This window comes from Thalassophryne amazonica, chromosome 5 (genome assembly GCF_902500255.1).
Source record: "Thalassophryne amazonica chromosome 5, fThaAma1.1, whole genome shotgun sequence".
NCBI lineage: Eukaryota > Metazoa > Chordata > Actinopteri > Batrachoidiformes > Batrachoididae > Thalassophryne > Thalassophryne amazonica.
In genome coordinates, this window is record NC_047107.1 from 70,167,844 (window position 1) to 71,321,276 (window position 1,153,433).

Consider the following 1,153,433-nt stretch of genomic DNA (forward strand, 5'->3'; position numbering starts at 1 on the left):
CTGCAGGGATGTGGAACTTTATACCTTTGACTGTTCGAGAGTTTAAATTTTACACAAAGAAATGGTGGAAAGATGGTCAGATTTGTGAACATTAATCAAATGTGTCTTGGAAAACTATATATTAATTGTGAGTAATCGGCTGCTGGTGTTTTTTTTTTTTTGTTGGTTCTTCTGGGGGTTGTATCTATCTTTTTTTTTTTAATTTTGTAGTATTTTGTACATTGTGACCTGCTGTTTCTTTCTTCTGCCTAGGGACAACAGATGAAAATTCGCTTGTAGCTAAATCTGGTCTGTGCAACACATTTGTTGTGCAATGTCCCTGTCAAATAAATAAATCTGATCACAGAGTGACATCTTGGTTTGTGCACTGTCAGGACAGGGGGCATGGCTGGCTGCCCACAGCTGTTGAGACACCTCCGCTTCTGGTCATCACAGCTGCAGCACACGTCCTGTGTTTTGACGGACATGCGTATATGTGTGCTTATGTGGAAATACATAAAAACATATATCGATTTTGTGATGGGAGGAGAAACGGACCCTCAGTCCATTTGGACACGCAGCAGGCAATCTGAATGTCACGTCTGACAGGACACGTGTTGGGGCATTAGTGCTGTGAGCGGCGCGCTGCACAACCAGGACAAGCCAACAGTATGACAAATACGCCACTTTCAGTCACGTATCAGCAGAAATACACCATACCAAACGCCGTTTGATCAGTTATCACAGCACTTTTTTTTTCTTTTTTAGAAAATATGTTTATCTGTTTGTTGATTTTAGACATTTCACAATCCTGTTGCAAGACAGTGATTGTAACGCAGTGGTAAAGTTTCCATCTGGTAATCAGAGCGTGCGGGTTCAAATCCCGTGGAAAAAAACAAAGGTGATTTAGGTGAGTTCAAAAGAGTTCCACAGGAATCAAAGCAAAACACAACGCAGATAGAAGGAGGAAACAAACAACTGGGTTAAACAAAGGGCAAATAGTCAGAAAATCAATCAATCAACTTTTTTCTTATATAGCGCCAAATCACAACAAAACATTTTCACAGACAACCAAATACACACGACTTTGCAAACAGCTACTAACAGGAGGTGACAATATCTGCCTTTCAAAATTAAAAACCAACTATCGGTTTAACAAATGTATATTGGAGCAGTTGAATATTTGGGTCCAGCCCTACAAATTACGAGCAAATTAACATGCAAAAATAAAACAGTCATGGTGATTGTTTTCAACTGTATGCCTGTCCACGTTACAGTCAGGTTGAATGCATGACTCGCAACAAGCTGTTTTACACGTGTCATCACTGACATGAATCATGGCAACTGTTAAAAAAGAAAAGTAGATGCGACATGCAATGTTGCAACCCTAAATGGTACAACTCCTCTAAATGTTACAACTTTTTTCTATGTAAGACCAGAAAATTAGGCATTTCATGTAGTTTTGAGATGTCCTAAATCCATTCCAACAATTATAGTTGTACTTCTAGCAAATTTTGAAATCCCAAAAGTTATCACATTTAATGCTGACTTGAGAAAGTTGTCTCAAAATTTCACCAGAGAGACTGTCTGAGGTATACATCTTTGGTTGGGACAACTTTCTGTTGTATGTCATTCTTTTCAAAACTGACAAAACTTGGTTCCGCTCTAGACTGAATCACCAAAACCTAAAAACCCACCTGCAAGGAATGTCATTTGAGAGATCAGTGTAGTATGGCCCTTGAATTTATGTATTTATTTTATTTAGTTAATATAGCGCCAAATCACAACAAAGCTGCCTCAAAGCACTTCACACAAGTAAGGTCTAACATTACCAACCCCTTGAGGAAGCACACAAGCAACGGCGGTAAGGAAAAACTCTGGTGATAATGAGGAAGAAACTTCAAGCAGACCAGACTCAGAGGGTTGACCCACTGCTTAGGCCATTCTAACAGTTACAAGATTTTGCAAAGTTTTACAAACCAGAACATAACAAAAGATGAATTTCAATCAATCAATCAATTTTATTTATATAGCGCCAAATCACAACAAACAGTTGCCCCAAGGCGCTTTATATTGTAAGGCAAGGCCATACAATAATTACGTAAAAACCCCAACGGTCAAAACGACCCCCTGTGAGCAAGCACTTGGCAACAGTGGGAAGGAAAAACTCCCTTTTAACAGGAAGAAACCTCCAGCAGAACCAGGCTCAGGGAGGGGCAGTCTTCTGCTGGGACTGGTTGGGGCTGAGGGAGAGAACCAGGAAAAAGACATGCTGTGGAGGGGAGCAGAGATCAATCACTAATGTTTAAATGCAGAGTGGTGCATACAGAGCAAAAAGAGAAAGAAACACTCAGTGCATCATGGGAACCCCCCAGCAGTCTAAGTCTATAGCAGCATAACTAAGGGATGGCTCAGGGTCACCTGATCCAGCCCTAACTATAAGCTTTAGCAAAAAGGAAAGTTTTAAGCCTAATCTTAAAAGTAGAGAGGGTGTCTGTCTCCCTGATCTGAATTGGGAGCTGGTTCCAGAGGAGAGGAGCCTGAAAGCTGAAGGCTCTGCCTCCCATTCTACTCTTAAAAACCCTAGGAACTACAAGTAAGCCTGCAGTCTGAGAGCGAAGCGCTCTATTGGGGTGATATGGTACTATGAGGTCCCTAAGATAAGATGGGACCTGATTATTCAAATCCTTATAAGTAAGAAGAAGAATTTTAAATTCTATTCTAGAATTAACAGGAAGCCAATGAAGAGAGGCCAATATGGGTGAGATATGCTCTCTCCTTCTAGTCCCCGTTAGTACTCTAGCTGCAGCATTTTGAATTAACTGAAGGCTTTTCAGGGAACTTTTAGGACAACCTGATAATAATGAATTACAATAGTCCAGCCTAGAGGAAATAAATGCATGAATTAGTTTTTCAGCGTCACTCTGAGACAAGACCTTTCTAATTTTAGAGATATTGCGTAAATGCAAAAAAGCAGTCCTACATATTTGTTTAATATGCGCATTGAATGACATATCCTGATCAAAAATGACTCCAAGATTTCTCACAGTATTACTAGAGGTCAGGGTAATGCCATCCAGAGTAAGGATCTGGTTAGACACCATGTTTCTAAGATTTGTGGGGCCAAGTACAATAACTTCAGCTTTATCTGAGTTTAAAAGCAGGAAATTAGACGTCATCCATGTCTTTATGTCTGTAAGACAACCCTGCAGTTTAGCTAATTGGTGTGTGTCCTCTGGCTTCATGGATAGATAAAGCTGGGTATCATCTGCGTAACAATGAAAATTTAAGCAATGCCGTCTAATAATACTGCCTAAGGGAAGCATGTATAAAGTGAATAAAATTGGTCCTAGCACAGAACCTTGTGGAACTCCAGAATTAACCTTAGTCTGTGAGGAAGATTCCCCATTTACATGAACAAATTGTAATCTATTAGATAAATATGATTCAAACCACTGCAGCGCAGTGCCTTTAATACCTATGGCATGCTCTAATCTCTGTAATACAATTTTATGGTCAACAGTATCAAAAGCAGCACTGAGGTCTAACAGAACAAGCACAGAGATGAGTCCACTGTCTGAGGCCATAAGAAGATCATTTGTAACCTTCACTAATGCTGTTTCTGTACTATGATGAATTCTAAAACCTGATTGAAACTCTTCAAATAGACCATTCCTCTGCAGATGATCAGTTAGCTGTTTTACAACTACCCTTTCAAGAATTTTTGAGAAAAAAGGAAGGTTGGAGATTGGCCTATAATTAGCTAAGATAGCTGGGTCAAGTGATGGCTTTTTAAGTAATGGTTTAATTACTGCCACCTTAAAAGCCTGTGGTACATAGCCAACTAATAAAGATAGATTGATCATATTTAAGATCGAAGCATTAAATAATGGTAGGGCTTCCTTGAGCAGCCTGGTAGGAATGGGGTCTAATAGACATGTTGATGGTTTGGAGGAAGTAACTAATGAAAATAACTCAGACAGAACAATCGGAGAGAAAGAGTCTAACCAAATAAAAGCAGCCAAAGATAACGATACGTCTTTGGGATGGTTATGAGTAATTTTTTCTCTAATAGTTAAAATTTTATTAGCAAAGAAAGTCATGAAGTCATTACTAGTTAAAGTTAAAGGAATACTCGGCTCAATAGAGCTCTGACTCTTTGTCAGCCTGGCTACAGTGCTGAAAAGAAACCTGGGGTTGTTCTTATTTTCTTCAATTAGTGATGAGTAGTAAGATGTCCTAGCTTTACGGAGGGCTTTTTTATAGAGCAACAGACTCTTTTTCCAGGCTAAGTGAAGATCTTCTAAATTAGTGAGACACCATTTCCTCTCCAACTTACGGGTTATCTGCTTTAAGCTGCGAGTTTGTGAGTTATACCACGGAGTCAGGCACTTCTGATTTAAAGCTCTCTTTTTCAGAGGAGCTACAACATCCAAAGTTGTCTTCAATGAGGATGTAAAACTATTGACGAGATACTCTATCTCACTTACAGAGTTTAGGTAGCTACTCTGCACTGTGTTGGTATATCGCATTAGAGAACATAAAGAAGGAATCATATCCTTAAACCTAGTTACAGCGCTTTCTGAAAGACTTCTAGTGTAATGAAACTTATTCCCCACTGCTGGGTAGTCCATCAGAGTAAATGTAAATGTTATTAAGAAATGATCAGACAGAAGGGAGTTTTCAGGGAATACTGTTAAGTCTTCAATTTCCAAACCATAAGTCTGAACAAGATCTAAGATATGATTAAAGTGGTGGGTGGACTCATTTACATTTTGAGCAAAGCCAATTGAGTCTAATAATAGATTAAATGCAGTGTTGAGGCTGTCATTCTCAGCATCTGTGTGGATGTTAAAATCGACCACTATAACTATCTTATCTGAGCTAAGCACTAAGTCAGACAAAAGGTCTGAAAATTCACAGAGAAACTCACAGTAACGACCAGGTGAACGATAGATAATAACAAATAAAACTGTTTTTTGGGACTTCCAATTTGGATGGACAAGACTAAGAGTCGAGCTTTCAAATGAATTAAAGCTCTGTCTGGGTTTTTGATTAATTAATAAGCTGGAATGGAAGATTGCTGCTAATCCTCCGCCTCGGCCCATGCTACGAGCATTCTGGCAGTTAGTGTGACTCGGGGGGTGTTGACTCATTTAAACTAACATATTCATCCTGCTGTAACCAGGTTTCTGTAAGGCAGAATAAATCAATATGTTGATCAATTATTATATCATTTACTAACAGGGACTTAGAAGAGAGAGACCTAATGTTTAATAGACCACATTTAACTGTTTTAGTCTGTGGTGCCGTTGAAGGTGCTATATTATTTTTTCTTTTTGAATTTTTATGCTTAAATAGATTTTTGCTGGTTATTGGTGGTCTGGGAGCAGGCACCGTCTCTACGGGGATGGGGTAATGAGGGGATGGCAGGGGGAGAGAAGCTGCAGAGAGGTGTGTAAGACTACAACTCTGCTTCCTGGTCCCAACCCTGGATAGTCACGGTTTGGAGGATTTAAGAAAATTGGTCAGATTTCTAGAAATGAGAGCTGCTCCATCCAAAGTGGGATGGATGCCGTCTCTCCTAACAAGACCAGGTTTTCCCCAGAAGCTTTGCCAATTATCTTTGAAGCCCACCTCATTTTTTGGACACCACTCAGACAGCCAGCAATTCAGGGAGAACATGCGGCTAAACATGTCACTCCCGGTCCGATTAGGGAGGGGCCCAGAGAAAACTACAGAGTCCGACATTGTTTTTGCAAAGTTACACACCGATTCAATGTTAATTTTAGTGAGCTCCGATTGGCGTAACCGGGTGTGAATTTGATGAGAAGTCCATGCAGCCGTCCAATCACAGGCAGGGGTCATCCATTATGCCATTCTGGCATGTTCCCACGGCAGAGTCCGTTCCACATTCCACATCCGTTTCAGAAATTATGCAGTAATCAAATCCAGCACATGACGTCATAACGTCATCAGCACCTCAGACAGAGAGAAAAAAAAGCAGAATCAGTCGGCCAGAAAAACTACACCTAAGGTAAAATTCATCAGCATTAAGCAACAGGAAAGCAGAGAAAATACTAAAGTGATCGCCAGCCGCTAGCCCTAAGCTTCACGAACAGACTCAGAATTTAGATAAAGTTGAGGCAGAGACCCACTCAGTTTACTAATAAAATGAATTTAAAAGGATAGGAGGCATAGTACCATACTATTTATTGCCGTAGGGAAATCATTCCACAAAATAGGTGCATGATAAGAGAAAGCTCTGTGGCCCACAGACTTTTTAGTCACCCTCGGGACACAAAGTAGTTCTGCACCCTGAGAACACTGAGCCCGGGCTGGTATAGAGTTTAATTAGGTCAGCTGAGTAGGGAGGCACTAGTCCATGAATAATTTTATTGAACCTTAAAATCCAACCTCACAGAGACACGAAGTCAGTGAAGAGACAACAAAATGAGTGTAATGTGGTTAAGCGTTCTGCTTCCTGTCAAAAGTCTGGCAGCAACATTTTGAACCATTTGGAGACCCCTATTGCTGGACTGCGGTAAACCAGAAAATAGAACATTGCAGTAGTCCAGTCTAGAAGAGACAAATGCATGTATCAAGGTCTCAGCATCAGCCATAGACAGGATGGGACAAATCTTCACGATGTTTCACAGGTGGAAAGAAACAGTCATAATATTTCTAATGTGCAGGTCAAAAGACAATGTAGGATCAAAACTCACCCCAAGGTTCCTCACTTTGTCAGTGTGATGTATGACACACGACTTGCAGAGCGGGTCATAAGGTGTATTTATATGAATCCTCAATTTTAACCAGTAGATTCAGTAGATTCTCACAAATCCAACAAGACCAAGCATTCATGATATGCACAGTCTTAAGGCTATGAAACTGGGCTATTAGTAAAAAAAAGTAGAAAAGGGGGTATTCACAATAATAGTAGCATCTGCTGTTGACACTACAAACTCAAAACTGTTATGTTCAAACTGCTTTTTTAGCAATCCTGTGAATTACTAAACTAGTATTTAGTTGTATAACCACAGTTTTTCATGATTTCTTCACATCTGCGAGGTATTAATTTTGTTGGTTTGGAACCAAGATTTTGCTCGTTTACTAGTGTGCTTGGGGTCATTGTCTTGTTGAAACACCCATTTCAAAGGCATGTCCTCTTCAGCATAAGGCAACATGACCTCTTCAAGTATTTTGACATATCCAAACTGATCCTTGATACCTGGTATGCAATATATAGGCCCAACACCATAGTAGGAGAAACATGCCCATATCATGATGCTTGCACCACCATGCTTCACTGTCTTCACTGTGAACTGGGGCTTGAATTCAGAGTTTGGGGGTCATCTCACAAACTGTCTGTGGCCCTTGGACCCAAAAAGAACAATTTTACTCTCATCAGTCCACAAAATATTCCTCCATTTCTCTTTAGGCCAGTTGATGTGTTCTTTGGCAAATTGTAACCTCTTCTGCACATGTGTTTTATTTATTGGAGGGACTTTGCGGGGGATTCTTGCAAATAAATTAGCTTCACATAGGCGTCTTCTAACTGTCACAGCACTTACAGGTAACTCCAGACTGTCTTTGATCATCCTGGAGCTGATCAGTGGGTGAGCCTTTGCCATTCTGGTCATTCTTCTATCCATTTTGATGGTTGTTTTCTGTTTTCTTCCACGCGTCTGTTTTTTTTTTTTTCCATTTTAAAGCATTGGAGATCATTGTAGATGAACAGCCTATAATTTTTTGCACCTGCGTATAACGTTTCCCCTCTCCAATCAACTTTTTAATCAAACTACGCTGTTCTTCTGAACAATGTCTTGAACATGCCATTTTCCTCAGGCTTTCAAAGAGAAAAGCATGTTCAACAGGTGCTAGCTTCATCCTTAAATAGGGGACACCTGATTCACACCTGTTTGTTCCACAAAATTGACAAACTCACTGACTGAATGCCATACTACTATTATTGTGAACACCCCCTTTTCTACTTTTTTTTTTTTACTAATAGCCCAATTTCATAGCCTTAAGAGTGTGCATGTCATGAATGCTTGGTCTTGTTGGATTTGTGAGAATCTACTGAATCTACTGGTACCTTGTTTCCCATGTAACAATAAGAAATATACTCAAAACCTGGATTAATCTTTTTAGTCACATAGCACTACTATTATTCTGAACACTACTGTATGTCCATTTTTGTGACCTCCAAGTGCTTCATCCGAATATAATTGGTGCAGACGTGAATAACAATGTGGCTATATCCTGTGTCATGTTTCTTTGTCTGTCTGCCCTTTTGCAACATCAGCACCATAAGGTGAGAGGCAGTGTTGGGTGCTCTGGCCCCAGGAAAACATTTAACGTCAGTGGGTGTTTGTAACCTGACTATGCGAGTGATAGAATCCCCTATCAATAACGCCCGGTGTTTCGGTCTTGAAGTAGGGGTAGAAGTCACCCATGGGCTTCAGGGGCCAACAACAGTCATATCCAAGTCAGAAAATGGTTCACAGTTCACAGTGGTGAATGTGATCTGGGTACCGCAACCTGAAACCAAGCCCTACGTGACTTCCTCTGCCTAACAATGGTCTGAAAGCCATCATCTTTAGCCAGTATTGCTAAGCTAATACTAATGTACATGCTAGCTCGTCTGGACTGCCCATAATATCTAACTCCACTAAACCAAGAAGCTGCTCTAGCTTATGGACACGGCTCTCTGACAGAGCCACGCTATCTGCCAGCATTGTGCAAGGTTTATGTCAAGTGTAAAGTAAATGCACTTTGTGCACCAGAAAACCCAAGCATGTAGCCAAGCTAGCGCAAGCTAACCACTCATGAAAATGCTAACAACTCCTAAGATTCACACAGGAATAAAATAATGAGCTTAAAATTCACAGCCGTTACACTGAAAAATTAACAGAAGTATCAGACTGGTAACAGGAATAAAAGAAACTATTACAACCTTGTACTGATTAGAAGAGTGTCGTTCAAGCCAGCAGTCCATCCAGGAGAAGTTGCCAGATCTCCCGGATGGACTGAATGATGTTCTAAAAATTGAAATAGTCCTTGAAAGGAAAAATGTTTCCCTCAGTATATTAGTGAGGCATGATTACATAGAATTTATACAGAAAACTGTATTTCCATGAAGCAGTTTGGTCTACATTTTAAAGAAGTCCCTGCTTTAGACTTTTATTACTCACACCTCTGCTGAAAAACAAGTTTGAGATTCATGCCGAGACCATCAAAGTTACAAGTCAAAAACTGCAGCTAAAGGGTATTAAAAACAAACCTCTTTAGAATGTTGAAAAATTATGACAATCTTCAGCATGAATGTCACACAACTGATCATAAGGACTGAGTCATTTCAGTTTTTGACATTTTTAACATGAAAGCAAAGCAAACCTGCAGACACGCAAATGCACATGTGGGATTTTTTGGGGTTTTAGTGCTAAAACTACACTTTCACCAAGCTAAACATTGATACTTTGACTTCTGTGCATTGTTCATCTTTAAGGCACTCAACCATCGTGCTGCAGGCAGCAGCAGAGAATGGACACAGCTAAAGCCAACTAATTCTACGGTACACGTAGTAGTGGGAGGAGTGCTGACATTTGGTATGCAAAGGCCCTCAAATCCTCCGAGTGCACATATCAAAGCACTTTTTTCTGGCTCACTGGGCTGACAATCACTTTTTAATGCCAGACTGACTCATTCTTCTGCCTGCAGAAACTTTATGATAGATGTTTAGGTATGAAGATCCCCTTTGTCACTCAAGCTTAAAGTTGTTTCAGAACTGTGGACCTGCCAGCACACACACTGTCAGCGTGACATAACAGAGGAGCAGCTTTGTGTGGGTGATTCTGAAGACTGGCAGTTTTAAAACATGCGCATGACACTAAGAACTTCAAGGAACTTGGAGTCACAGTTCTGTCAATTGTGTGGGGCTTTTTAATTAGTTTCTGTGGCCTGCTTTCTGTGTAGCAGAGCATCCCCATGAGCCAAACATCCTGACTCAGACGACCTGAGTCTGACCTTACCTGAGTTTTCACTGACGACAATAAGCACTGGTCTTTTTCGTTTATATGTGCAAAGGAATTCTACTAAAGGTGTCTGTCTGTTTGTCTACTCCAGATTGATTGATCTCGATGGGTACGTGGTTAGATCAATCAGTCGGTATGCTCTGGATGGGACGAATAAAGCCTGAACAGGTCCACCAATATCAAACTTACCAAAGGCTAACAAGATACAGTAGTGTTCAGAATAATAGTAGTGCTATGTGACTAAAAAGATTAATCCAGGTTTTGAGTATATTTCTTATTGTTACATGAGAAACAAGGTACCAGTAGATTCTCACAAATCCAACAAGACCAAGCATTCATGATATGCACACTCTTAAGGCTATGAAATTGGGCTATTAGTAAAAAAAAAAAAAAGTAGAAAAGGGGGTGTTCACAATAATAGTAGCATCTGTGTTTGATGCTACAAACTCAAAACTATTATGTTCAAACTGCTTTTTTAGCAATCCTGTGAATCACTAAACTAGTATTTAGTTGTATAACCACAGTTTTTCATGATTTCTTCACATCTGCGAGGCATTAATTTTGTTGGTTTGGAACCAAGATTTTGCTCGTTTACTAGTGTGCTTGGGGTCATTGTCTTGTTGAAACACCCATTTCAAGGGCATGTCTTCTTCAGCATAAGGCAACATGACCTCTTCAAGTATTTTGACATATCCAAACTGATCCATGATACCTGGTATGCGATATATAGGCCCAACACCATAGTAGGAGAAACATGCCCATATCATGATGCTTGCACCACCATGCTTCACTGTCTTCACTGTGAACTGTGGCTTGAATTCAGAGTTTGGGGGTCGTCTCACAAACTGTCTGCAGCCCTTGGACCCAAAAAGAACAATTTTACTCTCATCAGTCCACAAAATATTCCTCCATTTCTCTTTAGGCCAGTTGATGTGTTCTTTGGCAAATTGTAACCTCTTCTGCACATGTCTTTTATTTAACAGAGGGACTTTGCGGGGGATTCTTGCAAATAATTTAGCTTCACACAGGTGTCTTCTAACTGTCACAGCACTTACAGGTAACTCCAGACTGTCTTTGATTGTTTTCCATTTTCTTCCATGTGTCTCTGTTTTGTTTTTTTTTGTTGTCCATTTTAAAGCATTGGAGATCATTGTAGATGAACAGCCTAGAATTTTTTGCACCTGCGTATAATTTTTCCCCTCTCCAATCAACTTTTTAATCAAACTACGCTGTTCTTCTGAACAATGTCTTGAACGTCCCATTTTCCTCAGGCTTTCAAAGAGAAAAGCATGCTCAACAGGTGCTGGCTTCATCCTTAAATAGGGGACACCTGATTCACACCTGTTCGTTCCACAAAATTGACAAACTCACTGACTGAATGCCACACTACTATTATTGTGAACACCCCCTTTTCTACTTTTTTTGCTAATAGCCCAATTTCATAGCCTTAAGAGTGTGCATATCATGAATGCTTGGTCTTTGTTGGATTTGTGAGAATCTACTGAATCTACTGGTACCTTGTTTCCCATGTAACAATGAGAAATACGAGGTCTGTTAGAAAACTATCCAACCTTTTTATTTTTTTTTAAAAACTATATTGATTTGAATCATGTGCGCTTGCATCAGCCAAGCTTGAACCTTCGTGTGCATGCGTGAGTTTTTTCACGCCTGTTGTGTTGATCTGGGATGTCGTCTGACTACTACAGAAATGGCAGAAGAGGTGGACATACCACTTTTTAGGCACATTCCACTGTTACAGGAGTTTTTCTCATGAAAAGACATGCGGAGGAATTCGCACGTCAGGACGGAGCCGCTCATGGCGCGGGACAAAAAGCAACGCCGTGATGAAGCCTCACAGGACATGTTGTGGCATGTCCAGCTCGTCCACAATTTCTCAGATAGTCACACGACTGAAAAGCCACTGAAAGCCGTCTGAATCTTCCGAATGGTGCAAGAGCTGGGCATGTTACAACATGTACTGTGAAACCAACACGGAGGTCCTTTTGTCCCGCGCCATCAGCAGCTCCGTGGCGAATTCCTCCACTCCTCTTTCCATGACAAAAACTCCTGTAACAGTGGAATGTGCCGAAAAAGTGGTATGTCCACCTCTTCTGCCATTTCTGTAGTAGTCAGACGACGTCCCGGATCAACACAGCGTTCAGTTTGGAAATGATGTGGTCGTTTCAGCCTGTCGATCACCACAAGGAGCGCGGTGCGCCCTCCGCCATTGTGCGCTGTCTTTAAACCGGCTGTAACACTCCTTAATCTGTGTGATCCCCATAGAATCGTCCCTGAAAGCCGTCTGAATCTTCCGAATGGTTTCCACCTGGCTGTCTCTCACAGCTCCAAAGCTCCAAATCGTTCAGACATTTTCCTCACAATAAAAATCCGACGAGGGGGGTGGACCACTGCTCACTCAAAGCGTGCTCGCAGGTGAATGACGCAACCGACAGGCGTGAAAAAACTCACGCATGCGCACGAAGGTTCAAGCTTGGCTGATGCAAGCACACATGATTCAAATCCATATAGTTTTTGCAAAAAATAAAAAGGTCAGATAGTTTTCTAACAGACCTCATATACTCAAAACCTGGATTAATCTTTTTAGTCACATAGCACTACTATTATTCTGAACACTACTGTAAATAAACTTGGTTTGAGTGTTTGAGTTATGCATATTTTTGCACACTGGGTGGTGGTTCTTGGCACAGGTGGCTTGAGTGTGGGTATGATAAACTATAACCAGTATATTGTCAAGGTCACCAACCTACAGATACTAGCCTTGCAAGGCATTATCAAAGTCACTCCCACTTTCCTCTAACAGCACCATGCTTTAATTTATAGTGTTTCATCTATAGACTTATCCTCTGTGTATATGTGGCCTGAACTTCAATATATATTCACAGAAACTTCCATCTACCTTGTGGGTGCTTTGCATTAGTGTATTTCTGTTTAGTTTAGACACCACCATCACCAATTTTATGTATTACACAATTGGACTACAAAATAAGTGGCCACCTTCTATTGATCTGGGCATGCATGCCAGAAAGTACAGTGCATCCGAAAAGTATTTACTTCATGTGCTTAGGGTCATTGTCCTGCTGAAAGATGAACCGTCGCCCCAGTCTGAGGTCAAGAGCACTCTCGAGTAGGTTTTCATCCAGGATGTCTCTGTACATTACTGCTTTCATCTTTCCCTCAATCCTGAGTAGTCTCCCAGTTCCTGCCGCTGAAAAACATACCCACAGCATGATGCTGCCTCAGTTGCCTTCTGACAAACTCCAGTCAGGCTCCCATGTGCCTTTTACTAAGAAGTGGCTCCCGTCTGGTCACTCTACCATACAGGCCTGATTGGTGGATTGCTGCAGAGATGGTTGTCCTTCTGGAAGGTTTTCCTCTCTCCAAAGAGGTGTAAAACTCCAGCTTCAGAAAGTAAAAGTCCAACTACATATTTGTTCCATCTTCTTAATAAACCAACTGATTGTAATTAGTTCAACTCTTCAGGCAGGTGGATGAACTAATTATTGAGATCACCTGTTTCAGGTGCACAGGTAGAAGCAATACATGGTAGGGCTTTTACTTTCTGAAGCCGGAGTTTTACACCTCTGCTCTCTCCACAGAGGAATGCTGGAGCTCTGACAGAGTGACCATCATGTTCTTGGTCACCTCCCTGACCAAGGTCCTTTTCCCCTGATTGCTCAGCTTAGATGAGCAGCCATCTCTAGGAAGAGTGCTGGTGGATCCTAATGTCTCCATTTTCAGATGATGGAGGCCACTGTGCTCATTGGGACCTTCAAAGCAGCAGAAATGTTTCTGCACCCTTCGCCAGAATTGTGGCTCGAGACAATCCTGTTTTGGAGGTCTACAGATCCTTTGACTTCATGTTTTGTTTGTGCTCTGACATGCACTGCCAACTGTGGGACCTTAAATGTAGTGAGATGTGTGCCTTTCCAAATCATGTCCAATCAACTGAATTTACCCCAAGTGGACTCCAATTAAGCTGCAGAAACACCTCAAGGATGGTCAGTGAAAACAGGTTGTGAATGCTTATGTACATATATATATATTTGCAAAAATCTCAACTTTTTAATGTTATCATGGGGTATTGTGTGTAGAATTTTGAGGAAAAAATTAATTTAATCCATTTTGAAATAAGGCTTAATGTGGAAAAAGTGAAGCGCTGTGAATACCTTCTGGGTGCACTGTAAATCAAATCAAATCAAATCAATTTTATTTATATAGCGCCAAATCACAACAAACAGTTGTCCCAAAGCGCTTTATATTGTAAGGCAAAAGCCATACAATAATTACAGAAAAACCCCAACGGTCAAAACGACCCCCTGTGAGCAACCACTTGGCGACAGTGGGAAGGAAAAACTCCCTTTTAACAGGAAGAAACCTTCAGCAGAACCAGGCTCAGGGAGGGGCAGTCTTCTGCTGGGACTGGTTGGGGCTGAGGGGAGAGAATCAGGAAAAACACATGCTGTGGAAGAGAGCAGAGATCAATCATTAATGATTAAATGCAGAGTGGTGCATACAGAGCAAAAAGAGAAAGAAACAGTGCATCATGGGAACCCCCCAGCAGTCTAAGTCTATAGCTGCATAACTAAGGGATGGTTCAGGATCACCTGATCCAGCCCTAACTATAAGCTTTAGCAAAAAGGAAAATTTTAAGCCTAATCTTAAAAGTAGAGAGGGTGTCTGTCTCCCTGATCCGAATTGGGAGCTGGTTCCACAGGAGAGGAGCCTGAAAGCTGAAGGCTCTGCCTCCCATTCTACTCTTACAAACCCTAGGAACTACAAGTAAGCCTGCAGTCTGAGAGCGAAGCGCTCTATTGGGGTGATATGGTACTATGAGGTCCCTAAGATAAGATGGGACCTGATTATTCAAAACCTTATAAGTAAGAAGAAGAATTTTAAATTCTATTCTAGAATTAACAGGAAGCCAATGAAGAGAGGCCAATATGGGTGAGATATGCTCTCTCCTTCTAGTCCCCGTTAGTACTCTAGCTGCAGCATTTTGAATTAACTGAAGGCTTTTCAGGGAACTTTTAGGACAACCTGATAATAATGAATTACAATAGTCCAGCCTAGAGGAAATAAATGCATGAATTAGTTTTTCAGCATCACTCTGAGACAAGACCTTTCTAATTTTAGAGAGATTGCGCAAATGCAAAAAAGCAGTCCTACATATTTGCTTAATATGCGCATTGAAGGACATATCCTGATCAAAAATGACTCCAAGATTTCTCACAGTATTACTGGAGGTCAGGGTAATGCCATCCAGAGTAAGGATCTGGTTAGACACCATGTTTCTAAGATTTGTGGGGCCGAGTACAATAACTTCAGTTTTATCTGAATTTAAAAGCAGGAAATTAGAGGTCATCCATGTCTTTATGTCTGTAAGACATTCGTGCAGTTTAAGTAATTGGTGTGTGTTCTCTGGCTTCATGGATAGATAAAGCTGGGTATCATCTGCGTAACAATGAAAATTTAAGCAATGCTTTCTAATAATACTGCCTAAGGGAAGCATGTATAAAGTGAATAAAATTGGTCCTAGCACAGAACCTTGTGGAACTCCATAATTAACCTTAGTCTGTGAAGAAGACTCCCCATTTACATGAACAAATTGTAATCTATTAGATAAATACGATTCAAATCGACGCAGCGCAGTGCCTTTAATACCTATGGCATGCTGTAATCTCTGTAATAAAATTTTATGGTCAACAGTATCAAAAGCAGCACTGAGGTCTAACAGGACAAGCACAGAGATGAGTCCATTGTCTGAGGCCATAAGAAGATAATTTGTAACCTTCACTAATGCTGTTTCTGTACTATGATGAATTCTAAAACCTGACTGAAACTCTTCAAATAGACCATTCCTCTGCAGATGATCAGTTAGCTGTTTTACAACTACCCTTTCAAGAATTTTTGAGAGAAAAGGAAGGTTGGAGATTGGCCTATAATTAGCTAAGATAGCTGGGCCAAGTGATGGCTTTTTAAGTAATGGTTTAATTACTGCCACCTTAAAAGCCTGTGGTACATAGCCAACTAATAAAGATAGATTGATCATATTTAAGATCGAAGCATTAATTAATGGTACGGCTTCCTTGAGCAGCCTGGTAGGAATGGGGTCTAATAGACATGTTGATGGTTTGGAGGAAGTAACTAATGAAAATAACTCAGACAGAACAATCAGAGAGAAAGAGTCTAACCAAATACCAACTTATGGGTTATCTGCTTTAAGCTGCAAGTTTGTGAGTTATACCACGGAGTCAGGCACTTCTGATTTAAGGCTCTCTTTTTCAGAGGAGCTACAGCATCCAAAGTTGTGCTCAATGAGGATGTAAAACTATTGATGAGATAATCTATCTCACTCACAGAGTTTAGGTAGCTACTCTGCACTGTGTTGGTATATGGCATTGGAGAACATAACAAAGAAGGAATCATATTCTTAAACCTAGTTACAGCACTTTCAAAAGGCTTCTACTGTAATGAAACTTATTCCCCACTGCTGGGTAGTCCATCAGAGTAAATGTAAATGTTATTAAGAAATGATCAGACAGAAGGGGGTTTTCAGGGAATACTGTTAAGTCTTCAATTTCCATACCATAATTCAGAACAAGATCTAAAGTATGGTTAAAGTGGTGGGTGGACTCATTTACATTTTGAGCGAAGCCAATAGAGTCTAATAATAGATTAAATGCAGTGTTGAGGCTGTCATTCTCAGCATCTGTGTGGATGTTAAAATCGCCCACTATAATTATCTTATCTGAGCTAAGCACTAAGTCAGACAAAAGGTCTGAAAATTCACAGAGAAACTCACAGTAATGACCAGGTGGGCGATAGATAATAACAAATAAAACTGGTTTTTGGGACTTCCAATTTGGATGGACAAGACTAAGAGACAAGCTTTCAAATGAATTAAAGCTCTGTCTGGGTTTTTGATTAATTAATAAGCTGGAATGGAAGATTGCTGCTACTCCTCCCCCTCGGCCCGTGCTACGAGCATTCTGACAGTTAGTGTGACTCGGGGGTGTTGACTCATTTAAACTAACATATTCATCCTGCTGTAACCAGGTTTCTGTTAGGCAGAATAAATCAATATGATGATCAATTATTATATCATTTACTAACAGGGACTTAGAAGAGATAAATGTGCAACATCTGGTGCAGATGTGCAGTACAAGATGGGCGTATTTTAATATGGGGTCAATGATTGTGTCTCAGTAATCAGTAAGCCAACATAAGAAATTCTGGGAGGAAATTACTAAAAGAAAAAAACTTGTTTTTTTCTAAAATGATCTTACACATCTGTTTCAGATTGAAGGATTTAAAAGTGCATGAAGAACAGAAAGTTTCACTAACAGTGGAATCTATTTGTGTCCAACAGAAACATCCATTCCAGGGGTCATTAGTGCCAAAACACACACACAGTCAGACCTGGAGGTATCGTCATGAATAATTTCTGCTCCTTCTTGTTCTTTTTCTGCTTCCGTTTGTGTGGGAATGTTTATGCATGGCCCATTCATTATTGAACGCTGAAGAGCACAGATATTTTGAGTTAACATCCAAAGGGATGACTGTATCATCCATGCTCAATTTCCACCATTACATAAGCTCTGTAGGTGTAGAGGTGTTCCACAGACTGCCACATCAAACACTCATATGAAGTACAAAGTGTAACGGAAAAAGCAATTATGTGTAGAGCAACAGACAAGGCCGACTTGACAGTGAGAAGTGGTGAGAAATTCTGCCAGATGTCTTTTATGCAGCCTTCACCGTTTCCTCCTTGAATTGGTCACTGGTTGCTTGTTTCCATGGTTACAGTGAACATGAAAGGATGCCCAAAAATGACTCTAGTCAGCCTGCTTCAAAACGACTGATGCAATAGCTGATTTAGTATGACAAACTCTCACGTTTCATGCTTTTGTCATTTAATAGCATTATGTTTCTTGGTGACTGCTACGTTTAATAACCCAGGTCAGGCCCAGGAGATCGTTTTACCCCCCGCAGCTCAACTGGTGTTCATTTCCAACTTAGTCATTATTTTTATTTAATTTTTTGTGCATTTTCAATTTGTCAGTCTTTTCATTTGTAGCAGTCATATGACTATTAAATCAAATGTATTCATCATTAACTTTATTTTACATTTAAAACTGAGCAGTCAGTATGTGACTGTGCAACTGATCAAGCAAATGCTGGTGCCAGTTTGCCTCTATCTGAACCTATGAAAAGAAGAAGGGCCTTTATTGTCATTGTACATAGATGAATACATACAACAAAATTTCTTCTCTGCATTTAACCTATCCTAATTAGAGTTAGATACAGTACAACCAGTAGGAGCAGTTGGCACCCACAGTCCAGAGCCCAGATCTACATGTAGAGATGCTGCCTTGCTCAGGGGCAGACAGAATATGTTTTTGATAGTGAGAGGGAACTCATGCAGACAACATTCAAACTCCACACAGAAAGGACCTGGGAGAAAGCAATCCCAGGACATTCTTGCTGTTGTGTCGGTGTCGAACGGTCCGCCCCTAAAAATTGGTCCGCCTTTTGCATCTGCGCATGCGTCATTTCGGACCACAGCAGCACGTCTGGGTAGAGTCTCTTCACCCAAAGCAATCAAATGGATTAATGGGATTATTAACCATCAGATCATTCTAAAGTCAGTTTTAAGCAGAAACGAGGCAAAATTCTGTGACGCTTTGAAATGTCCAACACTCAGTGAACGTATCAGCTAGCAGCTCATTTAGCCGCAGTGCTCTGATCCCTTCCGTCGCCTTTTATGATGAAATAATGCTGAATTTATGTGGAAATGATTGTTGTACAAAAGCGTCAGATATCTGTCACTGAGATAGATGATGACTGGAGTCCAGCTTGAAGCAAAAACGTGATAATCCGTGAACATCAGGGGGGACCGATTTTTAGGGGGACCGTTCACTTGGTGACACCGGCACTGAAAGGCAAGTTCTGCTCAGTTGCATACATTTTTGTTTTCAATGTCTCATCTGCAGGGAGAAAGGCGTCTGCCTTAAATAAATTTTGAAAAACACAGCATTGAGCATTGAAGTGACCCCTAAGGTGAGTATAAGACTCCTGATTGATCTGCATGTCAGTGCTCTTGTCTCTGTGTGACATAATGTGTGTTTGAGTGAGTTTGGGCACATTTCACTGTGAAACACAACAAAGGAGTTGCCTTAAAAATGATTTCAAACATGCTCATCTATCATGTACTGTATTTGTCTCTCTTTGTGCACATTTCCTCTGGGGGAAAAATGGCCTTTCCCCTCAGCGATAGACTAAAAATGACACTTCCTGGACACCATTGTAAATATGTATTGGACCAGCTGTGTGGAAAACATCAGTATCAGGCATCTGATACTGATGTTTTCTGAAATCTGAAATCTGAAATGAGAACAAATGAGAAAAAATACTAGAGCACCAAAGATGCTGTCAATCAAAAATGGCACAACTTGAGCATTGTTAGTTGCACACAAGGACAACAAAATCAAAAAAAGTTAAACCTGAGTGAGAACTTAAACACCCTTCTTACGTTGACTGATATGCAGCCTGGAAGATCAGAGTCTATAACTGTGACAAACCTGAGTGTGAAGATCACAGGTGTTCATAGTGTGTGCTTTTATGATGTAACACATGCTGAACTTGTACCAAGTGCAAAAACAGCTATAGTATAACATTAGCATGGTCTTGGTGCTATGTTTTTTGTTTTTTTTGGTATTCATTAAGTAATACTTAATGAATACCAAATACTTAAGAAGGGTACTTGGAGAGACCACATCTTTGCAGAGGGGTAAAAGGCCAACCATGAATTCCCTTTTCCCCATTTGATCTTTGTGATGCCACAAGATAAGAATATCTGGACAATGGGCTACATCAAACTGCAATTTGTGTACTATATACAGTAGCAGGCACAAAGCAGTACTTCAAAATCTGTAGGATTTCCATATACTGAGTAGCAGTGTTAGAGGTCTCTGGGCTGATTTTTAAATGCCTTGGCCTGGACCTCACTATGTAATGACTCTGTCTTGGCATTGTCCAGCCTCTTTTGAGGCTGCTTGTTTTTACATTTTAAATTCATTTCATTTATATAGTGCCAAATCACAACAAAGCTGCCTCAAGGCGCTTCACACAAGTAAAGTCTAACCTTACCAACGCCTAGAGCAAACGCACAGGCAACAGTGGTAAGGAAAAACTCCCTCTTATGATTTGAGGAAGAAACCTCAAGCAGACCAGATTCAAAGGGGTGACCCTCTGTTTGGGCCATGATACAGACACAACTGCCAATACAAATATACAGGAAATTTTGGGAGTCCATGTTGGTTTACCTATTTTTTGCAGTGTTTACTTCCCACCAAATAAAAAGTGCCCATTATGGTAACTTTACGCATATGATGGTCTATGCACGCAGTGCTTGAATGCATTGTTTTCTATTCACAATACTACATGCACAGAAAGACACATGCTACGCTACACTACGTCTACAAGTACTAATGTGCAAAAATCTTCAGAAACAGCCTTGGAACTACCCAAACATTATTATATTCCTTCACCTGGGTAATGTATTAATGTCTGTCATCCCAACACATTGCATCACAAAAGTACGCTTAAGATTATATAAGACCGCATCTGACTTGTTTGGCTGTGTCTTGAAATTATGCACGAGTCTATGAGAATTGGCCACGACAACTACAATAGACATTATATAATACTCGACCTTGTATGATGTGGCCTCAGCCTTGGCCTTGAGTTGTTGTGACTCAGTCTTTGCCTCGGCCTGGAAGACCCAGAACTTGGCCTTGGGCAAGGTGGACCCAACTACAGTACTCCTCATTAGGCCTTTAATAGTCTTCAAACAGTATCTGCTACCTCCACAGTGTGCAAACTAACAACAATATGCTCTCCCACAAGGCAGTTGGAGCCTGGTAACTTGAGACAAAGAATTTCCCAGCCCAGAAAAATTAAAAGAAGATAGCAGACATAGATGAAAGCAGTAGCAGCATCCAAGAGCCCATGGCATTGTACAAATATCCATTCATTAAGAATCAAAAGATGTTTAAAAATAGGTCTGTCATTGCAAAATAGAATCTTTCATGGCATACGTGGGTACAGTATGTGCCTTCTGTTAACATCATGCTGAAAGGACATGTAAGGTGGCAGGAGTGTAGTTCATGAAAATTGTGTCCCTAAAATTTAAAATTCTTCTATACATACTATAGTTAACAGCTAAGTAGTAGATTCCTAATCAGTGTTAGTACATAATGAGTATTTGGATGCAGGATTAACTCCAACGTAAGTGAACTTCTTTGGTTCAAGATGTTTCACCACTCCTCCAAGTGACGAGTTGAGCATCTAGCCCACTTCTTACCCCCCGCCAAAAAAAAAAGGCAATCTGTATCCAAGCACATTTATTGACCTCCATACACAAAGGTGTATTTCAGCTACTAGGAGATGATGGTCTAGTGGTTAAGCACTGGACTTCAGACCAGACCATCCTTGGTTCAAACCCTTGTCTGGATGGAAAATCACTAAGGGCCATTGGGCAAGGTCCTTAATCCCCAAGTTGCTCCTGGTGTGTAGTGAGCACCTTGCATGGCAGCACCCTGACATGGGTGAATGTGAGATGTGAGCACCAGCTAAATGATGATTGGTTGTTCATGCCCTGAAGAACATTAGTTTGGCTGTAGAAAATGCAAAATTCAGTCACTAAGTACCATACTATACAATTTTTTAAAAACTTTTCTCAACAACTTTGTCATCATTTTTGGTAAACTGCATCATTTTCTGATGGTCACAACTGAAAGACATGTATTTCCAGTCTACTGGATGAAGAACTTTTTTACAAAAAAAAAAAAACGTATGTGCCAGGAATCTCCAAAACACTTTAATCTGTAATATAACAATGATGCCCCCCACCCTGTATCCATCCCTTGTCAGATGAAATAAGGACACTACAAATGGAATTTATATATAAAAAAAAAATGTCTTTATTATTAAATAAATAAATACTGCACTGTTTTTTTTTTTTTGTTGTTTGTTTGTTTTTTTACACAATAAATTATTTGAGACATTTGTTTCCCAAAGTGATGATGGCTCTTTAGGGATCCTCAGAGAAGCTCCTACAATGGATTAATGTCATGCTTTCCTCCTATACCTACTTTGATCCCCTCAATCAGTGAACTGATTCCCAGCTTTCTGGTGAGTCCATCTGTCAACAAGGAGAATAACTCACAGTTTTAAATCTTATTATGCCACTACACCTGCTCACGTACTGCATCCCGTTCTATCCACACAGTAGAAAGGTGCATTTCTGCACCAGAGACATCAGTGACATAAACTGTACATCATTTACAATATCATACAGGTCTTGAGCAAATCACAGGTTCATGGAGTCCCTTGTAAACCAATGTCAATATTATCGACAAATTTGCCGGTTCCAGCCCAGCAATCATCCATCTCTCTGTCCCTAACATCTGGAGTCCACACGCGTACCAACATCCTCAGTCCAACATTGCTGCTCTGTCCTCTATATCCCACAACCAACATACAATTCAGCCCTTTTCTGTCATTGTGCTACATTTCATTACCTCCGTCCACAGTCTGTTATTTCTCCAATGGCACCACTGCCAAGTCCTTAAGGCGCAATGGCAGAGGAATTAATTAATTCAGTTTGCACAGGTTCGCCCTCAGCACGGCCCTTGTGCCAATTCCTGGTTCTGCTGCAGATCTGCACAGACAGGTCTGAACACTGCCCTTGACATGTCACCGCCAGATTAGCTGCATCTCTGCAGCAGCATGTTGAGGGAGTACACCAGGCGTTCTCGCAGGTCACTGGGGCAGCCGCACGCCAGCAGGGAGCTGAGCTTGAAGGTTTTGGAAACACGGTCCTCGTTGATGTACGTCAGCATGTACTCATCCTTTTGGCAACACAGAATGATCTTTGTATGGTCGTGGTAAAAGTTGACCTAAAGAGGTGAAAATACATTATTAGTTCATTATTCTGGACACTAATGCTTTGCTGCAAGACTTTTCTTCTGACTGTTTTGTTTTTCATGACAAACTGTTGCGTCTACCTGGAATGTGCCATCATTAAAAAGCATCATGAGGGCGCGGTCAGACTTAAGCCACTGCAGCAGGTACAGTCTGGGCATGTGAGCGTCCGTCATACTACCAATATCCCCACCCTGAGAAAGAAAAAGAACATCCACATCAGGATTAGAGTGAGGCATGCTGGGACATGTAAGGCGTCATTTTTAATGCTGCTGGGGACGGGCAGAAAAAAAAAGAGAAAGGTATCGTAAAAAGAGACAGCATTACAGGAGTGAACAGAGAAGAAAGAGCCAGTGGGGTAGGTGAGACATTTACTTACATCCATGAGATTCTCTTCCATGTAGTGGGAGAAGTACTTGAGGACAGTCACCTGACCCACAAAGTGTTCTGGAACCTCACAAGTGGGGAAAACAGAACACTGTCCGAGCTCTGCGTAGTACTGAATGGTCCTAAAAATATATATATGAATATACATATATAAGTAAGACCCTTCGGCTACACACAAACACACAGAAACTCAAAGCAGAAAACAGCATCTAAAATGATTAATTGACATTTTTCTTCCTTCTGAATGAACTTTGAATGATGTATGTGACTGGTCAGATTGAAAAATTTTCATGGTAACATAATTAGTGCTTTTGGAACAAAATTTTGGCCAAATTTAAAATGTGGATTAACAATCCGCTTAGAGGTTCTGAGCATGCTTAAACAAGCTATCATTCATAATATGGGGTGAGTAATATGTCTGCTGAGGGTGGAGAAAGTACACAGTGGTTCGTACTTTCTGTCTGGCAGGAGGCTCATGTGAGTGCCATTGTTGAAGAGAACTCCCACAGTGTGATCAGACAGCTGGTAGCCAAAGCCGTACTTGTTGGAGTAGTCCACCCATTTAGTCACCCACTGGAAGCTACAGCTGTTGGAACTCTGAGGAACGTGGTCCACTTCAGGGGGAAGAACACAGAACAGGAGGGTTAGAGGATGATGACAAAGGTTTTAGGAGCAAACAACTTTATCTGTTACTCGCATCTCTTTTGAACTGTCTAAGAACAGCTGCTCCATGAGATTATTATTAAAATAGAAAAAAAGGGTTTTAATCCAGTAAATCTCCAAATATCACCTCAAGTCACTGTTTATAGTGTAGCTATACAGTGATGTGCAACGTTTTCAGGCACCCTAGACTTTGGCCAGAATATTAGGGCTTTATTATGTTAACCCCTCAATTAATGAGTCAAAAAAATCTCATTTGAAATGCCAAACATCCCTATTCCAGTAAAAATCAAGTGATTTTTTTTTTTTTTTTTTTAAAGGTAATTAAATGGACTGCATTTATACAGCACTTTTCCATCTGCATCAGATGCTCAAAGCGCTTTACAATAATGCCTCACATTCACCCCAATGTCAGGGTGCTGCCATACAAGACGTTCACTACACACCGGGAGAAATTAGGGGATTAAAGACCTTGCCCAAGGACCCTTAGTGATTTTCCAGTCAGGCTGGGATTTGAACCAAGGATCTTCTGGTCTCAAGCCCAACGCCAACCACTAGACCATCACCTCCCCAAAAGACAATATGAATTAAATATGAAAGAATCTAATCAATTACCATGTCACAAAGATTGTTTTTAAATTACATTTTAAGAAGATGAAATTTGTTAGTGTACTACCTGGTACATAATGATACAAAGACAGTTGCCGGTACTCAATAATAAAATGATTACAGAAAGTTTTCTTACTAATTCTAGTGGACCACCTATGAGATATTATGTATTTTTACATGTGACAGGTGTTGACATTTTATTGCATTGTGAATGTGGGTGTGACTTTTAGTGTCTGTGTAGACGAGCAAAGGAATTCTGTGAATAATCCAGTGTATTTATTTAATCTTTCTCTGTTTGTGACCCTTTCACATGCATTTTTGTCAAAGCATAAAGCACATTACTTCATGTACATCTACAGATGCTGAAGGGTACCATGTAGACACCAACGCAACTGACATCTCATTGCTATTTATGGATGTCGTGACGAAAGCAGGCTGGACATGAGAAGGTCAGTGACGCGGCTAAAACACTCACCTATAGGCATATTTTCCAGACATCCTCTCAAGACACTGGCGAGTGTCTCTGCCACGCTTCCCGTTGTGTTATCTTCAAGGCCTGTGAGAACAACAGCAAAGCATGAAATCAGTAAGAGACATAACTGGGTACTTCTCATAGAAGGCCGTGTCTAACAGATGTCCACTGTGTAACATCTGTGCTTTAAACACAATATTTACTGCAAAGGTCACTATTATGGTTTCTGTGGAAGCCAGATGGCGCACTCACATTCGCTGCTGCTGCTGCAGCTTCCCAGACTCCCTCTGACAATCAGACGGATGGTGTCTTGTGTCGTCGGGGACTGGCTCTCTGTTGCCGGGGCAACCGGGCTTTCAGCAGATGGCGGAAGTCGACTACCATTCTGAGATGGGGAAACAGTGATGACAGCATTTACACTATGCTAATTTGGATCTTCCCTTCCTACTATATGACTCATTGTTCACCCACATAAGCTCAGCAGTCGGCTTATAAAGGGTTGAAAATAAGCGTTTTCTTTTTTGCTCTGAAGCTGCGCACGCTAGAAAGTTTAGTGTCGCATTAGAATGACTCACTGGATTCTCCTCAGCGTGATACATCCTGAATAAAGCCTCACTTATCACACTGGCTGTATAAACAACACATCTCCAGAAACCGCCTCAAATTTATTATTTTTTTTTTGTTGCCGCCCTGTTGTGTTCTTACCTCATCATTGTGTTTGCTCTGCTGTTGACTGATAACCGTTCGCTCAAGGTCGTGCTGCAGTTTGTAGATCTCCTCCTCATTCGTCAACTTATCTGTCAAAGGCAATGACAGAGTGTGACATCTTTATCCTGCAGGAACGTGGTGCTCGATTGCCACCATTTTTAAAAAACTGCTATTGGTGGCCTTCATTTTAGATTTATTGGGTGCATTAGCTGTGGTATATATATATATATATATATATATATATATATATATATACACACAGTATATATAGTTGCTACTCACTTAGTGTCTCATAGTATTTGACCTTTTCTTTCTTCCCACCAAAGAGTGCAGCTGCAGCCTTCCTGAAGAAGCTCTTAGTTGGACTCGAGATGTGGAAATCTGGTGCTGAATGGCAACAGCTAATTGGCAGCCGTTCGGGACTGAAGCCCTGTGGAGAAATAAGTGGGTCAGTGTGATGGTTAGTGGGAAGGCGGTCAGTGCTGGATGCCTACATGTGAGGGTTTAGAGCAGGCTTTCTGTGCAGCCACTGACTTCAGCAGGTGATTCACTGATTAACATCACTTTGAGCAGATGGGATGAGTTCATCAGTGGAATCACCTGCTGGAGTCAATGGCTGCAAAGAAAAGCTTCACCCTCTTGGACCTTTCCGGAATAGTTTGGACACCACTGGTTTAGGGGGACAATTGGAAACAGAGACAAAAAGCAGTCTGACCTGTGTGAAGAATTCGTGCCTCAGAATGTGGTCCAGGTTGGGTCTGTCCTCTGGAGTCTTGGCCAGTAGACTGGCGATCAGCTGCTTGGCCTGCGGGGACAGTGAGGAGGGCAAAGAGTATTGTGCCTCCCTAATACACCTGTATGTCTCCTTCAGGTTGGTGGTTTCAAACGGTGGTCTGCCCAGCAGCATTGTGTACCTGACAGAGGACAAGAAGGCAAATGTGAGCTGCAAATACGTGCCAGAACATTAAACTGAATACCAGTAATAACTCTAGGTCTGTGATCAAGTTCCCCACATTATAGCACTTCCATTTGGCTTATGATGTCAATATCACATAATGCACCAAATAAACACCAAAATCCAATGATCACTCCTTGAAGACATTGGACAGGAATTATTTTCCCACATACACATATTCCTAGGGTGTGCAACCACTGTGTGAACTTTCATTGAAATCCAACCATGTTAGTAGGCGTTATACTTGAAAAAACTCTTAGAAAAATGTTCAAACAGTTTGAGGTCTTGAAATGCATTTTACAGTACTAACATCTCCCTCATCATGGACTGACAGACAAGGTGCTTAAATATCCCCCCCCCCCCCCCCCGGTTTTCTTTGTGGTCTTAAGAGTACCACATAACAACTATTATATAATGATTATTAGATTAATTACAGTAAACCAACTCACATTACACAGCCAAGGGCCCAGATATCTGATTCACAGCCATGGCCCTGCTTGTTGAGCACCTCTGGGGACAGGTAGTTAGGAGTGCCGCAAATTGTCTTCCGCCTGTTTCCTGCTGGCTCCAACTTGGCAGCCAAACCGAAGTCTCCGACCTTCAGCTCCATCGAATCGCTCACAAAGAAGTTACCTGCAGGCAAGAAAAGCCAATGACGCAGTTAACCCCTGACATTCAACCAAAGATCAAAGGCAGCTATTATTGTGTGCACCCTGTGATGAATTCCAAAAATATTTTAACACTGGGGAACACACCCTGGGTCAGTGAGGACCCAGGGTGTGGTGTGGCTGAAGAGGCGGCACCAGCACATTCTCCCTAACCTGATCTAACCTGGGAACACATGTGGCTATATCCAACAATAATATGCCCGTCTAGTTCAGAAAAATAAGCCACTCTGGAAAAAAACACACACACACGCTGCTTCTCTTTGGTAGGAAGATTCCTTACCCAGTTTCAAGTCTCTGTGGAGGATCTCTTGTTGATGCAGATACTTCAGCCCAGCAACTATCTGCCTGAGGTAGTATCGCACCTCTGGTTCAGTCAGAACCTTGCGAGCCTTCAAAATATGGGCTAAGGACTGCAAAAGAAACAAAATATGATATGAGCAGAGCTGCTAAGTTGAATGAGTCCCTCTGGCCAGTGTTAGCTATTCTCAAGAAAAATGAGCAGACTGGAAAACCCTGTTATTTCAACTCCTACACTTTGAGGAAACAAATTCCATTCAATGCCTGTGCACTTGAATATTTTGAATGCTTAAAATGATTGCATTATTAGATCATTTGAGTTACTGTAATGCAAATCAAGTTAATGATGCATAATTTTAATGCTTTAAATATGTTAAAAGAATCGGTTTCTGCAGACGCACAAGAATAAGAAATACAGCGCTGCTGCAGCTATTACATTATACTTTTAGTGATTAAATCCCTTCTTCAAACTCGGTAGTTTTGGGTGCAATTTAGGTGGTTCCCAACTTACTTTTCTGCTGCAGTATTCCAACAGAATGTAGATGTTCTCCTTGTCGTCGAAATGGTGATAAAAGTGCACGATGTGTTTGTGATGCAGCGCTCTGTGCAGCTCGATTTCTCGGTCAATCTAACAGGAGGGAAAACAGAAATCGAATAAGATCATAATCGCGCAAACTGGTGGAAAAATCGGTTGTCCAGTTTCGGCGGCGCGCACAGGCTGCGCGCGCGGTTACCTTTTCCCTTTGGTGCGGTTTGGAGACGCGCGCGTGCGGGATGATTTTAGCTGCATAAACTTTGCCAGTGGAGAGGTCGGTCATCTCGTAACATTTGGCAAAACCTCCCTGGAAAGACGGGACAAGAAAGGGGGGGAAAGTGTTAAAGTGTTGCGTGGTAAATCCAAAAAGTTGATGCGTTAAATGGATGCGCGCGCAGGCGCTACCTTTCCAAGAACTTTTCCGCGGCAGTAGCATTTCCCAGTGGTCGGATCGGTGATGATCCGGGCCATCTCTGAGGGTGCACCCCACTCTTCCATCCTTTTCCGACGGAGTTCCAGCGACCTGTGCGTCGGATCGCACACGCCGCTGCCGTGCGTCTGCGGGGATCCCGCGCTTCTCTGCAGTTCCAGAGACATGGTTCTGTGCCGCGCTCACACTGTAGACCGGGGTGGCTCGCTCTCTGATTTTATACCGTGATAGCACCCACCCCTTTCGCTACTGATGACGTCACGGCGTAGTGACGAGGGTCAGACTGACAGGACTGCTGCTGTGTGATCATCAGGGTGCATTAAACGGAGCCAAGCCGGTTCTGCGTGCTGTCATTTTCGTCAGACGTCACAATAACCAACCTGTGAACCTGAATGAATGGGTGAATGAATATGAATTGACCTTTATTTATATATTTTCAATGCACAATATTGCTGACGACAGAGAGCACCGTGAGCACAATGTGTTCCTCTCAAGTTCACGCCTGTGCAGACGTATCGGTTTGGAACAGTTGCGCCCTCATGTGGTCATTTTGGATTTTCTTTTCTGCAAGGCAGGATACAGTATTCTAACTTTGAATGTACTCGTATCAATGAATCTTAGTCTTTTCCTGTCAGAGGTGTCTGATAGTCTTTGTCCACACACAGCCCGGTCCTCCACATCCTCCCCAAACAGAATCTTCATAGTTCTCTTCTGTACCCATCCACCTCTCCTCCAAACTTCTCTTCCCCTTCCAATTAGTCCCTTGAGATCCATCCAGAAGGTTTTAACTGAAAGGAAAATTCAACCCACAACTCTCAAGGAGTTAAACAACATAAAGCGAATGCCTTTATGTAGCACTTTTCAATCTGAATCAGAAGCTCAAAGTTCTTTACAATGATGTATAACATTCACCTACACACCAATGACTGGTGGTGCCATGCAAGGTGCTCAACTACACACCAGGAGCAACTGGCAGATTAAGGACCTTGCCCAAGTAGAGATTTTCTAGGCTGGCAAGGATTAAAACTGAGAGTCCTCTGGTTTCAAGCCCAACACTTAACCGATAGACCATCAACTCCAAACTAGCGGTCATAATCCTCTGTGGCTGTGACTGGAGAAACTGTGCATGAATAGGTTCATGGTCAAGTAGAGCTGAGAAAAGACTTTAAATTTAAGATAGCTTTCCAGAAGGCACATGGGACATTTGAGTCTGGACATAACCTCTGTTCTGTTCCGGGGGGGGGATATTTAAGCACCTTGTCTGTAATGAAACACCTCTATAATCCACTCCACCATGAAGCTGTGGGTAATGATGCAACATGCTCCCATTTCTTTAATCGCAGCCACATAAACCTATCAGTGCCTCAGTGTTGTTTTGGTGTCGCGGTTGCTTCCCTCACTTCTCTTCTTGTAAGGTTGCTCACTTTTTGAGAACCTCCTCTAAACAGATTCACCACACAGTAACATACTGTTGTATTTCTTAATGACTGATATAAATGAAGTCCAAGATGCATCCAGTGATTCCAAAATGTTCATCATATCACCTGACTAGTCTAATGAAAACTGGACGCAAAAGTGATTAGTATTCCTTATGTAAAATATTCCTTATAATTAGTTTAAGGTCTAATTGGTCTGGAGAGATTGTGTATTTAAAAATGGCTGTAATCCCTAAATGGTTAATTTGTTATTTTTGTTTAACCCATTTAATGAAATCTTAGTTTGAACCAGAAGCACGTTTCTTTAATTTCAACTCCATTGTGGTTGTGTAGAGGCAAAAATTACAAAAATTGCATAACTGGCCAAATACCTATGGACCCAACTGTATAACCTTCAAACTGTCCAGTTTCTTTCACATGTTGGACTTGCTATTCTGGTTGCTGAAACGTGCAAAGTCAGCATAACACTTAAATCTTCACACTGCTGGCGACTGCATAAACATTTTATTACAGAATAAATGTCAACTGTTTTGGAAGTCTTTATTCACACTCTCCAAGAACACCCTGTTCATTTTCACACACATTCCCAACAACTGTGCAACGTGTTTGGACTGATTTTGCTCAAAGGCATGTCTGTGACTTTACTGAAGGTGGCGGACAACCAAACCCTTGATGCTCTTGTCACACACCACGCAGTGCATTAATTTTTTTTTTTCTGTTGACTTTCTTCAGTGAAACAATCTGAAAAAATGTCACATTTAATTTTTATTTTAACTAACAAAGGTTGTAAATTTCAATGCACTGTATGTTTTGTTGATCCACAGATGAAGGGAAAAATTATCCCACTATATTATCTAAACTGTACTGCTTCAAACTTTTGCACAGCACTATACAGGAGGCTAAAATTGAGCTTTGACTATACATGTGTTTTGCTGATTTGAAAATTTAACATTTTGTCAAATCACAAAGACCAAAAAGCCTCAGTATCCCAATATGTCACACATATATATTTATTTGAAAGATATGTAGTATGCAGGATTTAGGGGTGTTTACCAGTAGATATTGAATACAGCATTCATAACAACGTCTTTATTGGTGTATTTATTACCTGCAACAATGGATCTGTGTGTTTTCTGGAGCTTAGAATGAGCTCTTCATATCTTGGAACATGGCAGGAGCCCACCTCATGGAGGCTGCTATCTTGTACCGCCATGTTGATACAGAAGCCCAAAAGGGACATACTTAGTCCATCTTTTGCAGCACAGCTGGAAGACTTAAGAATAAAAAAATAAAAAACCAAAGAGAAATCACTGGTTGCTCCACTGTACCCTGTCTACTGGGTGCTGGTTCAGGCAGTTCCTCAACCCAACCCTCATTTTCATGAAGCGCACAGTGCTGATGTCATAAGCCCAGGTCTGATTGAGACCGGAGCCTACAGATGATTGGTGTGGCCAATCTGGGAAAGGAAACCGACAAGCAATAACTCGTGCATCCTCAGGAAGCTCTTTGAACAACTTGTTTGCCAGCACCTCCATCTGTTGATTCATCAGGAAAAAAAAAAACCAACAGCAATCACCAGTCAATCTAATACTCTGTAATCAAACTTTTCCTGTAGGTAGAATGCAGGCTTTACTTCCAGCTTTCACAAAATTAAATATTCGTTCCACTGAAAGAATGGAAAAACATTAATTACTGGTTTTATATAACCGTGAAAATAGATCCTTGTCATTTGATATTTTACTAATTTATAAACAACAGAAAAGAGACTTAAAGTTTGGTGTTCCACACTGGTGCTTAACAGTCCAACACGAACTTTAAATAGGGGTCCAAAATTATTCTCAGTACTCCCTGATGCTGTCCACTGACTTTGTGTACAGACTGCCGTCTGCTTTCCTCACTCCAGCAAAAAACAAACAAACAAAAAAAAAAAAACAAACAAACAAAAATCGTATCAGAAATTTGTCCAGCTTTTCATCCTAACATCTCTTCATGCCTCCAGATGGCTTACAGCGTGGTGGATTTGTCTTTTTGTGTTAGAAGAATTAGCAGTATCAATTAGCTCCTTCAAATCATCATCCTCCAGCAAAACAAACTGCTATGTTTAGCTAAACACCGCCCCGGTAGTGTGGGCATGCACAGTGGTCAGGGCGTGCAACAGGACATTTCATATAGCACCAAAATTGCACACTGAAAAAAACTATTGCACGGTCAATGAAACACAACGGCAAATGGTATGAATAATCCATGCCACGTGACATACAAGCCACCAATCAAATGACAAGGATCCACTCAGCCGTCGTATTATAAAAAATAGTTGACTAGTCGGATGTTAGCTAGTTGTAGTCGACTATTACAACTAGTCATCCCATCCCTAGTGGAAACAAACATTTGCTTCCTTAAATTCAGTGAAAAATCACAACAAGAACTTGTCCAATTCTTTATCTGACAGGGCTTCAACAGGCGCTGAAGACATCCCCACTAAGAGTGGATTCAGTGCTGGATTTACTTTCCTAGTATTGTAGAAGCATTTTTACTCAAAGCTAATGGAGCTGTGCAACAGAGCAAACAGATGGGACAAAAATGCACAGTACTGATGTCACCCATACAAAGGGACAAATAATGAATGTCAAATGACATACAAGTCAACTGACAAGGCTCTATTTAGGTGTCATATAAACCCCTTAACTGCATCCATGTATCTATTCATTCACTACATTTTAGACAGTACATATCTAGGCTTTTCCAAAGCCTTGGAGAATACAAAAGGCTCTGCAGAATACGAAAGAAATGAGCGGACTCACCACTCCTGGAGCAAGGAAAGCTGTCACATTGTTGTATATCGATAAGTCAGTCTGTAAGACACAGAAAACCCAAACAGTGTAAAACAATAAAACATTATTCATTGTGAAGGAAAGGCACCATTTCTGGTGAGGACACACCTTCCAGAAGTCTTTGTTCACAAATGTTGCCTGGCTAGAGGGCACTCCTGTCCACCAGGCCTTGCTCCTAGAATATGCGAGCAAAATGGAGTTGATCTCAAAGCCGGTGCACTGAAAACCAGCAGACGAGGCAGCAAACACCTGGAACAGCAAATGATATTATGGAAATTTGAATTATTCAAGATGTCTAACGTGCAGCTGCAATTTAAGTATTTGTAGAAAGTACAAATACTTAAATTACTTAAATTACAATCAATAAAATCTGAAGAGTTTGGAAATACTGTATTTTCTGAAGCAAAAGTCGCATATGTCAAAAATAAATGCAATGTAAACAGGAAAAAATAAAAGTGGTATAAGTTGAACCTTTTATCTGTATGTGGACCTCACTCTGTAGCACAATGTTTCCCTGGGGTGAGTTTAACAACGGACAGGAACTCAGTGGGGCACATGTGCACGCCACAGCCTGTGCCATCACTTAATATAAGGATTTTTAAATTCCCAAAATAAGCAAGCCAGACAAACATGTATTGAACAACATTGTGGCTGTTATTTGATGCAGTTCAGATAAAATAGACTGTGTCGATATGGCAGTGCAACATGGCGGTCTCCATGTGAGGGCCTGCTCCTGTATAAATATGAAAGGCTCATTCTAAGCTCATGAAAACACACTGATTTGTTTCAGGTAATTATGTACTAATGACAATGTCCACATTACATTCTTGCCTCCGTGTCACTTTTTTCAAAAACGGGATCACTTTATTCCAAAAATCCCATTTATAAAATCCACGTGTTACTAATTTTCTGTCATAAGTTTATATTCAGATAGAGATATGTCTTTTCTGTGAGGACTACTAACCAGCCTTCCATCTCCTGATCCCAGATCTGCTAAGCATCCTCTTCGTCCCTCAAGGAGCTTCATAACGTTGAGTGTCTGATCTTTACTGGAGGGCAAATAAGGAACCTAGAAAGGCCACAGTGCAAACGCAAGTCAGCCAACATTTTTTAATACACTGTAATTATTAGAATTGTTTTATTAAAGCAATGATTGCAATTATCTTGTAGTAGTGGAATTTGATTGCATGAGATATATGCTTCTTTGGACCACATTTTGGAGTGTCCCTTTGTCACAGAAGGAAAAGTTAACATAATTTATGACTGGGTTGGTAGAATTTGATATTGAGAGCCTATATGAAAAATTGTAGGCATGTGAGATCATTTATGTTAAAGTCAGGAGCGTTTTTGCATGGCTGGTCTAAAGCCACCAGCAGGCTGCCATTCCGTCTGCTATAACAGCGATGTATGACATCACATGGGCACAGAGGTTCAACACTCTGCCAGTGTCGCTCTTCAGTATAGAAGGGGCAAAGCACGTACAGTGAGGAAAATAAGTATTTGAACACCATGCGATTCTGCAAGTTCTCCCTCTTAAGAAATCATGGAGGGGTCTGAAATTTTCATCTTAGGTGCATGTCCACTGTGAGAGACATAATCTAAAAAAATAAAAAAATCTGGAAATCACAATGTATGATTTTTTTTAATAATTTATTTGTATGTTACTGCTGCAAATAAGTATTTGAACACCTACCAACCAGCAAGAATTCTGGCTCACACAGACCTGTTAATTTTTCTTTAAGAAGCCCTCTTATTCTGCACTCTTTACCTGGATTAATTGCACCTGTTTGAACTTGTTACCTGCATAAAAGACACCTGTTCACACACTCAATCAATCACACTCCAACCTGTCCACCATAGCCAAGACCAAAGAGCTGTCTAAGGACACCAGGGACAAAACTGTAGACCTGCACAAGGCTGGGATGGACTACAGGACAACAGGCAAGCAGCTTGGTAGAAGACAACTGTTATGATTATTTATTAGAAAGTGTAAGAAACAAGATAACTGTCAATCTCCCTCGGTTTGGGATTCCATGCAAGTTCTCACTTTGTGGGGTAAGGATGATTCTGAGAAAGCTCAGAACTACACAGGAGGACCTGCTCAATGACCTGAAGAGAGCTGGGACCACAGTCACAAAGATTACATTAGTAACACATGATGCTGTCATGGTTTAAAATCCTGCAGGGCAGCAAGGTCCCCCTGCTCAAGCCAGCACATGTCCAGGCCCGTTTGACGTGCACCAGTGACCATCTGGATGATCCAGAGGAGGCATGGGAGAAGGTCATGTGGTCAGATGAGACCAGAATAGAGCTTTTTGGAATCAACTCCACTTACCATGTTTAGAGGATGAGAACAACCCCAAGAAAACCATCCCAACCGTGAAGCATGGGGGTGGAAACATCATACTCTGGGGGTGTTCTTCTGCAAAGGGGACAGGACGACTGCACCGTATTGAAGGGAGGATGGATGGGGTCATATATTGCGAGATTTTGGCAAACAACCTCCTTCCCTCAGTAAGAGCATTGAAGATGGGTCATGGCTGGGTCTTCCAGCATGACAATGACCCCAAACACACAGCCAGGGCAACTAAGGAGGGGCTCCGTAAGAAGCATTTCAAGGTCCTGGAGTGGTCTGGCCAGTCTCCAGACCTGAACTCAATGGAAAATCTTTGGAGGGAGCTGAAACTCCAAACCTGAAAGATCTAGAGCAGAGCTGTATGAAGGAGTGGACCAAAATCCCTGCTGCAGTGTGTGAAAACCTGGTGAAAAACTACAGGAAACGTTTGACCTCTGTAACTGCAAACAAAGGCTACTGTACCAAATATTAACATTGACTTTCACAGGTGTTCAAATACTTATTTGCAGCAGTAACATACAAATAATTTATTTAAAAAAAATCATATATTGTGATTTCCGATTTTTTTTTTTTTTAGATTATGTCTCTCACAGTGGACATGCACCTAAGATGAAAATTTCAGACCCCTCCATGATTTCTAAGTGGAGAACTTGCAAAATCGCAGGGTGTTCAAATACTTATTTTGCTCACTGTAAGCGGCAATCAACATCCACAAACTTCATGGCGTCAGATAGTGAATTGGAAGGCAGTGAGTACGAATTCTTCGCAGATTCTGGTGGCTTACAGCCATATCAGTTTAAACCAAGGCCAGAGGAAGATGACTGTCATGATGAATCAGAAGAAGTGAGCTCATCAGATCCTGAAGATGAGGAGGAACAACGGATGGGCAACACACACTGGTGTCAATGCAAACGCTGTGATCATACATGGCTGAAGCAATCAATCAATCAATTCAATCAATCAATTTTTTTATATAGCGCCAAATCACAACAAACAGTTGCCCCAAGGCGCTTTATATTGTAAGGCAAGGCCATACAATAATTATGTAAAACCCCAACGGTCAAAACGACCCCCTGTGAGCAAGCACTTGGCTTGCTCACAGGGGGTGCTCACAGCAAAAGAGTGTTTATGCTGCCACAAACGTGAAAACTTGTGCACTTGCCACTCTGATAGAATTAGGTAAGTCTGGGATCGCAGATCTGTTTGTAGGTAGTGTAGTGTGACGTGTAGCTTTCTGTGCCCATGCTACGTCACAGCAGTTCTGCAAACGATCCGGGGAATTTTTTCTGATTGGTTACTATTGTGTCAATGGTGGCATTTATGAAATCGTTGATGATGGACGAATTCTGTTTAAATGCCGACTTTCGGAGGCGATATTTCAGTTGCAAGAGCTCCATATTTTTACTGATACGCATCAATCGTTAATTTATACCACAGTCTATCTTCCCAGCAGTATTTTATCAGTGAATTTTCTCTGCCTTTAAATTCTGCTGTGAAATCCAGGCAAAAAGAAATTACAAAGTTATCTCACATGACCTACAATTTATAAAATCAAAAAACCCATCTACATCTTTGTCACATGACAAAACAAGCAAACAAACAATCAATCTTGATATGCTTCATATTAAATTCACATCAGTCACGTCCTGCAATCTCATGTCACATGACACGACCATCATGGGCCTCTGTGGGCATAGATGAGATGACACTAACCAGCTGGTGCCAAGCCAACAATTCCATTCAGCCCCAGTAAAAGTAGATATGATTGGGGAAAACCGAAGATAGCCGGGGGCAGGGGGAGGGGGCGACACCTCCTTATCCACTTGGTGAACCTGACGTTGACCTCCATGTTCTTCAGGGTCACTGCACACAGGTACTGTGGTAAACTGAACTCGGCAGCAGCTCTATTTCAATTCAATTTATTTCATTTATATTTTATATAGTGCCAAATCAAAACAGGCGACAGTGGTAAGCAATAACTCTGATGATGTTGAGGAAGAAACCTCAAGCAGACCAGACTCAGAGGGGTGACCCACTGCTTAGGCCATTCTAACAGTTACAACATTTTTACAAAATTGAAGAAACAGAAAAACAGAATAACATCAAGTCCATTATTGAGATGACCCCACGTGCAATTGTGCTGCAGGCAGGGGGTCATCCAGCACCTTGGGGTGAAGGGCCAGCATCCATCCCTCACACCATCAGTGGGTATTTCCTGAGAAAGTTTGGCATGAATACCAGCATCCTCATGACTTTCTACACGTGCACCATTACGAGCTTGCTGATGGGCTGTATTGTGTTCCAGTCTGGGAACTGTTCTGCTCAAATCATTACAGAGAGCACTGGAAGCAGCTTGGCACATCACTGAAAACAGACTGTCATACAGGATGTCTTTCATAAGCTGTGTCTAAGGAACACACGTGGCTTTATTAAGGCACACAGCCACCCAGCACGTACATGGTTCTCCTCGCTACCTTCTGGTAGATGATACAGGACCATGACTGCAGCTACCACCAAACTTAAAGGCAGGGGTTTTGTTTATGTTTTGAACCACAAGACCATCAGACTTCCCAGCTCTTTCTTCTGAATATGCCACAGTGTATATTCCTACTACATTACTGACTACATGCAGCTGTTTGTCAAGGCTCTAACTTTTGAACTGACCTCTGACCTTGATTTTCAGCATGCACTCAGGTAATGAACAGACCCTATCTGGGACTGAAGGTCAAGTTAAGGTTTTTTATGTTTTGTATATCTGGATAATATGATGGGTCATTGAGGTCAAGATCACTGTCAAACAATGACCTCGAAGGCCACATATCAAGGCCAAGGTCAAATGTGAAGGTGAAGGGTTATAAAAAAAATAGGCTTCCTTGAACACTGTATCACTCAAGGAATACCCTATATCTTTCAAGGTATTTTTAGTCTGCTAATACAGAATGTCTAACCGAGGGATGGGCAATCATGTGCCATGAAAGGTCACTGCAGGTTTCCCTTTCTACCAATCACCCCAGCAGGTGATCTCATTAACGTTCAGGTGTTTATGTTCAGGGGACAAGCTCATCAGCAAATCCACCCGCTGAAGTGATTGCTTGCAAGGAATACCTGCAGTCTTGGCCATCATTGCCCACCCCTGGTCTAACCTGAAATGAGGTCTAACATGTTCAAATGGTATCCCAGTGAATGCTGACCTGGAAATTCCCCTTAAATAAATCATCATGGCAAAGGCCAAGGTCAAGAAATTAGACTTTCAATCCAATTTGGACCAAATGTGGTACAGAACTGCCCTAGTAAGGTCAGCCAGAGGTCAATCATTTGGGTGAAGGCCAACATGATCTGGGGTCAAATATCATATTCTTCATGCACATGGTAGTACTACCTCATTCTTAAAATGTGCTTATTTTTAAGTCCTGACACATACTGTTTCTCTATGCAACAACAAAGGCTTCACTACCTAACTGCTGATCATCTGCATCTGATTATGACATTTTCTTGTCCATCTAGTACTGACAATGAAGAAAAATAGTGCGGGATCCATTTAATTATTACAATGGATCGCTGCACTACATCTCAGCTTAACACAGTATTTTTGAGAGTTTCATAAAATGGTGTTGTACACTTACCACTTTGTTCTTTTCCCACATTTGTTGCTAACACAGAGCCCCATGCTCCAAAACAAGCAAAATATCATTAATGTGCGAGCAATGCTCATCTCACCTTATGTTATTTGACACAAACATGCAGCCATCGATATTCAGAAGAAACAACATTAACAGGAAAAAGTGATTTTTTTTTTAACCATGGAAAATATGAGGCACCTTGAGGCTGCATGGGACTTTGCGAAAGCCCGGCGTGACAAAGAGGCTCCAAAGTCCGTAGAGGCCAGTGAGTAGAGCACCTGTGCAGGCTGTTACCACGGGATGGTCTTTCCTGGGAGGAAGAACCCAGGCATGGTCTTGAAGAATCATCTCAATAGAGTCCTCCATTACAAAATGTCTCATATGGGAAAGAAAATGCAGCAAGTTAGAGCAGAAAGTATGACCGCATGTAAAATGTTGTCATTCCTACTGTAATAACAACTCATTTAACTGGTTAGCCCATTACCAGATAATTGTGGTGAAGACATTTAACAAGAAAATATGTCATGTGAAGATTTTCTACCTTTCTAATACTGTTAATTCAATTAATCATTATTGTAAATTACTGGTTGGATAAAACAAATAATTTAAAGACAACTGCTTGTGAACCCACAGTAGGTACTTCTTTTTTTTTAATAATTTCTAATGTCGATCCTTAACAGTGCTGCAGTATAGATGGGGGACTGTTTGGTCAAAGTACAAATAACATGGAACACTGTTAAACTAACATGAACCACAATAACATTTTAATCCCCCAAAAAACCTAAGCTCCCATGGTGCATTGGAGCACAACATCAATTGTTTATTGCTAATTTCTGCTAAAATATTTGTCCTATCAACTTCCAATTTTTGCAGCGTTTATCCTTGACAAAGACATCTGCAACTCCAGACAATCCACCCAGACATCTTTCAACCTCATTGACTGAGATTCCAGACACATGAATATCTATATATTAAAAGCATGGAGTGCGCAATTTTATTTAGCAAAAGAAAAAGAATCCAGGCTTCTTTAAAATAAAATTTCTAAAATTATGCCCTTTAAACTTGCAGTGAAAACAAATCTCTATCAGATGACATATATGAAATAAAACTGTAAAAGTCAAAAGGAATGGTGTGCATATGTATTATATGGATGCCTTAAATATATCATGAGTAAATAGTCATTTTTAACCAGTTTTCTTTAGACAGGTCAGGGGATTAATCATGAAAATCACTGATGTCTTGGACTTTATTTACCTTAATCCTTAAGAAATACAAACAGCTAGGGGTATAACATATCACAGATTTTAGTCACAGATCAGATCATTTTTAAAATCACCAAAAGAAAAACCACAAACACTGGAATGACATGTTGCTCCAATATCTTTGGGTTTCTCCACATCATCCTCAGGTCACTGAGCTGAGTGTGCATGGCACTCTGAAAAAAGAAGACTTTTGCCAAAGGTGAACCTGTTCCACAGGACTTGAAAATAATATAATAAAATAATATAACAATGATAATAATAATCATAACATTATTATCATTAACCTTTTAACAGGTGATGTAGACATCCACAGCTTTATGAAACAGAATTTAATGTTATATGTTAAGGTCTGTTTTGTTGTATTTCCTCTTTGGAGAAAATGGGGAAATGCTGTGTATACACTCATTCTTCAGTTCCTGATATTTTGGACTGATTCTTTCCATGCTTGGACACAGATGTGCATAATATATGCATACACACACACACGCACGCGCGCGCGCACACACACACACACACACACACGAACACACACACTGTATACACTGTCTATAGGCAGCAGAGACTGTCTGAAGCTTCATTCATGTGAACACAAAGTTGCTTTTCCCCACTCACACTTTAAGCTCACTGTAACTCTGCATCAAAGATTTATGGTTATTACATTAAAAATAATTCAGTGACAATAATGTAAACTCTACAAATACCCCGCAATTCACATGTATACTGAAGCATGTGTGTGTGTGTATGGGGGGGGGGGGGGAATCCGGATCACCTATCAACTATTCCTTTACTAGAAGACTAGGAAGCGACATAGACATCCAGACAACTCTGAGGTAGTTACGGGCTGATGTGGCCGTGACTGGAGAAATTGTGCAGCTTTTGTCTGAGCCACCAACAGTTACATGGCTTCATGGAGGAGTGGAACAAAGAAGGATAAAACAAGATCTGCAATTTCTGCTACAGACACTAAGAGAGACCCAGTTCTCTAATAGAAATGGTATGCTGCTGCTTCGATATTACAGAGGAAAAACAAAGTTTGGTCACTTCAGAGTTAATCACCATCTAATGAGATCATCTTTACCTGCTCTTTTAATTTGATGAGTTATACGATGATAGCATTGATTTTTTTTTTTAACTTATTGTTAAGACTAAGCTGACTTCGACAGAATAATGCACTAATTTCTGCTGTCCAAAAGTAAAACGAAGCTCTGGCAGTTTTTCCACCAACAGATGGCGCCATTGTGACCTTTGCTTATCCAAAGACCTTCTCGAAAAGTTTTGTTTACCACAATTGAGTCACATAAAACCGACAAACTATTACTCAGAAACACCTGTTTATGAAATAACGTAGCAGTGACGATCTAATTACTAAAAATGACGACGTTGGAATCACAGCTGCATTCAAACCCCGCTGATAGGTTCGAATATAAACAGTTGCCACGGGAAGGAAGAAGTCCGTGTGACGTTACCCGACATTATTATAAACTACACATAGAACAACTGCACATGTTTACTGGTGCGGGTGATAATCAGACATAAAACGTGCAGAAACAAGCGTGTGCACAGCTTACCTGCCCCGCCTCTTTGTCTGCTGCGCACGACGATCCTCCAGTCAAAGGGCACCGACTTAAAGCCTGTTGTTGCCAGATTAGAGTGGCGGTTTTCCGTTCAAACAGGCCTTAAAACGCACCCAAAATAAATAAATTAATGAATTAAAAAAAAAAAAAATCCAGAACCTCCTAGACATGGGCTCTAAATCACAAATATACAGTACATTATATGCACAATTGACAACATGCAATGAGAATATATTGTAGCCCATTTGAGCAGCCTGTGATCAGCACAGTGCAAGTGTTACAAATTCTGTGACCACTGACCATCACATTATGTGATGATAACAATAGGCTCATTGTCAGTTGCTTTTTTTTCTCTCTGCATATGTTTGGAAGTTCACATAAAAAAGTGTGTCAATTACATAATTCTAGGTGGCACGGTGGAGGAATGGTTAGCTCTGTTGGCTCACAGCAAAAACGTCCTGGGTTCGTTTCCTGCCTGTGTGGAGTTTGCATGTTTTCCATAGTAGAGAAGCTTGAATCTTCGACTGGACTGGGTTGCTTGACGTGAGGACGTTTCGCTTCAAACTGCAGAAGCTTCCTCAGCTAAAATTCTTGCTCTGGAAGTCTGACTTCTGTCTGACTCTCGTAGAGAAGAATAAAACAGAAGCCAACAAAAGCTGGAGTTTTAAACCTAACCAGACCCCTCCTACTGAGAGGCAGACTGCTATAGGCTAGTGACTAAACAACAGCTCTAATTAGCAACTATTGTGCTGTAGTTAGCACACCTAATGACAGGACAGCTGTCCCTCTAATGATGGGATGGACGCCTTTCTGATGGCTCCCTTGATAACGTGAATGACTCATTACCATGAACAAAAGACTGAAACTCCTTTGACCTGAGGCAGTCTGCACACAAAAAAGTCAATGCACGGCATCAGATACGGACTACGTCGTCAGGATTGTTTTTGAACTATCTGTTTTTGCAAGATGACTGAGAACAATTTTGGATTGGACTGCTATTTAAAGTTCATGTTGGACTGTTTGGAACCTCTTGACCTCAAAGGACCAGTGACCTGTTAACCACCAGGAGCACCAAAATGTAAATGCCTTTTCTCTGGCTTATAAAGTAATAAAATATCAAATGACAAGTATCTATTTTAGGCATTATATAAAACAAATAATGAATGTTTTTTTCATTTGTGCAATGGAAAGAATATTTCATTCGGTGAAAGATGAACATTCATTATACTATTATGAATGCATAATGTATATACATCATTATACAGTATACTATTTCACAATGACTCCTGCTGGCCTCCGTCACACTGAGATAGGTTTGTGCTTTGTCTCAGTCTACCCAGCTGTAAAAATAGGTATCGACCTTGGCGCGGGAAGTAAATGTGGGTTACCACTGTAAAGCACTTTGAGCATCTGCTAGATGGAAAGCCACTATAGAAATTCAGACCTTCTTCTTCTTCTTCAGAAAATCCACCAAAACTGCAAATAAATAAAAACAAAACAAGTTTTAAAAAAGAATCTCCCCACCTAAGTAAAACCATAAGTAAAACCATTTTAGCTTTTCTTGCTAAAATGCATCAACAATGTATTACAGAAGCATTCCAACAGAAATGCAAAGAGATATAACTCTCTAATGCTGCTGCATGGAGTTGAGGTTGCTGCTTCATGTAAAAAAAAAAAAAAAAAATCCGCTATCACTGCCCAATCTGGCAACACAGCACAGGCACCATCACATGCGCCTTTAGTATAACATGTTGTGACTGGTTCAATCATTTCTACTATGACAATAACTCTGTTTTTCAGGTGTGATATGAGTAATACTTCTCATCCACATTGGAAAAAGCACAGAAGGATCAACCTTCATATGTGTATGTATCCTATTTTCTCCGCTCCACTCCCAGGATAATTACGTGTCCTTGTGCTTCCTCCTCCTCTCGCTCGCATTGAAAGGCCCGTAATAAAAATATTCATCACCTCTTATTTGCACAGCTGCTTGATGTCTGAAGAAGAGCTGCAGCAGGGGGCTGGGGCACCGTGACGGAAAACCACCACAGGCTGCTTCCTCATAGAAGATCATTGTTTTTGCTGTCCATGCTGGAAGTTTCACATCTTCCGGGTTGAATGCAATTTGTAGTAGCTGAAATATCCCCTTGGCCAAAATGGATTTGTATGGAAAGGTAAGACGAGAGAGAGAGAGAGCATGAAAATATAGCATGAAAAGGACACTGGCAGAGTGAAGGATTAGCCTTATTCTTTTGCCACATTCTTCTAAATGAACACCAAATTATATTAAAACGGACAACGGTTTTCTTTTTTATTTAATTCGTTTTTTTTATATATATAGCTGCTACAGCTGTTGACGTTTGGTTGTGCTGTATGCTGGGTAATGAAGTTCATATTTTATTTTCTCCGTCGCCTTTTGCACCCACCCTGACGTGACGGAAAAACTACAAAACCCATCGTCTTGAACCAGGTGACGTCAGAGACACGCAGGAAAATCGAGGGCGCGTGCCAGAGCCGAGGCGGAGGGCAGGACAGCTCCCAGGTGCTGAAAGAGAGAGAGAGAGAGAGAGAGAGAGAACGCCGGCGTTAGACAACATTAATATTCTGCAAAAACAGATAAATAGAGCCGAGGCCTTCAGATCAGGTTTGTTCTCACAATAAGCTCATTTATTTTTAGTTACGTGCAAGAATTTCGCGATTAGAACAAATGACCTCATGGATCGCTCGTCAAAACAGCTGCATGGCTTTCAGTTCATTGCTCAGTTACAATGTGGCATTAGCAGGTCGACTGTATTTATTTGTTTATTTATCTTGCTGCGTGTTAATGCCAACCTTGCACAAATATTGTGTGTGTGTGTTTCAGTAATTATTATTTTTAATTCCGTAAGTGAGCACAAAGCCGGTGTAGGGTTTGCAGGCTGGAGGTTCGGTGTGATTTCTAAGTGGACACATTACATTCAGAGCTTTGGTGCACAGACTTTATGTGGCACTGAAGCGCTGTGGTTTTGTTAAATCGTCCACATTGGAGCAAAGATGACTGTACACTTGTCCTCTGAGATGATGCTTTGACAGAAATGCTCAGTGCGAGACAGACGAAGTTAAAATCTGCAGCCTGCAATAATGTCTAAAACAAGCCATGGAACATGGATCTGAAGAATATATGAACACACAGACAAGAAAATCACGTGTTATGGTCATTTTTACACACACACACACACACACACACACACACACACACACACACACACACACACACACACACACACACACACACACACACACACACACACACACGTCCAAAATGGTATTCATTCACTGTAAAAATGATCAGGATGATTCAACTTGAAAATTTAAGTTCAGTTGCTGCCTTAAAAACATAAGTTAACCCAACTGAAAGTAAAGCTTTTATTCAACTCAGAAACTTACCTTCCTGAGTGTTTTCAGTATTGCATTTTCAAACTATATCCATTCTGTAAACTCATGAATATTCAATAACAGTTTGTTTTTCTTTTTTTTTTTAGTTTTATTATATTTCAACTGGTCAGTAATTTATGTATTGCGCATTGTATTATCAATTTCAATATGTTTTGTATTATAAATTTCGATACAGCTTGTTTATATTCGTTCATACCCACTTCAGTCAAGGCTCACAGGGAGCTGGAGCCTATAACAGCAGGTGTAGGGCATAAGGTGTTATACAACCTGGGCAGGATACCAGCCTACCCCACTGTATATTACAGTGGCGTAATATGTATTAGCTGTTACATATTACCTGTTCACCTTCTAACTCTGCAGGAGGTATGACGTGCCAGGCCATGACCACATTAATAAACATGAATCTCACCTCCAGCAACAGCCTAGGAGTGTTTCACAGCGCAGGGCAGATGTGGAGCCAGACTACAGCCTGTGGTTAAAATCCTCTCACCTGGCTGCTGTGTGCTGGAATTAACCACAGCAAAAATGTGATAATCCAATCATCGTGGTGCTCAGAGTTGCATTGTGCTGCTGAAGTGAGGCAAAACCCAAAAAAGAAATGAAAGCTCACTGGAAAGGCTGTGCCTGACAGATCCTGTGTGCATGGGAAAATTTGGCCCACTGCCGGCAGCGTCCAGTAGGTAACAACGGCACATATGTGCATGCTGCGTGCACAGGTGCCACGCCCTGCGCACACGCGCATGCATAGCTACTCATTTAACTATTATGAACACACATACACACACAGCCATCATGTCATCCATCAGTCCAGCACAGTACGCACACACGCACGTGAGGTCAATAGCGCTGTGAAGGAGAGGACGAGCGCAGATGTGATTGCATGACTGAGTGAGTGACCGCACCTTGCCAGCTTGGACACATATGGCATGAGTCCGGTCCATACTTTGATTGTACTCCGGTGTCCAGTACATTATTGCATGAACACTGCGCTCCCTCCCACTCCAGTCCCATGTTTGCCATCCAGATGTTTGGACATTGGGCAGTCTTCAGCATCGTTTATGGCCGTCTATGTCATCTAACTGCTGTCTACATGCGCTTTGGATGCCAACATTAAAAAGCAGTATTTTTCATCTATTGCCATTATTTTGATTATTAGTTCTAGTCAAAAGAGGAGGAAGAAAAGGTAATATGTTTGGTGGTTTTAACAGCAACTTTTGTTGATGTACAGACAAAAGCATCTCACCTATGCAACTCATGAGCAGCAGTGTTTTCCATTTAACTTGTTCAAAGTATCCAGTTTGATCCTTAGGTATTCCTGTGATGTGATGAAGTTTCTTGAGCTGAAAATCACTCTAGGTACTTCTGGCTTGTATTGTGTTACTTCTAAATTGCTTTGGATAAACGCATCAAGTACATAGTTTTAAATGTGCAGTTTTGAAGTCTTTCCATGATCAACTAATATTTTGACAAATCCAAGACTGGAGGAGATCTCATCCAAATAACTCAAGAAGGACTGATGTCTTCATCAGGGTGGGATCAGAAGCTGAAACATTTGTCCCACATGAATATATGTTTGGCATTATTTTATAAGCATAAAATATTTATTTTAAATGCACTATTTCAAAGTCTTTCCATGATTAACTTACATTTTCAACTAATGCGGGACTGCTGCACAGCTCACCCAGATAGTTAAAGAAGCTGGTATCTTTGTCTCATCCTGGAACTTATAGAGAGATAACAAGTGCAAGAAGTAACATGTGAACTATAGTAAGCAAGAGAGCAGAAAACAAACAGCAGAGAACTGGCAAAGGTTCAAATGCCAGCAATCAGAATCAGTGACCAGTGATTGGCATGAAAGATTTTCTGGTTGACTGAATTGTCAGCCATGAACTGAACAAACTAGGACTTTGCTCAGGCAGTTACTGTGTGGATAGTTTAATTAATTAATTAATTAATGCTTCAATCTTAAATATGATCAATCTATCTTTATTAGTTGGCTATGTACCACAGGCTTTTAAGGTGGCAGTAATTAAACCATTACTTAAAAAGCCATCACTTGACCCAGCTATCTTAGCTAATTATAGGCCAATCTCCAAGCTTCCTTTTCTCTCAAAAATTCTTGAAAGGGTAGTTGTAAAACAGCTAACTGATCATCTGCAGAGGAATGGTCTATTTGAAGAGTTTCAGTCAGGTTTCAGAATTCATCATAGTACAGAAACAGCATTAGTGAAGGTTACAAATGATCTTCTTATGGCCTCAGACAGTGGACTCATCTCTGTGCTTGTTCTGTTAGACCTCAGTGCTGCTTTTGATACTGTTGACCATAAAATTTTATTACTGAGATTAGAGCATGCCATAGGTATTAAACGCACTGCGCTGCGGTGGTTTGAATCATATTTATCTAATAGATTACAATTTGTTCATGTAAATGGGGAGTCTTCTTCACAGACTAAAGCTAAAGCTTTAAAAAAAGCTTACTTATAAGGTTTTGAATAATCAGGTCCCATCTTATCTTAGGGACCTCATAGTACCATATCACCCCAATAGAGCGCTTCGCTCTCAGACTGCAGGCTTACTTGTAGTTCCTAGGGTTTTTAAGAGTAGAATGGGAGGCAGAGCCTTCAGCTTTCAGGCTCCTTTCCTGTGGAACCAGCTCCCAATTCTCTACTTTTAAGATTAGGCTTAAAACTTTCCTTTTTGCTAAAGCTTATAGTTAGGGCTGGATCAGGTGACCCTGAACCATCCCTTAGTTATGCTGCTATAGACGTAGACTGCTGGGGGGTTCCCATGATGCACTGAGTGTTTCTTTCTCTTTTTGCTCTGTATGCACCACTCTGCATTTAATCATTAGTGATTGATCTCTGCTCCCCTCCACAGCATGTCTTTTTTCTGGTTCTCTCCCTCAGCCCCAACCAGTCCCAGCAGAAGACTGCCCCTCCGTGAGCCTGGTTCTGCTGGAGGTTTCTTCCTGTTAAAAGGGAGTTTTTCCTTCCCACTGTCGCCAAGTGCTTGCTCACAGGGGGTTGTTTTGACCGTTGGGGTTTTTCTGTAATTATTGTATGGCTTTTGCCTTACAATATAAAGCGTCTTGGGGCAACTGTTGTTGTGATTTGGCGCTATATAAATAAAATTGATTTGATTTGATTTGATAGTGTAGATAGTTTAATAGAGCACACCAATGACTCAAATAAGGTCTGAGGCTTAAATGAAAGGGGACTGTGAGGTATTGGTGGAGGCATGCATTTGACCAAGTGCTCTTCTAGTTGAAAACAGTTTTGAACATTTGATAGTTATTGACAAGTGGATAGTACATGAAAATTCAGTAAGATATGTCTTCTAGAATATATTCCATTTCTAAGGTAGAACTCCACTAGTGTATACTAAGGTATATCTAAATATCTAAAAAAGGAAGAGTAGAATAAAGTAGAGCCACTTAGGTGCCTGGTCTTGAGAACCAGGGATGGTAGGTTTATATGACAATTGTATCATTTGAACATGTTAGTTTGTTTGTCAGTAATGTTTGTAAACAGAACTATAATAAAGGCCTGCAACTTTAGTTATGAACAGTAATCAAACAGACAAAATGCAGATATGTAATTCTATAAAAACTCATAAAGCTAATATTTGGCAAACAACTTCAATCACAAGAATATTCTTTGTTTTGTTTTGTTTTTTGTATGTTATGTTTTCAGTCATTTTGATATCAATGCTGTGTGTGAAGTGTGGTGAGTTAATGCTGACTGGTTTCTTGTGCTGGTTCTGATGGTCATGCTGGTTTGGCTGATGCAGCTCTCTGTCACTTCATGACCGTGCGTGTTTGATGAAAGTGTGTAGCTTTTGTTTCTTCTTGTAGGCACTTATGCTGGCATGTGCAGAATAAGTAGAAGTTGCTTTTTAAAATAATAAAAGGACAGCTGAGAAACACTTTGCATGTATTAAAAGGAGTTCTCTTTGTCAGCGTGTCTCTATGTAAACCCTCACATCCCTGTCCATTAAAAAGCTTCGTATTTATGCAATGCATTCTTTACACTGCTTGTGTATGTCTTTGTTTTTGCAGATGGCTGCCACTCAGGATGTGAAAGGGAAGGGAGAAGGAGGAGACCAAAACTTTGACTACATGTTCAAGCTGCTGATCATTGGCAACAGCAGCGTTGGCAAAACATCTTTCCTTTTTCGCTACGCAGATGATGCCTTCACGTCGGCCTTTGTCAGCACAGTCGGCATCGACTTCAAAGTCAAAACAGTCTACAAGAACGACAAGAGGATCAAACTGCAGATATGGGTACAAAGTATTCTGTTTTTGCCATGACACGTTGAAGAGAAAGTTTTCGTTATTATACCTCCCCCCCGACCCCGCAAACAATAGGAGTGTGTGTGTGTGTGTGTTGGGGGGAGGTCTTATGTATATAAATCTCCTGGCCATCTGCCCTGGAGTCTTTTAAAGGTATACGGCCACTGAGCTTTTTAAGATTTAAGCCATGAAAACGAATTTTCTTTGGCACCACTATAATTTTATTTATTAGCCTTCAAATAGGGGATTCATAATACGACATTGCCAATATGATCAAAATTCATGTGATTGAGGAAAAATTTATAAAAACTTCCCCAGAAGGGGAAAATTTCAAACTAGTTGTGGTAGCGTCCCATTCAGGCTACCATAGCGACATCATAGATCACCTGGGGGCTTTCTCCGACTTGCGCGAGGGATGCTGGGATGCACATAGCGAGAGCCAATCAGTGTAAAGAATGGCCGGTGACATCACTGGCTGCTCTCACAAACAAAATTATTCAAAAGGGTGGAAGACACTATAAAATTGCTCATTTCTCTATCAATTAATATGTTTCTTATATATTTTGTAACACATTAGTGACAAATAAACACTTCTAAATATAAAAACACTGTTTTTGAGGCCAGATAACACCTCTGAAGTGATTTATAAGGCTTGTTACAGACTCTAGCGTGCACAGGGTGTACTCGCACCTCCCGTGAGCTCACAGGTAACTTCTGATCATTTCAAAACCTCATGCATGTGCACAAGCATATCCTCCTGCAGACAGTGTTAAAAATAAAATAAAATATGTATTAAGGAATTCCCCCCAGATAATAATGTTCTCTTCATTAAAAAGAGCTGTAATTTTGCAACACGTTTCAAAAATAAGCCGACATTATAATGCTTGGATTTCAATAGAAACAAAAATTTGACAGTTTTCTGAAATTTGAAAGGTCATACAATAACTCCTGAATTATTTGGTCAAGTTAGTGAAACTTCTCACAGTCGTAGCACATGATATGAAGGAATATATGAATGAAAATAATTTTGATCCAACATTCTCAAGAGGAGATAACTGGAATCTATATATTAAAAGCCAAATGGCCTCTGTGTACATCTGTGTGTGTGTGTGGAACTTCCATCATGGAAAAACTGGGGAGAACTGACGTTTGCTGTTTAGTACGCTTTTGTATTCTGGGGCAAGGATGAACGTTACGAAAACAAAAAGTTAATAGGACTAATATTTTTTGAGAAATTAGAGATATTACTTAACAACAGGGAGCAATGGACACTGATATAATCATTAATCAGTCCATGGTAACCAGACAAGCTCTGAACAAAGGAAACATCTCAACCTTACCAGTTGTAAAACATGACATCAACTAAATGTGCCAAATTGTAAGCACAGTTATTCTCCAAACTTTCTCATTTTGATTTCCTGCACTTTCAGGTAAAATCATTATGGAAACTTAGCATAATTTAATACCACCCTTGAAAAATGTCAGCTACCTATTTTATAAACACAACCCAACATGACAGTTTTGTTTAATTGATACAACACTTGATGTTGACTTCATAAGTGCAACTCGTCCTACACCGTTTTGTAGATATCACTGAATTTTCACACAGTGGTACTACACCATGTGAAGATGTGCCTGAAGGAAAATAATCCAGGTCTGTGGAGAAAATTGGAATTTGGTATTTAATTAAAGCATCATACTCTATAATATTGATTTTGGTAGCACAACTTTTCTTAAGCTGCATTAGAGATTTCAGTGAAACTTCACATAATTGTAGCCCATCATGTGAAGATGTATATGAAGGAAAATAAGTACAGTCTAAGATCTTTAATAGGAGAAAATTGGAATTTTGTCTTTAATTAATGCATCATACTGTATGATTTTTTACCTTGAGAGCACAACTCCTGCTAATCCACTGTATGGATTTCAGTCAAACTTTACACAGTGGGAGCACACCTTGTGAAAATGTGCTTGAAAGAAATTAATTCTCTGTCTCATGTCTTCATAGGGAGATAATTAAACCTTTGTGCATGTGTGGGCGTGTGGGGTGGGGATGGTGGCACAGTAATACTTGTCAGTTCCATGTGCAAAAGTTTTTGAGTTTGTTGCAAGTATACTGGATTTAAGCAGGGGGTCATTTTGTAAACTTAAACACAGATTACGAGCTTCTGCTGTAATTAAAAGACACAGAGGAAACAAATTTCCTATGTGCATCTACTAAATATTTACTTTGATGTGTTGGTGGTCATAAACCGATAAGTGACTGTGCATGTCTATCTCAAATGTGTGCTCTAAGCAAACAAGTCACTAACTCATTTTGATCTATTTTTAACAAACCTGTGCTGCTCTTCAGTTCTAATCTGTGAAAATAAATTTGGCTTTTATGTAAAAAGTGCAGATATGCTTTTAATCTAATGAATGAAAACAGAAATCTTTGTTTCTTCTTGTCATCATGATCTCCATACTTTTCCATGTTTTGTGGTACATGCATGGAACAAAGTTTAATAGGCTATGGTTTGATACAGTATCATTGGTTTGTGGGTATATAGAGGAGTAAGTAACTGTAACCTTGGTGGCCACCAGGCCAAGGCTGTGGAGATAAAACAAACTGACAAGTTCATTTCACTTCAGTCCATTCCTGCATTCAAGGCCAGCAACACATTCCACAAAAATAGTTGGGTTGCCATTGAGGATACCAAGTCATGAAGTGCCTCAGGTATTATTTTGTCTCGTTCTTTCTGCAAACACGTTTTAAAATGTGCAGCAGTATGTGGTCATTGTTGTTGCATTTTTCATTTCAAAATTCTTCACATGTTCTTTATTGGGGACAGGGCAGGACTGCAGGCAGGCCAGTCCAGGACCTGCACTCACCTTCATTATGTGTGAAGAAAGAAGTTTAGCATTGTCTTATTATTGAAAAATGTATGAAAATCCCTGGAAAAGATGTGCTCTTGAAGCTAGCATACCGTGCATCCAGAAAGTATTCACAGCACTTCACTTTTTTTTTACATTTTGTTATGTTACAGCCTTATTCCAAAATGGAGTAAATACATTTTTCCCCTCAAAATTCTACTCACAACACCCCATAATGACAACATGAAAAAGCATTTTATTAAATTTTTGCAAATTTATAAAAAAAAAAAAACTAAGAAATCACATGTATGTAAGTATTCACAGCCTTTGCTCAATACTTTGTTGATGCACTTTGGCAGCAATTACAGCCTCAAGTCTTCTTGAATATGGTGCCACAAACTTGGTGCACCTATCTTTGGGCAGTTTTGCCCATTCCTCTTTGCAGCACCTCTCAAGCTCCATTGGGTTGGATGGTAGCGTCGGTGCACAGCTATTTTCAGATCTCTCCAGAGATGTTCAATCAGATTCAGGTCTGGGCTCTGGCTGGGCCACTCAAGGACATTCACAGAGTTGCCCTGAAGCCACTCCTTTGATATCTTGGTTGTGTGTTTAGGGTCAGTGTCACACTGAAAGATGAACTGTCACCCCAGTCTGAGGTCAAGAGCACTCTGGAGCAGGTTTTCATCCAGGATGTCTCTGTACATTGCTGCATTCATCGTTCCTTCAATCCTGACTAGTCTCCCAGTTGCTGCCGCTGAAAAACATCCCCACAGCATGATGCTGCCACCACCATGCTTCACTGTAGGGATGGTGCCTGATTTCCTCCAAAAATGGTGCCTGGTATTCATGGCAAAGAGTTTAATCATTGTCTCATTAAACCAAAGAATTTTGTTTCTCTCATGGTCTGAGAGTCCTTCAGGTGCCTTTTGGCAAACTCCAGGCAGGCTGCCATGTGCCTTTTACTAAGGAGTGGCTTCCATCTGGCCACGCGACCATACAGGCCTGATTGGTGGATTACTGCAGAGATTGTTCTTCTGAAAGGTTCTCCTCTCTATAGAGGAATTCTGAAGCTCTGACAGAGTGACCACCGGGTTCTTGGTCCAGATCAGTTTATTGTCATTGTGCATACCCACAGTGATTTTTTTTCCTCTGCATTTAACCCATCCTAATTACAGTTAGACGCAGTCCAGGTTGAGATGAAGGAGAAAGAAGATTTCTGGAGTGTGTTAGATGAGGTGGTGGAGAGTGTGCCCAAGCATGAAAGAGTGGTGATAGGAGCAGACTTCAATGGGCATGTTGGTGAAGGGAACAGAGGTGATGAGGAAGTAATGGGTAGATATGGAATCAAGGACAGGAATGGGGAAGGACAGATGGTAGTTGATTTTGCATAAAGGATGGAAATGGCTGTGGTGAATACCTACTTTAAGAAAAGGGAGGAGCACAGGGTAACATATAAGAGTGGGGGAAGGTGCACACAGGTGGACTACATTCTTTATAGGAGATGCAAGCTAAAAGAAATCAGAGACTGTAAGGTGGTGGCAGGAGAGAGTGTCGCTAGACAGCATAGGATGGTTGATTGTAGGATGACTTTAGAGGTAAAGAAGAAGAAGAAGAGAGTGAAAGCTCAACAAAGGATCAGATGGTGGAAGCTGAAGGAGGAAGACTGTTGTGTGAAATTTAGCAAGCAGGTGAGAGAAGCACTGGTTGGAAGGGAAGCAATTTTGGACAACTGGAAAAGTACTGCAGATGTGGTGAGGGACACAGCTAGGACAGTACTGGGTATGACATCTGGACAGTGGAAGGAAGACAAGGAGACTTGGTGGTGGAACGAAGAGGTCCAGGAAAGCAAAAGGAGAAAGAGCAAGTTGGCAAAAAAGTTTTGGGATAGTCTGAGAGATGAAGAAAGTAGACAGGAGTACAAGGAGTTGCGGCGTAAGGCGAAAACAGGAGTGGCAAAAGCGAAGGAAAAGACATATTGCGAGCTCTACAAGAAGTTGAATAGTAAGGAAGGAGAAAAGGACTTGTACCAGTTGGCCAGACAAAGGGACAGAGCTGGAAAGGATGTGCAGCAGGTTAGAGTGGTAAAAGATGCACATTGTAATGTGCTGACAAGTGAGGAGTGTGTGCTGAGAAGGTGGAGGGAATATTTTGAAGAGCTGATGAATAAAGAAAATGAGCGAGAGAAAAGGCTGGATGATGTGGCAAGAGTACATCAGGAAGTACAAGAGATTAGTAAGGAAGAAGTGAGGGCTGCTATGAAGAGGATGAAGAGTGGAAAGGCAGTTGGTCCAGATGACATTCCAGTGGAGGCATGGAAATGTCTAGGAGAGATGGCAGTAGAGTTTCTAACCAGATTGTTTAATAAAACAACAGTAGTGAGACCAGCTATGTTGTACGGCTTAGAGACGGTGGCATTAACAAAAAGACAGGAGGCAGAGCTGGAGGTGGCAGAGCTGAAGATGTTGAGATTCTCTTTGGGAGTGACAAGAATGGACAAGATTGGGAATCAACATATCAGAGGGACAGCTCAGGTGGGACGGTTTGGAGACAAAGTCAGAGAGGCGAGATTGAGATGGTTTGGACATGTGCAGAGGAGGGACCCAGGGTATATAGGGAGAAGGATGCTGAGGATGGAGCCACCAGGCAGGAGGAGAAGAGGGAGGCCAAATTGGAGGTTTATGGATGTGCCGAGGGAGGACATGCAGGGGTTGGTGTGACAGAGGAAGACACAGAGGACAGGGTGAGATGGAAACGATTGATCTGCTGTGGTGACCCCTAATGGGAACAGAGAAGACAAAGAAGAAGAAGCAGCAATCCAACCACTAGCATTGTGTCTACCATTGGGCAGCCACAGTCCGGTGCCCGGGGACCAACTCCAAATGTTGAGATGATGCCTTGGTCAGGGGCAGACAAAGGAGCAGACCCTAAATAAGCATGTTTTTGATTGTGGGAGGAAACCGGAGTGCCCACAGGAAACCCACGCAGACACGAGGGAGAACATGCAAACTCCATACAGAAAGGGCAGGAAGCAGTCCCACGACCTTCTTGCTGTGAGGCACCAGTGCTAACCACCATGCCGTAGAAACTATAGAAACATCTCAAGGATGATTAGTGGAAACAGGATGCACCTGAGCTCACTTTTGTGCTTTATGGCAAAGGCTGTGAATACGTATGTACATGTGATTTCTTAGCTTTTAAACTTTTTAATAATATCTAAAAACAAACAAAAAAAATTCACATTGTCATTATGGGTTATTGTGTGTAGAGTGTTGAGGGGGAAAATGAATTTAATCCATTTTGGAATAAGGCTGTAACATATGGAAAAAGTGATGTGAATACTTTCCGGATGCACTGTATGTTCTTAAAAAAATCTCAGTGTACTTTACTACTTCTGCTAAGGGTGCTGATACAACCCCATACCATGACAGGCTTTTGGATTTCAAAACTGATAGCAATGTGGATTGTCCTTTTTGTCTTTGGTCTGGAGCACACAGTGTACATTTCTTTTCAAAGACAGATGTGGAATATTCATTCCCCTGACCACAATACACATACTGTGTAATGGTCCAACCTAGATACCTCTGATCCCAGAGCTGTATGCTTGTCAAAGGTTTCCCAAAGTAATCCCTTGCCTACATGGTTATATCAGCTATTGATGAATTACTATTCTTGAGGCAGTGCCATAATTTTCTCACACTTTTTTAGCAAATAGGAGTTTCTCTGCACATATAGGCTCCTCAAACAGTCAGCTTTTCATGGATGATGCTTTTGTACCAAAATATGATTACAATCACCTGTTGATATCACCTATTTGAAATAGCATCATTTAATTTTTTTTAACTTCATTACATTCCTTAAATTGCCACCATCTCAACCTTTTTTTGGAAAGGGTTGCAGGCCGAAATGTAGAAATAGATGTATATCAATAAATGATCTCACATTGACCACACAAAACAAGAAATGCCTTGGGTTCACACTGTCTGCAATAAAGCAGAAATCAAACTGATGTAGAGAATACTGCAGGATATGTTTTTAATTGCATTTTCCATATCATCCCCACAGTTGCAGATCTACATTGAATTACTCACTGGGCGAGACCCCTTCCAAGCACCCCACTCCCACCCCATTTTTTTTTTTTTTTTTTTTTTTGCAGAAACTTCCAGATTTTTATTATAACAATAAGGTGCACAATACCAGGGCGGCACGGTGGTTTAGTGTTTAGCACTCTTGCCTCACAGCGAGAAGGTCATGGGTTCGATTCCCACCTGTGGCTTTTCTGTGTGGAGTTTGCGTGTGCTCCCCATGTTTGTGTGGGTTCTCTCCGGGTGCTCTGGCTTCTTCCCACATCCAAAGACACGCAGGTTAGGTGGATTGGAAACTTTAAATTATCTTAAATTGTGCGGATGTGAATGCGTTTGTTTGTCTATATGTGGCCCTGCGACAGACTGGCATCCTGTCCAGTATGTACCCTGCCTTATGCTCTGTGACTGCTGGGATAGGGTCCAACTCCCCGCGACCCTTAATTGGACTAATTGGTTGAAGATGAGTGACTGAGTGAGGTGCACAAACCCCTCCCACCTCCGACATTGCCAAAAGACAGTGAGGGAATTCTGCACAAAACAGTATGAGATATCAGAGTTTAAATAAATATACATTATGTACATAAAAGTGGCAAATATATAATCTGAGTCATCACTGAGATGGAAAAAAAGATATGTATTTTCGGTAAAAATTATGTTGAGGCAGGTTTAACACAGAGAGGGGGGTGATAGTTAAAAAAAGAAAACATCACATCACACAGATGTGATCACATTTGGGCATTTCACGTCTGCAGCGGCAATGAACAGCTGATATTTGCGGGTTAAAACAGCGTGCTGTGCTCACATGAATGTTCAAATTCCTACAGACTCTCAAAATAATAAAAAAAACTGCCACCTCCACTGAAGAGAACACAAAGCAAAGAGGAAAGAAATGAACATGCCACTCATCCAGTTGTAAAGATTTCTAAATGTAAAGGTCCACACCATCAAAGAAGCACCCACACACACGTCGCGCGTGCGATTACCAGTTGGAGAACATGTCCATGTCCAAAATAAGTCCTCAAACACGCTTCGCACGACAGATCGCAGCCAGAGAAAAATGTCTGACAGCAGCACTGCCTTCAGCTCAAGTTCTGTCACGATTGTGGCATGTTATCTCCTGAAAATAATGTATTCTGACTTTTTCCAATGTTACAAATACATCCGTGTGTCCAGGCAGGCTGTAAAAACAGCGTGGCAGAAACAGTCCATGTTCGCAGCAGCAGTAAACCAGCATCCTGTGACACAAACAGCAGCATCACCACACTTTAGGTTCCAAAATCTGACAGGGTGAAGTGTGCCATCTCCTCTTTAAATCTGAGCCATCACTTTCAAATAAAAGCTCAGAAGCTTCCTCATCGGACATAACCGCATTTATTTTGCTCTGTCTGTTGGCCATGTACGTCACACACAGAGAAATGCAGAGAATTGCAGAGTGAAACGTTTTCCAGAAATGCACCTGTTAACTTGCTCAGGGAGAGCAATAAAAACATCAGAGGCCACTAATTATTAGCGCATGTGCACAGAGAGACTTACAATCATGAATACTTTGATGTTGGTAACTGGGATGTTAAAAAACATGCAACATGTCCTTTGAAAGCATGTAGAAGCAGGAGAATACTAAGTGTCAGTTTGTCACACAGCAGGGAGGAAAGCAGAAACAACACCTCTGTCAGAATGTGTGGGAAGATGGAGAACTTCTAAGGCTGTTTAATTAAGAGTTGTTGCAGCAGACTGATAGTGCAGGGAGAGAAATGGGAAATGTTCACTTTTTTCTATTCCGCTACCTTTGTCATATCTTTCTTTTGCAGCAGTTTTCTTTGTGCATTTGCTGTCCGCTAATCTGAAAGAGGCAAAGAAGAGTCGCTTCCACATGATGGATAAAGTGGGTTTGAACAGTCAAGTGGTGAATCAGGGTAATGTGTTTTTGTCATTAGCAAAGAGAAGCATCTTCAAAGAGGAAAAATACTGAGTTTTCATCCAGCTGACTTGCCTGACTTTAATTGGGCACAGACAGAGCTGAAACTTGGCATAAGAGGACAATTACAGGTGATTGGCTGTTGGCTCTTGTTAACTACTGTCCTGTTCAACATTTCTGAACTCATAGCCCATCAGTTTTTAGATTGGATAGAACTTTATTGATCCCTTGTGAAGACTCCTTCAGGGAAATTGAGGTTCCAGCAGCATTGTATAGCAGCACACAGGGTAAGAAGCACACAGAGTATCAAAAGTGAAAAAAAGAAAAACAGTTTGCAAATCTAAATACAAATACACAATATAAATACCAGGCATACTGATCAATATACTGGTTTACTGGCTACTACTGTTCCTCTCATTCCCGACATCTGTCTTCCTGTTACTCCTTTAGGGTGTCAGGCTTACCGAGATGGCGTGGCTGGACACAAATGCAGGATTCAGATGTCAGTAAAACAGAGTTTAATGAAAATTCAGGCCGGGTTCAGTACACAGGTAGGCAGACCAAGATAAGCAGCAGGATCCGAAGCATTAGGCAGAGACAATGTCAAAAACAGGCAGGCAGGTCAAAAACACGGGTAGACATAAACAGGACAGAAATGTTGAGAAGAATAATTGCTCAAAAGTGGCTCAAGGTTCAACAATCTCGCAACCAGACAGGGTGACGGGTGTGACTAAAATAGAGGGAGTGATTAGCAGGAAATGTAGAACATGTGTGTGTGTGGAGGGATCTGGAAGGGGTATGGCAAGCTGGAGAGAGGATCACAGGGAAACGCCCACCACCAAGCAGAGGACAGAGCAGAAAGATCCCACCACCAAACATGACAGTGACAAACAATGGTAGCTACTGAGCTCATCCTGCTACACGTCAGGATGTAATTCATTCAAAATGCAGGATGTCTCATTTTGGGGAAAAAAACAGATTTTGGTTGGTTGTAGTTCTACTGGTTGTAAGATGAGGACGCATTGTCAGCTGATCATGTTCGCAGTATTTGCACAGCATGTCATACACAGCGGCACGATATGCTGCACGAAATCATCGCCCATGCCGCACCGTAGCCGAGTGACGCAATCGAGGCAGCCTTCACACCAGCGGCCGAAAGACAGCGAGTGTCCATTCAACCCCTGGGAGTCCAGGTGCCACCTATGAACATCCAACACCACTCGCGGGGCACTTAGAAAAGGCGGGGCTATTCGCGCAGCCGGCACAAGAGTAGAGGGCAGGCGACCATATTCGACCTGCGCTGTGCAAAATGGTGCCACAATGTCTACATGCCCATGACTGTGCTGTTACCAAGCAACATATGTCATGCAAGTGTGCTCCCCCCCCCCAACCATGAACCAGCATTGTCAGGTGCTGCTTAGTTGGCTGGAGTGTGATCACTGTCCAGCGCAGCGTGCATCTGGACAGTTGTAATGTGCAGCTGGGACAGCTGACCACTGTGTACTCGCAACTCAGCTGGAGGACATATGTCGTGCCTTCAACAACATGAACCACGCTCCATGCATGTACGTATGGACGGCCTCTCATGCTGTTATGCTCTCATGACATGCTGATAATTATGTACAGACAAGATCACACGGGGTCCGGCCAGCCATATCTGAGAATGCACGGCACGGCAAGGTGAATCAACTGATCGCTGGCCAGCGACTCACTGTCAGCTGTAAATGCACAGCCTTTTCAGTGCACATGACGTGTTAAATTAAAAACACAGAACAAGTATATAAGTACAATAACTACATACATAATTACATAACAAATACATAAATAATTACAGTACAAAGGAACAGGGAGTGACACTTTGTTCTGTGTGCTGAACGCAAAGGCGGGCGTGTCCACAACAGCAGCAGCTGTTGGGATCTGTGACCCGCAAGTCACAGCTGGAGAACACATACCCTGTTATGACGGACATGACCTTACAACACTTCACCGTGAGGCGTGTGCATGTGTATGCTGTCTTAACGTGGAAGTACATAAAAACACACCAGCGCACACATCAGGCGGCTGCCCCATGTGACAGGCTCCATGTGATCATGTGACCACTCAGCTGGCAATTGGACTGTCACATCCACCACGTGGAATTATGGGCCAGTGTCCTTCAGCGTGCAGCTCGCTTGACACGCGGCACCGGCTGATACATTATCAGTGCATGGCTTCATTCATGTTACTCCATCTGCCTGTTTACGTGCATGACCATGGGTCATGTGGAACAGGAGGATGACCTGTATTGTCCGCTCTTCATAACAGGAATTAATCAGAGACTGCAGTTTTCTTTTTTCTTTATTTTTTTATACAGTGACAACAGATTCATGACCAGTAACATGACTGTGTTACATTTAAACAGTGCTTCATATTTTTGTGGGCTTCCATATATTTGTTGATTTATGTCCAGCATCTAATTGCTCTGCCGCTGTGGGAGTGCAATGTGGCGCAGCACGTTTCAGGTGCTCGGACTGTGTTTGTGCACGCGCACGAGCGTGCACAAAACCATCACTGCGGTATTGGGCACACCTGTCTGACCATGTGTCCCTCCTGACAGCAGGTGGAATGTTTCACTGCTATCCATTTCATTTTCTATTTGCAGATTTTTGGCCAGTTTTTGCTTCCTTTGCCCAACTTTGTGTTATGTGTGAAGGGGCCCTTATGAATGCACTTTAACAGAAAGATGTCGGCCTGCAGTTAATAGTGGCACACAATTTAAACTTGAAAATACCCATTCCAGAATACTATGATAATAATTCCTTGGCAGAGTTTGGTAGTGATCAGACCTGTTTCAGGGGAGCGGGTGGCGGAATAATGCCGGGCAGCAACAAATATCCAAACACAAATTATAGATAGGAAGAATATGTCCATAAGTGATTTTGATGTCTAAATTAAGAAACAACATGTGGCTGAATCTCAGTTCCACCCCTTACCCCTTCCCGTCCGTTTTGCGTGGGCACAAGAGACAGAGGGGTATCTCAATTCTCTTTTCGGAGCGAGGTGGAGGGGAAGGCGGAGGGCTACAAACCCCTCCGTTTGGAGTGAATCTGGATGCACACTCCGTTTGGAGGGGTAGGAGGAGCTTACTGCTGTCTCTGAAAAAAAAAAAACATGGCGCAGAAAGAACCGCACAAATGAAGCGACTTTCATTACAAATTAATAATATATAATATCAATCTCTGCTGTTGGATTTCAAGGTCTGTAACGTGTGTATTTTGTAAACAAACAGGGAGCCCTGAGCACACTCGTCTCCTAATAAGATTTCAGGCTGAAAAAGGGGAGAAGTTTCATCAATGGGAATAAGTTGGAAAATATGAGGTCTGTCAATAAAGTATAGGTCCTTTTTATTTTTTTCAAAAACTATATGGAATTCATTCATATGTTTTTACGTCAGACATGCTTGAACCCTCGTGCGCATGCGTGAGTTTTTCCACGCCTGTCGGTGACGTCATTCGCCTGTGAGCACTCCTTGTGGGAGGAGTCGTCCAGCCCCTCGTCGGAATTCCTTTGTCTGAGACTGAGAGACTGGCGCTTTGTTTGATCAAAATTTTTTCTAAACCTGTGAGACACATCGAAGTGGACACGGTTCGAAAAATTAAGATGGTTTTCGGTGAAATTTTTTTTTTTCTCCTAAGGCGGAGGGGTGTCTCAATTCATAGGGCTAGAGGCATACCCCTTCACCTTACCCCTTGTTTTAAAGGGGTAGGGCCAAGGGGAAGGGGAACAAAAGAGAATTGAGATTGGGGGTAAGAGTCATTCTGAATGTTTCGGTTCAGATTTGTCTCCTCTTATTGTTTTCATTTGCAGCATTTATTTTGTCACTTCACTGCTGTGACCACACACAAGCACCTTGATTTCTGTTTCAGAAAAGTTTTTTTTTTCCCCTCAAATGTTCTCTTTGGCCGTTATTCTTTTGAGAAACACAGGGAAGGTGTGTTTTTTTAAACAGATGTTTTATTACCACATATGGTTATGGGAATTTCTGAATACATGAACAGGCACAAGCATGGTTGAATTTATTGAATTTATTTCAGCACACATGGATCTAAGCAATTAACAAAACATACAAGAAAGAAAAAGAGAAAATAGTCCAACAGCACACCCATATGGTCGAAAGGGGTTAGGCAGAAGCAAAGCTTGTAGATGCCTACCCCATTAACCAAAGAAATAAAAATTGTACATATGTATATAAAAACTTATACATCCATCCAGTTAAATCCAGTCCAAAAGAATTGGGGGGAAGCAAAAAACCCATTTATTGGTTTCATTCATTGGTTGTGTAGAATGTGTAAGATTCATCAACAGCTGATACTTATTGATGAGCGTATGACTGTTTGATAAATATGGATTTTTGGGGTACTTACACACATAGTAAAATTTATTTGTGCAACAGAATTTAGTACCTTTTTATACGACTTGATAAATAAGGGCGCAGCTCCCTACTATCACTACAGATCACAGTGTCATCTGCAAATGTTGTGATTGTGGTCACCTTTACTTTTGTGTTTGCTGTTTCTATTGCCATCCTTGAATCTGTGGTGTCCAACACTGTAACACGGGGCAGTAATGGTTAGCTCGGGACAATATGCTGCATGAAGGAGCTCACCAGGAATTTCTTCTGAACCTGCTGCTTTTCTTCCAGTTAAATCCCCTGACAAAGAGAAGCATTTTTCAAAGACAGACAAAGTGAGTTTGAACAGTCAAGTGGCTAATCGGGGTAATATAATTTTGTCATTAGCAAAGAGAAGCATATTAAAAGAAGAAAAGGATTAACTTTTAATCCAGCTGGTTGGCCTGTCTTTTTTTCTTTCTTTTTTTTTTTTAAATGGGCCCTGAGAGTTGCCATGTGAGGTCAAATACAGGTGATGGCTGTTGGCTCATGTCATCGTGGTAGCAGCATCATTAATCTAAAGCGATAAAAGTGTCTTAATACATCGTTGAGATGCCATTCTTGTATTTGGCTGAGGTGAATGAAACATAACACACATAGTTGCCAAGATGAAGCTTGTTAGCAACCAAAACTCACTTTACTGAATGAAGTTCAGATGAGCATCAGCCTTCAGTCTCTTGCTCTCCTTTTTGAGGCGCCTCAGATTTCTGTTCAGCTGCAGACCACAAGGATTTTTAAGGAGCTCCAGTTCACAAGACTCAGCAGTTTTCATACTGTCGAGCTTCATATTTTTCCTTCAATTGAGAGCACACAAACACACACAGAAATAGCCCAGAAATGCAATGGTCATTGTTCAAAATCAATAAGGCTGCAGAAATGTGTTTCCAGTGGTTACTGTTTGATGTGCATCACACACACACACACGTACACACACGTACACACATATGTGGTATGCAACATGCACAATTTTGCCATTCACAATGTGATCATTTAAATGCATATTTCCTGTGCAACTGTACAGTGACTAAAGGTCGCAGCTGTGGTTTTGTGGGCAGGCTGTACAGTGAAGGTCAGAACTGTCCTCCAGTTACAGCACTGCTACTGACACACTGCAAAATGCTGCCTATGGTGTAGCACAGAAAACGCAAGTCCTCCATCACATTACACCAGACAAGCACACATCTCTGGAATTTTAGATCATTTAACATTGAGTTAAACAATATAGAAATAAAATTAAAAATAACCATTGTTCTGTTAGTGTTATCAACATACGGGAGATTTTTGTAACTCCAGGTGTGGATCCTGGTTCACTGTCATTCCGTGGTACCTAAACACATTGTCCTAAAACAAGTTTCTCACATACAGTCCTGCTCAAAATATATGAAGCAGTTTTAAATAATCAAAATATTTCCTGTGATCAGCATGGCAAGTGTAGGGTTATTAGAATCAGTCAGGCAGTCAGAGGGCCTGAAACATTTCTGGTAGTTACTCCATAAACTACTGTATATTTAGATCAAACATTTTGGTTTCTGATAGATCTAGGTGAGGGGCAGTGAACCTCTTATTTTGGGCCATGTTAGAGTCTGTGAACATGTACAATGACCTTGACATAAGTAAAATCAGAAAGCCCTATCATTTAGCTTGGGCAGCCTTGTTGTCAGTCACAGCTTCATAGTGGAGCAGAGCAGATAAGGATTTGATTCAAGAAAACAGGTTGTATCGAGGCTTGAACCTCATGTGCTTTCTGGCAAACTGTGGCTGAAATTTTGCATGTTGTTTTTATGAAAATCCTCCTCTATACCACTGCATCATAAAGGGCCCATTCACACATAACACGAAAGACCCACAAACTGAAAGAAAATTTGTGAACCAAACATGAAATGGGGAACCATGAAACATTCCACCTGCTGTCATGAGGAATGCACGGACAGACAGGCGTGAACAATACACTGGTGATGATTTTGTGCATGCTTGTGCGCATGCACAAACACAGTGCGAGCAGCTGGAACATGTTGCACCACATCGCACCCGTGCTGTGGAGAAAAAAAAACACACACACACCATAAAAAACACCACAATTTATTGAATCCCTCTTATCGAGTGGACAATACAAGTATGAACTGTCTGTTCCTCTGTATATGACCCATGTCACAGACGTACAGTCATATTATGACATGAATGAAGCAGTGCTCTCTTATATTCACATCTGCTGGACCGGCGTGTCCAGCCCGACACGTATGTCCTGTGGGCGACGTGACATTCAGATCTCCCGCTGGGTATTCGCATGAACTGATGGTCCGTTTGACCTGAGACAGCCTGTCAGTGTGCGTGCCGTGTGCTTGCTGGCTGCAGCCCCTCGCAAAAGTGATATATGTTTTTATGTATTTCCACATAAGGACAGCAAGCAGACATGCGCGTCAAAGTGGACAGTTGTAAGGACATGTCCTTCAAAACAGCCGTGACGTCCAGAACCAGAGATCTCAACAGCTTGCTGCTGTCGGTGGCCACGTCCCCTGTCCGTTCAGCACACAGACCGATGTGTCACTCTCTGTTTCTGTGTTATGTGATCTTTTTTTTTTAGTTATTTTTTATGTAATTGTGTATGTAGTTATTGCAGTACTTATTAATATACTTGTCCTGGCTGTAGTCTATATGTTTTTAATGTGACACGTCGTGTGCACTGAGCCGTGATTTGCAGCTGTCAGTGAGTCTCTGGCTGGTGATCAGCTGAGAGGTGCCTCACTGTGCTGTGTGCACTCAGACATGGTTGGCCACTCCCCATCTGTACATACATGTCAGCATTTCATGCAAGTGTGCTCCCCCCGCACACCACATGTGTTGTGGAAGGGGGGGGTGCCCGAAACACATGCATGCCACGTGTTAGGGGGGCCCACGATACACATGCATGCCACGTGTGTTGGGGGAAACAACACACTGGGACGCCATGTGTGTTGCTTTGCAACACCTCACTCGTGGGTGCGCTTAGACAAATTTCACATCCAGCTCGAAAGTGGTTGTCTGCTCACTATTTTGTGCTAACAGTGCAAATGGCACCACATTTCTAAGTGTCCAGCGAGTGGTGTTGGATGTTCATGTGTGTCACCTGGAATTTGGCTGACAACCTGCCACCAGAGGGATTGAATGGGCTCTCACAGGGTACTCTGTGTCTTTCGTCGCTGGTGTGTGCGAATAGTTTGGCGTCAGATGTATGAGGCGTAGAGGCAAATCTGATTTTTCACGAATGGCATGCAATTCCTCCTTCGTGGTGCTAGTCGGCTTCAATCGTGTCATGCGTGAAGGGGACCGAAGCTGCTGAATTGCAAATAGACAAAAGTTGCACAATCCACAATTTCTCCAACCACGGAAGCCTACAACCTCTTTCACAGGTGTCATGGGTGCCTTGCAGGCTTCCTTGCTTGTCTCCTTTCAACTGTCACAATTTTTGGAGAACTGCGTACTTGACACAGTACCATACTGTTTACTTTTCTTAGAGATGGATGTAAATGACATTGAAGACATATTCAGTGACTTGGAAATGTTCATATATCCATCCCCTGACTTGGTACAAGAAAGTTGGTTGTAAAAGTGATTGATTATTTAATTATCATATTTTGCTCCTATCCCAACTTTTATTATTCAGTTTGTTGCAGTCCTTAAATGCAAGAATGGATGTACAGTACCAGTCAAACATTTAGACATTTTCCCATTTAACTCAGTGGGAAAATGTGTCCAGAGTTTTGACTGGTAGTGTAAATTAATAAATGAACTTAAGTTGACCACCGATAACATAAATATGTTATCGGTGGTCAGAGTCAAAGTTAATGTCTGATAGTTTGGTTTATATATTGGTTTTCACATCCTCTCATCTTTTTCTGATTTGGAGTTGTACATCTTAAATGTAGCCATAGTTAGTCCCTTTGGCTGTCCCCTTGTTGATCTGGCACAGGTTTTTAAATTACAGGCTTTTTTTTGATGCAACTCCATATTACAGTACATGGAGAGTGGGCAGGGGTGTATTTGAACCATGAACCTTTTGCACTGTAGATACGCTCACTTAACCTCTTGACCACCACTTATAAGTAAATGCAGATGTATAGAGAAATGAATTAAGAGTTCAGATGGAAAACTCAAGACTGAAGCTCAAATACCACAAACTTTTAGGTGAGGCCAACATGCACTTGACTGTTTAGGTAACTATCAATGTGCTGTATGTTAAAAAAATGACCAGACCATTTTCATTTTATTTATTGAAATCTGGGCATTTTCAAATGTGTTTTTCCTCTAAATTCCCATTTTAAATGGCATTTTTCTCTATTTCAAAGGGTTTGGCTTCTGAGCTCTTCGTGCATTGTCATGAAAAGTGTTGTTGTTTAAAGAATTTGCCTTGTATTATTGCAGATGAATAATGTCCATTTGGTCAGTTAGTTGTACATTTAGACATATGTGAGTCAGCTGTATAGCAGTAATGCTGAGTTGTGTTTTCTTTGTGCAGGACACAGCTGGCCAGGAGCGCTACAGGACCATAACCACAGCTTATTACAGAGGGGCCATGGGCTTCATTCTCATGTATGATATCACCAACGAGGAGTCCTTCAGCGCTGTGCAAGACTGGTGAGTCTTTATGTTCCAAGTAGTCCTGAGTCCAGTCATAAACAGATTTTGACAGTTTGTGGACTGAATATAGGACAAACCGTTTTGTTTTTCAATGACGTTCAGGAGGCGTGACATCCATACGCTCATTCTTGTCCGACTTGGAATCATATTGCGGACATCATTCCGTCCCATTTATGAGTCACACTAACGTCTGCAGGCTGATTGGAGCCCAAATGCTGTTGTTGAGGATGTGTTCTTGTCTAAAAGGGGACTTGGAACTAAGCATTCAGTCTGTTACAGAAACCGGGTTTCTAGGTTAGAATTCTTCCTCCTAAAGCAACACATTTTAATACCACGGCGAGGCAGCATTCTGTGAAATGTGGGACTTCAGTGCTACAAAAACAAAATCAATCAGTTCAGTGTTATCTTTTGTTGACTTTTCCCTCTGTTCAAAACTCTTCTCTTCTGAGGTGTTGTGATGAAAAACCACCATTTTCCATTTTTTTTTACAACCTGCTGTCCAACCTTTATTCTGTCTACAAGTACTTGTAAAAGAACTGCATTTATATAACACTTTTTCCATCTGCATCAGACGCTCAAAGCGCTTTACAATAATGCCTCATTATTCACCCCGATATCAGGGTGCTGCCATACAAGGTGCTCACACACACCAAGAGCAACTAGGGGATAAAGGACCTTGCCCTTAGTGATTTTCCGGTCAGGCTGGGATTTGAACCAAGAATCCTCTAGTCTCAAGCCCAACACTTAACCACTAGACCATCACCACTCAGGTTACTAAACTATAGGTAAACTGACTCAGCTGATTGACGAACTTTGATCCTAATGCTGACTTTTGATTGTGTATATTGACCTTTGATCCTCATAACTCAACTTTCATGCTAATTGCTGAATTTTGAACCTGGCAAACAATCTTTGGTCCAGATGGCTGAACTTTGACCGCAATTGCTAATGTGTTCTGGGCTTTTGTTATTTCACTCTGTTTGATACAGGTCCATACCTTTGATCATATTCACTGACTTTTGATCCTAATCATTTTTTTTTCTTGATCACTGAACATTGATTCTTAATAATGCTGATCTTTGATTCTAATTGCCGCAGCCTGACTTTGATGCTGACTTTGTCATACCGATGATCTTTCTTCCTGATCACAGGACCAAAGCAGTCAGTCCAACATTGGGGATGATGATGGTCTAGTGGTTAAGGTGTTGGGCTTGAGACCTCAAGTTAAGGTGTTGGGCTTGGGATCCTCAGTTCAAATCCCCGTCTGACTGGAAAATCACTAAGGGACCTTGGGCAAGGTCTTTAATCCCCTATTACTCCCAGTGTGTAGTGAACGCTTTGTATGGCAGCACCCTGACATCGGGGTGAACTGATGCAGATGGAAAAGCGCTATATAAATGCAGGCCATTTACCATTTACCATTATGGATGAAAGTCAGTGTATGCCCCTTGACCTGGATCCTTGACCTAGAACCTCAAACTTGATGACAGATGAGAATATTTACATGTGAAAACAGTTACATGGAATCTGAGCTGTGTTTGATATCAAAGTCCAGTCACATGCATGAGGTGAGGAGGAAACATGGTGTCTAACCAGATCGTTACTCTGGATGGCATTACCCTGACCTCTAGTAATACTGTGAGAAATCTTGGAGTCATTTTTGATCAGGATATGTCATTCAAAGCGCATATTAAACAAATATGTAGGACTGCTTTTTTGCATTTACGCAATATCTCTAAAATTAGAAAGGTCTTGTCTCAGAGTGATGCTGAAAAACTAATTCATGCATTTATTTCCTCTAGGCTGGACTATTGTAATTCATTATTATCAGGTTGTCCTAAAAGTTCCCTGAAAAGCCTTCAGTTAATTCAAAATGCTGCAGCTAGAGTACTAACGGGGACTAGAAGGAGAGAGCATATCTCACCCATATTGGCCTCTCTTCATTGGCTTCCTGTTAATTCTAGAATAGAATTTAAAATTCTTCTTCTTACTTATAAGGTTTTGAATAATCAGGTCCCATCTTATCTTAGGGACCTCATAGTACCATATCACCCCAATAGAGCGCTTCGCTCTCAGACTGCAGGCTTACTTGTAGTTCCTAGGGTTTGTAAGAGTAGAATGGGAGGCAGAGCCTTCAGCTTTCAGGCTCCTCTCCTGTGGAACCAGCTCCCAATTCGGATCAGAGAGACAGACACCCTCTCTACTTTTAAGATTAGGCTTAAAACTTTCCTTTTTGCTAAAGCTTATAGCTAGGGATCAGGTGACCCTGAACCATCCCTTAGTTATGCTGCTATAGACTTAGACTGCTGGGGGGTTCCCATGATGCACTGAGTGTTTCTTTCTCTTTTTGCTCTGTATGCACCACTCTGCATTTAATCATTAGTGATTGATCTCTGCTCCCCTCCACAGCATGTCTTTTTCCTGGTTCTCTCCCTCAGCCCCAACCTGCCCCTCCCTGAGCCTGGTTCTGCTGGAGGTTTCTTCCTGTTAAAAGGGAGTTTTTCCTTCCCACTGTCGCCAAGTGCTTGCTCACAGGGGGTCGTTTTGACCGTTGGCGTTTTTACGTAATTATTGTATGGCCTTGCCTTACAATATAAAGCGCCTTGGGGCAACTGTTTGTTGTGATTTGGCGCTATATAAATAAAATTGATTGATTGATTGAGGTGGGGTACACCATATACAGGATGTCCGTCTGTCACACGGCCACATAGAGACAAACACATTCACACATGCATGCACACCTACAGACAATGTAAAGTTTATAATCCACCTAACCTGCATGTCTTTGGATGTGGGAGGAAGCTGGAGCACCCGGAGAGAACCCACACAAACACGGTGAGAACTCCACACAGAAAGGCTACAGGTGGGAATCGAACACATGACCATCTTGCTGTGAAGCAACAGTGCTAACCACTTATCCACCGTGCTGCCTCTTTATGTAACTGTAAAAGATAAAATAAAGATTTTTAACAGTATGGCCTTAATAAGCAGCATTTGATAGTTGTATGGGGAAGAACCTGAATTGACCAAATCAAAAGTACTTTATTAAACACCCATTTCAAACTTAATATTCTTCAGCTGGCACAAAAAAATATTTGAAACCAGCTATATTTAGAATGCTGCACTTTTAAAATGTCTTTTCTGTTCATGAATTCGAATGTAAAAGTCCACTCGTAGCAACATTTTGGAGAACAGCTCCTATTGTTCCTTTCTATAAAACTTTGATGAAAGTGCAGTCTGAGACATCTGCTGAAGATGGTATCTTTATCACTGGAGCCAGTAAGTAAGCGTGTTCTTTAAAGCCGCATTGTAGTGCAGTGCACAAATCTGCTCTTCCATCATTTAGAGCATTTCTTTTGTCTTTGCCACAGGCTTTGCTTCCACTGTTCACTTTCCATCATTTTCTTGTGACAAGGTTGTTGGGAAAAAAGGGGTTTCCATGGCAACAGTTCCTTTCCTGACTGCGCCTTAAGCTTGTGACGTACTTAATTCCTGTCTGTGATGAAGACAGCACAGAAAATGTTATAATAATGCTGTGAAATAGATGTTTATACATACAGTAAAAAGACAAAATTAAAAAAAAAATTATTAAAGTATTTGTTTTTCTTCTCCAAAAGTCCTGCAGTACTATACTACCAGTAATGACACATTCATAACCTGCTTATACAACTCTACGGGTACAAACACAAGCAGTCTTCTGTCAGTGGACATTATCAGCAGTTGGATTCACAATGACCCACATATAAGTCCAGATAAGAAGTCAGAACGGTTCACAGAGGCTGAGTGCCAGCAGCATGTTGTTTCTCCTCTCCTCTCTCTGCTTCATCCTTTCCTAATGGCTCATTCCCTGGTTTCAGCTGGTGGTGTGTTTGGTGTCCTAGTTTCTGTTGTTCCTTAAATCTGTTCCCAAGTTGCGACTGCAGCACAAGAATCTCTATGATTTTATTCCCTATAAATGTCAAAAGTTGAATTGCACTAGTTGTCTGACGTGAATGCAATGCGCTTCCGTAACTACTGGACCCAGCTGTGAAAGAGAGTGAGAAGTGAAAGAAAAAAAACTTTGTTGAACAAAAAGATGGGTCATCTCATCTCATCTTCAACCACTTTTCCGGGTTTGGGTCGCGGGGGCAACAGCTCCAGCAGGGGACCCCAGACTTCCCTTTCTCTTGCCACATTGACCACCTCTGACTGGGGGATCCCGAGGCATTCCCAGGCCAGTGTGGAGATATAATCTCTCCACCTAGTCCTGGGTCTTCCCAGATGGACGTGCCTGGAACACCTCCCTTGGGAGGCACCCAGGGGGCATCCTTACCAGAAGCCCGAACCACCTTAGCTGGCTCCTTTCAACGCGAAGGAGCAGCGACTCTACTCCGAGCTCCCCATGGATGACCGAACTTCTCACCCTATCTCTAAGGAAGACACCAGTCACCCTCCTGAGGAAGCTCATTTCGGCCACTTGTACCCACAATCTAGTTCTTTCAGTCATGACCCAACACTCATGACCATAGGTGAGAGTAGGAACGAAGATTGACTAGTTGATCGAGAGCTTCGCCTTTTGGGTCAGCTCCCTTTTCCTCACAACAGTATGGCAGAGCGAATGCAATACCGCCCCTGCTGTGCCGATTCTCCGGCCAATCTCATGCTCCATCGGCCCCTCACTCGTGAGCAAGACCCCGAGGTACTTGAACTCCTTCACTTGGGGCAAGGCCGTATTCCCTACATAGAGTAGGCAATCCATCGGTTTCCTGCTGAGAACCATGGCCTCAGATTTTGAGGTGCTGATCCTCATCCCAGCCGCTTCACACTCGGCTGTGAACCGATCCAGTGAGTGTTGGAGGTTCTTTATTAAAGAAACACTGGCTATACGGTGTTTCTTTAATTAAGGACCACAAATGGTCCTAGAAGAGAGTGAAAGTGAAAGTGATGTTGAACTCAACTTCACAACTCAACTCAACTTGTAAAGTTGGGTTCAACATCCAAAACTTGTAAGAGCTCTTTATGTTAAATAGAGGTAGCAAGTGGACATAATTAAACGCAGCTGCAATGTGTTAGAGTGTACAGGACTCTGGACTGACCACAAGATGCCCTGGCTGAAGCTGACGCAGTACACTGCAGTTTGCATTTGGAATATACTCCTCCATGAGGACAGCTTGTGCTGGGGCCTACTGATGACATGATGGCTGGACACTGGCCCTGCACTCCAGGGCGCAAGTCATGTACGTGCTCCTCTCAGTAGTGCACTTTTTTATGCCATTTTGGTTTTTCTGTTTCCTGTTTCTTCAGCTTGGTAAAAACCTTGTAACTGTTAGAATGACCTAAGCAGTGGGTCACCCCTCTGAGTCAGTATCATCAGAGGGAGTTTTTCCTTACCACTGTTGCCAGTGTGCTTGCTCTAGGGGTTGGTAAGGTTAGACCTTACTTGTGTGAAGTGCCTTGAGGCAGCTTTGTTGTGATTTGGTGCTATATAATGAAAAAAAATAAATTGTATATAGCTCTTGTCCCCCTAGATTTTTCAGATTTTTTTTTTCTTAAGTACTGTGTACTTTCTTTTCTTTTTATTATTTAACTTTTTGCACAGTCTTCATTTTTGCTCAATTTTGTCAAGTTTCACCGTCATTTCACTGCGTTTGCATTGTACAATTACATGTAACAAATCTAAATAAGTTGTATGAGTGAGACAAATGCCATATAATTGAAAAATAACAGAAGATGTACCAGAATTATACTTATTTCTGCACATTTTCAGCTCATGGTGATTTTTGACCCACTTTTCTGTTGCTATCAGCAATGACTCAAATTTACATAAACACCAAATGACAGATGATTCACGTTCCGAGTCCACATGTTGAGGCATCTTTGAATCACCTCCACCTTTGACATCAGTTTGTCACCGATTATCTAATACAAAGTACAAAGAATAGTATTGCTGTGCCTTGAGCAAATCTGGCAACATTCATTTGACTGTGATGCATGTTTTTTATTTATTGCATGCAGGTCGACCCAGATAAAAACCTACTCGTGGGACAATGCTCAGGTAGTGCTGGCTGGAAATAAGTGTGATATGGAGGAGGAGAGAGTGGTCTCAGTGGATAGTGGCAGACTGCTGGCAGAACAGCTGGGTAAGCGTTGGAGCACGTTTCACCTCTTTCTGAATCTTTGATTGACTTTAATGATGACGTCACTGTCATCACATGAAGGTATGACATGCACAGCCTTGTCTTTTTTCACCTACCCACACTTCTGTAAATTTATGTGGTTCTTAACGTGATTTGTACCCAAAGGTTTTGAGTTTTTTGAGACAAGCGCCAAGGACAACATCAACGTGAAGCAGACCTTTGAACGTCTCGTCGACCTCATATGTGACAGAATGTCCGAAGGTTTGGACAGTGATCTGGCCGTCACGACTGGAGCCCCAACAGCCAAACTCACAGACAGTGCTCCCCCCCTCCAGCAGCCGGGGTGCAACTGTTAGTGGGCGACATCCCTCACCAAATGAGAGCAGTGGAGATCCTGTAAGATTGTAGAGCGTACAGTTTTGCTGTCACTTCTGCTAGTGCAACTTTTTCTGGACCACAGTTCAAGCCTTCATTAGACGTAGACTGATAAAATACTGTACTGTCATTTCATAACTATAACAGCTTATATCAGCAGTAAATAACCAGATAGATATACAAAGGTTTAGCTAGGTGGGTGGATTTCAGATTTAAACTCCTAAAAAAAGTGCACATAGCAGAAACAAGGAATTTTTAAATATTCCACAAAATCCTTCAAATAATTCATTATTTTAGAAAACTTCTACTCAAAAGCAATTCAGTGGGAATATACATACACACACACACACACACACACACTCATCTATCCATTTTCTATACCCACTTATTCCCATGAAGGGTCACAGTGGGGCTGGAGCCTATCCCAGCAGTCATAGGACGTGAAGCATTGTACATCCTGGACAGTACGCCAGTCTGTTGCAGTGCCACCTATAGACAGACAAATACATTCACACCCGCACACACACCTACGGTCAATTTAAAGTTTCCAACATGTCTTTGGATGTGGGAGGAAGCCGGACCACCTGGTTGGAACCCATGCAAACACGGGGAGAACATGCAAACTCCACACAGAAAGACCACAGGTGGACCTGGTCTTTTCTGTGTGGAGTTTGCATGTTCTCCGCGTGTATGTGTGGGTTCCTGCTGACTTCCTTCCACTTCCAAAGAGATTCAGATTGGGTGTACAAATATATATATATATATATATATATATATATATATATATATATATATATATATATATATATATATATATATATATATATATATATATACACACACACACACAAGGATACTAGAAAAGTATCGGACCTTATTTTTTTTCAAAAACCTTATGTATTTGAATCAAGCCTGCTTGCATGAGCCAACCTTGAACCTTCGTGCGCATGTGTGAATTTTTTCACGCCTGTCGATCACATCATTTGCTGGCAAGCAGCCTTTGTGTGAGGACGTGTGTAGTGCTCACTGCGAATTTTCATTGCAAGTAAAATGGTGGAACGACTGGAGCAGGGCTGTATCAAATTTTGCCAGAAACTGAGCGACAGCCAGGTGGAAACCATTCGGAAGATTCAGACAGCTTTTGGTGATGATCCTCTGGGCATCACATAGATTAAGGAGCGGTACAACCGGTTTAAAGACGGCCGCACAACGGTGGAGAGCGAGCCACGCTCCAGTCGGCCATCAACATGCTGAAACAACCAGGTCATTCCAAAGTGAACGCTGTGGTGATGCGGGACCGTTGTGTGACTATCCGAAAAATTGTAGAAGAGGTGGACATCAGCACTTTTTCAGCACATTCCATTGTGATGTTTTGGCCATGAAAAGAGTTTCAGCGAAATTCGTGCCGCTGCTGACGGAGCAAAAGCACCTTCGTGTTGAAGCCTCACAGGACATGCTGGACTCCAAAAAATGATGCCCACCTCTTCCGCAATTTCTCAGATAGTCACACAGCTGAAAAGCCACTGAAAGCCGTCTGAATCTTCCGAATGGTTTCCACCTGGGTGTCGCTCAGTTTCTGGCTAAATTTGATGCGACGCTGCTCCAGTTGTTCCGTCATTTTCCTTGCAATGAAAATCCGACGAGTACACTACACACGACCTCACACAAAAGCTGCTTGCCAGCAAATGACGCAATCAACAGGCGTGAAAAAATTCACGCATGCGCACGAAGGTTCAAGGTTGGCTCATACAAGCAGGCTTTTTTCAAAACCATCAGGTTTTTGGGAAAAAAAAAATGGTCTGATACTTTTCTAACAGACCTCATAATATATATATATATATATATATATATATATATATATATATATATATATATATATATATATATTATTGCTTGGAGGCCCTTGAAAGCTTTCATCATGCTTGAAACTAAAGTGAGCAATTGTTTTATAAAGATCATGAAGACTTCAAAAGACTTGAAACACTAAAGGAAACATTTACTGCAGGGAATAATTCATGTCAAAGCACGTGAATCAATAACTGACAACTGCACAAAAAAAAAGATTCAACAAAAGAACACGCTAAACAAAATAACTTTTTTTGCTTCCTAAAATTATTTGCTGTTTTATACGTAATGTTTGAAACACTACATTGAAAGTAAAGCTGTAAAAAGGTTTATTGTGGTGTGTAGTGGTCTCAGTGACCTCTTGTGTAACTCCCTTCCTCCACCTGCTCACCTAAATGAATTCTTGGCTACACCTTTGCAAACACTGCAGAATATATTCTTAAACACATAATATTCTCAATATTTGGCTAATTAGTAAAATTGCAAGTGTACTTTGTAATGCTGTAGTTTAAAGACATTTATGTCCAGAAGAAATTATAAAAGAGAGAGAATCAGTCAGTGCTGTAACAATAAGTTTTTCCCTGTTATAAATTTATTTAACTTTCCAAAGCTGCCAAATCCGAGTTAGTGCTCTACAGCCATGGTTCCCAACCTCGGGTTCGAGTCCCCCCTGGGGGTCACCAAAGATCACAGGTGGGTTGAAGTCTACTCTAAGGTTGTCAAAATTAGAAATGCAGATGTTACTTGAAGTCATAATAACTCACTGAATAATCAGTAGTTATTAAAAGATCATTGTTTTACTTTGGATGAAGCAAAGAGAAGGGTGGGGACTATAATTAAAGTTATCTGTGCTTGTTTTGTCTTTTTTTGTGCCAAAAACAGAAAAACAAAAAAATCAGAAGGAATTACCTTATCCTAATGCTGTGTGTGTGTGTTTGTGGGGGGGGGGATGATTGAATGAGGTGGGGCTGGGGGCACCTGTCACACCTCGACAATTTAGCCTGCGTATGCCAACCATATTAAAAATGCTACCATATGCAGGTGTACGTCCAATAAATATGGAGCAATCTTCTAGGAAGAGAGATTGGGAACCACCGCTCTATAGACTGTAGCGACTTTGTTTTATGCATAAAGTGTGTGGCCAGTATGCGTTTGCATCAGGGATGTGTGAAAAAAATTAACAAAAAAGGTGGCCTTTTACCATTTCCAACACAGCCTGTGCAAGTTCCTTTGCCATCCTTCTTTGAGAATGAATCGAGTGTATAATGTAAATGTCCATATTTTTCTGTGTAGCTGTTACGATTCTTCTGATAAGTATAGATGTAAATCTTACCAGTGACAGTTTGTATGTGCTTACAGGTTCTAAAATAATCTTGACAGTTTGGTGTGATGAGCATGCTGCCAAAAAATTTAAAATAAATAAATAATTAATTAGTTTTAAAAAAAAAAGTCAGATGTGCTGTTTTATATCACATTACACTTTAGCCAAACCACCTGCACAAATCCAGCATTTGCATTCAGTCAGACATCTGTGCTGATGATGAGGCACAGCATCAAAGACTGCAGGTGATTTACTCTGGCATGGAATAAACAGCCATATATTTTAAAGTTAAATTTTTAAGTCAGCATGCAAATATCTTCAAAGTCTGTGATCAGTCCATAAAAAATGTAACATTCAGAAAACCTTTGTAAAGCATCTGCAGCCCATACTAAAAAAATATAATGTGCCAAAAACATAATTATTTTTCATTGTCAGTCATTTGTCGCATAGTTTAAAAAAATCTCCTTAAACCTGCATGAAGTCAGTATTGATGATCTCTGTACAGTTATAGTCTAAGAAAATGTACATGTCACTGTATGTTACAGAATTAGGAGCATTATCACAGCGTTCGCTGTGAGATGCATTGGGCCAATAAGTGCAATATTTTCTGAATTAAACCCTGTACAGTTTCTCCCGTCCCCGAGTACAATGAACCTCTGCAGTGTGTGAGTGACAGTTTGCTGATGTCTCTGAAGCTTAAGAATAAAACAAAAAAACAACAAACAAATCATTGAGCAGCTTCAGCCTGAATGTGTGTACGTGAGTGAGACCTGACTTCCATAATATAGTGTGTGGTTTGTGTAGACCTTTTGTACCAATGCATTGGTGTGCTGTAGTGTTCCTGCTAAGTGTTGGTTGAACTCATACTCTCATGTCAAACTGCAGTGCAATAGTCAGGGAAATAACTTAGTCCAAGCCATTAGCCATACTGATGTACTTCAGAGTAAAGGCGTACACTACTTCAAAGCCCTATAAGTATACGTGTGCACATACGCTCTCTGCTCGTGCACCTGTAGTTGTGTGTAATTTGAAGCTAATAGCCATGAAATCAATTATTGTATTGAGCTCATGTGACTGAGAGCTGCAGCTGGTAGAAGGAAGAATGTCTGTTAACTTGGCACCTGTGGCAAAAAAAAAAAAAAACCTTTATATGGGACTGAAAATATTTGTTTATTGGATTGTGAGCAATGTAGAAAAGAAATGTTTTTGAGATTATAGGAAATAAAACTAATTCAATCAGTTTGTTTTGCCTCTTGCTTGATTGAGTGGTTCGTCATGAAGCAGCACTTTATTCCCAGATAAAGCGCACCACCTAGTGTTACAGCTCTATAACTGCAACAAGATCAAAGCAAAAACGTGTCACATTTTGATCACTTGCATTTTGGAAAGGAAAAATGACCCAGACTGAAAAAAGAAAGAATGCAACATAATATGTCTTTATTGTCTATTTGGTACTCACTGAGTAATGTTACCATAATATTTGGTGCTGTGTGGTCTTCTGCCTAAAACTGAATCACTTAATCTTGACTAAAACACACCCTTTCCTCATCTTTCATACCTATGGCTTCAGATTGTTTGTTATGACCTTGTGCACCTCTCATGGTGTCTAATCAGCATCTTGATATGGCACACCTGTGAGGTGGGATGGATTATCTCAGCAAAGGAGAAGTGCTCACTATTACAGATTTAGACTGGTTTGTGAACAATATTTGAGGGAAATGGTGATATTGTGTATGTGGAAAAAGTTTTAGATCTTTGAGTTCATCTCATACAAAATGGGAGCAAAACCAAAAGTGTTGCGTTTATATTTTTGTTGAGTGTATTTATGGGCCTCTTGCATTTTGCTCAGTGTCACCACAGAAAATTTGAGATCCACATATCGATTTGGATATTTGAATGTAACTCCATACGGTGCATCTGGAAAATATTCACAGCGCATCACCTTTTCTACATTTTGTTATTCCAAAATGGAGTAAATTAATTTTTTCCTCTCAAACTTCCCCCGGAGTAGCTGGGGGAGGTATGTGTGGATCGGGAGGTTTGGGCGGCTTTGCTTGAGCTGCTGCCCCCGCGACCCGACTCCGGATAAAGCAGAAGAAAATGGATGGATGGACTTCTAGTCACAACACCCCATAATGGCAACATGAAAAAAAGTTTTGTTTTTTTTGTTGTTTTTTTTGTTGCCATTTTTGCAAATTTAATAAAAATTAAAAAACGAAGAAATCACGTGTACATAAGTATTCACCCCCTTTGCGCAAAATTTTGTTGATGCACCTTTGGCAGCAATTACAGCCTCAAGTCTTCTTGAATATGATGCCACAAGCTTGGTGCACCTATCTTTGGGCAGTTTTGTCCATTCCCCTTTGCAGAACCTCTCAAGCTCCAATCAGGTTGGATGGGGAGCGTAAGTCCACACCTGTTTTCAGATCTTTCCAGAGATGGTCAATCACATTCAGATCTGGGCTCTGGCTGGACCACTCAAGGACATTCAGTTGTCCTGAAGCCACTCCTTCAATATCTTGGCTGTGTGCTTAGGGTCATTGTCCTGCTGAAAGATGAAAGGACACTCCAGTCTGAGGTCAAGAGGGCTCTGGAGCAGGTTTTCATCCAGGAATCTCTGTACTTTGCTGCATTCATCTTTCTCTCAATCCTTACTAGTCTCCAAATTCCTGCCACTGAAAACATCCCCACAGGCATGATTCTGGCCACCACCCATGCTTCACTGTAGGGATGGTGCCTGGTTTCTTCCAAACATGACGCCTGGCATTCGCACAAAAAAGTTCAATCTTTGTCCCATCAGACCAGAGAAATTTGTTTCTCATACAACCCCAATTCCAATAAAGTTGGGACATTGTGTGAAATGTAAATAAAAACAAAATACAATGATTTGCAAATCCTCTTCAACCTATATTCAGTTGAATACACCACAAAGACAAGATATTTAATGTTCAAACTGATAAACTTTATTGTTTTTGTGCAAATACTTGCTCATTTTGAAATGGACACCTGCAACATGTTTCAAAAAAGCTGGGGACAGTGGTATGTTTACATGAAAACTTTGTGAACAACTGCATGAAAAAAAAGTCCAACAGTTTAAGAACGTTTCTCAACATTCAATTGCAAGGAATTTAAGGATTCCATCATCTACAGTCCATAATATAATCAGAAGATTCAGAGAATCTGGACAGCTCTTCATGCATCCAGATGACTTACAGTGGAGTGGATTTTGTGTGTGTTACAAGAATTAGCAGCGTCATTTAGCTTGTTGTCCCCCGCGCACACACGCAACTGGGTTGCAGCACAGCACAGTGGATTTGTTTTGTGTGTATTACAAGAATTAGCAGCGTCATTTAGCTCGTTGTCCCCCCGCGCGCACACGTTGCAGCACAGCACAGTGGATTTGTTTTGTGTGTATTACAAGAATTAGCAGCGTCATTTAACTCAATAAATCATGTCTCAGTCGAGTCATTGCCCCCCATGGCCGCGCGCACACACCCACGCAACTGGGTCGGCGCTTGTACTACCAGAAAGGCTTGTGTACATCCTCAGTGCAGCAAAAAAATAATAATAATAATAATAATTACATCAGAAATTAGTCCACCTTTTCATTCCAACTTCCTGACAACAGCCTCCAGACAGTGGAGTGGATGCACACACACACACACACACACTGCACGTTGTGCGCATGCACATAGCATGGGGGTGGAGGATGCTGTCCTCTACCTTCTCCATCGCACCCTCTCACACCTGGATGAAGGAGGCTGCGCTGTGAGGGTGCTATTTTTTGATTTCCCCTGCGCTTTTAATACCATTCAGCCTCACCTGCTGCAGGAGAAGCTCATTGGAATGGCTGTGGAGCCACTTTTTGTGTCCTGGATTATGGACTATTTAAACAACAGGCCGCAGTATGTCTGCATGGGACAAAACATTTCCAGCACCATGAGCTGCAGTGTAGGAGCTCCCCAGGGGACTGTACCGTCTCCTGCTCTATTCAGTGTATACATCTTGACTTCCACCATAACACCTCAACCTGCCATACGCAGAGGTTTTCAGATGATCAGCTATTGTGGCCTGCATCAGAGAGGGAGAGGAGAGAGTACAGGCAGTTTGTGGAGGATTTTGTGGCTTGGTGCAAAAGAACCAGCTCCAGCTAAATGTCCAGACAACTCAGGAAATGGTTCTGGACTTCAAAAGAAGTCTCCAATGCCTCAGCCGGTAATCAGAGAGGGAAGTGATGTGGAGATGGTACCATCTTATAAATACCTGGGAGTGGTGTTGGACAATAAGCTGGACTGGACAGCCAACACAGACCTTCTTTACAAGAAGAGTCAGTCTAGGCTGTACTTTCTCCGAAAGCATGGGCTCATTTAACATCTGCTCTAAACTGCTGCACATGTTTTATCAGTCAGTGGTGCGAAGTGCTCTCCTACTATGCTGTGGTCTGTTGGTGCAGCCACAGTAAGAAGAACCATCTCCCACCGAATACCTCGGCCAGGTAGTGTTCAGAATTATAGTAGTGCTATGTGACTAAAAGAATTAATCCAGGTTTTGAGTATATTCTTATTGTTACATGGGAAAAAGGTACCAGTAGATTCAGTAGATTCTCACAAATCCAACAAGACCAAGCATGATATGCACACTCTTAAGCTATGAAATTGGGCTATTAGTAAAAAAAAATGGAGAAAAGGGGGTGGTCACAATAATAGTAGCATCTGCCTTTGATGCTACAAACTCAAAACTATTATGTTCAAACTGCTTTTTTTAGCAATCCTGTGCACACTAAACTAGTATTTAGTTGTATAACCACAGTTTTTCATGATTTCTTCACATCTGCGAGGCATTAATTTTGTTGGTTTAGAACCAAGATTTGCTCATTTACTAGTGTGCTTTGGGGTCATTGTCTTGTTGAAACACCCATTTCAAAGGCATGTCCTCTTCAGCATAAGGCAAGCATGACCTCTTAAGTATTTTGACATAATCCAAACTGATCCATGATACCTGGTATGCAATATATAGGCCCAACACCATAGTAGGACAAACATGCTCATCATCACTGTCTTCACCGTGAACTGTGGTTTGAATTCGGAGTTTGGGGGTCGTCTCACAAACTGTCTGCAGCCCTTGGACCCAAGAAGAACAATTTTACTCTCATCAGTCCACAAAATATTCCTCCATTTCTCTTTAGGCCAGTTGATGTGTTCTTTGGCAAATTGTAACCTCTTCTGCACGTCTTTTATTTAACAGAGGGACTTTGCAGGGGATTCTTGCAAATAAATTAGCTTCACACAGGCATCTTCTAACTGTCACAGCACTTACAGGTAACTCCAGACTGTCTTTGATCATCCTGGAGCTGATCAATGGGTGAGCCTTTGCCATTCTGGTTATTCTATCCATTTTGATTGTTGTTTTCCGTTTTCTTCCACGTGTCTCTGGGTTTTTTTTTTGTCCATTTTAAAGCATTGGAGATCATTGTAGATGAACAGCCTATAATTTTTTTTGCACCTGCATATACGTTTTCCCCTCTCCAATCAACTTTTTAAATCAAACTACGCTGTTCTTCTGAACAATGTCTTGAACGTCCCATTTTCCTCAGGCTTTCAAAGAGAAAAGCATTTTCAACAGGTGCTGGCTTCATCCTTAAATAGGGGACACCTGATTCACACCTGTTTGTTCCACAAAATTGACAAACTCACTGACTGAATGCCACACTAGTGTTATTGTGAACACCCCCTTTTCTACTTTTTTTTTTTTTTACTAATAGCCCAATTTCATAGCCTTAAGAGTGTGCACATCATGAATGCTTGGTCTTGTTGGATTTGTGAGAATCTACTGAGTCTACTGGTACCTTGTTTCCCATGTAACAATAAGAAATATACTCAAAACCTGGATTAATCTTTTTAGTCACATAGCACTACTATTATTCTGAACACTACTGTACAAAGCACCAATCAAATGACAAGGATCCACTCAGTCATTTTATATATATATATATATATATATATATATATATATATATATATATATATATATATATATATGTTATGGATAAGACGCGGATTGAGGAGCGGTCCAGTATCTGACTGAACCCAGCATGAAATAATCAGAAGCAGTTCCAAAAAGAAAACACATTTATTTTTCTCCCTTTGTGCTATACATAAAATACTAATTAATTAAAGTTCTGGTGAGGTGAAAAGGCGGCGCGCTCTCTCAGCGTCTCAACAGTCGGAGTCCAAACGTTCAGGACTCAGGAGTTCCGCCGACACCCCCCCCAGGTGACCTCTTCCAGAACTGCACTCTGCGAAGGAGGAACAGAGATTTTGAGATCACTCACCCTATTATTACGAAATATTGTTTAGAGGCAAACTTATCACACTACACGTTTATGGTCTGAATTCCAACTTAATTCAAGGAGACTGCTCTCACAGCTAGTGGAGGATCATAATCCGCACGCCACTGCCGTGAGGAGCACGCCAAACAATTTCCACCAATAATTACTTATAGCTGGTATATAAGATGCCCAATTTACATTCACGGATAAACTTTTCAGAATATTCACCTCTGCCGTGTGATGACAACGTTTGCCTCTCACCCTCGTCCTCCTCACAGGCGCGATGTCAGACTCTGAAACGGCCCTCAGCGTCCCCACATGGTCGTCACAAGGTCGTATTCTCCGGCAATCTTATCCAACTCACTGCTGGTTTAAATGTAGTTCTTCATCACTACATTGGTACCAGATGGAAGCCCTCAGATCTGCACGGTGCACATCACAGGTGTCGTGGGATTGTCCTGATAGAGAGCCGCACGAGAATGCAACAGGTGCAGCCAATCATCGTAACAGAGGAGAGAGACTCTTCTGCAGCACATTTTGCGTCAGAGCACAGCAGACCCCAAATCACCTGGGAAGGAAAATAAACACAAAACAACCCAACCTTGTCCAGCCGAACCCCCCACCACACAATATATACATATATAATCTTTTTCACATTGTCATTATGGGGTATTCTGTGTAGAATTTTGAGGGGAAAAAAATGTAATCAATTTTGGAATAAGGCTGTAACATAAAATGTGGAAAAAGTGAAGCGCTGTGAATACTTTTTGGATGCACTGTACGTACAACAACAGTTTAGTTTGAACCATCTCTTTTCTGTTTAGAAGGTAAGACCATTCACTGCACCACCATGCTGCTGCAGGGTGTGATGAGTTCATTCTCAGCAGGTACATGATATTTTTCTGTATAAAAATCAAAATCACCCTGCATTTTGAAAACCATATTATTTTTAACTGTACCATATTGCCTTTCACATTTAAGCTACCATAATTTCTACAATTAAATATTTTAGTTAATTTAACAGGCGGCAACATTTTACTGCTCTTAAAAAAAAGAGTGTTGTGGTAAGAACGAACAAGTTAGGACCCAGTTGCAATAAGCTGGCCAGAATAAAAGTAGTAAGTTTATTTTTGAACAATTGAAATGACTGAATGTGCAATCTGTGGAAGCAGACACTGGAGGAGGGGAACATCTGTTGGAACTGGAGGTGAAAGTAACTGTTCCTGAACCAGATGGTGGATGTAGGCAGTTCCAAAACCAGAGACAGGACCACAGCTGACATAACTCAGGAGACTAAGTACAAGGAATAAATAAATAAATAAAAAAAAAACCCCACCAAGCATGATGAACAACAGCCAGCTACCCCACAAGCTAAACTGAATTTCTGAAGTCTGTGGAATGGATTAACTGGGGTATATATATATATATGCAGGTGTCGGTGATTGCAAACAGGTGAGAAGAATCAGCTCCATGACACAGCACCTGGAGGAAACATGAATGAATGAATGAATGAAAACTGTTTATTTCGAACATTTGATACAACAACAATTACAAGATAGATCAGTAAAGACAACAACAAAAAAGTTCCTACTGTGTACCCAACATGTCCAAAAAGGGGTAGGGTGAAGCATCAGCTTATTTATCCCTACCCCTTCTTCCCCACAACCAGTAATACCCTTTGCCACATATACACATAGATTCCTACACATCTAAATCGATATCAATATATATATATATATATACATATACATACACATATATATATACATACACACATCAACATACATACACATATACATATATACACATATATATACACAAACATAAATATACACCTTCACATACCTACTTACATACAAAATACTATATATTTACAAGCCGAAGGAAAAAACAAAAACACCCTAACCCTCATTACCCTTCCTCCTCCCTATACCCAGAAAAAAACATATTTTTGTACCGCTGTTTGAACTGGTTCATGCTTGGACATTGCTTGAGCCCCACTCCCAATCTGTTCCACATCCTCACCCCACAGACAGAAATACAGAAACCTTTTAATGTTGTTCGTGCCCACTGATGCTTTAAATTAAATTTCCCCCTCAGACTGTAATCCCCTGATCTGTTAAAAAACATATTTTTAATATTTGCTGGAAGTAAATTGTTTATTGCTTTATACACAATTTGTACTGTTTGAAAATGAACCAAGTCTGTGAATTTTAAGAATTTGGATTGTAAAAATAGTGGATTTGTATGATCTCTATAGCCAGTATTATGAATAATTCTTATAGCTCTTTTCTGCATTACTGATAGTGATTGTGTTGTACCTTTATAAGTATTACCCCATACCTCTGCACAGTACTGTAAATATGGTAAAACCAGTGAGCAGTAAAGAATGCGGAGTGAGTTGTGGTCCAGAATATGTTTCGCTTTGTTTAGAACTGAAATGCTTCTTGACAGTTTACTTTGTATATGTTTTATACGGGGCTGTCAATAAGTAAGGGTCCTTTTATTTTTTCAAAATCTATATGGATTTCATTCATATGTTTTTACGTCAGATATGCCTTGAACCCTCGGCGCATGCGTGAGTTTTTCACGCCTGTCGGTGACGTCATTCGCCTGTGAGCACTCCTTGTGGGAGGAAGGTCGTCCAGCCCCTCATCGGCATTCCTTTGTCTGAGAAGTTGCTGAGAGACTGGCGCTTTGTTGATCAAACTTTTTTTCTAAACCTGTGAGACACATCGAAGTGGACACGGTTCGAAAAAATTAAGCTGGTTTTCAGTGAAAATTTTTAACGGCTGATGGAGAGTTTGAGGTGATTCTGTCGCTTTAAGGGCTTCCCACGGTGCGAGACGTCGCTCAGCGCTCTCAGCCGCCGTCGTCAGCCTGTTCAAGCTGAAAACCTCCACATTTCAGGCTCTACTGATCCAGGACGTCGTGAGAGAACAGAGAAGTTTCAGAAGAAGTCGGTTTCAGCATTTTATCCGGATATTCCACTGTTAAAGGAGATTTTTTTAATGAAAGACGTGCGGACGGATCCGCGCGTCGGGACGCAGCCGACGCGCTGCGGCGGCACAGGAAGAACACCTCGGTGTTGATAACCATTTGTAAAATCCAGGCGGCTTTTGATGGCTTTCAGTGGAGTGAGTATATGAGAAATTGTTTAACAGGCAGGACATGTTCCAACTTGTCCTTAAGGCTTTCAACAGAGGTGTTTTTCCTGTGGCGGAGCATCGCGGCGGCTGTGTCCCGACGCGCGGACCCGTCCGCACGTCTTTCATTAAAAAAATCTCCTTTAACAGTGGAATATCCGGATAAAATGCTGAAACCGACTTCTTCTGAAACTTCTCTGTTCTCTCACGACGTCCTGGATCAATAGAACCTGAAATGTGGAGGTTTTCAGCTTGAACAGGCTGACGACGGCGGCTGAGAGCGCTGAGCGACGTCTCGCACCGTGGGAAGTCCTTAAAGCGACAGAATCACCTCAAAATCTCTCATCAGCCGTTAAAATTTTCACTGAAAACCAGCTTAATTTTTCGAACCGTGTCCACTTCGATGTGTCTCGCAGGTTTAGAAAAAATTTTGATCAAACAACGCGCCAGTCTCTCAGCAACTTCTCAGACAAAGGAATTCCGACGAGGGGCTGGACGACTCCTCCCACAAGGAGTGCTCACAGGTGAATGACGTCACCGACAGGCGTGGAAAAACTCACGCATGCGCACGAGGGTTCAAGCATGTCTGACGTAAAAACATATGAATGAAATCCATATAGTTTTTGAAAAAAATAAAAAGGACCGTTACTTTATTGACAGCCCTCGTATGAGTCTTCCAGTTTATCTTATCATCTATTATCACCCCCAGAAACTTATTTTCATGTACCCTTTCAATATCTACCCCCTCGACTTGTAACTGAACCTGTATGTCTGTATTACAATAGCCAAATAACATGTATTTTGTTTTACTTAAGTTTAATGATAATTTGTTTCTGTCAAACCATATTTTCAATTCCCATTTCTATACTGATCCTCCTCAGTAACTCCTGCAAATCCCCCCCTGAACAAAAAATGCTTGTGTCATCTGCAAATAATACTAATTTTAATATTTTGGAAACATTGACAATATCATTTATATAAATTAGAAACAGTTTTGGACCCAATACTGACCCCTGTGGGACGCCACAAGCATTGTCCAAGCATGATGATGTATATTCCCCAACTTCACAACTGTTTTCTGTTACTTAAGTAGCTTCTCACCCAGTGCAACACCAACCCCCTAATCCCATACTGTTCAAGTTTATTGATTAATATGTCATGATTAATTGTATCAAAAGCCTTTTTAAGGTCTATAAATATTCCAACTGAATGTAATTTGTGGTCTATGGCGTTTGTAATCTCCTCAACTGATTCTATTATGCAAGTGATGTTGAACTATGTGCTCTGAATCCATATTGACTATCAGTAAGTAATTATGTTTATTTAAGAATTTGTCTAATCTATTATTGAATAACTTTCTAATAATTTGGAAAATTGTGGAAGCAAAGAAACAGGTCTATAATTTGTGAAGTGGTGTCTATCCCCAGTCTTATACAGCGGCACAACCTTAGCTATTTTCATTTGATTGGGAAATTTACCGGTTTGAAATGATAAGTTACAGATGTATGTTAATGGTTCTACAATCCATTCAATGACCTGTTTTACCACCACCATATCAATTTCATTTAAATCGTAGATGTTTTATATTTACAATTATTCACAATGTCTATAATTTCATTTCCATCCACTGCTGTGAGGAACATGAACAGGGATTTCTTTCTATAAGATTATTATCCCAATCCTCAGATTGGGAATCGGGAATTTTTTCTGCCAAGCTTGGTCCAATATTACAAAAAAATTATTAAAACCGTTGACTACCTCATCCTTATTTCCTTCTTGACATTATTATCAATGAAATACTGAGGGTAACTCTGTTTTTTATTACCATTTTTGATAATGCTATTTAATATATCCCATATTCCTTTAATATTGTTTTTGTTATTATATGATATGTTACTATAATATTCCTTCCTACATACCCGTATAATATTAGTTAATCTATTTTTGTATTTCTTATATCTATTTCTGCCTCTTAGTCTTTAGTTTTATGAATTCTCTATACAGTGTATTTTTCTTATTACATGCATTTCGTAACCCTTTCGTCATCCATGGTCGAGCTTGGATTTTTTGTTTTCTGTAGTCTTGTTTAATTGGACAATTTTTATCATATAATGATGTAAAATTTGTAAAAAAGTTTCATATGCACTATCAACATCACTTTCACTGTATACCTTTTCCCAGTTTTGCTCCTGTAAATCCTTCTTTAGTGTGTTCATGTTTTCCTCTGTCCGCACTCGCCTGTATTTTATTTCTCCTCTGGCTGATTCCGCCAATGGTTTCTATTATAAACGATGAAAACTGGTAGATGATCACTAATGTCATTGATTAATAATCCACTCACAGTGTTATTCTCAATATCATTGCTGAATATATTATCAATTAAGGTGGCACTATGGGATGTAATTCTGCTTGGCCTGGTGATTTTTGGATATAAACTTCATACTGTACATTATACTGATAATTCATCTGTTATTTTATGCTTATTTGGATTGAGCAGATCAATATTTAAGTCACCACAAATGAACACAGTTTTTTGATTAGTTTTTGAGAACATTTTTCCCATACAGTCAGTGAATGTTTCAATACTAGATCCTGGTGCTCTATATATACAGCTGACTATACATTTTTGCTTTTTTCTTCACATATTTCAATAGTTATACATTCTAATAAGTTATCAATCACAGTTGTCATATTGTCTACTATTTTATAATCCATGTTCTTATCCACATACACAGCCACTCTCCTCCACTCTTATTTTTTCTGTTACACAATTAAATTCATATCCATCCAGTTCAAAATCCATTCCTTTATCTTCATTGATCCATGTTTCTGATATAGCAATTATGTTAAATATTTTTTTAAAGTGACTTAAATATTCTTTAATGTTGTTAAAGTTTGCATATAGACTTCTGCTGTTGAAATGGATTATTGATAATTTGTTATCCGTTCTAATGATCCGATTAAACTGTTCATCTGTATAATAGCAACAACTGTCATTGATATTTGAGAAGAAATTATTGTCCGGGTCTATATCGTGCTCCAAGTCCAGTACATTGTGGTCTGTGTATTTAAATGTTCTCAGTTCTACTTTTCCATGATCAGCAATCCTTTGAGTTATATCCTTCTTGTCTCCAGATGTAGATGAATAGGTAGTAGATGAATAGGTTCCTCTGGTCTGTGTCATGGTGTTGTGATGTGTTTGTGTCCTCATACCTTATTGGTCATATTTGTCCAGATCCTCGCTTTAAGAAACACTATTGTTCATATTTGTCCAGCTCCTCGATGTTCCTTATTGCCATGACTTTTGCTTGTTCTGGTGATCCGTTCAGTTTGATGAATATTTTACAGTTTGAAGTCCATGTGTGCTGGATTTTTCCCTGTTTCTTCAAGAAGCGTGCTTTCCTGGCGATGTCGGCATTCCGTTTGGTGAGATGTTCATTGATGAATACGTTTGTCCCTTTCAGTTTCTTCCTTGTTTTAACAGTGCTGTTTTGTGTTTTCTGTTGATGAATCTCATGATGACGGTTCGTTTATCACCGTCATTTCTCCGGGGCAGAGGGTGGCACGCTTCAATGTTATTTAAATCCATTTCTATACCTTTAGATAGGAGGAAATCAGCAACCTGTTTTTCCACAGAGCTGACCTCCTGTTCACTGGGCTCCCCTCCGCTCTCATCTGTTACCGCCCGTGCGTAGGACCGTGGTTTGATGTGAAGACCTGTGATGATGACGTCGTTAATTCTGGTGTACTGCTCCAATTCAGCCACTCTATTTTCCAGCTGCACCAGATGCCGGTCTTTCTCGGCATTTCTGGAGCCGTAATGCCTTCACCTCCTCCACCAGATCCATGATTGATTTCTGTTGCTGCTTCACAACAGAAATCTCCTTGATAGAAAGTCCAGAGATTTTTTAATATCGTCAACTTCCTCCGCTGTCAGAACCTTCTTAGGCCCCATGGTCGGCTTATGAGCAGCTTGTCGATCACCGATGTTAACAGCCTGCATTGTTTGTCACCGGGATGGATCTGCACTGCGCTGGTGCCAGCGCGGCCTCGGTGTTTCTCCGCGCTGATGGATCCACGGTGGCTGCTGGTCAAAGCAGTTTTGGTCTTTTGTTCATGGTAATGAGTCATTCACGTCATAAGGAGAGCCGTTAGGAGAGGCGTCAGTCCCATCGTTAGGAGGGACAGCTACCCTGTCATTAGGAGGGTGCTAACTAGAGCACAATAGGTGCTAATTAAAGCAATTATTTAGTCACTAGCCAATAGCAGTCTCCCTCTCGGTAGGAGGGGTCTGGTTAGGTTTAAAACTCCAGCTTTTGTGGCTTCTGTTTGTTCTTCTCTACAAGAGTCAAACAGAAGTCAGACTACCAGAGCAAGAATTTTAGCTGAGGAAGCTTCTGCGATTTGAAGCAAAACGTCCTCGCGTCAAGCAACCAAGTCCAGTCGAAGATTCAAGCTTCTCTACTTCCCAAAGTAATCCCATGCCCATGTAGTTATATCAGCTATTGATGCTGGTTCTGGATGCAGTGCTGTCTGAGGTATCAGAGATAACAGGTGTTCTGCTTAGGCTTGTGCCCTTGCCCTTTACGCAGTGAAATACCTTGAGATTCCTTGAATTGTTATGTATGCCAAGGATGTAATAAAATCATTTATCAATTGTTTTTTAATTTATTTGTCTGTCTGTCTGTTAGCAAGATTACATCAAAACTACTGCACGTATATTGGCAAAATTTTCACCACAGATAGATATTAGGCCATGGAAGTCTCCATTAAATTTTGGAGGTGATCCCATCTGGATCCAGATTCTGGATCATGTTTCACTTAGGCCATGCAAGACTCCATAAAATTTTGGAGATGATCTGGATCTGGATTCTGGATCAAGTTTCACATTATATAGCCATTGAAGGATTACGGCAAAACTACTTCACAGATTCTCACCAAATTTGCACCACAGATACATATTAGCCCATGGAAGTCTCCATTAAGTTTAGGAGGTGATCCAGATCCAGATTCTGGATAAAGTTTCACTTTATATAGGCTTCGCAGGATTACGTCAAAACTACTTCACAGATTCTCACCAAATTTGCACCACAGATTAGAACATGGAAGACTCCACTGAATTTGGGAGGAGATCCGGATCTGGATTCGGATTCTTGCTCAAGTTTCACTTTATATAGAGTTTGAAGGATTATGTCAAAACTACTTCATGGATTCTCACCAAATTTGCACCACAGATTAGGGCATGGAAGCCTCCTTTGAATTTTGGAGGTGATCTGGATCAGGATTTCCCTTCATATAAAATTTGAAGGATTACATCAAAACTACTTTACAGATTCTCACCAAATTTGCACCAGATAGATATTCGGTCATGGATGCCTCCACTGAATTTTGAAGGTGATCTGGATCCGAATTGGCAGATGTCAAAAATCTCTGATTGCTCTTGCTTAATAATATTATGCAATTTGAAATATGCAAATCTCTTCCAATCTTTCTTTGAGGAACATTGTTTTTTAATATTTCAGTAATTTTCTCACAGTTCTCACACCCCCATGTTTGCTCCTCAAACACTCTGCCTTTAATGAACACTGCTTTTGTAACAAATTATTAAAATCACCTGAAGGAAATAACATAATTTATTTATTTATTTTACCTTATTCATTCATTTTCTACAGCTGGTCTGCTCTATGTCAGCCTGATCCCGCAGACCTCAGAAGCTAACCAGTGCAATATCTGGTTAGTACTTGGATGGGAGACCTCTTTGGAACACCAGCGTTTGTGTGTGTTTCTCCAGGTAAAACTGGAGTTGCGCCAGGAAGGGCATCCGGTGTAAAACATGTTCCAAATATCAATGCAGATCTGCCTGCATCCGCTGTGGTGACCCTGAACAAAACGGGAGCAGCCGAATGGACAACAGCAATCATTCATTTTCTATACCCGCTTATTCTAATTTGGGGGGGGGGGGGGGGGGGGGGTGGAGGGTGGGGTGGTGTTGAGTGTATACAAACAATCACTGGGTGAGAGGCAGAGCACACCCTTTAACAGGCTGCCAGTCTGTCTCAGGTCCGACACCTATAGACAGACAAACTCATTCACACTCACACCTACGGCCAATTTTGAGCCAACAGTTAACCTAACCTGCATGTCTTTGGAAGCTGGACGAAGCTGCGGCACCTGAAGGGGACCTACGCAATAATGAGAACGTGCAAGCTCCACACAGAAAGAATCAGCTCGAAAGCACACTGACCTTTTAAAACATGAGCAATTGTGTTGATTCTGTCTGCAATGAAATAGTGGTCAGAGAAATGTGAGAATCAGTGCAGGTTTTTATTTGCATTATCCCCACTGTCCTAGCTTTTACTGATTTGGGTTCAAAAACAACAGTAATTTCATAATAATCTCTGAACAATACACACAACTTTGCCAAAATGAACTAAAGTGGAGGGGGAGGAGGCTCTGACTTTATCTCTCTTTTTTTCTTCAGGGATGTGTCCCCACGCTCTTCAGTCCTTGCATGGATTGGTGATAAGACTGTCGAATCTGTTGACCTGGGTGCCTTTGTCATTGAGGAAAGGTTTACCAACATTTACTCTGAGTGGAATCAATGATTCCACTCAGATCAATGATACAATGGACATTTGGTGGTATGATCACATGGTATCACACATTTTGTGATGGTATCATGAAATGCGTCACATATTCGTGACATGGTCAAGGTTAGGTCACTACTTTTAACCATAACCCCAATGCCCCCACCCATGTCACCCCAAATTTTGTCTTAACATCAAGAAATAATATCTTAATACATCACAAAAATAACAATAAATTACATTGGAAGTAACATGCCCAACACTGGTTGCTACAGTAGATCCAGTGCAGATCCACATTGGGATTTGGCACAAGTTTTACACTGGATGCTCTTCCTGAGCTAACTCCAGTTCTATATGGAGAAACACACACAGCCCCATGTCAGTCTTTCAGCCAAGTACCAATTAGAACCTAATGTACTTCACTGAGAGCTGATGGAATAAAAACAAAACAATAAAACCAAGAAACGTGTGAGTAGGCAGAATCAACTCATGCTTTTATTTAATCCATTGCATATAAAACTTTTTTTGAATCCATTTTTGTTTTTGTTTTTTTTTACATAAAGTTGTATGATCTACAGTGCTATCCAATAGACTGCAATTAACAAGGATCCATTAAAATAACATTTTAGTTTTCCTGTGAAACCTCCTGACAGGTTGGCATTCTAAAGACATAACCCAAAAAATAATTGTCCTGAAGACCTTTTCTTAAATTTACAGTTTGTGTATTTCTTTCATACCATAAAAAATAGAACACATGATGAGAAAAGAATGCACTGTTTCCATTGGTCCAGGGCTGTTAGAATCTACAGTATGTGTGTCAACATAAGAGACCCTGCCGTGGGACAGTGATAATACTCCCCCACCCCCCAGTCCCTGCTTTCTACAGACTGTCCAGGCAGAAAGATGTTAGTGGTTTGGGATATTGCAAGTAATGTGAGTAGACGTGTGGGCCAAGCCAGATAATACAACACACTGTCAGTGTTACAGCCAGAATTAATGCAGCAGTGGCTGAACATCCAGGTGCGTCTTGGTGCTTTGCAGACCTCTGTCGAGAATCAATTTCACACTCCTGCTGTGGCCTTTTCAGTTATGCCCACATTGGTTCAATCTGATATACTGTCTCACATCTTTTAGGGGCCAGAGACAGAGTGATTAGTTCATGACAGGTCTACAAATAAAATACGATTCTTGGGTATCTGGCTGCTGTCCACACAACACTCAAGTAACAAATCTTTGACTTGTAGTTGACCTGAATCTCTGCAATCATCTACACTGACAAACACGTTCTACCCAGTGCCTCGTTTTTGGAGAAAATGGATTGTGTTTGACTGTGATATACTAAAAAGGCAACATTTGTAAAATTCCTAACAAAATTGCAAGAGAAGATCCAGACAACCTAAGCCAAGAGATCTGCTAATGCAGCAAAAACTGTATAATAAAGGAGAAAAAGGCTAAAGTAAATAACATGCGCTGAATTTAAGGCACAGCCCATGGGCCAAGGAACAGTTAAAAAAAACAAAAAACAATTTGGCTTTCCCCTCTCTCCTTCGCTTTACTCAGCGAGCTCTCAGGATCGTTTTACGCTGTCTTGTGTGTGATAAACATTCTCTCAACAAGAGGTACGCAGTACAGCCACACCATCACCAAAAGGGATGATACGAATCAACCATTTACAACAAACGGCATTATGATAGTAATAACATTAACAATTATATATTATATACAGCACAATAAATATGTTTGTAAACAGCAATAAAACCAGAAAATTGTTTTACAGGTAAGGGCATTGGGTGAGGATGGAAAAAAAAGAGAAAAATCTTGGCACAAAATCAAAAGGTTTTGAAATGACACATAATTAAAATAAGCTCTTCTAGAAAAGCAGTGTGCATTATTTCAAGTGTATTTTTCCTCTTTTTCTCTTTACATTTGTTGAGAGTCTACAGTTTATGTACACAGACAAAAACGCATATCTGGGTATTGTAACTGGCAAGCCTGTAATGTGGTTTATGCTACAGTGAATATTTACTGTACCACCTTTATATTGCAAAAGTGACTCAATAAAATTCCAAAATAATCTAATAAATAATATATGTGAAGTGGGAAAATGAGTTTTGTGAGACAGCGTTGTTGAAAGCCTTGGTATTTTGCAAGTTAAAAGTGGTTACGCATGAACATATCAGTGCATTAAAGTATCTACGTTAATGATTATTCCTTTGACGACCGCACGATGGAGCTGATTGTCTTGTCAAAAAAACAAACAAACAAACAAAAAAACCTAGGTTCAGTGTTGGGATGGCAAAAATATATTCAAAAATAAATTAATATAGCACAGCAAAGACCTGGCTTGAGTGTATGACAAGTAGCTTATAAAAACGTTTGCAAGCTCATCAAGCAAAAGTACATGGTTGTTGTTGTTGGTGTTTATGAAACACAACAATAAAAAATAAAAGCTTTTTGTAACATTGGTATAAAATCTACCAAATAATTTTAAACATCATTTCTATACCTGTACACAGAGAGCACTAATCAAGCTTCTAAAAAAGGTGCTTTTTTGTTTTAAAATTGACTACAAAGCATTGCATTGTCTCAGGGTGTGTTCAAAAGAACTGCAGGCAACAATAATAATAAATTTAAAGGCTTCATTCACATCTGTTCAAAATAATTTCAATGAGTCAAGCGCAAGATAACAGGATTCTTAAAAAAAGGGAAAGTTTTCATCAAATGAATTAATTCCAGACAAAGAAGATTAAATAAATATGGGAACAGACACATGAGAATAGTTGTATAAATGCTATTGGAGCAAGTGCAAACAGCTCAAAACACCCAAAAGCATCGCAGCTGTATAGATCCCCTCCAAGCATGCCCATACATTTTCCCCCAGTCTCACTTTCCGGTTTCTAAAGGACATTTCTTCCATCTTTTTTTCCTTTTCTTTTTTCTTTTGCTAAAAAATTAAAATAAGCCTAAGATTTAAAAATTCTACAAAATATATGAATCATACATACATTACAATACAAAAATTAAAGAGGTCTACGACAGCATCATGGCTGTTTATTAGATTTGGGCTTTGTGTCTGTCAGGTTTTTAAGGAAGACTTCCAAAGGTGTCTCAAAAAATAAATAAATAAAAAAAAGCTCCCCAGTGAGCTGCAGCTTTTTATCACTTTTCATCACAACACGTCTCTCAATTGGCAGAGGGGAGGAAAGGCGTAAACCATGAGGGAGGTTGTCCTCGGTCCCATGGATTACCTTCTCTGGAGATCATGGGCACTTTAATACAACACAGAAAGCAGACTTCAGGCAAGGCTGAGACAAAGCGGAGGGGGAGGAAAATGAGACTTAAGGTGGAAAAAGACACACCACTTCAGTACTAAAGGGAATAGAGAGGAGGTTTCCTGAGTGCAAAAAAACTTCACCAAGTACTGATGGGCGTGTCTGACTGAAGCTGACGAGAGGAGTGGCCATGGTGGAAAGCAGCACACTTTGGAAACATAAATGTGGAAGATTTAAAACAAATGAACAAACAAAACAAAACATACACACAAAAACTAAAAAAAAAAAAAAAACATTCTACAAAACATCATCTGTGATTACTAAGAAGAACAGTTCATCAGGTGCTGTCATACACTGCTATGTGTCAGGAGACTCCTCTTTCTCCTTTTCCTCCTCCTCTACCACCTCCTCTTTCACAACACATGGTTGCGAGCAGGAGGTCTCCCCTTCTTCTTCTTCTTCTTCTACTACCTCCTCTTCCTCCTCCTCCTCCTCCCCGACCTGCTCGTCCAATGGAATTTCTGTTGATTCAGAGTCCTGCGTGCAGAGTGTTTTAGTGTCAGTACAGCTGTTCTCCTCCTCTTCATCTTCCTCTGGTTGGCTCCCGCTGTCCTTCTCCGTGTCTGACTCACCGTCCTCCTCCAGGGTGAGCTCAAACTGGAATTTGTCCCCTCCTGGAGGTCGACTGCCGTCCTCGGGCTCGTCCAGAGCGGGAGAAGGACTTTGGGGGATAGTGCTTTGGTACCATTCCCTGTTGTCTTCTAACATGTCAAGGATGTCCTGGGCATCAGGGTGGACCAGGTCAGCCCATGTCTCCCACAGTGGATGAACAATGTAGTCGATGAAGCCCACCTACAGGGTTCAACAAACAGAGAAAATTCTGTCAAAATGATTTGACTCATGACCCGTGAAGTTTTAGGCACTTCACAATTATGAGAAACATGCAGTGTTGGCAAATTGGTAAATAAATACAACAAATACAACTCCAATTCCAATGAAGTTGGGACATTGTGTAAAATGTAAATAAATACAGAATACAATGATTTGCAAATCCTCTTCAACCAATAATCAATTGAATACACCACAAAGACAAGATATTTAATGTTCAAACTGATAAACTTTATTGTTTTTGTGCAAATATTTGCTCATTTTGAAATGGATGCCTGCAACACATTTAAAAAAAGCTGGGACAGTGGTATGTTTACCACTGTGTTATATCACCTTTCCTTCTAACAACACTCAATAAGTATTTGGAAACTGAGGACACTAATTGTTGAAGCTTTGTAGTTGGAATTCTTTCCCATTCTTGCTTGATGTTTGACTCAGTTGTTCAATAGTCCAGGGTCTCTGATGTCATAATTTGCACTTCATAATGAGCCACACAATTTCAATGGGCGACAGGTCTGGACTGCAGGCAGGCCAGTCTAGTACCCGCACTCTTTTACTACGAAGCCACGCTGTTGTAACGTGCAGAATGTGCCTTGGCATTGTCTTGCTGGAATAAGCAGGAACGTCCCTGAAAAAGACGTTGCTTGGATGGCAGCATGTGTTGCTCCAAAAACCTGGATGTACCTTTCAGCATTGATGGTGCCATCACAGATGTGTAAGTTGCCCATGCCATGGGCACTAACACACCACCATACTATCACAGATGCTGGCTTTTGAACTTTGCACTGGTAACAATCTGGATGGTCTTTTTCCTCTTTTGTCCGGAGGACACGACATACATGATTTCCAAAAATTATTTGAAATGTGGACTCATCAGATCATAGCACACTTTTCCACATTGTGTCTGTCCATTTCAAATGAGCTCGGGCCCAGAGAAGGCGGCAGCATTTATGGATGTTGTTGATGTCGTTGTCCTTTGGCCACCACATTAGAAATATTACTAGGAATGCTTTCTTCCACTTGTGAAATATAGCGAAGATTCGTCGCATCCTGTCTATGGCTGATGCTGAGACCCTGATCCATGCATTTATCTCTTCTAGATTGGACAACTGCAATGTTCTATTTTCTGGTTTACTGCAGTCCAGCATTATGGCTCTCCAATTGTTTAAAAATGCTGCAGCCAGACTTTTGACACGAAGCAGAAAGTACAACCACATTACACCCATTTTGGCATCCCTTCACTGGCTTCCTGTCCCAGTGAGATCAGATTTTAAGGTTCTGCTACTAACCTATAAAATTATTCATGGACTGGCACCTCTCTACCTAGCTGACCTAATTAAACCTTACGTACCGGCCCGGGCTTTACGTTCTCAGGGTGCAGGACTACTTTGTGTCCCTAAGGTGAATAAGAAGTCTGCAGGTCACAGAGCTTTCTCTTATCGTGCCCCTTTCCTGTGGAATGGTCTCCCATCAATAAAACAGTCAGATTCTGTGGAGATTTTGAAGTCCAGACTTAAGACGCACTTATTTTCCCTTTCATATGGCTAGCATACTGGTACAGTTTTGTTTTACGCTTTTTACTCTTTTAATTCATTTATTAGTAATTGGAGCGGGCTGCGGCCTCAACTTTACCTAAATTCTGGATCTTTTAGTGAAGCTTAATTTTTTTTTATTTTTTCACGCCTGTCGATTGTGTCATTTTCTGGTAAGCAGCCTTTGTGTGAGGACATGTGTAGTGCGCTTGGCGGATTTTCATTGCAAGGAAAAAGACGGAACGACTGGAGCAGCGCCGCATCAAATTTTGCCAGAAACTGGGCGACAGCCAGGTGGAAACCATTCGGATGATTCAGACGGCTTCTGCTGTGCACAATTTGTCATTGCTTTTTGGCACTTGGTTTCCATCTGATAAATGGAAGATAGACAAACAGGCATAAAATTGGAACCTCCGTGCATTTTTGATGGTGTGAGTAAATCCATATTAGAAAAATGAGAGTGACTGAGGCATTTTTGATTGAGATATAATGCAAAGTGTACACCAAATGGGCTTTTCAATATTAAATTCAAATGTCTACAATATCCACATTCTGGATCAGATCCAAATCAAACTTTGTCAGGCAATAGTGAGTGCCAGTCTGCACCTCAATTTCAAATTTGAGAGTGATTGGGGCATGTTTGATTAAGATATAATGTAATATATATATTAAATGGGGTTTTCAATGTTAAATTCAAAAGTCCACAAAATCTGTAATCTGGATCAGATCCAGATCAAACTTTGTCAGCCGATAAAGGATACCATACTACATAATGCCTTGCCAATCAGGATATGAATCTTCAGTAAAAACATTTCTTACTGATATATGAAAAATTGTGGGTTACAGGTTGTTCACAAACAAACAAACAAACAAACAGGGGTGAAAACATAACCTCCTCCCAACTTCGTTGCCAGAGGTAAAAAAAAAAAAAAAAAAAAAATCTCAGGGGTGCCAAAGGGGCCTGATGGAGAAAGCTGGAATGAGCTGAAGGGCCATGATTGCCACCAATGTGGGGAAGCTGCGGAAGGTGCCTCCCCAAGAAACTTTTATAAAATAGGAGGTTGGAGGAGCAAATCTGAGCATATAGTATTTGACGCCATATACCAAGGTAAGAATTAAATTTTTGGACATTTTTTTGGCGATTTATTTATATATATATATATATACGAGTTCTGTTAGAAAAGTATCCGACCTTTTTATTTTTTTCAAAAACCTGATGGATTTGACTCACGTGTGCTTGCATGAGCCAACCGTGAACCTTCGTGCGCATGCGTGATTTTTTTCACGCCTGTCGGTTGCGTCATTTGCTTGTAAGCAGCCTTTGTGTGAGGATGGGTGGAGTCTCTTGTCGTTTTTTCTTTGCAAGGAAATGGCGGAATGACTGGAGCAGCGCGACTGCATCAAATTTTGCCAGAAACTGGGCGACAGCCAGGTGGAAACCATTCGGATTATTCAGACGGCTTTCGGTAACGATGCTATGGGCATCACACAGATTAAGGAGCGGTACAACCGGTTTAAAGACGGCCGCACAACGGTGGATAGCGCCGCGCTCCGGGTGGCCATCAACACGCTGAAATGACCGAATCATTTCCAAAGTGAACGCTGTGGTGATGTGGGACCGTAGTGTGACTATCCGAGAAATTGCGGAAGAGGTGGACATCAGCAATTTTTCGGCACATTCCACTGTGACAGAAGATTCTGCCATGAAAAGAGTTGCAGCGAAATTCATCGGCACGAAGGTGATGGTGGAACAAAAGTGCCACCATGTTGAAGTCTCACATGTTGTGACATGCCCAGCTCGTCCACCATTTCTCGTATATATGACTTCTATGACCTTCTATGACTCTGTGGTGGCTTCAGCCATCCTGTACGGTGTGGTCTGCTGGAGCAGCAGCATCACAGAGCGGGACAGGAAAAGACTGGATAAGATCATCAGGAAATCCTGCTCTGTCCTGGGCTGTCCTCTGGACTCTGTGCAGGAGGTGGGGGACAGGAGGGTTCTGGCTAAACTTAAATCTATGCTGGACCAGGAGTGTCACCCCCTGCAGGACGTTCTGTCTGCTCTGGAGAGCAGTTTCAGTGACAGATTCATCCACCCTCGCTGTGTGAGGGAGAGATTCCACAGATCGTTTCTCCTGGCTGCTGTCAGACTGTACAATGAACAATGCTAGCACTGTGGTAACCATAGCAACCAGGACAATAATCATGTTATTACCTGCTGTATTTATTAGGTGCAATAATTTAACTTATGGTGCAAACTCAAGTCACTTTACCTACTATATTTTAACCTGACCATATTGTAAATATCAGAGTAACTTATCATACATTTCATGCTAAAATTTTACACTTTTACATCCCAACAGTGTATAACATCCCGGCAGTGCAGCATTGAACTGAACAATGGTAGCCTTGGCTTTACACGGCACTCAGTGCTTTTTTAGTTCTTGTTTTTTAAGAGATACTTGTTTGTTTTATTGCATGCCATTCTGTCTATTCCTACTGTTCTATGCTGCGATGTGACACTGAAATTCCCCCCATTGGGGGATGAATAAAGGCTTTTCTTATCTTATCTTATATATATACAGTGAGGAAAATAAGTATTTGAACACCCTGCGATTTTGCAAGTTCTCCCACTTAGAAATCAGGGAGGGGTCTGAAATTTTCATCTTAAGTGCACGTCCACTGTGAGAGACATAATTAAAAAAAAAAAAAGAAAAATCCGGAGATTACACTGTATGATTTTTTACTAATTTATTTGTATGTTACTGCTACAAATAAGAACACTCAACAAAAATATAAATGCAACACTTTTGGTTTTGCTCCCATTTTGTATGAGATGAACTCAAAGATCTAAAACTTTTTCCATATACACAATTATCACCATTTCCCTCAAATATTGTTAACAAACCAGTCTAAATCTGTGATATTGAGCACTTCTCCTTTGCTGAGATAATCCATCTCACCTCACAGGTGTGCCATATCAAGATGCTGATTAGACACCATGATTAGTGCACAGGTGTGCCTTAGACTGCCCACAATAAAAGGCCACTCTGAAAGATGCAGTTTTATCACACAGCACAATGCCACAGATGTCGCAAGATTTGAGGGAGCGTGCAATTGGCATGCTGACAGCAGGAATGTCAACCAGAGCTGTTGCTCGTATATTGAATGTTCATTTCTCTACCATAAGCCGTCTCCAAAGGCGTTTCAGAGAATTTGGCAGTACATCCAACCAGCCTCACAACTGCAGACCACGTGTAACCACACCAGCCCAGGACCTCCACATCCAGCATGTTCACCTCCAAGATCGTCTGAGACCAGCCACTCGGACAGCTGCTGAAACAATCGGTTTGCATAACCAAAGAACTTCTGCACAAACTGTCAGAAACCGTCTTAGGGAAGCTCATCTGCATGCTCGTCGTCCTCATCGGGGTCTCGACCTGACTCCAGTTCGTCGTCCTAACCGACTTTAGTGGACAAATGCTCACATTCGCTGGCGTTTGGCACGTTGGAGAGGTGTTCTCTTCATGGATGAATCCCGGTTCACAGTGTTCAGGGCAGATGGCAGACAGCGTGTGTGGCGTCGTGTGGGTGAGCAGTATTCTGATGTCAATGTTGTGGATCGAGTGGCCCACGGTGGCGGTGGGGTTATGGTATGGGCAGGCGTCTGTTATGGACAAAGAACACAGGTGCATTTTATTGATGGCATTTTGAATGCACAGAGATACCGTGACGAGATCCTGAGGCCCATTGTTGTGCCACATCCAAGAACATCACCTCATGATGCAGCAGGATAACGCACGGCCCCATGTTGCAAGGATCTGTACACAATTCTTGGAAGCTGAAAATGTCCCAGTTCTTGCATGGCCGGCATACTCACCGGACATGTCACCCATTGAGCATGTTTGGGATGCTCTGGACCGGCATATATGACAGCATGTACCAGTTCCTGCCAATATCCAGCAACTTCGCACAGCCATTGAAGAGGAGTGGACCAACATTCCACAGGCCACAATTGACAACCTGATCAACTCTATGCGAAGGAGATGTGTTGCACTGCATGAGGCAAATGGTGGTCACACCAGATACTGACTGATATCCCCCCCAATAAAACAAAACTGCACCTTTCAGAGTGGCCTTTTATTGTGGACAGTCTAAGGCACACCTGTGCACTAATCATGGTGTCTAATCAGCATCTTGATATGGCACACCTGTGAGGTGGGATGGATTATCTCAGCAAAGGAGAAGTGCTCACTATCACAGATTTAGACTGGTTTGTGAACAATATTTGAGGGAAATGGTGATATTGTGTATGTGGAAAAAGTTTTAGATCTTTGAGTTCATCTCATACAAAATGGGAGCAAAACCAAAAGTGTTGCGTTTATATTTTTGTTGAGTGTATTTGAACACCTGTGAAAATCAATGTTAATATTTGGTACAGTAGCCTTTGTTTGCAATTACAGAGGTCAAACGTTTCCTGTAATTTTTCACCAGGTTTGCACACTGCAGCAGGGATTTTTGTCCACTCCTCCATACAGATCTTCTCCAAATCTTTCAGGTTTGGAGTTTCAGCTCCCTCCAAAGATTTTCTATTGAGTTCAGGTCTGGAGACTGGCCAGGCCACTCCAGGACCTTGAAATGCTTCTTATGGAGCCCCTCCTTAGTTGCCCTGGCTGTGTGTTTGGGGTCATTATCATGCTGGAAAACCCAGCCATGACCCATCTTCAATGCTCTTACTGAGGGAAGGAGGTTGTTTGCCAAAATCTCGCAATACATGACCCCATCCATCCTCCCTTCAATACGGTGCAGTCGTCCTGTCCCCTTTGCAGAAGAGCACCCCCGAGTATGATTTTCCACCCCCATGCTTCACGGTTGGGATGGTTTTCTTGGGGTTGTTCTCATCCTCTAAACATGGTAAGTGGAGCTGATTCCAAAAGGCTCTGTTCTGGTTTCATCTGACCACATGACCTTTTCCCATGCCTCCTCTGGATCATCCAGATGGTCACTGGTGAACTTCAAACGGGCCTGGACATGTGCTGGCTTGAGCAGGGGGACCTTGCTGCCCTGCAGGATTTTAATCCATGACAGCATCATGTGTTACTAATGTAATCTTTGTGACTGTGGTCCCAGCTCTCTTCAGGTCATTGACCAGGTCCTCCTGTGTAGTTCTGAGCTTTCTCAGAATCATCCTTACCCCACAAAGTGAGATCTTGCATGGAATCCCAGACCGAGGGAGATTGACAGTCATCTTGTGTTTCTTCCACTTTCTAATAAATAATCATAACAGTTGTTGTCTTCTACCAAGCTGCTTGCCTGTTGTCCTGTAGTCCATCCCAGCCTTGTGCAGGTCGACAGTTTTGTCTCTGGTGTCCTTAGACAGCTCTTTGGTCTTGGCTATGGTGGACAGGTTGGAGCGTGATTGATTGAGTGTGTGAACAGGTGTCTTTTATACAGGTAACAAGTTCAAACAGGTGCAATTAATACAGGTAAAGAGTGCAGAATAAGAGGGTTTCTTAAAGAAAAATTAACAGGTCTGTGAGAGCCAGAATTCTTGCTGGTTGGTAGGTGTTCAAATACCTATTTGCAGCAGTAACATACAAATAAATTATTAAAAAATCATACATTGTGATTTCCGGATTTTTTTTTGGATTATGTCTCTCACAGTGGACATGCACCTAAGATGAAAATTTTAGACCCCTCCATGATTTCTAAGTGGGAGAACTTGCAAAACCTCAGGGTGTTCAAATACTTATTTTCCTCACTGTATATATATATATATATATATATATATATATATATATATATATATATATATATATATATATATATATATATATATATACACAGTGGCTTGCAAAAGTATTCAGCCCCTTGGTATTTCACACATTTTAATTTGTTTATAACATTTCAAATACAAAAAGTAAACAAGGCTTCTCAATATAAAAATTTCTAAAATTATCTTCCTTAAACTGAAACTGAAAGTAAATCTCCTCAACCTGACATAAATTAATTAAAAATATAAAAGCCAAGATGATGGGTTGCATAAGTAACGGGCCCCTTTGGTATAATACTGTAAATCATCAGTTTTATTGCCAGTTTTCTTCAGACAAGTCAGGGGACGGATACATGAACATTTCCAAGTCACTGAATATGTCTTGAACTTTATTTACATCAGTTATAAAGAAATACAAACAGTATGGCATTCTATGGTAAATCTGTGTGGACTAGACAGTTCTCAAAAACTGAGTGACTGTCCAAAAAGGACAAGAGTGAGGAAAGCCACCAAGACACCTAGACAACCCAGAAGAAGTTATAGGCTTCTGTGTCTGTGATTGGAGAAATTGTGCACAGTGCAGGTTTTGGATTTTATATCCCCAGTTATACAGCTTCATGATGAAGTGGAGCAGAGGAGGATTTTATTAAAAAGACCTGAAAGTTCACCTACAATTTGGCAGAAGGTACATCTGAGATGCAAGCCCAGATCTGATGTTTTAGTGAAAGAAGGCCCTCCTCCATACAGGATTTAGAGGGATGAAAAATAAATTTGGAGAATCCCTCTTGAGATGTGTGGCAATGTCATCACAAACTTCCAAAGAAGAGAAGCGTGGATTGAACATGTCATCAATTATTGAACTGTGCGGAAAACAAGAGACAAAGTGGGAAACCTTTGGTATCAAATGTTAATTTGATGCTTTTGTTACAAGTCTGTAAATAAATTTTTTGAATAAGTTCTCATTTCAAAAACTTGTGTACGATCAAAAAGTGGTAACATTTTATTGGCCCACCCTGTATATGCACAAACGTGTGTTACCTGGTTCTTTTCTACTGATGCGTTGTGTTTGTCACACATCGGGCTGATCTCCATGCCCCGCTCCCTCTCACGGTCACCCTGGCTAAAGAACTCCTCCATGATCCGGTCGGTCCACTGCCGGTACAGCTGGAGAGGCTTCGTTGGGTTGCTCAAGTCTGCACAATGCACCATATTCTGAAGAACCTGAGCCAAACGAAATACAAGGTTTAAAATGTGACACCTATCATAATTGTAGCACCACTTTATAAGATTTTTTTTTGTGTTGAACCAACATATGTGCAAAGCTCTAATGCACAAAAATTCCAACCTTGTGAGTTAGTTTTCTTGTAACGTGTGGTGTTGGGCTGACCTGTATCCTGTCAGAGTAGTTGTCCAGCAGCAGAACACCAGAGCTGGTCACCTTCTTGGTTTCCACCATGGTTTTCAGATCAGCCAGTAGATTCATGTGCTTTGACATATCGGTCGCTAAAACCTTTTGTGTTGTGACACCCCAAAAAGAAAATGTCAATATTCTGTTTCTCAACATGTACAAAGCATCCACAAGACAGTAACATATGACACTGATTTTTGCTTCTTCACTTCAGGCTTGATTTTAAAATTTTGTTATGTTCTTTTAAGACTTTTCAATGCGTAGCTCCATGTACTCTCTGTGATCCTCACGTAGGAAATTACTTATTGCTCAAGCAGCAAATTTGCAAACAACAGGTGCGGAAGATTAGTGGTTAGCACTGATGCCTCACAGCAAGAAGGTTGTGGGATTGCTTCCCGCCCTTTCTGTGTGGCGTTTGTATGTTCTGTGTGTCTGTGTGGCTTTCTTTCGGGCACTCCAGTTTCCTCCCATAGTGAACATGTTTATTTAGGGTCTGCTGCTTTCTCTGTCCCTGACCAAGGCAGCATCTCTACATCTGGAGTTGGTCCCCGGGCGCCGGACTGTGGCTGCCCACTGCTCCTAGTGGTGAAAAGAGCTGCTTGATGATCTTTGGTTGGATAAATCAGTAATAGCTCTTAAATAACACCTTAACTCAGACTAACTGGACTTTGGACTAATTTAGTAAGTGTTTTGGGTCTTGAGTGTGTCACTGTCATTATACCTCAGTGACATTGTTGTTTGTATTATGTCATTCTTAACTTCTTTCAGTACTGTACAGCTTTAATTTCTTATGTTAACCAGCACTTTAGAACATTTGCTTAAATATATAACATACAAATTATTATTATTATTATTATTATTATTATTATTATTATTATTATTATTATTATTATTATTATTTATGGGTTAAGGGCTGAGAGACAATATATCAACTTATAGCTGTGTTACTTGCCCTTAGGGGCAACTTACTTGTTATTATTGTTATTGTAAAAATGTCTGTGGTGATTTTTTTAATGCAATAATATTGGTAATTGTATGCACTTACAATGTCAATGACCATCTTTCGCAGTGATTGTCGCTGTTTTTTGGTCAGGTTTTGGAAGATGTCACAGTTCTCCTCTTGTAGGAGCTTGAAACCGACAGCCAGATGGTGGTTCTCCAGCACAGACGAGTCATTGTACATCAGCGCGAGCTCAGAATCTGCAAAGAAGACAAACTTTTTCATGGGTGGATCTGTGTGAAGAACTTTCCATTAGTCATTCACTTTATGAACCTGATTAATCCTGTTAAAAGTCTGGGGGGGCTGGATGCTATCCCAGCAGCCTCTAGGCGAGAGAGGCAGGGTGCATTCTAGACAGACTACCCATCTATTTCAGGGCCAATACATAGAGATAGATAAACTCATTCACACTTTCCAATTTCCAAGGACAATGGGGAAGTGGGAGGAAGCCACAGCACCAGGAGGGAACCCACACAAACACAGTGAGAACACGTAAACTCCACACAGAAAGGACCATGTCGGATTTGAACCCGGGAGCTTCTCACACTGAGGCAACAGTACTAACCACTAAGCCACCGCGCTGCCCCTGAAACAGATGAGGCCCATTGTGCCGGTGCTTATTCCTGAGTACCATAGCGTGACATGTACTCCCCTGAACAGGATGCCAGTCCATCATCTGTAAAGTACTGAATTGCATTCCTGTGGTCAAACCATTTGTAGCCCTTACGGTCCGACCTACTCCTGCCATTGTGGTCCTGTAATCACTTTTAGGGGATGGTTCAAATCCCAGCCTGACCAGAAAATCACTAAGGGCCCTTGGGCAAGGTCTTTTATCCCCTAGTTGCTCTCAGTGTGTAGTGAGCACCTTGTAAGGCAGCACCCTGACACTGGGGTGAATGTGAGGCATTATTGTAAAGCGCTTTGAGTGTCTGATCAATCAATCAATCAATCAATTTTTTTATATAGCGCCAAATCACAACAAACAGTTGCCCCAAGGCACTTTATATTGTAAGGCAGGCCATACAATAATTATGTAAAACCCCAACGGTCAAAACGACCCCCTGTGAGCAAGCACTTGGCTACAGTGGGAAGGAAAAACTCCCTTTTAACAGGAAGAAACCTCCAGCAGAACCAGGCTCAGGGAGGGGCAGTCTTCTGCTGGGACTGGTTGGGGCTGAGGGAGAGAACCAGGAAAAAGACATGCTGTGGAGGGGAGCAGAGATCGATCACTAATGATTAAATGCAGAGTGGTGCATACAGAGCAAAAAGAGAAAGAAACAATGCATCATGGGAACCCCCCAGCAGTCTACGTCTATAGCAGCATAACTAAGGGATGGTTCAGGGTCACCTGATCCAGCCCTAACTATAAGCTTTAGCAAAAAGGAAAGTTTTAAGCCTAATCTTAAAAGTAGAGAGGGTGTCTGTCTCCCTGATCTGAATTGGGAGCTGGTTCCAGAGGAGAGGAGCCTGAAAGCTGAAGGCTCTGCCTCCCATTCTACTCTTCCAAACCCTAGGAACTACAAGTAAGCCTGCAGTCTGAGAGCGAAGCGCTCTATTGGGGTGATATGGTACTACGAGGTCCCTAAGATAAGATGGGACCTGATTATTCAAAACCTTATAAGTAAGAAGAAGAATTTTAAATTCTATTCTAGAATTAACAGGAAGCCAATGAAGAGAGGCCAATATGGGTGAGATATGCTCTCTCCTTCTAGTCCCCGTCAGTACTCTAGCTGCAGCATTTTGAATTAACTGAAGACTTTTTAGGGAACTTTTAGGACAACCTGATAATAATGAATTACAATAGTCCAGCCTAGAGGAAATAAATGCATGAATTAGTTTTTCAGCATCACTCTGAGACAAGACCTTTCTGATTTTAGAGATATTGCGTAAATGCAAAAAAGCAGTCCTACATATTTGTTTAATATGCGCTTTGAATGACATATCCTGATCAAAAATGACTCCAAGATTTCTCACAGTATTACTAGAGCTCAGGGTAATGCCATCCAGAGTAAGGATCTGGTTAGACACCATGTTTCTAAGATTTGTGGGGCCAAGTACAATAACTTCAGTTTTATCTGAGTTTAAAAGCAGGAAATTAGAGGTCATCCATGTCTTTATGTCTGTAAGACAATCCTGCAGTTTAGCTAATTGGTGTGTGTCCTCTGGCTTCATGGATAGATAAAGCTGGGTATCATCTGCGTAACAATGAAAATTTAAGCAATACCGTCTAATAATACTGCCTAAGGGAAGCATGTATAAAGTGAATAAAATTGGTCCTAGCACAGAACCTTGTGGAACTCCATAATTAACTTTAGTCTGTGAAGAAGATTCCCCATTTACATGAACAAATTGTAATCTATTAGACAAATATGATTCAAACCACCGCAGCGCAGTGCCTTTAATACCTATGGCATGCTCTAATCTCTGTAATAAAATTTTATGGTCAACAGTATCAAAAGCAGCACTGAGGTCTAACAGAACAAGCACAGAGATGAGTCCACTGTCCGAGGCCATAAGAAGATCATTTGTAACCTTCACTAATGCTGTTTCTGTACTATGATGAATTCTAAAACCTGACTGAAACTCTTCAAATAGACCATTCCTCTGCAGATGATCAGTTAGCTGTTTTACAACTACCCTTTCAAGAATTTTTGAGAGAAAAGGAAGGTTGGAGATTGGCCTATAATTAGCTAAGATAGCTGGGTCAAGTGATGGCTTTTTAAGTAATGGTTTAATTACTGCCACCTTAAAAGCCTGTGGTACATAGCCAACTAACAAAGATAGATTGATCATATTTAAGATCGAAGCATTAAATAATGGTAGGGCTTCCTTGAGCAGCCTGGTAGGAATGGGGTCTAATAAACATGTTGATGGTTTGGATGAAGTAACTAATGAAAATAACTCAGACAGAACAATCGGAGAGAAAGAGTCTAACCAAATACAGGCATCACTGAAAGCAGCCAAAGATAACGATACGTCTTTGGGATGGTTATGAGTAATTTTTTCTCTAATAGTTAAAATTTTGTTAGCAAAGAAAGTCATGAAGTCATTACTAGTTAAAGTTAATGGAATACTCAGCTCAATAGAGCTCTGACTCTTTGTCAGCCTGGCTACAGTGCTGAAAAGAAACCTGGGGTTGTTCTTATTTTCTTCAATTAGTGATGAGTAGAAAGATGTCCTAGCTTTACGGAGGGCTTTTTTATAGAGCAACAGATTCTTTTTCCAGGCTAAGTGAAGATCTTCTAAATTAGTGAGACGCCATTTCCTCTCCAACTTACGGGTTATCTGCTTTAAGCTACGAGTTTGTGAGTTATACCACGGAGTCAGGCACTTCTGATTTAAAGCTCTCTTTTTCAGAGGAGCTACAGCATCCAAAGTTGTCTTCAATGAGGATGTAAAACTATTGCCGAGATACTCTAGTCTGATGCAGATGGGAAAGCGCTATATAAAGTGGGAGCGTTCAGTGCTGGCAGGTACTCAGCTCATTGAATAGGCTCATTTATATAACAAAGGGAGGAGGTTTGTGGCATGCTAAACTTTGGGGGGATTTTCACTGCAGAGTAAAGTCTGCTCTCTGGGCCTATGAGTGTTAAATGATCTTGGATCCATCATCTAATGTATTTCTGAGTCTCCTGCTGATGGCCCCTTCATGCATAGTGCGAAGTTTGGACGACATTTGGATGAAAACGGCGAAACAGCGCGAAACAGTTCAAACTTAGCGCACGAAACATTGCACTGACGAGCAGGCGTGCACAAATCCAGTGTGAGAGTTTGTGCACGTGCAGGTGTTCATCGAGCAGGAACAGTGCCAGGTGCACCACATGGTGCCGCCTATGTGGAAGAAGTAAAAACCAGCTGGTATGTTTGGAACCACATCACGCCGCTTATGTGGAATAAAAAAAAATAAAAACCAGCCGCTACCTGTGGGCCCACATCATGCTGGGATGCACCTTTCAAATCCTCTGATTCCCAGTCAGAGACTTTACCACTGAGCTACAGAGCTGTTCTTTGAAAGGTGTGGGATGCTGCCTCATATCAGGAAGGACATGGAAGTATTACAAAAAAAATTTTAAATCCCACACCATATAAAAACACCGCATTTATCAAGCAGGCAATACAAATATGATCCATCTTTTCCTCTGGTGATGACCCATGGTCATAGACATACAGTCATGAAATGACATGAATGAGAAGCAGTGTACTCTGATGTCCACATCTACTGGTCAGGTGCGGCCACTCAGCCACGTGCATGTTCTGCCCGACATGCGTGTCTTGTGGACGGCGCACCACAGCACATACACCGCATCATGTGGAACAGAGCTCACGTGGGTGACGTGACGGTCAGATCGCCTGCTATGTGTTCTGATCTGACGGTCCGTTTCAACCTGGGGGGCTGTCAGTGTCCGCTCCATGCACGCGTTCGCTTGCTGCAGCTTGTTGAAACTACGGCGATATAAGTTTTTATTTATGTCCACGTAAATACAGCAATCAGACATATGCGCCTCACAGTGGACACTTGTTGGTCCATGACTGTCCAAACACAGCAGGTGTTGTGTAGCTGGAATGTCCAGAATGACAGATCACCACAGCTGCTTCTGTTGGATGCCACACCTCCCGTAAGTGGAGCGCACACACCCATGTGTCAGTGTGTGTGTTTGCAAAGGCAGACTCGTGGGGAACTTAGGGCCCTGTCCCACTGGGGAGAGGATTAATTGCGCATGAATTGAATACACAAATTACAGGCATTCGTTGTCGTCCGCAACATAAAAATGGACAAAAATGACAAATGCCCCAGTATGAATTACGGATACATTAATAATATATAGCAAATATATGATGGAGCAATAGCTGGACTTGGACAAATTGATTGGAGTAAAGAAGCAGTGAACAGGGCAAGTGGTGACGTCAGCGGATCGCACCAGAGCGCAGCTCGTCTCAACGATTATAACAAGAAGTTAAATCTGTTATAAACATAGGAATAAATACTGTAACAGCTGCAGACAAGAAGGAAAAAACATGCCACTGTTTTATCAAGCCTTGACAATGTAAACAAGTCAAATAATTACCTTTTGAGACAATTCAAAATGCTTTCTGCAGCTGGAGCCATGCACGCGCGCACGAATGGCTCTAGCTGCAGCTTCCTCTGTGATTCAGGAGGTGATTAGATCTGTTTTCAACAGGCAATATACAGAATAAAATGATTAATCCGCCACAAAATAATTATTTTATATAGGCAGCGTCCAGCACAGAGCACGTGGCAGCCGGTAGAACAAAGAACGGCGTCCAGCTGTGAACACAGCGCATCTGATTTGCATCCTCCGCAAATCAGATGCAAAGCAGACGTAATAAAAATGCTTTATTCGTGGCCAATCTGTATGCAGTCGCTACAACTTATGTTAGTTCGTGATGTGGACATGATGGGCAGGCAAAATATCCTGTTTACACACTGTCCCAGTCCACTGCCAAGCCGCAAATCCCCGTCAGTTGCGGATATCAGCAGATGACGGCGAATATACAGCGCATAGATTGAGTATGTATTGTGTATGTATTGAGTATGTATGAAGTATGTAAGGCGGATGTCATCCACAGCCAAAATTTTGTGCAGCTCAAAAATCCTGGAAACGGAAAAACGTGCCTCTGCAGATAATTGTGGACGTGTGCGGGTGTCGGACGACTCATACAAGCATGTTTCACGCATATTGTGGATGTTAAGCGAATATGAGCCAATTTTGTGCGCAATCCATACGCAAATCCTCCTAAACGCCAGTGGGACAGGGCCCTTACGCAAATTTCACAGCAGTACGAAAGTGATTGTCTGCAGTCAGTTACTGTGCCAAGAGTGCGACTGGCACACATTTTCTAAGTGCCATGCAAGCGGTGTTAGATGTTCGTGTGCGTCACCTGGAATTTGGCTGGCACTTGCCGCGAGAGGGTGCGATGGGTTCGCACAGCACACACTTTGTCTTTCAGGCGCTTCTGTGCGCAAATAGTTGTAGCAACAGGTGTACGAGGCGTTGGCGGCAGGGACAACATTACACGGTTTGCACATGATTCCTGCATCATGCGCACTAACTGTGCACTTTGTCCGAACTTCGCACTATGTGTGAAGGGGCCCTGAAAAATAAACATTCGTGATGATATAACCTCTTTGGTTTCATTTTTACAGCTAAATGGTGATTACAGGCACTTGTCCAAATGTAATAAGTGCTGTGGTTACACATGTGCTTTCTTAGAAAAGAAATCGCCTGCATGTTTTTTCCACTGAAAGGTTTCCCCACTGTGGGTCATCTGAAGGTCCTCCCTCTGTATTTAGATTTTCCATTAAGATGCATTAGTCTTGCCCACAGTGGAGCAAAACAGCAGAGAGCAGGAAAGGGATCCTGCTCTGTTACTGACAGAGGATCAGTGAGGTGGCTCCTAACTAGGATGACTCATAGTGGCTTTACTGCAGGGATTCCCCATCTGGGCCTTTGAAATGCACAATGCATTTTGTGTGTGAGGCTGTGTGATGCTGCATAGCATCGTTGCTATTATTATAAGGTAACAGCTTTTTTTCTAATGGCTGTTTAAGGCAGGATATGAGCTATATTTTCTGTGTTTTTCTCAAAATTACAAAAATGAAAGAACAGTTGTGCCAAACACAGCGATCACTGCTCTGAACAAAAATAAATCACTCTAATCCGTACCTTCAAGTTTCTTGTCCAATATCTGTAAACTATGTGCAATATTCCCGTGCAATATGATTCCACAGTTGTATATAATTCTCATTTTACATTACTTAGTCCACATTTCATTTTATTTTATTTTATTTTACCTTATGTTTACATTAGTTGTACATATACTCTGAATAATTTACTGTTAAATTTCAAGATCTTTTATTTGGCTAAAAATTACTCGCACCACGGAAAGCACCTTTTTGGAGTTGCACTCAAATCTTGTAATGCAAATTACAATGACAATAAAGGCAATACTGATTCTGATTCTGATGAGTAAGACAGGTCAAATACATAGCAAGGAATCACTGTTGCCAACGTCTGCAGCTGTGCAAGAATCTTTGTTGTCTTTGTAAAAATGAGCACTGGACCGTTTTTCTTATTCTGAACAGCTCTCATTGTACACTACTTTCTTTAATATAAAGCAGTACAATCTATATAATTTGCTTTTTGATTTTTAAAAATTCCTTTAGCATTACTGAATTACTAAAAAACAAACAAACAAAAAAAATTACCACGGTATATAAAGGGGTCATATTTCTGACCTTTTCATTTAGCTAATATACAACCCCAATTCCGATGAAGTTGGGACATTGTGTGAGATGTAAATAAAAACAGAACACAATGATTTGCAAATCCTCTTCAACCGATATTCAATTGAATACACCACAAAGACAAGATATTAAATGTTCAAACTGATAAACTTTATTGATTTTGTGCAAATATTTGCTCATTTCGAAATGGATGCCTGCAACACGTTTTAAAAAAGCTGGGACAGTGGTATGTTAACCACTGTGTTACATCACTTTTCCTTATAACAACACTCAGTAAGCGTTTGGGAACTGAGGACATGAATTGTAAATGCCATGATTGGGTATAAAAGGAACATCCCCAAAAGGCTCAGCCGTTCACAAGCAAAGATGGGGTGAGGATCACCACTTTCTGAACAATTGCGTGAAAAAATATTCCAACAGTTTAAGAACAATGTTTCACAACATTCAATAGCAAGGAATTTAGGGATTCCATCATCTACAGTCCATAATATAATCAGAAGATTCAAAGAATCTGGAGAACTTTCTACATGTAAGCGGCAAGGCCGAAAACCAACATTGAATGCCCGTGACCTTTGATCCCTCAGACGGCACTGCATTAAAAACCAACATCATTGTGTAAAGGATCTTACCGTGTGGGCTCAGGAACACTTCAGGAAACCATTGTCAATTAACACAGTTCGTCACTACATCTACAAGTGCAAGTTAAAACTCTACTATGCAAAGCGAAAGCCATACATCAATAACATCCAGAAATGCCGCTGCCTTCTCTGGGCCCGAGCTCATGTGAAAAACTGATATAAACTTTAAAAGAGATAAGTCAGTAAAAGCCTTAGAGGCATTAAAATATGACCTTAAAAATCAAAACTGGGAAGAAGTTTATGTCAGTGATGTTAATGTGGCATACAACTCATTTATGAAAATATTGATGAAATCATACAATAAAAATTGTAAATTAATTGAAATTAGTAAGAAAAGAGTAAATAAACCATGGCTGACAAAGGGAATAAAAAATGTTTGTGCAAAGAAAAACTATTTATACAGGTGCTTTTTAAAATTGCAAACAAAGGAATCAGAACATAAATACAAAAAATATAAAAATAAACTATTAACAATAATTAGGAAACAAAAAAAAGATTATTACAGTGAAAAACTAAATAAGAGTAAAGATAATATGAGGGTAACATGGGGAATTGTAAAAAGTGTGATTGATAGTGATGGAATGAAAGAAACTATTCCAAATTACTTTGTTAAGGAAAATAAAGAGATACATGATATAAAAGAAGTTGCAAATGGGTTTAATGATTATTTTTCAAATGTAGGGTCAAGTCTGGTGGGAAATAAACCAATAATAGAAGATAAATTATGTACATTGGTAAATACGGTCAATAGTATTTTCCTGGACAATGTGGAAAAAGATGAAATAAGAAATATTGTAAAAAACTGTGTAAGCAAAAGATCAACTGACCATGAAGATTTAGACATGATGACTGTAAAAAGTATAATAGAAATTGTTATTGAACCATTTACTTATATTTGTAATCTGTCTCTGTCAACTGGGGTTTTTCCAGATGAAATGAAAATTGCTAAGGTAGTCCCATTATATAAAAATGGAGACAAACATAATTTTTCTAATTACAGGCCAGTATCATTGCTTCCACAGTTTTCTAAAATTATGGAAAAAGTTTTTGTAACAAGATTGGATAAATTTATTGAGAAACATCATATTTTAAATAATGCTCAGTATGGATTCAGAACAAAACATTCAACAGCTATGGCAATTATGGAACTAATAGAGAAAATATCAACAACAATAGATAATAAGGATTATTTTGTAAGTATTTTTATTGACCTGAAAAAGGCTTTTGATGTTATAGACCACTCAAGATTGCTCCACAAGTTACAACAATATGGAATAAGAGGTGTTGCATATCAGTGGGTAAAAAGCTACTTAGAAAATAGAAAACAGTTTGTTCAGATAAATAATACCAAATCAGAATTGTGTAACATTATTTATGGAGTACCACAAGGATCGGTACTTGGACCCAAACTGTTTATTTTGTATATCAATGATTTTGTGAATGTATCCAATGTGCTTAGCAGCATTTTATTTGCTGATGATACAACGCTGTTTTACTCTGGATCAGATATACAGGAAGTAGCACAAGTGATAAATACAGAGTTGGAAAAAGTTAAACATTGGTTTGATATAAACAGATTGTCACTAAATATTAATAAGACAAATTTCATATTGTTTAATGATAGAGCGAAAAAGAATAATGTGTCATTACAAATAGATGGAATGGATATACAAAGGGTAAAAGAAATGAAATTTTTAGGAGTCATGATTGATGAAGATCTTACATGGAAGTCACACATAAATTACATAAAAGGAAAAATAGCGAAAGCCATTGCTGTTTTGCATAAAGTAAAATATTCATTAAATAGTTATGGTTTATTAACACTGTACAATTCATTGATTGTCCCATATTTAACTTACTGTGTAGAAATCTGGGGATCAACATATACAACCTATATACAACCTTTATTTATTTTGCAGAAAAGAGCTTTAAAAGTGATTAGTAACAGTGGTTTTAGAGATCCATCTAATCCATTGTTTATTAAGTATAGGGTACTTAAATTTCATGATTTAGTCGATTTGAAAATATTACAAACGATGTACCAAGTTAATAAAAATATTTTACCAACAAACATTCAAAATATGTTTGAAAAAAGAGTAAGTAGTTATAAATTGAAAGGAATAGAAGTCTTTAAAAAACCAAGATTTAGAACCAAAGTAAAGGAAAGGAGTATTGCAGTAAATGGTGTCAAATTATGGAACAATCTTAATAAAGAAATTAAAGAATTAAGGTTGCTTAAATTATTTAAAAAACATATTAAATTAGATGTATTAAGTAAGTATGAAACTATGAAGTAAGTCAGTGGGCTGCAAGAAAGTCAAAAAAAAAAAAGTAAACTGTTAATAATGTTTGGAGTGTCTTAAGTTTAAATGTAACCTGTCAGTGATGTAATCTATTAATTAATGGTCATAATTATGAAATGGGTCAGTGGTATGTGACAAGTTAAAGAAATACAATCTTTCAATATATTGACTATGATGCTGTATATTGAAAGACTGTATTGTTAAAAGGGCAGAAATCATAAGACTTGTTCTTCTTTCTGCTCCTTTTCATTCTGGTATTGTGGTGCTTTTGTTTTTTGCTTTTCTGTTTTTCTTTTAAATGAATGAAATAAATATTTAAAAAAAAAAAAAAAAAAAAAGGACAGACGCAAGTGGAAAAGTGTGCTGTGGTCTGATGAGTCAACATTTCAAATTGTTTTTTGGAAATCATGGATGTCGTGTCCTCTGGATAAGAGGAAAAACACCATCCAGATTGTTACCAGTGCAAAGTTCAAAAGCCAGCATCTGTGATGGTATGGGGGTCTGTTAGTGCCCATGGCATGGGCAACTTACACATCTGTGATGGCACCATCAATGCTGAAAGGTACATCCCGGTTTTGGAGCAACACATGCTGCCATCCAAGCGTCTTTTTCAGGGATGTCACAGCTTATTTCAGCAAGACAATGCCAAGCCACATTCTGCGCGTGTTATAACAGCGTGGCTTTGTAGTAAAAGAGTGCGGGTACTAGACTGGCATGCCTGCAGTCCAGACCTGTCGCCCATTGAAAATGTGTGGCACATTATGAAGCGCAAAATACGACAACGGAGACCCCGGACTATTGAACAACTGAAGTCATACATCAAGCAAGAGTGGGAAAGAATTCCACCTACAAAGCTTCAACAATTAGTGTCTTCAGTTCCCAAACGCTTATTGAGTGTTGTTAGAAGGAAAGGTGATGTAACACAGTGGTAACCATACCACTGTCCCAGCTTTTTTGGAACATGTTGCAGGCATCCATTTCAAAATGAGCAAATATTTACACAAAAACAATAAAGTTTATCAGTTTGAACATTAAATATCTTGTCTTTGTGGTGTATCCAACTGAATATAGGTTAAAGAGGATTTGCAAATTATTGTATTCTGTTTTTATTTACATTTTACACAGCATCCCAACTTCAATGGAATTGGGGTTATAGGTTACCAGGTGTCTTAAAGATAAATATTCAAGAATGCAGAAATTGCAGATACTAATGAATCTGTTTTTGATGCTCTAAGAGCCTGTGGTCTGTGGCCCCCTCAGGGGGGTGCCAAAGATCACAGGGTGGGATGGTCCTGTTCTGAAGTTGTCAAAATTACAAGTGCATGTTAGTTAAAGACACAATACCTCACTTGCTGGACAATGAAAAACAATTAAAAGATCACAGATTTTCTTTGGATGAAGCAAAGAGAAGGGTGGGGGAGGGGGGGGAATATAAATTACTGTAAAGCAACAACAACAAAAAAAAAAACAATGAATTCCTTTATGATATGCTCCTGCCCCCCACCCCATGTCAACCTCGAATGGAGTAAGCGGGTATATAAAGTGAATGAATTTCTTAATTATTTCGTGCTCTGTGTGTGTGTGTGTGTGTGTGTGTGTAGTCAAAAGAGAGTGGTGACTTGACAGGCTGGAGAATCATTTTGGGATTACTGGGAGTGCCCTTGCATGGTTGATGTCATATCTGATCAGTCGTTCTCACTGTGTTTTGTACAATAACACTACCTCTAACCTTAGTGACATGAAATTTGGGGTTCCACAGGGGCCAGTCTTAGGCCCCCTGTTTTTCTCCCTTTATATAAGCACCCCTTGGGCACATATTGCGGTGTTTTGGGATTACCTTTCACTGCTATGTTGATGATACTCAGTTATACATGCTGATAACTGCTGGTAATCTCACCCACATAAAATCCTTAGAAGATTGCCTTGCATCAGTGAGAAGCTGGATGCCAAGCAACTTCCAACTTTTAAACTCTGATAAGACTGAAATGATGGTTCTTGGTCTAGTGAGACATCGGCATCAATTTGACCAGTTTACGCTTAGCCTAGGCTCGCGTATCATACATCACACTGACAAAGTGAGGAACCTTGGGGTAAATTTTGATCTTACATTGTCCTTTAACCTCCATATTAAAAATATTACAAGGACTGCTTTCTTCCACCTGCAAAATATAGCGAAGATTTGTCCCATCCTGTCTGTGGCTGATGCTAAGACCCCGTTTCATGCATTTATCTCTTCTAGATTGGACTACTGCAATGTTCCATTTTCTGGTTTACTGCAGTCCAGCATTAGGGGTCTCCAACTGGTTCACAATGCTGCTGCCAGACTTTTGACACAAAGCAGAAAGTTCGACCACACCCATTTTGGCATCCCTTCACTGGGTTCTTGTCCCAGTGAGATCTGATTTTAAGATTCTGCTACTAGCCTATAAAAATTGTTCACGGACTGGGACCTCCCAACCTAGCTGACCTAATTAAACCCTACATACTGGCCCGGACTTTGTGTTATCAGGGTGCAGGACTACTTTGTGTCCCTAGGGTGAATAAAACATCTGCGCGTCACAGAGCTTCTCTTATCATGCCTCTGTTCTGTGGAATGATCTCCCTGCATCAATAAAACAGTCAGATTCTGTACAGACTTTCAAGTCCAGACTTAAGACACTTATTTTCCTTTTTGTATGGATAGCATACTGGCATAGTATGTTACAATGCTTTTTACTCTTTTAATTCATTTTATTAGGAAACGGAGCGTGCTACGGCCTCAACTTTACATTCTGGTTCTTTTAGTAAAGCTTAGGGCTAGCGGCCGGCGATCACCTTAGTATTTCTTTTGTTTCTCTTGTTGCTTAATGCTGACAAATTATACTGTATTTGTTGCCTTTCTGATACCTGATTCTTATTTTTTCTTTTCTCTCTGTCTGAGGTGCGGCTCCATCCAGAGATGGGTGTGTTATCTGTTCCGGAAACCCTCCTGTCCTGGGCACAGGCAACATTTCCTGTGTATTCATTTTAGCTCCTGTCACAGTGGCGTATTCGTAGAGCTGCTCATTACAGCATATTGTCTACGCTGTAATGAGCAGCTCTCCGCCCACTTCACGTGGAGTTTTTTCTCAATACACAGCAGTATGTTGAGGGCTACGCGCGTAGGACGGAAGCACAGCATGGAGCCTTCACGCGAGTACACGCAGCGCAGTGCTACTGTCCACTATTGTGAGCCCGTCCACGCTTCAACACGGTACTGTACGCCATTTCACATCTCCCTGTTGTTCTTCTGGAGCTATAAATACTACAGATCATTGCTTCACTTTATCATACTGGACTCATTATATGAGACTGTTCACTGTGTCGTATCGTTTCATAAAAGCTCGTGCGCGCTCTCTCTCTAGAGAGAGAGCGCACGTGCTATCAGACTCCTTAAAATAAGGAGAGGGAGACCGCACGCACTATCAATAAAAACGCTCTCTCCCAGTTTAACGAGTCACAGCATTTCGTTCAGGGCAGCCACCACAGCCAGACTCAGCAGCATCTGGACACAAAGAAAGTGATCCACCAAGACAAATAATAATAATAATAATAATAATGTTAAATGACTGTTTTTGAGCCGCACCACACCATGCAGTAGAAGCAGAGTACACTTCCACAGAGGCAGAAAATAGCACTGAACTGGTGTGGCATGGCACATGCAACTGTGTGCACACATTAAAATGCGAACACAAGTATGAACGAACACTGAAAAAGGCTGAGTACATGTGTATTTCGGGAGTATTTAAATGAAAACACAAATGCCGCAATGAGCAGCTCTACGAATACGCTAATGTGACAGGGGCTTTTGTGAATTGTTTGTAATTGTGTCTGTAGCATGGCCCAAGCAGAGGGTCACCCCTTTGAGTCTGGTCTGCTTGAGGTTTCTTCCTCAGAGGGAGTTTTTCCTTCCACTGTCGCCTGTGTGCTTGCTCTGGGGGTCGGTAAGGTTAGACCTTACTTGTGTGAAGCGCCTTGGGGCAACTTTGTTGTGATTTGCCACTATATAAATGAAAATAAATTGAAATTTAAAAGGCTGAGGCCTTTGTTCAATACCAACATGGGGTCTCCAAGGAAAAAAGGTTTGGAACCAGTGAACTAAGAAATGCGTTTCTGGGCCTGTTGCTTCAAATGGAAAGGAGGTGTTGGCTGTCATACGAGAAGTGACTTCTCTCGCTTACTCTCCCACATACTGCACTGGAAAAGAAAAGGTTCTGTGTATTAATTCGTTTTAAATGTGCACATCAATGTAATGTAATTATTGTATGGCTTTTGCCTTGCAATATAGAGCGCCTTGGGGCAACTGTTGTTGTGATTTGGTGCTATATAAATAAAATTGATTTGATTTGATTTGAAGTCTCTTTGAATATGATGCCACAAGCTTGGTGCACCTATCTCTGGGCAGTTTTTCCCGTTCCGCTTTGCATAACCTCTCAAGCTCGATCAGGTCAGCCATTTTCAGATCTCTCCAGAGATGTTCAATCGGAACATTCAAGGACATTCACGGAGTTGTCCTGAAGCCACTCCTTTCATATCTTGGCTGCGTTTTTAGGGTTATTGCCCTGCTGAAACTGCTGCCCCAGTCTGAGGTCAAGAGCGCTCTGGAGCAGGTTTTCATCCAGGATGTCTCTGTACATTTCTGCTTTCATCTTTCCCTCAATCCTGACTCGGCTCCCAGTTCCTGCCACTGAAAAACATCCCCACAGCATGATGCTGCCACCACCATACGTCACTGTAGGGATGGTGCCTAGTTTCCTCCAAACATGATGCCTGGCATTCACACCAAAGAGTTCAATTTTGTGTCTCAAGGTCAGAGTCCTTCAGGTGCCTTTTGGCAAACTCCAGGTGGCCTGCCATGTGCCTTTTACTAAGGAGTGGCTTCCATCTGGCCACTCTACCATAGAGACCTGAATGGTGGATTGCGGCAAAGAGGGTTGTCCTTCTGGAAGGTTCTCCTCTCTTCACAGAGGAATGCTGGAGCTCTGATAGAGTGACCATCGGTGTCTTGGTCACCTCCCTGACTAAGGCCATTCTCCCCCCTATTGCTCAGTTTAGATGGGCATCCAGCTCTAGGAAGAGTCCTGGCGGATCCTGACTTCTTCCATTTACAGATGATGGAGGCCAGTGTGCTCATTGGGACCTTCAAAGCAGCAGAAATATTTCTGTACCCTTCCCAAGATTTGTGCCTCGAGACAATCCTGTTTCGGAGGTCTACAGACAATTCGTTTGACTTTATGCTTGGTTTGTACTCTGATGTGCACTGACAACTGTGGGAATTTGCCCCAGGTGGACTTCAGTTAAGCTGTTGAAACATCTCAAGGATGATCACTGGAAACAGGATACACCTGACCTTAATTTTGAGCTTCACGGCAAAGGCTGTGAATACTTATGTACGGTGTGATTCTTTGTTTGTTTTTTTCCTATTTTAATACATTTGCAATATATTACACGAGGTCTGTTAGAAAGTATTGGACCTTTTTTATTTTTTTCAAAAACCTGATGGATTTGAATCACGTGTGCTTGCATGAGCCAACCTTGAACCTTCGTGCGCATGCGTGAACTTATTCACGCCTGTCGACTGCATCATTTTCTGGTAAGCAGCCTTTGTGTGGGACGTGTGCAGTGTGCTCGGCGGATTTTCATTTCAAGGAAAAAGACGGAACGACTGGAGCAGTGCCGCGTCAAGTTTTGCCAGAAACTGGGCGACAGCCAGGTGGAAACCATTCGGATGATTCAGACAGCTTTCAGTGACTTTTCAGTCGTGTGACTATCCGAGAAATTGTGGAAGAGTTGGGCATGTCACAGCATGTCCTGTGAGACTTCCAACACGGAGGTGCTTTTGCTCTGCCGTCAGCAGCTTCGGCATGAATTTCGCCGCCACTCTTTTCGTGGCCAAATGTTCTGTCACAATGGAATGTGCCGAAAAAGTGCTGATGTCCACCTCTTCCGCAATTTCTCTGATAGTCACACAACAGATCGTCACCGAAAGCCGTCTGAATCTTCTGAATGGTTTCCACCTGGCTGTCGCCCAGTTTCTGGCAAAATTTGATGCGTCGCACTGCACACGTCCCACTCAAAGGCTGCTTACCAGGAAATGACGCAATCGACAGGCGTGAAAAAGTTCACGCATGCGCACGAAGGTTCAAGGTTTGCTCATGTAAGCACACGTGATTCAAATCCATCAGGTTTTTGAAAAAAAAAAAAGGTCCGATACTTTTCTAACAGACTCGTATTATATATATATATATATATATATATATATATATATATATATATATATATATATATATAATCTTTTTTTTGAGGGGAAAAAAGAAGAATGTAATACAATTTGGAATAAGGCTGTAACATAACAAAATGTGGAAAAAAGTGAAGTGCTGTGAATACTTTCTGGATGCACTGTATTTTCTTTCTTTGTTCTGGCTCTACATAATGTAAGCACAATGTAAAAATATTAAATGTTGATGCAGTCAAATGGTGATATTGAGCGCTGTATTAATTTCCTCTGTGAACTGTTGTGCTTTGCAATCACTACACGTGACTAAAAATACGGTTGCAAAGAGATGAACAGATGTGCACGAACTGGCTCTGCTTGTGTGCATCCTCCGTATCTTTATTACAGAAACAGTAATCCATGTTTTTTATGTGCAGCTTTATTTTGTGAGCAATATGTCTGCAAACTGTTACTGTGTGTGCGTGCAAAGCAGACGTTACACATTCCCAGAGTGTCAGTGCATGCTAACGAGCCGCTGACGTAGCTGTTGAGACAGAGCTGTATTTAGACTCACTGGTGTTGATGAGAAACTGGTTGGAGACTCCAGGATGGTCTACGTCGTGAATTGCACTGGCAAAGATGGCAGCAAGGATCTCGAGGTCTGTGAACACCGCCTGAAGAAACGGAAGAAGGAAAAGTGCTGATTAGAGAGCCAAACAGGAGTGGGGGAAAAAAAATTCTCGCAAGTAACGCCCATTGATTGGACTTGGACTCAGAGTATGATTGAAGCTGATTGTAGAAGCCTGTTTGTGTATCTGTTTATGCGGAGTGCATGTGCGCGTGTGTATGTGTGTGCGTCTCACCTCTAGGGCGGGGGAGGATAGCAGCACGTGAGTCGACTGGGTGACGTCAGCAGCATGGATGTTATTATGATAGGCCACGTCACCATGGTAATGGTCTTCTAAGGTCATCAGGTACGTTATAAAGGTGTCAAGTGGAATTTTAAATGTTTTTAACAAATCTCGCTCCTATTGAGAAAAAGAGAAGACGGTCAGACTGATTTTCAACAGTCAACAAGCATCATTTTATGTTGTGAAAAGTCAGAAAGGAAAGACCCAAACGATAGAGTGTTACCTGGAATATTGTGTACATCATGACTGTGAGTGGCCGGTTCCCAGAAAACTCTGAGATTTTGAAAATGTTAAGGCCCCATTTATTCACATGCTCCAGCTCCTGATCAAAGAATTAGAAAGAAATTAATAAAACGGTCTTTTCTGTTTCACATACCATCACTGCTGAACCCATTTCCTTGTCCACCCTTCCTAAGTCCAACGTCCCACAGACCAGGACCCACCTTAGCAAGTTCATCCTCCGTCTCTGTCTTGACGCCGAAGCGAGGGATATTGGAGTTGGTGAGGCTAGAGGAGTGTTGCAGCTTTTTCACGCCACTGATCTGAGACATGGGCTTGTTCTTCTTTTCCTTGTCCTTCTGCATGTGAGGGGACGGCATCTCTACTTCATGTTGCTTATCTGGAGAAGAGGCATGAAATACATTTTGTAAAAAGATGATGAGGCTGTGGAAGACTTTTGTTGCTACAACTGTACAAACTGGCAAAATATAATAAAAATACTGCCAATACAAAAATAATGTGAAATAGGAAATAGGGTCACATAATTTGCTGTTACATTTCTTTCCTGCAGGTTGCAAAGACATGCATTGTTCATACATTTAAATCAAAATTTATATTACTGGCTGTGGCCATGCTAGGTGCTAGCCAAATAGCCACTGTGGCTTACTCCAATGAAATGTCCATGAGAGAGAGAGAGAGAGAGAGAGAGAGAGAGAGAGAGAGAGAGAGAGAGAGAGAGAGAGAGAGAAAACAAATCAGTATGATTTGAAGTTAGGTGTAAGCCAGACTTGCGGCCATGATGGCTCAGCAAGCTAGCCACGTGCTACAATCCGGTTAAGTGTGACGTAACGCATCATGTGATTTTCAACTTCTGGCTCCAAACAAAAAAGGCGCGCTGTCATTAACATTGACAACTGTACTGAGACGATCTGATCAGGCTGCACTTACACCGTTGCACACGGACAACAGCATTAACATTGCAACATAAAACTCTTTGTATATTGTGCCTAAAACTCTCCTGGATATATTAACTGGGTTTTTGACATTGTTACTGCGTTTGTTTTATGTAAAAATGTCAGACGCTCAGGTTGTTTCTCCGTTATTTTCAATGGGAATTGCTGCAAGCTGCGATCGCTTCCTGTTCATGTTGTTCGGGGAGAAAGTGAAGTTTGCACTTTAACGCCCTGTTTATTGTAATAAATCATTTTTTATTAACAGTCATGTATATTTTACCTGTGCATAATAAAATGTAAAGTAAAAGAAAAAAAAAGTTTTATTAAGTTTTCTAATCATAGAACCAGACGAATGCGGTTAACGGAGGTGGAGGCGGAGAAGGGAGGGACGGAGGTTTGGGCACAATATAAACACAAACTAAACTTAAACTGTAAATCCTTAAAAGGATCATACAGACGTAACTTTAATTGTAAACGTGGAGGTCTTTGGACCAGGAAACAGATTTATCACGTGATGCGTTACGTCAGTGCTTAACAACCGGATATCATTCCATAGTAGTTTAGCTAGTTAGCATCTCTTTGGCTCAACATAACTCTGCTAATATGTATCTGTTCAATTTGCTGTATGATGAGCTATGAGTTTTAACAACACAATAGTTGCAACAATGATTCGAGTCCCTCTCATCTCAACACAGTGCAAATAATATAATGTATAATATACACTGAAGAAATGTTAAAAAAATGACAAGAAAATAGAAGACATGCAATGTTTCTTGAGTGTGTTCTTACAAATGCTAATGTGTTACACATTCATATAAAAACATTACAACAATGTGCCTCCATGAGACTCTTTCTAATACAAAAATGAGCAAGTGTTCATGAAATGATCTTCAATATTTCACCATTAACAAAAATAACAGTGTGGATTAGTGGTTGGCACTGATGCCTCATATAGCAAGAAGGAGCCGTGATCACTTCCTGCTTGGTCAGTTGTGTCTGTGTGTGTTCCCTCCCACAATAAAAAAACAAACAAACAAAAAAATGCTTATTTAGGGTCTGAACCTTGCTGCGTATGACCAAGGCAGTGTCAGTTGATGGCTGTGTATTGTACTCTGGCTACCCATTGCTTCAACTGGTTGGACTGTGTCTAACTGTAATTTGGATTACACAGAGGAAAACGCAGAGGAGAAATTTCATTGTATGAGGGTACAATGGCAATTAAGACCCTTATTATTATTATAAAAAATCTTCATTAATAAGCTCAATTAGAAAACACTTCACAGTCACTGCTTATGTCTTCTTTTATTTTATATCTCATTAGGCCTGTGAAGGTCATCAGTTTGAAGAGGTATACATAGTGTATGTGAGTTTTGACAGAACAAGGACAGTGGAGATGCATTTTTAAAAGTCTGACTTATGATCAATCTTACGATTCAAAGATTGAAGGTTTTTTCCCTTTTTTCTATTTCAAAACAGTGAACAAATGTTTTGTTACTACTCACCAAGGAAAGTGCTGGAGATGAACTCGGACACCTGGTTCCCAGAGCGGCTCATCTCCGATAGGTGAGTCAGCTCCCTGTTCAACATTCTCTTGAACTGAAACACACATATAGACACAGGTGATTTCAACAATGCAGCAAAATTTTATTGTTTCTTATTTGATATAAAAGCAAAGCAAACACACCCATAAGGGCCCCTTCACACATAGTGCGAAGTTTGGACGAAGTGCACACTTAGTGTGCATGATGCAGGAATTGTGTGCAAACCGTGTGAAATCGTCCCTGCTTCCAACACCTTGTACACCTGTTGCTACAACTATTTGCACACACAAGTGCCTGAAAGACAAAGTGTGCGCTATGCGAACCCATCGCATCCTCTCGCAGCAGGTGCCGGCCAAATTCCAGGTGACACATACGAACATCTAACACCGCTTGCATGGCACTTAGAAAATGTGAGTCAGTCGCACTCTTGGCATGACAGCAGACTGCAGACAATCACTTTCGTACTCACAGAGAAATTTGTCTAAGTCCCGCACGAGTGTGGCTTTGGTGTGCACGCTGAGATGACAGGAGGTGTGTCCTCCCACTGAAGTGGCTGTGGAAATCTGTGGATGTGGACATTCCAGCTGGACACCACGTACTGTTTGGACAGACATGGACAAACAACTGCCCACTGTGACGCACGTATGTCTGTTTGCTGTTATCAAGTGGACATAAATAAAAACATATATCATATAAAAAAACATATATATAAGCGAGCTCGCACATGGCGCACACATGGACAGGCTGCTCCCAGGTTGAAACGGACCGTCAGATCAGAACATGCAGCAGGTGATCTCACTGTCACGTCACCCACATGAGCTCTGTTCCACATGACGCTGTGTCCTGCGGCGTGTTGTCCACAAGATGCGTGTGTGGCTGGTTGGAGACACACCAGCAGATGTGGACATGAATGAGACAAGCGAACTGCTTCTCATTCATGTCATTTCATGCCTGTATGTCTGTGACCATGAGTCATTTTCAGAGGAACAGAACGGATCAAATTTGTATTACTCACTTGATAAATGCGGTGTTTTATATAGTGTGTGATTTTAATTTTTTTGTAATACTTCCATGTCCTTCCTGATATGAGGCAGATTCCCGCAGCTTTCAAAGAACAGCTCCATAGCTCAGTGGTAAAGTCTCTGACTGGCAATCAGAGCTATTGGATGGAGCGAGTTAGCATCCAGTGGGTCGTATGTTTTTTTTTTCACATAAGTGGTGCGATGTGGTCCCACAGGTACCAGCAGGTTTTATTTATTTATTTATTTAATATTCCACATAAGTGGCGTGATGTGGTCCCACAGGTACAGGTGGCAGGTTTTTTATATTTCCTCCACATAAGCGGCATGATGAAGCGGCATAAGCGGGTTCGTGCATGCCTGTCTGTCGGTGCGATGTTTCGTGGTGCACTAATTTCGAACTGTTTTGCGGTGTTTCGCCATTTTCGTCCAAATGCCATCCAAACTTCACACTATGTGTGAAGGGCCATGAACCATGCACACAAAACTGATCTGACTGTAGTTGAGCCACAAATATTACTCAAGTTAAAACACACACAAACAGCATTTAATGGACCAACTACAATTAAGATGTATTTTATTTAAAAAAAATAATGTTTGTAAAAAGACAGAAAAGTACTACAAACTATTGTAACCCCCCCCCCCCCGCCCCCCCCAAAAAAGAACCATTAAATAAAAAAAAACAAAACAAATGCAAAATATTACCTTACCAAAATATACCTTCTGGATATCATATTTTAAGTGTTTATTTTGTTTGTGGGGCAATCATATATTTGTCAGCCGACTTTCTTCAGATGCTGGAGCCTTTAAATAGCAGATTATCCAACACTGAATCACGTCAGAGAAGCTATAACCATGAATGTCACCGCTATCATTGCAGGTTAGTACGCAGGGTAGTATGATTTAAATGTATTCATTAATAACCCATTTAATACACTGGCTTTCTTATTTTTTTCCATTTACATCGAATGATACTCCCTCTTTGTTATCTGTCAGTGGATCTTTCTATCCATGCCCTCTGCTGTGGTTAATTGAAATGGCAGGCCCTAATTTGCCTCTTTAATTTGAAGAGTAAAGTGACTGATGTGGAGGGGAAAGCTTGAAATCAAATTTGATCAAAGTGGTTATAGAACTGATTGCAAAACAGATGCTGCCAAATAAAGCCCCTGCATTGTTGTAATCAATCTGGCCTTGGTCCAAACATACAGTGCATCTGGAAAGTATTCACAGTGCTTCATTTTTTTTTCCACATTTTGCTGTTACAGCCTTATTCCAAAATGGAGTAAATTAAATTTTCCCTGAAAATTGTACTCACAACACCCCATAATGACAACATGAAAAAAGCTTTTTTTTTATTTTGAAAATTTATTAAAAATAAAATCACTAAAAAAAACATGTACATAAGTATTCACACCCTTTGCTCAATACTTTGTTGATACACTTTTGGCAGCAATTACAGCCTCAAGTCTTCTTGAATATGTTGCCACAAGCTTGGTGCACCTATCTTTGGGCAGTTTTGCCCATTCCTCTTTGCAGCACCTCTCAAGCTCCATCAGGTTGGATGAGGAGCGTTGGTGCACAGCCATTTTCAGATCTCTTCAGAGATGTTCAATCAGATTCAGGACTGAGCTCTTGCTGGGCCACTCAAGGACATTCACAGAGTTGTCCTGAAGCCACTCCTTTGATATCTTGGTTGTGTGTTTAGTTTCACTGTCTTGCTGAAAGATGAACCGTCGCCCAGTCTGAGGTCAAGAGCGCTCTGGAGCAGGTTTTCATCTAGGATGTCTCTGTACATTGTTGATCTTTCCCTCAATCCTGACTAGTCTCTCAGTTCCTGCCACTGAAAAACATCCACACAGCATGATGCTGCCACCACCATGCTTCACTGTAGGATGGGGCCTGGTTTCCTCCAAACATAACGCTTGGCATTCACACGAAAGAGTTCAATCTTTGTCTTATCAGACCAGAGAAGTTTGTTTCTCATGGTCTGAGAGTCCTTCGGGTGCCTTTGGGGAAACTCCAGGTGGGCTACCATGTGCTTTTTACTCAGGAATGGCCATGTTTTTGGATGTTTTTGGTGCAATCACATTCTGCTTGCTCACAATAGTGACGCACCAGCATCGCTCTCGTCCACACCTTATTTTAAGACCAACACGCCCATGTACACACAAATGAGCGCAAGTGGACTTGCTATTTAAAGGACAAGGGTGCTGGGTGTGAAAATGACAACTACATCCAGCAGGAAATAGCATGTAAAAGGTCATGATTTTAACAGCATCAATTAAATACTTGATGCCTAAAACATTCTGCACAGCACAGAGGACTGTATTGTAAAAATCAAAATGGACTGTTGAAAATAACAACTCTGCAGAGTGTTTTGCACAAATCTGCACTGATGTCCAGGCATTCATCTAAAGCTTTTTACTAGTCAGGAAAATTAAAACAAGATTTACATCATATACGAGGTCTGTCCGTAAAGTATCGTACCTTTTTATTTTTTTCAAAAACTATATGGATTTCATTCATATGTTTTTACGTCAGACATGCTTGAACCCTTGTGCGCATGCGTGAGTTTTTCCACGCCTGTCAGTGACGTCATTCGCCTGTGAGCACGCCTTGTGGAAGGAGTGGTCCCGCCTCCTCGTCGGATTTTCATTGTCTGGAAATGGCGGAATGAAAAGGACTTTTTTTCCATCAGAATTTTTTCAGAAGCTGTTAGAGACTGGCACCTGAAAACCATTCGAAAAATGTATCTGGCTTTCAGTGAAAATTTTATGGGCTTCACAGAGAATAAGGACTTTAACTACAGGTATAAGGACCCCTTTAAGGACGGTCGGTGCGCCGCGCTGCGAGCTGCGACGATGCGGCACAAACCACTGGATCATTTCTAAGCTGATGGCTCTGTGGATACGAGACTGTCGTGTGCTCTTTCTCTGGTTATCACAAGACCTGGACATCAGCCATTTTCCGGCAGATTTCACTTTTAACAAGAGATTTTGTCATGGAAAGCCGCGCGGAGGCTTCGTGTATCACGACCGATTCGCTGATGAAGCGAGACAAAGGAACACCTCCGTTCTGAGTGTTAGAGGACAAGTTGGGACATGCCTATCTCGGCTTTCAGTGCTTACCAGTCGAGTGAGTATAAAAGAACTTGTGGAGAGCTGGACATGTCCCAACTTGTCCTCTAACACTCAGAAACGGAGGTGTTCCTTTGTCTCGCTTCATCAGCGAATCGGTCGTGACGCGCGAAGCCTCCGCGCGGCTTTCCATGACAAAATCTCTTGTTAAAAGTGAAATCTGCCGGAAAATGGCTGATGTCCAGGTCTTGTGATAACCAGAGAAAGAGCACACGATAATAAAAAGGTACGATATTTTACGGACAGACCTCGTATATTATTATTTCTGATTTGAAGTTCATCTAAATAATAATACTAAAAATAATAAAAGAAAACTTTCATCACATCAAACAGTATGGATAAACCTCACAACCGGGAGAACTGCTGACCTAAAATAGTCTTCAATTAGAGCTATTTCATCCTGCAAAGCATCTGTGGATAAAAATAGAAGTGATTTAAATAATATAACATGCAAAATGATTTGTGACCTGAAAATAAACTCCCTGTAAAAAAAAATATGTGACAGAATGTTTTTTTGCCTGGCTGTTCAACAGTGTGTATGAAGGATCACGTCACCCATGCAGATGCAGAAATGTCACACCTCAAATTCACTGTTCCATCAGCAACATGATGCAGTGTATATTTACAGCTGCACCCCTATCCACCCAAAACCGTGTCAAGGACAAATCCCAATCAATATGTTACAGAAAAGCAAATGTAGAAACCATGTGAATGGTTAATAACAGTAAAAACACAGTCATAAAAGGCTGCATCTTACCTTTATATATCCCCATGAGACAGACAGCAGATAATTAGCTTCAGGCATTTTGGGAATTCAAGAACTAAAACAAAAATGTCCACAAGCAAAAAGGTAAAAGGTATATAACCCCAAAAAACAGGTTAAATGAAAGCTGAAGAAAAGAGTCTGCAGCAAACAAACAAAATCTCAACCTGAAGAGCCCAGAGAGCTGGGCTTACTGTAAATTATCAGGACAGAGACCACGAAGAAAGAATCATATTCCTGTGCAGAGAAAATCAACAGGAACGAGCCCATGATCCAGCAGGCAGAGAGGAGGAGCAGAGGAAAGAATGTGGCTCTTCGATGAGAGGATATCGTAATCACACCCTGACATAAGTGCGCGCAGACACTCACACACACACACACACACACACACACCCACACACACACGCACACACACACACACAAAAAAAAAAACACTGCTGAGGTTGTAAATAATTAATGATGGAGCAGATGCTTGAGGTTGATGCCAAAGCAGCGCGACAGCAAAATGTTTCTGTCAAGAGCTTCCAAACGGGGCTGAATGTACAACACAGCCTCCCATATGAAGAGATGTCACAGAGCAGCAGCAAATCAGGGCCCAGATAGGAAAGACGCATGAGCTAATCATCACCTCTGATTGGCCTTGGGTGGAACAGACTTGAAGTCATCTGCTATGTGATTGGCTGGAACTAAACTCAGTCAAAACAGACTTTTTCTGTCCATTCCTGCAGTGCAGGAGGAAAAAATCTAGATTTTCTCAACTCTGCCAAGGAGGTAATGCTTAGACGTGCATTTGTTTGATTAATTTATGGGTTGGATCAACTTGTGTGATGCTGCATCCCACCCCCCCTAATCAAAATATTAAATATCACTGTTGTTTGTTTGTGCTGGTTTTGTGCTCAGGTGCTTGGGTCAGACTAAGGGCAGTTCAGAAGCTCCCATGACCAGTAAAAAATCAAGGGGCCGAGACGTCGCCCGGTATGGCGGAGCCGGGGCCCACACCCTGGAGTCAGGCCTGGGGATGGGCTCGCGCGCGAGTGCCCGTGGTCGGAGCCTTAGCCCATGGGGCCTGCCCGGGCTCAGGCCGAAAGAGCGACATGGGCCCGCCCTCCTGTGGGTTCACCCACCTGCGAGGGGGCCATGGGGTTCGGGCGCAGAGAGGATTGTGTGGCGGTCGAGGGCGGGTGGCCCGGCGGCCGGTCCGCACTCGCAGCCCCTGGCTGGTTGGACGTGGAATGTCACCTCGCTGGGGGGGAAGGAGCCTGAGCTTGTGCAGGGGGTTGAGAGATACCGACTAGAGATAGTCGGGCTCACCTCATGCAGCAGCTTGGGCTCTGGTACCCCAAGGCTCCTGGAGGGAGGGGCTGTAGTGGTTCCACGTTTTCATGGCATTGCCCACAGGGAGAGGTGGAGTAGCTGGGGTCACATTGCTTATTGGTCTCCCAGTCTCAGTCGCCATGTTGTTGGGAGTTCACTCACCTCCTGAACACAGAGGGGTCGCGGAAATATCCCTACAACCTTCGGGTCAGGGACAGGTTCTCTCACTGTTGTCTGCGCCTATGGGCAAGAGTGGCAGCGCAGAGTACCTGACCATTCTTGGAGTCCCTGGGAGGGTACTAAGAGGAGCGCTCTGACTGGGGACTCCATTGTTCTCCGCTGGATCCGCTGGGAGGGGAGGAAGCCTGGTCAGACCTGTCAGGTCCCAAACTTATTGTGTAGGATCTGCAGTGGAATGACTGGCGGAACCCTTTTGTCAAGCGAGGCCTTCAACTCCTACCGCCGGGAGAGCTTTCCCCAGATCCAGGGGAGGTTGGAGACATGGAGTCCAAGTGGAGACCATTGTCTCACACCTCATTGTCGATGCAGCCGCTTGTAGCTGTGGTCACAAGGTCTCTGGTGCCTGTCATGGCGGCAATCCCCGAACCCGGTGGTGGACACCGGACGTAAGGGATGCCGTCAAGCTGAAGAAGGAGTCCTACTTGTCTTTGTTGGTAGGTGGGACCCAGGAGACAGCTGACAGGTACTGGCAGGCCAAGCGTGCCCGCAGCCTGTGCGGTCGCAGAGGCAAAAACTCGGGTCTGGAGGAGTTCGGGGAGGACATGAAGGAGGAATATCGGTCGGCCTCGAAGAAATTCTGGCAAACCGTCCAATGCCTCAGGAGGCAGAAGCAGCTCTCCACCAGCACTGTCTACGGTGCGGGTGGGGAGCTGTTGACCCTGACTGGGGATGTTGTCGGGCGGTGGAAGGAATACTTCGAGGATCTCCTCAATTCCATCGTCACGTCTTCTGAAGAGGAAGCAGAGACTGGGGACTTAGAGGCAGACTCATCCATTACCCAGGCCGAAGTCACCGAGGTGGTTAGAAAGCTCCTCGGTGGCAATGGCTCCTGGGGTGGATGAAATCCGTCCTGAGTACCTTAAGTATCTGGATTGTTGTGGGACTGTCTTGGCTGACAACGCCTCTGCAGCATCGCGTGGCAGTCAGGGACAGTGCCTCTTGGATTGGCAGACCAGGGTGGTGGTCCCTCTGTTTAAGAAGGGGGACCGGAGGGTGTGTTACAACTACAGGGGGATCACACTCCTCAGCCCCCCCGGTAAGGTCTATTCCAGAGTACTGGAGAGGAGAATTCGACTGATAGTCGAACCTTGGATTCAGGAGGAGCAGTGTGGTTTTCGTCCTGGTCGCGGCACACTGGACCAGCTCTACACACTCCATTGGGTGCTCGAGGGTTCATGGGAGTTCGCCCAACCAGTCCACATGTGCTTTGTGAATCTGGAGAAGGCGTTTGACCGTGTCCCTTGGGGCACCCTGTGGGGGGTGCTCCAGGAGTACGGGGGTCCGGGGTCCTTTGCTAAGGGCTATCTGGTCCCTGTACGACTGCAGCAGGAGCTTGGTTCGCATTGCCGGTAGTAAGTCAAACCTGTTTCCAGTGCACACTGGCCTCCGCCAGGGCTGCCCTTTGTCACCGGTTCTGTTCATTATCTTTATGGACAGAATTTCTAGGTGCAGCCAGGGTGTAGAGGGGTTCTGGTTTGGGAACCACATAATCTCGTCTCTGCTGTTTGAGGACGATGTGGTTCTGTTGGCTTCATCAAATCAGGACCTTCAGCATGTACCGGGGTGGTTTGCAGCCAAGTGTGAAGCGTCCGGGATGAGAATCAGCACCTCCAAATCCGAGGCCATTGTTCTCGACCGGAAAAAGGTGCTTTGCCCTCTTCAGGTCGGTGGAGTGTCCTTGCCTCAGGTGGAGGAGTTTAAGTATCTCGGGGTCTTGTTCACGAGTGAGGGACGGATGGAGAGTGAGATCGACAGATGGATCGGTGCAGCATCTGCAGTGATGCGGTCGCTGTATCGGACCGTCGTGGTGAAGAGAGAGGTGAGTAGGGGGGCAAAGCTCTCAATTTACTGATCGATCTATGTTCCGATCCTCACCTATGGTGATGAGATTTTGCTCATGCCCGAAATAACGAGATCGCGAGTACAAGCGGCTGAGATGACTCTTCTCCGCAGGGTGGCTGGGCGCTCCCTTAGAGATAGGGTGAGGATCTCGGAGTCAAGCCGCTGCTCCTCCACGTTGAAAGGAGACAGTTGAGGTGGCTCGGGCATCTTTTCCGGATGCCCCCTGGACGCCTCGCTGGAGAGTGTTCCGGGCATGTCCACTGGGAGGAGGCCCCGGGGAAGACCCAGGACACGCTGGAGGGACTACGTCTCTCGTCTGGCTTGGGAACGTCTTGGGATTCCCCTGGAGGAGCTGGGAGAGGTTGTGTGTGGATCGGGAGGTCTGGGCGGCTTGCTTGAGCTGCTGCCCCCGTGACCCGACTCCGGATAAAGCGGAAGAAAATGGATGGATGGATGGGTTTGTGCTGTAAAAATTGCATTTGTGCTGTTAAAGCTTTTGAGTAATTCAAAATACATTTTCTGACACATGATGTCACGCAGCGCCCCTTCCACGTCCAAATCGCTCCAAATTGGTCTCTATCGTTTGTGCTAGTTTGGGCTGTTACAATAAAAATTTGTACTTTTACAGTTTCATCTGTTCAAAGCTTAGGGCTATTTTTTTTTTTTTTTTTTTTTACATGCGTGGTGTCAACCTGCATGAAAGTGGCTTCTTCTGTCATTCAAAATATTAAAATTGCACTGTTGTTCGTTTGTGCTGGTTTGTGCCGTAAAAATTTTCATTTGTGTCGGATGGGAATTCGGTGCTGGGCTCTTCCCTCAAGTCCCTCCTGGGGTTCCCACAGGAGTGTGGGAGAAAGGTGCACCGGAAATATGGCATACAGAAGACCGCCGCAGCCCGGGGGCCGAGTCCTTCTGATAGAAGCTCATCCTGTGGATGATGCAAGGCCAGCTGACAGTCTGTCTTCCTGGAGGTCGGGTTGTTTGGATATGCAGCCCAAGCGGTGGTAAACTGCACCTAATTAGTAATATGCTTAAATTCAACGGGTCGTCTCGTCTGACCTGAGGTCATAGCGGAAAGTGTTGGTTTTTTTGCACATGGAGCCTGAGGGGTCCTTGCAGTGCTCTCAGGAGGGGCAGTGTAGGGGGGGGGGGGGGGGATTTGCAGGCAACCCCACCGCGGAGACCATCGCAATGTTTACCCACGATGCGGGCAGGCAGCACACGGAGTCTAAAAAGTAGCTTAGGCTAACAGTTGGGCAAATTATTTAACAGCACAAGCACAGCACAAACAAGCGATTTGGACGAGGGGGGGGCTGCATGACATTACTAAGTACAAAATGTATTTTTGAATTAACGAAAAGATTTAATAGCACAAATGAAAATTTTTTACAGCACAAACCAGCACAACAGTAGCACAAACAACACAGGCTATTTTCAATATTTTGAATGCGGGGTTGGGGGGTGGCGGCTTCACATAGGTGTTGGATCAGGGACAGTATTACTCCAAAACCAACCAACCAAAAAAAAAAAAAAAAAAAAAAACCCAACAACAAAAAAAAAAAACAATGAACCAATTCTCACAATCTTTCTGAGAGGGTTGGATCAAGGTAGTAATATAAAACTGTTCTTTTTTTTCTTGGCCATACTTCATTTGGTTGTTTTGGCAGTAGTGTATGAACATGTTTCACAAAAATGCATTTCATGATGGCAGCGCTGGTCAGACTTTATTCTGAAACTCTTTAAATTTAGCTAAAAATTTAAACTGACAAACTACCAAACTGGCCTAATTACAAATCAGGCTAAATATTAAATAAACTAACCAGAACACTCACAAAATACAAAACAGTTTAACAAACAAATGGAAGAGGATGATCCTTGTTGAGTGAAAGGATGTTACAGGTGCCCACCTGCATGAGCTGCCTCAGGTTCAGACCTATGAGCTGCCATGCAGTGGACAACCCCTCGGCTCTATACCAGCTGCCATCCTCCAAAGACAAGACCCTTGGTGCTCTTGTATGGTTTCCTCCTATTGGGAGATGGTGCTCAAAATGGCTTTCCACCATTCCATTCATAATGCGTGCTACCTTCTGATGGAAGGCAGTGTTAGAGTTACTCCTGTGGAGAGGAAAGATTTCCTGACTTTTTCTTCATGGATGATGTGATCTTTGTGGAACCAATGGATACTCTTGATTCCGCAACACTTGAAAGATGAGTGATGAATGGGAGTGTCAAAACCAGCCAATCTTGGTTTCAAAGTCAACCTTATTCTTAAATGTTACAAATAGTAAGTCCATAACACAACAACAACAATAATAATAAAAAATTACATAATTAAAATATTTTTTCAAAGTGGTAAAATCTGGTTAATATTATGGGCAAAAATGCCTTTAAAATGTTAAAATGTCTTTCAAAACCTTTAAGATGTTGGGGAGCAGATGGGGACCTAAGGAGTTGCTCTGTAAAAAGCATTTCATGGTCCTGCAGTGACCTAGCCAGTCTCCAGACCTGAACTCAACAGATAATACTGATACTGAGCTGATACTCAAACCTGTAAGATCTGTATGGAGGAGTGGGCCAAAATTTCTGCTGCAGTGTGCAAACATGGTCAAGAACTACAGGAAACATCTGACAGCAAATAAAGGTTTCTGTACCAAATATTAAGGTCTGTATTTCTATTGTATCAAATACGTATTTCATGCAATAAAATGCAAATTAATTACGTAAAAATCATGCAATGTGATTTTCTGATTTTTTTTTTTTTTTAAGATTCTGTCTCTCACAGTTGAGGTGTATCTATGATAAAAATTACAGACCTCTCCATTCTTTGTAGGCGTACTAATTCTTGCTTGTTCCCAGCTTCCAGCTGGATGGACAAAGCAGGCAACCTGTCTTGTCCAAGGACATAGACAGGTAGGAGTCGAACCCATGTCTACATATTGGTATCCCAGCTGACATTTGCACTACTTTGTGCTGGGTGTATGATGGTGCCCTTGGATCTTAATTTCTTAAGCTCACAAGAAAATTATTCCATTATCTTGGGTAAACAATGTGGACAAAATATATATGTCTACTTTCAGTTTTTGTCTTATGTTTTTTCCTTTGTGTAGTTTTGAAGGTACTGTTATCACACAAAATCCCGAGGTGCGTGACTGCTACATCAAGTTGTTTCATCACTCAGATTTTTGAACTTGTTGTATACTTCTAAAGTTGGTGTAAAATTATTCTTAACATTATAAAAACATTTCCCTTCTGCATGACCACTAAAATCTAAAAAGATAGATATTAAACTGTAATTCTTTACATTCCATTAAGTTTCTTATACATGTGAGAAAAAAAAAAAAAATGAATTACTGACCTGTGCAAAGTGTCACCTCATTGAGGTCAAAGGCCATGTCAAGGAAAAATGCTGAACTGGAGCAAATAGAAACTTTGGGTCTCTTGAGTATTTATTGCAGACAGTACTATTCATTCATTTATTTTCTATGCCCACTTACTTCAATCAAGGGTCAAGGGGGGCTGAAGACTAACCCTGTGGTCACTGGGCGAGAGGCAAACCACCAGTTTACCTCAGGGTGGCAGACATTATGAGCCCAAGATATTTCATGTTTTGTGTGATCAATGTAATTTTATATGTTAATATACACTCATTCCTGCATTTCAGGCCTGTAATACATTCTGCAGTCATGCCTTCGTAATGTGTGTCAAATGGTTATGCACAGTCTGCACTGTTGAAAAATACATGGACGTCCTTGGAAAATATATCATCTTGAAGGCAGCAGATGTTGCTCTAAAATCTCTTTTCTGCATTAACATCACAGAAATGCAAATTAACTTTGCCAAGGTCACTGACACACTCCACACCAGGACAGGCCCTGGGTTTTGAACTTGTTGCTGTTAACACTATGGATGTTCCTTTTTGTCTTTGGTTTGCAGCAGGCGGTGACCATTTCATCCCAAAAGAGATCTCATATACTGATTCTTCTAGTCCAACCCAGATGCCTCTGAGTTCAGAGAAGTGGACGCTGATTCTGAAGAAGTTTAAGGGCCCCTTCACACATACTGCAAATTTGGTGAAATTACAGTGAAACTGTTCGAACTAGCGAAACATGAAAACACTGCCCTGACAGGCAGGTGTGTATGATCCTGCTGCAAAGGTTTCATGCACGATCACAGTAACTGGAGCATGTGTAACCACATCGCGCCACTGCTGTGGAATAAATAAATAATAAAAACCAGCTGAGACCTGTGGAAAACAAACAAACAAAAAACCATCAACAAAAAAAAATACATGCCACCCATGGGATGCGAACCTGCACTTTACTGATTGCCAGCCCAAAATCTTACCACTGCGCTACCGTTGCTGGCCTGTAAATGGTGCGGGAAAATGCCTGAAATCAATAAAGAGATGGAGGTATTTAAAAAAGTAAAACCACACATCATAAAAAAACCCTCTTATCAAGTATGAACCCTCTGTTCCTCTGCAGATGACCCATGGTCACAGACGTACAGTCATGAAATGACATTAATGAAGCGGTGTGCTGCTATCATGTCCACATCTACTGGTCCGGTGTGTCCAGCCGGCCCCACGCATTTCCATGTGGAACAGAGCTCACGTGGGTGACGTGACAGTCAGATCGCCCACTGCGTGTTATGATCTGACGGTCCATTGTCACCTGGGGCAGTCTGTCAATGTGCGCGCCGTGTGGGTGCTCACTGCTGCCCGTTGCAACAGTGATATATGTTTTTATGTATGTCCACGTGAAGACAGCAAGCAGACACACACGCGTCACAGTGGACAGTTGAAAGTTCATGTCCATCCAAACACGTTACGTGTTTCCCAGTCGTGACATCCAGAACCAGAAATCCAACAACAGCTGCTGTGGGTGGACACAGCCCTGTCAGTTCAGTGCACACAACATACCATCTGGACAGCAAGTGTGCACCACATGTTTACGGATGAGGGAAGTGCAACACACGCGTGATTCACACTCACGCTACATGTGTGTGCAGGGGGAGCCGACACTCTGACACCTGACATGTGTGTTGCTGTTTTGCAAAGCCACACTCATGGGGCACTTAGACAGTTTCACATCCAGCTCAACAGTGATTGTCTGCCAACTGTTGTCGTGTTAACAGTGTGAATGGCCACACATTTTCTAAGTGCCACACGAGTGGTATTAGATGTTCTTGCGTGTCAGCTGGAATTTGACCGACACCTGCTGCGAGAGGGTTTGATGGGTTCGCACAGCGCACACTCTGTCTTTCAGCCACTGGTGTGCACAAACAGTTGTAGCAACAGGTGCTCGAGGTGTTCGAGTCAGCTACGAATTTACATGTTTTACATACGATTCCTGCTTCATGCGCACTTCGACCAAATTCGCACTATGTGTGAAGGGGCCCTAACATAGGCTTCTCTTTTCCACAGCAAAATTTTAAGTGACTGTTGTTGATACAGTGCCAACTGAGGGATCAAAGGTCACAAGTGTTCAGGTGAGGCTTGCAACGCTTGCCCTTTACAGACTCAAATTTCTCCAGATTCTTTGAATCCTTTAATGATATTATGCACAGTAGAGGGTGAAATATGCAAATCCCTTCCAATCTTTCTTTGAGGAACATTGTTTTTTATCTTTCAATAATTTTATCAAGCATTTGTTGTCTGCACATATTTACACCTCAAAGTCTCATCCTTTCATGAACAATGTTGTTATACCAAATCATGATAATAATCACCTGTCGACATCACCTGTTTGAAATAACATCATTTTTTATTTTTACCTCATTACTAATCCTAAATTGCCTCCATCACAACTTTTTTTGGAATGTGTTGCTATCGTGAAATGCAGGAAAAGATGTATAGTATATTAACAAACTAGCGTGTTGCTCGTGGGGATCCACAGCCTCTAGATAGGGTAGTGTTTATAAAATAGGTAACTGACATTTTCAAGGGTGGTAATAATTTATGCAACATTTCTGTAATGAGTTGGAATGGCATGTGATTCCAGAAAGTTTTAGACCTTAGACCCCATCAGTTTTTAGGAGCAGAAATCAACCCATTTATTTCCTGTTAATTCTATATTTTTTTTAATGTTAATTTACTGTCTCAGTGTATTTAGAAATTGTTTATGTTCTTGTTATCACATACACACAATTATTATAATTAACAGTATTGTTATTATTATCTTATTTTATTATTATTTCTAGTTTGTCATTTGATTTTTAAATGGATCACAATGGAAATAAGTGTTTTCACTTTCTTGTGTCATCAATGTATTTTTCACATATTTACAATTATATTATGTACTTATATTGAATCAAAATCAAAATCAAATCAAATCCTGTAGATACTCATGCTTTTAATATATAGATGATTTACCCCCTCCCCCCTTGCTGCAATGGCATATGAGTCCAGAATGTAATTATCAACGCCCATTGTTCAATTTGTTAGCTAATACCTAATTTCTCAAAAATTATTAGTCTTATCAACATTCTGATTGGTGGTGTTCATCCTTGACCCAAAATACATAAGAATAGCAAATGGCCAATGCCAGGTCTCCCCAGTTTGTCCATGATCAAAGTTATACGCACGCACGCATGCACTCACGAAAGCACACACGCACAGCTTTTTGTTTTTTCTGTATTCTGCCACAAGCAGATGCTTTTATTTTTACACATCTGCAAACAGCGACGGTGGCAGAAGACATCAAATGCACTACATTTCTCACTCATGATAAAGGCCATGACACTTAACTAAACTGACTAAACCAATTGACCTACAAAAACACAACAAATCAATAACACTAACAACACAGTTAAACTAACGTGAACCACAATAACAACATTTAAAACCCCAAAACCCCAAACTGCCATGGTGCATTTCAGCACAACGTCCAGTGTTCACTGTTGTTAGCTAACATCGCTAATTTCTCCAAAAAATATTAGTCCTATCAACTTTCTATTTCTGCAGCGTTCATCCTTGACCCCAAATTCATAAGCACACCAAACAGCAAATGTCAGCTCTCTCCAGTTTCTCTGTGATCGAAGCCATACACACACATGCACACAGAGGCCACTTGGTTATTATATTATAGATTAAGTGAAGCTGACCACAGAAAGCATAAAATATCCAGTATTTCAGGGTTGTCTGCAATGAGACAGAAGTCAGAGTAAAGAATCACTGTTGGAATTTTTTTAAACTTGCATTTTCCACACCATCCCAACTTTTCCTGATATGGGGTTGCAATTTTTTTCAATCTTACAACTGAAAACAAAGCAATGAGTGCTAATATGAGTGTTCTCTATCTGGCAGTTATTTCTACTTCTTTGTTTACAACATATGAGCCAGGGATTCTGATGAGAGAATGACTGTAGTTCTGTCCATCTCTTGCAGAGTGTGCATGATGTACATACTGTATGTGCGCTTCCATGTGATGGTCTCATGGCTACTAGGACTGAAAAGGCACCAGACCTGTCTCCACTTACTTTACACCCCACCTCTGCTGTCAACCTGGCACTGTAATTTATGCTGGCTAGCCGACATCCAGTGGGCTCAGATTGCCTCTGAGCCAAGCCGACTTATCCACAAAAACACACCGGACACACAAACACATATTAATAGCTGAGCCAGGAGGTGTGATCACACTGCTGGGCAAAAACTGGAAAGGGTTACACCAACCTTGGCTGTGAGTTGTGTGTAATTTATTTTTTGGTGTTATGACCAAAATATCTACTCCCTGCTGTATATAGTCCATACCACCTCCAGATCTCGGTGCACTAGTTTCTTTTCTCATATTGCACATTTGTTGCAGCAGCACACACCCACTCTCTCTAGAACACAGAGAGAGGGCACGACGTAGTTACAGCGACTGATTTCTATGAATATACCACTATTGGTGAAAGCTAAATTTGCTGTCCATTCACTACTAGCAAAATATAGAGATGGAACAAGTAACAGACACAGAGACAACCGCACAGGCAGATGGAGTCTATTGCCTTGAATCTCGTGACCATTTTTTGAGGGTCCAACAGCGGCTTAGTGGTTAGCACAGGTGCCTCACAGCAAGATGTTGTGGGATCTCTTCCCACCCCTTTTTGTGTACATCTTTGAAGTAGGTCAAGTTCCAGTAGTACAAATGGTGCTTATAGGCCATTTTAAACAGTCTACAGCAGTAAGGCCAAATGATGTCCTACACCCATTAAAAACCTACATATAAAACCTGCCAGGTATCCCAATAACCGCCCGCTGTGCATAAACTGATGGCGTCATAGCGTGCAGCCCAGAATTGTCCGCAGAGGAAAAGGCGAGAAGTGTGTGTTGGTCCCAATATGGATATTCCAGATGATTTTCTCATGGATAGTACGACAATGAACAGCAGCCAAAACAGCCAGCTTGATGAGGACGCACTGGCGAATTTGGAGAGCAGTGCGGTACGAGCAAACACGACAAAAGTTAAAGTGAGCCAACTTTTTATGTACACGTTTGCTGGGTGTCGTGCGTTTTGAAATGACATTAAATATTGTTAATGTGATTCCACGTGTTGTTTATTTCAGTAAGTGATAATAATGCAAATAACATGTAGTTGTCGTGCGGTATACATTTTCAGAGGTCCGACGTCCATGCTCCCAAAATGACTGATATTGGAATATCAGTCATTTTGGGAGACTTCTGAAAATACAGACACAATGTTCTAAGCTACAGGACACTGGTTTCTGTGGTAATCACACTACAGGATACAACTTTTGTCACATTATGTAATGGAAACACTAGTTACAGATAATGCTGTCCCAACAGGCATTAATTAATTCATTAATTAATTTTTTAAATACGAGGTCTATTAGATAATAAACCGACCCTTTTTTTTTTTTAACTATATGGATTTGAATGACGTGCGATTACACCAATCATGCTTGAACCCTCGTGCGCATGCATGAGTTTTTTCACGCGTCGGTGACGTCATTTCCCTGTGGGCAGGCCTTGAGTGAGATGTGGTCCCGCCCTCTCGGCTGAATTCCTTTGTTTCACACGCTGCTCGAGACGGCGTGCGTTGCTTTATCAAAATTTTTTCTGGATCTGTGAGGAATATCTGAGTGGACGCTATTCGAGAAATTAAGCTGGTTTTCGGTGAAAAGTTTAACGGCTGATGAGAGATTATGGGGTGTTTCTGTCGGTGTAAGATCTTCCCGCGGAGCGGGACGTCGTGCAGCGCTTCCAGGCGACGTCGTCGGCCTGTTTCGACCTGAAAACATCCTAATTTAAGGCTTAATTCACCCAGGACGTCGCGAGAGAACAGAGAAGATTCAGAAGAGGCCGGCATGAGGACTTTATGCGGACATTCCACTGTTTAAGGACATTTTTAATGAAAGACGTGCGCGCAAATTCGCCGAGTCGTTTCCGTGACGACTCGGCAAATCTGTGTGCGCCACGACATGAAAAACACTTCCGTGTTGAAAACCATTTGTAAAATTCAGGCAGCTTTTGATGGCTTTCAACAAGTGAGTAACTAAGAAATTGTTTAACAGCTTGGGCATGTTCCAACTTGCCCGTTAAGGTTTCCAACGGAGGTGTTTTTCCTGTCGCGACCCCCCGCGGTCGGGTCCAGCCCGACATGCGACTCTGCCCGCACGTTCTTTCATTACAAAATGTCCGTTAACAATGGAATGTCCGAATAAATTCCTCATGCCAACTTCTTCTGAAAGTTCTCTGTTCTCTGACGACTTACTGGGTCAACAGAGCCTGAAATGTGGAAGTTTTCAACTTGAAACGGCGAGACGCTGCCGCCTCGAAGCGCAGATCGCCATCAGGCACCGTGGGCCGTCCTTACGGCGACACTACCAGACCAAAATCTCTCATCAGCCGTTAAAATTTTTACCGAAAACCAGCTGAATTTATCGAATGGTGTCCACTCAGTTGTGCTTTACAGTTTTGAAAAAATTTTGATCAAACAAAGCAGCAGCCATTCCTAAACAATGAAAAAAATCGACGAGAGGGTGGGCGACTCCTCACTCAAAGACTGCCCACAGGTGAATGACGTAACCGACAGGCGTGAAAAAACTCTTGCATGCCCACGAGGGTTCAAGTATGTCTGATGTAATCACATGTGATTCAAATCCATATGGTTTTTGAAAAAAATAATAAGGTCGGATACTTTTCTAATAGACCTTGTATGCTTTTTAATTGTAATTAATTTTTTGTTATGATTTATGCCATCTGTTGCTTTTATTTTCCAAACATACTCTCAGCAGTTTGATATTGTTGTGTTTGTTAGTTAAATTCAAATCTATGAAATATTAATTAAAAAAATGATTAGCCATATTTTTGGAGTGTGCATGGTTTGTGCCCAGAACACTGCTGGTGCCAGTGCTTACACTCAAATTCTGTAGCGTGAAGTGGATGAAAGTCTACGACTATCTTTGGATGGGGTAGTCGTCAGTCCGATTCAGGTTAGTGCATATATATATATATATATATATATATATATATATATATATATATATATATATATATATATATATATATATATATAATGTGGATTTTCATTATGGATTTGCATAAAGTGATATTTTTAGAATGTCAAAAATAAAGAAATAATATTGTGGAATGACAGTGTTTCCACTGAGTGATTGAATGCCACTGCTGGGTTTTGTTATCTCGCAATGACTGTCATTCTAGCAAGTAACTCATGAGACTGTAATTCCAAAAATCATGGCAATGGATTGGTAAATTTTGGCATTTTTGGCGGTATTTTTAATCCTATAGTGCCGTAACATCATCCCTTATAATATTTAACAGCCTCTCTGTGGTAGTGTGTCATGTATTGCACAAAGTCATGTGACTCTTCCTGTACCTGAAGTGACCTATAACAGCAGAAAAAAGTTTCCTTTGCAGTTTAGCAAAACAAGGCTTTTTCAAATTAACTGAAAAATCACCTCATGGAAGTCTAAATACTTTTTTGTTTGCAATATTTGAGTTTTCTGAATACACATTTTGTCCTCTAAGTGTATTTTCAATTCATTACTTCAAATTGTGCAATTTGAAGGATAATGGAAATCTGCCAAATGACTTCATGCATATAATACATGTGTGCAGAAAAAGTAAAGCTGCGTTATCCTTCACATTTTACAGGAATCACCCCGCCCATCCAGGGCTCGACATAGCCATTTGCCCGCTGGCCCAGCGCTGATTTGGGCCACTATAGGCCAGTACAATTTATCAAATGATGGCCCTCTTGAGCCACTACAAAAATGCGCAAAATTCTATTTATTTTATCATATTTTGCGGCGGCAAAGTCGAATTTCTTCACATCTCTGTGTCATCAAACTTCACCGAGTCCGCCATGTTTGTTTTGGTCTTGCACCATGCTCCATGCTCCTGTAGAATCTTGCGCACATTGGAATGTATGTTGTTGATGCGTGGAGTGTGCATTTGGCCGTTTACGTCACCGATCTTTGGGAATGTTCGTCAGCATCTTTAAATGCGCGGGAAGCTGCAGGAAACAAAGACGAACAAGACGCAAATCTAACAGAATGCTTTGCAAATTGAAATTGAAATATGTTTAAACTACAACCACCCAAACCCGGACAACAACCAGGAAAGAGTTTTGCTAAAGGAATTGGCCAGAAGAGAAAGCTTAGTGATGATGAGTTAAGGGAGAGAGACAGGCTATATGAAAGAAACAAGAGGAAGAGAGGTTTTGTCCCGACCAGGCCACAGAAATGGCCGTGGCTTGGTCATGACCAAGAGAAGAATGAGGTTTTCTGCCAAATCTGCAGGGCCTATCCATCGTATTCTGACAAGTAAGTAAAGTATATGCTTGGTCCTGGTAGACCCTGGCTGTTTTGAAGCTAGTTTAAAAGTATAACCAGTTTGCCTTTGTGACAGTGACAACATTAGCAAAGGAGCCAAGCATAATTTTTTTTTTTTTTTTTAATTTTTAGATCTATAACTCCAATCCAGACAGGGCAGACTTTTTAGTTTTGATATGGACCTACATCTGTATTTTACATTTCTGACTGTGAGTCAGCCAACTCTGAGGGTTGCTTAATTTTATTTTTTTATACTTGAGAATGCCCTCTAATAAATTCTATTCTTTTTAACTTAATGGTCCATAGATTATTTTATGTTTTTTTTCTGGATTGGTTTATATTATATAGGCAGTTTTATTTGCAGGATTTCAGGGTGGAATATCATGAACTCTCGGGCGCAGAACCATGGGCCAGTGCTCCTACACTGTGGGCCACTAACTTCTAAATTCTACTGGCCCTGTGGGCCAGTGGGGCAAATTGGTTTATGTCAAGCCCTGCCATCCACACTTGATCTTTTTCATGAAAATTGCAAAAAGTGAAGAATCTGATGGGAGAATATTGCATTTTAGTGGTGGGGTACACACAGACAACACAGTGGTGTGTGAAGATTAATTATTTCTTGAAATAGCATCCTTAGTAAGAGTATGTAATCACACACACTCATCTGATGTGACTAATCACGCATCCCTAATAATTATGAATATGATGATCATTCTTAGCCTATTTTGGTGCTCTATCCACAGCATGCGATACGCGGAACTGGAAGTGTCAGCTCTGAGTAAGAATATCTTCATCAATCCCTTGTGCTCCCAAGGCTGGGGGCCCCTACACAAGTACTGATTGGACCAGCTATAAGCATGGACCATGAGATCACAAACAGTGAACCAGAGTTGTGGATGGAAATCAATTATTTGTGATGTATGTACACCTTTTGACCCTTCTGCAAATGCACTCACTGCAAGTGTGCAGAAATTAATTTCAATGCATTTCAATTTATTTATACAGTGCCAAATCACAACAAAGTCATCCCGAGGTACTTCACATGGGTAAGGTCTAACCTTACTAATCCCCCTGAGTAAGCACAAAGGCAACAGTGGTAAAGAAAAACTCCCTCTGGCATTTTTTTTGATCAGGAAACCTCAAGCAGACCAGACGTATAGGGTGCTTAGGGAGCAACATTTTAAGTTAAGGTTGAGGAAAAATAGACAGCCCTGAAACATACATCACACATTCTGAGAATACCAATATTCAGTGCTCACTTGCATTACATCCCATGTATTTTACCTCCGCCAACAAAGTTGGAGGAGGTTATGTTTTTGCCCCAGTTTGTATGTTTGTACGTGAACAGCCTGGAGCCCACAAGTTTTTATATATCATTAAGAAACTTTTGCTGAAGATTCATATCCTGATAGGCAAGAACTGATTCAATTTTGAAAGTCACAGGTCAAAGGTCAAAGTCAGGAAAAATCTTGGAAAATTGGAAAAATCCCTATCTTTAAAATTCCTTAGGGCCCCTTCACACATAACACGAAAGATACAGAAACCATAAAAAAATTTGTGAACCAAACATGAAATGGGAAACTATGAACTATCCACCTGCTGTCGTGAGGGACGCATGGTCGCACAGGTGTGCGCGACACATCAGCAATGGTTTTATGAATGCTCATGCGCACGCATGAACACAATACGAGCAGCTGGAACTTGTTACACCACATTGCGCCACTGATGTGGAGAAAAATAAAATACAAACCAGCTGTATAATTAGTGAAAATCACTGGGCTGATATCAATAATAAATAAAAGGGGAAGCAATACCGTTCTGTTAAATAACCCTGGTTAAATAAAAAAGAAATGCTACCTGCAGTTTACAAAAGCTCAGATTACCAGAGGGAAACTTCACCACTGCGCTACAATCACTGTCTTATAACAGGAGCATAAAATGCGTAAAATCAACAAGAAGATAAAGGTATTTTTTTAAAAAAGAAAAAACTGCCATAATAACTGACAAAATGGCATTTGTTACGGTGTGTTTTTAGTGATACATGACTGAAAGTGCCATATTTGTGGCACCATTGGCTTGTCATATTGTCATAGTCCTGCGGTGCACGTGTGCTCAGACGTGGCTGTCCGGGCCCCATGTGATCATGTCTGTAAATACATAGCAGCATGTCATGCAAGTTTGCTCTCCCCCCGCATGCCACATGTGTCGGTGGGGAGCGGGGGACGCAAAACACACACACACCACGTGGGGGGGCACAACACACGCGCACACGTGCGATACACACACATGCCACATGTGTGTTGCTTTGCATCACCACACTCGTGGGTGCACTTGCACAAATTTCACATCCAGCTCGAAAGTGGTCATCTGCTCACTATTTTCGTGCTGACAGTGCGAACGGCACCACATTTTCTAAGTGTCCAGTAAGCGGTGTTGGATGTTCATGTGTTTCACCTGGAATTTGGTTGACACCTGCCGCGAGAGGGATCGAATGGGCTCTCACAGGGTACTCTCTCAGGGCAATGGGCTCTCAAAGGGGAGGTGACGGTCTAGTGGTTAAGGCGTTGGGCTTGAGACCAGAAGATCTTCAGTTAAAATCCCAGCCTGACTGGAAAATCACTAAGGGCCTTGGGCAAGTTCTTTAATCCCCTAGTTGCTCTCAGTGTGTAGTGAGCGCCTTGTAAGGCAGCACCCTCACATCGAGGTGAATGTGACGCATTATTTGTAAAGTGCTTTGAGCGTCTAATGATGGAAAAGCGTAATATAAATGCATTTACACTCTGTCTTTTGGCTGCTGGTGTGCGCGAATACTTGTAGCAACAGGTGTATGAGGCATTGGAAGCGGCTCCGATTTTTCACAAATGGCATGCAATTCCTCCTTTGTGCGCTAGTCGGCTTCAATCGTGTTATGTGTGAAGGGGCCCTTAATGAATGTTCAAACATTCATACCTCTGTCAAAAAAGATCAAATTTCATTTATATTTGAGAGTGTTATGTAGGATGGTATTTTTTATCAACTGACGTTGATTTGGATCTGATCCAGATTACAGATTTTGTGGCCATTTGAATTTAACATTGAAAACCCCATTTAATGTATATTTTACATTAGATCTTAATCAAACATGCCCCAATCACTCTCATTTGCCAGTGCTAGTGCCAGTCTATACCTCATTTGAAAATGAGGTGTAGACTGGCACTCACTATTGCCTGATAAAGTTTGATCCAGATCTGATCCGGATTGTGGATTTTTGAACATTTGAATTTAATATTGAAAAGCCCTTTGGTGTACATTTTACATTATATCTTAATCAAAAGTGCCTCAGTCACTCTAATTTTTCTGTTGTGGATTTACCTACACCACAAAAATTGGATGGCGGTTCCAATTTTATGCCTGCTTATCTTCCAAGTGCCACAAAGCAAAGACAAACTGTGCATAGCAGAGATAACCAATGTTCTGTGAAAATTATCTGAAAAAGAATTCAAAAACCGAAAAAGTTGAAAAAAAAAAAAAAACCCTGACAACATCACAAAAATCTTTGATTCAAGTGCATGAACTGCTCCTGACATTTGATCACATCTACTTTATCTTATGAAAGCCACTTCTAACAGGACTTTGACCTTGGAAATCTTTTCCAAGGTAAAATTTTATGGAATTGTAAACTAGTGTTGGCGGCAGTTTGCGCTCTATGGGTGTGGTGCTCTAGTTTTAAATGTCATTTTCTTTTCATTTATATTGAGCAAATCAAATTTTATTGATTACAGAAGGTCTTTACCAATTTTATGAAATAGGTTTCAAGTTGATTGGTGATAAATGAACATTTGCAGGATACAGACACAAAGTAATGACAGTGTGAGTGAGAGAGATGCTCTGACTGTATTAGCTATGATACATGCATGTGTGCAGGGGAAGTCAGATAACAGCCTAGTTGGGCCTGTGACTGTTGCTATGACAACCACAGGAGCTGTACGCGTGAGAAAAGGTGGTGCATGTTGTACTTTTTCTTTTTGCTTTTAAATGATGTCCCAGTCTGGCATTGGATTTGTGAGCGTGTGCGTTGGTGCACTGATTTGTTGGTTTGTTTTCCCTGTCTATGCTCTTGGTCCATCCCCTCTCATGTGACATGAAAGTGTGTGACATCATCAGAGCAAAGGACTGCAGGCAGCGGAGGACACTGAGCATGTTCACAGCACAGCTCCCCGCATGCATGACGATGCTGTCACTACACGGTCGGCTCTAATTAACCACTCTGTAAATCTAATGGAAACCGATGACGTTCCAACACATCCCCATTATATATTAAGAGTATTTTCATTAGGGGCCGACCAGAAGATTTGCAGACGGGGGGCAGTAAATATTTGAAAAAAAAATCAGTCTCTGATATTTGAGGGGAAAAAAGGCCCATTAAACTTTGCAGAATTTCCGCATCTGACTTACAGAGTGGTTAATTAGGGCCGACCTCACTACACACATCAAAACATGACTTCTGTGTGCCTCAGTTTAAATCATGAGTAGCTGAAGTTGTACTTCACAATATCCTAACTGCAGTTCTGAGTCACAATTCAAATGAAAGATATCTTTAATTCCTTACTATATATTTGCTCTCAAGAGCCATTTTAACCTATATAGAATAATCAAAAAATATTTTTCTTTTTCACAAAAATTGTTGACAGATGTGCTTAAGAATGCACAGTGAATGAACCACATCTTCAGTCCCATACATCACCTTGACTGTCTACAACACTATCTACTACAACTATTGAGTTGCATACCAGTCAATGATTGGGCTGTTTGCAAATTTAGCTCACTTGTTCTTTTGAGAATTTCAGATATGAGGAAAAGGAGAAGATTCCTGAGGATTGTGGAAACATGCTACAGTGCCACACTTAGGAAATCATTCGTAGTATATAATTAAAACAGAAAAGAAAGAAAATAAAAGAAACACGCTAGGAGATACACACACACACACACACACACTCATCTTCAACCACTTAGTCCAAGTAAGGGTCACGGGGGGCTGGAGCCTATCCCAGCAGTCATACAGCGCGAGGCGGGGTACACCCAGGACAGGACGCCAGTCTGTCACAGGGCCACAAGCAAACAAACACAGTCACACCCACTCGCACACCTATGGACAATTTTTAAAGATTCCAATCCATCTAACCTGTATGTCTTTGGATGTGGGAGGAAACCAGAGCACCCGGAGGAAACCCACGCAAACACGGGGAGAACATGCAAACTCCCTAGAAGATACAACCTTAAGAAAATGTATTTTTTAGTGTAGTGAATCTCTAAGATATTTCAAATGTAATTTTTAATATTTAAAGCAATATCACTCACCAAAATGCAACTATATGAAATTGGACTGGTAAAAAAATAAATTTCAGATATCTTGAATAATTTTTTATTTATTTTTTAAAAATTTGCTTACTTAATTTAGTTCTTCCAAGATACTATTTCTTTAAAGAGATATCAGCAAATATGTTTCAAATACATGGAGATAATTAATTTTGAGGGGCCTCACTTGTCATTCTGTTAAGGTAGAATGTGAAATTGCTGATATCTTCAATTATCATTCTAACGAGACATTATTCAGTTGAAGATATTGAACAATGCACGTAGAGTCATGTCACACAGTTGTAATTAGCTGGTTATAACTTTGCCATGTGGATTTCTTCATCAGTTTCCTGTGGTACAAAACTTACTTTCACAACTCATTCAGTGATTGCAGCACTTACAAATTCATAATGATGTTTTGATGTTTATATCACGATGACTAATCAAAACAATTTGTATGACCGTGGACTGAATATTTTACGGAACCCTGGAGAGGTCAGTCAAAGTGATATTTTTTTCTGGCCATGATAATTTGTGCGCACGTTCTCCTTTAATTGAGCCCACAAATTAATAAAATGTGCTCTCAAATGAATAAAACGTGTGCACGTTTTCCTTTAATTGAGCCCTCAAATTAATAAAAAGTGTGCAAGTTTTCCTTTAATTGGGCACTCGAATTAATAAAACAAGCGCACATTTTCCTTTAATTGAACCCTCAAATTAATAAAACGTGCGCACGTTTTCCTTTAATTGAGCCCTCGAATTAATAAAAAGTGCGCATGTTTTCCTTTAATTGAGCCCTCAAATTAATAAAACGAGCGCACATTTTCCTTTAATTGAGCCCTCAAATTAATAAAACGAGCGCACGTTTTCCTTTAATTGAGGCCTCGAATTAATCAAAAGTGCGCAGGTTTTCCTTTCGTTCAAAATGAACTCCATAATATGACCTAAACTGTCATACTCACAGCGTGGAGACACTTCGCCCTCAGCATTCTTTTTAATGTGCTTAAACTCCAGATGATGCCATGCTGGATAGCTGGAGTTCTCTACATGTCCTTGTGCACCCAAACCATGATGATACACCCTGACCAGATCCATTTCTAATGGGGAAATGTATTACACTGTCTCCTGGTTTGTTGGCTAATAGCTAACATTTATGTGTCAAGACAATATTGAATGCATGTTTTACAAATTGTGGCCATGTTTAAGTAGATTGTGCCGTTCTTTTATTCAAATGATGCTTAAAACGTGCGCACAATATAATAAAACGTGCGCACAATGTAATAAAACGAGGTGCTGAAGCTTCCACCCACATCCAAAGACATGCAGGTTAGGGGAATTGGAAACTTTATACTTGTCCCCAGATCTCCCTTGTAAATGAGATCTCAATCTCAATGGGACTAACCTGGTTAAATAAAGATTAAATAATTACACAGCATGTTCACGTGCTTTTAATACAACAATAAAAAATTAATTAATTAAAAACTGCAATTTCAGACAGTTATTGTTCTGATGATACTTGAAGCAAATTGGTGAGAAATTATGCTGCACTCTGCCAATGAAGGCACACAGCGCTTTATGCACAGAAAACAGAAAAGGGATTATTACACGAAGATGTGCATGTTTTTTTTTAAGTGTCCATGTGTGTTTGTTCAGTGTGTGCATGTGTTTCCATGCAGCCCACCCACACACACATACAACAAAAAAAAAACAAAAACTGTGATGCAGTTCAAAATAAAGACATACAAAGTTCAACTGCATTTTTCAAGAAACTTATTTCTGCCTAGATGTGAAAATGGCGTCATCATAAACTAGAGCACAGGACTTGTAGAGGGCAAACCTCCGCCAACACTAGTTTCCAATTCCACAACTTTTTACCTTGGAAAAAATTTTTACCTTGGAAAAAATTTGTGGGCAAAGTCCTGTTAGAAGTGGCTTTTCATAAGCTAAAATGGGCTTTTCAGTGTTAAAAAAATCAAATATCTGCTAAATCTGCAATACGGATCAGATGCGGATCAAACTTAGTTTGTTCATTGATAGTGAGTTTGCACTTCATTGTCACAAACGAGAGTGATTGAGATATGATGCAAAATGTACACCAAATGGGCTTTTCAATATTAAATTCAAATGTCTGTTGTGAAAGTGTAGTGACACGGACCCACAACAGGGGGCGCAAATGAACGGTCAATAGATGAGCCAAAAAGTAACAATTTAATGTTGTGAAATGTGCACAACGAATATACAGACAATCTCAGAATATGATTACAGTCAAATTACAAAGGTGACGTGTGGGCAGGCTCAAGGATAGAAGACATCTGTCCTGAGAAGGGCTGGAACCACACGATTTCTGCCACCACCGAACCTGGTGAATACTGGAGCCGCCAAGTCCCGAATTCCCAGGTGATCACCGTCTCCGACTGTCGGATCTGGTACTGCTGGCGAGAACAAAGACAGTCAAGTGTGGGTGTGTGTACACCCAGTAACAACAACGGTGGGAATGCCACCTCCACCTCTCACTCAATATGTGATGAGTACCGCAGTGATTCCTCAGGGGAAAAGAGTGCCATCCTGCACTCACTCAGCTTCCACAGATAGAGGAACCGGTACTCCTGCAAACACTCACAATATACAGATATATTGTAACACAAAACGGCTGAGGATATTACCTTCAATGAAGTACGATATCTCGGCGATGAGGTGGAGATGACGTCTGGGTTTTATGGAGTGAGGTGATGAAGAATGAGTAACAGCTGTCACTCCCGGCTGCGTCCGTGGCGGCAGCGCCCTCTCGTGCCTGAAGCCCTCACTTCAGGCAGGGCGCCCTCTGGTGGTGGGCCAGCAGTACCTCCTCTTCTGGCGGCCCACACAACAATGTCCACAAAATCCACAATCCAGATCAAACTTTGTCAGGTGATAGTGAGTGCCAGTCTGCACTTCACTTTCAAATATGAGTGTGATTGGGGAATGTTTGATTAAGATATAATTCAAAATATATATTAAATGGGTTTTTCAATAATAAATTTAAATGGCCACAAAATCTGGATCAGATCAAACTTTGTCAGTCCATAAAGGATACCATCCCACATAACGCTTTCAAATATGAAAGAAATTTGATCGTTTTTGACAGTTATGAATTTTTGAAAATTCATTCAATGTTAAAGATGTGGATTTTTCCTGACTTTGACCTATGACCTTCAAAATCGAATCCTTTCCTGCCTATGAAGATATGAATCTTAAGTAAAAATTTCACAATGATATATGAAAAATTGTGGGCTCAAGGCTGTTCACAAACAAACAAACAGGGGCGATAACAAACCTCCTCCAACTTTGTTAGCGGAGGTAATAACAGTAATGCTGAGCAATTGCACAAAACATACTTTCTCAAACCATTTCTTCTCTCTGGCTAATATTTTAACTTCCTTGTCCTCAAATGTGTGGTTAGTGTCTTTAAGGTGGAGATGAACTGCAGACTGAGGTCCACTGGTGCCCTCTCTGCGGTGCTGGTATAGCCTTTTGTGTAAAGGTTGCTTAGTCTCACCTATGTAGTGTTCGTTACAGTTTTCCTGACATCTGATAGAATACACTACATTGCTCTGTTTGTAACTAGGGATCCTGTCCTTAGGGTGAACTAATTTCTGTCTCAAGGGGTTAACCGGTTTAAAGTAAACTGGGATTTTGTGCTGTCTGAAGATCCTCTGTAGTTTTTCCCCTACTCCTCATACTGTGAGGGCTTTCCGGACAAGTTGTTGTTCTTTAGGCCTTCCCTCTGCAGTTGTGGGCACCTGTAGGGCTCTGTGTTGAAGCGTCCTGATCACCCAGAGCTTGTGTTCAAGGGGGTGGTTTGAGCCAAAGAGCAGATATTGGTCAGTGTGAGTTGGTTTTCTGTAAACCCCTGTCTGGAGCTGTATGTTCTCTCCAATCGTAACATCACAGTCCAAGAAGGCTAAATGGTTGTTTCTGGCATCCTCACGTGTGAACTTGATATTGGCGTCCACCGAGTTGATGTGTTCTGTAAAGTCCTCAACTTCCTGTTGCTTGATTTTAACCCATGTGTCATCAACATATCTGAACCAGTGACTGGGAGAGATGCCCGTGAAAGACGTCAAGGCTGTCTTCTCCACTCGCTCCATGTACAGATTGGCCACAATGGGGGATACCGGAGACCCCATTGCACAGCCATGAATCTGCCTGTAGTAATTACCCCTAAACAGGAAATACGTGGTGTTAAGACAGATCTCCAACAGCTGGCAGATGTGGTCTGGTGTGAGTTTGGTCCTTTCAAGTAGAGACACATCCTCCAGCAGTCTCTGCCTCACAGCTGAGACAGCCTCAGCGGTGGGGATGCAGGTGAACAACGATGTCACATCAAAAGACACAATTGTTTCATCTGCCTCCAGCTGCAGGTCCTTGATCTTGTTCACAAAATCTTGTGTGTTCTCCACATGGTGTTCTGAGTTACCCACTAGAGGAGCCAAAATCCACTTGAGGTGCTTGGCCACATTGTACGTGATGGAATCTGTGCTACATACAATAGGCCTGAGTGGCATGTCCTGTTTGTGGATTTTGGGCAGTCCATAGATGCACGGAGTGGCGTCGTCAGGGTACAGTCTGTAGTATGTCTGCCTGTCGATGAGTCCCTCTTTCTCCAGGTTTTGGAGGTAGCTAATGATTTTCTTCTTATAGCCGCTCGTGGGGTCTCTCTTCAGATGTTTGTATGTATTGGAGTCACTGAGCAAGCTGTTGATCTTGGCCTTGTAGTCAGATGTGTTCAGGACCACCGTGCATCTGCCTTTATCCGCTGGCAGGATAAGGATGCTTTGGTCCTTTTGCAGTGCTGACAAAGCTTTCTGTTCTTCTCCTGTGATGTTGGACGGAGGAGGCTTAGCACTGTTCAGCACTGCTGTGACTCTTAGCCGGAGGTCCCCAGCTTCTACTGTCGGTTGGAAACCATTTGTAAGATTCAGACGGCTTTCGGTGGCTTTTCAGTCGAGTGAGTATGCATGAAATTGTTTAACAGCTGGGCATGTTCCAACTTGTCCTGTGAGACTTCCAACATGGAGGTGTTGTTTGTCCCGTGCCATGAGCGGCTGCGTTGCGATGCGCAAATCCGTCCGCACGTCTTTCATTACAAAATCTCCTTTAACAGTGGAATGTGCCGATAAAGTGTTGATCCCGACCTCTTCTGAAACTTCTCTGCTAGTCACACGACGTCCTGCATCAACAGAGCCTTAAATTTGGAAGTGATCTGCTCGTTCCAGCCTGTCAATGGCCGCTCGGGGCGCGATGCGCCTTCCGCCGCCGTGGGCCGTTTTTAATCCAGTTTTAATGGTCCTTAATCCATGTCATACTGATAGAATCTTCACCGAAATCCATCTGAATCTTTCGAATGGTTTCCAACTGGCTGTCTCTAACAGTTTCTGAAAAAAATTTCATGGAGCAAAGCAGCAGCCACTCAGCCATTTCCCTGACAACAAAAATCCGACGAGGGGGGTGGACCAGTGCTCACTCAAAGCCTGCCCACAGGCGAATGACGCAACCGACAGGCGTGAAAAAACTCACGCATGCGCACGAAGGTTCAAGCTTGTCTGATGCAAGCGCACATGATTCAAATCCATATAGTTTTTGAAAAAAATTAAAAGGTCGGATACTTTTCTCATAGACCTCGTATAAAGTCAAATATAAACTTTTGCCTCAACATGTCCAGAATCTGTTCAAAATGAGGGACTCCAGTTATAATTTGAGAGGAACATTATTTGAGAAACTAAAGATCCGAACTACTGTAAAAAAGTACGGCATATGAAGTACAGTCATATTTGGAATAATTGTCCTGATAATATTAAATTGCTTGGCACCTTAGTTGGCTTTAAAAAGCTTTACAAAATATATAATTACCCGTTATAGTTTGAAGAACTAGGTTGACCATTCTTCTTGTTGTGCTTGGGTTTGTGCACTGTTGCTTGTTTGGTTGTGTTGTGAAATTCTGGTGCATTGACTGAGCTGTATTGTTTGTGCACATTTCTTTTGTATTGTTGTTATGAGTATATATATTTATATATGTATACATTCTTTATTTTTATGGTATAAGGGGAAGGTATTTACAAGCTTTGCTTCTGCCTGCACCCTTTCAGCCACATGGGTTCATTGTACATTGTTCTTTTTATGAGTTTTGTTTTTGTCAGTGTTGTTATTCTGTGTGCTGAATAAACAAATTTATTCATTCATTCAACTAATTCTTATGTATTTGTGTGCACATCTAATTATGGTGGAGCTGGAGGACAGAAGCTGAGCTACCAACAGGTAGATCTGGGTTTGATACCCCAGTCATGCTACCCGCCTGTCTCCTTGGACAAGATATTTCATCTAGCTTGTCCCAATCAAGTCAGTTATAAATGGATACCAGCCGTGGTGCATGAAGTACCCTGCAATGGACTATCGTCCCACTCAGAAGAAGTGCATATAGTTTTATCTGCTTCATGTTACTTTATCTGGGGATAAACAAGGCCACTAATTGGCCCCAGGAGCTGCATCTACCAGACTTACATACTAATTAGACCCCCCAAAAATACTTCTTTGCATTGTGTATGAAAAGCAAAATCCTTTGTCACATTTTGGACAATGACCTACAATCTTGGAGAAGGCATTTTATATATTATACGCAGACTTGGATAAATGAATATGAGTGGCGATACCTTCACACAGGTCTGACTAGATGCCTGTAATTCAATACACAGGCAAAATATTATCATCTTTATCCTATAATGATGCATGTGTATTATGATAGCTGTGATGTCTTCCAGAATGACAGCAACCCCCCTTCCACAGGTTATAAGTAGGCACTGAGTAGTTGAGTATACATTCCCAGTTATCAGATCTTAACCCAGCTCAACATCTACTGCTGTGTTTGACAACACTTTCCACCAAAAAACACTAAACATCTTTTGATTGGATAAGAGTTATTACTCCAGGACATTCCCTGACCAACCAGTGAGCGGCACAATATGTTCTTGTGTATTGTGATGCTCAAACACACCACTTTCACTTGAAGCATCAGGAAATTCCACACTATATGCTCCCAAAGCATGGACTCAGCAGCAGGTATGTCACACTGAAATCACAATTTAGAAGCAGATACTCAGCAGCTTTTCTACACCATGCTTGGTTAGCAGCATCTGAATGGGTCTGAAAAAAATGAACATTCGGTGCAGGAAAAACCCCCCACAAAACTTCAACAGCACTTTTTCAGATGTTACCATCCTGGATTTAAGCAGACATTCTTACCTTGTTGGAGGCCATCTCGCTGACTGAGTGTCTCGTCTGCAGTGTCTCAAGCTGGTCCAGGCACCAGTCCAGCTCCTCTAGGGTCTCTGTAGCCAGCTTCTGGTAGGCCTCCTCTGCAGGAGCAAGACAGGAAGGCAAGGGGTCAGTAAGTGCCCGCTTCAGAGGGCTAGAGGATGGTCCGGGCCCGGGGTCTCCCATCCCACACACAGCTAAACTGGGATACCCCAAGTAGACACATGGGCGACTCTTCATGCTGGACCAGTAAGCCAGCTGTGTAAGCCTGGGAGTAGGGACTCGTCCTGTACCCTAACCCACAGATGAGTAGTCACAGGTGTACTGAGCCTCAATGACTGCTTGAAGAAGAGAAAACTCCAGTAGTCCTGTGGTTAAAATCCCAGATGTAAGATCCAGTAGTACGGCATATGGAGTACAGTCAGAATCCAATCTGGTGGTCCATAATAGAAACAGTCGATTAAAAACTAAAAGAAACACCCCACAGCATACACTACAGAGGAAACCCACCTGCTTCAAGAAAGCAAATAAGAAATGTGAAAAATAGTTTGACTGACGGGGATCACACTCAGTGCTTTACACGTATAAGCCTCACTCTGCCATTCATTAGAGAAGTGTAATTCCAGTCATGTAGCAGGATGAACAGCAGTCTGCTTAGCAGGCCCATGTCTGCCACAGGAGGGATGGAGGGAAGACGAGGATGGAGGCAGAGAGGATCCAGAGTGATGCTCACTACAAGTCAAGTTCCATGTTAATGCCGTCCAACTCGGAACAAGCAGAAAATCTGCCGGAGCATACTGACATGGTCACAACATACAAAGACATCTCCCAGATGCGCACAGATACAGATGAACAAGCGCGCACACTCACACCAGACGAAATGCTAACCATAACACATCATGATTTTGTCTCCTTAGCTTCTACTGCCAATAAACAAAAACAGCCATGCTGACCAAAAAAGAAAAATAAAAAAAATTAAAAGGCACAATCCGCTGCTGTGTGTGTGTGTGTGTGTGTGTGTGTGTGTGTGTGTGTGTGTGTGTGTGTGTGTGTGTGTGTGTGTGTGTGTGTGTGTGTGTGTGTGTGCGTGTGTGTGTGTGTGTGTGTGTGCGCGCGCTGGAGTGTTTCCTATAGATGCTGTGTGTGTGTATAGGGGGTGGGCTGCTGTTGCTTCGGCTTCCCTGGTAGCCAAACGTGCTGCTCTCCTCAAGCTGTAGCTAAGCCTGAGAGGACTGCACTGTGGATGGGAAAGGGAGAGTGACGAAACATGGGCTGGAGTCATGGAGTAGCAGAACGAGAGATAGGAGCTCCCTGTATCCAGTGGGGGTACGTGCATACACATAAAAACACAGATTAACAAATGCAGTCATATTACAACACGAAGATGGAAGCACTACAAGCTCAGCATCAGAGAATCCCTCATTTCTGCCTCCACCAACAATCTTATGTTTTCATTACCGCTTGTTGCTCTGTAAGTTTGTCAGCAGCATTACGGAAAAACTAAGTCTGATTTTCATGATGCTTGAAGGAAGGCTGGCCAAACAAAAACCCATTCAAAGTGGAGTGGATCAGGATCAATGGGCAGATGCAGGACTTTTTCCCCCTTTCTTAAACATTGTGATATTTGTTTTAAAAAAGATATTTCCATTCATTCTGAAGGAAATATATAAATCTTTATGAAAACATTTAGGCACATAATACTTTTGAAGGGGTAGGATTTGAAGCTCATCCACTGGAATCAAATACATTCTTTACCCAATCTTAATTCAATCAGTGTGGGAACAAACAGGACTAGAAGTGCGTACGATAGAAGACTGGACGACTACTATTGGCTTTGGCAAGGCCCCTTCTTTCCAAATGTCCATTTAGTTGTTTATTGTAACTTAAGACTACTCTTTGAAAATCAATTTATGTTTCTGCTAAATGTCACATTGTCAGAAACTAATGTTGATGTTTTGACCAGTGTTGGCGTGCAAAGCTGTAAATCAACCATACATGGTAATAAATTAGACCTAAAGTACAATTTGCACCTTTTTTCTGTATTTTTAGCTTTTTAATTTGGGATATTTTTGTGCCTTTTTTAGCCCATTTTTTGTTTCTTATTGACCTTGTGCTTTGATTCCACAGAAAGCCCTATAGAAATGGCTATTATAATATAGATAATTTTAATAACTAAGTGGCCTGAATATTTTGTGGGAAATTAGTGATATTAGCTCACAACAGTGAACAATGGACATTGATAATTACATTCTGGATTCACACACCATTTCAGCAGGGGGCGGGAAATCATCTACATATTAAAAGTGTCGTGTGTAATTTACTTTAGTAAATACATAATATAATTGTAAATGCGTTAATACATGGATAACACAAGAAAATGGAAACACTTATTTCCATTGTGGTCCATTTAAAAATCAAATGACAAAACTGAAGTAATAATAATGATAATAGTGTGTGTATATGAAAAAAACAACCTAAACAATTTGTAAACTTATTAAGACAGTAAATTAACATTACAAAAACAAAACAAAACGTAATTAATAGGAAATAAAAGGGTTGAGGTCTAAGGTTCTAAAAACATTCTGGACTCACATGCCATTCCAACTTATTATCCAAACTTTGCATAATTTATTACCATGCTTGAAAAATGTTGGCTACCTATTTTATAAACATTACCCAATCTGGAGACCGTGGATTCCCATGGGCAACACGCTAGTTTTTTATTAATAAGAAACATGTGATTTTGTTTTTTATATATATAAGTCACACTGGAGACTAATACTCTGGAAAATAATCATGTGATACTACAGAGGATTTGCAGAGAAATTACTCCCTGTGTTTTTGTAAGGTGCTATTATGATGATCACCTTTCTTTGCAGAGCTTGCTGTTGTATGAATTTCAGTCAAATGTATAATTTTGAGTTGTTTTCAGGCACACAGCATGCTATGAAAGCTTAAACATAGAGCAGAGAGATCACTGTGATAAGGGGATTGACTATTAACATATAGAGCTGAGTTTCATTGCTGGTCGTGATATTTGTCTGTGGACAAGACACTCCATCTACATCGTCCCAGTCCAAGAAAAAAAAAAAAAAAAGTGTTTTTTTGGGGGGGGGAAGCGGTGGTATTATTCACCTCAGCACTTACTATGCCGGGAAAATCACCACTGTCATGCGAATGTGCATTTGAAGATCATCAGTACACACAGTACACAGAGACAAGGAATGGCCAATTTATTTATTAAGAGCAGGGTAACTTGCACAACTTACAAAATTTAGTTTATACTGAAATCCAAGCATTATAATGTTGGTTTATTTTTGTAACGTAATGCAAAATGACAGCTCATTTTAATGACAACATATTTACCTGGGGTGAATTCTATAACAAATGATTATAATTTTTTTAAAACTGTGTGCATGAGGTTATGAAATTACTGGAAGTTTCCTTTGACCTCACGTCATGCGCGGTCCTGGGGGATGCATGCTAACATCAGTAAGATGTCATGTAAATCACTTCAGAGGTGTTATCTGGTTTCAAAAACAGCACTTTTAGATTTAATAATATTAATTTCTTGTTAGCCTTCACAAAATAAGAGAAACAGTATTTTCTGCCATCTTGGATTATTTTGTTCCAGCAACAACCAAACTGATGTCACTGTGCACCTGATTGACTGTCGGCGTGTGCTTCCCACCATCCCTCACGTAAGCTGAGGCATGTCCCCTCATGATCTATAACATAGATATGGTCACAATAACAGACTGTACCCTAAGTAGGTCTCTACCATAACCAAGTTCAAGCCTTAAATTTGTCCCTTTCAAGGGAACTATTTCATTTTTTTTCCCAGACAACACAAATTAAATTCATATCGGCAATTTCAATTCAATTTATTTAATTTATATAGTGCCAAATTACAACAAAGTTGCAATGTCATATTATGAATCCTCTATTTAAAGGCTAATGAATAAAATTACAGTGGTGCCAAACTTTTTTTTATGATTGATTTTAAATCCTAAAAAATCCAAAAGGCTGTACACCTCTTAAATGAATAAAATCAAAATCATCTTCATCTGGGGAGATTCCACTGCAGTGCTGCAAACACACCATTTTCAAGGCACATTCATTTTTCATTTGGTAAATGTTCAGTCAATCACATTTTCAGTTAAAATATGTATGATTATCTTATTTTCTGTATACCTGCAAGTGGCTGTTTGGACATCATTTTGCGCTTACAGTCATTAACATACTGCCGTCTATGTCATGTTACCACCCGCTGTCATTTACATAATAATCTGAGCAGATACCTGCAAAATCTTCACCAACCCAGTGTACAAAATATTGGAATGGCCATGCAATTAGTATTCGCTATATGGAAACTTAGTACAGTGCATCAATACCCCATAATGACAAAGTGAAAAGTTGGGTTTTTTTTTTTTAGATTTTGCAAATTTATTAAAAAATAAACAAATAAATCACATGTACATAAATATTTACAGCATTTGCCATGAAGCTCAAAATTGAGCTCACGTGCCTCCTGTTTCCATTTATCACCCTTGAGATGTTTCTACAGCCTAACTGGAGTCCACCTGGGGTAAATTCAGTTGATTGAACATGATTTAGAAAGGCACACACCTGTCTACATATAAGGTCCTACAGTTGATGGTGCATGTCAGAACACATTCCAAGCATGAAGTCAAAGAAATTGTCTGTCGATCTCCCAGACAAGATTGTCTCGAGGCACAAATCTGGGGAAGGGTACAGAAACACGTCTGCTGCTTTGAAGTTTCCCAATGAGCACAGTGGCCTCAATTATCTGTAAACGGAAGAGGTTCGGATCCACCAGGACTCTTCCTAGACTTGGCAGCCTGTCTAAGCTTAGTCAGGGAGGTGACCAAGACCCCAATGGCCACTCTGTAAGAGCTCCAGCATTTCTCTGTGGAGAGAACCTTCTAGAGGGGCAACCATCTCTGCAGCAAACCACCAATCAGGCCTGTATGGTAGACTGACCAGACGGAAGCCACTCTTTAGTAAAAGGCACATAGCAGCCCACCTGGAGTTTGCCAAAGGCACCTGAAGGACTCTCAAGCCAGGAGAAACAACGTCTGTTGAGACAAAGATCTCTTTGGCATGAGTATCAGGCATCATGCTTGGAAGCAATGCTCATCACCTAGCCAATACCATCCCTACAGTGAAGCATGGTGGTGGCAACATCATGCAGTGGGGATGTTTTTCAGCAGAAGGAAGTGGAAGACTATTTAGGCTTGAGGGAAAGATGAATGCAGGAATGTACAGAGACATCCTGGATGAAAACCTGCTCCAGAGCACTCTTGACCTCAGACTGGGGTGATGGTTCATCTTACAACAGGACAATGCCTGAAGCACACAGCCAAGATATCAAAGGCGTGGCTTCAGGACAACTCTGTGGATGTCCTTGAGTGGCCCAGCCAGAGCTCAAACCTGAATCCGATTGATTATCTCTGGGGAGAGCTGAAAATGGCTGTGCACCAACACTCCCCATCCAACCTGATGGAGCTTAAGAGGTGCTGTAAAGATGAATGAGCAAAAATGCCCAATGATAGGTGCACCAAGCTTGTGGCATCATATTCAAGAAGACTTAAGGCTGTAATTGCTGCCAAAAGTGCATCAAAAAACTATTGATCAAAGGGTGTGAATACTTATGGACATGTGATTTCTTAGTTTTTTAAATTTTAATAAATTTGCAACAATTTCAAAAATATTTTTTCATGTTGTCATTATGGGGTATTGTGAGTGGAATTTTGAGGGAAAAAGGAATTTACTCCATTTTGAAATAATGCTGTAACACAAGATGTGGAAAAAGTGAAGCGTTGTGAATACTTTCTGGATGCACCGTATAAGACCCCTTTCTTTCCCACACTTTTCCTCCACTGATCTCTGAACATCCTTCCTCCTCCTCCTTCCTCTTTTGTCTCCTTTCCGTCTCGCTCCTTTTTCATTGGCTGAGTCTTCTTTTCATTTTCTCTCTCTCTCTCTCTCTCTCTCTCTCTCTCTCTCTTTCTCTCTCTCTCTCTCTCTCCTTGGTGTGGTGTCAGTGGCTGGGGTGCTAGTCTTTCTGACAGCAACTGCACTGACGTCAATGACATTCTTCTCGTGCTTAGTGCGACATCAGACACCGGTGCTGGAGAGGCCACTCTGCTGCACAGATGCAAGGCAGCAGCCAAATTACGGACTGGAACACTCAGCGCTGAAACTGAACTGCCACAGGGAGACACCAGGACAGGAGGAGAAAAATGCAAGAGCACCAAAAAACAAAAAAAAAAACAAAAAACAAAACAACAAACAACAAAAACAAAAAAATGAAAACAAAAACAAACAAACAAAAAAAAAACAGCCAAAACAATGATACATCAGCAATGTATGTTGTGATTATTCAATTTTCACAATTGTCCAAAAATTGTGATTGGGACATCCCAATCAAGTGTTTTTTATTTATTTATTTTTTTGCCCACAATCCTGAGCCGAGTCTTTTATTATGGAGTATGTGCCAATACACAGTTAAAGGATTCATATTGTGGAAAACCAGTTTTTATCAATGGTTTCATTCAATTTGATTGGGGATTCATATTAAACATCAGACGGCAAATGGAAACGCCTGTGCTAGCAACAAAATACAGAAACTATTGCTTCCCTTGGACCTGCCCACATAGCATGTGCATGAAAGATTTGGCAAAATCTGGGTTTACATACAGCTGCAAAAAGCAGTGCACACAATCTGATATTTGTATTTTCTAATGTAATGTGCTTTGCACGGGACACAAAAACTGTAAGTACATTAAAGTCAATTCAATGGATAGGCTTGATAATCTAACAGTTCTGCAATCCATTGAGGAAAAAAACGGCCTGCACTTCAAGCTGCTTGCTAATGTTTTTTAAAATATAGTTCATTTATTTTATTTAGAAAATACTGTATTCACAATACAGATGCACCGCTGTCCGTAACTAGAGAGAAGGATTTCCATTGTCTACATTGACAGATTGTCCTCTGACTGACCAATGTGTTGCAAAGACTCTGGACATAGTAGATGTGTGACATATTTCAATAACATTGAGCCAAGTCCCAAATCATCTTGGAATTTATTGTAAATATATGAAAATAGTACAAATAATCTGTTGGAATCACAACTGTGAGTTGTTTCTTTGGTGTACACAATAAATACATAATAATGTGGGGGATTATTCACTTATCGAATATTTCCCATGATGCTTTTACATTTTGGCTTATCTCTACCAACTGCTAGGTGGCACACCATATTATGAAACCAATCATTTGATTTAGTGCAGTGTTGTAGTAACATTCCCTTCAAAGAAAGGGGTATGTTATGAATACGAGGGCGTCAATAAAGTAACGGTCCTTTTTATTTTTTTCAAAAACTATATGGATTTCTTCATATGTTTTTACGTCAGACATGCTTGAACCCTCGTGCGCATGCGTGAGTTTTTCCACGCCTGTCGGTGACGTCATTCGCCTGTGAGCACTCCTTGTGGGAGGAGTCGTCCAGCCCCTCGTCGAATTCCTTTGTCTGAGAAGTTGCTGAGAGACTGGCGCGTTGTTTGATCAAATTTTTTCTAAACCTGTGAGACACATCGAAGTGGACACGGTTCGAAAAATTAAGCTGGTTTTCAGTGAAAATTTTAACGGCTGATGAGAGATTTTGAGGTGATTCTGTCGCTTAAGGACTTCCCACAGTGCGAGACATCGCTCAGCGCTCTCAGCCACCGTCGTCAGCCTGTTCAAGCTGAAAACCTCCACATTTCAGGCTCTATTGATCCAGGACGTCGTGAGAGAACAGAGACGTTACAGAAGAAGTCGGTTTCAGCATTTTATCCGGATATTCCACTGTTAAAGGAGATTTTTTTAATGAAAGACGTGCGGACGGGTCCGCGCGTCGGGACGCAGCCGACGCGGCGCGGCGGCACAGGAAAAACATCTCCAGCTGATAAACAATTTCTCATATACTCACTCCACTGAAGCCATCAAAAGCCGCCTGGATTTTACAAATGGTTATCACACGGAGGTGTTTTTCCTGTCCGCCGCACCGCGTCGGCTGCGTCCCACGCGCGGACCCGTCCGCACGTCTTTCATTAAAAAAAATCTCCTTTAACAGGGAATATCCGGATAAAATGCTGAAACCGACTTCTTCTGAAACTTCTCTGTTCTCTCACGACGTCCTGGTCAATAGAGCCTGAATGTGGAGGTTTTCAGACGGCGGCTGAGAGCGGCTTGAGCGACGTCTCGCACCGTGGGAAGTCCTTAAAGCGACAGAATCACCTCAAAATCTCTCATCAGCCGTTAAATTTTCACTGAAAACCAGCTTAATTTTTCAAACCGTGTCCACTTCGATGTGTCTCACAGGTTTAGAAAAAATTTTGATCAAACACGCACCAAGTCTCTCAGCAACTTCTCAGACAAAGGAATTCCGACAAGGGGCTGGACGACTCCTCCCACAAGGAGTGCTCACAGGCGAATGACGTCACCGACAGGCGTGGAAAAACTCACGCATGCGCACGAGGGTTCAAGCATGTCTGACGTAAAAACATATGAATGAAATCCATATAGTTTTTGAAAAAAAAAAAAGGACCGTTGCTTTATTGACAGACCTCGTATAGTATTTTATTTCTGGGTGGCTTGGTATCAGTAGTTAGTTAAATGTATGGTAAGACAGAGGAGAGTGCAGAAGTACTACTGGTGTCCAAATCGTGGTAGTAATGTGCCAACAGATTGCCAAGTACCAATAAATGCTACAAAAAAAGGGAGAAAAAGAGAAGACCAGATAAGCCAAAGTATACTGTGAGTTGGAACTCAAATGGAATGAACTGAAATGTGAAAAGGGACAAAATAAATGGAGGGTTTGAGGCCACAGGAGAAGCTGAAGCTAACAGAAAGTGTTTATGGTAACTGGCGTGCTGTCAAGCAGCCATGGGATTGGACTTGAAGGTAGATGTGTCTGTTATTATGTCGCTTATGAAATAGGCCGCAGATGGACTACATTAATACCTATGTTAAAAAAGGCCTTGAACTAATCCAAAACCAATATTTGAGTTTGGATAGTGACACCTTTAGTATGTAAAAAAATAAGCACACACACACACACACACACCAACACCACACACACACACACACACCACACACACACCACCACCACACACACACCACACACACACACACACACACACACCACACACACCAAGGAGAGAAGTGAGGGGGTCCCTTCTCGGGGCCATCCAATCTCTGTACCTGCAAAGCGAGAGCTGTGTTCAGGTGCTCAGCAGTAAGTCAGACTTGTTTCTGGTGGGGGTTGGCCTCTGCCAGGGCTGCGCCTTGTCATTAATCCTGTTTGTGCTATTCATGGACAGGATATCGAGGCTTAGTCGGGGGCAGGAGGATTTCCAGTTTGGTGGATTCAGGGTTTCATCACTGCTTTTTGCAGATGATGTGGTCCTGTTGGCTTCATTGGCCTGTGACCTCCAACACTCACTGGATCGGTTCACAGCCGAATGTGAAGTGGCTGGGATGAGGATCAGCAACTCTAAATCTGAGGCCATGGTTCTCAGCAGGAAACTGATGGATTGCCTACTCCAGGTAGGGAGTACGGTCTTGCCCTAGGTGAAGGAGTTCAAGTACATCGGGGTCTTGTTTACGAGTGAGGGGACAATGGAGCATAAGATTAGCTGGAGAATCGGTGCAGCAGGGGTGGTGTTGCATTTACTCTGCCGTACTGTTGTGATAAAAAGGGAGCTGAGCCAAAAGGCGAAGCACTTGACCTACTGGTCAATCTTTGTTCCTACTCTCACCTATGGTCATGAGGGTTGGTCATGACTGAAAGGACTAGACTGTGGGTACAAGTGGCTGAAATGGGTTTCCTTAGGGGGTGGCTGGTGTCTCCCTTAGAGACAGGGTGAGGAGCACGGAGAAGAGCTGTTTCTCCTTGGCGTTGAAAGGAGCCAGCTGAGGTGGTTCAGGCATCTGGTAAGGATGCCCCCTGGGCGCCTACCTAGGGAGGTGTTCCAAGCACGTCCATCTGGGAGGAGACCCTGGGGAAGACCCAGGAGTAGGTGGAGAGATTATATCTCCACACTGCCCTGGAAACACCTCAGGATCCTCCAGTCGGAGGTGGTCAATGTGGCCTGGGAAAGGGAAATCTGGGGTCCCCTGCTGGAGCTGTTGCCCCACGATCTGATCCCGGATAAGCAAGTGAAGATGAGTGATGAGTGACACCCACAACAGCAACAAAAACAACTCCTTTTTATATCAAGAAAGGAATCCTTCCAGTGGACTATGCCACATGAACATTTTTTTTGGTTTGATCACATTTTTGTATTGCTCATTGGTCAGTCATTTTGAAATCTGATGGATAAATATTCGCGGCAACTTCCACATTAAATACTAGTTTGCATAATCTTGCCAGAGGCTTTTGTGATAGTAAGGTTACATCTAAATTGGAAAAAAGACAATTGCCATGTTTGTTATTGAAATGCTGTAACAGCAGGTTGTGCAAGCACTCCAAGTCAATGTGTTATGTACATTGCATCCGGAAAGTATTCACAGGGCTTCATTTTTTCCACATTTTGTCATGTTACAGCCTTATTCCAAATATTAGAAATAAAAAAGTTAGGAATCACATGTACATAAGAATTCACACCCTTTGCTCAATGCTTTGTTGATGCATCTTTGGCAGCAATTACAGCCTCAAGTCTTCTTAAACATGATGCCACAAGCTTGATGCACCTATCTTTGGGTAGTTTTGTCCATTCCTCTTTGCAGCACCTCTCAAGCTCCATCAGGATGGATGGGGAGCGTCGGTGCACAGCCATTTTCAGATCTCTCCAGAGATGTACAATCAGATTCAGGTCTGGGCTCTAGCTGGGCCACTCAAGGACATTCACAGAGTTGTACTGAAGCCACTTGATATCTTGATACAGCCTTTGATATTTTGGCTGTGTGGTTAGGGTCACTGCCCTGCTGAAAGATGATCCATCACCCCAGTCTGAGGTCAAAAGTGCTCTGAAACAGGTTTTCATCCAGGATGTCTCTCAGTTCCTGCCTCAGAAAAACACTCCACAGCATGATGCTGCCACCACGCTTCACTGTAGGGATGGTGCCTGTTTTCCTCCAAACATGACACCTGGCATTCACACCAAAGAGTTCAATATTTGTCTCATCAGACCAGAGAGTTCATGGTCTGAGAGTCCTTCAGGTGCCTTTTGACAAACTCCAGGTGGGCTACCACATTCTTTTTACTAAGGAGTGGCTTCCATCTGGCCACTCCACCATACAGGCTTGACTGTAGAAAGGAGAACCTTCCAGAAGGAAAACCATCTTCTTGGTCACCTCCCTGACTAAGGCCCTTCTCTCCCAATCACTCAGTTTAGATGGGCGGCCAGATCTAGGAAGAGTGCTGGTGGATCCAACCATCTTCCATTTACAGATGATGGAGGCCACTGTGCTCACAGAAATGTTTCTGTACCCTTCCCCAAATTTGTGCCTTGACACAATCCTGTCTCTTGAGGTCGACAGACAATTCCTTTGACTTCATGCTTGGTTTGTGCTCTGACATGCACTGTTAACTGTCGGACCTTATATGTAGACAGGTGTGCATCTTTCCAAATAATGTCCAATCAACTGAATTTACCACAAGCTGTTGAAACATCTCAAGGACGATCAGTGGAAATAGGATGCACCTCAGCTCAATTTTGAGCTTCATGGCAAAGGTTGTGAACATGTATGAACATGTGATTTCTTAGTTTTTTATTTTTAATAAATTTGAAAGTTTTCAAAAAACTTTTTTCACGTTGTCATTATAGGGTGTAGTGAGTAGAATTTTCAAGGAAAAAAAGAATTTGCCCCATTTTGCAATCAGGCTGTAACATAAACTGTGGAAAACGCTGTGAATACTTTCCAGATGCACTGTATTTCAAAGTTGTGGAGTTGAGAGAGGAAGGAAGGAAGGCTGCAGGAAGCATTTGCAAAACAAACTATTTTGTTGATCAAAGATTTGTAAATTTTGTGAATATACCAATGACTGTGTGTGCATACCAATAGCATTTCTTTTTACACGAGTTGGATATAAGCAATTGCACCGAAAGAGGTAAGTCTGGTCCTGAAGGTCAAACACTGCCTTTATTTTTTCTTTTACCTGTACTCTGATTCTGTAGCGTGAAGCTGATGAGAGTCAAGAACTCCACCTGGATGGGACACCAGTACAATGCAAGTTACTTCCCCAAACAACCCGTTTACAGTTGTGTGGATTGTGAAAATGCAAATGAAATGTCTTGTCCAAGGACACAGACAGGTAGCATGATCAGGACTCAAACCCAGATCTATATTTGTGTAGTCTAATTACCTATCCCATGGAGCTACCTACAGGTAACTCCGTTACAATAAGAATATATATTTGTAAAGATCACATTAGAATGTCGCCTCAGTAGTTCTACTCAATATGTGGAGGTGACATGGTTCCGTGCAGTGTGTGCATAGATGGCAGGTGGTGTACCGCTGTAGCATGGTGCCAGCCACAGTTGCACACACAGTTATCTATTTAGACTCGTGCATGGGAGGTTAAGACAGGTCTGGACCACAGAGCTGACTGCAGCCAAACCACCAGCCTGCTATGATGAAGACTACCTGCCTGATAAAGCTAACTGACATGATACTCAATGCCAAGCAAGGGCAGACCTGAAAAAGCTGCCATTGCAGAGCCTGAGAGAGCCAGCAAGAGTTGTTTGAGTGCACCACCTGCTCTGATGGCATCTATATTCTGCTGGCAAAACTGTTCACAATAACTTATTTTATGGTGTATCATTCCAAACGCTTTGATGGCTATCATCTTCAATTTGGTCACATTTTAAGGTCGTATCATCAACCAGTTATTCAGACTTGTTCAAAATAAATCCTGAAGTAACTATACATTCCAGTGGAAAATAATTTGAATTTGCAAATTATTTTTAAGTGCCCAATTATAAATGTTAACAGTTGCCTGGGTGGCTGCCATCTAAAACCCAGGGCAATTCTATGATATTGTGGATGTGGCGAAGCACAGCACCAGTGCATGTGCCCAGACTTGACTTGTGACCTCCATCTTTATTCACATCACCATTTATATAACGGCTGAGTGGATCCTTGTCATTTGATTGGTGCTTTGTATGTCACATGACATGGATTAATTCATCCCATTTGTGTTGCATTGCATTTAGAGTGTGGCTTGGCTCCATTTAGAGTGCATATTTGTATGTGCAAATGATATGTTTCGTATCATTGCACTCTGCTCACACATGTACACGCGCACGTCCTCATGCACGCACACACACGATTGCACATGCACAAGTGTGCACGCGTGTGATCACGCACGCATGTGTGCACCCACACGTTTGTGCATGAGCACGCACAACACGCATGCGCTCGCACAACACGCACGCACATACAAATAATCCAAAAAAAAAAAATCACTGTGCTGTCTGGAGGCTGCTAGCAGGAAGAAAAGAAAAGCTGGACTCATTTCTGCCGTGATTTTTCGCTGCACTGAGGACATACACAATCGACCAAGCCAGTTGCGTGTGCGCACGCGTGCACGCGGGGGACAACGACATGATGATTTGATTGAGCTAGCTGATGCTGCTACACACATACACATACACACAAAACGTCAAACTCCATTGTAAGCCGTCTGGATGCATGAAGACCTGAAACGCTGATGAGGAACTACACAAAGTCTTTTTTATGGAAGTCTGAAGTCACTGCACAGCATCACTGGACTACATGTTACAGTGGAACACCAAAATGTAAGCCCCTTTTCTGTTGTGTATAAATTAATAAAGTCTCAAATGACAAGGATCTATTTTAGCCGTTATATAAAACAAATAATGAATGTTTGTACATTATTTCAATGAAACAAATATTTGCCGAGTTGAATGGTATGTTCCAGCTTTCACCTCATGAAATATTCATACCATTGAACTCATAAACATTCATTATTTGTATGCTATGCACTTGTAGATAGTAATGAAAATATAGTGGAAAGCATCTATTGTTGTTGTTCATATGTGTTATTGGAGGGCTTCATAGGCATGTCCTACAAACAGCAGGTAGGTTACAATCATGTGATACTGCTACAAAGGAAAATGACCATCAAGGACAAGTCTATTTTCAACATCTATGGCTCCAGTTTCACAACAAACACTTTCAAAGTAGGCCAGCTGAGCTGTGCAGTAGATTGTGCATCAGACTTTCTCAGTCAGACAGGGCTAATAGTAATAGAACAAAGTGACTGTTGTCTCTTCCCTGTGCATTCATAAGCCTTCTGAACTGAGCACCGTGCTCAAAGCACATGCACAGCCAAGGTGGCTGAAAGTTCACAACTTCGGAAAAATGATGATTATTCCCAACTGCAGTGGTGGGCACAGCTAACTGAAAAGTTACCTTTGATAACCATTAAACCACTAAATGAAAAGATAACTTTTATAACACTAAACCGATAAACCGCTAAAAAATTTAGCGGAACTTACTGATAATTTTTAGTATTGACTTGCTACACTGTAGGCTACTGATAAGCCAGTTTTGAGTTTAAGCACCGCAGGGGCTGCTGGGTAAATTCAAAGGCGATCACAAACACAAACAAACACACAATCAATCAATCAATCATCAATCAATCAATCAATAAATAAAATAAAACCCCAAACACTGTCATCACCTATATCAAAAGCCGTAAATCACAGTATTAGAAGCCACAGTTTATCTGTATATTATATATTTATAAACTGTCAACAGAGCTACATTCACAAACACAAATGCATGAAAAATAAATAAATAAAATAAAATCCCAAACACAGGCTGAGCTCCTCACAGCGGCCTGACTTGCAGGTACGCAACAGTCAGGAACTAACATTTCTGCCAACTTTTTTATGCTGGTAAACTGAGTAAAGTTTAACGGTCAAAAACATTTGTAAACCCGAAAATCATACATTAATTTAGCAGAAGCTAACTGGTTAACTGAAAAGCTAATCTGCTAATGAAAAAGTTAGCTTTGCTGATTAGTGGTTAGTGGATAAGTGGAACTGTGCCCACCACTGCCCAACTGTTTCTGAGTGTCTGCTTGCCAGGATCAGTGGGTAAGATTAATGTACTTCAGAAAGAATTATAAATAAAATGATTGTTACCTTCTAGTCAGACAATATCCTCATCTCTTGTGGGGAAAAAGAAGTAACAAACAGATCAGTTTGGGTTTTTTTTTTTTGGTACTTTTTCATGATTTTGACAAAGGCTAATTTATATTCACTGATACTGTTCATATTGTAATTTAATACAACAATTAAGCGTTTACTTTAAAATATTCTGTAAAACACTGGACACATTGTTTTCATTCAGGACCACAGACAAAAGACCTTTATTTTCATTACTCAAGTTATTTTAAAAGTAAAATATGCAAAGTACCATACCTTTTTATTTATTCATTTATTTTTGCTGATCTGAAAAATGATCTGATCTGAATTGTGGCTTTTGTGATCTGTGACACCCTAAAAGAGAAGCATATAAATTATTGAATAGTGGCCAGCTCGTCTTAATGGACCAATTGCTGATACATGGCATCCTGAAAAAAGGAGTATGACTAATGCACACATGGTTCACAAATGCTTACATAATTTACATTCAATACAGAAGACAGATGTGTCAATTTGTCTGGGAGGCTTCAACACAAAGGATTGCAAAAATCCATTTCAGATTTAGATTTGCTTGCGCACACACACACACACACACACACACACACACACACACACACACACACACACACACACACACACACCAATGTCAGAAGCTGAAGTGCAAGGTCTTGAACTTGAGAATAACATGGGGTTGAACGTCTTGCTCAGAGATAGCAGTAGCTGGGAACTAAACTAAACACCCTTCAGTCAATTCTCCCTATTGCATATAGTAAATCATCCCAGGATGCATTGTGTTGTCAACATCAGTTGTTTTGTTTTCCTTTAATTGAGCCCACAAATTTATAAAGGCGTACATTTCCTTTAATTGAACCCTCAAATTAATAAAACGTGCGCACGTTTCCTTTAATTGAGCCCTCGAATTAATAAAAAGTGCGCATGTTTTCCTTTAATTGAGCCCTCAAATTAATAAAACGCGCACATTTTCCTTTAATTGAGCCCTCAAATTAATAAAACGAGCACACGTTTTCCTTAATGAGGCCTCGAATTAATCAAAAGTGCGCTGGTTTTCCTTTCGTTCAAAATGAACTCCATAATATGACCTAAACTGTCATACTCACAGCGTGGAGACACTTCGCCCTCAGCATTCTTTTTAATGTGCTTAAACTCCAGATGATGCCATGCTGGATAGCTGGAGTTCTCTACATGTCCTTGTGCACCCAAACCATGATGATACACCCTGACCAGATCCTTTCTAATGGGGAAATGTATTACACTGTCTCCTGGTTTGTTGGCTAATAGCTAACATTTATGTGTCAAGACAATATTGAATGCATGTTTTACAAATTGTGGCCATGTTTAAGTAGATTGTGCCGTTCTTTTATTCAAATGATGCTTAAAACGTGCGCACAATATAATAAAACGTGCGCACAATGTAATAAACGAGGTGCTGAAGCTTCCACCCACATCCAAAGACATGCAGGTTAGGGGAATTGAAACTTTATACTTGTCCCCAGATCTCCCTTGTAAATGAGATCTCAATCTCAATGGGACTAACCTGGTTAAATAAGATTATAATTACACCATGTTCACGTGCTTTTAATACAACAATAAAAATTAATTAATTAAAAACTGCAATTAGACAGTTATTGTCTGTGATACTTGAAGCAAATTGGTGAGAAATTATGCTGCACTCTGCCAATGAAGGCACACAGCGCTTTATGCCAGAAAACAGAAAAGGGATTATTACACGAAGATTGTGCATGTTTTTTTTTAAGTGTCCATGTGTGTTTGTTCATGTGTGCATGTGTTTCCATGCAGCCCACCCACACACATACAACAAAAAAAAAACAAACTGTGATGCAGTTCAAAATAAAGACATACAAGTTCAACTGCATTTTCAAGAAACTTATTTCTGCCTAGATGTGAAAATGGCGTCATCATAAACTAGAGCACAGGACTTGTAGAGGGCAAACCTCCGCCAACACTAGTTTCCAATTCCACAACTTTTTACCTTGGAAAAAATTTTTACCTTGGAAAAAATTTGTGGGCAAAGTCCTGTTAGAGTGGCTTTTCATAAGCTAAAATGGGCTTTTCAGTGTTAAAAAAATCAAATATCTGCTAAATCTGCAATACGGATCAGATGCGGATCAAACTTAGTTTGTTCATTGATAGTGAGTTTGCACTTCATTGTCACAAACGAGAGTGATTGAGATATGATGCAAAATGTACACCAAATGGGCTTTTCAATATTAAATTCAAATGTCTGTTGTGAAAGTGTAGTGACACGGACCCACAACAGGGGGCGCAAATGAACGGTCAATAGATGAGCCAAAAAGTAACAATTTAATGTTGTGAAATGTGCACAACGAATATACAGACAATCTCAGAATATGATTACAGTCAAATTACAAAGGTGACGTGTGGGCAGGCTCAAGGATAGAAGACATCTGTCCTGAGAAGGGCTGGAACCACACGATTTCTGCCACCACCGAACCTGGTGAATACTGGAGCCGCCAAGTCCCGAATTCCCAGGTGATCACCGTCTCCGACTGTCGGATCTGGTACTGCTGGCGAGAACAAAGACAGTCAAGTGTGGGTGTGTGTACACCCAGTAACAACAACGGTGGGAATGCCACCTCCACCTCTCACTCAATATGTGATGAGTACCGCAGTGATTCCTCAGGGGAAAAGAGTGCCGTCCTGCACTCACTCAGCTTCCACAGATAGAGGAACCGGTACTCCTGCAAACACTCACAATATACAGATATATTGTAACACAAAACGGCTGAGGATATTACCTTCAATGAAGTACGATATCTCGGCGATGAGGTGGAGATGACGTCTGGGTTTTATGGAGTGAGGTGATGAAGAATGAGTAACAGCTGTCACTCCCGGCTGCGTCCGTGGCGGCAGCGCCCTCTCGTGCCTGAAGCCCTCACTTCAGGCAGGGCGCCCTCTGGTGGTGGGCCAGCAGTACCTCCTCTTCTGGCGGCCCACACAACAATGTCCACAAAATCCACAATCCAGATCAAACTTTGTCAGGTGATAGTGAGTGCCAGTCTGCACTTCACTTTCAAATATGAGTGTGATTGGGGAATGTTTGATTAAGATATAATTCAAAATATATATTAAATGGGTTTTTCAATAATAAATTTAAATGGCCACAAAATCTGGATCAGATCAAACTTTGTCAGTCCATAAAGGATACCATCCCACATAACGCTTTCAAATATGAAAGAAATTTGATCGTTTTGACAGTTATGAATTTTTGAAAATTCATTCAATGTTAAAGATGTGGATTTTTCCTGACTTTGACCTATGACCTTCAAAATCGAATCCTTTCCTGCCTATGAAGATATGAATCTTAAGTAAAAATTTCACAATGATATATGAAAAATTGTGGGCTCAAGGCTGTTCACAAACAAACAAACAGGGGCGATAACAAACCTCCTCCAACTTTGTTAGCGGAGGTAATAACAGTAATGCTGAGCAATTGCACAAAACATACTTTCTCAAACCATTTCTTCTCTCTGGCTAATATTTTAACTTCCTTGTCCTCAAATGTGTGGTTAGTGTCTTTAAGGTGGAGATGAACTGCAGACTGAGGTCCACTGGTGCCCTCTCTGCGGTGCTGGTATAGCCTTTTGTGTAAAGGTTGCTTAGTCTCACCTATGTAGTGTTCGTTACAGTTTTCCTGACATCTGATAGAATACACTACATTGCTCTGTTTGTAACTAGGGATCCTGTCCTTAGGGTGAACTAATTTCTGTCTCAAGGGTTAACCGGTTTAAAGTAAACTGGGATTTTGTGCTGTCTGAAGATCCTCTGTAGTTTTTCCCCTACTCCTCCTACTGTGAGGGCTTTCCGGACAAGTTGTTGTTCTTTAGGCCTTCCCTCTGCAGTTGTGGGCACCTGTAGGGCTCTGTGTTGAAGCGTCCTGATCACCCAGAGCTTGTGTTCAAGGGGTGGTTTGAGCCAAAGAGCAGATATTGGTCAGTGTGAGTTGGTTTTCTGTAAACCCCTGTCTGGAGCTGTATGTTCTCTCCAATCGTAACATCACAGTCCAAGAAGGCTAAATGGTTGTTTCTGGCATCCTCACGTGTGAACTTGATATTGGCGTCCACCGAGTTGATGTGTTCTGTAAAGTCCTCAACTTCCTGTTGCTTGATTTTAACCCATGTGTCATCAACATATCTGAACCAGTGACTGGGAGAGATGCCCGTGAAAGACGTCAAGGCTGTCTTCTCCACTCGCTCCATGTACAGATTGGCCACAATGGGGGATACCGGAGACCCCATTGCACAGCCATGAATCTGCCTGTAGTAATTACCCCTAAACAGGAAATACGTGGTGTTAAGACAGATCTCCAACAGCTGGCAGATGTGGTCTGGTGTGAGTTTGGTCCTTTCAAGTAGAGACACATCCTCCAGCAGTCTCTGCCTCACAGCTGAGACAGCCTCAGCGGTGGGGATGCAGGTGAACAACGATGTCACATCAAAAGACACAATTGTTTCATCTGCCTCCAGCTGCAGGTCCTTGATCTTGTTCACAAAATCTTGTGTGTTCTCCACATGGTGTTCTGAGTTACCCACTAGAGGAGCCAAAATCCACTTGAGGTGCTTGGCCACATTGTACGTGATGGAATCTGTGCTACATACAATAGGCCTGAGTGGCATGTCCTGTTTGTGGATTTTGGGCAGTCCATAGATGCACGGAGTGGCGTCGTCAGGGTACAGTCTGTAGTATGTCTGCCTGTCGATGAGTCCCTCTTTCTCCAGGTTTTGGAGGTAGCTAATGATTTTCTTCTTATAGCCGCTCGTGGGGTCTCTCTTCAGATGTTTGTATGTATTGGAGTCACTGAGCAAGCTGTTGATCTTGGCCTTGTAGTCAGATGTGTTCAGGACCACCGTGCATCTGCCTTTATCCGCTGGCAGGATAAGGATGCTTTGGTCCTTTTGCAGTGCTGACAAAGCTTTCTGTTCTTCTCCTGTGATGTTGGACGGAGGAGGCTTAGCACTGTTCAGCACTGCTGTGACTCTTAGCCGGAGGTCCCCAGCTTCTACTGTCGGTTGGAAACCATTTGTAAGATTCAGACGGCTTTCGGTGGCTTTTCAGTCGAGTGAGTATGCATGAAATTGTTTAACAGCTGGGCATGTTCCAACTTGTCCTGTGAGACTTCCAACATGGAGGTGTTGTTTGTCCCGTGCCATGAGCGGCTGCGTTGCGATGCGCAAATCCGTCCGCACGTCTTTCATTACAAAATCTCCTTTAACAGTGGAATGTGCCGATAAAGTGTTGATCCCGACCTCTTCTGAAACTTCTCTGCTAGTCACACGACGTCCTGCATCAACAGAGCCTTAAATTTGGAAGTGATCTGCTCGTTCCAGCCTGTCAATGGCCGCTCGGGGCGCGATGCGCCTTCCGCCGCCGTGGGCCGTTTTTAATCCAGTTTTAATGGTCCTTAATCCATGTCATACTGATAGAATCTTCACCGAAATCCATCTGAATCTTTCGAATGGTTTCCAACTGGCTGTCTCTAACAGTTTCTGAAAAAATTTCATGGAGCAAAGCAGCAGCCACTCAGCCATTTCCCTGACAACAAAAATCCGACGAGGGGGGTGGACCAGTGCTCACTCAAAGCCTGCCCACAGGCGAATGACGCAACCGACAGGCGTGAAAAACTCACGCATGCGCACGAAGGTTCAAGCTTGTCTGATGCAAGCGCACATGATTCAAATCCATATAGTTTTTGAAAAAAATTAAAAGGTCGGATACTTTTCTCATAGACCTCGTATAAAGTCAAATATAAACTTTTGCCTCAACATGTCCAGAATCTGTTCAAAATGAGGGACTCCAGTTATAATTTGAGAGGAACATTATTTGAGAAACTAAAGATCCGAACTACTGTAAAAAAGTACGGCATATGAAGTACAGTCATATTTGGAATAATTGTCCTGATAATATTAAATTGCTTGGCACCTTAGTTGGCTTTAAAAGCTTTACAAAAATATAATTACCGTTATAGTTTGAAGAACTAGGTTGACCATTTTCTTGTTGTGCTTGGGTTTGTGCACTGTTGCTTGTTTGGTTGTGTTGTGAAATTCTGGTGCATTGACTGAGCTGTATTGTTTGTGCACATTTCTTTTGTATTGTTGTTATGAGTATATATATTTATATATGTATACATTCTTTATTTTTATGGTATAAGGGGCAGGTATTTACAAGCTTTGCTTCTGCCTGCACCCTTTCAGCCACATGGGTTCATTGTACATTGTTCTTTTTATGAGTTTTGTTTTTGTCAGTGTTGTTATTCTGTGTGCTGAATAAACAAATTTATTCATTCATTCAACTAATTCTTATGTATTTGTGTGCACATCTAATTATGGTGGAGCTGGAGGACAGAAGCTGAGCTACCAACAGGTAGATCTGGGTTTGATACCCCAGTCATGCTACCCGCCTGTCTCCTTGGACAAGATATTTCATCTAGCTTGTCCCAATCAAGTCAGTTATAAATGGATACCAGCCGTGGTGCATGAAGTACCCTGCAATGGACTATCGTCCCACTCAGAAGAAGTGCATATAGTTTTATCTGCTTCATGTTACTTTATCTGGGGATAAACAAGGCCACTAATTGGCCCCAGGAGCTGCATCTACCAGACTTACATACTAATTAGACCCCCCAAAAATACTTCTTTGCATTGTGTATGAAAAGCAAAATCCTTTGTCACATTTTGGACAATGACCTACAATCTTGGAGAAGGCATTTTATATATTATACGCAGACTTGGATAAATGAATATGAGTGGCGATACCTTCACACAGGTCTGACTAGATGCCTGTAATTCAATACACAGGCAAAATATTATCATCTTTATCCTATAATGATGCATGTGTATTATGATAGCTGTGATGTCTTCCAGAATGACAGCAACCCCCCTTCCACAGGTTATAAGTAGGCACTGAGTAGTTGAGTATACATTCCCAGTTATCAGATCTTAACCCAGCTCAACATCTACTGCTGTGTTTGACAACACTTTCCACCAAAAAACACTAAACATCTTTTGATTGGATAAGAGTTATTACTCCAGGACATTCCCTGACCAACCAGTGAGCGGCACAATATGTTCTTGTGTATTGTGATGCTCAAACACACCACTTTCACTTGAAGCATCAAGGAAATTCCACACTATATGCTCCCAAAGCATGGACTCAGCAGCAGGTATGTCACACTGAAATCACAATTTAGAAGCAGATACTCAGCAGCTTTTCTACACCATGCTTGGTTAGCAGCATCTGAATGGGTCTGAAAAAAATGAAACATTCGGTGCAGGAAAAACCCCCCACAAAACTTCAACAGCACTTTTTTCAGATGTTACCATCCTGGATTTAAGCAGACATTCTTACCTTGTTGGAGGCCATCTCGCTGACTGAGTGTCTCGTCTGCAGTGTCTCAAGCTGGTCCAGGCACCAGTCCAGCTCCTCTAGGGTCTCTGTAGCCAGCTTCTGGTAGGCCTCCTCTGCAGGAGCAAGACAGGAAGGCAAGGGGTCAGTAAGTGCCCGCTTCAGAGGGCTAGAGGATGGTCCGGGCCCGGGGTCTCCCATCCCACACACAGCTAAACTGGGATACCCCAAGTAGACACATGGGCGACTCTTCATGCTGGACCAGTAAGCCAGCTGTGTAAGCCTGGGAGTAGGGACTCGTCCTGTACCCTAACCCACAGATGAGTAGTCACAGGTGTACTGAGCCTCAATGACTGCTTGAAGAAGAGAAAACTCCAGTAGTCCTGTGGTTAAAATCCCAGATGTAAGATCCAGTAGTACGGCATATGGAGTACAGTCAGAATCCAATCTGGTGGTCCATAATAGAAACAGTCGATTAAAAACTAAAAGAAACACCCCACAGCATACACTACAGAGGAAACCCACCTGCTTCAAGAAAGCAAATAAGAAATGTGAAAAATAGTTTGACTGACGGGGATCACACTCAGTGCTTTACACGTATAAGCCTCACTCTGCCATTCATTAGAGAAGTGTAATTCCAGTCATGTAGCAGGATGAACAGCAGTCTGCTTAGCAGGCCCATGTCTGCCACAGGAGGGATGGAGGGAAGACGAGGATGGAGGCAGAGAGGATCCAGAGTGATGCTCACTACAAGTCAAGTTCCATGTTAATGCCGTCCAACTCGGAACAAGCAGAAAATCTGCCGGAGCATACTGACATGGTCACAACATACAAAGACATCTCCCAGATGCGCACAGATACAGATGAACAAGCGCGCACACTCACACCAGACGAAATGCTAACCATAACACATCATGATTTTGTCTCCTTAGCTTCTACTGCCAATAAACAAAAACAGCCATGCTGACCAAAAAAGAAAAATAAAAAAAATTAAAAGGCACAATCCGCTGCTGTGTGTGTGTGTGTGTGTGTGTGTGTGTGTGTGTGTGTGTGTGTGTGTGTGTGCGTGTGTGTGTGTGTGTGTGTTGCGCGCGCTGGAGTGTTTCCTATAGATGCTGTGTGTGTGTATAGGGGGTGGGCTGCTGTTGCTTCGGCTTCCCTGGTAGCCAAACGTGCTGCTCTCCTCAAGCTGTAGCTAAAGCCTGAGAGGACTGCACTGTGGATGGGAAAGGGAGAGTGACGAAACATGGGCTGGAGTCATGGAGTAGCAGAACGAGAGATAGGAGCTCCCTGTATCCAGTGGGGGTACGTGCATACACATAAAAACACAGATTAACAAATGCAGTCATATTACAACACGAAGATGGAAGCACTACAAGCTCAGCATCAGAGAATCCCTCATTTCTGCCTCCACCAACAATCTTATGTTTTCATTACCGCTTGTTGCTCTGTAAGTTTGTCAGCAGCATTACGGAAAAACTAAGTCTGATTTTCATGATGCTTGAAGGAAGGCTGGCCAAACAAAAACCCATTCAAAGTGGAGTGGATCAGGATCAATGGGCAGATGCAGGACTTTTTCCCCCTTTCTTAAACATTGTGATATTTGTTTTAAAAAAGATATTTCCATTCATTCTGAAGGAAATATATAAATCTTTATGAAAACATTTAGGCACATAATACTTTTGAAGGGGTAGGATTTGAAGCTCATCCACTGGAATCAAATACATTCTTTACCCAATCTTAATTCAATCAGTGTGGGAACAAACAGGACTAGAAGTGCGTACGATAGAAGACTGGACGACTACTATTGGCTTTGGCAAGGCCCCTTCTTTCCAAATGTCCATTTAGTTGTTTTATTGTAACTTAAGACTACTCTTTGAAAATCAATTTATGTTTCTGCTAAATGTCACATTGTCAGAAACTAATGTTGATGTTTTGACCAGTGTTGGCGTGCAAAGCTGTAAATCAACCATACATGGTAATAAATTAGACCTAAAGTACAATTTGCACCTTTTTTCTGTATTTTTAGCTTTTTAATTTGGGATATTTTTGTGCCTTTTTTAGCCCATTTTTTGTTTCTTATTGACCTTGTGCTTTGATTCCACAGAAAGCCCTATAGAAATGGCTATTATAATAGATAATTTTAATAACTAAGTGGCCTGAATATTTTGTGGGAAATTAGTGATATTAGCTCACAACAGTGAACAATGGACATTGATAATTACATTCTGGATTCACACACCATTTCAGCAGGGGGCGGGAAATCATCTACATATTAAAAGTGTCGTGTGTAATTTACTTTAGTAAATACATAATATAATTGTAAATGCGTTAATACATGGATAACACAAGAAAATGGAAACACTTATTTCCATTGTGGTCCATTTAAAAATCAAATGACAAAACTGAAGTAATAATAATGATAATAGTGTGTGTATATGAAAAAAACACACCTAATTTGTAAACTTATTAAGACAGTAAATTAACATTACAAAAACAAAACAAAACGTAATTAATAGGAAATAAAAGGGTTGAGGTCTAAGGTTCTAAAAACATTCTGGACTCACATGCCATTCCAACTTATTATCCAAACTTTGCATAATTTATTACCATGCTTGAAAAATGTTGGCTACCTATTTTATAAACATTACCCAATCTGGAGACCGTGGATTCCCATGGGCAACACTAGTTTTTATTAATAAGAACATGTGATTTTGTTTTTTATATATAAGTCACACTGGAGACTAATACTCTGGAAAATAATCATGTGATACTACAGAGGATTTGCAGAGAAATTACTCCCTGTGTTTTTGTAAGGTGCTATTATGATGATCACCTTTCTTTGCAGAGCTTGCTGTTGTATGAATTTCAGTCAAATGTATAATTTTGAGTTGTTTTCAGGCACACAGCATGCTATGAAAGCTTAAACATAGAGCAGAGAGATCACTGTGATAAGGGGATTGACTATAACATATAGAGCTGAGTTTCATTGCTGGTCGTGATATTTGTCTGTGGACAAGACACTCCATCTACATCGTCCCAGTCCAAGAAAAAAAAAAAAAAAGTGTTTTTTTGGGGGGGGGGAAGCGGTGGTATTATTCACCTCAGCACTTACTATGCCGGGAAAATCACCACTGTCATGCGAATGTGCATTTGAAGATCATCAGTACACACAGTACACAGAGACAAGGAATGGCCAATTTATTTATTAAGAGCAGGGTAACTTGCACAACTTACAAAATTTAGTTTATACTGAAATCCAAGCATTATAATGTTGGTTTATTTTTGTAACGTAATGCAAATGACAGCTCATTTTAATGACAACATATTTACCTGGGGTGAATTCTATAACAAATGATTATAATTTTTTTAAAACTGTGTGCATGAGGTTATGAAATTACTGGAAGTTTCCTTTGACCTCACGTCATGCGCGGTCCTGGGGGATGCATGCTAACATCAGTAAGATGTCATGTAAATCACTTCAGAGGTGTTATCTGGTTTCAAAAACAGCACTTTTAGATTTAATAATATTAATTTCTTGTTAGCCTTCACAAAATAAGAGAAACAGTATTTTCTGCCATCTTGGATTATTTTGTTCCAGCAACAACCAAACTGATGTCACTGTGCACCTGATTGACTGTCGGCGTGTGCTTCCCACCATCCCTCACGTAAGCTGAGGCATGTCCCCTCATGATCTATAACATAGATATGGTCACAATAACAGACTGTACCCTAAGTAGGTCTCTACCATAACCAAGTTCAAGCCTTAAATTTGTCCCTTTCAAGGGAACTATTTCATTTTTTTCCCAGACAACACAAATTAAATTCATATCGGCAATTTCAATTCAATTTATTTAATTTATATAGTGCCAAATTACAACAAAGTTGCAATGTCATATTATGAATCCTCTATTTAAAGGCTAATGAATAAAATTACAGTGGTGCCAAACTTTTTTTTTATGATTGATTTTAAATCCTAAAAAATCCAAAAGGCTGTACACCTCTTAAATGAATAAAATCAAAATCATCTTCATCTGGGGAGATTCCACTGCAGTGCTGCAAACACACCATTTTCAAGGCACATTCATTTTTCATTTGGTAAATGTTCAGTCAATCACATTTTCAGTTAAAATATGTATGATTATCTTATTTTCTGTATACCTGCAAGTGGCTGTTTGGACATCATTTTGCGCTTACAGTCATTAACATACTGCCGTCTATGTCATGTTACCACCCGCTGTCATTTACATAATAATCTGAGCAGATACCTGCAAAATCTTCACCAACCCAGTGTACAAAATATTGGAATGGCCATGCAATTAGTATTCGCTATATGGAAACTTAGTACAGTGCATCAATACCCATAATGACAAAGTGAAAAGTTGGGTTTTTTTTTTTAGATTTTGCAAATTTATTAAAAAATAAACAAATAAATCACATGTACATAAATTTACAGCATTTGCCATGAAGCTCAAAATTGAGCTCACGTGCCTCCTGTTTCCATTTATCACCCTTGAGATGTTTCTACAGCCTAACTGGAGTCCACCTGGGGTAAATTCAGTTGATTGAACATGATTTAGAAAGGCACACACCTGTCTACATATAAGGTCCTACAGTTGATGGTGCATGTCAGAACACATTCCAAGCATGAAGTCAAAGAAATTGTCTGTCGATCTCCCAGACAAGATTGTCTCGAGGCACAAATCTGGGGAAGGGTACAGAAACACGTCTGCTGCTTTGAAGTTTCCCAATGAGCACAGTGGCCTCAATTATCTGTAAACGGAAGAGGTTCGGATCCACCAGGACTCTTCCTAGACTTGGCAGCCTGTCTAAGCTTAGTCAGGGAGGTGACCAAGACCCCAATGGCCACTCTGTAAGAGCTCCAGCATTTCTCTGTGGAGAGAACCTTCTAGAGGGGCAACCATCTCTGCAGCAAACCACCAATCAGGCCTGTATGGTAGACTGACCAGACGGAAGCCACTCTTTAGTAAAAGGCACATAGCAGCCCACCTGGAGTTTGCCAAAAGGCACCTGAAGGACTCTCAAGCCAGGAGAAACAAACGTCTGTTGAGACAAAGATCTCTTTGGCATGAGTATCAGGCATCATGCTTGGAAGCAATGCTCATCACCTAGCCAATACCATCCCTACAGTGAAGCATGGTGGTGGCAACATCATGCAGTGGGGATGTTTTTCAGCAGAAGGAAGTGGAAGACTATTTAGGCTTGAGGGAAAGATGAATGCAGGAATGTACAGAGACATCCTGGATGAAAACCTGCTCCAGAGCACTCTTGACCTCAGACTGGGGTGATGGTTCATCTTACAACAGGACAATGGCCTGAAGCACACAGCCAAGATATCAAAGGCGTGGCTTCAGGACAACTCTGTGGATGTCCTTGAGTGGCCCAGCCAGAGCTCAAACCTGAATCCGATTGATTATCTCTGGGGAGAGCTGAAAATGGCTGTGCACCAACACTCCCCATCCAACCTGATGGAGCTTAAGAGGTGCTGTAAAGATGAGAGCAAAATGCCCAATGATAGGTGCACCAAGCTTGTGGCATCATATTCAAGAAGACTTAAGGCTGTAATTGCTGCCAAAAGTGCATCAAAAAACTATTGATCAAAGGGTGTGAATACTTATGGACATGTGATTTCTTAGTTTTTTAAATTTTAATAAATTTGCAACAATTTCAAAAATATTTTTTCATGTTGTCATTATGGGGTATTGTGAGTGGAATTTTGAGGGAAAAAGGAATTTACTCCATTTTGAAATAATGCTGTAACACAAGATGTGGAAAAAGTGAAGCGTTGTGAATACTTTCTGGATGCACCGTATAAGACCCCTTTCTTTCCCACACTTTTCCTCCACTGATCTCTGAACATCCTTCCTCCTCCTCCTTCCTCTTTTGTCTCCTTTCCGTCTCGCTCCTTTTTCATTGGCTGAGTCTTCTTTTCATTTTCTCTCTCTCTCTCTCTCTCTCTCTCTCTCTCTCTCTCTCTCTCTCTCTCTCTCTCTCTCTTGTGGTGTCAGTGGCTGGGGTGCTAGTCTTTCTGACAGCAACTGCACTGACGTCAATGACATTCTTCTCGTGCTTAGTGCGACATCAGACACCGGTGCTGGAGAGGCCACTCTGCTGCACAGATGCAAGGCAGCAGCCAAATTACGGACTGGAACACTCAGCGCTGAAACTGAACTGCCACAGGGAGACACCAGGACAGGAGGAGAAAAATGCAAGAGCACCAAAAAACAAAAAAAAAAAACAAAAAACAAAACAACAAACAACAAAAACAAAAAAATGAAAACAAAAACAAACAAACAAAAAAAAAACAGCCAAAACAATGATACATCAGCAATGTATGTTGTGATTATTCAATTTTCACAATTGTCCAAAAATTGTGATTGGGACATCCCAATCAAGTGTTTTTTTATTTATTTATTTTTTTGCCCACAATCCTGAGCCGAGTCTTTTATTATGGAGTATGTGCCAATACACAGTTAAAGGATTCATATTGTGGAAAACCAGTTTTTATCAATGGTTTCATTCAATTTGATTGGGGATTCATATTAAACATCAGACGGCAAATGGAAACGCCTGTGCTAGCAACAAAATACAGAAACTATTGCTTCCCTTGAGACATGCCCACATAGCATGTGCATGAAAGATTTGGCAAAATCTGGGTTTACATACAGCTGCAAAAAGCAGTGCACACAATCTGATATTTGTATTTTCTAATGTAATGTGCTTGCACGGGACACAAAAACTGTAAGTACATTAAAGTCAATTCAATGGATAGGCTTGATAATCTAACAGTTCTGCAATCCATTGAGGAAAAAAACGGCCTGCACTTCAAGCTGCTTGCTAATGTTTTTTAAAATATAGTTCATTTATTTTATTTAGAAAATACTGTATTCACAATACAGATGCACCGCTGTCCGTAACTAGAGAGAAGGATTTCCATTGTCTACATTGACAGATTGTCCTCTGACTGACCAATGTGTTGCAAAGACTCTGGACATAGTAGATGTGTGACATATTTCAATAACATTGAGCCAAGTCCCAAATCATCTTGGAATTTATTGTAAATATATGAAAATAGTACAAATAATCTGTTGGAATCACAACTGTGAGTTGTTTCTTTGGTGTACACAATAAATACATAATAATGTGGGGGATTATTCACTTATCGAATATTTCCCATGATGCTTTTACATTTTGGCTTATCTCTACCAACTGCTAGGTGGCACACCATATTATGAAACCAATCAATTTGATTTAGTGCAGTGTTGTAGTAACATTCCCTTCAAAGAAAGGGGTATGTTATGAATACGAGGGCTGTCAATAAAGTAACGGTCCTTTTTATTTTTTTCAAAAACTATATGGATTTCATTCATATGTTTTTACGTCAGACATGCTTGAACCCTCGTGCGCATGCGTGAGTTTTTCCACGCCTGTCGGTGACGTCATTCGCCTGTGAGCACTCCTTGTGGGAGGAGTCGTCCAGCCCCTCGTCGGAATTCCTTTGTCTGAGAAGTTGCTGAGAGACTGGCGCGTTGTTTGATCAAAATTTTTTCTAAACCTGTGAGACACATCGAAGTGGACACGGTTCGAAAAATTAAGCTGGTTTTCAGTGAAAATTTTAACGGCTGATGAGAGATTTTGAGGTGATTCTGTCGCTTTAAGGACTTCCCACAGTGCGAGACATCGCTCAGCGCTCTCAGCCACCGTCGTCAGCCTGTTCAAGCTGAAAACCTCCACATTTCAGGCTCTATTGATCCAGGACGTCGTGAGAGAACAGAGAAGTTACAGAAGAAGTCGGTTTCAGCATTTTATCCGGATATTCCACTGTTAAAGGAGATTTTTTTAATGAAAGACGTGCGGACGGGTCCGCGCGTCGGGACGCAGCCGGCGCGGAGCGGCGGCACAGGAAAAACACCTCTGTTGAAAGCCTTAAGGACAAGTTGGAACATGTCCTGCTGTTAAACAATTTCTCATATACTCACTCCACTGAAAGCCATCAAAAGCCGCCTGGATTTTACAAATGGTTATCAACACGGAGGTGTTTTTCCTGTGCCGCCGCACCGCGTCGGCTGCGTCCCGACGCGCGGACCCGTCCGCACGTCTTTCATTAAAAAAATCTCCTTTAACAGTGGAATATCCGGATAAAATGCTGAAACCGACTTCTTCTGAAACTTCTCTGTTCTCTCACGACGTCCTGGATCAATAGAGCCTGAAATGTGGAGGTTTTCAGACGGCGGCTGAGAGCGCTGAGCGACGTCTCGCACCGTGGGAAGTCCTTAAAGCGACAGAATCACCTCAAAATCTCTCATCAGCCGTTAAAATTTTCACTGAAAACCAGCTTAATTTTTCAAACCGTGTCCACTTCGATGTGTCTCACAGGTTTAGAAAAAATTTTGATCAAACAACGCACCAGTCTCTCAGCAACTTCTCAGACAAAGGAATTCCGACAAGGGGCTGGACGACTCCTCCCACAAGGAGTGCTCACAGGCGAATGACGTCACCGACAGGCGTGGAAAAACTCACGCATGCGCACGAGGGTTCAAGCATGTCTGACGTAAAAACATATGAATGAAATCCATATAGTTTTTGAAAAAAATAAAAAGGACCGTTGCTTTATTGACAGACCTCGTATAGTATTTTATTTCTGGGTGGCTTGGTATCAGTAGTTAGTTAAATGTATGGTAAGACAGAGGAGAGTGCAGAAGTACATACTGGTGTCCAAATCGTGGTAGTAATGTGCCAACAGATTGCCAAGTACCAATAAATGCTACAAAAAAAGGTAGAAAAAGAGAAGACCAGATAAGCCAAAGTATACTGTGAGTTGGAACTCAAATGGAATGAACTGAAATGTGAAAAGGGACAAAATAATGGAGGGTTTGAGGCCACAGGAGAAGCTGAAGCTAACAGAAAGTGTTTATGGTAACTGGCGTGCTGTCAAGCAGCCATGGGATTGGACTTGAAGGTAGATGTGTCTGTTATTATGTCGCTTATGAAATAGGCCGCAGATGGACTACATTAATACCTATGTTAAAAAAGGCCTTGAACTAATCCAAAACCAATATTTGAGTTTGGATAGTGACACCTTTAGTATGTAAAAAAATAAGCACACACACACACACACACACACACACACACACACACACACACACACACACACACACACACACACACACACACACACACACACACACACACACACACACACACACACACACACCAAGGAGAGAAGAGTGAGGGGGTCCCTTCTCGGGGCCATCCAATCTCTGTACCTGCAAAGCGAGAGCTGTGTTCAGGTGCTCAGCAGTAAGTCAGACTTGTTTCTGGTGGGGGTTGGCCTCTGCCAGGGCTGCGCCTTGTCATTAATCCTGTTTGTGCTATTCATGGACAGGATATCGAGGCTTAGTCGGGGGCAGGAGGATTTCCAGTTTGGTGGATTCAGGGTTTCATCACTGCTTTTTGCAGATGATGTGGTCCTGTTGGCTTCATTGGCCTGTGACCTCCAACACTCACTGGATCGGTTCACAGCCGAATGTGAAGTGGCTGGGATGAGGATCAGCAACTCTAAATCTGAGGCCATGGTTCTCAGCAGGAAACTGATGGATTGCCTACTCCAGGTAGGGAGTACGGTCTTGCCCTAGGTGAAGGAGTTCAAGTACATCGGGGTCTTGTTTACGAGTGAGGGGACAATGGAGCATAAGATTAGCTGGAGAATCGGTGCAGCAGGGGTGGTGTTGCATTTACTCTGCCGTACTGTTGTGATAAAAAGGGAGCTGAGCCAAAAGGCGAAGCACTTGACCTACTGGTCAATCTTTGTTCCTACTCTCACCTATGGTCATGAGGGTTGGTCATGACTGAAAGGACTAGACTGTGGGTACAAGTGGCTGAAATGGGTTTCCTTAGGAGGGTGGCTGGTGTCTCCCTTAGAGACAGGGTGAGGAGCACGGAGAAGAGCTGTTTCTCCTTGGCGTTGAAAGGAGCCAGCTGAGGTGGTTCAGGCATCTGGTAAGGATGCCCCCTGGGCGCCTACCTAGGGAGGTGTTCCAAGCACGTCCATCTGGGAGGAGACCCTGGGGAAGACCCAGGAGTAGGTGGAGAGATTATATCTCCACACTGCCCTGGAAACACCTCAGGATCCTCCAGTCGGAGGTGGTCAATGTGGCCTGGGAAAGGGAAATCTGGGGTCCCCTGCTGGAGCTGTTGCCCCACGATCTGATCCCGGATAAGCAAGTGAAGATGAGTGATGAGTGACACCCACAACAGCAACAAAAACAACTCCATTTTTATATCAAGAAAGGAATCCTTCCAGTGGACTATGCCACATGAACATTTTTTTTGGTTTGATCACATTTTTGTATTGCTCATTGGTCAGTCATTTTGAAATCTGATGGATAAATATTCGCGGCAACTTCCACATTAAATACTAGTTTGCATAATCTTGCCAGAGGCTTTTGTGATAGTAAGGTTACATCTAAATTGGAAAAAAGACAATTGCCATGTTTGTTATTGAAATGCTGTAACAGCAGGTTGTGCAAGCACTCCAAGTCAATGTGTTATGTACATTGCATCCGGAAAGTATTCACAGGGCTTCATTTTTTCCACATTTTGTCATGTTACAGCCTTATTCCAAATATTAGAAATAAAAAAGTTAGGAATCACATGTACATAAGAATTCACACCCTTTGCTCAATGCTTTGTTGATGCATCTTTGGCAGCAATTACAGCCTCAAGTCTTCTTAAACATGATGCCACAAGCTTGATGCACCTATCTTTGGGTAGTTTTGTCCATTCCTCTTTGCAGCACCTCTCAAGCTCCATCAGGATGGATGGGGAGCGTCGGTGCACAGCCATTTTCAGATCTCTCCAGAGATGTACAATCAGATTCAGGTCTGGGCTCTAGCTGGGCCACTCAAGGACATTCACAGAGTTGTACTGAAGCCACTTGATATCTTGATACAGCCTTTGATATTTTGGCTGTGTGGTTAGGGTCACTGCCCTGCTGAAAGATGATCCATCACCCCAGTCTGAGGTCAAAAGTGCTCTGAAACAGGTTTTCATCCAGGATGTCTCTCAGTTCCTGCCTCAGAAAAACATCTCCACAGCATGATGCTGCCACCACGCTTCACTGTAGGGATGGTGCCTGTTTTCCTCCAAACATGACACCTGGCATTCACACCAAAGAGTTCAATATTTGTCTCATCAGACCAGAGAGTTCATGGTCTGAGAGTCCTTCAGGTGCCTTTTGACAAACTCCAGGTGGGCTACCACATTCTTTTTACTAAGGAGTGGCTTCCATCTGGCCACTCCACCATACAGGCTTGACTGTAGAAAGGAGAACCTTCCAGAAGGAAAACCATCTTCTTGGTCACCTCCCTGACTAAGGCCCTTCTCTCCCAATCACTCAGTTTAGATGGGCGGCCAGATCTAGGAAGAGTGCTGGTGGATCCAACCATCTTCCATTTACAGATGATGGAGGCCACTGTGCTCACAGAAATGTTTCTGTACCCTTCCCCAAATTTGTGCCTTGACACAATCCTGTCTCTTGAGGTCGACAGACAATTCCTTTGACTTCATGCTTGGTTTGTGCTCTGACATGCACTGTTAACTGTCGGACCTTATATGTAGACAGGTGTGCATCTTTCCAAATAATGTCCAATCAACTGAATTTACCACAAGCTGTTGAAACATCTCAAGGACGATCAGTGGAAATAGGATGCCCCTCAGCTCAATTTTGAGCTTCATGGCAAAGGTTGTGAACATGTATGAACATGTGATTTCTTAGTTTTTTATTTTTAATAAATTTGAAAGTTTTCAAAAAACTTTTTTCACGTTGTCATTATAGGGTGTAGTGAGTAGAATTTTCAAGGAAAAAAAGAATTTGCCCCATTTTGCAATCAGGCTGTAACATAAACTGTGGAAAACGCTGTGAATACTTTCCAGATGCACTGTATTTCAAAGTTGTGGAGTTGAGAGAGGAAGGAAGGAAGGCTGCAGGAAGCATTTGCAAAACAAACTATTTTGTTGATCAAAGATTTGTAAATTTTGTGAATATACCAATGACTGTGTGTGCATACCAATAGCATTTCTTTTTACACGAGTTGGATATATAAGCAATTGCACCGAAAGAGGTAAGTCTGGTCCTGAAGGTCAAACACTGCCTTTATTTTTTCTTTTACCTGTACTCTGATTCTGTAGCGTGAAGCTGATGAGAGTCAAGAACTCCACCTGGATGGGACACCAGTACAATGCAAGTTACTTCCCCAAACAACCCGTTTACAGTTGTGTGGATTGTGAAAATGCAAATGAAATGTCTTGTCCAAGGACACAGACAGGTAGCATGATCAGGACTCAAACCCAGATCTATATTTGTGTAGTCTAATTACCTATCCCATGGAGCTACCTACAGGTAACTCCGTTACAATAAGAATATTATATTTGTAAAGATCACATTAGAATGTCGCCTCAGTAGTTCTACTCAATATGTGTGGAGGTGACATGGTTCCGTGCAGTGTGTGCATAGATGGCAGGTGGTGTACCGCTGTAGCATGGTGCCAGCCACAGTTGCACACACAATTAAGTTATCTATTTAGACTCGTGCATGGGAGGTTAAGACAGGTCTGGACCACAGAGCTGACTGCAGCCAAACCACCAGCCTGCTATGATGAAGACTACCTGCCTGATAAAGCTAACTGACATGATACTCAATGCCAAGCAAGGGCAGACCTGAAAAAGCTGCCATTGCAGAGCCTGAGAGAGCCAGCAAGAGTTGTTTGAGTGCACCACCTGCTCTGATGGCATCTATATTCTGCTGGCAAAACTGTTCACAATAACTTATTTTATGGTGTATCATTCCAAACGCTTTGATGGCTATCATCTTCAATTTGGTCACATTTTAAGGTCGTATCATCAACCAGTTATTCAGACTTGTTCAAAATAAATCCTGAAGTAACTATACATTCCAGTGGAAAATAATTTGAATTTGCAAATTATTTTTAAGTGCCCAATTATAAATGTTAACAGTTGCCTGGGTGGCTGCCATCTAAAACCCAGGGCAATTCTATGATATTGTGGATGTGGCGAAGCACAGCACCAGTGCATGTGCCCAGACTTGACTTGTGACCTCCATCTTTATTCACATCACCATTTATATAACGGCTGAGTGGATCCTTGTCATTTGATTGGTGCTTTGTATGTCACATGACATGGATTAATTCATCCCATTTGTGTTGCATTGCATTTAGAGTGTGGCTTGGCTCCATTTAGAGTGCATATTTGTATGTGCAAATGATATGTTTCGTATCATTGCACTCTGCTCACACATGTACACGCGCACGTCCTCATGCATGCACACACACACGATTGCACATGCACAAGTGTGCACGCGTGTGATCACGCACGCATGTGTGCACCCACACGTTTGTGCATGAGCACGCACAACACGCATGCGCTCGCACAACACGCACGCACATACAAAAATAATCCAAAAAAAAAAAATCACTGTGCTGTCTGGAGGCTGCTAGCAGGAAGAGAAAAGAAAAGCTGGACTCATTTCTGCCGTGATTTTTCGCTGCACTGAGGACATACACAATCGACCAAGCCAGTTGCGTGTGCGCACGCGTGCACGCGGGGGACAACGACATGATGATTTGATTGAGCTAGCTGATGCTGCTACACACATACACATACACACAAAACGTCAAACTCCATTGTAAGCCGTCTGGATGCATGAAGACCTGAAACGCTGATGAGGAACTACACAAAGTCTTTTTTTATGGAAGTCTGAAGTCACTGCACAGCATCACTGGACTACATGTTACAGTGGAACACCAAAATGTAAGCCCCTTTTCTGTTGTGTATAAATTAATAAAGTCTCAAATGACAAGGATCTATTTTAGCCGTTATATAAAACAAATAATGAATGTTTGTACATTATTTCAATGAAACAAATATTTGCCGAGTTGAATGGTATGTTCCAGCTTTCACCTCATGAAATATTCATACCATTGAACTCATAAACATTCATTATTTGTATGCTATGCACTTGTAGATAGTAATGAAAATATAGTGGAAAGCATCTATTGTTGTTGTTCATATGTGTTATTGGAGGGCTTCATAGGCATGTCCTACAAACAGCAGGTAGGTTACAATCATGTGATACTGCTACAAAGGAAAATGACCATCAAGGACAAGTCTATTTTCAACATCTATGGCTCCAGTTTCACAACAAACACTTTCAAAGTAGGCCAGCTGAGCTGTGCAGTAGATTGTGCATCAGACTTTCTCAGTCAGACAGGGCTAATAGTAATAGAACAAAGTGACTGTTGTCTCTTCCCTGTGCATTCATAAGCCTTCTGAACTGAGCACCGTGCTCAAAGCACATGCACAGCCAAGGTGGCTGAAAGTTCACAACTTCGGAAAAATAATGATTATTCCCAACTGCAGTGGTGGGCACAGCTAACTGAAAAGTTACCTTTGATAACCATTAAACCACTAAATGAAAAGATAACTTTTATAACACTAAACCGATAAACCGCTAAAAAATTTAGCGGAACTTACTGATAATTTTTAGTATTGACTTGCTACACTGTAGGCTACTGATAAGCCAGTTTTGAGTTTAAGCACCGCAGGGGCTGCTGGGTAAATTCAAAGGCGATCACAAACACAAAACAAACACACAATCAATCAATCAATCAATCAATCAATCAATAAATAAATAATAAAACCCCAAACACTGTCATCACCTATATCAAAAGCCGTAAATCACAGTATTAGAAGCCACAGTTTATCTGTATATTATATATTTATAAACTGTCAACAGAGCTACATTCACAAACACAAAATGCATGAAAAATAAATAAATAAAAATAAAATCCCAAACACAGGCTGAGCTCCTCACAGCGGCCTGACTTGCAGGTACGCAACAGTCAGGAACTAACATTTCTGCCAACTTTTTTATGCTGGTAAACTGAGTAAAGTTTAACGGTCAAAAACATTTGTAAACCCGAAAATCATACATTAATTTAGCAGAAGCTAACTGGTTAACTGAAAAGCTAATCTGCTAATGAAAAAGTTAGCTTTGCTGATTAGTGGTTAGTGGATAAGTGGAACTGTGCCCACCACTGCCCAACTGTTTCTGAGTGTCTGCTTGCCAGGATCAGTGGGTAAGATTAATGTACTTCAGAAAGAATTATAAATAAAATGATTGTTACCTTCTAGTCAGACAATATCCTCATCTCTTGTGGGGAAAAAGAAGTAACAAACAGATCAGTTTTGGGTTTTTTTTTTTTTGGTACTTTTTCATGATTTTGACAAAGGCTAATTTATATTCACTGATACTGTTCATATTGTAATTTAATACAACAATTAAGCGTTTACTTTAAAATATTCTGTAAAACACTGGACACATTGTTTTCATTCAGGACCACAGACAAAAGACCTTTATTTTCATTACTCAAGTTATTTTAAAAGTAAAATATGCAAAGTACCATACCTTTTTATTTATTCATTTATTTTTGCTGATCTGAAAAATGATCTGATCTGAATTGTGGCTTTTGTGATCTGTGACACCCCTAAAAGAGAAGCATATAAATTATTGAATAGTGGCCAGCTCGTCTTAATGGACCAATTGCTGATACATGGCATCCTGAAAAAAGGAGTATGACTAATGCACACATGGTTCACAAATGCTTACATAATTTACATTCAATACAGAAGACAGATGTGTCAATTTGTCTGGGAGGCTTCAACACAAAGGATTGCAAAAATCCATTTCAGATTTAGATTTGCTTGCGCACACACACACACACACACACACACACACACACACACACACACACACACACACACACACACACACACACACACACACACACACACACACACCAATGTCAGAAGCTGAAGTGCAAGGTCTTGAACTTGAGAATAACATGGGGTTGAACGTCTTGCTCAGAGATAGCAGTAGCTGGGAACTAAACTAAACACCCTTCAGTCAATTCTCCCTATTGCATATAGGTAAAATCATCCCAGGATGCATTGTGTTGTCAACATCAGTTGTTTTGTTGCCTGTCAGCCGAACATCAGATCCCACTCACACAACACCTCGCTATAAGAAACTCATGCCAGTTTATCCAATTTTGTCAGAGTATCACCATGAAGCACTGGAGAGAAAGTGCCCGTGGGTTAGCAATCTCAACGGGACCACTGCGCCACGGACACAGGACTTTGAAACACATAGCACTGCAGATAGCATTAAGTGTTAGCAATACATATGTTTACCTGCTTATGGACGGTGCTTAGACAAATTGAAGAATCAGGGAACACTAATGACAATGGATGTTTGCTAAGTGTCATGTCAAACTAATGGAACTTGGAAATATCGAAGCTTACGAAGCTGCGTGAAACATGAAGCAGCATAGGTCAGCAGCTCTGTTTTCTATGTGGCTGCAGTGTGCCACCTGACAAGTAAACTCAACAAGATGCAGTTGTGTTGCAAGGTAAGAGTCCCTTTGGCTTTTCCTTTGTTTCACAAGGCAGTAACCACAGCAGACCTGAGGTGGATCTGCATGGTTTTACACCGGATGCCATTCCTGACGCAACTCCACATTACAAGGAGAATGGGTACCGACCACCTGGATAGCATGCTGTGACCGTATAATGCAGGAAAACTCAATACTTTGTGGCAGCAAAGACTCTGGGTTCGAATCCAGGTCATAGCATAAATAATATAGATGACTGAATGGTTGTTTAAAAAAAACAAGAATGGGCACTAGAAACAAGTGCACTAACCCTCCTGTGCTGCAAGGTATGCATTTATTATTTAGTTTGTCCATTCTGGTTTACACTTATTGGATGTATTTTTAAAGCCTACTTCATGACAATGGAACTGGAAGTATGACTGAGTGTAAATCTCAGCAAAATGAGGTAATAACAATAAGGAAGTGGCTAAGGTGGCTTGGAGGTGATTATATGTGATAGACAGAATTGACAAGTCGTCTCAATGATGGCAACAAAATGTACTCATAACTAAAATTACATGTCTTACATTCATTTATTTTCTACACTCACTCATTTCAATTATTACCACAGGGGACCTCATGCACGTCCCAGTCTTGCTATAGCTAATTATTCAGATAATGAGTGGAAAAAATTATGTTTTTTTTAATTACCATTCCAAACTAGTAGCAAGTTGGAAAACTAATTTTACTGAAGCCTGAGAAGATTTGACAGTTATTTATTCCTCTATTTACATGATGTTGTGCTTCTGTCAACCAGTTCTCTGTCAGCTGTGGTTGTATTCTGGTTGTTGCATATTGTGCATTTTCTTTGAAACTCAATGATTGTTTGTCCCTCATCAGCATTATGGTCACATGCTCGTTTGTGACATACTAGTCAGCCTATGCATGCAAAAACCTATGCATTAAGTTGAATGTAAAAACATTTGGAGTGGCTCTTGTCTTCCTCAGGCTGCTGTCACATTGCGTGATAGATGCTTGTGACAATAGCTGGCACATTGCAAAGCGAACAACTGGCGCTATTGCTTTGTGTCATTGTTGTGTGAATGGCTGGCTTTTGTTAATAAGCAGTGGGTGAAGGAGGGAGAACTGGAAAGTATGCATGGCAGGTGATCACCAGGAGCAGGGTTGATGACTCTTGCTGTACAAGTCAAGGTCTGGGAGCATGAGCTGATGCCGTGCATTGCTGCATCTGCCACATTATGGATCTGCCTTGTGCCTTGGATGGCAACCATCCAGGTAGACAACCAGTCCAACCTAACCTCCTGAAACCTCTCAAAAGTAACCATCTATCTGTTGCAGATAGGTGAAACATGCAAATTGCCTTAGTCCAAAGTGGTGCAACTAGGCTGCCCCATTTTTAGTTTTCGAGCCAGTGTGTGCAGCCTTCTTACCCCAAAAACAAAGGATACCTGAAGTGTATCCTTTGCGGCCCAAACAATCCCATAAGTCATTGCACTTTTGTTCACAAAAAAAGGATGCTAAATTAAAAACAACAAAAAAGACAAGAGGACACTTTTTGACTCCATGTGTACAATTCTAAATAAATAATAATGATTACAAGTAAAGTATAAATAAACACTAAAAAACAATTACTAAACTACAGGTTATGCCTACTATGCCAGATTGTCACTTGTAGCTGTCAAGGTTGCCAGGCGACAGGGGGTAGATGTGGCAAAAATCTAATGACGCAATAGCTAAACTCTCCATGTTCTTCTAGACCAGGGGTGGCCAAGTTGAAAGACTTTCCAATGAAAGACTTGAGTCTTTCATTGGATTCAGGTGTGTTGGAGCAGGGAGACAACTAAGAGTGTCAGGAAGGTGGCTCTCGAGGACCGAACTTGGCCACCCCTGTTCTAGACCATCTCATTTCAGAAGTTTGTTCTGCCTTCCTCTGTGTCTGGCAGCCTGAAGCCTTGAGAGTTTCATGGGACACAGCTCTTAGAAAAGTTCAGACCCTGAAGTGGGATGCAGCCTAAGATTCAGGCTTTCAGTGACTTCTAGGACTCAACTACCAAAAGTGTATCTGTATGCAGTTAAAGTGTTGAACTTGTAGAGACGATGACTTGTCTCAGTATTAACATTCATGTCTCTGGGTCCTCCGCCGGTGAAACCCAGATTCACCTGGGTCGATCTGCTGGAGTAATAAGGTTGTTGGACAGTTGTGTTTGGCAATGTTGATACCTTTCCAGAAGATTGACTTTTTCAGTCCTCTTGTTTGACTATAAGGTTGCACTATTTGGATGTTTACCAGTGACCTAATGTGTAAGCAGCTGATGGTTACAGCCTGAAGGGGCTTTCACAGTGGCGTATTCGTAGAGCTGCTCATTGCAGTGTTGTGTTTCGTTTAAATATGCCGGAAATACACGCGTACTCAGCCTTTAACAGTGTTTGTTCATACTTGCAGCTGCGTGTGTTCACGTTTTAATATGTGCACACAGTCGCGTGTGCCATGCCGCACCAGTTTCAGTGCTATTTTCTGCCTCTGTGGAAGTGTGCTCTGTTCTCTACTGCATGGTGTGATGCGGTCAGTCATTTAACATTATTATTATTATTATTACTTTTTTTTTATGCAGCGAGTGCGAGTTTATTTTAGAGTCACAGCTCTTTTCAGCTTTGATCAGACTGATCGATCAGGGCGTTTGATGAGCGTACCGACATGCAGCAAGTGCGCGTTTATTTTAGAGTCACAGCTCTTTTCAGCTTTGATCAGACTGATCGATCAGGGCGTTTGATGAGCGTACCGACATGCAGCAAGTGCGCATTTATTTTAGAGTCACAGCTCTTTTCAGCTTTGATCAGACTGATCGATCAGGGCGTTTGATGAGCGTACCGACATGCAGTGAGTGCGCGTGTATTTTAAAGAGTCACAGCACTTTTCAGCTTTGATCAGAGTGATCGATCAAGGCGTTTGATGAGTGCACCGACATGCAGCAAGTGCGCGTTTATTTTAAAGAGTCACAGCTCCGATTAGACACAGAAAGAGAGAGAGAGAGAAAGAGGGAGGGAGAGCGTGCGTGTACGAGAGAGCGGTTTTATTTTAGTTTATTATACGGAGTCTGATAGAGGAGAGAGAGCGGTTTTATTTTATTTTATTATAAGGAGTCTGATAGAGGAGAGAGAGCGGTTTTACACTCTCTCTCTCTCTCTCTCTCTCTCTCTCATTACAGCGTAGATGATACGCTGTAATGAGCAGCTCTACGAATACGCCACTGTGAAAGCCCCTTTAGCAGCGTGCCACCGCTGAATTGGGACACAGCCTCAGTCTTCATCCAGGACAATCGCAAAACCCAAAAACTCTGATTCCTTGATCAACTCCTCATGTGCAACAATCAAGTATAGAACCTCATTTAAAAATGCAAACAAATACACAATGATTTACACAAAAGAGAAAAATACCAATGGCAGCCTGAACAGTGGAAATATTTAGAGTAAGAATCACACAACCTGCTTTCAGTGAAGGTGAGAACACACTTGTCATGGCTTTTAGTCATCACTTCAGCAAAAGTGAGAAAGAATCAACCTGGGAATATTCCCACACTAATTAGTCTTGCCTTATTTAGGTACACTACATATGTGATTAGTGTTGTAGTAATTCCTGACGCCTAGTCAGCACTTTTGATGTTCTGTGTAACTAAAACACAAAAGAGCATGCACACATCAAGAAACAATTCTCATCATACCTGTGAAGGTGGTCTTGGTGATGGGAGGTGGGTTGCACATGGGTGATCTCCTGTCGAAGGGGGGAAGACACAGAAATGACATCATCTGCATTGTGTGCCTTCCATTTCACAACACACGTTAATTATCAAAGTATTGAACAGTAAGTTAGCAGCACATGGGGCTTTAAACTTCCAACTCACTGCTGCTATTGTAGTACCCACTGTGTGCAGCAGAGGGCGAACAAAGTCAGACAGTAAATTAGCACTGGACAAAACAGTATACAATCTTTAAACCTGTAATCTGTTGTCATAGATGGTGATTTAAAATATTGTGAGGCACTGCATCACAACTGCAACAACATTTTTGCATGAAAAATAGAAGTAAATGGAACAGCTCACCACATTTGAGGACTTACTTATTGGATGCTCTGTCTTGCTGCAAATTAGTTAATGCACCAAAGTTATTCCGTACAGTCCGCAAACTGGCGAGAACCTGAGGGAAGCAGCGGGTCAGGACTGAAGTATTTGTGTGCAAAAAACTGACATAAAGTCAACTGGCATAAAGACAATACAGCAAGAAAAGAGCAAAATCTCACCTGTGCAAATGGTGTTACAATCATATCGTCACCGTGACTGTAAGACACAAACACAGAGAGTTTAATGCTGAATGCAGGCCTGCAGTAAGTGGATATTTTGTGCAGAACAGTAGGATGAATATGCTGTGATATGTTTATGGTCACCACAGCAAATTAATTCCTGCATAACATACGCACGATCAGAGTGACGTGTTTATTTTATATATAAGCAACCGGCTGAATCCAGACTGCATAAATCTGAATAGTTGCTGCATCATGTCAGCTTTCAGTAACAGACATAAAAGGGGTTATCGATAAATATGTCTGTGTACATACAGGATAAACTTAAAATACTTTTCCAGCATCACAATTAGTACAAAGAAAAACCTGCTTGTTGTTCTTGTTGCTGTGCAGTGTGCACAGTCACATCGGTCATTATGTGTATCTTATGTTTGAGTTGTTTGATTTTCATTTAATAAATCTTTCTTTAAAAAAAAATACTGTTTTAACCATCATTTAAAAAAAGAAAAAAGAAGGAAAAAAGGAAAAACAAGGAAAAAAGAAACATACATATGAATCTGAAAACGGACGACATGCTTAGTTATTATTAAATAATTACACTTCAATAAGCAAAGTATTTTATTTTTGAAGCCAGAAAATATTATTATGTAGTCAAAATTATCTTGTATTTAAATGTAAGTAACTTAGCGTAGGTGACACAGCTGCTGACAAAGTTCCAGTTTAGTTACTATACCTTAAAAAGCTACAGTGTGCAGGACTTGGTGTCATCTAGTGGTGAGGCTGCAGACTGTATTATGTTGTCACTGGTCATGATTATGTTTCCCGTCAAATTTTCTCTTCTTTGATGCTGGGATTCTTGCTCCCTTGCTTTCTTTTGTGATAAGCAACATGTGCACTCTTCCAGCTCACAAAAATGAGTGTTTTCAAACTTGATGGGCCGCCCTAGCAACCACTAGACGGTATATACAAAGGATCAACCACTGATTCCTCTTTTTTCTTTTTAAACTACATAGAGTTGTTGTGTGGGCCGCCGAAGAGGAGGTACTGCTGGCCCACCACCACCAGAGGGCGCCCTGTCTGGAGTGCGGGCTCCAGGCACCAGAGGGCGCTGTCGCCTCACAGGAGCAGCCAGGGTGACAGCTGTCACCCATCACCTGAGACGAGACAGCTGATATCAATCAACAGGGAGGTATATCAGCAGGACGGCATCTCCACCTCATTGCCGAGATATCGTTTTACCAAGGAGGTAACGTATCCAGCCAATTATATCAACCTTAATTACCTTTTGCATTTATACAGAGAGAGAGAAGAGCAGCAGGAAACAGTATTTGGATAAGTACTCACACTCCTGCACTTTAGTGTTTTCCTGACAAGAGGTGGAGGTGGTGTTCCACCCTGTGTGTTGCTGGGTGCAGCCGCACCCACACCTGATTGTTTCTGTTCCTTGCCAGCAGTACCGGATCCGACGAGCGGAGGCAGTGGCCACCTGGGGTTCGGGACTTGGCGGCTCCAGTATCCCCGGGGTTCGGTGGCAGAGGAAATCGGGTGGTTCCGGTTCGACTCGGACAGACGTCTTCTATCGTCGAGCCTGCCCACACGACACCTTTGGAATTCGGTTACTGCTGTATTTGTAATCTGTTGTGTTTGTTGTGTGAATTCACAACAGTAAAACTTTGTGATTTGACTTTCTCCATTGTCCGTTCATTTGCGCCCCCTGTTGTGGGTCCGTGTTCCTACACTTTCCCAACAGGATATCTCGGCCAACGTCATGGATCCCGAGGGGCGTCAACCGGCTGTTGAACGGCCAATGGAAGAACAGGACGCGCAGGCGTCCGCAGGAGGGGTAATCGGTGAGTTGCAGCGGATCCTCTCCGCTTTCACGACTCGGTTAGATTTGATGACCGAGCAGAACGTCCTCCTGAACCGCAGGGTGGAGGCTCTCGCCGCGCAGGTGGAAGCGCGCCCCCCGGGCGCCGCTGCGGCTCTCCCTCCCGTAGACCCTGTGCGTAACATTGACGTTCCACTGGTCGTTCAACGACCCCTCCCACCTTCCCCTGAAGCATACATAAGCCCCCCAGAGCCGTACGGAGGCTGTGTGGAGACGTGCGCGGATTTCCTTATGCAGTGTTCGCTCGTCTTCGCACAGCGTCCAGTCATGTACGCGACCGATGCTAGCAAGGTAGCTTATGTAATAAACCTGCTTCGCGGCGAGGCACGCGCTTGGGCTACAGCGCTCTGGGAGCAAAAGTCACGGCTCCTTCAGACATATGATGGGTTTGTGAGGGAGCTCAGAACCGTGTTCGATCACCCCAATAGAGGAGAAACCGCTTCAACTGTGCTACTGTCGATGAGACAGGGGCGTCGGCGCGCAGCTGCCTATGCAGTCGACTTCCGCATCACGGCTGCGAGGTCCGGCTGGAATAGCACTGCCCTCCGCGCCGCCTTTGTAAACGGACTGTCATTGGTTCTTAAGGAGCACCTGGTGGCTAAGGACGAACCGCGGGATTTAGACGGGCTCATCGATCTTGTCATACGATTAGACAACCGGTTAGAAGAACGTCGGCGGGAACGAGACGAAGGGCGTGGCCGGGCACGCGCCGTCCCTCTCCCTTCCGGATCCGACCGCGCTCCGCCTTCCCCACGCTCCACGGCCCCTGCGCTCCGTGGGGCCACAGCTCCCCCTGCTGACGAAGCTAAAGACACGAGTAGGGCAACATTTAGGGCACCAGATGCACAGAGGAGGCAGGCCCACGGAGCTTGTTTTGTTTGTGGCTCGACAGAGCACCACGTAAGAGACTGCCCCGAGCGGTCAAACTCCAAACGCCCGCCCCTAGAGACAGGGCTAGGGGTGGGGCGAGACATTCACGTGGGACACACCCACATTGCCACACGACTCCCAGTCACGATCCTTTATGAGGACTCAACTCTGAAGGCCCCAGCACTGGTGGACACGGGCTCTGAGGGGAATCTGTTGGATAGCAGATGGGCTAGGGAGATAGGGCTCCCTCTGGTGGCGCTTACCTCACCTGTACAGGTTCGGGCACTAGATGGCTCCCTACTCCCTCCGATCACGCATAAGACACCACCTGTAACTCTGGTGGTGTCAGGGAATCACCGGGAGGTGATCGAGTTTTTTGTGACTCAGGCCACCTCCCGTGTGGTTTTAGGATTTCCCTGGATGTTGAAGCACAATCCCCGGATTGATTGGCCGTCCGGGGTAGTGGTTCAGTGGAGCGAGACCTGCCATCGGGTGTGTCTAGGTTCCTCGGTTCCTCCCGGCTCACGAGCTAAGGAGGAGGTCAAAGTCCCGCCAAATCTGGGGGCGGAGCAGGTGGAGTACCATGACCTTGTCGACGTGTTCAGCAAGGATCTGGCGCTCACCCTTCCCCCCCACCGTCCTTATGATTGTGCCACTGATTTGGTTCCGGGCAGTGAGTTCCCATCCAGCAGGCTGTACAACCTCTCACGGCCTGAGCGCGAATCAATGGAGACCTACATCCGGGACTCGTTAGCCACCGGGTTGATCCGGAATTCCACCTCCCCGATGGGTGCAGGTTTCTTTTTTGTGGGTAAAAAAGACGGCGGTCTTCGTCCATGCATTGATTATAGGGGGCTGAACGAGATCACGGTTCGCAATCGATACCCGTTGCCCCTGTTGGATTCAGTGTTCACGCCCCTGCATGGAGCCCAAATATTCACTAAGCTCGATCTTAGAAATGCGTACCACCTGGTTCGGATCCGGAAGGGAGACGAGTGGAAGACGGCATTTAACACCCCCTTAGGGCACTTTGAGTACCTGGTCATGCCGTTCGGTCTCACAAACGCTCCCGCGACTTTCCAAGCGTTGGTTAACGATGTCTTGCGGGATTTCCTGCACCGGTTCGTCTTCGTATATCTAGACGATATACTCATCTTTTCTCCGGATCCTGAGACCCATGTCCAGCATGTACGTCAGGTCCTGCAGCGGTTGTTGGAGAACCGGCTGTTTGTGAAGGGCGAGAAGTGTGAGTTCCACCGCACATCTTTGTCCTTCTTGGGGTTCATTATCTCCTCCAACTCCGTCGCTCCTGATCCGGCCAAGGTTGCGGCGGTGAGAGACTGGCCCCAACCCACAAGCCGTAGGAAGTTGCAACAGTTCCTAGGCTTTGCTAATTTCTACAGGAGGTTCATTAAGGGCTACAGTCAGGTAGTTAGCCCCCTGACAGCCCTGACCTCACCAAAAGTCCCCTTCACCTGGTCGGATCGTTGCGATCCCGCGTTCAAGGAGTTGAAACGGCGCTTCTCGTCTGCACCTGTTCTGGTGCAGCCCGATCCTAGTCGCCAGTTAGTGGTTAAAGTGGACGCCTCGGACTCAGGGATAGGAGCCGTGCTGTCCCAGAGCGGGAAGACCGATAAGGTCCTTCACCCGTGTGCCTATTTTTCCCGCAGGTTGACCCCAGCCGAACGGAACTATGACGTCGGCAATCAAGAGCTCCTTGCGGTGAAAGAGGCTCTTGAGGAGTGGAGACATCTGTTGGAGGGAACGTCCGTGCCGTTCACGGTTTTCACTGACCACCGGAACCTGGAGTATATCAGGACCGCCAAGCGGCTGAATCCCAGGCAAGCCCGCTGGTCACTGTTCTTCGGCCGTTTTGACTTCCGGATCACCTACCGTCCCGGGACCAAAAATCAAAGATCGGATGCCTTGTCCCAGGTACATGAAGATGAGGTCAAAACGGAGTCGTCGGATCCCCCGGATCCCATCATCCCGGAGTCCGCTATCGTGGCCGCCCTCACCTGGGACGTGGAGAAGACCGTCCGGGAGGCCCTGACACGAGACCCGGACCCCGGAACCGGACCGAAGAACAAACTCTACGTCCCACCAGAAGCTAGGGCTGCAGTCCTGGACTTCTGTCACGGTTCTAAGCTCTCCTGTCATCCTGGGGTGCGAAGAACCGTGGCAAGGCCGACCACCGCAAGACATCGGGATTGCTACAGCCGCTGCCCATGCCTCATCGCCCCTGGTCTCACATCGGCCTGGATTTTGTCACGGGCCTCCCGCCGTCCCAGGGAAACACCGTCATCCTCACGATAGTGGACCGATTCTCCAAGGCGGCCCACTTCGTGGCCCTCCCGAAGCTACCAACGGCCCAGGAGACAGCGGACCTCCTGGTCCACCACGTCGTCCGTCTGCATGGGATACCATCAGACATCGTCTCCGATCGCGGTCCCCAGTTCTCCTCGCACGTCTGGAGGAGCTTCTGCCGGGAACTGGGGGCCACGGTCAGTCTCTCGTCCGGGTATCACCCCCAGACCAACGGGCAAGCAGAACGGGCCAACCAAGAGATGGAGCAGACCCTACGTTGTGTGACAGCCGCGCACCCGACGGCCTGGAGTACCCACCTGGCCTGGATCGAGTACGCCCACAACAGTCAGGTATCATCAGCCACCGGCCTCTCCACTTTTGAGGTGTGTTTGGGGTATCAGCCCCCGTTGTTTCCGGTGGTTGAGGGAGAGGTCAGTGTGCCCTCGGTCCAGGCCCACCTACGGAAGTGCCGTCGGGTGTGGCGTGCCGCCCGTTCTGCTTTGTTGAAGGCCCGGACGAGGGCGAAGAACCATGCAGACCGGCGGCGGACCCCGGCTCCTACGTATCGTCCTGGGCAGGAAGTGTGGTTGTCCACCAAGGACATTCCCCTACAAGTGGACTCCCCAAAACTGCAGGAACGATACGTTGGTCCGTTTAAAATCCTCAAGGTCATCAATCCCGCCGCAGTGAGGCTTCAGCTCCCGGCCTCACTGCGGATTCATCCAGTGTTCCATGTTTCCAGGATAAAACCCCATCACACCTCACCCCTCTGCACTCCGGGTCCGGCACCACCTCCTGCCCGGATCATCGACGGCGAGCCGGCTTAGACTGTACGCCGGCTCCTGGACGTCCGACGGATGGGCCGGGGTTTGCAGTATCTGGTGGACTGGGAAGGGTACGGCCCCGAAGAGCGCTCCTGGGTGAAGAGGAGCTTCATCCTGGATCCGGCCCTCCTGGCCGACTTCTACCGTCGCCACCCGGACAAGCCTGGTCGTGCGCCAGGAGGCGCCCGTTGAGGGGGGGGTCCTGTTGTGTGGGCCGCCGAAGAGGAGGTACTGCTGGCCCACCACCACCAGAGGGCGCCCTGTCTGGAGTGCGGGCTCCAGGCACCAGAGGGTGCTGTCGCCTCACAGGAGCAGCCAGGGTGACAGCTGTCACCCATCACCTGAGACGAGACAGCTGATATCAATCAACAGGGAGGTATATCAGCAGGACGGCATCTCCACCTCATTGCCGAGATATCGTTTTACCAAGGAGGTAACGTATCCAGCCGATTATATCAACCTTAATTACCTTTTGCCTTTATACAGAGAGAGAGAAGAGCAGCAGGAAACAGTATTTGGATAAGTACTCACACTCCTGCACTTTAGTGTTTTCCTGACAAGAGGTGGAGGTGGTGTTCCACCCTGTGTGTTGCTGGGTGCAGCCGCACCCACACCTGACTGTTTCTGTTCCTTGCCAGCAGTACCGGATCCGACGAGCGGAGGCAGTGGCCACCTGGGGTTCGGGACTTGGCGGCTCCAGTATCCCCGGGGTTCGGTGGCAGAGGAAATCGGGTGGTTCCGGTTCGACTCGGACAGACGTCTCCTATCGTCGAGCCTGCCCACACGACACCTTTGGAATTCGGTTACTGCTGTATTTGTAATCTGTTGTGTTTGTTGTGTGAATTCACAACAGTAAAACTTTGTGATTTGACTTTCTCCATTGTCCGTTCATTTGCGCCCCCTGTTGTGGGTCCGTGTTCCTACACTTTCCCAACAAGAGTAGCATGTGGACTGGAATATGAACCTTGGTAGGCACCGAAGATATAGGTGAAGCTTTGTAAGCATTTGGATTCTGCCACCAAGCTAATAGAAGTGTGACTACACAATCAAATCTGGGCATTTATTTGATATATGTATTTGGTGTGGTTTTTGACAAGCTCAAAAATGACTATGTTGTGCTTTTACTATTTATAGCATTTTTGCAGTCTTAGCTAAGCAAGAAAATGGCACTGCTACGAATGATCAAGCTACAGAGGGTTAACATACATATATATATATATATATATATATATATATATATATATATATATATATATATATATATATATATATATATATGTATATATATATATATATATACACGAGGTCTGTCAATAAAGTATAGGTCCTTTTTATTTTTTTCAAAAACTATATGGATTTCATTCATATGTTTTTACGTCAGACATGCTTGAACCCTCGTGCGCATGCGTGAGTTTTTCCACGCCTGTCGGTGACGTCATTCGCCTGTGAGCACTCCTTGTGGGAGGAGTCGTCCAGCCCCTCGTCGGAATTCCTTTGTCTGAGAAGTTGCTGAGAGACTGGCGCGTTGTTTGATCAAAATTTTTTCTAAACCTGTGAGACACATCGAAGTGGACACGGTTCGAAAAATTAAGCTGGTTTTCAGTGAAAATTTTAACGGCTGATGAGAGATTTTGAGGTGATACTGTCGCTTTAAGGACTTCCCACGGTGCGAGACGTCGCGCAGCGCTCTCAGCCGCCGTCGTCAGCCTGTTCAAGCTGAAAACCTCCACATTTCAGGCTCTATTGATCCAGGACGTCATGAGAGAACAGAGAAGTTTCAGAAGAAGTCGGTTTCAGCATTTTATCCGGATATTCCACTGTTAAAGGAGATTTTTTTAATGAAAGACGTGCGGACGGGTCCGCACGTCGGCTCGCAGCCGCCGCGACGCTCCGCCACAGGAAAAACACCTCTGTTGGAAGCCTTAAGGACAAGTTGGAACATGTCCTGCTGTTAAACAATTTCTCATATACTCACTCCACTGAAAGCCATCAAAAGCCACCTGGATTTTACAAATGGTTATCAACACGGAGGTGTTTTTCCTGTGCCGCCGCACATATATATATATATATGTGTGTGTGTGTGTGTGTGTGTGTGTGTGTGTGTGTGTGTGTGTGTGTCTTCTCCACTCAGATTGCAATAGCCAATCACAGATTAGCCTTTCTGTCCATCATTTACCTGTATTTTGGCATGCTTGGCACCAGAAAGTTATGTTGGATCCAAAGGGATCCAAAAAGGCTAGGACCAAAAGTTATATTGGATCGGTTCCCACTGACCAATAGCGTTAGAGCTTACTGGCAACAGCTAGCCAATCAGAGCGTGGCATACAATTATTCATGAGATGACATCACTAATGACGTAGCGGAGGTCAGGAACTTGCTGACAGACGCTGGTTGAAAAAATGGCAACAAACATATCAACAACAGCAGAAAATCGTCTGCCAGCGAGGTTTGCTGAGTTCACAGAGGAGGAACTGGTGGAAATATTGAACTCCAAGGATGCCAAAAACACTAAGAAGGTAGACAAGCACACTACTGACGTTTTAGAAGCATCCATATGCTGTTCACAACAAAATATATCTGATTTACTTGACTCTTTGTTGTTTGCTTAATTTGGGAGGGGGGGTGGAGAACATAACAATTGATGGTTGGTAAGGAGTCCAACATAGAGAAATATTGGATTCATCGCTACGCTACACCTCGTCCAATATAACTTTTTTTCATCTAATATTTCTCTATGTTGGTCTCCTTACCATCCATGATTTGTATTATATATATATATATATATATATATATATATATATATATATATATATATATATATATATATTATGGTATTGAATGCACAATGAATTAATTTAACCATCCAAAAAAGACACTGGCTCTAAAACAGCTCTTCCACTGTAACCTACCATGTTATATTGAAATTATGAATAATCGAGCAACACAAAATAACACATCTTCAGTTGAGATTGACTTTTTATTGCTTATCAAATCAAATGAAATCACATTAATAATTAATAAACATTTAAAAGAAACAGTTTCCATATTCATCTCATCCGCGTATATGCATTACTGCAGTTATATTAAACATATAACAAATATACATAGAACAGTTTGACCAGCTTGAAACATATCACAAGGTGCAATGAAAACTGTGCCCTGAACAAGCCAATCAGAGTCCTCAACAATAAACTCATAAATGATTCACACCGAATTGAAAGTTAGGAATTTAGAAATTTTACATCTTTGGGCTAAGTGAAGTATAAAGTTGAAATTTTAAATGTTTGAAGTCTTGTATTTTCCTGAAGCTTTCTACCCTTTTAAATTCATTTTATTTTATTAGGAAATGGAGTGGGCCGCGGCCTCAGCTTTATTTAAATTCTGGGTCTTTTAGTGAAGCTTAGGGCAAGTGGCCGGTGATCATCTTAGTATTTCTTCTGTTTTTCTTGTTGTTTAATACTGACAAATTATACTTTATTTGCCTGATTATGTGTTTTCTGTCTGTTTGAGATGCGGCTCCATCGAGAGATGGGTGTGGTGTTTGCTTCTGCTACACTACTGTCCTGTGCACAGGCAAAATTTCCTGTATATTTGTTTTGTAAATTGTTTTGTCAATTGTGTCAGTAGCATGGCCCAAGCAGAGGGTCACCCCTTTGAGCCTGGTCTGCTTGAGGTTTCTTCTGAAATCATCAGAGGGAGTTTTTACTTACCACTGTTGCCTGTGTGCTTGGCTTGGTAAGGTTAGACCTTACATGTGTGAAGCGCCTTGAGGCAACTTTGTTGTGATTTGGCGCTATATAAATGAAAATAATTTTTTTTTTAATCATTACCAAAGTCACTTCAACTTCTCCTCTTTATTCAGTCATGGTCGCCAGAGCAGATCTGAGGTGGATCTGCATAATAATTTGGCACAGGTTTTACACCAGATATCCTTTCTGACACAACTCCATATTATATGGAGAATTGGCAGGGATGGCCTTAAAACCGGGAACCTTCCACACTGGAAGCAAGCACACTTAACCGCTTGGCCACATCTGCACGCCTTTGTTTAATGGATTGATTGTGTTCAATTCAGTTTCCAATGTATGTGCATCATGCCTTCGCCTACATAAGGCCCATCTGAATAGTGTACCGTTTACCAGAACAATACTACTTTCTATTCTGTATAATGAAGTGGATGAGAGTCTAAAACTCACTCTGGATGGCACACCAGTCTGTCACAGTTTACTTCTCTAGCCAACGCCCATTTACAGCTGGCTGGATTGGGACGATGCAGATGAAGTGTCTTTCTCCACACGTTGCATGACTGGGATTAAAACGCAGGTTCAAGCTAAAGGAGCCCAACTCCTTTAGCTTACTCTCAAGCCAATGAGAGGAAGCGTGCCAAGTACCAGGAGCTGGTGGGCGAAAGCAAGAGGCAAGGTTGGAAGACGTGCTGCGAACCTTAGGAGGTGGGTTGTCAAGGATTTGCAGGGCGGTCTCTCTGCAAAGTTCTCACATTGTTGGGCCTTGAGGCAAAGAGGAAGGCCATTAGGTCTGCTACTGATGCTGCAGAGAAAGCCACAAGGTGAGGCAGATCAAGAGGGCAGATCCATGGGCAAATGCTGCTGGGACAGAGGACGTAGTCTGATAAACCCCGGTTGGGTCGCCTGGGCGAGGGTGTCTGATGTTGTAAGACCCGAAACACCCAGTGACCCCAGATGATGTGTCCTAGTGCATCTGCAAGATGTATCCTCGACCAGGTACGTGCTCAAAAAGGTGGGAAACATTATCCACTGCTATACTACAAGTGCTGTTTGTGCATTATTTTTTACGCTTGTTATGTTATATCTCAAGAACCTTTGGTCATATAGTCTTATTTATGGTGTCAAATTACTTGCAAGTTTCTCCAGGTTCTAATGGAACACTTTGTCGCAAATGATGCATTACCACAGCCAGACACAACAACTCGTAATCCCTGAGCAACACTCACAGAACACATTTTAATGCCTTAAGTTTCTATGTATTACTTACATTTTTTTTTTTTTCTGAAAAACAACAAATGCATGTTCTGACATTTGACCAAAATGAAAGTCTTGCTCGCTGTATCTCAGTAATGGATCGGGAATTATGGTAATAAATTTTCATTCACATGTATCCATCCATCCATTTTCTTCCACTTTATCCGGAGTCGGGTCGCGGGGGCAGCAGCTCTAGCAAAGCCGCCCAGACCTCCCGATCCACACACACCTCCCCCAGCTACTCCAGGGGAACCCCATTTTACATGTAAAAAAAAAAAAAAGGATAAACTCAACAGAATTAGTTAATAAAACAAAAGTCTGTTTAGTTGAATCCCTGCCTTTCAATTTATGGTTAGATAATGCCAATGAAAAATGGTTTTGTACAGTGTATTGCGAATAAATCAAGACTATAGAAGACTTCTCTAACTGTAATTAGGATTGGTTAAATGCAGAGGACAAGTTTTGTTGTATGTTTGTATATATGTGCAATGACAATAAAGTTTCTATTGTTCTATTTTCCACACGTTACTGTAACTCGTATGTCTTTATTTTTAAATGTGAGGTTGTACAGATTCAAACTGTTGGGATGACTTCAATCAACTCAATCAATCAACTTTTTTCTTATATAGCGCCAAATCACAACAAACAGTTGCCCCAAGGCGCTCCATATTGTAAGGCAAGGCCATACAATAATTATGAAAAACCCCAACGGTCAAAACGACCCCCTATGAGCAAGCACTTGGCAACAGTGGGAAGGAAAAACTCCCTTTTAACAGGAAGAAACCTCCAGCAGAACCAGGCTCAGGGAGGGGCAGTCTTCTGCTGAGACTGGTTGGGGCTGAGGGAAAGAACCAGGAAAAAGACATGCCGAGAAGGGGGGCAGAGATCGATCACTAATGATTAAATGCAGAGTGATGCATACGGAGCAAAAAGAGAAAGAAACAGTGCATCATGGGAACCCCCCCACAGTCTACGTCTAAAGCAACATAACCAAGGGATGGTCCAGGGTCACCCGATCCAGCCCTAACTATAAGCCTTAGCGAAAAGGAAAGTTTTAAGCCTAATCTTAAAAGTAGAGAGGGTATCTGTCTCCCTAATCTGAATTGGGAGCTGGTTCCACAGGAGAGGAGCCTGAAAGCTGAAGGCTCTGCCTCCCATTCTACTCTTACAAACCCTAGGAACTACAAGTAAGCCCGCAGTCTGAGAGCGAAGCGCTCTAATGGGGTAATATGGTACTACGAGGTCCCTAAGATAAGATGGGACCTGATTATTCAAAACCTTATAAGTAAGAAGAAGAATTTTAAATTCTATTCTAGAATTAACAGGAAGCCAATGAAGAGAGGCCAACACAGGTGAGATATGCTCTCTCCTGCTAGTCCCCGTCAGTACTCTAGCTGCAGCATTCTGAACCAACTGAAGGCTTTTTAGGGAACTTTTAGGACAACCTGATAATAATGAATTACAATAGTCCAGCCTAGAGGAAATAAATGCATGAATTAGTTTTTCAGCATCACTCTGAGACAAGACCTTTCTGATTTTAGAGATATTGCGTAAATGCAAAAAGGCAGTCCTACATATTTGTTTAATATGCGCTTTGAATGACATATCCTGATCAAAAATGACTCCAAGATTTCTCACAGTATTACTAGAGATCAGGGAAATGCCATCCAGAGTAACGATCTGGTTAGACACCATGCTTCTAAGATTTGTGGGGCCAAGTACAATAACTTCAGTTTTATCTGAGTTTAAAAGCAGGAAATTAGAGGTCATCCATGTCTTTATGTCTGTAAGACAATCCTGCAGTTTAGCTAATTGGTGTGTATCCTCTGGCTTCATGGATAGATAAAGCTGGGTATCATCTGCGTAACAATGAAAATTTAAGCAATACCGTCTAATAATACTGCCTAAGGGAAGCATGTATAAAGTAAATAAAATTGGTCCTAGCACAGAACCTTGTGGAACTCCATAATTAACTTTAGTCTGTGAAGAAGAACTTGACTTGGTCAGTCAAGTTCAGATCAATACAACAGGGATTATGAGGGGGATTATTGATAACTTGCCATGATGGTTGTTTTAATGTGGTGTTGCACTGTATGTGGAGGAAGGGTCACTGGTTCAAAATTAGAGAGCATAAATTGGCAGTAAGAACAAAACACAAGATGTCCACAGGAATGTATTTGTTATCCTTCTTTCTATTCTGTCTCTCTCTCTCTCCCTGTGTTTTCAGTCAATATCTTCAGTTCCTGTAGCACAGAGAGGTCAAGTAACTGGATCATGTGGGAAATGAGGGCTGTGCACACACTGTGCCTGTACTGTTGTAGGTCTTTTTTGGGGTGTACTGTTACAGGAGTTAACATTGTTAAAAACTAAGAAACTCCAAAAGGAAAGTGGTTGAGTTTAGGAATGGCCCATAGCGTATCATTATCGATGTAGTGGTAGAAATTCTCCCCATGATAAGAATTTGTCATTCTAAGGCATTAAGATTCGTATACTTGATGGCGTTTTTAAATACATACGCACTGCATGTGGGCAAGTCACGCAGTATGAAATCAAGCATGGCCGTGCTTGGTTTTGACCAGTCAGACAATAAACTTCATGATGATACAATGTGACAGTGACATATCAAAAATGCATCAAGGTGATGAAGGAACATATTGCAAAACTATCGAATAAAAGCGTTAGGACGTGCACCTCTATCTGCTCTGTGCAGCAGAGGAAGAGGATGGCAGGGAGTGTGTAGCAGGTTGGCTCTGTCTGTGCAGAGTTCAGCCTGCACACTGAGCTCTAAATAGAGAATGACACGGCGTGTTTACATGAAACACCAAAATACATTTACTGAGTACAGAATACATTTTTTCATGCTCAGAGAGATACCTGCATGCAGACAGAGGAATGAATGTGTTGGCTGAATGTGCTGGCAAAACGTTTTTATAATTAATAATTACTTGCGATGTAACTCGAATTGTTCAAACCACGGGCGAAGATTATATGTTGTGCGCACCTCACCGTCTAGCGCTTCCATTTCCCTCCCCCTATATTTCCATCTCCATGGACCTCCCAGTGCTCCATGATTGCACTGTGGACACCTTCATGGAAGTCTGGTCCTTTTTAAAAGGTGAACAGATTTTTCTTCCTTCTTTCTTTTGGCAGGTTCCCTTTGGGACTTTTTAGCAACAGAAGCAGCCATTTCTGCCTCACATAAATTCTTTACGGCAGACCATAGGTAAATGATGAATGATACAGTTTCATTCACTCATTTTTTAGGCAGCACAATGGATTAGTGGTTAGCACTGTTACCTCATAGAAGAAGGTCATGGGTTTGATTCCCACCTGTGGCTTTTCTGTGTTGCATTTGCATGTTCTCCCCATGTTTGCGTGGGTGCTCCGGTTTCCTCTCACATTTAAAAAGACATGCAGGGTAGGTGAACTGGAAACTTCATAAGTGTCCAGATTTCCCTTGCAAAAGAGGTCTCGAGCTCAGTGGGACTCATCTGGTTAAATAAAGGTTAACTAAACTAAACTAAACTTGTACCGGTTATCTGGGCCTGGGTCGTGGTGGCAGCAGACCAAGTAACTGTTCCCACACTTCCCTGTCCTTGGATCTCAAGACATTCTCAAACCAGCTGGGAAATATAATACTTCTAGTGTCCTCCTCTCAACTGGATGCGTCTAGTAGACCTCTCTAGGGGGGTGACCAGGGAGCATCCTGGCACCTTCTAATGCAAAGAAGCAGTGGTTCTACTTTGAGTCCCTCCCAGATATTCGCGCTTATCACCCTTTTCTTGAGTGTAAGACCAGATATTCGACCAGAGAAACCTCATTTCCACCACTTGTGTATGCGACCTTGTTCTTTCCATCATCTCAAAGCTCATGACCATAGGTGCTGACAGGAGCATAAATCAACTGGTAAATCGAGTGATAACTGGTAAATCACCACAATGGTCCAGTACAGCATCTGCAGGACATCAGGTGAAGCCTCAGTTACTCTCTTGATCTCAGGCGCCATTTTAACCCTATTTGTGAAAGAGACGCCAAGATAACTGGACTCCTTCACCTGGGTTAGTAACTCTCCCCCCGATCCAAAGGGGTCAATACAATCTTTTCCAGCAGAGGGCCGTGGTCTCAGATTTGGGTGTACTGATCCTCATCCCAGTCACTTCACATATGGTTTCTAACTGGGCCAGTGCATATCAGAGGTCACATTCTGATGAAGCCAACAGAACGGCATCATCCACAAAAAGCAGTAATTCTGAGGTCACCAAACTGGACACCTCCAATCCCTGAGTGCACCTTGAAATGCTATCCATGAAGACCACAGACAGGATTGGTGACAAAGAACAGTCCTGGCAGAATCTAGTGGACACATAGAGACCCGAATAATAATAAAAATAATACAGCCTTTTATTGTCATTGTACATATACATACATACAATGAAATTTGCCCTCTGCATTTAACCCATCCTAATTACAGTTAGACACAATCCAACCACTAGGAGCAGTAGGCAGCTACAGTCTGGCACCTGGTGACCAACTCCAGGTGTAGAGACTCTGCCTTGGTCAGGCGCAGAGAAAGGAGCAGATAAGCAAATAAGCATGTTTTTGGCTGTGGAAGAAAACTGGAGTGCCCAGAGAAAACCCACGCAGACACGGGAAGAACATGCAAACTCCACACAGAAAGGGCGGGAAGCGATCCCACAACCTTCTTGCTGTGAGGCACCAGTGCTAACCACTAATCCACTGTACTGTCATACAACCATAGTCATTTATATTGCTATTGCCAAAAATACCACGAAATAGCATGATATTATTTTAACTCTATAGCACCTATTCATAGTAGCGTTACAAAGCAAATGCACTAAACACTTTGGCAGTTATCAGGGTCCTTGTTGAGTCTTTGTCATGGATAGGGATGAGCGAGTACACCACTATCTGTATCTGTTCAACCATCTACGAGGTCTGTTAGAAAAGTAATGGACCTTTTTATTTTTTGCAAAAACTATATGGATTTGAATCATGTGTGATTGCATCAGCCAAGCTTGAACCTTCGTGCGCATGCGCGAGTTTTTTCACGCCTGTCGGTTGTGACATTCGCCTGTGAGCACGCCTTGTAGGAGGAGTGGTCCAGCCCCCTCGTCAGATTTTCATTGTCAGGAAATTGGCTGATCGACTGCCACTTTGCTTCATCTAAATTTTTTCAGAAAGTGTGAGAGACAGCCAAGTGGAAACCATTTGGAAAATTCAGATGGCTTTCGGGAAGATCTTATGGGGATCACACAGATTAAGGACAATTACAACTGGATTAAAGACGGCCCACAGCGGCAGATGGTCCGCCGCACACCGAGCAGCGATCGACAGGCTCAAACGACCAGATCATTTCCAAAGTGAACACTTTGTTGATTCGGGACGTCATCTGAGTACCAGAGAAACGGCAAGACAGCTGGACATAGCACGTTTTCGGCACATTCCACTGTTACAGGAGTTTTTGTAATGGAAAGAGGAGCAGAGAAATTCGCCACGGAGCCGCTCATGGCGCGGGACGAAAGCACCTCCGTGTTGGTCTCACAGGACAAGCCCTAACATGCCCAGCTCTTGCACCATTCGGACGATTCAGACGGCTTTCGTGGCTTTTCAGTCGTGTGACTATCTGAGAAATTGTGGACGAGCTGGACATGCCACAACATGTCCTGTGAGGTTTCATCGCGGCGTTGCTTTTTGTTCTGTGCCCTGCGCCTCCGTCCTGATGCGCGAATTTCTCCGCTCCTCTTTCCATTACAAAAACTCCTGTAACAGTGGAATGTGCCGAAAAAGTGCTATGTCCAGCTGTCTTGCCATTTCTCTGGTAGTCACACGACATCCCGGATCAACAAAGCGTTCACTTTGGAAATGATCTGGTCGTTTGAGCCTGTCAATCACCGCTCGGTGTGCGGCGCACCATCCGTCGCTGTGGGCCATCTTTAATCCAGTTGTAATTGTCCTTAATCTGTGTGATCCCCATAAGATCTTCACCGAAAGCCATCTAAATTTTCCAAATGGTTTCCACCTGGCTGTCTCTCACACTTTCTGAAAAAATTTTGATGAAGCAAAGCGGCAGTCGATCAGCCAATTTCCTGACAATGAAAATCTGACGAGGGGGCTGGACCACTCCTCCCACAAGGCGTGCTCACAGGCGAATGACGCAACCGACAGGCGTGAAAAAACTCACGCATGCGCACGAAGGTTCAAGCTTGGCTGATGCAATCACACGATTCAAATCCATATAGTTTGTGCAAAAAATAAAAAGGTCCGTTACTTTTCTAACAGACCTCATAAATTATCTGTATCCATATCTGTACTTGTAGTGGGTGTGGCCTAAACTGAAAGTGGGCGTGGTTTAACCCAAAATGGCTCAGGCTTAATCTGTACATTATTTTAAGTCTGAAATTGATATGGATTGATCAGAAGTTGCTATATTTATTGTTTATTTGAAAACTATTTACAGAACAGCCTCAAAAATTAAGATTCAAATCAATGTTTTTGATCACAAAAGTAAAAGATCTATTTGCAGAACAAGTTTTTATGTACTCAGAACATGAATATTTTTAAGTCTATGAATGAATATTTACAGAAAAGCCTCAGAATTGAGATTCAATGGTTTTGATCACAATAGTAAAGGAACTATTTTACAGAACAAGTTTTTTTTATAAAATCAGAATATGTATATGTTTTTGATCACAACAGTAAAGGAACTATTTTACAGAACAAGTTTTTTTTATAAACTCAGAATATGTATATGTTTTTGATCACAACAGTAAAGGAACTATTTTACAGAACAAGTTTTTTATAAACTCAGAACATGAATATTCTTAAGTGTATGAATGAATAACATAACAGCCTCAGATTTGACAATCAATGTAGTAGGAAATTATGAACTACTAAGTATGCATGAACAAGAGTTGTCATATTCAACACAACTCCCTTTTTTAATTTTATGATCAAACTGTGATTTTTTTTTCCCCCAATTATTTATTTATTTTTACTACCTAACGTTCTTGGCATTTTTTTCCACACAAAGTTAAACAATATTGATTAAGGTGTGTCTGTGTGTGCATGTGACTGAGTGACTGTGTGAGAGGGAGAGAGAGAGGTTGTTCGACTGACCAATTTTTACGAACTGCAGTGAGAAAGTGTCAGATACTGCATGCAGCCATATTCAATAAAATATCAATACAGGCTACTTTGTGTGTTCAGGTATATGTGTGTAAGTGGTCTCTAAGACTGTTTATTTTTTAATGATCTGTGTGAACTTGGTGATTCATGCAAACATCCACTGATGGCAAGCAGGGAAATAATGTCAGCCTTGTTCACGGTATTCTTCTCAAAAGCACCACGTTCAGTAGCAGCAAAATTTTCCAACTGACTTTATATCACCAACAAAATGAAGAGCAAACAAACGGTTAAATAAATAAATAAATAAACAACTGGAGTGGAGGCAGTGACCGACATGACACGAGCCATTTTCAGCTTGGTCTTGTCAAAGGTACCGCATACGATACGAAACAAGTTCACTAAGTAACTTTACAAACCAAAAAAGAGGCGAGTTGAAGAGAGCACAGCACGGAAGCCAAGCACAGAGAGCGATCCTGTGTGTGTGTGTGTGTGTGTGTGTGTGTGTGTGTGTGTGTGTGTGTGTGTGTGTGTGTGTGTGTGTGTGTGTGTGTGTGTGTGTGTGTGTGTGAAGCTGCAGACAGATGTGTCGGTGTAGGGAGGGGCGGGTGCTTTGTGTGACTGGCCAATCACAGCGTGTGAAGACAGTCAGTTAGCCAATGAGAATTTTCCTTCAGCACGAGCACAGATATTGATGAGTTTTATTCGGATCATGCTCGTACTCGTCAAAAATGCTTTATCCATACCGTGTGAAATGAGTATCCGGCTCAACCCTAGTCACGGAGCACCTTGTTTATGCAGATGGATAAGGCTAAAAATATAAACGAGCCCACATGATCAGCCTTTGGTCATGAAAATTCAGTAAGGTATGTCATGCACACTTCCCATCAATGTCACAGCTGCCTGTGTGGCATAACAATCATGGAGACAGCGTTCAACTGGGAAATAAAAAATGAGGAGAAAGAGGAAAAAGGAACTAAAATTACACACATCTATACAGAATAACATTGATTAAAAATGAGTATGAACAATAAACAGCTGAAAAGCACAAACGGAAGCAGTTGTCTTTGGAAGATTTGCTCAGACATTTGCTGCAAACAAAAAACCTGTTAACTCACATGTCACTTGCAATGGAGGAGTTTCGGGACATAGACTTGGGCGAGAGGTCGTAGTCGCTGTCCGAGCGGTAGAGGAACGACTCTCTCCGTTGGCTGTGGACAAAATTGGCCTGCAGGATGAGTCCTGAGCCTGGGCTGGCCATCGGGTCCAGGGGGCTCCGACCTGATGATGTGCCATTGTCCACATCAAAACTGCGCATAGACAGAAAAAAAGAGAGAAAAAAGATCAGGACTTGAAAAATGTACATTTTATACCAACTTGAACTGAAGAAATTGTATTTGAGCATTTTTGCTGATAATGAATTCACCATTGACACAAAGGAGGAAACGCTTCACAGCCTGTAATCTCCTCCTTGTGTGTGACACGTCTGGAGTAGCTGACGTTACTAAAATTAGTGCTCCTGTATGTCATGAAGGGAATTTGTTCTCCCTGAATCTTCACTGCTGCTCAGAGTCTTTGAATGCTCACTGAGCAGAGCTATTTTCCTCAAATTCAACTTCCATATCAAGTTGACCAAAGTGTCAACATGCCCAGAGCGCAGGTTTGTGTCATGCATCTGTCATAAGCGGTGGAGGTAATTCAAATGTTCTGCTGGTTGGGGTAAATTTGCTGTTATGTTCCACAAATTTAATCAAGAATGAACCCCGATTCAGATCATCTACGATTTTTATTCCGAGTGTCGGTAAAGATTCTGGCCCCGGTTAGCTTCTGAAAAACGACCCGTAGAAATGACCCTATGTCATATTAATCTTGTACCAATGCAGACATCAGTAATATTCTCTGGAAAAGTACTTTTGCATCATTCTTTTTAAGTATGGAGGTGTTTACAGAGCTTTCTTATCCCATGGCAATCAGCTATAATAATTACATATGTCCACTGGTAAAATTACTTTACTCCACTTCCCTATATAAAATGTAGCCTATCTGAATAGGACATTCTTGATTACATAGTCATGACTGACAAGTTGCTGCTCTAGTAACTGCTGCAACAACATCCATAACAATGAGTAGTACTGTGCAAACATTTTAGTCACCATAGATTTTTAAAGAAGTAGCGTTTCAGGATTTTTCTGTGTCAAAACAAAATCTAATTTGAGATGTCCAAGAATTCCTGTTCCAACAAAAATGAAGCTGATTGTCAACAAAGCAGATTTCTTTCATCTCTCTTGGTCTGTACTCCCGTTTTGTTTTGGCTAAATTCTCAGCAAATTAAAAAATGCATTCATTATTTTAAAATTTTGTTTTAGATTTAGAATGCTAATTTAATAAAAGATATATTACATTTCATTGTAATGCAATTGTATGTATGTAATTCATTTAATTCACTAATTGATTAATTAATGGCCCTTCAAAAGGAAAGAATTTGTGGACTTCTACGTATGTGTGGTTTTAAACTTCTAAGCAGCTTTTTTTTTTTTTTTTTTGTCAATTGCATTTCCAAAGCCTAGGTTTGGTGACCTCCAAGGCCGCTGCTGCTTGTGTCAGAAAATTTGTAGGTTCCACTCTGATATCTGCGTATTTTGTCTGACCAACAATAGGTGACAAACACATTTAATTTATAAATATAAAAACATAAAACAACACAAGAATTTGAAGGCAGAAAAAATGATGACTAGATTAGATTAAAATGGATGTTTTTTTCCATCATCATATGGGGAATCCCTCTGCTGTCAGACTTTCACTGACTCACAGGCAGAAGCTCTTTCTGCATCACTGACACCATTCCCCACTGTAATATAATGATGTGCTTCCTGTCTCCTATGGGACTGGTCACCTAGGCGATGACTAACTCCTGCCACAAAGGATGTCTGTTTCAGTGTCAGGGTTACCAAGCAATTCCATAATTCCATCTGGTTTACACAATGAGGTCAGGGGTGTTTTCCTGCAGGAACGGGTAGTACTGAATTTCAAATAAATGTCTTCAAAAATATTGAACTTTTTAATTCACTTATCCTATTCTCTTACCCTATCTCTAAAAATGTATTATTTACTTGCAAAACAACAATCACTGATCCCAGAAGTTTTCAAATGATTTTAATCTCAGAAAAATTGTCTGTTATTTCAGTCCAAAATATCAGTCCTTTGAATATTTATTTATGACTATATTCCTATTATTGGCTTTGAAACAGGCAATTACCCTCTAAAATGCAATTGGAGAATGAGCAGACAGACAGATACATAGATAAAATCCAACTCCTTACATTTGTTTATCTAAAACAATAAATGATGTCATCTTGTAACTCACCAAGTTAAAACAACAAATAATGAGGGCAAACCTTTCATATATGATGAACTTTAATGCACCGCAACAGTCAAAACAGCAACAGTCTTTCCTATATAATATCCCATAAATGTGTCTGCCACCTACTGGATGGTTAGTGAATGCTAGATAAATTATCAAAAATTACAAACAGCTATGGCTGAACTCGCATGTACTTTGACTGCCTCCTGAACACGTCTTGTGCTCATTGCTGCCCTCTGCTCAGCAAATACGCCAGCAACCGCGGGGTTAAAGAAAGATGTCCACAACATGAGCAAATATATATACAAAAGAGTGGGAATGTAAAACTGGATTCAAACAACAAAACGAATGTGGCAGATAAAGCTGCAAAAACGTTTGTGGGTACTACCACTTAGTGATGGCTAACTTTAAACACTGCTCCAGAATATCTGGAAACCTGCTTCTAATACTGTTCCGGAGCCCATACCAAATGGAAAACATCATGAGCTGAGATAGAGCTTAAACATGTCATCAACTGATCCGAAACAAATGTTTCTAAACGTTCCAGTTGATCTGGTGTTGTAACATAATGAAACTTTCTTTGACAATCCTCTGAAATATGTTTTACCTTAATTTTCTTGTTTTTTTAATCTCTCATTTGAACAATCATATTTATGATCACATTTTAAATACTTGATCCTTTACATTATTTACAGAATTCTATTATTAATGTTACACTGCTGCATTTTTCTTCATTGTTTCTTGTTCAATAAAGAAACAAATCCAATGGCACGTGGCACAAACCGTTGCTGAAGTGTGACGTGAAAGACATTTGCAGGTGACGTCCTGTTCTCATCATTATCCTCCTCACTATGGAAACAGCCAAGGCAGTAATCCAGTATGATCTTGGCTTTAACTGTGACTGGACATCATGCTCATGCTAGTATTAGATGTGCACACTAATATGCATATGTCTGTGTGCGAGCAGAAACAGAAAAAGAACACAAGGAACAGTGTGAGCTGAATACTAAGTGCAAGTAAATTAGTGCTTGCCTGCATACGTGAAGGTTTGCTTATTTGTACATGGAGTCGGGGGGGTGTTATGTCAGAACATATCCTCCCATACTGAGCTAAAACGTAGTTGCTTCGTCATTCTGGTTTTGAGTTTGTGTACTTAACATCAAAGTTATATTGACCCAACAAGTTATGCAATAATTATTTCAATTCTGTCCAGCAGATTTGGCCCGTGCATTTCAAAAACAGGGCCACTGTGGATTTTGAATGTTGAATGGCACAGATTTTAGGGGTAAGAAGTAATTACCATGACATTTCCTTCCTCGGGGACTGACAAACTAGGCTCAGCATTACACATCCACAACCACACACATGCACGTACAATACATGGGTTCTACCCCCCCCCCCCACATGTTTTTTTAAATATAATATTTCACATGTTGAACATGACTATTCAAAGCAGTGTTTATGGCCTACCTGCATTCTGCATAAGTCAAATGAAAACCAAAGTGTTGCATTTTAGTCATGTTAGTTTGTGATAAGCTACAAGATAAACAAACCAAAAATAATAATAAACAACAATGGCTGAGAGTGCAACACTCATGACTTTAAATGTTTGACCCAAAGTCATGCAAATTGTTTCTCTGTGATTCAGTGACTCTCTATGGCCTTGACATCTGTGCAAATTTGTCCAAAAGTGAACCACTTTATCCTTGACGAACACACAACCCTTCAAGTCAGTACCATGCACTGGTGTCACACATTTCAGCATCCACTACACTATAGAACCACCTTTGGTCCTGGATGGCAACCATCAAAGCAGACAACTGGTCCATCCCCACTTCTCAAAATAGCCATCTACCTACCACAACCAGGTGAAATGTGGGCATCCTCTTGGCCTTCTCCAACCGCTGGTATCCTCAACACTAAGACACTTATGTGTTGGATGAAACTCAGAGGAACATCTCACTTGGCCGAAACGTTATACATATCACAGTACTTCACAATACAAGTGATACTACTCATCTGAGTTCCCTTAAGTAACTGTTTACTTAACACAAAGTCAGTTGAGTAGTACCCAAGGTTTCTCCAAAGGGACCTAGTACCAAAGACATTCAGTTATCACCTCAAGTCACTGGTTACCATCCAAGTCTCACTGTTCAACGGCCACATGACTTCATAAGGTCTTCCCATCGTCTCAAAGGCTGAACACCTAGAGCTGAGGTGGGCAACAAGGGTCAAGACACTGCAGGTTTTCCTTGCAACCAATCACCTCAGCAAGTGGGCTGCTGAGGAGCTCCTCCCCTGAACATAAACACCTGATCATTAATGAAATCATATGCTGAGGTGACTGACTGGTAGCAAGGAAAACCTGCAGTGTCACTTCATGGCACATGATTGCCCATCCCTAACCTAGAGGCATGACTGTCACTGCCAACAAATGAATGCATCTACAAATTCAACACTGCATACAGATACACCTCTGATGGGTGAGTCCAGGAAGTCACAGAAAACCTGTATCACAGTCTTGATCCAGCAAACCCAGACACTCTTAATTCCTTACTTAGCTTCTCAATTGTTTCAATGAGGGTATCCATGACCAGTGGTTGTCAGAGTTCAGCTAATCTGATAGCAGAAGCTAATGTTTTGCTATCGGATTAGATTTTCAGATAAGTTTTAATACCATCATCGGACCAATTATCTGCCGATAAATTTAGTTCTGATAACGTTCAGTGCGATAACATTTTTTTTTGCTGGTAAAGTGAGCAAAGTTTAACAGTCAAAAACGTTTGTAAACCCTAAAATCAAACATTTTAGTCTGTCTGTTGTGTGTTTATTTATGGCAGACTGGCTGTTGCTTGCTGCTGATGTCATCATTAAGCGCAAAACATGATTGATTGGCTGGTTGACACAGGGAGCATTGTGGGTAGTGTAGTTCAGGTTCACTTTGGACATTACAGTGTTTCTGTCCCTTGTCCCTTGGAAATCTGCTGCAAAACCCATCACACATCGTGCAAAAAGAATTATTTAAATGTCTAAGGGACACTGGATGACTTCATCGCATCTAAACAAATGACTATCTCAGCGATCACTCACCAGCCCGGTAGGTGACGGTAAATGCACCTTAAGCTGGTGCGGTCTGCCACTGGATCATTTTGGATCATCTCAGGATGATTAATTTTTCAGATGAATCCCACTGAAACTAACAGGTAAGAAATTATATTTACTATGTGTATTTTACTCTCCCAGTCAATGTATTAATGGATGTATTTTGGTTGTTTAAGATGCATTCATTTTTCGTGCGTTCTTGTGTGTTTGTGATCCTTGAATTTACCCAGCAGCTCCTGCGGCGCTTAAAGTGAAACTGGTTTATCAGAAGCCGACAGTGTAATGTGATGTAGCCGCGACACTAAAAGTTATCGGTTATCTGTAATAAAGATAATTTTTTTTAGCAGTTTATCGGTTTATCGTCATAAAAGATAACTTTTCAGTTATCTGATTAATAGTTATCAAAGCTAACGTTTTGGTTAGCTGTGCCCACCGGTGTCCATTACCCAAAGATCACAGGATCATCTGTGAATTCAAGGTTAGTAAACCTTTCCACACCAACAAAGACACTTTACCTGCTGCTTTCCACAACCCTACACAACACCCAGTCCATGCCGGTGTCGCAGACTAAACAGTCCCCCCTAAAAAGTGGTCCACCCTGCCTCCACTGCGCATACGTCATTTCAGGCCACAGCAACTCTTCTGAGATGCACTGTCTTTACCCAAAGCAATCAAATGGATTAATGTGATTATTAACCATCAGATGACAAGGTAAAACCTCTTAAATCATTCTAAAGTCAGTGTGAAGCAGAAATGAGGTCTTTTAAAGCAGAAACGAGGCGATAATTGGTGACGCTTTGAAATGATGGAGATGTAGTGAACGCAACAGCTAGCAGCTTGTGTAGCTGATCACTCCCCGTCTTTTATTATGAAATAATGCTGAATTTATGCGGAAATTATTGTTGTACAAAGGCTTCAGATATCTGTCACTGAGACAGATGATGACTAGAGTGCAGTTTGAGCAGAAATGAGGTGATAATCAGTGACCCGCGGCTGATGACACATGCACAGTGAAGGCAGGGCGGACCGATTTTTAGGGGGGACCATTCGGTCGGTGACACCGGCATTGAACAATGTAGGAGCCAGAACATATCAATGATGAATGTCAGAATTTCCGTCGAAGAAATCAAAGATTCTACCTGTTCTGTACACAGCAATCAAGGTAAATTTGTACAGGCCAGCTTCAACATCCAGCAACATATTGGGGACCTTGTGTTTTCCCAGAAGGTGACCTTTTCAACCAAATCAAAAACTTTGCAAAATCAACATATGCTACAAAGAAGGACTGCTGACAATTGCATGTCCATATGATGAATATCTTAACCATTTTACAGTGAACAGGAGTGTACAGTCTTTGCCTGGTCAGACAGCTGTTGTTTCCGGATCAGCAAGAGCCTGCAAGAGTTTCCAAAATTTAACATCAGTGTTCATTAGATCTGCAGGAAAACGAAAGCCCCAGCCAGCAAATTAAATCAAGGATTTAAGTTATATGTATGTTTCGCCAAATATACACAACAAATTTATGAAAACAACAATTAACTGATTAACCAATGTCAAATGCTAGCTTTTAGTCATCATAATTCTGGTTAAATATAAAGTATGATGTGTAATGTATGCTGTTAAAAAGCAGCACTGCTGCTTAAGGAGGCTGTCTGACCAGGCAAAGACTACACGTTACCACTAACATGCTGTGTAACAGGGGATAAAGACTACCACTAACACTGACCAGGGAGAGATGATACATGCTACCACCTATAGGCTTTGTTTTATTTTTTTATGCAGGGACAGAAGCTTTGCACTACTGCTAGCATGCTGTTTGACAGGCCATAAAAACATTACACTGTTAAATTTGGATGAAGCCAAACAGAGTGTGACACAGCAACCTGGTCTCACGGCAAGTCGTGATTCAGCAGCACAAAATATGCATTAATCTATTGGTTTGTGATATTGCAACAAAAAGCACCTAATTTTCATCACGGCCGCACAAATTCATTTTAATATATTTCGTGATGGCTGCATGAAATTAAAACTGAAGCGGGGGGTTGGAGTGGTTATGGTTAGGGTGAGGGGACGGAGTAAGATTAGGTTATAGTTAAGGTTAGGGTTGGGGGTAGGAGTAGGGTTAGGAATAGTGAGTTAAAAAAAACCCTGTCACAAACATTTTACTCATTTCGTAATGGGAACATGAAAAAAACAAAACAAAAAAAAACCATGAGACTGGGCTGGACACAGAGTATTTCTTCTCCCATGCTTAAATAGCACAAACACTGTTAACAAGAGCTATACCGGAAACAACCAATTTGAAATGGGAAGTACATCACAAACTTCAGTGCATGTAGTCCACAGTTATGTCAGAGACAGGATGACATGAATTGCTTAAGCAGTTTGTTACAACTGAAACTAAGTTATCTTGACATTTTTTAATGGCCACACCACCACAGGACATGCCATGAATATTTTCCATGACTATTAAAAAGATAAAAGCTGAGCTGCCGCGCTGCAATCTCTGAGTGCCAGGAATAAGTGAGGGCGGAGTTTGGTGGTGGAATGGGATAGTTTGGCTGTCTGCCTGATGACTGAGAAAAGAGCAGTCGTGTTGTCCTCTGTCTTTCTCAAACAAAGCTCTCACACACACATACACACAAGTGGCTTTAGGGTGGGGTTTGATGCAACCCACCACCAAGAATTTCGGCAGCTCCCTGTAAATGAATGAACATTTGACCTTCAAGATCCTGTTTTCACCCTCTGTTTCTTACATTTTCTAAGTGATCTATAGTGCCTTCAGTTTCCATTGCACCAAATCAATAGTGTCTGTGCACTGCCGTTTGTTATGTTTGTCATTCAGCTTGCCTTGGTATGCTGGCGTCATTAAAAATGGACTGTTTTCTTATCAAGTTACCACAACTACGGATCAGAAGGGATCAGAAGCTGGTGAAAATGAAAAAGGGATGGATGACAGTCACAACATCAATGGAGAACTCTAGTGCTGCCGAAAGAAGAAAAATATCTGTCCTGGTTGTCATTTGTTAGCCGAGTAAATTTTTAACATCTATGACACCACAGAACAGTCTTGGATCTTGGATGGCAACCACCCAAAAAGACAACCGATCCATCCTCACCTCTAAAGCAACCATCTATCTGTGATAATCAGGCAAAAATTGGGAAACCCCTTGGTCTTCTCCAGCCGCATGGGTCCTCAATACTGAGACACCTGCATGATGGATCAGGCCACAAGAAGCAGGCCACATAGACACAATGTCATGACTAATGCTCATCATAATGCAAATGATAATGAATCCATAAGCTCTTCCTAGGTCTCTCAGTCTCAAAGGCCAAGGATCAAGATACATGAATGTCACAGCTAAGATAAATGTTTTAAATGCGATTTCTATTCCTGTTTATTGTTATATGTGACAATAACCAGACATGTATGTACTAGTCACGTAACATTTTAAAATACATATTTGCAATACCTTACTTACTTATTTACTAAATTCTGTCACCGTATCACATGCCTCACAAATATATGACTAAAAACAATAAGTTAAATCCTCTGCTGATGCCGCTGCACACCATATTTACTGTAGCTCCCTCTGGAGTTGCAATAATTGATTGATCAATTTGTTGACTATGATAACAGCCATTCAGTCGTTAAAATAAGATAATGGCGTAGCAGTGGCAATTAATGTATCACTTTAATGCCCATAATGTGAGGATTTTCTGTGTTTTCAGTTTTATTATTGGCTACAGTAAATCTTTTTTGGACAGCTGATTGGACAAAACGACTTCCGAAGCCATAATAGTGATGGGTATTTGTGGAATTTTACAGGGTAAGAGCAGAGGTGTCCAAATCCTTTCCTTTGAAGGATCATAAATGTATCAGGCGAGAGAGAGAGAGAGCGAGAGAGAGAGAGAGAGAGAATCTCTGAATACTCACTATGCCTTCAGTAGAAGTTGAACAATACCAAGATGATCTATTATTGCAGTTCAAAATGTTCTCAGTCTCACCCACACTAAAAAAACTGACTCATTAAATTGGATTTCCATCTAATAAATATATGTAGTCACAACTAAATTAAATTTAATTATCTTGCATAGATGTGCTCTATTTGAATTGGGACAACTAAATTAAATTTAATTATCTTGCATAGATGTGCTCTATTTGAATTGGGACTACACTGTTATGTGTCGGACGCAGCCCGGAGAACCGACCAGCGTTTGAAGGACCCAGTATGAAATAAGCAGAGCACGGTACAAAGGATAACTAAATTTAATTACATAACAGTGATGTGGAAAATATAACAAAAGAGTGCGCGGTCTGGCGTGGTGGTGAAACGGTGTGCTCCCAGCAGCACTAACGGTCCGGAGCCAGAAACTGTTCGGACCCAAGGACTCCGCCGACACCCCCCAGGTGGCCGCGACAAACCGAGTCTGTGAAAGAAGAAATCATCATGTGAGTCCACACTCCACACACAGAGAGACCGCTCAAAGGTGTTCACAAACAGCAAACACTTACTGGCTTAATTACTAATCAGCTTCCCCCCCTGCAGGCATGGAACACCCTGTTCACAAACTCAACTGCAGTGGAAGCTGATTAAACGACTAACATAACAGCTCAATACAATAAGGTGTGAGGGACACCACATTTACTGACTGTATAAATGTTAGTCACAAAACCTAACGTACCTCAGGAAGTGTGCTGACGAGCGTGAGACCTCACCCCCTCCTCTTTCACAGACCATGCATCAAACCTGGATGTTCTCTGCATCCACTGATGATGAGATGGCTCTCGAGATGACGATCTCACCCTTCTGGTCACAAGGTCGAGTCTCTGGCAAATACACACTGTGTACTCCAGACTTAAATGCCACCATGTTCCAATCCGTGTAGATGCACCACAGCTGTGAGTCCTGAATGAGCTGCACTTGATCAGCCTCAGGTGATCAGGGTGAGGTCCTGGTAACTCAGCCACACAGCCACTCAGTCCCAAATGCGCACCACCTGGAAGGAAAACCAAAAGACAGAAACAGAAGACAAACAAAAGCCAGCCAGGCACGCCAGCCACAACATACACATATTTATTAGATGGAAATCTTGCATCTTAAATTGAATTCATCCAATGAGTCCTTTTTAGAGTGCAGAAAACTTCAGAGGAGAAATGTTTTTCAACGTAGCTTTTTTAACAACAATGCACAAGGTCCACCAAAGCACCTTTGCTATCCCTTTGTGGAAGAAGGTCACATCTTGAGGCTCCAGATATTTTGTTTCCAGGTAAGGTTGAGAACCTGTTGAAGTACCCTTGTATTACCTCCACAAATCTACAGTACACTATCCCATGATATAGCAGCTGGAGCCTGGTAACTGAAGAAGAACTTCCCAGGCAATTTCAAAGAAGATAGTTGGCATACATGACAATGGTAACGGCGCCCCTGGTAGCATTCTACAAATATGCATTTATTAAGTATCAGGAGTAATTTATAAAAGTATGAAGTAGCAAAGCAGGAATTTTCTCAGCATATGAGCATGTTGACATTTAGGTCAAAGGACAGATAAGATGATGGCATAGTCCATCCAAATTGTGTCCGGACTATTCACTAGGGATGGGTAGTGATAAGATTTTATCTATCAATGGCATTATCGATTCTGCTTATTGATCTGATTCTTTATCGATTCCCTGATCAATACCTCTTGCAAATTTTCCGTGTACTAAAAGTAGGCTTTACAGGCTTTCTATATCAGCAACATTTTATTGAGTAAACGGTAAATGGACTGCGTTTATATAGCACTTTTCCATCTGCATCAGACACTCAAAGTGCTTTACAATGATGTCTCACATTCACCCATTCACAGACACACTCACACACCAGTGTCAGGGTGATGCCATGCAAGGCACTCACTACACACCAAGAGCAACTTGGGGATTAAGGACCTTGCCCAACAACGCTTAGTGATTTTCCAGTCAGGCTGGGGTTTGAACTGAGGATCCTCTGGTCTAAAGCCCAATGCTGAACCACTAGACCATCACCTCCCCCAAAACATCTCTGGACATAAATAAAATCTGTACATGATGGATCCCAGATCTATGGACAAAAATACAAATAAACAAAATCTGTAGTTTTTGTCAAAAGCATTTCAGATATTAATGACACAAATGTAACTCCATAGCCTGAGCTCTTGCAGCCGACTGCACTGCACGCCAGGATGTAATTCATAAAAAAACGGAGGACGTCTCTTTTTTTGTGGGGGGGGGGGGGGGGGGGGGGGTTGGTCAGTTGTAGTTTATTGTTTGTATTTTAACATTTAGGAAGAGGTGTCATTTGATTTAAAACAGCGATTTGCTCTGAAGTTACTAATTCTGACCAAAATCTGCGCAGCTCTTTGGAGCTGGTTTACTAGATGTCAGTGCAGAAAAGACCTGTTTCTACCAGATACCTCATGCAGCCATTTGCTATTAAATAGTCAAAAAGTCAAAGTTTCAGTCTCTGGTTTATTACATTTCTGTGTGGAAAATTTTCACTCTCTCACTGACAACCACACCAAATTGTAATCCACCATCAATCCAACATCCACTAACCATTCAGCATGTGGCAGACTCATCTATGGGACATTTCAAAGGAAAAACAAAGTTGCTTTTTTGATTGATCTAGTCTAGTGCATTAAAGTTCGACAAATCTGAACGTTTTGCCCTCATTGTATATTCTTTTAATTTGGTGAGTTAAAAAGTGACAGCATTTACTATTTTTGAGGTCTCATGTTCAATCATTCATCCATTTACTGATTCAATTACTATATTTTAGAATGTTCATGCCTACATTTTATCAAAGCCCAGGAATTCCGATGTATTAGATATAACACGCATCTGCTGCATCCTTGCATTTGACGTTCTATTTTACACTATTTTATCTATCTGTACTATCATTAAATGAAGCGAGTCATCTGTTCTGTTTTTTTTTTTTCTTTAATACTGTAGGTGTGCAAATAGAGTCCAGGTGTCTTCTGTGATCACTGTAATAAGACATTTACAAAAGAAAGAGACAAAGAGGGAGATAACAAGAGTGCCCACCCATTTTTCACACCCTGTATAAGCACATGTTTGTTAACCGATTCATCATCACACTCTGTCATGACCCATTTTTCACCAAACCTCTGACACTGTGTAGAGTGTGAAACCACAGACACACCCTCTTTTAGAATGTGCACAATGATAATCACAGCCAGTTTGCCACGGCATCACCATTTACAACACAGTGGGAATGTCTGGCTTTTTTCTTATTGTTGTAGTTTTTATGTTAGGACACAAAGCAGAGGCTACAGGGGAACACCTGCAAGTCTAAAAAAGGAAAAAAAAAGTATACAAGAAAAGGAGACAGATCCAGAGTCACAATCTGGTGGTGGTGGTGGTGGTGGTGATGGGGGGTAAATTTGTGCTGCAAACATTGAACAGAGAATGGCATGGTGTTTGAAGCTTGTGCACATATTCCACCTGCAAAAGATCACTGTGAACATTTGTTCTGATCTTCTTGTCAGTCATCCAAAAGTTCAAACTTACACTATCTATCCTTTATAGCTTTAGATGGTGAATAACAATAAAGTGTACAACAACAAAAGTGCCCTGCCCTTCCACATAAGCCAGTTTCGAGTTTTCAGCGACGCAGTGGCTGCTGGGTAAGTTCAAAGGTCAATGCATATAAACATTGCACATTCGCAGGATTATGGCGGCGAAGTACAATTAAGTCTGTCTGTCAAAATGGGAACAATTACAGCAGTTTCTTCGTGCAAAGGGCAAAGGGTTTATCAGCGACAGGGAGAGTGGAGGAGCTTCGAGCTTCAGTGTGCGGTGCTTAGTTCTTCAGTGTGCCGGTAAAACACACGGAAAAAGAGAAGAACCGACTCCGAGCAGATCAGTTTACTGACAGTCGACAGCGTCGTCTTACTCGGTCCACTCGCCGACCTCCCGAACAGTTCGCTCGGTAAGTTAGTGCATTTATAAGAGAGCTATAGATGAATCTTATCACAGGCTGGCACTTCTAATATTTTTTAAATGTTCTTTCCGCACGTGTGTGTCGTGGCTGACATCACACAGAAAAGTACACACCGGTAGGAAGCTCGTCAACTTGCAAACAAAAATCAAAATATTATCATAAATAAAGTTCATGACACAGTTAGAACAGTCGTCACTCCAGTTGAAGTTAATTCAAAGTGATTAAGAGAAGCTTAACTCTAAACAGACAGCACTGTTAAACCAGTTCAAGTCAAGTTTAAGTTAAAGTTTCCTGGCTGGTGCAAAACTGATGACTGCTTAAAAAAATGGAGTGATGACTTTTCACAGCAGTGCATAAACTTTATGTTCATCTGTCTTAATATTTTAATTTTGATTATAAATTATATTTTTATTCATTATTCCTATTTCCATTTTTATTTACACATTGTGTACATTTGGCCACAGTTTCTGTCTGACATGCAATGAATGACAGAATGAAGTCAAATAATGTCTTTATTATAGTATATACTTTTATTTTATTCAGAAGAGCAGAAAGGAATCCATCACTGGCCACCGTGTATGTCCTGCGACATATCATCTCATCAGTGGAGAGGAGAGGGACCTGCAGACAGCCTCCTTACAGACTACAGAGAATGAAAAGCTACTCATACTTCAATTCACAGTGGTTGAAGGAACTGTAGTACCATGCATCTCCATTCTTTTTACTGCTTTTTAAAAGCAGACTGCACCCCTTCTATGAACATACACAAGCTTATACACAGTGTTTGGGTGTGTCTCATAAAGAAGACGGTGAAGGTTGTCAGTGGCTGCTGCACTTGCTTTGCTTGGACTGCCAGACAGATGATTAAGAACTGTATTATAGATGCTCATATACAACTATAATACTGAATTCCAATAATATGAACATTACACATTACAATGACGATGTTCGGATGACCAAGGTCTGATCTGCTAAATCTTCATGCAGATCCCCCCCCCCCCATATAAATAATAATAAAAAAAATCTGAAATTAAATGTTTTCTGACTTTGTGTATGGTGCTAATAAGAAAGCATTAACTCAAGAGTTGCTTTGAAAAGGAGCCCCAAAATATCTCTTGGACTGGGAACCACTACCTGTCACATTCAGTATGCCAGGTATGTATGAAATATATCAAAAAGACAAAACTTTGTGGGATAAGAGCATTTTGTAGTCACATTTAGTCACCAATAAATTTTCTGTTCCATTACTGTAAACTGGCCAATGCCTGTGTCGTAAAACCTGGCCATTTCAAAATTGCAAGGCTGAATGTCTTAACACTGCTCATCCTATACTATTCTTATGATTAATATGTCTATATTTTTTGGTTAAATATGTTGTCATTTGTTAATTAGTATAGTGTGTAAACTCTCAGACAAGTGGGGGCAGCAAATTGCAAAGTGCTGCACAAACTAACACTGTCATCCAGGACTGGAACAAGAGGAACTGGCCCATTTCATCCTCCCAATAGCCCGTTCAACGTGAATCCTAGCATTTGCAATTTTTCTTGTCTTTGCAACATCAGCAGCAGTTTGTTGATCAATGCCTAAGCTGGGAGGAGGGATGTGCAGTTTGGTGCAGGCTGTAACATCAATCTACATTTGTGGTCAACCCCCCCCCCAAAAAAATCCACCTTTTTGCAATGTAACTACCGTAAACACCAGGATTGTAAAAATATTTGACCTCTAGTCTGATGAAGCTTCTTATTTCAATGACATAATGTTACAAATGTGACTCTCAATGCATTGACAATAAAACATTTTAATTTCTCTTGTCTGTTTTTTTTATTGATATATTAAAATAAGAAAAAAGCTACCTTTATGATAACCTAGTATGGTGTTCGCATAAGTGAAAAGCTGATACATACAAAGACAAAAATAACCATGACATTATTAACAACGGTAAACATAAATATATGAAACAGTTTAAACACTTTAGTTGTTCTAAGGAGAGTGTGAGAACTACAGACTTTCACAACAAAAAAAACAGGTCTTGCATGGTAAAGTGTTCATAGCCTGATCCTTTTGCTGCTTTGTTTCCAAACCCTGGAAGTGGCTCGTCATAGAACGGAGCCGACGTGGTCCAACTACTGACTTTAGAAATGTTTACATACTGTTTTCTGTCCACACCGTGACTTCTTTCGGCTCTTTAAGCAGTTATGTTGCTTCAAAAACACTGTCTTCTTATGAGCTTGAACAGCGTCGACAGTCTGTTTATATGCATTGACCTGTGAACCGGAAGTGTTAGGAGCTCTGCGCACATGCGCACTGAGAAACTCGAAAATGGCTTATTTGTGGCTTTCACACCCAACGCCCATGTTATTTAAATGGAAAGTACAAATCATCTGTGTCCCGTAATGGTGCATTTGCATCCCGTGAAAGTCATTGTGTTAAAGATGAGCAAAAATTAGATTAAAAAAAAAAATCAAATTTTTGTGGTATTTACAGGGTGCATGCTTTCACACACACACACACATGGTCCTTCACTAATCAGGTTCATGATGCATGCACACCTTGCTTCGATGCAAAACTGACTTGAAAACTGACTTGAAAACATTTATGAAAGAAAGCAAAACATTCACAGAAAAATGCAAAACTTCATCTTACTGCTTCACCGTTTCACTTCATTGGTGGCTGATTGCTGGCATGCTCTGACACGTTGGTGTGGATCTGTTACATGCCAAAAAACACTCTGAATTGAGGAGGGGGAGGTGAAGATGACAAGGGAAGTTAGAGAGGTGGACTCGTGAACAGAGGATCACCAGATCCCCTGAACAAGTTGCTACTGATGTGCAGCTGAGAGCCTTGCATGGCAGCACAATGACTCAGTGTGTGTGTGTGTGTGTGTGTGTGTGTGTGTGTGTGTGTGTGTGTGTGTGTGTGTGAGTGAGGCCCCACTGTAAAGTGATTTGGGTATCTGCATCAGTTGAAAATAAGGCACTGTAGAAATGCAGATGACACTCTAATTGGTTTATTTCATGTTGTACCCAAAACATAAACTTGTCTAATTTAGATGTTAAATCCAACCTCTTTGCACACCGCACCTTAATTTGTGCTCAGATTACATGCCTTCTAAATGATGAAAAGATACTGTAACACACCACAAATTCCCCTGCTGTGCTTTGTGTTTTAAGCCCCTTTCACATTGGTGCATTCATAGAGCTGCGTATTGCAGCGTTGTGTTTCACTGAAATATTCCCGAAATACGTGCGTACCTAGCCTTTTTCCGTGTTCGTTTCATACTTGCAGCTGCGTGTGTTCGCTTTTTAATGTGTGCACACAGTCGGGTGTACCATGCCGCTATTAAACCAGTTCAGTGCTATTTTCTGCCTCTGTGGAAGTGCGCTGTGTTCTCTACTGCAGGTGTGGTGTGGCTCAAAAACAGAGTCATTTAACATTATACATTATTATTTTTTTGTCTTGGTGGATCACTTTCATTGTGTACAGATGCTGCTGAGTCTGGTTGTGGTAAATGCTACCGTGAATGAAACGCTGTGACTCATTAAACTTTTAAACCTCCTGTTGCTCCGATCAGGTCCACTGATTTGATCAGACCTGATCAGTCAGGGTGTTTGATGGGCGCACCGACATGCAGCGAGTGTGCTTTTATTTTAAAGTCACAGGTTTGATCAGACGCAAAGAGAGAGAGAGAGCGCGAGAGTGAGCGACCGACCTACTGTTTCTGTTGTGTTTCTGGATTTCTCAGTTGAGGTTCGATTCCCTGTTCTGAACACACAGGTGCTGTGGGCTGTGTGATGTTCTCATGTTCTACAGCTGATTCCTCTGGATTCATGCACTCAGTTTTTGGTTGCGTACAGGAGCACAGTGTTGCACAGACTTGCATGCAGTAATGCTGTGCTGCGCAGACCTGCTTAAAACTGTGTCCAGCACTCCACGCCGAAGAAAATTAAACATGTTAATTTCTTCCGTCCTACGCGCGTAGCCCTCAACATACTGCTGCACAGGGAGAAAAAAACTCGACGTAGAGCTGTTACAAGTGGGCGTAGAGCTGCTAAACTCAGCATAGACGATACGCTGCAATGAGCAGCTCTACGAATATGCCAATGTGAAAAGGGCTTTAGACTATGTGCATGACAGATTGCCCCAAATGAGCCAAAGAGGTCAGACTGGGGTAACTACTTCAGGCTGCCCATCAGACAGGCATCATTTCAGTGCATCCAGCTGTTAATGGTCACCAGCCTTGCTTGGTGAGTAACATGGACTCTCCTTCGCCTCAGGGGATAAACACTGACCCAGTGGGCTGGTCTGTGTCCTATACTATCAGGACTGCTAAATGCAAGAAGGCATTGGTTCTACAGGTAGGCCCTTAAATACAGCAACAGACTCATCTGTAATCCTAAAGTATGCCAATTAATCATTCAAAACATTTACAATTAATTAAATCAATTTCTGGAATCTTGGGGTATATTTACTGCTATTTAAAGATAACTTGGTAAGCAGTTGACTTGGTAAGCTTGTGACCCAATGAAAGTCTAATGTACTGAAAAAGAAATTCAACAAGCCTATCTTGTAACTGTTGTTGTCGCTTGCTTTAAAAAAATAATAAAATTAAGTAGTCATACTAACTCACTTGATACATGTATTGTTTTGTAGCACAATGTGTGTCAAGGTGTATGTAAACATATGACCTCAAATGCAGGTGTATTACAGCTACAACATTTAATCCAATATAATCTATTATTAATTAACAACTATTTTGGGAATTGATCAATTGTTTTGAACCTTCTATTATTACTGTCCAAATTCTCTGATTTGAGTTTCTTAAATGTGAATATTTTTGGATTTCTCGACTCCTTTCTGGAAGTAAACTGTACAAGGTCTGTTAGAAAAGTATCCGACCTTTTTATTTCTTTCAAAAACCATATGGATTTGAATCACGTGTGATTGCATCAGCCAAGCTTGAACCTTCGTGCGCATGCGTGAGTTTTTTCACACCTGTCGGTTGCGTCATTCGCCTGTGAGCAGGCTTTGGGTGAGCAGTGGTCCACCCCTCTCGTCGGATTTTTATTGCGAATAAATGTCTGAACGATTTGGAGCTTTGCTGCATCAATTTTTTCCAGAAACTGTGAGAGACCTCCAGGTGGTAACCATTCGGAAAATTCAAATGGCTTTGAGGGATGATTTTATGGGGATTACACAGATTAAGGAGTGCTCCAGCCGGTTTAAAGACCGCCCACAGCTGCTGAGAGCGCGGCGCGCTCTGAGCGCCGATCGACAGGCTGAAACAACCAGATCATTTCCAATGTGAAGGCTTTGTTGATCCGGGACGTCGTCTGACTTCCACAAAAATGGCAGGAGACGTGGACATCAGTACTTTTTCGCACATTCCACTGTTACAGGAGCTTTTTTCATGGAAAGAAAAGCGGACGGATGTGCCACCGTGCCGTTCATGGCGCGGCACAAAACCACTTCCGTGTTGGTCTCACAGGACGGCTTTGAGATGGCTTTCAGACGGCTGTCGGTGGCTTTTCAGTCGTGTGACTAACCAAGAAATTGTGGATGAGCTGGACATGCCAGAACATGTCCTGTGAGGCTTCATCACGGCGTTGCTTTGCGCCATGTGGCACCGCCACGACGCGCAGAATTCCTCCGCTCATCTTTCCATGACAAAAACTCCTGTAACAGTGGAATGTGCCGTTCATTTCCAACCTGGACGCTGTGTTGATCCGGGACATCGTCTGACTAGCACAGGAATTGCAGAAGACGTGGATATCAGCACTTTTTCGGCACATTGAGACAGACATGCGGAGGAATTCCGCGTGTCGTGGTGGAGCCGCATGGCGCAAAGCAACGCCGTGATGAAGCCTCACAGGACATGTTCTGGCATGTCCAGGCTCAGTACTGATGTACTGAGCCTGGGTACATCACTGAGCCTGAGTCAAGTACTGATGTCCATGTCTCCTGCCATTTTTGTGGAAGTCAGACGACGTCCCGGATCAACAAAGCCTTCACGTTGGAAATGATCTGGTTGTTTCAGCCTGTCGATCGGCGCTCAGAGCGCGGTGCGCTCTCAGACGCTGTGGGCGGTCTTTAAACCAGCTGGAGCACTCCTTAATCTGTGTAATCCCCATAAAATCGTCCCTCAAAGCCATCTGAATTTTCCAAATGGTCACCACCTGGAGGTCTCTCACAGTTTCTGGAAAAAATTGATGCAGCAAAGCTCCAAATCCGAAGAGAGGGGTGGACCACTGCTCACACAAAGCCTGCTCACAGGCGAATGACGCAACCGACAGGCGTGAAAAAACTCACGCATGCGCATGAAGGTTCAAGCTTGGCTGATGCAATCACACGTGATTCAAATCCATATGGTTTTTGTAAAAAATAAAAAGGTCGGATACTTTTCTAACAGACCTCGTATATTTGGGTTGTGGACAAAAAAAACAAAAAAACATTTGAGGACATTATCTTGGCTCTGAGACACACTTATCAATATTTTACACATTTATTTTTGACATTTTAACTGATGGATGAATCCAGAAAACAAACAGATTAACTGATCATGACAATAACTGTTAGTTGCACCTCTATTAAATAATGCCAGGATTTTATTTTCTGTCTTTTTGTTTTCTTCCATAGTTTTTGTGACCTGCTATTTAATTTTTAGTACTTCATGTTGTTTCACTTCATGGGTCCATGATCTTTGATGCTTGATTGTTTGGACAACAGGTTAATACAACCGCTGGACTACACTTAATATTAATTATTTATGTTACCTTTAAAATTTTTTATATATTTTTTTCCCTGTGCCTGTGACATTGTTGCTGCTAAAAGAGATGCTGTCAAACAGAATTTCGCTGGATTTTTGTACAGTGAAAAAAAATCTGGTGCTTCTTCTTCTTCTTCTTATGAGTAGTTGGATGCTTAGCTACATCTTCTCTGTCATGCAAATTTGAAAAATCTTTCTTTTGCTTTGTTTCATTTGCTACATTGTTTTTGGTATTTTGGTCAGAACAGATAGTCACCCCTCACAGTTGGGTCTTGAGGTTTCTTCCTATAATCAAAAACACTTGACAGAATTTTTCTTGGCCATTGTTGCTAATGTACTTGCTCAGGAGTGGGTAAGGTTAGACATAACCCTTATGAAGTGCCTTGGAGTGACTTATGGTGTGAGTTGGCATGACATAAATAGACTGAACTGAATTGGGTGGCACAATGGATTAGTAGTTAGCACTGTTGCCTCACATCAAGAAGGTTGTGGGATCGCTTCCCACCTGAGCCTTTCTGTGTGGTGCTCACATGTGTGTTCCTCCCACTTGCAACTGCATGCAGGTGAGGTGAATTGATGATGACTGTAATTTACCGTAGGTGTGTGAATGTATTTGTCTGTCCACATGTGGCTATGCAGTAGATCTATCCTGAGTGTATCCCTCCTCATGCCTTGTAACTGCTGAGATAGGATATTGCCCCTCTGTGATTAGTGGGTACAGAAAATTAATATATTGATTAATATCCTTTCCACATTGGGATTCCCTCATTTCTTATAAACATAACCTGCATGTCTTTGGAGGTGGGAAGCCACACAAACATGGGGAAAACATGCAAAGTCCACACCAGAAGGACCAGGTGGGAAGCGAACACATGACCTTCTTGCTGTGAGGGAACAGTGCTAACCACTAAACCACTGTGCTGCCTTACGAGTTGGGATGTTTGTTTGTTTTTTGTTGCAAAATAAATACTTTTTAATGACAAAATATTTGAATGCAAGATTGAAAGTTATTGGTAGAAATTATGCCTATGATTTACCATTACATTAGCAAAGGGATAATTAAATAATCAGAAAATAATCAGTAGATCATTACTTACAGCCCTCATGTGTTCACATAAAACATCTGAAAAACAGGTAACACACACACACACACACACACACTCCACTTGAGGACTTATAAGGCACACAGGAGATGGGGTGGAAAAGGATGTCAGGACACGTGTCTGTTCTGGAGGACAGTGAAGCACTGTTTTTTAAAAATCATTCAGCACTGCTGGAATGGAAAATATGTACCTCCCTGCCAGAAATGAAGCCTAATAAGGCTTGTTTTTGTCTCTTCACATAGTTAATGTAAACCTTCATGGACAAAAAACAAACAACAAAAACAAACACACAAAAACAAAACAAGAAAAAAAAAAAACCCTAAGATTGCAGCCAAAAATATGGGGGGAACAAAACATCAGTGGCACATGTGTAGTAAAAGTGCAGTAGAGTGTTCAGCAGGCACTCAGAGGATGACAACAGATTTATTTTAGAGAGCTGAGAGGAGATAGGAGGGAGCAGGTAGATTAGAGCCCAGTGCACAAAAACATGGTGCGCGTTGTTGACTGCACGCATGTCAGCACATTGAGCCTGTGTGAGTAGGAACCTTGACCGTGTTCTAGTACTGCAGAATGAAAGAAGACAAGAATAAAACTTTGATCCGCGTAATGGAAACACTCCATGTTGCAGAGCCAGTGCCCTGTTATACATTATTATGTGACTGCACCTCAATCATGTTACATAGAAACTGGGAAAAGCCCCAAAATGTGCTACAACATCATCAACAACAACAACAACACTATTCTGGTATTGTGACTTGGAATAAGAAGGTGTTGGCTTTCCTAATGTTTGAATGCAACACAATAGAAATACTGACTGCAAACTATCACAGTATTTTAAAAGTATTACTATGTGACAACAACTGGGGGAAGACTGTCAGTGTATATATAATTTAGTTTAAACAATACACAATAATTAAGACAATTACATGGTATGAATATGAGGGTCAAGCATGTGAAATTGCTCATAAAATGTGGATTTTACTGAACTTAATGGGCTTTTAAAAAGAGCAGCCATGCTGCTCTGTGCACACCTGATCTCACCACATCTCAGAAGTTAAGCAGATAAAGTCCTGATTACCTAGCTGGGATGTTGAGATATACTTTATTGATCTCACAGTGGAGAAATTATGTTTACACTCCAGTTACCTCAGACAGCAATTAATCCACAATTATTACTTGTTTACCGTAATAATGGCACACATCAGAATTAAAGACAGCACATACACATTTGACGTTGTCGGTATGATGTTAAAATTACTGACTATGGATCATTTCTCTGTTGATTTGGCTGCATGCTGCTTGTAAATGAATCCAGAACCATGCAAATATTTGGGGGCTCAGACATTTTTTAAGCAGTTTAAGCGACAATTGAAATACAGCGCAGATTCTTTCTTTCTTCTTTCTTTCAGATTCTTTATTTATTTATTGAAAACTGACCAGAATAGTGCAGAAAATTAGCAGAGCTGTCTGCAGTGAATGTGAGTGGGAATTCTGTTCTCAATTAATGACTGCTGCACTCCAGTCTATTCAAACATGCCTGAGACTGATAACTTGGTTGAGTCTTGGCTCGATCGTCCCACCTCTAATATGCACGTTTCTGCCTTTACGCATCCACAGAGCTTTAGTTGGGATTCCACACAGAATTTTACTTATGAGGCCTGCGGTGACCAATAGTAAATTGCTGAAAATGTGTTATTCCAGTTCACACAATGAAGCAGTGACAAATGCCTTCATGGTATTAGACAAAGTTTTTTAAGTCTGAATTCAGACAGTTGTGTACCGGCTTGTATGGAAATTTGCCCCCACATCATACATCTGCATACTGTAACGTGAAATTGCATGATGAATAAATCAGGAAACAAAAATCCTGAAAAATACTAGCACTTATTTGAATGCATACAAGTCATTCAAAAAGTGGACTGACTACTTAAAAACAAGCAACATAGACTTCTTTTGGAATATCTGGTCATTAGTGGAACACATGATTGAACAGACAGCAATTTGAAGAAATACCGGGATCAGATCTGAACACATGACTGTAACAGCATACATTTTTTTCTCTATCTAATCCATACAAAAACCAACAACAAAAAAGTGCATCTTAGTAACATCAACAGTTCAGTCAACACACGTGAAGTCCACCATGGACCTACACAAATAAACACCCACCAACTGCAAATGCTGGTGAAACTGGCAGATAAATCATTACAGCTTTTATGCCACATTGGCAATAATCTGCAGACTGCAATCTTCCACACTTATATACACAAATTTTTACATTTATTTTTCTTCTTTTCACTATTAGTTATATTGTTTTGTTAGTTGAACTATATTTGCTGTTTTTGTGTTTATTTGCATTTGACATTTAATATAAATTGTGTGATAACATATGGGAAATGTCTTGCGTAAACAAAGGCTGATTGAAAGCTGCTGCATGCAGAACTGTTTCAAGCAGTGCACAGCTCAGCTCATTTGACTGAAATCAAACTCACAAATCTGCTCATTTAAGTATAAATCTGGGATTCATCCCTAAATTTATTCTTACTGTACAAACAAATTTAGAACTTCCTCAGACCATGCATATACACAAATGATGTAGGCCCAGTTGCCTGAGAAAATATAAGCATATAACAAATATAATAACACCCTTTGAACTAAATACATAGTATAGTAACACGTTATTCATGATTTATAATAGGTTTATTATTAAATAATTTAATTTCATATTTTAACAATAACTTCTATAAATGCATTACATAAGTATGAAATTGATGCCCTTTCATTTTCAACATTTGTTATCATCAAAATACATCAGTTAAGCTAGTTTACCTAGTTTACAATGGAGTATATGAGAATCCTCATACAGTAATACATTTTTGGCTTTCATTAAATTGTTTATTGGCCTATGATCACTCAACATTTTCCACTGCTATTAAATTGAGCATCTGTAGTTTATTTGATTAATTGCAGCATATTAAAGGACATTTAAAATATATCAAAATATACTGTTTGGCCTCATTAATTTACTTTTGCAAGCAGCAATGTTATTTTCATTCATAATATTATGCTCTAGCTGAATTACACACAAGACATTGCAAATACCATCTTAAGGGCCCCTTCACACATAGCATGAATGTGGCTAAATTACGGCAAAACAGCCCGATTGAGCAAACCACAAAAACATCGAGCCGACGTCGGGAGGGACACACGGTTGGACAGGCGTACATGATACAGCGGCGATGGTTTCGTGCAAGCTCGTACACATGCACGAACACAGTACAAGCAGCTGGAGTGAGTGGTACCACACTCAGATGTGGCTGGCCACCCCCCATGTGATCTGTCTGTACATAGATATATCAGTATGTCATGCAAGTGTGCAGGGGGTGGTGGGGGCGCAACAGAAATACAAGCCACATGTGCTACAAGGGGCCAGACACACGCGCTAATGTGTGATACACACGCACACACATGTGTTGAGGGGGTAGTCGACACTCTGCCACGCCACATGTGTGTTGCTTGGCAACACCACAGTCGTGGGGACACTTAGATAAATTTCAAAGCCCGCTCGCAAGTGGTCGCCTGCTCACTATTTTTGTGCTGAATCTGCGAATGGCCTCACATTTCCTAAGTGCTCCGCGAGTGGCATTGGATGATGATGATGAATGAAAACTTTTTATTTGATTAGCATTCAACCCCCCCAAATGAAATACAATTACATATATACATACACACACATATTCAACAAAAAACATTTCAAAAAGGGATGACGCTAATCAAAAAGGTATAGGCTGAAACTCAAGCTTATTATGCCTAACCTTTTTATTAAAACAAATTCAACAATATGAAATATAAGAGCAAAAAAGAAAAAAACCTGAAGCACTTTAGAAAAAATAATATATAAATAAATACAAGTTAATAATAATAATAATACAACCAAAAATTACATTAATTACTTTATCATTCTTAATACTTGATTTATATAGTTCTGTAATATTTTAGTTTTAAACATGTTTTTAAATAATGAAAATGAAGTACACCTTTTTAATTCATTGTCACAGCTATTCCACAAAATTAACATTATGATCAATAGTATCAAATGCCTTTTTTAAATCTAAAAAATACCAGCAGTATATTCCTTATTATCCATTGCAGTAGAAATGCCTTCCACAAATTCCATCACTGCCATTGAAGTGGACCTTTTTGCTCTAAAGCCATACTGGTTATCACTTAAAAAATTATGTTCATCAATATATTTATCAAGTCTATGAACAAATAATTTTTCTAAAATTTTTGAGAATTGTGGAAGTAATGATACAGGTCTATAATTGGTCAATTTGTATATTTCCCCATTTTTATAAATAGGGATAACTTTTGCTATTTTCATTTTTGAAGGGAAAATACCACTTCGAAAAGACAAATTGTAAATGTATGTGAATGGTTGCACTATATACTCTATAATACTTTTAACTAATAACATGTCAAAATCAAAACAATCTGTAGACTTTTTATTCTTAAATGTTTTCACAATGTCAAGTATTTCTCTATCATTTACAGCATTAATAAACATGGAGGAAGAGTTTTTGATAATATATTTATCTCTTTCATAATTAATTTCTTAATTAATTTTGCAAGGTTATAACTAACGTACAAAAAACTCATTTAATTCATTTACTATTTCTTTAATATTATCAATCTTAATATCTTTATCTGCTATAAAATACTCTGGATACTCTTTCCTTTTGGACCTTTTTATTTTTTCAAAAACCTGATGGATTTGAATCACGTGTGCTTGCATGAGCCAACCTTGAACCTTCATGCGCATGCGTGAATTTTTTCACGCCTGTCGATTGCGTCATTTGCTTGTAAGCAGCCTTTGTGTGAGTATGGGTGGAGTCTCTCGTCGTTTTTTCTTTGCAAGGAAATGGTGGAACGACTGGAGCAGCGCGACTGCATCAAATTTTGCCAGAAACTGGGCGACAGCCAGGTGGAAACCATTCGGATTATTCAGACGGCTTTCGGTGACGATCCTATGGGCATCACACAGATTAAGGAGTGGTACAACCGGTTTAAAGACAGCCACACAACGGTGGAGAGCGCGCCGCGCTCCGGGCGGCCATCAACATGCTGAAATGACCAGATCATTTCCAAAGTGAACGCTGTGGTGATGTGGGACCGTTGTGTGACTATCCGAGAAATTGCGGAAGAGATGGACATCAGCACTTTTTCGGCACATTCCATTGTGGCAGAAGATTTGGCCATGAAAAGAGTTGCAGCAAAATTCATGCCGATGGCTTGGGCACAAAGCTGATGGCGGAACAAAAGCGCCACCATGTTGAAGTCTCACAGGACATGTTGTGACATGCCAACCTCTTCCACAATTTCTCAGATAGTCACACGAATGAAAAGCCACCGAAAGCCATCTGATTCTTCTGAATGGTGGAATTCATTCAAACGGATCATTACTTTGCAATTTCTCGTCCATGTTGCTTGTATCTTTTGTTTTCTCATAATGCGTGCCTGTATGGCAATTTCAGCATTCTTTTTTGTCAAGTGCTCATTTAAATACACACCTGTCCCCTTTAACTTCTTTGCCTGTTTCAGTACATCAACCTTGGTCCTTCTGCTCACAAACCGAACAATAATTGCCGGCTTTGTTTTATCGTCTCTTCTGGGGAAGGTATAACAGGTTGCGATATGATAGCTTTGAATACTCACATTCTTAGTTTGGAGGAATTTTAAAACTTGCTGTTCCAGAGTTTGTAACTCCTCTGCTGGGGCATCCTCACCTTCTCCACCTCCACCTGCTTTAACTCTGGCATAGGTCCGATGTTGCGTCTCCAACCCGTGTATGATTATCTCATCCATTTTAATATATTGTTCAAGATCCTCAATTCGACTTTCCAAGCTGTCTATTTTCTTATCTTTCTCCTTTATCAGGTTCTTCAGTTGTTTTATTTCACCCATCAAATCATGTAGCTGACATGAAGTTAAGAGATTTCCTGATCTCCTCCAACTCCTCCTCAACACCAGAGTTTACTTTCTTTGGTGGCATTATGAGATCAGTTCCCTTAACTCCGTTAGCTGCATTAGCATTGTTAGCTCCGTTAGCAGCGTCAGCGTCGGCGTCGCTAGCTCCGTTAGCAGTGTGTTAGGAGCGTCAGCGTTGGCGTAGTCAGCTCCGTTAGCAGCGTGTTAGCAGCGTCAGTGTTGGCGTTGTTAGCTCCGTTAGCAGCATCAGCATTGGCGTAGTCAGCTCCGTTAGCAGTGTGTTAGCAGTGTGTTAGCAGCGTGTTAGCAGCATCAGCATTGGTGTCGCTAGCTCCGTTAGTAGCGTGTTAGCAGCGTCAGCGTTGGCGTAGTCAGCTTCGTTAGCAGCATGTTAGCAGCGTCAGTGTTGGCGTTGTTAGCTCTGTTAGCAGCGTGTTAGCAGCATCAGCGTTGGTGTAGTCAGCTCTGTTAGCAGTCTGTTAGCAGCGTCAGCGTCGCTAGCTCCGTTAGCAGCGTGTTAGCAGCATCAGCATTGGCGTAGTCAGCTCTGTTAGCAGCGTGTTAGCAGAGTCTTCTTGAACTTCAACATACTTTACTGTTCATGTGTGTCACCTGGAATTTGGCCGACACCTGCCGCGAGAGGGATCAAATGGGCTCTCACAGGGCACACTGTCTTTCGGCTGCTGGTGTGCCCGAATAGTTGTAGCGACAGGTGTACAAGGCGTTAGAGGCAGCTACGATTTTTCATGATTGGCATGCAGTTCCTCCTTCGTGCGCATGTCGGCTTCAATCGTATTATGTGTGAAGAGGCCCTAAGATTTATAAACAAATTATCTCTGGCTGTCAGTTCTTGGTAGATCATCATTTTCACACTCACTCCTCCAACAAATTCCACTTATGACGTGAGCTTTTCCTCCTCCTGTTTATAGTTATTCTGGTCTGTGATTCCTTTAATAATTTCTTATTTTTGGTCAAAACCATCTAAACCTCAGGGGACACAGCATTCAGCATTCACTGGGTCAGTTCTTTTAACATGTCATTGAAGAGTGCAGACAACAAGCCATGGAAAATTTATTTGTCTCCACATCTCTCAGCTGTTATGAAATTCTTCGATTTTTATTTGCTTTTGGGGGTCATCACTTATCATAACCGATGTCTATAACCTTTCTACTGTACTGCGCCCTTGTCATGAAACCCTAAATGGATGATCTGGTATGGACAAATGGAGGCGTGGCAATTTATAGACTGCAGCTCACAGACATGTACCTGTCTGTTCAGAATTATTCTGATTCACAAACTTACACACAGTGGTGAAAACAAAACTGGCCTTTACACGTTTCATGAATCTGGCGATGATTTTGCACGCATATTTACATATTAGTAAATGAGGCCCACTGTCCTCAGAACATTTCCAGTCTTTAAAATAAAAATTCTGTATTAAAAACTATGAAAAGAGAGTCTATATTTAGCTTCCCAGATTCAATAACAATGCTCCCAGGGGGAGCCAAGTCACAACCTCCATCTTCCCTCCACTAATTCACCAGTAGTTAGAGCCTCACCTGAGGCCTCATGTACACTTATAAACTTTCCAGTTCACCTAACCTGCATGTCTTTAAATGTGGGAGGAAACCAGAGCACCCACAGGAAATCCACAAAAACATGGGAAAAACATGCAAACTCCACACAGGAAGGCCACAGGTGGGAACTGAACCCACGACCTTCTTGCTGTGAGGCAACAGTGCTAACCACTAAGTCACAGTGCTGCCTGCGCTTATGTCAGTTTGTGGTTTTGGTGTATGTCATGTTTCAGTAGGAAATCCACACGTCTTTGTATGTGAGGCCCCTGGAGTTTCATGAACTGAAAGCGCTGCATGTCCATCCACAGCCCCGTGTGCTGTGTTACACACAAACAATCATACGCTTGAAAATAAAAAAAACATATCTGTTATTTCAGACAGTTAAGCCCCCGTCACAAATAGCAAGAATGTGTAGGAACCAGGCCGACACGGCAAATATGGTCATAATCCGTACGCAGTCAGGAGGAAAGGAGGCGTGTCATCTGACTGTTGTCAGATGACACAGACTGCTGTCAGACGCCACCGACATTGGAGCTGTCACTCACCCACTCACTCACCCACGCAATCAAATCTCCGCTCGTCGTCACATTCTCAGCGCTAAACTCACCTCTCGTCAGGAGGAGGGTGTCTCACATGACGGAGTGCGCGCATGTACGTGCGTAGAAGAAGTGATCCAAACAGCATGCAAGTGTGTGGCCAGATGTAATGTCCACTCAGCTGCGCGCGTGTGTTCATAATGGCTGAACGAGCCTGTACGCGCATGTGCCTGCATGCGTAGAACAGGCGATCAAAGCAGCGTGCGAGTGTGTGGCCAAAATGTTTGCTCAGCTGTGTGTATGTGTGTTCATAATGGCTGTGCCAGCCACTCCACATGCACACGTGGGGCGCATGTGCGTATGCATGCACGCGTGAGCACAGTTGCTGTCCATCCAGAGAGTGCACAAAAAGGATGACAACTGTCAGTGATCAGTGATGCTGCTGAACTGTGCTGGCAGTGCACCAACTTCCCACATGTGCGCAATATTCTTCAGACACAGCCAGAGAACTTTTTCTTCTCTCTTTTTTAAACTCTTTCTTTTTGTGGCCATTTTACTTGATACACATCTTAACACAACTGTAGTTGGATTATTGGTGCAGGACGGTGCTTCACATGGGATTTATTTATGCCAGAGGTGGATTATGCATTTGTCAGATGATCAATGTTGCCAGCACACAGCGTCTGCGCTGTTATGGATTGGGGGGTGTTTGGCTGGGCCTGCTTTCTCTGTGTCTCCCCAGGTGGTTTGCATTTGGTCCTGAGTTGAGAAGAGGTGAAGTGTGCAGAGGGTCAGAGAACCTTACTCATTGCCTGCACCTGCTGCCTGTCTACACGTGCAGATCAACAGGAGAACAGCTGGAGTGCATTCCCTGATGAGGCCTGCTGGATTTAAGCCCTGAAGATACAGGGCTTCTTTGCCAGAGGATTACCTTTGTGCCATCCGTGTGAGGCTGACTTGGAGAGATCAGCGTCGTTACAATAGACGCTGAGGACCGCTCCAGGTTTGACGCATGTGTCTGTGAGAGAGGAGAAGTGAGGTTCTCAAGCTGTACTGCGCACTTCCTGAGGTACCTTAATGTTTATGCTTTCTAATAATTAACAGTTGTAATTGAGTGTGTTACGTTAATTGTTTGGTTCGCTCCTCACCGCCGTTCATGGAAATTGTTGGTTGGCACTTGCGGTGAGGAGCTACCTTTAACGTAAGCCTGGAAGTGTTTGCTGAGTATATGCTTGTGTGAACTTCCCTCTGAGTTGAAGGTTTGGGCTGACTAACCTCGTTCTCCTCTTCACAGACTCGGTGGTCCGTGCAGCCGCCTGGGGGGATGTCAGCAGGGTTCCTGAGTCCAGAACATTTGTGGCTCCGGTCCATTTGCGCGCGCTGTCCTCCCACGCTAGACCGCTGCTCCCTTTTGCACATTATTACACAGTTGGTTAATAAATCTGTTTTCTTTGAACCGCTCTCTGTTCTTTTAACGCTGGGTCCGGTCAGACGCTGGTTCGGGTCCTCCGGGCCGCGCCGGCACACATAATATGCGCTGCACTATTGAATGCAGGGTACCGGAGGTGAGTTGCATGTTTATTTATGTTGTGATGGGCTGAGGAAACATTTCCACATCATACCTGTTAGACTTATGAGGTGAACATGTAATAATACGTGTATTAGAGCAGCGACATCCCATTCAGCTGTGTTGAGGAGCGCTGCACCGAGCCTCTGACGTGCGCAGAGTGCCACATACATGTTATTACAGATCAATATTTCCTTTGCTGTCCCTGGCTGGGGTCCAGTGGAGGTGGATATCTGTGGCACAACATGTCGGCAGGCTTTGCTGTAACCGATCGAGCTCAGTCAACTGCGATCAGATCATTTCAGATGCTGTTTTGATGCCGTCAGAATATGTAGACTGCGATCAGATGATGCAAAAACTGCATATAGACAGATGTCAGATGTACGTCCCATGTCAATGGTGCCAAGAGTGTTTTGAATATGTGCAACACACTCAAGACAGCTGAGCGAATGGGACCAAATATGCAGATGCTCACAGACTTCCGTCCACTGGTCTTCAGACACAATAGTGCACAATGGATCCCATCCTCAGGGATCTGCATGTGTGTTTTTTCTGTTTGTGCATGTGTGTATTTGTCCTGTGTACGCATTTTTGTTGAGGACGACGTGGTGTTGGTGTTGAGTTTCAACCCTCTGACCTGTGGTGCAATTCAAAACAAAGAAATGCAATGTTTTTCTGCATTTTTCATGAAACTTATTTCTGTCTTAACATGAAGTTGCTGTTGCTATAAATGACAAACAGGAATGATCAATAAAAAGTCCTTTGCGCTCAGCGCTAAAAAGGAAAGTATTGCAGTTCTCTTTTTACGCACTGAGAGATTTTGTCTTTCATCAAATGTTAACTCATTAAATACACCCAGTGTTTACAATGATTGATTTTTCTTTTTCATCATGCAGTGGCATCTGAATTAAACCTCTTGTTATATAGAAGGCTACAGCGAGCTGTGCATAACACCTTTGAAAATGGAACTTGGTGTGTAACAAAAACACGCCTCTCCACTTTTCCAAAAAGGACAGAAATCATCGCTTTTGGCAGTAGTAATTCTAGATTTTTAAAGGTTATTCTTATAGGGCTCACTCTGGCAATTCAGAAGCAAAGTAGACTTGCCACATCATGCATTCATTTGACAATGTGGTGAGGGCTTGGATCCGCAAGTGGATTGGCTTTCACCTGGTGTTGGCTCAAATCAGGCCCATCCCCAATTTGAGTTCTGATGATCCACTCCAAAATTATGTGAAAAAGATCACTGCAAAAATGTCATACACATTGTATGACAAAGTTCCACACACTGTCTATCTTTCTAGTTTGTACAACCTTGATAGTCTTGATAGGAAAGATAATCACTGACTTGCTCCTGGCGCTCACATTCAGAAAACTTAGTCAATCACGAGAAACGTACAAAGGCAATGCATCATCTCAGTTCACAAGGTTGAGAGTGAGTCACTTGTTCCCTGATTTACACATGCTCACTTGCAACCCTGTCAGACCTTGACTATTTAGCCAGCGTATGCAGAGTGTATTAAAAATGCTGGCATACGATGGCGTACGTCTAATAAGTTATGGGTAAGTGCTGTATAAGTTAAGAGCACACTGATATAGGTTGTAACACGACAAGTACATCAACAATTTTGGGCATGCACAATATATTCGACATATGCCAGCATATGACTGATACATCCCACATACGCGGGTCATAAGTTGTTGGTAAGTTATACGATTATTGATAAACATTTCTTGTAACTTACCCATAAGTCAAAATACGTTCATTGAAGCTGTGCAGTGACTGGCTCAACAACTGAAAGCTGCAGTCCTCATGTGAACGGTTCAGACTGTTTCAACTATTAAAACCATTCACAAATGGAGTAAATATAAAGTCTTAATCTTGCCTGGTTGTTTTAGTCAGATTCATCATCACAGCCTGGCAAAAACAAATTGACAAAGCATCCTGATTTTGGAAAATGACATCTGAAAATACTTTAGTTCCTTGTCGTGGCTGAAGAAACGTAGTGCTTTAAAAGCAGTCCCTCGGTGGTTTGTCTGCTCCCGGTGCATTTCTCAGCATGAACCCAAATATACTTATTTTAAAAGCTGAAAGAGTCACAGCCCCTCATTCATTCAAGTCAGCGTTTACCACAGGCATCAGTCAATTCTTCAGCATTCTGCATGTGATGAAAATAAATCCCATGATGCACCAGACAAAAATAAAATAAAATAAAAAAAAAGTTAAATTACTCCCTTTGGCCTCCGTGTGGAGGAGAGAGGCCGTGCGACAGCATATGCATGCTCGATGACATGTTTGTCAATATTTACGTATTCCGCCTACCAAAAAAGGCTTCTGCCGGCTGTGGAAATGCAAACCAAGCCAGACTTAACTGTTCCGACCCGCACCATACCGTGCAGTACCAATCCAAACCGCTTGGTGGAAATGGGGCTGTCAACGTACACTGGCTAAATCATCAAGATGCGACAGTGGGTTTTGTTCATCGTCAGGTTAGGATTACTGGAGGTGAAATCTAGAGGATGTGTGAGATCATTTGTCAGTTGAAGAGTTCTAATAGATAACCTTCAACATGGCAAGTGGAGACTGACAAACTCCAGAAACCAACAACTCCTCCATGCTTTATAAGGATCGCATTTTCCATCTTACACAGACGCTCCAAGTACATTACAGTGATGCCTCACGCTCACACATTCACACACACCGATATCAAGGTGCTGCCATGCAAGGCACGCAAGTGGTTTAGGGGTCTGGTTGGAGACGTGACACTACGTATGACCTTTTGGTCACAAGCCCAGCTTTAGAGGTCACCACTTCCTGCAAACACAAATCACTATGGGTTTTTAACAGATGCTCCTTAATCTGTGTACCATTCATTAATTTGATTTTTTTCCAAGAAGAAACCAATAATTTAAAAAATACACCAAAAAACCCCACTGTTTTTAAAATATTTGTTTCCAAAACAATAAATAAATAAATAAAGATAATGACCTGTTTTCTGAAATCAGATTTTTTTTTTTTTTTGCTCAAATCAAAAATTTATGCAGGTGGGGGATATATAAGAAGGACTTATATCCCATTTACTATTTCCATTTGACACAAGTGACGTGAACCGGAAGTAACAATACTGGCAGAAGACATAAAAAAAATATTAGCGAGTTTGACATCACATAAGGCAACTTTACAACATTAACAAACATCACTTTCATATAAATGGCTTAATGGAGTCTTCATTTTGTCACTTTTAAAGTGTTCTTTAGCATTTTACGACTTTGTGAAAGGTGTCTGGACATGTGATATAATGGATTATTTTTTGTTATTCCCTAATGTGCAGAAATACATGTTAAAAGATGGTCGTCACCAACATTGATCATACAGTCTGAAGAAAACTGATACAGACATCTATACAGGTAACTATGACACAAATGTAAACAAAAGAAGTAAATAAAAGGTAGAGCTATAGGTAGCTCATCTTAGTGCCTTAACAGAATATAATATGCAAATATTTGTGTATAGACATGTATTTTTCATTGTGCAAAAATGCAGTTTGTCTAAAATATAATGCCCAATGTAATTAAACATTAAATGCTGTTATCCTAGTGCATTAAAAATGACCAGTACTGTAATTTAAAAAAAAAAATTCTGTACTGTCATTTTACTGCATTTAAAATTACAAAAATCCTGCATATACAAAGGAAACAATTCAGCTATTGTATCTGAGGAGGACAAGCAGTTTTAATATGATTTAATCTCACAGTTTAATAGTCATTTCATGTTTTTACTAATATATCCTAAACACAAATACTAAAGAGACAAAAATTAAATACACAAACAAAAAAGGTGATCAAAGAAAAGATTGAAAGTCACCATAAATATAAATACATTTAAATATGCCTGGCAGCATGGTGGATTAGTGGTTAGCACTGTTGCCTCACAGCAAGAAGCTCATGGGATCGATTCGCACCTGCGGCCTTTCTGTGTGGAGTTTGCATGTTCTCCCTGTATTTGCGTGGGTTCCCTCCAGGTGCTCTGGCTTCCTCCCACATCCAAAGACATGCAGATTAGGTGGACTGGAAATTTTAAATTGTCCGTAGGTGTGTGTGCGGGTGTGAATGTGTTTGTTTGTCTATATGTAGCCCTGTGACAGACTGGTGTCCTGTCCAGGGTGTACCCTGCCTCATGTTCTATGACTGCTGGGATAGGCTCCAGCCCCACGCAACCCTTAATTGGAGTAAGTGGTTGAAGATGAGTGAGTGAGTGAGTGAGTGAGTGAGTGAGTTTAAAGTAGACGGCCGTACCGTTGTACAACTCATTAAAGTCCGCGGACCGCCGAAGGCCCCAGCCAGGACCAGGCGCGTTGGTGGACGCCATCAGCACGCAGTTTGCCGGAGGCCCAGCTCGGCTGCGGCTCGAGGGAGGCCGCCATCAGCCCCGCAGCACACCGGAGACCCAGCCGAGACCATGGCTAGAGGGAGGCCGCCATCTGCCCGCAACTCGACGGAGGCCCAGCCAGTACCGCAGCTCATCAGAGATCGTCACCAGCCCTCCACCGCGGCTGCAATTACCATCAGCAGTCAGCCTGTCGGCCCCGCAGAGAAGCCGGGACGTCGCAGGCTAGGCTAAGCCAGCCTGGTTTCGGCTAACAGCTAAAAGCTAACAGCTGTTGCACAACAACCAGCTGTTAAATAAGACGGTGAGAATGGGGCCAAAGAAAACACCCGTGATGGAGGATCTGGACGATATTAAGAAGGTTCTGGATACTCTCACGGAGGAGGTTTGTGCCGTAAAAACTCAGCAGAAGGAGATACTGGCACTAGTGAAGGAAGTTAAGGACCTGCGAGGCCTTATTGAGCAGAAGGACAAACGTATCGCGTTGTTGAAAAGAAGGGTAACTGAGATGGAGCAGTACACGCGAATGAACGAAGTTGTTGTATCTGGGCTTTGCATCAGACCCAGATCGTATGCTCGGGCAGCAGCCTCTGGTAACGGGGGGAGCCCGATGAACAAGACCAACGCTCCACAGAGCACAAGTTGCTGCTTTTCTGCAAACTAAGGGGATTGATTTGGATATAAACACTATTGAAGCATGTCATCCGTTACCCAGGAAGAATACATCCGAAAAACCTACAGTCATCATGAGGTTTGTTAACAACTCTGCTCAAACAAGGATATAAACTTAAAGGATCCAATGTTTACATAAATGAACATCTCACTAAACACAATGCAGACAAAAAATTCAAAACACATGGACATCAAACTGTAAAGTATTCATCAAACTGAACGGGTCCCCAGAAGAAGCTAAAGTGTTGCTGATCAGAAGCATGGAGGAATTGGAAAAATATGAATAAACATGGTAAGTGAACGCAACCAACTTTCATAATGACTGACAAACATACAGACCATTCATCAGTGCTTCTGAACAGTAATAGTATAACTGAGATCATACATGGTTATGAGAATGTGGAATTACAACCTTTTAAGTATACTGAGCATCATATACAGGATCTGGAATATGAGATAGATCTGGACAATCATTTCTATTCCTTCATAGATAGTAACTCTCAGTATCACACAGAAGAACAATACAATAACTGCATTTCAAGTGATGGGAAATTGTCAATAATCCACTTTAATAGCAGGAGTCTGTACAAAAATTTTCGGAGTATCAAAGACTATTTATATATATAGTGTTGGAACCAGCCTTGGACTGGTTCCATTCTTACCTTACAGGCCGTTCATTTACTCTCAGGCTGGGGGAGTCCACCTCGTCTTCTGTTCCTCTGAACTGTGGAGTCCCCCAGGGTTCTATTCTTGGGCCTATTCTCTTCACCCTATACCTTCTCCCGTTAGGTCAGGTGTTTAGAAAACATGGCATATCTTATCATCTTTATGCAGATGATACTCAAATTTATTTGCCTATTAAGAAGAACTCTAGCAGTCCCCTGACACCCTTGCTTGTGTGCCTGGAAGATGTCAGGGCTTGGTTGGCTCAAAATTTTCTTAGCTTAAATGAGAACAAAACCGAGGTGATGGTGTTTGGGCCCAGTGTTGGTTCCACAGTTCGATTAGACCTGGGCCCTCTCAGTCAACACATGAAGCCCACAGCCACCAACCTTGGCATCATTATGGACTCTGATCTTAAACTGGACAGGCAGGTCAAGGCGGTTGTTAAATCCAGCTTTTATCAGCTTCGTCTTTTAACCAAAATTAAATCAATTTATCCTTTTCTGACTTTGAGCGCATCATGCATGCTTTTATTTCTTCACGCCTGGACTACTGCAATTCACTTTTTTATGGAATTAATCAAAATACACTTCACAGATTGCAGTTAGTCCAGAACGCTGCTGCACGCCTCTTAACTGGGAGCAAAAAACATGAACATATTACACCTATTCTTGCGTCTTTGCACTGGCTCCCTGTTAATTTTAGAATTGATTTTAAAATTTTATTATTTGTTTTTAAAGTTCTAAATGGACTGGCCCTACAATATATTGTAGACCTCCTCCAAATTTACTCCCCAGCGTGTGCTCTGAGGTCTGAGGGCCAGCTCCAGCTTGTGGTGCCTAGGATGAGACTTAAGACCAGGGGGGACAGGGCCTTCTCTGTGGCTGGGCCCAGACTCTGCAACGCTCTGCCTCTCCACATTCGAACAGCCCCCACAATGGAGTGTTTTAAGTCTCGTCTGAAGACCCCACTTTTATTCTCTGGCTTTTAGCTCTGCATGAGTTGTATGGTCCTCTGTTGTCTTTGGCCTAGTGTTTATTTATTTATGTTTATTGTTTTTATGTTTATTTATTTATTAGTATCTGAGTGGGTTTATTGTTTTGTATAGTTGTATAATCATTTTTATGTGCAGCACTTTGGAAACTGTTCTGTTGTTTAAATGTGCTATATAAATAAAGTGGATTGGATTGGATTGGATATTTAAAACAATTTTGTCGACCATTCAGTATAATTGCCATAATGGAAACATGGCTTACAGAGGGTGATGACACAAATTATGAGCTGGAGGGTTATGAATTTAATCATTTGAATAGACGAAATAGAGGGGGAGGAGTGGCTTGTATGTTGACAAAAGGATTAACTACAAAATTAAAGATCAAATGACTGTGGCTGTGGAAAATCTTCTGGAATCCATCACAATTGAAATAGATATGGAAAAAGGGAAAAATATAATTATTAGCTGCATATATAGAGCTCCTGGCTCTAAAATTGAAGAATTTCAAAACTGGACAGAGAAAGTGTTTTCACAGATGGGTAATAAGCGAGTATTTGTTTGTGGAGATATAAACATTGATTTCTTAAACCCACATCAGCATAAAGTAACTGAGGATTTCATTAACACTATGTACAGTCTAAATCTATATCCAAAAATTACTAGGCCTTCAAGAATCACCTCACATTCAGCTACTCTCATTGATAATATATTTGCTAATGATATCGATACCAAAACACTAAGTAGCTTATTAATTAATGATATTAGTGACCATCTACCAATTTTTATAGTAACTGATTTGAAGTTTAATAAAAAACGTTCTGAGAAAAACCAATATTGCAAGCGCTTGCAATCTGAAGAAGCTATCACTGCCTTAAAGAATGATTTACTTTTACAGGATTGGAATTCCATTTACAATCAGCAAGACGCAAATTTAGCATATTCCGAATCTGAAAACATATTTCTCTATATATATATAACAAAAATTGTCCAATTATACAGTTTAATAAAAAGTATAACTATAAAGCTAACCCATGGATAACAAAAGGCCTTCAAAAGGCGTGTATAAAGAAAAATAGGCTATACAGAGGATTCATTAAAAGTAAATCAAGAGAGGCAGAGGTTAAATATAAGGACTATAAAAATTAACAACTATTATGCGGAACTGTAAAAAATCATACTTTGGAAAAATACTAAACGATAATAAAAACAATATAAAGGAAACATGGAAAATATTGAATAGTATTATAGCAAATAAACCCAAATCAAATAACTATCCAACATACTTTACTTATGACAACAAAGATGAATATAACATGAGCCAAGTAGTGAATAGTTTCAATAAATTTTTTGCTAATGTTGGGCCAGATCTGGCAGCTGAAATCCCACACAGTACATGGGAAAATCAGCAGTTAATTGCTAGAAATCCACACACAATGTTTCTCAGCCCAGTAGATGAAAGGGAAATTATTAACAGAGTACATGTAAAAGTAAAAAGTCAACGGATCATAATGAGGTACATATGTTCTTAGTAAAGCGAATAATTACTGAAATTGCAAAACCATTATCATATATTTTTAAAATTCATTTCAAACTGGGATTGTTCCTAACAGTATGAAAGTGGCAAAAGTGATACCTTTATTCAAATCTGGCAGCAAGCATCTTTTTACTAACTACAGGCCTGTGTCTCTACTGTCACAATTTTCAAAGATACTGGAAAAACTTTATAACAGCAGACTGGATAAATTTATAGATCGACACAACTTGCTTGATGAAAGTCAATATGGTTTCAGAGCAAAAAGGTCCACGACACTGGCATTGCTAGATTCCATAGAAGAGATCAATAAACATGTGGACCAAAGGGTAATAGTTGCAGGTTTATTTATTGACTTAAGAAAGGCTTTTGATACAATTGATCACAATATACTATTTCAAAAGTTGGAACTGTATGGGATCAGAGGAGTTGCTCTGAGTTGGATTAAAAGCTATTTACAAAACCGAAAGCAGTTTGTTAAGCTCGGGGAATACTGTTCTTCATATCTGGACATCGTTTGTGGGCTACCACAAGGTTCTGTGTTGGGCCCAAAATTATTTATTTTATACATTAATGATTTATGCAAAGTCTCAGATATGATTAAAACTGTGCCCTTTGCAGATGACACAAACCTGTTTTGCTCAGGGGAAAATCTGCAACAACTATTATCTGATTTAGGAACAGAAATGATAAAGTTAAAGAGATGGTTTGATATTAACAAATTATCATTAAATTTGTCTAAAACTAAATTGATGTTATTTGGAAATTATAAAAAAAACATACAAATTCAGTTAAATATACATGGGGTAAACATAGAACGTGTCAAAGAGAATAAGTTTTTAGGTGTCATTATTGATGAAAAATTAAGTGGAAAGCTCATATTCAGCATATTCAAACGAAGGTATCAAAAAGTATTGCAGTATTAAATAAAGTAAAGCATGTTCTTGATTGCAGAGCACTACATACTCTCTATTGTTCTTTGGTTGCACCCTACTTGACTTATTGCGCTGACGTTTGGGGCAACAATTACAAAACTACATTGCAACCATTATTCATTCTTCAAAAAAGAGCATTAAGGACAATTCATAATGCATGTTATCGAGACCACAGCAACCCACTGTTCATTAAATCTCAAATACTAAAACTTAATGATATGATTTCATTCAAGACTGTTCAATTAATGCACAAAGTGAAAAATAAACAAGTGCCATTTAGAATTCAAGAATATTTTACTGAGAGAGAAGGAAAATATATTTTACGGGGCTTGTATCATTTTAAAATTGCTGGAGCTCGGACGACCAGGAAAGGTTTCTGTGGCTCCATGTGTGGCCCTAGATTATGGAATAACCTGACGGATGACCTCAAACGATGTCCAAATATCAATCAGTTTAAAAATCAATATAAAAAAATGATGTTTTCAAGATATGAATCTAATGAAGTACGGTGAGTTTTGTGTTGTCAGTTGTAATTGTGAAATCAGTAACATTCATTTGTGTATGTATATGTGTATATATACACTCAACAAAAATATAAACGCAACACTTTTGGTCTTGCTCCCATTTTGTATGAGATGAACTCAAAGATCTAAAACTTTTTCCACATACACAATATCACCATTTCCCTCAAATATTGTTCACAAACCAGTCGAAATCTGTGATAGTGAGCACTTCTCCTTTGCTGAGATAATCCATCCCACCTCACAGGTGTGCCATACCAAGATGCTGATTAGACACCATTATTAGTGCACATGTGTGCCTTAGACTGCCCACAATAAAAGGCCACTCTGAAAGGTGCAGTTTTATCACACAGCACAATGCCACAGATGTCGCAAGATTTGAGGGAGCGTGCAATTGGCATGCTGACAGCAGGAATGTCAACCAGAGCTGTTGCTCGTGTATTGAATGTTCATGTCTCTACCATAAGCCGTCTCCAAAGGCATTTCAGAGAATTTGGCAGTACATCCAACCAGCCTCACAACCGCAGACCACGTGTAACCACACCAGCCCAGGACCTCCACATCCAGCATGTTCACCTCCAAGATCGTCTGAGACCAGCCACTCGGACAGCTGCTGGAACAATTGGTTTGCATAACCAAAGAATTTCTGCACAAACTGTCAGAAACCGTCTCAGGGAAGCTCATCTGCATGCTCGTCGTCCTCATCAGGGTCTCGACCTGACTCCAGTTCATCGTCGTAACCGACTTGAGTGGGCAAATGCTCACATTCGCTGGCGTTTGGCACGTTGGAGAGGTGTTCTCTTCACGGATGATGCGAAGGAGATGTGTTGCACTGCATGAGGCAAATGGTGGTCACACCAGATACTGACTGGTATCCCCCCCCCCAATAAAACAAAACTGCACCTTTCAGAGTGGCCTTTTATTGTGGACAGTCTAAGGCACACCTGTGTACTAATCATGGTGTCTAATCAGCATCTTGATATGGCACACCTGTGAGGTGGGATGGATTATCTCAGCAAAGGAGAAGTGCTCACTATCACAGATTTCGACTGGTTTGTGAACAATATTTGAGGGAAATGGTGATATTGTGTATGTGGAAAAAGTTTTAGATCTTTGAGTTCATCTCATACAAAATGGGAGCAAAACCAAAAGTGTTGCGTTTATATTTTTGTTGAGTATATGTATGTGTGTGTGTGTAATTATGTATGTATGTGAAGGTGTATGTTGGTGTGTGTATACTGTATATGTATGTAAATATGTATGTAGACAAAGACACGGTGTTCACTTGATATGTTTATGATAATGGGATTTGAGTTTGTGTTGTTAAATGTATTTGTAGCATGGCCTAAGCAGAGGGTCACCCCTTAGAGTCTGGTCTGCTTGAGGTTTCTTCCTCAATACATCAGAGGGAGTTTTTCCTTACCACTGTCGCCTGTGTGCTTGCTCTGGGGGTAGGTAATGTGTATGTATGTATGTATGTATGTATGTATGTATATAGGGGGTGGGCATTTATAAGCCTTGCTTCTGCTCACCCCTTTTGGTCACACATGTCACTGTGGAATTGTCGTGTATATCAGTCTTTGTTATTGACGAATTGTGTGCCAAATAAATAAGTTCAAATATACCTGTTATTTGACACATAAGGTAAGCTGATTTGTTTTGATGAGATCAGTTGAATTTTGGCTTTTGTGATACTGCCTAAAATGAATTGTCTTCCTAGAAGTGGAACATTATGTGATATTTTTGGATTCCTGCTTGAATTCAATTTTTTTTTTGTAACCATCAATTTCCAAAAGTAGCCTTTATCTCAGAAACATAACTGATCATATCATTATTATTCCATTTCCTCTGAATGTCCAGATATATTGCAGCCTTCATTGATCTGGGATCCTGGACTGAGAAAACAAGAAGAGACCTTCAAGTATGTTTTAACTTATTTAACTGTACAAAGCAACACAAGTAAATATAGAACCATACTTAAGTAAGATAGGGATTGTATTTGCCCTGCGCCAGACTGGCATCCTGTCCAGGGTGTATCCCGCGTCAAGCCCTATGACTGCTAGGATAGGCTCCAGCCCCCAAGTGACCCTTAATCAGAGTAAGCAGTTAAAGGTGAGTGAGTGAGTAAGTGAGATATTGCATTTCAAACTCATTTAATTTAGGATGCACTTTTTCTTTTCCAGCTGATGGCAAGCGTGCCTGATTTATTACAGCTGTTGTATTTAAAAGTCACATTGCATTACAGTTTTCTTTGCATTTCTCAGCATCTGCACCTGCTCAGCATCAGTATTCCCCGATGAGTACACCATCAAATTTACTCGTGGTTTACATGTGTAAAAATGTGCGCAAACACCACAGATTTCTCAAAAAACGTTACTCATGGTGAACACTGAGAATAGCATCTTTCCAATGCACAAAGTAGTAGTACTGCCCACTTAGCATGTTTACCTTCATGCATATGCAGCTTGGAGTGTGTCTACCCAAGTGTACAATGTACACTATTGTGTAAGTTTAAACATGCAAATCAATCAGGTTTGCACATGCCCAAGATTTATTAATGCTAAATTTATTAATGCTAAATTTTCAGCCTACTTAAAGTTACACTCTGCTGACAAGGTGTCTCTATGGAGTAGCGGTGATTGGTCTGGATGATTGATGAGCATGATCCACCGCCCAGGTGACTCAGTGTTGAGGACCAATCTCCACTTTTTCAATTCCCTGCTGAACCAATTTGTAAGACTGCGGACTGTTGAATCTTTCTTGTTAATGAACACTTTTCTGTTGCGGGGATGGGGCGCTTGCGTTATCACATGGTTAGGTAATATGATCCATTTTATTTAACCTTTCATTTTATTTAACTAGGCTAGTTCCATTGAGTTTGAGATCTCTTTTGCAAGAGAGATCTGGGCAATTATAAAGTTTTCAATTCACCTAACCTCCATGTCTTTAAATGTAGGAGGAAACCGGAGCACCTGGGGGAAACCCACGCAAACATGGGGAAACATGTAAACTTCACACAGAAAGGCCACAGGTGGGAATCGAACCCATGACTAACAGTGCTAATCACTAAGCCACCGTGCTGCCCAATATACGAGGTCTGTTAGAAAAGTATCCAACCTTTTTATTTTTTTCAAAAACCTGATGGATTTGAATCACGTGTGCTTGCATGAGCCAACCTTGAACCTTCGTGCGCATGCGTGATTTTTTTCACGCCTGTCGGTTGCGTCATTTGCTTATAAGCAGTCTTGTGTGAGGATGCGTGTAGTCTCTCGGCGTTTTTTCTTTGCAAGGAAATGGCAGAACGACTGGAGCAGCGCGACTGCATCAAATTTTGCTAGAAACTGGGCGACAGCCAGGTGGAAACCATTCGGATTATTCAGACGGCTTTCGGTGACGATCCTCTGGGCATCACACAGATTAAGGAGCGGTACAACCGGTTTGAAGACTTCCACACAACGGTGGAGAGTGCGCCACATTGTGCTCATCCAGTTTCTCGGATAGTCACACGACTGAAAAGCCATCAAAAGCCGTCTGAATCTTCCTAATGGTGGAAGAGCTGGGCATGTCAGGGCATGTCCTGTGAGGCTTCATCACGGAGGCACTTTTGCTGCGCCATCAGCGTCGTGCCGATGAATTTCGCTGCAACTCTTTTCATGGTAAAATCTTCTTTCACAGTGGAATGTTCCGAAAAAGTGCTGATGTCTACATCTTCCACAATTTCTCGGATAATCACACGACGGTCCCACATCACCACAGCGTTCACTTTGGAAACGATCCGGTCATTTCAGCATGTTGATGCCGACCGGAGCGCGGCGCGCTCTCCACCGTTGTGCGGATGTCTTTAAACTGGTTGTACCACTCCTTAATCTGTGTGATGCCCAAAGGATCGTCACCGAAAGCCGTCTGAATAATCCGAATGGTTTTCACCTGGCTGTCGCCCAGTTTCTAGCAAAATTTGATGCAGTCACGCTGCTCCAGTCGTTCCGCCATTTCCTTGCAAAGAAAAAACGCCGAGAGACTCCACCCATCCTCAAAGGCTGCTTACAAGCAAAAGACACAAACGACAGGCATGAAAAAAATCACGCATGCGCACGAAGGTTCAAGGTTTGCTCATGCAAGCACACGTGATTCAAATCCATCAGGTTTTTGAAAAAAATAAAAAGGTTGGATACTTTTCTAACAGACCTCGTATTTGGCAAATGTTGGCAGTCATACTGTATGAATTCCTCTGGAAATGATGCAGTGTTCCGGCAATATGTCCTTCATGAGCCCCTCGGACCACCTGAATGGACTGCAGGTCTACTTGGCGGTAGTCCTTCACAATTAATCACATTTTTATTGTCCTTGCGATATGAGCATGCGCAATAAACACACTGCAAAAGACTGTATAAGGCACAATACATGGTATGTTTACAAACGCCATGACGTGAGGTAAGATTTGACCCTGAAGTGCTGGTGCGCAATGTTTTTACAGTGAGTAGATTGGGAAGCCAGCAGGAGTCCAACATTTGTGTTTTTTAGTCACACTGTAGTATGTCAGGGGAAGTGGAAGAACCAGAAAATATTTTGAGATGTCAATGTCTGTTTATTGCAAGTCATATCTTCATTGCAATATTCAACAGTGATTTCGGACATTGCAGGTTTTCGTCATATTTTGCAGGCCTACTTGGTGGTCACCAGGGCCAAAAGCAGTTCTGGAAGTTGGTGGATGCGTCTAAGTGCAAAATTCTCCCTGAACTTACCCAATAGGATCATTGGGCCATTCTGCATGACTTGACATTTTTACATAAAACTGGGTGGTACCACAACTCTTAGGTCAACCAATCCAGGTACAGAACCAAGAATCATGGCTCTCTACCACATAGTGATTGGGCCATTATTAATGCAGTGGTCTTCTGTGCCATGTCTAATGCTGAATTGAAAAAAAAAGAAAAACATTTTGTATTATCCTCTCTCTTATGATTAGCAGAATGCACAAATTGATCTAAAACAATATATTCAGATCTGGTTGATCAGGCCATGAGGCATATCACATGTTCAACCCCCTCAAACTCAAAGACACATCTAAGGACGCCTGCAATCAATCATATGCACAGGTAAACACAGTAAAGTGTCACAAATGTCACAACTAAAGTGCTGCTTTTCTAGCTTGGTGACTGCACTGATGGTGATAAGCAGACTTGGACAGAGCACAGTTTATCTGCTTATGTCATGCATACTTTGCAGGTGACATAAACAGAAATACCAGAATTTACGATGTCCTGTTACTACACTCAATAATTGTGAAAAAAGACAAAGGGAAATAATTTCTGTAACCAAAATAAAAATGTAAGTAGCAAAAGAGAGGAGGGCAGGACAGATGGAGGAGGCGGTGCGCTTTGTCCAGCTGAATACTGTTTTTGGTAGCTGTTCAAAAAGATGGCTCATACAACCGTTGCACTGCCAACTCCTCAGCTTTTAACACAAGAAAAGGACACATTCGACAGCTTGCTCTTCAAGCTGAAATCAGGTTTCTGTGCCGCTACCATTCAGAAGAACACCACCCTCACAGACCTGATTAATGTGTCTGATGCAGATGTTAGAGGGCAGAAGGAGCCTGCAGTGAGGTCCTGCAGGATTTAAAGCTACAGTATGTATAACTTGGGAGAGTTTATTAGCAGAGGTGGAATAGGGCACTCGTAACCATCTGTTTATTACCTGCAACAATGATTTGATGTGTTTTCATAAGCTTAGAAGGAGCCTTTTATATTTATCATCTTCATATATTAAGTCTTCCTGATCAAACTTCCAAGGGAATAATTCAGCAGCGACATGAATTATGGACCTAACAAACTGGCCAAGTTTGGAATTCGGACACATTTGATCTTGAGTCCAACTTTGTTCAGCCTAACAGCAATGAGAAACTATAAAAGCCTGGAGACCCAAAAGGATGTATTGATTTTTTTTTTTTTTTAATTTACTAGCGCATACATTTGGCTAAAAACGCCCATGCTAACAAACAGTGTGTGTATTTTATTAATCAGCGACATATGCAGACATTTTTTGAATATCCCAGGCTTCTAGCATCCATGATTCTCTTGATCAGTTGTTAAAATGTCAGTTTTTTAAACAGAAATGTATTTAAGATTTGTTGCTTATGTGTGAAGGAAATAGAGAATTAGGGCCCTGTCCCACTGGCGTTTAGGAGGATTTGCGTATGGATTGCGCACAAAATTGGCCCATATTCGCCAAACATCCACAATATCCGTGTAACATGCCTGTATGAGTTGGCTGTCATCCGAAAATGCCAGTGATCATCCGCAGAGGCACGCATGTCCACAGCCAGGATTTTTGAGCTGTTCAAAAATCTGAATGCGGATGACATCCGCCTTACATACTCCATATATACTCAATTCATACACAATACATACTCACTCTATGCGCTGTATATCTGCCGTTAACCGCTGATATCCGCAACTGACGGGGATTTGTGGCTTGGCAGCGGACCGGGACAGTGTGTAAAACAGATATATCGCATGCCTATCATGTCCACATCACAAACTAAAATATGTTGTAGCGAATGCATACAAATTGGCCACGAATAAAGCGTTTTTATTACATCTGCTTTGCAGCTGATTTGCGGACAATCTGTGAATGCATAACAAACACGTCATGTAAACCCAAAATGTGGCAGAAAGCGACATACCTGCCAGTCAGTGCCGGTCTGGCTGTGTAAATCCACAAAGATGTAGCTGCTGCAATCCAGGACTTTTATTTAACGCCAACAAAAGGAAGAGTTGCTGTTTAACCACAACTCACTCAAAAAAAAAAAAAAAAAGAAAAACACCTTTTCACACCCCTAGCAGCTTACCCCCTCCCGCTCCCCAAACTCATGAACAGTTAACCCTCGCATGACAACACTCTGTGATCAACTTGTCCAAATCCAGCAAATGCTCCAGAGCCTGTATTGTTGGTGTGAATAGTGATGCCGACGGTCCGAGTGACCTTATTTTATGACCGCAATGCAGATGCCGTGCACACGCAACACGTGCGCTATGCATTCATAATACATTTGTAATACTGCCGTGATAATCCAATGTGTCGGATCAGTTTCCTCAATACATGCATTGTTCATCATATATTCGCTATATATTATTAATATACCCGTAATTCATACTGGGACATTTGTCATTTTGTTGCAGATGACAACGAACGCCCGCAATTTGTCCAGTCCATTTGTTTGTGTCCTAGTTCGTACATCTGCAAAAGATGCATTCCAGACCCTTTGTCCCTTTTCGATGTCTGATTGCTCAAATGTTGTGTAAACAATATGGTATATGGCGGTTGCTGACGCTGCACTAAATTCCCCTGCACACTATCTAGTGACTGCAAGCGGAAGCTAACAAGTTTGAGAACCCTCAAACTTAAATTAATTTTGGTAAGATTGTAATTCACGTCGGCAGTAATGACACCCGGTTACGCCAATCGGAGGTCACTAAAATTAACATTAAATCGGTGTGTAACTTTGCAAAAACAATGTCGGACTCTGTAGTTTTCTCTGGGCCCCTCCCCAATCGGACCGGGAGTGACATGTTTAGCCGCATGTTCTCCTTGAATTGCTGGCTGTCTGAGTGGTGTCCAAAAAATGAGGTGGGCTTCATAGATAATAGGCAAAGCTTCTGGGGAAAACCTGGTCTTGTTAGGAGAGACGGCATCCATCCCACTTTGGATGGAGCAGCTCTCATTTCTAGAAATCTGGCCAATTTTCTTAAATCCTCCAAACCGTGACTATCCAGGGTTGGGACCAGGAAGCAGAGTTGTAGTCTTACACACCTCTCTGCAGCTTCTCTCCCCCTGCCATCCCCTCATTACCCCATCCCCGTAGAGACGGTGTCTGCTCCCAGACCACCAATAACCAGCAAAAATCTATTTAAGCATAAAATTCAAAAGAAAAATAATATAGCACCTTCAACTGCACCACAGACTAAAACAGTTAAATGTGGTCTATTAAACATTAGGTCTCTCTTCTAAGTCCCTGTTGGTAAATGATATAATAATTGATCAACATATTGATTTATTCTGCCTTACAGAAACCTGGTTACAGCAGGATGAATATGTTAGTTTAAATGAGTCAACACCCCCGAGTCACACTAACTGTCAGAATGCTCGTAGCACGGGCCGGGGCGGAGGATTAGCAGCAATCTTCCATTCCAGCTTATTAATTAATCAAAAACCCAGACAGAGCTTTAATTCATTTGAAAGCTTGACTCTTAGTCTTGTCCATCCAAATTGGAAGTCCCAAAAACCAGTTTTATTTGTTATTATCTATCGTCCACCTGGTCGTTACTGTGAGTTTCTCTGTGAATTTTCAGACCTTTTGTCTGACTTAGTGCTTAGCTCAGATAAGATAATTATAGTGGGTGATTTTAACATCCACACAGATGCTGAGAATGACAGCCTCAACACTGCATTTAATCTATTATTAGACTCTATTGGCTTTGCTCAAATGTAAATGAGTCCACCCACCACTTTAATCATATCTTAGATCTTGTTCTGACTTATGGTATGGAAATAGAAGACTTAACAGTATTCCCTGAAAACTCCCTTCTGTCTGATCATTTCTTAATAACATTTACATTTACTCTGATGGACTACCCAGCAGTGGGGAATAAGTTTCATTACACTAGAAGTCTTTCAGAAAGCGCTGTAACTAGGTTTAAGGATATGATTCCTTCTTTATGTTCTCTAATGCCATATACCAACACAGTGCAGAGTAGCTACCTAAACTCTGTAAGTGAGATAGAGTATCTCGTCAATAGTTTTACATCCTCATTGAAGACAACTTTGGATGCTGTAGCTCCTCTGAAAAAGAGAGCTTTAAATCAGAAGTGCCTGACTCCGTGGTATAACTCACAAACTCGTAGCTTAAAGCAGATAACCCGTAAGTTGGAGAGGAAATGGCGTCTCACTAATTTAGAAGATCTTCACTTAGCCTGGAAAAAGAGTCTGTTGCTCTATAAAAAAAAGCCCTCCGTAAAGCTAGGACATCTTTCTACTCATCACTAATTGAAGAAAATAAGAACAACCCCAGGTTTCTTTTCAGCACTGTAGCCAGGCTGACAAAGAGTCAGAGCTCTATTGAGCTGAGTATTCCATTAACTTTAACTAGTAATGATTTCATGACTTTCTTTGCTAACAAAATTTTAACTATTAGAGAAAAAATTACTCATAACCATCCCAAAGACGTATCGTTATCTTTGGCTGCTTTCAGTGATGCCGGTATTTGGTTAGACTCTTTCTCTCCGATTGTTCTGTCTGAGTTATTTTCATTAGTTACTTCATCCAAACCATCAACATGTTTATTAGACCCCATTCCTACCAGGCTGCTCAAGGAAGCCCTACCATTATTTAATGCTTCGATCTTAAATATGATCAATCTATCTTTGTTAGTTGGCTATGTACCACGGGCTTTTAAGGTGGCAATAATTAAACCATTACTTAAAAAGCCATCACTTGACCCAGCTATCTTAGCTAATTATAGGCCAATCTCCAACCTTCCTTTTCTCTCAAAAATTCTTGAAAGGGTAGTTGTAAAACAGCTAACTGATCATCTGCAGAGGAATGGTCTATTTGAAGAGTTTCAGTCAGGTTTTAGAAACAGAAACAGCATTAGTGAAGGTTACAAATGATCTTCTTATGGCCTCGGACAGTGGACTCATCTCTGTGCTTGTTCTGTTAGACCTCAGTGCTGCTTTTGATACTGTTGACCATAAAATTTTATTACAGAGATTAGAGCATGCCATAGGTATTAAAGGCACTGCGCTGCGGTGGTTTGAATCATATTTGTCTAATAGATTCTAATTTGTTCATGTAAATGGGGAATCTTCTTCACAGACTAAAGTTAATTATGGAGTTCCACAAGGTTCTGTGCTAGGACCAATTTTATTCACTTTATACATGCTTCCCTTAGGCAGTATTATTAGATGGCATTGCTTAAATTTTCATTGTTACGCAGATGATACCCAGCTTTATCTATCCATGAAGCCAGAGGACACACACCAATTAGCTAAACTGCAGGATTGTCTTACAGACATAAAGACATGGATGACCTCTAATTTCCTGCTTTTAAACTCAGATAAAACTGAAGTTATTGTACTTGGCCCCACAAATCTTAGAAACATGGTGTCTAACCAGATCCTTACTCTGGATGGCATTACCTGACCTCTAGTAACACTGTGAGAAATCTTGGAGTCATTTTTGATCAGGATATGTCATTCAAAGCGCATATTAAACAAATATGTAGGACTGCTTTTTTGCATTTACGCAATATCTCTAAAATTAGAAAGGTCTTGTCTCAGAGTGATGCTGAAAAACTAATTCATGCATTTATTTCCTCTAGGCTGGACTATTGTAATTCATTATTATCAGGTTGTCCTAAAAGTTCCCTAAAAAGCCTTCAGTTAATTCAAAATGCTGCAGCTAGAGTACTAACGGGGACTAGAAGGAGAGAGCATATCTCACCCATATTGGCCTCTCTTCATTGGCTTCCTGTTAATTCTAGAATAGAATTTAAAATTCTTATTCTTACTTATAAGGTTTTGAATAATCAGGTCCCATCTTATCTTAGGGACCTCGTAGTACATATCACCCCAATAGAGCGCTTCGCTCTCAGACTGCAGGCTTACTTGTAGTTCCTAGGGTTTGTAAGAGTAGAATGGGAGGCAGAGCCTTCAGCTTTCAGGCTCCTCTCCTGTGGAACCAGCTCCCAATTCAGATCAGGGAGACAGACACCCTCTCTACTTTTAAGATTAGGCTTAAAACTTTCCTTTTTGCTAAAGCTTATAGTTAGGGCTGGATCAGGTGACCCTGAACCATCCCTTAGTTATGCTGCTATAGACGTAGACTGCTGGGGGGTTCCCATGATGCACTGTTTCTTTCTCTTTTTGCTCTGTATGCACCACTCTGCATTTAATCATTAGTGATTGATCTCTGCTCCCCTCCACAGCAATATCTTTTTCCTGGTTCTCTCCCTCAGCCCCAACCAGTCCCAGCAGAAGACTGCCCCTCCCTGAGCCTGGTTCTGCTGGAGGTTTCTTCCTGTTAAAAGGGAGTTTTTCCTTCCCACTGTAGCCAAGTGCTTGCTCACAGGGGGTCGTTTTGACCGTTGGGGTTTTACATAATTATTGTATGGCCTTGCCTTACAATATAAAGCGCCTTGGGGCAACTGTTTGTTGTGATTTGGCGCTATATAAATAAAAATTGATTGATTGATTGATTGATGCTGTGAACTGGGAAAATCACATATGTTGGTTATCACGAGAGAAAGCAAGGGAGTACGAACCCCTATCACTAAAAAAGTGACGACGTGTAGTGAAAAAAATCATGACTGGTGAGGGCATAATACAAGCTGCAATCTAACCACTAGATGTCACTAAATCCTGCACGCTGTAGCTTTAAAAACACACACTGTTGAGCAGGTAGCACCAGAAAGTAAGTGCTTAAGTACTGTAAAAAGGCTGTGGTGACGGCTTTACACTGCTGCCTGTGAATGAAAGCAAAGGAAAACGTTGAAAGTAAAGCTTGAATGTTCGTCCAAAAGGACTTAATGCTGATCGGAAGTGAGAACTAGGGGCTAAGGATGAGTTTAGACATGATGCAGAGTACTTTGTACTGCTGGCACTGCATTCTGCACCCTGCATTTATCCATAGCCATGCGCAGACAGGAGAAAAGACAATTGCTGATGCATTTGCTTTATGCATCTTGGAGAGTTTTGTTTTATATTTGAAAGGCTGAATAAAAGCACAGTAGAAGGTGACGTACACACAGTCACAGCTGTCATCATGCTGTTATTCCACTGGAACTAAGGACAGAGGTTTTATGCAACAAATGAACAAAGCAACAGAGTTTTCACATGCACACTGAATGAGAACTGAACTGCATCTCACACACCGAGGCAGCGTACAATATTTAAGACAAGCACGCAGGTAGTGGATAACGCCGCAAAAATAAAGTTGTGCAATTACCAAATCCCCTCTGTGTTCTTCAAGGAGCTAGTGGAGCGAGATCGCGGCTTCAGAATGATACTCATCTTCTGGCTTTTCTTTCCACATCTGCACACGACCGTTTGGGCTACCTGGAGCTCTGTGACCCCCGTGGTCTGACCACAGTAATTCGGCTGCAGCTCGGTGGAGTGCTCAGGTCTGCTGAGCTGTTCTGCCAGCTCAAGCCCTCCCGTCTAAAAGTGTTCTTCTGCTCTGCTGCTCCTCTGTGAGCTCGGATGGTTTGACAGGAGGTGGTTCTTCACCAACTCGTTCTCTCACTTATCTTTCCTGCCACATCAGCAGGAGCGTTGTCTTTTTCCGACTACAGCCACACATGCGTTCTGTTACACTTTCTCACTCGACTCTTTCTTCCAAGTCACTCCGGTTTTCCTGACGTGAGGATATTAGATCTCCTCTTCTTTCCATCATTTTACCTCCTCCTTCCTTACCCCTGCCTTTCCTGTTTTGAGTTACATGATTTTCCTGTTCTCTCTCTCTCTGTCTCTCTCTCTCTCTCTGTTTATCTCTCACTAATCTGCAGTTTGGGCATGTCTAGAGTAGGTGGGGCTGTTTCGCTCGTAATAATTCCTTGAAGGGCAGGACTTGAAACCCCCAGCAATCCTAACAATTGTCTCAAGTGTCAATCACTTGTTTGCCATGGTAATTTGAGACCAAATACAAAGCATGGCAATGACCTGGACATGGTGAATAAAGATAATGTAGGTCAAGTAACATCATGTGACTCCACTAAACAACAAGTAATTAAGAAAATAGACAATGCATTGTTTATTTGGTTTATAGTGTACTGGCACATGATGAAATGAAGCCATAAGTAAGAATGCAAAAGGGCAGATAAATAAATATATTCAGGTTTAAGGTAATATCACATGCAACAGTGCCCTTCAGTGGCCAACAGGGCACTGCAATTTGCAACAAGGCTTCACATGCAACTTGACTGACCTGTCTTTATTTTATTTTACACATTAAAATAGACCAACATGGTGCAAAATAGGAGCTTCACTGGTCCTCACCAGTATTTATCAGAATTAACAATTTCAGAATTGAATATGCAGCAGGTTTTAAGTGGGTTGCTTATGGAAATTTTGATTCCAATAATTCTTTGCCTGTCCTGCTAAGGGCCCGATCTCACTGGGCTGCAGCAACTTGCGAATGGAAATTGCGAGGGAAATCACTGGATTTCACACAACGTTTGCTGGGTGGCGCTCCTCCCTTGCTTCACTCGAAGGGCGTCGCCAGCATCACTCCTGGATTTTGAATTTTTCAAAGTTGACGAGGCAACAAGGCTCCTCTCAGTTTGCTTCCGGAGCCATTGCTGCTGTCCTGAGACTCTCTGAATGTACTCGCTGCGACTTCTAACATGAGACATTCATGAGGGAACTGTAGGTGGTGGGTACACACATAACTGGCCTACTCGTGTGCTACAAGGGAGCATACCACAATAGTGGAGATGATCAGAGAGGAACAGCCACCTCCAGAAATGGCCAATCTGCTGCCAGACTGGCCACAGTTGCAGGAAATCTTTTTTCATCTGGAGCGCGCTCTCTGTCTCCCCCCATTTCTCTCTCTCTCTCTCTCTCTCTCTCCCCCTCATCTCTGAAGACGTGCTTTAATGTGCCCATTGTGAGGGATGCACGATCAATGAGGAAATATGATGTCATGCTTTCATTTCCAGCTCTAACAGCACACATATGTCTCTTTAAACCGGGAAAAACTTTCTGCTAAATGTGCCATGGAAATGTGACATCATATCTGAGCCATAATGCAGGAGAATGGAGAAGGGCATACCTGCACCAAATCAACGTGCAGATCCACTTCGGCTCTGCTGTGGACACCCCAAGTAAAAATTGATGTGCGCGTATCTCGGAGCCAGCGTGACCCTTAATTGGAGTAAGCAGGTATAGAAAATAGATTAATTGTATACTGGACATGGAAGATAGTACAGCAGATCCAGCAGGGACATCATTTTGCAAATTGGTGAGTGCACTATAGGCTTTATTATTATTTTTGATGTTTTTATTATTTATTTTATATTGCCATTATTGGCAACAGTAGGGGAATTTCCACAGTCTATTCACATGGATAATAGCAGTATAATAAAAGCTGAACACTTTGTGTGCAAACATGTGATTTGTCTACAGCTGCAAGTGGCCACTCTAGTAAGATGTCGTTTGTTCATGTGTGCTAATTCTTGTCTCAAATTACTCTCAAACAGTCGAGCGCAGTGAGATAGGACCCTAATCATCCACACACTCACACAAACACATATGCGGAAATACATACAAAACGCAATATTTTTGTTGCAAAAGAAAGCTATAACAATTACCTGTAAGAAATCATATTGTGAGCAAACAAATCCATTATTTGCCTGCTTACCCTGCTTACATATTCTAAAATTCTGGGACTTGATTGATTACATTACAATAAAAATTATGTATAAAGCTAAAAATAAACTGTTGCCACAACATGTCCAGGATCTGTTTAAACTGAGAGACTCCAGTTATAATTTGAGAGGAATATTATTTTTCGCAAAATTAAGGCTCCAAACTACCTCAAACAGTCATTGTGTTTGGAATAACTGTCCTAACAATATTAAAGTCCTTGGTACTTTAGTAGACTTTAATAGGCATTACAAGAGTAATAAAATTGCTTGTTATAGTTTAAAGACTAAGGTCTGTTGATTTTTGATATTGCTTTCGGGCTTGTGTGTGTATACCATTGTTTGTCTAGTTGTTTTTTGTAAATTTGATTTCACTGACTAATTTTGCAAGCTTTTTTGGTATTCATCATCATGGGTGTGTATCTTTATGTATCTATGTATGTGTACAGTTGTATGCAAAAGTTTGGGCACCCCTGATGAGTTCAATGATTTTCCTTTATAAATCATTGGTTGTTTGGATCAGCAATTTCAGTGAAATATATCATATACCAGACAAACACAGTGATATTTGAAAAGTGAAATGAAGTTTATAGGATTTACAGAAAGTGTGCAATAATTCTTTAACCTCTTAAACCCTAGAGTCCCCAAATTTGGGGACGTGCCCCGTTTTGGAACATTTGAACACTCATAACTAACCAATGCTGACACCAACATACACTTATTATACATCAAAATGTCAAGCAAAGTCTCCTCTACAAAGGTATCCACTTCAATCACATATCAACTAACCACAGCTGAAACGCCAAGCAAATAAAGACATAAATCGGAATTCATTTTTTGGGAAAACAAAAAACCTCATTTACTCCTACCAAGTATTATTTACTTTCAATTTTTTTGCATCCACAATATTTTTTAGGACCTGTCTTATAGCTGATCCACACTTTTGCATTTTTGACCTTGTACAAGCTGAGAAATAAATCATAATGTATGGGTATGTGATTTTGGTGAAATAGACTCTAGGGGTTAAGGGGTTAAACAAAGTTAGGCAGGTGCATAAATTTGGGCACCCTGACAGAAAAAAATATATCAATATTTAGTAGAGCCTCCTTTTGCAGAAATAATGGCCTCTAAATACTTCCTATAGCTTCCAATGAGAGTCTGGATTCTGGTTCAAGGTATTTTGGATCATTCTTCTTTACAAAACACCTCCAGTTCAGTCAGGTTTGTTGGTTTTTGAGCATGGACAGCCCACTTAAAATTACACCACAGTTCTTCAATAATATTCAGGTCTGGGGACTGAGATGGCCATTCCAGAATGTTGTACTTTTTCCTCTGTATGAATGCTGAGCACTGTTTAGGGTCATTGTCATGTTGCAAGATCCAGCCCGGCACAACTTCAGCTTTGTCACTGATTCATGAACATTGTTCTCAAGAATCTGCTGATATTGACTGGAATCCATGTGACACTCAACCTTAACAAGATTCCCAGTACCTGCAGTCGCCACACAGCCCCACAGCATGATGGAACCACCTCCAAATTTTACTGTAGGTAGGAAGTATTTTTCTTGGAATGTGGTGTTCTTTTTCAGCCATGCATGCCACCCCTTGTTATGTCCAAATAACTCAATTGTAGTTTCATCAGTCCACAGCACCTTATTCCAAAATGAAGCTGGCTTGTCAAAATGTGCTTTAGCATACCTCAAGCAACTCTGTTTGTGGCGCAGAAAAGGCTTCTTCTGCATTACAGCATCATACAGCATCTCCTTTCGCTTCAGCTTATCTGAGATTTTTCTTGGCCTGCTACTTCAGACCCTAACTAGTACTGTGCCTTCCCCTAAACCATGATGTTGAACAGTCTTTGTATTCAGGTCATTTGAGAGTTGTTTAGAGGCTCCCATGTTGCCACTCACTAGAAGAGATGCAAAGTGGGGAAACATTTGCAAATGGCACCTTAAATACCCTATGTCATGATTGGATTCACCTGTGTAAGGAGGTCAAGGGTCAATGAGCTTACTAAACCAATTATCTGTTCCAATAATTAGTGCTATATGTATTCAAATCAATAAAATGACAAGGGTGCCCAAATTTATGCACCTGTCCAATTTTGTTTAATTATTGCACACTTTATGTAAATACTAGAAACTTCATTTCACTTCTCAAATATCAGTGTGTTCATCTGTTATACAACCCCTGGCAAAAATTATGGAATCGCTGGCCTCAGAGGATGTTCATTCAGTTGTTTAATTTTGTAGAAAAAAAGCAGATCACAGACATGACACAAAACTAAAGTCATTTCAAATGGCAACTTTCTGGCTTTAAGAAACACTATAAGAAATCAGGAAAAAAAATTGTGGCAGTCAGTAACGGTTACTTTTTTAGACCAAGCAGAGGGAAAAAAATATGGAATCACTCAATTCTGAGGAAAAAATTATGGAATCATGAAAAACAAAAGAACGCTCCAACACATCACTAGTATTTTGTTGCACCACCTCTGGCATTTATAACAGCTTGCAGTCTCTGAGGCATGGACTTAATGAGTGACAAACAGTACTCTTCATCAATCTGGCTCCAACTTTGTCTGATTGTTGTTGCCAGATCAGCTTTGCAGGTTGGAGCCTTGTCATGGACCATTTTCTTCAACTTCCACCAAAGATTTTCAATTGGATTAAGATCCGAACTATTTGCAGGCCATGACATTGACCCTATGTGTCTTTTTGCAAGCAATGTTTTCACAGTTTTTGCTCTATGGCAAGATGCATTATCATCTTGAAAAATGATTTCATCATCCCCAAACATCCTTTCAATTGATGGGATAAGAAAAGTGTCCAAAATATCAACGTAAACTTGTGCATTTATTGATGATGTAATGACAGCCATCTCCCCAGTGCCTTTACCTGACATGCAGCCCCATATCATCAATGACTGTGGAAATTTACATGTTTTCTTCAGGCAGTCATCTTTAATGATGGCTTTCGTTTAGCTTTTCTGTATGTAAATCCCATTTTCTTTAGGCGGTTTCTTACAGTTTGGTCACAGACGTTGACTCCAGTTTCCTCCCATTCGTTCATCATTTGTTTTGTTGTGCATTTTCGATTTTTGAGACATATTGCTTTAAGTTTTCTGTCTTGACGCTTTGATGTCTTCCTTGGTCTACCAGTATGTTTGCCTTTAACAACCTTCCCATGTTGTTTGTATTTGGTCCAGAGTTTAGACACAGCTGACTGTGAACAACCAACATCTTTTGCAACATTGCGTGATGATTTACCCTCTTTTAAGAGTTTGATAATCCTCTCCTTTGTTTCAGTTGACATCTCTCGTGTTGGAGCCATGATTCATGTCAGTCCACTTGGTGCAACAGCTCTCCAAGGATGAATCACTCCTTTTTAGATGCAGACTAACGAGCAGATCTGATTTGATGCAGGTGTTAGTTTTGGGGATGAAAATTTACAGGGTGATTCCATAATTTATTTCTCAGAATTGAGTGAGTCCATATTTTTTTCCCTCTGCTTGGTCTAAAAAAGTAACCGTTACTGACTGCCACAATTTTTTTTTTCCTGATTTCTTATCGTGTTTCTTAAAGCCAGAAAGTTGCCATTTGAAATGACTTTAGTTTTGAGTCATGTCTGTGATCTGCTTTTTTTTCTACAAAATTAAACAACTGAATGAACATCCTCCGAGGCTGGTGATTCCATAACTATTGCCAGGGGTTGTATGATATATTTAACTGAAATTTATGATCCAGAAAAACAATGATTTATAAAGGATTATTATGAAAATTATCAGGAGTGCCCAAACTATTGCATACAACTATATATATATATATATATATACACACGAGGTCTGTTAGAAAAGTATCCGACCTTTTTATTTTTTGCAAAAACCTGATGGATTTGAATCACGTGTGCTTGCATGAGCCAACCTTGAACCTTTGTGCGCATGCGTGAATTTTTCACGCCTGTCGATTGCGTCATTTGCTTGCAAGCAGCCTTTGTGTGAGGACGTGTAGTGCTCTCGGCGGATTTTCATTGCAAGGAAAATGGCGGAACAACTGGAGCAGTGCTACTGCATCAAATTTTGCCAGAAACTGGGCGACAGCCAGGTGGAAACCATTAGGAAGATTCAGACGGCTTTCGGTGACGATGCTATGGGCATCACACAGATTAAGGAGCGGTACAACCGGTTTAAAGACGTCCGCACAACAGTGGAGAGCGAGCCACGCTCCGGTCGGCCATCAACATGCTGAAATGACCAGATCATTTCCAAAGTGAATGCAGTGGTGATGCGGGACCGTCGTGTGACTATCCGAGAAACTGCGGAAGAGGTGGACATCAGCACTTTTTCGGCACATTCCACTGTGACAGAAGATTTGGCCATGAAAAAAGTGGCTGTGAAATTCGTGCCGAAGCTGACGGCGGAGCAAATGCACCTTCGTGTTGAAGTCTCACAGGACATGCTGTGACATGCCCACCTATTCCACCATTCGGAAGATTCAGGCGGCTTTCGGTGGCTTTTCAGTCATGTGACTATCCGAGAAATTGTGGAAGAGGTGGGCATCATTTTTCGGAGTCCAGCATGTCCTGTGAGACTTCAACACAGAGGTGCTTTTGCTCTGCCCTCAGCAGCTTTGTGCCGAAGCCTTAGTATAGTCACACGATAGTCCCGCATCACCACAGCATTTACTTTGGAAATGATCTGGTCATTTCGGCATGTTGATGGCCGACCGGAGCGTGGCTCGCTCTCCACTGTTGTGCGGACGTCTTTAAACCGGTTGTACCGCTCTTTAATCTGTGTGATCCCCATAGGATCATCACCGAAAGCCGTCTGAATCTTCAGACTGGTTTTCACCTGGCTGTCGCCCAGTTTCTGGCAAAATTTGATGCAGTAGCGCTGCTCCAGTCATTCTGCCATTTTCCTTGCAATGTAAATCCGCCGAGAGCACAACACATGTCCTCATACAAAGACTGCTTGCAAGCAAATGACGCAATCAACAGGCGTGAAAAAAATTCATGCATGCGCACAAAGGTTCAAGGTTGGCTCATGCAAGCACACGTGATTCAAATCCATCAGGTTTTTACAATAAATAAAAAGGTCGTATACTTTTCTAACAGACCTCGTATATGAAATTGTTTATTTGCATGTACGTATATATGTGTTCACATGGGTTCGTTGTAGAGTTGTTTTGTTTTGTTATGAGTTTTTTGTTATTGTTGATTTGTGTCATATAAATTCATTCACTCATTCATTCAACACACTCACACACACACACACACATATGAGATGCATTACAAAGTATCAAACCTTATTTTATTCAACCTCTACTGGTGGTTGGCTCTCACTGCAGTATTGTATCACTTCCTGTTCTGGAGCACAGCGGTGTTTTTCTGTATCTGTTAGCTGTTTAATCTGCGCAGTTAGATTGATCTAGTTATCTAGATTACGATTTGTTTCCCAGTGTAATCTTTACGTGCCTTAACTAAAGCACTCCTTCTGCTGAATCACCTCTAAATTATTTACACATTATTCACTTTGCGTGTTTTTAGGAATCCGCTAGGTTAGCGTAGCTACTAGCTCTTAGCCGATTTAGCATGGCGGCTTCTCCTGTCTCTCCCGCACTTTTCTGCTCTGGGTGTGAAATGTTTAGTTATTCCTCGGCCTCCTTTAGCAGTAACGGTACTTGTAATAAGTGTAGCTTATTCGTAGCTTTGGAGGCCAGGCTGGGCGAATTGGAGACTCGGCTCCGCACCGTGGAAAATTCTACAGCTAGCCAGGCCCCTGTAGTCGGTGCGGACCAAGGTAGCTTAGCCGCCGTTAGTTCCCCCCTGGCAGATCCCGAGCAGCCGGGAAAGCAGGCTGACTGGGTGACTGTGAGGAGGAAGCGTAGCCCTAAACAGAAGCCCTGTGTACACCGCCAACCCGTTCACATCTCTAACCGTTTTTCCCCACTCGACGACACACCCGCCGAGGATCAAACTCTGGTTATTGGCGACTCTGTTTTGAGAAATGTGAAGTTAGCGACACCAGCAACCATAGTCAATTGTCTTCCGGGGGCCAGAGCAGGCGACATTGAAGGAAATTTGAAACTGCTGGCTAAGGCTAAGCGTAAATTTGGTAAGATTGTAATTCACTTCGGCATTAATGACACCCGGTTACGCCAATCGGAGGTCACTAAAATTAACATTAAATCGGTGTGTAACTTTGCAAAAACAATGTCGGACTCTGTAGTTTTCTCTGGGCCCCTCCCCAATCGGACCGGGAGTGACATGTTTAGCCGCATGTTCTCCTTGAATTGCTGGCTGTCTGAGTGGTGTCCAAAAAATGAGGTGGGCTTCATAGATAATTGGCAAAGCTTCTGGGGAAAACATGGTCTTGTTAGGAGAGACGACATCCATCCCACTTTGGATGGAGCAGCTCTCATTTCTAGAAATCTGGCCAATTTTCTTAAATCTTCCAAACCGTGACTATCCAGGGTTGGGACCAGGAAGCAGAGTTGTAGTCTTACACACCTCTCTGCAGCTTCTCTCCCCCTGCCATCCCCTCATTACCCCATCCCCGTAGAGACGGTGCCTGCTCCCAGACCACCAATAACCTGCAAAAATCTGTTTAAGCATAAAAATTCAAAAAGAAAAAATAATATAGCACCTTCAACTGCACCACAGACTAAAACAGTTAAATGTGGTCTATTAAACATTAGGTCTCTCTCTTCTAAGTCCCTGTTAGTAAATGATATAATAATTGATCAACATATTGATTTATTCTGCCTAACAGAAACCTGGTTACAGCAGGATGAATATGTTAGTTTAAATGAGTCAACACCCCCGAGTCACACTAACTGTCAGAATGCTCGTAGCACGGGCCGGGGCGGAGGATTAGCAGCAATCTTCCATTCCAGCTTATTAATTAATCAAAAACCCAGACAGAGCTTTAATTCATTTGAAAGCTTGACTCTTAGTCTTGTCCATCCAAATTGGAAGTCCCAAAAAACAGTTTTATTTGTTATTATCTATCGTCCACCTGGTCGTTACTGTGAGTTTCTCTGTGAATTTTCAGACCTTTTGTCTGACTTAGTGCTTAGCTCAGATAAGATAATTATAGTGGGTGATTTTAACATCCACACAGATGCTGAGAATGACAGCCTCAACACTGCATTTAATCTATTATTAGACTCTATTGGCTTTGCTCAAAAAGTAAATGAGTCCACCCACCACTTTAATCATATCTTAGATCTTGTTCTGACTTATGGTATGGAAATAGAAGACTTAACAGTATTCCCTGAAAACTCCCTTCTGTCTGATCATTTCTTAATAACATTTACATTTACTCTGATGGACTACCCAGCAGTGGGGAATAAGTTTCATTACACTAGAAGTCTTTCAGAAAGCGCTGTAACTAGGTTTAAGGATATGATTCCTTCTTTATGTTCTCTAATGCCATATACCAACACAGTGCAGAGTAGCTACCTAAACTCTGTAAGGGAGATAGAGTATCTCGTCAATAGTTTTACATCCTCATTGAAGACAACTTTGGATGCTGTAGCTCCTCTGAAAAAGAGAGCTTTAAATCAAAAGTGTCTGACTCCGTGGTATAACTCACAAACTCGTAGCTTAAAGCAGATAACCCGTAAATTGGAGAGGAAATGGCGTCTCACTAATTTAGAAGATCTTCACTTAGCCTGGAAAAAGAGTCTGTTGCTCTATAAAAAAGCCCTCCGTAAAGCTAGGACATCTTTCTACTCATCACTAATTGAAGAAAATAAGAACAACCCCAGGTTTCTTTTCAGCACTGTAGCCAGGCTGACAAAGAGTCAGAGCTCTATTGAGCTGAGTATTCCATTAACTTTAACTAGTAATGACTTCATGACTTTCTTTGCTAACAAAATTTTAACTATTAGAGAAAAAATTACTCATAACCATCCCAAAGACGTATCGTTATCTTTGGCTGCTTTCAGTGATGCCGGTATTTGGTTAGACTCTTTCTCTCCGATTGTTCTGTCTGAGTTATTTTCATTAGTTACTTCATCCAAACCATCAACATGTTTATTAGACCCCATTCCTACCAGGCTGCTCAAGGAAGCCCTACCATTATTTAATGCTTCGATCTTAAATATGATCAATCTATCTTTGTTAGTTGGCTATGTACCACAGGCTTTTAAGGTGGCAGTAATTAAACCATTACTTAAAAAGCCATCACTTGACCCAGCTATCTTAGCTAATTATAGGCCAATCTCCAACCTTCCTTTTCTCTCAAAAATTCTTGAAAGGGTAGTTGTAAAACAGCTAACTGATCATCTGCAGAGGAATGGTCTATTTGAAGAGTTTCAGTCAGGTTTTAGAATTCATCATAGTACAGAAACAGCATTAGTGAAGGTTACAAATGATCTTCTTATGGCCTCGGACAGTGGACTCATCTCTGTGCTTGTTCTGTTAGACCTCAGTGCTGCTTTTGATACTGTTGACCATAAAATTTTATTACAGAGATTAGAGCATGCCATAGGTATTAAAGGCACTGCGCTGCGGTGGTTTGAATCATATTTGTCTAATAGATTACAGTTTGTTCATGTAAATGGGGAATCTTCTTCACAGACTAAAGTTAATTATGGAGTTCCACAAGGTTCTGTGCTAGGACCAATTTTATTCACTTTATACATGCTTCCCTTAGGCAGTATTATTAGACGGTATTGCTTAAATTTTCATTGTTACGCAGATGATACCCAGCTTTATCTATCCATGAACACACCAATTAGCTAAACTGCAGGATTTTCTTACAGACATAAAGACATGGATGACCTCTAATTTCCTGCTTTTAAACTCAGATAAAACTGAAGTTATTGTACTTGGCCCCACAAATCTTAGAAACATGGTGTCTAACCAGATCCTTACTCTGGATGGCATTACCCTGACCTCTAGTAATACTGTGAGAAATCTTGGAGTCATTTTTGATCAGGATATGTCATTCAAAGCGCATATTAAACAAATATGTAGGACTGCTTTTTTGCATTTACGCAATATCTCTAAAATCAGAAAGGTCTTGTCTCAGAGTGATGCTGAAAAACTAATTCATGCATTTATTTCCTCTAGGCTGGACTATTGTAATTCATTATTATCAGGTTGTCCTAAAAGTTCCCTAAAAAGCCTTCAGTTAATTCAAAATGCTGCAGCTAGAGTACTGACGGGGACTAGAAGGAGAGAGCATATCTCACCCATATTGGCCTCTCTTCATTGGCTTCCTGTTAATTCTAGAATAGAATTTAAAATTCTTCTTCTTACTTATAAGGTTTTGAATAATCAGGTCCCATCTTATCTTAGGGACCTCGTAGTACCATATCACCCCAATAGAGCGCTTCGCTCTCAGACTGCAGGCTTACTTGTAGTTCCTAGGGTTTGTAAGAGTAGAATGGGAGGCAGAGCCTTCAGCTTTCAGGCTCCTCTCCTGTGGAACCAGCTCCCAATTCAGATCAGGGAGACAGACACCCTCTCTACTTTTAAGATTAGGCTTAAAACTTTCCTTTTTGCTAAAGCTTATAGTTAGGGCTGGATCAGGTGACCCTGAACCATCCCTTAGTTATGCTGCTATAGACGTAGACTGCTGGGGGGTTCCCATGATGCACTGTTTCTTTCTCTTTTTGCTCTGTATGCACCACTCTGCATTTAATCATTAGTGATCGATCTCTGCTCCCCTCCACAGCATGTCTTTTTCCTGGTTCTCTCCCTCAGCCCCAACCAGTCCCAGCAGAAGACTGCCCCTCCCTGAGCCTGGTTCTGCTGGAGGTTTCTTCCTGTTAAAAGGGAGTTTTTCCTTCCCACTGTAGCCAAGTGCTTGCTCACAGGGGGTCGTTTTGACCGTTGGGGTTTTACATAATTATTGTATGGCCTTGCCTTACAATATAAAGCGCCTTGGGGCAACTGTTTGTTGTGATTTGGCGCTATATAAAAAAAAATTGATTGATTGATTGAACGAAAACATTTTTTCCCGCCCACCGAGCACACACTGTAAATTGTGATTTTGTCTGTTATCTTAACATATTATTCTATGTCATTAAGACACATGATTACTGAGGTTGTTATAATAACATGAAATCATTAGTTAAAAATGTCTCAACTACAAAATAAATGCTAATTTGAAAATCCAGGCCCAACTGAATTAGAAATGTAAGTCACCTTGGCTTTGGGGATAAAAACGCCTGCGTCATCATACTTTTCTTGAAATGCATTGTGGGAATGCAGCTGCGGGTGGGTGAACATGTGCTCCTTTCCTCCCTTCCTCCATTTTGGACGCAAGTTGGAGGGCATCGTCGACCGCATGTTTCTTCGGAGGTAAAACTTTCACTCGGTGAAATGAATCGATTTAATTTAAGTGTGTGTGTGTGTGTGTGTGTGTGTGTGTGTGTGTGTGTGTGTGTGTGTGTGTGTGTGTGTGTGTGTGTGTGTGTGTGTGTGTGTGTGTGTGTGTGTGTGTGCGCGCGCAAATTCAAATCACAACCAAGCAGGTCAATCAATTAATAAATCCAAGTCAAGTTAACTGACACAAAAGGTTTACACAACTTACAGTTTTAATTAAAATGAAACAGATTTGCTAGTTCAGACAACTACCCTAAATAGTTAAATCAACTGACAAATCCAAGTCAACTTAACTGAAACAAAAGGTTTATAAAACTGACCATTTCAGATTCAAACAACTACCTGAATGAGTTAAATCAATTATGAAAGATAAATCAACCCAAACTAACGCAGGTGTTTACCCAACAAGGAATATCTATCCTAGATAACTTATTTTCTTTCACTTAACTTGAAATTTTAAGGCAGCCCTTTCACTTGTATTTTTAAGTTGAAACGACATGTTAGATTTTACAGTGCATCAGTTGCTGGCAGTCAGACTCAGAGTGAACATGTGTACTGAGCACCCATCTGATTCTCATTTGCTGTAACATGACAGAATGGTGCACAAATGTATTGGCTCAAATTTTGTCAAAAGCTTGGTGATACCCAAGAGGAAACCATTCACATAATTTAACAGGATTTTGGCACTTACGCCATGAGCACAGTGCAAATGAAAGAGTGGTATAACCGCTTAAAAATGGATGCAAATCAGTGGAGATCGAAGCACATTCTGGTAGGCAATTCACAGGCCAAAATGACCAAGTGATTGACAGAATATGCACTTTGGTCATGGATGACCATTGTGTTATTGGGATATGTCAGGATGTTCTGATGTCAACTGTGTTTCTCAACCAGGACAGCATAACATGATAACAGAGCAAATGACGCTAGTTAGTGGCATTCAGCAATGCTCCTTGAGGGTATCCGCAGTTTGGTGTAGCCGTGTGTTGCTAACCACATAAAAGCAAAGCCCCATTTTTCTATAAACTTTTATCCAAGAATGTACAGTTAACAGTTTGACAGAGGATTTGGGCATGCGGAGAGCATCAGCAAAAATCGTGCTGAAGCTGCTAACGGCGGAGCAGAAACAACTACATCTGGAAGGTTTGAAGGGCAAGCTGGAATGTGCAAACAGCGAAACCGACTCCCTGAACACCATCATCACTGGTGATGAGCTGCAGACATAGACATATGACCCACAAACCAAATTTCATTAATTGCATTGGAAACATCCAATATCACCAAGCTCAAAGAAAGCAAGAGAGGTGCACAGCAGTGTCAGTCATTCTTTGACTCTTATGGGATAGTGCATCAGTAGGTCAAAATATTAGTAAAGGGTATTATCAGGAGGTGCTATGTGACCTTTGTGATGCTGTGTGCTGCAAATGACTGATCTGTGGGTGGTGAACAGTTAGCAATTCCATCATGACAATACACTGACATGGCTCCCTTTGATTTTGGGCTGTTTCCCAAAATCAAAATGACACTAAAAGGGTCTTGATTTAAGTCACGAGAAGACATCATGCAGAATGCCAAAGCTTAGCTGGACACCATTCCAAAAGAGGCCTTTAAGAAATGCTTCCAATAATGGCAGAACCACTGGGAGAAGTGAGTGCAGTCTGAAAGAGATTACTTTGAAAGAGACTAGGATTTCAGACCCCCAGGTGAATAACTGTAGTTGATGCAGCAAAAGGTTAGATAATTTTTGAATGCATCTGCTTTTTAAACAGGGCAAGGAACTTTCAACACAGCATTTGTAAACATCCTAGTTTTATTTTGGATGCTTACATTATTTTACTTTTTTGAAGAAATTGTAAAATTTCATAGAGGGGGCTAATAATTTTGTTCTTATCTTCTCACCTGTGTGTGTGAGCATGTATTTTATATATATATAAAATTCATTAACAGCATATTTAATAGTAAAGAAAAACATGTCCCTATTTTTGTACTTTATTAATCATAATCACTTTTAAAAGATGACATTATTTCTAAAGAGTTCAATCAGACTAGAGAGAGTCCTTCAAGTGTCTTTTGCAAACTCCATGCAGGCTGCCATGTGCCTTTTAGGAGTAGCTTCCGTCTGGCCACTCTACCATACAGGCCTGATTGGTGGATTGTTGCAGAGATGGTTGTCCTTCTGGATGGTTCTGCTCTTTCGACAGAGAAATGCTGGAGCTCTCACAGAGTGACCATTGGGTTCTTTGCCACCTCCTTGACTAAGGCCCTTCTCCCCGATCACTCAGTGTAGGTGGGCGACCAGCTCTAGGAAGAGTCCCAGTGTATCCGAACCTCTTCCATTTAGTGATGATAGAGGCCACTGTACTCATTGGGACCATCAAAGCAGCAGAAATGTTGCTGCACCCATCTCCAAATTTGTGCCTCACGATAATCCTGTCTCAGAGGTCTACAGACAATTCCATTGACTTCATGCTTGGTTTGTGCTCTCACATGCACTGTCAACTGTGGGACTTTATATGTAGACAGGTGTGTGTCTTGCCAAATCATGTCCAATCAACTGAATTTAACCAAGTTGGACTTCAATTAAGCTGTAGAATACGAGTGCCCAAGTTCGGTCCTCGAGATCTACCTTCCTGACACTCTTAGTTGTCTCCCTGTTCCAACACACCTGAATCCAATGAAAGGTTGGATTCAGACTTATGTACATGTTTTTTATTTTTAATAAATTTGGAAAAATCTTTAAAAAAAAAAGTTTCTTCACATTGTCATTATGGAGTATTGTGTGTACAATTTTGGGGGGGAAAGGAATTTCATCCATTTTGGAATAAGGCTGTAGTATAACAAAATGTGGATAAAGCGCTGTGAATACTTTCCGGATGCACAGTACATCCTCATTGCATGCCCTTTTAATTAGAGTCTGCTCCTTTCTCTGCTCCTGAGCAAGGCAGTGTCTACATCTGGAGTTGGTCCCCGAGCGCCGGACTGTGGCTGCCCACTGCTCCTAGAGGTTGGATTGTGTCTAACTGTAATAAGGATGCAAATTTTGTTGTATGTATGTACAATGACAATAAAGGCTCTATTCTATTCTATTAATTTGGTGAGTTATACAATGATAACTTTCTTTTGTTGGGGGGATTACTGTTTTAACAACATTCAGATGATAGACTCTTCTGTCCAGCAATCTCTGTACGATAATGCCGCATCTAGGTATGTACATATTTATTCACTGTATTTTCCAAGTTTCATGCATAGGCTTTACTAAAGCCAGCAATAAAAGAGATTATCTAGTGATAACATATTAACTAGCGATACATACACAACCTGGATTGACATATTCTTGATAAGGTGATGAGAAAACCTAAGCAAAAGCATTACTGCAGAAACTCATATTCAAGTTTCACTATGTAGCTGTCTTGCACTGGAAGTCTTCCTGAGTGTTTCTGAGTTTTCATTGCTGAAACTCTATATTTGGACTGACATGAAAGCAGGGCATAATGTCAGCGAGTACAGTAAAAAAGAAAAAGAAAGTAGGACACCAGCATTGCTGGACGTCTATTTGCAGAAAGCATGAAACACCAACAAACAAACAAAAAAAATTCAATACATTTGGAAGTACAGAACAAAGCATCCACACAGTATCATCTGTATACAAAAGATTTAACCCACTCAGGCTGAAAATTAGATTTTTTTTTGTTTGTTTTCTTTTTGGGTCACATTAACACAGAAACTAGCCAGTGATGAAGACAAGAGATGTTTAGTTCAAACCAAGCACCGAATCACCGGCCGAGACTGAAACTGGAAAACAGATCTTTCTCCACCTGTCCTTGAAGAACAGTAAAATATTAATGTATGTAACCTTTTATGCTGTGAAACAAAGAAGACAGACCTGGCGACAGATGTTACATGCTAATGTCTTGCATGCGCACATGCAGATTTCAAACGTACACAAGGATACATGACAACTGTGAACCTTGTATTGTCCATCCACTTCAAACTGCATAACCACCTAAGAATGAAATCAAACAGTAAAACTTATTTCATGCTGCCTGGATGGATGGATGGTCCGAGTCATGTGTTTACACATGTACAAGCATGAGTGTGTGTGTGTGTGTGTTTAATATGCTTTCAGCTGTGACAGGCTGAATGATGTAGCTCCCAGCTTGGCCGTGCTGATAAAGCTACTCCTATCAGTCCACACAGTGCATGCGGGCCAAGCTAAAACTGTGGACTTGTAATGGGATATTCAGACTGAATGCTTTGGACGCGGCAGACAACATCCCCCAACACGTCGGTTATGTCACGTCGGATGCGGCAAGGACGGCAGAGATTTCTACGTCACACTCTGACTTTTTCCAAAGCCCGAAAAGCTGAGCAATCAGCATCTTGAATTTCTGTTTGTAGAACCATAAAAAAGCTTAAAAACAGCAGCAGCTACTTTTCGGAGTGATGCCATGCCGAGGGAGGACTGATGGCTTGGTGATATCAATTGAACCATGATAGCGTGCAGAGCTGCATGGAGGAGCCAGAGTTCAGGCCTCATTTCAGGGTAGAGTGAGACACGCAGCTGGGGTGATGGAGAAGACCCATTCAATCTGAAATTCCTCACTTCTGGATATATACAAACACCCAGTTTGACCAACGGAGCTTAGTTCTGCAGAGTAGTCTGAGGTCAGAATAATTTAAAAATAAAACATGACATTACTGCACTGCTGAAGGTTTAACATTAGCCTAGCCTTTTAGCACAGCTGAGCTGAGTGAACACTTTAATTTGTAAATGGTTCAGTCTTTTTTATTTTTATAAAATAAAGCTGCAGCTTTTTTTTTTTTGTTACTTCTAAGACCACAAAAAGCTCAACTTTAAATAACCTTTTGGGTGTTTTTTCCAGGGTGTCTTTTCTTTTCTTTTTTTTTTTTTTATACCGTTTAGTGTTTCCTTATATTTTAAGAATTTTTTTTTATTTTCATTTGTCCCACAATCAGGAATATTTGCTGTGCAGGCAACCTAAATACAGACGCACTTCAAAAACTTCCAGTGATGAGCTGAACACCATGAAGTCCAGCCAGAAGAAAACATCTCTGCTCTTCAAAATGGGACAAAAGTGTCAAAAACTTCATCAGAGGCCAAAGCTGCAGAAAAGACCTTCATCTGGTTAAATGTTCCGAGAGTCCAGCAAACCAACACCTGCTTCTATGCTTCTAAATAAAACAAAGGCTCTTTAAACAGCAACTATTTTATTATTTTTTAAAAAGCTGTTTCATTTTATATTTTAACATTAAATGAATGGATCAATAAACATGTCCATGAAGTCAAAGTTCAGTCAAAAGACATTTGCACAGGTAGAAGCCCCACTCCTATTGTGCACAATTTTAAAACATTCACAATCACTACTCAAATTCAGATTTTAGAAATTACTTTGTGATCACAACATTAAAGGCAATCACATATTCTGATGTTGATGATGACAAGTTGAAATGACTCAAATAAAAAAATGATTTTATCATGAGGTTTATGTCATATTAATAAATCCTACTTTACAATTACTGCAGTCATTGTTAAATTATCTCCTGTTGCATTTATAAGAAACATTTATATTTATTTACAGTGTCTCTTTTCTGGTGGAAATGCAGATATGAATGAATCTACCAGACTTAAAAATGTACACTTTAATTCTCATTCATTTCGTGATGGCTGCACAAAATTAAAAGTGAAGCGGGGAGCGGGGTTATGGAGTAGGGAGGAGTAGGGTTAGGTTATGGTTAAGGTTAGGGTTGGGGTAGGAGTAGGTTTAGTAATAGTGAGTTAGAAATAAACCCCGTCACAAAAATATGAATAATTTCGTGACAGGAGGACGAAAAAAAAACCAACAACAAAAAAAACCCCCATGAGACTGGGCTGAAGTTCTGTGACATGTTTCTGCGCTGTAGTCTTCCATGTTTTGGCCTGATGCCTCATTTCTATTGGACAGCGCAAAGCTACGTCACAGCGCACAGCGGCAACAGATGGATTGGATTTTGACCACAGCAGCCTGACAACAAGCGGCAACACATGCTCCTAGCAAAGCGTTGTTTCAAATCGTGTCATTGAAAATAATGCTTTTCAGAGTGATCCGCAAAGCGTCTAATGCCGTCAACGCTTGCACTGTGAAAGGCGCATAAGAAAGGTGGGAAATACAGCATCCAGGTATGTACTAAATCAAGCTCAAGTTAAAACTTGAAAGAAGTGTTCAAGTGTCCAGTGTTATGTCAATATCAAAACAGCTGGACTATGATTATTTCACTTCAGACTTAGTCATATACAAAGACAATCTGTACCACACAGGTTCATAGGTTAATTTAACAAACCTAGTGCTGCTCAGGGGGGTTAATTTGCACAAAGCAGCTATGCTCTAATGACCCTGACACCTAATCACAAGTCAGAAAGTATTTTTCTAAACATGCAACCATCACTTCAACCCAGATACTGAGATTACATGTTGTGGAAGATGTAGCGTATATCTGTATTTTTGGTGAACAGCAACAACAACAACAACAATAATAATAATAATAATAATAATAATTGTTCTCAAGACTTTTTTTGCAATGCTTCTGTACAACAGCGCCCTCTGGTGACTGATTATTCAAAGGCATTTCAGAATGGTCATATGGAATTGTTAAAAAGCACCATTTATCACACCATCAAAGAGATAAAAAATGAGAGTGAGTCTGGCTCACTCAAAGAGTCAGCACCTGAAAAGTATTCACAGCACTTCACATTTTACACATTTTGTTATGTTACAGTCTTATTCCAAAACAGATAAATAGACTGCATTTATGTTGCGCTTTTCCAATTATGCTTCACATTCACCCATTCACACAAACACATTCACACACCGATGTCAAGGTGCTGCCATGCAAAGCTCTCACTACACACCGGGATTACTTGGGGATTAAGGACCTTGCCCAAGGGCCCTTAGGTAAGGTCAGGCTGTGGGTTTGAACCTAGGATCCTCTGGTCTCAAGCCCAAAGCTTAACCACTACACCAGTGGCGTCCAAAGAATTCCAGAAAGGGCCGAGAGGGTGCAGCCACTGACCCCACTAGGTGATTTCACTGATGAACTCATCCCACCTGCTCAAAGGGATGTTAATCAGTGAAATCACCCGCTGAAGTCAGTGGCTGCAAGGAAAACCTGCACCCTCTCGGCTCTTTCTGGAATACTTAGGACACCACTGCATTACACCATCGCCTTCCAAATTCATTTTTCCCCCTCAAACTTCTACTCACAACAGCCCATAATGTCAACATGAAAAAGGTTTTTTTTTTTTTTTTTTTGCAAATTTGTTAAAAATTTACAAAACTAAGAAATCACATGTACATGTGTTCACAGCCTTTGCCATGAAGAGTAGGTGCATCCTGTTTCCACTGATCATCCTTGAGATGTTTCTACAGCTTAGTTGGAGTCCACCTGGGGTAAATGCAGTTGATTGGACATGATTTGGAAAGACAGACACCTGTTTACATATAAGGTCCCACAGTTGACAGTCAATGTCAGAGCACAAACCAAGCATGAAGTCAAAGGAATTGTCTGTAGACCTCCGAGACTGTCCAGGAGATTGTCTCGAGGCACAAATCTGGAGAAGGGTACAGAAACATTTCTGCTTCTGTTGCTTTCACTTTTTATTTAAAATAAAATGTGACATTTTTTTAAACCCACTTGTCTTTATATATGTGGCTCTGTGATCAAGAGTTGGGAAACAGTCTTTTTACCAATCAGTTCATTATGGAACGCATGCAGAACAGGTGATCTCTCCAGGAGCACAGCTGGTGTCACACACAATAAAACTGGATATTTAAGGCCTGCATTTTTTGTGCAATAATCACAACTCAACACAAACCTTTCACAGTAAAGAAAATCACTAATCCGTGCATGAGGTGAACTATGTTAGAGAAACGTTGACATCTAGTGGTGATATTATAACATGTCTTGCCATACAAACCAGCAGCATTAAGCGATGGCAGTAAATCATAAGGAATTGACAGAATTATTGATTTTGTGTCAAACTGTGGACTGTTTCTATGAAACCAGTGCAGTATACAGTGCAGATAAAGTAAACTTAGATATAAGCAAGTTTGGAGCCAAGCAGATGACAGGCCTACAGTATTGATGGGGACAACGCACAAACAAAGGAAACAAATACATCAGTTTCAAGTGGGATAAAACTACACATATACATGCATAACAGATCCATAAAACAGATAACAGACACAAAAAAACAGAACAAACAAGTGCAGGCATAAGAGCATCAACAGGCTACTCCCTGTTACTTTTGTGTACAGCCACAGAGTGTATTTTATATGGAGATATTAGGAAAATGCAGCATGAAAAGTGGCTGTTAAAATGACCAGACAGACAGCAGTCTTATTATTAAATTAAACGCTGCTTTCATGAGTGAACCTGAGCGCCCTGATGCTTTGGAGGACTGCACGGAAACCTTTCATCGGTCATTTACTTTATATCACTTTTCAAAATCAGAACAATCTGCACAGGCATACACACGTAATTGTGCACACTTTATCCACATGATGTCAGTTCACCAAAGCAAACAGGGCAAAGATTTCAACAAAGCGTGGACACCGAGCAATGAGCATTTGCACAGCAACTGAATGTGAACCTGTAGTTCACTGTGTTATTAGCTATTCATCAGCAAAACCTGTGATAAGAGAGAACATGTGTGCTCCGTGCATGTACGTGCACACGCACACTACCCAGATAAGAAAGCTCCATGGTCCTCCCCATTCAAAGAACTCTCCCTTTTTTACTCCAGCACAATTTTTCACCGACATGCTTAGGAAGACAGCGGACACTATATTTAAGAAAGGCAGCACAAAACAAAAAGAGGAAGCAGCTGATCCTCATTCCTCACGAGATACGAGTCATAAGGTAACACTTCCAGAGAGCATACCATCTCCTGCAGCGAGGTTTGATGTCGATGGGCTTGTTGGTGGCATAGGGTGAGCCGCCGAAGTAGGCGTGGTGATAGCGGGCTGTCCTCTCCAGAGACAGATAATCAGAATTGACAGGTAAACTCATCACTTCTTCACTTCTTCACCTTCACAGACACACCAGAGACAAGTGAGGCGGAGACCAGAACACGGACAGCGCGACAACACTGATAAAGGCATCAGAGCATATAGGAAAGGAAGCAAGGGCGTGAGAAGAGAGCAGAATGACAGAAAGAGAGTAAGTAATAGAGGAGAGGGAGGAGCAAAGTGCAGACGCAGAGAACGCTAATTTATCTTCTCATTCTGAGACAAATATCCTGAATCAGTGTGGAAAAACACAATGCTCGATTGTTTGGATTCAAAGCTGTGTAGATTTACTGTGCAGCTACCGTTACAAAATGATATACTACATATGCAGCCAGGCCCATAAGTATTTAGACATTGATCAAGGTTTGCTTGTAGTGTTGATTGCCATCTTTAATTTACAGGTTTACCACCTTTCAAATTTCACAAAACTGACAAATTGTACTTTCTACCAAAATCCAAGCATTATAATGTCGGTATATTTTTGAAACGTGTTGCAAAATTACACATCATTTTAATGAAGAGCACATATTTATCTGGAGGGAATTCCATAGTGACTACTTTTATCCTCTTATGATGCTTACAGAATGAAGTGCATGTGTACATGCATGAGGTTTTGAGATTACTTGTGACCTGACCCACTTGCATCATGTGCATTCCTAGGGCGTGCACGTTAACATCCGTAAAATATCTTATAAATCACTTCAGATGTGTTATCTGATTTCAAAAACAGCATTTTTTTAGATTTAGAAGTTTATTTCTGTTTAACTTTTAAACAATACAGTATATGAGAAATATATTGCATGTACTGTATACAGAAATAAGCTGTTTCGAAGTGATTTTCTGCCACCTTGGCTTATTTTTTCTTTGGTTAAGCGGGCAGCTGGCATCACACTGCTTCTAAATTGTTTCCAGACAGTGAAAATTTTGATCATATGGGCAATATCATAATACAAATCCCTTATTTATATGCTAGGGAATAAAATTAAAGTGGTGCCAAAGAAAATACTTTGTATGACTTAAATCTTAAAACACACAGAGGCCGTACAGCTTTTAACAGCTTTAACATAACTATTACATGAACCATTTAGGTATTACAGCTATTTTTATTCACAGTGCCTTTGTTTTGGAAGGCAAAAATTGGATAAGTTAAATTATTGCTAAAACAAAATCATTTTAACAGTGTTTTCCTCAGGGATGGATACCATGAAACTTTTTTAGTCACTGAATGTCATTTGTACCAAATGTAAGAAATACAAACAGAACACTACTGTATATGACTGTGCAAGAATGAGATGAGTGAGGGAAGCCACCAAGATGACAAGACTGAAAGATCAATAAATCCATCCCCTGACTTGTCTGAAGTAAACCAACTGTAAAAGTGATCATCTATATTCACAATAATTCTAATACATACTTCATCCAAATACTTACAAACAGCCCTAATTTGTAAATGGTTAATACTTTATTTTTGTTGCACCCCTTGAACTGAAATCAAAACTCTACACCAAAAGCACATTTCGAGGGCTTCATTGGTGGAGTTAACTCCACTGTGCTGGTGTAAAGAGATATTACAAAAAATGCATCCCTGTCCAAATACTAATGGACAGAACAACCTGGACCTGAGTAGTTGTGCCCTTGGTAATAACGTAGTTTCACCACAAGGTGGAAGAAGAGGCACAGGGCACTACAGAAAAACTGATACTAACAAACAGCAACAAAACACGAACTGTGAGCCTTTGATTTAGTGGATGCATCCACCACTTCTTACAACAATAATAAAAATTACTTTGTTCCAGACACAAGAGTACACAGATAAGGATAAGTACATAGGTCTGCATCTGGGCAGTTACAAACAGTTCAAGACATTATTATTATTATTATTATTATTAGTAGTAGTAGTAGTAGTATTAGTATTATTATTATTATTGTTATTAAAGTGCATATGAGCAATGTTTGACCATTTTCATACACAATCAAGCTAAATGTTGCACATCTGCTATTTGCAGACAGCTGCCAGCAGGGGGCAGCCTTCTTTAAGGGAACATCACACACACACACACACACACACACACACACACACACACACACACACACACACACACACACACACACACACACACACACACACACCATAGATCTGTGAATCTCTACAGAGTTACGGTTTCTGCTCAGCACTGACAGAAGCAGCCAATGTGAGATTTGACAGATTCCCGGCTGTCAAAGTCACAGACATCAAGGACAGACACAACAGGCCTCAAGACCCTGCACGTAATGAACATCACCACCTCTGCCACACAAAACACTGTACGTGTGCAAGCATGCGGCAAGCAGGGTCTCACACACACAAAAGAAAAACACATCCGAAGAAGGCAAGGGCGTAGTTTTGGTCTCAGCTTTGGTAGGGACAATACCACCCCCACCCCCCCCCCGGCCCCCCTGCCCACCACCACCCCCTAACCCACTCATACCATTAGACGCACAAGTACAGCATAATACATAACATATGACGACATAATGCTGAATAATTTAACACTTTATTTACAATATTAAGTGTGTAGGCAAACAAACAAATAGCTTAAATAACAAAATTGCACCCAAAATCATGAATCTATTCTATAGGCCTACACCTGAGAGAACAAGACAACAACAAAAAATATACTTGTGGAGCTAAAAAAAAAAAAAAAAAAAAGTTTTTGCAACCAAGATGTATAATCTATTCTCTTCATCAATAATGCAGTTGTAGGTATCTGGCAACCTAATTTGCCAAAAAAAAAAAAAAAAAAAAAAAAAAAAAAGGGATTTCCAATAACATATATGGTGTATTACGGTAAACGTAAGCCTGTGATGTCATAACGCAGAGGAAAAACACGGAAGTTTCACACTAGTGCGCCGCTGATTCTCATTACCGTAAGTTCTCATGTAAGCCCTCACTCTGAAAAATTTCAACACTGACAGCAAGCCAAGAACCCGTGCTTTCCAACAGTGTGCTATATGTTGCCTATGTTATGGTAAAGTGCGTTCGGTGACTTTTGAAACGAGGGAAAAGTATGAAAAAGAGCGCAAAACTGACAGAAAAGTACAGAGACAGACAGCAAACATAAATGTAGTAATTTTTGAGGAAAAGGCAGGGTGTTAGTGTCATTTGTGAAGATGTGTTTGTGTGGGTGTGCAGTTTATTTTAAGTGTGGCGCACAGCATTGTTCGCAAGCCCCGCCCTTCTTGTTTTTCTGCACCGGAGCAGTGTTGCCAGATATGAAATATGAAACTATCGTACCAAAACCTCAAAATTATCGTATTTTGGGAGAAATTATCGTACACAAACAAAACGCATACAACGATAAATTTACAAAGAATTTTGTCACATTTTTAAACAGTAATTATAGTAATGGGGAAACTATGGCACAGAAAGAACACAAATGCACAAGCAAATGCACTACCAGACTAGAAAGATTTTTTTTTTTCTGTGAAGGGACACAAACGTGTCAATTACCAGACTAGAAAGAGTCGAATTCAACCTCGAGGTCGCTGTCGTCATCCGATGCCATGGCCACTTGTGCAGATTTTGTTGAACACAGAAAAAATGTTGACACCTCCATAAGGAACTTGAACCTTTTTTTTTTTATTTTTCTTGTATATCTCTTTGCTCTTGTGTTTTGTTCGTTTGTTATTGCATTTGTTGAAATAAAGTTTCGAAAAAAAAAAAAAAGATGTTGGCTGGGGAATCTTCCTGTCACGGCAGAGATTGGATGGGAACTTGTATGGAGAGGGGGCGGGCTTTCAAATGACTTTGTCCCGGTCGCCCAAAGCCAGCAGCAGCCCTGTGTGTGTTGTGTCTTTGATGCCGCCTGAGTGCAACGCCTGCAAAATGATTCTTGGGTGTCAGAGAGAGATGCGTGTTTGGGCAACCAACTGAAATTATCGTACATATTGGATTTTTTCCCATTATTGATCGTACAGAGGGCAAAACTATCGTACAAATACGATAATTATTGTACATCTGGCAACACTGCACCGGAGCCACCCGTCCTCTGTGCTCCGGGACCTCCCACTTTACAAATGAAGCACTGCCTGCCACGAGATGCGCTTTGTTTACGTCCATGTGAGAAGAATGTGAGCCAATGAAATTGCAACATGGTAACCCTGTCACTCTGGCACGTCGAAAACACAAAACGTGACGACTAAAATTATAGTATCGAGTTCGCAAAAAAATAGTGAATGATTTTGATATATAAAAAAAATGCTAAATATTGGTAGGGACTATTTTGCCATCCCAAAATATTGGTTGTGACTTGTCCTTATGGTCCATATGCAAACCTACGCCCCTGGAAGAAGGCCTCCCTCACACAAACACACTCAACTTGTCACACAAATGTACGCGTGCTGAGCGAGTCAGCCACATGCTGTCAGTGGCAGCAATGAGCTCTGACAGAACACCAGGCGAAGGCAAAGCTGTCGTCGCTCAGTGTGCCTGAAGCTCACAGCCAACAAAACAATAAATCTTTCTTATGTTCACATTATTCTTCCAAGTAAAATTCTATATTAGATTTTTTGTGTAAAAAATATATTACACAAAATATTCTGAAGATTTTCCTTGCACTAGTAACAGGACAGGACTTGTACGGCAAAAAGTGTAGATGAGTGGGTGATTGAGTGAGTCTATTCCAACCAGCTTTTGTGTAAGCAATATCTCAAAAACAATAACATCTTGTTAGGCGACAGTTAAATTTGGAAAAGCAGCTTTGTTTGTCCTGTGCATGTAAAAGAGTCTTGGCCACCTGCTGGTGCCCGCTTTCAAGTGAGTGTCAGACAACAGGTTAAGCTAGCAATATAAGGGAGAAAAACGATGCCCACTATACAGTGGGGTAAAAAAGTATTTAGTCAGTCCCTGATTGTGCAAGTTCTCCTACATAGAAAGATGAGAGAGGTCTGTAATTTTTATCATAGGTACACTTCAACTATGAGAGACAAAATGAGAAAAAAAAAATCCAGGAAATCACATTGTAGGATTTTTAAAGAATTTATTTGTAAATTATGGTGGAAAATAAGTATTTGGTCAAGAATAAAAGTTCAACTCAATACTTTGTAACATAATCTTTCTTGGCAATGACAGAGGTTTCCTGTAAGTCTTCACCAGGTTTGCACACAGTGTAGCTGATATTTTGGCCCATTCCTCCATGCAGAGCTCCTCTAGAGCAGTGATGTTTTGGGGCTGTCACTGGGCAACATGGACTTTCAACTCCCTCAACACATTTTCTAAGGGGTTGACGTCTGGAGACTGGCTTGGCCACTCCAGGACCTTGAAATGCTTTTTTACGGAGCCACTCCTTCGTTGCCTGAGCGGTGTGTTTGGAATCATTGTCAAGCTGGAAGACCCAGCCACGTTGCATCTTCAATGCTGTCACTGATGGAAGGAGGTTTTGGCTTAAAATCTCATGATACGTGACCCCATTCATTCTTCCCTTAACACGGATCAGTCGTCCTGTCCCCTTTGAAGAAAAAACACCCCCAAAGCATGATGTTTCCACCCCCATGCTTCACAGTAGGTATGGTGTTCTTGGAATGCAACTCAGTATTCTCCTTCCTCCAAACACGACGAGTTGAGTTTTTACCAAAAAGTTCTATTTTGGTTTCATCTGACCACATGATATTCTCCTAATCCTCTTCTGGATCATCCATATGCTCTCTGGCAAACTTCAGACGGGCCTGGACATGTACTGGCTTAAGCAGGGGGACACGCCTGACACTGCAGGATTTGAGTCCCTCTCTGCGTAGTGTGTAGCCTTTGTTACTTTGGTCCCAGCTCTCTGCAGGTCATTCATCAGGTCCCTCCGTGTAGTTCTTGGATTTTTGTTCACTGTTCTCATGATCATTTTGACCCCACGGGATGAGATCTTGAGTGGAGCCTCAGATCAAGGGAGATTATCAATGGTCTTGTATGTCTTCCATTTTCTTACAATTGCTCCCACAGTTGATTTATTCACACCAACCTGCTTGACTATTGTGGACTCACTCTTCCCAGTCTGGTGCATATCTACAATTTTCTTCCTGGTGTCCTTCGACAGCTCTTTGGTCTTGGCCATGGTTGAGTTTGAGTCTGACTGTTTGAGGCTGTGGATAGGTGTCTTTTATATAACGAGTTCCAACAGATGCCATTAATACAGGTAACAGGTGGAGGACAGAAGAGCTTCTTAAAGAAGAGGTCACAGGTCTGTGAGAGCCAGAAATCTTGCTTGTTTGTGGGTGACCAAATACTTATTTTCCACCATAATTTAGAAATAAATTCTTTAAAAATCCTACAGTGTGATTTCCTGGATTTTTTTTTTCTTCTCATTTTTGTCTCTCACAGTTGTAGGAGTAGGAGTAGGAGAACTTGCACAATCAGGGTCTGACTAAACACTTTTTTGCCCCACTGTATATCCAAATATGGGATGAAATATATAACAGAACGAGAACGTAAAACTGTAGTTAAGTATGGTGCATCCAGAAAGTATTCACAGTGCTTCAGTTTTTCCACATTTTATAATTTTGTAATATAACAGCCTTATTCCAAAATGGAGTAAATTAATTTTTCCATCAAAATTCTACTCACAACACCCCATAATGACAACATGAAAAAAGTTTTTGGCAGCAATTAGAGCCTCAGGTCTTCTTGAATGTGATGTCACAAACTTGGTTCACCTATCTTTGGGCAGGTTTGCCCACTCCTTTTTGCAGCACCTCTCAAGCTCCATCATGTTGGATGGGGAGCGTCAGTGCACAGCCATTTTCAGATCTCTGCAGAGATGTTCAATGTTCAGTGATCACCACACCGACAGATCAAGCAGGTCATTTGATTCAGGTCTGATCACACCTGATCACAGTCAAAAGTTTAAATCATCACAGCATCTCATTGTTCACAGACATCACAGACCTGATCAATGGATCCTTCAGAAAGCAACCGCTTGCCGTTTTAAAATTTTAGAGTCACAGCACTTCATTCATTCATGGCAGAGTTTACCACAGGCAGTCAACTCATCAGCATTCTGTACACAATGAAAATAGTCCGCCAAGATAAAAAATAAAAATAATAAAATAAAATAATGTTAAATTACTCTGTTTCTGACCCGCACCACACCGTGCAGTACCGAGTCATACGCTGGCTAATCGTCAAGGTGTGACAGCTGTATTAATTTATTGGACGTATGCCCGTGTATGCCGGCATTTTTAATACGGTCAGCATACATAGGCTAAATCATCAAAGTGTGACAGGGCCTTAAACAATCCTGCCAAACACCCAGTCCATGCCCAGCCCCAAGGACCTCCATCAATTAAAAAAAATCATGTTATTATTATTAGTAGTAGTAGTAGTTTTGAGTCTAAAAACAGATAAATACATACTACACCTCAGCCATGGTACAATAAGGATTTGTTGAAAAAAGTATGTATAAAGTCTGTGCATGCTAGGGGTCAAGGGTACGCTCTGTGATCCTCCAGCTCATTGGAGCTGTAGAGGTCAAAGAGCATGTATTTATGCGACACTAACCAGCTCATGGTAGGTGTTTTTCTTCATAATATTTATACTCCCACCTACAACCAATCGTCACCTCTCATTTCTTAAAGGTGCCAGCTGAGAGGAGCTTGCTACAAACTACACTCTGTGGAAATAAACCTGACAAACAGAATGAGAGATGCACATTGCAACAGTGTGATTCAGTATGCTAAAGGCCCCCTGACACTTGCACGACTTTGATGCATGCACTTGCATGCATGTCGTCGTGACGATCCCACCCGCTGTGTTCCAAGGCGGACACCCTGCTTTGTTACACTGGCTGCCACGCGCTGTGCGCTGGACGCTGCTTATATAAAATAATTATTTTGGAGCGGATTAATCATCTTCTTTGTGAGTTGTCTGTTGAAAACAGCTGTAATTGTTTCCTGAATCACAGAGGATCGCTCCAGCCGGAGCTGTTCTTGCATGCTGAACGAGCTGGAGAACGCATTTGGAGCCGTCTAAAAAGATAATTATTTGTCATGTTTACATTGCAATGGCTTGTAAAAACAGTTGCATGTTGTTTCCTTCTTGTGAGCAGCTGTAAAAGTATGTTTATGTTAGATTTAACATCTCGTTATAATCGTTCAAACGAGCTGCGCTCTGATGCGGTGCGCTGATGAAATCACTCACACTGTTCACTTCTTCTTTACTTGACTTGATGAGCTGCATGTAGTGTGGGCAAGTAGATCGCGCAACATTGCACGACATTTATGCGTGAAAGATTTTTTTGAACATTTCAAAATTCTCTTTTCACAATTGCACACTCTGACACCCCTCTCGCATTCAGTCTACACCCGTTAAAGACGAGTTTACTCTCCTGCACGACACGGGGCGTGCAAGTGCATGCATCAACGTCATGCAAGTGTCAAGAGGCCTTAAGTAATGATCTATGAAATTCTCTGTCTTGTAAAGCTGCTGTGGCAGCTTTGCACCATAGCAACTGCACATTGACTGCTATTGTAAGAATCATGAATGTGATTACAATGACTGGATGTTTTAGCTGTGGAAATGTAATCTCATTGTGAAACAACAACAGAGAAGTAATTAAGACTCACACTGCATTGCTTTTGTGTGATTGGAACACCTGTCAGCCAGCCATGCAGCTTCAAAGACAGCTGTTGTGTTTGTGAAGGAGTGACTTCTTTCCCTCAGCCACATTCACACGCTGCCTGCCTTCACAGCCCTCAGATGGAATCATGTTTATAATGGAGTTTCCATGGTGACATGGATAAATTCAGAAGAGACAGGTACACCCTGACAGCCAATCAGCCTTCAGTTGCTGGGAACCCGGTGGAAGATCGAGTAACGACAAAATGAGAATGACCACGGCATTCAGTAAGGGTCAAGGAGGGAGAAATAATGTCATCACCAATGGTTGCGGAGAAAAGATTTAAACTGGCTGAACTGTGACAATCCCTAAAGCACATAGGAGAATTTGAAGCAACATAAAACCCTTATCTTCAGCATGACCACAGAAGATAAGACTAAAAAAAGCTCCTGTTTGCACTTGTGTCTACTGTAACTGTACGTGAGCACACGTGGACTGTTTTTCTGTTTCTGCTCAACCTGGTCTCACGGCAAGTCGTGATTCAGCAGCATGAAATATACATTAATCTATTGGTTCGTGATATTGTGACGAAAAGCGCCTCATTTTTGTCACAGGAGCACGAATTCATTCTAATTCATTCCGTGATGGCTGCACGAAATTAAAAGTGAAGTGTGTGGGGGGGGGGGGGGGGTGTATGGTTAGGGTGGGGGGAAAGAGTAAGATTAGGTTATGGTTAAGGTTAGGGTCGGGGGTAGGAGTAGAGATAGTAATAGTGAGTTTTAAAAAACCCAGTCACGGAAATTTGATGCATTTCGTCACGGGAGCACGAAAAAAAAACAAAAAACAAAAAACGTGAGACTGGGCTGTTCTGCTATAAGTGCTTTAGAGCTGCATATTGCTGCTGATCTCTCCACTTGATTTAAAAAAATTCTGAATCAATTCTTAAAGTTTCAGTTAAAATTTGACACCAATACAGCATGAAAATGAAAGGTCTTTAAAATGTTTATGTTTGGAACTTTTTTAAATCCACAAGCAAGTATTTTGTTATGGACAGACGTCAGTAAAATTCAAATTAGACTAGGGTACCTTCAAAAGGTTCTCTGTCTCACCTGGAAAAAATGGACGTAACTATCAAAATTTTAAAGTAGGTTATGTCAGGTCAACTAGGCTTGTTTAGTTATGTGAAGACGTTTCACTCTTCATCCATAAACGCTTTGTAATTTCCACATTACAGTAGTGAGGCATTCACATTGATCCTCTGTGGGGTCACTTATGTCATAGCGATGCAAAGAAAAGCATTAAGAGTTGTTGGTCACCAGAGGTCACTTACATTCAGGTATGAGTTGCCATTGCTCTCGGTTTCACGAGTGGAGAGCTGAGACTGATCTTTTAGTCTCTGTGGTATAGATGAATGGACAGAATTATAGATGCCCCCCCCCACCCCACCCCACCCCTGTTTACCCATTTTGCCCCACTGGCAACAATTGTTTCTGAAGTGTATCACTGTAATTTTCTACTCACAACAAAAAAATCTCAAAGGTATTAATGCAACTTTTTCCACTTCTAAAAAAAATCTGGGCGTAAACCGGTTAAGAGAAGGTTTCATCACGTAAATGGACTGCATTTATATCGCGCATTTCCATCTGCATCAGAAACTCAAAGCACTTTACAACAATGCCTCACATTCACCCAGACACACTCACACACCGAAGTCAGGGTGCTGCCATGCAAAGCTCTCACTACACACTGGGAGCAACTAGGGGATTAAGGACCTTGCCCAAGGGCCCTTAGTGATTTTTTGTTCTGGCTGGGTTTTGAACCAAGTATTCTCTGGTCTGAAGCCCGACACTTAACCACAAGACCACCACCTCCCCTAATAGATGGCTTCCTTGACACTGTCTAAAATATGAGTGTCATTATCTTCAAATGTATAATGGTTCACTGCAGCAAGCAATGCAATGGGCTCTCCATCAGAGAAACTGTGACATCAGTGACCCTGCAGAGGATGAATATTTGAGTCTGTCACTACTGTAATTTAAACTGATAAAGTATTTCTGGATAAAGAGCAAATTGTCTCAAAAGAACTAAATAAGACCAGTTGACCTGACTCAACCGACTTGAATGCCATGGCCGAGATGACCCCCCTCAAGATGTTACCTTACATGAAGGGATAGTGAAACTTGAATACTGGTGGACCAAGTGCACTGGCATTGAGGGAGACAATGTTTAAAAATAATGCAAGAACAATCTTTCTGGAATTTTCTGTGTGAGGAAGAGAATTTTTAACTACCCTCATTAACACATTTAGCTGCTGTAAAACTATGACTAAAATAATGGATAAAATAAGAAATATTAAGTACCAAATGATCAATGATTCAGTGGTTTCTGCATGTTTAACCCTCTGGGGTCTGAGGGCATTTTTCGGACAGTTCACTCACCTGGCATAAATGTTTTATTATTGCTGTTAACAGCTCTCCCTGCATCCCACAATCAAGTTTGATGTCTCATTTTTTTCAGGACAACCTGTGCTTTCAGAATATATATGTTTTTGTTGTGTTTTATAAGTGTAATAAAGGTTTACAATCAAAAATAGGCAAGGAAAAAATAAAGCGAAAAATAATTTTCCACACACATTTATTCAAAACACACAGCAAACTATAATAAACAACTGTTTTGACACTTTATAAAGATAATTTGAGGTCTTTTGTGAAAGACTGAACAACAAAAAGGTTCAAACAATAAACAAAAATGCACATTTTGAACAATAGATACAAAATGGTCTACGCCAAGAAAGCAACAAGAGTTATCCATTAACATTCACATGCAAACTAGTGGAGCAATCCTGATAGTTACACACTCTTTGTTTGAGCACGTGAGATTGTCATCAGAGGCTCTCTGTCTGCTCCTGCTTTCACTGATCGCTGTGCGTAATGGTGCATGGCGCACTGAGTATGTACTAATACTATATACTCATTGCAGCACCCAGGGGGCTATTCAAACGGGCCAACTAGTAACATATCACTCCTGAAAACGATCTTTGGCTTTTCACATGAGGCAAATCTGCCCTACGATTGGATTTTGGAAAAACCATGTGACGGTGAACCAATTGCACGTCATCACACAGCTTCTATGAGGAGTACAAAGATAGCTGATGGCCTTTTCAGCAAAAAAAAAGTAAGTTTCTATCTCATATCATTAAAAAGTTATTTATAATTTTGTAAAGCTTGGTCTTAGCTGTCATATACGACGGCGTCGAGGGTTAAGTAATAGGGCTCTTTTTTGACTGCGCAAGTCCATTTGTCTGAACACTTTACTCATGGAATGGCAAAAAATACTGGTGCAAAGTCAGGTAGTGGGTGCACATGGGTTTGTGTTATTGTGGCCATTATTCCTGGGCACTTTGTAGTCTCAGCATGATGTCAGCCAGTCAGAATGACACTTGTCTTTCTCTTTAAACTGGATTGCACACAGCAATGTGGTATCAATGAAGCAGATACAAATGATAGGATTTCTGGCATGTTCATGAAACAATGCCAATCTGTCAGAGTGCACAGTGGAGATCAGCTCCAAAGGTTCCTGAGGTGAAGCACTGCAGCAGTAAGGTGAGATTTATTTTATTAAATGCCATAAGTGTGTATATATTAAAAGCCAAGTGGCCTCTGTGTACGCGTGTGCGTGCATGAAACATTGATCACGGAGAAATTGGGGATAGTTGACATTTGCCGTTTGATACGCTTATGTATTTTTGGTCAAGGATGAATGCAGCAAAAAAGGAAAGTTGATAGGAGAAAGTTGATTTTTGGAGAAATTAGGGATATTGGGCAACAACAGTGAACAGTGGATGTTGATATCACCATCAGTCAGGTCCTAGTAACCAGAAAAGCTCTGAACAAAGGAAATATCTCAACCTTGTCAGTTGCAAAACATGACATCAACTAAATGTGCCAAACAATAAATACAATTATTCACATTTTCTCTTTTTAATTTCCAACAGTTTCAGTTAAAATCATTATAGAAACTTTGCAGAATTTATTACCACCCTTGACAAAACACTACCCAATCGAGAATCCGTGGTTCTCCACAGGCAACACACTAGTTTATGCTTATTTCATTTACTGTTTGTTTTGGGCAGTCAGCTCTCATAAAATGTTTTTTGTTTTTCTACGTCCTTGCCGGTCTAATAATACAAGATAGATCCATTCTGTCACAGAGAATAGGGATGGGTATCGATAAGATTTTATCGATATCATTATCAATTCCGCTTATCGATCCGATTCCTTATCGATTCCTTTATCGAAACCTCTTGTGAATTTTTTTGTGTACTAAAAGCAGGCTTTACAGGTTTTCTATGTCAGCAGGTCAAAGAGCTTTTTATTATCGTACACCCAGTCTGTGGAATGGTCTTCCTGCCACCGTGAGGCAGTCGGAGTCCATGGATATTTTTAAGTCAAGACTTAAAACCTATTTTTATTCTCTTTCTTATGAACAGTTTTTATTTTTTATCTGTTTTATTCTTTTACTTCTGTTTTTAATTATGTATTACAATTTTTAAAATTTTATTTATTTATTTTAATTTTTTATGTTGAACTGTTCTATGTGAGGCACCTTGAGATGACTTTTGTTGTAATTTGGCCCTTTATAAGCCGATTAATTTGAAATTGAACTGAAATTCAACAACATTTTATTGAGTCTTAAAGTAAATAAATATGAAATTGGTCACTAGATCCTTAAACTTTGGACATAATAAACTCTACATGGTGAATCCTTGATCTCTGGACATAAATAGAAATAAACAAAATCTGTAGTTATTTTCAAAAGCATTTCCTTTCAGACATTATTGGCATGAATGTCTTTCCATACATTTGAGCTGAGCTCTTACAGCACGTTAAGATATAATTCAAAATTGGAATTATGCAATATTTATGGTGTTTCCCCTGACTCCTGTCATGTTAATTTGTTATGGATGTGGTTGTGTTTTTATCTGTATTGTTTGTTTTCTCTTTTCTTGTAAGGCACCTAGCATGAGTCCAAGACAAATTTCCCTGAGGGGACAATAAAGTGTATCGTATCGTATCGTATAAAGAATACAGCACGTTTTAGTCGATTGTAGTTTCTTGTCTGTCTTACAACATTTGTAAGAGGTGTCATTTTATTTAAAGCGGCAATTCTTTTTTAAGTTATTAATTCTGACCAGACTCTGTCTCAGCAGAGAGCGGCGCAGCGTTTGGAGCTGTGCCAACGGAATGGAGGACGATTCTCGTTTCTTGACTGCAACAAGACAAAAGTCCCAGTTAGTGACTTTAATCCACACAAAACTGACTCACAATATTTTAATGGCTTTGAGAGGGATTAAGAAGCGGACTTGTCGTTTCTGAAGAGATGCGGTTGCTCTTAACTACAACAATTGGTGCATTGTGCTGTTATGAAGACATCAATAGCAAGTGAAATATTTTCTCCTCCTCCTGCCATTGGCATTTTTTCTCCTTAGGCTATAGGCTACATGTGTAAGTCTGTGGAATTTGCATTTTATTTATTTACTTATTTTCCCCTGTCTGTATATATAGTGATGGTAAATGCCAAACTGGCATTTACCAGCATTTACTGGCATTTATATCCATATATACACATATCTGCAATTTGTTATTGCTAGACAGATAGCCTGTAGTGCGTGAGTGAATGTGGTGTGCGTGTGTGACCTTCACCTGCCCGTCCTGATCACACTATAACATTTATATTCTATTTCTATTTCTATCAGGAAGGGCTGACCACCAAAACAACATGAAGACAGACAAGAACGAAAGACAAGTGGTGACAGTAATAACTGTGAAGTGATGAAAAATGTGAGACACCAAAGAGGCGGGACCCCAACAACACAAAATACCAATGACAAACAACTACACATGAACAAGCAGTGACAGCAACAGTCTGTTGTCTAGCTAGTGACCATCCATACCCTATTCTAGGACACCAGAGTCTTGATCCCCTTGAGAACACCCAAAACCGAATTGTGGTGACGGCCACAAACAGCTAACCATACACACACAGAGACCCAGATCACAACTAAATATCCGATCACTACTGTGGATGGTGTGTTGCAACAAGACAAAAGTACAGAACCTTACCATATGACGTGAACCACTCCGGCATGCCAGGAGCCACACGGCTGATTGCATGCAACTTGACGGAAAGGGACCCAGGATGCAGGGCCCCAGGAGAAACAAGGAGAAAAAGGACAGTAGAAGGGCCCAGGGGCCAGGAAGGGCACCCACCAGGACCACCGGGGCACCCTGATGAACTGCCATGCGGAGCCAGAAAGCACACCGCACCCCCCCTCGCACCACGGAGGCAAGGGAAACAACTCCACACACAAGGGGAAGCACACAGAGTGCCAGCATAGGCCCACAAAATGGGGTGCCCCAGAATCACACCACATGGGCCACAACCACCTCTCCCAAGGGAGGAGTGAGCAGTGGCGGGGATGTGGCAGCAAGTTTGAACCACAAACCCGGGTAGGGACCACTGAGCCAATGAGGGCGTGATCCGGCCCCCAGACAAGAGACGGGCCCAAAACCCCCAAGCCGGTAAACACGCAAGACTCCCTCAACACAGCCAGTGACCCCGTGACCTTGAAATGAAATAAGCTGGTACAGAAAATGAATGTTGTTCTCAACACTGTCTTGTATAGTCTGTTTGCTTGCAAAATACCTGGCAAAATAAAATTTGCTTACTTTATCTAAATCTGCTCCAATATTTTTTTGGAATCCACACCAAGAAAAGCCCAAACTTCAGCATACAGTGTGGCAAAAAAGTATTTAGTCAGCCCCTGATTGTGCAGGTTCTCCGACTTAGAAAGATGAGAGAGGTCTGTAATTTTAAACATAGGTACACTTCAACTATGAGAGACAAAATGAGAAAAAAAAAATCCAGGAAATCAAATTGTATGATTTTTAAACTATTTATTTGTAAATTATGGTGGAAATTAAGTATTTGGTTACCCACAAACAATCAAGATTTCTGGCTCTCACAGACCTGTAACTTTTTCTTTAAGAAGCTCTTTTCTCCTCCACTTGTTACCTGTATTAATGGCACCTGGTTGAACTTGTTATCTGTATAAAAGACACCTGTCCACAGCCTCAACCAGTCAGACTCCAATCTCAACCATGGCCAAGACCAAAGAGCCCTTGAAGGACACCAGGAAGAACATTGTAGACCTGCACTGGGCTTAGAAGAGTGAATCTTCAATAGTCAAGCAGGTTGGTGTGAATAAATCAACCGTGGGAGCAATTGTAAGAAAATGGAAGACATACAAGACCATTGATAATCTCCCTCGATCTGGGGTTCCATGCAAGATCTCATCCCGTGGGGTCAAAATGATGATGAGAATGGTGAACAAAAATCCCAGAACTACACGGAGGGACTTGATGAATGACCTGCAGAGAGCTGGGATCAAAGTAACAAAGGCTACACACTACGCAGAGAGGGACTCAAATTCTGCAGTGCCAGGTGTGTCCCCCTGCTTAAGCCAGTACGTGTCCAGGCCCATCTGAAGTTTGCCAGAGAGCATATGGATGATCCAGAAGAAGATTGGGAGAATATCATGTGGTCAGATGAAACTAAAATAGACGTTTTTGGTAAAAACTCAACTCATTGTGTTTGGAGGAAGGAGAATGCTGAGTTGCATCCCAAGAACACCATACCTACTGTGGAGCATGGGGGTGGAAACATCATACTTTGGGGCTGTTTTTCTGCAAAGGGGACAGGACAACTGATCCGTGTTAAGGGAAGAATGAACGTGGCCATGTATCGTGAGATTTTAAGCCAAAACCTCCTTCCATCAGTGACAGCATTGAAGATGCAATGTGGCTGGGTCTTCCAGCATGACAATGATCCCAAACACACTGCTCAGGCAATGAAGGAGTGGCTCCATAAAAAGCATTTCAAGGTCCTGGAGTGGCCAAGCCAGTTTCCAGACCTCAACACCACCTTATTTTGTCTCTCATAGTTGAAGTGTACCTATGATGAAAATTACAGACCGCTCTCATCTTTCTAAGTAGGGGAACATGCACAATCAGGGACTGACTTTTTTAACCCACGGTTACTAGGCTTATATCCACCTGCATGATGAGCAATGCAGTGAATGGGGTACTGCATGTCTGGACATGTTCGAAGCTGCTGCTGTCAATCTGGTTGGAGTAAGAATGGCTGCCATTTTCCTTCCTGTTCTTTTGGGTCTGATGAAAGTGAATGTCATCACACTTCTTTCTGCAGGTGAATATTTTGATGATCTACATGTCAAATTTCTTTAAACAGACCAATAAACACTGAATGCAGTTTTTCTATTGGTACTGATCAGTCTTGTCAGAGAACTTCTGCTTTGCAGAACAGGCACATCACACAACAACATGCTCATCATGCAGGTGGATATAAGCCTAGTAACTGTGGAAACCTTGGGGAATCCCCCTGGCAGATCTATGTGCAAGCATTCTGGGGTGTGCCATGAATTATATGAATGCAGTGTGTGCACACACAATTAAAATTAAAATGAAATTGTCATTTCAGCATAGTCAATAGTCAATGTAATATTCTCCATAGTTTGAGCATACATAAACTTCACAGTTTAGTAGTGTCAATGTCTGTTGTTTTGACTATAGTCCAAGTCTGGGTGTCCATGACAACGGCCACAGAAAATTTCAGTCCTCTACGTCCATTATTTGCTGAGATATTCTACCTTGAACATGGCTCCAGAAATGACGGCCATAATTTTTGCCTAAAAATGGCAGACCCCATACACACTAAATTGGCCATATCTCAGAAACTGGCCTACAGGCCTCAAACTTCAGATTTGTTGTTCTGAATAGTCTGGGAATATTTGATTAAAATTTGAAGAAAATCTGAGACAAAGTGTGTGAGGCCCTCGTTGAATTGACATGGAATGACCCACAGGTGAAATTAAAACTTATTTTGCAGCAGACAAACCAGGATTAGGACACCACTGGGGGAAAAGAACTGCACAATTTTTCTTGGATGTCACTTACGGACCCGTACTGTTGGTTTCACACAACAGAACTAATAGGTTTAACTTGGTACCAGTCCCAGTGATGTCAGAGTAATCCTTCATTAAAACCCCGATGACATCACTACACTGCTGAGTAGAGTGACTGGATGTGTGTACATGTGAATGAGGAATACCCTGCTTGAGTGCTACAAGGATCCCCTCAGTGCAGTCCAGGTAATCCAAGTTAAGATGTTAAGCACACACGCACAGAAAGAACACAAGTGTCACCGTGTTTGCATTAATCTCATCCAGTTCATCTGCAGGATGCAGGAAAGCACACTATTAATTATACAGTAAATTATAGTTTAAAACGTCATTGGCTTTTGTTTGAAATTCAAAACAACATATCTGGTACGCAGCTTTGGCTTGTGAAACCTTAGTGCCATGTGATATGATGCTGTCTGTACGTGAGAATAAGAACTTCCTGGTTTTTGTTTTTTTTTGCATGTTCTCCCCTGTTCACATGGGTTCCCTCTCGGCAGTCCAGCTTCCACCCACATCCAAAGACATGCAAGTTGGGTGAAGTGGAATCTTAAACATTTGCCATGGGCGTGGTTGCGTTTGTCTGTATGTGGTGTCCTGTCCAGGGTGTACCCTGCCTCTCACCCTATGACTGCTGCTGTGACACTTAATTGGAGTAAACAGGGATTGAAAATGAATGAACAGCTGTAATCCTGATGAACTGTCACACTTTGGTGGGCTACCAGATGTGTTGCTTCCATGATCCCAGATCCCTGCATTAAAAAAGAGATAAGATATTGGGGGAAACACAAGTATTCACAGGTAGTTTCTCCATGAGTACTGATTAAACGCTTCTTTGTAGCTGATGTTGATTTTCACAAAGTGATTAATTCGGTTGAACTGGCTGCTCTCTGGAACATTCTGAAAAACACTGCAAATTCCCCAGCAAGTTGCTGGACATAAAGTGCTGTACAGAGCAGGAGCAAAGTCTGTGACTTCTTTCCTGTGAAATCAGATCTTCGTGAGAAATGTTTTCTGGATTGTAGTCTGTTAAAGGCTTGCATAGATTGGCTGTTGCGGAGGGTTGTGGAGAACAGCAACTTAGCAGTTGGCAAGGAAAGGTTTACTGACCTTGACCTTGCACACGATGTTGGGATCTTTGTGGAATGAGTGGATACCCTGAGAGAAACTGAGAGAAGAGTCAGAGTGTTTGTGGGTTTGTGATGGCCCTGGATCAAGATTAAGATCCAGCATTTTAGTGACTTCCTGGATTCTGCTATGCAGAAGAGTATCTGTATGCATTGTAAGTATTAAAAGCAGTTAAAGACTTTTCTTTTTAAACAGGCATTTAAACAAGGGTTTTTATTGTTGTATTCTTTTTATTGTGTTTTCCTGTTTTTTAAACCAATGTTTTAAATGTACCCTGTCTGCATTTTACACATTTGCTATGTGAAGCACTTTGTGCTGTCATATCTGTGAAAGGTACTATATAAATAAAAATTACTAACTTACTTGCTTAAGTGCCAATTATAGAGACATTCGCTTGCCTCTGCAGTGACATACATGTTTCTGTTTTCCTCAAACTTAGAAGTCAAGAAAGCCCAGGGTAGAGCTTATGGAGTCATGACATCATTGGACAAAAGTGCTTGGCAGTACTGATAGCTATGCAGGATAATGAAGATCCAAGTCTTTTGGGTCCTGGTACTAACTGTCTTATTACATGGTTGTAAGACTTGGATGCTGACTAGTGATCTAAGGTGATGACTGGATGTCTTTGGTATAGGTCTCTTTGGAAGTTCCTCGAGTACTCCTGGAATGACTGTGTCAAATGAGCGGTAACGTAGGGGAACTTAGAAGAGAAGCTTCACTTGCATTGTGAGGAAATATGACATTGTGGCAGTGTGGCACATTTCTCTCAGTGTTGAGGACCCGAGCAACCGGAGAAGGCCAAGGAGATGCCCATGTTTCACCTGGTTGCAACAGATGGATGGTTACTTTCTAGAGGTGTGGATAGACTGGTTATAGGTCTAGGAGGTTACTATCCAGAACCCAAGGCACTTCAGTGCACCTGTGCCTGCCTCCAAATTTAACTTGGCAAGAAGGTTCCTTGGGTGAAGGATGAGTTGAAAAATGTGGTAATAATCTGAATCTGACTCAAAATTGTTTCTTTTAGTTAATTTGTTAGCATTCTCAAATTATGATGTCACAGGTATCTTATAAGGATAGTCAGTTCTGTCATGTGGTGGATCCTACAAGGTGGAGCACTGGCACATGCTCCAAGACTTAACCCAAGAAACAAAAGGCTCATTCACCCTCACAGCGAGCACAGCTGCTAGATTATCCTTGACAAACAAGCAACCATGCTTGTGAAAACAAGCTTAAAATAAGCAACATGACTCTTTAACAATAAGAACAGTATCAAAAGATCAAAGTGAGTGACCTCCTAAAATAGTTCACCTTAATTAAATTCAATTAAATGTTTAGGTGACCTTTTTTCCCCAAAGAGGAAAACTTCACCACCACAAATCAAGTCAGGTCAAGTCTGGGAGCATGTGCTACCCAGGAAGACAACCGGTCCAACAACACATTTCCAAACACAACCAAGTGAAACAGGTGTCTCACTGGCTCAACCCAGTCTCACACCAAAGTTTAAACGTTTTGGTGCAAATGGCTCATTTTGACTGAACATCAACAGGTAACGATTTTATATAACATGTAACATGTAAATGTGTGATGTCCAGGAAAATGATAACCCTAAACAACACTTTTACCATAACTGCAACCATAACCAAAACAAAGATGAATGTTTCTTGATGATGTGGAAGTGAAGAAGATATTTCTGTGCACTGTGAATTTTTTTTTGAATATGCAGGTATAGAAAATGACTCAGTGAAGTGATAAATACCATCTTTAGGAATTACTAATTGCAAATCAATATTCTTGTTTAGATTACACATTTCACTTTCTAAGCCAAGAACACAGTAATAAAAATATACCTCATTCAACAAATCAACTTTTGTGCAAACATGATATTTTTATGTATTTATTTCTCTATTTTATTTATTCACTTTGCAAACACTGCAGTGATAATCACATAATCTTTTGATCCAGAGAAGAATGAATGTGCCACCTTTTTTAAAGATCCATTTCTGCCAGTGCTTCTTGTACATTTTGTTCTATTTGGCTGAATGTAATCTGTGGTCAATTAAAAAAATGCTCAGTGGTCATTACACTGTTTACAATGAAGGGTGTCAAACACCACAGTGGACAGATGGACTTTGGACGGATTGTAATAGTGAAATAATGAAGACTGTCTTCACTAATAATGGTGTTTAGGCAGTGAGAGAGTGACAGCAGGTGGAGATATTTGACAACTGAGATGGAGATTGGTCATCACTGTGAGGATTTTTGCTTGGAAACAAGCCTAAAATAAGTAACAACATTTTAGAAACAAGCATCAAAAAACTCAAAAAAAAAAAAAAAAAAAAAAAAAAATGCAAGCAACAAGCCCAGAGTCACTTATAATAATAAGACCTGGTACCACTGTAAGTGAGTCACACATCTAACAAGCACATACAGTACATACCAAATCATTACAATGCTGATTTGCAGAAAAGCTTTTTAAAACAATGTTTTCCAGTTCTGCAAAGAGTAAAGTGATTAATATGGAACCAAAGAGAAAATTACCTCATCCTACAGCTCAAATCCATACTAATGAGAGACAAATGGCAGTTTGATGACTTCCTCTGAGGTGACACACCTCTGGTCGTGGGTGAATTTAATATGACCGGAGGCACTAACAGGGCTGGTTATGAGGACTGCAACTGATGGACTAACATATGAGACATATGAGTTGCTTTGTTTTGATTCCAGTGTCCAAAGTGGCATCACTTGAGCTGTGATTGCACTGATGGTAGACAAAGAGACATTTGTTGAAGGAAAATATGAGCAGGTGACACACCCTCTGTGGTCTAGTGACACTCGTGTTTGCAGAGGAGTCAAAGCAGTGTATTCCTACAAATATTCACCTCATCATACTGCAGTCATAAGAAGTGACTGCAGTATGATGAAGTACACTGACACTGCTGTAATGTCTATTTGGGCCATCTACTTTGAGCAGGTTTATAAAGCTGATCCTCCTGCCACAATGCTGGACATCTAAAGGCTATGGTGGCTGATATGTCCGTCAGCTGCAGATGACAGAATCATAGAAAGATTACAAAGGTGTTGAAACTGGTGAGGTGGGTTCAGCAGCACGAGTGGTAAGTTGGACATGTTCTCCTGGTGTTGCAAGTAATGTTTGCTTCCATTTGGGATAATCCCTATGGAATTGAGGAAAGGAAAGGGAAATTGGACTGCAGCAACCACAACCAACATCCCTTTTTTAATTAACTACAGTGTACACACATTTGTTAAACAATTGTAAGCTAATAAAGCATTTTCACTTGTATGTGGTGAAGTTGATCAGGCTGCTTCTTGGGTCATTATGAGAAGATGCATGATTATCATTAAGTTGCTGAACACATTATGTAGATATTGCACAGACAAACTTCACAGACAAGATTTATATATATTGTTCTCCTACAAAAGATATAAGTCCCAAGTGTTCAGGCTCCTAGTGCTTCCAGTGTTTTATGTACGTAGCTATGACCAAAGGTGATGACTTGAATGTCTTTGGTACCATGTCTTGTCAGACTATCCTTGAGTCCCACGAATAACTGCGTCAAAGGAACTGTTTCTGTTACATAGGGAGACTCAGATGTGAGGTACTACCTGTATTGTGAGGGAATAGCAGCTACAACACTACAGAAGCAAGCCTGCCTGAGCATGCTCCACCATGCAGGTGGTGGATCATGTGCTGAACATCTCAGCAATTGCAAAAATGTCAAGTGGACGTCACGTATTGCCTGACTGCAACAGACAGATGGTTATTTTGAGACTGGGGATGGATCAGTGGTCTACCTTGCTGGTTGTAAATTTAGGAGCCAGGGCAGGCCCCTAGCATGATAGATGTGGCAATATGTAGTAGCAGCCTGACCTGATAACTTGTTAACATCAAGATTATCTCATGTCATTGACTTGAGGAATAAGTCCCCTGTTTTCAAAGTACTAAAAGCACAGATGAGAAAACATGATATCCATAGACACACAAGGGGACTGTGAGGCAGCAAAACTGAGAGGAAAAAAGCAGAAGAAACAAGCAGAGAAAACTGAAAGTGTTCACCTTTAGTCCTGCCCAGATTTGCACTTTATGGTGCCAATTTGCTTTCATGGTTATGCCTTTCAAAACACTACTTTTTCATAAAACCACACTTTTACTAGGTACACCGATTCCTAGTAAAGTTTTCATGATACACCCTTCACAACTCACGTTTCCATAAATACAACTATAATTATGGTAAAAACACTTAAATGATTTATTACGTCAGCGTCTTGATCACAGAGATCCATTTAGAAGCAGCAGACGGAAATCTGCAGAGTTCTGACAGAATCTACACATTCTAACGGCATGAAATGTCTTCATATGGTCCCATTCAAATGAATGGGAAAGTGTGTCCAAACGTTTGTACTGTATATGCAGCTTTGATGGTGGTGACTAACTTGTTTCAATGGAAGTATTTACCTCCATCAACGAAGATGAAGGTGGTTATGTTTTGCTCCTGTTTGTCTGTTTGCTTGTGAATGGCCTGGAGCCCACAATTTTTCAAATATCGTTAATAGGCAAGAACTGATTAAATTTTCAAGGTCACTGGTCAAAGGACAAAGTCAGGAAAAATCTTGGAAAATTGGAAAAATTCCTATCTTTAACTTTGAATGAATTTTCAAAAAAATCATAACTGTCAAAAAATTAAAATTTCTTTCATATTTGACAGCATTATGTAGGATGGTATCCTTATCAACTGACAAAGTTTGATCTGGATCTGATCAGCGATTGTGAGGTGCAGACTGGCACTCATTATCGCTTGACAAAGTTTGATCTGGATCTGATCTGGATTGTGGCTTTTGTGGACATTTGAATTTAATATTGAAAAGCCCATTTGGTGTACATTTTGCATTATATCTCAATCAAAAGTGTCTCAATCACTCTCATTTTTTGCTGTTATTGATTTACCTACACCACCAAAATTGGATGGAGGTTCCAATTTTAAGCCTGTTTTTCTATCTTCCAGTTATCAGTCAAAAACACAGTGCCAAAAAGCAATGACAAATTGTGCATAGCAGAGATAACTAATGTTTTGTGAAATTTATCTGAAAAAGTATTCAGAAACAGAAAAAGTAAAAAAACACATAAACCTGACAACACCATAAAAAGCGTGTCATTTAAGTGCATGAACTAAGTATATACTCCTGACTAGGGATGGGTATCGAGAACTGGTTCCTTTCAGGTATCGTTAAGAAATGATTCGATCCACCGACATCAATAAGCTTTTTGCTTAACGATTCCGTTATCGGTCCTTCAGAGTGGCCGTTGTTTTTGGGGGTGTTTGTCAGGAAAATGATAATTTCTCTACATTGATTACAGACCCTGCAGCGGGTCCGTAATCAACTTTTCTGCAGCGCGGCTTTGCTTTGAACCTTGAACCAATCGAAGTAGTGGTTCGCAGACTGAAACAGTGCTTTGATCTATTGCTTCGTTTATTCATTTTTTTCTGTCGCTTAATTTTCCCCGGCTAAAACCCTAAAGAGCAAACGTCTGTGAGTATTATTTACCTTTTTTATGTTAAACCGACCTGTTATGGTCTTCTGAAACAGTTGATAGATGTATTTTATAACTTAAAAACGAGAGCGATGCTAATGCGTTAGCATGTCGATGGCATTTTCAATGTTAAAGTTAGCATTAAGCAGTTGCAGCTGTCATCACGTTCGGGTCCATTTGTTTTAAATTGTAATATTTTTTAAATTTATTTTTGTTTATATATTAATAATCTGATTAGTTATTATATACAATTTTAGAGAAAGAGACAAAAGAACCTGAATAGAATCACAACAGAAAAATTCACAATAGGTATCGATAAGGGAATCGATAAGGAATCGGATCGATAAGCAGAATCGATAATGGCATCGATATCGATAAAATCTTATCAATACCCACTCCTATTCCTGACATTTGATCACATCTAATTTATCTCATGAAAAGTCACTTCTAACAGGACTTTAACCTTGACAATTTTTAATTTTTGTGGCAGAGATTTGCGCACTAGTATGCTTTGAGATAATGTAAAAATAAAATAAAATAAAATAAAATAAAAAACAATTAACAAAATACTACTGTGTTCATGGATCCTGTGACTCAGTCAGAACTCATTCAAGCTGAAATAAACTGAAATGAAAATGGACACTCATGAACTGCCCAGGGGAGGTAATGGTCTAGTGGTTAAAGCGTTGGGCTTGAAACCAGAGGATCCTCGGTTCAAATCCCAGCCTGACTGGAAAATCACTAAGGGCCCTTGGGTAAGGTCCTTAATCCTCTCGTTGCTCCCGATGTGTAGTGTACTTGCGCACACCCTGACGTCGGGGTGAATGTGAGGCATTGATGTGTAAAACGCTCTGAGTGTCTGATGCAGATGGAAAAGCGCTATATAAATGCAGTCTATTTACCATTTGCCCAGCCTACAGGGAACATCCAACAACTAAGGTATGGGTGATCTTTAATGATTATTTTTGAAGAATTGTCCTCATAAGTAATTCCTGAATATCATGAAATACCTGTACTTATCCATTACTTCATGTCATTGATTGAAGAATTTTTGCCTATGTACTGTAGCAGTGATTGTTAAAGAATTAATTTTGGTTGACTGTTTAATTCATCCACTATATATGCATTTGTATGATACCCATGTATTTTTGGCTTTGTTTAGATTACTTTTTGTCAACGTGAATGCAGCGTATTTATTGGCTTTAGATGCAGGTCAATAGTTCATTTTAAATTATCTTTTAGGTACAAAATAGTTAAATAGTTAAATAGTAAACCCACCACAATTTCAGATGTCACATAGGAAATACTTAAAGCTATTTTTCATGAAGCATCTTTCCTGTAAATGAGATTTGTGTTGGAGCAACAACAGGCAATGACCTGCAATGTCACAACTTGAATGTTGATTGTCTTTCCAGGTGAAGATAAAGGCAGCCGCACGTCTTTTTCATCTTACCCCGGTACAAGCAGCACATTTGATATCTGTGCTACTTGTAATGTGCATCACACCAGCCTTACATGTCTGTCTGTAATCTATTGTAAATTGTAAGGTAGATTACATTTGTGTGTAATATCTGTGTACCGTATTGGTCAGAATATAAGACTGCAATATAAGACTTTTTCCTGGAAATACATCTGATAAAAATGTGATTGTCTTACATTAAGGATCTAGACATTTACAAGACAGTAGATTCGCAATGATAGGAGGCACAAAATACCAAGTGCGTCCCCCAAGACACATATCAGGTAAGTTAGCCAACAATGGAGGAAAAGTTATGATGCAAACGTTAAGCTTGGGGTGATATGTAAATGTAGGAGTCATCAATCAACTATCAAGCAGTCAAGAAATCCGGTGCGATAGAGTGCAATATTAGAAGATGGCAAACCCAAAAGGCCATCATACAAATGCAAACCTTCAGAGAAAAGCTTGCTGTGGTCTGAACATCAGCCACTTCCAAGAGATTGACAGGAGAGCATGTACCCATAAACTGTTATCCAACTAAAATGTGAACATTCAATCAGACACAATTTTTTTTAATTTAAAATAAAAATAACAGCTTGCTGTGTTATATTCAATGTGCTCTTATGAGCATTGTTTTAAATATCAGTATTTTCTTTATAAGAAGATTTGTTTATCAGAAAGTCTTTTTATGAAACATGTCTTTGAAAAATAATCATGGTTGTCTTATATTCAGAACAATAGAGTATCTCCACAATAACACAACAATGTGGCAGGCCAAACAGGTGAGCTGGTGTCTTCTTGAGACCACTGTATGCTTTTTTTTCCTACAGCTGAAACAACTCTTTGATCAATTGATTAACTGATGGATGGCAAATCAATAGCATCTATAAAACATATTAACCTTTCTTGTAACAGACATCCATTCTATGATTCCAGCTTTTCAATTGTAGAAGCGCATGATAATTTTCTGAGTTAAAATTACATTGACTATTTGTGTGTACATTTTTGAGCTGGATGGTCACAAAAATTTCACACATTTAGAGGAAAAACATGATTTCTACTCTGAGGTTTAAGTCTTAAAATTAGTAATTGAGGTGCATGTTGTTGATGTAATTCTGGATGTAGCAAAAGTGTGTGTTTTACTGAGTGCTCTCCGAGCTGTAAAGTAAGCATTTCAGAGTTTGAAATGGGTGGATGATGTGGGTTTGGAGGTGTAAAGTGTAAGTCTGTAATATCTGTAAATCTGTTGAGGAATGTATGTGGCGATGTGAGGGGACTCCCAGCCTAATCTCTACTAATCTGTTACTGTGGCTCTTCGTAAAAACTGTCGTCATCATAGCAATCCTAATCCCAATCATTGTCAGAAAAGTTCCCTTCTGATCGTCATTCTCATTACCAATGTAATGCTCATGACATTTGTGATATTAAATGGCTCATGGCTGTAATGCACAGTAATAGGGATGATTGAGTTTAGGATTAAAAATATACAAAGCCTAACAGGCAGCAGTCAGGCCTCCACGGCGTTTTCCTTGAAACTTAATCTTTTTGTTGCACTGCAGCTGTTTATTTTTTGTTATCTCTGCTGGGACCATATAACAACGCTCTCTCAGAGGACACCTTTGTTCTAGCAGGAAGGACCTCAGCGTGATAACATCTGTTGGCAAAGCACAGGTTTTGTTTAGGTCAAACAGTGACGTACGTGGCTGCATAGCAGACCACCAACTCCCAGCAGACTCAGGAGCAATAATTTCTTCTTTTTTTTTTTTTTTTTTTTGGCCACCAAATCATCAGTGACAATTGAATATCAGCAACAACACAAAAGAATACTACTTGAAGAATGGATCATTTTGCCTCCAATTAGATGAAACAACCGTGATCACTAGGGACAGGAAGTCACAAAACAGACATGACCTGCTGCCCCGCCATTATTCACAACAAGCAGGCAGAAAGATAACACTGATATTATATGCAGTACGTCACAGCAAAACCTAAGTTCAGTCAGGAGGGATATTTGAAGTTATTGGCTGAATCTTTACATAAGTTATATGTGGGGGACAGTGATGCCGGTAACGCGTTACTTACTAACGCGTTACTCTAATCTGACCACTTTTTTTAGTAACGAGTAATCTAACGCGTTAATCTTTCCAAATCAGTAATCAGATTAAAGTTACTTCTCCATGTCACTGTGCATTACTATTATTTTTCATTGTGGGTCAACAGCAGCATTTAAACTTGGTCTGTGGGCAGGAGGCGGGGTTCGACTGAACTGCCCACTTTAAGCGAGCTGTGAGCTTTCATCCACGGTTTTTTTGCAGCTGCTCGACTCGTCCTCACCTCTTAAAGCGCGGTGATCAGCACACCTGCACTGAGCTTTACAAAGACATTTTTATACTTTTTCCCCTCCTTTATTTAGAATTCTGAGCTGAGCCGCTCTGTATCGTCTCGTTAAAAACAGCTGATCCTCCGCGACGCGTCAACAACTAACACTATTTTCCACTCAAAGCACCCTAAACTCTCTTTCTGAGGACCACATGATGTGAAACGCAAATAAAACTTTCTTACCTGTAAATCTGGTCCTGTTTTCTGCATAAATAAATGTTATCCATTCTTTGTGCTCAAACGCCAAAGCAGGGGCGAATCCAGAGGGAATGGGGGCGTGGGGCAGGGATGTGCCCCCCCCACAACACCCCCTAGATTAAAGGTCCAGTTTTTGAAGCCGTTTTTACTACAACTACTATTATTGCTTAAAATAATAATAATTGCGAAGAAGTACAAATGTTTAGGGAGGTAGAATTAATAGTTACATTTCTAAACAATGTAGGTTTGAAATTGCAAGTTTTACTGTTACAGTGCTGTCAACAGTTAAATATGAGGTCAAGAAAGAGGTCTTTATTTTACTTTTTATAAAACAAGTATTTATTTTCATTGAAGTCAAGAAAGGGTGACTATAAAGTGAGTTGTTGTCGGCAGCTGGGGAAAGTAACTAAAAAAGTAACTAGTAATCTAACTTAGTTACTTTTACAATTGAGTAATCAGTAAAGTAACTAAGTTACTTTTTCAAGGAGTAATCAGTAATCAGTAATTGGATTACTTTTTCAAAGCAACTGTGGCAACACTGGTGGGGGAGTCGGGATACTATTGACATTTGTGATGACGTAACAGAGAGACTCATGAGGTTAAGATGGCATGCAGCTGTAGTTTAATGTAACTGGTAAAAGTTTCTCACTTCCAGTTTATAGTAAGACCCTTCGGCTGCTCCCTTGTTTGCACTCAGGGTCGCCTCAGCAAATCCAAGGTGGATCTGCATATTGAACTGGCACAAGGTTTGCTCTGGATGCTCTCCACATTACATGAATAAATGTGGCCAGGGTGGGGTTTGAACCAAAACCAACTGCACTAACCACTTGGCCATGAGGTACATAATAATCTATAAAGTTCTCTGTGTTGTAAGGGTTACGGTTGCGCCAAAGCAACTGCAACTGCTATTGTAAGAGTCATGAATGGGATTACAATGACTGCTTGTTTTTAAGTGTGTAAATGTAATTTCATTATGAAACAACAACAAATAAGTAATTAAGACTCACACTGCTTCTCACCACCAACTGATGTGATGGTGAAAACACCATGCTGCACAATTCCCTTCAGCAAACACATCTTACACCGCATTCTGCATTTCACTCTGTTTCTAAATGTCTGTACCCCCTCCCCCCTCCCCTACTCTAGAAAAATCACAATAATAATGAGGACAGTAACAACAACAACAAAAAATCCAGCTTCCATTTCATTTAGTGTCACAAAGCTACAAGCACAGAAAACTGGCTGCTTAAACCAGTCAATCAATCAATTTCAATCAATCAATTTTTTTATATAGCGCCAAATCACAACAAACAGTTGCCCCAAGGCGCTTTATATTGTAAGGCAAGGCCATACAATAATTATGTAAAACCCCAACGGTCAAAACGACCCCCTGTGAGCAAGCACTTGGCTACAGTGGGAAGGAAAAACTCCCTTTTAACAGGAAGAAACCTCCAGCAGAACCAGGCTCAGGGAGGGGCAGTCTTCTGCTGGGACTGGTTGGGGCTGAGGGAGAGAACCAGGAAAAAGACATGCTGTGGAGGGGAGCAGAGATCGATCACTAATGATTAAATGCAGAGTGGTGCATACAGAGCAAAAAGAGAAAGAAACAGTGCATCATGGGAACCCCCAGCAGTCTACATCTATAGCAGCATAACTAAGGGATGGTTCAGGGTCACCTGATCCAGCCCTAACTATAAGCTTTAGCAAAAAGGAAAGTTTTAAGCCTAATCTTAAAAGTAGAGAGGGTGTCTGTCTCCCTGATCTGAATTGGGAGCTGGTTCCACAGGAGAGGAGCCTGAAAGCTGAAGGCTCTGCCTCCCATTCTACTCTTACAAACCCTAGGAACTACAAGTAAGCCTGCAGTCTGAGAGCGAAGCGCTCTATTGGGGTGATATGGTACTACGAGGTCCCTAAGATAAGATGGGACCTGATTATTCAAAACCTTATAAGTAAGAAGAAGAATTTTAAATTCTATTCTAGAATTAACAGGAAGCCAATGAAGAGAGGCCAATATGGGTGAGATATGCTCTCTCCTTCTAGTCCCCGTCAGTACTGTAGCTGCAGCATTTTGAATTAACTGAAGGCTTTTTAGGGAACTTTTAGGACAACCTGATAATAATGAATTACAATAGTCCAGCCTAGAGGAAATAAATGCATGAATTAGTTTTTCAGCATCACTCTGAGACAAGACCTTTCTGATTTTAGAGATATTGCGTAAATGCAAAAAAGCAGTCCTACATATTTGTTTAATATGCGCTTTGAATGACATATCCTGATCAAAAATGACTCCAGGATTTCTCACAGTATTACTAGAGGTCAGGGTAATGCCATCCAGAGTAAGGATCTGGTTAGACACCATGTTTCTAAGATTTGTGGGGCCAAGTACAATAACTTCAGTTTTATCTGAGTTTAAAAGCAGGAAATTAGAGGTCATCCATGTCTTTATGTCTGTAAGACAATCCTGCAGTTTAGCTAATTGGTGTGTGTCCTCTGGCTTCATGGATAGATAAAGCTGGGTATCATCTGCGTAACAATGAAAATTTAAGCAATACCGTCTAATAATACTGCCTAAGGGAAGCATGTATAAAGTGAATAAAATTGGTCCTAGCACAGAACCTTGTGGAACTCCATAATTAACTTTAGTCTGTGAAGAAGATTCCCCATTTACATGAACAAATTGTAATCTATTAGACAAATATGATTCAAACCACCGCAGCGCAGTGCCTTTAATACCTATGGCATGCTCTAATCTCTGTAATAAAATTTTATGGTCAACAGTATCAAAAGCAGCACTGAGGGCTAACAGAACAAGCACAGAGATGAGTCCACTGTCCGAGGCCATAAGAAGATCATTTGTAACCTTCACTAATGCTGTTTCTGTACTATGATGAATTCTAAAACCTGACTGAAACTCTTCAAATAGACCATTCCTCTGCAGATGATCAGTTAGCTGTTTTACAACTACCCTTTCAAGAATTTTTGAGAGAAAAGGAAGGTTGGAGATTGGCCTATAATTAGCTAAGATAGCTGGGTCAAGTGATGGCTTTTTAAGTAATGGTTTAATTACTGCCACCTTAAAAGCCTGTGGTACATAGCCAACTAACAAAGATAGATTGATCATATTTAAGATCGAAGCATTAAATAATGGTAGGGCTTCCTTGCGCAGCCTGGTAGGAATGGGGTCTAATAAACATGTTGATGGTTTGGATGAAGTAACTAATGAAAATAACTCAGACAGAACAATCGGATAGAAAGAGTCTAACCAAATACCGGCATCACTGAAAGCAGCCAAGATAACGATACGTCTTTGGGATGGTTATGAGTAATTTTTTCTCTAATAGTTAAAATTTTGTTAGCAAAGAAAGTCATGAAGTCATTACTAGTTAAAGTTAATGGAATACTCAGCTCAATAGAGCTCTGATTCTTTGTCAGCCTGGCTACAGTGCTGAAAAGAAACCTGGGGTTGTTCTTATTTTCTTCAATTAGTGATGAGTAGAAAGATGTCCTAGCTTTACGGAGGGCTTTTTTTTATAGAGCAACAGACTCTTTTTCCAGGCTAAGTGAAGATCTTCTAAATTAGTGAGACGCCATTTCCTCTCCAACTTACGGGTTATCTGCTTTAAGCTACGAGTTTGTGAGTTATACCACGGAGTCAGAACACTTCTGATTTAAAGCTCTCTTTTTCAGAGGAGCTACAGCATCCAAAGTTGTCTTCAATGAGGATGTAAAACTATTGACGAGATACTCTATCTCCCTTACAGAGTTTAGGTAGCTACTCTGCACTGTGTTGGTATATGGCATTAGAGAACATAAAGTGAGTTGTTTGCGGAATTCCTCTGCACATCTGTCTCAATGTGCCAAAAAAGTGCTGATGTCCACGTCTTCCGCAATTCCTGTGCTAGTCAGACGACATACCGGATCAAGACAGCGTCCAGTTTAGAAATGAAACGGCACATTCCACTGTTACAGGAGTTTTTGTCATGGAAAGAGGAGAAGAGGAATCTGCGCGTCGCGGCAGAGCCGCATGGAGCAAGGCAACGCCGTGATGAAGCCTCACAGGACATGTTGGGGCATGTCCAGCTCATGCACAATTTCTCGGATACTCACAAGACTGAAAAGCAACCGGAAGCCGTCTGAAAGCCACCTGAAAGCCGTCCTGTGAGTCCAACATGGAGGTGGTTTTGTCCCGCGCCATGAGTGGCACGGGTGGCGCAATCCTCCGCTTCTCTTCCATGAAAAAACTCCTGTAACAGTAGAATGTGCTGATGTCCACGCCTTTGCCTTTTTTGTGAAAGTCAGACGACGTCCCGGATCAACAAAGCCTTCACGTTGGAACTGATCTGGTTGTTTCAGCGGGGTTTGAGCCTGTCGATCAGCGCTCGGAGCGCTCTCAGCAGCTGTGGGCGGTCTTTAAACCGGCTGGAGCACTCCTTAATCTGTGTAATCCCCATAAAATCATCGCTGAAAGCCATCTAAATTTTCCAAATGGTGTCCAGCTGGAGGTCTCTAACAGTTTCTGGAAAAATTTGATGCAGCAAAGCTCCAAATCGTTCAGACATTTATTTGCAATAAAAATCCGATGAGAGGGGTGGACCACTGCTCACACAAAGCCTGCTCACAGGCGAATGACGCAAACGACAAGTGTGAAAAACTCATGCATGCGCACAAAGGTTCAAGCTTGGTTGATGCAATCACACGTGATTCAAATCCATATGGTTTTTGCAAAAAATAAAAAGGTCCGATACTTTTTGGACAGACCTTATATATCACTGTCAGATCTCTTCCTGACAAAAGCCACAAACTCATTGTGTCTACACAATTGTGCGTTTTCCTCAGGGAGTGAAGTGGTGTGGTGCAGCACTAATGTTCTCTCTCACAGACATGATTGCCATAAATCAAATGGATGAATAATGGCTATTAATGTGTATGACATTAATCATGATCGAGCTCTTTCATTCCGCAGCAGTGGAATCCCGCTGTTGGGAAACTGACTGGCATTAACTCCCGGAGTGCAATGATGTGGTGTGTTAGCTGTGATTGTTTCATTTTACAGTAAAGTAACAAAAACATGGATGCATTACTGTGTAGTGTTGGCCCCAGCCTCACACACTCCCTAAGCAACTCCCTAAGCTCCAGTCACATCTTGTAGTGTTTGAGTTTTGGGCTGATGGTGAACTGGGTCACAGAATGACCTGCAGCTCTCCTCAGCAGTCATTACACCAGTTTGTAGAGATGCATTGTCCCTTATGTCTGCACCGTCTTGCTTCTGAGATCAACAAAAGACTGACAGAGGAATCTATCACCAGCTGTGTGCACAGGCCGAGACAGGCAGTGAACTGAAATTATAGTTTAAATGAAGACCCTGCAGGCTTTTCAGCACTGAGGTGCTTGAACGTATTTCATGTACACTCTGCTGAGAAAGTTATAACCACACCTGTTGCAGGCTGTTAAAAAAACTGCATTGTTCCTCTCTGTGTCCTGCGTGTGTGACCTTCACCTGCCCGTCCTGATCACACTATAACATTTATATTCTATTTCTATTTCTATCAGGAAGGGCTGACCACCAAAACAACATGAAGACAGACAAGAACGAAAGACAAGTGGTGACAGTAATAACTGTGAAGTGATGAAAAATGTGAGACACCAAAGAGGCGGGACCCCAACAACACAAAATACCAATGACAAACAACTACACATGAACAAGCAGTGACAGCAACAGTCTGTTGTCTAGCTAGTGACCATCCATACCCTATTCTAGGACACCAGAGTCTTGATCCCCTTGAGAACACCCAAAACCGAATTGTGGTGACGGCCACAAACAGCTAACCATACACACACAGAGACCCAGATCACAACTAAATATCCGATCACTACTGTGGATGGTGTGTTGCAACAAGACAAAAGTACAGAACCTTACCATATGACGTGAACCACTCCGGCATGCCAGGAGCCACACGGCTGATTGCATGCAACTTGACGGAAAGGGACCCAGGATGCAGGGCCCCAGGAGAAACAAGGAAAAAAGGACAGTAGAAGGGCCCAGGGGCCAGGAAGGGCACCCACCAGGACCACCGGGGCACCCTGATGAACTGCCATGCGGAGCCAGAAAGCACACCGCACCCCCCCTCGCACCACGGAGGCAAGGGAAACAACTCCACACACAAGGGGAAGCACACAGAGTGCCAGCATAGGCCCACAAAATGGGGTGCCCCAGAATCACACCACATGGGCCACAACCACCTCTCCCAAGGGAGGAGTGAGCAGTGGCGGGGATGTGGCAGCAAGTTTGAACCACAAACCCGGGTAGGGACCACTGAGCCAATGAGGGCGTGATCCGGCCCCCAGACAAGAGACGGGCCCAAAACCCCCAAGCCGGTAAACACGCAAGACTCCCTCAACACAGCCAGTGACCCCGTGACCTTGAAATGAAATAAGCTGGTACAGAAAATGAATGTTGTTCTCAACACTGTCTTGTATAGTCTGTTTGCTTGCAAAATACCTGGCAAAATAAAATTTGCTTACTTTATCTAAATCTGCTCCAATATTTTTTTGGAATCCACACCAAGAAAAGCCCAAACTTCAGCATACAGTGTGGCAAAAAAGTATTTAGTCAGCCCCTGATTGTGCAGGTTCTCCGACTTAGAAAGATGAGAGAGGTCTGTAATTTTAACATAGGTACACTTCAACTATGAGAGACAAAATGAGAAAAAAAAAATCCAGGAAATCAAATTGTATGATTTTTAAACTATTTATTTGTAAATTATGGTGGAAATTAAGTATTTGGTTACCCACAAACAATCAAGATTTCTGGCTCTCACAGACCTGTAACTTTTTCTTTAAGAAGCTCTTTTCTCCTCCACTTGTTACCTGTATTAATGGCACCTGGTTGAACTTGTTATCTGTATAAAAGACACCTGTCCACAGCCTCAACCAGTCAGACTCCAATCTCAACCATGGCCAAGACCAAAGAGCCCTGAAGGACACCAGGAAGAACATTGTAGACCTGCACTGGGCTTAGAAGAGTGAATCTTCAATAGTCAAGCAGGTTGGTGTGAATAAATCAACCGGGGAGCAATTGTAAGAAAATGGAAGACATACAAGACCATTGATAATCTCCCTCGATCTGGGGTTCCATGCAAGATCTCATCCCGTGGGGTCAAAATGATGATGAGAATGGTGAACAAAAATCCCAGAACTACACGGAGGGACTTGATGAATGACCTGCAGAGAGCTGGGATCAAAGTAACAAAGGCTACACACTACGCAGAGAGGGACTCAAATTCTGCAGTGCCAGGTGTGTCCCCCTGCTTAAGCCAGTACGTGTCCAGGCCCATCTGAAGTTTGCCAGAGAGCATATGGATGATCCAAGAAGAAGATTGGGGAGAATATCATGTGGTCAGATGAAACTAAATAGACGTTTTTGGTAAAAACTCAACTCATTGTGTTTGGAGGAAGGAGAATGCTGAGTTGCATCCCAAGAACACCATACCTACTGTGGAGCATGGGGGTGGAAACATCATACTTTGGGGCTGTTTTTTCTGCAAAGGGGACAGGACAACTGATCCGTGTTAAGGGAAGAATGAACGTGGCCATGTATCGTGAGATTTAAGCCAAAACCTCCTTCCATCAGTGACAGCATTGAAGATGCAATTGGCTGGGTCTTCCAGCATGACAATGATCCCAAACACACTGCTCAGGGCAATGAAGGAGTGGCTCCATAAAAAGCATTTCAAGGTCCTGGAGTGGCCAGCCAGTTTCCAGACCTCAACACCACCTTATTTTGTCTCTCATAGTTGAAGTGTACCTATGATGAAAATTACAGACCGCTCTCATCTTTCTAAGTAGGGGAACATGCACAATCAGGGACTGACTTTTTTAACCCACGGTTACTAGGCTTATATCCACCTGCATGATGAGCAATGCAGTGAATGGGGTACTGCATGTCTGGACATGTTCGAAGCTGCTGCTGTCAATCTGGTTGGAGTAAGAATGGCTGCCATTTTCCTTCCTGTTCTTTGGGTCTGATGAAAGTGAATGTCAATCACACTTCTTTCTGCAGGTGAATATTTTGATGATCTACATGTCAAATTTCTTTAAAACAGACCAATAAACACTGAATGCAGTTTTTCTATTGGTACTGATCAGTCCTTGTCAGAGAACTTCTGCTTTGCAGAACAGGCACATCACACAACAACATGCTCATCATGCAGGTGGATATAAGCCTAGTAACTGTGGAAACCTTGGGGAATCCCCCTGGCAGATCTATGTGCAAGCATTCTGGGGTGTGCCATGAATTATATGAATGCAGTGTGTGCACACACAATTAAAATTAAAATGAAATTGTCATTTCAGCATAGTCAATAGTCAATGTAATATTCTCCATAGTTTGAGCATACATAAACTTCACAGTTTAGTAGTGTCAATGTCTGTTGTTTTGACTATAGTCCAAGTCTGGGTGTCCAGACAACGGCCACAGAAAATTTCAGTCCTCTACGTCCATTATTTGCTGAGATATTCTACCTGAACATGGCTCCAGAAATGACGGCCATAATTTTTGCCTAAAAATGGCAGACCCCATACACACTAAATTGGCCATATCTCAGAAACTGGCCTACAGGCCTCAAACTTCAGATTTGTTGTTCTGAATAGTCTGGGAATATTTGATTAAAATTTGAAGAAAATCTGAGACAAAGTGTGTGAGGCCCTCGTTGAATTGACATGGAATGACCCACAGGTGAAATTAAAACTTATTTTGCAGCAGACAAACCAGGATTAGGACACCACTGGGGGAAAAGAACTGCACAATTTTTCTTGGATGTCACTTACGGACCCGTACTGTTGGTTTCACACAACAGAACTAATAGGTTTAACTTGGTACCAGTCCCAGTGATGTCAGAGTAATCCTTCATTAAAACCCCGATGACATCACTACACTGCTGAGTAGAGTGACTGGATGTGTGTACATGTGAATGAGGAATACCCTGCTTGAGTGCTACAAGGATCCCCTCAGTGCAGTCCAGGTAATCCAAGTTAAGATGTTAAGCACACACGCACAGAAAGAACACAAGTGTCACCGTGTTTGCATTAATCTCATCCAGTTCATCTGCAGGATGCAGGAAAGCACACTATTAATTATACAGTAAATTATAGTTTAAAACGTCATTGGCTTTTGTTTGAAATTCAAAACAACATATCTGGTACGCAGCTTTGGCTTGTGAAACCTTAGTGCCGTGTGATATGATGCTGTCTGTACGTGAGAATAAGAACTTCCTGGTTTTTGTTTTTTTTTGCATGTTCTCCCCTGTTCACATGGGTTCCCTCTCAGCAGTCCAGCTTCCACCCACATCCAAAGACATGCAAGTTGGGTGAAGTGGAATCTTAAACATTTGCCATGGGCGTGGTTGCGTTTGTCTGTATGTGGTGTCCTGTCCAGGGTGTACCCTGCCTCTCACCCTATGACTGCTGCTGTGACACTTAATTGGAGTAAACAGGGATTGAAAATGAATGAACAGCTGTAATCCTGATGAACTGTCACACTTTGGTGGGCTACCAGATGTGTTGCTTCCATGATCCCAGATCCCTGCATTAAAAAAGAGATAAGATATTGGGGGGAAACACAAGTATTCACAGGTAGTTTCTCCATGAGTACTGATTAAACGCTTCTTTGTAGCTGATGTTGATTTTCACAAAGTGATTAATTCGGTTGAACTGGCTGCTCTCTGGAACATTCTGAAAAACACTGCAAATTCCCCAGCAAGTTGCTGGACATAAAGTGCTGTACAGAGCAGGAGCAAAGTCCTGTGACTTCTTTCCTGTGAAATCAGATCTTCGTGAGAAATGTTTTCTGGATTGTAGTCTGTTAAAGGCTTGCATAGATTGGCTGTTGCGGAGGGTTGTGGAGAACAGCAACTTAGCAGTTGGCAAGGAAAGGTTTACTGACCTTGACCTTGCACACGATGTTGGGATCTTTGTGGAATGAGTGGATACCCTGAGAGAAACTGAGAGAAGAGTCAGAGTGTTTGTGGGTTTGTGATGGCCCTGGATCAAGATTAAGATCCAGCATTTTAGTGACTTCCTGGATTCTGCTATGCAGAAAGAGTATCTGTATGCATTGTAAGTATTAAAAGCAGTTAAAGACTTTTCTTTTAAACAGGCATTTAAACAAGGGTTTTTATTGTTGTATTCTTTTTATTGTGTTTTCCTGTTTTTTAAACCAATGTTTTAAATGTACCCTGTCTGCATTTTACACATTTGCTATGTGAAGCACTTTGTGCTGTCATATCTGTGAAAGGTACTATATAAATAAAAATTACTAACTTACTTGCTTAAGTGCCAATTATAGAGACATTCGCTTGCCTCTGCAGTGACATACATGTTTCTGTTTTCCTCAAACTTAGAAGTCAAGAAAGCCCAGGGTAGAGCTTATGGAGTCATGACATCATTGGACAAAAGTGCTTGGCAGTACTGATAGCTATGCAGGATAATGAAGATCCAAGTCTTTTGGGTCCTGGTACTAACTGTCTTATTACATGGTTGTAAGACTGGATGCTGACTAGTGATCTAAGGTGATGACTGGATGTCTTTGGTATAGGTCTCTTTGGAAGTTCCTCGAGTACTCCTGGAATGACTGTGTCAAATGAGCGGTAACGTAGGGGAACTTAGAAGAGAAGCTTCACTTGCATTGTGAGGAAATATGACATTGTGGCAGGTGTGGCACATTTCTCTCAGTGTTGAGGACCCGAGCAACCGGAGAAGGCCAAGGAGATGCCCATGTTTCACCTGGTTGCAACAGATGGATGGTTACTTTCTAGAGGTGTGGATAGACTGGTTATAGGTCCTAGGAGGTTACTATCCAGAACCCAAGGCACTTCAGTGCACCTGTGCCTGCCTCCAAATTTAACTTGGCAAGAAGGTTCCTTGGGTGAAGGATGAGTTGAAAAATGTGGTAATAATCTGAATCTGACTCAAAATTGTTTCTTTTAGTTAATTTGTTAGCATTCTCAATTATGATGTCACAGGTATCTTATAAGGATAGTCCAGTTCTGTCATGTGGTGGATCCTACAAGGTGGAGCACTGGCACATGCTCCAAGACTTAACCCAAGAAACAAAAGGCTCATTCACCCTCACAGCGAGCACAGCTGCTAGATTATCCTTGACAAACAAGCAACCATGCTTGTGAAAACAAGCTTAAAATAAGCAACATGACTCTTTAACAATAAGAACAGTATCAAAAGATCAAAGTGAGTGACCTCCTAAAATAGTTCACCTTAATTAAATTCAATTAATGTTTAGGTGACCTTTTTTCCCCAAAGAGGAAAACTTCACCACCACAAATCAAGTCAGGTCAAGTCTGGGAGCATGTGCTACCCAGGAAGACAACCGGTCCAACAACACAATTTCCAAACACAACCAAGTGAAACAGGTGTCTCACTGGCTCAACCCAGTCTCACACCAAAGTTTAAACGTTTTGGTGCAAATGGCTCATTTTGACTGAACATCAACAGGGTAACGATTTTATATAACATGTAACATGTAAATGTGTGATGTCCCAGGAAAATGATAACCCTAAACAACCCTTTTACCATAACTGCAACCATAACCAAAACAAAGATGAATGTTTCTGATGATGTGGAAGTGAAGAAGATATTTCTGTGCACTGTGAATTTTTTTTTGAATATGCAGGTATAGAAAATGACTCAGTGAAGTGATAAATACCATCTTTAGGAATTACTTAATTGCAAATCAATATTCTTGTTTAGATTACACATTTCACTTTCTAAGCCAAGAACACAGTAATAAAAATATACCTCATTCAACAAATCAACTTTTGTGCAAACATGATATTTTTATGTATTTATTTCTCTATTTTATTTATTCACTTTGCAAACACTGCAGTGATAATCACATAATCTTTTGATCCAGAGAAGAATGAATGTGCCACCTTTTTTAAAGATCCATTTCTGCCAGTGCTTCTTGTACATTTTGTTCTATTTGGCTGAATGTAATCTGTGGTCAATTAAAAAAATGCTCAGTGGTCATTACACTGTTTACAATGAAGGGTGTCAAACACCACAGTGGACAGATGGACTTTGGACGGATTGTAATAGTGAAATAATGAAGACTGTCTTCACTAATAATGGTGTTTAGGCAGTGAGAGAGTGAGAGCAGGTGGAGATATTTGACAACTGAGATGGAGATTGGTCATCACTGTGAGGATTTTGCTTGGAAACAAGCCTAAAATAAGTAACAACATTTTAGAAACAAGCATCAAAAAACTCCAAAAAAAAAAAAAAAAAAAAAAAAATGCAAGCAACAAGCCCAGAGTCACTTATAATAATAAGACCTGGTACCACTGTAAGTGAGTCACACATCTAACAAGCACATACAGTACATACCAAATCATTACAATGCTGATTTGCAGAAAAGCTTTTTAAAACAATGTTTTCCAGTTCTGCAAAGAGTAAAGTGATTAATATGGAACCAAAGAGAAAATTACCATCATCCTACAGCTCAAATCCATACTAATGAGAGACAAATGGCAGTTTGATGACTTCCTCTGAGGTGACACACCTCTGGTCGTGGGTGAATTTAATATGACCGGAGGCACTAACAGGGCTGGTTATGAGGACTTGCAACTGATGGACTAACATATGAGACATATGAGTTGCTTTGTTTTGATTCCAGTGTCCAAAGTGGCATCACTTGAGCTGTGATTGCACTGATGGTAGACAAAGAGACATTTGTTGAAGGAAAATATGAGCAGGTGACACACCCTCTGTGGTCTAGTGACACTCGTGTTTGCAGAGGAGTCAAAGCAGTGTATTCCTACAAATATTCACCTCATCATACTGCAGTCATAAGAAGTGACTGCAGTATGATGAAGTACACTGACACTGCTGTAATGTCTATTTGGGCCATCTACTTTGAGCAGGTTTATAAAGCTGATCCTCCTGCCACAATGCTGGACATCTAAAGGCTATGGTGGCTGATATGTCCGTCAGCTGCAGATGACAGAATCATAGAAAGATTACAAAGGTGTTGAAACTGGTGAGGTGGGTTCAGCAGCACGAGTGGTAAGTTGGACATGTTCTCCTGGTGTTGCAAGTAATGTTTGCTTCCATTTGGGGATAATCCCTATGGAATTGAGGAAAGGAAAGGGAAATTGGACTGCAGCAACCACAACCAACATCCCTTTTTTAATTAACTACAGTGTACACACATTTGTTAACAATTGTAAGCTAATAAAGCATTTTCACTTGTATGTGGTGAAGTTGATCAGGCTGCTTCTTGGGGTCATTATGAGAAGATGCATGATTATCATTAAGTTGCTGAACACATTATGTAGATATTGCACAGACAAACTTCACAGACAAGATTTATATATATTGTTCTCCTACAAAAGATATAAGTCCCAAGTGTTCAGGCTCCTAGTGCTTCCAGTGTTTTATGTACGTAGCTATGACCAAAGGTGATGACTTGAATGTCTTTGGTACCATGTCTTGTCAGACTATCCTTGAGTCCCACGAATAACTGCGTCAAAGGAACTGTTTCTGTTACATAGGGAGACTCAGATGTGAGGTACTACCTGTATTGTGAGGGAATAGCAGCTACAACACTACAGAAGCAAGCCTGCCTGAGCATGCTCCACCATGCAGGTGGTGGATCATGTGCTGAACATCTCAGCAATTGCAAAAATGTCAAGTGGACGTCACGTATTGCCTGACTGCAACAGACAGATGGTTATTTTGAGACTGGGGATGGATCAGTGGTCTACCTTGCTGGTTGTAAATTTAGGAGCCAGGGCAGGCCCCTAGCATGATAGATGTGGCAATATGTAGTAGCAGCCTGACCTGATAACTTGTTAACATCAAGATTATCTCATGTCATTGACTTGAGGAATAAGTCCCCTGTTTTCAAAGTACTAAAAGCACAGATGAGAAAACATGATATCCATAGACACACAAGGGGACTGTGAGGCAGCAAAACTGAGAGGAAAAAAGCAGAAGAAACAAGCAGAGAAAACTGAAAGTGTTCACCTTTAGTCCTGCCCAGATTTGCACTTTATGGTGCCAATTTGCTTTCATGGTTATGCCTTTCAAAACACTACTTTTTCATAAAACCACACTTTTACTAGGTACACCGATTCCTAGTAAAGTTTTCATGATACACCCTTCACAACTCACGTTTCCATAAATACAACTATAATTATGGTAAAAACACTTAAATGATTTATTTACGTCAGCGTCTTGATCACAGAGATCCATTTAGAAGCAGCAGACGGAAATCTGCAGAGTTCTGACAGAATCTACACATTCTAACGGCATGAAATGTCTTCATATGGTCCCATTCAAATGAATGGGAAAGTGTGTCCAAACGTTTGTACTGTATATGCAGCTTTGATGGTGGTGACTAACTTGTTTCAATGGAAGTATTTACCTCCATCAACGAAGATGAAGGTGGTTATGTTTTTGCTCCTGTTTGTCTGTTTGCTTGTGAATGGCCTGGAGCCCACAATTTTTCAAATATCGTTAATAGGCAAGAACTGATTAAATTTTCAAGGTCACTGGTCAAAGGACAAAGTCAGGAAAAATCTTGGAAAATTGGAAAAATTCCTATCTTTAACTTTGAATGAATTTTCAAAAAAATCATAACTGTCAAAAAATTAAAATTTCTTTCATATTTGACAGCATTATGTAGGATGGTATCCTTTATCAACTGACAAAGTTTGATCTGGATCTGATCAGCGATTGTGAGGTGCAGACTGGCACTCATTATCGCTTGACAAAGTTTGATCTGGATCTGATCTGGATTGTGGCTTTTGTGGACATTTGAATTTAATATTGAAAAGCCCATTTGGTGTACATTTTGCATTATATCTCAATCAAAAGTGTCTCAATCACTCTCATTTTTTGCTGTTATTGATTTACCTACACCACCAAAATTGGATGGAGGTTCCAATTTTAAGCCTGTTTTTCTATCTTCCAGTTATCAGTCAAAAACACAGTGCCAAAAAGCAATGACAAATTGTGCATAGCAGAGATAACTAATGTTTTGTGAAATTTATCTGAAAAAGTATTCAGAAACAGAAAAAGTAAAAAAACACATAAACCTGACAACACCATAAAAAGCGTGTCATTTAAGTGCATGAACTAAGTATATACTCCTGACTAGGGATGGGTATCGAGAACTGGTTCCTTTCAGGTATCGTTAAGAAATGATTCGATCCACCGACATCAATAAGCTTTTGCTTAACGATTCCGTTATCGGTCCTTCAGAGTGGCCGTTGTTTTTGGGGGTGTTTGTCAGGAAAATGATAATTTCTCTACATTGATTACAGACCCTGCAGCGGGTCCGTAATCAACTTTTCTGCAGCGCGGCTTTGCTTTGAACCTTGAACCAATCGAAGTAGTGGTTCGCAGACTGAAACAGTGCTTTGATCTATTGCTTCGTTTATTCATTTTTTTCTGTCGCTTAATTTTCCCCGGCTAAAACCCTAAAGAGCAAACGTCTGTGAGTATTATTTACCTTTTTTATGTTAAACCGACCTGTTATGGTCTTCTGAAACAGTTGATAGATGTATTTTATAACTTAAAAACGAGAGCGATGCTAATGCGTTAGCATGTCGATGGCATTTTCAATGTTAAAGTTAGCATTAAGCAGTTGCAGCTGTCATCACGTTCGGGTCCATTTGTTTTAAAATTGTAATATTTTTTAAATTTATTTTTGTTTATATATTAATAATCTGATTAGTTATTATATACAATTTTAGAGAAAGAGACAAAAAGAACCTGAATAGAATCACAACAGAAAAATTCACAATAGGTATCGATAAGGGAATCGATAAGGAATCGGATCGATAAGCAGAATCGATAATGGCATCGATATCGATAAAATCTTATCAATACCCACTCCTATTCCTGACATTTGATCACATCTAATTTATCTCATGAAAAGTCACTTCTAACAGGACTTTAACCTTGACAATTTTTAATTTTTGTGGCAGAGATTTGCGCACTAGTATGCTTTGAGATAATGTAAAAATAAAATAAAATAAAATAAAATAAAAAACAATTAACAAAATACTACTGTGTTCATGGATCCTGTGACTCAGTCAGAACTCATTCAAGCTGAAATAAACTGAAATGAAAATGGACACTCATGAACTGCCCAGGGGAGGTAATGGTCTAGTGGTTAAAGCGTTGGGCTTGAAACCAGAGGATCCTCGGTTCAAATCCCAGCCTGACTGGAAAATCACTAAGGGCCCTTGGGTAAGGTCCTTAATCCTCTCGTGCTCCCGATGTGTAGTGTACTTGCGCACACCCTGACGTCGGGGTGAATGTGAGGCATTGATGTGTAAAACGCTCTGAGTGTCTGATGCAGATGGAAAAGCGCTATATAAATGCAGTCTATTTACCATTTGCCCAGCCTACAGGGAACATCCAACAACTAAGGTATGGGTGATCTTTAATGATTATTTTTGAAGAATTGTCCTCATAAGTAATTCCTGAATATCATGAAATACCTGTACTTATCCATTACTTCATGTCATTGATTGAAGAATTTTTGCCTATGTACTGTAGCAGTGATTGTTAAAGAATTAATTTTGGTTGACTGTTTAATTCATCCACTATATATGCATTTGTATGATACCCATGTATTTTTGGCTTTGTTTAGATTACTTTTGTCAACGTGAATGCAGCGTATTTATTGGCTTTAGATGCAGGTCAATAGTTCATTTTAAATTATCTTTTAGGTACAAAATAGTTAAATAGTTAAATAGTAAACCCACCACAATTTCAGATGTCACATAGGAAATACTTAAAGCTATTTTTCATGAAGCATCTTTCCTGTAAATGAGATTTGTGTTGGAGCAACAACAGGCAATGACCTGCAATGTCACAACTTGAATGTTGATTGTCTTTCCAGGTGAAGATAAAGGCAGCCGCACGTCTTTTCATCTTACCCCCGGTACAAGCAGCACATTTGATATCTGTGCTACTTGTAATGTGCATCACACCAGCCTTACATGTCTGTCTGTAATCTATTGTAAATTGTAAGGTAGATTACATTTGTGTGTAATATCTGTGTACCGTATTGGTCAGAATATAAGACTGCAATATAAGACTTTTTCCTGGAAATACATCTGATAAAAATGTGATTGTCTTACATTAAGGATCTAGACATTTACAAGACAGTAGATTCGCAATGATAGGAGGCACAAAATACCAAGTGCGTCCCCCAAGACACATATCAGGTAAGTTAGCCAACAATGGAGGAAAAGTTATGATGCAAACGTTAAGCTTGGGGTGATATGTAAATGTAGGAGTCATCAATCAACTATCAAGCAGTCAAGAAATCCGGTGCGATAGAGTGCAATATTAGAAGATGGCAAACCCAAAAGGCCATCATACAAATGCAAACCTTCAGAGAAAAGCTTGCTGTGGTCTGAACATCAGCCACTTCCAAGAGATTGACAGGAGAGCATGTACCCATAAACTGTTATCCAACTAAAATGTGAACATTCAATCAGACACAATTTTTTTTAATTTAAAATAAAAATAACAGCTTGCTGTGTTATATTCAATGTGCTCTTATGAGCATTGTTTTAAATATCAGTATTTTCTTTATAAGAAGATTTGTTTATCAGAAAGTCTTTTTATGAAAACATGTCTTTGAAAAATAATCATGGTTGTCTTATATTCAGAACAATAGAGTATCTCCACAATAACACAACAATGTGGCAGGCCAAACAGGTGAGCTGGTGTCTTCTTGAGACCACTGTATGCTTTTTTTTCCTACAGCTGAAACAACTCTTTGATCAATTGATTTAACTGATGGATGGCAAATCAATAGCATCTATAAAAACATATTAACCTTTCTTGTAACAGACATCCATTCTATGATTCCAGCTTTTCAATTGTAGAAGCGCATGATAATTTTCTGAGTTAAAATTACATTGACTATTTGTGTGTACATTTTTGAGCTGGATGGTCACAAAAATTTCACACATTTTAGAGGAAAAACATGATTTCTACTCTGAGGTTTAAGTCTTAAAATTAGTAATTGAGGTGCATGTTGTTGATGTAATTCTGGATGTAGCAAAAGTGTGTGTTTTACTGAGTGCTCTCCGAGCTGTAAAGTAAGCATTTCAGAGTTTGAAATGGGTGGATGATGTGGGTTTGGAGGTGTAAAGTGTAAGTCTGTAATATCTGTAAATCTGTTGAGGAATGTATGTGGCGATGTGAGGGGACTCCCAGCCTAATCTCTACTAATCTGTTACTGTGGCTCTTCGTAAAAACTGTCGTCATCATAGCAATCCTAATCCCAATCATTGTCAGAAAAGTTCCCTTCTGATCGTCATTCTCATTACCAATGTAATGCTCATGACATTTGTGATATTAAATGGCTCATGGCTGTAATGCACAGTAATAGGGATGATTGAGTTTAGGATTAAAAATATACAAAGCCTAACAGGCAGCAGTCAGGCCTCCACGGCGTTTTCCTTGAAACTTAATCTTTTTGTTGCACTGCAGCTGTTTATTTTTTGTTATCTCTGCTGGGACCATATAACAACGCTCTCTCAGAGGACACCTTTGTTCTAGCAGGAAAGGACCTCAGCGTGATAACATCTGTTGGCTAAGCACAGGTTTTGTTTAGGTCAAACAGTGACGTACGTGGCTGCATAGCAGACCACCAACTCCCAGCAGACTCAGGAGCAATAATTTCTTCTTTTTTTTTTTTTTTTTTGGCCACCAAATCATCAGTGACAATTGAATATCAGCAACAACACAAAAGAATACTACTTGAAGAATGGATCATTTTGCCTCCAATTTAGATGAAACAACCGTGATCACTAGGGACAGGAAGTCACAAAACAGACATGACCTGCTGCCCCGCCATTATTCACAACAAGCAGGCAGAAAGATAACACTGATATTATATGCAGTACGTCACAGCAAAACCTAAGTTCAGTCAGGAGGGATATTTGAAGTTATTGGCTGAATCTTTACATAAGTTATATGTGGGGGACAGTGATGCCGGTAACGCGTTACTTACTAACGCGTTACTCTAATCTGACCACTTTTTTTAGTAACGAGTAATCTAACGCGTTAATCTTTCCAAATCAGTAATCAGATTAAAGTTACTTCTCCATGTCACTGTGCATTACTATTATTTTTCATTGTGGGTCAACAGCAGCATTAAACTTGGTCTGTGGGCAGGAGGTCGGGGTTCGACTGAACTGCCCACTTTAAGCGAGCTGTGAGCTTTTCATCCACGGTTTTTTGCAGCTGCTCGACTCGTCCTCACCTCTTAAAGCGCGGTGATCAGCACACCTGCACTGAGCTTTACAAAGACATTTTTATACTTTTTCCCCTCCTTTATTTAGAATTCTGAGCTGAGCCGCTCTGTATCGTCTCGTTAAAAACAGCTGATCCTCCGCGACGCGTCAACAACTAACACTATTTTCCACTCAAATGCACCTAAACTCTCTTTCTGAGGACCACATGATGTGAAAACGCAATAAAACTTTCTTACCTGTAAATCTGGTCCTGTTTTCTGCATAAATAAATGTTATCCATTCTTTGTGCTCAAACGCCAAAGCAGGGGCGAATCCAGATGGAATGGGGGCGTGGGGCAGGGATGTGCCCCCCCCACAACACCCCTAGATTAAAGGTCCAGTTTTGAAGCCGTTTTTTACTACAACTACTATTATTGCTTAAAATAATAATAATTTCGACAAGTAAAATGTTTAGGGAGTTAGAATTTAATAGTTACATTTCTAAACAATGTAGGTTTGAAATTGCAAGTTTTACTGTTACAGTGCTGTCAACAGTTAAATATGAGGTCAAGAAAGAGGTCTTTATTTTACTTTTTATAAAACAAGTATTTATTTTCATTGAAGTCAAGAAAGGGTGACTATAAAGTGAGTTGTTGTCGGCAGCTGGGGAAAGTAACTAAAAAAGTAACTAGTAATCTAACTTAGTTACTTTTACAATTGAGTAATCAGTAAAGTAACTAAGTTACTTTTTCAAGGAGTAATCAGTAATCAGTAATTGGATTACTTTTTCAAAGCAACTGTGGCAACACTGGTGGGGGAGTCGGGATACTATTGACATTTGTGATGACGTAACAGAGAGACTCATGAGGTTAAGATGGCATGCAGCTGTAGTTTAATGTAACTGGTAAAAGTTTCTCACTTCCAGTTTATAGTAAGACCCTTCGGCTGCTCCCTTGTTTGCACTCAGGGTCGCCTCAGCAAATCCAAGGTGGATCTGCATATTGAACTGGCACAAGGTTTGCTCTGGATGCTCTCCACATTACATGAATAAATGTGGCCAGGGTGGGGTTTGAACCAAAACCAACTGCACTAACCACTTGGCCATGAGGTACATAATAATCTATAAAGTTCTCTGTGTTGTAAGGGTTACGGTTGCGCCAAAGCAACTGCAACTGCTATTGTAAGAGTCATGAATGGGATTACAATGACTGCTTGTTTTTAAGTGTGTAAATGTAATTTCATTATGAAACAACAACAAATAAGTAATTAAGACTCACACTGCTTCTCACCACCAACTGATGTGATGGTGAAAACACCATGCTGCACAATTCCCTTCAGCAAACACATCTTACACCGCATTCTGCATTTCACTCTGTTTCTAAATGTCTGTACCCCCTCCCCCCTCCCCTACTCTAGAAAAATCACAATAATAATGAGGACAGTAACAACAACAACAAAAAATCCAGCTTCCATTTCATTTAGTGTCACAAAGCTACAAGCACAGAAAACTGGCTGCTTAAACCAGTCAATCAATCAATTTCAATCAATCAATTTTTTTATATAGCGCCAAATCACAACAAACAGTTGCCCCAAGGCGCTTTATATTGTAAGGCAAGGCCATACAATAATTATGTAAAACCCCAACGGTCAAAACGACCCCCTGTGAGCAAGCACTTGGCTACAGTGGGAAGGAAAAACTCCCTTTTAACAGGAAGAAACCTCCAGCAGAACCAGGCTCAGGGAGGGGCAGTCTTCTGCTGGGACTGGTTGGGGCTGAGGGAGAGAACCAGGAAAAAGACATGCTGTGGAGGGGAGCAGAGATCGATCACTAATGATTAAATGCAGAGTGGTGCATACAGAGCAAAAAGAGAAAGAAACAGTGCATCATGGGAACCCCCCAGCAGTCTACATCTATAGCAGCATAACTAAGGGATGGTTCAGGGTCACCTGATCCAGCCCTAACTATAAGCTTTAGCAAAAAGGAAAGTTTTAAGCCTAATCTTAAAAGTAGAGAGGGTGTCTGTCTCCCTGATCTGAATTGGGAGCTGGTTCCACAGGAGAGGAGCCTGAAAGCTGAAGGCTCTGCCTCCCATTCTACTCTTACAAACCCTAGGAACTACAAGTAAGCCTGCAGTCTGAGAGCGAAGCGCTCTATTGGGGTGATATGGTACTACGAGGTCCCTAAGATAAGATGGGACCTGATTATTCAAAACCTTATAAGTAAGAAGAAGAATTTTAAATTCTATTCTAGAATTAACAGGAAGCCAATGAAGAGAGGCCAATATGGGTGAGATATGCTCTCTCCTTCTAGTCCCCGTCAGTACTGTAGCTGCAGCATTTTGAATTAACTGAAGGCTTTTTAGGGAACTTTTAGGACAACCTGATAATAATGAATTACAATAGTCCAGCCTAGAGGAAATAAATGCATGAATTAGTTTTTCAGCATCACTCTGAGACAAGACCTTTCTGATTTTAGAGATATTGCGTAAATGCAAAAAAGCAGTCCTACATATTTGTTTAATATGCGCTTTGAATGACATATCCTGATCAAAAATGACTCCAGGATTTCTCACAGTATTACTAGAGGTCAGGGTAATGCCATCCAGAGTAAGGATCTGGTTAGACACCATGTTTCTAAGATTTGTGGGGCCAAGTACAATAACTTCAGTTTTATCTGAGTTTAAAAGCAGGAAATTAGAGGTCATCCATGTCTTTATGTCTGTAAGACAATCCTGCAGTTTAGCTAATTGGTGTGTGTCCTCTGGCTTCATGGATAGATAAAGCTGGGTATCATCTGCGTAACAATGAAAATTTAAGCAATACCGTCTAATAATACTGCCTAAGGGAAGCATGTATAAAGTGAATAAAATTGGTCCTAGCACAGAACCTTGTGGAACTCCATAATTAACTTTAGTCTGTGAAGAAGATTCCCCATTTACATGAACAAATTGTAATCTATTAGACAAATATGATTCAAACCACCGCAGCGCAGTGCCTTTAATACCTATGGCATGCTCTAATCTCTGTAATAAAATTTTATGGTCAACAGTATCAAAAGCAGCACTGAGGGCTAACAGAACAAGCACAGAGATGAGTCCACTGTCCGAGGCCATAAGAAGATCATTTGTAACCTTCACTAATGCTGTTTCTGTACTATGATGAATTCTAAAACCTGACTGAAACTCTTCAAATAGACCATTCCTCTGCAGATGATCAGTTAGCTGTTTTACAACTACCCTTTCAAGAATTTTTGAGAGAAAAGGAAGGTTGGAGATTGGCCTATAATTAGCTAAGATAGCTGGGTCAAGTGATGGCTTTTTAAGTAATGGTTTAATTACTGCCACCTTAAAAGCCTGTGGTACATAGCCAACTAACAAAGATAGATTGATCATATTTAAGATCGAAGCATTAAATAATGGTAGGGCTTCCTTGCGCAGCCTGGTAGGAATGGGGTCTAATAAACATGTTGATGGTTTGGATGAAGTAACTAATGAAAATAACTCAGACAGAACAATCGGATAGAAAGAGTCTAACCAAATACCGGCATCACTGAAAGCAGCCAAAGATAACGATACGTCTTTGGGATGGTTATGAGTAATTTTTTCTCTAATAGTTAAAATTTTGTTAGCAAAGAAAGTCATGAAGTCATTACTAGTTAAAGTTAATGGAATACTCAGCTCAATAGAGCTCTGATTCTTTGTCAGCCTGGCTACAGTGCTGAAAAGAAACCTGGGGTTGTTCTTATTTTCTTCAATTAGTGATGAGTAGAAAGATGTCCTAGCTTTACGGAGGGCTTTTTTTTATAGAGCAACAGACTCTTTTTCCAGGCTAAGTGAAGATCTTCTAAATTAGTGAGACGCCATTTCCTCTCCAACTTACGGGTTATCTGCTTTAAGCTACGAGTTTGTGAGTTATACCACGGAGTCAGACACTTCTGATTTAAAGCTCTCTTTTTCAGAGGAGCTACAGCATCCAAAGTTGTCTTCAATGAGGATGTAAAACTATTGACGAGATACTCTATCTCCCTTACAGAGTTTAGGTAGCTACTCTGCACTGTGTTGGTATATGGCATTAGAGAACATAAAGTGAGTTGTTTGCGGAATTCCTCTGCACATCTGTCTCAATGTGCCAAAAAAGTGCTGATGTCCACGTCTTCCGCAATTCCTGTGCTAGTCAGACGACATACCGGATCAAGACAGCGTCCAGTTTAGAAATGAACGGCACATTCCACTGTTACAGGAGTTTTTGTCATGGAAAGAGGAGAAGAGGAATTCTGCGCGTCGCGGCAGAGCCGCATGGAGCAAGGCAACGCCGTGATGAAGCCTCACAGGACATGTTGGGGCATGTCCAGCTCATGCACAATTTCTCGGATACTCACAAGACTGAAAAGCAACCGGAAGCCGTCTGAAAGCCACCTGAAAGCCGTCCTGTGAGACCAACATGGAGGTGGTTTTGTCCCGCGCCATGAGTGGCACGGTGGCGCAATCCTCCGCTTCTCTTTCCATGAAAAAACTCCTGTAACAGTAGAATGTGCTGATGTCCACGCCTTCTGCCTTTTTTGTGAAAGTCAGACGACGTCCCGGATCAACAAAGCCTTCACGTTGGAAATGATCTGGTTGTTTCAGCGGGGTTTGAGCCTGTCGATCAGCGCTCGGAGCGCTCTCAGCAGCTGTGGGCGGTCTTTAAACCGGCTGGAGCACTCCTTAATCTGTGTAATCCCCATAAAATCATCGCTGAAAGCCATCTAAATTTTCCAAATGGTGTCCAGCTGGAGGTCTCTAACAGTTTCTGGAAAAATTTGATGCAGCAAAGCTCCAAATCGTTCAGACATTTATTTGCAATAAAAATCCGATGAGAGGGGTGGACCACTGCTCACACAAAGCCTGCTCACAGGCGAATGACGCAAACGACAAGTGTGAAAAAACTCATGCATGCGCACAAAGGTTCAAGCTTGGTTGATGCAATCACACGTGATTCAAATCCATATGGTTTTTGCAAAAAATAAAAAGGTCCGATACTTTTTGGACAGACCTTATATATCACTGTCAGATCTCTTCCTGACAAAAGCCACAAATCTCATTGTGTCTACACAATTGTGCGTTTTCCTCAGGGAGTGAAGTGGTGTGGTGCAGCACTAATGTTCTCTCTCACAGACATGATTGCCATAAATCAAATGGATGAATAATGGCTATTAATGTGTATGACATTAATCATGATCGAGCTCTTTCATTCCGCAGCAGTGGAATCCCGCTGTTGGGAAACTGACTGGCATTAACTCCCGGAGTGCAATGATGTGGTGTGTTAGCTGTGATTGTTTCATTTTACAGTAAAGTAACAAAAACATGGATGCATTACTGTGTAGTGTTGGCCCCAGCCTCACACACTCCCTAAGCAACTCCCTAAGCTCCAGTCACATCTTGTAGTGTTTGAGTTTTGGGCTGATGGTGAACTGGGTCACAGAATGACCTGCAGCTCTCCTCAGCAGTCATTACACCAGTTTGTAGAGATGCATTGTCCCTTATGTCTGCACCGTCTTGCTTCTGAGATCAACAAAAGACTGACAGAGGAATCTATCACCAGCTGTGTGCACAGGCCGAGACAGGCAGTGAACTGAAATTATAGTTTAAATGAAGACCCTGCAGGCTTTTCAGCACTGAGGTGCTTGAACGTATTTCATGTACACTCTGCTGAGAAAGTTATAACCACACCTGTTGCAGGCTGTTAAAAAAAACTGCATTGTTCCTCTCTGTCCATCTGTGCTGCATTTAACATTTATTAAATTACGAGAGAAACAAGCTCAGTAGGACTGTATTCATTGCGGAGTTAGCATACTTGTCATGAAACTTGCTGGGCCACCTCCCGTATTATTTTGTCAGTATTATAATTGTATTAGGAGCCTCTCTGGATCCCTGTCAATCATGGGTCCCTAGAATCCTTCTCCTTATTCTCCCCTTTTCAGCACCCCTGATGCTTGTTTTCCAAACGGAAATTCCCCAATTCAAGGCCACCCACTTGCAATTTCACATGTATATCTGGAGTTGCTTGAAGAAGGGCATCCAGTATAAAACCTGTCAAATCATCATGTGGATCAAACAGCCTCAGTGAAACTGGAGAAACCAAGAGAAATTGCACACCTTAACAGAAAGCTTAACGCACCATAAAAACAATTCCAGGACATACATACCTCATGTTATCACTACAGACTGTATATATACTCAACAAGCCCTCTATGACATCACCCTTGTGTTTTCCGAACAGCGGGTTTGAAGCTTAAAGGAGGCGGTTCCAAATGCTGCCATCTTGACAGTGCCTGGCTCCAGCTGTGCTAATCTCCCCAGCTCCCTCGTGCACAGCTACTGCACACCATTGCAAACAGTCGCTCACGACTCACTAGAATTTGGATTGTATTTAAATTTTAGCCTTTGTAACCTGTCATCAAAATGAATTAGCAGCCAAATCCACATTCACACAGAAAGGATTTATTTGATGCACTTACTAAATAAAATCCAAAGCAGTCTGTAAAACTAAGGGTCGTGCAAGCATATATCAAAGAAAATACAAGTGTTGGATTTAACTGGGACTACATATTAGAACATAAATATTAAATGATGCGGATGAGAAATGCGGGTAACAAAAAATCTTGATTGGGGCATCTCCAGAAATAGTTCCAGCTTTGTAATAGTTAGTATGGTTGTGGTATCTGACGAAATATGAACAGCTAGGTGCATTTTTTCCTCATACACCGGTATACCATATATCAACGCTGCCTCAGACAGTATCTCCCAGGCAGTTTGTTCACCATGGATTTGGTACACAGTTAATAGTCCCACACAGCACAATCACCAGTGTTAAATTAACACCGACAGTGTCTATATGAGTCCACACTGGGTCAGTTAGGAATATATAGACATGGGCAGTGTTAATTTTACACTGTCAGTGTTAATTTTACACTGGTGATTTTGCTGTGAATATTCATTTGATAATGTTGTCAGAAACATATTTTGTAGGTATTTAAAAACAACAACAACAAAAATTCCTTAATAACTACTCTATGCAATATTAAGGTTTGGAGAAACAAGGTTTATGTACATGCTAAGCTTTACAGCAGGTGCCCTATTAATAACCATGTATTTCCTTTATAGCAATTTATGGAAAACAGATTTAACCAGCTCCTACAACACAATTTTCTAAGTTTAATACAGCCCTCAAAGTGACTGGAGATGTAAAAAAGTGCATTGCTCTTTAATCAAAATCCAATACAGCAATCAAAATAATCCTCACCTTGGTCATAACATAATCAGATCAAGAAAAAGTTGATGTGCAATATGGATGCAAAAGTACAAATCATTAATCACTTAAATGCAGTTATTTTAATGTACCCTGCCCCTGACTTTGTATGTATGTGGCATTTGCACAAATTAGCAGTAAATACATGGTCAAATGGTCTGGGATTTTAAATGCATCATGATGTCTCTCTCTCTCTCTCTCTCTCTCTCTCTCTCTCTCTCTCTCTCCTCTCTCTCTCTCTCTCTCTCTCTCTCCTCTCGCTCTCTCTCTCTCTCTCTCTCTCTCTCTCTCTCTCCTACTGCAGCAACAAGAGACAAGACAACAAGTGCAAACAAGGGAACAGCCAAAGGGATTTACTTATTATCAGTAAAGACAATGGTAGAATAACACAATAAAATTGACTACACGAACAAAATGTGAAAGAAAATGAAAGACTGAAGCAAGTGGAAAGCTGTGACACACAGACAAGCCCATCTTGGAACCTAAAAGCCTCACGGCTGCCAGTACGGTCTGACTCAGTATGTGCAGTCAGACAAACACCAAGATGGCCTGGAAAATAATGAAAAGATCATTTTGCACTTGTAAAGATCAGCTAATTAAAATTCTAAAGAGGTGAAATAATGGGCTGTCTGCAACCAGCGATAAACACTGAAATATCCTGAGTTAAACTTCCAATTAATCAATAAAAATTGAATGTGGAATATTCCTTAAATATGGTGAGAGAACTGTTAAGAGCTTTTCTTTTTTGTGCTAAGGAAGTACTTCTTAGGCTGTATCTTCCAGCCAGTGCAAAGCTTGTGTCATTGCACAGAACTCAGTTGTCATTTTCACACACAGTACCGACATGCGCATGTTGATATGAAAAGGCATTAAGTGATTGTACTACAGGCCACAAAAATGTAGCGTAAAGTGTATTGGTGGCATCTGCTGGTCTTCCTAAGAGGGAAAGCTCATTGTTGGCTTACATCATAAAATTTGTAAATTTATTTATACGTAAATTCTGCCCTCCGATCCTTTTCAAGAAAATGGTCTGTGACCCTGTCGTACCAAGCAGGCGTCTTTTCCAGGGACTTGACCAGTGTCCTCTCAGTGGCACAGGGACTCACATGTTCATTGCTCTCTTCATGCCTTTTATATACCTGGTCAAAGTTAGACAGATCCCCAAAACCCAACAGTGACCAGACAAGACATCCTTGAGATGGTTTCTTCAGTCCAATTGTTTTTTGTTTTTGTCACAACACTTTTAGTCAGCCAGCTAACTCTGTCAAACCAGAAGAACTGAAAATACCCTACTTAAATCTTAGGTGTTGATCTGCCCTGCTGTTTAATTATAAGTGTCTCCTCGTAAGGAAAACTATCAAATGGCTTTGACAAAAAGAGATAAACAATATTAGCATTGTCTGCCATCGTGTGTGCACCTTGTTAGCTGCCTAGTTTACTCCGACCTAATCTACATCATGAATGATTGAAGGGTTGAACAAACTCATGAAACAATATTGAACTTGAAAAATGTTGAAATTATTGAATCAGATGAGTGGGTTGCTATAACAATAACTCAAACTGAGAGACAAACCATACGTACCGGCCCGGGCTTTACATTCTCAGGGTGCAGGACTACTTTGTGTCCCTAAGGTGAATAAGAAGTCTGCGGGTCACAGAGCTTTCTCTTATCATGCCCCTGTTCTGTGGAATGATCTCCCTGCATCAATAAAACAGTCAGATTCTGTGGAGATTTTCAAGTCCAGACTTAAGACACACTTATTTTCCCTTTCATATGGCTAGCATACTGGTACAGTTTTGTTTTACGCTTTTCACTCTTAATTCATTTATTAGTAATTGGAGCGGGCCGCGGCCTCAACTTTACCTAAATTCTGGGTCTTTTAGTGAAGTTTAGGGCTAGTGGCCGGCGATCACCTTAGTATTTCTCTGTTTTCTTGTTGTTTAATGCTGGCAAATGATACAGTATTTTTTTTGTCTTTCTGATGCCTGATTCTATTTTTTTTTCTCTCTGTTTAAGGTGCAGCTCCATCCAGAGATGGGAGTTGTATTCGTGTTGGCGACCCTCCTGTCCTGTGCACCAATAGTATTTCTTGTATATTCGTTTTGTGAATTGTTCTGTAATTTATGTTTGTAGCATGGCCCAAGCAGAGGGTCACCCCTTTGAGTCTGGTCTGCTTGAGGTTTCTTCCTCAGCGGGAGTTTTTCCTTACCACTGCTGCTCTGGGGGTTGGTAAGGTTAGACCTTACCTGTGTGAAGCATTTTGAGGCAACTCTCTTGTGATTTGGCGCTATATAAATGAAAATAAATTGAAATTAAAATTGAAGACAACCTCAATTTAATGGCTGCTCCCGTGTCCCCAAACACCGTACAACACAGAGACCACACCCTTTAGCTGTGCTAACATTCACTCCCATGATGTGGCAAAACAAATACTTCAGGTTACAACAGTAACTCAGAAGATTGCATAAAAGACATGAAGAGCAGTAACATCAATGAATGTAAACCATATAACACGCCAGAAACGGCATTAACTGATAGTTTTATCAACAAACATGATAACCAGTACATGCTGGAAAACTCACAACTCCCGCTCTCGCAACACACTACATTATGTTAAACTGAAACAAGGAAATACTATGAGTGTGTTTTATCTACAGTATATGAAATGAACAAAAGAAATGGTAAAAGTAATTTCATCAAGCAAATACCAACAAATGGGCTGCAGTTCGTCTTTCAATTTCATTTTCAAAATCCGCGATGGGACTGAGCTCTCGATGATTAACTGACGATGTATATCTCAAAATAGCTATCAATCAAAACGGGACTCAGCCTTTCGACTGATCCTCCAATCACCATGTGGAAGCTCATCATCCAGGCCCACCCCCAGCTCCATTCACTCCCAGAGACGCTTAGTGTCCTGGGGCAGGACAAAATCGTGGCATTGATCCAATGACTGTTGAGTTTCAAGGCAATGAAAAACTGTTCCATGCAGTCCAATTGAAGTGAACGGACGCTCTGCTTCTACAGGCAAATGTGTTGACCACAGACTTATAAGAAAATGATTTCTTTAACTCTATGACACTTGACACTACGGGAATATATGAGAAATTAGCAAAATTGAGTCAGTCGATTTGTGATAAGTAGCTGATTCTGCACAAATCTGTGTTTGAGAAGAATGTGTTCTAACACATTTGTAGTCAGTGAAATGTTACACAACTGTACATATTTGACCATTTAGATTTTTGAGATTTTAGGCAAAGATGAGATTCCCATGCAGTCTGAGAGAAATCTCATCTGCAGTGTATGTAAGTGGGTTCATGATGCAGAGCATACATCATCACCTGCAGTGGTGTATATTGGTATGACAGCATGACACACACAAAGGAGTTGGAGGAGAGAGGAATGCAATTCACAAAGGTCAGTTTGCATGAAGAAAAAAAATAAACTCAGATTTTCAGAGATTAAAGTCACACACATTTATGAGAAATAATCATGGAAAATAGTTCTGATTTGATTTTTGTCAGAATAACATAAATTCACTTTGGATGACATAAAATATGCTGTATGCCAAATGCACTCATTGGTATGAGAGAAAGACCTCTCTCTCTCTTTCTCTCACACACTCGCTCTCTCTCTTCCTCGCTCCGTCATTCACTCACTCACTCACTCACTCACTCACTCACTCACTCACTCACTCACTCACTCACTCACTCACTCACTCACTCACTCACTCACTCACTCACTCACTCACTCACTCACTCACTCACTCGGCTGTTGTGGCATATGCTGTCAATTGCATGTAGTGACACTCATGGCATACATTACCACAGGTAACAACACAGTATGCAGACAACAATATGTGCCATAACATACACAATGAAAATAAACTGAAACAATTGTTCAATTAAATAAAAGCAAACGAGCATGTAAAAATACAAAAACCTCACCTTGTTGCTTCACCTCAGGGAGCTTTGGTGGCCACTGTCTGCTGGTGCACTCTGACTGATTGGAGTTTATCTGTTAACTCACCAGAAAACCCCTCACTTGTATTTGCTTTCTCAAAACCACAGAGGTGACTGGTTGAATTTATGTTATGCCTAGAACATGCCAAATGACTAATGAAGAGGATAAATGTAATCACCTTTGGACCAGTGCTCAGCTTCACACTCACCTTGTGTGTTCTCTATACAGCAAAAAATGACATACAGTCATGACTATACATCAAAAAATGACTTGGACACACCCCAAATCCGACTGTGGTACACATTACATGCCATGCACTTTAAGCCATCAAGACCCCTTTAAGTTTGTGAATATGTAAACTGACTGTGCAACAACAATATTTCTTGTCGGAAGATTTACACTTCTAATAAACTGAACCAGGTGGTACAAGTAAAAAATATTAAGATCACATCAAAGTGCTGCATTGGACATTTTGCTCATTATAAAAATCAGCGATCTCTATCAGATCTGAATTAACTTTGCAATCAATTTTATTGCTGCATTGCCTTGTGGAAAAAAATTGATTAAAAACAGTTAAATCCCACCAGGCTAATTCTAAAAACACAGATTTGAATTTAATATAGGCTGGAACAAAGTGATACAAAGTGTACAAAGTTTGAAAGCCCTGAAACCATCAAGCGATACTCTTTCATCACTTATCAATCAGGGATGAAACATAAATTGATCCCTGTTGTTAATAAAGGAAGGGAAAAGAAAGTGTATTCAAGGTCATCTCTTTCCATGTGTCTCCTTGGAAAGCAGACAGGTTTGTAAGCAAGGATACAGTTGAAGGGAAATTGTAAGATGTGTCAGACAGTCCTCTCAGGGAGAGTGAGCAGAAAGCAGCTTTAATAAGACTGAGGAGCTCACTGCCTCCCTGCACGTCCAGCTGGCAGAGATTGATGCTGTAGGTGAGGAGCGGCTCAGTATTCCACACATACACACTCCTATTTGGCACCGGTGGTCCTCTGGGACATCAATGAGTGATGACTTTGTCTCCTCAAAACGGACAGCGGGTCTCTGCTGTCTTCAAAATGCCCATTTGAAAAGCCCTGCCTCATTCCCAATGAAATAAATCAGAGTGATGGAAAGTAATTTCAAGTGTGGCTGAGACTGACCCAGCAGTGCTAGAATCAATGTCAAATGTGCAGCCAGAGAAAGCCTCAGAGAAACAAGAGATAACAAAACCTTGTGCCTCGATATCTTCCCCACACAATGTATTAGGTGTGCGCAAAACCACCTGTAGGGGGCCATAGGGAACAACCGCAAAGGATGAGGTGGAGATTTAAGACTATCTTAAAAATGCAAAACCACATTAAAAAAATCATTTTAAACCATGTAATTCTCCCCACCAACTCCCCACATTTACATTGTTTCCTCGCAGAGGGAGAGACAGGGAAGGAGGGAGGGAAGGAGAGAGATAGAGAGAGAGAGAGAGAGAGAAGCCATCGCAATGCATTTCAAATCCCAGATTTCTAAAAATAGTCTTGTCTATCCTCTCCGCCTGCTCTCAGAGGCACCAGATTCACTTAATAAGATTATGACATGCACTTTTCACTTCTTTTCTGGCTCGCATTTAATCGAGTCATCACAATCAAACTGTACATCTTGGTTCAATCACTGTTTGACTGAAGGCAAACCGCAGGCATAACGTGTCAGTTATTACAATGTCTGCAGCACAAGGATTGTGAACGGATATTTTCAAGTCCAAGTGTCCAAGTGATTTTCAGATCCAGTGGTTAAAACAGTATTTGTAAAGAAAAAAAGGGAGATTGGGAAAAAAAAATCTAAGAATTTCTATATTAAAAGCCAAGTGGCCTCTGTGTATGTGTATGTGTGCGTGCATGTGTGTGTGTGTGTGTGTGTGTGTGTGTGTGTGTGTGTGTGTGTGTGTGTGTGTGTGTGTGTGTGTGTGTGTGTGTGTGGCTTCAATCACAGAGAAATGGGAGAACTGACATTTGCTGTTTGGTATGTTTATGTATTTTGGGTCGAGGATGAATGCCGTGAAAATGTAAAGTTGATAGGACTAATATTTTTGGAGAAATTATGGATATTAGCTAACAACAGCGAACAATGGATGTTGATACATTCTGGCCTCACATGCCATTCCAGCAGGGGGCGGTAAATCATCTATATGTTAAAAGCCAAGTGGCCTTTGTGTACGTTTATGCGTGCGTGCGTGCATGTGTGTATGTACCTTAGAACATGGACAAACTGGGGAGAGTTGGCGTTTGAAATTTGGAATGTTTATATATTTTAGGTCAAGGATTTTATGATGATTATGGATATTACAATATTTAGGTCAACCAACAAACCAAAGTTTCCAACAAAACATTTAAAAAAATGAGAAGAAGAAAGAGGAGCCACCAAGGGTCCTGAGGGAAACTCAGCTACTAGATGGTTTGATTAGGCTTTCCACACTATATGCAGGTCAGAAGACCCATTTCCACATCAGGGTCGCAGTGGGCCTCCACCAGAACATTGCTTTACTTTTTGAACAGCCCATCTTTTAGGACCAACTGACCCATGTTCATCTGCAGTGCACATGGAACTCTTCACTTTTGCCCTCAGACTTTTCATTTGAATATTTGTTACTTCCACCAAGAACAGTTTCACTTAAAAACAACATCTACAAGGCTTAATAGCAGACAAAAACAATTTGAAGAAATGGAGGCTTTGCAGCGTAATCTCTAAAAAAATTATTCAGTGACATGGATTTCATTAGAGACTTGACAAAGACAGGAAGGGGAAGGCACAATGAATACTGCTAATACAGACTGTCGGAAAAGCATGTCTGGATTCACACACACACACACACACACACACACACACACACACACACACACACACACACACACACACACACACACACACACACACACACGCATATCTGAGTGGTGCATCCCTGTGCTGTGGAGAGAAAATAAGAAGGAAGTCCCTGTATGACCTTTACATTGAGTCTGACGTAGGGTTGCCAACCGTCCCTTGAAAAACGGAATCGTCCCTTATTTGGAAATAAAAGTGTGCGTTCCGTATTGACCTGAAACGGGACGCAGTTTGTCCCGTATTTCTGTGAGAATCAAAAAGTCTGGTGCTTTATATGGAAACTTACGGTAAATTTGATCCCAGCCTCTCTCCTGTTCTTCACCAATGAGCTGACAGACACGAGTTGACGATACAGAATCACTCTTATCTCATTGGTCGAGGGACATCTGCTCGCAAGAAGATCCCGGACGAGAATCATGAGCCGACGACGGTCGTCGGACGACCATAGCAGCATGGCTGATACCGACACAGACACCGACACTGGTACTGCAGATACGCCTATGAACAGCGATGTCTGTAACGTCGTTACTCCTCCTCGAAAAAAAAAACAAAACAAAAAAGAAAGCAAAAATACATGGGCAAATGGGAAAAGGTGCGCGACAACAGCTATAAGTATTGTAAGTATTGTTTACTTTTTCAGACTTTCACTGTTACATTGTTTTGGATGTTTTGGGTTTTTTTTTTTGTTAATTTATACACTTTTATAACAATAACACGACAGAGAGATTTATTTTTAAAGACATTTTTTATACTTTGAAACAGGACAGGATGCTCATTGAAATTGTGAGTGAAAATTTATTTTGCACTAAAAATAAATTGCTAAATAATAATTTGTTTTCCGCATGTTCATATCATAACAAATGTATGTGTGCATCTACTTAAATTCAGGGTCAAGTCAATAGTCAAATGGTTAAAAATCGTTTCACACACGCGCTGGGAAGGGTGAAGGCAATGGTCAGTTGGCCGGTCCATGGAAATAGAGACTGGAAATGGATGTCACGTGACTAGCGGCGTGCCCCACGGTGGCCATTACTGAGGGTGGAGAGAGACCTTGATCCTGTTAAACAGAAGTGATATGAGGAGAAAAAAGGCAGCCAGTGCTTCACCAACTGCACGAACCACAAAAACAAATTCTCCAATACTAAAATGAACTGTACAAGAGCCTTAATGTAATTATGTAAAACAAATGTCTATTTTAAAGTCGTTATGCCGCAATTTAATGTCAATATACTGAGACTATAACTCAATGCCATAAGTTCTTTTCATTAAGCTGCGTTCACATGCGGAAACAAAAATGTTTAAATATATTTATGTCTATATATATATATATATATATATATATATACTTGCAGCTGTTGTTTAATATGATATGTACATGGTGGTCACAGGAGGCATTTAAATTTTAACAGTGTGGTTGGAGGGGATGGAGGAGGTACTTTTTATCCTGACTGAGGGTCAGAAGTCATAAATTCTGAATGGCTTTATATCTACTTCTAATAAAATGTTAGTAAAAATCATATATATGTTGTTGTCATTAAAAGACTAGCAGTAATATTACAGTGGAAAAAGCAGCAAGGTAAATGAGCACAATGGCAAGGCATACTTCAGATTTATATTTTAATACATAAGGATTTTTTTTATCCAGGCATGTATGGGTTCGATAGACCTTTTAATTAGCATGAATACAACTTACAAGGCTTCATTTATAAAAATCCATCGAGAATTATGACAGGAAAAAAAATCACAGTAAATGAACAGAATGGAATATTTTCCACAAATTTCCACACTTTACATAAAACTTTTTTCTACCTAGACATGTATGGGTTCATTAGAAAGAGCACTGAAAGGGCTTTAAAACAAGCCTACTTTTATTAAAATCTGTTAATAGCGACAATAGAGCGAGAAAAGCAGCACAGTTTGTCCTAATTTCCCCAAATTTCTGCATTTTACATAAGTTTTTTTTTTTTTTTCTTCACCCACACATGCATAGGTGCATTGGAAAGAGCTTTCAAAGGGCTTTGAAACAAGCCTACATTTATTAAAATCCATTAAGAAATAGTGACGCTAGTGCAAAAAAAAGCGGTCAGTTTATTATTGATGAGCTGCACATTTCCACCCTTAGTAATAGCGCCTTCCTGTCCTGAGCGCACATGTCCATTCCAGTCTATATTTCCATTTGCCGGTCAGCCCTGCCAGTGAGGTGTCCCTTATTTATTTTTCAGAGAGTTGGCAACCCTAGTCTGACGTAGGGTTGGGTATCGACAACCGGTTCTTTTCGGGTATCATTAAGAAATGATTCAATCCACCAATATCAATAGCCTTTTTGCTTAATTATTCCCTTATCAGCCCTTCAGAGTGGCCGTTGTTTTTGGGGGTGTTTGTCAGAAAATGATCATGTCTCTAGGTCGATTACAGAACCCCTGCAGGGTCTGTAATCAACCATTTCTGCAGCGCAGCTCTTCTTTGAAGCTTTAAGTAATGAAGCATTGTTCTGACCTGCTGCTTCATGGTTCTTTGTTTTATTTTGCTTTATCTTAATTTTTCCCCGTTAAAACTCCAAAGAGCATATGTCTGTGAGTAATATTTACCTTTTTTATGTTAAACTGACCTGTTATGGTCTTCTGAAACAGTTGATTGATGTATTTTCTAACTTAAAAATGGGACAGATGCTAACGTGTTAGCAGTGTTAAAGTTAGTAGTAAGCTGTTCGCATCGCAGCACGTTTGTGTGCATTTGTTTTCTGTATAATAATTAATGGCTCAGCATTTGCTGTCGTAAAAGAGTCAAATGTATTACAAACTGTAATTTTTTTTAATTAATTTTTGTTTATATATTAATAATAATGGCAACAACAATAATAGTAATAATAGCTAATAAAGCTACAATACAATTTTAGAGAAAGAGACAAAACAAACCTGATTAAAAACACAACAGAAAATATAAAACCAACTAACAATGAACATAAATAAGTGTTTCCTGTGAACACCTATTGACTCTTACACCTCCACTTCATCCCTGTTTTATTTAAGTTTAATGACAGTTTGTTTCGGTCAAACCATATTTTCAATTTGTTAATTTCTTCAGTGATTTCCTGCAGAACTATCTGCCAAGCTAGAAAACTGCTGCATCCTAGTAAGAGCAGAATACTACTGGAATGAATTTGAATAACGAAAGATGGGTTTTTCCTCACCAAAATGGATGCTGCACTCACTGTAGTTTATTGTCTGGTAATTTTGGGTTACAGCTTTTTTTGTTTTTCACCACTTTCATCCCAGAATATGTCAATCGTGAGTCACTTTTGTGAGGATTAAAGTCACTAACTGGGGCTCCTGTCTCGTTGCAAGAAGGAAACAAGAATCGTCCACCGTTCTGTTCACACAGCTCCAAACGCTGCGCGGCTCTCTGCCGAGTCAAGTTAGAAAGACAGAGTCCAGTCGGAATTAATAAATTCAAAGCGAAATGCAGTTTAAATCCACTGGCACCTCTTTCCAAATGTTGTAATACAAACAAACTGCCATCGATCAAAGCGTTTTTTTCCTCCCAAAATGAGAAGTCCAGCACTGACGTGCAACAGCCGGCTGAGCTCAGCTCAGAAGTATGGAGAGACATTCATTCCATAATGTCTGAAAGGAAATGCTTTTGACAAAAACTACAGATTTTGTTCATTTTTATTTATGTCCAGAGATCAAGTATACAGTGAAAAATTTCATATTTATTTACTTTAAGACTCAATAAAATGTTGTTGACGTAGAAAAGCTGTAAAGCCTACTTTTAGTACACAGAAAATTCACAAGAGGTATCGATAAGGGAATCGATAAGGAATCGGACCGACAAGCAGAATCAATAATGGCATCGATATTTGATAAAATCTTACCAATACCCATCCTTAGTCTGACGGGGTCTTCTCCCATTTCCAGAGAACAATGCTCACATCTGACAAGCATGACAGTTAGGAAATGTGACCACATTGTCACCATGTTTTTCTATATCTCTCCAATTCACTAAAGTGATAGATTTCAGCAGCCTGTAAATAACATCTTAATGAGTTTGATGTTGGAGTGATAAAGAAATGCCTCCCACAGGACTTGGCTGTGTTCAGGTATTCAGGAATGATGGGTGACAAAGTAACGTCCTTTCTAATATTATGTTTGCTGTAACAGCTATATTTGCAAGCAGTCACAAAATTAAGTTCAGTTATCGCAATCATTTTGGAGGATGTTTTAAGTGAAAGATTTGTCAGCAGTGGCAGAAATGCACTTCTGTAAACTTTAACAATAACCACCTGGACATGAATGTGAATTTATGATTACAGTATGCAGATACTGTCTGTGCATGCGTGTGTGATAAAAATCTGTCACCGCGAGTTAAAGGGACTGACAGGAACAGGGAGTTTTGCCCTGTTTGGTTTAACATTTTTAATTTACATATGCAGCAGCACTTTCTCATTCATGGATTAATGAAGAACATTGGCTTCTCTCTTCAAAGGTGAACTCTCTTATGCAGGCAAGAGCAAGAAGGCTGTGCTACTAGTCACTTTCACACTTGCATGAATTTGATCCTCACACTGCTGCACAATTCGTCGTGTTCATGCGTCCTGCTTTGTCCCGCTGGACATTGCGCATTGTCCAATTTGATGCCACGTTATAGAAAATCATTTCGTAGCCAATGACGCGTTTGCTCTCAGAACTTTGCTGATGAAACCATCTCTCATCGCTGCCAGAATCAGAGAGAAATTATCTGCAGCTGCCGCTTCTCTTGTGCGCGTCGTGTGATGGACAACGCATTTGGAATCGTCGCAAAGGTTATCATTTAAAAAATATATTGTAATGGATTGGTAAAACAGTTGCATTTTCATTCCTTTTTATGAGTTTGATAATGTATCTGTAGAATTATGTTTATTATAGATGTAACATCTCGTCATAATTGTTCAGGTGCGCTGCGGCAATGAGCCGCATTGACACGCAGTGACACACACTGGTTTCCAATAGGTTGGGCAATGTTCACGACTAGTTCACAAAACTAATGCGTGCCAGAAGTTTTGAACATTTTGAAATTGTCTTTGCGCACTTGCTCACAGCCATGTGCAGTTCACGCACAGTTTACACTGACTTTACTCACTGGCACGCCACACTGTGTGCCAGAGCAGGAATCCAATTCGTGCAAGTGTCAAGGCGCCATTACTTTTGTAAAACAGCAAAAGTTTGGCCTGTTCTGTCCACAGCTGATGCAGAGACATTGGTTTATCATTGTAATGCATCAGTGTCTGGTTTCTCCCAAAGAAAATTGCAGCGTCTTCAGCTCTGTCACCTGCAGCTCTGCCCCCTGTCTTTTTGTTGGCACCACCACCTCTAAGCTATAATATAGCTGATTTCACTACCATCTTGTAAACTTTTCCCTTCACTCCAGAAGACATCCCTCTGTCACAAATCACTGTGACCTTCCTCCACCCCGCCTGCACTCTCTTCTTCACCTTGCAACCACACTCTCATTACTTTGAACAGTTGACACCTAGTATTTAACTGGTATACCTGGACCTCCTCTACTCCTTGCAACCTCCTTAATCCACCATGATCCCCTGATTCATACACAGTAAAATCACCAGGGTTAAATAAACACTGACAGTGAACATATGGTCCCACTCTGGCCAGAGTAGGACCATATGTACACTGGTAGTGTTAATTTAACACTGTCAGTGTTAGTTTTACACTGGTGATTTTACTGTGTACACATGTGCTCTGTCTTGCTCCCACTGACTTTCATTCACCCTTTCTCCAGAGCATATCTCCACCTCTCCAGGATAGTCTCAACCTGCTCTCTACTGTCATTACAGATCACAATTCATTTATTCATTTTCTATATCCACTCATTCCTTTTAAGAGTCATGGGGAGCCTATGCTAGTGGTCACAGAACAAGAAGTGGAGTACACCCTGGACAGCATGCCAGTCTATCCCAGGGCCACACACACACAAAAACACATTCACACTCTCATTCACACCTATGGACAATTTAAAGTTTCCAGTTCACCTAACCTGCATGTCTTTAGAAGTGGGAGGAAGCCAGGGCACCCAGATGGAACCCACGCAAACAAGGCAAGAATATGCTAACTCCACACAGAAAGTAATATGCAGATAACAATCTCAAGATGTTCTTACTGTGAGGGAACAGTGCTAACCACTAAGCCACTGCCAAACAGATCTGACGTCTGTCAGATCTCATATGTCAACCTGTCCATCAACATTACAAACAAACGAGAAAGGGCTCAGAGCCAATCCTTGATGTAATTCCATCTCCACCTTGAATGCATCTGTCATTCATTCTGTGCATCTAACCACTGTCACACTACCTTTGCATACTTCTCTACAACTGCAGACTTCCTCATACAAGACTACAACTCTTCAATTGGCACCCTGTCGCAGGCTTTCTTGAAATCCACAAACAAGCAATGCTGGTCTTTGTGGACTTCTCTATATTTCCCCATCAGCACGCTCAGCATAAAGTTTACATGTTTACATGTAGTAGGGTTGGGTATTGATAAGATTTTATCGATATCGATGCCATTATCGATTTTGCTTACCGATCCAGTTAGTAACTTTAATCTGCACAAAAGTGACTCACGACTGACATATTCAGGGATGAAAGTGGTGAAAAACAAAAAAAGCTGAAACCCAAAATTACCCCCAACACCACCTGCACGAAAATGTTTGAATTCTAGAAGCTCTGAAATGCAATCTGGGACTATTCCAGACAATAAACTGCAGTGAGTGCAGCATCCATTTAGGTGAGAAAAAAAAAACAACTTTCCTTATTCAAATTCATTCCAGTAGTATTCTGCTCTTACTAGGATGCAGCAGTTTTGTAGCTTGGCAGATAGTTCTGGAGGAAATCACTGAAGAAATTAACACATTGAAAATATGGCCGAAACAAACTGTCATTAAACTTAAATAAGACAGGGATGAAATGGAGGTGTAAGAGTCATTAGGTGTTCACAGGAAACAGTTATTTCTGTATGTATGTATGTATTTATTTATTTATTTATGTATGTTCATTGTTAGTTGGTTTTATATTTTCTGTTGCATTTTTATTCAGGTTCTTTTTGTCTCTTTCTCTAAAATTGTATACCACTAGTGTAATTGTATACCATTAGTGGTTATTACTATTATTGTTGTGGTTGCTATTATTATTAATATATAAACAAAAATAAATTTAAAACATATTACAATTTGTAATACATTTGACTCTTTTACGACAACAAACGCGTATTACACAGAAAACAAATACACCCGAACATGCTGACAGCTGCAACTGCTTAATGCTAACTTTAACATTGAAAATGCCCTAGACATGCTAACGCGTTAGCATCGGTCCCGTTTTTAAGTTATAAAATACATCTATCAACTGTTTCAGAAGACCATACCAGGTTGGTTTAACATAAAAAAGGTGAATAATACTCACAGACATATACTCTTTAGGGTTTTAGTGGGGGAAAATTAAGATAAAGCGAAAGAAAAAATGAACCAACGAAGCAATAGATCAAAGCACTGCTTCAATCTGCGAGTCACTGCTTCGACTGGTTCAAGGTTCAAAGCAAAGCCGCGCTGCAGAAAAGTTGATTACAGACCCGCTGCAGGGTCTGTAATCAATGTAGAGAAATGATCATTTTCCTGAACAACACCCCCCAAAACAACGGCCACTCTGAAGGACCGATAAGGGAATCGTTAAGCAAAAAGCTTATTGATGTCGGTGGATTGAATCATTTCTTAACGATACCCGAAAGGAACCGGTTCTCGATACCCATCCCTAACCTGTAGTGCTCTTTTTTGGCATGAAACCACATTGCTACTTGCAGATCTTCATCTGCTTTCAAAGCATAACTTCCACTAGTCTTTTCCATAACTTTATATTTTGCCAGATCAACTTTATGTCTATATATGTTACTGCAGCTCTACACACCAACCTTATTCTTAAAAACTGGAACCAGTACACTTCTTTTCTACTCCTCAGTAATTCTCTCACTTTGCAAGGTTTTATTTAACAATCTGATTTAAAACTCCACTGTAATATCTCTAAATCAATTTCATGCCTCTTCTGGTATGCCATCTGCACCAGTTGCCTTTCCAAACTTCATCCTCAGTAATCTGTTCCATTTCCTGATTTACGCTCTACACATCACCAAGACTTCTCTCCTTCTCTCATTTTCTTCATTCATCAGCTCCTCAAAATACTCACTCCACCACACATCACACATTTTCATATGCATCCTTTATTACCCACACCTGCTGCACATCATTTTCATCTGTAAAGTTCCCTGCTCCTGGATGCCCCAGCTTGACAACATGTTCCGTGTTTGGAACACTGACAACATTCCTCTGTGAGGCACATGTCTCTGCCTGCTGTCCTCACGTGGAAATATATAAAACATCTTTTGCTTTTGCGCCCGGCTGCAGTGGCTGGACACAGTGCACCTCCTCCATGTCTTTATTGATTTCAGGCATTTTTCCGCACTGGCCAGCAATGGTAGCGCAGTGGTAACGTTTCCATCTGGTAATCAGAGCTTATGGGTTCGAATCCTGTGAGTGACTTTTTTTTTTAACCAGGGTTATTTAACCGCAGGGTCCTGTATTGTGTTCCCTTTTATGTATTATATCAGGGGTGGGCAAGTTGTTCCAGAAAGGGCCAAGCAAGTGCAGGTTTTCTTTGCAGCCACTGACTCCATCAGGTGATTTCACTGATTAACTGATTCCATCTGCTCAAAGTGATATTAATCAGTGAAATCACCTGGGGGAGTCAGTGGCTGCAAAGAAAACCTGCACCCTCCTGGCCCTTTCTGGAACAAGTTGCCCACCCCTAATTTATATCAACCCAGTGATATTCACTATACAGCTGGTTTTTATTTTATTGTTCTCCACATCAGTGGCGTGATGTGGTGTAGCTGCTCGCACTTCGGTGTGTAACTTTGCAAAAACAATGTCGGACTCTGTTGTTTTCTCTGGGCCCCTCCCCAATCAGACCGGGAGTGACATGTTTAGCCGCATGTTCTCCTTGAATTGCTGGCTGTCTGAGTGGTGTCCAAAAAATGAGGTGGGCTTCATTGATAATTGGCAAAGCTTCTGGGGAAAACCTGGTCTTGTTAGGAGAGACGGCATCCATCCCACTTTAGAGGGAGCAGCTCTCATTTCTAGAAATCTGGCCAATTTTTTGGGATCCTCCAAACTGTGACTGTCTAGCGTTGGGACCAGGAGGCAGAGCTGTGGTCTTATACACCTCTCTGCAGCTTCTCTCCCCCTGCCATCCTCTTATTACCCCATCCCCGTAGAGACGGTGCCTGCTCCCAGACCACCAATAACTAGCAAAAATCTATTTAAGCATAAAAATTCAAAAAGAAAAAATAATATAGCACCTTCAATTGCACCACAGACTAAAACAGTTAAATGTGGTCTATTAAACATTAGGTCTCTTTCTTCTAAGTCCCTGTTGGTAAATGATATAATAATTGATCAACGTATTGATTTATTCTGCCTAACAGAAACTTGGTTACAGCAGGATGAATATGTTAGTTTAAATGAGTCAACACCCCCGAGTCACACTAACTGTCAGAATGCTCGTAGCACGGGCCGGGGCGGAGGATTAGCAGCAATCTTCCATTCCAGCTTATTAATTAATCAAAAACCTAGACAGAGCTTTAATTCATTTGAAAGCTTGTCTCTTAGTCTTGTCCATCCAAATTGGAAGTCCCAAAAACCAGTTTTATTTGTTATTATCTATCGTCCACCTGGTCGTTACTGTGAGTTTCTCTGTGAATTTTCAGACCTTTTGTCTGACTTAGTGCTTAGCTCAGATAAGATAATTATAGTGGGCGATTTTAACATCCACACAGATGCTGAGAATGACAGCCTCAACACTGCATTTAATCTATTATTAGACTCTATCGGCTTTGCTCAAAAAGTAAATGAGTCCACCCACCACTTTAATCATATTTTAGATCTTGTTCTGACTTATGGTATGGAAATAGAAGACTTAACAGTATTCCCTGAAAACTCCCTTTTGTCTGATCATTTTTTAATAACATTTACATTTACCCTGATGGACTACCCTGCAGTGGGGAATAAGTTTCATTACACTAGAAGTCTTTCAGAAAGCGCTGTAACTAGGTTTAAGGATATGATTCCTTCTTTATGTTCTCTAATGTCATATACCAACACAGAGCAGAGTAGCTACCTAAACTCTGTAAGGGAGTTAGAGTATCTTGTCAATAGTTTTACATCCTCATTGAAGACAACTTTGGATGCTGTAGCTCCTCTGAAAAAGAGAGCTTTAAATCAGAAGTGTCTGACTCCGTGGTATAACTCACAAACTCGTAGCTTAAAGCAGATAACCCGTAAGTTGGAGAGGAAATGGCGTCTCACTAATTTAGAAGATCTTCACTTAGCCTGGAAAAAGAGTTTGTTGCTCTATAAGAAAGCCCTTCGTGAAGCTAGGACATCTTTCTACTCATCACTAATTGAAGAAAATAAGAACAACCCCAGGTTTCTTTTCAGCACTGTAGCCAGGCTGACAAAGAATCAGAGCTCTATTGAGCTGAGTATTCCATTAACTTTAACTAGTAATGACTTCATGACTTTCTTTGCTAACAAAATTTTAACTATTAGAGAAAAAATTACTCATAACCATCCCAAAGATGTATCGTTATCTTTGGCTGCTTTCAGTGATGCCGGTATTTGGTTAGACTCTTTCTCTCCGATTGTTCTGTCTGAGTTATTTTCATTAGTTACTTCATCCAAACCATCAACATGCTTATTAGACCCCATTCCTGCCAGGCTGCTCAAGGAAGTCCTACCATTATTTAATGCTTCAATCTTAAATATGATCAATCTATCTTTGTTAGTTGGTTATGTACCACAGGCCTTTAAGGTGGCAGTAATTAAACCATTACTTAAAAAGCCATCACTTGACCCAGCTATCTTAGCTAATTATAGGCCAATCTCCAACCTTCCTTTTCTCTCAAAGATTCTTGAGAGGGTAGTTGTAAAACAGCTAACTGATCACCTGCAGAGGAATGGTCTATTTGAAGAGTTTCAGTCAGGTTTTAGAATTCATCATAGTACAGAAACAGCATTAGTGAAGGTTACAAATGATCTTCTTATGGCTTCGGACAGTGGACTTATCTCTGTGCTTGTTCTGTTGGACCTCAGTGCTGCTTTTGATACTGTTGACCATAAAATTTTATTACAGAGATTAGAGCATGTCATAGGTATTAAAGGCATTGCGCTGCGGTGGTTTGAATCATATTTGTCTAATAGATTACAGTTTGTTAATGTAAATGGGGAATCTTCTTCACAGACTAAAGTTAATTATGGAGTTCCACAAGGTTCTGTGCTAGGACCAATTTTATTCACTTTATACATGCTTCCCTTGGGCAGTATTATTAGACGGTATTGCTTAAATTTTCATTGTTACGCAGATGATACCCAGCTTTATCTATCCATGAAGCCAGAGGATACACACCAATTAGCTAAACTGCAGGATTGTCTTACAGACATAAAGACATGGATGACCTCTAATTTCCTGCTTTTAAACTCAGATAAAACTGAAGTTATTGTACTTGGCCCCACAAATCTTAGAAGCATGGTGTCTAACCAGATCGTTACTCTGGATGGCATTTCCCTGATCTCTAGTAATACTGTGAGAAATCTTGGAGTTATTTTTGATCAGGATATGTCATTCAAAGCGCATATTAAACAAATATGTAGGACTGCCTTTTTGCATTTACGCAATATCTCTAAAATCAGAAAGGTCTTGTCTCAGAGTGATGCTGAAAAACTAATTCATGCATTTATTTCCTCTAGGCTGGACTATTGTAATTCATTATTATCAGGTTGTCCTAAAAGTTCCCTAAAAAGCCTTCAGTTGGTTCAGAATGCTGCAGCTAGAGTACTGACGGGGACTAGCAGGAGAGAGTATATCTCACCCGTGTTGGCCTCCCTTCATTGGCTTCCTGTTAATGCTAGAATAGAATTTAAAATTCTTCTTCTTACTTATAAGGTTTTGAATAATCAGGTCCCATCTTATCTTAGGGACCTCGTAGTACCATATTACCCCATTAGAGCACTTCGCTCTCAGACTGCGGGCTTACTTGTAGTTCCTAGGGTTTGTAAGAGTAGAATGGGAGGCAGAGCCTTCAGCTTTCAGGCTCCTCTCCTGTGGAACCAGCTCCCAATTCAGATCAGGGAGACAGATACCCTCTCTACTTTTAAGATTAGGCTTAAAACTTTCCTTTTCGCTAAGGCTTATAGTTAGGGCTGGATCGGGTGACCCTGGACCATCCCTTGGTTATGTTGCTTTAGACGTAGACTGTGGGGGGGTTCCCATGATGCACTGTTTCTTTCTCTTTTTGCTCCGTATGCATCACTCTGCATTTAATCATTAGTGATCGATCTCTTTTTCCTGGTTCTTTCCCTCAGCCCCAACCAGTCTCAGCAGAAGACTGCCCCTCCCTGAGCCTGGTTCTGCTGGAGGTTTCTTCCTGTTAAAAGGGAGTTTTTCCTTCCCACTGTGGCCAAGTGCTTGCTCATAGGGGGTCGTTTTGACCGTTGGGGTTTTTCATAATTATTGTATGGCCTTGCCTTGCAATGTGGAGCGCCTTGGGGCAACTGTTTGTTGTGATTTGGCGCTATATAAGAAAAAAGTTGATTGATTGATTGATTGACTGCCTTCCTGCTCGAAAGACACCATCTCGTGTACAAACCGTCGCACCGGGATTGTGCACGTCTGCCCGTCAGTGCGATGTTTTCGTGGTTCACTGATACGAGCCATTTCACCGTGAGTCGCCCTGAGCTGGACTTATTCATACTATGTGTGAAGGGGTCCTAAGTAAAATTGGAAAGATATTCAAAGATTCCACCTTCCGGAATCAATAACTTCAAAGCAACCCTAATCCTAACCTCTTTCCAAACACTGCAATACAGACAACAAACTACATCTGACCAAAACCATTTTCCCCCCAAATAAGGCATCCTCTATTCTTTGTGAATTACATCAATCTTGACATGCAGTCGGTGCGAAACTGAAGTTCAGGGCCATCAAAAAATGCTTTGATAAAATAACGTCAATAATGTCACATTTATAGTTTGTAGTGCCACCAAATGCACATCACACATCAATGAGCTCCCTCTGGTTACAGCACTTAGATTGGAAAAAAAAGTACTATTACATAATTTCAAGGATGTTTTATTCCAATAAATCTGAATAAAAACTCAATAATTTTTTATTTATAATATGTAGTGCAACCAAACTCACATCACACATCAATGCGCTCCCTCTGGTTGTATTACAGCAATTAGATTGGAAAAAAAGTACTATTACATAATTTCAAGGATGTTTTATTCCAATAAATTTGAATAAAAACTCAATAACTTTTTATTTATAACGTGACATGCAACCAAACTCACATCACACATCAATGAACTCCCTCTGGTTGTACGACAGCACTAAATGCTGAGATGCATGAGGTGGATTACATTCCCAATGAACCCCCTTGTTGACTCAAGAACTTCTGCACTAAGATGTTTGGCTGTTTTTGATTCAGGCCCAGGTCCTTTGATGCTGCTATTAAGTTTGTTGCACAGTCTGACCCTAACTGCTTTCCAGGTATGTTGGACAGTATGTCCCATGATCCTGGACCTTGCTTATCACACCACACAGACAGAGCACAGGTTTCAGGTAAACAATGCGAGCAGGTCACCTGCATATAAATGTCAAATGCAACACTTTCCAACAAATCACGTAGTTCTACTGATCCACACACAGGGCAAGGGCCTGCCCATCTGGCTGCGGGCCGAGAACAAGCTTAAAATATAGGCGGGGCACTAGGTCGGGACTCTTGTATGCAGCTATGGTGGGGAACGTTTGCTACAAGAGTCCAGTGGTGTCGTAATGACTCTGTTCATTCCGTGAAGGTATGTTTTTAATACAAATCTGATTTTGAAGTCTGTTTCCTGTCACTCTCTGAGTCTTCAAGTTTTTTCACCACATTAAATTGCCAGGAGGGAATCTGAAGGCAGAAAATCCCCCACAGGTCCATGGATTGCAACGAAACACCTTAGTGCATTAATGCAGCTAGAAGTATCCAATGAGTCAGTTATCTCAATGTGAACGGCTCTTGAACTCATGCAGCTAAAGAGCACTGCACATCTATTAGTTTGGTCCTGCCCACCTCTGGTATGTCTGGAGATGACTGACCAGGGTTTGAATATATCCATCCCTACATATGAGAAAGGGGAGTTGGTGATGTAATTGTTGGTATACTACACATCTGTGCAAGACTGAGGCAATAAGCCACTTTCCTCCTATGATCCAGAAGCCTGCTGCTCTGTGAGCCCCTTCTGTGAAGTGACAGCCTTGATGTTTTACTTGCTCATGATATTCTCATACTAGCAGCAGGGAAACATGACTATTCTTGGGCAAGATGAGGGGGTTCTTTTCTGTCATGCTTACGTTTGCATAATGTAATCTGTCACCAACACAAATCAGTTCATTTTCAAGAATAGGACTGAGCTTCTGAAGGGGACTGGCTTTGGTGACAGTCTGTATGAGTGCAAGGGCTGTAAACTCTTTTGAGAAGACTTCTTCCTGGGTAGCTCTTATGATGACATGTCTGGCCTGAGACAGCTCGTCTGGTGTACGTGGGAGGTGACAGAGATGCCACCCTTTATGTTTTCTGAACTTGTTGTTCAGTTTTTTTCTGGCAAGAGGTGAAGCGAGTAGACACTTGTTCACACTTGTTAGGCAAGCGATGTCGAGGAACTCTAAAAGGAAGAGGGGCAACCCAGCCATTGATTCATCCCTGTAAACTCTGTCCATGGTTTCCAAAAAGATTGTCTGAGTCTGTCTCATTGAAGACATTTTGTCCAAGCGTCTCCAATGATGGTTCGCAGGATTTATCCTTCTGCTTCCTGACCTGGCATACATTCTCAGTCAGCTTCATGAAGCTTATGCAGGGTGTGAAAATAGTGGCACGGCCATTTTGCAACACATTTGTCTTGAATGTGCTCATTACTGGTTTATGTACGTTCCCCAGACAACCATTACTAACCTATACTTGGTTCACATGACAAGACAATTATGCCGATTTATGACTTGATCTTCACCTTCTGACAATCTTAAAGAAGCCCCGACGATCATGATGGCTCTAAAGATAATATTAACTGATATTCCTGCTGTGTATGCTGTGTTAAGAGTGCTCTAGTCTGCTTGGAAGGATGTTGGGACCGCTCAGATGTCAAATCGTGAATATACAATATGTTGGATTGTCTTGGCCCAATATCCCAGCATGTGGGGTGTCACCCTACGTGTGCCCTGAGCACAAATGAGCATGCAGCCCGTTGAATGTGGCATGTAGCCAATCAGAAAGTGAGGTGACAGAAGCACGGAGGAGAATCCAAAATTGTTTACTCCAAAGTCACGTTTGAAGCCGCCGTTAGTTCCCCTCCGGCAGATCCCGAGCAGCCGGGAAAGCAGGCTGACTGGGTAACTGTGAGGAGGAAGCGTAGCCCTAAACAGAAACCCTTGTACACCACCAACCCGTTCACATTTCTAACCGTTTTTCCCCACTCGGCGACACACCCACCGAGGATCAAACTCTGGTTATTGGCGACTCTGTTTTGAGAAATGTGAAGTTAGCGACACCAGCAACCATAGTCAATTGTCTTGCCAGAGCAGGCGACATTGAAGGAAATTTGAAACTGCTGGCTAAAGCTAAGCGTAAATTTGGTAAGATTGTAATTCATGTCGGCAGTAATGACACCCGGTTATGCCAATTGGAGGTCACTAAAATTAACATTGAATCAGTGTGTAACTTTGCAAAAACAATGTCGGACTCTGTAGTTTTCTCTGGGCCCCTCCCCAATCGGACCGGGAGTGACATGTTTAGCCGCATGTTCTCCCTGAATTGCTGGCTGTCTGAGTGGTGTCCAAAAAATGAGGTGGGCTTCAGAGATAATTGGGAAAGCTTCTGGGGAAAACCTGGTCTTGTTAGGAGAGACGGCATCCATCCCACTTTGGATGGAGCAGCTCTCATTTCTAGAAATCTGGCCAATTTTCTTAAATCCTCCAAACCGTGACTATCCAGGGTTGGGACCAGGAAGCAGAGTTGTAGTCTTACACACCTCTCTGCAGCTTCTCTCCCCCTGCCATCCCCTCATTACCCCCATCCCCGTAGAGACGGTGCCTGCTCCCAGACCACCAATAACCAGTGACAGCCTCAACACTGCATTTAATCTATTATTAGACTCAATTGGCTTTGCTCAAAATGTAAATGAGTCCACCCACCACTTTAATCATATCTTAGCTCTTGTTCTGACTTATGGTATGGAAATTGAAGACTTAACAGTATTCCCTGAAAACTCCCTTCTGTCTGATCATTTCTTAATAACATTTACATTTACTCTGATGGACTACCCAGCAGTGGGGAATAAGTTTCATTACACTAGAAGTCTTTCAGAAAGCGCTGTAACTAGGTTTAAGGATATGATTCCTTCTTTATGTTCTCTAATGCCATATACCAACACAGGGCAGAGTGGCTACCTAAACTCTGTAAGTGAGATAGAGTATCTCATCAATAGTTTTACATCCTCATTGAAGACAACTTTGGATGCTGTAGCTCCTCTGAAAAAGAGAGCCTTAAATCAGAAGTGCCTGACTCCGTGGTATAACTCACAAACTCGCAGCTTAAAGCAGATAACCCGTAAGTTGGAGAGGAAATGGCGTCTCACTAATTTAGAAGATCTTCACTTAGCCTGGAAAAAGAGTCTGTTGCTCTATAAAAAAGCCCTCCGTAAAGCTAGGACATCTTACTACTCATCACTAATTGAAGAAAATAAGAACAACCCCAGGTTTCTTTTCAGCACTGGAGCCAGGCTGACAAAGAGTCAGAGCTCTATTGAGCCGAGTATTCCTTTAACTTTAACTAGTAATGACTTCATGACTTTCTTTGCTAATAAAATTTTAACTATTAGAGAAAAAAATTACTCATAACCATCCCAAAGACATATCATTATCTTTGGCTGCTTTCAGTGATGCCGGTATTTGGTTAGACTCTTTCTCTCCGATTGGTCTGTCTGAGTTATTTTCATTAGTTACTTCCTCCAAACCATCAACATGTCTATTAGACCCCATTCCTACCAGGCTGCTCAAGGAAGCCCTACCATTAATTAATGCTTCGATCTTAAATATGATCAATCTATCTTTATTAGTTGGCTATGTACCACAGGCTTTTAAGGTGGCAGTAATTAAACCATTACTTAAAAAGCCATCACTTGACCCAGCTATCTTAGCGAATTATAGGCCAATCTCCAACCTTCCTTTTCTCTCAAAAATTCTTGAAAGGGTAGTTGTAAAACAGCTAACTGATCATCTGCAGAGGAATGGTCTATTTGAAGAGTTTCAGTCAGGTTTTAGAATTCATCATAGTACAGAAACAGCATTAGTGAAGGTTACAAATGATCTTCTTATGGCCTCAGACAGTGGACTCATCTCTGTGCTTGTTCTGTTAGACCTCAGTGCTGCTTTTGATACTGTTGACCATAAAATTTTATTACAGAGATTAGAGCATGCCATAGGTATTAAAGGCACTGCGCTGCGGTGGTTTGAATCATATTTATCTAATAGATTACAATTTGTTCATGTAAATGGGGAATCTTCTTCACAGACTAAGGTTAATTATGGAGTTCCACAAGGTTCTTTGCTAGGACCAATTTTATTCTCTTTATACATGTTTCCCTTAGGCAGTATTAGACGGCATTGCTTAAATTTTCATTGTTACGCAGATGATACCCAGCTTTATCTATCCATGAAGCCAGAGGACACACACCAATTAGCTAAACTGCAGGATTGTCTTACAGACATAAAGACATGGATGACCTCTAATTTCCTGCTTTTAAACTCAGATAAAACTGAAGTTATTGTACTTGGCCCCACAAATCTTAGAAACATGGTGTCTAACCAGATCCTTACTCTGGATGGCATTACCCTGACCTCTAGTAATACTGTGAGAAATTGTGGAGTCATTTTTGATCAGGATATGTCATTCAATGCGCATATTAAGCAAATATGTACGACTGCTTTTTTTGCATTTGCGCAATATCTCTAAAATTAGAAAGGTCTTGTCTCAGAGTGATGCTGAAAAACTAATTCATGCATTTATTTCCTCTAGGCTGGACTATTGTAATTCATTATTATCAGGTTGTCCTAAAAGTTCCCTGAAAAGCCTTCAGTTAATTCAAAATGCTGCAGCTAGAGTACTGACAGGGACTAGAAGGAGAGAGCATATCTCACCCATATTGGCCTCTCTTCATTGGCTTCCTGTTAATTCTAGAATAGAATTTAAAATTCTTCTTCTTACTTATAAGGTTTTGAATAATCAGGTCCCATCTTATCTTAGGGACCTCATAGTACCATATCACCCCAATAGAGTGCTTCGCTCTCAGACTGCAGGCTTACTTGTAGTTCCTAGGGTTTGTAAGAGTAGAATGGGAAGCAGAGCCTTCAGCTTTCAGGCTCCTCTTCTGTGGAACCAGCTTCCAATTCAGATCAGGGAGACAGACACCCTCTCTACTTTTAAGATTAGGCTTAAAACTTTCCTTTTTGCTAAAGCTTATAGTTAGGGCTGGATCAGGTGACCCTGAACCATCCCTTAGTTATGCTGCTATAGACTTAGACTGCTGGGGGGTTCCCATGATGCACTGAGTGTTTCTTTCTCTTTTTGCTCTGTATGCACCACTCTGCATTTAATCATTAGTGATTGATCTGTTGGGAAGGTGTCGTAACACGGACCCACAACAGGGGGCGCAAATGAACGGACAATGGATAAGAAAAGGAGTAACAATTTAATGTTGTGAAAAAACACAACGGAATACAAACAAGAATAATGATGCCAATTGTACACAGGAGGACTGTGGGCAGGCTCGAAGATAGGAGACCTCGGATGAACGAAGAGCCGGGGCCCACACCGCTTCCACCACCAACGGCCTGAAGAACACCGAAGCCGCCAAGCCCTGAGTCCCCAGGTGGTCTCTGTCCTCCGTTGTCGGCCCTGGTACTGCTGGCAGACAAGAAACAGAAGGCGGTGAGTGTGAGTCCTCACACCCAGCAACCTTTACACTCAATTCCTCCGGGAGGGATAACCTCCACCTCCAGGTACGTCTTTACTCGTGCAGCTCCCGTTTGTCCCTCTTCTGGGTCTTCACGGGAATGCGACTGCACACAGAACAATGTTAGACAATCAGTAATTCAGCAGAGAACGTTACCTCTAGTAGTAGAAGATTTCTCGGCGAGGAGGTGGAGTTGCAGTCCGGCCTTTATGGTGATGGTGATGAGATGAATGAGTGACAGCTGGTGCTGAGGATGAGTGACAGCTGTCACTCCCAGTGGCTCTGGCGCCCTCTTGTGCTTGAAGCCCGCACTCCAAGCAGGGCGCCATCTGGTGGTGGTGGGCCAGCAGTACCTCCTCTTCAGCGGCCCACACATGATCTCTGCTCCCCTCCACAGCATGTCTTTTTCCTGGTTCTCTCCCTCAGCCCCAACCAGTCCCAGCAGAAGACTGCCCCTCCCTGAGCCTGGTTCTGCTGGAGGTTTCTTCCTGTTAAAAGGGAGTTTTTCCTTCCCACTGTGGCTATGGGCAAGATGGCACCATTGTATGTGGCCTGCCGTCGGCACTCGCTTCGTTTAGTGTCGTTTTTATTGTTTTTACACTTTGTTGCATGGAATGTGTCACCGCTCCTGGTGTATGATCGCCAGACTCTTATCAGCGTTCGGGCTTCGCTGGAGAATTTCGCTGTTCCTGGCTCGGGCGGACGGCCAGGGACGCGGCTGCCCCCGCCGCCTGTTTTAGCGTCCGTGCCAGACTTTCTACGCCGGCCGCTTGCCGTGTTGCCTCGGCGTCTGCGTCGCAGAGGACGTGGGAAGAGAGGAGGAGTCCGTGTTCGGCTCAGAGTGTGCCTGGCTGTTTCCTGCAAACATGCTCCACGACAATTCATAGCCGGATTCTTCATACCATATGACGGCTACGACATGCGGCGTTCCCTGACGTTTCGCTATCAGTGGCTCCGGCCGGTTGTCCGGGGTGCCGGGTCTCCACTTCCGCGTCGCCGTCCTGTGAGGAGCTGCAGTCGTGGCTGCGTGCAGGAGAACCTGCGCCCGCTCAGTCGTGTCTCCCAGCAGACTGACGTGCGCTCAGTCCGTGTGGCGCTCATCAACACAAGGTCACTCACAAGTAAGACTTTCATTTTGAATGACTTTTTCTCCAGTCGTGATCTGGACTTTCTCCTGTTAACGGAGACCTGGTTGAAACCAGGTGAAAATAGCGCCTTTTCTGAGCTCCCCCCCCCCCCCCCGGCTGCTTGTTTTTCAGCTCCCCGCGAGCATCAGGTCAAGGCGGGGGTGTGGCCACGGTTTTTAAAGACAGTTTTAAATGCCGATTTTTATCTTCTAATGCCTACTCCACTTTTGAACTTCAGTTGTTTGTGATGGAGTTTGACTGTCCTGTGCTCTGTGCTGTTGTTTACCGTACACCAAAATTTAATAAGGATTTTATTCAGGAGTTTTCTGAGTTTCTGGCAGATTTTATCCCAAAATATGACAAATTTTTGGTCTGTGGTGATTTTAATATTCATATCTGTTGTCCTTCTAATCAGCTGGCTGATGATTTTAAAAGCCTCCTGAACTTTTTTGGTCTAACACAAGTTGTGGATGGACCAACACATAATCTTGGACACACCTTGGACCTGGTTATTTCTTTTGGGCTCTCAGTTTCACTTAAGGACATATCAGACATTGCTATTTCAGATCACTTTCCTGTTATTTTTGAATTTATTGCTCCTCCATCTGCTAGTAAGCCACTTGTTCCTGTCTCTCGCCGCTGTTTGGTCACCTCCTCGACAGTGGGGGACTTTGCTGCTGCCTTCATGGACTCTCAGTTTTATGCCATGAATGGACTGGTTTCTCCATTACTCCCAGATAACATCCTCTCTTCTTTCCACTCTACATGCACAGTAATTTTGGACTCTGTTGCACCGATGCGCTGCAAATCCAGGAAATCAAAATCCGACCCCTGGTTAAATGCCACGACCCGTGCCCTCAGGCAACGCTGCAGACGGGCGGAGAGAAAATGGAAAAAGGACAAACTACAGGTGTCTCTGGGTTTTCTGAGGGACAGTCTAACTGACTATCAGAAGGCTGTGAAGGAGGCAAAAGCACAATATCTGTCTCATATTATTTCGAGCAGTTGTCATCGTCCCAGTGTGTTATTTCAGACTATAAACTCAGTTGTAAATCCACACACCTCTGTTTTGATGGACGCTACAACCACAACCTGTGAGGAGTTTCTTCAGTTTTTTATTGATAAGGTTTCATCAGTCAGACAGAACGCTGATCAGAGCTGTAATGTTGAGTTGTCTGCTCCTCGTGCACATTCTGCTGTGCTCGAACAGTTTGAGTCCATTTCTTCTGCATCTCTCGCTGATGTTGTAAAACACATAAAATCTACAAGTTGTCCTTTTGATGTTCCAGCTAAGGTGCTGAAGGAGGTTTTTAATACTGTTGGGGCGGGTCTCCTAACTTTTATCAATGCTTGTCTTAGATCAGGGTCTGTTCCAGCTGCTTTTAAACATGCTGTGGTTCGACCTCTTCTTAAAAAACCTCACCTGGACTCATCAGTTTTATCCAATTTTAGACCTGTGTCTCATCTGCCATTTCTATCTAAGGTTTTAGAAAAGGTTGTCTTTTTACAGTTACAATCATTTTTAGAAGACAATCTCATCCTTGAAAAATTCCAGTCTGGGTTTAGATTGCGACACAGCACTGAGTCAGCACTTTTAAAAGTTCATAATGATATTACTCTGTCGGTGGATGCAGGGAATCCTGCTGTGCTGGTTCTGTTGGACCTCACAGCAGCCTTTGATACTGTGGATCACACAGTACTTGTTTCCCGGTTGGAACATTTTATTGGCATTCATGGTACTGCACTTAAGTGGTTTAGATCATATTTGGCTGAAAGGAGCTTTTCTGTCATGATTGGGGACCTTTCCTCATCAACTGCTCCTCTGTGCTGTGGAGTGCCGCAGGGATCTGTCCTTGGGCCGATTCTATTTTCTTTGTACATTCTGCCATTGGGGTCAATTATAACCCAGCACAACCTGTCCTTTCATTGTTATGCAGATGATCTGCAAATCTATCTGCCTGTGAGGACTAATGGGAGTGATGCTTTGTCATCATTATTTAATTGTATTCGTGATGTAAAGCAGTGGCTGTCCCAAAACTTCCTTTACCTGAATGATGGTAAAACTGAGATCATGGTGTTTGAGTGCTCTGGCATACCAAATGTGGTAAGACCAAATTTTGGTGCTTTGGCTAACCATGTAAAACCAGCTGTCAAGAATTTGGGAGTGATATTTGACAGCTGTTTGAGGTTTGATCAACAGATAAATTCTGTTGTCAAAGCTAGTTTTTTCCAACTTCACCTTTTGGCTAAAATTCTCAGTAGACATGATCTTGAGACGGCCATTCATGCTTTCATCAGCTCCAGACTTGATTATTGTAATGCACTTTATTCGGGCATTAATCAGTCGTCTCTTGCACGTCTCCAGTTGGTGCAGAATGCTGCTGCTCGTCTTTTGACAAACACTTTTAGACGTGAGCATATTACACCTGTCCTGTACTCACTCCACTGGCTTCCAGTTCGTTTTAGAATTGATTTTAAAATTTTAATGTTTGTTTTTAAAGCTATTTATGGCCTTGCACCTCCCTACTTGTCTGACATTTTAACTTTGCGCAGCTACAGTAGGACATTAAGGGCATCTGGCCAGCTTTACTTAGATGTTCCAAGGTCAAGATATAAAAGCTGGGGTGATCATGCTTTCGCGGTAGCTGGCCCGAGACTGTGGAATGAGCTACCTCTTGAGTTACGTACTATTCCTGACCTAGCACTTTTTAAATCTAAGTTAAAGACTTATTTATTTAAACTGGCTTTTAACACTTAGTGGGGAGGTGACATGTTCTGTTATTTTTATGTTCTTTTTTATGTGTTGTTTTAAAATTTTATTTTATATGTGTTTTATTTTTGTAAATTTGTGTTTTTAATGTTAAGCACTTTGGACACCAGTCGGTGCTGTAAAGCGCTTTATAAATAAATGTTAACTGATTAACTGATTGACTGTTGCCAAGTGCTTGCTCACAGGGGGTCATTTTGACCGTTGGGGTTTTTCCTTAATTATTGTATGGCCTTGCCTTACAATATAAAGCGCCTTGGGGCAACTGTTTGTTGTGATTTGGCGCTATATAAATAAAATTGATTTGATTTGATTTCGAGAGGTTTTTGCGAGATTTCCCATCTGACCTGGGAATATTCATTGGTGAAATCTGTTCATGTGTGGCGTGTTGTCTTTATCGTGGCTGCACACCACACACTGTACGACCAAAACTGTAATACCTATGATTTTTTATTGCCATGTGTGGGGTCTCTCGAGTATTGAAAACTGACTGAGTTTTAAAACATTGCCTTGTGAACCAGGCATAAGACCCATCCCAAATCCAGTTTCTGTGCAATGGGGGCACTGTGTGGTCCATTCACCTGCTGCCGGAATTTATGGACCCTCACAATATCTCTTCCAAGCACGATGAGTATTTCTGCCTTGTGGCCTCTCTGTGGGATGTGTGGTGCAAAATTTCTCAGGTGGGGATGATTATTAGCTGCGTCAGCCATCGGCATCAGAGTGGTCACTGAGTATGCCATTACACTCGATTAGCGGTGTGACAGGAACTGTGAGGACTTGGCACGACAGGCAGGTGGACACAAATGCAGACTCATGGCTCAGAGGATGGATTTAGAAAAAGGTTTAATTAAAAAAACAGGCTCTGGTCCATACACAGGGTCACAAGCAGGCAGGCGGAGGTACAGACAGTCGTGAGGCGGCGGCATGGTCAGTAAGGAGCAGAGTTCCAGCACGGGCAAACAGGTGTATCAGAGGAGGCAAAAAAAACGGAGTAAAAAAGCAAGCAGGGTTCAGGCACAGAGAAGCAGGTTAACTGCCTCAGGCAAAAGGCAAGGTCAAAACAGGTGAAGGTCATACACGGCAAGAAAAACAGGCTATGGCAGAAAACCCAAGAGGCTTGGAACGAGGCAATATACACAACGAACTAGCAGTGAGTAGTGGAAGACAAGGGGTTTAAAAGCAGAGGATAATCAGGGAGTGATGAGAAGCAGGTGCAGGAAAGAAGGCGTGGCTGAGTGAGACAAGAGTGGAGTGACAGGTGGGCGTGTCAGACAAAAGCAGCAAGGAGAGGAATGTGACAGAACAAATGTTAAACAATTCCTAAAACCCAAAAGTGAGAAACAGAATCAACAAATGAAAAGGCAGAAACAGAACAGAAAATTAAAGGCTGGATCAAAACTAGAGAAGAACTCAACATGTGGCAGGCGTGTACAGAAACACCTGAGGGACTAATGTGCTGAAAACAGAGTGACTGAATAACCAGAAAATAAGACAAAGACTAAACTAGAACAGAACTCAATAGGTGGCTGATGTGTGACATAATCCTCAAAACCTAATGTGATAACAGAATGACTAAATAAAAAGCTGAGACTAAAGTAGGACAGAACATAACATGGCTTAAGTGTAACAGATCATAAAACCAAGACCAAAGTGGAAGAAACAGAAAATAAACATTCAGGGTCAGCCAGAAGGACAAAGAGAGGGAAACAGACAGAGACTGGGGGACAAAACCAGATTCGGGGCAGGTCCAGGGCTAAAGCATGACACGGTGGGAGTGAGAGGCTGATTTGACAATCCAGAGATTCGACCTGGAATCCCTCTACTTTTCCACCTGATGTTTCAATTAAACCTGCATGTCTTGAGTAAGTACGGGAATGGTTGGCCTTTGATATTGAACAGTTCAAAAAAATCGGACCTAACAAGTAATTGGTTGCTTTGTATGTATGTATGGCATACATGATAGCTGATCTCTCACACTGACCTTGTAGATACACCTAAACCAGACAGATCTTTGAACAAGACCTTGCTGTTTGCCCTGGGCCACAAACCTGGGTGCATTGTGAGCTAACGACTGGATTGATGGTGATGTGTTCCTCTTCCTCCCCGTCGTTGTCTGACAGGGGTGTAGGGTTGAAGCAGTGGACCTGAATGCATAGTGGTGATATGTCAACTGCTGTTACATTGTAAAAATAAAAGTCTGCATACAAACACACACACATACTGGTTTCCATGATTGAGGGGGATGCGTGTTCTGATCATCCTTTGCGGGGACCACCCTTTCTAAAGGCTCTAGAGGAGTGAAAAATATCAGGTGGACTAGCCAAAGCCTTGTTAACTTATACATGACTTCAAATACCTGAATTGATGAAGTGATGTTGTCCACATCCTTAGTGGGTTTATGGTTTATGGGCATGGATCTATCTATATGTAGCAAATCATCAGATTACTCCATTTATTTAAAAGGTTTAATCTTCATGATTAAGTAAAATTAAAGCATACGCTTGTAGCACGTCAACAACAGTCCAAATTTTAAAATTCAGATTAATTTAACACACACACACACACACACACACACACACACACACACACACATATATATATATATATATATATATATATATATATATATATATATATATATATATATATATATATACAGTAAATACAAGGATAAAAGAAACTTAACTGCCTGAAGGACTGAATAAATGTAGTCCACCTGTGTGCATCTTCTCTTACGCTTATATTAAATATGGGTCATTCCATGCCAATTCAACAAGGGCCTCACGCACTTTGCCTCAGATTTTCTTCAAATTGTAGTCAAGTATTCCCAGACTATACGGAACAACAAATCTGAAGTTTGAGGCCTGTAGGCCAAGTAGTTTCTGAGATATGGCCATTTTAATGTACATGGGGTCGGCGAAAATTATGGCCGTCATTTCTGGAGCCAACCTTGGGGAATCCCCCTGGCAGATCTATGTGCAAGCATTCTGGGCTGTGCCATGAATCATATGAATGCAGTGTGTACACACAATTAAAATGAAATTGTCATTTCAGCACTAGAAATACATTCACGAGTGCACAAATTAGCCATAATTGGATGCTTAAATTAACCAGGAAGGAGTTTCATAAAGAAGGCCATATTTATAGCATTTAAAGTAGATATCAATACCTTCAAAAGGGAATCAGTTTGAAGAGTTTTATTTACTGCCCACATGAGCTTTTCTTCTAATAAAATTCAACCACAAAATGCTTTTTTCAGATTTCAGAGGTTTCTCCCACAATAACTGTTTTCCATAGATATGCCAAATTTCCATATTTCATAGCCAGTATAGCTGGCATTAAGGAGCCAAGAAATGGAAAGGCTTCTCTGAGTGTAATGGTATGCTTCAGTGTCTCAAGCATGGATACTCGCAATAGTCAATGTATACTCAACAAAAATATAAACGCAACACTTTTGGTTTTGCTCCCATTTTGTATGAGATGAACTCAAAGATTTAAAACTTTTTCCACATATACAATATTACCATTTCTCTCAAATATTGTTCACAAACCAGTCTGAATCTGTGATAGTGAGCACTTCTCCTTTGTTGAGATAATCCATCCCACCTCACAGGTGTGCCATATCAAGATGCTGATTAGACACCATGATTAGTGCACAGGTGTGCCTTAGACTGCCCACAATAAAAGGCCACTCTGAAAGGTGCAGTTTTATCACACAGCACAATGCCACAGATGTCGCAAGATTTGAGGGAGCGTGCAATTGGCATGCTGACAGCAGGAATGTCAACCAGAACTGTTGCTCGTGTATTGAATGTTCATTTCTCTACCATAAGCCGTCTCCAAAGGCGTTTCAGAGAATTTGGCAGTACATCCAACCAGCCTCACAACCGCAGACCACGTGTAACTACACCAGCCCAGGACCTCCACATCCAGCATGTTCACCTCCAAGATCATCTGAGACCATCCACTCGGACAGCTACTGGAACAATCGGTTTGCATAACCAAAGAATTTCTGCACAAACTGTCAGAAACTGTCTCAGGGAAGCTCATCTGCATGCTCGTCGTCCTCATCGGGGTCTCGACCTGACTCCAGTTCGTTGTTGTAACCGATTTGAGTTGGCAAATGCTCACATTTGCTGCCGTTTGGCACGTTGGAGAGGTGTTCTCTTCACGGATGATGCGAAGGAGATGTGTTGCACTGCATGAGGCAAATGGTGGTCACACCAGATACTGACTGGTATCCTCCCCCAATAAAACAAAACTGCACCTTTCAGAGTGGCCTTTTATTGTGGGCAGTCTAAGGCACACCTGTGCACTAATCATGGTGTCTAATCAGCATCTTGATATGGCACACCTGTGAGGTGGGATGGATTATCTCAGCAAAGGAGAAGTGCTCAATATCACAGATTTAGACTGGTTTGTGCACAGTATTTGAGGGAAATGGTGATATTGTGTATGTGGAAAAAGTTTTAGATCGTTGAGTTAATCTCATACAAAATGGGAGCAAAACCAAAAGTGTTGCGTTTATATTTTTGTTGAGTATAATATTTTCCATAGTTTGAGCATACATAAACTTAACAATTTAGTGTCAATGTCTGTTGTTTGACTATAGTCCATGTCTGGGTGTCCATGACAACTGCCACAGAAAATTTCAGGCCTCTAAGTCCATTATTTGCTGAGATATTCTACCTTGAACATGGCTCCAGACATGACGGCCATAATTTTTGCCTAAAAAAACGGCAGACCCCATGCACACTAAATTGGCCATATCTCAGAAACTACTTGGCCTACAGGCCTCAAACTTCAGATTTGTTGTTCTGAACAATCTGGGAATACTTGTTTAAAAATAAAGAAAATCTGATACAAAGTGCATAAGGCCCCTCAAATATTCGTTGAATTGACATGGAATGACCCATATCACCCTGTGCTCTTCCTTCTTCTTAAAATACATATTCATGACAGCCATTTCCATCCTTTTTACTAAATCTATAACCATTTGCCCTTCCACATTCCTGTCCTCGATACCATATCTATTACTGACATGCCCACTGAAGTCTGCTCCAATTACCACTCTTTCATGTTTGGTTACACTCTGCACCACCTTGTATAACTCACTTCAGAACTCTTCTTTCTCCATCTCACAACCTACCTCAACTTCACAATCACAACCTTGTCAAACTCTCTCTTGCCTTCCAACACACTCTTTATATACTCTCCCTTTGACATCTACATGTTTGATTTGGCTAAATGTGCACCGGATACTCTTCCTGTCACAATCCTACTCATTTATCCGGGCTTAGGACCAGCACTTAGAATGCCCTAGCTGTACACCTCATACTGTTAATTCTGACCAGTGAAACCTCCCTCTCTTGTCTGTTACATCTTACAAAGCCTTGTGTACCTTTAATAACCTTGCATTGTCAGAATGTAAGATGAGTTTGTTGCTCCAAAGTGAAAAAGCTTTCTCTGTTTGCTCTCGTTTCCCGTGGAAGAGCCTGCCAGCTGAGATAAGGCAGTCAGAAACAGAATCAACACATTTGTTCTCTCTAAATTATCACTAGTTGTAGTGTAGGATTGCCTTTTCTTTCACTTTAACTCACCATAACCCCATTGTTTCAATCTCAATTTGCTGTAATGTTAGGCTGTGCTAACAGAGCATAGGGGCAAGGATGTTCATTTGATATAAACCTTATATAATGCATTCACATTGATAATTCTGTTGTTTCTTTCTTATCTACTTGCTTTTCTGGGGGGGGGGGGGGGGGGGGTACCTCTGTACTTTTTTAGGGGAGGTGATGGTCTAGTGCTTAAGGTGTTGGGCTTGAGTCCAGAAGATCATGGGTTCAAATCCCCACTTGACTGGAAAATCACTAAGGGCCCTTGGGCATGGCCTTTAATCCCCAATTGCTCCCGGTGTGTAGTGAGCACCTTGTATGGCAGCACCCTGACATCGGGGTGAATGTGAGGCATAATTGTAAAGCACTTTGAGCATCTGATGCAGATGGAAAAGCGCTATATATTGTAAATGCAGTCCATTTACTAGTGTGCCTAAATTGAGAGAGTGGCAACATGACTCATGGTGCCATCTTGAGTTCAAAAAAGCATTTGCTGTTAATGTGTCTGCATGTAAATCCAGCTATTTTATGTATTTATTTGCTGAAAATGCCAGGTTGCTGTGCATTTGAGGCACAAATAGACACAGCAAGGGCTTCAAAATGTATAGATTCCCTTCAGACCCAAACAGAAGAAAAATTTGGGAAAATAAAGTCAGCTGTGTGGGATGAAAGCTGACTTCATCTTCAAAGTTTTGAGAGGTAAATTTAAATGTACAGTAAAACTCACCTAAAACGTCATTGTTTTTTTGTCACTGGACAACAACGTCCCAAAGTTTTTGCATTGTTTTCCATGTAATAAACACTGTATATAATGGATTTTGTACAACTGATTTTCGTCACATCGGATAAAATGTCCCATCTGATTGCAATGTATTTCCATTAAACCCCTCGCATGTGGGACCAAAGTCATTTCCATGATTAAAAGCCTGACCGTTTATTTTTTTCACGCCGTGCTCAGACTCGGAGCCGCAGCCTGGACGTGCACCTGTTAAATCAGGCACAAAAGGCTGTGATTTGACACTTGACTGCTTTCACTGCTTCATCTGCCATCATATTATAATAGTTTTTTGCAGTGTGCACACTGATTACATTTTGATAATGGATCAAATACATTTGGCAGAAAAAAATTTTCAGAGGAAATTTTGACGCAGTCATTAAATGAGGTGCAGGTCCCAATTCAAATGACCGGAGTAATTTCCCTGATTAAAAGACCGACCGTTTATTTTTTTCAAACCATGTTCAGCAAGGGACCTAAAGCCTGACATGCACCTGTTAAATCAGACACAAATGGCTGTGATTTGACACTTTTCTGCTTTCAATCCTTCGTCTGCCATCATATTATAATAGTTTTTACAGTGCGCATGCTGATAAATGGATCAGAAAAGTCTGCAACTTTAAAGCACTAAGTCATAAAAGAGGAAAATGTACAGCTTACCTTTGATTTGGAGGTGATGATTGCAGAAGGAAAAGCTTGTTGGGGTTCAAATTAGTCCATAATAAAGTATAATCCAGAGACGGAGATCTTTAAAACTGTCGCACACGTCATTGCATGACACGGAGTTACAGAGCAGCAGAAGCATAAATCAGGCTTTAAATTAATTAAATAAATCATCATGAATTGTAAATTTATGTAAATTTGATAGCTTAACTATTTTTATATCTATTTTGATAGCACCTCTACTGGATGTGTTGCTGTATGTGGTTAAATGATTTTTTTAAAAATGTTGAAAACATTAAAGATTCATTCACTAGTTCAGCGCAGTTGGAACCAAAATGGTGCCATGTTCTGAGTTGACGCCACTTTCTCAATTTAGGCACACTACTCTGTACCTCATCAGCCATCTGTTACAGAATAATCAGGCTGCCCCACTGCTTGAGACTGTGATTCACATCACTGCTTTTCCAAATATGTCACTAATTATTATTAAGACAGTATTGTCTTGCCTGCTTGCATAGATATTATATTGGGTTGTATCTAAAAACTGGTATCTAAAATCATTTGACTTGATAAGGTTGAGTGATTTTGAAGATATGTTTGTGTGTTTGTACTGTGTGCGTGACTGTCTTAAAATTTCCACACAGTGTCTGGAAAGTATTCACAGCACTTCACTTTTTACACAATTTGTTGTTACAGACTTATTCCAAAATGGAGTAAATTCATTTTTTCCTCTCACAAATTGTACTCAGACCACTCCATAATGACAGCATAAAAAGTTTTTTTTTTTTTTTAATTTTTGCAAATTTCTTAAAAAAAAAAAAATCACATTTACTTAAGTATTCACACCCTTTGCTTGATACTTTGTTCATGCACCTTTGGCAGCAATTACAGCCCCAAGACTTCTTGAATATGGTGTCACAAGCCTGACGAACCTGTCTTTGGGCAGTTTTGCCCATTCCTCTTTGCCGCACCTCTCAAACTTCATTAGGTTGGATGGGGAACGCCAGTGCACAGCATTTTCACATCTCTCCAGAGATGTTCAATGGAATTCAGGTCTGGGCTCTTGCAGGGCCACTCAAGGACATTCACAGAGTTGTCCTGAAACCACTCCTTTGACATCTTGGCTGTGTGCTTAGGGTCATTGTCCTGCTGAAAGATGAACCTCGGCCCCAGTCTGAGGTCAAGAGCGCTCTGGAGCAGGTTTTCATCCAGGTTGTCTCTGTACATTGCTGCATTAATCTTTCCCTCAATCCTGACTAGTCTCCCAGTTCCTGCCTCTGAAAAACATCCCCACAACATGATGCTGCCACCAGAATGATTCACTGTAGGGATGGTGCCTTGTTTCCTCCAAATATGATGCCTGGCATTCACTCCAAAGAGTTCAATCTTTGTCTCATCAGACCAGAGAATTTAGTTTTTCATGGTCTGAGTCCTTCAGGTGCCTTTTGGCAAACTCCAGCTGGGCTGCTATGTGTCTTGTGTCTGCCATGTGGCCACTCTACCATACAGGCCTGATTGTTGGATTGCTACAGAGCTAGTTGCCCTCCTGGAAGGTTCTCCTCTCTCCACAGAGGAATATTGGTGCTCTAACAGAGTGACCATAGGGTTGTTGGTCACCTCCCTGACTAAGGCCCTTTTCCCCCCGATTGCTCAGTTTTGACGGGCAGCTGCAGCTCTAGGAAGAGTCCTGGTGGATCCCAACTTCTTTCATTTACTGATGACAGAGGCCACTGTGCTTATTGGGACCTTCAAAACAGCAGAAATGTTTCTGTACACTTCCCCACATTTGTTCCTTGAGACAATCCTGTCTCGGAGGTCTTCAGAAAATTCCTTTGACTTCATGCTTGATTTGTGCTCTGACATGCACTGTCAACTGTGGGACCTTAAATGTACACAGGTGTGTGCCTTGCTAAAGCATGTGCAATCAACTGAATTTACCCCAGGTGGACTCCAGTTAAGCTGTAGAAACACCTCAAGATGATCAGTGCAATCAGGATGCACCTGAGCTCAATTTTGAGCTTCATGACAAAGGCTGTAAATGCTTATGTACATGTGATTTCTTAGTTTTATATTTTTAACAAATTTGCAAAAATTTCAAAAAAATGTTTTCATGTTGCTTTGTTGAATAGAATTTTTGAGGGGAGAAATGAATTTGCTCCATTTTGGAATAAGGCTGTAACATAACAAAATGTGGAAAAAAGTGAAGCACTGTGAATACTTTCTGGATGCACTTTAGTTACTCAACACTAACTAAATTCCCTGGACAATTTGTTGTTTGCACTCATTTATGTGGATGAGCCATTATCTTTTTCTTGCACACAGCACAGAGCATCCACACTTCGAGAAACAGGGAAATATCGTGACAGTCATTTTTTTTTCAGTTTCTCTAGTGATTTGTAAAGTGCTTTTCACACCATCCAACTTCACCTGCCAGATGAAAAGCTGAGTGGAATGCAACTAGTCCAGGTACATCAATCAATCAATCAACTTTTTTCTTGTATAGCGCCAAATCACAACAAACAGTTGCCCCAAGGCGCTCCACATTGCAAGGCAAGGCCATACAATAATTATGAAACACAGTCTACGTCTAAAGCAACATAACCAAGGGATGGTCCAGGGTCACCCGATCCAGCCCTAACTATAAGCCTTAGCGAAAAGGAAAGTTTTAAGCCTAATCTTAAAAGTAGAGAGGGTATCTGTCTCCCTGATCTGAATTGGGAGCTGGTTCCACAGGAGAGGAGCCTGAAAGCTGAAGGCTCTGCCTCCCATTCTACTCTTACAAACCCTAGGAACTACAAGTAGCCCGCAGTCTGAGAGCGAAGCGCTCTAATGGGGTAATATGGTACTACGAGGTCCCTAAGATAAGATGGGACCTGATTATTCAAAACCTTATAAGTAAGAAGAAGAATTTTAAATTCTATTCTAGCATTAACAGGAAGCCAATGAAGGGAGGCCAACACGGGTGAGATATGCTCTCTCCTGCTAGTCCCCGTCAGTACTCTAGCTGCAGCATTCTGAACCAACTGAAGGCTTTTTAGGGAACTTTTAGGACAACCTGATAATAATGAATTACAATAGTCCAGCCTAGAGGAAATAAATGCATGAATTAGTTTTCAGCATCACTCTGAGACAAGACCTTTCTGATTTTAGAGATATTGCGTAAATGCAAAAAGGCAGTCCTACATATTTGTTTAATATGCGCTTTGAATGACATATCCTGATCAAAAATAACTCCAAGATTTCTCACAGTATTACTAGAGATCAGGGAAATGCCATCCAGAGTAACGATCTGGTTAGACACCATGCTTCTAAGATTTGTGGGGCCAAGTACAATAACTTCAGTTTTATCTGAGTTTAAAAGCAGGAAATTAGAGGTCATCCATGTCTTTATGTCTGTAAGACAATCCTGCAGTTTAGCTAATTGGTGCGTATCCTCTGGCTTCATGGATAGATAAAGCTGGGTATCATCTGCGTAACAATGAAAATTTAAGCAATACCGTCTAATAATACTGCCCAAGGGAAGCATGTATAAAGTGAATAAAATTGGTCCTAGCACAGAACCTTGTGGAACTCCATAATTAACTTTAGTCTGTGAAGAAGATTCCCCATTTACATGAACAAACTGTAATCTATTAGACAAATATGATTCAAACCACCGCAGCGCAATGCCTTTAATACCTATGACATGCTCTAATCTCTGTAATAAAATTTTATGGTCAACAGTATCAAAAGCAGCACTGAGGTCCAACAGAACAAGCACAGAGATAAGTCCACTGTCCGAAGCCATAAGAAGATCATTTGTAACCTTCACTAATGCTGTTTCTGTACTATGATGAATTCTAAAACCTGACTGAAACTCTTCAATAGACCATTCCTCTGCAGGTGATCAGTTAGCTGTTTTACAACTACCCTCTCAAGAATCTTTGAGAGAAAAGGAAGGTTGGAGATTGGCCTATAATTAGCTAAGATAGCTGGGTCAAGTGATGGCTTTTTAAGTAATGGTTTAATTACTGCCACCTTAAAGGCCTGTGGTACATAACCAACTAACAAGATAGATTGATCATATTTAAGATTGAAGCATTAAATAATGGTAGGACTTCCTTGAGCAGCCTGGCAGGAATGGGGTCTAATAAGCATGTTGATGGTTTGGATGAAGTAACTAATGAAAATAACTCAGACAGAACAATCGGAGAGAAAGAGTCTAACCAAATACCGGCATCACTGAAAGCAGCCAAAGATAACGATACATCTTTGGGATGGTTATGAGTAATTTTTTCTCTAATAGTCAAAATTTTGTTAGCAAAGAAAGTCATGAAGTCATTACTAGTTAAAGTTAATGGAATACTCAGCTCAATAGAGCTCTGACTCTTTGTCAGCCTGGCTACAGTGCTGAAAAGAAACCTGGGGTTGTTCTTATTTTCTTCAATTAGTGATGAGTAGAAAGATGTCCTAGCTTCACGAAGGGCTTTCTTATAGAGCAACAAACTCTTTTTCCAGGCTAAGTGAAGATCTTCTAAATTAGTGAGACGCCATTTCCTCTCCAACTTACGGGTTATCTGCTTTAAGATACGAGTTTGTGAGTTATACCACGGAGTCAGACACTTCTGATTTAAAGCTCTCTTTTTCAGAGGAGCTACAGCATCCAAAGTTGTCTTCAATGAGGATGTAAAACTATTGACAAGATACTCTAACTCCCTTACAGAGTTTAGGTAGCTACTCTGCTCTGTGTTGGTATATGACATTAGAGAACATAAAGAAGGAATCATATCCTTAAACCTAGTTACAGCGCTTTCTGAAAGACTTCTAGTGTAATGAAACTTATTCCCCCTGCAGGGTAGTCCATCAGGGTAAATGTAAATGTTATTAAAAATGATCAGACAAAAGGGAGTTTTCAGGGAATACTGTTAAGTCTTCTATTTCCATACCATAAGTCAGAACAAGATCTAAAATATGATTAAAGTGGTGGGTGGACTCATTTACTTTTTGAGCAAAGCCGATAGAGTCTAATAATAGATTAAATGCAGTGTTGAGGCTGTCATTCTCAGCATCTGTGTGGATGTTAAAATCGCCCACTATAATTATCTTATCTGAGCTAAGCACTAAGTCAGACAAAAGGTCTGAAAATTCACAGAGAAACTCACAGTAACGACCAGGTGGACGATAGATAATAACAAATAAAACTGGTTTTTGGGACTTCCAATTTGGATGGACAAGACTAAGAGACAAGCTTTCAAATGAATTAAAGCTCCGTCTAGGTTTTTGATTAATTAATAAGCTGGAATGGAAGATTGCTGCTAATCCTCCGCCCCGGCCCGTGCTACGAGCATTCTGACAGTTAGTGTGACTCGGGGGTGTTGACTCATTTAAACTAACATATTCATCCTGCTGTAACCAAGTTTCTGTTAGGCAGAATAAATCAATACGTTGATCAATTATTATATCATTTACCAACAGGGACTTAGAAGAAAGAGACCTAATGTTTAATAGACCACATTTAACTGTTTTAGTCTGTGGTGCAATTGAAGGTGCTATATTATTTTTTCTTTTGAATTTTTATGCTTAAATAGATTTTTGCTAGTTATTGGTGGTCTGGGAGCAGGCACCGTCTCTACGGGGATGGGGTAATAGGGGGATGGCAGGGGGAGAGAAGCTGCAGAGAGGTGTATAAGACCACAGCTCTGCCTCCTGGTCCCAACGCTAGACAGTCACAGTTTGGAGGATCCCAAAAAATTGGCCAGATTTCTAGAAATGAGAGCTGCTCCCTCTAAAGTGGGATGGATGCCGTCTCTCCTAACAAGACCAGGTTTTCCCCAGAAGCTTTGCCAATTATCAATGAAGCCCACCTCATTTTTTGGACACCACTCAGACAGCCAGCAATTCAAGGAGAACATGCGGCTAAACATGTCACTCCCGGTCTGATTGGGGAGGGGCCCAGAGAAAACAACAGAGTCCGACATTGTTTTTGCAAAGTTACACACCGATTCAATGTTAATTTTAGTGACCTCCGATTGACGTAACCGAGTGTCATTACTGCCGACGTGATTACAATCTTACCAAATTTACGCTTAGCCTTAGCCAGCAATTTCAAATGTCCTTCGATGTCGCCTGCTCTGGCCCCCGGAAGACAATTGACAATGGTTGCTGGTGTCGCTAACTTCACATTTCTCAAAACAGAGTCGCCAATAACCAGAGTTTGATCCTCTGCGAGTGTATCGTCGAGTGGGGAAAAACGGTTAGAGATGTGAACGGGTTGACGGTGTACACGGGGCTTCTGTTTAGGGCTACGCTTCCTCCTCACAGTCACCCAGTCAGCCTGCCTTCCCGACTGCACGGGGTCTGCCAGGGGGGAACTAACGGCGGCTAAGCTACCTTGGTCCGCACCGACTACAGGGGCCTGGCTAGCTGTAGAATTTTCCACGGTGCGGAGCCGAGCCTCCAATTCGCCCAGCCTGGCCTCCAAAGTTACGAATAAGCTGCACCTATTACAAGTACCGTTACTGCTAAAAGAGGCCGAGGAATAACTAAACATTTCACACCCAGAGCAGAAAAGTACGGGAGAGACAGGAGAAGCCGCCATGCTAAAACGGCTAAGAGCTAGTAGCTACGCTAAGCTAGCGGATTCCCAAACAGGGAATCCGACACTAGACAGGCTGTGGAGCAGCACAGGTAACGCACGACAACAGTGCCAAAACAAAATAAAAATCCACTAGACAGGCTGTGGAGCAGCACAGGTAACGCACAACAACAGTGCTAAAAAATAAAATAAAATAAAAATAAAAATCCACTGGACAGGCTGTGGAGCAGCACAGGCAACGCACGACAACAGTGCTAAAACAAAATAAAATCCACTAGACAGGCTGTGGAGCAGCACAGGTAACGCACGACAACAGTGCTAAAAAATAAATAAAAATAAAAATCCACTGGACAGGCTGTGGAGCAGCACAGGCAACGCACGACAACAGTGCTAAAACAAAATAAAAATCCACTGGACAGGCTGTGGAGCACAGCAGCATAAAAGACAACCCTACAGTGTCTGTGTTATATGGCAGAGCCTCAGAGATAGTGAGGCACACCATCAGTGCACTCCAAGGAACTGTACTGCCAACATTCCTCTTCAAACGTTGCACCTGTGGCTTCCAACTCAACGTGAGATCCTGTCAAGTCGAAAAGTTGATTGATTATTCCTGACTCATTGGATGCTGCAGGCAGGAGAAGGATGTCTGATAAATATGATAATTTACAGGAGTCTGGTAAAGCGCTTTGTCAGACTTAACATCTGTGACAGTAATTTGAGGCACACACTGCTGTCGGACATCGATAAACAGTTCCTTTTTCCACATTCCCCTACTATGGATTGTACCATTTTCATCAGACGAAACAAGCATTCCCACCAGTCTGTAGAGGAATACAAACAACAAAAGAATGAACATTTTGATGAAGGTGTGCATGTCAGATCAGGTCATCTTTGGAAGCACCCACTGGTGCTATACGCTGCTGTATTCACTACCTCAAGGAACTGCTACGGGCCCCACCCAGCCAGGCCTGCAGGACCTTACTATCTCAGGGCGTAACAATCTATCACTCATATGCTACATGGGTATCCATTTGGAACCTTGCTGTGGTCCTTAGTAATATACTGATTCATGCTCATGTAAATACACCATATTACTATTATTACTATCGACAGCTCACGATCTCTTACAATCCATATAATAAACCAGATCTCCATAAGGGTACAATCATTTGGCACAATATCATTCCAGTGGTATCCAAAGACATTCAGATATCATTTCAGGTTACTCATTAGTATCTCAGGCGCATAGCTGAAGTATAAGAATGGAAGCACCAGGGGCCTCGTTAATAGCCAGATTTTATGCACCCGCGTGGGAGTCCACTGGTTCTGTTTCTTTCTTATCACGAGCAGCATGCAGAGCTTTTAACTCCATCACGCTGCCTGCTGCTCTGTGTCTGGCATCGGTCAGAATTTTTACACAAAATTATGACAGTGTTTACCCAGGGTGAAGAATGCACATTGAGTGACCCTTAAGTGTGCCCTGTGTGAGCTAGCCCCATGAGCACCTCTGCCAGCAACTTGGGGACACCGGGCATGATTGTCACTTTTTTTTGTTTGTCAAACTTTTTTCCTCTTGTAGTTATCAATAAGGTTTCAGTAAAAAAAAGCAAAGAAAGTAATTTAAAAATGTGTAACTTGTTAGATTTTTTTTAAAGATAGAAACACCAAATGAGTTTTAAAATGAACAGAATTTGAAGCAGATGATTTCTGTTTGAATTATCCTCTGTAATGAGAAGTAATATGAAGGAATTTACAGTTCTGAAAAAGTTGTTGCCTTTTTAAAGTCATTGTTTCATAACAACTCATTAAAGATGAATCTCCATTAAAATATGACCAGAACTTTGTTAAAAAGTAAAAAGTCTAGGTTGAAACATATAATTGTTTCGAGATAATAATGTTAAAAAAGTCCCTTGTTTTCACTCGGGTCGCTACAGAAGATCCAAGGTGGAACAACAACAATAATAAATGTTTTCTATCTTTGGTGGTTCAGTTAAAGTCTTACTTTAATAATAGCTGCAATTAAGGATCAAATATACAAGGTGAATGCTCACTGCCTCAAAACTAGTATCTTATGATCCAAATTATTGTTTTTTCACATGTAAGTGTAATATTTGAATAAATTAATCACGATCAGAAGAAAGCAATGTTTCCAATGGAAATGGCTGAGGGAGTTGATTTGTTACCATAACTTAATACCAAAGAATTTATCAGTGGGGAGGAAAATGTCAACAGTTAAGTTACTGGATTATTTTATTCTGCGTTTACACATAGACAGGATGAGTTACGAATGTCATTTTTCTGTCATTCATGGCATATTCCTGACATTCGTAATGTGACTTAATGCATCTGAATAGGTTTCTTAAACAGTGCGTGTAGGTGCATGATATTCGTGATATTTGTGGAACATGTTTTTGGCTGTCAAAAAAATCTTCCACTAATGTCACACACCACCCTCATTTCACCTTATGTCATGGAGTCTGCAACTGAGCGTGTCGATGCGCCTTATTAGTGATGATCCTTAACAGAGTGTGCTTTTCGTAGTGCTTCCTGTGATGGTTCTTGGAGCCCAAACTGTCACGCGTTGTTATGAATTAACACGGAAGCTGTCAAGTTTTGACACAAATTGTAACAAGGCGTCACATTTCACTGCACGCCACTACGAATCACTTCTCTCACATGTGCATAATTAAACCCTGCTGCACCGCATTCAGTGTCACTGCTGCAATTTACCAAAGAAGGACAGTGACACCAAGTCGGCTAAGCCTCGTTCCAGTGCTCCTCAGTGCTCTCCTGCAGGTGTTCCACCTGCTGTTGTGCTTGATGTTCCAGAGGAGCCAGAGGAGAGCCACGTGCAGCCAGACATCTGGCTCTCTCCTTCTCCTCCTCCTCCTTTCTGCGCAACTCCATGGCATAGAGCCCAACTAAGCATGCAATCACAAAGTTCTTCTTCTTCTTTGAGAAGCAATCTGGAGCGATGTGAACTGTTCAGCAGCTGACGGTAGGATGAATATGGGGGGGTGGGGGTGGAGACAATTCGCTTGATTCACAACGTGACAGATGTGGTGTTACTTGCAATAGTGCACAACAGCGCGGAACATTATTATTGACCATGTGCAATGGTTTGTAATAATTCGCCAGCGATACGTGCCATTATTCGTAATGTGTGGTAACAGGTTACAACAGTTCCTGAGGACGTCTGATGCCTCTGCCCCAAATCATCACATTCGTGATCAGCGACCCAGAATGTATACTTTGTGGCATTCGTGACTTGTCTTCGTTGTGTGTAAATGCACTGTAAGGTGTGCACCCCCCAAAATTTCTACTTGTGCTCCTAAATTTTTCAGTGAGGCCTACTTTTCTCCTATTGGAAAAAATTTAGTCTGGAGCCCGGATATCAGCATCACCATACACTGAAATGGAATGTTTAATGGACTGCATTGCTACACCACAACAATGATGTAAGGCACTCAACTGCAAACTAAGATCAATTTGAAATAGAAGGACTGCTCAAGGTAAACTTAGAGGTCATAATGTTTGAAGATAAACAAGGATCCACCCTACAACACACCAATCACAAAACTGCTTTAATGTTTCAGGCCGCCACTTCCCGCAATAGCTTTCTGTTCAGTGATTTCATAACTCCATAGAGTCTTACCAAGCAGCCTCATGGACTGTGCTCAAAGGCAAATGAATATCACTAGCCAGGAAAGTGAAGCTCTCAATGATTTTGACTCCAAGTGATTTTAGCAGAGTGAAGAGCCAAAACACACATAGGCCTAGAGACTCTAACTCATCACTGAGCTTCTCAAGACCTCCACAAAGATCACATCATCATCTCCATCGTAAAAATGAGTGAGCATCTCTTCTGAAGATGTATCAAAGTCACTGGACCGTCAGTTTTTAGTATACAAACAATGAATGTTTATGAGTGCAATGGTGAAAATATTTGCATGAGTTGAAAAACTGAACATACCATTCACCTTGGCACAGCTGTGTTGAATGGAATGTTCCATCTTTCAATGGAATGTCCAATTAGTCATCTGACAGCGCTTCTATAACTGCTAATTACTGTATTTCAGTGATGTTCTGGGGCTGCAGAAGTATATTTCTGATGGACGATTTAAGATCAGGAAAATGAAATTTCCGCTGAAACACGACTTTCTGCAGTTTATCGTTGTAACGGATCACAGCTAATCTGTGATCTCTACGGAACCCTGTCCCCCCACTCCCCCAAGGGTTTGGCATGCATGTGAACTGCGGATCGTGTCACGTGACTTCATTTTAAAGTGATGACTGAGTTAATTTTGATGTAGTTGCAGTAAAAATCATCATCTGAGTGGAAGAAATACCACAGCTCCGCACTCACACAGGCTGGGAAAAAAACAAAAGTGAGCCTCGCGAAGAGACAAAGTTCTATTATCGCATGCTGATGCAGCATGTGCTGCCTCATCCTCTACACAGACAAACAGGCTCAAGCACTTCTGAATCCAATCACAAAAAACCCAACAACAAAACTGTTCACATCCAGGACAAAGTGTCCCTCGTCTCTTCGCTGTACAGCTGTGAGTCCAGTGAACCAACCGTCATGCTCAAATTGCAGTCAACCTGGTCCACAGCAGCAGCATCCAACCCATGAACTGCAGTCCACAGCTCTGAAAAATGACGAGTTAAACGTGCGATTTTATTTAAGACTTTCACCTTAATGCATGGCAGAGCTGTTAACTTGTCAAGCATGCACAATTGATTGGTTATGAATGTACTTACAATATGTTTCTGTGCAAGAGCATTATCTCGGAAAATACAAGTATCTGACTGGGACTCTGTGTCGGGAGATATCCAGTATGGTGTGTGTGTGTATATATATATATATATATATATAGAGAGAGAGAGAGAGAGAGAGAGAGAGAGAGAGAGAGAGAGAGAGAGAGAGATTTTGATTATTTGGATAAATTGGTTTACTTGCCATGCAGCAAGTAGATCTGACCCCACAACTTGCCCAACATAGCAAGTGACCTCTAGGGTTAAGTGTAGAATCCTCATGTATGGGACAAAAATGAGCAGTAAAAGATGTCAGTCATACACTGGACTGTTTCCGTATACAGTGGGACAAATAATAAATGCCACATTTCATACAATCCACCAATCAAAGGAAAAGGATCTATCCAGGTATCATAGTATAATAACAAATACAGAGGCATGCATAATATTTGGAGGTTATGGCTTCAAACAGTTCTTTGGAAGTGAAGCACATATTGCATGTATACACCATAGAGGGGAATAGAAAACATTAAGCAAACAGGTGTAATACATGTCACTGTCAGCTATAAGTAAAGTCAATTTTCTTTTAAGATTGCTTTAATGCTTTTTTCTATAATTCGAATGTTGAAAAAGTGTATACTGTTTCAGTCCCACAGCACACTACAGTGACTGAGTGCATTGGGTTCCTCCCAGTTTACACTGTAGCTGTGACACAACTATTCCCATAGATACGCAGCCTGAGTCATCAAAACAAGCACAACACCTTTCAACTTAGTGTTTCCAACCAGTTATAATTCCTGTCCTCCTGTGGCTAACTCTCTCGATTATAGATCAACTTGAGACTTTGTTGATTGTGGAAGAAAATGACAGGAAATGTCTGTTTCATGTCAGAATATGTTTTCATGAACACATCTGAGTTGAGGAAAAGAAAACTCCACCAGCTAGCCTTAAAGAGGAACTCACACTTTTCATCCTGAGCACTACATTGTTTTAGACATTATTAGGTTCAACAAACTGCCTTTTGTCACCACTGAATAGATGAAAATGTTATTTGAAGTGTCTGTTAGCATGGACAGGATCCCTAAGGAGGTAAAAGTGTGCATGTTTACCTCAGTAAAAGTAGCGAAATCTTTTAAAATGCTTGATTATGCAGAACATGACATACCTTAGCTTTCTTCCGATTTGGCAATGGGATTCTCCACTAAGTCCATACAGTTTGATTGTCAGTGAGGGTCTTTATCCTGTTGTCAAGAGAAGACTGAGACCCTGATTGACTATTGATGTGTATGGCCTGAGCGGAGAGCACCAGCATCAAATGGGAAGAAGGCTAAGGTAAGTTGCAGCCTCTAGAATCTGTCATTTTAAAAACTTTCTTTACAGTTACTGAGAAAAACATGCACAATTTTACCTTTGTTGGCCATGCTATCAGATACTTGTAGTTGTATTTTCACCTATTCAATGTTATCAACAAACAGTTTGGTGAAGTTTTTAGCAGTTTATATTCTATAGGTGTTTAGCCTTTGACAGATGTTACCGTTGTTGCTCAATACTCGACCGATTATCTTTTTTTTTGTCTAGTGTGAAAAGTTGAAGACAAAACTATTTAAAAACAAGGCTAAATTTGAAAAATTCCAGAGTTCCCTTTTAATGGAGCTGCAATGTACAAATAACACACACACAAACACACACACACACACACACACACACAAAACTCCATGTGATTTTTACACTAAAATATGAAAATGAATGAATGAAAACTGTTTATTTCGAACATTTGATACAACAACAATTACAAGATAGATCAGTAAAGACAACAACAAAAAAGTTCCTACTGTGTACCCAACATGTCCGAAAAGGGGTAGGGTGAAGCATCAGCTTATTTATCCCCTACCCCTTCTTCCCCACAACCAGTAATACCCTTTGCCACATATACACATAGATTCCTACACACCTAAACCGATATCAATATATATATATATATATATATATATATATATATATATCAACATACATACACACATATATACATACATACACACATATACACACATATATACATACATACACACATATACACAAACATAAATATACACCTACACATACCTACTTACATACAAAATACTATATATTTACAAGCCGAAGCAAAATACAAAAACACCCTAACCCTCATTACCCTTCCTCCTCCCTATACCTAGAAAAAAAACATATTTTTGTACTGCTGTTTGAACTGGTTCATGCTTGGACATTGCTTGAGCCCCACTCCCAATCTGTTCCACATCCTCACCCCACAGACAGAAATACAGAAACCTTTTAATGTTGTTCGTGCCCACTGATGCTTTAAATTAAATTTCCCCCTCAGATTGCAATCTCTTGATCTGTTAAAAAACATATTTTTAATATTTGCTGGAAGTAAATTGTTTATTGATTTATACACGATTTGTACTGTTTGAAAATGAACCAAGTCTGTGAATTTTAAGATTTTGGATTGTAAAAATAGTGGATTTGTATGATCTCTATAGCAAGTATTATGAATAATTCTTATAGCTCTTTTCTGCATTACTGATAGTGATTGTGTTGTACCTTTATAAGTATTACCCCATACCTCTGCACAGTACTGTAAATATGTAAACCATGTGAGCAGTAAAGAATGCGGAGTGAGTTGTGGTCCAGAATGTTTCGCTTTGTTTAGAACTGAAATGCTTCTTGACAGTTTACTTTGTATATGTTTTATATGAGTCTTCCCAGTTTATCTTATCATCTATTATCACCCCCAGAAACTATTTTCATGTACCCTTTCAATATCTACCCCCTCGACTTGTAACTGAACCTGTATGTCTGTATTACAATAGCCAAATAACATGTATTTTGTTTTACTTAAGTTTAATGATAATTTGTTTCTGTCAAACCATATTTTCAATTTTCCCATTTCTATATTGATCCTCCTCAGTAACTCCTGCAAATCCCCCCCTGAACAAAAAATGCTTGTGTCATCTGCAAATAATACTAATTTTAATATTTTTGGAAACATTGATATTGATACATTGACAATATAAATTCATGTAAAGTGTTTCCTGGCAGACAATGCAGATACTCACCATATCCAGGAGTGTCTCCGAAAAGGAAACTGTGTGACGTGCATCATGGGCCTCTCAAAGGGCACACCTAGACATTGTCCAGGTTTCATTGCGAGGCTGTGTCAGTAACAATCCCCCCACCTGTTAACGTTTTATCCTTTGAGCTCCTCTGTCTGTCTAAAGTATCCACATGCACGGACCCATCCTGCATGTCCTCCAGTAAATTATTAGCCCCTTCTGAATGTCCACCCCTGCTGGATTGTTGTCAGGGCATCACCTCCACCAAAACAAAAAACTCCCACATACTTATTTACATACTACAAGGCAAGTTTCAAAATTAAACAGCACAGCACCATAAAATCCATTTTGCTGTCAAAAGAAAGAAAAATGATTCAAAAGAAAAACTGCAAGCAGATTTGAGTCCAGTGTGCAGACTGTTTTTCAGTGACAGAGTTTCAGCAGTCTGAGTGCACAAGCAGCCACGCAGCAGAACCAGCCGAGCTTGTCGGCCGCCGCGCTTTTTTTCCGTGGGATTCTTCCGGCAAAGATTTGGAAATTACTGTCCCACATCCACATGGCGAACCGGATCAGGAGCTCACTCCTGCGGAAAACATTCCTTCTTCCTGACAGCCAAAGACACCAGCTGGAGAAGCTGTGCCCGTCACAGCAGCATGACAGAGCATGTCATACACACACACACATGCACACACCACACACGCGTGCGCATACACACTCTGGCTTCCACCCTCTCAGGTTTGTCCCTTCTGTCTCCTTTCGTTTGCATCTCCCTGTCTGTTTTGCCTTCTCACAGGTCTGCAGGGAGGGAAGGGCACCTCTTCGGTGTCTCCCCCTCTGTCTGTCTTCCTCCCTCCTACTCTCGTCAGTGGGATGTCCTGATCCTGTGGGAGAGGTGTGCCTGCTCCGTCACTATCCACTCAGCTAAACCTACTTATCCTCTTGCATGCTGCAGCTACACTCCATTCAGAAAGGAACATGTTAGCACATGAACAATGCACACATACAAATACAGAAAACAAAAAAAACCCTATCATCATTCATATGTTGAGAGGCTCAACTTTCAAACAGTTTTGGTCGAGCTAGTTTAGCTAGTTTTCCAATTCCTGACAATGGGATTTTTTTAAAATAAATGTCAGCTCTCCACAGTTTCTCATCAGCATAAGTGATTTGAAGCCAAAAAGTTATGAATACTATGGAGTGCATGGGCGCAATTTGGTGAGGGATAGGGGGGGACATGTCCCCCCCACCTTTTCAACCAGGGGGGACAGAATATGGTATGCCCCCCCCACCTTCTGACATATATGTGTGTACTTGAAACATGCTATGCCAGTCTTATGTGCACACCATGTCAGTCTTATGTGCAAAACCATGTCAGAATAGTATCTTTGTTTCTGCAAGTTTGTATTTTTAGCAGCATTGACTTGTTTACAACACCTGCTTCTTGTTTGTCACATTCAGAATTTTCTGGGACTGCATTTGCCCAGATTTGAAACCAAAAATAGTTGCCTCTAGGGACTAGTGTCTACACATAAGTATCAATGGACCATATGCTAATTTACTAAATTCTGAAAGTTAGAAAGGGAAATCAGAAAAGCTATCTGGGACCTCAGAGAGCCCATGTGCAATTATTGCTTGATCTCCAAAATCAGTCTATGCAAGCAAAATTATGTTCAGTATGAGTGTTGTCATTAGTGCGGGCCTCATTTTCTCAGAATTTGGCTGTTGAAAACGTATCTAATTGTTTCCGGAATCACAGAGGACTGCTCCAGCAGCAACTTCTTTTTTCTCCCTCTCGCGCACACTGCTTATCGCAAAGCAGTTTTTTTCTTTATGACAAGCAAGTATTACGGGGGTAAGTTCTGCGGATCCGTGGAAACTGATCTGTATCTGTAACACACAGATCAGTGTCCGCTGACTTATAAAACTTGATCCCATGATGAAATCCACGCATCCCGCAGATTCGCAGACTATTCACAGCCCTGTGTTTATAACCGCTAAAGCATAGTTTCTATTCAAGTGCAGATAAAATTGCTTATCGTTATGCTAACCCAGTGTTCCTGCCATGGTGCCGTGATGCGGACCACATCTGTCCCAGATCTGTGCCAGATATGGGCTGTAAACGGCTGGTCTTTTGCAGATCTGGTCCAGATCTGTTCCAGAACTGAAAGTGGAGCCGTGCCGGATCTGGGCCAGGGTGCAAAAATTGTCTGGACCGGATCTGTTTTCAGGATTGGTACCGGATGTTAGACTACATCCGGCCCGGATCCATTTGCTCTCTGGGATGTTTCTGATATATTTAACATCTCATTATAATCATTCAGATAAGCTGCGCTCTGATGCGGTGCACTGTCGCAATCACTCGCACTCACATGCAGTGTTTTTGAATTGTTTGCGTAATGTTCACATGAAGTTCACGTAATTAATGCATGATGGAGATTTTGAACATTTCAAACTTTTCTTTGCGCACTTGCACAATGCCGCGCACAGGTTGCAATGGTTTACAATATGTCTGAGACGAGTTTACTCTCGTGCACGGCAGAGTGCGTGCAAGTGCATGGATCAAAGTCGTGCAAGTGTCAGGACACCTTTAGACTGTTAACCTTAGCTTGTTTGATAAGTATAAAAAGGGGAAGTGTTCAAGCATTATTCATCATGCTGGTCATGCCCACACTCCATGTCTTTTCCCCATAAAAGCCCCTGTCATAGTGGCGTATTCGTAGAGCTGCTCATTACAGCGTATCATCTACGCTGTAATGAGCAGCTCTCTGCCCACTTCACGAGGAGTTTTTTTCTCAATACGCAGCAGTATGTTGAGGGCTACGCGCGTAGGACGGAAGAAATTAAACCTGTTTAATTTTCTTCGGCGTACAGCACAGCATGGAGCCTTCACACGAGTACATGCAGCGCCATGCTACTGTCTGCTATTGTCAGCCCGCCCACGCTGCAACACGGTACTGTACACCACTTCACATCTCCCTGTTGTTCTTCTGGAGCTATAAATAATACAAGATCGTTGCTTCACTTTATCATGCTGGACTAATTATATGAGGGACTGTTCACTGGTTGCATCGTTTCATAAAAGCTCTCTCTCTCTCTCTCTCTCTCTCTCTCTCTCTGTCACAAAATAACACAAAATAAACCTCTCTCCTCTGTCACAGAGAGAGAGAGAGGTTTAATTTTGAGGAGTCTGAAGTCTCCTTAAAATAAAGCGCTCTCTCGCGCGTGCACGCTCTCCCTCCCTCACTCTCTCTCTCTCTCTCTCTCTCTCTGTGTGTGTCTAATCAGAGTTGTGATTCTTTAAAATAAACGCCTGCATGTCGGTGCGCTCATCAAACGCCCTGATCGATCAGTTTGATCAAAGCTGAAAAGAGCTGTGACTCTAAAATAAATGCGCACTCGCTGCATAAAAAATAAATAAATAACGTTAAATGACTGTTTTTGAGCCGCACCACACCATGCAGTAGAAAACAGAGCGCACTTCCACAGAGGCAGACATAGCACTGAAACTGGTGCAGCATGGCACACGCGACTGTGTGCACACATTAAAACGTGAACACACGCAGCTGCAAGTATGAACAAACACTGTTAAAGGCTGAGTATGCGCGTATTTCGGGAGTATTTAAATGAAACACAACACTGCAATGAGCAGCTCCATGAATACGCCACTGTGACAGGCCCTTATGAGTTGGCTGGGATGTAGGCAGAGTCAGGCACTGCCAAAATGGCAACATCAAGAGCAGCGCCATTTCAGCTTCAAACACACTCTTCAAAAAACTTGTAGATGATGTCCCAGTGGGTTTGTATAGTATATATCCAGCATGTGGTTGACAAAAGTAATTCCTCTCATTCCCTCTTAAGTTCACCTCTCTTCATTAAGCAACATGCATTTGCATCTATTACATTCTCCCGCCTAACAATGCAACCCCTCCTGTCCCTATGTATTGTTTTTTGCTCCTCTAAGCACACCATCCTGCCTGGGTGCCACTGCACCATGAAATGTTAAACTGTGGAACAAATGGCAGTTTTTTTTTTCCTTCCACGACTGTATCACTTTGTGCAAATGTGCTGGGGGCCTCTCAATGCACGTTTGTTTAAAAAAAAAAAAAAAAAAAAAACTTGTTACACAGGATGTTGTTGGCCTTACTGCAGTATAATGCATTCTTCTACCCTTACACACATGCTGCTTCAGACTCCAGCTGTAGTCTGGATTCTTGTAAGACTTATAAAACAAACAGTGATCAAAAAGAATTAATGTCAAGCTGGCTTTTATATACGTACAAGGCAAAACTGCCAGGATTAAATTAACAGAGCTCACAGAGAAGTGTCTATATGTGTCCACTCTTTTCAGTGTCAAATTAACACTTTTGAAAGTGTTAATATGATTGCTTAAAAAATACCTAGAATTATTTCAATATTGTCACTGTTGAAAAATTACCACTGGACAACACACAAACTACGGCTGTCAATGGATTAAAATATGCAATCGCAATTAACTGCATGATTTTCCATAGTTAACTTGTGATGCACTCGGCCAACCTTCAAGTGGGTGGGCCTTCCCTGCTGAGTGGATCAGTGGAGCTATGTGATTGGGTGAAAAAGTGTTTGCGTTTGACATTGATATGCAGTGACTGCTCGCGTTGTTATCTGAAAGGTATGTCTAAAAGTAAAACTGTGTTTTGTCTGTGTAGCGTGTTAAGCAAAGAACAGTATGCATCATGGCCTTCCAGATGCATGCATTATGGCCTTCCATAGGAGATATAAAGTTAGACCAAGGACATGGCCGTGAGGCATACTGCCGGCGTTAGTTTAACAACACTGTTAAACTAACATGAACCACAACAACAACATTTAAAACCTCAAAGCCCTGAACTCCCATGGTGCATTGTAGCACAATGTCCATTGTTTACTGATTAGCTAAAATGACTAATTTCACCAAAAATATTTGACGTTTTAGCATCATTCAACCTTAACGCAAAATACATAAGCATACCAAACAGTAAATGTCAGCTCTCCCCAATTTTGCGTGATCGAAGCCATATTATACACACCACACACACACACACACACACACACACACACACACACACACACACACACACACACACCACACACACACACACACACACACACACACACACACAGACCACTTGGCTATTATAATACAGATAATAATAATAATAATAATAATAATACGTGTGTATATGAAAACAAGAACCTAAATCATTTATAATATATTGAGACAGTAAATTAACATAAAATAATATGTAATTAAGAGGAAATGAAAGGGGGTGAGTTCTTCCTCTAAAACTGTTAAGGTCAAAGTTCTAAGATTCAAAAAGCATTCTGGACTCACACTCATTATAGAAACTTGAAAAATGTCAGCTACCTATTTTATAAGGACTACCCAATCTAAAGCCTATGGATCTCCACGAGCAATGCGCTAGTAATTATTATCATTGTTGCATGTACAAAATATCTTTAAAATGCCTTCAAAAGTGGATCTTTACTCAAACAAGAGGGCAAAATAAATGAATGAAGGAACAGTGGCAGCATAGAGTGCTTATGAAACAGAGCAAGACTGGCATGTATTGTTTATCTGTGTGAATAAAATAGGCTTATTGCATATTTAAAGTTTTTAAAACATGCAATGTAGCTCTGCAGTGAAGTAGTAGATCCTGCTGCTGGATGATGAGTAGTGGAATTTGTCAGTGCAGCACAAAAAGTCACAACACCTGGCTCATAGCACAGCAGAGACAACATGTGAGAATTTACTTGGTGACTTGGGTTTAATACAGATTAAAAAAACAAAAAAACAAAAAACAAAAACAAACAAACAAAAAAAAAACAATATGCCTCGATCGGACGTTTCTGATCAAGGAGGTTTGTTACTAGATTTGATAGAGAGCCCTAATTTTTGTGAAATGGAAGATCATTGTGAAAAAGTTGTTCATCACAAAAGAAGGCAAAGCAGCATGAATCCTAGCTATCAAACATGAAGCAAATCAAAATCATGATTGGCGATAGCATAATGCAATCTGCTACCTTACCATTAGATGGCACTAATTCCTACGCACTGGAACTTTAAGACACACATTATTATTATTATTATATATATTGGTCTGCTGAAAAAGGTGAAGTATATGACCCCTTTAAGTCACTCTATCCATATTATAGATTGCACATGATTTTGTGTGCGGTTGCACTTTTCCATGCACGTGACATGTGCACATCTATTTGCAGATTTGTTTACAGTTGCTGATAGTGATGGAGACATGAGTTGGGATTTGCACACGATGTTTTGTCTGCCTGTGTGTTTTGCATTAAAAGCAATAGCTGCGGCTAAGCGCCAGTTGCTGTGGTCTGAAAAACAGGATCCAGCAGTGCGTCGTACACACATCCTGCCCAACACACACGTCAGCAGCCTCTCAACTGCTGCCAAAAGTCAAACCACCTCACAGCCACTGTAGGCCTGAACCTTCAGCCACAAAGGGTGTCATAAACAGGGTGGAGGAGCATAGAATAGTGAGGAATATGTTTGGAAAATGAGGACAGAAACACAGTTCTCTATAAGGATGTAGATAATGTGTGTGTACGTGTGTGTGCGCGTGTGTGTTTAGGGGGGCAGGGCAGCAGGGATAAGATTCCAATTTAAAGTGCTTTAACGATTAAACAAGACAGCCGCTGTAAAGTACTTAAGCACTAAATGTCATTACGCACACATGGAGAGGAAAACTGTTTCTCAAATTGCTTTTTAAAATGAACATATCATTTTAAACATCCCTTAAACAAATCAAAACAGCAGCCAGAATTTGAGTAGCAGAACGTACAAAGTATTTCTGTGTGTGTATGCATACATGTGTGTTACTGCATAATCGGCACTTTGGGGGGCTGCTGGCCCCTGCTCTACTCAACAGCGGTGAGCTGTCACGACTCATTCCTTTAGTCGACGAAAAGGTAAGCCCTGCAAGAGAGATGAAAACCAGAGGGAAAGCAAGAGCAAACGCAATAAAAAATATAGAAGCAGTACAGAATGACAGAGAGATAAACAGAAAGAACATGGAACACAACAGACTAAATAAATAAATACATAAGAGCTGCAAATAGATGCATGTATGCAGAAAAAAGAGATACATTTTAAATGGGTAAAAATATTCAGCTAAAATGGATGTAATGAGCGCAATTCCCATGGATAAAGCCATGGGAATTGCACTGGTTACAGACAACACACACACACACACACACACACACACACACACACACACACACACACACACACACACAATATATATATATATATCTATATATATATATATATATATATATATATATATAATATATATATATATATATATAGACATAAATGGCTACTTTTGTCTTTCTGTGTGTCCGGAATAGGCTCTAAAACTACAAAGGTGAACTCCCCAAAGTTACATATTCTGAACCACCATGACATGGGCTACACCTGGTACTATTTCAAACAAAAAAATGAATATTAAGACAACAATATTAACAATAATCTGATACATACAGTTGAACCCCAAAGTTACATATTCTGAACCACCATGACATGGGCTACAACCTGGTACTATTTTCAAACAAAAAAATTAATATTAAGACAACAATATTAACAATAATCTGATACATGCAGTTGAACCATATGTACCTCAGTGGCAGTTGTACTCCAGCACAAATCTCTCAGCTTTAATAGCTGGCCGCTGGCCCTATGCATATATGCAGCTGCTCAGTAGCCTGCCTACTGCTATAAACAGAGCCCAGACTCCTGGGCTATCTGCTGCTGGCTGCTGGCTAGCACACATAGCGTGGGTGTGCATGCCAGCTTGGTTGTATAACTAAGCAGATTCAAATATCCCCCTTGATATGAATGCATCCTTTCTCTGCACATGTTGCACGTGGGTGCTACAAACCTGTTTGACTCTCCTTGAAAAGATTTGAACAACTCTACAAACTTTAGTGTTTTCAGACCTGTTTATAGCAAAAACAAATGTGAGTATTCTGTCATTTACTGACTAATCATATACTGAACATTTTGATTGTAAGAATATAAATACACAATTCAATACAAAGTAACTTTCTTCCATGTGCTTTGTTATCCCCATACTCCCCTCTACCAATATTACAGCCATGATATTGACACCATGTGTGAATGAGTAGATATGCCATCCTACTTAAAAAATAGTCCTTAAATCTGGTTTGATCATTATGGCAATATACACCCTCAAATTGAGATTTTTCTGTACCTAATGGCCAATACTGCGTTATGTTTATCAACTTCAAAATAAATACAGGGTAAACTCTTCATAATGCTGTCCCCAGGAACAAGGATTTAGACATACAGATAAGGTGCCAGCTCAGAGATGTAGATGGGTTCTCCCCATGCCAGGCATTGGTGGCTGAGAGGGGGGTGGCTGGGGGGGTCAATCCACATGAATTTTGATAGTTCTCCCCATGCCAGGCATTGGTGGCTGAGAGGGGGGTGGCTGGGGGGGTCAATCCACATGAATTTTGATAGTTCTCCCCATGCCAGGCATTGGTGGCTGAGAAGGGGGGGCAATCCACATGAATTTTGATAAAAATAATACACAATCACTATGATATAATACTTATCAGAATACAGCCTATTCCTTCTTGGAATGAAGGTTTTCACTCTTAGCAGAGAGCTTTCGCCCACAGGCTGTAAATTAAACTTTAAAAGTTTACTGGATAAAATATCAAGCTTCGTCTTTTCTTGCAATTTGTACATGTATTTCTAAACATTTGCACATTTTCTAAAAATACATGATGTGTACATGATGTGTATCACTTGCCTAGCGTTGATCATAATGTATCAGGAAAACGCATGTTTTCTGTATCACAATGGCACTCTGTAGATCATTTGAAAAAGTGATGTAGTTCTAACTGCTGATGGGGCAGCACCCTTTCAATCAGCCAGTAAGCGGGCATAGAGCCTGTGTTCTCCAATGGCGCGTTGTATATAGGCTGCTCATTATGATGTAAATATCATAAATTAAATTTTGTTATTATCAACTCTTCACAACCTGCTGTCCTATTATAATAGTGCACTAGCTTGGGGTTGATCTAATAGTTTTGGTATGTTGATGTTTCATGGCTCAAACTGTTTTTAGTGGTCAAACCTCTTTTTTTTACAATTGAAAAGACTGTTTGTTCTCTAAATATACCAATGAATGCATAACTTTAAGAAATATGCAAGGCAACATTTGCACCATTTAAAGATAGAATGCCTCAAAGTGTGCAAAAAGAAACCACTACTTTTGCTGATAATGTGGCTGGCCTGAATATGGCAGAACCTGCGATCTTCCACAGTTACTTAGTCAGATGCTCCAGAGTTGGTAACCCCAATCAGCTGTATATCCACTTTCCTGACAGAAGGACAAGGAACATTTCCTACCAAGAGGCTCTTCAGAACTACTGGTCAGTAAAAGCTACATTTAAATATATATTCAACATCTCAAATCCAAAATTAACATTTGCTTGAAAGCCATTTTATTTTTGTAGCATTCTTATAAACTAGATTTGCAATGTATCAACAATTATAAAGGTCATAACATCAATTCTGATTAATGATTATGAGCATACTTGATCTGCAATATAAAGTCTGAAGAACTTCATTGTTGTTTCTTGCACGCAGCAAAATTCAGTTTTCTCTCTTGGTTTGGGGATTCCACCTATTTTGGGTTTTTAGTTCAAACCTTTGCCTATTCGGACTACATATATACTTATAAGATATCTACAATTATGACAAAATATAAACTTTGGAATATTTTGTAGATTATATCTTAAACAGGTTAACCTGGGCAACGCCGGGTACCCCAGCTACTATATATATATATATATATATATATATATATATATATATACAGTGAGGAAAATAAGTATTTGAACACCCTGCGGTTTTGCAAGTTCTCCCACTTAGAAATCATGGAGGGGTCTGAAATTTTCATCTTAGGTGCATGTCCACTGTGAGAGACATAATCTAAAAAATAAAAAATAAAAAATCAGAAAATCACAATGTATGATTTTTTAATAATTTATTTGTATGTTATTGCTGCAAATAAGTATTTGAACACCTACCAACCACCAAGAATTCTGGCTCACACAGACCTGTTCATTTTTCTTTAAGAAGCCCTCTTATTCTTTACTATTTACCTGTATTAATTGCACCTGTTTGAACTTGTTACCTGTATAAAAGACACCTGTTCACACATTCAATCAATCACACTCCATCATGTGCACCATAGCCAAGACCAAAGAGCTGTCTAAGTACACCAGGGACAAAACTGTAGACCTGCACAAGGCTGGGATGGACTACAGGACAACAGGCAAGCAGCTTGGTAAAAGACAACAACTGTTATGATTATTTATTAGAAAGTGGAAGAAACACAAGATAACTGTCAATCTCCCTCAGTCTGGGATTCCATGCAAGATCTCACTTTGTGGGGTAAGGATGATTCTGAGAAAGCTCAGAACTACACAGGAGGACCTGGTCAATGACCTGAAGAGAGCTGGGACCACAGTCACAAAGATTACATTAGTAACACATGATGCTGTCATGGTTTAAAATCCTGCAGGGCAGCAAGGTCCCCCTGCTCAAGCCAGCACATGTCCAGGCCCGTTTGAAGTTCACCAGTGACCATCTGGATGATCCAGAGGAGGCATGGGAGAAGGTCATGTGGTCAGATGAGACCAGAATAGAGCTTTTTGGAATCAACTCCACTTACCATGTTTGAGAACAACAATGATGAGAACAACCCCAAGGAAACCATCCCAACCGTGAAGCATGGGGGTGGAAACATCATACTCTGGGGGTGCTCTTCTGCAAAGGGGACAGGACGACTGCACCGTATTGAAGGGAGGATGGATAGGATCATATATTGCAAGATTTTGGCAAACAACCTCCTTCCCTCAGTAAGAGCATTGAAGATGGGTCATGGCTGGGTCTTCCAGCATGACAATGACCCCAAACACACAGCCAGGGCAACTAAGGAGGGGCTCCGTAAGAAGCATTTCAAGGTCCTGGAGTGGCCTGGCCAGTCTCAAGACCTGAACTCAATAGAAAATCTTTGGAGGGAACTGAAACTCCAAACCTGAAAGATCTAGAGAAGATCTGTATGGAGGAGTGGACCAAAATCTCTGCTGCAGTGTGTGAAAACCTGGTGAAAAACTACAGGAAATGTTTGACCTCTGTAATTGCAAACAAAGGCTACTGTACCAAATATTAACATTGATTTTCACAGGTGTTCAAATACTGATTTGCAGCAGTAACATACAAATAAATTATTAAAAAATCATACATTGTGATTTCTGGATTTTTTTTTATTTTTTTTTAGATTATGTCTCTCACATGCACCTAAGATGAAAATTTCAGACCCCTCCATGATTTCTAAGTGGGAGAACTTGCAAAATCGCAGGGTGTTCAAATACTTATTTTCCTCACTGTGAGGAAAATAAGTATTTGAACACCCTGCTATTTTGCAAGTTCTCCCAATGGCAACATTATAGTGGCAACTTCATTGTTCTTGTCCTGCTCAACTTGACCGCTGCCTTTGATAATGCAGACCACAGTATCTTGTTACTTCGTCTGCAGCAGCTAGTGGTTATTGGTGGTAGCACCCTGGACTGGTTTAGGTCCTACAGTGAGGAAAATAAGTATTTGAACACCCTGTGATTTTGCAAGTTCTCCCACTTAGAAATCATGGAGGGGTCTGAAATTTTCATCTTAGGTGCATGTCCACTGTGAGAGACATAATCTAAAAAAAATAAAATAAAATAAAAATCCGGAAATCACAAAGTATGATTTTTTAAATAATTTATTTGCAGGCTTGGGGAGTAACGGAATACATGTACCGGCGTTACGTAATTAGGATACAAAAAAAGGTAACTGTATTCTGCTACAATTACAGAAAAAAAGACGTATTCAGATTACAGGTATATTTAGTAAAGATTGGGATTACTTCGCAGGATTACAATTTTAATGTATTTTATGATATTATCCAGGGTTGTAGCTAGCGCATACTTGCATTACGGCCCGTTACGCTATCATTTTGGACCATTACGCTTATTTTGGACCGTTACGATTTTCAATACAGCGTCTGTAATCAACCGTTTCTGCAGCGCGACTCCAGTTTGAAGCGTGGCTCGTGGCTCTTTGATTCGCTGCTCTTCAGAAGCGGTAAGACCACTTCTTAACACCTCTGAAAGCCATTAAAATATCACGAGTCACTTTTGTGTGGATTAAAGTCACTAACTAGGACTCTGGTCTTGTTGCAGTCAAGAAACGAGAATCGGCCTCCGTTTTGTCACAGCTTTAAACGCTGCGCGGCTCTCTGACTCCGCTCGGAATTAATAACTTCAAAACGAATCGCCGCTTTAAATAAAATGACACCTCTTACAAACGTTGCAATACAGACAATAAACTACAATCAACTAAAACGATTTTTCCTCCCAAAATGAGACGTCTTGCATTCTTTATAAACCTGACCAGCTCAGCTCATATGTATGAAAATACATTCATGCCAATAATAACGTCTGAAAGAAATGCTTTTGAGAAAAACTAACAGATTTTATTTCTGTTTATGTCCAGAGATCAAGGATCCACCATGTAGAGTTTAATATGGCCAGAGTTTAAGGATCCAGTAACCAATTTCATATTTATTTATTTTAAGACTCAATAAAATGTTGTTCAATTTCAATTTAATCAGCTTATAAAGCGCCAAATTACAACAAAAGCCGTCTCAAGGTGCCTCACACAGAACAGTTCAACATAAAAAAATAAAATAAATAAATAAAAATAAAAAAATTCAAATACCTAATTAAAAACAGAAGTAAAAGAATAAAACATAACAAAATAAAAACTACTCATAAGAAAGAGAATAAAATATGTTTTAAGTCTTGACTTAAAATGTCCACGGACTCTAACTGCCTCACTGAGGGCCATGTACTGGCTAACCCAGAATGAGATTGCCCACTCAACAAACTTCCCCAGCCTTCTGGACATGATGAAGGGACTTGGGCTGTTGTACCGTCCCTTCATGGACAGCGACACCGGGCAAAATATTGATCAAGTTCCCGGATGTTAATGCATTTTCAGTGGCGATCCGCGACTGGACACACTCAGAAAAATGCTCGCAAAATACGTGTTAAAAAATGCCATTTTGACCTGGATATTGAGCCAGTAAAATTAAATTACATTAAATTATGTCAGGAAAGTATTAAACTTACTCTGACACACACATTCCCAAATATTAGCGTTGAAAGTTACACGGATCTGCGCTGTTCAAGCTGCTGAGCTGAGGCGTCCTGCTGCAGCTGCTGTTCAGCGCAGCTCCTAAAACCATTACAATACATTTATATACATATTATATTTTTACACAATTATCCTTTATTGACCGAGTTTCATTCATGAAGTCAGTGGTGTGGGTACACATCTCTATGTGTGGGTGTGACTGAGTGGCACAGCGCAGCTCATTATAATTTCATTATTTTAAGGTGCAAATGAAAAAAATCCCCAGTCTTATCGAACAATTTTAATCACTAATGACAAGTATTTTAACTAGACATTGGTCTAGCAGTGGAAAATATCAACTAGACATAAGTGAAGAGTTAATGGTCCATATCATCGGGCGACACAGGTACAGCAGGAGACAGCTGTTGTCATCCAAATATCACGGACAAAGTGACAAGAAGAACCAAAACCACTTACTTATGGAAGGAAATATTGTCTCCCTTGTTCCTCCGTTTGTGGCTTTGCCAACATGCGCAGCTTTCCGGCATATTCCACCTGTTTGTTGAACTTCTAAGCACGCAAATCACCAACTTGCCCGGAATTAAAATGGCGATCACGCCTCCTTACTGACAGTATTAATGGTTTTCATTATGCTGCTGTTCTTATTTTGAAAGTTCAATAAGTGGACTGATATGTTAAACATGGTGCGAATTTACTGAACAAGTAGCAGACTTTTTTTTTTTGCTTTGTATATTGTTCTGCAAGCCACTTTTAATTACAAATTCATCCGCACGCCTGAGTTTTCATTATCCTTCATTTGTTTGGCATTTTTTCTTGAAAATTTAGCAGGTGAACACTACGTGTGTTTAAAACAATATTGTGGGTGCTCTTAATTCATAATGTGAAGTAAAACAGAGCATACCATGTAAAAGAAACAGCTTTATTTTTGCTTAATAAACTGTACTATGTAGTCAAGACTATTTCTATTTAGTTTCTTTTGTCTGTATTAGCATATTTGATATTGGAGTAATCCAGAAGTATTTGAAAGTAATCAAATTACATTACTTTAATATTATGGTACTTGGATTACGTTACTGATTACATTTTCAACAGGTAACTAGTAACTGTATCGGAATACATTTTTAAAGTAACCCTCCCAACCCTGTTTATTTGTATGTTACTGCTGCAAATAAGTATTTCAACACCTGTGAAAATCAATGTCAATATTTGGTACAGTAGCCTTTGTTTGCAATTACAGAGGTCAAACGTTTCTTTCACCAGGTTTGCAGACACTGCAGCAGGGATTTTGGCCCATTCCCCCACACAGATCTTTTCTAGATCAGCCAGGTTACTGGGCTGTCGCTGAGAAACACGGAGTTTGAGCTCCCTCCAAAGATTTTCTATTGGGTTTAGGTCTGGAGACTGGCTAGGCCACTCCAGAACCTTGATATGCTTCTTACGGAGCCACTCCTTGGTTATCCTGGCTGTGTGCTTCGGGTCATTGTCATGTTGGAAGACCCATCCATGACCCATCTTCAATGCTCTAACTGAGGGAAGGAGGTTGTTCCCCAAAATCTGGCAATACATGGCCCCGGTCATCTTCTCCTTAATACAGTGCAGTCGTCCTGTCCCATGTGCAGAAAAACACCCCCAAAGCATGATGCTTCCACCCCCATGCTTTACAGTAGGGACGGTGTTTTTGGGATGGTACTCAGCATTCTTCTTCCTCCAAACACGGCGAGTGGAATTAAGACCAAAAAGTTCTATTTTGGTCTCATCTGACCACATAACTTTCTCCCATGACTCCTCTGGATCATCCAAATGGTCATGGGCAAACTTAAGACAGGCCTGGACGTGTGCTGATTTAAGCAGGGGAACCTTCCGTGCCATGCATGATTTTAACCCATGACGTCTTAGTGTATTACCCACAGTAACCTTGGAAACAGTGGTGCCAGCTCTCTTCAGGTCATTGACCAGCTCCTCCTGTGCAGTTCTGGGCTGATTCCTCACCTCTCTTAGGATCATTGATATGCCACAAGGTGGGATCTTGCATGGAGCCCCAGTCCAAGGGAGATTGACAGTCATGTTTAGCTTCTTCCATTTTCTAATAATTGCTCCAACAGTTGATCTTTTTTCACCAAGCTGCTTGGCAATTGCCCCGTAGCCCTTTCCAGCTTTGTGGAGGTCTACAATTTTGTCTCTGGTGTCTTTGGACAGCTCTTTGGTCTTAGCCATGTTAGTAGTTGGAGTCTTAATGATTGTGTGGAGTGGACAGGTGTCTTTATGCAGCTAACGACCTCAAATAGGTGCTTCTAATTTGGAATAATAAGTGGAGTGGAGGTGGACTTTTTAGAGGTGGACTAACATGTCTTTGAGGGCCAGAATTTCTGCTGATTGGCAGGTGTTGAAATACTTATTTGCAGTAGTAACATGCAAATAACTTATTTAAAAAATCATACATTGTGATTTCCGGATTTTTTTTTTTTTTTTGTATTATGTCTCTCACAGTGGACATGCACCTAAGATGAAAATTTCAGACCCCTCAATGATTTCTAAGTGTGAGAACTTGCAAAATCGCAGGGTGTTCAAATACTTATTTTCCTCACTGTAGATACCAGACAGGACTACACAATAAAATCACCATTGTAAAACTAACACTGACAGTGTTAAATTAACAGTGTCAGTGAACATATGGTCCCACTCTGACCAGAGTAGGCCCATATGTACACTGGTAGTGTTAATTTAACACTGGTGATTTTACTGTGTATGAACATTGGTCTTGGGGTTTGTGAATCCTCCTCCACTTTGCTTTTATATGGGGTCCCACAGGGTTCAATTTTAGGACCCCTGCTTTTCTCCCTGTACATGCTTCCTCTAGGGTCTATCCTCAGAAAACAAGGTATTGCTTTTCATTGCTGTGCTGATGACAGTCAGATATATGCCCCCTGAGGAAAAGTGATGCCTTTTCTCTCAAACCCCTGCTATCAAGTCTTGAAGATATTAAAGTCTGGATGGCTCGTAAACGTCCTAAATTTCAATGATAAGCGGCTCCTGTGTACCCTCCTCTGTTGAATGGGTCCTATGGCAGTTTATGCAAAGTCTACTGTTACTAATTTGGGTTTTAAGATGGACAGCGATTTTAAATTGGACTGCCAATTTAGTACAGTAATTAAATCAAGTTTCTTTCACCTCAGGCAGCTTGCTAAGGTGAAGCCTTTCCTTGCACATCAGCATTTTGAAACAGCAATCCATGCCTGTATTACCTCTCAGCTGGATTAATGCAATGCACTTTATTTTGGAATTAGCCAGTCCTGCCTTGCATGTCTCCAGTTAGTGCAGTCTGCTGCCACTCGTCTATTAACTGGAGTACGAAAGAGGGAGCACATTACACCTATCCTGGCCTCCCTCCACTGGCTGCCTGTGCACTTTAGGGTTCATTTTAAGATTCTTTTATTTGTTTTTAATCTTTAAATGGCCTCACCCGCCCTACCTATCTGCGCTTCTTCACCCCTATACCCCTGCACAGTGCCGGTCAGCTGAATGGCTGCTCCTTGAGGTACCCAGGTCCAAGCGAACGCTCAGGGGAACAAGCATTCTCTGTTGCTGCTCCTAAATGATTTCCCTGTGTACATTAGACAGGCCTCCTCATTGTCTGTTTTTAAAACTAACCTTAAAACTTACGTTTAGTCACTGGCTTTTAACCTAACATGAGATTTCACTCTGTTTTAGTTGTTTTTATTTGTTCTCTGCTGTTTTTATTGTTGTTGGGTTGTTTTGTTATTTTTTATGACCCTCATGTACAGCACTTTGTTTCAGTTGTGGCTGTTCTAAAGTGCTATATAAATAAAGTTGAGTTGAATTATAATAAAAGTAGCGTTTATGCCACCCACCACCTTTTATTGGCCTGTCAACACAAAATCAGTTCCAGCAAAAGTGAATATGTACTTGTGTATATATATATATATATATGTGTGTGTGTGAGAATAAATGCTAACATAAATACATAAACATGCTAACGTTAGTCTGAAATTAGCATGAAAACTCACTAGCATCACATAACACAATGCTAATGGGCTAACAGCATGAGGTGAGACCCAGTGTAAGCAATGGGATGCATCATGTGCTTTGTTTAGAAATATCTTACTGCACATCTTAAAGTTATTTTATATGTTGCCTGAATAGTGAAGCAGATAACATAATATTTACAGAGGAATCTTTCAAATTATTGGTTGTGCTAGTAGGATTAATGAATGGAATAGTTTTGACTATGTTGAATGCTTGGTCTCCACAGTAAAGGTCAAATAAGGTCAACATCCATTGGATTCTATGACATATGACATATGTTACCCTATAACCAGTGTTGCCACAGTTACTTTGAAAAAGTAATCCAATTACTGATTACTGATTACTCCTTGAAAAAGTAACTTAGTTACTTTACTGATTACTCAATTGTAAAAGTAACTAAGTTAGATTACTAGTTACTTTTTTAGTTACTTTTCCCAGCTGCCGACAACAACCCTCTGCCACCTCAACATGACAATGATACCTGTTTTGCCAAAACTTACTTTATAGTCACCCTTTCTTGACTTCAATGAAAATAAATACTTGTTTTATAAAAAGTAAAATAAAGACCTCTTTCTTGAAGAGGCCATGAAGCCAGAGGACACACACCAATTAGCTAAACTGCAGGATTGTCTTACAGACATAAAGACATGGATGACCTCTAATTTCCTGCTTTTAAACTCAGATAAAACTGAAGTTATTGTACTTGGCCCCACAAATCTTAGAAACATGGTGTCTAACCAGATCCTTACTCTGGATGGCATTACCCTGACCTCTAGTAATACTGTGAGAAATCTTGGAGTCATTTTTGATCAGGATATGTCATTCAAAGCGCATATTAAACAAATATGTAGGACTGCTTTTTTGCATTTACGCAATATCTCTAAAATCAGAAAGGTCTTGTCTCAGAGTGATGCTGAAAAACTAATTCATGCATTTATTTCCTCTAGGCTGGACTATTGTAATTCATTATTATCAGGTTGTCCTAAAAGTTCCCTAAAAAGCCTTCAGTTAATTCAAAAAGCTCCCAATTCAGATCAGGGAGACAGACACCCTCTCTACTTTTAAGATTAGGCTTAAAACTTTCCTTTTTGCTAAAGCTTATAGTTAGGGCTGGATCAGATGACCCTGAACCATCCCTTAGTTATGCTGCTATAGACGTAGACTGCTGGGGGGTTCCCATGATGCACTGTTTCTTTCTCTTTTTGCTCTGTATGCACCACTCTGCATTTAATCATTAGTGATCGATCTCTGCTCCCCTCCACAGCATGTCTTTTTCCTGGTTCTCTCCCTCAGCCCCAACCAGTCCCAGCAGAAGACTGCCCCTCCCTGAGCCTGGTTCTGCTGGAGGTTTCTTCCTGTTAAAAGGGAGTTTTTCCTTCCCACTGTAGCCAAGTGCTTGCTCACAGGGGGTCGTTTTGACCGTTGGGGTTTTACATAATTATTGTATGGCCTTGCCTTACAATATAAAGCGCCTTGGGGCAACTGTTTGTTGTGATTTGGCGCTATATAAAAAAATTGATTGATTGATTGACCTCATATTTAACTGTTGACAGCACTGTAACAGTAAAACTTGCAATTTCGAACCTACATTGTTTATAAATGTAACTATTAAATTCATTCTAGCATTTTTCTAACATTTAAATTCTCTCTAAATATTTTACTTGTCGAAATTAATATTATTTTAAGTAGTATTAGTAGTTGTAGTAAAAAAAGGCTTCAAAACTGGACCTTTAATCTAGGGGTGTTGTGAGAGGGGCACATCCCTCCCCCACGCCCCCATTCCATCTGGATTCGCCCCTACTTTGGTGTTTGAGCACAAAGAATGGATAACATTTATTTATGCAGAAAACGTGACCAGATTTACAGGTAAGAAAGTTTTATTGTGTTTTCACATCATGTGGTCCTCAGAAAGAGAGTTTAGGTGCATTTGAGTGGAAAATAGTGTTAGTTGTTGACGCGTCGCGGAGGATCTGTTATGTGTCGACGCGGGTTGAGGAGCGGACCTGCGTCAGACGGAACCCAGCGCTAAAAATAACCAGAAAGCGGTTCCAATAACAAAAACAATTTATTCATTCACCCTCTGGTGCATAATAAAGTGTAAAAACTAAATTAGCGTCATTATGGTGGAGTGAAGGCTGGCACGCTCTCCAGCGCCCAAAAGGATCGAAGCCCGGCGCTTCTGGACTCACAATTACCGCCAAACACCCCCCAGGTGGACACGACAAACCGACTCTCTGCGAAGGATAGAAGAGGTGAGGTAAGTCAGCAGTTACAACTAATATCCTTCAAAAGACACACACTATCAGCAACACATTCAGGTCTGTATTTTAAGCTTTATGCAAATGAGCAGCTTCTCACAACAGGTGGAGGATCACTTGTCCGCACGCCACAGCAGTGAGAAGCAAGCTGCACAATTCTCATCACAATTCAAATATACTGCGTAACAAAATACCAAGTTACTATCAACAATTAGTCAAACAATTAATCACCTCTGATGTGTGCTGACCGCATGTGTCCCTCACCCTTCTTCCTTCAGAGGCACGATGTGTCAAACCCAGGCGCGGTCCTCAGCGTCTCACAAACGAACATCACAAGGTCGAGTTCCCGGCAATTCTGCTTGAATCACACATGACTTAAATGCAGAACGCCATCCAATTATCTGCTTCACCTGAAAGTCCTTAAGGCTGCACATGAGCACCATTCACAGGTGCTGCACATGATGTTGATGAGGGTGAAGGACTCTTCAGCCAGCACCTTCTCCACAGACAAATCAGCTTTCATGCCACCTGGAGAGCAAAGAAAAGAAAAGAACACCAAAATGTCCAGCCACACCCCCCAACACACAACAGGATCAGCTGTTTTAACGTGCAGATACGGAGCGGCTCAGCTCAGCTCTAAATAAAGGAGGAAAAAAGTATAAAAATGTCTTTGTAAAGCTCAGTGCAGGTGTGCTGATCACCGTGCTTTAAGAGGTGACGACGAGTAGAGCAGCTGCAAAAAACCGTGGATGAAAAGCTCACAGGTCACTGAAAGTGGGCAGTTCAGTCGAACCCCGACCCCCTGCCCACGGACCAAGTTTAATGCTGCTATCGACCCACAATGAAAAATAATAGTAACGCACAGTGACATGAAGAAGTAACTTTAATCTGATTACTGATTTGGAAAGATTAACGCGTTAGATTACTCGTTACTAAAAAAAGTGGTCAGATTAGAGTAACGCGTTACCGGCATCACTGCCTATAACATGATAACTCAGCATGACACATGGTGCAAAGTATTCCATTTATTAATTCTACTAGCACAACCAATAACATGCAACACTTTTTACCAAAATTGGAGGAACTTTAACTTTTGATCTCTGTACAAACTGAAATTGACCTTTGTCACCATTCTTGCTGTTTTTACCCCATAACTCCATAACAATCAGTCACAGATAGTCCAAACTATACCTTTTTAGAATCTTTGTGATCAGACAAATAATGTGGTATAGTTTTCAATGCCATTGGAGCATTTGTCAATTTTGACCCCTGTGTAATTCTTCAAATGACCCCTACCTGGCTGCCTATTGAAAATTTAGGTGTCCAACATGCTTTTACAAAAGAGTAATGTCTAAGGAGTATGTGTGCTAATTTTGGTGCTTGTTTCCAGAAATGAACGATTGTTACAGTTATCTGTTCCACTAGAAAAAAGAGAATCAACTATGTGTGTTTTTTTTTTTTTTTTTTTAGTTTTTTGGCAGACAGACTGACTAACACATAACAGACACAGAGATTTGGGCCTTAGAGAATTATGGTATAAATATCAAACAAAGGCAATACTTACCCTAACCTGCAGATCCGTTTGAACTTTGCCACGATGTTGGAGTGTACCACGTTTCACCTTGATATACAAAGTCTTTATCAAGCAGTCGCACATGAAATGTTTCAGATACTCTGCCCCCTGGTGGTCACAATTAGAATCAGTCATACCTAATGTTGAATTTGTCTGAGGGCTCAGTAAGGTAACCTCATGTACCAGGCTTTACCTTGATACATTATGTCTTTGTCAAGGTATTTCATACACATGGACTACACAGACATGTGCACGCATAGACAGCCACACATATGGAGTCAAGCAGTTCCCAGACCTGTTCTGCCTTTGGATACACAGGCAAAACCATTAATATGCACCATTTATCAAGAATAAGCTAGTTTTTGTGGCAAAGGTGCCATTTGAATATGCAACAAGGTAAGACTAATGAATCCTGACCTAAAGATAAAAGGGTGTCATGCTGCATGGACATTTAAATGATATTGGAACAACAATGTACCACAGATAACACTAATGCAAAAACAAACTGCAGCACACGCTCGGTTCAGTGTTAGCCAGTCATCGACATCAGAAACCATTTTTCAGTCTACACAATATCATATCCCATTTAAATCAATGGGAATTTATCATTATATTAGTGGTGCACTGTGGCTTTCTGTGACAAAGCACTGAAGGCTAAAGGCCATATTACACAGTGGAACAAGTCGGTATTGATTTCACATGTGCTGCTATTTTGCAAAGTACTTTTCTTCATTCATGTGCAGATCAATAGCCCTGAAAGCAACGATTGTAAAACCTGTGCTGCCAAGGTCCAACAGCATTACTTGTCCCTGCCATAACCATTTAAGTTCTTCTGCTAGACAAAACAGCCAAAGACACAACTCTTCGGGAAGGTGGGGAAACTGTTGTCCCAACAGAACAGTTTATGTGTACTACATTGTTAAGTCACAACATGACATTCTCATGACAGTAAAAAAAATTTTTTTCCAGACCACAGATAATGCTTTGGGTGTTTAATTACAAGGGAATTTTCATACCTACAAAAACCATTTAATGGTGCAGAAATTTCATTAATCACATTATTAAAAGAAGGAGAAGAAAGAAAAAACCCTACACACGCTAACCATTCGCTGGCCAGAAACAGCAGCAAAAAAGGAAGCTGATAAGAGATAAGATGCACATCAGCCTGATTTAGTTAAACGATTACTTCAGAGACTCCAAGTTCAGACTTTAAAGATCAACAAATTAATATTTAATGCACTGTTGAACTACTGTAAATTATGACATTATAATTGCTAACTGCTACTGTACTTGACAGTGAAGAAAGTTTTCCACAATTTATCCAGCAGTGTGGTGGCCAAGTGATAAGTGCACTTGAGTTCAAAACAGAAGATTCTTGTTCCGGACCACCTGTGCCCATTCTCCATGTCATGGAGTTGTGTCAGGAAGGGCATGTTAACTCTTCACAGCCATCGATAACATGTATGGTCATGTTAACTGTTAGCAGTCATCTATAACATATGTGGTCATGTTAACTGTTAGCAGTCATCAATAACATGTATGGTCATGTTAACTGTTAGCAGTCATCGATAACATATGTGGTCATGTTAACTGTTAGCAGCCATCAATAACATGTATGGTCATGTTAATTGTGAGCAGCCATTGATAACATGTATGGTCATGTTGACTGTTAGCAGTCATCGATAACATATCATGTTAACTGTTAGCAGCCATCGATAACATGTATGGTCATGTTAACTGTTAGCAGCCATCGATATCATATGTGGTCAAATTAACTGTTAGCAGTCATCGATAACATGTATGGTCATGTTGACTATTAGCAGTCATCGATAACATATCATGTTAACTGTTAGCAGCCATCGATAACATGTATGGTCATGTTAACTGTTAGCAGCCATCGATATCATATGTGGTCAAGTTAACTGTTAGCAGTCATCGATAACATGTATGGTCATGTTAATTGTGAGCAGCCATCGATAACATGTATGGTCATGTTAACTGTTAGCAGCTGTTGATAAATGTATGGTCATGTTAACTGTTAGCAGCCATCAATATCATATGTGGTCAAATTAACTGTTAGCAGTCATCGATAACATGTATGGTCATGTTGACTATTAGCAGTCATCGATAACATATCATGTTAACTGTTAGCAGCCATCGATAACATGTATGGTCATGTTAACTGTTAGCAGCCATCGATATCATATGTGGTCAAGTTAACTGTTAGCAGTCATCGATAACATGTATGGTCATGTTGACTATTAGCAGTCATCGATAACATATCATGTTAACTGTTAGCAGTCATCGATAACATGTATGGTCATGTTAATTGTGAGCAGCCATCGATAACATGTATGGTCATGTTAACTGTTAGCAGCTGTTGATAAATGTATGGTCATGTTAACTGTTAGCAGCCATCGATATCATATGTGGTCAAATTAACTGTTAGCAGTCATCGATAACATGTATGGTCATGTTGACTATTAGCAGTCATCGATAACATATCATGTTAACTGTTAGCAGCCATCGATAACATGTATGGTCATGTTAACTGTTAGCAGCCATCGATATCATATGTGGTCAAGTTAACTGTTAGCAGTCATCGATAACATGTATGGTCATGTTGACTATTAGCAGTCATCGATAACATATCATGTTAACTGTTAGCAGTCATCGATAACATGTATGGTCATGTTAATTGTGAGCAGCCATCGATAACATGTATGGTCATGTTAACTGTTAGCAGCTGTTGATAAATGTATGGTCATGTTAACTGTTAGCAGCCATCGATATCATATGTGGTCAAATTAACTGTTAGCAGTCATCGATAACATGTATGGTCATGTTGACTATTAGCAGTCATCGATAACATATCATGTTAACTGTTAGCAGCCATCGATAACATGTATGGTCATGTTAACTGTTAGCAGCCATCGATATCATATGTGGTCAAGTTAACTGTTAGCAGTCATCGATAACATGTATGGTCATGTTGACTATTAGCAGTCATCGATAACATATCATGTTAACTGTTAGCAGTCATCGATAACATGTATGGTCATGTTAATTGTGAGCAGCCATCGATAACATGTATGGTCATGTTGACTATTAGCAGTCATCGATAACATATCATGTTAACTGTTAGCAGCCATCGATAACATGTATGGTCATGTTATCTGTTAGCAGCCATCGATAACATGTATGGTCATGTTAACTGTTAGCAGCCATCAATAACATATGTGGTCATGTTAATAGCAGTCATTGATAACATATCAAGTTAACTGTTAGCAGCCATTGATAACATGTATGGTCATGTTAACTGTTAGCAGCCATCAATAACACATGTGGTCATGTTAATAGCAGTCATTGATAACATATCATGTTAACTGTTAGCAGCCATCGATAACATGTATGGTCATGTTAACTGTTAGCAGTCATTGATAACATGTATGGTCATGTTAACTGTTAGCATTCATTGATAACATATGTGGTCATGTTAACTGTTAGCAGTCATCGATAACATATGTGTTCATGTTAACTGTTAGCAGTCATCGATAACATATGTGGTCATTTTAACTCTGAGCTTCCTAGTGGAGTAGAGCGGAGAAGGATATTCTTTCACCAAAACAGATCAAATCTGTCTTTCATCTAAGATGTACCTTCTGGCAATTTGTAGCTAAACTTTCAGGTTTTCTTTTTAATAAATTCCTCCTCTATACCACTTCATCATGAAGCTGTGTAACTGGTGATACAAAATACAAAACTTGCACTCTGCATAATTTCTCCAATCACACCCACATAAGCCTATAAGTTCTTCTGGGTTGTCTGGGTGTCTTTCCTCACTCTTCTCCTTCTTGCACAGTCACTCAGTTTTTGAGAACTGTTTAATCCATGTAGATTTACCATAGAGTGTTTCTATTTCTTCATAATTGATGTAAATAAACTCCAAGACATATTCAGTGGCAGTTTTACCATCAGAGAGTCTCGTCCACATCTAACCACAAAAGACTCCAAGATGTCATTGATGTTAAAGGGGGCAATACACGGTATAAGAACAGGAGTATGTAGTATGTAAATCAGGGTCATTTGGGTAGTTTCTGTTGTCCTTATGATTTAAAAGGAGTAAACACAGTTGTATGACAATAAATGGCTTCACCCAACCATTAACCATGAGTAAAAAAAAAGTTTTTTTTTGTGTTATTCATATTCTCTGAAAAATTGTCAAAAATAATTCTGACAGGGTATGTAAAATTTTGAGCACAACTACGTATATGTGGTTCAACACTCAAATACACCTTACACAGATGAGTTCACAGCTTGCATCTACTCTGCATGTACTCATAACACAACTGAATCAATAACAATAATGAAATAAAAGTAAACAATAATAGAAAAATAGAAAAACATAACCTTACTGCTTCATTGTTTCACCTCAGGGTGCCGTGGTGGCAGGACTCTGCTCATGTGCTTTGACAAATATGCACAAATCTATTAACTTGCTGGAAAGCCTCTCACTTGAGTCTACTGATAAAGCAGGAGGCCAGATTCCAGCACACTCAAAAGGGATGACAGATGAAAATCCCACACTAGACTAATTAAATGACTAAATACAGCCCCTTTGCACCCTGTGGTTTACTTTGCACTCAGATTACATGCATTGCAAAAAAAACAAACAAAAAAAAACCCCAAATAAAACAAAGATGGACACACATCAAATTTGCTTAATACCATGTGCCACAGAGTGTCAAGACAGGGCCCTTAGCATTTTTTCCATATGTCCAAACCTGTTTGCCATACTTGCAAACCAACACTAAAGTACACTTATTCAGCTGTCAAACATATACATAAGAACAGACTTTGAGTGTGATTGGAGCAAAATGATATGAACGGGACAGCCTTAGTATATAATTTAGATGCAAATATAGACAGACTGTGAAGGTAAAGTGGACTGTTGGGCATATTTTGTTCCTTTTAGAGAGATCACAGCAAGCTGTCCATCACTGTGTGTCTCTGCGAAAATGTTTTATGCCCAATCCTCCTTGCCATTCACAGATGGTTATACAGTGGCATTTCAGCAAAGGTTAACTAATTCTCCCTTCAAATCAGATATTTGTAATTAGATTCCCAGGTCTAATGGGGGACAGGAAAGCTTCAAGAGTGATTTGCAGAATGTGGAGGATGTTTAAGTGCTTCATATACTGCACACTTAGCAGTGAGGTGTATTTTTTGGTTGGCCCAAAACTGACCGCTTCCCCCACCAAAAAAGAGTATCATTAAAAGGGTATGCATGGTTATGAAAATTCAGTAAGGTATATCTTATATATTATATTCCAATTCTAAGGTGGAACTATGCCAGTATACAAAAATATCTAAAAAGGAAGAGTAAAATAGGAGAGTAGAAAAGAGTAGAGCCACTTAAGTGCCTGGTCTTGAGAACCAGGGATGGTAGGTTATGATTAAGCACTGGCTAACGTGAAAGATAAATTAACCATTTTAATCAGATGAATACTGAACGTGTTTCACGCTTGAAAGCATAATGACTATCTGCTTAAACCACTGTTATAAATGGCAATAATGTGAGAGCTTCAAAAACATTTTTTTTTTTTATGAGAGCAGGAACAGATGGGACTGTGATGGTTGTATGAATGGCCCGTAACATCAGGCAGTCTCTGCTACAAAACCATCTGCTAAGAACAGCTTTCATGAGCAGGTGAACAAATTAAGTTTGCCATCATTATCTCATAAAAACCATCAGTTCCGATTTTGAAGTACCAAAATATACAGCACCAGCAACACTTGCTCAGGATGGCATCATATCACTTCTTCATCTCTGATATGATACTGACACTGGGACCTTCAGTATCTGCCGATACCAATACCAATCCAATACAGTTTCTCCTCTCTTAAAACAACTAATCTGTTAATAAATACATTTGTCAGATGTACTTTGCTAATCTAGCTATAAAACAAAACCTCAACTCAAACTGCAAAACAAGTATTGCACCGCCAAAGATAAACATGCTTACAACAATATGGCTTTGGGCCCCTTCACACATACCATGATTTAAACTGACAAGTGCACAAAGGAGGAATTGCATGCCATTTGTGAAAAATCGGAGCTGCCTCCAATGCCTCGTACACCTGTAGCTACAATTATTCGCGCACACCAGCAGGTGAAAGACAGAGAGAGCCCTGTGAGAGCCCATTCGATCCCTCTCACGGCAGGTGTCGGCCAAATTCCAGGTGACACAAACAAACATCCAACACTGCTCGCTGGACACATAAAATAACAGAGATCAAGTAATCTGAATTTGGCGCACAGACATATGTGTTGATAAACTGATATTACACTAATCAAGCCATGTGATACACAAAATCAGACAGGAGACAAGCATAACTTTAAAGAAATGGCAGAACTGATCAGCAGGGGTGAGGTTCAGTACTCTCTGATTGCTCCTTTTCAATCAAATGTAGAATTTAAAGTTTTTTTTTAAAATAACACAGTATACGTATTTACTAGTTTGCTGTGCTAATGTGCTGATTTTATGCTGAAGAAAAATGATGCCCATTACAGTGCATCCGGAAAGTATTCACAGTGATGCACTTTTTCCACATTTTGTTAGGTTACAGCCTTATTCAAAAATGGATGAAATTATTTTTTTCCTCATAATTCTACACACAACACCCCAGAATGCCAACATAAAAATTGAGCTGCATCCTGTTTCCACTGATCATCCTTAAGATGTTTCTACAGCTTAACTGTAGTCCACCTGGGGTACATTCAGTTGACTGGATATGATTTGGGAAGACACACACCTGTCTACATATAAGGTCTCACAGTTGACAGTGCATGTCAGAGCATAAACCAAGCATGACGTTAAATGAATTGTCTGTAGACCTCCAAGACAGGATTGTCTCAAGGCACAAATCTGAAGAAGGGTACAGAAACATTTCTGCTGCTTTGAAGGTCCCAATGAGCACAGTGGCCTCCATCATCTGGAAACAAAGAAGTTCTGATCCACCAGGAGTCTTCCTACAGCTGGCTGCCTGTGTAAACTGAGCAAACAGGGAAATGGGCCTTAGTCAGGGAGGTGACCAAGAACCCAATGGTCACTCTGTCAGAGTTCCAGTATTCCTCTGTGGAGAGAGGAGAACCTTCCAGAAGGACAACCATTTCTGCAGCAATTCACCAATCAGGCCTATATGGTAGAGTGGACAGATGGAAGCCACTCCTACGTAAAAGGCACATGGCAGCCCGCCTGGAGTTTGCCAAAAGGCACCTGAAGGACTCTCAGACCCTCTCTCAGACTCTCAGAATCTTTGTCTGATCGGATCAGACAAAGATTGAACTTTTTGGTGTGAATGCCAGGCATCTTGTTTGGAGGAAACCAGGCACCATCCCTTCAGTAAAACATGGTGGTGGCAGCATCATGTTGGGGGGATGTTTTTCAGCAGCAGGAACTAAGAGACTAGTCAGGATTGAGGGAAAGCTGAATGCAGCAATGTACAGAGACGTCCTGGATGAAAACCTGCTCCAGAGCACTCTTGACCTCAGACTGGGGCAACGGTTCATTTTTCAGCAGGACAATGACCTTAAGAACACAGCCAAGATATCAAAGGAGTGGCTTCAGGACAACTCTGTGAATGTCCTTGAGTGGGCCACCTACAGCCCAGACCTGAATCCGACAGAAAATCTCTGGAGAGATCTGAAAATGGCTGTGCACCGACACTCCCCATCCACCCTGATGGATCTTGAGAGGTGCTGCAAATAGAAATGGGCAAAACTGCCCAAAAATTGGTGTGCCAAGCTTGTGGCATCATATTCAAGGAAACTTGAGGTTGTAATTGCTGTCAAAGGTGCATCAACAAAGTACTGAGTAAAGGCTGTGAATTCTTATGTACACATGATTCCTTAGTTTTTTATTTTTAATAAATTTGAAAAAAAAAAGACTTTTTCAATGTCGTCATTATGGGGTGTTATGAGCAGAAGTTTCAGGGGGAAAATGAATTTACTTCATTTTGGAATAAGGCTGTAACATAACAAAATGTGGAAAAAGTGTAGCTCTGTGAATACTTTATGGATGCACTGGACAGTTCAGCTTTGTTCTCATTTGTTTCTCTTCCTTCTTTTTAGTCTTGTACAATGCCTTTTAAATGGTAAAACTTTGATTCTTTCTTCAAGTAACACTATGAGTTTCAGAAGCTCTGTTATTTCATTTCAGCAATTCATTAGAGAAATCTGTGGAAGTTTGACAAAGCAAATGTCATCGAGGTGAAATTCTTCACCATTCATTTTGTAGAAAAGTCTGTATGAGCTCCTCAAGCTTACGATAATTATCGTGTCAGCACAGGTCATCAGTGAGTTGTATCGCCACTCTGAGGAAATAGTAATCACACTTTCACAGACACTCACTTCATTTGGTGCTGTGATTAAGGCTCAGACTCATCAGACAGTGCAGCGGGAGCCAATGGAGCACCTTGGCTTCAACAGTCACACAATGTTGGTGCAATGCAGAAAAAGTCTATTTTTGGAGGGGTTGAGCAACAGAGACGACGCCATGGCTAGAAGCAGAGGAGCCGAGAGTATTTAGGTGGGCTCAGTGGATATTTAGGGAGTATAATGGGATGCAAATTGTTGATCTGGGACTGAGATTGAGGAATGGGAAGCTACACTGACTGAGCATGGGTATCAAAGACGTAGCAGCAGGTGTTTAAACCCAGAACAGTTATCACTCAGTGTGCTGTTGTCTGACATTTTGCATACATATTTGTTCAGATTTTTACAGGGCATAAATTGCAGTAAAACTGTTTTATGTAGAAAACAATCAGAAACAAATAAACCAATAAAAAAATACCAAATGCTCGTCTTTAAGTTAAGCTGAAAATGTTCTCATGAGATAATGGACTTCGTGCAGATGTGGAAAAATCAGAGGAAAAGAATGCAGCATTTGCACAACATCTGCAAGAAACAGATAGGTTTGGCAGGTGTTTGGAGACAGACAAATAAAAAATAAACACGTGGTCTCTACATATTCAGTCAGGAATGCACTTTTTTCAGAAATTTGAGAAAGATACAGTTAGGTCCATAAATATATAATTATTTTAATTTTGCAACAAACGAGATGTGTCTGCAGTGTAGGCCAAAAGTAATTGGACAAAATAATTATTAGCATTATAGTCAATGCAAATCATTTTGACAGGCAGACATATGAACAGTTCAAAGTCACTGAATATGGATTGGACCTAATTTACATCAATTATAGGAACAGTATGGTAGTGTATGGTAAATCTGTCTGGAGTAGGTAGTCCTCAAAAACTGAGTGCTCATGCAAGAAGGACACTAAGGGCCCTGTCCCACTGGGGAGAGGATTAATTGCGCATGAATTGAGTACACAAATTGCGGGCATTCGTTGTCGTACGCAACAAAAATGGCCAAAAATGACAAATGTCCCAGTATGAATTACGGATATATTAATAATACACAGCGCATATATGATGAACAATCACGGTTATATAACGCATGTGGTGAGGAAACTGATCCGACACATTGAGATTATCATGGCAGTATTACGGGTGTATTATGAATGCATCGCACAAGTGTTGCGCGTGCACGGCATCTGCATTGTGGTCATAAAAGAAGCGCACTCGGGCTGTCAGCATCACTATTCACAGCAACAATACAGCCTCTGGAGCATTTGCTGGACTTGGACAAGTTGATCACAGAGTGTTGTCATGCGAGGGTTAACTGTTCATGAGTTTGGGGATCGGGAGGGGGGAAGTCGCTCCCCAAATCCTCACTCCCCAAATCCTGGCTGCGGACATGCGTGCCTCTGCGGATGATCACGGGTGTGTTCGGATGACGGCTGACTCATACAGGCATGTTACACGGATATTGCAGATGTTTGGCGAATATGGGCCAATTTTGTGCGCAATCCATACGCAAATCCTCCTAAACACCAGTGGGACAGGGCCCTAATAAAGGAAGCCAACAATACATCCAGAGGAGGAAAATGGCATTATTGGCTTTTGTGGCTGTGACTGGAAATTATCACATATTTATGGTAGCGTGGCACAGATAAACTTTCTGGGAAAAAAAACAACAAATAAATACAATTTTATCTACATTTTGACAGAAGGTACATGGAACCCAAAGATTAAATCCCTTTTTTTCTATGAAAGTTCTTTTCTCTTCCACTCCACCATAAAGCTGTGACTGGTAATGCAGCTGGCCAAAGTTGCTCAGTCACTGCCAGAGAAGCCTATAACTTCTTCAGGGTTGTCATGGTGCCTTGGTGTCTTCCCTCACTAGTCTGTTTGTACTCACTTTAGAGAATTGCTTAAGCCAGAAAGATTTATCATACAGCACCATACTGTTTGCTTTTCTTTAAAAAAAATTATGTAAATGATATCCGAGACATATTTACAGACTTGGACATGTTCATGTATCATTGCCTGAAACGTGTAAAGAACACTGGCTGTAAAAGTGATGACTTGTTTTAAAAATAGTATCCAGCCACTTATGAGCTCTAAAAATGGAGGGAGTTTGTGTACAAATGGTTGCAACTCCTAAATGGTTATCACAATATTTTTGTTAAACTCTTTCAATTAAAACTGAAAGTCAACATTACAAGAACATTATAATTGTTTTAACTCCATTATGGTGTTATGTGGGCTGCTGAAGAGGAGGTACTGCTGGCCCACCACCAGATGGCACCCTGCCATATTGGCATCTTTTGGGCTCTGGAGGGCGCACTGGGCTTTTTTTGGTTCTACCAGGTGCACCGTTAGGCTGGCAGCTGTTTCCCATCATCATCATCTTCTCCATAAAAGCCTGGGAAGGACACCATAACTCTGCCGAGTTATCAGCTTACCTTACAGGTAAACTATCTCAGCCGTTTTGTGCCGTTCGCACATTCATTGTAACTGAAGTCTTTGCAGTTGTGACTTATACTTGCAGCTTGTAGCCGAGTTTGTGGAAGTTGGAGGAGTTGGCGTCTCCACTCCTCACTTCTGACTTACTGAGTATAACCTTTGACACTGCACATCCTCCAGTTTTTCCTCTGCACTCTGGGAGTATCTGGATTTATTCCTCCAAGAAGATAAATGTGAGTTCCTGACTGTTTACTGGGTGAACACTCACCCACCCTAACCTGTTTTTTGTTCCTGCCAGCAGTACCGGTCCAGCAGCCTCGGACGGTGGCCACCTGGGGGAGTCAGGTCTTGGCGGCTCTGGTGTATTGCAGGCCTCCGGTTGGCGGTGGGGCTTCGTGGGTTCCGGCTCTTCTCTGGATAGGCGTCTCCTACCCTCGGGCCTGCCCATGTGTCACCATTTTGTTGTGAATTGGACTAAGCATATTTTGACCTTTGTTTGCACTTTGCATAATAAATTATTTGTTCGTACTCCTATTGACCGTTCATTTACGCCCCCTAACGTGGGTCCGTGCATTCACTTTCTCAACATGTGGTGCAATATGGAGGCAAAATTACAAAACATTATGCCACTGCCCAACTACTTTTCGACCTGACTCTGCCTCTGACCTGAATTCCATCGAAGAGCATAAATTATGAAAAGGAGTGGCGTGCAGGATAAAGTGCTGTGGAGAACTTGTGTGACATTAAACTGTTAAAGTAATTACAGGTTGGGAGGAGGGATGCAGGCTGTAAAATGATCTTATTCTGAAAATGGCTTGTTGTGTGACATTATGTCTGCAAACTGTGCAGGAAACCACCACACGGCCACACAGGGCAGCACACGCCCTGTGAAAAATGTTCATAATGGGCTCATATTTTAGTATGCGGTGATAAGCAAGAAAAAGCATTCAGTGAAGACAACAGCAACAAAACTGATGAAAGAAAAAATAGTTCATTATAAAAGGTAAAAGGTCTCAGAATAGTGAAGCAGAGCAGCAACTGTTAAAAAATATGTCATTCAGAAGGATACTGTGTACAGCATATCAATCAATCAATCAATTTTTTTATATAGCGCCAAATCACAACAAACAGTTGCCCCAAGGTGCTTTATATTGTAAGGCAAGGCCATACAATAATTATGTAAAACCCCAACGGTCAAAACGACCCCCTGTGAGCAAGCACTTGGCTACAGTGGGAAGGAAAAACTCCCTTTTAACAGGAAGAAACCTCCAGCAGAACCAGCCTCAGGGAGGGGCAGTCTTCTGCTGGGACTGGTTGGGGCTGAGGGAGAGAACCAGGAAAAAGACATGCTGTGGAGGGGAGCAGAGATCGATCACTAATGATTAAATGCAGAGTGGTGCATACAGAGCAAAAAGAGAAAGAAACAGTGCATCATGGGAACCCCCCAGCAGTCTACGTCTATAGCAGCATAACTAAGGGATGGTTCAGGGTCACCTGATCCAGCCCTAACTATAAGCTTTAGCAAAAAGGAAAGTTTTAAGCCTAATCTTAAAAGTAGAGAGGGTGTCTGTCTCCCTGATCTGAATTGGGAGCTGGTTCCACAGGAGAGGAGCCTGAAAGCTGAAGGCTCTGCCTCCCATTCTACTCTTACAAACCCTAGGAACTACAAGTAAGCCTGCAGTCTGAGAGCGAAGCGCTCTATTGGGGTGATATGGTACTACGAGGTCCCTAAGATAAGATGGGACCTGATTATTCAAAACCTTATAAGTAAGAAGAAGAATTTTAAATTCTATTCTAGAATTAACAGGAAGCCAATGAAGAGAGGCCAATATGGGTGAGATATGCTCTCTCCTTCTAGTCCCCGTCAGTACTCTAGCTGCAGCATTTTGAATTAACTGAAGGCTTTGATAATAATGAATTACAATAGTCCAGCCTAGAGGAAGTAAATGCATGAATTAGTTTTTCAGCATCACTCTGAGACAAGACCTTTCTGATTTTAGAGATATTGCGTAAATGCAAAAAAGCAGTCCTACATATTTGTTTAATATGCGCTTTGAATGACATATCCTGATCAAAAATGACTCCAAGATTTCTCACAGTATTACTAGAGGTCAGGGTAATGCCATCCAGAGTAAGGATCTGGTTAGACACCATGTTTCTAAGATTTGTGGGGCCAAGTACAATAACTTCAGTTTTATCTGAGTTTAAAAGCAGGAAATTAGAGGTCATCCATGTCTTTATGTCTGTAAGACAATCCTGCAGTTTAGCTAATTGGTGTGTGTCCTCTGGCTTCATGGATAGATAAAGCTGGGTATCATCTGCGTAACAATGAAAATTTAAGCAATACCGTCTAATAATACTGCCTAAGGGAAGCATGTATAAAGTGAATAAAATTGGTCCTAGCACAGAACCTTGTGGAACTCCATAATTAACTTTAGTCTGTGAAGAAGATTCCCCATTTACATGAACAAATTGTAATCTATTAGACAAATATGATTCAAACCACAGCAGCGCAGTGCCTTTAATACCTATGGCATGCATATCAAATTAGAAAGCAGAAACTGTACATTTATACACTTGGATGAATTAAAAAGTAATTACAAAGTACAAGTGCAAGCGCAGACAAAAGCCTATGGTATGTACTCAGTGAAATGTTGTGAGTGAATGAATCAGTAGATGGATAATGAATCAATCCCCTACAGTTTGTTAAAATTTGTTCTCAAAAACAATAAATGTCTTGTAACTTATGAAATAAAAAGAGCATATAATTAGGATCAAATAATTAAAATTAGCTGAATTTTGCACCAGATCAATAGGAAAAGCAAGTTTGTTTTGCTCATTTAATACAGAGTGGCGGATGTCTTGCTCATAAAATTAATTGATACATATCTAGATACATGGGTTATGGTATGATTCAGGTGCAATACTTGTTATTGTGGAATGATTCCACTCAGTGCAACAAAATGCAAGCAGACACAACTGTTTGTTTAAAGTGGTCATTCTTTTTCCAATATAAATTCATTCATTCATTCATCTTCTACCGCTTAGTCCAATTAAGGGTCGCAAGGGGCTGGAGCCAATCCCAGCAGTCATAGAGTGCGAGGCAGGGTACACCCAGGACAGGACGCCAGTCTGTCGCAGGGCCACAAATAGACAAACAAACACAGACACACCCACACACACACACCTATGGCCAATTTTAAAGATTCCAATCCACCTAACCCGCATGTCTTTGGATGTGAGAGGAAACCGGAGCACCCGGAGAAAACCCACGGAAACACGGGGAGAACATGCAAACTCCACACAGAAAGGCCATGGGAACTGAACCCATGACCTTCTCGCTGTGAGGCAACAGTGCTAACCACTAAGCCACCGTGCTGCCCCCAATATAAATGAAAATAAGTCAAAAGTGACATTGCATGACCTTCAAATGCAGTCATTCATTTCCTATACCCAATCAAGGGTCACGAGAAGGGGGGTAACCTATCCCAGGAGCCATAGGGCGAGAGGCAGGGCACACCCTGGATGAGACGCCAGTCTATCATAGCGCCACATATAGACAGACAAACTCATTCATATGCACACTTATGGCCAGTTCACCTAACCTGCTTATCTTAAACTAGATAATAAGCTAGCGTGCTACCCATTTCAAATACATATTTCATGAAAAACCAGGGACCTTCTTCAGGTTTGTCTGTTGCACTGCACAATGGTACTGTCTCTGTTCGCATTCTGTTCACCACTGGGAGCAGCACCACATACAGTAACAGAAAGAGCAGCTTAGATAAAAAGTAAGTCCCTTCGGCTGCTCCCTTGTTTGCACTCGGGGTCTCCACAGAAAATCCAAGATGGATCTGCATGTTGAATTGGCACAAGTTTTACACCAGATGCCCTTCCTGATGCATTTTTTAGTATGCGGCAAGGGTGGGATTTGAACCAGGAACCTTCCACAGTGAAACCAAGTGCTTTAGCCACTGGGCCCCCCCAAGAAAGATGCTGGCTATTGTTAGCATAGCTTAAACAGCATAGCATAGCATTGTTTTTACCTTGCAGTTCAACATTGCTATGAATAGTCTTGTGAGAGCCCTGCAGTGACCTTTGAACTTTTACAAGAGTTTGAAAATACAGAATTAGCAGCATTCAACCAATTATATTGTTAAAATCACGTTCCTGTTTCATAGTACATTTATTCCAGTTCATTTATCTTGATGTAGTTATATCTTCCACACTGAATTCAATTCATGGTTCATAACAGTTAAACAGTCTCCAGTACATAATCCCATGATGTGGCTGCAGCCTAGTAACTGAAGAAGACATAGGACATACATAACAATTGTTGTGTGATCCGAGGAGCTGTGGCATTATAAAAATATACATCCAGAGCTGTTGAAAATAATATAATATAAATATAAATCTTCTTGCCATATGTGGGTATGCAAAAATGCATAATCTGTTGTAAAGAAATGGCATTGGACATTTCTTTACAACTCACTGCTTACTTATAGTCCTTACTAACAGCAACATTTGACTCATATGTACTTACCGATGTTACGTTATCCCCAGAATGTTTATCATAAAATGAGTGAGAGTCTATGACTCCCCTGGACGAGACATCATTCTAGGGCAGGTTACTGCATCAGCCAAGGCTGGTACCCAATTCCAGTTGGGTAGACTGGGACAGTGGAAATGAAGTGTCATTACAAACTATTGATGGTCCCTCAGAGTTCAATGAAATAAACAGCAAAGAAACAGAAAGCGTGGTTCGGCACTTTTTCTGTTCATGATCATGTTGTTGTAGTCACTGTAAGTTTGAGATTAAATAGCAAGTCTAAATAAATAAGATGAGGAGTATCACTTGCATTGTGAGGGAGCATCAGCTTTGACATTTTCGCCACGTGGCATGTTTCTCTGGATGATCCAGCGCCCAGGTGCGCCTGTATTTTGACGACCCCAGTGGCTGCAGGCCAAGGGGACACCCATGTTTCGCCTGTTTGTGGCAGATAGATGGGTATTTTACAGGTGTGGAAATGGACTGCTTGTCTGCCTGGGTGGTTGCCATCCAGGATCCAAGGCAATTCCGCAGTGTTGTGGATTGGACCTCAGACTTAAATAGATATATAAATAAAGTCTGCATTTTTCATTTCTGATATGATGTAATCATCATCAATCTTTATTCCAGACACAAAAGGTCCATAAAAACATATACAATCATACAGAAAAAGTATAAATAAAATAAATAAGTTAAGATCTAAAAAAAAAAGAACTACAGTACATGACATTATTCAAAAGGTCACATATAAACTGTGACACCAATGATTCCATAATCTTGAAGTGAATCTGACTGTACTCACTGCAGGATTCACTAGCATTACAATTATGCTGTTGCATGACACTGTAAGTCTACACATACATCTATACATAAAATTCCTGAGCACAGCAGGACATGTAGGTACATCAGCATTTACAAACAAATGGCTAGCACTACTCCATCTAGGCACTTTGAGCAGTAACCTCATACCATCATTGTATGCCACATAAAGTTTCTGTAAACTGCTTTTTTTATATCGCCGCCACAAATGGGCAGTGTACATTGGGATACAGAAGGCTCTAAAAAGTGCTATTTTTACAGAAAATGAACACATACCAAATTTTTTGATGAGCATATTTGCTTGTGCATACATCATACAATACTGTCTATAAATGTCACGGTCATCAGACAGGTCATCTTGTATGAAATGCCCCAAGTATTTAACCTCATTACTTATGTTAAGAGCTGTGCCAGACAGGAAGAAGTCAGGAGTCATCAACTTCTTATCTGCCTTACTTCTAACAATCATGATATTACACGATTACACGATATTACACGATTTGATATTTTTCTGGCATTATATTTAATGTCTAAGTCATACCCATACTGGGAACATATCCTTAATAACTGCTGAAGACCAGCACTGTATGGACAGAAGACCACCAAATCATCTGCATACATCAGGTGATTAATTATGTGGTCAGTTTGACAGTTCATCCATATAGATGTTAAAGAGGTAAGGGGACAATACACTTCCCTGCCTGACTCCATTACCAACATTAAATGCATCAGACTGTTGTGTGGGCCGCCAGAAGGGGAGGTACTGCTGGCCTACCACCAGAGGGCGCCCTGCCTGAAGTGCGGGCTTCAGGCATGAGAGGGCGCTGCCGCCACGGACACACCGGGGATGACAGCTGTCACTCATTATCTCCTGACAGCTGTCACCCATCTACTCTACATCATCTCACTCCATAAGACCAGACATCATCTCCACCTCGTTGCCGAGATATCGTACTTCTATGGAGGTAACATTCTCTGCCAGCATTAAGTGATTCCAAGTGCTATTGTATTGCAGCTGTCAACCAGAGGACCGGCGTGGGTCGCGACTGTTTCGTCCTACGTCAGATAAGTGGTTACACAGACGCTGCACGAGTGTGTGTTAGAGGTGGAGGTGGCATTCCCACCGTTGTTGTTACGGGGTGTACACACACCCACACTTGACTGTCTTTGCTCTTTGCCAGCAGTACCAGATCCGACAGTCGGGGACGGTGATCACCTGGGAATTCGGGACTTGGCGGCTCCAGTATTCACCAGGTTTGGTGGCGGCGGAAATCGTGTGGTTCCGGCTCTTCTCAGGACAGACGTCTTCTATCCTCGAGCCTGCCCACACGTCACCTTTGTGGATTGACTGTTATCAGATTCTGAGATTGTCTGTGTATTCGTTGTGCACCTTCACAACATTAAATTGTTACTTTTTGGCTCATCTATTGACCGTTCATTTGCGCCACCTGTTGTGGGTCCGTGTCACTACACTTTCACAACACAGACATAGTGTTACCCCATTTCACATACACTGACTGATGCTCATACCAATAGACAAGTATTCTAATTAGGTATTTTGGTACTCCTCTGTTGTGTAACTTATGAAACAACTTCTCATGATTAACACGATCAAATGCCTTTGAGGCATCAATAAAACACATAAATAATGTGGTATTGTGTCTGTTATACAAATCTAAAATCTCCTTTAGTGCAAAAATGCACATATCAGTGCCATGTTTAGATTTAAAACCAAATTGGTTGTCAGATGTCAAAGCAAACTCCTCCAACCTATTCAATAATATCCTTTCTAAGACCTTTGACAAAATACTAGCTAAAGCTATAGGTCGATAGTTCTCCATAGAATTGATCTTACCAAGTCAACTGCGTCGACTGCAGTTGGTACAGAACTCTGCAGCAAGAATTCTGACACAAGCTAACAGAAGGACTCATATTTCCCCAATTTTAAAGGAGCTTCATTGGCTGCCAGTGTCCTTCAGGATCAATTTTAAAATTTTGGTTTTAACTTTTAGAGCTCTACATGGCCAGGCGCCTCCCTATATCTGTGACCTTATCCAGCCTTATGCCCCTGCCAGGGCTTTGAGGTCTGTGGACCAAAATCTGTTGATGGTTCCTCACACCCATTTTGCAACCAGAGGAGAGCTATCCTTCCAGGCTGTTGCTCCCAGGCTTTGGTATGGTCTCCCGCTCTCTCTGCGCTCACTGGACAACTTAAGACTTTCTTTTTTACTCAAGCGTTTGCTTAGCTTTTAGGCTGCTCTGTGATCCTATGTTATGTTTTATGTTTTTATGTCTCGGCCATTGTCTGATGTTTTGTGTGGTGTACTCTGCTTTTATGTTGTGAAGCACCTTGTGCTCTTGTCTGTGAAAGGTGCTATATAAATAAAATTTACTTACTTAATTACTTACTTACCAGCTTTATCTTTAATGATGGGTACTAGTATGATAGATAACATTGAATTAGGTAAAAGACCATGAATTAAAAAACCAGTAAAACACATAGAAAGTAATGGACAGAGTTTCCCACTGGCATATTTCAAATGCTCAGTAGATATCTTATCCATACCACATGCCCTGTTGTCCTTTAGTGTCATAATTGCATTATATATTTCTTGTGGAAAGACAATCCTGAAAGACAATCTTGTGGAAAGACAATACAAAACAATTCTGAGAAAAGTCACTGAAATGTAAATTGTGGATGTGTTTATCTCATGTTTGCATGTTAACCAGTTGTTGCTATTCTTTTGCATAGAAAAAAAATGAAAATGATTTCCCAATGAGAATTGAGCAGGTGAACACAATGGTGTTTATAATTTTCAAAGTGTTGATAAAAAAGAGGATAAACATCTCCAGTATGAAACTAAATCTCTCCATGTGTTCATTGCTCCTTTTAAAATACTGAATATTTTGTTTCTGTTATTATTGGAAACTATGTATATTTTTGAGTAAAAAACACAGGACAGTGCTTTTTTTTTAATTACCTCCGCCAAGGAGGTTATGTTTTCGGTCGCGTTTGTTTGTTTGTTTGTTTGTTTGTCAGCAGGATAACTCAAAAAGTTTTGAACGGATTTTGATGAAATTTTGTGGAGTGGTTGGAAATGATAAGAGGAACAAGTGATTAAATTTTAGTGGTGATCCAGATCACGATCCGGATCCCGATGCTAACGCATTAGCATGTCTATGGCATTTTCAATGTTAAAAGTTAGCATTAAGCAGTTGCAGCTGTCATCACATTTGGGTGCATTTGTTTTCAAATTGTAAATTTCTTAAATTTATTTTTGTTTATAGAAATTTTGTGGAGTGGTTGGAAATGACAAGAGGAACAAGTGATTACATTTTAGTGGTGATCCGGATCACGATGCATTTGTTTTCAAATTGTAATATTTCTTAAATTTATTTTGTTTATATATTAATAATCTAATGATTATTATATACAATTTTAGAGAAAGAGACAAAAAGAAATAGATAACTGTGCCAAGGAGGGAATCTCTTTAGGGGTCAGTGACCCTATTGCCTTGTTTAGAGAAGTGTTTCATAAATGTTAAAAAAATTCATATATTTGCAGTTTAGTTGAATAATAAACTGAATTTTGTCTCTTATTTGTTTTGTCTATAAGCACATGCAATATCAATATCAGTGCCCAGATGACAGTAGCTTTTGGGAAAGGTGCAAGTTGCAATAAACTGTGATGCCAAGTGCTAAGGATATATGCTATCCAGTCACAGCAGATGAAACTTTTTTTTACTACTGAGCAAACATCATTGTTAGACTTTTTTAGGTTCAATGATTCCACGGCGTGTAGATGTTATGGCGTCAGTGACCCCATGGTCTTGGCAGAGGTTTGCACTCTCTGAGTGCTTCTAGTTATTACTATTTTTTTTTTTTTTAGTTTTTTGACAATAGAAACAGAACAGTAAACAAGATACACAAATTCCTCAGTACAAATAAGTACATATGTTTCATAGAGGGACAATGTGCAAAGTTGATTATTTCTTGACATCATGGGAAAGCGGAGTTTCCCCAATGAAATCTCTAAAAGAAAGAAAGAAAAAGAAATCTCTGTAAAATATTGGGTATAGGTCAAACAAATGAACAGAAGAACATACACCTATACCTGTATACACACATATGCAAAAAAAAAAAAAGGTGGGTCGAAATCTGTTAAACTTGTGAGTTACACAGGTTAGAGCTTGCCTGTAATAAAAGTGAGACGTACTCCAGCAGCAAAGACAAGCTACGAAAAGATAGCTTTTGTCTAGGAATGAAATGAAGGGCTTCCACACTTTGAGAAAGTGACTATGAGTTTGATTGCTGAAACGAATCTGCTCCAGCTTGGCAACGAGAAGCATTTCATCAAGCCACCGCTTTTTTAAAATAAAGATTTGAAATATATCCAGACAGGACAGTAAACAATTGTCATTATTTGCTATGTTATAATAGCCAAGTGGCCTCTGGGTGTGTGTGTGTGTGTGTGTGTGTATGCCTGAGTATGGCTTCGATTACGCAGAAACCGGGGAGAGCTGACTTTTTCCATTTGGTATGCTTATGTATTTTGGGTCAAGGAAGAATGCTGCAAAAACAGAAAGTTGGTAGGACAAATATTTTTGGAGAAATTAGCAATTTTAGCTAACCAGTAAACAATGGATGTTGTGCTACAGTGCACCATGGGAGTTTGTGGTTTGGGGCTTTTAAATGTTGTTATTGTGGTTCATGTTAGTTTAACAGTGTTCTTCGTGTTATTGATTTATTGTGTTTTTGTAACTCAATTGGTTTAGTCAGTTTAGTTAAGTCTCATGTTGCTGTTACCATAAGTGATAAGTGGACTGCGTTTGATGTATTCCACCAACATCTCTGTTTCTGCATGTCTAAAATAAGAACCACCTGCTTGCGACAGAATGCATAAAAGACAAAAACCTGCATGCGTATAACTTCGATCACAGAGAAACTGGGATAGCTGACATTTGTCATTTGGTATGCTTATGTCTTTTGGGTCAAGGATGAACGCTGACAAAATGGAACACTGATAGGACTAATATTTTTGGAGAAGCTACAGTTGTTAGTTAATGCTGCTAACTACACTCTGGACTCACACACCATTCCAGCAGGGGGAGGTAAATCATCTTTATATTAAAAGTGTGAGTACGTGTGTGTGTGATTTTATTTAATAAGTTCAAAGCGAGTACATAACATAATTGTAAATACGTTAAAAAACATGGATGACACAAGAAAGTGAAAAAAATTTCCATTGTGGTCCATTCAAAAATTAAATGACAAAACAAAACAAAATAATAATAATAATAATAGCATGGATATGATAACAACAACCTAAACAATTTATAAATGCATTAAGACAGTAAATTAACATTAAAAATTACGTAATTAACAGGAAATAAAAGGGTTGAGTTTCATCTTCTAAAAATGGTTGAGGTCTAAGGTTTTAAAAAGCATTCTTGACACACATGCCACTCCAAACCATTACAGAAACTTTGCTTAATTTATTAACACCCTTGAAAAATGTCAGCTACCTATTTTATAAACACTACCCAATCTAGGGGCCATGGATCCCCACGGGCAACATGCTAGTTTATACATTAACCTCCCCAAAAACAAATGTCAGTTTGGTCCTATTTAGACAGTGGCACATTTTGTTTTTCTTGTTGAAATTGTCCTTGTAACCATCACAGAGATGTTGACATGAAAATAAGATGTGCATGTATTGGAGACTTAACTTTAGAAAAGGAGTTTAATCAAAAACAATAAATAAATAAATAAATAAATAAAAGCATCAACCACTTAGAAATCCATCCAGTTTTATACATAATCCCTCCATTCACTGACATTGAAGCCTTTGTTTTTCTTTTATTTGTTTCCTGTCTTTCCGGTTTTAATTGAAACCATCTGCTTTCTGCGCTGCCACTACACAGCCGTCTTCCAAGCTTTCTTCCTGCATGGTGACATAACAGGTCACGCATGTCCACTTGCTGATGTGGTTTTTTTTTTTTAACGAGTGCATTTTTCACATAGCGTTCAAGAAACAAGGCAGCTCAGAATGACACAGTCACATGGTCATCAGATGACGAATGTAACTTAAGTTTCAGAAGTGACAGAACGAGCTGAGGCAAATGGCCTGCAGATGTCATGATGTCTTCAGTCCGACTGCAAAGCGATCCTGTTAAAAATTAACGTGCACCAGCCTCACACTGAATTCACACCAAAGTAAGCACCACACTGGGGGGGGAAAAGTTCTCAATCTCTGCACACATTAATATTCCATTTCCTTGTCATCCCATCTGGAGTTGTACAAGACATCTTTAAACGCGTTCTTCTGTCCGCAGGCTTTCACCATACTGGATTCATCAGACCCACTGGTTACACATCACTCACTGCTCTCCAACACAGCCCAGATCTTCTCTTTTGCTTTGGTCCTTTTACATACAACACGTGAATAATCTCTGGATTCAAAAAAACGTTTTTGAGTTTAGAAGATTTGGATTGCTCCTACTTGAGTGAAGATTGTTTTTGATATTGGTAAGCAGTAATTTCATTCCTGTTGACTTGAACACTAATTTTGTATTTGAATACTAATTGTCAGTATCTTCTTTGTGTCAGTTATGATTAGATCTTATTTATGTTATTCATTTATTTCCTCTAGATAGGACTACGGCAATGTTCTATTTTCTGGGTTACCACAGTCCAGCATGAGGGGTTTCCAAATGGTTCAAAATGCTGCTGCTAGACTCTTGACATGAAGTAGAAAGTTCAAGCACCTTACACCCATTTTAGTGTCTCTTCACTGGCTTCCTGTCTGTGTGAGGTTGGATTTTAAGGTTCTACTAATGACCTACGAGTGACCTTGTATAAAATTATTCACGGACTAGCACCTCCCTACCTAGCTGACCTAATCAAATCCTATGTACTGGCTCAGGCTCTGTGTTCTCAGGGCGCAGGACTACTTTGCATCCATAGGGTGAATAAAAAGTCTGCGGGTCACAGAGCTTTCTCTTATCGTGCCTTTTTTTTGTGGAATGATGTTCCTGTGTCAATAAAACAGTCAGATTCTGTGGAGACTTTCAAGTCCAGACTTAAGGCGCAATCTATTCTCGTATGGCTCGCATACTGGCATAGTACGGTACTATGCTTCCTGTCCATTTAAAGTCATTTTATTAGCAATGGAACAGGTCTCGGCCTCAACTTTATCTAAATTTTGGGTCTGTGAGTGAAGCTTCGGGATAGCGGCCGGCAATCACCTTAGTAATTTCTGTTTTCCTGTTGATTTAGTGCTGATGAATTAAACCCATAGGTGTAGATTTTCCGGCTGACTGATTCCGCTCTTTTTCTCTCTGTCTGAGGTACGAACGACAGGACATATCCAACTGAAGGCTCCGGATGGACTGTAAGGTTGAAGCCCTGAGGCAGGTGCTGCATGCTGCAGTGTTCATGTGAAAGTGACCCTGTCGTGAGGACAGGCCCACTAACGCCATGGACAACCCCTGCCTCAGGTGCTGATGCCTGTGTGGACTTCTCATCTTCTTTATATTATTATGTTGTTTGATTATCTATTTTCTGTTTCTTCAGCTTTGTAAAACTTTGCAAAACCTTGTAATTGATAGAAGGGCCTAAGCAGTGGGTCTGCTTGAGGTTTCTTCGTCAAATTATCAGAGGGAGTTTTCCTTACCACTGTCGCCTGTGTGCTTGTTCTAGGGGTTGGTAAGGTTAGACCTTAGTTGTGTGAAGTGCCTTGAGGCAGCTTTGTTGGGATTTGGCACTGTATAAATGAAATAAATTGAAATTGAATTGAAAATATGTTAATGACTCTGCAAAAGTGTTAAGCACAGTAATTGTGCCTGCAGAGCACATCATTATTTTAGCTATTGAGATTCTGCTTTCACTCTGCTGCTCTGGTTCCCCTTGTCTTTCTCCTCCTCAGCTATCTTTCACAGGAGGTCACTTTCCTCCTACCTGGGCTTCCACTGAGCTGACAAGTTTGATTTTTTGTGATGGTGAGGTATGGATGAAAGAGGAGTGGAAATTTAACTTTTAAATGTCATGGTACTCATGACAGTAGACATGTGTGGCCAGGCCATCTCAGCCAGTTCCTCAGCTATTTATGCCACATCAAATCGAGACACAACACTGAGACCTCTAAAGCTGATCATCATTACAGTGAGGTAAATGATTTCTTTTCAGATTATGTGAACCTGTATGCCAGTTAAAGAGTAACTGAGGCATACTACCACCCTGAGCTGTCCATATGTCAATACTTTTTCTTATTTGTTGTTATGTAATATAGATGTGGAACCACGCTTTGTGTGGCATAAGAATTTGTTTATTTGGAACATAATCACTCACTCATCTTCAACCGCTTACTCCAATTAAGGATCATGGGGGGCTGGAGCGTATCCCAGCAGTCATAGAGCATGAGGCGGGGTACACCCAGGACAGGATGCCAGTCTGTCACAGGGCCACATACAGACAAACAACACATTCCACACCTGCACACACACCCATGGACAATTTAAAGTATCAAATCCACCTAACCGCATGTCTTTGGATGGGGAAGAACACGCAAACCTCCACACAGAAAGGCCACAGGAGCTGAATCGAACCCATGACCTTCTTGCTGTGAGGTAACAGTGATTTGGGGCATAATGATTTATTTATTTTTTGACACTACAACATGTTTCGTCTAGTGTATGTGTGCCTCTGTGTGTCTGCATGGTCAGTATGTACTTGTGCATCAAGGTGATACCAGCAGTGTTGGGAACAATTCAGAAAATCAACTTACAGCTAATGAGCAAAGCTCACGTCTGTGTTGGTGGTTTAAGTTTTCAGCTAACTTTGAAAACAATTAGCAGACCACTTAGCTTCCACAACCAATCAAATTTAAGTCAGTTAAAAAAAAAGTTTTTAATAAAGTTTAAACAGTCAAAAACATACTAAACCTTAAAGTCAATACTTTTGTTGCTGTTGCACTTACACACTAATCCAGTGATATTTGTACGTTGTGCAAATGCAACAACCAACACTTCAAGGAGTGGAGGAGCAGGAGGTCCTTACCATTTGCACAGTGTTGCCAGATAGGAAAATATGCAACTATCATACCAAAACCTCAAAATTATTGTATTTTTGAGAAATTATCATACACAAACAAAACGCATACAACGTAGCTATTTTAGAGCGTTTTTTTTTTTAATTTCCAAGAATTTATGTCACATTTTTAAACAGTAATTCACAATATCCCTATATATATATATATATATATATATATATATATATATATATATGGGGAAACTATGGCACAAAAAGAACGCAAATGCACAAACAATGCAACTACCAGACTAGAAAGATTTTTTTTTTCTGTGAAGGGACACAAACGTGTTAATTACCAGACGGCTAAGCTACATATGGCGCATGTGCAGCCAAAACAGTCTACATTACAGGTCAGTTGTCTTGGGCCCAGGCAGGGAGGGGCAGAGCCGAGAATTGGGAACTCATTACTTTGTATGGAGAGGGGGTGGGCTTTCAAATGACTTTGTCCCGGGCCGGCCAAAGCTAGAAGCAGCCCTGTGTGTGGTATGTCTTTGATGCCGCCTGAGTGCAACGCCTGCGAAATGATTCTTGAGTGTCAGAGAGAGGTGCGTGTTTGGGCAACCAACTGAAATTATAGTACATTTTGGATTTTTTTCCCATTATTGATCGTACAAATACGATAATTATCATACATCTGGCAACACTGCATTTGCAGAATAACTGCAAATATAAATAGATAATTAAAACTATTTTTCATGTGTATTTTATTTCTTAATACGAGGGTTGAATGAAAAGTAATGCCTCTATTTCTTTTATTCATCAACAGCTGGCAGCACTGGAGCAAAGCAGCTTTAAATATGTCCTGTAACTTCCCCTCAGTTAGTGGCAAGTTATCACAGTGAAAGGTTGCTTTGTTAATGCGGCAAGAATGGAACCCGGAGAAGGAAGCGTGTCACGTTTTAAGCAGTGAGCTGGCATTGAATTCTTGACAGTAGAAGGTCAAGTGGAAAGTCAACAAAGAATGCAAATTGTTTATAGTAATGGTAATATGTTAATGTTAGCACTGTGCGGCTCTGGGTCAACAGACGCAATGATAGCCGAAGCTGGAACAATGGATTTGTGTGACAAAGAGTTGGATGACCTCTGTCAGCAACTGATGAGTTCACAAGAAATGAGTTGACGAACAGGGCAACACAGTCTTGTTTGACCGTGCATGATATCGCGGGATTGACTACTTATGGGGACAGCCGGGTCCCGTTACGCAATATATACACAGCATAACCTCACATGGAAAAAATGGTGTACTGTGTTGTTTCGGCTGCAATCACCGAAGCATACGTGAGCAGCTGCAGTTCACGGATTATCACCTCGTTTCTGCTTCAAACTGCACTCCAGTCATCATCTATCTCAGCGACAGATATCTGAAGCTTTTGTACACCAATCATTTCCGACATAATTCAGCATTATTAATCATAAAGATGGAGGAAGTGATCAGAGCGCTGTGGCTACATGAGCTGCTAGCTGTTGTGTTCACTGTGCATCGGTCCATTTCAAAGCGCTACCGATTATCACCTCGTTTCTGCTTAAAACTGACTTTAGAATAATTAAGAGGTTTTATCTTGTCATCTGATGGTTAATGATCACATTAATCCATTTGATCACTTTTGGTGTCTCAGAAGAGCTGCTGAGCTCCGAAATGACGCATGCGCAGTGGAGGCATTTTTAAGGGAGGACCGTTCGGTCTGCGACACTGGGTCATAAACAAACCGCAACACATGTCCTCGTCCCACCACATCACCACTTTTTCTTTGCATTTTCACTTTATTTGCGTGTAATTTGCACACAAACTCAGAGAAAGTGCCGTGTTTCTGTCCCAGAAAGTAGCAAAAGTATGTCATATGCGTCATATTTACCCCTTAAGCGCCGGCCCTCAAACAAGATTGTGCCGCCTAATTGATTGGGTGAAGGGATGCCTGATTCAAGAGAGACTGCCTACACAGTCAGAATTTCACAAGAGCATGATCACATTATTGCTTTGTTTGATTATCAGAAGATTTGTCCTCAGTGAGTTCCCAGGATGTTCATGCCTGACAGCTCACAGATTTGAAATTTGCTAGCAACTTCTGTTGCTTTATGAAACTGAACGTGAAGCTTTTCTCCACAATATGTTACTGCAGATGGAACTTGGGTGCACCATATGACTCGGCATAGACAGACGGAAAAATAATAAATAAAATTGCAACCTTCAGCTGGAAAAGTCATGTCAGCAGTTTTTTTGGGGCTGTAGATAGCCTTGTCCATTTTGAATTCCTGGAACATTGGACAACAATTAACTCAATCGCTCACACAGAGAGTCTCCAAGCTTTAAAAAAAAGCACTTACCGGAGAATTTGAAGTTAGAAAGCAAATCTTTTGCTGCAACATGACAATGACAGGCCACACACTTCTCATGCCACCATGGAAGAAGTGAGGAAGCTGAAACTCAAGACATTAACCGTACCACCATACAGTCCAGATGTGGCAGTGTGTATTTCCATCTTTTCCTTAACATGAAGGAAAACCTTTGTGGAAATACCTAGGGCGAATGAAATTCAGATAGCAGTCAGGAGCTGGTTGCGGATAAAGAAGGTGGAGTTCTTTCAGGACAGCTTCACTAAACTTGTTCTTCATTCCCGGAACTGTATTCAGTTACCTGAAAAATGAAGGTATGTAATGAAAGCGCAAATTCTAAGGAACACTTTTTTGTTTCATGCCTTAAAATATTCCCATCCCATCAAGTAATTTTCTTGGAGCCATTACTTTTCATTCAACCATAGTACTTTTAATTTGTTAATACTTTCTCTGCTGTGAATAAAACTGTATGTTGAATGAAAACTACTGTTAAACTTCATTTTTTCATTTATTATTTATGTATATCTTGATCATTTTCTGATCTTGGCAGGCCAAACCTTTTATGGAACCTCCACGTTTACGCTTCAACATATTAAAATTTACTGGTTTAGCATTATCACAGTTAACGTTAAGACACAATCTATTAATAAAACCCCCATTGTACTGTCATTAATGTACACAGATCAGATCTGACTTAGGCTAATTAATGATTTCTGACAAATATGCACCTGCAACCTACGGCCTCTAAGCTTTGTCTTACTGTCACATGTATTTCTGTTGTCTATTCATCATTCTGCACATGCAAATGTGCAATGCCTTTATGTGCACGCATGACCTGTGTGTGTGTGTTTGTGTGCTTGCACTGCATGCTTGCTTTGCACATGGGCTTGACTTTCTCAACATCTGCGTATGCGTGACGTATTTGCAAGCACTGACAGGCAGGAGGGATAGGAAGCATTAACCGCAAATATTGTAACGTGACAACAAATGAATAACCAACGCTTTACTGGAAAGTACAAATCTCTGCGTAATTTTATTTATTGAAGCCAACCAAGGAAATGTTTTGCAGAAAAATGGCAAAGGAAGCAGGTAGCACCTGCATATCAACCTTAAGAATAAATAACCAATAAGCGTAACACACTGGTTGTGTTTTGCTGCTTCATGGTGTTAATGTTATTTTTGCATGGAACATTAACACAAAATGGAGAAGAAAGTTGTGCTTACTTACAATCTGCAAATTTAACAGTGTGCAGAATATACTGTATATCATATATAATGTGATATACATATCAAATAACAACCATAAATCCAGAATTTAAGCTACATCTCCAACAACCATTTTAAGTGATTTTGGAAAAAAATTCAAAATTTACGAGAACACGCTGCTGGACTACAGATGTGCTGCTGCGTTTAGAGAACTCACACCACAATGTCTACTGTGAGCAGTGCAAATATTAGCAACCTTCCCGATCGGTATCAATGAAGAACAAACATACTGCCAATTTTAAAATGGTCCACAAGGACCAGGGTATGACTTGATACATGGTAAAAGGTAAATGGACTGCATTTATATCATGCTTTTCCATCGGCATCAGACACTCGAAGCGCTTTACACACTAATGCCTCACATGCACCCCGATGTGAGGGTGCTGCCATATAAAGTACTCACTACACAATGGGAGCAACTAGGGAATTAAGGACCTTGCCCAAGGGTCCTTGATTTTCCAGTCAGGCTGGGATTTGAACCAAGGATCCTCTGGTCTCAACCCCAATGCTTAACCACTAGACCATCACCTCCCCTAATTGTAAAACAGCTGCTATTCATAAGTTCCACATTAACGGTATTCACCAGGTCTTTCTCTGGAGTGACCAGGCAAACAGAACAACAAGACTGTGTTTTTCTTACATAGACAAAATATAGTGTATCCTGTCTATATACTGAATATACTCGACATCACTCGTAGCTTTTCTGAAGAGCAGTTTAAGCAAATTATTTGACAATTATTTGACAGTGGCTAATCGGCATAACCTGAGTGGGATGAATGAAGCCCAAACACACCCTCATCTCCAGTTACAAAACAAGCGAAGTGAAGCTAAAACTACAAGGATAACCTTGCTTCAGGTGCTTGATGAAGCACATTTTTTATGGACTGGGCCGTGGTTGTGCGTGGGGATCAAAAAGGTATGATCGGCATAGGTGCCTTCAGCACTGCACCATCAATAGACCTAATGTCACCAGGCTACCTACTAATTAGTGTTAACTTGGTGTTAAAGGTGATAACTTATAAAATAATGCTAATCGTGTTTAGCAGAAATAGTGGAGCAAAGACATCTTCGATAGTCCATTAGACCACACAGCAAGTCATATTATCTCAGGGATTTGCAATAAAATACTCAGAAAGGACAAACAGTCCACTTGACCACGTCAAGTCTACAGCAGCTAGGAGCTACTGCTAGCGAGGCTGTGACTGGGCTACAGCGATGACGTTCCAAATTAGTCAAAATTAACTTAAAATATCTTAAAATATTTATTTTTGAAAATGTACCGCTGTCCTGTTCTCATGTCATCCAAAGTTGAAGACAACTTTGGATGAAGACAACTTTGGATGCTGTAGCTCCTCTGAAAAAGAGAGCTTTAAATCAGAAGTGTCTGACTCCGTGGTATAACTCACAAACTCGTAGCTTAAAGCAGATACCCGTAAGTTGGAGAGGAAATGGCGTCTCACTAATTTAGAAGATCTTCACTTAGCCTGGAAAAAGAGTTTGTTTCTCTATAAGAAAGCCCTTCGTGAAGCTAGGACATCTTTCTACTCATCACTAATTGAAGAAAATAAGAACAACCCCAGGTTTCTTTTCAGCACTGTAGCCAGGCTGACAAAGAGTCAGAGCTCTATTGAGCTGAGTATTCCATTAACTTTAACTAGTAATGACTTCATGACTTTCTTTGCTAACAAAATTTTGACTATTAGAGAAAAATTACTCATAACCATCCCAAAGATGTATCGTATCTTTGGCTGCTTTCAGTGATGCCGGTATTTGGTTAGACTCTTTCTCTCCGATTGTTCTGTCTGAGTTATTTTCATTAGTTACTTCATCCAAACCATCAACATGCTTATTGACCCCATTCCTGCCAGGCTGCTCAAGGAAGTCCTACCATTATTTAATGCTTCAATCTTAAATATGATCAATCTATCTTTGTTAGTTGGTTATGTACCACAGGCCTTTAAGGTGGCAGTAATTAAACCATTACTTAAAAAGCCATCACTTGACCCAGCTATCTTAGCTAATTATAGGCCAATCTCCAACCTTCCTTTTCTCTCAAAGATTCTTGAGAGGGTCGTTGTAAAACAGCTAACTGATCACCTGCAGAGGAATGGTCTATTTGAAGAGTTTCAGTCAGGTTTTAGAATTCATCATAGTACAGAAACAGCATTAGTGAAGGTTACAAATGATCTTCTTATGGCTTCGGACAGTGGACTTATCTCTGTGCTTGTTCTGTTGGACCTCAGTGCTGCTTTTGATACTGTTGACCATAAAATTTTATTACAGAGATTAGAGCATGTCATAGGTATTAAAGGCATTGCGCTGCGGTGGTTTGAATCATATTTGTCTAATAGATTACAGTTTGTTCATGTAAATGGGGAATCTTCTTCACAGACTAAAGTTAATTATGGAGTTCCACAAGGTTCTGTGCTAGGACCAATTTTATTCACTTTATACATGCTTCCCTTGGGCAGTATTATTAGACGGTATTGCTTAAATTTTCATTGTTACGCAGATGATACCCAGCTTTATCTATCCATGAAGCCAGAGGATACGCACCAATTAGCTAAACTGCAGGATTGTCTTACAGACATAAAGACAGGATGACCTCTAATTTCCTGCTTTTAAACTCAGATAAAACTGAAGTTATTGTACTTGGCCCCACAAATCTTAGAAGCATGGTGTCTAACCAGATCGTTACTCTGGATGGCATTTCCCTGATCTCTAGTAATACTGTGAGAAATCTTGGAGTTGTTTTTGATCAGGATATGTCATTCAAAGCGCATATTAAACAAATGTAGGACTGCCTTTTTGCATTTACGCAATATCTCTAAAATCAGAAAGGTCTTGTCTCAGAGTGATGCTGAAAAACTAATTCATGCATTTGTTTCCTCTAGGCTGGACTATTGTAATTCATTATTATCAGGTTGTCCTAAAAGTTCCCTAAAAAGCCTTCAGTTGGTTCAGAATGCTGCAGCTAGAGTACTGACGGGGACTAGCAGGAGAGAGCATATCTCACCCGTGTTGGCCTCCCTTCATTGGCTTCCTGTTAATGCTAGAATAGAATTTAAAATTCTTCTTCTTACTTATAAGGTTTTGAATAATCAGGTCCCATCTTATCTTAGGGACCTCGTAGTACCATATTACCCCATTAGAGCGCTTCGCTCTCAGACTGCGGGCTTACTTGTAGTTCCTAGGGTTTGTAAGAGTAGGGGAGGCAGAGCCTTCAGCTTTCAGGCTCCTCTCCTGTGGAACCAGCTCCCAATTCAGATCAGGGAGACAGATACCCTCTCTACTTTTAAGATTAGGCTTAAAACTTTCCTTTTCGCTAAGGCTTATAGTTAGGGCTGGATCGGGTGACCCTGGACCATCCCTTGGTTATGTTGCTTTAGACGTAGACTGTGTTTCATAATTATTGTATGGCCTTGCCTTGCAATGTGGAGCGCCTTGGGGCAACTGTTTGTTGTGATTTGGCGCTATACAAGAAAAAGTTGATTGATTGATTGATGAACAAAACTAGTTAGAGACCAAAAATTTTTTTTATGGAGGACTGACTCACTTTTGGAGCCAGCCTCTAATAACCATTCAAGTAACTGCAAGATTTGCCACTTCTGCGTAGGTTTCTTTTTTCAGTACAGGAGGTTGGGGATTGTTGACCTGCACTCAGGAGCAGACCCAGCAGGAAGGGTGGGGAGTGCTACCCCCCCCCCCCCCCCCATTTTTTCAGGGCCCAAAAAACAAAAAAACCAAAACACATGCTGTTTCTGAACCCTGTATTCAGCAACAAGTGCTGCAGCTAGACCACGATTCAGCAAGGTGCAGCAAGGGTGTTCACCTTTTTAGCCACAGACATTTCAAATGTTCTGTTACTTGTCATCATAACATTACAGCATTACATTCAAGATTGTATGATTGAAGTTCAAATAAACAAAAAACAACAACACAACAACAAAAACAGGTTATAAAGTATCTTTTCTGTGACTGCATTTTGTGGTGAAATATGCACCAAAATGTAGGAAATGGCACCTAAAAATTCAAAATTTCCTGTGGAGGCATACCCCCAGAACACCCTAGGAGAATACAACTGAGAGGTCATACCAGACATATTCACAAATTCACCCCCTCCACAAAAATCCTGAATCTGCCCCTGCAACCACCAACTAGACAGGCTGGTGGACCACACATTTAATGACCGTTACTGACACCTAGTGGTCAGAAGTAAAACTCCATAGGCACCACACTATAAACTGAAAGCTACTACAATAGTACGAATTAAAATGTTGGAATTGATAAGAGCAACATGAAAAAAGGCAGGTTGTTTACTTCATTATTTTGTTAAAAAAAAGAATAAGAAGCAGCTTTGACTGTGCAACGCTCTTCTTCTTAATGCTGTTAAATTCTCAAACATGTGCACTGGATTGACTTGTGCTTGCAGTGTGCCCCATCCAAATGTATTACAGGAAAATAGAGTCTCGGATTAGAATTTAGTATCGGCAGACATTCAGTGTTTTTTATTTTAGGTTTTTTCTTCTTTTCATTTTTAAGCCCCTTGCCTCCGTATGAGATTTGAATACGATCACAGTCAACTCATACTGTTACCAGTATGTACAATTTTTAATATTGCAGCAGCAATTTGCCTCACATATATTTTTTTTCCCATAATGGGATGACACTCAAAACCACTATTAAAGAAATTGTGAATTTTTTGGTTGGCCCAAACTGACCGCTTCCCCCACCAAAAAGAGTATCATTAAAAGGGTATGCATGGTTATGAAAATTCAGTAAGGTATATCTTATATATTATATTCCAATTCTAAGGTGGAACTATGCCAGTATACAAAAATATCTAAAAGGAAGAGTAAAAGGAGAGTAGAAAAGAGTAGAGCCACTTAAGTGCCTGGTCTTGAGAACCAGGGATGGTAGGTTATGATTAAGCACTGGCTAACGTGAAAGATAAATTAACCATTTAATCAGATGAATACTGAACGTGTTTCACGCTTGAAAGCATAATGACTATCTGCTTAAACCACTGTTATAAATGGCAATAATGTGAGAGCTTCAAAACTTTTTTTTTTTTTGAGAGCAGGAACAGATGGGACTGTGATGGTTGTATGAATGGCCCGTAACATCAGGCAGTCTCTGCTACAAAACCATCTGCTAAGAACAGCTTTCATGAGCAGGTGAACAAATTAAGTTTGCCATCATTATCTCATAAAACCATCAGTTCCGATTTTGAAGTACCAAAATACAGCACCAGCAACACTTGCTCAGGATGGCATCATATCACTTCTTCATCTCTGATATGATACTGACACTGGGACCTTCAGTATCTGCCGATACCAATACCAATCCAATACAGTTTCTCCTCTCTTAAAACAACTAATCTGTTAATAAATACATTTGTCAGATGTACTTTGCTAATCTAGCTATAAAACAAACCTCAACTCAAACTGCAAAACAAGTATTGCACCGCCAAAGATAAACATGCTTACAACAATATGGCTTTGGGCCCCTTCACACATACCATGATTTAAACTGACAAGTGCACAAAGGAGGAATTGCATGCCATTTGTGAAAAATCGGAGCTGCCTCCAATGCCTCGTACACCTGTAGCTACAATTATTCGCGCACACCAGCAGGTGAAAGACAGAGAGAGCCCTGTGAGAGCCCATTCGATCCCTCTCACGGCAGGTGTCGGCCAAATTCCAGGTGACACAAACAAACATCCAACACTGCTCGCTGGACACATAAAATACAGAGATCAAGTAATCTGAATTTGGCGCACAGACATATGTGTTGATAAACTGATATTACACTAATCAAGCCATGTGATACACAAAATCAGACAGGAGACAAGCATAACTTTAAAGAAATGGCAGAACTGATCAGCAGGGGTGAGGTTCAGTACTCTCTGATTGCTCCTTTTCAATCAAATGTAGAATTTAAAGTTTTTTTTTTAAATAACACAGTATACGTATTTACTAGTTTGCTGTGCTAATGTGCTGATTTTATGCTGAAGAAAAATGATGCCCATTACAGTGCATCCGGAAAGTATTCACAGTGATGCACTTTTTCCACATTTTGTTAGGTTACAGCCTTATTCAAAATGGATGAAATTATTTTTTCCTCATAATTCTACACACAACACCCCAGAATGCCAACATAAAAATTGAGCTGCATCCTGTTTCCACTGATCATCCTTAAGATGTTTCTACAGCTTAACTGTAGTCCACCTGGGGTACATTCAGTTGATTGGATATGATTTGGGAAGACACACACCTGTCTACATATAAGGTCTCACAGTTGACAGTGCATGTCAGAGCATAAACCAAGCATGACGTTAAATGAATTGTCTGTAGACCTCCAAGACAGGATTGTCTCAAGGCACAAATCTGAAGAAGGGTACAGAAACATTTCTGCTGCTTTGAAGGTCCCAATGAGCACAGTGGCCTCCATCATCTGGAAACAAAGAAGTTCTGATCCACCAGGAGTCTTCCTACAGCTGGCTGCCTGTGTAAACTGAGCAAACAGGGAAATGGGCCTTAGTCAGGGAGGTGACCAAGAACCCAATGGTCACTCTGTCAGAGTTCCAGTATTCCTCTGTGGAGAGAGGAGAACCTTCCAGAAGGACAACCATTTCTGCAGCAATTCACCAATCAGGCCTATATGGTAGAGTGGACAGATGGAAGCCACTCCTACGTAAAAGGCACATGGCAGCCCGCCTGGAGTTTGCCAAAAGGCACCTGAAGGACTCTCAGACCACGAGAACAAATTCTCTGATCGATCAGACAAAGATTGAACTTTTTGGTGTGAATGCCAGGCATCTTGTTTGGAGGAAACCAGGCACCATCCCTTCAGTAAAACATGGTGGTGGCAGCATCATGTTGGGGGGATGTTTTTCAGCAGCAGGAACTAAGAGACTAGTCAGGATTGAGGGAAAGCTGAATGCAGCAATGTACAGAGACGTCCTGGATGAAAACCTGCTCCAGAGCACTCTTGACCTCAGACTGGGGCAACGGTTCATTTTTCAGCAGGACAATGACCTTAAGAACACACCAAGATATCAAAGGAGTGGCTTCAGGACAACTCTGTGAATGTCCTTGAGTGGGCCACCTACAGCCCAGACCTGAATCCGACAGAAAATCTCTGGAGAGATCTGAAAATGGCTGTGCACCGACACTCCCCATCCACCCTGATGGATCTTGAGAGGTGCTGCAAATAGAAATGGGCAAAACTGCCCAAAAATTGGTGTGCCAAGCTTGTGGCATCATATTCAAGGAAACTTGAGGTTGTAATTGCTGTCAAAGGTGCATCAACAAAGTACTGAGTAAAGGCTGTGAATTCTTATGTACACATGATTCCTTAGTTTTTTATTTTTAATAAATTTGAAAAAAAAAGACTTTTTCAATGTCGTCATTATGGGGTGTTATGAGCAGAAGTTTCAGGGGGAAAATGAATTTACTTCATTTTGGAATAAGGCTGTAACATAACAAAATGTGGAAAAAGTGTAGCTCTGTGAATACTTTATGGATGCACTGGACAGTTCAGCTTTGTTCTCATTTGTTTCTCTTCCTTCTTTTTAGTCTTGTACAATGCCTTTTAAATGGTAAAACTTTGATTCTTTCTTCAAGTAACACTATGAGTTTCAGAAGCTCTGTTATTTCATTTCAGCAATTCATTAGAGAAATCTGTGGAAGTTTGACAAAGCAAATGTCATCGAGGTGAAATTCTTCACCATTCATTTTGTAGAAAAGTCTGTATGAGCTCCTCAAGCTTACGATAATTATCGTGTCAGCACAGGTCATCAGTGAGTTGTATCGCCACTCTGAGGAAATAGTAATCACACTTTCACAGACACTCACTTCATTTGGTGCTGTGATTAAGGCTCAGACTCATCAGACAGTGCAGCGGGAGCCAATGGAGCACCTTGGCTTCAACAGTCACACAATGTTGGTGCAATGCAGAAAAAGTCTATTTTTGGAGGGGTTGAGCAACAGAGACGACGCCCATGGCTAGAAGCAGAGGAGCCGAGAGTATTTAGGTGGGCTCAGTGGATATTTAGGGAGTATAATGGGATGCAAATTGTTGATCTGGGACTGAGATTGAGGAATGGAAGCTACACTGACTGAGCATGGGTATCAAAGACGTAGCAGCAGGTGTTTAAACCCAGAACAGTTATCACTCAGTGTGCTGTTGTCTGACATTTTGCATACATATTTGTTCAGATTTTTACAGGGCATAAATTGCAGTAAACTGTTTTATGTAGAAAACAATCAGAAACAAATAAACCAATAAAAAAATACCAAATGCTCGTCTTTAAGTAAGCTGAAAATGTTCTCATGAGATAATGGACTTCGTGCAGATGTGGAAAAATCAGAGGAAAAGAATGCAGCATTTGCACAACATCTGCAAGAAACAGATAGGTTTGGCAGGTGTTTGGAGACAGACAAATAAAAAAATAAACACGTGGTCTCTACATATTCAGTCAGGAATGCACTTTTTTCAGAAATTTGAGAAAGATACAGTTAGGTCCATAAATATATAATTATTTTAATTTTGCAACAAACGAGATGTGTCTGCAGTGTAGGCCAAAAGTAATTGGACAAAATAATTATTAGCATTATAGTCAATGCAAATCATTTTGACAGGCAGACATATGAACAGTTCAAAGTCACTGAATATGGATTGGACCTAATTTACATCAATTATAGGAACAGTATGGTAGTGTATGGTAAATCTGTCTGGAGTAGGTAGTCCTCAAAAACTGAGTGCTCATGCAAGAAGGACACTAAGGGCCCTGTCCCACTGGGGAGAGGATTAATTGCGCATGAATTGAGTACACAAATTGCGGGCATTCGTTGTCGTACGCAACAAAAATGGCCAAAAATGACAAATGTCCCAGTATGAATTACGATATATTAATAATACACAGCGCATATATGATGAACAATCACGGTTATATACGCATGTGGTGAGGAAACTGATCCGACACATTGAGATTACATGGCAGTATTACGGGTGTATTATGAATGCATCGCACAAGTGTTGCGCGTGCACGGCATCTGCATTGTGGTCATAAAAGAAGCGCACTCGGGCTGTCAGCATCACTATTCACAGCAACAATACAGCCTCTGGAGCATTTGCGGACTTGACAAGTTGATCACAGATGTTGTCATGCGAGGGTTAACTGTTCATGAGTTTGGGGATCGGGAGGGGGGAAGTCGCTCCCAATCCTCACTCCCCAAATCCTGGATGCGCGACATGCGTGCCTCTGCGGATGATCACGGGTGGTTCGGATGATGGCTGACTCATACAGGCATGTTACACGGATATGCAGATGTTTGGCGAATATGGGCCAATTTGTGCGCAATCCATACGCAAATCCTCCTAAACACCAGTGGGACAGGGCCCTAATAAAGGAAGCCAACAATACATCCAGAGGAGGAAATGGCATTATTGGCTTTTGTGGCTGTGACTGGAAAATATCACATATTTATGGTAGCGTGGCACAGATAAACTTTCTGGGAAAAAAAACAACAAATAAATACAATTTTATCTACATTTTGACAGAAGGTACATGGAACCCAAAGATTAAATCCCTTTTTTTCTATGAAAGTTCTTTTCTCCTTCCACTCCACCATAAAGCTGTGACTGGTAATGCAGCTGGCCAAAGTTGCTCAGTCACTGCCAGAGAAGCCTATAACTTCTTCAGGGTTGTCATGGTGCCTTGGTGTCTTCCCTCACTAGTCTGTTTGTACTCACTTTAGAGAATTGCTTAAGCCAGAAAGATTTATCATACAGCACCATACTGTTTGCTTTTCTTTAAAAAAAATTATGTAATGATATCCGAGACATATTTACAGACTTGGACATGTTCATGTATCATTGCCTGAAACGTGTAAAGAACACTGGCTGTAAAAGTGATGACTTGTTTTAAAAATAGTATCCAGCCACTTATGAGCTCTAAAAATGGAGGGAGTTTGTGTACAAATGGTGCAACTCCTAAATGGTTATCACAATATTTTTGTTAACTCTTTCAATTAAAACTGAAAGTCAACATTACAAGAACATTATAATTGTTTTAACTCCATTATGGTGTTATGTGGGCTGCTGAAGAGGAGGTACTGCTGGCCCACCACCAGATGGCACCCTGCCATATTGGCATCTTTTGGGCTCTGGAGGGCGCACTGGGCTTTTTTTGGTTCTACCAGGTGCACCGTTAGGCTGGCAGCTGTTTCCCATCATCATCATCTTCTCCATAAAAGCCTGGGAAGGGACACCATAACTCTGCCGAGTTATCAGCTTACCTTACAGGTAACTATCTCAGCCGTTTTGTGCCGTTCGCACATTCATTGTAACTGAAGTCTTGCAGTTGTGCTTATACTTGCAGCTTGTAGCCGAGTTTGTGAAGTTGGAGGAGTTGGCGTCTCTCACTCCTCACTTCTGACTTACTGAGTATAACCTTTGACACTGCACATCCTCCAGTTTTTCCTCTGCACTCTGGGAGTATCTGGATGTTATTCCTCCAAGAAGATAAATGTGAGTTCCTGACTGTTTACTGGGTGAACACTCACCCACCCTAACCTGTTTTTTGTTCATGCCAGCAGTACCGGTCCAGCAGCCTCGACGGTGGCCACCTGGGGGGAGTCAGGCTTGGCGGCTCTGGTGTATTGCAGGCCTCCGGTTGGCGGTGGGGCTTCGTGGGTCCGGCTCTTCTCTGGATAGGCGTCTCCTACCCTCGGGCTGCCCATGTGTCACCATTTTGTTGTGAATTGGACTAAGCATATTTGACCTTTGTTTGCACTTGCATAATAAATTATTTGTTCGTACTCCTATTGACCGTTCATTTACGCCCCCTAACGTGGGTCCGTGCATCACTTTCTCAAATGTGGTGCAATATGGAGGCAAAATTACAAACATTATGCCACTGCCCAATACTTTTCGACCTGACTCTGCCTCTGACCTGAATTCCATCGAAGAGCATAAATATGAAAAGGAGTGGCGTGCAGGATAAAGTGCTGTGGAGAACTTGTGTGACATTAAACTGTTAAAGTAATTACAGGTTGGGAGGAGGGATGCAGGCTGTAAAATTGATCTTATTCTGAATAATGGCTTGTTGTGTGACATTATGTCTGCAACTGTGCAGGAAACCACCACACGGCCCACACGAGGGCAGCACACGCCCTGTGAAAACTGTTCATAATGGGCTCATATTTTTAGTATGCGGTGATAAGCAAGAAAAAGCATTCAGTGAAGACACAGCACAAACTGATGAAAGAAAAAATAGTTCATTATAAAAGGTAAAGGTCTCAGAATACGTGAAGCAGAGCAGCAACTGTTAAAAAATATGTCATCAGAAGGATACTGTGTACAGCATATCAATCAATCAATCAATTTTTTTATATAGCGCCAAATCACAACAAACAGTTGCCCCAAGGTGCTTATATTGTAAGGCAAGGCCATACAATAATTATGTAAACCCCAACGGTCAACAACGACCCCCTGTGAGCAAGCACTTGGCTACAGTGGGAAGGAAAACTCCCTTTTAACAGGAAGAAACCTCCAGCAGAACCAGCCTCAGGGAGGGGCAGTCTCCTGCTGGGCCTGGTGGGGGCTGAGGGAGGAACCAGGAAAAAAGACATGCTGTGGAGGGGAGCAGAGATCGATCCTAATGATTAAATGCAGAGTGGTGCATACAGAGCAAAAAGAGACAGAAACAGTGCATCATGGGAACCCCCCAGCAGTCTACGTCTATAGCAGCATAACTAAGGGATGGTTCAGGGTCACCTGATCCAGCCCTAACTATAAGCTTTAGCAAAAAGGAAAGTTTAAGCCTAATCTTAAAAGTAGAGAGGGTGTCTGTCTCCCTGATCTGAATTGGGAGCTGGTTCCACAGGAGAGGAGCCTGAAAGCTGAAGGCTCTGCCTCCCATTCTACTCTTACAAACCCTAGGAACTACAAGTAAGCCTGCAGTCTGAGAGCGAAGCGCTCTATTGGGGTGATATGGTACTACGAGGTCCCTAAGATAAGATGGGACCTGATTATTCAAAACCTTATAAGTAAGAAGAAGAATTTTAAATTCTATTCTAGAATTAACAGGAAAGCCAATGAAGAGAGGCCATATGGGTGAGATATGCTCTCTCCTTCTAGTCCCCGTCAGTACTCTAGCTGCAGCATTTTGAATTAACTGAAGGCTTTGATAAATGAATTACAATAGTCCAGCCTAGAGGAAGTAAATGCCATGAATTAGTTTTTCAGCATCACTCTGAGACAAGACCTTTCTGATTTTAGAGATATTGCGTAAATGCAAAAAGCAGTCCTACATATTTGTTTAATATGCGCTTTGAATGACATATCCTGATCAAAATGACTCCAAGATTCTCACAGTATTACTAGAGGTCAGGGTAATGCCATCCAGAGTAAGGATCTGGTTAGACACCATGTTTCTAAGATTTGTGGGGCCAAGTACAATAACTTCAGTTTTATCTGAGTTTAAAAGCAGGAAATTAGAGGTCATCCATGTCTTTATGTCTGTAAGACAATCCTGCAGTTTAGCTAATTGGTGTGTGTCCTCTGGCTTCTGGATAGATAAAGCTGGGTATCACTCTGCGTAACAATGAAATTTAAGCAATACCGTCTAATAATACTGCCTAAGGGAAGCATGTATAAAGTGAATAAAATTGGTCCTAGCACAGAACCTTGTGGAACTCCATAATTAACTTAGTCTGTGAAGAAGATTCCCCATTTACATGAACAAATTGTAATCTATTAGACAAATATGATTCAAACCACAGCAGCGCAGTGCCTTTAATACCTATGGCATGCATATCAAATTAGAAAGCAGAAACTGTACATTATACACTTGGATGAATTAAAAAGTAATTACAAAGTACAAGTGCAAGCGCAGACAAAAGCCTATGGTATGTACTCAGTGAAATGTTGTGAGTGAATGAATCAGTAGATGGATAATGAATCAATCCCCTACAGTTTGTTAAAATTTGTTCTCAAAAACAATAAATGTCTTGTAACTTATGAAATAAAAAGAGCATATAATTAGGATCAAATAATTAAAATTAGCTGAATTTTGCACCAGATCAATAGGAAAAGCAAGTTTGTTTTGCTCATTTAATACAGAGTGGCGGATGTCTTGCTCATAAAATTAATTGATACATATCTAGATACATGGGTTATGGTATGATTCAGGTGCAATACTTGTTATTGTGGAATGATTCCACTCAGTGCAACAAAATGCAAGCAGACACAACTGTTTGTTTAAAGTGGTCATTCTTTTTCCAATATAAATTCATTCATTCATTCATCTTCTACCGCTTAGTCCAATTAAGGGTCGCAAGGGGCTGGAGCCAATCCCAGCAGTCATAGAGTGCGAGGCAGGGTACACCCAGGACAGGACGCCAGTCTGTCGCAGGGCCACAAATAGACAAACAAACACAGACACACCCCACACCACACACCTATGGCCAATTTAAAGATTCCAATCCACCTAACCCGCATGTCTTTGGATGTGAGAGGAAACCGGAGCACCCGGAGAAACCCACGGAAACACGGGGAGAACATGCAAACTCCACACAGAAAGGCCATGGGAACTGAACCCATGACCTTCTCGCTGTGAGGGCAACAGTGCTAACCACTAAGCCACCGTGCTGCCCCCAATATAATGAAATAAGTCAAAAGTGACATTGCATGACCTTCAAATGCAGTCATTCATTTCCTATACCCAATCAAGGGTCACGAGAAGGGGGGTAACCTATCCCAGGAGCCATAGGGCGAGAGGCAGGGCACACCCTGGATGAGACACCAGTCTATCATAGCGCCACATATAGACAGACAAACTCATTCATATGCACACTTATGGCAGTTCACCTAACCTGCTTATCTTAAACTAGATAATAGCTAGCGTGCTACCCATTTCAAATAACTATTTCATGAAAAACCAGGGACCTTCTTCAGGTTTGTCTGTTGCACTGCACAATGGTACTGTCTCTGTTCGCATTCTGTTCACCACTGGGAGCAGCACCACATACAGTAACAGAAAGAGCAGCTTAGATAAAAAGTAAGTCCCTTCGGCTGCTCCCTTGTTTGCACTCGGGGTCTCCACAGAAAATCCAAGATGGATCTGCATGTTGAATTGGCACAAGTTTTACACCAGATGCCCTTCCTGATGCATTTTTTAGTATGCGGCAAGGGTGGGATTTGAACCAGGAACCTTCCACAGTGAAACCAAGTGCTTTAGCCACTGGGCCCCCCCAAGAAAGATGCTGGCTATTGTTAGCATAGCTTAAACAGCATAGCATAGCATTGTTTTTACCTTGCAGTTCAACATTGCTATGAATAGTCTTGTGAGAGCCCTGCAGTGACCTTTGAACTTTTACAAGAGTTTGAAAATACAGAATTAGCAGCATTCAACCAATTATATTGTTAAAATCACGTTCCTGTTTCATAGTACATTTATTCCAGTTCATTTATCTTGATGTAGTTATATCTTCCACACTGAATTCAATTCATGGTTCATAACAGTTAAACAGTCTCCAGTACATAATCCCATGATGTGGCTGCAGCCTAGTAACTGAAGAAGACATAGGACATACATAACAATTGTTGTGTGATCCGAGGAGCTGTGGCATTATAAAAATATACATCCAGAGCTGTTGAAAATAATATAATATAAATATAAATCTTCTTGCCATATGTGGGTATGCAAAAATGCATAATCTGTTGTAAAGAAATGGCATTGGACATTTCTTTACAACTCACTGCTTACTTATAGTCCTTACTAACAGCAACATTTGACTCATATGTACTTACCGATGTTACGTTATCCCCAGAATGTTTATCATAAAATGAGTGAGAGTCTATGACTCCCCTGGACGAGACATCATTCTAGGGCAGGTTACTGCATCAGCCAAGGCTGGTACCCAATTCCAGTTGGGTAGACTGGGACAGTGGAAATGAAGTGTCATTACAAACTATTGATGGTCCCTCAGAGTTCAATGAAATAAACAGCAAAGAAACAGAAAGCGTGGTTCGGCACTTTTTCTGTTCATGATCATGTTGTTGTAGTCACTGTAAGTTTGAGATTAAATAGCAAGTCTAAATAAATAAGATGAGGAGTATCACTTGCATTGTGAGGGAGCATCAGCTTTGACATTTTCGCCACGTGGCATGTTTCTCTGGATGATCCAGCGCCCAGGTGCGCCTGTATTTTGACGACCCCAGTGGCTGCAGGCCAAGGGGACACCCATGTTTCGCCTGTTTGTGGCAGATAGATGGGTATTTACAGGTGTGGAAATGGACTGCTTGTCTGCCTGGGTGGTTGCCATCCAGATCCAAGGCAATTCCGCAGTGTTGTGGATTGGACCTCAGACTTAAATAGATATATAAATAAAGTCTGCATTTTCATTTCTGATATGATGTAATCATCATCAATCTTTATTCCAGACACAAAAGGTCCATAAAAACATATACAATCATACAGAAAAAGTATAAATAAAATAAATAAGTTAAGATCTAAAAAAAAAGAACTACAGTACATGACATTATTCAAAAGGTCACATATAAACTGTGACACCAATGATTCCATAATCTTGAAGTGAATCTGACTGTACTCACTGCAGGATTCACTAGCATTACAATTATGCTGTTGCATGACACTGTAAGTCTACACATACATCTATACATAAAATTCCTGAGCACAGCAGGACATGTAGGTACATCAGCATTTACAAACAAATGGCTAGCACTACTCCATCTAGGCACTTTGAGCAGTAACCTCATACCATCATTGTATGCCACATAAAGTTTCTGTAAACTGCTTTTTTTATATCGCCGCCACAAATGGGCAGTGTACATTGGGATACAGAAGGCTCTAAAAAGTGCTATTTTTACAGAAAATGAACACATACCAAATTTTTTGATGAGCATATTTGCTTGTGCATACATCATACAATACTGTCTATAAATGTCACGGTCATCAGACAGGTCATCTTGTATGAAATGCCCCAAGTATTTAACCTCATTACTTATGTTAAGAGCTGTGCCAGACAGGAAGAAGTCAGGAGTCATCAACTTCTTATCTGCCTTACTTCTAACAATCATGATATTACACGATTACACGATATTACACGATTTGATATTTTTCTGGCATTATATTTAATGTCTAAGTCATACCCATACTGGGAACATATCCTTAATAACTGCTGAAGACCAGCACTGTATGGACAGAAGACCACCAAATCATCTGCATACATCAGGTGATTAATTATGTGGTCAGTTTGACAGTTCATCCATATAGATGTTAAAGAGGTAAGGGGACAATACACTTCCCTGCCTGACTCCATTACCAACATTAAATGCATCAGACTGTTGTGTGGGCCGCCAGAAGGGGAGGTACTGCTGGCCTACCACCAGAGGGCGCCCTGCCTGAAGTGCGGGCTTCAGGCATGAGAGGGCGCTGCCGCCACGGACACACCGGGGATGACAGCTGTCACTCATTATCTCCTGACAGCTGTCACCCATCTACTCTACATCATCTCACTCCATAAAGACCAGACATCATCTCCACCTCGTTGCCGAGATATCGTACTTCTATGGAGGTAACATTCTCTGCCAGCATTAAGTGATTCCAAGTGCTATTGTATTGCAGCTGTCAACCAGAGGACCGGCGTGGGTCGCGACTGTTTCGTCCTACGTCAGATAAGTGGTTACACAGACGCTGCACGAGTGTGTGTTAGAGGTGGAGGTGGCATTCCCACCGTTGTTGTTACGGGGTGTACACACACCCACACTTGACTGTCTTTGCTCTTTGCCAGCAGTACCAGATCCGACAGTCGGGGACGGTGATCACCTGGGAATTCGGGACTTGGCGGCTCCAGTATTCACCAGGTTTGGTGGCGGCGGAAATCGTGTGGTTCCGGCTCTTCTCAGGACAGACGTCTTCTATCCTCGAGCCTGCCCACACGTCACCTTTGTGGATTGACTGTTATCAGATTCTGAGATTGTCTGTGTATTCGTTGTGCACCTTCACAACATTAAATTGTTACTTTTTGGCTCATCTATTGACCGTTCATTTGCGCCACCTGTTGTGGGTCCGTGTCACTACACTTTCACAACACAGACATAGTGTTACCCCCATTTCACATACACTGACTGATGCTCATACCAATAGACAAGTATTCTAATTAGGTATTTTGGTACTCCTCTGTTGTGTAACTTATGAAACAACTTCTCATGATTAACACGATCAAATGCCTTTGAGGCATCAATAAAACACATAAATAATGTGGTATTGTGTCTGTTATACAAATCTAAAATCTCCTTTAGTGCAAAAATGCACATATCAGTGCCATGTTTAGATTTAAAACCAAATTGGTTGTCAGATGTCAAAGCAAACTCCTCCAACCTATTCAATAATATCCTTTCTAAGACCTTTGACAAAATACTAGCTAAAGCTATAGGTCGATAGTTCTCCATAGAATTGATCTTACCAAGTCAACTGCGTCGACTGCAGTTGGTACAGAACTCTGCAGCAAGAATTCTGACACAAGCTAACAGAAGGACTCATATTTCCCCAATTTTAAAGGAGCTTCATTGGCTGCCAGTGTCCTTCAGGATCAATTTTAAAATTTTGGTTTTAACTTTTAGAGCTCTACATGGCCAGGCGCCTCCCTATATCTGTGACCTTATCCAGCCTTATGCCCCTGCCAGGGCTTTGAGGTCTGTGGACCAAAATCTGTTGATGGTTCCTCACACCCATTTTGCAACCAGAGGAGAGCTATCCTTCCAGGCTGTTGCTCCCAGGCTTTGGTATGGTCTCCCGCTCTCTCTGCGCTCACTGGACAACTTAAGACTTTCTTTTTTACTCAAGCGTTTGCTTAGCTTTTAGGCTGCTCTGTGATCCTATGTTATGTTTTATGTTTTTATGTCTCGGCCATTGTCTGATGTTTTGTGTGGTGTACTCTGCTTTTATGTTGTGAAGCACCTTGTGGCTCTTGTCTGTGAAAGGTGCTATATAAATAAAATTTACTTACTTAATTACTTACTTACCAGCTTTATCTTTAATGATGGGTACTAGTATGATAGATAACATTGAATTAGGTAAAAGACCATGAATTAAAAAACCAGTAAAACACATAGAAAGTAATGGACAGAGTTTCCCACTGGCATATTTCAAATGCTCAGTAGATATCTTATCCATACCACATGCCCTGTTGTCCTTTAGTGTCATAATTGCATTATATATTTCTTGTGGAAAGACAATCCTGAAAGACAATCTTGTGGAAAGACAATACAAAACAATTCTGAGAAAAGTCACTGAAATGTAAATTGTGGATGTGTTTATCTCATGTTTGCATGTTAACCAGTTGTTGCTATTCTTTTGCATAGAAAAAAAAATGAAAATGATTTCCCAATGAGAATTGAGCAGGTGAACACAATGGTGTTTATAATTTTCAAAGTGTTGATAAAAAAGAGGATAAACATCTCCAGTATGAAACTAAATCTCTCCATGTGTTCATTGCTCCTTTTAAAAATACTGAATATTTTGTTTCTGTTATTATTGGAAACTATGTATATTTTTGAGTAAAAAACACAGGACAGTGCTTTTTTTTTTAATTACCTCCGCCAAGGAGGTTATGTTTTCGGTCGCGTTTGTTTGTTTGTTTGTCAGCAGGATAACTCAAAAAGTTTTGAACGGATTTTGATGAAATTTTGTGGAGTGGTTGGAAATGATAAGAGGAACAAGTGATTAAATTTTAGTGGTGATCCAGATCACGATCCGGATCCCGATGCTAACGCATTAGCATGTCTATGGCATTTTCAATGTTAAAAGTTAGCATTAAGCAGTTGCAGCTGTCATCACATTTGGGTGCATTTGTTTTCAAATTGTAAATTTCTTAAATTTATTTTTGTTTATAGAAATTTTGTGGAGTGGTTGGAAATGACAAGAGGAACAAGTGATTACATTTTAGTGGTGATCCGGATCACGATGCATTTGTTTTCAAATTGTAATATTTCTTAAATTTATTTTTGTTTATATATTAATAATCTAATGATTATTATATACAATTTTAGAGAAAGAGACAAAAAGAAATAGATAACTGTGCCAAGGAGGGAATCTCTTTAGGGTCAGTGACCCTATTGCCTTGTTTAGAGAAGTGTTTCATAAATGTTAAAAAAATTCATATATTTGCAGTTTAGTTGAATAATAAACTGAATTTTGTCTCTTATTTGTTTTGTCTATAAGCACATGCAATATCAATATCAGTGCCCAGATGACAGTAGCTTTTGGGAAAGGTGCAAGTTGCAATAAACTGTGATGCCAAGTGCTAAGGATATATGCTATCCAGTCACAGCAGATGAAACTTTTTTTTACTACTGAGCAAACATCATTGTTAGACTTTTTTAGGTTCAATGATTCCACGGCGTGTAGATGTTATGGCGTCAGTGACCCCATGGTCTTGGCAGAGGTTTGCACTCTCTGAGTGCTTCTAGTTATTATTATTTATTTTTTTTTTAGTTTTTTGACAATAGAAACAGAACAGTAAACAAGATACACAAATTCCTCAGTACAAATAAGTACATATGTTTCATAGAGGGACAATGTGCAAAGTTGATTATTTCTTGACATCATGGGAAAGCGGAGTTTCCCCAATGAAATCTCTAAAAGAAAGAAAGAAAAAGAAATCTCTGTAAAATATTGGGTATAGGTCAAACAAATGAACAGAAGAACATACACCTATACCTGTATACACACATATGCAAAAAAAAAAAAAAGGTGGGTCGAAATCTGTTAAACTTGTGAGTTACACAGGTTAGAGCTTGCCTGTAATAAAAGTGAGACGTACTCCAGCAGCAAAGACAAGCTACGAAAAGATAGCTTTTGTCTAGGAATGAAATGAAGGGCTTCCACACTTTGAGAAAGTGACTATGAGTTTGATTTGCTGAAACGAATCTGCTCCAGCTTGGCAACGAGAAGCATTTCATCAAGCCACCGCTTTTTTAAAATAAAGATTTGAAATATATCCAGACAGGACAGTAAACAATTGTCATTATTTGCTATGTTATAATAGCCAAGTGGCCTCTGGGTGTGTGTGTGTGTGTGTGTGTATGCCTGAGTATGGCTTCGATTACGCAGAAACCGGGGAGAGCTGACTTTTTCCATTTGGTATGCTTATGTATTTTGGGTCAAGGAAGAATGCTGCAAAAACAGAAAGTTGGTAGGACAAATATTTTTGGAGAAATTAGCAATTTTAGCTAACCAGTAAACAATGGATGTTGTGCTACAGTGCACCATGGGAGTTTGTGGTTTGGGGCTTTTAAATGTTGTTATTGTGGTTCATGTTAGTTTAACAGTGTTCTTCGTGTTATTGATTTATTGTGTTTTTGTAACTCAATTGGTTTAGTCAGTTTAGTTAAGTCTCATGTTGCTGTTACCATAAGTGATAAGTGGACTGCGTTTGATGTATTCCACCAACATCTCTGTTTCTGCATGTCTAAAATAAGAACCACCTGCTTGCGACAGAATGCATAAAAGACAAAAACCTGCATGCGTATAACTTCGATCACAGAGAAACTGGGGATAGCTGACATTTGTCATTTGGTATGCTTATGTCTTTTGGGTCAAGGATGAACGCTGACAAAATGGAACACTGATAGGACTAATATTTTTGGAGAAGCTACAGTTGTTAGTTAATGCTGCTAACTACACTCTGGACTCACACACCATTCCAGCAGGGGGAGGTAAATCATCTTTATATTAAAAGTGTGAGTACGTGTGTGTGTGATTTTATTTAATAAGTTCAAAGCGAGTACATAACATAATTGTAAATACGTTAAAAAAACATGGATGACACAAGAAAGTGAAAAAAATTTCCATTGTGGTCCATTCAAAAATTAAATGACAAAACAAAACAAAATAATAATAATAATAATAGCATGGATATGATAACAACAACCTAAACAATTTATAAATGCATTAAGACAGTAAATTAACATTAAAAATTACGTAATTAACAGGAAATAAAAGGGTTGAGTTCATCTTCTAAAAATGGTTGAGGTCTAAGGTTTTAAAAAGCATTCTTGACACACATGCCACTCCAAACCATTACAGAAACTTTGCTTAATTTATTAACACCCTTGAAAAATGTCAGCTACCTATTTTATAAACACTACCCAATCTAGGGGCCATGGATCCCCACGGGCAACATGCTAGTTTATACATTAACCTCCCCAAAAACAAATGTCAGTTTGGTCCTATTTAGACAGTGGCACATTTTGTTTTCTTGTTTGAAATTTGTCCTTGTAAACCATCACAGAGATGTTGACATGAAATAAGATGTGCATGTATTGGAGACTTAACTTTAAGAAAAGGAGTTTAATCAAAAACAATAAATAAATAAATAAATAAATAAATAAAAGCATCAACCACTTAGAAATCCATCCAGTTTTATACATAATCCCTCCATTCACTGACATTGAAGCCTTTGTTTTTCTTTTATTTGTTTCCTGTCTTTCCGGTTTTAATTGAAACCATCTGCTTTCTGCGCTGCCACTACACAGCCGTCTTCCAAGCTTTCTTCCTGCATGGTGACATAACAGGTCACGCATGTCACTTGCTGATGTGTTTTTTTTTTTTAACGAGTGCATTTTTCACATAGCGTTCAAGAAACAAGGCAGCTCAGAATGACACAGTCCATGGTCATCAGATGACAGAAATGTAACTTAAGTTTCAGAAGTGACAGAACGAGCTGAGCAAATGGCCTGCAGATGTCATGATGTCTTCAGTCCGACTGCAAAGCGATCCTGTTAAAATTAACGTGCACCAGCCTCACACTGAATTCACACCAAAGTAAGAACCACACTGGGGGGGGAAAAGTTCTCAATCTCTGCACACATTAATATTCCATTTCCTTTGTCATCCCATCTGGAGTTGTACAAGACATCTTTAAACGCGTTCTTCTGTCCGCAGGCTTTCACCATACTGGATTCATCAGACCACTGGTTACACATCACTCACTGCTCTCCAACACAGCCCAGATCTTCTCTTTTGCTTTGGTCCTTTTACATACAACACGTGAATAATCTCTGGATTCAAAAAACGTTTTGAGTTTAGAAGATTTTGGATTGCTCTACTTGAGTGAAGATTGTTTTTGATATTGGTAAGCAGTAATTTCATTCCTGTTGACTGAACACTAATTTTGTATTTGAATACTAATTGTCAGTATCTTCTTTGTGTCAGTTATGATTAGATCTTATTTATGTTATTCATTTATTTCCTCTAGATAGGACTACGGCAATGTTCTATTTTCTGGGTTACCACAGTCCAGCATGAGGGGTCTCCAAATGGTTCAAAATGCTGCTGCTAGACTCTTGACATGAAGTAGAAAGTTCAAGCACATTACACCCATTTTAGTGTCTCTTCACTGGCTTCCTGTCTGTGTGAGGTTGGATTTTAAGGTTCTACTAATGACCTACGAGTGACCTTGTATAAAATTATTCACGGACTAGCACCTCCCTACCTAGCTGACCTAATCAAATCCTATGTACTGGCTCAGGCTCTGTGTTCTCAGGGCGCAGGACTACTTTGCATCCATAGGGTGAATAAAAAGTCTGCGGGTCACAGAGCTTTCTCTTATCGTGCCTTTTTTTTGTGGAATGATGTTCCTGTGTCAATAAAACAGTCAGATTCTGTGGAGACTTTCAAGTCCAGACTTAAGGCGCATCTATTCTCGTATGGCTCGCATACTGGCATAGTACGGTACTATGCTTCCTGTCCATTTAAAGTCATTTTATTAGCAATGGAACAGGTCTCGGCCTCAACTTTATCTAAATTTTGGGTCTGTGAGTGAAGCTTCGGGATAGCGGCCGGCAATCACCTTAGTAATTTCTGTTTTCCTGTTGATTTAGTGCTGATGAATTAAACCCATAGGTGTAGATTTTCCGGCTGACTGATTCCGCTCTTTTTCTCTCTGTCTGAGGTACGAACGACAGACATATCCAAACTGAAGGCTCCGGATGGACTGTAAGGTTGAAGCCCTGAGGCAGGTGCTGCATGCTGCAGTGTTCATGTGAAAGTGACCCTGTCGTGAGGACAGGCCCACTAACGCCATGGACAACCCCTGCCTCAGGTGCTGATGCCTGTGTGGACTTCTCATCTTCTTTATATTATTATGTTGTTTGATTATCTATTTTCTGTTTCTTCAGCTTTGTAAAACTTTGCAAAACCTTGTAATTGATAGAATGGCCTAAGCAGTGGGTCTGCTTGAGGTTTCTTCGTCAAATTATCAGAGGGAGTTTTTCCTTACCACTGTCGCCTGTGTGCTTGTTCTAGGGGTTGGTAAGGTTAGACCTTAGTTGTGTGAAGTGCCTTGAGGCAGCTTTGTTGGGATTTGGCACTGTATAAATGAAATAAATTGAAATTGAATTGAAAATATGTTAATGACTCTGCAAAAGTGTTAAGCACAGTAATTGTGCCTGCAGAGCACATCATTATTTTAGCTATTGAGATTCTGCTTTCACTCTGCTGCTCTGGTTCCCCTTGTCTTTCTCCTCCTCAGCTATCTTTCACAGGAGGTCACTTTCCTCCTACCTGGGCTTCCACTGAGCTGACAAGTTTGATTTTTTGTGATGGTGAGGTATGGATGAAAGAGGAGTGGAAATTTAACTTTTAAATGTCATGGTACTCATGACAGTAGACATGTGTGGCCAGGCCATCTCAGCCAGTTCCTCAGCTATTTATGCCACATCAAATCGAGACACAAACACTGAGACCTCTAAAGCTGATCATCATTACAGTGAGGTAAATGATTTCTTTTCAGATTATGTGAACCTGTATGCCAGTTAAAGAGTAACTGAGCATACTACCACCCTGAGCTGTCCATATGTCAATACTTTTTCTTATTTTGTTGTTATGTAATATAGATGTGGAACACACGCTTTTGTGTGGCATAAGAATTTGTTTATTTGGAACATAATCACTCACTCATCTTCAACCGCTTACTCCAATTAAGGATCATGGGGGGCTGGAGCGTATCCCAGCAGTCATAGAGCATGAGGCGGGGTACACCCAGGACAGGATGCCAGTCTGTCACAGGGCCACATACAGACAAACAAACACATTCACACCTGCACACACACCCATGGACAATTTAAAGTATCAAATCCACCTAACCGCATGTCTTTGGATGGGGAAGAACACGCAAACTCCACACAGAAAGGCCACAGGCGGAAATCGAACCCATGACCTTCTTGCTGTGAGGTAACAGTGATTTGGGGCATAATGATTTATTTATTTTTTGACACTACAACATGTTTCGTCTAGTGTATGTGTGCCTCTGTGTGTCTGCATGGTCAGTATGTACTTTGTGCATCAAGGTGATACCAGCAGTGTTGGGAACAATTCAGAAAATCAACTTACAGCTAATGAGCAAAGCTCACGTCTTTGTTGGTGGTTTAAGTTTTCAGCTAACTTTGAAAACAATTAGCAGACCACTTAGCTTCCACAACCAATCAAATTTAAGTCAGTTAAAAAAAAAGTTTTTAATAAAGTTTAAACAGTCAAAAACATACTAAACCTTAAAGTCATACTTTTGTTGCTGTTGGCACTTACACACTAATCCAGTGATATTTGTACGTTGTGCAAATGCAACAACCAACACTTCAAGGAGTTGGAGGAGCAGGAGGTCCTTACATTTGCACAGTGTTGCCAGATAGGAAATATGCAACTATCATACCAAAACCTCAAAATTATTGTATTTTTTGAGAAATTATCATACACAAACAAAACGCATACAACGTAGCTATTTTAGCGTTTTTTTTTTTAATTTCCAAAGAATTTTATGTCACATTTTTAAACAGTAATTCACAATATCCCTATATATATATATATATATATATATATATATATATATATATATATGGGGAAACTATGGCACAAAAAGAACGCAAATGCACAAACAAATGCACTACCAGACTAGAAAGATTTTTTTTTTCTGTGAAGGGACACAAACGTGTTAATTACCAGACGGCTAAGCTACATATGTGCGCATGTGCAGCCAAAACAGTCTACATTACAGGTCAGTTGTCTTGGGCCCAGGCAGGGAGGGGCAGAGCCGAGAATTGGGAACTCATTACTTTGTATGGAGAGGGGGTGGGCTTTCAAATGACTTTGTCCCGGGCCGGCCAAAGCTAGAAGCAGCCCTGTGTGTGGTATGTCTTTGATGCCGCCTGAGTGCAACGCCTGCGAAATGATTCTTGAGTGTCAGAGAGAGGTGCGTGTTTGGGCAACCAACTGAAATTATAGTACATTTTGGATTTTTTTCCCATTATTGATCGTACAAATACGATAATTATCATACATCTGGCAACACTGCATTTGCAGAATAACTGCAAATATAAATAGATAATTAAAACTATTTTTCATGTGTATTTTTATTTCTTAATACGAGGGTTGAATGAAAAGTAATGCCTCTATTTCTTTTATTCATCAACAGCTGGCAGCACTGGAGCAAAGCAGCTTTAAATATGTCCTGTAACTTCCCCTCAGTTAGTGGCAAGTTATCACAGTGAAAGGTTGCTTTGTTAATGCGGCAAGAATGGAACCCGGAGAAGGAAGCGTGTCACGTTTTAAGCAGTGAGCTGGCATTGAATTCTTGACAGTAGAAGGTCAAGTGGAAAGTCAACAAAGAATGCAAATTGTTTATAGTAATGGTAATATGTTAATGTTAGCACTGTGCGGCTCTGGGTCAACAGACGCAATGATAGCCGAAGCTGGAACAATGGATTTGTGTGACAAAGAGTTGGATGACCTCTGTCAGCAACTGATGAGTTTCACAAGAAATGAGTTGACGAACAGGGCAACACAGTCTTGTTTGAACCGTGCATGATATCGCGGGATTGACTACTTATGGGGACAGCCGGTCCCGTTACGCAATATATACACAGCATAACCTCACATGGAAAAAATGGTGTACTGTGTTGTTTTCGGCTGCAATCACCGAAGCATACGTGATCAGCTGCAGTTCACGGATTATCACCTCGTTTCTGCTTCAAACTGCACTCCAGTCATCATCTATCTCAGCGACAGATATCTGAAGCTTTTGTACAACAATCATTTCCACATAAATTCAGCATTATTTAATCATAAAAGATGGAGGAAGTGATCAGAGCGCTGTGGCTACATGAGCTGCTAGCTGTTGTGTTCACTGTGCATCGGTCATTTCAAAGCGCTACCGATTATCACCTCGTTTCTGCTTAAAACTGACTTTAGAATAATTTAAGAGGTTTTATCTTGTCATCTGATGGTTAATGATCACATTAATCCATTTGATCACTTTTGGTGTCTCAGAAGAGCTGCTGAGCTCCGAAATGACGCATGCGCAGTGGAGGCATTTTTAAGGGAGGACCGTTCGGTCTGCGACACTGGGTCATAAACAAACCGCAACACATGTCCACGTCCCACCACATCACCACTTTTTCTTTGCATTTTCACTTTATTTGCGTGTAATTTGCACACAAACTCAGAGAAAGTGCCGTGTTTCTGTCCCAGAAAGTAGCAAAATTATGTCATATGCGTCATATTTTACCCCTTAAGCGCCGGCCCTCAAACAAGATTGTGCCGCCTAATTGATTTGGGTGAAGGGATGCCTGATTCAGAGAGAGACTGCCTACACAGTCAGAATTTCACAAGAGCATGGATCACATTATTGCTTTGTTTGATTATCAGAAGATTTGTCCTCAGTGAGTTCCCAGGATGTTCATGCCTGACAGCTCACAGATTTGAAATTTGCTAGCAACTTCTGTTGCTTTATGAAACTGAACGTGAAGCTTTTCTCCACAATATTGTTACTGCAGATGGAACTTGGGTGCACCATTATGACTCGGCATAGACAGACGGAAAAATAAATAAATAAAATTGCAACCTTCAGCTGGAAAAGTCATGTCAGCAGTTTTTTGGGGCTGTAGATAGCCTTGTCCATTTTGAATTCCTGGAACATTGGACAACAATTAACTCAACTCCTCACACAGAGAGTCTCCAAGCTTTAAAAAAAGCACTTACCGGAGAATTTGAAGTTAGAAAGCAAATCTTTTGCTGCAACATGACAATGACAGGCCACACACTTCTCATGCCACCATGGAAGAAGTGAGGAAGCTGAAACTCAATACATTACCGTAACCACCATACAGTCCAGATGTGGCAGTGTGTTATTTCCATCTTTTCCTTAACATGAAGGAAAACCTTTGTGGAAATACCTAGGGCGAATGAAATTCAGATAGCAGTCAGGAGCTGGTTGCGGATAAAGAAGGTGGAGTTCTTTCAGGACAGCTTCACTAAACTTGTTCTTCATTCCCGGAACTGTATTCAGTTACCTGAAAAATGAAGGTATGTAATGAAAGCGCAAATTCTAAGGAACACTTTTTTGTTTCATGCCTTAAAATATTCCCATCCCATCAAGTAATTTTCTTGGAGCCATTACTTTTCATTCAACCATAGTACTTTTAATTTGTTTAATACTTTCTCTGCTGTGAATAAACTGTATGTTGAATGAAAACTACTGTTAAACTTCATTTTTTCATTTTATTATTTATGTATATCTTGATCATTTTCTGATCTTGGCAGGCCAAACCTTTTATGGAACCTCCACGTTTACGCTTCAACATATTAAAATTTACTGGTTTAGCATTATCACAGTTAACGTTAAGACACAATCTATTAATAAAACCCCCATTGTACTGTCATTAATGTACACAGATCAGATCTGACTTAGGCTAATTAATGATTTCTGACAAATATGCACCTGCAACCTACGGCCTCTAAGCTTTGTCTTACTGTCAACATGTATTTCTGTTGTCTATTCATCATTCTGCACATGCAAATGTGCAATGCCTTTATGTGCACGCATGACCTGTGTGTGTGTGTTTGTGTGCTTGCACTGCATGCTTGCTTTGCACATGGGCTTGACTTTCTCAACATCTGCGTATGCGTGACGTATTTGCAAGCACTGACAGGCAGGAGGGATAGGAAGCATTAACCGCAAATATTTGTAACGTGACAACAAATGAATAACCAACTGCTTTACTGGAAAGTACAAAATCTCTGCGTAATTTTATTTATTGAAGCCAACCAAGGAAATGTTTTGCAGAAAAATGGCAAAGGAAGCAGGTAGCACCTGCATAGTCAACCTTAAAGAATAAATAACCAATAAGCTTAACACACTGGTTGTGTTTTGCTGCTTCATGGTGTTAATGTTATTTTTGCATGGAACATTAACACAAAATGGAGAAGAAAAGTTGTGCTTACTTACAATCTGCAAATTTACAGTGTGCAGAATATACTGTATATCATATATAATGTGATATAATATCAAATAACAACCATAAATCCAGAATTTAAGCTACATCTCCAACAACCATTTTAAGTGATTTTGGAAAAAAATTCAAAATTTACAGAACACGCTGCTGGACTACAGATGTGCTGCTGCGTTTAGAGAACTCACACCACAATGTCTACTGTGAGCAGTGCAAATATTAGCAACCTTCCCGATCGGTATCAATGAAGAACAACATACTGCCAATTTTAAAATGGTCCACAAGGACAGGGTATGACTTGATACATGGTAAAAGGTAAATGGACTGCATTTATATCATGCTTTTCCATCGGCATCAGACACTCGAAGCGCTTTACACACTAATGCCTCACATGCACCCCGATGTGAGGGTGCTGCCATATAAAGTACTCACTACACAATGGGAGCAACTAGGGAATTAAGGACCTTGCCCAAGGGTCCTTGATTTTCCAGTCAGGCTGGGATTTGAACCAAGGATCCTCTGGTCTCAACCCCAATGCTTAACCACTAGACCATCACCTCCCCTAATTGTAAAACAGCTGCTATTCATAAGTTCCACATTAACGGTATTCACCAGGTCTTTCTCTGGAGTGACCAGGCAAACAGAAACAACAAGACTGTGTTTTTCTTACATAGACAAAATATAGTGTATCCTGTCTATATACTGAATATACTCGGACATCACTCGTAGCTTTTCTGAAGAGCAGTTTAAGCAAATTATTTGACAATTATTTGACAGTGGCTAATCGGCATAACCTGAGTGGGATGAATGAAGCCCAAACACACCCTCATCTCACAGTTACAAAACAAGCGAAGTGAAGCTAAAACTACAAGGATAACCTTGCTTCAGGTGCTTGATGAAAGCACATTTTTTATGGACTGGGCCGTGGTTGTGCGTGGGGATCAAAAAGGTATGATCGGCATAGGTGCCTTCAGCACTGCACCATCAATAGACCTAATGTCACCAGGCTACCTACTAATTAGTGTTAACTTGGTGTTAAAGGTGATAACTTATAAAATAATGCTAATCGTGTTTAGCAGAAATAGTGGAGCAAAGACATCTTCGATAGTCCATTAGACCACACAGCAAGTCATATTATCTCAGGGATTTGCAATAAAATACTCAGAAAGGACAAACAGTCCACTTGACCACGTCAAGTCTACAGCAGCTAGGAGCTACTGCTAGCGAGGCTGTGACTGGGCTACAGCGATGACGTTCCAAATTAGTCAAAATTAACTTAAAATATCTTAAAATATTTATTTTTGAAAATGTACCGCTGTCCTGTTCTCATGTCATCCAAAGTTGAAGACAACTTTGGATGAAGACAACTTTGGATGCTGTAGCTCCTCTGAAAAAGAGAGCTTTAAATCAGAAGTGTCTGACTCCGTGGTATAACTCACAAACTCGTAGCTTAAAGCAGATAACCCGTAAGTTGGAGAGGAAATGGCGTCTCACTAATTTAGAAGATCTTCACTTAGCCTGGAAAAAGAGTTTGTTGCTCTATAAGAAAGCCCTTCGTGAAGCTAGGACATCTTTCTACTCATCACTAATTGAAGAAAATAAGAACAACCCCAGGTTTCTTTTCAGCACTGTAGCCAGGCTGACAAAGAGTCAGAGCTCTATTGAGCTGAGTATTCCATTAACTTTAACTAGTAATGACTTCATGACTTTCTTTGCTAACAAAATTTTGACTATTAGAGAAAAAATTACTCATAACCATCCCAAAGATGTATCGTTATCTTTGGCTGCTTTCAGTGATGCCGGTATTTGGTTAGACTCTTTCTCTCCGATTGTTCTGTCTGAGTTATTTTCATTAGTTACTTCATCCAAACCATCAACATGCTTATTAGACCCCATTCCTGCCAGGCTGCTCAAGGAAGTCCTACCATTATTTAATGCTTCAATCTTAAATATGATCAATCTATCTTTGTTAGTTGGTTATGTACCACAGGCCTTTAAGGTGGCAGTAATTAAACCATTACTTAAAAAGCCATCACTTGACCCAGCTATCTTAGCTAATTATAGGCCAATCTCCAACCTTCCTTTTCTCTCAAAGATTCTTGAGAGGGTCGTTGTAAAACAGCTAACTGATCACCTGCAGAGGAATGGTCTATTTGAAGAGTTTCAGTCAGGTTTTAGAATTCATCATAGTACAGAAACAGCATTAGTGAAGGTTACAAATGATCTTCTTATGGCTTCGGACAGTGGACTTATCTCTGTGCTTGTTCTGTTGGACCTCAGTGCTGCTTTTGATACTGTTGACCATAAAATTTTATTACAGAGATTAGAGCATGTCATAGGTATTAAAGGCATTGCGCTGCGGTGGTTTGAATCATATTTGTCTAATAGATTACAGTTTGTTCATGTAAATGGGGAATCTTCTTCACAGACTAAAGTTAATTATGGAGTTCCACAAGGTTCTGTGCTAGGACCAATTTTATTCACTTTATACATGCTTCCCTTGGGCAGTATTATTAGACGGTATTGCTTAAATTTTCATTGTTACGCAGATGATACCCAGCTTTATCTATCCATGAAGCCAGAGGATACGCACCAATTAGCTAAACTGCAGGATTGTCTTACAGACATAAAGACATGGATGACCTCTAATTTCCTGCTTTTAAACTCAGATAAAACTGAAGTTATTGTACTTGGCCCCACAAATCTTAGAAGCATGGTGTCTAACCAGATCGTTACTCTGGATGGCATTTCCCTGATCTCTAGTAATACTGTGAGAAATCTTGGAGTTGTTTTTGATCAGGATATGTCATTCAAAGCGCATATTAAACAAATATGTAGGACTGCCTTTTTGCATTTACGCAATATCTCTAAAATCAGAAAGGTCTTGTCTCAGAGTGATGCTGAAAAACTAATTCATGCATTTGTTTCCTCTAGGCTGGACTATTGTAATTCATTATTATCAGGTTGTCCTAAAAGTTCCCTAAAAAGCCTTCAGTTGGTTCAGAATGCTGCAGCTAGAGTACTGACGGGGACTAGCAGGAGAGAGCATATCTCACCCGTGTTGGCCTCCCTTCATTGGCTTCCTGTTAATGCTAGAATAGAATTTAAAATTCTTCTTCTTACTTATAAGGTTTTGAATAATCAGGTCCCATCTTATCTTAGGGACCTCGTAGTACCATATTACCCCATTAGAGCGCTTCGCTCTCAGACTGCGGGCTTACTTGTAGTTCCTAGGGTTTGTAAGAGTAGAATGGGAGGCAGAGCCTTCAGCTTTCAGGCTCCTCTCCTGTGGAACCAGCTCCCAATTCAGATCAGGGAGACAGATACCCTCTCTACTTTTAAGATTAGGCTTAAAACTTTCCTTTTCGCTAAGGCTTATAGTTAGGGCTGGATCGGGTGACCCTGGACCATCCCTTGGTTATGTTGCTTTAGACGTAGACTGTGTTTCATAATTATTGTATGGCCTTGCCTTGCAATGTGGAGCGCCTTGGGGCAACTGTTTGTTGTGATTTGGCGCTATACAAGAAAAAAGTTGATTGATTGATTGATGAACAAAACTAGTTATAGAGACCAAAACATTTTTTTTATGGAGGACTGACTCACTTTTGGAGCCAGCCTCTAATAACCATTCAAGTAACTGCAAGATTTGCCACTTCTGCGTAGGTTTCTTTTTTCAGTACAGGAGGTTGGGGATTGTTGACCTGCACTCAGGAGCAGACCCAGCAGGAAGGGTGGGGAGTGCTACCCCCCCCCCTCCCCCCATTTTTTCAGGGCCCAAAAAACAAAAGAAAACCAAAACACATGCTGTTTCTGAACCCTGTATTCAGCAACAAGTGCTGCAGCTAGACCACGATTCAGCAAGGTGCAGCAAGGGTGTTCACCTTTTTAGCCACAGACATTTCAAATGTTCTGTTACTTGTCATCATAACATTACAGCATTACATTCAAGATTGTATGATTGAAGTTCAAATAAACAAAAAACAAAACAACAACAACAACAACAAAAACAGGTTATAAAGTATCTTTTCTCTGTGACTGCATTTTGTGGTGAAATATGCACCAAAATGTAGGAAATGGCACCTAAAAATTCAAAATTTCCTGTGGAGGCATACCCCCAGAACACCCTAGGAGAATACAACTGAGAGGTCATACCAGACATATTCACAAATTCACCCCCTCCACAAAAAATCCTGAATCTGCCCCTGCAACCACCAACTAGACAGGCTGGTGGACCACACATTTAATGACCGTTACTGACACCTAGTGGTCAGAAGTAAAACTCCATAGGCACCACACTATAAACTGAAAGCTACTACAATAGTACGAATTAAAATGTTGGAATTGATAAGAGCAACATGAAAAAAGGCAGGTTGTTTACTTCATTATTTTGTTAAAAAAAAAGAAATAAGAAGCAGCTTTGACTGTGCAACGCTCTTCTTCTTAATGCTGTTAAATTCTCAAACATGTGCACTGGATTGACTTGTGCTTGCAGTGTGCCCCATCCAAATGTATTACAGGAAAATAGAAGTCTCGGATTAGAATTTAGTATCGGCAGACATTCAGTGTTTTTTATTTTAGGTTTTTTCTTCTTTTCATTTTTAAGCCCCTTGCCTCCGTATGAGAGATTTGAATACGAGTCACAGTCAACTCATACTGTTACCAGTATGTACAATTTTTAATATTGCAGCAGCAATTTGCCTCACATATATTTTTTTCCCATAATGGGATGACACTCAAAACCACTATTAAAGAAATTGTGACAATGACAGTGATAGAGAATAGTGCTGAGGAAGGCAATGTCTGTAACAAGAGAGAGAGAGCAATGACAGGCCCTAGAACAAAAATGACAACAGAAAACAAAACAAGGGGCGCAACAGACTTGAGACCAATCGCCAGTGATGGGAAGCATCGAGAAGATGATACATCGTGTGTTGTTCCACAATTTGAACCCTTGCCTCACCAAAACATATAAAGAAAATTGTTCAAATCTGCCCAAATATGACATAAATTAAAAGCAGAGAGAAAGAGAAAAGGGGATATTGTGTGAGAACAAAACTCTTACATAACGGTTAGAAGCAGCATGGGATCTTCCAAAGAGGAGCTGCGGGGCTGCTACCATCCACTGAATGACGCACTGCTTTAGAACTGCACATGCGCATGTACACACACACACACACACACACACACACACACACACACACACACACACACACACACACACACACACACACACACACAACTTACAGTTACACACTTTCATGTGTTCCCTGAGAGAGAGGCCACTGCAACACATTTATCATAATCTGGCTGGTTGTACCACAAGAGATGATGCACTGATCAGGGCACTGCCCACCAACAGAATGGCACAAATGTGAGATAAAAACACAATCTGTTCAAACTGCAGAGCCTGAGTTATCAAGTCAACTCATGCTTAAAGAAGATAATCTTACAAGTGTATCAGGAAGTGTTTTGGTTGAAGTGAGTTTTCATTGGTCTGTCATCCTCTCTTGCTATCTTGAAACATAAAAAAACCTCTCTTTAGGATTCCGCTTTGGTAGCTATTTTTATACAGATGCATGACTGCAGGCGCACAAACTCACACGGAGTAGAAAACAACACTGCGCTGAAGGCCACATCGACTGATGAGCTACAAGGAAAACAAACTGCATTTTTCACCATCTGGGAGTGCAGATGCAAACTGCTGGTGAGCATTTTGCTCTCAACACAGGAAATCAATATCCTGTAGGTTAATGAGACAGACCCCTGGACCTTGAGATGTGATTAGACAAACAGATTAGCAGCAGAACACAACACCACCATCAGCGCTGAAAGTGAAGCAGATACTGATACTGCTCATTTTTATCAAACATGTTCGATCCAGAGCAGCGCAGTGGATTAGTGGTTAGCACTGTTGCCTCACAGCAAGAAGGTCGATTCCCATCTGTGGCCTTTCTGTGTGGAGTTTGCAAGTTCTCCCTGTGTTTGCGTGTGTTCTCTCCAGGTGCTCCGGTGTCCTCCCACATTCAAAGACATGCAGGTTAGGTGGATTGGAAACGTTAAATTGTCTGGAGGTGTGTGTGCGGATGTGAATGTGTTTGTCTGTCTATATGTGGCCCTGTGACAGACTGGGTGTCCTGTCCACACCTCACGCCCTATGACTGCTGGGATAGGCTCCAGCCTCCCCATGACCCTTAACTGGAGTAAACGGTTGAAGATGAATGAGTGAGTGAGTGTTCGATGCAGGTGGTTGGTGCAACAGAGGAAAAACACAGGAGATAAGCCCTGGTCAGGCCAAATGATAAAGCCATGAATAATGAGCCACGTATGGATTTGTCAGAAATTTCAGTGATCATTTGAATAATGAGCCACGTATATGACGTTCTTCTGAAGGAATTGCAGGAAACAGATGTTAAAAAAGGCTACAAGGAAGTGGAACCTGCTCTGTTGCAGGTAACCCGTCCTGTCCTCATAGCCACCAGGTACTTGGATAATGGGTCTCAAACAGCCTCATACGCACCACTAACATGCCTCTAACATCCTTGTTTGTTCCCGTAGTACTTCGTACACAAATTGCCCCATGCTATTTTTGCTAAATTTTGAACTTCACGAAATTAGTGCCACACTCAGAGATGAGCCTCGTTAGCCAAATAATCTGCTTCTAAGAGCTTCTAAGAGCCACTATCCTCCCCCACGTTTCTTGAATATCGACTTGCACAAAAAAGTTTATGCTACTTGGCTCAATATTCATCGTTCGTTATTCGGTCTGACCAGGGCTAAAGGGTTATCTGCTGTGGTGAGCCCTAACGGAAGCTGTCAAGAAGAAAAAGCAAAGAAAGAGGTTTTCTATAATGGGCAAATTCACATTGACTGAGAAACAGATTTTATTGATGGTACTTTCAGTTAATAATTCACAATACATTTTTTTTAATTATCAAAGGCATCTATACAGAGCAGGTTGAGGCGATATCAGGCAAGGGTTCAAACGAGACTGTGATGCCCTATTATTATTATTATTATTGACTGACACTGTTTATGGCCCTATCTTCCACACAGTGCACAGTACAGGGTGTAGTACAGCACAGGTCATTGTTAGTTTCCAGCAGAACTCATAAAAGCCCAATGGACACACAAAAGCAGTTTTAGACTTAACATACTCCTCCATTTCAATTTGATAATAGCCTGATTTGAATTTCACTACTGTAAACAATATGGATCCAGCAAGGGTTGAGCATGCCTCTTCAAGGTTTGGGAGTTGGTATGCATCATGTCTTGTCAAAGCATTGAGCCTGCAATAGTCAATGCAAAAAAGGGACTTCTCCATTTTTCTTTTGTAACCATAAGATAAGGAGCGTTTGCAGGTGTCTCTTCACCGCTTCATAATCATTTGGATGAATTTGTCTGGATCTTTGTTTCAAAGGATTCAAGGATTCAAAGAAATTTTATTGTCATATGCACAGAAGAACATGTTCCCTGCACAATGAAATGTGTCTACTGCATTTAAGCCATCCTAATTGCCAGTAGGAGCAGAAGTCGCCATTAGGTGCCCGGGGACCAGCTCCAGATGTACATCCCTGCCTTGGTCAACAGCAGGGCTGAGCAAACCAACATCGACCCATAACAAACAACACACACACAACACATAGGCCGGCCCGGTACATAAAACATATATATGAAAGCAAAACACGAGGGAAAAGGAGAAAAAAAAACCCCTCATAGCCGCTGCATTGCACAGCGGCAATGAGGAAAAAAATCCCCATCAGCACAGAAAAACAATAATCACACAGACAAAAAACAAGGACACAGGACGACAACCGAGATTTGAAAAGGTCCAGTTTATCAGAACACTCCGGAGGCAACCTGTTTGGCGCCGTCAACGGCCTTGTCCGACAATCCTGGAGGGGGAGGGGGCAGTCCTAAGCAGTCCTCACAGTCAACGTCAGAGCTGGAGAAGCTGAGGGGAGGGGGAAAGACCAGGGAGCGAGGCTTAAGTGTTGATCTTCTGAGGAGGTTTTATCACAGTGACCTTGAAGTGCAGCTGTATTTGAGGAAGCCAAATGAATAGCCAGATTAGCAGACGCCTGAAAGATTCCACAGTTCTGAGAACAGAGTGGCTCTCAATGCATCTGAATGTAGAATGTGGTCTTCACAGACGGTCAGAGCGGGTTTCCAGGGCTGCAATTCTATTCGAGATGATTTCCAATGCTGCGCAGCCACTGCCTTCCCACACATCAGAAAGCCGGTCACCACCAAGCCGAATATGTACACATCTTTGACGTCCTCCACAGAAAGCATGTAAAGGCACATGACCTGCCATCTCCTCCACGAGTCCATCACGTAACCCATCACATGTGTCCCGGCAGGACAGGTCGGGTCCTCTGCCCCCGAATGTCTTGTAGAAAAAATAGTGTCAATTGCGTTCAGAGACCACTTTAACGGATCAATTTTTGTCGTTTTCCAGAAGAGCAAAGCTGCAGCCTCACAGACAACACGCCACAGAAGCAGGAAAGATAAGGAGGGAGGGAGAAGAGAAAAATGCGTCCATCTCGGCCGAGTGCAAGCTGGCCTGGCTTGCACTTGTACCACAAGAGATGATGCACTGATCAGGGCACTGCCCACCAACAGAATGGCACAAATGTGAGATAAAAACACAATCTGTTCAAACTGCAGAGCCTGAGTTATCAAGTCAACTCATGCTTAAAGAAGATAATCTTACAAGTGTATCAGGAAGTGTTTTGGTTGAAGTGAGTTTTCATTGGTCTGTCATCCTCTCTTGCTATCTTGAAACATAAAAAAAACCTCTCTTTAGGATTCCGCTTTGGTAGCTATTTTTATACAGATGCATGACTGCAGGCGCACAAACTCACACGGAGTAGAAAACAACACTGCGCTGAAGGCCACATCGACTGATGAGCTACAAGGATAACAAACTGCATTTTTCACCATCTGGGAGTGCAGATGCAAACTGCTGGTGAGCATTTTGCTCTCAACACAGGAAATCAATATCCTGTAGGTTAATGAGACAGACCCCTGGACCTTGAGATGTGATTAGACAAACAGATTAGCAGCAGAACACAACACCACCATCAGCGCTGAAAGTGAAGCAGATACTGATACTGCTCATTTTTATCAAACATGTTCGATCCAGAGCAGCGCAGTGGATTAGTGGTTAGCACTGTTGCCTCACAGCAAGAAGGTCGATTCCCATCTGTGGCCTTTCTGTGTGGAGTTTGCAAGTTCTCCCTGTGTTTGCGTGTGTTCTCTCCAGGTGCTCCGGTGTCCTCCCACATTCAAAGACATGCAGGTTAGGTGGATTGGAAACGTTAAATTGTCTGGAGGTGTGTGTGCGGATGTGAATGTGTTTGTCTGTCTATATGTGGCCCTGTGACAGACTGGGTGTCCTGTCCACACCTCACGCCCTATGACTGCTGGGATAGGCTCCAGCCTCCCCATGACCCTTAACTGGAGTAAACGGTTGAAGATGAATGAGTGAGTGAGTGTTCGATGCAGGTGGTTGGTGCAACAGAGGAAAAACACAGGAGATAAGCCCTGGTCAGACCAAATGATAAAGCCATGAATAATGAGCCACGTATGGATTTGTCAGAAATTTCAGTGATCATTTGAATAATGAGCCACGTATATGACGTTCTTCTGAAGGAATTGCAGGAAACAGATGTTAAAAAAGGCTACAAGGAAGTGGAACCTGCTCTGTTGCAGGTAACCCGTCCTGTCCTCATAGCCACCAGGTACTTGGATAATGGGTCTCAAACAGCCTCATACGCACCACTAACATGCCTCTAACATCCTTGTTTGTTCCCGTAGTACTTCGTACACAAATTGCCCCATGCTATTTTCAAAGACAAAAGTTGTTAAAGCATCAGTGTGTTCAACTTCCAAGAGAAGATGGGAGGGTTAAAACCTCCTGTCTGGGCTCGCCAAAAAAAGTTTAGTAGCCCTGTGGTTCACATGGATTATGCAGACTTTCAAAAAATTCATAAAAAATGGCCTGATATTAGCCAAGACACTTCATCTGCATTGTCTCAGTCCACCTCTCTGTAGATGGGTACCGGGTGGGGGAGTAAACTACTGTCGTTATACTCAGGGGGAGTCGTAAACCCTCATCTGCTTTATATTATGTACCAGGGATAATCACTGGCACCAACGTGCCTCAGGGTGTGTGCAGGACATACTTCAAGAGCTATTATCAGCAAAGTACAATTTCATTTCAAACCATGCCCCTCTGTGAAAACTGAATTCCCTATTTTTTCCATGAGTTATTGCTTTTATTTTGTTGCTAATTTTTGTGTTTTGTTGCAAAGTGCATGTATGTTGTGTGCCCACCGCATGACACTTTTTGATTATTGCGCCATTTAAACAACAGAAATTGAGCATGCTGGACTCGGGATGTGGGTTTTCCTGGTGTATGGCACAAAAGCTTTCTAGTGGCAAGAAATATGAATTTAAAAATATAGCCAGCAACACTCAAGTGTCCTTCTTAATAAACATTTTAATGACTCACGGCAAGGCGACCGGATCAGGAGCACAGACGCGTTTCGACTAGGTCTTCATCAGTGTATCAACTGTGTGTGTGAACTGTTCAAAAAAATTTTCTCTGCTTTAAGAAATATGAATGTACCAGCTCTATGTCTAATCACAACTTAACATTTACACTAACACGCCCACATGAGCACAAACAGACTTATGATTGGAAGGACATGGGTATTCGGCATACTAAAACCCTTAGGGTAGTATCTCATTGGGCTGTGACAGAGTGTGAACAGTATTTTTAAGGGAATTCACAAATTTTCGTGAAACAGTGGTGGGGTTTCGCTGTCCCTTCAAGTTGCAAGACATTGCTCTCACATCATTTGAATTTTGAACTGTTCAAAAAAATTAGTGTGATAAATTTAATAAAGTGAGTCCACCAGCCAGACAAAGGCGGGACCTGTGGTCCTGCCTGCAGTCCAGACCTGCAGTCCAGACCTGTCGCCCAATGAAAATGTATGGCACATAACGACAAAATACGACAACGGAGACCCCGGACTGTTGAACAACTGAAGTCGTACATCAAGCAAAAATGGGAAAGAATTCCACCTACAAAGCTTCAACAATTAGTGTCCTCAGTTCCCAAACGCTTATTCAGTGTTGTTAGAAGGAAAGGTGATGTAACACATTGGTAAACATACCACTGTCCCAGCTTTTTTGAAATGTGTTGGAGGCATCTATTTCAAAATGAGAAAATATTTGCACAAAAACAATAAATTTTATCAGTCTGAACATTAAATATCTTGTCATTGTGGTGTATTCAATTGAATATAGGCTGAAGAGGATTTGCAAATCATTGTATTCTGTTTTTATTTACATTTTACACAACGTCCCAACTTCATTGGAATTGGGGTTGTATTCATTTTTGAGGACCACAATAGATATAGATAAGTTTAATGTTGCTGCCTGGCTACGTCCCACCATGCAGGCAGGGACAGCGGGTTGGACGACTCCTGTCCGGTGTTGGAGGAGGTGTGTGATACGTTTAAGGGCATCAAGGAGTGCTTTGAGCAAATCACGGAGCCTGAGGAGAGGAGAGTGGATCTAGCGGGGCTGATAATGACAGCACACAGCTGCCTTTCCTGTGGGGTCACTCTGCTGGACATCTCCGTGTCATGGAGACGTGGCCATTCCAGTGTGTGGAGGAGCGCTTTGAGCGGATTTTGGAGCCCAAGGAGAGGAGTATTGTATAAGTGGAGGACGACATACTGCTCATTCCCAGGAGGAGAGGACAGTGGATCCAGCAGGGCCAATAATATTGATTAGACGCAGAGGGCTGTCACTCTCCTGGACTTCAGACTGCAAGTCAGTGAGTGCGCTGTTCACACTTTTCTTCCTTTTTCCTCTTCAGAGGAGCCACGCTAGGCAATTTTTTAATTATTATTTATTACTTATTATTAATTTCTTATTATTTTATTTGAGTATTTTTTACAGGGCTTTGCCTTGTGTGACTACAGTCTGGGGTATTTCCACAGCTTCTTTTCACATAATAGCAGCATAATAGCAGCTAACAGCAATCCTGAGGCCTTTGTTCATAAATGTTTCACCGTTTCAGCTGTACAAGTAGCACTCAGCATCTATGGGAGTGACGTGCGGCATTCCGTATGCAAATCCTTGCACCTGCAAATGCAGCACAAGTGGCATGTGAGAGTGCCGCATGGCATTTGAATGCCACTTGTGCTTCTCATGTTTTTTGACTTATTTTCTCCTCCAGTCCGTATGGCATTATGCTAGGGCTGGGTATCAATCAAGAATTTTCGATACCGGTACCAATTTCGATACATTCACTTCAATACAGGTTCCTGAACGATACTTTTTTCGATACCAATTTTATAAGATCAATTCTAACAAAAAGAAAATTACATTACACATATTATAAATCTTGAGTTTTATTTTTCAGCTTTGGAAATTTTCCACTCTAAACAGTTTTCTTACAGAAAAAATAAGCCACAAATAATTTCCAGTGCAAAAGAACACTTGAAAACTCTAGTTTTTGTCAAAAGCATTTCCCTTCAGAAATTTTGGTAAGAATGTCTCTCCATATAATCTGAGCTGAGCTCAGCTGGCTGCTGCACGTCAGTGCAGAACATCTCATTTTGATTTCATTTGATTTAAACGCGATTCGGTTTGAAGTTATTAATTCTGACCGGACTCTATCTTTCTAACATGACTCGCTTAGCAGAGAGCCGTGCAGCGTTTGGAGCTCTTTCAACAGAACGTTTCTTTCTCGCAACAAGACAGGAGTCCCAGTTAGTGACTTTAATCCACACAAAAGTAACTCACGACTGACATATTTTAATGGCTCTGAGAGGGGTTAAGAAGTGGATTTTCTACTTCTGAAAGGCAGCGAAGCAAAGGACCGAAGCAGCTAGTTGGAACAGTGCTTCATTGCTTCAAGCTTCAAAATGATGCACGTATTCAGTTGCAGTTGAAGCGAAGTCCGGTGGTGGAGATTTTGAATCAGGCTGCTCGTGCTCTATAACATCCACAGGTGGACTTGAATGCTGAGAGGAGGATGGCTGTGGACCGCTCTTCTTGCTGTGATTAACCTCTGAGTACCGAAACTTGGCACCGAAAGACGAGGCATGTTTCGATGCTCAGTATTACCGAAGCATTTGGGTCGGTACCACAAAAGAACCGTAGTGCGGTACCCAGCCCTACATTCTGCCCACATTTGGGTGACATGCGCTAACATGTTGTAAGTACCAAGTCTAGATAGAGCTCTGTACACTGTGTAGTTATGCTTAATGTACTTCTGTTACATCAACTGTTGCAGAGGAATGGATTGTTTGGATGGTGGGCTCACAGTGTGTACAACGTCTCCAGTCCCACATCATGTCATCATTTCATTGTACAGAAGCACAGTTTCTACTCCATTTGACAGCAGACTCACCTCCTTGCTTCATGTAAAAGTGTGTGTTACACTCTTGTGCATATTATTTTACAAAAATACAAAATATTGTATTCTGTGAACGTTTAATGAAAATAGACATATTTTCAGACATATGATCACACTTGTGTCCAACATCTAACCAATGCAGGTTCAACCAGCATCCAACAGTCTGGTCTGAATGGGTCCAACCATGTTCACAAGAAGTGTTAAATCGTCATGTCATGTATGTGTCGTGTATGTGTCGTGTATGTGTCATGTAGGGCTGCACCTATCGATTATTTTATTAATTGAGTATTCTATCGATTATTCTGGCAATTAATCAAGTAATTGGATACAAAGTACTTATGCGTTTTTAAACAACATCTACAGTCCAGGGCTCTCCCTAAGTAATGGCACAATGTTGCTGTGTCACCATGCAGATTGTCAAATTTAGTGTATCCCTTTCTGTTTTCCTGGGTAATTATTTATATATATTAATTATTATTTTACTTTGTGTCCCTAGGATGAATAAGAAGTCTGCAGGTCATAGAGCTTTCTCTTATTGTGTCCCTGCTCTGTGGAATGATCTCCCTGTGTCAATAAAACAGTCAGATTTTGTAGAGACTTTCAAGTCCAGACTTAATACTCACTTATTTTCCCTTTCGTATGGCTAGCATAATGGTATAGTTTTGTTTTACGCTTTTTACTCTTTCAAGTCATTTTATTAGGAAATGGAGCATGCCGCGGCCTCAACTTTACCTAAATTCTGGGTCTTTTAGTGAAGTTTAGGGCTAGTGGCCAGCGATCACCTTTGTATTTCTTCTGTTTTCTTGTTTAATGCTGGCAAATTATACAGTATTTATTGTCTTTCTGATGTTTTTTTTTTTAATGATTTTTATTTTTATTTTTTTTCTCTCTGTTTAAGGTGCAGCTCCATCCAGAGATGGGAGCTGTATTTGTGCTGGCGACCCTCCTGTCCTGTGCACCAACAGCATTTCCTGTATATTTGTTTTGTGAATTGTTCTGTAATTTATGTCTGTAGTATGGCCCAAGTAGAGGGTCACCCCTTTGAGTCTGGTCTGCTTGAGGTTTCTTCCTCAGAGGGAGTTTTTCCTTACCACTGTTGCTCTGGGGGTTAGTAAGGTTAGACCTTACTTGTGTGAAGCACCTTGAGACAACTCTGTTGTGATATAGCGCTATATAAATGAAAAAAAAAAAAAAAATTTGTGTCTTTACAAGTTTTGGCTCTTTCCCGGTGTCAGGAGCTCAGCCCTCCCCTGACACCGGACCTTAAGCGCAGACAGTCGGTGTAATACTCAGTCAGTCAGGCTGCATGTGAGCGTGAGCACAGCCTGTGAAAAACTGCGCCATGGGAGGGGTGCGACGATTTACCCAAACTGACTCCAAATGACTAAATGAAGTACTTTTACTTATTTTCGGAAATGCGCTCCATTCTCAAAACAGTACATGAGGCACTTGCTCTCCCTCCCTCTCTGTCTCGCTGTCTTTTTAGAATGCTGAAACAATAAACAAGGGATGTTTACGTACATTTGTGAGTAACGGCAATTTTTTGGAGGGGACACATATAACGGACTCTGAACTTTAAGGTTTGATGTTACGATTCCTGATGAGGCAGCAGTGTGTTCTGCTGTACGTCTGTACAGGCGAGCACCGTTTGCTTTTCATGTACTATGAATGGAGCGCATTTCCCAAAACAAATAAAAGTACTTCATTTAGTCATATTTTGAGTCAGTTACGCATTAAATGCGCAGTAAGTCTATTTCAGATGACAAGCGTGAACCCTCTTTCTCTTCTTCTTCTTCTTTGTCTTTCGGCTGTTCCCGTTAGGGGTCGCCACAGCAGATCAATCGTTTCCATCTCACCCTGTCCTCTGTATCTTCCTCTGTCACACCAACCACCTGCATGTCCTCTCTCAGCACATCCATGAACCTCCTCTTTGGCCTCCCTCTTCTCCTCCTGCCTGGTGGCTCCATCCTCAGCATCCTTCTCCCTATATACCCTGGGTCCCTCCTCTGCACATGTCCAAACCATCTCAATCTCACTTCTCTGACTTTGTCTCAAAACCGTCCCACCTGAGCTGTCCCTCTGATATGTTCATTCCTAATCTTGTCCATTCTTGTCACTCCCAAAGAGAATCTCAACATCTTCAGCTCTGCCACCTCCAGCTCCGCCTCCTGCCTTTTTGTTAGTGCCACCGTCTCTAAACCATACAACATAGCTGGTCTCACTACTGTTTTGTAAATTTTCCCCTTCACTCTTGCTGATATTCTTCGGTCACAAATCACTCCTGCCACCTTTCTCCACCCACTCCACCCTGCCTGCACTCTCTTCTTCACCTCTTTACTACACTCTCCATTACTTTGAATAGTTGACCCCAAATATTTAAACTCATCTACTTTCACCACTTCTACTCCTTGTAACTGCACGATTCCACTGGGCTCCCTCCCATTCACACACATGTACTCAGTCTTGTTTCTACTGACTTTCATTCCCCTTCTCTCCAAAGCATATCTCCACTTCTCCAGACTAGACTCAACTTGCTCTCTACTCTCACTACAGATCACAATGTCATCTGCAAACATCATAGTCCATGGGGACTCCTGTCTGATCTCATCCGTCAACCTGTCCATCACCACTCCAAACAAGAAAGGGCTCAGAGCTGATCCTTGGTGTAATCCCACCTCCACCTTGAATGAGTCTGTCATTCCGACTGCGCATCTCACCGCTGTCACACTATTCTTGTACATGTCCTGCACTACCCTAACATACTTCTCTGCCACTCCAGACTTCCTCATACAATACCACAACTCTTCTCTTGGCACCCTATCATAAGCTTTTTCTAAGTCCACAAACACACAGTGTAACTCTTTCTGGCCTTCTCTGTACTTCTCCAACAGTATTCTCAGAGCAAACACTGCATCTGTAGTGCTCTTTCTCGGCATGAAACCATATTGCTGCTCACAGATCTTCACCTGTTTTCTAAGGCTAGCTTCTACTATGTCTTTCCCATAACTTCATGCTGTGGCTGATCAGCTTTATGCCTCTGTAGTTACTGCAGCTCTGCACATCACCCTTGTTCTTGAAAATAGGAACCAGCACACTTCGTCTCCACTCCTCAGGCATCCTCTCACTTTCCAAGATTTTATTAAACAATCTGGTTAGAAACTCTATTGCCATCTCTCCTAGACATTTCCATGCCTCCACTGGAATGTCATCTGGACCAACTGCCTTTCCACTCTTCATCCTCTTCATAGCAGCCCTCACTTCTTCCTTGCTAATCTCTTGTACTTCCTGATTTATTCTTACCACATCATCCAGCCTTTTCTCTCGCTCATTTTCTTTATTCATCAGCTCTTCAAAATATTCCCTCCACCTTCTCAGCACACACTCCTCACTTGTCAGCACATTACCATGTGCATCTTTTACCACCCTAACCTGCTGCACATCCTTTACAGCTCTGTCCCTTTGTCTGGCCAATCGGTACAAGTCCTTTTCTCCTTCCTTACTATTCGACTTCTTGTACAGCTCGCAATATGCCTTTTCCTTTGCTTTTACCACTTCTCTTTTAGCCTTACGCTGCATCTCCTTGTACTCCTGTCTACTTTCTTCATCTCTCCGACTATCCCAAAACCTTTTTGCCAACCTCTTTCTCCTTATGCTTTCCTGGACCTCTTCATTCCACCACTAAGTCTCCTTGTCTTCCTTCCACTGTCCAGATGTCATACCCAGTACTGTCCTAGCTGTCTCCCTCACCACATCTGCAGTACTTTTCCAGTTGTCCAAAATTGCTTCCCCTTCAACCAATGCTTCTCTCACCCGCTCGCTAAATTTCACACAACAGTCTTCCTCCTTCAGCTTCCACCATCTGATCCTTTGTTGAGCTCTCACTCTCTTCTTCTTCTTTACCTCTAAAGTCATCCTACAAACAACCATCCTATGCTGTCTAACGACACACTCTCCTGCTACCACCTTACAGTCTGTGATTTCTTTTAGCTTGCATCTCCTATAAAGAATGTAGTCCACCTGTGTGCACCTTCCTCCACTCTTATATGTTACCCTGTGCTCCTCCCTTTTCTTAAAGTAGGTATTCACCACAGCCATTTCCATCCTTTTTGCAAAATCAGCTACCATCTGTCCTTCTCCATTCCTATCCTTGATACCATATCTACCCATTACTTCCTCATCACCTCTGTTCCCTTCACCAACATGTCCATTGAAGTCTGCTCCTATCACCACTCTTTCGTCCTTGGGCACACTCTCCACCACCTCATCTAACACACTCCAGAAATCTTCTTTCTCCTTCATCTCACAACCTACCTGTGGGGCATATGCACTGATGATATTCATCATCACCCCTTCAAGTTCCAACTTCACACTCATCACCCTGTCAGACACTCGCTTAACCTCAAACACACTTTTAACATACTCTTCCTTTAAAATGACCCCAACACCATTTCTCTTCCTGTCCTCACCATGGTACAACAACTTGTACCCACCGCGGATGCTCCTGCTTTTACTTCCCTTCCACTTGGTCTCTTGCACACACAATATGTCTACCTTTCTCCTCTCCATCATATCGGCCAGCTCTCTCCCTTTACCAGTCATACTACCAACATTCAAAGTCCCCACTTTCATTTCCACCCTTCTAGTTTTCTTCTTCTCCCGCTGTTTGTGGCCTCTTCTTCGTCGTCTTCGCCCAGCAGTAGCCCAATTTCCACCAGCACCCTGTTGGACAATAGCACCGGTGACGGACGTTGTTAACCCGGGCCGCGACCGATCCGGTATGGGAATTCGATTCTTAGTCTGCATAGTTGGTTTGGCTTGTTTTACGCTGGATGCCCTTCCTGACGCAACCCTCCTCATTTATCCGGGCTTGGGACCGGCACTCAGAATGTACTGGCTACACACCCCATGTGGCTGAGTGAACCCTCTTTCTCTTAAAAGGCTTTATTTTTCTCTTTTGTGTCACGTTGGAAAGTGGTAGCATACATGGCTTGTGCGCATGGCTTGTGCGCATGCTCCAGTCTTCTTCAGTTTTTTTTTTTTTTCTGGGAACACTACAGTGTCACACTCTGGCCTGGCATATGTACGTCAACGTTAAATGGAGCTTCGAGGCACAGAATTTGCCTCGAATATTTTTTTGCAATCGAATTATTCGAGTTACTTGACTAATTCAGCCCTAGTGTCGTGTATGTGACTGTAAACACGGTGATGATTTTGTGGTGACATTTGAGTGCAGAGGTTTTAGATGGTGCACATGTCAAGATTTTCCACATTCCACACCAAAAACGTCTTGTGTCCTTATTGTTGTGTTTGTGAGGGTTTAAGAGTGAGTTTTGTCCACAAGCGGGCTCTTCTTATATTTATAAATGAGCTTCAGATCGGCTTAGCACCACAGCATCACCATAAGTCCTGGCATTGAGGTGCAACCATATTGAAAGGAGTGCTGCTGTGTAATGTCTGGTACAACTGCAATACTATATATCAGGAGAAGAAAATAAATTCTGTCATTCCACATCAAGGAGAAAAGCTGCTATAATTGCATTACCTTTTGAAGCATCTTGTGGCCTGATAAAATTTCAGCTGTCGTTTTACTTACCTACAAAGACAAAGGACGTTGGGGGTGGGGTAGGGAAGAAGGAAGACAGATACAAGTTATCAGGACAATTTATTGACTGCACTGAGATGTAATTTGCACTTTAACAAGCACTGAGGCACACTGTATCTGAGTTCACAGTGCTCTCCTTTCTGCACACACATACAAATGTGCGGACAAACACTCATGCACGCACACGCACACACACACACTCAGAGCAAAGAGAAAGGGCTAAATCAATGTACTGCACTGGTGAGAAAACCACTCTATCTCCTCTTCTCCATATCCTGACATAGCCCTGTACGGCATTGCTGAAGTTACTACCACTTTCTTCTAATGATGCCATGCTGTGAAACATAGCGTCAGTTCTACCAGAAGACTCACTATCCAGTGTGTCTTACAATCAGCTAATTGTCTCCAGCCACAGATAAAATCCTAAACAGATGTTACCATTAATTATCATTACAAATCAATACAAACCAGGCACATCCTTTAAAAGCTTCAATGTCACACTCACCTCTCGCTGTTTTTTCAGTTATATGCTCAATGCTCCCTGCACTGTCCAATCGTCACCAGCTGATCCCTGTCTGACGCTGGGGATGGGCTCCGCCCCCTGCCTCCTCTATTGGCAGGATTCCTCTCTGCTTATCCCGCAGCCGTGACGTGGACTGTAAATTTGCAACTTTGTATTCATTTCTTTTATGAAGTATTTTCTTTAACTTGTTTAGTCTTCGGTTAGAATTAACCTATCGTATTTCCGATAGTTATATTTTTTAATTCAGTAGGCTCAGTCTTCTGTGTGTGCATGTCCAGAACTTCAATAAATATTCCCAGAAAACTTCCATTTGTGTTGCCAATGCTTTGTGTTGTGTTGTGTCTGTTGCATTTAGGCAATAAATAAATAAAAAACTTTAGGTCTGAATGTATCTGAAGCAATTAGACTACAAACTAGGCAGCCATCTTGTACTTGTACATTTTGTACCAAGATGTTAGCACTCTTACATGTGCATGATAACTTCCTTTCTCATAACATAAAGTTATCTTTTTTTTTGTCTAAACACAACAAAAAACACAGTGACACAATGCAACATTAAAGTAAATGGAAGTTTTATTTGAATATTTATTGAAGGACCAGGTACAAACACACAGAGGACTGAGGATGCTGAATTAAAATTAAAAGTCTATACACAGTAAATTTTGCTGAGTAAATTTACTCTGCCAGGATAACATTTGGTCCCAGTCTAAATAGAGTTAAATACACTCCATTATAGAAATCAGCTTAACCGTTTTGTCAAATCAAGTGTTTCTACTCCAATGAAAGCTGATTTAGCACTGTGATTGAGTACAACCCCTGGCAATAATTATGGAATCACCGGACTCAGTCATTTCAAATGGCAACTTTCTGGCTTTAAGAAACACTATAAGAAATCAAGAAAAAAAAAATTGTGGCAGTCAGTAATGGTTACTTTTTTAGACCAAGCAGAGGGGAAAAAATATGGACTCACTCAATTCTGAGGAATAAATTATGGAATCACCCTGTAAATTTTCATCCCCAAACTAATGAATGAATGAATGAATGAATGAATGAAAACTGTTTATTTCGAACATTTGATACAACAACAATTACAAGATAGATCAGTAAAGACAACAACAAAAAAGTTCCTACTGTGTACCCAACATGTCCGAAAAGGGGTAGGGTGAAGCATCAGCTTATTTATCCCTACCCCTTCTTCCCCACAACCAGTAATACCCTTTGCCACATATACACATAGATTCCTGCACACCTAAACCGATATCAATATATATATATATACATATATATACACATACACATATACATACACACATCAACATACATACACATATACATACACATATATACACATATACATATATACACATATATATACACAAACATAAATATACACCTACACATACCTACTTACATACAAAATACTATATATTTACAAGCCGAAGCAAAAAACAAAAACACCCTAACCCTCATTACCCTTCCTCCTCCCTATACCCAGAAAAAAACATATTTTTGTACCGCTGTTTGAACTGGTTCATGCTTGGACATTGCTTGAGCCCCACTCCCAATCTGTTCCACATCCTCACCCCACAGACAGAAATACAGAAACCTTTTAATGTTGTTCGTGCCCACTGATGCTTTAAATTAAATTTCCCCCTCAGACTGTAATCCCCTGATCTGTTAAAAAACATATGTTTAATATTTGCTGGAAGTAAATTGTTTATTGCTTTATACACAATTTGTACTGTTTGAAAATGAACCAAGTCTGTGAATTTTAAGAATTTGGATTGTAAAAATAGTGGATTTGTATGATCTCTATAGCCAGTATTATGAATAATTCTTATAGCTCTTTTCTGCATTACTGATAGTGATTGTGTTGTACCTTTATAAGTATTACCCCATACCTCTGCACAGTACTGTAAATATGGTAAAACCAGTGAGCAGTAAAGAATGCGGAGTGAGTTGTGGTCCAGAATATGTTTCGCTTTGTTTAGAACTGAAATGCTTCTTGACAGTTTACTTTGTATATGTTTTATATGAGTCTTCCAGTTTATCTTATCATCTATTATCACCCCCCAGAAACTTATTTTCATGTACCCTTTCAATATCTACCCCCTCGACTTGTAACTGAACCTGTATGTCTGTATTACAATAGCCAAATAACATGTATTTGTTTTACTTAAGTTTAATGATAATTTGTTTCTGTCAAACCATATTTTCAATTTTCCCATTTCTATACTGATCCTCCTCAGTAACTCCTGCAAATCCCCCCTGAACAAAAAATGCTTGTGTCATCTGCAAATAATACTAATTTTAATATTTTGGAAACATTGACAATATCATTTATATAAATTAGAAACAGTTTTGGACCCAATACTGACCCCTGTGGGACGCCACAAGCATTGTCCAAGCATGATGATGTATATTCCCCCAACTTCACAAACTGTTTCTGTTACTTAAGTAGCTTCTCACCCAGTGCAACACCAACCCCCTAATCCCATACTGTTCAAGTTTATTGATTAATATGTCATGATTAATTGTATCAAAAGCCTTTTTAAGGTCTATAAATATTCCAACTGAATGTAATTTGTGGTCTATGGCGTTTGTAATCTCCTCAACTGATTCTATTAATGCAAGTGATGTTGAACTATGTGCTCTGAATCCATATTGACTATCAGTAAGTAATTTATGTTTATTTATGAATTTGTCTAATCTATTATTGAATAACTTTTCTAATAATTTGGAAAATTGTGGAAGCAAAGAACAGGTCTATAATTTGTGAAGTGGTGTCTATCCCCAGTCTTATACAGCAGCACAACCTTAGCTATTTTCATTTGATTGGGAAATTTACCGGTTTGAAATGATAAGTTACAGGTGTATGTTAATGGTTCTACAATCCATTCAATGACCTGTTTTACCACCACCATATCAATTTCATTTAAATCGGTAGATGTTTTATATTTACAATTATTCACAATGTCTATAATTTCATTTCCATCCACTGCTGTGAGGAACATTGAACAGGGATTTCTTTCTATGAGATTATTATCCCAATCCTCAGGTTGGGAATCGGGAATTTTTTCTGCCAAGCTTGGTCCAATATTTACAAAAAAATTATTAAAACCGTTGACTACCTCATCCTTATTTTCCTTCTTGACATTATTATCAATGAAATACTGAGGGTAACTCTGTTTTTTATTACCATTTTTGATAATGCTATTTAATATATCCCATATTCCTTTAATATTGTTTTTGTTTTTATATAATATGTTACTATAATATTCCTTCCTACATACCCGTATAATATTAGTTAATCTATTTTTGTATTTCTTATATCTATTTTCTGCCTCTTTAGTCTTTAGTTTTATGAATTCTCTATACAGTGTATTTTTCTTATTACATGCATTTCGTAACCCTTTCGTCATCCATGGTCGAGCTTGGATTTTTTGTTTTCTGTAGTCTTGTTTAATTGGACAACTTTTATCATATAATGATGTAAATATTTGTAAAAAAGTTTCATATGCACTATCAACATCACTTTCACTGTATACCTTTTCCCAGTTTTGCTCCTGTAAAGCCTTCTTTAGTGTGTTCATGTTTTCCTCTGTCCGCACTCGCCTGTATTTATTTTCTCCTCTCGCTGATTACGCCGATGGTTTCTATTATAAACGATGAAAACTGGTAGATGATCACTAATGTCATTGATTAATAATCCACTCACAGTGTTATTCTCAATATCATTGCTGAATATATTATCAATTAAGGTAGCACTATGGATGTAATTCTGCTTGGCCTGGTGATTTTTGGATATAAACTCATACTGTACATTATACTGATAATTCATCTGTTATTTTATGCTTATTTGGATTGAGCAGATCAATATTTAAGTCACCACAAATGAACACAGTTTTTTGATTAGTTTTTGAGAACATTTTTCCCATACAGTCAGTGAATGTTTCAATACTAGATCCTGGTGCTCTATATATACAGCTGACTAATACATTTTTGCTTTTTTCTTCACATATTTCAATAGTTATACATTCTAATAAGTTATCAATCACAGTTGTCATATTGTCTACTATTTTATAATCCATGTTCTTATCCACATACACAGCCACTCCTCCTCCACTCTTATTTTTCTGTTTACACAATTAAATTCATATCCATCCAGTTCAAATCCATTCCTTTATCTTCATTGATCCATGTTTCTGATATAGCAATTATGTTAAATATTTTTTTAAGTGACTTAAATATTCTTTAATGTTGTTAAAGTTTGCATATAGACTTCTGCTGTTGAAATGGATTAGTGATAATTTGTTATCCGTTCTAATGATCCGATTAAACTGTTCATCTGTATAATAGCAACAACTGTCATTGATATTTGAGAAGAAATTATTGTCCGGGTCTATATCGTGCTCCAAGTCCAGTACATTGTGGTCTGTGTATTTAAATGTTCTCAGTTCTACTTTTCCATGATCAGCAATCCTTTGAGTTATATCCTTCTTGTCTCCAGATGTAGATGAATAGGTAGTAGATGAATAGGTTCCTCTGGTCTGTGTCATGGTGTTGTGATGTGTTTGTGTCCTCATACCTTATTGGTCATATTTGTCCAGATCCTTGCTTTAAGCAACACTATTGTTCATATTTGTCCAGCTCCTCGATGTTCCTTATTGCCATGACTTTTGCTTGTTCTGGTGATCCGTTCAGTTGATGAATATTTTACAGTTTGAAGTCCATGTGTGCTGGATTTTTCCCTGTTTCTTCAAGAAGCGTGCTTTCCTGGCGATGTCGGCATTCCGTTTGGTGAGATGTTCATTGATGAATACGTTTGTCCCTTTCAGTTTCTTCCTTGTTTTAACAGTGCTGTTTTGTGTTTTCTGTTGATGAATCTCATGATGACGGTTCGTTTATCACCGTCATTTCTCCGGGGCAGAGGGTGGCACGCTTCAATGTTATTTAAATCCATTTCTATACCTTTAGATAGGAGGAAATCAGCAACCTGTTTTTCCACAGAGCTGACCTCCTGTTCACTGGGCTCCCCTCCGCTCTCATCTGTTACCGCCCGTGCGTAGGACCGTGGTTTGATATGAAGACCTGTGATGATGACGTCATTAATTCTGGTGTACTGCTCCAATTCAGCCACTCTATTTTCAGCTGCACCAGATGCCAGTCTTTCTCGGCATTCTGGAGCCGTAATGCCTTCACCTCCTCCACCAGATCCATAATTGATTTCTGTTGCTTGCTTCACAACAGAAATCTCCTCTGATAGAAAGTCCAGAGATTTTTTAATATCGTCACCTTCCTCCGCTGTCAGAACCTTCTTAGGCCCCATGGTCGGCTTATGAGCAGCTTGTCGATCGCCGATGTTAACAGCCTGCGTTGTTGTCACCGGGATGGATCTGCACTGCGCTGGTGCCGCGCGGCCTCGGTGTTTCCGCGCTGATGGATCCGCGGTGGATGCACGAGGCCTCGGGGAAGCGGGCACTCATGACGCGCGGCTCTAATGACGCAGCGCGCGGCCTCAGTGAATTCACCACGTTGGGCCTCGGCGTTGTTGCTGTCCGTCGCGGGTGTTGTGAAAGTGTAGGAACACGGACCCACAACAGGGGGCGCAAATGAACGGACAATGGAGGAATCAAATAACACTGTTTACTGTTGTGAAAAAGGCACAACGAATACAATCGATTACAATATGGAGATTGAGTCTAATTACAACGGTGTCGTGTGGGCAGGCCGACGATAGGAGACGTCTGTTCAAGTCGAACCGGAAACCGACCCAATTTCCTCTGCCACCGAACCCCGGGAATACTGGAGCCGCCAAGTCCCGAATTCCCAGGTGGCCACTGCCTCCGCTCGTCGGATCCGGTACTGCTGGCAGGAAACAGGTTGTGGATGCGGCTGCACCCAGCAACACGGAGGGTGGAGAGTCCACCTCCACCTCTCGTCAACAACAATCAAGAAATGTAGGAAGGTGAGTACTTATCGAAACGCTGTCTGGTAGTCAGCTGTCCTACAGATAATCACAAGAACACAATAAAGTCACACGTATGTGTAGGCTGAGTTTGTTACCTCTTTGGTAAGGCGATATCTCGGCAACTGAGGTGGAGATGCCGTCCTGCTGATATACCTCCTTATTGATGGGGATCAGCTGTCTCCAGTGATGGGTGACAGCTGTCATCCTGGCTGCTCCTGTAAGGCGGCAGCGCCCTCCGGTGCCTGGAGCCCGCACTCCAGGCAGGGCGCCCTCTAGTGGTGGTGGGCCAGCAGTACCTCCTCTTCAGCGGCCCACACAACAGCAGGGCTAAGTTGCCGGTTGAGGTGGTATTCCCACTGTCCGGGTGGCAAACACCGGCGTGGCAGATGGCAACTACAAACACCACCTCTGAAAACTCAGGTACAAACTTTTTGCAGCTCGCTCTGACGACACGCAGCTCTGACTGACTGTGCTCTCCCTATCCTCTCCTTGAATCCACTGTGGCACTAACACCTGCATCCAATCAGATCTGCTTGTTAGTCTCCATCTAAAAAGGAGTGATCACACCTTGGAGAGCTGTTGCACCAAGTGGACTGACATGAATCATGGCTCCAACACGAGAGATGTCAATTGAAAACAAAGGAGAGGATTATCAAACTCTTAAAAGAGGGTAAATCATCACAACATGTTGCAAAAGATGTTGGTTGTTCACAGTCAGCTGTGTCTAAACTCTGGACCAAATACAAACAACATGGGAAGGTTGTTAAGGCAACATACTGGTAGACCAAGGAAGACTTCAAAGCGTCAAGACAGAAAACTTAAAGCAATATGTCTCAAAATCGAAAATGCCACAACAAAACAAATGAGGAACAATGGGAGGAAACTGGAGTCAACGTCTGTGACCGAACTGTAAGAAACCGCCTAAAGGAAATGGGAATTTACATACAGAAAACCTAACGAAAGCCATCATTAACACCTAAACAGAAAAAACAGGTTACAATGGGCTAAGGAAAAGCAATCGTGGACTGTGGATGACTGGATGAAAGTCATATTCAGTGATGAATCTCAGATCTTCATTGGGCAAGGTGATGATGCTGGAACTTTTGTTTGGTGCCGTTCCAATGAGATTTATAAAGATGACTGCCATGAACATGTAAATTTCCACAGTCTTGATGATATGGTGGCTGCATGGCTGTCATTACATCATCAATAAATGCACAAGTTTACGTTGATATTTTGGACACTTTTCTATCCCATCAATTGAAAGGATGTTGGGGATGATGAAATCAATTTTTCAAGATGCTAATGCATCTTGCCATAGAGCAAAAACTGTGAAAACATTCCTTGCAAAAAGAAATATAGGGTCAATGTCATGGCCTGCAAATAGTCCAGATCTTAATCCAATTGAAAATCTTTGGTGGAAGTTGAAGGAAATGGTCCATGACAAGGCTCCAACCTGCAAAGCTGATCTGGCAACAGCAATCAGAGAAAGTTGGAGCCAGATTGATGAAGAGTACTGTTGTCACTCATAAGTCCATGCCTCAGAGACTGCAAAGCTGTATAAAAGCCAAGAGGTGGTGCAACAAATACTAGTGATGTGTTGGCGCATTCTTTTGTTTTTTCATGATTCCATAATTTTTTCCTCAGAATTGAGTGATTCCATATTTTTTCCCTCTGCTTGGTCTAAAAAGTAACGTTACTGACTGCCACAATTTTTTTTTTCCTGATTTCTTATAGTGTTTCTTAAAGCCAGAAAGTTGCCATTTGAAATGACTTTAGTTTTGTGTCATGTCTGTGATCTGCTTTTTTTTTCTACAAAATTAAACACTGAATGAACATCCTCCGAGGCCGGTGATTCCATAATTTTTGCCAGGGGTTGTATATGTAACTCTATTTGGACTGGGACCAAATGTTATCCCAGCAGCGTAAACTTTACTCAGCAAATTTTACTGTGTATATACAGGTTATATATAGGTTAAAACATGATGGTGTTAGAAGAAAGCAGTAGGGACTTCAACAATGCAAAGCAGAGCTATCCTGACCAAGACTGTTGATCTCAGTCAAACATTGCCTGTGAAATAGCCCTCACCCCCATAACATAATATACAATAAGAATGTTTATGAGTTCAATGGTATGAATATTTCATTGCAGTGAAAGAGGAATGTACCATTCAACAAGGTGAAGCCAAGTTGTCGTTACTAAGACATATTGTGCCATTAAAAGAATAAAAACATCATTATTTGTTTTTATAATGGCAAAAATAGATCCTTGTCCATTTGATATTTTATTAATTATAAAACAGCAGAAAAGGGACTAAAACGTCAGAAAATTGTCCAGCTTTTCATCGTAAATACATCCTCTTCATCCTAACAGCTTTTCATGCCTCCAGACGGCTTACGGCATGGTGGATTTGTTTTTTTTTTGTTACAAGAATTAACACCGTCAATTAGCTCCTTCAAATCATCATCCGCCAGCAAAACAAACTCCGCCATATTTAGCTAAACGCCGCCCCCGGTAATGTGAGCATGCGCGGTGGTTGGGGTATGCAATAGCACATTTCATATCGCAACAAAATTGCACGCTAAAAAGAACTGTTGCACAGTAAATGAAACGCAATGGCAAATGGTATGAATAATCCATGTCATGTGACATACAAGCCACCAATCAAATGGCGAAGATCCACTCGGCCGTTATATACAAACATACAGTATAATGTGCACAACAGCTACTACATCCCAACAAGTTTTAAGATGCTCATTGCAATAAACGTGCAAAAGTGTAATCATAGATAATAGCAGGTTAGTTAACTAGGAATACATTAACATTTATCTTGGTAATAGGGGAGGATGCATCTGTGGCATATAAGGAACATAAAGTCACAGAATCCAGTTCGTGTTGGGGCTCTCACCATTGTAGAGCTCTATGCACATCATCAGGCTAGCCCCAGAACCTGATAATGAACCAGTTATCCCAGCTGTTTGCATGAGCAAGTTGCTCAGAGCAACATCCTCTTTGGGATGCTCAGGAACGCCTAACTATGCTACTACCTTTTTGTCCAGATATAACCCAGGTTTTGAATGTATGGATCATTGGAAAGATGGATGGACCAATGGAACATCGCTGTAGAACTACCACAAAACAAAAAAATATTGTAGTCAATGTTAAATTTTAGAAAATGATTGATAAACATGAAGCTTTATTTATTAGAACTATTAATTAAAATGTGTTAAACTATCACATTAAACTGCAAAATTTTAAAAGTTGCAAAAGTGCTTCTTTTAAAAGAAAACGCTTCTCTGTTTCACTTCACCAAACAGATGGGTCACTCTACGGAAACAAAATTACAGTGACAGTAAAATTTGTCCATGCTGTAGCTTTCCATTGAAAAACAACTCTGATCGTAATTATGTTACCGTACAAATAACTAAATGCAAAAGGCCAAGCCTGCCGGACAGCTCCCTCATCAGCCACCAACCACGAATGCGTGCAAAACTTTGGTGATTACTGGGGTACCGCCATTTCTGAGTCATGCAGCATAATGTCACTGGGAAGAGAGGGCCTCAAAGTAGAGGCAACTACAAGATCAGGTCCAAGGCTTCTTCTGATACTTAAACAAAATCCACTTCAGTGCTCTCTCAGCAGCAGACTGCAGATGTTTGGAAGTAGTGCTCAAGGGGCACCCACTGAGATCTTGTAAAAGGAAGGCAGTCATGCAACAGCAAGAAAGCCACGGCGGCCAACTACATTTGGCAACACACAAGCCCATTCAGACATCACACAAAGTTCATCTTTTTATGTTCAAATGCCACCTCCATATGGTCTTCCCATGGTTATAAGTCAGCTACTAGGTGCCAGAAGAGCTAGAAACAACAGGAAACTGTGTACAATGCAGTCCAACAAATTTCTGATCTAGTAAGTCTGTTTAGCTTCTCCCTTTCTCCTCGGGGTCACCACAGCAGATTTGATATGGATCCACATGTTCATTTGGCACATATTTTACACAGGATGCTCTTCCCGATGCCACACCACATTACATGGAGAATGTGTAGATAAAATATCAGGATTGCTGTAATGCAATTGTCAGTATTTTATGAATGCATATGAGACAGTCAAATCCCACTGATGTAATCTGATCCTTTGCATATTATCCAGGTGGAAAATCTCTTGAGGCTTAAATTGTTCATTAAATTATTAATAACAAAAAGACAGTTTGTCAGAAGGCACATAAGAGACTTGTGCCTTGATCTTCAGGCTCCTCTCCTGTGGAACCAGCTCCCAATTCAGATCAGGGAGACAGACACCCTCTCTACTTTTAAGGATTAGGCTTAAAACTTTCCTTTTTGCTAAAGCTTATAGTTAGGGCTGGATCAGGTGACCCTGAACCATCCCTTAGTTATGCTGCTATAGACGTAGACTGCTGGGGGGTTCCCATGATGCACTGTTTCTTCTCTTTTTGCTCTGTATGCACCACTCTGCATTTAATCATTAGTGATTGATCTCTGCTCCCCTCCACAGCATGTCTTTTTCCTGGTTCTCTCCCTCAGACCCAACCAGTCCAGCAGAAGACTGCCCCTCCATGAGCCTGGTTCTGCTGGAGGTTTTCTTCCTGTTAAAAGGGAGTTTTCCTTCCACTGTAGCCAAGTGCTTGCTCACAGGGGGTCGTTTGACCGTTGGGGTTTTACATAATTATTGTATGGCCTTGCCTTACAAATAATATAAAGCGCCTTGGGGCAACTGTTTGTTGTGATTTGGCGCTATATAAAAAAAAAAATTGATTGATTGAATTGATCTGATTCGTTTCCTTTATTCATGAAGTTGTGTAACTGATGATGCAACTGACAAAATTTGCGCTATGCACAGTCTCTCTAATCACAGCCACAGAAGTCTGTACCTCATTCACAGGTATCATGGGTGTCCTGGTGTCACTCACTAATTCACATCCTTCTTGCATGGTCACTTAGTTTTTGAGAACTAAGTGGTACATGAAAAACTGTCTAAAAATGATGATTTGTATGAACAATCCATATATCAATCAATCAATCAATCAACTTTTTTCTTATATAGCGCCAAATCACAACAAACAGTTGCCACAAGGCGCTCCATATTGTAAGGCAAGGCCATACAATAATATGAAAAACCCCACGGTCAAAACGACCCCCTATGAGCAAGCACTTGGCCACAGTGGGAAGGAAAAACTCCCTTTTAACAGGAAGAAACCTCCAGCAGAACCAGGCTCAGGGAGGGGCAGTCTTCTGCTGAGACTGGTTGGGCTGAGGGAAAAAAACAGGAAAAGACATGCCGTGAAGGGGGGCAGAGATCGATCACTAATGATTAAATGCAGAGTGATGCATACGGAGCAAAAAAGAGAAAGAAACAGTGCATCATGGGAACCCCCCCACAATCTACGTCTAAAGCAGCATAACCAGGGATGGTCCAGGGTCACCCGATCCAGTCCTAACTATAAGCCTTAGCGAAAAGGAAAGTTTTAAGCCTAATCTTAAAAGTAGAGAGGGTATCTGTCTCCCTGATCTGAATTGGGAGCTGGTTCCACAGGAGAGGAGCCTGAAAGCTGAAGGCTCTGCCTCCATTCTACTCTTACAAACCCTAGGAACTACAAGTAAGCCCGCAGTCTGAGAGCGAAGCGCTCTAATGGGTAATATGGTACTACGAGGTCCCTAAGATAAGATGGGACCTGATTATTCAAAACCTTATAAGTAAGAAGAAGAATTTTAATTCTATTCTAGAATTAACAGGAAGCCAATGAAGAGAGGCCAACACGGGTGAGATATGCTCTCTCCTGCTAGTCCCCGTCAGTACTCTAGCTGCAGCATTCTGAACCAACTGAAGGCTTTTTAGGGAACTTTTAGGACAACCTGATAATAATGAATTACAATAGTCAGCCTAGAGGAAATAAATGCATGAATTAGTTTTTCAGCATCACTCTGAGACAAGACCTTTCTGATTTTAGAGATATTGCGTAAATGCAAAAAGGCAGTCCTACATATTTGTTTAATATGCGCTTTGAATGACATATCCTGATCAAAAATGACTCCAAGATTTCTCACAGTATTACTAGAGATCAGGGGAAATGCCATCCAGAGTAACGATCTGGTTAGACACCATGCTTCTAAGATTTGTGGGGCCAAGTACAATAACTTCAGTTTTATCTGAGTTTAAAAGCAGGAAATTAGAGGTCATCCATGTCTTTATGTCTGTAAGACAATCCTGCAGTTTAGCTAATTGGTGTGTGTCCTCTGGCTTCATGGATAGATTAAGCTGGGTATCATCTGCGTAACAATGAAAATTTAAGCAATACCGTCTAATAATACTGCCTAAGGGAAGCATGTATAAAGTGAATAAAATTGGTCCTAGCACAGAACCTTGTGGAACTCCATAATTAACTTTAGTCTGTGAAGAAGATTCCCCATTTACATGAACAAACTGTAATCTATTAGACAATATGATTCAAACCACCGCAGCGCAGTGCCTTTAATACCTATGACATGCTCTAATCTCTGTAATAAAATTTTATGGTCAACAGTATCAAAAGCAGCACTGAGGTCCAACAGAACAAGCACAGAGATAAGTCCACTGTCCGAAGCCATAAGAAGATCATTTGTAACCTTCACTAATGCTGTTTCTGTACTATGATGAATTCTAGAACCTGACTGAAACTCTTCAAATAGACCATTCCTCTGCAGGTGATCAGTTAGCTGTTTTACAACTACCCTCTCAAGAATCTTTGAGAGAAAAGGAAGGTTGGAGATTGGCCTATAATTAGCTAAGATAGCTGGGTCAAGTGATGGCTTTTTAAGCAATGGTTAATTACTGCCACCTTAAAGGCCTGTGGTACATAACCAACTAACAAAGATAGATTGATCATATTTAAGATTGAAGCATTAAATAATGGTAGGACTTCCTTGAGCAGCCTGGCAGGAATGGGGTCTAATAAACATGTTGATGGTTTGGATGAAGTAACTAATGAAAATAACTCAGACAGAACAATCGGAGAGAAAGAGTCTAACCAAATACCGGCATCACTGAAAGCAGCCAAAGATAACGATACATCTTTGGGATGGTTATGAGTAATTTTTTCTCTAATAGTCAAAATTTTGTTAGCAAAGAAAGTCATGAAGTCATTACTAGTTAAAGTTAATGGAATACTCAGCTCAATAGAGCTCTGACTCTTTGTCAGCCTGGCTACAGTGCTGAAAAAGAAACCTGGGGTTATTCTTATTTTCTTCAATTAGTGATGAGTAGAAGATGTCCTAGCTTTACGGAGGGCTTTTTTATAGAGCAACAAACTCTTTTTCCAGGCTAAGTGAAGATCTTCTAATTAGTGAGACGCCATTTCCTCTCCAACTTACGGGTTATCTGCTTTAAGCTACGGAGTTTGTGAGTTATACCACGGAGTCAGGCACTTCTGATTTAAAGCTCTCTTTTTTAGAGGAGCTACAGCATCCAAAGGTGTTCTTCAAAGAGGATGTTAAAACTATTGACGAGATACTCTAACTCCTTACAGAGTTTAGGTAGCTACTCTGCTCTGTGTTGGTATATGACATTAGAGAACATAAAGAAGGAATCATATCCTTAAACCTAGTTACAGCGCTTTCTGAAAGACTTCTAGTGTAATGAAACTTATTCCCCACTGCAGGGTAGTCCATCAGGGTAAATGTAAATGTTATTAAAAAATGATCAGACAGAAGGGAGTTTTCAGGGAATACTGTTAAGTCTTCTATTTCCATACCATAAGTCAGAACAAGATCTAAGATATGATTAAAGTGGTGGGTGGACTCATTTACTTTTTGAGCAAAGCCGATAGAGTCTAATAATAGATTAAATGCAGTGTTGAGGCTGTCATTCTCAGCATCTGTGTGGATGTTAAAATCGGCCACTATAATTATCTTATCTGAGCTAAGCACTAAGTCAGACAAAAGGTCTGAAAATTCACAGAGAAACTCACAGTAACGACCAGGTGGACGATAGATAATAACAAATAAAACTGGTTTTTGGGACTTCCAATTTGGATGGACAAGACTAAGAGACAAGCTTTCAAATGAATTAAAGCTCTGTCTAGGTTTTTGATTAATTAATAAGCTGGAATGGAAGATTGCTGCTAATCCTCCGCCACGGCCCGTGCTACGAGCATTCTGACAGTTAGTGTGACTGGGGGTGTTGACTCATTTAAACTAACATATTCATCCTGCTGTAACCAGGTTTCTGTTAGGCAGAATAAATCAATACGTTGATCAATTATTATATCATTTACCAACAGGGACTTAGAAGAGAGAGACCTAATGTTTAATAGACCACATTTAACTGTTTTAGTCTGTGGTGCAATTGAAGGTGCTATATTATTTTTTCTTTTTGAATTTTTATGCTTAAATAGATTTTTGCTGGTTATTGGTGGTCTGGGAGCAGGCACCGTCTCTACAGGGATGGGGTAATGAGGGGATGGCAGGGGGAGAGAAGCTGCAGAGAGGTGTATAAGACCACAGCTCTGCCTCCTGGTCCCAACGCTGGACAGTCACAGTTTGGAGGATCCAAGAAAATTGGCCAGATTTCTAGAAATGAGAGCTGCTCCATCTAAAGTGGGATGGATGCCGTCTCTCCTAACAAGACCAGGTTTTCCCCAGAAGCTTTGCCAATTATCAATGAAGCCCACCTCATTTTTTGGACACCACTCAGACAGCCAGCAATTCAAGGACAACATGCGGCTAAACATGTTACTCCCGGTCTGATTGGGGAGGGGCCCAGAGAAAACAACAGAGTCCGACATTGTTTTTGCAAAGTTACACACCGATTTAATGTTAATTTTAGTGACCTCCGATTGGCGTAACCGAGTGTCATTACTGCCGACGTGAATTACAATCTTACCAAATTTCCGCTTAGCCTTAGCCAGCAATTTCAAATGTCCTTCGATGTCGCCTGCTCTGGCCCCCGGAAGACAATTGACTATGGTTGCTGGTGTCGCTAACTTCACATTTCTCAAAACAGAGTCGCCAATAACCAGAGTTTGATCCTCGGCGAGTGTATCGTCGAGTGGGGAAAAACGGTTAGAGATGTGAACGGGTTGACGGTGTACACGGGGCTTCTGTTTAGGGCTACGCTTCCTCCTCACAGTCACCCAGTCAGCCTGCTTTCCCGACTGCCCGGGATCTGCCAGGGGGGAACTAACGGCGGCTAAGCTACCTTGGTCCGCACCGACTACAGGGGCCTGGCTAGCTGTAGAATTTTCCACGGTGCGGAGCCGAGTCTCCAATTCGCCCAGCCTGGCCTCCAAAGCTAATAAGCTGCACTTATTACAAGTACCGTTACTGCTAAAGGAGGCCGAGGAATAACTAAACATTTCACACCCAGAGCAGAAAAGTACGGGAGAGACAGGAGAAGCCGCCATGCTAAATCGGCTAAGAGCTAGTAGCTACGCAACCTAGCGGATTCCTAAAAACACACAAAGTGAATAATGTGTAAATAATTTAGAGGTGATTCAGCAGAAGGAGTGCCCCAATCAAGGCACCAAACAGGCCATGAAGCAGCACAGGCAACGCACGACAACAGCGAACGCACGACAACGGTGCTAAAATAAAATAAAAATCGACTAACACGCTGTGGAGCAGCACAGATAACGCACGACAACAGTGCTAAAAAAAAAAAATAAATAAATAAATAAATAAAAACGAAAGCGTTAGCAAGCTAGTTAGCTTGCCAACGCTGATAAAAGTTAGCTGATAAAAGTGCTCCGTCGCGATGTTTCGACCGTTAGAGGTCTTCCTTAGGCGTTGGAGCACAGTAAAAAAGAAAAAAAAAGTAAAAAGGTAAAAAGTCTTGAAAAAGACTGTTAGTTCAAGTCCAAAGCAGCAGGTAGCAGTCTCTGTGTAAACAGTCCCAACAGAGAGCCAAAATTCTGATGCAATCTCACTCCATATATTCATTCTGTGCAATTATTTATAGTCTCTGAACGTAGATGAACATGTATAGAAATGTCTAATTTAGACATGATAATGACATGCAAACTCCACACAGAAAGGAACTGGAAACTGGTGGATTTGAAGCCAGGAGTAGGAGTGCTAACCGCCGCACTACCACAGGACAGTGTCATAGTGGTTAGTACAGTGACTTCACAGCAAGAAGATCTAGGGTTGGATTACACTAATGTCCACTTCCTTTCTGTGTAGTGTTTCCTTGTTCTCCTCCATGTTTGTGAGGGTTTCCTTTGGGCATGTGAGGTTCTTCCTACCGTTAACATCTACTCATTAGTTTTGTGCTCCTTGCACAGCCTGTAATCCAGGCATTGTGTGAAGATCTGGAGTTGGTCTCTGGGTCCTGCTCAGTGGCTGTCCACTGGTCCTAATGAATTAAAAGTGAAGTTTTTGAGCATGTGCTGGTGTCGTGCGTCAGTGCATTGTGGAACTACCCAGAGTCCTGAACTGCAAATACCCATGCAGACAACCTTCCCCCCCCCACACACACACTCAAAAGTACCCATCTACTTGCTCCAGCCAGATAAAACATGGGCATGACACTTAGCCTTCTCCAGCTGCTAGGATCCTCAACAATGAGGCACCTGCATGCTGAATCAAGAAACATGCCACATGGCCAAAAAGTCATACCTGATGTTCCCTCATTCAGTACTTTAACGTTTCCCATAATCCTCTGGCGGCCCCCTGAGCTTCCCAGAATGCCCCGCAGCACCAGCAGAGTTCCGGTGTTTCAAAGCCATGTAAACAATGGCAAGTGAGGATGTGGATGGCGTTGATTCAGCAAGTTCATGAGCGATTATGATGATGATGACACGTTCTATCTAGAAGATGTGTAGCACCTGTGATGAACTTCTGTGCCCTTATGTTGTTTTGTTGTCCATACTTCACGAGGTGTGTTTACATTATGCCCTAAACCGTGAGAATTGCACAAGATTCACAGCTGCAAAACAGCAAATAGTGCAAGTGATACTGCTCACCTGTGTACCTGTCCTTTGACATAAAGTCATCCCACCGGTAACCAATGGGTAGAGGTGGGCGATACCGGGAATTTTGGTTTTGATCCAATACCAAGTAAATACAGGCCCAGTATTGCTGATATCGATACCGATACCAATACTTTTTCATTTAAGTTTCATAGATCCAAAAGACCTAGGATAGAATTTTGCCAAACATTGTACATGACAACAAAATACTTATTATCACAATCAACATTTTTGTTTAAAAAAAAAATCACTCAACATAACTTAAAACAAAATCTCCTGAGGTGGAGGGCTGACAAACCACAATACAAGGGTGCGCTGCTCCGTGTTGTGTGACACAGCGCAGCACTGCTCTTACAGACAGAGAGCAGACTTTGATGAATCTGCATGCGCAGCAGTCAGTGCATGGGGAGAGAAAAAAAGCTTGAGTATTGTTCTTTTTACACGAGGATTGTTCAATATCAATACCAGCGTTGGTATCGATATTATCAATATTAGGATCGATCCGCCCACCTCTACCAATGGGAACTGAGTGATCTGTCGTTAGGATGGGTTCTTATGGGTTCAAGGCTGAGACAAATTTCCCAAAAGGGATGAATAAAATATCAGTTGTTGTTGTTATCATTAACAAACACTAATCCTGCATTTTTTTTATTTTTTGCAAAAAAATGCAGAAAAGTGAGAACAGTAAGAAAAAGACAAATGCTGTATTTCCTTGATTAAACACCTGACCTTAAATAGGGGCCTGCCTCATTTAGTTGCGTCTGAAAACAAGAAATGCCTGCCTTAAATACGCCTGGCTGATTGTCCATGTGCACAGTCATGGGTCAAAATGTGGGTACATGACGAGTGTCCAAATGGCAGTCTCCTTATGAAATATACCAGTAATTTGGCCCTTGAGGGAGTGACTCCTTCTCCTAGTCATGTTAGGAAAAGGAAATACACTTCCTACACTGCTGAGACAAAGCTGCAAGCTATTGCGTTTGGCAAAAAAAACAACAACAACAACAACAAAACAGCAAGGTACAGCTTTACAATAAGTTGGGTTTTTTTTTTTCTGGTACCTGAAAATCCTAAGATGAAATGGCACGCCAGAGTTTAGGCACCGGGTCTGTGCATGGTTTGAAAAAAAAAAAACACCCAGGCTTTTAATCAAGGGAATACAGTACAAGATCTCTACCATCGTGATTTTTCATCCAAACTTTGTTAAGCATATTGGGCCTCATGTATCAACGTGTGTACGGCGATATTTGAGCGTATATGGGGTGTACGCCAAAACGGCTGCGCTACTTGGCATTTATCAATGTGGTCGTTGGCGTATGCTGCGCTGAAAATATACACCAGGTCGAGAGGTGGCGTAAACTATACACCAAGATGAACCAGCGCTGGAATCCACATAAAAATGTAAATGATCAACATGATAAACAGTGCCATTATACAAATCAATGCATATGTTACATAAATAACACTTTCCTGATTATACTACATAATAATCAATACAAATCCCACGTTTGTTGGTCTCGAGCATGATCCGTGGCCACAGCGCTGACTGCAAAGAAAGCGCTGCTCGCCTTTTTCTCCAGAGCCTGGAGCCAGAGCAGCGCTGAGCTTAACTTTATGTGGTGTGATCGTTTTAGACAATGAAATTGATAATTACAACTGTAGTGTTGTCATTCCCTTCGTCCGTGCTGTAATCAGGTTTTGTCCTCTCCATTCGTTTGTCACAATAAAATAAATAAAGAAATACATCTTAAGAATAAAGAAATCTGAAAAATTAGGCATGTCTTATTAACTGAGCGAGCAAATATCCACATGTCAAGAATTATTGACATGTGAAAAGAGAATACGTACAGTGGTCCCTCGCTATAACGCGGTTCACCTTTTGCGCCGCCTCGTCGTTTTGCGGATTTCTTTAGTCTTTTGCATGCTTTTTTTACAGTGCATTGTGGTCTGCGTGTCTGTTTATAAGAATCTTCTCGCCCAGAAGAAAAAAGAGCGCCAACAACTACTCATAACTGTGTTTGTCACTCGGAAACAGACACCTGCAGCCAGGTGTGAGTGGAAAAAGGCGCGGCTTCAGGACGCAGAGGCGCGATCTGTGAAATACTGGTCAGTCACTATTAATAATTCTTATGTGTCCAACCTCGTAGGTTGATCGTTAAAATTAAATTTGTGAGTTCTAAAAGCCATCATAATTATTTATAGGAAACTTTCTATTTTATTTCTCAAACAAATGTTTGGGCCTGAAAACAGGTTGGTCTTATTTTTCTACTAAGGTTTGAACTTGAGTGTTTACACACGAGAGAAAAGTGAGAAAATGTTCATGCCTGACTGAGAAAGTGTATAAAGTGGTTTTACAGCCTTAAAACGTCTATAATAATTGTAAAAAATAACACTGACTACGTCACAGTTTTGCGTATTACGGGCTATTTTTTAGAACGTAACTCCCACGATAAACGAGGGACCACTGTAACACTTTTTTGATTATACTACAAACAATTGATGCGACGGCCGCTTTTGACGCTCTAGTGGCACGCGTCATGATTGGTGGAGTTCTTTTTCTTTGCCGTCTTTCTGGCTTCCATGTCGTAAATGAGGGTGTGTCTGAAGCAGAGTCTGAATATTATTTATGGGCGTGTTTTATAATTACGATTGTTTTCACCCACCACATTTATCAAGGTCACGTCAGGCGTACGCTGGAAATGGGCAGGTGCGCACTGCTTGATACATCTCACGGCAACTTTGGTGTACTTCAAATTTACACCGTAAATTTACGCCACAAGTGCACAACTTTGATACATGAGGCCCATTGTGAGTGAAACAAACTGAGCAATGAATCATGTATCAAACACAGTGCTGAGTAACTTAGCAGATGCAACTTTGCATTGTGTCTTGTTGATGACAGCTTGGTGACATTTTCTGAATTTTTTTCAGTTTTGATGCCTGATCAAAACCCAGTACAAATATCATGCTCAAACGTTTGATGATACTCTGTATTTTTCATCACCATCCATCACTTTCAAATGCATACTCATCTGACACCTGTTTGAATTTCCACCATTTACTGTATTTTTATTCCACCTACATGGACTCAGTCAGGTCGACAAAACCTGCAGGACACAAGCCAAACAGGCAGACCGGCCACGGCCAAAGGATGCTGTGACTCAGAGAGAGAAAAGGTTTACATATTAAAACTACACACATCACATTAAAACCTGCACGAAGATTCAGATATAAAGATAAACGCGTCTTGGCAAATATGCAGAAGATAATACAAATGTTCAGTTAGAATCGGACAAATGCATGCTGTTATTAAATTTATATTCCCATGTTACGAAATATCCCTGATTCATATCACAGTATCGCCTCATGTTTTGAAAATTGCAAGGAAGTAAATTGTTACAGGTAGCACGGTGGCTTAGTGGTTAGTACTGTTGCCTCAGCAAGAAGGTCATGGGATTGATTCCCACCTGTGGCCTTTCTGTGTGGAGTTTGCATGTTCTCCCCGTGTTTGTGTGGGTTCCCTCGGGTGCGCCGTCTTCTTCCCACATCCAAAGACATGCAGGTTAGGGGAATTGGGAACTTTAAATTGTCCGTAGGTGTGTGAATGTGTTTGTCTGTCTATATGTGGCCTGTGACAGACTGCTGTCCTGTCCAGGGTGTGCCCTGCCTCACACCCTGTGACTGCTGGGATAGGCTTCAGGCCCCCGCAACCCGATCTTGGATAAGCAGTTGAAGATGAGTGAGTAAGTGAGTGAGTGAGTGTGAGTGGTGTGTGTGGTGTGTGTGTGTGGTGTGTGTGGTGTGTGTGTGTGTGTGTGTGTGGTGTGTGAGTAAATTGTTAAAACAAAAAAAAAGAAAAAAAAATGTCCTGGACCATAAGAAATATGTCCTGGTGGGAGAGCCTACAACACCCTTGGACAGGATGCCAATCTGATGCAGGTTATCTTTACACCTTGGACTGGTATAACCATCCTGTTTATGGCTGATGCTGAGACTCTGACACATGTATTTATCTCTTCTAGATTGGATTATTGCAATGCTTTATTTTCTGGTCTGCCGCGGTCCAGCATTAGGGGTCTTCAATTAGTGCAGAATGCTGCTGTCAGACTCTTGACACAAAGTAGGACGTTTGACCACATTACACCCATTCTGGCATCCCTTCATTGGCTTCCGGTTTCTGCCAGTTCAGATTTTGAAGTCCTGTTGCTGGTCTATAAAATTGTCCATGAACTGGCTCCTTTCTACCTGGCGGACTTGGTCAAGCCCTATGTACCGGCGCGGCCCTTGCATTCGCAAGGCGCAGGACTTCTGTGTTCCAAGTTTGAATAAAAGTTTGTGGGGTATAGAGCCTTCTCTTATCATGGCCCTGCTCTCTGGAACGATCTACCTGCATCTATAAGGCAGGATGCAGGAGGCATCCGACACGATGGAGACTTTTAAATCAAGACTGAAGACCCAGTTAGACTTGTCTTATTGTTAATTTATTATGTTTTTATGTTTGCTTTGTAATTTCTTTTTATTCTGCTATGTTTTTACCTTTTTACTTTGCCCTTTTCAATTTTAATTCACTTTGTGCTGCTATGTATTATGTGTTGTCTGAAGCGCCTTGAGGCGACTCTGTTGTGAGATGGCGGTATATAAATGAATGAAATTGAATTGAAATTGAATTGAAAATTCTGTGCGTTATTCAGTGTTTTTATCTGTTCGAGCAATGCATCAATACTTCATTGTGTGACAGAATCTGTGATGCTTTTTACTGAATGACAATAAAACGACTAAGTCTAATCTTCCCAGGCAAGGCCGGTGCCCATTTACAGCTTGGAAGACTGAGACAATGCAGATAAAGTGTCTTATCGTAGGACACAGACAGGTATTCATTCATTCATTCATTCATCTTCTACTGTGTCCAATTAAGGGTCGTGGGGGCCTGTCATACAGCGCGAGGCGGCGTACACCCAGGACAGGACGCCAGTCTGTCGCAGGGCCACAAACAGACAAACAAACACAGACACACCCACACACACACCTACGGACAATTAAAAGATCCCAATCCACCTAACCCACATGTTTTTGGATGTGGGAGAAAACCGGAGCACCTGGAGGAAACCCACGCAAACATGGGGAGAACATGCAAACTCCACACAGAAAGGCCACGGAATCGAACCCACGACCTTCTCGCTGTGAGGCAACAGTGCTAACCACTAAGCCACCGTGCTGCCCCAGAGGTATAATGAATAGTAATTACACATTATTTCAGCATTCTTCAATTTAACTAAATAAAAAAAAATCTTCAAAGTATTTGTCTCAATAAACTTGACACTGAGCTGTAGTAACCATGTGGGCCCTACTGTGTTAAAAGTTGTTGAAACTGATTCTGGTGACAGATGATCTGAAGGACAATCGCAATGAAATGTCACTGACGTTTTCGTAGCCATCTCAGGCCCTGCTGTCATTCATTATTCAGGGCAAGAAAGACAGTTTAAGTTGAAGTGTCCGCAAGTTGTCAGTGGTGACATTAAAAGAGAGATTTATGAAGCGTATATGTTCACAAGCGGAAGGACAGCAGATCTAAATTGATTATAGAACACAGGCCCCCTGCAAAAAGAGGAAGCAGCACCAACAACAGTTGGGATTTTTATTACAACTATTACATTATGTGTGGGTGTGTGGGTGTGGTGAGAGTGATGTGAATCCATGTGCGTGCTTAATTTAAAAATATAGCCAGCAACACTCAAGTGTCCTTCTTAATAAACATTTTAATGACTCACGGCAAGGCGACCGGATCAGGAGCACAGACGCGTTTCGACTAGGTCTTCATCAGTGTATCAACTGTGTGTGTGAACTGTTCAAAAAAATTTTCTCTGCTTTAAGAAATATGAATGTACCAGCTCTATGTCTAATCACAACTTACACACTAACACGCCCACATGAGCACAAACAGACTTATGATTGGAAGGACATGGGTATTCGGCATACTAAAACCCTTAGGGTAGTATCTCATTGGGCTGTGACAGAGTGTGAACAGTATTTTTAAGGGAATTCACAAATTTTCGTGAAACAGTGGTGGGGTTTCGCTGTCCCTTCAAGTTGCAAGACATTGCTCTCACATCATTTGAATTTTGAACTGTTCAAAAAAATTAGTGTGATAAATTTAATAAAGTGAGTCCACCAGCCAGACAAAGGCGGGACCTGTGGTCCTGCCTGCAGTCCAGACCTGTCGCCCAATGAAAATGTATGGCACATAACGACAAAATACGACAACGGAGACCCCGGACTGTTGAACAACTGAAGTCGTACATCAAGCAAAAATGGGAAAGAATTCCACCTACAAAGCTTCAACAATTAGTGTCCTCAGTTCCCAAACGCTTATTCAGTGTTGTTAGAAGGAAAGGTGATGTAACACATTGGTAAACATACCACTGTCCCAGCTTTTTTGAAATGTGTTGGAGGCATCTATTTCAAATGAGAAAATATTTGCACAAAAACATAAATTTTATCAGTCTGAACATTAAATATCTTGTCATTGTGGTGTATTCAATTGAATATAGGCTGAAGAGGATTTGCAAATCATTGTATTCTGTTTTTATTTACATTTTACACAACGTCCCAACTTCATTGGAATTGGGGTTGTATTCATTTTTGAGGACCACAATAGATATAGATAAGTTTAATGTTGCTGCCTGGCTACGTCCCACCATGCAGGCAGGGACAGCGGGTTGGACGACTCCTGTCCGGTGTTGGAGGAGGTGTGTGATACGTTTAAGGGCATCAAGGAGTGCTTTGAGCAAATCACGGAGCCTGAGGAGAGGAGAGTGGATCTAGCGGGGCTGATAATGACAGCACACAGCTGCCTTTCCTGTGGGGTCACTCTGCTGGACATCTCCGTGTCATGGAGACGTGGCCATTCCAGTGTGTGGAGGAGCGCTTTGAGCGGATTTTGGAGCCCAAGGAGAGGAGTATTGTATAAGTGGAGGACGACATACTGCTCATTCCCAGGAGGAGAGGACAGTGGATCCAGCAGGGCCAATAATATGATTAGACGCAGAGGGCTGTCACTCTCCTGGACTTCAGACTGCAAGTCAGTGAGTGCGCTGTTCACACTTTTCTTCCTTTTTCCTCTTCAGAGGAGCCACGCTAGGCAATTTTTTAATTATTATTATTACTTAATTATTTCTTATTTTATTTGAGTATTTTTTACAGGGCTTTGCCTTGTGTGACTACAGTCTGGGGTATTTCCACAGCTTCTTTTCACATAATAGCAGCATAATAGCAGCTAACAGCAATCCTGAGGCCTTTGTTCATAAATGTTTCACCGTTTCAGCTGTACAAGTAGCACTCAGCATCTATGGGAGTGACGTGCGGCATTCCGTATGCAAATCCTTGCACCTGCAAATGCAGCACAAGTGGCATGTGAGAGTGCCGCATGGCATTTGAATGCCACTTGTGCTTCTCATGTTTTTGACTTATTTTCTCCTCCAGTCCGTATGGCATTATGCTAGGGCTGGGTATCAATCAAAATTTTCGATACCGGTACCAATTTCGATACATTCACTTCAATACAGGTTCCTGAACGATACTTTTTTCGATACCAATTTTATAAGATCAATTCTAACAAAAAGAAAATTACATTACACATATTATAAATCTTGAGTTTTATTTTTCAGCTTTGGAAATTTTCCACTCTAAACAGTTTTCTTACAGAAAAAATAAGCCACAAATAATTTCCAGTGCAAAAGAACACTTGAAAACTCTAGTTTTTGTCAAAAGCATTTCCCTTCAGAAATTTTGGTAAGAATGTCTTCCATATAATCTGAGCTGAGCTCAGCTGGCTGCTGCACGTCAGTGCAGAACATCTCATTTTGATTTCATTTGATTTAAACGCGATTCGGTTTGAAGTTATTAATTCTGACCGGACTCTATCTTTCTAACATGACTCGCTTAGCAGAGAGCCGTGCAGCGTTTGGAGCTCTTTAACAGAACGTTTCTTCTTCGCAAACAAGAAGGCGTCCAGTATTGTGACTTTAAATCCACACAAAGTAACTCACGACTGACATATTTTAATGGCTTGAGAGGGGTTAAGAAGTGGATTTCTCTACTTCTGAAAGGCAGCGAAGCAAAGGACCGAAGCAGCTAGTTGGAACAGGCTTCTTGCTTCAAGCTTCAAAATGATGCACGTATTCAGTGCAGTTGAAGCGAAGTCCGGTGGTGGAGATTTGAATCAGGCTGCTCGTGCTCTATAACATCCACAGGTGGACTTGAATGCTGAGAGGAGGATGGCTGTGACCGCTCTTCTTGCTGTGATTAACCTCTGAGTACCGAAACTTGGCACGAAAGACGAGGCATGTTTCGATGCTCAGTATTACCGAAGCATTTGGGTCGGTACCACAAAAGAACCGTAGTGCGGTACCCAGCCCTACATTCTGCCCACATTTGGGTGACATGCGCTAACATGTTGTAAGTACCAATCTAGATAGAGCTCTGTACACTGTGTAGTTCTGCTTAATGTACTTCTGTTACATCAAACTGGTGCAGAGGATGGATTGTTTGGAGGGTGGGCTCACAGTGTGTACAACGTCTCCAGTCCCACATATGTCATCATTTCATTGTACAGAAGCCACAGTTTCTACTCCATTTGACAGCAGATCTCACTCCTTGCTTCATGTAAAAGTGTGTGTTACACTCTTGTGCATATTATTTTACAAAATACAAAATATTGTATTCTGTGAACGTTTAATGAAAATAGACATATTTTCAGACATATGATCACACTTGTGTCCACATCTAACCAATGCAGGTTCAACCAGCATCCAACAGTCTGGTCTGAATGGGTCCACCATGTTCACAAGAAGTGTTAAATCGTCATGTCATGTATGTGTCGTGTATGTGTCGTGTATGTGTCATGTAGGGCTGCACCTATCGATTATTTTATTAATTGAGTATTCTATCGATTATTCTGGCAATTAATCAAGTAATTGGATACAAAGTACTTATGCGTTTTTAAACAACATCTACAGTCCAGGGCTCTCCCTAAGTAATGGCACAATGTTGCTGTGTCACCATGCAGATTGTCAAATTTAGTGGTATCCCCTTTCTGTTTTCCTGGGTAATTATTATAATATTAATTATTATTTTACTTTGTGTCCCTAGGATGAATAAGAAGTCTGCAGGTCATAGAGCTTTCTCTTATTGTGTCCCTGCTCTGTGGAATGATCTCCCTGTGTCAATAAAACAGTCAGATTTTGTAGAGACTTTCAAGTCCAGACTTAATACTCACTATTTTCCCTTTCGTATGGCTAGCATAATGGTATAGTTTTGTTTACGCTTTTTTACTCTTTCAAGTCATTTATTAGGAAATGGAGCATGCCGCGGCCTCAACTTTACCTAAATTCTGGGTCTTTAGTGAAGTTTAGGGCTAGTGGCCAGCGATCACCTTTGTATTTCTTCTGTTTTCTTGTTTAATGCTGGCAAATTATACAGTATTATTGTCTTTCTGATGGTTTTTTTTTTAATGATTTTATTTTTATTTTTTTTCTCTCTTGTTAAGGTGCAGCTCATCCAGAGATGGGAGCTGTATTTGTGCTGGCGACCCTCCTGTCCTGTGCCACCAACAGCATTTCCTGTATATTTGTTTTGTGAATTGTTCTGTAATTTATGTCTGTAGTATGGCCCAAGTAGAGGGTCACCCCTTTGAGTCTGGTCTGCTTGAGGTTTCTTCCTCAGAGGGAGTTTTTCCCTTACCACTGTTGCTCTGGGGGTTAGTAAGGTTAGACCTTACTTGTGTGAAGCCCTTGAGACAACTCTGTTGTGATATAGCGCTATATAAATGAAAAAAAAAAATAAATTTGTGTCTTTACAAGTTTTTGGCTCTTTCCCGGTGTCAGGAGCTCAGCCCTCCCCTGACACCGGACCTTAAGCGCAGACAGTCGTGGTAATACTCAGTCAGTCAGGCTGCATGTGAGCGTGAGCACAGCCTGTGAAAAACTGCGCCATGGGAGGGGTGCGACGATTTACCCAACTGACTCCAAATGACTAAATGAAGTACTTTTACTTATTTCGGAAATGCGCTCCATTCTCAAAACAGTACAGGAGGCACTGCTCTCCCTCCCTCTCTGTCTCGCTGTCTTTTTAGAATGCTGAAACAATAAACAAGGGATGTTTACGTACATTTGTGAGTAACCGGCAATTTTTTGGAGGTGACACATATAACGGACTCTGAACTTTAAGGTTTGATGTTACGATTCCTGATGAGGCAGCAGTGTGTTCTGCTGTACGTCTGTACAGGCGAGCACCGTTTGCTTTTCATGTACTATGAATGGAGCGCATTTCCCAAAACAAATAAAAGTACTTCATTTAGTCATATTTTGAGTCAGTTACGCATTAAATGCGCAGTAAGTCTATTTCAGATGACAGCGTGAACCCTCTTTCTCTTCTTCTTCTTCTTTGTCCTTTCGGCTGTTACCCGTTAGGGGGTCGCCACAGGCAGATCAATCGTTTCCATCTCACCCTGTCCTCTGTATCTTCCTCTGTCACACCAACCACCTGCATGTCCTCTCTCAGCACATCCATGAACCTCCTCTTTGGCCTCCCTCTTCTCCCTCCTGCCTGGTGGCTCCATCCTCAGCATCCTTCTCCCTATATACCCTGGGTCCCTCCTCTGCACATGTCCAAACCATCTCAATCTCACTTCTCTGACTTTGTCTCAAAACCGTCCCACCTGAGCTGTCCCTCTGATATGTTCATTCCTAATCTTGTCCATTCTTGTCACTCCCAAAGAGAATCTCAACATCTTCGCTCTGCCACCTCCAGCTCCGCTCCTGCCTTTTTTAGTGCCACCGGCTCTAAACCATACAACATAGCTGGTCTCACTACTTGTTTTGTAAATTTTCCCCCTTCACTCTGCTGATATTCTTCGGTCACAATCACTCCTGCCACCTTTCTCCACCCACCACTCCACCCTGCCTGCACTCTCTTCTTCACCTCTTTACTACACTCTCCATTTACTGTTGAATAGTTGACCCCAAATATTAAACTCATCTACTTTCACCACTTCTACTCCTTGTAACTGCACGATTCCACTGGGCTCCCTCCCATTCACACACATGTACTCAGTCTTGTTTGCTACTGACTTTCATTCCCCTTCTCTCCAAAGCATATCTCCACTTCTCCAGACTAGACTCAACTTGCTCTCTACTCTCACTACAGATCACAATGGTCATCTGCAACATCATAGTCCATGGGGACTCCTGTCTGATCTCATCCGTCAACCTGTCCATCACCCACTCCAAACAAGAAAGGGCTCAGAGCTGATCCTTGGTGTAATCCCACCTCACACTTGAATGAGTCTGTCATTCCGACTGCGCATCTCACCGCTGTCACACTATTCTTGTACATGTCCTGCACTACCCTAACATACTTCTCTGCCACTCCAGACTTCCTCATACAATACCACAACTCTTCTCTTGGCACCCTATCATAAGCTTTTTCTAAGTCCACAAACACACAGTGTAACTCTTTCTGGCCTTCTCTGTACTTCTCCAACAGTATTCTCAGAGCAAACACTGCATCTGTAGTGCTCTTTCTCGGCATGAAACCATATTGCTGCTCACAGATCTTCACCTGTTTTCTAAGGCTAGCTTCTACTATGTCTTTCCCATAACTTCATGCTGTGGCTGATCAGCTTTATGCCTCTGTAGTTACTGCAGCTCTGCACATCACCCCTTGTTCTTGAAAATAGAACCAGCACACTTCGTCTCCACTCCTCAGGCATCCTCTCACTTTCCAAGATTTTATTAAACAATCTGGTTAGAAACTCTATTGCCATCTCTCCTAGACATTTCCATGCCTCCACTGGAATGTCATCTGGACCAACTGCCTTTCCACTCTTCATCCTCTTCATAGCAGCCCTCACTTCTTCCTTGCTAATCTCTTGTACTTCCTGATTTATTCTTACCACATCATCCAGCCTTTTCTCTCGCTCATTTTCTTTATTCATCAGCTCTTCAAAATATTCCCTCCACCTTCTCAGCACACACTCCTCACTTGTCAGCACATTACCATGTGCATCTTTTACCACCCTAACCTGCTGCCATCCTTTACAGCTCTGTCCCTTTGTCTGGCCAATCGGTACAAGTCCTTTTCTCCTTCCTTACTAGTCGACTTCTTGTACAGCTCGCAATATGCCTTTTCCTTTGCTTTTTACCACTTCTCTTTTAGCCTTACGCTGCATCTCCTTGTACTCCTGTCTACTTTCTTCATCTCTCCGACTATCCCAAAACCTTTTGCCAACCTCTTTCTCCTTATGCTTTCCTGGACCTCTTCATTCCACCACTAGTCTCCTTGTCTTCCTTCCACTGTCCAGATGTCATACCCAGTACTGTCCTAGCTGTCTCCCTCACCACATCTGCAGTAACTTTTCCAGTTGTCCAAAATTGCTTCCCCTTCAACCATGCTTCTCTCACCGCGCTCCTAAATTTCACACAACAGTCTTCCTCCTTCAGCTTCCACCATCTGATCCTTTGTTGAGCTCTCACTCTCTTCTTCTTCTTTACCTCTAAAGTCATCCTACAAACAACCATCCTATGCTGTCTAACGACACCTCTCCTGCTACCACCCTTACAGTCTGTGATTCCTTTTAGCTTGCATCTCCTATAAAGATGTAGTCCACCTGTGTGCACCTTCCTCCACTCTTATAGTTAACCCTGTGCTCCTCCCTTTTCTTAAAGTAGGTATATCACCACAGCCATTTCCATCCTTTTTGCAAAATCAGCTACCATCTGTCCTCTTCTCCATTCCTATCCTTGATACCATATCTACCCATTACTTCCTCATCACCTCTGTTCCCTTCACCAACATGTCCATTGAAGTCTGCTCCTATCACCACTCTTTCGTCCTTGGGCACACTCTCCACCACCATCATCTAAACACACTCCAGAAATCTTCTTTCTCCTTCATCTCACAACCTACCTGTGGGGCATATGCACTGATGATATTCCATCATCACCCCTTCAAGTTCCAACTTCACCTCATCACCCTGTCAGACACTCGCTTAACCTCAAACACACTTTTAACATACTCTTCCTTTAAAATGACCCCACACCATTTCCTTCCTGTCCCTCACCATGGTACAACAACTTGTACCCACCGCGGATGCTCCTGCTTTTACTTCCCTTCCACTTGGTCTCTTGCACACACAATATGTCTAACCTTTCTCCTCTCCATCATATCGGCCAGCTCTCTCCCTTTACCAGTCATACTACCAACATTCAAAGTCCCCACTTTCATTTCCACCCTTCTAGTTTTCTTCTTCTCCCCGCTGTTTGTGGCCTCTTCTTCGTCGTCTTCGCCCAGCAGTAGCCCAATTTCCACCAGCACCCTGTTGGACAATAGCACCGGTGACGGACGTTGTTAACCCGGGCCGCGACCGATCCGGTATGGGAATTCGATTCTTAGTCTGCATAGTTGGGTTGGCTTGTTTTACGCTGGATGCCCTTCCTGACGCAACCCTCCTCATTTATCCGGGCTTGGGACCGGCACTCAGAATGTACTGGCTACACACCCCATGTGGCTGAGTGAACCCTCTTTCTCTTAAAAGGCTTTATTTTTCTCTTTTGTGTCACGTTGGAAAGTGGTAGCATACATGGCTTGTGCGCATGGCTTGTGCGCATGCTCCAGTCTTCTTCAGTTTTTTTTTTTTTTCTGGGAACACTACAGTGTCACACTCTGGCCTGGCATATGTACGTCAACGTTAAATGGAGCTTCGAGGCACAGAATTTGCCTCGAATATTTTTTTGCAATCGAATTATTCGAGTTACTTGACTAATTCAGCCCTAGTGTCGTGTATGTGACTGTAAACACGGTGATGATTTTGTGGTGACATTTGAGTGCAGAGGTTTTAGATGGTGCACATGTCAAGATTTTCCACATTCCACACCAAAAACGTCTTGTGTCCTTATTGTTGTGTTTGTGAGGGTTTAAGAGTGAGTTTTGTCCACAAGCGGGCTCTTCTTATATTTATAAATGAGCTTCAGATCGGCTTAGCACCACAGCATCACCATAAGTCCTGGCATTGAGGTGCAACCATATTGAAAGGAGTGCTGCTGTGTAATGTCTGGTACAACTGCAATACTATATATCAGGAGAAGAAAATAAATTCTGTCATTCCACATCAAGGAGAAAAGCTGCTATAATTGCATTACCTTTTGAAGCATCTTGTGGCCTGATAAAATTTCAGCTGTCGTTTTACTTACCTACAAAGACAAAGGACGTTGGGGGTGGGGTAGGGAAGAAGGAAGACAGATACAAGTTATCAGGACAATTTATTGACTGCACTGAGATGTAATTTGCACTTTAACAAGCACTGAGGCACACTGTATCTGAGTTCACAGTGCTCTCCTTTCTGCACACACATACAAATGTGCGGACAAACACTCATGCACGCACACGCACACACACACACTCAGAGCAAAGAGAAAGGGCTAAATCAATGTACTGCACTGGTGAGAAAACCACTCTATCTCCTCTTCTCCATATCCTGACATAGCCCTGTACGGCATTGCTGAAGTTACTACCACTTTCTTCTAATGATGCCATGCTGTGAAACATAGCGTCAGTTCTACCAGAAGACTCACTATCCAGTGTGTCTTACAATCAGCTAATTGTCTCCAGCCACAGATAAAATCCTAAACAGATGTTACCATTAATTATCATTACAAATCAATACAAACCAGGCACATCCTTTAAAAGCTTCAATGTCACACTCACCTCTCGCTGTTTTTTCAGTTATATGCTCAATGCTCCCTGCACTGTCCAATCGTCACCAGCTGATCCCTGTCTGACGCTGGGGATGGGCTCCGCCCCCTGCCTCCTCTATTGGCAGGATTCCTCTCTGCTTATCCCGCAGCCGTGACGTGGACTGTAAATTTGCAACTTTGTATTCATTTCTTTTATGAAGTATTTTCTTTAACTTGTTTAGTCTTCGGTTAGAATTAACCTATCGTATTTCCGATAGTTATATTTTTTAATTCAGTAGGCTCAGTCTTCTGTGTGTGCATGTCCAGAACTTCAATAAATATTCCCAGAAAACTTCCATTTGTGTTGCCAATGCTTTGTGTTGTGTTGTGTCTGTTGCATTTAGGCAATAAATAAATAAAAACTTTAGGTCTGAATGTATCTGAAGCAATTAGACTACAAACTAGGCAGCCATCTTGTACTTGTACATTTTGTACCAAGATGTTAGCACTCTTACATGTGCATGATAACTTCCTTTCTCATAACATAAAGTTATCTTTTTTTTTGTCTAAACACAACAAAAAACACAGTGACACAATGCAACATTAAAGTAAATGGAAGTTTTATTTGAATATTTATTGAAGGACCAGGTACAAACACACAGAGGACTGAGGATGCTGAATTAAAATTAAAAGTCTATACACAGTAAATTTTGCTGAGTAAAATTTACTCTGCCAGGATAACATTTGGTCCCAGTCTAAATAGAGTTAAATACACTCCATTATAGAAATCAGCTTAACCGTTTTGTCAAATCAAGTGTTTCTACTCCAATGAAAGCTGATTTAGCACTGTGATTGAGTACAACCCCTGGCAATAATTATGGAATCACCGGACTCAGTCATTTCAAATGGCAACTTTCTGGCTTTAAGAAACACTATAAGAAATCAAGAAAAAAAAAATTGTGGCAGTCAGTAATGGTTACTTTTTTAGACCAAGCAGAGGGGAAAAAATATGGACTCACTCAATTCTGAGGAATAAATTATGGAATCACCCTGTAAATTTTCATCCCCAAAACTAATGAATGAATGAATGAATGAATGAATGAAAACTGTTTATTTCGAACATTTGATACAACAACAATTACAAGATAGATCAGTAAAGACAACAACAAAAAAGTTCCTACTGTGTACCCAACATGTCCGAAAAGGGGTAGGGTGAAGCATCAGCTTATTTATCCCTACCCCTTCTTCCCCACAACCAGTAATACCCTTTGCCACATATACACATAGATTCCTGCACACCTAAACCGATATCAATATATATATATATACATATATATACACATACACATACATATATACATACACACATCAACATACATACACATATACATACACATATATACACATATACATATATACACATATATATACACAAACATAAATATACACCTACACATACCTACTTACATACAAAATACTATATATTTACAAGCCGAAGCAAAAAACAAAAACACCCTAACCCTCATTACCCTTCCTCCTCCCTATACCCAGAAAAAAACATATTTTGTACCGCTGTTTGAACTGGTTCATGCTTGGACATTGCTTGAGCCCCACTCCCAATCTGTTCCACATCCTCACCCCACAGACAGAAATACAGAAACCTTTTAATGTTGTTCGTGCCCACTGATGCTTTAAATTAAATTTCCCCCTCAGACTGTAATCCCCTGATCTGTTAAAAAACATATGTTTAATATTTGCTGGAAGTAAATTGTTTATTGCTTTATACACAATTTGTACTGTTTGAAAATGAACCAAGTCTGTGAATTTTAAGAATTTGGATTGTAAAAATAGTGGATTTGTATGATCTCTATAGCCAGTATTATGAATAATTCTTATAGCTCTTTTCTGCATTACTGATAGTGATTGTGTTGTACCTTTATAAGTATTACCCCATACCTCTGCACAGTACTGTAAATATGGTAAAACCAGTGAGCAGTAAAGAATGCGGAGTGAGTTGTGGTCCAGAATATGTTTCGCTTTGTTTAGAACTGAAATGCTTCTTGACAGTTTACTTTGTATATGTTTTATATGAGTCTTCCAGTTTATCTTATCATCTATTATCACCCCCAGAAACTTATTTTCATGTACCCTTTCAATATCTACCCCCTCGACTTGTAACTGAACCTGTATGTCTGTATTACAATAGCCAAATAACATGTATTTTGTTTTACTTAAGTTTAATGATAATTTGTTTCTGTCAAACCATATTTTCAATTTTCCCATTTCTATACTGATCCTCCTCAGTAACTCCTGCAAATCCCCCCTGAACAAAAAATGCTTGTGTCATCTGCAAATAATACTAATTTTAATATTTTGGAAACATTGACAATATCATTTATATAAATTAGAAACAGTTTTGGACCCAATACTGACCCCTGTGGGACGCCACAAGCATTGTCCAAGCATGATGATGTATATTCCCCCAACTTCACAAACTGTTTTCTGTTACTTAAGTAGCTTCTCACCCAGTGCAACACCAACCCCCTAATCCCATACTGTTCAAGTTTATTGATTAATATGTCATGATTAATTGTATCAAAAGCCTTTTTAAGGTCTATAAATATTCCAACTGAATGTAATTTGTGGTCTATGGCGTTTGTAATCTCCTCAACTGATTCTATTAATGCAAGTGATGTTGAACTATGTGCTCTGAATCCATATTGACTATCAGTAAGTATTTTATGTTTATTTATGAATTTGTCTAATCTATTATTGAATAACTTTTCTAATAATTTGGAAAATTGTGGAAGCAAAGAAACAGGTCTATAATTTGTGAAGTGGTGTCTATCCCCAGTCTTATACAGCAGCACAACCTTAGCTATTTTCATTTGATTGGGAAATTTACCGGTTTGAAATGATAAGTTACAGGTGTATGTTAATGGTTCTACAATCCATTCAATGACCTGTTTTACCACCACCATATCAATTTCATTTAAATCGGTAGATGTTTTATATTTACAATTATTCACAATGTCTATAATTTCATTTCCATCCACTGCTGTGAGGAACATTGAACAGGGATTTCTTTCTATGAGATTATTATCCCAATCCTCAGGTTGGGAATCGGGAATTTTTTCTGCCAAGCTTGGTCCAATATTTACAAAAAAATTATTAAAACCGTTGACTACCTCATCCTTATTTTCCTTCTTGACATTATTATCAATGAAATACTGAGGGTAACTCTGTTTTTTATTACCATTTTGATAATGCTATTTAATATATCCCATATTCCTTTAATATTGTTTTTGTTTTTATATAATATGTTACTATAATATTCCTTCCTACATACCCGTATAATATTAGTTAATCTATTTTGTATTTCTTATATCTATTTTCTGCCTCTTTAGTCTTTAGTTTTATGAATTCTCTATACAGTGTATTTTTCTTATTACATGCATTTCGTAACCCTTTCGTCATCCATGGTCGAGCTTGGATTTTTTGTTTTCTGTAGTCTTGTTTAATTGGACAACTTTTATCATATAATGATGTAAATATTTGTAAAAAAGTTTCATATGCACTATCAACATCACTTTCACTGTATACCTTTTCCCAGTTTTGCTCCTGTAAAGCCTTCTTTAGTGTGTTCATGTTTTCCTCTGTCCGCACTCGCCTGTATTTTATTTTCTCCTCTCGCTGATTACGCCGATGGTTTCTATTATAAACGATGAAAACTGGTAGATGATCACTAATGTCATTGATTAATAATCCACTCACAGTGTTATTCTCAATATCATTGCTGAATATATTATCAATTAAGGTAGCACTATGGGATGTAATTCTGCTTGGCCTGGTGATTTTTGGATATAAACTCATACTGTACATTATACTGATAAATTCATCTGTTATTTTATGCTTATTTGGATTGAGCAGATCAATATTTAAGTCACCACAAATGAACACAGTTTTTTGATTAGTTTTTGAGAACATTTTTCCCATACAGTCAGTGAATGTTTCAATACTAGATCCTGGTGCTCTATATATACAGCTGACTAATACATTTTTGCTTTTTTCTTCACATATTTCAATAGTTATACATTCTAATAAGTTATCAATCACAGTTGTCATATTGTCTACTATTTTATAATCCATGTTCTTATCCACATACACAGCCACTCCTCCTCCACTCTTATTTTTTCTGTTTACACAATTAAATTCATATCCATCCAGTTCAAAATCCATTCCTTTATCTTCATTGATCCATGTTTCTGATATAGCAATTATGTTAAATATTTTTTTAAAGTGACTTAAATATTCTTTAATGTTGTTAAAGTTTGCATATAGACTTCTGCTGTTGAAATGGATTATTGATAATTTGTTATCCGTTCTAATGATCCGATTAAACTGTTCATCTGTATAATAGCAACAACTGTCATTGATATTTGAGAAGAAATTATTGTCCGGGTCTATATCGTGCTCCAAGTCCAGTACATTGTGGTCTGTGTATTTAAATGTTCTCAGTTCTACTTTTCCATGATCAGCAATCCTTTGAGTTATATCCTTCTTGTCTCCAGATGTAGATGAATAGGTAGTAGATGAATAGGTTCCTCTGGTCTGTGTCATGGTGTTGTGATGTGTTTGTGTCCTCATACCTTATTGGTCATATTTGTCCAGATCCTTGCTTTAAGAAACACTATTGTTCATATTTGTCCAGCTCCTCGATGTTCCTTATTGCCATGACTTTGCTTGTTCTGGTGATCCGTTCAGTTTGATGAATATTTTACAGTTGAAGTCCATGTGTGCTGGATTTTTCCCTGTTTCTTCAAGAAGCGTGCTTTCCTGGCGATGTCGGCATTCCGTTTGGTGAGATGTTCATTGATGAATACGTTTGTCCCTTTCAGTTTTCTTCCTTGTTTTAACAGTGCTGTTTTGTGTTTTCTGTTGATGAATCTCATGATGACGGTTCGTTTATCACCGTCATTTCTCCGGGGCAGAGGGTGGCACGCTTCAATGTTATTTAAATCCATTTCTATACCTTTAGATAGGAGGAAATCAGCAACCTGTTTTTCCACAGAGCTGACCTCCTGTTCACTGGGCTCCCCTCCGCTCTCATCTGTTACCGCCCGTGCGTAGGACCGTGGTTTGATATGAAGACCTGTGATGATGACGTCATTAATTCTGGTGTACTGCTCCAATTCAGCCACTCTATTTTCCAGCTGCACCAGATGCCAGTCTTTCTCGGCATTCTGGAGCCGTAATGCCTTCACCTCCTCCACCAGATCCATAATTGATTTCTGTTGCTGCTTCACAACAGAAATCTCCTCTGATAGAAAGTCCAGAGATTTTTTAATATCGTCACCTTCCTCCGCTGTCAGAACCTTCTTAGGCCCCATGGTCGGCTTATGAGCAGCTTGTCGATCGCCGATGTTAACAGCCTGCGTTGTTTGTCACCGGGATGGATCTGCACTGCGCTGGTGCCGCGCGGCCTCGGTGTTTCCGCGCTGATGGATCCGCGGTGGATGCACGAGGCCTCGGGGAAGCGGCACTCATGACGCGCGGCTCTAATGACGCAGCGCGCGGCCTCAGTGAATTCACCACGTTGGGCCTCGGACGTTGTTGCTGTCCAGTCGCGGGTGTTGTGAAAGTGTAGGAACACGGACCCACAACAGGGGGCGCAAATGAACGGACAATGGAGGAATCAAATAACACTGTTTTACTGTTGTGAAAAAGGCACAACGAATACAATCGATTACAATATGGAGATTGAGTCTAATTACAACGGTGTCGTGTGGGCAGGCTCGACGATAGGAGACGTCTGTTCAAGTCGAACCGGAACCGACCCAATTTCCTCTGCCACCGAACCCCGGGAATACTGGAGCCGCCAAGTCCCGAATTCCCAGGTGGCCACTGCCTCCGCTCGTCGGATCCGGTACTGCTGGCAGGAAACAGGTGTGGATGCGGCTGCACCCAGCAACACGGAGGGTGGAGAGTCCACCTCCACCTCTCGTCAACAACAATCAAGAAATGTAGGAAGGTGAGTACTTATCGAAACGCTGTCTGGTAGTCAGCTGTCCTACAGATAATCACAAGAACACAATTAAAGTCACACGTATGTGTAGGCTGAGTTTGTTACCTCTTTGGTAAGGCGATATCTCGGCAACTGAGGTGGAGATGCCGTCCTGCTGATATACCTCCTTATTGATGGGGATCAGCTGTCTCCAGTGATGGGTGACAGCTGTCATCCTGGCTGCTCCTGTAAGGCGGCAGCGCCCTCCGGTGCCTGGAGCCCGCACTCCAGGCAGGGCGCCCTCTAGTGGTGGTGGGCCAGCAGTACCTCCTCTTCAGCGGCCCACACAACAGCAGGGCTAAGTTGCCGGTTGAGGTGGTATTCCCACTGTCCGGGTTGGCAAACACCGGCGTGGCAGATGGCAACTACAAACACCACCTCTGAAAACTCAGGTACAAACTTTTTGCAGCTCGCTCTGACGACACGCAGCTCTGACTGACTGTGCTCTCCCTATCCTCTCCTTGAATCCACTGTGGCACTAACACCTGCATCAAATCAGATCTGCTTGTTAGTCTCCATCTAAAAAGGAGTGATCACACCTTGGAGAGCTGTTGCACCAAGTGGACTGACATGAATCATGGCTCCAACACGAGAGATGTCAATTGAAACAAAGGAGAGGATTATCAAACTCTTAAAAGAGGGTAAATCATCACACAATGTTGCAAAAGATGTTGGTTGTTCACAGTCAGCTGTGTCTAAACTCTGGACCAAATACAAACAACATGGGAAGGTTGTTAAAGGCAAACATACTGGTAGACCAAGGAAGACTTCAAAGCGTCAAGACAGAAAACTTAAAGCAATATGTCTCAAAAATCGAAAATGCACAACAAAACAAATGAGGAACAAATGGGAGGAAACTGGAGTCAACGTCTGTGACCGAACTGTAAGAAACCGCCTAAAGGAAATGGGATTTACATACAGAAAACCTAAACGAAAGCCATCATTAACACCTAAACAGAAAAAAACAAGGTTACAATGGGCTAAGGAAAAGCAATCGTGGACTGTGGATGACTGGATGAAAGTCATATTCAGTGATGAATCTCAGATCTTCATTGGGCAAGGTGATGATGCTGGAACTTTTGTTTGGTGCCGTTCCAATGAGATTTATAAAGATGACTGCCTGAACATGTAAATTTCCACAGTCATTGATGATATGGGGCTGCATGGCTGTCATTACATCATCAATAAATGCACAAGTTTACGTTGATATTTTGGACACTTTTCTTATCCCATCAATTGAAAGGATGTTGGGGATGATGAAATCATTTTTCAAGATGATAATGCATCTTGCCATAGAGCAAAAACTGTGAAAACATTCCTTGCAAAAAGAAATATAGGGTCAATGTCATGGCCTGCAAATAGTCCAGATCTTAATCCAATTGAAAATCTTTGGTGGAAGTTGAAGGAAATGGTCCATGACAAGGCTCCAACCTGCAAAGCTGATCTGGCAACAGCAATCAGAGAAAGTTGGAGCCAGATTGATGAAGAGTACTGTTTGTCACTCATTAAGTCCATGCCTCAGAGACTGCAAGCTGTTATAAAAGCCAGAGGTGGTGCAACAAAATACTAGTGATGTGTTGGCGCATTCTTTTGTTTTTCATGATTCCATAATTTTTTTCCTCAGAATTGAGTGATTCCATATTTTTTTCCCTCTGCTTGGTCTAAAAAAGTAACCGTTACTGACTGCCACAATTTTTTTTTTCCTGATTTCTTATAGTGTTTCTTAAAGCCAGAAAGTTGCCATTTGAAATGACTTTAGTTTTGTGTCATGTCTGTGATCTGCTTTTTTTCTACAAAATTAAACAACTGAATGAACATCCTCCGAGGCCGGTGATTCCATAATTTTTGCCAGGGGTTGTATATGTAACTCTATTTGGACTGGGACCAAATGTTATCCCAGCAGCGTAAACTTTACTCAGCAAATTTTACTGTGTATATACAGGTTATATATAGGTTAAAACATGATGGTGTTAGAAGAAAGCAGTAGGGACTTCAACAATGCAAAGCAGAGCTATCCTGATCCAAGACTGTTGATCTCAGTCAAACATTGCCTGTGAAATAGCCCTCACCCCCATAACATAATATACAAATAAGAATGTTTATGAGTTCAATGGTATGAATATTTCATGCAGTGAAAGATGGAATGTACCATTCAACAAGGTGAAGCCAAGTTGTCGTACTAAGACATATTTGTGCCATTAAAAGAATAAAAAACATTCATTATTTGTTTTTTATAATGGCAAAAATAGATCCTTGTCCATTTGATATTTTATTAATTTATAAACAGCAGAAAAGGGACTAAAACGTCAGAAAATTGTCCAGCTTTTCATCGTAAATACATCCTCTTCATCCTAACAGCTTTTCATGCCTCCAGACGGCTTACGGCATGGTGGATTTGTTTTTTTTTTGTTACAAGAATTAACACCGTCAATTAGCTCCTTCAAATCATCATCCGCCAGCAAAACAAACTCCGCCATATTTAGCTAAACGCCGCCCCCGGTAATGTGAGCATGCGCGGTGGTTGGGGTATGCAATAGCACATTTCATATCGCAACAAAATTGCACGCTAAAAAGAACTGTTGCACAGTAAATGAAACGCAATGGCAAATGGTATGAATAATCCATGTCATGTGACATACAAGCCACCAATCAAATGGCGAAGATCCACTCGGCCGTTATATACAAACATACAGTATAATGTGCACAACAGCTACTACATCCCAACAAGTTTTAAGATGCTCATTGCAATAAACGTGCAAAAGTGTAATCATAGATAATAGCAGGTTAGTTAACTAGGAATACATTAACATTTATCTTGGTAATAGGGATGAGGATGCATCTGTGGCATATAAGGAACATAAAGTCACAGAATCCAGTTCGTGTTGGGGCTCTCACCATTGTAGAGCTCTATGCACATCATCAGGCTAGCCCCAGAACCTGATAATGAACCAGTTATCCCAGCTGTTTGCATGAGCAAGTTGCTCAGAGCAACATCCTCTTTGGGATGCTCAGGAACGCCTAACTATGCTACTACCTTTTTGTCCAGATATAACCCAGGTTTTGAATGTATGGATCATTGGAAAGATGGATGGACCAATGGAACATCGCTGTAGAACTACCACAAAACAAAAAAATATTGTAGTCAATGTTAAATTTTAGAAAATGATTGATAAACATGAAGCTTTATTTATTAGAACTATTAATTAAAATGTGTTAAACTATCACATTAAACTGCAAAATTTTAAAAGTTGCAAAAGTGCTTCTTTTAAAGAAAACGCTTCTCTGTTTCACTTCACCAAACAGATGGGTCACTCTACGGAAACAAAATTACAGTGACAGTAAAATTTGTCCATGCTGTAGCTTTCCATTGAAAAACAACTCTGATCGTAATTATGTTACCGTACAAATAACTAAATGCAAAAGGCCAAGCCTGCCGGACAGCTCCCTCATCAGCCACCAACCACGAATGCGTGCAAAACTTTGGTGATTACTGGGGTACCGCCATTTCTGAGTCATGCAGCATAATGTCACTGGGAAGAGAGGGCCTCAAAGTAGAGGCAACTACAAGATCAGGTCCAAGGCTTCTTCTGATACTTAAACAAAATCCACTTCAGTGCTCTCTCAGCAGCAGACTGCAGATGTTTGGAAGTAGTGCTCAAGGGGCACCCACTGAGATCTAATTGTAAAAGGAAGGCAGTCATGCAACAGCAAGAAAGCCACGGCGGCCAACTACATTTGGCAACACAACACAAGCCCATTCAGACATCACACAAAGTTCATCTTTTTATGTTCAAATGCCACCTCCATATGGTCTTCCCATGGTTATAAGTCAGCTACTAGGTGCCAGAAGAGCTAGAAACAACAGGAAACTGTGTACAATGCAGTCCAACAAATTTCTGATCTAGTAAGTCTGTTTAGCTTCTCCCTTTCTCCTCGGGGTCACCACAGCAGATTTGATATGGATCCACATGTTCATTTGGCACATATTTTACACAGGATGCTCTTCCCGATGCCACACCACATTACATGGAGAATGTGTAGATAAAATATCAGGATTGCTGTAATGCAATTGTCAGTATTTTATGAATGCATATGAGACAGTCAAATCCCACTGATGTAATCTGATCCTTTGCATATTATCCAGGTGGAAAATCTCTTGAGGCTTAAATTGTTCATTAAATTATTAATAACAAAAAGACAGTTTGTCAGAAGGCACATAAGAGACTTGTGCCTTGATCTTCAGGCTCCTCTCCTGTGGAACCAGCTCCCAATTCAGATCAGGGAGACAGACACCCTCTCTACTTTTAAGATTAGGCTTAAAACTTTCCTTTTTGCTAAAGCTTATAGTTAGGGCTGGATCAGGTGACCCTGAACCATCCCTTAGTTATGCTGCTATAGACGTAGACTGCTGGGGGGTTCCCATGATGCACTGTTTCTTTCTCTTTTTGCTCTGTATGCACCACTCTGCATTTAATCATTAGTGATTGATCTCTGCTCCCCTCCACAGCATGTCTTTTTCCTGGTTCTCTCCCTCAGCCCCAACCAGTCCCAGCAGAAGACTGCCCCTCCCTGAGCCTGGTTCTGCTGGAGGTTTCTTCCTGTTAAAAGGGAGTTTTTCCTTCCCACTGTAGCCAAGTGCTTGCTCACAGGGGGTCGTTTTGACCGTTGGGGTTTTACATAATTATTGTATGGCCTTGCCTTACAAATAATATAAAGCGCCTTGGGGCAACTGTTTGTTGTGATTTGGCGCTATATAAAAAAAAAAATTGATTGATTGAATTGATCTGATTCGTTTCCTTTATTCATGAAGTTGTGTAACTGATGATGCAACTGACAAAATTTGCGCTATGCACAGTCTCTCTAATCACAGCCACAGAAGTCTGTACCTCATTCACAGGTATCATGGGTGTCCTGGTGTCATCACTAATTCACATCCTTCTTGCATGGTCACTTAGTTTTTGAGAACTAAGTGGTACATGAAAACTGTCTAAAAATGATGATTTGTATGAACAATCCATATATCAATCAATCAATCAATCAACTTTTTTCTTATATAGCGCCAAATCACAACAAACAGTTGCCCCAAGGCGCTCCATATTGTAAGGCAAGGCCATACAATAATTATGAAAAACCCCAACGGTCAAAACGACCCCCTATGAGCAAGCACTTGGCCACAGTGGGAAGGAAAAACTCCCTTTTAACAGGAAGAAACCTCCAGCAGAACCAGGCTCAGGGAGGGGCAGTCTTCTGCTGAGACTGGTTGGGGCTGAGGGAAAAAAACAGGAAAAAGACATGCCGTGAAGGGGGGCAGAGATCGATCACTAATGATTAAATGCAGAGTGATGCATACGGAGCAAAAAAGAGAAAGAAACAGTGCATCATGGGAACCCCCCCACAATCTACGTCTAAAGCAGCATAACCAAGGGATGGTCCAGGGTCACCCGATCCAGTCCTAACTATAAGCCTTAGCGAAAAGGAAAGTTTTAAGCCTAATCTTAAAAGTAGAGAGGGTATCTGTCTCCCTGATCTGAATTGGGAGCTGGTTCCACAGGAGAGGAGCCTGAAAGCTGAAGGCTCTGCCTCCCATTCTACTCTTACAAACCCTAGGAACTACAAGTAAGCCCGCAGTCTGAGAGCGAAGCGCTCTAATGGGGTAATATGGTACTACGAGGTCCCTAAGATAAGATGGGACCTGATTATTCAAAACCTTATAAGTAAGAAGAAGAATTTTAAATTCTATTCTAGAATTAACAGGAAGCCAATGAAGAGAGGCCAACACGGGTGAGATATGCTCTCTCCTGCTAGTCCCCGTCAGTACTCTAGCTGCAGCATTCTGAACCAACTGAAGGCTTTTTAGGGAACTTTTAGGACAACCTGATAATAATGAATTACAATAGTCCAGCCTAGAGGAAATAAATGCATGAATTAGTTTTTCAGCATCACTCTGAGACAAGACCTTTCTGATTTTAGAGATATTGCGTAAATGCAAAAGGCAGTCCTACATATTTGTTTAATATGCGCTTTGAATGACATATCCTGATCAAAAATGACTCCAAGATTTCTCACAGTATTACTAGAGATCAGGGAAATGCCATCCAGAGTAACGATCTGGTTAGACACCATGCTTCTAAGATTTGTGGGGCCAAGTACAATAACTTCAGTTTTATCTGAGTTTAAAAGCAGGAAATTAGAGGTCATCCATGTCTTTATGTCTGTAAGACAATCCTGCAGTTTAGCTAATTGGTGTGTATCCTCTGGCTTCATGGATAGATAAAGCTGGGTATCATCTGCGTAACAATGAAAATTTAAGCAATACCGTCTAATAATACTGCCTAAGGGAAGCATGTATAAAGTGAATAAAATTGGTCCTAGCACAGAACCTTGTGGAACTCCATAATTAACTTTAGTCTGTGAAGAAGATTCCCCATTTACATGAACAAACTGTAATCTATTAGACAAATATGATTCAAACCACCGCAGCGCAGTGCCTTTAATACCTATGACATGCTCTAATCTCTGTAATAAAATTTTATGGTCAACAGTATCAAAAGCAGCACTGAGGTCCAACAGAACAAGCACAGAGATAAGTCCACTGTCCGAAGCCATAAGAAGATCATTTGTAACCTTCACTAATGCTGTTTCTGTACTATGATGAATTCTAAAACCTGACTGAAACTCTTCAAATAGACCATTCCTCTGCAGGTGATCAGTTAGCTGTTTTACAACTACCCTCTCAAGAATCTTTGAGAGAAAAGGAAGGTTGGAGATTGGCCTATATTAGCTAAGATAGCTGGGTCAAGTGATGGCTTTTTAAGCAATGGTTTAATTACTGCCACCTTAAAGGCCTGTGGTACATAACCAACTAACAAAGATAGATTGATCATATTTAAGATTGAAGCATTAAATAATGGTAGGACTTCCTTGAGCAGCCTGGCAGGAATGGGGTCTAATAAACATGTTGATGGTTTGGATGAAGTAACTAATGAAAATAACTCAGACAGAACAATCGGAGAGAAAGAGTCTAACCAAATACCGGCATCACTGAAAGCAGCCAAAGATAACGATACATCTTTGGGATGGTTATGAGTAATTTTTTCTCTAATAGTCAAAATTTTGTTAGCAAAGAAAGTCATGAAGTCATTACTAGTTAAAGTTAATGGAATACTCAGCTCAATAGAGCTCTGACTCTTTGTCAGCCTGGCTACAGTGCTGAAAAGAAACCTGGGGTTATTCTTATTTCTTCAATTAGTGATGAGTAGAAAGATGTCCTAGCTTTACGGAGGGCTTTTTTATAGAGCAACAAACTCTTTTTCCAGGCTAAGTGAAGATCTTCTAAATTAGTGAGACGCCATTTCCTCTCCAACTTACGGGTTATCTGCTTTAAGCTACGAGTTTGTGAGTTATACCACGGAGTCAGGCACTTCTGATTTAAAGCTCTCTTTTTTAGAGGAGCTACAGCATCCAAAGTTGTCTTCAAAGAGGATGTAAAACTATTGACGAGATACTCTAACTCCCTTACAGAGTTTAGGTAGCTACTCTGCTCTGTGTTGGTATATGACATTAGAGAACATAAAGAAGGAATCATATCCTTAAACCTAGTTACAGCGCTTTCTGAAAGACTTCTAGTGTAATGAAACTTATTCCCCACTGCAGGGTAGTCCATCAGGGTAAATGTAAATGTTATTAAAAAATGATCAGACAGAAGGGAGTTTTCAGGGAATACTGTTAAGTCTTCTATTTCCATACCATAAGTCAGAACAAGATCTAAGATATGATTAAAGTGGTGGGTGGACTCATTTACTTTTTGAGCAAAGCCGATAGAGTCTAATAATAGATTAAATGCAGTGTTGAGGCTGTCATTCTCAGCATCTGTGTGGATGTTAAAATCGGCCACTATAATTATCTTATCTGAGCTAAGCACTAAGTCAGACAAAAGGTCTGAAAATTCACAGAGAAACTCACAGTAACGACCAGGTGGACGATAGATAATAACAAATAAACTGGTTTTTGGGACTTCCAATTTGGATGGACAAGACTAAGAGACAAGCTTTCAATGAATTAAAGCTCTGTCTAGGTTTTTGATTAATTAATAAGCTGGAATGGAAGATTGCTGCTAATCCTCCGCCACGGCCCGTGCTACGAGCATTCTGACAGTTAGTGTGACTCGGGGGTGTTGACTCATTTAAACTAACATATTCATCCTGCTGTAACCAGGTTTCTGTTAGGCAGAATAAATCAATACGTTGATCAATTATTATATCATTTACCAACAGGGACTTAGAAGAGAGAGACCTAATGTTTTAATAGACCACATTTAACTGTTTTAGTCTGTGGTGCAATTGAAGGTGCTATATTATTTTTTCTTTTTGAATTTTTATGCTTAAATAGATTTTTGCTGGTTATTGGTGGTCTGGGAGCAGGCACCGTCTCTACAGGGATGGGGTAATGAGGGGATGGCAGGGGGAGAGAAGCTGCAGAGAGGTGTATAAGACCACAGCTCTGCCTCCTGGTCCCAACGCTGGACAGTCACAGTTTGGAGGATCCAAGAAAATTGGCCAGATTTCTAGAAATGAGAGCTGCTCCATCTAAAGTGGGATGGATGCCGTCTCTCCTAACAAGACCAGGTTTTCCCCAGAAGCTTTGCCAATTATCAATGAAGCCCACCTCATTTTTGGACACCACTCAGACAGCCAGCAATTCAAGGACAACATGCGGCTAAACATGTTACTCCCGGTCTGATTGGGGAGGGGCCCAGAGAAAACAACAGAGTCCGACATTGTTTTTGCAAAGTTACACACCGATTTAATGTTAATTTTAGTGACCTCCGATTGGCGTAAACCGAGTGTCATTACTGCCGACGTGAATTACAATCTTACCAAATTTCCGCTTAGCCTTAGCCAGCAATTTCAAATGTCCTTCGATGTCGCCTGCTCTGGCCCCCGGAAGACAATTGACTATGGTTGCTGGTGTCGCTAACTTCACATTTCTCAAAACAGAGTCGCCAATAACCAGAGTTTGATCCTCGGCGAGTGTATCGTCGAGTGGGGAAAAACGGTTAGAGATGTGACGGGTTGACGGTGTACACGGGGCTTCTGTTTAGGGCTACGCTTCCTCCTCACAGTCACCCAGTCAGCCTGCTTTCCCGACTGCCCGGGATCTGCCAGGGGGGAACTAACGGCGGCTAAGCTACCTTGGTCCGCACCGACTACAGGGGCCTGGCTAGCTGTAGATTTTCCACGGTGCGGAGGCCGAGTCTCCAATTCGCCCAGCCTGGCCTCCAAAGCTACGAATAAGCTGCACTTATTACAAGTACCGGTACTGCTAAAGGAGGCCGAGGAATAACTAAACATTTCACACCCAGAGCAGAAAAGTACGGGAGAGACAGGAGAAGCCGCCATGCTAAATCGGCTAAGAGCTAGTAGCTACGCAACCTAGCGGATTCCTAAAAACACACAAAGTGAATAATGTGTAAATAATTTAGAGGTGATTCAGCAGAAGGAGTGCCCCAATCAAGGCACCAAACAGGCCATGAAGCAGCACAGGCAACGCACGACAACAGCGAACGCACGACAACGGTGCTAAAATAAAATAAAAATCGACTAAACACGCTGTGGAGCAGCACAGATAACGCACGACAACAGTGCTAAAAAAAAAAAATAAATAAATAAATAAATAAAAACGAAAGCGTTAGCAAGCTAGTTAGCTTGCCAACGCTGATAAAAGTTAGCTGATAAAAGTGCTCCGTCGCGATGTTTCGACCGTTAGAGGTCTTCCTTAGGCGTTGGAGCACAGTAAAAAAGTAAAAAAAAAAGTAAAAAGGTAAAAAAGTCTTGAAAAAGACTGTTAGTTCAAGTCCAAAGCAGCAGGTAGCAGTCTCTGTGTAAACAGTCCCAACAGAGAGCCAAAATTCTGATGCAATCTCACTCCATATATTCATTCTGTGCAATTATTTATAGTCTCTGAACGTAGATGAACATGTATAGAAATGTCTAATTTAGACATGATAATGACATGCAAACTCCACACAGAAAGGAACTGGAAACTGGTGGATTTGAAGCCAGGAGTAGGAGTGCTAACCGCCGCACTACCACAGGACAGTGTCATAGTGGTTAGTACAGTGACTTCACAGCAAGAAGATCTAGGGTTGGATTACACTAATGTCCACTTCCTTTCTGTGTAGTGTTTCCTTGTTCTCCTCCATGTTTGTGAGGGTTTCCTTTGGGCATGTGAGGTTCTTCCTACCGTTAACATCTACTCATTAGTTTTGTGCTCCTTGCACAGCCTGTAATCCAGGCATTGTGTGAAGATCTGGAGTTGGTCTCTGGGTCCTGCTCAGTGGCTGTCCACTGGTCCTAATGAATTAAAAGTGAAGTTTTTGAGCATGTGCTGGTGTCGTGCGTCAGTGCATTGTGGAACTACCCAGAGTCCTGAACTGCAAATACCCATGCAGACAACCTTCCCCCCCCCCACACACACACACTCAAAAGTACCCATCTACTTGCTCCAGCCAGATAAAACATGGGCATGACACTTAGCCTTCTCCAGCTGCTAGGATCCTCAACAATGAGGCACCTGCATGCTGAATCAAGAAACATGCCACATGGCCAAAAAGTCATACCTGATGTTCCCTCATTCAGTACTTTAACGTTTCCCATAATCCCTCTGGCGGCCCCCTGAGCTTCCCAGAATGCCCCGCAGCACCAGCAGAGTTCCGGTGTTTCAAAGCCATGTAAACAATGGCAAGTGAGGATGTGGATGGCGTTGATTCAGCAAGTTCATGAGCGATTATGATGATGATGACACGTTCTATCTAGAAGATGTGTAGCACCTGTGATGAACTTCTGTGCCCTTATGTTGTTTTGTTGTCCATACTTCACGAGGTGTGTTTACATTATGCCCTAAACCGTGAGAATTGCACAAGATTCACAGCTGCAAAACAGCAAATAGTGCAAGTGATACTGCTCACCTGTGTACCTGTCCTTTGACATAAAGTCATCCCACCGGTAACCAATGGGTAGAGGTGGGCGATACCGGGAATTTTGGTTTTGATCCAATACCAAGTAAATACAGGCCCAGTATTGCTGATATCGATACCGATACCAATACTTTTTCATATTTAAGTTTCATAGATCCAAAAGACCTAGGATAGAATTTTGCCAAACATTGTACATGACAACAAAATACTTATTATCACAATCAACATTTTTGTTTTAAAAAAAAAATCACTCAACATAACTTAAAACAAAATCTCCTGAGGTGGAGGGCTGACAAACCACAATACAAGGGTGCGCTGCTCCGTGTTGTGTGACACAGCGCAGCACTGCTCTTACAGACAGAGAGCAGACTTTGATGAATCTGCATGCGCAGCAGTCAGTGCATGCGGGAGAGAAAAAAAGCTTGAGTATTGTTCTTTTTACACGAGGATTGTTCAATATCAATACCAGCGTTGGTATCGATATTATCAATATTAGGATCGATCCGCCCACCTCTACCAATGGGAACTGAGTGATCTGTCGTTAGGATGGGTTCTTATGGGTTCAAGGCTGAGACAAATTTCCCAAAGGGATGAATAAAATATCAGTTGTTGTTGTTATCATTAACAAACACTAATCCTGCATTTTTTTTATTTTTTGCAAAAAAAATGCAGAAAAGTGAGAACAGTAAGAAAAAGACAAATGCTGTATTTCCTTGATTAAACACCTGACCTTAAATAGGGGCCTGCCTCATTTAGTTGCGTCTGAAAACAAGAAATGCCTGCCTTAAATACGCCTGGCTGATTGTCCATGTGCACAGTCATGGGTCAAAATGTGGGTACATGACGAGTGTCCAAATGGCAGTCTCCTTATGAAATATACCAGTAATTTGGCCCTTGAGGGAGTGACTCCTTCTCCTAGTCATGTTAGGAAAAGGAAATACACTTCCTACACTGCTGAGACAAAGCTGCAAGCTATTGCGTTTGGCAAAAAAAACAACAACAACAACAACAAAACAGCAAGGTACAGCTTTACAATAAGTTGGGTTTTTTTTTTTCTGGTACCTGAAAATCCTAAGATGAAATGGCACGCCAGAGTTTAGGCACCGGGTCTGTGCATGGTTTGAAAAAAAAAAAAACACCCAGGCTTTTAATCAAGGGAATACAGTACAAGATCTCTACCATCGTGATTTTTCATCCAAACTTTGTTAAGCATATTGGGCCTCATGTATCAACGTGTGTACGGCGATATTTGAGCGTATATGGGGTGTACGCCAAAACGGCTGCGCTACTTGGCATTTATCAATGTGGTCGTTGGCGTATGCTGCGCTGAAAATATACACCAGGTCGAGAGGTGGCGTAAACTATACACCAAGATGAACCAGCGCTGGAATCCACATAAAAATGTAAATGATCAACATGATAAACAGTGCCATTATACAAATCAATGCATATGTTACATAAATAACACTTTCCTGATTATACTACATAATAATCAATACAAATCCCACGTTTGTTGGTCTCGAGCATGATCCGTGGCCACAGCGCTGACTGCAAAGAAAGCGCTGCTCGCCTTTTTCTCCAGAGCCTGGAGCCAGAGCAGCGCTGAGCTTAACTTTATGTGGTGTGATCGTTTTAGACAATGAAATTGATAATTACAACTGTAGTGTTGTCATTCCCTTCGTCCGTGCTGTAATCAGGTTTTGTCCTCTCCATTCGTTTGTCACAATAAAATAAATAAAGAAATACATCTTAAGAATAAAGAAATCTGAAAAATTAGGCATGTCTTATTAACTGAGCGAGCAAATATCCACATGTCAAGAATTATTGACATGTGAAAAGAGAATACGTACAGTGGTCCCTCGCTATAACGCGGTTCACCTTTTGCGGCCTCGTCGTTTTGCGGATTTCTTTAGTCTTTTGCATGCTTTTTTTACAGTGCATTGTGGTCTGCGTGTCTGTTTATAAGAATCTTCTCGCCCAGAAGAAAAAAGAGCGCCAACAACTACTCATAACTGTGTTTGTCACTCGGAAACAGACACCTGCAGCCAGGTGTGAGTGGAAAAAGGCGCGGCTTCAGGACGCAGAGGCGCGATCTGTGAAATACTGGTCAGTCACTATTAATAATTTCTTATGTGTCCAACCTCGTAGGTTGATCGTTAAAATTAAATTTGTGAGTTCTAAAAGCCATCATAATTATTTATAGGAAAACTTTCTATTTTTATTTCTCAAACAAATGTTTGGGCCTGAAAACAGGTTGGTCTTATTTTTCTACTAAGGTTTGAACTTGAGTGTTTACACACGAGAGAAAAGTGAGAAAATGTTCATGCCTGACTGAGAAAGTGTATAAAGTGGTTTTACAGCCTTAAAACGTCTATAATAATTGTAAAAAATAACACTGACTACGTCACAGTTTTGCGTATTACGGGCTATTTTTTAGAACGTAACTCCCACGATAAACGAGGGACCACTGTAACACTTTTTTGATTATACTACAAAACAATTGATGCGACGGCCGCTTTTGACGCTCTAGTGGCACGCGTCATGATTGGTGGAGTTCTTTTTCTTTGCCGTCTTTCTGGCTTCCATGTCGTAAAATGAGGGTGTGTCTGAAGCAGAGTCTGAATATTATTTATGGGCGTGTTTATTATAATTACGATTGTTTTCACCCACCACATTTATCAAGGTCACGTCAGGCGTACGCTGGAAATGGGCAGGTGCGCACTGCTTGATACATCTCACGGCAACTTTGGTGTACTTCAAATTTACACCGTAAATTTACGCCACAAGTGCACAACTTTGATACATGAGGCCCATTGTGAGTGAAACAAACTGAGCAATGAATCATGTATCAAACACAGTGCTGAGTAACTTAGCAGATGCAACTTTGCATTGTGTCTTGTTGATGACAGCTTGGTGACATTTTCTGAATTTTTTTCAGTTTTGATGCCTGATCAAAACCCAGTACAAATATCATGCTCAAACGTTTGATGATACTCTGTATTTTTCATCACCATCCATCACTTTCAAATGCATACTCATCTGACACCTGTTTGAATTTCCACCATTTACTGTATTTTTATTCCACCTACATGGACTCAGTCAGGTCGACAAAACCTGCAGGACACAAGCCAAACAGGCAGACCGGCCACGGCCAAAGGATGCTGTGACTCAGAGAGAGAAAAGGTTTACATATTAAAACTACACACCATCACATTAAAACCTGCACGAAGATTCAGATATAAAGATAAACGCGTCTTGGCAAATATGCAGAAGATAATACAAATGTTCAGTTAGAATCGGACAAATGCATGCTGTTATTAAATTTATATTCCCATGTTACGAAATATCCCTGATTCATATCACAGTATCGCCTCATGATTTTTGAAAATTGCAAGGAAGTAAATTGTTACAGGTAGCACGGTGGCTTAGTGGTTAGTACTGTTGCCTCACAGCAAGAAGGTCATGGGATTGATTCCCACCTGTGGCCTTTCTGTGTGGAGTTTGCATGTTCTCCCCGTGTTTGTGTGGGTTCCCTCGGGTGCGCCGTCTTCTTCCCACATCCAAAGACATGCAGGTTAGGGGAATTGGGAACTTTAAATTGTCCGTAGGTGTGTGAATGTGTTTGTCTGTCTATATGTGGCCTGTGACAGACTGCTGTCCTGTCCAGGGTGTGCCCTGCCTCACACCCTGTGACTGCTGGGATAGGCTTCAGGCCCCCGCAACCCGATCTTGGATAAGCAGTTGAAGATGAGTGAGTAAGTGAGTGAGTGAGTGAGTGAGTGTGTGTGTGTGTGTGTGTGTGTGTGTGTGTGTGTGTGTGTGTGTGTGTGTGTGTGTGTGTGTGTGTGAGTAAATTGTTAAAACAAAAAAAAAGAAAAAAAAATGTCCTGGACCATAAGAAATATGTCCTGATGTGGATGAGAGCCTACAACACCCTTGGACAGGATGCCAATCTGATGCAGGTTATCTTTACACCTTGGACTGGTATAACCATCCTGTTTATGGCTGATGCTGAGACTCTGACACATGTATTTATCTCTTCTAGATTGGATTATTGCAATGCTTTATTTTCTGGTCTGCCGCGGTCCAGCATTAGGGGTCTTCAATTAGTGCAGAATGCTGCTGTCAGACTCTTGACACAAAGTAGGACGTTTGACCACATTACACCCATTCTGGCATCCCTTCATTGGCTTCCGGTTTCTGCCAGTTCAGATTTTGAAGTCCTGTTGCTGGTCTATAAAATTGTCCATGAACTGGCTCCTTTCTACCTGGCGGACTTGGTCAAGCCCTATGTACCGGCGCGGCCCTTGCATTCGCAAGGCGCAGGACTTCTGTGTGTTCCAAGTTTGAATAAAAAGTTTGTGGGGTATAGAGCCTTCTCTTATCATGGCCCTGCTCTCTGGAACGATCTACCTGCATCTATAAGGCAGGATGCAGGAGGCATCCGACACGATGGAGACTTTTAAATCAAGACTGAAGACCCAGTTAGACTTGTCTTATTGTTAATTTATTATGTTTTTATGTTTGCTTTGTAATTTCTTTTTATTCTGCTATGTTTTTACCTTTTTACTTTGCCCTTTTCAATTTTAATTCACTTTGTGCTGCTATGTATTATGTGTTGTCTGAAGCGCCTTGAGGCGACTCTGTTGTGAGATGGCGGTATATAAATGAATGAAATTGAATTGAAATTGAATTGAAAATTCTGTGCGTTATTCAGTGTTTTTATCTGTTCGAGCAATGCATCAATACTTCATTGTGTGACAGAATCTGTGATGCTTTTTACTGAATGACAATAAAAACGACTAAGTCTAATCTTCCCAGGCAAGGCCGGTGCCCATTTACAGCTTGGAAGACTGAGACAATGCAGATAAAGTGTCTTATCGTAGGACACAGACAGGTATTCATTCATTCATTCATTCATCTTCTACTGTGTGTCCAATTAAGGGTCGTGGGGGCCTGTCATACAGCGCGAGGCGGCGTACACCCAGGACAGGACGCCAGTCTGTCGCAGGGCCACAAACAGACAAACAAACACAGACACACCCACACACACACCTACGGACAATTAAAAGATCCCAATCCACCTAACCCACATGTTTTTGGATGTGGGAGAAAACCGGAGCACCTGGAGGAAACCCACGCAAACATGGGGAGAACATGCAAACTCCACACAGAAAGGCCACGGGAATCGAACCCACGACCTTCTCGCTGTGAGGCAACAGTGCTAACCACTAAGCCACCGTGCTGCCCCAGACAGGTATAATGAATAGTAATTACACATTATTTCAGCATTCTTCAATTTAACTAAATAAAAAAAAAATCTTCAAAGTATTTGTCTCAATAAACTTGACACTGAGCTGTAGTTAACCACATGTGGGCCCTACTGTGTTAAAAGTTGTTGAAACTGATTCTGGTGACAGATGATCTGAAGGACAATCGCAAATGAAATGTCACTGACGTTTTAGTAGCCATCTCAGGCCCTGCTGTCATTCATTATTCAGGGCAAGAAAGACAGTTTAAGTTGAAGTGTCCGCAAGTTGTCAGTGGTGACATTAAAAGAGAGATTTATGAAGCGTATATGTTCACAAGCGGAAGGACAGCAGATCTAAATTGATTATAGAAACACAGGCCCCCTGCAAAACAGAGGAAGCAGCACCAACACACAGTTGGGACCTTTTTATTACAAACTATTACATTATCTGTGTGTGTGTGTGTGTGTGTGTGTGAGAGAGAGTGATGTGAATCCATGTGCGTGCTTGAATGCATTGAAACAATAGGGAAAATATTTTCATATTACCATGTTCTCTCCTGTCATAACCCATATGTGACCCTTGCAAAAGCTCAAAAGCTCAGTGACTCATGAGGCCAGGCATCATTGAGGCTTATGGCAGCAAATGTGATGAGCTCACGCTACATTACTCTTGGTGGCGCTTATGCTAAAGGTTACTCTGGAATCTGCAGTCACTGGAGCCCATTCTGCTCTAGCACTCTGACCGCACGTGTAGCGGTCTGTTCACTCAGTTGAATCTAAAGAGCCCTGTTTCCATGGGGGTTAGATTTTCTGCTGGTGATTAATGACATCACCTGCGAAGTGTCTGGTTAGAGAGACTGCAGGACAACAGCTGGCATTCAGGAACATCTGTGGAAAACAGGTGTATGCTTCTCATTCAAGCCAGGTATACTAATGATGGCTCTTAATCACAATCCAGTGTGTGCACGAGGGCATAAACTGTGTGCACAGCTGCTTTGTGTTTGTGCATTCATTATTAATTTCAGCGCAGGGAGCTGAAGTCTTTTGCTTTATTTTTATACTCTTCGTAGTTTAAGTTTCTCTTACCATACTTGCAATTATGCATCAGTAATGGAACAAAATAGAAGACAGAGAAGAAAGGATGAAAGACAGCTGAAGGACAAATGCAAGCCTGAGGCCTCACCTCTCTGCAGTCCGTTCTTAAGACAAACAACAAACAAAGATACTACGCACAGACAGGTTATTCTCCATGACTCTATCTAGAATTGAGAATCCACCAAAAGCTTGTTTCCCACCATTGTCAAAAGTTGCATCCAGCCTTTTCTAACATAATTTAACCCTGCACGTGTACAAGTAAATGCATGCTCATACAGTATGTATGTGCGCAGTCACACAAAGAGATAGACAATATGTTTAAAGAAAAATGCAGATACGTGTGCAACCATACAAACACACTCCAAGAAACACTGGTGCACGAGCTGATAGTTGCTTACTAGCATCAAACAATCTGTAAGATCATCATACTACACAGAAAAATCTGGCATTCTGCCACAAGAAATGCAATAACCTTGTGACTTATCAAATTCCACATTAGATTACTCAAAAGACAAACTTTGTTTTGCCTATGTAATATCTCGTAGATATGCTATCACCTGCTCGATGGTTAGTAGATGCTGGAAAACTATCAGAAATTATAAACAGCCATGGTTGAACTGACATGTTGTTTTCTACCTCCTTAACACTGGATAGTCCATGTGCTGATCGCTTCTCTCTCCAGGAAGATAATTTTCAAAATTTTTATTCTTTATTTTTTTGTATTTCTTGTATTTAAAATGGCATAAACAAATTAAAATAAATATTAAAAATTAAATTCCAAGTGTTCCAATACTTTTGGAGGGCACAGTATCCTAACCTTATGATGAGTGCAAAATGAGTGTGGTATTATTACTGTTTTGTTTAAGAATGTTTAATTTTCACTGTTGCTGCACTTTGTGTCAAATCATAGTCACATCATATATCATACTGATATGAAAATTCAGTAAGGTATATCTTCTATTATACATTCCAAGTGTTTACTAAGGTACACCTAAATATCTAAAAAAAAAAAAAAAAGAGAGTCGAGCCACTTAGGTGCCTGGTCTTGAGAACCAGGGATGGTAGGTTGAAAAGCTTTTTTTTTATCCCATGGGAACTCTCCCTACCCACCTAAGTGACTCAAGAATATGGACAGCATGTATATAAGTGACATTTACATGACAATTCATATACCAATATTGAGTACTGAGATATGATAATTTGGCCATATTGTACAGCCCTACTGTCAACTAGCTGAAAACTGAATATTAATTTACATCTCTATTAAAAAATGCTTAAAGTGGCAGGGGGTTAAGAGGGCTGTAATTGGGGAGGGGGGGAGGGGGGGTCAGCTGAAAAGCAAAAAAGAAAAATGCTTAAAAAGGTGGGGGGTATATGACGTAAGTTACCAGGAGGCATGAAAAGCTGTGAGGATGAAGAGGATGAAGTTAGGATGAAAAGCTGGAAAGCTGGACAAATTTCTGATGTGTTTTTTTGTTTTGTTTTGTTTTTTTGTTTGTTTTTTTCTGGAGTGAGGAAAGCAGACGGCAGTCTGTACACGAAGTCAGGGCATGGCATCACGGACTACATCATCAAAATTGTTTTTTCTAAGTTGACCGAGAACAATTTTGGACTCCTATTTAAAGCTTGTGTTGGACTGTTGACGTCAAAGCACCACACACCAAAATGTAAGTCCCTTTTCTGTTGTTTGTAAATGAATATAAATATAAAAATATAATAATAATATAAATATCACATGACAATGATCTACTTTTGCTGTTGTATAAAATAAATTAATAATAATAATAATAAATTTTCTTTCAATGGGATGAATATTCATGAGATGAAAGATTCGTCACATGGTCAAGTGGAAGGTGGTGGTCTAGTGGTTAAGGCTTGAGATCAGAAGATCCTCGGTTCAAATCCCAGCCTCACCAGAAAATTACTAAGGGTCCTTGGGCAAGGTCCTTAATCCCCTAGTTGCTCCCGGTGTGTAGTGAGTACCTTGCATGGCAGCAGCCTGACATCGGGGTGAATGTGAGACATTTGATGTATAAAGTGTTTTGAGTGCCTGATGCAGATGGTATAGCACTATATAAATGTAGTCCATTTACCATTTACTCATTGAATGGTACAATATGTACCACATATTCATACCACTGAACTCATAAACATTCATTATTTTTATACCATCCTTAGTGAGAATTCCATGTCTAACTGGCGTGCATGATTTTCGTGTATACACACACGTAGTTCAAGGAGTTAAGTCACTTGTTATAATCACTCCGCTCTGGTCGTCACCATAGCAACACGCAAATCAGTTGCCGCAGATCAGTTGTGTTTTGACAGATGAATGACAGAAACGCGATAAAACATGGATTTCCAAGTGAATTTTAATATTTTTGACCAAAACAAAACATTTGAGGAATGGAAACAGCAAAATCAACGGCATAAAGATTTAACATCGGACAAACTGGACAAGATTGAAGACAGGAAAGAAGAAGAGAACGGTTCTATCCTTGCGGGCTGCCAGAGCGCTCTGCATCAAAACAGTGAACGTAGGTTCTGGACCTGTTGCCAGTTGGCTGCAGCTCCACACAGCAGAGAGGGGGGCGGTGTGAGTAGCTCGCTGCGGCGCGAGTCCGCAGATACGGTAAGCACATCAGAGGCAAAATATCTTGAGACTGGCATAAAATAGTCCCAAATACTTACACATTTTTATCAAGTTCTGTTAAGTTAAATAAATATTTGTGTGTTAGCTCACTGTGTGGGACCATGGTATAAGCGGATTAAACAACGAGAAGCCGTGCATTATACAGTTTGAATGCACTTCGCAGAGTAACACCACTCCGCTTCGCGTCGTGGTGTTTTAGACTCCGCATCGTGCATTCAAACCGTATAATGCACAGCTTCTCGTTGTTTACCTTACATATACCAGTTGAATAAGAACCCCCCCCCAAACCAGCATTGAAACATTAAAACACAAGAGAATGAACTAGGTTTGCAACAATTTTGAAGTTCATATTTAAAGGCTACAGTCAGCGCAGGCCTGGATGTTACTTGTAGATGGGGCAAGCATTTAAAATGAAACAAAACTCATCCATGTATTACTCAGTTAATGCACCATCCATGCATTAGTCATTTAATAATCAATCATCATCATACAGAAAAAATGTATTTTAAATTTTTCAGCAAACTCCACTTGACCCTGACCAAACATCACCCCAGAATGTTGATCTCTGCAAGTTACTCAACAAAGTATTTGGTCTTTTTTTCATGAAACTCTTGAAATGATGTGCAATTATGCTGTAGCTCATACAGAAGTGTCTGAGGGCACTGTATAAATGGTATGCATTAATGTCCCCTTTTCACAGTAACATCAACTCAGTGCTACTGAGAAAGAGTATAGAATGATATTCAAAGAAGCGTGGGTGTTTCAGTACCTTTTTTCCCCACAAAAACACTTTTAAAACCAGGCATCAAGTTGCTTATGACAGTGTAATTTGCTTTAATAAGACAAGCATTTTACTTTATAACACATAAAATTAATTAATCATCAAGTGTGTTTATCAGCTCCAATATCCACACTGCAAATAACCAGAAAGTCAGCAGGATTTGAAATCCATCAATATAATAGCGGCCAATTCTGATGGTATTAAAGGCTGTGTTTTGTCATGATAAAGTCATCTGTTTAAACAGAAGTCTGAGTCATCTGTTTCAAATGTTAAATGTCACAACATACAAATTATTACTCACATATCAAGAGTCATGCTACTGCATGTATAGACTGTACGCTGACTGTCACCTCTCAATCTGAAATTCAGAATTTGTTGTGGATGCAAATTTGTGAACTGTCCAACAGGTGTCAGTGTTCAGCACATCTTGCTTTTGATACAGATAACACAGGTGTCGCAAATCGGGTTGTCCAGATCAAGTTTTATTTTAATCTATCTGAGTCATGGCAGACCAGTGGATGTGTTTCCATTGTTAAAAATATATTCAACCTCTTAATATCATTATTACCTGAGGACATCAAAATATGGCCATTGGGTATTGTGAATGCTTTGAATCTGTCCGCCCATCTGTCTGTCTGTGCTCAGCATAAGTGCAGTCCTATTACTGTCAGAGTCCTCAAATTCACAGGGAACATTCTTGGGACACAGACCTTGGACAAGTTCAAAGATGACTAACCTTCACCTATTTTAACAGGTATTTTAAGAGGTTAAAAAGTCATACTATTTTTTCCTCTTTTTATGCCATGAATCATGCAGTTTTTTCTTGACATCACTGGCTGGTCTCTCTGGTGCTCCAAAACCAATTTGTTTCTACGTAAATATAACGTTTCTCAAATGGTATGTAAAAGCTAGCAAGAAATAAACACTTCTCAGCATGCAAGCACATGGTCAAAGCTACTGTAACTTCTGTTATTTTCAAAAGATCATGTATACTGACAGGGTTTTCTATATATCAGCAATATGATTATCAAATATTAATGTCTTTACTTTGATTTGCTGTCTTTGATTTTGTCTTTGATCTCATTCTCCATATACACATTTATACACATGTTTCAATGTGTTTCATTAATATTGCTTTCTTTGTTAATCACTGAATTGCTAAAGCAGTTATATTCACTACACTGATTGATTGATACATATATATTCACTATATTCACTGAACTGTTTAAGTAATCATTAAAACTGCTCACACGATAAGTGAACAGATGATCTTTGGCTTAGTGAATGTGCAGACTGTTTTGCTAGAGCGATGTTTTTGCTAAGCGCAGATGTGCGTCTTTAATTAACGGGTCAGCCTTGAGGTAAGAGCGGTGTGACCAGCACAGTGGTTCAGGGTTGAACGTTGTTATCAGAGGACTAGAAGACTAAAGCCATAACAGTTTTCATATCAATGTGAGACCAGACTCTGTGTCTTTTCCTTGTTTTGTGATGTTGTTGCTCCTATATGCTTGTATATAACTTTATTTCAATAAATAGGAGGAGCAAATGGGCGGGGCCCTTCAGAGCGGACGAGGACGGTTCTTGGCGGAGGTTGATGCTCGTTTGCTCTCTCCTGATCACGAAAAGAAATTCATTGTCTCCTGCGTGATTATTTTCTGTGTTAACTGAGTTGTTCTTTTCAGGTCCAACTCTGAACAGCTCTGACATACACACACACACACACACACACACACACACACACACACACACACACACACACACACACACACACACACACACACATATAAATATACAGTACAGGCCAAAAGTTTGGACACACCTTCTCATTCAATGCGTTTTCTTTATTTTCATGACTAGTACATTGTAGATTCTCACTGAAGGCATCAAAACTGAATGAACACGTGGAGTTATGCACTTAACAAAAAAAGGTGAAATAACTGAAAACATGTTTTATATTCTATTTTTATATTATATTTCTCTCCGATTGTTCTGTCTGAGTTATTTTCATTAGTTACTTCCTCCAAACCATCAACATGTCTATTAGACCCCATTCCTACCAGGCTGCTCAAGGAAGCCCTACCATTAATTAATGCTTCGATCTTAAATATGATCAATCTATCTTTATTAGTTGGCTATGTACCACAGGTTTTTAAGGTGGCAGTAATTAAACCATTACTTAAAAAGCCATCACTTGACCCAGCTATCTTAGCTAATTATAGGCCAATCTCCAACCTTCCTTTTCCTTCAAAAATTCTTGAAAGGGTAGTTGTAAAACAGTTAACTGATCATCTGCAGAGGAATGGTCTATTTGAAGAGTTTCAGTCAGGTTTTAGAATTCATCATAGTACAGAAACAGCATTAGTGAAGGTTACAAATGATCTTCTTATGGCCTCAGACAGTTAGACCTCAGTGCTGCTTTTGATACTGTTGACCATAAAACTTTATTACAGAGATTAGAGCATGCCATAGGTATTAAAGGCACTGCGTTGCGGTGGTTTGAATCATATTTATCTAATAGATTACAATTTGTTCATGTAAATGGGGAATCTTCTTCACAGACTAAGGTTAATTATGGAGTTCCACAAAGTTCTGTGCTAGGACCAATTTTATTCACTTTATACATGTTTCCCTTAGGCAGTATTATTAGACGGCATTGCTTAAATTTTCATTGTTACGCAGATGATACCCAGCTTTATCTATCCATGAAGCCAGAGGACACACACCAATTAGCTAAACTGCAGGATTGTCTTACAGACATAAAGACATGGATGACCTCTAAGTTCCTGCTTTTAAACTCAGATAAAACTGAAGTTATTGTACTTGGCCCCACAAATCTTAGAAACATGGTGTCTAACCAGATCCTTACTCTGGATGGCATTACCCTGACCTCTAGTAATACTGTGAGAAATCTTGGAGTCATTTTTGATCAGGATATGTCATTCAATGCGCATATTAAACAAATATGTAGGACTGCTTTTTTGCATTTGCGCAATATCTCTAAAATTAGAAAGGTCTTGTCTCAGAGTGATGCTGAAAAACTAATTCATGCATTTATTTCCTCTAGGCTGGACTATTGTAATTCATTATTATCAGGTTGTCCTAAAAGTTCCCTGAAAAGCCTTCAGTTAATTCAAAATGCTGCAGCTAGAGTCCTGACAGGGACTGGAAGGAGAGAGCATATCTCACCCATATTGGCCTCTCTTCATTGGCTTCCTGTTAATTCTAGAATAGAATTTAAAATTCTTCTTCTTACTTATAAGGTTTTGAATAATCAGGTCCCATCTTATCTTAGGGACCTCATAGTACCATATCACCCCAATAGAGCGCTTCACTCTCAGACTGCAGGCTTACTTGTAGTTCCTAGGGTTTGTAAGAGTAGAATGGGAGGCAGACCCTTCAGCTTTCAGGCTCCTCTCCTGTGGAACCAGCTCCCAATTCAGATCAGGGAGACAGACACCCTCTCTACTTTTAAGATTAGACTTAAAACTTTCCTTTTTGCTAAAGCTTATAGTTAGGGCTTTTTCCTGGTTCTCTCCCTCAGCCCCAATCAGTCCCAGCAGAAGACTGCCCCTCCCTGAGCCTGGTTCTGCTGGAGGTTTCTTCCTGTTAAAAGGGCTCACAGGGGGTCGTTTTGACCGTTGGGGTTTTTCTGTAATTATTGTATGGCCTTGCCTTACAATATAAAGCGCCTTGGGGCAACTGTTTGTTGTGATTTGGCGCTATATAAATAAAAATGATTTGATTTGATTTGATTCTAGTTTCTTCAAAATAGCCACCCTTTGCTCTGATTACTGCTTTGCACACTCTTGGCATTCTCTCGATGAGCTTCAAGAGGTAGTCACCTGAAATGGTTTTCCAACAGTCTTGAAGGAGTTCCCAGAGGTGTTTAGCACTTGTTGGCCCCTTTGCCTTCACTCTGCGGTCCAGCTCACCCTAAACCATCTCAATTGGGTTCAGGTCTGGTGACTGTGGAGGCCAGGTCATCTGTCGCAGCACTCCATCACTATCCTTTCATTCATAGTTTTGATGATGGGACAGTCGTCCTGTCCCATGTGCAGAAAAACACCCCCAAAGCATGATGCTTCCACCTCCATGCTTTACAGTAGGGACAGTGTTATGGGGATGGTACTCAGCATTCTTCTTCCTCCAAACACGGCGAGTGGAATTAAGACCAAAAAGTTCTATTTTGGTCTCATCTGACCACATAACTTTCTCCCATGACTCCTCTGGATCATCCAAATGGTCATGGGCAAACTTAAGACAGGCCTGGACGTGTGCTGATTTAAGCAGGGGAACCTTCCGTGCCATGCATGATTTTAACCCATGACGTCTTAGTGTATTACCCACAGTAACCTTGGAAACAGTGGTGCCAGCTCTCTTCAGGTCATTGACCAGCTCCTCCCGTGCAGTTCTGGGCTGATTCCTCACCTTTCTTAGGATCATTGATACGCCATGAGGTGGGATCTTGCATGGAGCCCCAGTTCGAGGGAGACTGACAGTCATGTTTAGCTTCTTCCATTTTCTAATAATTGCTCCAACAGTTGATCTTTTTTCACCAAGCTGCATGGCAATTGCCCCGTAGCCCTTTCCAGCCTTGTGGAGGTCTACAATTTTGTCTCTGGTGTCTTTGGACAGCTCTTTGGTCTTAGCCATCTTACTAGTTGGAGTCTTACTGATTGTGTGGGGTGGACAGGTGTCTTTATGCAGCTAACAACCTCAAATAGGTGCTTCTAATTTGGAATAATAAATGGAGTGGAGGTGGACTTTTTACAGGTGGACTAACAGGTCTGTGAGGGCCAGAATTTTTGATGATTGGCAGGTGTTGAAATACTTATTTGCAGCAGTAACATACAAATAAATTATTAAAAAAATCATACATTGTGATTTCCGGATTTGTTTTTTAGATTATGTCTCTCACAGTGGACATGCACCTAAGATGAAAATTTCAGACCCCTCCATGATTTCTAAGTGGGAGAACTTGCAAAATCACAGGGTGTTCAAATACTTATTTTCTTCACTGTACACACACACACACACACACACACACACACACACACACACACACACACACACACACGCACATATATATATATATATATATAATCGGCCTCCAATCATTATTGGTCGATTTCTGTGAAAAAGCATGTAATCAGTGTTTGCTGATCAATGCGTTTCATTGCCGATCACAAAAACCGATCGCCTGTAACTCATACTTTTCAATCAATCAATCAACTTTTTTCTTATATAGCGCCAAATCACAACAAACAGTTGCCCCAAGGCGCTCCACATTGCAAGGCAAGGCCATACAATAATTATGAAAAACCCCAACGGTCAAAACGACCCCCTATGAGCAAGCACTTGGCCACAGTGGGAAGGAAAAACTCCCTTTTAACAGGAAGAAACCTCCAGCAGAACCAGGCTCAGGGAGGGGCAGTCTTCTGCTGAGACTGGTTGGGGCTGAGGGAAAGAACCAGGAAAAAGAGATCGATCACTAATGATTAAATGCAGAGTGATGCATACGGAGCAAAAAGAGAAAGAAACAGTGCATCATGGGAACCCCCCCACAGTCTACGTCTAAAGCAACATAACCAAGGGATGGTCCAGGGTCACCCGATCCAGCCCTAACTATAAGCCTTAGCGAAAAGGAAAGTTTTAAGCCTAATCTTAAAAGTAGAGAGGGTATCTGTCTCCCTGATCTGAATTGGGAGCTGGTTCCACAGGAGAGGAGCCTGAAAGCTGAAGGCTCTGCCTCCCATTCTACTCTTACAAACCCTAGGAACTACAAGTAAGCCCGCAGTCTGAGAGCGAAGCGCTCTAATGGGGTAATATGGTACTACGAGGTCCCTAAGATAAGATGGGACCTGATTATTCAAAACCTTATAAGTAAGAAGAAGAATTTTAAATTCTATTCTAGCATTAACAGGAAGCCAATGAAGGGAGGCCAACACGGGTGAGATATACTCTCTCCTGCTAGTCCCCGTCAGTACTCTAGCTGCAGCATTCTGAACCAACTGAAGGCTTTTTAGGGAACTTTTAGGACAACCTGATAATAATGAATTACAATAGTCCAGCCTAGAGGAAATAAATGCATGAATTAGTTTTTCAGCATCACTCTGAGACAAGACCTTTCTGATTTTAGAGATATTGCGTAAATGCAAAAAGGCAGTCCTACATATTTGTTTAATATGCGCTTTGAATGACATATCCTGATCAAAAATAACTCCAAGATTTCTCACAGTATTACTAGAGATCAGGGAAATGCCATCCAGAGTAACGATCTGGTTAGACACCATGCTTCTAAGATTTGTGGGGCCAAGTACAATAACTTCAGTTTTATCTGAGTTTAAAAGCAGGAAATTAGAGGTCATCCATGTCTTTATGTCTGTAAGACAATTCTGCAGTTTAGCTAATTGGTGTGTATCCTCTGGCTTCATGGATAGATAAAGCTGGGTATCATCTGCGTAACAATGAAAGTTTAAGCAATACCGTCTAATAATACTGCCCAAGGGAAGCATGTATAAAGTGAATAAAATTGGTCCTAGCACAGAACCTTGTGGAACTCCATAATTAACTTTAGTCTGTGAAGAAGATTCCCCATTTACATGAACAAACTGTAATCTATTAGACAAATATGATTCAAACCACCGCAGCGCAATGCCTTTAATACCTATGACATGCTCTAATCTCTGTAATAAAATTTTATGGTCAACAGTATCAAAAGCAGCACTGAGGTCCAACAGAACAAGCACAGAGATAAGTCCACTGTCCGAAGCCATAAGAAGATCATTTGTAACCTTCACTAATGCTGTTTCTGTACTATGATGAATTCTAAAACCTGACTGAAACTCTTCAAATAGACCATTCCTCTGCAGGTGATCAGTTAGCTGTTTTACAACTACCCTCTCAAGAATCTTTGAGAGAAAAGGAAGGTTGGAGATTGGCCTATAATTAGCTAAGATAGCTGGGTCAAGTGATGGCTTTTTAAGTAATGGTTTAATTACTGCCACCTTAAAGGCCTGTGGTACATAACCAACTAACAAAGATAGATTGATCATATTTAAGATTGAAGCATTAAATAATGGTAGGACTTCCTTGAGCAGCCTGGCAGGAATGGGGTCTAATAAGCATGTTGATGGTTTGGATGAAGTAACTAATGAAAATAACTCAGACAGAACAATCGGAGAGAAAGAGTCTAACCAAATACCGGCATCACTGAAAGCAGCCAAAGATAACGATACATCTTTGGGATGGTTATGAGTAATTTTTTCTCTAATAGTCAAAATTTTGTTAGCAAAGAAAGTCATGAAGTCATTACTAGTTAAAGTTAATGGAATACTCAGCTCAATAGAGCTCTGACTCTTTGTCAGCCTGGCTACAGTGCTGAAAAGAAACCTGGGGTTGTTCTTATTTTCTTCAATTAGTGATGAGTAGAAAGATGTCCTAGCTTCACGAAGGGCTTTCTTATAGAGCAACAAACTCTTTTTCCAGGCTAAGTGAAGATCTTCTAAATTAGTGAGACGCCATTTCCTCTCCAACTTACGGGTTATCTGCTTTAAGCTACGAGTTTGTGAGTTATACCACGGAGTCAGACACTTCTGATTTAAAGCTCTCTTTTTCAGAGGAGCTACAGCATCCAAAGTTGTCTTCAATGAGGATGTAAAACTATTGACAAGATACTCTAACTCCCTTACAGAGTTTAGGTAGCTACTCTGCTCTGTGTTGGTATATGACATTAGAGAACATAAAGAAGGAATCATATCCTTAAACCTAGTTACAGCGCTTTCTGAAAGACTTCTAGTGTAATGAAACTTATTCCCCACTGCAGGGTAGTCCATCAGGGTAAATGTAAATGTTATTAAAAAATGATCAGACAAAAGGGAGTTTTCAGGGAATACTGTTAAGTCTTCTATTTCCATACCATAAGTCAGAACAAGATCTAAAATATGATTAAAGTGGTGGGTGGACTCATTTACTTTTTGAGCAAAGCCGATAGAGTCTAATAATAGATTAAATGCAGTGTTGAGGCTGTCATTCTCAGCATCTGTGTGGATGTTAAAATCGCCCACTATAATTATCTTATCTGAGCTAAGCACTAAGTCAGACAAAAGGTCTGAAAATTCACAGAGAAACTCACAGTAACGACCAGGTGGACGATAGATAATAACAAATAAAACTGGTTTTTGGGACTTCCAATTTGGATGGACAAGACTAAGAGACAAGCTTTCAAATGAATTAAAGCTCTGTCTAGGTTTTTGATTAATTAATAAGCTGGAATGGAAGATTGCTGCTAATCCTCCGCCCCGGCCCGTGCTACGAGCATTCTGACAGTTAGTGTGACTCGGGGGTGTTGACTCATTTAAACTAACATATTCATCCTGCTGTAACCAAGTTTCTGTTAGGCAGAATAAATCAATACGTTGATCAATTATTATATCATTTACCAACAGGGACTTAGAAGAAAGAGACCTAATGTTTAATAGACCACATTTAACTGTTTTAGTCTGTGGTGCAATTGAAGGTGCTATATTATTTTTTCTTTTTGAATTTTTATGCTTAAATAGATTTTTGCTAGCTATTGGTGGTCTGGGAGCAGGCACCGTCTCTATGGGGATGGGGTAATAAGGGGATGGCAGGGGGAGAGAAGCTGCAGAGAGGTGTATAAGACCACAGCTCTGCCTCCTGGTCCCAACGCTAGACAGTCACAGTTTGGAGGATCCCAAAAAATTGGCCAGATTTCTAGAAATGAGAGCTGCTCCCTCTAAAGTGGGATGGATGCCGTCTCTCCTAACAAGACCAGGTTTTCCCCAGAAGCTTTGCCAATTATCAATGAAGCCCACCTCATTTTTTGGACACCACTCAGACAGCCAGCAATTCAAGGAGAACATGCGGCTAAACATGTCACTCCCGGTCTGATTGGGGAGGGGCCCAGAGAAAACAACAGAGTCCGACATTGTTTTTGCAAAGTTACACACCGATTCAATGTTAATTTTAGTGACCTCCGATTGGCGTAACCGAGTGTCATTACTGCCGACGTGAATTACAATCTTACCAAATTTACGCTTAGCCTTAGCCAGCAATTTCAAATGTCCTTCGATGTCGCCTGCTCTGGCCCCCGGAAGACAATTGACAATGGTTGCTGGTGTCGCTAACTTCACATTTCTCAAAACAGAGTCGCCAATAACCAGAGTTTGATCCTCGGCGAGTGTATCGTCGAGTGGGGAAAAACGGTTAGAGATGTGAACGGGTTGACGGTGTACACGGGGCTTCTGTTTAGGGCTACGCTTCCTCCTCACAGTCACCCAGTCAGCCTGCCTTCCCGACTGCACGGGGTCTGCCAGGGGGGAACTAACGGCGGCTAAGCTACCTTGGTCCGCACCGACTACAGGGGCCTGGCTAGCTGTAGAATTTTCCACGGTGCGGAGCCGAGCCTCCAATTCGCCCAGCCTGGCCTCCAAAGCTACGAATAAGCTGCACTTATTACAAGTACCATTACTGCTAAAAGAGGCAGAGGAATAACTAAACATTTCACACCCAGAGCAGAAAAGTACGGGAGAGACAGGAGAAGCCGCCATGCTAAAACGGCTAAGAGCTAGTAGCTACGCTAAGCTAGCGGATTCCCAAACAGGGAATCCGACACTAGACAGGCTGTGGAGCAGCACAGGTAACGCACGACAACAGTGCTAAAATAAAATAAAAATCCACTAGACAGGCTGTGGAGCAGCACAGGTAACGCACAACAACAGTGCTAAAAAATAAAATAAAATAAAAATAAAAATCCACTGGACAGGCTGTGGAGCAGCACAGGCAACGCACGACAACAGTGCTAAATAAAAATCCACTGGACAGGTTGTGGAGCAGCACAGGTAACGCACGACAACAGTGCTAAAAAAAATAAAATCAAAATCAAAATCCACTGGACAGGCTGTGGAGCAGCACAGGTAACGCACGACAACGGTGCCAAAACAAAACAAAAAACCACTAGACAGGCTGTGGAGCAGCACAGGTAACGCACGACAACAGTGGTAAAAAATAAAATAAAAATCCACTGGACAGGCTGTGGAGCAGCACAGGTAACGCACGACAACAGTGCTAAAAAAAATAAAATAAAAATCCACTGGACAGGCTGTGGAGCAGCACAGGTAACACACGACAACAGTGGTAAAAAATAAAATAGAAATCCACTGGACAGGCTGTGGAGCAGCACAGATGACACACGACAACAGTGCTAAAAAATAAAATAAAAATCCACTGGACAGGCTGTGGAGCAGCACAGGTAACACACAACAACAGTGGTAAAAAATAAAATAAAAATCCACTGGACAGGCTGTGGAACAGCACAGGTAACACACGACAACAGTGGTAAAAAATAAAATAAAAATCCACTAGACAGGCTGTGGAGCAGCACAGGTAACACACGACAACAGTGCTAAAAAAAAAAATCAAAATCAAAATCCACTGGACAGGCTGTGGAGCAGCACAGGTAAAAATCCACTGAACAGGCTGTGGAGCAGCACAGGTAACACACGACAACAGTGCTAAAAAATAAAATAAAAATCCACTGAACAGGCTGTGGAGCAGCACAGGTAACACACGACAACAGTGCCAAAAAACAAAACAAAAATCCACTGAACAGGCTGTGGAGCAGCACAGGTAACGCACGACAACAGTGCTAAAAAATAAAATAAAAATCCACTGGACAGGCTGTGGAGCAGCACAGGTAACACACGACAACAGTGCTAAAATAAAATAAAAATCCACTAGGCAGGCTGTGGAGCAGCACAGGTAACGCACGACAACAGCGCTAAAATAAAATAAAAATCCACTAGGCAGGCTGTGGAGCAGCACGACAACAGTGCTAAAAAATAAAATAAAAATAAAAACGAAAGCGTTAGCAAGCTAGTTAGCTTGCCAACGCTGATGAAGGTTAGCTGATAAAAGTGCTCCGTCGCGATGCTTCGACCGTTAGAGGTCTTCTTTAGGCGTTGGAGCACGGTGAAAAAGTAAAAAAAAGTAAAAAAGTCTTGAAAAAGACTGTTAATTCAAAGAACTCAAACAGCTCAGTTCAAACAGCTAACAGATACAGCAGAACACCGCAGCAGATCAAATTGGAAGAGCAATACTTTTGAAACAGTTGGTGGCGGTAATGCACCATGTTGGTTTGCAAAGTGCCAATAAACTCGAAAGAAGAAGAAGAAGGCCCTGCATCCAGTGTTGCACAGGCGCGTGTTAGCAAACCCCAACAAACATGTCTGCTGAGTAGGAGTTTTATACAGTCTGTGAGAGGGATGGAATGTTTCCAGCTTCGAAGGGGAAGTACGGTAAAATGCTTCAATACAACTAATTTAATCAAACACTTAAAGAACAAACGCTTGTTTGAGTATGGTGCGTTGAGAATGAAAATAAGACAGCCAGAGCAGCTACAGTCAGATGGCAGCTAAAAGCCCAAGTGAAGCAACACTCATCATATGAGCGTAACAGTCAGAAGGTGAAACAATAACTTGAAAAATAATTGAATTCATCGGGTTTGATGACCAGCATTTCTTCGGGGTGGATGACACTGGGTTCTGCTGCCTGCTCTCTCACTTCTGCTCTCTCACTTGCAGCTCCACTACGTGCTACTGGGACCGTAAATAAAGAAAGGTATAAACACTTGTTTTTTTCTTTGACAATGCTCATGCACAAAACAGAAGTTTTTTGATTTAGTAACATGATAGTTTATTTGAATGCAATCTGTATTTGACTTTGAATATATCCATTTTTTCTTTACATTATTTGATTTATGTGATGTTGTGAGATATATTGCTTTTTATTTTACTTTCTCCACTTTTTGAGAGCCTTAATGTTTTTGTAAATGTAGATGTTTTTCAGTTATTCTTTTGACACAAAAATGACAATGAGTAAGCCAAAAAGTAACAATTTAATGTTGTGATAATACACAACTAAATTCACAGAATTTGCACAGTCAATTAACGTGGGCAGGCTCGAAGATAGAAGACCCCCGACGAGAGAGAAGCCGCGTCCCACACGGCTTCCACCACCAACGGCCTGAAGAACACCGGAGCCGCCAAGTCCCGAGTCCCCAGGTGGCCTCTGTCTTCGGCTGTCGACCCTGGTACTGCTGGCAGAAAGCAGAGATAAGATGTATGAGTGTGAGTCCGCACACTCAGTAATCCACAGTCCAAACACAGTTAGGAGGGAGCACCTCCACCTCCAATCACACACACTCGTGCAGCTCCTGGTCAACCACTTATCTGGGTTGGGGTGTGAGGCGAAGCCGTCGCTGTCACACCAAACGCCAATCCTCCAGATAAGGCAACACTCCAGGACCCCCCCCCTCAACGGGCGCCTCCTGGCGCCCGACCTGGCTTGTCCGGGTGTCTTTTGTAGAAATCGGCCAGGAGGGCCGGGTCCAGGATGAAGCTCCTCTTCACCCAGGAGCGTTCTTCAGGTCCATACCCCTCCCAGTCCACCAGATATTGGAACCCCCGGCCCTTACGACGGACGTCCAGGAGCCTGCGGACTGTCCAAGCAGGCTCCCCATCGATGAGCCGGGCAGGAGGCGGCGTAGGTCCCGGAGCACAGAGGGGTGAGGTGTGGTGTGGCTTCAGACGGGAAACATGAAAAACAGGGTGAATCCGCAGTGAGGCTCCAACTCCCGGCTTCACTGCGGATTCCGGGTTGATGATCTTGAGGATACGGAAGGGACCAATGAACCTGTCTTTCAGTTTTGGGGAGTCAACACAAAGAGGGATGTCCTTGGTCGAGAGCCACACCTCCTGCCCGGGCTGGTATGTGGGGGCCGGGGAACGCCGGCGGTCCGCATGGGTCTTGGCCCTCGTCCGGGCCTTTAACAGGGCAGAGCGGGCGGTCCGCCACACCCGGCGGCACCTCCTGAGGTGGGCCTGGACCGAGGGCACACCGACCTCTCCCTCCACCAGCAGGAACAACGGGGGCTGGTACCCCAAACATGCCTCAAAAGGGGAGAGGCCGGTAGCAGACGACACTTGGCTGTTATGGGCATACTCGATCCCAGCCAGATGGTGACTCCAGGCCGCCGGGTGCGCGGAGGTGACGCAGCGAAGGGCCTGTTCCAACTCCTGGTTAGCCCGCTCTGCCTGGCCGTTTGTCTGGGGGTGGTACCCGGACGAGACTCACGGTGGCCCCCAGCTCCTTACAGAAACTCTTCCACACCTGCGAAGAGAACTGGGGACCTCGATCTGATACAATGTCCGATGGTATCCCATGCAGCCGCATGACGTGTTGGACCAGGAGGTCTGCCTGGGCTGTCGGGAGCTTCGGGAGGGCCACGAAGTGGGCCGCCTTGGAGAACCGGTCCACTATCATGAGAATAACGGTGTTGCCCTGGGACGGCGGGAGGCCCGTGATGAAGTCCAGGCCGATGTGAGACCAGGGGCGATGAGGTACCGGCAGGGGTTGGAGGAGTCCCGAGGTCCTCCGATGGTCTGCCTTGCCCCTGGCGCAGATGGTACAGGCCTGGACGTAGTCCCAGACGTCGGTTTCCAGGGACGCCCACCAGAAGCGCTGCTGGACTACTGCCACGGTCCTACGCACTCCGGGATGACAGGACAGCTTGGACCCGTGACAGAAGTCCAATACGGCAGCTCTTGCTTCTGGTGGGACGTACAGTCTGTTCTTGGGGCCGGTCCCTGGGTCCGGGCTCCTTGCCAGGGCCTCCCGGACGGTCTTCTCCACGTCCCAGGTGAGGGAGGCCACGACAGTGGACTCGGGGATGATGGTCTCGGTGGGGTTTGACAGCCCCGCTTTGGCTTCTTCTACGTGCACCCGGGACAATGCATCTGGTTCTCACCGCCGCAACCTTGGCCGGATCAGGGCGACGGAGTTGGAGGAGATGATGAACCCCAGGAAGGACAAAGAAGTGCAGTGGAACTCACACTTCTTGCCCTTCACAAACAGCCGGTTCTCCAACAACCGCTGTAGGACCTGACGTACATGCTGGACATGGGTCTCAGGGTCCGGGGAAAAGATGAGTATATCGTCCAGATATACGAAGACGAACCGATGCAGGAAGTCCCGCAAGACGTCATTTACCAAAGCTTGGAACATCACGGGGGCGTTAGTGAGGCCGAACGGCATGACCAGGTACTCAAAGTGACCTAATGGGGTGTTAAATGCCGTCTTCCATTCGTCTCCCTTCCGGATCCGAACCAGGTGGTATGCGTTTCTAAGATCCAATTTAGTGAAAATTTGGGCTCCATGCAGGGGCGTAAACACTGAATCCAACAGAGGTAACGGGTATCGGTTGCGAACCGTGATCTCGTTCAGCCCTCTGTAATCAATGCATGGACGGAGTCCGCCGTCCTTTTTGCCCACAAAAAAGAAACCAGCACCCATCGGGGAGGTGGAGTTCCGGATCAGCCCGGCAGCTAAAGAGTCCCGGATGTAGGTCTCCATTGATTCGCATTCTGGACGTGAGAGGTTGTACAACCTACTGGACGGGTACTCAGCGCCCGGGACCAAATCGATGGCACAATCGTACGGTCAGTGCGGGGGAAGAGTGAGCGCCAGATCTTTGCTGAAAATGTCAGCAAGATCGTGGTACTCCTTTGGCACCGCCGATAGATTGGGGGGGACTTTAACCTCCTCATTAGCCGTCGTGCCGGGAGGAACCGAGGATCCTAAACACTCCCGGTGGCAGGTTTCACTCCACTGCGTCACAACCCCAGACGGCCAATATATCCGGGGATTGTGCTTCACCATCCATGGAAATCCCAAAATCACTCGGGAGGTAGAAGGTGTTACATGGAGCACGATCTCCTCCCTGTGATTTCCAGACACAACCAAGGTCACTGGCTGTGTCTGATGTGTAATTAATGGAAGCAGGGTGCCATCTAGTGCTCACACCTGCAATGGTGCCGGCAGAGCCACCAGGGGGAGCCCTACTTCCTTTGCCCATCCGCTATCCAGCAGATTCCCTTCCGACCCCGTGTCTACCAGTGCTGGGGCGTGAAGGGTTAAATCCCCACAAAGGATCGTTACTGGGATTCGTGCAGATTTGCGGGGTTTCCCCGCGTGCGTGTTATGACCCACCCTTAGCCCAGTTTCTAAGGACGGGCGTTGTAGTTTGACCGTTTTGGGGCAGTCCTTCTGCATATGCTCACAAGAGCCGCAGACAAAACATTCCCCGCGGGCCACCCTCCTTTGTCTGACATTTGTTTTTATTTTGGCCCTGCTCGTGTCCATAGCCTCCTCAGCAGGGGGAGCTGTAGCCACACGGAGCTCTCTGGCAGTGAAGCGTGGGGACGACGTCACCCTTTCGGAACCGGAAGGGGGAGGGACGGCTCGTGCCCGGTCACGCCCCCCGGCCTGCTCCCGACGATGCTCATTCAAACGGTTGTCTAAGCGTATAACCTAATCGACAAGCCCGTCAAAATCCCGCGGTTCCTCCTTGGCCAGCAGGTGTTCCTTCAGGACCAGAGACAGTCCATTTACGAAGGCGGCGCGGAGCGCAACGTTGTTCCAGCCGGACCTCGCTGCCGCGATGCGGAAGTCGACTGCATACTCGGCTGCGTTGCGGCGCCCCTGTCCCATTGACAGCAGCACGCTCGAAGCGGTCTCGCCTCTGTTGGGATGGTCAAAAACTTGTTTAAACTCCCGTATAAACTCAGCATAAGACGTTAGGAGCCGTGAATTCTGCTCCCAAAGCACCGTAGCCCAGGCGCGTGCCTCTCCTCGAAGCAGACTAATAACATAAGCCACCCAGCTGGCTTCTGACTCGTACATGACAGGACGCTGTGAAAAGACGAGCGAACACTGCATGAGGAAATCTGCGCACGTCTCAACACAGCCTCTGTACGGTTCCGGAGGGCTTATGTATGCTTCAGGGGACGGTGGGGGGGGGTCGTTGAACGACCAGTGGAACGTCTGTTACAGGCCCAGGACCAGCCAGAGGAGTGGCTGCAGCAGCGCCCTGATCACGCGCTTCCACCCTGGCGGTGAGAGCCTCCACCCTCCGGTTAAGGAGAACATTCTGCTCGGCCACTAAATCCAGCCGAGCCGTGAAGGCGGTTAAGATTTGCTGCAGCTCACTCAACACGCCTCCCGCTGATGCCTGCACTCCTGGCTCTTCCATTGGCCATTCAAACTCGGGTTGACGCCCCTCGGAGTCCATGACGATTGGCCAAGAAATCCTGTTGTGAAGGTGTCGTAGCACGGACCCACAACAGGGGGTGCAAATGAACGGACAATGAGTAAGCCAAAAAGTAACAATTTAATGTTGTGATAATACACAACTAAATTCACAGAATTTGCACAGTCAATTAACACCAGGTGACGTGTGGGCAGGCTCGAAGATAGAAGACCCCCGACGAGAGAGAAGCCGCGTCCCACACGGCTTCCACCACCAACGGCCTGAAGAACACCGGAGCCGCCAAGTCCCGAGTCCCCAGGTGGCCTCTGTCTTCGGCTGTCGACCCTGGTACTGCTGGCAGAAAGCAGAGATAAGATGTATGAGTGTGAGTCCGCACACTCAGTAATCCACAGTCCAAACACAGTTAGGAGGGAGCACCTCCACCTCCAATCACACACCTCGTGCAGCTCCTGGTCAACCACTTATCTGGGTTGGGGTGTGAGGCGAAGCCGTCGCTGTCACACCAAACGCCAATCCTCCAGATAAGGCAACACTCTAGGAAAACGGCTGCAATAGAAGTTCAGGTTATTACACACAAAGTGTCTGTCAGCAGAGAAATTACCTTTCCAATGGTAGTCGATTTCTCGGCGGGGAGGTGGAGTTGCAGTCCGGCTTATGTACTGGTGTAGATGAGTGACAGCTGGTGCGATGAGTGACAGCTGTCACTTCCTCTGGGTCTGGCGCCCTCTCGTGCTTGGAGCCCGCACTCCAAGCAGGACGCCCTCTGGTGGTGGTGGGCCAGCAGTACCTCCTCTTCAGCGGCCCACATAACAAATGTCTTTAAAATATGTCTTCAGTTGTGTGTGTGTTTTTTTTGGGGGGGCGGGGGGGGGGGGGGTTCCTGTGACAGGAAGTGACAGGAGGAGGAAAATACAGAGAAGATGACAAAAAAGTGTATTCATGTGGATTTGGTAAATACTACATGACTGGCTGGAACGAAGCGTATCACATGCACCATCTGCCAGAAACGGACCTGCTGCCTATTTGAAGCAAAGCAGAATGTAATATGCTTTTAAAACGTACATCACAACACTACTGAAGAGTCAGCAGAAAGCACAGATACAGTAGTGGGTGGTAGCTCTTTTGGCACGGAGCTTATGAAGCAAAGCGAGACAGTATGCCGACTGATATCATCCAATACAAGAACATGTCTGTGAGCCTGATTCCAATCACTGCGAGTGGACAGGAACATCCTTAAATGCAAACATATCAAAACATTGCGAAACAGTGCTATAAGCTTGCCATCCATGAGGAGCCTGTGAGGAGCCTGTGAGATAGTTCAGGCAGACAATGCTTTATGCTACACTATACTGTACACTGACACACCACTCAACATAATTGCCACATGCTTCATGTTAAAACATGCAATCTGTATTATCCACTAAACGCTTCCTCTAGTTTAGGCAGGTTTTTTAAGATGCTGATTTGCCAACTCCAAATCTGCAAGTCATACGCTGCCACTGCAACTAAACCAAGGAGACAAGAGTGTGTGTGTGTGTGGGGGGGGAGGAGCACATCCAACATATTTCAGCTTCTTCAGAAAGTAGAGGTGTTGGTGGGCCTTTTACAGCAAGCTGGCTGTGTTGTTTGACTAGGTGAGGTTGTCAGTAATGTGCAGCCCCAGGTACTTGAAGCTGCGTGGAGGGATGAGGTTGGAGCTTAGACTCCAAACTCAAACTATGTTCTGCTGCTAAAATACATATGCTTAATCATGAGTGAACTAATCTGCAGTACAGAAGAAAAAATTTGCTATCACCCAGAGCCATGAAATTCTGGTTGTACATTTCCACTCCCATCTCAGGTAAACAAAAAAATAAATTAATCAAATCTGTCAGGATATAGTAAGACACAGCATGTACGTGTGAGTACGTGGTCTATGCAGATAAATTTGTCATGTGCATTTGCTTAGCAGTCCTTCTTTGGGAGACAGATTTGCCCTCTCTTTTGCTTGCCTGCCCCCAGCTGCATCCTCAGCAAGATGAGAAAATTCAGCCCCCGAACAACTTTCATAAACACTGCAGAGGCTGTGATGTGATGGAGGTGCTCCCCTCTTTATGTGTGCGCTCTGTAAAACCTCCTACATTCATCCAATACAAACATTTTGAGGTATCTGATTACCTCAAAATGTTTACACTTTGCTAACTCAGGAATTCACCTGTCAAAATGTATTTTGTTTTTGAAAAAAAATCTTCATTCTAATGCCGCGTTCACACCGTGCGCATTGCGAGAGACAGCAGCGACAGGTTGCCATGTAATCCCTATGGAATGATGCGTTTTGGTGCCAAGTCACGCAGCACAACGCAATGGACGCGAATGAAGTGACGCGAGTGAAACGATTTTGAGCAATTGGCGCGTTTGTGGCGCGATATTGCGTCGCGTCACTTTGCGTTGCCCTCCTCTCCAAGTTGAAAAATCTGAACTTTTTCGTCTTGTCGCGCCACAATGACCAATCAGGGACTGAATATGTAGTGACTTGGAGATGTCTGGAGTTTGACTGAAGATGTGAACATGTCCTGTCTCTGGTAGCAGCCTGTGAGCAGGACTTATGTCTCTTTTGTCCTTTATTTCACAATTATGACAGAGTTTTTGGAGCAAGCAGCAGCCCCACAGCAGGGGGAGTGGAGTTTCTTTCTCTTCTTATCTTAGTTGCGCGCGCGAGCGAATCGTCCATGGAGACTATTTTACTTATTAACTACACAGATGTATAATAAAACAAATGGTGACTGGTTTCTAAACACAATTATGACAGAGTTTTTGGAGCGAGCAGCAGCCCTGCAGCGAGCAGCAGCCCCGCAGCAAGCAGTGGAGTTTCTTTCTTTTTTTTTACGTGCGCGCGCGAGCGAATCGTCCATGAAGATTATTTTACTTATTAACTACACAGATGTATAATAAAACAAATGGTGACTGGTTTCTAAACACAATTATGACAGAGTTTTTGGAGCGAGCAGCAGCCCCGCAGGAGGGGGAGCGGAGTTTCTTTATCTTTTTTTTGTTTTTAACGTGCACGCGAGCGAATCGTCCATGAAGATTATTTTACTTATTAACTACACAGATGTATAATAAAACAAATGGTGACTGGTTTCTAAACACAATTATGACAGTTTTTTGGAGCGAGCAGCAGCCCCGCAGGAGGGGGAGCGGAGTTTCTTTCTCTCTTTTTTACGTGCGCGCGAGCAAATCGTCCATGAAGATTATTTTACTTATTAACTACACAGATGTATAATAAAACAAGGTGAGGTGGAAGGACCGCTGAAAGCGGCCGTCATCCAGACGCAGCTCCTGCAGCAAATAATGATACTCCCTGAATTGGGAACGTCTCATGATGTTTGTCAGCTTTCCACAGCAACTCGCTCCGTGTGATCAAGGTCCGTCATGTTAACTTGACTGACAACCGGAGCTGGCGAGCGGAATGGAAGCTCCTCCTATTTGATGATGCACGGGGGCGAATTTTCGCAGCAAAAGCAGAGCGACACACCGGGCGATGGTAGCGCATCCGTCGCCACGTGACCCTCGCGAATTTGTGGCGTCTGGTCATGCCCGGTGTGAACGCAGCATAAGAAGGATATTTATTCATTCCTGCCTGCCACAGTGCATTTGGAATCTGCATTTTGGTTGTGGCACTAGTTTAATGCAAAATGCACCTTCTGGTGCAATTCCAGATTTACAAGGAAAGCTAAGGGCCCCTTCATACATAGTACGAATAAGTACAACTCAGGGTGACTCATGGTGGAACAGCTAGTATGAACGAACCACGCAAACACTGAGCCGACGGGCAGCCTGCACGATACCGCTGCGACAGTTTGTGCATGTGATGGTGTCTTTCGAGCAGGAACACAGTGCAAGCAGCTGCACCACATCGTGCCACTGATGTGGAGAACAATATAATAAAAACCACGTGTATAATTAGTGAATATCACTGGGGTGATATAAATAATACATAAAAAGGGATGCAATACAGAACCTCACTGTTAAATAACCCTGGTTAAAAAAAACAATGTCACTCACAAGATTCAAACCCATAAGCTCTAATTACCAGACGGAAACTTTACCACTGTACTACCAAGAAGGACACTGACGTATTAAAAAAACAATAAACCCACACACCATATAAAAAACACTGCTGACTGCTGTCGTGGTAACAGTATGAATGGCCACGCATTTTCTAAGTGCCATGCGAGCAGTGTTAGATGTTCGTGCATGTCAGTTGGAATTTGGCCGACACCTGCCGCCAGAGGGTTCAATGGGCTCGCACAGTGCACACTCTGTCTTTCAGTCGCTGCTGTGCGCAAATAGTTGTAGCAACAGTTGTGCAAGGTGTTCGAGGCAGCTACAATTTTACACGATTTGCATATGATTCCTGCTTCATACGTAATTCGACAAAATTCACACTATGTGAAGGGGCCCTAATACAATGTATGCTTGTTTTCCTTGTTTGGTTTGTTCTGTTTGTGTTTTTGGCTTGGGGGGGGCAAAAAAATAAATATTATGCTAAAAAAAATTGTTGCATTTTATGCATGACATTGAGAAGCAGTCAGATTTTTATCTGGTATTTTGCCAAACAACCTGCTCTGCTAACTCAGCCGGCAACATGCCCATTCTAAATTATATTTCAACCACCTTCTCTTTTGTGTGTACAATCTAGTACACAACAATACAAGATTGCAGCTATACAGAGTTCACATCAAAATAACACCCAGAAAGTAATAATGAACTTTTATTACAACTAAGAAACTGATTAAGTTTGAGGTATTGGATACAAATGTGACATCATTTTTTTTTTTCAAGAAAGTGCTAAATTACCATGACATGAAAGGCTGATAATAGAACAAGCCTTTACTTTAAAGTCTTCATTAAAGAAAAAAGTAGATAAGAGTTTCTAGTTGATCACCATGACAAAGGAAAAGCCTTTTTTTATGTTAATTATGGATTAATGGCATCCTCCACGGTCGCAGCCTTTCAGATTATGTTGATGTGGTCCTCTCTTGAAGACAGATGACGTCACATTTCTATCTCATGCCTCCAACTCCTTCATTAGGCCACCTTGACACTTCCGTGAATTTGATCCCCACACTGCCATGCAATATTGCATGCCAATGAGTAAACTCATTGTAAACTGTGCGATAGCCTGTGTGCAATAACACACATTGACACACAGTGTTTGCAAACAGGTTGTGCAATGTTCACAGTTAGTTCATGCAAGTGGCACAAAATATATGTGTTCCAGAAATTTTGAACAAAATTTTTTCTTTGTGCACTGAGACACGGCCTTGCACAGTTTGCAGCAGTTTCTGATGAGTTTACTCATTGGCACCCACAATTTGTTTGCCAGTGTGGGGATCACATTTGTGCAAGTATCAAGTTGGCTTTAATGTCTGGGGTGTTAATATAGTCCTTTTTCCTCAATGATGTAAAGTCTGTACTGCTTAAAACTACTTAAATATCAACTGGAAAGTTGCTCATGGTACAATAAATGCTTTCTAAATGGCTACCAAGGAGGAATTTGACTGGTAGAGATTTAAAATTGAGCTCCAGATACCTTGGATTAATTAAATTCTTTCCCCCTTCTTTTAAAAGGAAAAAGGCACCGGTTTGACAGGTGGGCCCTGAAATACAGCTGAGGGTTCCTCAATTAACCCCTAGTTACGACAGTTATTCATATAAAAGCTTTTGCTCGAAATTCCAGTCTTTTCTGGAATGTAACTTGCAACTCTTATTTTAAAATAACTTTATATGTAAATAAGGTAGTCATTCTAACTGGCTGAAAACACATTAAAATTTTTCAAATATGTAAAGAAGGGGAAAATTGAGTTTGAAAGTTTTAGCTGTGGTGCAACGATGTATGCATCAAAGAAGAACAAGGCATCCACACAATTGTAGTGACTCACATCCATCAGCTGGAGGCCCGTGGATTCGCGGTTAGCACTGATGCCTCATACCAAGAAAGTCCTGGCATCACATCCTGCCTGCTCCTGTCTGTGCGAAGTTTGAATGTTCTCTCTGTGTCTGTGTGGGTTTCCTCCCACAATCAGAAGCATGCTTATTTACAGTCTCTGCCATTAACCAGAGCTGCATCTCTACATCTGGATTTGGGTGCTGGACTGTGGCTGCCCACTGCTCCAAGTGGTTGGTTTTTCAAACTGTAAATGCAGAGGACTAATTTTGTTGCATGTATTTTGTTGTATGAATTGCAACTGAGGCAGCAAAAAGTATCTAAATGATGTGGAAAGTGGAAATTCTGTAATGTCTGAGTGCTGAAATCCTGCAGTAGTACATGGGCAGGCACGTGTACAATTATGTTAATGACAAAGCTGGTTGTCTACTAGGACTTGGAATTGTAACCTTCAAACTGGGAAAGCAGCTGCAGGAGATTCCAGACATGAGATCTCAGATCTGTATCCAGAAAACTGCAGCTCCACTAACAGCTGCAGCCCTGAGACTATAACGATTAATAATAATTATCATCATCCTCACAGCTTGTTACAGCATCTCCATGAATAATGAAGGCTTCTAGCCTCATGTGGCATCAGTCTATTAATACCAACATTTTAAACTAAGTCCCCAGAACATGCAAATGCAAGAAATCCTATCTAACTATACAAATATTATGTATCGGATTGATTTCAGACTTAAAATACATATTTCTCCTTTTCACCAAGTCGATTCTCACCGAAATGTGAGAAAAATGGAATTACAAAATCATGACGTGATACAACTGCTGCACTGACATCACATTAGATTATATTAAAATGCTTTTTACCTTTTCATTCCAAAACACAGTCATCAGCAAATAAATGATCTCTGCAGTCAGAGCTGCTGATGGATGCTAAAATAGATTTACAGTAAATCTTCAGTGATGTGCTGCCTCAGTCCATGTGAAAGACAAATGAGCCTGATTATCTGGTTCATTTCACTGCCTATAAAGGGGTATTTTATTACGCGTTACCTAATATCGGCTTTTTGGAGATAAATCTTTTGAGTGATCTTGACAGAGTGGATCTTTGCTGCAGTCAACCCCTCTAGTTTGTCGCCTAGTTTTCCTAAGCGGTGCTTCAGCACAGCTCTTATATATCTTGGGGGGGGGGGGCAGCATGCTCAGCAAAGATCAGCACAACTCAGGAAGGCTTTCTTAAATCTGTGCCAGTTTTGAACTTGTACTCAATTTTCTGAAGGTCAATCAGACTCGCAGCTGCCTCCCGTTCTGCTCAATGCAGGCTCATACCACGTCAATGTACAGTTATCATACACAGCACAGAAAGAATCACTTGAAGATATCAGGAGTTGGAGGATGGAATGTGTCTGTGCCATGCATTTCCTGTGCCATCCTGAGCCAAGTACAGGGAGGCCTCTGAGCTCTGGAAAAAGGACTTTTCCTCACTTTTGCAGAGTGGTGTGTCTGCTCAGGAGAACTCTGCTCTAAATGCGACCAAGCAAGAGATGCGTTGGGGAAATCAGTGAAGGTGTGCAGAGTGGTAGCGTGGCTGTTACGACGTGAAATGATGCCATAGTAACTAGGGATACACTGATACCACTTTTTTCCAGACTGAGTACAAGGAGGAATACATACATTTGAGTACTTGTCAATAGAGTATTGATACGAATACTTAATGATACTATTAGTTTTATGACTTTGAAAACATGTTTTATTCATCAGTTGTTCCGTACTTTTTTGACTGTAACTGCTAACAATATCATTACCTTTGTTTCTATTTACAAATGTTTCACTTAAATCATGTAACTTCACTTTTTGACTGCAACAAATTGTCCTTCAACATTAACTGTGTGTTTCTTAACAAACATGAGGCTGCCAGACATCTCACTGAAATGTAACCTGTGGACTTCAGCACTACAAAATATACAACACCAATAACAGAACTGAAATTGTCCATCACTAACTTTACTTATGTCTGTGAGGACTAAAAGCCTCTTTTGAAAACGTGAGGGCAGATTCATTTCAATGAAAAGAAGCGGTCTCACAGCTGTGTTATTAGCTGTGAGACAGTTTCTGTTTTCATCTACAATGTGTGACACTCAGGGCTGGATCCAGAGTGAAAATCTGACAGATGCATTTTTGCCCAATGATAAAATAAAAATCATACACGTCTTGTTATTCAATAATCTTCATTCTTTTATTTGTGTGCAACATACACTGTCACACTTCTTTTAATATATTTATTATACTTCATGGACCATAGTGAACACTTCTTATATGTATAAATATGATGTCCTAAAAAAACAACACTATAACAAAAATTGGCACGGTGGATCCTTGACCTCTGGACATAAACAGGAATAAACAAAATCTGTAGTTTTTGTCAAAAGCATTTCCTTTCAGACATTATTGGCATGAATATCTTTCCATATATCTGAGCTGAGCTCTTGCAGCTGCTGTGCTGCACATCAGGTTGTAATTTGTAAAGAAATACAGCACGTCTTATTTTGGGAGGGAAAAACATTTTAGTCTATTGTAGTTTCTTGTCTGTATTACAACGTTTGTAATTTGCTTTGAAGTTATTAATTCTGACCAGACTCTGTCTCAGCAGGGAGCCGAGCAGCATTTGGAGCTGTGCCAACAGAACGGAGGACAATTCTCGTTTCTTGACTGCAACAAGACGAGACCCAGTTAGTGACTTTAATCCACACAAAAGTGACTCAAGGTATTTTAATGGCTTTGAGAGGGGTTAAGAAGCGGACTTGCCGTTTCTGAAGAGCAGCGAATCAAAGAACCAACGAGCTAGTGGATCGAAGCATTGCATCAAAGAGCCACGAGCCATTGAATCGAAGCATTACTTCAATGGTTCACGCTTTAAAGTGAAGGCGCGCTGCAGAAACGCTTGATTACAGAGCTGCTGCAGACCAAACTCTGAATATCTGACTTTAGTTGTACGTCCGTATGACTCTGAAACTCGGATATATCCATATCATTTACGGACAATCCATATAGGTTGACATGTATGGTCGGAAAACCACCGAAAATGTAATTTCGGTCATCACAGAATGACTTTCAAACACACTATTGTCTGAAAATTATTTATAAACCACTCACGGTTTCTTGCTGAAATAAGCACCCAATTTTCCTTGCACAACTTTTTTCCTGGATGCCATGATCATCGACTCAACTGGACTGATACTATGTTTGTTTGATCCAGTTTGGATTTTCCTGTGTACACCTGCATGGTACATTGTGGGATCAAATCAAAAGCTGTGTTCACCGCGGGGACACGTTCAGCACTATTCGGGATTATTCAAGATTTTTTTTTCGCCGATGATGAACGATGCGTAAAAAAATCTGACCGATGCAACTGCATCGGTCCAAACCGGTCTGGATCCGGGCCTGACACTGTGCTAAACAGCCTTTCACTCTCCACACTATTGTTTTTTTTTTTTTTTTTTTTTACTTTTAATTAAATACGTACCAATAACATACACAAATACAAACTGTAATTTTTTTTTCCCCCAAAAAGGTGGAACACGTAATATTGATGAGTATGGCATCGCACGCACACACACACACACACACACACACACACACACACACACATGGTGTGGGGTGGCAGCTCCGCAACACATGCACGAAGACAAAATGGAGTAATTTTAATTTTTTTTTTTTTTTGTGGATCATGGGATAATTTCCTTGCGTTCAGACAGAATAGCCCGTTGCTTGTGGTAAATGAGCCGTTAACGAGGAGCAGTGACTCAACTTCTTGCCTAAATTGCAGCTCGTTGAGGCGAGCGGATGGTTTGAACGCAGCGCCAGAGAGATTCCGCAAACGGATTACCCATGTAGTAGACCGAGCCAGTCTCCCATCGGCTTGAACACCCACACCAAGGTCTGAAACTCACCAACCTGATGGACAACCTCCGCCACTGAAACCCTGATCTGAGTTCTGGCGGAGGAACTGCAGCGCAAAGCGCAGTGTCACAGAGGAACTTTTTTTTTTCAGCCACACAAGGAATTAATGTATTTTCAGATGTTGTTTTCCAAACTCAGGAGACTTTATGTGGATTATTTTTCTTCAGGATCGTATGATGATGAATTCCACAAACAGGGAAGACTTTTTATTTACTGTGTGTGAATTTTCTCTGTATGAGGACCGCAGCTTTCAGCCAATTAATGGACAGCATTGATGGACATACACTAAACAAAAATATAAACGCAACACTTTTGGTTTTGCTCCCATTTTGTATGAGATGAACTCAAAGATCTAAAACTTTTTCCACATACACTGTTGTGTGGGCCGCCAGAAGAGGAGGTACTGCTGGCCCACCACCACCAGATGGCACCCTGCCTGGAGTGCGGGCTTCAGGCTCGAGAGGGCGCTGCCGCCACGGACACAGCCGGGGGTGACAGCTCTTACTCATCATCTCATGACAGCTGTCACCCATCTACACTTCATCATTCTCCTCAATAAAAACCGGACTTCATCTCCACCTCGTTGCCGAGATATCATCTACCAGTAGAGGTAATATTCTCAGCCGTGTAACTAGCTGTATTTAGTCTGAACTCATTTTTGCAGCTGTTTTTCCTGTGGAGTGCATTGTCTGGAGATTGGCGTGACCGGCGACAGCTTCGCTTCACACCCCGCCAGATAAGTGCTTTGTGACAGGAGCTGCACGTGTGGATGAGAGGTGGAGGTGGAATTCCCACCATTTGTTATTACTGGGTGTGCACACACCCACCTTTGATTGTTTCTGCTCCTCGCCAGCAGTACCAGATCCGACGCTTGGAGACGGTGGCCACCTGGGGACTCGGGACTTGGCGGCTCCAGTATTCTCCAGGTTCAGTGGCGGAGGAAATCGTGTGGTTCCGGTTCTTCTCAGGACAGACATCTTCTATCCTCGAGCCTGCCCACACGTCACCTTTGTGATTGACTATTGTCTTACATTCTGTAATCTGTTGTATTGTGGTTGTGCTCATTTCACAACAGTAAAAGTGTTCATTTTTGAGTCTATCATTGTCCGTTCATTTACGCCCCCAGTTGTGGGTCCGTGTCATGACACTTTCCCAACAGGATATCTCGGCCAGCGTCATGGATCCCGAGGGGCGTCACCCAGCCGTTGAACAGCCAGTGGAAGAGCAGGGTGCACAGGCGTCTGCAGGAGGCATGTTTGGTGAGTTGCAGCAAATCCTCACCGCCTTTACTGCTCGGTTGGATCAGATGACCGAGCAAAACGTCATCCTTAATCGCAGGATGGAGGCTCTCACTGCACAGTGGAAGCGCGCGATCAGGGCGCTGCTGCAGCTCCTCCTCCTGCCGACCCAGTGCAGAATACAGACGTTCCACTGGTCGTTCAACGACCCCCCCCCACCATCCCCTGAAGCATACATAAGCCCCTCAGAGCCGTATGGGGGTTGTGTGGAGACGTGCGCGGACTTTCTTATGCAGTGTTCGCTCGTCTTTGCACAACGTCCCGTAATGTACACGTCTGACGCCAGTAAGGTGGCTTATGTCATTAACTTGCTCCGAGGTGAGGCACGCGCCTGGGCTACGGTGCTTTGGGAGCAAAACTCACGGCTCCTTCACACGTATGCTGGGTTTGTGAGGGAGTTCAAAACGGTTTTTGATCACCCTAATAGAGGAGAAACAGCTTCAACTGTGCTGCTGTCAATGAGACAGGGGCGCCGGAGCGCAGCCGCTTATACAGTCGACTTCCGCATCTCGGCTGCGAGGTCCGGCTGGAATGACGCTGCGCTCCGCGCCGCCTTCATAAACGGACTGTCGTCGGTCCTGAAGGAGCACCTGGTGGCTAAGGACGAACCGCGAGATTTAGATGGGCTTATCAATCTCGTTATACGGTTAGACAATCGGTTGGAGGAACGCCGTCGGGAGCGAGATGAAGGACGTGGCCGGGCACGCGCCGTCCGTCTCCCTTCCGGTTCCGAAAGGGTTCCGCCCTCCCCACGCTCCACAGCTGCAGCGCTCCGTGTGGCAACAGCTCCCCCTGCTGACGTTGCTAGGGAAACGCACAGGGCCAAAATGAGAACAGATGACAGAATGAGGAGGCTGGTCCGCGGGGAGTGTTTTCTCTGCAGCTCAAAAGAGCACATACAGAAAAACTGCCCCAAACGGCCAAAACGACAACACTCGCCCTTAGAGACTGGGCTAAGGGGGGGGTCATAACATTCACGTGGGACACACACGTATTGCCACACGACTCCCAGTTACAATCCTGAGCGGGGATTTAACCCTTCAAGCCCCAGCACTGGTGGACACAGGCTCGGAAGGGAATCTGCTAGACAGCAGATGCGCTAGGGAGGTAGGGCTCCCTCTGGTGGCGCTCCCTTCGCCATTGCAGGTGCGGGCACTAGATGGCACCCTTCTCCCTTTAATCACGCACAAGACACAACCAGTAACTCTGGTGGTGTCTGGAAATCATCGGGAGGAGATCAAGTTTTTTGTGACTCCTTCTACCTCCCGTGTGATTTTGGGCTTCCCGTGGATGTTGAAGCACAATCCCCGGATTGATTGGCCGTCTGGAGTGGTGGTTCAGTGGAGCGAAACCTGCCATCGGGTGTGTTTAGGATCCTCGGTTCCTCCCGGTTTACATGCTAAGGAGGAGGTCAAAGTCCCTCCCAATCTGACAGCGGTGCCGGTTGAGTACCACGATCTTGCTGACATCTTCAGCAAGAATCTGGCACTCACCCTTCCCCCGCACCGTCCGTACGATTGTGCCATTGATTTGATTCCAGGCGTGGAGTTTCCGTCCAGCAGGCTGTACAACCTCTCACGACCTGAGCGCGAATCAATGGAGACCTACATCCGGGACTCATTAGCTGCTGGGCTGATCCGGAATTCCACCTCCCCGATGGGTGCAGGTTTCTTTTTTGTGGGCAAGAAAGATGGCGGACTCCGTCCATGCATTGATTACAGGGGGCTGAATGAGATTACGGTTTGCAACCGATACCCGTTGCCATTGTTAGATTCCGTGTTCACCCCCCTGCATGGGGCCAAAATATTTACAAAGTTGGATCTTAGGAATGCGTATCACCTGGTTCGGGTCCGGAAGGGAGACGAGTGGAAGACGGCATTTAACACCCCGTTAGGTCACTTCGAGTACCTGGTCATGCCGTTCGGCCTCACTAACGCCCCCGCGACGTTCCAAGCTTTGGTAAATGACGTCTTGCGGGACTTCCTGCACCAATTCGTCTTCGTATATCTGGACGATATACTCATCTTTTCTCCAGACCCTGAGACTCATGTCCAGCATGTACGTCAGGTCCTGCAGCGGTTGTTGGAGAACCGGCTATTTGTGAAGGGCGAGAAGTGCGAGTTCCACCGCACCTCTTTGTCCTTCCTGGGGTTTATCATCTCCTCCAACTCCGTCGCCCCTGATCCGGCCAAGGTTGCGGCGGTGAGAGATTGGCCCCAACCAACAAGCCGTAGGAAGCTGCAACAGTTCCTCGGCTTTGCAAATTTCTACAGGAGGTTCATTAAGGGCTACAGTCAGGTAGTTAGCCCCCTGACAGCCCTGACTTCTCCAAAAGTCCCCTTCACCTGGTCGGATCGGTGTGAAGCCGCGTTCAAGGAGTTGAAACGACGGTTCTCGACTGCACCAGTTCTGGTGCAGCCCAACCCTAGTCGCCAGTTCGTGGTTGAAGTGGACGCCTCTGACTCAGGGATAGGAGCCGTGCTTTCCCAGAGCAGAGAGACCGATAAGGTTCTTCACCCGTGTGCCTATTTTTCCCGCAGGTTGACCCCGGCCGAAAGGAACTATGACGTCGGCAATCGAGAACTCCTTGCGGTGAAAGAGGCTCTTGAGGAGTGGAGACACCTGTTGGAGGGAGCGTCTGTGCCATTCACGGTTTTCACTGACCATCGGAACCTGGAGTATATCAGGACTGCCAAGCGGCTGAACCCCAGGCAAGCCCGCTGGTCACTGTTCTTTGGTCGTTTTGACTTCCAAATCACTTACCGCCCCGGGACCAAGAACCAGAGATCGGATGCCTTGTCCCGGGTGCACGAAAATGAAGTCAAAACTGAGCTGTCGGATCCACCGGAGTCCATCATTCCAGAGTCCACTATCGTGGCAACCCTCACCTGGGAAGTTGAGAAGACCGTCCGGGAGGCCCTGGAACGGAGCCCGGACCCCGGAACTGGTCCGAGGAACAGACTTTACGTCCCACCAGAGGCTGGAGCTGCAGTTTTGGATTTCTGTCACGGTTCCAAGCTCTCCTGTCATCCGAGGGTGCGAAGGACCGTGGCAGTTATCCGGCAGCGCTTCTGGTGGGCGTCCATGGAGGCTGACATCTGGGAGTATATCCAGGCCTGCACCACCTGTGCCAGGGGCAAAGCCGAGAACAAGAAGACCCAAGGGCTTTTCCAGCCGCTGCCAGTGCCTCATCGCCCCTGGTCCCATATCGGCCTGGATTTCGTCACGGGCCTCCCGCCGTCCCAGGGCAACACCACCATCCTCACGATAGTGGACTGATTCTCCAAGGCGGCCCACTTCGTGGCCCTCCCGAAGCTCCCTACTGCCCAGGAGGCTGCTGACCTCCTGGTCCACCATGTCGTCCGTCTGCATGGGATACCAACTGACATTGTCTTGGATCGTGGTCCCCAGTTTTCCTCTCAAGTCTGGAGGAGTTTCTGCAGAGAACTGGGGGCCACCGTGAGCCTCTCATCCGGGTACCACCCACAGACGAACGGACAGGTAGAACGGGCCAACCAAGACCTGGAACAGACCCTTCGCTGTGTGACATCCGCGCATCCGACGGCCTGGAGTAACCATCTGGCCTGGATCGAGTATGCCCATAACAGTCAGGTGTCTTCTGCCACCGGCCTCTCCCCATTTGAGGTGTGTCTGCACGGCCCCATGTTGCAAGGATCTGTACACAATTCTTGGAAGCTGAAAATGTCCCAGTTCTTGCACGGCCGGCATACTCACTGGACATGTCACCCATTGAGCATGGACTGGCGTATACGACAGCGTGTACCAGTTCCTGCCAATATCCAGCAACTTCGCACAGCCATTGAAGAGGAGTGGACCAACATTCCACAGGCCACAATTGACAACCTGATCAACTCTATGCGAAGGAGATGTGTTGCACTGCATGAGGCAAATGGTGGTCACACCAGATACTGACTGGTATCCCCCCCCAATAAAACAAAACTGCACCTTTCAGAGTGGCCTTTTATTGTGGACAGTCTAAGGCACACCTGTGCACTAATCATGGTGTCTAATCAGCATCTTGATATGGCACACCTGTGAGGTGGGATGGATTATCTCAGCAAAGGAGAAGTGCTCACTATCACAGATTTAGACTGGTTTGTGAACAATATTTGAGGGAAATGGTGATATTGTGTATGTGGAAAAAGTTTTAGATCTTTGAGTTCATCTCATACAAAATGGGAGCAAAACCAAAAGTGTTGCGTTTATATTTTTGTTGCGTGTATTTTGACTTATGAATAAATTACATGAAAGCCTGTAAAAATCCATAAATTAGCCACATTATTGTTTAAGCTGCAGTGTTCAAAACGTATGAAAAAGTAGCGTTTTATAATCCAGAAATTACCGAGCGCGTATGTGAAAATCCCACATTGAGAGGTTGACATCACTCTGCTGTAAAGGGGTATCGGGTCACGGAGTATCAGAGACATTTTATGATTACAAGTACGAGTAAATGAATACTGGTATCGGGATCAGTGCATCCCTAATAGTAACATCAGGTGTAAAAGTGGCAGTTGCAAATGTGCAGTGAAAGTGAGATCAGACGAATGCACAACCCAGGGTACTAACTGACATGAAAAACAGCTTCTAGACATTTCAATTTCTGTTTTAAACCTTTATGACACCTGTGGGTGTTTATGAGCAATTTACATCTAAAAGAAAGGCTTATTATACTTGAATATACACAGTAAAAATCACTAATGTTAAATTGACACTGCTAGTACATATGGTCCCACTGTGGGGCCATATGTACTGGCAGTGTTAATTTAACACTGGTGATTTTGCTGTGTATGATAAAAAAGTCATTTACTTTGTACTTCTGATATTAAAAACTAGCAACAAAATTTAAACAAAAACTTTAAACATTTTCGGGTTTCAGCAATAATGACAGAAGCACTAAAATACTTCAGTGGCCAGCAGTGTTGCCACAGTTACTTTGAAAAAGTAATCCAATTACTGATTACTGATTACTCCTTGAAAAATTAACTTAGTTACTTTACTGATTACTCAATTGTAAAAGTAACTAAGTTAGATTACTAGTTACTTTTTTAGTTACTTTCCCCAGCTGCCGACAACAACCTTCTGCCACCTCAACATGACAATGATACCTGTTTTGCCAAAACTCACTTTATAGTCACCCTTTCTTGACTTCAATGAAAATAAATACTTGTTTTATAAAAAGTAAAATAAAGACCTCTTTCTTGACCTCATATTTAACTGTTGACAGCACTGTAACAGTAAAACTTGCAATTTATAACCTACATTGTTTATAAATGTAACTATAAAATTCCTTCTAACATTTTTCTAACACTTAAATTCTCTCTAAACATTTTACTTGTCAAAATTATTATTATTATAAGTAGTATTAGTAGTTGTAGTTAAAAAAGGCTTCAAAACTGGACCTTTAATCTAGGGGTGTTGTGGGGGGGGGCACATCCCTGCCCCACGCCCCCATTGCATCTGGATTTGCCCCTGCTTTGGCATTTGAGCACAAAGAATGGATAACATTTATTTATGCAGAAAACATGACCAGATTTACAGGTAAGAAAGTTTTATTGCATTTTCACATCATGTGGTCCGTCAGAAAGAGAGTTTAGGTGCATTTGAGTGGAAAATAGTGTTAGTTGTTGACGCATCGCGGAGGATCAGCTGTTTTTAATGAGCAGATACAAAGCGGCTCAGCTCAGAATTCTAAATAAAGGAGAAAAAAGCATAAAAATGTTTTTTTGTAAAGCTCAGTGCAGGTGTGCTGTTGTCCCCGCGCTTTAAGAGGTGAGGATGAGTCGTAGCTGCTGCAAAAAACCTCGGATGAAAAGCTCACAGCTCACTTAAAGTGGACAGTTCAGTCAAACCCGACCTCCTGCCCACGGACAAAGTTTAATGCTGCTATCGACCCACAATGCAAAAATAATAGTAATGCACAGTGACTTGGAGAAGTAACTTTAAACTGATTACTGATTTGGAAAGATTAACGCGTTAGATTACGCGTTACTAAAAAAAGTGGTCAGATTAGAGTAACACATTACTAAGTAACGCGTTACCGGCATCAATGGTGCCATTCATCTCAAGTAAAATCCGCTGGTAGTCCTCACACATTTCAGAGGACTTCAAAATTTAAAGAAGTGATGTCACTGATAAGCAATGTAGCCTTTAACTTCAAGGCTATCTTGTGCTTTACCTCATTATCACATGGTTAGAAGGTAAGCCTCGTCTTGCAGATATGTGTGTGTGTGTGTGTGTGTGTGTGTGTGTGTGTGTGTGTGTGTGTGTGTGTGTGTGTGTGTGTGTGTGTGTGTGTGTGTGTGTGTGTGTGTGTGTGTGTGTCAGGAATAGTGATTATAGAACATCACAGATGCTACTTCTATACTTCTAGGGCACTGCTCTGGCTTTACATACATCCGCAACTATACCAAAAAAAATAAATAAATAAATTGTACAGAGAGATATCTAAATCGCAATCACTAAATCCCCTAATGGTTAGTAAAACACATTACCTAAACACAGATGATTAGATTTCCCATCAGGCTGTGATATAATGTGTATGCCTTCAAATTTATTGGCCAATCTGACTGTCACAAGTGCTGCAAAGCACACAGGGATTTCAAGTCTAGAGAGCAACATCACATTCACTGACTTTATGGTTTTGAGATGAAGAATTGCAGGCAAATAAATGAAGAATGCTACTTTATCTCTCTGGATGAAACATAAACAACATGAAACATAAACAGCTAGTGTTTTTAATAAGACTGTATTACCATAACTGACTTTTTGCTGCACAAAGCTGGAGTAATAGTATACAAATAATGAATGTTTATGAGTTCATGGTACGAATATTTCATGAGGTGAAAGCTGGAACATACCATTAAATGAGGCAAAGCTTTCACCAAATTAAATATTTGTTCCATTGAAAGAATGTACAAACATTCATTATTTGTTTTATATAATGGCTAAAACAGATTCTTGTCATTTTTTTTATTATATTAATTTCCAAACAACAGAAAAGGGACATTTTCGTACCTCCTCAGTGCAGTGAAAAAAATAACATCAGAAATTAATCCAGCTTTGGTGCGTCACTGCTGCTTTGACATCAGCAATATTCTACTTGATACGCTGGAGATTCATTTTGGGATTACAGGGAGTGCCCTTGCGTGGTTGATGTCATACATGACCAGTCGTTCTCACTGTGCTTTGTACAGTAACACTACCTCTAACCTTAGTGACATGAAATTTGGGGTTCCACAGGGGTCCATCTTAGGCCCCCTGCTTTTCTCCCTTTATATAGCACGCCTTGGGCACATATTGCGGCGCTTTGGGATTACCTTTCACTGCTATGCTGATGATACTCAGTTATACATGCCGAGAACTGCTGGTAATCTCATTCACATAAAATCGATAGAAGATTGCCTTGCTTCAGTGAGAAGCTGGATGTCTAGAAACATCCTACTTTTAAACTCTGGTAAGACTGAAATGTTGGTTCTTGGTCCAGTGAAACATCTGCATCACTTTGACCAGTTAACTCTTAGCCTAGGCTCGTGTGTCATACCTCACACTGACAAATTGGTGAACCTTGGTGTAATTTTTGATCCTACATTGTCCTTTGACCTCCACATTAGAAATATTAGAAGGGCTGCTTTCTTCCATCTGCAAAATATAGCGAAGATTCGTCCCATCCTGTCTATGGCTGATGCTGAGACCTTGACCCATGCATTTATCTCTTCTAGATTGGACTACTGCAATGTTCTATTTTCTGGTTTACTGCAGTCCAGCATTAGGGCTCTCCAATTGGTTCAAAATACTGCAGCCAGACTTTTGACACGAAGCAGAAACTTTGACCACATTACACCCATTTTGGCATCCCTTCACTGGCTTCCTGTCCCAGTGAAATCAGAATTTAAGGTTCTGCTACTAGTCTATACAATTGTTCACAGACTCTCCCTACATAGTTGGCCTAATTAAACCTTACATATCGGCCCAGGCTTTGAGTTCTCAGGGTGCAGGACTTTGTGTCCCTAGGGTGAATAAGAAGTCTGCGGGTCATAGAGCTTTCGCTTATCGTGCCCCTGTTCTGTGGAATGATCTCCCTGCGTCAATAAAACAGTCAGATTCTGTGGAGACTTTCAAGTCCACACTTAAGACGCACTTATTTTCCCTTTCGTATGGCTACCATACTGGCATAGTATAGTCCTCCACTTTTTACTATTTTAATAAATTTTATTAGGAAATGAAGCATTCCGCGGCCTCAGCTTTACCTAAATTCTGGGTCTTTTAGTGAAGCTTAGGGCTAGTGGCTGTTTAATGCTGACAAATTATACTGTATTTAATGCTGACAAATTATACTGTATTTCTTGTCTTTCTGATGCCTGATTCTGTTTTTTTCTCTCTGCTCCATCCAGAGATGGGTGTGGTATTTGTGCTGGAGACCCTCCTCATTTCCTGTATATATTCGTTTTGTAAACTGTTCTGTAATTTATGTCCGTAGCATGGCCTAAACAGAGGGTCACCCCTTTGAGTCTGGTCTGCTTGAGGTTTCTTCCTCAGAGGAAATTTTTCCTTACCACTGCTGCTCTGGGGGGTTAGTAAGATTAGACTTTAGTTGTGTGAAGCTCCTTGAGGCAACTCTGTTGTGATTTGGTGCTATATACAGTGGTCCCTCGTTTATTGCGGGAGTTACGTTCTAGAAATAACCCGCAATAGGCGAAATCCGCGAAGTAGTCAGCGTTAGTTTTTTCAATTATTAAAGATGTTTTAAGGCTGTAAAACCCCTCACTACACACTTTATACACTTTTCTCAAACAGGCATTAACATTTTCTCACTTCTCTCTCCTGTGTAAACACTCAAAGTTCAAACCTTAGTAGAAAAAAATAGAACGTTTTCCTATAAATAATTATGATGGCTTTTAAAACTAACAAATTTAATTTTAACGATCAACCGACGAGGTTGGACACGTAAGAAATTATTAATAGTGACTCACCAGTATTTCACAGTTCCTCTGACCGCGCGTCTTCGTCGTGGTGCCGCTCCGCTGTCCGGATTGGCTGATTACTCGGGTGGTATGAAAAATATTATCCGTCTGAGGAAAGAGTGTATTGCTATATATTCTTTAGTGTTTTATTCCCAATCATATTGGCGTATAATTTATAGGCATATGATAAATGAAGTTATTGGCTGAATCTTTACATATGTTATATGTGGGAGAATCGGGATACTAATGACATTTGTGATGACGTGCTTCCCTCGGGTTTGGGGCAGCTCCCTGTGACCCTGTGGAGGGGGGTGTTGTCGGGGGTGTGTTCCGGCGCCGTCGGGCCGCTCCTCTGTTGGTTTGCTGTGCTGCCCGGTGGCTACGGGGGCTGCTTTTCCTGGACCCTGTGACCTTCCGCTGCCCCTTTTCTCCTGGCTCCCCCGGGGCCCTGCGTCCTGGACCCACTTCCGTCGTCGCTCATGGCCGGCCGCGTGGCTTCTGATGTGCCGGTGTGGTCCATGTCATATGGTAAGGTTCTGTACTCTTGTCTTGGCCCAACACACCAGCCACAGTAGTGATCCGATATTTAGCTGTGATCTGGGTCTCTGTGTGTGGATGGTCGCGTGTTTGTGGCCGTCACCACAATTCGGTTTTTGGGTGCTCTTAAGAGGATTAACACTACGGTGTTCTGGATTAGGGTATGGATGCTCACTAATTAGACAACAGACTGTTGCTGTCACTGTTTGTTCATGTGTGGTTGTTTGTCATGGTATGTTGTATAGCTGGGGCCCCGTCTCCTCGGTGTCTTATGTCACAGTTATTGTCTTCACCACTTGTCTCTCGTTCTTGTCTGTCTTTGTGTTGTTTTGGTGGTCGGCCCTTCCTGATAGAAGCTGTCAGTTGGCTTTGAGTAGAATGTTGTAGGCTGATCGGGAAGGGCGGATGGGGGTCACACACACACCACATTCACTCATGCACTACATACCTTCTGTCTTGCAAGAATAAATTGCATATATGCGTATTAATGTTCATAAATGGTTCTGCCAGTGTGGCACTTACCATTACTACATATGCAGACAGGGGAAAAAAAGGCATTAACATTTTCTCACTTTTCTCTCCTGTGTAAACACTCTCTTTTTTCTTCTGGGTGAGAAGATTATAAACAGACACAAGCAGAACACAATGTGCGTGCTCTCCCTTTGCTCACTGCCTCCGGGGGTACAGATGCGGGACCCACAAAAAATCCAAGTCATGGCCACGGAGCTCTGTGGCTGCGGTATACCGAGACCCTGCAGCGCTGTAGATTTTTCCACAATAAATCTATCCTTGGGGGCTGCCGGAGCGCTCCGCATCAAAACAGTGAGCGTAGTCTCTGGACCTGTTGCCAGAGTTGGTACAGCTCCGCACAGCAGAGAGGGGGGTGGTGTGAGTGGCCTGCTGCGGCGTTTACCGAGCCCGCAGACTCAGTAAGCGCATCGGAGGCAGTGAGAGCAATCGTGGTGATGCTGACCGTTGCCGTGACTGGCCCGCCTGATAAGGACGCAGAACACAATGCGCTGTTAAAAAAAACAAGAAGCATGCAAAATTGCACTAAAAAAAAATCTGCAAAACTGCAAGGCCACGAAAGGTGAACCACTGTAAATGAAAATTGAAATTGAAATTGTGCTAAATAGTATTACAAGTGGTTCTTTAGCTCAAGGGAACCACTTTTAATGGTTTATGACACACTTTTGTGCCATGTAGCACCTAAAGGTGGCATGTAACTCCTGAAGGTGTGACATGGCACCGAAAGTGGTCCCTCTGTGACTAAAGACCAAAGAACCTCTTTAGAGCAACTTAGTACCATTTGTTTTTTGCGTATAGTACGCTTCTTCTTTTGGGAAATTTGGATATTTAATGGGGCTATTCCACAGAGTGTCATTCTTTCCCATTTAATCCTGAAAAGCAAATCAGGGCAGGTTTTGGAGCATCATAGGGACTTCTTGGTCCATTTTTGTCCATCTTGAATAAACCTGCTGTACGTAGTACAACAGTTACACCGATCATCAGCACCAGTTTTGAAATCAAGGTAAATTTTCGAACTGTTCAAAAATTTCATCCTGATTTGCAGAATCATTGCTGGTACGTGGTAGCTTCCAGTCGGTCGTGATCTTAAAAGCTTCAATCATGTTCAGGTGTCTTTAAAGGGGGTACATATTGAAACTTGTTTGATCGTGCTCTATTGGGATACAAATTATAAGCAGAAGCAGTATTTGTTGCACAGTTCCGTACTTTTTGTTTTCTGGTGGGTTGGCAGGTCTACACTTTATAAACCAGCTAGTTGCCAGATCTGCACATTATAAGCCAACCTGCAAGAAATAAAGCCTGGAGTAAGCCGTTTCATCCCGTTTTTTCACTTTTCTGTGATCGTGGGTGATCGGAATTGAACATTGCCCTGTGGAATAGGGGTGTAAACAATTATGCATCTGAGAAAGCAGAACAAAGGAGTATATTGTTTGTGGAGAGTCAGAACATATAGTTTGAAGACAAGTTACTTGGTTTTTATCCAAGTCCCATGCTTTATCCAATGGAAAAAAGTCAAGTCTTAGGGCCGACACATGAACACGAAAGATGCAGAAACCAGAAGACAATCCACGATCCAAACACGAAATGGGGAACAATGAAGTATTCAATCTGCTGTCGTGAGGGACGCATGTTTGGATAGGCGTACACGACACACCGGCGACGTTTTCATGCATGCTCATGCACGTGCAGCTGGTATGTGTTGCACCACATCGTGACTCTGCTGTGAAAAAAAAAAAAAGAAAACCACACGCCATAAAAAAACCACCGCATTTTATTGAATCCCTCTGCACGAGCGGACAAGACAAGTATGAACCATCTCTTCTTCTGTATATGACCCATGGTCACAGACGTACAGTCATGAAATGACATGAATGAAGCAGTGCATTCTCATTATGTCTTATTATGTCAAGCCGATATATAAAAAATTAATACAATCAGCGGACAGTGATAGATGAGATATTTGTGTATAATTAGTGGAAATCACTGGGTTGATATAAAAAATAAATAAAAGGGGACCCAATACAGAATCCAGCAATTAAATAACCCTGGTTAAAATAAAAAATAAATGCCACTCACGGGATTCGAACCTGCAATTTACAAAAGTTCTAATTAACAAACAAATTTACCACTGCGCTACAATCACTGTCTTATAACAGCAGCGTGAAATGCTTAAAATCAGCAAGGACATAAACATATATTTTCAAAAAAGAAATTAGACAATGTATGGACATGTGTGGCAGGCCGGCCCACAGCCTGCTGAGATGTGCTGTGTGCAGCCGCTGCAGCTCGGCACAGAGGCGAAAGATGTTTTATGTATTTCCACATGAGGACAGCAAGCAGAGACACGTGCCTCACAGAGCAAAGTTTTTAGTTAGTTTAGTTTTTAGTCCTCCAAAATATGGTACGTGTTCCCCAGCTGGGATGTCCAGGAGCAGAGATCTCAACCGCACAGACCAATGTGTCACTCTGTTTCGGTATTATATGGTCATTCATTTTAGTTATTTGTTATGTAATTGCACATGTAGGTATTGTCATAATTATGTATATACCTGTCCTGGCGGTGGTCTCTGTGTTTTTAATGCTACACATTGTGTGCACTGAGCCGTCATGCAGCTGTCAGTGCTGCGATCAGCTGTCAGGCACCTCGCCATGCTGTGTGCGCTCAGATGTGGCTGTTCGGCCCCATGTGATCATGTCTGTACACACACATATATATATAAGCATTTTATGCAAGTGTCCCCCGGGGGCACACGCGCACACATGCGCACCACATGTGCACCACATGTGTGATGCTTTTTGCAATGTTAAAATGATCATCTGATCACTGTTTTCATGTTAACAGCGCAAATGGCCAAACATTTTCTAAGTGTCAAGCGAGCGGTGTTGGATGGTCATGTGTGACAACTGGAATTTGGCCGACACCTGCGGTGAGACAGATTGAATGGGCTCCCACAGGGCACTCTCTGTCTTTTGCCACTGGTGTGCATGAATAATTGTAGTGACAGGTGTACGAGGCATTGGAGGCAGCTCCGATATTTCATGAATGTCATGCAATTCCTCCTTTGTGTGCTAGTCGGCTTCAATCATGTTATGTGTGAAGGGGCCCTTAACAAAGAGGTCAAATCAGAATCAGGCCACTGATGTAAAAGACACCAATCCACCTTTCATTTCTTTCTTACTCCTTTTCATCTTTCACCTTCTTTCTAGCTGTTGAGATCAGCTTTCTGTTGCATACCAGTTTTAAAAGAAGATTAAGCTGTTCTGGTTGTCAAATCAGTTTTATCCCTGACTGCAACATGAAGAAAAGTGCAGACAACTGGGCTCACACACACACACATGTATACATCACAAACTATAGAGACAGGCGCAGCATAGCAGCTCCTTAATCAAACACACACCACAAGTAATTAAGAGCATCTGAGGCACGACTGCCATTATTTCCTTGGTCAAACATTGAGGCACGTGAGATTCTAAAATTAGCTCCTTATTTCCAGCTTGTTATCAATACTAGAACACAGAGCAGTTGGACAGTGCAGGGGTCTTTCTTTGTGATGTGTACTGTTTAGATGAAAGCAAACAGCTAAGTGAGCGTGCACTTTGCTAGTATTACAAAACAAATACACTTATAGATACACGGCCTATATCAGGACTGAAACTGCAGAAAAAATAATACGGAAAAAATAAGAGCCTATCCAGACAACATGAAATCAGATGCGAGAAGGCATGCAGGGATACAGAAGGTCATCTCTCCACATGAAGGAGGAAGTCACAGGGAGTCTGAGCACAAAGCCTTCCAACATACCTAAGAACACTACATTTCCTTAGTGCTGTTGGCACCAAGAGGTCAAAGGCAGGAAAATTGCCTGTTGTCATGGAACCCAATAAGCCCAGTGGAATGACAGATCTTCAAAATGACAAATTCAAACATGACAAGTTTTCTGAACTGAATGCCTCTTCTCTGTGGAGCAGGCTGAGCATTCAGCTAACAGGATGTTCAGCCAACATTTAAAAGGGAAACTGTCATTTGTTAAAAAAAAACAACAAAAAAAAAAACATAAAAAAATAATCCTGTGACACCACACATTTAACGTGAGAAGGATGCCAAATAATATGATGTCAACCCACACCCATCTCTCAAATATTGTTCACAAATCTGTATAAATCTGTGTTAGTGAGCAATTCTCCTTTGCTGACATAATCCATCCCACCTCACAGCTGTGGCATATCAAAATGTTGATTAGGCAGCATATACGTAATTGCACAGGTGTGCCACATTGCATGATTTGTAAATAATTAATTTGTATTTTATTGCATGATATAAGCATTTGATCACCTGCCAACCAGCAAGAATTCTGTCTCTCACAGTCCTGTTAGTTTTTCTATAAGAAGCCCTCCTACTCTGCCCTCTTTACCTGTATTAACTGCACCTGTTTGAACTTGTTACCTGTATAAAAGACACTTGTTCACATACTCAATCAATCACACTCCAACCTGTCCACCATGGCCAAGACCAAAGAACTGTCTTAAGACACAGGGACAAAACTGTAGCCCTGCACAAGGCTGGGATGGACTACAGGACAACAGACAAGCAGCTTGGTGCGAAGGCAACAACTGTGAGTGTAATTATTACAAAATAGAGGAAACAAAAGATGACTGCCAATCTTCCTCGGTCTGGGGCTCCATGCAAGATCTCATCTCGTGGGGTAAGGATGACTGGGACCACAGTCACAAAGATTACATTAGTAACACATGATGCTGTCATGGTTTAAAATCCTACAGGTCACGCAAGGTCCCCCGGCTCAAGCCAGCACATGTCCAGGCCTGTTTGAAGTTTACCAGTGACCATCTAGATGATCCAGAGAAGGCATGGGAGAAGGCCATGTGGTCATATGAGACCAAAATACAGCTTTTTGGTATCAGCTCCACTCATCGTGAACAACCCTGAGAACACCATCTCAACTGTGACTCACGGGGGTGGAAACATCATTTTTGGGGGTGCTTTTCTGCAAAGGGGTCAGGACACCTGCAATGTACTGAAAGGAGGATGGATGGGTCATCAATCAATCAATCAATCAATTTTTTTTTATATAGCGCCAAATCACAACAAACAGTTGCCCAAGGCGCTTTATATTGTAAGGCAAGGCCATACAATAATTATGTAAAACCCCAACGGTCAAAACGACCCCCTGTGAGCAAGCACTTGGCTACAGTGGGAAGGAATCTCATGTGTTGCGAGATTTGGCAAACAACCTCCTTCCCTCATATATACATACATACATAGATACATATATATATATATATATATATACTCAACAAAAATATAAACGCAACACTTTTGGTTTTGCTCCCATTTTGTATGAGATGAACTCAAACATCTAAAACTTTTTCCACATACACAATATCACCATTTCCCTCAAATATTGTTCACAAACCAGTCTAAATCTGTGATAGTGAGCACTTCTCATTTGCTGAGATAATCCATCCCACCTCACAGGTGTGCCATATCAAGATGCTGATTAGACACCATGATTAGTGCACAGGTGTGCCTTAGACTGCCCACAATAAAAGGCCACTCTGAAAGGTGCAGTTTTGTTTTATTGGGGGGGGATACCAGTCAGTATCTGGTGTGACCACCATTTGCCTCATGCAGTGCAACACATCTCCTTCACATAGAGTTGATCAGGTTGTCAATTGTGGCCTATGGAATGTTGGTCCACTCCTTTTCAATGGCTGTGCGAAGTTGCTGGATATTGGCAGGAACTGGTACACGCTGTCGTATACACCGGCCCATGCTCAATGGGTGACATGTCCGGTGAGTATGCCGGCCGTGCAAGAACCGGGACATTTTCAGCTTCCAAGAATTGTGTACAGATCCTTGCAACATGGGGCTGTGCATTATCAATCAATCAATCAATCAATTTTTTTATATAGCGCCAAATCACAACAAACAGTTGCCCCAAGGCGCTTTATATTGTAAGGCAAGGCCATACAATAATTATGTAAAACCCCAATGGTCAAAACGACCCCCTGTGAGCAAGCACTTGGCTACAGTGGGAAGGAAAAACTCCCTTTTAACAGGAAGAAACCTCCAGCAGAACCAGGCTCAGGGAGGGGCAGTCTTCTGCTGGGACTGGTTGGGGCTGAGGGAGAGAACCAGGAAAAAGACATGCTGTGGAGGGGAGCAGAGATAGATCACTAATGATTAAATGCAGAGTGGTGCATACAGAGCAAAAAGAGAAAGAAACAGTGCATCATGGGAACCCCCCAGCAGTCTACGTCTATAGCAGCATAACTAAGGGATGGTTCAGGGTCACCTGATCCAGCCCTAACTATAAGCTTTAGCAAAAAGGAAAGTTTTAAGCCTAATCTTAAAAGTAGAGAGGGTGTCTGTCTCCCTGATCTGAACTGGGAGCTGGTTCCACAGGAGAGGAGCCTGAAAGCTGAAGGCTCTGCCTCCCATTCTACTCTTACAAACCCTAGGAACTACAAGTAAGCCTGCAGTCTGAGAGCGAAGCGCTCTATTGGGGTGATATGGTACTACGAGGTCCCTAAGATAAGATGGGACCTGATTATTCAAAACCTTATAAGTAAGAAGAAGAATTTTAAATTCTATTCTAGAATTAACAGGAAGCCAATGAAGAGAGGCCAATATGGGTGAGATATGCTCTCTCCTTCTAGTCCCCGTCAGTACTCTAGCTGCAGCATTTTGAATTAACTGAAGGCTTTTTAGGGAAGTTTTAGGACAACCTGATAATAATGAATTACAATAGTACAGCCTAGAGGAAATAAATGCATGAATTAATTTTTCAGCATCACTCTGAGACAAGACCTTTCTGATTTTAGAGATATTGCGTAAATGCAAAAAAGCAGTCCTACATATTTGTTTAATATGCGCTTTGAATGACATATCCTGATCAAAAATGACTCCAAGATTTCTCACAGTATTACTACAGTATTACATTATCCTGCTGCAACATGAGGTGATGTTCTTGGATGTATGGCACAACAATGGGCCTCAGGATCTCGTCACGGTATCTCTGTGCATTCAAAATGCCATCAATAAAATGCACATATGTTCTTCGTCCATAACAGACACCTGCCCATACCATAACCCCACCGCCACCATGGGCCACTCGATCCACAACATTGACATCAGAAAACCGCTCACCCACACAACGCCACACACGCTGTCTGCCATCTGCCCTGGACAGTGAGAACCGGGATTCATCCATGAAGAGAACACCTCTCCAACGTGCCAAACGCCAGCGAATGTGAGCATTTGCCCACTCAAGTCGATTACGACGATGAACTGGAGTCAGGTCGAGACCCCTATGAGGACGACGAGCATGCAGATAAGCTTCCCTGAGATGGTTTCTGACAGTTTGTGCAGAAATTCTTTGGTTATGCAAACCGATTGTTTCAGCAGCTGTCCGAGTGGCTGGTCTCAGACGATCTTGGAGGTGAACATGCTGGATGTGGAGGTCCTGGGCTGGTGTGGTTATACGTGGTCTGCGGTTGTGAGGCTGGTTGGATGTACTGCCAAATTCTCTGAAACGCCTTTGGAGACGGCTTATGGTAGAGAAATGAACATTCAATACACGAGCAACAGCTCTGGTTGACATTCCTGCTGTCAGCATGCCAATTGCACGCTCCCTCAAATCTTGCGACATCTGTGGCATTGTGCTGTGTGATAAAACTGCACCTTTCAGAGTGGCCTTTTATTGTGGGCAGTCTAAGGCACACCTGTGAGGTGGGATGGATTATCTCAGCAAAGGAGAAGTGCTCACTATCACAGATTTAGACTGGTTTGTGAACAATATTTGAGGGAAATGGTGATATTGTGTATGTGGAAAAAGTTTTAGATCTTTGAGTTCATCTCATACAAAATGGGAGCAAAAGCAAAAGTGTTGCGTTTATATTTTTGTTGAGTGTATGTATATATATATATATATATATATATATATACATACGTATATACACACACACAGATGAGCTTGTACTCATATTAATCATCAAGAATTTTGTTTGTATGATACTAGTAGCTAAAAATATCTTTGGCTGGATGACTGGAGATAGTGTGCCTGTGTGTTTGAGTGTGTGTCTGTCTGCTCGTGTTGCGGAGGATGCGTGATGCAAATGTTTGCTTGTGCATTTCCTGTTACTCTCTTCACACACAATGCGGGCTAAACTGCAGTGCAGGTTGCCAAGTTACTGAGCCCATGGGATTGAGGAGCAGACAGCAATCAGTTTTTTTTTTTTTTTTGTGAAAACTCATCACCTACTTAAACATACCAAAAAGATAAAGAGTGACACTGTGTGAAGCTGCAGATGGTCTATGTAACAAAATGTCACTGAAGCTGAAGGTCAAGTCAGGACTGCTTTCTGAGTATATATGAATGTTCTCATTGATATTTAAGAAGTGATATGAAGTAAAAATAGCATGCTAATGCACATCAAATAACAAACCCCCCAAAAATGCAGGAGTATCATAGTCAAAATTTAACATATCGTTTTATGCATGATGAGTTTCTGAGCTGGGTTCATTATTTGATGTGCATTAGCATGCTATCTCAGCTATTTCATTCCCAAAGATATGCCCAAAAGTAAAGGTTTAAAACCCAAATATTTAGGAAACAGAGGATTTTATTTCAGGTTACACATTTTTCAAAATGGTTACTTCAGGGACACAACAAGCTTGCACCTTGGACTAACATAAAATATATGAATGCAGAGACATTAGGGTTGCTAACTTGATGAGCTACAACCCCAATTCCAATGAAGATAGGACATTGTGTAAAATGTAAATAAAAACAGAATACAATGATTTGCAAATCCTCTTCAACCAATATTCAGTTGAATACACCACAAAGACAAGATATTTAATGTTCAAACTGATAAACTTTTTTTTTTTTGCAAATATCATTTTGAAATGAATGCCTGCAACACGTTTCAAAAAAGCTGGGACAGTGGTATTTTTACCACTGTGTTACATCACCTTTCCTTTTAACAACACTCAATAAGCATTTGAGAAATGAGGACACTAATTGTGAGTGTCATTTTTGGGTATAAAAGGAGCATCTCCAAAAGTCTCAGCCGTTCACAAGCAAAAATGGGGCAAGGATCACCACTTTGTGAACAACTGTATGAAAAAATAGTTCAGCATTTTAAGAACAATGTTTCTCAACGTTCAATTGCAAGGAATTTAGGGATTCCATCATCTACAGTCCATAATATAATCAGAAGATTCAGAGAATCTGGAGAACATTCTACACGTAAGCGTCAAGGCCAAAAACCAACATTGAATGCCCGTGACTTTTGATCCCTCAGGCGGCACTGCATTAAAAACCGACATCACTGTGTAAAGGATCTTACCGCGTGTGCTCAGTTTGTCCCTACAGTTCGTCACTACATCTACAAGTGTAAGTTAATACTCTACGAAAGCCTGCAAAAGCCACACATCAACAACATCCAGAAACACCGACGCCTTCTCTGGGCCTGAGCTCATTTGAAATGGACAGACGCAAAGTGGAAAAGTGTGCTGTGGTCTGATGAGTCCACATTTCAAATTGTTTTTGGAAATCATGGATGTCGTGTCCTCCGGATAAAAAAGGAAAAAGACCATCCAGATTGTTACAGCGTTCAAAAGCCAGCATCTATGATGGTATGGGGGTGTGTTAGTGCCTGTGGCATGGGCAACTTACACATCTGTGATGGCACCATCAATGCTGAAAGGTACATCCAGGTTTTGGAGCAACACATGCTGCCATCCACGCAACGTCTTTATCAGGGACGTCCCTGCTTATTTCAGCAAGACAATGCCAAGCCACAATCTCACGTGTTACAACAGCGTGGCTTTATAGTAAAAGAGTGCAGGTACTAGACTGGCCTGCCTGCAGTCCAGACCTGTCACCCATTGAAAATGTGTGGTGCATTATGATGCGGAAAATGCGATAATGGAGACCCCGGACTGTTGAACAACTGAAGTCGTACAGCAAGCAAGAATGGGAAAGAATTCCACCTACAAAGCCATACCACTGTCCCAGCTTTTTTGAAACGTGTTGGAGGCATCCATTTCAAAATGAGCAAATATTTGCACAAAAACAATAAAGTTTATCAGTTTGAACATTAAATATCTTGTCTTTGTGGTGTATTCAACTGAATATAGGTTGAAGAGGATTTGCAAATCATTGTATTATGTTTTTATTTACATTTCACTCAATGTCCCAACTTCATTGGAATTGGGGTTGTATAGTAGAGAAGCTTGAATCTTCGACTGGACTGGGTTGCAACCCAGTCCAGTCGAAGATTCAAGCTTCTCTACTATGGAAACCACCTGGACAACTGAGAGCCTACACAGAAAAATTGGGGTTGTATAATGTACAATTAAAGGCACATAGCATAGCAATACATTTCAGGCATGTCCAACTTCACTTTGCTATATTTACATAGCATGTAATCTGAGTGCAAAATAGAATGCAAGATGCAAAGAGTTTATTTAGTCACTTTAATCAATCATGGGTGGGGGGGCATAAAATGAGTTAGACATCAGATTTTCATCTGGTATTCCCTTTAAGAGCACTGAAACCTGGTGTTTTGTTATTATTTTGCCATTTAGGAGATTTACACAAGTCAGCGGTCTGCTTACCAGAGGTTTGCTTCCTGTTGCATGAAGCTCGTTCCATGTTTTGCTGTTTTGTTGAGAAGAAGCAATTCTAAAATGCTGTGAATATGAATTGCAGTGCACTGGGCTTGACTATGTCCACTCCCATTGGAACCCATAGAGCCTCATGGGTATTTTCTTGATTTTACTGTACCTTATGAAATTCCACTTTTAAGGCACTTTCTTTTAGTATAATGTCCATGTGCTGCGTATCAGAATATTCAGAACAATCTCAGCTTTGTGAATGTGAGACATATATTTGTCTCCAAGACTGTGTGAAGATATGATCTGTTAATAACCAAAATACAATGAAAAGCTGGCCAGGATACATGAAATACTAGAGCTGTTGCTGTTGCTGGTCCCACGACCTGATCCCGGATAAGTGGTTGAAGATGAGATGATGAAGTTGGCCAGGATGCAGGAGAACATCATTAGGGTTCTAAGGGTTAGATCATTTTCCTACTAACATCTCAGAAAAATAGACAGAAACTCTGAATGATGAGTGGGTTTTCCCTTAGAACTGTCTCCCTATGCCCTTCTCAATGTGCGCCTCCTTAGACCCATGAGAAACAAAGTGCAGGCCAATTATCTCACACTCAGAGCACATTGTTCATTTTCAGTCATTCATTACAGCATGCATCTGAATCACTGCAATCAAAGAGGGCAGAGACAGTGGTCAGACACGACCGAAGAATGTTGATCAGGATTGGCACTGACACAAACAAGGTGCACTCATAGCACGCACACAGACATACACACACACGGGTGCATACAATTTATTTGTGTGTATACATAATGCACACGTACAAAGGCACCAATAAATCCACCGAATGTATTTGCACTGTGTATATTTGAACAACACATGCACACATGCCCACAAAAGATGAAAACCCACCCTCACAAAGAGCAGGATATTGGAAGCAGCTGTGAAAAATGATCAAGGGATGACATCAATAACACCACGGCTTTCATAACATACAAGGTTGCTGCATCTTAATTGGACATGCAGCTCATTAGATTTGCTCGACTGCCTCCTCTGCAGCCCTGTAAAGATAATCATCCACAGTGTGGTCAAGGTGACGGTTGGTGTTTTTTTGCAAAATGGAGAAAAAGTTTAAATCAGTTGTGACCCACTGCAATGAAAAATTGGTTTTATATGCAGACTGGTTGTCCTTTGTCAATCACTTGTTGGAGTCACAGCACCCAGGTTGTGCTGCATGTGCACAAAATAACCAGGATTTTGGTTTTTCTAAATGAATTCAGAGAAAAAGAAATGCAGCCAGGACACAGAGTATTGTTGCATTATGTATGAGTGGGTGATAACCAGAGTCCACTATCCCACAACTCTCAGGTTTTTAGAAAAATGGGTTTAAATTTCCTGCCTTCTGTAAATTCAGGTGTTTGCCAGATTTATTATTTTTTAATGTCCACGCTTTAAAGAAACTTATATTTATGTTGTTTTCAAATAACTGAGGGGAAGTGAAAAATACTTTAACCCAACCCTTTCTCTGTAGGAGTCGTAATCTTAGTGCCAGTGGAATTATGAAAACTGACAAATACGTATATCTACTGCCTCTCAGATATGCACAATGGAGCCATATGAATCCATTACAAAGACACTCTCTGCTATTAATAACTTCCCTTTACTTTTATGCTCATCTTCTCAAATCGCTCAACCCTCTGGCTATTATATCTCTCAGGATGAAGACAGCTGGATCAGAGCAGCCATTAACAACATACTGAAATCTCACTGAACACATCGGGCCAAGATCTCTTGGTGAAATTTGCAAAAATTAGAAAAAGTTCATGAAGACACATGTAAGGCGAGCAAAACTGAATGGGACGTTGGGGAATAACAGGGAGGTGGGAAGCACAATTACACAATCAAAAAAGTTTAAGCATTTAATTACAATTTCAAATGATGAAGTCATGTTTCCTTTGACTTCATGTATTAAAACACCCCTCAGAAAGCAGCATAAAGCCTAGTTTACACATAGACGGTTTTGTCGGCGGGCAGTACGTAGACCGAAGTTCGCGGTAGTTCCGGCTGTTTTCACGGTGGAAAGGGGCGAAGCATTTCGCCGGTGTTTTGGCCGGCGTACTATCCGCGCAAATACGCGGATAAAACACCGCTAAATCCGGTGTTTTGACGCCGTAGCATCCGGCACACGTCAGGCAACGGGGGTTAATACCCAGTTCTATCCTTTACAATCGCAGGTTAAGACGCGCGTGTGTTCTGCTGCTGCCGATAATGCCCTGTGTACCGCTGGATTTATCCAGGCAAATCCTGCGTTACTCCAGGAACTTTTGCATATAGGCACCGCCCCCAGAGTATAATAGGCTGAAGCAGCAGGAATACATGCCTCCGTCACTGCAGGGGGAGGGAGATCATCCTCAGCCTTTATTCTCCTTCCTTTCACCCTCCTCAACGTGTTGCTCTGTCTCCACCACAGGGCTACCCTCTGCTTCTGAACCAGACCTCTTGGTAAGTCCTTGCCGCTGCCAATTTTCTTTTAGGAGGCATACTGGAGCTTCTCTGCAAAAATATCTGGAGCTGGCCGCGAGTGAGAGGCCTGCATGCAGCGCGCTAGCGTTTTTATACTGACTGCCGCCTATCGGCCGTTTGGAACGCCGTTAACCGGGAGGTCCCGTTTAGAATGGCGTGCTGTCTGCTAATGCCACCGTTTTGTCTGCCTCTGTCGCCGGTTAAAACGCCCTTGAGGACGCCGATGTGGGCTCTATCGCCGTTTTACATGCCGTTGATTAGGGATACAACGCCGCCAATTACGACGGTGTAAACTGCGGCACTACAGGAAGGGGCAGGATGAAACGGTGATTAAAAAGTATCAAACGCCGTTGTTCGTGTTGTCTCCGTCATCACGCGAATTCTCCGGGAGTGCTCCCGGAATTATTCGACATGTTGAATAATTTTTTCGACGATTCCCAGTAAAGCCGGAACTAAGCCACGCCCCCTAGTGCCGGCGTTAACAACGGTGTGTGATCCTTAAGACGGCCAAAAACTCTTCCGGGACGCTTCTGGGACCTCTTACCATCTATGTGTAAACGGAGCTTAAGATACACACACAGAGAGAGGAAGCAAAATCTGCATAAACCTCCACTGCCAAGTCTTTTCATCACAAATGCAAGCTCACTGGTCAGCAAAATGGATGAGCTGGAATATGTACACAAAAATAAATAAACAAAAAACATAAACGCAACTCCAGTGTAACCTGGAGAAACACACACAGCCGCTGGTGTTCCAAAGAGGTCTCCCATCCAAGTACTAACCAGGCCCCACTCTGCTTAGCTTCTGAGATCTGACAGGATCAGGCTTACATAGAGCAGGTCGGCTGCAAACAAGCACAATAATAAAAAAAATAAAACAAACACAAGAGTAAAAAATTAAAAAGAATTAAAAAGGATGCTAACACAATATTCTAACCATAAGACGGAGTAAATAAATGTGTCACAAGTCTGGTCTTGAATGTGTCCACAGAATCCGACTGTCTTATTGATGCCGGGAGACCATTCCACAAAACAGGGCCCGCAGACTTTTTCTTCACCCTTGGAACACAACGTAGTCCTGCATCCTGTGAGTGCAAAGCCGGGGCCGGTACGTAGGGTTCAACCAAATCAGCTAGGTAGGTCAGTGCTAGTCCATCAACAATTGCAGAACCTTAAAATCTGATTTCACAGAGATAGGTAGCCAATGAAGAGATGGCAGAATAGGTGTAAAGTGGCCAAACTTTCTGCTTCATGTCAAAAGTCTGGGAGCAGCAGTCTGAACCATTTGGAGACTCCTAATGCTGGACTGCGGTAACCCTGAAAATATGATACTGCAATAATTATGGTGACAGTTTGGCTAGACCACAACGATGGCAGACTGGAAGTAGATCAAAAAGGATCATGAGAAATCTCACATCGCCATCAACAAAACGAACAGTTTATGGGCAACAGACTTGCACTTACTGTAGAGCAGCAACCCATAACAGAAAAAGGTTAATGCAAGGCACCAGCTGTATGAATAATCATATTAAGTTTTACAGTGTCTAAGGTAAATATACAAACATATGTACCCCTGCCTTTCAATACTACCAGACATGTATAAAGGCATTTTTGCCTATTCAGTGGCTACAATAAGTATTTTACATCTTATAACTATTTAGCCCATGATGATGTCAGCATTCTAATTCAGTACTGAACTGAATAAAATCATTTGTGTCCCAAGTGAAAAGTTTAGCCAAAAAAAAAAATCTAAATATATTGTAAATGTTCCAAGAGCTCCCCTTTAAAACCTGAAAAATGTACTGCTTTCTCTCAAAGGTGAGAATTTTCAAAAAAAAAAAAAAAAAAATTAAGCTGATCTTGAAAAGAACAGAAATACAATTTTGCCTGCACTTGAGTAAAAATGATACAGTAAGTCAAGCAGAGAAACAGGGGTTTCTTTTCCCATTTCTGGCATTGCACACATACATAAAATTGTTCTCAATAACCTCTCCCACCCTGGAGGGCAGGGTGAGAGTACAAAATGGGAACTAATTAAAGAGTTAAACATGCAACGCTGACATGTTGGAGCTCAAACTTGCAGGATCTTTCAGCCACTTGGGTGAATCAAAATGACATCAACATATCAAAAGCACTCGGATGAAGCCTTGCAGCTGTGGCCTCTCTAACTGATCCTCTCGTTTAATTAAATCTGCTTTGCGCAGTAATTACAGCTGTCACACCTGCATGTGTCTGGACCTGTTGAATGCATGATTATTTATTTCACTTCATTCAAGATATATTACACAGAAATTAATTTCATATATGTTAACATGCCACAAGAAAAAAACAAAAACAAAAACAGTGTCTTCATTATTTCCTCTAGGCCTCTACTGGTGGTTGGCTCTCACTGCGGTATTGTATCACTTCCTGTTCCGGAGCACAGTGGTGTTTTGCTGTATCTGTTAGCTGTTTAATCTGCGCAGTTAGATTGATCTAGTTAACTAGATAACGATTTGTTTCACAGTATAATCTTCACGTGCCTTAACTAAAGCACTCCTTCTGCTGAATCACCTCTAAATTATTTACACATTATTCACTTTGTGTGTTTTTAGGAATCTGCTAGCTTAGCGCAGCTACTAGCTCTTAGCCGGTTTAGCATGGCGGCTTCTCCTGTGTCTCCCACACTTTTCTGCTCTGGGTGTGAAATGTTTAGTTATTCCTCGGCCTCCTTTAGCGGTAATGGTACTTGTAATAAGTGTAGCTTATTCGTAGCTTTGGAGGCCAGGCTGGGCAAATTGGAGGCTCAGCTCCGCACCTTGGAAAATCCTACAGCTAGCCAGGCCCCTGTAGTCAGTGCGGACCAAGGTAGCTTAGCCGCCGTTAGTTCCCCTCCAGCGGATCCCAAGCAGCCGGGAAAGCAGGCCGACTGGGTGACTGTGAGGAGGAAGCATAGTCTTAAACAGAAGCCCCGTGTACACCGCCAACCCGTTCACATTTCTAACCGTTTTTCCCCACTCGGCGACACACCCGCCGAGGAACAAACTCTGGTTATTGGCGACTCTGTTTTGAGAAATGTGAAGTTAGCGACACCAGTCAATTGTCTTCCGGGGGCCAGAGCAGGCGACAATGAAGGAAATCTGAAACTGCTGGCTAAGGCTAAGCGTAAATTTGGTAAGATTGTAATTCACGTCGGCAGTAATGACACCCGGTTACGCCAATCGGAGGTCACTAAAATTAACATTGAATCGGTGTGTAACTTTGCAAAAACAATGTCGGACTCTGTAGTTTTCTCTGGGCCCCTCCCCAATCGGACCGGCAGTGACATGTTTAGCCGCATGTTCTCCCTGAATTGCTGGCTGTCTGAGTGGTGTCCAAAAAATGAGGTAGGCTTCATAGATTATTGGCAAAGCTTCTGGTGAAAACCTGGTCTTGTTAGGAGAGACGGCATCCATCCCACTTTGGATGGAGCAGGTCTCATTTCTAGAAATGTGGCCAATTTTATTAAATCCTCTAAACCGTGACTATCCAGGGTTGGGACCAGGAAGCAGAGTTGTAGTCTTACACACCTCTCTGCAGCTTCTCTCCCCCTGCCATCCCCTCATTACCCCATCCTCGTAGAGACGGTGCCTGCTCCCAGACCACCAATAACCAGCAGATCTATTTAAATCTATTTAAGCATAAAAATTCAAAAAGAAAAAATAATATAGCACCTTCAACTGCACCACAGACTAAAACAGTTAAATGTGGTCTATTAAACATTAGGTCTCTCTCTTCTAAGTCCCTGTTAGTAAATGATATAATAATTGATCAACATATTGATTTATTCTGCCTTACAGAAACCTGGTTACAGCAGGATGAATATGTTAGTTTAAATGAGTCAACACCCCCGAGTCACACTAACTGCCAGAACGCTCATAGCACGGGCCGAGACGGAGGATTAGCAGCAATCTTCAACTCCAGCTTATTAATTAATCAAAAACCCAGACAGAGCTTTAATTCATTTGAAAGCTTGACTCTTAGTCTTGTCCATCCAAATTGGAAGTCCCAAAAACCAGTTTTATTTGTTGTTATCTATCGTCCTCCTGGTCGTTACTGTGAGTTTCTCTGTGAATTTTCGGACCTTTTGTCTGATTTAGTGCTTAGCTCAGATAAGATAATTATAGTGGGCGATTTTAACATCCACACAGATGCTGAGAATGACAGCCTCAACACTGCATTTAATCTACTGTTAGACTCGATTGGCTTTGCTCAAAATGTAAATGAGTCCACCCACCACTTTAATCATACCTTAGATCTTCTTCTGACTTATGGTATGGAAATTGAAGACTTAACAGTATTCCCTGAAAAACCCCTTCGGTCTGATCATTTCTTAATAACATTTACGTTTACTCTGATGGACTACCCAGCAATGGGGAATAAGTTTCATTACAGTAGACGTCTTTCAAAAAGCGCTGTAACTAGGTTTAAGGATATGATTCCTTCTTTATGTTCTCCAATGCCATATACCAACACAGGGCAGAGTAGCTACCTAAACTCTGTGAGTGAGATAGATTATCTCGTCAATAGTTTTATATGCTCATTGAGGACAACTTTGGATGCTGTAGCTCCTCTGAAAAAGAGAGCCTTAAATCAGAAGTGCCTGACTTCGTGGTATAACTCACAAACTCGCAGCTTAAAGCAGATAACCCGTAAGTTGGAGAGGAAATGGCATCTCACTAATTTAGAAGATCTTCACTTAGCTTGGAAAAAGAGTCTGTTGCTCTATAAAAAAGCCCTCCGTAAAGCTAGGATATCTTACTACTCATCACTAATTGAAGAAAATAAGAACAACCCCAGGTTTCTTTTCAGCACTGTAGCCAGGCTGACAAAGAGTGAGAGCTCTATTGAGCCGAGTATTCCTTTAACTTTAACTAGTAATGACTTCATGACTTTCTTTGCTAATAAAATTTTAACTATTAGAGAAAAAAATACTCATAACCATCCCAAAGACATATCGTTCTCTTTGGCTGCTTTCAGTGATGCCGGTATTTGGTTAGACTCTTTCTCTCCAATTGTTCTGTCTGAGTTATTTTCATTAGTTACTTCCTCCAAACCATCAACATGTCTATTAGACCCGATTCCTACCAGGCTGCTCAAGGATGCCCTACCATTAATTAATGCATCGACTTAAATATGATCAATCTATCTTTATTAGTTGGCTATGTACCACAGGCTTTTAAGGTGGCAGTAATTAAACCATTACTTAAAAAGCCATCACTTGACCCAGCTATCTTGGCTAATTATAGGCCAATCTCCAACCTTCCTTTTCTCTCAAAAATTCTTGAAAGGGTAGTTGTAAAACAGCTAACTGATCATCTGCAGAGGAATGGTCTATTTGAAGAGTTTCAGTCAGGGTTTAGAATTCATCATAGTACAGAAACAGCATTAGTGAAGGTTACAAATGATCTTCTTATGGCCTCAGACAGTGGACTCATCTCTGTGCTTGTTCTGTTAGACCTCAGTGCTGCTTTTGATACTGTTGACCATAAAATTTTATTACAGAGATTAGAGCATGCCGTAGGTATTAAAGGCACTCCGCTGCGGTGGTTTGAATCATATTTATCTAATAGATTACAATTTGTTCATGTAAATGGGGAATCTTCTTCACAGACTAAAGTTAATTATGGAGTTCCACAAGGTTCTGTGCTAGGACCAATTTTATTCACTTTATACATGCTTCCCTTAGGCAGTATTATTAGACAGCATTGCTTAAATTTTCATTGTTACGCAGATGATACCCAGCTTTATCTATCCATGAAGCCAGAGGACACACACCAATTAGCTAAACTGCAGGATTGTCTTACAGACAAAAAGACATGGATGACCTCTAATTTCCTGCTTTTAAATTCAGATAAAACTGAAGTTATTGTACTTGGCCCCACAAATCTTAGAAACATGGTGTCTGACCAGATCCTTACTCTGGATGACATTACCCTGACCTCTAGTAATACTGTGAGAAATCTTGGAGTCATTTTTGATCAGGATATGTCATTCAATGCGCATATTAAACAAATATGTAGGACTGCTTTTTTGCATTTGCGCAATATCTCTAAAATTAGAAAGGTCTTGTCTCAGAGTGATGCTGAAAAACTAATCCATGCATTTATTTCCTCTAGGCTGGACTATTGTAATTCATTATTATCAGGTTGTCCTAAAAGTTCCCTGAAAAGCCTTCAGTTAATTCAAAATGCTGCAGCTATTGAGTATTGACAGGGACTAGAAGGAGAGACCATATTTCACCCATACTGGCTTCTCTTCATTGGCTTCCTGTTAATTCTAGAATAGAATTTAAAATTCTTCTTCTTACTTATAACGTTTTGAATAATCAGGTCCCATCTTATCTTAGGGACCTCACAGTACCATATCATCCCAATAGAGCGCTTCGCTCTCAGGCTGCAGGCTTACTTGTAGTTCCTAGGGTTTGTAAGAGTAGAATGGGAGGCAGAGCCTTCAGCTTTCAGGCTCCTCTCCTGTGGAACCAGCTCCCAATTCAGATCAGGGAGACAGACACCCTCTCTACTTTTAAGATTAGGCTTAAAACTTTCCTTTTTGCTAAAGCTTATAGTTAGGGCTGGATCAGGTGACCCTGAACCATCCCTTAGTTATGCTGCTATAGACTTAGACTGCTGGGGGGTTCCCATGATGCACTGAGTGTTTCTTTCTCTTTTTGCTCTGTATGCACCACTCTGCATTTAATCATTAGTGATTGATCTCTGCTCCCCTCCACAGCATGTCTTTTTCCTGGTTCTCTCCCTCAGCCCCAACCAGTCCCAGCAGAAGACTGCCCCTCCCTGAGCCTGGTTCTGCTGGAGGTTTCTTCCTGTTAAAAGGGAGTTTTTCCTTCCCACTGTCGCCAAGTGCTTGCTCACAGGGGGTCGTTTTGACCGTTGGGGTTTTTACGTAATTATTGTATGGCTTTGCCTTACAATATAAAGCGCCTTGGGGCAACTGTTTGTTGTGATTTGGCGCTATATAAATAAAATTGATTTGATTTGATTTGATTATTTACAGGTAATAAAGATCCACCAGCAGAATTGTGGGTAGTGTTTGTGTCCCCTCTTGTTTTTGTGAAGATTATGCCATCCATCACATGTCAATGAAATAGATGTGAACCTGAGTACTTGATGATGAAAGTGGAGAACACAGGAAGATGTCTAAGCTGAGAGACAGCAGATACTGTATTCTCAGTGAATTTGATCTTCAATTTTTGTAGAAAAATTTAGCAAGGTGGCAACACCAGATGCGAGGGAGTGGAGCAACTAAGTGTGTGTGGGGGGGGGGGGCTTCCCCCTTACGCGGTGTACAGGTTTTGAAAATTTGAGGTCAAAATGGGGCATTCTGAGGCTTCTTGGAGGACTGGAACAACAACCAGACCTGTGGCTAGGATCTGAAAAGGGAGGATTCTTTTTCGTGAAAGTGGATGTTTTGATGTCCAGGGATGCATTCTGGAGGGGTTTTTTGCAGACTACCCTCCCCCTGTCTCAAAATTTAGTTGTACTGCTTAATAGGTATGGTATATATGGTAATATGTATGGTCACGCGTCTGCAGCTGCACTCTGTGAGTGTCCACAGCAAGGACACTCACAGAGCTGCACAGACATTGAAAGAAAAGTTTAACAATATGTTTGTAAACTCTGCACTCTGCTCTTTGCTTTCTGTGCCCTCACACTTTGAGACACAGAAGGGAATTCTTTTTTTCAACTCGGACCTGCTGCGTAAAACAGCAGACTGACGCTGATGTAAACACTGGAAGGGATTGCAGGTGCATGTACCAAACATGTTACACCGGTATTTCAAGAATACAGTGTTCCGATGGAGACCCCAAACAGGCACCAATACAAAAATCGTGGCGAAAGTGGGTGAAGTCATCCCCCCCCCCCCCCCCCCCCGATTACAGGCCAGACAATATGTTTACACATTCTTACTGTCATTGTGCCATGTTTTTAGTATTTTTGAAAAATATACGCTGTTTATTACGAAAGAGCTTGCTATTTCCTGGCATCAATGTTATGTATTAAAATTTATATAGCTGTATATAAAAAAATGTTTTGTGCGTGTTTTTGCCTTTAAGTAGATGGTAAATAATGTTGAGATTATTAATTTCACTTTTGCACAAAAAATAAATAGTAATTTTGGTATTTTGGTAATAATGTATGTTATAATGTTATAATAATAATACTGGTATGTTGCAAATTTGCGACAACAGGCATAATGGTCAATTTGGTATGTTGCATATTTGAGTCAAATATTGTATCATATATGCGACAATAGGCGTTAAGGGGTTAACAAAAGAATCAATCGGTGAGGGGAAGGCTATATGCTAGTAATAATGGTTTTAAAAAGAAAATTGGCATTTCGGTAAGGTGGCGCACAACCAAAACAAGGGGGTGTAGTGCCCCTATTAGAAAAACCCTTGAAAATCTTTGTTTTTCAACACCTTTTTAAAATGATTAAGTACAAATGTTGGACTGTTGATACAGATGCTCTGTCCATCTGTATCAACATTTAGTATTCATACTGTTAATTCATCCTTTGTCTCATAAGGACACTGTACATTTGTGGCTTGATCAATAAAAAATGATGTATGAATTCTAAGAATAAATGATTATAGGACAGTACAAGAAGAGAGAGATTCAAAGGCCATGAAATGAGGATGTCAGCTCATCTTGATGGTGCTGTGTTCTGTCTGGTTCTGTTATCAAGGGTGCATGAACTCTGTGCAAACCTGGTGCTAGACTAAAAGGGACTGGATTTATATTCTTCATTAGTGATTGGTGTGTTGGGCACATAACATAAAATCAACAAATCAGACTGTCCACTGTTATTTTCATTAACATCCAGGAAGCATTGGGACCTGGTGCACTGTTGATTAGAGGATGATGAGAAGTGACAGATTTTCTACCAAGGGCATGATTTATGCACCCGATGCATGCATGTGGAATCGGCATGCAGAAGACACATGATGCTGGAAGTGTAATGACAGATGATCCATTAAAGCCTTTAGCATCAATCAATCAATCAATTCAATCAATTTTATTTATATAGCACCAAATCACAACAAACAGTTGCCCCAAGGCGCCACTGCTATATATATGATGATTGTTCCCTGACCAAGGTGCAACTGTTTCATCTGGCATTTGAGAGGGGCTTGTAAATTCCTGAATGAATGGAATTAGATGGTCTACAGAGCTGCATCGAGACCAGCTGCCTGCATCATTTCTTTAAGATAAGTTAAAAACAATTCACTCTATCTCTGCCCTGCAGATTGACAGAGATGAAGTGAGTCAAGTCAAGTCTGGGAGCATGTGCTGGTGCTGCACGTCGCCACATCCATGACACCACAGATCTGCCATGTGTCTGACAACTGGTTTATCCTTACATCTACAAAATAACCAACTATTTATGTAGCATGCAGTGGTGGGCACAGTTCCGCTAACCGCTAATTATCAAAGATAATGCTTCCACTATCGGATTAGCTTTTCAGATAATTTTGAAAACCATCAGTGGACTAATTATCTTCCGATAAATTTTGAGCCGATCAATTTTAGACCGCTAACATTTTTGTAGGCATGGTGAACAAAGCTTAACAGTTCTAAACATTTATGAAGTCTGACATAAAATTAAATGTTAGATGTTTGGTAGTAGATGTACAGTTGTATCCTCTGCAAACAGAGGAGAGCTAGTTCCAGGAGAAACTGCTTTGTTCTTTGCAGACAAAGGAGAACTAGTCACAGAATAAAAACAAGATTTTTTTTTTTTTTAACCCCATACTGACTTTCTGGCAATATCACCCAAGTCATCCAGAAGCATACAGTTTTAACTTATGGTTAAAATTTTAACCAAACTAATTTTGTACAAGTTATTTAAATTAACATCACTTCTGAAGTTTTATAAAGTGAAAACATCAGATATATGTTTTATTTTTAAAGTAATGCACCACTTGTGGACATGCTGTGTCCACAAAGTGCATTATGGGTAATCTCAGTACATTCACAACAGGAGAAATGCATTTGAGATTCTCTGATCAGGCTCCACACGGACAACAGCATTAAACCCTTTGTATACTGTGCCTAAAACTCATGAATATATTCTCTGGGTTTATAGACATTGTTATTGTGTTTGTTTTATGTAATAATGCCAGAAGCAGCTCAGGTTGCTTCTACGTTATGGATGAAACATCAACTTCTCATAACTCCTTCATGCATTACCTGTCTGATTTGAAACTTCGCATGTGTAATGACGGTCAGCCACTTAACACACCTGCCCCCTCTGTCTGTGCTCTGAGGACCCCTAGTTTTTAATTTAAATCATTGTGAGCTGCAATCGCTTCCTGTTTGCTCTTTAACATCTTGCTTATGTCAAACACTGTCTGTCGTCTTTGTTCCAGAGTAATATTTATAAGATGTCTGAAATTCGGTTTGCGTTTATTAAATTCCATGCATCTTAAATGTAGCAGACACGGATGGATTATTTATTTGGAATATTTGTTTTAGCATGTTTTCAGGGTCTCTACTGCCATCTCCTGGCCAGTAGTGTTCATGGCAGTATTCGCCCCTCTGGCTCTGCAGACACATACTATTGGTTATATCAGATGGTTGTCTAATCACAACTTAACTTCTGGCTTTTGCATATGGCTTTTTTTTTTTACAAATAAAAAATGGCATATTTTACAAAAGCACATTTATATGTAAACACCAACACACACCTCCCATTAACATGTTGCTTTTTACATAGAATGAATGAGTCAACCAATCAGTGTTAGTGGAGACTCATTTTACCCATAATCCCTTTACCATTTGTCTGTGTTTGTTATAAAACTTCAGAATTAGTGCATTATTTAAAATTAAAAGATATGTGTTATATTTTAACTTTGTACAAATGACAGAATTGACATTAATGGAGTTATTCTATCCAGATTAATTTGTTTTATAAATCAAAACCATAAGTCAAAACTGCTTTATTTTCCAAGACATCTGCCTCACGGCAGCACTGCTATATGCTGTTAAGGAATAATGACGTATTTTTTGTGTGTGTATGTAGAGTTGAGCTTAGCTGCTCTTCTCAGCTGCTTCACTGCTGTAAGATGTGTAGTAAACAGAAACTTCCAGCAGTGGGCAGGGTGCAGCGAGACAGAAGTGCCGACTCATTGTTTGAGTTTGTGGTTGCCTTTGGCGCTCCCAGAAGTGATTGTGGTGTTAAAACTCAAAATCAGCTTGTTAGTAGGTGCAAGTGTACCGGATACACTACTGAAAGTTATCAGTTAGCTGTAGCTTCCAATAATTTTTTGGGTGGTTTATCTGTTTAGCTTCATAAAAGATAACTTTTCAGTGAGCTGATTAGCTGTTATCAAAGCTAACTTTTTGGTTAGCTGATTAGCTGTTATCAAAGCTAACATTTTGGTTAGCTGTGCCCACCACTGGTAGCATGTGACACTGCTAAGTAATAGAGTTACTATAAAGAAAGTGACTGTCATACTGCTTAATCAATCCAGTTTACTGATTAAAATGCAGTCAAACACATCCCATCCTAAGACTTCTTCATTAATCAGTTGACGTTGTAAATCTGTGGGATCTTGACACCTTTCATAATGTAAACTATTTAAAAATCTATGCTATCTTGACAAGTTTTTTGGACAGTATTATTACAGTGAGGGGGTTCTTCACATACCAGAGTTTTGACAAATAAAATTACAGAAAATCAACAGACAGTTTCTCAGGGGTCACTGGTCCTACTGCTCCAGAGAAGACTTCCTTTTCAATATCTCTGATAATGTTTGATGCATCTTTAGTCTTCAGTGACCTCTACATCGAACCAACATGTTGCAATACACAGCAGAGCAACAGCAACTTTGAAAGATGCGGGTGGACAGCTTATTCTGATGGGCCATATTGTTGTTATTAATACCTAGATTCATTCTGAGCCTGTTCAGTAATTTGCATAATTACTATCATGCATCATTTAGTAGGATGCAATGGAAGAGGCTTGTTGGAAGCAAAATAATAAATAATTGGTGGAATCTGTAATACATTCTCGACATTTATCTCAGAAATCTGGCCCTGTATATTTCAGTGAATCGGTTACACAATCTTAATTTTCTTATTCATCTCAGACAGCACAAGCTCAGAATACAAAATCAAAGCTGCGTGACACAACCAATGAATGTCCTGTCTAATCTTACAACAGTAAGATGCAGTGCGTGCACATGCACCTGATATAACACATTTACCTACACATGATTCGATGTGCAGTATATGCATATATCATGTTCAAGTGATGTTACCGATTACGCTAAGAGAAAGGATTACACTGTGCCTCTGCGTCACACTCTCATATGTATGCAAACCACGGCCACTGTGTTCTCCTGGGTGAAGCACAGTGTTTGGCCTGATAAAAACTGAGAAAATCCTCTTTGCTGCAGTCCAGCACTACAAAGTAATGGAATGAAAACAATGCTACAGCACCAAAACAAAATCAAAGTTTAGAAATCATGGATGTGGACAAGGAGGGATTGAATACAAATACTGCAATGAAGTGTTGAAACTCGAAACTAATGGAGAGGAGAATTGAAACATTGAATACAAGGGACAAATACAGCAGACAGTAAACCAAATTCATTCAAAATAAGGTACTGAGGAAGAAAAATATTTCTGATTGTCAGCAGCAAATACATTTCAAAATGTTGAAAAACCTTTTCACCACCTTCAGAAATGAAAATAAGTAACATTTTGGATAGGCCCTGAAGTCCACTGGTGCAAGCACGTCTCCATATAGGTCTCTAACGCCTTACCCACTCAGCTACCTGCTCTATAACACTGAATATATCATTAATTAAAACTTTGTTTTTTCACTGGAGCAGGGAGTAAAAACAAGACTCTTACTCTACTGGAACTGACAGAGTTCTGGTTTGGGTTGGGTTTCCATCAGTTTCAGTGGAAACAACACCAGATGTCTTCCCTTCAGTAAAAGAACACCTGTGCTGTGTGATTATCATGACTTAGGTGGTCACACCACAACAATTGAGACATTGTAGCTGCAGAAATGTTCAATTATGCTGCTCAGCTTCACCGTGTTTTTTGTTGTTGTTCGGTTTAAATGTAAACCAACAATTTTTGGCTTCAATGAAAAGGATGAAAGGAAAATTTTAGCGACAAAGCTATGTCAGAGACCATGGAGAATATTGGTTACAGTGCATCCAGAAAGTATTCACAGCACTGCACTTTTTACACATTTCTTTAATGTTAGAGCTTTATTCCAAAATGGATGAAATTATTATTTTTACTCAAAAAAAAAAAAAAATACATACAGTACCCCATAATGACAATGTGAAAAAGTTTTTTTTTTTTTTAGATTTTTGCAAATTTATTGAAAAAAAAAAAAACCTAACAAAGAAATCACATGTACATAAGTATTCACAGCCTTTACCATGAAGCTCAAAATTGAGCTCAGGTGCATACAGTTTCATCTGATCAGCCTTGAGATGTTTCTACAGCTTAATTGGAGTCCACCTGGGGAAAATTCAGTTGATTAGACATGATTTGGAAAGACACACACCTGTCTACATATAAGGTCCCACAGTTGACAGTGCATGTCAGAGCACAATCCAAGCATGCAGTCAAAGGAACTGTCTGTAGACCTCCGAGACAGGATTCTCGAGGCACAAATCTTGGGAAGGGTACAGAAACATTTCTGTTGCTTTGAAGGTCCCAATGAGCACACTGGCCTCCATCATCCAAAAATGGAAGAAGTTTGGATCCACCAAGACTCTTCCTAGAGCTGGCCACCTGTCTAAACTGAGCGATCGGGGGAAGGGCCTTAGTCAGGGAGGTGACCAAGAACCCGATGGTCACTCTGTCAGAGCTTCAGCATTCCTTTGTGGAGAGAGAAGAAACTTTCAGAAGGACAACCATCTCTGCAGCAATCCACCAATCAGGCCTGTGTGGTAGAGTGGCCAGACGGAAGCCACTCCATAATAAGAGGCACATGGCAGCCTGTCTGGAGTTTGCCTAAAGGCACCTGACGGCCTCTCGGACCATACATACATACATACATCTTCAACCACTTATTCTGGATCGCGGCGTGGGGACTCTCAGACCAGGAGAAACAAAATTCTATGGTGTAAGGAGACAAAGATTGAAGTCTTTGGTGTGAATGCCAGGCACCATATTTGGAGGAAACAAGGCACCGTTCATCACCTACAGTGGGGTAAAAAAGTATTTAGCCAGTCCCTGATTGTGCAAGTTCTCCTACTTAGAAAGATGAGAGTAATTTTCAACATAGGTACACTTCAACTGTGAGAGACAAAATGAGAAAAAAAATCCAGAAAATCACATTGTAGGAATTTTAACGAATTTATTTGGAAATCATGGTGGAAAATAAGTATTTGGTCAATAACAAAAATCCAACTCAGTACTTTGTAACATAATCTTTGTTGGCAATGACAGAGGTCAAACGTGTCCTGTAAGTCTTCACCAGGTTTGCACACACTGTAGCTGGTATTTTGGCCCATTCCTCCATGCAGATCTCCTCTAGAGCAGTGATGTTTTGGGGCTGTCGCTGGGCAACACGGACTTTCAACTCCCTCCACAAATTTTCTATGGGGTTGAGGTCTGGAGACTGGCTTGGCCACTCCAGGACCTTGAAATGCTTTTTACGGAGCCACTCCTTCATTGCCCGAGCAGTGTGTTTGGGATCACTGTCATGCTGGAAGACCCAGCCACGTTGCATCTTCAATGCTCTCACTGATGGAAGGAGGTTTTGGCTTAAAACAATACATGGCCACGTTCATTATTCGCTTAACACAGATCAATTGTCCTGTCCCCTTTGCAAAAATAAAACAGTCCCAAAGTATGATGTTTCCACCCCGATGCTTCACAGTGGTGTTCTTGGAATGCAACTCAGCATTCTTCTTCCTCCAAACACGACGAGTTGAGTTTTTACCAAAAGTTCTATTTTGGTTTCATCTGACAACATGATATTCTCCAAATCCTCTTCTGGATCATCCATATGCTCTCTGGCAAACTTCAGATGGGCCTGGACACGTACTGGCTTAAGCAGGGGGACACGCCTGGCATTGAAGGATTTGAGTCCCTCTCTGCATAGTGTGTAGCCTTTGTTACTTTGGTTCCAGCTCTCTGCAGGTCATTCATCAGGTCCCTCCATGTAGTTCTGGGATTTCTGTTCACCGTTCTCATGATCATTTTGACCCCACGGGATGGCATCTTGCGTGGAGCCCCAGATCGAGGCAGATTATCAATGGTCTTGTATGTCTTCCATTTTCTTACGATTGCTCCCACAGTTGATTTATTCACACCAACCTGCTTGAGTATTGTATATTCACTCTTCCCAGACTGGTGCAGGTCTACAATGTTCTTCCTGGTGTCTTTCAACGGCTCTTTGGTCTTGGCCATGGTTGAGTTTGGAGTCTGACTGTTTGAGGCTGTGGACAGGTGTCTTTTATACAGATAACGAGTTCCAACAGATGCCATTAATACAGGTAACAGGTGGAGGACAGAAGAACTTCTTAAAGAAGGTACAGGTCTGTGAGAGCCAGAAATCTTGCCTGTTTGTGGTTGACCAAGTACTTATTTTCCACCATAATTTACAAATAAATTCTTTAAAAATCCTACAATGTGATTTCCTGGATTTTTTTCTTATGTTGTTTCTCACAGCTGAAGTGTACCTATGTTGAAAATTACAGACCTCTCATCTTTCCAAGTAGGAGAACTTGCACAATCAGGGACTGACTAAATACTTTTTTGCCCCACTGTAGCTAATACCATTCCGACGTTGAAGCATGGTGGTAGCAGCATCATGCTGTGGGGATGTTCAGTGACAGGAACTGAGAGACTAGTCAGGATTGAGGCAAAGATGAATACAACAATGTACAGCGACATTCTGGATGAAAACCTGCTCTTGACCTCAGACTGGGGTGACAGTTCATCTTTCAGCAGGACAATGACCTGAAGCATACAGTCAAGATATCAAAGGAGTGGCTTCAGGACAACTCTGTGAATGTCCCTGAGTGGCCCAACCAGAGTCCAGACCTGAATCTGATTGAACATCTCTGGAGAGATCAGAAAATTGTTGTGTTCTGATGCTCCCCATCCAACCTGATTGAGCTTGAGAGGTGCTGCAAAGAGGAATGAGCAAAACTGCCCAAAGATAGGTGCACCAAGCTTATGACATCATATTCAAGAAGAACCAAGGCTGTAATTGCTACCAAACAAAGGTGGATCAACAAAGCAAAGGACAAAGCAAGAGTGTGAATACTTATGTACATGGGATTTCTTAGTTTTGTATTTTTTTAATAAATTTGTAAAAATGTCAAATAAACTTTTTCATGTTGTCATTATGGGGTGTAATTTTGAGAGGATAACTGAATTTACTCCATTTTGGAATAAGGCTGTAACAAAATGTGGAAACAGTGAAGCGCTGGGAATACTTTCCAGATGCACTGTATCGCTGACCAAAGAATTATTATTACCATTGCCAAGGAGGGAATATATTCTCTCTCTCACACACACACACACACACACACACACACACACACACACACACACACACACACACACACACACACACACACACACACACACACACACACACACACACACACACACACACACACACACACAGGGACATGTGGGGTCAAAAACAATAGCAATGCATTTGCTGCCTGTGATGCTGTAATCAACATGACCCAAGTGCTTTTTTGAAATCTGTTTATTTGCCATCATGAAGTCTCAAAAAGACATGAACTGTTTTCACTGAAAGCTGGTGGAGAGAAAGGACTTAGGGTCAACAAAAACTTGATTCCACGAACATGTGCGAGTATTGTTTTTCAGCACCGTGTGTTTATTTGTGTAAAATAACTCAGAGCTTTTATCTCATTAGATCAAACTTGATAGAATTTTTGAGGTAATGAAGTAACTTAATTTTGAGGGGGAAAAGCAGTTAAAAGTTGAGTTCACAGGCCAGAGAAAGACTTGTGGTTACCACCAAACATGAATATGAAGTCATATGTGACCCTTCTATTGGTCAGCTATCTTACTGGGTGGCCTTGAAAAGTCACACTCAAGGTCATACCTTTGTTCACTCAAAGAGTTTGGATCCAACGGATTAAACATCATGTATCTTATTCAAAGATAAATTGTTATGTTTTAGATAAAATTGAACAAATGTCCAGCCCATGCAGAATCATATATTATGGTGTCACTCAACAGCAAGCAATTCATTTGCATGAATCAGCGTCAAATATGTAAAGCGTTATTGTTGGATTCCCTGAGTACCCCTTCTAGTTATTGTAATCGTCTAGTTATTGTAATTGTAACATCTATCTGCTGCAGCCAGGAGGACTGTGAGTGCCCCCTTGTCCCCCTCTTGCTGCTGGAGTCCTTAACACTGCTGTGTGCTGGATCATACCAAGAGAAGTACACCACATGGCCAAAATGTTGCAGCTTACGTTTCCTCACAGTGCAAGTGATAAGCTTCATCGGATTCTCCTGAAGCAACTACAGGAATACACAGCCATTCCACTCTGAAAATACCAAAGCGATCCAGTCATTGTGTTTGGTTACTGGTTTGCATCTATTAGACTATTGCTCACAACAAAATGTAACGACAGTCACAAGCAAGCACAATGCCATGTCTGGACAATATCATGCCATCAATATCATGGAATCATTAATCTGTGATGAAGCTTGAATTGGGACTGGAACTTTGGCCCATGAATTACCACAAGTTCTAGTATTCACCCTATTGAGATATCCCATAGCCCCTTGCGTGCCAGAAAGTCGCTGCAGTCAAAACAACATATAGAGAATCCACATGATGACAATTGCAAATGAACATTATACTACTAGAATGTAATTTTTTATGCTTTTCATCACATTAATAAGAGACTGCATGCATGAGACCCTGAAAACTTGCTAAAAGAAATATTCCAAATAATCCGTGTCTGCTACGTTTAACCTGTGTGGAATTTAATAAACGCAAACCGAATTTCAGACATTTTATATGTACAGTATTACTCTGGAACGAAGAGGACAAAGAGTGCCGTAAAGGACAATGATCAGGATGTTAAAGAGCAAACTTCACTTTCCCCCAGAATGACATGAACAGGAAGCGATCGCAGCTCACAGCGAATCCCATTGAAAATAACGGAGAAACAACCTGAGCTTCTGGCATGTTTACATAAAACAAACACAACAACGTCTAAAAACCCAGATAACATATTCACGAGAGTTTTTGGCACAATATACAAAGAGTTTCATGTTGTGATGTTAATGCTGTTGTCTGTGTGCAGTAGTTAAAGTGCAGCCTGATCAGAGCGTCTCAATGTGGTATTCAACGTCTGACATCTCGCAGTGCGGCGACCTCTCTGAAGATTTGTGAGAAATGCAAGATTTGCAACCTCAATATGGCGAATGGTGCACAGAATAAATGCAGTAGAAAATGCAACTTTTGACAAAATGGATACCGGTACTCCTATATTTGGCAGGAATTCTCATCAAACCATGACTCATCTAAGTATTTTTCTTGAATGATGAGTCAGGGAATACCAAAGAGGCAGATGGAGGGAGGGATGATATAAGTGAGAAGCAGACAGTGATGCCTGCTGGTGTTTGAGATGTTCTACTCCAGTGCTCTCAATCACTATCTCTGGTCCAACCTCCTTCTCTGCCTCCCAAACTTACTCCATTTATAAAGCCATTGTTAATCAACTCAATCAATCAACTTTTTTCTTCTATAGCGCCAAATCACAACAAACAGTTGCCCCAAGGCGCTCCATATTGTAAGGCAAGGCCATACAATAATTATGAAAAACCCCAACGGTCAAAACGACCCCCTATGAGCAAGCACTTGGCAACAGTGGGAAGGAAAAACTCCCTTTTAACAGGAAGAAACCTCCAGCAGAACCAGGCTCAGGGAGGGGCAGTCTTCTGCTGAGACTGGTTGGGGCTGAGGGAAAAAACCAGGAAAAAGACATGCCGTGAAGGGGGGCAGAGATCGATCACTAATGATTAAATGCAGAGTGATGCATACGGAGCAAAAAGAGAAAGAAACAGTGCATCATGGGAACCCCCCCACAATCAACGTCTAAAGCAGCATAACCAAGGGATGGTCCAGGGTCACCCGATCCAGCCCTAACTATAAGCCTTAGCGAAAAGGAAAGTTTTAAGCCTAATCTTAAAAGTAGAGAGGGTATCTGTCTCCCTGATCTGAATTGGGAGCTGGTTCCACAGGAGAGGAGCCTGAAAGCTGAAGGCTCTGCCTCCCATTCTACTCTTACAAACCCTAGGAACTACAAGTAAGCCCGCAGTCTGAGAGCGCGCTCTAATGGGGTAATATGGTACTACGAGGTCCCTAAGATAAGATGGGACCTGATTATTCAAAACCTTATAAGTAAGAAGAAGAATTTTAAATTCTATTCTAGAATTAACAGGAAGCCAATGAAGAGAGGCCAACACGGGTGAGATATGCTCTCTCCTGCTAGTCCCCATCAGTACTCTAGCTGCAGCATTCTGAACCAACTGAAGGCTTTTTAGGGAACTTTTAGGACAACCTGATAATAATGAATTACAATAGTCCAGCCTAGAGGAAATAAATGCATGAATTAGTTTTTCAGCATCACTCTGAGACAAGACCTTTCTGATTTTAGAGATATTGCGTAAATGCAAAAAGGCAGTCCTACATATTTGTTTAATATGCGCTTTGAATGACATATCCTGATCAAAAATGACTCCAAGATTTCTCACAGTATTACTAGAGATCAGGGAAATGCCATCCAGAGTAACGATCTGGTTAGACACCATGCTTCTAAGATTTGTGGGGCCAAGTACAATAACTTCAGTTTTATCTGAGTTTAAAAGCAGGAAATTAGAGGTCATCCATGTCTTTATGTCTGTAAGACAATCCTGCAGTTTAGCTAATTGGTGTGTATCCTCTGGCTTCATGGATAGATAAAGCTGGGCATCATCTGCGTAACAATGAAAATTTAAGCAATACCGTCTAATAATACTGCCTAAGGGAAGCATGTATAAAGTGAATAAAATTGGTCCTAGCACAGAACCTTGTGGAACTCCATAATTAACTTTAGTCTGTGAAGAAGATTCCCCATTTACATGAACAAACTGTAATCTATTAGACAAATATGATTCAAACCACCGCAGCGCAGTGCCTTTAATACCTATGACATGCTCTAATCTCTGTAATAAAATTTTATGGTCAACAGTATCAAAAGCAGCACTGAGGTCCAACAGAACAAGCACAGACCACTGTCCGAAGCCATAAGAAGATCATTTGTAACCTTCACTAATGCTGTTTCTGTACTATGATGAATTCTAAAACCTGACTGAAACTCTTCAAATAGACCATTCCTCTGCAGGTGATCAGTTAACTGTTTTACAACTACACTCTCAAGAATCTTTGAGAGAAAAGGAAGGTTGGAAATTGGCCTATAATTAGCTAAGATAGCTGGGTCAAGTGATGGCTTTTTAAGTAATGGTTTAATTACTGCCACCTTAAAGGCCTGTGGTACATAACCAAGTAACAAAGATAGATTGATCATATTTAAGATTGAAGCATTAAATAATGGTAGGACTTCCTTGAGCAGCCTGGCAGGAATGGGGTCCAATAAACATGCCGATGGTTTGGACGAAGCAACCAATGAAAATAACTCAGACAGAACAACCGGAGAGAAAGAGTCTAACCAAATACCGGCATCACTGAAAGCAGCCAAAGATAACGATACATCTTTGGGATGGTTATGAGTAATTTTTTCTCTAATAGTCAAAATTTTGTTAGCAAAGAAAGTCATGAAGTCATTACTAGTTAAAGTTAATGGAATACTCAGCTCAATAGAGCTCTGACTCTTTGTCAGCCTAGCTACAGTGCTGAAAAGAAACCTGAGGTTATTCTTATTTTCTTCAATTAGTGATGAGTAGAAGATGTCCTAGCTTTACGGAGGGCTTTTTTATAGAGCAACAAACTCTTTTTCCAGGCTAAGTGAAGATCTTCTAAGTTAGTGAGACGCCATTTCCTCTCCAACTTACGGGTTATCTGCTTTAAGCTACGAGTTTGTGAGTTATACCACGGAGTCAGACACTTCTGATTTAAAGCTCTCTTTTTCAGAGGAGCTACAGCATCCAAAGTTGTCTTCAAAGAGGATGTAAAACTATTGACGAGATACTCTAACTCCCTTACAGAGTTTAGGTAGCTACGCTGCTCTGTGTTGGTATATGACATTAGAGAACATAACGAAGGAATCATATCCTTAATGTTGTGTGGGCCGCTGAAGAGGAGGTACTGCTGGCCCACCACCACCAGAGGGCGCCGCCGCCCCACAGGAGCAGCCTCGGTAACAGCTGTCACCCATCACCTGAGACAGCTGACGGCAATTATCACTGGGGTATATCAGCAGGACGGCATCTCCACCTCATCGCCGAGATATCGTTCTACCTGGAAGGTAATAATCTCAGCTGACTGCTTGACAGTAACCTTTGTGATTTTTGTGAGTGATTGCAGACTTTTTTCTCCAACGAGAGGTGGAGGTAGCTTCCCTGCCGTACAGGTTGCTGGGTGCAAACGCGCCCACGTTAATTGTGTTCTTGTTCCTCGCCAGCAGTACCAGGTCCGACACGCGGAGGCAGTGGCCACCTGGGAGTTCGGAACTTGGCGGCTCCAGTATTCCCGGGGTCCTGTGGCGGAGGAAACCGTGTGGTTCCGGTTCTACTTTGGAGAGGCGTCTCCTATCTTCGAGCCTGCCCACACGACACCTTTGTGAATTGAACTTTGTCCATTGTTGTAATTTGTTGTGTTTGTTGTGCACGTTCGCAACAGTAAAGTGTTGTTATTTGACCTATTCCATTGTCCGTTCATTTGCGCCCCCTGTTGTGGGTCCGTGTTCCTACACTTTCCCAACAGGATATCTCGGCCAGCGTCATGGATCCCGAGGGGCGTCAACCGGCTGTTGAACGGCCAATGGAAGAACAAGGCGCACAGGCGTCCGCAGGAGGGGTAATCGGTGAGTTGCAGCGGATCCTCACCGCTTTCACGACTCGGTTAGACTTGATGGCCGAGCAGAACGCCCTCCTGAACCGCAGGGTGGAGGCTCTCGCCGCGCAGGTGGAAGCGCGCCCTCCGGGCGCCGCTGCGGCTCTCCCTCCCGTAGACCCTGTGCGTGACAGCGACGTTCCACTGGTTGTCCAACGACCCCCCCCCACCATCCCCTGAAGCATACATAAGCCCCCCAGAGCCGTACGGAGGCTGTGTGGAGACGTGCGCGGATTTCCTTATGCAGTGTTCGCTCGTCTTCGCACAGCGTCCCGTCATGTATGCGACCGACGCTAGCAAAGTAGCTTATGTGATAAATCTGCTTCGTGGTGAGGCACGCGCTTGGGCTACAGCGCTCTGGGAGCAAAGTTCACGGCTCCTTCTGACATATGATGGGTTTGTGAGGGAGCTCAGAACAGTGTTCGATCACCCTAATAGAGGAGAGACCGCTTCAGCCGTGCTGCTGTCAATGAGACAGGGGCGCCGGAGCGCAGCTGCCTATGCAGTCGACTTCCGCATCGCGGCTGCGAGGTCCGGCTGGAATAGCACTGCCCTCCGCGCCGCCTTCGTAAACGGACTGTCATTGGTCCTCAAGGAGCACCTGGTGGCTAAGGACGAACCGCGGGATTTGGATGGGCTTATCGATCTTGTCATACGATTAGACAATCGGTTAAATGAGCGCCGTCGGGAACGAGACGAAGGGCGTGGCCAGGCACGCGTCGTCCCTCTCCCTTCCGGTTCCGACCGCGTTCCGCCCTCCCCACGCTCCACGGCCCCTGCGCTCCGTGCGATCACAGCTCCCCCTGCTGACGAAGCTATGGACACGAGTAGGGCAACATTTAGGGCACCGGTCACACAAAGGAGGCTGGCCCGCGGAGCGTGTTTTGTTTGTGGCTCGATTGAGCATCAGGTACGAGACTGCCCCGAACGGTTAAACACCAACGCCCGCCCCTAGACACTGGGCTAGGGGGGGGCCGAGACGTTCACGTGGGACACACCCACATCGCCACACGACTCCCAGTTACAATCCTTTATGAGGATTTAACCCTGAAGGCCCCAGCACTGGTGGACACGGGCTCAGAAGGGAATTTGCTTGATAGCAAATGGGCCAGGGAGATAGGGTTCCCTCTGGTGGCGCTTACCTCGCCTGTGCAGGTACGGGCACTAGATGGCTCCCTACTCCCTCCAATCACCCACAAGACACCACCAGTAACTCTGGTGGTATCGGGGAATCACCGGGAGGAGATCGAGTTTTTTGTAACTCCGGCCACCTCCCGTGTGATTTTAGGTTTTCCCTGGATGTTGAAGCACAATCCCCGGATCGATTGGCCGTCCGGGGTAGTGGTCCAGTGGAGCGAGACCTGCCATCGGGTATGTTTAGGTTCCTCGGTTCCTCCCGGTTCCCAGGCCAGGGAGGAGGTCAGAGCCCCGCCCAATCTAGGGACGGTGCCGGTGCAGTACCATGACCTTGCGGAGGTGTTCAGCAAGGATCTGGCACTCACCCTTCCCCCGCACCGCCCGTATGATTGTGCCATTGATTTGGTTCCAGGCGTTGAGTTCCCGTCCAGCAGGCTGTACAACCTCTCACGACCTGAACGCGAATCAATGGAGACCTACATCCGGGACTCTTTGGCTGCCGGGTTGATCCGGAATTCCACCTCCCCGATGGGTGCGGGTTTCTTTTTTGTGGGGAAAAAGGATGGCGGATTACGTCCATGCATTGATTACAGGGGGCTGAACGAAATCACGGTTCGTAACCGATACCCCTTACCCTTGTTGGATTCGGTGTTCACGCCCCTGCATGGAGCCAAGATATTCACCAAGCTTGATCTTAGGAATGCGTATCACCTGGTTCGGATCCGGAAGGGAGACGAGTGGAAGACGGCATTTAACACCCCGTTAGGTCATTTTGAGTACCTGGTCATGCCGTTCGGTCTTACAAATGCTCCCGCGACGTTCCAAGCATTGGTTAATGATGTCTTGCGGGACTTCCTGCACCGATTCGTCTTCGTATATTTAGACGACATACTCATCTTTTCTCCGGATCCTGAGACCCATGTCCGACATGTACGTCAGGTCCTGCAGCGGTTATTGGAGAACCGGCTGTTTGTTAAGGGCGAGAAGTGTGAGTTTCACCGCACTTCTTTGTCCTTCCTGGGGTTCATCATCTCCCCCAACTCCGTCGCTCCTGATCCGGCCAAGGTTGCAGCGGTGAGAGACTGGCCCCAACCCACAAGCCGTAGGAAGCTGCAACAGTTCCTCGGCTTTGCGAATTTCTACAGGAGGTTCATTAAGGGCTACAGCCAGGTTGCTAGCCCCCTGACAGCCCTGACCTCACCAAAAGTCCCCTTCACCTGGTCGGATCGTTGCGATGCCCCGTTCAAGGAGTTGAAACGGCGCTTCTCGTCTGCACCCGTTCTGGTGCAGCCCGATCCTAGTCGCCAGTTAGTGGTTGAAGTGGATGCCTCGGACTCAGGGATAGGAGCTGTGCTGTCCCAGAGTGGGAAGACCGATAAGGTCCTTCATCCGTGTGCCTATTTTTCCCGCAGGTTGACCCCGGCTGAACGGAACTATGACGTCGGCAACCGAGAACTCCTTGCGGTGAAAGAGGCTCTTGAAGAGTGGAGACACCTGTTGGAGGGAACGTCCGTGCCATTCACGGTTTTCACTGACCACCGGAACCTGGAATATATCAGGACCGCCAAGCGGCTGAATCCCAGGCAAGCCCGCTGGTCACTGTTCTTCGGCCGTTTTGACTTCCGCATCACCTACCGGCCCGGGACCAAGAACCAGAAGTCGGATGCCTTGTCCCGGGTACACGAAGACGAGGTCAAAGCGGAGTTGTCGGATCCACCGGAACCCATCATCCCGGAGTCCACTATCGTGGCCACCCTCACCTGGGACGTAGAGAGAACCGTCCGGGAGGCCCTGGCACGAAGCCCGGACCCCGGGACTGGACCAAAGAACAGACTATACGTCCCACCAGAGGCAAGGGCTGCAGTCCTGGACTTCTGTCACGGCTCTAAGCTCTTCTGTCACCCAGGGGTGCAAAGAACCGTGGCAGTTGTCCGGCAGCGCTTCTGGTGGGCGTCCCTGGAGGCCGACGTCCGGGACTATATCCAGGCCTGTACCACCTGTGCCAGGGGCAAGGCCGTCCATCGCAAGGCTCCGGGACTGCTACAGCCGCTGCCCGTGCCTCATCGCCCCTGGTCCCACATCGGCCTGGATTTTGTCACGGGCCTCCCGCCATCCCAGGGAAACACCGTGATCCTCACGATAGTGGACCAATTCTCCAAGGCGGCCCACTTCGTGGCCCTCCCGAAGCTCCCTACGGCCCAGGAGACGGCGGACCTCCTGGTCCACCACGTCGTCCGCCTGCATGGGATACCATCAGACATCGTCTCCGATCGCGGTCCCCAGTTCTCCTCGCATGTCTGGAGGAGTTTTTGCCGGGAACTGGGGGCCACGGTCAGTCTCTCGTCCGGGTATCACCCCCAGACCAACGGGCAAGCAGAGCGGGCCAATCAAGAAATGGAGCAAACACTGCGTTGTGTGACAGCCGCGCACCCGGCGGCCTGGAGTACTCATCTGGCCTGGATCGAGTACGCCCACAACAGTCAAGTGTCATCAGCCACCGGCCTCTCCCCCTTTGAGGTGTGTTTGGGGTATCAGCCCCCGTTGTTCCCGGTGGTTGAGGGGGAGGTCGGTGTGCCCTCGGTCCAGGCCCACCTGCGGAAGTGCCATCGGGTGTGGCGCGCCGCCCGTTCTGCTTTGTTGAAGGCCCGGATGAGGGCGAAGACCCATGCAGACCGGCGGCGGACCCCGGCCCCTACGTATCGCCCCGGGCAGGAAGTGTGGTTGTCCACAAAGGACATCCCACTACAAGTGGCCTCCCCTAAACTACAGGACAGGTACATAGGACCGTTTAAAATCCTCAAGGTCATCAATCCCGCCGCAGTGAGGCTTCAGCTTCCAGCCTCACTGCGGATCCATCCTGTGTTTCATGTGTTGAAGCTCAAGCCCCATCACACCTCGCCCCTCTGTACACCCGGTCCGGCACCACCTCCTGCCCGGATCATCGATGGCGAGCCGGCTTGGACAGTGCGCCGGTTGTTGGACGTCCGTCGGATGGGCCGGGGCTTTCAATATCTGGTGGACTGGGAGGGGTATGGTCCCGAAGAACGCTCCTGGGTGAAGAAGAGCTTCATCCTGGACCCGGCCCTCCTGGCCGACTTCTACCGTCGCCACCCGGACAAGCCCGGTCGGGCGCCAGGAGGCGCCCGTTGAGGGGGGGGGGTCCTGTTGTGTGGGCCGCTGAAGAGGAGGTACTGCTGGCCCACCACCACCAGAGGGCGCCGCCGCCCCACAGGAGCAGCCTCGGTAACAGCTGTCACCCATCACCTGAGACAGCTGACGGCAATTATCACTGGGGTATATCAGCAGGACGGCATCTCCACCTCATCGCCGAGATATCGTTCTACCTGGAAGGTAACAATCTCAGCTGACTGCTTGACAGTAACCTTTGTGATTTTTGTGAGTGATTGCAGACTTTTTTCTCCAACGAGAGGTGGAGGTAGCTTCCCTGCCGTACAGGTTGCTGGGTGCAAACGCGCCCACGTTAATTGTGTTCTTGTTCCTCGCCAGCAGTACCAGGTCCGACACGCGGAGGCAGTGGCCACCTGGGAGTTCGGAACTTGGCGGCTCCAGTATTCCCGGGGTCCTGTGGCGGAGGAAACCGTGTGGTTCCGGTTCTACTTTGGAGAGGCGTCTCCTGTCTTCGAGCCTGCCCACACGACACCTTTGTGAATTGAACTTTGTCCATTGTTGTAATTTGTTGTGTTTGTTGTGCACGTTCGCAACAGTAAAGTGTTGTTATTTGACCTATTCCATTGTCCGTTCATTTGCGCCCCCTGTTGTGGGTCCGTGTTCCTACACTTTCCCAACACTTAAACCTAGTTACAGCGCTTTCTGAAAGACTTCTAGTGTAATGAAACTTATTCCCCACTGCAGGGTAGTCCATCAGGGTAAATGTAAATGTTATTTAAAAATGATCAGACAGAAGGGAGTTTTCAGGGAATACTGTTAAATCTTCTATTTCCATACCATAAGTCAGAACAAGATCTAAGATATGATTAAAGTGGTGGGTGGACTCATTTACTTTTTGAGCAAAGCCGATAGAGTCTAATAATAGATTAAATGCAGTGTTGAGGCTGTCATTCTCAGCATCTGTGTGGATATTAAAATCGCCCACTATAATTATCTTATCTGAGCTAAGCACTAAGTCAGACAAAAGGTCTGAAAATTCACAGAGAAACTCACAGTAACGACCAGGTGGACGATAGATAATAACAAATAAAACTGGTTTTTGGGACTTCCAATTTGGATGGACAAGACTAAGAGACAAGCTTTCAAATGAATTAAAGCTCTGTCTAGGTTTTTGATTAATTAATAAGCTGGAATGGAAGATTGCTGCTAATCCTCCGCCACGGCCCGTGCTACGAGCATTCTGACAGTTAGTGTGACTCGGGGGTGTTGACTCAATTAAACTAACATATTCATCCTGCTGTAACCAGGTTTCTGTTAGGCAGAATAAATCAATACGTTGATCAATTATTATATCATTTACCAACAGGGACTTAGAAGAGAGAGACCTAATGTTTAATAGACCACATTTAACTGTTTTAGTCTGTGGTGCAATTGAAGGTGCTATATTATTTTTTCTTTTTGAATTTTTATGCTTAAATAGATTTTTGCTGGTTATTGGTGGTCTGGGAGCAGGCACTGTCTCTACGGGGATGGGGTAATGAGGGGATGGCAGGGGGAGAGAAGCTGCAGAGAGGTGTATAAGACCACAGCTCTGCCTCCTGGTCCCAACGCTGGACAGTCACAGTTTGGAGGATCCAAGAAAATTGGCCAGATTTCTAGAAATGAGAACTGCTCCATCTAAAGTGGGATGGATGCCGTCTCTCCTAACAAGACCAGGTTTTCCCCAGAAGCTTTGCCAATTATCAATGAAGCCCACCTCATTTTTTGGACACCACTCAGACAGCCAGCAATTCAAGGAGAACATGCGGCTAAACATGTCACTCCTGGTCCGATTGGGGAGGGGCCCAGAGAAAACTACAGAGTCCGACATTGTTTTTGCAAAGTTACACACCGATTTAATGTTAATTTTAGTGACCTCCAATTGGCGTAACCGAGTGTCATTACTGCCGACGTGAATTACAATCTTACCAAATTTACGCTTAGACTTAGCCAGCAATTTCAAATGTCCTTCGATGTCGCCTGCTCTGGCCCCCGGAAGACAATTGACAATGGTTGCTGGTGTCGCTAACTTCACATTTCTCAAAACAGAGTCGCCAATAACCAGAGTTTGATCCTCGGCGAGTGTATCGTCGAGTGGGGAAAAACGGTTAGAGATGTGAACGGGTTGACGGTGTACACGGGGCTTCTGTTTAGGGCTACGCTTCCTCCTCACAGTCACCCAGTCAGCCTGCTTTCCCGACTGCCCGGGATCTGCCAGGGGGGAACTAGCGGCGGCTAAGCTACCTTGGTCCGCACCGACTACAGGGGCCAGGCTAGCTGTAGAATTTTCCACGGTGCGGAGCCGAGTCTCCAATTCGCCCAGCCTGGCCTCCAAAGCTACGAATAAGCTACACTTATTACAAGTACCGTTACTGCTAAAGGAGGCCGAGGAATAACTAAACATTTCACACCCAGAGCAGAAAAGTGCGGGAGAGACAGGAGAAGCCGCCATGCTAAATCGGCTAAGAGCTAGTAGCTACGCAACCTAGCGGATTCCTAAAAACACACAAAGTGAATAATGTGTAAATAATTTAAAGGTGATTCAGCAGAAGGAGTGCCCCAATCAAGGCACCAAACAGGCCATGAAGCAGCACAGGCAACGCACGACAACAGTGCTAAAAGAGAAAAAATAAATAAATAAATAAATAAATAAAAAACGAAAGCGTTAGCAAGCTAGTTAGCTAAAAAAGTAAAAAAGTCTTGAAAAAGACTGTTAATTCAAGTCCAAAGCAGCAGGTAGCAGTCTCAGTGTAAACAGTCCCAACTACAGAAACTCCTTTCAGGCCTTACGTTCGGCACAGAAACAACGGCTGAGAGAATTACCTGAGTGGTAAACTTAATCATTCATCAAGTGCATCAATCCATCATTCATTCACCTGCACCTTCATCCAGCCCTCCATCTTCCCCACCAAAAACACTTCGCTCAGAAAAAGCTTTGACATCAGCACAACCAGTTGGAGCCACCTGTTCTGCTTTTTCTAAAATGCAGCACTCCAGTTACATAAAGAGACACTTGCACTGCTGTGACGCTGCATCAGATGCTGTTGTGCAACAGTATTAAAATATCTCAGTGTGGAGCAAAGTTGGTGAATTCTGGTGAATACAAAACCTCTGAGATGTGGGTATCACTCCATTAAAGGTGACAGGATGCCATCTTTGTGTTTTTGCATCATGCACAAGCAGATTCATTTGTTCAATACAAGCCATCTTGTGGTCTGTCAACACACTGTCATTATGATGCAGATGCAACCCTCAAAAGCAATTAACCTTCTGTCATACTATGCCACAACACAGGTCGTGTAAGCATGACACTGACGGTGCTGTACAACGCTAATGAACATGTCATTCACCTGCTCATAATGTACTTACATACAAAGCAGTCATGTACACTTAATATCACCTGCATATAAATAATTACTGGCAGCCAGCAGGAAATGCTGAAAGAAAGGAACTTTTTTAACTTGCAGAAATAGAACAGTGGAGCTTGACAGAGGGGGATTCTGTAGAATGAATGGAGCTGGGTACCTCAATCAACTGAACGAATCATGAGAAAAAAGTCTGACACAGGACTAAGAACCACAAGGTTATTGCAGTAGCAGGTACAGAGGACATGAAAAAGTTTAAATCTGAATGAACAATTTTACCATGGACAAATTTTGGATATTTACAGGGTGGGCCAATAAAATGTTACCACTTTTTTAATTCGTACAATTAGAGAGTGTACTACAACAACCCACAGACCATTGAGGCCCTGAAGACCAACATCCGTCATGAAATTTGGAGAATCCCTCTTGACATGTGTGGCAATGTCATCACAAACTTCAATGTGCGTGTTGCAGCTGTAATCCAAAGAAGAGGAGCGTGGACTGAATATGTCATCAATTATTGAACTGTGCAGAAAACAAGAGACAAAGTGGGAAACCTTTGGTATCAAATGTTAATTTGATGCTTCTGTTACAACTCTGTAAATAAAATTTTCGAATAAGTTCTCATTTCAAAAACTTGTGTACGATCAAAAAATGGTAACATTTTATTGGCCCACAATGTACAAGGACTAGGAGTGGGAAAAAAATCGATACTTAAGATACCATGATAATTTTATGATATGAAAACCATTTTTTTAAAGTCTAGAATTGATATAATTCAAATTGCTTACAGACAGAGTGGAGAGGATGTGGTAATGTTTCATTCAATAGAAGATGCTAATCTAGGTATTACACAACATCACCTCAGTTTCAAGTAGACACAAGAAATAATGAATAGCAGACAGTTATAGTGCCAGGGATTTCTCCCAAAATCAAAACTGAGCGCTACTGAATATGTACTTTAAGGAATGTCAGCCAGAGAATGCAAATATGAAGGATGGGGTGGGTGAGTCTTTATCTGTATGTAAAATGGCTGGGATGCGCCGGGGGGGTAAACTGGCCATTCATGGTGAGGAGACTGAGCTCTGTCTAAGTGCCCTGGAGGGAAATGCGCTGCTCAGCTCCAAGTAGCCCAGTGCAGTGTTCCTGGTGAAGCACAGGTCAGCATCCAATATTTATGTGGAGCACGGAAAAAGCTGATCTGCAGTGGCAGACCTCATTCTTCAATCCTAATGTAAAACTATTTTTACAACTTTTTTTTTTTTTTTTGCAGACAAGGCTGGGGTGGTCAACGACACATTGGCAGACAACATTCATTCATTCATTTTCTAAACCCTATCCCAGCAGTCATTGGGCAAGAGACGGGGTACACCCTGGACAGGCTATCAGTTTATCGCAGTGCTGACACAGACAGATAGGCAAACACATTTGCACTCTCACTCACACCTATGGTCAATCTAGAGTTTCCAATCCACCTAACCTGCATATTCCTGGAGGTGAGAGGAAGACAGCACACCCAGAGAGAAACCACATAGAATAGAAATGACCATTTCTGACCATTACGCTAAATGCCAATGGCTATAAAACAAGAAGATCTGAATGAGGAGGATGTGCTGGGTCTTAGAGAACAAGTGAAATCAGTAAAGCATGCTCTAAAATTTAAAGACCACACTCTTGAATAAAGAGAGAGACTAACCTTCATACTACCTGGTACTTGACTTATTTGTAATTTTTGGGACAATCAGAACCACAAGGAGGACAGCTAGGCTAAGGTCAGGTTAACTATAATGTTTTAAAAATGCATATGAGTTTTAAAACTTTTAATTACATTTAGTGAGGTAAACGTGCGCACATTTACCTCTGAAGAGACATTTTCATATTCAGTGGGGACAAGAAGCAATTTACAGTTTGTGTCTCAAAAGTACCATTATTTAGCCCATTAGCTTCTTCATACAACGTTTGTGTTAAGAATAAATAATGCATTGATTAAATTAATTTTGCTTCTTATTGTACCATGGTTCAAAAATAAATGTGACATATTTTTTCTCTCTTTATGATGTGTTTTTAGACAGATGGGACTAATATGCCAGTGTGACATACAGTTTGGAAAGTATGGTATGTTTGCCCTGGAATCCCCTCTGCCCATCACTCACCTGTACACCTGTACTAGCAGTAAAATTAGCTAATTTATTTTGTGATGTCCAAACCCTATCAAGGAGAATGGTTCTCAACTGGAAACCAATGGATTGCCTACTCTGGGTAGGGAATGCGGTCTTGCCCTAAGTGAAGGAGTTCAAGTACCTCAGTGTCTTGTTCACGAGTGAGGGGACAATGGAGCATGAGATTGGCCAGAGAATTGGCACAGCAGGGGCAGTACTGCATTCTCTCTACTGTACTGTTGTGACAAAAAGGGAGCTGAGCCAAAAGGTGAAGCTCTCGATCTACTGGTCAGTCTTCGGTCTTACTCTCACCTATGGTCATGAGGGTTGCATCATGACCGAAAGAACTCGATCGCGGGTACCAGTGGCCACAATGGGCTTCCTTAGGAGGGTGGCCGGTGTCTCCCGTGGAAGAAGCCTGTGGTCCCCTGCTGGAGCTGTTGCCCCCACAACCCCATCCCCGGATAAGCAGTTGAAGATAAGTGATGAGTGGTTTTGTTATACCACAGAAATAAATGTGCTTTATGATTACAAGAGTTTTTGACAGTTTATTTTATCAATTTTGTGACAAATGTAAAATAAGTTTACACCTTCAAGAACACACTATTCTCACTGGCTTACATGGAGACAGAAAAAATGGATGGAATTGAACACACTGTGGAGCTCAGCCTTAGGGGGGATTTATTGAGATCCATCTGGATGAAGGATAAGTGTCATTATGACCATAACAATGACATGAGAATCCATGTTTACTCTGAGTAAGGTGTGCACATAAGTGAAGAAACCACTGCCACTCTTTTCCTGCAGCCACACTCCTTTCCTGGTAGGTTACATACAGTAAATCCTGACAACAGGTGAAGAACAAAAAAATGCTGCATTCTACTTTCAAGCGTTCATAAAATCCCATTATGTGTTATTGTCAGTATTTCAACTGTGGTGTTGAAAAAAAAAAAACTGATGCTAAATTAGCCATGACACTAAATCCTCTTTGCAGTGAACTAAGCATGACATTATATCACCTTAAATAATAAAAGTGCTTTCATCATGTCTTTGCAAGTACATACTGTTCGGGTTTAGGCTTTTCCTTTCCCTTTCCTTGTGTGTCATGTTTGTCTCAGTCTGTCTCTGTGTTGCTGGGTGTGGACTCTGGGTTCCCTCCTCTGGCCTGCCCATCTGATCATCTGCAGCTGCTGAGTCTGCTCACCTACAACATATCGCCAATCAAGCCACTGCAATAGTTAACCGCATCTCAGACATCCAGACGCCGCCAGATCTTTCAGTTTCCATTGTGGCACAGACATACTGGCCTCATCTCTGAGAAGATTTTCATGGTTTATATTTTTGGTGCTATTTTCCCAGGATGCTTGTTACCTGTTTTCTCTGTGCCTCAGATCCTCCACGCCTGATCCACCAGAATCTGAGTTACCACCTGCCGTGCTTCAGTCTTCAGTTTGATTCACTCATATTCAACTCCTCTTCCTGACCTGTTCAGCTGTTCCTGTCCTCCGCTGTCAGACCACTCCAGCCAAGCCTGCCTACATCTCACCACAAAAAACTCTAAGAACCGTTCTCTGTCTCCAGGTAGTGTCTGCATTTTGGGTCCTATCTCTCAGTTCCTGGGTCAACCATAACACATACAGCCAATGGCATCCATTCAGAGCAGAGCAAAAATCAACATTTGGAATATATTTCATAAATTCTTAATATAAATCAATTTGTGTAGTGTTTGTTTGATATTTGCCCAAAAGAACACTAGCAGAGTATATCAGGCCAACTGCACCGCAGAGAAGAATTGCTGTGTTAATGAACTGTGGAGTGGTGTCACTGAGTCCCGTGTATGTTACAGAGCGGTGGCCCCGTCTTTCCCCGCAGCTGTAAAACAATGAGAAGGCGACTGGAGTAAATTACACTGTAGCTGTCAACCTCCTGAGTGGGTACTGCCATTTGATGGCGTCACTCTCAAACTAAATGTCTTTCCCATGCCCACACATGCACACAGTTATGCTTTTAACATCCCACAGTCTCCATCTCTGTCTGATCTCTCTGCTACATGTTCAATGGATGTCAAGCCAACCCATTCCAAAATCATGCAGTGTTTCTTCCCAAATCACCGTGAAGGACATGTTGCAACATACATTATCCCGTGACTAATCTAACACTGTTCAAATTCAGATGCAAGACACACATTTCCCTCTGTTTATGTGGTGTAATTGCCACCATGCTGTTGCTGAATGCTGAATAACAATGACCACAGTCCCCAGCAGTTAGTTAAAACTGCTGTGCATTCACGCTGCCAGCGTGAAACTGCAGACAAACCGCAGACACAATTTTGCTGTGACTTATTCCATGATTTAAAAATAAATATATTTTGATTTTGAATGGGAATGACCCAACAAAATGTTACAAAAAATGCAGGAGTGACTCAAGATACAACAATTGTGAACATATGAAAGGCTTTATTATTATTGTGATTATTATTATTATTAGTCATGATCCAAAACCTCATGTGGGTTTGGATAAGTTTAAAAGACAGGTTCATGCTTGTGCCCATGTCAAATCTGGAATTGAGAACATTAAGAAAAGCACTTACATTTGTAGTTTACACTTCATTGGACAAAATGCACCATTAACAGACTATCATCATCCAGAACCAACTACATATTCAACAAAACAGGTACGTGTCTTCTTAAAAAAATGCATTATTATGACTCTGCTGGTGATATTGAAGGGAAAATTTATTATTGTGTGGCCACACATTTGTGATATGTGGCTACAAGTTATTGTTGCCACAAATGAATAATGTGTGGTCACACAACAATTAAGTTGTGGCTACAAATAATGTTTGGGAATGTATCAATAGTGCATGCAAATGTAATAACTAAATTCTGTCAACATCTTAATGCATGGCCACAAAATATAACAGCAGTCACACGATGCACAGTTGCTTCAAGATGCTTTCATATACACCTTGTAAACTCTGCAATGTACAGTGGCACGAGTCTTATAGATAAAAATTAATACTAATCATTTGGCATAATTGGATGTTATATTTCACTGAAAATATATGCACCCACTTTCACACGTTAGCATAACTTACAATACTAACATTCTAATGTAACTTGAATAGTGACATCGTTTGTCTGCATTGACCTGGAGGTGACAACTAAATAAAAAAAACTTGTTTTTTTTCTGCTCTGATTACTGCACACAGCAAAACGTCCCAACACCTGCATTGCTTCGGAAAGACTTAGGAGACTGATTTTCATGCAACTGTTCACAGCTAAATGAATGTGTACTGAGAGTGGAATTATGCCACACTCTCAAGAACTTATGGGTCCCTGAAATAGGGAATATTCACAAAGACATGATGATGTAACTCTGTGCTACAGCACTAAACAAATAAAGGCCCTATTATTCACAATTTTATAAGCGAAAAGACACACCACAGTGATTTGTTATTGTGATATAAAAAGAAATCAAAAGAGCAGTATTTCAAACTTAGATCTGTCCCTCTGTTGATCACCCCTTTGTGTTTGTGGAATGGAAAAAAATAATAATAATTGGGCCAAGTTGACAAACACAGGGGTTGCATCAGTGTTGGCACATTTCTATTTGCCAGAAACTGTTGCATGCTCAGTGAATGTGAGTCGTGCCATTGTTACAGTGGTGGTCACAGAGTGCCCACCACTTCTTCCAAAGATCACTGCTCTTGTAATAAAAAACTGTGGTCAAACCAACAAATCCAAGGGACTAAATTGTGCCATTTAGTCACTTTAATTGGCAACAATTAGATCAAAATTGGCTTTGAAGAAATCAATCAATTAAAGGGCACCACACTTTAACAGGCTCAAAACAACTTGAAATGTAGTTCATTTCTCACTGGACTGGTGCTCTCTTGGATCATCAGAAGTGCCTGACTCCGTGGTATAACTCACAAACTCGTAGCTTAAAGCAGATAACCCGTAAGTTGGAGAGGAAATGGCGTCTCACTAATTTAGAAGATCTTCACTTAGCCGGGAAAAAGAGTCTGTTGCTCTATAAAAAAGCCCTCCGTAAAGCTAGGACATCTTTCTACTCATCACTAATTGAAGAAAATAAGAACAACCCCAGGTTTCTTTTCAGCACTGTAGCCAGGCTGACAAAGAGTCAGAGCTCTATTGAGCTGAGTATTCCATTAACTTTAACTAGTAATGACTTCATGACTTTCTTTGCTAACAAAATTTTAACTATTAGAGAAAAAATTACTCATAACCATCCCAAAGACGTATCGTTATCTTTGGCTGCTTTCAGTGATGTCGGTATTTGGTTAGACTCTTTCTCTCCGATTGTTCTGTCTGAGTTATTTTCATTAGTTACTTCATCCAAACCATCAACATGTTTATTAGACCCCATTCCTACCAGGCTGCTCAAGGAAGCCCTACCATTATTTAATGCTTCGATCTTAAATATGATCAATCTATCTTTGTTAGTTGGCTATGTACCACAGGCTTTTAAGGTGGCAGTAATTAAACCATTACTTAAAAAGCCATCACTTGACCCAGCTATCTTGCCTAATTATAGGCCAATCTCCAACCTTCCTTTTCTCTCAAAAATTCTTGAAAGGGTAGTTGTAAAACAGCTAACTGATCATCTGCAGAGGAATGGTCTATTTGAAGAGTTTCAGTCAGGTTTTAGAATTCATCATAGTACAGAAACAGCATTAGTGAAGGTTACAAATGATCTTCTTATGGCTTCGGACAGTGGACTCATCTCTGTGCTTGTTCTGTTAGACCTCAGTGCTGCTTTTGATACTGTTGACCATAAAATTTTATTACAGAGATTAGAGCATGCCATAGGTATTAAAGGCACTGCGCTGCGGTGGTTTGAATCATATTTGTCTAATAGATTACAATTTGTTCATGTAAATGGGGAATCTTCTTCACAGACTAAAGTTAGTTATGGAGTTCCACAAGGTTCTGTGCTAGGACCAATTTTATTCACTTTATACATGCTTCCCTTAGGCAGTATTATTAGACGGTATTGCTTAAATTTTCATTGTTACGCAGATGATACCCAGCTTTATCTATCCATGAAGCCAGAGGACACACACCAATTAGCTAAACTGCAGGATTGTCTTACAGACATAAAGACATGGATGACCTCTAATTTCCTGCTTTTAAACTCAGATAAAACTGAAGTTATTGTACTTGGCCCCACAAATCTTAGAAACATGGTGTCTAACCAGATCCTTACTCTGGATGGCATTACCCTGACCTCTAGTAACACTGTGAGAAATCTTGGAGTCATTTTTGATCAGGATATGTCATTCAAAGCGCATATTAAACAAATATGTAGGACTGCTTTTTTGCATTTACGCAATATCTCTAAAATTAGAAAGGTCTTGTCTCAGAGTGATGCTGAAAAACTAATTCATGCATTTATTTCCTCTAGGCTGGACTATTGTAATTCATTATTATCAGGTTGTCCTAAAAGTTTCCTAAAAAGCCTTCAGTTAATTCAAAATGCTGCAGCTAGAGTACTAACGAGGACTAGAAGGAGAGAGCATATCTCACCCATATTGGCCTCTCTTCATTGGCTTCCTGTTAATTCTAGAATAGAATTTAAAATTCTTCTTCTTACTTATAAGGTTTTGAATAATCAGGTCCCATCTTATCTTAGGGACCTCGTAGTACCATATCACCCCAATAGAGTGCTTCGCTCTCAGACTGCAGGCTTACTTGTAGTTCCTAGGGTTTGTAAGAGTAGAATGGGAGGCAGAGCCTTCAGCTTTCAGGCTCCTCTCCTGTGGAACCAGCTCCCAATTCAGATCAGGGAGACAGACACCCTCTCTACTTTTAAGATTAGGCTTAAAACTTTCCTTTTTGCTAAAGCTTATAGTTAGGGCTGGATCGGGTGACCCTGAACCATCCCTTAGTTATGCTGCTATAGACGTAGACTGCTGGGGGGTTCCCATGATGCACTGTTTCTTTCTCTTTTTGCTCTGTATGCACCACTCTGCTTTTAATCATTAGTGATCGATCTCTGCTCCCCTCCACAGCATGTCTTTTTCCTGGTTCTCTCCCTCAGCCCCAACCAGTCCCAGCAGAAGACTGCCCCTCCCTGAGCCTGGTTCTGCTGGAGGTTTCTTCCTGTTAAAAGGGAGTTTTTCCTTCCCACTGTAGCCAAGTGCTTGCTCACAGGGGGTCGTTTTGACTTTTGGGGTTTTACATAATTATTGTATGGCCTTGCCTTACAATATAAAGCGCCTTGGGGCAACTGTTTGTTGTGATTTGGCGCTATATAAAAAAAAATTGATTGATTGATTGATTCTCCCTCTGGTTCAGCCAATCTTTCAACATGGGTTTGTTCTGTCTTTAAATGCTCCAGTTCTCCACTGCTCTCGTTTGGAGTGCTGTCTCAAGCTGGGTCCACCACATGCTTATTTAGGGTCTGCTTCTTTCTCTGCCCCTGACCAAGGCAACATCTCTACATCTGGAGTTGGTCCCCAGGTGCCGGACTGTGCCCACTGCTCCTAGTAGTTGTATTGTGTCTTACTGTAATTAGGATGGGTTAAATGCAGAGGACAGGTTTTGTTGTATGTATGAATATATGTACAATGACAATAAAGGCTCTTCTTCTCTTCTTCTTCTTTCTCCATCTGGTTGAGATGCATCTGGTTCAAGCTGCCTTCCATATCTGGTGTGTCAATGCTTCCCCCAGAGCTCCCTCATCCACTGGTTAATTGTAGACATGCACGCCCCTGCACTCGTCAGCCACCCTACACTGCAGGGGCAGAAAATCTATCGTTTCCTACCAGTGGTGGGCACAGATAACCAAAAAATTAACTTCAATAACAGATAATCAGATAACTGAAAAGTTATCTTCGATAAAGATAAAACAATAAACCACCCAAAAATGTATCAGAAGTTACAGATAACCGATAACAGATAAATTCCAATATTGTCTCTGGTACATTTACAACTACTAATAAAACGAATTTAAGTTTTAATGCCACAATAGCTTCTAGTAATATTAAAAGTAACAACAGACCCAAACAATGAGACCACACATTTGTCTTTGAACATTCTGCCCCTGCTGGAAGCGCTTGTTTACTACAGAGCTCCCAGCACAGAGGCACTCTGAGAGCAGCCATAAAGCCAACTCTCTATCAATCACAATGCTCCGGTCAGGCGGAGGTCTTGAAAAATAAAGTCATGCTGACTTATGGTTTTGATTTATAAATAACATTAATACCGATAGAATAACTCCATTAATGTCCATTCTGTCATTTGTACAAAGTTAAAATATAGCATACAGGGCTGTACAGTGCGAGCGTTTTGCTCGCATATTGCGCCTAAAATTTGATTGTGCGAGGAAAAAAAATAAAACGGGCGCACGTGTGCGAGAATAGGGCTGTCACAATTATTACAATATTCATCAATCACGATTATTTTTCATATTCGCGATTATTTTTCATATTCACGATTACCGGGAATTATTTATTTTATCCACAAAGCATAAAACAACTCAGAATCTGACATCATTGTGCTGCAGCCTCGCTCTCATCTTAAGGCGGGACAATAACATGGAGGCTGAAGAGCGATCCATCCTGCCGTTTGGATAAGACGGCCGATTAAAACAGTGGCCGTCTTCTTCAAAAGCCATCTAAAATGCGGAGCTGTCGGTGTGTGTGTGTCTGTGTGTGTGATTGTGTGTGTGCGCGCGCGCGCGGAGTCAACAGGCTGCAGACTGCGAGGGAGGGGGTGTGTGAGGGAGATTCCTGAATGCAGGCGCGACACGTTACAGTCTGAGAACCATCAGTGTGCAGCGAGCGCGGAGCAGAGAGAGGATTTTAACCTGAGTGAACATGTTAACAAAACAAAACCAAAACGTGAAGCTGCTTTTACTTCTCTCTGAACTTTCTCTAAAGGTGTGATTCTGCCGTTACCATCCTGTTCACACCATGTGCGCGTCGTATGCTGAATTTATGAGATCATGAGATGAAATAAATGGCCAAATAGCTTTAAAAACATATTTTAAAAAATGAGAATATATGAATGAACTGAGCCACAAAAAAAAAAAAAAAAAAAAAAAACCCTGACATGGAGAAGCTGTGGTGATGTTCAGATGCACAGAAAAAGCAGGTGAGAACTCTGAACTTTAACAGCTGTTACTTTCCAAAGGTATTTATTTGTTCAATATGGGCTTAATGCAGTGTTTAAGCACAAAACGTGACTGATGAGGAGAAACAATTTCAGAAATGCAACAGAAACAACCACAATTCAGAAAAAGTTGGGACTGTATGTAAAATGAAGAGTTTCTCCACTCACAGAAGCCAAAAGTTCTTCCAGAGTTGTGTAACTATACTACAATAGTAGAATATAAAGAAGGGGGGAAAAAAAAAAGACAATATATTCGTCAATCGCAATTATTTGTCTGACAATTAATCGTCTCCAGAAATTCCTAATCGTGACAGCCCTATGCGAGAATGTATTTCAACCCTTTCATTCGCATTTTGCCCCTAAAATAAATACAGTGGTCCCTCGCTATAACGCGGTTCACCTTTCGCGGCCTCGCTGTTTCGCGGATTTTTTTTAGTCCAATTTTGCATGCTTTTTTTTTTTTTTACAGTGCATTGTGTTCCGCGGCCTCATCAAGCAGCCGGTCGCGACACCGTGAAGGCAGAGCACGCGCATTGTGTTCTGCGTGTCTGTTTATAAGAATCTTCTCACCCAGAAGAAAAAAGAGCGCCAACAACTACCCATAACTGTGTTGTACACTTGGAAAAAGACACCTGCAGCTGCGAGGTGTGAATCAGTGGAAAAAGGCGCGACAGTGGTGCGGCGCCAGGACGAAGAGGCGCGATCAGAGGAACTGTAAAATACTGGTCAGTCACTATTAATAATTTCTTATGTGTCCAACCTCGTAGGTTGATCGTTAAAATTAAATTCATTAGTTCTAAAAGCCATCATAATTATTTATAGGAAAACATTCTATTTTTATTTCTCAAACAAATGTATGGGCCTGAAAACAGGTTGGTCTTATTTTTCTACTCAGGTTTGAACTTTGAGAGTGTTTACACATGAGAGAAAAGTGAGAAAATGTTCATGCCTGATTGAGAAAAGTGTATAAAGTGTGTAGTGAGGGGTTTTACTGTTGTGTGGGCCGCTGAAGAGGAGGTACTGCTGGCCCACCACCACCAGAGGGCACCCTGCCTGGAGTGCGGGCTCCAGGCACAAGAGGGCGCTGCCGCCTCACAGGAGCAGCCGGGGTGACAGCTGTCACTTATCACCCACGACAGCTGTCACCAATCATCTGATCTTCAGTGGTATATCAGCAAGACGACATCTCCACCTCTTATATCGCTCTACCGAGGAGGTAACGTACTCAGCCGATTTTGTTGTCTTCCTGACAGGAATACCTGTTGCTTTGTTGGACAGCAGATATTTTGTTTCCTTTTATTCCGACGAGAGGTGGAGGTGGTTTTCCACCATACGTGTTGCTGGGTGCAGACGCACCCACATCTAACTGTTTTTGTTCCTCGCCAGCAGTACCAGATCCGACAAGCGGAGGCAGTGACCACCTGGGAGTTCGGGACTTGGCGGCTCCAGTATTCCCGGGGTTCGGTGGCGGAGGAAATCGTGTGGTTCCGGTTCTGCTTTGGACAGACGTCTTTTATCTTCGAGCCTGCCCACACGACACATTTTTGTGAATTGACTTCATTGACTATTATTGTAATCTGCTGTGTTTGTTGTGCTTATTCACAACAGTAAAGTGTTGTTATTTGACTTCCTCCATTGTCCGTTCATTTGCGCCCCCTGTTGTGGGTCCGTGTTCCTACACTTTCACAACATTTTACAGCTTTAAAACGTCTATAATAATTGTAAAAAATAATGCTGGCCACTTCACGGACTTCACCTATCGCGGGCTATTTTTAGAACATAACTCCCGCGATAAACGAGGGACCACTGTATATCCCATAGAGAAAACCATTCCCACATCTGTACAAATCGACAAGTCTACAACTTAATATTTCATTTTTTATCCCTCCCTTGTAAAATGTGACCGAGCGGGGAAATGTAGACCTCTTGTGATGACGCGGTGACGTCTCAACGCACAAGCTGCACTGATTCACTATGCTCTGAGTCTTGGCTTGCAACTAGCTCGTGCAGTCAGATAAGCGAGCACTAGCATAGCAACTACATTTACAGTGAAAGGTGTGTGAGGAGACTAGAAAATGATTTTGTCGTACTTTCAAAGGAAACCCAAGGAACCAGGGGAGGGAACCTGGGGAGATGAGGAAAATGCTGAGGAGGATCAGGAGGAGATGGCAACAGGCAGTGAAACTGGCAGTAGGTCTAGAACTACTAGCAAAGTTCATAAATTCAGATCAGACTGGTTTAAGATCTTTCCGTGGCTAGTGCATGAGGATAGCATGATGTTTTACAAATAAAAATAATACAAGAAATACACAGCAAAAAGTAATGAAATGGACAAAAGCAATGATGTAAATAACGATAGAAAAGGAAGTAAAAAACAATGAAATAAATACAACAATAGAATCATATAAATGTGCATGTGTGTGTAGAAAAGGTACTCTCTGTACAGTATGTGTCTTTGCGTTAATAATAAAATTGTATCAAGAAATTTCACAGTGCTCTTAAATTTTTATCTGTGCTCCTAAATTTTTTCATTTAGGAGCACCTGTGCTCCAGTGAAAAAGCTAAGCGTACAGCCCTGGCATATATCTTTTAATGTTGAATAATGCACTAATTCTGAGGTTTAGTGTTGTATGGCTGGGGGGGCCTGGCTGCCTTTTTGTTTCTGTCTTTTGTCCTGTCTTTTGTTTTTCCTTCCAGGTGGCTTGCATTTGGGACTGAGTGGCTGTGTAGCTGAGTTTATCAGGACCTCACCCTGATCACCTGAGGCTGATGACCTGCGGCTCGTCAGGACTCACAGCTGTGGTGCATCTACATGGATTGGAACATGGTGGCATTTAAGACTGGAGTACACAGTGTGTATTTGCCAGAGACTCGACCTTGTGACCAGACGGGTGAGATCGTCGTCTCAAGAGCCATCTCATCATCAGTGGATGCAGAGAACATCCAGGTTTGATGCATGGTCTGTGAAAGAGGAGGGGGTGAGGTCTCACGCTCGTCAGCACACTTCCTGAGGTACGTTAGATTTTGTGACTAACATTTATACAGTCAGTAAATGTGGTGTCCCTCACACCTTATTATATTGAGCTGTATGTTGGTCGTTTAAATCAGCTTCCTCTGCAGTGAAGTTTTGTGAACAGGGTGTTCTATGCCTGCAGAGTGAGAAGCTGATTTGCAATTAAGCCAGGAAGTGTTTGCTGTTTGTACACCTTTGAGTGGTCTCTCTGTGTGTTGAGTGTGGACTCACATAATGATTTCTTCTTTCACAGACTCGGTTTGTCGCGGCCACCTGGGGGGTGTCGGCAGGGTCCTTGGGTCCGAACCGGTTCTGGCTCCGGACCGTTAGCGCTGCTGGGAGCGCACCGCAATCCACCACGCCAGACCGCGCACTTTTATATTTTTCACATCACTGGTATGTTTATTACACTCTGTTATCCTTTGTACCGTGCTCTGCTTATTTTATACTGGGTCCTTCAAACGCTGGTCGGTTCTCCGGGCTGCGTCCGACACATAACATTTAGTAACAGACAGATCGCAAAGGATTTGGGGTAAAAGTGCCTCTGCTAAACACTGATTGGTTCAGTCATTATGTAAACCAACACGTTAATGTGACGTCTGTCGTGTGTTGGTGTTTACAGATAAATGTGCTTTTGTAAAATATTCCATTTTTTTATTTGTAAAAACAGGCATTTTCACGGAGCCCTGGAAGTGTCATCGCAAAATGTTTTGCGTGTGGAGAGAATGTGCGCACGTTTTATGATGTTGTAAAACGTGCTTTACACTGTGCGAGATGATTTTTCATGCAGGAATTTTTTGGACTGAGTTTCAGGTTAATCGCGCATCCTGCATCGTGTAGTGTACATGGAGTAACAAGCTGCGTTTATCATCTCAGGACCACCTCCTGATCGCCGATCGTATGGTCCAATGAAAATCAAACCTGTTTGATATTATTCTGGTCGGCCGTCGTGAGGGTATCCTGCTGCTGAAGAGCTACAAGCATCTCACCGCTCGCACTGAGCTGTCTTGTAATGTTATTTATTTTTATTTTTTTTGCTTTTGTTTTGTTTTTAAACTTTATTTGTAAAAAAAAAAAAAGCCATTTGCAAAGCCAAAAAGTTGATTTGGTGCCCAGACACTTAGTACTTAGGGCAAATACTGCCATGAACACTACTGGCCAGTAGATGGCAGTAGAGGCCTTGAAAACAAAATTCCAGATAATCCCTGTCTGCTACATTTAAAATGCATGGAATTTAACAAATGCAAATACAATAACAATGTCTATAAACCCACAGAATATATTCACAAGAGTTTTAGGCACTAGAGTTTAATGCTGTTGTCCGTGGAGCCTGAACAGAGTGTCTGAAATGCAATTGTCCTGTCGTGATCGTACTGAGATTACATCATCCTACCCATAATGCACTGCTGGGCATAGCATGTGCTCACAAAACCTTAAAAATTAGCACATTACTTTAAAACTAAAACATATATCTGATATTTTCACTTTATAAAACTTCAGACATGACAGTAATTTTAAATTACTTGTCCAAAATTAGTTTGGTTAAAATTTGAACCATAAGTTAAAAATGTATGCCTCTGGATGACTTAGGTGATATTACCAGCATATCGGTATGGTATTAAAGGAAATGATTTTTGTTTGTTTGTTTTGGCCATTTCGCCTTTGTCTACAGAGGATAGAAACGCTTTTCATAGAAGCAGCTCTATTCTGTTAGCAGAGGGTATAACTGTCCATCTGTTACAAAACTTTTAACAGGTAGGTGCTGAACTGATTTTAAATTTTAAAAATGCTTGTCGCTGTTTAGCTTTGTTTACTTTGTTTATGAGTCTAAAAGTTACCGGACAAAAATTAATCGGAAGATAATTGGTCCGATAATGGTTTTTAAAGTTATCTAAAAAGATAATCCGATAATGAAAACATTATTTCGATAATTATCTGTTATCGGATTATCAGAAGTGTGCCCACCACTGTCTACCACACACGGCCAGTCTCATGTATCCTTGCATGCATCCTTACACTGACATAAGGCCACCCCACAGCGCTCCACTGTGGTCTGAAAAACATGCAAAAGGGCCAGAATGACTAGTGAAGGATTTTCATAAAAGAGAATAGATCAAATCTAAGGGCCCTGTCCCACTGGTGTTTAGGAGGATTTGCACATGAAATGAGGAGACAAAAGCTGAGCATCCGCAACAAAGGTGGGCGGAAATGACAAGTGTCCCGGGGTGGATCAGCGAATACATGAGGAGGAAAAGCGGATATAACAGGGAACAGAAGTGAAGGCGACCGCGGAGGCGCCCCCATGAGGGGCACAGCGGCCGTGATGCACTCACTTCATCTGTCCCCACTCTGTCTGCATGCGCGACATACCATTTGCGACTGTGATGTGGCCGTGCTGGGCACGCGTCATATCTGTTTTGCACGCTGTCTCGGTCCGCCGCCAAGCCGCGCCAACCCGTCGGTTGCGGATATCAGCGGATGACAGGGGATATGCAGCACGTTGGTTGTGTATGTCCTGTGTATGTCTTTAGTATGTGTTCAGGCAGTGATGCGGATCTCATCCGCAGCAGGATTTTTGAGCCGCTCAAAAATCCTGGCTGCGGACATGCGTGCCTCTGCAGATGATCATGGACGTGTTCGGATGGCGGCCGACTCATACAGGAATGTTACACGGTTATTGCGGTTGTTTGGCGGATGTGGGCTACTTTTGTGCGCATTCCATCCGCAAATCCTCCTAAACGCCAGTGGGACAGGGCCCTAAGATAATGTCTCCCATGTGCATTCTGGAAAACTGTAGGTGGAATTTCACGTCTGTTCAACTCCATCATGAAGCTGTGACTGGTAATGCAAGAGGCAAAAATGGCACTTTACACAATTTCTCCACTCACAGGTACAGCAGCCTATAACTCTTTTGTCATGGGTGTCTGGGTGGCTTCCACCATGAGTCATCTTCTTGCACAGTCACTCAGTTTTTGAGAACTACCTACTCCAGGCACATAGATGATCATACTGTTTGTATTTCTTTATGATTGATGGAAACTGAAAGACATATTCAGTGAGTTGGAATTCTTCATGTGTGCACGTCCTGGGTGGTCTATAGAAAAGTAGCTGTGATAGTGAAGATTGACATGAAGAACACTTTTTAAAACCAGGTTAATCCAGTTACTTATGGCCTTTGAAAATGGAGATTCTATGTATGAAAATGGCTGTAATTCTGAAACCGTTAATGTGATACTTTTGTTAAACCACTGGCATTAAAGCTGAAAGTCGACACTACAACCTCATCTTCATTGTTTCATTTTAATGACACTGTGGTGGTGTATAGAGGCAAAATCACAAAAGTTGATAAGTGGTCGTTGGACAAGTAAAGCCCAGCGGCCACAAAGATATAGATATAGGCAACCCTCAGACCTAGAGGTTCACACACCTTTGTGATGTTTGTAGTAGGGAAAATGAGACAAATGCAATCATCTGTGCCACAACAACAGTAATTCTGGAGATGCTTGAGTACAAGATCAAAAACATAAGCCACAGACAATATCCCCCATGGAAGAGAAGACAAGAAGCTAAGATGAAGGGTGCCTGGAAAGATATGAGCTGGCCAGCAGAGGATGGAAAAGGGAATGATGAAAGACAGGTCCTAGCTGAAAATGAAGTACAACAAGTTGCCTTTAAGCGTGGAGCTGGAAACTGCCAAACAATGACTGAGCTCTGACTACAAGACTGAAGAGATACAACAGGGAAGCTGGAGCCAAGAGTCAAATTGCCTCTTTTCCAGAGATCTGTCATTTCATCAACACCTCATGGTCAGAAGAAACAAAGATGGAGTTGTCTGGTTACAATAATCAGATGTGCATTTGGAGGACAAAAGTGAGTCATTCAATCCAAAGGACACTGCAATAACTCTGAAGAATGTCCTGTGGCTGCTTTGCTTCCAGTGGAACTGGTGCATTGCACAAAGGAGAAGAAGTAAGAATTACACAGATCCTAAAGGCTGGTGCTTATCTCCGGATATGTAGCTTAAAGTGGATGAGATTCTGCAGCTCCTCGTGAATGTGATGTCATTCCGTCACAGGTTAATTCCCACCCATGACTGGTATTCATTTACAGCTGGGTGGACTGAGACAATGGAGAAGAAATGTCTTGTCCAAGGACACAGACAGGTAGCCTGGAAAACACATACAGAACCAAAACCCACTTTATATATGTATGTATGTTTCATAATTTCAAAAATTATGAAAATAGAGGACCACCTCAGAATTCTTTGGCAGAATCTCAACCAATCAACCTGACAGTTGAAAATGGACACCACTGGCTGTACCCAAAACACACATCAGATCTTTTTGTGGAATGAATAAAACAGGTAAATGTTAAACTTTTGGAATGGCCTTTCCAAAGTCCATACCACAACCCAATTGACAATATCTTGAATGTGCTTTGACTACAGAGCAGCTCGCTCAGTGGAACAAGAGTTGATTTATCAATATCTAGACCTTGGTTCACTTCCCGTTCATGCCACCTGTTTGTGTCCTTCAACAAGACACTTCATCTGCATTGTCCCAGTCCACCCAGCTGTAAGTAGGTACCAGCTTTTTAAAGCAGGCCACAGAGCAGGGGATTAGAGACCCTGCAAGGCTTATGACAAATGTGGATGTGGAATCCACTAGCTTAGCAGGAAATTTAGTGCAGAAAACCCACTGTGGTGATAGTGGATTTTCAGGAAGGGAAATTTATCACATTGAGACTGTGGCCTGCTTTTGTAGATGTGTCCATAAAAATCATAGAGGGATATGTTTTTCAAACTTAATACCCATTGCTACATTGGATGACACTGAAATTGAGGATGACCTTCTGGATGTTCCAGCAATATTAAATATTTTGCGTCTGCTACCTACAATCTGCATGGAACGTCTCAAACCTAAACCTACTTCCAGGCACCTTATATATGCTACTCTGGAACCACACCTAAATCCAAACAGTCCAACTGTCAACCCCACTGAGGTCCTTAGTTTGGGTCTCATTAACATAAGATCACTGTCCTCAAAATCATTGTTGATTAATGATCTAATTATGGATCATCACTTAGATATGATTGAGTTATGTGAAACATGGCTTAAACCTACAGCTGTCTCTCCCTTAAATGAGGCATGTCCACCGGCATACACATTTAGTCATGTCCCTCATGATGTGAAACAAGGCGGGGGTGTTTTTGTTATTTATAATTCTAGGTTTACCTTATTAGCTGCTGGGGGTCACAAATATAATTCGTTTGAGCATCTGATACTCCATTCTGCCCACTTTGCTACGTATTGCCAGGGTCAGAAGAATAAAAATCAGCCATGATATTTTGTCACTGTATGTAGGCCCCCTGGCCTATACTCTGAATTCTTGGATGAATTTGGTGCATTCATCTCTAACTTGTCAACTAGTGCAGATAACATTCTGATTATTGGTGACTTTAACATTCATATAAATAAGCCTCTGACCCCCTCTGCAAATCATTTATGAAAACTGTGGATGCATTAGGATTCCAGCAATGCATTCAGGACTCGACGCACATTACTGGAAATACCCTAGATTTGGATCTCAGATGTGGTATTGCTTTCATGAATACTGACATCACGCCTCTTGGATCGGTGGTCCCTGACCACTCACTTGTTAGGTTTACTGTTGTGTGGGCCGCCAGAAGAGGAGGTACTGCTGGCCCACCACCAGAGGGCGCCCTGCCTGGAGTGCGGGCTCCAGGCACCAGAGGGCGCAGCTGCCTCACAGGAGCAGCTAGGGTGACAGCTGTCACGCATCACCTGCAACAGCTGTTACCAATCAGCAGGGGTACATCAGCAGGACGACGTCTCCACCTCTTTGCCGAGATATCGTTCTACCTGGAAGGTAATATTCTCAGCTGACTGCTTGACAGTAACCTTTTGTGACTTTTGTGAGTGATAACAGACCTTTTTTCCAACGAGAGGTGGAGGTAGCTTTCCTGCCGTGTGGATTACTGGGTGCAAACGCGCCCACCTTTAATTGTGTTTTTGTTCCTCGCCAGCAGTACCAGGTCCGACACGCGGAGGCAGTGGCCACCTGGGAGTTCGGGACTTGGCGGCTCCAGTATTCCCGGGGTCTGGTGGCGGAGGAAATCGTGTGGTTCCGGTTCTGCTTTGGACAGGTGTCTCCTATCTTCGAGCCTGCCCACACGACACCTTTGTGGATTGATTCTGATCTATTGTTGTAATCTGTTGTATTTGTTGTGCACATTCACAACAGTAAAGTGTTGTTATTTGACCTACTCCATTGTCCGTTCCTTTGCGCCCCCTGTTGTGGGTCCGTGTACCGACACTTTCCCAACAGGATATCTCGGCCAGCGTCATGGATCCCGAGGGGCGTCAACCGGCTGTTGAACGGCCAATGGAAGAACAAGGCGCACAGGCGTCCGCAGGAGGAATGATCGGTGAGTTGCAGCGGATCCTCACCGCTTTCACGGCTCGGTTGGATGTAATGACCGAGCAGAACGTCCTCCTTAACCGCAGGGTGGAGGCTCTCGCCGCGCAGGTGGAAGCGCACCCTCAGGGCGCTGCTGCGGCTCTCCCTCCTGTCGATCCTGTGCGTAACAGTGACGTTCCACAGGTCGTTCAACGACCCCTCCCACCTTCACATGAAGCATACATAAGCCCTCCAGAGCCGTACGGGGGTTGTGTGGAGACATGCGCGGACTTTCTTATGCAGTGTTCGCTCGTCTTCGCACAACGTCCCGTCATGTACGCGACTGATGCTAGTAAGATAGCTTATGTCATTAATCTGCTTCGCGGCAAGGCACGCGCTTGGGCTACAGCGCTTTGGGAGCAAAATTCACGGCTCCTTCTGATATATGATGGGTTTATGAGGGAGTTCAGAACAGTGTTCGATCACCCAAATAGAGGAGAGACCGCTTCAGCCGTGCTGTTGTCAATGAGACAGGGGCGCCGGAGCGCAGCTGTTTATGCAGTCGACTTCCGCATCGCGGCTGCGAGGTCCGGCTGGAATAACACTGCCCTACGCGCCGCCTTCGTAAACGGACTGTCGTTGGTCCTGAAGGAGCTCCTGGTGGCCAAGGACGAACCGCGGGATTTAGACGGGCTTATTGATCTTGTTATACGATTAGATAATCGGTTAGAGGAACTCCGTCGGGAGCGAGGCGAAGGACGTGACTGGATACGCGCCGCCCCTCTCCCTTCCGGGTTCGAAAAGGGGCCGCCCTCCCCACGCTCCACAGCCGCAGCGCTTTGTGGGGCAACAGCTCCCCCTGGTGACGTTGTTAGGGAAACGCACAGGGCCAAAATGGGGAGGCTGATCCGTGGAGAGTGTTTTCTCTGCAGCTCAACAGAGCACACACAGAGAGACTGCCCCAAACGGCCAAAACGTCAACACTCACCCTTAGAGACTGGGCTAAGGGGGGGTCAAGACATTCAAGTGAGACACACACAAATTGCCACACGACTCCCAGTCACAATCCTGAGCGGGGATTTAACCCTTCAAGCCCGAGCACTGGTGGACACGGGGTCAGAAGGGAATCTGCTAGACAGCAGATGGGCAAAGGAGGTAGGGCTCCCTCTGGTGGCGCTTCCTTCGCCATTGCAGGTGCGGGCACTAGATGGCACCCTCCTCCCTTTACTCACACACAAGACACAACCAGTAACTCTGGTGGTGTCTGGAAACCACCGGGAGGAGATTGAGTTTTTTGTAACTTCTTCTACCTCCCGCGTGATTTTGGGAATCCCATGGATGTTAAAGCACAATCCCCGGATCGATTGGCCGTCTGGGGTGGTGGTTCAGTGGAGCGAAACCTGCCATCGGGTGTGTTTAGGATCCTCGGTTCCTCCCGGTTCCCAGGCTAAGGAGGAGGTCAAAGTCCCTCCCAATCTGACGGCAGTGCCGGTTGAGTACCACGATCTTGCTGATGTCTTCAGCAAGGATCTGGCACTCACCCTTCCCCCGCACCGTCCGTACGATTGTGCCACTGATTTGGTTCGAGGCGCTGAGTTCCCGTCCAGCAGGCTGTACAACCTCTCACGACCTGAGCGCGAATCAATGGAGACCTACATCCGGGACTCATTAGCTGCCGGGCTGATCCGGAACTCCACCTCCCCGATGGGGGCAGGTTTCTTTTTTGTGGGCAAGAAAGATGGCGGACTTCGTCCATGTATTGATTACAGGGGGCTGAATGAGATTACGGTTCGCAACCAATACCCGTTGCCATTATTAGATTCCGTGTTCACCCCCCTGCATGGAGCCAAAATCTTTACTAAGCTGGATCTTAGAAATGCGTATCACCTGGTTCGGATCCGGAAGGGAGACGAATGGAAGACGGCATTCAACACCCCATTAGGTCACTTTGAGTACCTGGTCATGCCGTTCGGCCTCACAAACGCCCCCGCGACGTTCCAAGCATTGGTTAATGATGTCTTGCGGGATTTCCTGCACCGATTCGTCTTCGTATATCTGGACGATATACTCATCTTTTCTCCGGATCCTGAGACTCATGTCCGGCATGTACGTCAGGTCCTGCAGCGGTTGTTGGAGAACCGGCTGTTTGTGAAGGGCGAGAAGTGTGAGTTTCACCGCACATCTTTGTCCTTCCTGGGGTTTATCATCTCCCCCAACTCCGTCGCTCCTGATCCGGCCAAGGTTGCGGCGGTGAGAGACTGGCCCCAACCCACTAGCCGTAGGAAGCTGCAACAGTTCCTCGGCTTTGCAAATTTCTACAGGAGGTTCATTAAGGGCTACAGTCAGGTAGTTAGCCCCCTGACAGCCCTGACCTCACCAAAAGTCCCCTTCACCTGGTCGGATCGTTGCGATGCCGCGTTCAAGGAGTTGAAACGGCGCTTCTCGTCTGCACCCGTTCTGGTGCAGCCCGATCCTAGTCGCCAGTTAGTGGTTGAAGTGGACGCCTCGGACTCAGGGATAGGAGCCGTGCTTTCCCAGAGCGGGAAGACCGATAAGGTCCTTCACCCGTGTGCCTATTTTTCCCGCAGGTTGACCCCGGCCGAACGGAACTATGACGTCGGCAATCGAGAACTCCTTGCGGTGAAAGAGGCTCTTGAAGAGTGGAGACATCTGTTGGAGGGAACGTCCGTGCCATTCACGGTTTTCACTGACCACCGGAACCTGGAGTATATCAGGACCGCCAAGCGGCTGAACCCCAGGCAAGCCCGCTGGTCACTGTTCTTCGGCCGTTTTGACTTCCGGATCACCTACCGTCCCGGGACCAAGAACCAGAGATCGGATGCCTTGTCCCGGGTACATGAAGATGAAGTCAAAGCGGAGTTGTCGGATCCACCGGAACCCATCATCCCGGAGTCCACTATCGTGGCCACCCTCACCTGGGACGTAGAGAGAACCGTCCGGGAGGCCCTGGCACGAAGCCCGGACCCCGGAACTGGGCCGAAGAACAAACTATACGTCCCACCAGAAGCTAGGGCTGCAGTCCTGGACTTCTGTCACGGCTCCAAGCTCTCCTGTCATCCAGGGGTGCGAAGAACCGTGGCAGTTGTCCGGCAGCGCTTCTGGTGGGCATCCCTAGAGGCCGACGTCCGGGATTATATCCAGGCCTGCACCACCTGCGCCAGGGGCAAGGCTGACCATCGCCGGGAATCAGGTTTACTCCAGCCGCTGCCCGTGCCTCATCGCCCCTGGTCCCACATCGGCCTGGATTTTGTCACGGGCCTCCCGCCGTCCCAGGGTAACACCACCATCCTCACGATAGTGGACCGATTCTCCAAGGCGGCCCACTTCGTGGCCCTCCCGAAGCTCCCAACAGCCCAGGAGACAGCGGACCTCCTGGTCCACCACGTCGTCCGGCTGCATGGGATTCCAACAGACATCGTCTCCGATCGCGGTCCCCAGTTCTCCTCGCAAGTCTGGAGGAGCTTCTGCCGGGAACTGGGGGCCACGGTGAGTCTCTCGTCCGGGTACCACCCTCAGACCAACGGGCAAGCAGAACGGGTAAACCAGGAGGTGGAGCAGGCCTTGCGCTGCGTGACTGCCGCACACCCGGCGGCCTGGAGTACCCATTTGGCCTGGATCGAGTATGCCCATAACAGCCAGGTGTCTTCAGCCACCGGCCTCTCCCCTTTTGAGGTATGTCTGGGGTATCAGCCCCCGTTGTTTCCGGTGGTTGAGGAAGAGGTCGGTGTGCCCTCGGTCCAGGCCCACCTGCGGAAGTGCCGTCGGGTGTGGCGTGCCGCCCGTTCTGCTTTGCTAAAGGCCCGGACGAGGGCAAAAGCCCATGCAGACCGTCGGCGGACCCCGGCCCCTGCGTATCGGCCTGGGCAGGAGGTGTGGTTATCCACAAAGGACATCCCCCTCCAAGTGGACTCCCCCAAGTTACAGGACCGTTACATCGGCCCATTCAAGATCCTGAAGGTCATCAGTCCAGCCGCAGTGAGGCTTCGGCTGCCGGCCTCACTGCGGATCCATCCTGTGTTTCATGTGTCCCGGATTAAACCTCATCACTCCTCACCCCTCTGTACTCCGGGTCCGGCGCCGCCTCCTGCCCGGATCATCGATGGCGAGCCGGCTTGGACTGTACGCCGGCTTTTGGATGTCCGTAGGATGGGCCGGGGCTTCCAGTATTTGGTGGACTGGGAGGGGTACGGCCCTGAAGAACGCTCCTGGGTGAAGAGGAGCTTCATCCTGGACCCGGCCCTCCTGGCCGATTTCTACCGCCGCCACCCGGACAAGCCTGGTCGGGCGCCAGGAGGCGCCCGTTGAGGGGGGGGTCCTGTTGTGTGGGCCGCCAGAAGAGGAGGTACTGCTGGCCCACCACCAGAGGGCGCCCTGCCTGGAGTGCGGGCTCCAGGCACCAGAGGGCGCAGCTGCCTCACAGGAGCAGCTAGGGTGACAGCTGTCACGCATCACCTGCAACAGCTGTTACCAGTCAGCAGGGGTACATCAGCAGGACGACGTCTCCACCTCTTTGCCGAGATATCGTTCTACCTGGAAGGTAATATTCTCAGCTGACTGCTTGACAGTAACCTTTTGTGACTTTTGTGAGTGATAACAGACCTTTTTTCCAACGAGAGGTGGAGGTAGCTTTCCTGCCGTGTGGATTACTGGGTGCAAACGCGCCCACCTTTAATTGTGTTTTTGTTCCTCGCCAGCAGTACCAGGTCCGACACGCGGAGGCAGTGGCCACCTGGGAGTTCGGGACTTGGCGGCTCCAGTATTCCCGGGGTCTGGTGGCGGAGGAAATCGTGTGGTTCCGGTTCTGCTTTGGACAGGTGTCTCCTATCTTCGAGCCTGCCCACACGACACCTTTGTGGATTGATTCTGATCTATTGTTGTAATCTGTTGTATTTGTTGTGCACATTCACAACAGTAAAGTGTTGTTATTTGACCTACTCCATTGTCCGTTCCTTTGCGCCCCCTGTTGTGGGTCCGTGTACCGACACTTTCCCAACATTTACAGTTGCACTGCCATGCTTAGTGGAACAACAACCTTGTTTATTACTGCAGCGATGCATTAACTCCTCAACTATAACTGAACTCCAAGCTAGACTGCCTGGTATCTTAGCTTCACGTATGGAGAATGCCCAATCAGTTGACAGTCTTGTGGATAGTTTTAATTTAGCGCTCAAAACTACACTTGACAAGCTTGCGCCACCTCTATTAAAACCACGCATTCCTAAAACACAGTCGCCTTGGTTCAGTGGTTACTTGCGTTACCTCAGGCAGAAGGCTAGAGGTTTAGAACGGAAATGGTGTAGCTCCAAATTAGAAGTATTCCACCTTGTGTGGCGTGATGCTATTTTAGACTATAAGCATGCACTACTGGCTACAAAGTGGGCCTATTACTCTGATCTGATCAACAAAAACAATCACAACTCAAAGTTCTTTTTAGACACGGTGGCAATACTTATTCATGGACAACCACCTATAAATCGCTCTCTCTTTTCAGCACAGGACTTCATGGATTACTTTGAGAAGAAAATAGAAGACATTAGGTTAAACATATCCCAGCATGCCTTAACCCAGCCACTACAACCTGCTATTGAGGTGGGTGTCATTACTGAGGTATTACCTAGATTTACAGAATTTGATAGCATCTCAGTAGGTGTGCTGACGAAACTCATAATGTCTACAAAAAGCACAACCTACTTATTAGATCCTATACCAACAAAACTGTTTAAGGACCTGTGGCCCACTCTTGGGTTGACTGCGCTGGAAATTGGTTATCGCTCATTAACTTCTGGATCAGCTCCTAAATGTTTCAAATCTGCAGTGATTAAACCATTATTTAAGAAATCTAATCTTGACCCTGGTGTATTGAAAAAATATAGGCCGATATCAAAGCTATCATTCTGCTCTAAAATTCTGGAAAAAGTGGTGTCACGGCAGTTTGTGGACCACCTTACTGCAAATGATGTTTTTGAGCCACTGCAGTCTGCCTTTAGAAAATATTATTCCACAGAGACAACTCTCACTAACTTGGTGAATGATCTGCTTGCATTGGACTTGGACACCACTATGTTCTGGTGCTGTTAGATCTCACTGCTACGTTTGATACCATGGATCATCAGATTTTACTCGATAGGCTGGAGAATTATTTTGGGATTACTGGAAGTGCCCTTGCATGGTTGACATCATACCTGTCCAGTTGTTCTCACTGTGTTTTGTACAACACTACCTCTTAACCTTAGTGACATGAAATTTGGGGTTCCACACTGGTCCGTATTAGGCCCCCTACTTTTCTCCCTTTATATAGCACCCCTTGGGCATATACTAGTGGCGTTTTGGGAATACCTTTCACTGCTATGCTGATGATGCTCAAATGTATATGCCGATAACTGCTGGTAATCTCATCCACATAAAATCCTTAGAATATTGCCTTGCATCAGTGAGAAGCTGGATGTCTAGTAACTTCTTACTTTTAAACTCTGATAAGACTGAAATGATGGTTATTGGTTCAGTGAGACATCGGCATCAATTTAACCAGCTAGCGCTTAGCCTAGGCTTGTGAGTACTACATCATACTGACAAAGTGAGGAACCTTGGGGTAATTTTTGAGCCTACATTGTCATGACCTCCACATTAGAGATATTACAAGGAGTGCTTTCCCATCTGCAAAATATTGCGAAGATTTATCCCATCCTGACTATGGCTAATGCTGAGACCCTGATTCATGCATTTGTCTCTTCTAGATTGGATTATTGAAATGTTCTGTTTTCTGATTTACTGTAGTCCAGCATTAGGGGTCTCCAATTGGTTCAAAATGCTGCTGCCAGACTTCTGACAGGAAGCAGAAAGTTTGAGCACATTACACCCATTTCAGCATCTCTTCACTGGCTTCCTGTCTCTGTGAGATCGGATTTTAAAGTTCTGCTACTAACCTATAAGATTGTTCATGGACAGGCACCTCCCTATCTAGCTGATCTAATTAAACAACCTGGTGTCATGTCAAGTCATGCTTCAGCAGTACAAAATATATATTAATCTATTGGTTCGTGATATTGTGACGAAAAGCGTATCATTTTCATCACGGCAGCATGAATTCATTCTCGTTCATTCCGTGATGGCTGCACGAAATTAAAAGTTTAGCGGGGGGGTCAGGGTGGTTATGGCTAGGGTGGGGGGAAGGAGTAAGATTAGGTTATGGTTAACGTTAGGTTTGGGGTGGGAGTAGGGTTAGGAATAGTGACTTAAAAAAAGCTCTGTCACAAATATTTGACTCATTTCGTCACGGGAGCACGAAAAAAAAAAGCGTGAGAATGGGCTGAATTAAACCCTACGTACCGGCCCGGGCTTTGCGTTCACAGGATGCAGGACTACTTTGTGTCCCTAGGGTGAATAAAAAATCTGCAGGTCATAGAGCTTTCACTTATCGTGCCCCTGTTCTGTGGAATGATCTCCCTGCATCAATAAAGCAGTCAGATTCTGTGGATACTTTATTATGTTACTATGCTTTTTACTTTTTACTCTTTTACTGTGGTTTTTTAATCTTTTAATTCATTTTATTTTGTTTTCTGAATTGTTTTGTGTGAAGCGCCTTGAGGCGACTCTGTTGTGATTTGTTGTGATTCTAAAATGAATAAATTGAAACTGAAAGTAGATGTTTGATATTTTTGCTTCACAGTTCAGTATTTCGTATTTGCACAGTTTTTCAAACTGCTATTTAATCTTTCTGCTATTTAATTGTTATTCCTGTGCTTCAGTTACTGAACTGTGTGCACAGTCAGTTTTCCTGCTGTTTTCATCAGCTGCAAATACTTCACAAGTGTGAAATTGGGCTCACTTGCCCCCCTGTCACGCTGAGAGCTGTAACAGGGAAAATCCATTTTAAGAATAGAAGTCTTTCTGCTGCTTAATATAGAACAGAGAGAGCCAGCTTCCTTCTTAAAATGGCACAGGACAGTATGAGTGACAGTGTGTAAGAACATTGCATTAAGAACATGGACCGATTTAATTAAAAAAATTTCAATTATGCACTGCGAGAGCAATGTGACTGCAAAAACAGAAAAAAAATCTATAGGAAGCAAGAGCAAACATGAATACTCCATCTGGCTCAATTGCTGTAATCAAGCAAGGGGAAATAAATGATATGTGGAATAAAGATGAGGGAAGGTGTAAAGGGAAATGAGGGGATTAAAAGAAAATATAGAAATCCCCGACTCGACCTTGAAAGTTTGCTGCAGATGGAGTTTGAACCACATGTTGTCTTGTACTCCCCCCCCCACACACACACACACATATGCCTGCACTTCATGCACCTTTCCAGCTTTACACTTATCCATCCATCAAACTACACACCAGTAGACTGACAGCAGGTGTCACCCCCCCCTCACTCCCCACAGCCATCCCAGCCTCACCATGTGTGTGCGACGGTGAAGCGTCTCTGTTTGTGGATGTTGTTGTTGAGCAGCATGCGACGAAGCAACCGCGGAGAGTTACGGGGAGAAAGGCGCGGGGAGATGGAGGAGGGTGACCGCCGGTGTCCCCGTGGCCTCTCCGGCTGCAGAAGGTTCTCCCGCAGAATCTTCACCAGGTCCTCATTCAGCCCAGAATGTTTAGGCATGGGGGGAACAGCCAGGGTGTCCTGGTGGGTCACCCCCATGCTTGCCTGCTGGGCCATGCCTGCCCCGGCTTCTTCACCACCACCACCACTGTCACAAGGACCACTGCCAGTCAAACAAATGAGCCAAATGGGGATGGCAAGAAATATTTCAGTGGTGAGTTTCTTAGGAAAAAGGCATAAATCCAAGAATCCTTGAGATTATCAGAAGAAAAAAAAAGCGTTGCTCGTAATTCCTCACGCTGGCAACTCCTTCTGTAAGATAAGAAGAATAAAAAAAGAAATTCAAATCCCTCCTTTGCCCCTTTCTGTCTCCGTGGGAGCCTGCAGATGTGCTGCTGTCTTTGTCAGCTCTGCAACACACGATGTCTGCTGTAAAAGTGCACGGAGAAGATGAGAGGAGGGTGGAAGAAAAAGTGAGGGAGGGGGGATAAAAGTGGGGATGGAAAAAGGGAATTCTGTGTATCGCAGGCTTTTTTTCTACCCTCCACTCCTTCCCTCTTCCTGGTCTGCAGGAAAAACTCAACACAGTCCACTGCAATTTACACCGGCAGCAGTTTGGCTCAACATGCTCAATGACAAGCACAGCCCAGTATGACTCAGTCCAACAAGGCTTGGTCCAGTTCAGATCTATCCCGTCCAGTTATCCGTTCTACTCCTGCTTCCACAGCTGACTGCAGCCAGTTTGCAAACAACTGATCCGTTGGAGCTGAGCGGAATATGAGCAAGTGTGAGAGCAAGCAAGTGTTTCACAGAGTGTGTACACAATGTAGAGGAGTAAAACAGGGAGGAATGGAGAGAGAGGGTGAGAAAGAGAGAGAGTGAGAGAGAGAGAGAGAGCGAGAGAGAAGATATTTTACGCATGCCTACATGTGATTTGCATGCATTCCATGATGCAGCACTAAAAGCACACATTAGTCACTGAGCAACAGAGTCCAAATATATGCATGCATGTGTGAGTTACTAAATATGTGATAACGCAAGGAAACTTCTAGAGTGACCATTCAAGCATCATCATGCCTCCAGCTCCTGAATCAGTCTCCTTTGCACTCTATTAGTTTCACAAATGACAGCAGACATGTTGATAAATTATGTAATAACAGCCCAGTCTCATGTTTTTTGTTTTTGGTGCTCCTGTGATGAAATGAGTCAAATTTTCGTTACAGCATTTTTTTTTTTAACTCACTATTACTAACCCTACTCCTACCCCCGACCCTAACCTTAACCATAACCTAATCTTACACTTTCCCCCCACCCTAACCATAACCACCCCTGACCCCCCCCCCCCCCCCCCCCGCTTCACTTTTAATTTTGTGCAGCCATCACGGAATGAATTAGAATGAATTCGTGCTGCTGTGACAAAAATGAGGCGCTTTCCGTCACAATATTACAAACCAATAGATTAATGTATATTTCGTGCTGCTGAATTACAACTTGCCGTGAGACCAGGTTAGTAATAACAGTCTGCTGAATATAATATGTTGCCCTGTAAATTCAGCAGATTCCACTTCTTCAACAGCCCTTGTCAACCTTTAAATGTATCTACCCTATGTGCTGATATCCGATTTGTTATTCCTGTTTGCAGCCAATAGTCACTGAGAACCTTATTGTGTTGCATTATTCTAGCAGCCAGAATGGAACCTTTGTCTTGCTTTCTTGACATTTTCCCCAATTCCACGTTCAAAAATGTTGTTTTGGGACTTTAGTGTTGTTTGTTATCAGTAACTCCTTCATTTCTGGCTGTGTCCCAGATTGTTTACTGAGAATACTTTTAAAAAAACTGAATCTTGACTCTTCCCTTCCTCAGTATTGGAGAAAAAGTGGGTGCCAACAAGCTCACAGCATTATTGGAATAACATATTTAAACATCTTATTTTACAATTTTCCTTCTTTCAAATGCATTTTACTGACTAAATCTTCTTGGAGTCCCAAATATTTTAATACAGAAGAATATTCTGTAACTATAACACTGGATAACATGATTATTTAATATATCCCGATTAACAAATTCAGGAAGTGGGTATCTGAGTAATCATCCTTTCTCACAGTAGCTTTTCTACTTGCTGCTACTAATTTTGTGCCCACATCTGCTCGACCTTCCTGTGGTATACCACATGGTTCTGTCCTGGGTTCTATTTAGTTCTCTTTATAAAGACTTCCCTTGTACTTTAGAAGCTATTTCTTGGCACTACTTTTCAGATGACACTCACTTATACACAAGGTTGGGTAGGATTACTTTGAAAGAATACTGCTGGGGAAAGTGTAGTGACACGGACCCACAACAGGGGGCGCAAATGAATGGTCAATAGATGAGCCAAAAGGTAACAATTTAATGTTGTGAATGTGCACAACGAATATACAGACAATCTCAGAATCTGATAGCAGTCAATACACAAAGGTGACGTGTGGGCAGGCTCAAGGATAGAAGACGTCTGTCCTGAGAAGAGCCGGAACCACACGATTTCCGCCGCCACCGAACCCGGTGAATACTGGAGCCGCCAAGTCCCGAATTCCTAGGTGATCACCGTCCCCGACTGTCGGATCTGGTACTGCTGGTGAGGAGCACAAACAGTGAGATGTGGGTGTGTGCACACCCAGTAACAAAAACAGTCAGAAGGTGGAAAGTCATCTCCACCTCTAATCACACACTCGTGCAGCTCCGGTTAACCACTTATCTGGTTTGGGTGTGAAGCGAAGCCGTCGCTGTTCACACCAAACGCCAATCCAGCAGATAAGGCACACAACAGGAAAGCGGCTGCAAAAAGAGTTCAGACTATGACACAGTTATCAGTACAGCAGAGAATTACCTTCCCAGGTAGATGATATCTTGGCAGCGAGGTGGAGATGACATCCGGCTTTTATGGAGTGATGAAATGACGGGTGACAGCTGTCATGAGTTGATGTGTGACAGCTGTCACTCCCGGTTGTGTCCGTGGCGGCAGCGCCCTCTCATGCCTGAAGCCCGCACTTCAGGCAGGGCGCCCTCTGGTGGTGGGCCAGCAGTACCTCCTCTTCTGGCGGCCCACACAACAGGACCCCCCCCTCAACGGGCGCCTCCTGGCGCCCGACCAGGCTTGTCCGGGTGACGTCGGTAGAAGTCGGCCAGGAGGTCCGGGTTCAGGATGAAGCTCCTCTTCACCTAGGAGCATTCTTCAGGTCCATACCCCTCCCAGTCCACCAGATACTGAAACCCCCGGCCCTTCCGACAGACGTCCAGGAGCCTGCGAACCGTCCATGCAGGCTCCCCGTCGATGATCCGGGCAGGAGGCGGCACCAGTCCGGGAGCACAGAGGGGTGAGGTGTGGTGTGGATTGATCCGGGAAACATGAAAAACCGGGTAGACCCGCAGTGAAGCTGGGAGCTGGAGCTTCACTGCGGCCGGACTGAGGACTTTGAGGACCTTGAATGGACCAATATACCTGTCCTTGAGTTTGGGTGAGTCCACTTGGAGAGGGATGTCCTTCGTTGAAAGCCACACCTCCTGCCCGGGCTGGTAAGCAGGGGCCGGGGAACGCCGGCGGTCTGCATGGGCCTTAGCCCTCGTCCGGGCCTTCAACAAGGCAGAACGGGCGGTGCGCCACACCTGAAGGCATCTTCGCAGGTGGGCCTGGACCAAGGGCACACCGACCTCTCCCTCCACCACGGGGAACAATGGGGGCTGGTACCCCAGACACACCTCAAATGGGGAGAGGCCAGTGGCAGAGGACACCTGACTGTTATGGGCGTACTCGATCCAGGCCAGATGGTGACTCCAGGCCGATGGGTGCGCAGATGTAACACAGCGGAGGGCCTGTTCAAGTTCTTGGTTGGCCCGCTCTGCCTGTCCATTCGTCTGAGGGTGATACCCGGACGAGAGGCTCACGTTGGCCCCCAGTTCTCTGCAGAAACTCCTCCAAACATGTGAGGAGAACTGAGGACCACGGTCCGAGACAATGTCAGTTGGTATCCCATGCAGACGTACGACGTGGTGGACCAGGAGGTCTGCTGTCTCCTGGGCTGTAGGGAGCTTCGGGAGGGCCACGAAGTGGGCTGCCTTGGAGAAACGGTCCACTATCGTGAAGATGGTCGTCATGCCCTGGGACGGCGGGAGGCCCGTGACAAAGTCCAGGCCAATGTGAGACCAGGGGCGACGAGGCACCGGAAGCGGTTGCAGAAGTCCTTGTGTCTTGGAGTGGTCTGCCTTGCCCCTGGCACAGGTGGTGCAGGCCTGGACATACTCCCGGACGTCGGCCTCCATGGACGCCCACCAGAAGCGCTGCCGGACAACTGCCACGGTCCTATGCACCCCTAGATGACAGGAGAGCTTGGACCCATGACAGAAGTCCAAGACTGCAGCTCTGGCCTCTGGTGGGATGTATAAACGGTTCTTTGGTCCAGTTCCGGGGGCCAGGCTCCATGCCAGGGCCTCCTGGACGGTCTTCTCCACGTCCCAGGTGAGGGTGGCCATGATAGTGGACTCCGGAATGATGGGCTCCGGTGGATCCGACAGCTCAGTCTTGACCTCATCTTCATGCACCCGGGACAAGGCATCCGATCTCTGGTTCTTGGTCCCGGGGCAGTAGGTGATTCGGAAGTCAAAACGCCCGAAGAACAGTGACCAGCGGGCTTGCCTGGGGTTCAGCCGCTTGGCGGTCCTGATATACTCCAGGTTCCGATGGTCAGTGAAAACCGTGAACGGCACAGACGCTCCCTCCAACAGGTGTCTCCACTCCTCAAGAGCCTCTTTCACCGCAAGGAGTTCTCGATTGCCGACGTCATAGTTCCGTTCAGCTGGGGTCAACCTGCGAGAAAAGTAGGCACACGGGTGAAGAACCTTATCGGTCTCTCCGCTCTGGGATAGCACGGCTCCTATCCCTGAGTCAGAGGCGTCCACTTCAACCACGAACTGGCGGCTAGGGTCGGGCTGCACCAGAACTGGTGCAGACGAGAACCGGCGTTTCAACTCCTTGAATGAGGCTTTGCACTGATCTGACCAGGTGAAGGGGACTTTTGGAGAGGTCAGGGCTGTCAGGGGGCTAACTACCTGACTGTAGCCCTTAATGAACCTCCTGTAGAAATTTGCAAAGCCGAGGAACTGTTGCAGCTTCCTACGGCTTGTTGGTTGGGGCCAATCTCTCACCGCCGCAACCTTGGCCGGATCAGGGGCAACGGAGTTGGAGGAGATGATGAACCCCAGGAAGGACAAAGAGGTGCGGTGAAACTCACACTTCTCACCCTTCACAAACAGCCGGTTCTCCAACAACCGCTGCAGGACCTGACGTACATGCTGCACATGAGTATGTCATCCAGATATACGAAGACGAATCGGTGCAGGAAGTCCCGCAAGACGTCATTTACCAAAGCTTGGAACGTCGCGGGGGTGTTAGTGAGGCCGAACGGTATGACCAGGTACTCAAAGTGACCTAACAGGGTGTTAAATGCCGTCTTCCATTCGTCTCCCTTCCGGATCCGAACCAGGTGGTACGCATTCCTAAGATCAAGTTTTGTGAAAATTTGGGCTCCATGCAAGGGCGTGAACACTGAATCCAACAGAGGTAACGGCTACAACATACATGCTGGACATGAGTCTCAGAGTATATCGTCCAGATATACGAAGACAAATTGATGCAGGAAGTCCCGCAAGACGTCATTTACCAAAGCTTGGAACGTCGCGGGCGTGTTAGTGAGGCCGAACGGTATGACCAGGTACTCAAAGTGACCTAACGGGGTGTTAAATGCCGTCTTCCATTCGTCTCCCTTCCGGATCCGAACCAGGTGGTACGCATTCCTAAGATCAAGTTTTGTGAAAATTTGGGCTCCATGCAAGGGCGTGAACACTGAATCCAACAGAGGTAACGGCTATCGGTTGCGAACCGTGATCTCGTTCAGCCCTCTGTAATCAATGCATGGACGGAGTCTGCCGTCTTTCTTGCTCACAAAAAAGAAACCAACACCCGTCGGGTGTGGCGTTCCGCCCGTTCTGCCTTGTTGAAGGCCCGGACGAGGGCTAAGGCCCATGCAGACCGCCGGCGTTCCCCGGCCAATGCATACCAGCCCGGGCAGGAGGTGTGGTTATCCACGAAGGACATTCCTCTCCAAGTGGACTCCCCGAAACTGAAGGACAGGTACATAGGCCCCTTCACAATCCTCAAAGCCCTCAGTCCGGCCGCAGTGAAGCTCCAACTCCCAGCTTCACTGCGGATCCACCGCGTGGACAATCTGCCGGTTCCTGGACGTCCGTCGTATGGGCCGGGGGTTCCAGTACTTGGTGGACCGGGAGGGGTACGGACCCGAAGAATGCTCCTGGGTGAAGAGGAGCTTCGTCCTGGACCCGGCCCTCTTGGCCAACTTCTACGACCGACACCCGACAAGCCTGGTCGGGCGCCAGGAGGCGCCCATTCAGGGGGGGGGGTCCTGTTGTGTGGGCTGCTGAAGAGGAGGTACTGCTGGCACACCATTCAGAGGGTGCCCTGCCTGGAGTGCGGGCTTCAGGCACGAGAGGGCGCTGCCGCCTCACAGGACAGCCGAGAGTGACAGCTATCACTCATTAACTCCTGACAGCTGTCACCAATCATCAACTCATCAACCACTCCATATAAGCTGGAAGACATCTCCACCCCGCTGCCGAGATATCGTTTGCCTTTGGAGGTAAAACTCTCAGCCGTATTCAGTAGGTGCTACTGTACTCGTTATTGTGTTCCTGTTTTGGAGGTGGAGGTGTCTTACCCACCATTAAGGAACTGTCGCTGCTTGTATTTGCTGGGTGTACACACACCCACACATAACTGTTTCTGCTTCCTGCCAGCAGTATCAGATTCGACAGCCGGAGACGGTGGCCACCTGGGGACTCGGAACTTGGCGGCTCCAGTATTCTCCGGGTTCGGTGGCAGTGGAAATCGTGTGGGATCCGGCTCTTCTCTGGACGGACGTCTTCTATCCTCGAGCCTACTCACACGTCACCTTAGTACATTTGACTCTGTCCAAATTCTGTATTTGTCTGTATTTCATTGTGCACGCTTCACAACAGTAAAGTGTTGTATTTTTGGCTCATCTATTGTCCGTTCATTTATGCCCCCTGTTGTGGGTGCGTGTCATTACACTTTCACAACAAACAATGGAGAATCTTTCTTTTCTTATGTTAAATTAAGTAATATAGGACTCTAGGAGTTCTTACTAATCAGTTTTTGAATTGGAAAGGTCAGACATTACATCAATCCTGATTTTCTTGCTCTCGGTTCCAATAAACATCAGACTTCAAGATTTCAGTGATCACTTTCAAAGGTCTACATGGTCAAATTAGTATTACTAAATTAGAATAGTTTTAAAGCGCAGCTGTATGTATGTTGCTCTTGTTCAAAATTTACCGTGCCCAGGCATGGTATGCTTAACCGTGCCACAAACCACCTCTGCACGTTCACCAAGACATTGGGCCAAGTGTCCAACAGAACACTGCCACACACCATGGTTCAGTTGGATGCAGACACAGTACACGTCTCCTCCTAGATTGAGCTGCAGCAAAATATGTTTGTCTGCAATGCAGTCTCACATTCAACTCATCACATTTTAAGGCAAATGGGTCATTTTGGCCCAATGTTAATATGTGAAGAGTTGGGTAGGCCCTTTGCATCACTATGTGACGTACAGGGAAATGCAAACCCTAACTATGACCACAACCAAAATATAGATGAATGTTACTTGATGACATGGAACTGAAGTACAACCCCAATCCCATTGAAGTTGGGACGTTGTAAAAATGTAAATAAAAACAGAATACAATGATTTGCAAATCCTCTTCAACCTATATTCAATTGAATATACCTATATGACAAGATATTTAATGTTCAAACTGATAAATGTTATTGTTTTTGTGCAAGTATTTGCTCATTTTGAAATGGATGCCTGCAACACGTTTCAAAAAATCTGGGACAGTGGTATGTTTACCACTGTGTTACATCACCTTTCCTTCTAACAACACTAATAGGTGTTTGGGAACTGAGGACACTCATGATTGGGTATAAAAGGAGCATCCCCAAAAGTCTCAGCCATTCACAAGCAAAGATGGGGCAAGGATCACCACCTTGTAAACAACTGCATGAAAAAATAGTCCAACAGTTTAAGAACAATGTTCTGAACGTTCAATTGCAATGGATTTAGGGATTCCATCATCTACAGTCTATAATATAATCAGAAGACTCAGAGAATCTGGAGAACTTTCTACATGTAAGCAGCAAGGCCGAAAACCAACATTGAATGCCCGTGACCTTCGATCCCTCAGGCAGCACTGCATTAAAAACAGAAATCATTGTGTAAAGGATCTTACCGCGTGGGCTCAGGAACACTTCAGAAAACCACTGTCAGTTAACACAGTTTGTCGCTACATCTACAGTTAGTTAGTTAAAAAAAAGTTAAAACTCTAACATGCAAAGTGAAAGCCATACATCAACAACATCCAGATATGCCACTGCCTTCTCTGGGCCCAAGCTCATTTGAAATGGACAGATGCAAAGTGGAAAAGTGTGCTGTGGTCTGATGAGTCCACATTTCAAATTGTTTTTGGAAATCATGGACGTTGTGTCCTCTGGACAAAAAAAGGAAAAAGACCATCCAGATTGTTACCAGCGCTAAGTTCAAACGCCAGCATCTGTGATGTTATGGGGGATGTGTTAGTGCCCATGGCATGGGCAACTTACACATCTGTGATGGCACCATCAATGCTGAAAGGTACATCCAGGTTTTGGAGCAACACATGCTGCCATCCAAGTAATGTTTTTTCAGGGACGTCCCTGCTTATTTCAGCAAGACTATGCCAAGCCACATTCTGTACATGTGGCTTCATAGTAAAAGAGTGCAGGTACTGGAATGGCCTGCCTGCAGTCCAGACCTGTCGCCCATTGAAAATGTGTGGCACATTATGAAGCGCAAAATACGACAAGGAGACCCCGGACTGTTGAACAAATGAAGCCGTACATCAAGCAAGCATGGGAAAGAATTCCACCTACAAAGCTTCAATAATTAATGTCCTCAGTTCCCAAACGCTTGAGTGTTGTTAGAAGGAAAGGTGAAGTAACACAGTGGCAAACATACCACTGTCCCAACTTTTTTGAAACATGTTACAGGCATCCATTTCAAAATGAGCAAATATTTGCACAAAAACAATAAACTTTATCAGTTTGAACATTAAATATCTTGTCTGTGGTGTATTCAATTGAATATACGTTGAAGAGGATTTGCAAATCATTGTATTCTGTTTTTATTTACATTTTACACAATGTCCCAACTTCATTAGAATTGGTGTTGGAGATAGTTCTTTCTGCTGTCAGAGTAATGATGCTGCAGTCAAAAAAATGTGTTTCCCTGGGTGTCACTAAATGATGCAAAGGAACTGGTTCCCATATCTGAAAACACCAAGATCATTGTTGATACAGAGGGATATCCAAGATATCTGTGGCATACATTTGTTTTAACTAAGTGCCAACTTTGCCTGATCCATTCACAGCAATGAAGCACCTCTGTGCTGGATTATGTTCAGGAATATGCATCACATGTTCATAGTGCTGCAGTTGATGCTCTTTCACAATGTATGTAATAGCCCTCAACCCTTTCTCCTTAGTAACCTTTTCAGACTGACATAGTGATATGAGGCAAGCTGCTCTCTGCAGCAAATCTGTAAGGACCAACACGGGTTAGGTATCCCATGTTAACGATCTTCCTCTTGACCTCAATAAAAGTTGTTTGCTGTGTTGAATTTCACTGGAATGGGTTTCAAGGCTGGAACCTGCCAACAGGACGTCATGGCTCAAATTGCCTCCTCCACATTTGACAGGCCTCTCAGGGGGAACCTGGGACACCACAGCCAAGAGAATCTTCACATGATTCTATTTTTGGATTTGCATGCTTTTTTGGAGTGATGTGTCTAGTACCCCGCTGTGTGAACTGGGAGAACATTTGTCAAAGCCATTCACCACATCTTACATATGCATAAAAGTGAACCTGTGACATGTCTTCCAGATTGCTTCCATTTTACATTTCATCCCGTAATACATCCATTGAACTGAATTATAATTACTAAGTAGTAATGCTCAATGCACTCCTACTGCACAAATTATTCCAGAGCAGAGCTTTTGTGTACTTGTGCCCAGACAGGTATGATCATGTGGTGACCATTCTCTTTGTGCTGTATTATAATTTAATTAAGTTCACACATCCTGCCTCATCAAAATGCAACAGCAAAGTCACCTGATTGCTCCACCTACAAATGCATGCGGTGGTTATTATTATCCTATAGCTATGCAGAAATGAATTGTTTTAATGGTTATTCTGCAAAGATATACATATACAAGGGGTGACTGAGAGGTTTTTGACAATGACAATGACAATGAAAAAGTAGGGTGTGGTTCTCCATCTTTTGCATTCTGAGAAACCAACATTTCTCAACATTGCGCCCAGTGAGTGAAAATTTCACACAATTCTTGAGAAATATTGGTTTCTCAGGGTTTGTTGGTCAGGCTCAAAACTTCACCCCTCGTACAGTGCTCTCCAAAAGGATTGGGCCCCTTGGTATTGCACACATTTTATTTTGTTGATGACATTTCAAATACAAAAAGCAAATGAGGCTTCTTAACATAAAAATTTCTAAAATGATCTTCCTTAAACTCAAATTCAAAGCAAATATCTACAACTTGATATAAATTAATAAAAAATATAAAAGCTAAAATGATGGGTTGCATCAGTAATGGGATACAAGTTTAATTGCCTGTTTTCATCACACAAGTCGGGGGATGGATACATGAACATTTCCAAGTCACTGAATACTGTATGTTAAAGACATACAAACAATATGGCACTCTATGGTAAATCTGTGTGGAGTAGACAGTTTTCAAAAACTGAGTGATTGTGCAAGAAAGAGAAGAGTGAGAATTTTCTTTAAAAAAAGACCTGCAAGTTCAGCTGCAGTTTGCCAGAAGGTACAGCTGAGATGTAAGCCTAGATTTGATGTTTGGTGAAAGAAAATCCTTCTGTGCTCCACTTCATCATGAAGCTGTATAACTGGTGATGCAAAATGCAAAACATGCACTGTGCACAATGTCTCCATTGTAGTTTTGTTTTTTTGTTTTTTTTGTGAAATAAAATTAAATGTGAAATAAGTGCCCGTCTGTGGACAATGATGTAATAATAAGAAATTTGCATCTTGAGGAAACCTCAAGTGTGAACCTATTTGTTATATGTCTCTCCCAGTGCTCAACAAAAAATGTGCACGGAAACACACACACACACACACAAACACACACAGACACACACACACAGCCAGACCAAGTATATCTGGGTCAGTCTTGACCAAAACAAAATATTAAAGTTACACATATACCACATTTATTTATGACAAGTGAAATGCACACACCTCATTATGTCTTTTTGATTCCATCATACTAAAATACACAGTTCTGTGTGGTTTTGACATTTAGTCAGTTATGTCCACAAATGAACCACTCTGTCCTTGAATAACACACAACCCTTATTCCAGTGGTGGGCACAGTTCCGCTAATCCACTAACCGCTAATTATCAAAGAAAATATTTTCATTATCGGATTAGCTTTTCAGATAACTTTGAAAACCATTATCGGACTAATTATCTTCCAATAAGTTTTGGTCCGATAATTTTTAGACCGCTAACGTATTTTTGCAGACGTGGTAAACAAAGCTGAATAGTTACAAACGTCTGAAGTCTAAAAACAGTTGCATACTTACCTGTTAAACGTTTTGTAGTAGATGCACAGATTTATCTTCTGCAAACAGAGGAGAGCTGGTTCTAGAAAAAACTGCTCTATCCTCTGCAGGCAAAGAAGAACTGGTCACAGGAAAGAAAAGCTCATTTCTTTTGACCCCATACTGATACACTGGCAATATCACCCAAGTCATCCAGAGGCATACAGTTTTAACTTATGGTTAAAATTTTAACCAAACTAATTTCGGACAAGTTATTTAAATTAACATTACGTCTGAAGTTTTATGAAGTGAAAATATAAGATTTATGTTTTAGTTTTAAAATAATGCACTAATTTTGAAGGTTTTAGTGTGGACATGCTGTGCCCAGTGCATTATGGGTAATCTCAGTGCATTCACGACAGAAGAAATGCACTTGAGAGGCTCTGATCAGGCTCCACACGGAGAACAGCATTAAACTCTTTGTATAGTGTGCCTAAAACTCTTGGGAATATATTCTCTGGGTTTATAGACATTGTTATTGTGTTTGTTTTATATAAAAATACCAGAAGAAGCTCAGGTTGCTTCTCCATTATTTTCAATTGGAATCATTGCAATCGATTCCTGTTTGCTATTTAGAGTCCTGCTTATGTCAAACACTGTCTGTTGTCTTTGTTCCAGAGTTATATATATATATATATAAGATGTCTGAAATTCAGTTTGTGTTTATTAAATTCTACGCATCTTAAAATGCAGCAGACACGGATTATCTGGAATTTTGTTTTGGCAAGTTTTCACTGTTTCTACTGCCATCTACTAGCCAGTAGTGTTCATGGCAGTATTCACCCTAAGTACTGAGCGTCTGGGCACCAGTAGATGGCAGTGTTCTATTTATTTTTGACACCAGTTATATCAGATGGTTATCTAATTACAACTTAGCTTTTTTTTTACATGCCTTTTTTTTTACAAATAAAAAAAGGCATATTTTACAAAAGCACATTTATATGTAAACACCAACACACACCTGACATTAACGTGTTGGCTTTTATATAGAATGAATGAGTCAACCAATCAGTGTTGGTGGAGGCACATTTTACCCATAATCTCTTTGGCATTTGTCTGTGTTTGTTACAAAACTTCAGAATTAGTGCATTATTCAACATTAAAAAAATATATGTTTTATTTTTACTTTGTACAAATGACAGAATTGACATTAATGGAGTTATTCTATCGGTATTAATTTTATTTATAAATCAAACCATAAGTCAGCACTGCTTTATTTTCCAAGACCTCCGCCTCACGGGGACGCTGGTATTGAGTAGAGAGCTGGGTTTTGCTGCTCCTCTCAACTGCTTTGCTGCTGGAAGCCATGTACTAAACAGGAGCTTCCAGAAGAGGACAGGGTGATCAAAGACAAAAGTGCTGACTCATTGTTTGGGTTGGTAGTCACCTTTGATGCAACCAGAAGCGATTGTGGTGTTAAAACTCAAAATCAGCTTGTTAGTAGTTGCAAGTGTACCGGAGACAATACTGGAAGTTATCAGTTATTGGTTAGCTGTAGCTTCCAATAAATTTTTGGGTGGTTTATTGGTTTAGCTTTATAAAAGATAACTTTTCAGTTCGCTGATTATCTGTTATCGAAGCTAACTGTTTGGTTAGCTGTGCCCACCACTGCCTTATTCCATACTGGCTCCAAATTGTTTGAGTTAAATAGCTGTGACCTTGAGTTTGATCTTTGAAGGTTACTGATGTAGCTGTAACCAATTCCTTGAAATAGCCATTCTAAATGACCTGGAGCTTTTAAGGGAACCCAAGGTCAAAGACCACGTGACCAGCAGAACAGTGATATACAACCCCTGGCAAAAATTATGGAATCACCGGCCTCGGAGGATATTCATTCAGTTGTTTAATTTTGTAGAAAAAAAGCAGATCACAGACATGACACAAAACTAAAGTCATTTCAAATGGCAACTTTCTGGCTTTAAGAAATACTATAAGAAATCAAGAAAAAAAAATTGTGGCAGTCAGTAACGGTTACTTTTTTAGACCAAGCAGAGGGGAAAAAAATATGGACTCACTCAATTCTGAGGAATAAATTATGGAATCACCCTGTAAATTTTCATCCCCAAAACTAACACCTGCATCATATCAGATCTGCTCATTAATCTGCATCTAAAAAGGAGTGATCACACCTTGGAGAGCTGTTGCACCAAGTAGACTGACATGAATCATGGCTCCAACACGAGAGATGTCAACTGAAACAAAGGAGAGGATTATCAAACTCTTAAAAGAGGGTAAATCATCATGCAATGTTGCAAAAGATGTTGGTTGTTCACAGTCAGCTGTGTCTAAACTCTGGACCAAATACAAACAAGGGATGGGAAGGTTGTTAAAGGCAAACATACTGGTAGACCAAGGAAGACATCAAAGAGTCAAGACAGAAAACTTAAAGCAATATGTCTCAAAAATCAAAAATGCACAACAAAACAAATAAGGAACAAATGGGAGGAAACTGGAGTCAACATCTGTGACCGAACTGTAAGAAACCGCCTAAAGGAAATGGGATTTACATACAGAAAAGCTAAACGAAAGCCATCATTAACACCTAAACAGAAAAAAACAAGGTTACAATGGGCTAAGGAAAAGCAATCATGGACTGTGGATGACTGGATGAAAGTCATATTCAGTGATGAATCTCGAATCTGCATTGGGCAAGGTGATGATGCTGGAACTTTTGTTTGGTGCCGTTCCAATGAGATTTATAAAGATGACTGCCTGAACATGTAAATTTCCACAGTCATTGATGATATGGGGCTGCATGTCAGGTAAAGGCACTGGGGAGATGGCTGTCATTACATCATCAATAAATGCACAAGTTTACGTTGATATTTTGGACACTTTTCTTATCCCATCAATTGAAAGGATGTTGGGGATGATGAAATCATTTTTCAAGATGATAATGCATCTTGCCATAGAGCAAAAACTGTGAAAACATTCCTTGCAAAAAGACACATAGGGTCAATGTCATGGCCTGCAAATAGTCCGGATCTTAATCCAATTGAAAATCTTTGGTGGAAGTTGAAGAAAATGGTCCATGACAAGGCTCCAACCTGCAAAGCTGATCTGGCAACAGCAATCAGAGAAAGCTGGAGCCAGATTGATGAAGAGTACTGTTTGTCACTCATTAAGTCCATGCCTCAGAGACTGCAAGCTGTTATAGAAGCCAGAGGTGGTGCAACAAAATACTAGTGATGTGTTGGAGCATTCTTTTGTTTTTCATGATTCCATAATTTTTTCCTCAGAATTGAGTGATTCCATATTTTTTTCCCTCTGCTTGGTCTAAAAAAGTAACAGTTACTGACTGCCACAATTTTTTTTCCTGATTTCTTATAGTGTTTCTTAAAGTCAGAAAGTTGCCATTTGAAATGACTTTAGTTGTGTGTCCTGTCTGTGATCTGCTTTTTTTCTACAAAATTAAACAACTGAATGAACATCCTCCGAGGCCGGTGATTCCATAATTTTTGCCAGGGGTTGTATGACTACTAGCACATTGCTAGTGGAGATCTACGGGCTCTAGATTGGGTATTTTTTATAAAATAGGTAGCTGACATTTTTCAAGGATGGTAATAAATGATGCAAAGTTTCTATAATGAGTTGGGATAGCATGTGAGTCCAGAATGGTTTGAGAACCTTCAGGCGCCTTGACACTTGCACAAATTTGATCCGTGCCAGAGAGTAAACTCGTAAACTCATTGTAAGCCATTGTAAACTGTGCTTTATGCTTTATGTCAGTGCAGCGCATCACAGTGCAGCTCATCTGAAAGATTATGACAAAATGTTAAATCTATAATCAACATAATTTTACAGATCCTGTTGGGAAGGTGTCGTAGCACGGACCCACAACAGGGGTGCAAATGAACGGACAATGAGTAAGCCAAAAGGTAACAATTTACTGTTGTGACAATACACAATTAAACGTACAGAAATTACAAAGTCAATGAACACCAGGTGACGTGTGGGCAGGCTCGAAGATAGAAGACCCCGACGAGAGAGAGACCGCGTCCCACACGGCCTCCACCACCAACGGTCTGAAGAACACCGGAGCCGCCAAGTCCCGAATCCCCAGGTGACCTCTGTCTTCGGCTGTCGACCCTGGTACTGCTGGCAGAAAGCAGAGAAAAGATGAATGAGTGTAAATCCTTACACTCAGCGGTCTATAGTCTGTACACAGTTAGGAGGAGAACCTCCACCTCCGAATCACACACTCGTGCAGCTCCTAGTGTGACCACTTATCTGTAGCGCGGTTGTCGTCGTCACGCTCCACGCCACTTCCCAGATAAGGGTGAACACCACAGGATACCGGCTGCAACAGAAGTTCAGAATCCTACACAACGTGTTATTCAGCAGAGAAATTACCTCACGGTAGTCGATTTCTCGGCGAGGAGGTGGAGTCACGATCCGGCTTTTAAGATGGTGATGATGATGATGAACGAGTGACAGCTGGTGCAGGGGATGAATGACAGCTGTCACTTCTTCAGGGTCCGGCGCCCTCTCGTGCTTGGAGCCCGCACTCCAAGCAGGGCGCCCTCTGGTGGTGGTGGGCCAGCAGTACCTCCTCTTCAGCGGCCCACATAACAGATACTCATAAGAAGGAATGAAAATGGAACTGTTTTACCAAGCCATTACAATATAAATATTATAAATAATTACCTTTCTATAAGATTCCAAATGCATTCTCCACGTCATAAAGCACACGCGAAGCACACTCTGTGAAAAATTCCTCTGTGATTCTAGAGTGATTAGAAGTAGTTTCATCAGCCAAAATCTGAGAGCAAATGATTAATCCGCTACGAAATAATTCTGTCATATAACGTGGCGTCCAGCGGCACAAAACGCAGCATCCAGCAGAACACAGCAGGTTGCACTGGTACGACAAATTGTGCAACAGTGTGGGGTTAAATGCATTCAAGTGTCAAGGTGACTTTAGACTTTATACCTCAACAGTTTTTAGAAGAACTCAACTCTCATTTCCTGTTAACTACTTAATTTTTGAATGTTAATTTACGGTCTTAATGTATTCATAAGTTGTTTAGGATGCTGTTATCATAAGCACTCTTATTATCATTATTATCAGCATTATTATTGTTATTTTATTTTACTTCTATTTTGCTATTTGATTTTTAAATGGACTAAAACCACATAAAACCACATACACACGCTTGTAACATATAGATGATTTACCGCCCCCTGCTTGATTGGTGTGTGAGTCCAGAATGTAGAAATCAACGTCCATTGTTCAGTGTTGTTAGCTAATATCCATAGTTTCTCTAGAAATATTACTCCTATCAACATTCCATTTCGGAAGCGTTCATTCTTGAGCCAAAATACATAAGCATACCAAACAACAAATGCCAGGTCTCCAGTTTGTCTGTGGTCAAAATTGTAAGCACGCTTTTATTTTTCCAGTCCCACAAACATAGATGTGGCAGAAGACATTAAACACAGTACAGATCTCAATCATGGTAATGCCAACATGACACTTAACTAATCTGACTAAACCAATTGAACTACAAAAACATAATAAATCAGGAGCACTAACAACACTGTTAACCTAACATGAACCACAAAAACAACATTTAAAACCCCAAATCCCCAAACTCCCATGAAGGACTGCAGCACAATGTCCATCCTTCGCTGTCATTACCTAATATCGCTAATTTCTCCAAAAATATTAGTCCTATTAACTTTGCATTTTCTGCAGTGTTCATCCTTTGACTGGGGCAATGGTTCATCGCTCCAGTCAAAGGATGAGCGTGCTGAGGGTCATGAAGGAAGTCACATATTGGAAATTGCAGTGTTGTTTTATGGCGTGTTGTTTAAATTGTTTTTCCCCACAGCAGCAATGTCTGCAGACAAAGGTGGGCGTGTCCCTGTGACTGGCAGCTGTTCAGATATCTGTGCTCACAAGTCACAGCTGGGTAGAATATGACATTGCACAACTTCACCATGAAGCGCAGATGTCAGCATGCTGGCCTCACATGGAAATAAATTAAGACACGTCACTTCAGCTGACCGCCGCGTCAGCGCCCCGCAACGCTGGTGAATATCGTCAGTTTATCGTTGAGGTTGACGCCTCCGATTCCGGGTTAGGGGCAGTCTTATCCCAGCGTTCAGAGAAAGACAACCGGGTACACCCTTGTGCCTATTTTTCGCGGCGCCTGACCCCCGCTGAACAAAACTATGACGTGGGTAACCGGGAACTCCTCACTGTTAAAGAAGCCCTAGCCAAGTGGAGACATTGGCTGGAGGGAGTCACAGTCCTGTTCGTCGTTTGGACAGACCACCGCAACCTATAATATATCCAGTCTGCCAAACGATTGAACTCCCGGCAAGCCAGGTGGTCACTGTTCTTTGGTCGGTTTAACTTTTCCATCTCTTATCGTCTGGGGTAGCAAGAACATTAAGCCAGATGCTCTGTCTCGACAGTTTGTCACCCCAACCAAGGGCAACCCGAAGCACCAGCCACCATCTTACCCTGATCCATGGTTGTGGGGGCCCTAACCTGGGATGTTGAGTGAGCCATCCAGGAAGCCCTCACACGCCATTCGGTCCCTGAGGGTGGGCCGCCCGGTCGGCTTTAGGCCCACCTGAGGTTGGATCACAAGTCCTACAGTTTCGTCATGCCTCCGAACTTTTCTGCCATCCAGGGATGACCAGGATGCTAGAGCTCCTCCGTCACCGCTTTTGGTGGCCCTCCGCACAAGCGGACGTGAAGGAGTACATCCAAGCTTGTACCGTCTGCGCACGAGGGAAGACTTCTCATCGACCTCCTGTGGGGCTCCTACGACCGCTCCCGATTCCTGGCCATCCGTGGTCACACATCAGAATGGACTTCATTACAGGACTTCCTCCATCCCAGGGTAACACAGTGGTCCTCATGATCGTGGATCGGTTCTCCAAGGCAGCCCACTTCGTGCCCCTGCCGAAGATCCCAACCGCCCAGGAGACTGCCGACCTCCTCGTCTTCCACATTGTCTGGCTGCATAGCATACCCCTGGACATCGTCTCTGACCAAGGGCCTCAGTTACCTCGCAAGTGTGGCAGAGCTTCTGTAATGCGCTGGGGACCACAGTCAGCCTGTCGTCCAGGTTCCATCCTTAGACCAACGGGCAGGCAGAGCGGGTCAACCAAGAGCTGGAGACCACCCTGCGGTGTGTATCCACCGCCCACCCGGCGGACTGGAGCCTACAGCTGCCCTGGGTGGAGTACGCACACAACACCCTTCTCTGCAACCGGACATTCACCTTTCAAGGCCTCACTGGGTTATCAGCTACCCCTCTTTCCATCGCAAAAGACAGAGGTCTCCATACCATCTGTGGAACACCACCTCAGGAGATGCCATCAGGTGTGGAAAACCACCCGCTCTGCCCTGTTGAAGACCCGAACCCGGAGGCAGGGCCATGCTGACCGGCATCGGACCCCTGCCCCCGACTATCAGCAGGAGGTGTGACTCTTGTCTCGGGACATCCCTCTCCAAACGGACTCCCCGAAACTGGCTCCCCGGTATATCGGACCTTTCGTGGTTGACCGGGTGGTTAATCCGGTAGCCATCCGGCTCCGTCTTCCTCGCTCCCTGTGGATCCACCCGATCTTCCATGTCTCCAGACTGAAGCCAGTTCATTCGAGCCCTCTGTGTCCTCCTGCTCCTCCGCCACCCCCTGCCCGGATGGTGGACGGTCATCCGGCCTGGACCATCCGGAAGATCTTGGATGTTCATCGTCGGGGACGGGGCTTCCAGTATCTGGTGGACTGGGAGGGCTACGGCCCTGAAGAATGCTCCTGGGTCAAGCGGGGGCTCATCCTAGACCCTTCCCTCATCCGGGACTTCTACCGGGACCATCCTGATCGCCCTGGTCATCCTGGTAGGTCGCCTGGGGGCTCCCATTGGGGGGGGGGGGGGTACTGTTGTGGGCTGCCTGCTCTGTTTTCCTGCTGCTGCTGCTTTCTCCCTATTCTCTGCACAGGTGGCTCACCTCAAGCTAATCAACACACCTATTCCACATTTCATCAGCATCTGTATATGAACCCTGGCTCTGCACTCCATCCTTGCCAGAAACTTTGCAAACCTTCCACGCCTCGTCGACAGCTTGCAGGCGGCCACCTGGCTCCAGATCCAACCACTGGGACTGAAGTCGTATGGACTGCGGACTCCCTGCTTCCACCGTTCAGCGGGCCGGTCTCCACTTGGCTAGGCAGCCTAGCATATTTTGTTCATTCTGTACTCTGTCATAATCCGTGTTAACTGCTTATTTCTGCTTCCTGCTTCTGGGTTCGTCTTCCACTCACACCCGAACCATAACAGTTATTTCATTACTTCCTGGTGTACGTCTAGGCACCGTCTAAGTTCGCTCTTTATAAAAGAAATTAAGTATTATGAATTGTGGTGTTTTTAATATTTTGCTCCGTGGCATCGTGCACGCCTGTCCGATCCTGTGTCCCTCCAGACAGCAGGTGGAATGTTTCGCAGTTTCATTTTTGGTTCGTAGATTTTCTTACGGTTTCTGCGTCTTTCGCCCAACGTCGTGTTATGTGTGAAAGAACCCTTAGTGATGTCAATTTTTTACCTTTTTTGTGATTTTTACCTTTTTTTAACCAGTTGAGAAATTTCTGTTAAATTGTATAAATTTATTCATAAGATGAAAATGCACACATTCAAACAAGATCATAATGTGTCATGGTTTTAAAAAGGTGTCTTTAACCCTACAATAGCAGCATATTGTTTGTCCTAAGCAAATGCATTGATATGCAGTCAGACACTTCAAAACATCAATGAGCTGACAGCAGTGGAGTCGCTGTCCTCCATATGACAGCCTGCAATTTATCATCTCTTGGTATAATTGTAGAAAGAAGATGAAAAGGTAGATGAAGGCCATGTTTTTATTTTATTATTTATCTGTAATACATTTCTCTCACAAGAGGTGCATGCAATTTTTCTCAAGTCCTCCCACCTCCTTTTTTTCTTCTTTCCTCTCTTCAACCCCCTCTCTGAGTAAAATACATTTTCTTAACTACTCCTTACTGCTGTGTGTGACGTCTGTGTGTATTTTCTCCTGGTCACCAGGGGCAACATGGACAGAGAAGGATGAGCACATTTGTCAAGAAGAACTAAGTGCTGGTGTAACACACACAAAAAAGAAGAAAGAAGCAAAACTGCAGCACTTCAGTCACACTCCTATGTAGCCAAACACACAAATATGACAGGTACACAACACAGGCATGCAATTAAGACACACACAAGAACACTGGTAAAAAAAAAAAAAACTAAAATGTGAAAGTAAGCAATGAAAGACAAATATGCACTAGATGAGCACTTCTTTAAGCAAATGCTATAGCAAAGGCCAAACAAGTCTCATTTTGCATCTCAAGTCAGATTCAACAGATTAAATTTCTTTAATAATCAAGTAAGACTATGAATTCTCCGGGTCATAACATTTTATTCTCAAGTTGAGATAAGTTGCATTTCTACAGATGTGTCAATACTGTTTCATTGGGGTTTTTTTCTTGCCTGTTGTAATTTCAGCAAACCACCAGATGACGCCAGTTGTCCCTGATGCTTTGATGCCGCGAACCTATTTGTGATACAATCAGGAAGAAGATTCAAAAGCCTCACAAGGCTTCATTGCCCATCCCTATCTACTTGATCTGCTCTGGCTATTGGGTTCTCCAACATTGAGGCACCTGTGTGGTGTATCACAGCCAGAGAAACGCTTCATGTGGCCTAAATGTTGCAGCTGATGTGTGTTGTCAATGCAAGTGCTCTAGGGCTGAAATGATTAGTCGAGTAACTCGAATAATTTGATTACAAAAAAGTTTGAGGCAAATTCTGTAGGTCAAAGCTTTGTTTAATATTGTAGTATATATGCCAGGCCTGTGTGTGGCGCTGTAACTTTCCCAGACAAAAAACAGAGGAAGACTATAGCATGCCCATAAACCCTGCAAATGCTAATCAAATTAGCGCCTAAAGCTATCGCTTTCCAACGTGACACACAGAGTAAAATTAAGCCTTTTAAGAGAAAGGGTCCACACTGATCATCTGAAATAGACTGACTGACAGTCTATTATTAAAAAACACACGGTCCAGCACGCCTTTTATACACATCTTGGATGTGCGTGTCTCTTCTGATTTACTAAGATTTTGGCACAGAGACATGCCATTGCTTAGGGAGAGCCCTGGACTATTGATGATGTTATAAATGCAAAAGTACTTTTTATCTTTTTTTATATATTTATATTTGCATCTCCCCTGAATTTCGGCAGGCTGCTCCGGTGGCCCTGGTGGGTGCCCTTCCTGGCCCCTGTGCCCTTCTACTGTCCTTTTTCTCCTTGTTTCTCCTGGGGCCCTGCATCCCAGAACCCTTTCCATTGGTTGCATGCAATCACCCGTATGGCTCTTGTGGTCCACGTCATATGGTAAGGTTCTAAAACACACCAGCCACAGTAGTGATCAGATATTTACCCTTACCAAAAAATAGTACTGATAAGTATATAAAAAGTAAACTGGAAGTATACTTGAAACATACTTGTATGTACTACTTTTTGGTAAGGGTAGTTGTGATCTGGGTCTCTGTGTGTGGATGGTTAGCTGTTTGTGGCCATCACCACAATTCGGTTTTGGGTGTTCTCAAGGGGATCAAGACTCTGGTGTCCTAGAATAGGGTAAGGATGCTCAGTAACTAGACGACAGACTGTTGCTGTCACTGCTTGTTCATATGTAGTTGTTTGTCATTGGTATGTTGTGTTGTTGGGGTTCCATCTCTTTGGTGTCACATTTTTCATCACTTCACAGTTATTACTGTCACCACTTGTCTTTTGTTCTTGTCTGTCTTCATGTTGTTTTGGTGGTCAGCCCTTCCTGATAGAAGTTATCTGTTAGCTTTAAATAAAATGTTATAGTGTGATCAGGACGGGCAGGTGAAGGTCACGTTCACTCACGCACTACATGCTATCTGTCTTGCAAGAACAAATTGCATATATGTGTATATACAGTAGTGTTCAGAATAATAGTAGTGCTTTGTGACTAAAAAGATTAATCCAGGTTTTGAGTACATTTCTTATTGTGAAACAAGGTACCAGTAGATTCAGTAGATTCTCACAAATCCAACAAGATCCAGCATTCATGATATGCACACTCTTAAGGCTATGAAATTGGGCTATTAGTAAAAAAAGTAGAAAAGGAGGTGTTCACAATAATAGTAGTGTGGCATTCAGTCAGTGAGGTCATCAATTTTGTGGAACAAACAGGTGTGAATCAGGTGTCCCCTATTTAAGGATGAAGCCAGCACCTGTTGAACATGCTTTTCTCTTTGAAAGCCTGAGGAAAATGGGACGTTCAAGACATTGTTCAGAAGAACAGCGTAGTTTGATTAAAAAGTTGATTGGAGAGGGGAAAACTATAGACTGTTCATCTACAATGATCTCCAATGCTTTAAAATGGACCAAAAAAAAAAAAACAGAGATGCATGGAAGAAAACGGAAAACAACCATCAGAATGGATAGAAGAATAACCAGAATGGCAAAGGCTCACCCATTGATCAGCTCCAGGATGATGACAGTTAGAAGATGCCTGTGTGAAGCTAATTTATTTGCAAGAATCCCCCGCAAAGTCCCTCTGTTAAATAAAAGACGTGCAGAAGAGGTTACAATTTGCCAAAGAACACATCAAAGAGAAATGGAGGAATATTTTGTGGACTGATGAGAGTAAAATTGTTCTTTTTGGGTCCAAGGGCCGCACACAGTTTGTGAGACAACCCCCAAACTCTGCATTCAAGCCACAGTTCACAGTGAAGACAGTGAAGCATGGTGGTGCAAGCATCATGATATGGGCATGTTTCTCCTGCTATGGTGTTGGGCCTATATATCACATACCAGGTATCATGGATCAGTTTGGATATGTCAAAATACTTGAAGAGGTCATGCTGCCTTATGCTGAAGAGGGCATGCCCTTGAAATGGGTGTTTCAACAAGACAATGACCCCAAACACACTAGTAAACAAGCAAAATCTTGGTTCCAAACCAAGAAAATTAATGCCTCGCAGATGTGAAGAAATCATGAAAAACTGTGGTTATACAACTAAATACTAGTTTAGTGATTCACAGGATTGCTAAAAAAGCAGTTTAAACATAATGGTTTTGAGTTTGTAGCGTCAACAGCAGATGCTACTATTATTGTGAACACCCCCTTTTCTACTTTTTTTACTAATAGCCCAATTTCATAGCCTTAAGAGTGTGCATATCATGAATGCTTGGTCTTGTTGGATTTGTGAGACTCTACTGAATCTACTGGTACCTTGTTTCCCATGTAACAATAAGAAGCATACTCAAAACCTGGATTAATCTTTTCAGTCACATAGCACTATTATTCTGAACACTACTGTATGTATATAAATGGTTCTGCCAGTTTGGCATTTGCCATCACTATATATGCAGACAGGGTGAAAAAAAAGAATTCTGAATAGTTCGAAGTTGGTGAGACCCAAAGGTCCTCGCCTAATACAGAGCTGATGCGGGCATCGCAAAGCCCTCTGAATGTAGTCTCCATGACTCAAAATTTGTGAGAACAGTGAAGGGTTGATGAAATATTTTTCTTTTATAGGATTGGAGAGAAACAGCACTTCTGGAAGCGAGTGAGTCCAGCAACCTCCAGCCACGTGGCTCTGCAGCCGGCCGGCTCCAACCTGCTATGCAGGTATATCAGTGGGCTGGACGAGTCCTGTCCGTCAGTGGAAGAGCTGTACAAACCAGATTCATCTTTTTTTATTATTTTATGGAGGACCACGATGGAAGTACATTTTATGCGTCAGCCTGGCTGTACACACACGTCAGAGGGCTGAATGACACCTGTGCAGAGGATGAAGACGATGTGAGCAAACTGGATTTATGGTGTTTTTCTTTTTTATTATTATTTTGGAGGAGTGCAGTGGATATAAGTTTAATGCTGCTGGGCTGGCAATGACCCCGTGCATGCAGGAACAGCAGGCATTTATTATTTGTAGTTTTTTGTTTTTTTTTGAGGGCCGCAGTGGAAGTAAGTTTAATGCTTTATTGTGTTATTCTTTGCGATTTGAGAGGTAGCCATTCAAGTGCACCAAGGGGCACTTCCAGAGGATTCCAGAGCACGTGCAAGCATTGAGGAGCACATCTACCGAATCACAGAGCCCAGCCAGCTTAGGATCGTATAAGCGGAGGATCATATAGTGGTCGCTCCCAGGAGGGAAGGATAGTGTCTTCAGACAGGTCATTAATATTGACGAGACACAGCTCCTGGATATCATTCTGCAAGTCGGTGAGTATGCTGTCTGCAGTGAACCAGACACTACTTTTTCTGGGTCATACTTAACCCCTTAACGCCTGAATTTATATAGCTGTATATAAAAAAATGTTTTGTGTGTGTTTTTGCCTTTAAGTAGATGGTAAATAATGTTGAGATTATTAATTTCACTTTTGCACAAAAACTAGATAGTAATATTGGGTATTCTGGTAATGACTTTATGTTATAATGTTATAATAATAATGATGGTATGTAAAACAACAGGCATACAGGTCAATTTGGTAAGTGGTATATTTGAGTCAGAGATTGTAGCATATATGCGACGATGGGCGTTAAGGGGTTAAATCTTCTCAATCACCCTTAGTACACTTATGATGGCCAAGTCCAGGAAGCCATTGAAAACCTGGATCATCTTGATCAAGGACAATCAAAAACCCAGACACATTTTACACTACAGATCTATGATTTATTTAAATAACACATTACAGCAAGTAAAGTGATGTATTTCATTTTGCATTAACTGTCTTACATATGTAAGCTCAGACAAATGTCTGAATGTTTCCCCCATTTCTCTTCCTTGTAAAAAAAAAAAACCTGAGCAAATTTTTAAGGGGTATTATGATATACTGGCAGAGTGTCCACAGTGTATTCCACTTCTCGCCGAATTGAAATTAGTGCTGTAGAAAATTAATGAATGAATGAAATTCTAAAGGGGCACACAGTGTAATCAAATAGTTCATCAAATTTTGTTCTAAATCGGATTTTATGACAAACAAGCTCCTTTTGATCCTGACAGATTGGATAATCCTACTCCCTCCTAATAGAACACAACATGCGTCAGAACTCCATCTGAGGTCTGCTGACAGCTGCTGTGCCAAGTTTATGCTGAGTTTAAGCACTCTGCTATCAAAATAGTATGCTTAATTTGAAAACACAAATATGTAACATATTAATTACTACAGTATGTGTCTGATTTCATACGCATCTTCAGTTAACATTCAACAGTCCTGACGCTGGAACTGGGGAGTACTTACAGACCTAACGACAGGGCGTACATGGGTCATTTACAAGAATATTGTTCTGCAATTCAATCGGAATGAGAGGAGTGGCCCTTTAATGGCTCTTATATATACGCCTGACTATCTGAGTAAACAAAAACTCTTTTACCCCTAAAATTGAGATTAATCAGGAGCTCCACACACTGAAAGACAGCAAACACCTCAGCCTGAAAGATGGTGGTGTATCTGCCCAGTGCAAAGCTCTTTTCCTGTGTCAGGCCGTCGTGTTGTATTAACACTCCACTTTCCTCCTGATCAATGATCCGTCAGTAAAACAAGTGATTCGGGGTGAGGTTATGTTCAGAGCCTGGTCTGACCATAACTCTCTCCCTGTTATCACTGTACTAAATTTATTCTCAAAAGAAGATCTTTTTCCTACCTTATCACATGGGAAAGTAATGAGCAGAAGATCCGCTAACATTCTTTCCCTGGTTAAGGTATGACTGGCATCTGCTAGTCTTCACCACTTACCCAATTGGTCCAACTTTACTGACGTAGAGATTGCATCTACAATAATGCAGAGGCCCAGAGGGGTTAAGTTCAGAAGAACTTCTAAAGCTGTTGTCTGTGTTATCCTGAGGGTGCCTGTGATGCAAAGGCATGCCACTCTTTGAACATGAGTCAGCAAAACCCTTGCAGCTCCAAGCTCCACTCTGGTCCACCAAACTATCACAGCATAATTTAGCATGGGTCTTATCATCGAAGTGTAGATCATCTCATCACATTGGGACTAACTCCCCATCTTTGTCCAACAATACGATGGCACTGTTGTAAACTGAAAATTCTCTTATGACATTTCTTACTTCTGTGTCTCTTCCAGTTAAGTCTGTTATCTAAATAGATACCAAGGAACTTAAGCCACTCAGATAGTCTTAGCTCAATACCACCCAGTTTTGATAGAAATAGACTGAATTTGGTTCTCTTATTTATGAAGAGGACCATAACTGTTTTGTGTGGATTCACAGACAACTATTGGATACACACCACTTCTCTACTACTGAAACAGTCCTCAAATCGAATCCCTCAATAAAGATAGCTAAATTGTCTGCATACCCCTTGTTTGTGCAGTTTGAGATAGGGCTGTGCAATTAACCGAATTTCGATCGATCGTTTCACTCAATTATACAAGTTTGGAGATCCTTTGATACAAATATCGATATCGCGATCGAAATCGAATGGCCTTTCATAAGGGCAATCCGTCAACGTGTCACAAGACGCATGACGTCAGACGCGTCGCTTCGGAAGCGGCAAGGGGGCGGGATTGCTACGTCACACTCTGGCTGTTTCCACAACCTGAAAAAAGTTCAGCGATCGCCTTCTTGAATTTGCATCACCCTGAACCACAAAAAAAAGCTTTAAAAAACAGCAGTAGAACGATTCTCCCATCACCCTGCTGGGAGAAGCTGTCATGCTTTGTACCTGTGCTTTAGGTTTTTATGGTTTTCCTCGGTGCTGGGTTTTTTCCTGCCTGCTCTTTTTCTGTCCGTGTCTCTCTTGTCTGTGTCTCTTGGTGCTTGGTGGTGGGTGTTGCACTCGGTTTTGGCCACACCCAGTTCTGGATCTTTCCATACACCTGTTTCTAATCTGCATCTCATTACCTGGGTGTTTTTATGTCCCCACTGGTGGCACTACTCCTTCGCAGATCGTTGTGCCTTGTGCCTTCGCTTCCAGCCTTGTATTCCATGTCTCCAAGTCCTGCTACCGCATTGTGTTTTAACCACCTGCCTGTTTGTATTGACCACGCCTTAAGCCTGATGTTTTTGATCTGTTTGCTTGTTTTGGACTGCCTTGCCGTGTACCGGTCCCCACTGAATCCTTCAGTAAACGCCTTTGCAAACCATAGCTACGTTGTTGAGTCCTGCAATTGTATCCAGACAATTCTGTCCACTATTCCTGATAGAGCTTTTTTCAGCTACTTTTCGGAAGTGACGCCGACCGAGGGAGGACTGACGACTTGGTGGGATATCGATCGAACAGCGGCAGCGAGCCAATCCGCACAGAGAAGCCGGCCTTCAGGCATCATCCTGGGCAGAGCGAGGCAGGCAGCCCGGGGTGATGGAGCAAACCCACTCAGTCCGAATCTTCCACTTTTTGGATATATGCGAAGTCCCAGTTTGCCCAACAGAGTTTAGTTCTGCAGCTTTATCGAGGTGAGATAATGTAAAATTAAAACGTGGACGTTTACTGAACTGCTGTGCAGGTTTAATGATCGGCTAACATTAGCTTAGCCTTTTAGCACAGTTGATCGGAGCGAACGCTTTAATTTGTAAATGGTTCAGTCTTTTTTTATTTTTACCAAATAAAGCTACAGCTTTTTTCAGACACCACAAAAGCTTAACTTTAAATAACTTATTCTTCGGGTGTTTTTTCCATCGTTTTTCCCCATTTTTTTTTCCCTTTTTTATATATAAACTGTATAGTGTTTCTTTATATTTATTATTTTGTTTGGTTATGTATGGTTATGTTTATTTACTTTGTTTCTTGTAAATTTATCCAAAAGGAGATAAGGAGACGTGGTCAAGGGAATGATGACAAAAACACAAACAAATGAACATACATTGAAACAAAAACAATGCAGCTGCACTATGTCCTAGTAAGCACAAGTCAGGGAGATGCCCAAGACACTGACCAACTGTCAGTGACAACAGGGAAGGGAGAGGAAAACAGAAAAATAATATATAATATGATATTTTTAATATTTATTTTATTCATTTTATGTTTTATACAGGTAAGGTACAGTACATTTCAATTTGGAGGTTTTGCACACATTGTCTATAACAATTTTTTTATTTTAGAATGAGAGAAATGCTGAATAAATGCATTGTGTAACAAAAAAAAAATAATCGTTTGAACGATCGTGATTTCAGTATTTACCTAAATAATCGGATACTGATTTTTTCTATAATCGAGCAGCCCTAGTCTGAGATTATTTAACTCAGGTAAGAAGGCTGTCCATGACAAGTAACCAGCAAAGAGGAGAGATAAACCATCCTTGAGGACACATGCACTTCACTGCCATCGTCACTGTCCTGTCACCAAGTGAAGTCGTTGCCCTTCTACATTGAAGAATGGCAACAATCCATCTGGTGACAGTGCTGGTAAAATGCTTGGACTGCAGAGCTACTTTGAATGAATCAGCGATACATTGTCAAATGCTCCCTGAATATCAAGACAACAACCTAATCCGTACTATCGATAAGATAGGGATCTTTCAATTCTCATAACAAGATCATGCAGGACAGTCTCTGTGGAGATCCCTGATTGATACGAGGTCTGTTAGAAAAGTATCAGACCTTTTTATTTTTGCAAAAACCTGATGGATTTGAATCGTGTGCTTGCATGAGCAAACTTTGAACCTTCGTGCGCATGTGTGAACTTTTTCACGCCTGTCAATTGCATCATTTTCTGGTAAGCAGCCTTTGTGTGAGGACATGTGTTGTGCGCTTGGCGGATTTTCATTGCAAGGAAAAAGACGGAACGACTGGAGCAGCGCCGCATCAAATTTTTCCAGAAACTTGGCGACAGCCAGGTGGAAACCATTCGGAAGATTCAGACGGCTTTCGGTGACGATCCTATGGGCATCACACAGATTAAGGAGCAGTACAACCGGTTTAAAGATGTCCGCACAACGGTGGTGAGCGAGCCACGCTCCGGTCGGCCATCAACATGCTGAAATGACCAGATCATTTCCAAAGTGAATGCTGTGGTGATGTGGGGACCGTCGTGTGACTATCCAAAAATTGCGGAAGAGGTGGACATCAGCACTTTTTGGTACATTCCACTGTGACAGAAGATTTGGCCATGAAAAGAGTGGCTGTGAAATTCATGCTGCTGCTGACGGTAGAGCAAAAGCGCCTCCGTGTTGAAGTTTCACAGGACATGCTGTGACATGCCCACCTCTTCCACAATTTCTCGGATAGTCACACGGCTGAAAAGTCACCGAAAGGCGTCTGAATCATCCGAATGGTTTCCACCTGGCTGTCACCCAGTTTCTAGTTTTTAGGACATTCATCCTGAGTGTTCAGAAGGCCCTGTGGTGGACAAATTAACTGCAGGAGATTGAGTGGATCCTCGTCTCATGATAAAAGATCGTAGTCTGTTCCCTTGGCTTTCTATAATTTTTAGTTCTGTACTTCCTGCTTTCAATATGAAGTGGAGTTGTCGATGGTCTGACATTGACTCCTCCTTGGAAATAGACGAGGTGAATGAACCACAGAAGCCTTTGAAGCAGGCTGCAATGAAGGCCTGACGAAGCATCTCCTGGGTAGAAATGCCATGTGGTGATGCTGACGGGTTCCAAACTTCAGGCAATCATTGGCTGCAAAGAATTTTCATCAAAGTATAAAGCATAATCCTTCTATTTATAATTATGTTAGTTAGTCCACTTAATTTTGGTCTCTGAAATTGGAGGGACTACATATAAAAATGGCTGTAATTCCTAAATGGTTTGTGTGATATTTTTGCTAAACCCCTTGAATTAAAGATGAAAGTCTACACCTCAATCAGATCTTGATTGTTTCATTTGAAATCCATTATGGTGGTGCACAAAGGCAAAAATCACAAAAATTGTGTCACTGCCCAAATAACTGCTCAACTGTATGTCCATTTAAATGTATTTCATGATGTGCCAAAACAAAAAAGAAAAAAAAAATTACAACTCACCTGAACAAATCTGAGCAAAAGTGCCAATACTGATCCACTGTAATTCAAAAACCAGCTCGTATTATGGGGATGGCATTTTTCTATACACACTTTGATTGCATTGTCCGGACCTAATCTTTTTTCTATTGCACAGCTGTGCTGCAACATTCCAGAAACAATTAAACACAAAGGAAAACATTTACGTAACTCTATCGCCCTCCAGTGGACACCTGTTGTCACTCACTCATGAAGCAAAAACATGCAGCACATTTCTTTTTTTCCCCCCTCACACTGTGCTCATAAATTCTTTGCAAAGCAGCTTCAACCCACGTGTGCAAACCCACATGTGCATTCTGATGATGATTTCACAGGAACAGCATAGTTATTATTTACACATTGACAGTGAAAACTGAGAAATGTGTGTCCTTTTTCTAAAGCATCAAAAACCAAAAAAAAAAGATTATTTTTCAAATCTCCCATGGCTTCCTGTTAAATTTACTCATATGTTAAGAAATGTATACTAACAAACGAGATAAAGAATGCTGCATGTATGCAATTTAGATTTTTTTCATGAAACATATTATGGTATTATTATTATTTATTAGCAGTTAGCGTTGTTAAATCACAGCAAGAAGCTCATGGGATCACTTCCCAAATGATCCTTTCTGTGTGGAGTTTGCATGTTCTCCCTATCTTCCTGTGCATTTCCTATGGGCGCTCCGGCTTCTTCCTGCTTCAAAGACACACGCGTTAGGTGACTTGGTGATTCTAAAATTATCCGTAGGTGTGCAAAAAAGCTTTTCAACCTACCATCCTGGTTCTCAAGACCAGGCACTTAAGTGGCTCTACTCTACTCTTTTCTACTCTTCTATTTAACTCTTCCTTCTTAGATATTTAGATATAAATTAGTATACTAGCATAGTTTCACCTTAGAATTGGAATATAATATATAAGATATAACCTACTGAATTTTCATGAGAATGAGAATGTGAATGTGTTTGTTTGTCTATATGTGGCCCTGCAATAGAATGGCATCCTGTCCAGGGTGTCCCCATCCACTCATTCCATGACTGCTGGGATAGGCTCCAGCTCCCTGTGACCTTTGATTGGAGTAAACAGATATTGAAAAATATAATGCAATGCTAAAATACCCATGGCCATATGAACATTGTCTTCTTTATAGTTTGCGGTTGTTTAAATGGCATCCCAGTGCAAACTATGTATATATATATATATATATATATATATATATATATATATATATATATATATATATATATATATTATACATTTATTGTTATTTACATTCATTATTAAAATCCTATTGTCATGTACAATTTGTATATGTTCAATCAAGCCCTTTGACACGTGATAATTTCATAAGGATCACAATGGAATAAGTGTTTATGATTGACACATTCACCTCTGTAAGTTTATATTGCTGTTAAACTTAATCAGTCAATCATAAACACTGTGTGCCCATACCTGAGCTTTGAAAACAGGGGAGGTTAGCTTTGACCGCATGTGATGCGCGTGCATGTTGTCGTTCACAAGATGTCTTATAAATCACTCCAGAGGTGTTATCTAATTACAAAAAGAGCATTTTCACTTTTAGAAGTGTTCATTTCTTGCTAGCATTTACATAATATATGAGAAACAGGTCATAATTTACGCAGAAACACAGCAGTTTAGGGGCAGATTCTGCCATGTGTGATACGTGTGCACACTGATGTCCACAAAATGTCTTGTAAATCACTCCAGAGGTGTCATCAGGTTACAAAAATAGCATTTTCAGTTTTAGAAGCATTTATTTCTCGCTAGCTTTTACATAATATATGAGAAACATTTTATATTTACACATAAACGAAGCGGGGTTTGGGAGTGCCAGAGAGACGAGCCAGTGACGTCACAGTGCCTCTCTACTCTCATCGACTGTTATCCCCCCCCCCCCACCCCAAAAAAACTGGATGTGTATGATTCATAGCATAAATAGGAAACACAGTGTGACTTTTTAACCTCTTAAAATAGGTCAAAGTGAACCATCTTTGAACTTGTCAAGCTCAGTGTATCAAGAATTTTCCTTGTGAATTTGAAGACCCTGGCAGTAAAAGGACTAGATGTATGCTGAGCACAGACGATGGATGGATGGACAGATGGATGGATACAAAGCCTTTGCAATACCCGGTGGCCATACCTTAATGGCCTTGGGTAATGAATCTTACTATTTTTTTTTTTTTTACAAAAAACATTCATTACAACTATAATTCAATAAATTGTCATTGAATACACAATTGCACAGTGCAAGGACATATGCCACAGATGTTTTAAATGAGCCATTTTAGGCCAAACTGCTTTCAGCAGAGATGTTTCTATATACACAAACATGGAAGTAGCAGATTCTGAGGAGGTTCAAGGTGAAACTCAAACTATAATTAAATTTTACAGTTCCATAAAACTGAAGGTACACAGTATGACTTCTTTAAATATTTTAACATTTTCCATCACAAACACTGACACTGTTTAAGTCTCAGTAATATAGGTTAGATGTCTGTGTAGGTTCTCAGTCATCCAAGTCATAGTCGTCTCTGGAGCTTGAAAAAAGCCCAAGAGACAATAGAGGTTAGAGAGACAATAGAGGTTCATTGATAATTTGGAAATTGTAGATGGTCATATCAAAACAATCCATGTCATGGAAGAAAATAAATGCTGAATCTGATGGAAGACACTGTAAATTCCAGTGGTGCAGTTACACATATACCAACAGATGGCAACATTTGATTAGAAACACTACTGAGCAGCAAGTCATTTTCATAGAAAGTTATCAGAAAAATCCATGACCACATCACACAAGATGGCATGTTGCCATTTTCAGATGTAACCACAGTGTCATTCTTTGTGCATCTCCAGCTCCATTGTTATGTTTTCAACCCTGTTTGTGAACAGCCTGTAACCAACACATTTTCATGCAACATTTGAAAATTTAACAGAGGATTCATATCCTGATAGGCAAGAACTGATTCACTTTTCAAGGTCAAAGGTCAAAGCCAGGAAAAATCTTGAAAAATTGGAAAATCCCTATCCTTTAACATTGAACAAATTTTCAAAAATTCTGAACTATGTCAAAAAGTGTTGTGTGGGCCGCTGAAGAGGAGGTACTGCTGGCCCCACAACCACCAGAGGGCACCCTGCCTGGAGTGCGGGCTCCAGGCACAAGAGGGCGCCGCCGCCTCACAGGAAGCAGCCGGGGTGACAGCTGTCACTTATTACACCTGTGACAGCTGTCACCAATCATCTGATCTTCAATCGTATATCAGCAGGACGACATCTCCACTTCTTTGCGAGATATCGCTATGCTTAGGAGGTAACGAGCTCAGCCAATCAAGTTGTCTTTTCGACAGAAGAATATTGTTGCTTTGTGTTTTTTGACAGCAGACTTTCAACGAGAGGTGGATTTCCAACCATACGTGTTGCGGGTATAAACACACCTACATCTAACTGTTTTTGTTCCTCGCCAGCAGTACCAGATCCGACAAGCGGAGGCAGTGGCCACCTGGGAGTTCGGGCCTTGGCGGCTCCAGTATTCCCGGGGTTCGGTGGCGGAGGAAATCGTGTGGTTCCGGTTCTGCTTTGGACAGACGTCTCTTATCTTCGAGCCTGCCCACATGACACGTTCTGTAAATTGACTTCATTGCATATTATTGTGACCTGCCGTGTTTGTTGTGCTCATTCACAACAGTAAGTGTTGTTATTTGACTTCCTCCATTGTCCGTTTATTTGCGCCCCTGTTGTGGGTCCGTGTTCCTACACTTTCACAACAAAAAGATCAAATTTGTTTAATATTTGAGAGCATTATGTAGGATGGTATCCTTTACTGATGAGATCCAGTTTGATCTGGATCTGATCTGAATTACATATTTTGTGACCATTTAAATTTAACATTGAAAACCCCATTAAAAGTACATTTTATAATATATGTGAAACAAATGTGCCCCAATCACGCTTATATTTTAAAGTAGGATGCAGACTGGCACTCACTATCGTCTGACAAAGTCTGATCAGTATCTGATCCATATTGCGAATTTAGCAGATATTTGAAAAGCCCTTCTGATCTATATTTTGTATTATATTTTAGTTTATGAAAGCCACTTCTAATTTTGACCTTGAAATTTTTTTCCAAGGTAAAATTTGTGGAATTGGAAACTAGTATTGATGGAGGTTTGTGCTGTACAAGCATGGTCCACTCGTTCATACATGTGTCCACTCCTCCTCTGCCATGTGGAGTAACTCCAGTTGTGCCAGCATCATTAACATCAACTGTCATTGGAAATGTGGTCACGCAGACCTGCTACAAAGTCCTGTGTACCAGCAAAAGCTTTTTTCTTTTTGCTTTTGGCATCGCAAAATGCTCTCAATTTGGATGATGATGATGATGATGAATTAAGATTTTATTTTCAGACATTCTAGCAAAAGTGACCAGAATATCAAAGTCAACACATATACACCTATTCTTAAGTGAATGAATGAATGAATGAATTTATTCGGCGTGCACACAGACCCAAAATAACAAAGTAAAGTCACAAAGAAAACAATCCAACAATGCACCCATGTGCCCGAAAGGGTGTAGGCAGAAGCAAAGCTTATAACCGCTTATAAACATGTTTGTCACCAGATTTGAACAGCGGCATCACTTTAGCTATTTTCATTTTGGAAGGAAATCTCCCAGGCATTAAAGACAAATTACAAATATCAATTTAAAGGTTTAGCAACACAATCAATAATATTTTATATATGTTAAGTATTAATACAAACACCACATTACATATATGAATATGTATACTGACTGATACAAAAATGCAAATTAACTATTTATACAAGCATATCCATCTATAAACATCTGTGCACACATACATACTACAAGTAGTGAATCTTTCTGAAAGAGGGGTTAGAAAGAAGTAAAACTTATCGAATCCTACTCCTTTTCCGTCATTCAGTCTGTGTGTGTATATATATATACACTCAACAAAAATATAAATGCAACACTTTTGGTTTTGCTCCCATTTTGTATGAGATGAACCTCAAGATCTAAAACTTTTTCCACATTACACTAATCACCATTTCCCTCAAATATTGTTCACAACCAGTCTAAATCTGTGATAGTGAGCACTTCTCCTTTGCTGAGATAATCCATCCACCTCACAGGTGTGCCATATCAAGATGCTGATTAGACACCATGATTAGTGCACAGGTGTGTGCCTTAGACTGCCCACAATAAAAGGCCACTCTGAAAGGTGCAGTTTTATCACACAGCACAATGCCACAGATGTCGCAAGATTGAGGGAGCGTGGCAATTGGCATGCTGACAGCAGGAATGTCCACCAGAGCTGTTGCTCGTGTATTGAATGTTCATTTCTCTACCATAAGCCGTCTCAAAGGCGTTTTCAGAGAATTTGGCAGTACATCCAACCAGCCTCACAACCGCAGACCACGTGTAACCACACCAGCCCAGGACCTCCACATCCAGCATGTTCACTTCCAAGATCGTCTGAGACCAGCCACTCGGACAGCTGCTGAAACAATCGGTTTGCATAACCAAAGAATTTCTGCACAAACTGTCAGAAAACATGTTTGTCACCAGATTTGAACAGCGGCATCACTTTAGCTATTTTCATTTTGGAAGGAAATCTCCCAGGCATTTAAAGACAAATTACAAATATAATTTAAAGGTTTAGCAACACAATCAATAATATTTTATATATGTTAAGTATTAATACAAACACCACATTACATATATGAATATGTATACTGCTGATACAAAAATGCAAATTAACTATTATACAAGCATATCCATCTATAACATCTGTGCACACATACATACTACATAAGTAGTGAATATTTCTGAAAAAGGGGTAGAAAGAAGTAAAACTTATCGAATCCTACTCCTTTTCCGTCATTCAGTCTGTGTGTGTATATATATATACACTCAACAAAATATAAATGCAACCACTTTTGGTTTTGCTCCCTTTTGTATGAGATGACTCAAAGATCTCAAACTTTTTCCACATACACTATCACATTTCCCTCAAATATTGTTCACAAACCAGTCTAAATCTGTGATAGTGAGCACTTCTCCTTTGCTGAGATAATCCATCCCACCTCACAGGTGTGCCATATCAAGATGCTGATTAGACACCATGATTAGTGCACAGGTGTGCCTTAGACTGCCCACAATAAAAGGCCACTCTGAAAGGTGCAGTTTTATCACACAGCACAATGCCACAGATGTCGCAAGATTTGAGGGAGCGTGCAATTGGCATGCTGACAGCAGGAATGTCAACCAGAGCTGTTGCTCGTGTATTGAATGTTCATTCTCTACCATAAGCCGTCTCCAAGGCGTTTCAGAGATTTGGCAGTACATCCAACCAGCCTCACAACCGCAAGACCACGTGTAACCACACCAGCCCAGGACCCTCCACATCCAGCATGTTCACCTCCAAGATCGTCTGAGACCAGCCAATCGGACAGCTTGCTGAAACAATCGGTTTGCATAACCAAAGAATTTTCTGCACAAACTGTCAGAAACCGTCTCAGGGAAGCTCATCTGCATGCTCGTCGTCCTCATCGGGGTCTCGACCTGACTCCAGTTCGTCGTCGTAACCGACGTGAGTGGGCAAAATGCTCACATTCGCTGGCATTGGCCGTTGGAGAGGTGTTCTCTTCACGGATGAATCCCGGTTTACACTATCCAGGGCCGATGGCAGACAGCGTGTGTGGCGTCGTGTGGGGTGAGCGGTTTTCTGATGTCAATGTTGTGGATCGAGTGGCCCATGGTGGCGGTGGGGTTATGGTATGGGCAGGTGTCTGTTATGGACGAAGAACACAGGTGCATTTTATTGATGGCATTTTGAATGCACAGCGATTACCGTGACGGATCTGAGGCCCATTGTTGTGCCATACATCCAGAACATCACCTCATGTTGCAGCAGGGATAATGCAACGGCCCCATGTTGCAGGATCTGTACACAATCTTGGAAGCTGCAAATGTCCAGTTTCTTGCCTGGCCAGCATACTCACCGGGCATGTCACCCATTGAGCATGTTTGGGATGCTCTGGACCAGCGTATACGACAGCGTGTACCAGTTCCTGCCAATATCAAGCAACTTCGCACAGCCATTGAAGAGGAGTGGACCAACATTCCACAGGCCACAATTGACAACCTGATCAACTCTATGCGAAGGAGATGTGTTGCACTGTATGAGGCAAATGGTGGTCACACCAGATACTGACTGGTATCCCCCCCCCAAATAAAACAAAACTGCACCTTCAGAGTGGCTTTTTATTGTGGGCCGTCTAAGGCACACCTGTGCACTAATCATGGTGTCTAATCAGCATCTTGGTATGGCACACCTGTGAGGTGGGATGGATTATCTCAGCAAAGGAGAAGTGCTCACTATCACAGATTTAGACTGGTTTGTGAACAATATTTGAGGGAAATGGTGATATTGTGTATGTGGAAAAAGTTTTAGATCTTTGAGTTCATCTCATACAAAATGGGAGAAAAACCAAAAGTGTTGGGTTTATATTTTTGTTGAGTGTGTATATATATATATATATATATGTTGCGAGTTCATGTGATGACAGATCACCATGGACATGTTGGGGCCTGTGAGTGCAAAATAGAGCTGGCCTCATCTTTGGCCACAAAGTGCAGACAGTGAGAGAGATCAGCAGGGTTTTGAAAGCACAAACGTCTCGCTGAAAGCAAAAGCTGCAACAACATGACACAAGATTCAACAGAAAGTGGAACTTGGTACAATCCAGAGCAGGAGTGAACATGGAGGGCAAAGACAGGGCAGCTTTTCCTTTGATCGCCTCAGCAGGTGATTTTGCAGCTGATCAGACTTTGAGGAGTTATGTTGAGGAGAGTGCTCATCAGCAAAACACCTTCTGAGGTGATTGGTTGCAAGAAAATCTTGCATCACCTTGACCTTTCAATGCACACAGAAGCCTGACACTGATGAAGCACCTACACCATAAATAACCCAGAGATTTCCATACTGAAGGACAAACAAACACTGCGTGCATGTGAGCACTTTTCTACAATCAAGTGCTTTAGTTCCATTCTTATTCATTTGGTTTTATTTTCACTGTACCTCAGAGATTGTGTTACTTTTAACAATCTTCATGTTATCCAGCTGTCCGTCCCTTTTTCCTGTTATTCATGCTACTGCGAGGTTACAGCGTGGACAGCACAGCTGTCACAGCCAGCCTGGCAGGGACTGCTGTGTAATTCCCTCTCTGCAACTGGTCAAAGCTCACACTGTCTCTGTGGCCAACACACACACACACGCACACGCACACACAATGACATATTACCAACAGCATAGCTGCAGTAGAATGTTATTTTCTCAATAATGGTCAGTAGATGTTCTGAGACAAATCTGTGCACGTCACTCAGTCCCCTCGTGCTCTGTCAGCACCAAGTAAGCTGTGGATTGTTTTCTTCGTGACTGGTTAACGTCTAACTCTCACAACCATAAAATTAGAAAGTACCAGGACCCTAAAGACTAGGATATTCACTCTCCTGCAAACATAGGAGAATAGTCTATTTTTTTGTTTGTACCACACCAAAACTTTGAATTAAATGTACTGATTGCAAATCTGCATCGTAACTGGCACATTCATGCATATACCCTCTCTTACCATATGTATGGGGCTTGCCAAGATGGAACATCAATGGAACAATCTTTCTCATCTGATGGCTTATGGTGATGCCATTTTTTAAGTATTCTTGTATGTCATCATGGCTGCATCATCTTCCTCCAATCAAAAAAGACCAAAATGAGATTTTCCAACATCTTTTGATTTGGCATTAAATAAATAAACTGACTTAAACTGAACACAATACTGTATATAGTAATATGTGAAGTTTTAGAACATATAACATGCTTTTTTGAAAAAAAAGAAAAGAAAAAGAAATAGCTGCTTAAATATGTAACATTTCTAAAAAATATATAAACAAGTAAAAACGCATGACCACTTCCCATCTTTAGGAAGATGCAATTTGTTTCAGGTATTAGGAATTATAGGATTATTTCTCTTATTTCTCAGCAATTGTTGGACATTCTGGTTTTTCTTTTAATCAGATTTTTACAATCATATTACATTCATGTTGTGTTGTCATGTGAAGTGATGTAATACAAAAAAAATTGTTTGTTAATGAGGTTTATAACTTGATAAATTACTTTCTGCAATATAACAATAATAATCATAATAATTATTATGATTATTATTGCATATTTGTTTTTTTTAATAGGAATGTCTGGCTAGTACAAAATAGGCTTATTTGTTGTCAAATTTAAAATGAAAAGACAATCAAAAATCTAGAATGCCTTAAAACATTAACCATCATCATTAATATAGATGTCCATGTATGCACCAAATGACTCTATAATCTAATCAGCTGAATCAGTGGGTCAGTGGGAATCTATGGTGTAACCATCAAGTGTCAACCAGATATTTTTAAAAGGCAACTATTTTCACACGAAAAATCACGTCATCTTTATTAATATGCAAGTATATACACGAAACAATTCTTACTATCTGATAAGCTCATCTTCTCTCCAAGGAGAGATGGCGGTGTAAGTATCAACTGTCCACAATGAATTATCATGTTCACACATGCACCCAAACAAACAAAAGAATATTACATCATCCATGCGATAATAAACCTTAACCCACCAGGGGATACCTATGGTATTCAGCGCATGCGAAAAGTATTCATGGCGCTTCACTTGTTTCACATTTTGTTATCTTACAGTTTTATTCCAAAATAGAGTAAATTAATTTTTTCCTCAAACTTCTACACACAATATCCCATAATGACACGAAAACAGTTTTTTTTTTTTTGGGTTTGTTTTTGTTTTGTGTTTTTTTTTTTTTTTTGCTTATTTATTATTATTAATATAAATAATAATAACTAAGAAATCACATGTATTCACAGCCTTGACATGAAGCTCAAAATTGCGCCCAGGTGCATCCTGTTTCCACTGGTCATCCTTGAGATGTTTCTACAACTTAATTGGAGTCCACATGGGGCAAATTCAGTTGACTGGACACGACTTGGAAAGGCACACAGCTGTCTGTGCATGCAAGAGCACAAACCAAGCATGAAGTCAAAGGAATTGTCTGTAGACCTCTGAGCCACAATTGTCTCGAGGCACAAATATGGGAAGGGTACAGAAACATTTCTGCTGCTTTGAAGGTCCCAATGAGCGGCCTCCATCATCTGTAAATAGAAAAAGTTGGGATCCACGAGGGCTCTTCCTAGAGCTGGCCACCCGTCTAAACTGAGCGATCGGGGGAGAAGGGCCTTAGTCAGGTAGGTGACCAAGAACGCAATGGTCACTCTGTCAGAGCTCCAGCATTCCTCTGTGGAGAGAGGAGAACCTTCCAGAAGGACAACCATCACTGCAGCAATCCTGTATTGTAGAGGGGCAGACATAAGCCACTCCTGAGTAAAAGGCACATGGTAGCCCACCTGGAGTCCTTCAGGTGCCAAAAGCACCTGAAGGAGTCTCAGACCATGAGAAACAAAATTCTATGGTCTGATGAGACAAAGATTGAAATCTTTGGTGTGAATGTCAGGCATCATGACTAGAGGAAACCAGTCACCATCCCTACAGTGAAGCATGGTGGTGGCAGCATCATGCTGTGGGGATGTTTTTCAGGGGCAGAAACTGGGAGACTAGTCAGGATTGAGGGAAAGATGAATGTAGCAATGTACAGAGACATCCTGAATGAAAACCTGCTCCAGAGCGCTCTTGACCTCAGACTGGGGCGACAGTTCATCTTTCAGCAGAACAGTGACCTAAAGCCTGTTGTGTGTGTGTGTGTGTGTGTGTGTGTGTGTGTGTGTGTGTGTGTGTGTGTGTGTGTGTGTGTGTGTGTGTGTGTGTGTGTGTGTGTGTGTGTGAGTGCACTCCTGGACCTGCTGCTTTGTGTGTGTCTTGTGGTTTGGTGCTGTCTCTCTTCCGTGTGTGTTTTTCAGTGGTGTGTTTGATTGATATATTTCCCTGCCCCTGTCTGTCAGCAGTATACGGCCTCCAGGTGTGTGCTTGTTTGGCAGGCAGATCCATGGTTGTGCGATGGGGTCTCCGGTGTCCCCCACTGTGGCCAATCTGTACATGGAGCGAGTGGAGAAGACAGCCTTGACGTCGTTCACGGGCATCTCTCCCAGTCACTGGTTCAAATATGTCGATGACACATGGGTTAAAATCAAGCAACAGGAGGTCGAGGACTTTACAGAACACATCAATTCGGTGGATTCCAATATCAAGTTCACACGTGAGGATGCCAGAAACAACCATTTAGCCTTCTTGGACTGTGATGTTATGATTGGAGAGAACAGGCAGCTCCAGACAGAGGTTTACAGAAAACCCACTCACACTGACCAATATCTGCTCTTTGGCTCAAACCACCCCCTTGAACACAAGCTCGGGGTGATCAGGACTCTTCAACACAGAGCCCTACAGGTGCCCACAACTGCAGAGGGAAGGGCTAAAGAACAACAACTTGTACGGAAAGCCCTCACAGTATGTGGGTACCCACGATGGTCCCTGGACAAAGTGCAGAAGTCCCAGAAAACAAAGAGACCAGATAGACAGGAGACGGAGACAAGAAGAAGAGAAGTGTCTCTCCCTTATTTAGCAGGAGTAGGGGAAAAACTACAGAGGATCTTCAGACAGCACAAAATCCCAGTTTACTTTAAACCGGTTAACACCTTGAGACAGAAATTAGTTCACCCTAAGGACAGGATCCCTAGTTACAAACAGAGCAATGTAATCTATTATATCAGAGGTCAGGAAAACTGTAATGAACACTACATAGGTGAGACTAAGCAACCTTTAAACAAGAGGCTATACCAGCACCGCAGAGAGATCGCCAGTGGACCTCAGTCTGCAGTTCATCTTCACCTGAAAGACACTAACCACACGTTTGAGGACAAGGAAGTTAAAATCTTAGCCAGAGAGAAGAAATGGTTTGAGAGAGGTGTCAAGGAAGCATTCTTTGTAAAACAGTTGAAACCCAGCCTTAACCGGGGGGCGGGTCTCAGACACGCTTTGTCCCCTGTTTACAAAGGGGTACTCAGGTCAAAGCAGTTTCAGTCTTTTGTTCATGGTAATGAGTCATTCACATCATCAGGAGAGTCGTCAAGGGAGCCATCAGGGGAGTCTTCCATCCCATCATTAGGAGAGTGCTAACTAGAGCACAATAGGTGCTAATTAGAGCTATTGTTTAGTCAGTAGCCTATAGCAGTCGGCCTCTCGGTAGGAGGGGTCTGGTTAGGTTAAAAACTCCAGCTTTTGTTGGCTTCTGGTTTATTCTTCTCTACAAGAGTCAAGACATAAGTCAGACTACCAGAGCAAGAATTTTAGCTGAGGAAGCTTCTGTGATTTGAAGCGAAACGTCCTCACGTCAAGCAACCCAGTCCAGTCGAAGATTCAAGCTTCTCTACTATGGAAACCACCTGGACAACTGAGAGCCTACACAGAAACATTCCTTGTTGTTGTTTTCCAATTGTAGTGCTTATTGTTATTGTGCTATTGTTTTATTTTCTGTTTCTTTGAAGTTTGGGTATTGTCGCCAGTCAGCTTGTGTTCAGTTAGTTTCACGTGTGTTCTGCCTTCCTCCTTTGCCTGAGTTGTCACCTGCCACTGATTACTTAGTTTGTGTATTTAAGCCCTCATTTGTCCATGGTTCATTGCCGTTTGACTCCCTCTGGCTCCCTTGTTTTCATGCTTGTGAGTATTTGGCACTTTTATAACATTTTCAGCTCCCTGAGAATTTGTTGTCTTTGTTTTGTTTTTGCCATCTCTCTGTTTTTTTTAAACTCTGTTTCCTCTGCTTCGTCATTCACTGTGTGGATTTTTGTCACTTGTGATACACTTGTAAGTAAATCACTTTGGATTGGCACATAATTTTTGAGTCTGGCTGCCTGCATTCAGGGGTTTGTTTCAGACTATTTATGAGCCAAGATATCAAAGGAGTGGCTTCAGGACAACTCTGTGAATGTCCTTGAGTGGCCCAGCCAGAGCCCAAACCTTAATCTGATTGAATATTTCTGGAGAGATATGAAAATGGCTGTGCACCGATGTTCCCCATCCAACCTGATGGAGCTTGGAAGTGCTGCAAAGAGGAATGGACAAAACTACCCAAAGATAAGTGCATCAAGCTTGTGGCATCATATTCAAGAAGACTTGAGGCTGTAAGTGCTGTCAAAGGTGCATCAATACAGTATTGAGCAAAGGATGTGAATACTTATGTAGATATGATTTCTTAGATTTTTTTTTTTTTTTTTTAATAAAAAAAAAAAAATCCAAATTGTCAATATGGGGTGTTAGAGGAAGATACAGAGGACAGGGTGAGATGGAAACAATTGATCTGCTGTGGCGACCCCTAACGGGAACAGCCGAAAGACAAAGAAGAAGAAGTCAGTATGGGGTGTTGTGAGTAGAATTTTGGGGAGATAAATGAATTTACTCCATATTGGAATAAGGCTGTAATATAACAAAATGTGGGAAAAAGTGAAGTGCTGTGAATACTTTCTGCACGTGCTGTAAATATGAATGGTCTGCCATGTATTGTTAATCAGTTATCTCACACACCAGCAATAAAAATGCATGTATTCTTCCACTAAGCATAATGGCATAATGCAACACATGCTATGAGCAAAGTTAAAAGCCATAAGAATCCTGAAATATTGAAAACATCCATTGTTCTAAAAATTTATGTGGTACCATCTTGGTCGCTGCTGCAATTTTCTGAGCTTGACTGAGTTGAAGCCTATACACATCCAGAATTATTAATGATGCAGAAAGTAAAATTTCTGGGAGTCTTCTATTATTACTGGCTTCAGTGCCAAGTAAAGAAGTAATATTAGATGCTGGCTGGGATCCATGAGAATACCCCTGTGGAACTTTTGATTAAATGTGTGTGAGTGTGAGTGCATTTCACTGGCAGTCTTTGTGTATATCCTTATGTTCAGATGAATTTAGTTTAGATCGTGGCAATAGTTATTTATTAAGCGGCACTCTGGCATGCGTTGCCATGATAAGAGGAAATGGGCAGGGGGAAAAGCAGGACTGTGGGATGGAGGAGAGCGTCAGAGAGCGAAACCAGCAGAGCAGATTGCCAAGTGAAAGTGACGCTCAGAACAGGCTGTAACTGACGCGGCGTGACAGTAAATGAAAGAGGATGAATACAAATGACCACATGGATAAGGAAGAGGGGTGCAGAGGGGATGAGGGCAGCAGGATGATGAGGGCAGCTCCTGAAATAGTCTGTGGTGGTAAGCGTAGTCATCCCAGAACGTCTTCACCTGGCTTTGTGTGTCTGTCTGTGGGGTCGTGCTTATGCCTGCATGTGCTCCACTGTTGATGACGGTGTGCAGGTTGAGCACACGTTTCATGATGGTAGGGAGGATGGATGACAGGTATGGTGGTAGAAATAGTGGGAGGGGTCCAAGGTACTCCAGAGGCTGAGACTGAACACTAAAAGAGGAAGTTGTGATGCATATTCTCAAAGTGAAATCATAGGTCTCCAGGGCCACATGGGCCCTGTCAAGACATGTCTGGGAGCATGCACTAGTACAGGGGTGGCCAAGTTCGGTCCTCGAGAGCCACATTCCTGACACTCTTAGTTGTCTCCCTGCTCCAACACACTTGAATCCAATGAAAGACTCGTTAGCAGACTTTTAATGAGCCTTTCATTGGATTCAGGTGTGTTGGAGCAGGGAGACAACTAAGAGTGTCAGGAATGTGGCTCTCGAGGACCGAACTTGGCCACCCCTGCACTAGTACCACGTATCGCCACAACCACCACACCGCAGAACCACTCAAGTCCTGGATAGCAATGGCTCAAACAAACAATCGGTCCATTCCCACATCTCAAAAATCAGCTTCTACCATCACAGCCAAGTAAAACTTGGGGATCTCCTTGGAATTCTCTAGCAGCTGAGTTTCTCAACAGTGAGACACCTCTGTGTTTGATCAATCATTCATTCCTTCATTTTCTGATACTTATCCAGGTCAGGTTCACAGTGGCAGCAGATTAAGTAGCTCATCCCACATTTCTCTCTGCTGCTGGATGATGCACAGAGAAAGGTGCTGCATGCCCAAAATGTAGCTGATGCTCCCTCAGACCATGCACATGATACTTCTCATCTGAGTCTTCTTAAGTAACCAACTGTATGACACAAAGTCATTCCAGCAGTGCCCAAAGACTCTGCAAATACACCTTGTACCAAAGACATCTTGTCTCGCCTTCGGTCACTGGTTAGCATCCACGTCTCACATTCATACAGTCAGACAGTTAGCACCAGGGCCCTCATTTATCAAAGTGTACATGGAAAAAAGGAACTAAATGCTGTTGTATGAAGCAAAACACACAAAAAATTGAATTTATCAAACAGGGCGATGCCGTTCACAGCACAGTTGCCAGTATCAGCTGTAGATATATCTCACACGTTCACCTTCATTTGCATTCAGAGACACCCTCAATGAATCATCTTCGACAACAAAATACAAACAACAACAACAACAAAAAAATCAGTTGTTGGTTGCGTTCCTCACCAGAGTAATGGCTTTGTTAGATGGAGATGGAGGTGTTTGTGTGTGTGGTCACAGCAGTGAGATGAAAAGTATGAAAAATAAATACAAACTAGCACGACAATAAATTTCAACAATTTTTAAGAAGCTTAAAACACTACCTTAAAACATTTCAAATAACAGAATACTTCAACAATTATTATCATTAGTGGCCCCACAATCCTTTGCGCTCCTGTGAAGTTATCGTGGTACTGGCGTTAATAATAGATGTCTCTCCTGATCGTATTTGAGTAGTGAAAAATGGCATGGGCATATTTTTAATATAAAATTGCAGGAGGGACACGATTTGTTTCATGACAGTGTAGCAGGCAGGACTCCACACCTTGTCCAATCAACCCAAGTGCACCACTAATATATTCACATTTCAGCAGCGGCACTGTGCTGATGAAACATGAAACGTTATTTAAGCCAGAAAGTATTTGATTCATGCCTTGCGGTAACTCCTGACTCAGAGGTGTTTTTTTTTTGTTTTGTTTTGTTTTTTTGGTAAAGGTTTTAAATTTATTTTCCTTAAATGACAAAGTTAAAAGCTGCTGTTTAGCTCACATCTGATTTAACTTGACATAATTATTAATCATGTAGTTATTAATTCAAGGAAATAAACAATGCATGAGGTTGCATGTTGTGATGGTAGAAATGCTTTCCAGTTGCTGTTCCAGTGTTACCATAAGACGATGGGCGTACGCACGGTCAGAGCTGTTCATACATTTACACACTTTTCTAAATCCAAGTACAAGGTGATAAATTCCATCATTTTTGCAGAAATATTGTCTGTGCATAGAAATGGTTAGACTTGTACCTTGTTCTGCAAAGATAACTGCATTGCCAAACAAATCTGTCTGGCCATTCAGAACTAAATAAGCTTTTTCCCAAGTGTCTCTCAATCTCAAAAGCTGAGACCCAGAGAAATAAATGTCACTGCCGAGATAAGTGAATGTTTCTATAAGTTCCACACTTTCATCAGTACAGAGATGCTTCTGAGTCCAAAAAGTCATTGAAAGACTGGTTCTTATGCTTGATCCAGAATAATCACTCTCAACTGCTGCAATAAGTGTTTCCATTGATTCTGCAGAAAAACTTTCCTCACTAACAAAAGTACAAAAACTGTGGGCTTCCACAACCTCACCCAACACCCAGTCCATAAAAATATGGAACTGTGTAGGAGCCAGAGAACATTCCTGATGAAGATCAGTTTTCACTGGGAAAAAGTTTCTGCATACATACAGATCTCCCAGTATCTGTATATAGGTTGCCAATGATGTCCAGCAACTTGTTGAGCATCTCACATATTCTCAGGATATCCAGAGAGGCCCCTGAGACCCTATGGTAAAGTTTTAAAGTCAGGGTTAAAGGAAACCTTATGATCTCACGACATATGTAACAAATTTTCTAATCTACCAAGTATGTTAGTCTCATGTCACATGTTCTCCAGAAATCTGACTTCTGATTCAGAAAAGAAAGCAAATCTGTGAAGTTTGATTTTAAAGAGCCAAAGACTTCAAGTGTACACCACAGACATGGGGAACCTGATGATTTTTTAAACTTTGTCTTATTTTGGGGTCTGCACCCCAGTCTAAAACACACAGCATACCTTCTGTAAAACCCAACTTTGAACCAGAAAAGGATGCAGCTCTTTAGTTTCAGATTTGCACAAAACTCAGAAAACTGTGCAGGATAAAATGATACATATATCTTCATGCATCATGTATCACACAAAGCCTTTGCAATATCCGAGGCCATCAATATGGCCATCGGATACTGGAAAAGGCTTTACGTCAGTCTGTCCATCTCTCCATCTGTCTGTCCTTTTGTCTGTGCTCAGGATAAGTTCAGTCCTATTACTACCATAGTCTTCAAATTCACAGTGAACATTCTTGGGACACAGACCTTGGGCAACCTCAACATGGCTAATCGTCGCCTATTTTAAGAGGTCAAAGTTTACATTCTGTTTCTTATTTATATGCTATGATCATATAAATCTGCTTTTTTTTTTGGGGGGGGGGGTGACAGCCAGAGTAGAGAGGCACCGTGACATCACTGGCTGGTCTCTCTCTGGCTGCTAATTCAACATGCAGAATCTGCTCCGAAACCATTCTGTGTAAATCTAAAGCATGTGTCTCATATGTTATGTAAAAGCTAGTGAGACATAAACACTTGGAAAACTGACAATGCTGTTTTGTAAGGTAACATCCGGTCTTTCAAAAGCTCATGTACACACTCACGCACTCCTGCAGACACTGTTGAAAGGTACATGCTCATATGGCTGAGGCTGTTTTAGCATGTTGCACTGCTAAGATATGGCACATGACCCTTAACCTCTGGGGCCGACGCCGTCGTATACGACCAAGCTAAGACCAAGCTTCACTAAATTATAATAACTTTTTAATGATATGAGATAGAAACTTACTTATTTTACTGAAAAGTTAACTCCGCGACTTTCGAGCCAGCCATCGGCCTCATAGAAGCTGTGTGATGATGTGCGCAATGTGAGTGTCCAAACGGAATGGTTCACCTTCACATGGTTTTCCTAAATCCAATCGTAGGGCAGGACTTCCCTCGCGTGAAAAGCCAAAGATCATTTTCAGGAGTGATATGTACTAGTTGGGCCGTTTGAATAGCCCCCTGGGTGCACAATGAGTAAATACTATTAGTACATACTCAGTGTGCCCTGCGCCATTACGCACAGCGATCAGTGAAAGCAAGAGCACACAAAGAGCCTCTGATGACATTCTCAAACAAAGACTGTGTAACTATCAGGATTGCTCCACTAGTTTGCATGTGAATGTTACTGGATAACTGTTGCTTTCTCTGTGTAAAGCACTGTTTACCATATCAATGGACAACAAAACGCATAGACCATTTTGTATAATTGTTCAAAATGTGCATTTGTGTTTATTGTTTGAACCTTTTGTTGTACAGACTTTCACACAAGACCTCAAATTCCCTTTATAAAGTGTCAAAACAGTTGTTTATTATAGTTTGCTGTGTGTTTTGAATAAATGTGTGTGGAAAATTATTTTTCGCTTTATTTTTTCCTTGCCTATTTTTGATTGTAAATCTTTATTACACTTATAAAACATAACAAAAACATATATATTCTGAAAGCATAGGTTGTCCTGAAAAAAGAGACATAAAACATGATTGTGGGATGCAGGGAGAGCTGTTAACAGCAATAATAAAACTTTATGCCAGGCGATGTGAACTGTCCAAAAAATGCCCTCGGACCCCAGAGGATTAATTGAGTAAGCAGATGAAGATGAGTGAGTAACATAAATACCAAACACAAATAAATAAATGTTTACCTCAGTTTGATGAAGTGTGAAAGATTTCCTGAATCCGTTATTGAATTCAGCGCTACCCCAATATTTAATGGGTTCTTCCTTGACCCAGTTGTCACCATTCCCAGATTTTATTCAATTGGTCCATTCATTTTGAGTCATTCTACTTATAAATCAACCAAGCACCCAGACACAGCTGGAGATGGAGGTTAAAAAAAAAAAAACATGTCAGTGATAACAGTAAGCATGCGTCTGAATGTGGTTCATGAAAGAGGAAACAATAAGTAACAATACTGGGATGGTGGTGTAAGATACACACAAGTTAAACTCAACCATTTAGGCATGATTAGAAAGGAATTATTCCATTAAACTGACACATGTATTTTAATGTATTACAATTATATTATACAGGGTGGGCCAATAAAATGTTACAAGTTTTTGAAATGAGAACTTGTTCGAAAATTTTATTTACAGACTTGTAACAGAAGCATCAAACTAACATTTGATACACAAGGTTTCCCACTTTGTCTCTTGTTTTCTGCACAGTTCATAATTGATGACATATTCATCCACGCTCCTCTTCTTTGGATTACAACTGCAACACGCACATTGAAGTTTGTGATGACATTGCCACACATGTCAAGAGGGATTCTCCAAATTTCCTGACGGATGTTGGTCTTCAGGGCCTCAATGGTCTGTGGGTTGTTGTAGTACACTCTCTAATTGTACGAATTAAAAAAGTGGTAACATTTTATTGGCCCACCCTGTAAATATCCAAATTGTCCATGGTAAAATTGTTCATTCAGATTAAACTTTTTCATGTCCTCTGGAGCCTGGAGATAAGTCCTGATAATATCACGCTAACTCAACATTCCCTTTTTTTTTTTTTACAAGACGTACTTTGAGCAAAATGTGTGGATTTGGTTCAGTTAATGTTGGGGATTCATGTTAAGTTATCCCATAAGTTTATTCTCGGAGTAAAGTGCATGAACACAGTCTGTCATCGAGTAACCAACACTCTTTATCCTCATTCACTTTAGTACATTACGTTACTTTCTGCTCTCATACGAGGGCTGTCAATAAAGTTACGGTCCTTTTTTTATTTTTTTCAAAAACTATATGGATTTCATTCATATGTTGTTACGTCAGACATGCTTGAACCCTCGTGCGCATGCGTGAGTTTGTCCACGCCTGTCAGGTGACGTCATTCGCCTGTGAGCACTCCTTGTGGGAGGAGTCGTCCAGCCCCTCGTCGGAATTCCTTTGTCTGAGAAGTTGCTGAGAGACTGGCGCGTTGTTTGATCAAAATTTTTTCTAAACCTGTGAGACACATCGAAGTGGACACGGTTCGAAAAATTAAGCTGGTTTTCAGTGAAAAATTTTAACGGCTGATGAGAGATTTTGAGGTGATCTGTCGCTTAAGGACTTCCCACGGTGCGAGATGTCGCTCAGCGCTCTCAGCCGCCGTCGTCAGCCTGTTCAAGCTGAAAACCTCCACATTTCAGGCTCTATTGATCCAGGACGTCGTGAGAGAACAGAGAAGTTTCAGAAGAAGTCGGTTTCAGCATTTTATCCGGATATTCCACTGTTAAAGGAGATTTTTTTACTGAAAGACGTGCGGACGGGTCCGCGCGTCGGCTCGCAGCCGCCGCGACGCTCCGCCACAGAAAAACACCTCTGCTGGAAGCCTTAAGGACAAGTTGGAACATGTCCTGCTGTTAAACAATTTCTCATATACTCACTCCACTGAAAGCCATCAAAAGCCGCCTGGATTTTACAAATGGTTACAACACGGAGGTGTTTTTCCTGTGCCGCCGCACCGCGTCGGCTGCGTCCCGACGCGCGGATCCGTCCGCACGTCTTTCATTAAAAAAATCTCCTTTAACAGTGGAATATCCGGATAAATGCTGAAACCGACTTCTTCTGAAACTTCTCTGTTCTCTCACGACGTCCTGGATCAATAGAGCCTGAAATGTGGAGGTTTTCAGCTTGAACAGGCTGACGACGGCGGCTGAGAGCGCTGAGCGACGTCTCGCTCCATGGGAAGTCCTTAAAGCGACAGAATCACCTCAAAATCTCTCATCAGCCGTTAAAATCTTCACTGAAAACCAGCTTAATTTTTCGAACTGTGTCCACTTCGATGTGTCTCACAGGTTTAGAAAAAATTTTGATCAAACAAAGCGCCAGTCTCTCAGCAACTTCTCAGACAAAGGAATTCCGACGAGGGGCTGGACGACTCCTCCCACAAGGAGTGCTCACAGGCGAATGACGTCCCGACAGGCATGGAAAAACTCACGCATGCGCACGAGGGTTTCAAGCATGTCTGACGTAAAAACATATGAATGAAATCCATATAGTTTTTGAAAAAAATAAAAAGGACCGTTACTTATTGACAGCCCTCTGTATATACAGATGATGACGATGTAAACAGCATGTCGGAGGAGATTGATGACAGCAGATCTCCACAACCTGAAGACCACAGAGGAGGCTCCAGACAAAAAAGTGAGTTTTTTTAAAGAGTAATATGCTGCAAAATAAGACCACAGTGCGTTATTGAAATTTCCTGTAGAGCTTGTTTGAAAAAAATAATGTTCAAGTCATTGCATATTTATTTGTGTATTTGGAGTGCTTTATTTTTTTTAGAAATGGTAATATTATAAAGTTCCAGCAGAATATGACAGTTAATATCCTTTAGACAGTTGAGACACAAACATATTTTCATTTCAATTTTGTTTTCCTGTTTTGAGCTTTGTGAAGTCAAAAGCCGTGTGGATGAGTTACAACATATTTGAATATAGAAGTAGGATGATTCCTTGGTATAATACACGACTGTGAGATCCACAAAGAGAAAAACATAAAACTTTTTTTTCTTTGCTAACTGAAATTGTACATTCTTTCTAGATTGAAAGCCATCATCTGGTTATGCCAAGCTCCTGGGTGATCGGTCAGCCAGCAGAGATCTTTCCTGGACAATATACAGCAGCAGCACGAGAGGAATCTCGAAAGAGAAGAGAAATTTCTTTCCAGGTTTATGGAAGAAAGTACACGCTCAGCTGAAAGCATTATAGGGCAACTGTTTGATGGTCTTCAGGCTCTCCTTTCTCAATCCTACTCATCAGCTCCACATTTACATGAACAAAAATAGTCTGGGACCTCACTGAGACAAGCATGGAACAGCCCAAAAATGACCACTCGTCCCGAGTGTTACTTCAAATACAGCTGGATTTTCTAAACTGCAGCAGCTGTAGATTTCCAAGGTACTCGGTATGCTCAGAATGACCAGTAACTGTTTAGAAGGGTCATAGAAGAGTGTAAAATTTCAAATTTTTATATTTTAAGAAAAAAAAACATTAGGTCAAACGACCTACATACAGTCTGGAATCGCCACATATTTAGTATCTTAAACTTTCTGTTGTGGATGTTCCCTGATAATCTTTAAAATATTTAAGAGCTCTACATACTGCCAAAGATACAAGGTTGGTTTGTATTTTCCACTTAAATGCATATTCCATTGATAACAGCAGGACTGAAAATAAAAATTTCATATTTGGAAAATGTTCATTTTCTTTGGATGTGTGGTAATACGTGACCCACTTATTTTAGCCATTTTCTCTTAAAATATCAAAATAGAAATTTTACACTTTTGTTTGACCCTCCCAAAAATGTACTGGTCATTTCAACATGTTCAACACCTTTGAAAATCTCTAGCTGCTGCTGTTTAGAAAATACAGCTGTATTTGAAGTAACACTTGGGATAAAAAAGGGTGTGCATTTTGGGCTGTTTGTCCTGGACAGAGATTTTGGCACATATCTCAAGTTGTTCATCGGGGGGTCATATTAGTCTGGAACAGGTGAGTTAATCTCTCCTAAATGATGTGCACGCATCTCAGCTTGGTCCTCTACTAAGTCCACTGTTTCATCACCAATCACAGCGAGCCACCTGACCACCCGACCCAAGTTACCACCTGCCAAATCGGCACACTCAGAATAATCAAAATAACAGTGGAAACTTTGACACAAGTAGAAATTGAATATAAGAAACTGGCCCTGATGTTTAGTTTCTTCAAATTTTTCCTGGTAGTGTTATTTGCTGACAAAGAGCCGCCTTTGGGGTTTGGTTTTATGATCTGACATCACAGTAATGCCAGTTTAAGAAGTAATGCCAAGCTCTGATATAAGTGAATTAAAGTTTTTAGCTCTATATTTTATTTTTAACTAAATTGTTGTGGTGCTGCCAGGTTTTTATTTTATATATGTGTATGGAAGAAAGTTGTATTCACTTAATTAAAAAAGAGAAAATGTGTTTGTCAGATTTTTTTTTATTATTATTTTGTTAATGGAGATGACCATTTCAGAGAGGGAAGTGATTGAACATGTACTCTTTCAATGCCATCTTTGTCCTGCTCCCACCGGAACGGCTCTGCATCGAGACTTGTGGTCCAGGCTGAGGAAAGATGCCATCAAAGTGACCAGCGTTCTCCAACCAGTGTTGCTTGCGTTGTTCCTCTCATTTTGACAGAAATTAGAAGTGCACAGCAGGTTGCTATCACAGCTGGTGTAAAGGTGAAGTGAAATCTCTTCTCTTCAGTATCACCCTCCACCTCGACTTCAAAATCCCTAAAGTGTTTTCTACTGTTACACAGCGTGAGCTGAGGTTCGCATGAACAGATTTCTCCTCTGGGGTCAGATGTGTAGACTTTATGCAGCCTTTCAGCAACCAGTCACGGAGTGGATCTGCAGGGTCACCAATGATTTGTAGTCGTACGAGGTCTGTGAGAAAACTATCTGACCTTTTTATTTTTTCAAAAACTATATGGATTTGAATCATGTGCGCTTGCATCAGACAAGCTTGAACCTTCGTGCGCATGCGTGAGTTTTTTCACGCCTGTCGGTTGCGTCATTCGCCTGTGGGCAGGCTTTGAGTGAGAACTGGTCCACCCCCCTCGTCGGATTTTTATTGTCAGGGAAATGGCTGAGAGGCTGCCGCTTTGCTCCATGAAATTTTTTTCAGAACTGTATAGAGACAGCCAGTTGGAAACCATTCGAAAGATTCAGATGGATTTCGGTGAAGATTCTATCGGTATCATACAGATTAAGGACCATTAAAAGTGGATTAAAAAAGGCCCACGGCGGCAGAGGGCGCACCGCACCCCGAGTGGCCATCGACAGGCTGGAACGAGCAGATCACTTCCAAATTTAAGGCTCTGTTGATGCAGGACGTTGTGTGACTAGCAGAGAAGTTTCAGAAGAGGTCGGGATCAGTGTTGGAAACCATTCGTAAGATCCAGACGGCTTTTGGTGGCTTTTCAGTCGAGTGAGTATCCGAGAAATTGTTTAACAGCTGGGCATGTTCCAACTTGTCCTGTGAGACTTCCAACACGGAGGTGTTGTTTGTCCCCGCGCCATGAGCGACTGCGTCGCGACGCGCGAATCCATCCGCACATCTTTCATTACAAAATCTCCTTTAACAGTGGAATGTGCCGATAAAGTGCTGATCCCGACCTCTTCATTTCCATCCACTGCTGTGAGGAACATTGAACAGGGATTTCTTTCTATGAGATTATTATCCCAATCCTCAGGTTGGGAATCAGGAATTTTTCTGCCAAGCTTGGTCCCAATATTTACAAAAAAATTATTAAAAACCGTTGACTACCTCATCCTTATTTTCCTTCTTGACATTATATCAATGAAATACTGAGGGTAACTCTGTTTTTATTACCATTTTTGATAATGCTATTTAATATATCCCATATTCCTTTAATATTGTTTTTGTTATTATATAATATGTTACTATAATATTCCTTCCTACATACCCGTATAATATTAGTTAATCTATTTTTGTATTTCTTATATCTATTTTCTCTGCCTCTTTAGTCTTAGTTTATGAATTCTCTATACAGTGGTATTTTTCTTATTACATGCATTTCGTAACCCTTTCGTCATCCATGGTCGAGCTTGGATTTTTGTTTCTGTAGTCTTGTTTAATTGGACAATTTTTATCATATAATGATGTAAATATTTGTAAAAAAGTTTCATATGCACTATCAACATCACTTTCACTGTATACCTTTTCCCAGTTTTGCTCCTGTAAATCCTTCTTTAGTGTGTTCATGTTTTCCTCTGTCCGCACTCGCCTGTATTTTATTTCTCCTCTGGCTGATTCTGCCGATGGTTCTATTATAAACGATGAAAACGGTAGATGATCACTAATGTCATTGATTAATATCCACTCACAGTGTTATTCTCAATATCATTGCTGAATATATTAATCAATTAAGGTGGCACTATGGTATGTAATTCTGCTTGGCCCTGGTGATTTTTGGATATAAACTCATACTGTACATTATACTGATAAATTCATCTGTTATTTTATGCTTATTTGGATGGAGCAGATCAATATTTAAGTCCACCACAAATGACACAGTTTTTTTATTAGTTTTTTGAGAACATTTTCCCATACAGTCAGTGAATGTTTCAATACTAGATCCTGGTGCTCTATATATACAGCTGACTAATACATTTTTGCGTTTTCTTCACATATTTCAATAGTTATACATTCTAATAAGGTATCAATCACAGTTGCATATGGTCTACTATTTTATAATCCATGTTCTTATCCACATACACAGCCACTCCTCCTCCACTCTTATTTTTTCTGTTTACACAATTAAATTCATATCCATCCAGTTCAAAATCCATTCCCTTTATCTTCATTGATCCATGTTTCTGATATAGCAATTATGTTAAAATATTTTTTTTAAACTGACTTAAATATTCTTTAATGTTGTTAAAGTTTGCATATAGACTTCTGCTGTTGAAATGGATTATTGATAATTTGTACCCGTTTTAATGATCCGATTAAACTGTTCATCTGTATAATAGCAACAAACTGTCCATGATATTTGAGAAGAAATTATTGTCCGGGTCTATATCGTGCTCCAAGTCTAGTACATTGTGGTCTGTGTATTTAAATGTTCTCAGTTCTACTTTTCCATGATCAGCAATCCTTTGAGTTATATCCTTCTGTCTCCAGATGTAGATGAATAGGTAGTAGATGAATAGGTTCCTCTGGTCTGTGTCATGGTGTTGTGATGTGTTTGTGTCCTCATACCTTATTGGTCATATTTGTCCAGATCCTCGCTTTAAGAAACACTATTGTTCATATGTGTCCAGCTCCTCGATGTTCCTTATTGCCATGACTTTTGCTTGTTCTGGTGATCCGTTCAGTTGATGAATATTTTACAGTTTGAAGTCCATGTGTGCTGGATTTTTCCCTGTTTCTTCAAGAAGCGTGCTTTCCTGGCGATGTCGGCATTCCGTTTGGTGAGATGTTCATTGATGAATACGTTTGTCCCTTTCAGTTTTCTTCCTTGTTTGTAACAGTGCTGTTTTGTGTTTTCTGTTGATGAATCTCATGATGACGGTTCGTTTATCACCGTCATTTCTCCGGGGCAGAGGGTGGCACGCTTCAATGTTATTTAAATCCATTTCTATACCTTTAGATAGGAGGAAATCAGCAACCTGTGTTTCCACAGAGCTGACCTCCTGTTCACTGGGCTCCCCTCCGCTCTCATCTGTTACCGCCCGTGCGTAGGACCGTGGTTTGATATGAAGACCTGTGATGATGACGTCGTTGATTCTGGTGTACTGCTCCAATTCAGCCACTCTAATTTCCAGCTGCACCAGATGCCGGTCTTTCTCGGCGTTCTGGAGCTGTAATGCCTTCACCTCCTCCACCAGATCCATAATTGATTTCTGTTGCTGCTTCACAACAGAAATCTCCTCTGATAGAAAGTCCAGAGATTTTTTAATATCGTCACCTTCCTCCGCTGTCAGAACCTTCTTAGGCCCATGGTCGGCTTATGAGCAGCTTGTCGATCACCGATGTTAACAGCCTGCGTTGTTTGTCACCAGGATGGATCTCCACTGCGCTGGTGCCGCGCGGCTCGGTGTTTCCGCGCTGATGGATCCACGGTGGCTGCACGAGGCCTCGGGGAAGCGGCACTCATGACGCGCGGCTCTAATGACGCAGCGCGCGGCCTCAGTGAATTCACCACGTTGGGCCTCGGACGTTGTTGCTGTCCAGTCGCGGGGCTAAGTTGCCGGTTGAGGTGGTATTCCCACTGTCCGGGTTGGCAAACACCGGCGTGGCAGATGGCAACTACAAACACCACCTCTGAAAACTCAGGTACAAACTTTTTGCAGCTCTGACTGACTGTGACTGAAAAAAGCTAAACGAAAGGCATCATTAACACCTAAACAGAAAAAAAACAAGGTTACAATGGGCTAAGGAAAAGCAATTGTGGACTGTGGATGACTGGATGAAAGTCATATTCAGTGATGAATCTCGAATCTGCATTGGGCAAGGTGATGATGCTGGAACTTTTGTTTGGTGCCTTTCCAATGAGATTTATAAAGATGACTGCCTGAAGAGAACATGTAAATTTCCACAGTCATTGATGATATGGGGCTGCATGTCAGGTAAAGGCACTGGGGAGATGGCTGTCATTACATCATCAATAAATGCACAAGTTTATGTTGATATTTTGGACAATTGAAAGGATGTTTGGGGATGATGAAATCATTTTTCAAGATGATAATGCATCTTGCCATAGAGCAAAAACTGCAAAAACATTCCTTGCAAAAAGACACATAGGGTCAATGTCATGGCATAGGGTCAATGTCAATGAGCAGATCTGATTTGATGCCGGTGTTAATTTCGGGGATGAAAATTTACAGGGTGATTCCATAATTTTTTCCTCAGAATTGAGTGATTCCATATTTTTTTCCTCTGCTTGGTTTAAAAAAGTAACCGTTACTGACTGCCACAATCTTTTTTTTCTTGATTTCTTATAATGTTTCTTAAAGCCAGAAAGTTGCCATTTGAAATGACTTTAGTTTTGTGTCATGTCTGTGATCTGCTTTTTTTCTACAAAATTAAACAACTGAATGAACATCCTCTGAGGCCGGTGATTCCATAATTTTTGCCAGGGGTTGTACAAATGTGCTGTTATGCACCCTCAGTGACAAATCATGACTTTAACAAGTCAAGAGACTCAATGCAATGTTTACTTAGGATTATGTCAGCTAATTAGTAAAATCTTTTTCATGCCCAAATGTCAATTGTGTTAACTAAAGTAATGATGGAAACCTGTTTAACTCAGTTTCCAAGCTTGGAGCCAATCACTGTTGAATACGATCAGATTAGCCAATGATTTATAATGAGAATTTCTCCCGAATGTTATAATTTGAGTTGGTGGAGTGAATTATGTGAAAACAGTACTCAAATCTGGCTGACATTTAGGAAAGCTACAGGCACAGTATGGAGGAAAGCAGGCAATAGAGCTGGAAGCAGTTACGTATCTTGGAAAACATTGGCTTCATTCCCTCATATGGTATCACAAAGTAAGCAGCATGACAGTGCACAAATTTATGAAAAAACAGTGACATTTATAAATTGAAGAAATCAGCAACCTTTTCGACATGCTTGAAATATATCAACCAATTAAGATGAATTGTGACTGGAGAGAAATAATAAAGAGCTAAAAACACAAGAAAGGTTATTTCAGCATGAAACACCACAACTGGCTAATGTCTGCCAAGTTTAATGCACACAATAATAAACACAATATAACTCCCATCACTTATTAAGTATCCTTGAGTTATGTCTGTTGCATTTGTTTAGGAAAATAACCAGATTAATTTCCATATTTGTATGCCATCCTATTTGTGTAATTCTGAGTATAAAAACTCCATAATCAAGCAGTCTGGGGCAATGCCTTGCTGAAGAAAAGAACTTCATTGTATTGAATATATAAATATACAATCCTAAAATATAATCAAATTATCTGTTCTCCCATAAGCCATCTATAGTATAAGTGTCAAGTGCCTATCATGCATTGATACTGAGGCATTATGTTCACAAGGACGTTTCCAAACACAAAGACAGACAGATACAAACAAATCTAAGTAACAGTAATAACAACATACTGTCCCGCATGTTGATATTGGTGGGACATAAAAAGGGACCAGTTCAGTCATTACTGATACCCAGTGTAAACAAATATATGCTGAATGTGGTATAAAAGAAAGACAACAATGGATTAAATGTTCTTTATGGTATGGAAAAGCATCTGTTTTTCAACAAATGATTTATTTTATTTGTTTAAAAACAATGAAATCCTCTGAATAGTTGAATCCAAATGTATTGTTTACATCAAACAAAAAAAGAGTTCACGTATAACTATATAAATGCAGTCCATTTAATTAGATTTTTTTGCTAAAACTAAGAAATGGTCTCATTCTCCTCCAGATGTCCTGCAGGAGGACAGAAGAAGGAGGAAAGGACAGCATGATGGCTTAGTGGTTAGCACTGTTGCCTCACAGCAACAAGGTAATGGGATTGCTTCCCACCTGTGGCCTTTCTGTGTGAAGTTTGCATGTGTTCCTTCTGGGTGCTCCGGCTTCCTCCCACTTCCAAAAACATGCAGGTTAGTTGGATTGGAAACTTTAAATTGTCCATAGGTGTGAGTGCAGGTGCAGGAAAAGATTGGAGTCCTGTTCAGGGTGTGCCCTGCATTCTGTTGTATGACTACTCGGATGTGCCCCCCCCCCCCCCACACACACACACACACACATACCCTGAGCCTTAATTGGAGAAAGGAGGTGGTCAAGTAGTTCGTGCACAAGGTTTCAGTGCGGAAGGTTCCCGGTGTTGCAGACGGAATGGTCCCCCCTAAAACTCGGTCCACCCTACCTTCAGTGCGCATGCGTAATTTCGGAGCATCAACCATGCTGCACTGATTATCACCTTGTTTCTGCTTAAAACTGCACTTTAATCATCATCTATCTCAGCGACAGATATCTGAAGCTTTTGCACAACAATCATTTTTAGGGGCGGACCATCCGGTCTGCGACACTGGTTCAAACCCCACCCCATCCCTGCCACATTTCTCCATGTAATGTGGAGTTGCGTCAGGAACACGGGGCAGGAGTTGGAGGCAGTGCTGTGTTCCTCATGTGCACCTGCGCACGAGCATGCAGCGCGCGTGTGCACTCACCCAGCAGACACACATGGAACTGAAAATTATCACTCAGTTGTGTGTGTGTGTGTGTGTGTGTGTGTGTGTGTGTGTGTGTGTGTGTGTGTGTGTGTGTGTGTGTGTGTGTGTGTGCATTCATAAGGGCTGCATGAGCAACTAAGTGTGCGTGCGGGGCGTACACACCACTGGACACCTTTGCTGAAAGTTTGCAGGCAGTGGGCCAAGCAGTCACACCATGCATCAGATGCAGCCATTCCAGTGAACTTTAATTTCTTTTTTGCTCACTTTAGCAGCACAACGCAACTCTTTACACTGTGATGTCAGTTGGATTATCACATGGGATTAAAGTTTGCATGCTTATTTGCAGCACACAGCAGCCGGGTGAGAGGCTTTTCAACACATGCTGTGGTTTGGTTCCTGTGCATTCTGCGCTGTCCTGGTTCCATGCTGGAGGTGAGTTTCATGTTTAATAATGTTGTCACGCCCTGTGACACAGTTCCACGTCACACCTCCAACAGAGTTTAGATGGTGATCAGGTAATAATATATATATTATAGTGGTGAGATCCGTTCAGCTCCATGCCTGACGTGTGCTATGACATATTACTGTGGATGAGACCACGGAGAGGCGCAGTGGCACACGGTACTTTCGGTTTGATTGGTGCTGTTCACATTCACTGTATATGATGAATGAGTGGCACATACATGTTATTACATATCAACATTTCCTATTCCCTCCCTGGCCGGGGTTCAGTGGAGGTGAACATCCCACAACATGCCAGCAGGCTTTGCTGTGACTGATCGATCTCAGAGCTCAATCAACCGCGATCACATCGTTTCAGATGCTGTTTTGATACCTTCAGAATATGTAGACTGTGATCAGATGATGCAAAAACTGCATATAGACCACCGTCAGATGTGTGTTCCATCTCGATGGCGCCAAGTGTTTTGAACATGTGCAACACACACAGCTGAGCGAATGGGACCAAATATGTTGATGCTCACAGACTGCCGTCCATTGGTCTTCGGACCGCACAGCAATATTTCCCGATTGTGGCCGGATGTGTCATTCTGACGCAATTCAGCCTCAATCGGCGTATGCGTGATGGTGGTATTATCATACATTAACGACAGACTTAATTAGTCTAATTATCATTGATAATTAGACTATGGTTTTCTTCAAGCTGCACTTTGCCCTAAAAAATTAAGTCAGGTGCCCTCAAACAGTCAAGCGCTAGGAAACAACAGACAGGGAGAAACTGGAAAACATGCAGGACAGGTGATCTGCAAGAGCAAGGTCAGTGACCCCTGGTCTACACAGATCAGAGTATTTATTTTACCAACCACATGTGCTCAGAATTATAAAGTTATATACTAGCAGCCTCCATTTAATGTCAGTTATCTTCTATTCAGCTCTGACTGTCATTCTCAGATACTCCAGCTTTCATGTTTTTTTCATATGTACCATGGGTCTGCAAATGGTCATGAAAAATATCTTTGTATTTTAATACTATAATATTAAACTTTAATTTAAAAGAAATTAAAATATAATTAATTATGTTAAATAAATTAACCTGATTAAATGTCAATATTAACATCACATTTATTATTTAGCTGTATTATTTTACGATTACCATGTTTCTAGTTTGGTGACTTTGTGTTCGACAGCATAACTGTCGGCTCTGATCCTGTACCAGTCACCCATTTTTAGTACATGCTACTTCCTCAGTAGGGAGATGAGGATGGAGAGAGAGACAGAGCGTGAGACAGAGAGAGAGGAGAGGAGAGGAGAGAGAGAGAGAGAGAGAGAGAGAGAGAGAGACCTTGAATCCCAGGCAAACATATTAATCTTTCGCACGCCCACGAGCTGGTATGGCACATGTTGTGACACCAGCCAAAGCACTTCCATCAACAGTTTCCAAGCCACACTAGCATAACAAAAACCAATCTACAAGGCTATGGGTACTGCCAAGGGACAGGGATAAAAGTCAGACAAACAGGAAAATAAGAGTTCAGAGATATTTTATTTCTGCTGATCTCATCACGTTGGGGAACTCCAGGGCAGCGGTGAAGACCAACATCTCCAGTTTACTGCTACACCCAAAGGCATTACTCATTTTATTCCATAAACTCATTATGTGCTACTTCACTCTGTCACACTTTAAGATCCTTTGGCTTCCTTAATAAGAAAACCTTGCAAAAACAGTAATGCTGCCTCCTTTGCTTTTATATGACTTATGCTGAAAAGGTATCGTTTACACTTACATTATTCCAGCGCCACAGTCCTCCGGTTTTACTTTCACTTGATTCTAGCGGTGCCTAAGATTTTCCACTTTTCTGATAAAAATGAAATCAATGTGTGCCATTGTTGGCTCAGGTGCTGCTTTGCTTCAGCCTGACAGGGATCAATTCAGTTCATTCAATGTATTTATACAGCACCAAATCACAACAAAAGCCATGCACAGGAGTGAGGTGTGACTCTTAAGCTCCCGTCACACATAGCAAAAATGTGAAGGAACCAGGCCGAAACGGCAAATATGGTCATAATCGGACGCAGTCGAGAGGAAAATAGATGTGGTCAGCCGTGTCAGAACGCATCCAGACTACCTCATCCACACCTGCACAATGGCATCCAAAGCGTATGTAGACAACAGGTAGATGACACAGACTGCCTTCAGACGGCCATAAAAGGCGCTGAAGACTGCCCAATGTCCAAATGTCTAGATGGCAAACACGGGGCCAGAGTGGGAGGGAGTGCTGTGTTCCTCCCTTTGCACAGTCCCTGCTGGTACTGGACACCAGAGTACCACCAACATATGAATCGGACTCATGCCATATGTGTCAAAGCTGCATTGGACGCATGGTGTGACTGCTTGGACCACTGCCAGCAAACTTTCAGCAAAGGTGTCCAGTGGGCACGTGTACACGTGCACCCGCAGGCATGCTTAGTGGCTCATGCACCATTATGACACACATATGCACACAGCTGAGTGACAATTCACATTGGCGACGTCCCACTGGGACACCTTTGATGAAAGTTTGCAGCAGTCACACCATGCGTCACATGTAGCCTTTCCAGCAAATTTTAATTTCTTTTTTGCTTACTTCAAGAGCACAACGTGATCTGTACATCGTCATGTCGGTTGGATTATCACATGGGATTTAATTTTTGCATGGTTATTTGCAGCACACAGCCGCCTGGTGAGAGGCTATTCACCACAGGCTGTGGTGTGGTTCCTCTGCGCTCTGCGCTGTCCTGGTTCCAAGCTCGAAGTGAGTTTCATGTTTAATAATCTTGTCACACCTCCTAGAGAATTTATGTGGTGATCAGGTAATAATCTGTATATTACAGCGGTGAGATCCATTCAGATCTGTGCCTGACGTGTGCTATGATGCATTACTATGGATAAGACCACAGAGAGGCGCAGCGGCACACGGTACTTTCAGTTTGATTGCGCACTATTTACACCCACTGTACATGATGAATGAGTGGCACATACGTTATTACATATCAACATTTCCTTTGCCCCCCCGGCCGGGGTCCAGTGGAGTGAACATCCCACAACATGCCAGCAGGCTTTGCTGTGACCGATCGATCTCAGAGCTCAATCAACCGCGATCACATCGTTTCAGATGCTGTTTTGATACCTTCAGAATAAGTAGACTGCGATCAAATGATGCAAAAACTGCATATAGACCGTCGTCAGATGTATGTGGCATTTCGATAGTGCCAAGAGTGTTTTGAACATGTGCAACACACTCGGGACAGCTGAGCGAATGGGACTAAATATGTAGATGATCATAGGCTAGAGTCCGTTGGTCTTCAGACCACACCTCAGTATTTTCCGATTGTTGCTGGATGTGTCATTCTGACACAATTTGGCCTCAATCGGCCTATGTGTGATGGGTGTATTATCCACCCCACGAGCAAGTGACAGCGGTAAGGAAAAACTCCCTCAGGTGTTTTTTGGTTAGAGGAAGAAACCTGAAGTGTCAGTGAGGTGACCATCTGTTTTGTCTATTCTTATGAAATGAAACAAAACAAAATTGTCAGAATATGCAGTGATAGAAATGTTATAGCTAAGTAACCATATACTGTATAGTCCAGCATTAACAATGACAGATGGAATCAACACGATCCAGAGAACGAGATACAACCTGGTACTAACTAGACAGAGTAATGTTAGGGTCTCATTTGGCTTGGGTATATATATATATATAGAGAGAGAGAGAGAGAGAGAGAGAGAGAGAGAGAGAGAGAGAGAGAGAGAGAGAGAGAGCTCAATTCTTTACTTGGATTCATAAAATAACAAAGCTTCCTTACCTGGTGTTGGTTAAAGTGAAATGTTACAGGTGCAAATTCCAGAGATGAAGGGGGATGGACATGAAATGAAAGAGAAAAAAACTGTATTAAATAACATTGTGAAGGTGAAGAGGAACAGCAGGAAGAGTCCCAGTGTCATTAGACAGGTATTTGATTTCCACAAGCACGTGCGTATTTTGACGAAAGAACTGTAAATACTTTAAAAGTATTTACAGTACTACTGTAAATACTAGTACTGTAAATACTGTAGTATTACTTTAACATTTCCATTTTTTCCAAAAAGAAAATTAAGGCATCAATTTTTTATTTTTGGCTTTTTGAGGAGAAGTTGTCTCACGAGTCTTGCATTATTGAAGGCATTTTTGGACATGGTTTATGTACCATCAGGAAGGCTGCATGAAGTAAATCAGCTATTACCACATTCCTGTGCACTTGGGTTGTTATTGGTTGGATTGCAACATATTGTTACATTAACTTGGCTGCAGCAGTGTCATGTATCAAATTTAAACCATCACCGAACAAAACATAAATCCTCATTAATGTCATATGGTTTGAGCTTCATAAATCAGGTTCATTACAGAAACTACTGATTGTTAATGACAATCCAATAACACAGTGTTTTTCAACCTTTTTTGAGCTGCGGCACCCTTTTTATTTACAAAATTATCATCATCTGCTCATTGTTTCACAGTAAAATACCAGTGCTGTAGTGTAATTCATCCACCCACAAACCCCCATAAACTCATACTGTTTTCAGTTTAATATGTTCTCATTGAGGTCATAACATTTTATAATAATATTAGACTTGCTTTTGAAGCTGTGGTTGCTTATTTGTTCTTGCAAGTTCTGGCAACACTGCTAGATACATAGTGGATTCCATGAAAGCGAGAGAGCCCTTCAGTTTAGAATTGAACTAAATCGGACAAATAAACCATTATTTTAGGATGGTCTAACAACGGGTATGTTCTAAAACATAAATAACACTCCACACAAGCCAACAGAAAACATTTTGTATGGAAAAAAACGTCTGTGGCAGGAAGCGTGTTAGTGGTCAGAGAAGATACACTGTTATTTTCTGATTACTTAACAGCGGTTACATTCCAACTCAAATAACCTGGTTGCAAATCCATACAACCCTGCAGGAAAGATTTTGCTGTGAAAGCAGACTTCTTCCTTCTGTGTTACTCAATGTGGGTCACATTTGGTCCACACATTTGGTCCTTTGCTTTGTCCAACCATGACAGTTAACAAATTCCTTGCACATAATAAATTACTGATAAGCAGATTAAACAGTAGTGTATTTATTATTTTGAAATGAAGTTGTAGATATAAACATTAGTTTTCTATCATATATAATGCATTTAATTGTAATGTAACTGTATGTGTGTAATTCATACCACATCAGCGTATGAAGGAGCCGTAAGCAGCTCCTTCAGTAAAAGATTGCTGCACCCTCGATGCAAAACAGAACTCCTCCACAGGTCATTTATTCCATCTGCACAGTCAGACTGATAATACCTCAAAATGTTTCTATCACCATAATCACCTGCTGATCAACTACACTACTGTAATCCTTTTGTGCTTTTATTACATGCATAACTGTGCAGTTTATCTTGTGCAATAATTTTACCAAATCTATACATACTTATACTCAGTGGTGGACACAGTTAACCAAAAACGTAGGCTTCGATCAAACTGCTAATCCAGCTAAGTGAAAAGTTGCATTTTATAATGCTAAACCTTAAACCACTAAAAAATTAAGGCGACCACTGACTTTCAGTATTGCCTCCGGTACACTCTCAGCTACTGATAACCGGTTTTGAGTTTAAGCACCGCCAACGCTTCTGATTAGAATGAAAGACATCACAAACCCAACACAACACAACCAATGAGTCAGTGCTTCTGTCTTGTGCACCCTACCACTGCTGTAAGGAAGAGTCATTTACTTCACAGCATACAGGAGGTCCAGACGTGAGGACGACATCCTGAAAAGGAAAGCATGTTTGGACTTAGGTTTGATTATAATCAAAATTAATATGGATAGAATAACTACATTACCGTTAACTCTGACATTTTTACAAAGTGAAAATATACACATATCTTTTAATGTAAAATAATGCACTATTTCTGAATGTTTTTGTACATTAACACACACAAGATGCCAAAAGGCATATGGTAAAATGAGCCCCCCCCCCCCCCATCACTGATTGGTTGATGTAAAAAACCAACACACAAGTACTGTAACAAGTGTGCTGGTTTAACAAATAAATGTTATTTGTAAAATTATGTCATTTTTTTCATTTGTAAAAAAAAGCCATTTGCAAAACCTGAAAATTCTGTTTAAGTTGTGATTCAGGGCAGCAATGGGTGGCTTAGTGGTTTGCACTGTTGCCGCACAGCGACAAGGTCATGGGTTCATTTCCATGGCCTTTCTGTGTGGAGTTTGCATGTTCTCCCCCGTGTTTACATGGGTTTTCCTCCGGGTGCTCCGGTTTCCTCCCACATCCAAAGACATCGGGTTAGGTGGATTGGAATCTTTAAATTGTCCTTAGGTGTGCATGTGGGTGTGTGCTGTTTGTTTGTCTGTTTGTGGCCCTGCGACAGACTGCGTCCTGTCCATGAGTGTACCCTGCCTCACGCCCTATGACTGCTCGGATAGGCTCCAGCCCCCCACGACACAATTGGACTATTGGATGGATGAAGTTGTGATTCAGCTCAACAACCGTGTGATATAACCAGGCGCCATTCACACTGCCATCCAGTAGATGGGTCAAAATGCATAGAACACTGCCAAATTTTACAAATTTTATACTGTAGGCCGTGAATGTAAGTGACTTTTGTAACAGCCTGGCAGTCAGGACCCTTCTGCTGGGGTAGAGTTGAGCTCACCCAAAGAGGTTATATATGAGAACCAGAGGCTGCACTTGCACTGAGCCGTGTGCCGGCAAGAAGGCATGATCACCATTTTAATTCAGTGATTTGCGTGCATAGAAGTTCAGTTAGTCTCGTCAAAAAACAGGTGGAATATGCCGGAAAGCTGCGCATGTTGGCAAAGCCACAAACGGAGGAACAAGGGAGACAATATTTCCTTCCATAAGTAAGTGGTTTTGGTAATTCTTGTCACTTTGTTCGTGACATTTGGATGATAAACAGCTGTATGTTTCCTGCCGTACCTGTGTCGCCCAATGACACGGACCATTAATTCTTCACTTATGTCTAGTTGATATTTTCACTGCTAGACCAATGTCTAGTTAAAATACTTGTCGTTAGTGATTAAAATTGTTTGACAAGACTGTTTTTTTTTTTTAATTTGCACCTTAAAATAATGAGATTTTAATGACCCGCGCTGTGCCGCTCACAGTCACACCCACACATAGAGATGTGTACCCACACCACTGACTTCATGAATGAAACTCGGTCAATAAAGGATAATTGTATAAAAATATAAATATATATAATGTACTGTAATGGTGTTAGGAGCCGCGCTGCTTGAACACAGCAGTAGCTGCAGCAGGACCCTCAGCTCAGCAGCTTGAACAGCACAGATCCGTGTAACTTTCAACACTAATATTTGGGAATGTGTGTGTCAGCGTAAGTTAATACTTTCCTGACATAATTTAATGTAAATTCATTTTACTGGCTCAATATCCAGGTCAAAATGGGCATTTTAACACGTATTTTGCTAGTATTTTTTCTGAGTGTGTTCAGTCGCAAATCCCCATTGAAAATGCATTAACATCCGGGAACTTCATCAATATTTTGCCCGGTTAGGAGAGGTCAACTCGCTGTCCATGAAGGGATGTTTTCGTTTAGTGTGCAGCATTCGGAGTGCGCTCTCTAGTACTCATATATAACCTCTTTGTGCTCACCTACTCTCAGCTGCCTGACTGCTGCAAAACAAAAACAAAAAAATCGCAGACAGGAACCAACATGTATGATTTTAGGGTTTATAAATGTTTTTCACCGTTATGCTAGCGGACTAAATTAGCGGAACTAAATTTAGCGGAAGCTAGTTGGTCCACTGATGGATTTTTTAAGTGAGTTGTAAAGCTATCCACTAACAAAAAGTTAGCTTCAATACTTAGCGTTAGCGGATTAGCGAAACCATGCCCACCACTGCTTATACTCTACACTCACTATATTTTATTTTTTCATGTAATACTGTTCAACATCAGTATTTAAGCACCAGCAAACATTGCAATATACTTGAATCACCTTTCTTTAACCCTCTGGGGTCCGAGGGCATTTTTTGGACAGTTCCGTCGCCTGGCAGAAATGTTTTATTATTGCTGTTGAAGTAGCTCTCCTGCATCCCACAATTAAGTTTATGTCTCTTTTTTCAAGGACAACCTGTTCTTTCACAATATAGATGCTTTTGTTGTGTTTTATAAGTGTAATAAAGGTTTACAATCAGAAATAACAAAGGAAAAAGTAAAGCTAGTAAAACTAATAAGATATCAGTCCTGAAAACTATCTTTGATTTATCACGTGTTGTAAATCTGCCCTACGATTGGATTTTGGAAAACCATGTGACAGTGAACCAATTCCGATTAGACACTCACATTGCTCACGTCATCACACAGCTTCTATGAGGGGTACAAAGATGGCCAACGGTGGATCAAAAGTCAGCAGAGTTAACTTTTCAGCAAAAAAAGTAAGTTTCTATCTCATATCATTAAAAAGTTATTTCTAATTTAGTAAAGCTTGGTCCAGGGTTAAATATAAAAAATTTTTGTCTTTACTACTCTACGACTCTTAGTGCTGTATCGAGTGATTTTCTGCACTGTGGAATCAATAAAGTTTATCTTATCTTATCAATATTTATTTTTGACCCATGACCTCGGGTTCAGAATACTTAGTGACCCTTCAAAGGAAAGAATTTGGGCATCTGTGCTCTATTGCTCTGTGGTTCTGAAGGTACATGTAGCTTTACATTAGCTTTTTTTGTTGGTTTCTTTCACTTCAGAAGCCTAGGCGTGGTTGGCCACCAGGCAATGCTGCTTGCATATCTCTGAACCATCAAGGCAGATGCCACAATGATACAATGGGAAATTAGGATTTACAGTAATGTTCACAAATTACTTTCCATGTGGTCTAGAGCCTGTCTGCAGCTGCACAGTAATGAGAGTGGCCATCATGGTGATAGCTGATACTGGTGTTGTGTCTGCAGCCATCAAAACATGTCCATAAAATGAATGGGCTGGCTGGGGCGGGGAGAAGAAATTGAGTTTTCACACACTAATTTTCAATCACTGCATTTATACTGAGACTAATTATTTACTACAGATGAGACAATAAGACCCAGAAACTTTGTTTATACGTTTTGTGATGTCATCATACGTCTGTATGGCGTTTTGAAACTGCTGAACCTCGAGGCTCAGCACCATCCACTCTCCCCTCCCGACTGTCAACTCCTCTTTCCCTCCATCTCTGTTCCACCTCTCAGCATGTCACTCGTCAGTCCTTGCTGTGTCACCAAGCGGACACGGTTGGTGTAACCCTGTCTGAAGCCTGACCGTGGGGACTGAGTGATGGGGGTGGGGCTTTGCTGAACCTCTCCATGATGTTCATTTCATTCACTTCTGTACAAATGTGCTCGCTCAGTGCTTTCTACACTGTGCCACCGAATCTTACTCTGCAAATCAGCACTCTGCAGCCAGTCAGAAACAACAGAGCACGATTGCTGTGCTTTTGTCCTTCTGATTTTCCGCTCTTTTTTAGTGTGAGTCGTGACTGTGTCATGGAGTGTGAAAAAAAAATGTTGAAATGCATGTTGAAAACACAAAAGAAATAAGGGGAATTTTTTCCATGTGAGAAATATGATTCTTTAAAATAGCCTTAGAACCAGCAGCTACGAACACAGATAACCGTATATTGTGAACAGAGGAGGACAGAAGCACCATCCCACTAAAATATATAATCGCTCTCACGCATCTTCTGAAAGCTACTCCGTCACTTCCCACTATGTGTGTTATCTCCCGTAATCACTTCAGTTTGGCTTAATACAAAAGTTTCTCAATGAAATCACCCTGATTTACAGACATATTATCTTTTATTCGTCAGTTTTACATACTGTTATGGTGCTGTGTGTTACTCAGTACAATCCATGTGCCTGTGTGTTTCCCATAACAAGACCATGTGAGTGGAGGTATGATCGTCTATATGCAAGAAAGCTTGCACACAAGAAGGAAAACAGATGTTCATGGTTGTAGACCACTGATTGGAAGGTGTATAAGAAAGCAAAAAAGCCTGAACTCATGTTTTAAGAAGTGAAAGACGGCATTCAATTCCAAGACAGATACAGATGAGGACAAAATCATAATGCTAAAAGGGCTAACATCATTAGCATCTCACTGACAACCTCAGCTGCCAGGCTAACCTTGATTCAGGTGTTTTTGAAGGCTTAAATTGAGCGAACAGAACATGAGATGAGATATACTTTATTGATCTCACAGTGGAGAAATTATGTTTACACTCCAATTACCTCAGACAGCAATTAGCCCACAATTATTACTTGTTTACCGTAATAATGGCACACATCATAATTAAAGACAGCACATACACATTTGACATTGTTTATGTGCACTAAATTTGAAGAAGTCCGTTATCCGAATTGAGGCAAGTGGGTGAAGGTCTCGCAGCAACCCTGAGTCACGCCTCCGTCAGCTTGGGGGGGAACGGGGGACCTGCCGCAGCTAAAACCACGTCGCCTAACATTGTGGCTATGCTTATTCAAGGACGCTTATTCACCATTAAGTGCTGAAGACTTCTTACATTATTTTGAAAAGAAAATAGAGGATATTGGGTCAAAATTAGCTCTGCATGCTCTAGTCTCACTACTATATCTTGTTACTTATGTAGGCCCCATCTCTGCTCAGTTGCTGAGACTTACCAAATTTCATACTGTTTTGCTGGATATGCAATCGCAACTCATGAACTCTGCTAAAAGCACATCTCTTTTGATATGATATACCAACTAAAGCTCTTTAGGACCCGTGGGCTACACTTGGGCCCACTATTCTGAAAACTATTAACCTGTTACTAACATCGCATTCTGTTCCTAAAACTTTTAAATCTGCAGTGATTAAACCTAAACCTATCCTTAAGAAGCCTAACTTAGATCTGGGCTCACCGAAAAATATCAGACCAATATCAACTTCACCCTTCTCTGCAATTCTTGAAAAAGTGGTGTCACAGCAGCTTGTGGGTTATCTTGTCAAAACTCTTTGACCTACTACAATCAGCAATTAGAATGAACCACTTGACAAAGACAGCACTTATTAAAGCGGCCTTCACAGTAGCTGCCGCTAGCAGCCTCTAAGTAATCACAGCAACCAGACATGAGCAGTCACTCAGAACAGCCACACCCCAAATGTGTGAGCATAACTGGGCATTACAAAGATGACGACAATCAACTGTTTTCCCACACAAAATGACAGCACCCATGGCCAGTATTTACAGAGCCTTTTTCAAATACTAGTTCATTGTCTTACAATACAGTATAGTGTGGTCACTGTATTATTTTTTTTAATCTTCTGCATTATGCATTCTAACTAATGGGTATTTGTGCTAGTGTATATTAAAATGAAGAGTTTTGAAAATATGTTAGTCTATTTCAAACTGAGTACGTGTAGTGGGTTGTAGTTTTTCATAATGGTTATGCACTTTTATATTTAGCTGTTTTTTGTTGTTGTTGTTATCAATTATACAATACATTAATGTGTTCCATTGGTTCAGCACCATGGAACACACCATCACCCTGTGTGAAAAATAAAGACATTCATCAAAATGCTGAAAGAAAATGCTTTAAAAACTGATTGTTGTCAAGACCCAGGTGCAGTTCGATTTGTGTTCATGCAGTATCATCCCCATGCGGATGCTTCAAGCAGGCAATAAACCATTGTACGGCCTGTTAGAGCCTCCCACTTGACATTTTTGACCCGTAGAAATCCTCTTGTCCTTTTTTTACAATTGTTCAGACCAATTTCTAGAAACTTTCTACCCTTTTCTCAAAACTGTGAACCCAAAACGCAATTTTCAGACTACAATGGCAAAACCTCTGACTCTCCGTACAAAAGCTATCACCAAAAAAAACAGTATTTTCTGTACTCAAAATGAAACCTTTTCAGATTATATACAATGCCATTCATAACAAAAAACACCACTGAGCACTCATTATATGCAATAAAACACTAAAAGTACAGTGGGCTCTTTCTTGACAGTCTGTGGCACATAGTCTGAAATGCATATCGCAAATCAAATGTGTCTCATTTTTGTTATTTACAAGAGCGTAATCTGAGGTTGAAATTAGGCACAAAGGGATTGGATTTACGGCATCATACGTATTATTCTAAAATGCACCATTCTGTGTAATGAGTACTTTTACTTTTGATATATTAAATATATTACGATGCTAATATTTTTCTACTTTTACTTAACATTTCCAATACAAGACTTAAGTAAATCATCTGAGTTGTTCTACCATTTGGCTCAGGTGTTAACTGTTTCGTCCATATGTGGTTTGCTTCAGAAGAAGTGATGCAGCTTACACCAGGAATCCAACATGAACCTTTTGATGTGAGCCAATACAGCAACAGCATTTTAAGCCGAAAGTCTTTTCAGACAAAAATGTTTAACTGCGACAAGCAGATGTCTTTAAATCCCTGTGCCTCTTGTTGTTCTGGGACTCCCATGTCACACTAAGGATCCTCTCAAGGCCTTCCACCAAAACACACACATCAGTAAGAGCTGTCTCAATGACTACACTGAATGGCTGCACTGTGCCACTCAGAATGGAAAAAAAACCTCTCAATTCCTTTTCTACAGATGCTTCAGTAACCTCATAAAGATGCAAAAGTACACTTCCTCAGTAGAAGTCTGAATGCATGAATAACTTTTATGTGAGGTTCAAAACCCTAAACTGAGAGCACTGTGTGATTTTTTTTTTGAACGGGCAGAAATTTGAGAAAATAGGGAGTACAGAAAAACAAGGAGAAATTCAGACATTTCACATCTACCGACAGGACAAGTGGAGTGCTCACTGTTACAGTAGCTCGTACAGACAGCAGCCTCTTTCTGCCTGCTCACATTAGATGTAATTTGTGTCTTCTCTGTTGGCTCTGAGCACCTTCTACGTATTACTGTACTGCTATCGGGCATTTACTGAGGCTGTCTCCCAGCTGACCTCACCTTGTCTCCGTCTTACATAAGCTGTTAAAAGACCCATGGACATAGAGTTGCTTAAAGAAATCCAAAATTAATTGATACTGTGCAGAAATGTCGCCAGAGGTTCAAAGGTAAATATCCAACTATGATTCTTCAAATACTGTTTAGCTCTTCAGTGGAATACATTCGCTGGGCATGAGGGTTAAAGGTCAAGAATTTTCAGTCACTTTCACAAAAAAGCAAAAAACAAAAACAGATCCACTCCCTGAGTCATTTTGCCTTCATGTCTGAGCTGAGCTCCAATGAATACAGAAATATAGCGATTAATAATTTTATTGAGGTCAAAGGTTAAAATAGGTGTTTCTCGCTATTTTCAAGAAACATGTTCAATTTGATCAAACAGAAACTTTGGGCTTCAAAGAAATTTAAGCCCAAAATCTGCTCTTGAGCCTCAGTGGATATTACAGTTTTTGACGGTTGATTACACACATTTTGCAAACTTTGGCTCGCTGTGTCAAAACTGACAGTACTGTAGTTTACATACATGTTACAGTAACATCAGAATGACATTGCACTTGACAGTAAAATACACTGTGTGGCGGCTGAGGTTTGGGTGGACCCTTTGTCCAGCTTTCCTTAGTGTGAGGTCGTGGTTGATCACATGGTCCTCCAAAGTTGCTTAAATTTCATCTGAAACATTTCTCCTTCTTGCTCTTCCTTGTCTTTGTCCACATATCTCTTTGTCTTCCACGTCATCTTCCTCCCCCTCTTTCTCTGGGTCTTATCACCTCCATAATTGCAGATTTCACCAAATGTCTTACCTGAGTTCTATTTGTAGTGCCAAAGGTCAGACTGATTGGTGGTGAGTTTTCTGTGTGACTGTTTTCAGACATGTGCATAAGTATTTCCATTTAACAGATGTGTCTTGTGTCTTGTATTTTTATTTAAAGTGTTTTCCCAATGATAACAAGGTATTTTATCTTTGAGTTCAGTGTATATTGTAAGAAACTGTGTGTAATGTTCTGCATCAACTGCGTTGAAAAATTGCAAGCAAAGTGCAAAGTAGAATGTGTTTAAGGTATTGTCACATTGTGTTTTAGCTATTGTTACAAGAAGTTTTGGATTTGAAGTTTTAGTCTAAGCATTCACTTTTTGGGTGTAAACAGTTGGTAAAAACTGTTACATTTCAACAGTTAGTGAATTTAGTTGATTTTTGGCTGTTAACACTGCAATGTTTCAGTTTTTGACAAAAGTGTTAAGTGTTTCATTCCATCCAGGGAGGTGATGGTCTAATGCAGTGGTTTTCAGACTGTGAGGTGTGCTTTCCCCAAGGGGTTCTTCAGGGGGCGCAAAAAAAAATAAAATAAAAAAAAAAATAAAATAAAATAACTGTAAACACAAAAAAGGAAAAATAAATAAAATAAAATAACTGTAAACACAAAAAAGGAAAAATAAAACATTGTTAGCTAACATGCAAGGAGCAAAATGGATACATTTTTAGTTGTATAAATCTACCAGTGAGAAGACAATTTGGGGAAACCCAAAAAAGTAGAGGACGATCTTCGTTTGCTCCTCTCCACAGTGCATCTCCACATCAGCCCCCTGTGCGCATTAAAGACCCAAACTCATTGCTCACACTAAACACGAGGTAAGACTCGATGAGAGACTAAATATGTATAAAAGTTGAAATCATATTATTTATGTTAAAATGTGTTAGTTATGCCAGACATTTAAAAACACACAGAGATGTTTAAATATAAAAAAAACTATGCTTAAAATATGACAAAAGGTAAAAATAGAAAAATAGAAAGTTTTTTTTAAAACACATTTAAAATATTTGAAAAGGGTGTAAAATATGTGAAAGAAAGTTCTTTAAAAATATGTTTACAAAGGTTGTAAAATGTGTAATGCATAGACACATACTCAACAAAAATATAAACGCAACACTTTTGGTTTTGCTCCCATTTTGTATGAGATGAACTCAAAGATCTAAAACTTTTTCCACATACACAATATCACCATTTCCCTCAAATATTGTTCACAAACCAGTCGAAATCTGTGATAGTGAGCACTTCTCCTTTGCTGAGATAATCCATCCCACCTCACAGGTGTGCCATACCAAGATGCTGATTAGACACCATGATTAGTGCACAGGTGTGCCTTAGACTGCCCACAATAAAAGGCCACTCTGAAAGGTGCAGTTTTGTTTTATTGGGGGGGGATACCAGTCAGTATCTGGTGTGACCACCATTTGCCTCATGCAGTGCAACACATCTCCTTCACATCATCCGTGAAGAGAACACCTCTCCAACGTGCCAAACGCCAGCAAATGTGAGCATTTGCCCACTCAAGTCGGTTACGACAACGAACTGGAGCCAGGTCGAGACCCCGATGAGGACAACGAGCATGCAGATGAGCTTCCCTGAGACGGTTTCTGACAGTTTGTGCAGAAATTCTTTGGTTATGCAAACTGATTGTTTCAGCAGCTGTCCGAGTAGCTGGTCTCAGACTATCTTGAAGATGAACATGCTGGATGTGGAGGTCCTGGGCTGGTGTGGTTACACGTGGTCTGCGGTTGTGAGGCTGGTTGGATGTACTGCCAAATTCTCTGAAACGCCTTTGGAGACGGCTTATGGTAGAGAAATGAACATTCAATACACGAGCAACAGCTCTGGTTGACATTCCTGCTGTCAGCATGCCAATTGCACGCTCCCTCAAATCTTGCAACATCTGTGGCATTGTGCTGTGTGATAAAACTGCACCTTTCAGAGTGGCCTTTTATTGTGGGCAGTCTAAGGCACACCTGTGCACTAATCATGGTGTCTAATCAGCATCTTGGTATGGCACACCTGTGAGGTGGGATGGATTATCTCAGCAAAGGAGAAGTGCTCACTATCACAGATTTCGACTGGTTTGTGAACAATATTTGAGGGAAATGGTGATATTGTGTATGTGGAAAAAGTTTTAGATCTTTGAGTTCATCTCATACAAAATGGGAGCAAAACCAAAAGTGTTGCGTTTATATTTTTGTTGAGTGTATATTTAAAATGTGTTTAACATGTGTAAAAGAATAAAAAGAAACACACAAAGATGTTGAAATTGTGTGTATGTTTTTGTGTGTGTGTGTGGGTGGGGGGGGGGGGGGGGGGGGTAGCAATTCATTTGTTCTCCGAGTGGGGGGGGCTCACTCTCCCACAATTTGAAAACCCCTGGTCTAATGTTTAAGCAGTGGGCTTGACACCAGAGGATCCTCAGTTCCAACCCCTGGTTGGAACATCACTAAGGGCTCTTGGGCAAGCTCCTTAATCAACAAGTTGCTCACAGTGTGTAGTGAGCGCCTTCCATGGCAGCACCCTGACATTAGTGTGTGTGTGTGTGTGTGTGTGTGTGTGTGTGTGTGTGTGTGTGTGTGTGTGTGTGTGTGTGTGTGTGAGAGAATGGGTGAATGCCAGGGACTTTGAGAAGTGGGGGTGGTGGCCAAGTGGTTAGTGCACTTGGTTTTAGTGCTGAAGGTTCCCAGTTCAAACCCCACCCCTGCCACATTTCTCCATGCAATGTGGAGCTGCGTCAGGAAGGGCACGCGGCATAAACCTGTGTGAATTCAACATACAGATCTACCTCAGATTTGCTGTTGCGACCCCGAGTGCAAACATTGGAGCAGCTTACTTACTATTGAAAATATAAATGGAAAAGTGTTATAAAAATGCAGTCCATTTACCATTATGTTGCAGTCCATTGACCAGATTTGTAGGTCTTGATTATCAACCCAGTCGCTTTACACTCAGACTCAAACCTGCTCAGTGCACATTGGAGGTCACTGCCTGATGAAGCCAACAGAACCACATCGTCTGTAAAAAGCAACCCTGAGGTTACCAAACTGGACACCCTCTAAACCCTGACTGCACCTTGAAATCCTGTCCATGAACAGGATTGGTGACCAGAGGCAGGGCAGAGTGAAAATCTGACAGATGCATTTTTGCCCAATGATAAAATAAAATCTGTAGTTTTTGTCAAAAGCATTTCCTTTCAGTCATTATTGGCATAAATGTCTTTCCATATATCTGAGCTGAGCTCTTGCAGCTGCTGCGCTACACATCAGGAGTTAATTTATGAAGAAATACAGCACGTCTCATTTTGGGAGGGAAAAAAAAAAACGTTTTAGTTGATTGTAGTTTCTTGTCTGTATTACATTTGTAAGCGGTGTCATTTTATTTAAAGCGGCAGTTTATTTTGAAGTTATTAATTCCGACCGGACTCTGTCTCAGCAGAGAGCCGCGCAGCGTATGGAGCTGTGCCAACGGAATGGAGGACGATTCTTCTTTCTTGACTGCAACAAGACAAGAGTCCCAGTTAGTGACTTTAATCCACACAAGTAACTCATGATATTTTAATGGCTTTGAGAGGGGTTAAGGAGCGGACTTGCCGTTTCTGAAGAGCAGCGAATAAAGAACCAACGAGCTAATGGATCGAAGCATTGCTTCAATGGTTCACGCTTCAAAGTGGAGTCGCACTGCTGAAATGGTTGATTACAGAGCCGCTACAGACCAAACCCTGAACATCCGATTTTATTTGTACGTCCATATGACTCTGAAACTCAGAAAACTATGTATAATTTACGGACAATCCATATAGGTTGACATGTATGGTCGGAAAACCACCGAAAATGTAATTTCAGTCATCATAGAATGCCTTTCAAACACTATTTTCTGAAAACTATTTATAAACCACTCACCGTTTCTTGCTGAAATCAGCGCCCAATTTTCCTTGCACAACTTTTTTCCTGGATGCAGTGATCATTGACTCGACTGGACTGACGCTATGTTTGTTGTGTGTTGGGGGGGGGTTTGGCTGGACAAGGTTGGGTTGCTTTGTGTTTATTTTCCTTCCCAGGTGATTTGGGGCTGTTCTCTGAGGAAAATGTGCTGCAGAAGAGTCTCTCTCCTCTGTTACGATGATTGGCTGCACCTGTTGCATTCTCGTGCGGCTCTCTATCAGGACAATCCACGACACCTGTGATGTTCACGTGCAGATCTGAGGACTTCCAGCTGGTACCAATGTAGTGATGAAGAACTACATTTAAACCAGCAGTGAGTTGGATAAGATTGACGGCGAATACGACCTTGTGACGACCATGTGGGGATGCTGAAGGCCGTTTCAGAGTCTGACATCGCGCCTGTGAAGGAGGACGAGGGTGAGAGGCAAACATTGTCAGCACACGACAGAGGTGAATATTCTGAAAAGTTTATCCGTGAATGTAAATTGGCGTTTATACGCAGCTATAAGTAATTATTGGTGGAAATTGTTTGGCGTGCTCCTCACGGCAGTGGCGTGCGGATTAATGATCCTCCACTAGCTGTGAGCAGCAGCCTCTTTGAACTAAGTTTTGAAACCAAACCTAAACGTGTAGCTGATAAGTTTGCCTCTAAACAATATTTCGTAGTAATAAGTATTGAATAATCTCATCTCTGTTCCTCCTTCGCAGAGTACAGTCTGGGACAGTCACCTGGGGGGGGTGTTGGCGGAACTCCTGAGTTCTGAACGTTCGGACTCCGACTGTTGAGATGCTGAGAGAGCGCGCCGCCTTTTCACCTCACCAGAACTCTAATTATTTAGTATTTCATGTATAGCACAAAGGGAGAAAAATAAACGTGTTTTCTTTTTGGAACTGCTTCTGATTATTTCATGCTGGGTTCAGTCAGATACTGGACCGCTCCTCAATCCGCGTCTTATCCATAACAATGTTTGTTTGATACAGTTTGAATTTTCCTGTGTACACCTGCGTAGTGCATTGTGGGATCAAATCAAAAGCTGTGTTCACCGCAGCACTATCTGGGATTATTCGAGATTTTTTTTTTTTTTTAACCGATGACGAACAATGCGTAAGAAATCTGACCGATGCAGTTGCATCAGTCCAAACCGGTCTGGATCCGGGCCTGAGAGGCAGCCCTGGTGGAGTCCAACACCCACCAGAAACAGATCTGATGTAATGCAGAGAATGTGGACACAGCTCCTACTTTGATCATACAGAGACAGGATTGTACGTTGAAGCGAATCCGGTACCTCATACTCCCGCAGCACTCCCTACACAAGATACCCAGAGGGATCCCGTCACACAACTTTTCCAGGTCCACAAAACACATGGTTGGACAAACTCTCTTCTAATATCCTTTGCAAGGGTAAGAGAGAGTCCAAAGTTCCATGACCAGGATGGAACCGGCATTGCTCCTCCTGATTCTGAATCTGGTTATATTAGACTATCAGAATTTAGAAAACAAACAATGAATCAGTTCTCATGAAATAAAATAATCAACACATAAAATTATAATAAAAATAATTCTTATTGCACTTATAGCACAGTTACATCAAAGTGTATGTCATATTAGTGGCAAACATCCACACAAAGACTTCAGGTGCTTCCTAATTAATTCACATTTTAATTCCTTTTATCCTTTGGTGATTATATTAAGCACATCAAATTAAAATTACATGGATCAACAGAGGGGAACGTCATGGCAAACCCCAGCAAGCTATCGTTCACATTTTAACAAGTAGAACAGCAATAGCCATTCTGTATAATTGTCTCTGCCACATTTTATGTTTTTCCCTATTGCTCTCTGTTAGCAGGACTGCTCATAAAATAATAGCCGGCTCTGATTACATTGTGGATGACTGTGTAAGGCCTGGAATAGAAACCATCCATTTTTGGGTAGCTCTGGAAAAAGAAGTAATGCCAGAATATCTAAAACTGTTAGAAGGCACTCAAAGAGCGCATACATCTGTCAGAACCAAGACATCCTCTGCTTATCTCAGTGCAGGTGTGAGTGCAAGTACAAATAGCAATGGGAGACAATTAAAATATTATTTCAACCCCAACCTGGATCAGCACCTGCCTCAACCTAATGCTGACTACTCAACCAAATTTCACCATTTTACACTGTTTTTTTACATCAGAGTTACACTGCATGAGAGCTGACTTCAGTGCTATAATACTTGTAATACAGTGTGTTTCCCTTCACACACACACACACACACACACACACACACACACACACACACACACACACACACACACACACACACACACACACACACACACACACACACACACACACACACACACACACACACACACACACACCATAGGCACCAACAAAATGTCTGAAGAACAGATCCAACAGATCTAATGACACTGAAAAAAATGAGGGACGAGATGTGGAACAAAATAAGACCCATCGGTAGATACACATATGGTTTTATGTTTTTTGGGTGGTGGGGGTCAGTTCACACCACAGTTTGGACATTCCGGTTTCTTACACATTCACTGCAATCAGGGAGAAAGCAATCTTTTTTCTGCCCATCTCCGGTGATGGGCATATCTGGGTGATGGGGTTGAATGCGTGTTAGTAGCATGGCTAACGTAAGCAGTGTGTGTGTGTGTGTGTGTGTGGATGGATGAGAGAGAGAGAGAGAGACAATTTACAAGTGATAGTGAATGCATCAGGAAATTTGTGATCACAATATGATTTTGAGTGAGCACTCACGTAACCGAGAACTGCCAAACAACACAGTGTTTGTCCGATCCATCATTTGCTCACTGTTGCTATTGTAGCTCACTGGGGACCTAAAGTTTACTACGCTTACATGCAGCCAATAACCCTTTCATAACCCTTTCATAACCGGAATATTAGCAATAACCTGGTACCGCACGGCCATGTAAACACCCGCAAAAATTGGGAGCTTAAGTAGATTTCTCAGGTTGTACAAGGCTGTTTCTGAAGGTGGGATGTACAAAGAGGTGTACTTATGTTATATTATTATTATCATATTTCCTATTGTTTTAAAACATCAGTTTTATTATCAATTATATGAAAATAAAGTTAAAATGAAAGTTTAAACTTGAACTCACATCAAATATTAAAGGATTATTAACCTACTGTCATGTCTGTACGGGGAAATATCAAACCGACGTGTTGTCAGTACGGACCGAGCGAAGCGAGATCTATGCAAAAAACATGGAGGTCTGATATCCCTGTACAGACCGAGCAAGTGAGGTTAATAATTTGTTTATTATATGGCTATTATATAAACACACAAACTTACAGTATCACCCAAATATGAAAGCTGCTGACGGCTCGTAATCTGACTTGTTCGCTTCACCTCCATGAAGAACTTGCTAACAGATGGTCCAGACGTTAGCTGGTAAGCTTTCAATCTTTATTTTTTCAGATGCTGTTCAGATATTTATGGAGTACGTTAATGTCCGACTTGCTTTTTCTCATCGCATTTTTAGCTCCTGGTTTGTAAAGAAAATCCGCATTTCGGAATGATTGCCATTGAAACCGGTCCGATATGGGAAAATATCAAACCGGTATTCAGCCAGAGCACACGTGGTGTTGCAGCCATATAATAAAATATTTTATTTAGCTTATGTACTTACTGAAATGTACAAATAGTGGGAAATTTGTTGGTGTTATCAAAAAGCAGATTTTACGTAACATCTCCTCAGTATTATCAATAAAGTTATCAATACGTTTATTATCAATAAGTTTATTTATTGACCTAAGAAAGGCTTTTGACACAATTGATCACAATATATTATTTCAAAAGTTGGAACTGTATGGGATCAGAGGGGTTGCTCTGAGTTGGATTAAAAGCTACTTACAAAACCGGAAGCACTTTGTTAAACTTGGGGAATACTGTTCTTCATGTCTGGACATCATTTGTGGGCTTCCACAGGGTTCTGTGTTGGGCACAGATGACACAAACCTGTTGTGCTCAGGGAAAATCTGCAACAATTATTATCTGATTTAGGAACTGAAATGATAAAGTTAAAGAGATGGTTTGATATTAACAAATTATCATTAAATTTGTCTAAAACTAAATGAATGTTATTTGGAAATTATAAAAAGACATAGAAATTCAGTTAAATATACATGGGGTAAACAGAATGTATCAAGAGATAAGTTTTTAGGTGTCATTATTGATGAAACAATTAATTGGAAAGCTCATATTCAGCATATTCAAATCAAGTATTCAAAGAGTATTGCAGTATTAAATAAAGTAAAGCATGTTTTTGATTGCAGAGCACTACATACTTTGTATTGTTCATTGGTTGCATCCTTCCTGACTTACTGTGCTGAAGTTTGGGGCAACAATTACAAAACTACATTGCAACCATTATTCATTCTTCAAAAAAGAGCATTAAGGACAATTCATAATGCAGGCTGTCGAGACCACAGCAACCCACTGTTCATTAAATCTCAAATATTAAAACTTAACGATATGATTTTATTCAAGACTGTTCAATTAATGTACAAACTGAAAAATAAACAAGTGCCATTTAGAATTCAAGAATATTTTACTGAGAGAGAGGGAAAATATAATTTACGGGGCTTGTATCATTTTAAAATTGCTGGCATTCGGACGACCAGGAAAGGTTTCTGTGTCTCCATGTGTGGTCCCAGACTATGGAATAACCTGATGGATGAACTCAAACAATGTCCAAATATCAATCAGTTTAAAAATCAATATAAAGAAATTATGTTTTCAAGAGATGTATCTGCTGAAGTAGGATGAGTTTTGTGTGTAGCCAATTGTAATTGTAAACTTGTTCGGTAACACTCGGATTGTGTCCTTTAAGTTGAAGTGATTGAAGTGGTTGAAAATGGGAGTAGGAATAGGTGTTGGGTTTGTTTGTTTTTTTTCTTCTTTTTTTTCTTTGCACTCCTTTCTGATGACGAGATGATGTTACTTTTGGTTAAAGGGGTAGGCATTAATAAGCTTTGCTTCAGCCTACACCCTTTCAGGCACACAGATGCATTGTCAATCCATTTTCTTTGTCAATCCATTTTCTTTTTCAGTGTCAATCCATCTTCTTTCGTTGTAAGTTTTGTTTGTTGTTGTTTTGTGTGTGTGTGTGCTGAATAAATTCAGTCATTCATTCATTCATTCATATCCGAAAGCTGAGGCCGATCTGACAAACAGAGAGATGTGACCCTGATAAAATGTTAACATACCCCTGTTCTTAATACCGTGTATTGCCCCTTTTAACATCAATAACAGCTTGGAGTTTTTTGTGGTAGTTGTGGATGAGGCTCTCTGATGGTAAAGCTGCCACTGAATGTGTCTTGGACTTTATTTAAAGACCTTGACGATTTAGCCAGTATATGCCAATCATATTAAAAAATGCTGGCATAAGTCCAATAAGGGTAACTTTTTATAAGTTAAGAGCATGTAGGCGCACGTTGAAACACGCTAAAGCTCACTGATGTACATCGTAATAGCTCGTCAAAAAAAATTTGGGCATGCTGAAAATTTTCAAGGCATGCCAGCGTGTGACTCATATGTCCTGCACATGTGGGACATAAGTTGTAGGGAGATCATGCGATTGTTGGCACACGTTTCTTGTAATTTGCTCATAAGTCTAAATACGTCCATTAATGCTGTCCACTGATTGGCTGATAGCTGCAGTCCTCATGTGAACAGACTGTTTCATTCACACACGGAGTAAATCTGACCTGTTCATTTCAGTCCAATTCACCAGCACAGATGGACATGAATCCACATAAAGCTCCTGATTTTTTAAAACGACATCTGAAAATACTTTAATTTGTGGCTGGAAACGTAGCGTTTTAAAGCAAGTCCCTCGGTGGTTTATCTGCTCCAGGTGCGTTTCTCTTGCTGGTGTCGCGCAGTCTGAGCACACAGAAGCGCTGTAATGATTTAATCTTTTAAAGTGCAGTCGCTGTGGTCTGATCATCAGATGACCTGATCGATCGATCAGGGTGATTTAAAGCACCGTCGCTGCCAGTGATCACCACACCGACAGATCACACAGCACTTCATTCAGATCACATCTGATCGCAGTCGACTGCCACTTTAAAAGTATAAATCATCACAGCTTTTCATTATTCAAGTCTGCGATTACCTGAAATCGACAACACTTTAAACATTTAAAGAGACAGCACTTCATTCATTCACGGCAGCGTTTACCACAGCCAGTCCACTTATCAGCATTCTGTACACAATGAAAATGGTCCATCAAGATAAAAAATGAAAATTTATTAGATGTATGCCAGCGTGTGCCAGCATTTTTAATACAGCTGGCATATGCAGGCTGAGGGCCCAGTCACACAGCACAGGACGATAGCTGAACGAAGGAAAAAAGTCACAGTCACAAATCGTTGAGAAAAAGTGGACAAATGCGCCTGCACTTCTGCCATCACCAAAAAGCCTGTGAGTCCAGAGCACATACAAGAACGAAACAAAACCAAAACTAACAAAAGAAAAATGAAGCAAACAGTGACCTTGATGCTTTAAACTAAATCAAAACAAAACATTCATGATGACGTGACTTGTCAGCGGGTATCAGACCGAGAGCCAGCCTGTGATCATTTCTGCAGCCAGCTTGTGCTCTCCATAGTACCTGCACGTGCGAGGTCTGGTTGTCAACAGGTTTGTCTTCACAACAACAATGTGTCTGCACAAGCACGTTCCAGCTGTCTGTGGCTGGAACGTGCGTCAATAGTTAAAGTAGTTGATAAAACATTTTTGCTGCTATTGTTTCTGTATGACAATGGTGCTTTTCATCCCACACATAGACGAGTCACGTTCAGCTCATCTGAGCTTTAGCTATTGATCTGTTCAGATATTGTCAGTGTTCACGCAAGACGTCGGACTTGGGAGGTTGGACAAAGTTGGGCGACAATCAAACGGAACGCTGACAGTACAGGAACTACACAAACGATGAGGAACCGTCAAGACAGAAAGCAAAACAGAATACGGCCAAATTCAAGTTGCCGTCGGGATTCATTCACATTTTTCAACAGTTTGAAAATTCTGACGAAGCGCCAGCAACAGGAACGAAGCTGGACGATGGTTAAACGATGTCTCCGAAAGTCAATGCAAATCCAGATTTCTTGTTTTGTTTTGGCTTTGTGTCTGTTAGTGCCGTGTGTGACAGGGCCTTTATTAGATCCGTTACGAAGAAATACCAACAGTATGACACTCTATGGTAAATCTGCATGATAGTTCTCAAACACTGAGTAAGTGCAAGAAGGAGAAGAGTGAGGAAAGCCACAAAGACACCCAGACAACCCTGAAGAAGTTATAGACTTCTGTGGCTGTGAAGAAATTGTGCATAGTAGTGCACGTTTTGCATTTTGCATCAGCACTCATGCCTTCATAGTGGAGTTGCACAGAAAAGAATTTTCTTTCACCAAAACAAATCAAATCTAGGCTTGCATCTCAGATGTACCTTCTGGCAATTTGTAGCTAAACTTTCAGGTCTTCTTTTAAGAAAATCCACCTCTATCCCACTTCATCATGAAGCATCTGGTGGTGATCACCAAACTGGTGATATAAAATGCACAGCTTGCACTGTGAACAATTTCTCCAATCACAGCCACATAATTGTCTGCACTGAAGAAGCCATCACGCTGACCTGCAGCAACTAAAGGAGATACTGACACTGTCTAGCTAGATGCTACATTACAGATGTAAAGTGGTTGTCTTTGGTTTACCACACCCAGGGATACGTATGAAACGTATAAATAAGGAAGTACAGAGCAGGCAGCAAGTTCTATTTTGTTCCTACTCGCCTGCTTTGAATATGAGTCTGTCTCGTTTAGGTGCCGGTGTCACAGACCAAATGGTCAGCCCCTAAAAATTGGTCCACCCTGCCTCCACTGCACATACATTATTTCGGAGCTCGCCACTCGCCTGAGACAGAGTCTCTTCACCAAAAGCGATCAAATGGATTAATATGATTGTGATTAATGTGACGCTTTGAAATGACCAACGCACAGTGAATGCATCAGCAAGCAGCTCGTGTAGCCACAGTGCTCTGATTGTCTTTTATGATGAAATGGGAATTATTGTTGTACAAAAGCTTCAGGTATCTGTCGCTGAGATAGATGATGACTGGAATGCAGCTTTAAGCAGAAACAAGGTGATAATCCGTGAACCACGGCTAATGACATGCACAGTGAAGGCAGGGTGGACCGATTTTTAGGGGCGGACCGTTCGGTCTGTGACACCGGGTCTACACAGAGTTTGAAAAGAATAAACGCCCGAGCAATTAATCAAGGAAGTGGGATATTTCAGAAACTCTTATCTTTTGGGAATTTCATGCACAATTATCTCTTGGTTTTACAGAAAATGGTTCAAAAAAGAGAAGATATCCAGTAAGCGGCAGTTGTGTGGCCATATTTTGGCTTCAGGTAACAATAAGTATATGTCGTATATGTCGCGGACATGAACGAGCAAAGCTCTTCAGAATCTCACCATGTCATTTAGGTCATTCAAACCTTTTTTTGAGCAAATGCTTCAAGGGAGTATTAGCATTCTGGGAGGGCTCCTAACCATGACATTTAGGTCCTTTATACTTAATGGTTCTGAGGAGCATTAGCATGACTAAAAACCTTCAGCTTCTGGGGAGCAAAGCCTGCAGACCCCGTCTAATTACAGCCCTCTTAACCCCGTGTTGTGAAATCTGCACGGCTCTTTGGAGCTCCCACAAAACAGAGGATATCATTATTATTATTACCTTTACCTGATGGACAACTTCAGTTTACCTGACTCCACCGGCTGATGCTCACACCAGTGGACTTGCCGTGTCTGAAAACCAGTGAAGCAGAGAACCAGCAAACAGTGGGTCGAAGCGCTGCTTTGTTGCTTCAAGATTCAAGCAGACCCGTTGCAGCCTGCAATCAATGTAGAGAAATATCATTTTCTCGATAAACAACGTCAAAAACAAGGTTCCCTCTGGTGTCCTGAACCGTTCATGTTGCATTCAGTGTGCCTCGGAAAAAAAATAAATAAAAAATCGATGCAAGCAGGCAGCGAGCAATGCAACACGATTCAACCCATCAACTGAATCGATGCAAACTGAATGAATTGATGCACTCGCATCGCGCACGTTTGTATCTAGATACCAATTCGTATCAATTAATCTCCACATGCCTACTGATCTCTGCTCTAGCTCCACCCATGCCAGGAAGTGTTCAACATTTGACATTTCCTGTTTCAGACTCAACTTGCCACTCAATTCCCGCAATATCTTCCTGGATCCCATGAGATTTTATTTTATCTTAAGTGTTCTTAAGTGTTCAACATTTGACATTTCCTGTTTCACTGTGGAGTAAAATTTGGCACTTCCTGTTTCAGTGTGAACTTGCCACTGATTTTCCGCAAGATTCCACGAGATCTCGTCTGTCCATCCAGGAAGTGTTTGACATTTGACATTTCCTGTTTGACTGTGGACTCAAAATTTGGATCTTCCTGTTTGGCATTCCCTGTACCATGAGCGAGCTTCGTGCCACTGCGCATTGCTTCGCCCGTATAACTAAGTGTGCTGAAAAGTGAACTTGCCCTTTAAATTTTGGAGTGGCTGCAGATAAAGAGATGGAGCCTTTCAATGCAGATTTGGCAGAGGTGTGCACCAGCCACACCTCTAGCCACACCTACCAGTGTAAACCAGTCACCATTTGTGTTATCATACATCTGTGTAGTTAATAAAATTATCATCATGGACAATTTGTTCGCACGCGCACGTGAAAAAAAAACTAGCTGCTGCGGTGCTGCTCGCTCTCCCCTCAAACTCTGTCATAAGTCCTGCTCACAGGCTGGCTGCCAGACACAGGACATGCCCACATCATGTATAAACTCCAGACATCTTCACGTCACTAAATATCCAGTCCCTGACTGGTCATCGCGGAGCGACAAGACAAAAAAGTTCAGATTTGGGGTCAACTTGGGGAGGAGGAAGGCGTGACGCGATATCGTGCCACAAATGCGGCAATCTCTCAAAATCGCTTCATTTGCATCGCTTCATTTGCGTCGCTTCATTTGCATCCATCGTATCGCGTTGCATGGCTTGAACTTTTGTGGTGCCACAACACGTCCTTCCTTAGGGATTACATGGCAACCTGTCGCCACCATCGCTCACGTCGCGTGCGGTGTGAACGCGGCGTCAGGGCATTCCTAGTTTTAATTACTTATGAAAAAACTAGAGCCACTGAGGAACATCTCTTTGGAACAGTTGCTTGTTAAATACCCAGCAAGTCAGCAATAGATGTTGTCAAATGACAATCATTTATGACTCCTTGTATTTCAACTGGCAGCAGCAAGGTCACAAACACATTTTATCAATTATAGGCCAAAGTACAGACAATGCCTGCTGTTGTGGGACAGAACAGCAGCAGCATACACTGCGATAATAATGAAGAGGGAGCGAGTGCAAACGGAAGACAGGCGGGGTTGGCAAGCAGACGAAATAGCACATTACTGGATCTTTCCTTTGATGTAAACCCAAATCAAAGGAAATAAATTTATGTTTGCCAGCCACTCAAAGAGTGAGAAAGAGCACTGCTAGCTGGCTGACTCACAAATCTGATGTTTCGCCGCTAGGCCAGATGGGGAGTCACCTGACTGTCAGCAAGCCTGGCTAACGGACTGTCATCTATCTGCCTTCTCCTTGGATGAAGACTTGCTATATGGCTGCCCGGCTCTGACTGTCTAGTCCACCGTCTGTTTCTAAGAGGACATAGCCACACATGCACGGAAAGAGACAGAGCTGTGCACGCAAATAACCTTCTTTCTCCTTTACTGCATTCATGCATAGCTCCTCGGGGTATTGTTATTGTTGAATACCCCAGCAGATTTTCACCCTCTGCACACCTTTGCACCAATGTCAATGCATTCCGCAATTCGACGGAACAATAATTCATCCATTTAGCTGCAATGAACACTGATGTCCATGTACTCAAACAGCCCTAACCTAATTACCACAATTGATCTGTGTTGGTCAGAAAGCTGTTATTATTCCCTCCCACAAAGCTTTAATATATATCACCCTCTGCAGAGACCTGCAAGAGCTCAATGCAGTGACCTTCACTGACCTCTGTACTGCATGCAATAATTTTACAATATTGCCTCTGTCTTGAGAGGATAGGCACATTTTCCACTCTGAAATAAGTATCACAGGAGAACATTGACTCAGAGATTTTCTCCCAACATCCTCCTAAATGTTCTGTTCATTTTTATTTATTTATTTTTATACTATTGTGAACATATGCCATCTTTTCTCCCGATGAAAGCCATTATCAGGGTAAGCCCACAACAGTAGTGAGTATTGCCTCCTACATACAGCATTATACATTTGAAATATGTTTTACCCTGCTTGTTGCTGAGGATTTCTAAAAACCGGGAAGGTTTAACAGGAAAATAAGCCATGACTCAAGCACTAACACATTACATTATGGTGAATTTCTAATGAATATGAAACATGTACGGCTGGATTGAACAGGGATTTGAAATTGTTGACTCTGGTTTGCACTCTTTCAGCGATGTCAATTATCAATGGCTAAAAATAAAACACTTTGATACAGTTGTGTCTTGCTTTTCACTGGCAAGCAGAAATGAATTTTTTGTTATGTGGGATCTATTTTCTACAGTTATGGGCAAAGGAAACAGAGAGAACTTATTATGCTGCGTGCGTTGGTAAAGCACTGACTCACAGACAACCCCTCGAGCTTTTACCTTGGAAAACTATTTTTGATGACAACATTTAACAACTGCCTCCTGGAGGGAGTTTAATCTATAACGACAACCCACTGGGTATCCATCAAACTCACACACAAAAAATCTGTATCAAAGCAATGACAGCTGAGGCCAGTATTAAAAAAGGGTGACACGTGACTGTTTTACCATTTGTACAGGCCAACTATTAAATCGAGAACTCACATCACAGCTGTGTTGTTACAGCAAAAAAATAAACTGTCACTAGCAACAATCACTAATGCTGTGCAATGTGAAAATGTCCACAATTTACTGGTTACAGACTCAACATTGACATTTGGATCAACCAGTTCATGTTTAACAGCAGCAACTGTTGCTATGGGTACGTCCACCAACAACCGGTGGTGTACTGACGGTTAGCTTATCCATTACCAATCAAGAAGATGGTAGAGGATAGTGAACAACACAGTAAAACTCTCATATAATGGATTCAGGTGGAACAGCAAATTTTGCCTATTATAATCGAAATTCTTTTTATGTATAAAACAGACAAACTCCATTATAGCTAGGAGGTGCTGAACGGTCTACGAGGTATCCCCAGCACCAATTAGGCTTACTTATTTCCTTAATTAAAAGTCTGACCTGGAATCGGGGCCTGTCACATTTAATGACTAAGTCAAAACTTCGTCTGAAAAAATAAATGCCTGCCTTAAATAAGCGCCGAACATTATGTGAATTAAAAAGATTACATTTATTCAAGTATGCTGCAGAGTGGTACCTTAAGATCCTAAAGCCTGATTTATGCTTCAGTAACTCTGTGGCAAAGTAATGATACTGATGGGCGTGTGACCCTTTTAAAGTTCTCTGTCATCTCTTTATGCAATTTGCTGCAGGAACAGTGGCTTTTTCTGGATTAATATGTCCCTCAATGAGCTCCACTTCTTTATGCAATTATCAACCTCTAAACCAACGGTATGTTACGTACAATTTCTCTCCAGGAATTACGAGTCATTTGAGCGTCTTTATCCGGTTTCATGTTGTGAAGCTGGTCATATTTGTGGACTTTTCTGCCAAATGAATTGGACCCATGATTGAAATGTAATTGCCGTGCGCACTGCAAAAACTTTTAAAATATGACAGGAGAGGAAAGAGTGAAAATGGATAAGTGACAAATCACAGCCCTTGTGGTCTCATTCATTTTGACTGGACTACGAAGAGGGTTCGCAGCAATACAGAGAGCTCAGCTCTAAAGCGGTTTGGTTCGACACACCCGGGGAAATTTGTGAAACTTAACACCATATTACAGTGCCGGCAGCAAGCAGGATTTTGTTAATAATCATCGACCTTGAATTACGCCCTGCCTCATTTAAACAATTTGTTTTCATTTAGGTCCCGTGTCTGAGCATGGTTTGAAAAAAATAAACAGCTGGACTTTTAATCACAGAAATACGGTACCCACTTTCCTCAAATCAGTGAGTGTCAGTGCTAAACTTCATTTCATACCTCTGTTATTGGGCACGTCCAGACTGATCTGACCGGTACATATGAGGGTTTTTTTTTATGGAAATACATAACAATGGGGCGGGATGTTCTGAAGTTTTGTTGACTAAAATAAGATTATCCTCCTCTGTACCAGGCTAAAAACTTTAATTGGCTAACGCAAAACCTTTGCCGACTAAGTGCTTTGTGCAACGACTAACATCAAAAGGTTAGTGGATGAAATGAGTTTAGTCAACTAAACAAGATTAGACCGCTTTATGAAACCAGGCCCAAGATCACCTCAATCACATTCTCCACACAGGTGAAGTCCAGTGTTCATGCTTCTGGCCAGCAGCATTAGACTGCAGCCTTAGAAAAATAAATAAATAAATATAAAGAGAAAATCTGGTTTGTGCACTGCTCTATAGCCATGCATGATGCGCAAAGTATGTGTACAGCCAGATTGCGTGTTCACAGCTGGGCCACGCATAAAACTGAGTTCCATTAGCTGGCATGGCTCATTGATGGCAGAACAGGTTTCATGGGCATTGTGATCCTTGGGAAGCACTCCGATAAAAATTTAATAATGCTGATATCCATCCAGCACGCCGTGCATGTGTGCACAGGAGGTGGCCGCCGGCCAGCAGCATAAATATATAAATAAATAAACACAATGAATCTGGTTTACGCAGCTCGTGTGTCCAGCCCAGAGCATGTGTACGTTGGGTGGGTGTCGGTCAGCTGCAGAGCGGGGTGGCTGGAGGACTCGTTCAGCTGCCTCCAGAAGCGCCATTCCTCTCCAAACATATAAAAAGAAAAGTATGTGTCAACCCCTTGCAAGTTGTCTCACATGTTGCGCACATTCTGAGTCACAGAGACTATGTGGTGAGGGTTACCAGGTGCTCAGCTGACGATTTGGCTAGAGAGTTCATTGTGTCAATTTTTTTTTGCACAACAAAGTTTTAAGAGGCATTTGTGAAACTCCATATTACAGTGTTTGACAAAGGTTTCCCAAATTAATCCCTTGTCCACCTGATTATGTCAGCTATTAATTCATAACAATTCTTGATGCAGTGTCATATGAGAGATCAAAGATCATAGGTGTTCAACTCTGGCTTGCGCCCTTCCCGTTTGTGCACTGTAATGCCTCCAGAATTCTTGAATCGCTGAATAATATTTTGCATTGTAGAGGGATAAATATGCAAATCCCTTGCAATCATTTTTCAAAGACTCAGCCTTTCATGGATACTGCCTTTGTACCAAATCTTGATTGTAATCACCTGTTGACATCATCTAATTGAATTGAACAATCAATTTTTATTTATTTATTTATTTTTACACTTCTAACCCTAAACTGTCCCATCCCATCTGCTGTTGGAATGTGATGGAGGCCTGAAATGCAGTAATGGATGCATATTAACAAATTAAATTAAGGTGGCAACATAAAGCATGAAATACCTTGGGTCTGTACTGTCTGCAATTTGGATTTTCCATACCGTTCCATTTTTCTTTTGATTTGGGGTTGTAAAACAAGCAATGCACATGCAAGTGTACACAGAGACCTGTTGTTGAGTGTAACCTTTAAATGTGAAATTCAGAATTTGATGTCTTCAGCATGTCTCTCTTTTGATACTGATTCTGGAGCAATGTTCGCAAACAGGTTCTGCAATATTCCTGAGCAGTGCTCTGCATTTGCCATTGCTAATTTGGAGTACCAACAAAATCCTTTGGTGTCACCATGGCCAGCCACACATTCTGCTTTTTTTTTAGAATTCCAGTTTTACTTTCCTGTTCTGTTGTACATATTTTTGGTGTTTATCCCAGCGAATCAAGATTAATTTTTGAAAAGACACTGCCGTGAAAGTAGCACCGGTAAGTGGATTCACCGGTGCATAGATGGTCGACAAATGACACGTAAATTCAACCACAGCTCTTTGTAATTTTCCATAACCAACCCACCATAAGCACCCACTAACCATCCAGCAGGTGGCAGACACATCTATGAGACAAAAATTCCAAAAACATTCCTCTCATATTGACCTTTTTTTATTAGATTAGACAGAAGTTTATTGATCCCTTGGGAAGACTCCCTCTGGGAAATTGAGGATAAAAAGCTTAGTGGGTGATAATTTCACTGGAATTAACAAAAATTAGATAAAAAAAAATTTAAAGATCTACAAATAAAAAAATGTGAATTTTCATTTGCAGTGTCAGATGTTATATTGACACTCCCAAGATGACATGAAAGAAACTTTCAGTAATTTCCTCAATTTGTGTAATTGTACTAAAGTTACACGTGTGTTTGCTGGACTGCTAAAAACATTTCTGTTTATTTTGTAATTACATCATGGAACTGTTCTCTAGTGGAGCAATGGAACCCCCCACTACACCATGCCAAAAAAATGGAAAGTATAATGAAGGACAAATACAGAATTTTAATGTGATATCTAGTGTGTTCATTTCATGTGTTTTAATCATTGTGAGACAAAGCGGCTCCTTAGAGCTTTTCTTAGTCGACTGTGGAGGATACAAAGATTGTGCTAATTTAGTCCTGTCATTAATGTACCATAAATCCGGTAATCTGCAGAGGAGTGAGCCTTGTAGCACCTCAGCTGCAAAAGCCTGACTGTGCAGTGTAGACAAGATTATTTCCATAGAGACTGCCCAGAAACAGAATAATATGTTCAACATTGGGAGAGCAAATTGTCAGGTTTTACTGGTCCCAGGGTAAATTTAAATGAGGCTACACTCACAATATAGGCTGATGTGACCTAAATTATATTTCAGTTAATATATTTGGGCTTTGAGGTGATCCAGTAATTTTCTCTGGGGATATTAGTGCTCCATTGTGTCTGATACTGGTCAATTATGTGAACTATGAGGGATGACATTCAGATTCAAATCATTTCTAAAAATTGTGAGGGCATGCTGCTTTGGCTTTTTGTTGTTGGTTTTTTTTTTTTTTTACACAAAACACAGTAAAGCTCCCATCTTAAAAATAACATCTGAAAATATGACTATAGTGTGTTGCAGAGGTGGGCCATAAGGGCCAGCAAGACCTTCTGCACTGGCCAAGATATTGTCAGAATGAGAAAATTCATTAATTCCTTCATTAGTAACAGAGAATAAATTTTTAGGTGTTATAATTGATAATAAACTTAGCTGGAAACCACATATAAATTATGTGAAATCAAAATTGTCAAAAACTATAGCCATTCTGTATAAAGCCAAAGACCTACTGCCGCAAGAAGGGTTACTTACTTTATATCATTCTCTGATGGTACCATATATGACATATTGTGTTGAGTCATGGGGAAACACTTACAAATCAAATACCAATCCAATATTCCTTTTGCAAAAACGAGCCATACGAATCATCTGCAATAAACAATATCGTGAACCAACTCATTCTTTATTTGTGTCTTTAAATTTATTAAAATTCATAGAGTTGGTCGATTACATTACAATTCAAACTTTATTTCGAGCGAAAAACCAAGCCTTATCGAGACATGTCCAGAGTCTGTTCCGATTGAGGGAATCCAAATATAGTTTAAGAGGTTGTGCAATTTTTATGAAACCACCAGTAAGAACAAATGTAAAGGGTTTTTGTGTGTCTGTGGTTGGGGTGAGGAAATGGAACAAATGTTCAACAGAGGTTAGAATGAGTAGTACCTTAGTAAGATTTAAGAAACTACTCAAAAAGAACATCATGTCTAAGTATCATAAAGAAGCAAATATAATTTGATTTATATGGAATGTTCAATTTATAAGTGGGACTCATTGTATATTTGAATGTGTGGGTATGTATATGCGTATGTAGATATATAGATATGGGTAGGTGTATATGTATATAAGTGACTGTGTATATGTATGTATGTATATATTTATGTTTGTAAAGTATATAAGTATGTATATAGGTATATATGGCACAGCCCAAGCAGAGGGTCACCCCCAAGAGCCTGGTCTGCTTGAGGTTTCTTCCTTATAGGGAGTTTTTCCTCACCACAGTTGCCTAGTGCTCGCTCTGGGGGTTGGTAAGGTTAGTCCTTACTGGCGTAAAGTGCCTTGATTCGAATTTCTTGTGATCTGGTACTATATAAATATAAGTGAATAGTATATTGATGCGTATGTCTGTGTGTCGACATGTAGTAGTGAATTTGTATTTATGTAAATATGACTGATAAGAATTGTTGGACTTGTACGGGCAGGGGTGGGCGCTAATAAGCTTTGCTTCAGCCCACACCCTTTCGGACTCACTAGTTTTGTCTGTGTTTGTTTGTGGAATTGTTCATTTTTTTCTATTTGAATATTTTGTGTGCCGAATAAAACTTTTGTCACATTTTCTATACCCGCTTACTCCAAATAAGAGTCACAGTGGGCTGGAGCCTATCCCAGCAGTCATAGGGCGAGAGGCAGAGAACGCCCTGAGCAGGATGCCAGTCTACTGCAGTCCATAAGAAAATTTATATTCTCAGTTTAATATTTTCATTCATGTTACATGTGTTTTATACAAATCATTCCAATAATTTGTTTATTTATTATTTATTGACATTTATTTTTAACATTAAAAGCTTTCATTTCTAGCAGCTACACTGCTTCCAGATCAACACATACAGATGAGAGCTTTACTTTATTTTATCTAATCAGATTTCCCCTTGCTTTCTATGGTTGAAAAACCTTCAAAGCCTTCAGAATTTCAAGTGAATCCCTCTGCTGTTAAAACCAAATGGGGAGATGTTGTGGTTTGTCATATTTTTTGACCAATCAGAGTTTAAGTTTGATGTGGTCCACATGTTCTTCAACACTGCTAACTGTGGGTGATCAGTAAGCCACTTAGCTAACTGAAAGTAGGCTAACACAAAATGCAGATTTTAAGGGCCCCTTCACACATAGTACGAATAAGTACAACTCAGGGCGACTCACAGCAAAACAGCTCGTATGAGCGAACCACGAGCTGACAGGCAGGCGTGCACGATCCCGCTGTGACGGTATCATGCACGCAACAGTGCCTTTCGAGCAGGGACACAGTGCAGCTGCACCACATCACACTGCTGATGTAGTGGGGTAGTGCGACACACGCACAAGACACATGCACCACATGTGTGGCTTTTTGCAACTCCAGTCGTAGGGTCACTTAGACAAATTTCACATCCAGCTCGAAAGTGACTGTCTGCTGACTGTTGTGTTAACAGTGCAAATGGTCACACAGTTTCTAAGTGCCAAACAAGCGGTGTTAGATGTTCGTGTGTGTCAGCTGGAATTTGGCCGACATCTGCCATGAGAGGGTTTGATGGGCTCGCACAGCGCACACTCTGTCTTACAGCTGCTGGTGTGCGCAAATAGTTGTAGCAACAGGTGTGCAAGGCGTTGGAGGCAGCTACAATTTTATACGTATTGTATACGATTCCTGCTTCATGCGCAATTCTACCAAATTCACACTGTGTGAAGGGGCCCTAAAGTGTGTATCACTAGTAAATAAAATGTTAACTGTGCTGACTACTCTAAATAAATAATTATGAAAATATTGATGTACTGCGTTTTATTTTTGGTGCCATATGCCCTGAGAAATATAATCATAAACATGGGGAATTTAGCCTGATGTCACCTGCTGCTCAGAAACATCAAGCTGTGAGGAATGTGGACTTTTATGACATCATCTCAGGCTCCGCCCCTCAAGATGCTCTGTTGAAATGAATGGGGAAAAATGTAAATCAATGTTTTTGTGGACTTTGAAGGTGAAAATAGTTAAAATCTGTTTTACAAGGATGCACTAAAACGACTAGTGCTGCTTATTAGGTGAACAGATAATATTTTGAGGAGGAAAGTAAAAGTCCCTTCGGCTGCTCCTTTGTTTGCACTCGGGGTCGCCACGGCAAATCCAAGGTGGATCTGCATGTTGAATTGGCACAGGTTTTATGCCGGATGCCCTTCCTGACGCAACTCCACATTACATGGAGAAATGTGGCAGGGGTGGGATTTGAACCTGGAGCCTTCTGAACTGAAAACCAAGTGCATTAACCACTTGGCCACCACCCCTGCATTTTGAGGAGGAAAGTGAGATGTTTTTTTTTTATATAGTGCATCTGGGACAAACGGCAGAAGTGAAATCCAGCACAGCATGAGAATAGTCTTCAAACATGGATCTAACAGTGGACTTTATTCTTTCTTTTCATGTGGTCAGGAGAAAATTCTTAACAAAGCGTGTTTCCTCTCCTGAAATTGTGAAACCAACCATGTCTGTGGATTACGCCACCGAGTTGCACCACACTAAGCTAAGATGCTATCTGCAAGATGTCGGTGAGTCTCGCTGAGGAATCTGCTTCTTGTGATCACGGAATCGGACAGAACATGATGACGAGTGATCCATGATAACAGGACAGCTGTGACGTGGACCAGCCTCAGCATTTGTGTTATTGGCCAAGCTGAGATAAACCAATAGCTAAGCTACCAGGAGCTAGCAAGTCTGGTGGAGGAACACTGTTTTCCTGTGGACAAAAGACAGCGCCACACAGTAGAACAATAATTCTACATGGATCATTATTACTCTAATTGAGATGCATGCGCTGTTGTTGTTTTGTTTTTTCTGAATACACCATGGGTTACAAAGAGGCAGAGACGGACATTTGTTGATTGCAAAATACAAGAATTTGATTTCAAAGCCATATTAAAGCCATATTACATTTGGAGACAAAAAAACCAACCCAGATTGACTGTGTGTATTGGTGTAACTCATGAAGTGACCTTCAGGCAGCTAATGCGCAGCACCTGAGGTTACATCACTTTTCATGGCTAAAAATAGCTCTGAATCTGTGTGTTTTTTTTTGAGACACTGTATGGCTAACTTAATTTTTATCAGCTACATCAGGACTTGCACAAGTTAAACAGTTGGAAGTAATGATTTATAATCTGGTATATAATGTTAAAAGATAGTGCTGATTGGATGTGCCCTTTAAGTTCAAGTTGTAATTAATTAATTTAATCTCTCTTTGTTGGTGTTAAAATTTTAGGTGTTTTGGGGGTTTCTGGTTAAATGTTCACTTTGTTTTCATTGCAGAAGTGCTGAAGGAGTTCAGTGACTCAGTGCACTGTGTCACTGAACTCTTTATAAAGAAGGAATACCGGATCGATTGTTTTCAAGCAATGATGTAAGTGATTTTTATGGATTTTTACTTGCGACTGGATATTGCTTGCTTTATATCATTGCTGCTGGTGTGGTGTGGATGGTGTCTGTGTCAGTGTACGTATGTGTGGCACATACACAAATGCCCAGTAGCTTGGCTGGAATCTGGTGAATACTAGCTGTGTTATTTGTGTTTATGGCATTTCTGCTTGGATGGTGGTCATATAAATAAATAGTTTCTTTGGTAATGGCACTCATTTGAAGTATATGCATTGTCTATTTGTGATACTGCTTGATTGTGGGACGATAACTCTGAAGGCCTGAGTGTAAAATGCATGACCGGCCAGTAGTGTATTCACATTTTAAATACTATTTGCCAAAATAGCGTGACATTTCATGAAAAATTGTACATGCAATACTCTCTCCCTGCTCACTGCTTAAACTCATTATGCTATATTAAAGGATAATGCACCCAAATTAATCTTTTAAAAGAAGAAAGTCACAGATTCTGTGACTGCTGTCTGCTGAATGCAAACACAGAGAAACAACAGCACAAACTCAAAAGACTATCAAAGGAATGATTATATTTCCACACCTGAAGCACTGAAGAACTGAGCAGTGCTCATCCTAAACAGACACAAAAGCAATCAGTTTGATAAGCACTAATCTGACACATCTTCACCATGATGAACGAACTGTGAATAATATCAGACATTCTTCTACAAAAACAAAGAAATGTCATTTTGGACAAATGCTCAAGCAGAGAAACACCTAGTTGTCTAACTGTCCTTAAACTCATTGAACTGCATGTGAGGGCACTGTTTCAAATCAAAGTGAAATGCGCTTGGGAAGATGTTTATATTACAAAATCTCTTAATAAAATTTTTAATTATTGGACAAACACAAAATAATAAAAATTAAGATTTTTAATGGTCATAAACATGCAGTTTTGAGAAAACAGCAAAGAAACACCAGGAAAGTAAAGAATAAAAATGGCAAATGTAATCATTTCCTGCCACACCTAAGATTTAATAACCCTCCCCAACTTTCTCTTAAAACTCATCTATAAGGTATTAATGATGAAAAGAACCCTTCAGTCATTACAAAGACAAAGCATCTAGAGGATTGCAGTGCCTTGCCTCCAGCAACTCATTTTTCAACATCATGTGATGCCATTAAATGATGCATACTGTACATTTGTTAGTCCCAGCAAAGCAGAGGTCAATGCAGTTTATCTCATTTAGCTTGTGAGATATGACCATTAATGCATGGCCTTTACAATAACCTATTTCCGCTTCATGCTGAGGCTCAATAAAGGCAGATCTACATTCAAAAAGTTGACACGTGGAACATCTATGTTGTCATCTTAGTCTCAGATGCCCAAGGTTGGGTAGGATTACTTTGAAATGTAATCCAAAAGTAATCAGATTACAAGTAATACAAATAATAATATAATAATACATTTGTATAGCGCTTTTCTAGAAACTCAAAGACGCTTGTGTCAAATGTATGTAGATACATACATGTAATCCACATGTATTCTTTCAAAGTAATCCTACCCAACCTTGCAGATGCCACACAAAAAATGACAAATGAGTCTATGATGGGTGTAACTGAATTTCCCCTGATCACAAGGCAGCAACAACTTACGAACAGCAGCTTTAACCACTTCAAGCTCTGTCTGCTTCCTTCTGTGGAACAGCACTGATAAGACCAATTATTTCAATTATAAAAGCCAGACACTCGCATTATGAGGAGGAAGTTTGATTACTGAACTGTGGCATCTAAAGCCTGCCAGTAGCACATTCATTGCGCAGACAAACAGAGCTTCCTTGCTAACCTGCATACTCACAATAGTTTTGGGTTCAGTGTCTTAGTTAGGCTAGTATCTCACTGGGCTCCAACTGTTGGGGAATAGTTGCAGACAAATCACGACAAAACAGGTGAATTAGCACCACATTTTCAGGTGGAATCTCACTGAATTGATACTTACAATACGAACTGGAGCCAAAAATCATGAGTAGTTCACATACTTAGCACGAATGCCGCATATCACTCTTGGGAATGTCAAGCGCCACCTGCACTGCCTTTGGAGGCACAAGGATTTGCGTGCAAACGTCACATGGCACTGTTATGGATGTCAATTGCCACTTGCATGGCTGAAATGATGACATTCACACACAAAATGCTCAGGATGGCTGTGAGCTGTTGTTAAATTGCTGTTATGTGATAAGAGCCTCTGAAAATTGCCCCCAACTATAAGCACATAAGAAAAAGCACTGTAAAGAATAATAAAATAAAATCATAATAAATAAATAATAAATCAGTAATATAACAAATATGAATAATAAATAAATAAATAACCAGGAAGCAAAGAGTGAACAGCACATTCACCAACTAGCAGAATGATGTCCAGGCGCTGCGTCTCATCAATATTATTGTCCACATTGGATCTACTATCCTCTCCTCCCGTGAATGACCAGTATACAAGTCTCCCCTGGGCAGTCTCTACGATCCACTCAAAGCGCTCCTTGATGTACTGGAATGGTCACCTCTCCAAGAACTGCTGCGAATAACCCATTAAAACATTAAACTTACTTCCAGTGGATGGCATGGCACAGGACAGGACTAATTCTGCCCACTGTCATGCGTGCACGGCCTGGCGAATGCATAAAACATACTTCTGGCACTCAGGAGCTTAAGTGCTCAGGATGGCTGTGGCCTGCGACGATGAAATGAAAAGATGACGATGATAATGATGATGATGATGATGAAAAGAGACTACAGGCACAGAAGACAAAGCATTGCAAATAACAATAAAATTAGATTAAATAAATAATAATAATAATAATAATAAAATTAAGTGTGGCTCTATGGAGAATAAGAAATGAGAAGAAAAGAGTGGATGTTTAGAGTGGATGAAACTGCACTCACCAATGGCAGACACATTGTCCAGCCCTGCGTCTCAACAATACAGCATATAAAATTGCTGAGTATAACACAATAAAGCAGTAAACGTATTTCCAATTTGGCTGTCAATAAAAATAAAATAAAGGAATGAAGCAAGAGTGCTGGCATAGTCGTCAACCCCCACAAAAGTGATGTCCAGCATGCTGTCCATGCGTACGTGCCCAGGCCGGCACCAGAGGCTGCTGGACTCACTTGGTGACTTCCAGAAGCGCTGTTCCTCTCCAATCATATAAAAGGAAAAGTGTGTAGTCACCTCCTCACAAGTTGTCTCACATGTTGTGCATGTTCTGAGTCACAGAGACTACACTCAAAAGGGTTTGTGACACTTGTGGGACTATTTGGCAAGGAACTTTGTCACGTGAATCAAGCAACACAAGAGTGACGCCTGCAAAAATATGTGATTTCCCGAGAAAATGCTATTCGCAAGCTGTCGCAGCCCAGTGAGATGCTACCCTTTAGGACACTGTTATACAGACAGGCAACGCAATGGAATGAACCACCAACCCTTTGATTAATGGAGAACCCGGTCTACTGCCTGAGCCCCAGTTGTTCCAGATGCTGCAAGCTGCCTTCTGCAAACTCTGAGGGCATCATAACACTCGGACCATTTGCCTTGTACCCTGCCCAAGCATGACTGCCCTCTCCCCCACTGGCCTGCGTCCACATTGTACCCCACATTCTGGGCACGAGCATGTTTTGGTCATCACAATGTGAGTTTTGTTGGACGAAAGAGTATTCTCACACAAGGATGCCATGTCTCTGTGGCAAAACTAGAAAAATAGCCACTGAAAAGCAGTCACAAAACCAGTTCAGTGGGAGAAAAGAAAAGAAAAATCCTACCACAAAAACAACCCCAATACCAGAAACCCAACAAAAAGGGAAACAGTTGTACGCATATGCCCTCAGCTGTGTTCCTTAACCAGAGGACCCATGTTGCATGACTGTCATTCCTCTTTTTCGTCAGAAAAAGTAAATCACATTAACAGTGTTTGTTTTAAAAGATTCTGTCTGTTTGTGATAAATGAAAAACACATACTTGTGCATCATATAAAATACATTCTATGTTGTGTGGGCCGCTGAAGAGGAGGTACTGCTGGCCCACCACCACCAGAGGGCACCCTGCCTGGAGTGCGGGCTACAGGCACCAGAGGGCGCTGCCGCCTCACAGGAGCAGCCGGGGTGACAGCTGACACTCATCACCTATGACAGCTGTCACCACTCATCTGATCTGCATCGGTATATCAGCAAGACGTCATCTCCACCTCTTTGCCGAGATATCGTTCTACCGAGGAGGTAACGAACTCAGCCGTTGTGTTGTCTTTCAGACAGTGACTTTGTTGCTTGTGTTTTGACAGTGGTTGGTGAGTACTTGCAGCTGGAGACTGTATTGAACCCTTTTTGATAAGTACTCACATTTTCCTGACAAGAGGTGGAGGTGGTTTTTTCACCATCCGTGTTGCTGGGTGCAAACGCACCCACATCTAACTGTTTTTGTTCCTCGCCAGCAGTACCAGATCCGACAAGCGGAGGCAGTGGCCACCTGGGAGTTCGGGACTTGGCGGCTCCAGTATCCCCGGGGTTCGGTGGCGGAGGAAATCGTGTGGTTCCGGTTCTGCTTTGGACAGACGTCTTCTATCTTCGAGCCTGCCCACATGACACCTTTGTGAATTGACTTTATTATTTTCTATTGTGATCTGTCGTGCTTGTTGTGCTTATTTCACAACAGTAAAAGTGCTATTTGACTTCCTCCATTGTCCGTTCATTTGCGCCCCCTGTTGTGGGTCCGTGTTCCAACACTTTCACAACATTCTAGACTCTTTGTGGAAACAATCCATATGACACCAAAAATTGACTACTCACAATCCTGTTGACATATCAATACATTTTATTCAATAGAAAAATGGGATTGAACGTTAAAAATGAGATCTTTGACTGCACATGGTGTTCACTTTAAGGACACCTCTGTGATACTTCGACCTATTTCTGTATTAGCTTGAGTCTCTGGCTGTTGTGTGTTGGGGGGTTTGGCTGGACATTTTGGTGTTGTTTTCTTTTCTTTGCTCTCCAGGTGGTACGCAAACTGTTTTTTTGTCTGTGGAGAAGGTGCTGGCAGAAGAGTCCTTCACCCTCATCAGCATAATTAGCTGCACCTGTGGAGGATGTTTACGTGCAGGCCTACTGACTAGCAGCACCTGTGGATGATGCTCACGTGTAAACTTAAAGACTTTCAGCTGAAGCAGATAATGAGATGGCGTTCTGCATTTAAGCCATGAGTGGTTCAAGCAGAATTGCCGGGAACTCGACCTTGTGACGTTCGTTTGTGAGACGCTGAGGGCCGTGCCTGGGTTTGACACATCGTGCCTGTGAAGGAGGACGGGTGAGGGACACATGCTGTCACCACACATCAGAGTCAGTTTGTCGTATCCACCTGGGGGGTGTTCAGCGGTGAGTCTGGGTCCAGAAGCGCCGAGCTTTGATCCATTTCGGCGCTGGAGAGCGCGCCGTCCTTCACCTCGCCAGACAAACGCACATTTATGTTGTACACCAATTATTGCACGGGAGAAAAATAAAATTGTTTTGTTTTTGGAACCGCTTTCTGGTTATTTAGCGCTGGGTTCAGTCAGACGCTGGTCGCGTTCCTCAACTCGCGTCTGCACTAACAGTAGTTCCCAGCCATTCCAAAATGGACCCAGCGGCAGAAGCGGTTCCTTTTGCTGAAAAAGTTCAAGAATACTTGGAGAAGATATGGGAGCAATTACAGCCTCTCGCAAATCAAATTAAACAAACAGATGCTCGCATTACGGAGCTTGCAGTGCAAGCCGTTCCACTTCCTGCTGCTCCAGCTGCGGCACCATCGATACCGGTGCAGATAATTCCGTCACCCAGAGAGTCGGCTTCCGAACCAATTATTGGTCATTCGGAGCCTTATGCGGGAAACGTTGAAGCCTGTGCTCCGTTTTTGATGCAATGTTCTCTGGTTTTTGCTCAGCGACCGGCTTCCTTCTCTTTTGATGGTAGCCGTGTCTCATATGTGACAAATCTGCTCCGAGGTGATGTCTTAGCTTGGGTCACTGTGTGGTGGAGTAATAACTCTCCATTGTTAGGATCCTTTAAGGATATCTCCACGTGTTCTTGGACAGGCATAATAATGGACACAAAAAAAAAAAAAAAAAAATTATTTGGGCTGTTTTTGTTTTTTTGTAAGGGGTTATAAATTGTTTGGGGATTTAGGGGCGGTTCTGGTGGAGTGAACGACTGGCAGTTTGGAGCTCAGCTGGACTCAGGTAATTGTTGGTTTTCATTATTTGGACTTAGGTATTTTCTGTTTGAGGATTGGGTTGTTTTGTTGTTTTTTATTTCCCTGCTTCCCTAACCCCAACCTCACATTGCTCTGAGACCGTTTTGTCTTTTGGGTTATGGGGTGGTGCAGGTTGGTCACGCTGAGCATTTCTCAGACGACCTCTGCACCTATGGGGGGGGTTGTCAGGGGCGTTTTTTTTGGGTTTGGTTAGGGCCCGGTTCCTCTCCAGCCCCGGTGGGCCTTTGACCGTTCGTCATTGGTGTTACCGGGGTGTGGTGCAGCGGGAACATACCTCAGTCGGAGTGGTGGGCCGATCTGTTGCCGTTCGCCATTTCGGTATTTCCACCCCTCCCGATAGGCTGGTGGTATGGTCGGGTTGGGGCACCGGACGTCTTTCCGGTTTTCCGCTGCGCTTCGGGGATGGGACCGGGTTAGTTTTTCCTGTTTCCTTCCCCAGCTTAGTAGTTTTGTGCCGTTCACCGAAATTGGGCTAACGTTAGGCTCTGGGAGTGATCTGGGGTCTTTCGGGGTGCTGGGGGGGGGGGTAACAGGGTTTGCCGGTTGTATTATTTGCCCCCGAGGTGGTTTTTTGAAGTCCGCCGGGGGTTGGCTTTTTGTGTTTTATGTTTCCTTCCAGGTTCCACTTCCAAGGTTGATGGGACGGTCCTCTGGGGGGGAATTGGCTTGTGGGGCCGACTAGCCAAGTGTGGCCAGGTCTGGGGTTCCTGGGTTGTGAGGAGGGTGCCTCCTGGGGTTGATGGTACAGTCCTCTGGGGGGCGCTGTTGCTCCATGTGTACCTGGGGACCTCTGTGGGATTCCGGCTTTGGCTGTTTCTCCTGGAACTGGCGGTAATGGTCTTCTGGGGGGTGTTGGGCTCTGCAAGTCGTTCTGCGGGGGTTGTTTGTTATTTTTCTTTGTGAATTTATGTTGGTATTGTGTTGTTGGGGCTATGTTGGGTTTTTGGATTTGGGTGTTTTTCTTTTCTTCCCGGGGTTGGATGGGACGGTCCCCTGGGGAGGGTTTGGGTGGGTTTTGTGTTTTTTCTTGTATGTTGGGTTGTGTATATGGGACTTTTTGGGGGTTTTTGTTGATGCCAGCCGGCCTTTCAGCCGCGGTGCCCTGTCCTGCTGTCTGCGGTGGACCTTGGGAGCGTTACGCCGTCTGCTTCCTGACGAGAACCCCGGAGGGAGGTGCTGTTCTCGGGCCTGGTCTGTTCGGTCGCCGGGAGGCTTCCCGTTGATGGGGGGGTACTGTTGTGTGTTGGGAAGTTTGGCTGGACATTTTGGTGTTGTTTTGTTTTCTTTGCTCTCCAGGTGGTATGCAAACAGGTTTTTTGTCTGTGGAGAAGGTGCTGGCAGAAGAGTCCTTCACCCTCATCAGCATAATTACCTGCACCTGTGGAGGATGTTTATGTGCAGGCCTACTGACTCGCAGCACCTGTGGATGATGCTCACGTGTAAACTTAAAGACTTTCAGCTGAAGCAGATAATGAGATGGCGTTCTGCATTTAAGCCATGAGTGGTTCAAGCAGAATTGCCGGGAACTCGACCTTGTGATGTTCGTTTGTGAGACGCTGAGGACCGCGCCTGGGTTTGACACATCGTACCTGTGAAGGAGGACGGGTGAGGGACACATGCTGTCAGCACATATCAGAGAGTCAGTTTGTCGTATCCACCTGGGGGGTGTTCTGCGGTGAGTCTGTGTCCAGAAGCGCCGAGCTTTGATCCATTTCGGTGCTGGAGAGCGCGCCGTCCTTCACCTCACCAGACAAACGCACATTTATGTTGTACACCAATTATTGCACGGGAGAAAAATAAAATTGTTTTGTTTTTGGAACCGCTTTCTGGTTATTTAGCGCTGGGTTCAGTCAGACGCTGGTCGCGCTCCTCAACTCGCATCTGCACATAACACTGGCAGTCTGATGTGCAGCTAAAACGTGGAAAGTCATCAATATATTTTGTTGGAGACTGGTGTTGTGCAAGACTATTTGATTACTTAAGATACCCACACTGTTTGACCTTTGCAAAATTGCACACTGCAGAAGGAAACCTCACTGCTGATGTGTTGATGGCTGCTGGGATTTAAGCTGCAAGCACCCCACGCTGTACATTTCACAAGCAGTCATGGATGACATTAAAGGCATGGCCCATTTATCCAAAGCAGGACACATATCCTTGAATGTAATTACATTTATACTTTGATGCAAAAATTAAATCTGTTCTAGATGAGAAGTGGTTACCAAAGGGAAAGTGGTAAAACTCATTACACATGCAAGATTTATTTATTTATTTTTAAATAGTGATTTTAGATAGATACGTGAATGGAAAATGCAATTTGTAGACACAATTCCAAGCCCTAATAGATGCCAAAAGTGCACAGCCTTGACAATGTGAATACAGCCAGTGCACATGTAACAAACACAAAGGTAAAATAGAGGAACAAATGGAAAGACAAACGTACCCAGCCCAAAGCGCTGTTTTTTGTTTTTTTTTATTCTGAGTGTATTATCATGTATTGTCACAAATAAAAACATTCAAATTTGCTTTAATGCATCATATGTGGTGATACACTTCATACACATTTGGACACTGAGAAGGTTTTTGTTATATCGCCTGTCTATTGCTCTAAACTGAACTTGTTATAGAAAATGTCAACTTTAATTTTACGTAATTACAGACAATACAGGTGAGAAGTGAAAGAAAAAAACTCTCCTATGCTGATGGTGTGCGTGGGATGTGTGATACAGGAAATATCAATGTAAACCAGACAGTTCAATGCAAAGGCTGTGACATATAAACAACCAATCAGAGTGGTACCTGTCATACCCTCAAAGCCAGAGTGTGCCAAGTTCTTCGACAAAACTTGAGCTGCAGCTGTGGGTGGTACCGCCCTGAACGTGACCTGTGACGTCACGTGCAAAGCCTCTTTATGATCTTAAATAACGTATCCTGAGTGCTTGTAAATTTTGTTTCTACAAAATGCAAATCAGAGAATGAAGGAGATGACAAAAACATTTATTTTGACCTTTTCAATATTTGACAAAATTATTTCTACTCTGAAAATGTTTGAAATTAAAGAATATTCTTCTTCAATTCAGAAAAGTTTTTATATTGAATACATGGTAACACTTAATATAATGAGTCTACTCATGTACAACACATATCATATAATTAGACAATACTGCATTTGTTTGAACATCAACCAGGATATTTGTTGTTGTTGTTCTTTTGGGATTGCTACAGCGGATACAACCAGATCTGCATTGGTATTTCCCACAGGTTTTATGCCAGATACCCTTCCTGACGCAACTCCGGTTTTACCTGGAGAAACATACACAGCCCCTGGTGTTCTGAAAGTCTCCCATCCAAGTACTAACCAGGCCCCGCACTGCTTAGCTTCTAACATCTTATGATATCAGGCTCACACAGACAAAACTGGCTGCATTTAGCATGATTAGAATACTATTTTGTATTGTATTTAGAATTTATGTGTTTTCATGTTGGCAGCATGGTGGATTAGTGGTTAGCACTGTTGCCTCACAGCGAGAAGGTCATGGGTTCAATTCCCACCTGTGGCCTTTCTGTGTGGAGTTTGCATGTTCTCCCCGTGTTTGCGTGGGTTTCCTCCGGGTGCTCCGGTTTCCTCCCACATCCAAAGACATACGGGTTAGGTGGATTGGAATCTTTAAATTGTCCGTAGATCAATCAATCAATCAATTTTTTTATATAGCGCCAAATCACAACAAACAGTTGCCCCAGGCGCTTTATATTGTAAGGCAAGGCCATACAATAATTATGTAAAACCCCAACGGTCAAAACGACCCCCTGTGAGCAAGCACTTGGCTACAGTGGGAAGGAAAAACTCCCTTTTAACAGGAAGAAACCTCCAGCAGAACCAGGCTCAGGGAGGGGCAGTCTTCTGCTGGGACTGGTTGGGGCTGAGGGAGAGAACCAGGAAAAAGACATGCTGTGGAGGGGAGCAGAGATCGATCACTAATGATTAAATGCAGAGTGGTGCATACAGAGCAAAAAGAGAAAGAAACAGTGCATCATGGGAACCCCCCAGCAGTCTACGTCTATAGCAGCATAACTAAGGGATGGTTCAGGGTCACCTGATCCAGCCCTAACTATAAGCTTTAGCAAAAAGGAAAGTTTTAAGCCTAATCTTAAAAGTAGAGAGGGTGTCTGTCTCCCTGATCTGAATTGGGAGCTGGTTCCACAGGAGAGGAGCCTGAAAGCTGAAGGCTCTGCCTCCCATTCTACTCTTACAAACCCTAGGAACTACAAGTAAGCCTGCAGTCTGAGAGCGAAGCACTCTATTGGGGGTGATATGGTACTACGAGGTCCCTAAGATAAGATGGGACCTGATTATTCAAAACCTTATAAGTAAGAAGAAGAATTTTAAATTCTATTCTAGAATTAACAGGAAGCCAATGAAGAGAGGCCAATATGGGTGAGATATGCTCTCTCCTTCTAGTCCCCGTCAGTACTCTAGCTGCAGCATTTTGAATTAACTGAAGGCTTTTTAGGGAACTTTTAGGACAACCTGATAATAATGAATTACAATAGTCCAGCCTAGAGGAAATAAATGCATGAATTAGTTTTTCAGCATCACTCTGAGACAGACCTTTCTGATTTTAGAGATATTGCGTAAATGCAAAAAAGCAGTCCTACATATTTGTTTAATATGCACTTTGAATGACATATCCTGATCAAAATGACTCCAAGATTTCTCACAGTATTACTAGAGGTCAGGGTAATGCCATCCAGAGTAAGGATCTGGTTAGACACCATGTTTCTAAGATTTGTGGGGCCAAGTACAATAACTTCAGTTTTATCTGAGTTTAAAAGCAGGAAATTAGAGGTCATCCATGTCTTTATGTCTGTAAGACAATCCTGCAGTTTAGCTAATTGGTGTGTGTCCTCTGGCTTCATGGATAGATAAAGCTGGGTATCATCTGCGTAACAATGAAAATTTAAGCAATACCGTCTAATAATACTGCCTAAGGGAAGCATGTATAAAGTGAATAAAATTGGTCCTAGCACAGAACCTTGAGGAACTCCATAATTAACTTTAGTCTGTGAAGAAGATTCCCCATTTACATGAACAAATTGTAATCTATTAGACAAATATGATTCAAACCATCGCAGCGCAGTGCCTTTAATACCTATGGCATGCTCTAATCTCTGTAATAAAATTTTATGGTCAACAGTATCAAAAGCAGCATTGAGGTCTAACAGAACAAGCACAGAGATGAGTCCACTGTCCGAGGCCATAAGAAGATCATTTGTAACCTTCACTAATGCTGTTTCTGTACTATGATGAATTCTAAAACCTGACTGAAACTCTTCAAATAGACCATTCCTCCGCAGATGATCAGTTAGCTGTTTTACAACTAAGTGTTGTAAAACAGCGAGTGTGTGAGTGGGTGTGAATGTGTTTGTTTGTCTGTTTGTGGCCCTGTGACAGTCTAGCGTCCTGTCCTTGGTGTACCCCGTCTTGCGCTCTATGACTGCTGGGAAAGGCTCCAGTCCCCCGCGATCCTTAATTGGACAAAGCGGTTGGAGATGAGCAAGTGAGAGTGTTTTCATGTGAGAAATTGTTTTTGTGTTTGTTGGGGATTTGAAATTTGGTCAATAGGGGATTATTTTGAAAGGCTATAAACTCAACAAACTATGAATCCTAGACATACATAGCTTTCAGAAAAATATAGGTTTAGTGACGAGCTTTCAGAAAAATATCTGTTGCATCCCCCCCAAAAAAGCCAGCCCTCCTGGTCCATACACTAACATGAGCACATACTCTCACAAGCGCCACTAGCTTAGAAAAGTGGACGCTCTAGTTTTGGCCGAACAACTACCCAGTTTCTGGGTATTCTGTGTTAGTACACGCCCGCGGCCGACGTGCTTGATGAATTCCTGCTCAAAAAGTAGTTCCCAGATAACTGTGATATATTCCTGTGTATCTCGTGTGTTTTTTGCTTAAATGATCGTAAGTCAATACTCACACTCATCCAGGAGCGTCTTCTCGTCAGCAAATTCAGTGCCATTTTGCAAACAACCGGAAACTGGGTCAGGCGAAAGTAGTCCGGCGAGCTCAATCTGTGGGCGAGCTATCCCACAATGCCAAAATAGCAGAGATGTCGCTCCAACGAGAGAGGCACGCTGAGCAGGGTGACATGAGCAAAGGATTTAGATCAGATCACTTGTATATATCATTGCATAAATCTAGCCTTATCTGCTCAGTGCTCACTACTGCCAACTACTGTTTTGGAGAATATCACAACATAATGTGAAACTCCAAAAGCTATTTGATTCTGTTGAAGCATATGTGCCACAGGTGACAGGCTCAGGTCAAAATATAATTGGGTGGTTCTGGGCAGACAGTGGAAGATAGTACTTTCAACAACGTGACCCAGTTCACAATGAAGTAAATGGCCTCAGACCAGAAAGCAATGATTCAGTGTGATGGACGGAGCTGCAGTTTCATTAAATACAGTCTCAGGGGAAATATACTGTACTCTAGAAGGCATTCCTCAGTGATTAGTACACATGGTCTATCTGTCTGTGTACAAAACACCTTGCAGCTTTATAATGATAGAACGACATCCAATGAAAAGACCTGACACTCAAATGGGACTGGACTATGTCTCCACTGTACTAAGTAACAAATAACATCTGTGTCTTTAATCTGTTTTTCAGGAAAGTTGTATTTTCACTTTAAATGTTTATTAACAATGTGCATAAAATATTCAGTTGCCTCCCGGTCTCTCTCTCTCAGAGAGAGAGAGAGAGAGAATAAATTGGATAAGATGCCAGTGAGATTTAATTTCCTTGGAAACATTATGGTGAACTCAGTGTATATGGATGCTGCTTTTCCGATTGTCATGGAGGGAATAAACCACAGCTGAGATGAGATGTTTGCCTGAGAGCAAAGACATGAAGAATTAAGTGGTATAAACCTTTCATCACCTCCAGCAAAAGTCTGTTATCAGCACGAAGGGGAAGACATGACCATCTGCCCAAAAAAGAAACTACCCATCAGACTGTGGTATTAACGTTTTCAGTAAGAACTTCAAAATTAATCTAGGTTTGTCCCATAAATATTACAATACAATTTGAATATGATTATATTGCAGACAATGGCACCTTAATTCTCAGGGGCCTTTTTCACATTATAATTAATAATTAGGGGTGCTGAAAAAACTGATTGGTCAGAATAGCGATTCTAAAACCCCTGTCACACATACGACAATTGAGGCCAAATGACACATTTGGCCACAGTATTGAGGTGCAGTCTAAAGACAGACGGATGGCAATCTCTGAGCAGTCTACAAATTCGGTCCCATTCGCTCGGCTGACCCAAGTGTGTTGTCCATCGAGATGGGACGCACATCTGACGGCGGTCTATGTGCTGTTTCTGCATCATCTGATAGCAGTCTACATATTCTGATGGCATCATAACAGCATTTGAAATGATCTGATCGCAGCTGACTGAGCTCTGTGATGGATCGGTCACGGCAAAGCCTGCCGGCATGTTGTGCCACATATGTCCACCTCCACTGGACCCCGGCCAGGAAGGACAAAGGAAATGTTGATATGTAATAACATGTATGTGGCACTCTGACAGGCGTCATTGTGTGTGTCAGAGCCTCGGTGCAGGGTCCCACAACACAGCTGAATGGGATGTCACTATGGATGGGTATTGATAAGATTTCCATTATCGATTCCGCTTATCAGTCCGATTCTTTATCAATTCCCTTATCGATACCGCTTGTAAATTTTCTGTGTAGTAAAAATAGACTTTACAGGTTTTCTATGTCAACAAGATTTTATTGAGTCTTAAAGTAGATAAATATGAAATTGATCACTGGATCCTTGATTTCTGGACTTAATGATGGATCCTTGATCTCTGGACATAAATAGAAATAAACAAAATCTGTAGTTTTTGTCAAAAGGATTTCCTTTCAGACATTAACGGCATGAATGTCACTCCATACCTCTGAACTGAGCTCTTCAGCCTGGCTGAGCTGCAAGTCAACATCAGTGTAATTCATAGAGAACGCAGGACTTCTCATATTTTTTTTTTTTAGGATTCAAAAGAATTTTATTGTCATATGCACAAAAGAACATGTTCCCTGCACAATGAAATGTGTCTACTGCATTTAACCCATCCTAATTGCCAGTAGGAGCAGAAGTCGCCATTAGGCACCCGGGGACCAGCTCCAGATGTACATCCCTGCCTTGGTCAACAGCAGGGCTGAGCAAACCAAGACCAACCCATAACGACACACAACACACATAGGCCGGCCCGGTACATAAACACATATTTAAAAAGCACACACGAGGGAAAGAGGAGAAAAAAAAAAACCCTCATAGCCACTGCGTTACACAGCAGCAATGAGGAAAAAAAACCCCATCAGCACAGAAAAACAATAATCACACAGACAAACAAAGACGCAGGACGACAACCGAGATTTGAAGGTCCAGTTTATCAGAACACTCCGGAGGCAGCCTATTAGGCGCCGTCAACGGCCTTGTCCGACAATCCTGGAGGGGGAGGGGCTCAGCCCTGAGCAGTCCACTGTCCACAGTCAACTTCAGAGCTGGAGAAGCTGAGGGGAGGGGGATGACCAGGGAGAAAAAAAAAAAGTTTTGGTCAATTCTATTTTATTGTTTGTATTACAATGTTTGCAAAGAGGTGTCATTTGATTTAAAACAGTGATTTGCTTTGCGGTTATTAATTCCAACTGGACTCTAACTTGACTCGGCATACAGCAGCACAACGTTTGGAGTGGTACAAATGGAACAGAGGACAATTCTCATTTATTTCCCGCAACAAGACAAGAGTCCCAGTTAGTGACTTTAATCCACACAATAGCGACTCATGATTGACATCTTTTAAATGGCTTTGAGAGGGTGTTAAGAAGCGGACTTACCGCTTCTGAAAAGCATTGAATTAGAGAACCAACGAAGCAGCGGATCGGAACACTGTGTCGTTGGTTCAAGCTTCAAAGCAGAGCCGTGCTTCAGAAGCGGTTGATTACAGACCCGCTGCAGGGTCTGCAATCAACATAGAGAAATGATCATTTTCCCAACAAACACCCTCAAAAACAACGGCCACTCTGAAGGACGGATAAGGGAATCGTTACGCAAAAAGGCTGTTGATGTAGGTGGATCGAATAATTTCTTAATGGTTCTCGAAAAGAAGCGATACCCAACCCTAGAAGTCACCGTAATACACATATTATTACATGTTCACTTCCCAACTCTTTAGTAGGCAGTGATGGCACAGTTCTGCTAATCCTCTAACCACTAATTATCGAAGATAATGTTTTCATTATCGGATTATCTTTTCAGATAACTTTGAAAACCATCATCAGACCAATTATCTTGCGCTACGTTTTGGTCCGATAATTTTTAAGCCGCTAACATTTTTGCAGATGTAGCTTTTTGTACTACAACTCCTGGCAAAAATTATGGAATCACCGGCCTCGGAGGATGTTCATTCAGTTGTTCAATTTTGCAGAAAAAAAGCAGATCACAGACATGACCCCAAAACTAAAGTCATTTCAAATGGCAACTTTCTGGCTTTAAGAAACACTATAAGAAATCAGGAAAAAAAAATTGTGGCAGTCAGTAACGGTTACTTTTTTAGACCAAGCAGAGGGAAAAAAAATATGGAATCACTCAATTCTGAGGAAAAAATTATGGAATCATGAAAAACAAAAGAATGCTCCAACACATCACTAGTATTTTGTTGCACCACCTCTGGGTTTTATAACAGCTTGCAGTCTCTGAGGCATGGACTTAATGAGTGACAAACAGTACTCTTCATCAATCTGGCTCCAACTTTCTCTGACTGATGTTGCCAGATCAGCTTTGCAGGTTGGAGCCTTGTCATGGACCATTTTCTTCAACTTCCAAAGATTTTCAATTGGATTAAGATCCGGACTATTTGCAGGCCATGACATTGACCCTATGTGTCTTTTTGCAAGGAATGTTTTCACAGTTTTTGCTCTATGGCAAGATGCATTATCATCTTGAAAAATGATTTCATCATCCCCAACATCCTTTCAATTGATGGGATAAGAAAAGTGTCCAAAATATCAACATAAACTTGTACATTTATTGATGATGTAATGACAGCCATCTCCCCAGTGCCTTTACCTGACATGCAGCCCCATATCATCAATGACTGTGGAAATTTACATGTTCTCTTCAGGCAGTCATCTTTATAAATCTCATTGGAATGGCACCAATCAAAAGTTCCAGCATCATCACCTTGCCCAATGCAGATTTGAGATTCATCACTGAATATGACTTTCATCCAGTCATCCACAGTCCACGATTGCTTTTCCTTAGCCCATTGTAACCTTGTTTTTTTCTGTTTAGGTGTTAATGATGGCTTTCGTTTAGCTTTTCTGTAAGTAAATCCCATTTCCTTTAGGCGGTTTCTTACAGTTCGGTCACAGACGTTGACTCCAGTTTCCTCCCATTCGTTCCTCATTTGTTTTGTTGTGCATTTTCGATTTTTGAGACATATTGCTTTAAATTTTCTGTCTTGACGCTTTGATGTCTTCCTTGGTCTACCAGTATGTTTGCCTTTAACAACCTTCCCATGTTGTTTGTATTTGGTCCAGAGTTTAGACACAGCTGACTGTGAACAACCAACATCTTTTGCAACATTGCGTGATGATTTACCCTCTTTTAAGAGTTTGATAATCCTCTCCTTTGTTTCAATTGACATCTCTCGTGTTGGAGCCATGATTCATGTCAGTCCACTGGTTGCAACAGCTCTCCAAGGTGTGATCACTCCTTTTTAGATGCAGACTAATGAGCAGATCTGATTTGATGCAGGTGTTAGTTTTGGGGATGAAAATTTACAGGGTGATTCCATAATTTATTCCTCAGAATTGAGTGAGTCATTATTTTTTTCCCTCTGCTTGGTCTAAAAAAGTAACCGTTACTGACTGCCACAATTATTTTTCCTGATTTCTTATAGTGTTTCTTAAAGCCAGAAAGTTGCCATTTGAAATGACTTTAGTTTTGTGTCATGTCTGTGATCTGCTTTTTTTTCTACAAAATTAAACAACTGAATGAACATCCTCCGAGGCCGGTGATTCCATAATTATTGCCAGGGGTTGTAGATGCACAGTTCTATCCTCCACAAACAGAGGAGAGCTGGTTCTAGAAGAAACTCCTCTAACCTATGCAGGCAAAGAAGAACTGGTCATAGAAAAAAAGCAAATTTCTTTTGACCCCATACTGATACGCTGGCAATATCACCCAAGTCATCCAGAGGCATACAGTTTTAAATTTTAACCAAACTAATTTCTGACAAGTTATTTAAATTAACGTCACGCCTGAAGTTTTGTAAAGTGAAAATATCACATATATGTTTTAGTTTTAAAGTAATGCGCTAATTTTGAAGGTTTTAGTGTGGAGATGCTGTGCCCAGTGCATTATGGGTATCTCAGTACATTCACGACTGAAGAAATGCATTTGAGATGCTCTGATCAGGCTCCACACGGACAACAGCATTAAACTCATGGTATACTGTGCCTAAAACTCTCGTGAATATATTCTCTGGGTTTATAGATGTTGTTACTGTGTCTGATTTATGTAAAAATGCCAGAAGAAGCTCAGGTTGCTCCTCCATTATTTTCAGTTGGAATTGCAATTGATTCCTGTTTGCTATTTAGAGTCCTGCTTATGTCAAACACTGTCTGTCATCTTCTTGCATGAGTGAAAAATAGGCTGAAAAAGGGCCAAAACTCGCACAGTGTAAGCCCAGCTTAATTACTGAACGTCTGGGCACCAGTAGGTCATGGCAGTGTTCTATTTATTTTGACACCGGTTATATCAGACGGTTATCTAATTACAACTTGGTTTTTTTTTTTTTTTTTTTGAAAATGCCTTTTTTTTACAACTAAAAAAAATGCATATTTTACAAAAACACCAACACACCTCACATTAACATGTTGGTTTACATAGAATGAATGAGTCAACCAATCAGTGTTAGCGGAGGCACATTTTACCCATAATCCTTTGGCATCTGTCTGTTACAAAACTTCAGAATTAGTGCATTTTTCAACATTAAAAGATATATGTTATATTTTAACTTTGTACAAATGACAGAATTGACATTAATGGAGTTATTCTATCAGTATTAATTTTATTTATAAAACAAACCATAAGTCACCACTGCTTTATTTTACAAGACCTCCGCCTCACAGCAACACTGTTATTGAGTAGAGAGTTGAGCTTTGCTGCTCCTCTCAACTGCTTCGCTGCTGGAAGCCATGTAGTAAACAGGAGCTTCCAGCAGAGGGCAGGGGTGCTGACTCATTGTTTGGGTCTGTGGTCACCTTTGATGCTACCAGAAGTGATTGTGGTGTTAAAACTCAAAATCAGCTTGTTAGTAGTTGCAAGTGTACCGGAGACAATACGGAAGTTATCGGTTATCTGTAGCTTCCGATAAATTTTGGGGTGGTTTATCAGTTTAGCTTTATAAAAGATACCTTTTCAGTTAGCTGCTTATCTGTTATCGAAGCTAATTTTTTTAGTTAGGTGTGCCCACCACTGGTAGCAGGTATGATGTGGAACTGAGCCCAGGGCAACATAAATAAACATGGCACTCACCTCTGGTACTCGACAAGTGTTCCACAGCGCAGAAAGCAGCCAGGGACCGCAGCATGTGATGAGGTCCCTTTTACCCAGCGTGCTGTGTGCTGGCAACATCGATCAGCTCACAAATGCATCATCCACCTCGGCATAAATAAATCCCATGTGAAACGCCATCCTGTGCAGATAATCCCACTGGGGTTAAGACACGTATTAAGTACACTGAAATGGCCACAAGTAAAAAGAAAAAGGAAATGGTGGATTGGAAAAAAAAGAGCAGTTAAAAAAGAGAAAGAAGTTCGCTGGCTGCGTCTGAAGAATGTTGCGCGAATGGGGAAACTTGGTGCACTGCCAGCACAGTTCAGCAGTTATGGAGTCCAGCCAGATGAATAAAATCTAGCAATGCTCCAGTGATTGGAGCATTATACTGATCAAACACCTAAAGGGATTTTTCACCGGACTGTACAACAGCAGGCGATCAGTGACAGCTGTCAGCCTTTTTTGTGCGCACCACTCTGGATGGACAGCTCCTGGGCTTACGCACGCATGTGCGCCCCACGTGTGCACACAGAACAGCTCGTTCAGCCATTATGAACACACATACACGCAGCTGAGACAACATTTCGGCCACACACTCACATGCCAGTTTGATCATCTGTTCTGTGCACACATGCGCAAGAATGCATTAGATAATATACTTAATGTCATAATAAGAATCAAATTTATTGCCAAGTAAGGAATTTGATCTGGTGTTATTGGTGCATAAACAATAGGAAGACAAAACACTTCTATAAGAAGTAAAAAGAGTCACATGAACAAACCTATATTCACTGTTAAATAAATAAGCTGTAATGAATTGGACAGTGCAAAACAGGTGAGTACAGATGGAGTACAGATGTACAGTACCTTTCAGTGTAGGGATGACCAATCTGAGCTTTATGGTAGTGGAGGAGGGAGGCAGAGTAAGTAGGGGGCTCTGGCATTATTTATGAGTCCAGCTGTGAATGGAAAGAAGCTGTTTTTGTATTTTAATGTTTTGGTCCTGATGGACCTCAGACTCCTGCCAGAGGGGAGGGTGACAAAACGTTTGTGTCCTGGGTGGGCGGGATCAGCCACAATCTTCCTTGCTCTCCTCAGGGCCCTGGAGTCATACAGGTCCTGTAGGGATGGCAGACTGCAGTTGATCACCTTCTCTGCTGTATGGATGATGCACTGCACTCTGCTCCTGTCGTTAGCAGTATAGTATTTTCTCCCAAAATATTAGTCCTGTAAACTTTCCATTTTCGTGGCATTCATCTTTGACTCAAAATACATAAGCATACCAAACAGCAAATGTCAGCTCTCCCCAGTCTGTCTGTGATCGAAGCCACACACACACATACACAGACACACACACACACACGCATGCACGCGTGCATGCATGTGCACAGAGGCCACTTGGCTTTAAATATAGATTATCAACTGCAGATATAAATTTGTGACACATGAAACATTTGCACAGCACTCAATATATGATTACAATGCTGAGCAGCAAGTAGGTTTGTACCTTTTAAAATATGACTTTCTGATATGTCACAGTGGAGCATGAAGTAAGTAATGAACCGCACACATGCAGTTAGGACACACGTGGGAGGAAAATGACAGAGGTAGGGCAAAGCCATTCAGAACTCATCACTACTGCTCCTGGAAAATGTAAAACCTTAGATGTGCAGAGGGACAATTACAGTGCTGCATTCATTTTGTGTGATCATGAGCTGCATATTTTCTCTCAGCGAAGAGAAAACAACCACCATTACGTCATGAGTGCTGCATTTTTATAACGTGTCTGTCTATTGTTTTGAAGAAGGTAGAAGTTTGAAAACTGGTTTGTGGAACAAAGTTGAGCAAAAGCGATCTTTGGGTTAAGAGATGATTAAAATCTCCCTCAAAAGTTTTCCTTGTATCCCTTTTCTTTCAAGAGGAGAGTTGATTTATCCAGGCCTATGGCATTACACAGAACTTATGTTGGCTCACCACATAACCTGTGGTCATAGCGAACGTCAGTGACTGATCAGAGGATGAAACTAAACTATCCATCAGGGCAGGGGTGGCCAAGTTCGGTCCTCGAGAGCCACCTTCCTGACGCTCTTAGTTGTCTCCCTGCTCCAACACCCTGAATCCAATGAAAGGCTCATTAAAATTCTGCTAACGAGTCTTTCATTGACTCAGGTGTGTTGGAGCAGGGAGACAACTAAGAGCGTCAGGAATGTGCCTCTCGAGGACCGAACTTGGCCACCCCTGCTTCAGGGTATAAGAAAAGAAAAAAAGTTAAAGTTAGTTTTGATTACAGGTTAATGCAAAAGTTGAACAAGCAGCACAACACCAAGACCTTACTGTGAAAGTCACGTCATTGTTCTTTGTAAATGATTATAACATGAAGCACTGAGCAGACATGAGCTAACTCCATTTCATTCATTCATTTCATTTTCAATTTATTATTTATTTCATTCATTTAAAAAGAAAAAAAACAGAAAAGCAGAAATAAAGCATCTCCATTACAGAATGAAAAGGAGCAGAGAGAAGAACAAGTCTTATATTTTCTGCCCCTTTTTACAATACAATCTTTCCATATCCAGCGTCATTTTTCAACATTATTTAACAGATTGTATTTCTTTAAACCTTGTCACATACCACTGACTTATTTCATAATTATGACCATTATTAAATAGATTACATCTCTGACAGGTTACATTTTTAAACTTAAAACATTTTATACATTATTAACAAATTACATTTTTTTTTTTTTTTTACTTCCTTACAGCCCACTAACTTATTTTATAGTTTCATACTTACTTAATACATCTAGTTTAATACGTTTTTTAAATAATTTAATAATTAATAATTTAATTTAAGCGACCTTAATCTTTAATTTCTTTGCTGAGATTGTTCCATAATTTACACCATTTACTGCAATACTCCGTTCTTTTACTCTGGTTCTGTATCTTGGTTTTCTAAAGACTTCTATTCCTTTCAGTTTATAACTACTTACTCTTTTCTCAAACATATTTTGAATGTTTGTGGTAAAGCATTTTTATTAGCTTGGTACATTGTTTGTAATATTTTCAAATCGACCAATCACGAAATTTAAGTACCCTGTACTTAATTGAACAATGGATTAGATGGATCTCTAAACCACTGTTGCTAATCACCCTTAAAGCCCTTTCTGCAGAATAAACAAAGGTTGTATATAAGTTGTATATGTTGATCCCCAGATTTCTACACAATAAGTTAAATATAGGAAAATCAATGAATTGTACAATGTTAATAAACCATAACTATTTAATGAATATTTTACTTTATGCAAAACAGCAATGGCTTTCGCTATTTTTCCTTTTATGTAATTTATGTGTGACTTCCATGTAAGATCTTCATCAATTATGACTCCTAAAAATTTCATTTCTTTTACCCTTTGTATATCCATTCCATCTATTTGTAATGACAAGTTTTTTTTTTTTTTGCTCTGTCATTAAACAATATGAAATTTGTCTTATTAATATTTAGTGACAGTCTGTTTATATCAAACCAATGCTTAACCTTTTCCAATTCTGTTTTTATCACTTGTGCTACTTCCTGTATATCTGATCCAGAGTAAAACAGCGTTGTATCATCAGCAAATAAAATGCTACCAAGCACATTAGATACATTCACAAAATCATTGATATACAAAATAAACAGTTTGGGTCCAAGTACTGATCCTTGTGGTACTCCATAAGCAATATTACACAATTCTGATTTGATATTATTTATCTGAACAAACTGTTTTCTGTTTCTAAGTAAGCTTTTTACCCACTGATGTGCAATACCTCTTATTCCATATTGTTGTAACTTGTGAAGCAATCTTGAGTGGTCAATAACATCAAAAGCTTTTTTCAAGTCAATAAAAATACTTACAAAATAATCCTTATTTTCTATTGTTGTTGATATTTTCTCTATTAATTCCATAATTGCCATAGCTGTCGAATGTTTTGTTCTGAATCCATACTGAGCATTATTTAAAATATGATGTTTCTCAGTGAATTTATCCAACCTTGTCACAAAAACTTTTTCCATAATTTTAGAAAACTGTGGAAGCAATGATACTGGCCTGTAATTAGAGAATTTATGTTTGTCTCCATTTTTATATAATGGGACTACCTTGGCAATTTTCATTTCATCTGGAAAAATCCCTGTTGACAGAGACAGATTGCAAATATAAGTAAATGGTTCAATAACAGTTTCTATTATACTTTTTACAGTCATCATGTCTAAATCTTCATGGTCAGTTGATCTTTTGCTTACACAGTTTTTTACAATATTTCTTATTTCATCTTTTTCCACATTGTCCAGTAAAATACTATTGACCGTATTTACAAGTGTATGTAATGTATCTTCTACTATTGGTTTATTTCCCACCAGACGTGATCCTACATTTGAAAAATAATCATTAAACCCATTTGCCACTTCTTTTATGTCATATATCTCTTTATTTTCTTTGACAAAGTAATTTGGAAAAGTTGCTTTCATTCCATCACTTTCAATCACACTTTTTATACGTAATTCCCCATGTTGCCCTCATATTATCTTTACTCTTATTTAATTGTTCACTATAATAATCTTTTTTTTGTTTCCTAATTATTGTCAATAGTTTATTTTTATATTTTTTGTAACTGTGTTCTGTTTCCTTTGTTTGCATTTTTAAAAAGCACCTGTATAAATAGTTTTTTCTTTGCACAAGCATTTTTTATTCCCTTTGTCAGCATGGTTTATTTACTCTTTTCTTACTAATTTCTATAATTTACAGTTTTTATTATATGATTTCATTAATATTTTCATAAATGAGTTATATGCTACATTAACATCACTGACATAAACTTCTTCCAATTTGATTTTTTTAAGATCATATTTTAATGCCTCTAAGGCTTTTACTGACTTGTCTCTTTTAAAGTTTATAACAGTTTTTTTCTTGTACCTATTTTTATATTTAAATATTGAAAAGACTGGTAATGATCACTAACATCTGTCATCAAGATCCCATTCCTGATAATTTCATTCTGTTCTATTTGTAAATATATTGTCGATTACAATATATTGTAATATATTGCACCAACTTTTGGTTGGTTTTGTTATCAAGTGGAATAACCCCAAAACTATACATGGAATTCACAAAATCACTTATTCTTTGGCAACTGGAAGCTCTCTATGTAATGTTAAAGTCTCCACATATAAAAAAGCGTTTTGTTTTTAATTTGATGGAATAACTCTATTATTCTATCTGTAAATTTCACAACACAAGTGTCTGGTGCTCTGTATACACAACTGATTAAAATATTTTTAGATGTTTCATGTACAAGTTCCACTGTTACAATTTCTATGATGTCATCCACAGTTGTCATTTCTTCTACAATTGTACATATCAGATCTGCCTTTATGCACAGAGCAACACCACCACCCCTTTTATCTCTTCTGTTCACAAAATACAGCTCATATCCCTCTATTTGAACATCAGCCATGAGATCATCATTAAGCCAAGATTCAGTGATTGCAACAATACTAAATCTATTTTTAAACTGATTTAAATAATCTTTTATTTGCGACATTTTACAATACAAGCTTCGACTGTTTATATGTAAGAGTGACAGGGTATCTTCTGCAATTTTTTCACTATTTAGCTGTTCTACCGTATAATACTCACAACCAATCGTTTTTAAGTCAAATATACTTTCATCAATATTAGTGTCTATGTCATATATTTTATCATCTATTTCCATGTTTGATCAGATTTTTTTTTGTTGGTCCAATTACCAACAGACGTCATATTTGATTGTCTATTCAGGTCTGTATTTCGTAAGGTCCTCCATGTTTTTGATTTGTATACCGTTTGTTCCTTCTTTTACTCTAATCCACACTCTACAATTCCAGACCCAATGTAGCAACAATGTGCTTCTGTTTTTTTAATAGTCTTGCTTCCCTAGCAATATCTGCATTTTTTTTTTTTGTTAAATGCTCATTTATATAGACACTTGTTCCTTTCAAATTCTTTGCCTGTCTTAATACTTCATTTTTATATTTTCTGCTTGTAAATCGTATAACAATGTTAGACAGTTTTTTTTTTTCTATCTTTAGTTGGAACAGTATAGCAGTCTGATATTGTGTCTTGATGGATGTCAACACCATTTTGATATAAAAAGTTTGTAACTTGCTGTTCCAATGATTGTTGTTCTTCAGGTGGTGCATTCTCCCCACTGGTTCCACCAGAATCCACCACCCTTGCATATGTCCGATGCCTTGTTTCTAGTCCAGATATTATAACATCATCTTTTCTAGTGAATTGTTCAAGTTCATCTACACGTTGTTCAAGTTTCTTAATGATCTTGTCCTTCTCTTTAACCAGTTTTTGGAGTTCTTTAATCTCCACTGTCAGCTTGTCTAAATTAGACATGTCTTTTAATATCTGGTTTATTGAGGTCTTTATCTCCTCTATATTTTCCTCAAGTTTCTCCGTTTTCTTGGGATTTCTTGCATTCCTTGCAACAACAACAGCAAACCAGCAACAGTGAGGTCAACACAGAAATATTCCACAGTTTGGATCATGATTCAGTTAGTAGTTAAGCTGAATAAAATCTTACCTTCTGTGCTGTGTGTGGAACATGTCAATGAACTGTGTTCTGTGGTGGATGCACGGGGGTGGGGGTGGTGTAGGAAACACATTTGTGTGTGGTGTACTTGAGTTTTGTTCTGGGAAATATTGAAGTGTTGTTCAAGGTATTACTGAATGCCTTGGAGAAAAAAACTCACTTTTGAAATATTATAAATACTTTGAATAAATATGCCAGTGTCCCTTCAAATCACATAAAATACATTTTGAAACCAATATGAAATATTACTGTGTACTGAAATTATTTGAAGTTTTATATCAATAAAACCCAGGAAATCTTCTCAAGCCATAAAAAGATCTTATCAATTCTGTAGATGTCAATAAAATGTGTTTGATTTGGACTAAGTGGGTTTTTGATTGTCTCGGCTACACTAGATCAAAAATATTTATGCCTCAGTTGTTAAAATGTAAGTGGTATAAGCAGTATAAGTCTAGAATATAAAAAAAAAATTCACTTTCTGAAACAACAAATGACAAAAAACATATTTTGTGGTATCAGCTATACTGTATACAAGGGGTGCCCAACCTTTTTTGAGCCAAGATCTACTTTTAAAGTTGACAATGTATCGAGATCTACCGAGCCATATGGCCACAATATATTGTGGCCACAGCGTAGCCACAATATATTGTGCACCAATATAATAACACAATTTTCTGACAGGTTTTAACAATAATAATGCATCATTGAAGTAAATGTGCATGGTGGAAAAGAATAAGCACAATTAGGCCTAGGACTGGTCTCAAGTTGGAAAAGTTGTTCCCTACCTTAGTGGGACTTGTGGCCCCGAGAGGAGGAAGCTGATGTCTCATAGTCCAGACAGTAGGAGCTGAGTGTAAGCAAGCACTCAGGTACTCTCTGTCTGCATTAGATTCCAGATTTGGACATTCATGTCAGGTGTTGCTCTGGATTTGAGCTCAATGTGCTTTTTCAGTGTGAGGCTCCAGGCTGAAGAATGATGCCACTTTGGACGATATACAGTCCACATCTCTATTTTCCCCAAATGGAAAACAGAAAACTTACAACAGGCTCTTTGGATGCAAAGTCAGTGAGGCGCCTGTCAAATTCTGACAAGATGCTCTGCACGTGATCATTATAATATGGACTCTTAGGCTCAATGGTCTTTGTCCTGGTACTTAAGTTCTGTGTCCATGTGTGGAAAGTTCTGCAGGTCACACTGTTGCAACCTGCTTGATATCACATGTAATATGCTTTTAAACTTGCTGTCAAATCCAAAAGCTGCATATTCAGCATGGTTTGAACGTTTCAGAAATTATTTAATTTCAGGCAGAAGTCCGTTCCAGAAAGGGCTGGACTGAAAGGCACAGGACGCGCAGGAGCCAAAAATATCGCAGAAGTGAGGCCTGAAAAAAAAAACCCGCTTGTGTGCTGTGGTGGCTGCTGTATCTATTGTATTACATTACTAAGCCATATATTGATTTATTACACAAAACTGCCAAAAGGGGTAATAGAGATAAGTGTAAAGATGACTGAATATATCATCAAGAGCAGTAATTGATCAGTCCATGTGCAGAACGCTGCTGCGTTCAGGTACCGTCGGAAATTACAGTACTTTTTTGTTGTTTCAAATTCAGCAGTTGCTTGTGGCATGTGTGTGGTTTTTGTTTGTTTGTTTTTTTGGTTAAAATAAATCATTGTATCCACACAAAAGATTAATTCGGGCCTATATAAGGTGCCTGAGCCCAGTGAAGCAGACCCTCCACCCACATAAAAAATAATCCAAGCAAACGAACTGTAATTTCCGACTTTACATGAATGCAGCAGCAGCAGCAGCAATCTGCACGGTGTTCACACGGACTGATCAATTTACTGCTCTGATTATATATTTAATCATTTTTACACTTATATTTATTACCCCTTTTGACAGTTTTGTGTTATAAATCAATATATAAGGCTTAGTAACATAATACAGTGATACAGCAGCCACCATACCTCTGCTGAGGCACCTAACATCAATGTGCAGCAGATGTGTGTCTCCTCCAGCTGTGAACAGAATAAATGCGTCCTCAGACTCCTGGCCCGAACAGAACACTGCAATCTTTTTCGTCACATTCATCACACTTCATATTTATGGACCGCAAATCATTGTGCTGCTTGCCAACTTTTCAATTCCTGGACTTTTTGAGCGAGCAGAGGCGATTTAGCCGGGTTAGCATTAGGAGTTAGCATTATATTTCTAGTGAATCGTCTGAAATGCCGCCCCAAATTCCCTTTCTTCAGTAAAGCCACATTTGCCCTTGCAGATAAGACAGATGGATTTGCCATTCGAATAAATGAAAAAATAATACAAGATGAAAATTCCAATTTTAGAAGAGCCATTGTTCTACTCTAGTGTTTAACAGCAGCCAGCATCCTTGGTGGTGCATTGTGCCACCTGCTGCATCAGCCTGTTATAGCAACATTAAATCCTCTCGAGTCTAGAAACATTTTTTTTCATGCTATCGACTGGAACTCAGCCCGCGATCGACCGACTGGTCGGGCACGCCAGCTGTATACTATATACTCACCTACATATAAACACACAATGCCACCTTTTTAGATGCTGAAAGGAATTTTCTTACTTTAGGAGCTGCTCATACCCAGAGTTTGGAAGCAAATAATGAAAATGGAACCATAGCGCAGACAGATTTAAATGGAGAATCATTACATCAAACTGAATGAACTGTGCAAAAAGTACAGTAGTTTTCAGGAGGTGGACCTTTATTTTTACATGACCAAGCATAAGTGGACAGTTGGCTTAATGATGATGTAACTGAACCCCAACAGATATGCAACACCCGAAATCAACCTTTCTCTTCCAATGTATAAATGAAACAAAAAAAAGCAATAACACACAGTGAGCTGTGAAGCTCAGTTACTTTTGTTCTACATATTAAAAATGTGGGACCACACAACAAACCTGCTGTCAGTCCTGCAACATTTTTCTAATTTGGATAGACTTCATTCTTAGGGCCCCTTCACACATAACACGATTGAAGCCGACGAGCGTACGGAGGAGGAATTGCATGCCATTCTTGAAAAATCGGACCTGCCTCGTACATCTCTTGCCACAACTATTTGTGCACACCAGTGGCTGAAAGACAGAGAGTGCGCTGTGAGAGCCCATTCGATCCCTATCACAGCAGATGTCGGGCAAATTCCAGGTGATACACACGAATATCCAACACCGCTCGCTGGACACTTAGAAAATGTGTGGCCATTCCCACTGTTAGCACGGAAACAGTGAGCAGACGACCACTTTTGAGCTGGATGTGAAATTTGTCTAAGCGCCCCCACGACTGTGGCGTTGCAAAGCCACACACGTGGCATGCCAGAGTGTTGGCTCCCTCCTCAACACATGTGCCGTGCGTTTGTGTTGCGCCTCCCACAACACATGTGGTGTGTGTGTATTTCAACCCCCCGTAACACACTTCCATGGAATGCTGATATATATGTACAGATGGGGAGTGGCCAGCCAAGTCTAAGCGCTCACTGACAGCTGCAAATGACGGCTCAGTGCACACTGACGTGTCACATTAAAAGCTCAGAGACCGCCACCAAGACAGGTATATACAGTAAATAAGTACTACAATAACTACATACACAATTACATAACAAAATAACTAAGAAAAAATGATCACATAACAGAAACAGAGAGTGACACGTTGGTCTTTACACTGAACGGACAGGGGGCGGGGCCGCCGACAGCAGTAGCTGTTGAGATCTCTGGTTCTGGACATCATGGCTGGGGAACACGTACCATGTTTTGATGGACATCGCCTTACAACTGTCCACTGTGACATGTGTGTGTCTGCTTGCTGTCCTCACGTGGACATACATAAAAACAAAAAAATATCGTTTTGCAACAGGCTGCAGCGAGCGAGCGCACGGCACACACATTGACAGGCTGTCCCAGGTGAAACGGACCGTCAGATCATGTGGTGATGCAGCAGGCAATCTGAATGTCACGTCTGTCTGACAGATCACGCGAATCTGGCCCGACACGCATGTCCTGTGAGCAGGACACCGCAGGACTACAAGCCAACAATGCGACAAATACACCACTTTCAGTCACGTATTACCAAAAATAAACTGTAACAAATGCTGTTTTGTCAGTTATCACCGCGCATTTTTCACCATAACAGAAGATGACGACAACTTCCTCTTTGTCTACATCATAATTTCTCTTTTTTAAAAATATGCTTATCTCCTTGTTGATTTTAGGCATTTTATGCTCATGTTATAAGACAGCGATGGTAGCACAGTGGTAAAGTTTCTGTCTGTTAATCAGAGCTTTTCTAAGTTGCAGGTTCAAATCCTGCGAGTGGCATGTATTTTTTGTTTAACCATGGTGATTTAACCGCATTGTTCTGTATTGGGTTTATTTATATCAACCCAGCGATTTTCACTAATTACACACCAATATCTAATGTATCAGTGTCCGGTGATTGTAGTAATTATTTACATCCCAGGCTGGACATAATAAGACATAATGAGAAGGCACTGCTTCATTCATGTCATTTCATGACTACATCTGTGACCATGGGTCACGCACGGGGGGATCATACTTCTATTGTTCGCTCAATAAGAGGGATTAAATATTGGACATTACTGTGGATTTTTTAAAGGTGTGTCGTTCCAGCTGGTTTTTTAATTTTTCCACATTGGCTGCGTGATGTGGTTCCACACGCTCCAGCTGGTTTTTATTTTTATTTGCGCTCCACAGTGGAGGCGCAATGTGCTTCCACATGTTCTAGCTGGTTTTATTTTTTTTCTCCACAGTGGCTGCACGATGTCGTTCCATGCGCTTGAGCTACACGCACTGTGTTTCCACTGCAACGGTTTCATGCACGTTCGTCACAGCGGGATTGTTCACGCCTGCCCAACCTGACGTCGGCTCGATGTTTTCAGGGTTCGCTCATTCGGGCTGTTTCGCCATGATTTGCCCTGATTCCAACTTATTCATGCTATGTGTGAAGGGGCCCTTAAACTGAACCCAACAAGCTCACATTCACTATTTGCATAAATATACCGTACCAGCCACTTACTGAAGGTTAGTTCTAAATGCTTTGAGAACAACCTCCCCATCTGCCTAAAACCTGGACTGTGTTCATATAGAGGTTTTCCATGCCATTCAGACGCTCACAGTACTTTACAATGATGACTTGCATTCATCTATTCACACACACACTCACACCAATGTCAGTGTGTCACTGTGCTCAAAATGCTTGTTTCCTGCATACTGCTTGTCCTCGAAATATCATGACATCTCATCATGAAGGAAATCCTTGCATCCCTGTTGCAAATGTATCCATGGCGACTATTACCCAAGTGAGCAAAGTGACCTTCTGTGGATGTATTCAAAGAAAATGCAAGATTACAACTCACCTCAAATCGGGTGGATCTATTGCTTAATGAATCTCATTTAATGGACCATTTAATGGACCAGTTAAATGGACATTTAAGTTATGTGATGCAAATTAACAGTAAAAGCCACACTGTTACAGATAAAACTGCTAACTGGAAACAATTTTGACCATTATCCTGAATTGGAGCTCACAAGCTGCAGTGGTTTAGAGATTTGCTATTACCCTTTTCACAATTGCCATTACAGTCAGGGTGGCAGGTATCAGACCAGCGTAGTGCTCCGTGTGTCTGGATGCAGTATGAAATGTGCTCCTAATTGCCACAGTCACAACACTGGCAAAATGATTACTGTGTGTTGTATATATATATATATACACAGTACTGTTCAGAATAATAGTAGTGCTATGTGACTAAAAAGATTAATCCAGGTTTTGAGTATATTTCTTATTGTTACATGGAAAACAAGGTTTCAGTAGGTTCTCATAAATCCAACAAGACCAAGCATTCATGATATGCACACTCTTAAGGCTATGAAATTGGGCTGATAGTAAAAAAAGTAGAAAAGGGGGTGTTCACAATAATAGTAGTGTGGCATTCAGTCAGTGAGTTTGTCAATTTTGTGGAACAAACAGGTGTGAATCAGGTGTCCCCTATTTAAGGATGAAGCCAGCACCTGTTGAACATGCCTGAGGAAAATGGGACATTCAAGACATTGTTCAGAAGAACAGCGTAGTTTGATTAAAAAGTTGATTGAAGAGGGAAAAACTTATACGCAGGTGCAAAAAATTATAGGCTGTTCATCTACAATGATCTCTAATGCTTTAAAATGGACAAAAAAAACCAGAGACGCGTGGAAGAAAACAGAAAACAACCATCAAAATGGATAGAAGAATAACCAGAATGGCAAAGGCTCACCCACTGATCAGCTCCAGGATGATCAAAGACAGTCTGGAGTTACCTGTAAGTGCTGTGACAGTTAGAAGACGCCTGTGTGAAGCTTTATTTATTTGCAACAATCCCCCGCAAAGTCCCTCTGTTAAATAAATGACGTGCAGAAAAGGTTACAATTTGCCAAATAACACATCAACTGGCCTAAAGAGAAATGGAGGAATATTTTGTGGACTGATGAGAGTAAAATTGTTCTTTTTTGGTCCAAGGGCCGCAGACAGTTTTTGAGATGACCCCCAAACTCTGAATTCAAGCCACAGTTCACAGTGAAGACAGTGAAGCATGGTGGTGCAAGCATCATGATATGGGCATGTTTCTCCTACTATGGTGTTTGGCCTATATATTGCATACCAGGTATCATGGATCAGTTTGGATATGTCAAAATACTTGAAGAGGTCATGTTGCCTTATGCTGAAGAGGACATGCCCTTGAAATGGGTGTTTCAACAAGACAATGACCCCAAGCACACTAGTAAACATGCAAAATCTTGGTTCCAAACCAACAAAATGAATGCCTTGCAGATGTGAAGAAATCATGAAAAACTGTGGTTATACAACTAAATACTAGTTTAGTGATTTACAGGATTGCTAAAAAAGCAGTTTGAACATAAAAGTTTTGAGTTTGTAGCGTCAACAGCAGATGCTACTATTATTGTGAACACCCCCTTTTCTACTTTTTTTTACTAATAGCCCAATTTCATAGCCTTAAGAGTGTGCATATCATGAATGCTTGGTCTTGTTGGATTTGTGAGAATCTACTGAATCTACTGGTACCTTGTTTCCCATAAGAAATATACTCAAAATCTGGATTCATCTTTTTAGTCACATAGCACTACTATTATTCTGAACACTACTCTATATATATATATATATATAAACACACACATACCATACATACATACGAGGGGAGGATGATAGCAAAGTGACCAATACTGTAATGCCTAATACTAAGGAACCATAATAAAAACAGCCCTCTGCAACCCCACATCTGAAGAATAATCTTTTATTGTGTGTAGTGGGGTGAAAGCTTTGCCATTTCAGTAATTAAGCCCACGAGGTCCTCTTACAGGTTTAAAAACAGTCTAAAAATGCCTGATGTTTTCATCCAGATTTTAATGTTCAGTGAGCAGATATATAAACAAAATGGTCTTGATCCAATATGATAATTAGTAAAAGAGTCATACTGTGCGACTCACGTTTTATCTTCCTTTTACATTTTCATGTGTTTGAGATTTGATGTTCAACATTTCCAAAGTCTCACACAGCTTGTTTAACACCTCTATGACATATGCAACAGAAATAATCCCCCCCCCCCCCCCCCCCCCCCCCCCCCCCACACACACACACCCGGTCTTCAAATGTTAAACACCTCCCCACACACACACACCCACACACATAAACACAATCACAAAGACTTTCTCAATAGCCCAGAATTGCAGCTGCATTTCAAAATCACAAAAAACCCTGATATGCAAACTGAAAGTTGTACATCTCACACACACACACACACACACACATAAAAGAATTTCCGGATTTTTTTTTTTTTTAGATTATGTCTCTCACAGTGGACATGCACCTAAGATGAAAATTTCAGACCCCTCCATGATTTCTAAGTGGGAGAACTTGCAAAATCACAGGGTGTTCAAATACTTATTTTCCTCACTGTACATACTAGCTGAGTTACCCGTTCTACGGGCACAGGTAATAAAGAAGAATTTTAGCCATGTCATTGTATATTTCGTGTCACTTTAGTTAAGGTGTACTAAGTTGCATTGCACTGTGTGTGTTGTCATTAATTTTCATAGAGCAATTTGTGAAATTCATGAGACTCAAGTGACTGATGATAAAAGGTAATAGCATGTCATACCACTGCAATGCTCTGGCATGCCGTACAAAGCAGGTACATTTTAAATTAAAAAACACGTGCCTTAACTCATATGTGGTGCATGCTTGCCCGTTCAGATTGTAATTAAAGTGCACTTTAGCCAGCCGCTACTACGTAGTAAGTAAAGTGTGATGCTTGCTACCTGCCCTGAGTACCACGGGAACTGTGAAAATAAGGGCTTCAGTGAGCAGGTCGTGATCTAATAAATAAGGCTGACTGTGTGTCTGTGTATAGTCTGTGTATATGTGTGTGTGTGGGTGTGTGTGTGTGTGTGTGTGTGTGTGTGTGTGTGTGTGTGTGTGTGTGTGTGTGTGTGTGTGTGTGTGTGTGTGTGTGTGTGTGTGTGTTCGTGAACGTAGGCTTTCAACCTAAGGGCCCCAGTGACCCCTTGGTGCCCCCAATCGCCATAGCAAGTTTGGTGTCAATTGCTTAAATACTGTGGTTGTGCATAGGGGAGCAGGTTGTGATCTAATATATAAGGCTGATCGTGTGTGTGTGTGTGTGTGTGTGTGTGTGTGTGTGTGTGTGTGTGTTTTCGTGCACGTACAAATTTAACCTAATCAGCTGTGGCTATTTTGACCCAATGAGGCACCCTTACTTCTTGCTACACCGCTCCAGCAGACGCTTCCCTAGCGCTTCACACCTCAGTCACGGACGCAAACAATACAATTCTGAACAGTGTACTTTACTTTCAAGAACTCCCAGATGGTTCACATGACAAATCAAAAGCAATACGGCATTTGTGTAATCTGGAATTAAAATATCACAAAGCACTTTGAGTTTCAGCAATGACCTACAAGCTAAGCTCATAAGTACAGCTCATGAAACTGAAGCTAAAGAGCTCAGGCAAAGCACTATTTTGGATAGTGTAAATTGCCACAGACCTGTGGATGAAGCTAAATCAAAGAAGTTACAAGTAGGGGGAGGAGACCCAGAGCCTCTCATCTAAGATGTTCCAACTAGATGAAACTCAACTCTGAGCCTAATCACTCAGCTGGAAAAACAAAGATTCACTCACAGCTACATCTGATCTCCAACAGCAAGAAACAGCCCAGCCTTTCTGACCACTGCAGAATTTAAGAAGATCAAAAAAGCTTGAGACAGCTTGCATTTGTAAGTTTTCAACTGAACTCATAGTTTGTCATGCACTTCATTTGAAGTGTTCATATTTCTCAACCTGGCATGTTCTTTAGTTTCCAGCTTAACTCATGGTTAATGGAGCTATGGAGTATTTTTGTTGTTGTTGTTGTGATCTTTAATAAGGTGGGTATATTTTGTGCATGCACGTCTGTTGTAGTATTTCTTTGTTTAAGGTAAGCTATATTTTGAAGTTCCAGTGTGCAGCACCTCCCACCTCCATGCAGCCATGTTTGATCACAAGGCTATTGCACAGGTCACCTACTAGGAGGCTCCCAGTCCCCACCTGGCCATGGCCAACCCGGACATGGTGCACTCACTCGCAGACAGAGTAGCAAAGGTTCCAAACAATGGCTGACTAACTCATAAACGCACACTGTCCACATGTTGCAATCAATTGAAGTCAGCTTGTGACCTGTTGCAAACCACACATACATGATGAGCAGATCAGCTCTAACATCATCCAAGCCATTACTACACATAAGCCATCCACCCACCATCCATTGATCCATCAATTCATCCAATTATTCTAATTCTCAAAGGGTGATTATAGAAGCCATTGGACACTAACACTGCTACTCCCACTGTAGTTGTCTGTGAGCTTTTGTGTGACTGAAATTTGCCGCTGACTCTCCATGATGCTGAAACAGCTAAAAACACAATAAGACTAAATAAAATTTTAAAACATATCGACGTTCGCTTCAAAGCATGCGCAAGGCATAACAACACACTGACAGAGCGTATGAGTGCATGTTTAAATACAGATGGGCACTTTTGGCTGTAGAGCTGTTTTTTTTTACTGTAGTTTATTGTTCAAGTTACATTAGGACACATGATCTCTTGCAGAATGACTGAAAAAGTGCAGTATCTGGCGTACGTTTGGGACGTGTGCAGAGAGAATGTCCTATTGTGTGGTAAGAACTAACTGGATATGCTACACGTATGATCGTGTATGGTAAGAAAATACTTAGAACATAAAATATTTCACTCATCCATGATTTATTTCTTCCGCTGTGACACACACAATCAATCAGAAAGTTTTTGTATTTTTACTTGGTCTGCCTGACACACATTCTCCTGCTTATCAGGGCTTGAGAAATATTTTTTGAGTCTAGTAGCACCAATTTTGTTACTGGTCCTCCTGGTACAAGGTGTTAGCTCTAGCTATTTGGAAGCTCAGAAACGCCAACAGCGAGCCTCAGCGTAGCATTAATCCTCACCTCATGGCATGTATTCAATCAATATTGTATTGTAAATCTATAGCATGGATAGAACGTTTTCATTTTTCTGTTGAATGTATGTAAAGTAAATAAACATTTGCTCCCATGATCCTCCGCTTTCATGTGAATGTCCTGTGCACCTTATACTTTTTTCTGTAATTCTTGCCTTATGTTTGTCTTATGCAGCCCAAACAGCCTTTACTGTTGTTACTTAATCTATTCATTTTGTGTTGTATGCTCTATAATATCACTGATTTTTTGGGGCAATAATTATATCTATTGTTTCTCAGACTAGTGTGATCAAAATTTTATGATTGTTTTAGAAAATCATGTTAGTTTCACAACAAATACAACAGTTCATCGAAGTTAACTTTTTATGTGTGCCATATATGGGCATGCAGTGTTGCTATGGTAACTCTCGCTGTGTCTGTCTGTGGACCTGCTCTGTTTTGCTGCTCCTGTTAGTATAAAGATGTTCTGTTTAAGCTAAAAGTAGTGTGTGGACACTGCATACTTTTACACGATTCTCCTTTGTTGACTGAGCTTCATTCATGAAGTTAGTGCTGTGATTGAGTAGCACAGTACGGGTCATTGTAATCTGCGAATAGCGGCTCAGTTATTTAAGTCACAAGATTGAAAAAAAACTTTGGCCTTACTGAACACTTTTATTCACTACGCCGACAAAACTTTTAACTAGATATCGGTCTAGCAGGGGAAAATATCAACTAGGCATATGTGAAAAGTATCTGGTCCGTGTCCTAAGACCAGTGGATTTCTCTACCCCTGCTTATGTAAAGCCAAGATACAAGGTGATGTGGTTGCTGTCACCTCCACAGCTGCAAGGAGACTGGCACTGAGATCTAGAATCTGCCAGAATAAATATTCGAGCCAATGGTTGCATGTTAACAGGGACTGAAACAGATTTGTGCTAGTTCCCTATTTGTCATAGTCATTTGCTGTATTATTGCATACAGAATGCATGTAGCTGCCAACGTGGGCCCGTTTACTCGCACACCCATAGTAGGCAACTTGCCATCAGACTGTCTTATGACCTTTTTATCTCTCTCTGTCTATGCAATTGCCTGCAGGTGGCTGCCTATGTGGTCACCATCAACATCATCAAAAAGGACCAAAAGATGTTGAGAAGCCCATCTCATAATCAAAATGTCCAAAAGGGTGAGAAAACATCCACATGAGCAACACAATGATCAGGCCAAATATAATGATATCATCAAAGAGAGTCCAGAGGCACCCTGCCCCTTACACAATTAAACTGAATGAAATTTAGACCCAGTCTGACTCTAATCAAATGTCCGGCCCTGTTAAGACCTCTAATTCAAATAGACAAGGAGCCTGTTGATGTCCATGTTTAAACGTAATATAATCAATGTGTATGTTTTACTTAACGTACGTACAAACACTTATGATAAAATAATTTCCGATTGACAGCACCATGGAGGCGATGAAACAGCCAAGGCTGGAGAATAAGCCGCAGTAGTATTATATGAAGGAGGGACTCTGATGATGTAATTCCAGAGGATGTTGCATTATCCGGAGATTTCAACTAATGGCTCAGTAATATGAGCCATAAACAACAGTCTCTCCATTCTTTCCCATGGGTCTCCTATGAAATCCATCTAGTGTTAATAAGCAAATGGCCCTGGAATGATTTATTAGTCAGTCAATTCTCCACACTGACAATAAATAAACTCACTTTTCATATTCTTGAAATTACATTCCACCCAAAATATGCCCTTCAAGTATGTACCCTCCTCTGTAGAATTTTATGTAGGCTGTGGTTAGTATTTGAACACATTACCAATGACAACTGGAACAAAAGTCAGTTACAGTGGATTTCAGTGGAGAGTTTCCATAAAAGAAGTTTGAAGTTAGACGTTTGTGCAGATTATATGAGCTAAACTATTAACTAAACTATTCTAACATACTGAAATACTAAAGTTCAAAATCATCATCTTCTTCTTCCTTCTGATTCCAGTAAGGTTCACCGCCACTGTAGATCTACCGCGTGCTGGGTAATCGGGAGAGTCGGGAGTTTTCCCGGTGGGCTGGTCCAACCTGGGGCCGTTGTGAGGGGGTGTTAATATATGCATACATATATGACCACCACTGTTAGGCTACACAGCAAGACACTTGGGCTGCTGTATCTTAAAGAGAAGACATTAAGTGTTATAAATGTTTTACAATCATGAAAATTCACAAGAAAATAACTTAAGACTGCTTCTTTTGCAACGCTGTTATGTTTTTCCAAAGCCTAATGTAGGGACATCCCATTACACGTTTAACACCCCTATGCATTCATTACAGTTAGTTCAGTCCAATCAAGACCTGTGCGCCCAGATGGGACTTGCGCTACCCGTGAGTGAAAAGATGGACAGAAAAAAGCCAGGTGGAGCTGAAAAAGATAGATTAAGAAAAGAAAAGCTTTGGAGGAAGATGCTGCCAAGTGTGCAAAGCTCACAGATATTTTTTTCAAGAAGACAGAGCGAAGAGGGAAATGGTAAAAGGGCCAGGTATAACAGGCTACATGCCTGTTATGCCCGGATGTCAGCTATATCAACATTTGTAGTACAGTACCACCTCTTCCAGCTACTTACAGACTTCACTGACTTAAGCCGGGCATACACTGTACGATATTTTCAATCGTTGTACTTGGCTCCAGCTGAAATTGTGCGACAAAACCGCAGGGTTTAAAAGTTCATAGCGCACGGTTCATGTTCTCACACTGTACGGCCCGATGCTCTGATGCGATCTGACTTCTCACACTGTACGATATAAAAGCCACACGTCGGACTGGTGTTTCCAAAAGCAAAATGTAACAGAAGCTTTTTTTTTCTTTTTAAAAAAAAATTTATTTCATGCCTATCAGCACGCACAGTGAGTGAAATCAGGTGGGGGGAGACTGAGCGCATATGCACGCGCACACACACAGCAGACAGCAACATGATTCACGAGAGGACGGTAAAAAAAGAAAACATAAACATTCATAACAGGTGCTGCTACTTACACTGTTTGTATAAATAAACTATATTTCATACGGAGTCTTACAGCTGTGCTCATCTGTCGTAAATCCTGTTGTTGTCTGATGTGTGTGCGCACGTGCGCATATACGTTCAGTCTCCCCACCTGATTCCACTCACTGTGCGCACTGATAGGCATGAACTTTAATATGATATTAGGTTATTGCAAGGGAACGCAATAAAAAAAAAAAAGACTTTACATGAGATCACTGTTTCCTCTCTCCGGTATTTGCACATGCACAGTGCGCGAGGTAATCAGCACATAGACGCTTGTGCGCTACTTCAACAGCGCGAAACCCTCACGAGTCAAGACGGCCGACCAAAATATCAAACAGGTTTGATTTTCATCCGACCATACCGTTCTTGTTTTAACTAACTAACTTTTACTTTCTATTATAAGCCACCCAATTTTCACAGTCAGTCAGCACATAAATGCTGGATGTAAATGCCACAGCAGAACTCTATTATCCCTGTGCGCTGGCGGTTTGTGGGCCAGTTGGATATGAAACTCCCGGGCTGAAAAATGTTCCCAGCACGCCCCTGCTGTAGATCATCTCTCTATCTTACCCTGTCCGCTACATCTTGTATCACACCAATCACCTGCGCCCTGTTACTCACCACATTCATAACTTCCACTTTGGCCTTCCTCTTCTCCTCCTGCCTCGCAGCTCAATCCTCAGCATTCTTTTTTCTACAGCCATGCTCGAAACATGCCTGAACCATCTCAGTCTCACCTGTCTTCCTTTCTCTCCAAACTGTACAATCGGTACTGTTCCGGTGATATGGCCATTCCTGTCCATTCTTGTAATTTCCACAGAAAATCGCAGCATCCATAGCTCGATCTCCTTTTTGTCATCACCACAGCCTCCAAGCCAAACAACACAGCTGGTGTTGTAAACCTTTCACGTCACTCTTGCACATATCCGTTTATTGCAAATTACTCCTGCTGCTCTTCACCCACTCCACCGTGCCTGCACCCAATTCTTCAGAGGGGTGTGTGTTATAATAATAATAACATAATAATAATAATAATACATTTATAATGCAACTTTCATTCATTAACAAAATGTGAAAGTGCTACAGGAAAAATAAATAAGAAAATCTGTGTGTTTGGTGACATACATGGTTGAAAGCTACTGTATATTTTGGTTTGATTTAGAAATTCTAAAAATGGGTTCCAGTTTTCTTCAAAGGCTGACATATGGTTCTGATTGTGACCATTATTTTTTTTCCATTAAAATGTATTCTGAAATGAGGCAGGTCCAGTGATTGATGTGACAAGAATTCCTTGATTTCCAGTTCTGGAGGACTACTTTCTTAACAACAGCTAGAGAGATGTGCAGTGGATTTTGAATTTACAGTAGATGGGATGTGAATTTTGGAAATATTGCCAAGGAGAGAGAGTGGTGCAGATGCTGGGACTCTGCAGCTCAGAGTGTTGGAGAGTGTATCAGTGACTGTAACCCACAAAGAGTGAACTGGTCAGATTGCATGAAGATCATTATCTGTGCTACCTAAAGTGCGCTATGAACAGATTATCTGTGTGTTTTAAACATTCTGCTTTCAGTGATGTGGCCTCTCTGTTGCAGGTTGGTGTTAGTGTTCATATAGAAAGTGTTTTGTTTTTTTTTCCAGATTTTTTTCCCAGAAGTCAGGGTTGGGAGAGAGGGAAGGTCATTTTTCCACTTGCTTGTTGGAAATGTTATCATTCTATTTAAGTTGGAAATAAGTGTAAATTGTTTAGAGATTAGTTTTTTGAGTTGTTTATTTTCATAAGTTCTTCAATTAGCTGAGATGGTTGTAATGTGTTGTGTTTGGACAATTTTTTTTTCTTTAATTGGTATCTCCTAACCCAATATATTTCTGTTTGTTCAATGACATGAATTTATTCTCATATAAGTGGTGGAGGTGTGTGATTCCCTTTTGCTCCCACGTGGAAAAGTAAAGCAGTTTGTTCTGTAATGTGAAAGTTGGATTGTGCCAGAGTGGGGTCAACTTATTCTGTGCTAGTGATGATTAGTGATTTGATCCATTTTCCACCAGGCTGTCAGACTGGTGGAGATAGTGTTAACTTTACAGATGTGAGATTTATTGATGACTGTGGGGGAAATGGGAGGTCTGCAACTGAGATGTTTTTACATTGATTTTCTTCCAATTCTAGCCAGGGCTAACTGCGGTTATTTTTGTAGATCCAAAGTCTCGTTAGCGGGCTTTTAATGAGCCTTTCATTGGATTCAGGTGTGTTGAAGCAGGGAGACAACTAAGAGTGTCAGGAAGGTAGATCTTGAGGACCGAACTTTGGCACCCTTGGTTTATAGTCATCTTTTTCTGATGAGGGGAGTGTAATTGAGGGTATAAAACTCTGACAGCCTGGATGAAATATTAACACCTAAATGCAACCCCTGGCAAAAATTATGGAATCACCGGCCTCGGATGATGTTCATTCAGTTGTTTAATTTTGTAGAAAAAAAGCAGATCACAGACATGACACAAAACTAAAGTCATTTCAAATGGCAACTTTCTGGCTTTAAGAAACACTATAAGAAATCAGGAAAAAAAAATTGTGGCAGTCAGTAATGGTTACTTTTTTAGACCAAGCAGAGGGAAAAAAAATATGGACTCACTCAATTCTGAGGAATAAATTATGGAATCACTCTGTAAATTTTCATCCCCAAAACTAACACCTGCATCAAATCAGATCTGCTCGTTAGTCTGCATCTAAAAAGGAGTGATCACACCTTGGAAAGCTGTTGCACCAAGTGGACTGACATGAATCATGGCTCCAACACGAGAGATGTCAATTGAAACAAAGGAGAGGATTATGAAACTCTTAAAAGAGGGTAAATCATCACACAATGTTGCAAAAGATGTTGGTTGTTCACAGTCAGCTGTGTCTAAACTCTGGACCAAATACAAACAACATGGGAAGGTTGTTAAAGGCAAACATACTGGTAGACCAAGGAAGACATCAAAGCGTCAAGACAGAAAACTTAAAGCAATATGTCTCAAAAATCGAAAATGCACAACAAAACAAATGAGGAACAAATAGGAGGAAACTGGAGTCAACGTCTGTGACCGAACTGTAAGAAACCGCCTAAAGGAAATGGGATTTACATACAGAAAAGCTAAGCATGTCCTCTCATGTCTCAGCTGTGTTTTAAATCTCACCCAAGCCTCTGGAAGCAATGGCTGTAAGTTTATAAGTGTTTAGTAGCTAATGCTATAAGAATTAATACATTTTGTAAGTTTTGTGAGCTTTGTTTGAGTTCGTTTTCTTTCATGTTTTATTCCAGGAAATAGACCTAGCCCATTCACCTCACGCCAGCTTGTTTTACTAAATTAACATATCTATACAGCTATTCACGTGTATTTACGTTCTAATTTGCATATGAATGAATCGATACTGCTATTGGCACGTATTGTGACACATGAGGAGTGTATTTTGTTTAATTTGAGGTACTTTTGGGGCATTTGTTTTCTGGTGTATTTATCTGCACAGTGTTGATCTGATGTATATTTTTTCTATTTTTGTTTATGTATTTCAGTTTCACTCAACCTTTTAGATCCACAATTTACGTTATAAGCTGTCTTAAGAAGACTGTATTAAAGAGAGCAAGACGCTCGGATCCTGGCTCAGAAAATGAGTTTGGCTTGCTGTTTACCTACGTTCACATACACAGAGTATTAACACGTAGTGGGAACAGTATAGTGAAAAGCCATACCAGCAGTTGGTGAAGGTGAAAATCGAGATACAGCGATGGAGATTGACAAAGGTCACGCATCCAGCCACAAAGAAGATAAAGCTTCATCTAAGGTGATATCAAAAACTAGTTCCAGACACCGATCCTCCACAAAGCTCAACATGGCCGAAGCAGCCGCCATTGCTCGAGCCTCAGCAGAAGCTGCATGAGCCAAAACATTATACATCAAAAAGCAATTAGAAATCAAACGACAACAAGCAGCACTAGAAGCAGATTTGGAAATATTAGAAGCAGAAAAGGAAGCAGCGGCTGCTACAGCGAAAGCCGAATTCTTGGAAACAGCTGCAGAACAGGATGACTCGGCCAGCAGAGGGAGCTCTGTCCCAGCAGAAATAGTCGAACAAAGAACCAAAGAGTATGTGCAACATCAAACTCAGCTAAGTGCCCCAGCACTACCACCACAAGATAAGACACTTCAGTACGGTCCAACTCCAAAGACACAGCCAACGTTCACACCAGTGGATCCTGCACGAAGTCTTCCCCCCTCAAAGCCTTTAAGCAAACGACGAGACCACATGAGTCCATGTAGCCCCAGAGCACCTCCCTATGATCCTAGCAACACATCTATGTTAGATTTTGCTAACTTTCTCGCACGTAAAGAGTTAATTACTACAGGGCTCTTTAAGTTTGATGACACCCCTGAAAATTTTAGAGCATGGCAGTCATCTGTTCAAAATGCTACTGAAGATGTAGGGCTCACATACAGTGAGGAGTTAGATCTCCTCGTCAAGTGGCTCGGTAAAGAGTCCTCTGACCATGTTAAAAGAATTAGAGCTGTTTACTCCACTGATCCCAAAGCGGCATTAGAAATGTCATGGGACAGACTTAGAGAGTGCTATGCTACACCAGAAATAGTTGAAAATGCCCTCTTTAAGAGGCTAGACGCTTTCCCTCGCCTCAATAACAGAGATAATGTAAAACTCAGGGAGCTAGTGATTTGCTCACAGAGCTGCGGGTTGCAAAAGATGAGGGCTATCTCCCAGGTCTGCTTACCTTGACACTCCATGTGGCGTTAGGCCTATAGTTGAGAAAACTGCCCCCTAGCCTACAAGACAAGTGGGTCCATACAGGCTCAAAATACAAATATAACTATGATGTGACATTCCCCCCTTTCTCTTTCTTTGTGACATTTGTCCAAGAGCAGGCTAGAGCCAGAAACGATCCAAGTTTCGCCCCAACATACAGCAGCCAGTCCTATAGCAAAGTGAGAGACCCCCATTCAAACAAAACAGTTACAAATGCCTATTTCGTTCACAAGACAGACATTAATGCTACTCTAAGTAACAAAGACGAAGATCTAACACATTACTGCCCAGTTCACAAGAAAACACATCCCTTAACCAAATGTAGAGCTTTTCGGACGAAACCACTACAAGAAAGACGCAACATACTCAGAGAACACAAACGCTGCTTCAAATGTTGCTCTCCCAATCACACAGTAAGAGACTGTCAAACAACACTTAAATGTGATGAGTGTCAAAGCGAAAAACACTGCTCTGCCATGCACCCCGACGCAGCTCAAACAACCTCAGTCACCATTCACACCTGAGCCAGAACCCCAAGTCAGCTCTCCTCCTGAAGGTAACGTCATGGTGCACCGAGATCTGTGGAGAAGGCAGCCCTCCACGCTTCTGCTCTAAGGTGTGTCCTAGTTAAAGTATTCCCCAGAGGCCAACCTGAGTGCTCAGTCAAGCTGTATGTGATCCTTGATGATCAGAGTAATTGCTCGCTAGCCCACCCAGAATTCTTTGAGCTCTTTGGCATAAAGGCGACCTGTTAACGTACAATATGAGAATGTGTGCTGGTCTAACAGAAATGATTGGCAGGAAGCAGTGGGATTCCAAATTGAGCCAGCGGTGGTGGTTTACGTCTAGACCTCCCTCCCCTCATTGAATGTAACGAGATTATGTTTAATAGAGACGAAATACCAAATCCTGAATTGCCCTGCACATGCCCACTGAAACAATCTGGCCCCTCACATTCCTGAACATGACCCTGATGCCCAGATAGCTGTCCTACTGGGCAGAGATATTATATGTGTCCATAAGGTGCAGCAACAAGTCAATGGCCCCCACAACTCCCCCTTCGCGCAGCGGTTAGACCTAAGTGTGTCTCAATGCTCATAAGCCAACCGTTAACGTGTACAAAACTCACATGCTTCCCAACGGACGTCCATCCCTCCTCACTCCTTGCCCTAACAGCATCAGTGTCAAAGAGAAACTATGCTACAGCGGGGGAGTACAGGACGGGCCTCTCTAAACACTTCTTAAAGCCTGCTGCAGCTGAAGATAAGCTTGGGCACAATGTCTTTGAACGTACAGAGAGCGATAACAAATGTGCCATGTCCTTCGAAGATGAGACCTTTCTAAAAATAATGGAGAAAGAGGTCCATCAGGATCAAAACAGTAATTGGGTTGCTCCTTTGCCATTTAGGTCTCCTCGCCTGCCACTCCCAAACAACAGGGACCAAGCAGTGTCCAGACTTAGCTCTCTAAGATGCAACCTAACAAAAAATCCTGAAATGTGCCACCAGTTCTCAGAGTTTATGGAAAAGCTATTCGAGAACAGACATGCAGAAATCGCACCGCCCATCAATGACAAAACTGAGTGCTGGTACTTACCTACTTTCGGTTGTATCACCCTCAGAAGCCCGGTCAGATACGGGTCGGTCTTCGATTCAGTGCAGAACAGTTTGGTGTGTCCCTCAACTCAGTGCTGCTAACAGGCCCAGACCTCAATAACACCTTGCTCAGTGTTCTCATCCGATTTAGGAAGGAAACTATTGCAGTCACTGCCGACATCCAGCAAATGTTTTATGGATTTCTTGTCAAACCTGAAACACAGAGACTATCTCAGGTTCTTATGGCACAAAGACAATGATCTGTCAAAGGAGGTGCAGGAGTACCGCATGCGCGTACATGTTTTCAGGAACAGCCCGTCGCCAGCGGTAGCCATCTATTGCCTACGGAGAGCTATCCGACAAGGCGAGCCAAAGTTTGGAACTGACACAAAACACTTCGTCGAGAGACACTTCTATGTGGATAACGGGTTGATTTCACTTCCCACAGAATCCGCAGCAATAGACCTGCTCAAATGCACCTGTGCATCTCTGGCTGAGTCTAATGTAAGCTCCACAAAATCGCCTCAAACAGTGTCCCAGTCATGCAAGCCTTTGAGCCCAACGACATAGCACAGGTATCAAAGACCTAAGCCTGGACAATGACACTCTACCAGCGCAAAGGAGCCTAGGCCTATGCTGGGACATAAAAACCGACACTTTTACATTCAAAGCAGCTGTTAATGACAAACCCTACACTCTCCGGGGTGTACTCTCAGTGATCAACAGTATCTTTGACCCCTTGGGATTAGCAGCACCAGTGACAATAAAAGGCAGACTGCTGTTACGTGAACTTGCAAATGGAGTCCAAGATTGGGACACCCCTCTCCCTCAGAACCAGATGGAAACTTGGGAAACATGGAAAATGTCCCTCCAAGATTTAAGCAGTCTTAAAGTCCCACGCTGCTATGTCCCAGCTTCCCTGTCAAGATCCGCGTACACTGAACTGTGTATTTTTTCAGATGCATCAAGCTGGGCCATTGCAGCAGTGGCATACTTAAGAACTGTCAGTGAACAAGGACAATGCGAGGTGGGATTTGTGCGTGGAAAGGCAAAGCTGTCACCTCAACCAGAGCCCACCATACCTCGCCTTGAACTGTGTGCAGCCGTTCTCTTCATCGAGATAGCGGAGCTCATCCTGGACGAATTGGATCACAAACCAGATGCTGTAAAATTCTATTGTGACAGCAAGGTGGTGCTCGGGTACATCTGCAACGATTCGAAACGTTTTTATGTGTATGTCCATAATCGTGTCCACCGCATACGCCAGACCACCACCCCCGAACAGTGGCACTATGTCATTTCGGAGCAAACCCAGCTGACCTCGCAACCAGGTCTGTTTCCGCACTGCAACTTATGGATACCATGTGGTTCAAGGGACCTGGTTTCCTTCACAACACTTCCCGAACCAGAGACATTGAGCCCTTCGACCTTGTCCACCCTGAGGGAGATATCGAAATCAGACAAATCTCTACTCTCGCAACCAACATTCAAGGAAAAAGGGGACTCACATCAGAGCGCTTCAATGGTTTTCCACATGGGACTCCCTAGTACGTGCCATTGCCTTGCTGATCCACCAAGCTCGCTCTCACACAACTAACAACTCATCTCAACACGCATGCAAAGGTTGGCATCAATGCAACAAACCACGCACACCGGATGAACTAGAAGCAGCCAAAAAACTCATCCTCCAGCTGTTCAAAGAGATGCTTACCCCAAGGAGTATGCTGCTCTCCAAGCTGAGCAAATCATTCCTAGCTCAAGCCACCATCTTACCACTCGAACCCCTACAAGAGTGAAGGCCTCATCAGAGTCGGGGGCCGTCTCAGACACGCATCACTGGAAACAGAGATAAAAAAAACCCTATAATCCTCCCAACAAACACCACGTAACTACACTGTTAATCAAACACCACACGCAAGGGTAATGCACCAAGGGAGACAGTTCACAGAGGGGGCCATTAGACAAGCTGGGGTTCTGGGTTGTAGCAGGCAAAAGACTGATCTCATCCATTATTACCACGGTTGTGTAACATGCCAAAGCTCAGGGGCAAAATAGAGACTCAAAAAATGGCAGATCTCCCCCCTGAGACACTAGACACATCCCCACCTTTCTCTTATGTCGGGCTGGATGTATTTGGCCCATGGACAGTAGTCACACGACGCACACGAGGTGGTACAGCTGAAAGCAAAAGGTGGGCTATTCTTTTCACCTGTATGCTAGTAGAGGGGTACATATCGAAATCATAGAGTCTGTGGATGCCAACAGCTGCATAAACGCGTTACGTAGGCTCTTTCTCAATCAGAGGGCCAGCAAAACAACTCCGATCTGATAGAGGCACAAACTTCATTGCAGCCAGCGTGGAACTAGGCATGGCACAACCAAACAATACCCAACCAAATATCCTCAACTATCTCCACACCAGTGGCTGCACGTGGGAATTTAACCCTCCTCATGCTTCCCACATGGGGGGCATCTGGGAAAGGATGATTGGTGTGACACGCAAAATACTGGACTCAATGCTCTTACAGAACAAACACACCCGTCTAACACATGAAGTGCTTTGCACCTAATGGCAGAGGTATCTTCCATAATCAACGCGAGACCCTTGGTCCCCATTTCCACGGATCCCTCGTCACCATCTCTGCTCTGCCCTGCCATGATCTTGACTCAAAAACAACCTGTGCCTCCTCCACCAGGGGACTTCATGGCCAAGGATCTGTTAAAAAATTCAGTGGAAGCAAGTGCAGGCACTCGCGAGTGAATTCTGGAGCCGTTGGAGGAACGAGTACCTCAGTACCCTGCAGTCTAGGTGCAAATGGCACAGAACCTGCCGCAATCTCCAAACAGGGGACACTGTGCTCTTAAAAGACCTCAATTCACCCAGGAACGAATGGACAATGGCCATAATCACATCTACCTTTCCAAGCAGTGATGGGAAGGTCAGAAAGATCGAAGTGGGGACATCATCTCAGGGTGTTTCAAAGACTTATTTGCGTCCTATCTCAGATATTATCGTTCTCTTGGAAAATGATCAAAAGTGAGTGATTGAATAGTAGTAGTGGCATTAGTAATGCCAGGCGGGGGAGTTTTCTGCCCTCAGTAAAATGGGTTTGAGATTAAAGTTAAAAAAGGTTCAGAATAATTTAGTTATAAATATTTCATAATTCATTGTTTGTAATTCATGGTATAAGTGTAAGTTAAAAAAAACATTGTAGAGTCAGTATTTGTTTATTTTGCATTTTATTTTTTGAGGCGGACCTTGTTTGCTATGCATTGTGGGAAGTGGAGTCTCAGTGTGAAAAGGACAGCAGTCAGTGTGCAAACATGTCCTCTCATGTCTCAGCTGTGTTTAAAATCTCACCCAAGCCTCCGGAAGCAATGGCTGTAAGTTTATAAGTGTTTAGTAGCTAATGCTATAAGAATTAATAAGTTTTGTGAGCTTTGTTTGAGTTCGTTTTCTTTCATGTTTTATTCCAGGAAATAGACCTAGCCCATTCACCTCACGCCAGCTTGTTTTACTAAATTAACATATCTATACAGCTATTCACGTGTATTTACGTTCTAATTTGCATATGAATGAATCGATACTGCTATTGGCATGTATTGTGACACATGAGGAGTGTATTTTGTTTAATTTGAGGTACTTTTGGGGCATTTGTTTTCTGGTGTATTTATCTGCACAGTGTTGATCTGATGTATATTTTTTCTGTTTTTGTTTATGTATTTCAGTTTCACTCAACCTTTTAGAGCCACAATTTATGTTGTAAGCTGTCTTAAGAAGACCGTATTAAAGAGAGCAAGACGCTCGGATCCTGGCTCAGAAAATGAGTTTGGCTTGCTGTTTACCTACGTTCACATACACAGAGTATTAACACGTAGTGGGAACAGTACACAGGGGTTGTACTTAATAATGCCCATGTGAAGAGGAAGGGGAGTGTCCTGAGCGCCAGAGTCCCACGCAACCTCTGAAAGAAGTAGTTCCAGTTTATAGTGTAGTGAGAGATCACAGAGAATTTATAATGGTATTGAAAGTTTTCCTGGAGTGATGCATATGGGTTCCGTAAATAGAGAAGTAAGTCATCTGCATACAAACTGATTTTGTGTTGTGTATCCACAACCTGAATTCCTAGATTTTACTGTTTTGACATATTGCTGCTGCATGGGGTTCAATGAAAGTGGCAAAAGAGAAGGTGAGAGTGGGCATCCCTGTCTGGTCCCCTGGTGTAGTGTGAAACTTGGTGAAGTGATTCCATTTATGAATATGGTGGCCCTGGTTGTACAGTGTTTTAATCCAGTGAATGAATGCTGAATAAAAAGAACCAGTTTACCTTATCAAAAGCCTTTCTGCATCTAGTGATATAATGATAGTTTTATGTTGGGTTTGTTGTGATATACTGATTAGATTAAAAAAGTCTGCAGACATCTGTGGCATGTCTGTTTTTTTTTTTGTTTTGTTTTGTTTTTATGAAGCCTGTCTGATCTGGGTGAATGAGCATGTAAGTGACTGTCTCTATTCTTGTGGCTAGTGCTTTGGTGATAAGTTTTCGATGATTAGTGAAAGAGTCTGGTAGCTAGAGGACTGAGTGGGATCTTTGCTGGGTTTTAACAGTAAAGACCTGACAGCTGTATTCATATATGTGGGTATGGTGGAGTTGGCTTTGATTTCTGTGACAGCTCTGTTGAATAATGGTGATAATATGTACCAAAAACGTCTAAAGAATTCAGATGGCAATCTATCTGGTCCGGGCAATTTGTTGTTTGGTATCTTATTGAGAGCTGTGGTGAGTTGAATGAGGGTTAGGGGTCTATCTAGATAATTTTTCTTGTTCTGCTGTAAATGTTGGTAATTATTAAGGAAGATTTTTAAGGGCCCCTTCACACATAAACACAACATTGGCTGAAAGACGCAGAAACTGGAAGAAAATCCGCAAATCAAAAATGAAATGGGGAGCCACAAAACATTCCACCTGCTGTCAGGAGGGGACACAGGGTCAGACAGGCGTGCACGATAACGAACACAGTATAAGCATGTGGAAAGTCGCGCACACAGCAGCGAAGCAAAATATTAAAAAAAACACACCACAATTTATAATACTTAATTCCTGTTATAAAGCATGGACTTAGACTCCACCTAGTCGTACACCAGGAAGCAATGAAATGATGTGGATTAATGTTCACCCTTTCATGTTTTATACGAATTACCTGATGCACTCCTCTCAGCCGGGCTCTCGTCTCATGAAGAGTCAGCTTCCGTCTCATGAGGAGTCGGCTCCCATGTCATGAACGCATCAGCCGGCATGGTGTGTCCAGCGCACAGTGTTCCGCTGGTGACTGCGCTGCAAATGTGATATGTGTTTTAATTATTACAATACAGCTGACAGACGCTGTATGTCCACAGCAAAGCATATGAGCAAAGCGATTAGACATGAATGAGTTCACGCCTTCACCCTTATGTGTTTTATTTAATTTCCACTCTTTCTGTCTGTTATGTAAACTACAATTTATGTGGTGGAATGTGCATTGTGTGTTCACCAGCTGAGGTGCAGTGCACAGCGGTCAGCTGTCCCAACAGTGCACTGCGCTGGACAGCAACCGGGCTCCGGGACCCCCAGCCACAGCTGACAATGTTGGATTCATTGTGTGTGTGTGTGTGGGTGGGTGGGTTGCGGGGATGGACAACGACAGTGACACATTCCACATGCCATTTGTGTGTGTGTGTGTGTGTGTGTGTGTGTGTGTGGGTGGGTTGGGGGGGTGGACAACGACAGTGACACATTCCACATGCCATTTGTGTGTGTTTGTGGGGTTGGGGGGGTTCAGCACAGTTACACCCATGTGTATTGCTTGGCAATGCCACAATCGTGGTGCACTTAGACACTTTACACAGACATCTTGAATTTGGTCACCTGCTGTCTACTATTGTGCCAGGTGCACGAACAGCCCCGCTTTTTCTAAGTGCCCAGTGACTGGTGTTGGATGTTCGTGTGTGGCACCTGGAATTTGGCTGACACCTGCCAAAAGAGCGGGATTGAATGAGCACGCGCGGGGCATTCGTAGTCTTTCGGCCACTTGTGTGTGTGAATGGTTGTGGCTACAGCTGTATGAGGCATTTCAGGTGGCTCTGATTTTTCACGAGTGGCATGCAATTCCTCCTTTGTGCCCCAGTTGGCTTCAATCTTGATATGTGTGAAGGGGCCCTAAGGAAAGCACCAATTAATTTGCTTCGAGGTGAGGCACGCGCCTGGGCTACGGCGCTTTGGGAGCAGAATTTGCAGCTCCTGACAACATATACTGGGTTTGTGAGGGAGTTCAGAACAGTCTTTGATCACCCCAATAGAGGCGAGACCGCTTCAACAGTGCTGCTGTCTATGAGACAGGGGCATCGGAGCGCAGCTGAGTACGCAGTCGACTTCCGTATCGCGGCTGCGAGGTCCGGCTGGAATACTACTGCGCTCCGCGCTGCCTTCGTAAACGGACTGTCGTCAGTCCTGAAGGAGCACCTGGTGGCTAAGGATGAGCCACGGGATTTGGACGGGCTTATTGATCTAGTTATACGATTAGACAATCAGTTAGAAGAACGCTGTCGGGAGCAAGACGAAGGACGTGGCCGGGCACGCGCCGTCCCTCTCCCTTCCGGGTCCAAAAAGGTTCCGCCCTCCCCACGCTCCACAGCCTCAGCACTCCGTGTGGCAACAGCTCCCCCTGATGAAGATGCTATGGACACGAGCAGGGCTAAATTAAGAGCTTCTAACAGACAGAGGACTGGCCCGCGGGGAGTGCTTTATCTGCGGCTCAAGCAAGCATCAGCAGAGAGACTGCCCCAAGCGGTTAAACACCAACGCCCGCCCTTAGAAACTGGGCTAAGGGTGGGCCAAGAAATTCACGTGGGACATACACGCATTTCTGCACGTCTCCCAGTTACGATCCTGAGTGGGGATCTAACCCTTCAAGCCCCAGTACTGGTGGACACGGGGTCAGAAGGGAATCTGCTGGACAGCAGATGGGCAAGGGAAGTAGGGCTCCCTCTAGTGGCGCTCCCTACACCATTGAAGGTGCGGACACTAGTTGGCACCCTTCTCCCTTTAATCACACACAAGACACTACCTGTAACTCTGGTAGTGTCTGGGAATCATCGGGAGGAGACTGAGTTTTATGTGACTCCTTCTACCTCCTGCGTAATTTTGGGCTTCCCGTGGATGATAAAACACAATCCCCAGATTGGCCATCTGGGGTTGTGGCTCAGTGGAGCGAAACCTGCCACTGGGAGTGTTTAGGATCTTCGGTTCCCCCCGGTTTGACTGCTAACGAGGAGGTTAAAGTCCCCCCCAATCTGATGGCGGTGCCTGAGGAGTACCACGATCTTGCTGACATCTTCAGCTAAGATCTGGCACTCACTCTTCCCCCTCACCGGCCGTAAGATTATGCCATTGATTTGATTCCGGGCATTGAGTACCTGTCCAGCAGGCTGTACAACCTCTCACGTCCTGAACGCGAATCAATGGAGACCTACATCCGGGACTTGTTAGCTGCCGGGCTGATCCGGAACTCTACCTCCCCGATGGGTGCTGGTTTCTTTTTGTGGGCAAGAAAGACGGCGGACTCCGTCCATGCATTGATTACAGGGGGCTGAACGAGATCACGGTTCCCAAACAATACCCTCTGCCCAAGTTGGATTCAGTGTTCACGCCCCTGCATGGAGCCCAAATATTCACCAAACTCGATCTTAGGAATGCGTATCACCTGCTTCGGATCCGGAAGGGAGATGAGTGGAAGACGGCATTTAACACCCCGTTAGGTCATTTTGAGTACCTGGTTATGCCGTTCGGCCTCACCAACGCCCCCGCAACGTTTCAGGCTTTGGTAAATGACGTCTTGCGGGACTTCCTGCACCAATTTGTCTTCGTATATCTAGATGATATACTCATCTTTTCCCCAGATCCTGAGATCCATGTCCAGCATGTACGTCAGGTCCTGCAGCGGTTGTTGGAGAACCGGCTGTTTGTGAAGGGCGAGAAGTGCGAGTTCCACCGCACTTCTTTGTCCTTCCTGGGGTTTATCATCTCCTCGAACTCCGTCGCCCCTGATCCGGCCAAGGTTGCGGCGGTGAGAGATTGGCTCCAACCCACAAGCCGTAGGAAACTGCAACAGTTCCTCGGCTTTGCAAATTTTTACAGGAGGTTCATTAAGGGCTATAGTCAGGTAGTTAGCCCCCTGACAGCCCTGACCTCCTCTAAAGTCCCCTTCACCTGGTCGGATCGGTGCGAGGCCGCGTTAAGGGAGTTGAAACGTCGGTTTTTGACTGCACCAGTTCTGGTGCAGCCCGATCCTAGCCGCCAGTTTGTGGTTGAAGTGGATGCCTCTGACTCAGGGACAGGAGCCGTGCTGTCCCAGAGTGGGGAGTCCGACAAGGTTCTCCACCTGTGTGCCTATTTTTCACGCAGGTTGACCCCAGCTGAACGGAACTATGACGTGGGCAATCGGGAACTCCTCGCAGTGAAAGAGGCTCTTGAGGAGTGGAGACATCTGTTGGAGGGAGCTGCGGTACCATTCACGGTTTTCACGGACCATCGGAACCTGGAGTATATCATGACCGCCAAGCGCCTGAACCCCAGGCAAGCCCGCTGGTCATTGTTCTTCGGGCGTTTTGACTTCCGGATCACCTACCGCCCCAGGACCAAGAATCAAAGATCGGACACCTTGTCCCGGGTTCACGAAGACGAAGTCAAAACAGACCTGTCGGATCTGCCGGAATCCATCCTACCTGAGTCCACTATCATGGCCACCCTCACCTGGGACGTGGAGAAGACCATCCGGGAAGCCCTGGCACGGAACCCGGACCCAGGAACAGGACCGAAGAACCGCCTCTACGTCCCACCAGAAGCCAGAGCTGCAGTCCTGGACTTCTGTCACAGTTCCAAGCTCTCCTGTCACCCAGGGGTGCGAAGGACCGTGGCAGTGGTCCGGCAGCGCTTCTGGTGGGCGTCCGTGGAAGCCGACGACCGGGAATATGCCCAGGCTTGTACCACCTGTGCCAGGGTCAAGGCAGACCACCAAAGAACACAGGGACTCCTCCAGCCGTTACCCGTGCCTCACTGCCCCTGGTCCCACATCGGCCTGGACTTTGTCACGGGCCTCCCGCCATCCCAGGGCATAATGACCATCCTCACGATAGTGGACCGATTCTCCAAGGCGGCCCACTTCGTGGCCCTCCCGAAGCTCCCAACGGCCCAGGAGACAGCAGACCTCCTGGTCCACCACGTCGTACGTCTGCATGGGATACCAACAGACATTGTCTCGGATCGTGGTCCCCAGTTCTCCTCTCAAGTCTGGAGGAGTTTCTGCAGAGAACTGGGGGCCACCGTGAGCCTCTCGTCCGGGTATCACCCACAGACGAACGGACAGGCAGAATGGGCCAACCAGGAACTGGAACAGACCCTACGCTGTGTGACTTCTGCGCATCCGACGGCCTGGAGTGAACATCTGGCCTGGATCGAGTATGCGCATAACAGTCAAGTGTCCTCCGCAACCGGCCTCTCCCCGTTTGAGGTGTGTCTGGGGTACCAGCCCCCATTGTTTCCCGTCATGGAGGGAGAGGTCGGTGTGCCCTCGGTCCAGGCCCACCTGCGATGATGCCGTCAGGTGTGGCGCGCCCCCCGTTCTGCCTTGCTGAAGGCCTGGACGAGGGCTAAGGCCCATGCAGACCGCCGGCGTTCCCAAGCCCCTGCATACCAGCCCGGGCAGGAGGTGTGGTTGTCTACGAAGGACATTCCCTTACAAGTGGACTCCCCGAAACTGAAGGAGAGGTTCACTGGTCCCTTCAGAATCCTCAAGGTCCTCAGCCCGGCCGCAGTGAAGCTCCAACTCCCAGCTTCACTGCGGATCCACCCTGTGTTTCATGTTTCCAGACTCAAACCACACCACACCTCACCCCTCTATGCTCCTGGACCGGCACCGCCTCCTGCCCAGATCATCAACGGGGAGCCGGCTTGGACAGTGCGCCGGCTCCTGGACGTCCGTCGGAAGGGCCGGGGGTTCCAGTACTTGGTGGACTGGGAGGGGTATGGACCTGAAGAACACTCCTGGGTGAAGAGGAGTTTCATCCTGGACCCGGCCCTCCTGGCCGACTTCTACACCCGACACCCCGACAAGCCTGGTCGGGCGCCAGGAGGCGCCCGTTGGGGGGGGGTCCCTGTTGTGTGGGCCGCTGAAGAGGAGGTACTGCTGGCCCACCACCAGAGGGTGCCCTGCCTGAAGTGCGGGCTTCAGGCACAAGAGAGCGCTGCCGCCTTGCGGGAACAGCCTGGAGTGACAGCTGTCACTCATCAACTATGACAGCTGTCACCAATCACCACGTCATCACTCACCCTACAAGAGCCGGATGACATCTCCACCCCGCTGCCGAGATATCACCTACCATTAGAGGTAATAATCCTCAGCCGTAGGTGTGCCGTATCGCACTTCAACTGTTTGTCTGTCTGTTACAGGAGTACCTGGTTACTTGCGTCAGCTGGAGGCTGAGCTGGTCGGTGACGGCAGGGTGACGGATTGCACCCTTCATGATCAGTGAGACAAGTGACTGTTCAGGTTCTGTAAAAGACTGTGTTCATATTTGCGGAGGTGGAGGTGTATTTCCCACCTGCCTGAACTGAACTGGTATGAGGAGTTACTGAGTGTCAAACACGCTCACCTCGTTTTCTGTTTTTGTTTCCTGCCAGCAGTACCAGATCTGACAGCCGGAGACGGTGGCCACCTGGGGACTCAGGACTTGGCGGCTCCAGTATCCTCCGGGTTTGGTGGCAGTGGAAATTGTGTGGGATCCGGCTCTTCTCTGGACGGACGTCTCCTATCCTCGAGCCTGCCCACACGTCACCTTTGTACTTTTGACTGTAATCCAAATTCTGTATCTGTCTGTATTTCGTTGTGCACATTTCACAACAGTAAAGTGTTGTATTTTTGGCTCATCTATTGTCCGTTCATTTACGCCCCCTGTTGTGGGTCTGTGTCATGACACTTTCCCAACAGAGAGAAGAAAATGAGAGAAAGAAAAGAAGCTTGCAAAGGGAAAAAAGCAATTGCTTTAATTCAAAACAGCAAAAAAATATTGATAAGAAAATTTAAAAAATAAAATAAAAAGTCGACTGTCACAAAAGCATGGTCTATTAGCTCAAAATAGCCATAGCTTTATTTTTTGGACCTCTGAACAACTGTCCATCCACGTAAAGTTTATCAACTACCAGCACTTCATGTCTGTTGTAGGCTTGACTTTCCTTTAAGATTGGGTAGCGGATTTTCCGTTGCTCATTCATCTCTCATGGGAATTGATTATTCATGCCGTATGTTATGTTTTTGAGTAGTTTCCGTTTGCTTAGGACAAGTTCCTTTTGTTGGAAGTGCTCGAATTTTGCTATGATGCAAACTGACCCATGTCAGCAGACTGGCCCTGACCAAAGCCCAAAGCACCCAGACTAGTCAAACAAACCCAACTATTGTGGTTTACAATACTTGGGCACAGTTCAGACTAGACAGTACGCATATACTCATGCCATGTCATGATCCAGAACAATTACAAATCCAGACATCACCAACACCTTTGACCCAAAAACATGAATGTCACTGCTGACATAGCTGAATGGCTCCACAAGTATGACACTTTCACCAGATACACTGCGTTGACTTTAAAGTTACCACATCCCCTCAAATAATGAATTAACACTATCACTTGTGATTTATCACAGTGATAGAGCAAACTTATCTGTGCGATTTTTGATCCAACATGGTCTTTTAACCTGTACAATGGATTGGTGGCCAAGATTGCCCATTTTCATTTATGTAACATTGCAATAATTCAACCTATCTTGTCTGTGACTTGTGATGTGACATAGATTCCTGCCTTTGTGCACTCCAGAATTGATTATTAGAATGTTTTGCTTTTTGGTTTGCCACACAGAAGAGTATGATATGGCTGCAGATGATTCAGAATGCGCCTGCAAGAATTTTGACTGGAACTTGAAGATTTGACAATAGTAGCCCAATGCATGCTTCTTTTTCATTAAGCCCCTGCAGATTTTAACATTCTGATCATGACCTTCAAGAAAGTGAAAATCATTAAGGTCAGTTATAAACAGCAGGTGGTAGAGCTTTTTCATTTTGTGCACTAATGTTGTGGAACAGTTTACTGGCTGAAATACTTTGTGAACTTTTGTCTTCAACTGAAGTTTGTGCAACTAAACTCTCTGTTTTCAGCTAATGACAACAAATTATAGGGTTTTTAATCATGATGTTTTAATTTTTATACATTTTGTGTTTTATTGTTTATTACCATTTTTTTTAAATGTTGTCTTTTACTGTTTTACATTGTGAAGCACTTTGTATATAGGAGAATAATGTGTGTAAATCACGTTACACTATCTCAGCATCTCCACAGCACAATTCCACAAGTGTACCATCAGAAGCTCTTCTTTTTAATTGGGCCCATGGAACAAACAACTGCAATGCAATACAAATGGCTGATGACTTTCTCTGTATGCAGGGAGCATTCACATTATACCACAACACTGACATAACAGCTGGCATGTCTTGGCTTCAAGTTATTTAGTTTATGTTGTGTTGCAATGATCATAATCTAGTAACAGTAATTTCATGAATGGTTGTTTGCATTCCAATTATTTTTTATTGTTGTGAGGCAACAGTGCAGCCACTGTGCCACCGTGCTGCCCCATCAATTATAGTATGTCAGTAATAACCCTAAAGCCACAGTAAAGTGTTTTTTTTTTTTTGTTTTTTTTTTTTGCACAAAATTGTGAAGAACAAAACTTCCAATTACACTCCTAGCAATATTTTGATACTTTACCATCTTATGTTCTAGTGGCTAGCATTCACTCCATACAACCCAACCCATCATGCCATTTTCTGATGGTACCACAAAAAGTTCATTACTCAGGTTCATGATAACGTCATGGAAAGCGCCACATTTTCGTGAGAGGAGAAAAAATTCATTTCATGAGAGTATCAAGAAATGAGGGGTGACGCTGGGGTCTGCGGGGTTATGGTTAGGGGAAGGGAGATGGTTAGGTTATGGTTAGGCCTAGGCTTAGGGGAAGGGGTAGGGTTAGAAATAGAAAAAAAAAAACGCACCACGAAAATGTGACTCATTTCATGATGGGAGCACAAAAATCGAGCGTCAAGGGCCCTGTGGGTTACCGGATCAATTAAAGCCAAAGGAAAAAAGCCCATTTTCGGCATAAAAATGGCCGCTATTTCCAAACTAATGAATCTACACAAATAATTTAGGGACGGGAACAATGTCAATGACCAATATTGTGCCCTTGTTAAATTAAAAGGGAAGTTTTCAATTCAATTTCAATTCAATTGTTATGACCAGGTGTGAACTGTTTTGTGACTTCATCAGTCAATCACAAATACTGACCATTATGAGCTTTTGTTCAAATCTGTATCTCAGGGGTCACCAACCCTGTTCCTGGAGAGCCCATGCCCTGTATGTTTTCCACATCAACCTACTCAAACACAACTGTTTTTTTTTTTAAAGTGGTGTCTTCCAGCTGTTGATTGGCTGAGCACACCTGATAGAGTTAACTGCTTGAGAGTGGACCAGGGAGAGTTAGAAAACATGCAGGGCAGGTGACTCTTGCCCTAGAGCAAGCACACAGGTGACAGTGGTAAGGACAAACTCCCTCTGATGATTTGAGGAAGGAACCTCAAGCAGACCAGACTGTCCGATAACTTTTATCAGACAGTTTTTTAGAAAATTGGGTCCAAATACCAAAATTGACTGTTTTCAGCATAAAATGGCTGCCATTTCCAAATGAAAAAATGTATAACTATAATTTTTGATGTGAAATATTTCAATGACCCACATTACGCCTTGACAAATTAGAAAAAGTTATCACACCATTTTTGAGAGAAATGCCTTTAAGTGCTCAAATGGCTATTTTTTAGCATAAAATGGGCGCCATTTCCAAAGGAACAAATCTAAATGATTTTTAGACGGAATAATGTCAATGACCCATATTACACCTTGCCAAATTAGAAAAAAGTTATCAGATAGTTTTTGAGATACTGCAATAAACGGACGATGACACCAACGACTACAACGGATGCCGCACCACAACATAGGGCTAGCTCTCAGGGATCCTCATGACAATCTTCAACCTGTCCCTGACTCAAGCCACTGTCCCAACCTGCCTGAAAAAAGCCACCATCATCTCTGTCCCCAAGCATCAGGCAACAGTGACCTCAACAGCTACAGGCCCATCACCCTAACATCAGTGGTGATGAAATGCTTCGAGAGGCTGGTCCTGCAGCACATCCTGCAGCACATCAAGCACTGGCCACCAGTTCGCCTACAGGAGCATTCACTCCACTGCGAATGCCATTGTCATTACCTTGCATACCATGCTTAGCCACCTGGAGCATTCTGGCAACTATGTAAGATTACTCTTCTATAGCTCAGCGTTCAACACTATCATTCCGGATATTCTGATAACCACACTACTGGACACACTACTGGACGTGCACCTTCCACCTGTGCCTGGATTAAGACTTCCTCTCAGACAGACCACAGTATGTGAAGCTCGGCCATCACCTTTCCTCCCCCCCTCACACTCAGCACAGGCTCACCACAGGACTGTGTGCCGAGTCCACTCTTGTACACTCTTTATACTCATGAATGTGTCTCCCGTCATTCCACAAACACCATCATCAGGTTCGCAGACGACACGACAGTGATCGATATCATCTCAAGGGGAGATGAGACTGCCTACAGAGAAGAGGTCCAGCACCTGTCAGAGTGGTGTCAGGCCAACAACTAGACAAAGGAGGCCATCATAGACTACAGGAGAAACTGGGCGGATTATGTCCCTCTCAACATCAACAAAGATCCGGTGGAGTTGTCTTTTAGGCTTCTGGAAGTCCACATCCAAGAAGAGCTCTCCTGGTCCACCAACATCACAGCTGTTATAAAGAAGACCCAGCAGCAACTGCACTTCCTGAGGCTCCTGAAGAAGAGCAGACTGGAAGAGAAGCTGCTGGTGGCCTTCTATCCCACTACGGCTGAAATGATTAGTTGAGTAACTCGAATAATTCGATTACAAAAAATGTTCGAGGCAAATTCTGTGCCTCGAAGCTTAACATTGTAGTACATATGCCAGGCCTGTGTGTGGTGCTGTAATGTCCCCAGAAAAACAAACAGAAGACGACTACAGCATGCAATAACTCGCGTAAGCGCTAACCAAATTAGCCACATCTGAAATAGCTTACTGTGCATTTAAAGCGAAGCAGTGTGTTTGTGTTTTTTTTTTTTTTTAAAAACACCATTTCGTCCACTGCCTGCTCTCCGCTGTACATGGGGAGTGGCTATTCACGCGGCGGCTGGTGGCTGCCTCTCTCTGTCTGGTGTGAGTGGCTCAGCACTGCCTCACAGCTCTGTCACCGCCCACACTGACAGTCGGTGTTTTGCTCAGACTCGCATTGAGTGTTCGCTTTGTAATTTCGCATTTTTGGGGCAATACACAACGCTTCACAAACATGGTAACTCAAATAAAATAATAATAATTAAAAAATGACTGCGAGGCTTGCATGTTCAACCTCCAGCTGAAATGCATCTGCTGAATCACAAAGAAAGAGGGATAAAAAAAATCATGCAGGGACCCAATCCACAACCTTAAAAAAATAAATAAATAAATGGTTAAATTTTACAAGTTGGAGAAAACAAAAAACAGAAAGCCACATTCCATCACCATCTCAGCAAAATGTCAAGACTTTGGCCCAACTTTGGCTGAGCTCCTGACTCCAGAAAACATCCAAATCTTGTACAGATGTGAAAAAATAAATGATCACCCAAGAAAACAGAAAGGGACACACTAAATTTGACAGTCTCCATGATGACGCAGCGAATTTTTTTTTTAACCAGCTTGCACTCGGCCGAGACGGACGCATTTTTCTCTTCTCCCTCCCTCCTTATCTTTCCTGCTTCTGTGGCGTGTTGTCTGTGAGGCTGCAGCTTTGCTCTTCTGGAAAACGACAAAAATGGATCTGTTAAGTGGTCTCTGAACGCAATTGACACTATTTTTTTCCACAAGACATTCGGGGGCGGAGGACCCGACCTGTCTCCTGCCAGGACGCATGTGATGGGTTACGTGATGGACTCGTGGAGGAGATGGCAGGTTATGTGCCTTTACACGCTTTCTGTGGAGACGTCGAAGATGTGTGGTGACCGGCCTTCTGCTGTGTGGCGCGGGCATGGTGCTGGTTTACCGGAAAATTAAGAAAGTGGAAGCAGCATTAATTGGGCCGTCCAGGCTGCCCTACATGATTGATTCGATTGGGAAGGGAGTGGCTGCGCAGTCGGCGGGTGTTAACCGCACGCTGGAAACATCTCGGGCAGGATTGCAGCTCTGGAACCCCACTTTGACCGTCAGTAAAGACCACATCCTACATCAGATGTATTGAGAGCCACTCTGTTCTCAGAACTGTGGAATCTTTCAGGCGTCTGCTAATCTGGATATTCATTTGGCTTACCCAAACACAGCTGCACTTCAAGGCCGCTGTGATAAAAAACCCTCCTCAAGAAGATCAACACTTAAGCCCTCGCTCCCTGGTCATCCCCCTCCCCTCAGCTTCTCCAGCTCTGACGTTGACTGTGGACAGTGGACTGCTCAGGGCTGAGCCCCTCCCTCTTCCAGGATTGTCGGACAAGGCCGTTGACGGCGCCTAATAGGCTGCCTCCGGAGTGTTCTGATAAACTGGACCTCAAATCTCGGTTGTCGTTCTGCGTCTTTGTTTGTCCTGTGTGATTATTGTTTTTCTGTGCTGATGGGGTTTTTTTTTCCTCATTGCTGCTGTGTAACGCAGCGGCTATGAGGGTTTTTTCTCTTTCTTCCCTCGTGTGTGCTTTTTGTATGTGTTTATGTACCAAGCCGGCCTATGTGTGTTGTGTGTTACGTGTGTGTCGTTTGTTATAGGTCGGTCTTGGTTTGCTCAGCCCTGCTGTTGACCAAGGCAGGGATGTACATCTGGAGCTGACCCCCGGGCGCCTAATGGCGACTTCTGCTCCTAACTGGCAATTAGAATGGGTTAAATGCAGTAGACACATTTCATTGTGCAGGGAACATGTTCTTTTGTGCATATGACAATAAAATTCTTTTGAATCCTTGAATCCTTGAAAGCCCTGGACTGTTGATGTTGTTAAAAATGTAAAAGTACTTTTTAATCCAATTATTTGATTAATTGCCAGAGTAATCGATAAAATAGTCGATTACTAAAATAATCGATAGCTGCAGCCCCACCACCACTGAAAGTGTGATGACATATCGCGTGTCAGCATGGTTCACCAGAAGTACAGCCATGAACAGAAAGGCTCTGCAGCAAGTGATAAACACTGTTCAAAAAAATCCTTGGCTGCCCCCCGCCCCATCTTCAGGAGATACCTACCTCCCGCTGTCTCAACCAATCCAGAGCCATCCCCTCATAACCCTCTCACCCAGCACATAACCTGTTCAGCCTGCTCTCCTGGGGCAGGTGATACAGGTTGATCACAGCCCGAACCTCCAGGACGACAAACCCTTTCTTTCCCTGGGCTGTGAGAACATTAAACACTCATGTGCAATAACTCTGACCACCATGTGCAATAAATGGAATACATTGGAATATATTTATACACATATGTGCAATATGTGCAATCTAATTTCTCAGTGCTTATCTAGAATACATATTTATTGTTTAAATACTTGTACATACCTTCACTTATTTATATACTCACATTTTCCAATTAATCTGCTATGTTAGTTATTTACGAGTCATAGATGATGGCTTCTTTTTATCTTTTCTTATTCTCAAACTCAGTTTTTCATTGTATGTGTACAATGACAAATAAAGCTTCTGATCTATCCTATTCTATTCTTATTAATGCATTAATCTACCAACAGCACAAAACTTTAAAGTTGTTTATAGATAAATGATCACAATTTAAACTGCAATCACAAAATTAATGATTTCTTCTTTTTCCCCTCCCCTAACAATCATTCAGCCTTGTGTTTTCCATTGTTGTTGCTGATTCGATGTAAATATAAGGATAAATATATAATATAAATATATATAATATATTAAATATATATATCAGCTGATTATTGCAATCGTTATCCTATGTTAGACACGGGGTTCATTTGTTTAGCATCCTGTAACTGTGAAGTAAAGCTTGAGGAAGGCTGTCGCTAAATGAATGAAGGTGTACTTCACATCAGTTGTGCTTTCATATTTCATGACCAGATCTGGCAGCTTTGGAATTACGTGTGTGGCACGGTTTAAAACGAAAACTGACAGGTGCAGCAGGACACACGTAGCCCGAAGAGACAAATCCTTCAGCAAGGAGTTGCCAGAGGAAGAATGGGATTGAGTCGAGATAAGCAGCATGCCCATAAGCAAGGGAGCATGACAGACACAAATTACAAGGAACAACAAAAAGTGGGAAATCTGTGTGTCCACATGAATAACACGCACAAGTCAGTGCTGTAAGTGTGAACATGTTGGTGTGAGCGACTCAAGAGAGGAAACAAATATTTCTCATGGAAACACACTGACAGAGAAAACTGGCAAAGAAAGAAAAAAATAAGAATCAATAAATAAGGGAACTCCTGTGAGAAAACAGGAGCCCCAACATGATTTACAGCTCACACAGCAGCAGCCTTTATGAGGTTTCAGGATATGAATCTGTGTTCGTGTTCAAAGATCATGCTCAATTACATATTTGGGGCACCCAGTAACTTACAGATACCACTGTTTCTGCAGACGCTACGTAAAACATGCCTTTGTTACCATACCATACCAAGTTTATTTACAAAGCACCTTAAAACAGCCAGTGCTGACACAAGGTGCTATACACTACAAACATAATACAAATTAAAATACAATAAAATAAAAATCAAAAGAATCATTAAAATGCAATTAAAAAATTATCAAACTAAGCCTCGTTGGTGTCAAAAGTCAAGGACAAAAGTGGGTGTGGAATCCATTAGCTTAGCGGGAAATTTAGTGCAGAAAATCCACTATGGTGATAGTGTAGTTTATTTGCCAGGGAGGGAATTTCAACAAGTCAGACTGTGGCCTGCTTACGTAGTCGTGTCCATAAAAATCATAGAGGGACATGCTTTCCAAACTTAATACCCATTACTATATTGGATGATGTTGAAATTGAGGATGGCCCAGTGGTTGTTCCAGCAATAGCAAACATTTCGTGTCTGCTACCTATAACGCACGTGGAATGTCTTAAACCCACACCTACTTCTAGGCATCTTATATATGCTACTCTGGAACCACCCCTAAACCCAAACAGTTCAACTGTCAACCCCACTGAGGTCCTTAGACTGGGTCTCATTAACATAAGATCACTGTCCTCAAAATCATTGTTGATCAATGATCTAATTATTGATCATCACTTAGATATGATATGCAACTAACAGTTATTTCCATCATCAATTAATCTGCCAATACTTTCATATCATATTATCCATTCATCAATCCATTTTCTATAGTGCTTACTCTAAGGGTAACAGGGGGCTGAAGCCTAAAGGGCATGCACGCGGTGCTCAAGTTTCCGCCCCCACTCATGGATTTTAAACTCTATGGTATATCTGCATGTGCCTATAGAGGCGGAGTTTCCTATGTCACTGTGTTTCTGTGTGGAGGCTTGCTTATGAATTCGGCATGTTTATGAAGACGTGTGTATTCCCGAAAAAATAATAAAATAACGCAATGCTAAAATACACTCGGCCATATGAGCATGTACCTTTTAACGGCATCTGCAGGAGGGTGTGTGTGCATACATGAGCTTTTGAAAAGACCAGAAGTTATGTGGTGGTCTCGTGGTTAAAGCATTGGGCTTGAGACCAGAGGATCCTCGGTTCAAATCCCAGCCTGACCGGAAAATCACTAAGGGCCCTTGGGCAAGGTCCTTAATCCCCTAGTTGCTCCTGGTGTGTAGTGGGCTCTTTGCATGGCAGCAGCCTCACATCGGGGTGAATGTGAGGCATGATGTGTAAGTGCTTTGAGTGTTTGATGCAGATGGAAAAGCGCTATATAAATGCAGTCCATTTATCATTTACCTTTGACCGCGTGTGATACGCATGTAATTAGGCCTATACAGTAGAATGGCCAGACTGGTATCCATATCCTATAATCCTATAATCTGGATTAACTAATCTAGTCCCTGGTTGTGTTTACCAGAACAGGTCATTGTGTTGTATAAATAAAGTGAACTGAAACTGATATGAAGTGCTGTGGCCTCTCTCGGTTACCATACACAACTATTTAGCTGATAATCAAATGACAAGGCCATGCAGAACAAGACATTATGGCATCACTGAATCAAATGAATTTGTGCAAAACATATCACTTGCAGATGCTGACACTCTCCAAGTATTCCTTTGACTTTCTGTTGTCACAGGTCACAGCTGTCATGGAGTTATCTGACATAAATAAATAATCATTCATGAGTAAATATGCCCTGTGATAGCCTGGCGTCCTGTCCAGGGTTTACCCCGCCTCATGCCCTATGACTGCTGGGATAGGCTCCAGCCCCCTGTGACCCCTAATTGGAATAAGTGGGTATAGAAAATGGATGAGTGGATGAGTAAATGTGTACGGTGTGACTCTCTCTGAGTTGAGAGCAGACCATTTGTTGTCTTTATTGGTCTGCAGAAAGTACTATGATCACTACAGTATGTCTCACCAAGAACACAGCGACTCACAGAGCAGCAACCAGAAAGTCGAGAGAGGCTTTTAGTCCTTCACAAGACTGTGGCATTAAAGTGGTTTTATTTATCCTATTACGACTATTGACCAGTAACAAACACAGAGTCAGGGAGAGTGAAGAAAAACAACTGCATGTTCCCAGCGGTGATGCTCTGATAAATCATGTCATGTTGCCCTGTGAGAGGACTACGTTCCCTAAGCAGGATCCCACACGGCCTGAACACAGACCTCTTCACAAAAGACATTGGCTTCCCAAGTGTGACCTTGCCTAATTCCAAACAACAGAATGACAGTGAGAAGGCACAGACTTCTCTGCACACTACTCTCAGACTAATTTCCCCCGAATGTTTCTATGCAACATTTGAAAAGGAAAAAATTATAGACAACTGTCATAACAACACAAGACAATATGGTTTACTTGTTCATGTTTTTATTTAAAACTTAGTAAATCCATTTTTTAATGGCGAAAACTAAAATGCATAGATTTCCATACATAAAATGCAGATGTTTTGTTCTAATTCTTTAATATTTTGCACAGTAAAAGCTATTTAAGCAGCGACATGCATGTTCATGATGCAGGGGGCAGGGGTGGTGGCCAAGTGGTTAATGCGCTTGCTTTCAGTGCAGAAGGTTCCGGGTTCGAATCCCACCCCTGCCACATTTCTCCATGTAATGTGGAGTTGCATCAGGAAGGGCATCCGGTGTAAAAGCTGTGCCAATTCAACATGCAGATGCACCTTGGATTTGCTGTGGCAACCCCGAGTGCAAACAAGGGAGCAGCCGAAGGGACTTACTTACACGCATGTTCAAAATGTTAAAATGTGTCTTTTTAGAGATACTGGGTTTTTACATCTGACCCTTTCATTTATTTCTCAAGCCCTGGTTTCATGTGTTGTCATGTCTGTCATATATTGTGATTTTTTGCTTGCCTTTTCCAACACTAGAACATGGAGCGAAAGTTGAATACTACATGATTATGTACAGTGAGGCAAATAAGTATTTGATCCATTGTAGATTTTGCAAGTTTTCTCACCTACAAAGAATGGCCAAGAAATCAAAAATTCTGCCAGGGTATGTAAATGTTTGAGCACAACTGTATATGTTGAAGAGGGTTGGGCTGAAACTGCATCCCTGTCTAACACCCACGGTTTGGGAAAAGAAGTGTGTGCGTTTTTTGCCAATCTTGACTGCACGTGTTGTTTGTGTACATTGACTTTATATCATATGCTTTTTGTCAACCCCACATTCGAACAGTTTGTAGAGCAGACCAAAGTGCCAAACTGAATCAAATGCTTTTTGGAAATCTACAAAACAGCCTTTGTTAATTTGTTTAATCAGGGTGGTAAGGGTGAAAATGTGGTCTTTGGTAAATTTGGTAAAAAAAAAAAAAAAAATTGGGATTTGCTCAGGACATTGTTTTCAGTCAGGAAGTGTAGCAGTCTGTAGCTCATTATCATGCAAGAGATTTTCCGGAGGTTGCTGTTGACAGACTCCACGGTAGTTATTAGGGTGAAGTTTGTCACCGCTTTTGCAGAGCAGTGTTATCAGTCCTTGGTTCCAAATACTGGAGAAGATCCTGAGTAATATGGCCAATTGGAATTTGACATCTGTGAATTTGATCATTTCACCACAGGCTTTCTTGGTTTCAGTTGATTTTATTTTGTCCTGCAGTTTTTTTAGTGTAATGGGGTAATTTAGTGGGTTCTAGTAATCTTTTATGGCTGACTCTAAGCTTTGTTGCTTGTCTTATATGTGTTGTTTTTCTCTATTAGATCAAATAGGTTGGTGAAGTGGTTTATCCATTGATCTCCATTTTGTATGCCCCCCCCCCCCCGCACATCCACCAATTCCCCAAGTGCAAATGTAGTATGTGGAAATCTGTCCTCAGCACAGGTGGTTTCTTGATATACGCAATATGGACACCCACCCAGGGCAACAAACTGGAGGAGGCAACCCAAGCATTCACAAAAGAAAAGTCTTTTGCATGAACTGGGTTTCAATTGGCGTGCCCGGAGGTCCCGGGGAAGACCCAGGACACGCTGGAGGGACTACATCTCTCGGCTGGCTTGGAAATGCTTGGGGTTCCCCCGGAGGAGCTGGGGGAGGTGTATGTGGATCGGGAGGTCTGGGCGGCTTTGCTTGAGCTGCTGCCCCCACGACCCGACTCCGGATAAAGCGGATGGATGGATGGATGGATGGATGGATGGGTTTCAATTGTTCATTCACATCTCAGGTTCATCCATATCACGTCACAGTGTGGGGACTGGCCACTGTCTATTTCATGCAGACATCTCTGCTCATTGCTGATTGAGAAGGTGTCACACATGACAGCAGAAACAGTCCTGTCTAAAAAAAAAAGAAAAAGTTGTGACATACCCCAGTCACAGAAGAAGCAGAGGGGTGGGAGGTCCATCTAAGGCAGGGGTGGGCGTCGAGGGCCGAGACACTGCAGGTTTTCTGTGTAACCAATCACCTCAGCAGGTGGGTTGCTGATGAGCTTCTGCTCTGAACATAAACACCTGGTTGTCAATGAAATCACCTGCTGAAACATCTGATCTTTAATGAAATCACCTGCTGAGGCGATTGGTTGCACTGAAAACCTGCAGTGTCTCGGCCCTTTATGACACCTGATTGCCCACTCCTGATCTAAGGCCTGAAGCACACAGCAAGTGTTAAACTTATATTACCGCTGCATTGCCTGTTGATTTTCATTTAGGCGGCCATGTTAAAACACATGTAGCATGTTATTCAACATCTCAGTTAGCAAAACAACATCAAGGTATTCATGATTGAAAGTCTATCTGTGCACATGTAGTAATAAATAGTGGTTGCTGATGTATTTTACTGATAATTATCCCTCTCTCTCGGCGAGTCAGCAGGTGCATTTCCAGAAAATGTTTTCCTCTGCATTTCTTGCCATTTCTCTGCATGTAACATGCGTTTTAAGAATAGCAGATACATCCCAACGGCCAATCGACAGAGTGAAACGAATGCTCCTATGTCTAATAACAAAGCTTCTGGGCATTCATTCAAACGTGATGGCTCGGATCTACAAAGAATGTATGGAGAGCAGGCAATACACTTCACCCTGAAACTCTTAATTTTTTGAGTGTCTGTCAGATTTTGGATTGTAATGTAAATGAAATAGATAAGATAAAAAGTTATAGTTTATGCAGAATGTTGGAGGGATTTTCTTCTTTGGTGGGGGTGGGGTGGCAGTAATGACAACAAATGTGTTATGTGTCGGACGCAGCTCGGAGAACCGACCAGCGTTTGAAGGACCCAGTATGAAATAAGCAGAGCACGGTACAAAGGCTAACTGAATTTAATACATAACAGTGATGTGATACAAAACAACAAAAGAGTGTGCGGTCTGGCGTGGTGTGATACGGTGCGCTCCCAGCAGCGCTAACGGTCCGGAGCCAGAAGCCGTTCGGACCCAAGGACCCCGCCGACACCCCCCAGGTGTCTGTGAAAGAAGGAACCATTATGTGAGTCCACACTCTACACACAGAGAGACCACTCAAAGGTGTACATAAACAGCAAACACTTCCTGGCTTAATTACTAATCAGCTTCCCAACCTGCAGGCATGGAACATCCAGTTCACAAAACTCCACTGCAGTGGAAGCCGATACATGACTAACGTACAGCTCAATATAATAAGGTGTGAGGGACACCACATTTACTGACTGTATAAACGTTAGTCACAAAATCTAACGTACCTCAGGAAGTGTGCTGACGAGCGTGAGACCTCACCCCCTCCTCTTTCACAGACCGTGCATCAAACCCTGGACGTTCTCTGCATCCACTGATGATGAGATGGCTCCCAAGACGACGATCTCACCCGTCTGGTCACAAGGTCGAGTCTCTGGCAAATACACACTGTATACTCCAGTCTTAAATGCCACCATGTTCCAATCCATATAGATGCACCACAGCTGTGAGTCCTGACGAGCCGCAGGTGATCAGGGTGAGGTCCTGATAACCTCAGCAACACAGCCACTCAGTCCCAAATGCAAGCCACCTGGAAGGAAAAACAAAAGACAGAAACAAAAAGGCAGCCAGGCCCCCCAGCCATACAACAAAATGTGTATATACATGTATGTATGTGGGGAATAGCGGAGCTGAAGGGAGTGTTCACCCAGGGTGTCATACAAACTACAACCACCCTCTGGGCCTAATTGCTGTGGCTGGGGCTAAACGGCAGGATTTTGGCGTCAGGAGCAACTACAAAAGAAACAATATGGATTACACCTTTACCTGTTCCTTTCAACAACCTTTAACTTCCCTGGACAAACCGGGTCCCCATCAACCTTAAATCCATCGACAATCTGTATTGAGAATCCTTGTCTGGTTCAAAATTAAAAACATCATTTACAGATTTTTTTATATTTTTGTTGAATTGTTTTTCATTCCTTTTACAAAACGATATAACTAAATCCATCAAATAGACATATAATTTTTTTCACAAGCATGTATACACAGCATTACTATCTCATTCATATATTTATATGTACAAATTTCTCTTTGATTTATCTTTCCTGTTTTTCTAAAGTATAAAAATCTTCGATACTTTTATGAAGTCATTATGACAGTTGTTAGGACCGCAAGCTGACTGTCTAGAATCTTGTGATCTTTCCACTTTATCCTAAGGAGGCGTCGATTCGCTCTACTCGACAGAATAAAATTGACATGCCACCTCAATTTGTCTGCATCAGTAACTTGCAAATACAAATCCTCAGCTTTCAAAGTCCATTTTCGTGACAGTGCTTGAAGATGTTATTCACTGCACCTTCTCCTTTCAATCTGAACCAGCACATCAATATGACCCAGACAGAGGGACGGCATGCATAATCAACACTTCTCACCGCCATTCATTCTGTGACATGAAACACAGTGTATGAATTTCCATTTGACACTGGCGTTGTTGCAGTTTTCATCATAATGTTTTGTGCTGAATCTATCTATCTATCTTGCTATCTATCATTCTATCTACAGTTGTGATTGAACGTTTACATACACTTGTCATGAGCATGAAGGTCACTGTAAGTTTGGGCTGTTGATGTTTTTGCCAGGGTGGAATGATTGTACAGCATACATGATGAATTTTTTTTTAAAAAACAAGAATTGGGTGCACAAGTTTGAATTTATTTTATATCTTTTGTAATGCATACAGGTTCAAACCTATACATACAGGCTCAAATATATGCATACATTCACAGTGTGTCTTTTGAGGTGACAAGGCCGAGGCCTATTAACTCCTCATTAGTGATTATGATTAACTACAAATAGTTTATCTTTGCCAGCAGGCAAAGAGATGTGTTTGATAGCACTCATTGGACTGACCAATACTCAGAATAATGGGAAAATCCAAGGAACTCAGTGAAGATATAAGAATGAGGACTGTAGATTTACACAAGTTGGGGTGGTCTCTTGGAGCCATTTCTAAAGATCTGCAGATTCCAAGATCATTAGTTCAAACAATTGTATGCAAATATAAATTAGTCAGAAGTGTCAACATGTTGCCAAGGTCTGGAAGAAGACCCAAACTGTCACCCTCATGTAAGAGAAAATTGGTTAGGGTATTCAGGAACAACCGAGGCTCAGGCCCACCATGAACAGGAAACTGTTGGAACATCAGCGTCACTGTCCACAGTGAAGAGAGCTTTACATCGTCATGGACTGAGAGCATGCCGAACAACAAAGAAGCCCTTGCGCCAAAATCAACACTTTCGAGCTGTTCAATTCAATTCAATTTAAATTTATTTCAATTATATAGTGTAAAATCACAACAAAGCTGCCTTAAGGCACTTCACACAAGTAAGGTCTAACCTTACCAATCCCTAGAGCAAGCACACAGGTGACAGTGGTAAGGAAAAAATTCCCCTTGATGATGTTGAGGAAGAAACTTCAAGCAGACCAGACTCAAAATCCATAGAACATTGTCATCTACTGGATGGGAGTGTAAACAGCATCCAACTGTCATACAGTCTCCATTCAGTGCACTGAATCACACTTAAACAGAATTTTCAGTTTTGCAAATGCCTTTTTTTTTTTACAAATTTACAAATACATATTTATTTGTAAAACCCAACACTCACGACACTCACGTGTCTTGGTTTTTTTTTTTTTACAATTAAACCAACCAACCAGTGATGAGGAGGCTCATTTTTCCATAATGACTTTTGGCATCTGTGAGTTTTAATGCTCAAACCTTCAGAATAGTACATTCATTTTAAACTAAAAGATATTTGTGATATTTTCAATTTGTAAAAATGACAGAGTTCACGTTAAAATCAATAAAATGGCTGGAATTAGTTTGATTTTTAAATAAAACCATAAGACAAACCTGCTTTGCTTTTTATGCCTTTTACCACATGTCTGGGGAACTCTATGTTGAAGTAAATTACTTTTTTCTTTGTACCAGCTGGGCAGCCAGGCCCCTTCTGTTGGGGTGGGGATGACCTAAACCTATGCATTTGTTTATCCTGCCACAAAACAACATTTCTGATCCACTGTGCCCCGGCTTCCCCTATAATAGACAGGATTTAACATGTGTGATGTTAGGTTTTACAAACATTTTTGGCCGTTCAGCGTTACTTACTATGCCAACAAAAAAAGTTAGCGGACTAAAAGTTAGAAAAACTAAATTTAGTGGAAGTTTATTGGTCCACTGATGGTTTTCAAAGTTGGCTGAAAAGCTAATCCGTTGACAAAAAAAAACTTAGCTTTGCTAATTAGCGGTTAGCGGATTAATGGAATTGTGCTCACCACTGACTATAACTAATGCCTGCTAACACTGCCAATGGGGCTAACATACAGTTTCAATAACATGAAAGTTTTACTCCACGGAAATACTGGCACTCAGACTACTTAGATGGTCTGTTAGGACAATTAACCACACAACAATGCATATTATCCCAGATATTTGTAATAAACTGCTCAGAAAGGACAGACACAGTCAACACATAGAAACTGGTGCTAGCAGGGCTCTGAACTTAAGTCAATCAATCAATCAATTTTTTTATATAGCGCCAAATCACAACAAACAGTTGCCCCAAGGCGCTTTATATTGTAAGGCAAGGCCATACAATAATTATGTAAAACCCCAACGGTCAAAACGACCCCCTGTGAGCAAGCACTTGGCTACAGTGGGAAGGAAAAACTCCCTTTTAACAGGAAGAAACCTCCAGCAGAACCAGGCTCAGGGAGGGGCAGTCTTCTGCTGGGACTGGTTGGGGCTGAGGGAGAGAATCAGGAAAAAGACATGCTGTGGAGGGGAGCAGAGATCGATCACTAATGATTAAATGCAGAGTGGTGCATACGGAGCAAAAAGAGAAAGAAACAGTGCATCATGGGAACCCCCCAGCAGTCTACGTCTATAGCAGCATAACTAAGGGATGGTTCAGGGTCACCTGATCCAGCCCTAACTATAAGCTTTAGCAAAAAGGAAAGTTTTAAGCCTAATCTTAAAAGTAGAGAGGGTGTCTGTCTCCCTGATCTGAATTGGGAGCTGGTTCCACAGGAGAGGAGCCTGAAAGCTGAAGGCTCTGCCTCCCATTCTACTCTTACAAACCCTAGGAACTACAAGTAAGCCTGCAGTCTGAGAGCGAAGCGCTCTATTGGGGTGATATGGTACTACGAGGTCCCTAAGATAAGATGGGACCTGATTATTCAAACCTTATAAGTAAGAAGAAGAATTTTAAATTCTATTCTAGAATTAACAGGAAGCCAATGAAGAGAGGCCAATATGGGTGAGATATGCTCTCTCCTTCTAGTCCCCGTCAGTACTCTAGCTGCAGCATTTTGAATTAACTGAAGGCTTTTTAGGGAACGTTTAGGACAACCTGATAATAATGAATTACAATAGTCCAGCCTAGAGGAAATAAATGCATGAATTAGTTTTTCAGCATCGCTCTGAGACAAGACCTTTCTGATTTTAGAGATATTGCGTAAATGCAAAAAAGCAGTCCTACATATTTGTTTAATATGCGCTTTGAATGACATATCCTGATCAAAAATGACTCCAAGATTTCTCACAGTATTACTAGAGGTCAGGGTAATGCCATCCACAGTAAGGATCTGGTTAGACACCATGTTTCTAAGATTTGTGGGGTCAAGTACAATAACTTCAGTTTTATCTGAGTTTAAAAGCAGGAAATTAGAGGTCATCCATGTCTTTATGTCTGTAAGACAATCCTGCAGTTTAGCTAATTGGTGTGTGTCCTCTGGCTTCATGGATAGATAAAGCTGGGTATCATCTGCGTAACAATAAACTTTAAGCAATACCGTCTAATAATACTGCCTAAGGGAAGCATGTATAAAGTGAATAAAATTGGTCCTAGCACAGAACCTTGTGGAACTCCATAATTAACTTTAGTCTGTGAAGAAGATTCCCCATTTACATGAACAAATTGTAATCTATTAGACAAATATGATTCAAACCACCGCAGCGCAGTGCCTTTAATACCTATGGCATGCTCTAATCTCTGTAATAAAATGTTATGGTCAACAGTATCAAAAGCAGCACTGAGGTCTAACAGAACAAGCACAGAGATGAGTCCACTGTCCGAGGCCATAAGAAGATCATTTGTAACCTTCACTAATGCTGTTTCTGTACTATGATGAATTCTAAAACCTGACTGAAACTCTTCAAATAGACCATTCCTCTGCAGATGATCAGTTAGCTGTTTTACAACTACCCTTTCAAGAATTTTTGAGAGAAAAGGAAGGTTGGAGATTGGCCTATAATTAGCTAAGATAGCTGGGTCAAGTGATGGCTTTTTAAGTAATGGTTTAATTACTGCCACCTTAAAAGCCTGTGGTACATAGCCAACTAACAAAGATAGATTGATCATATTTAAGATCGAAGCATTAAATAATGGTAGGGCTTCCTTGAGCAGCCTGGTAGGAATGGGGTCTAATAAACATGTTGATGGTTTGGATGAAGTAACTAATGAAAATAACTCAGACAGAACAATTGGAGAGAAAGAGTCTAACCAAATACAGGCATCACTGAAAGCAGCCAAAGATAATGATACGTCTTTGGGATGGTTATGAGTAATTTTTTCTCTAATAGTTAAAATTTTGTTAGCAAAGAAAGTCATGAAGTCATTACTAGTTAAAGTTAATGGAATACTCAGCTCAATAGAGCTCTGACTCTTTGTCAGCCTGGCTACAGTGCTGAAAAGAAACCTGGGGTTGTTCTTATTTTCTTCAATTAGTGATGAGTAGAAAGATGTCCTAGCTATACAGAGGGCTTTTTTACAGAGCAACAGACTCTTTTTCCAGGCTAAGTGAAGATCTTCTAAATTAGTGAGACGCCATTTCCTCTCCAACGTACGGGTTATCTGCTTTAAGCTACGAGTTTGTGAGTTATACCACGGAGTCAGGCACTTCTTATTTAAAGCTCTCTTTTTTAGAGGAGCTACAGCATCCAAAGTTGTCTTCAATGAGGATGTAAAACTATTGACGAGATACTCTATCTCACTTACAGAGTTTAGGTAGCTACTCTGCACTGTGTTGGTATATGGCATTAGAGAACATAAAGAAGGAATCATATCCTTAAACCTAGTTACAGCGCTTTCTGAAAGACTTCTAGTGTAATGAAACTTATTCCCCACTGCTGGGTAGTCCATCAGAGTAAATGTAAATGTCTACAGATCTAAGATATGATTAAAGTGGTGGGTGGACTCATTTACTTGAACAAAGCCAATAGAGTCTAATAATAGATTAAATGCAGTGTTGAGGCTGTCATTCTCAGCATCTGTGTGGATGTTAAAATCGCCCACTATAATTATCTTATCTGAGCTAAGCACTAAGTCAGACAAAAGGTCTGAAAATTCACAGAGAAACTCACAGTAACGACCAGGTGGATGATAGATAATAACAAATAAAACTGGTTTTTTGGGACTTCCAATTTGGATGGACAAGACTAAGAGTCAAGCTTTCAAATGAATTAAAGCTCTGTCTGGGTTTTTGATTAATTAATAAGCTGGAATGGAAGATTGCTGCTAATCCTCCGCCCCGGCCCGTGCTACGAGCATTCTGACAGTTAGTGTGACTCGGGGGTGTTGACTCATTTAAACTAACATATTCATCCTGCTGTAACCAGGTTTCTGTAAGGCAGAATAAATCAATATGTTGATCAATTATTATATCATTTCCCAACAGGGACTTAGAAGAGAGAGACCTAATGTTTAATAGACCACATTTAACTGTTTTAGTCTGTGGTGCAGTTGAAGGTGCTATATTATTTTTTCTTTTTGAATTTTTATGCTTAAATAGATTTTTGCTGGTTATTGGTAGTCTGGGAGCAGGCACCGTCTCTACGGGGATGGGGTAATGAGGGGATGGCAGGGGGAGAGAAGCTGCAGAGAGGTGTGTAAGACTACAACTCTGCTTCCTGGTCCCAACCCTGGATAGTCACGGTTTGGAGGATTTAAGAAAATTGGCCAGATTTCTAGAAATGAGAGCTGCTTCATCCAAAGTGGGATGGATGCCGTCTCTCCTAACAAGACCAGGTTTTCCCCAGAAGCTTTGCCAATTATCTATGAAGCCCACCTCATTTTTTGGACACCACTCAGACAGCCAGCAATTCAAGGAGAACATGCGGCTAAACATGTCACTCCCGGTCTGATTGGGGAGGGGCCCAGAGAAAACTACAGAGTCCGACATTGTTTTTGCAAAGTTACACACCGATTTAATGTTAATTTTAGTGACCTCCGATTGGCGTAACCGGGTGTCATTACTGCCGACGTAAATTACAATCTTACCAAATTTACGCTTAGCCTTAGCCAGCAGTTTCAAATTTCCTTCAATGTCGCCTGCTCTGGCCCCCGGAAGACAATTAACTATGGTTGCTGGTGTCGCTAACTTCACATTTCGCAAAACAGAGTCGCCAATAACCAGAGTTTGATCCTCGGCGGGTGTGTCGTCGAGTGGGGAAAAACGGTTAGAGATGTGAACGGGTTGGCGGTGTACACGGGGCTTCTGTTTAGGGCTACGCTTCCTCCTCACAGTCACCCAGTCGGCCTGCTTTCCCGGCTGCTCGAGATCTGCCAGGGGGTAACTAATGGCGGCTAAGCTACCTTGGTCCGCACCGACTACAGGGGCCTGGCTAGCTGTAGAATTTTCCACGGTGCGGAGCCGAGTCTCCAATTCGCCCAGCCGGCCTCCAAAGCTACGAATAAGCTACACTTATTACAAGTACCGTTACTGCTAAAGGAGGCCGAGGAATAACTAAACATTTCACACCCAGAGCAGAAAAGTGCAGGAGAGACAGGAGAAGCCGCCATGCTAAATCGGCTAAGAGCTAGTAGCTACGCTAAGCTAGCGGATTCCTAAAAACACGCAAAGTGAATAATGTGTAAATAATTTAGAGGTGATTCAGCAGAAGGAGTGCTTTAGTTAAGGCACGTAAAGATTACACTGGGAAACAAATCGTAATCTAGATAACTAGATCAATCTAACTGCGCAGATTAAACAGCTAACAGATACAGAAAAACACCGCTGTTGTTAAAGATTTTGTATATATGTTATCACTGTTAAACATTTGTACATTTCTCTTCTTTCTCATGAGAACGGTGTTGTGCTGTTTTGCACTTCACCCTGAGAATGTACGTGTTATTCAACCTTGTTTTAGCTTTGTCTTCTTTCTCATGAGAACGGTGTTGTGCTGTTTTGCACCTGTCTTAACCAAGCCTGAGAATTCAATTTTGTTTTAGCACTCTGGGGTCAATCTGAGCTGGGAATGAAGGGCTGGATGTACTTATTATTATAATATAACTTTGTTTTCGCAGCCTCTAACGACTGGGAGTAAGAGAACGTTTTGACTGTTGTGATGTGGTGCTTAGTGTGAAGGAGTGTGAAGGACAGGACACTTCAGGCAGATGCAGAACAGCAACTGCAACAGACGAACGAGATGTGCTGACCTGTGTAAAAGAAAGTGTTCTTCCTTACAGCTGCACTTATTGACGTATGCGTTTATGTTACGGGAAGAAACTTGTCTTGCGTCATCACCCCCACCCTTAGGACAAGTTTTTTGTTTATGTGATGAGGGCGTCTCTTAATAAAAAGAGCGGAAAAGCAGGCCAGACTTTAGTGTAGCCTTGGTGTACAGCCTGACTGCACTCCGCGCGTAAAATTTGACTTTCTGTCTCACTGGTGTTTCTTGACTCTGTTTGTCTTGTTAAAGGTTTTAAAAAATGTTTGGAGGAGAAAATACCCAACAGCTGTGCTCCGGAACAGGAAGTGATACAATACCGCAGTGAGAGCCAACCACCAGTAGAGGCAAGCAATCGATCAAGTCAAACACCATTATACCCTACCTGTCACTCAAAGGGATACTGCACATACAGATGGTAAAATAATTATTGAACACATCACAATTTTTCCCAGTAAATCTATTTTTAAAGGTGCTATTGACATGACGTTTTCACCAGATGGCGCCAACAACCCAAGTAATCCATACATACAAAGAAATAAAACCATAGATGTCAATAAATTAAGTTATGTGTAATAATGTGAAATGAGACAGGAAAAAAGTATTGAACACCAGAAGAAAGGTAGGTGCAAAGACATGAAAAGCCAAGACACCAGCTGAAATCTACCAGTAATTAGAAAGCAGTCCTGCCCCTTGTCAGTGCAAATTAATATCAGCTAGTTCAGCCCCAAATGATGGCCAAAAAAAAAGGTGTGTCACTACCAAGGTGTAACACAAGAAACATCTCATGATGGGTAAAACCAATGAGCTCTCTCAAGATCTTCGCAGCCTTATTGTTGCAAAATATACTGATGGCAATTTCTAAAACTGTGAATGTTCCACTGCACACTGTTGGGACCATAATCCGGAAGTGGAAAGAACATCATTTCACCACAAACCGGCCACAGCGGTGTGCCCCTCACAAGATTTCTGACAGAGAAGTGAAAAGATTTACCAGTAAAGTTGTCCAAGAGCCATGGACTGCTTCAGAAATAACTGGATTTAGCAGGTACAATTGTTTCAAAGAAAACAATGCACTCAGCCACCTTGTCCTGTATGCACGCATACCATGCAAGACTCCATTGCAGAAGAAAAAGCATGTTGAAGCTCATTTAAAATTTGCTGCACAACATTTAGACAAGCCTGTGCAATACTGGAAGAATATAGTCTGGTCAGATGGAACCAGAACTGTATTCTTTGGATGCCATAATAAACACCATAAATGGCACTGCATATCAACCCAAAAACACCATACCAACAGTGAAGTTTGGAGGTGGGAACATCATGGTGTGGGGCTATTTTTCAGCATGCAGCACTTCACAAATATTTTTAAATGTTAAAGCTTTAGTCACTACACCTGCAAAAATATGTTAGCGGTTTAAAAATAATCAGACCAAAATTTATTAAAAGATAATTGGTCCACTGATGGTTTTCAAAGTTATCTAAAAAGCTAATCCGATAATGAAAACATCAGCTTCGATAATTAGTGGTTAGCAGATTAGCAGAACTGTGCCCACCACTGGTGAAACACTCTGTCATTAGCAGAAGGTGAAGGACTGCAGAAAGCTCAACAACCTCAAGCGTAACAAATACGATTACTATTCTGTATCTGTCAGCGCAACATTACACATGGAGCATGACCACCTGCCACCATAGTGTTAGGGTTCTGGTGCAGTCAGGTAGTTTCTGGGGTACTCCTGTTGGGTGTTCCCATGTCTGTCCATCCTGTCTTGTCTTCTGTCCTTTAGTTCTGCATTGCTGTCATTCTGTCTTGGTTTGGCGTCACCATTAGGTTATGTTGTAGTTCTTGGGCTTGCCTTTTTCACTCATCCTCTAGTCTTTTTGTCTGCCTTTCACTTACCCTCCAGTATTGTCCCTCCTGTGGTTTTTGCTTCTGGGTTTTATTCCTATATTGTCTTAAGTCTCAATAGTGTCTGTGTCCTGTGTCAACTTGTGTCTGCCCTCCATGTCATGTTCTTGTATGTTGTTTCTCTGCCATCCCCTGGTGTCCTAGTTAATTATTATATCCCTGTGTCACTTTCTGTCTGTCATCCACATTCATGTGTGTTCTGTTTCTCTGCTGCCCCCGGTCTCTTAGTTTAATTATCACATCCCTTCACTTAGGTTCCCAGCTGTGAGTAATTTACTCATCAGACAATCAGTATTTTGTCTCACCTGTATTTGTGTTCCTAGGGATTCATTGATTGTTTTTGTCTGCTGAGTGGTGGTTTAGTGTTCATGTCTGCTGTCAACAGCTTATGGTTTATGGCACAACCTTTTGAAGTCCTGGTTTCTCCACTGCCCCACTGTTTTTACGTAATTTATTCTTTTTTTTGCACTTCCCTGAAGATTGTTTGCCTACGTTTTTCCTTGAAGTCTCACGTCCTGGATTCTTATCTCCCTGCGTGGATGAAGAGTGTATTTTTGTTGTTCCTACCCTTCAACTGTTTTTGTGTCCTGCACTCCTGTTATGAATAAATTCTACAGTTTTGAAATTCATTCCATGTCTGGCCTGGCCTCACACACATGCTCCCATTAACATTTTTCCAGTTTCATGTTTATTTTGTTTAACAGGGTATCAAATAAACTATCCCTGCTTGTCTCCACGTTATTTCCAGTCATCTAGCTCACTATCGGTATAATTTCTTTTCTGTGTTCATGTTGTCTGATGTGACAGCATGGGGAAAACCTGCTGAAAGGGCCTATTTACATGAATTTGAGTATTTAAATAGGGCATGGCCAGGGCGGAGATTGGTGCGTGTGCATGTTCGTTCAGTTCAACATTGAGTGGGATGTACACATGGAATGTACACATCGTATCTTTGACTCTGATCCTAGCACCCATTACCATAACACAGTAGCTCATTCTGTTTTGGCATTTCCTTTTCTTGGCACTGAACTGTCAATACTGAGTGGGACTGGACAGAGAGACAAGGAATCATGACATTCCTTTTCACCAACGTGTCAAATGAAAAACAAATACACTGCAGTGTCCAGGATGGGTGGATTGGCCATTGGGAGTACGGGGATTTTTTCTAATGGACTGATTAAGAATGGGCCGATGGCTTTTTGCTGCGCTTGGCCATGGTAACTCTCCCGACCCAGGAAAAGAGATATGCACCAGCCCATAGAGCTCAGCTACAACCTGCAGACACAGCATAGGCCCAAGTACCTTATCGATCAAAAGAATACCAGACCCAACTGTGGCCCTATGATAGGCTACAGAGGCCCACGCAACCTGGTCTCACGGCAAGTCGTGATTCACAGCAGCACAAAATATACATTAATCTATTGGTTTGTGATATTGTGATGAAAAGCGCCTCATTTTCGCCAAGGCAGCACAAATTCATTCTAATTCATTCCGTGATGGCTGCACGAAATTAAAAGTGAAGCGGGGGTGTCAGGGATGGATATGGTTAAGGTGGGGAGAAGGAGTAGGATTAGGTAATGGTTAAGGTTAGGGCGGGGGGTAGGAGTAGGGTTAGTAATACTGAGTTAAAAAAAAACCCCGCCACGAAAATTTGACTCATTTCGTGACGGGAAAAAACGTGAGACTGGGCTGGCCCACAAGTCCCACCCATGCATGTTCTAGACCCCTCTCATCCAGTCACCTTTACTGATGAGAAATCATGATGAGAAAGAGAGAGAAACAACATAGCAGAACACGAAAAACAAAGCGAGACACAAAATGGAGAAAAAATGGAAAGGCACTGCAGAAGAACTGAGGGAAAAGAAGAAAAAAAAAAGCTCTCGCAACTGATGCTGCTAAGAGTAAAAAATTTCAGAGATGTTTGCTCCGGGGGCTGGCCTAGCATTGGCACCTGTGGGTCACTCTCAGCAGCAACACATGGTGTCGGAGTCGGACAGTGAAAGTGAGGCTACTGCTGCCATGGAGGTGGTACAGGAGCAGGAGGAGATTGGTGGTAGTGGTGATGATAGCAGGTGTGTGCCAGCATGGTGTGGATAAACACTTATTCATATGAATTTTTCAGCCCAGTCTCACTTTTTTTGTTCTCCCATCACAAAATTATTCAAATTTTCGTGATGGAGTTTTTTGTAAACTCACTATTACTAACCCTACTCCTACTCCCAACTCTAACCTTAACCATAACCACCCCAACCCCCCCACTTCAGTTTTAATTTCGTGCAGCCATCACGGAATGTATTATAATTAATTTTTGCTGCCATGACGAAAATTTGTGGCACGTTTGGTGACAATATCACAAACCAATAAATTAATATATATTTCGTGCTGCAGAATCAAGACATGCCCTGAGACCAGGTTGGAATTTTTAGCCTTTCATATCAATAAAAATGCCCCCCACCCCTCTTTACCAGTTGCACTTATGGGTCTAACAGATTTACATCACCATAAATGTTCAAATCAAACATGTAATGTACTCACTTCATAGCAAACTCTGCATAATGTGGTGTGTTACAACTAAATCTAGTTATCTAAAGTATTGGAAAACAATACCATATTATTATTATATTATATATTTATATACATATATTTATATACTGAGTAATTGATTAGTTGCAACCACTATTTTAAACTTTCATCAAAGGATGCCACACATAACTGCAGATCTACAAGCTTACAACTCACAAGTTACAATGTGATGTGGGCTGAGCATGTAGATCTGCTGTTTTCACAACTGTCATCATTTATTTTATTCAAGGCTCCAGATATAAAGGGATATTGTTCAGTATTATAGTGTTATTAAGGGCTCATATGTATAAATGCACTACAGTGGGGGACGAGTTGGCACAGTGATGGGGCAGTCTGGATCAAAAAGTCTAGGGCTGAATTCTTGTCCCAGTGCAGCCCTGGTGTCCAGCTAGTGTGGACAGAAATGCAGCAGAACCAGGATGGGACAAATGTCATCTAGTCATCAAAGGATGCTCCAGATTCTTGGTGAAGTCCTACAGAGACCTTGAGCAGACTCCACGTCCTGAATGTAACATATTTATGATGGGTTCTACTTCAGGATTGCAGCACCCTTTGCTGCAGCTGCCACTCAGACACAAAGTAACATCCTCAGTCCGAGAGGGAAGAACAGTTATTGCCAAGCACATTTTCATCATCATCATCATCATCATTACTTGTTTACCGTAATAATGGCACACATCAGAATTAAAGGCAACACATACACATTTGACATTGTTTATGTGCACTAAGTTTGAAGAAGTCCGTTATCCGAATTGAGGCAAGTGGGTGAAGGCCATGCAGCAACCCTGAGATGCTCCGCTGTCAGCTTGGGGGGGAGTGATGGGGGCTGCAGCTAAAACTGCACCGTCCCCGCCGAAGGAGGAAGGAGTGACGTTTAGCAGGCGCCGGAAAGGGGGGGGTGTTGATGGGGGAAGGAGGGGGTGGGGGGAGGGAATGGAGCATGCTTCAGTCCTGTGTTCCCCAGGCCGAAAAAAATTCCTCTGGAGGGAAAACAGTCGGGCAATTTGACCTTCAGGCTTTATAAGCCTGTAATGTTATGGTTAGAGCAGTGAAAAACACTTTTTAACAGTTCCACTTGAACAACCAAATCCAAATTATGAAATAAGAATATTCCCAATTATGAATTAAGAATATTCACCGGCCTCTGAAATATTCAGCTTCAACTGCAAGGCACGCATCTGCTCCAAGATGTCATCCAATTTGTGTCTGAGTTCAAGAGTCATCGCATTCTGAGAATGCACTGCCTTGCCAACCTTGTTAATCATGACGGACAAGCGAGGGGCCGTGGTTCTTGATGCCGACGTCTTGCCAATTTTCCTGTAGATCAGGGCAGGACATAAGCCAAAAAGTACCAGCCCTGCTACCATGAGACCAAAAATGAATAAATCCTCGACGTCCTCAATGGAGAAAGGTGCCAAGCATGCCACACGCCAGGAACTCCAGGAGTCGAGGACATAGCCCGCAGGATACGTTCCATCTGGGCAGGTAGGATCCCCCGGTCCTGACCTTCTTGTAGAAAAAATGGTGTCAATAGCATTCAGAGACCAGCTGATCAATTCCATGGTTAATCCAATAGTAGTCCAATAGATCCAGAATCCAATATAATTTGAGGAATTCACAGTCTGGTGAAGTAGGGACTTGAAGGTTAAAGACAGAGAACAGAGATAAGGGAGAGTGTAGGAGATGTGACTGCCCTCGTCGGAGTCCCATGCTGTTTACTGGGATACTGGAAACACTCACATGACTGAGTTTGTGCTCACGCTGAATTCTCCACTTCCACCATGATCAGTTTCTCTCAACGTGAAAGAGAACAAAGTGCATCTGTTAAGTATGATCACTGATAATATTTGGGATTTTGTTAAAGGTCACTTATTTGAACAGCAGCACATCATTGTCTCTGGCCCAAATAATATTCCCTTGAAATTGACAACAGCTTCACGTGAGCCTGAGAATTATGAAGATTATTGTAACTGCAAATGCAAATGCAAATGCAAAAAAAAAAAAATTGGATTCTCATCCCAAAAACTCTATAGATTATTTACACTGGTTTATGCCAAAGTTACAATAATATAATTAAAACAGTGGTCATGTTGGACATCGTGTTGAATAAGGGTTTTTCCCAGCAGTCCTTCACTGGCAGCCATCATCTGTAGCAGATATAAGTTAAAACAATAACTAAATTTGACATTTAATTAAATAAAATTGACCCTCGATTTCAATGGGATTTTATCTGGTAAAGAAAATACCTGGAAAGGGGCACCACTTGCATACCGCAGGAACTTGACCATGTTATGATCAATATTAATCGGTCTTTTATCTGAAAATTAAAAGCTCTGGATACAACTGATTACCTGGGCACAAGACAAACAACTGGCACAATATTTACAAATTTATTTACATATGTACAGGTACAAATAAATGTGATGCGTTGTTCGTTCGTGTATCGTCATCATATGCCCAGCATTGTGTCATGTAGCCAAATGTGACTGAGATTTTGACAATATGGGTAATGATTCATAGTTTTATTACTGAGACGATATGTTGATGATGAAATGTGAAAAGAAAGAGAAATAAAAGAATGAAATAAAGAAACTGAATAAGAATAACCCTGGTTGGAATTTAGTGGTGAATTCTGGGTTCACAAATTATTGTTATTATTAAAGAAATTAATCAAAGAAAGCCACTTTACATCACTGACAGCAAAGACCATCAAAACACTTGAAGGTTCACTTATCTGGGACCTTTGGATTGAGTGTAGTTTCCTTATCAGCCTTTGCTGGCCTTCTTTAATTGATCTGAATGAAGGTAAACCCACCGCATCTCCCAGATGGATCCAGCTCATTTTCACTGCAGCACTGAATGTGATAGCTTGGCGGTGCCGTAGAAGCTTGGTTCACCGACCGACCCGAGATGAACGTTTCGGTGTTTGCTAAATACATTTAAAGTCTGAGTAATAATTCTGAATAAGTTCAAGGCTTTTCAAAGAAAATTGTGGAGAAAAAATTAAGTTAACAAAAAACTTTTGGCAATTACTTTTGGAGACTCATAAATTCACTCTTAATTTTAAAAAACTCAGATCAGAATGCCTTAAACATTATTAAAAACTGGTTCACCAAACAGCGAAAGTTACATCACAAAAAGAAACAATGAAACAAAAGAAACAATGAAACAAAAGCCACAAGCTAAGACTAAGACTAAGGACTTACAGAATGAGGAAGAGTGGAAAAAGAGAGCTAAAGAAGGTCCAAAAAGATGGGTGCAAGAGAGAGTTTCTTTACTCCAGGGTAATTTTAAAGAGGCTAAGCACATAAGATAAGATCCGCCCACTTGGTCTCAGGTTTCCCCAAAAGAAAGTTATTTGAAAAACACCACAACATTAAATGACATACACCTTCTTTCTTCTTTGGCTAACAAAATATAAGCTGACTGAGTTTCTTCTAAAGACTAGAAGCAATGAAGTGATTAACAGAAACACTGCTATCACCATGATAATTCATTAATAATTCAACAAATGACATTAAGCATTATAAAAGGAATGTGTAACAGATTAAAATGGAATATAAATTTTGGATTTGGTTATCTATAACAGCAGGAAAAGAAATTACAATTTCTCTTTTTATAAAAGGTAAATGTATTTGTGTATTGAAGGGTCTGTGTTCTTCCCAACAGGGGGCACTGTGGTTCCATCCCAATGTTGGTCATTTGTATGACTTTGATCTTTTGTTGTATGGCTGGTTGAACTGATCTGTTTTAGTGATAAGCCATGAACAAGAATGCTTTATGAGCCCCTTCTGGAGATGTGAGATGACATAAATTGATTACAGAGTACTTGGGTCTTGATATTTCCTGGCATCATTTCAACAAGGGTCTTTGACCCATAGGGGCTGTTGGTTGAAGCTTTCCAGGGGTGTAATAAATTTGGTAAGAGAATGTTTGGAAGACTGGTCACTTTGTAAAAAGATGGGGGTTTTCGGGGAATTGTCCTTCAGTTTAAGACATTCCAGCCGTAGAAATGTTTAGAGAGTCACCTCTGTCTAGAGAGTCACCTCAGGGGCCATACTCACCAGGCTCCTCATGTACAAAGATTTCCAACTGAAACATGGTGTACACCAAAACCCAGAAACTGGAGTAGGTAAAAAATATCCAACTGTATGAAAGTGGATCATGGAATGTGGATCATGGATCCATGGATCCAACCATGTTCCATGTGTACATCCCACTCAATGTTGAACTGAACGGACATGCACATTCACCAATCTCCCCCCTGGCCATGCCCTATTTAAATACTCAAATTCATGTAAATAGGCCCTTTCAGCAGGGTTTCCCCATGCTGTCACATCAGACAACATGAACACAGAAAATAAATTATACCGACAGTGAGCTAGATGACTGGAAATAACGTGGAGACAAGCAGGGATAGTTTATTTGATACCCTGTTAAACGAAATAAACATGAAACTGGAAAAATGTTAATGGGAGTGTGTGTGTGAGGCTAAAATGCTGCCAGCTTCTGTTCACAACTCAACCCATTGCATTTGTGCATCACATATGATTTGAACATTGATGGAATGAAAATGTTTCATATTGACAAAAACAAAGTCATCATGTGATGGTGTCATTATATCAATATGTGTGCAGTCTATAGCTCCGATTACATTTGGGAAACCAGTGTCGCTGACCGAACAGTCCCCCCTAAAAATCAGTCCACCCTGCCTTCACTGCGCTTGCGTCATTTGGGACCACAGCAGCACATCTTTGCCAGCAACACGTGCCATTAATCGCAACACGTGGTAACAGGTTGCAGCAGTTGCTGAGGACACCTGACGCCTCTGCCTCAAATCATCACATATGTGACAGTGGCCAAGAAAGTATACTTTGTGACATTCGTGACTTGTCATCGTTATGTGTAAATGCAGCTTTAGCATGGAGATGGACGTATGCCATGTTTTTGTGCATACACACGCTTTTTACATGAGGCCCCATGCGAAGAAGCAGTGGCTCTACTCTGAGACTTTCCAGAATAGTTGAGTTTCTCACCCTGTCCAGCAGTGTTAGCTCAGATACCTGATGCAGGAATCTCATTTCTGCCGCTTGTATCTGCAATCTTATTCTTTCAATCATTACCCAAAGCTCATAACCACAGGTAAGGATAGGAGCGTAAATCAACTGACAAATTGAAAGCTTCACCTTCCAGCCCAGCTCCTTCTTCACCACAACGGTCGGGTACAGCAATTGTAAAATTTCAAACGCTGCCCCAATCTGACTATTGATCTCATACTCAAACCTACCCCCACTCGTGAACAATACCCCAAGATACTTAAACTCCACTCCACTTGAGACAGTGACTCTGGCCAAGCCTCTCCCTGGTCTACATTAAGCAATGAATCATATCAGATTGCATCAGATCACATCAAATCGAGTCATACCATAATAAAAAGTATTGTCCCTGAAATGTGTCACAGTCCATGTATGTAGATACATATTGGATTGTTTTATAAGGGAGAGATGCACACCCCGAGTAGTCAGTAGACAAACTAATGGCTTAACTAATAATAGCAGTGTTTAACCAATGTAAGCAAAGCAGAAGAAAGGCACTGCAATACCACAGCCAGTTCTGGTAGTAAAGATTTGTGTGGTGACACTTTCAGCGCCAGTGGTGGGCACAGTTCCGCTAATCCGCAAACTGCTAATTATCGAAGATAATGTTTTCATTATCGGATTAGCTTTTCAGAAAACTTTGCAAACCATCATTGGACCAATTACCTTCCAATAAGTTTTGGTCCAATCATTTTTAGACCGCTAACATTCTTGTTGATGTAGCCTTTTGTAGAAGATGCGCAGTTCCATCCTCTACAGAGAACAGCTGGTTCTACAAGAAACCGCTCTATCTGCAGGCAAAGGAGAACTGTTCATAGAAAAGAAAAAGCTAATTTCTTTTGACCCCATACTGATATGCTGTCAATTGCACCCAAGTCATCCAGAGGCATACAGTTTTAACTTAAGGTTAAAATTTTAACCAGACTAATTTCGGACAAGTTATTTAAATTAACGTCACGTCTGAAGTTTTATAAAGTGAAAATATCAGGTATATGTTTTAGTTTTAAAGTAATGCACTAATTTTGAAGGTATTAGTGTGGACATGCTGTGCCTACTGCATTATGGGTATTAACGACAGAAGAAATGCATTTGAGAAGCTCTGATCAGGCTCCACAGGGACAACAGCATTAAACTCTATATTGTGCCTAAAACTCTTGTGAATATATTATCTGGGTTTATAGACATTGTTATGGTGTTTGTTTTGTGTAAAAATGCCAGAAGAAGGCCAGGATGCTTCCCCAAAAGCCAAAAAGTCAGGCCGTGTGATATAACCGGCGTCAAAATGCATAGAATACTGCCATCTACTGGCGACCGGTTATATCACAGTGTTGTTGACCGCAGGATTTTAAAATTATCTGTAGGTTTCCAAAACCTGAGAGACCACACAATGTGGAGATAAAAGAACAAAAAAAAAAAAAAAATCATAGATCTGACAGGTTTAGTTGTACAGTGTGTGGTGTCAGCCACACGGTAAAAACAACACACACAAACAGATTTCACACACGAACATTCCCAGGTCAAACACCTTGCTTTCTGATTGGCTGCATGTCACATTTAGCTCCTCACGTCCTTCTTAACACACCACACATAAGAATATCTGATAAGATTATATTTAGCATCATCACGATTGTCGGGGCATCCTTAAGATTATCGGAGGGGGAAGATCGGGTCCGATATCGGCCTAATTATCTTGCCATGTGAACCAGGCTTGATGTTGTGACGCCTCACGGAGCGACTGATTGATCTGTTATAACACCGCACCGAGCCGCTAACCGATCGGATGTTATGATGCCTCATCATTATTCAAGCATTTAAAAGGCGATTCCTACCACCACACAACTCCAGCAACCACACACAAGAAAGTTTTTGGACAGTTCTTGTTATTGAAGGAAACCTTGTCTCCCAAACCGGATACATTTGTGATGTCATCACTAGTGCGCTTACGCGCTGTCTAACGGGATCTTGAAATTTTTTTTTTTTTTTATAGAAATGAGAAAAATGACATATTTTACAAAAGCACATTTATTTGTAAACACCAACACATGTTACATTGATTCACTTGTGATGGTTTTTACATAGAATGACTGAACCCATCAATCAGTATGAGTGGAGGCTAAGTTCACCCATAATCCCTTTGGTGTGTTAATGTTCAAATCTTCAGAATTAGTGCATTATTTTAAAATCAACAGATATGTGTTATATATCATCAAACTCCATACAGAAAGGCCACCTGTGGCCTGGTGGCTTTTCTGTATGGCGTTTGTATGTTTTCCCCATGTTTATGTGGGTTCCCTCCGGCTTAAATAGTAAATGGACTGCATTTATATAGCGCTTTTCCATCTGCATCAGATGCTCAAAGCACTTTACAATAATGCAATTACAATACAATTACAATAATAATCACATTCACCCTAATGTCAGGGTGCTGCCATGCAAGGCGCCCACTACACACTGGGAGCAACTAGGGGATTAGTGATTAGTGATGTTTGGTCAGGACCGAGGATCCTCTGGTCTCAAGTCCAACACTTTAACCACTAGACCATCACTTCCCCTTTTTTGTTATTTATATATGTTCTTTTCTCCCACATCCAAAGACATGCAAGTTAGGTGGATTGGAAACTTTAAATCGTCAGTAGGTGTGTGTGTGGTGGGTGTGAATGTGTTTGTCTATATGTGGTCCTGTGACAGACTAGCGTCCTGTCCAGGGTGCCGTGCCCTATGACTGCTGGGATAGGCTCCAGCCTCCCGTGACCCCTAATTGGAGTAAGCAGATGAAGATGAGGGAGTGGGTATGAGTCTGCAGTCCCTGACCGCTCTTGCACTAATGTGCCTTCTTCATAGTCTGATAAGCATAATGTAGCAAGAGGATTTCAACTCCACTGAGGAACAGGTGTGTCCTGATTATGTTCTGCATTACGTAACCACCTACAATACAGCCAAATGCCATTAACACTGTCATATAACTTGACATGACATAATTACACTCTACACTGAGTTACATTACGATTCCCTTACGACGAATCAGACTTAATAGGAAGAGCCTTATGAGCAATCACAAGAATTTAACAATTTTAAGGATTCAAATAAAAACACAACCATCCAAATGACAGTGCTGAGCAGCAGCAGGTGACTGTTGTGTTGTAATTACAAAGGTTAATGTGGCTTTTCTGGGAAGAGCACAGCTAAGCGGGTATAGTGGATTGTTGACCAAGTGCAGGGTTCAGAACTTATAATGCAACTGGAAAGTATTCATGGCGCTTCACTTTTTCCATATTTTGTTGTTACAGCTGTATTCCAAAATGGATGAAATTCATTTTTTCCTCAAAATTCTACACACAATACCATATAATGAATAAGAATAAGAAGAAGATTATTAATCCCAATGGAATTTTATGTGACAATGTAAAAAAAAATGTTTTTTAGATTTTTGCAAATTATTATATATTATTAATTATTTTTAGAAACAAAAAACTAAGAAATCACATGTACATAAGTAAGGGTGATGAATTGGGGTAGTCTCTGTGCCATTAATCCTACCATGAACACAGAGGAGTTCAACTTTCCACAAAAATGGAAAGTTGATAGGACTAATGTTTTTGGAGAAATTAATGATATTAGCTAACAACAGTGAACAATGTACGTTGATCATTAAATTCTGGACTCAGATGCCATTCCAGCAGGGGGCGGTCAATCATCTACATATTAAAAGCCAACTGATCTCTGCTTACGTGCATGCATGTATGTGTATAACTTCACAGACAAACTGAGGAGAGCTGACATTTGCCGTTTGTTATGGTTATGTATTTTGGGTCAGTGTTGAATGCCGCCAAAATGGAACATTGATAAGACTAATATTTTTGGAGAAACTACAGATATTAGCTAACAACACTGAACAATGGACATTGATAATTACATTCTGGACTCACACAGCAGGAGGGCAATAAATCATCTATATATTAAAAGTAAAGTGGCGCTTATGTATGTGTATGTGTGCAAGCATGTGGACGTCATTTTATTTCATAAGCTCAAGTACATAATAAATTGTAAATACATTAAACATACTTGGATGACACAAGAAAATTAAACCACTTATTTCCATTGTGGTCCATTTAAAAATCAAATGACAAAACAGAAGGAATAATAAAATAATAAAAATAATAACAATTTTGACAATGATAATAATAATGATAGCAAGTGTGTATATAGTGACAGTGTGTGTATATGATGACAAGAACCTGAACAATTTCTAAATACGTTAAGACAGTAAATTAACATTAAAAAATTATGTAATTAACAGGAAATAACAGGACTGAATTCTTCCTTTAAAACTGTTGAGGTCTAAGGTTCTAAAAACATTCTGGACTCACACACCAACTCATTATAGAAACTTCACATCATTTATTACCACCCTTGAAATATGGCAGCTACCAATTTTATAAACACTACCTAATCTAGACCCCGTGGATCCCCATGGGAAACACGCTAGTTTATACACACACACACACACACACACACACACACACACACACACACACACACACACACACACACACACACACACACACACACACACACTCACCGGCCACTTTATTAGGTACACCTTGCTAGTAAAAGGGTGGACCCCCTTTTGCCTTCAGAACTGCCTTAATTCTTCATGGCATAGATTCAACAAGGTGATAGAAACATTTGTCAGAGATGTTGGTCCATATTGCCATGATAATGATCACGCAGACACCCACTCTGCCCATTCTCCTCTGACATCAACAAAACATTTTCACCTATTCAACTGGATATCTTCTCTTTTTCAGCCCATTCTGTGTAAATCCTAGAGATGGTTGTGCATGAAAATCCTAGCAGATCAGCAGCTTCTTAAGTACTCAGACCAGCCCTTCTGACACCAACAGCCATGACACATTCAAAGTCACTTATATCCCCATTCTTTCCCATTCTGATGCTTTGTGTGAACTTAAGCAAGTCGTCTTCAACATGTCAAGATGCCTAAATGATATACATACATATATATATATATATACATATATATATATATATATATATATATATATATATATATATATATATATATATATATATATATATCCAACATCTTGACAATTCTACCATGGTTATAACAAAACCACAGCACAATGACAGAATGAGGCTAAATCTATAGCACCATCAAGCCCCGCCCTCCAGCCATCAATCCATATGACGTCACCCTTTGATGAGTGAAACTTCGGAACGTTTTGTATTATTATTTAGCAATTTAAATACTAAATAGTTAATAAGCTGCAAATACTAATCCACCGAGTCTCTGCTAATGAAACAGGGCATCACCAGCAGACCTCCACTTTCTCACTCTTCCCCTTTTTCTCTCTTCTCCTCCACTGTGACAGGGACATTCTGTCTGTCATTCACACAAGCATGTGGGATTTTTTTTTTTTTTATAAATTCGAACTGCAGGCAAATGTATTCCACATGGAATGTATTTTTTTAAAGCACCACGAAAGAACCACCAAGTCCTTTGACAGAATCTCAGACCTGCCACTGAGCGATCTGAGGTGACTCTCAGATTTTTTTTTTTTTTTTTTTTTTTTTGCAAATCCCTTCTTTCCCAGAACAAGTGAGTAATTAGAGCAGAAACATTTCCCCACACACCCGGGCTGTCTGACAGCAGATCAGCTTTCTGTCTGTGCGCGCGCGTGTGCGCCAATGTGTACTGCTGCTGTCATTTTTAGCTGCTTCGCGCACGCGCAAGCTACACTTGAACGCCTATTAACAGCCGTGCACGCGCTCCATTTATTCAACTAATGCGATGAAATGTCATTTCGGAGACTGCTGGCGCGATTAGTGGTAAAGTGTAGCCAACCTTTTTTTATACACGTGCACAAAGTGCTTATAAAAGAAATCAATAAATGATAAATGAATAAATCATATTAGGTGGTTAAAATAGATACGTGCTCGTTTTTTCGACGGATTTTTTTTTTGTTTGTTTGTTTTTTGTACTTGCCTCCCTTTCGTTTTCCAAACACATTTTCCAAAAATCACAAAATGCGCCCTGGAAATGTAAAAACAAAGACTGACACGTGGCTTTCCAGTCTGATTTAAATGCAAACTGTATTATTTGAAGTTATGGGACAGCATGATGAGGGGGAATGGCATTAAAACAATGCCCTTATAATAATAGTGTGCGCGCACCCACACCCTCAACCCAGCAGTTTTCCCATATTTATCCACCGCGATTTTTTTTTTTTTTACATAAAAGTAATAAAACAGATGTCAGGCTGGAATCAAAATGCAGTTTAACCCCCTTAAAGTTGAAAGTAAATACAAGCAAGAACATTTCTCTGCGATCAGGCACACGACGTCCATGTTCATCTAAAAACAAACAAAAAGCCGAAGATGCAGAGAACAGTTCGTCCTTACCGTCGAAGACCTTGAAAGGACGACGGCCATGACATTCTTGATTTCTTCAGCCCAGGTCGGTGCCCCGTGTCCACTGCGTAAGTCCGGTCCATGTTCCTCGGGCTGAGGTATCTCTCGGTGTCCGAAAAGCCTCTTTGTCTCACTCGGTCGCTCTTGCGCACTGGCAGCGCGGTGCGGAGCGGAGAGTGCGCTGCCTGGTTCTGCTGCCTCCACAGATGTTTGGGCGCCTTCGCGCTCACGCCGGGTCCGACTTTCCCGCAGGCGGAGTCCATCGTCTCCGCCACGATGGCTTTAAAAAATATTAATTCGAGCAAATCAACACTTTGGGAGCATTCAAGCGGGTAACCCGTTTTCACAGTGGCTGGAGAGGGGACTGTATAAATGTAAATTGAGAGGGAGAAAATTGTTCCAAAGAGGTAATAAAGTAATTTAGGTAAGTTAAAAAAAAACTCTCACGTCCAGTTTGTTTTTTGAATATCACATAATGACTTGAACTCCATCAACTTTACTGCCTCGCAGAAACACAGTGGACTCGGCGAATCCATTTACGCATGACGAGGTGGACCTCTAAGAGTCCCTGAGTGCGGCTATACGAGCACAAAGCCTCTCATTTTGCTTCCCCTGCTCTCCGTGCACGCCCATGTCAATACGGTGCTCGGTGCGGGACGGTCCACGACGTTCTTTGCACCAGAAGCATGCAAACTTCAAGGAAATCCCTCCATTAGGAGCGCGCGTCATGCGTAAAACCATCCGAATTTGACCACACACTGTTGTTCCATTCTCAAACAGCCTGCAGGAACCAGCAGCAGCACGGGATATAGGAAACGGAATAATACATTAAACATGAGAGGCAAACCCAAAGCGCCTCCCCTGAAATTCTCCACGAGTGAAAAAGAGGAATGGGAAGAACCCAAGTGGCCTTGTCTTTTATTAAGTAGATTTATGATCCAATATTCCAAATTAGATTCGAGTTCATTATCAAAAAATATTAGCTTTTGTGTACTGTGATATCGACTGACAGAAAATACAATATGAGATGTATTCGTAGCAGCATGCATAAAATAACGTGGGTCATTATTTGATGTGGCTGTGACAGTGATGACCTCAGGCTGCAAAAGAAACATCCAATCACCCCTATTCTTCTTTTGCATTTGCCAACAGTTCCCTAGAGAGGGGGATATCGAGGTGGACTGTTCTGCGTTCTTCAATTTTTCCTTGCACAGCGAGGTATATTACTTTGTAAATTAACTGTGTGAGAAGTGTAATTTCTCCTGCATCCAAAAGAGCAATGCAATCTCCTCACAAGCAATGTCACTGAGAACAAAGTGTCAGCGAAATGCAATGGCGGGATACCACGCACACATGCATGCACACCTGAGCAATTGGAGTGTGGACTTTTTGTTGCTGGGATTACTTTTTCCTCATTCTCTTGATCCTCATCTTGTCATTGATATTGAAAGAGCTGAATTAATGTTTGTGCTTTCACCTTTGATTGAGGTTTTTTTTATACTGGTCTTGGATTTGATATTTGATCCTAATTCCATTGGTTCTAGTTAAGGGATCAAAACAAGAAGTAATTAGGATCTAAGTTCATTTAGGATCAAAGTTCAGTATCAACACCTTGATACTAATTCCTGTGAGCCTAAATTCAGGATTAAAATACAAACAGACAGAAGACAGACCGATGACAAACCATAACACAAAAATTTCACTTGGTGAGCAATTTGGATCAAAGATTACAATCAGAGGTCGGTGATCAGGATCAGAGGTCAGCTATGAAAGATGAGTGATCAGAATCAAAGATCAGGATCACATGTCAGCAATCAGGATCAAAAGTAATCAATGAGGATAAAAGTTCATGGCCCTCATTTACAAAACTGTGCATGGGAAAAATTCAAAATTAGATTAGATTAGAACTCTATTAATCCCTTGGGAAGACTCCCTCAGGAAAATTGAGGTTCCAGCAGCATTGCATAGCAGCACACAGGGTAAGAAGCACACATAGTATAAAAAATGAAAGTAAAAACTATTTGCAAATATAAATATAAATGCACAAATATAAAGACCAGAAATACTGCTCGCTACTGGTTTACTGGCTACTACTGTTCCCCTCCTTCCCGTCTTCTGTCTCTACAAGTAGTTTTGAACTTAACCATTCATGACGACCATTGTTACACAGTAAAATCACCAGTGTAAAACTAACACTGGCAGTGTTAATTTAACACTGTTGAGTTCACTGTGTATTTACCATGTAATTTCTTAATTCACTTATGGACACAATTTTAACAAGCTTTAAGAAGATTTATCATAATCTATTTCTTTCTATTTGTAGTGTCCCTGTTCTGCCATTAGATGCTGTCCATACGCACAGTCAGAGCTGTAGATTTACTCACATTTTCTAAGGGCTCCTTCACACATAACACAAAAGATGCAAAAACTGGAAGAAAATCCACGAACCAAACACAAAATGGGGAACCACAAAACATTACACCTGCTGTCGTGAGGAACGCACGTTCGGACAGGTGTGCACGATACCCCGGCAATGGTTTTGTGCACGCTCATGTGCGTGCAGAAACAATGCAAGCAGCTAGAATGTGTTGCACCACATCGCACCTCTGCTGTGGAGAAAAAAAAATTAAACCACACACGATAAAAAACATCGCATTTTATTGAATCCTTCTTATCAAGTACAATACAAGTATGAACCATCTGTTCATCTGTAGATGACACACGGTCATAGACGTACAGTCATGAAATGACATGAATGAAGCAGTGCACTTTTATCATGTCCACACCTGTGGCCCGGCGTGTCCAGTCGGCCCCGCGCGCATGTCCGGCCCAACATGCATGTCCTGTGGGCGGCGCACTGCAGGACAGACATCACGTCATGTGTAACAGAGTTTACATTAATAAAAATAAATTATTAATGCCACTTGCAGGATTTGAACCTGCAATTTACAAAGCTCTGATTAACAGACTGAAACTTTACCACTGCGCTACCATCGCTGTCTCATAACAGGACCATAAAATGCCCATAAATCAACAAGGAGATAAATGTATTTTTAAAAAACAGAAAATAGACAATGTAGACAGAGAGAAAGTTTTCATTGTCTTTAATTACGGCGAAAAAAGCGGCATTGGTTACGGTGAATTTTGGTGATACGTGACTGAAAGTGGCCTTATTTGTGGCACTGTTGGTTTGGCATAGTCCTGCAGCGTGCTACTCACAGGACACGTGTCCTGTCAGACAGACATGACATTCAGATCGCCCACTGCGCATTCACATGATCTGACGGTCCTTTTCACCTGGGACAGCCTATCAATGTGCACATTGATAGGCTGTCAATGTCAATGTCACGCTCGCTGCAGCCACTTGCTACAGCGATATATGTTTTTATGTATTTCTACATGAGGACAGCAAGTAGACACATGCGCATCACAGTGGACAGTTGTAAGGCCATATCCATCAAAACACGGTACGTGTTCCCCAGCCGTGATGTCCAGAACCAGAGATCTCAACAGCTGCTGCTGTCGGCGGCCACGCCCCCTATCAGTTCAGCGCACACATCAACATGTCACTCTCTGGTTCTGTGTTATGTAATCATTTTTTTCAGTCATGTGTTATGTAATTGTATATGTAAGTTATTGTAGTACTTATTAATACAGTATACCTGTCCTGGCTGTGGTGCGACACGTTGTGTGCACTGTCATGTCACTGTCATTTTCAGCTGTCAGTGAGTCTCTGGTCAGTGATCAGCTGGGAGGCGGCTTGCTGCGCTGTGAGCGCTCAGACATAGCTGGCCACTCCCCATCTGTACATACAAATCAGCAGTTCAAGCAAAAAGTCAGCAATCACTATAGATCAGGGGTGGCCAAGTTCGGTCCTCGAGAGCCACATTCCTGACACTCTTAGTTGTCTTCCTGCTTCAACACACCTGAATCCAATGAAAGACTCGTTAGCAGACCTTTAATGAGCCTTTCATTGGATTCACGTGTGTTGGAGCAGGGAGACAACTAAGAGTGTCAGGAATGTGGCTCTCGAGGACCGAACTTGGCTACCCCTGCTATAGATGAATGCTAGTGATCAGAGGAGTAACCTTGGCTGAAACAAATAGTGAGGACTGCTTTCTGTGTATATGTGAAGCTACTGCATAGTCATCTCTGAAATTTTGAGGGTCTAATGGATATAGATGAGGACCAATGGACCACTTATTTTGGATCATCTTGGAATCTTTTAACACTGACAATGACCACAACATAATCTATAGACAGACAGGCCTATTAAGTTGCTTGTGAAGCCTTGTTGCTAATAATATTGTCCTTGAGGTCACCAAGTCCACTGTTGCTTGTAGTTTCAGGAAGTCAAGCCAATTTGAGCTTTGAAGCATCTGCTGGCGCCATATTTTGCTGCATCCACCACACCATCCAAGGTCCTGGATGGCAAACACCCAGGCAAACAACTTATCTGCCCCACCTCAAGAAAGTAACCGTCTATATGTTACAATGTGGAATGTGGACATCCCCTCGGGTTGAGGAACTATAAGGCCCAATGTTATGGCAGAAGATTTATCTAAAAGCTGATCAAATGTGTTGAGAAATCACTGAAGACAAAGGACTGTCCTTTGAATAACATGATTATTGTGCATATTATGAGAGACAAATGGAAAGAGTGCAGTGCTGCCTGCTACTTTTTGGCTCAGTAACTTATACTGAAGACAGCCTCATTTAGTGGTGAACATGGTTTATGTCACTGGATTGAGTAAAAAGTTGCAGGTGGAACATTTAGTGCAGCATGACTTTCATTCTTCATGTTTCAGAAGTGAGCAGTTTGTCATCGATGCCGTGTTGAATTATAAATGAATAAAGCTTGAAGCTCTGTTTCAATGTATGGCCACGAAAACCATATGCCTTCCTACAGTCCATTTTTATTTTGAAATTACTGTTAATGCAACCTGTTAAATTTGCTTTATGTAAAGTTGATACATCATGTTCTTTGGGGCATCATGAGAGTTCGATGGATCCCTAAGCAGTTTCTGTGCATCATAATCAGCCTATACACAGGAATTGTGAATAATATCCGGAAATCTGAAGTTTTCTCAGTGAAAGTTGCTGTTTGTCAGGGATGTGTTTGGGTTCCTACACTGTCTCATGCTTACATGGACTGGGTGTTCGGTCGGGTTGTAGAGACCAACATCTTAGGTGCTGTTGTTGGTGAGAAAAGATTCACTGATCTTGATTTCATGGACGACGCATCAACGGTGCTTCAAAAAGTTCTTGGCCTCACCCCAAAGACATCACAGGAGAAAGACTGTTCTCACGTTATTTTTCCTCATAGTGTCTCATAACGTCAATGCACTTGGTTCACCGATGTTCATACTACTTTGCGGACGAAAGTCACATATTGAGCCTCCGGTTACTCGTATTTGTGGGTGAGAGCAGTAACTTTTTGAAGTAATCTCGTATGATCTTTGTGGAATCAACAGATAGCTCGAGTGCAGCACTTGAAAAGCTACCGTGCATCAAGAAAGTATTTACAGTGCTTCACTTTTTCCATTTTTTACGTTGCAGCCTTAGTCCAAAATGCATTTTTTTTCCCAATAAAATCTACACACAATACCCCATGCTAATGTGAAAAAAGGTTTTATTTTTGTTGTTGTTTTGTTTTGTCTTGTTTTTTGCAAATTTAAATAAAAAAAATCACATGTACATAATCAGAATCAAATATATTGCCAATAGTTCTCACATACAAGGAATTTGATCTGGTGTCATTGGTGCATAAACAGCAATAAAAGAAAAGGAAAAAAAATACTTCTGTAAGAAGTAAAGGAGTCAAATAGACAAATAGGCAAAACTATGTTCACTGTCAAACAAATATAACATAGTGGAATGGGGCTGTGCCAAGGCATGCAGATGTACAATACCTTTCAGTGCAGGGATGATCAATCTGTACTTTGTGGGAGTGGGGACACAGGGTAAGTGGGTATTCACAGCTTTTGCCATGGTGCATCCTATTTCCACTGATCATCCTTGAGATGTTTCCACATCTTAAGTGGTGTCCACCTGGGGTAAATTCAGGTGACTGGACATGATTTAGGGCCCCTTCACACATAGCACGAATGTGGTCGACTTGCGCATGAAGTGCGAATGAAGCAGGAATCGTATGCAAAACGTGTAAAATCGGACCTGCCTCTAATGCCTCATACACCTGTTGCTACAACTATTTGCACACACCAGTGGCTGAAAGACAAAGTGTGCGCTGCGAGAGCCCATCGAATCCTCTTGCAGCAGATGTCTGCCAAATTCCAGCTGACAGACACGAACATCTAACACTGCTCACTTGGCACTTAGAAAATGTGTGGCCATTTGCACACATTAAAAACACAAACACCACCACCAGGACAGTTCTATAAATAATTACGACAATACCTGCATACACAATTACATAACAAATAATGAAAATGAATGACCACATAACACAAAGAATGACACATTGGTCTGGGCGCTGAACGGACAGGGTAGGCATGTCTGCTCACAGCCGTGGCTGTAAAGATCTCTGGTCCTGGATGTCCCAGCTTGAGAACACGTTCCGAGTTTGGAAGGACATGAACTTACGAGATTCCTCTGTGAGGCGTGTGTCTCTGCCTGCTGTCCTCATGTGGAAATATATAAAACATCTTTCATCTTTGCGCCAGGCTGCAGTGGCCGGACACAGTGCACCTCGCCCATGTCCTTGTTGATTTCAGGCATTTTTCCACACTGATTACAGGTGAGTGATGGCAGCACAGTGGCAAAGTTTCTGTCTGGTAATCTTACAGGATTGAATCCCACGAGTGGCATTTTCTTTTGTTTTTAACCGAGGTTATTTAACTGCAGGGTTCTGTATTGCACCCTCTTTTATATATTATTTATATCAGCCCAGTGATATTCACTAATTATACAGCTGGTTTTTATTTTATTGTTCTCCATATCAGCGGTGCGATGTGGTGCAACTGCTCGCACTGTGTTCCTGCGTGCATGAACCGTCGCAGTGGCATTGTGCACTCCTGCCTGTCGGCGCAATGTTTTCGTGGTTCGCTCATACGAGCTGTTCCGCCGTGAGTCATCCTGAGTTGTACTTATTTGTATGATGTGTGAAGATGCCCTTAGAAATGCACACATTTGTCTACATATAAGGTCCCACAGTTGACAGTTCATGTCAGAGCACAAACCAAGCATGAAGTCAAAGGAATTGTCTGTAGACCTTCAGAGACAGGATTGTCTCAAGGAACAAATCTGGGGAAGGGTACAGAAAAATTTCTGCTGCTTTGAAGGTCCCGCTAAGCGCAGTGTCGTCCATCATCCACAAATGGAAAAATTTCGGATACACCAGAACTCTTTCTACAGCTGGCCGCCCATCTAAACTGAGCAACTGGGGAAGAAGGGCCTTAGTCAGGGAGGTGACCAAGAACAGGATGGTCACTATGGCAGAGCTCCAGCATTCTTTTGTGGAGAGAGGAGAACCTTCCAAAAGAACTCTGCAGCAATCCACCAATTAGGCCTGTATGGTTGAGTGGCCAGACGGAAGCCACTCTTTAGTATAAGGCACATGGCAGCCTGCCTGGAGTTTGCCAAAAGGCACCTGAAGGACTCTCTGACCACGAGAAACAAAATTCTCTGGTCTGATGAGACAAAGATTGAACTCTATGGCATGAATGCCAGGCATCATATTTGGAGGAAACCAGGCACCATCCCTACAGTGAAGCAAGTTGGTGGCAGCATCATGCTGTGATGATGTTTGTTAGTGGCAGGAACTGGGAGACTAGTCAGGACTGAAGGAAAGACAAATGCAGCAATGTACATTAACATCCTGGATGAAAACCTGCTCCAGAGCGCTATTGTCCTCAGACTGGGGTGACGGTTCATCTTTCACCAGGACAATGACCCTAAGCACACAGCCAAGATATCAAAGGAGTGGCTTCAGGACAACTCTGTGAATGTCCTTGTATGGCCCAGCCAGAGCCCAGACCTGAATCCGATTGAACATCTCTGGAGAGATCTGAAAATGGCTGTGCACCAATGCTCCAACCTGATGGAACTTGAGAGGTGCTGCAAAAAGGAATGGGCAAAACTGCCCGAAGATAGGTGCAGCAAACTTGTGGCACCATATTCAAGAAGGCATGAGGCTGTAATTGCTGCCAAAGGTGCATCAGTAAAGTATTGAGCAAAGGGTGTGAATACTTACGTACCTGTGATTTTTTTTTTTACAACCCAAATTCCAATGACGTTTGGACGTTGTGTAAAATGTAAATAAAAACAGAATACAATGATTTGCAAATCCTCTTCAACCTATATTCAGTTGAATACACCACAAAGACAAGATATTTAATGTTCAAACTGATAGAATTTATTGTTTTTGTACAAATATTTGCTCATTTTGAAATGAATGCCTGCAACACATTTCAAAAAAGCTGGGACAGTGGTATGCTTACCACTGTGTTACATAACCTTTCCTTCTAACAACACTCAATAAGTATTTGGGAACTGAGGACACAAATAGTTGAAGCTTTGTAGGTGGAATTCTTTTCCATTCTTGCTTGATGTATGACTTCAGTTGTTCAACAGTCCGGGGTCTTTGTTGTCGTACTTTGCCTTTCATAATGCACCACACATTTTCAATGTGCAACAGGTCTCGAGTGCAGGCAGGCCAGTCTATTACCTGCACTCTTTTACTACGAAGCCATGCTGTTGTAACACATGCAGAATGTGGCTTGGCATTGTCTTGCTGAAATAAGCAGGAACGTCCCTGAAAAAGACATTGCTTGGATGGCAGCATGTGTTGCTCCAAAACCTGGATGTACCTTTCAGCATTGATGGTGCCATCACAGATGTGTAAGTTGCCCATGCCATGGGCACTAACACACCCCCATACCATCACAGATGCTGGCTTTTGAACTTTGCACTGGTAACAATCTGGATAGTCTTTTTCCTCTTTTGTCCGGAGGACACGACGTCCATGATTTCAGAAACAATTTGAAATGTGAACTCAGACCACAGCACACTTTTCCACTTTGCATCTGTCCATTTCAAATGAGCTCGGGCCCAGAGAAGCCAGCGGCATTTCCAGATGTTGTTGATGTATGGCTTTCACTTTGCATGGTAGCGTTTTAACTTGCACTTGTAGATGTAGTGATGAACTGTGTTAACTGACAATGGTTTTCACGCAGTAAGATCCTTTACACAATGATGATGGTTTTTAATGCAGTGTCGCCTGAGTGATCTAAGGTCATGGGAATTCAATGTTGGTTTTTGGCCTTGTCGCTTACGTATAGAAAGTTCTCCAGATTTTCTGAATCTTCTGATTATATTATGGACTGTAGATGATGGAATCCCTAAATTCCTTGCAACTGAACATTGAGAAACATCGTTCTTAAACTGTTGGACTATTTTTTTTACATAGTTGTTCACAAAGTGGTGATCTTCGCCCCATCTTTGCTTGTGAATGGCTGAGCCTTTTGGGGATGCTCCTTTTGTACCCAATCATTACTCACTCACTCATCTTCAGCCGCTTTTCCGGGTTTCGGGTCGTGGGGGCAACAGCTCCAGCAGGGGACCACAGACTTCCCTTTCCTGGGCCACCTTGACCACCTCTGACTGGGGATCCCGATGGATTCCCAGGCCAGTGTGGAGATATAATCTCTCCACCTAGTCCTGGGTCTTCCCCAGTGTCTCCTCCCAGATGGACGTGCCTGGAACATCTCCCTTGGGATGCGCCCAGGAGGCATCCTTACGAGATGCCTGACCCACCTCATGGCTCCTTACAATGCAAAGGAGTAGCGACTCTACTCCAAGCTCCCCACGGATGACCGAACTTCTCACCCTGTCTCTAAGGGAGACACCAGCCACCCCCCTGAGGAAGCCCATTTCGGCCGCTTGTACCCATGATCTAGTTCTTTCGGTCATGACCCAACACTCATGACCATAGGTGAGAGTAGGAATGAAGATTGACTAGTAGATCGAGAGCTTCGCCTTTTGGGTCAGCTCCCTTTTCATCACAACAGTACAGTAGAGCAAATGCAATACCGCCCCTGCTGCGTGGATTCTCGGCCAATCTCACACTCCATCATCCCCTCACTTGTGAACAAGACCCCGAGGTACTTGAACTCCTTCACTTGGGGCAAGGCCGTATTCCCTACCCGGAGTAGGCAATCCATCGGTTTCCTGCTGAGAACCATGGCCTCAGATTTAGAGGTGCTGATCCTCATCCCAGCTGCTGTCTGAGAAAAATCAGGGATTTTATTTTGGATTCAGGATCCAGAACAACTTATAAGCAATATATGGCCTTGACAGTGGTATATGCTCTCTGTTATTTTGGACTCTTTGTCCATAATACCAGACAGGTATAAAAGGAAATGTGAGAGTGAGAGAGACAGACAAATCAAATATTTACTATGTAATACAAATGCATCACTTTTACGAGATGTGGTATTTTAGAAGTGCAGACACAATGTCTGAAATGAAAGACGACAAAGATGAAGATGTCAGCTTTTCATGTTCTGTTCCAAAATTCTAAATAAGAAAACTCATGGAAAATATTCATTTGGACTGTCTGAAACAGACGAGACAATGAAAGGCCGGTCCTCCCTTTGTGTTCTGCCAAATAATAACTTTTTCAAAATCACTCATTCTTTGATTCTTTATCCAGCTAAAATCATATTATATTTAAAAAGTGAGGAGTTCCATCTGACTTCATAATATTTTGCCCATTTCTGAATTTCCAAAAATTTACTGATAAATTCTCATCGAGGATGTTCTGCCCGGACACCTGGTGCCAGGTTCTTTTTGGCATCATTGCGCTGACTGCAGTTAATTATTCCATGTTCACGACGCTTGCATTGTAATGAGAAGTGATTTCTCTTGACAACAGCAGTGATAGCAAACAATGTTTTCAGCAGACATGCACAAACATCTCAGAAAGTGAAAAAATGTATGCAAATTACATCTGGGAATCAGGATGCTCCTTTTATGAAGGAAGCAATTACGCAGTGACACTGTAGTCTATTAGAGACGTCATGAAAAGTGCAGCGTCTTCCTGGCAGAAATGTCACTTAGAACTGAAGGACAGCAGCTTTTCTGTCTCCTCCACAAACACGCATCAAGGTTTGCTTAACAGTCTGATCACGACTCCTTACAACATATTCTTTAACTAAAGACTCTAACGAGGTTGAGGCTTCATTAATAAGTCACACCTCACTGCTCATTTCCCTGTTGCTCATTCACTCTGAGAAACGTAGATTCCATTGTTTACGCCAGAAAGAGAAATGGACAAGTCGAAAAACAATCAGAAAATAAACACGTGCATTTTCTCTCTCATTGGCCACCCAGTGAGCCATTGGATGGCGTTACGCCGGAAGCACGTTGCTGATGAGTGGCATGCAGAGCCTTTTCAAGCGTGTTGTGAAAATCCAAGACAAGTCAGGGAAGCACCGCTTTCATTTTGACTGACAGGTGAACCCTGACAGTCTCACTTTCATGTGCTGCACAACACCAGGCCAGGACAGCAGGGATTTGGGTTGACAGATATGCTCCACCACTGGCCAAGGCATTTATATTTTATCTGAAATGCAACATGTCCATACTTTAGAGTAAGTTAAATCGAAACCCCTTCATTGGGTCGTTCTGGGTTTTTTTCTTTTCTTGTTCTGTTGTTTTTTAAAGTTGTTTTCTGTCTCTCTTCAAATAGTCCAGCTGTCTGGAGACTCTATGTCTGTCTGTGCCAAGCCTTGTTTCATCTTAACCACTATGAAACATTCCCTGACAGTCTCCAGAGAGGGCATGATTGTTTTCTCTTTTTATATGGTCAGCCTTTCCAACAGAGATTGTGAAGGAGCTGAAAAAATCTTATAAAACTGATGCTACATTTTTACTGTGCATGTAAAAGCAGATGCTTTAATTCAGCAGTCTGATCCATATGTGTTTGTATAGTGACATAATTATGGTCATTTTGCTTCTGTACAACACCATACTGTAGTCAGAATGAAACAATCAGGATGTGACTGTGGTCCAGACTTTCCGACTGAAATCCAATGGGTTCAACAAGTTGGAGATTGGATATGTGAATATTTCTGAGTCACAGATTATACGAGGTCTGTCAGTAAAGTATAGGTGCTTTTTATTTTTTTTAAAAACTATATGGATTTCATTCATATGTTTTTATGTCAGACATGCTTGAACCCTCATGTGCATGCGTGAGTTTTTCCACGCCTGTCGGTGACGTCATTCGCCTGTGAGCACTCCTTGTGGGAGGAGTCGTCCAGCCCCTCGTTGGAATTCCATTGTCTGAGAAGTTGCTGAGAGACTGGCGCTTTGTTTGATCAAAATTTTTTCTAAACCTGTTAGACACATCGAAGTGGACACGGTTCGAAAAATTAAGCTGGTTTTCAGTGAAAATTTTAACGGCTGATGAGAGATTTTGAGGTGATACTGTCGCTTTAAGGACTTCCCACGGTGCGAGACGTCGCGCAGCACACTCAGGCGCCGTCGTCAGCCTGTTTCAAACTGAAAACCTCCACATTTCAGGCTCTGTTGATCCAGGACATCGTGAGAGAACAGAGAAGTTTCAGAAGAAGTCGGTTTCAGCATTTTAGCCGGATATTCCACTGTTAAAGGAGATTTTTTTAATGAAATACGTGCGCACGAGGGTTCAAGCATGTCTGACGTAAAAACATATGAATGAAATCCATATAGTTTTTGAAAAAATAAAAAGGACCTATACTTTATTGACAGCCCTCGTATCTTGGAGTTCACATACATTACACATAAATAAATACGTACAAGCAGAATGGTACTGTATGCTGAATCGGTCTGGAGTAAGCTGTTTAAGTGTCCGTGCAAGAAGACAAGTGAGGGAAGGACCAAGACACCCATGACAACACTGAAGGAGTTGCATGCTTCTGTGGATGTGGTTGAAGAAACTGCACAGTGCAACTTTTGTGTATTGCATCATCAGTTATACAGCGTCATGATCGAGTGGAACAGAAAAGGACTGTCATACAAGAGAACAGATCAATTATAGGCTCCAGTTTCCACATGCCTTCTGCAAAACAGGAGCTGAAACAAAATATGAATCACCATAGCAGCCCCGAATTAGAATATGGCATAATTGTTACACTGGATACCCTTCCTGACACAACTCCAGTTCTACAGGGAGGAACATCTGCACAGCTCCTGGTGTTCCTATGTGGTCTTCCATCCAAGTACTAAACAAAAATTTCTCTGCATAATTTGAGATCTGACAGAAAAAGGGCTCGTTTCCAATATAACGAATAGTATTATTTAACAAATTTTAAAATCCACAAGCCAGTGATCAAAGGGCATGAAATCGTTATTTTAACTGTTCTAATGGCATCAAGAAGCTTCACAGTTTTACAACTGTTAAGAAAGGATGCAGCACTAAAATGAAATTCAGAGACAAATATCTGTAAAAGTTGGTGCAGACTGGCAGTTAAATGCATGAAGAGCTCCAGTTCAACCTGTGGTAAACCAAAGAGTGGTTTAGATTAAACTGTGGGCAAAGGCCATGGTGGACACTACTACTGACAGAAAGGCACAAAAAAAAGCATGATTAAAGTTTGCAAAATCTTTCATAGATGAGTCTGTCTTTTTGGGATAATGTTGTACGAACATAAAAAAACAAATTACATTTCTTTGAGAATGTACTACAGCAGATATACTGTAGATGGTGAAAGCCCGTTAGGAAAAGAGCACCATAACTGCTGTAAAATATGGTGACAGATCCATCATGCTGTGGGGCTGATTTGCTGCCTGTGGTACTGGAAACATCATATGTATTGAAGGAATGATGAAATCAGAAGATTGTCAAGGTATTTTATCATGAAATTTCTTACCCAGTGTTAGAGCACTGAGTTTGACACAAAGGTCTTGGATCTTTCAGCAGAACAATGACCCAAAGGACAAATCAAGCAGCACAAAAGAATGTCTGAAAAGGAAAAGGTGGACTGTTTTAAAATGGCCAGCAAGGAGTCCTGACCAAAACACCATTGGAACACTTTACAGTCCAACCACTGCTAAAATAACTAATACAAACCTAAACACACAGCAATGGAAGAGTAAATGGACTGCAGTTCTAGAGCACAGATTGTATCGTCATTTTCTGTCCAATGGTCCAAGCACTTTTGCAGTGATGCCTCGCATTCATCCATTCGCAAACAGTCAGACACTGATGTCAGTGTGCTGCCATGCAAGGTGCTCAACTGCACACCAGGAGCAATTTATGGATTAAGGATTATGTGCCTTATTAAGTTTCCTTTCTAGCGGGGTTTTGAACCAAATAAAAACAACTCTGATCACAACCCCGCCTATCTAATGTTCCTACAAGAAATGTTAAGAGCATGTCAATGATGCCAAAGGTTATGCAACCAAATACGGTATTCAAAATGAACTGTGTCTGAGGTGCATTTTGTGTTTCTACTATTTCACTTCTGTACACGTTTGTAATATTTTTCTCAAAAATATTTTGTGTACACAAAATTGGTCCCTCTGCATTTACTTCTGAAGATATTCTTAATTATGCACTTGCAAGTTGTTTATTAAATCATTGAATAATTTTAACAAAGACTGTAGTTAATCCTAATGCAAAAGGTTTTTAAGACGTACTATGTGCTTTCTTTGTTTGCTGCTGTTTTGCATGCATCTGCAAGAAAATTCATGGAAGATGACATATTCCAACCAGTGGACAGTGAATGGAGGCGGACTACGGTCCCCAGGCTATAATAAACACACACACACGAATCTCAAACCATACTGGTAGAGGGGTTACGATGTTAAATGTGTTTTAAGGCTATGTTTTACTTGTCCTTGACCTCTGCCCACTGCATCCCAAAAGAATCATCTGGACACAGTAACCAGAGTAATATTGCCACCAGGTTTAGTGAAAATCTCTTCAGCAGTTTTATGGTAAATGTGCTGTATTTTGCTTGACCTTGATCTTTGACCAGTCTATTACAAAAGTTAATTGTCTGGAGACACTAAGGGTCCCTTCACACATATTGCGAATATGTACAACTCGGGGCAACACCCATTGGGGCAGATCGTATGAGCGAATCACGAAACATTGCTCCAATGGGCAGGCGTGCACAATGCCGGTGCAACGGTTTGTGCATGTGGGAACACAGTGCCACCAGCTGCACGATGTGTAACCACATCGTGCAGCTGCTGTGAAGAAAAAAGAAAAAAAAAATGTTAAAATACATGCTGTGATGGGTTTGTACACATGGGAACACAGCAGCTTTTCACAGCAGCTGCTCAATCTGGTTACATATTGCGCAGCTGCTGCTGCTGCAAAAAAAATTGACATGCCACCCACAGGAATCAAACCTGCGCCAAAAGCTCTGATTGCCAGTCAGAAACTTTACCATTGAGATATGATCACTGTCCTGTAAAAGCTGCGGGAAACTGCCTCATATCAGGAAGGACATGGACGCATTTAAAAAAAAAATGCACACCATATAAAAACACAGCATTTTATTGAATCCCTCTTATCAAGCGGGCAATACAAATATGATCCATCTGTTCCTCTGTAGATGACACATGGTCACAGAGATACAGTCATGAAATGACATGAATGATGAAGCAGTTCACTCTTCACATGTCCACATCTCCTGGTCCAGTGCTTCCAGCCAGCTGAGTGCACGTGTTTTGCCCAACACATATGTCTTGTGGATGCCGCGCCGCAGGACTGACACCGCATCATGTGGAACAGAGCTTATGTGGGTGGTATGACAGTCAGATCGCCCACTGCATGTTCTGATCTGACAGTCCGTTTCAACCTGGGAGCAGCCTGTCAATGCCAGTGCCGTGCACGCGCTCTCACTGCATCCCATCGCCATAGCAATATATGTTTTTATTTATATCCACGTAAGGACAGCAAGCAGACACACGCGCGTCACAGTGGGCAGTTGTTCATCTCTGTCCAAACACAGTACATGTTGTCACACTGGGTTGTCCAGCGCCACAGCTCCCCACAGCTGCTTCGGCCGGTGGTCACGTCTCCTGTCAGTTCAGCTCACACACCAATGTGTCAGTGTGTGTTTGTAAAGTCATACTTGTGGGGAACTTAGACAAATTACACATCCAGCTCAACAGTGATTGTTTGTTGACTGTTGTTGTGTTAATAGTGCGAATGGCCACACATTCTCTAAGTGCCAAACGAGCGGTGTTAGATGTTCGTGCATGTCAGCTGGAATTTGGCCGACACCTGCAATGAGAGGGTTCGATGGGCTCGCACAGCACACACACTGTCTTTCAGCCACTGGTGTACATAAATAGTTGTAGCAACAGGTGCGCAAGGCAGCTACAATTTTACATGTTTTGCACACGATTCCTGCTTCATGTGCACTTTATGTGCAAATCAGCCAAGTTTGTACTATGTGTGAAGGGGCCCTAACCTAAGTACTGATCCTTTCAAGTTTGGAGAAAATTGGCCCAACTGCTTTGGGTTTTTTTTGTTTGTTTTTTTTAAACACAAACACAGCAGATTACAATACCGTCCCTACTCCACATGTGTCCATTGTGATCATGTTGTTAAGCTTTTGAAATGTATACTATAAATGTACACAGTATGTTTCTTTAAATATTTCTTGCTCTCAAATCTGTAAGCACAGTCAGCTGCTGCAGACAGCTATAGTTATCATCAGACCCCTGAGATCAACTCGCCCCTGCTCTTATTACTGATTTAATTAAAATACTATTCAAAGAAATGCACATCATCCTACCTGCTGGTGTCAGCAGAAGTGATGGCAATGAGTGGAGGGGTGCGTAACGTCAATGTGGTGGGGCGCGTTGGAACTGTAATTGTGTCTGGCTCTGGTTTACGATCACAGTAGTACTGCTCTGCCAGTCTGAAAGCCAGAGGGGGCAACTGGATCATCCGACAGGAAAGCCTCCGCACCAGGAAGGGCTCCACACAGGTGACAGGCTCTGTGGCGTCGGGTGAATTATCCAACACCTGAACGAAGAGAAAGAAGGGTAGGAAATGAGACAATTATAGAACAGATGATTCAAATCAGAGTACCCACAGGCTTTATTATTATTACTCTGGCTCAAGACTGCAGCAAGAAGAAGATGTTTGTAATGAGGTCTGTTTCGAAGTGAAACATTTCTGATCCAACAAACTCGAAAATGTTTCATCAAATATAGTGTCACCACTGGTCAGGTGAGTTGGATGCAGCTGTAGTTCCTGGTGCAAAAGCTTTTTTTTTTTTATGCTTCTTTAATATTGAAACATCTGACAATTTTTTGCTCCTATCTACAATGATGGAATACTTCTGGTGGGCAAAAATTCTTCATTCTATCAATGGCATAATATCGTTAAATACTGAAAAGCAGACTTGGTTATTTGAATAGATATACATGCAATGATGTCCTTGGTGGACCTAGACTTTAGAAATGAAAAACTGACAATCAAGTTCATTTTAAGCCACATGCAACTTCAAAACCACATATACATTGAGAACAGAGGTGCCAAAAGTCTTTCAACAGCCATAAATTAATCTGGATGTAGGGCAACTTGCCAAAAATAAACATTAAACTTGTGTGAATTACATACATACAGTGGGGCCAAAAAGTATTTAATCAGCCCCTGACTGTGCAAGTTCTCCTACTTAGAAAGATGAGAGGTCTGTAATTTTCAACATAGGTACACTTCAACTGTGAGAGACAAAATTAGAAAAAAAATCCAGGAAATCACATTGTAGGATTTTTAAAGAATTTATTTCTAAATTATGGTGGAAAATAAGTATTTGGTCACCCACAAACAAGCAAGATTTCTGGCTCTCACAGACCTGTAACGTCTTCTTTAAGAAGCTCTTCTGTCCTCCACCTGTTACCTGTATTAATGGCATCTGTTGGAACTCATTATCTGTATAAAAGACACCTGTCCACAACCTCAAACAGTCAGACTCCAAACTCAACCATGGCCAAGACCAAAGAGCTGTCGAAGGACACCAGAAAGAAAACTGTAGATGTGCACCAGGCTGGGAAGAGTGAATCTACAATAGTCAAGCAGGTTGGTGTAAATAAATCAACTGTGGGAGCAATTGTAAGAAAATAGAAGACATACAAGACCACTGATAATCTCCCTCGATCTGGGGCTCCATGCAAGATCTCATCCTGTAGGGTCAAAATGATCATGAGAACGGTGAACAAAAATCCTAGAACTACACGGAGGGAACTGATGAATGGTCTGCAGAGAGCTGGGACCAAAGTAACAAAGGCTACACACTACGCAGAGAGGGACTCAAACCCTGCAGTGCCAGGCGTGTCCCCCTGCTTAAGCCAGTACGTGTCCAGGCCCATCTGAAGTTTGCCAGAGAGCATATGGATGATCCAGAAGAGGATTGGGAGAATATCATGTGGTCAGATGAAACCAAAATAGAACATTTTGGTAAAAACTCAACTCGTCATGTTTGGAGGAAGAAGAATGCTGAGTTGCATCCCAAGAACACCATACCTACTGTGAAGCATCGGAGTGGAAACATTATGTTTTGGGTCTGTTTTTCTGCAAAGGGGACAGGACAACTGATCCGTGTTAAGGGAAGAATGAATGTGGCCATATATTTTAAGCCAAAAACCTCCTTCTATCAGTGACAGCATTGAAGATGCAACGTGGCTGGGTCTTCCAGCATGACAATGATCCCAAACATACCGCTCGGGCAATGAAGGAGTGGCTCCGTAAAAAAGCATTTCAAGGTCCTGGAGTGGCCAAGCCACTCTCCAGACCTCAACTCCATAGAAAATTTGTTGAGGGAGTTGAAAGTCTGTGTTGCCCAGCGACAGTCCCAAAACATCACTGCTCTAGAGGAGATCTGCATAGAGGAATGGGCCAAAATACCAGCTACAGTGTGTGCAAACCTGGTGAAGACTTACAGGAAACATTTGGCCTCTGTCATTGCCAACAAAGATTATGTTACAAAGTATTGAGTTGAACTTTTGTTATTGACCAAATACTTACTTTTCACCATAATTTACAAATAAATTCTCTAAAAATCATACAATGATTTCCTGGATTTTTTTTCTCATTTTGTCTCTCATAGTTGCAAAAAGTTCCAGATGCACTGTATGTATATATATATATGATATTCTCAATTATATGCCCTGTCAATTGTTTGGCTGGGTAACAAATTACAACAGGCAGGACATACAGTATAAGATGGATGAGGAGGATGTTACATAATATAATGACCTCTTGACCTTTGTCTAACACCATTGCCAGGTAAAAATGAACCACTGGCCACTTGCTATTTCAAACAACACTAAAACATCTTTTGCTACGGATAATAAAAACAAAGCATCAACTGAGATCTAATCCTTTTGCTGAAATGTACTGAATATTTTAATTTTAATTCTGGACTATTCAACAAACCATTAGTAATGTTAAAAATAAAGATATTGCTATTTATTGCATGAGAAAATATATTAATGCTTACAGGGGAAAAATCATAATTCTGAAAGGACATAAATTATGCTTCGATTTTGTAGACATGTGATGTGTGCCTCCAGATAACATAAAATAAAGTCATGAAACCACCCAATCAAATCTTTACCAGAATGTCATGTTTGTTTGCCTGTAATATGGAATAATTTTATTATTTCACATTTTTTAAATGATGAGTGCTTTTACATGAATCATTTTATGAATAGCGATGGTCATTATTTTTTCATTTTCCACTGAGCGACTCACACTTTCTAAAGCATCTGAAGATAAATTCCATTAATGTGTGAACATGAATATACATAATATAAATTTCATGAATCCAGTGCATCAGAATGTTTTATTTATACCATTAGCGTTCATTATTTTTGCATTTGGTTGATTCAAAATGTGCCTCACTTGTCCTGCATGACCACAAGCAAGACAGATTCAGAAATTAACTGTTTGCTTTGCCATAATTTTCAGGAGAGAGAGAGAAAGAGAGAGAGAGAGACAGTCACAGTTAACCAGTGTCTCCCTAAGGAGCCAAAGTTATCACTTGTGAAAGACAAAAACAAGCGATGACAAATTCACAAACAATGACAGCAGTTTTATGCATATCTGTGCGCTCATTGGTATGATGGTGTAAAAATGAGGTGTGGTCACTGGTCCGACTCAGTGCTGGTAGACTGGTATTGTATGTTAGCAGAAAATGACACACCGTAGGTGAACAATACGTGATTGAAAGTTGAACGCATTCCATGCTGTCTGTGGAAGTGTAATTCTGCATCCTGTTTGCTACCTTAGTTCAAAATGCATCTCTAATTCAAGAACTGAACTGCCTCCTTTACAGCCTTCTGACTACCAGAAAGCTGTAAAGGAGGCAAAATATTTTCAAGTTGCCTCAAGGCGTTTCACACAAGGTCTAACGTTACCAACACCTAGAGCAAGCACACTGGCAAGAGTGGTAAGGAAAAACTCCTTCTGATGATTCGAGGAAGAAACCACAAGCAGACCAGACTCAAAGGGGTGACCCTCTGCTTGGGCCATGATACTGACACAATAGACAATACAAGAAATTATACAGGAAATTTTGGGAGTCCATGCTGGTGCACAAGACGGGAGGCCTGCAGAAGAAAAACACCCACTCCCATCTCTGGATGGAGCTGCACCTTAAACAGAGAGAAAAAAAGCAGAATCAGGTGGCAGAAAGACAACAAATACAGTATAATTTATCAGCATTTAGCAACAAGAAAAACAGAAGAAATACTAAGGTGATCACCGGGCACTAGCCCTAAGCTTCACTAAAAGAACAAGACTTAGATGAAGTTGAGGCCGTGGCAAGCTCCAGTTCCTAATAAAATGAGTTTAAAAGGGTAGAAGCATAGTACCATACAATGCCACTATGCTAGCCATATGAAAGGTAAAATAAGTGGTTCTTAAGTCTGGACTTGAAAGTCTCTACAGAATCTGACTGTTTTATTGATGCAGGGAGATCATTCCACAGAACAGGTGCACGATAACAGAAAGCTCTGTGACCCGCATCATTTTTATTCACTTGAGGGACACAAAGCAGTCCTGCACCCTGAGGATGCAAAGCCTGGGCCGGTACGTAGGGTCTAGGTCAGCTAAGTAGAGAGGGGCTACTCCGTGAATATTTTATAGGTTAGTAACAGAACCTTAAAATCTGATCTCACAGGGACAGGAAGCCAGTGAAGAGATGCCAAAATGGGTGTAATGTGGTAAAACTTTCTGCTTCCTGTCAAAAGTCTGGCATTAGCATTTTGAACCAATTAGAGACCCCTAATGCTGGACTGCAGTAAATCAGAAAATAGAACACTGCAGTAGTCCAATCTCGAAGAAACAAGTCTCAGTATCTCAATATCTGTCTCGTATTATTTCCAGCAGTTGTCATCGTTCTAGAGTGTTGTTTCAAACTATGAACTCAGTTGTAAACCAATGTACCTCTGTTTCGATGGATGCTACAACCATGTCCTGTGAGCAGTTTCTTCAGTTTTTCATTGACAAAGTCTCATCAGCCAGACAGAATACTGATCAGAAATGTAATGTTGAGCTGTCTGTTACTCGTGCACATTCTGCTGTGCTCGAGCTGTTTGAGGCCATCTCTCTTTCGTCCCTTAGTGAAGTAGTGAAACACACAAACCTTACGAGTTGTCCTTTAGATGTTGTTCCAGCTAAGGTACTGAAAGAGGTTTTTAATACTATCAGGTCGGGTTAGAACTCTTGTCTTAGTTCAGGGTCTGTTCCAGCTGCTGTGCTTTGACTCCTTCATAAAAAATAAAAAAAAAACCTAACTTGGACTCATCAGTTTTATCCGATTTTAGGCCTGTCTCACATCTGCCAGGTTGTTTTAATAAAGTTGCAGTCATTTTTAGAAGACAACCACATCTTCGAAAAATTCCAAATCTGGATTTAGATCATGACACAGCACTGATTCAGCACTTTTAAAAGTGCATAATGACATCACTCTGTCTGTGGATGCAGGGAATCTTGCTGTGCTGGTTCTGTTGGATCTTACAGCAGCCTTTTACACTGTATCACACAGTACTTGTTTCCTGGATATAACATCTTGTTGGCATTCATGGTAATGTACTTAAGTGACTAAAATAATATTTGGCTGCGTGGAGTTTTTCATTATGATTAGTGACCTCCCTTCATCAACTACTCTTCTTTGTTGTGGAGTGCCTCAGGGTTCTATTCTTGGCGCTATTCTATTTTCATTGTACATGTTGCTTTTGGGGTCAATTATAGCTGAGCACAATCTGTCCTTTCATTGCTATGCACATCATCTACAATTCTATCTACCAATGAGGACTAATGGAAGCAATGCTTTGTCATCATTATTTAATTGTATTCATGATGTAAAGCAGTTGCTGTCCCAAAATTCCCTTTACCTGAAAGAAGATAAAACAGAGACCATTGGTTTAGACATTCTAGCATGCTGAATATTGCATGCTAGTTATGGTGTTCTGACTAATTATTTAAAACCAGTTATCAATATTTGACAGCTGTTTGAGGTTTGATCAACAAATAAACTCTGTTGTCAAAGCAAGTTTTTTTCCTGCTACGACTTCTGGCTAAAGTAAAGCCCTTTGTCACTAGACGTGATCTTGAGACGTCCATTCCTTCTTTCATCAGCTCTAGACTTGATTACTGTAATGCACTTTTCACTGGTGTTTAACCAGTGTTCTACTCCAGTGTCTGCAAAATGCTGCTGCTTGTCTTTTAGCAAACACTTCCAGAAGTGAGCATATTATGCCTGTACGTTACTCACGCTACTGGCTTACATTTAATTTTAGAATTGTTTGTAATGTTTGTTTTTAAAGCTATTAATGGCCTTGCACCTTCCTTGTTGTCTGAAATTTTAACTCTCTGCACTTAACGTAGGACAATACGGGCATCTGGTTACCTTTACTTACATAGTAGATATTCCGAGGTCAAAACACACTCTGGGGTGATTGTGCTTTTGTGGTAGCTGGTCCCAGACTCTGGAACAAGCTACCTTCTGATTTACGCACTGTTTCTGCCCTTGCACTTTTTAAATCAAAGCTTAAGACTTATTTATTTAAACTGGCTTTTAATACCTCACGGTGCTGGAACATGTTTTGTTTTTATGTGCCCTTTTAATTCGATTGTATGTTTTTGTGAATTCTTGATGTTTGATTTTACTGTAATGCACTTTGTAGACTATCTGGCTGCCAGGCATCAACATTAACGCTTGTCCGATTGTCCGAGACAAGTGTAAAATGTGATCGGACAAGCAATATGCTCTAATCGTTGTCCGACCAGACAAGTGCCATTTTTTTGGGTTAAAACGTTCAAATTCTTTATTTTCATCAATCGGAACCAAAATACCTGACCGCTGCCTTTTTGTTTTTTATTTACATTACATCTTGTCTCGCACCTCGCGCAAAAGTCTTAGTTTTTTCCCGCCACTCTCCACGCAGCGGACAATCGGAAACATGATATCAATGTGTGTGCAAGACCACTGTATGGGGTGTGTGTTTGTAGTAGAGGCTGACATTTTTTCGGGAATCCCACGGGATGGGACGGGAGTCAATTTTGCTATTTATTACGTGATTGGGACAATACGGGATTAAAAATTCACGGGCGCAGACGGGAGCGGGAACCAAGGTTTTAGGCAGCGAGCCGTCCTGCTGTCATTTGAGCCGTCAATTTTTGAAAAAGACTTAAAAATGAGACTTAAAATGAGAATATATGAATGAACAGAATAAAAATCACACACGTGTGAGTAACAAAAACCTGATGTGTAGAAACTCTGCAGTGATGTTCAGAAGCAGAAATCACATAAAGCAGCTGAGAACTCTGAACTTTACCAGGCTGTTATTTTCCACAGATATTTATTTTAGATGACTTAATGTAGTTGTTTAATGTTCAAGCACAAAACGTGACTGAGGAGGAGAAAAAAGAGGAAATGAACTCTATAGTCAGAATAAAAATACAAGCTGCTGATTTTTATTTTTCAAAATTATTAGGCTGCAGTTCTGCATTTAAGTTACCGCTTATTATTTTCAAAAATCACGAGTCAAATCAGTCTGCATTGTTCAGTTTTTCCTGCACTTTGTGTATTTTTTCCTTCTTTAGAAGAGTTTGGTTTTTGTGTATGTTCTGCTAAAAAGTTTTAAAAAACAATAAAATGTTAACACTTTTCCTTATAGCAGTTCTTTAATTTTCAGAAATGGAACAGAAACAACCACAAATAAAAAAAAAGTAGGGACTGTATGTAAAATGAAGATGAAAATACAAATGTTATATTCCCAGTTTCTCCACTCACACCCACAGAAGCCAAACGTTCTTCCAGAGTTGTGTCTTGGTGGCTTCCCTCACTTGTCTTCTTCCAGCATGGACATTTAGTTTTTGAGAACTGCCTATCTGACACAGATTTACCATAAAGTACCACACTGTTTGTATTTCTGAATGACTGATGTAAATAAAGTCTAAGAAATATTCACTGAGTTGGGAATGTTCATGTATTCATCCTCTGACAAGAAAACTGGCTGTAATTATTAACTAATTCTTCCATTAACAATAAACTGCCCTGTCCCAACGTTTTTTCTTGGAAAATCCTGCAGGCCTCAATTGTAGGAATGGATATATATGAAAAAAATAAATAAAAATAAAGCTGATCTCACAAAACATGAAATATGTTGGTTTCATAAGTCTGCAGTTACAGAAATAGAAGACAAAGTAAATATTAGGATCATTACGTGTCCATCACCACCACATTTTGAAAAACTCTAAGACCACAGACCATGCATTATTTGTTTTGTGTCTTTTAGTGACTTTTTTATTTTTTAATTTGGATTAAGGCAATAAGTGCCTGTTGTGAAAGTGTAGGAACACGGACCCACAACAGGGGGCGCAATGAACGGACAATGGAGGAAGGTGAATAACAAGGTTTACTATTGTGAAACAAGCACAATGAATACAACAATCACAATTTGGGGTCGAATCCGCTGGTGTCGTGTGGGCAGGCTCGAAGGTAGGAGACGTCCGTCTCAGTCGAACCGGAACCACCCAGATCTCCTCTGCCACCGAACCCTGGAAATACTGGAACCGCCAAGTCCCGAATTCCCAGGTGGCCACTGCCTCCGCTCGTCGGATCCGGTACTGCTGGCGGGAGAGAGCAACAACACACAGGTGTGGATGCGACAGCACCCAGTAACGGAGAGGGGAGAAGCCGCCTCCACCTCTTGTCAATGTATAGCAGGAAGGTGAGTACTATCCAAGCAATGTAGCTACCAGTAGTCAACAGTCCTGAAAAGGTTTAACAAGTTTTAGCTGGTTGTTCAGAATATGAATGCAGAGAATGTTACCTCAGTCTTAGGCGATATCTCGGCACTGAGGTGGAGACGCCGTCCTCCTGATATACCTCTGTGCTGAGTGGAACAGCTGTGTCCAGTGATGGGTGACAGCTGTCACCCCGGCTGCTCCCATAAGGCGGCAGCGCCCTCTGGTGCCTGGAGCCCGCACTCCAGGCAGGGCGCCCTCTGGTGGTGGTGGGCCAGCAGTACCTCCTCTTCAGCGGCCCACACAACAGGACCCCCCCCTCAACGGGCGCCTCCTGGCGCACGGCCGGGCTTGTCCGGATGGCGACGGTAGAAGTCGGCCAGGAGGGCCGGGTCCAGGATGAAGCCCTTCTTCACCCAGGAGCGTTCCTCGGGACCATACCCCTCCCAGTCCACCAGATATTGAAAACCCCGGCCCATCCGACGGACATCAAGGAGCCGCGTACAGTCCAAGCCGGTTCCCCGTCGATGATCCGGGCAGGAGGCGGCGCCGGACCCGGGGTGCAGAGGGGTGAGGTGTGAAGGGGCTTGATCCGGGAAACATGAAAAACTGGATGGATCCGCAGTGAGGCCGGAAGCTGGAGCCTCACTGCGGCGGGGTTGATGACCTTGAGGATTTTATAAGGTCCGATGTACCGTTCTTGGAGTTTCGGCGAGTCTGCCTGCAGAGGAATGTCCTTGGTGGACAACCAGACCTCCTGCCCAGGACGGTACTTGGGGGCCGGGGCCCGCCGCCGGTCTGCATGTTTCTTCGCCCTCGTCCGGGCCTTCAACAAAGCAGAGCAGGCGGCACACCACACCCGACGGCACTTCCGTAGGTGGGCCTGGACCGAGGGCACACCGACCTCTCCCTCAACCACTGGAAACAAGGGGGGCTGATACCCCAAGCACACCTCAAACGGGGAGAGGCCGGTGGCAGATGACACTTGGCTGTTGTGGGCGTACTCGATCCAGGCCAGGTGGGTACTCCAGGCCGTCGGGTGCGCGGCTGTCACACAGCGTAGCGTCTGCTCCAGTTCCTGATTCGCCCGCTCTGCCTGCCCGTTGGTCTGGGGGTGGTACCCAGACGAGAGGCTGACCGTGGCCCCCAGTTCCCGGCAGAAGCTCCTCCAGACGTGCGAGGTGAACTGGGGACCGCGATCGGAGACGATGTCTGATGGTATACCATGCAGACGGACGACGTGGTGGACCAGGAGGTCCGCTGTCTCCTGGGCCGTTGGGAGCTTCGGGAGGGCCACGAAGTGGGCCGCCTTGGAGAAACGGTCCACTATCGTGAAGACGACGGTGTGTCCCTGGGACGGCGGGAGACCCGTGACAAAGTCCAGGCCGATGTGGGACCAGGGGCGATGAGGCACGGGCAGTGGCTGTAGCTGCCCTGAGGTCTTTCTATGGTCGGCCTTGCCCCTGGCGCAGGTGGTACAGGCCTGGACGTAGTCCCGGACGTCGGCCTCCAGGGATGCCCACCAGAAGCGTTGCCGGACGACTGTCACGGTCCTTCGCACCCCAGGGTGACAGGAGAGTTTAGAACCGTGACAGAAGTCCAGGACTGCAGCCCTAGCCTCTGGTGGGACGTATAGTCTGTCCTTTGGTCCGTTTCCGGGGTCCGGGTCACGGGTCAGGGCCTCCCGGACGGTCTTCTCTACGTCCCAGGTGAGGGCGGCCACGATAGCGGACTCCGGGATGATGGGATCCGGGGGATCCGACGGTTCCGTTTTGACTTCGTCTTCGTGCACCCGGGACAATGCATCCGATCTTGATTCTTGGTCCCGGGACGGTAGGTGATCCGGAAGTCAAAACGGCCAAAGAACAGTGACCAGCGGGCTTGCCTGGGGTTCAGCCGCTTGGCGGTCCTGATATACTCCAGGTTCCGATGGTCAGTGAAAACCGTGAATGGCACGGCTGTTCCCTCCAACAGATGTCTCCACTCTTCGAGGGCCTCTTTCACAGCAAGGAGTTCCCGATTGCCGACGTCATAGTTCCGTTCAGCGGGGGTCAACCTGCGGGAAAAATAGGCACACGGGTGAAGGACCTTATCGGTCTTCCCGCTCTGGGAGAGCACCGCTCCTATCCCTGAGTCCGAGGCATCCACTTCAACCACTAACTGGCGGCTAGGATCGGGCTGCACCAGAACTGGTGCAGACGAGAAGCGCCGTTTCAACTCCTTGAACGCGGCTTCGCACCGATCCGACCAGGTGAAGGGGACTTTTGGGGAGGTCAGGGCTGTCAGGGGGCTAACTACCTGACTGTAGCCCTTAATAAACCTCCTGTAGAAATTAGCAAAGCCGAGGAACTGTTGCAGCTTCCTACGGCTTGTTGGTTGGGGCCAGTCTCTCACCGCCGCAACCTTGGCCGGATCAGGGGCGACGGAGTTGGAGGAGATGATGAACCCCAGGAAGGACAAAGAAGTGCGGTGGAATTCACACTTCTCGCCCTTCACAAACAGGCGGTTCTCCAACAACCGCTGCAGGACCTGACGGACATGCCGGACATGTGTCTCAGGATCCGGGGAAAAGATGAGTATATCGTCTAGATACACGAAGACGAACCGGTGCAGGAAGTCCCGCAAGACATCGTTTACCAATGCTTGGAAAGTCGCGGGAGCATTAGTGAGACCGAACGGCATGACCAGGTACTCAAAGTGACCTAAGGGGGTGTTAAATGCCGTTTCCACTCGTCTCCCTTCCGGATCCGAACCAAATGATACGCATTCCTAAGATCCAGCTTGGTGAAGATTTTGGCTCCATGCAAGGGGGTGAACACTGAATCCAACAAGGGCAACGGGTATCGGTTGCGAACCGTGATTTCGTTCAACCCCCTGTAATCAATGCATGGACAAAGCCCGCCATCTTTTTTACCCACAAAAAAGAAACCTGCACCCATCGGAGAGGTGGAATTCCGGATCAATCCGGCAGCTAATGAGTCCCGGATGTAGGTCTCCATTGATTCACGCTCCGGCCGTGAGAGGTTGTACAGCCTACTGGACGGGAACTCACTGCCTGGAACCAAATCAATGGCACAATCATACGGGCGGTGGGGAGGAAGCGTGAGAGCCAGATCCTTGCTGAACACGTCAGCGAGGTCATGGTACTCCGCCGGCACCGCCTTCAGATTGGGCGGGACTCGGACCTCCTCCTTAGCTTGGGAGCCGGGAGGAACCGAGGAACCGAGACACGCCCGATGGCAGGTTTCGCTCCACTGAACCACTACCCCGGACGGCCAATCGATCCGGGGATTGTGCTTTAGCATCCAGGGAAATCCCAAAACCACACGGGAGGTGGCCTGAGTCACAAAGAACTCGATCACCTCCCGGTGGTTACCTGACACCACCAGAGTTACTGGAGGTGTCTTATGCGTGATTGGTGGGAGTAGGGAGCCATCTAGCGCCCGAACCTGCACAGGCGAGGTAAGAGCCACCAGAGGGAGCCCTATCTCCCTGGCCCATCTACTGTCAAGCAGATTCCCCTCAGAGCCCGTGTCCACCAGTGCTGGGGCCTTCAGGGTTGAATCCTCAAACAGGATCGTGACTGGGAGTCGTGTAGCAATGTGGGTGTGTCCCACGTGAATGTTTTGGCCCACCCCTGGCCCAGTCTCTAGGGGCGGGCGTTGGAGTTTAACCGCTCGGGGCAGTCGTTTGCGAGATGCTCACTCGAGCCACAAACATAACAAGCTCCGTGGGCCCGCCTCCTTTGTGCTCCAGGTGCCCTAAATGTTGCCCTGCTCGTGTCCATAGCTTCGTCAGCAGGGGGAGCCATAGGCGCACGGAGCGCAGGAACAGAGGAGCGTGGGGAGGGCGGAGCTCGATCGGACCCGGAAGGGAGAGGGACGACGCGTGCCTGGCCACGCCCTTCGCCTCGTTCCCGACGGCGTTCTTCTAACCGGTTGTCGAGTCGAATGACTAGATCGATGAGCCCATCTAAATCCCGCGGTTCGTCCTTAGCCACCAGGTGCTCTTTTAGGACCAGTGACAGTCCGTTTACAAAGGCAGCGCGGAGGGCAGTGCTATTCCAGCCGGATCTCGCCGCCGCGATGCGGAAGGCGACTGCATAGGCAGCTGCGCTCCGACGCCCCTGTCTTATTGACAGTAGTGCGGTTGAAGCGGACTCTCCTCTGTTGGGATGGTCGAACACCGTTCTGAGCTCCCGTACAAACCCATCGTACGTATGAAGGAGCCGTGAGTTCTGCTCCCAGAGCGCTGTAGCCCAAGCGCGTGCCTCCCCGCGAAGCAGATTTATCACATAAGCTACTTTGCTAGCATCAGTCGCGTACATCACGGGACGCTGTGCGAAGACGAGCGAACACTGCATCAGAAAATCCGCGCACGTCTCCACACAGCCTCCGTACGGCTCTGGAGGGCTTATGTATGCTTCTGGGGACGGAGGAAGGGACCGTTGAACGACCAGTGGAACGTCACTTTCACGCGCAGGGTCCTCAGGAGGGAGAGCCGCAGCGGCTCCACTTGTGCGGCGAGAGCCTCCACCCTGCGGTTTAGGAGAACGTGCTGCTCGGTCATTAAATCGATCCGAGAGGTGAAAGCGGTGAGGATCTGCTGCAACTCACCGATTACCCCTCCCGAAGCCGCCGACGCGCCTTGGTCTTCCATTGGCCGTTCAACAGCCGGTTGACGCCCCTCGGGGTCCATGACGCTGGCCGAGATATCCTGTTGTGAAAGTGTAGGAACACGGACCCACAACAGGGGGCGCAATGAACGGACAATGGAGGAAGGTGAATAACAAGGTTTACTATTGTGAAACGAGCACAATGAATACAACAATCACAATTTGGGGTCGAATCCGCTGGTGTCGTGTGGGCAGGCTCGAAGGTAGGAGACGTCCGTCTCAGTCGAACCGGAACCACCCAGATCTCCTCTGCCACCGAACCCTGGAAATACTGGAACCGCCAAGTCCCGAATTCCCAGGTGGCCACTGCCTCCGCTCGTCGGATCCGGTACTGCTGGCGGGAGAGAGCAACAACACACAGGTGTGGATGCGACAGCACCCAGTAACGGAGAGGGGAGAAGCCGCCTCCACCTCTTGTCAATGTATAGCAGGAAGGTGAGTACTATCCAAGCAATGTAGCTACCAGTAGTCAACAGTCCTGAAAAGGTTTAACAAGTTTTAGCTGGTTGTTCAGAATATGAATGCAGAGAATGTTACCTCAGTCTTAGGCGATATCTCGGCACTGAGGTGGAGACGCCGTCCTCCTGATATACCTCTGTGCTGAGTGGAACAGCTGTGTCCAGTGATGGGTGACAGCTGTCACCCCGGCTGCTCCCATAAGGCGGCAGCGCCCTCTGGTGCCTGGAGCCCGCACTCCAGGCAGGGCGCCCTCTGGTGGTGGTGGGCCAGCAGTACCTCCTCTTCAGCGGCCCACACAACAGTGCCTCCCTGTATTACCACAGATGAACTGTTTCTCTTGCCACATCTGAAATAGTAACTCCCTTCGGCTGCTCCCTTGTTTTGTACTCGGGGTTGCCACATCTGAAATAAAACTGCAAAATTTTACCACTCACACAGGAGAGTGACAGTATTAACTTTTTCAAGTGATATGTCACAGCAAATAGATGTGATAAATATTTAATCTGAATCTCAGTCCCAGAAAATGTTGTTGAAATGTAATGATTTTTTTCTATTTCAGCTGCAATTCTTATGTTGGAATATTAAAGTTAAAGTACTTACAAACAAAAGACGTATGACAGGTTTTTATTAAGTGACAAGTCAGAGCAAAGTAGATGTGATAAATATTTAATTTGAATCTCACTCAGGGGTTGTCCGGACAACCAGCTATTCCTATAAGACAAGTAAACTGCCAGGGTTACTTGTCCTATGGACAAGTACACTAAAAAGCTTAATGTCAATGCCTGGGCTGCTGTTAAGGGCTATAGAAATAAATGTTGTTTGATTGATTGAAATGCAAGAGTCATTCTCAATTCAATTCTGAATTTTGCACAACCCTGACTCAAACACACCTTATATAAGTGGCTTCACAACACATACACATCCTGCTTCTATAGACCATTATACTAAAGAGAGAGCAATCATTGAAAAATGCTAAACTTGACTTTACAGCTGTGCTGCTTCACCTCAGGGAGCTTTGGTGCCATTTATCCATTACTCTGCCAGAAAACATCTCACTTGAATCTATTTACCAAATAGCAGTGCACTGTGCACCTTGCACTCATGTGTCTTCAAGGGAATGATGGACACTGATTGGTTTATGTTATGTTAGTGTACCGGCCTATTTTGTACCCAGATCAAGAATCCTCTAATTAGAAAAATGGATTTTAACATTCCCCCAATGCACATGCCCTTTGTCTTTTTGACTGTGCATTATGACAAGCTGTGAGGATGCATGGCACCAGAAGGATGGGCTATTGGTCCTTAAAGAGTTTTGTTGGTATGGGGTTGAACCGACAACTTGTGCTTTTAGCAGACGTTAAATGTTTTGTCAACACGCCCAGTAAAATAAAATCAGATTCAGTAAGCAGTGGTGGGCACAGGTAACTGGAAAGTTAGCATTGATAACCATTAAACCACTAATTAAAAAGTTAACTTTTATATCGCTAAACCGATAAACCACTAAAAAATTTAGCGGAAGTTACCACTAACCGCTAACTTTTAGTATGGACTCAGTACACTGTCGGCTACTGATAAGCCAATTTTGAGTTTAAGCACCGCAGGGGCTGCTGGGTAAGTTCAAAGGCAATCACAAACACAAAATGAACACATGGTAAATAAATAAAAAATAAAACACTGTCATCATCTTTATTAAAAGCAGTAAATCACAGTATTAGAAGTCACAGTTTATCTTTATATTATATATTTATAAACCGTTAACAGAGCAGCATTGACAAACACAAAACAAATGCATGAAAAATAAATAAATAAAAAATCTTCGTCTTTCGGCTGTTCCCGTTAGGGCTTGCCACAGCAGATCAATCGTTTCCATCTCACCCTGTCCTCTGTATCTTCCTCTGTCACACCAACCACCTGCATGTCCTCTCTCAGCACATCCATGAACCTCCTCTTTGGTCTCCCTCTTCTCCTCCTCCCTGGTGGCTCCATCCTCAGCATCCTTCTCCCTATATACCCTGGGTCCCTCCTCTGCACATGTCCAAACCATCTCAATCTCGCCTCTCTGACTTTGTCTCCAAACCGTCCCACCTGAGCTGTCTCTCTGATATGTTCATTCCTAATCTTGTCCATTCTTGTCACTCCCAAAGAGAATCTCAACATCTTCAGCTCTGCCACCTCCAGCTCTGCCTCCTGTCTTTTTGTTAGTGCCACTGTCTCTAAACCATACAACATAGCTGGTCTCACTACTGTTTTGTAAACTTTCCCCTTCACTCTTGCTGATATTCTTCGGTCACAAATCACTCCTGCCACCTTTCTCCACCCACTCCACCCTGCCTGCACTCTCTTCTTTACCTCTCTACCACACTCTCTATTACTTTGAACAGTTGACCCCAAATATTTAAACTCATCTACTTTCACCACTTCTACTCCTTGTAACTGCACTATTCCACTGGGCTCCCTCTCATTCACAAACATGTACTCAGTCTTGCTTCTACTGACTTTCATTCCCCTTCTCTCCAAAGCATATCTCCACTTCTCCAGACTAGACTCAACTTGCTCTCTACTCTCACTACAGATCACAATGTCATCTGCAAACATCATAGTCCATGGGGACTCCTGTCTGATCTCATCTGTAAACCTGTCCATCACCACTGCAAACAAGAAAGGACTCAGAGCTGATCCTTGGTGTAATCCCACCTCCACCTTGAATGAGTCTGTCATTCCGACTGCGCATCTCACAGCTGTCACACTATTCTTGTACATGTCCTGCACTACCCTAACATACTTCTCTGCCACTCCAGACTTCCTCATACAATGCCACAACTCTTCTCTTGGCACCCTATCATAAGCTTTTTCTAAGTCCACAAACACACAATGTAACTCTTTCTGTCCTTCTCTGTACTTTTCCAACAGTATTCTCAGAGCAAACATTGCATCTGTAGTGCTCTTTCTCGGCATAAAACCATATTGCTGCTCACAGATCTTCACCTGTTTTCTAAGCCTAGCTTCTACTACTCTTTCCCATAACTTCATGCTGTGGCTGATCAGCTTTATGCCTCTGTAGTTACTGCAGCTCTGCACATCACCCTTGTTCTTGAAAATAGGAACCAGCACACTTTGTCTCCACTCCTCAGGCATCCTCTCACTTTCCAAGATTTTATTAAACAATCTGGTTAGAAACTCTACTGCCATCTCTCCTAGACATTTCCATGCCTCCACTGGAATGTCATCTGGACCATCTGCCTTTCCACTCTTCATCCTCTTCATAGCAGCCCTCACTTTTTCCTTGCTAATCTCTTTTACTTCCTGATTTACTCTCACCACATCATCCAGCCTTTTCTCTCGCTCATTTTCTTTATTCATCAACTCTTCAAATATTCCCTCCACCTTCTCAGCACACACTCCTCACTTGTCAGCACATTACCATGTGCATCTTTTACCACCCTAACATGCTGCACATCCTTTCCAGCTCTGTCCCTTTGTCTGGCCAATTGGTATAAGTCCTTTTTTCCTTCCTTACTATTCAACTTCTTATACAGCTCGCAATATGCCTTTTCCTTTGCTTTTGCCACTTCTCTTCTCGCCTTACGCCGCATCACCTTGTACTCCTGTCTACTTTCTTCATCTCTCCAACTATCCCAAAACTTTTTCGCCAACCTCTTTCTCCTTATGCTTTCCTGGACCTCTTCATTCCACCACCAAGTCTCCTTGTCTTCCTTCCACTGTCCAGATGTCATACCCAGTACTGCCCTAGCTGTCTCCCTCACCACATCTGCAGTACTTTTCCAGATGTACTTTTCCAACCAGTGCTTCTCTCACCTGCTCGCTAAATTTCACACAACAGTCTTCCTCCTTCAGCTTCCACCATCTGATCCTTTGTTGAGCTCTCACTCTCTTCTTCTTCTTTACCTCTAAAGTCATCCTACAAACAACCATCCTGTGCTGTCTAGTGACACTCTCTCCTGCTACCACCTTACAGTCTGTGATTTCTTTTAGCTTGCATCTCCTATAAAGAATGTAGTCCACCTGTGTGCACCTTCCTCCACTCTTATATGTTACCCTGTGCTCCTCCCTTTTCTTAAAGTAGGTATTCACCACAGCCATTTCCATCCTTTTTGCAAAATCAACTACCATCTGTCCTTCCCCATTCCTATCCTTGATACCATATCTACCCATTACTTCCTCATCACCTCTGTTCCCTTCACCAACATGCCCATTGAAGTCTGCTCCTATCACCACTCTTTCATGCTTGGGCACACTCTCCACCACCTCATCTAACACACTCCAGAAATCTTCTTTCTCCTTCATCTCACAACCAACCTGTGGGGCATATGCACTGATGATATTCATCATCACCCCTTCAATTTCCAACTTCACACTCATCACCCTGTCAGACACTCGCTTAACCTCCAACACACTTTTAACATACTCTTCCTTTAAAATGACCCCAACACCATTTCTCTTCCTGTCCTCACCATGGTACAACAACTTGTACCCACCGCCGATGCTTCTGCTCTTACTTCCCTTCCACTTGGTCTCTTGCACACACAATATGTCTACCTTTCTCCTCTCCATCATATCAGCCAGTTCTCTCCCTTTACCAGTCATACTACCAACATTCAAAGTCCCCACTCTCATTTCCACCCTTCTAGTTTTCTTCTTCTCCCGCTGTTCGTGGCAACGTTTTCCTCCTCTTCTTCGTCGTCTTTGCCCAGCACTAGCCCAATTTCTACCAGCACCCTGTTGGGCAATAGCACCGGTGGCGGACGTTGTTAACCCGGGCCGCGACCGATCCGGTATGGGAATTCGATTCTGAGTCTGCATAGTTGGGTTGGCTTGTTTTACGCCGGATGCCCTTCCTGACGCAACCCTCCTCATTTATCCGGGCTTGGGACCGGCACTCAGAATGTACTGGCTGCACACCCCATGTGGCTGAGTTTAAATAAATAAAAAATAAAATCCCAAAAAGGTCATCGTCTTTATAGAAAGCAGTAAATTACAGTATTAATAGTCACAGTTTATCTCTGTATTATATTTATAAACACAAACAGCTCATCCGTGTTGTGTTCAGTGTGACTGGTAAAAGCTTCCCCACTGAAGAAAACCCACATAAGGTTTGTCTTTACTCAAAAACTATAGCAATGTGTCTTTTCACTTTAATAAAAAGTAAAGATTTGCATGTACATGCTGTCTTTAAATGGTAAATGGACTGCATTTGTATAGTGCTTTTCCATCTGCATCAGATGCTCAAAGCGCTTTACAAATAATGCCTCATATTCACCCCAATGTGAGGGTGCTGCCATACAAGGTGCCACTACACACTGGGAGCAATAGGGGATTAAAGACCTTGCCCAAGGGCCCTTAAGCTGGGCAGACACTGTACGATATTTTCAATCGTTGTACTCGGCTCCAGCTCAAACTGTGCGACAAAACCACACGGTGTAAAGAATCAGAAACACAGAATCACCTTCATTGTCATTGCACAGCGATCAGCACAACAAAATTTGCTTGTGCATCCTCAAAAACAATGCCCACCCTCACACATAACTTACCCACACACATACTTCAATAAATATTAAAACATCAGGGGATTTGGGGGGGAGCAAGATCAGAGACAAGCATAACTCTCATTGCACTGATCCCACATTGTCATTGTCCCATATTGCACTTATCCCATACTGTACATGTCCCACGTTGCACGTATCCCTCTAAAACATCAATTAAAAATACCCAACTTTAATAAAAAAAAACTTTAAATAGCTTAAAAACATTAATAAATATACGTAAAAGTTAAAAATAGTTAAAACAAATATTGCACATGCCCCTCCCCCCGTGTTTTAATTAGAACAATACAATTGTTCCGACTAGAGCTTGAAGCAAGGAAAAAAGGTGGTGTAAGGGGTGTGTTCCTTCCTGCAGAATACTGCTTGCTCGGCAGTCCTAAAAATATCATCCAATGAGGGTAGAGGGAGACCAATGACTCATCTGATGGATTTCTTGTTGTTTTCAGAGCAGTTTGCAAACCATGCTGTAATGCAATAGGTTAAAACACTCTCGATGGAGCAGTCATAAAAGGCCTTGAGCAGCTCAGCCGAGCTGCCGGTTGTTCTTCTTAAGTGTTCGTAAAAGTTCAGAGCGCATGATTTATGTTCTCACACTGTATGACCCGATGCTCTGATGTGATCTGACTGCTCACGTACGTTCAAAAACCACACGTCGGACTCGTGTTTCCAGAAGCAAAACAAACAGAAGCTTTTTATTAATTCTTTTTCAAACTTTATTTACATTTCTTATTTTTACAAAAACTCTCGATGGGAGACATCAAAGTTTTAACAAAAAAAAAAAAAAATTACAAGACTTTACATGAGTTGAAGAAAGGGGGAAAAGAAACAGAAGCTGCTCTCCCAAAGAGATGATCACTTTATGCTCTCTCCAATTCTGGATCGGTGTTTGCAAATGCACTGCATGACGCTTGTAGCGCTGCTTCAACAGCGCGATATCCTCACGACAGCCAACCAGAATATCAAACAGGTTTGATTTTCATCTGACCATATGATTGCCAATCGGGAGGTGGTTGTGAGAGGTTAAATGCAGCTCATTACTCCATGTATACTACACGATGCAGGACGCACGATTAAGCTGAAACTCAGCGTGATCCCAAAAATTCTTGCACGAGTGAAAAATCGGCTGAAAAAGGGCCAAAACTCACACAGTGTCTGCCCAGCTTTAGTCATTTTCCAGTCAGGCTGGGATTTCAAATGAGGATCTTCTGGTCTCAAGCCCAACACCTTAACCACTAGACCATCACCTCCCCAAAGTAAAGCAGACCACAATGTGTCTGCTTTAAGCAGACACATTGTCAATTTACACAACAAGAGCTCATCTCGACAGAATACTAGTGCTGCTGTCATGCTCTGATCGCTTCTCCCGTCTTTTATGATGAAATAATGTTGAATTTATGCGGAAATGATTGTTGAACAAAAGCTTCTGATATCTGTCGCTGAGATAGATGATGACTGGAGTGCAGTTTCAAGCAGAAATGAGGCAATCACCTGTGAATTGCTGCTGACTCTCCGAAATGATGCATGTGCAGTGAAGGCAGAGAGAGTGCTCAGAAGGGGGGCTGAGCTCCTCACAGTGGCCAGGAACTAACAGGAAGTGGCATATAATTTTAGGGTTTACAAACGTTTTTGACCGTTAAACTTTCTCACTTTATCAGCAAAAAATGTTAGCGGACTGAAAGTTAGCGGAACTGAATTTAGCAGAAGCTGATTGGGCCACTGTTGGTATTCGAAGTTACCTGATAAGATATTACGCAAATGAAAAAGTTAGCTTTGCTAGTTAGTGGTTAGCAGATTAGTGGAAATGTGCCCACCACTGTGTATCAGTGATGGCACCCACCTCAGTAATAGGGTGTGATGGATGGATTAAGGTATGCTGGGATATATTTAACATTGTCCTCTATTTTCTTCTCAAAGTAATCTAAGAAATCTTGGATTGTACAGTAGTGGTCAGAATAATAGTACAGCTATGTGACTAAAAAGATTATGTCAATGTCAATTTTATTTATATAGCACATTTACAACAGCAGCTTCCCAAAGTGCTTCACAGTAAAAACAATATCAAAAAACCATACCACCAAAACAGAGCAATAAAATTCCAAAATATACGAAAACACATAAAACCAGACACACACAGCTTAAATTGTATTAAAAGCCAAAGCATAAAAATGAGTCTTAAGAACAGATTTAAAAGACTCTAGAGATGGAGCAGCTCTGATAAGCAAAGGCAAACTGTTCCAGAGTTTAGGCACAGCCACCGAAAAAGCCAGATCACCTCGAGTTTTTAATCGAGATCTGGGCACATTTAATAAAAGCTGGCTTTCTGACCTCACTGATCTGACCGGAACATAAGGAGTCAAAAGCTCAGAGAGGTATTCGGGAGCCAAACCATTTAAACACTTGAACACAAGCAGCAGGATCTTAAAATCAATCCTGAATGTGACTGGGAGCCAATGGAGCGAGGCCAACACAGGGGTGATGTGCTCTCGTTTCCTCATCCCTGTTCGCAGTCGTGCAGCAGCGTTCTGAACCTGCTGCAGACGCTTTAGAGATGACTGGTCCAGTCCACAGTAGAGTGAGTTACAATAATCTAAACGAGATGTTATAAACAAATGAATAACTCGCTCAAAATCACACGCTGGGAGGTAAGCCTTCACTTTTCTCAAAATTCTAAGTTGGTAGAAACTGGCCTTTACCACAGAATTAATTTGCTTGTCCATTTTGAAGGAGCTGTCAAAAATGACCCCCAAATTTCTGACAGAATCATGCACACAGGAAGACAAAGGACCAAGCACATCACATGAACCAGATGACCATGCAGGGCCAAAACTAACTATTTCAGTTTTATTCTCATTGAGAATTAGAAAGTTTTGAGCCAACCAAGTTTTCACTTCCTGCAGACAATTTACCAAAATAGTCAGAGAATTTGATGGGAGCTTAAGTGGCAGATAGATTTGCAGGTCATCAGGATAAAAATGAAAGGCCAAGTTGTATTTTCTGAATATGGTGCCAAGTGACAGCATATACAGTGAAAAAAGAGCAGGACCCAAAACAGAGCCTTGTGGAACACCATAATTTAAGGGTGCTGAGCTGGACTGGTGTGGCCCAAGGTGCACAGAGAAACTACGGTCTCTAAATAAGATCTAAACCACTCCAGTGCTGTGCCTATAAAACCTGCATAATACTCCAGACGGGACAGGAAAATACAGTGATCAACCGTGTCAAAGGCTGCAGTCAAATCCAGCAAAACTAAAATCCCAGAGCAACCAGAGTCAACAATTAAAAGGAGATCATTAAAAACCTTCAACAGTGCTGTTTCAGTACTACGAAGTGATTTGAAGCCAGACTGGAATTTTTCAAAAATGCCATTAGAATCCAAATGAGACTGAAACTGATCATAGACAATTTTCTCAAGGATTTTAGCTAAAAATGGCAACTTTGAAACGGGCCTATAATTGGCAAGAATATTAGGATCCAAGGTGGGCTTTTTGAGGAGAGGCTGAAGTACAGCATGTTTTAAAACTCCTGGAACACAACCAGATAAAAGAGAAACATTCATAACATTTAAAATGTATGGCCCAAGGACAGAAATAACACTTTTTAAAAATCATGCGGGAACAGAATCAAAAAGACAATTGGAGGGTCTTAATTGCTGAACCACTTTGAGCAATTCAGTTAAAGTTAGAGGCTGAAACTCAGCAAAGGCCGAAGTGCACTCAGTGTTTAAATTAAAATCATTAGAGTAAGACACTGAGATCGAAGCCCTGATTTGTGACACTTTTTCAACAAAGAATGACAAAAAGCTGTCACACAGTGAGTCAGACAGCACAAGACCAGATTTAGATTCTGGGTTAATCAGACGATTCAGTACATTAAAAAGGACCTGAGGCCTGTGAGTGTTATTTGCAGTAAAATTTGACACAAACTGGGCTTCTGCTGACTTAACAGCTTCTTGGTAATCCACAAGACAGTCTCGAAATATTCCCAGGGAAACATGCAAATGGTCGAAATATTCCCAGGGAAACATGCAAATGGTCGAAATATTCCCAGGGAAACATGCAAATGGTCCTTCTTCCATTTACGCTCCACGCGCCTGCATTCGCGTCTGCGCACACGAGTAGCCTCATTGTGCCAAGGCTCCGACGCAGACCTGGAGCACTTGGTCACAGGTGGCGCAACAGAGTCTAGCGCTTCTGTGCAGACAGAATTAAATAAAATAAGAAGCTCCTCACAGTTCAAAGCACTCGGGTCACGAAGTGAGGAGGGCACAGTGGCCAGAAACGCACTCGTAAATTGCTCCACAGACTGTGAGTTTAACGCGCGCTTTGTGCGCACAGAGAGGTCCCGCTTTTCCACTCAGGCTGGAAGAGCTAAGTTGAATAAAATCGGCAAATGATCCGAGATCTGACAGTCACATATCTCCTCGACTTGAACATTGAGGCCAAAAGAAAGAATAAGATCTAACGTATGCCCCTTTTCATGCGTTGGACCACTAACCCACTGCGTGAGATTAAAAGAATCAATCACATTAAAAAGTCCTTGACGAGAGGCTTATTGTCACAACAAATATGAATATTAAAATCACCCACAATCAACAAATCCAGGTTTTGAGTATATTTCCTATTGTTACATGGGAAACAAGATACCATTGGATTCAGTAGATTCTCACAAATCCAACAAGACCAAGCATTCATGATATGCACACTCTTAAGGCTATGAAATTGGGCTATTAGTAAAAAAAAAAAGTAGAAAAGGGGGTGTTCACAATAATAGTAGTATCTGCTGTCGACGCTACAAACTGAAAACGATTATGTTCAAACTGCTTTTTTAGCAATCCTGTGAATCACAAAATTAGTATTTAGTTGTATAACCACAATTTTTCATGATTTCTTCACATCTGCGAGGCATGGAGTCAACCAACTTGTGGCACCTTTCAGCTGTTATTCCACTCCAAGATTCTTTAACAACATTCCACAATTCATTCACATTTCTTGGTTTTGCTTCAGAAACAGCTTTTTTGATGTCAACCCACAAGTTCTCAATTGGATTTATGTCTGGGGATTGAGCAGGCCACTCCAAAACATTATTTTTGTTGGTCTGGAACCAAGATTTTGCTCGTTTACTAGTGTGCTTAGGGTCATTGCTTGTTGAAACACCCGTTTCAAGGGCATGTCCTCTTCAGCATAAGGCAATATGACCTCTTCAAGTATTTTGACATATCCAAACTGATCCATGATACCTGGTATGTGATATATAGGCCCAACACCATAGTAGGAGAAACATGCCCATATCATGATGCTTGCACCACGATGCTTCACTGTCTTCACTGTGAACTGTGGCTTGAATTCACAGTTTGGGGGTCGTCTCACAAACTGTCTGCAGCCCTTGGACCCAAAAAAAAACAATTTTACTCTCATCAGTCCACAAAATATTCCTCCATTTCTCTTTAGGCCAGTTGATGTGTTCTTTGGCAAATCATAACCTCTTCTGCACGTCTTATTTAACAGAGGGACTTTGCGGGGGGATTCTTGCACATAAATTAGCTTTACACAGGCGTCCTCTAACTGTCACAGCACTTACAGGTAAGTCCAGACTGTCTTTGATCATCCTGGAGCTGATCAATGGGTGAGCCTTTGCCATTCTGGTTATTCTTCTATCCATTTTGATGGTTGTTTTCTGTTTTCTTCCACACGTCTCTTTTTTTTTTTTTGTCAATTTTAAAGCATTGGAGATCATTGTAGATGAACAGCCTATAATTTTTTGCACCTGGGTATAAATTTTCCCCTCTCCAATCAACTTTTTAATCAAACTACGCTGTTCTTCTGAACAGTGTCTTGAACGTCCCATTTTCCTCAGGCTTTCAAAGAGAAAAGCATGTTCAACAGGTGCTGGGTTCATCCTTAAATAGGGGACGCCTGATTCACAGCTGTTTGTTCCACAAAATTGACAAACTCACTGACTGAATGCCACACTACTATTGTGAACACCCCTTTTCTACTTTTTTTTTTTACTAATAGGCCAATTTCATAGCCTTAAGAGTGTACATATCATGAATGCTTGGTCTTGTAGGATTTGTGAGAATCTACTGAATCTACTGGTACCTTGTTTCCCATGTAACAATAAGAAATATACTCAAAACCTGGATTAATCTTTTTAGTCACATAGCACTACTATTATTCTGAACACTACTGTAAATGGAGAGTGACTTACATGTGGTTGACAGTGCATAAGTGTTGCCACCATGTCGAACAGGAATTTTGAATTATGCTTGCTTTTCTTAATTAAATCAGAGTAGTAGGATGCTTTGTAGCCAGTAGAGCATACTTAAAGTCTAGAATAGCATCACGCCATGTGAGGTGGAACTACGGGTGGTTTTGAACTATGCCATTTTAGTTCTAGACCTCTAGAATTATGCTTGAGGCCACGTAAATCATCACTGAACCAAGGTGAGTGTGTTTTGGGGGGTGCAATTTTAATGTAGGTGGATCAATCATGTCAAGTGTGGTTTTAAGCACTGAGTTTAAGAATTCCTGAATGGTCATTTTCCGAAAGTGACACTAAGATATGAGGCAGTGTTGCTCTAAGTTTAATTGTAGTTGAGGAGTTGATGTGTAGCCGTGTTTCTTGTTCCAGTGAACACAGCAACAAGACTGTAAACTTAATAAGTGAGTGATCTGAGACCACTAATGCAAGAGGCATGATGTCAATATTTGGGACAACGATACCCTGAACAAGGACAAAATCCAGGGCATTTCCACAAATGTGAGTCGAACCCTGATTGCATTGCTGGAATCCATAGACATCTATAATGTCCATGAATGATTTGCAGAGGGGGTGAGAAGGCTTCTTTACATGAATGGTGAAGTCACCAACAATGAGAAAGTTATCTGCAGAGACAGTCCAGTGGAATAGTGTGGAATTGCTGAAAGTAGATGAGTTTAAATACTTTGGGTCAAAAGTCAAAAGTAATGGAGAGTGTGGTAGAGAGGTGAAGAAGAGAGTACAGGCAGGGTGGAGTGGGTGGAGAAAGGTGGCAGGAGTGATTTGTGACCGAAGAATATCTGCAAGAGTGAAGGGGAAAGTTTACAATAGAGTAGTGAGACCATCTATGTTGTATGGCTTAGAGACAGTGGCACTAACAAAAAGACAGGAGGCAGAGCTGGAGGTGACAGAAGTGAAGATGTTGCAATTCTCTTTGGGAGTGACGAAAATGGACAGGATTATGAATGAACATATCAGAGGGACAACTCAGGTGGGACGGTTTGGAGACAAAGTCAGAGAGGTGAGATTGAGATGGATTGGACATGTACTGAGGAGGGATCCAGAGTACATAGGGAGAAGGATGCTGAGGATGGAGCCACCAGGCAGGAGGAGAAGAGGGAGACCAAAGGGGAGGTTTCTGAATGTGCTGAGGGAAGACATGCAGGTGGTTGGTGTGACAGAGAAAGTTACAGAGGACAGGGTGAGATGGAAACAGTTGATCTGCTGAATGGGAACAGCCAAAAGAAGAAGTGAGTGCTGTGCAGTGTGGAGGCAGAGACTGAGTTTTCCAGTAAAAACTGGCATTCATCAGGGGTGTGTTCTGGCTCTTACACTGTTTGAAACTTGCATGGATTGGGTGTTGTGTAGGGTTGTGGAAGCCAATGACTTGGGTGCTTTTGTTGGCAAGGAAACGTTTTCTTGACGTTGACTTCGGGGATGACGTTGTGATCTTTGCAGAGTCAATGGATGCTCTGATTGCAGTACTTCAGAAGTTGAATGAAGAATAAGAGTGTCTGGGTTTGAGATTGTCCTGGATCAAGACTAAGATTCAGCTCTTTTAACGACTTTCTAGACTCAGGCATCAGAAGTGTATCTGTATGTGGTTGAAGGAGTTGAACTTATCTCGGCAGTGACATATATGTTGACTCTGGATCCTTGGCCTTTGAGATTGAGAGGCGCCTGAGACGGGCTTATGGAGTCATGAGGTCATTGGACAGAGTTATTTAGCAATGCCAAAATCTTTGTAAGTGAACAAAGGTCCAAGTCTTTAGGGTTGTGGTGCTGCCTACCTTGCTGTATGGTTGTGAGACGTGGGCACTAACCAGTAGCCTAAAGCGACGACTGGATGTCTTTGGTACCAAGTGTCTTTGAAGGATCCTTGGGTACTGCTCGAATGACTTTGTATCAAATAAGCGGCGAGAGAGACTACACTGAGGAGTATCACTTGCACTGTGAGGGAGCGTCAGCTACATCATTTTGGCCATGTGGCCCATTTCTCTGTGCATCATCCAGCACACAAGGTGCCTGAATGCTGAGGACCCCAGTGCCTGGAGAAGGCCAAGGGGATGTTCACATTTTACCTGGCTGTGGCAGATAGATGATTATTTCAGAGGGATGTGGGATGTGGCAAAGTGCAGCACGAACATATATATATATATATATATATATATATATATATATATATATATATATATATATATATATATATACGAGGTCTGTCAATAAAGTATAGGTCGTTTTTATTTTTTTCAAAAACTATATGGATTTCATTCATATGTTTTTACGTCAGACATGCTTGAACCCTCGTGCGCATGTGTGAGTTTTTCCATGCCTGTCGGTGACGTCATTCGCCTGTGAGCACTCCTTGTGGGAGGAGTCGTCCAGCCCCTCGTCGGAATTCCTTTGTCTGAGAAGTTGCTGAGAGACTGGCGCTTTGTTTGATCAAAATTTTTTCTAAACCTGTGAGGCACATCGAAGTGGACACGGTTCGAAAAATTAAGCTGGTTTTCAGTGAAAATTTTAACGGCTGATGAGAGATTTTGAGGTGATACTGTCTCTTTAAGGACTTCCCACGGTGCGAGACGTCATGCAGCTTTCCCAGGCGCCGTCATCAGCCTGTTTCAAGCTGAAAACCTCCACATTTCAGGCTCTATTGATCCAGGACGTCGTGAGAGAACAGAGAAGTTTCAGAAGAAGTCGGTTTCAGCATTTTATCCGGATATTCCACTGTTAAAGGAGATTTTTTTTTTAATGAAAGACGTGCGGACGGGTCCGCGCATCGGGACGCAGCCGGCGCGGTGGCACAGGAAAAACACCTCCGTGTTGATAATCATTTGTAAAATCCAGGTGGCTTTTGATGGCTTTCAGTGGAGTGAGTATATGAGAAATTGTTTAACAGCTGGACATGTTCCAACTTGTCCTTAAGGCTTCCAATGGAGGTGTTTTTCCTGTGGCGGAGCGTCGCGGCGGCTCAGAGCCGACACTGCAATCCGCCCGCACGTCTTTCATTAAAAAATCTCCTTTAACAGTGGAATATCCGGATAAAATGCTGAAACCGACTTCTTCTGAAACGTCTCTGTTCTCTCACGACGTCCTGGATCAATAGAGCCTGAAATGTGGAGGTTTTCAGCTTGAAACAGGCTGACGACGGCGTCTGGGAGTGCTGCGCGACGTCTCGCACAGTGGGAAGTCCCTAAAGCGACAGTATCACCTCAAAATCTCTCATCAGCCGTTAAAATTTTCACTGAAAACCAGCTTAATTTTTCGAACCGTGTCCACTTCGATATGTCTCACAGGTTTAGAAAAAATTTTGATCAAACAAAGCGCCAGTCTCTCAGCAACTTCTCAGACAAAGGAATTCCGACGAGGGGCTGGACGACTCCTCCCACAAGGAGTGCTCACAGGCGAATGACGTCACCGACAGGCGTGGAAAAACTCATGCATGCGCACGAGGGTTCAAGCATGTCTGACGTAAAAACATATGAATGAAATCCATATAGTTTTTGAAAAAAATAAAAAGGACCTATACTTTATTGACAGACCTCGTATATACATATATATATATATATATATATATACTGTGTGTGTGTGTGTGTGTGTATTCAACAGCAGATAGGTTGTAGCATCAAATTACAGTTCTAATATGAATTTCTGTCAAGCTTGCTTTGTACAGTTCTCAAGTAGGAGATTTTGTTGTTGTCACTGAACACACAGTGCACTCAATTATGCTGGATGGAATGAGCTCAAACATGCACAGTTTATTTGGTTCACTGTCCTGAAGGACAGCAGCAAGGTAATCAGTAAGTATTGAGCGGTTCCAGGAGTATCTTTGATTCAGCACACACGCAGCAAGCTGGTGAGACAGGATGATAAATTGGGGTAGGCTCTGTGCCATTAATCTTACCACGATCACTGAGGAGTTTGCATTTGTTTCACATGACTCATATGGTTTGACTGTTGAAAATAGAATAGAATAGAATGCTTTTTATTGTCATTATACACAAGGTACAACAAAATTAAAAGTAAAAGTAAGGATCAACCATTAACATTTACATTCCACATGTGATTGTGTTACACTACATAGTCAGAAAGGCCGCCTACTTCTGTAAATACACACATGATACTCTACCAAAAAAGGGCACAGTTAATTATAAAGATTGGGGTTGTAATGAGTAATCATTACAAGTCAGAAATCAACATATGGACCTCTGAACTGATCTAAACGTACTGTACATTTGGAAAGTATTCACAGCGTTTCACTTTTTCCACATTTTGTTATGTTGCAGACTTATTCCAAAATGGATGAATTTCCCATAATGACAATGTGAAAAAGTTTTTTTTTTTTAGATTTTTGCAAATTTATTAAAAATTTAAAAACTAAGAAATAACATGTACATAAGTATTCACAGCCTTTGCCATGAAGCTCAAAATTGAGCTTAGTTGCATCCAATTTCCACTGATCATCTTGAAGTGTGTCTACAGCTTAACTGGAGTCCACCTGAGGTGAAATCATTTGATTAGACATGATTTGTAAAGGCACACACCTGTCTTCATATAAGGTCCCACAGTTGACAGTGCAGGTCAGAGCACAAACCAAGCATGAAGTCAAAGGAATTGTCTGTAGACCTCAGACAGAATTCTCTCGAGGTACAAATGTGGAGAATGGTACAGGAACATTTCTGCTGCTTTGAAGGTCCCAATGAGCACAGTGGTCTCCATAATGCATAAATGGAAGAAGTTCAGATCCACTAGAACTGGCCGTCTGTCTAAATTGAGGGATCGTGGGAGAAGGGCATTAGTCAGGGAGGTGACCAAGAATCTGATGGTCAATCTGTCAGAGCTCCAGCATTTCTCTGTGGAGAGAGAAGAACCTTCAGGAAGGATATCTCTGCAGCAATCCACCAATCAGACCTGTATGGTAGAGTGGCCAGACGGAAGCCATTCCTTAGTAAAAGGTGCATGTCAGCCCGCCTGGAGTTTGCCAAAACACACCTGAAGGACTCTCAGACCATGAGACACAAAGTTCTCTCATCTAATGAGACAAAGATTGAACTCTTTGGTTTGAATGCCAGGTGTCATGTTTGGTAGAAAGTAATGTTTCATACGCAAGTACATTTTGGTACTTGAGGAAATGTTCACAAAAACAAACAAACAAAAATAAATAAATAAATAAAAACATCTCCATGCCATTAATTTATTGTGGCACACCCTGGAGATGTTTTTATTTATTTATTTATTTTTGTTTGTTTGTTTTTGTGAACATTTCCTCAAGTACCAAAATGTACTTGCATATGAAACATTACTGCTGCTAATGGAAAATAATCAAAAACAATGGTTTTGATGGTTGAACCATGTGAATTACCTAAACAAGTGTTTTGAGGGAATCAGATATTACCACTTTAGCTGGTATTGCTGTGATGGCAAAGGTGTTCAACGGTGCATAAGCGGGATGGGGTAGCTGATTGGATAAAAATACCTGCTGACCCTTCAAATTCAAACAAACAAATGAATGTGCCACCCCATACAGCAATACACTTCTGTTTGAGGTCAGAAAGATACTTCACAACACTAACTTGTTTATGTCTTCCCCGCTCCTCCCTCTTTCACTGAAACAGCCCTGCCGTGTGAGCATGTACCTTTCCACTACAGCATCTATCAAGATGCCAGTCTTCATCCAGGAAGCCACTGAGCCTTTCATTCCTACATAATTACCTGTATTAGACTCACCGCTGCAGACAGTGGCTCACACCGACATCATTAACCCTCAATTTTCAGCAATGAAGATAAAACACACTGATAGTAACTGTAAACTCCTAACAATAAAATGAAATAAGCTAATTTATGCATTGCACTTTCTTTTTGTTTTCATGATGCTGTTGTTGTATTTGCACTCACAGTTCGCTTAACTAACCTTACTTCACTTTTTAATGGGTTTATGCATTTAAATTTTCATCACTGCTCAAACTTACTTTCAATATGAACACTGTAAACCTTGAAGGTACTTTGAATGATTTTTCTGCCACTAGATGTCAGACTTGCGCTATACTTCAGGACATAAACAAACATTTCCTCCTCAGACCCTCCTCCTCAACCTCTCCCCCTCCACTCTACTCCACTCCCCCTGTACTGAACAGAATGAATGGTAGTTGAGCATTTTAACAGGTCCAGCAGCTCTATATGTCAGAAAAGCCATAGGCGGTAATGGTCAAGGATCTTTGATTCAAATCCCCATTAGAGTGGAAAATCACAAAAGTCCCTTTCACACCGAGCTTGCATACAGTTGCGTTGTGCGTTGTGATCCGTGTGGAGTACGCTGGAAAATTGCGTAGCTTTGGCATAGTCTCTGTATGTGATTGCGTGTGGTTGCATTCCTAGTCTTGAATTCAGTTGCTTATACCCCTGTCACACATAGCCAGAATCACGCAGAATGGTGTCAGAATGACGTATCAGCACACATCCGAAAAGTGTCGGGTTTCAGTTCCAAAACGTTCTGACAGTCATCTGTGGGAATCCACACAGTTGGTCAAAATCAGCCAGCAGCCGCGAGTGTGATGCGCATGTTCAAAACCCACCGGGCACCATCGAGATGGGACACCTATCCGACAGTGGTCCATGTGCAATCTGAGGACCATCTGACCGCAATTAACATATTCTGATGGCAGCAAAACATGATCCAAAATTATCTGAGTGCATACGAGGGAACTTCGAGATGGATCTCGCACTGCAAAGCCTGCTGGTGTGACCTACACGTGCCACATATAATAATGTCCACCCCAGAGCACAAAGGAACTGTTGAAATACATGCTTCATCATGATAATAATTATCAAATCAATTTTATTTATATAGCGCCAAATCACAACAAACAGTTGCCCCAAGGCGCTTTATATTGTAAGGCAAAGCCATACAATAATTACGGAAAAACCCCAATGGTCAAAACGACCCCCTGTGAGCAAGCACTTGGCGACAGTGGGAAGGAAAAACTCCCTTTTAACAGGAAGAAACCTCCAGCAGAACCAGGCTCAGGGAGGAGCAGTCTTCTGCTGGGACTGGTTGGGGCTGAGGGAGAGAACCAGGAAAAAGACATGCTGTGGAGGGGAGCAGAGATCAATCACTAATTGTTGTGTGGGCCGCCAGAAGAGGAGGTACTGCTGGCCCGCCACCAGAGGGCGCCCTGCCTGAAGTGCGGGCTTCAGGCACGAGAGGGCGCTGCCGCCACGGACACAGCCGGGGTGACAGCTGTCACTCATTATCTCTTGACAGCTGTCACCCATTCATGCTTCATCATCTCACTCCATAAAACCCGGACGTCATCTCCACCTCATTGCCGAGATATCGTCGAACCGTTCAGGTACTATTCTCAGCCTTGAAGTAAACTGTGTGTCAGTCTGAACTTTTTTTGCAGCCGCTTTACCTGTGGTGTTCCTTATCTGTGAGACCGGCGTTTGGTGTGATCAGCGACGGCCTCGCTTCACACCACTACCAGATAAGTGGGTAGACAGGAGCTGCACGAGTGTGTGTTAGAGGTGGAGGAGGAATTCCCACCGTTGTTGTTACTTGGTGTGCACACACCCATATCTTATTGTCTCTGCTCCCTGCCAGCAGTACCAGTTCCGACCTTCGAAGACGGTGGCCACCTGGGGACTTGGGACTTGGCGGCTCCAGTATTCTCCGGGTTCGGTGGCGGAGGAAATCGTGTGGTTCCGGTTCATCTCAGGACAGATGTCTTCTATCCTCGAGCCTGCCCACACGTCACCCTTGTGATTGACTGTCTGCAAAATTTCACATTCCTCTGTGTTGTGCTCATTCACAACAGTAAAGTGTTCATATTCGACTCTTTCATTGTCCGTTCATTTACGCCCCCTGTTGTGGGTCCATGTCACTACACTTTCACAACAGGATATCTCGGCCAGCGTCATGGATCCCGAGGGGCGTCACCAATCTGTTGGACAGCCAATGGAAGAGCAGGGTGCATAGGCGTCTGCAGGAGGCGTGCTCAGTGAGTTGCAGCAAATCCTCACCGCCTTTACCGCTCGGCTGGATTTGATGACCGAGCAAAACGTCATCCTAAATCACAGGATGGAGGCTCTCACCACACAGGTGGAAGCGCGCGATCAGAGCGCTGCTGCGGCTCCTCCTCCTGCCGACCTGGTGCCGGATATTAACGTTCCACTGGTCGCTCAACGAACCCCCCCACCATCCCCTGAAGCATACATAAGTCCCCCTGAGCCGTACGGGGGTTGTGTGGAGACGTGCGCGGACTTTCTGATGCAGTGTTCGCTCGTCTTTGCACAACGACCCGTGATGTATGCGTCTGACGCCAGCAAGGTGGCTTATGTTATTAACTTGCTTTGTGGTGAGGCACGCGCTTGGGCTACAGCATTTTGGGAGCAAAACTCACGGCTCCTTACCTCTTATACTGGGTTTGTGAGGGAGTTCAGAACAGTGTTTAATCACCCGAACAGGGGACAGACCGCTTCAACAGTGCTGCTGTCAATGCGACAGGGGTGCCGGAGCGCAGCCGAATATGCAGTCGACTTCCGCATCGCGGCTGCGAAGTCCGGCTGGAATAACGTTGCGCTCCGCGCCGCCTTCATAAACGGACTGTCGTCGGTCCTGAAGGAGCACCTGGTAGCTAAGGAAGAACCGCGGGATTTAGATGGGCTTATCGATCTCGTTATACGGTTAGACAATCGGTTGGAGGAACACCGTCGGGAGCGAGACAAAGGACGTGGCCAGGCACGCGCCGTCCATCTCCCTTCCGGGTTCGAAAAGGTTCCGCCCTCTCCACGCTCCACAGCCTCAACGCTCCGTGTGGCTACAGCTCCCCCTACTGACGAAGCTATGGACACGAGCAGGGCCACATTTAGACCACCTATCAGACAGCGGAGGCTGGCCCACGGGGAGTGTTTTGTCTGCGGTTCAAATGAGCACATGCAGAGAGACTGCCCCAAGCGGTTAAACACCAACGCCCGCCCCTAGAAACTGGGCTAAGGGTGGGCCAAGACATTCACGTGGGACATACACATATTTCCACACGACTCCCAGTTACAATCCTAAGCGGGGATTTAACCCTTCAAGCCCCAGCACTGGTGGACATGGGGTCAGAAGGGAATCTGCTGGACAGCAGATGGGCAAGGGAGGTGGGGCTCCCTCTGGTGGCACTCCCTTCACCATTGCAGGTGCAGGCACTAGATGGCACCCTTCTCCCTTTAATCACGCACAAGACACAACCTGTAACTCTGGTGGTGTCTGGAAATCATCGGAAGGAGACCGAGTTTTTTGTGACTCCTTCTACCTCCCACGTGATTGTGGGCTTCCCGTGGATGTTGAAACACAATCCCCGGATTGATTGGCAGTGGAGCGAAACCTGCCATCGGGTGTGTTTAGGATCCTCGGTTCCTCCCGGTTTACATGCTAAGGAGGAGGTCAAAGTCCCTCCCAATCTGACGGCGGTGCCGGTTGAGTACCACGATCTTGCTGACGTCTTCAGCAAGGATCTGGCACTCGCCCTTCCCCCGCACCGTCCGTACGATTGTGCCATTGATCTGATTCCAGGCGTTGAGTTCCCGTCCAGCAGGCTGTACAACCTCTCACGACCTGAGCGCGAATCAATGGAGACCTACATCCGGGACTCATTAGCTGCCGGGCTGATCCGGAACTCCACCTCCCCGATGGGTGCAGGTTTCTTTTTTGTGGGCAAGAAAGATGGCGGACTCCATCCATGCATTGATTACAGGGGGCTGAACGAGATTACGGTTCGCAACCGATACCCGTTGCCGTTGTTAGATTCCGTGTTCACCCCCCTGCATGGAGACAAAATCTTTACTAAGCTGGATCTTAGGAATGCGTATCACCTGGTTCGGATCCGGAAGGGAGACGAGTGGAAGACGGCATTTAACACCCCGTTAGGTCACTTTGAGTACCTGGTCATGCCGTTCGACCTCACCAACGCCCCCGCGACGTGCCAAGCCTTGGTTAACGACGTCTTGCGGGACTTCCTGCACCGATTCGTCTTCGTATATCTGGACGATATACTCATCTTTTCTCCGGATCCTGAGACTCATGTCCAGCATGTACGTCAGGTCCTGCAGCGATTGTTAGAGAACCGACTGTTTGTGAAGGGCGAGAAGTGCGAGTTTCACCGCACCTCTTTGTCCTTCCTGGGGTTTATCATCTCCTCTAACTCCGTCGCCCCTGATCCGGCCAAGGTTGCAGCGGTGAGAGATTGGCCCCAACCGACAAGCCGTAGGAAGCTGCAACAGTTCCTCGGCTTCGCTAATTTCTATAGGAGGTTCATTAAGGGCTACAGTCAGGTAGTTAGCCCCCTGACAGCCCTGACCTCTCCAAAAGTCCACTTCACCTGGTCGGATCGGTGCAAAGCCGCGTTCAAGGAGTTGAAACGACGGTTCTCTACTGCGCCAGTTCTGGTGCAGCCCGACCCTAGCTGCCAGTTTGTGGTTGAAGTGGACGCCTCTGACTCAGGGATAGGAGCCGTGCTATCCCAGAGCGGAGAGACCGATAAGGTTCTTCACCCGTGTGCCTACTTTTCTCGCAGGTTGACCCCGGCTGAACGGAACTATGACGTCGGCAATCGAGAACTCCTTGCGGTGAAAGAGGCTCTTGAGTAGTGGAGACACCTGTTGGAGGGAGTGTCTGTGCCGTTCACGGTTTTCACTGACCATCGGAACCTGGAGTATATCAGGACCGCCAGGCGGCTGAACCCCAGGCAAGCCCGCTGGTCACTGTTCTTCGGGCGTTTTGACTTCCGGATCACCTATCGCCCCGGGACCAAGAACCAGAGATCGGATGCCTTGTCCCGGGTACACAAAGAGGGGGTCAAAACTGTGCTGTCGGATCCACCGGAGCCCATCCTTCCTGAGTCTACTATCGTGGCCACCCTCACCTGAGACGTGGAGAAGACCGTCCTGGAGGCCCTGGCACGAAGCCCGGACCCGGGAACTGGACCAAAGGACAGACTATACGTTCCACCAGAGGCCAGGGCTGCGGTCCTAGACTTCTGTCACGGTTCCAAGCTCTCCTGTCATCCGGGGGTGAGAAGGACCGTGGCAGTTGTCCGGCAGCGCTTCTGGTGGGCGTCTATGGAGGCCGACGTCCAGGAGTACATCCAGGCCTGCACCACCTGCGCCAGGGGCAAGGCTGACCATCGCAGGGCATCAGGACTACTCCAGCCGCTGCCTGTGCCTCATCGCCCCTGGTCCCACATCGGCCTGGATTTTGTCACGGGCCTCCCACCGTCCCAGGGCAACACCACCATCCTCACGATAGTGGACCGATTCTCCAAGGCGGCCCACTTCGTGGCCCTCCCGAAGCTCTCTAAGGCCCAGGAGACAGCGGACCTCCTGGTCCACCACGTCATCCGTCTGCATGGGATACCTACTGACGCTGTCTCGGATCGTGGTTCCCAGTTTTCCTCTCAAGTCTGAAGGAGTTTCTGCAGGAAACTGGGGGCCACCGTGAGCCTCTCGTCCGGGTACCACCCACAGACGAACGGACAGGCAGAACGGGCCAACCAGGAGTTGGAACAGACCCTCCGCTGTGTGACATCCGCGCACCCGATGGCCTGGAGCAACCACCTGGCCTGGATCAAGTATGCACATAACAGCCAGGTGTCTTCTGCCACCGGCCTCTCCCCGTTTGAGGTGTGTTTTGGGTACCAGCCCCCATTATTTCCCGTGGTTGAGGGAGAGGTCAGTGTGCCCTCGGTCCGGGCCCACCTTCGGAGGTGCCGTCGGGTGTGGCGCACTGCCCGTTCTGCCTTGTTGAAGGCCCGGACGAGGGCCAAGGCCCATGCAGACCGGCGGCGGTCCCCGGCCCCTGCATACCAGCCCCGGCAGGAGGTGTGGCTATCCACGAAGGACATCCCGCTTCAGGTGGAATCACCGAAACTGATGGACAGGTTCATCGGACCCTTCCGAATCCTCAAGGTCCTCAGCCCTGCTGCAGTGAAGCTCCGACTCCCAGCTTCACTGCGGATCCACCTGGTATTCCACATCTCCAGGATCAAACCACACCACACCTCACCCCTCTGTGCTCCCGGTCCGGCGCCGCTTCCTGCCCGGATCATTGACAGAGAGCCGGCCTGGACAGTGCGCCAGGTCCTGGACGTCCGTCAAATGGGCCGGGGGTTCCAATATCTGGTGGACTGGGAGGGGTATGGACCCGAAGAACGCTCCTGGGTGAGGAGGAGCTTCATCCTGGATCCGGCCCTCCTGGCCGATTTCTACCGTCGACACCCCGGTAAACCTGGTCGGGCGCCAGGAGGCGCCCGTTGAGGGGGGTGTCCTGTTGTGTGGGCCGCCAGAAGAGGAGGTACTGCTGGCCCACCACCAGAGGGCGCCCTGCCTGAAGTGTGGGCTTCAGGCACGAGAGGGCGCTGCCGCCACGGACACAGCCAGGGGTGACAGCTGTCACTCATTATCTCGACAGCTGTCACCCATTCATGCTTCATCATCTCACTCCATAAAACCCGGACGTCATCTCCACCTCATTGCCGAGATATCGTCGAACCGTTCAGGTACTATTCTCAGCCTTGAAGTAAACTGTGTGTCAGTCTGAACTTTTTTTCCCACCGTTGTTGTTACTGGGTGTGCACACACCCATATCTTATTGTCTCTGCTCCCTGCCAGCAGTACCAGATCCGACCTTCGAAGACGGTGGCCACCTGGGGACTCGGGACTTGGCGGCTCCAGTATTCTCCGGGTTCGGTGGCGGAGGAAATCGTGTGGTTCCGGTTCATCTCAGGACAGACGTCTTCTATCCTCGAGCCTGCCCACATGTCACCCTTGTGATTGACTGTCTGCAAAATTTCACATTCCTCTGTGTTGTGCTCATTCACAACAGTAAAGTGTTCATATTCGACTCCTTCATTGTCCGTTCATTTACGCCCCCTGTTGTGGGTCCGTGTCACTACACTTTTACAACACTAATGATTAAATACAGAGTGGTGCATACAGAGCAAAAAGAGAAAGAAACACTCAGTGCATCATGGGAACCCCCCAGCAGTCTAAGTCTATAGCAGCATAACTAAGAGATGGTTCAGGGTCACCTGATCCAGCCCTAACTATAAGCTTTAGCAAAAAGGAAAGTTTTAAGCCTAATCTTAAAAGTAGAGAGGGTGTCTGTCTCCCTGATCCGAATTGGGAGCTGGTTCCAGAGGAGAGGAGCCTGAAAACTGAAGGCTCTGCCTCCCATTCTACTCTTAAAAACCCTAGGAACTACAAGTAAGCCTGAAGTCTGAAAGCGAAGCGCTCTATTGGGGTGATATGGTACTATGAGGTCCCTAAGATAAGATGGGACCTGATTATTCAAAACCTTATAAGTAAGAAGAAGAATTTTAAATTCTATTCTAGAATTAACAGAAAGCCAATGAAGAGAAGCCAATATGGGTGAAATATGCTCTCTCCTTCTAGTCCCTGTCAGTACTCTAGCTGCAGCATTTTGAATTAACTGAAGGCTTTTCAGGGAACTTTTAGGACAACCTGATAATAATGAATTACAATAGTCCAGCCTAGAGGAAATAAATGCATGAATTAGTTTTTCAGCATCACTCTGAGACAAGACCTTTCTAATTTTAGAGATATTGCGCAAATGCAAAAAAGCAGTCCTACATATTTGTTTAATATGCGCATTGAATGACATATCCTGATCAAAAATGACTCCAAGATTTCTCACAGTATTACTAGCGGTCAGGGTAATGCCATCCAGAGTAAGGGTCTGGTTAGACACCATGTTTCTATGATTTGTGGGGTCAAGTACAATAACTTCAGTTTTATCTGAGTTTAAAAGCAGGAAATTAGAGGTCATCCATGTCTTTATGTCTGTAAGACAATCCTGCAGTTTAGCTAATTGGTGTGTGTCCTCTGGCTTCATGGATAGATAAAGCTGGGTATCATCTGCGTAACAATGAAAATTTAAGCAATGCTGTCTAATAATACTGCCTAAGGGAAGCATGTATAAAGTGAATAAAATTGGTCCTAGGACAGAACCTTGTGGAACTCCATAATTAACCTTAGTCTGTGAAGAAGATTCCCCATTTACATGAACAAATTGTAATCTATTAGACAAATATGATTCAAACCACTGCAGCGCAGTGCCTTTAATACCTATGGCATGCTCTAATCTCTGTAATAACATTTTATGGTCAACAGTATCAAAAGCAGCACTGAGGTCTAACAGAACAAGCACAGAGATGAGTCCACTGTCCGAGGCCATAAGATCATTTGTAACCTTCACTAATGCTGTTTCTGTACTATGATGAATTCTAAACCCTGACTGAAACTCTTCAAATAGTCCATTCCTCTGCAGATGATCAGTTAGCTGTTTTACAACTACCTTTTCAAGAATTTGTGAGAGAAAAGGTCTCTTTGAAAATTATAATAATTAATAATAATTATGAAAATTATCATGTGAATAGCAGTTATCAAACCGAGAGCACCATGTCCTACTGTGTGCACGCCACCGTAAATCTGAACAGGTTGTTATATCCACATTAGACCTTACAGTACAGATATTTGTCCATTCCTTCCCATGGGCAAAATAAATAATGTGAATTATTATATGGTATGGGATTTGGCCAACTTCTGATTGGTCCATTCGCCACTTTCTGAGCTGTACCACATGCCGAGTTGACCGCTGGTGGAGCCGAGTAGACGGTGTGTGCGAAACGAGTACACCTCGCGTGCAGCGTAGCACTAGCTAATCGAGCGACGCCTTCTATGGATAACGACCAATCAGATAATGCCATACAACGCCTACTTTGGCTGTCAGTTTGTTGACAAGATGGCACAAGACAGGTTTGCGTCTGTTAGCGATGCTGACTTAAGACAAATTTTACACAAAAAAGATGCGAAGAACACCCGCAGAAATACACAGTCAGCAGCCAACCTGTTTCACAAGTACGTCAGTGAAAAGGGACATGCGCCCAACTTTGAAACTTATGACAGACGATTTCAATTTCACGCGGAAGCTCAACAGGCGAATGGCGAACTTTATAAGAAAACAAGCCTGATGGCTCTTTGTCACGGACTTAACAGGCATCTCCAGTCAATTGATGGGATGTCAGTTGGTGCCGTATGACAGTAATACTAAAGAGTTGAAACTTGAGATTGATTTTTCAGTTTTAGTATGTTTGACAAACTCCCAATTTTCTTGTTTACCATATAATAAAGCAGTTATAGACTTTTGATTTTAGTGTACCCGTGATTATGTGGACTTAGTCAGGATGGGGGTCACCTCGGCCAAGATGAACCCCATCCTGACCAGGTCCGCATAATCACGGGTACACCAAAATCAAAAGTCTATAATTGTATACTATTGTCTCCATCACATCTGTATGTAACACGAGCATCTGTGCCTCACCGTAGTGCACAGTAATGCGTCAGTGCTCCCTCCCACTCTGGTCCTGTATTTGCCATCCAGAAGTTTGGACATCGGGCAGTCTGCAGCGCCATTTATGGACGTTTGACAGCAGTCTGTGTCATCTACCTGTTTTCTACATATGCTTTGGATGCCATCATGCAGGTGCGGACGAGGTGATCCGGATGTGTTCTGATACTGCTGACCACACCTCTTTTCCTCCTGACTGTGTCGGATTATGGCAATATTTGCCATGTCGGGCATGGTTCCTGCACATTCTTGCTATGTGTGATGGGTGGCTTTACTGCCGTCTTTTTTTTTTTTTTGACAGTGTGGAAAGAAATGTGCTCCGTTATCAAGCGGCACTCACGCTGCACACAGAGTGAGAGAGAGAGAGAGAAAGAGAGAGTCTGACCTTGCACTCACACGGGAAAATCTTAGCTCCAGATGCTACAGACAAAGATGGATTTGATACACTGGAAAAAGTCAGATGACATTATTTCCAGGACTTAATGGGCTTTATTAACGTGCCACAATTGTGATAGAACTGAAGGAGGTGAAAAGCAAAGCGAAGCAAAGCAGACCTGCCATGAGAAGTGAACGGTGTGGTGATGGACATGTCCTCCTGCTGGCAATCGGTCCGTGAGGAGTGGACGGTGGACATGTCCTCTGAATGTGGAAGCTTGGCTCACCTCTTCTTCTTCTGTGGTTTTGAAGCTTCACTACCAGCAAAGTCCAGCGGGATTAATAAAATCTATCAATCCAGGTTTGTACTGATAAAAGGATTTTGTCACAGAATTGCGAAGGCTTGGTGTACAGTAGTGCAATGTTATGTAGATTTACATACAGTTGCAGACTGTTGTGTAGACTTGCTTATAAACTGCATACTTTCCGCGTCCAGTGCTCTATGCTGAAAAATTAAATATGTTTAATTTTGGATGCAAAAAATTAAACATGTTTAATCCACCTCACATAGCCCTCAGCATACTGCTGCGTAGGGGAGCAAAAAACACAGCTTAAATTGGGCATAGAGCTGCGTAACTCGGCAACGCAACTCCAGTTTTACCCAGAGAAACACACACGGCCGCTGGTGTTCCAAAGAGGTCTCCCATCCAAGTACTAACCAGATCCTGGTCTGCTTAGCTTCTCAGTTTTGATGGGATCAAGCTTACACAGAGCAGACCGGCTGCATAAAAGTGCTTTGACCATTAAAGCAGGATAACAATGCAATCCATTTACATATATTTGTGGATTCTAGTCTGACCAAGTCATTGGTCATAAGACATTTTTAGCCCCTAAATGTGATTTCTGGACATACGTAATTATGTAGAATTGCTGCTTTTTGTAAAAAGACCACCTTAAACAGAAAATCAACAGCTCTGCAGTCAGAAATGAATACTGGCGCTACTTTATGAACACAGGGAGGTAGTGATGGTTGGAACTGCACATGTGGAAATCTTATGGCCAAAAAGTGCATGCATCGTCAGACTGAAAATTAAAGGAGGTGACAGAAAAGCTCATTAAGCCACTACATTTTTAAAGAGGAGAATAATGGTTCGCTAATGTATTAATGTTTAAAATACCATTAATAGTATCTTTAAATCATTCATGAAAATTAATTTATTGCATGATAGTTCTGGTAACAAAAAAAAAATTAAATTAAGTGCACAATATTCTGCCTATTCATCTATGTGGATGTTATACAATAACTCAAGATCCACTGGTTCCACAGTTTTAATGTTGGTGTAAATTTATTTATCTTTTAAGTTAAAACTTTCTTTGGGGTCTAATGGGATACTATTTCAGAAACAAAGCTGCTCACTGGTAACATCCAAAAACAACTCACATCTCAGCAACTGGACTCCACAGAGCAAAATCGAAATGCAAATCATCCCAAAGGTTCCATTTGATTAAAGTGAATCTTTTTTCCTGAAAATAATAATAAATCCTTGATTTAACCCTTGACCACAATGAACTTGCCACTTCTTGTATCTCACTACCTGAGACAAGAGGAAACATTTTGCTCTGCTGTCATAGAGGATTCAGTCCCAGTTACTTGCCGCTCAGTGACCAAAGCAGTCAGGCTTCATGACCAAGAAGACAACCGTCGGGCGCACTGAGAGCACTCATTGAACAGGTCAGGTCAGCACTCATTGAACAGAGCTGGGAGAACACTGGTGCAGCACATCGCTGTATTCTCCACACTACAGAACCACCTACATTATTATGGCCATGTGCTGCGTATCTCAGGGCACGATCCGGCCAGCAGGTGCCTTCATATTGAAGACGCAAGCAATGGGAAACAGCCAAGTGAAATTTTTCATCTATTAATAAGGCATCTGTGAAAATTCAGAGGTCTAAAGACTCTCTGGAAAACTCCCTAAAATTTAAGAAAATTAAAACATGATTAATGCATGATAAGTGAAGGCACAGAAAAGACCAATTCAACAGTCAAAGGATTACTAGTTGCAAACAGTCCTTCATTTTCATTCTCTTGTCTTGCTTCTCTCTGTGTCTGAAGTGACTCTTTGTGATGAGTGGGATCACTGAAGAGGTCTTCTGAGAGACTCTTCTGCAGTGTTTTTAGCTTGCTGGGCTGCTGATCAGGTTGAAATGTATTGTCAGGTTTGTCATAAGTAATTCATTCAGCGTAGCAAACTCAATAGTGTTCCTGTGAAGTCTCCATCTCCAGGACGAGTGCCTCTACTTTAAATATTTAATTGAGAAGTGCAAGATGTTTTGCTTAAGTAGAAGTTAAGTAAGCGTCTCAATGAATGTTAAAGTCAGTGATTTGCTGCATAATGTGTAAGATGCCACTCAACAGATTTCAAGAATGTCGTGGTACAGCACTGAAGACTATTGAACATATTTTAAAGAATAATTCCTCACTGTACATGTCACAGAGGGTCAGAAACTCTCTTAACTGGTTTTTGATTTTCTTGATTTTAAAACAGATTTTTCACCTCTTAAATTGACCTTTAGCCTGATAAACATCATAAGGAGCCGATTAACATTCAAGAATTTAACCAAGCAGGTTTCCATGAATATGGAGCCACACTGTGACTGTAATTGATGTAACACTTAAGATAACATTTTTTAATGAGACTTGTAACCTAAAATTCATCCTCGCAAATAGATGTCAAAAGGAGGGCAGGTTTTGGGTGTTGTATGTGTGCCATCAGCCTTAAAGGAGTCATATTGTAGAAAATTGTGATTTTGAACATTTTACAGTTAAATATGGAGGTGACTTCATGATGAACATCATCCATGTTCCACAGTTCTGTTTGTGTGTTGAAACCACCATGCTACAAGCAACGTTCAGGCCTAAAATGGCTTGTTTCAAACTTCCGTGACAACTTTCAATAGCTCATATAGTTCCTGAGAAATGGTAATCCGTTTTAGAGGATAACCTCTGATTTGACCTTGACCTTAGACCCATGACATTGATATTACCTCTTTTGTGAGAGGACAGTCCACTGAATTTATGTGCCAAGTTTGATGAAAATTGGTCTTTCTATTTTGGAGACATTGTCATTAACAGACAGATATGGCCATTACAATAGTTTCTTTCCACTTTTGTTTTCCACTCTTCCACTTTGTGGTGAAGTTAATCAATGTCACTATTCTCTTGGCAGCATGCTGTTTCCTATGCTGACATTCGAAGACCCTTCTGGACAGAACATGACTATTTCTATTTCTTTACCTGCTAAACGTGAGGGAGGGCTCAACGAGCTGGACGTCAGATCCACGGAGGAGCAAGTTGCTGCTTTCCTGGAGTCCAAAGGGATCCAACTGGACTGTAATAACACTGAGGCGCATCACCTGCTACCCAGGAAAAGTGCTACAGACAAACTGGCTATCATCCTAAGATTCGTTACAGGAAGCATAAGTTGGCGCTACCGAAACAGGGGAGAGACTTAAAGGGAACAAATGTTTTCATGAATGACCATCTAACGAAATACAACGCTGACATAGCCAGAAAAGCACACTATCTGAGGAAGCAGGGCAAAATAACGAACATATGGACAAGCAACTGTAAAGTATTCATAAAACTGAATGGGCCAGAAGACAAAGTGCTGGTCATCAAGAGGATAGAGGAGCTTGAAAAATACCAGCGATCAACATGAACTGGACCATTAGGTAACAACCATCCACATACAACCATGACTCACAGCGGCAGATCTCAGTCATCTTCATCTGGGATCAATATTAAGCACTTATCTGAGAGGATAAATGATCATCATCATCTGGAACTGAGAACTTTTGAATTCACTGAACACAATGCACAAGATATGGAACAGAATATTGACTCATAATAATTTTTTCTACGGCATTAACAACAATTGCACCTACTACAGTGATGAACAATTCAACCAGAACATTACATCAAAGGATCGATTATCAATTATCCATTTCAACAGCAGAAGCCTCTACGCCATCTTCAATAACATTAACGAATATCTACAAACCTTTTCACAGCCATTTAGTATAATTGCAATATCAGAGACCTGGATCAATACAGGAAAAGGGATGGAATTTGAGCTGGAAGGATACGAATTAAGGAATATAGACAGAAAAAACAAAGGTGGTGGAGGAGTTGCCAAATATGGATAAAAACCTGAGCTACAAAGTGACTGAAAGTATGACAATTGTAGTTGATAACTTACTAGAATGTATAACCATTGAAAATGTGAAGAAAAGAAAAGATTAGAGTTAGCTGCATATACAGTATAGGACACCAGGTACAAATATTGATACTTTCAGGGAATGGATAGAGGGTACATTTGCAAAACAAAGCAACCAAGTAGTTTTCATATGTGGTGATTTCAACATTTATATATTAAATCCATATAAGCATAGTGCAACAGATGACTTTATCAGTGCAATGTATAGCATGAATCTATTTCCAAACAAATTACCAAACCAACCAGAATCACCCTCAATTGTGCCATCTTGATTGACAACATATACACTAATGAACTTGAGGATAAAACAATAATTCTCATTAATGACATCAGTGATCATCTACCAGTCTTTATCATCTATGATTAGAAGTACACCAATAGAAAGAAAAATAAGCAAAAAGAATGTGGGAGAATGAGGTCACGGGAATCAATAAACATATTTAGGAATTAATTACTGGTGCAAAAACTATGAAGCAGTAAGTAAGTCGGCTGCTCCCTTGTTTGCACTCGGGGTCGCCACAGCAAATCCAAGGTGGATCTGCATGTTGAATTGGCACAGATTTTATGCCGGATGCCCTTCCTGACGCAACTCCACATTACATGGAGAAATGTAGCAGGGGTGGGATTTGAACCCGGAACCTTCTGCACTGAAACCAAGCGCATTAACCACTTGGCCACCACCAAAACTGGGAAGCAGTATACCAAGAAAACAATGTGGACAATGCATATGAAATATTTCTGAAGGCATTTAAGCAATTATATGACATAACCTGTCCAATTAAATAATACACAAGAAAACGGAAGTATGGCAACTGTACATGGATCACAAAAGGTCTACAAAATGCCTGCAAGAAAAAAAATCCGCTATACAGAGAATTTATAAGACTGAGAACTAAAGAGGCAGAAAATAAATATAAACAATATAGAAATAACAAATATCATAAGGTCGAGCAAAAAAGATTATTGTAGGACATTATTAGATAATAACAAACATAATATAAAGGGAATGTGGGGTATACTAAACAGCATTATAAGAAGTAGTTACAATATCCTGAGTATTTTATTGATGAGGGTAATGTAATTTGTAATAAAAATGATGTGGCTGACAATCAAAATTATTTTTTTGTAAATGTGGGACCTGATCTTGCAGGAACAATCTGATCCAGGGACATTTGGGAAAAACATAGATGTATTGTTAGAACGAAATTCTAACTCAATGTTTCTCAAAGTGGTGGAGGAGAAAGAAAGATTGTAACGGAGACGACGTTCTTCTCTCCTCACACCAACCCGGATAAGTAGTCAGGCGCTGCACATTTGTTGTTTCAGTGTTTGAGGTGGAGGTGTCTTTCCCACCCAACTATTGCAAGAAGAACTTGCTGACTGTTTACTGGGTGTGTTTTTCACACAATCATTACTTCTGTCTTCTGCTTTCTGCCAGCAGTACCAGATCCGACAGTTGGAGACGGTGACCCCCCAGCAGTCTAAGTCTATAGCAGCATAACTAAGAGATGGTTCAGGGTCACCTGATCCAGCCCTAACTATAAGCTTTAGCAAAAAGGAAAGTTTTAAGCCTAATCTTAAAAGTAGAGAGGGTGTCTGTCTCCCTGATCCGAATTGGGAGCTGGTTCCAGAGGAGAGGAGCCTGAAAACTGAAGGCTCTGCCTCCCATTCTACTCTTAAAAACCCTAGGAACTACAAGTAAGCCTGAAGTCTGAAAGCGAAGCGCTCTATTGGGGTGATATGGTACTATGAGGTCCCTAAGATAAGATGGGACCTGATTATTCAAAACCTTATAAGTAAGAAGAAGAATTTTAAATTCTATTCTAGAATTAACAGAAAGCCAATGAAGAGAAGCCAATATGGGTGAAATATGCTCTCTCCTTCTAGTCCCTGTCAGTACTCTAGCTGCAGCATTTTGAATTAACTGAAGGCTTTTCAGGGAACTTTTAGGACAACCTGATAATAATGAATTACAATAGTCCAGCCTAGAGGAAATAAATGCATGAATTAGTTTTTCAGCATCACTCTGAGACAAGACCTTTCTAATTTTAGAGATATTGCGCAAATGCAAAAAAGCAGTCCTACATATTTGTTTAATATGCGCATTGAATGACATATCCTGATCAAAAATGACTCCAAGATTTCTCACAGTATTACTAGCGGTCAGGGTAATGCCATCCAGAGTAAGGGTCTGGTTAGACACCATGTTTCTATGATTTGTGGGGTCAAGTACAATAACTTCAGTTTTATCTGAGTTTAAAAGCAGGAAATTAGAGGTCATCCATGTCTTTATGTCTGTAAGACAATCCTGCAGTTTAGCTAATTGGTGTGTGTCCTCTGGCTTCATGGATAGATAAAGCTGGGTATCATCTGCGTAACAATGAAAATTTAAGCAATGCTGTCTAATAATACTGCCTAAGGGAAGCATGTATAAAGTGAATAAAATTGGTCCTAGGACAGAACCTTGTGGAACTCCATAATTAACCTTAGTCTGTGAAGAAGATTCCCCATTTACATGAACAAATTGTAATCTATTAGACAAATATGATTCAAACCACTGCAGCGCAGTGCCTTTAATACCTATGGCATGCTCTAATCTCTGTAATAACATTTTATGGTCAACAGTATCAAAAGCAGCACTGAGGTCTAACAGAACAAGCACAGAGATGAGTCCACTGTCCGAGGCCATAAGATCATTTGTAACCTTCACTAATGCTGTTTCTGTACTATGATGAATTCTAAACCCTGACTGAAACTCTTCAAATAGTCCATTCCTCTGCAGATGATCAGTTAGCTGTTTTACAACTACCTTTTCAAGAATTTGTGAGAGAAAAGGTCTCTTTGAAAATTATAATAATTAATAATAATTATGAAAATTATCATGTGAATAGCAGTTATCAAACCGAGAGCACCATGTCCTACTGTGTGCACGCCACCGTAAATCTGAACAGGTTGTTATATCCACATTAGACCTTACAGTACAGATATTTGTCCATTCCTTCCCATGGGCAAAATAAATAATGTGAATTATTATATGGTATGGGATTTGGCCAACTTCTGATTGGTCCATTCGCCACTTTCTGAGCTGTACCACATGCCGAGTTGACCGCTGGTGGAGCCGAGTAGACGGTGTGTGCGAAACGAGTACACCTCGCGTGCAGCGTAGCACTAGCTAATCGAGCGACGCCTTCTATGGATAACGACCAATCAGATAATGCCATACAACGCCTACTTTGGCTGTCAGTTTGTTGACAAGATGGCACAAGACAGGTTTGCGTCTGTTAGCGATGCTGACTTAAGACAAATTTTACACAAAAAAGATGCGAAGAACACCCGCAGAAATACACAGTCAGCAGCCAACCTGTTTCACAAGTACGTCAGTGAAAAGGGACATGCGCCCAACTTTGAAACTTATGACAGACGATTTCAATTTCACGCGGAAGCTCAACAGGCGAATGGCGAACTTTATAAGAAAACAAGCCTGATGGCTCTTTGTCACGGACTTAACAGGCATCTCCAGTCAATTGATGGGATGTCAGTTGGTGCCGTATGACAGTAATACTAAAGAGTTGAAACTTGAGATTGATTTTTCAGTTTTAGTATGTTTGACAAACTCCCAATTTTCTTGTTTACCATATAATAAAGCAGTTATAGACTTTTGATTTTAGTGTACCCGTGATTATGTGGACTTAGTCAGGATGGGGGTCACCTCGGCCAAGATGAACCCCATCCTGACCAGGTCCGCATAATCACGGGTACACCAAAATCAAAAGTCTATAATTGTATACTATTGTCTCCATCACATCTGTATGTAACACGAGCATCTGTGCCTCACCGTAGTGCACAGTAATGCGTCAGTGCTCCCTCCCACTCTGGTCCTGTATTTGCCATCCAGAAGTTTGGACATCGGGCAGTCTGCAGCGCCATTTATGGACGTTTGACAGCAGTCTGTGTCATCTACCTGTTTTCTACATATGCTTTGGATGCCATCATGCAGGTGCGGACGAGGTGATCCGGATGTGTTCTGATACTGCTGACCACACCTCTTTTCCTCCTGACTGTGTCGGATTATGGCAATATTTGCCATGTCGGGCATGGTTCCTGCACATTCTTGCTATGTGTGATGGGTGGCTTTACTGCCGTCTTTTTTTTTTTTTTGACAGTGTGGAAAGAAATGTGCTCCGTTATCAAGCGGCACTCACGCTGCACACAGAGTGAGAGAGAGAGAGAGAAAGAGAGAGTCTGACCTTGCACTCACACGGGAAAATCTTAGCTCCAGATGCTACAGACAAAGATGGATTTGATACACTGGAAAAAGTCAGATGACATTATTTCCAGGACTTAATGGGCTTTATTAACGTGCCACAATTGTGATAGAACTGAAGGAGGTGAAAAGCAAAGCGAAGCAAAGCAGACCTGCCATGAGAAGTGAACGGTGTGGTGATGGACATGTCCTCCTGCTGGCAATCGGTCCGTGAGGAGTGGACGGTGGACATGTCCTCTGAATGTGGAAGCTTGGCTCACCTCTTCTTCTTCTGTGGTTTTGAAGCTTCACTACCAGCAAAGTCCAGCGGGATTAATAAAATCTATCAATCCAGGTTTGTACTGATAAAAGGATTTTGTCACAGAATTGCGAAGGCTTGGTGTACAGTAGTGCAATGTTATGTAGATTTACATACAGTTGCAGACTGTTGTGTAGACTTGCTTATAAACTGCATACTTTCCGCGTCCAGTGCTCTATGCTGAAAAATTAAATATGTTTAATTTTGGATGCAAAAAATTAAACATGTTTAATCCACCTCACATAGCCCTCAGCATACTGCTGCGTAGGGGAGCAAAAAACACAGCTTAAATTGGGCATAGAGCTGCGTAACTCGGCAACGCAACTCCAGTTTTACCCAGAGAAACACACACGGCCGCTGGTGTTCCAAAGAGGTCTCCCATCCAAGTACTAACCAGATCCTGGTCTGCTTAGCTTCTCAGTTTTGATGGGATCAAGCTTACACAGAGCAGACCGGCTGCATAAAAGTGCTTTGACCATTAAAGCAGGATAACAATGCAATCCATTTACATATATTTGTGGATTCTAGTCTGACCAAGTCATTGGTCATAAGACATTTTTAGCCCCTAAATGTGATTTCTGGACATACGTAATTATGTAGAATTGCTGCTTTTTGTAAAAAGACCACCTTAAACAGAAAATCAACAGCTCTGCAGTCAGAAATGAATACTGGCGCTACTTTATGAACACAGGGAGGTAGTGATGGTTGGAACTGCACATGTGGAAATCTTATGGCCAAAAAGTGCATGCATCGTCAGACTGAAAATTAAAGGAGGTGACAGAAAAGCTCATTAAGCCACTACATTTTTAAAGAGGAGAATAATGGTTCGCTAATGTATTAATGTTTAAAATACCATTAATAGTATCTTTAAATCATTCATGAAAATTAATTTATTGCATGATAGTTCTGGTAACAAAAAAAAAATTAAATTAAGTGCACAATATTCTGCCTATTCATCTATGTGGATGTTATACAATAACTCAAGATCCACTGGTTCCACAGTTTTAATGTTGGTGTAAATTTATTTATCTTTTAAGTTAAAACTTTCTTTGGGGTCTAATGGGATACTATTTCAGAAACAAAGCTGCTCACTGGTAACATCCAAAAACAACTCACATCTCAGCAACTGGACTCCACAGAGCAAAATCGAAATGCAAATCATCCCAAAGGTTCCATTTGATTAAAGTGAATCTTTTTTCCTGAAAATAATAATAAATCCTTGATTTAACCCTTGACCACAATGAACTTGCCACTTCTTGTATCTCACTACCTGAGACAAGAGGAAACATTTTGCTCTGCTGTCATAGAGGATTCAGTCCCAGTTACTTGCCGCTCAGTGACCAAAGCAGTCAGGCTTCATGACCAAGAAGACAACCGTCGGGCGCACTGAGAGCACTCATTGAACAGGTCAGGTCAGCACTCATTGAACAGAGCTGGGAGAACACTGGTGCAGCACATCGCTGTATTCTCCACACTACAGAACCACCTACATTATTATGGCCATGTGCTGCGTATCTCAGGGCACGATCCGGCCAGCAGGTGCCTTCATATTGAAGACGCAAGCAATGGGAAACAGCCAAGTGAAATTTTTCATCTATTAATAAGGCATCTGTGAAAATTCAGAGGTCTAAAGACTCTCTGGAAAACTCCCTAAAATTTAAGAAAATTAAACATGATTAATGCATGATAAGTGAAGGCACAGAAAAGACCAATTCAACAGTCAAAGGATTACTAGTTGCAAACAGTCCTTCATTTTCATTCTCTTGTCTTGCTTCTCTCTGTGTCTGAAGTGACTCTTTGTGATGAGTGGGATCACTGAAGAGGTCTTCTGAGAGACTCTTCTGCAGTGTTTTTAGCTTGCTGGGCTGCTGATCAGGTTGAAATGTATTGTCAGGTTTGTCATAAGTAATTCATTCAGCGTAGCAAACTCAATAGTGTTCCTGTGAAGTCTCCATCTCCAGGACGAGTGCCTCTACTTTAAATATTTAATTGAGAAGTGCAAGATGTTTTGCTTAAGTAGAAGTTAAGTAAGCGTCTCAATGAATGTTAAAGTCAGTGATTTGCTGCATAATGTGTAAGATGCCACTCAACAGATTTCAAGAATGTCGTGGTACAGCACTGAAGACTATTGAACATATTTTAAAGAATAATTCCTCACTGTACATGTCACAGAGGGTCAGAAACTCTCTTAACTGGTTTTTGATTTTCTTGATTTTAAAACAGATTTTTCACCTCTTAAATTGACCTTTAGCCTGATAAACATCATAAGGAGCCGATTAACATTCAAGAATTTAACCAAGCAGGTTTCCATGAATATGGAGCCACACTGTGACTGTAATTGATGTAACACTTAAGATAACATTTTTTAATGAGACTTGTAACCTAAAATTCATCCTCGCAAATAGATGTCAAAAGGAGGGCAGGTTTTGGGTGTTGTATGTGTGCCATCAGCCTTAAAGGAGTCATATTGTAGAAAATTGTGATTTTGAACATTTTACAGTTAAATATGGAGGTGACTTCATGATGAACATCATCCATGTTCCACAGTTCTGTTTGTGTGTTGAAACCACCATGCTACAAGCAACGTTCAGGCCTAAAATGGCTTGTTTCAAACTTCCGTGACAACTTTCAATAGCTCATATAGTTCCTGAGAAATGGTAATCCGTTTTAGAGGATAACCTCTGATTTGACCTTGACCTTAGACCCATGACATTGATATTACCTCTTTTGTGAGAGGACAGTCCACTGAATTTATGTGCCAAGTTTGATGAAAATTGGTCTTTCTATTTTGGAGACATTGTCATTAACAGACAGATATGGCCATTACAATAGTTTCTTTCCACTTTTGTTTTCCACTCTTCCACTTTGTGGTGAAGTTAATCAATGTCACTATTCTCTTGGCAGCATGCTGTTTCCTATGCTGACATTCGAAGACCCTTCTGGACAGAACATGACTATTTCTATTTCTTTACCTGCTAAACGTGAGGGAGGGCTCAACGAGCTGGACGTCAGATCCACGGAGGAGCAAGTTGCTGCTTTCCTGGAGTCCAAAGGGATCCAACTGGACTGTAATAACACTGAGGCGCATCACCTGCTACCCAGGAAAAGTGCTACAGACAAACTGGCTATCATCCTAAGATTCGTTACAGGAAGCATAAGTTGGCGCTACCGAAACAGGGGAGAGACTTAAAGGGAACAAATGTTTTCATGAATGACCATCTAACGAAATACAACGCTGACATAGCCAGAAAAGCACACTATCTGAGGAAGCAGGGCAAAATAACGAACATATGGACAAGCAACTGTAAAGTATTCATAAAACTGAATGGGCCAGAAGACAAAGTGCTGGTCATCAAGAGGATAGAGGAGCTTGAAAAATACCAGCGATCAACATGAACTGGACCATTAGGTAACAACCATCCACATACAACCATGACTCACAGCGGCAGATCTCAGTCATCTTCATCTGGGATCAATATTAAGCACTTATCTGAGAGGATAAATGATCATCATCATCTGGAACTGAGAACTTTTGAATTCACTGAACACAATGCACAAGATATGGAACAGAATATTGACTCATAATAATTTTTTCTACGGCATTAACAACAATTGCACCTACTACAGTGATGAACAATTCAACCAGAACATTACATCAAAGGATCGATTATCAATTATCCATTTCAACAGCAGAAGCCTCTACGCCATCTTCAATAACATTAACGAATATCTACAAACCTTTTCACAGCCATTTAGTATAATTGCAATATCAGAGACCTGGATCAATACAGGAAAAGGGATGGAATTTGAGCTGGAAGGATACGAATTAAGGAATATAGACAGAAAAAACAAAGGTGGTGGAGGAGTTGCCAAATATGGATAAAAACCTGAGCTACAAAGTGACTGAAAGTATGACAATTGTAGTTGATAACTTACTAGAATGTATAACCATTGAAAATGTGAAGAAAAGAAAAAGATTAGAGTTAGCTGCATATACAGTATAGGACACCAGGTACAAATATTGATACTTTCAGGGAATGGATAGAGGGTACATTTGCAAAACAAAGCAACCAAGTAGTTTTCATATGTGGTGATTTCAACATTTATATATTAAATCCATATAAGCATAGTGCAACAGATGACTTTATCAGTGCAATGTATAGCATGAATCTATTTCCAAACAAATTACCAAACCAACCAGAATCACCCTCAATTGTGCCATCTTGATTGACAACATATACACTAATGAACTTGAGGATAAAACAATAATTCTCATTAATGACATCAGTGATCATCTACCAGTCTTTATCATCTATGATTAGAAGTACACCAATAGAAAGAAAAATAAGCAAAAAGAATGTGGGAGAATGAGGTCACGGGAATCAATAAACATATTTAGGAATTAATTACTGGTGCAAAAACTATGAAGCAGTAAGTAAGTCGGCTGCTCCCTTGTTTGCACTCGGGGTCGCCACAGCAAATCCAAGGTGGATCTGCATGTTGAATTGGCACAGATTTTATGCCGGATGCCCTTCCTGACGCAACTCCACATTACATGGAGAAATGTAGCAGGGGTGGGATTTGAACCCGGAACCTTCTGCACTGAAACCAAGCGCATTAACCACTTGGCCACCACCAAAACTGGGAAGCAGTATACCAAGAAAACAATGTGGACAATGCATATGAAATATTTCTGAAGGCATTTAAGCAATTATATGACATAACCTGTCCAATTAAATAATACACAAGAAAACGGAAGTATGGCAACTGTACATGGATCACAAAAGGTCTACAAAATGCCTGCAAGAAAAAAAATCCGCTATACAGAGAATTTATAAGACTGAGAACTAAAGAGGCAGAAAATAAATATAAACAATATAGAAATAACAAATATCATAAGGTCGAGCAAAAAAGATTATTGTAGGACATTATTAGATAATAACAAACATAATATAAAGGGAATGTGGGGTATACTAAACAGCATTATAAGAAGTAGTTACAATATCCTGAGTATTTTATTGATGAGGGTAATGTAATTTGTAATAAAAATGATGTGGCTGACAATCAAAATTATTTTTTTGTAAATGTGGGACCTGATCTTGCAGGAACAATCTGATCCAGGGACATTTGGGAAAAACATAGATGTATTGTTAGAACGAAATTCTAACTCAATGTTTCTCAAAGTGGTGGAGGAGAAAGAAAGATTGTAACGGAGACGACGTTCTTCTCTCCTCACACCAACCCGGATAAGTAGTCAGGCGCTGCACATTTGTTGTTTCAGTGTTTGAGGTGGAGGTGTCTTTCCCACCCAACTATTGCAAGAAGAACTTGCTGACTGTTTACTGGGTGTGTTTTTCACACAATCATTACTTCTGTCTTCTGCTTTCTGCCAGCAGTACCAGATCCGACAGTTGGAGACGGTGACCACCTGGGGACTCAGGACTTGGCGGCTCCAGTATCCTTCGGGTTCGGTGGCAGTGGAAATCGTGTGGGATCCGGTTCTACTCAGGACGGACGTCTCCTATCCTCGAGCCTACCCACACGTCACCTTGTATATTTTGATTGTGATCCAAATTCTATGTTTGTCTGTATTCTCGTTGTGCACATTTCACAACAGTAAAGTGTTGTATTTTTGGCTCATCTATTGTCCGTTCATTTACGCCCCCTGTTGTGGGTCCGTGTCATTACACTTTCCCAACAATGACATTGATATGACAACAGTAAAAGAGGTCATTGAAGGGATCTCAAAACTTTTAACATACATCTTTATCATTTCAAACTGGTTCATTCCCAAAGAAGATGAAAATAGACAAAGTCATTCCACTGTACAAAACTGGGAACAAGCATCATTTCAACAACTGCAGACCTGTGTCTTTACTTACACAACTTTCCAGAATACTAGAAAAACTCTTTAATAATAGATGGGATATATTCATTTAAAAGCACAAATTACTCTCCAATAACCAATATGGGTTTAGATCAAACATTACAATATCATTAGCAATAATACAAGCAACTGAAGAAATCACAAACACCATTGAACAAAAGAAATATGCAGTTGGAATATTTATTGACATTAAGAAAGCCTTTGATTCAATCAACCATGAAATATTAATTAGAAAACTGGAAAGATATGGCATCAGAGGTATTGTGTCAGACTGGGTTAGAAGAGTCATTTAGAGTCATTTATTTATTTATTTCAGTCAGCACACTTGTGCAATAACAGAAAATAAATGAATGAATAGATTAAAAAAATAATAAAATTTTTAAAAAAGAAAACACATCATGAATATACTGCGGAAAAAAAACATGTATCTGAATGAAAAAGGTCAAGGCTGAAGCTATCTAGCTTTTAAATGCCATAACCTATTTATACCGTATCAGTATTAAAAATAAAACATTCCTGTCAGACTACGAATGAAAACAATCACAATTAATCACCTGTACTGGTACACGTCCGTGTCTTTTACCATTTTAAATACTTTAGTGAACACTGTAAGCGCTTAAGATAGATTTTTTGTACATTCTTTTAAAATGATTTATATTGGTGCTCTGCTTGAGCTCCAGCTTCAAACTGTTCCACAAATCCACTCGACAGATTGATATGCACATCCTTCTCTTACAAGTTCGACTTCTATTCTTTTTGAAATTCAATTCTCTCAAATTATAGCCACAATTCTCTTTCCATAAATAGATTTTGTATTTTTTTTTTTTTCAGCAGTAAATTGTTTCTGGCTTTGTACATGATTTGTGATGTTTTAAATTTGACCAAATCCATAAACTTCAAGATGTTTGATTTTACAAATAGTGGGTTGGTATGTTCTCTGTATCCCACATTATTTATTATCCTTATTGCTCTTTTCTGTAGTATGCATAGTGGCTGCAGGGTGCTTTTGTAATTGTTTCCCCATACTTCCACACAGTAAATCAGATATGGTAAAAATAATGAACAGTAGAGTATGTGTAAGGCTTTATAGTCCAGTATGTATTTTGTCCTCCCCAGAATTGCAGTGCATTTTGCCAGTTTTGATCTAACGTGGCTTACATGAGGTTTCAAGCTGATTTTGCTGCCTATGATCACTCCAAGAAATTTATTTTGATATACTCTTTCTATGTGGGCATTGCTTATAATCAGGTCTACTTGAACATTCATGTATTTCTTCCAAACATCATCTTTGTTTTATCTAAATTCAATGATAATTTGTTTTTGTCGAACCATAATTTTATTCTATTCATTTCTGTCGTGATCAGCTCCAAAATCTGCTGCAAGCTCTCACCAGAACAAAAAATATTTGTATCATTTGCAAACAGTACAAATCTCAATAACTTTGAAACGTTACATATATCATTGATTTCTAAAATAAACAGCTTAGGTCCTAATATTGACCCTTGTGGTACCCCACAAGTGATATCCATGTAGTGTGATTTGTGTTCACCCATCTGTACATATTGTTTCCTGTTTCTTAGATAGCTCCTCAGCCAGCTCAACCCAATCCATCTTATACCATACCTTTCCATTTTGTCTAATAATATTTTATGATCAATGGTGTCAAAAGCTCTGCTTAAATCAAGGAATACACCCAGAGCAAGTTTTCTATTGTCAACATTATTTGTGATTTCTTCTATTAGTTGTATGACTGCCAATGCTGTTGATCTGCCCGCTCGGAATCCATATTGATTCTCGGTCAGCAAATTATGTTTTTCAATAAATATATCCAGTGTCATTAAAAAGTTTTTTGAGTATCTTGGAGAATTGGGAGAGCAAAGAAACAGTCCTATAGTTTGTGAAATGGTTTCTATTTCCAGATTTAAACCATGGTATTACTTTTGCTACTTTCATTTTGTTTGGGAATTCACCAGACTGAAAAGACAGGTTGCAAATATGGGTTAGTGGCTTGGAAATTCCTTCAATAACTGTTTTTACTGTATTCATGTCTATGCCATTCCAATCAGTGGATGTTTTATCTTTAAATTTTTTTACTATGTCTATGATTTCTTTTTCATCAGCTGCTTTTAGGGAGATTGTGCTTGGATTTCTATTCCCTACACTACTGTTAGCCCCAACCGTCTGCTATCTCTGGCTCCTTGATTTTAGCTGCCAATTCTGGACCCACATTTACAAAGAATTTGTCAAAATCATCAACTTAAGACGCACTTATTTTCCCTTTCATATGGCTAGCATACTGGTACAGTTTTATTTTATACTTTTTACTGTTTTAATTCAATTATTAGTAATTGGAGCGGGCCGCGGCCTCAACTTTACCTAAATTCTGGGTCTTTTAGTGAAGTTTAGGGCTAGTGGCCAGCGATCACCTTAGTATTTCTGTTTTTCTTGTTGTTTAATGCTGGCAAATTATACAGTATTTTTTTGTCTTTCTGATGCCTGATTCTGTTTTTTCTCTCTGTTTAAGGTGCAGCTCCATCCAGAGATGGGAGTTGTATTCGTGTTGGCGATCCTCCTATCCTGTGCGCCAATAGCATTTCTTGTATATTCGTCCGTGAATTGTTTTGTGAATTGTTCTGTAATTTATGTTTGTAGCATGGCCCAAGCAGAGGGTCACCCCTTTGAGTCTGGTCTGCTTGAGGTTTCTTCCTCAGAGGGAGTTCCTTACCACTGTTGCTCTGGGGGTTGGTAAGGTTAGACCTTACCTGTGTGAAGCGCTTTGAGGCAACTCTGTTGTGATTTGGCGCTATATAAATGAAAATAAATTGAAATTGAAATCAACCACATTCTACATATTGTCTATGGTCTTGTCATTCTCAATGAAGTATTCCGGGTAATTTGCATTTTTATGTCCATTTCTTATGATACCATTTAATACACCCCATATACCTTTCATATTATTTTTATTTTTCTCCAATATTTTATTATAATATTCCTTTTTACATATCCTCATAATATCGGTTAACTTATTTTTATAGTTTTTATACTTTACCTGTGGTTCTGTTGTTTGAAGCTTTATGAACTTCCTATATAACATTTTTCTATTTGCAGGCCTTTGGTAACCCTTTAGTGACCCACGGACTGTTCTTGTATTTATGGTCATTATTGTATCATTTTACAGGGCAGGTTTTATCATATAAAAGATTAAATACATTGAGAAATTCATCATAGGCTGTGTTGATATCTTTTGCCTCATGTACCGTCTTCCAGTTCTGTGCAATTAAATCTTTGTTTAGAGATTTCATTGCTTCCTCTGTTTTTACTCTTTTATATTTATAATTTCTTACATCTTTCCTCTGCCTGCAACAATAATATACTACAAAGATAGGTAAATGGTCACTAATATCAGTTACCAGAAGCCCACACTTTGTTGTTTTCCATAATGTTTGTGAATATATTGTCAATTAAGGTGGCACAATGTGAATTGATTCTGCTTGGCTGAGTAATGGTTGGATATAAACCCATGCTATACATTGAATTGATAAATTCCTCTGTCATGTTATGTTTTTTTTTTGTTTTGTTTTTTTGGTGTTTAGAATATTAATATTAAAATCACCACATATGAACATATCTTTTTGTGTGTATTTGGTGAACATACTTTCCATCCAATTTTTAAAGCTTTCCATATCTGATCCTGGTGCTGTGGACAAACAACTTACAATAACATTTTTTGTATTGTCAAAATAAATTTCTACTGTAACACACTCCAATAATTCATCAACAGTTACTGTCATACATTCAGCGATTTTGTACCTTAGACTTTTATCCACATATATTACCACCCTCCTTCATTTTTTGTTCTTTCTGTTCACATAGTTGAATTCATATCCCTCGGTCTCAAAATTTGCTCCCTTCTCCTCATTGATCCAGGTTTCTGACACAACTATGATATTAAATGGATTATTGAAATGTCTCAGGTATTCTTTTATGTTATGAAAATTGGCGTACAAACCTCTGCTGTTGAAGTGTATTATTGATATTTTATGCTCCGAATTAACCATGCTATTAAACTGATCTTCTGTGTGATAATTACAGCTGTTGATCATGTTACTAAGTAAATTGTTTTCTGGATCAATATTATTTTCTATGTCCATTTCTTTATACTCTGTGTACACAAACGTATCCAGCCCCTTTTTTTTCCAAGTCAACTATCCGTGATGTTTGTTGTTGTTCATTATCTCCAAGTGGAGATGTTTTAGTCTGATTAGTTTTTGTCATAATTGTGTGTTCTGTTCACAGGTTTTGTTCATTACCTTGCTTTAGTTTTTCTTCAATTGTATTTGTCCAGTTCACTGATGTCATGTCACGGATGACTATCACCCTGGCCCCTTCTGGTGTCCTGTTGAGTTTAATGAAGACTATGCAATTTTGTGTCCATGTGTTCTGAATCTTCCCTGGTTTCTTAAGCTTTCGAGCCTTTCTAACGATATCAGCATTTTTTTATTTTATTTACTTATTTATTTTGTCAGATGCTCATTTAAATATACATCTGAGCCCTTCACCTTTCTTCCTTGTTTTAATAGCTCATTTTTATACTTTCTCTTTGCAAATCGGATGATAATGGCAGGTTTGTCTGTCTTGCTTCTTTGGAGTAGGAGGTGACAGGCTTCAATGCTGTTCTCTCCCTCAGCCCCAACCAGTCCCAGCAGGAGACTGCCCCTCCCTGAGCCTGGTTCTGCTGGAGGTTTCTTCCTGTTAAAAGGGAGTTTTTCCTTCCCACTGTCGCCAAGTGCTTGCTCACAGGGGGTCGTTTTGACCGTTGGGGTTTTTCCGTAATTAATGTATGGCTTTGCCTTACAATATAAAGCGCCTTGGGGCAAATGTTTGTTGTGATTTGGCGCTATATAAATAAAATTGATTTGATTTGATTTGTCTACCTCAATCCCTTTGGACTGTAGGAAAGTCGTCACCTGTTGCTCCACCGATTCAGTGTCCTCGACACTCTGCTCCTCTCCATTTCTCCTTGCCACTGCTTGAACATATGACCGAGGTTTGGTCTCCAGACCGGTTACCATAATGTCATTTATACGAGTATACTGTTCTAGATCAGCAACTCGGTTTTCCAGGAAAGTGATCCTTTTCTCCTTTTCCAAATTCTGCAGTCTCAGGGTTTTGACCTCTTCCACCAACTCCAGGATATTTTTTGGCTGTAGCCAAACCACAGAAACTTCCTCTGCCAGAAAGTCGAGGGACTTTTTGATCTCATCTAACTCCTCAACCGAAGGAGTCTTCTTCGGTGGCATTGCGTGCCTGATTTTAGCTGGATGGCTACTGCTGCAGTTAGCCGTACCCAGCACGGGTGGCTCTGGCCTGGTGGTAGCTGGCTGCTGCTTGAGCACAGGTCTTGCTTGCTGGTAACTGGCTGCTGCTTGAGCACAGGCCTTGCCTGCTGTTAGCTGGCTGCTGCTTGAGCACAGGTCTTGCCTGCTGGTAACTGGCTGCTGCTTGAGCACAGGCCTTGCCTGCTGTTAGCTGGCTGCTGGTGGCGTTAGCTCCCCTGCTAACACCACGACCGCTGGGCTGTTAGCCGTAAGCGCGACCCCATCGTGGGCCGCTGGTGCTGTTAGCTCCCCTGCTAACACTGCGACTACTGGGCTGTTAGCCTTAGGTGTGACCCCATTGCCGTTAGCTCCCCTGCTACCACCACTAGAGAAGATGGAGGTCTCGCAACTGCTGAGCTGTTAGCCATAGGCACGACCCCATCATGAGCCACTAGTGGTGTTAGCTCCCCTGCTAACACCGTGACTGCTATGCCGTTAGCCGCAGGCGCAACCCCGTCGCAGGCCGCTAGTGATGTTAGCTCCCCTGCTAACACTGCGACTGCTGGGCTGTTATCTGTAGGCACGACCCCAGCTATTTACAACAGAGACAGCTGTTTGTTAAGATGGGTGATGTCAGTTCTGAATGTTTGGACATTGTTTGTGGGGGTCAGTGTTGGGGCCCAAACTGTTTATATTGTATATTAATGATATTTGTAAGGTGTCACAGATACTGTAATTGGTGTTGTTTGCTAATGACACAAATATTTTCTGTTTTGGCAAGAATCAAAAAGAAATGGTAGAGGAAATCACTGAAGAAATGAACAAACTGAAAATATGGTTTAACCGAAACAAATTGTCATTAAACTTAAATAAAACAAAACTAATGTTATTTGGGAACCGCAGAACCAATGAGCAAGTACAATTACAGATAGATGGGGTGCAGATTGAAAGGGTTAATGAAAATCAATTCCTTGGGGTAATAGATGAGAAAATCAGTTGGAAACCACACATCAAATATATACAAACCAAATTATCAAGAAGCATTTTTGTCTTAAACAAAGCAAAGTGTTCTGGATCATAAATCACTCCGCATCTTATACTGTTCCATTGTGTTACCATATTTCAATAACTGTTTACAGATCTGGGGTATAATAACTATATGAGTTCAATGAAATCACTAATTACTTTTCAAAAAAGGTCAATACGGGTCATTCATAATGTCAGCTATCAAGATCATACTCACTCACTCTTCTTAAAATCAAAACTATTAAAATTAACAGACATAGTAAAATTCCAAACAGCACAGATCTTGTACATGGCAAAAAATGACCTTTTAGCAAAAAACATACAGAAATTGTTCAAGGATCCAGAGGAGGGATATCAATTATGAGGGAAATACAACTTCAAAATGAACAAAATCCACACAAACAAGAAACAATTCTGCATTTCATTCTGTGGGGTGAGACTGTGGAACAGTATGAATGAGTAGTTAAGGCAGTGTCCAATCATTCAACAGTCTAAAACAAAATATAAAGAATGTGTTTTCACAGGATACGGGGATGAAGTGGGGTTGTGAGAATCACTAGGTGTTGACGGGAAACTTACTGATTATTTATTTCTATATTTGTTTTATGGATTTATTTATGTTCATTGTTCGTTGGGTCTCTCTTTTCTGTTGTGTTTTGTTTTGCCAGGTTCCATTTGTCTTTGTCTTTTTTCTAAAATTGTATTGTATCATTGTATTATTATTATTATTATTATTATCATTATTTTATCATTATTATTATAATCATGATTGTCAACAGTAGTATTTTTAAGGAAACAGGGATTGATATATAAATCCTTATACAGGGAGAAGGGGTGGGAAGTTTAGACTTCTCACTCCTTTTTGAACTAACTTTAATTTTACGTTGTCTGTTGTTTTATTTTTTCTTTTGTTAAGTTCAAAATAAATCTTCTTCATTCAATAAATCAATCAAAAATTGTGCGTAACTTTGGTTCTCTGCCTTACAAACTCTTTGCAGATGTCTTGTTGTCCTCAGGCATCTAGGGAAATCTAGTTTTTCTCCATCATCCTCCTTATATTCTGATGCCCTTTTGTCTCCACTGTAATGAACATCCAGACTCCGCTGAAGATAATTGTCATCTACTTGTTTGACTGTTATTCAATAAATCTGTTTCCCTTTCACCAAATAATTTCTCCTTATTGCATTAGCTTTCTAAAAAGATGTATCAAATAACCACTTTAAAAGGGGCACTGCATTATTGCTCAGTTACTAATCAAATTAGGTTAACGCATTGCAGAATAGTTTTTTTCTGACAAAACAGTCAACTTGGGCATGTGCACAGTGTAGTGGAGCAATGAAAATCTGCCTGTTGCATCTTGTGAAAATTGACAAAACACACATATGAGCTTCCTCTCTGGATTGTGATGAAAAGACCAAATGGAGAAGTGCATTCTTTTAGTTGCACATTGCTGCATACTAATGAGGATGACACCTTAACACCACATCAGTCTGCACCCTCACATATTTTTGAATCCAGTGAATATTGTTATAGTAACTACAGCGCCAATGCTGACACCAACTCTTTTTTGGAAATGAACATTTGATGTATGTCATTCATTGGATTGGTATGGCATTCATAGCAGGGCTTGACAGTAAGGCAATTTATGCACTGGCCCACAGGGCCAGTAGAATCTGAAAGTTACTGGCCCGGATGAAAATATCACTGGCCCATACTTTCACGCCTGTGCCGAACCGGGGGGTAACTGATAAGAATTTTTTAAATCAACACTCAGACATTAGAATTGGGTTTCCTTAATGTAAAAACACTTGAAAACAAACACAAAATTCTTATACTACATGATAAAAACCTTAAAGTGAGTAAACTTTGAAAAAAATGTCAGTAGGTAACTGATAGGAATTTTTTCAACACTCAGACATTAATACAAAAATAAATTTATTTCTTGATCATTTACAAAATTAATATGTTAAATTTCATAAACCAAGTTCCCTTGCTAATGTTGTCACCGTGGGGTTTCCACAAGGGCATACTGATTAGACTTTTAAACTGGCGTATGAAATCATACCACATTGTCTACCAGGACATGGTATATTTATACTTACTTGTTAGCATATTCTGGCATGGCCCTACAAGTTCCACAGAAGACAACCTCACTCTCCTCATCACGCTCCAGCTATGGCCGTCTTTTCTTCCAGGAAGTTTGCCAAGTTTTCCTCACCCTTTTCTTCTCATATTCAGCATCAGCAGCCTTCCTCTTCTGTGCTTGTTTTGAGGGTGATAGCTGTTCTTTCCTTTGCTTTCCTGGTTTCTGCCCAGGGGCAGGAGGTTTCAAGAAATTCATAATATTCACTGCGCTCGATCTTGCTTAAGCGAAAATGACGCGTCGATGTTGAAGCGAAATTTGCGCCACATCAGAAGATGCGCCTGCAGATGAAGTTTGTCTGCACTTCGGCAATGTTCCCAACAATGCGAAGTGGTGCAACATGTCCTGTCTCTGGTAGCAGCCTGTGAGCAGGACGTATGTCTCTTTTGTCCTTTATTTCACAACTATGACAAGAGTTTTTGGAGGAGCAGCAGCCCCACAGCAGCGGGAGCAGAGTTTCTTTTTTTTTTAATTGTTTACATGTGCGCGCGTGAACGGGACAGTTTGGTCCTCAAGTTGGGTCCTGCAGAGGCAGAAGGACCGCTGAAAGCAGCCATCATCCAGACGCAGCTCCTGCAGCAAATAATGATACTGCCTGAATTGGGAACGTCTCATGACGTTTGTCAGCTTTCCACAACAACTCGCTCCGTGTGATCAAGGTCCGTCATGTTAACTTGACTGACAACCGGAGCCGGCGAGCTGAATGGAAGCTCCTCCTATTTGATGACGCACCGGGGCGAATTTTCGCAGCAAAAGCAGAGCGACACACCGGGTGAAGGAGGCGCGTCCGTTGCCACGCGACCCCCGCGAATTTGTAGCATCTGATCGCGCCCGGTGTGAACGCGGCATTAGACTAATAAATCTGCCCAAAGCGATTTTAATTCTTACTGGCCCATACGGGCCAGTGAAATATGAACTTCACTGGCCCGTGGTGGCCCGGAACATGTAAAAAAGGCCGCCGGGCCATCGGACCAGTGATATTGTCGAGCCCAGCATAGGACTATAGAGAACTATTCCATTCCTGATTGTCAGTGCTGCTTGATTATGATTAACACCTTGGTAGTCTTTCCTGAGTTTTTCACTGCTGAATTTATAGATTGAAATTATTCCCTTAAGAAACCATTTGGGTTGTGCTAAAAATATTTTTAAAAATCTGTTTTTTCTCTGATTTTTTTTAATAGAGCTATTGTGTTAACTGAGTTCCTCATTCTGAATCTGAATATCCTGATTTTTGAATGCCATTGCTGCTTGTTTTTTTGACACTGAATATTGAGGACTCTACTTTTGCTACTGTCTTTTTATCAACCAGCTCCTTTGCTGTACAACAGGTCTCCTTTAGTTAATATACCTTCTCTGAAGTGCCACTGCATGCTAAACTGCAAAGTGGGTGTTCAGGCTCCGTGGTCCTTGAGGCTGATCCTTACATTTACCTTGAGTTCTATTTCACTGGCAATAGTATGAACACAAGATATTTAATTTTTTTGGGGTGTTGAACTTCATTTCACTAATTAATAGCCATTCCTGCACTGAAGGACTGTAACATATCCCAAAAAGTTGGTATGCTAAAGCATTTACCTTGTCCCTTTTCACAACACTTAAAAGACATTTTGGCATTCAAGACACCAAGCAACGAAGCATTTCAGGTGTTAATTTGTCCCATTCTTTATGTTAACATATTTTTTAAAGGTGCAACACTATGGGGTTGTCACTGCAGTATTCTATGCACATTTCCTACTGGGGACAGGTCAGGACTTCAGACAGGCCTGTCCAGTACGCATACCCTCTCCTCCATAGCCATGTCTTTGCAATGTGTGCAGAATATGGATTTGCATTATCTTGTGTAAAAATACAAAAGATGGAAATGATGTAATCTTGAAGGCAACATATGTTGCTCTAAAATCTAAGTGTACTTTCTGCATTAATACTGCCATCACAGAAGTGCACAGACACAACCTAATATGACACATTATGGGATTTGGACTTATTGCTGATAACAGTACAGTCTTTGGTCTGGTGCAAACAATGTCCATTTCATCCAGAAAAGATCTGGAATACTAATTTGTGTGAACACAATACATGTTTCCACTGTGTGATGATGCAACCCAGGTGCCAGGTGCCTTTGAGCCCAGAGAAAATGGTGCTGCTTCTGGACAAAGTTAACATAAGGCTTCTTTTTTGCACAGTTAAGCCCTGGTCCCACCGAATAGTGAAGGACAAATAATGAGCCACGTAGCATGTTTTTTTAAATTTGGTACAAGTCCAGTTATTTAACAAACGTGGAATAGTGGCTCTTAGAGGCAGAATATTCTGCTAACGACGCAAATTTTTTAGCGTGGCGTTAGTTTCAAGAAGTTCAAATTTAGCAACAACAGCGTGGGGCAGTTTGTGTACGGGGTACTACGACGACAAACGAGAATTTTATAGGCACGTTTGTGGTGAGGACAAGTCTGTTAAAAGCCCATTATCTGAGCACCTGGCGGCTACGAGGACATGACAAGCTATTTTGGACAGACTATTTTGGCTCCGCCCTCTCACGCACTTCATCGTGACAATCCCACCTGTTTTGTCCACCAGACGCTGTATATAAAACAATTTTGTAGCACATTCATAATTTTCTGTCAGAGACTGGATGTTGATAACACCTCTAATCGCTTCTGGAATCACAGAGGACGTTACAACTGGACCCTTTTTTCCTCTCTCTCCTGCTCCATGAGGTGGAAAACATATTTGGAACAGCTTAATTATTTGTATTGTTCATATTGTAAAAGCTTGGTAAAACAGTTGCATGTTCATTCCTCCTTTATAAGCAGCTGTAAAACTATGTTTACGATAGCTTTAACATCTTTTAATAACGGATCAGATAAGCTCCACTGTGTGCGCAGTGACACAATGACTCGCACTCAAGACGACCATTTACACAGAACGTGAGTGCACAAAAGAGTGATTTTGCAGACAATAAAGGACAAACACAAAGTTAAAAGTTGGATCACCGGTGTTAAAATGAAGACGAGCAATTACGTAGAACACGAGCGTGCAAAAGAGCAATTTTGCAGACAATAATGGCTGTAAGTCACGGAAGAAATAAGCGAGAAGAAACACATTTAATGACTGGAACACAGGTGGGCTTCAGCCTGGTGCACAGATGCAAACACAGGCTGGACTGTGCAAGAGTGTCTTTTTTGGACTGTTTTTAAAAAATTTGACATCTTGAACGGATGCTGTGAATTGAAAACCAAGGGTGGAGGGCTGGCCCAAACCCATGCCTAAATGTGCACCAATGTCGTGTTACATGGCGCTACATGGATCATATGTGGCTTGATGTGGATCATATGCAGTGACACGAGCCACTCGAGGCTGGACGGGGCTGAAATGACAGGTCAGTCATGGCTCATTAGAGGCTGATACCTGGCACATGTGAGGTACAGAGAGGCACATAGAGGCTTCTTTGTAGCAGATACGTGATAGATCTATACGTGGCTCATTATTTGAATAATCACTGACACACCCATCCGTGGCTCATTATTCATGACTTTATTATTTGGTGGGGCCAAGGCTTAAAGTTCTAAGTGGCATTTATGAATGAAACTCCATATTGTTGGACTTGAATAATGTGAACTATGAATCCAGATTCTTTTCACCCATCTCTAGATTCCTGATTCCCAACTTAAGGTCATAGCCCCCTTTGAGGGACACCAAACATCACAGGGGGTGCACAAGGTTTTGTCTGCTCTGAGCTTATCAAAATTAAAAGTTTACCCATTAAATAAAGTCATAATACTGTAACACACTTAGTTATCAAAACAAATGTCAAAGATAATTTAATTAAAAAAGGGTCTCCGTTGTATTTTGTGCTTCATAATGTGCCACACATTTTCAATAGGCGACAGGTCTGGACTGCAGGCAGGCCAGTCTAGTACCCTCACTCTTTTACTACAAAGCCACACTGTTGTAACATGTGCAGAATGTGACTTGGCATTGTCTTGCTGAAATAAGCAGGGACGTCCCTGAGAAAGACGTTGCTTGGATGGCAGCATGTGTTGCTCCAAAACCTGGATGTACCTTTCAGCATCGATGGTGCCATCACAGATGTGTAAGTTGCCATGGGCACTAACACACCCCCATACCATCACAGATGCTGGCTTTTGAACTTTGCGCTGGTAACAATCTGGATGGTCTTTTTTCTCTTTTTTTCCAGAGGACACAACATCTATGATTTCCAAAAAAAATTGAAATGTGGACTCATCAGACCACAGCACACTTTTCCACTTTGCGTCTGTCCATTTCAAATGAGTTCGGGCCCAGAGAAGGCAGTGACATTTCTGGATGTTGTTGATGTATGGCTTTTGCTTTACATGGTAGAGTTTTAACTTGCACTTGTAGATGTCGCGACGAACTGTGTTAACTGACAATGGTTTTCTGAAGTGTTCCTAAGCTCACGCAGCAAGATCCTTTACACAATGATGTCAGTTTTTAATGCAGTGCCGCCTGAGGGATCAAAGGTCATAGGCATTCAATGTTGGTTTTCAGCCTTGCCGCTTACGTGTAGAAAGTTCTCCAGATTCTCTGAATTTTCTGATTATATTATGGACTGGAGATGATGGAATCCCTACATTCCTTGCAATTGAACATTGAGAAACATTGTTCTTAAACTGCTGGACTATTTTTTCATGCAGTTGTTCACAACGTGGTGATCCTCAGCCCATCTTTGCTTGTAAATGGCTGAGCCTGTTGGGGATGCTGTTTTTATACCCAATCATGATGCTCACCTGTTTCCAGTTAGGTGTTCTTTAAGCATTCATCAACTTTCCCAGTCTTTTGTTAACCCGTCCCAACTTTTTTGAAACGTGTTGCAGGCATCCATTTCAAAATGAGCAAATATTTGCACAAAAACAATCAAATTTATCAGTTTGAACATTAAATATCTTGTCTTTGTGGTGTATTCAATTGAATATAGGTTGAAGAGGATTTGCAAATCCTTGTATTCTGTTTTTATTTACATTTTACACAACGTCTCAACTTTACTGGAATTGAGGTTGTACTAGAGGGTTGCACTGGGATTGGGTCCTGCAGGACACAATACAAATCTCGTGGGAGTGGGCGGTTAGAACTTTGCTGCTGGTGGGAACAGACGGCTAAAAAAAAAACACACACACTGCAGGATAGGGAACAACAGGATGACTCAGTCAACAAAGAATAGTGTAAAAGTATGTGGTGTGCACACACTACTTTCAGCTTAAATTGAATATCTTTAAATTAACAGGATAGGCAAGTACACATACAGAGACAGACACAGACACAGACACAGCTGCAGCAGGAGTAACCCGACAGTCCCACTTCACTGCATGCGCATATATGGCACAAATATATGAATATGAAGCTATCTTTAAACTCAATGAAAACAATGAAATAGGGGTGCTATTCCTGAGGGCTCCTTCACATATAGTGCAAAGTTTGGATGAAATGCACACTTAGTGCACATAACGCAAGAATCGTGTGCAAACCGTGTAATGTCGTCAAGTGGCAACGTGTCGTACACCTGTTGCTACAACTATTTGCGCACACAAGTGGCTGAAACACAAAGCGTGCACTGTGCAAACTCATCACACCCTCTCACGGCAGGTGCCAGCCAAATTCCAGGTGACACGCACCAACATCTAACACCGCTCACATGGCACTTAGAAAATGTGTGGCCAGTCACGCTCTTGGCATGACAACAGACTGCAGACAATCACTGTTGTACTGCTGTTTAATTTGTCTAACTTCCACAGGAGTGTGACTTTGCAAACACACACACTGACACGTGGGTATGTGCACTCACGGGAGGCATGGCTTCCGACAGAAGCAGCTGTGGTGATCTGTCATTCTAGACATTCCAGCTGGACAACACCTACTGTGTTTGGACAGTCATGGACTAACAACTGTCCACTGTGAGGCACATGTGTCTGCTGTATTTACATGGGCATAAATAAAAACATATAACGGCATGCAGCAAGTGCACAGAGGGGACACTGGCAACCCCCCAGGTTGAAACGAACCGTCAGATCAGAACACGCAGCGGGCGATCTGACCGTCACGTCACCCATGTGAGCTCTGTTCCACATGACGCAGTGTCTGTGCCGTGGTGCGCCATCCACAAGACACGCATGTCGGGCAGAACCAACCCAGTCTCATGGCATGTCATTATTCAGCAGCACAAAATATACATTAATCTATTGGTTCGTGATATTGTCACGAAAAGTGCCTGATTTTCGTCACGGCAGCACGAATTTATTCTAATATATTCTGTGATGGCTGCACGAAATTAAAAGTAAAAAGAAGGGGGGGTCGGGGTGGTTATGGTTAGGGTTGGGGGAAGGAGTAGGGTTAATAATGGTAAGTTAAAAAAAAAAATCCCGTCACAAAAATTTGAATCATTTCGTGATGGGAGCTTGAAAAAAAAAACTGTGAGACTGGGCTGGGCAGAACACAAACACGGCCGACTGGACACACCTGACCAGTAGTTGTGGACATCAGAGCACACTACTTCTCATTCATGTCATTTCATGACTGTATGTCTGCGACCATGGGTCACCACCAGAGGGAACAGATTTGTATTGCTCGCTTGATAAATGCAGTGTTTTTATCTGGTGTGGGATTTTAATCTTTTTTGTAATACTTCCATGTCCTTCCTGATATGAGGCAACTTTCTGCAGCATTTAAAGAACAGCTCTGTAGCTCAGTGGTAAAATTTCTGACTGAGAATCAGAGGTTTTGAAAGGCACGAGTTCATGTCCCAGGTGATGTGTTTTTTCTTTTCTTTTTTTTATTATTCCACATAAACAGCGTGATGTGGTCCCCAGCTGGGTTTTTTTTTTAAATTTATTCCACACAAGTAACACAATGTGGTTCCACACGTACTAGCTGGTTTTTATTTCTTCACATAAGCGACGCCATGTGATGCACTTGGCACTGTTCCTGCTCGACAGACACCGGCGCGTGCATAAACTCTCGCACCAGGTTCGTGCACGCCTGCCCATCAGCGTGATGTTTCGTGTGCTAATTTCAAACTGTTTTGCGCTGTTTCGCCATTTTTGTCAAACGCTGTCCAAACTTCGCACTGTGTGTGAAGGGGCCATGACCAGTGCATCATAAGACATACAGGCCAGGGAAACTAAACAAAACAATCCCATGAATCTCTTTATTAATAGCCTAAATGACACGTTGTCTCCTGTGGGACGGGAGGAGACACAAAGTCAATGTATCTCTGTTATTGTGTGGGCATAAATTCTCAGAGTTTCATGGGTGTGGGTGGGAGTGCACGTACACATAGCAGGAACGGGCAGGAGTGTAACACACATGTTGCAGTTGCGGGCGGTAATGGTGTGAAATTCAGCAGGAGCGGGCGGGAGCGAGATGACTAATATAGTCCTCAGGGTTCTACCATGTATTATAGAAGTTTAAGGTCGGGCCCTTTGAGTTTCTTTTTCAAGAACAAAGGCTTCTGCTGTAAAAATTTACCAAGTCTGAACTCACAGAAGAATAATTTTATGTATTTCCTCTGACATACATGTCAACCTATACGGATTGTCCGTAAATTATATGGATTTTTCTGAGTTTCAGTGTCATACGGATGTATAAATAAAGTCTTACGGATATTCAGGGTTTGGTCTGCAGCGGTTCTGTAATCAAACGTTTCTGCAGCGCAAATCCACTTTGATGCGTGAACCAAATGAAGCAATGCTTCGATCCACTAGCTCGTTGGTTCTTTGATTCACTGCTCTTCAGAAACGGCAAGTCCGCTTCTTAACTCCTCTCAAAACCATTAAAATATTGTGAGTCACTTTTGTGTGGCTTAAAGTCACTAACTGGGACTCTTGTCTTGTTGCAGTCAAGAAGCGAGAATCGTCCTCCGTTCCGTTGGCACAGCTCCAAACGCTGCACGGCTCTCTGCCGAGACAGAGTCCGGTCGGAATTAATAACTTCAAAACAAATTGCCGCTTTAAATAAAATGACATGTCTCTAAAATGTTGTAATACAGACAAGAAACTACAATCGACAAATGTTTTTTTTCTTCCCAAAATGAGATGTCCTGCATTCTTTATGAATTAAACTGATGCTGACGTGAAGAACAGCGAGATGCAAGAGCTCAGCTCAGATGTATGGAAAGACATTCATGCCAATGATGTCTGAAAGGAAATGCTTTTGACAAAAACTACAGATTTTGTTTATTCCTATTTATGTCCAGAGATCAAGGATCCACCATGTAGAGTTTATTATGTCCAATGTTTAAGGATCCAGTGACCAATTTCATATTTATTTATTAAATTTATTTTTCATTTTATTAATGTATTTCCATTAGTGACAGACAGTTCTTGTTTCTGTAAAAAATAACTAAATTTCACACATTCAGTTCGAAAAAATTCAGCTTGACGCATGAATACTAGATCGCTATTGTTTGAAATTCAACTGTGGAGGAAATACTAATGAGCCTGACTTTAATGTCATTGTGGCAACTCATAATTTGTGGACAAAAACCCAGATATGTGACACCACTATGTGGTTGTGTGTACTGTAATAAAGCTGATTTTGGTGCGATTCGGAGATTATAAGGATTTTGTGTTGATTTTATGGATTTTGTCACTTGGTTATACAGGTGGACCCTCAAAGGGGTTGGCATGTATGCTCTGATTATTTGAGAAGAAATTACACTGACACTGCATTCATGCTGTCATCACAGAACTGTAAATTACCTTTGCAAAGTGCAGTGACACAACCCCGTACCTTGACAGACCCTGGCTTTTTTTCGGCGGGGGAACTCTGCTTTTGCCCTAGCTTGATTAGTGATTCTCAAAGTCTGGTCTGTGGCCCCCCGGTGGCATGTGAAGGTACTGCATGTGGGATGCAAGAGGTTATTAAAATAAATGAAAATGTGTTTGATTTTCAGCATTGTGAAATATGTTATAAATGTAAAATTAAAGCTATGGGTGGGCTGCAGAAGATTTCAAAATGGACCATAACATTTTTAAATTTGAGAACAGCTGCACTAGACTAATACAAAAGCAACTTTGTTTGGGTAATATAATATCCCATAGACATGTCTGCCACCTGCTGGTGGTTAGTGAATTTTGACTTGATGATGGATTTGGAGCAGGTGTGGCCGTTAGTAAAACAACTGTACAGAAGCATACTATATAAGAGAAGGAAGCCATTATTTTCTGATAATTTCATAGTGTTTATGTTCTGCAGCTCAAATACCACACTCATCAATCCATGCAGCCCTGTAGAAAGGATTGTTCATGAATCAGTGAGGATGATGGTTGAGAGTAATAGTGAATAAGATCTGTGTGATAGAGAGCTTCCATAGAGAAATTTACTAACTCAAAGAAATAAGCCATACTTGAGCTTTTTAACAAAGGTTATGTTCTAAAACTCAAATAATACAGGCACAAGTCTGCACAATCCCGTGGGAAGGATTTTATATGTATTTGGTCGAAGCAGACATGTTGGGAAAGTGTAGGTACACGGACCCACAACAGGGGGCGCAAATGAACGGACAATGGAGTAGGTCAAATAACAACACTTTACTGTTGTGAATGTGCACAACAAATACAACGGATTACAACAATGGTCAAAAGTCAATTCACAAAGATGTCGTGTGGGCAGGCTCGAAGATAGGAGACGTCTGTCCAAGGCAGAACCGGAACCACACGATTTCCTCCGCCACCAGACCCCGGGAATACTGGAGCCGCCAAGTCCCGAACTCCCAGGTGGCCACTGCCTCCGCGTGTCGGACCTGGTACTGCTGGCGAGGAACAACAAACAATTAAATGTGGGCGCGTTTGCACCCAGCAATCCACACGGCAGGAAAACTACCTCCACCTCTCGTTGGAAAAGGAGTCAACACTAACAATGCACTAGTCACAAGAAATACTGTCAAAACAGCCAGCTGAGGTACGTTACCTTCCAGGTAGAACGATATCTCGGCAAAGAGGTGGAGACGTCGTCTTGCTGATGTACCCCTGCCGATCGGATGATTGGTAACAGCTGTTGCAGGTGATGCGTGACAGCTGTCACCCTGGCTGCTCCTGTGAGGCGGCTGCGCCCTCTGGTGCCTGGAGCCCGCACTCCAGACAGGGCGCCCTCTGGTGGTGGGCCAGCAGTACCTCCTCTTCAGCGGCCCACACAACAGGACCCCCCCCTCAACGGGCGCCTCCTGGCGCCCGACCAGGCTTGTCCGGGTGGCGGCGGTAGAAATCGGCCAGGAGGGCCGGGTCCAGGATGAAGCTCCTCTTCAGCCAGGAGCGTTCTTCGGGACCGTACCCCTCCCAGTCCACCAAATACTGGAAGCCCTGGCCCATCCTACGGACATCCAAGAGCTGGCGTACAGTCCAAGCCGGCTCGCCATCGATGATCCGGGCAGGAGGCGGCGCCGGACCCGGAGTACAGAGGGGTGAGGTGTGATGCGGTTTTATTCTGGACACATGAAACACAGGGTGGATCCGCAGTGAGGTCGGAAGCTGAAGCCTCACTGCGGCTGGACTGATGACCTTGAGGATCTTGAAAGGGCCGATGTAACGGTCCTGTAGCTTGGGGGAGTCCACTTTGAGGGGAATGTCCTTTGTGGATAACCACACCTCCTGCCCTGGCCGATACGCAGGGGCCGGGGTCCGCCGACGGTCTGCATGGGCTTTAGCCCTCGTCCGGGCCTTTAGCAGAGCAGAACGGGCGGCACGCCACACCCGACGGCACTTCCGCAGGTGGGCCTGGACCGAGGGCACACCGACCTCTCCCTCAACCACCGGAAACAACGGGGGCTGATACCCCAGACACACCTCAAAAGGGGAGAGGCCGGTGGCTGAAGACACCTGGCTGTTATGGGCATACTCGATCCAGGCCAAATGGGTACTCCAGGCCGCCGGGTGCGCGGCAGTCACGCAGCGCAAGGCCTGCTCCACCTCCTGGTTTACCCGTTCTGCTTGCCCGTTGGTCTGAGGGTGGTACCCGGACGAGAGACTCACCGTGGCCCCCAGTTCCCGGCAGAAGCTCCTCCAGACTTGCGAGGAGAACTGGGGACCGCGATCGGAGACGATGTCTGTTGGAATCCATGCAGCCGGACGACGTGGTGGACCAGGAGGTCCGCTGTCTCCTGGGCTGTTGGGAGCTTCGGGAGGGCCACAAAGTGGGCCGCCTTGGAGAATCGGTCCACTATCGTGAGGATGGTGGTGTTACCCTGGGACGGCGGGAGGCCCGTGACAAAATCCAGGCCGATGTGGGACCAGGGGCGATGAGGCACAGGCAGCGGCTGGAGTAGTCCTGATGCCCTGCGATGGTCAGCCTTGCCCCTGGCGCAGGTGGTGCAGGCCTGGATATAATCCCGGACGTCGGCCTCTAGGGACGCCCACCAGAAGCGCTGCCGGACAACTGCCACGGTTCTTCGCACCCCTGGATGACAGGAGAGCTTGGAGCCGTGACAGAAGTCCAGGACTGCAGCCCTAGCTTCTGGTGGGACGTATAGTTTGTTCTTCGGCCCAGTTCCGGGGTCCGGGCTTCGTGCCAGGGCCTCCCGGACGGTTCTCTCTACGTCCCAGGTGAGGGTGGCCACGATAGTGGACTCCGGGATGATGGGTTCCGGTGTATCCGATAACTCCGCTTTGACTTCATCTTCATGTACCTGGGACAAGGCATCCGATTTCTGGTTTTTGGTCCCGGGACGGTAGGTGATCCGGAAGTCAAAACGGCCGAACAACAGTGACCAGCGGGCTTGCCTGGGGTTCAGCCGCTTGGCGGTCCTGATATACTCCAGGTTCCGGTGGTCAGTGAAAACCATGAATGGCACGGACGTTCCCTCCAACAGATGTCTCCACTCTTCAAGAGCCTCTTTCACCGCAAGGAGTTCTCGATTGCCGACGTCATAGTTCCGTTCGGCCGGGGTCAACCTGCGGGAAAAATAGGCACACGGGTGAAGGACCTTATCAGTCTTCCCGCTCTGGGAAAGCACAGCTCCTATCCCTGAGTCCGAGGCGTCCACTTCAACCACTAACTGGCGACTAGGATCGGGCTGCACCAGAACGGGTGCAGACGAGAAGCGTCGTTTCAACTCCTTGAACGCGGCATCGCAACGATCCGACCAGGTGAAGGGGATTTTTGGTGAGGTCAGGGCTGTCAGGGGGCTAACTACCTGACTGTAGCCCTTAATGAACCTCCTGTAGAAATTTGCAAAGCCGAGGAACTGTTGCAGCTTCCTACGGCTAGTGGGTTGGGGCCAGTCTCTCACCGCTGCAACCTTGGTCGGATCAGGAGCGACGGAGTTGGGGGAGATGATAAACCCCAGGAAGGACAAAGAAGTGCGGTGAAACTCGCACTTCTCGCCCTTCACAAACAGCCGGTTCTCCAACAACCGCTGCAGGACCTGACGTACATGCCGGACATGAGTCTCAGGATCCGGAGAAAAGATGAGTATATCGTCTAGATATACGAAGACGAATCGGTGCAGGAAATCCCGCAAGACATCATTAACCAATGCTTGGAACGTCGCGGGGGCGTTTGTGAGGCCGAACGGCATGACCAGGTACTCAAAGTGACCTAAGGGGGTGTTAAATGCCGTCTTCCACTCGTCTCCCTTCCGGATCCGAACCAGGTGATACGCATTTCTAAGATCTAGCTTCGTGAATATTTGGGCTCCATGCAGGGGCGTGAACACTGAATCCAACAAGGGCAATGGGTATCGGTTACGAACCGTGATTTCGTTCAGCCCCCTGTAATCAATGCATGGACGTAGTCCGCCATCCTTTTTTCCCACAAAAAAGAAACCTGCACCCATCGGGGAAGTGGAATTCCGGATCAACCCGGCAGCTAAAGAGTCCCAGATGTAGGTCTCCATTGATTCGCGCTCAGGTCGTGAGAGGTTGTACAACCTGCTGGACGGGAACTCAACGCCTGGAACCAAATCAATGGCACAATCGTACGGACGGTGGGGGGGAAGGGTGAGCACCAGATCCTTACTGAACACATCTACAAGGTCATGGTACTCCACCGGCACCGTCCCTAGATTGGGCGGGACTCTGACCTCCTCCTTAGCCTGGGAACCGGGAGGAACCGAGGAACCTAAACATACCCGATGGCAGGTCTCGCTCCACTGAACCACTACCCCGGACGGCCAATCGATCCGGGGATTGTGTTTTAACATCCAGGGGAACCCTAAAATCACACGGGAGGTAGCAGGAGTCACAAAAAACTCGATCTCCTCCCGGTGATTTCCTGACACCACCAGAGTTACAGGTGGTGTCTTATGTGTGATTGGAGGGAGTAGGGAGCCATCTAGTGCCCGCACCTGCACAGGCGAGGTAAGCGCCACCAGAGGGAGCCCAATCTCCCTGGCCCATCTGCTGTCTAACAGATTCCCTTCAGAGCCCGTGTCCACCAGTGCTGGGGCCTTCAGGGTTAAATCCTCATAAAGGATTGTAACTGGGAGTCGTGTGGCGATGTGGGTGTGTCCCACGTGAATGTCTCGGCCCACCCCTAGCCCAGTCTCTAGGGGCGGGCGTTGGTGTTTAACCGCTCGGGGCAGTCTCTTACCTGATGCTCTATCGAGCCACAAACAAAACACGCTCCGCGGGCCAGCCTCCTCTGTCTATCTGGTGCCCTAAATGTGGCCCTGCTCGTGTCCATAGCTTCGTCAGCAGGGGGAGCTGTAACCACACGGAGCGTAGGGGCCGTGGAGCGTGGGGAGGGCGGGACGCGGTCGGAACCGGAAGGGAGAGGGACGGCGCGTGCCCGGCCACGCCCTTCGTCTCGTTCCCGACGGCGTTCTTCTAACCGATTGTCTAATCGTATAACTAGATCAATAAGCCCATCTAAATCCCGCGGTTCGTCCTTAGCCACCAGGTGCTCCTTTAGGACCAACGACAGTCCGTTTACAAAGGCGGCGCGGAGGGCAGTGCTATTCCAGCCGGACCTCGCAGCCGCGATGCGGAAGTCGACTGCATAGGCAGCTGCGCTCCGGCGCCCCTGTCTCATTGACAGCAGCACGGCTGAAGCGGTCTCTCCTCTATTTGGGTGATCGAACACTGTTCTGAACTCCCTCACAAACCCATCATATGTCTGAAGGAGCCGTGAATTCTGCTCCCAGAGCGCTGTAGCCCAAGCGTGTGCCTCACCGCGAAGCAGGTTTATTACATAAGCTATTTTGCTGGCGTCAGTCGCGTACATGACAGCACGTTGTGCAAAGACGAGCGAACACTGCATAAGGAAGTCCGCGCACGTCTCCACACAACTTCCGTACGGCTCTGGAGGGCTTATGTATGCTTCCGGGGAAGGTGGAAGGCGTCGTTGAACGACCTGTGGAACGTCACTGTTACGCACAGGGTCGACAGGAGGGAGAGCCGCAGCAGCGCCCTGAGGGCGCGCTTCCACCTGCGCGGCGAGAGCCTCCACCCTGCGGTTAAGGAGGACGTTCTGCTCGGTCATTAAATCCAACCGAGCCGTGAAAGCGGTGAGGATCCGCTGCAACTCACCGATCATTGCTCCTGCGGACGCCTGTGCGCCCTGTTCTTCCATTGGCCGTTCAACAGCCGGTTGACGCCCCTCGGGATCCATGACGATGGCCGAGATATCCTGTTGGGAAAGTGTAGGTACACGGACCCACAACAGGGGGCGCAAATGAACGGACAATGGAGTAGGTCAAATAACAACACTTTACTGTTGTGAATGTGCACAACAAATACAACAGATTACAACAATGGTCAAAAGTCAATTCACAAAGATGTCGTGTGGGCAGGCTCGAAGATAGGAGACGTCTGTCCAAGGCAGAACCGGAACCACACGATTTCCTCCGCCACCAGACCCCGGGAATACTGGAGCCGCCAAGTCCCGAACTCCCAGGTGGCCACTGCCTCCGCGTGTCGGACCTGGTACTGCTGGCGAGGAATAACAAACAATTAAATATGGGCGCGTTTGCACCCAGCAATCCACATGGCAGGAAAACTACCTCCACCTCTCGTTGGAAAAGGAGTCCACACTAACAATGCACTAGTCACGAGAAATACTGTCAAAACAGTCAGCTGAGGTACGTTACCTTCCAGGTAGAACGATATCTCGGCAAAGAGGTGGAGACGTCGTCTTGCTGATGTACCCCTGCCGATCGGATGATTGGTAACAGCTGTTGCAGGTGATGCGTGACAGCTGTCACCCTGGCTGCTCCTGTGAGGTGGCTGTGCCCTCTGGTGCCTGGAGCCCGCACTCCAGACAGGGCGCCCTCTGGTGGTGGGCCAGCAGTACCTCCTCTTCAGCGGCCCACACAACAAGACACTTTCATTCGTTCAACGTTCATTCTCTCTCTGTCTCTCAATCTATCAATATACTGTGCACAGTAAAATCACAGTGTTAAATTAACACTGACAGTGAACATATGATCCCACTAAGTCACTGTCAGTGTTAAATTAACACTGACAGTGAACATATGGTCCCACTCTGGTCAGAGTGGGACCATATGCACACTGGCAGTATTAATTTAACAGTGTCAGTGTTAGTTTTGCACTGGTGATTTTACTGTGTATGTATGGCTTTCTTTTCTTTTTTGGTCATTTTAGTTCATTTCCAAAGCTGAGGCATGGTGGCCACCAAGGTTACTGCTGCTTGTGTGCAGGGCAAAAGCACAATGCACAAACCACCAAAATAAATAAATAAATCTCATGAAATGGCCGGAGGACACTTCAGTCATATCAGTGCACCGCTATGAATTAACCATAAACATCACTGTATCCAATATAAAGTAATTTCAGCAGTTCAGGGACCAGCCCATAAACTATAAGGAAACAGCTCACATTTGTCTTTGATTTGTTCTTTCATTTTGGAAATAGTTTAAAACTGATGTGAATTGCAATTTAGAGAAGCCAAACATTCACCTGAGAAACAACCTCACCATCTTATCCACTGGAGGTTGCAGGTTTTGATAAACACTCACACTGTGAGATGACGTAGACATACAAGGGGCTCAGCATTGCCTCCGTCAAGGTCTTTTTTTCCCCATTTGTTCATGTGGGGGCTGAGAGATGGCCATGTTTTCTTTTATTTTATTCCCTTCATCCTATTTCAGTCTGTCTCTTGTGTTCCTCTCTGACGCATTTTCAGTGACTAAGCTATATGATCTGAAACTGTTCCCACAGTTCCAACCCAGTAACAGTGCTGCTGCACTGCAAACATGACGTATCTCTGTTCTACATCCTTCTCCATTTGCAAACCACACCTTGGAGATCAAACCATATAACACGGGGGATTTTTAAATTAGAAAATAAAATCTGTTTTCATACCAGAAAAAAAAAAATCAAATCAAGCTTCAAGTCTCCTGTGTGGTCTCTGGCAAAATGTAGCTGAAATTTCATTCTTTTTAAGAAAAGCCTTCTTCAGTTTGTTTACTACTAGTGACTCACACACTAAATAATCCTGTAGACATTTCATAATATCGCAAGCAATAACATAATTAGAAAATGCAAGAATGTGTTAATAACTATGCAATACAGTTTTATAAATTGGACAATTTAGGATTTGTGCCCCGTTGATACCCCTGACATCGGGGTGAATGTGAGGCATAATTGTAAAGCGCTTTGAGCGTCTGATGCAGATGGGAAAGCGCTATATAAATGCAGTCCATTTACCATTTATAAACAGCAGAGATTCAGTTACGATACAGGATGCTGTCACACATTAAAAATACATACTTTCATGCTGAAAGACTTTGTTTTATGCTCTTTAACAACGACATATTGTATGGCATATAGGTAAATGTATAAATTTATTTTATAATTTAGTAAAGAAACAGGTTTGGTTTGTTCATTTGAATCTCTCTCTCTCTCTCTCTCTCTCTCTCTCTCTCTCTCTCTCTCTCTCTCTCTCTCTCACCTGGTTTTGTTACAAAAATGAATAAAAAAGACACTACAATCAAGATGTGTAAAATGGCATGCTGGATCAAGGTGAGACAAATATTAAAGCAAAAATCCGCACAGCCTAAGGACCCTGTCCCACTGGCGTTTAGGATTTGCGTATGGACTGCGCCCATATTCGCCAAACATCCGCAATATCCATGTAACATGCCTATATGAGTCGGCCGTCATCCGAACACGCCCATGAACATCCGCAGAGACACGCATGTCCGCAGCCAGGATTTCTGAGTAGCTCAAAAATCTGGATGCGGATGACATCCGCCTTACATACTCCATACATACTCAATTCATACACAATACATACTCACTCTATACGCTGTATATCTGCCGTTAACTGCTGATATCCACAACTGACGGGGATTTGCGGCTTGACAGCAGACCGGGACAGTGTGTAAAACAGATATATTGCATGCCCATCATGTCCACATCACAAACTAAAATATGTTGTAGCGACTGCATACAGATTGGCCACGAATAAAGCGTTTTTATTACATCTGCTTTGCAGCTGATTTGCGGACAATCTGTGAATGCATAACAAACACGTCACGTAAACCCAAAGTACTATATGTGTTAGAAAGCGACATACCTGCCAGTCAGTGCCGGTCCGGCTGTGGAGATCCACAAAGACATAGCTGCTGCAATCGTGTCTCCTCCAGGACTTTTATTTAACACCAACAAAAGGAAGAGTTGCAGTTTAGCCACAACTCACACTGAAGTCTGTTTTCTGTGACACTCTCTCAAAAAAAAAACACCATCTCACACCCCGGGAGGCTTCCCCCCTCCTGCTCCCCAAACTCATGAACAGTTAACCCTAGCATGACAACATGAACAAACTCTGTGATCAACTTCTCCAAGTCCAGCACTTGCTCCAGAGGTTATATTGTTGGTGTGAATAGTGATGCCGAAAGGAGCGAGTGCCCTTATTTTATGACTGCAATGCAGATGCCGTGCACGCGCAACACGTGCGTGATGCATTCATAATACACCCGTAATACTGCCGTGATAATCTCAATGTGTTGGATCAGTTTCCTCACTACATGCGTTATATAACCGTGATTGTTCATCATATATTCGCTATATATTATTAATACTCGTATATCCGTAATTCATACTGGGACATTTGTCATTTTTGGCCAATTTTGTTGCGGATGACAACGCCCGTAATTTGTGTACTCAGTTCATGCGCAATTAATCCTCTCCCCAGTGGGACAGGGCCCTAAGCAATCCAATGCAAAAAAAAAAAAAACTTTTATTAGAAACCCCTAATAAAATAAAATAAAATAAATAGTTTTTTTTTCTTTGCATGGGAGCGTTTAGGCTGTGCGGATTTTTGCTTTAATACTTGTTACAAAGATGAATATTTTTTAAGGCCAGGAAAAGAAAGTTCCAGGTCATTCCAGGGTTTTGAACTGCCTTGGTAAGCTTTTGACTGGAGCCGGAGAGCCAAAAGCCTTGAAAAAGAACTGTGTTGCACAGCTTCTTGCGTGTGCTGGCACTCTGTAAGTCCAGTGTTAATTTTGCGATGTGGTGCAGCCTTACTTTGTGAAATACAGACACCACTCAATTCCAAAGAATTGTGAGACAAAAGTGCATTACAAGTGGATGGAAATGCGCACAAGTGCGATACTAGTTGGATGGAAACACAGCTAATGAGGGAGTGTACCAGTTCCTGCTGTAATAATGTTATGCGTAAGTGCCATTTATTACGATGACATAATATTACAAATGGTAAAATAACCCAAATTATTGTTCAATCTTATTTGTGAAAGGTAATCCCACGCAATCTGGTTTCTATATTGCGCCATTATTGCAACCGTAAGCAGCACAAAATACTGGCAAATCTACTCTCTCTCCATTGACTCCGGGTGACTCTCGTGTGAGCCTATTGTGAAGAGACCCAGCCAATATGGCGGCAACACTGGATTACGTTGCAGCAAGTTATGAGGCGTCTACGTATATAATGTCTATGGTTAGAACTTTGTCTCCGATGGAACAGTGCTGAAGGACCCCAATTCGTACCGAGTTGCTCTGCATAATGCCTGTCTGCTTCTCTTCACCTGCTTGGAAAATACAATAGGTTTGTTCGAAAAGTTAATATAACTTTTTATACAGTTCGCTCACACTGGCTATTTAGGCTGTATTATTTTTAATAGCCTCAATAAGCTACGTTTCACTGATTTCAAAGGTTTTTTTTTTTTTTTGGTTCTTTATATTGAGACCTTAACTTTTTGTTGGGGGGGATTGGTTTTTATAAAGTCATGAGGATAATGCGGTTGGAGCCTTCAGTAGGAAGTGAGATGTTTGGGTTAAGCTGCAGTCTTCTTTGTTTGGGGAAGGGGACTAAGAGGATGGGGGTGAGGGTGTTCTGGCCTGTATGTCTGTTTTTTATCATTTGTTTTTCCATCTTGTTTTTTCTTATACCATTTGTTTTTATTTGGTTGATTGTGTTTTGTCTCTTTCACGCCCTTGATGGTTAAGGTGGCCCAATGTTTGTATCGCCATATTTTGTCAATATGGAACTATACCAACCTAGTAATACTGCTGGAAAAGTGCACATATGACTGATGGTAATAGTATGGGTAGTCCCATTAGATTCTTATCCTGGAATGTGAAGCGCATGAATTGTCCTGTAAAGAGGTCTAGGGTTTCTGCCCATTTGAAACATCTTAAAACAGATGTGATTTTACTCCAGGAAGTTCATTTGCATATTAAAGATGATAACAGGCTTAAAAATCTGTGGATAGGCCACATCTATCGAACAAATCTGGACTCCAGAGCAAGAGGGGTTGCAGTTTTAATTAGTAACAAAATACATTCACTTCCTAAAATGATCACAGACACAAATGGAAGATTTTAAATTATTGTAGGGACCATCCTGCATAATCCTGTTGTTCTGGTGAATATCTATGCACCAAAATTTGTAAATGCTCAGTTTGCTGATTACCTTTTGGGTATGATCCCCAATTTAAATGCACACCTTTGTTGGGAAAGTGTAGGTACACGGACCCACAACAGGGGGTGCAAATGAACGGACAATGGAGGAAGTCAAATAACAATACTTTACTGTTGTGAATGGGCACAACAAACACAACAGATTACAACAATAGACAAAAAGCCAAATCACAAAAGGTGTCGTGTGGGCAGACTCAAAGATAGAAGACGTCTGTCCAAAGTAGAACCGGAACCACACGATTTCCTCCGCCACCAGACCCCGGGAATACTGGAGCCGCCAAGTCCCGAACTCCCAGGTGGCCACTGCCTCCGCGTGTCGGACCTGGTACTGCTGGCGAGGAACAAAAAGATAATTAAATGTGGGCGCGTTTGCACCCAGCAATCCACATGGCAGGAAAACTACCTCCACCTCTCGTTGGAAAAAGAGTCTGCAATACAATGCACAAAGTCATAAAAGGTTACTGTCACACAGTCGGCTGAGAACGTTACCTTCCAGGTAGAGCGATATCTCGGCAAAGAGGTGGAGACGTCGTCCTGCTGATGTACCCCTGCTGATCAGGTGATTGGTAACAGCTGTTGCAGGTGATGCGTGACAGCTGTCACCCTGGCTGCTCCTGTGAGGCGGCTGCGCCCCCTGGTGCCTGGAGCCCGCACTCCAGACAGGGCGCCCTCTGGTGGTGGGCCAGCAGTACCTCCTCTTCTGGCGGCCCACACAACAACCTTCTTGATTTTGGTGGTGATCTAAACTGTGTTATTGATCCTGTGTTTGATAGATCTGTCTCTATCATAAAAAACCCCTCTATATCCAAATCATTTTCAGACTTTATGGCCCAAAACGGATACATGAATCCTTGGAGATTTCATAATCCACAAGCCAGAGAATATCCTTTTTTTCTCACATGCTCATCACATAGATTGTCATATAGATGATTTTTTTTATTAATGGCTGTTTAATTTCAAAAATCCATAATTCCAAATATCTTCCAGGTGTCATCTCAGATCATGCACCTTTGGCACACGTTGGTTGCTAGCTTTTTTTATATTGATATTTTGAGCTTGATGGATGTTTCACCCCCAGTATGGTGGCTGCCCCACATAGTTTCCTTCTGAAACTAATTTGACAAAAAAAGTCTTTCTCACAAGCAATGCAACACCAAAGGTGAGCTGAACACTCAGATATATGAATGGGAAGAATATTTTAATGTGACTAGGTCTGTTAAAAAGTGAATTTAGACTTATTTATTTTTAATTATGTAACTTCATAAACCATCTTCACTTTGAGCCACTATCACAGTAATGTGCAGGCTTTCATCCTCAATGCTATCATTCATCTGTGTACTCTGAATTTTGTAATTGAGTTTATCAGAGAATGAATCCTAATGGATTCTGTTTTAAGTCCGAGAGCAACAGCACGTGTTAAAGCTCCTGATTGAAAAATGTCTTTTGTTCTACCATTTATCTGATACTTTATTTGCCGGTTTTTCTTTTGGAGACCAACACTACATCGAAACTAAAGAAGAAAAGGAGATTTTATCCAGCGGCTCAATTTATTGATAGGCTCCTTTTTTATCTTCTGGGCAACCTCTGGCCTGAGACCGTAAACTACAAAACTATACATGCAACCCATTTTATTTGCTGTTTTACACTGACTATAAAAAATACATAAAGCCTTTAAATTTTTCATTTATTTATTTATTTACCCTGTGCATCGGGGAAGCAGAGAGCAGAAAACTATCTGGAGGTGGATGCATTTTGGAGCAGTTTGCTCAAAGGTCAAGGAAAACATTTTTAGAAAAAAAACCTTTTTTGTACATCTTAACAACCACATACAGTGAGGAAAAAATAAGTATTTGAACACCCTGCAATTTTGCAAGTTCTCCCACTTAGAAATCATGGAGGGGTCTGAAATTTTCATAGGTGCATGTCCACTGTGAGAGACATAATCTAAAAAGAAAAAAAAAAAGAAAAATCTGGAAATCACAATGTATGATTTTTTTTAAATAATTTATATGCATGTTAGTGCTGCAAGTAAGTATTTGAACACCTGCCAATCAGGAGAAATTCTGGCCCTCAAAGACGTGTTAGTCCGCCTCTAAAAAAATCCACCTCCACTCCACTTATTATTCCAAATTAAAAGCACCTATTTGAGGTTGTTAGCTGCATAAAGACACCTGTCCACCCCACACAATCAGTAAGACTCCAACTACTAACATGGCTAAGACCAAAGAGCTGTCCAAAGACAAAAGAGACAAAATTGTAGACCTCCACAAGGCTGGAAAGGGCTACGGGCCCTAATTGCCAAGCAGCTTGGTGAAAAAAGATCAACTGTTGGAGCAATTATTAGAAAATGGAAGAAGCTAAATATGACTGTCAGTCTCCCTCGGACTGGGGCTCCATGCAAGATCCCACCTCGTGGCGTATCAATGATCCTAAGAAAGGTGAGGAATCAGCCCAGAACTGCACGGGAGGAGCTGGTCAATGACCTGAAGAGAGCTGGCACCACTGTTTCCAAGGTTACTGTGGGTAATACACTAAGACGTCATGGGTTAAAATCATGCATGGCATGGAAGGTTCCCCTGCTTAAATCAGCACACGTCCAGGCCCATCTTAAGTTTGCCGATGACCATTTGGATGATCCAGAGGAGTCATGGGAGAAAGTTATGTGGTCAGATGAGACCAAAATAGAACTTTTTGGTCTTAATTCCACTCGCCATGTTTGGAGGAAGAAGAATGCTGAGTACCATCCCAAAAACACCGTCCCTACTGTAAAGCATGGGGGTGGAAGCATCATGGTTTGGGGGTGTTTTTCTACACAGGGGACGGGACGACTGCACTGTATTAAGGAGAGGATGACCAGGGCCATGTATTGCAAGACTTTGGGGAACAACCTCCTTCCCTCAGTTAGTGCATTGAAGATGGGTCATGGATGGGTCTTCCAACATGACAATGACCCGAAGCACACAGCCAGGATAACCAAGGAGCGGCTCCGTAAGAAGCATATCAAGGTTCTGGAGTGGCCTAGCCAGTCTCCAGACCTAAACCCAATAGAAACTCTTTGGAGGGAGCTCAAACTCCATGTTTCTCAGCGACAGCCCAGTAACCTGGCTGATCTAGAGAAGATCTGTGTGGAGGAATGAGCCAAAATCAGTGCTGTGTGTGCAAACCTGGTGAAAAACTACAGGAAAAATATGACCTCTGTAATTGCAAACAAAGGCTACTGTACCAAATATTAACATTGATTTTCACAGGTGTTGAAATACTTATTTGCAGCAGTAACATACAAATAAATTATTAAAAGATCATACATTGTGATTTCCGGATTTTTTTTTTTTTTTTTTTTTTTTTTTTTTTAGATTATGTCTCTCACAGTGGACATGCACCTAAGATGAAAATTTCAGACCCCTCCATGATTTCTAAGTGGGAGAACTTGCAAAATCGCAGGGTGTACAAATACTTATTTTCCTCACTGTATATATAATGGCAGCACGTTATGGCTTAGTGGTTAGCACTGTTGCCTCACAGCAAGAAGGTCATGGGATCACTTCCCACCTCTGGCCTTTGCATGTTCTTCCTATGTTTGTGTGGGTTCCCTCCGAGTGCTTTGGCCTCCTTCCATAGACATGCAGGTGAGGTGAAGTGAAAACTTTAAATTATCCGTAGGTATGTGTGCAGGTGTGAATGTGTTTGTCTGTCTATACGTGGCCCTACGACAGACTGGCATCCTGTCCAGGGTATACCCTGCCTCACGCCCTGTGACTGCTCCAGCACCCACCCCCCGACCCTTAATTGGAGTAAACTGATAGCAAAAATGGATGGATGGTTATAAGACAAACATATCATCACTAAATCACTGAATATCCAGTGACTATTTTGTTCAGTTAAGTTTGTTTAGTTTATGTTCAAGCTTGTTCACTTCAATGAATCTTTCATTCATTTCATTCATTCATTTTCGAAACCGCTTACTCCAAGGGTCGGGATGGGGGGGGGGGGGGGTAGCTGTAGGCCTATTCAGCAGTCATAGGGTGAGAGGCGGGGTACACCCTGGACAGGATGCCAGTGTATCACAGGCAGTGGCAGTTCTACATTGAATTACTCCGAGACCCCCTCCGAGTGCCCCCAACCCCGACAAAAAAACCCACAAAATTTTGCATAAAGAAGCCTGATATTTTTAAAGTTTGATTTATGTAAAAAAAAAAAAAAAGAGAGGAAAATCACCAGTGCACCAATGTTACCCATTCTTAATGTCTCATATACATTCAGAGGTTTGTGGTTGTATAGTAAATGGGTTGCTGAAACTAACACCGGGTTATGTCTCACTGTAGGTTAGGTATTTACCACCACAGTGTGTTTTTATTACTCGATCTGCTGGTTCTCTACAGCTGTAAACATGTATCCTGGAGGGTAATAAAATTAATCAGGTTCATCTCCTACAGTACATAGGTGGTCACAGTGGGCATCACATGTCTCAGGGTCAGTAAAGAGGCATAATGGCTGGAAGGTATTTTGTTACTTGACATTTTTCCTTGGATTTTCATTACTAAGCAGTGTGATAACCAAGCGGTTTGTGCACTTGCTTGAAAGTTTAAATCTATTTGGTATGAATGTATATGTAGCTTGTGTGTGTTTATATGTATGTATGTATGGGTATATATGTATCATTGTGTGTACATATGCATAGGTATGTGTGTGTGTGCATGTAGTTCATATATTGATATATTCACTAGTGTGATTACGAACATATTTTACTGTCATGTATACTGGTCTGAATGGGAAAATACATTTGCAGGGAGGCTGGTATGTGCGCATAAAGAACAGGTGAACAGGTATCTTGTTAATAAGTGAAGACATGTCTAATCAATGCAGTGCAAATGTCGCGTGTATCTCTTTCTCTCGCTCTATTATATATATTATATTATATATACACACACACACATCATTTGGGTCATGATTTGTGTCCAAGTGTACACATTCTCCAACCCGAGTGCATGTGGACTCCCACAAAACAATCTGATCTTGAAGTCTAACCAGATTTAATCATGAACACTAACCAGACAGCAGTCTGTGAAACTTGGGCTAAATCCTTTGGGAAGCTACAACAAATCAATGTCAGAGTTCACAAATTAGGTACTTCTTCAGACCCTACAGATCTGAAAATGTGTCCTGCATCTTCCCATGAGAACATGATTGATCTTCTTAGCAAAACCTCCAGTATTAGAATACCAATACCACCTGGACCTTAAAACAAGGATCTAAAGTTAAGGAACAATGAGCCAGTTTTGTCTGTTTACATCACCCTGACTGTCACCTCTGGGCAGTCCATTGTGAAGGTGCAATTAAAAAGTCTCCCTCATTGGCCACATTTTCATGCACATAAAAATCCGGTTGCTATTCGATTATTGCCCATGACCTGATTATTAATTCGTCGTGTAAATGGAAAAATCTGATCTGTTTATCTGATTAACGACCGTTATCTCATTAAGAGAATCGGATACAGCTGGATTTCTCCCCAATACTCTGATTTCTGTGGTACCTGTAAACCATTAAGCAGATTTATTTTGTTGTTTTACATCTGCACATGTGAAAAACAGTTGTCACTGACATTTCCAGAGGTCAGCGGGACAGCCTGCTATCTCGTCCCGGCCTGCTATTTCGTTCCGGCCTCGTAACATCCTTCCAGTGGTGTCAAAAGTACACACATTTGTTACTTAAGTAGAAGTACAGATACTGCAGTTTAAAAACACTCTGGTAAAAGTTGAAGTATCAACTTGACCTCTTTACTCAAGTAAAAGTGAAAAAGTATGTGCCTCCCAAACCTACTTAAAGTATAAAAGTATAAAGTAACCTTTAAAAAAAAAAACAAAAGGTAGATGCCACTATATGAATTGAAAGCTTAATTTAAAAACTGATTCGTTCTACATGTGGCCCAAGACCCAAAACCCAAAATTACCCCCAACACCACCTGCATGAAAATGTTTCAATTCTAGAAGCTCTGAAATGCAATCTGGGGACTATTCCAGACAATAAACTGCAGTGAGTGCAGCATCCATTTAGTGAGAAAAAAAAAAAACAACTTTCCTTATTCAGATTCATTCCACGCAGTATTCTCCTCTTACAAGGATGCAGCAGTTTTCTAGTTTGTCAGATAGTTCTGGAGGAATCACTGAAGAAATTAACACATTGAAATATGGTTTGACCGAAAACAAACTGTCATTAAACTTAAATAAAACAGGGATGAAATGAGGAGGTGGAAGAGTCACTAGGTGTTCACAGGAAACATTTATTTATTTCTGTATGTATGTATGTTCATTGTTAGTTGCTTTTATATTTTATTTTCTGTTGTGTTTCTATTCAGGTTCTTTTTGTCTCTTTCTCTGAAATTGTATATAATAATCATTAGATTATTAATATATAAACAAAAATAAATTTAAGAAATATTCCAATTTGAAACAAATGCACCCGAACGTGAAGACAGTTGGAACTGCTTCATGCTAACTTTTAACATTGAAAATGCCATAGACATGCTAACGCGTTAGCGTCGCTCCGTTTTTAAGTTATAAAATACATCTATCAACTGTTTCAGAAGACCATAACAGGTCGGTTTAACATAGAAAAGGTAAATAATACTCACAGAAGTATGCTCTTTAGGGTTTTAGCGGGGGAAAATTAAGCGAAAGAAAGAAGAATAAACGAAACAATAGGTCGAAGCATTGCTTCAATCTGCGAACCACTGCTTCTTCATTGATCCATGTTTCTGATATAGCAATTATGTTAAAAAAATTTTTAAATTGACTTAAATATTCTTTAATGTTGTTAAGTTTGCATACAGACTTCTGCTGTTGAAATGGATTATTGATAATTTGTTATCCGTTTTTAATGATACGCTTAAACTGTTCATCTGTATAATAGCAACAACTGTCATTAATATTTGAGAAGAAATTATTGTCCAGGTCTATATCGTGCTCCAAGTCCAGTACATTGTGGTCTGTGTATTTAAATGTTCTCAGTTCTAGTTTTCCATGATCAGCAATCCTGTGAGTTATATCCTTCTTGTCTCCAGATGTAGATGATGTAGTAGATGAATAGGTTCCTCTGGTCTGTGTCATGGTGTTGTGATGTGTTTGTGTCCTCATACCTTATTGATCGTATTTGTCCAGTTCCTCGATGTTCCTGATTACCATAACCTTCGCTTGTTCTGGTGTTCCGTTCAGTTTGATGAATGTTTTGCAGTGGATGTCCATGTCTGTTGAATTTTTCCTGCTTTTTTTAAGAGACGAGCTTTCCTGGCGATGTCTGCGTTTCTTTTGGTCAGATGTTCATTGATGAATACGTTTGTTCCTTTGAGTTTCCGTCCTGTTTTAACAATGCCATTTTATGTTTTCTGTTGACAAACCTCATTATAACTGCTCGCTTGTCTCCATCCATCTCTCCTGGGCAGGGGGTGGCACGCTTCAATGTTATACAGTCCATTTGAATACCTTTAGATTGCAGGAAGTCAGCCACCTGTTGTTCCACTGAGCTGGCCTCCTGCTCGCTGGCCTCCCCTCCGCTGTCTTCTGACACCGCCCGTGCGTAGGATCAAGGTTAATATGAATTCCTGTAATAATAACGTCGTTCATCCTTGTGTACTGTTCCAACTCCGCAACACGGTTCTCCAGGTACACCAGATGCCGGTCTTTCTCGGCATTCTGGATCCGGAGAGCCTTCACTTCTTCCACCAGCTCCATAATGGATTTCTGCTGCATTTTAACAACAGAGATTTCCTCAGACAAAAAGTCCAGGGACTTCTTGATATCGTCTCCCTCCTCCGCCATCAGTGCCTTCTTCGGACCCATGGTCAGATAACTCCGCGCTGGCACCACGGTAAAGCCGCGCCGGTGGAACTGCGCTGGCGCCTCGGGCTTCAGGTGGAGCCGCGCCGGTGGATGTGCGCTGCGCTGCACTGCGCACATCCACCGGCGCTGAAGCCAAGAGTAACGAGCCTGTTTGTTTTAAAAATGTAAGGAATAGAAAGTACAGATACTTGTGTGAAAATGTAATAAGTAGAAGTCAGAAGTAGGCAGAAAAATAAGTAATGGAGTAAAGTATAGATACCTAAAAAGTGTACTTAAGTATAGTAACAAAGTATTTGTACTTCGTTACTTGACACCTCTGCATCCTTCATCAGTTGTTGTTTGTTGTGTGTTCCAAAAAAAAAAAAAATTGACAGGATGCGCAAGTGTCCTTGAATGGTCCTATGTGTTATTTCAGCTTTCTAAAGAGCAAATTTCTTGGCAATCTATGTGATTTATAGGCAAATATATTAAAGTTAAAACCTTGACATCATATTTCAGGCAAGACATCAACTCTGTGAATCTCCTCACTGACAAAAGAGAGAGAGAGAGAGAGAGAGAAAGGGAGAGAAAGACAGAGACAGAGAGAAAGAGAGCACGTTCATTTTCAGTATAAGAGCTGCCCTTTTTCTTTATCCACTTCCAAAGAAATCAAACTAATCAACTGAAATCATGGAAACCCAGTTTTTCCAATTATCGCATTACTGAAGTGCATGTAAACACGAGAGATCTGATTATTACAGTTATGTGATTACTAACAGTTATCTGATTATTATGGTCATGTAAACATGGCCAGTGACATACCAGTTAGTACAGTCGGACTGAAACAACAAACATTTACTAAATACAGGAGATCATTGTTTGAGCTTTTACTGATTTTGTCTAGAACTGGTCCATCAGTCATCAGAAAACCTTACGTTCATCACAAATATGTTGTGTAAAGCGTGGTATATGAATGCAGTTCCACCACATGTGTCAGTCACTGTGAATTCAAACATTCCAACACTTATTGCCTTCATTTGTGCTTGTCAAAAACATCCCCTTAGCATAGCCAGGTATCTGCTGCTGGTGTTTTATGCAAAACACTTCTCTATTCTTAGAAAGTAACAGAATACAGGCAGCCATGAGATTCACCACCACCCCCTTCTCAGTAAACAGTACGTTTTGTTTGCAGTCACATTTGTATTCCCTCCTGGGCAAGCCAAACAGAGTCAAGTAAACAAATAACAGATGTTCACACCTGATCAGTTCCACACATTTTCAGAGGGTGGCGCTGCATGTATGTAGTAGGGATGGAAATCAAGAAGCAGTTCCAAATTTTTCAATTCAGCAGAATCAAATGCCTCAGATGTAATCAACGTCTCTTATCAATGCAGCCATGGTTTTTATTGACTCAAAATCTGCAGATCCACAATTTACCACAAATTCATCTGATCAGGAATTGATCAGAATCTATAAAGATTCTGACCAATAATTATAACTGATAGTGACATTGATATTGATAAAATCTCCTCAGTTCCCATTCCTTCTGTGCAGTGGTGACAAAAAGTCCTACCACATGTTCTGTCCACCCACTACTGGAGTATAAGTCCCACCAGAGTAGAAGTTCCATCTGTTAAAAAATGCCTCTTGAAGAGGAAAAAAAAACATATATAAGTTGTACCGGAATGTAAGTTCCACTGGAGTATAAGTCACACCTTTTATCTGTAATATCAGCACTTTAATTTGGCATTTTTATGCATTAATGAAGTGTACATTTTATTGTTGCCATTTATTATTTTTCACTTTCAGTTTGTTTATTTAGTTTATTTTGTTATTGCTTTTATTCGTGGGAAAGGCCTAATGAAATAGTCATTATAATTACTCTTATTATATGAGAGAAGCGTCGCACAGGGGCGAAGCTCACTCATGGTACATAGGGCATCCTAAACAGGAAGTGCTAAAAATCAAATCCACAGTAAAACAGGAAATGCTCAAATGTCAAACACTTCCTGTATTGACAGATGAGAGCCCATGGAATCTTGCGGGAACTCAGTGGCAAGCTCACACTCAAACAGGAAGTGCCGAATTCTCAGTTACAGTGAAACAGGAAATGTTCTATGTTGAACACTTCCTGGCATGGGTGGAGTTAGAGAGGAGGCAGGGGTTTCACTGGACTACTCTGAAATCTGATTGGACACAGATGAATGACATGTCATGGCATCACACGTCTGGTTAAAAGACCTGCATTTTGGAATTAGTGAGTCACACTGACTGCTAGGTTCCTCCTGTCCAGTAGTTAGTGCTGTGTACCACAAAAAGTTCTAATCCACCTTAGGTAGAAGAAGAAAAATGTTTGCTTCATATTTGAACTGAACACAGCGTTTGAACTATGGACTTCTAATCACACCAAACTTATTTTGGTGAGTAAACGACCGTATTTTATGCCAGAAATGAGGTCCAGGTTGTTAAAAGCAGCATTTCTCCTTTAATTCGGGTTGCCTTATATACACGTTTAAGCTAATAGACAGCAGCTGGTTCATGCTCTGTTGGCTTATTAGTGCAGCAGATAACTGAAACAATCCTTCAAATGGTGATACAAGCATCAAATTCAGCACAAATACAGCTGGAGCAAAATTAATGGAGCAACTTTAACTTTTGACCCCTGTACTAACTGAAACTGACCTTTGTCACCATTCTTGCTGCTTTTACCTCATAACTCCGTAACATTTAGTCACAGATAGTCCAAACTATACATTTTAGGAATCTTTATGATCAGGCAAATAATGTGGTGTAGTTTCTATATGACTGGAGCATCTTTTAATTTTGACCCCTGTGTAATTCTTCAATTGACCCCTACCTAGCTGCCTATTGAAAATTCAAGTGACCAATCAAATTTTTAAAAGGGTTCATGTCTATTGATTATTTGTGCCAAATTTGATGCTTGTATCACCATTTGCAGGATTCCACTCTAAATATTCTCTTATCTGCTGCACTATATATGAGATTTAAGATGCTGCTCCTCACTGTTTCTCAATTGCCCTCAAAAGTATTGGAACACTTGGTATTTCACACATTTTAATTTGTTTATTCCATTTCAAATACATTTTTTTTCTAAAATTATCTTCCTTAACTCAAACTGAAAGCAAATCTCTACAACTTGATATAAATTAATTAAAAATATAAAATCCAGCTTCCTGATGGAGTGGTGTAGAGGAGGATTTTCTTAAAAAGAAGACCTGAAAGTTCAGATACAATTTGACAAAGTACATTTGAGATGAAAACCTAGATTCAATGTTTTGGTGAAAGAAAAGTGATGTAAATAAAGTCCAAGACATATTCAGTGACTTAGAAATGTTCATGTTTCAATCCCATGACATGTCTAAAGAAAACTGGTTATAAAGCTGATTATTATTTACAGGTTTTATCAAGTTTCAGGGATTTGCTTTCAGTTTGAGTTTGAGGAAGATAATTTTATACATTTTAATTCTTTATTTTTTCATAATTTCTTGTATTTAAAATGGCATAAACAAATTAAAATGTGTGAAATTCCAAGTGTTACAATACTTCTGGAGGGCACAGTATCCTAACCTTATGATGAGTGCAAAATTAGTGTGGTATCATTACTGTTTTGTTTAAGAATGTTTAATTTTCACTGTTGCTGCACTTTGTGTCAAATCATAGTCATATGGAATATCATATTGATATGAAAATTCAGTAAGGTATATCTTCTATTATACATTCCAAATCTAAAGTGGAACTCTACTAGTGTTTAGTAAGGTACACCTAAATATATATTTGAGAGAGAGAGAGAGAGAGAGAGAGAGAGAGAGAGAGAGAGAGAGGAGGTGTCTGGTCTTGAGAACCAGGGATGGTAGGTTGAAAAGCTTCTTTATCCCATGGGAACTCTCCCTACCCACCTAAACGGGTCAAGAATATGGACAGCATGTATATAAGTGACATTTACATGACAATTTATATGACAATATTGAGATACGATAATTTGGCCATATTGTACAGGCCTACTGTCAACTAGCTCAAAACTTTGAATAGTAATTTACATCTACAATAAAAAAATGCTTAAAGTGGCAGGGGGTTAAGAGGGCTGTAATTGGGGGGGGGGGGGGGGGGGGGGGGGGGTTAAAACCTTAGGTGTTAAAACCTTTAAAAAGGTTTTAACACTCCTTAAACCGTGTGATGCAGACAGAATCTTCAACGAAATCCATCTGAATCTTTCGAATGGTTTCCAACTGGCTGTCTCTAACAGTTTCTGAAAAAAAATTCATGGAGCAAAGCGGCAGCCTCTCAGCCATTTCCCTGACAATAAAAATCCAACGAGGGGGGTGGACCAGTGCTCACTCAAAGCCTGCCCACAGGCGAATGACGTAACCGACAGGCGTGAAAAAACATACGCATGTGCACGAAGGTTCAAGCTTGTCTGATGCAAGCGCACATGATTCAAATCCATATAGTTTTTGAAAAAAATAAAATGGTCAGATACTTTTCTAACAGACCTCGTATACTTATAAGTACTATTTTTTTGGTAAGGGATGGTTAGATGGCAAGGAGCTTTTCCATGCATGTGAGAGGCAAATAAAGAAAAATGCTTAAAAAGGTGGGGGGTCTGGGTGGGCAGAGCCCCCCAGAAGCTGAAAGGTTTTTGCCATGCTAATGTTCCCCTGAAGCATTTACTCAACATAAAGTCTGAAGGACCTAAATGACATGGTGAGATGCTGACAGGCTTCGCTCATTCACGTCCACGACATATGCACATTATGGCTACGATGGTACGCGTGCTCTGATTGGCTGATTTCCAGTCTGATATTTTTCCATATCAGACCGTTACCATGACAATAAGATTGGATCACATATCAGATTTGCCCCACTGTTTACAATTTTCACGGCGTGAAATAAAACAGAACAAAAACTGAACAAAGAAAATGGAGGAATTAACAGCAAACGAGCATGAAGTGGATGTGCAAAATGAAATGAAGACCAACAAGATGAAAACACAGCTCTGAACAGTCAAGAACAGATTGAAAACTTCATTACAAACCAGAAAGCTGAAAACACAATTAGAAAAACCAACATGGACATGAACATACTCCATAAATATCTAAACTGCATAGGAAAAAACACGCAGATTGAAAGAGTACCAGCTAACAACCGGACCATCTGTTAAGTATGGAGGTGAAGAAAATGAACAAGTCTAACTATGAGCCACCTTCAGCAGCTTTCATATTCAGGTAATACTGGTGTGCCAGTATTTTTAGGGGGGACCAAACAGTCCCCCCTAAAAATCGGTCCAGCTTTTGCATCTTTGCATGCGTCATTAGCGGCAGTTCACGAATTAAAACTTCATTTCTGCTTCAAACTGCACTCCAGTCATTATCTATCTCAGCGACAGATATCTGAAGCTTTTGTACAACAATCATTTCCACATAAATTCAGCATTATTTCATCATAAAGACGGCGGAAGCGATCAGAGCGGCGCGGCTAAATGAGCTGCTAGCTGATGCGTTCACTGCACGTCATTCATTTCAAAGGGTCACAGAATTTCTGCTTAAAACTGTCTTTAGAATGATTTAAGAGGTTTTACCTTTATATCTGATGGTTAACAATCCCATTAATCCATTTGATTGCTTTGGGTCTCAGATGTGTTGCTGTGGTCCGAAATGACGCATAAGCAGATGCAAAAGGCAGACAGATTTTTAGGGGTGGACCATTCGGTCTGCGACACCGGACGTTTGCGTGTTTATATATATACAGTAGTGTTCAGAATAATAGTAGTGCTATGTGACTAAAAAGATTAAACCAGGTTTTGAATATATTTCTTATGTTTACATGGGAAATAAGTTACCAGTAGATTCAGTAAATTCTCACAAATCCAACAAGACCAAGCATTCATGATATGCACACTGTTAAGGCTATGAAATTGGGCTATTAGTAAAAAAAAAGTAGAAAAGGGGGTGTTCACAATAATAGCAGTGTGGCATTCAGTCAGTGAATTTGTCAGTTTTGTGGAACAAACAGGCGTGAATCAGGTGTCCCCTATTTAAGGATGAAACCAGCACCTATTGAACATGCTTTTCTCTTTGAAAGCCTGAGGAAAATGGGATGTTCAAGACACTGTTCAGAAGAACAGCATTGTTTGATTAAAAAGTTGATTGGAGAGGGGAAAACTTATACGCAGGTGCAAAACATTATAGGCTGTTGATCTACAATGATCTCCAATGCTTTAAAATGGACAAAAAAAAAAACAGACGCTTGGAAGAAAACGGAAAACAACCAAATCAAAATGGATAGAAGAATAACAAGAATGGCAAAGGCTCACCCATTGATCAGCTCCAGGATGATCAAAGACAGTCTGGAGTTACCTGTAAGTGCTGTGACAGTTAGAAGACGCCTGTGTGAAGCTAATTTATTTGCAAGAATCCCCCGCAAAGTCCCTCTGTTAAATAAAAGACGTGCAGAAGAGGTTATAATTTGTCAAAGAACACATCAACTGGCCTAATGAGAAATGGAGGAATATTTTATGGACTGATGAGAGTAAAATTGTTCTTTTGGGGTCCAAGGGCCGCAGACAGTTTGTGAGACAACCCCCAAACTCTGAATTCAAGCCACAGTTCACAGTGAAGACAGTGAAGCATAGTGGTGCAAGCGTCATGATATGGGCATGTTTCTCCTACTATGGTGTTGGGCCTATATATCGCATACCAGGTATCATGGATCAGTTTGGATATGTCAAAATACTTAATACAAAAGACAATGACCCCAAGCACACTAGTAAATGAGCAAAATCTTGGTTCCAAACCAACAAAATTAATGCCTCGCAGATGTGAAGAAATCATGAAAAACTGTGGTTATACAACTAAATACTAGTTTAGTGATTCACAGGGTTCACAGGATAGAATAGTTTTGAGTTTGTAGCGTCAACAGCAGATGCTACTATTACTGTGAACACCCCATTTTCTACTTTTTTTTTACTAATAGCCCAATTTCATAGCCTTAAGAGTGTGCACATCATGAATGCTTGGTCTTGTTAGATTTGTGAGAATCTACTGAATCTGCTGGTACCTTGTTTCCCATGTAACAATAATAAATATACTCAAAACCTGGATTAATCTTTTTAGTCACATAGCAGTACTATTATTCTGAACACTACTGTATATATATATATATATATATATATATATACACACACTCAACAAAAATATAAATGCAACACTTTTGGTTTTGCTCCCATTTTGTATGAGATGAACTCAAAGATCTAAAACTTTTTACACAGACACAATATCACCATTTCCCTCAAATATTGTTCACAAACCAGTCTAAATCTGTGATAGTGAGCACTTCTCCTTGGCTGAGATAATCCATCCCACCTCACAGGTGTGCCATATCAAGATGCTGATTAGACACCATGATTAGTGCACAGGTGTGCCTTAGACTGCCCACAATAAAAGGCCGCTCTGAAAGGTGCAGTTTTATCACACAGCACAATGCCACAGATGTCGCAAGATTTGAGGGAGCGTGCAATTGGCATGCTGACAGCAGGAATGTCAACCAGAGCTGTTGCTCGTGTATTGAATGTTCATTTCTCTACCATAAGCTGTCTCCAAAGGCGTTTCAGAGAATTTGGCAGTACATCCAACCAGCCTCACAACCGCAGACCACGTGTAATCACACCAGCCCAGGACCTCCACATCCAGCATGTTCACCTCCAAGATCGTCTGAGACCAGCCACTCGGACAGGTGATGAAACAATCGGTTTGGCATACCAAAGAATTTCTGCACAAACTGTCAGAAACCGTCTCAGGGAAGCTCATCTGCATGCTCATCGTCCTCATCGGGGTCTCGACCTGACTCCAGTTCGTCATCGTAACCGACTTGAGTGGGCAAATGCTCACATTCGCTGGCGTTTGGCACGTTGGAGAGGTGTTCTCTTCACGGATGAATCCCGGTTCACACTGTCCAGGGCAGATGGCAGACAGCGTGTGTGGCGTTGTGTGGGTGAGCGGTTTTCTGATGTCAATGTTGTGGATCGAGTGGCCCACGGTGGCGGTGGGGGTTATGGTATGGGCAGGCGTCTGTTATGGACGAAGAACACAGGTGCATTTTATTGATGGCATTTTGAATGCACAGAGATACCGTGACGAGATCCTGAGGCCCATTGTTGTGCCATACATCCAAGAACATCACCTCATGTTGCAGCAGGATAATGCACGGCCCATGTTGCAAGGATCTGTACACAATTCTTGGAAACTGAAAATGTCCCAGTTCTTGCATGGCCGGCATACTCACCGGACATGTCACCCATTGAGCATGTTTGGGATGCTCTGGACCGGCGTATACGACAGCATGTACCAGTTCCTGCCAATATCCAGCAACTTCGCACAGCCATTGAAGAGGAGTGGACCAACATTCCACAGGCCACAATTGACAACCTGATCAACTCTATGCGAAGGAGATGTGTTGCACTGCATGAGGCAAATGGTGGTCACACCAGATACTGACTGGTATCCCCCCCAATAAAACAAAACTGCACCTTTCAGAGTGGCCTTTTATTGTGGACAGTCTAAGGCACACCTGTGCACTAATAATGGTGTCTAATCAGCATCTTGGTATGGCACACCTGTGAGGTGGGATGGATTATCTCAGCAAAGGAGAAGTGCTCACTATCACAGATTTAGACTGGTTTGTGAACAATATTTGAGGGAAATGGTGATATTGTGTATGTGGAAAAAGTTTTAGATCTTTGAGTTCATCTCATACAAAAAGGGAGCAAAACCAAAAGTGTTGCATTTATATTTTTGTTGAGTATATATATATATATATATATATATATATATATATATATATATATATATATATATATATAAACAGCCATATAATAAACAAATTATTAACCTCGCTTGCTCAGTCTGTACGAGAAAATATCAGACCTTTGTGTTTTGCACGGACCTCGGTATGCTTGGTCCGTACTGTCGACACCTTGATCTGATATTTTCCAGTACAGACCTCGCACTCGGTTAATAATCCTTTATAATTAAAGGGCGAATGTGTTATATTTCGGTATACAAGTCACACTGGAGTACAACGGGCCTTTCATGCAATGCAGTGTGTCTCACGTCATTTTGCGCCTCGACAAGTTTTTGGCGTCATGGCGGAAATGGTGTAACTATCTGGCTTTTCAAGCGTCCAGTGAACAATTCTGACAATCACCATGCTGAATTTGTGATAGGAAAAATAGTGCTCATTCTGTTGAGAAGAAGAAAAAGAAGACAAGAATCAAAACAAAAGAGGCTGTGGATCCATGAAACCCTCAGGTCGAGAGAGCAGCTCAGGGAATTTAAACTTGTGAAGGAGCTCTGGTTTCATGACAACCGTTTCTAGGGCCATTTTCGCCTGAGCAGGGAATAGTTTGACCAGGATCCAGACTACGTTCAGAGCGGCAATCACTCCAGCGGAGCATGTGGCAATTTGTCTGAGGTGGGTTGATATGAAATATGAAATTTTAAAAAGTCATTAGTGTATTGGTGAACACTTGTTTGCGTTTCTGTTTGGGCTAACATCAACTGACTATTTAGCAGTAGCATGCAAGCTAGACATGCTACCTTGAGCCAAATTAGGAACTACAAATATTTTCTGTTTGTCTTTAACCCTGGGGCTTCATTGGTTGCACCATTTAGTTTAGACTTGTAAATTTTTTAATAGACTGCAACCTATTTGAAAAGGGCACATCCATTGGCTTGATTGGAGAGTTTGCGATTTTTTTAACTTTTAATCAAAACAGGCCAAAATGACCATGTGTTTTTTACAACACCGATGTTAAAACAAAGTTAAAAATAAAACTAGGTTATGGTAAATAATTCTCTGCATACCAAACACTAACCAAATATTAAAAATATTATATGTCTGAAAATACTGGTGGAAAAAGCTGCAAGACAAAAACGTTTGTAGCAACAATACTAAGGGCCCATTCAGACATAATGCAAATATGTACAACTCAGGGCAGCTCTCGTCAGAACAGCTCGTATGACCATACCACGAAACATTGAGCTGATGGGCAGGCCTGCACGATGCCGGGGCAACTGTTCATGCACGCGGGAACACAGTGCCAGCAGCTGCGCGATGTGTAACCAAATTTCACTGCCAGCACGACAGTGATTGTCTGCTGACTGTTATGTTAATAGTGCAAATGGCCACACATTTTCTGTAATTTCCTGGAATTTGGCCGACACCTGCTGTGAGAGGATTTGATGGGCTTGCACAGTACACACTGTCTTTCAGCTGCTGGTGTACGCAAATAGTTGCAGCCACAGGTGTACGAGGCAGCTGCAGTTTTACACATTTTGCACATTCACACTATGTGTGAAGGGGCTGCAATCTATGTATGTATGTACGCGGCACGATTTGTGTTAGGGGTGAACTTCCACAGCGATTAAGCAATCGATACCAAACTTGGGATGGTGACTGGGGGCACCGGGGGGGACATCTTTGGGGCCTTTGTGTTGAAAGCACATGCTAGATTAAAGCATCACACACACACACACACACACACACACACACACACACTAGATTAAAGCATCACACACACACACACACACATTAAAGTCAAAAGAATCTTCCTCAGCTTCTCATATGCTGATGTGATGTGCGGTCATATGCACAATCAGATGAAACATGCCAATACTTGCGATACAACAACAAAAGCATTACAGCACATCATTTCATAAACGGGTTTTATCATTGATGTATATTTAAATATAGGATAGTGGATTTGTCATTCCCAGAATCCTGCATCATGTCTTTTCCCATCTGACTTCACAAACTACATCTGCACTCAGCAATGTGCCTACACCTTATGCAAGATTGATCACACTTAAACACAGTCAAGAGACTGTGAAATGAGAATGGTGAGTGTGTCAGGAGCCCACTGCGTGTTCACTTAGTGCCGCTCCCATTTGGGTTTGGGTAAGTTTAGTCACTTTATCACATTTTATATTTTACCTTACACTTCCACATTATGTTCCCATGGCAACCTGTGTCCCTTCTGGTTCACCCTGGGTCTCCTGTTTGGGTTTTCTACTGCACTAAGTGTTACTGTAGCTCTTTGGTTCTCATCTCTTCAAGCTCTGGTTCTGCGGGTGCACACACTATTGCAGACTGGTTTCGTTTATGAGGTCAATCCTGATAGTTTGTCATACCTCATCTAATTTGTGTAGTCACTTTGCGACACATTCTTGGTTGTAGGTTTTTTTCTCTGTAAGTCACTGTGGAGGTTTCTCAGTGCCTGCATGCATTTGTGTGCAGGTGTTTGTTTCGGTTTGTGCAGCCAAAGCTTTCTTCCACTCCCTGTTTCTGAGATTCCTCTTCACTGTTGGCACAAAATCAGCAGGTTTGGGAATACAGAATACACGGAATAACGGAATACATGTAACGGCGTTACATAATTAGGATAAAAAAAAAAAGGTAACTGTATTCCGCTACAGTTACAGAAAAAAGACGTATTCAGATTACAGGTATATTTAGTAAAAATGGGGATTATTTCGCAGGATTACAATTTTAATGCATTTTATGATATTATCAATCAATCAATTTCAATCAATTTTTTTTTATATAGCGCCAAATCACAACAAACAGTTGCCGCAAGGCGCTTTATATTGTAAGGCAAGGCCATACAATAATTATGTAAAACCCCAACGGTCAAAACGACCCCCTGTGAGCAAGCACTTGGCTACAGTGGGAAGGAAAAACTCCCTTTTAACAGGAAGAAACCTCCAGCAGAACCAGGCTCAGGGAGGGCAGTCTTCTGCTGGGACTGGTTGGGGCTGAGGGAGAGAACCAGGAAAAAGACATGCTGTGGAGGGGAGCAGAGATCGATCACTATGATTAAATGCAGAGTGGTGCATACAGAGCAAAAAGAGAAAGAAACAGTGCATCATGGGAACCCCCCAGCAGTCTACGTCTATAGCAGCATAACTAAGGGATGGTTCAGGGTCACCTGATCCAGCCCTAACTATAAGCTTTAGCAAAAAGGAAAGTTTTAAGCCTAATTTTAAAAGTAGAGAGGGTGTCTGTCTCCCTGATCTGAATTGGGAGCTGGTTCCACAGGAGAGGAGCCTGAAAGCTGAAGGCTCTGCCTCCCATTCTACTCTTACAAACCCTAGGAACTACAAGTAAGCCTGCAGTCTGAGAGCGAAGCGCTCTATTGGGGTGATATGGTACTACGAGGTCCCTAAGATAAGATGGGACCTGATTATTCAAAACCTTATAAGTAAGAAGAAGAATTTTAAATTCTATTCTAGAATTAACAGGAAGCCAATGAAGAGAGGCCAATATGGGTGAGATATGCTCTCTCCTTCTAGTCCCCGTCAGTACTCTAGCTGCAGCATTTTGAATTAACTGAAGGCTTTTAGGGAACTTTTAGGACAACCTGATAATAATGAATTACAATAGTCCAGCCTAGAGGAAATAAATGCATGAATTAGTTTTTCAGCATCACTCTGAGACAAGACCTTTCTGATTTTAGAGATATTGCATAAATGCAAAAAAGCAGTCCTACATATTTGTTTAATATGCGCTTTGAATGACATATCCTGATCAAAAATGACTCCAAGATTTCTCACAGTATTACTAGAGGTCAGGGTAATGCCATCCAGAGTAAGGATCTGGTTAGACACCATGTTTCTAAGATTTGTGGGGCCAAGTACAATAACTTCAGTTTTATCTGAGTTTAAAAGCAGGAAATTAGAGGTCATCCATGTCTTTATGTCTGTAAGACAATCCTGCAGTTTAGCTAATTGGTGTGTGTCCTCTGGCTTCATGGATAGATAAAGCTGGGTATCATCTGCGTAACAATGAAAATTTAAGCAATACCGTCTAATAATACTGCCTAAGGGAAGCATGTATAAAGTGAATAAAATTGGTCCTAGCACAGAACCTTGTGGAACTCCATAATTAACCGTAGTCTGTGAAGAAGATTCCCCATTTACATGAACAAACTGTAATCTATTAGACAAATATGATTCAAACCACCGCAGCGCAGTGCCTTTAATACCTATGGCATGCTCTAATCTCTGTAATAAAATTTTATGGTCAACAGTATCAAAAGCAGCACTGAGGTCTAACAGAACAAGCACAGAGATGAGTCCACTGTCCGAGGCCATAAGAAGATCATTTATAACCTTCACTAATGCTGTTTCTGTACTATGATGAATTCTAAAACCTGACTGAAACTCTTCAAATAGACCATTCCTCTGCAGATGATCAGTTAGCTGTTTTACAACTACCCTTTCAAGAATTTTTGAGAGAAAAGGAAGGTTGGAGATTGGCCTATAATTAGCTAAGATAGCTGGGTCAAGTGATGGCTTTTTAAGTAACGGTTTAATTACTGCCACCTTAAAAGCCTGTGGTACATAGCCAACTAACAAAGATAGATTGATCATATTTAAGATCGAAGCATTAAATAATGGTAGGGCTTCCTTGAGCAGCCTGGTAGGAATGGGGTCTAATAAACATGTTGATGGTTTGGATGAAGTAACTAATGAAAATAACTCAGACAGAACAATCGGAGAGAAAGAGTCTAACCAAATACCGGCATCACTGAAAGCAGCCAAAGATAACGATATGTCTTTGGGATGGTTATGAGTAATTTTTTCTCTAATAGTTAAAATTTTGTTAGCAAAGAAAGTCATGAAGTCATTACTAGTTAAGTTAATGGAATACTCAGCTCAATAGAGCTCTGACTCTTTGTCAGCCTGGCTACAGTGCTGAAAAGAAACCTGGGGTTGTTCTTATTTTCTTCAATTAGTGATGAGTAGAAAGATGTCCTAGCTTTACGGAGGGCTTTTTTATAAAGCAACAGATTATTTTTCCAGGCTAAGTGAAGATCTTCTAAATTAGTGAGACGCCATTTCCTCTCCAACTTACGGGTTATCTGCTTTAAGCTACGAGTTTGTGAGTTATACCACGGAGTCAGGCACTTCTGATTTAAAGCTCTCTTTTTTAGAGGAGCTACAGCATCCAAAATTGTCTTCAATGAGGATGTAAAACTATTGACGAGATACTCTATCTCACTTACAGAGTTTAGGTAGCTACTCTGCACTGTGTTGGTATATGGCATTAGAGAACATAAAGAAGGAATCATATCCTTAAACCTAGTTACAGTGCTTTCTGAAAGACTTCTAGTGTAATGAAACTTATTCCCCACTGCTGGGTAGTCCATCAGAGTAAATGTAAATGTTATTAAGAAATGATCAGACAGAAGGGAGTTTTCAGGGAATACTGTTAAGTCTTCTATTTCCATACCATAAGTCAGAACAAGATCTAAGATATGATTAAAGTGGTGGGTGGACTCATTTACTTTTGAGCAAAGCCAATAGAGTCTAATAATAGATTAAATGCAGTGTTGAGGCTGTCATTCTCAGCATCTGTGTGGATGTTAAAATCGCCCACTATAATTATCTTATCTGAGCTAAGCACTAAGTCAGACAAAAGGTCTGAAAATTCACAGAGAAACTCACAGTAACGACCAGGTGGACGATAGATAATAACAAATAAAACTGGTTTTTGGGACTTCCAATTTGGATGGACAAGACTAAGAGTCAAGCTTTCAAATGAATTAAAGCTCTGTCTGGGTTTTTGATTAATTAATAAGCTGGAATGGAAGATTGCTGCTAATCCTCCGCTGCTAATTATCTGTATATAATATTTTTTTTCTTTGAAACAAAAATGTCCCTTCATGGACAGCGACATGACGTCTCCTCACTGGGCAAAATATTGATGAAGTACCTGGATGTTAATGCATTTTCATTGGAGATCCGTGACTGGACACACTCAGGAAAATGCTGGCAAAATACCTGTTAAAAAATTCCATTTTGACCTGGATATCGAGCCAGTAAAATTAAAAGACATTAAATTATGTCAGGAAAGTATTAAACTTACTAGGACACACACACATTCCCAAATATTAGTGCTGAAAGTTACACGGATCTGCACTGTTCCAGCTGCTGAGCTGAGGCGTCCTGCTGCAGCAGTTGTGTTCAACGCAGTGTAGCTCCTAAAACCATTACAATACAATTATATATATTATAATTTTACACAATTATCCTTTACTGACCAAGTTTCATTAATGAAGTCAGTGGTGTGGGTACACATCTCTATGTGTGGGTGTGACTGTGAGCGGCACAGCGCGGGTCATCATAATCTCATTATTTTAAGGTGCAAATTAAAAAAAAAAAATCCCCAGTCTTGTCGAACAATTTTAATCACTAATGACAAGTATTTTAACTAGACATTGGTCTAGCAGTGGAAAATATCAACTAGACATAAGTGAAGAGTTAATGGTCCGTGTCATCAGGCGACACAGGTACAGCAGGAGACATACAGCTGTTTATCATCCAAATATCACGGACAAAGTGACAAGAAGAACCAAAACCACTTACTTATGGAAGGAATTATTGTCTCCCTTGTTCCTCCGTTTGTGGCTTTGCCAACATGCGCAGCTTTCCGGCATATTCCACCTGTTTCTTGAACTTCTATGCATGCAAATCACCAATTTTGTTATGTGTCGACGCGAGTTGAGGAGCGGACCTGCGTCAGACAGAACCCAGCACTAAAAATAACCAGAAAGCGGTTCCAACAACAGAAACAATTTATTTTTCACCTGTGCATGATAATGTGTACAAAACTAAAACAACGTCCTTCTGGTGGAGTGACTGTTGGCACGCTCTTAAGCGCCCAAAAGGATAGAAGCCCGGCGTTCCTGGACCCACTACCACTAGACAAACACCCCCCAGGTGGACACGACAAACTGACTCTCTGTGAAGCAAAGAAGAGGTGAGGTAAGTCAGCAGTTACAACAATATCTTTCAAAAGACACACGCTATCAGCAACACATTCAGGTCTGTATTTTTTAACTTTATGCAAATGAGCAGCTTCTCACAACAAGTGGAGGATCACTTATCCTGCATGCCACAGCAGTGAGAAGCAAACTGCACAATTCTCATCACAATTCCAGTATACTGCGTAACAAAACACCAAGTTACTATCAACAATTAGTCGAACACTTAATCACCTTTAATGTGTGCTGACAGCATGTGTCCTCACCCTTCCTTGCTTCACGGGCTCGATGTGTCAAACCCAGGCGCGGTCCTCAGCGTCTCACAAACGGACATCACAAGGTCGAGTTCCCGGCAGTTCTGCTTGAATCACACATGACTTAAATGCAGAACGCCATCCAATTATCTGCTTCAGCTGAAAGTCTTTAAGGTTGCATGTGAGCACCAGTCACAGGTGCTACACATGATGTTGATGAGGGTGAGGACTCTTCAGCCAGCACCTTCTCCACAGACAAATCAGTTTCCATGCCACCTGAAGAGCAAAGAAAAGAAAAGAACACCAAAATATCCAGCCACACCCCCCAACACACAACAAATTTGCCCGGAATTAAAATGGCGACGCCTCCTTACTGACTATTTATTTAATGGTTTTCATTATGCTGCTGTTCTTATTTTGAAAGTTCAATAAGTGGACTGATATGTTAAACATGGTGCGAATTTACTGAACAAGTAGTAGACTTTTTTTTGTTTTGTATATTGTTCTGCAAGCCACTTTTAATTACAAATTCATCCGCACACGCCTGAGTTTTCATTATCCTTCATTTGTTTGGCATTTTTTGTTGAAAATTTAGCAAGTGAACCCTGGGTGTGTTTAAAACAATATTATGGGTCCTCTTAATTCATAATGTGAAGTAAAACAGAGCATGCCATGTAAAAGAAACAGTTTTATTTTTGCTTAATAAACTGTACTATGTAGTCAAGACTATTTAGTTTCTTTTGTCTGTATTAGCATATTTGATATTGGATTAATCCAGAAGTAATTGAAAGTAATCAAATTACATTACTTTAATATTATGGTACTTGGATTACATTACTGATTACATATTTCAACAGGTAACTAGTAACTGTATCGGAATACAGTTTTAACCCAACCCTGAAAATCAGTAATGTTCTTTGGAGTTTTAGTTACTAGTTATTTTTGTTCTTTGTTCCCACATTGCTGAGTTGCCACATGCACTCGTATCTTCAGTCATAATTAGCTGCAGCTGGCGCTGATTATGGTCCATCTTCTTAAGATGCTGAGTTGTCAGCATCCTCTGCCAGAGGACAGCATGTTTGCGCCTCCAAGCCAGCCTCAACCATTTTCCCAGTGAGCGCTTGGGGTTCCCAGTTATTTCTTCTGTGCTTTCCTGTGAGTTATCACCTCTTTCTTTCTTTCTTTCTTTGTTTATTTGTGAGGACAATGCACATTAATGAACACTTTGTACATTTTCATGCCTTAGTGTAAATATGCCAGATTTAGCTAAAATCTACTTTCCATCTGTAGTCCTCAGATACACAACAACAAACAATAATTACAATAATAAATTAAATTTGGTTTTGACCTCTGCTCGCCCTTGATCTTCATCTCGCCTCGTGTTGTGGACACCATTACCCTGTGTTCCTGGACAGACAGACTGACTCTGCTTCTTGGACTTTGAGCTTTATGCTGTGTTTACACATAACGACAACAAGTCACGAATGTCACGATGTATACATTCTTGACCGCTGATCACAAATGTGATGATTTGAGGCAGAGGCGTCAGGTGTCCTCAGGAACTGCTGCAACCTGTTACCACGCATTACGATTAATGGCACGTGTTGCTGGCGAATTATCAGGAACCATTATGCACGGTCAAGAATAATGTTCTGCGTTACTGCACATAACAGATTACGTTGTGTCACATTGTGAATGAGGTGAATTGTCTCCACACACACACACACCCATATTCATCCATCAGCTGCTGAACAATCAGATCGCTCCAGTTTGCTCCTCAAAATCCACAGCAGAACTTTGTGATTGCATGCTTAGTTGGGCTCTGTGCCATTGAGTGGCACAGAGAGGAGGAGGAGACGGAGAAAGCCAGATTTCCAAAACATCAGGCACAAGCAGCAGGTGGAACACCTGCAGGAGCGCGCTGAGGAGCATTGGAACGAGACTTTTAGCAGACTTGGCATCACTGTCCTTCTTCATGCTACAGCAATGAAACTGAATGCGGTGCAGCAGGGTTTAATTGTGCGCACATCAGAGAAGAACGCTGTCATGCTCTATTAAGGCTCACCACTAATCAAGACGGATCAACACGCTCAGTTGTGAATTCCACGACACGAGGCGAAATGAGGGTGGTGCATTACATTCGTGGAAGATTTTATGACAGCCAAAAACATGCTCCATGAAATTCATGAATATCACGCACCAACACGCACTATTAAGAAACTTATTCAGATGCATTAAGTCACATTAGGAATGTCAGGAATGTGCCAAGAATGATGCAAATACGACATTTGTAACACATTCTGCCTATGTGTAAACGCAGCATTAACTTGTTAGGCCCTTGATATAGACTCAGAGAAATGGCAGGCTTGATTGATTTCTATTTTGTGTTTCACATTTGAAACATCTTCTGTTTATATTTACAGATTGTAGTATTCTATATTTTCCAGTCAGCTACACAGATTTGACTGGAGATTAGCAGAATTTTGTTAGAATTTTTGTTACACCATCATAATATTTATTCCCCATTCTTGAGCAAGGCTGTTAGTTTAGCACATTGGTTCTTGCATTCCTACGTTTACTGTATTTTGGTTTTTATTTAGCACTTGATCACTCTTGTTTATTTCTTGTTTAATTCCATTGTCAGTTATTAAATAAAGCCTGTGCCATCTGTACTTAACATCTCTTGTTTGCATTGAGCTCCACAACCTAACCACCAAACCGCCCTTGCAGTTCATAACAAATATGAATCATCTGAGTTCCAGATGGCTGCTGAGGAGTTTGTTCTGGGGGATAATTCCAATGAATCTGACTTTTCATCAACAACCAATAAGCCATCAAGCAAAAATGTAAATCATAACCTTGGCATGTAAGAGCAGTTAAGCTTTGCATTTTGTATCATTTTCTTAAAAAGAAGACCTGAAAGTTTAGATACAAATTGCTAGAAGGTACATCTGAGATGCAAGCCAAGATCTGTTTTGGTGAAGAATATCCTTCTCCACTTTACTCCACTATGAATTTAAGAGTGGTGCTGCAAAATTTGCACTGTGCACAATTTCTCCAGTCACAGCCACATAAACCTATAACTTTGTCTGTGTTGTCTGGGTGGTTTTCCTCACTCTTCTCCTTCTTAGATTAGATTAGATAGATCTTTGGATCCCTTGGGAAGACTCCCTCAGAGAAATTGAAGTTCCAACAGCATTGTATAGCAGCACACAGGGGAAGAAGCACACAGTATCAGAGTGTCAAAATACTTGCACAGTCATTCAGTTTTTGAGAACTGTCTACTCCATGCAGATTTACCATAGAGTGCCAGACTGTTTGTATTTCTCCGTAACTGATGCAAGTAAAGTCTAAGACATATTCAGTGGCAGCTTTACCATCAGAGAGCCTCGTCCACAACTAACCACAAAAGACTCCAAGCTGTCATTGATGTTAAAGGCGGCAATACACAGTATTAAGAACAGGGGTATGTAAACTTTTGATCAGGGTCCATTTGGGTATTGTTTCTGTTATCATTATGATTTAACGACGTGAAAAAGTGACTGTGTTATTCATATTCTCTGACAAATGGTAAAAAAATCTTGTATACTGAATAAATTCTTTGCTGAATTAGTTTTATTATTTATGTATTGCCAATATTGTATGGGGAAGTACCTATGCAACTCTATAAACAAAAATCTTTTACCAGAAAAAATTGTTCGAATAGCTACTTTTTGGAAACCTTATGCTCAAGTGCACCTTTGTTTTTCAAATTGCAGCTCTTAAATATTTTTCATATAAATATCTTCCTGACCTGTTACATTTGTCTTCAGAGCTCTTCATGATACTAGTGGGCCTTTTTTTTTTTTTATCAAATATTATTTGTGTATAACCATCAAATTCATAATTATCTGACAAGGCAGACCTCATATTTGCATTTATTTTTGCATAGAATGACTGTTATCAGCGTCACATCAGATATCATGGTGTTAAATCTTGAATGATACGGTACATCTTCTAAATCCATCCATCACTTATACACACACACACACACACACACACACACACACACAACACACACACACACACACACACACACACACACACCACACACATATATATATATATATATATATATTTAGTTGTTGAAATCCTGCCAAAGTGACAAAGTGACAAGTGACAAAGTTTTTAATTCGGCCACAAAATATTCAAATAGAAAAAATGAACAATTCCACAAACAAACACAGACAAAACTAGTGAGTCCGAAAGGGTGTGGGCTGAAGCAAAGCTTATAGCGCCCACCCCTGCTAGTACAAGTCCAACAATTCTAATCAGTCATATTTACTAAATATAAATTCACTACTACAGGTCGACACACAGACATACACATCAATATACTATTCACTTATAATTATATTTATATAGTACCAGATCATAAGAAAGTCGAATCAAGGCACTTTACACCAGTAAGGACTAACCTTACCAACCCCCAGAGCAAGCACTAGGCAACTGTGGTGAGGAAAAACTCCCTATAAGGAAGAAACCTCACGCAGACCAGGCTCTTGGGGGTGACCCTGCTTGGGCTGTGCCACATATACCTATATACATACGTATATACTTTACAAACATAAATTATATACATACATATACACAGTCCACTTATATACATATACATATAGCACCTACCCATATCTATATATCTACATACGCCATACATACCCACACATTCAATATACAATAAGTCCCACTTATAAATTGAACATTCCATATAAATCAAATTATATTTGCTTCTTTATGATACTTAGACATATGGTTCTTTTTGAGTAGTTTCTTAAATCTCACTAAGGTACTACTCATTCTAACCTCTGTTGAACATTTGTTCCATTTCCTCACCCCAACCACAGACACACAAAAACCCTTTACATTTGTTCTTACTGGTGGTTTCATAAAAATTGCACAACCTCTTAAAAGAAGCTTAAAACTATATTTAATACACATACATATTGCCGATTAGTAATCATTAGTATTCTGATTATGTGTGGGTGAGCATCTCCTCGAGACAGAGTCTGTGCACCTTAACGCAAAAGGATTTTCTGTGGTGGGCCCTCAGCTGTGGAATGATTTGCCCCTTAACATCCGAACAGCCCCCACTGTAGAGTGTTTTAAGTCTCGTCTTAAGACCCATTTTTATGCTTTGGCTTTTAACACTGCATGAGTGTGTGGTCCCTCTGTGTGTGATTGTTAAAAAACTAACAACATGTCAACAGGCTCAGTCAGGATCAAAGGTTACTAATAATCAGTGTTCTTCTCAAAATCCAAAACATGGATTGTGAATTTGGAGTAAAAAAACATCACAGTAGTGTAGAAATAAAACATAAAATGTTTCGGAGGATAAAACCTTGTTCTTACCCTGGAGTCGGTCATCTGTCATGTCAAGTTTATAGCTACAGTTTTCAGCTTTTCTGCTAAAATATTAATGCTTCTAGTAGTCTGTCTGCCCAGTTATGCATGCTAATGTGCATTACTGAGTGCCTTGGAAATATTTTGAAAAAGCAACATATTTTATGTTATAGAATATTACCATGGGTGTCACAGTGGCTTACTGGTCAGCACTGTGGCCTCACAGGAAGAAGGTCCGGGGATAGCTTTCTCCCTGGTCCTTTCTTTGTGGAGTTTGCATTTTTTTTCCCAATGATCCCGTGGGTTGTCTCACTATGCTCTTCCTCCCATTTCCAAAGACATGCAGGTTAGGTGAAGAGGAAACTTTAAATTCAATGTAGGTGTGTGAATGTGTTTGTCTGTCTGTGTGTGGCCATATGATAGACGATCATCCTGTCCAGGGTGTACCCTGCATAATGCCCTATGACTGCTAGGATAGGCTCCAGTGTCCCTCCCGCGACTGCTGATTGGAATAAGTGGGTATAGAAAGTGAATGAATTTCAGCATGCTAAAATTTCAAAATAATAAATAGAGTAGTATTTAATATTCTCAGCAGCAATTTATTAATTTGTGTGGACCAATTTTGGGCCACAGGCCCTACAACGGTAGACCTGGTTGAAGAAGACTGATGAAGTCTGCTTTATATAAAACAGCCTTCTTGTAGGGTTGTGTGGATTTGATACTACAATATTTAAGGTTTCAAACATAATTACTGTTAAACAGTCAGAATATAAGGGTTAATTTCTCAGACTTAGTACATTTATGTGCAGAACCTCTCTCTGTCTCTCTCTCTCTCTCTCTTCTGGACTGCATACCTTGCTTGACCATTGCCTTGCTTTCTTTTCCGACTGCGGCTGAATTGATATAATGTTTTCTATTATATAATGGCTTGAGTGGATCCTTGTCATTTGATTGGTGCTTTGATTATTCGTCCCATTTGTGTTGCATTGTGTTTAGAGTGCAAATTTGGTTCCATACGTTTGGCACCATTGCACTCTGCACAGACACACACACACACACGCACGCACGCACATACATGCACACAACGCTTGCGCACATCCACAAACAAAATAAATCCACTGCGCTATTTAAAGTTTGTGTTGGATTGTTGATGTCAAAGCAGCAGTGATGCACCAAAGCTGAATTAATTTCTGATGTTATTTTTTTCACTGCACTGAGGAGGCACCAAAATGTAAGTCCCTTTTCTGTTGTTTGTAAATTAATATAATATAAAATGACAAGGATCTATTTTAGCCGTTACATAAAACAAATAATGAATGTTTTTATATTATTTCAATGGAACGAATATGCGCCTCGTTGAATGGTATGTTCCAGCTTTCACCTCATAGCATATTCGTACCACTGATTCATACCAATCGTACCACCTCCCCCAGCTCCTCCGGGGGAACCCCAAGGCGTTCCCAAGCCAGCCAAGAGACGTAGTCCCTCCAGTGTGTCCTGGGTCTTCCCCGGGGCCTCCTCCCGATGGAACGTGCCTGGAACACCTCTCCAGCGAGGCGTCCAGGGGGCATCCGGAAAAGATGCCCGAGCCACCTCAACTGGCTCCTTTCGACGTGGAGGAGCAGCGGCTCGACTCCGAGCTCCTCCCGAGTGACCGAGCTCCTCAACCTATCTCTAAGGGAGCGCCCAGCCACCCTATGCAGGAAACTCATCTCGGCCGCTTGTACTCGCGATCTCGTTCTTTCGGTCATGAGCCAAATTTCATGACCATAGGTGAGGATCAGAACGTAGATCGATCGGTAAATTGAGAGCTTTGCCCCCCTACTCAGCTCTCTCTTCACCACGACGGTCCGATACAGCGACCGCATCACTGCAGATGCTGCACCAATCCGTCTGTCGATCTCACGCTCCATCTGTCCCTCACTCGTGAACAAGACCCCAAGATACTTAAACTCCACTTGAGGCAAGGACACTCCACCAACCTGAAGAGGGCAAAGCACCTTTTTCCGGTCGAGAACCATGGCCTTGGATTTGGAGGTGCTGATTTTCATCCTGGACGCTTCACACTCGGCTGCAAACCGCCCCATTGCACACTGAAGGTCCTGATTTGATGAAGCCAACAGAACCACATCGTCTAAAAACAGCAGAGACGAGATTCTGTGGTTCCCAAACCAGACCCCCTCTACACCCTGGCTGCACCTAGAAATTCTGTCCATAAAGATAATAAACAGAACCGGTGACAAAGGGCAGCCCTGGTAGAGGCCAACGTGCACTGGAAACAGGTTTGACTTACTACAGGCAATGCAAACCAAGTTCCTGCTGTGGTCGATAGCCCTTAGCAAAGGACCCCGGACCCCGTATTCCCGGAGCACCACCCACAGGGTGCCCCGAGGGACACAGTCGAACGCCTTCTCCAGATCCACAAAGCACATGTGGACTGGTTGGGCGAACTCCAATGAACCCTCGAGCACCTGATGGAGCGTGTAGAGCTGGTCCAGTGTGCCGCGACCAGGACGAAAACCACACTGCTCCTCCTGAATCTGAGGTTCGACTATCGGTCGAATTCTCCTCTCCAGTACTCTGGAATAGACCTTACCGGGGAGGCTGAGGAGTGTGATCCCCCTGTAGCTGGAACACACCCTCCGGTCCCCCTTCTTAAACAGAGGGACCACCACCCCGGTCTGCCAATCCAGATGCACTGTCCCCAACCGCCACGCGATGTTGCAGAGGCGTGTCAGCCAAGACAGTCCCACAACATCCAGAGACTTAAGGTACTCAGGACGGATTTCATCCACCCCAGGAGCCTTGCCACTGAGGAGCTTTCAAACCACCACGGTGACTTCGGCCTGGGTAATGGATGCGTCTGCCTCTGAGTCCCCAGTCTCTGTGTCCTCTTTGAAAGACGTGACGATGGGATTGAGGAGATCCTTGAAGTATTCCTTCCACCGCCTGACAACATCCCCAGTCAGGGTCAACAGCTCCCCATCCGCACCGTAGACAGTGCTGGTGGAGAGCTGCTTCCTCCTCCTGAGGCGTCGGACGGTTTGCCAGAATTTCTTCGAGGCCGACCGACAGTCCTCCTCCATGGCCTCCCCGAACTCCTCCCAGAACTGAGTTTTTGCCTCTGCGACCGCACAGGCTGCGGCATGCTTGGCCTGATGCTACCTGTCAGCTGCCTCCTGGGTCCCACCTACCAACAAAGACAAGTAAGACTCCTTCTTCAGCTTGACAGCATCCCTTACTTCTGGCATCCACCACCAGGTTCGGGGATTGCCGCCGCAACAGGCACCAGAGACCCTGCGACCACAGCTACGAGCGGCCACATCGACAATGGAGGTGGTGAACATGGTCCACTCGGACTCCATGTCTCCAGCCTCCCCCGGGATCTGGGAGAAGCTCTTCCGGAGGTGGGAGTTGAAGACCTCGCTGACAGAGGGTTCCGCCAGTCATTCCCAGCAGACTCTCACTATATTTTTGACCGGGTTCCTCCCCTCCCAGCGGATCCAACTCACCACCAGGTGGTGATCGGTCGAAAGCTCAGCCCCTCTCTTCACTCGAGTGTCCAAGACACATGGCTGAAGGTCAGATAATACGACTACAAAGTCAATCATCAACCTCCGGCTCAGGGTGTCCTGGTGCCACGTGCACTTATGGACACCCTTGTGCTCGAACATGGTGTTCGTGATGGACAAACTGTGACTAGCACAGAAGTCCAACAACTGAACACCACTCGGGTTCAGATCGAGGAGGCCGTGCTTCCCGATCACCTCCCTCCAGGTCTCACTGTCGCCGCCCACGTGGACATAGAAATCCAACCCCAGGAGAACACTCCATTGGGGACTCCATTTGTATATTGATTTCTATGGAGCTATAACCAAGCTGGAGGGGATGGACTCATTCACTCATTGGCTGAATGCATTTCGGAGGGTACATGCCTTCACTTTTCCCAAATCTAGGCATAAGACATCATGATGTTATAAGTTGAAAGCTCAAGGAGAGTACACAGGGACTATTATTATGTTACCAAAGAATATTTTCCAACCTTTGACCCATGTTGACTGGACTAAGTGGGAATAAAACAGCCAAATAAACCCATAGTTACATCCAGACAGGGATGGGATCAATTCAACAAATTTGCTGCAGTTTTGCATGCATGAGGTTAAAAAGACATAATTTCCCACAGTGTCTGTGTATGTTTCCTGTGTGTGCAGCTGGCTGCTAATCTAATTACATGTTTGAAACATGCAGGAGATTGCTCTGATGTCTGGTAAATAAATGAGCAGGCAGATAAGACAAGGTTCAGAAACAGTTAACAGTTTGCACTTTGCCGGGTAATTGGCTGATAAGATTAGCACATGTATCTTGATGATGACCTCTGTTGTGTGTGTTGCAGTTAAAAGTTCAAGTGAGTGGAAAAATAAGATGATGGATTTAAAAAGTCAAAGCTGCCTATCTCAGCTTTCAGTGCTTACCAGTCAAGTGAGTATAAGAGAAATTGTGGAGAGCTGGGCATGTCCCAACTTGTCTTTTAACACTCCGAAACGGAGGTGTTCCTTTGTCGCGCTTCATCAGCAAATTGGTCGTGACGCGCGAAGCCTCCGCGCGGCTTGCCATGACAAAATCTCTTGTTAAAAGTGAAATCTGCCGGAAAATGGCTGATGTCCAGCTCTCGTGATAACCAGAGAAAGTGCACACGACGGTCTCGTATCCACAGAGCCATCCATTTAGAAATGATCCGGTGGTTTGTGCTGCTCGATGGCGGAACGGAGTGTGGCACGCCGAGCGTCCTTAAAGCCGTCCTTAAAGCTGTAGTAACAGTCCTCATTCTCTGTGAAGCCCGTAAAATTTTCACCGAAAGCCAGATAAATTTTTCGAATGGTTTCAGCTTCTGAAAAAATTCTGATGGAAAAAAAGCCCAAATCATTCCGCCATTTTCAGACAATGAAAATCCGACGAGGGGGCGGGACCACTACTTCCACAAGGCGTGCTCACAGGCGAATGACGTAACCGACAGGCGTGGAAAAACTCACGCATGCACACGAAGGTTCAAGCTTGGCTGATGCAATCACACATGATTCAATCCATATAGTTTTTGCAAAAAATAAAAAGGTCCGTTACTTTTCTAACAGACCTCGTATTTATATCTGGATGAGGGACAGTGATCTTGACATAAATATGAGTTTGATATTGCCAATATGGCTAAATTGTGTATTTTCTCTTTAGCTACATTTAGTTTCCTTGATCCACACGATGTATCTGTAAATCATACCAATTTTGCTAGCAGCCAAGCTTGTCTGACGTAAAAACATATGAATGAAATCCACATACTTTTTGAAAAAATAAAAAGGACCGTTACTTTATTGACAGACCTCGTATTAATATTTCAATTTATATTGCAGTGTAGCCAGTCGTTGTTGTTAGCAACATCTACAGAGTTAGCCCATATTAGCAGCACCAGATGATAAACAACGCATGGTATTTCACACATTAAAAACATTGCTGACCATGTCCATGGACAGCAGTAAGACAGTACTGTAAGGTTTTAAATATTTAAAAACTGATTTGCAGTTTAAAACTACTGCTTTCACTGCAGTTGATGCTCAGAGCAACCATCTTGGATTGTGAACTCGAGGTAAGTGGAGTGTGAAAGAGTTGATGAGTTGGAATTACAATATCGGGGTGTTTCCATTGAAACTTCCAACTACTAAATGAAGAATTTACAACCTCTGAGTGCGAGTGAAAGCACCATTAAATTGCATGGCTGGAATTCTCACAAACTAATGTGCCATGTGCTTCTGCAATTGGTCATCAGGGCTTACTTTACATTTTTCTTATGTCACCTCCTCTAATCAATCTCAATCCAAATTCCCAATTTGATCATTTATCATCTCCTTTTTGTTGGGAAAGTGTAGTGACACGGACCCACAACAGGGGGCGTAAATGAACGGACAATAGAGGGAGTTAAATTAGAACACTTTACTGTTGTGAATGTCACAACCACACACAGCAGATTACAGAATGAATACAAGTCACCAAACCCGAAGGATAGTGGAGCCGCCAAGTCCCGAAGTCCCCCAGGTGGCCACCGTCTCAGCGTGTCGGATCTGGTACTGCTGGCGGAAAACAAAGACAGTCAAGTGTGGGTGTGTGTACACCCCGTAACAATAATGGTGGGAATTCCACCTCCACCTTTAACACACACTCGTGCAGCGTCTGTTTAACCACTTATCTGACGAGACGAAGGACAAAACAGTCGCGACCCACGCTCGTCCTCTGGTTGACAGCTGCAACACAATAGCTCTGGAAATCACTGAATGCTGGCAGAGAATATTACCTCTCACAGAAGTCGATATCTCGGCGATGTGGTAGAGGTGTCATCCTGCTTTTATCCCAGGTGAGATGCAGATGATCGGTGACAGCTGTCATAGTTGATGAGTGACAGCTGTCACCTCGGCTGTTCCTGTAGGCGGCAGCGCCCTCTCGTGCCTGAAGCCCGCACTTCAGGCAGGGCACCCTCTGGTGGTGGGCCAGCAGTACCTCTTCTGGCGGCCCACACAACACTTTTCATCTGACTGTCAACTCTCTTTAATTAAACTCATCAAATGTAGTACTTCAGGTAAAATTCAAATATTTTTTTCATTCTTCTCAAATTTTAAATTGGCTCCTACAATCCCAATTCCAATGAAGTTGGGACGTTGTGTAAAATGTAAATAAAAACAGAACACAATGATTTGCAAATCATCTCCAACCTATATGCAATTGAATACACCACAAAGACAAGATATTTAATGTTCAAACTGATAAACTTTATTATTTTTGTGCAAATATTTGCTCATTTTGAAATGGATGCCTGCAACATGTTTCAAAAAAGTTGTGACAGTGGTATGTTTACCACTATGTTACATCAACTTTGCTTCTAACAACACTCAATAAGTGTTGGAGTGGGAACTGAGGACACTAATTGTTGAAACTTTGTAGGTGGAATTCTTTCCCATTCTTGCTTGATGTATGACTTCAGTTGTTCAACAGTCCGGGGTCCCGTTGTATTTTGTATTTGTGCTTCATAATGCGCCACACATTTTAAATGGGCGACAGGTCTGGACTGCAGGCAGGCCAGTCTAGTACCCGCACTCTTTTACTACGAAGCCATGCTGTTGTAACACATGCAGAATGTGCCTTGGCATTGTCTTGCTGAAATAAGCAGCGACGTCCCTGAAAAAGACGTTGCTTGGATGGCAGCATGTGTTGCTCCAAAACCTGAATTTATCTTTCAGCATTGATGGTGCATCACAGATGTGTTGTGTTTTCTCGTTTGTCCAGAGGACTCGACGTCCATGATTTCCAAAAACAATTTGAAATGTGGACTCATCAGACCACAGCACACTTTTCCACTTTGCGTCTGTCCATTTCAAATGAGCTCGGGTCCAGAGAAGGAGGCGACTTTCTGGATGTTGTTGATGTATGGCTTTCGCTTTGCATGGTAGAGTTTGAACTTGCACTTGTAGATGTCGCGACGAACTGTGTTGATTGACAATGGTTTTCTGAAGTGTTCCTGAGCCTACGTGGTAAGATCCTTTACACAATGATGTCGGTTTTTAAATGCAGTGCCGCCTGATGGATTGAAGGTCACGGGCATTCAATGTTGGTTTTCGGCCTTGCCGCCTTATGTGTAGAAAGTTCTCCAGATTCTCTGAATCTTCTGATTATATTATGGACTGTAGATGATGGAATCCCTAAATTCCTTACAATTGAACATTGAAAATTGTTCTTAAACTGTTGGACTATTTTTTTAATGCAGTTGTTCACAAAGTGGTGATCCTCGCACCATCTTTACTTGTGAACGGCCGAGTCTTTTGGGGGTGCTCCTTTTATACCCAATCATGACACACACCTGTTTCCAATTAGGTGTTCTTTGAGCATTCATCAACTTTCCCATCAACTTTTCATCAACTTTTGTTGCCCCATCCCAACTTTTTTGAAACGTGTTGCAGGCATCCATTTCAAAATGAGCAAATATTTGCACAAAAACAATAAGGTTTATCAGTTTGTACATTAAATATTTTGTCTTTGTAGTGTATTCAATTGAGTATAGGTTGAAGAGGATTTTCAAATCATTGTATTCTGTTTTTATTTACATTTTACACAACATCCCAACTTCATTAGAATTGGGGTTGTGAATAAATAAATCTCAGCATCCTTTTGTCCGCCATCCTCCTACCCTGTTTTTTTTTTTTTTTTATCCACGGAGCCACTGAGGCCCGAATACACAGCCTGGATGCTACCACCCCCCCACCCCCTGCTGGGCTCTAATTGGCGATCAAGATGTGTGCAGGAAGGAGACAGAGCAGCATTTCACCCATTTCTTTTCCCTCATCACATTCACAGGGCCACAGTCACATCTGCGTAACCATGGTGATGCTGATAAGGTGACTCATGACTATTCATCAATGGCGGTGCCTGATTGGACAGCCCCCAAGAGCCTTGCAAAACATATTCATCAGCGCAGCTTGTATTCCTGCTCTACCTCAATACGTCCCTCAGGATTACGCCGGAGCATCTCTGCTGCTCACGGGTTTGTTTTTTACATTCTTGTCTTGTCATAAAGTCAATCCCGCCTCTTGTCTCAGATGACGGCCATTTCTCTCTCAGCATTTGTCACTCTGCTCTCTGCTCTCTAAATTGATGATCTTAATCAAGGATGTGTCTGACTTGAACTTTTGCTTACCATACTACATCCGTTACTCATATATCTGTTACACAGTTTCATATTGGAAATTAAACTGCACTTGTTTAAGGGTTTGTCCTCACTGCTTACAAGAGAACAAAAAGTGTAACACATAATGTACAATTACATCATTTAAAAATATGTTGCAGCCTTTACATGCACATAATGCAAATGCCTATTTACTGTGATTATAGGAGCTTTGTTCAATTTGGAGTCCAGTTCCTCAATAAAAACACAACTTCAGGACCCCTGGTTGAAACCCATCGCTGCTTATCCACCAATATGTTTGGTCTTGTCACATTTTTAAACATATTCGGATGAATTAATGCTCTCCTCAAAGCTAAAGGTCCGTATATGGCTTTGACCTACTTTTCACAAAGCTGCAAGGCACAGGACATCTGGAGGGATGCTTTTAAAATGACTCATTTCAATGCATCTTTGGATAAAAGATAACTCATGGTTTGACAGTGTGAGGTAGCTACATGCCAAAATGTGACTGGATCCAGTTATGGTGAATGATGTAAAAATGACGTCCATTCAGATGCGTTTTATGAGCTACTGTTACAGATGAGCTTGCAAGTTTAAAAAAAAGACATAAATTCTGTAATGTTTCAATGCCTTTTAAAGAAATTAAATTACTACCTGCGACTAGCAGCACATGCATAGCATTAATGGAGTCAACGAGTGAGTGGGTTCACAAGCTTTAAATCCCTATCAACTACTGCACATTCAGCTCTGAAAGTTCAGCCCCTGGTGGATACAAGTGAAGATCAGCAAAGTCTTATTTTGGGACATGTTGGCATTTTTTAAGATGAATAATAAAATAAAGACTGACAGACCTATGAGGTCCTGGTGGCAACTAAAAGACTAAACCGATTGAAGCCAGCTGTGATATTAACATCTCCAATTAGCAAGCTTCAAAAGTTGCAGACAGGATGTAAACCCTAGATTATAGCAAAAGTGTGATCACATGTGGCTTATTTTTATATGGATTAGTCATCTGAGAAATACTGTTGTGTGGAAGCAAACTGAACCAAGGGTAAAGTGTGTCTTGAAACATTTTCATCTATGAGGCTTGAGAGCAACATTACACACTGCTCACCCAGGGCGCACACTTACACACACACGCCTTCCAAACAATAAAAGAAAACAAAAAATAATTAAATAAATAAGCCAACTTAACATCCCCAAGGGGGCAGCACAGTGGCTTAGTGGTTAGCGCCGTGGCCTCACAGCAAGGAGGTCATGGAATTGATTCCCACCCGTGGCCTTTCCGTGTGGAGTTTGCATGTTCTCCCCGTGTTTGCATGGGTTCTCTCCGGGTGCTTCGACTTCATCCCACATCCAAAGACATGCAGGTTAGGTGCACTGGAAATGTTAAATTATCCGTAGGTGTGAATGTGTTTGTTTGTCTACATTTGGCCCTGTGACAAACTGGTGTCCTGTACAGGGTGTACAGGATGATTCTCACTGTGGTTCCCCCTCAGACAAGGCTGAGGGGCCTGTGAGGATAGACCTTAATCATTAAGTTGCTCTCGGTGTGAAGAGATGAGTGCCATGCATGGTACCACGCTGCCATCAGTGTGTGTGTGAATAGTAAATGTGAGGCATCAAGCACTCTGAGCGGATACATCAGGTACAGTTGTGGTCAAAAGTTTACATACCCTGGCGGAATTTTTGTTTTTTTGGCCATTTTTCAGAGAATATGAATGATAACACAAAAACTTTTTTCACTCACGGTTAGTGGTTGGGTGACTCACTATTCTTAGCTTCATAGTGGAGTAGAGCAGAGAATGATTTTCTTTCACCAAAACAGATCAATTCCAGGCTTGCATCTCAGATGTAGCTTCTGGCAATTTGTAGCTAAACTTTCAGGTCTTCTTTTTAAGAAAATCCTTCTCTATACAACTTCATCATGAAGATGGATAACTGGTGACAGAAAATGCAAAGCTTGCACTCTGCATAATTTCTCCAATCACAGCCACGTAAGCCTATAACTTCTTCTGGGTTGTCTGGGTGTCTTGGTGTCTTTGCTCACTCTTCTACTTCTTGTGCAGTCCCTCCATTTTTGAGAACTGTCTACTCCATGTAGATTTACCATAAAGTGCCATATTGTTTATATTTCTTTGTAATTGATGTAAATAAAGTCAGAAACATATTCAGTGGCAGCTTTACCATCAGAGAGTCTCGTTCACAACTACCACAAAAGACTCCAAGCTGTCGTTGATGTCAAAGGGGGGAATATACAGTATTAAGAACAGTTCATTTGGGTAGTTTGTGTTGTTATTATGATTTAAAAAGAGTAAACCTGGTTGTTTGACAATAAATGGCTTCACCCAACCATTAACCATGAGTGAATAAAAGTTTTTTGTGTAATTCATATTCTCTGAAAAATGGCCAAAAAAACTAAAATTCCGCCAGGGTATGTAAACCTTTGAGCACAGCTGTAGAAGAGCACTAAACGCTGTCCATTTGTCAGGATTTAGTGTGAATATTTTTACAAATTCTAATAATGTATTTTTATTTATTTATTATTTATTTATTTTGGCTGTAACAAGTACCTGTAATGTTTGCAAACAGAATCAGTAGTTTATTATAACTGGTCAAAATCTGATGTGGTTCACTGCATTTTCAGGCCTGACCAACATTCACCATGCAAGCTACTGTAGGTACAAGGTCAGAATAGGAAGCTAGCTCAAACTGTGACACTAAATTTGATAAGTAACACATGTAGCTTTATATAATTGCATTGGTTGCCACGGGCAGCTAACATGACAGTCTCCAGTTGTCTGTTTGGGTCTAGGTTGCTCAGCCTTGTGTGATCTGCCATGTATGAGCCACATGTAGAAGGTGTGGTATCATATTCTCATATCTACTGTGCAGAAACTGATTTCAAACCACAGTTTAGCTACAAATTGGTATAAAGAATCCACTTGATTTTGGCTTTGGTTTCTCAAGTGGTGATGAATGCAAGAGCACTGTCCATTTTTATATGCAGCCTATGGTCTACATGAATGATGCTGTTTTGGGGACAGTTGTATCAGGTCTGTAATGTTTCTCGTAGGATATTTATGTAGCTCATCATCAGTAGCAGCATCAGAAGCCCCAATTCATATTTTGTTTAAAAGTTACAGTTTTCTCTCTGCAGTTCAAAAACACAGCACCCCTGTATACGTACACCAGGTCTTGTCTGGGAGCTTGTGCTGGTGCTGCAATTTGCAACCACACCACAGAAAATTCCAGGCAGATAACTTGTCCATCCACATCCATTAAAATAACATGGGCATTCCACTGGACTTTTCCAGCAGCTAGGATCCTCAACACTGGGATAGCTTAGTGTGAAATGCGCCATATAGCCAAAGCTTCATAGCTGACAAGCCCTCACAATGCAAATGGTATCCATCTTCTTCCTAAGTAATTGCTTGTTTGACACAAAGTCATTCCAGCACTACCCAAGGATCCTCTGAAAAGACATAGCACTAAAGACATCTTGTGATCTCCTTGGATCACTGGTTAGAATCCAAGTCTCACAACCACACAGTAAGACAGGAAGCACCAGGTCTTGTGTGTGCCCACTGTCCATATCAGTGTCCTGTTATTGGTAATCGGTGTGTTTACTCCCCTGTCTTTGTCATTCATGTGTGGCATCCTTGTGGTTTGTCCTCTGTGTGTGTCTGGGGTCTGTCTATCCATCATCTTTATGATCAGTTCTCTGTGTTTTGCCATCATGTTTCTCCTGTCCCGAGTCCACCTATCTATCGTGTTATGTTTCCCCCATTTTGCAGGTCCCCTTTGAGTTTCATGTTAGTATGTTGCTTGTGTTCTCTTGGTTTGGGTTTTGTTACACTTCCCTTGTAGCTTAATTGTTCCTTGGCATTTATGTTCTTGTTATAATGTTCCCATGTTTATCTTTTGGTTTCCCGGTTAACACTTTGTACACCTTTGAGTTCCATGGTTGATTTTGCATTTATGTACTTGGTTTGTAATTTGATATTGTAAGTTCTTCTTTTTAGGTTGTGTGTGATTGATAGGTTTTGTTTCTACTCATCCTTAGTTGTGTCTTTAGTTTGTAGTCACCTTGTGTTCATTTAGCTGTCACATCTGTTTTTTGTTCCAGCTTCCACTAATTCACACACCTGTCATTCATTAGTTGGTTTTGTACTATATTTAAGCCCTCACTTGATCCTTGTTTAGTTGCCGGTTTACTCCCTCTGATTTCACCGTTTTATGCTGCCTCAGTGTTGGGATTGTTTTTTGCGCTTGTTTTGGCCTCACATTGCTTGTTCGACTGTTTGCACGTAGTTGGACAATAAATCACCTGGGTTTTGATATGCCTCCTGTTTGGCCGCTGTCTGCATTTTTTGGTTTCTCTCCTACTGCTAAATGTAACACAAGGCCCCTAAAGACTGTTCTGCAACCTCATGACTCCATACACTCTTCCCAATCATCATCCAATCTCAAAGTACCAAAGACATGAATGTCGCCACTGATGTACGGTGCATCCAGAAAGTATTCACAGCGCTGCACTTTTTCCACTTTTATTAATGTTACAACCTTATTCCAAAATGGGTGAAATCCTTTTTTTTTTTTTTTTTTTTTTTTTTTTTACATCAGAATTCTAAATGCAATACTCCATAATGACAATATGAAAAATATTTGAGATTTTGGCAAATTTATTAAACATGAAAAAAACTAAGAAATCACGTGTACATAAGTATTCACAGCCTTTGCCATGAAGCTCAAAACTGAGCTGAAGAACAGCAACATTCCTAGCAAAATTGAGCAGGGGCATCCTGTTTCCACTGATCATCCTTGAGATGTTTCTACACCTTAATTGGAGTCCACCTGGGGCAAATTCAGTTGATTGGACATGATTTGGAAAGGCACACACCTGTCTACAAATAAGGTCCCACAGTTGACAGTGCATGTCAGAGTACAAGCCAAACATGAAGTCACAGGAATAGCCTGTAGACCTCCAAGACAGGACTGTGTCGAGGCACAAATCTGGGGAAGGGTACAGAAACATTTCTGCTGCTTAGAAGGTCCCAATGAACACAGTGGCCTCTGTGATCCACAAACGGAACAAGTGCGGATCCACCAGGTCTCTTCTTAGAGCTCTCTGCTCGTCTAAACTGAGTGATAGGGGAAGAAGGGCCTTTGTGAGGGAGGTGGCCAAGAACCTGATGATCACTCTGTCAGAGCTCCAGCATTCCTCTGTGAAGAGAGGAGAACCTTCAAGAAGGACAACCATCTCCGCAGCAATCCACCAATCAGGCCTATATGGTAGAGTGGCCAGACAGAAGCCACTCCTTAGTAAAAGACACATGGCAGCCCACCTGGAGTTTGCCAAAAAGCACCTGAAGGACTCTCAGACTATGAGAAACAAAATTCTCTGGTCGTATGAGACATAGATTGAACTCTTTAGTGTGAATGCCAGGCATCATGTTTGGAGGAAACCAGTCACCATCCCTACAGTGAAACATGATGGTGGCAGCATCATGCTGTGGGGATGTTTTTCAGCGGCAGGAGCTGGGAGACTAGTCAGGATTGAGGGAAAGATGAATGCAACAATGAACAGACACATCCTGGATGAAAACCTGCTTCAAAGCGCTGTTGGACTCATACTGAGGGAAGACTCTTAATTTGGCAGAACAATGACTCTAAACACACAGTCAAGATATCAAAGTGGCTTCAGGACAACTCTGTGAATGTCCTTGAGTGGCCCAGCCAGAGCCCAGACCTGAATCTGACTGAACATCTCTGAGATCTGAAAATGGCTGTGCACCGACGCTCCCCATCCAACCTGATGGAATTTAAGAGGTGCTACAAAGAAGAATGGGTAAAACTGCCCGAAGATAGGTGCACCAAGCTTGTGGTATCATATTCAAAAAGACTTGGGGCTGTAATTGCTGCCAAAGGTGCATCAACAAAGTATTGAGCATAGAGTGTGAATGCTTATGTACACTTTTATTTAACATGGTGTAGATTTTTAATGGTTCTTCAGTTTAAAGAGTTCTTTAATAGATCAATAGATTGTATCTAAGTTTGGGGTTTCCATTAGAAAGCATATAGAGTATGAAATTTGTCTTTGTATAGTAGCGATCCATAACCTAGCTAGCAGGGTGAACTTTAGATAGAAACCTAAAACATTTTACATCATAGCTTCTGTTTCTATAATAACATAACCAGATTTATAGCTTAGCCTACTACAAGTTACAACAAGTCTACAGACTAGGTAGATGTATACTGCAATCTTCTCCTGTATGAACACTTAGGTTTCAGGAGTTAACTCCTATAATATTATGTAGTAACTATATTTCTTGTATATGTTGTTTACTGCCCTGATTTTGTAAATGTCACTTATATATATGCTGCCCATATTCTTGAGCCACTTAGGTGGGTAGGGAGAGTTCCGATGGGATAAATAAAGCTTTTCACCCTACCATCGCTGCTTCTCAAGACCAGGCACCTAAGTGGCTCTACTCTTTTTTCTCTCTTTTTTAAAGATATTTAGATGTACTTTAGTATACACTAGTAGAGTTCCACCTTAAAATTGTAATGTATAATAGAAGATATACCTTACTGAATTTTCATGTGACTTCTTAGTTTTATTTTTAATAAATTTGCAAAAATTAAAAAAAAAAAATTGTCTTGTTGCCATTATGGGGCGTTTGAGAGTAGAATTTTGAGGGGGGAAAATTAATTTACTCCATTTTGGAATAAGGCTGGAACAAAACAAAATGTGGGGGAAAATGAGGCACTGTGAATCTTTTCTGGACACACTGTAAGTGAATATCTTGACAAGTTGACACTGTTATCAGGGACACTTCTGATGGCTGAGTCCAGGAAGTCATTGAAAGCCTGGATCTTCCTTTGTCTTGAACCATGAAAATCTCAAACCCAGACACTTCGATTCCTCACTCAACGTTCTCAAGTGCTGAACTGGGTCAAGCTCCTGAACTGTGGAACAAATTATGGTTTTTATGTACAGATGGATGTAAACATCAGCAACACACTGTGACAGTCCTTTTGACAGTTCACTCTCATCTTTTACTCGGGGTGTTAACAGAAATGCGATGAATGTGGCAAAACGCAGATCTCCGATCAATATATTGCAGATATTCCCACGATAACCTCTGTTTCCTCTCATGTAGGATTGTTGAAAAGCGCAATCACTGGCTCAACATTTGAACTTCAACTATAGGTCAACCCTTGTAGAGCGCGGCTGAATATCTTATTCACTATGGATGACAGGATACACGTGATATGTCTGCTTGTCTGTCAGGATTTCCAGGAACATGCTTTTTAAATGCACAGATACTGGTGAGTGATGAACAGCTTGCACACGCCTCTAACATCATCATATTAAAGCCCACGGATACAGCCGGTTAAGTGGTGGTGTAGTTATTGCGGGGGATGGGTTTCTGAAGGAGACAGGCACTGAAATGAAAACAGCAGCTTTAAGACTGGTGAGGAGTCTTACAGCCCGAGTGGCATTTGTATGTATGATACCTTTTACAGGAGGGCGAAATGCAACCCAATCTCACGCTATTTCGTGACAGCATCATGAAAATAATGTATGGCTGGTGATACCGTCACAAAAAGCACCACATTTGTGACAGGAGCACGAAATGCAGGGTGACGCAGGGATTATGGTTAGATAGGGGAGGGAGAGGGTTAGGGTTGGAAAAGTAAAATAAAAAACGAGTCACCAAATGAGTCACCAAATGAGTGACAAAATTGTCACTCATTTGGTGACGGGAGGATGAAAAAAAAAGTGTGAGAGTGGTGGCAAAAAGCATTATGCCACAAAGCCCGATCTGTATCATGAAGCTTCTGAAATAAGCTGCTTTATAAAATTATTGTGGTGTTGGCAAAATAGATGCAATTCATAAAGTACAAGAGAAACAACACAGCAAATGTTAAATTTCAGAGGAAGCCACAGCTGCCATCACCAGGATGTTCCTCCAAAAGCTGACCCTGAAAAAAAGCTTATTTGCAGCATGTTAAAAAAAAGCTAGCAGAAGTTGTTACAACATAGATTTTAATTTTTATGGCAAAAAGACACAAGGTCATTTTCAGTAGAGGGAGGTGTTAGAAAATGCCATATTTTGCGATGGACAGATTTTAGTAATGCGTTACTTCCTGTCATGTCTAAGATCCTGAGAATCATGATATCTAAAAATCTTCTCAGCCCAACACAGGTGGATCTGTGGGACTGGAGTTGAACTACCAATATTTCAATAAGACCTCTGTTCCAGGTGTGTCATTCAGGTTACAGGTCTGTGATGAGGAGGTGATGGTCTAGTGGTTACGTGTTGGGCTTCAGACCAGAAGATCCTTGGTTCAAAACACTAAGGGCACTTGGGCAAGGTCCTTAATCCCCTAGCTGCTCCCGGTGTGTATTGTGCGCCTTGCATGGCAGCACCTTGACATCAGTGTATGAGTGTGTCTGCGTAAATGTGAGGCATAATTGTGAAGCGCTTTGAGCTTCTGATGCAGATGGAAAACCACTATACAAATGCAGTCCATTTACTATTCTGTGTCCTTGGACTGTGTCCTTTCCTTGGAATAGAAAGACAAACATCTACACTGGCCCAGTTCCTCCAGCTGTAAATGGGTACCAGGCTTCTCTGGGAAGTAGCCTCTGATGCACTGGTGTCTCATCCAGAGAGCTGTAGATAGGAACCGGTCCAGTGGGCCTCAAGCATACATCTATTTTTTTATCCAACGCAGGCCACATTATGAACTTTAGGCCCTGTCCCACTGGCGTTTAGGAGGATTTGCGCATGAAATGAGGAGACAAAAGCTGAGCGTCCGCAATAAAGGTGGGCGGTAATGACAAATGTCCCGGGGTGGATCACGTAGTGCACAGCGAATACATGAGGAAGAAAAGCGGATATAACAGGGAACAGAAGCGAAGGCGACCGTGGAGGCGCCCCCATGAGGGGCCACAGGCAGCCGTGATGCACTCGCCTCATCCGTGCCCACTCTGTTTGCATGCGCGACATACCATTTGCGACCGTGATGTGGCCGTGCTGGGCACGCGTTATATCTGTTTTGCACGCTGTCCCAGTCTGCCGCCAAGCTGCGCCAACCCGTCGGTTGCGGATATCAGCGGATGCACATGGATATGCGGCGCGTTGGTTGTGTATGTCCTGCGTATGTCTTCAGTATGTGTTCAGGAAGTGATGCGGATCTCATCCGCATCAGGATTTTTGAGCTGCTGGCTGCAGACATGCGTGCCTCTGCGGATGATCACGGACGTGTTCGGATGTCGGCCGACTCATACAGGAATGTTACACGGATATTGCGGTTGTTTGGCGGATGTGGGCCACTTTTGTGCGCATTCCATCTGCAAATCCTCCTAAACGCCAGTGGGACAGGGCCCTTAGACCAAGAAATTGACTTTTACATGTGAAAAAAATTTGCACATTTTATGCCAAAAGAAAATAAAGAGAACATTAAGACAATGGCATGGCTTTATTAAAGTGTTATAACAGAGTGGGTGTATGGATCATAACACCTTTATTGGAAGTCAGTTAGGGAATAACCCTGTTGTCGTGAATATCTGTTTTACCCGCTCCACTAACGCGTCGCCCGTAAAGCTCAATTTGTGACCGTATAACCAACATGAATGTCCACAAATCATCAGACACAAGGGGGTTCTCCCATTCTAATCCAATTCCCTTGTCTGCACGGTTATTTTTCTGCGAAGCTTACCGTCGAGGCCAGTGTCGCTCCAACAGCAGTCAGGCCGCGGGAGTAATCCATCAAATGTGAAAATTCATCAAATGTGAAACATAATTCTGTATCAGAATCCACATCAATACTTTCATAGGGCAGCTTAAAATCACCCATTTCGTTCATCATCATCTGTATGTGACTTTCTCTCGCTCTCCGCTAACAGCGCCATTATGACATCTGTGTAGCAGCGCGCATGGCCTGTCAGGGCACGGAGTAATACATCCAAATGAGAAACGGTCAAATTTTTTGCTACCGTTCCCCCAATATTATTCTGTCTGAAATCTCACACAATTAACCAATCAAATTTGCGGAAAAAATGTAACTGGATTAGAATTTGAATTATGAGTTAACTGTATTGGAACTGTAGTTCATACTGCAGTTCAAAATAAAACAAAGTATTCAAGAGTCCATCATGAATCATCATTGATCTTCATGCATGCGTGACATGGCATAGAGTTGGGATGCAAATTGTTAGGCACTGGAAGAAAGACAGTATATTCTAAACAGTTATGCCAAATAAAAATGTGAAATAAAGCATGTGGAGAAGATGCAGAAAGACAAACAAATACCATGTACAGATGAAAGATGAAGTGGGGGGGGTTACACATGTGATATAAAAAGGCAAAAGCTGGCATTGACTCACTCTGTCCTGTTGGCTGTCGTCGGTGCATCGGTCATTCTTTTGCATGATGTGTGCCACCTCTGAAAACAGACACGCTTCAGTCACAAACAGAATGCAAAACACCTCATCGTCAACACAATCTAGAGTTTAAAGGTGGAGGTTTTGTCTATTGTAAAACATAATTGCATAAATTGATTTCTGATCATGAAAATCCTATGAAAAGTGGCACTATAAAATACTTTATACCAACTGATAAAAAGCTGTGAATTAACTTCCATATTCTGTGGAAATCCAAGGTGGCCACCATTGTTGTGGATAGACCACTAAGGCACAAGGGTTGGACCTCGAGATGCAGACAGTAAACACAGGAGGTTGGGTGCACAAGAACAGGTGTTTATTTCTCCAGGTGGCAATGATTATGCAAGAGTGAACAATAGTTCCAGGTGACCCAAATCCAACATTCTTCAACAGTCAAAGTGAACAAATAAATGACGTGAGAATCCAAAATTCTTCTACAGTAAAAGTGAACAAACAATGTGAAAATCCAAAATCCTTCATCCAACCCGATGGTAGAGAAGAACACTTACAAACAGCCGACCACACAGGATGACAAAACTGGATCATGAATTAATGAACAGGAAATAATGGACCAGCAGTGAGGAGCTGAACGGGTGTGGACTTAAGTACTAACTCAGCTGATGAACCAAAATGGAGAATAGGTGTGTGATGGGGTCAAAGGTCAAGAACCAACCAAAAGGAGAAGTGAGCTAAAACAGACATCTGTCATGGAAATAAAACATAACAAGATAGTAAAACACACAGAGGAAGTAAAAAAAACAAAATATAATTCCAAGTACAAGACACTAAAACCAACAAGGAATTCAAAGATTAAAAGTGCAGGACAGTTTCATGTCAGTTTGGCCTCTAACACATGAAAAGAGGCATTCAGAAAGAAAGAACTAACCATAACAAAAACTAATCCAGGAACCCAAGTACAAAATCAACCTGGAACACAACAGTTGCCAGAACTCAAGATAAACCGACTGAAACCTAATGAAGACTGATGAACACGAAAACACAAATACATGAGACGTGAAGAACATAAAGACAACACACACAGAGGACCAATCACATAAACGAGGAACAAACTGACGACAGGTACTGACAAAGGACAAACTGCCAGGAGGCACCACATGAATGACAGCCAGGGGAAAACACACAGCCATCCACACACCCACATATATGCACACCTGGGAGACAAACAGACCAGGACATAGACAGTCAGACATGACAGTGAGGAAACACACTCACTTGACAAACACAGGACCAACACGCTGGGGGACAAAACGATAGAAAAGGACACAGAGACATGACACGGAACAAAACCCCAACAGCCATTGCAGAATAACCTGCCACCTGGTGTATGAACACCTTTAATTTTGTAAGTCTAGGGGCAAATTGAACTCAAGTCAAGTACAAGAATCTCTGGACATTGAACTGCAAATGTGACTCTGTCAAGGATACAGGACTAAGGAACACTGCACTCCAGACACATCATGTAAAAGTTAAAAATTTAAATCAGAAGTTCTATTTTCTGGACTATAAGTCTAACTTTGTTTACTTGTTTGGCTGGTCTTGTCATTTATGTTTCCAAGTGACTTATATTTCAAAACTAAAATACTGCATTATTAACTGTGTTGGGAGGAACACAATTAAATTAGTGTATTACTTTTTGCTGTAACCCAGTAATGTAAGGCATTACTAATACGTTTCAGCAATTTTGTACTTGTTACATATTTCAGTATTGCACATTACAACACACTTTTAACCAAAAACAGCCTTGTGTGGGGCTGTGGAGTGTTGTTTTTCCACGTTGACTTCCTCAAAAGCTGCACTGACAAATTCGCTGTGTACCCTGTTGACAGATAGACCAAAACTCTGATCGAATCAAGTAAGAATCAGCCTGATAAAGGTGTTTTGTTTTTTTGTTTTTTTTTAAATGGGTCAGTTAAACTTGATCACTAAAAAAGTGAACTTCCTTACCTTTTGTATGTGAGGTGGAGCAAGCAGCCAGTGTTTGCTTCAGGGATCAATACTCAGCACTGTGTTTTAAAAAAAAAACAAACACACTGCTTCACTTTATATATGAAGAGGTCTTTTTGATCTGCAATGGTGTACCGCTGTTTCGCTGTTTGTTACAGTAATTTAATAACACTAGTACCACACCCTCTTTGCCTTTATGCTTATTCTGCAGTTTGCACAGAGACTGTGCAGGGCTGGACCCAGATAGGTTGAAGGTCCATTTCTGAAGACATTTTTAAGACAGTTTTTGCACATAACAATAAGAAGAAGAAGAGGAAGAAGATTCTACTAATTTTGAACAAATAATATTTAATACATTATTAGTAGCACTGAAGTAGTAGTATTCAAGAATAAGTAATCCAGTTTTAACCATGTTGACTTTGAAACCAAGATGGTTTTAACTGATTGAGCCCACTGAATTGAGCATGCTCAGCAGAGCTGGCTGTAAGTCCACAGCTATATCAAGAAGTTTTTGTGCAATCACATGTGTTCATGGTAATAAATAACAGAAAAATCAGTATCTACATTTTCAGATGATTTCCAGCTTGCAATCTACAGATTCCATGAATGTAAAAAGTGTTTTTGTTTTGCTTTTTTGATATAATATTTGGCATATAGGCCTAGAAAGGTTTCTCTGTTTGGTCTGTGTTTTATGTCTTAAGCCTGGTCCACACGGCAGGATAATTAGGCCGACATCGGACCCGATCTTCCTCTTCCGACAATCTTAAGGACGCCCCGACAATCATGATGACGCTAAGATAATTCTTATCAAATGTTCCTGCCATGTGTGGTGTGTTAAGAGTGCTCTGTTCTGCTCTGAAGCACGTCAGGAGCGCTCCAATCGCAAATCGGGAATATTCAACATGTTGGATTGTCTTGGCCCAATATCACACCGTGTGTTGTGTCCCCCAACCACAAACGAGCACGCAGCCTGCTGAATGTGACGTGCAGCCAATCAGAAAGCGAGGTGACGGATGCACGGTTCGGAAAACAAAACAGCTGTTCTGACTTACCAGAAAGTCCGGTGGTCGCGCTGTATCCACTACTTTAAAGAACGCCTTTTCTTTTTGTATTTTTTTTTCCCCTTTGTTTTAAATAGTCCACAAAGTATCTCCATCTGTTACTCTGAAGTCACATTTAATCTCGAGAGATTTTGCAAGATTTCCTGTCTGACCTGTGAATGTTCGTGTGTGAAATCTGTTCGTGTGTGGTGTGTTGTTTTACCGTGTGGCTGAACATCACACACTGTACGACCAAACCTGTTACATCTATGATTTTTTTATCTCCACGTGTGTGGTCTCTCAGGTTTTGGAAACCTACAGATAATTTTAAGGTGCGTTTACACATAACCAAGACGTGTTACAAATGTCATTTTCCTGTCATTCGTGACACATCAATCAATCAATTTCAATTTTTTTTTTTATATAGCGCCAAATCACAACAAACAGTTGCCCCAAGGCGCTTTATATTGTAAGGCAAGGCCATACAATAATTATGTAAAACCCCAACTGTTGGCACAAAATCAGCAGGCTTGGGAATACAGAATACACGGAATAACGGAATACATGTAACGGCGTTACATAATTAGGATAAAAAAAAAGGTAACTGTATTCCGCTACAGTTACAGAAAAAAAGACGTATTCAGATTACAGGTATATTTAGTAAAATGGGCATTATTTCGCAGGATTACAATTTTAATGCATTTTATGATATTATCAATCAATCAATTTCAATCAATTTTTTTTTTATATAGCGCCAAATCACAACAAACAGTTGCCCCAAGGCGCTTTATATTGTAAGGCAAGGCCATACAATAATTATGTAAAACCCCAACGGTCAAAACGACCCCCTGTGAACAAGCACTTGGCTACAGTGGGAAGGAAAAACTCCCTTTTAACAGGAAGAAACCTCCAGCAGAACCAGGCTCAGGGAGGGGCAGTCTTCTGCTGGGACTGGTTGGGGCTGAGGGAGGAGAACCAGAAAAAAGACATGCTGTGGAGGGGAGCAGAGATCGATCACTAATGATTAAATGCAGAGTGGTGCATACAGAGCAAAAAGAGAAAGAAACAGTGCATCATGGGAACCCCCCAGCAGTCTACGTCTATAGCAGCATAACTAAGGGATGGTTCAGGGTCACCTGATCCAGCCCTAACTATAAACTTTAGCAAAAGGAAAGTTTTAAGCCTAATCTTAAAAGTAGAGAGGGTGTCTGTCTCCCTGATCTGAATTGGGAGCTGGTTCCACAGGAGAGGAGCCTGAAAGCTGAAGGCTCTGCCTCCCATTCTACTCTTACAAACCCTAGGAACTACAAGTAAGCCTGCAGTCTGAGAGCGAAGCGCTCTATTGGGGTGATATGGTACTACGAGGTCCCTAAGATTCAAAACCTTATAAGTAAGAAGGAGAATTTTAAATTCTATTGTAGAATTAACAGGAAGCCAATGAAGAGAGGCCAATATGGGTGAGATATGCTCTCTCCTTCTAGTCCCCGTTGGTACTCTAGCTGCAGCATTTTGAATTAACTGAAGGCTTTTTAGGGAACTTTTAGGACAACCTGATAATAATGAATTACAATAGTCCAGCCTAGAGGAAATAAATGCATGAATTAGTTTTTCAGCATCACTCTGAGACAAGACCTTTCTAATTTTAGAGATATTGCGTAAATGCAAAAAAGCAGTCCTACATATTTTGTTTAATATGCGCTTTGAATGACATATCCTGATCAAAAATGACTCCAAGATTTCTCACAGTATTACTAGAGGTCAGGGTAATGCCATCCAGAGTAAGGATCTGGTTAGACACCATGTTTCTAAGATTTGTGGGGCCAAGTACAATAACTTCAGTTTTATCTGAGTTTAAAGCAGGAAATTAGAGGTCATCCATGTCTTTATGTCTGTAAGACAATCCTGCAGTTTAGCTAATTGGTGTGTGTCCTCTGGCTTCATGGATAGATAAAGCTGGGTATCATCTGCGTAACAATGAAACTTTAAGCAATACCGTCTAATAATACTGCCTAAGGGAAGCATGTATAAAGTGAATAAAATTGGTCCTAGCACAGACCCTGTGGAACTCCATAATTAACTTTAGTCTGTGAAGAAGATTCCCCATTTACATGAACAAATTGTAATCTATTAGACAAATATGATTCAAACCACCGCAGCGCAGTGCCTTTAATACCTATGGCATGCTCTAATCTCTGTAATAAAATTTTATGGTCAACAGTATCAAAAGCAGCACTGAGGTCTAACAGAACAAGCACAGAGATGAGTCCACTGTCCGAGGCCATAAGAAGATCATTTGTAACCTTCACTAATGCTGTTTCTGTACTATGATGAATTCTAAAACCTGACTGAAACTCTTTCAAATAGACCATTCCTCTGCAGATGATCAGTTAGCTGTTTTACAACTACCCTTTCAAGAATTTTTGAGAGAAAAGGAAGGTTGGAGATTGGCCTATAATTAGCTAAGATAGCTGGGTCAAGTGATGGCTTTTTAAGTAATGGTTTAATTACTGCCACCTTAAAAGCCTGTGGTACATAGCCAACTAATAAAGATAGATTGATCATATTTAAGATCGAAGCATTAAATAATGGTAGGGCTTCTTGAGCAGCCTGGTAGGAATGGGGTCTAATAGACATGTTGATGGTTTGGATGAAGTAACTAATGAAAATAACTCAGACAGAACAATCGGAGAGAAAGAGTCTAACCAAATACCGGCATCACTGAAAGCAGCCAAGATAACGATACGTCTTTGGGATGGTTATGAGTAATTTTTTCTCTAATAGTTAAAATTTTGTTAGCAAAGAAAGTCATGAAGTCATTACTAGTTAAAGTTAATGGAATACTCATCTCAATAGAGCTCTGACTCTTTGTCAGCCTGGCTACAGTGCTGAAAAGAAACCTGGGGTTCTTATTTTCTTCAATTAGTGATGAGTAGAAAGATGTCCTAGCTTTACGGAGGGCTTTTTTTATAGAGCAACAGACTCTTTTTCCAGGCTAAGTGAAGATCTTCTAAATTAGTGAGACGCCATTTCCTCTCCAACTTACGGGTTATCTGCTTTAAGCTACGAGTTTGTGAGTTATACCACGGAGTCAGGCACTTCTGATTTAAAGCTCTCTTTTTCAGAGGAGCTACAGCATCCAAAGTTGTCTTCAATGAGGATGTAAAACTATTGACGAGATACTCTATCTCACTTACAGAGTTTAGGTAGCTACTCTGCACTGTGTTGGTATATGGCATTAGAGAACATAAAGAAGGAATCATATCCTTAAACCTAGTTACAGCGCTTTCTGAAAGACTTCTAGTGTAATGAAACTTATTCCCCACTGCTGGGTAGTCCATCAGAGTAAATGTACATGTTATTAAGAAATGATCAGACAGAAGGGAGTTTTCAGGGAATACTGTTAAGTCTTCTATTTCCATACCATAAGTCAGAACAAGATCTAAGATATGATTAAAGTGGTGGGTGGACTCATTTACATTTTGAGCAAAGCCAATAGAGTCTAATAATAGATTAAATGCAGTGTTGAGGCTGTCATTCTCAGCATCTGTGTGGATGTTAAAATCGCCCACTATAATGATCTTATCTGAGCTAAGCACTAAGTCAAAGGTCTGAAAATTCACAGAGAAACTCACAGTAACGACCAGGTGGACGATAGATAATAACAAATAAAACTGTTTTTTGGGACTTCCAATTTGGATGGACAAGACTAAGAGTCAAGCTTTCAAATGAATTAAAGCTCTGTCTGGGTTTTTGATTAATTAATAAGCTGGAATGGAAGATTGCTGCTAATCCTCCGCCTCGGCCCGTGCTACGAGCATTCTGACAGTTAGTGTGACTCGGGGGTGTTGACTCATTTAAACTAACATATTCATCCTGCTGTAACCAGGTTTCTGTAAGGCAGAATAAATCAATATGTTGATCAATTATTATATCATTTACCAACAGGGACTTAGAAGAGAGAGACCTAATGTTTAATAGACCACATTTAACTGTTTTAGTCTGTGGTGCAGTTGAAGGTGCCATATTATTTTTTCTTTTTGAATTTTTATGCTTAAATGGATTTTTGCTGGTTATTGGTGGTCTGGGAGCAGACACCATCTCTACGGGGATGGGGTAATGAGGGGATGGCAGGGGGAGAGAAGCTGCAGAGAGGTGTGTAAGACTACAACTCTGCTTCCTGGTCCCAACCCTGGATAGTCACGGTTTGGAGGATTTAAGAAAATTGTCCAGATTTCTAGAAATGAGAGCTGCTCCATCCAAAGTGGGATGGATGCCGTCTCTCCTAACAAGAGCAGGTTTTCCCCAGAAGCTTTGCCAATTATCTATGAAGCCCACCTCATTTTTTGGACACCACTCAGACAGCCAGCAATTCAAGGAGAACATGCGGCTAAACATGTCACTCCCGGTCCGATTGGGGAGGGGCCCAGAGAAAACTACAGAGTCCGACATTGTTTTTGCAAAGTTACACACCGATTCAATGTTAATTTTAGTGACCTCCGATTGGCGTAACCGGGTGTCATTACTGCCGACGTGAATTACAATCTTACCAAATTTACGCTTAGCCTTAGCCAGCAGTTTCAAATTTCCTTCAATGTCGCCTGCTCTGGCCCCCGGAAGACAATTGACTATGGTTGCTGGTGTCGCTAACTTCACATTTCTCAAACAGAGTCGCCAATAACCAGAGTTTGATCCTCGGCGGGTGTGTCGTCGAGTGGGGAAAAACGGTTAGAAATGTGAACGGGTTGGCGGTGTACACGGGGCTTCTGTTTAGGGCTACGCTTCCTCCTCACAGTCACCCAGTCGGCCTGCTTTCCCGGCTGCTCGGGATCTGCCAGAGGGGAACTAACGGCGGCTAAGCTACGTTGGTCCGCACCGACTACAGGGGCCTGGCTAGCTGTAGAATTTTCCACGGTGCGGAGCCGAGTCTCCAATTCGCCCAGCCTGGCCTCCAAAGCTATGAATAAGCTACACTTACGCATCTGAATAGGTTTCTTAATAGTGCGTGCTGGTGCGTGATATTCTTGATATTTGTGGAGCATGTTTTTGGCTGTCAAAAAATCTTCCGAATGTCATACACCACCCTCATTTCGCCTCACGTCGTGGAGGTCACAACTGAGCATGTTGATCCGTCTTGATGAGTAGTGATCCTTAATTGAACGTGACAACGTTCGTAGTGGTTCCTGTGATGGTTCTTGGAGCCCAAACTGTCACGCGTTATTACGAAGTGACACGGAAACTGTCAAGGTTTGACACGACTTGTAATGCGTGTCACATTTCACTGCGTGCCACGACAAATCGGTTTTCTGTCACATGCGCACAATTAAACTCGGCTCCAAATGTCGTTCCACAGTTCCTGCTGAAGCTCCTCAGGACGCTCCTGCAGGTGTTCCACCTGCTGTTGTAACCGATGAGCGGGAGAACGAGTCTGAGCCAGAGGAACCAGAGGAGACTCACATGCAGCCAGACATCTCTGCACCTCCTCCAGTTCGGCGGAGGAAGAAGCGTGCACACAATTAAACCCTGCTGCACCGCATTCAGTTTGATTGTTGACACCAAGTCGGCTAAAAGTCTCATTTCAGTGCTCTTCAGCACGCTCCTGCAGGTGTTCCACCTGCTGCATGTGCCTGATGTTTGGGAAAATGCGTGAGACGAGAGCCGCATGAAGCCACACATCTGGCTCTGTCCTCCTCTTCCTCTCTGCGCCACTCCATGGCACAGAGCCCAACTACGCATGCAGTCACAAAGTTCTTCTGAAAAACTGGAGCAATCTGAATTCGGTTGGATGAATATGGATGTGTGTGTGGAGACAATTCACCTCGTTTACAATGTGACAGAACTTAACGATGCGCTGTTATGCGCAATAGCGCACAACAACGCAGAACACTATTCTTGACCGTGAATAATGGTTCCTGATAATTCTCCAGCAACGCGTGCCATTAATCGTAACGTGTGGTAACAGGTTGCAGCAATTCCTGAGGACACCTGATGCCTCTGCCCAGCTTCATGATGAAAAGCTGTATAACTGGGGATATAAAATCCAAAATTTGCACTGTGCACAATTTCTCCAATCACAGCCACAGAAGCTTATAAATTCTTCTGGGTTGTCTAGGTTTCTTGGTGGCTTTCCTCACTCTTCTCCTTCTTGCACAATCAATCAGTTTTGAGAAGTGTCTACTTCACGCAGATTTACCATAGAGTGCCATCTGTTTGTATTTCTTCATAATTGATGTAAATAAAGTCCAAGACATATTCAGTGACTTGGAAATTTTCATGTATCTGTCCCCTGACTTGTCTTAAGAAAACTGGCAATTAAACTGATTATTTACAGGTATTATACCAAAGGGGCCCATTACTTATGCAACCCATCATCTTGGCTTTTATGTTTTTAATTAATTTATATCAAGTTGTAGAGATTTACTTTCAGTTTGAGTTTAAGGAAGATAATTTTAGAAATTTTTATATTGAGAAGCCTGGTTTACTTTTTGTGTTTGAAATGTCATAAACAAATTAAAATGTGTGAAATACCAAGGGGCTGAATACTTTTGCAAGCCACTGTCGTCTGGAAAATAGAGTAGCCGTCACGTTAATGTTATACAGTACTGAGTTTGACTGTACCACAATGAGCGTTTCTGAAAATGTTTATGATGCTAAAAGGCTGAGAGAAGTTCATGTCAGTTGCTTTGTGCTTTGAGAGTATGAGGGCTTTCATCTCCCAGACAACCAGGTAGGTGTGTGCAAATGTGTACACATGTACATGTGTGTTTGTGTGAGAGAGAATGAATCCATGCTGGGATTCACTGACTTATTAGGATGCATTAGAGTGTAAAAGGTAAAGGTCAGTGAATTATCCAGAGTTACACAACCCTGTTCTGTTTACCTGGTCTAATCACCCCTGCCTTACACCTGCCTCTCTTTTTCTCTCATTCACACACACACACACATCTGCACACACACATTCAGAGACTTCAGCAAAGACCATGTGCTGAACTGGATGTCCAAGACTTAATCAGAATTAAAAATCTTAAGGCAGATGGAAAATCCTCCTGTGCTTCAGAACAGACTAAAACCGGCTCTAATTTGGAAACCTGCCAATTTTAAACAATTTTATTTTATTTAATTTTTAAATGTATTTATTTTTAGGCTATTTTCAGTAATGGAGGAAAAACCTGTTCAACCTGGACCTCAGAGAAAAGATGTCACCAAGTATTTGCTAATGGCACATATTGCTATTTTTAAAAGGTAGTGATCAAACGCCATCCGGAAAGTAGTCACAGTGCTTCACTTTTTGCACATTTTTTATTATGTTCCAGCCTTATTCCAAAATGGATGAAATTATTTTTTTCCTCAAACGTCTACACACAATACCACATAATGACAATGTGAATTTTTGGGGGAGATTTTTCCAAATTTATATATATATAAACTAACTATCAAAAGTGTGGCAACTCTGTGAATGAGTGGCCCAGCCAGAGCCCAAACCTGAATCTCATTGAACATCTCCAGACAGATCTGAAAATGACTGTGCACCGACGCTCCCCATCCAATCTGATAGAGCTTGAAAGGTGCTGCAAAAGTGCCAAAAACAGGTGCACCAAGCTTGTGGCATCATATTCAAGAAGGCTTCATTGCTGCCAACAAAGTACTGAGCAAAGAGGGTGAATACTAATGTACATGCGATTTGTTATTGCTTTTATTTTAATAAATTTGCAAAATTAAAAAAAAAAAACTTTTTTCATGTCATTATGGGGTGTTGTGATTACAATTTTCAGGGAAAAAATGAATTTGCTCCATTTTGGAATAAGGCTGTAACATAACAAAATGTGGAAAAAGTGAAGTGCTGTGAATACTTTATGGATGCACTGTAATCATGAACCAAGAAACCAAGCAACCAAATTCCCTTTCCTGTGTTGTTAATTTTATGTTGTAGGGCATCACCGTGGACAATCATTTCCCTCAAATTCCATGTGCTTCTTCTTCTTCTTTCGGCTATTCCACTTAGGGGTCGCCACAGTAGATCGATCATTTCCATCTCACCCTGTCCTATGTGTCTTCCTCTGTCACACCAAGCACCTGCATGTCCTCTCTGATCACATCCATAAACCCCCTCTTTGGCCTCCCTGTTCTCCTCCTGGCTGGTGGCTCCATCCTCAGCATCCTTCTCCCTATATACCCTGGGTCCCTCCTCTGCACATGTCCAAACCATCTCAATCTTGCCTCTCTGACTTTGTCTCCAAACCGTCCCACCTGAGCTGTCCCTCTGGTATGTTCATTCCTAATCCTGTCCATTCTCATCACTCCCAAAGACAATCACATCTGCAGCTCTGCCTGCTGTCTTTTTGTTAATGCCAGTCTCTAAGCTATACAACATAGCTGGTCTCACTACTGTCTTGTAAACTTTCCCCTTCACTCTTGCAGATATTCTTCTATCACAAATCACTCCTGCCACCTTTCTCCACCCATTCCACCCTGCCTGCATGCTCTTCTTTACCTCTCTACCACACGCTCCATTACATTGGACAGTTGACTCCAAGTATTTAAACTCATCTACTTTCACCACTTCTATTCCTTGCAACCACACTATTCCACTGGGCTCCTTCTCATTCACACACATGTACTCACTCTTGCTCCTACTGACTTTCATTCCCCTTCTCTCGAGCATATCTCCACCTTCCCAAGCTAGACTCAACCTGTTCTCTACTCTCTGCAGATCACAATGTCATCTGCAAACATCATAGTCCATGGAGACTCCTGTCTGATCTGATCATCACCACTGCAAATTTTTTGAAATTCTAGTTCAAGGATCCATTTATACCTTGTATTAGTTATCATGGGTATATGTATCATTTTAGGACATATGTATAATTTTTATTTTTGGTTAAAGGGGTAGGCGTTTACAAGCTTTTGCGTCTGCCTACACCCTTTCGGGTGCATTGGTGCATTGTTGGATTATTTTCTTTCTTTCTTTGTAAATTTTTTGATGCTCAGGATCTGTGTGTGCCAAATAAATTCATTCATTCACATCTCTGGACGTCACAGCTGCACAACACGTACCATGTTTTGACAGACAGGACCTTACTGTCCACCGTGATGCATATGTGTGTGCTTGCTGTCCTCATGTGGCAATACATAAAAACATATATCACTTTTGCAACGGGCTGGATAACGCAGAGAGAGCGCACATTGACAGGCTGTCCCAGCTAAAATAGACCGTCAGTTCATGTGGACACACAGCAGGCGATCTGAATGTCACGTCTGTCTGACAGGACACACGTGTTTGGCCGGACATGCACGCGGGCCTGGCCCCACATACATGTCCTGTGAGTGGCATGCCGCAGGTGACAAACCAGCAGTGCGACAAATACACCACTTTCAGTCACGTATCAGCAAAAAATACACCATAACAAATGCCATTTCATCAGTTATCACGGCACATTTTTCTCTTTTTAAAAAAAACATGTTTATCTCCTTGTTGATTTTAGCCATTTTACGCTCCTGCTATAAGACCGTGATTGTAGGTGGTAAAGTTTCCGTCTGGTAATCATAGCTTTTGTAAACAGTAGGTTCAAATCCCATGAGTGGCATTCATTTTTTTATTTAACCAGGGTTATTTAACAGTAGGGTTCTGTATTGTGTTCCCTTTTATTTATTATTTATGTCAACACAGTGATATTCAGTAATTGTACAGCTGGTTTTTATTTATTTTTCTCCACATCAATCAATCAATCAATCAATCAATTTTATTTATATAGCGCCAAATCACAACAAACAGTTGCCCCAAGGCGCTTTATACTGTAAGGCAAGGCCATACAATAATTACGTAAAAACCCCAACGTTCAAAACGACCCCCTGTGAGCAAGCACTTGGTGACAGTGGGAAGGAAAAACTCCCTTTTAACAGGAAGAAACCTCCAGCAGAACCAGGCTCAGGGAGGGGCAGTCTTCTGCTGGGACTGGTTGGGGCTGAGGGAGAGAACCAGGAAAAAGACATGCTGTGGAGGGGAGCAGAGATCAATCACTAATGATTAAATGCAGAGTGGTGCATACAGAGCAAAAAGAGAAGAAACACTCAGTGCATCATGGGAACCCCCCAGCAGTCTAAGTCTATAGCAGCATAACTAAGGGATGGTTCAGGGTCACCTGATCCAGCCCTAACTATAAGCTTTAGCAAAAAGGAAAGTTTTAGGCCTAATCTTAAAAGTAGAGAGGGTGTCTGTCTCCCTGATCTGAATTGGGAGCTGGTTCCACAGGAGAGGAGCCTGAAAGCTAAAGGCTCTGCCTCCCATTCTACTCTTACAAACCCTAGGAACTACAAGTAAGCCTGCAGTCTGAGAGCGAAGCGCTCTATTGGGGTGATATGGTACTATGAGGTCCCTAAGATAAGATGGGACCTGATTATTCAAAACCTTATAAGTAAGAAGAAGAATTTTAAATTCTATTCTAGAATTAACAGGAAGCCAATGAAGAGAGGCCAATATGGGTGAGATATGCTCTCTCCTTCTAGTCCCCGTTAGTACTCTAGCTGCAGCATTTTGAATTAACTGAAGGCTTTTCAGGGAACTTTTAGGACAACCTGATAATAATGAATTACAATAGTCCAGCCTAGAGGAAATAAATGCATGAATTAGTTTTTCAGCATCACTCTGAGACAAGACCTTTCTAATTTTAGAGATATTGCGTAAATGCAAAAAAAGCAGTCCTACATATTTGTTTAATATGCACATTGAATGACATATCCTGATCAAAAATGACTCCAAGATTTCTCACAGTATTACTAGAGGTCAGGGTAATGCCATCCAGAGTAAGGATCTGGTTAGACACCATGTTTCTAAGATTTGTGGGACCAAGTACAATAACTTCAGTTTTATCTGAGTTTAAAAGCAGGAAATTAGAGGTCATCCATGTCTTTATGTCTGTAAGACAATCCTGCAGTTTAGCTAATTGGTGTGTGTCCTCTGGCTTCATGGATAAATAAAGCTGGGTATCATCTGCGTAACAATGAAAATTTAAGCAATGCCGTCTAATAATACTGCCTAAGGGAAGCATGTATAAAGTGAATAAAATTGGTCCTAGCACAGAACCTTGTGGAACTCCATAATTAACCGTAGTCTGTGAAGAAGATTCCCCATTTACATGAACAAATTGTAATCTATTAGATAAATATGATTCAAACCACCGCAGCGCAGTGCCTTTAATACCTACGGCATGCTCTAATCTCTGTAATAAAATTTTATGGTCAACAGTATCAAAAGCAGCACTGAGGTCTAACAGAACAAGCACAGAGATGAGTCCACTGTCTGAGGCCATAAGAAGATCATTTGTAACCTTCACTAATGCTGTTTCTGTACTATGATGAATTCTAAAACCTGACTGAAACTCTTCAAATAGACCATTCTTCCGCAGATGATCAGTTAGCTGTTTTTCAACTACCCTTTCAAGAATTTTTGAGAGAAAAGGAAGGTTGGAGATTGGCCTATAATTAGCTAAGATAGCTGGGTCAAGTGATGGCTTTTTAAGTAATGGTTTAATTACTGCCACCTTAAAAGCCTGTGGTACATAGCCAACTAATAAAGATAGATTGATCATATTTAAGATCAAAGCATTAAATAATGGTAGGGCTTCCTTGAGCAGCCTGGTAGGAATGGGGTCTAATAGACATGTTGATGGTTTGGATGAAGTAACTAATGAAAATAACTCAGACAGAACAATCTGAGAGAAAGAGTCTAACCAAATACCGGCATCACTGAAAGCAGCCAAAGATAACGATACGTCTTTGGGATGGTTATGAGTAATTTTTTTCTCTAATAGTTAAAATTTTATTAGCAAAGAAAGTCATGAAGTCATTACTAGTTAAAGTTAAAGGAATACTCGGCTCAATAGAGCTCTGACTCTTTGTCAGCCTGGCTACAGTGCTGAAAAGAAACCTGGGGTTGTTCTTATTTTCTTCAATTAGTGATGAGTAGTAAGATGTCCTAGCTTTACGGAGGGCTTTTTTTTATAGAGCAACAGACTCTTTTTCCAGGCTAAGTGAAGATCTTCTAAATTAGTGAGACGCCATTTCCTCTCCAACTTACGGGTTATCTGCTTTAAGCTGCGAGTTTGTGAGTTATACCACGGAGTCAGGCACTTCTGATTTAAAGCTCTCTTTTTCAGAGGAGCTACAGCATCCAAAGTTGTCTTCAATGAGGATGTAAAACTATTGACGAGATACTCTATCTCACTTACAGAGTTTAGGTAGCTACTCTGCACTGTGTTGGTATATGGCATTAGAGAACATAAAGAAGGAATCATATCCTTAAACCTAGTTACAGAGCTTTCTGAAAGACTTCTAGTGTAATGAAACTTATTCCCCACTGCTGGGTAGTCCATCAGAGTAAATGTAAATGTTATTAAGAAATGATCAGACAGAAGGGAGTTTTCAGGGAATACTGTTAAGTCTTCAATTTCCATACCATAAGTCAGAACAAGATCTAAGATATGATTAAAGTGGTGGGTGGACTCATTTACATTTTGAGCAAAGCCAATTGAGTCTAATAATAGATTAAATGCAGTGTTGAGGCTGTCATTCTCAGCATCTGTGTGGATGTTAAAATCGCCCACTATAATGATCTTATCTGAGCTAAGCACTAAGTCAGACAAAAGGTCTGAAAATTCACAGAGAAACTCACAGTAACGACCAGGTGGACGATAGATAATAACAAATAAAACTGTTTTTTGGGATTTCCAATTTGGATGGACAAGACTAAGAGTCAAGCTTTCAAATGAATTAAAGCTCTGTCTGGGTTTTTGATTAATTAATAAGCTGGAATGGAAGATTGCTGCTAATCCTCCGCCTCGGCCCGTGCTACGAGCATTCTGGCAGTTAGTGTGACTCGGGGGTGTTGACTCATTTAAACTAACATATTCATCCTGCTGTAACCAGGTTTCTGTAAGGCAGAATAAATCAATATGTTGATCAATTATTATATCATTTACTAACAGGGACTTAGAAGAGAGAGACCTAATGTTTAATAGACCACATTTAACTGTTTTAGTCTGTGGTGCAGTTGAAGGTGCTATATTATTTTTTCTTTTTGAATTTTTATGCTTAAATAGATTTTTGCTGGTTATTGGTGGTCTGGGAGCAGGCACCGTCTCTACAGGGATGGGGTAATGAGGGGATGGCAGGGGGAGAGAAGCTGGCAGAGAGGTGTGTAAGACTACAACTCTGCTTCCTGGTCCCAACCTGGATAGTCACGGTTTGGAGGATTTAAAAAAATTGGCCAGATTTCTAGAATGAGAAGTGCCTCCATCCAAAGTGGGATGGATGCCGTCTCTCCTAACAAGAGCAGGTTTTCCCCAGAAGCTTTGCCAATATCTATGAAGCCCACCTCATTTTTGGACACCACTCAGACAGCCAGCAATTCAAGGAGAACATGCGGCTAAACATGTCACTCCCGGTCCGATTGGGGAGGGGCCCAGAGAAAACTACAGAGTCCGACATTGTTTTTGCAAAGTTACACACCGATTCAATGTTAATTTTAGTGACTTCTGATTGGCGTAACCGGGTGTCATTACTGCCGACGTGAATTACAATCTTACCAAATTTACGCTTAGCCTTAGCCAGCAGTTTCAAATTTCCTTCAGTGTCGCCTGCTCTGGCCCCCGGAAGACAATTGACTATGGTGGCTGGTGTCGCTAACTTCACATTTCTCAAAACAGAGTCGCCAATAACCAGAGTTTGATCCTCGGCGGGTGTGTCGTCGAGTGGAGAAAAACGGTTAGAAATGTGAACGGGTTGGCGGTGTACACGGGGCTTCTGTTTAGAACTACGTTTCCTCCTCACAGTCACCCAGTCGGCCTGCTTTCCCGGCTGCTCGGGATCTGCCAGAGGGAAACTAACGGCGGCTAAGCTACCTTGGTCCGCACTGACTACAGGGGCCTGGCTAGCTGTAGAATTTTCCACGGTGCGGAGCCGAGTCTCCAATTCGCCCAGCCTGGCCTCCAAAGCTACGAATAAGCTACACTTATTACAAGTACCATTACTGCTAAAGGAGGCCGAGGAATAACTAAACATTTCACACCCAGAGCAGAAAAGTGCAGGAGAGACAGGAGAATCCGCCATGCTAAACCGGCTAAGAGCTAGTAGCTGCGCTAAGCTAGCGGATTCCTAAAAACACACAAAGTGGATAATGTGTAAATAATTTAGAGGTGATTCAGCAGAGGGAGTGCTTTAGTTAAGGCACGTCAAGATTACACTGTGAAACAAATCGTTATCTAGATAACTAGATCAATCTAACTGCGCAGATTAAACAGCTAACAGGTACAGCAAAACACCGCTGTGCTCCGGAACAGGAAGTGATACAATACAGCAGTGAGAGCCAACCACCAGTAGAGGCCCATCAGCAGCACAATGTGGTATAACACATCCAGATGCATGCACTGTGTTCGTGTACGCGCATGATGGTTCGTGGTTCCCCATTTTGTGTTTGGTTCGCGGATTTTCTTCCGGTTTCTGCGTCTTTCGTGTTATGTGTGAAGGGGCCCTAAAGTAGGTATTCACCGCAGCCATTTACATCTATTTTGCAAAATTAAATATCATTTGTCCTTCCATGTTATTGTCCTTGATACCATATTACTTTCTCATCACCTCTGTTCCCTTCTCCAACATGCCCACTGTAGTCTGATCCTATCACCACTGTGTCATGCTTCAGCACGGGGGCGGAGTTAGCCTATTTTTATGGGTGCTCAAGCACCCCTAAATATATTTTAAGCACCCCTAAAAATATATATATATATATATATATTATATATGCTTCTATACTACTATTTCTTTAAACAACAGATTTCAAGCATTATGCCAAAATATGTATTACAAGAACACAGTAATTTGATCATCTCCCCTTCTTGGGCAAATGGTTCAATCCACGAAGTGTGCCTACATTCATCTCTCTCTCTGCTCTGGCATGTGTTTGTGTCGCATGGTGCTGCTGCGAGTGGCACTCATTTAGCAGAAGCACTGTCATGTGAGCGCTGGTGGTAACCTCGCGCAGCCGCGCTGTCAAGTGATTGTCAGGCGACTGTCACGTTTGCGAGGTATTTATTCACAGTTTATTTCTCTGAATGTGAAGAGCAAGTGCAACTTTCTGAAAAGTGCTTATTTTACTCACCTAGCTACCTATCGCTAAACACAGTATATTGCTCTACAAATTAGTGTGCGCTGTGCGTGGTCAAATGTAAGATTGATTCAGTGTTGTCTTTTTTTTCCAACTAAATCCTCTTGTCAGCTACTAAATGGTGCTGGCCCTTCAATCTGTGTAGCTACCATTAACAAATCACTCTCCTACATCAAATACCATGTACACAGATCTGACCTTAAATGTTTAGTTAAGGTCCTTAACTAAGCATTTCAGAATTAAGACAGTAAACTTTACCACAACGTTTAATGCACAGCATTATAATAAGTGAATAATTTAAATTTCTGCTAAAAAGGCATAAATCATAAAACTCATTTTGTATTTTTATTTGTTGGCAGTAAGTGGCAAACCAAGCCTGCAGTGCAGTGATGGATATCAGAGCACTTTTTTCAAAAGCAAAAAAAGCTTCAGGTGAGGTTTGTGCACTCTATAGACCTTATGTGATAGTAGATATGGACATTGAGAATAGCAAAAGATGGAAAGTGAAGCTAAGGGTAAATTGAATATGTGTATCAGACTGTGGAGGTGTCTTACTTGTGTTACTGGTGTTTTGGTATGAATTCTGACTTTTAAGTCACACATTTTTATTTTTCTTACTTTTAAGGACTTCATTAGATCTTGTCTGTCCTTTCTATGCTTTGCTGTTAATTCAATAAATAATTCATATTCATATATTTCTTATCTGAACCCATTTATGTGCAGTATACCATCTGTGTTCTCCATCCAGGCTTATAGTGGAGTGCTGCTGTAGCTGTGCTAAACCAGGTCCTCCTGCACACGGCACTAAACCTCACTGATCAGAACAACTGCAATTACTGTATTTTTATGACTTACAACGTGGATGTGCGTGCTGCCAGAAAAAATGAGACATCAATCAATTTGTAGAATAAATAAATGAACAGCCAAAACTAAAACACAATCTAAGTAATGCCTAAAACTGTCTAAATGTAATTGAAAAGTGATACCAGGGTGAGTGTTCTGTACTAAGTACTATGACATAATAATCTGTTAAGATGAAATAAAAAAAATCTTCAATAACTATAGGCTCATAAGACTAATATAAAAACAAGGATAATATACTTTACTCAGCCTCTGAATATTTCAGACCTGCTCCTAAGTTGCAATTACTATTTGCCCTCAACACATTAGAAGATTCAATTATTTGTTATATAAACTGCACCAGAATGCAGGAATTTTATGTATCCATTATCCATTGCTAATATGCATTTTTTTATATCATTTTGACAATGAATACAGCTTTTACAAGCAATATTTTCACTCTGAAATCATGGGAAATTGTATTTCTGGACATCTAGATTTTAAAAATTTTAAAAATGTGCTAAGCACCCCTAAAACTGGAAGTCTAAAATCGCCTCTGCTTCAGCACACTCCCCACCACCTCATCTAACTCACTCCAAAAATCTTCTTTCTTCTTCATCTCGCAACCTACCTGTGGGACATATGCACTGATGATACTCACCATCACCCCTTCGAATTCCAACTTCACACTCATCACCCTGTCAGGCACTCACTTAACATACTCTTCCTTGAAAAGGACCCCAAGACCATTTCTCTTCCTATCCTCACCATGATATATAACAACTTGAACCCATCGCCTATGCTCCTGGTCTTACCTCAATTCCACTTGGTCTTTTGCACACACAGTCTGTCTGCTTTCTCCTCTCAATCATGTCAGCCAGCTTTCTCCCTTTACCAGTGATACTGCAACATTCAAAGTTCTGACTCTCACTTCCACCCTTCCAGTTTTCCTCTTCTACCTCTGTCTCTGGACACATTTTCCTCCTCTTCTTCTTCTTCGCCCAGCAGCAGCCCATTTTCCACCGGCACTCTCTTGGGCAACAGTACCGGTGGTGGTGGTTGTTAACCTGGCCCTCAACCGATCCAGTATGGAAATTCAAATTGTTATCTGCCTCTTTAATTTTGGTGTGTTTTACTCCGGACTTCCTTCCTGATGCAATCCTCCATTTATCCAGGCTTGGTACTGGCTGCACACCCCATGTGGCTGAGTTACAAATTCTATGTGCACACTACTTAATCTGATCTGATCTGAGTAAGTATGTAAAGATTAAAACAGTTTTGAAGGATATATTTTTATTTTGGAAAATGCTAACTCTGAAACCACACTGAAGAGAATTGTAGGACCAACCCAATAAAGATCTTCAACTGTTCAGAATCAGATTCAGAATAGCCTTCATTCGCCAAGTAGCTACAAGAATACAAGAAATTTGACTCCAGTTTGAAATGTACGCTCTCTGTATGAGCATGTATAAATATACACTAAACACTAAGTAATATACAGTAAAATTGTGTGAATAAAATGTGCAATAAAAATGTGTGCAAAGGAGAAACAGACAGACTGAAGTTGTACATGAGGTATATGAATTTGTGACTTTTTTGGCAGGTTAAGTTGTTCATCAGTGTCATGGCCTGTGGAAAGTAACTGTTCCTGTGTCTCGTTGTTTGGACGTACAGATCTCTGTAACATTGACCAGAGAGGAGGAGTTTAAACAGTGTGTGTCCAGTGTCTCAGGGGTCTGCAGAGAAGTTACCAGTTCACTTCCTGGTCCCGTACCGGTATAAGTCCTGGATGGAAGGCAGGCTGGCTCCGATGATTTGACTATTTACATGTGACTATTCACACTAAACTTGAACTAAAGAATGATCCAAATGAACTTAACAAGTAATATTTACAAGAAGTTATTAACAGAATTTTGGAAAAATAAATTAGAGTGTTACCAACTGAAGGAATTTAATTAGAGCTTCTTTTTTTCAGTAGCTAAAAGTTTTAGGTTTTGTGTTTAACAGCATCATGATGGTTGAACAGTTTTGTCAATTTGACCTTGATTCCAAAGACTGCAGCTGCATATTAAAACCATTTCAGAGACCACACTGCATAAGTGAAGACAAATATCTATTTTTTTTGCCAGGGTCACAAAATATGTCAAATATTGTGTGTTAGATATGCATTTGCTTCTGTGCCTTGTGTGTCATTATACCAATAATGAATGTTTATGAGTTCAATGGTACAAATATTTAATGAGGTGAAAGACAGAATGTTCCATTCAATGAGGCGTCATTATTTGTTTTATATAACAACTAAAATAGAACCTTGTCATTTGATATTATATATATACACACACAGACACACACACACAGACACACACATACTCCACACACACACACACACACACACACACACACACACATACACACTCATCTTCAACCACTTAGTCCAGTTAAGGGTCGCGGGGGGCTGGAGCCTATCCCAGCAGTCACAGAGCACGAGGCAGGGTACACCCAGGACAGGACACCAGTCTGTCACAGGGCCACAGACAAACAAACACAGTCACACCCACTCACACACCTACGGACAATTTAAAGATTCCACTCCACCTAACCTGCATGTCTTTGGATGTGGGAGGAAACTGGAGCAATGGGGGAAACCCACACAAACACGGGGAGAACATGCAAACTCCACACAGAAATGCCACGGGCGGGAATTGAACCCATGATCTTCTCCCTGTGAGGTAACAGTGCTAACCACTAAGCCACCATGCTGCCCCATTTGAAATTACATTGATTTATAAACAACAGAAAATGGACTTACAATTTGGTGTTCGCCACTGATGGTTAGACATGAACAGTCCAACACGAACTTTAGATGGGATACTATACTGGAATACTGGAAAAACAGTCTGTAATATTTCCAAAAAAAAAAGAATGTGTGGTTCCTCAGTCCAGTGAAAAATCGTGTCAGAAATTTGTCCAGCTTTTCATCCTAACAGCTCTTCATGCCTCCAGACATCACATGACATTCAAAGCACCAATCAAATGACAAGGATCCACTCTGCCATTATAAAAATCTTAATGAACAGATGAACACAATAATTTAATAAATAAATAACCCAATTTGATTAATAACAAGAATGTAAAGTTGAATTCCTGTGTGATGTGGTAGCAACATGTACACAGTCTATCTCCATTTTGACTTTCTTGTAAATGCCGAGTGCATCTTGTTACGTCCTTGGCGGACATAACAAGATGCAGCATTTATTTATTTGTTCATCTGCCTGTCTGTCTGTCTATCTGTTTGTTAGCAGGATTACGTTTAAACTACTCCACGGATTTTGATGAAATTTTCACCACAGATACATATTAGACCATGGAAGAACCTATTAAATTTTATAGGTGATATGGATCTGGATTCTGGATCAAGTTTCACTTTATATAGGCTTTGAAGGATTACATCAAAATTACTTCACAGATTCTCACCAAATTACATATACATATTATGCCAAGAAAGACTTCATTAAATTTTGGAGGTGATATGGATCCAGATTCTGGATCAAGTTTCACTTTATATAGGCTTTGAAGGATTACCTCAGATCTACTTCACAGATTGTCACCAAATTTCCACCACAGGTAGATATTAGGACATGGAAGACTCCACTGAATTTTTTGAGGTGATCTAGATCCAGATCCGGATTCTGGATCAAGATTTCTCTTTATATAGGCTTTGAAGGATTACGTCAAAACTACTTCACGGATTCTCACCAAATTTGCACCACAGACAGATATTAGGACATGGAAGGCTCCTCTGAATTTTGGAGGTGATCCAGATCTGGATTGGAGGACATCAGAAATCTCTGTTTGCTCTGTTTGCGATCTGTAACATAACAAAGTTCAGTGGATTTGGGTGACCAAGATGTAGAACTGTTCGATTTGAGGTCACACTGCCTCTCTGTGTCCTTGAACAAGACCAGTCCACCCAGCTCTAAATTAGAACTGGCTTTGGCTGGGGAAGTACCCTGCAACAGACTGGCGTCCTGCCCAGGGAGGAACTGCACACCTTTATCAGCTTCATGCTACAGAATCTACAGATAAGAACAGGCACCAGTGGGCCTCAGAGCCTGCATAGGACTAACTTATTAACACAGATTCACCCAAATAAAGTGTCACTGGGAGATATAGTTGAGGGTACGCGTGGACGTTTGTATGTCCATCTGTTCATCCGAACATTTGCCATGACATTTCCAAGTCCTTGGGTACAATCTAACTTGTGTACTCCTACTTAGGGGAACACTCACCATAGCAACAGTGATCTGGTCAGAGTTTACAATCATATTTTCTCTCATAGAGACTATATTGCTAGAAATTGATACACAAAGTCTCAACACAAGGTACCAGATGACCTTACTATTTAGATGTTGAGGTCACACAGTGCAGAATTTGACCCAGTATTGGGTGGAATGTTTGTTTTACAACAATAATCAATTATTTTTTTCTATTCCAAGTCAGTGGTGTCCAGAATAATGATGAATTTTTGTACTCATTTCCAATGCAAGGCAGTCCCTTTCCATTTACTGCATTACACCTATATTTCCAAGGTACATGGCTGTAGAAAACACATCAGATCCCATTCCTGCCTGCCAGCAGCACTGGATTCACTTTGAATGAAAGAACTGCCAACTGGGTCATACATTATCTTCCACTCAGGTCCTTTAGATCAGACCTATCTCTACTCTATATGTGGAGTGACAGAATTGCCAGGTAATTACCGCAAACAGAAAGTCTGCATAGATTGAATTCTATAGACAGTAAAGTAGAGGAGAGGAGCACAATGTTGCTGCTGAATACATGGATTATTCTACACGGAGAGAAAAATCATTTGATTAAAATGCCAAATGTAAATAAATAAATACAGTGCGTGTATTATATTAGTCTGAGAATGGACTGTTTGAAAAAGACTCTGCAACTACTCGCCATGGGTGCTGTCATTTTTGTAGGAAAATAATGGTTACTGTCATCACCTTTGAACCTACTCTGCTGAAGAACCCTGAAGAAATGAAAACATCTTAGCTCAAAATCCATGCAAGACCAAAGCCAGTGGTATAATTTACACACGTATTTATTGTCCTTCATACATCATCATCGTCATCACGTTAACGAAAGCCCAGCTATCCTAACACATTAGGGGTGTGGCCCATAGAAATCCCATAACAGACAGGTATTTTGGTCACGTGACCTGAAGCACTGAGCTGCCCATTTTGGAAGGTTGAAGTGCTGCAGCGAACTCGCGCTGTCAGTGGAAAATGTATGCTCTGTGCTTGTAATCACTGTTGATTCTCTGGCCAACTTTGCCACCATTATTTACATTTAAGACATGAAAACTTGTACTTAGGTCAATTCAGATAGTTAGATTCGATTTCTGAAGTCAGATTTATCAGAACTGTTAATCATTTCTCCCTATAAGGCTGCGAATGGAGCGTAAAGTGGGGTTCCTGTCAATAGAAAACTCCTGTCATCATTCAACTCTCTGGCTGATTCCTCGTTTTTTCTCTGTGGTTTGACAGCGAAGGATTAGAATGAAATCATGTGTGGAAGAGGCAAAACAGGCGGCAAAGCCAGCACCAAGGGGAAGACTTGCTCCTCTCGTGCTGGATTGCAGTTTCCAGTCAGCCATGTCCATCATCTGCTGGGGGGAAGGGGGGCTATGTGGGGCATGTGGGTGCCAGGGCCCCCATTTACCTGGCAGCTGCACTCCAGTGTCTGGCTGCTGAGATCCTCAAGCTTGCCGGTGGCTCTGCTTGGGACAGTGGGAAGACTTGTATCATTCCCGTCACCTGCAGCTGGCTGTCCGCAACAACAACAAGCAGCTCCTGAGCGGCATTGCCAGCCAATTCGGGGATCTCGACGGTCAGGTGTTCGAGCGCGGCCGCCAGCTGGGCAGGGGCTCCGGCACTCACCTGCTCCGTGTGGTTGCCCTTCCTCAGTGGGTGGTGGGCACGGTCGACTGGGGGCTGCGGTTCTAATCCTTCACTCTCAAAGCACAGAGAAAATAAAAAGAGGAATCGGCTAGAGAGTTGACTAACGACATGAGTGTTCTACTGACAGCAGCCCCACTTTACGCTCCATTCGCAGCCTTATAGGGGGAAAGGATCAACATTTATGATAAATCTGACTCCAGAAATCAAATCTACCTCAACAAAAATATAAACGCAACACTTTTGGTTTTGCTCCCATTTTGTATGAGATGAACTCAAAGATCTAAAACTTTTTCCACATACACAATATCACCATTTCCCTCAAATATTGTTCACAAACCAGTTTAAATCTGTGATAGTGAGTACTTCTCCTTTGCTGAGATAATCCATCCCACCTCACAGGTGTGCCATATCAAGATGCTGATTAGACACCATGATTAGTGCACAGGTGTGCCTTAGACTGCCCACAATAAAAGGCCACTCTGAAAGGTGCAGTTTTATCACACAGCACAATGCCACAGATGTCGCAAGATTTGAGGGAGCGTGCAATTGGCATGCTGACAGCAGGAATGTCAACCAGAGCTGTTGCTCGTGTATTGAATGTTCATTTCTCTACCATAAGCCGTCTCCAAAGGCGTTTCAGAGAATTTGGCAGTACATCCAACCAGCCTCACAACTGCAGACCATGTGTAACCACACCAGCCCAGGACCTCCACATCCAGCATGTTCACCTCCAAGATCGTCTGAGACCAGCCACTCGGACAGCTGCTGGAACAATCGGTTTGCATAACCAAAGAATTTCTGCACAAACTGTCAGAAACCATCTCAGGGAAGCTCATCTGCATGCTCGTCGTCCTCATCGGGGTCTCGACCTGACTCCAGTTCGTCGTCGTAACCGACTTGAGTGGGCAAATGCTCACATTCGCTGGCGTTTGGCACGTTGGAGAGGTGTTCTCTTCAAGGATGATGCGAAGGAGATGTGTTGCACTGCATGAGGCAAATGGTGGTCCCACCAGATACTGACTGGTACCCCCCCCCCCCAGTAAAACAAAACTGCACCTTTCAGAGTGGCCTTTTATTGTGGGCAGTCTAAGGCACACCTGTGCACTAATCATGGTGTCTAATCAGCATCTTCGTATGGCACACCTGTGAGGTGGGATGGATTATCTCAGCAAAGGAGAAGTGCTCACTATCACAGATTTCAACTGGTTTGTGAACAATATTTGAGGGAAATGTTGATATTGTGTATGTGGAAAAAGTTTTAGATCTTTGAGTTCATCTCATACAAAATGGGAGCAAAACCAAAAGTGTTGCGTTTATATTTTTGTTGAGTATATGTATCTGAATTGACCTAAGCACAAGTTTTCACATCTTAAATGTAAATAACAGCGGAGAGGTCGGCCAGAGAGTCGACAGTGATTACAAGTGCAGAGCATGTATTTTCCACTGACAGCGCAAGACTGCTGCAGTGCTTCAACATTCCAAGATGGCGGGGCAGTGATCCGCTAGGGGCCGGCCTTTTGTACAGCTTGACCCTATCTAATAAATCTGTGGTGTGGCCACCTTGAGTGAGAGCTTGCGTGTTGATGGCAGTTTGCTTTTTTGCAGCCAGTCAGAGGCTTAGCAGGCGGTTGGCTGCCACTGCTGTGAAGGCCCATCTTTTTTTAGGATAATCTAGCACATGTTTGTGCCATATTTGCTGGAGCACAAATATTTGTAGCACAGATTTCTTAGAGATGATCTGTGGGCAAATTAAGTACACAACAAGCCATATTATAACAGATATTTGCAATAAATTCCTCACAGAGGACTGATTTAGTCATGCTAATGTTATCCATTAGCATCACCATATAAAATATGACATCATTTTCAACACACGAGAACAGTTAAATCCATCATGAATCACTGAGGTTTCATTTCATTCATTTTCATTTCATTTCATTTATTTATTTATTTCATTCATTTAAAAAAAAAAAAAAAACAAAAAAAACAGAAAAGCAGAAATAAAGCATCTCCATTACCAGAATGAAAAGGAGCAGAGAGAAGAACAAGTCTTATATTTTCTGCCCCTTTTTACAATACAATCTTTCAATATCCAGCGTCATTTTTCAACATTATTTAACAGATTGTATTTCTTTAACTTGTCACATACCACTGACTTACTTCATAATTATGACCATTATTAAATAGATTACATCTCTGACAGGTTACATTTTTAAACTTAAAACATTTTATACATTATTAACAAATTACATTTTTTTTTCTTTTACTTCCTTACAGCCCACTAACTTATTTTATAGTTTCATACTTACTTAATACATCTAGTTTAATACGTTTTTTAAATAATTTAAGCGACCTTAATTCTTTAATTTCTTTGTTGAGATTGTTCCATAATTTTACACCATTTACTGCAATACTCCGTTCTTTTACTTTGGTTCTGTATCTTGGTTTTCTAAAGACTTCTATTCCTTTCAGTTTATAACTACTTACTCTTTTCTCAAACATATTTTGAATGTTTGTTGGTAAAGCATTTTTATTAGCTTGGTACATTGTTTGTAATATTTTCAAATCGACCAAATCACGAAATTTAAGTACCCTGTACTTAATGAACAATGGATTAGATGGATCTCTAAAACCACTGTTGCTAATCACCCTTAAAGCCCTTTTCTGCAGAATAAACAAAGGTTGTATATAAGTTGTATATGTTGATCCCCAGATTTCTACACAATAAGTTAAATATGGGAAAATCAATGAATTGTACAATGTTAATAAACCATAACTATTTAATGAATATTTTACTTTATGCAAAACAGCAATGGCTTTCGCTATTTTTCCTTTTATGTAATTTATGTGTGACTTCCATGTAAGATCTTCATTTCTTTTACCCTTTGTATATCCATTCCATCTATTTGTAATGACACGTTTTTTTTTTTTTTTGCTCTGTCATTAAACAATATGAAATTTGTCTTATTAACATTTAGTGACAGTCTGTTTATATCAAACCAATGCTTAACCTTTTCCAATTCTGTTTTTATCACTTGTGCTACTTCCTGTATATCTGATCCAGAGTAAAACAGCATTGTATCATCAGCAAATAAAATGCTACCAAGCACATTAGATACATTCACAAAATCATTGATATACAAAATAAACAGTTTGGGTCCAAGTACTGATCCTTGTGGTACTCCATAAGCAATATTACACAATTCGAGATTACCTACGAGTTTTGAGATTACCTGTGACCCATTTTACACAAATATGGGCAAACCAGGCCAATCCAGGCTGAAACAGGCCAATCCAGGCTGAAGGGGCGAAACCTGAAAAATTCCAGCCCCAGTTGGGAGGGTCATACAGCCGTGTACGGATGCCGTACGACCACTGAAAATGTGGGCAGATGCGATGGTTTCGTCCACAAACGTGTGTACATGCATGAACACAGTACGACCACAGTGAGAGGTGTGACACCACATCGCACTCTCAACAACAGCAGAAGCAATTGAATGTTGTACAAATGTTTATAAATCAAAGAACATGTATAAGGACAAAATACAAAGAGAATATAGAATTTACTAGAACTAAGGAGGGGCTCTGTAAGAAGCATTTCAAGGTCCTGTAGTGACCTAGCCAGCCTCCAGACCTGAACTCAATATAAAATCTTTGGAGGGAGCTGAAACCCAAAACCTGAAAGATCTGGAGACGATCTGTATGGAGGAGTGGACCAAAATCGCTGCTGCAGTATGTAAACCTTGGTTAAGAACTACAGGAAGCGTCTGAGCTCTGTAATTGCAAACAAAGTTTTCTGTACCAGATATTAAGGTCTATTTTTCTCTTGTATCAAATACTTATTTCATGCAATCAAATGCAAATTAATTATTAAAAATCACACAATGTGATTCTAAATTTATTTTTAGATTCTGTCTCTCACAGTTGAAGTGTTCCTACGATAAAAATGACAGCCTTCTCCATTCTTTGTAGGTGGGAAAACTTGCAAAATTGACAGTGGATCAAATGCTTATTTGCCTCACCACATATATATATATAGTTATTATTATTTTATTATTTTAATAATTATTATTATCAAGATACCAATCGGGCTTGTGACCCAGTGTCACCAACCGAACGGCCCCCACCTAAAAATCGGTCCGTCCTGCCTTCATTGTGCATGCGTCATTTCTGTGCGTCAGCCACAGTTCATCAATTATCACCTTGTTTCTGCTTCAAACTGCACTCCAGTCATCATCTGTCTCAGCGACAGATATCTGAAGCTTTTGTACAACAATCATTTCCACATAAATTCAATATTATTTCATAATAAAAGATGGAGGAAGCGATCAGAGCGCCGCAGCCAGACAATCTGCTGCTGTGTATACTGAGCTTCCGTCATTTCAAAGCATCAGTAGCGACTCACCGATTATCGCCTCGTTTCTGCTTAAAACAGCCTTGTTTCTGCTTAAGCCTGACTTTAGAATGATTTAAGAGGTTTTACCTTGTCATCTGATGGTTAATAATCCCATTATTCCCTTTGATCACTTTGGGTGTAGAGATTCAGTCTCAGACAAGCTGCTGTGGTCCCAAATAACGCATGCACAGTGAAGGCAGGTGAACCGATTTTTAGGGGGGCACCGTTACGTCTGCAACATCGATCATGAAGGTCTGTTAATCAGTTCATCAGTTTCACTGAATTGCAGGTATTATCAAGTGCAGAAACACAAACAGACAGACACACACAGAGCCATGAAACCCAATACTTTACTCCACCTCCAGAGGGTGAAGTAATTAATGCCATTGTTTGAGAGGTATGCCATGCAACCAGCCCAAAACAAATTGCTCTTCAAAATTCACTGCAGGACTGATCTGTCCAGTTTTCCTCCTAGGGCTAGCTTTTTAGTTGTACATTTTATGGCATAAATAATGGTAAACCTCAGAAATAACCCTGTAGCTGTTGCAACTTCATCGCAAAGTAGACAATGACCACCACCAAGCAATATATCTGCTTATTTATGTTTTATATACCCTAAATCAGGGCAGCACAGGGGCTTAGTGGTTAGCGCTAATGCCTCACAGCAAGAAAGTCATGGGTTCAATTCCCACATGGGGCCTTTCTGTGTGGAGGTTGCATGTTCTCCCCATGTTTGTGTGGGTTCCCTCCGGGTGCTCCGGCTTCCTTCCAAAGACATGCACGCTAGGAGGAATGGAAACAAAATTTTTCCGTAGGTTTGCATATGGGTTTGAATGTGTTTGTCTGTCTACCTGTTGCCCTGCAACAGACTGGTGTCCTGTCTAGGGTGTACTCCACCTCACACCCCATGATTGCTGGGATAGGCTCCAGCACCCCCTTGACCCTTAATTGGCATAAGCAGGTATAGAAAATGGATGGATACCCTAAATCAGTAGTTCCCTTTTCACTTTTATCTGTTTATTTTAAAATCCTACAATGTGATTTTATGGATTTTTTCTCTTTTTTTTCTCATAGCTGAAGTGTACCTATGATGAAAATTACAGACCTCTCTCATCTTTCTAAGTAGGAGAACTTGCACAATCAGGGGCTGACTAAATACTTTTTTGGCCCACTGTAATGAGTCTGTTAAAAGGCTCTTGAACCAAATTGAGAGTAAGTTTGTAAATACTGACAGCAACCATGCTAACTGTCCTTACATATGGTAACAGTAACATGAACATTGTCAATGATGGGTCAATAATTGATAGACAGTCTCAGCAAATTACATGAAACAGGCATCAGACTGTTACAATTCTGTTATATAAAGGCTTCATAATTACCAAGCAGCACCAAGACACTCCAGAAGAGTCAAAGCATGATCAAACAACTATATATTTATGGAGGCACTCCAACACCATGCTGTCTGTTGTTAAGTGCCAAAAAATTGACAAGTCTGGCGGAAGAAGCAAACATCAAGCTACTATGCCATACTACAGTCTAAAAATCATCAAATAAGTAATAATAATCATAGTCATAGTCACATAGTCATTTCACTTCTACATGTTTTTATTTATTGAATCAATTGGGCACCATAGTCTAGTTTGAGGCTGGGCGATAAAGGGGTTAAGTGAAAGAGCATATGATGCAAAAAATGTACTTCCAGGGACAACACAACATCTCCCATTTGCCTTGACTTCCCTTCTCCACTGGGAACTGGAAAAAATCGCACTTTTCGCGACTGCTTTGGTGACTGCAACCGAAAACAAAACTGCACACCATCTTTCCGTGTGAAGTGATGCTACGTTTGTGTTGGACACTGGCAGGCTGTCCCAGGAAGTGGTCAAATCCCACAATATCATGACTGCACTGCCCCATTGATTTGAACTCAGAATTTTTAACTCGTAAAGATGTTGTCAATATTTTATCTTGCTCTCCTTTCTCTGCCAGTGTCATATGGATTAGAATCAATTTTTGTCATGCAAGATTGTTAACCTACCACATTTTATGGCATATAAATTCCTTTTTCTTTTGTCCTTTTTTACTAATTTCGGAGACCCTGCAACTTGCAACTGCAAGCAGATCTTGCAACTACTCCAGTGTGACTTATATACACAAAAATAACATGTCCATTGTTAGGGCGCCTTCACACATAGTACAAAGAAGTACAACTCAGAGCGACTCACGGTGAAACAGCTCGTATGAGCGAACCACGTGAGCATCGAGTCGACGGGCAGGTGTGCATGATCCCGGTGCGACGGTTCATGCACACGATGGTGTCTTTTGAGAATGAACACAGTGTGAGCAGCTGCACCACATCAAGCCGCTGATGTGGAGAATAATAAAATAAAAACCAGCTGTATAATTGGTGAATACCACAGAGTTTATATAAATAATACATAAAAAAACGACGCAATAGAGAACCCTGCGGTTAAATAACCCTGGTTAAAAAAAATGTCACTCACAGGATTCAAACGCATAAGGTCTGATTACGATGGAAATGTTACCACTACACTACCATCGCTGGCCTGTAATCGGTGCGGAAAAATGCCTGAAATCAACACAGACTGTGCTAGTGGTGGTTTCTGTGTTTGTAATGTGTGCACTGAGCTGTCATCCAAGTGTCAGTGTGCTGTGATCAGCTGACAGGCCCCTCCCTGTGCTGTGTGCGATCAGACCTTGCTGTCCGGCCCATGTAATCAGATCCGTACATACATATAAGCATTTTATGCAAGTGTGCGAGACACATGCACCATGTGCGTGGCTTTTTGCAATTCCACAGTCGTGGGGCACTTAGACAAATTTCACATCCAGCTCAACAGCGATTGTCTGCTGACTGTTTTCGTGATTATAGCGTGAATGGCCACAAATTTTCTAAGTGCCAAATGAGCGGTGTTGGATGTTCGTGCGTGTCAGCTGGAATTTGGCCGACACCTGCCGTGAGAGGGTTTGATGGGCTTTCACAGGGCACACTCTGTCTTTCAGCCACTGGTGTGTGCATGTAGTTGTAGCAACAGGTGTACGAGGCGTTGGAGGCAGCTACGATTTTACACGTAATGCATACGATTTCTGCTTCATGCGCACTTCATGTGCAATTCAACCACATTTGCATTATGTGTGAAGAGGCCCTTAATAAGCTTAACTATCATAACTAGTTACATAGGACTTTCCAAGGAGTCAAAGCAACAAACAAAATAAACTCTCACAAAAAAGAATAAATGACAAAAGCACACTTTAATAATGCACTAAAATACAAAATTAAAGAGCTGATAAAAGGGGAAACTTATACTCCAGTGAAACTTCTACTTTGGGGAAACATATATGTAGGTTTTCTTTATCTTCAAGAGGTATTTTTATCATGTGCAACTTGCACTCCAGTGCAACTAATACGCTGGAAAATATGATACATTTCATCAAACGGGGTTGTTGATTTTCAATCTATTTTTCTGAAAAATTGTACCTAGAATTGGCTAAGTGCCATAAGATTGTAAACGCACCAGTGATGCCCTGACTTTTACAGAAAAGATACTGGCTAAGCAGCTGTTGCTTTGATTATGAAGCATAGACAGAAAATACGGTAGCTTTACATATTACACTTTTCAACCTGCAGCAACAGAACTGTAAAAGCAACTCTCAGTTGACTCATTTCAAGTGTACATTCCTAACATTTCCAGTCTGGCAGCCCACAGCTTTGGCCTGGCATCCTGCCCAGGCTACGTAATGGTAGGGGAAGCACTGCCCTGCTGAAGAAACAACAGAAATCAACCCCAAAACATAAATGTGCACAGAAAGCACACAAAACTGCGCAAACATAAACTCAGGGTTAACCACACACTTCTTGTGTGCTTATTTTCAGCTATTTCCAGTGTAAGTCACCATGCTTTGATCTGCCACCAGAAGCTCTAAACACAGCATCAGTGCAAGTTCTGGAAATATTTAGGACTCCTGTGAATCATTTCTTGGCATTCACACTTGAATAACACAAGTCTTTATGACTGTGCTATCTGCACGGCTATGATGGCAGTGTTGTACATGACACATCCCACATAGTGGAGGTTCTATTGTGCTGGCGTCTGCATGGCAAATCTAATGAATGACACTGAAATTTCCCAGACTGCCAATGGAGAGAACACTAAATTAAACACTGAGTGACAAGAGTCTTTTCTGCACATGGTGCTGAAGTTGACATTTTCACTCCCAGGGCATCCATCAAGAGCTCTGAGTCTTGTCATAAAAGGGCACATACAAATTCATAGTGTCATACAGTATCCCATTTATTCTTAGTAGCTCTCAGCTACAAATTGATCATAGCATGAATTAATCCAAAGGTGTTGTGAGTGAAGCCAACTCCCCCACTTTTCATCAATCCCGGAATCTATATTTGATGAGTGCCAAGAATAAACTTTTAGCAGTGAAAGCTAAGGTAATTAAAAATGAACTAGCGTGTTGCCCGTGGGGATCCACAAGCTCAAGCTTTGGTAGTGTTTATAAAATAGGTAGCTGACATTTTTCAAGGGTGGCAATAAATTGTGCAAAGTTTCTATAATGAGTTGGAATGGTGTGTGAGTCCAGAATGTTTTTAGAACATTAGACCTCAACAGTTCTTAGAAAATGAACTCAACCCTTTTATTTCCTGTTAATTACATAATTTGTAAATATTAATTTGTCTTAATGTACAGTATTTATAAATTGTTTAGGTTATTGTTATCATATACATATTATTATTATTATCAGTATTATTATTACTAGTATTAGTGCCCGTAGGAAGTTTGTATTCCTATAGAAAACTGGGAGCTTAAGTAGATTTTTCATGGATGGCCATATGAGGCTGTGTTTGAATGTGGGATGTACAAAAAGGTGTACTGATGTTATATTATATTATTATTTGAAAATAGTATTTCATATTGTTTTTAAAAATCAGTTTTACTATCAATTATATGAAAATAAAAGGATTCCTATTAAACCAGTTATTGGAAGAGACTCAGACAAAATTAAACAGAACATTTAGAGTATTTGAAACAGCAAATCAGTATCCCACCTCCAGAACACAGTTTATTTACGACAGGTTATATTTTGCCGGATACAGCAAATACGCACCTAGCAATATTTGACTGGATCTCCTCGCTGATTAGCTAGTTCAAATGACATCATCGTATATAGTTATTTGAACATGGCAGTGCCCTCAGCAAACTTGAACTGGATGATATTTCGGCGTACGCACCGGCAAAAGGGCGGGTTGCGCTGTTTTGCCAGCCATCTAAATTTATTCATGACGGAACGGAACGGCCGCGGTCGAGCAGGAGCCTAAAGGCGATCGGAGTTTAAGATCTCCTTATTTCACATTCATGATAGTAGCTCGATATTGGTGATTTTCATTATTAAAAATTGGCATATTTTACCATTCACTATTTTCAGGGGTGGACTGATCGAAGGTTTTGTAGACATGACACTGACAGAGAAAAAAACAGGATAAACACGTGCCGACGTGGACTTCTGTATTTTCGTTTTTAATCTGTCTTGAATTTGCAGGTTTTGTTTATCATCCCAACCCGACACAGAAAATTACCAAGACTGCAAAAATTATTTCCACCATGCCTGAAATTATTTCCAACGCGTGGTGAAAAGCGCCGGTGGACATAATTTTGGACGCGGAGGTGGAAATAATTTTGGGCACGGCTATGCCACATTTTTGGAGCTGCTTTTAGCGTCTGAGAATCCTTCAAGCTATTTCCACCGTGTGGCGAAAAGCGCCAGTGGACATAATTTTGGGCGCAGCGGTGGAAATCATTTTGGGCACGGTGGAAATAATTTTCGCCACACGGTGGAAATAATTTCGGGCACAGCTATGCCACATTTTTGAGATGCTTTTGGCATCCGAGAATCCCTCCGGCAGTAGGTGATTTTCTGTTCCAATTTAAACGACTTCATGGCACCCAAACGGCATTTAAAGCTGAAAAATTAGCCACAACATTCAATGCCGAGTGCACTGCAACACTCAATGCGGAGGACGCCGCCACTCTAGGATGATGTCATTTGAACTAGCCAATCGGCGAGGAGAGCCCCAGTTTCTCTATGATCGAAGCCATACACACGTACGCACACATACACGCAAACAGATGCCACTTGGCTATTATAATATAGATCAGCAGGAGGTGCAGATACAAAATACAAAGAGATACATATATATACTGTATATAGGAAGGGCTGATCAAACAGCACCACACTATATTTCTGAGCCAACCATTAGTATTCACTTTGTTATACAGTAAGTACTCCTAAAAGCTTTGCAAAGAGGATAAAACCACTTTCTGGCACAAATCCTTAATTAAAACTGCAGCCAGGGACTGCTCTGACTTTCAAAAGCAGCTTATTTGCACGAGATTGTTTAACTATTGGTGCATTATCTCTGATTAAAAAATGCATTTATGACTGAATTACCAATCACGTTTCATGCATTCCATTTAAATATAACCGAAAATTTATGTGCAGTTCCACAATCTCTTCCCGGGGCTCCACATAATGCAGAGGACTTCAATAAGCTCCGCATGTAGAGATATTATATTTAGGAATAAGATTTACTAAAATAAATTGCTCTCTGTCTATTTATGAATACAGTGTAAATCCGTAAAACAGGACAGATACATTGTCCTTCCACACCAGCATAGCTAGTTAGCGAGTAGTTTCCTCAGAAATTAGTTTTATTTATATATATATATATATATATATATACACTCAACAAAAATATAAACGCAACACTTTTGGTTTTGCTCCCATTTTGTATGAGATGAACTCAAAGATCTAAAACTTTTTCCACATACACAATATCACCATTTCCCTCAAATATTGTTCACAAACCAGTCTAAATCTGTGATAGTGAGCACTTCTCCTTTGCTGAGATAATCCATCCCACCTCAAAGGTGTGCCATACCAAGATGCTGATTAGACACCATGATTAGTGCACGTGTGCCTTAGACTGCCCACAATAAAAGGCCACTCTGAAAGGTGCAGTTTTATCACACAGCACAATGCCACAGATGTCGCAAGATTTGAGGGAGCGTGCAATTGGCATGCTGACAGCAGGAATGTCAACCAGAGCTGTTGCTCGTGTATTGAATGTTCATTTCTCTACCATAAGCCGTCTCCAAAGGCGTTTCAGAGAATTTGGCAGTACATCCAACCAGCCTCACAACCGCAGACCACGGGTAACCACACCAGTCCAGGACCTCCACATCCAGCATGTTCACCTCCAAGATCGTCTGAAACCAGCCATTCGGACAGCTGCTGAAACAATCGGTTTGCATAACCAAAGAATTTCTGCACAAACTGTCAGAAACCGTCTCAGGGAAGCTCATCTGCATGCTCGTCGTCCTCATCGGGGTCTCGACCTGACTCCAGTTCGTCGTCATAACCGACTTGAGTGAGCAAATGCTCACATTCGCTGGCGTTTGGCACGTTGGAGAGGTGTTCTCTTCACGGATGATGCGAAGGAGATGTGTTGCACTGCATGAGGCAAATGGTGGTCACACCAGATACTCTCTGGTATCCCCCCCAATAAAACAAAACTGCACCTTTCAGAGTGGCCTTTTATTGTGGGCATTGTAAGGCACGGCCATGACTAAATTAACGATTTTAATAAATAGTTCAAACTTACACTTGTAATGTTACATATTTGTGTATAATTTGCTCCACATTAATGGCACAGTACCTTCCACCTCTTCTTATCAGCAGACTGAGAGAACAAGAGTCATGATGTTTAAATGTAGCATTAGCAAGCAGTAAACTTCAGTGGCGTCAGATGAATCTTTACCAGAAGTGAAAAATATTGTAGTTTCTTTGACTGGACGCTTGAGGCTGGTTCCAAAACAGAGTACTTTCCCATTGAAGTCTATGTTAAAATGTCAAACCTTAGAGCAGAAATAAACATGTTTACAGCCTGGTACAAAAAAAAAAGGTTCTTCCTCTCTATAAATACTTTTCTCCTCCATGACTACTGTAATGGGGTGATTTTTTCTAACTTCTTAGTTTAAGATGTTTTAAGCCATAAAGTTCTCTAAATTTGGGGGTGTGGTCACTTTGATTGACAGCCCAACATCTCTGCCTCTCACTGTGACCGTAACTCAGTGTCCGCTTGATGCAGCGGCTAGCTGTTGTATTTATTTTACACCTGGAATAATATGGCTTGCTGTGTGGTGAAACATAAGAATAAATCTTCTGTGATGTCTCTGCTGCAATATTTGCGCTGACTGAAACTCACTTCTTATTTAATTATGTATGCTAATGGTGTTAGTACTTTTAGCAGCTGATGCGTTAGATCCTGTTCGTGCAAGATTACCAAGAAAATCAGTGGCTCATAACTTTTAATGTCCACACCAAAGCAAATGATTTGGAGTCCCCAAAAATATGATTTAATAAACACCCAAACCGATGTTAGCCTGTTAGCTTATTTGATTTAGACTCAAACAAAAGGGCATGTTCAGGCTTCTTTCGTCACACATGGAGCCCCCCACGCTCCACCTCTTTATGCATTAATGAGTTCATTGTAAATCAGTGCCGTCGCTGCTGTCAACATGGCAACATCCAGATACATTGGTTGTTCCAGCTCTCTATCGAAACCCTATGTGTGATGTCATGCAGACTTTGTCCAATATACAGTAGTGTTCAGAATAATAGTAGTGCTATGTGACTAAAAAGATCAATCCAGGTTTTGACTATATTTCTTATTGTTACATGGGAAACAAGGTACCAGTAGATTCAGTAAATTCTCACAAATCCAACAAGACCAAGCATTCATGATATGCACACTCTTAAGGCTATGAAATTGGGCTATTAGTAAAAAAAAAAAGTAGAAAAGGGGTGTTCACAATAATAGTAGTGTGGCATTCAGTCAGTGAGTTTGTCAATTTTGTGGAACAAACAGGTGTGAATCAGGTGTCCCCTATTTAAGGATGAAGCCAGCACCTGTTGAACATGCTTTTCTCTTTGAAAGCCTGAGGAAACTGGGACGTTCAAGACAGTGTTCAGAAGAACAGCGTAGTTTGATTAAAAAGTTGACTGGAGAGGGGAAAACTTATACGCAGGTCCAAAAAATTATAGGCTGTTCATCTACAATGATCTCCAATCCTTTAAAATAGACAAAAAAAAAACAGAGAGGCGTGGAAGAAAACAGAAAACAACCATCAAAATGGATAGAAGAATAACCAGAATGGCAAAGGCTCATCCAATGATCAGCTCCAGGATGATCAAAGACAGTCTGGAGTTACCTGTAAGTGCTGTGACGCCTGTGTGAAGCTAATTTATTTGCAAGAATCCCCCACAAAGTCCCTCTGTTAAATAAAAGACATGGGCAGAAGAGGTTACAATTTGCCAAAGAACACATCAACTGGCCTAAAGAGAAATGGAGGAATATTTTGTGGACTGATGAGAGTAAAATTGTTCTTTTTGGGTCCAAGGGCCGCAGACAGTTTGTGAGACGACCCCAACACACTGAATTCAAGCCACAGTTCACAGTGAAGACAGTGAAGCATGGTGGTGCATGCTAATTTTCCCCATAATATTAAATAACTGGATACTTCGCCTTCTTTTGGTGTCATTTCTTTTCAGCACCTGTGTGACTTTACCATTTTTTTCTTTCATTCTGACATACTATATGAACACAATGAACATAAAATCCGAATAGAATTATTTTTTGTGAAAACGACAAACATGTTTAACAAACCATTTTAAAACTTGGAATGCAATTAGAAATTGTAAATTTCAAAAACATGTACAAATGTAACAAACAACAAAGTTATATACAACTATTTACATTAAAATGCAGAAAATGCTTCAAGCATTTTGTTTTTGTACAACTATTTACAAAACAATAAGATGCCACACAAATTATTTGTGCCACTGAAAAAAAAAAATTCATGTCGAACAAAAGACAGAGTGAACACAGTCCTGACCCACAAGAGGTGTATCAATCCTCCTGTTGCCCATCTGGAGGCAGTGTTGTCATTTTAGTCTGTCTTTGGTGGCCTTTTGGCTAAATAACCTCAGCAACAACCCACCTGGGGTTAGTGATTTTGATTGGTTTAGGTTGTGCATTTTTCCACCAATGATAAAAGAGAAGTTGGGGTTTTTTTTCCATGCAATTGCTGCACCGAGGTAGAGACAACAAGGAAATAGAAGTCCTGTTTTCTTCGCGTTTCTACAAAAACGCGCACGAAAAATTACCATTCAGGATAAAACATGGCGAAAATTATTAATCACCATTCAAGTTTTACTGGGCCAATCAACAAAATTTAAAAATGTATATTGTTTGAAGTCTGCACTTTCAACACACATTCAAACGGAGACTCAGAGTCTGGTGGATTTGATGGGACAACCGCTTAAATTGATCATGTGAGTTTTATGCTGAGACACATCAGACGACTCTAGAGGGTTAAATATTCTTGAATAATTTCTGAAATGACTATGCAATTCATTTTTATCTGAAAAGTATGAAGTAGCACTCACAAATTAAATGAATATGCTCCGTTAAATGTCACTGCACAAGTCATTTGTTGAGAATCAAGTGGTGCTGTGTTTTCATTGTTTCATGAAAACTGGATTTGAGATTTTAGCCAGTTAAATGTTGAACAGTTAAGCTGTATTTTTACATGGAATGACTGTGATATATGAAATGTAAGACATAATTTTCATTCAGTCACAAATCTTAAGATCAACACATAGATATAGAACATGGTCATTATGAAAACAATGTTATAATGTGTATTAAAGGGTCCAACAGCATTAATGATTAATTTAGGCAACAAAGTCACAAATTAGTCTCTCTGGGATGACTGACACTTGAAACACCAGCAGGACTTGATTCAAGATTCAAACAACTTTATGACTAAATGGCCAATCTATCATAATATCTAATATGCATATGTCGCGGACATGAACAAGTGAAGCTCGTGAGCATCTCACCATGTCATTTAGGTTCTTCAGACTTTATTTTGAGTAAATGCTTCAGGGGAGCATTAGCATGGCAAAAACCATTTAGCTTCGGGGGGGGGGGCAGAGCCCCCAGACTCCCCGCCTTTTTAAGCATTTTTGTTTATTTGCCTCTCACATACTTGGAAAAGCTCCTCACCATCTAACCATGTCCTTTAGGGCCCGGTCCAAATGGGGAGAGGATTAATTGCGCATAAATTGAGTATACAAATTACGGGCATTTGTTGTCATCCGCAACAAAAATGGCCAAAAATGACAAATGTCCCAGTATGAATTATGGATATATTAATAATGTACAGCGAATATATGATGAACAATCATGGTTGTATAACACGTAGTGAGGAAACGGAACCGACACATTGCGATTATCACGGCAGTATTACGGGTGTATTATGAATGCATCGCGCACGTGTTGCGTGTGCACGGCATTTGCATTGCAGTCATAAAAGAAGCGCACTCGGGCCGTCGGCATCACTATTCACACCAACAATACAGGCTCTGGAGCAATAGCTGGACTTGGACATGTTGATTGGAGTAAAGAAGCAGTGAACAGGGTGAGTGGTGACGTCAGCGGATCGCATCAGAGCGCAGCTCGTCTGAACGATTGTAACAAGAAGTTAAGTCTGTTATAAACATAGGAATAAATACTGTAACAGCTGCAGAAAAGAAGGAAATAACACACAACTGTTTTATCAAGCCTTGACAATGTAAACAAGTCAAATAATTACCTTTTTAGACGGCTCAAAATGCTTTCTGCAGCTTGTTAGCCGTTCGCGCGCACATGTGCGAACGGCCCACCTGCAGCTTCCTCTGTGATTCAAAGGTGATTAGAGCCATTTTCAACAGTCAATTTGCACAATAAAATGATTAATCCACCACAAAACAATTATTTTATATACGCAGCATCCAGTGCAGAGCACGTGGCAGCCGGTAGAACAAAGAACGGCTTCCAGCTGTGTACACAGTGCATCTGATTTGCATCCGCCGCAAATCAGATGCAGAACAGACGTAATAAAAATGCTTTATTCGTGACCAATCTGCAGTCGCTACAACTTATTTTAGTTCATGATGTGGACATGATGGGCACGCTGTTGTGTGTTGGGGGGTTTGGCTGGATGTTTTTGTGTTGTTTTCTTTTCTTTGCTCTCCAGGTGGTATGCAAACTGGTTTTTGTCTGTGGAGAAGGTGCTGGCAGAAGAGTCCTTCACCCTCATCAGTATTATTAGCTGCACCTGTGGAGGATGTTCACGTGCAGGCCTACTGACTCGCAGCACCTGTGGATGATGCTCACGTGCAAACTTAAAGACTTTCAGCTGAAGCAGATAATGAGATGGCGTTCTGCATTTAAGCCATGAGTGGTTCAAGCAGAATTGCCGGGAACCCGACCTTGTGACGTTCGTTTGTGAGACGCTGAGGACCGCGCCAGGGTTTGACACATCGTGCCTGTGAAGGAGGACGGGTGAGGGACACATGCTGTCAGCACACATCAGAGGTGATTATTGTCTGAATGATCGTTAATAGTAATTTGGCATTCTGTTACACAGTATATTTGAACATTGATGAGAATTGTGCAGTTTGCTTCTCACTGCCGTGGTGTACGGACTGATGATCCTCCACCTGTTGTGAGAAGCTGCTCATTTACATAAAGCTTAAATTCAGACCTGAATGTGTTGCTGATAGTGTGTGCCTCTGAAGGATATTTGCTGTAGCTCTGTGGGGGTGTTTGGCGGTGAATCTGAGTCCAGAAGCACCGAGGCTTCGATCCTTTTGGGCGCTGGAGAGTGCGCCGTCCTTCACTCCGCCAGACAAACCAAAATATTTATGTTGTACACTAATTATTGCACTGGAGGGGAAATAAAATCGTTTTGTTTGTGGAACCGCTTTCTGGTTATTTAGCGCTGGGTTCGGTCAGACGTTGGTCCACTCCTCAACCTGCGTCTGCACATAACACACGCAAAATATCCGTTTTACACACTGTCCCAGTCCGCTGCTAAGCCGCAAATCCCTGTCATATCCCTGCGGATATCAGCAGATGACGGCCAATATACAGCGCATAGATTGAGTTTGTTTGTGTATGTACTGAGTATGTATGGAGTATGTAAGGCGGATGTCATCCGCAGCCAAAATTTTGTGCAGCTCAAAAATCCTGGCAACGGAAAAACATGCCTCTACATATAATTGCGGACGTGTGCGGGTGTCGGCCAACTCATACAAGCATGTTTCATGCATATTGCGGATGTTAAGCGAATATGAACCAATTTTGTGCGCAATCCATACGCAAATCCTCACAGTCAGGGGATGGAAACATGAACATTTCCAAGTCACTGAATATGTCTTGGACTTTATTTACATCAATTATGAAGAAATACAAAAGTTTCTTTCACCAAAACATCAAATCTAGGCTTTCATCTCAAATGTACTTTCTGGCAAACTGCAGCTGAACTTTCAGGTCTTTTTAAGTGTAGCGCCATGGCCTTGATTTGTCCTAATGAAATAAATACATTAATGCTGTCTCAAAAAAAATAAATAAATAAACAGAGTTTTCAACTGGAGACAGACTGTGCTCCCACTCTCAGTTGAGAAATTCCTAAGTCATCTGGAGATCTTCAGATAAATTTGGAGACATCCCCCGATGGTTCAACACTGCTTCGCAAGAAAAACAAAACTGTAATTCAAAGTTCTTCAAAGGGAAGCCCTTGCCTTTTTATCGGTTAAACTCCGGTCATTATGAATTACATGACATTATAATTGCTTCACGTCAGAATCTGAAATTGCCCAGGCCTGAAGAACCCACTTTATGGCCTCAAGCTAAGACAGAACCTCTCCTCATCCGGGAGGACACCTCCCTCCATGATAACATGTGGTCATAAACTTTCTCTTGACAGTCAGCTTCTATCTTGAGGTTTAAAGCAAAGGAAAAGACCTTTGGTTTGAAATAAAAATTAGATCTGCACCATCATCGATATGTTGATGAAGTATTCTGCCTTAACCAAATGGAGTGTTTAAGTGCCTATTAATAATGTGTGTCCATTTGAGTGTCTGAGAACAAATAGTATTTCAAATTAATTAATGTGTTTAAATAGATTAATCATTTGAGTCTGCCCTGTGAACATGTGGTCTGTGAAACTACACACCCTAAATAGGTGGAGTTTGGTGACTTCAGTCCCCCTTTAAAAAGTTAGAACAGAGTCTTCTCTAACCCTTCTCCACGCTCTCTCTCTGCTGCTCTTCTGTTTTTCTTTTCTGTTGAACGCTTAACTTTTATTTTTGGGCCAAGGCCCCATTGTTAAGCTAAGCTAAGCTACCATGTGGCATTCATTCATCCTTTACTTTTGACAAACTTAAAGTTTAACCTGACGCTTTAAGGTGCATCAAGTCTTTTGAATTTTTAAGAGAACTTCAGAGCTAAGGTTTTCAAATTAATAGTGAATTTACAGAAAAGCTATTTTCCTTTTCTGTGGCTATTTTGTTTTTTAACGCTTTTAAAGTTTTAACTTTTTTCCTAAATTCACAAAGATTTTTAATCTGGTTCCAACAAACTTTTTAAAAGCTACCAGAAACCATTTTCAACAAACACCTTCTACCTCTGAGTTCCTGCAAGCTGACAACGAAGCTGATTTCAAACCAGCAGCTAACCTGTCGGTAAAGCCAGCTGACACAAGCCTCGGGATCGCGACGGGGAGACCGCTGAGTTAACCCCTTGACCCAAGTGAGCTCACGCTGCCCAGAGCATGAATATCCATGATGGATGGATCGGTCATCAACACCATCTCTTGAAATGGACCAGCTAAGTGACCCAGTTAAAGGTTCCAGGAAAAGGGTTTGTTGTCTATGGATACAAATTGGCTAATTTTAATTCTGCTTCCTTTTAAACATATTCATATGTTTGTTTAATAATTTCTTAAAATGAATTGGGTTCAAAATTCATCACTAAAATCCAATCAGATTTATTTACTTAAAAGTCTAAGCTTTATCTCTCTTTCTTCCAACGTCTCATGAGTGAGTAAAAAAATTGTTTCCATGAATGAACTTATTTAATCACTGTCCACAAAAATGCCAGTAAACTGTTCAGTTCTTGTATACTTGTAAATAAATTGTAAATATTTCTGCTGTGGTTCATTTTGTGTTCAGAAGGAAACCCTTGGTCAACCGTATCGTGGGAATTCAGACTTCAGATCAGAGACTGATTAAATTAAATTGAGACTGATTAATTCATTTGAGACTGATAAATTAATGAATGTTTAAATTAAAGCACCTATGCTATAAATAGGTGGTGCCACGAGTAATAATTAAATAATAAGTATTAAACCCTAAATTGTTAATTTTCATCTTCCCTATTTTTTTCTATATGTTTGATATTGATCTTAGCCATGTACATACTGTGCATCCAGAAAGTATTCACAGCACCACTTTTCCCACATTTTATTTTACAGTGTTCTTCCAAAATGGAGTAAATTAATTTGTTTCCCTCAAAATTCTACACACAATGCCCCATAATGGCAACATGAAAACCTTTTTTTTTTTTTTTTTTTAAATGTTATTTTTAATAAAAATATTAAAAATAAAAAACTATGAAATCACATGTACTTAAGTGTTCACAGCCTTTGTTATGAAGCTCAAAATTGAGCTCAGGTGCATCCTGTTTCCACTGATCATCCTTGAGATGTTTCAACAGCTTAATTTGAGTCCACCTGGGGTAAATTCAGATGACTGAACATGATTTGGAAAGGCACACACCTGTCTACATGTAAGGTCCCACAGTTGACAGTGCATGTCAGAACACAAACAAAGCATGACGTCAAAGGAACTGTCTGTAGACCTCTGAGACAGGATTGTCTTGAGGCAGAAATCCGAGGAAGGGTACAGAAACATTTATGCTGCTTTGAAGGTCCCAATGAGCACAGTGGCCTCCATCATCCGCAAGTGGAATAAGTTTGGATCGACCAAGGTGATCGGGGGAGAAGGGCCTTAGTCAGGGAGGTGACTAAGAACGCGATGGTCACTCTGTTGCAGCTCAAATATTCCTTTGTGGACAAAGGAGCAGCTTCCAGAAGGACAACCATCTCTGCAGCAAACCACCAATCAGGCCTGTAGGGTAGAGTGGCCAAACGGAAGCCACTCCTTAAGAGCAGTGGTGGGCACAGGTCCAATAATCCGATAACCGATAATTATCGAAGGTAAAGTTTTCATTATTGAATTATCTTTTCAGATAACTTTGAAAACCATTATCGGACTAATTATCTTCTGATAAATTTTTGTCAGATAATTTTTAGACCGTTAACGTGGTAAACAGATGTGTAGTTCTATCCTCTGCAAACAGAGAAGAGCTGCTTCTAGAAGAAACCGCTCTATTCTTTGTAGGCAAAGGAGAAGTGGTCACAAAAAAAAAACTAATTTCTTTTAACCCCATATTGATACGCAGCCAATATCACCCAAGTCATACAGAGGCATACATTTTTAACTTATGGTTCAAATTTTAACCAAACTTATTTCAGACAGTTTATTGAAATTAACGTCACGTCTGGAGTTTTATAAAGCAAAAATATCAGATATATGTTTTAGTTTTAAAGAAATGCGCTACTTTTTGAGGTTTTAGTGTGGACATGCTGTGTCCAGGTGCATTATGGGTGATAGGGTAATCTCAGTACATTCACGACAGGAGAAATGCATTTCAGACACTCTGATCAGGTTCCACGGACAACAGCATTAAACTCTAGTGCCTAAAACTCTCTTGAATATATTCTCTGGGTTTATAGTCATTGTGTTTGCATTTATTAAATTCCACGCATCTGAAACGTAGCAAGTAGCAACACAGATTATCTGGAATTTTGTTTTGGCAAGTTTTCAAGGTCTTACTGCCATCTACTGGCCAGTAGTGTTCACGGCAGTATTGGCCCTGAAGCTGGGCTGATATTTTCAATCACTGTACTTGGTTCCAGCTCAAACTGTACCACAGAACCGCACGGTGTAAAAGTTCAGAGTGCATGATTTATCTTCTCACACACACTGTACGTTCAAAAACCATACGTCGGACTCGTGTTTCCAGAAGCAAAACGTAAACAGAAGCTTTTTTTCAAACTTAATTTACAAAAACTCTCGATGGGAGACATCAAAGTTAAAAAAAAAAAATAACATTACAAGACAGGTCTGCAGTGTTTGCACATGGACAGTGCGAGAGGTGATGCTTGTTGCTCTTCAGCAGCAGGATACCCTCACGACGGCCGACCAGAATATCAAACAGGTTTGATTTTCATCTGATCATACGATCGCCAATCAGGAGGTGTTCGTGAGATGTTAAACGCAGCTCGTCACTCCATGTATACTAAACGATGCAGGACGCGCGGCCCGATTAACCTGAAACTCGGTGCGATCCAAAAAATTCTCACACGAATGAAAAATCAGCTGAAAAAGGGCCAAAACTCACACTGGCACCAGTAGATCATGGCAGTGTTCTATTTATTTTGACACCGGTTATATCAGATGGTTATCTAATTACAACTTGGCTTTTTTTTTTGAAAATGCATTTTTTTTTTTTTACAAATAAAAAATGGTATATTTTACAAAAGCACATTTATCTGTAAACACCAACACACGACACACCTCACATTAACATGTTGGTTTACATAGAATGAATCAACCAATCAGTGTTAGCGGAGGCACATTTTACCCAGAATGCCATCTGTCTGTGTTTGTTACAAAACTTCAGAATTAGTGCATTATTAAACATTAAAAGATACAGTGAGGAAAATAAGTATTTGAACACCCTGCGATTTTGCAAGTTCTCTCACTTAGAAATCATGGAGGAGTCTGAAATTTTCATCTTAGGTGCATGTCCACTGTGAGAGACATAATCTAAAAAGAAGAATCCAGAAATCACAATGTATGATTTTTTTAATAATTTATTTGTATGTTACTGCTGCAAATAAGTATTTCAACACCTGTGAAAATCAATGTTAATATTTGGTACAGAAGCCTTTGTTTGCAATTACATAGGTCAAACATTTCGTGTAGTTTTTCACCAGGTTTGCACACACTGCAGCAGGGATTTTGGTCCACTCCTCCATACAGATCTTCTCCAAATCTTTCAGGTTTGGAGTTTCAGCTCCCTCCAAAGATTTTCTGTTGAGTTCAGGTCTGGAGACTGGCCAGGCCACCCCAGGACCTTGAAATGCTTCTTACGGAGCCCCTCCTTAGTTGCCCTGGCTGTGTGTTTGGGGTCATTGTCATACTGAAAGACCCAGCATCTCAGTAAGATCATCTTCAATGCTCTTACTGAGGGAAGGAGGTTGTTTGCCAAAATCTCACAATACATGACCCCATCCACCCTCCCTTCAATACGGTGCAGTCATCCTGTCCCCTTTGCAGAAGAGCACCCCCAGAGTATGATGTTTCCACCCCCATGCTTCACGATTGGGATGGTTTTCTTGGGGTTGTTCTCATCCTCTAAACATGGTAAGTGGAGTTGATTCCAAAAAGCTCTATTCTGGTCTCACCTGACCACATGGCCTTCTTCCATGCCCCCTCTGGATCATCCAGATGGTCACTGGTGAACTTCAAACAGGTCTGGACATGTGCTGGCTTGAGCAGGGGGACCTTGCTGCCCTGCAGGATTTTAAACCATGACAGCATCATGTGTTACTAATGTAATCTTTGTGACTGTGGTCCCAGCTCTCTTCAGGTCATTGACCAGGTCCTCCTGTGTAGTTCTGAGCTTTCTCAGAATCGTCCTTACCCCACAAAGTGAGATCTTGCATGGAATCCCAGACCGAGGGAGAGTGACAGTCATCTTGTGTTTCTTCCACTTTCTTCCACCAAGCTGCTTGCCTGTTGTCCTGTAGTCCATCCCAGCCTTGTGCAGGTCTACAGTTTTGTCCCTGGTGTCCTTAGACAGCTCTTTGGTCTTGGCTATGGTGGACAGGTTGGAGTGTGATTGACTGAGTGTGTGAACAGGTGTCTTTTATACAGGTAACAAGTTCAAACAGGTGCAATTAATACAGGTAAACAGTGCAGAATAAGAGGGCTTCTTAAAGAAAAATTAACAGGTCTGTGTGAGCCAGAATTATTGCTGGTTGGTAGGGGGTCAAATACTTATTTGCAGCAGTAACATACAAATAAATTATTTAAAAATCATACATTGTGATTTACAGATTTTTTTTTAGATTATGTCTCTCACAGTGGACATGCACCTAAGATGAAAATTTCAGACCCCTCCATGATTTCTAAGTGGGAGAACTTGCAAAACCGCAAGGTGTTCAAATACTTATTTTCCTGACTGTATATGTTATATCTTAACTTTGCACAAATGACAGAATTGACATTAATGGAGTTATTCTATCAGTATTCATTTTATTTATACACCAAACCATAACTCAGCACTGCTTTATTTTCCAAGACCTCAGCCTGATGGCAGCGCTGTAATTGAGTAGAGAGTTGCTTTGTGGCTCCTCTCAGTTGCTTCTGTGCTGAAAGCCATGTAGTAAACAGAAGCTTCCAGTAGGGGGCAGGACGCTCAAAGACAGAAGTGCTGACTCATTGTTTAGGTCTGTTGTCACTTTTGATGCTTCCAGAAGCGATCGTGGTGTTAAAACTCAAAATCAGCTTGTTAGTATTTGCAAGTGTAACAGAGACAATACTGGAATTTATCGATTATCGTTATCTGTAACTTTCTATACATTTTTGGGTGGGTTATTGTTTTAGCTTTATCAAAGATAACTTTTCAGTTATCTGATTATCTGTTATCGAAGTTAATTTTTTGGTTATCTGTGCCCACTACTGCTTAAGAGGTACATGGCAGCCCACCTAGGGTTTGCTGAAAAGCACCTGAAGGACTGAAGGACTGTGAATACTTTCCAGATGCACTGTATCATACAACAGTCTTCTAACATTCAGCGTGCACACACAGTTTCCCAGGGAACAGTGTTGCTGTCAATGCCACCTGTTGTGACTAAGGGTGCGTTAAATCCAATTAGCTAAGCATCACAGTCACACACCGTGCAGTCACAGAAGTCCAGATGCTAATGGAACATAAAGTGAAAAGTAACGGCGAAATGTTGAAATGCCCAGCTGCTCTCACTTAAAGCAGAAATATTATGTGAATTTGTAACTATTACTTGAGAAGCCAACAGAAAGAAGAAACAGCAAATCCTAACACCAACAATTACAACCTCAGTATATGTTCATTTATTCAGGCACAGGCCAAACACACTTAGCTAGTTATGTGTGTGTTTTTATTCCCCGCTGGCTGAATGTGGGATTATGTTGTGGTAATTTCCATCTGTCTGTCTGCCTGCCCCAAAAAGGGTATCAACATTCTGAAATCAACTCCTCTCATACTTTTAGTAGGAATTTTGTTGTTATAGGTTGGTAATACACATATTTTCATATCCATTCCAGCTGGACTCATTTTACCAAAGTTATGGTCCTTGATGAACAAATCTAGATTCCGTCAGTTTCATGCTTAGGTCCCTGCATTCTGAAATCAACTCTTGTCACATTTTTAGTGGGAATTTCTTGTAACTTGATACAGATCCTTGTTGTAGGTTGATATTATGCATACTGTAATATTGTACAAGATTGACAGATTTTGGCAGAGTTATGGCCCTTGATTAACAAACCTCGACACTGCCAGTTTCATGAGTTGGTGCCTGAATTCTGAAATGAACTTTTCACACATTTTTAGGAGGAATTTCAGGGAAACCTGGTACAATTCCTTGAAACATTATCAGAATATAGAAAGCACTTGTACCAAAGCAGCATTTTCCAGCGGGGGATATTGTGCTCTCAGGGCACGCTTGTTTGTTTTGTGAAGATAGCACATTTGCCCCAATCCAGTGTTTGCAAGCTCACCAGCGGCATAACTGTACATTTCAGAAGCAGTTCAGGTACACATTCACATTCTGCTTCACTTCAGATGTACAGTCTGTTTTTGATGGACACCACATCTGTTACACCTTTGACTGGCCAATCAAGAAGGTCTTTCCTCATGCATGTTAATGATTTTTTTCTATCGTCTTGTTGAACCTGTAGCCCTATCAGCATGAATCCCAACACGATGTAACAATGAATCATTCTGTAGTTGCTGATTGTTGGATACGTTTATGCGATGTGCAGACAGGCAGAGCTTTCTTTAATGGGTAAAAGCTTTATTTTAGTTATCGTTTATTTATACAGGCAGTCCCTTGAGACTCAATGCCTCATTTGCAAGAGAGACCTGTGTCACATATAGAAATTACATTTCCAAAAAACAGTAATTATAACAACATTGGATAAAATATCACAAATACAACAGCATTAAATAAAATATCTAACTAAAACAACAACAGTTTCCTATAGACACATTCTCTAATTATTTTAATAAAACTCTAAAAATGAGTGTGAGCTGGAGTTGAAAATATAACAGCCACTGTATGTGTAAAAACAGATACATTGTTTTTCTTTCAGGTTCCCGACTTTTACTCTGGGAAGGCACAATGTGTCTTTTTGAGATCCACATTGGAATTAGGTTTTGTGCCAGATGCCCCATCTGACATAATGACAGTTGTGTGCAGAGAAACACATGCACAAGTGCAGTTCATGTTAATTTTTGGCACCATACATCAATTTAAAGCTCAGAATGTGTAGATTAAAAAAAATTAGGGTGCCATTTTTTTTTTGCCCCAATCTAGGGGTCAAATTCAAGATGGCGTCCAAGATGGCTACCGGTGTTATTTTATTTTGTTATTTTAATTTATTTTGGTCAAATTACTTACTTAAACCTTAAAAAAATTAACTTTTAGCTTCATATCAACATAATAGTTAATAATTAAAGTTGAATTAATTAATAATAATAAATATATAAATGATTAATTACGATCATAAGAATTATCTCTAATTTCTATTTTCAGTTGATAAGAAATCATTTCTATGATTATATTAAGAAAACATCACTGAAGTTGCCTCAGAGAACAATAGAACTGAAACAGGTCCGATCTTTGTTTGCTCGTCTTCTTATTAGTGCACGGTCTCGCAGTGAAGTCAGCCTTCAGGATGCTGTTGGAAAGTATGAGTTCACATGCTTTCCCAGTTCACTCTTTGCCACTGATGGCTCTGTTTTGATCACCACAAGCAAGAGCAAGCTCATGACCATCCTTGAAAGTACACCAGGACTTGCAGAGACACCTGTTGAAGAAGAGAACCTGAACATAGATGACAGACAGAAAACACTGATCGTTGATGGAATGGCAGTTGTTCATGAGCTTGCATCTGTCTCAGTGAGGACATGTAAGGACTTTTCTGACAAGTACATTCAAGTGCTGTCCAACAGAGCCAGAGGTTATGGTGCTGTACATGTCGTCTTTGACAGATATAATGTAGGGTATTCCCTGAAGCAAAAGACCAGGACGAAGCGTTATGGCAACAAAGTAGGCGGCTATGTGTATGAAGTCACAGACACAACACAGATCAAGGTGCCATTTAAGAAATTCCTGAGCAGTGGCCAAACCAAGTCATCCTTGACTGCCTATCTTGCCCACAAACTCTATGACCACTTCCAGACTCAAAACTCTAAAGTGTCTTTCGTGGTGTCAACAAGCCAAGGCATTGAATCTACAGTTGCTGCTGCTGAAAATCTGGAAGCAATAGGACATGAAGAAGCAGATGCTCTACTAGTTGCTCATGGAATATTTGCAGCAGAGTCAGGAAGCACAGTTCACATCATGTCACCTGACACAGATGTGTTTGTAATTGCTGTGTCAAAACAACCTCAGCTTGGGAATGCTGCTTGCTTCATCACTGGCACTGGTGAGAAAAGACGGCACATTCCTTTGAAGGCCATTTATGATGCCATAGGCTCAGATGTAGCCCAGTGCCTGCCAGGCTTTCATGCATTTACTGGCTCAGATTGTACAGGGAGCTTTGGGAAAGCCAACATGCTGGAAGACACTGATGAAATCTGACAGACAAGTTGTTGCTGCTTTCAAGATGCTCAGTGAGCCAGGGGAGACTTGTCCAGATATGTATGCTGCCTTGGAAGAGTTTGTTTGTACATTGTACTATCCACAAGATCAAATTACTGAGTTAGCTAATGCAAGGTGGCATCTTTTCAAAAAGTCACAGGCAAAAGCTGAAAAGTTGCCTCCAACCTCGGACACCCTAAAACACCACATTCAAAGGGCAAGATACCAGGCCCTGTTATGGGGTGTAAACAATGATGTTCAGTCACCTGAAGCCTTTGGATGGAAGCTAGAAGCTGACTGCTACATGCCTGTTATCAACAACATGCCTCCAGCACCTGAAGCCATAGCTGAATTAGTAACCTGCCAGTGCAAACAAAGCAAGTGTGGTCTTACTACATGTTCTTGCAGGAAGAACAACTTGGCCTGCACAGAAATGTGTAATTGTGGAGGTGCATCTGGTGCATGTTTGAATCCCTTTTCAGAGATGGGAACTGCTTTGAATGATGAGGAAATTGAACTGTAACTATTAAAGTAGTTCCTAAATGTATGTTGTGCATGTACTGTGTGAATATGAGACATTTAAACTTTTCATTACTTTAGATATTGTACAGATCATGTTATTTCTTGTATTTATAAGAGCAACTATGTTTCTTTTATAAGTTGTTTTAATGTATAATGATATATAATGTGCTATTGAAATTATTGATAATATTTTCATTATGAATAAAACCTACAAGAGTGCTATATAGAATTTAACGGCAATTGTTTATGTTATATACAATATACACCCTTAAAACTCATATGATATTTTGGGGTTTGGAAATGAATTCACATGCAATGAAAACATATATTGACATAAAAAACATTATTCTATGTAAATTAGAAGCCGAGATATGAAGAAAAAAAACAACTGGCGGCCATCTTGGACGCCATCTTGAATTTGACCCCTTAGATAGGAGCAAAAAAAAAAATGGCACCCAATTTTTTCTTAATATACACATTCTGAGCTTTAAATTGATGTATGGTGCCAAAAATTAACATGAACTGCACACGGGATTACATAAGCCCCTGCACTAAGCTCCTGGTGTTCCAAAGCTGTCTCACGGCTACTATGTAAGCAGGCATGACTCCACTTGACTTCAGAGATGTGACGTGATCAGACAATTAATGTGCATTTCACTAAAATACAGCCACCAGATTTTGATCCACATCATTTTATCTGAATTCAACAAAAGGCTTTGTCTGTTTGTGCCACTATGCTCCCGTTTGTAGGCTACAGTCCAACAAGATAGAAAATAAAAATACACACAATTAAAACACAAAAGCAAAAGCATTTAATGAGGTAGAGTGTTTACACACAAAAAAATCAAGGGAAAACCAGCAACACAACAATATACGAGGTCTGTTAGAAAAGTATCCGACCTTATTATTTTTTTCAAAAACCATATGGATTTGAATCACGTGTGATTACATCAGACATGCTTGAACCCTCGTGGGCATGCAAGAGTTTTTTCACGCCTGTCGGTTACGTCATTCGCCTGTGGGCAGTCTTTGAGTGAGGAGTGGCCCACCCTCTCGACGATTTTTCATTGTTTAGGAATGGCTCAGAGACTGCTGCTTTGTTTGATAACATTTTTTCAAAAGCTGTAAGGCACAACTGAGTGGACACCATTCGATAAATTCAGCTGGTTTTCTGTAAAAATTGTAACGGCTGATGAGAGATTTTGGTCTGGTAGTGTCGCTGTAAGGACGGCCCACGGCGTCTGACGGCGATCTGCACTTCGAGGCGGCAGCGTCTCGCCGTTTCAAGTTGAAAACTTCAACATTTCAGGCTCTGTTGACCCAGGAAGTCGTCAGAGAACAGAGAACTTTCAGAAGAAGTCGGCATGAGGAGTTTATTCGGACATTCCATTGTTAACGGACATTTTGTAATGAAAGAACGTGCGGGCAGAGTCGCATGTCGGGCCGGACCCGACCGCGGGGGGTCGCGACAGGAAAAACACCTCCGTTGGAAACCTTAACGGGCAAGTTGGAACATGCCCAAGCTGTTAAACAATTTCTCAGTTAGTCACTTGTTGAAAGCCATCAAAAGCCGCCTGAATTTTACAAATGGTTTCAACACGGAGGTGTTTTCCTGTCGCGGCGCACACAGATTCACGGAAATGACTCGGCGAATTTGCGCGCACATCTTTCATTACAAAATGTCCTTAAACAGTGGAATGTCCGCATAAAGTCCTCATGCCGTCCTCTTCTGAATCTTCTCTGTTCTCTCACGACGTCCTGGGTGAATTAAGCCTTAAATTAGGATGTTTTCAGCTCGAAACAGGCCGACGACGGCGCCTGGAAGTGCTGCGCGACGTCCCGCTCTGTGGGAAGTCCTTACAGCGACAGAAACAACCCATAATCTCTCATCAGCCGTTAAACCTTTCACCGAAAACCAGCTTAATTTCTTGAATAGTGTCCACTCGGATATTCCTCACAGGTCCAGAAAAAATATTGATAAAGCAACGTGCGCCGTCTCGAGCAGCGTGTGAAACAAAGGAATTCAGCCGAGAGGGCGGGACCACATCTCACTCAAGTCCTGCCCACAGGGAAATGACGTCACCGACACGCGTGAAAAAACTCACGCATGCGAACGAGGGTTCAAGCATGACTGGTGTAATCGCACGTCAATCAAATCCATATAGTTTAAAAAAAAATAAAAGTGTCGGTTTCTTATCTAATACACCTCGTACAATGCCTCTGATAACCTGGGGGGGGGGGGACCACATCGCTTACATGATGTCTCAAATCTGTACCCAGCAGTGGCTCCCCTAAAATTACGAAACAAAGAGCCACTTTTAGTGCTATTTAGTGCCATTTTTGTTTTGAGTGCATGCACAACAGTTGCTTGGTGTCCTTGCTTGCACAAATGGAGATTGAGAAGTGATGGGACAAGTCTTCCCCTGGAGGATGCAGTCAGAAATGATGCGACACACAGGCTTTGGGACACACATTATACATGATACAATACGATATACATTTTCAGTTACTTCAAGTCATTTCTCCTTAATAGTGAGGAATGATGACTGGGCAGGGGTTGGGTCCAAGCAGTTAGTATGCTTGTTTCCATTGCATCCATTCCATAATAATAGCAACAACAACAATAATAGTCATAATAACTAATAATAACTGCTACGATACAATTTTAGAGAAAGAGACAAAAAGAACCTGATAAAACAAAACACAACAGAAAAAAGATAAAACCAACTAACAATGAACATAAATAAATATAGAAATAAATGTTTCCTGTGAACACCTAGTGACTCTTACACCTCCACTTCATCCCTGTCTTATTTAAGTTTAATGAGAATTTGTTTTGGTCAAACCATATTTTCAATTTGTTAATTTTTTCAGTGATGTTCTCCAGAACTATCTGCCAAGCTAGAAAACTGCTGCATCCTAGTAAGAGCAGAATACTACTGGAATGAATTTGGAAAAGGAAAGTTGTTCTTTTTCTCAACAAAATGGATGCTGTACTCACTGCAGCTTATTGTCTGGAACAGGCCCAGATTACATTTCAGAGCTTCTAGAATTCAAACATTTTCGTGCGGGTGGTGTTGGGGGGTAATTTTGGGTTACAGCATTTTTTGTTTTTCACCACTTTCATCCCTGAATATGTCAAGCGTGGTCACTTTTGTGCAGATTAAAGTCACTAACTGGGACTCCTGTCTTGTTGCAAGAAAGAAACAAGAACCGTCCTCCGTTCTGTTCACACAGCTCCAAACGCTGCGCGGCTCTCTTCCGAGTCAAGTTAGAATGATAGAGTCCAGTCGGAATTAATAAGTTCAAAGCAAAACGCAGCTTAAATCAATTGACACCTCTTTCCAAATGTTGTAATACAAACAAACTGCAATCGATCAAAAACATTTTTTCCTCCCAAAACGAGACGTCCTGCGCTGATGTGCAGGACGTCAGAGGTATGGAGTGACATTCATGCCAAAATGTCTGAAAGGAAATGCTTTTGACACAAACTACAGATTTTATTTATTTTTATTTATGTCCAGAGATCAAGGATCCAGTGACCAATTTAAAATGTTGTGTTGACATAGAAAACCTGTAAAGCCTACTTTTAGTACACAGAAAATTCACAAGCGGTATTTATATGGGAATCAATAAGGAATCGGATTGATTAGCAGAATCGATAATGGCATTGATATTGATAAAATCTTATCAATACCCATCCCTAGCAATGAAGGGATGCCAAAACCGGTGTAATGTGGTCAAACCTTCTGCTTCATGTCAGAAGTCTGGTAGCAGCATTTTGAACCAGTTGAAGACCCCTAATGCTGGACTGAAGTAAACCAGAAAATAGAACATTGCAATAGTCCGATCTGGAAGAGATAAAAGCATGAATCAGGGTCTCTGCATCAGCCATAGATAGGATGGGATGAATGACGTGAACAGTGCGCAAACTAGGCTTCACCCTTTCAAGCGTACGATCTAAATGACACACATTGGCATGACGAATTGCGTTGCAATGCGGAGCCAAAATTCATGCAATTGTCAAGAACTGTTTACACCCTATCAATTATCCTTTGCACTCCAACAAACATCAGAATCAGAATCAAATTTATTGACGGTAAGTTCTCACATGCAAGGAATTTGATCAACAACAACAATAAAGAGAAAAGGAAAATACTTCTGTAAGAAGTAATTGGTGCAGAAACAACAGACACACACTCATCTACAACTGTTTAGTCCAATTAAGGGTCACAGGGGGCTGGAGCCTATCACAGCATTCATAGAGCACGAGGCGGGGTACACCCTGGACAGGATGCCAGTCTGTCCCAGGGCCACATATAGACAAACAAACACATTCACACCCCCACGGACACCTATGGACATTTTAAACATTCCAATCCACTTATCCTGCATGTCTTTGGATGTGACAGAAAGCTGGAGCACCTGGAGGAAACCCATGCAAACACAGGGAGAGCACACAAACTCCACACAGAAAGGACACAGGCGGGATCAAACTCATGACCTTCTTGCTGTGAGGCAACAGTGCTAACCACTAATCCACCGTGCTGCCGCATAAATTGTATATTTGACTCCTGCACTTTTGTAAGAAGTGCAGGAGTCAAATAGACAAATGGGCAAAACCATGTTCACTGTCAAATAAATGTAACAGTGGAATGGGGCTGTGCAAAAGCATGCAGATGTACAGTACCTCTCAGGGGAGGGGTAATCAATCTGTACTTTGTGGGAGTTGGGGGGGCAGGGTAAATGGGGGTCTCTGGCATTATTTATAAGTTTAGTTGCAGATGGAAAGAAGCTGTTTTTGTGCCTTGAAGTTTTAGTCCTGATGGACCTCAGGCATCTGTCAGAGGGGAGGGTGACAAAAAACTTGTGTCCTTGGTGAGAGGGATCGGCCATATCTTCCTTGCTTGCCTCAGGGCCCTGGAGGTGTACAGGTCCTGTAGGGATGGCAGATTGTAGTCAATCACCTTCTCCACTGCGTGGATGATATGCTGCAGTCCGCTCCTGTCCTGAGCAGTGGCAGCAGTGCACCAGACGGTGATGGGAGGAGGAGATGATGGACTAAATGATAGCATTGTAGAAGTTCACCATCATTGTTTTTGGCAGGTTGAACTTCCTTAGCTGCCCCAGAAAGTACATCCTCTGTTGTGCTCTCTTGGTGAGAGAGGTGATGTTCAGCTCCCACTTGAGGTCCTGGGTGATGGTGATTCCCAGGTAGCAGAAGGATTCCAGAATGGCAACTGGGGAGTCACACAGAGTGATGCCGGGACTGGGTTCTTTCTGAAGTCAACAACCATCTCCACTGTCTTAAGGGCACTGAGCTCCAGATTGTTCTGTTTGCACCAGGACACTAGGTGATCGATCTCCTGACTATAGGCAGACTGGTCCCCATCAGAAATGAATGTGATCAGGGTTGTATCATCTGCAAACTTCAGGAGCTTTACAGACTGGTAACTGGAGGTGCAGTTGTTGGTGTACAAGGAGAAGAGTAGAGGAGAAAGAACACAGCCTTGAGGGGATCTGGTCCTGATGGACCGTGTGTTGGCTGCCCCCCACCCCAGCTTTACATGCTGCCTCCTGTTCGACAGGAAGTCAATAATCCACCTACAGGTGCAGTCGGGTATGCCACATCCATCATGCATGCACAGCACCAGTGTTAGTGCACTAATACAACTTCTCAGTTTTGCACACTGGGTGTTCTCATTGGTTATATTGGCCTGTGACCTGATGAATCAGTGTTCCACTTGTACCTCCAAAGCAACAACAGAGGACTGGTTTATCACACTTGGACTCAAACTTTAGTTAGGTGAGGAGTGATTAGCAGGGTTGGGAGGGTTACTTTAAAAATGTATTCCGATACAGTTACTAGTTACGTGTTGAAAAAAGTAATCAGTAACGTAATCCAAGTACCATAATATTAAAGTAATGTAATTTGATTACTTTCAATTACTTCTGGATTACTCCAATATCAAATATGCTAATGCAGACAAAAGAAACTAAATAGAAATAGTCTTGACTACATAGTACTGTTGTGAAAGTGTGAGAGCACGGACCCACAACAGGGGGCGCAAATGAACAGACAATGGATAAAGCCAAATACAACACTTTACTGTTGTGAAAGTGCACAACAACAACAGATTACAATATTAGATAAGCTCAAATACAAAATGTCATGTGGGCAGGCTCAAAGATAGGAGACGTCAGTCCGAAGTCGAACCGGAACCACACGATTTCCTCCGCCACCGAACCCCGGGAATACTGGAGCCGCCAAGTCCCGAACTCCCAGGTGGCCACTGCCTCCGCGTGTCGGATCTGGTACTGCTGGCGATGAGCAAACACAGTTAGAAGTGGGTGCGTGTGCACCCAGCAACACGTATGGTGGGAAACCACCTCCACCTCTCGTCGAAAAAAGGAACAGAATAAATGCTGTCCAATTCACACAAGCAACAGTTATTCAAAAACACAGTCAGCTGAGAAGTTACCTCTTTGGTAGAGCGATATCTCGGCAATGAGGTGGAGATGCCGTCTTGCTGATATACCACTGTCGATCCGATGATTGATGACAGCTGTCACCCCGGCTGCTCCTGTGAGGCGGCAGCGCCCTCTGGTGCCTGGAGCCCGCACTCCAGGCAGGGCGCCCTCTGGTGTTGGTGGGCCAGCAGTACCTCCTCTTCAGCGGCCCACACAACAAGTACAGTTTATTAAGCAAAAATAAAACTGTTTCTTTTACATGGTATGCTTTGTTTTACTTCACATTATGAATTAAGAGCACCCATAATATTGTTTTAAACATACCCAGTGTTCACTTGCTAAATTTTCAACAAAAAATGCCAACCAAATGAAGGATAATGAAAACTCAGGTGTGTGCGGATGAATTTGTAATTAAAAGTGGCTTGCAGAACAATATACAAAACAAAAAAGTCTACTACTTGTTCAGTAAATTCGCACCATGTTTAACATATCAGTCCACTTATTGAACTTTCAAAATAAGAACAACAGCATAATGAAAACCATTAAGTAAATACTGTCAGTAAGGAGGCGTGATTGCCATTTTAATTCCGGGCAAATTGGTGATGTGCGTGCTTAGAAGTTCAAGAAACAGGTGGAATATGCCAGTAAGCTGCGCATTTTGGCAAAGCCACAAACAGAGGAACAAGGGAGACAATAATTCCTTCCATAAGTAAGTGGTTTTGGTTCTTCTTGTCACTTTGTCCGTGATATTTGGATGATAAACAGCTGTATGTCTCCTGCTGTAACTGTGTCGCCTGATGACACGGACCATTAACTCTTCACTTATGTCTAGTTGATATTTTCCACTGCTAGACCAATATCTAGTTAAATACTTGTCATTAGTGATTAAAATAGTTCGACAAGACTGGGGATTTTTTTTTTTAATTTGCACCTTAAAATAATGAGATTATAATGAGCTGCGCTGTGCCCGCTCACAGTCACACCCACACATAGAGATGTGTACCCACACCACTGACTTCATGAATGAAACTCGGTCAATAAAGGATAATTGTGTAAAAATATAATATAAATGTATTGTAATGGTTTTTGGAGCCGCACTGCGTTGAACACAGCTGCTGCAGCAGGACGCCTCAGCTCAGCAGCTGGAACAGCGCAGATCCGTGTAACTTTCAACACAAATATTTGGGAATGTGTGTGTGTCAGAGTAAGTTTAATACATAATTTAATGTAATTTAATTTTACTGGCTCAAAATCCAGGTCAAAATGGCATTTTAACACGTATTTTGCGAGCATTTTTCTGAGTGTGTCCAGTCGCGGATCTCTCCATTGAAAATGCAATTAACATCCGGGTACTTCATCAATATTTTGCCCGGTTAGGAGACGTCATGTCGCTGTCCATGAAGGGACGTTTTGTTTCAAAGAAAAAAATATTATATACAGATAATATCATTAAAATGCATTAAAATTGTAATCCTGCAAACTAATCCCCATTTTTACTCAATATGCCTGTAATCTGAATATGTCTTTTTTCTGTAACTGTAGCGGAATACAGTTACCTTTTTTTGTATCCTAATTAGGTAACGCCGTTACATGTATTCCGTTACTCCCCAAGCCTGCTGATTAGGACCATGAATCCCCACCACAGACCTGCAGATATGAAAAGAGCAGTCTGCAGATAATCTACCTTTGCCCTCGTCTTTGATACATCCTCTGTTTTTTTATTTCAATTAACTTGCTGCCATCTTTAGGAGAGTGATGAGACTTATCATGTGTGATTGCATTGTAGGAGTGAGCAAAAAATGAGCAAAGCTATGGATTCTCCTCACCAGCAGGAGAAAGGCCAAGAAGTGGCCATCTTATTGTGCTCTAAATTTCAGCTGAAGTGGTTCTTCTCTCTGTTGTAGAGTTCCCACAGTGGCTTATTGAATAATCACTCAAAAGTATCTCTGCCTTTTATTGTAACCATTCAATCAGCTGAGATGAGCAGGCGCAGCGGCTTTGTTTGGAATAGTTGTAGGCGGATTCTGCACAGGACGTGTTAATCAACTGTGCTTTTTGTTCCATTTGACAAGCTCATATTTTGAAGATTATACATTACTGACATTAATAGTTGAGCTCAGATGGTAAACACTAAAACGAAGCAATCAGTACACAAATCAGTCGAAGCTGCTACAATGATTCATCTTCGATTCTTCAAATTAAAATGAATTACAGTCTATTATGCAGTGTTTTCAGAGTAAATATGCAAAGGCACTTGTTTGAAGCTCACTAAAACAATTCAGTCACATTTCTGTCACTGACTGAAGAGAATTTTTCCACATCATGGAGTTCTGTCACGTATCTAAATATAGAGGCACAAATTATGATGCTATTGATTCAGTAATTGCATTTTGGCAAGTGAATGCTGCTTTAAGATAACTGCTACTTTGGAAGTCACACAGGCTCTTGTCGAGACAAATAAATTAATAGGAAAAGCCACTTTGTTGTTTGACGTCTCCGGCTGCCCTCCACAGACTTGCACTGACATATAGCAGTGGGCTCCTCCATGTGGTGCTGCACTACAAAACCCACACCAACAGATATGCTGATAAATATAGCAACGATGGAGATCGGCTCCAGCTGACAAGCCCACATTTTCCCTCACGATTAGGACTGTTCCACCACAGAGGTGATATTTTAACTCCGTGTTTGTGTGCAAGCATGATTACTCATCAACTAATGAACTGCTTATTAGGAAAAGTAAAGAAGTACTGGTTGTTTGAAGAGAAAGCAAATTAAACTCCGGTAATAATCCAGATCTAGGGGGTAATTACCACTTCCCTTAATGATGCAAAATGTAGGTATTTTTAAATCAAAACCTAATAGACACTTATAAAAACAAGAATGCCTTGCTGGTAATTTGTACCTTGACATTTGATTACCTCCCTTGGAACATCATGTCTGGTCCATATGAAGGATCAGTCCATATACGAGGTCTGTTAGAAAAGTAACGGACCTTTTTATTTTTTGCAAAAACTATATGGATTTGAATCATGTGTGATTGCATCAGCCAAGCTTGAACCTTCGTGCGCATGCGTGAGTTTTTTTCACGCCTGGTGGTTGCGTCATTCGCCTGTGAGCACGCCTTGTGGGAGGAGTGGTCCAGCCCCCTCGTCGGATTTTCATTGTCAGGAAATTGGCTGATCGACTGCCGCTTTGCTTCATCAAATTTTTTTCAGAAAGTGTGAGAGACAGCCAGTTGGAAACCATTTGGAAAATTCAGATGGCTTTCGGTGAAGATCTTATGGGGATCACACAGATTAAGGACAATTACAACTGGATTAAAGACGGCCCACAGCGGCAGATGGCGCGCCGCACACCGAGCAGCGATCGACAGTCTCAACGACCAGATCATTTCCAAAGTGAATGCTTTGTTGATCCAGGACATCGTCTGACTACCAGAGAAATGGCAAGACAGCTGGACATAGCACTTTTTCGGCACATTCCACTGTTACAGAAGTTTTTGTAATGGAAAGCGGAGCGGAGAAATTTGCCACGGAGCCGCTCATGGCGCGGGACGAAATCACCTCCGTGTTGGTCTCACAGGACAAGCCCTAACATGCCCAGCTCTTGCACCATTCGAAAGATTCAGACGGCTTTCGGTGGCTTTTCAGTCGTGTGACTATCCGAGAAATTGTGGACGAGCTGGACATGCCACAACATGTCCTGTGAGGCTTCATCACAGCGTTGCTTTTTGTTGTGTGCCCTGCGCCTCCGTCCCGATGCGCGAATTCCTCAGCACATCTTTTCATGCTGAAAAAGTGCTGATGTCAACTCTTCTCTGCCATTTTTTGTGACTCAGACGACATCCCGGATCAACAAAACCCTTTACTTTGGAAATGAATGGCACATTCCCCTGTTACAGGAGTTTTTTTGTCATGAAAAGACGTGGCGGAGGAATTCGCAGCGTCGGGACGGAGGCGCAGGGCACAGAACAAAAAAAGCAACACCGTGATGAAGCCTCACAGGACATGTGGCATGTCCAGGCTCATCCACAATTTCTCGATAGTCACACGACTGAAAAGCCACCGAAAGCCGTCTGAATCGTCCGAATGGTGCAAGAGCTGGTCCTGTGAGACCAACACGGAGTGCTTTCGTCCCGCGCTATGAGCGGCTTCGTGGCGATTTCTTCGCTCCGCTTTTCCATTACAAAAACTCCTGTAACAGTGGAATGTGGCCGAAAAAGTGCTATGTCCAGCTGTCTTGCCATTTCTCTGGTATTCACACGACGTCCCCGGCTCAACAAAGTATTCACTTTGGGGAAATGGCATCTGGTCGTTTGAGCCTGTGGATCGCTGCTCGGCGTGCCATCCACCGCTGTGGGCCGTCTTTAATCCAGTTGTATTGTCCTTAATCTGTGTGATCCCCATAAGATCTTCACCGAAAGCCATCTAAATTTTCCAAATGGTTTCCACCTGGCTGTCTCTCACACTTTCTGAAAAAATTTTGATGAAGCAAAGCGGCAGTCGATCAGCCAATTTCCTGACAACGAAAATCTGACGAGGGGGCTGGACCACTCCTCCAACAAGGCTCACAGGCGAATGAGGCAACCGACAGGCGTGAAAAAGGTTCACGCTTGGCTGATGCAATCACACATGATTCAAATCCATATAGTTTTTGCAAAAAATAAAAAGGTCCGTTACTTTTCTAACAGACCTCCGTACTTATATCTGGATGAGGGATAGGGATCTTGACATAAATATGAGTTTGATATTGCCAATATGGCTAAATTGTGTATTTTCTCTTTAGCTACATTTAGTTTCCTTGAGCCACACGATGTATCTGTAAATCATACCAATGGTGCTAGCAGCCAAATTTGATAAAGGGTTCATCAAAGATATCTGACAAAATAGTTGCCCCAATAGTGGGACCAGGTGTGTAATTCACATGAACAATTTATGACAATGAAAAAGTAACTGTGGCTGAAAGCAGTCAGATTATTTTAGCCACAGGGTATTTCTCTTAGCATTTGGCTACAACTCCTCACTCGGGGGGAGGAAGAGTAACAGGAAGACAGAGGTCGGTAATGAGAGGAACAGTAGTAGCCAGTAAACCAATATTAATCAGTATGTCTGGTGTTTATATTCTGTATTTACATTTATATTTGCAAACTGTTTTCTTTTCACTTTCACTTTTGATACTCTGTGTGCGTCTTACCCTGTGTGCTGCTATACAATGCTGCTGGAACCTCAATTTCCCTGAGGGAGTCTTCCCAGGGGATCAGTAAAGTTTTATCTAATCTAATCTACATGGCTGATAGGTAGCACTTGCCAAGTAATTGTCATCTGAGGAGTACTGGGTTAGTGCTGCCCCCAAGTGGTAAACGTCAATAGCGTATTTTGACACCTTTCCGGAAGTCAGAAATATTGTAGTTCTTTGAATGGTTGCTTGAGGCTGGCTCCAAAACTGAGGACATTCCCATAAGACCTCCATGTTAAAATGTCCATCTTTAGAGCAGAAATAAACATGTTTACAGCCTGCTCCAAAAAAACTATTTTGGTCTCTATAGATAGTTTCCTCCTCCATGACAACTGTACGGGCAGTGAATTCATCATTTTTTTTCTAACTTCTTAGTTTAAGAGTTTTTAAGCCACAATGTTCTGTATAATTGTGAGCACGGTCGCTTTGAGTGACACTGGCTAAGCCCAACGTCTCCTCCTCTCATAGTCTGACCATAGCTCAGAGTTCACTGGCAGCGACAGCTAGCTGTTGTGGAGGCTGTCATTTATGACTATTTTATTCCAAACACCTGGAATAATATGGCTTGTTGTGTGGTCAAACGTCCTAATGGATCATCTACGACGTCTCTGCTACAATATTCGCATTGCGTGAAGTTCACATCACACTAAATGTTGAATGCTAATGGTGTTATCTCTTTTAGCAGTTGCTGGGAGCCTGATCCATTAGGTCCACATAATGCATGATTACCAAGAAAGTAATTGGCACATAACTTTTAATGTCCACACCAAAGCAAATCATCCACTGCACAGTCCCCAGATATATGATTTCATAAAAACCTGAACTCACGCTAGCATGTTAGCTGGTTTGGACTCAAAGAAAGGAGACATTCAGAAGAACCCTCTAAAGAACTGAGCACCGTAATTAGCAAAATGTCACAACAGCAGAAATATATGAGGCCGTCTGTAAAAGATATCCATTGCAGCAGCCTGCTGGTCGATGTTACTGCTGAGGAGGAAAAGAAAAATGCAAATATCACTTCTTAGAAGATCTACCAATCCTAGTCACCCTCCTCCTAAGGCTGCTGAATCTGCCTCCATCACAGAGCACAGACATAGGGAACAGGAACTACAGAGAGAAAGCAGTTGATGTAACCTGGCACAAAGCTTGGTGGTTTGAATGAGAGGCTTCAAAAGACAAATCTGCAACATTCATGAAACAAGGGTGACGGCTTTTGCTGCCTGTAGTACATTTAAGTACATGCACTCATAAAAGAAGACCTCTGATCTTCATCCAGAAACTAAAAGATTCCTTTGATTTCTGAGTGGAAGTATGTCTTTTTGGATTTCTTAATTGGTTTGTATGTTTAGAGTATTTGTTATGCTATGTCATTATATATACACCAAGGCATCCTGTTGAACTATGCACAAGCACTGATTGGATTGGTGAGCCCAAATGACTGGACCCTGTGAAAGGAATATTGATTTAATCTGACGTCACACTGCCCCAGCTGCTATGTTTTAAACATCATTGATTGTATGCTCATTGGTAATAATGATAAATATTAGGCCCATATAAATTACTCCATGTGATAACGTAGTATTGCATCATCATGACTTTTTTACAGCTTCTCAGGGGTACAAAGCTCCACGTGACAACGGTCAAGGTGGTTCTACACCAGTGGCAGCAGTTGGTATTGATTTTTAAGGGGATGCACTTTCCGTTCTTGGTGAAGAGGAACCTGCAGCAGGGCTACATTACTTTTCACTAGGTGTACCCAATAAACTGGCAACTGAATGTATATATTTGTAGCAAAATACAGTAACCTCTCTCTCCCCCCCTCTCTCTCTATCTCTCTCAGTATCACCTGTCATCAGATGGCAATAACCAATGTATTTAACAATCACAGCACAGAACTGCTATAAGCTGTTCAGGCGGCGCTTCAGAGTGTGTTATTATTACTATGTTACACTGTATAGCAGCATGTCAAATGTATTTGAGCCATTGAATTGCTTTAAAACTCACCATTTGATGGCACTGTTGAGGGTTGATGAAGTTGTTCAGCAGCTAACCACAAGTTTCTTGTTTTGAATTTAGCCTGCGAGACTAGCTTTAATTCAAAGCTCTGAACGCTCGTGTTTCAGCTACAATTTTTGCTTTGAATGACATCATATTGTACACTGACATCTAACGTTAGGGCACAGTCAGCTTCTTATTTTGAATTCAGCCAGTGAAATGTTTCGATTCAAAGCTTCAAAGCATGCCTTAAAATTTCAAAGAGTGTGCCACGCTGATCTTTGCTTTAAATGATGTCATGTGAAGATCATGAAAGCACACAGACAAGATGAGACAAAAGTAGCTGGAAGTGGCACTTGGAACACAAAGGCTGTGACAGTCATTGGCGTACCAGCAGTTTTTCCAGATATTGCAGCCAGAGTGACAGCTCCACGGTCCATTGCCCAATAAAATTAGAAGAAAAAAAAAAAAACAAGATGAAAAATGATGCCGATTGGTCTGGGATGCACAGAGCTGCATCCCTGAAGGAACGTTGAATTGAAGAAGATTTATTTTGAACATAACAAAAGAAAAAATAAAACAACAGACGCGTAAAATTTAAATTAGTTCAAAAAGGAGTGAGAAGTCGAAACTTATCTAATCCCACCCCTCTCCCTGTATAATGATTTACATATCAATCCATTTCCTTAAAAATATTATTGACAATAATAACAATAATAATATCCCATTTGCCCATTGAGTTGCGCTTGATAGGTACTCTATCTCTGTTCAAAGCTAAACTAAAAACCTATTTGTTTAGAGTTGCTTTTAGTACATAGTTTTATTGTGGTTGTTCATTTGTTGTTGATTTTATGCATTGATGTGAAGCACTTTGGTTCAGTAGTCACTGTTGTAAAGGGCTATACAAATAAAGTTTGACTGATTGATTGATAATAATAGCAACAACTAATAATAACAATGATACAATGATACAATACAATAAAAAAAAAAAGACAAAGACATAAGGAACCCAACAAAACACAACAGAAAAGATAGACCCAACTAACAATGAACATAAATAAATCCATAAACAAATATAGAATAAATAATCAATAACAGTTTCCTGTGAACACCTAGTAACTCTCACACTTCATCCCTAAATCCCATGAAAACACATTCCTTATATTCTGTCTTATTTTGTATTCATACCGTTCCACAGTCTCACCCCACAAAATGAAATGCAGAATCGTTTCTTGTTTGTGCAGATTTATTCATTAGGCCCGAGTAGGCAACGTCCTACGAGGACCCTATTGTAATTGCGCTGTTTATTATTATTATTATTATTTTTATTTTTTATTTTTTTATTATTATTATTATTATTATTATTAGGGCCTGAGTAGGCAACGTCCTACGAGGACCCTATTGTAATTGCGCTGTTTATTATTATTATTATTATTATGGGTCCGAGTAGGTAATGTCCCTACAAGGACCCTATTGTAAATTGCGCTGTTTATTATTATTATTATTATATTATTATTATTAGGGCCCGAGTAGGCAACATCCTACGAGGACCCTATTGTAATTGCGCTGTTTATTATTATTATTATTATTATTATTATTATGGCCCGAGTAGGCAACGTCCTACGAGGACCCTATTGTAATTGCACTGTTTATTATTATTATTATATTATTATTATTATTATTATTATTCTCAGTCTTGAAATCGAAATTTCGGCCTCTTCCCATGCTCAAAAACTCAAACTTTCCAAAGTCATCTGGCCGGATCCGAAATTCGATATTTTGGGGGCCTCGCACATGGTCGCAGAAAAACCGTGAAATAGCCCCCCCTAGAAATTTCAAAAACCCTCCGCATTGCCTTTTTTCGTCATAGCCTCACAAAATTCGGTACACATATTTACCATGCCAGGACGCACGAAAAAGTCTCTTACTGTCATGGTGAAATATCGACAGGAAGTCAGCCATTTTGATTTTAAGTTTTAAGTTTAAATTTTTGCCATTTTTGGCCATTTCCACTACTTACATTTGAACGAACTCGTCCTAGGCATTTCATCCGATCGACTTCAAATTTGGTCAAAATCATCACAACACAATGGTGATCAAAAGTTATCAAAAGATTCTAATTAAGTCAAAAGGCGTGGCGGATAGGGGTCGTCAAACTTTGGCGAACTTTTCGGAGCACGCCATTTCACTTCGAACGGCTGTCACGCCCACATACTTCATCGTAGAGGCGTCGCCCATGAAATTACGTTCTTCCTTTGACGGCTTTAATTTGTGTCACATCATCATGAAAATTGATACACAGGTCGAGCACGACAGCCTCTACAATTCATAGGGGCGTCGCCCATGGGCAGGGCAAAATGCCTCAATAACTCCCCCTTGAAACTTTCAAAAACCCCTCCCCATAGGGTTTTTTTTTGTACTAGGGAGATGAAAATTGGTACAGATGTGTGACTTGCACCATCAATAACGCACCATGGGTCTACTCCAAACAGGAAGTCGGCCATTTGAATTTTCTTCTCATTTTGGCGTGATTTCCACATGTTGTATTTGAACAAACTCCTCCTAGGGATTTTGTCCAATGCACTTCAGATTTCTTCCAGATCACCCAGAGACGATAATGACCAAAAGTTATCGAAAGCTTTTCTTTATGTAGAAAGGTGTGGCCGCTATGGCGCCGCCATTTTGACCCTTCGCCATGGAACATTATCATTAAATAGGTACTGATGTCACATACTTAACACCATCAACTTCCTTCCACTTCTAAAACATGCAGAACAAGTTGGTGACATAGACGATGATCGCTGTGACTTACGAGTAACGGCTTCTGTGTGGCGGCGTACCGAATATCGCCCCTTCGCCATGAAATTACCTTCTTCCGTTTGGCGGCTTTAATTTTGTCATATCATCATGAAAATTGATACACAGGTCAAGCATGACAACCTCTTACAATTCGTAGGGGCGTCGCACGTGGGCGGGGCAAAATGCCTCAATAGCGCCCCCTTGAAACTTTCAAAAACCCCTCCCCATAGGGTTTTTTTTGTACTAGGGAGATGAAAATTGGTGCAGATGTGTGACTTGCATAGACGTACAAAAAAGTCTCTTGCACTATTTGTCTACTCCAAACAGGAAGTCGGCCATTTTGAACTTTCTTCTCATTTTGGCCTGATTTCCAAATGTTGTATTTGAAGGAACTCCTAGGGATTTTAGTCCAATGCACTTCAAATTTCTTTGACAGCATCCAAAGATGATACTGAACAAAAGTCGAAAGCTTTTCTCTATGTTGAAGGGTGTGGCCGCTATGGTGCTGCCATTTTGACCCTTTGCCATGGAACATCAAGTCATGATAACTCCTTCATGCTTTGCCTGATTGACTTGAAACTTCACATGTATGCTGACTGTTGGCTCCTGAACACACCCAGCCCCTCTGTTTGTACACTGAGTGCCCCCTAGTGGATGAACAATCAACATGTCATAACTCCTTCATGCATTGTATGATTTGTTTAAAATTTTAACTGTGTGATGAGTGGTTGACTCTGCATGCACATGCCCACATGTGGTCACAAGACAACACACTGCCCTGGGTAGGCGGTTGCACGGAACGAGGGCCCGTATATGACTGCTTGCAGTCCTAGTTTTGAAATTGTATTTCCCTCGTAATTCATATCCCCCCTCTCGATCCTTAAACAATTTATGTATGTTTTTCTGCTATTGTACAAGATCTGTGCTGTTTGGAATTTTACTCTGTCTGTTAATTTTAATAGTTTTGATTTTAAGACGAGTGAGTAAGTATGATCTTGATAGCCGACATTATGAATGACCCGTATTGCCGGTTTTTGAAGAATAATTAGTGATTTCATTGAACTCATATAGTTATTACCCAAATTTCTACACAGTATTTGAAATACGGTAAGACAATGGAACAGTGTAAGATGCAGAGTGATTTATGATCCAGAACATGTTTTGCTTTGTTTAACAGTGAAATGCTTCTTGATACTTTGGTTTGTATATATTTGATGTGCAGTGGTGGGCACAGATAACCAAAAAATTAACTTCGATAACAGATAATCAGATAACTGAAAAGTTATCTTCGATAAAGATAAAATAATAAACCACCCAAAAATGTATCGGTTATTTTTTGGTTTATTCTGTTTACTACAGAGCTCCCAGCCCAGAGGCACTCTGAGAGCAGCCATAAAGCCAACTCTCTATCAATCACAACACTCCGGTCAGGCGGAGGTCTTGAAAAATAAAGTCATGCTGACTTATGGTTTTGATTTATAAATAACATTAATACCGATAGAATAACTCCATTAATGTCAATTCTGTCATTTGTACAAAGTTAAAATATAGCATATATCTTTTAATGTTGAATAATGCACTAATTCTGAGGTTTTGTAACAAACACAGACAGATCGCAAAGAATTCTGGGTAAAAGTGCCTCTGCTAAACACTGATTGGTTCAGTCATTCATTATGTAAACCAACATATTAATGTGACGTCTGTCGTGTGTTGGTGTTTACAGATAAATGTGCTTTTGTAAAATATTCCATTTTTTTTATTTGTAAAAACAGGCATTTTTACGGAGCCCTGGAAGTGTCATCACAAAATGTTTTGCATGTGGAGAGAATGTGCGCACGTTTTATGATGTTGTAAAACATGCTTTACACTGTGCGAGATGATTTTTTATGCAGGAATTTTTTGGACCGAGTTTCAGGTTAATCGCACGTCCTGCATCGTGTAGTGTACATGGAGTAACAAGCTGCGTTTAACATCTCAGGACCACCTCCTGATCGCCAATCGTATGGTCCAATGAAAATCAAACCTGTTTGACATTATTCTGGTCAGCCGTCATGAGGTTATCCTGCTGTTGAAATGCTACAAGCATCTAACCACTCGCACTGTGCCTGTGCAAACACCGCAGAGCTGTCTTGTAATGTTTTTGTTTTTTTTGTTTTTTTGCCAAAAAAAGAAGCCATTTGCAAAGCCAAAAAGTTGATTTGACAATCATCTGATATAACCGGGGTCAAAATAAATAGAACACTGCCATCTACTGGTGCCCAGACGCTTAGTACTTAGGGCGAATACTGCCATGAACACTACTGGCCAGTAGATGGCAGTAGAGGCCTTGAAAACAAAATTCCAGATAATCCCTGTCTGCTACATTTAAAATGCGTGGAATTTAACAAACGCAAATACAATAACGTCTATAAACCCAGAGAATATATTCACGAGAGTTTTAGGCACTAGAGTTTAATGCTGCTGTCCGTGGAGCCAGAACAGAGTGTCTGAAATGCATTTGTCCTGTTGTGAACGTACTGAGCTTACATCATCCTACCCATAATGCATTGCTGGGCACAGCATGTGCTCACAAAATCTTAAAAATAAGCACATTACTTTAAAACTAAAACATATATCTGATATTTTCACTTTATAAAACTTCAGTCATGACAGTAATTTTAAATCACTTGTCCAAAATTAGTTTGGTTAAAATTTGAACCATAACTTAAAAATGTATGCCTCTGGATGACTTAGGTGATATTGCCAGCATATCGGTATGGTGTTAAAGGAAATGATTTTTTTTTTTTTTTTTTTTTTGGCCATTTCTCCTTTGTCTACAGAGGATAGAGACGCTTTTCATAGAAGCAGCTCTCTTCTGTTAGCAGAGGTTGTAACTGTCCATCTGTTACAAAACTTTTAACAGGTAGGTGCTGAACTGATTTTAAATTTTAAAAATGCTTGTCGTTGTTCAGCTTTGTTTATCGGTCTAAAAGTTATCGGACAAAAATTAATCGGAAGATAATTGGTCCGATAATGGTTTTTAAAGTTATCTAAAAAGATAATAAGATAATGAAAATATTATCTTCGATAATTATCTGTTATCGGATTATTGGAAGTGTGCCCACCAATGTTGATGTGTGGTTTCCAACTGATTTTTTTCATCTATTATTACCCCAAGGAATTTATTTTCATCAACCCTTTCAATCTGCACCCCATCTATCTGTATTTTGTACTTGCTCATTGGTTCTGCAGTTCCCAAATAACAGTTTTGTTTTATTTAAGTTCAATGACAATTCAAATTAGAATACCACTTATTGTTTTATCCTCAAGTTCGTTAGTGTATATGTTATCAATCAAGGTGGCACAATTGAGGGTGATTCTGGTTGGTCTGGTGATTTTTGGATAGACTCATACTATACATTGCACTGATAAAATCATCTGTTGTATTATGTTTATATGGATTTAATATATCAATGTTGAAATCTGCACATATGAAAACTACTTTGTTGTTTACTTTTGCAAATGTACCCTCTATCCATTCCCTGAACGTATCAATATTTGTATATGGTGTCCTGTATATGCAGATAACTCTAATATTCTTTTTCTTTTCTTCACATTTTCAATGGTTATACATTCTAGTAAGTTATCAACTACAATTGTCATACTTTCAGTCACTTTGTCGCGCAGGTTTTTATCCACATATTTGGCAACTCCTCCACCACCTATGTTTTTTCTGTCTATATTCCTTAATTCATATCCTTCCAGCTCAAATTCCATCCCTTTCCTGTATTGATCCAGGTCTCTGATATTGCAATTATACTAAATGGCTGTGGCTGTTTGTAGATATTCCTTAATGTTATTGGAGTTGGTGTAGAGGCTTCTGCTGTTGAAATGGATAATTGATAATCGATCCTTTGATGTAATGTTCTGGTTGAATTGTTCGTCACTGTAGTAGGTGTAACTGTTGTTAATGCTGTAGAAAACATTATTATCTGGGTCAATATTCTGTTCCATATCTTGTGCATTGTGTTCAGTGAATTCAAAAGTTCTCAGTTCCACATGATGATGATCATTTATCCTCTCAGTTAAGTGCTTAATATTGTTTTCAGATGAAGATGACTGAGATCCGCTGGTGTGTGTCATGGTTGTTACCTAATCGTCCAGTTCATGTTGATCATTGGTATTTTTCCAGCTCCTCCATCCTCTTGATGACCAGCACTTTGTCTTGTGGCCCATTCAGTTTTATGAATACTTTACAGTTGCTTGTCCATGTGTTCGTTATTTTGCCCTGCTTCCTCAGATAGTGTGCTTCTCTGGCTATGTCAGCGTTGTATTTCCCGTTTTCAGCAGCGCCAACTTGTGTTTCCTGTTAACAAATCTTAGGGTGATAGCCAGTTTGTCTGTGGCACTTTTCCTGGGCAGCAAGTGACACGCCTCAATGTTATTACAGTCCAGTTCGATCCCTTAGGACTCCAGGAAAGCAGCAACTTGCTCCTCCGTGGATCGGACGTCCAGCTCATCAGGTTCTCCCTCAGCAGTGCCGCTCACCGCGCGAGCGTACGTGCAGGATTTACCAGGAGCCCTGTGATGATTACGTCATTTATCCGGGTGTACTGCTCCAGCTCTGCAACTCTGCTCTCCAAAAAGACGATCAGCTTTTCTTTCTCTGCATTCTGGATGCGGAGTGATTTCACCTCCTTGACCAGCTCCGGGATACCTTTCTGGTGCAGCCTTACAGCAGAAATTTCCCCTGCAAGAAAGTCGAGCAACCTTTTAATGTTGTCGACTTCCTCAGCCATGGGGGCTGTCTTTGGTTCCATGTAGCCAGATGTTATTGGCAGTCAGCGAAAGATGTTAGCATGAGCTAACAGTTTCCTCCCGTCACTGACCTTTCCACAAAGCCGCGCTGCTTTCGATCTTACATCAGCAAAATGCCTGCACTGTACAGTCCCATCAGAAAAAAGCAGCAAAAGAGCAGAAAAAGAGCATATGCCAATGTTTTATGCGATAATCCAGCACTGTAGTCCAGCAACAAACTTTTCTAACAGGAAACAGGAAATGACGCCACTGCTGACGTCATTTCCTGTTTGATGCTTAAATTAAAATGTTTGATTCTTAAATTAAAAACGTTGCCTCAGGTCACATGATTATGAAAAGTTTGCAACATTTCCATAGACTTTCATATGATCTGCAACCCAAGCAGAAGGTAGGCCTTACTCTCACAAATGAAATGAAGTATTGGAGCGCATTTAAGCACATATTAACACTGACAGGCACTTGGATACTTTGACTCGGAGCAAACCATACTTATTATAATTATGTTATGTATTAATTATGCATCATAGTGCCCTCTAGTGACTAGCCATTCTTGTCCTACTGTGTCTTTTGAAAATGGCTGCTTTGTGTTTTGACGTGCAAAATGAAATCAATGAAACAAATAACATGAGTTATTTATACATATTTAATGGATTAATTCATCAGGTTGGTGAGAGAATTTGAACTTTGTGTTGGGTGCAATACTAGACTCCACGCTATGCACAAACTTCCATGACACAGCTACAGCACTATATGGGAGATTACTTGTATGTACAGTATATTCCACTTCACACAGACTGTAGCACCACCAAAATGTCCCAAGAACCAAGAGCTTCAACAGGTCCAGCTACACAGAAACAATGGCTGATGTAGTTGGTTATGTAGGTTATGTAGAAATGTTATAACAATAAAACATTTTTAAAAATGCAATATTTTGAGGGATTTACCATTCCATTGATGTGACTGATCTACAGTTCTCGTGAGAGCCAGTAATCGCGAGTAGACAGAACCCAGCAGTTACATTCCATCAGTTACAAGAAACACCGTCATTTTGCTGTTGTACGTTAAATGGACTGCATTTATATAGCCCTTTTCCATCTGCATCAGACGTTCAAAGCGCTTTACAATTGTGCCTCACATTCACCCCCAATGTCAGGGTGCTCCATACAAGGCGCTCACTACACAACGGGTGCAATAGGGTATTAAAGACCTTGCCCAAGGGCCCTTAGTGATTTTCCAGTCAGGCGGGAATTTGAACCCATGATCTTCTGGTCTGGTATGTTGTCAAAATTTTGAAAATATCACTTAACTTTAGCACAAATCTTTAATTGAAACCCAGCTTGTGCTAGCAGTGAGTGAAACTTGCTCTTGTAAAGTTCTCTTCTCTGTGAATTCTGAATAATTTGCTGAATAAAGAGGATACAGAAAATAATACAGTTTTCTTGACCAAAATTACCTTTTGTTTTAAACCTTTGATATCTTCAATACAATGGTCAGCCACTCACTAAACCTTTTTCAGTTCAGTATCAGATATTTGTACTAATTGTACTACAGGATAGTTGTACTAAAATTTTAATTCAATTTTCAATTTATTTTCTTTTATATAGCGCCAAATCACAACAGAGTTGCCTCAAGGCACTTCACACAAGTAAGGTCTAACCTTACTAACCCCAGAGCAACAGTGGTAAGGAAAAACGCCCTCTGAGGAAGAAACCTCAAGCAGACCAGACTGAAAGGGGTTACCCTCTGCTTGGGCCATACTACAAACATAAATTACAGAACAATTCACAAAACGAATATACAGGAAATGCTGTTGGTGCACAGGACAGGAGGGTCTCCAGCACAAATACAACTCCCATCTCTGGATGGAGCGGCACCTTAAACAGAGAAAAAAAAAAACGAATCAGGCATCAGAAAGACAAGAAATACAGTATAATTTGCCAGCATTAAACAACAAGAAAAACAGGAAATACTAACGTGATCGCCGGCCACTAGCCCTAAGCTTCACTAAAGACCCAGAATTTAGGTAAAGTTGAGGCCACGGCACGCTCAGTTTACTAATGAATTGAATTAAAAGAGTAAAAAGCGTAAAACAAAACTATTCCAGTATGTTAGCCATACGAAAGGGAAAATAAGTGCGTCCTAAGTCTGGACTTGAAAGTCTCCACAGAATCTGACTGTTTTATTGATGCAGGGAGATCATTCCACAGAACAGGGGTGCGATAAGAGAAAGCTCTGTGACCCGCAGACTTCTTATTCACCTTAGGGACACAAAGTAGTCCTGCACCCTGAGAACACAAAGTCCGGATTGGTACATAAGGTTTAATTAGGTAAGGAGGTGCCAGTCCGTGAACAATTTTATAGACTAGTAGCAGAACCTTAAAATCTGATCTTACTGGGACAGGAAGCCAGTGAAGGGATGCCAAAATGGGTGTAATGTGGTCGAACTTTCTGCTTCATGTCAAAAGTCTGGCTGCAGCATTTTGAACCAATTGGAAAGCCCTAATGCTGGACTGCGGTAAACCAGAAAATAGAACATTGCAGTAGTCCAATCTAGAAGAGATGAACGCATGGATCAGGGTCTCAGCATCAGCCATAGACAGGATGCGACGAATCTTTGCTATATTTTGCAGGTGGAAGAAAGCAGTCCTCATAATACAGTGAGGAAAATAAGTATTTGAACAACCTGCGATTTTGCAAGCTCTCCCAATTAGAAATCATGGAGGGGTCTGAAATTTTCATCTTAGGCGCAAATCTTTGGAGGGAGCTCAAACTCTGTGTTTCTCAGTGACAACCCAGTAACCTGGCTGATCTAGTGAAGATCTGTATGGAGGAGTGGACCAAAATCCCTGGTGCAGTGTGTGCAAACCTGGTGAAAAACTACAGGAAACGTTTGACCTCTGTAATTGCAAACAAAGGCTGCTGTACCAAATATTAACATTGATTTTCACAGGTGTTGAAATACTTATTTGCACCACTAACATACAAAAAAATTATTTAAAAAAAATCATACATTGTGATTTCCGGATTTTTTTTTTTTTTTTTTTTTTTAGATTATGTCTCTCACAGTGGACATGCACCTAAGATGAAAATTTCAGACCCCTCCATGATTTCTAAGTGGGAGAACTTGCAAAATTGCAGGGTGTTCAAATACTTATTTTCCTCACTGTATTTCTAATGTGGAGGTCAAAGCACAATGTAGGATCAAAAATTACCCCAAGGTTCCTCACTTTGTCAGTGTGATGTATGACATACGAGCCTAGGCTAAGCGTTAACTGGTTAAATTGATGCCGATGTCTCACTGGACCAAGAACCATCATTTCAGTCTTATCAGAGTTTAAAAGTAGGAAGTTTCTAGACATCCAACTTCTCACTGACGCAAGGCAATCTTCTAAGAATTTTATGTGAACGAGATTACCAGCAGTTATCGGTATGTATAACTGAGTATCATCAGCATAGCAGTGAAAAGTAATCCCAAAATGCCGCAATATGTGCCCAAGGGTGCTATATAAAGGGAGAAAAGCAGGGGGCCTAAGACGGACCCCTGTGGAACCCCAAATTTCATGTCACTAAGGTTAGAGGTAGTGTTACTGTATAAAACACAGTGAGAACGACTGGTCAAGTATTACGTCAGCCATGCAGGGGCACTCCCAGTAATCCTAAAATGATTTTCCAGCCTATCAAGTAGAATATGATGATCTACGGTATCAAATGAGCACTGAGATCTAACAGCACCAGAACCGTAGTGGTGTCCGAATCCATTGTAAGCAGAAGATTATTTTTTGCCTCTTACTGATGTAAGAGGCATGATGTCAATATTCGTGACAGCAACACCACATGCGAGAACCAAATCCAGGATATTTCCACTAATGTGTGTCGAGTCCCGAATGCATTGCCGAAATCCTAATGCATCCACATTTTCCATAAATGATGTGCAGAGGGGATCAGAAGGCTTATTATATGAACGTTAAAGTCACCAATAATCAGAATTTTATCTGCACTAGTTGACAAGTTAGAGATGAATGCACCAAATTCATCTAAGAATTCAGAATATGGGCCAGGAGGCCTGTATACAGTGACAAAGTAACACAGCTGATTTTTATTCTTCTGACCATGGCAATGCGTAATATCCTGAGCAGAGTGGAGAATCAGATGCTCAAACGAGTTATATTTGTGGCCCCCAACAGCTAATAAGCTAAACCTACATTTTTAAATAAAAGCAACACCCCCACCTTGCTTCGCATCATGAGGGACTTGACTAAATGTATATGCTGGTGGGCAGGCATCATTTAAGCGGAGAACAGCTGTAGGTTTAAGCCGGGTTTCACATAACCCAAGCATATCTAAGTGATGATCAATAATTAGATCATCAATCAACAATGATTTTTAGGATGGTGATCTTATGTTAATGAGACCCAGACTAAGGACCTCAGTGGGGTTGACAGTTGAACTGTTTGGATTTAGGGGTGGTTCCAGAGCAGCATATATAAGTTGCCTAGAAGTAGGTTTAGGTTTGAGACATTCCACGCGCGTTGTAGGTAGCAGACACAAAATCTTTGCTACTGCTGGAACAACCACTGGGCCATCCTCAATTTCAACATTATCCCATGTAGTAATGGGTATTAAGTTTGCAAAGCATATCCCTCTATGATTTTTATGGACACATCTACGGAAGCAGGCCACAGTCTCAACTTGTTGAAATTCCCTCCCTGGCAGATAAACTGCACTGTCGCCATAGTGGATTTTCTGCACCAATTACCCCACTAAGCTAATGGATTCCACAACCACATTTGTCATAAGCCTTGCAGGGTCTCTAATCACCTGTTCCGTGGCCTGCTGTAAATTCCTAATGTTACCCTCCCTGTAGATTCATAATTCATAATTCATTTATTAGTGTGATAAAAGCATGCACATTGAACATATAAAAGCACACATCGAATATAAAACAAAAATTTAAATATAGTTTAACATTAAACATTAAAAATAAGATGAGCACCAAGGAGGAGGCTAGCAGCATACATGAAGTAATATGTTAATTTACAAAAATAAACTGCAAATTTATTATAAATCCCAAGATTTAAAGATTATGATAATATCTGTCATAATTCACCTTAAATTCTGTAACATCTTTTGATAGCACAATGTGCTATCAAAATATGTTACAGCTAGATAGCTAGAGCTCTATCTATGTTCGTAGACAAGATGGCGGTGCCTTCCCCAGTAGGGTGGAGGCCGTCCGGCATCAGCAAGCCAGGGCGGCCCCAGAACGCAGGCCAGTTATCAATAAAGCTAAAGCCTTGCTGTCTACAAAATTGTGCCAGCCACCTATTTAACGATGTCAGCCTGCTAAATGCCTCATCAGCACCCCGGGACGGGAGGTGACCAGAGACTATTAATCAATGCCCACACCTCTTTCTGACAAGGTCACAAGTCCTCATGTCCATTTTTGTGACCTCTGAGTGCTTCATCCTGACATCATTGCATTGTCATTTTATGACATCATAAAATGGCCAACAGAAGATCACAATTGTATCTGTTTACTTGTTTTAAGCTTCAGATTCATTTTTGATGATACACACCAAGTAATTGTTACTATTCCAGCTCATACGCAATCCTCTGACCAAAGTATGATGAATATCACTTTATAATGCTTGGATTAGTCCTTTTAAACAGATCTGCTATGTATCATTAACTTGTGTTCCAGTATGAGTCGCAAATTACTTCAATCCTCTCAGTCCTCTCACATTACAATAAAAAAGATCTTTCAAGTTTTCACTTCAATTTGTGCCAGTCGGCAGGTCAGTTAAATAGTTAGTGACTTTGATAGTCCACAGTATATTTAAAAAGGATTAATAGATTTTAATGAAGCGGACCTTGAACCCTGGAAAACCTGATTAAATTTGGTGTAGATCCAGATCTAGAGGTGCATCTTGGTTTTTATTTATAAACTTGAGCTTTGATCTTGTTTATAAATCCTTTGACCTTGATCTGGTCTTTGATCCTTAACGGTCAAGTGCTAGATCCTGCTTTTGATTTTTGAGCTTTGATCTTTGGTCTGGATATGTTTGATCCTGATCCTGTTTTTGATGTTTAATGCCTTTGATGTTGATGCACAAGTTGACCCTGCTATTGTTCTTTGATCTTGATTTGTTTGATCCTGAACTTGATCCATATCAAAAATGGATCCTTCCGTAATTTATTGATCTTGAGCATGTATCCTGGTCCTGCCTTTGATATCTGACTCTCATCTTGCTAGTTCTTATTACATAAGTCACCAGTCAGCTTTCATAATATAGGTTTAGCAAGAAGGCAATCTTTACCTTTTGCTCTTTGACCTAACAAATCAATAGTGTTGCTGACATATATACTGAGGTTGGTAACAACAAAATTTTATCATCCCACCACCCAAAGGCTTGTGTGCTGATGTAGCCCAAACATCATGAAAATTTCTCACAAATAACGCAATGCATTTTTTGCAACCATTTTGTTTTTTTTGTTTTGTTTTTTTTGCCAGCTTGCACTCGACCGAGACGGACGCACTTTTCTCTTCTCCTTTCCTCCTTATCTCTCCTGCTTCTGTGGTGTGTTGTCTGTGAGGCTGCAGCTTTGCTCTTCTGGAAAACGACAAAAATGGATCTGTTAAAGTGGTCTCTGAACGCAATTGACACTATTTTTCTACAAGACATTCGGGGGCGGAGGACCCGACCTGTCCTGCTGGGACGCATGTGATGGGTTACGTGATGGACTCGTGGAGGAGATGGCAGGTCATGTGCCTTTACATGCTTTCTGTGGAGGACGTCGAAGATGTGTACATATTCGGCTTGGTGGTGACCGGCTTTCTGATGTGTGGAGCGGGCACTCTGCTGGTTTACCGGAAAATCAAGAAAGTGGAAGCAGCTTTGATTGATCCTTCCAGGCTGCCCTACATGATTGATTCGATTGGGAAGGCAGTGGCTGCGCAGTCGGCGGGGTTAACCGCGCGTTGGAAAACATCTCGAGCAGGATTGCGGCCCTGGAAACCCGCTATGACCGTCTGTGAAGACCACATTCTACATTCAGATGCATTGAGAACCACTCTGTTCTCAGAACTGTGGAATCTTTCAGGCATCTGCTAATCTGGCTATTCATTTGGCTTCCCCAAATACAGCTGCACTTCAAGGTCGCTGTGATAAAACCTCCTCAGAAGATCAACACTTAAGCCTCGCTCCCTGGTCTTCCCCCCTCCCCTCAGCTTCTCCAGCTCTGTTAGAACTGTTCAGGACTGCTCAGACTGCGCAGGGCTGCTCCCTCCCCCTCCAGGATTGTCGGACAAGGCCGTTGACGGCGCCAAACAGGCTGCCTCCGGAGTGTTCTGATAAACTGGTCCTTTCAAATCTCGGTTGTCGTCCTGTGTCCTTGTTTTTGTCTCTGTGATTATTGTTTTTCTGTGCTGATGGGGATTTTTTTTCCTCATTGCTGCTATGTAATGCAGCAGCTATGAGGGTTTTTTTTTTTTTCTCCTTTTCCCTCGTGTTTTGCTTTCATATATATGTTTTATGTACCGGGCCGGCCCATGTGTTGTGTGTTGTGTGTGTGTTGTTTGTTATGGGTCGGTGTTGGTTTGCTCAGCCCTGCTGTTGACCAAGGCAGGGATGTACATCTGGAGCTGGTCCCCGGGTGCCTAATGGCGACTTCTGCTCCTACTGGCAATTAGGATTGGGTTAAATGCAGTAGACATATTTCATTGTGCAGGGAACATGTTCATGTTCTCTATTGTGCATATGACAATAAAATTTCTTTGAATCTTTGAAGTGAGGGACGGACGAACCTCCCCAGTGTTTGTGGACCAAAAATTTATAATTGATCAGCTGTTAATTACTGTAGCTCAAAGCCATAAGGCCAATACTTGGAGCCAGTAGCAGCTGCCTTTGTTTGTTTGACATTGCTATGTCCTTCTCACCGAGGACAACTATTCACTGCCACAAACAACCCTCCGTCCACATATCACAGAAATTAGTTACGATCAAACTGGATGAGGGCCATCACTCTGTGCACCACACAAACCCACACAGATGAACTAAAGTCAGATAGATGTAAGTGATCAATGTCTGTGCAGCCACACATTAAGTATTATTGATGTGGTTTCTCTCTTTCATGGACTACTACGACCGTTCTTATTCTACAGGTACCTTATAGATATTTGATCAGATACTACAGTACCTGCTAAACTGCAAATCATTCACTTGTGAACAAATTCAAAGTGGCAATTATAAAGCTATTTCTGGCAAAACAGCTTAATTTCATATTCATTCTGGTTTTTGTTGACAATTTCACAGCATATGATTTTTTTTAATTCACCAAAAATGCAAATTAGCTCGCATTTCAAGTCCTTCAAAATAACTGCCTTGTATGCCACTGTTTGGGAGATGCAGGTATGAATCACACGTTTCATTGTTTGCTTTTTGTGCTGTGAAATTGGGGTCATCAGACGTGGGACTATTTTGACAACAGTACATCAAGAATTTGATGCTTCCTGTGGATGAAATTACTTCTGTTCCAGACCCTTCAACCAATTTACTGCACCACTGCTGACTTAAAAATGTCATCGGTGACTTTGCACGAACAGCTGAATGTCACAATCATCCAGAAAATATTTGTTTTGCTTTGGAATCCATTGCTACCAAGAACATTTCATTGGATTCTGGCTGAAATCTAATAACATACATACAGAGACATCCAGGATGAAAACCTGCTCCAGAGTGTTCTTGACCTCAGACTGGGGCAGCGGATCATCTTTCAGCAGGACAATGACCCTAAGTACACAGCCAAGATATCAAAGAAGTGGCTTCAGGACAACTCTGTGAATGTCCTTGAGTGGCCCAGCTAGAGCCCAGACCTGAATCCGATTGAACATCTCTGGAGAGATCTGATAATGACTGTGCACCGACGCTCCACATCCTCCCAATGGAGCTTGAGAGGTGCTGCAAAGAGGAATGGGAAAAACTGCCCAAAGATAGGTGCACCAAGCTTGTGGCATCATATTGTAGAAGACTTGAGGCTGTAATTGCTGCCAAAGATGCATCAACAAAGTAATGAGCAAACAGTGTGAATACTTATGTACGTGATTTCTTAGTTTTTTATTTTTAATTTAAAAAAAAACTTGGTATGATTTAGTGTTCCTTGAGGAACCATCAGCTGTATTTAAGGGCCTAACTGAAGAATCAGAACTTTCTTGCATTTTGGTGCAGGGTAACATAAATAAATAAAATATAATATAATTGAAGTCAGCTTCCTCCTCTGATTTATATAGAAATAAGCTGTTTCAGAGCATTTTCTGCAATTTTGGCTTTGTGTTCAGACAAACAATCAGTTGACATCTCCATGCCTCTCTACTCTGATTGGCTGTTGCCGTGTGCTTCTCAGCATTCCTTGTGCAAGTCGTGGGAGGCCCCACGTGATCTATGGCATCGCTACCATAGACTGTCTGTGTCACTACCGAAAGTAGTTCAAGGCCTTTTGTTCTTTTTAATTTTCCCCTTCATGGGAATTATTTATTCTTTTTGTTTTTTCCAGACAACACAAATTTTGATCATATTGGCAATGTCATATTATGAATCCCTCATTAAATTGCTAATAAATAAAATTATAGTGGTCCCAATGACTTAAATGTAAAAACATAACGCAATGCTAAAATACCCTCAGACATATGAGCATAAAAATAAGTAACAGAATGTGACCTTTTAACCTCTTAAAATATGTCAAGGTTAGCCATCTTTGAACTTGTCCGAGGTCTGTGTCCCAAGAATGTTCCTTGTGAATTTGAAGACCCTGGAAGTAATAGGACTGGACTGATGCTGAGCACAGACAAGACAGATGGATGGACGCAAAGTCTTTGCAAAATCTGATGGCCATATTTTGGCCTTGGGTAAAAACACAAAGGCGGTACACTTTTAACAGTGTTTTTAAATAAACTAAAGATAATGGATTTATATATACACACACACACACACACATACATATATACACAGAACTTAAGAAATTGAATCAAAAGCCCCTGTCACACATAGCAAGAATTTGCCAGAAGCATGCCCAACACGGCAAATATTGCCATAATCCGACACAGTCAGGAGGAAAAGACACATGATCTGCAGTGTCGGAGTGCAACACCTGTCAGACCATATGTAGATGACACAGACTGCTGTCAGATGGTCATAAAAGGTGCTGCAAACTGCCTGATCTCCAAATGTCTGAATGGCAGACCGGAGCACTGTTTTCCTCAAGCGCACACACGTGGGGCTGCAATTATCACTCAGACGTGTGTGTGTGTGTGTGTGTGTGTGTGTGTGTGTGTGTGTGTGTGTGTGTGTGTGTGTGTGTGTGTGTGTGTGTGTGTGTGTGTGTGTGTGTGTGTGTGTGTGTGTGTGCATAGCACTGCATGGGCCACTAAGTCCAGTGGCACATATGTGCCATTGGGCCATGCAGTCCCCTGCTTCAGACCGAGCCTTTCCAGGGAACTTTCTTTTTTCTTTTTTGCACACTTCAGGAGCAACTCTGTACACTGCGATGGTTGGATTATCACATGGGATTAATATTTTTATTTTGGTGAAAGGATTTTAACCACAGGCTGCTGTTCCGGCTTCATGTCCACGTGCACGCTGTGAAACACTCCTGGACCGCTGTTGGAGGTGAGATTCATCATGTTTATTAATGGTGTAATGACCTGGCACAAGCTCCATGTTATATCTCCAACAGAGTTAGAAGGTGGTCATTTATTACAGAGTGAGATCCATTCAGCTCCAAGCCTGACGTGTGCAATGACACATTACTGTGTACCATGGAGAGGCGCAGCTGCCTGTGTTATGATGGAGACAGTAGTTCATATTATTTACGTCACCCATGGGAAGGAATGGACAAATATCTGTACTGTAAGGTCTGTTGTGGATGTAACAGCCTGTTCAGTTTGCGGCGGTGTGCGCTACTGTGTGCACGGAGCTTTCGGTTTGATAGCCGCTGTTCACTTTCACTTGTAAATGATAATAATTCAGAATTATTATCATGATGAAGCGTGCTACATACTGTACATATCAACAGCTCCTTTGCGCTCAGGTGGACATTATTATATGTGGCACGTGATGGTCATACCAGCAGGCTTTGCGGTGCCAGATCCATCTCGAGGTTCTCTCATATGCGCTCAAATCATTTCGGATCCTGTTTTGCCGCCATCGGAATATGTAAATTGCGGTCAGATGGTCGTCAGATCACAGGTGTCCCATCTCGATGGCGCCCGGAGAGTTTTGAACATGTGCATCACACTCGGGGCCGCCGGCCGATTATGTTGTCGAACTGTGTCAACTTCCGCAGATGGCTGTCAGAACATTTTGGAACTGAAATCCGACACTTTTCGGATGTGCACCGATTCATAATTCCAATGCCACTCTGCATGATTCCGGCTATGTGTGACAGGGGTATAAGTCTTATTGAATCCAAAACAAAATGGTCATAACGATAATTGAATACAAAGCTAAATGAATATAGACTTAATTGAATCTTTTAGAAAAACCCTAAACGAATCAAACACTAACAGAATACAAAACTAATTGAAAAATTAAATGATTCTTTTTAAACTGACTCACAAAAGATGTACCAAAAGCTAAAACTAACTTCATAACTAATTAATCTGAAACTAAATTAATGTGAAAGATCACGGAATATAAATCTCACAATTATGTTCTATTATTTATTTACTATTATGAATCGCCTTAATTCATACAAGATGGACTGAGTGGACATAATTGTTCCTGGAGATAATCAGTTAAGAACAAATCACTTATATCAGCACCATAAGGGCTGTGATGGACAGTGTGGCCTTTAAAGGGATAAAGGTTCATTCTTCCAGCTGTTCTTTAATTGAAGAAGCCTGTGCCTCAGCACCAGTTTATAACTGGCTGGGGACCATTTAAAGCAAAACCAGGCCTGCTCTCAGCCAACGGCTGGTGTCACACTGACAATTAATTGCATTATAACGGTTAACAGCTGCATAAAGCAAAAGCAGATTTTTTTAGATCACTGTTAATCTCACTATTTTTGATAGTGCTGTAATAGATGTAACGGATGCATTAAAACACTGTACTGCCATCAGCTGACAGCAGAGGTCCCCAATGAGTTAGAGTTACAGGAGTATGTCTGGTGGTGGTTTGTTACACAAAATTCTCAGAACATTTCAACACAACACTTGAAATGCATCAAACCACATTACAATTATCATAGGTAGGTAGGTAGGTAGATATATATATATATATATATATATATATATATATATATATATATATATATATATCTATATCAACATACCAAGAACTAAATGGGAAAATATGCTGGTTTTTAGCTCATTTGTTGTTTTGTTGGTTTTATATTCATGTTGGCTTTTTATTCCTCTGTCACTGCTGGATTTGCAGCAATCATTTTGGCTGGTAGAATATAAATAGATAATTATTCAAATTCACCACAACTGATCCGGTACAGATACACATTGTGATTTCCACAGCATGCCCCTTCCTGGTCCAACTACAGTTCTGCTTGGAGAAACAAACTCATTGCTCCCAGTTTTCCCACAGTCTTTCCCAGCAAAGCACTAATCACTAATCCTTCATTTCTGAGATCGGGGGATCAGGTGTACACAGGCTACTTTATGTGATAAATAGATTGCTCAATAATGTCATCAGTTGTACCCCACCTGTTGTTGTTCAACAGGAATGAAAAACGCGTTCTGATGTTAACTCTTTCTCTCTGGAAGGGTGGGTGAGACAGGGTGGGTGTAATATTTTTATCATCTATCGTTTTCCTCTCATGCTTGTGGATCACAAAGGCCAAATGACATCAGTGACCTGGGGCAGCAGTGGACCTTGCAGAGGATGAGTCACTGTTATCTGTGCAGAAAACAGCAGGCACACAGTAGCCAGCTCAATCTGTGCCTGCATCACACCCTCTGGAAGGGATTCAGTGTGGATGCTGACGACTGACTGAACACATCAGTCCTGCTTATGTCAAGGTCATGACCCCAGTCCTGGTAGTTTCTTCTCTCTGAATGGCCGTACCGGTTAGAGAATGACTGAGGGTATCGCTAGTTCGGTTCCAATCGCAGTGTCACGAAGGGACAGCTAATGTTAGGGCCCCTTCACACATAGTACAAATGTGGTGGAATTGCGCATGAAACAGGAATCGTATGCAATACGTGAAAAATTGTAGCTGCCTCCAACGCCTTGTACACCTGTTGCTACAACTATTCGCGCACACCAGCGGGTGACAGACAGTGTGCCCTGTAAGAGCCCACTGGATCACTCTCGCAGCAGGTGTTGGCCAATTTCCAGCTGACACACACGAACAACTAACACGATTCATTTGGCACTTAGAAAATGTGTGGCCATTCGCGCTGTCAGCATGAAAACAGTCAGCAGACGATCTCTTTCAAGCTGGCGGTGAAATTTGTTTAAGTAGCCCCAGAAGTATGGCTTTGCAAAACAGCAACACACATGTGAGGTGCCAGAGTGTCGGCTTCCCCGCACGCACATGTGCCATGTTTGTGAATGGCACTCCCCGGCATGCCACATGTTTACGGATGGGAGTTGGGAGCACACTTGCATGAGCTGCTGATATGGATGTACAGCTGGTGTGTTGGTGTGTGCGCTGGACTGACAGGGGGTGTATCCACCGACAGCTGCAGGTGTTGAGATCTCTGGTTCTGGAGGTCATAGCTGCTTAACAAGTACCATGTTTTGACGGACATGCGCTTGTGTGTGCTTGCTATCTTCAGGTGGAAATACATAAAACATAAATCACTTCTGCGAAGGGCTGGACAGGTGGATCATCAGTTCATGTGGACACGGAGCAGGCAATCTGAATGTCACGTCTGTCTGACAGGACATGCATATCTGGCCAGACACTCGCGCAGGCCCGGCCCGACATGCGTGTCCTGTGAGCAGGGCAGGACTATATGACAAGCCAACAATGCAACAAATATGCCACTTTCAGTCACGTATCAGCAGAAATACGCCATAACAAACGCTGTTTGGTCAGTTATCATGGCGCTCTTTTCTCTTTTTAAAAAAATACATTTATCTGCTTGTTGATTTTAGCTATTTCACGCTCCTGTTATAAGACAGTGATTGTAGTGCAGTGTTAAAGTTTCTGTCTGGTAATCAGAGCTTTTGTAAATTGCAGGTTCCAATCCCGTGAGTGACAACTCCTCTCACCCTGTGCACCGGACTGTAGTAGAGCTGAGCAGCTCCTTCAGTGACAGGCAGAGGCACCCTCAGTGCAGGAACAATACCGCAGGTCGTTCCTCCCTGCTGCTGTCAGACTGTGCAATAACACTGTGAAATAACCACATGCAATAATATGTCCACAAATCATGTGCCATAACAGCTCATTTACAAATCCCTGCACTAATGTCACCTTATCACATCTAAATTCCACTTCACATATTGTAAATAAGATGCACCTATTTTATTCAATTCCAATCATGTTTATATATATATATATATATATATATATATATATATATATATATATATATATATATATTCTATTTCTTCCTCATTTTCTTATTTTATTGTTACAAGTATTATTATTATTGCTTATCCTTGCACATACTGTTTGATGCACATTTTCCTCTACTCGCACCCATCTTGTGTGTTTTTTAAGAGCTGACGTAACGTGAATTTCTCCACTGTGAGATCAATAAAGACTTATTTAACCACGGTTCTGTATTGTGTCCCCATTTTATTTATTATTTCTATCAACCCAGTGATATTCACTAATTATGCAGCTGGTTTTTATTTTATTTTTCTCCACATCAGCGGTGCGATATGTTGCACCACATCCCAGCTGCTCGCACTGTGTTCCTGCTCGCACAACACCGTCGCATGCACGACACCATTGCGTGCACGACACCGTCACGTGCAGGACACCGTCGCAGTGGGTTCATTCATGCCTGCCCATCGGCTCGATGTTTTTGTGGTTCACTCATATGAGCTGTTCCGCCATGATTCACGCTGATTTGTACTTATTCGTACTATGTGTGAAGGGGCCCTTAAGACAAACAGGAAGAGCGGAAAAATACAATCCTGAAGTGGGTTCTGTTTGTATTCCCGTCCGTTCATTTATGCAATTGCTTCCAACCACACTGTAGTCAGGTCCACAAGTATGTGGACAGTGACACAATATTTGTAATTTTACTACTGAGTCCAAGACAATAGCCAGGTGTCCATTACAGATTTGTGCGAAAGTTAAGTGATATTTTCTGAATGTCAACAAAACACCATAATGAAACGACAGAATTTCCAATGAGTGATGGAATGCAACTGCTGGGTTTTTCCCTCTCGCAATAACTGTCTTTCCAGCTCAGCTCTTGTGACAACCTAATTCCAAAGAACATGGCAGTGGAAGGGTAAGTCGCATTAAATATTTCCATTTTGTTGTTTTTTAATTCAATATTGCCATCATGTTATCTCTTAAAAAGTCTCCTGTCGACATGTCATGTGACTTTCTGTCCTGTAATTGCAGGAAAAAGCTAGTGTCACACCCAAGTCATCACATTTTGACCTAAACGGCTTATTTTGTCTTAGGCAGTGGCTACCCATACATAGCTGTATTCTACTACTGCTACATCCAATTTTTATTTGTCATCTGCTGCGTGTGTCCCAGGTTCTGGGGTAGGCAGCACACCAGCTCTCCAGGCATCTCTGTCCAGCGGGTCAGTACTGGCCAGGTTGCAGTCTTTGATGTCAGTACTCACACAATCGCTCCATGTCTTCTGAGGTCTGCCACGCCCTCGGTGACCCAGAATATCCATATCCATGAGTTGATGCACGATGACGCTTCATATGCCCATACCATCTTAGCCACCAGGTACGTAGCGCTGCAGAAACCTCCTCCACCCCCAGCTTTGCATGGAGCGCATGAGGAGACATCAACCTGTGATTTTATGCCGCAGATCCATCATATCATGGAACTGTCATTGCGGTAGAGGCGCTGAAGGTCTGCAGCAGTTGGTGCCCAGGTTTCGCTACCATGCAGCGAAACCTACCTTCACATAGTGAAATTCTACTTGTATGTAGTGTCTTTCTCATTGGTCAGTATAGGTCATATGATCTTGAGGCTACATGATTGTGCATGTATTTTAGATTTGCTAGAACTTTATTAATCCCTTGGGAAGACTCCTTCAAGGAAATTGATGTTCCAGTAGCCTTATATAGCAGCAGCACACAGGGTAAGAAGCACACAGAGTATCAAAACTGAAACAAAAACAAAAAAATTGTTAATTTGCAAATATAAACAGGCATGCACATAACTGGTACTCATGGTGCTTGTGAATGCTAAAAATAAATCATGCACAGCAGAAAACACAAGGGAAGCTCTTCATAAGAGGAAAGCAATGACAGATTGTAGGAAAAGTGTTTCCCTCTGCTGTGTATCAATGATATTTTGCACACACGAGCACAATGAGTACCAGTTATGTGCACCCCTGAATATAAATACACAAATATAAATACCAGACATACTGATCAATACTAGTTTACTGGCTGCTACTGTTCCTCTCCTTCCCATCCTCTGTCTTCCTGTTACTCCTCCTCCCCCTGAGTGAGGAGTTGTACAGTCTGATGGCCTAAGGGACAAAGGAGTTTTTCAGTCTGTTGGTCCTGTACTTGGGAAGCAGTCTGTGGCCAAAGAGGCTCCTTCCCAAGAGGCTCCATAATGTCCAGCAGTTTGTCCAGTGTTCTCTTCTCTGCCACTGTCACCAGAGACTCCAGCTTCATGTCAACCATGGAGGTAGCCCGTAGTTTGTCCAGCCTGGATGTGTCCTTTTTGGATGTGCTGGCCCCCAGCACACCACAGTGTAAAAGAGGACACTGGCTACTACGGACTGGTAGAACATCCACAGGAGTTTCCTGCAGATGTTAAACGACCAGAACTTCCTCAGAAAGTACAGCCTGCTCTGTCCCTTCCTGTACTCTACCCTTCCTATTCCTATTTGCTATTGATACGGGGATTGTTAAACTACATTAACCACAAACCCTAACCCTAGCCACAACCATAACAGTAACCCCTAACGCTAACCATAACAAGGCTGCACTAACGTACAAATAGAATTAGGAATTATTAATAAACCTACATATGAATATCCACTTCCTTTGACTTAACGTCAGTCTGTGTGCATCATTGAGTGATGCGCAGAGAAAATGCTAGCCTTAACCCCACCCTTAACCATAACCAATTCATAAATGAATGTACCCTGATGACACAGAGGTGAATAATAATAATTCTAATAATTAATAATAATTTTAATAATTAATTCTAATAATTCCATGTGCTATCAGAGAAAAATGACGTAGCTGTCAAAAAAACACATCTCCCCATTCGTCATGAAATGACACACAGAGGGCCCCAAACCTGTCACATTGTGATGGAAAAGAGTACTGACCAAGCATAAAAATGTGAAGCTTTTTTTTAATCACCTGTAAAACCATCTCATGCGAGCGTGAAAACTTATGAAATGAAACTTATGATATGAAAAATCAAAGTTCAATTCCGGGGATGTAAAATCCATTGCCGACCTCAAATGACCAGTCAAAGAAATAAAAAAAAATTGAAAAAGTCCAAGCATCATGAGTTGTACATTCCCTCTTTGGTTCAGTTACTGTAATCACATGATCGCCAACATTGATAGCAAAATCATTGTTCTTACTGCTTTCACATGTACAGTGAGGAAAATAAGTATTTGAACACCTGCCAATCAGCAAGAATTCTGGCTCTCACAGGCCTGTTAATTTTTCTTTAAGAAGCCCTCTTATTCTGCACTCTTTACCTGTATTAACTGCACCTGTTTGAACTTGTTACCTGTATAAAAGACACCTGTTCACACACTCAGTCAATCACACTCCAACTTGTTCACCATAGCCAAGACCAAAGACCTGTCTAAGGACACAGGGACAAAACTGTAGACCTGCACAAGGCTGGGATGGACTACAGGACAACAGGCAAACAGCTTGGTAGAAGACAACAACTGTTATGATTATTTATTAGAAAGTGGAAGAAACACAAGATGACTGTTGTGTGGGCCGCCCGAAGAGGAGGTACTGCTGGCTCACCACCACAGGGCGCCCTGCCTTTTGTCGGGTTTCAGGCACCAGAGGGCGCAGTCGCCTCACAGGAGCACCAGGAGCACCTGAGCTGGCTGACAGCTGTCAGTCATCATTCATCATCACATCACATCCATAAAAGCCTGGGAGAGATATCATAACTCTACCGAGTTATCTGCTTACCCTCAAGGTAAACGGACTCAGCCGTTTTGTGCCGTACGCACATTCATTGTTTTCTGAAAGTCTTTGCAGTTGTGACTTATACTTGCAGCTTGTAGACGAGTTTGTGGAAGTTGGAGGAGTTGGCGTCTCCACTCCTAACTTCTGACTCACTAAGTATAACAATTGACACTGCACGTCCTCCAGTTTTTCCTCTGCACTCTGGGGGTATTTGGATTTATTCCTCCAAGAGGATAACTGTGAGTTGCTGACTGTTTGCTGGGTATACACACACCCACCTTTAACCTGTCTCTTTTCCTGCCAGCAGTACCAGATCTGACAGCTGGAAGCGGTGGCCACCTGCGAACTCAGGACTTGGCCGCTCCGGTGTGTTGCAGGTCTCCATTGGCAGTGGAACCTCGTGGATCCCGGCTCTTCTCTGGTTAGGCGTCTCCTACCCTCGGGTCTGCCCACGCGTCACCGTGTTTTGTGATTGACAGACTAAAAGCATATCTGGTTGTTTTGTGCACATTTGCAGAATAAATTGTTATTTATTCGGGCTTCCTATTGGCTGTTCATTTACGCCCCCTGGCGTGGGTCCGTGTACTTCACTTTCCCAACAGGATAACTCGGCCATGTCATGGACTCTGAGGGGCGTTTTCCACCAGTTGAACCACCAATGGAAATGCAAGGTGCGCAGGCTCCACCAGGAGGTGAGTTGGGTGAGCTGCAGCACAGTCTCGCCAACCTTATGGCTCGGTTGGATCTGTTAACCGAGCAGGATATTCACCTCACCCGTAGGATGGAGGCTCTCACCGCTCAGGTGGAGGCGCGCGTCAGGCGCAGCTGCAGCCACTCCTGTCGCTTAATAATGATGATCCAGTGGTAGTTCAAGGATCTCCCCCCCCGTCGCCTGAAGCTTACATTAGCCCCCCCGGAACCGTACGGGTGTTGTGTCAAAACATGCGCGGACTTCTTGATGCAGTGCGCGCTCATTTTTTTCACAACGCCCCGTGATGTACGCGTCAGACCTCAGCCGGGTGGCTTATGTGATTAATTTGCTTCGGGGCAAGGCACGCGCCTGGGCTATGGCGCTCTGGGAGCAGAACTCACAGCTCCTGTTGACGTACACTGAGTTTATCAGGGAGTTTTGACAGGTGTTTGATCATCCTTACAGAGGCGAATTGGCTTCGAACGTGCTACTGTCAATCTGACAGGGGCGCAGGAGCGCAGCTCAGTATGCAGTCGACTTCTGCGTCGCGGCAGCGAGAGCCGGCTGGAATATGGTAGCGCTCCGCGCCGCCTTTATAAGGGGGCTGTCTCCGGACCTAAAGGAGCACTTGGTGGCGAAGGATCAGCCGCGGGATTTAGACGGGCTTATCGACCTAGTTATAAGATTAGACAACCGATTAGAAGAACACCGACGGGAGCGAGATGAGGGACGTGGCCAGGCATGCGCCGCCCCTCTCCCTTCCAGGTCCGAAGCAGCGCCGCCCTCCCCCCGCTCCAAACCCAGAGCACTCCACGTGACAACAGCTCCCCCTGCTGACGAAGCTATGGATACAAGCAGGGCTAAAGTAAAATCAGATAACAGACAAAGGAGGCTGGCCCGTGGAGAGTGTTTTTACTGCGGCTTGAGTGAGCACATGCAGAAAAATTGCCCCAAAAGGTTAAAACGTCAACGCTCGCCCTTAGAGACTGGGCTAAGGGTGAGCCATCATACTTATGAGGGAACACCACGAAAATCCGCACGAGTCCCAGTCACAATCCTCTGTGGGGATTTAACCCTTCATGCCCTAGCACTAATCGACACAGGGTCAGAAGGGAATCTGCTTGATAGTAGATGGGCTAAGGAAGTAGGGCTCCCTTCAGTGGCCCTTCCTTCACCTTTGAAGGTACGGGCACTAGATGGCACCCTTCTTCCAATAATAACACACCAGACACAGCCCTTAACACTGGTTGTCTCTGGAAACCACAGGGAGGAGATTGTGTTTTTTGTAACACCTTCTACCTCCACGATTATTTTGGGTTATCCATGGACGATTAAGCACAATCCCCGGATCGATTGGCCGACTGGGGTTGTGGCTCAATGGAGCGAAACCTGCCACCGGGAGTGTTTAAGATCCTCGGTCCCACCCGGTGAGACTGCTAAAGAGGAGGTCCGAGTTCCCCCCAGTCTTACGGCAGTGCCGGCTGAGTACCATGATCTTGCTGACGTTTTCAGCAAAGATCTGGCACTCAAGTTTCCCCCGCACCAACCGTATGATTGTGCCATTGATTTGGTTCCGGGTGCTGAGTATCCATCCAGTAGGCTGTACAATCTCTCACGTCCTGAGCGCGAATCAATGGAGACCTACATCCGGGACTCTTTAGCTGCCGGGTTAATCCGGAACTCTTCCTCCCCGTTGGGTGCAGGTTTCTTTTTTGTGGGCAAGAAGGACGCATGCATTGATTATAGAGGGCTGAACGATATCACGGTTCACAATCGATACCTGTTACCTCTATTGGATTCAGTGTTCACGCCCCTGCATGGAGCCAAAATTTTCACCAAATTGGATCTTAGGAATGCTTATCACCTGGTTCGAATCTGGAAGGGAGATGAATGGAAGACGGCATTTAACACCCCGTTAGGTCACTTTGAGTACCTGGTCATGCCGTTCAGCCTCACTAACGCCCCCGCGACATTCCAAGCGTTGGTAAATGACGTCTTGCGGGACTTCCTGCATCGGTTCATCTTCGTGTATCTGGACAATATCCTCCTCTTTTCCCCGGACCCTGAGACCCATGTTAAGCATGTACGTCAGGTCCTGCAGCGGTTGTTGGAGAACCGGCTGTTTGTGAAGGGCGAGAAGTGCGAGTTCCACCGTACTTCTTTGTCCTTCCTGGGGTTCATCATCTCCTCCAACTCCGTCGCACCCGATCCGGCCAAGGGTAGCAGCGGTGAGAGATTGGCCCCAACCGGTAAGCCGTAGGAAGCTGCAACAGTTCCTCGGCTTCACAAATTTCTACAGGAGGTTCATTAAGGGCTATAGTCAGGTTGTTGGTCCCCTTACAGATCTGACCTCCACAAAAGTCCCCTTCACCTGGTCGGATCGGTGCGAAGCAGCGTTTAGGGAGTTGAAACGCCGGTTTTCGACTGCACCAGTTCTGGTGCAGCTCGATCCTAACCGTCAGTTTATTGTTGAAGTGGATGCCTCTGACTCAGGGATAGGAGCCGTGCTGTCCCAGAGCAGGGAGTCCGATAAGGTTCTCCACCCTTGTGCCTATTTCTCCCGCAGGTTAACCCCAGCAGAACGGAACTATGACGTTGGCAATCGGGAGCTCCTGGCGGTGAAAGATGCCCTGGAGGAGTGGAGACACCTGTTGGAGGGAGCTGTGGTTCCATTTACGGTTTTCACTGACCATTGGAACCTGGAGTACATCCGGACCACTAAGCGTCTGAACCCCAGGCAAGCCCGTTGGTTACTGTTTTTTGGACGTTTTAACTTCCAGATCACCTACCGCCCCGGGACCAAGAACCAGAGGTCTGATGCACTGTCCCGGGTGCACGAAGAGGAAGTTAAGACAGAGCTGTCGGATCCATCAGACACCATCTTGCCGGAGTCCGCTATCGTCACCACCCTCACGTGGGATGTGGAGAACGTCGTCAGGGAGGCCCTGACCCGTCACCCGGACCCCGGTGGAGGACCAGCTAAGCAGTTGTACGTCCCACCAGACACAAGGGCTGTGGTTCTGGACTTCTGTCATGGTTCCAAGCTCTCCTGCCATCCAGGGGTGCGAAGAACCGTGGCAGTGGTCCGACAGCGGTTCTGGTGGGCGTCAATGGAGACTGATGTCCAAGAGTACGTCCGGGCCTGTACCACCTGCGCCAGGGGACACCCGATGGCCTGGAGTCAACATCTGGCCTGGATTGAGTACGCTCACAACAGTCAGATCTCATCGGCAAACCGGCCTCTCCCCATTCGAGGTATGTTTGGGGTACCAGCCCTCATTGTTCCCGGCCGTAGAGGGAGAGGTCGAGGTCCCCTCGGTCCAGGCCCATCTCAGAAGATGCTGTCAGGTGTGGCGGACAGCCCACTCTGCCCTTCTGAGAGCCCAGACGAGGGCGAAGGACCATGCAGACCGCCGACGCACCCCGGCCCCTGCTTACCAGCCTGGGAAGGAGTTCTGGCTTTCCACAAAAAACATTCCACTGAACACGGACTCACCAAAACTGACAGATCGTTACATCGGACCGTTTCCCATCCTGAAGGTCATCAGTCCAGCCACAGTGAAGCTTAAACTCCCAGCTTCACTGCGGATCCACCCCGTGTTTCATGTGTCAAAAATCAAGCCGTACCACACCTCGGACCTCTGCACCCCCGGACCAGCGCCGCCTCCTGCCTGCATCATTGACGGCGAGCCAGCGTGGACAGTACGCAGGCTCCTTTATGTTCGCCGGAGGGGTCGGGGTTACCAATATCTGGTGGATTGGGAGGGGTACGGACCCGAAGAGCGCTCCTGGGTGAAAAGGAGTTTCATCCTGGATCCGGCCCTCCTGGCCGATTTCTACCAGCGACACCCCGACAAGCCTGGTCGGGCGCCAGGAGGCGCCCGTTGAGGGGGGAGTCCTGTTGTGTGGGCCGCCCGAAGAGGAGGTACTGCAGGCTCACCACCAGAGGGCGCCCTGCCTGTTGTCATGTTTCAGGCACCAGAGGGCACAGTCGCCTCGCAGGAGCACCAGGAGCACCTGAGCTGACAGCTGTCAGTTATCATTCATCATCACATCACATCCATAAAAGCCTGGGAGAGACATCATAACTCTGCCGAGTTATCTGCTTACCCTCAAGGTAAACGGACTCAGCCGTTTTGTGCCGTAAGCACATTCATTGTTTTCTGAAAGTCTTTGCAGTTGTGACTTATACTTGCAGCTTGTAGCCGAGTTTGTGGAAGTTGGAGGAGTTGGCGTCTCCACTCCTAACTTCTGACTTACTAAGTATAACAGTTGACACTGCACGTCCTCCAGTTTTTCCTCTGCACTCTGGGAGTATTTGCATTTATTCCTCCAAGAGGATAACTGTGAGTTGCTGACTGTTTGCTGGGTGTACACACACCCACCTTTAACCTGTCCCTTTTCCTGCCAGCAGTACCGGATCTGACAGCTGGAAGCGGTGGCCACCTGGGAACTCAGGACTTGGCGGCTCCGGTGTGTTGCAGGTCTCCATTGGCAGTGGAACCTCGTGGGTCCCGGCTCTTCTCTCCTACCCTCGGGTCTGCCCACGCGTCACCGTGTTTTGTGATTGACAGACTAAAAGCATATGTGGTTGTTTTGTGCACATTTGCATAATAAATTGTTATTTATTCGGGCTTCCTATTGGCCGTTCATTTACGCCCCCTGGAGTGGGTCCGTGTATTCACTTTCCCAACAATGACTGTCAATCTCCCTCGGCCTGGGATTCCTTGCAAGATCTCACTTTGTGGGGTAAGGATGGTTCTGAGAAAGCTCAGAACTACACAGGAGGACGTGGTCAATGACCTGAAGAGAGCTGGGACCACAGTCACAAAGATTACATTAGTACCACATGATGCTGTCATGGTTTAAAATCCTGCAGGGCAGCAAGGTCCCCCTGCTCAAGCCAGCACATGTCCAGGCCCGTTTGAAGTTCACCAGTGACCATCTGGATGATCCAGTGGAGGCATGGGAGACTGTCATATGGTCAGATGAGACCAGACTAGAGCTTTTTGAAATCAGCTCCACTTACCATGTTTAGAGGATGAGAACAACCCCAAGAAAACCATCTCAACCGTGAAGCATGGGGGTGGAAACATCATACTCTGGGGGTGCTCTTCTGCAAAGGGGACAGGACGACTGCACCGTATTGAAGGGAGGATGGATGGGGTCATGTATTGTGAGATTTTGGCAAACAACCTCCTTCCCTCAGTAAGAGCATTAAAGATGGGTCATGGCTGGGTCTTCCAGCATGACAATAACCCCAAACACACAACCAGGGCAACTAAGAAGGGGCTCCGTAAGAAGCATTTCAAGGTGGAGTGGAGTGGAGTGGCCTGGCCAGTCTTCAGACCTGAACTCAATAGAAAATCTTTGGAGGGAGCTGAAACTCCAAACCTGAAAGATCTAGAGAAGATCTGTATGGAGGAGTGGACCAAAATCCCTGCTGCAGTGTGTGAAAACCTGGTGAAAAACTACAGGAAATGTTTGACCTCTGTAATTGCAAACAAAGGCTACTGTACCAAATATTAACATTGATTTTCACAGGTGTTCAAATACTTATTTGCAGCAGTAACATACAAATAAATTATACATTGTGATTTCTGGATTTTTTTTTTTTTTTTTAAGATTATGTCTCTCACAGTGGACATGCACCTATGATGAAAATTTCAGACCCCTCCATGATTTCTAAGAGGGAGAACGTGCAAAACCGCAGGGTGTTCAAATACTTATTTTCCTCACTGTATGGTCTTAATGAGCAATTTTCTGCTGCCTAGCAACCTACAAGTCACTGTTATACTCTCCATAACAGCAATGTTTCTTGTATACCAGGGCATGTGACATAAATCATCAAAAACTGCTTCCAAATGCAACAATCTCATTCACTCCTTTCTGTGTTTACAGCCACCATGGCTGACGTCCTGTCATGCAACCTGCAATCAAGAAGTGTGCAAAGTGGGAATACTAAAAAAAAAAAAAAAAAAAAAAAAAAACAGCTCTCGTTCACAGTCCCATCAGAAAGACTGCTGGTGTGGAAGCAACAAAAGTGAAGTGGGGTAGCAATGTGAAACAGAGCAGCTCAGTGTACACTGTAAAATATAAGCTGACTTTACTAAAAAAAACATATGCGAACTTGCTGCCTTAAAAAAAGTAATTTATGTTGGCTTAAATGAATCAGATGTGATTAACGTAATTATTGTGAATGTGCAGTACTCAAATTAATGTAAATAATTGGATAATAGTAACTTGTTCATTTTGATTTAGCAGTACTCAAACTTAAAAACCTAGATTATAGTAACTTGTTTATTTTGAGTTTGCAGTACTGAAATAAATTAGATTACAGTAATGCATTTACTGTGCGCATCCACTACTCAAGTGACAGCTTAATTCTCTTTAGTTTTGCTCATTCAGGTTTCAGGTCAACTTAATTTTCCTGAAGCTACAGCTAACCACTAACGTTTAGTATTGACTCTGGTAGACTGTCAGCTACTGACAAGCCAGTTTTGCATTTAAGCACCACCAACACTTCTGAGTAAAAACAAAGGTGATCACAAACCAAACACAAACAACAAGTCAGAGCTTCTGTCTTTGAGCACCCTGCCCACTGCTGTAAGGAAGAGACATTTACTTTCAACATGGAACAGTACTGCTGTGTCACAGAAGACATTAAAAGCAAAGCAGTTTTGACTTATGGTTTTTATTTATAAATCAAACTGATTCTGCACAGTTTATCAACAATGAGTGAAAAACAGCACTGGTAGTCCTAACATGGGCTCACCATGGACGTGTGTGGGCAGGAATGTGCGAAGTAAATGAGGCAGATCTGTGCATGTCTGAAAGAACACTCCAAAGGACACTGGGTACAACATATTTATTCTTCTAAATGGGATACATCAAATAAAGGATGTCTTCCAATCTCAAAATACTACTTACTTATTTAAAATGAGTGTTCACAACAGGTTGATGAAAACTGAGTTTGGTTAATTTATCATACTTAATTAATTTGTATGTTAACATTTACAGTGTACACATTTTTTACTTTTTCCTACTTTTGTGACTGATCCAACTCTTTTCCAAACCACAGATCAGTGGTTCTACTATTTAACCATTATCTGTCATTACACAGATTTATGAAGTCATCAGTTTGATGAATGCAGTGTTGTGTTTTTGGGAGGGTTTTTTTTTTGTTGTTTTGTTTTTTTTTTTGCACTTTTCAATGAATCCCATATTTCCAGTAATTCAGAGAGCTCTTACAAAATTTTATTCTCTCTCCCTCTCTCTCTCTCTTCCTCTCTCTCTCTCACACACACACACACACACACACACACACACACACACACACACACACACACACACACACACACACACACACACACACACAAGAACAACCAAATGCAGATTACAGCATTTTTACACAGCATGGTGGGACATTATTTTTCCCTGACCTCACTGCTGCACCTTTTTCTCTCCCACAGTACTTCAGTACACAATGTTTTCCAAGCCAGTGCACACACAGTACTACAGAGTGAGAGTTGTACAAGTTGTTATTCTCACACGTTTGCCGTTGTTTTTTTTTTTGTTGTTGTTTTTTGTTTTTTGTTTTTTTGGTACTATAAGAAAAAATAAAAATGATCCATTAATGATATAATTAACATAGATTTTATTACTTTTGTGTAATTATACCGGAATCTTTTCAGTGACCAACAGATAAAGTCAAATGTTATCTTGTCATCACAGCATTATCACAGTTTTCTGCATTATTTATACAATCAGATATTGCACATTGCAGAGTAGTTGGTTCTGAGGGATAACAGTTGGTCTACTTATCTGTAGACTCGGGGTTGACTCCAAGTGGATGCTTCAGCATACACATCTGTGTTCTTGGAAAAGACACCACCTGCGTTGTCCCAGTCCACCCAGCTATAAAAGGGTACCAGTCTTGGCTAGCAAAATAATGGAGTGGGGTCCCTTCAAGGGGGAGTCGCGGACTCTGATCCACTTCAAGTCAAGTCTCAAGTCAGTCTGCAAACAAATCGTGGTCATTATGACTTGAGACTTGACTTGGGTCTTGCTGATTCATGACTTGAGTGACTTGATGGTGACTTCATCCCACCTCTGCACATACGTACTCAAAAAGATTCTGGTTCATGAAGACAAAAATATTATATGATTAAATGTATTATATCTTAATAAGAGGTAATTGAGACGTCCGGATAGGTCACTTTTAAAAAACAGAGAATTTTTCATGAACCCCCAATTCAACTTTTGGATTTTCAGAGCATGTAGTGATAGAAATGTTGCAGCTATGCAACCATATATAGTCCAGAGTTCACAGTGACAGATGGCCGAAAGGACAACCAGGAGGCGAAAACCAGAGTCCCAGCAAACTAGACCACACTAATAAATCTTTTATATTTTGTTAAAATAAACCCAAAATTGCAGACAATTTCTACACAAGAGTGAAGTGGAAAAAGTGGTTTTTATTTTGCCACATAAGAGAGTCCAAAAACCAAGAAGAAACTGCAAACATCAAGTGCAGAGGTGGTGCTTTTTCAGGAGGTTGTAGAGTCAGGGGAAGATAAGCAATCATGGAGCAAGAAGACAAACAACGTGCCAGACGGCAGGAGCTCAACAGAATAATCCAGCAAGGAAATGAACACTGCGAGAAACCTAAATAGTGCAACCGACTAATCAGTGCTGGGGTGCATATAATCAAACAACAGCTGCACAGACAATAAACGAGACAAGGCACAGTGACAGGACCACACACATAAACAAAGAGAGCGACAAAATGAAAATCAAAGTTAAATTCAGCTACAACAAAATTAGAGCAGTATAAAAACTAGAGCACTGTGCTCATAGAGCGCAAACCTCCAACACTAGTTTCCAATTCCACAAAAATTATACCTTGGAAAAAATTTTCAAGGTCAAAGTCAATGTTAGAAGTGACTTTTCATCACCTAAATTATATGTGATCAAATGTCAGTAGTATGTATTTAGTTCAAACACTTGAATCAAAGTTTATTTTTTTGTCCCGTTGTCAGCGTTTTTTTTTTCCAACTTTTTCAGTTTCCGAATTCTTTTTCAGATAATTTTCACAGAACATTGGTTATCCTTGCTATGTACAATTTGTCATTACTTTTTGGCACTTGATTTCCAACTGATAACTGGAAGAATAGACAAACAGTTATACAGTGCATCCAGAAATATTTACAGTGCTTCACTTTTTCCACAGTTTATGTTACAGCTTTATTCCAAAATGGAGTGAATTAATTTTTTTCCTTCAAAATTCTACTCACAACGCCTCATAAAGACAACATGAAAAGTTTTTTTTCCCCCAAAAGTTTTGCAAATTTATTAAAAATTAAAAGCCAAGAAATCACATGTGCATAAGTATTCACAGCCTTGTTGATGCACCTTTAGCAGCAATTACAGTCTCACGTCTTCTTGAATATGATGCGACGAGCTTGCCGCACCTATCTTTAGGCAGTTTTACCCCTTCCTATTTGTAGCACCTCTCAAGCTCCATCAGGTTGGATGGGAGCGTCAGTGCACAGCAATTTTCAGACCTCTCCAAAGACATTCAATCGGATTCAGGTCTGGGCTCTGTCTGGGCCACTCAAGGACGTTCACAGAGTTGTCCTGAAGCCACTCCTTTGATATCTTGGCTGTGTTCTTAGGGTCATTGTCCTACTGAAGGATGAACCGTTGTCCCAGTCTGAGGTCAAGAGCGCTCTGGAACAGGTTTTCATCCAGGACGTCTCTGTACATTGATCCGTTCATCTTTCCCTCAATCCTGACTAGTCTCCCAGTTCCTGTTGCTGAAAAACATCCCCACAGCATGATACTGCCACCACCATGCTTCACTGTAGGGATGGTGCCTGGTTTCCTCCCAACATGATACCTGGCGTTCAATCTTTGTCTCATCAGACCAGAGAATTTTGTTTCTCATGGTCTGAGAGTCCTTCAGGCGCCTTTGGCAAACTCCAGGAAGGCTGCCATGTGCCTTTTACTAAGTAGTCCCTCCACAGAAGAATGCTGGAGCTCTGACAGAGTGACCATCGGGTTCTTGGTCACCTCCCTGATTAAGGTCCTTCTCCCCGATTGCTCAGTTCAGACGGGCAGCCAGCTCTAGGAAGAGTTCTGGTGGACCCGAACTTGTTCCATTTACAGATGATGGAGGCCACTGTGCTCAATGGGACCATCAAAGCAGCAGAAATGTTTCTGTACCCTTCCCCAGATTTGTGCCTCAAGACAATCCTGTCTCAGAGGTCTACAGACAATTCCTTTGACTTCATGCTTGTTTTGTGCTCTGACATGCACTGTGTCAACTGTGGGACCTTATATGCAGACAGGTGTGTGCTAGGCAGTGATGCCGGTAACGCGTTGTAATCTAACGCGTTAATCTTTCCAAATCAGTAATCAGATTAAAGTTACTTCTACAAGTCACTGTGCGTTACTATTATTTTTACATTGTGGGTCAATCAGCAGCATTAATCTTGGTCCGTGGGCAGGGGGTCGGGGTTCGACTGAACTGCCCACTTTAAGTGAGCTGTGAGCTTTTTTTTTAAAGGTCCAGTTTTGAAGCCTTTTTTTTTTTACTACAACTACTAATACTACTTATAATAATAATAATTTTGAAAAGTAAAATGTTTAGGGAGAATTTAAATGTTAGAAAAATGTTAGAAATAATTTAATAGTTACATTTATAAACAATGTAGGTTAGAAATTGCAAGTTTTACTGTTACAGTGCTGTCAGCAGTTAAATATGAGGTCAAGAAAGACGTCTTTATTTTACTTTTTACAAAACAAGTATTTATTTTCATTGAAGTCAAGAAAGGGTGACTAAAAAGTGAGTTTTGGCAAAACAGGTATCACTGTCATGTTGAGTTGGCAGAGGGTTGCTGTCGGCAGCTGGTGGAAAGTAACTAAAAAAGTAACTAGTAATTTAACTTAGTTACTTTTACAATTGAGTAATCAGTAAAGTAACTAAGTTACTTTTTCAAGGAGTAATCAGTAATCAGTAATTGGATTACTTTTTCAAAGTAACTGTGGCAACACTGGTGCTAGGCATTTATCGGTATCTAGATGCAACCGTTCGTGATGCGAGTTTAGCGATTCATTCAGTGTGCATCGATGGAATCGTGATAGCATTGCTCGTTGCGTGCTTGCATCTATTTTTTCTGAGGAGCATTGAATGCACCATCCCTGTTTCGTCTTTTGCTTTGAACACGGGCAGAAGCCAGAAAGTACATTTCTATCACAACAAAATGGAGGTCCGTGAGAGGTTGGAGATTTTTGATGCACCTAAAACATTTAAATCAGGCGTTTGGAGATACTTTGGCTGTTTTAAGAAAGATGGGAAACTTCACAAGAGCCAGGTCGTTTGCAAAGAATGCTGTGCTGCTCCATATGGCCGCTGCTGCTCCACTCAGATATTCCTCAGATTGTAAACTTCCAGCAAAACTCTGGTGAGAAAAGTAAGTATATGAAATTACTTTTGCCAAGGCAGGAATCCGCTAATGAGTGAATCACTTTAAGTCACTCATTGAGAGTGATGATGTCTTACTGTACTGTTTAACTTCTGACTGTGATGAAACAGGTTCCACATGTGAGGGAACCGATTCCTGTTCCTTATTGTTGAAGCTGGTAAATTTGCTGCTTATAAGGAGTAAAACAAATCCTCTGCCTCGAGCAGAATCAGAAGAAGAAGAAGAATACCATAGTACCATACTGAATTACAGCTTCGTATTTTCTATTTAAATTTTTGGTATAATTTCTTTGCATCATGTTGAATCGTATCACACCAAATCGCATCGTATCGCATTGTGAGGAATTGAATTGCCATCAAATACATATCAAATCACATCAAATAGGGTCGAATCGTACCGCATCGTATCATCAGTATTGTCATGTATCCCTATATGTATCGTATTGTTGGTAGTGTATCGAGATGCATTATGGGGTATTGTGTGTAGAATTTTGAGGGGAAAATGAATTTCATCTATTCTGGAATAAGGCTGTAACTAAAAAAATGTGGAAAAAGTGAAGCACTGTGAATACTTTTCGGATGCAGTGTAACATTGGAACCTCCATCTAATTTTGGTGCTGTAGGTAAATTCATGACAGAAAAATAATAGTGACTGAGGTGCTTTTGATTGAGATATAATGCAAAATGTACCCTGGCACAATTACACTGGTACCATTATATGGCTACGATGTGATTTCTGCTCTGATATTTTCCCGTCTCAGACCGTTACCATGACAATCAGTCCGGATCGCGTATCAGATTTATTACAAACCAGAAAGTTAAAAACACGATTAGAAAAACCAAGTCGGATATGAACATACTCCATAAATATCTAAACAGCATCAGACAAAACACACAGATTGAACACTTACCAGCTAACGACAGGACCATCTGTTAAGAGGTGAAGAAAACAAACAGGTCTGACTATGAGCCCAAACTCATCAGTAGCTTTCATATTTGGGCGATACCGTGACTTTGCGTGTTTATATATATAATAGTCATATAATAAACAAATTATTAACCCCAATAGCTCAGTCTGTACAGGAATATCAGACCTCTGTGTTTTTCGCTACGTACACTCTGACTGGCTGATTATCGGTCGGATATTTTCCCACATCTGGACCGGTTACCATGACAGTCGGTCTGCAATGCATGTTTTCTTTACTAAGCAGGAGGCAAAAAACACAATTAGAAAATCCAAGTCGAACAGAAACATACTCCATAAATATCTAAACAGCATCTGAGAAGACCCACAGATTGAAAGCTTATCAGCTAACAACCAGATCATCTGTTAGCAAGTTGTTCATGGAGGTGAAGCGAACAGGCCGGACTACGAGACATCAGCAGCTTTCATATTTGGGCGATACTGTGAGTTTGCGTGTTTATATGTATATAACAGCCATATAATAAATTAATTATTAACTTCACTTATTCTGTCTGTACTGACAACACGTGGATCTGATATTTCCTCGTACAGACCTTGCAGTCGCAATCCTTTATTATTTCACTTTGGCCATTCTCAAAATTAACACGGTGCTCAGATTTTAGAAAAGATAAAAGATAACACTTTGGCTGCTTCCTTGTTTTCACTCGGGGCCGCCACAGCAGATCCAAGGTGAATCTGCATGTTGATTTCGTACAAGTTTGGCACTGGATGCCCTTCCTGAGTCCTGACGTAACTCCAACTTACATGGAGAAATGTGGCAGTGGTGGGGTTTGAACTGGGAATGTACACCACTGCTGCCAGATTTTGGAACAGATGCTTTCAATAAATACTGTGGGCACCACTGTAAATGTTTAATAAAATAAAGTATAATAATATGTATTATATGTGTAATAAAATAATGTATCCATTAAATTCCATTTGTGATATGGCACTAAGGGAAATCCCACCTCTGCAATAAAGATAATCATTCTATGAGATTTATGATAGGTTTGCCTGACGTTTCAGAACCAAATGGTCACATTAAATGAGAGCTTGAGAATACACTGAATTATTTTCCACCCACTGCAACGAGAGTAAAAAGAATGTATGGGTGGGAAAGCAAGGGACTTTACCACAGAGAGCATGTATCTATTTTAAAGGAGCAAACAGAAATGAGAAATAAGGACAAACAGAAAAACCATCAGATACGGAACATGCACAGACCTTGCAGTGGCATCATTTTGGTTCAATACATGGGAGCAACATTGTTTATGCATTCACATTACCAGCTGAAGTAACCTGAATGAAGGTTTTTGTTAGTTTGTTTTTGTTGATTGCTTGTTTGCTGAGTAGTGCGACTATGAAAAACATGGTATAGTTTACATAAGATCAGCATTTGCAAGCACAAGCATCTGTAATGTCACAAAATAATCAGGGAGTATATGGTGCTGTGCTTCATCTCATCCATGACACCAAAGAACTGCCAACAACAGATTTATCCCCACCTCTCAAAACCATCTACCAGCTGCAGCCAGGCAAAACATGGCATGACAGTTGCTTCCCCCAGAGTGTGGGGTAAGCAACTGGGGTGAATCAGCACTGCTCCTGCTTCTGGATCATGTATAAAAAAAAAAATGCACCACATGGCCAAAATGTTAAAACTGACACTCCCTCACAATGTAGGTGATACTCCTGAGTCTCCCTAAGTAACAGCTCATTTGTTCCAAAGTCATTCCAGTGGTACCCAAGGATTCTGCAAGACCTGGTAGTAAAGACAGCCAGCCTCACAACTATACAGCTTACCAACAAGCAAAGCAACTGTCTCAGGAACCCCAGCCAGTATTGGTGGCAATGTCCAAAGTTTGCAACCAAGTCTTAAACATCAGTGGCGTCAAATGAAGCCTTACTAGAAGTACAAAAAGTTATGGTTCCTTGACTGCCTGTTTGATAGCTGGTAGCTCTTGTGGAGGCTATGTCTGCTTTGTTTGGAGTATGTCATTAAAACACCTGGAATAATATGGCTTGTTGCGTGGTGAGACATAATAACGGATCATCAAAGACGTCTCTGCTATAATATTCACACTGAGTGAAATTCACTTTGGGTTTAATGTTGTATGGTAACAGTGTTTGCACTTTTAGCAGCAGTTGGTAACTTTATCTGTTAGGTCCATTTAATGCATGATTAATGAGGAACTAAGCGGCCCACAACTTTTAACATCCACACCAAAGCAAATTCTTAGATTAGTCGAGATTAGCCTGTTATCTTAGGTGGTCGGATTCAGGTGGGTCTTTCACAACGAATGTGCCAGTCGATCATTTTGACGCTTTCGCTTGCATTGGAGGTGGCAATAACACGACTGGCTCGCAGAGGGGGCAGAGATTTCTACGTCACTGTCCGACTTTTCAAGGGCCGGTGAACAACCCTGAGAATCCCCATCATGGATTCATGACAGAAAAAAGTCATAACCACAATATTAAGAGAAAAAAGCAGAACAACGACTATACACGGTATTAAGAACAGGGATATGTAAACTCTTTAACAGGGGTAGTTTCAGTTGTCATTATGATTTACAAAGAGTAAACACAGTTGTTTAACAATAAATGGCTTCAGTCAACCACTAACCCTGAGTGAAAAAAACGTTTTTGTGTTATCACTCATTCTCTGAATTATGGACAAAAATAAAAAAATAAAAAAAATCTGCAAGGGTATGTAAAATTTTGAGGACAACTATATTGTCTCTCTTTTAACCCGCTCCTTTTCTGACAGCCACAGCATCAGTGTTGGAATGAACCACCTTTGTTTTGTGTGAAGGTAAAAGCACACGCAATAAAAGGAGTTTGGTTATAAGGAAAACTCAGCTCTAGGCTGCTGAAACAAACACACTTCATGTTGTTTGTCAGAGCATTACACTATGAACAAGTATACACACAGAAAATGTCAATATTTGTTTATGGAAACTTCTGCCCTGCACAGGAAAATAAAGTGTTTTGCATTGGTTCCACAAAGATCCAGGATGTACCGTGCAATGTGAAAATGACCAAAGGATGACTAGTGCATACCATGGTTCTCATGAGAAATGATCAAACTTCACGAACCCTAACCCACCACCCCCGCCACAATGCAGAGCAGAGCAGTTCCCAAATCAGTGTGCATCTGTAATAGCAATATGAAACACTGACAGGACTTCCGCTTCAATAAAGGGAAATATAAATGAAGTCCAGGTCCCAGCTGTGCCTTCTCCACCTTTCATGTCACTCCAAGGTCATTCTTCCTTCCTGACATCACAAGTCACTACACACAACTGCTGCTGCAGGCAGAGATCCTCTCTTAGGTGTCATCATCAGACATGTCTGTCCCTGTTTATGAAGATATGGTGCATGACATTAATTACAGGCAAAATCTCCTCTGCTAGCTGCTGTAGTGTGGGATAATAGGAAACAACAAAAAAGTGTTTTCCTTCTCTTGTCACCACGCAGTTCTGTAAAATAAGAGTGAGGAGGCCACTTTTTCCATCAGTACTATTCATCCACACAGGTAGTTTCTGGTGAATAATTGTTAAAAATCTAGTGTACTAAAATGACATCAGGATGAGTGGGAGTAATTCATTGTTATTGTTAAAGCTGTTTGTATTTTATTGCAATGTGGTCGCATTCTAGGTTTATCTTTCATCAGGTTGAATCTGAATTTGTAGGTAATTCAAAAGGTCAGAATTCCAGTGTAGCTTATAGATTTTATTTCAATTCAAGATGATTGATTATATATATATATATATATATATATATATATATATATATATATATATATATATATATATATATATATATATATATATACATACATACAACCCCTGGCAATAATTATGGAATCACCGGCCTCGGAGGATGTTCATTCAGTTGTTTAATTTTGTAGAAAAAAAGCAGATCACAGACATGACACAAAACTAAAGTCATTTCAAATGGCAACTTTCTGGCTTTAAGAAACACTATAAGAAATCAGGAAAAAAAACTGTGGCAGTCAGTAACGGTTACTTTTTTAGACCAAGCAGAGGGAAAAAAAAAATATGGACTCACTCAATTCTGAGGAATAAATTATGGAATCACCCTGTAAATTTTCATCCCCAAAACTAACACCTGCATCAAATCAGATCTGCTCGTTAGTCTCCATCTAAAAAGGAGTGATCACACCTTGGATAGCTGTTGCACCAAGTGGACTGACATGAATCATGGCTCCAACACGAGAGATGTCAATTGAAACAAAGGAGAGGATTATCAAACTCTTAAAAGAGGGTAAATCATCACGCAATGTTGCAAAAGATGTTGGTTGTTCACAGTCAGCTGAGTCTAAACTCTGGACCAAATACAAACAACATGGGAAGGTTGTTAAAGGCAAACATACTGGTAGACCAAGGAAGACATCAAAGCGTCAAGACAGAAAACTTAAAGCAATATGTCTCAAAAATCAAAAATGCACAACCAAACAAATGAGGAACAAATGGGAGGAAACTGGAGTCAACGTCTGTGACCGAACTGTAAGAAACCACCTAAAGGAAATGGGATTTACATACAGAAAAGCTAAAGGAAAGCTATCATTAACGCCTAAACAGAAAAAAAACAAGGTTACAATGGGCTAAGGAAAAGCAATCGTGGACTGTGGATGACTGGATGAAAGTCATATTCAGTGATGAATCTCGAATCTGCATTGGGCAAGGTGATGATGCTGGAACTTTTGTTTGGTGCCGTTCCACTGAGATTTATAAAGATGACTGCCTGAACAGAACATGTAAATTTCCACAGTCATTGATGATATGGGGCTGCATGTCAGGTAAAGGCACTGGGGAGATGGCTGTCATTACATCATCAATAAATGCACAAGTTTACGTTGATATTTTGGACACTTTTCTTATCCCATCAATTGAAAGGATGTTTGGCGATGATGAAATCATTTTTCAAGATGATAATGCATCTTGCCATAGAGCAAAAACTGTGAAAATATTCCTTGCAAAAAGACACATAGGGTCAATGTCATGGCCTGCAAATAGTCCGGATCTTAATCCAATTGAAAATCTTTGGTGGAAGTTGAAGAAAATGGTCCATGACAAGGCTCCAACCTGCAAAGCTGTTCTGGCAACAGCAATCAGAGAAAGTTGGAGCCAGATTGATGAAGAGTACTGTTTGTCACTCATCAAGTCCATGCCTCAGAGACTGCAAGCTGTTATAAAAGCCAGAGGTGGTGCAACAAAATACTAGTGATGTGTTGGAGCGTTCTTTTGTTTTTAATGATTCCATAATTTTTTCCTCAGAATTGAGTGATTCCATATTTTTTTTCCCTCTGCTTGGTCTAAAAAAGTAACCATTACTGACTGCCACAATTTTTTTTCCTGATTTCTTATAGTGTTTCTTAAAGCCAGAAAGTTGCCATTTGAAATGACTTTAGTTTTGTGTCATGTCTGTGATCTGCTTTTTTCTACAAAATTAAACAACTGAATGAACATCCTCCGAGGCCAGTGATTCCATAATTTTTGCCAGGGGTTGTATATATATATTCCTCCGCAGGGTGGCTGGGCGCTCCCTTAGAGATAGGGTGAGGTGCTCGGCCACTCGGGAGGAGCTCGGAGTCGAGCTGCTGCTCCTCCACGTCGAAAGGAGTCAGTTGAGGTGGCTCGAGCATCTTTTCCGGATGCCCCGTGGACGCCTCGCTGGAGAGGTGTTCCAGGCACGTCCCACTGGGAGGAGGCCCCGGGGAAGACCCAGGACACGCTGGAGGGACTACATCTCTCAGCTGGCTTGGGAACGCCTTGGGGTTCCCCCGGAGGAGCTGGGGGAGGTGTGTGTGGATCGGGAGGTCTGGGCGGCTTTGCTTGAGCTGCTGCCCCCGTGACCCGACTCCGGATAAAGCAGAAGAAAATGGATGGATGGATGGATGGATATATATATATATATATATATATATATATATATATATATATATATATGTGTGTGTGTGTGTGTGTGTGTGTGTACATATAAAAAACTATATATAAATATTCCCTATTGAGTCACAAGGTCACTGCAGAGAGATGTTTGGCGATGTCGATATCTTTTTGTGTGAAAGGTACAAATGTTTGGGGATCTGATGCTTCCTGTCATCCTATATGGTGGTGAGTCTTGGATACTAACTCATGACCTAAGACGACAGCTACATGTTTTTGGTACTAGGTCTCTTCGGATTCTTGGGTATCGCTGGAATGAGTTTGTATCAAAAAAATTGGTACTTAGTGAGACTTGGGTGAGGAATATCATTTGCACATCAGCTATGATATTTTGGCTGTGTGGTGCATTTCTCTGGGCATGATCCAGCATGTAGGTGTCCCAGTGTTGAGGACTCCAGCAGCAGGAAAAGGTCAAAGGGAAACTCATGCTCATCAGCAAATGCATGGTTACTTTCGAGAGGTGGAGATAGATTGTCTGTCTGCCTGAATAGCTGCCACCAGTGAACCAAGGCAGTTCTATAGTGCCATGGATGTGTGGCCATGACACCAATGTATGTTCCCAGACTTGACCTGAGATAAGAGTATCATGCAAATATTACAGGTCAGTAAAGAGAACATGCCACAGGGAACTGGTTGCGTCACTGATCATCCACAACAAGGTCACCCAGTGTTGGCTACGCAATCAGTTTTGGTCAATGGTGCACTCAGTAAGGGAAACGTCATCATAACCCCATAAAGGTTGCCAATATTATGCAATGCCTATTTAGTGCTTACAAAAGATAACAACGATAACAACAATAACAAACCGAAATCCTGTTTTTTGCACTGTTTTTGATAACTCCTGATACCTCAGCTCTTTAGGTCTTCACAATAAATGTGTAAAGGAATTTGGGGCGCATGTGGTGGTGTCACACATTCCTGCATCTACCACACCATGGAACCACCTTTGCTTTGGATGGCACCCCCCAAAGAAGATCATCTTTGTCAGATCTTTGACAGTGTTCTATAATTTGAGTAACAGATCAGTTCATTTGTCAACGGTAGCTTATTTTAGAGTGATATCTAAAACTAAACCATTTCTTGGGGACCTGGCTAAAACCTGGGCTTTTATTTATTTTCAGATTGACTGTACAGAGGAATTAGTCAGCCTTCACAGCACATTTGCATTTAGTGCAGAATGCAGCGGCTCAACGACATTGTCTCAAATTTTGTCTCTTTGGTAGTGGTCTGCCGGGAATAACTATCCGCTGGTGGCACATTGTAAATGGTTATTATTTTGGTAGCATATCCACATTTGGAATGCAGAGGAAAAAGAGTAACATAAAAGTTTTTAAGGCATTACTGCCCTCATTTAGGCACATGGTTAGTATCTACTGCAATGTTGGAACAACAATATCTAGATTGTGTTGGTTTAACCTGAGTTTTGAAATTTTAACTCTTGCAAACCTCTATTTGCGTAAGACTGCATTAGCGGTTAGCATTAGCTTGAGGTGAAGTGTATCGAAAGGCACCAAAGCTTTTTTGTGTGTATTTTGTAACTATAGATTTTCTGTTGGTTTGACATTTAAAATAAGTTTAAAATCATCAGCACAGCGGTATATCTTTCAGAGGGCTATCCTACAACACCTTTCTTTGGATTTTACATCAGAGCAGAACATACCACTTGGGATTTCTGACAAAAGCAGCAAACATCTGGCAAGACCGTTTACATAGCATTACAAACATTTCTGTCACTTTAAAGTTAAAGCAAACTGTCAATTCAACATGTTAATGTGCTTTTTAATGCATGAATTTCATGATAAAGGTGAGAAAAGGAAATTAAATTAATGTGTTCAGACAGCCAACACTTACTCAACGAAGTCCCACGCTGACCTTTAACGGGGAACATTCAGGATGTTGTTGCTGATTTTTGTGGGAATAGGATTTCCAGTCAAAACAGACGTAATTGCTTTTTTCACTGCATGCCTTACATGCATCTCTGTGACTGCATATCCCAGTTCATTTGCAGAAAAAACAAACATGGCCTTTATTGCAGTAATGAATATGCTTTGAGAAACAAATTATATAATTTTCCATAGGATTCCACTCATAACATGCTCAGAATGGGTCAGGGAAACCTGTAACATTATTGAGACCAAATGCTGTAGTATTGGAGTGTTGCTTGACCTCTGACTGTTCACCTCTGATCCTTCAGCTCTGGAAGCCCATTAGAGTAACAAAGCATCTGAATCCACCAAAGACTGATAAACACAAATTAATATTTTTGTTTAAATTGGGCACACCCACACCGTGCTGTTACTCTGCACCAGCTCCTTTTACAGACAGAAGGATGACACTTCGGCAACAGACCAGATGTTTGTTTTTTCAGACTACCTGTTTAAATGAGATTTATTGTATATCGGATTCCATTTTGATCTCACTGACTGAATGTCCACATTATATATAGCAAGTAACCAGATCCAATCTATGTGGCAATTCTCATTTTCCGTCTTGTCCACATCGGTTGCTATAGTAACGACATCACCTAGGGCAGGGGTGGCCAAGTTCGGTCCTCGAGAGCCACATTCCTGACACTCTTAGTTGTCTCCCTGCTCCAACACACCTGAATCCAATGAAAGGCTCATTAAACGTCTGCTAACAAGTCTTTCATTGGATTCAGGTGTGTTGGAGCAGGGAGGCAACTAAGAGTGTCAGGAATGTGGCTCTCGAGGACCGAACTTGGCCACCCCTGACCTAGGGCCACCCAGCTCAGCATGCCACTCTCGTTGGAGCAACATCTCTGCTATTTTGGCATTGTGGGATCGCTCACCCACAGATTGAGCTCATCGGGCTACTTTTGCCACACTGCTCGGCGTGCCACTCTTGTTGAAGCGACAACACAGAATGCGTCTCTTCCCAGATAAATCTCTTTCAGTGCAGCTTCTTGTTCTGATTTTAACACGAAGTTACCACCCAAGTCTTTCATCGCCAACTGTAAATGGTAATCAAACCATTCCAATGGTATCTTTCTGAGCTCTTCCGCATCAAACTCCATCGTGTCAATGTTTACAATGTGCTTGAATGATAACAGATGAAGTTGCTCATAAACTTTAAGTTTCTTAAATATTTATTACGGCCACTTCAGTTATCTTTATAATTTTATTACTGGTAAATTTTAGAATTAATTTAGATGAGATATACTCATTATCTCACAGGAATATATCACAGTTATCTGGGAACTACTTTTTGTGCAGGAATTCATCAAGCACATACTAACACAGAATATCCAGAAACTGGATAGTTGTTTGGCCAAAACGAGAGCATCCACTTTTAGGTTGCCATAAGCTAAGCTAGTGGCACTTGTGAGAGTGTGGGTCACAGTGCTCAGCGTGCCGCTCTCGTTGGAGTGACATCTCTGTTATTTTGACATTGTGGGATAGCTCGCCGGACTACTTTTGCCTGACCCAGCGCAGAATTTACCAACATGAGAAGATGCTGCTGGATGAGTGTGAGTACTGACTTACGATCATTTAGGCATAAAAACACACAAGATACACGTTCTTGTGCCAAATATACTCCTGATGTTTTTGTTACCAATGAAAATACACTGTCATCGCAGGTCTGGGAACTACTTTTTGCGCAGGAAGACATCACACAGAATACCCAGAAACTGGACAGTTGTTCAGCCAAAATGACAGCATCCACTTTTAGCTTGCTGTAAGCTATGCTAGTGGTGCGCATGAGAGTATGCTGCAGGGTATGTGGACAGAGCAAGATTTAGCATGGAACATTTTTTTTTTTTAATTGGAGCATCAACTTAATCGCTCGCTCCATCCCACTCCACTTTCGCGTCCTGGGATAGTATCAGACCCTGTCAATCCATGCCTCTGAAGCGTGAACGAATCAGCATGCATCCGTATTACTAAGCCTGAAACACACCGCAACCTTCAATCAATCAATCAATTTTTTTATATAGCGCCAAATCACAACAAACAGTTGCCCCAAGGCGCTTTATATTGTAAGGCAAGGCCATACAATAATTATGTAAAACCCCAACGGTCAAAACGACCCCCTGTGAGCAAGCACTTGGCTACAGTAGGAAGGAAAAACTCCCTTTTAACAGGAAGAAACCTCCAGCAGAACCAGGCTCAGGGAGGGGCAGTCTTCTGCTCGGACTGGTTGGGGCTGAGGGAGAGAACCAGGAAAAAGACATGCTGTGGAGGGGAGCAGAGATCGATCACTAATGATTAAATGCAGAGTGGTGCATACAGAGCAAAAAGAGAAAGAAACAGTGCATCATGGGAACCCCCCAGCAGTCTACGTCTATAGCAGCATAACTAAGGGATGGTTCAGGGTCACCTGATCCAGCCCTAACTATAAGCTTTAGCAAAAAGGAAAGTTTTAAGCCTAATCTTAAAAGTAGAGAGGGTGTCTGTCTCCCTGATCTGAATTGGGAGCTGGTTCCACAGGAGAGGAGCCTGAAAGCTGAAGGCTCTGCCTCCCATTCTACTCTTACAAACCCTAGGAACTACAAGTAAGCCTGCAGTCTGAGAGCGAAGCGCTCTATTGGGGTGATATGGTACTACGATGTCCCTAAGATAAGATGGGACCTGATTATTCAAAACCTTATAAGTAAGAAGAAGAATTTTAAATTCTATTCTAGAATTAACAGGAAGCCAATGAAGAGAGGCCAATATGGGTGAGATATGCTCTCTCCTTCTAGTCCCCGTCAGTACTCTAGCTGCAGCATTTTGAATTAACTGAAGGCTTTTTAGGGAACTTTTAGGACAACCTGATAATAATGAATTACAATAGTCCAGCCTAGAGGAAATAAATGCATGAATTAGTTTTTCAGCATCACTCTGAGACAAGACCTTTCTGATTTTAGAGATATTGCGTAAATGCAAAAAGGCAGTCCTACATATTTGTTTAATATGCGCTTTGAATGACATATCCTGATCAAAAATGACTCCAAGATTTCTCACAGTATTACTAGAGGTCAGGGTAATGCCATCCAGAGTAAGGATCTGGTTAGACACCATGTTTCTAAGATTTGTGGGGCCAAGTACAATAACTTCAGTTTTATCTGAGTTTAAAAGCAGGAAATTAGAGGTCATCCATGTCTTTATGTCTGTAAGACAATCCTGCAGTTTAGCTAATTGGTGTGTGTCCTCTGGCTTCATGGATAGATAAAGCTGGGTATCATCTGCGTAACAATGAAAATTTAAGCAATACCGTCTAATAATACTGCCTAAGGGAAGCATGTATAAAGTGAATAAAATTGGTCCTAGCACAGAACCTTGTGGAACTCCATAATTAACTTTAGTCTGTGAAGAAGATTCCCCATTTACATGAACAAATTGTAATCTATTAGACAAATATGATTCAAACCACCGCAGCGCAGTGCCTTTAATACCTATGGCATGCTCTAATCTCTGTAATAAAATTTTATGGTCAACAGTATCAAAAGCAGCACTGAGGTCTAACAGAACAAGCACAGAGATGAGTCCACTGTCCGAGGCCATAAGAAGATCATTTGTAACCTTCACTAATGCTGTTTCTGTACTATGATGAATTCTAAAACCTGACTGAAACTCTTCAAATAGACCATTCCTCTGCAGATGATCAGTTAGCTGTTTTACAACTACCCTTTCAAGAATTTTTGAGAGAAAAGGAAGGTTGGAGATTGGCCTATAATTAGCTAAGATAGCTGGGTCAAGTGATGGCTTTTTAAGTAATGGTTTAATTACTGCCACCTTAAAAGCCTGTGGTACATAGCCAACTAACAAAGATAGATTGATCATATTTAAGATCGAAGCATTAAATAATGGTAGGGCTTCCTTGAGCAGCCTGGTAGGAATGGGGTCTAATAAACATGTTGATGGTTTGGATGAAGTAACTAATGAGAATAACTCAGACAGAACAATCGGAGAGAAAGAGTCTAACCAAATACCGGCATCACTGAAAGCAGCCAAAGATAACGATACGTCTTTGGGATGGTTATGAGTAATTTTATCTCTAATAGTTAAAATTTTGTTAGCAAAGAAAGTCATGAAGTCATTACTAGTTAAAGTTAATGGAATACTCAGCTCAATAGAGCTCTGACTCTTTGTCAGCCTGGCTACAGTGCTGAAAAGAAACCTGGGGTTGTTCTTATTTTCTTCAATTAGTGATGAGTAGAAAGATGTCCTAGCTTTACGGAGGGCTTTTTTATAGAGCAACAGACTCTTTTTCCAGGCTAAGTGAAGATCTTCTAAATTAGTGAGACGCCATTTCCTCTCCAACTTACGGGTTATCTGCTTTAAGCTACGAGTTTGTGAGTTATACCACGGAGTCAGACACTTCTGATTTAAAGCTCTCTTTTTCAGAGGAGCTACAGCATCCAAAGTTGTCTTCAATGAGGATGTAAAACTATTGACGAGATACTCTATCTCCCTTACAGAGTTTAGGTAGCTACTCTGCACTGTGTTGGTATATGGCATTAGAGAACATAAAGAAGGAATCATATCCTTAAACCTAGTTACAGCGCTTTCTGAAAGACTTCTAGTGTAATGAAACTTATTCCCCACTGCTGTGTAGTCCATCAGAGTAAATGTAAATGTTATTAAGAAATGATCAGACAGAAGGGAGTTTTCAGGGAATACTGTTAAGTCTTCTATTTCCATACCATAAGTCAGAACAAGATCTAAGATATGATTAAAGTGGTGGGTGGACTCATTTACTTTTTGAGCAAAGCCAATAGAGTCTAATAATAGATTAAATGCAGTGTTGAGGCTGTCATTCTCAGCATCTGTGTGGATGTTAAAATCGCCCACTATAATTATCTTATCTGAGCTAAGCACTAAGTCAGACAAAAGGTCTGAAAATTCACAGAGAAACTCACAGTAACGACCAGGTGGACGATAAATAATAACAAATAAAACTGTTTTTTGGGACTTCCAATTTGGATGGACAAGACTAAGAGACAAGCTTTCAAATGAATTAAAGCTCTGTCTGGGTTTTGGATTAATTAATAAGCTGGAATGGAAGATTGCTGCTAATCCTCCACCCCGGCCCGTGCTACGAGCATTCTGACAGTTAGTGTGACTCGGGGGTGTTGACTCATTTAAACTAACATATTCATCCTGCTGTAACCAGGTTTCTGATAGGCAGAATAAATCAATATGTTGATCAATTATTATATCATTTACCAACAGGGACTTAGAAGAGAGAGACCTAATGTTTAATAGACCACATTTAACTGTTTTAGTCTGTGGTGCAGTTGAAGGTGCTATATTATTTTTTCTTTTTGAATTTTTATGCTTAAATAGATTTTTGCTGGTTATTGGTAGTCTGGGAGCAGGCACCGTCTCTACGGGGATGGGGTAATGAGGGGATGGCAGGGGGAGAGAAGCTGCAGAGAGGTGTGTAAGACTACAACTCTGCTTCCTGGTCCCAACCCTGGATAGTCACGGTTTGGAGGATTTAAGAAAATTGGCCAGATTTCTAGAAATGAGAGCTGCTCCATCCAAAGTGGGATGGATGCCGTCTCTCCTAACAAGACCAGGTTTTCCCCAGAAGCTTTGCCAATTATCTATGAAGCCCACCTCATTTTTTGGAAACCACTCAGACAGCCAGCAATTCAAGGAGAACATGCGGCTAAACATGTCACTCCCGGTCCGATTGGGGAGGGGTCCAGAGAAAACTACAGAGTCCGACATTGTTTTTGCAAAGTTACACACCGATTTAATGTTAATTTTAGTGACCTCCGATTGGCGTAACCGGGTGTCATTACTGCCGACGTGAATTACAATCTTACCAAATTTACGCTTAGCCTTAGCCAGCAGTTTCAAATTTCCTTCAATGTCGCCTGCTCTGGCCCCCGGAAGACAATTGACTATGGTTGCTGGTGTCGCTAACTTCACATTTCTCAAAACAGAGTCGCCAATAACCAGAGTTTGATCCTCGGCGGGTGTGTCGTCGAGTGGGGAAAAACGGTTAGAGATGTGAACGGGTTGGCGGTGTACACGGGGCTTCTGTTTAGGGCTACGCTTCCTCCTCACAGTCACCCAGTCAGCCTGCTTTCCCGGCTGCTCGGGATCTGCCAGGGGGGAACTAACGGCGGCTAAGCTACCTTGGTCCGCACCGACTACAGGGGCCTTGCTAGCTGTAGAATTTTCCACGGTGCGGAGCCGAGTCTCCAATTCGCCCAGCCTGGCCTCCAAAGCTACGAATAAGCTACACTTATTACAAGTACCATTACTGCTAAAGGAGGCCGAGGAATAACTAAACATTTCACACCCAGAGCAGAAAAGTGTGGGAGAGACAGGAGAAGCCGCCATGCTAAATCGGCTAAGAGCTAGTAGCTACGCTAAGCTAGCGGATTCCTAAAAACACGCAAAGTGAATAATGTGTAAATAATTTAGAGGTGATTCAGCAGAAGGAGTGCTTTAGTTAAGGCACGTAAAGATTACACTTGGGAAACAAATCGTAATCTAGATAACTAGACCAATCTAACTGCGCAGATTAAACAGCTAACAGATACAGAAAAACACCGCTGTGCTCCGGAACAGGAAGTGATACAATACCGCAGTGAGAGCCAACCACCAGTAGAGGCAAGCAAGAGGTTGCCTTCAAGTCAGATACACGCAGCATATGTACACAGCAGCTGAAGGCAGGTGTTGCACCACTGCTTAAACTTTTCACATCATTTGTCTTTGATAACGACCTTTATTCCACACTTCTGTGACCAATATTTTTGCATGTGATTTTACAAGTTACCGTGTGTGTGCATGTGTATGCAGGGTTTTTTTTCTCCCCACTGGCTCATTCAACTGAACATCTGTCATCTGACGGTACGAACCTGTAAGCAAATCTCATGTCAAACATTTTGTTTTCTTTTTTGGAGTGAGCAGTGAATGATTTTATTGGAGTTAGGGCAGGGCGGTATACAAATTAATACCAAATATCAGAGGTGGGAGTAAGTCACCATCAAGTCATTCTCAAGTCATGAATCAACAAGTTCCAAGTCAAGTATCAAGTCATGACCACCAATTTTTTGCTAGCTGACTTGAGAATTGACTTTGGACTTGCAAATTGATGACTTGAGAATGACTTGACAGTGATGTGCTCCCACCTCTGCCAAGTACTGGTACCGTATACTAATATGAATTTTTCATATACCACAACAGAGGTGTCCATGGATAGAAAGTTGTGAAGAGTGATTTGCACTGTTTGAGGTGGGAACCTTTTCACTGCTGCACTGCTCAAAGTGTTCTGCAATGTTTTTAGCGGCAGTTAGAGATTACAGCTCCCTCTGCTGTGCCAAACTTTTTGTGGCACCAGAGGTCACACATATAACAAAACACACCCAGAATCGGAACAGAGCATTCAGACCAAAACCGATTTGCAAAAATGTGATCTGAATTGCATTTGAAACTACCTATGAATGAGGCTTGAAACTGGTGAGGAAAAAAACTGATTTAATGTGAGTTTTGAGACGATGACTAACAACATGGAATCATTCAAATCAAATATGCACATTAAGTCAGATTTTTTTTTTTTTTTTTTTTTTTTTTTTTTGGCAGTCTGGACAAACAAAACAAAGCTGACAACATTCATTCCCATTCATAAAAACATCTATTCCTTAGTCATGTTCTTTGATCACATTTTAAAGATACAGGAAAAATAATCCAATTTTATCCTATACTACCGACTGGCTCTGAAATCTGCACGCAGAACTCTACTGACATAAATTAAAAAGGATAGGAAATAGTGAATCCTACTGGTCTCAATGAAAAGTTGGAATTTCCATTATTGTCACTGAAAAGGTGCAGCTGCTGTTGCAGTCAGCAACTAAAGTTAAAGGTTCCACTCGCACTCTAATCAACACTATCTTTTAAGAAATTATACATCAGATTATGAATCATTACATCGGTACTCTTTCAAGTACCGATGTAGCAAATAAAAAATAAAATTAACCATACAGTGTCTGAAAAATGCACACAGATTCAGAGCTACTATTAGCCACAAAATTAACATAATCTCAAGTGCTGACTATTCTGTCTGAAGGTCACTCCACCTGTATCCAGTCCACTTCATCACATACTCCAGTACACACAGTCAACCCGAGCTGCTTTTGTCTCCAAATGTAATATGGGTTTAACTTGGTTTTCAAGTCAAATTCTTATATTTTGCAATCAACATTTGTCTAGCTCCGCCTCTTTGTAAACCTGCAGTGTATTCAGAAAAGAAAAAACACTGCATACGTCTCAAAACGGCACCACAATCTCGTTTGAACCCTGCGTGATAGAGGTGGGCGATACTGGGAATTTTGGTGTTGATCCGATACCAAGTAAATACAGGCCCAGTATAGCCGATATCAATACCGATACTGATACTTTTTCATATTTAAGCTTCATAGATCCAAAGGATCCAAAAGACTTAGGATAGAATTTCTCCAAACATTGTACGTGACAACAAAATACTTTATTATCACAATTAACATTTTTGTTTAAAAAAATATCACTCAACACAACTTAAAACAAAATCTCCTGAGGTAGAGGGCTCAGGGCTGACTCGAGGAGAGCGCTGAGTGGGCGGGCCAGGCTGAGCCTACCTGCATGGCCGTTGGCTGGTGCTGCTGAGCCACGTGACAGCCCAACAACAAAAGACCAGAGGGGGGAGGGTGCGCTGCTCCGTGTTGTGTGACAGCGCAGCGCTGCTCTTACAGACAGACAGTAGACTTTGATGAATCTGCGTGCGCAGCAGTCAGTGCGTGCGGGAGAGAAAAAAAGCTTGAGTATCGATCTTTTTACACAAGGATCGTTCAATATCAATACCAGCGTTGGTATCCATATTACCGATATTAGGATCGATCCGCCCACCTCTACTGCGTGATATCACGGAATTTGACCATTTATGGGGGGCCTCCACTCCTACTGTGCTGTACACAGATAACGTCACACAGACAAATGGTGTTTTCAGCTGCAATCACCAAATCAGTCGCAAAAAGTGCTTTTTTTCAGTTACCACTAAAGAAGGGAAGACAAAGCGAGTAGAAGACGTCGTGTCGGTAAGTGTTAGCCTACAGAGCAGCACAGAGACTGCGTTCTATCGCCTGCAAAACCACCTCGATACGTTTGAGCTCCGGGTCATAAACAAACCGCAACACTGTCCACTTTCCACCACATCGTCACTTTTTCTTTGCATTTTCACTTTGTTTGCCTGTAATTTCCCAAAAACCCCATTGAAAATGCTGTGGTTTTTCCCCCGGAAGTAGAGAAATTACATCATATATTTTACCAGTGATGGGCACAGTTCTGCTAATCAGCTAATTAGCAAAGCTAACTTTTTTGTTAGCAGATTAGCTTTCCAGCTAATTTTGAAAACCATCTGCAGCCCACTTAGCTTCCACTAAATTTAATTCCACTAACTTTTCTTTTGCTGGAATAGTGAAAACTTAACAGTCAAAAATCATACATTTTAGTACCTACCTGTTGCGTGTTTTGCAATAGTCAAAGAGCTGTGAGGTCAGTCCTCCCCGAAGGAGACCAGAGCGGGCTGGTTGCTGTTGCTCCAAAGGAAGGAAGGAAGGAAGGAAGGAGAGAGAAGAAGAAAGAAAAAGTAATTTACTTTCAACATGCAAAAAGACAGACAGTATGGAGGAGACATGAAACGCAACACACTTTTCACTCATGGTTTTACTCATAAACAACTCATTCCGGACAGTTTATCATTAACGGTACCTCTGCCATTTTTACAGAGAGAAAATATCACATATATGACATATCTTTTAAAGGAATGCGCTAAATTCTCTGTAACGGACACGTGCCGAAAGGCATTATGGTAAATCAAATGTCTCTTTCGATCACTCTAGAGTGCCTTAATTGAGAGAGTGGCATCAACTGAGAACATGGTGCCATTTTGGTTCCAACTGCTTTGAAAGATTGAATGAACCTTTTATGTTTAAACATTTTTTAAATTCTTTAACCACATACAACACATCCAGGTGCAGGTGCTATCAAAATTAATATAAAAATAGTTAAGCTATCAAATTTACATAAATTTACAATTTATGATGATTTATTTAATTAATTTAAAGCCTGATTTATGCTTCTGCAGCTCTGTAACTCCGTGTCATGCAGTGCAACTAATTTGACCCTCAACAAGCTTTTCTTTCTACAGTCACCTCCTCCAATTCAAAGGTAAGCTGTACAAATTCATCTTATTCTGACTTTGTGTTGTAAATGTGTGGACTTTTCTGATCCATTTGTAATCAGCATGTGCACTCCAAAACTATTATAATATGATGGCAGATGAACTAATGAAAGCAGAAAAGTGTCAAATCACAGCCTTTTGTGTCTGATTTAACAGGTGAAGGTCCAGGCTGCGGCTCCCAGTCTGAACACAGTGTGAAAAGAAATAAATGGTCAAAGCTTTTAATCACAGAAATTACTCCGGTCCTACATACGAGGAGTTTTTAATGGAAATACAAGGTCTGTTAGAAAAGTATCCGACCTTTTTATTTTTTCAAAAACCTGATGGATTTTAATCACGTGTGCTTGCATGAGCCAACCTTGAACCTTCATGCGCATGCGTGATTTTTTTCACGCCTGTCGGTTGCGTCATTTGCTTGTAAGCAGCCTTTGTGTGAGGATGGGTGGAGTCTCTTGTCATTTTTTCTTTGCAAGGAAAATGGCGGAACGACTCGAGCAGCACGACTGCATCAAATTTTGCCACAAACTGGGCGACAGCCAGGTGGAAACCATTCGGATTATTCAGACGGCTTTCGGTGACGATCCTATGGGCATCACACAGATTAAGGAGCGGTACAACCGGTTTAAAGTTGGCCGCACAACGGTGGAGAGCGAGCTGCACTCTGGTCGGCCATCACCATGCTAAAATGACCAGATCATTTCCAAAGTGAACTCTGTGGTGATGTGGGACCGTCGTGTGACTATCCGAGAAATTGTGGAAGAGGTGGACATCAGCACTTTTTCAGCACATTCCAATGTGACAGAAGATTTGGCCACGAAAAGAGTTGCAGCGAAATTCATCGGCACGAAGCTGATGGTGGAACAAAAGCGCCACCGTGTTGAAGTCTCACAGGACATGCTGTGACATGCCCACCTCGTCCAAAATTTCATGGATAGTCACATGACTGAAAAGCCACCGAAAGCCGTCTGAATCTTCCGAAAGGTGGAAGAGCTGTGCATGTCCCAGCATGTCCTGTGAAGCTTCAACATGAAGGTGCTTTTGCTGCGCCATCAGCTTCGTGCTGATGAATTTCGCTGCAACTCTTTTCATGGCAAAATCTTCTGTCACAGTGGAATGTGCCGAACAAGTGCTGATGTTCACCTCTTCCGCAATTTCTCAGATAGTCACACAACAGTCCCACATCACCACAGCGTTCACTTTGGAATGATCCGGTCATTTCAGCATGTTGATGGCCACCCGGAGCGTGGCTCGCTCTCCACCGTTGTGCGGCTGTCTTTAAACCAGTTGTACCGCTCCTTAATCTGTGTGATGCCCCTAGCATCGTTACCGAAAGCCGTCTGAATAATCCGAATGGTTTCCACCTGGCTGTCGCCCAGTTTCTGGCAAAATTTGATGCAGTCGTGCTGCTCCAGTTGTTCTGCCATTTTCCTTGCAAAGAAAAAACGATGAGAGACTCCACCCATACTCACACAAAGGCTGCTTACAAGCAAATGACGCAACCGACAGGCGTGAAAAAAATCACGCATGCGCACGAAGGTTCAAGGTTGGCTCATGCAAGCACACGTGATTCAAATCCATCAGGTTTTTGAAAAAAATAAAAAGGTTGGATACTTTTCTAACAGACCTCATACAGTGCGATTGGACGGGACATTTTATCCAATGTGAGCGAAAAATCTGTTGTACAAAATCTGTTGTATACAGTGTTTATTACATGGAAAACAATGCAAAAACTTTGGGACTTTTTTGTCCGGTGACTGTGAATATGTGGTTTATACGATGACAATTTAAGTGAGTTTTACTGTACATGGGACTGAACAATAAATTTACCTACCTCGCAAAGCTTTGATGATGATGATGATGTCGGCTTCATCCCACACGGCTGACTTTATTTTCCAAGATTTTTCTTCTGTTCAGACCTGAAGGGAATCTGTATATCTAGAAGTCCTTGCTGTGTCTATTTGTACATCCAAATGCACAGTAACCCGGCATTTTCAGCAAATAAAAAAATAGCTGGATTTCCATGCAGACAGATTAACAGCAAATGCTATTTTGAACCCAAGACGGCACCATGAGTCATGTGACCGTGTTTTTTCGGCTTGTCATGTCGCCACCCTCTCAACTGAGGCACTCTAGATCACTCTTCCCCACCCCCAACCCTGTCAAAATGCATCGAACACTGCCATCTACTGGATGGGAGTGGGAATTGCAGCACATGTTGGTTATGAACTTCACAAACAGAATTTTCAGTTTTGCAAATGCCTTTATTTACAAATGACAAATGATTTACAAATGATTTTAAAATGACATATTTACAAATAAATAAACCAACCAACCAGTGAAGGAGACTCATTTTTCCCATAACGTCTTTCAGTAAGTGTGTGAGTTAAAGCTCAAACCTTCAGAATTTAGCGCATTCCTTTAAAAGATATGTCATATGTATGATATTTTCTCTCTGTAAAAATGACAGTTACCGTTAATATCGATAAACTGTCCGGAATTAGTTGTTTATGAGTATAAAACCATGAGTGAAAAGTGTGTTGTCTTTTTGCATGTTGAAAGTAAATTACTTTTTTTTTTTTTCGTTTTTCCTTTGGAGCAACAGCAGCTGACCCACTCTGCTCTCTTCTGCTGGGGGAGGTCTGAGCTCACAGCCGTCTGACTACTACTACTACTACTACTACATAAGACAGAAGCTCTGGCTCATTGTTCATGTTTGGGTTTGTGATCACTTTTGATTTTTGGCTTATCAGTAGTCGACAGTAGTAAAAGTTAGCAGTTACCTATAACTTCCACTAATTTTTTTTGCAGTTTTTTGTTTAGCGTTATAAAAGTTAACTTTTCAGTTAGCGGATTACCGATTATCAAAGCTCACTTTTTGGTTAGCTGTGCCACTGTATTTTACCCCTTTAGTGCCCGCCCTCAAACAAGACTGCGATGACCAGTAACACTGAATAGCTCAGCTTAGCCAGTAACTCAAAGCGCTGGGAGCTGGTCCATGTCACGGCTCTCCTGTGAACAGTGGCCACTCGTCATCACATTCTGTCCGACTTCGTGATCACAGAAGCAGGATCCTCAGCGAGACTCGCCGGCGTCCCACACAGAGCAGTTTAGTTTAGTTTAGCGTGACACGATGACATGGCACAAAGCACAAACACAGCCGGTTCCACGCTTTCAGGAGCAGAAACACGCTTTGTTGGAGTTCTCCTGGCCACACAAAATGTAACATCCGTGGTTAGATCCATTTTTGAAGACTGTGCTTAGGCTTCATTAGTGCTGCCTCTCCAAGAGGCACTCAAAAACAAACAAAAAAAACCTCTCACTTTCCTCCTCAAAATATTAAACATTAACTTTGGAAAATTTGTCCACCTAATAAGCGACACTAGTCTTTGCAAAACACACATTTTAATCATTTTGACGTACTCACCGTCAAAGTACACAAAAAAACACAGATTTCACAGTATAACAAAATCTGTTTTTCTCCATTAAATGGTAAATGAACTGCATTTATACAGTGCTTTTCCATCTGCATCAGACGCTAAAAGCACTTTACAAATAATGCCTCACATTCACCCCGATGTGAGGGTGCTGCCATACAAGGTATTCACATACTGGGAGCAACTAGAGCACTATTAGTGATTTTCCAGTCAGGCTGGGATTTGAACCGAGGATCCTCTGGTCTCAAGCCCAACGCTTTAACCACTAGACCATCACCTCCCCTAAGTTCATTTCAATAGAGCATCTGGAGAGGTATGGCCTAACATGATGTCATCAAAGTTCATTTCTGGATGGCTTGATGTTTCAGACCATTTATCACCAGTAGGTGAAATCAGGCTAATGTTCCCATATGATGTAATTTCTAGGGCCATATGGCACCAAAACTAAAACGCAATACAGGAGTATTTTCATAATTCCTTCTTATTTAGAATAATCAGCTCACTTGACATTTTATTTACTAGTGATATGCACTTTAAACTTGCTGAACATTTTCTGTCAATGGTCAACATCACAAGTTTCCTTGTGCTTTTTCTCTTCATAGAGCCAATTTTATGTGAAATTAGACTCTGAAGCCCTGAGAGTTTATGTGTAGTCATACACCTTTCTGTATTGTAAAAACAGAAATGAATTATCATTATACATTTTTATAGGATTATTTATGGTACATGACCTTGTGTTAAAGTTTAGTATGCTAGCATTGATCTTTCTCACTATGGAAACAGGCTGGTGGCCACTGCTTGCAGTCAGCATTTTTTGACATTAGCATGTAAATGTAGGTCTATCTCAGTGCTCACATAATGCTTATACACAGAAAATTTTGCTGAGTAAAATTTTCTCTCCTGGGATTACATTTGATCCCAGTCTAAATAGAGTTTAAAAAAAAAAAACACTAGCTTATAGCGTGAAATCTGCTCTATGTTGTCGCCCCTAAAAAATTGGTCCGCCCTGCCTCCACTGAGCATGGGTCATTTCGGAGCTCAGCCGATCATCTGAGACAGAGTCTCTTTACCCAACGCAATCAAATAGATTAATGGGATTATTAACCATCAGATGACAAAGTAAAACCTCTTAAATTATTCTAAAGTCAGTTTTAAGCAGAAACAAGGCAATACTATACTACTAATATAATATACTACCTACTATAGTGAAGCCCACAGAACAACTAGCTGGATTGATCATCTGATATGTACTGCAGATGCTCATGCAATGCTTGGGTCTATGAAAGTACTATATGAGGCTACCACAACTGATCATTTTCCCGTTGAAATCACATTTGACACTGTCAGTCTCCCTGAGATAATGAGGGAGAATAATAGTGCAAGTGAGGCTAAGATAGACGGGACTAAACTCTCCTCAGAGGATGTATTGTTTTATTGTGGGAGATCAGATGGAATCCTGAGCAAAATACATTTACTTATGCATGCCATTCTATGTTCCAGTGTTAACCATCTGGGCAGACGCCGTCGTATACGATGGCTGAGGACAAGTTTTACTAAATTACAAATAACTTTTTAATGATATGAGATAGAAACTTGCTTTTTTTGCTGAAAAGTTAACCCCGTTGACTTTCAGCCAGCCGTTCACCATGTTTGTACTCCTCATAGAAGTTGTGTGATGATGTGCACGTCAGTGTCCAATCGTAATTGGTTCACCGTCACATGGTTTTCCAATATCCAATCGTAGGGCAGATTCACCTCACGTGGTAAACCAAAGATTGTTATTTAGCAGCAATGTGTTACTAGTTGGCCCATTTGAATAGCCCTCTGGCTGCTGGCTCCAATGCACCCTGCGCCATTACGCACAGCGATCAGTGGAAGTGATCAGAGGAAGAGGGCCCTCATACAATCTCACATGCTCAAACAAAGAGTGTGTGAGTATCAGCAGTGCTTCACTACTTTGCCTGTGAATGTTATTGAATAAAGCTGTGGCAAGTTCTCTCGCTCCAACAATTCTGGGCTTACACTGTGCGATTTTTGGCCTTTTTTCAGCCAATTTTTCACTCGTGCGAGAATTTTTTGGATCGCGCCGAGTTTCACCTTAATCGTGCATCCTGCATCGTGCAGTCTACATGGAGTAACGAGCTGCATTTAACATCTCACAACCACCTCCCGATCGGGAATCGTATGGTCGGATGAAAATCAAACCTGTTTGATATTTTGGTCGGTCATCGTGACGCGTGAGGGTTCCGCGCTGTTAATACAACAGTGTAAGTAGCAACACCTGTTATGAATGTTTATGTTTTCTTTTTTTACCGTCCTCTCGTGAATCATGTTGCTGCCTGCTGTGTGTTTGTGCGCGCACATATGCGTTCAGTCTCCCCCCCACCTGATTTCACTCACTGTGCGTGCTGATAGGTATGAAATAAATTTTTTAAAAAAAGAAAAAAAAAGCTTCTGTTACATTTTGCTTCCGGAAACAGAGCCCGACGTGTGGTTTTTGAACGTACAATGTGAGCAGTCAGATTGCATCAGAGCATCGGACCGTACAGTGTGAGACCATGAATCGTGCGCTCTGAACTTTTAAACCCTGCGGTTTTGTCGCACAGTTTGAGCTGGAGCCAAGTACAATGATTGAAAATATCGTACAGTGTATGTCTGGCTTAAGTGTGAAAGCTTGTTTTCAGTGCAGGAAAGCACAGCCAACTTAGAAGTAGAAATTTGTGATGTGACCTCTGTGTAATAGCAGACAGAAATTGCTTTGAGATGAAGCCCAACAAAATGCATAGACCATTTTGTATATATTGTTCAAAATGTGCATTTGTGTTTATTGTTAGAACCTTTACTTTTTAAATTCTTTTGTCCAAGATCCCAAACTACCTTTATAAAGTGTCAAAATAGTTGTTTATTATATACTCAACAAAAATATAAACGCAACACTTTTGGTTTTGCTCCCATTTTGTATGAGATGAACTCAAAGATCTAAAACTTTTTCCACATACACAATATCACCATTTCCCTCAAATATTGTTCACAAACCAGTCTAAATCTGTGATAGTGAGCACTTCTCCTTTGCTGAGATAATCCATCCCACCTCACAGGTGTGCCATATCAAGATGCTGATTAGACACCATGATTAGTGCACAGGTGTGCCTTAGACTGCCCACAATAAAAGGCCACTCTGAAAGGTGCAGTTTTGTTTTATTGGGGGGATACCAGTCAGTATCTGGTGTGACCACCATTTGCCTCATGCAGTGCAACACATCTCCTTCGCATCATCCATGAAGAGAACACCTCTCCAATGTGCCAAACACCAGCGAATGTGAGCATTTGCCCACTCAAGTCCATTACGACAACGAACTGGAGTCAGGTCGAGACCCCGATGACGACGACAAGCATGCAGATGAGCTTCCCTGAGACGGTTTCTGACAGTTTGTGCAGAAATTCTTTGGTTATGCAAACCGATTGTTCCAGCAGCTGTCCGAGTGGCTGGTCTCAGACGATCTTGGAGGTGAACATGCTGGATGTGGAGGTCCTGGGCTGGTGTGGTTACACGTGGTCTGCAGTTGTGAGGCTGGTTAGATGTACTGCCAAATTCTCTGAAACGCCTTTGGAGACAGCTTATGGTAGAGACATGAACATTCAATACACGAGCAACAGCTCTGGTTGACATTCCTGCTGTCAGCATGCCAATTGCACGCTCCCTCAAATCTTGCGACATCTGTGGCATTGTGCTGTGTGATAAAACTGCGCCTTTCAGAGTGGCCTTTTATTGTGGGCAGTCTAAGGCACACCTGTGCACTAATCACGGTGTCTAATCAGCATCTTGATATGGCACACCTGTGAGGTGGGATGGATTATCTCAGCAAAGGAGAAGTGCTCACTATCACAGATTTGGACTGGTTTGTGAACAATATTTGAGGGAAATGGTGATATTGTGTATGTGGAAAAAGTTTTAGATCTTTGAGTTCATCTCATACAAAATGGGAGCAAAACCAAAAGTGTTGCGTTTATATTTTTGTTGAGTAAATGTGTGTGAAAATTATTTCCCACTTTATTTTTTTCCTTTCTTATTTCTGATTGTAAACCTTTATTACACTTATAAAACACCACTATAGCACATATATTCTGAAAGTACAGGTTGTCCTGAAAAAAAGAAACATACAACTTGATTGTGGGATGCAGGGTGAGCTTTTAACAGTAATAATAAAACATTTATGCCAGGTGAGTGAACTGTCTAAAAAAATGCCCTCGGACCCCAGAGGGTTAACTGTAGTGACACCTCTCACTGTGATGACCTCTGTGAAATGTACAGTTGTATTGTGTATGCCTTATTAGAGGCCAGTATACCTCTACTCACTCTCCTTAATAAAGCTGTAAACGCCAAGTCTGGGTGGAACAGGTATGTTGCTGGCCCCCATGCAGAATCCAAGGTGGCCCGTAAGACCTGGGTTATTGCTGGTACACCTAGGCAGGGGCCTGTTTCTAGAGCATAAAAAGGTAACCAATACTAGGTACAAATATGCAGAGTGCTTTGTTGGCAAGCATGAGCAAGCTTTGAGAGCTGACTCTGTGGTTGGAAAACCGCTTGACAGCAATGCCACTGGCTTCTGGAAAGAAGTGAAAAATATAAACAGGGTTAACACAGCACTGCCATGTAATATTGAGGGTGTATCTGGTGGAGAAAATATAACTGAACTATGGAGGCAGCAGGCAGGCTGCTCTGTTCAACTGTGTCAGAAGCGAGCCCTATTGTACAGGCAACATAGAGGAGGAAGTGGTACACATCAGCCCATATGAGATTTCCCAAGCCATAGGGCAACTAGCTGATAACAAAGCATGTGGCATAGATAATATTACTGCAGAGGACCTGAAGCTTCCCAGCACTAGGGCTCGCTTCTGACCCAGTTGAACAGAGCAGCCTGCCTGCTGAACCCCATTGCCAACTCCTTGGGGTTCAGCAGGGTGGGCTTCTATCCCCAAGCCTATTCAGCCTGTACATGGATGACCTGTCAAGGCAGTTGAGAGATTGTAGAACACGGTGTAATTGTGGGTAACACCTTAATCAATCACTTTATGTATGCTGATGATTTTTACTGTTATATCTCCCAGTAGTGTAGGGTATGAACAGCTTCTCAACATGTGTTCTGACTATGGGGTCATGTTTGACATCAGGTATAATGCCAGAAAGAGCATGATAATGACATGTAGGACCAAGGAGGATCAACATCTTAACTTCCCAGGTTTCTGTTTGTCTGGTCAAACCCTGTCTGTGTGTACCAATGTAAAATATATAGGCCACATTATTAATGATATGATGGAGGATGATGCTGACATGCTTAAACAGAGAAGAATGCTATATATATCCAAGCCAATACCTTAGTGAGAAAAATTTCACTACTGCTCTGATGAAGTGAAGGTGAACTTGTTTAGAGCTTATTGCACCCCTATGTATACGGCCCCCCTCTGGGTGAGATATAAGAAGGAGAGCTTGTGCAAACTCCAGGTTGCGTATAATGACTGCCTCAAAATCCTGCTCAAGAGGCCCAGGGGTAGTAGTGCCAGCAAGCCTTTTTGTGATTTAGGGTTAATACTTTCCAGGCCACCCTGAAAAGACTGAGGAACAAGTTCATATGTAGACTGCAGGGGTCCCAGAATGATCTCATTATGCATTTGACCAATCCAGTGTGTTGTTCATTAACATAATATCACTGTCCTCAAAATCATTGTTGATCAATGATCTAATTATTGATCATCACTACGACGCACATTAGTGGAAATACCCTGGATCTGTTTCTCGCATGTGGTATTGCTGTCACGAATATTGACAACATGCCTCTTACATCAGTGGTGTCTGATCACTCACTTATTAAGTTTATAGTTTCGCTGCCGTGTTTAATGGAACAACAATCTTATATATCATTACGGCGATACATCAACTCCTCAACTAAGACTGAACTCGAAGCTAGACTGCCTGATGTCTTAGCTTCACATTTGACAAATACCGCGTCAGTAGACAGACTTGTGGATAGTTTAAACTCAGTGCTCAAAACCACACTCGACATGATTGCACCACCTGTGTTAAACCCACGCTCCCCCAAATCAGAGTCACCTTGGTTCAATGATTATCTGCGTGACCTCAAGCATAAAGCAAGAGGTCTAGAACGGAAATGGCGTCGTTCAAAATTAGAAGTATTTCACCTTGTGTGGCGTGATGCTATTTTAGACTATAAGCTTGCATTATTGGCTATAAAGCGGACTTACTACTCTGATTTGATCAACAAAAACAAGTATAACTCTAAGTTCTTGTTCGACACAGTGGCAACACTTTTGCATGGACAACCACCTGTAGTTCACTCTCCTTTTACAGCACAAGATTTCCTGGATTATTTTGGGAAGAAAATAGAAGACATCAGGTTAAACATATCCCGGCATGCCTTAACCCAGCCACTACACCCTGCTATTGAGGTGGGCGCCACTACTGAGGTATTACCTAGATTTACAGAATTTGATAGTATCTCACTAGGCATGTTGACAAAACTCGTAATGTCAACAAAAAGCACAACCTGTTTATTTGATCCTATACCAACAAAACTGTTTATGGACCTGTGGCCCACTCTTGGGTCGACTGTGCTGGAAATTATTAATCTTTCTTTAACTTCTGGATCTCTTCCTAAATGTTTCAAATCTGCAGTGATTAAACCATTATTTAAGAAACCTAATCTTGACCCTAGTGTATTGACAAACTATCGGCCGATATCAAATCTATCATTTTTCTCTAAAATTCTGGAAAAAGTGGTGTCACGGCAGCTCTTAGACTGTCTTACTGAGAATAATCTCTTTGAGCCACTGCAGTCTGTTTTTAGAAAATATCATTCCACAGAGACGGCTCTCACTAAAGTGGTGAATGATCTGCTTACATTGGATTCGGACACCACTACGGTTCTGTTGCTGTTAGATCTCAGTGCTGCATTTGATACAGTGGATCATCATATTTTACTTGATAGGCTGGGAAATCATTTTGGGATTACTGGGAGTGCCCTTGCATGGCTGACGTCATACTGGACCAGTCGTTCTCACTGTGTTTTGCACAGTAACACTACCTCTAACCTTAGTGACATGAAATTTGGGGTTCCATAGGGGTCTATCTTAGGCCCCCTGCTTTTCTTTCTGTATACATGCCGATAACTGCTGGTAATCTCGTTCACATAAAATCCTTAGAAGATTGCCTTGCATCAGTGAGAAGTTGGATGTCTAGAAACTTCCTACTTTTAAACTCTGATAAGACTGAAATTATGGTTCTTGGTCCAGTGAGACATCGGCATCAATTTGACCAGTTAACGCTCAGCCTCGGCTCGTGTGTCATACATCACACTGACAAAGTGAGGAACCTTGGGGTAATTTTTGATCCTTCATTGCCCTTTGGCCTCCACATTAGAAATATTACTAGGACTGCTTTCTTCCACCTGCGAAATATAGCGAAGATTCGTCCTATCCTGTCTGCGAGACCCTGATCCATGCATTTATCTCTTCTAGATTGGACTACTGCAATGTTCTATTTTCTGGTTTACCGCAGTCTAGCATTAGGGGTCTCCAATTGGTTCAAAATGCTGCAGCCAGACTTTTGACACGAAGCAGAAAGTTTGACCACATTACACCCATTTTGGCGTCTCTTCACTGGCTTCCTGTCCCAGTTAGATCAGATTTTAAGGTTCTGCTACTAACCTATAAAATTATTCATGGACTGGCACCTCCCTCCCTAGCTGACCTAATTAAACCTTACGTACCGGCCCGGGCTTTACGTTGTCAGGGTGCAGGACTACTCTGTGTCCCTAAGGTGAATAAGAAGTCTGCGGGTCACAGAGCTTTCTCTTATCGTGCCCCTGTTCTGTGGAATGATCTCCCTGCGTCAATAAAACAGTCAGATTCTGTGTCCAAGACGCACTTATTTTCCCTTTCATATGGCTAGCATACTGGTACAGTTTTGTTTTACACTTTTTACTCTTTTAATTCATTTATTAGTAATTGGAGGAGGCTGCGGCCTCAACTTTACCTAAATTCTGGGTCTTTTAGTGAAGTTTAGGGCTAGTGGCCAGCGATCACCTTAGTATTTCTCTGTTTTTCTTGTTGTTTAATGCTGGCAAATTATACAGTATTTTTTGTCTTTCTGATGCCTGATTCTGTCTTTTCTCTCTGTTTAAGGTGCAGCTCCATCCAGAGATGGGAGTTGTTTTCGTGTTGGCGATCCTCCTGTCCTGTGCGCCAATAGCATTTCTTGTATATTCGTCCGGGAATTGTTCTTTGAATTGTTCTGTAATTTATGTTTGAAGCATGGCCCAAGCAGAGGATCACCCCTTTGAATCTGGTCTGCTTGAGGTTTCTTCCTCAGAGCGAGTTTTTCTTTACCACTGTTGCTCTGGGGGTTGGTAAAGTTAGACCTTACCTGTGTGAAGCGCTTTGAGGCAACTCTGTTGTGATTTGGCACTATATAAATGAAAATAAATTGAAATTGAATTGAAATTGAATTGAAGTTCTGTCACATACCAATCCCATATGTGAAAACACTGGTATTTGTGCCTTTTATAGAATGTGTATTCATTTTTTTTTAAATGGCATTTTTTTTTTTTTATTGCTCTTATTTATTAGATGGCTTTTATTGAATTTGCACAAGCACTTTTTTTTAAATATTAGGTGATATAACACCTTTTTACATTATATGTTTGTTTTATGTATTGTATGTGGTGGTATGTCGATTTGGACGTTGGAATCTGTAATAAAGTTTGATTCATTGATTGAATATTCATGAGGCTTTGAAACGACCAGCTCATGTAGCCGCAACGCTCTGATCACTTCCTCCATCTTTTATGATGAAATAATGCTGAATTTATGTGGAAATCAATCAATCAATCAATCAATTTTTTTTATATAGCGCCAAATCACAACAAACAGTTGCCCCAAGGCGCTTTATATTGTAAGGCAAGGCCATACAATAATTATGTAAAACCCCAACGGTCAAAACGACCCCCTGTGAGCAAGCACTTGGCTACAGTGGGAAGGAAAAACTCCCTTTTAACAGGAAGAAACCTCCAGCAGAACCAGGCTCAGGGAGGGGCAGTCTTCTGCTGGGACTGGTTGGGGCTGAGGGAGAGAACCAGGAAAAAGACATGCTGTGGAGGGGAGCAGAGATCGATCACTAATGATTAAATGCAGAGTGGTGCATACAGAGCAAAAAGAGAAAGAAACAGTGCATCATGGGAACCCCCCAGCAGTCTACGTCTATAGCAGCATAACTAAGGGATGGTTCAGGGTCACCTGATCCAGCCCTAACTATAAGCTTTAGCAAAAAGGAAAGTTTTAAGCCTAATCTTAAAAGTAGAGAGGGTGTCTGTCTCCCTGATCTGAATTGGGAGCTGGTTCCACAGGAGAGGAGCCTGAAAGCTGAAGGCTCTGCCTCCCATTCTACTCTTACAAACCCTAGGAACTACAAGTAAGCCTGCAGTCTGAGAGCGAAGCGCTCTATTGGGGTGATATGGTACTACGAGGTCCCTAAGATAAGATGGGACCTGATTATTCAAAACCTTATAAGTAAGAAGAAGAATTTTAAATTCTATTCTAGAATTAACAGGAAGCCAATGAAGAGAGGCCAATATGGGTGAGATATGCTCTCTCCTTCTAGTCCCCGTCAGTACTCTAGCTGCAGCATTTTGAATTAACTGAAGGCTTTTTAGGGAACTTTTAGGACAACCTGATAATAATGAATTACAATAGTCCAGCCTAGAGGAAATAAATGCATGAATTAGTTTTTCAGCATCACTCTGAGACAAGACCTTTCTGATTTTAGAGATATTGCGTAAATGCAAAAAAGCAGTCCTACATATTTGTTTAATATGCGCTTTGAATGACATATCCTGATCAAAAATGACTCCAAGATTTCTCACAGTATTACTAGAGGTCAGGGTAATGCCATCCACAGTAAGGATCTGGTTAGACACCATGTTTCTAAGATTTGTGGGGCCAAGTACAATAACTTCAGTTTTATCTGAGTTTAAAAGCAGGAAATTAGAGGTCATCCATGTCTTTATGTCTGTAAGACAATCCTGCAGTTTAGCTAATTGGTGTGTGTCGTCTGGCTTCATGGATAGATAAAGCTGGGTATCATCTGCGTAACAATGAAAATTTAAGCAATACCGTCTAATAATACTGCCTAAGGGAAGCATATATAAAGTGAATAAAATTGGTCCTAGCACAGAACCTTGTGGAACTCCATAATTAACTTTAGTCTGTGAAGAAGATTCCCCATTTACATGAACAAATTGTAATCTATTAGACAAATATGATTCAAACCACCGCAGCGCAGTGCCTTTAATACCTATGGCATGCTCTAATCTCTGTAATAAAATTTTATGGTCAACAGTATCAAAAGCAGCACTGAGGTCTAACAGAACAAGCACAGAGATGAGTCCACTGTCCGAGGCCATAAGAAGATCATTTGTAACCTTCACTAATGCTGTTTCTGTACTATGATGAATTCTAAAACCTGACTGAAACTCTTCAAATAGACCATTCCTCTGCAGATGATCAGTTAGCTGTTTTACAACTACCCTTTCAAGAATTTTTGAGAGAAAAGGAAGGTTGGAGATTGGCCTATAATTAGCTAAGATAACTGGGTCAAGTGATGGCTTTTTAAGTAATGGTTTAATTACTGCCACCTTAAAAGCCTGTGGTACATAGCCAACTAACAAAGATAGATTGATCATATTTAAGATCGAAGCATTAAATAATTGTACAAAAGCTTCAAGTATCTGTCGCTGAGATAGATGATGATTGGAGTGCAATCTTAAGCAGAAACGAGTTGTTAATCAATGAACCGCGCGGCTGATGATGCATGCGCAGTGAAGGCAGGGTGGACCTGGTTTTAGGGGGAACCGCTCACCGGTAAAACGTGTCGCCAATAAAATTCAGTTTGCGACCATAAAACTCAGCATGAACATCCGCAAATCATCAGACACAACAGGAATATTCCCTAATTTTACACTAAGTTGAGTTGATTTAGCCCTATGTTAGAGTACATTTAACTCTATTTAGACTGGGACCAAATGTTATCCCAGCAGAGTACATTTTACTCAGCAAAATTTCCTGTGTATGAGAAAACGAGCGGAAGGTGTGTTCATTCTGGGCTTATTTTCTGCTTGGTACATTAGTCCAACGAGGTCTCCCCTAGGGTTGCCAACTCTCTGAAAAATAAATAAGGGACACCTCACCGCCAGGGCCGACCGGCCGACTGACCATTGCCTTCACCCTTCCCAGCGTCTGTGTGAAACGATTTTTAACCATTTGACTGTTGACTTGACCCTGAATTTAGGTAGATGCATACATGCATTTGTTCTGATATGAACACGTGGAAAACAAATTATTATTTAGCAATTTATTTTTAGTGCAAAATAAATTTTCACTCACAATTTCAATATGAGCATTCTGTCTTCTTTAAAAATAAATCTCTGTAGTGCTATTGCTTAACTTAAATTGTATAAATTAACAACAAAAAAACAATAGAAAATTTGCATCATCCAAAACAATGTAACAGTGCACATTTACACATTTAGTGTAATAAAAAGTGCAAAAAATAAAGTCTGAAAAGTAAACAATACTGTTGTCGCGCACCTTTTCCACCCAGCCATTTTCCTTTTCTCATTCTCCCCTGTATTTTTGCATTCTTTTCTGTTTTGTTTTTTTTTTTTGTTTTAGGAGGAGTAGTAACGACGTTACAGACATTGCTGTCCGTAGGCATATCTGGGGTGCCAGTGTCGGTGTCTGTATCGATATAAGCCATGCTGATTTGTTATTGTCGTCCAGCGACCGTCGTCGGCTCATGACGTAGATATCTTTTTGCGAGCAGATGTCCCTCGACCAATGAAATAAGAGTGATTCTGTATCGTCAACTCGTGTCTGTCAGCTCATTGGTGAAAAGCAGGAGAGAGGCTGGGATCAAATTTACTGTAAGTTTCCATATAAAGCGCCAGTCAATTCCATTGACATTTTACAGACTTTTTGATTCTCACAGAAATACGGGACAAACTGCGTCCCGTTTCAGGTCAATACGGAACGCACACTTTTATTTCCAAATAAGGGACGATTCCGTTTTTCAAGGGACGGTTGGCAACCCTAGTCTCCCCAGACCTGTAAAAATCTCTTCTGCTTTACTAGCTAAACATTGCTAGCAGTAGCATTTCATTATTTGAATTCCTTTAGCTGCACCCATATTCAACTTCTGATTATATTTTAATGCACCAGATAGCTGTTTCTGAAAACTGACACTTTCTCATGCTGATTTCTTTTCTTAAATAACTCACATATAGTGTTGCCAACTTGCCGACTTTCTCACTAAATCTGGCAACTTTCCAAACCCTCTTGGCAGCTTATTTTCTAAAAAGCGACTAGTGACAAATGTAGGTAATTTTCCTGGTGTCACTGAAGACTCTTCTGGTGTTTGGTGACTCAAAAGTGAAAGCACATATTGATCTACAGTCTCTGTTCTCACCGAGTAGCAGCGGCCACTCGGCTGCTATTACATATTGTCACCACAAGAGTGTGGTACTCACTAACCAATGAGTCTTGTTAACGTGAGCAGTAAATTAAGCAATAGGCCTACAGCATAATTTAATGTTAAAGGATGCTAAATTATGCTAATGAAGTAAAGATTAAAAAGCACAATCAAAGAATAAAATCATAGAAAAGTAAAAATAATTTAAAAAACACACAATAACATAAAATACTAACAATAAAACAGGTTAAAAAGATGGGTCTTCAATCTAGACTTAAGAATCTCCACAAAGTCCAACCCTCATATCTGCGCAGGGAGATCATTCCACGGAGCTGGGTCTGTGAGCCGCAGACTTTTTATTCACCCTAGGAACACACAGCAGTCTTGCACGCTGCAAACGCAAGGCCCGAGCCGGTATGTAGGGGTTAACCAAGTCAGCCAGGGAGGTGCCAGTCCCTGAACAATTTTATAGGCCAGTAACAGCACCTTAAAATCCGATCTCAGAGAGACAGGAAGGCAATGAAGCAATGCCAGAACGGGTGTAATGTGGTTAATCCTTCTACTTCATGTCAGATGTCTGGCAGCAGCATTTTGAACCAATTGAAGACCCCACATGCTGGACTGCGTTAAACCACAAAATAGAGCAGTCCAAGCTAGAAGAGATAAATGCATGTATCAGAGTCACAGCATCAGCCATAGACAGGGTGGGACAAATATTTGCTATATTTCACAGATGGAAGAAAGCAGTCCTCGTAGTGTCTCTAATGTGGAGGTCAAAGGATAACATAGGCTCAAAAAGTACCCCAAGGTTCCTCACTTTGTCCGTATGATGTGTAACACACAAACCTAAGCTAAGCGTTAACTGGTCAAATTAATGCCGATACCTCACTGGACTAAGAACCATCAATTCAGTCTTATCAGACTTTAAAAGTAGGACATTACCAGACATCCAGCTTCTCACTGCTGCAAAGCAGTCTTCTAAAGATTTTTTGTGAATGAGATTACCAGCAGTTATCGGCATGTAAAGTTGAGTATCATCAGCATAACAACGAAAGTCAATCCCAAACTGCTGCAGTATATGCCCAAGGGGTGCTACATAACAGGAGAAAAGCAGGGGGCCTAAGAGGGATCCCTGTGGAACCCCAAATTTCATTTCACTAAGGTTAGAGGTAGTGTTATTATACAAAACACAGTGAGAACGACTGGTCAGGTATGACGTCAACCACGCAAGGGCACTTCCAGTAATCCCAAAATGATTCCCCAACCTACTGAGCAAAATATGATGATCCACTGTATCAAATGCAGCACTCAGATCTAATAGCACCAAAACTGTAGTGGTGTCAGAGTCCATTGCTTGCAGCTCGTTCACCACTTTAGTGAGAGCTGTCTCTGTGGAGTGATATTTTCTAAAAGCAGACTGCAATGGCTCAAAAAGATTATTCTCAGTAAAGTGGTCCACGAGCTGCCGTGAAACCACTTTTTTCCAGAATGTTAGAACAAAATGATAGATTTGTTATCGGCCTATAATTTTTCAATACACCGGGGTCAAGATTAGATTTCTTAAGTAATGGTTTAATCACTGCAGATTTGAAACATTTAGGAACAGATCCAGACGTTAGTGAGGGATTAACAATTTCCAACACAGTCGGCACAAGAATGGGCCACAGGTCCTTAAACAGTTTTGTTGGTATGGGATCAAATAAACAGGTTGTACTTTTTGTAGACGTCGCGAGTTTTGTCAACACTATCAAATTCTGTAAATCTAGGTAACACCTCAGTGGTAGCACTCACCTCCATAGCAGGGTGAAGTGTCTGGGCCAAGGTGTGCTGAGATATGCTCAACCTAATGTCTTCTATTTTCTTCTCAAAATAATCCAAGACGTCCTGTGCTGAAAAGGGAGAGCAACAAACAGTTGGCTGTCCATGAATGAGATTTGCTACCGTGTCAAACAAAAACTTTGAGTTATGTTTTTTTTTATTGATCAAATCAGAGTAAAAGGTCTCCTTTGTAGCCAATAGTGCATGCTTATAATCTAAGAGCATCACACCAGGCGAGGTGGAACACATCTGATTTGGAGCTACGCCATTTCCATTCCAAACCTCTAGTCTTCTGCTTGAGGTCACGCAAGTAACAATTGAACCAAGGCACTGTGCCTTGGGAAGGTCTGGCCTTAACAGAGGAGGCTCAATCTTATCAAGTGTAGTTTTGAGCGCTGAATTTAAGCTATCCGCAAGACTCCAAACTTGAAGCTAAAATATCAGGCAGTCTAGCCTCAACTTCAGTCATAGTTGAGGGTTTAATGCATCGCCGCAGTAATAGGCAAGGTTGTTGCTCCACTAAACATGGCAGCGTAAATATTAACCTAATATGTGAGTGGTCACAGACCACCGATCCAAGAGGCAAGATGTCGATATTGGTGACAACAAAGCCACGTGCGAGAACCAAATCCAGGGTATTTCCACTAATGTGCACCGAGTCCTGAATGCATTGCTGGAATCCTAATGCATCCACAATTTCCATAAATTATTTGCAAAGGGGATCAGAGGGCTTATTTATATGAATGATAACTAGTTGACAAGTTGGAAATGAACACACCAAATTCATCTAGCTTAGAATTCA

General features: G+C 41.8%; 4 protein-coding genes and 1 long non-coding RNA gene across 12 annotated transcripts; 1 reads left to right on the top strand and 4 right to left on the bottom strand.

The window, feature by feature from the left end:
• Positions 1–208: 208 nt before the first annotated feature.
• LOC117509810 lies at positions 209–11,889 on the bottom strand. The gene is made up of 3 exons (XR_004560537.1): positions 11,878–11,889; positions 656–665; positions 209–336 (listed from the first exon to the last, which is right to left on the bottom strand). It is a non-coding gene; the product is annotated as an uncharacterized LOC117509810 (long non-coding RNA).
• A 10,182-nt stretch (positions 11,890–22,071) lies between these two features.
• On the bottom strand, positions 22,072–28,967 carry plk2b (polo-like kinase 2b (Drosophila)). The gene is made up of 14 exons (XM_034170500.1): positions 28,721–28,967; positions 28,515–28,622; positions 28,292–28,408; positions 27,764–27,893; positions 27,265–27,448; positions 26,576–26,774; positions 26,143–26,290; positions 25,858–25,949; positions 25,405–25,537; positions 25,156–25,236; positions 23,866–24,025; positions 23,404–23,533; positions 23,108–23,218; positions 22,072–22,999 (listed from the first exon to the last, which is right to left on the bottom strand). Exons 1-14 carry the CDS (start codon positions 28,910–28,912, stop codon positions 22,808–22,810), a joined length of 1,977 nt encoding a protein of 658 aa, XP_034026391.1. The 5' UTR covers positions 28,913–28,967; the 3' UTR covers positions 22,072–22,807.
• A 55-nt stretch (positions 28,968–29,022) lies between these two features.
• On the bottom strand, positions 29,023–41,812 carry si:dkey-190g11.3 (uncharacterized protein LOC567059 homolog). 3 transcript variants are annotated; one of them, XM_034170504.1, is made up of 6 exons: positions 39,187–41,812; positions 38,992–39,018; positions 33,977–34,081; positions 33,121–33,261; positions 32,983–33,033; positions 29,023–29,133 (listed from the first exon to the last, which is right to left on the bottom strand). In XM_034170504.1, the coding sequence occupies exons 1-6, from the start codon at positions 39,367–39,369 to the stop codon at positions 29,065–29,067; spliced, it is 576 nt and encodes a 191-aa protein (XP_034026395.1). In that variant the 5' UTR covers positions 39,370–41,812; the 3' UTR covers positions 29,023–29,064. The 3 variants fall into 3 exon arrangements, with proteins under 3 accessions (XP_034026395.1, XP_034026393.1, XP_034026394.1); XM_034170502.1 differs by lacking the exon at positions 29,023–29,133 and adding an exon at positions 30,390–31,716; XM_034170503.1 differs by lacking the exons at positions 29,023–29,133; positions 38,992–39,018 and adding an exon at positions 30,391–31,716.
• A 2,049-nt stretch (positions 41,813–43,861) lies between these two features.
• Positions 43,862–74,115, top strand: rab3c (RAB3C, member RAS oncogene family). 2 transcript variants are annotated; one of them, XM_034170511.1, is made up of 6 exons: positions 44,002–44,021; positions 44,376–44,468; positions 49,317–49,541; positions 67,322–67,440; positions 73,438–73,562; positions 73,725–74,115. In XM_034170511.1, exons 3-6 carry the CDS (start codon positions 49,317–49,319, stop codon positions 73,913–73,915), a joined length of 660 nt encoding a protein of 219 aa, XP_034026402.1. In that variant the 5' UTR covers positions 44,002–44,021; positions 44,376–44,468; the 3' UTR covers positions 73,916–74,115. The 2 variants fall into 2 exon arrangements, with proteins under 2 accessions (XP_034026400.1, XP_034026402.1); XM_034170509.1 differs by lacking the exons at positions 44,002–44,021; positions 44,376–44,468 and adding an exon at positions 43,862–43,998.
• An 18,060-nt stretch (positions 74,116–92,175) lies between these two features.
• On the bottom strand, positions 92,176–862,049 carry pde4d (phosphodiesterase 4D, cAMP-specific). Of its 5 annotated transcripts, none has more exons than XM_034170507.1 (15): positions 861,616–862,049; positions 222,358–222,549; positions 203,208–203,244; positions 203,028–203,104; positions 202,633–202,682; positions 182,427–182,539; positions 127,060–127,153; positions 124,829–125,004; positions 124,609–124,707; positions 124,338–124,502; positions 124,049–124,148; positions 107,080–107,234; positions 106,014–106,136; positions 105,665–105,847; positions 93,631–97,285 (listed from the first exon to the last, which is right to left on the bottom strand). In XM_034170507.1, exons 1-15 carry the CDS (start codon positions 861,885–861,887, stop codon positions 96,791–96,793), a joined length of 2,331 nt encoding a protein of 776 aa, XP_034026398.1. In that variant the 5' UTR covers positions 861,888–862,049; the 3' UTR covers positions 93,631–96,790. The 5 variants fall into 5 exon arrangements, 4 of the variants coding, with proteins under 4 accessions (XP_034026398.1, XP_034026397.1, XP_034026399.1 ...); XM_034170506.1 differs by lacking the exon at positions 861,616–862,049 and adding an exon at positions 667,855–668,535; XM_034170508.1 differs by lacking the exon at positions 861,616–862,049 and adding an exon at positions 296,613–296,740.
• Positions 862,050–1,153,433: the final 291,384 nt, after the last annotated feature.

Coding starts and splice junctions, on each gene's coding strand:
- plk2b (XM_034170500.1), bottom strand. CDS start 28,912: ATGTCTCTGGAACTGCAGAGAAGCGCGGGATCCCCGCAGACGCACGGC. Junction 23,534..23,865: donor AGCCTCCTGCCAGACAGAAA/GTACGAACCACT, acceptor ATATATTTTTAG/GACCATTCAGTACTACGCAG. Junction 23,000..23,107: donor TTAATGATGGCACATTCCAG/GTAGACGCAACA, acceptor TCACCTCTTTAG/GTCAACTTTTACCACGACCA.
- si:dkey-190g11.3 (XM_034170502.1), bottom strand. CDS start 39,369: ATGAGACATTTTGTAATGGAGGACTCTATTGAGATGATTCTTCAAGAC. Junction 34,082..38,991: donor TGTGGGAAAAGAACAAAGTG/GTAAGTGTACAA, acceptor TGGCCTTTCTAG/GTTCCTTATTTGCCCTCCAG. Junction 33,034..33,120: donor TGAACAAAGACTTCTGGAAG/GTGTGTCCTCAC, acceptor TGTGTCTTACAG/ACTGACTTATCGATATACAA.
- rab3c (XM_034170509.1), top strand. Junction 49,542..67,321: donor GGATCAAACTGCAGATATGG/GTACAAAGTATT, acceptor TTCTTTGTGCAG/GACACAGCTGGCCAGGAGCG. Junction 67,441..73,437: donor TTCAGCGCTGTGCAAGACTG/GTGAGTCTTTAT, acceptor TATTGCATGCAG/GTCGACCCAGATAAAAACCT.
- pde4d (XM_034170507.1), bottom strand. CDS start 861,887: ATGGACTCCGCCTGCGGGAAAGTCGGACCCGGCGTGAGCGCGAAGGCG. Junction 125,005..127,059: donor CATCTCCAGCACTTTCCTTG/GTGAGTAGTAAC, acceptor CCTCTTCTCCAG/ATAAGCAACATGAAGTAGAG. Junction 97,286..105,664: donor CATCAGTAGAAAAGAACCAG/GTAACACACGTT, acceptor TGAACCCTGTAG/GTGGGCTTCATCGACTACAT.